At 53.1% G+C, this 1,064,752-nt stretch overlaps 402 protein-coding genes and 2 non-coding genes across 404 annotated transcripts in view; 201 read left to right on the forward strand and 203 right to left on the reverse strand.

Annotated features, from left to right (window-relative positions):
- Positions 1–9,055: 9,055 nt before the first annotated feature.
- Positions 9,056–9,822, forward strand: VTN31DRAFT_5435 (uncharacterized protein; the record flags this gene model as incomplete). The annotated part of the gene is made up of 5 exons (XM_069405934.1): positions 9,056–9,066; positions 9,118–9,151; positions 9,217–9,334; positions 9,390–9,664; positions 9,790–9,822. 5 exons carry the CDS (start codon positions 9,056–9,058, stop codon positions 9,820–9,822), a joined length of 471 nt encoding a protein of 156 aa, XP_069259592.1.
- Positions 9,823–10,411: 589 nt separating this feature from the next.
- Positions 10,412–11,428, forward strand: VTN31DRAFT_5436 (uncharacterized protein; the record flags this gene model as incomplete). Its single annotated transcript, XM_069405935.1, has 2 exons — positions 10,412–10,417; positions 10,478–11,428. 2 exons carry the CDS (start codon positions 10,412–10,414, stop codon positions 11,426–11,428), a joined length of 957 nt encoding a protein of 318 aa, XP_069259593.1.
- A 360-nt stretch (positions 11,429–11,788) lies between these two features.
- Positions 11,789–13,403, reverse strand: VTN31DRAFT_5437 (uncharacterized protein; the record flags this gene model as incomplete). Its single annotated transcript, XM_069405936.1, has 5 exons — positions 11,789–11,794; positions 11,848–11,984; positions 12,056–12,200; positions 12,271–13,227; positions 13,302–13,403. The coding sequence occupies 5 exons, from the start codon at positions 13,401–13,403 to the stop codon at positions 11,789–11,791; spliced, it is 1,347 nt and encodes a 448-aa protein (XP_069259594.1).
- Positions 13,404–13,904: 501 nt separating this feature from the next.
- VTN31DRAFT_5438 (uncharacterized protein) lies at positions 13,905–14,633 on the forward strand (the record flags this gene model as incomplete). Its single annotated transcript, XM_069405937.1, has 2 exons — positions 13,905–14,323; positions 14,435–14,633. The coding sequence occupies 2 exons, from the start codon at positions 13,905–13,907 to the stop codon at positions 14,631–14,633; spliced, it is 618 nt and encodes a 205-aa protein (XP_069259595.1).
- Positions 14,634–14,783: 150 nt separating this feature from the next.
- Positions 14,784–16,498, reverse strand: VTN31DRAFT_5439 (uncharacterized protein; the record flags this gene model as incomplete). Its single annotated transcript, XM_069405938.1, has 6 exons — positions 14,784–15,062; positions 15,117–15,317; positions 15,367–15,604; positions 15,653–16,147; positions 16,206–16,380; positions 16,435–16,498. 6 exons carry the CDS (start codon positions 16,496–16,498, stop codon positions 14,784–14,786), a joined length of 1,452 nt encoding a protein of 483 aa, XP_069259596.1.
- Positions 16,499–17,839: 1,341 nt separating this feature from the next.
- Positions 17,840–20,326, forward strand: VTN31DRAFT_5440 (uncharacterized protein; the record flags this gene model as incomplete). The annotated part of the gene is made up of 6 exons (XM_069405940.1): positions 17,840–17,884; positions 17,946–17,972; positions 18,024–18,551; positions 18,603–18,683; positions 18,740–19,880; positions 19,935–20,326. The coding sequence occupies 6 exons, from the start codon at positions 17,840–17,842 to the stop codon at positions 20,324–20,326; spliced, it is 2,214 nt and encodes a 737-aa protein (XP_069259597.1).
- Positions 20,327–21,756: 1,430 nt separating this feature from the next.
- Positions 21,757–23,214, forward strand: VTN31DRAFT_5441 (uncharacterized protein; the record flags this gene model as incomplete). Its single annotated transcript, XM_069405941.1, has 1 exon — positions 21,757–23,214. The coding sequence occupies one exon, from the start codon at positions 21,757–21,759 to the stop codon at positions 23,212–23,214; it is 1,458 nt and encodes a 485-aa protein (XP_069259598.1).
- A 655-nt stretch (positions 23,215–23,869) lies between these two features.
- Positions 23,870–24,955, forward strand: VTN31DRAFT_5442 (uncharacterized protein; the record flags this gene model as incomplete). The annotated part of the gene is made up of 1 exon (XM_069405942.1): positions 23,870–24,955. One exon carries the CDS (start codon positions 23,870–23,872, stop codon positions 24,953–24,955), a length of 1,086 nt encoding a protein of 361 aa, XP_069259599.1.
- Positions 24,956–25,036: 81 nt separating this feature from the next.
- VTN31DRAFT_5443 (uncharacterized protein) lies at positions 25,037–25,630 on the reverse strand (the record flags this gene model as incomplete). Its single annotated transcript, XM_069405943.1, has 1 exon — positions 25,037–25,630. One exon carries the CDS (start codon positions 25,628–25,630, stop codon positions 25,037–25,039), a length of 594 nt encoding a protein of 197 aa, XP_069259600.1.
- A 149-nt stretch (positions 25,631–25,779) lies between these two features.
- VTN31DRAFT_5444 (uncharacterized protein) lies at positions 25,780–26,140 on the reverse strand (the record flags this gene model as incomplete). The annotated part of the gene is made up of 2 exons (XM_069405944.1): positions 25,780–25,879; positions 25,947–26,140. 2 exons carry the CDS (start codon positions 26,138–26,140, stop codon positions 25,780–25,782), a joined length of 294 nt encoding a protein of 97 aa, XP_069259601.1.
- Positions 26,141–27,134: 994 nt separating this feature from the next.
- On the forward strand, positions 27,135–27,617 carry VTN31DRAFT_5445 (uncharacterized protein; the record flags this gene model as incomplete). The annotated part of the gene is made up of 1 exon (XM_069405945.1): positions 27,135–27,617. One exon carries the CDS (start codon positions 27,135–27,137, stop codon positions 27,615–27,617), a length of 483 nt encoding a protein of 160 aa, XP_069259602.1.
- Positions 27,618–28,515: 898 nt separating this feature from the next.
- VTN31DRAFT_5446 (uncharacterized protein) lies at positions 28,516–29,502 on the forward strand (the record flags this gene model as incomplete). The annotated part of the gene is made up of 1 exon (XM_069405946.1): positions 28,516–29,502. The coding sequence occupies one exon, from the start codon at positions 28,516–28,518 to the stop codon at positions 29,500–29,502; it is 987 nt and encodes a 328-aa protein (XP_069259603.1).
- A 288-nt stretch (positions 29,503–29,790) lies between these two features.
- On the forward strand, positions 29,791–30,660 carry VTN31DRAFT_5447 (uncharacterized protein; the record flags this gene model as incomplete). The annotated part of the gene is made up of 1 exon (XM_069405947.1): positions 29,791–30,660. The coding sequence occupies one exon, from the start codon at positions 29,791–29,793 to the stop codon at positions 30,658–30,660; it is 870 nt and encodes a 289-aa protein (XP_069259604.1).
- A 141-nt stretch (positions 30,661–30,801) lies between these two features.
- Positions 30,802–31,846, reverse strand: VTN31DRAFT_5448 (uncharacterized protein; the record flags this gene model as incomplete). Its single annotated transcript, XM_069405948.1, has 2 exons — positions 30,802–31,723; positions 31,824–31,846. The coding sequence occupies 2 exons, from the start codon at positions 31,844–31,846 to the stop codon at positions 30,802–30,804; spliced, it is 945 nt and encodes a 314-aa protein (XP_069259605.1).
- Positions 31,847–32,464: 618 nt separating this feature from the next.
- VTN31DRAFT_5449 (uncharacterized protein) lies at positions 32,465–32,852 on the forward strand (the record flags this gene model as incomplete). The annotated part of the gene is made up of 2 exons (XM_069405949.1): positions 32,465–32,530; positions 32,604–32,852. 2 exons carry the CDS (start codon positions 32,465–32,467, stop codon positions 32,850–32,852), a joined length of 315 nt encoding a protein of 104 aa, XP_069259606.1.
- A 453-nt stretch (positions 32,853–33,305) lies between these two features.
- Positions 33,306–34,719, forward strand: VTN31DRAFT_5450 (uncharacterized protein; the record flags this gene model as incomplete). Its single annotated transcript, XM_069405951.1, has 4 exons — positions 33,306–33,422; positions 33,480–33,624; positions 33,687–34,432; positions 34,483–34,719. The coding sequence occupies 4 exons, from the start codon at positions 33,306–33,308 to the stop codon at positions 34,717–34,719; spliced, it is 1,245 nt and encodes a 414-aa protein (XP_069259607.1).
- Positions 34,720–34,802: 83 nt separating this feature from the next.
- Positions 34,803–35,981, reverse strand: VTN31DRAFT_5451 (uncharacterized protein; the record flags this gene model as incomplete). Its single annotated transcript, XM_069405952.1, has 2 exons — positions 34,803–35,890; positions 35,948–35,981. 2 exons carry the CDS (start codon positions 35,979–35,981, stop codon positions 34,803–34,805), a joined length of 1,122 nt encoding a protein of 373 aa, XP_069259608.1.
- Positions 35,982–36,403: 422 nt separating this feature from the next.
- Positions 36,404–37,480, forward strand: VTN31DRAFT_5452 (uncharacterized protein; the record flags this gene model as incomplete). The annotated part of the gene is made up of 1 exon (XM_069405953.1): positions 36,404–37,480. One exon carries the CDS (start codon positions 36,404–36,406, stop codon positions 37,478–37,480), a length of 1,077 nt encoding a protein of 358 aa, XP_069259609.1.
- Positions 37,481–37,736: 256 nt separating this feature from the next.
- On the reverse strand, positions 37,737–39,738 carry VTN31DRAFT_5453 (uncharacterized protein; the record flags this gene model as incomplete). The annotated part of the gene is made up of 8 exons (XM_069405954.1): positions 37,737–37,789; positions 37,855–38,030; positions 38,094–38,198; positions 38,254–38,365; positions 38,420–38,649; positions 38,708–38,785; positions 38,846–39,262; positions 39,329–39,738. 8 exons carry the CDS (start codon positions 39,736–39,738, stop codon positions 37,737–37,739), a joined length of 1,581 nt encoding a protein of 526 aa, XP_069259610.1.
- A 1,256-nt stretch (positions 39,739–40,994) lies between these two features.
- On the forward strand, positions 40,995–41,834 carry VTN31DRAFT_5454 (uncharacterized protein; the record flags this gene model as incomplete). Its single annotated transcript, XM_069405955.1, has 1 exon — positions 40,995–41,834. One exon carries the CDS (start codon positions 40,995–40,997, stop codon positions 41,832–41,834), a length of 840 nt encoding a protein of 279 aa, XP_069259611.1.
- Positions 41,835–41,965: 131 nt separating this feature from the next.
- On the forward strand, positions 41,966–43,384 carry VTN31DRAFT_5455 (uncharacterized protein; the record flags this gene model as incomplete). The annotated part of the gene is made up of 1 exon (XM_069405956.1): positions 41,966–43,384. One exon carries the CDS (start codon positions 41,966–41,968, stop codon positions 43,382–43,384), a length of 1,419 nt encoding a protein of 472 aa, XP_069259612.1.
- A 298-nt stretch (positions 43,385–43,682) lies between these two features.
- On the reverse strand, positions 43,683–44,724 carry VTN31DRAFT_5456 (uncharacterized protein; the record flags this gene model as incomplete). The annotated part of the gene is made up of 2 exons (XM_069405957.1): positions 43,683–44,559; positions 44,618–44,724. 2 exons carry the CDS (start codon positions 44,722–44,724, stop codon positions 43,683–43,685), a joined length of 984 nt encoding a protein of 327 aa, XP_069259613.1.
- Positions 44,725–44,791: 67 nt separating this feature from the next.
- VTN31DRAFT_5457 (uncharacterized protein) lies at positions 44,792–45,394 on the reverse strand (the record flags this gene model as incomplete). Its single annotated transcript, XM_069405958.1, has 3 exons — positions 44,792–44,986; positions 45,063–45,234; positions 45,300–45,394. 3 exons carry the CDS (start codon positions 45,392–45,394, stop codon positions 44,792–44,794), a joined length of 462 nt encoding a protein of 153 aa, XP_069259614.1.
- A 771-nt stretch (positions 45,395–46,165) lies between these two features.
- On the reverse strand, positions 46,166–46,645 carry VTN31DRAFT_5458 (uncharacterized protein; the record flags this gene model as incomplete). The annotated part of the gene is made up of 4 exons (XM_069405959.1): positions 46,166–46,201; positions 46,260–46,381; positions 46,434–46,529; positions 46,585–46,645. 4 exons carry the CDS (start codon positions 46,643–46,645, stop codon positions 46,166–46,168), a joined length of 315 nt encoding a protein of 104 aa, XP_069259615.1.
- Positions 46,646–48,178: 1,533 nt separating this feature from the next.
- On the reverse strand, positions 48,179–49,007 carry VTN31DRAFT_5459 (uncharacterized protein; the record flags this gene model as incomplete). Its single annotated transcript, XM_069405960.1, has 3 exons — positions 48,179–48,545; positions 48,605–48,776; positions 48,836–49,007. 3 exons carry the CDS (start codon positions 49,005–49,007, stop codon positions 48,179–48,181), a joined length of 711 nt encoding a protein of 236 aa, XP_069259616.1.
- Positions 49,008–49,236: 229 nt separating this feature from the next.
- On the forward strand, positions 49,237–53,641 carry VTN31DRAFT_5460 (uncharacterized protein; the record flags this gene model as incomplete). Its single annotated transcript, XM_069405962.1, has 4 exons — positions 49,237–49,304; positions 49,359–49,470; positions 49,534–53,325; positions 53,411–53,641. The coding sequence occupies 4 exons, from the start codon at positions 49,237–49,239 to the stop codon at positions 53,639–53,641; spliced, it is 4,203 nt and encodes a 1,400-aa protein (XP_069259617.1).
- A 283-nt stretch (positions 53,642–53,924) lies between these two features.
- Positions 53,925–54,959, reverse strand: VTN31DRAFT_5461 (uncharacterized protein; the record flags this gene model as incomplete). Its single annotated transcript, XM_069405963.1, has 1 exon — positions 53,925–54,959. The coding sequence occupies one exon, from the start codon at positions 54,957–54,959 to the stop codon at positions 53,925–53,927; it is 1,035 nt and encodes a 344-aa protein (XP_069259618.1).
- Positions 54,960–55,263: 304 nt separating this feature from the next.
- On the forward strand, positions 55,264–57,552 carry VTN31DRAFT_5462 (uncharacterized protein; the record flags this gene model as incomplete). The annotated part of the gene is made up of 1 exon (XM_069405964.1): positions 55,264–57,552. The coding sequence occupies one exon, from the start codon at positions 55,264–55,266 to the stop codon at positions 57,550–57,552; it is 2,289 nt and encodes a 762-aa protein (XP_069259619.1).
- A 530-nt stretch (positions 57,553–58,082) lies between these two features.
- VTN31DRAFT_5463 (uncharacterized protein) lies at positions 58,083–59,012 on the reverse strand (the record flags this gene model as incomplete). The annotated part of the gene is made up of 1 exon (XM_069405965.1): positions 58,083–59,012. The coding sequence occupies one exon, from the start codon at positions 59,010–59,012 to the stop codon at positions 58,083–58,085; it is 930 nt and encodes a 309-aa protein (XP_069259620.1).
- A 447-nt stretch (positions 59,013–59,459) lies between these two features.
- VTN31DRAFT_5464 (uncharacterized protein) lies at positions 59,460–60,053 on the forward strand (the record flags this gene model as incomplete). Its single annotated transcript, XM_069405966.1, has 2 exons — positions 59,460–59,650; positions 59,744–60,053. 2 exons carry the CDS (start codon positions 59,460–59,462, stop codon positions 60,051–60,053), a joined length of 501 nt encoding a protein of 166 aa, XP_069259621.1.
- Positions 60,054–61,092: 1,039 nt separating this feature from the next.
- VTN31DRAFT_5465 (uncharacterized protein) lies at positions 61,093–61,572 on the forward strand (the record flags this gene model as incomplete). The annotated part of the gene is made up of 1 exon (XM_069405967.1): positions 61,093–61,572. The coding sequence occupies one exon, from the start codon at positions 61,093–61,095 to the stop codon at positions 61,570–61,572; it is 480 nt and encodes a 159-aa protein (XP_069259622.1).
- Positions 61,573–62,169: 597 nt separating this feature from the next.
- Positions 62,170–62,634, forward strand: VTN31DRAFT_5466 (uncharacterized protein; the record flags this gene model as incomplete). The annotated part of the gene is made up of 1 exon (XM_069405968.1): positions 62,170–62,634. The coding sequence occupies one exon, from the start codon at positions 62,170–62,172 to the stop codon at positions 62,632–62,634; it is 465 nt and encodes a 154-aa protein (XP_069259623.1).
- A 406-nt stretch (positions 62,635–63,040) lies between these two features.
- Positions 63,041–64,006, forward strand: VTN31DRAFT_5467 (uncharacterized protein; the record flags this gene model as incomplete). The annotated part of the gene is made up of 1 exon (XM_069405969.1): positions 63,041–64,006. The coding sequence occupies one exon, from the start codon at positions 63,041–63,043 to the stop codon at positions 64,004–64,006; it is 966 nt and encodes a 321-aa protein (XP_069259624.1).
- A 1,045-nt stretch (positions 64,007–65,051) lies between these two features.
- Positions 65,052–69,820, reverse strand: VTN31DRAFT_5468 (uncharacterized protein; the record flags this gene model as incomplete). The annotated part of the gene is made up of 5 exons (XM_069405970.1): positions 65,052–68,422; positions 68,642–68,701; positions 68,775–69,405; positions 69,463–69,691; positions 69,750–69,820. The coding sequence occupies 5 exons, from the start codon at positions 69,818–69,820 to the stop codon at positions 65,052–65,054; spliced, it is 4,362 nt and encodes a 1,453-aa protein (XP_069259625.1).
- Positions 69,821–70,816: 996 nt separating this feature from the next.
- Positions 70,817–71,855, reverse strand: VTN31DRAFT_5469 (uncharacterized protein; the record flags this gene model as incomplete). The annotated part of the gene is made up of 2 exons (XM_069405971.1): positions 70,817–71,387; positions 71,443–71,855. The coding sequence occupies 2 exons, from the start codon at positions 71,853–71,855 to the stop codon at positions 70,817–70,819; spliced, it is 984 nt and encodes a 327-aa protein (XP_069259626.1).
- Positions 71,856–72,269: 414 nt separating this feature from the next.
- VTN31DRAFT_5470 (uncharacterized protein) lies at positions 72,270–75,583 on the reverse strand (the record flags this gene model as incomplete). Its single annotated transcript, XM_069405973.1, has 2 exons — positions 72,270–75,449; positions 75,497–75,583. The coding sequence occupies 2 exons, from the start codon at positions 75,581–75,583 to the stop codon at positions 72,270–72,272; spliced, it is 3,267 nt and encodes a 1,088-aa protein (XP_069259627.1).
- Positions 75,584–76,258: 675 nt separating this feature from the next.
- On the forward strand, positions 76,259–78,513 carry VTN31DRAFT_5471 (uncharacterized protein; the record flags this gene model as incomplete). The annotated part of the gene is made up of 2 exons (XM_069405974.1): positions 76,259–76,479; positions 76,533–78,513. 2 exons carry the CDS (start codon positions 76,259–76,261, stop codon positions 78,511–78,513), a joined length of 2,202 nt encoding a protein of 733 aa, XP_069259628.1.
- A 709-nt stretch (positions 78,514–79,222) lies between these two features.
- VTN31DRAFT_5472 (uncharacterized protein) lies at positions 79,223–80,518 on the reverse strand (the record flags this gene model as incomplete). The annotated part of the gene is made up of 1 exon (XM_069405975.1): positions 79,223–80,518. One exon carries the CDS (start codon positions 80,516–80,518, stop codon positions 79,223–79,225), a length of 1,296 nt encoding a protein of 431 aa, XP_069259629.1.
- A 174-nt stretch (positions 80,519–80,692) lies between these two features.
- On the reverse strand, positions 80,693–80,968 carry VTN31DRAFT_5473 (uncharacterized protein; the record flags this gene model as incomplete). The annotated part of the gene is made up of 2 exons (XM_069405976.1): positions 80,693–80,730; positions 80,782–80,968. 2 exons carry the CDS (start codon positions 80,966–80,968, stop codon positions 80,693–80,695), a joined length of 225 nt encoding a protein of 74 aa, XP_069259630.1.
- Positions 80,969–81,876: 908 nt separating this feature from the next.
- On the forward strand, positions 81,877–83,826 carry VTN31DRAFT_5474 (uncharacterized protein; the record flags this gene model as incomplete). Its single annotated transcript, XM_069405977.1, has 4 exons — positions 81,877–82,195; positions 82,255–82,331; positions 82,390–82,531; positions 82,583–83,826. 4 exons carry the CDS (start codon positions 81,877–81,879, stop codon positions 83,824–83,826), a joined length of 1,782 nt encoding a protein of 593 aa, XP_069259631.1.
- Positions 83,827–84,096: 270 nt separating this feature from the next.
- Positions 84,097–85,236, forward strand: VTN31DRAFT_5475 (uncharacterized protein; the record flags this gene model as incomplete). Its single annotated transcript, XM_069405978.1, has 3 exons — positions 84,097–84,183; positions 84,269–84,861; positions 84,933–85,236. 3 exons carry the CDS (start codon positions 84,097–84,099, stop codon positions 85,234–85,236), a joined length of 984 nt encoding a protein of 327 aa, XP_069259632.1.
- Positions 85,237–85,917: 681 nt separating this feature from the next.
- Positions 85,918–86,614, forward strand: VTN31DRAFT_5476 (uncharacterized protein; the record flags this gene model as incomplete). The annotated part of the gene is made up of 3 exons (XM_069405979.1): positions 85,918–86,078; positions 86,164–86,438; positions 86,514–86,614. 3 exons carry the CDS (start codon positions 85,918–85,920, stop codon positions 86,612–86,614), a joined length of 537 nt encoding a protein of 178 aa, XP_069259633.1.
- A 183-nt stretch (positions 86,615–86,797) lies between these two features.
- VTN31DRAFT_5477 (uncharacterized protein) lies at positions 86,798–89,330 on the reverse strand (the record flags this gene model as incomplete). Its single annotated transcript, XM_069405980.1, has 4 exons — positions 86,798–87,282; positions 87,336–88,885; positions 88,937–89,023; positions 89,083–89,330. The coding sequence occupies 4 exons, from the start codon at positions 89,328–89,330 to the stop codon at positions 86,798–86,800; spliced, it is 2,370 nt and encodes a 789-aa protein (XP_069259634.1).
- A 1,029-nt stretch (positions 89,331–90,359) lies between these two features.
- VTN31DRAFT_5478 (uncharacterized protein) lies at positions 90,360–91,709 on the reverse strand (the record flags this gene model as incomplete). The annotated part of the gene is made up of 4 exons (XM_069405981.1): positions 90,360–90,648; positions 90,699–91,353; positions 91,403–91,550; positions 91,608–91,709. The coding sequence occupies 4 exons, from the start codon at positions 91,707–91,709 to the stop codon at positions 90,360–90,362; spliced, it is 1,194 nt and encodes a 397-aa protein (XP_069259635.1).
- A 493-nt stretch (positions 91,710–92,202) lies between these two features.
- On the reverse strand, positions 92,203–93,742 carry VTN31DRAFT_5479 (uncharacterized protein; the record flags this gene model as incomplete). The annotated part of the gene is made up of 6 exons (XM_069405982.1): positions 92,203–92,221; positions 92,278–92,941; positions 93,000–93,286; positions 93,337–93,435; positions 93,487–93,528; positions 93,582–93,742. The coding sequence occupies 6 exons, from the start codon at positions 93,740–93,742 to the stop codon at positions 92,203–92,205; spliced, it is 1,272 nt and encodes a 423-aa protein (XP_069259636.1).
- A 2,148-nt stretch (positions 93,743–95,890) lies between these two features.
- On the forward strand, positions 95,891–98,782 carry VTN31DRAFT_5480 (uncharacterized protein; the record flags this gene model as incomplete). The annotated part of the gene is made up of 1 exon (XM_069405984.1): positions 95,891–98,782. The coding sequence occupies one exon, from the start codon at positions 95,891–95,893 to the stop codon at positions 98,780–98,782; it is 2,892 nt and encodes a 963-aa protein (XP_069259637.1).
- Positions 98,783–99,562: 780 nt separating this feature from the next.
- On the reverse strand, positions 99,563–100,316 carry VTN31DRAFT_5481 (mitochondrial 54S ribosomal protein mL49; the record flags this gene model as incomplete). The annotated part of the gene is made up of 3 exons (XM_069405985.1): positions 99,563–99,613; positions 99,673–100,100; positions 100,172–100,316. The coding sequence occupies 3 exons, from the start codon at positions 100,314–100,316 to the stop codon at positions 99,563–99,565; spliced, it is 624 nt and encodes a 207-aa protein (XP_069259638.1).
- Positions 100,317–100,602: 286 nt separating this feature from the next.
- On the forward strand, positions 100,603–102,072 carry VTN31DRAFT_5482 (uncharacterized protein; the record flags this gene model as incomplete). The annotated part of the gene is made up of 3 exons (XM_069405986.1): positions 100,603–101,750; positions 101,811–102,005; positions 102,057–102,072. 3 exons carry the CDS (start codon positions 100,603–100,605, stop codon positions 102,070–102,072), a joined length of 1,359 nt encoding a protein of 452 aa, XP_069259639.1.
- Positions 102,073–102,981: 909 nt separating this feature from the next.
- Positions 102,982–103,491, reverse strand: VTN31DRAFT_5483 (uncharacterized protein; the record flags this gene model as incomplete). Its single annotated transcript, XM_069405987.1, has 2 exons — positions 102,982–103,200; positions 103,267–103,491. The coding sequence occupies 2 exons, from the start codon at positions 103,489–103,491 to the stop codon at positions 102,982–102,984; spliced, it is 444 nt and encodes a 147-aa protein (XP_069259640.1).
- Positions 103,492–105,394: 1,903 nt separating this feature from the next.
- VTN31DRAFT_5484 (uncharacterized protein) lies at positions 105,395–106,525 on the reverse strand (the record flags this gene model as incomplete). The annotated part of the gene is made up of 3 exons (XM_069405988.1): positions 105,395–105,437; positions 105,493–106,076; positions 106,133–106,525. 3 exons carry the CDS (start codon positions 106,523–106,525, stop codon positions 105,395–105,397), a joined length of 1,020 nt encoding a protein of 339 aa, XP_069259641.1.
- Positions 106,526–109,302: 2,777 nt separating this feature from the next.
- VTN31DRAFT_5485 (uncharacterized protein) lies at positions 109,303–111,094 on the forward strand (the record flags this gene model as incomplete). Its single annotated transcript, XM_069405989.1, has 3 exons — positions 109,303–109,333; positions 109,599–110,721; positions 110,782–111,094. The coding sequence occupies 3 exons, from the start codon at positions 109,303–109,305 to the stop codon at positions 111,092–111,094; spliced, it is 1,467 nt and encodes a 488-aa protein (XP_069259642.1).
- A 632-nt stretch (positions 111,095–111,726) lies between these two features.
- Positions 111,727–114,867, forward strand: VTN31DRAFT_5486 (uncharacterized protein; the record flags this gene model as incomplete). Its single annotated transcript, XM_069405990.1, has 2 exons — positions 111,727–112,930; positions 112,988–114,867. 2 exons carry the CDS (start codon positions 111,727–111,729, stop codon positions 114,865–114,867), a joined length of 3,084 nt encoding a protein of 1,027 aa, XP_069259643.1.
- A 392-nt stretch (positions 114,868–115,259) lies between these two features.
- On the forward strand, positions 115,260–116,585 carry VTN31DRAFT_5487 (uncharacterized protein; the record flags this gene model as incomplete). Its single annotated transcript, XM_069405991.1, has 1 exon — positions 115,260–116,585. The coding sequence occupies one exon, from the start codon at positions 115,260–115,262 to the stop codon at positions 116,583–116,585; it is 1,326 nt and encodes a 441-aa protein (XP_069259644.1).
- A 119-nt stretch (positions 116,586–116,704) lies between these two features.
- On the reverse strand, positions 116,705–117,556 carry VTN31DRAFT_5488 (uncharacterized protein; the record flags this gene model as incomplete). The annotated part of the gene is made up of 1 exon (XM_069405992.1): positions 116,705–117,556. The coding sequence occupies one exon, from the start codon at positions 117,554–117,556 to the stop codon at positions 116,705–116,707; it is 852 nt and encodes a 283-aa protein (XP_069259645.1).
- A 1,814-nt stretch (positions 117,557–119,370) lies between these two features.
- VTN31DRAFT_5489 (uncharacterized protein) lies at positions 119,371–119,759 on the reverse strand (the record flags this gene model as incomplete). The annotated part of the gene is made up of 2 exons (XM_069405993.1): positions 119,371–119,474; positions 119,564–119,759. The coding sequence occupies 2 exons, from the start codon at positions 119,757–119,759 to the stop codon at positions 119,371–119,373; spliced, it is 300 nt and encodes a 99-aa protein (XP_069259646.1).
- Positions 119,760–126,610: 6,851 nt separating this feature from the next.
- VTN31DRAFT_5490 (uncharacterized protein) lies at positions 126,611–127,591 on the forward strand (the record flags this gene model as incomplete). Its single annotated transcript, XM_069405995.1, has 5 exons — positions 126,611–126,617; positions 126,671–126,733; positions 126,785–126,879; positions 126,939–127,151; positions 127,205–127,591. The coding sequence occupies 5 exons, from the start codon at positions 126,611–126,613 to the stop codon at positions 127,589–127,591; spliced, it is 765 nt and encodes a 254-aa protein (XP_069259647.1).
- A 3,907-nt stretch (positions 127,592–131,498) lies between these two features.
- VTN31DRAFT_5491 (uncharacterized protein) lies at positions 131,499–133,025 on the forward strand (the record flags this gene model as incomplete). Its single annotated transcript, XM_069405996.1, has 7 exons — positions 131,499–131,540; positions 131,595–131,695; positions 131,750–132,033; positions 132,092–132,141; positions 132,196–132,256; positions 132,310–132,393; positions 132,445–133,025. 7 exons carry the CDS (start codon positions 131,499–131,501, stop codon positions 133,023–133,025), a joined length of 1,203 nt encoding a protein of 400 aa, XP_069259648.1.
- Positions 133,026–133,197: 172 nt separating this feature from the next.
- On the reverse strand, positions 133,198–133,826 carry VTN31DRAFT_5492 (uncharacterized protein; the record flags this gene model as incomplete). Its single annotated transcript, XM_069405997.1, has 3 exons — positions 133,198–133,287; positions 133,347–133,627; positions 133,733–133,826. 3 exons carry the CDS (start codon positions 133,824–133,826, stop codon positions 133,198–133,200), a joined length of 465 nt encoding a protein of 154 aa, XP_069259649.1.
- A 1,102-nt stretch (positions 133,827–134,928) lies between these two features.
- Positions 134,929–137,376, forward strand: VTN31DRAFT_5493 (uncharacterized protein; the record flags this gene model as incomplete). The annotated part of the gene is made up of 2 exons (XM_069405998.1): positions 134,929–135,535; positions 135,587–137,376. The coding sequence occupies 2 exons, from the start codon at positions 134,929–134,931 to the stop codon at positions 137,374–137,376; spliced, it is 2,397 nt and encodes a 798-aa protein (XP_069259650.1).
- A 748-nt stretch (positions 137,377–138,124) lies between these two features.
- On the reverse strand, positions 138,125–139,129 carry VTN31DRAFT_5494 (uncharacterized protein; the record flags this gene model as incomplete). The annotated part of the gene is made up of 4 exons (XM_069405999.1): positions 138,125–138,177; positions 138,234–138,426; positions 138,488–138,782; positions 138,858–139,129. 4 exons carry the CDS (start codon positions 139,127–139,129, stop codon positions 138,125–138,127), a joined length of 813 nt encoding a protein of 270 aa, XP_069259651.1.
- Positions 139,130–139,355: 226 nt separating this feature from the next.
- Positions 139,356–140,664, reverse strand: VTN31DRAFT_5495 (uncharacterized protein; the record flags this gene model as incomplete). Its single annotated transcript, XM_069406000.1, has 2 exons — positions 139,356–140,303; positions 140,371–140,664. 2 exons carry the CDS (start codon positions 140,662–140,664, stop codon positions 139,356–139,358), a joined length of 1,242 nt encoding a protein of 413 aa, XP_069259652.1.
- Positions 140,665–140,874: 210 nt separating this feature from the next.
- On the forward strand, positions 140,875–145,005 carry VTN31DRAFT_5496 (uncharacterized protein; the record flags this gene model as incomplete). Its single annotated transcript, XM_069406001.1, has 5 exons — positions 140,875–141,213; positions 141,285–141,311; positions 141,368–142,314; positions 142,370–144,681; positions 144,737–145,005. The coding sequence occupies 5 exons, from the start codon at positions 140,875–140,877 to the stop codon at positions 145,003–145,005; spliced, it is 3,894 nt and encodes a 1,297-aa protein (XP_069259653.1).
- Positions 145,006–145,324: 319 nt separating this feature from the next.
- Positions 145,325–146,099, reverse strand: VTN31DRAFT_5497 (uncharacterized protein; the record flags this gene model as incomplete). The annotated part of the gene is made up of 4 exons (XM_069406002.1): positions 145,325–145,809; positions 145,865–145,912; positions 145,966–145,986; positions 146,048–146,099. The coding sequence occupies 4 exons, from the start codon at positions 146,097–146,099 to the stop codon at positions 145,325–145,327; spliced, it is 606 nt and encodes a 201-aa protein (XP_069259654.1).
- Positions 146,100–148,396: 2,297 nt separating this feature from the next.
- On the reverse strand, positions 148,397–151,005 carry VTN31DRAFT_5498 (uncharacterized protein; the record flags this gene model as incomplete). Its single annotated transcript, XM_069406003.1, has 5 exons — positions 148,397–148,716; positions 148,772–150,042; positions 150,162–150,716; positions 150,775–150,909; positions 150,992–151,005. The coding sequence occupies 5 exons, from the start codon at positions 151,003–151,005 to the stop codon at positions 148,397–148,399; spliced, it is 2,295 nt and encodes a 764-aa protein (XP_069259655.1).
- A 2,938-nt stretch (positions 151,006–153,943) lies between these two features.
- Positions 153,944–156,498, reverse strand: VTN31DRAFT_5499 (uncharacterized protein; the record flags this gene model as incomplete). Its single annotated transcript, XM_069406004.1, has 5 exons — positions 153,944–154,040; positions 154,095–154,221; positions 154,292–156,026; positions 156,092–156,184; positions 156,241–156,498. 5 exons carry the CDS (start codon positions 156,496–156,498, stop codon positions 153,944–153,946), a joined length of 2,310 nt encoding a protein of 769 aa, XP_069259656.1.
- Positions 156,499–156,877: 379 nt separating this feature from the next.
- VTN31DRAFT_5500 (uncharacterized protein) lies at positions 156,878–157,368 on the reverse strand (the record flags this gene model as incomplete). Its single annotated transcript, XM_069406007.1, has 3 exons — positions 156,878–157,018; positions 157,090–157,110; positions 157,210–157,368. The coding sequence occupies 3 exons, from the start codon at positions 157,366–157,368 to the stop codon at positions 156,878–156,880; spliced, it is 321 nt and encodes a 106-aa protein (XP_069259657.1).
- A 909-nt stretch (positions 157,369–158,277) lies between these two features.
- Positions 158,278–159,380, forward strand: VTN31DRAFT_5501 (uncharacterized protein; the record flags this gene model as incomplete). Its single annotated transcript, XM_069406008.1, has 2 exons — positions 158,278–158,325; positions 158,397–159,380. The coding sequence occupies 2 exons, from the start codon at positions 158,278–158,280 to the stop codon at positions 159,378–159,380; spliced, it is 1,032 nt and encodes a 343-aa protein (XP_069259658.1).
- Positions 159,381–160,211: 831 nt separating this feature from the next.
- VTN31DRAFT_5502 (uncharacterized protein) lies at positions 160,212–162,740 on the reverse strand (the record flags this gene model as incomplete). Its single annotated transcript, XM_069406009.1, has 1 exon — positions 160,212–162,740. The coding sequence occupies one exon, from the start codon at positions 162,738–162,740 to the stop codon at positions 160,212–160,214; it is 2,529 nt and encodes an 842-aa protein (XP_069259659.1).
- Positions 162,741–162,961: 221 nt separating this feature from the next.
- On the forward strand, positions 162,962–165,676 carry VTN31DRAFT_5503 (uncharacterized protein; the record flags this gene model as incomplete). The annotated part of the gene is made up of 5 exons (XM_069406010.1): positions 162,962–163,111; positions 163,173–163,420; positions 163,471–163,776; positions 163,838–163,973; positions 164,021–165,676. 5 exons carry the CDS (start codon positions 162,962–162,964, stop codon positions 165,674–165,676), a joined length of 2,496 nt encoding a protein of 831 aa, XP_069259660.1.
- Positions 165,677–165,850: 174 nt separating this feature from the next.
- On the reverse strand, positions 165,851–167,631 carry VTN31DRAFT_5504 (uncharacterized protein; the record flags this gene model as incomplete). Its single annotated transcript, XM_069406011.1, has 2 exons — positions 165,851–167,518; positions 167,593–167,631. 2 exons carry the CDS (start codon positions 167,629–167,631, stop codon positions 165,851–165,853), a joined length of 1,707 nt encoding a protein of 568 aa, XP_069259661.1.
- Positions 167,632–167,976: 345 nt separating this feature from the next.
- VTN31DRAFT_5505 (uncharacterized protein) lies at positions 167,977–170,004 on the reverse strand (the record flags this gene model as incomplete). The annotated part of the gene is made up of 1 exon (XM_069406012.1): positions 167,977–170,004. The coding sequence occupies one exon, from the start codon at positions 170,002–170,004 to the stop codon at positions 167,977–167,979; it is 2,028 nt and encodes a 675-aa protein (XP_069259662.1).
- Positions 170,005–170,274: 270 nt separating this feature from the next.
- On the reverse strand, positions 170,275–172,020 carry VTN31DRAFT_5506 (uncharacterized protein; the record flags this gene model as incomplete). Its single annotated transcript, XM_069406013.1, has 1 exon — positions 170,275–172,020. One exon carries the CDS (start codon positions 172,018–172,020, stop codon positions 170,275–170,277), a length of 1,746 nt encoding a protein of 581 aa, XP_069259663.1.
- A 301-nt stretch (positions 172,021–172,321) lies between these two features.
- VTN31DRAFT_5507 (uncharacterized protein) lies at positions 172,322–174,844 on the forward strand (the record flags this gene model as incomplete). Its single annotated transcript, XM_069406014.1, has 4 exons — positions 172,322–172,530; positions 172,593–172,932; positions 172,986–174,002; positions 174,065–174,844. 4 exons carry the CDS (start codon positions 172,322–172,324, stop codon positions 174,842–174,844), a joined length of 2,346 nt encoding a protein of 781 aa, XP_069259664.1.
- Positions 174,845–175,189: 345 nt separating this feature from the next.
- On the reverse strand, positions 175,190–179,966 carry VTN31DRAFT_5508 (uncharacterized protein; the record flags this gene model as incomplete). Its single annotated transcript, XM_069406015.1, has 2 exons — positions 175,190–175,310; positions 175,372–179,966. 2 exons carry the CDS (start codon positions 179,964–179,966, stop codon positions 175,190–175,192), a joined length of 4,716 nt encoding a protein of 1,571 aa, XP_069259665.1.
- A 903-nt stretch (positions 179,967–180,869) lies between these two features.
- VTN31DRAFT_5509 (uncharacterized protein) lies at positions 180,870–182,746 on the reverse strand (the record flags this gene model as incomplete). The annotated part of the gene is made up of 4 exons (XM_069406016.1): positions 180,870–180,956; positions 181,006–181,216; positions 181,271–182,501; positions 182,560–182,746. 4 exons carry the CDS (start codon positions 182,744–182,746, stop codon positions 180,870–180,872), a joined length of 1,716 nt encoding a protein of 571 aa, XP_069259666.1.
- Positions 182,747–183,584: 838 nt separating this feature from the next.
- Positions 183,585–184,025, reverse strand: VTN31DRAFT_5510 (uncharacterized protein; the record flags this gene model as incomplete). Its single annotated transcript, XM_069406018.1, has 2 exons — positions 183,585–183,956; positions 183,999–184,025. 2 exons carry the CDS (start codon positions 184,023–184,025, stop codon positions 183,585–183,587), a joined length of 399 nt encoding a protein of 132 aa, XP_069259667.1.
- Positions 184,026–188,155: 4,130 nt separating this feature from the next.
- Positions 188,156–189,091, reverse strand: VTN31DRAFT_5511 (uncharacterized protein; the record flags this gene model as incomplete). The annotated part of the gene is made up of 4 exons (XM_069406019.1): positions 188,156–188,269; positions 188,325–188,761; positions 188,825–188,981; positions 189,041–189,091. 4 exons carry the CDS (start codon positions 189,089–189,091, stop codon positions 188,156–188,158), a joined length of 759 nt encoding a protein of 252 aa, XP_069259668.1.
- A 1,379-nt stretch (positions 189,092–190,470) lies between these two features.
- On the forward strand, positions 190,471–193,819 carry VTN31DRAFT_5512 (uncharacterized protein; the record flags this gene model as incomplete). Its single annotated transcript, XM_069406020.1, has 7 exons — positions 190,471–190,557; positions 190,623–190,962; positions 191,018–192,610; positions 192,668–193,223; positions 193,281–193,402; positions 193,456–193,740; positions 193,794–193,819. 7 exons carry the CDS (start codon positions 190,471–190,473, stop codon positions 193,817–193,819), a joined length of 3,009 nt encoding a protein of 1,002 aa, XP_069259669.1.
- Positions 193,820–195,854: 2,035 nt separating this feature from the next.
- VTN31DRAFT_5513 (uncharacterized protein) lies at positions 195,855–196,969 on the reverse strand (the record flags this gene model as incomplete). The annotated part of the gene is made up of 5 exons (XM_069406021.1): positions 195,855–195,959; positions 196,043–196,144; positions 196,211–196,451; positions 196,504–196,882; positions 196,948–196,969. The coding sequence occupies 5 exons, from the start codon at positions 196,967–196,969 to the stop codon at positions 195,855–195,857; spliced, it is 849 nt and encodes a 282-aa protein (XP_069259670.1).
- Positions 196,970–198,505: 1,536 nt separating this feature from the next.
- On the reverse strand, positions 198,506–199,523 carry VTN31DRAFT_5514 (uncharacterized protein; the record flags this gene model as incomplete). The annotated part of the gene is made up of 4 exons (XM_069406022.1): positions 198,506–198,902; positions 198,956–199,264; positions 199,318–199,357; positions 199,415–199,523. 4 exons carry the CDS (start codon positions 199,521–199,523, stop codon positions 198,506–198,508), a joined length of 855 nt encoding a protein of 284 aa, XP_069259671.1.
- A 491-nt stretch (positions 199,524–200,014) lies between these two features.
- Positions 200,015–203,294, forward strand: VTN31DRAFT_5515 (uncharacterized protein; the record flags this gene model as incomplete). The annotated part of the gene is made up of 5 exons (XM_069406023.1): positions 200,015–200,914; positions 200,975–201,406; positions 201,474–202,467; positions 202,521–203,225; positions 203,284–203,294. 5 exons carry the CDS (start codon positions 200,015–200,017, stop codon positions 203,292–203,294), a joined length of 3,042 nt encoding a protein of 1,013 aa, XP_069259672.1.
- Positions 203,295–205,256: 1,962 nt separating this feature from the next.
- Positions 205,257–208,793, forward strand: VTN31DRAFT_5516 (uncharacterized protein; the record flags this gene model as incomplete). Its single annotated transcript, XM_069406024.1, has 7 exons — positions 205,257–205,379; positions 205,872–205,994; positions 206,050–206,174; positions 206,224–206,420; positions 206,469–206,620; positions 206,682–208,515; positions 208,579–208,793. 7 exons carry the CDS (start codon positions 205,257–205,259, stop codon positions 208,791–208,793), a joined length of 2,769 nt encoding a protein of 922 aa, XP_069259673.1.
- A 1,395-nt stretch (positions 208,794–210,188) lies between these two features.
- Positions 210,189–213,741, reverse strand: VTN31DRAFT_5517 (uncharacterized protein; the record flags this gene model as incomplete). Its single annotated transcript, XM_069406025.1, has 4 exons — positions 210,189–210,654; positions 210,731–211,413; positions 211,470–212,605; positions 212,664–213,741. The coding sequence occupies 4 exons, from the start codon at positions 213,739–213,741 to the stop codon at positions 210,189–210,191; spliced, it is 3,363 nt and encodes a 1,120-aa protein (XP_069259674.1).
- Positions 213,742–214,316: 575 nt separating this feature from the next.
- Positions 214,317–215,021, forward strand: VTN31DRAFT_5518 (uncharacterized protein; the record flags this gene model as incomplete). The annotated part of the gene is made up of 2 exons (XM_069406026.1): positions 214,317–214,341; positions 214,405–215,021. The coding sequence occupies 2 exons, from the start codon at positions 214,317–214,319 to the stop codon at positions 215,019–215,021; spliced, it is 642 nt and encodes a 213-aa protein (XP_069259675.1).
- A 637-nt stretch (positions 215,022–215,658) lies between these two features.
- VTN31DRAFT_5519 (uncharacterized protein) lies at positions 215,659–217,032 on the reverse strand (the record flags this gene model as incomplete). Its single annotated transcript, XM_069406027.1, has 3 exons — positions 215,659–216,477; positions 216,532–216,797; positions 216,873–217,032. The coding sequence occupies 3 exons, from the start codon at positions 217,030–217,032 to the stop codon at positions 215,659–215,661; spliced, it is 1,245 nt and encodes a 414-aa protein (XP_069259676.1).
- Positions 217,033–217,932: 900 nt separating this feature from the next.
- Positions 217,933–218,611, forward strand: VTN31DRAFT_5520 (uncharacterized protein; the record flags this gene model as incomplete). Its single annotated transcript, XM_069406029.1, has 4 exons — positions 217,933–218,079; positions 218,135–218,152; positions 218,362–218,476; positions 218,532–218,611. The coding sequence occupies 4 exons, from the start codon at positions 217,933–217,935 to the stop codon at positions 218,609–218,611; spliced, it is 360 nt and encodes a 119-aa protein (XP_069259677.1).
- A 1,240-nt stretch (positions 218,612–219,851) lies between these two features.
- On the forward strand, positions 219,852–220,670 carry VTN31DRAFT_5521 (uncharacterized protein; the record flags this gene model as incomplete). Its single annotated transcript, XM_069406030.1, has 1 exon — positions 219,852–220,670. The coding sequence occupies one exon, from the start codon at positions 219,852–219,854 to the stop codon at positions 220,668–220,670; it is 819 nt and encodes a 272-aa protein (XP_069259678.1).
- A 665-nt stretch (positions 220,671–221,335) lies between these two features.
- On the forward strand, positions 221,336–222,165 carry VTN31DRAFT_5522 (uncharacterized protein; the record flags this gene model as incomplete). The annotated part of the gene is made up of 6 exons (XM_069406031.1): positions 221,336–221,437; positions 221,503–221,592; positions 221,652–221,680; positions 221,736–221,766; positions 221,825–221,885; positions 221,939–222,165. 6 exons carry the CDS (start codon positions 221,336–221,338, stop codon positions 222,163–222,165), a joined length of 540 nt encoding a protein of 179 aa, XP_069259679.1.
- Positions 222,166–223,819: 1,654 nt separating this feature from the next.
- On the forward strand, positions 223,820–224,281 carry VTN31DRAFT_5523 (uncharacterized protein; the record flags this gene model as incomplete). Its single annotated transcript, XM_069406032.1, has 1 exon — positions 223,820–224,281. One exon carries the CDS (start codon positions 223,820–223,822, stop codon positions 224,279–224,281), a length of 462 nt encoding a protein of 153 aa, XP_069259680.1.
- A 1,024-nt stretch (positions 224,282–225,305) lies between these two features.
- VTN31DRAFT_5524 (uncharacterized protein) lies at positions 225,306–226,061 on the forward strand (the record flags this gene model as incomplete). The annotated part of the gene is made up of 1 exon (XM_069406033.1): positions 225,306–226,061. One exon carries the CDS (start codon positions 225,306–225,308, stop codon positions 226,059–226,061), a length of 756 nt encoding a protein of 251 aa, XP_069259681.1.
- A 159-nt stretch (positions 226,062–226,220) lies between these two features.
- VTN31DRAFT_5525 (uncharacterized protein) lies at positions 226,221–227,499 on the reverse strand (the record flags this gene model as incomplete). The annotated part of the gene is made up of 3 exons (XM_069406034.1): positions 226,221–226,319; positions 226,376–227,262; positions 227,349–227,499. The coding sequence occupies 3 exons, from the start codon at positions 227,497–227,499 to the stop codon at positions 226,221–226,223; spliced, it is 1,137 nt and encodes a 378-aa protein (XP_069259682.1).
- Positions 227,500–228,657: 1,158 nt separating this feature from the next.
- VTN31DRAFT_5526 (uncharacterized protein) lies at positions 228,658–229,570 on the forward strand (the record flags this gene model as incomplete). The annotated part of the gene is made up of 3 exons (XM_069406035.1): positions 228,658–228,769; positions 228,841–229,298; positions 229,376–229,570. The coding sequence occupies 3 exons, from the start codon at positions 228,658–228,660 to the stop codon at positions 229,568–229,570; spliced, it is 765 nt and encodes a 254-aa protein (XP_069259683.1).
- A 330-nt stretch (positions 229,571–229,900) lies between these two features.
- VTN31DRAFT_5527 (uncharacterized protein) lies at positions 229,901–232,111 on the reverse strand (the record flags this gene model as incomplete). The annotated part of the gene is made up of 5 exons (XM_069406036.1): positions 229,901–230,916; positions 230,965–231,139; positions 231,190–231,528; positions 231,586–232,005; positions 232,055–232,111. The coding sequence occupies 5 exons, from the start codon at positions 232,109–232,111 to the stop codon at positions 229,901–229,903; spliced, it is 2,007 nt and encodes a 668-aa protein (XP_069259684.1).
- Positions 232,112–233,848: 1,737 nt separating this feature from the next.
- On the forward strand, positions 233,849–235,231 carry VTN31DRAFT_5528 (uncharacterized protein; the record flags this gene model as incomplete). The annotated part of the gene is made up of 3 exons (XM_069406037.1): positions 233,849–234,013; positions 234,089–234,875; positions 235,029–235,231. The coding sequence occupies 3 exons, from the start codon at positions 233,849–233,851 to the stop codon at positions 235,229–235,231; spliced, it is 1,155 nt and encodes a 384-aa protein (XP_069259685.1).
- Positions 235,232–236,179: 948 nt separating this feature from the next.
- VTN31DRAFT_5529 (uncharacterized protein) lies at positions 236,180–237,421 on the forward strand (the record flags this gene model as incomplete). The annotated part of the gene is made up of 5 exons (XM_069406038.1): positions 236,180–236,200; positions 236,263–236,281; positions 236,370–236,546; positions 236,675–236,822; positions 236,878–237,421. 5 exons carry the CDS (start codon positions 236,180–236,182, stop codon positions 237,419–237,421), a joined length of 909 nt encoding a protein of 302 aa, XP_069259686.1.
- A 744-nt stretch (positions 237,422–238,165) lies between these two features.
- VTN31DRAFT_5530 (uncharacterized protein) lies at positions 238,166–240,852 on the reverse strand (the record flags this gene model as incomplete). The annotated part of the gene is made up of 5 exons (XM_069406040.1): positions 238,166–238,819; positions 238,875–239,005; positions 239,059–240,064; positions 240,124–240,514; positions 240,575–240,852. 5 exons carry the CDS (start codon positions 240,850–240,852, stop codon positions 238,166–238,168), a joined length of 2,460 nt encoding a protein of 819 aa, XP_069259687.1.
- Positions 240,853–242,302: 1,450 nt separating this feature from the next.
- VTN31DRAFT_5531 (uncharacterized protein) lies at positions 242,303–243,372 on the forward strand (the record flags this gene model as incomplete). The annotated part of the gene is made up of 3 exons (XM_069406041.1): positions 242,303–242,650; positions 242,705–242,839; positions 242,902–243,372. The coding sequence occupies 3 exons, from the start codon at positions 242,303–242,305 to the stop codon at positions 243,370–243,372; spliced, it is 954 nt and encodes a 317-aa protein (XP_069259688.1).
- A 219-nt stretch (positions 243,373–243,591) lies between these two features.
- On the reverse strand, positions 243,592–245,215 carry VTN31DRAFT_5532 (uncharacterized protein; the record flags this gene model as incomplete). Its single annotated transcript, XM_069406042.1, has 2 exons — positions 243,592–244,651; positions 244,713–245,215. The coding sequence occupies 2 exons, from the start codon at positions 245,213–245,215 to the stop codon at positions 243,592–243,594; spliced, it is 1,563 nt and encodes a 520-aa protein (XP_069259689.1).
- Positions 245,216–246,194: 979 nt separating this feature from the next.
- Positions 246,195–247,335, reverse strand: VTN31DRAFT_5533 (uncharacterized protein; the record flags this gene model as incomplete). Its single annotated transcript, XM_069406043.1, has 2 exons — positions 246,195–246,925; positions 246,993–247,335. The coding sequence occupies 2 exons, from the start codon at positions 247,333–247,335 to the stop codon at positions 246,195–246,197; spliced, it is 1,074 nt and encodes a 357-aa protein (XP_069259690.1).
- A 731-nt stretch (positions 247,336–248,066) lies between these two features.
- Positions 248,067–249,730, reverse strand: VTN31DRAFT_5534 (uncharacterized protein; the record flags this gene model as incomplete). Its single annotated transcript, XM_069406044.1, has 5 exons — positions 248,067–248,507; positions 248,577–248,917; positions 248,971–249,212; positions 249,263–249,625; positions 249,684–249,730. 5 exons carry the CDS (start codon positions 249,728–249,730, stop codon positions 248,067–248,069), a joined length of 1,434 nt encoding a protein of 477 aa, XP_069259691.1.
- A 1,355-nt stretch (positions 249,731–251,085) lies between these two features.
- VTN31DRAFT_5535 (uncharacterized protein) lies at positions 251,086–255,049 on the forward strand (the record flags this gene model as incomplete). Its single annotated transcript, XM_069406045.1, has 4 exons — positions 251,086–251,122; positions 251,181–251,258; positions 251,312–251,367; positions 251,435–255,049. 4 exons carry the CDS (start codon positions 251,086–251,088, stop codon positions 255,047–255,049), a joined length of 3,786 nt encoding a protein of 1,261 aa, XP_069259692.1.
- An 868-nt stretch (positions 255,050–255,917) lies between these two features.
- Positions 255,918–258,728, forward strand: VTN31DRAFT_5536 (uncharacterized protein; the record flags this gene model as incomplete). Its single annotated transcript, XM_069406046.1, has 1 exon — positions 255,918–258,728. One exon carries the CDS (start codon positions 255,918–255,920, stop codon positions 258,726–258,728), a length of 2,811 nt encoding a protein of 936 aa, XP_069259693.1.
- Positions 258,729–260,413: 1,685 nt separating this feature from the next.
- On the forward strand, positions 260,414–262,320 carry VTN31DRAFT_5537 (uncharacterized protein; the record flags this gene model as incomplete). The annotated part of the gene is made up of 3 exons (XM_069406047.1): positions 260,414–261,136; positions 261,200–261,385; positions 261,448–262,320. 3 exons carry the CDS (start codon positions 260,414–260,416, stop codon positions 262,318–262,320), a joined length of 1,782 nt encoding a protein of 593 aa, XP_069259694.1.
- Positions 262,321–262,725: 405 nt separating this feature from the next.
- On the forward strand, positions 262,726–264,920 carry VTN31DRAFT_5538 (uncharacterized protein; the record flags this gene model as incomplete). Its single annotated transcript, XM_069406048.1, has 8 exons — positions 262,726–262,879; positions 262,944–263,157; positions 263,219–263,436; positions 263,661–263,884; positions 263,941–264,049; positions 264,107–264,312; positions 264,366–264,812; positions 264,870–264,920. 8 exons carry the CDS (start codon positions 262,726–262,728, stop codon positions 264,918–264,920), a joined length of 1,623 nt encoding a protein of 540 aa, XP_069259695.1.
- A 689-nt stretch (positions 264,921–265,609) lies between these two features.
- Positions 265,610–267,904, forward strand: VTN31DRAFT_5539 (uncharacterized protein; the record flags this gene model as incomplete). Its single annotated transcript, XM_069406049.1, has 5 exons — positions 265,610–266,079; positions 266,151–266,299; positions 266,368–266,455; positions 266,507–267,003; positions 267,054–267,904. The coding sequence occupies 5 exons, from the start codon at positions 265,610–265,612 to the stop codon at positions 267,902–267,904; spliced, it is 2,055 nt and encodes a 684-aa protein (XP_069259696.1).
- A 3,413-nt stretch (positions 267,905–271,317) lies between these two features.
- VTN31DRAFT_5540 (uncharacterized protein) lies at positions 271,318–272,795 on the forward strand (the record flags this gene model as incomplete). Its single annotated transcript, XM_069406051.1, has 5 exons — positions 271,318–271,694; positions 271,766–272,080; positions 272,131–272,266; positions 272,319–272,696; positions 272,757–272,795. The coding sequence occupies 5 exons, from the start codon at positions 271,318–271,320 to the stop codon at positions 272,793–272,795; spliced, it is 1,245 nt and encodes a 414-aa protein (XP_069259697.1).
- Positions 272,796–279,556: 6,761 nt separating this feature from the next.
- VTN31DRAFT_5541 (uncharacterized protein) lies at positions 279,557–280,607 on the forward strand (the record flags this gene model as incomplete). The annotated part of the gene is made up of 3 exons (XM_069406052.1): positions 279,557–279,637; positions 279,741–279,804; positions 279,964–280,607. The coding sequence occupies 3 exons, from the start codon at positions 279,557–279,559 to the stop codon at positions 280,605–280,607; spliced, it is 789 nt and encodes a 262-aa protein (XP_069259698.1).
- Positions 280,608–281,114: 507 nt separating this feature from the next.
- Positions 281,115–282,041, forward strand: VTN31DRAFT_5542 (40S ribosomal protein eS7; the record flags this gene model as incomplete). The annotated part of the gene is made up of 3 exons (XM_069406053.1): positions 281,115–281,270; positions 281,519–281,601; positions 281,675–282,041. 3 exons carry the CDS (start codon positions 281,115–281,117, stop codon positions 282,039–282,041), a joined length of 606 nt encoding a protein of 201 aa, XP_069259699.1.
- A 293-nt stretch (positions 282,042–282,334) lies between these two features.
- VTN31DRAFT_5543 (uncharacterized protein) lies at positions 282,335–283,774 on the reverse strand (the record flags this gene model as incomplete). The annotated part of the gene is made up of 1 exon (XM_069406054.1): positions 282,335–283,774. One exon carries the CDS (start codon positions 283,772–283,774, stop codon positions 282,335–282,337), a length of 1,440 nt encoding a protein of 479 aa, XP_069259700.1.
- Positions 283,775–284,992: 1,218 nt separating this feature from the next.
- VTN31DRAFT_5544 (uncharacterized protein) lies at positions 284,993–286,136 on the forward strand (the record flags this gene model as incomplete). Its single annotated transcript, XM_069406055.1, has 2 exons — positions 284,993–285,232; positions 285,294–286,136. 2 exons carry the CDS (start codon positions 284,993–284,995, stop codon positions 286,134–286,136), a joined length of 1,083 nt encoding a protein of 360 aa, XP_069259701.1.
- A 133-nt stretch (positions 286,137–286,269) lies between these two features.
- VTN31DRAFT_5545 (uncharacterized protein) lies at positions 286,270–286,947 on the reverse strand (the record flags this gene model as incomplete). Its single annotated transcript, XM_069406056.1, has 2 exons — positions 286,270–286,507; positions 286,589–286,947. 2 exons carry the CDS (start codon positions 286,945–286,947, stop codon positions 286,270–286,272), a joined length of 597 nt encoding a protein of 198 aa, XP_069259702.1.
- A 782-nt stretch (positions 286,948–287,729) lies between these two features.
- VTN31DRAFT_5546 (uncharacterized protein) lies at positions 287,730–291,634 on the reverse strand (the record flags this gene model as incomplete). Its single annotated transcript, XM_069406057.1, has 4 exons — positions 287,730–289,945; positions 289,999–290,141; positions 290,194–290,624; positions 290,678–291,634. The coding sequence occupies 4 exons, from the start codon at positions 291,632–291,634 to the stop codon at positions 287,730–287,732; spliced, it is 3,747 nt and encodes a 1,248-aa protein (XP_069259703.1).
- A 2,758-nt stretch (positions 291,635–294,392) lies between these two features.
- On the reverse strand, positions 294,393–295,220 carry VTN31DRAFT_5547 (uncharacterized protein; the record flags this gene model as incomplete). The annotated part of the gene is made up of 1 exon (XM_069406058.1): positions 294,393–295,220. One exon carries the CDS (start codon positions 295,218–295,220, stop codon positions 294,393–294,395), a length of 828 nt encoding a protein of 275 aa, XP_069259704.1.
- A 439-nt stretch (positions 295,221–295,659) lies between these two features.
- VTN31DRAFT_5548 (uncharacterized protein) lies at positions 295,660–297,657 on the reverse strand (the record flags this gene model as incomplete). The annotated part of the gene is made up of 2 exons (XM_069406059.1): positions 295,660–297,190; positions 297,260–297,657. The coding sequence occupies 2 exons, from the start codon at positions 297,655–297,657 to the stop codon at positions 295,660–295,662; spliced, it is 1,929 nt and encodes a 642-aa protein (XP_069259705.1).
- A 787-nt stretch (positions 297,658–298,444) lies between these two features.
- On the forward strand, positions 298,445–300,455 carry VTN31DRAFT_5549 (uncharacterized protein; the record flags this gene model as incomplete). The annotated part of the gene is made up of 2 exons (XM_069406060.1): positions 298,445–300,262; positions 300,318–300,455. The coding sequence occupies 2 exons, from the start codon at positions 298,445–298,447 to the stop codon at positions 300,453–300,455; spliced, it is 1,956 nt and encodes a 651-aa protein (XP_069259706.1).
- A 737-nt stretch (positions 300,456–301,192) lies between these two features.
- Positions 301,193–302,463, forward strand: VTN31DRAFT_5550 (uncharacterized protein; the record flags this gene model as incomplete). The annotated part of the gene is made up of 5 exons (XM_069406062.1): positions 301,193–301,397; positions 301,511–302,030; positions 302,094–302,120; positions 302,174–302,221; positions 302,274–302,463. 5 exons carry the CDS (start codon positions 301,193–301,195, stop codon positions 302,461–302,463), a joined length of 990 nt encoding a protein of 329 aa, XP_069259707.1.
- Positions 302,464–302,606: 143 nt separating this feature from the next.
- VTN31DRAFT_5551 (uncharacterized protein) lies at positions 302,607–304,088 on the reverse strand (the record flags this gene model as incomplete). Its single annotated transcript, XM_069406063.1, has 1 exon — positions 302,607–304,088. One exon carries the CDS (start codon positions 304,086–304,088, stop codon positions 302,607–302,609), a length of 1,482 nt encoding a protein of 493 aa, XP_069259708.1.
- Positions 304,089–305,631: 1,543 nt separating this feature from the next.
- On the reverse strand, positions 305,632–306,704 carry VTN31DRAFT_5552 (uncharacterized protein; the record flags this gene model as incomplete). Its single annotated transcript, XM_069406064.1, has 6 exons — positions 305,632–305,694; positions 305,752–306,236; positions 306,299–306,376; positions 306,445–306,479; positions 306,544–306,615; positions 306,691–306,704. The coding sequence occupies 6 exons, from the start codon at positions 306,702–306,704 to the stop codon at positions 305,632–305,634; spliced, it is 747 nt and encodes a 248-aa protein (XP_069259709.1).
- An 837-nt stretch (positions 306,705–307,541) lies between these two features.
- Positions 307,542–308,859, forward strand: VTN31DRAFT_5553 (uncharacterized protein; the record flags this gene model as incomplete). The annotated part of the gene is made up of 2 exons (XM_069406065.1): positions 307,542–307,603; positions 308,565–308,859. 2 exons carry the CDS (start codon positions 307,542–307,544, stop codon positions 308,857–308,859), a joined length of 357 nt encoding a protein of 118 aa, XP_069259710.1.
- A 914-nt stretch (positions 308,860–309,773) lies between these two features.
- VTN31DRAFT_5554 (uncharacterized protein) lies at positions 309,774–310,318 on the forward strand (the record flags this gene model as incomplete). The annotated part of the gene is made up of 2 exons (XM_069406066.1): positions 309,774–309,893; positions 309,959–310,318. 2 exons carry the CDS (start codon positions 309,774–309,776, stop codon positions 310,316–310,318), a joined length of 480 nt encoding a protein of 159 aa, XP_069259711.1.
- Positions 310,319–310,622: 304 nt separating this feature from the next.
- VTN31DRAFT_5555 (uncharacterized protein) lies at positions 310,623–311,297 on the forward strand (the record flags this gene model as incomplete). The annotated part of the gene is made up of 1 exon (XM_069406067.1): positions 310,623–311,297. One exon carries the CDS (start codon positions 310,623–310,625, stop codon positions 311,295–311,297), a length of 675 nt encoding a protein of 224 aa, XP_069259712.1.
- A 485-nt stretch (positions 311,298–311,782) lies between these two features.
- Positions 311,783–312,778, forward strand: VTN31DRAFT_5556 (uncharacterized protein; the record flags this gene model as incomplete). The annotated part of the gene is made up of 4 exons (XM_069406068.1): positions 311,783–311,830; positions 311,933–311,979; positions 312,433–312,622; positions 312,692–312,778. 4 exons carry the CDS (start codon positions 311,783–311,785, stop codon positions 312,776–312,778), a joined length of 372 nt encoding a protein of 123 aa, XP_069259713.1.
- A 2,388-nt stretch (positions 312,779–315,166) lies between these two features.
- Positions 315,167–315,628, forward strand: VTN31DRAFT_5557 (uncharacterized protein; the record flags this gene model as incomplete). The annotated part of the gene is made up of 1 exon (XM_069406069.1): positions 315,167–315,628. One exon carries the CDS (start codon positions 315,167–315,169, stop codon positions 315,626–315,628), a length of 462 nt encoding a protein of 153 aa, XP_069259714.1.
- A 538-nt stretch (positions 315,629–316,166) lies between these two features.
- On the forward strand, positions 316,167–316,947 carry VTN31DRAFT_5558 (uncharacterized protein; the record flags this gene model as incomplete). The annotated part of the gene is made up of 3 exons (XM_069406070.1): positions 316,167–316,310; positions 316,391–316,779; positions 316,866–316,947. The coding sequence occupies 3 exons, from the start codon at positions 316,167–316,169 to the stop codon at positions 316,945–316,947; spliced, it is 615 nt and encodes a 204-aa protein (XP_069259715.1).
- A 1,198-nt stretch (positions 316,948–318,145) lies between these two features.
- VTN31DRAFT_5559 (uncharacterized protein) lies at positions 318,146–320,336 on the reverse strand (the record flags this gene model as incomplete). The annotated part of the gene is made up of 3 exons (XM_069406071.1): positions 318,146–319,133; positions 319,201–319,546; positions 319,610–320,336. The coding sequence occupies 3 exons, from the start codon at positions 320,334–320,336 to the stop codon at positions 318,146–318,148; spliced, it is 2,061 nt and encodes a 686-aa protein (XP_069259716.1).
- A 1,256-nt stretch (positions 320,337–321,592) lies between these two features.
- On the reverse strand, positions 321,593–322,910 carry VTN31DRAFT_5560 (uncharacterized protein; the record flags this gene model as incomplete). The annotated part of the gene is made up of 5 exons (XM_069406073.1): positions 321,593–322,473; positions 322,532–322,573; positions 322,635–322,694; positions 322,756–322,783; positions 322,836–322,910. The coding sequence occupies 5 exons, from the start codon at positions 322,908–322,910 to the stop codon at positions 321,593–321,595; spliced, it is 1,086 nt and encodes a 361-aa protein (XP_069259717.1).
- Positions 322,911–323,555: 645 nt separating this feature from the next.
- On the reverse strand, positions 323,556–324,584 carry VTN31DRAFT_5561 (uncharacterized protein; the record flags this gene model as incomplete). The annotated part of the gene is made up of 1 exon (XM_069406074.1): positions 323,556–324,584. One exon carries the CDS (start codon positions 324,582–324,584, stop codon positions 323,556–323,558), a length of 1,029 nt encoding a protein of 342 aa, XP_069259718.1.
- A 1,097-nt stretch (positions 324,585–325,681) lies between these two features.
- Positions 325,682–327,869, reverse strand: VTN31DRAFT_5562 (uncharacterized protein; the record flags this gene model as incomplete). Its single annotated transcript, XM_069406075.1, has 3 exons — positions 325,682–325,751; positions 325,804–327,671; positions 327,756–327,869. 3 exons carry the CDS (start codon positions 327,867–327,869, stop codon positions 325,682–325,684), a joined length of 2,052 nt encoding a protein of 683 aa, XP_069259719.1.
- A 1,420-nt stretch (positions 327,870–329,289) lies between these two features.
- On the reverse strand, positions 329,290–331,549 carry VTN31DRAFT_5563 (uncharacterized protein; the record flags this gene model as incomplete). Its single annotated transcript, XM_069406076.1, has 3 exons — positions 329,290–330,674; positions 330,732–331,026; positions 331,091–331,549. 3 exons carry the CDS (start codon positions 331,547–331,549, stop codon positions 329,290–329,292), a joined length of 2,139 nt encoding a protein of 712 aa, XP_069259720.1.
- A 1,116-nt stretch (positions 331,550–332,665) lies between these two features.
- On the reverse strand, positions 332,666–333,193 carry VTN31DRAFT_5564 (uncharacterized protein; the record flags this gene model as incomplete). Its single annotated transcript, XM_069406077.1, has 1 exon — positions 332,666–333,193. The coding sequence occupies one exon, from the start codon at positions 333,191–333,193 to the stop codon at positions 332,666–332,668; it is 528 nt and encodes a 175-aa protein (XP_069259721.1).
- Positions 333,194–334,196: 1,003 nt separating this feature from the next.
- On the reverse strand, positions 334,197–337,509 carry VTN31DRAFT_5565 (uncharacterized protein; the record flags this gene model as incomplete). The annotated part of the gene is made up of 5 exons (XM_069406078.1): positions 334,197–335,204; positions 335,261–335,645; positions 335,719–336,330; positions 336,395–337,154; positions 337,215–337,509. 5 exons carry the CDS (start codon positions 337,507–337,509, stop codon positions 334,197–334,199), a joined length of 3,060 nt encoding a protein of 1,019 aa, XP_069259722.1.
- Positions 337,510–340,215: 2,706 nt separating this feature from the next.
- Positions 340,216–343,041, forward strand: VTN31DRAFT_5566 (uncharacterized protein; the record flags this gene model as incomplete). The annotated part of the gene is made up of 2 exons (XM_069406079.1): positions 340,216–341,770; positions 341,831–343,041. 2 exons carry the CDS (start codon positions 340,216–340,218, stop codon positions 343,039–343,041), a joined length of 2,766 nt encoding a protein of 921 aa, XP_069259723.1.
- A 93-nt stretch (positions 343,042–343,134) lies between these two features.
- On the reverse strand, positions 343,135–343,926 carry VTN31DRAFT_5567 (uncharacterized protein; the record flags this gene model as incomplete). The annotated part of the gene is made up of 1 exon (XM_069406080.1): positions 343,135–343,926. The coding sequence occupies one exon, from the start codon at positions 343,924–343,926 to the stop codon at positions 343,135–343,137; it is 792 nt and encodes a 263-aa protein (XP_069259724.1).
- A 663-nt stretch (positions 343,927–344,589) lies between these two features.
- On the reverse strand, positions 344,590–346,275 carry VTN31DRAFT_5568 (uncharacterized protein; the record flags this gene model as incomplete). The annotated part of the gene is made up of 4 exons (XM_069406081.1): positions 344,590–345,338; positions 345,402–345,747; positions 345,821–346,056; positions 346,248–346,275. 4 exons carry the CDS (start codon positions 346,273–346,275, stop codon positions 344,590–344,592), a joined length of 1,359 nt encoding a protein of 452 aa, XP_069259725.1.
- A 2,952-nt stretch (positions 346,276–349,227) lies between these two features.
- On the forward strand, positions 349,228–352,932 carry VTN31DRAFT_5569 (uncharacterized protein; the record flags this gene model as incomplete). The annotated part of the gene is made up of 2 exons (XM_069406082.1): positions 349,228–349,442; positions 349,503–352,932. 2 exons carry the CDS (start codon positions 349,228–349,230, stop codon positions 352,930–352,932), a joined length of 3,645 nt encoding a protein of 1,214 aa, XP_069259726.1.
- Positions 352,933–354,022: 1,090 nt separating this feature from the next.
- On the reverse strand, positions 354,023–355,662 carry VTN31DRAFT_5570 (translation elongation factor EF-1 alpha; the record flags this gene model as incomplete). Its single annotated transcript, XM_069406084.1, has 5 exons — positions 354,023–354,676; positions 354,733–354,987; positions 355,050–355,388; positions 355,463–355,592; positions 355,658–355,662. 5 exons carry the CDS (start codon positions 355,660–355,662, stop codon positions 354,023–354,025), a joined length of 1,383 nt encoding a protein of 460 aa, XP_069259727.1.
- Positions 355,663–356,603: 941 nt separating this feature from the next.
- On the reverse strand, positions 356,604–357,183 carry VTN31DRAFT_5571 (uncharacterized protein; the record flags this gene model as incomplete). The annotated part of the gene is made up of 4 exons (XM_069406085.1): positions 356,604–356,639; positions 356,711–356,805; positions 356,910–357,116; positions 357,171–357,183. The coding sequence occupies 4 exons, from the start codon at positions 357,181–357,183 to the stop codon at positions 356,604–356,606; spliced, it is 351 nt and encodes a 116-aa protein (XP_069259728.1).
- A 616-nt stretch (positions 357,184–357,799) lies between these two features.
- VTN31DRAFT_5572 (uncharacterized protein) lies at positions 357,800–358,458 on the forward strand (the record flags this gene model as incomplete). Its single annotated transcript, XM_069406086.1, has 3 exons — positions 357,800–357,814; positions 357,879–358,056; positions 358,127–358,458. 3 exons carry the CDS (start codon positions 357,800–357,802, stop codon positions 358,456–358,458), a joined length of 525 nt encoding a protein of 174 aa, XP_069259729.1.
- Positions 358,459–358,770: 312 nt separating this feature from the next.
- Positions 358,771–360,038, reverse strand: VTN31DRAFT_5573 (uncharacterized protein; the record flags this gene model as incomplete). Its single annotated transcript, XM_069406087.1, has 3 exons — positions 358,771–359,743; positions 359,809–359,862; positions 359,932–360,038. The coding sequence occupies 3 exons, from the start codon at positions 360,036–360,038 to the stop codon at positions 358,771–358,773; spliced, it is 1,134 nt and encodes a 377-aa protein (XP_069259730.1).
- An 871-nt stretch (positions 360,039–360,909) lies between these two features.
- On the forward strand, positions 360,910–361,896 carry VTN31DRAFT_5574 (uncharacterized protein; the record flags this gene model as incomplete). The annotated part of the gene is made up of 3 exons (XM_069406088.1): positions 360,910–360,936; positions 360,992–361,310; positions 361,367–361,896. 3 exons carry the CDS (start codon positions 360,910–360,912, stop codon positions 361,894–361,896), a joined length of 876 nt encoding a protein of 291 aa, XP_069259731.1.
- A 247-nt stretch (positions 361,897–362,143) lies between these two features.
- VTN31DRAFT_5575 (uncharacterized protein) lies at positions 362,144–363,481 on the forward strand (the record flags this gene model as incomplete). Its single annotated transcript, XM_069406089.1, has 1 exon — positions 362,144–363,481. One exon carries the CDS (start codon positions 362,144–362,146, stop codon positions 363,479–363,481), a length of 1,338 nt encoding a protein of 445 aa, XP_069259732.1.
- A 146-nt stretch (positions 363,482–363,627) lies between these two features.
- Positions 363,628–364,129, reverse strand: VTN31DRAFT_5576 (uncharacterized protein; the record flags this gene model as incomplete). The annotated part of the gene is made up of 3 exons (XM_069406090.1): positions 363,628–363,785; positions 363,873–363,971; positions 364,072–364,129. The coding sequence occupies 3 exons, from the start codon at positions 364,127–364,129 to the stop codon at positions 363,628–363,630; spliced, it is 315 nt and encodes a 104-aa protein (XP_069259733.1).
- Positions 364,130–365,110: 981 nt separating this feature from the next.
- Positions 365,111–366,785, reverse strand: VTN31DRAFT_5577 (uncharacterized protein; the record flags this gene model as incomplete). Its single annotated transcript, XM_069406091.1, has 2 exons — positions 365,111–366,640; positions 366,690–366,785. 2 exons carry the CDS (start codon positions 366,783–366,785, stop codon positions 365,111–365,113), a joined length of 1,626 nt encoding a protein of 541 aa, XP_069259734.1.
- Positions 366,786–368,612: 1,827 nt separating this feature from the next.
- On the forward strand, positions 368,613–369,065 carry VTN31DRAFT_5578 (uncharacterized protein; the record flags this gene model as incomplete). The annotated part of the gene is made up of 1 exon (XM_069406092.1): positions 368,613–369,065. One exon carries the CDS (start codon positions 368,613–368,615, stop codon positions 369,063–369,065), a length of 453 nt encoding a protein of 150 aa, XP_069259735.1.
- Positions 369,066–370,472: 1,407 nt separating this feature from the next.
- On the forward strand, positions 370,473–372,172 carry VTN31DRAFT_5579 (uncharacterized protein; the record flags this gene model as incomplete). Its single annotated transcript, XM_069406093.1, has 4 exons — positions 370,473–370,540; positions 370,607–370,751; positions 370,802–371,202; positions 371,263–372,172. The coding sequence occupies 4 exons, from the start codon at positions 370,473–370,475 to the stop codon at positions 372,170–372,172; spliced, it is 1,524 nt and encodes a 507-aa protein (XP_069259736.1).
- A 2,189-nt stretch (positions 372,173–374,361) lies between these two features.
- Positions 374,362–375,799, forward strand: VTN31DRAFT_5580 (uncharacterized protein; the record flags this gene model as incomplete). The annotated part of the gene is made up of 3 exons (XM_069406095.1): positions 374,362–374,451; positions 374,515–374,906; positions 374,977–375,799. 3 exons carry the CDS (start codon positions 374,362–374,364, stop codon positions 375,797–375,799), a joined length of 1,305 nt encoding a protein of 434 aa, XP_069259737.1.
- Positions 375,800–376,616: 817 nt separating this feature from the next.
- On the reverse strand, positions 376,617–377,216 carry VTN31DRAFT_5581 (uncharacterized protein; the record flags this gene model as incomplete). Its single annotated transcript, XM_069406096.1, has 1 exon — positions 376,617–377,216. One exon carries the CDS (start codon positions 377,214–377,216, stop codon positions 376,617–376,619), a length of 600 nt encoding a protein of 199 aa, XP_069259738.1.
- A 502-nt stretch (positions 377,217–377,718) lies between these two features.
- Positions 377,719–378,599, forward strand: VTN31DRAFT_5582 (uncharacterized protein; the record flags this gene model as incomplete). The annotated part of the gene is made up of 3 exons (XM_069406097.1): positions 377,719–377,853; positions 377,923–378,329; positions 378,395–378,599. 3 exons carry the CDS (start codon positions 377,719–377,721, stop codon positions 378,597–378,599), a joined length of 747 nt encoding a protein of 248 aa, XP_069259739.1.
- A 173-nt stretch (positions 378,600–378,772) lies between these two features.
- On the forward strand, positions 378,773–379,264 carry VTN31DRAFT_5583 (uncharacterized protein; the record flags this gene model as incomplete). The annotated part of the gene is made up of 1 exon (XM_069406098.1): positions 378,773–379,264. One exon carries the CDS (start codon positions 378,773–378,775, stop codon positions 379,262–379,264), a length of 492 nt encoding a protein of 163 aa, XP_069259740.1.
- Positions 379,265–380,833: 1,569 nt separating this feature from the next.
- Positions 380,834–381,886, reverse strand: VTN31DRAFT_5584 (uncharacterized protein; the record flags this gene model as incomplete). The annotated part of the gene is made up of 1 exon (XM_069406099.1): positions 380,834–381,886. The coding sequence occupies one exon, from the start codon at positions 381,884–381,886 to the stop codon at positions 380,834–380,836; it is 1,053 nt and encodes a 350-aa protein (XP_069259741.1).
- A 1,694-nt stretch (positions 381,887–383,580) lies between these two features.
- Positions 383,581–385,703, reverse strand: VTN31DRAFT_5585 (uncharacterized protein; the record flags this gene model as incomplete). The annotated part of the gene is made up of 2 exons (XM_069406100.1): positions 383,581–385,336; positions 385,399–385,703. 2 exons carry the CDS (start codon positions 385,701–385,703, stop codon positions 383,581–383,583), a joined length of 2,061 nt encoding a protein of 686 aa, XP_069259742.1.
- A 1,852-nt stretch (positions 385,704–387,555) lies between these two features.
- Positions 387,556–392,364, forward strand: VTN31DRAFT_5586 (uncharacterized protein; the record flags this gene model as incomplete). The annotated part of the gene is made up of 4 exons (XM_069406101.1): positions 387,556–387,755; positions 387,843–387,945; positions 388,015–390,879; positions 390,943–392,364. 4 exons carry the CDS (start codon positions 387,556–387,558, stop codon positions 392,362–392,364), a joined length of 4,590 nt encoding a protein of 1,529 aa, XP_069259743.1.
- Positions 392,365–393,268: 904 nt separating this feature from the next.
- Positions 393,269–394,761, forward strand: VTN31DRAFT_5587 (uncharacterized protein; the record flags this gene model as incomplete). The annotated part of the gene is made up of 4 exons (XM_069406102.1): positions 393,269–393,352; positions 393,435–393,511; positions 393,590–394,438; positions 394,518–394,761. The coding sequence occupies 4 exons, from the start codon at positions 393,269–393,271 to the stop codon at positions 394,759–394,761; spliced, it is 1,254 nt and encodes a 417-aa protein (XP_069259744.1).
- A 657-nt stretch (positions 394,762–395,418) lies between these two features.
- On the reverse strand, positions 395,419–397,219 carry VTN31DRAFT_5588 (uncharacterized protein; the record flags this gene model as incomplete). The annotated part of the gene is made up of 5 exons (XM_069406103.1): positions 395,419–395,445; positions 395,504–395,545; positions 395,621–396,536; positions 396,586–397,026; positions 397,098–397,219. The coding sequence occupies 5 exons, from the start codon at positions 397,217–397,219 to the stop codon at positions 395,419–395,421; spliced, it is 1,548 nt and encodes a 515-aa protein (XP_069259745.1).
- A 3,256-nt stretch (positions 397,220–400,475) lies between these two features.
- Positions 400,476–401,147, reverse strand: VTN31DRAFT_5589 (uncharacterized protein; the record flags this gene model as incomplete). Its single annotated transcript, XM_069406104.1, has 1 exon — positions 400,476–401,147. One exon carries the CDS (start codon positions 401,145–401,147, stop codon positions 400,476–400,478), a length of 672 nt encoding a protein of 223 aa, XP_069259746.1.
- Positions 401,148–401,482: 335 nt separating this feature from the next.
- Positions 401,483–402,031, reverse strand: VTN31DRAFT_5590 (uncharacterized protein; the record flags this gene model as incomplete). Its single annotated transcript, XM_069406106.1, has 1 exon — positions 401,483–402,031. One exon carries the CDS (start codon positions 402,029–402,031, stop codon positions 401,483–401,485), a length of 549 nt encoding a protein of 182 aa, XP_069259747.1.
- A 500-nt stretch (positions 402,032–402,531) lies between these two features.
- On the forward strand, positions 402,532–403,760 carry VTN31DRAFT_5591 (uncharacterized protein; the record flags this gene model as incomplete). Its single annotated transcript, XM_069406107.1, has 2 exons — positions 402,532–402,639; positions 402,732–403,760. 2 exons carry the CDS (start codon positions 402,532–402,534, stop codon positions 403,758–403,760), a joined length of 1,137 nt encoding a protein of 378 aa, XP_069259748.1.
- Positions 403,761–403,864: 104 nt separating this feature from the next.
- On the reverse strand, positions 403,865–404,261 carry VTN31DRAFT_5592 (uncharacterized protein; the record flags this gene model as incomplete). The annotated part of the gene is made up of 2 exons (XM_069406108.1): positions 403,865–404,074; positions 404,127–404,261. The coding sequence occupies 2 exons, from the start codon at positions 404,259–404,261 to the stop codon at positions 403,865–403,867; spliced, it is 345 nt and encodes a 114-aa protein (XP_069259749.1).
- A 1,825-nt stretch (positions 404,262–406,086) lies between these two features.
- Positions 406,087–408,914, forward strand: VTN31DRAFT_5593 (uncharacterized protein; the record flags this gene model as incomplete). The annotated part of the gene is made up of 5 exons (XM_069406109.1): positions 406,087–406,096; positions 406,158–406,281; positions 406,346–406,534; positions 406,588–408,727; positions 408,819–408,914. 5 exons carry the CDS (start codon positions 406,087–406,089, stop codon positions 408,912–408,914), a joined length of 2,559 nt encoding a protein of 852 aa, XP_069259750.1.
- Positions 408,915–409,781: 867 nt separating this feature from the next.
- VTN31DRAFT_5594 (uncharacterized protein) lies at positions 409,782–411,500 on the reverse strand (the record flags this gene model as incomplete). The annotated part of the gene is made up of 2 exons (XM_069406110.1): positions 409,782–409,790; positions 409,845–411,500. 2 exons carry the CDS (start codon positions 411,498–411,500, stop codon positions 409,782–409,784), a joined length of 1,665 nt encoding a protein of 554 aa, XP_069259751.1.
- Positions 411,501–413,497: 1,997 nt separating this feature from the next.
- Positions 413,498–415,392, reverse strand: VTN31DRAFT_5595 (uncharacterized protein; the record flags this gene model as incomplete). The annotated part of the gene is made up of 3 exons (XM_069406111.1): positions 413,498–414,512; positions 414,581–415,157; positions 415,227–415,392. The coding sequence occupies 3 exons, from the start codon at positions 415,390–415,392 to the stop codon at positions 413,498–413,500; spliced, it is 1,758 nt and encodes a 585-aa protein (XP_069259752.1).
- Positions 415,393–417,161: 1,769 nt separating this feature from the next.
- Positions 417,162–418,166, forward strand: VTN31DRAFT_5596 (60S ribosomal protein uL13; the record flags this gene model as incomplete). The annotated part of the gene is made up of 5 exons (XM_069406112.1): positions 417,162–417,185; positions 417,303–417,438; positions 417,585–417,638; positions 417,690–417,948; positions 418,028–418,166. The coding sequence occupies 5 exons, from the start codon at positions 417,162–417,164 to the stop codon at positions 418,164–418,166; spliced, it is 612 nt and encodes a 203-aa protein (XP_069259753.1).
- Positions 418,167–421,783: 3,617 nt separating this feature from the next.
- Positions 421,784–423,669, forward strand: VTN31DRAFT_5597 (uncharacterized protein; the record flags this gene model as incomplete). The annotated part of the gene is made up of 3 exons (XM_069406113.1): positions 421,784–422,509; positions 422,565–423,251; positions 423,313–423,669. 3 exons carry the CDS (start codon positions 421,784–421,786, stop codon positions 423,667–423,669), a joined length of 1,770 nt encoding a protein of 589 aa, XP_069259754.1.
- Positions 423,670–424,580: 911 nt separating this feature from the next.
- Positions 424,581–427,502, forward strand: VTN31DRAFT_5598 (uncharacterized protein; the record flags this gene model as incomplete). The annotated part of the gene is made up of 1 exon (XM_069406114.1): positions 424,581–427,502. The coding sequence occupies one exon, from the start codon at positions 424,581–424,583 to the stop codon at positions 427,500–427,502; it is 2,922 nt and encodes a 973-aa protein (XP_069259755.1).
- A 3,147-nt stretch (positions 427,503–430,649) lies between these two features.
- Positions 430,650–431,279, reverse strand: VTN31DRAFT_5599 (uncharacterized protein; the record flags this gene model as incomplete). Its single annotated transcript, XM_069406115.1, has 1 exon — positions 430,650–431,279. One exon carries the CDS (start codon positions 431,277–431,279, stop codon positions 430,650–430,652), a length of 630 nt encoding a protein of 209 aa, XP_069259756.1.
- Positions 431,280–432,093: 814 nt separating this feature from the next.
- Positions 432,094–433,200, reverse strand: VTN31DRAFT_5600 (uncharacterized protein; the record flags this gene model as incomplete). Its single annotated transcript, XM_069406118.1, has 1 exon — positions 432,094–433,200. The coding sequence occupies one exon, from the start codon at positions 433,198–433,200 to the stop codon at positions 432,094–432,096; it is 1,107 nt and encodes a 368-aa protein (XP_069259757.1).
- Positions 433,201–435,065: 1,865 nt separating this feature from the next.
- Positions 435,066–435,725, reverse strand: VTN31DRAFT_5601 (uncharacterized protein; the record flags this gene model as incomplete). Its single annotated transcript, XM_069406119.1, has 3 exons — positions 435,066–435,426; positions 435,547–435,643; positions 435,695–435,725. The coding sequence occupies 3 exons, from the start codon at positions 435,723–435,725 to the stop codon at positions 435,066–435,068; spliced, it is 489 nt and encodes a 162-aa protein (XP_069259758.1).
- A 1,054-nt stretch (positions 435,726–436,779) lies between these two features.
- On the reverse strand, positions 436,780–437,601 carry VTN31DRAFT_5602 (uncharacterized protein; the record flags this gene model as incomplete). The annotated part of the gene is made up of 1 exon (XM_069406120.1): positions 436,780–437,601. The coding sequence occupies one exon, from the start codon at positions 437,599–437,601 to the stop codon at positions 436,780–436,782; it is 822 nt and encodes a 273-aa protein (XP_069259759.1).
- Positions 437,602–438,179: 578 nt separating this feature from the next.
- Positions 438,180–441,297, reverse strand: VTN31DRAFT_5603 (uncharacterized protein; the record flags this gene model as incomplete). Its single annotated transcript, XM_069406121.1, has 3 exons — positions 438,180–440,177; positions 440,231–440,328; positions 440,388–441,297. The coding sequence occupies 3 exons, from the start codon at positions 441,295–441,297 to the stop codon at positions 438,180–438,182; spliced, it is 3,006 nt and encodes a 1,001-aa protein (XP_069259760.1).
- A 2,014-nt stretch (positions 441,298–443,311) lies between these two features.
- Positions 443,312–445,210, forward strand: VTN31DRAFT_5604 (uncharacterized protein; the record flags this gene model as incomplete). The annotated part of the gene is made up of 2 exons (XM_069406122.1): positions 443,312–444,841; positions 444,998–445,210. 2 exons carry the CDS (start codon positions 443,312–443,314, stop codon positions 445,208–445,210), a joined length of 1,743 nt encoding a protein of 580 aa, XP_069259761.1.
- Positions 445,211–446,455: 1,245 nt separating this feature from the next.
- VTN31DRAFT_5605 (uncharacterized protein) lies at positions 446,456–446,992 on the reverse strand (the record flags this gene model as incomplete). The annotated part of the gene is made up of 1 exon (XM_069406123.1): positions 446,456–446,992. The coding sequence occupies one exon, from the start codon at positions 446,990–446,992 to the stop codon at positions 446,456–446,458; it is 537 nt and encodes a 178-aa protein (XP_069259762.1).
- A 416-nt stretch (positions 446,993–447,408) lies between these two features.
- VTN31DRAFT_5606 (uncharacterized protein) lies at positions 447,409–448,850 on the reverse strand (the record flags this gene model as incomplete). The annotated part of the gene is made up of 3 exons (XM_069406124.1): positions 447,409–448,237; positions 448,311–448,702; positions 448,761–448,850. The coding sequence occupies 3 exons, from the start codon at positions 448,848–448,850 to the stop codon at positions 447,409–447,411; spliced, it is 1,311 nt and encodes a 436-aa protein (XP_069259763.1).
- A 915-nt stretch (positions 448,851–449,765) lies between these two features.
- Positions 449,766–451,518, forward strand: VTN31DRAFT_5607 (uncharacterized protein; the record flags this gene model as incomplete). Its single annotated transcript, XM_069406125.1, has 2 exons — positions 449,766–450,869; positions 451,096–451,518. 2 exons carry the CDS (start codon positions 449,766–449,768, stop codon positions 451,516–451,518), a joined length of 1,527 nt encoding a protein of 508 aa, XP_069259764.1.
- Positions 451,519–451,918: 400 nt separating this feature from the next.
- On the reverse strand, positions 451,919–453,382 carry VTN31DRAFT_5608 (uncharacterized protein; the record flags this gene model as incomplete). The annotated part of the gene is made up of 4 exons (XM_069406126.1): positions 451,919–452,728; positions 452,791–452,845; positions 452,896–453,221; positions 453,311–453,382. 4 exons carry the CDS (start codon positions 453,380–453,382, stop codon positions 451,919–451,921), a joined length of 1,263 nt encoding a protein of 420 aa, XP_069259765.1.
- A 223-nt stretch (positions 453,383–453,605) lies between these two features.
- VTN31DRAFT_5609 (uncharacterized protein) lies at positions 453,606–455,368 on the reverse strand (the record flags this gene model as incomplete). Its single annotated transcript, XM_069406127.1, has 3 exons — positions 453,606–454,481; positions 454,542–454,775; positions 454,829–455,368. 3 exons carry the CDS (start codon positions 455,366–455,368, stop codon positions 453,606–453,608), a joined length of 1,650 nt encoding a protein of 549 aa, XP_069259766.1.
- A 3,418-nt stretch (positions 455,369–458,786) lies between these two features.
- On the forward strand, positions 458,787–460,495 carry VTN31DRAFT_5610 (uncharacterized protein; the record flags this gene model as incomplete). Its single annotated transcript, XM_069406129.1, has 3 exons — positions 458,787–458,842; positions 458,902–459,607; positions 459,674–460,495. 3 exons carry the CDS (start codon positions 458,787–458,789, stop codon positions 460,493–460,495), a joined length of 1,584 nt encoding a protein of 527 aa, XP_069259767.1.
- Positions 460,496–460,693: 198 nt separating this feature from the next.
- On the reverse strand, positions 460,694–463,449 carry VTN31DRAFT_5611 (uncharacterized protein; the record flags this gene model as incomplete). Its single annotated transcript, XM_069406130.1, has 4 exons — positions 460,694–461,056; positions 461,120–463,165; positions 463,220–463,342; positions 463,414–463,449. The coding sequence occupies 4 exons, from the start codon at positions 463,447–463,449 to the stop codon at positions 460,694–460,696; spliced, it is 2,568 nt and encodes an 855-aa protein (XP_069259768.1).
- Positions 463,450–464,126: 677 nt separating this feature from the next.
- On the reverse strand, positions 464,127–466,025 carry VTN31DRAFT_5612 (uncharacterized protein; the record flags this gene model as incomplete). Its single annotated transcript, XM_069406131.1, has 3 exons — positions 464,127–464,567; positions 464,623–464,945; positions 464,996–466,025. 3 exons carry the CDS (start codon positions 466,023–466,025, stop codon positions 464,127–464,129), a joined length of 1,794 nt encoding a protein of 597 aa, XP_069259769.1.
- A 2,160-nt stretch (positions 466,026–468,185) lies between these two features.
- VTN31DRAFT_5613 (uncharacterized protein) lies at positions 468,186–468,803 on the forward strand (the record flags this gene model as incomplete). Its single annotated transcript, XM_069406132.1, has 1 exon — positions 468,186–468,803. The coding sequence occupies one exon, from the start codon at positions 468,186–468,188 to the stop codon at positions 468,801–468,803; it is 618 nt and encodes a 205-aa protein (XP_069259770.1).
- A 1,256-nt stretch (positions 468,804–470,059) lies between these two features.
- VTN31DRAFT_5614 (uncharacterized protein) lies at positions 470,060–470,903 on the forward strand (the record flags this gene model as incomplete). The annotated part of the gene is made up of 3 exons (XM_069406133.1): positions 470,060–470,193; positions 470,256–470,461; positions 470,530–470,903. The coding sequence occupies 3 exons, from the start codon at positions 470,060–470,062 to the stop codon at positions 470,901–470,903; spliced, it is 714 nt and encodes a 237-aa protein (XP_069259771.1).
- A 1,885-nt stretch (positions 470,904–472,788) lies between these two features.
- VTN31DRAFT_5615 (uncharacterized protein) lies at positions 472,789–473,353 on the forward strand (the record flags this gene model as incomplete). The annotated part of the gene is made up of 2 exons (XM_069406134.1): positions 472,789–473,051; positions 473,125–473,353. The coding sequence occupies 2 exons, from the start codon at positions 472,789–472,791 to the stop codon at positions 473,351–473,353; spliced, it is 492 nt and encodes a 163-aa protein (XP_069259772.1).
- A 56-nt stretch (positions 473,354–473,409) lies between these two features.
- On the forward strand, positions 473,410–474,300 carry VTN31DRAFT_5616 (uncharacterized protein; the record flags this gene model as incomplete). Its single annotated transcript, XM_069406135.1, has 2 exons — positions 473,410–473,500; positions 473,564–474,300. The coding sequence occupies 2 exons, from the start codon at positions 473,410–473,412 to the stop codon at positions 474,298–474,300; spliced, it is 828 nt and encodes a 275-aa protein (XP_069259773.1).
- A 2,155-nt stretch (positions 474,301–476,455) lies between these two features.
- Positions 476,456–477,076, forward strand: VTN31DRAFT_5617 (uncharacterized protein; the record flags this gene model as incomplete). Its single annotated transcript, XM_069406136.1, has 2 exons — positions 476,456–476,503; positions 476,555–477,076. 2 exons carry the CDS (start codon positions 476,456–476,458, stop codon positions 477,074–477,076), a joined length of 570 nt encoding a protein of 189 aa, XP_069259774.1.
- A 731-nt stretch (positions 477,077–477,807) lies between these two features.
- Positions 477,808–479,451, forward strand: VTN31DRAFT_5618 (uncharacterized protein; the record flags this gene model as incomplete). The annotated part of the gene is made up of 1 exon (XM_069406137.1): positions 477,808–479,451. The coding sequence occupies one exon, from the start codon at positions 477,808–477,810 to the stop codon at positions 479,449–479,451; it is 1,644 nt and encodes a 547-aa protein (XP_069259775.1).
- Positions 479,452–479,642: 191 nt separating this feature from the next.
- VTN31DRAFT_5619 (uncharacterized protein) lies at positions 479,643–481,419 on the reverse strand (the record flags this gene model as incomplete). The annotated part of the gene is made up of 3 exons (XM_069406138.1): positions 479,643–480,955; positions 481,008–481,309; positions 481,367–481,419. The coding sequence occupies 3 exons, from the start codon at positions 481,417–481,419 to the stop codon at positions 479,643–479,645; spliced, it is 1,668 nt and encodes a 555-aa protein (XP_069259776.1).
- Positions 481,420–483,377: 1,958 nt separating this feature from the next.
- VTN31DRAFT_5620 (uncharacterized protein) lies at positions 483,378–483,917 on the forward strand (the record flags this gene model as incomplete). The annotated part of the gene is made up of 1 exon (XM_069406140.1): positions 483,378–483,917. The coding sequence occupies one exon, from the start codon at positions 483,378–483,380 to the stop codon at positions 483,915–483,917; it is 540 nt and encodes a 179-aa protein (XP_069259777.1).
- A 34-nt stretch (positions 483,918–483,951) lies between these two features.
- VTN31DRAFT_5621 (uncharacterized protein) lies at positions 483,952–484,635 on the forward strand (the record flags this gene model as incomplete). The annotated part of the gene is made up of 1 exon (XM_069406141.1): positions 483,952–484,635. The coding sequence occupies one exon, from the start codon at positions 483,952–483,954 to the stop codon at positions 484,633–484,635; it is 684 nt and encodes a 227-aa protein (XP_069259778.1).
- A 1-nt stretch (position 484,636) lies between these two features.
- On the forward strand, positions 484,637–485,179 carry VTN31DRAFT_5622 (uncharacterized protein; the record flags this gene model as incomplete). Its single annotated transcript, XM_069406142.1, has 1 exon — positions 484,637–485,179. One exon carries the CDS (start codon positions 484,637–484,639, stop codon positions 485,177–485,179), a length of 543 nt encoding a protein of 180 aa, XP_069259779.1.
- Positions 485,180–485,366: 187 nt separating this feature from the next.
- Positions 485,367–485,489, reverse strand: VTN31DRAFT_t61. The gene has a single exon. It is a non-coding gene; the product is annotated as a tRNA-Ser (tRNA).
- Positions 485,490–486,025: 536 nt separating this feature from the next.
- On the reverse strand, positions 486,026–487,330 carry VTN31DRAFT_5623 (uncharacterized protein; the record flags this gene model as incomplete). Its single annotated transcript, XM_069406143.1, has 1 exon — positions 486,026–487,330. The coding sequence occupies one exon, from the start codon at positions 487,328–487,330 to the stop codon at positions 486,026–486,028; it is 1,305 nt and encodes a 434-aa protein (XP_069259780.1).
- A 2,564-nt stretch (positions 487,331–489,894) lies between these two features.
- On the reverse strand, positions 489,895–491,760 carry VTN31DRAFT_5624 (uncharacterized protein; the record flags this gene model as incomplete). Its single annotated transcript, XM_069406144.1, has 1 exon — positions 489,895–491,760. The coding sequence occupies one exon, from the start codon at positions 491,758–491,760 to the stop codon at positions 489,895–489,897; it is 1,866 nt and encodes a 621-aa protein (XP_069259781.1).
- Positions 491,761–492,092: 332 nt separating this feature from the next.
- On the forward strand, positions 492,093–492,770 carry VTN31DRAFT_5625 (uncharacterized protein; the record flags this gene model as incomplete). Its single annotated transcript, XM_069406145.1, has 1 exon — positions 492,093–492,770. The coding sequence occupies one exon, from the start codon at positions 492,093–492,095 to the stop codon at positions 492,768–492,770; it is 678 nt and encodes a 225-aa protein (XP_069259782.1).
- A 454-nt stretch (positions 492,771–493,224) lies between these two features.
- On the reverse strand, positions 493,225–494,790 carry VTN31DRAFT_5626 (uncharacterized protein; the record flags this gene model as incomplete). Its single annotated transcript, XM_069406146.1, has 4 exons — positions 493,225–493,362; positions 493,431–494,503; positions 494,574–494,676; positions 494,731–494,790. 4 exons carry the CDS (start codon positions 494,788–494,790, stop codon positions 493,225–493,227), a joined length of 1,374 nt encoding a protein of 457 aa, XP_069259783.1.
- Positions 494,791–496,223: 1,433 nt separating this feature from the next.
- Positions 496,224–498,939, forward strand: VTN31DRAFT_5627 (uncharacterized protein; the record flags this gene model as incomplete). Its single annotated transcript, XM_069406147.1, has 2 exons — positions 496,224–498,698; positions 498,754–498,939. The coding sequence occupies 2 exons, from the start codon at positions 496,224–496,226 to the stop codon at positions 498,937–498,939; spliced, it is 2,661 nt and encodes an 886-aa protein (XP_069259784.1).
- A 1,064-nt stretch (positions 498,940–500,003) lies between these two features.
- On the forward strand, positions 500,004–501,071 carry VTN31DRAFT_5628 (uncharacterized protein; the record flags this gene model as incomplete). Its single annotated transcript, XM_069406148.1, has 1 exon — positions 500,004–501,071. One exon carries the CDS (start codon positions 500,004–500,006, stop codon positions 501,069–501,071), a length of 1,068 nt encoding a protein of 355 aa, XP_069259785.1.
- Positions 501,072–504,636: 3,565 nt separating this feature from the next.
- VTN31DRAFT_5629 (uncharacterized protein) lies at positions 504,637–505,168 on the forward strand (the record flags this gene model as incomplete). Its single annotated transcript, XM_069406149.1, has 3 exons — positions 504,637–504,663; positions 504,734–504,812; positions 504,900–505,168. 3 exons carry the CDS (start codon positions 504,637–504,639, stop codon positions 505,166–505,168), a joined length of 375 nt encoding a protein of 124 aa, XP_069259786.1.
- A 1,461-nt stretch (positions 505,169–506,629) lies between these two features.
- VTN31DRAFT_5630 (uncharacterized protein) lies at positions 506,630–510,258 on the forward strand (the record flags this gene model as incomplete). Its single annotated transcript, XM_069406151.1, has 2 exons — positions 506,630–509,121; positions 509,175–510,258. 2 exons carry the CDS (start codon positions 506,630–506,632, stop codon positions 510,256–510,258), a joined length of 3,576 nt encoding a protein of 1,191 aa, XP_069259787.1.
- Positions 510,259–510,859: 601 nt separating this feature from the next.
- Positions 510,860–513,752, reverse strand: VTN31DRAFT_5631 (uncharacterized protein; the record flags this gene model as incomplete). The annotated part of the gene is made up of 2 exons (XM_069406152.1): positions 510,860–512,769; positions 512,825–513,752. The coding sequence occupies 2 exons, from the start codon at positions 513,750–513,752 to the stop codon at positions 510,860–510,862; spliced, it is 2,838 nt and encodes a 945-aa protein (XP_069259788.1).
- A 1,644-nt stretch (positions 513,753–515,396) lies between these two features.
- VTN31DRAFT_5632 (uncharacterized protein) lies at positions 515,397–516,115 on the reverse strand (the record flags this gene model as incomplete). Its single annotated transcript, XM_069406153.1, has 4 exons — positions 515,397–515,697; positions 515,755–515,847; positions 515,989–516,004; positions 516,079–516,115. The coding sequence occupies 4 exons, from the start codon at positions 516,113–516,115 to the stop codon at positions 515,397–515,399; spliced, it is 447 nt and encodes a 148-aa protein (XP_069259789.1).
- Positions 516,116–517,059: 944 nt separating this feature from the next.
- Positions 517,060–517,863, reverse strand: VTN31DRAFT_5633 (uncharacterized protein; the record flags this gene model as incomplete). The annotated part of the gene is made up of 6 exons (XM_069406154.1): positions 517,060–517,170; positions 517,241–517,342; positions 517,430–517,501; positions 517,568–517,632; positions 517,726–517,743; positions 517,857–517,863. The coding sequence occupies 6 exons, from the start codon at positions 517,861–517,863 to the stop codon at positions 517,060–517,062; spliced, it is 375 nt and encodes a 124-aa protein (XP_069259790.1).
- Positions 517,864–518,146: 283 nt separating this feature from the next.
- Positions 518,147–520,600, reverse strand: VTN31DRAFT_5634 (uncharacterized protein; the record flags this gene model as incomplete). Its single annotated transcript, XM_069406155.1, has 1 exon — positions 518,147–520,600. One exon carries the CDS (start codon positions 520,598–520,600, stop codon positions 518,147–518,149), a length of 2,454 nt encoding a protein of 817 aa, XP_069259791.1.
- Positions 520,601–522,064: 1,464 nt separating this feature from the next.
- On the reverse strand, positions 522,065–523,703 carry VTN31DRAFT_5635 (uncharacterized protein; the record flags this gene model as incomplete). Its single annotated transcript, XM_069406156.1, has 7 exons — positions 522,065–522,160; positions 522,225–522,671; positions 522,726–522,814; positions 522,861–522,930; positions 522,987–523,046; positions 523,110–523,484; positions 523,566–523,703. The coding sequence occupies 7 exons, from the start codon at positions 523,701–523,703 to the stop codon at positions 522,065–522,067; spliced, it is 1,275 nt and encodes a 424-aa protein (XP_069259792.1).
- Positions 523,704–525,910: 2,207 nt separating this feature from the next.
- VTN31DRAFT_5636 (uncharacterized protein) lies at positions 525,911–526,726 on the reverse strand (the record flags this gene model as incomplete). Its single annotated transcript, XM_069406157.1, has 1 exon — positions 525,911–526,726. The coding sequence occupies one exon, from the start codon at positions 526,724–526,726 to the stop codon at positions 525,911–525,913; it is 816 nt and encodes a 271-aa protein (XP_069259793.1).
- A 1,938-nt stretch (positions 526,727–528,664) lies between these two features.
- On the reverse strand, positions 528,665–529,186 carry VTN31DRAFT_5637 (uncharacterized protein; the record flags this gene model as incomplete). The annotated part of the gene is made up of 1 exon (XM_069406158.1): positions 528,665–529,186. The coding sequence occupies one exon, from the start codon at positions 529,184–529,186 to the stop codon at positions 528,665–528,667; it is 522 nt and encodes a 173-aa protein (XP_069259794.1).
- A 2,916-nt stretch (positions 529,187–532,102) lies between these two features.
- VTN31DRAFT_5638 (uncharacterized protein) lies at positions 532,103–532,861 on the forward strand (the record flags this gene model as incomplete). Its single annotated transcript, XM_069406159.1, has 1 exon — positions 532,103–532,861. One exon carries the CDS (start codon positions 532,103–532,105, stop codon positions 532,859–532,861), a length of 759 nt encoding a protein of 252 aa, XP_069259795.1.
- A 312-nt stretch (positions 532,862–533,173) lies between these two features.
- Positions 533,174–533,795, reverse strand: VTN31DRAFT_5639 (uncharacterized protein; the record flags this gene model as incomplete). Its single annotated transcript, XM_069406160.1, has 2 exons — positions 533,174–533,520; positions 533,642–533,795. The coding sequence occupies 2 exons, from the start codon at positions 533,793–533,795 to the stop codon at positions 533,174–533,176; spliced, it is 501 nt and encodes a 166-aa protein (XP_069259796.1).
- Positions 533,796–534,086: 291 nt separating this feature from the next.
- On the forward strand, positions 534,087–535,337 carry VTN31DRAFT_5640 (uncharacterized protein; the record flags this gene model as incomplete). Its single annotated transcript, XM_069406162.1, has 1 exon — positions 534,087–535,337. The coding sequence occupies one exon, from the start codon at positions 534,087–534,089 to the stop codon at positions 535,335–535,337; it is 1,251 nt and encodes a 416-aa protein (XP_069259797.1).
- Positions 535,338–535,781: 444 nt separating this feature from the next.
- On the forward strand, positions 535,782–538,162 carry VTN31DRAFT_5641 (uncharacterized protein; the record flags this gene model as incomplete). The annotated part of the gene is made up of 5 exons (XM_069406163.1): positions 535,782–536,314; positions 536,386–536,418; positions 536,468–537,891; positions 537,957–538,017; positions 538,078–538,162. The coding sequence occupies 5 exons, from the start codon at positions 535,782–535,784 to the stop codon at positions 538,160–538,162; spliced, it is 2,136 nt and encodes a 711-aa protein (XP_069259798.1).
- Positions 538,163–540,209: 2,047 nt separating this feature from the next.
- Positions 540,210–541,943, forward strand: VTN31DRAFT_5642 (uncharacterized protein; the record flags this gene model as incomplete). Its single annotated transcript, XM_069406164.1, has 1 exon — positions 540,210–541,943. The coding sequence occupies one exon, from the start codon at positions 540,210–540,212 to the stop codon at positions 541,941–541,943; it is 1,734 nt and encodes a 577-aa protein (XP_069259799.1).
- Positions 541,944–542,389: 446 nt separating this feature from the next.
- VTN31DRAFT_5643 (uncharacterized protein) lies at positions 542,390–543,436 on the forward strand (the record flags this gene model as incomplete). The annotated part of the gene is made up of 3 exons (XM_069406165.1): positions 542,390–542,863; positions 542,941–543,227; positions 543,292–543,436. 3 exons carry the CDS (start codon positions 542,390–542,392, stop codon positions 543,434–543,436), a joined length of 906 nt encoding a protein of 301 aa, XP_069259800.1.
- A 650-nt stretch (positions 543,437–544,086) lies between these two features.
- Positions 544,087–546,819, reverse strand: VTN31DRAFT_5644 (uncharacterized protein; the record flags this gene model as incomplete). Its single annotated transcript, XM_069406166.1, has 3 exons — positions 544,087–546,266; positions 546,325–546,480; positions 546,648–546,819. The coding sequence occupies 3 exons, from the start codon at positions 546,817–546,819 to the stop codon at positions 544,087–544,089; spliced, it is 2,508 nt and encodes an 835-aa protein (XP_069259801.1).
- A 132-nt stretch (positions 546,820–546,951) lies between these two features.
- On the forward strand, positions 546,952–547,614 carry VTN31DRAFT_5645 (uncharacterized protein; the record flags this gene model as incomplete). Its single annotated transcript, XM_069406167.1, has 1 exon — positions 546,952–547,614. The coding sequence occupies one exon, from the start codon at positions 546,952–546,954 to the stop codon at positions 547,612–547,614; it is 663 nt and encodes a 220-aa protein (XP_069259802.1).
- Positions 547,615–548,137: 523 nt separating this feature from the next.
- VTN31DRAFT_5646 (uncharacterized protein) lies at positions 548,138–548,750 on the forward strand (the record flags this gene model as incomplete). Its single annotated transcript, XM_069406168.1, has 3 exons — positions 548,138–548,283; positions 548,349–548,418; positions 548,556–548,750. The coding sequence occupies 3 exons, from the start codon at positions 548,138–548,140 to the stop codon at positions 548,748–548,750; spliced, it is 411 nt and encodes a 136-aa protein (XP_069259803.1).
- An 899-nt stretch (positions 548,751–549,649) lies between these two features.
- VTN31DRAFT_5647 (uncharacterized protein) lies at positions 549,650–551,072 on the forward strand (the record flags this gene model as incomplete). Its single annotated transcript, XM_069406169.1, has 6 exons — positions 549,650–549,670; positions 549,721–549,735; positions 549,801–549,915; positions 549,972–550,107; positions 550,165–550,802; positions 550,855–551,072. 6 exons carry the CDS (start codon positions 549,650–549,652, stop codon positions 551,070–551,072), a joined length of 1,143 nt encoding a protein of 380 aa, XP_069259804.1.
- Positions 551,073–552,133: 1,061 nt separating this feature from the next.
- On the reverse strand, positions 552,134–553,783 carry VTN31DRAFT_5648 (uncharacterized protein; the record flags this gene model as incomplete). The annotated part of the gene is made up of 2 exons (XM_069406170.1): positions 552,134–553,034; positions 553,083–553,783. 2 exons carry the CDS (start codon positions 553,781–553,783, stop codon positions 552,134–552,136), a joined length of 1,602 nt encoding a protein of 533 aa, XP_069259805.1.
- A 5,931-nt stretch (positions 553,784–559,714) lies between these two features.
- VTN31DRAFT_5649 (uncharacterized protein) lies at positions 559,715–561,057 on the reverse strand (the record flags this gene model as incomplete). Its single annotated transcript, XM_069406171.1, has 5 exons — positions 559,715–560,221; positions 560,341–560,448; positions 560,511–560,690; positions 560,796–560,962; positions 561,015–561,057. 5 exons carry the CDS (start codon positions 561,055–561,057, stop codon positions 559,715–559,717), a joined length of 1,005 nt encoding a protein of 334 aa, XP_069259806.1.
- Positions 561,058–562,316: 1,259 nt separating this feature from the next.
- Positions 562,317–563,944, reverse strand: VTN31DRAFT_5650 (uncharacterized protein; the record flags this gene model as incomplete). The annotated part of the gene is made up of 3 exons (XM_069406173.1): positions 562,317–563,575; positions 563,626–563,688; positions 563,749–563,944. 3 exons carry the CDS (start codon positions 563,942–563,944, stop codon positions 562,317–562,319), a joined length of 1,518 nt encoding a protein of 505 aa, XP_069259807.1.
- Positions 563,945–566,537: 2,593 nt separating this feature from the next.
- On the forward strand, positions 566,538–567,516 carry VTN31DRAFT_5651 (uncharacterized protein; the record flags this gene model as incomplete). Its single annotated transcript, XM_069406174.1, has 3 exons — positions 566,538–566,737; positions 566,799–567,273; positions 567,337–567,516. 3 exons carry the CDS (start codon positions 566,538–566,540, stop codon positions 567,514–567,516), a joined length of 855 nt encoding a protein of 284 aa, XP_069259808.1.
- A 1,582-nt stretch (positions 567,517–569,098) lies between these two features.
- Positions 569,099–571,934, forward strand: VTN31DRAFT_5652 (uncharacterized protein; the record flags this gene model as incomplete). The annotated part of the gene is made up of 5 exons (XM_069406175.1): positions 569,099–569,155; positions 569,221–569,357; positions 569,429–569,526; positions 569,589–570,771; positions 570,833–571,934. The coding sequence occupies 5 exons, from the start codon at positions 569,099–569,101 to the stop codon at positions 571,932–571,934; spliced, it is 2,577 nt and encodes an 858-aa protein (XP_069259809.1).
- A 971-nt stretch (positions 571,935–572,905) lies between these two features.
- VTN31DRAFT_5653 (uncharacterized protein) lies at positions 572,906–574,476 on the reverse strand (the record flags this gene model as incomplete). The annotated part of the gene is made up of 10 exons (XM_069406176.1): positions 572,906–572,939; positions 573,014–573,183; positions 573,249–573,498; positions 573,553–573,693; positions 573,749–573,786; positions 573,856–573,878; positions 573,935–574,096; positions 574,157–574,242; positions 574,307–574,347; positions 574,405–574,476. The coding sequence occupies 10 exons, from the start codon at positions 574,474–574,476 to the stop codon at positions 572,906–572,908; spliced, it is 1,017 nt and encodes a 338-aa protein (XP_069259810.1).
- A 2,673-nt stretch (positions 574,477–577,149) lies between these two features.
- On the forward strand, positions 577,150–578,193 carry VTN31DRAFT_5654 (uncharacterized protein; the record flags this gene model as incomplete). Its single annotated transcript, XM_069406177.1, has 2 exons — positions 577,150–578,037; positions 578,092–578,193. 2 exons carry the CDS (start codon positions 577,150–577,152, stop codon positions 578,191–578,193), a joined length of 990 nt encoding a protein of 329 aa, XP_069259811.1.
- An 88-nt stretch (positions 578,194–578,281) lies between these two features.
- Positions 578,282–579,576, reverse strand: VTN31DRAFT_5655 (uncharacterized protein; the record flags this gene model as incomplete). The annotated part of the gene is made up of 3 exons (XM_069406178.1): positions 578,282–578,328; positions 578,381–578,653; positions 578,718–579,576. The coding sequence occupies 3 exons, from the start codon at positions 579,574–579,576 to the stop codon at positions 578,282–578,284; spliced, it is 1,179 nt and encodes a 392-aa protein (XP_069259812.1).
- Positions 579,577–580,012: 436 nt separating this feature from the next.
- VTN31DRAFT_5656 (uncharacterized protein) lies at positions 580,013–581,362 on the forward strand (the record flags this gene model as incomplete). Its single annotated transcript, XM_069406179.1, has 1 exon — positions 580,013–581,362. One exon carries the CDS (start codon positions 580,013–580,015, stop codon positions 581,360–581,362), a length of 1,350 nt encoding a protein of 449 aa, XP_069259813.1.
- Positions 581,363–581,700: 338 nt separating this feature from the next.
- On the forward strand, positions 581,701–583,730 carry VTN31DRAFT_5657 (uncharacterized protein; the record flags this gene model as incomplete). The annotated part of the gene is made up of 2 exons (XM_069406180.1): positions 581,701–581,751; positions 581,820–583,730. The coding sequence occupies 2 exons, from the start codon at positions 581,701–581,703 to the stop codon at positions 583,728–583,730; spliced, it is 1,962 nt and encodes a 653-aa protein (XP_069259814.1).
- Positions 583,731–584,468: 738 nt separating this feature from the next.
- VTN31DRAFT_5658 (uncharacterized protein) lies at positions 584,469–590,292 on the reverse strand (the record flags this gene model as incomplete). Its single annotated transcript, XM_069406181.1, has 3 exons — positions 584,469–590,142; positions 590,202–590,219; positions 590,282–590,292. 3 exons carry the CDS (start codon positions 590,290–590,292, stop codon positions 584,469–584,471), a joined length of 5,703 nt encoding a protein of 1,900 aa, XP_069259815.1.
- Positions 590,293–591,536: 1,244 nt separating this feature from the next.
- Positions 591,537–592,052, reverse strand: VTN31DRAFT_5659 (uncharacterized protein; the record flags this gene model as incomplete). Its single annotated transcript, XM_069406182.1, has 3 exons — positions 591,537–591,680; positions 591,777–591,913; positions 592,025–592,052. 3 exons carry the CDS (start codon positions 592,050–592,052, stop codon positions 591,537–591,539), a joined length of 309 nt encoding a protein of 102 aa, XP_069259816.1.
- Positions 592,053–592,275: 223 nt separating this feature from the next.
- On the forward strand, positions 592,276–595,193 carry VTN31DRAFT_5660 (uncharacterized protein; the record flags this gene model as incomplete). Its single annotated transcript, XM_069406184.1, has 3 exons — positions 592,276–593,743; positions 593,792–593,945; positions 594,002–595,193. The coding sequence occupies 3 exons, from the start codon at positions 592,276–592,278 to the stop codon at positions 595,191–595,193; spliced, it is 2,814 nt and encodes a 937-aa protein (XP_069259817.1).
- A 554-nt stretch (positions 595,194–595,747) lies between these two features.
- Positions 595,748–597,361, reverse strand: VTN31DRAFT_5661 (uncharacterized protein; the record flags this gene model as incomplete). Its single annotated transcript, XM_069406185.1, has 4 exons — positions 595,748–595,877; positions 595,933–596,302; positions 596,355–596,646; positions 596,708–597,361. 4 exons carry the CDS (start codon positions 597,359–597,361, stop codon positions 595,748–595,750), a joined length of 1,446 nt encoding a protein of 481 aa, XP_069259818.1.
- A 3,166-nt stretch (positions 597,362–600,527) lies between these two features.
- VTN31DRAFT_5662 (uncharacterized protein) lies at positions 600,528–601,137 on the forward strand (the record flags this gene model as incomplete). The annotated part of the gene is made up of 2 exons (XM_069406186.1): positions 600,528–600,949; positions 601,002–601,137. 2 exons carry the CDS (start codon positions 600,528–600,530, stop codon positions 601,135–601,137), a joined length of 558 nt encoding a protein of 185 aa, XP_069259819.1.
- Positions 601,138–602,381: 1,244 nt separating this feature from the next.
- VTN31DRAFT_5663 (uncharacterized protein) lies at positions 602,382–602,915 on the reverse strand (the record flags this gene model as incomplete). Its single annotated transcript, XM_069406187.1, has 1 exon — positions 602,382–602,915. The coding sequence occupies one exon, from the start codon at positions 602,913–602,915 to the stop codon at positions 602,382–602,384; it is 534 nt and encodes a 177-aa protein (XP_069259820.1).
- Positions 602,916–604,462: 1,547 nt separating this feature from the next.
- VTN31DRAFT_5664 (uncharacterized protein) lies at positions 604,463–605,911 on the forward strand (the record flags this gene model as incomplete). Its single annotated transcript, XM_069406188.1, has 1 exon — positions 604,463–605,911. The coding sequence occupies one exon, from the start codon at positions 604,463–604,465 to the stop codon at positions 605,909–605,911; it is 1,449 nt and encodes a 482-aa protein (XP_069259821.1).
- A 1,928-nt stretch (positions 605,912–607,839) lies between these two features.
- On the forward strand, positions 607,840–610,038 carry VTN31DRAFT_5665 (uncharacterized protein; the record flags this gene model as incomplete). Its single annotated transcript, XM_069406189.1, has 3 exons — positions 607,840–608,521; positions 608,586–609,744; positions 609,810–610,038. The coding sequence occupies 3 exons, from the start codon at positions 607,840–607,842 to the stop codon at positions 610,036–610,038; spliced, it is 2,070 nt and encodes a 689-aa protein (XP_069259822.1).
- Positions 610,039–611,514: 1,476 nt separating this feature from the next.
- Positions 611,515–612,486, forward strand: VTN31DRAFT_5666 (uncharacterized protein; the record flags this gene model as incomplete). The annotated part of the gene is made up of 1 exon (XM_069406190.1): positions 611,515–612,486. The coding sequence occupies one exon, from the start codon at positions 611,515–611,517 to the stop codon at positions 612,484–612,486; it is 972 nt and encodes a 323-aa protein (XP_069259823.1).
- Positions 612,487–613,293: 807 nt separating this feature from the next.
- VTN31DRAFT_5667 (uncharacterized protein) lies at positions 613,294–614,670 on the forward strand (the record flags this gene model as incomplete). Its single annotated transcript, XM_069406191.1, has 3 exons — positions 613,294–613,477; positions 613,531–614,589; positions 614,645–614,670. The coding sequence occupies 3 exons, from the start codon at positions 613,294–613,296 to the stop codon at positions 614,668–614,670; spliced, it is 1,269 nt and encodes a 422-aa protein (XP_069259824.1).
- Positions 614,671–615,002: 332 nt separating this feature from the next.
- VTN31DRAFT_5668 (uncharacterized protein) lies at positions 615,003–617,014 on the reverse strand (the record flags this gene model as incomplete). The annotated part of the gene is made up of 4 exons (XM_069406192.1): positions 615,003–616,436; positions 616,508–616,746; positions 616,803–616,911; positions 616,961–617,014. 4 exons carry the CDS (start codon positions 617,012–617,014, stop codon positions 615,003–615,005), a joined length of 1,836 nt encoding a protein of 611 aa, XP_069259825.1.
- Positions 617,015–617,667: 653 nt separating this feature from the next.
- VTN31DRAFT_5669 (uncharacterized protein) lies at positions 617,668–618,390 on the reverse strand (the record flags this gene model as incomplete). Its single annotated transcript, XM_069406193.1, has 1 exon — positions 617,668–618,390. One exon carries the CDS (start codon positions 618,388–618,390, stop codon positions 617,668–617,670), a length of 723 nt encoding a protein of 240 aa, XP_069259826.1.
- An 888-nt stretch (positions 618,391–619,278) lies between these two features.
- Positions 619,279–622,257, reverse strand: VTN31DRAFT_5670 (uncharacterized protein; the record flags this gene model as incomplete). Its single annotated transcript, XM_069406195.1, has 3 exons — positions 619,279–621,486; positions 621,547–622,098; positions 622,156–622,257. 3 exons carry the CDS (start codon positions 622,255–622,257, stop codon positions 619,279–619,281), a joined length of 2,862 nt encoding a protein of 953 aa, XP_069259827.1.
- Positions 622,258–623,224: 967 nt separating this feature from the next.
- On the reverse strand, positions 623,225–624,473 carry VTN31DRAFT_5671 (uncharacterized protein; the record flags this gene model as incomplete). The annotated part of the gene is made up of 4 exons (XM_069406196.1): positions 623,225–623,785; positions 623,843–624,145; positions 624,199–624,309; positions 624,366–624,473. 4 exons carry the CDS (start codon positions 624,471–624,473, stop codon positions 623,225–623,227), a joined length of 1,083 nt encoding a protein of 360 aa, XP_069259828.1.
- A 1,481-nt stretch (positions 624,474–625,954) lies between these two features.
- Positions 625,955–627,877, reverse strand: VTN31DRAFT_5672 (uncharacterized protein; the record flags this gene model as incomplete). The annotated part of the gene is made up of 1 exon (XM_069406197.1): positions 625,955–627,877. One exon carries the CDS (start codon positions 627,875–627,877, stop codon positions 625,955–625,957), a length of 1,923 nt encoding a protein of 640 aa, XP_069259829.1.
- A 1,362-nt stretch (positions 627,878–629,239) lies between these two features.
- Positions 629,240–630,878, reverse strand: VTN31DRAFT_5673 (uncharacterized protein; the record flags this gene model as incomplete). The annotated part of the gene is made up of 9 exons (XM_069406198.1): positions 629,240–629,525; positions 629,584–629,731; positions 629,783–629,879; positions 629,942–630,117; positions 630,177–630,203; positions 630,261–630,501; positions 630,579–630,595; positions 630,659–630,739; positions 630,818–630,878. The coding sequence occupies 9 exons, from the start codon at positions 630,876–630,878 to the stop codon at positions 629,240–629,242; spliced, it is 1,134 nt and encodes a 377-aa protein (XP_069259830.1).
- Positions 630,879–631,516: 638 nt separating this feature from the next.
- On the reverse strand, positions 631,517–634,216 carry VTN31DRAFT_5674 (uncharacterized protein; the record flags this gene model as incomplete). Its single annotated transcript, XM_069406199.1, has 2 exons — positions 631,517–633,840; positions 633,910–634,216. The coding sequence occupies 2 exons, from the start codon at positions 634,214–634,216 to the stop codon at positions 631,517–631,519; spliced, it is 2,631 nt and encodes an 876-aa protein (XP_069259831.1).
- Positions 634,217–634,919: 703 nt separating this feature from the next.
- Positions 634,920–636,119, forward strand: VTN31DRAFT_5675 (uncharacterized protein; the record flags this gene model as incomplete). The annotated part of the gene is made up of 1 exon (XM_069406200.1): positions 634,920–636,119. The coding sequence occupies one exon, from the start codon at positions 634,920–634,922 to the stop codon at positions 636,117–636,119; it is 1,200 nt and encodes a 399-aa protein (XP_069259832.1).
- Positions 636,120–636,173: 54 nt separating this feature from the next.
- On the reverse strand, positions 636,174–636,662 carry VTN31DRAFT_5676 (uncharacterized protein; the record flags this gene model as incomplete). The annotated part of the gene is made up of 1 exon (XM_069406201.1): positions 636,174–636,662. The coding sequence occupies one exon, from the start codon at positions 636,660–636,662 to the stop codon at positions 636,174–636,176; it is 489 nt and encodes a 162-aa protein (XP_069259833.1).
- A 70-nt stretch (positions 636,663–636,732) lies between these two features.
- VTN31DRAFT_5677 (uncharacterized protein) lies at positions 636,733–638,298 on the reverse strand (the record flags this gene model as incomplete). The annotated part of the gene is made up of 1 exon (XM_069406202.1): positions 636,733–638,298. The coding sequence occupies one exon, from the start codon at positions 638,296–638,298 to the stop codon at positions 636,733–636,735; it is 1,566 nt and encodes a 521-aa protein (XP_069259834.1).
- Positions 638,299–639,710: 1,412 nt separating this feature from the next.
- VTN31DRAFT_5678 (uncharacterized protein) lies at positions 639,711–641,228 on the forward strand (the record flags this gene model as incomplete). The annotated part of the gene is made up of 2 exons (XM_069406203.1): positions 639,711–640,001; positions 640,059–641,228. The coding sequence occupies 2 exons, from the start codon at positions 639,711–639,713 to the stop codon at positions 641,226–641,228; spliced, it is 1,461 nt and encodes a 486-aa protein (XP_069259835.1).
- Positions 641,229–641,675: 447 nt separating this feature from the next.
- Positions 641,676–643,765, reverse strand: VTN31DRAFT_5679 (uncharacterized protein; the record flags this gene model as incomplete). Its single annotated transcript, XM_069406204.1, has 2 exons — positions 641,676–643,508; positions 643,589–643,765. 2 exons carry the CDS (start codon positions 643,763–643,765, stop codon positions 641,676–641,678), a joined length of 2,010 nt encoding a protein of 669 aa, XP_069259836.1.
- Positions 643,766–645,406: 1,641 nt separating this feature from the next.
- On the forward strand, positions 645,407–647,090 carry VTN31DRAFT_5680 (uncharacterized protein; the record flags this gene model as incomplete). The annotated part of the gene is made up of 9 exons (XM_069406206.1): positions 645,407–645,558; positions 645,616–645,722; positions 645,779–646,144; positions 646,195–646,239; positions 646,290–646,365; positions 646,420–646,516; positions 646,566–646,786; positions 646,843–647,012; positions 647,065–647,090. The coding sequence occupies 9 exons, from the start codon at positions 645,407–645,409 to the stop codon at positions 647,088–647,090; spliced, it is 1,260 nt and encodes a 419-aa protein (XP_069259837.1).
- Positions 647,091–647,275: 185 nt separating this feature from the next.
- VTN31DRAFT_5681 (uncharacterized protein) lies at positions 647,276–648,258 on the reverse strand (the record flags this gene model as incomplete). Its single annotated transcript, XM_069406207.1, has 3 exons — positions 647,276–647,344; positions 647,397–647,957; positions 648,088–648,258. The coding sequence occupies 3 exons, from the start codon at positions 648,256–648,258 to the stop codon at positions 647,276–647,278; spliced, it is 801 nt and encodes a 266-aa protein (XP_069259838.1).
- Positions 648,259–649,104: 846 nt separating this feature from the next.
- On the forward strand, positions 649,105–649,614 carry VTN31DRAFT_5682 (uncharacterized protein; the record flags this gene model as incomplete). The annotated part of the gene is made up of 1 exon (XM_069406208.1): positions 649,105–649,614. One exon carries the CDS (start codon positions 649,105–649,107, stop codon positions 649,612–649,614), a length of 510 nt encoding a protein of 169 aa, XP_069259839.1.
- Positions 649,615–650,282: 668 nt separating this feature from the next.
- VTN31DRAFT_5683 (uncharacterized protein) lies at positions 650,283–650,577 on the forward strand (the record flags this gene model as incomplete). Its single annotated transcript, XM_069406209.1, has 2 exons — positions 650,283–650,429; positions 650,500–650,577. The coding sequence occupies 2 exons, from the start codon at positions 650,283–650,285 to the stop codon at positions 650,575–650,577; spliced, it is 225 nt and encodes a 74-aa protein (XP_069259840.1).
- A 667-nt stretch (positions 650,578–651,244) lies between these two features.
- VTN31DRAFT_5684 (uncharacterized protein) lies at positions 651,245–652,972 on the reverse strand (the record flags this gene model as incomplete). The annotated part of the gene is made up of 1 exon (XM_069406210.1): positions 651,245–652,972. The coding sequence occupies one exon, from the start codon at positions 652,970–652,972 to the stop codon at positions 651,245–651,247; it is 1,728 nt and encodes a 575-aa protein (XP_069259841.1).
- A 2,857-nt stretch (positions 652,973–655,829) lies between these two features.
- On the forward strand, positions 655,830–657,259 carry VTN31DRAFT_5685 (uncharacterized protein; the record flags this gene model as incomplete). The annotated part of the gene is made up of 3 exons (XM_069406211.1): positions 655,830–655,835; positions 655,898–656,260; positions 656,351–657,259. The coding sequence occupies 3 exons, from the start codon at positions 655,830–655,832 to the stop codon at positions 657,257–657,259; spliced, it is 1,278 nt and encodes a 425-aa protein (XP_069259842.1).
- Positions 657,260–657,962: 703 nt separating this feature from the next.
- On the reverse strand, positions 657,963–659,770 carry VTN31DRAFT_5686 (uncharacterized protein; the record flags this gene model as incomplete). The annotated part of the gene is made up of 3 exons (XM_069406212.1): positions 657,963–658,596; positions 658,668–658,934; positions 658,998–659,770. 3 exons carry the CDS (start codon positions 659,768–659,770, stop codon positions 657,963–657,965), a joined length of 1,674 nt encoding a protein of 557 aa, XP_069259843.1.
- Positions 659,771–662,853: 3,083 nt separating this feature from the next.
- On the forward strand, positions 662,854–664,430 carry VTN31DRAFT_5687 (uncharacterized protein; the record flags this gene model as incomplete). The annotated part of the gene is made up of 2 exons (XM_069406213.1): positions 662,854–663,180; positions 663,234–664,430. The coding sequence occupies 2 exons, from the start codon at positions 662,854–662,856 to the stop codon at positions 664,428–664,430; spliced, it is 1,524 nt and encodes a 507-aa protein (XP_069259844.1).
- An 802-nt stretch (positions 664,431–665,232) lies between these two features.
- On the forward strand, positions 665,233–666,075 carry VTN31DRAFT_5688 (uncharacterized protein; the record flags this gene model as incomplete). The annotated part of the gene is made up of 1 exon (XM_069406214.1): positions 665,233–666,075. The coding sequence occupies one exon, from the start codon at positions 665,233–665,235 to the stop codon at positions 666,073–666,075; it is 843 nt and encodes a 280-aa protein (XP_069259845.1).
- A 371-nt stretch (positions 666,076–666,446) lies between these two features.
- VTN31DRAFT_5689 (uncharacterized protein) lies at positions 666,447–667,808 on the reverse strand (the record flags this gene model as incomplete). The annotated part of the gene is made up of 3 exons (XM_069406215.1): positions 666,447–667,074; positions 667,128–667,649; positions 667,708–667,808. The coding sequence occupies 3 exons, from the start codon at positions 667,806–667,808 to the stop codon at positions 666,447–666,449; spliced, it is 1,251 nt and encodes a 416-aa protein (XP_069259846.1).
- A 407-nt stretch (positions 667,809–668,215) lies between these two features.
- Positions 668,216–669,295, forward strand: VTN31DRAFT_5690 (uncharacterized protein; the record flags this gene model as incomplete). The annotated part of the gene is made up of 1 exon (XM_069406217.1): positions 668,216–669,295. One exon carries the CDS (start codon positions 668,216–668,218, stop codon positions 669,293–669,295), a length of 1,080 nt encoding a protein of 359 aa, XP_069259847.1.
- A 368-nt stretch (positions 669,296–669,663) lies between these two features.
- On the reverse strand, positions 669,664–672,116 carry VTN31DRAFT_5691 (uncharacterized protein; the record flags this gene model as incomplete). Its single annotated transcript, XM_069406218.1, has 4 exons — positions 669,664–670,383; positions 670,438–670,966; positions 671,027–671,650; positions 671,707–672,116. 4 exons carry the CDS (start codon positions 672,114–672,116, stop codon positions 669,664–669,666), a joined length of 2,283 nt encoding a protein of 760 aa, XP_069259848.1.
- Positions 672,117–673,219: 1,103 nt separating this feature from the next.
- Positions 673,220–674,304, forward strand: VTN31DRAFT_5692 (uncharacterized protein; the record flags this gene model as incomplete). The annotated part of the gene is made up of 4 exons (XM_069406219.1): positions 673,220–673,297; positions 673,351–673,513; positions 673,567–673,774; positions 673,827–674,304. 4 exons carry the CDS (start codon positions 673,220–673,222, stop codon positions 674,302–674,304), a joined length of 927 nt encoding a protein of 308 aa, XP_069259849.1.
- A 632-nt stretch (positions 674,305–674,936) lies between these two features.
- Positions 674,937–677,136, forward strand: VTN31DRAFT_5693 (uncharacterized protein; the record flags this gene model as incomplete). Its single annotated transcript, XM_069406220.1, has 5 exons — positions 674,937–675,009; positions 675,080–675,407; positions 675,467–676,401; positions 676,461–676,601; positions 676,664–677,136. The coding sequence occupies 5 exons, from the start codon at positions 674,937–674,939 to the stop codon at positions 677,134–677,136; spliced, it is 1,950 nt and encodes a 649-aa protein (XP_069259850.1).
- Positions 677,137–677,503: 367 nt separating this feature from the next.
- VTN31DRAFT_5694 (uncharacterized protein) lies at positions 677,504–679,762 on the reverse strand (the record flags this gene model as incomplete). The annotated part of the gene is made up of 6 exons (XM_069406221.1): positions 677,504–678,122; positions 678,178–678,394; positions 678,443–678,820; positions 678,877–679,364; positions 679,418–679,440; positions 679,499–679,762. 6 exons carry the CDS (start codon positions 679,760–679,762, stop codon positions 677,504–677,506), a joined length of 1,989 nt encoding a protein of 662 aa, XP_069259851.1.
- Positions 679,763–680,059: 297 nt separating this feature from the next.
- Positions 680,060–680,146, forward strand: VTN31DRAFT_t60. Its single transcript has one exon. It is a non-coding gene; the product is annotated as a tRNA-Pro (tRNA).
- A 57-nt stretch (positions 680,147–680,203) lies between these two features.
- On the forward strand, positions 680,204–681,264 carry VTN31DRAFT_5695 (uncharacterized protein; the record flags this gene model as incomplete). Its single annotated transcript, XM_069406222.1, has 6 exons — positions 680,204–680,245; positions 680,384–680,413; positions 680,472–680,500; positions 680,830–680,926; positions 680,986–681,007; positions 681,101–681,264. 6 exons carry the CDS (start codon positions 680,204–680,206, stop codon positions 681,262–681,264), a joined length of 384 nt encoding a protein of 127 aa, XP_069259852.1.
- An 882-nt stretch (positions 681,265–682,146) lies between these two features.
- On the forward strand, positions 682,147–684,176 carry VTN31DRAFT_5696 (uncharacterized protein; the record flags this gene model as incomplete). The annotated part of the gene is made up of 7 exons (XM_069406223.1): positions 682,147–682,209; positions 682,274–682,429; positions 682,489–682,704; positions 682,771–683,021; positions 683,081–683,204; positions 683,256–683,439; positions 683,503–684,176. 7 exons carry the CDS (start codon positions 682,147–682,149, stop codon positions 684,174–684,176), a joined length of 1,668 nt encoding a protein of 555 aa, XP_069259853.1.
- A 141-nt stretch (positions 684,177–684,317) lies between these two features.
- On the reverse strand, positions 684,318–688,084 carry VTN31DRAFT_5697 (uncharacterized protein; the record flags this gene model as incomplete). Its single annotated transcript, XM_069406224.1, has 3 exons — positions 684,318–684,777; positions 684,830–684,966; positions 685,019–688,084. The coding sequence occupies 3 exons, from the start codon at positions 688,082–688,084 to the stop codon at positions 684,318–684,320; spliced, it is 3,663 nt and encodes a 1,220-aa protein (XP_069259854.1).
- Positions 688,085–689,202: 1,118 nt separating this feature from the next.
- VTN31DRAFT_5698 (uncharacterized protein) lies at positions 689,203–690,006 on the reverse strand (the record flags this gene model as incomplete). The annotated part of the gene is made up of 4 exons (XM_069406225.1): positions 689,203–689,497; positions 689,566–689,684; positions 689,743–689,801; positions 689,862–690,006. 4 exons carry the CDS (start codon positions 690,004–690,006, stop codon positions 689,203–689,205), a joined length of 618 nt encoding a protein of 205 aa, XP_069259855.1.
- Positions 690,007–690,908: 902 nt separating this feature from the next.
- Positions 690,909–691,382, forward strand: VTN31DRAFT_5699 (uncharacterized protein; the record flags this gene model as incomplete). Its single annotated transcript, XM_069406226.1, has 1 exon — positions 690,909–691,382. The coding sequence occupies one exon, from the start codon at positions 690,909–690,911 to the stop codon at positions 691,380–691,382; it is 474 nt and encodes a 157-aa protein (XP_069259856.1).
- A 1,357-nt stretch (positions 691,383–692,739) lies between these two features.
- VTN31DRAFT_5700 (uncharacterized protein) lies at positions 692,740–695,803 on the forward strand (the record flags this gene model as incomplete). The annotated part of the gene is made up of 3 exons (XM_069406229.1): positions 692,740–692,823; positions 692,875–695,169; positions 695,240–695,803. The coding sequence occupies 3 exons, from the start codon at positions 692,740–692,742 to the stop codon at positions 695,801–695,803; spliced, it is 2,943 nt and encodes a 980-aa protein (XP_069259857.1).
- A 151-nt stretch (positions 695,804–695,954) lies between these two features.
- VTN31DRAFT_5701 (uncharacterized protein) lies at positions 695,955–696,957 on the reverse strand (the record flags this gene model as incomplete). Its single annotated transcript, XM_069406230.1, has 2 exons — positions 695,955–696,342; positions 696,467–696,957. The coding sequence occupies 2 exons, from the start codon at positions 696,955–696,957 to the stop codon at positions 695,955–695,957; spliced, it is 879 nt and encodes a 292-aa protein (XP_069259858.1).
- Positions 696,958–697,443: 486 nt separating this feature from the next.
- Positions 697,444–698,516, reverse strand: VTN31DRAFT_5702 (uncharacterized protein; the record flags this gene model as incomplete). Its single annotated transcript, XM_069406231.1, has 3 exons — positions 697,444–697,679; positions 697,760–697,830; positions 697,900–698,516. The coding sequence occupies 3 exons, from the start codon at positions 698,514–698,516 to the stop codon at positions 697,444–697,446; spliced, it is 924 nt and encodes a 307-aa protein (XP_069259859.1).
- Positions 698,517–700,355: 1,839 nt separating this feature from the next.
- On the reverse strand, positions 700,356–702,068 carry VTN31DRAFT_5703 (uncharacterized protein; the record flags this gene model as incomplete). Its single annotated transcript, XM_069406232.1, has 1 exon — positions 700,356–702,068. The coding sequence occupies one exon, from the start codon at positions 702,066–702,068 to the stop codon at positions 700,356–700,358; it is 1,713 nt and encodes a 570-aa protein (XP_069259860.1).
- Positions 702,069–703,845: 1,777 nt separating this feature from the next.
- On the reverse strand, positions 703,846–705,530 carry VTN31DRAFT_5704 (uncharacterized protein; the record flags this gene model as incomplete). Its single annotated transcript, XM_069406233.1, has 2 exons — positions 703,846–704,124; positions 704,190–705,530. The coding sequence occupies 2 exons, from the start codon at positions 705,528–705,530 to the stop codon at positions 703,846–703,848; spliced, it is 1,620 nt and encodes a 539-aa protein (XP_069259861.1).
- Positions 705,531–706,166: 636 nt separating this feature from the next.
- VTN31DRAFT_5705 (uncharacterized protein) lies at positions 706,167–707,066 on the forward strand (the record flags this gene model as incomplete). Its single annotated transcript, XM_069406234.1, has 1 exon — positions 706,167–707,066. One exon carries the CDS (start codon positions 706,167–706,169, stop codon positions 707,064–707,066), a length of 900 nt encoding a protein of 299 aa, XP_069259862.1.
- Positions 707,067–708,375: 1,309 nt separating this feature from the next.
- Positions 708,376–711,320, reverse strand: VTN31DRAFT_5706 (uncharacterized protein; the record flags this gene model as incomplete). The annotated part of the gene is made up of 5 exons (XM_069406235.1): positions 708,376–708,478; positions 708,549–708,718; positions 708,778–711,080; positions 711,135–711,259; positions 711,316–711,320. The coding sequence occupies 5 exons, from the start codon at positions 711,318–711,320 to the stop codon at positions 708,376–708,378; spliced, it is 2,706 nt and encodes a 901-aa protein (XP_069259863.1).
- Positions 711,321–711,765: 445 nt separating this feature from the next.
- Positions 711,766–713,490, forward strand: VTN31DRAFT_5707 (uncharacterized protein; the record flags this gene model as incomplete). Its single annotated transcript, XM_069406236.1, has 4 exons — positions 711,766–711,878; positions 711,940–711,994; positions 712,057–713,416; positions 713,483–713,490. 4 exons carry the CDS (start codon positions 711,766–711,768, stop codon positions 713,488–713,490), a joined length of 1,536 nt encoding a protein of 511 aa, XP_069259864.1.
- A 485-nt stretch (positions 713,491–713,975) lies between these two features.
- VTN31DRAFT_5708 (uncharacterized protein) lies at positions 713,976–715,712 on the reverse strand (the record flags this gene model as incomplete). Its single annotated transcript, XM_069406237.1, has 3 exons — positions 713,976–715,032; positions 715,084–715,240; positions 715,601–715,712. The coding sequence occupies 3 exons, from the start codon at positions 715,710–715,712 to the stop codon at positions 713,976–713,978; spliced, it is 1,326 nt and encodes a 441-aa protein (XP_069259865.1).
- Positions 715,713–716,285: 573 nt separating this feature from the next.
- Positions 716,286–717,811, forward strand: VTN31DRAFT_5709 (uncharacterized protein; the record flags this gene model as incomplete). The annotated part of the gene is made up of 2 exons (XM_069406238.1): positions 716,286–716,372; positions 716,450–717,811. 2 exons carry the CDS (start codon positions 716,286–716,288, stop codon positions 717,809–717,811), a joined length of 1,449 nt encoding a protein of 482 aa, XP_069259866.1.
- A 158-nt stretch (positions 717,812–717,969) lies between these two features.
- Positions 717,970–718,447, reverse strand: VTN31DRAFT_5710 (uncharacterized protein; the record flags this gene model as incomplete). Its single annotated transcript, XM_069406240.1, has 2 exons — positions 717,970–718,326; positions 718,403–718,447. The coding sequence occupies 2 exons, from the start codon at positions 718,445–718,447 to the stop codon at positions 717,970–717,972; spliced, it is 402 nt and encodes a 133-aa protein (XP_069259867.1).
- Positions 718,448–719,028: 581 nt separating this feature from the next.
- VTN31DRAFT_5711 (uncharacterized protein) lies at positions 719,029–722,564 on the forward strand (the record flags this gene model as incomplete). The annotated part of the gene is made up of 7 exons (XM_069406241.1): positions 719,029–719,085; positions 719,167–719,211; positions 719,272–719,487; positions 719,544–719,991; positions 720,053–721,546; positions 721,604–722,355; positions 722,421–722,564. The coding sequence occupies 7 exons, from the start codon at positions 719,029–719,031 to the stop codon at positions 722,562–722,564; spliced, it is 3,156 nt and encodes a 1,051-aa protein (XP_069259868.1).
- Positions 722,565–723,509: 945 nt separating this feature from the next.
- Positions 723,510–725,427, forward strand: VTN31DRAFT_5712 (uncharacterized protein; the record flags this gene model as incomplete). Its single annotated transcript, XM_069406242.1, has 5 exons — positions 723,510–723,738; positions 723,808–724,359; positions 724,413–724,577; positions 724,631–724,799; positions 724,854–725,427. 5 exons carry the CDS (start codon positions 723,510–723,512, stop codon positions 725,425–725,427), a joined length of 1,689 nt encoding a protein of 562 aa, XP_069259869.1.
- A 3,717-nt stretch (positions 725,428–729,144) lies between these two features.
- On the forward strand, positions 729,145–729,544 carry VTN31DRAFT_5713 (uncharacterized protein; the record flags this gene model as incomplete). Its single annotated transcript, XM_069406243.1, has 2 exons — positions 729,145–729,215; positions 729,289–729,544. The coding sequence occupies 2 exons, from the start codon at positions 729,145–729,147 to the stop codon at positions 729,542–729,544; spliced, it is 327 nt and encodes a 108-aa protein (XP_069259870.1).
- A 591-nt stretch (positions 729,545–730,135) lies between these two features.
- VTN31DRAFT_5714 (uncharacterized protein) lies at positions 730,136–732,832 on the forward strand (the record flags this gene model as incomplete). Its single annotated transcript, XM_069406244.1, has 2 exons — positions 730,136–730,292; positions 730,368–732,832. The coding sequence occupies 2 exons, from the start codon at positions 730,136–730,138 to the stop codon at positions 732,830–732,832; spliced, it is 2,622 nt and encodes an 873-aa protein (XP_069259871.1).
- Positions 732,833–735,850: 3,018 nt separating this feature from the next.
- Positions 735,851–737,497, reverse strand: VTN31DRAFT_5715 (uncharacterized protein; the record flags this gene model as incomplete). The annotated part of the gene is made up of 4 exons (XM_069406245.1): positions 735,851–736,060; positions 736,112–736,429; positions 736,496–737,381; positions 737,466–737,497. 4 exons carry the CDS (start codon positions 737,495–737,497, stop codon positions 735,851–735,853), a joined length of 1,446 nt encoding a protein of 481 aa, XP_069259872.1.
- Positions 737,498–741,146: 3,649 nt separating this feature from the next.
- On the reverse strand, positions 741,147–741,602 carry VTN31DRAFT_5716 (uncharacterized protein; the record flags this gene model as incomplete). Its single annotated transcript, XM_069406246.1, has 1 exon — positions 741,147–741,602. One exon carries the CDS (start codon positions 741,600–741,602, stop codon positions 741,147–741,149), a length of 456 nt encoding a protein of 151 aa, XP_069259873.1.
- Positions 741,603–746,746: 5,144 nt separating this feature from the next.
- VTN31DRAFT_5717 (uncharacterized protein) lies at positions 746,747–749,096 on the reverse strand (the record flags this gene model as incomplete). The annotated part of the gene is made up of 7 exons (XM_069406247.1): positions 746,747–747,742; positions 747,798–748,383; positions 748,441–748,566; positions 748,625–748,767; positions 748,829–748,894; positions 748,949–749,021; positions 749,086–749,096. The coding sequence occupies 7 exons, from the start codon at positions 749,094–749,096 to the stop codon at positions 746,747–746,749; spliced, it is 2,001 nt and encodes a 666-aa protein (XP_069259874.1).
- Positions 749,097–750,146: 1,050 nt separating this feature from the next.
- VTN31DRAFT_5718 (uncharacterized protein) lies at positions 750,147–750,560 on the reverse strand (the record flags this gene model as incomplete). The annotated part of the gene is made up of 3 exons (XM_069406248.1): positions 750,147–750,251; positions 750,322–750,452; positions 750,521–750,560. 3 exons carry the CDS (start codon positions 750,558–750,560, stop codon positions 750,147–750,149), a joined length of 276 nt encoding a protein of 91 aa, XP_069259875.1.
- Positions 750,561–751,006: 446 nt separating this feature from the next.
- On the forward strand, positions 751,007–753,211 carry VTN31DRAFT_5719 (uncharacterized protein; the record flags this gene model as incomplete). Its single annotated transcript, XM_069406249.1, has 3 exons — positions 751,007–751,054; positions 751,117–751,303; positions 751,359–753,211. The coding sequence occupies 3 exons, from the start codon at positions 751,007–751,009 to the stop codon at positions 753,209–753,211; spliced, it is 2,088 nt and encodes a 695-aa protein (XP_069259876.1).
- A 695-nt stretch (positions 753,212–753,906) lies between these two features.
- VTN31DRAFT_5720 (uncharacterized protein) lies at positions 753,907–755,888 on the reverse strand (the record flags this gene model as incomplete). The annotated part of the gene is made up of 3 exons (XM_069406251.1): positions 753,907–754,516; positions 754,577–755,199; positions 755,265–755,888. 3 exons carry the CDS (start codon positions 755,886–755,888, stop codon positions 753,907–753,909), a joined length of 1,857 nt encoding a protein of 618 aa, XP_069259877.1.
- A 737-nt stretch (positions 755,889–756,625) lies between these two features.
- On the reverse strand, positions 756,626–758,695 carry VTN31DRAFT_5721 (uncharacterized protein; the record flags this gene model as incomplete). The annotated part of the gene is made up of 3 exons (XM_069406252.1): positions 756,626–756,657; positions 756,708–758,421; positions 758,486–758,695. 3 exons carry the CDS (start codon positions 758,693–758,695, stop codon positions 756,626–756,628), a joined length of 1,956 nt encoding a protein of 651 aa, XP_069259878.1.
- A 454-nt stretch (positions 758,696–759,149) lies between these two features.
- VTN31DRAFT_5722 (uncharacterized protein) lies at positions 759,150–762,473 on the forward strand (the record flags this gene model as incomplete). Its single annotated transcript, XM_069406253.1, has 8 exons — positions 759,150–759,194; positions 759,254–759,431; positions 759,491–759,578; positions 759,629–759,699; positions 759,754–759,805; positions 759,856–760,332; positions 760,389–761,466; positions 761,529–762,473. The coding sequence occupies 8 exons, from the start codon at positions 759,150–759,152 to the stop codon at positions 762,471–762,473; spliced, it is 2,934 nt and encodes a 977-aa protein (XP_069259879.1).
- A 579-nt stretch (positions 762,474–763,052) lies between these two features.
- On the reverse strand, positions 763,053–763,572 carry VTN31DRAFT_5723 (uncharacterized protein; the record flags this gene model as incomplete). Its single annotated transcript, XM_069406254.1, has 2 exons — positions 763,053–763,481; positions 763,552–763,572. 2 exons carry the CDS (start codon positions 763,570–763,572, stop codon positions 763,053–763,055), a joined length of 450 nt encoding a protein of 149 aa, XP_069259880.1.
- Positions 763,573–764,055: 483 nt separating this feature from the next.
- On the forward strand, positions 764,056–764,586 carry VTN31DRAFT_5724 (uncharacterized protein; the record flags this gene model as incomplete). The annotated part of the gene is made up of 1 exon (XM_069406255.1): positions 764,056–764,586. The coding sequence occupies one exon, from the start codon at positions 764,056–764,058 to the stop codon at positions 764,584–764,586; it is 531 nt and encodes a 176-aa protein (XP_069259881.1).
- A 314-nt stretch (positions 764,587–764,900) lies between these two features.
- VTN31DRAFT_5725 (uncharacterized protein) lies at positions 764,901–766,280 on the forward strand (the record flags this gene model as incomplete). Its single annotated transcript, XM_069406256.1, has 2 exons — positions 764,901–764,972; positions 765,051–766,280. 2 exons carry the CDS (start codon positions 764,901–764,903, stop codon positions 766,278–766,280), a joined length of 1,302 nt encoding a protein of 433 aa, XP_069259882.1.
- Positions 766,281–768,557: 2,277 nt separating this feature from the next.
- VTN31DRAFT_5726 (uncharacterized protein) lies at positions 768,558–769,126 on the forward strand (the record flags this gene model as incomplete). Its single annotated transcript, XM_069406257.1, has 2 exons — positions 768,558–768,702; positions 768,771–769,126. 2 exons carry the CDS (start codon positions 768,558–768,560, stop codon positions 769,124–769,126), a joined length of 501 nt encoding a protein of 166 aa, XP_069259883.1.
- Positions 769,127–770,506: 1,380 nt separating this feature from the next.
- Positions 770,507–770,790, reverse strand: VTN31DRAFT_5727 (uncharacterized protein; the record flags this gene model as incomplete). The annotated part of the gene is made up of 2 exons (XM_069406258.1): positions 770,507–770,589; positions 770,673–770,790. 2 exons carry the CDS (start codon positions 770,788–770,790, stop codon positions 770,507–770,509), a joined length of 201 nt encoding a protein of 66 aa, XP_069259884.1.
- Positions 770,791–772,638: 1,848 nt separating this feature from the next.
- On the reverse strand, positions 772,639–775,299 carry VTN31DRAFT_5728 (uncharacterized protein; the record flags this gene model as incomplete). The annotated part of the gene is made up of 1 exon (XM_069406259.1): positions 772,639–775,299. One exon carries the CDS (start codon positions 775,297–775,299, stop codon positions 772,639–772,641), a length of 2,661 nt encoding a protein of 886 aa, XP_069259885.1.
- Positions 775,300–777,648: 2,349 nt separating this feature from the next.
- Positions 777,649–784,111, reverse strand: VTN31DRAFT_5729 (uncharacterized protein; the record flags this gene model as incomplete). The annotated part of the gene is made up of 4 exons (XM_069406260.1): positions 777,649–777,771; positions 777,824–777,931; positions 777,984–784,017; positions 784,089–784,111. The coding sequence occupies 4 exons, from the start codon at positions 784,109–784,111 to the stop codon at positions 777,649–777,651; spliced, it is 6,288 nt and encodes a 2,095-aa protein (XP_069259886.1).
- A 1,107-nt stretch (positions 784,112–785,218) lies between these two features.
- On the reverse strand, positions 785,219–789,903 carry VTN31DRAFT_5730 (uncharacterized protein; the record flags this gene model as incomplete). The annotated part of the gene is made up of 4 exons (XM_069406262.1): positions 785,219–786,113; positions 786,174–786,403; positions 786,459–789,401; positions 789,469–789,903. 4 exons carry the CDS (start codon positions 789,901–789,903, stop codon positions 785,219–785,221), a joined length of 4,503 nt encoding a protein of 1,500 aa, XP_069259887.1.
- A 2,053-nt stretch (positions 789,904–791,956) lies between these two features.
- On the forward strand, positions 791,957–794,233 carry VTN31DRAFT_5731 (uncharacterized protein; the record flags this gene model as incomplete). The annotated part of the gene is made up of 7 exons (XM_069406263.1): positions 791,957–792,779; positions 792,833–792,934; positions 792,985–793,037; positions 793,090–793,222; positions 793,273–793,339; positions 793,391–793,550; positions 793,607–794,233. 7 exons carry the CDS (start codon positions 791,957–791,959, stop codon positions 794,231–794,233), a joined length of 1,965 nt encoding a protein of 654 aa, XP_069259888.1.
- A 397-nt stretch (positions 794,234–794,630) lies between these two features.
- Positions 794,631–795,479, reverse strand: VTN31DRAFT_5732 (uncharacterized protein; the record flags this gene model as incomplete). The annotated part of the gene is made up of 3 exons (XM_069406264.1): positions 794,631–794,781; positions 794,843–795,351; positions 795,447–795,479. 3 exons carry the CDS (start codon positions 795,477–795,479, stop codon positions 794,631–794,633), a joined length of 693 nt encoding a protein of 230 aa, XP_069259889.1.
- Positions 795,480–796,043: 564 nt separating this feature from the next.
- On the forward strand, positions 796,044–798,158 carry VTN31DRAFT_5733 (uncharacterized protein; the record flags this gene model as incomplete). The annotated part of the gene is made up of 4 exons (XM_069406265.1): positions 796,044–796,085; positions 796,162–796,299; positions 796,384–796,476; positions 796,536–798,158. The coding sequence occupies 4 exons, from the start codon at positions 796,044–796,046 to the stop codon at positions 798,156–798,158; spliced, it is 1,896 nt and encodes a 631-aa protein (XP_069259890.1).
- A 928-nt stretch (positions 798,159–799,086) lies between these two features.
- On the reverse strand, positions 799,087–799,929 carry VTN31DRAFT_5734 (uncharacterized protein; the record flags this gene model as incomplete). The annotated part of the gene is made up of 3 exons (XM_069406266.1): positions 799,087–799,377; positions 799,443–799,577; positions 799,681–799,929. 3 exons carry the CDS (start codon positions 799,927–799,929, stop codon positions 799,087–799,089), a joined length of 675 nt encoding a protein of 224 aa, XP_069259891.1.
- Positions 799,930–802,545: 2,616 nt separating this feature from the next.
- VTN31DRAFT_5735 (uncharacterized protein) lies at positions 802,546–804,896 on the reverse strand (the record flags this gene model as incomplete). The annotated part of the gene is made up of 5 exons (XM_069406267.1): positions 802,546–803,127; positions 803,183–803,382; positions 803,431–803,732; positions 803,783–803,961; positions 804,015–804,896. The coding sequence occupies 5 exons, from the start codon at positions 804,894–804,896 to the stop codon at positions 802,546–802,548; spliced, it is 2,145 nt and encodes a 714-aa protein (XP_069259892.1).
- A 337-nt stretch (positions 804,897–805,233) lies between these two features.
- VTN31DRAFT_5736 (uncharacterized protein) lies at positions 805,234–807,100 on the reverse strand (the record flags this gene model as incomplete). Its single annotated transcript, XM_069406268.1, has 4 exons — positions 805,234–805,592; positions 805,784–806,791; positions 806,858–806,976; positions 807,027–807,100. The coding sequence occupies 4 exons, from the start codon at positions 807,098–807,100 to the stop codon at positions 805,234–805,236; spliced, it is 1,560 nt and encodes a 519-aa protein (XP_069259893.1).
- Positions 807,101–807,996: 896 nt separating this feature from the next.
- Positions 807,997–808,601, reverse strand: VTN31DRAFT_5737 (uncharacterized protein; the record flags this gene model as incomplete). Its single annotated transcript, XM_069406269.1, has 3 exons — positions 807,997–808,410; positions 808,473–808,514; positions 808,569–808,601. 3 exons carry the CDS (start codon positions 808,599–808,601, stop codon positions 807,997–807,999), a joined length of 489 nt encoding a protein of 162 aa, XP_069259894.1.
- A 290-nt stretch (positions 808,602–808,891) lies between these two features.
- Positions 808,892–810,658, forward strand: VTN31DRAFT_5738 (uncharacterized protein; the record flags this gene model as incomplete). The annotated part of the gene is made up of 1 exon (XM_069406270.1): positions 808,892–810,658. One exon carries the CDS (start codon positions 808,892–808,894, stop codon positions 810,656–810,658), a length of 1,767 nt encoding a protein of 588 aa, XP_069259895.1.
- Positions 810,659–810,834: 176 nt separating this feature from the next.
- VTN31DRAFT_5739 (uncharacterized protein) lies at positions 810,835–812,028 on the reverse strand (the record flags this gene model as incomplete). Its single annotated transcript, XM_069406271.1, has 1 exon — positions 810,835–812,028. One exon carries the CDS (start codon positions 812,026–812,028, stop codon positions 810,835–810,837), a length of 1,194 nt encoding a protein of 397 aa, XP_069259896.1.
- A 477-nt stretch (positions 812,029–812,505) lies between these two features.
- VTN31DRAFT_5740 (uncharacterized protein) lies at positions 812,506–812,984 on the forward strand (the record flags this gene model as incomplete). Its single annotated transcript, XM_069406273.1, has 2 exons — positions 812,506–812,661; positions 812,724–812,984. The coding sequence occupies 2 exons, from the start codon at positions 812,506–812,508 to the stop codon at positions 812,982–812,984; spliced, it is 417 nt and encodes a 138-aa protein (XP_069259897.1).
- A 7-nt stretch (positions 812,985–812,991) lies between these two features.
- VTN31DRAFT_5741 (uncharacterized protein) lies at positions 812,992–814,081 on the forward strand (the record flags this gene model as incomplete). The annotated part of the gene is made up of 2 exons (XM_069406274.1): positions 812,992–813,104; positions 813,169–814,081. 2 exons carry the CDS (start codon positions 812,992–812,994, stop codon positions 814,079–814,081), a joined length of 1,026 nt encoding a protein of 341 aa, XP_069259898.1.
- Positions 814,082–815,962: 1,881 nt separating this feature from the next.
- VTN31DRAFT_5742 (uncharacterized protein) lies at positions 815,963–818,236 on the forward strand (the record flags this gene model as incomplete). Its single annotated transcript, XM_069406275.1, has 1 exon — positions 815,963–818,236. The coding sequence occupies one exon, from the start codon at positions 815,963–815,965 to the stop codon at positions 818,234–818,236; it is 2,274 nt and encodes a 757-aa protein (XP_069259899.1).
- Positions 818,237–818,899: 663 nt separating this feature from the next.
- On the reverse strand, positions 818,900–819,979 carry VTN31DRAFT_5743 (uncharacterized protein; the record flags this gene model as incomplete). The annotated part of the gene is made up of 1 exon (XM_069406276.1): positions 818,900–819,979. One exon carries the CDS (start codon positions 819,977–819,979, stop codon positions 818,900–818,902), a length of 1,080 nt encoding a protein of 359 aa, XP_069259900.1.
- Positions 819,980–821,728: 1,749 nt separating this feature from the next.
- Positions 821,729–822,866, forward strand: VTN31DRAFT_5744 (uncharacterized protein; the record flags this gene model as incomplete). The annotated part of the gene is made up of 2 exons (XM_069406277.1): positions 821,729–821,800; positions 821,856–822,866. The coding sequence occupies 2 exons, from the start codon at positions 821,729–821,731 to the stop codon at positions 822,864–822,866; spliced, it is 1,083 nt and encodes a 360-aa protein (XP_069259901.1).
- Positions 822,867–823,191: 325 nt separating this feature from the next.
- On the reverse strand, positions 823,192–825,189 carry VTN31DRAFT_5745 (uncharacterized protein; the record flags this gene model as incomplete). The annotated part of the gene is made up of 2 exons (XM_069406278.1): positions 823,192–824,484; positions 824,590–825,189. The coding sequence occupies 2 exons, from the start codon at positions 825,187–825,189 to the stop codon at positions 823,192–823,194; spliced, it is 1,893 nt and encodes a 630-aa protein (XP_069259902.1).
- A 651-nt stretch (positions 825,190–825,840) lies between these two features.
- On the reverse strand, positions 825,841–826,689 carry VTN31DRAFT_5746 (uncharacterized protein; the record flags this gene model as incomplete). The annotated part of the gene is made up of 3 exons (XM_069406279.1): positions 825,841–826,383; positions 826,446–826,503; positions 826,634–826,689. 3 exons carry the CDS (start codon positions 826,687–826,689, stop codon positions 825,841–825,843), a joined length of 657 nt encoding a protein of 218 aa, XP_069259903.1.
- A 323-nt stretch (positions 826,690–827,012) lies between these two features.
- Positions 827,013–829,854, reverse strand: VTN31DRAFT_5747 (uncharacterized protein; the record flags this gene model as incomplete). Its single annotated transcript, XM_069406280.1, has 2 exons — positions 827,013–829,394; positions 829,492–829,854. 2 exons carry the CDS (start codon positions 829,852–829,854, stop codon positions 827,013–827,015), a joined length of 2,745 nt encoding a protein of 914 aa, XP_069259904.1.
- A 602-nt stretch (positions 829,855–830,456) lies between these two features.
- Positions 830,457–831,217, reverse strand: VTN31DRAFT_5748 (uncharacterized protein; the record flags this gene model as incomplete). The annotated part of the gene is made up of 5 exons (XM_069406281.1): positions 830,457–830,492; positions 830,556–830,699; positions 830,762–830,925; positions 830,998–831,110; positions 831,168–831,217. 5 exons carry the CDS (start codon positions 831,215–831,217, stop codon positions 830,457–830,459), a joined length of 507 nt encoding a protein of 168 aa, XP_069259905.1.
- Positions 831,218–832,456: 1,239 nt separating this feature from the next.
- On the forward strand, positions 832,457–833,014 carry VTN31DRAFT_5749 (uncharacterized protein; the record flags this gene model as incomplete). Its single annotated transcript, XM_069406282.1, has 2 exons — positions 832,457–832,539; positions 832,621–833,014. The coding sequence occupies 2 exons, from the start codon at positions 832,457–832,459 to the stop codon at positions 833,012–833,014; spliced, it is 477 nt and encodes a 158-aa protein (XP_069259906.1).
- A 1,702-nt stretch (positions 833,015–834,716) lies between these two features.
- Positions 834,717–835,607, forward strand: VTN31DRAFT_5750 (uncharacterized protein; the record flags this gene model as incomplete). The annotated part of the gene is made up of 1 exon (XM_069406284.1): positions 834,717–835,607. One exon carries the CDS (start codon positions 834,717–834,719, stop codon positions 835,605–835,607), a length of 891 nt encoding a protein of 296 aa, XP_069259907.1.
- Positions 835,608–840,148: 4,541 nt separating this feature from the next.
- VTN31DRAFT_5751 (uncharacterized protein) lies at positions 840,149–841,513 on the reverse strand (the record flags this gene model as incomplete). Its single annotated transcript, XM_069406285.1, has 4 exons — positions 840,149–840,484; positions 840,547–840,888; positions 840,964–841,260; positions 841,379–841,513. The coding sequence occupies 4 exons, from the start codon at positions 841,511–841,513 to the stop codon at positions 840,149–840,151; spliced, it is 1,110 nt and encodes a 369-aa protein (XP_069259908.1).
- Positions 841,514–846,353: 4,840 nt separating this feature from the next.
- VTN31DRAFT_5752 (uncharacterized protein) lies at positions 846,354–847,297 on the forward strand (the record flags this gene model as incomplete). The annotated part of the gene is made up of 3 exons (XM_069406286.1): positions 846,354–846,362; positions 846,412–847,086; positions 847,145–847,297. The coding sequence occupies 3 exons, from the start codon at positions 846,354–846,356 to the stop codon at positions 847,295–847,297; spliced, it is 837 nt and encodes a 278-aa protein (XP_069259909.1).
- Positions 847,298–853,033: 5,736 nt separating this feature from the next.
- On the reverse strand, positions 853,034–854,013 carry VTN31DRAFT_5753 (uncharacterized protein; the record flags this gene model as incomplete). Its single annotated transcript, XM_069406287.1, has 4 exons — positions 853,034–853,163; positions 853,210–853,229; positions 853,278–853,495; positions 853,554–854,013. 4 exons carry the CDS (start codon positions 854,011–854,013, stop codon positions 853,034–853,036), a joined length of 828 nt encoding a protein of 275 aa, XP_069259910.1.
- Positions 854,014–854,559: 546 nt separating this feature from the next.
- On the forward strand, positions 854,560–855,627 carry VTN31DRAFT_5754 (uncharacterized protein; the record flags this gene model as incomplete). Its single annotated transcript, XM_069406288.1, has 2 exons — positions 854,560–855,042; positions 855,100–855,627. The coding sequence occupies 2 exons, from the start codon at positions 854,560–854,562 to the stop codon at positions 855,625–855,627; spliced, it is 1,011 nt and encodes a 336-aa protein (XP_069259911.1).
- A 210-nt stretch (positions 855,628–855,837) lies between these two features.
- VTN31DRAFT_5755 (uncharacterized protein) lies at positions 855,838–856,437 on the reverse strand (the record flags this gene model as incomplete). The annotated part of the gene is made up of 1 exon (XM_069406289.1): positions 855,838–856,437. The coding sequence occupies one exon, from the start codon at positions 856,435–856,437 to the stop codon at positions 855,838–855,840; it is 600 nt and encodes a 199-aa protein (XP_069259912.1).
- Positions 856,438–857,230: 793 nt separating this feature from the next.
- On the reverse strand, positions 857,231–857,716 carry VTN31DRAFT_5756 (uncharacterized protein; the record flags this gene model as incomplete). The annotated part of the gene is made up of 1 exon (XM_069406290.1): positions 857,231–857,716. The coding sequence occupies one exon, from the start codon at positions 857,714–857,716 to the stop codon at positions 857,231–857,233; it is 486 nt and encodes a 161-aa protein (XP_069259913.1).
- Positions 857,717–859,533: 1,817 nt separating this feature from the next.
- Positions 859,534–860,269, reverse strand: VTN31DRAFT_5757 (uncharacterized protein; the record flags this gene model as incomplete). The annotated part of the gene is made up of 5 exons (XM_069406291.1): positions 859,534–859,542; positions 859,593–859,637; positions 859,688–859,813; positions 859,878–860,204; positions 860,267–860,269. 5 exons carry the CDS (start codon positions 860,267–860,269, stop codon positions 859,534–859,536), a joined length of 510 nt encoding a protein of 169 aa, XP_069259914.1.
- Positions 860,270–860,624: 355 nt separating this feature from the next.
- VTN31DRAFT_5758 (uncharacterized protein) lies at positions 860,625–862,488 on the forward strand (the record flags this gene model as incomplete). The annotated part of the gene is made up of 3 exons (XM_069406292.1): positions 860,625–860,640; positions 860,702–862,357; positions 862,415–862,488. 3 exons carry the CDS (start codon positions 860,625–860,627, stop codon positions 862,486–862,488), a joined length of 1,746 nt encoding a protein of 581 aa, XP_069259915.1.
- A 405-nt stretch (positions 862,489–862,893) lies between these two features.
- Positions 862,894–863,861, forward strand: VTN31DRAFT_5759 (uncharacterized protein; the record flags this gene model as incomplete). The annotated part of the gene is made up of 2 exons (XM_069406293.1): positions 862,894–863,352; positions 863,484–863,861. The coding sequence occupies 2 exons, from the start codon at positions 862,894–862,896 to the stop codon at positions 863,859–863,861; spliced, it is 837 nt and encodes a 278-aa protein (XP_069259916.1).
- Positions 863,862–864,553: 692 nt separating this feature from the next.
- On the reverse strand, positions 864,554–868,849 carry VTN31DRAFT_5760 (uncharacterized protein; the record flags this gene model as incomplete). The annotated part of the gene is made up of 1 exon (XM_069406295.1): positions 864,554–868,849. The coding sequence occupies one exon, from the start codon at positions 868,847–868,849 to the stop codon at positions 864,554–864,556; it is 4,296 nt and encodes a 1,431-aa protein (XP_069259917.1).
- Positions 868,850–869,471: 622 nt separating this feature from the next.
- Positions 869,472–870,096, forward strand: VTN31DRAFT_5761 (uncharacterized protein; the record flags this gene model as incomplete). Its single annotated transcript, XM_069406296.1, has 4 exons — positions 869,472–869,524; positions 869,583–869,671; positions 869,737–869,868; positions 869,921–870,096. The coding sequence occupies 4 exons, from the start codon at positions 869,472–869,474 to the stop codon at positions 870,094–870,096; spliced, it is 450 nt and encodes a 149-aa protein (XP_069259918.1).
- A 516-nt stretch (positions 870,097–870,612) lies between these two features.
- VTN31DRAFT_5762 (60S ribosomal protein eL24) lies at positions 870,613–871,369 on the forward strand (the record flags this gene model as incomplete). The annotated part of the gene is made up of 3 exons (XM_069406297.1): positions 870,613–870,663; positions 870,825–870,968; positions 871,082–871,369. 3 exons carry the CDS (start codon positions 870,613–870,615, stop codon positions 871,367–871,369), a joined length of 483 nt encoding a protein of 160 aa, XP_069259919.1.
- Positions 871,370–871,767: 398 nt separating this feature from the next.
- On the reverse strand, positions 871,768–872,491 carry VTN31DRAFT_5763 (uncharacterized protein; the record flags this gene model as incomplete). The annotated part of the gene is made up of 2 exons (XM_069406298.1): positions 871,768–871,857; positions 871,934–872,491. The coding sequence occupies 2 exons, from the start codon at positions 872,489–872,491 to the stop codon at positions 871,768–871,770; spliced, it is 648 nt and encodes a 215-aa protein (XP_069259920.1).
- A 1,075-nt stretch (positions 872,492–873,566) lies between these two features.
- VTN31DRAFT_5764 (uncharacterized protein) lies at positions 873,567–875,244 on the reverse strand (the record flags this gene model as incomplete). The annotated part of the gene is made up of 6 exons (XM_069406299.1): positions 873,567–873,753; positions 873,812–874,829; positions 874,883–874,998; positions 875,048–875,085; positions 875,138–875,182; positions 875,242–875,244. 6 exons carry the CDS (start codon positions 875,242–875,244, stop codon positions 873,567–873,569), a joined length of 1,407 nt encoding a protein of 468 aa, XP_069259921.1.
- A 495-nt stretch (positions 875,245–875,739) lies between these two features.
- On the reverse strand, positions 875,740–876,948 carry VTN31DRAFT_5765 (uncharacterized protein; the record flags this gene model as incomplete). The annotated part of the gene is made up of 3 exons (XM_069406300.1): positions 875,740–875,997; positions 876,051–876,368; positions 876,424–876,948. 3 exons carry the CDS (start codon positions 876,946–876,948, stop codon positions 875,740–875,742), a joined length of 1,101 nt encoding a protein of 366 aa, XP_069259922.1.
- A 1,261-nt stretch (positions 876,949–878,209) lies between these two features.
- VTN31DRAFT_5766 (uncharacterized protein) lies at positions 878,210–878,678 on the forward strand (the record flags this gene model as incomplete). The annotated part of the gene is made up of 2 exons (XM_069406301.1): positions 878,210–878,351; positions 878,419–878,678. The coding sequence occupies 2 exons, from the start codon at positions 878,210–878,212 to the stop codon at positions 878,676–878,678; spliced, it is 402 nt and encodes a 133-aa protein (XP_069259923.1).
- A 502-nt stretch (positions 878,679–879,180) lies between these two features.
- Positions 879,181–879,566, reverse strand: VTN31DRAFT_5767 (uncharacterized protein; the record flags this gene model as incomplete). The annotated part of the gene is made up of 2 exons (XM_069406302.1): positions 879,181–879,450; positions 879,516–879,566. 2 exons carry the CDS (start codon positions 879,564–879,566, stop codon positions 879,181–879,183), a joined length of 321 nt encoding a protein of 106 aa, XP_069259924.1.
- Positions 879,567–879,972: 406 nt separating this feature from the next.
- On the forward strand, positions 879,973–880,875 carry VTN31DRAFT_5768 (uncharacterized protein; the record flags this gene model as incomplete). Its single annotated transcript, XM_069406303.1, has 2 exons — positions 879,973–880,166; positions 880,242–880,875. 2 exons carry the CDS (start codon positions 879,973–879,975, stop codon positions 880,873–880,875), a joined length of 828 nt encoding a protein of 275 aa, XP_069259925.1.
- An 81-nt stretch (positions 880,876–880,956) lies between these two features.
- VTN31DRAFT_5769 (uncharacterized protein) lies at positions 880,957–882,234 on the reverse strand (the record flags this gene model as incomplete). The annotated part of the gene is made up of 2 exons (XM_069406304.1): positions 880,957–882,058; positions 882,116–882,234. 2 exons carry the CDS (start codon positions 882,232–882,234, stop codon positions 880,957–880,959), a joined length of 1,221 nt encoding a protein of 406 aa, XP_069259926.1.
- Positions 882,235–886,114: 3,880 nt separating this feature from the next.
- Positions 886,115–888,074, reverse strand: VTN31DRAFT_5770 (uncharacterized protein; the record flags this gene model as incomplete). Its single annotated transcript, XM_069406306.1, has 3 exons — positions 886,115–886,272; positions 886,326–887,197; positions 887,248–888,074. 3 exons carry the CDS (start codon positions 888,072–888,074, stop codon positions 886,115–886,117), a joined length of 1,857 nt encoding a protein of 618 aa, XP_069259927.1.
- A 996-nt stretch (positions 888,075–889,070) lies between these two features.
- Positions 889,071–891,487, forward strand: VTN31DRAFT_5771 (uncharacterized protein; the record flags this gene model as incomplete). The annotated part of the gene is made up of 2 exons (XM_069406307.1): positions 889,071–889,213; positions 889,273–891,487. The coding sequence occupies 2 exons, from the start codon at positions 889,071–889,073 to the stop codon at positions 891,485–891,487; spliced, it is 2,358 nt and encodes a 785-aa protein (XP_069259928.1).
- A 732-nt stretch (positions 891,488–892,219) lies between these two features.
- Positions 892,220–892,631, forward strand: VTN31DRAFT_5772 (uncharacterized protein; the record flags this gene model as incomplete). The annotated part of the gene is made up of 2 exons (XM_069406308.1): positions 892,220–892,488; positions 892,553–892,631. The coding sequence occupies 2 exons, from the start codon at positions 892,220–892,222 to the stop codon at positions 892,629–892,631; spliced, it is 348 nt and encodes a 115-aa protein (XP_069259929.1).
- A 301-nt stretch (positions 892,632–892,932) lies between these two features.
- VTN31DRAFT_5773 (uncharacterized protein) lies at positions 892,933–893,418 on the forward strand (the record flags this gene model as incomplete). Its single annotated transcript, XM_069406309.1, has 1 exon — positions 892,933–893,418. One exon carries the CDS (start codon positions 892,933–892,935, stop codon positions 893,416–893,418), a length of 486 nt encoding a protein of 161 aa, XP_069259930.1.
- Positions 893,419–893,721: 303 nt separating this feature from the next.
- On the reverse strand, positions 893,722–894,255 carry VTN31DRAFT_5774 (uncharacterized protein; the record flags this gene model as incomplete). Its single annotated transcript, XM_069406310.1, has 1 exon — positions 893,722–894,255. The coding sequence occupies one exon, from the start codon at positions 894,253–894,255 to the stop codon at positions 893,722–893,724; it is 534 nt and encodes a 177-aa protein (XP_069259931.1).
- A 1,273-nt stretch (positions 894,256–895,528) lies between these two features.
- On the forward strand, positions 895,529–896,195 carry VTN31DRAFT_5775 (uncharacterized protein; the record flags this gene model as incomplete). Its single annotated transcript, XM_069406311.1, has 2 exons — positions 895,529–895,756; positions 895,815–896,195. The coding sequence occupies 2 exons, from the start codon at positions 895,529–895,531 to the stop codon at positions 896,193–896,195; spliced, it is 609 nt and encodes a 202-aa protein (XP_069259932.1).
- Positions 896,196–896,393: 198 nt separating this feature from the next.
- Positions 896,394–899,664, reverse strand: VTN31DRAFT_5776 (uncharacterized protein; the record flags this gene model as incomplete). The annotated part of the gene is made up of 8 exons (XM_069406312.1): positions 896,394–896,838; positions 896,893–897,072; positions 897,140–897,443; positions 897,492–897,574; positions 897,624–898,948; positions 899,003–899,173; positions 899,224–899,534; positions 899,595–899,664. The coding sequence occupies 8 exons, from the start codon at positions 899,662–899,664 to the stop codon at positions 896,394–896,396; spliced, it is 2,889 nt and encodes a 962-aa protein (XP_069259933.1).
- A 730-nt stretch (positions 899,665–900,394) lies between these two features.
- Positions 900,395–905,203, forward strand: VTN31DRAFT_5777 (uncharacterized protein; the record flags this gene model as incomplete). Its single annotated transcript, XM_069406313.1, has 1 exon — positions 900,395–905,203. The coding sequence occupies one exon, from the start codon at positions 900,395–900,397 to the stop codon at positions 905,201–905,203; it is 4,809 nt and encodes a 1,602-aa protein (XP_069259934.1).
- A 260-nt stretch (positions 905,204–905,463) lies between these two features.
- VTN31DRAFT_5778 (uncharacterized protein) lies at positions 905,464–908,762 on the reverse strand (the record flags this gene model as incomplete). Its single annotated transcript, XM_069406314.1, has 2 exons — positions 905,464–908,464; positions 908,536–908,762. The coding sequence occupies 2 exons, from the start codon at positions 908,760–908,762 to the stop codon at positions 905,464–905,466; spliced, it is 3,228 nt and encodes a 1,075-aa protein (XP_069259935.1).
- A 914-nt stretch (positions 908,763–909,676) lies between these two features.
- On the reverse strand, positions 909,677–910,180 carry VTN31DRAFT_5779 (uncharacterized protein; the record flags this gene model as incomplete). Its single annotated transcript, XM_069406315.1, has 1 exon — positions 909,677–910,180. The coding sequence occupies one exon, from the start codon at positions 910,178–910,180 to the stop codon at positions 909,677–909,679; it is 504 nt and encodes a 167-aa protein (XP_069259936.1).
- Positions 910,181–911,275: 1,095 nt separating this feature from the next.
- On the forward strand, positions 911,276–911,542 carry VTN31DRAFT_5780 (uncharacterized protein; the record flags this gene model as incomplete). Its single annotated transcript, XM_069406317.1, has 2 exons — positions 911,276–911,347; positions 911,399–911,542. The coding sequence occupies 2 exons, from the start codon at positions 911,276–911,278 to the stop codon at positions 911,540–911,542; spliced, it is 216 nt and encodes a 71-aa protein (XP_069259937.1).
- Positions 911,543–914,309: 2,767 nt separating this feature from the next.
- On the forward strand, positions 914,310–914,657 carry VTN31DRAFT_5781 (uncharacterized protein; the record flags this gene model as incomplete). The annotated part of the gene is made up of 2 exons (XM_069406318.1): positions 914,310–914,572; positions 914,651–914,657. The coding sequence occupies 2 exons, from the start codon at positions 914,310–914,312 to the stop codon at positions 914,655–914,657; spliced, it is 270 nt and encodes an 89-aa protein (XP_069259938.1).
- A 159-nt stretch (positions 914,658–914,816) lies between these two features.
- VTN31DRAFT_5782 (uncharacterized protein) lies at positions 914,817–917,894 on the forward strand (the record flags this gene model as incomplete). The annotated part of the gene is made up of 4 exons (XM_069406319.1): positions 914,817–914,867; positions 914,924–915,101; positions 915,175–917,379; positions 917,473–917,894. 4 exons carry the CDS (start codon positions 914,817–914,819, stop codon positions 917,892–917,894), a joined length of 2,856 nt encoding a protein of 951 aa, XP_069259939.1.
- Positions 917,895–919,917: 2,023 nt separating this feature from the next.
- VTN31DRAFT_5783 (uncharacterized protein) lies at positions 919,918–920,801 on the forward strand (the record flags this gene model as incomplete). Its single annotated transcript, XM_069406320.1, has 2 exons — positions 919,918–920,251; positions 920,317–920,801. 2 exons carry the CDS (start codon positions 919,918–919,920, stop codon positions 920,799–920,801), a joined length of 819 nt encoding a protein of 272 aa, XP_069259940.1.
- An 879-nt stretch (positions 920,802–921,680) lies between these two features.
- VTN31DRAFT_5784 (uncharacterized protein) lies at positions 921,681–922,376 on the forward strand (the record flags this gene model as incomplete). The annotated part of the gene is made up of 1 exon (XM_069406321.1): positions 921,681–922,376. One exon carries the CDS (start codon positions 921,681–921,683, stop codon positions 922,374–922,376), a length of 696 nt encoding a protein of 231 aa, XP_069259941.1.
- Positions 922,377–922,660: 284 nt separating this feature from the next.
- Positions 922,661–926,444, reverse strand: VTN31DRAFT_5785 (uncharacterized protein; the record flags this gene model as incomplete). The annotated part of the gene is made up of 2 exons (XM_069406322.1): positions 922,661–926,173; positions 926,235–926,444. The coding sequence occupies 2 exons, from the start codon at positions 926,442–926,444 to the stop codon at positions 922,661–922,663; spliced, it is 3,723 nt and encodes a 1,240-aa protein (XP_069259942.1).
- A 278-nt stretch (positions 926,445–926,722) lies between these two features.
- On the forward strand, positions 926,723–927,316 carry VTN31DRAFT_5786 (uncharacterized protein; the record flags this gene model as incomplete). Its single annotated transcript, XM_069406323.1, has 2 exons — positions 926,723–926,896; positions 926,969–927,316. 2 exons carry the CDS (start codon positions 926,723–926,725, stop codon positions 927,314–927,316), a joined length of 522 nt encoding a protein of 173 aa, XP_069259943.1.
- Positions 927,317–927,805: 489 nt separating this feature from the next.
- Positions 927,806–932,389, reverse strand: VTN31DRAFT_5787 (uncharacterized protein; the record flags this gene model as incomplete). The annotated part of the gene is made up of 3 exons (XM_069406324.1): positions 927,806–931,114; positions 931,167–932,170; positions 932,224–932,389. 3 exons carry the CDS (start codon positions 932,387–932,389, stop codon positions 927,806–927,808), a joined length of 4,479 nt encoding a protein of 1,492 aa, XP_069259944.1.
- A 582-nt stretch (positions 932,390–932,971) lies between these two features.
- VTN31DRAFT_5788 (uncharacterized protein) lies at positions 932,972–938,288 on the forward strand (the record flags this gene model as incomplete). The annotated part of the gene is made up of 3 exons (XM_069406325.1): positions 932,972–933,099; positions 933,159–938,165; positions 938,225–938,288. The coding sequence occupies 3 exons, from the start codon at positions 932,972–932,974 to the stop codon at positions 938,286–938,288; spliced, it is 5,199 nt and encodes a 1,732-aa protein (XP_069259945.1).
- A 13-nt stretch (positions 938,289–938,301) lies between these two features.
- VTN31DRAFT_5789 (uncharacterized protein) lies at positions 938,302–939,154 on the reverse strand (the record flags this gene model as incomplete). Its single annotated transcript, XM_069406326.1, has 6 exons — positions 938,302–938,368; positions 938,570–938,584; positions 938,644–938,651; positions 938,824–938,856; positions 938,910–938,966; positions 939,116–939,154. The coding sequence occupies 6 exons, from the start codon at positions 939,152–939,154 to the stop codon at positions 938,302–938,304; spliced, it is 219 nt and encodes a 72-aa protein (XP_069259946.1).
- A 935-nt stretch (positions 939,155–940,089) lies between these two features.
- Positions 940,090–942,435, forward strand: VTN31DRAFT_5790 (uncharacterized protein; the record flags this gene model as incomplete). The annotated part of the gene is made up of 1 exon (XM_069406328.1): positions 940,090–942,435. One exon carries the CDS (start codon positions 940,090–940,092, stop codon positions 942,433–942,435), a length of 2,346 nt encoding a protein of 781 aa, XP_069259947.1.
- Positions 942,436–946,934: 4,499 nt separating this feature from the next.
- Positions 946,935–948,268, forward strand: VTN31DRAFT_5791 (uncharacterized protein; the record flags this gene model as incomplete). The annotated part of the gene is made up of 2 exons (XM_069406329.1): positions 946,935–948,153; positions 948,204–948,268. 2 exons carry the CDS (start codon positions 946,935–946,937, stop codon positions 948,266–948,268), a joined length of 1,284 nt encoding a protein of 427 aa, XP_069259948.1.
- Positions 948,269–948,961: 693 nt separating this feature from the next.
- On the reverse strand, positions 948,962–950,374 carry VTN31DRAFT_5792 (uncharacterized protein; the record flags this gene model as incomplete). The annotated part of the gene is made up of 4 exons (XM_069406330.1): positions 948,962–949,130; positions 949,185–949,690; positions 949,750–950,132; positions 950,185–950,374. The coding sequence occupies 4 exons, from the start codon at positions 950,372–950,374 to the stop codon at positions 948,962–948,964; spliced, it is 1,248 nt and encodes a 415-aa protein (XP_069259949.1).
- A 1,809-nt stretch (positions 950,375–952,183) lies between these two features.
- On the forward strand, positions 952,184–952,843 carry VTN31DRAFT_5793 (uncharacterized protein; the record flags this gene model as incomplete). The annotated part of the gene is made up of 5 exons (XM_069406331.1): positions 952,184–952,258; positions 952,314–952,345; positions 952,414–952,499; positions 952,558–952,719; positions 952,776–952,843. The coding sequence occupies 5 exons, from the start codon at positions 952,184–952,186 to the stop codon at positions 952,841–952,843; spliced, it is 423 nt and encodes a 140-aa protein (XP_069259950.1).
- A 1,768-nt stretch (positions 952,844–954,611) lies between these two features.
- On the forward strand, positions 954,612–955,235 carry VTN31DRAFT_5794 (uncharacterized protein; the record flags this gene model as incomplete). The annotated part of the gene is made up of 1 exon (XM_069406332.1): positions 954,612–955,235. One exon carries the CDS (start codon positions 954,612–954,614, stop codon positions 955,233–955,235), a length of 624 nt encoding a protein of 207 aa, XP_069259951.1.
- Positions 955,236–955,905: 670 nt separating this feature from the next.
- Positions 955,906–956,481, forward strand: VTN31DRAFT_5795 (uncharacterized protein; the record flags this gene model as incomplete). The annotated part of the gene is made up of 1 exon (XM_069406333.1): positions 955,906–956,481. One exon carries the CDS (start codon positions 955,906–955,908, stop codon positions 956,479–956,481), a length of 576 nt encoding a protein of 191 aa, XP_069259952.1.
- Positions 956,482–957,204: 723 nt separating this feature from the next.
- Positions 957,205–958,366, forward strand: VTN31DRAFT_5796 (uncharacterized protein; the record flags this gene model as incomplete). The annotated part of the gene is made up of 3 exons (XM_069406334.1): positions 957,205–957,366; positions 957,421–957,577; positions 957,627–958,366. 3 exons carry the CDS (start codon positions 957,205–957,207, stop codon positions 958,364–958,366), a joined length of 1,059 nt encoding a protein of 352 aa, XP_069259953.1.
- A 164-nt stretch (positions 958,367–958,530) lies between these two features.
- On the reverse strand, positions 958,531–959,394 carry VTN31DRAFT_5797 (uncharacterized protein; the record flags this gene model as incomplete). The annotated part of the gene is made up of 5 exons (XM_069406335.1): positions 958,531–958,593; positions 958,642–959,047; positions 959,104–959,213; positions 959,262–959,296; positions 959,361–959,394. The coding sequence occupies 5 exons, from the start codon at positions 959,392–959,394 to the stop codon at positions 958,531–958,533; spliced, it is 648 nt and encodes a 215-aa protein (XP_069259954.1).
- A 360-nt stretch (positions 959,395–959,754) lies between these two features.
- VTN31DRAFT_5798 (uncharacterized protein) lies at positions 959,755–961,503 on the forward strand (the record flags this gene model as incomplete). Its single annotated transcript, XM_069406336.1, has 2 exons — positions 959,755–959,862; positions 959,917–961,503. 2 exons carry the CDS (start codon positions 959,755–959,757, stop codon positions 961,501–961,503), a joined length of 1,695 nt encoding a protein of 564 aa, XP_069259955.1.
- Positions 961,504–961,514: 11 nt separating this feature from the next.
- VTN31DRAFT_5799 (uncharacterized protein) lies at positions 961,515–962,072 on the reverse strand (the record flags this gene model as incomplete). Its single annotated transcript, XM_069406337.1, has 1 exon — positions 961,515–962,072. The coding sequence occupies one exon, from the start codon at positions 962,070–962,072 to the stop codon at positions 961,515–961,517; it is 558 nt and encodes a 185-aa protein (XP_069259956.1).
- Positions 962,073–962,200: 128 nt separating this feature from the next.
- Positions 962,201–963,729, reverse strand: VTN31DRAFT_5800 (uncharacterized protein; the record flags this gene model as incomplete). The annotated part of the gene is made up of 4 exons (XM_069406340.1): positions 962,201–962,716; positions 962,782–963,071; positions 963,133–963,218; positions 963,281–963,729. 4 exons carry the CDS (start codon positions 963,727–963,729, stop codon positions 962,201–962,203), a joined length of 1,341 nt encoding a protein of 446 aa, XP_069259957.1.
- A 3,702-nt stretch (positions 963,730–967,431) lies between these two features.
- VTN31DRAFT_5801 (uncharacterized protein) lies at positions 967,432–969,517 on the forward strand (the record flags this gene model as incomplete). Its single annotated transcript, XM_069406341.1, has 4 exons — positions 967,432–967,482; positions 967,543–968,604; positions 968,653–969,138; positions 969,191–969,517. 4 exons carry the CDS (start codon positions 967,432–967,434, stop codon positions 969,515–969,517), a joined length of 1,926 nt encoding a protein of 641 aa, XP_069259958.1.
- Positions 969,518–969,893: 376 nt separating this feature from the next.
- Positions 969,894–972,278, forward strand: VTN31DRAFT_5802 (uncharacterized protein; the record flags this gene model as incomplete). Its single annotated transcript, XM_069406342.1, has 4 exons — positions 969,894–969,912; positions 969,963–970,034; positions 970,089–971,110; positions 971,157–972,278. The coding sequence occupies 4 exons, from the start codon at positions 969,894–969,896 to the stop codon at positions 972,276–972,278; spliced, it is 2,235 nt and encodes a 744-aa protein (XP_069259959.1).
- Positions 972,279–972,333: 55 nt separating this feature from the next.
- Positions 972,334–973,279, reverse strand: VTN31DRAFT_5803 (uncharacterized protein; the record flags this gene model as incomplete). The annotated part of the gene is made up of 2 exons (XM_069406343.1): positions 972,334–972,956; positions 973,048–973,279. 2 exons carry the CDS (start codon positions 973,277–973,279, stop codon positions 972,334–972,336), a joined length of 855 nt encoding a protein of 284 aa, XP_069259960.1.
- Positions 973,280–973,948: 669 nt separating this feature from the next.
- Positions 973,949–980,455, forward strand: VTN31DRAFT_5804 (uncharacterized protein; the record flags this gene model as incomplete). The annotated part of the gene is made up of 6 exons (XM_069406344.1): positions 973,949–976,432; positions 976,487–976,843; positions 976,900–978,180; positions 978,243–978,474; positions 978,531–978,829; positions 978,887–980,455. 6 exons carry the CDS (start codon positions 973,949–973,951, stop codon positions 980,453–980,455), a joined length of 6,222 nt encoding a protein of 2,073 aa, XP_069259961.1.
- Positions 980,456–981,965: 1,510 nt separating this feature from the next.
- On the forward strand, positions 981,966–983,514 carry VTN31DRAFT_5805 (uncharacterized protein; the record flags this gene model as incomplete). Its single annotated transcript, XM_069406345.1, has 3 exons — positions 981,966–982,055; positions 982,116–982,516; positions 982,590–983,514. The coding sequence occupies 3 exons, from the start codon at positions 981,966–981,968 to the stop codon at positions 983,512–983,514; spliced, it is 1,416 nt and encodes a 471-aa protein (XP_069259962.1).
- Positions 983,515–984,426: 912 nt separating this feature from the next.
- VTN31DRAFT_5806 (uncharacterized protein) lies at positions 984,427–984,888 on the forward strand (the record flags this gene model as incomplete). The annotated part of the gene is made up of 1 exon (XM_069406346.1): positions 984,427–984,888. One exon carries the CDS (start codon positions 984,427–984,429, stop codon positions 984,886–984,888), a length of 462 nt encoding a protein of 153 aa, XP_069259963.1.
- Positions 984,889–985,079: 191 nt separating this feature from the next.
- VTN31DRAFT_5807 (uncharacterized protein) lies at positions 985,080–985,718 on the reverse strand (the record flags this gene model as incomplete). The annotated part of the gene is made up of 1 exon (XM_069406347.1): positions 985,080–985,718. One exon carries the CDS (start codon positions 985,716–985,718, stop codon positions 985,080–985,082), a length of 639 nt encoding a protein of 212 aa, XP_069259964.1.
- Positions 985,719–985,871: 153 nt separating this feature from the next.
- VTN31DRAFT_5808 (uncharacterized protein) lies at positions 985,872–987,130 on the reverse strand (the record flags this gene model as incomplete). Its single annotated transcript, XM_069406348.1, has 2 exons — positions 985,872–986,038; positions 986,089–987,130. 2 exons carry the CDS (start codon positions 987,128–987,130, stop codon positions 985,872–985,874), a joined length of 1,209 nt encoding a protein of 402 aa, XP_069259965.1.
- A 499-nt stretch (positions 987,131–987,629) lies between these two features.
- VTN31DRAFT_5809 (uncharacterized protein) lies at positions 987,630–988,406 on the forward strand (the record flags this gene model as incomplete). Its single annotated transcript, XM_069406349.1, has 2 exons — positions 987,630–987,930; positions 987,985–988,406. The coding sequence occupies 2 exons, from the start codon at positions 987,630–987,632 to the stop codon at positions 988,404–988,406; spliced, it is 723 nt and encodes a 240-aa protein (XP_069259966.1).
- Positions 988,407–988,605: 199 nt separating this feature from the next.
- Positions 988,606–989,936, forward strand: VTN31DRAFT_5810 (uncharacterized protein; the record flags this gene model as incomplete). Its single annotated transcript, XM_069406351.1, has 2 exons — positions 988,606–988,705; positions 988,771–989,936. 2 exons carry the CDS (start codon positions 988,606–988,608, stop codon positions 989,934–989,936), a joined length of 1,266 nt encoding a protein of 421 aa, XP_069259967.1.
- A 290-nt stretch (positions 989,937–990,226) lies between these two features.
- On the forward strand, positions 990,227–992,986 carry VTN31DRAFT_5811 (uncharacterized protein; the record flags this gene model as incomplete). The annotated part of the gene is made up of 6 exons (XM_069406352.1): positions 990,227–990,485; positions 990,548–991,030; positions 991,088–991,291; positions 991,341–991,719; positions 991,772–992,675; positions 992,744–992,986. The coding sequence occupies 6 exons, from the start codon at positions 990,227–990,229 to the stop codon at positions 992,984–992,986; spliced, it is 2,472 nt and encodes an 823-aa protein (XP_069259968.1).
- A 107-nt stretch (positions 992,987–993,093) lies between these two features.
- Positions 993,094–993,909, reverse strand: VTN31DRAFT_5812 (uncharacterized protein; the record flags this gene model as incomplete). The annotated part of the gene is made up of 2 exons (XM_069406353.1): positions 993,094–993,811; positions 993,872–993,909. 2 exons carry the CDS (start codon positions 993,907–993,909, stop codon positions 993,094–993,096), a joined length of 756 nt encoding a protein of 251 aa, XP_069259969.1.
- A 341-nt stretch (positions 993,910–994,250) lies between these two features.
- On the forward strand, positions 994,251–996,806 carry VTN31DRAFT_5813 (uncharacterized protein; the record flags this gene model as incomplete). The annotated part of the gene is made up of 5 exons (XM_069406354.1): positions 994,251–994,310; positions 994,363–994,370; positions 994,424–994,472; positions 994,527–995,344; positions 995,402–996,806. 5 exons carry the CDS (start codon positions 994,251–994,253, stop codon positions 996,804–996,806), a joined length of 2,340 nt encoding a protein of 779 aa, XP_069259970.1.
- A 1,705-nt stretch (positions 996,807–998,511) lies between these two features.
- On the forward strand, positions 998,512–1,001,092 carry VTN31DRAFT_5814 (uncharacterized protein; the record flags this gene model as incomplete). Its single annotated transcript, XM_069406355.1, has 5 exons — positions 998,512–998,577; positions 998,631–998,638; positions 998,700–998,748; positions 998,801–999,612; positions 999,670–1,001,092. The coding sequence occupies 5 exons, from the start codon at positions 998,512–998,514 to the stop codon at positions 1,001,090–1,001,092; spliced, it is 2,358 nt and encodes a 785-aa protein (XP_069259971.1).
- A 5,187-nt stretch (positions 1,001,093–1,006,279) lies between these two features.
- On the forward strand, positions 1,006,280–1,007,283 carry VTN31DRAFT_5815 (uncharacterized protein; the record flags this gene model as incomplete). The annotated part of the gene is made up of 3 exons (XM_069406356.1): positions 1,006,280–1,006,477; positions 1,006,581–1,006,943; positions 1,007,032–1,007,283. 3 exons carry the CDS (start codon positions 1,006,280–1,006,282, stop codon positions 1,007,281–1,007,283), a joined length of 813 nt encoding a protein of 270 aa, XP_069259972.1.
- A 944-nt stretch (positions 1,007,284–1,008,227) lies between these two features.
- Positions 1,008,228–1,010,790, reverse strand: VTN31DRAFT_5816 (uncharacterized protein; the record flags this gene model as incomplete). The annotated part of the gene is made up of 5 exons (XM_069406357.1): positions 1,008,228–1,008,508; positions 1,008,563–1,008,881; positions 1,008,934–1,009,196; positions 1,009,245–1,010,574; positions 1,010,635–1,010,790. 5 exons carry the CDS (start codon positions 1,010,788–1,010,790, stop codon positions 1,008,228–1,008,230), a joined length of 2,349 nt encoding a protein of 782 aa, XP_069259973.1.
- Positions 1,010,791–1,011,897: 1,107 nt separating this feature from the next.
- Positions 1,011,898–1,013,328, reverse strand: VTN31DRAFT_5817 (uncharacterized protein; the record flags this gene model as incomplete). The annotated part of the gene is made up of 9 exons (XM_069406358.1): positions 1,011,898–1,011,931; positions 1,012,002–1,012,164; positions 1,012,297–1,012,478; positions 1,012,532–1,012,672; positions 1,012,728–1,012,745; positions 1,012,833–1,012,855; positions 1,012,912–1,013,066; positions 1,013,135–1,013,202; positions 1,013,249–1,013,328. The coding sequence occupies 9 exons, from the start codon at positions 1,013,326–1,013,328 to the stop codon at positions 1,011,898–1,011,900; spliced, it is 864 nt and encodes a 287-aa protein (XP_069259974.1).
- Positions 1,013,329–1,015,447: 2,119 nt separating this feature from the next.
- VTN31DRAFT_5818 (uncharacterized protein) lies at positions 1,015,448–1,020,303 on the reverse strand (the record flags this gene model as incomplete). The annotated part of the gene is made up of 2 exons (XM_069406359.1): positions 1,015,448–1,015,998; positions 1,016,061–1,020,303. The coding sequence occupies 2 exons, from the start codon at positions 1,020,301–1,020,303 to the stop codon at positions 1,015,448–1,015,450; spliced, it is 4,794 nt and encodes a 1,597-aa protein (XP_069259975.1).
- An 850-nt stretch (positions 1,020,304–1,021,153) lies between these two features.
- Positions 1,021,154–1,025,036, forward strand: VTN31DRAFT_5819 (uncharacterized protein; the record flags this gene model as incomplete). Its single annotated transcript, XM_069406360.1, has 2 exons — positions 1,021,154–1,023,005; positions 1,023,058–1,025,036. The coding sequence occupies 2 exons, from the start codon at positions 1,021,154–1,021,156 to the stop codon at positions 1,025,034–1,025,036; spliced, it is 3,831 nt and encodes a 1,276-aa protein (XP_069259976.1).
- Positions 1,025,037–1,025,362: 326 nt separating this feature from the next.
- Positions 1,025,363–1,026,072, reverse strand: VTN31DRAFT_5820 (uncharacterized protein; the record flags this gene model as incomplete). Its single annotated transcript, XM_069406362.1, has 2 exons — positions 1,025,363–1,025,539; positions 1,025,611–1,026,072. The coding sequence occupies 2 exons, from the start codon at positions 1,026,070–1,026,072 to the stop codon at positions 1,025,363–1,025,365; spliced, it is 639 nt and encodes a 212-aa protein (XP_069259977.1).
- A 1,412-nt stretch (positions 1,026,073–1,027,484) lies between these two features.
- VTN31DRAFT_5821 (uncharacterized protein) lies at positions 1,027,485–1,028,551 on the reverse strand (the record flags this gene model as incomplete). The annotated part of the gene is made up of 2 exons (XM_069406363.1): positions 1,027,485–1,028,421; positions 1,028,484–1,028,551. 2 exons carry the CDS (start codon positions 1,028,549–1,028,551, stop codon positions 1,027,485–1,027,487), a joined length of 1,005 nt encoding a protein of 334 aa, XP_069259978.1.
- An 876-nt stretch (positions 1,028,552–1,029,427) lies between these two features.
- Positions 1,029,428–1,030,180, forward strand: VTN31DRAFT_5822 (uncharacterized protein; the record flags this gene model as incomplete). The annotated part of the gene is made up of 1 exon (XM_069406364.1): positions 1,029,428–1,030,180. The coding sequence occupies one exon, from the start codon at positions 1,029,428–1,029,430 to the stop codon at positions 1,030,178–1,030,180; it is 753 nt and encodes a 250-aa protein (XP_069259979.1).
- Positions 1,030,181–1,030,343: 163 nt separating this feature from the next.
- VTN31DRAFT_5823 (uncharacterized protein) lies at positions 1,030,344–1,033,772 on the reverse strand (the record flags this gene model as incomplete). The annotated part of the gene is made up of 8 exons (XM_069406365.1): positions 1,030,344–1,031,166; positions 1,031,221–1,031,350; positions 1,031,403–1,031,530; positions 1,031,585–1,031,685; positions 1,031,735–1,032,520; positions 1,032,568–1,032,656; positions 1,032,703–1,032,863; positions 1,032,931–1,033,772. The coding sequence occupies 8 exons, from the start codon at positions 1,033,770–1,033,772 to the stop codon at positions 1,030,344–1,030,346; spliced, it is 3,060 nt and encodes a 1,019-aa protein (XP_069259980.1).
- Positions 1,033,773–1,034,012: 240 nt separating this feature from the next.
- VTN31DRAFT_5824 (uncharacterized protein) lies at positions 1,034,013–1,036,383 on the forward strand (the record flags this gene model as incomplete). The annotated part of the gene is made up of 3 exons (XM_069406366.1): positions 1,034,013–1,034,045; positions 1,034,339–1,034,671; positions 1,036,018–1,036,383. The coding sequence occupies 3 exons, from the start codon at positions 1,034,013–1,034,015 to the stop codon at positions 1,036,381–1,036,383; spliced, it is 732 nt and encodes a 243-aa protein (XP_069259981.1).
- Positions 1,036,384–1,036,872: 489 nt separating this feature from the next.
- Positions 1,036,873–1,038,029, forward strand: VTN31DRAFT_5825 (uncharacterized protein; the record flags this gene model as incomplete). The annotated part of the gene is made up of 2 exons (XM_069406367.1): positions 1,036,873–1,036,885; positions 1,036,942–1,038,029. 2 exons carry the CDS (start codon positions 1,036,873–1,036,875, stop codon positions 1,038,027–1,038,029), a joined length of 1,101 nt encoding a protein of 366 aa, XP_069259982.1.
- A 172-nt stretch (positions 1,038,030–1,038,201) lies between these two features.
- Positions 1,038,202–1,039,602, reverse strand: VTN31DRAFT_5826 (uncharacterized protein; the record flags this gene model as incomplete). Its single annotated transcript, XM_069406368.1, has 3 exons — positions 1,038,202–1,038,519; positions 1,038,572–1,038,923; positions 1,038,980–1,039,602. 3 exons carry the CDS (start codon positions 1,039,600–1,039,602, stop codon positions 1,038,202–1,038,204), a joined length of 1,293 nt encoding a protein of 430 aa, XP_069259983.1.
- Positions 1,039,603–1,040,762: 1,160 nt separating this feature from the next.
- VTN31DRAFT_5827 (uncharacterized protein) lies at positions 1,040,763–1,044,454 on the forward strand (the record flags this gene model as incomplete). The annotated part of the gene is made up of 3 exons (XM_069406369.1): positions 1,040,763–1,044,122; positions 1,044,215–1,044,285; positions 1,044,349–1,044,454. The coding sequence occupies 3 exons, from the start codon at positions 1,040,763–1,040,765 to the stop codon at positions 1,044,452–1,044,454; spliced, it is 3,537 nt and encodes a 1,178-aa protein (XP_069259984.1).
- A 707-nt stretch (positions 1,044,455–1,045,161) lies between these two features.
- On the reverse strand, positions 1,045,162–1,046,243 carry VTN31DRAFT_5828 (uncharacterized protein; the record flags this gene model as incomplete). The annotated part of the gene is made up of 3 exons (XM_069406370.1): positions 1,045,162–1,045,250; positions 1,045,318–1,046,131; positions 1,046,190–1,046,243. The coding sequence occupies 3 exons, from the start codon at positions 1,046,241–1,046,243 to the stop codon at positions 1,045,162–1,045,164; spliced, it is 957 nt and encodes a 318-aa protein (XP_069259985.1).
- A 463-nt stretch (positions 1,046,244–1,046,706) lies between these two features.
- Positions 1,046,707–1,047,787, forward strand: VTN31DRAFT_5829 (uncharacterized protein; the record flags this gene model as incomplete). The annotated part of the gene is made up of 3 exons (XM_069406371.1): positions 1,046,707–1,046,734; positions 1,046,817–1,047,326; positions 1,047,387–1,047,787. 3 exons carry the CDS (start codon positions 1,046,707–1,046,709, stop codon positions 1,047,785–1,047,787), a joined length of 939 nt encoding a protein of 312 aa, XP_069259986.1.
- Positions 1,047,788–1,050,763: 2,976 nt separating this feature from the next.
- On the reverse strand, positions 1,050,764–1,051,217 carry VTN31DRAFT_5830 (uncharacterized protein; the record flags this gene model as incomplete). The annotated part of the gene is made up of 2 exons (XM_069406373.1): positions 1,050,764–1,051,025; positions 1,051,096–1,051,217. The coding sequence occupies 2 exons, from the start codon at positions 1,051,215–1,051,217 to the stop codon at positions 1,050,764–1,050,766; spliced, it is 384 nt and encodes a 127-aa protein (XP_069259987.1).
- A 10-nt stretch (positions 1,051,218–1,051,227) lies between these two features.
- On the reverse strand, positions 1,051,228–1,051,689 carry VTN31DRAFT_5831 (uncharacterized protein; the record flags this gene model as incomplete). Its single annotated transcript, XM_069406374.1, has 2 exons — positions 1,051,228–1,051,521; positions 1,051,600–1,051,689. The coding sequence occupies 2 exons, from the start codon at positions 1,051,687–1,051,689 to the stop codon at positions 1,051,228–1,051,230; spliced, it is 384 nt and encodes a 127-aa protein (XP_069259988.1).
- An 845-nt stretch (positions 1,051,690–1,052,534) lies between these two features.
- Positions 1,052,535–1,054,484, reverse strand: VTN31DRAFT_5832 (uncharacterized protein; the record flags this gene model as incomplete). The annotated part of the gene is made up of 5 exons (XM_069406375.1): positions 1,052,535–1,053,663; positions 1,053,714–1,053,782; positions 1,053,836–1,054,128; positions 1,054,186–1,054,293; positions 1,054,347–1,054,484. 5 exons carry the CDS (start codon positions 1,054,482–1,054,484, stop codon positions 1,052,535–1,052,537), a joined length of 1,737 nt encoding a protein of 578 aa, XP_069259989.1.
- A 1,191-nt stretch (positions 1,054,485–1,055,675) lies between these two features.
- VTN31DRAFT_5833 (uncharacterized protein) lies at positions 1,055,676–1,057,377 on the reverse strand (the record flags this gene model as incomplete). The annotated part of the gene is made up of 2 exons (XM_069406376.1): positions 1,055,676–1,056,038; positions 1,056,091–1,057,377. The coding sequence occupies 2 exons, from the start codon at positions 1,057,375–1,057,377 to the stop codon at positions 1,055,676–1,055,678; spliced, it is 1,650 nt and encodes a 549-aa protein (XP_069259990.1).
- A 452-nt stretch (positions 1,057,378–1,057,829) lies between these two features.
- Positions 1,057,830–1,058,713, reverse strand: VTN31DRAFT_5834 (uncharacterized protein; the record flags this gene model as incomplete). Its single annotated transcript, XM_069406377.1, has 2 exons — positions 1,057,830–1,058,395; positions 1,058,455–1,058,713. 2 exons carry the CDS (start codon positions 1,058,711–1,058,713, stop codon positions 1,057,830–1,057,832), a joined length of 825 nt encoding a protein of 274 aa, XP_069259991.1.
- A 2,950-nt stretch (positions 1,058,714–1,061,663) lies between these two features.
- On the reverse strand, positions 1,061,664–1,063,224 carry VTN31DRAFT_5835 (uncharacterized protein; the record flags this gene model as incomplete). The annotated part of the gene is made up of 5 exons (XM_069406378.1): positions 1,061,664–1,062,431; positions 1,062,487–1,062,696; positions 1,062,757–1,062,818; positions 1,062,866–1,063,053; positions 1,063,115–1,063,224. 5 exons carry the CDS (start codon positions 1,063,222–1,063,224, stop codon positions 1,061,664–1,061,666), a joined length of 1,338 nt encoding a protein of 445 aa, XP_069259992.1.
- Positions 1,063,225–1,064,265: 1,041 nt separating this feature from the next.
- Positions 1,064,266–1,064,752, forward strand: part of VTN31DRAFT_5836 (uncharacterized protein) — a gene marked incomplete at both ends in the record, with an annotated part of 519 nt that continues 32 nt past the window's right edge. The window contains one exon of the mRNA XM_069406379.1: positions 1,064,266–1,064,752. This exon is cut by the window's right edge and continues 32 nt beyond it. Within this exon, the coding sequence (XP_069259993.1) occupies positions 1,064,266–1,064,752 (487 nt within the window).

Below are 1,064,752 nucleotides of genomic sequence, written 5' to 3' on the forward strand. Positions count from 1 at the left end.
GGTACTCAAGCCGTTAACTACATATTCAGGCTGAGATGAGTCTCCCTCCGTCCGCGGTTTGATTCTGAGAATTTACAGTCGGTGTGGCGCATTTATGGAGTATCCAACGCTCCCAGCAGATCAACGCTACTGAACTTGATCATGTCTGAAGATGTCAAGACATTTTTGTCCTTGAGATGAGCCTCGTCTGTTCCTTCTGTAGTCCACAACCATGCAAATCCGTTCTTGCAAAAGGACAATTTTCAAGATTGAAAATACGCAAAACCCTGTATTACCGTTGCAAGTGTATCATACGTCCCCGAACGACTGAAACGGTTTAGTTCTGAATTGCCACCGTCCAATCAAACACTGCAAGTGTGAGTCATACTTGCTAATCCTGAGTGATTGGCTGAATCCGGTTCGTCCTCAGAGCCTCAGCCGGAGTGCTTGCTGCCTGCCTGCGCATGGACTGCAGTCTTGCTTGCAACGAGTCGAACCCATGGAGCGGGCGATAGGTTCGTTCACTGCAACCCTCTTTTAGTCAAATCAGCGAAGCGTTTTGTGCTGTTGGCTTCGTGACTCGTGAACGGAACATCTACCTAGTCATTGCGGTTGTAAGCGTTCCCTCTCGCACATTGTCGGCAGTCTTGGTTGGAACAACACGCCTAATAAGCTCGGCTGGAGTCGATCATACAAGGCTTTGAATCTTCAATAGCCACGGCTCTTCCATAACACACATGCTGGGTCGTCGCCATTTGAGTCATCAGATCCATGACTTCATTCATAGGGGATATCTATGGTACGGAAGAGCCGACGGAGATAGGATTTTGGGCTGCAGACTATGTCCGCATTCTCAAAGTAATTTATCCAAATCTCGTCGTGCATGTCTACCTCTTGTAAACCCTGATGAATGTAGATGTCAGCCGGGATAACTTCGGCAAAACGAAGAGGATTCATGTCAGCAATCACACAGCCAAACTGAGCTCCTCAATCCAAATAGTTCCGTGTGTTAGAAATCTTCAGCATGTGGCCGTGAAGTTGCAGGTGAAGTACGAGTACTAACAGAACCTCTCGCATCAAGCAGCAAAGAAGGCGTTCCGGCGTCGATGGTACGCGCTACAAATGCTTGCTCGGTGTCGATAATGGTCGACATGTGAAAAGAGATCTCAGCCTTTGTACTGGTGATGCGCGGCTGTCGCGCGCATGCCCTGAAACGAACCGAGCCTTGCCGTTTTGGGCAAAGATTAGGTACTACCTAGACATCAGCACGGTCCAGAGGCTTCATTTGCAGCAGAGGAGAGCAGAGGAATAGTTGAGCAGCAGCTCCCTCCAGACAAATAAAGCAGGCCTTGATTAGTTGAAGTGCACATGAAGCTTGAACTGAAAAAGGAGCAGAACATCACCTCTGGAACGAAGACCCCTGGGGAAGCCATGGTTTTTACTGACTCAGTACTATGCTACTACTTGAAACACCGTTTGTGGAGGAACTCTTTGTGTTTGTTGTTCTGAATCGGAGCTGGCGTGTCCATCATGTTGGCAAAGTCGTATTAGAAGGCTGGAGGGGCATTCTTATTCAGTGTCAAAGATTTTAGAAGTGACTACGGACAAAACCTATCATAGGGATTGAAAGGAAGGAAAAAAAAAAAAAAAAAGAGCACCGAAATGGGTCGTTCCTCTCGTTCCTCTGAGTCGACTGTCTCGGTTAATACCCTCTGCCTCCAGTTATGTGGAAGAGGGCATACTAGAGAGGGCTTGCAGGAATGAAAAAGAAATGGACGAATAACTAGTAATGTACTGCTTAGAATCATTTTAGATGGATGACTTCCCGCACTCTCATTTTAGATGTTTCTAACCACAGAGCCACGGTCATTTGCAGTACAATTTGGGGCTCCTCCATTGCTGTTAACGTGGACGGCTCGGACCTTGAGAGCAAGAGGCCGAGCCGTCGAGACTACACGAACAACTTGTCCAGGCACGACAGGAGTACATAGTATTGTCGGTCAGTTCTCGGGACGCTGGGCGTAGACAACATAGCTGCGGATGATATTTGTGGTTAGTTGTCTAGTGTATAGCAAAGCCGGATAATAGCTACGGGGACACTCACAAGTCGAAAATCATGTGAATGTTGCGGTTCCGGCCGTTAGCGCGGGCCTTGCTGGCAAGGACAATGACTTCCTCCTTCCTCCACTGCTTAAACCGCGTCAGAGGTGCCAGGGCTCCCGCCTCAAAGCCGTTCGCTTCGGCCTGGGTCTGGTTCCAGGCGCCGACTTTCTTCTGTCGAAGCGGTCAGTACTGGAGTGTTATTGATTCACCGTCTGGGGGCAAAGGGGATAACTGACAAGATGGGGATCCTTTGGCCAGACGCCGTATGGAATGACAAACTTCTCCACATGGATGTTCACGAACCCGGCCTCCTTGAACCACTGCTCCAACTTGGGCCCGGGACGCACCTCATAGCCAGCCTCCTCGAACGCCCCGTAAACCTCGTCGTAGTATTGTTGGAGCGCGGTGCCGTTGAGACTGCCGTCTGGAGACATGGGATAGCCGTCCCAGTCCTGGAATTCAACCCAGCCGCCGGGCTTTACTGATCTGTTTGTTGTTAGAGTCAAGAAAGAAAACGGAACAGTGGCCAGCATACCGATAGCACTCCTTGATCAACTTCCCAAAATCCTTGATCGAGACGGCCAGAATCGCGCGTGGATGAAGTCAAACGGGTCGCTTTCATATGCCCACTCCGACTCGATGTCGTCCACAAGAAACTTCACATTCGGAGGAACCCTGCAAATCCCCGTCAGCCCAGCCACTTAGCTACGAGCTCTTATGCTAAACTGACATAGTCGGTTGGACGGGGCTCAAATCACAGCCGATTACCTGGCACGGCCAACATCCCGTGTCAGCATTCTGTCCATCTGGGATCGCTCCCCTAGTATTCCCTTACCTCAGCCTCGGGATGTTGGTCCGCTTCAGCGAGTCAGCTTCTGTATCTTGGGTCCGCATTATGGGATCCGGAGCGCCATGTTGTCACATCACGTACAGTTCATCGCCATAAGAAGAGTCATTCTCAAACTGTGCGACTCAAGTAAGCAATGCACTCTGGTGTACCGCAATGGAGAGCTCTCGTACCGAGGTGTCCACTTCAACGTTTGCCCGGGCATTGTTGGTGGTGGTTGTTTGTTCCTGAGCAGATGGTTCCGTCATGGTGGAATAATCTTCTGTAGAATTCCAGGAAGGTCGATGACTGACTGATTACACGTCAACGATTCAAATAGAAAGTATGAAATTCGTGTTTTGGATGCAGGACCCTTTCGGACAGTTCCCAAGAGCTGATCTCAACGGCCAGAATGTCTTTGTAAGTTGCACTTCTGTGACCAGCGGTCGCTGCCCCGGATCAGTATTTATGTGTGCAAGTGGATAACCTACATACCTGCGGACCAAGATGCTCACTTTTCGTTCCCGCCGGCGTTGCTGCACCTCTGCCAAAAGGGTAACAGCTGGCACCGCATGGGGTAGATCGTGACAGGGGTGTCTAACTCTAAACACTCTTTACTGAACCGGGTTTGCCCTCTCCACCGACTGAGTCAACGTGGACTCCATAGTACAATACAGTACTTGAAGGAGTAGCTAGTACTCCAGGGAGCAAAGACACCAACTGACCAGGGACATGGATTTGGGTCGGGGAGAATTCCGGTCACGAAGAGTTTGGGCACTGCCAGTGGCCTCTGGAAACGGCCATAGGTCGGGAAGGTTGGGGTTAAGGAGGCGTCTCCATACTCGCATACTATGCTTGAGCCGCCGTAGAGGACGGAGATCCTTGTTGATGGCGACTGATGTACGGAGTACTAGTGTAGGAGTAATCGATCTGTCTTTGTGATTGGGAGTTGGGGAAATCCAACGTGAGTGAGCTTCGGTTGAGCCAGTCGAGCATTGGAAGCATTCAATGGGCTCGAGGTCTGGATTGCTGTGTACATCGCCCCAGCCCTTTGCAACTAGTCCCCCCTGCCAATCATCGCTGCCGGGTCGAAGTACCCCTGCTTCCCCGGCGGCCCGACCTGAGCCTAAACGCGGCGGAAGAAGAATACTAGCCACTGTAACCTAACTTCGTCTCTTGACAATGAGGAGAACCACGTGATAAGCAATCTTGAGGGTAGGCCTAACCTATGGTGTAGGGACGCCGCAGTTGTGGGCGGAAATACGCAGGAGCCTTCACATTTACCGTTTTTTGGTTGGGAGCTTGGAAAGTGCCAACGGTTGTTTTCAGGGCATCGGCCTTGCATTGCAAAATGGGCACCGACAGGTGCACTTTGGATGCGTTCATGCGCCTTGCTTCCGAGATGCCAGAACCAACAAACCATTGGCAGTTGGTGACGGCCACCGCAGGGACTGCGACGTTCCTTTCTCTGCCAGCGATTCATTTCGGATATAACCTTCAGGCTGGTGTACGAAAATGACGAGGTCGCCCTTTTTCCAGCAATATGATTGTCAGAGCGACGGGTAATTTTCTCGTCCATCATCATGATATGGACATTTTGGCAGACTGGCCTCTATAGGCTGCCGTAATATGGTGATATCTAACCCGTCGATTCCTCCGTTCGAACTCCGAACGGTGTCGGACGCACAATCGGGTAGGGAGCGGTCGACGATGGTACCCTTGCTCACGGTTTCGGCGATTTGGGGCGGTTCCCTGATGAGCAGCACCCACCCGACGTGAGTTGCCCTGTGATTTGGTACAGAGCGCGGGTCAGAGAGGTTTGGCAGGACTCGCAGAATTGCAGGGGTTTCACGGAGCGGCTGTATGTGCCGCATTTCGACATTGAAATGGATGAAGATACAATTTCCCACGACCTCCACTGTGTATTTCAAGTAGGTCGTCGTTGGGATAGCAGACCCCTACCTAGCGTGGGAGACACGTTGATGTTGTTGGATTTATGATCGGCGTTTATGAGGCTGGTTATCACCGCTGGTGGCTATCATGGAAATGAGGCACCACCGAGGACGTTTTAGGCGTAGAGTATGAGGAGACGGTGGTAGAAAAAGTCAGGCTGGTCATTGACAGAGTAGCATGATGACAGCAAGGACGGTTGAAAGCAGTCAATAAGCCTGTAGCATGTAGAGGAACGTCTTCGGCTGTGTTCATTACTCAGAAGAACGAGATTGTGACCGACAAAGCAGGAAGATGACTTAGCTACTGTTCTTTGAGATTGTAAGGTAGCACCTTTTCGTGGCGAGTCTTCGGAGCAGAATCCCTGAGAGATGAACAGTATGACAGTAGGGGCAGCGGCGTCCCCATTTATATGGATAGTATAGTTGAGTTTATGGTCCCGCGGGGATCGCGATCGGCGGGCGTAGGTACTGTTCTTCAAGTGACGACAGGACAGGACGGCGAGATGCCGCTCGGGCCATGACTTTGAGAGTCGACTAAAAGTAGCGACTTAGCAAGCAACTGTTCTTCGACAAGCAAGGAACGGAGGGATGAAATTTGGTAATCATTCTGTACGGTGTAGGAGGAAGTACACATCTTTCCTTTGAACATTCATTAGTACTTATAGTTATAGAAATGGACAAGTTTGAGGGCGTCAGATCCGCAAAGTGACTTGACCACCAACCGTAACTGTACCTTTGGTCTGGGCCTTGATCGGATTTCAGCGTCGTTAGTATGCACACTCATGAAAGATAATCGAAGGGAGGCTGTATCTGAGACGAATCTCTTGAACAAAATGCTCCGCCGTGGAAGCAGCCGTGCGGCAGACCTTTGAAAGCAGCAACAGTTCGTTATTTTGATGGCCTTTGATCTGTTGATGTTGTTTGTTGTTGGAAGGACGTTATGAAACGTCTTGTATCCGACAGGATTCTCAAAAGGGACGAGTCTAACACCGAGACGGACGTCGCCATTTGCTTCAAGTTGTCCGGGTACGCATTGACAATCGCAAACAACTGTCCACATAATGAGGGTCTTGAACTGAACGGAGAGCGTTGATCTGCTGCAAGACTCATAGTCTTACGGGCCACTACAAGACACTTTAGAGGGTTCCACTGTACCTATCGAGTACTCCGTAGTTTAGACCGAATTATTGACAGAAATACTTACCTACCAACTAGGTTGGCTACTAGGTAATCGAAGTGCAGGAGAATGTACTCCGTTCTCTATGTAGGTACTTATACCAGAGAAGGAATCAAAGACTTGGAGCAGTGTAGAGCGAAATGTTGGAGACCTTTTTGACTTTGCCACTTGAAGCCTTGAAGGTGGAATTAGCTGACCTATTACATACCGTATTTTGGTTGACTAGCATTATTTGGAATTCACGTGATAGTACAATTTTTGCCGCCGATCGGTGTCCTCGCTCGGACCTTCCACTCACTTCGTTCGTTTCAGGGCACAGGTGCTTCATCCTTTTTCCGGGATGTCCTTCCCTCCTGGACGATATGTGTATACTCCATCCTCCCCTGTCAAAAACACCGAGGGACAAGTGTTTGACAAATTCCAGATAGTCTGCCTGCCAATTTTCTTTTTGTCGCAGATGTAATGGCATCGGGCTCCTCCGGAGGCCTGGGACATGCGCTTCGCGAAGAAGTCGATCCGAAGACATACGGTCAAACCTGGCTATAACGATTATGGGTTATAACGATAATCTGATTACAGCGATATTTTTTCGTGCCCGGATTGATTCCCCATACAAATTTGAGCATAACGATAACTACTGTAAGTTGTACATACGATATCGTTGTGACTTTGGCCAAATATCGTTACAGGTACTTTTCGATATGCTCCCTACATAGGCAACCGATAGGCGGTCCTACTCAGCCCGCCCAATAGCCAAGTGTTCCGATTAGCGGCAGTGACCCCCGGGCGTTGAATAAATTATCATCATCATCAGTGCTCTGGCAAACACGGCAGACAAACCCCAACAGAGTTGTCTACGTTTCTCGCAACTTTCCAATCCATCCCCATGTACGGAATGATCTGCGAACTGCGTACGTGCGCCAGAAGTCAGCTCTCAAAATTGGGATCTTGTCCCGAGTTTATCCTGTAGGTAGAACCTAGTGCTCCTGCCCCTGAACCTACACAATCTACCAGGGTTGATCACGGTCAATACTAGTACTTAAACATCCGTCTGCAATGAGCAAGACTTGGTTTCATTCTCTAAAGAAAATTGGGAATTGATGCATCTGCAGGCCAAAAACAGGGCTTGAAAGCCCGCCTCACCCAACAAAGCATAACCATTAGTTATGTTCAACTCTGCAGAGCTTCCAAGAGATCACACTGATCACATGGTCTGCGTTTATTCCCCGGCTTGGCATTCTCGACTTCTCGCCTCTGTTTGTCGGCTTCACGTTTAAGTTCCCTAGCCTCTGCTTTGCTCTTGGTCAGGAGATTGCGCAGGAAGATTTTGGCATTCTCGTCCGTCACCATGGCGTCGTCGTCATGCCACACGGGACTTGGCTCGAAGACAAGATCCGGAGGTTCTTGGGATTGAGAGGTGTTGTGTTGTAGAAACATCATCGAGTCCAGCTTGGGGTTGTTGCGAGGAATCTCATTTGAAAGATGAGTGAGATATTCCGCACTTTGGTCGGTGGCGTTCTTCTCCAGCTGCGCAGCGAGAGACCACAGTGAGTTCAGCTTAGCTACGCGAGTTTCGTTAAGGTCGCCGAGGCTCTGTAGGAAATGTCAATCGAACTTGAAACATCTTCACATCACGTTGAATATTTTGGCAAACTCGAGAAGGAGCGTGAGGCGGCACTGAATGACCTGAAAAAGGTCAAGGGGAAATATGACAGTGTCTGCCAGGAGGTCGAAAATCGGCGCAAAAAGACAGGTCCGACTGGAAGACATCGCTGCCGTTGCATTCGTCGTGGATGCGCAGAGCCAAGCGGACGTTCTCGTCCGAGACACGCTCTGGCGGACCAAAGATGTAGACCGTCAGCCCGCCGATCGGCGGCAAGAAGATCTTGAGATCCGGCCGCGTGATGAGCTCCGGGTAACTGCCGCCCGTGTGCTCGAACAGCGCGCGGCGCAAGGTGGCCTCGTCGACGCCGAAGCGCTCGGCCACCCCCGGCAGGTACCAGACGGGCTCAACGGCGACTTTTGTCACGCGCACGTCGCCGGCCGGGTCGACGACGATGGACCCGTCGACCGCCAGCCGGCCCTCCCGCACGGCCTTCTCGATCTCCGCCAGCCGCATCGTCGCCCGCGTCACGGCCATTGTCGGCCGCAGATAGGTTTGACTGTATTACATCAGAAACTCGGACATCCCGGAAAGAGGAGAATGATGCTTCACCCCAACCTTGTACAGTGGAACAAGAGTTACGAGGTCTGTGAAAACTTTCTCTCGACAACTTGGCACGAGACGCTCAGTACGGCACTTCCGCGGTTTTGAGAGCGCAAGACGACTTCATCCTGCAACGACGCCACTAGAAAGTACCGATATTGAGATGGCGCACTGTAGGAGGCTTCACTGGTCAAAGCCGTCGATGATTCTTGTTGCTCCTTGGAAAAATGTTGCGAATCTCATGTTTGATGCCGGTAGACTGAGAAACTCTAGAATGAAGCGATAGTAAATTCTAAACTTTCATTGAGATAGATCGCTACGCACGAGATCAGGTTCGTTGGACAAGGACCGTTCAATAGGGGGTATTTCGGAGACAGTTGATCCGCTTGCGTAATCAGCACTCTGTCAATCACCCGGTAATCATCCGGCAAAGGCTGCGGAGAGCCGCAGTCCAGGACGACACGCAGCAGTTGACTGTCATGGGAAATTGGGGATGAGTCATGGCGCTGCTTGCAAGGATCTTTTCCAGTTTGCATGGAAAAAGACGCCGCTCGAGACGGACCTCTCGCTCCAGAGCAGAACAGGACGAGTCAATGGTCCTAGCCGCGTCAAGATGAAGGATACTCTTGAACATGCTCAGAGATGTCAAGCAAGACCGTAGAATTTTTTTGTCCACGAGAGCTCTCTGGTCGAAGTTGGATCGTGGGGCGGAAGCCCCTCGGAGCGGCATTTTAGATTGTTTGGGATGGATATTGCTGCCAGCCATCTCCAAATTTCCACCCTTCACCACACCACACCTAAAGCCCGACAACATGGCAATTCAGTAAGTGCGGCTTGTGTCATAATGTCGAATTCATCCTAACGAATCTTGCAGCTACCTGATCCTCCTCTCGAGACAGGGCAAAGTGGTACGTTGACTCGTCACCCACCCATCTAGCCCGCAGAGCTTCGACTCACGCAAAACTCTTCGCAGCGCCTGGCCAAGTGGTTTACCACTCTTTCTCCCAAGGAGAAGGCCAAGATTGTGAAGGATGTCTCGCAGCTTGTCCTTTCGCGACGCACGCGAATGTGCAACTTTTTGGAGTACAAGGGTACAAAGAATTCCTCGATCTGCGGCTCCGTGGCACTGACTCTGTGGGTGTGCAGACCAGAAAATTGTCTACCGTCGCTACGCGTCGCTCTTTTTCATCGCCGGTGGATCGGCTGACGATAATGAGTTGATTACTCTGGAGATCGTGCACCGTTACGTGGAGCAGATGGATAAGTACTACGGCAACGTGTGCGAATTGGATATCATCTTCAACTTCCAGAAGGCGTACTTTATTCTGGACGAGCTGCTCCTCGCTGGCGAGTTGCAGGAAAGCAGTAAGAAGAATGTTTTGAGGTGCATCAACCAGCAGGACAGTCTGGAGGACTTGGAGGTACGTGGACGCTTTCCCTTTCTACGTTGTGATCCTGCAGTTGTTGGTGTCCATTCCCTTGCTCACTCGTTCGGCGCGAACCCTCGGCACGTCACATTTTACAGTCGTCTGATGTGTCTCTCTAGGTCGAGGAAGATACTGTGACGAAGATCATGTAGTCTAGCAGCTGGATCTGCATCTTTGGTGATCAGTTCTGTTAGTCGCGTCATGGCGTTCGGCGTCGGTTATGGCCGCGGACTTTTCGGCATCGCGTATATATCTTGCGCAATACTAATCCAGTTCATTTGGCCCTTGCAAAGGGAACAAGATCCGAAAGCCTTTGGGACCAGCCACCGTGGTATGGCAGATCTGTCATGTGAAGTAGGCGGATGAGATCACTGGCCGAGATCTGGAATCACGTGATCGACATGTCTCGGCGCGAGAGTGGCTCGACCGCATATCCTCGTTGTCTCCTCTTTCTGCCGCGTCATCTCCTTATATCCTCAGAGTATATTCGGCGCTGATTGATATGGATCTCGCCGTCGCGATCGCTTTTGGCTAGACGTGTATCGTCGGTCTTTGTCGGTCGCATAAGCCTGTCCTTGCAGCCAGCCTGGAACACCTTATTGTGCCGATCATCAGATCCCATCGTCGCGTGCACATTTAGTGCGTAGACGGACGTCGCCTGGACTCTGAGAGTCATTGTTCCTGGGACTCGATCTCGAATTCGCGTCGACTGTCGTCCACCACGGCGTGGGAACACCGAGAATGAAGGTACTTGCTACAACCCCGTGCCAAACCCTCGCTTGCAGCGCTGAAGCATCATGATCGCAGTATCTCCCCATTCCGGAAATCGAAGAGGTCTCCAACGCCCTCAATTTCGACACCGCGGATCTCCATGTAGTCGGCGGGTGCGATCTGTACATCACCAAGGCCGCATCGGACGATCGGAAATTGTATAACAAGATCGAGCAGTCGCTGGAATCGCAGTATGAATCGCTCCTTCGGCTGTCCGCATCGCTGTCTCCGCCGAATGGATCGGACTCGTCCTTGGCGTTGAATCTATCGCGGTCCAGTCCGTTTGGCCCCCTGACCGAACACTCGAGCCGACGAACGTATGCGTACCTCATCGCGACGCTGAATGCCAGCCATCCCGACTATGACTTCAGTCAGGTGTTGCGGCCGACCGATTTTCGCCGCGAGCGACACCTCAAGAAGGTGATGAACACTCTTGACATGACGCTCCACAACTTGCGACCGCATCTTCGCAGCGACGGAGCTCCTCCGTCTCCCCGGAACGCGTCAGCGAACTCGTACAGCGCAGACGACACCACGGCCGTGTGGGGCCCTCGAATGTGGAAAATCGTCGATGAGCAGATGACTTTGAATGACTGCGCGATATTTTCGTACTCACCGGACGAGGGCATCAACGAAGATGACGATGGGGCCATCTGGAGCCACAATTACTTTTTCTTCAACAAGCAGCGGAAACGCGTGTGCTACATCCATTTGCGAGGGATCCCTATCAAAGGGGACTCGGTCCAATCGGATGACGACACCTGGGACGGCGTGGAGACGATGATGGGCAAGCGAAACTACAACGACGGATACCTCACGCCGGGCGCGGGGGCCAGGAAACGCGCCCGATACTGGTTCGGTGATTTGAGTGATGATGATGTGGTGGAGGCAGGACCGTCCGGCGTGTCCGCAAACCGATCCCAGACCATTCGTAAAGGATCAGTGCGAGCAATGAGCGAGGAGCTCGCAGATTCCATGGAGGTTTGAGCTGCCGTTTCTGCGATTATCTACCCCGCTCTGCCTCTCAGTCTCTATTGTTTTTATTGTCAGATTGTGAAGTGCTATGAGTACGTTTGATGGCTATGGTTTATCGGATGGCTTGCTAGGTGGGTGTTGGCGTTTTGTGATTTTGTCGATGTCGATGATGGGTACATGTTTTACTTGCTTAACTGATTATATATATACATAACCTCTAGCTGCAGGAGCGTATTCTGCTGGTTCAGTTTGCGTCTGCAATAATATAATTTATTCAGTATGCCGATTCTGCCTGGTTTCTGAGGAATCGATGGACATTTTCATAACAGCAACGGAATGACATGGCTTACCATTGTCCATGGTGCACGTTATTCAGTGCTTTGGATAGCGTCAGCACTAGAAGGAAGATAGATCTACGGGGAGAAACTTACCGTGATATCCTCCCATTGCTCCCAACCGCGCCCCTTGATCTGTGCCAGTTCTTCCTTGGTGTATTGCTTGCCTGTCGTGAAGTAGCCGGCGTTGATTTTGGCGTCGATTTCCACGCGTGAGTCTTGAGGGATCATTTCTAGGATTGGTATTATTATTAGCTGATGGAAATCCGGGACGGAGAGAAGGTGCTGTGAATGTAGTACTAACCTTCCTGGATTGGTACCCGCTCGTGGATCTTGATTCCCTGCGCGACAATGGCCTCGTACTTCATGTTCGACATGGACAGCATGCGGTCGATCTTCTTGATGCCTAGCCAGTGGAGGATGTCTGGCATGAGGGCTTGGAATCTCATCTACAGATGGTTGTTAGAAGGGAACCAAAGGATCAGGGTGTTTTGGGGAGAAAGGGGGAGAGAATTTTACATCGCGCACACCGGCAATGTTCTCCGTTCGCTCAAAGTACTTGTCAGCGGTGTCGCCGCCGCGCTTGCGCGCGTTGTAGACGAGATACTTGACAACCTCGCCGAGGGCGCGGCCTTCCTTGCGGAAGTAAACGACGACACCGCTGCCGCCGTTCTGGGCCTCGCGCACGGCCTCCTGGATGCCAAAGGCCAGGTACGGGCGACAAGTGCAGATGTCCGACTGGAAGACATCGCTGCCGTTGCATTCGTCGTGGATGCGCAGAGCCAAGCGGACGTTCTCGTCCGAGACACGCTCTGGCGGACCAAAGATGTAGACCGTCAGCCCGCCGATCGGCGGCAAGAAGATCTTGAGATCCGGCCGCGTGATGAGCTCCGGGTAACTGCCGCCCGTGTGCTCGAACAGCGCGCGGCGCAAGGTGGCCTCGTCGACGCCGAAGCGCTCGGCCACCCCCGGCAGGTACCAGACGGGCTCAACGGCGACTTTTGTCACGCGCACGTCGCCGGCCGGGTCGACGACGATGGACCCGTCGACCGCCAGCCGGCCCTCCCGCACGGCCTTCTCGATCTCCGCCAGCCGCATCGTCGCCCGCGTCACGGCCATTGTCGGCCGCAGATCCCACCCGACTTCCAGGTACTCGCGGAATTGCCCGACGATGTCGTGGCCGTACGGGTCCAGCGAGACAATCTTGCTGGGATCCGCCCATGTTGGCTGCCACGGGAACGAGAACGTCGGCTCCGTGTTGCGCAGGTCCGGCCGGAAGTCCGCCGGGAGATCCCCCGCGGCGATCGCCAGCGCATGGTAGATGCTGTAGCTTCCGCCGTGGGCGCCCATGGCGTTCCGTCGCTTCACCTGCGACGGGTGGCGCGAGGCCACGATTGGTCCCCGAGTGCGGGCATTTGGTGCTCCCCAGCGGAGCGGGACAGGGTCAATGCCGTTTTGGCCGGGGTAGGTGGTGAGCTATAGGTAGTAAACAATGTAGTACGTTAGCAAAATCCGGTTCAAGCTCAGCTCCTTTCTAGAGAATGCTTTACCAAAATGTGCTTACTGTACTGCGACTTGGGCGATTCGAGCTGTGGGCTCGGGTCCAGCTGGTCTGGACTCGACTCCCGCTTATTATCGGACTCTTCTGACATACTGATAGAAGGCAGTAAAGTACTACTACCCAACACTGAGCAACTGAACGCAAGGATTCATGTCCTCAGTCTTCAAAGCTACTCCTATTTGTACTCCGCACTGGAGACCAAATTCTAGAACAGGTTCTCTGCAAACGCGGGGATTCCGGGGAATAAACGCAGACCATGTGATCAGTGTGATCTCTTGGAAGCTCTGCAGAGTTGAACATAACTAATGGTTATGCTTTGTTGGGTGAGGCGGGCTTTCAAGCCCTGTTTTTGGCCTGCAGATGCATCAATTCCCAATTTTCTTTAGAGAATGAAACCAAGTCTTGCTCATTGCAGACGGATGTTTAAGTACTAGTATTGACCGTGATCAACCCTGGTTTACAACTCAGGTACCTACTAGTCGAAGCTTGAGCTCTAAAGCTAGGAGTACTGTAGTACCCAGTAAGAGGTAAGGACAAGATCTCAAGACCGAAAATGTTAAACTGACTGCAGAGTAGATCCAGATCCAGCAACATGTCCCTCCCCCTCAACGCCTCCCGCATTCTCAACCCCCAGCTCGACCGCCTCCTCGCCGACCTTCGCAACTGCGACCTCCCCAGCCACGAAGTCCGGCGCATCACTGGGAACATTGCCCAGATTCTCGCGGATGAGGTCGCACCTTTTGTTCCGCCGGCTCCAACAGGACCACATGGCACGCAGCTCGGCCTGATCGTCGTGCTGCGGTCCGGGCTCGCCATGAGCGACGCCTTCATGGAGCGATACCGACCGGACGTCATCTACCATCTCGGCATCTTCCGCGACCAGACTTCGCTGCAGCCTGTAGAGTATTATAACAAGTTGCCCAATAACAATACCGAGGTCAAGAGGGTGATTGTGCTGGATCCGTTGATCGCCACAGGCGGGACGGCGGGGGCGGTGGTTCAGATTCTGCGGTAAGATTAGGGCTCTGACTGCTACCTACCTAGGTACCTACCTACCTACTAGGTACCTAGGTACCTTAGGTAGTGCGACTCAGCAAGCTGATTAGATAATTCTGGCCTTAGTGACTGGGGTGTCGACCACATCACCTTCGTCTCCATCCTGGCCAGCCAAGCCGGCCTCGACAACGCCGCCAAGATCTGGCCAGAAGGAACGAGGTTCGTGGTCAGCGCCGTGGACCCCTCTCTCAACGAGCGCGGGTACATCGTGCCTGGGATAGGGGATATTGGGGATCGATTGTTTGGAACTGGGCTGTCCAGTTGATGATGAGCCTGCAGATTTCTCTTGTTATTTTCTGTTCTCTATTTCGCATCTGAGTCACGATTGCATGGTGCATCATCAAACGAATCATGTATCTACATAACGGTTCATTTCATCGCACATATCCCTGCGTAGGAAATGATTCGTGAAAAATCACTGCGCAGTCGAAGTGTAGTCCGCCCGCGACCGCGGGTTCTTGATCGTCTTTTTGATCTTCTTCTCCAGCTCGTCCCAGTCATCCGTCTGCAGGGCTTCGATGTGCGTGTCAAAGTACTTGGAAATGTCCATAAGCATCTGCCATTCCTCCCGGCTCGAGACGAACGACACCGCCACACCCACTCGGCCGAACCGACCCGTGCGACCGATCCGGTGCAGGTAGGTCTGCGGATCCGCCTTGCGGCCTTGACCGGGTGTGTGGAGTTCGGGAATGTCCTGTTGAGGTTTTTGTCAGTTCATCGGCGTCACGTGCGGTCCAGTGATACGTACATAGTTGATCACCATCGACACTGTAGACACATCAATGCCGCGGGAGAGCACATTGGTCGTGATGAGCACCTTGGCACGTCCTTCGCGGAAGTCATCAATCACTTGGTCCCGTTTCGAACCCTCGACGCCTCCAGTAAGAGAAGCCACCGTGTGCCCTTCAGCGACCATGCGCCTCTCAATCTCAGCAGCCGTCTGCCGGGTCTGCAAACAGTCAGTATGGGCCGCACCTTCCATCATCGACAGAACGTACTTGAACGAAGATAATTGAAGACCCCACGGTCAATAGACCGTAGAACTTGACCAGCACGTTATACTTCTCCTTGTCATCAGCGCAGTCCAGATAGAACTGCTTGATACCCTCGACAGTAAGCTCCTCCTGCTTCAGCGAGATCTCGTTGGCGTTCGGGGCGAACTTCGCCGCGTATTGGCGAATCTGCGGAGTAAAGGTGGCAGAGAAGAGAACAAGCTGAATCGTCTTGGGAAGCATGCTGTTCCAGCATCAGTGACAGTCCCGAGCAGATCAAGGAAAGACAAACCCTTTAACGCGGATGCATTGGTCGCCCAAACCCTGCTGATCAAGCATATTGTCTGCCTCGTCCAGGACTAGAACCTTCAGCTTATTTGGAATAAAAATGCGCTTCTTCAGCAAGTCGGTGACGGTCCCTGGTGTTCCCACCACGACAGAGGCCTCCAAGCGCGGTGGTCTCTTTCCCTCAGTAGGCACTGCCATGGCTACTTCTAGCCCATCGAGGAAACGGCCCATCTCTTTGACGACGCCTCCAATCTGACGGGCCAGCTCTCGACTGGGAGCCAGGATCAGCGCTTGCGGCGTCTTTTGATCCTCGGGCGTATCAAGTTTCAGACGACTTAAGATGTTCAGCACGAAAGCAGCGGTCTTGCCAGTTCCGGACTGCGACTGCCCGATCATGTTGGTGGGTGGGTTTGCCATGAGCAGCGGCAGAGCGCGCTCCTGGATTTTTGACGGCTTTCGGAAGCCCAATGCGACAATTCCTTGCACGATACGAGGATCCCTACGGCGATGTCAGATTCGGATCAGAATTACGTGCAAGGCGATCCAATGGCACGTACAACCCAAGCTCATCGAAAGACTTGACCGAGTATAGAGGATTATTCGGGTCGGCTTGCAAGTCGCTCAGTTTGACTTCGACATCATACTCCGGTTCCTGGAGCTTGCTCCCGTTTAGTGTTTCTGAGGCGCCGTCGGTAGATGCTGCCTTTGACTGATCCTCCTCGGGCTTCGTTTCTGATAAGGATCAGCACTTTTCCGCGAGCGTGAAACGATGGTATATGGGTGTACCCGAAGAAGGCTTGGTGATACGGTCCTCCAGCGACCCGCCCGAACTTGGGGCTTCAGACGCCATGATTGCAACGCGTGGGACAATGACGCGAAAAAGAAAGGATGCGATTTAAGAACGAAGGACGGGGAGGGGTGACGGCGGCGGGGTAGAATCGATGCGCGCGCAACAGCACGGTCGACCTGCAACCGAACAACGGAAGGAGCAAACGCTTTCGCCGGCAGTCTGGCAGAATAATCGACTTGACCAGCCCTGCAGGGTCTGCAGTCGATGTTGTCGTGAGCTGCAGAGGCGAGATCCAAAATCCATCCAAATCATGACTGAGAATCGATCAATCGGGTTAAGCAGTTCGACATAGCGCTAAACTATTTTAGGAATTAGATTAATGCCCCGCCTCAGGCACCAACTTCCCCGAATCGAGTTTTGAAATTCCAGACTCACGAAGAGACACGGGGGCGGTTAAATTCGGTGTGGCTGGTTTATTATATGGGACATTCAAGGGTCATTTCAGAGTCAGACTCAGTGGATGCTAAGGAGCGTCGTCGTCATCAATTGCAGCTGGTAATAATATCTATGATCCCAGCGGGATCTGATTCTCTTGGCGCATTACGACTTTCGGCAACAGAACAATCCTACCGTACATCTCCATACTGTACTCGTAATCTGTACCTGAATCCAAACGTCTTCCCGGCTGCTGAGACTGGTCTACCCTTGCAGTTTTGCTGAACTACTCATTGTACGGAAGTAGGCCTATCGTAGCGTCCACTTGTCGAGCATCGGATCGGTGGCCGCAGCCAACGTGCGCGCCCGGAGAAAGGGGGAGAGAATTTTACATCGCGCACACCGGCAATGTTCTCCGTTCGCTCAAAGTACTTGTCAGCGGTGTCGCCGCCGCGCTTGCGCGCGTTGTAGACGAGATACTTGACAACCTCGCCGAGGGCGCGGCCTTCCTTGCGGAAGTAAACGACGACACCGCTGCCGCCGTTCTGGGCCTCGCGCACGGCCTCCTGGATGCCAAAGGCCAGGTACGGGCGACAAGTGCAGATGTCCGACTGGAAGACATCGCTGCCGTTGCATTCGTCGTGGATGCGCAGAGCCAAGCGGACGTTCTCGTCCGAGACACGCTCTGGCGGACCAAAGATGTAGACCGTCAGCCCGCCGATCGGCGGCAAGAAGATCTTGAGATCCGGCCGCGTGATGAGCTCCGGGTAACTGCGCAGGCAGGCCGTTCCGCCCGTCCTGTACAGCGTCCGCGTTGCTAGTTAAACGTGTTCTTCCTTCGGATTTCATTTCCCTGCCCTGTCCTGTGTAAACAACCCTACACGGCCCAGACCCTGAACTCCCCGCTTTGAGCTTCCGTGTCCTCCCTGCGTCCGGCCGTCCGCAGCTGAAGCGGCTCGCATTGAGATGGCTGAGGTCGATTTGAACCCCCAATTTGGGGCGGAACTCAAGGTGCGCCATATCCCGGACGGCGACAGACGTGGCCGCAGTACTGACGGATGCGACTGCTTAGGACGCCTTCAAACCCCTCAATGCTTGGGTATGGAGCAACCTCGACCTCTACGGACCAACTACTGAGTCGGATAATTAGGTATCGAACGGGATAGGATGGCTCGATGAGATACAGCAGTTTTATCGCGACCGAAGCGTGATCGAAAAGGAATATGCCTCCAAGTTAACGGCGCTGTGCAAGAAATACTCGGATCGCAAGGCGAAAAAAATCAGTGGCCTCAGCGTGGGAGACACGCCGACAATGACGCCGGGATCACTCGAGTCGGCTTCTCTGACAACGTGGTCAACACAGCTCAATGCGATCGAATCGCATGCGGCGGTGCGTGAGAAATTCGGCCAGGAGCTGATTTCACATATCGCCGAACCACTCAAGCAGGTCGCGGCCAAGTACGAGGAGCTGCGAAAAAGCCACGTTGAATATTTTGGCAAACTCGAGAAGGAGCGTGAGGCGGCACTGAATGACCTGAAAAAGGTCAAGGGGAAATATGACAGTGTCTGCCAGGAGGTCGAAAATCGGCGCAAAAAGACAGAGTCCGCATATGATTACAACAAAAGCAAAGCCCAAGCCGCCTACCAGCAGCAGGTGTTGGAAATGAACAATGTCAAGGTGTGTTTTCCCAGCTTTCTCATATGCAAATGTAGGCTAACTATGCCATAGAACACTTACTTGATCAGCATCAACGTAGCAAACAAGCTAAAGGAACGATATTACCACGAATACGCGCCGGAAGTACTTGACGTAGGTGGACAGCGATGATGTGAAGATGTTTCAAGTTCGATTGACATTTCCTACAGAGCCTCGGCGACCTTAACGAAACTCGCGTAGCTAAGCTGAACTCACTGTGGTCTCTCGCTGCGCAGCTGGAGAAGAACGCCACCGACCAAAGTGCGGAATATCTCACTCATCTTTCAAATGAGATTCCTCGCAACAACCCCAAGCTGGACTCGATGATGTTTCTACAACACAACACCTCTCAATCCCAAGAACCTCCGGATCTTGTCTTCGAGCCAAGTCCCGTGTGGCATGACGACGACGCCATGGTGACGGACGAGAATGCCAAAATCTTCCTGCGCAATCTCCTGACCAAGAGCAAAGCAGAGGCTAGGGAACTTAAACGTGAAGCCGACAAACAGAGGCGAGAAGTCGAGAATGCCAAGCGTGTGCGGGAGAGTGCGAAGCAGGGCAAGACGAAGCAGGACGAAGCGGAAATCGTCAGAGCAATATTCAGCATGCAAGAGAAACTCCATGAGATCGACAAAAAGTGGATCGCTGCTGAAGTCGAAACTTCAACGATCCTGGCAGCTGTGGGTGATCTTTCATTGGGAGCGAGGAATCATAATTTCCGGTCACAAACATTCAAAATTCCCACAAACTGTGATTTGTGCGGCGAGAGGATCTGGGGTCTTTCGGCCAAGGGATTCGATTGCCGCGATTGCGGCTATACCTGCCACAGTAAATGCCAAATGAAAGTTCCTCCAGAATGTCCAGGAGAGCAGACTAAGGAGGAGAAGAAGAAACTCAAGGCGGAGCGACAGGAACAAGCCCAGGCGAACGTGTCGACTGCCGCAGAGCCGACGATATCCGGGGGTGCGTCCGAAGCTCCGTCGTTGAGTCGTCGAGATACAATGAGTTCGTTAAGCTCCGGCTACGCTGCCAGTGCGCACCGGTCGGTCTCTGGCTCAGCTAAACCGTCAACAGCCGAAGAATCCACAAGTCCCTCCGTATCTGCCACAAGAACGACGTCTACTGGAGGTGCCAAACGTAATCGGATCTTGGCTCCGCCTCCAGCGCAGTATGTCAGCGCGCCTCCGCCTCAAGATTCGGCGCCTGCAAAGACCGAGCCCAAAGGGCGGATGCTTTATCCTTACCAAGCAAATGGCGAGGGTGAAATCACTGTCGAAGAAGGACAAGAGATCACACTCTTGGATCCAGATGGTACGTCCAATTTTCCTACAGCTGCATCATCCACGCTCTAACTAATATTCACAGATGGGTCTGGCTGGATTCGCGTCCGGGCTGGATCTGAGGAGGGCCTGGTGCCTGCGTCGTACGCGGAAATCGCGACGCCACCGGCATCTCCAGGTCCATCATCCGCTCCAAACGACCGGCCGGGTTCAACATACTCGGCCTCGTCAACATCATTAGCAAGCAGCGTAGCGCCGAAGAAGGTTGGCCCGGCCGTGGCGCCTCGGCGAGGCGCAAAGAGGCTGCAATACGTGGAAGCACTCTATGACTATGAGGCCCGAACGGATGCAGAATGGAGCATGTCCGAAGGAGACCGGTTCGTCCTGATCAATCGAGATAGCGGGGACGGCTGGGCAGAGGTCGAAAGGGGCGGCCAGGTGAAGAGTGTGCCGGCGAACTACATCCGGGAGATCTAGATGACAGTGTGTTTATGTATGTAAGTTTTGCCTTTATTGGCATTTGAACAGAAAGTCCGATAGATAGACCGCACGGCGAACTATGTATACTTGTCTGACATTGAATGAAATAGAGCAGAATATCCGTCTCAATCCAGCCCGTCAAGCAATGCAGGCTTGCCGACTTGTCTCATGTTGACATTCATATGGACCTGGGACCGAAAGGAGTGTCTTGATTCGTGAACCGTGTGGCAGTATACATTCCTTCAATCTGGTCTACCGGAGCGCAAGACTCCCAGACACAGGCTTCTGGATTTTAAGATTTCCATTCGTCCAGGTTCGTCCTTTCCCAGCCATGTTGTACGGCGTTGGATCTTCTACGAAATGGTAGCTCGCAAGTTCCTTGATTAGCCTATTTTTGAAAGCCAGATGAGGAATTCTGCCTGCTTTCCAGAAGCGAACCGCCCCAAAGAACCTGCTTTCTTCCGGGCCAACGGGGTCGAGGAGCCCACGTCGGTATGAGCCTCAATAGCGCACAGCAACCCATGTCGCCGTCCTCATAGATCCTCTGTATCGAAACTCGAGAGTAACCGCTGAGCATGTGCATCAAAGAGATCTCGAGCCACGTGCTTCCAGTTCCTCACTCTCATGGATCCAATTGCAGGTACTCGGATTTCATACTGAATGAGGCGAGAAGCCCAGCGTCGCACTGATCGAAATGCAACCCATTGAGCTCACTCCCACGAACCTGTTCGCGGGATGGTGTCTAGGGCGTTTTCCCCAGTTCGTTTTCGTTGCAGCCTCAAGATTGAGACATGCCTCATGCTTCAGACGGAGGAGTTCCGTGCAGGATGGCGGACATGGGGCTCCGGATCAATGGGGAAATGTTCGATGCCTTCGTCGGGGCGTTGTGCCACCTTGGCCGGGACGGGTGTCTGTCCACATGTCCCAGGGGAGTTACCAATCCGCTGGCTCCGTTGCGCAAACTGAATCATTTAAAGCAGCAGCCTCGGTATTCTTCATGCACCATGCGTCGAAATGCCTTGCACAAAGAATCTGGCCAGCTGTACCCTTGGTACCTTCAGAGAACGGTGCTCTGAACCATGACTCTATCGTCCGTACGCATCGGTGTGTTTTTGTGATTATTGTTATCCAGCGTATGTAACCTGCTGCGGTGCCAAATGACGCTTCAGGTGGCATCGCGAGCACATGGTGAGCAACACGGGAGGCAGATCTGAACCGATTCGGGTAGCGGTTAAGGGACCCTCGGTGACAATGGGACGTTCGCACCAAGGTCGTGGAGTCGACTGAAGAGGAAAAGAAACCGCACTTCCGGGTACCCGAATGAAACTGGCCGTGTATGTATATCAGGACCACCATGGTCATGATTCTGGATACGTCTAATACATTGCATTGCCACCTCGTCTTTTTTTCTCTGACTTGCCCTTTGAATGATTGATGACATGTCTTCGGCAGCAGCGACATCTACAGGTTCGGTGCCGACCCGGATCAAGCTGCGAGCTTCTTGTGACCGGTGTTCGTCCAACAAGATCAAGTGTAGCCAAGATAAGCCGCAATGCGTTCGCTGCCGGCAGCTCAACGTACCATGCAACTACAGTCGCTCGCTGAGGTCGGGAAAGCCGCCACGGTCTCGTCAGCGCAAGAATTTGGTTCGCGGGTCCCTTCACAGCCAGCCGCGGGTTTCATCCTATGCAAACGTTGCGCGTGGGACCAACACTAACCGTCCGGAAGGACTCCGGGACAGCGAGATGGGTGCTGCTTCCATTGAGGATGGCAGAAACTTCTCAATGGGCGTCGCAGGGGGTACTATAGTCAGCGCGATGGAACCCATGGATCCGGTTGGTCTCGATGCTATGTTCGCGGCGGCCATGATGCAGGGAGGGGTCAGTTCGTGCAGGTTGTATCACACTGGCGCTCCCGGTAGGTACTTCTGGGGTACCCTGCCGTCAGCGATCGACTACGCAAGCACACCGCCCATATACAAGGAAAATGACTCCCATGGGCTGGCGCAACCTTCGGCTCCTTATGAAGCCATGTCGCAGCTCGATAGTAGCGACCGCAAACCGATGCCGTCGCAGCCGGAGCACGTCCCTTGCCTGCCATCGTCACAAAACTACCGCCCGAAGCCCGCCACCACCATGAACCCGCCGGTGCTTGAGTCAAGCTACAGCCCGCTGGTGACCAGCCGTCCCACTGGCGAGTCCCATGACTGTGTTGGTCTCGCTTTGACAACTCTCTCCAGCCTGTACCAGCTCTCCGTTGCAAACCAGGTGTCAAGCTGCAACAAACAGGACGACAAGCTCGCAGGCGCGTCGGCCGCGCAGTCAGCCGGCCCGACGATCGACCAGGTGTTCCAGGTCAATAGCGCCGCTACGACGAGCACGCTGACTCTCGTCTCGTGCTCCTGCCGCAAAGATCACTGTTTTCCAATCCTCATGGGTCTGATTTACTCCAAGATCCTGACGTGGTACCAGGCAATCGTCGGCATTGCGGACCCAGTGGTCAACAATCTGGATGAATCCTACAGCACCACCACCCGCAACGCCAACGGCGGCGGCATTTTCCGAGAGGAGACGACGACCATCGTGCCGCGCCCATTCTCCACTGGCACTTACCGACTGGACGAGGAAATCGGCTGGACGGTGATTAACCAACTCGTTCTCCACGAGCTAAGGGAGTTGGCTGAGTCCGTCAGAACATTTTTCAGCAGCATGCTGTGTGCTGGCAATGCAAACGGAAATGGGAACCGAAGCGGATTCCCAACCTCAGGAGATGCGCAGAGTGCCAATGAGCAGGTCGCGTTGCGAATGGGAGCGGTGCTGGAGGCACGGTTGCGGTGCACTATGCAGGAGATAGAACGGTTTCTGGCCTTGGAACAGCAGATATAGGCCTTTATAATGTGACCGGTGACCAGGCTGTCTGCTGGCACCTCCTAATCCTGTGTTGGAAATACAATAGTACTGTGCAATGTTCCGACTACGCGTATTACCGGTCTCCCATATGTACGCGGATTGTTGAATGGCCTGCAATATCGAGTTTTTGGCCTGTTTGTACGGAGTACCCAGTGCGAATTAGTAGCCTACCGAGGTGCTGGGGTCCGGACTCTATTGTCGCTTTGCAATTGGCTCCATGATTCGCGCCTCGACTGGCTGCGGGCAATGGCTCCTCTTCTTGCCAATGATGCTCTAGATTCGATCATGAATGGATAAGTTGATCTTCATACGCCAGCTCGTACGGCAGGGAAGCACTTGAAAGATGCATAGGTACGTAGTATGTGTATGCAATTCATCCACTCTCCTCTCTCGGCGACAAGAGTCTCCTTCTCATCGTCCCAATCGCAACCCCAGCCGGAAATCTTTCCTTTGTGTTCCAGCCACAATCTCCAATTCTGTTTGATCTTTCTCCAGCAATTCTCGCATAATTCTCGGTTCACTGGCTGGTTTGTCGTGGCTTTAACAGACAACACAGCAATTATCCAGCCAGGACCTTTGAAGTTTCCACCATCCGTATATATCCTACAATGCATTGATGCTATAAAGTGTGATGAATGGTCGGAGATCCTTGAACTTTGGCCCTAATCCGTGTTATTTACTCTGCTGTTCCATAGTTAGACCTCTTTCCAAGACCTTTTCAAATGGAACCTGTCTCTGCCGCGGAAGCATCTCAGCATGCGCTCGACACTTCGGCACCGGAGCCCTAGGAGCTGCGCAGTCCACGACGCCGAATAGACGCACCGTGTCGTCATCACAAATGGAGGTCGCATTGCTTGACGGCCTTCTGGCTGCAAAGAGGGATGGATTGGATACGGATGGTGAAAACTTCAAAGGTCCTGGCTGGATAATTACTGTGTTGTCTGTTAAAGCCACGACAAACCAGCCAGTGAACCGAGAATTATGCGAGAATTGCTGGAGAAAGATCAAACAGAATTGGAGATTGTGGCTGGAACACAAAGGAAAGATTTCCGGCTGGGGTTGCGATTGGGACGATGAGGAGGAGACTCTTGTCGCCGAGAGATCGGTGGCGGAAGCTTATTTCAGAGAACATCCGGAAATGAGAGGCTTTCGTGACGGCCCCCCGGAAAACAAGAAGAAGCTGGAAGAGATTATGGAAGGCGTCAGATTCGCTGATTGGAAAACAAGGGCGACCAGGCTGAGTATGGCTGTGGAGCAAAGAACATCAGCCGCCGACAGTCTCGGCAATGACGCCCTGCAGACGGACGACCGGCCCAACCTGAATCACAAGCGGTCCGCCATGAGCGTCGCCAGCAACGCTTCGTCGAAAAAAGGCGAGAAGGAAGGCAACAATGAAGACAAGGACAACAATGGTGGAAAGAGCTCGTTGGCGGAGTCGATTGATCGGCTGGGGAACCAAATTGCCGGCTCGACTCTCATCAATGCGCAAACATCGGACGAAACAGTTTCGAAAGCTATGGCCGCGTTGATGGACGACCTTGACAACATCATTCCGGACGACTGGAAGGATGATGGTGGGAATGTTCCTTTCGACAAGGTAGCTCCGTTCTACAGCCTCATGGAGCACCCTATCCGCGCACGGGCGTACCTCCATTTGCCTCAGAAGTTCGAATGGCTCCTGCGGAATGCGGAGGGAAGTCAACAGGACCAAGATTGATGAAACGGGGACTGTGTACTTATTCATCCAGAAAGAATCTGCTAGGAAATAGTTGAATTGCCACGACGTCTGTCACTGTTCTCAGTTCCCCCTCCTCCTCCTCGTCGTATTTGCTGCATGTCTCCTCGCGTTCTCAACAGCACTTCCACCTGATTCCCACATGCTGTTTGCAATCCGATCTTGCTTCTGCGGCGGAGCATCTCCATCCTCGTCTGGCGAGTCGTCCCCTGCATCAACCACAGTTCCTCCTTCATCTGGGAAATCATTCAGATCGTCTGCCGCATATTTGTTAATGAAGTTGTGTGCCGCGGCAAGGGCAAACACCAGGTTGATTTGTGTCGAGACCGAAAAGCCCTCTCTTGCTTCCCTTAAAATGCGAAACCTGCGCTTGAAGACCCCAAAAACTCGTTCGACGACGCTCCGCTTCGAAGCATGATTGGCGTTATCGAGTTCCTGGGCATTCCTGGCTTGTCTTCTCGACTGACCTCTGGATATATGGTACGTGACGCCGGAGTACGGGACAAGGACGAGATCTAAATTCGGAGAATACCCAGCGTCTGCCAGAAAATAACAGTTCGCTGGGGGCTTAAAATTATCCTTTCTCATTGCCTCTCTCAGGACGCGACTGTCGTGGAATGAACCTTCCATTCCAGCATAAATGTACACAAAGTTCATGTAGTGGTCGCAGGCTGAAAGGACATTCTGAGATACGAAGCCTTTGCGATTGCGCCACGGTTCCTGGTCTTTCCTCGATATAGAGATGGGGATATGGGTCCCATCCAAGGCACCGATGCAGCCTTTAAAGAAAGGCCAAACATTGGGGTCTAAACCGAGAGCCTCTTCACTTCACTGTGCTTAGGTGGCGGCATCTTAACGATGGTGGGATACGCATCAAGCAGAGCTCTCAGTACCCGGTGGAATGTCCTACAAACCAGAATCAATCAAAATGAATGTCCCCAGAAAGAAAGCCTGCATTGATTTTGCAACTAACAGTGATATCGTGGCAAGTGAGTGGTGGAACATATCCGCTGCATTCCTGTATGACGATGCCTGGCAGACAATATACAAAAAAATGATAACTTGCTCTTCAGGCGTCATGCTGTCGCAGTGTATGACGATCGAAGAGCCGTCAGTTGAGTTCCCCAAGAGCCAGTCGACAAAGGCTCTGAACGTTGGGGGCCCCATTCTAATGGGATTCTTCATTCGCCCAGGAGGGCATTCGGGGTCCAGTAATTTTTCCTTCAGATTTTTCCCGCGGTTGCTACCTCTGAACCATCGTTGTCGCTGACTTGGCTGAAATTCGTCGGTCAAGTAGGAAGTTCCTCAACGATGACCTGGGCCACCAATCGGGCGGCATCGAGACATTGCCGATTGAACGCGTGCCCGAATTGACGCCTCTGTTCCGCCATTTCACCCAATGTTTTATTGATATTTGATGAGGAAGCAGTCCAGGTAAACGCGTCGCGGCGCGTGAGATTTGAGGGTTAGTGCCTGAAAAGAGTACATAACCTAAACGAAATGATACGCGGGAGCTTGTACAGATTCCTGGCCGGACCTTGTACGGACCCCCCCTCCGTCCAGGTGTTTACTTAAAAGACCTTTCGAGATGGGCAAGATTTTCAGCTGAAACTTTATTGAGACTCATAGGTTCAAACTATTTACTGAACAACCCCCTTCGATTTCCGTCCAACTCTGCCAAAACCCTGCCAACCTGGCCTGGTCGGGGACTTGGACGGTTTTATCGAACACTGCCTAACATCATGAAAGTAAGTAATCCATCGCACCTATGGCCACAGGACAGTAATGAGTCTGCCATAGGTTAATTGGCATACAAGAAAGCCTGGAAAGGCAATAATACTAAGAGCACGCGCGCTCAGAGGATTCAACCTTGTTCAACGTAGGAAACTACTAGGTTAGTAGTTACTGTAGGTACAAGAAAGCACAAGAAAACTCGAACTAATATAATATGGACAGAGTAGTAAGTTTCCTGCAGAATGTTCAAAGGGCACCAGATGGTCAGACTCTCCCCTTACCTACCCCTTGAACGTTTTCCCTTGACAGGCCTCTTCTCTTCTTGCCTGTCCTCGTTTCCGGGCCCGCCTGCTCATCCTGCATCCCCTTCCCATCCTCGGAGGACGCAGACAAGTCTTCAACAACCGGCTCCGAAACCGACACCCCTATGAGCTTCCGGAACGTCTCGTCTCATCCCAGCGTCATCCTCCCCGTCCATTCCATCTGCCATCCTCTCGGTCATATCCCTAACCTCATTTTCCATTTCAGGCGCCGCCTCACTCACCCTGGCCTCCTCCTTGATTCTCGTTTTCACTTCCGTCTTCCTCCCCTTCTCCTCCTTGATCCGGATCTCGCTCGGAATCACCTCGGACAGGTTCCGCTTGCGACCCGCAGGAGTAGAATAGACGAAACCCCGCTTGTCGGTGATTCCTGCTTGACGCGAGGTCGTTTCCCGGTGGTGCCAGACTTTGATCCGACCACCTCCGACTTGATTTCTGGCTCCCCCACGTCACTGCTATTTCTCAACCGAACCGAGGAAGGCAACACGGGGCGCTCCGTTTCCTCTTCCACCTGTTCTCTTACCAAGCACAGGCACATCTCCCAGATCACGGATTTGGTTCCCGTTCCGGAAAAAGAGCTGTTAGAATGATGCTTGAGGATGAACTCCAAGGAATATCCCCAGACAAGAGAGGAAATGCGTAATGGAACATTGTTTTTTAGCGTTGATGGACCGTGCCATGAACATTGCCACGGGGTTGATGGCCGCAACCATAGAATCCCAATCTTCAATATATGGTTGGATAATGCTAATAAATTCTTTTTCCGTGCTAAAACCGACGTTGTTAGGGAGTTGAATTTGATAGCACGCAAATGTCTGCAGCATCCAGATGCTTGACGATCGCGAGCGCGAGCGCGAGCTCGAGAGGCAGCGAGCCGACAATATCATAGGTTCGTCGAAATGAATTTCCTCTATGTGCTTTTCCACAAGGCTCCATCGTAAATCGTTTTCCCCCTTGCGACTGGTCAAGAAGCGTGTGATGTCTGGGTCATTCTAGTAGCCATCGAATTTCCCAACTGGATTGAGCTTCTGTTGTTGACAAAATTACGCGTCGAGAGGCTAGAGTGTCGGCGTTCCAGGAACGGCGGGACCCAAAAGCGGTTTCAATTGATTGAACTGTGTTCCAGTGAAGATTCAAATGCTTTGACTGCTTGACACGCATCACGATCTACTGAAAATACCGTGCAAAAGCAAAGTCCGACACTTGGTCAGACCGTTAAAGCGAGACAAGCATACCTACTACATATGCTCAAATTCTCTAACTTTGCTTTACTACGGAGTAAAGCTGTAACGAGTGTACTAGCCCTAACCCTAACCCTATATCATCTCTCTTCAGGTGTCAGCTTCGGATTCTTTTCCATCGGCCTATGTCCGAGCCGATGCTGAAGCAGGGGGTTTTAGCAGCATGAGGGGATGGTGTCGACGGCTACGGTCATCATCCCCTCCATACGGTATCCTCGAAAATAAAGTCCAGCCCCGTGCCTCGACAATGGCCGCCGGAACAGTTACCAAACGACCTCGTGTTCCTCCCTCTGGTGTCTGGTGTCCCGCAGTCACGGCATTCGATCCAAAGTCCGACAGTCTCGACCTCGAGACCCAAAAGAAATATTACGCTTACCTGGCCAAGTCCGGGCTGGCCGGACTCGTCATCCTCGGCACCAATGCAGAAGCGTTCCTGCTGACGCGCGAGGAGCGCGCACAGCTGATCGCTGCCGCGCGGGAGGCTGTCGGGCCTGACTTCCCTATCATGGCCGGCGTGGGTGCGCACTCGACCAAGCAGGTGCTGGAGCTGGCGGCCGACGCGGCAGCAGCTGGTGCAAACTACCTCCTCATTCTGCCCCCAGCGTACTTCGGCAAGGCGACAACCCCGGCCGTCATCAAGCGGTTTTTCGTCGACGTGGCGCGCCAAGTGAGCCTGCCGGTGGTGATCTACAACTTCCCCGGCGTGACGAGCGGTGTGGACATCGACTCGGAACTGATGACGGAGATCGTCCGTGCGTCGGCGGCCGCGTCGCCCGACGGTGTGAGCAATGTCGTTGGGACAAAGCTCACCTGTGCGCAGGTTGGCAAGATCACTCGCCTGACGGCCACTTTCTCCCCGGACGAGTTTGCCGTCTTTGGCGGACAATCGGACTTCCTCCTCGGAGGTCTGGCGGTGGGGTCTGCCGGTTGCATTGCTGCATTCGCAAACGTATTTCCCAAGACAGTCTCGCGGATCTATAGATTATACACCGACGGCAAAGTCGACGAAGCGCTCGCCTTGCACCGAAAAGCTGCGCTGGCAGAGAGTCCGTGCAAGAGCGGCATTGCGTCTACCAAGTACGCCGCCGCTATATATACGGCGCCGAAGGCAGGCATTGAGAATGCAGAAGAAAAGTTCCTTCCCCGGACGCCGTATGAGCCGCCGAGTGAAGCAGCCAAGGCGACGGTTCGGAAGTTGATGTCGGAACTTGCGGCTTTCGAGGAGACTTTATAACTGCATTACCTAGCGTTGATCGTAAAGAATACAATGAACAGGAAACACAAATGAAACAATCAATAAATCGGACAACTGAATCATTTCGATTTCATGTAGTGCAGCTCTGCTGGTGTTCGGTCACAATTATGCCCACCTCGAAAAACCATCGATGGTGGAGCGTGGGATCATTTTCCCACCTTCAACAAATTCATCAGTTCTTCAGCGAGCACACCAAATCCAACCAGAACGCAATTGGCGAGCACAGATTTTGAAAGAATTATTGTTTACCAGAATTGAAAACATAAAATGTCGACGGAATCACAGGCATCGCCCCCTCTCCCTCCTCCTTTTAACCACACCACCCCGCCTCCAACGCTCCTCGCACAAGGCGCCGAAGCCCGACTCTACAAAACCACATTCCTCACCCCTTCGATCCCGGCCGCGCTCAAGATCCGTCCCTCGAAACCGTACCGCCATGTGATCCTAGACCGTCGGCTGACAAAGCAACGCATCCTGCACGAGGCGCGATGTTTGGTTCGACTCCGACGCGAAGGGGTGCCTGTCCCCGCCGTGCTGGCGCTGGACTGGGAGGGCCCGCTGAACAGCGCGACCGGCGAGCGATCGGTAGGCGCCTGGCTGTTGATGGAGTGGATCGAAGGGCCGTCGGTGCGGGCGGTGCTGGAGAAGTGGGAGGCTTGGATCAAGCGGGTGTCGGCGGAGCGGGAGCAGCAGGGGGAGACTTTTACGGTCTCGGCGGAGGAGGACGCGCGGGTGATTGACTTGATGGCCCGCATCGGCCGCGCGGTGGGACACATGCATCGTGTGGGCATCGTCCATGGGGATCTTACGACAAGCAATCTGATTCTACGGCCCTTGCCGGGCTCGCCGCCGGCGCAGGCCGAGGGGTCCGCCGATGCTGATAAGGAGCCGCCCTCCTTGGAGGGCGAAATCGTGCTGATTGATTTTGGCCTGGCGATGCAGAGTGTCCACGAGGAAGATCGTGCCGTCGACCTGTATGTCCTGGAGCGTGCCATTGGCAGCACACATCCCCGGACGGAGCGTTATTTCAACGAGGTTCTTGAGGCATATCGACAGAGCTTCAAGGGTGCTACTACTGTCCTCCGCAGACTAGAGGAGGTGCGCATGCGTGGACGCAAGAGGAGTATGATAGGATAGGGAAATTGCACACGTTATAAGGTTCATTCGATTAGCCGAACGATGAATCCTTTCTTGGATAATACCTGGCCTATCTACGACGAATAACCCAAACGCCACCGCTGCAACAAGAAAAAAAAAATGAAGACAAGATTGAACGACTCAAACCCGATCATCAGTGCGGATGCAACGGCCAACTTCAGCAAGCGCAAAGTATCCTTTGTTCTCGATAACCCCACGGTCCTTGATGACCGCGGTGTATTTGACCACCCATTGCGGTTCAATGTCTCCATTCAAATCCCCGTCGGCCTTTGGGGATGAGGCCAGGATTCCGGCGTTCCTCTCTCCTGGCCCGAGCAATTCCCGCGTCGTCCCTGGGGGAAGGATGTCGGTACAGTCGTTGTGCGTGAGCAGTTCAATCTTTTCTTGCTTGGCATACAGGATGAGCGACTTGGGCACAACGCAGCAATCCTTTACGTTGATCTGGTCAACCGAAGGACGAATCCGTGTATGTGGGAGGAATCTCATGAGCCGGTCCGAGCCGAACTCCGCTACCCCCAATTGCCTAATCTTTCCGCTCTCTGCCAGCGATTCCAGGGTATGCCATGTTTTGATCAAGCTGTCAAAATCGTCCGCATGCTCCCCGTCGCCGCTCCCGGCGCTGGCGCTACCGGCCCGAGACTGGTCGTCATCATCCTCCGGTTCATCATCCGCATCAAAGGACACGCCGGGGAAGGAGACTATCAATAGATCGATCGAATCAACATGTAATTCCTTCAATACCAAATCAATCGCCTGATGGGTATGCGCGCATCTCCTCGACGCCGGAATCCCCGGCAGGTAGAATAACTTCACCGTGATATCGTATTGATCTCGTTCCTCTGCCAGACCCGACTGCGAGAAATCGACGGCGGGAATATACAACGTGTCACCCTCGGCCTTGGTCCATGACGGGATCCCTTGACTACCGGGCGGGGCACCTTGCCGCGCGGCCAGGATATTCGATCGGAGACCGTTTATCAGTTCCACATTGGATTTTTCACCCATTGACCGGACCACCGAGGGCCCTGTGGTCATGACATTTCTGGTTTGAGCACTTGTCAGGATGGTACATGCATGAAGGAATGAAGGAATGCATAAGAACCGGCATGGCGGGTTAAACCGGTAGTGACTGGGCTACTCACGACGTGGACAATATGAATTTCATGGTCAAGGAATCTCAAAGTAGCGATTCAGCGTGTTTAAGAAACCAACATAAAGTCAACAGCTTCGCGCAAATTCATGGGCAGATCGTCCCAGTACTTTGAGCCTCAAGTGAGCGTCTGATTTCTAATAAGGTTTCAGTGCAAAAGATGCAAACAACAGCGCGGGGGATCTGTCACATGTCAGAGAGCCCTTGCCTCATTCGGTCTAGTTCATCCCCTCGTGGAGGGCTTAGCCCTGAGGTCCACAGTCTGACATCAGATACGAAGGTGTCTAACCAGATTTGGTTAAAATAGTTTACAGTTTTCCTACATTGGTTTAGCGTGATCGGCCTTTCAGAGGGTCGAGTGACGATCCAATTGTGCTTCGGAAAACGACAGCTGCCAGCCCAGAAGCTGTCCCCTGATCAGACAATTGAGGTACATACATACAATACGAGTACCAGCCAAAGAGACAGATTGGATGTCCAATTGTTCGCGCTCTCGCGAAGCTCATTCCGTCTAATCAGTCAGTCACACGACTGATATCTTCCCCTTTTTCTGTGCGCCCCCCCCCCCCCCCCCCCCCGGGCCCAACAACGCCGACGGGAGACGGAATCTCGCCCTAGGGAGGACTAAGAACTATGGCGTGGTACTCGGTTCTACCAGAGCACCTGAGCGCGCTGGAGGCATGGATTGCCAAGTTTTTTGTAGGCTTCCCGATTCGGCGGATCCTAGGAAGCTTCAGGTCGTGTGATGGTTGCTGACAACTCTGTTCTACAGATCGTCCTCGGACTCATTACCATGGGTCCCTGGGCCGCCCTCGTCGTGTTCGATTTCGTCTACTATATCCTCCGGGTCACGACGTATGAGCTTCCGATTATCGGCGGGCGTGCGCGCGGGCGAAGAAAGCCGCGTGCGCCGTCGCTGACGGAGCGACCGAATGGACGGCGGCGAGCGTTCAGTTGGACTGGTGAACAAGCGGATTCGGCTGCTGGACAGCCGGCATCTAGGAGGGTACCGAATCGATGATCTGCACAGATCTAAAAGGAACGAAGGCGTTGGAAGCTTGGGTCTTGGTTGGCGTTTGGTTTTGTTGGCATTCTGGAAGGTTTGTTCATGCATCGTTGCCTCTGGAGGTTTGGGTATAGGTATTTGTGTTCTACTAGGCGAGTCTCATCTCGATCATCTCTAACAACTGTACTATGATGTGGATTCAAAGGCACATACTGTAGTAGGTTCAGTTTCCGTTTGCTGGTTCGCAGCTCTGATAAAGCTTCGCATCAAGCTTCGTGTAGACTTTCCAAGTCGGGTAGGCCTAAACTTCATCTGCATCCACATGGAGCACGCGGGGAAAATAAGTTTGGTTATTCTCGGCCGCAACGCCGATGGATAGATGCAAGCATTCGCGAAGCACAAGTAGGGACTTCGCCATGCTCGAACTTCGAGATACAGAAACAACTTCGCTACAATCAAAGGCACGGTATGGATGCAGATGCGATTCGGCAATGTCTGCCACCATGGCTCCAGCAGCTCGCCACAGACAAGGCACAATTGATCATCTCAACAGCAATAATACTGCTGCTTTCGTCGATTCCAATCGTAAGCCATTTCATTCATCAGCTTCATGGGACGACATGCTCACATGGTCCCTTGCAGCGCAAAATGCTCCAGTCGAGAAAGCAGCGCTCTCTGGAGACAGATCCAGGCTTCCCTCCCATTGAGCCTCTGCCCGATTTCGACTGGAGCCAAACCGAGCCTCTCACACTGCGACCTTTTAAGCCCAAGTACAATTTAACAATGGGTGATACATAATTCATGGCCAGTCAGAAAGAGGTGCCTTATGCTGATGTTGTTGACAATCAGCGCTCGAATCCCTCGATCCATCAGAGCTGATTCCCATGGACAAAACCTACAAAGACCGACTCCTCTACCGGCGATCGCTGCTGCACAAGCACCGCGATATCGTGGTCGCCACGCACAACGAGGACAAGGACCCTCGGGTCCGCGCCGCCGTATGCGAGCTGTACCGGTTCCTGTTGGCGACGTACCTGCCGCGTCGATACCCCAGTATGTTTCGGCTGCACGAGGCGGCTACTACGGGCACGGGGCGTAATAGCAGCTACCTGTTTGAGAACCGCGTGATGGACGAGATGTATCCCGCAGAGGTACCGCGGGAGATGACCACGGAGCAAGCGCTGGAGACGATCCTGAAGAATGTCGACGAGGATTATCTCATTCTCCTCCCGGATCCTACCACCTCCAGTGCCGGAGGTTCCGGCACAGCCGCATCCCCAGACGACGTCCAAACGAAATACACCCTCTATGCCTACGAAACTTGCTACCCGGCGGGCTTCAACCCGCGCGAGAAGATCGGACGCCGCCTCGCCGCCATCCACGGGCCCGTGCCGGGGTACAAGGCGAAACTCAAGCGCAGCATGGACCGGTTCTTCGAACGCATTGAGGTTGGAAGGTTCGTCAAGCGCGTCAACTGGGGAATCATGGCGGGTCAAGATGTTGAGCTGTTTGCGGCGTTTGGGGGCTTGCATGGGAGTGAGGAGGATGAAGTGGAGAAGGAGAGAATTCCGGTCGGTGAGTTGGATATGTCATCGGTGCGTCCTGTCTCCCATCCGGAAGAGAGAGATGTTTGCTGATTGTGTAGACGTTCCTTCGGTGTGAACGCCAAACCCTCCACCGTCTGCCCAAGTCTCGCGCTTTGGTGTTTGGCTTCCATACGTATACCTATCCGATCGCGGAGATCAAGGCAGAAGGCTTGGGCGAGGAGCTCGCCGCGGCCATTGACGGACTGAAAACCGGCAATGTGCCGGAAATTCATACGTACAAGCGCGCGCCCGTTTGGGCAGATGCCATCAAGGCGTACCTGCGAGATGAGCAATAACTGATTCAACACTTTTTTTTTAACCATTCTATTTCCCAGTTCTGTAGGGTGTTGTTTTCTAGGCACAGGTCAAGGTATAATTTTCAAAGCCTCTCCAACACCTTGAGCAGATCGGCCAACACTCCCATGGCGGTGACCTCGCCGCCTGCACCACTGCCCTGGACGATCAGCGGATTACTGCCGTACCGCTTCGTGTAAAAACTAATGATATTGTCGCTGCCCTTGAGGTTCGCAATCGCGCTGTCCTTGTCAAACTGCTGCAGCCCAACCTTGACCTCCTTCTTGCCAACATCCACGCTGCCGACATACCGGACGACCTTGCCAGCCGTCTCGGCTTTCATCTTGAGGTCGGCCATACGGCTGTCAAACTCGGGGAGTCGCTTCATGAACTCGTCGATACCCGCGGCGGTGCTCGGGATCGAGGCCAACTCCTCCGGAATCAACGAGTCGACCGGGAAAGAGTCCGGGCTCGACACCTCCAACCCCGCAATCCGCGCCAAGATGGTCAGCTTGCGCGCCACGTCCATGCCGTTCAGGTCATCGCGGGGGTCGGGCTCCGTGTAGCCCAACTCCTTGGCCTCGCGGACGACCTCACTCCACTGCTTGGCTGGGGGAGCGGAAGACGAAGGGCCAACGGGGGCAAAGGTGTTGAAGAGAAACGACAGCGTTCCCGAGAACACGCCCTCAATACGTGTCACTTCATCGCCCGTAGCGACCAGGTCCCGAAGGGTGGAGATGACGGGCAGTCCCGCGCCGACAGTGCTCTCGTGGTAGACGAGCGCGTTCCCGCGGGCAGCCGACGCAAAAATGTCCTTCCATAGCGACAGGTCGGAAGAGAAGCCTTTCTTGTTGGGCGTGACGATGGAGATTCCCGCCTGCAGGAACTGCGGGTATGCGCTGGCAAGCGCCGGGTCGGAAGTGTTGTCGACCAGCACCGAGCGGCCGGGGACCGAGGTCAGGTGTGAGATGATCTCCGATGGGCTCAATGGGCCGGATTTGGTCAGGCCAGCTGTGGAAGAGGCTGTTTGCCAGTCGGCAGGGGGGATGGCGGGGGAGAATGACGGGGCGGGAGACAAAAGAGTCTGTGACGAGCGGGCGAGCAGAACAATGGACGGCGCATTGGGCAGGCGAGACAATTGCTTCAAGAATGCGGTGCCAACGCCGCCGACGCCTGGGACAGTCAGATCATGCTGGTCCGGTAACTACTACAACGGAAGGGAAGACCAACCAATGACGCCAAGATAAACCGGTTTCGAGGGCATTGTTGCGAATTGACGGGATACTGCTTCAATCAGACGAAATGAGAGACTGGTGGCAGCTTAATAATGGGGGCCAGAGACAGAACGAAGACAGTCAACACGACTGATTTTCTTCAATTCTTATCGCGGGGTACGATCACGACAATGCGGGTCGAAGAGGGCGCGCAGCTGATTGGTGGGTGATCGCGGGGTGTAAAATGCAATCTAACTAGTTCAAACTGCCATGCAAATCATTGGTTCCATAATTTGACCAATTAGAGCTTGATACATACTAAATTTTACAATCCTCATTGGCTGAAAAGTAAACAAAGTGTATGCAAATCATCTACGCCACTGGCTCGACAGTTTGAATTCAGCCTACATGCAGTTGGAGAACAAGCATTTTACATAGCTCCATCGTTCATCCTCGCCGCTGAACGTGCACCATGTCCTCCAGCAAACCCTCCTCCTCATCATCAATATACGGAACGAAGCGACCAAAACTCGACGCCCCACCGAAAGACCTCCACTCCTCCTCCGGCCTCGCCTTCTCGACGCAACTCTCCTCCCTTATCAACAGCTCTGCATCCAGCACAGACCGCACGACCCATGGACGCGCCCGGCCATCCAAGTCGACAAACAACAAGACAGACATTTTCAGCGTACACAATAAAGGAATCAAGAAGCGCACCGCGGCCGACGAGGCGGCAGCAAACTTCCAGCAACAAATCCACCAAACTAGCGACACTATCGGCGATGTTGATGCCGCGACGTTGAGCCGCTCAAGGCGGCGGATGGAGGAGAAAGCGCGGATTTACGAAGAGCTGCGAAAGGGCCATCATCTCGCGGCGGACAGCAGCGATGAAGAGGATGACCGGGATGAGCACATGGCAAGGTTACGGCGGAAGGAGAGGGATGCCCTGGTGGATTTTGACCGGAAGTGGGCGGAGGAAGAGGAGGATGAGGTAGAGAAAGAGGTCGAAGATGACACCGAATCGCTCATCGAATACGAAGACGAGTTTGGCCGCACGCGAAAAGGCACCCGTGCCGAGGCGGAACGCGCAGCGCGGATGAGAGCCGGCGAGCTCGTGGAGGAAGATGGGTTGTATATCCCCGCTCGACGAGCCCGGCCCGCCCGACCCGAGAAGCTCATCTACGGCGAAACCATCCAGACGCAGGCGTTCAACCCAGACGAGGAGGTCGCGGCCAAGATGTCCTACCTCGCCTCGCGACGAGACCGCTCCGTCACTCCGCCCGAGGAAACACATTACAATGCAGACTCAGAGGTGCGCACGCGCGGCACAGGCTTCTACGCTTTCTCGCAGGATGCCAAGGAGCGGGAGCATCAAATGGCGGAGCTGCTGAACGCGCGGAAGGAGACAGAAAGGGAGCGCGAGGAGCGTCGCCAGCGTCAAGCCGAAAGGCAAAGGCTGAAGGAGGCGAGGAGGCAAAAAATCCGCGAGTTGCGGAGCAGGCGTCAGGCGGAGAGCTTTCTGGAGGGGTTGGGAAGTGCCATTGCATGATTTTCATCTCTGGTGGTTGCCTACATTGATTTTCAAGATACCCTTTTTTGTTATGAATGGAGAGACATGACTGTATCAGTTGATTTCATCGAGTCAAAGCCGCCGGAAAGATAGATAGCTACTTGACAACGCTCTACATTGCAAACCGTCGAACACGCCAGCCATGCTACGTCGCATCGCACACATCGCATCGCAGGTCATTAACCGTTATCATTGCCGTCATAACTCGTCAATCTATGAAGAAAAGACAAAATCATCAATATCTCACCCGAGCAAGATCGTGGATCACCTCGACGAACTGATCCGCATCTGGGAGCCCACCGCCGTCAGAAAGCATTCTTTTTTTTGACGAGCAAAGGCAAGGAACTACTCACCAAGCCGTGTCGAGAACTTCAAGACGGCGTCGCCTCGGCTCGTTCTAGGCGGATTGTACTGTGAAGTGAAGATCTTGCGCCGCAGCTCGCTGAGGATGACCGTGCTGGGCGCGATGAGGCGCATCCATGTTCGCGAGTTGAGATGATGGGTGATGAATGCCGTCCAAACTGGTGCCCTGCAGTATGTGAGCCCTCGGTTGGTGCGGAGATTTCGATTCATTCATGTTCGATCCGCCTACCTCTTCATCTCGCCCTCGTGGATAGATGCCTGTAACCGCACCGCGCCTGACAGGCGGTCCTGGTATATACGGAGCGCGTGAACGTAATCGTCGTCAACGATGAGGCTGCAAAAGTCAGATCCGGTTGAAACAAATGCAAAAGGGGATCATCATTGCATACCCGCTAAACAGCTCCTCTTCGTCCTCTAGTTCATAGTCGTAAAGATTTTCCACCGGTCGATGTGCGTCTTGAGATCGAAGAGCGAGAAAAGTACAGAAGAACGTAACCATTCCTGATCATCGGTCAGCGGATCGTTCAGTTTGTGACTGATCTTGAGAGCACCCACTTTCGATCGTCCGAAACTTCAAAATCAACCACGGAACCAGCTCTGTCCCCGACCGGCGGCGACGGCACAGTTGCAGAGATGAACCCTCTCGGGTGACTTCCAAGAGATTCAAAGGAAGGCAGTAGTACGAGCTTCTTCCTCGATGGCGGACCCTGCACACCACGCGGGCGCGCGAGTCCCTCTCGCGCACAAAAAAGTACACCGAGAGGTTTGATCCATCCTCGGGTGAGCTGTGGTCCCTGTCAGACCTCAAATCTCAATTCCCACATAGAATCTAATAAGGCTTACAGATAGGCAACTTCGTCGAAGCCTTCTTTATCAAGCCACGCGCGAAGGTCATCGGCCTCGTCACCGAGACACTTGGAACTGGGCGACACTATGAGCGCACGTTCCCATGTTTTATCGGGAAGGGAGCTGGGTGCTTGCCTTTCGCCATTCGCGGCGATCCGCGTCTGGGTGACGTCGTCAGCGAATATATTCCTGGCCCAATGGTCATTCAAGATAGCGGACGACAGATTCGAATGCGTCGCCGTTGACGTGGATGTTGGCGAGCCCGGCACTCCAGGTGCCTGCGGTGGCACCCCTCGCGCTGGAGAGGGCGAAATTGGTCTCCGGATCCCACTTCGAGCCCTCTCGTAGGACCGGCGCCGGGATGGATCCCTTCCCCGGCCGTTAGGACCACCGGAATCTGGGCCAAGGTAGTGACTAGGACGAGTCGTCGCGGGCTGCATGCGATCCAAGGACAAATTAGCGAGTCGGGCCGCAACTTGGCGATCCTGTTCAGACAAAAGAGCGTTGAGATCCCGACGCATGTCTGCCATGAGGGCGTAATCAGCCCTCCCACTGTGAATATACAGCATCAGTCCGCATGCTCTGGCCATGAATCAAGAGGGCATTGGTGCTCCTTACCTCTGTAGCACCTCTTGTATCTCTGTCAGAAACATCTTGTACGTCCTCAGTAGCTTGCTCAGCGGGAAGCGGTACTGTTGCGCGAACAAAGAGCAGAGATCCTGCCACACCCGCTCATGGCTCGGAAGACTGAAAGAAGAAGCGCCGTGGGTTCGTCTGCCGTCCAGCTGGGCCAATGCGCTCGAGATCTCGTCCAAAGTATGCTTCAGGCTGGACATCACCAAGGTCACGTCCCACCTGACTTGGTCAAAGTGTTGAAGATTACGGTACTTGAGTTTATCAAGACTGTGCAGCGTCGCGCTGATGGAGTAGAGCATCGCTATCATGTCCGTGATCTCGGGCTTATATTCTGGCAGACGGTCCTTGAAGGGCTGCAGGCCGGCCGCGACGCGTTCGGCATCGTCGCCCATGCCACGAAGTTGCGTGTCCATTATCGAAGTTTGTTAGTACTAGTCACTCATCGGCTGCGAGAAGAGATAGGAACGCCGGAGAACTCCAGCGAAGCATGGCAGAGGAATGTTATAGTACTAGTATTGTATGATCATCAACGTGAAGACAATGTAGTATTGACTTCGACGTCTGCTGCGAAAGAAACGAGAGAGGAAAAGGCGAATCGTCAAACCGCGGGGGCCAACATGAGAGTGGGTGCTGGCGCGTGGGATTCATACTATTTCCCAGGTCCACTGCTGCGGCTCTACCTAGTATTTAATACCTATCTGCAAGCCGGCTAGCTGTCAGAACAACCATCTCTCAACGCAGTTGGGCGGCGTCGAGCAGAATCTTCGGGCCCAACAAATAATTGAGAGTGCCAGATAGTGTGTTGACGTGTTCATCGTGTTTGAAGCAAGCGATCGGAGCCCAATAGGATTTCGAAAGATGCAACCATCGAATCAGGAGGATGTGCGCTTTACATGGAGATGGGACGTACCTACAGTAGTAGGCTATCCGAAGTCGGCCTGGTCATGATCGGACTGAGATTTCTGCATATCAAAGTTATTCCCTACATTTCTCAGTTGTATTATTGCCCTCCTGCGGCCTTCGGACCCTTTCACTCACTTTGTTTCGTGCGTGTTTCTACTTTTGACCTGCGCCTTTGGGAGCCCGGACGGACTACAATATCACGATTCACCATGCAGGAGAAATACACAAGTGTACAACGCGTGATCGAAACAGCCTTCATTCACCGCAGTCTGAGGTTGGAATCCGTCTCAACGGTGTCCGTAGTTCTTTCAGTACGATTGCAGGTTGACGCGATCCTGACGCGATCCGCGTCCCCGCGTTTTGTTGCAAAATCTGAGGGAGTACTCCGTAGTTGTAGTTAAGTGTCACGTGAAACTCTTTGCAGAGTCGCCATTGTACGGCGGACTGTAGCTACGGAGTACGGAGTACATAGCGATCAAAATTGTTTCGCGCCTGTAATGCTGGTATTGCCGCTAGACCATTTGCAACAATCACAGGCCATTGATTCGGCATTCAGCAAGTAAATACAAATACAGTACACACAATAATAATACACAGGAGTAGATCCCTGCGTTTGCTGCCTCAGTCTACGCGTGGATCAATAAACCCATGTTCATGCCCAACTTCACGTCTTGCTCATCTCATCCCAAGAAATAATGAATTTCTGCGATCCAACTTCATCAAACATTCAGTTTTGCCTGTCTCGATGGCTTCGTTGACAGAAGAAGAGCGCAGGGTGATCGAGAACCATCCCTTGAACAACACTCTGGACACTCTACAAGAAGCACTCCGTGAGCTGGACAATTCATACAGTTCTGACACAGATCGCAAACCGGAGCAACTTAACGACCTGTTGTCTGATCTTTTCCATATTCTGTCAAAAACAAAAGTCGCGTCGAGCCTTCCTTCGAGGATCAGCAGTCGTAATCTACGGCAAGAACTCGCAGCTGTCTACTGGCGTATTCAAGATGGCGACTTAAGCTACAACGGCTACCGGCCCCTCGTGAAGCTCGTCATTCAGAAGGCCGCCGACGTTGACATCTGGAGTGCCGTGTTTGATCTCATTGCCAAGGGCTCTCGAGTGACTCCGCTACCGACGAGTGCTCAGAACGTGGTGGATAACACGCCAGTCAAAGCCAGCTCAGGATCGTTACAAGGCAGCGAGCAGACTCGTGACCAGGTTGGCCTTAGAGTGTTTCAAGAAATTCAGGACTGCACGTATCGTAACGTGCAGGGATTCTACGAGAAATATTTTGAGAACACAAATTGGGCGGATCGTGCGCAAAAAGTATACGAATCAACGGGACACCTTCATGTTGACGGGGAATGGGTCAATATTGGCGATTCGCCTTCACAAGATGACGTGCTCAAATTGTTGTTCAAGCTGCAGGACGACTTTCTTTCGAATGAATCACGTCGTTACTACACAATCAAGCTCCCGCGGGAGCTTGTTGGTGGTGAACCACGACGCCAGATCGATGTCATTCTCAAACGAAAGAAGGGGGATCCGTCTAACAATGAGCACGACTGGAAGGATATCAGGTGATTGGTGAGCTCAAGGCCTCCGATCGGGGCGTGAAAGATCCGCTGGTACAGCTCGCTGTATACGCGCGAGAGGTCTTCGCCTCCCAGCCGACACGGCGCTACCTCCACGCGTTTACCATTTGCGGGTGTGTGATGACGACGTGGGTTTTTGACCGCTCGGGCTGCTATAGCGCTGGTCCATTCAATATCCACAAGCAGCCAGAACGCTTTATACGGGTGATTGCTGGGTATACGGTGATGGACGAGGAGCAACTTGGGCTGGACACATTCATCAAGCGGGACGGCGATGGCCAGTTTGTACGATTCAAGCATGAAGGGGGGGAGGTGCAGTTCGAGGTGCAGCGCACGCCTCTGATCCGTCAACGGGCGATCGTGAGCCGCGGAACGACCTGCTTTCTCTCCAGAAAGAGAAACTCCAAGGACTGGGAGTACGTGACCAAGTTTTCTTGGACGCCGGACCGGCGGGAGTCTGAGGCGACTCTTCTTCAGCGAGCGAACGAGAGGGGAGTTGAGGGGATCGCCAGACTGGAAGGGCATTGCAATATCACCCGTATCAGTGAGATGCGGTCAGAGATGGCGTTCAGAACACCTTACACGTTTCGGGGCACGTCCGACAGCATACAGTCTCGATCCGTCCATTCCTCATCACCAAATGTCCCGAGCAGCAAACCTGGCAGTTGGACCAGCGCCGTGAATTCCTCCGAGCGTTCGAACAAACGCAAATCACCTTCTGCTTTACCTGAGTCGAAGCGATCACAGCCTAAAGGTAATTTCGCGAGTGCTTCAAACCCGGTCACATTCGAGGTGCAAGAAAATGAGGGAACTAGTCTGTTTGCTGCCCGTGAGGGCGACTACGACGATCGCATCTTTCGCTGCCTTGTGATATTTCCGGCTGGTCGGCCAATCTACGAATACCGATCGCCGCTGGAGCTGGTGCAGGCACTGCGCGATGCGATCAAGGCACATTGGTCCCTATATTCCGTTGGAAACATTCTCCACCCAGACATCTCAGAAAACAATATCATCATCACGGATCGCGCAAAAACCGGCTTTGCGGGAATGCTTATTGACATGGATCTTGCGAAGGAGCTGGGCCAAGGCCCCAGCGGCGCTCGGCGTCGTACAGGCACCATGGAGTTCATGGCTATTGAGGTACTAATGAAGAAAGACCATACATACCGGCACGATCTCGAGTCATTCTTCTACGTGCTGATTTGGCAATGTGCCCGTCGTGGATGGGAGTTTGTCGGCGACCCGCAAAACCAGCCTTTGCATAGTCATCTCACAAAGTGGTACACCGGGACATTTGAAGATATCGCCTTCGCGAAAGCCAGTATTGTCGACGATGCCAAAAGATTCGATTACGTCTTGGACAAGGAGTTTCCCCCCGAGCTGGAGAGTCTGAAACCCTTATGTCGAAGTCTGCGTCGCATCTTGTTTCCATTCAATGGTGATGAAATTTTCACGGGGACGCCGAAAAATCCAAAGGTTCTCTACGTGCCTATGCTCAAAGCGTTTGACAAGGCGATCAGTGATCTTGGAGGACAATAAAAATGTTATTTTCTAGTTTGATACTTTTGACCCATGGTGGCTAATGTCGTGCTATTAACCATCAATCGATGCAAAGCCTCTGGTGATGATAATCAGCTAGGAATCCTCGAAATCTAAAAGCCACTGTAGCCAGTGACATTCCGGACGATGGTATGGGTGTTCAACTGGAATGGGGCCGGGGTGCATTTTGATGGACCCATTACTCTGTACGTTCTGCCCTGTGAGAATCAAAGGACCCTTGAGGAAATGTTAACTTGACAACTGAATTCTCCCAGTTCTTGCAAAGGAAACAATACGATTAAATCGCAAAATGCGGCGAAGATGTTCTCTCCTTCGCTTCAATGAAATCCTCCGGGCCATCAATATTGTCGCTGGCGTCGAATTCCGGGTTGAAAAGCCAGAGCTGAGTCCCGCGGAAAGTCTGGATGCCAAAGACCTCCCGGTCGCCAAAGGGCCTGAGAGAATACCCGTCAGTGTAGTCTTCTCGCACGTGCATTTGATACGGGATAATGGTCGAAAAGTCGCTCGCGGCGTTGTAGAAGAGGATCCTGTTCGGTTCGAGCCAGCGGCAGACGAGCGATTGGGAAAGCAGGACGGAATCGCCGGAGTCAAATCTACTTATCCAGCGGGCTGATGGTTTGTCCATGGGATACTCAATCCATCGGGCACTCAGCTTGTCCATGGCGCGATCGTATGTAACATATAGCATGTCAGAGCCCACTTCCTTCGTCAAAAATTGGACAATTCTGTCGCGGCTGTGCGAAACCGTGCATTCTCTTAGGTTGTTCTGAATATCTTTCCAGACTAGGCGGCGAGGACCTGGCGTCTTTAGCTGCACGAGTCTTGTGTAAAGCTTCTTCCCGCTCAGCAACCATATGGTCTGCTCCAGCTGGACCAGGGGCGAGTCTCCGTGCTCGGATAGAGTGAACACAGAGAGCACATCGTCAACCGTATCCAAGTGGACCAACCACAAATTGCAAAACTTTCCAATTCTCCGTACATCGTCATGGTAGGTATCCCAGACGATGACTGGTTTTGAACCCCCTTGCCATCTGCAGAACATGACCACTGTATAATCCTCGACGATAATCTCAGGAGTTGCCCAAAAATGAAACTTCCTTGCGCGATATGTTTTTCTGATCATTTTCCCGACCAGATCCCTCACGGTCACAAATCTGCGCGGATACTCTGATTAGACCAACGTTCAATGGGGAAGATCGCGGGAAATCCTACCCATCCTCCGAGAGCATGACTAGACACTTGGAGGACAATCTGTACGTTTCGATCGGAGCTTTCCTTCTGGTGTACCAATCCCTTATGTTTCCGTTCGCAAGATCCATCGTCCGAATGCAGTTGCCAGATTCGGTTACCCAGCTCAGCCTTCGATAACGGCACTGAAGACTACCACTATTCATCAACGTCCAACCATGGGATAAAGATTTTCTTGAACGGGCGAACAGTCACCAAGTTCCGTTTCCATCGGAAAATGGAGGCCGCCGCCCTTACGTCCTCCGTTTCCAGTTCCAGGAACGCAAGTGTTGAGCGCAGAGCTTGCTTGATAACTGCGTCGCACGAAAGAACTGACCGCCATCGCTTCGATACCTAGGGTACCCTTGTCAGGCCACAATAGAGAAGTTTTGATCTTCGAGTCAATGAAATGGGCAATGTCAATGCGTACCCTCTGACTTCGAACAATGTCCCATGGCTCCAGATACTCCGTGACAAGAAGCAAAACAGCGAGAGGCAAGGAACCGATAATATCATAAGAGTACTTGGATCGAAGCTGCTCCAGGCGCTGCACGACTTGTTTCCACTCGTGTTCTTGCAATCGGTCTAGAATAGCACGGAGTCTGCGTTGTTGTTAGATGGGTAAAGAAGTGCACAGCATCCAGGGGAACGTTTCCGTTCGACATACATGTCGCGACGAGTTTGCGCGTCTGGACGATCGAAATCCTCTGCGATTTTCAAAGCCGTTGCGTCAGGGGCTCCCCTGCCGATTGCGCCTGTCATTGTTGCAATCGAGTGCTTCAACAATGAAGAGCATTGCGAAGGATTGTTTCGTTTGGGCTGGGAAAGTTGGCGTTAGGTATAGTACTCTGTCATATTGTCATATGTATCATCTGTCGGAGAGACCTGGCAATTGGCCCCTTCTGTCATGAGGTAGACTTCAAGGTGCATGTCTTGACACCGGTGATGATGGGCCTACGAAATACCTACCTCGCAACGGACACCCTTACCCTGCTGCATGCCCTCCCAACTTCCCGTCCTCGCCTTGATCGCCTTTTGCACCCAATACAATAATCGATCGCGAAGCCTACGAGCACAATGCAAACGATGCAAACAGCTACCTACAGCTCCACAGTCCACACTCCACAGTCATGCGAGTGAATCCGGCGCTCCATCGGCTGTCATCGGGCGAGACCCAGCTCCGATCCTGGCGGGCCTATCAGCGATGCTGAATCCCAAGAGCTACTCTTAGCTTCTAAAGCTTGCAGCCTTGCTCCGACCGGGGGATCCCCCATCAACAATCAGGAGCTTGGGCCCGCCCGGTCAATCGATCTATGATCATGATCCAGGAGGTAGTTGCCTTGAAGGAACAGAAAAAAAAAAATAGATCCGAAGTTCAGTACACCCCAGAAGCACGAGTACCTATCAATAAATCACAGCGTAAAAGCACAATACATCGCGAAACCCCGTGATCCCAACCCAGAGACCGTTAGTGATTAAAAAGAGAAACGCATACAAGAGACGAAGAGAGGGAGAGAATGCAAGGAGCACGGTCTATCCGGATTCCTCATCATCGTCTCCGCCGGCCGACTGCAAGGATCCGGGTTAGAAACGACCAGTAGAGGGAGCGACATGCGGGCGGACTTACGGCGTATTGCGCTTTTTCATCCTCGTAGCGTTTCTTATCGGCCGCGGCCTTGTCCTCGTAGGGCTTACGTTCTTCATCACTGAGATTCTTCCACATCTCACCTAGCTTGCGGCCCAGAGCACCTAGCAAAATGTTGTTAGAAGTGTCGTAGCCAATCGGAAGGGATTCACATACCAAATGCGATGCCGGGGTTCTCTTCCCGGACGCGTTCTCGGTTCTCATTTGCAAAGAACATGTACGCGGACAACCCACGCTTGGGCGCGTTGGGGTCTAAGCAAGGTCAGGATGCTTCCAGGCCGGACACGATCCGATTGCGATTACGTACCCTTCTTGCGCTTCTCACCGTGACGGGCCTTCGTCTTGCGCGTGGTCTTTTCCTTCGGCATGATGATGGTCTGGGATCGAGGGTCAGCGACGGATCTTCAACTGGGTGAGGTCAATTGAAGGACAAAGCAGGAGAATGAAAGCAGGCGACGACGAACAACACAGATCAAAGTCGAGACTTGGGGGGGGGGGGGGGGGGGGTTGGGAGATGATGTGCGCGGTGGGAGTGCAATGGGAGCTGCAGGGGTTGGGTTGACCCAAATGGCGCGGCTGCCAAAACATCACCGGGCACGGCGCGCATGCGGTTGGGAACACCACATGCAAAACCCACCACCACCACACAACACGGAGAATATGTTCAGAAGCACCATTGAACAACACAAAAATGAACAAAAAAATGAGGAATTCAGAATATTCAAACCAGAATTCATCAAGCTGGGGAAATGGGGGTGGACGGGTTGTTGCGGGAAGACATGGATAAACGCGCACCACAATGAAGGACTGATGGAAATAACAAGTCGCCACGCGTCGGAGAGATTGAATTCACCAAGAGAAAGAAGAAGAAAATGAAAGAGAAAGAAATGGGGGCGGGCGCATCGAAGCAAAGCCGAAGTAGATTTGGGGGGGAGATTTTGTATGGGGGTGGGGGATCTCACCTGAAATGCGCAGCGACAGTGCTCAGAGAAGAGTACCTTCAGAATTGTATGGGAAAGAGAAAGTAAGTATGGGAGGGAGAAGGGAAGAGGGAGACCGTAGAAAAGAGCGGGCTCCAGCCTGAGAGGGGGAAACACAGCGAGCCAGAATTATTACGGAGTCTCTCGTAACTGGACTAGAACTGTAAAGAAATGTGCTCTGCCTCCCAAAGAATGAGAGTGTGCTGGTATCATACTGTATTGTACCATACTCTGGGCGCTGGAGCAATGCTGCAAACTGGCGCAGAGAGCCTGTCATTTGCCTGTCAGGTGGTGCGTGGTCCCAGTCTGTCCAAGTCGAGGCCCTTGCCGCGAGCTCCGTGTATTGTGACATACAATACCAACCGTTACATACACCCCCCGGCTGTGTTCCAACACGCACGCAGCCAGGCTGCCAGTCGAGGCGAAATGATGCCAGCTGGAGGAAGCTCCGAGGATTGCTCCGTATGATCCAGAAATGAGTTTCAAGTCTGAGTTGGAATCAGGTTAAAATCCCTCAATTTACAAAGGTTATTTCCCTAACCACTCGTACGGGGAACCCGTAGGCTACTCGTACGGAGTTCTGCTACAGGAATCAGCACACTCCAGGTGCGACCATCGGGAGTGTACTCGTACACTTTACCGGCCGGAACTCAAAGCGCCAAGGCAATTGCCCTCTTCTCTGAGGAACGTTGGCTAACCTTCCTGCAGCCACACCAGAGCGCATTCTTTGGGCAAATGGTATGTACCTATCTTCTATGGTATTATTTGGATACTTTATTGGATACACTGGGGGGATTCTTAGCGTGTTTCTGCCAGGAAAAAAAAGAAAAAAAAAGTGGCACAGGCTGGGTAAAAGTCCGTGATCCATAGGGAAACATCAGCTAAAAGTTTCATCCGAGCAGATTCCCATCACGCTGTAGATTAGCTCAACTCATCCAATACAAGCTGCCGTAGCCGCTCGTCACGAGCCCAGTCCACGCCGCTGCCAACAATGACCGCGCTGACAACCTCCTTGATGCGGTCGCGTTGGGCGCGGGCCTCCTTGCCTTCCTTCTCTACCGCCTCAATCTGCGACCGAAGGGAATCGTCATCCATCTCGTCTCGCCACGAGGACTGTTGTGAGGTCAAGCGCAGGAGCTGGCTGGCCAGCTCCTGATTGGCGTGGGTGGCCTGCATCGTCTCAACCTCGGTGTCGGAGAGCGCGGCCAAAATGGAGGCTTGCGCGTTGGTCAGATTCTCAAGAACCAAGGAGAGGACGTCGCGTCGGTGGATCAAAGGCAGTAGGGCCCTAGACCGGAGATCCTGAGCATTGCTGGTCGATTGAGGGAAAACGTGTGAGAATCGTACCTTTCTGCAGGTGTGGTAGCTTTCGAATGGACGGCTTTGAGCATCGGATCCATCATGAGGACGGTCTCAATCGCCCGTCGCCGAACAGTGTAGCTCGCCCGAGCTTCGAGCAGCCCCTGCTCTGCAACGCGTAGCTGATCCTCGACATTCTCTCCAACGGGCTCCTCGAGCTCTAGACACAAGCCTCGGATCAGTCACATTGTTCCAGTCGGCATCGTGATTTGCGCGCACCTTGTTCCAACAGAGCCCGTTCCAGTTCCAGCTCGTGCAGCTGGTCGTAGAGCCGCAGAATCAGCGCTTCCTTGTCGGAGAGCGACAACGCATCGCGCTTGTCGTCGGCGGCAAGCTCACACAGCGCGGTCTCGGCCTCGGTGAGGTCGGCAGTACGCGGGCCGGATGCCATCGACAGTCACAGAGGCCCCATCGCGGGAGACGTACTCGGATCGAAACCCTTGTAGATTATCAGATGATCGAGCAAGAGTGGTCGAGTGACTGGAGAGCGGTGTGCACTAAGCCAAGGCGGGTTGCATCAGTCCGACGGGTCAACACATGGACTCGAAGCTCCCTCGTATCTTAATTCCTCCATCATCTGCGTCTCAACCGAGCCCTGTGCTCAGCTCGGGAGACCGGATATGTCGCTCCATATATATATAGCTCACACCGGTGAGCTCTTCCTCGCCGACCCAGTGTCGTTTGCCTCGTAAGTGACTCTCTAACTCTTCGCTTGCCGAACCCCAGCTCACGCGCCAATAAGTCCAGATGCACTGCGAGCATGGATTGCTCGCCAGACATCGATCTTGCCCCAGCGGCAGATTTTGATGACGGCGCGAGGCAAAAATGTCAAGATTCAGACGTTGGCAACAGAGGTACGACTGATCGCTTCCATACAATCACAACTCGAATACTGGTAGATGCTGAGCCGCGCATAGGATGAGATCTTTGTCTACGACAGGCAGATGATCACCGGGCCGGGCCAGGTTCAGCTCCCCAGGATTCCTCTTCCATCCCCGTACCGCCCGGACAACCCTCCGGATACACTGGCAGATCAGAATGACATCCAAGCATGGCGAAACCTATATATGGCGAGGCGGGCATGGGCCCTGCAAGTGGCGGAACGGTGTGCGGCGATAGATCGGCAAATCCGGGAACACAACGAACGAACAAACATCATCAATCGAGCGGTCGGCGTCGCTCTGGAGAACCTCAAGTCGCATGTAGCCAACCTGCAGAACCGGTTTCAGGAAGCACAGAACTGGGCAGATGAGCTGGTGCAGGAACAGAAATCGGCGTTGGAAGGGTGGCAGAGTGCGTGGAGCAGCTTGAGGACAATCCCGGCCAGAAAGGACATTGCGTTTCTCGGCCGGCCACCAACACCGAAGAAGGGCTCGAGGGATCGGGAAACGGGATCATTACAGGACTACTTGGACGGCGCGGAAGTTCAGCGCGCGGCATCTCAGGCTCTGGGCGTCTCACAGGACTTTATGCGGCGAGTGAATGACATCAAATCCGCCGTGAAAGGGATCGCGTCAGATACGCAAGTGCTGCTGGATCAGGCACAACCGTCTTCTATGGAGAATTCCGAGAGCTTGCTCGAGGAAGTAGAGACATTGGCAAAGAAAATGGGCTCCGATTACGAACATATCCTAGGGCTACCGAGGAACCAAAAGAGTCTCGCCAGCATTTCCCGAATGGCCCTGGGTCATACGAGAGACCTGCTACCGTCGCTCAGAGACTGTAGCGTTGAATTACAAGCTGGCCTAGAGCAAGCCGTGCATCGTCGAAACGCAGCCATGGAAGGTGCTGCGCGAACGATGCGGCGAGTGTCGTCACTAGAGTCTCGTTTAGCCAACACCCAGACCCAGATCACCAACCTGGACGTCGATGGTGATGCGTTTGATATCCTGCACGACGTATTCCAACTACCAATTGTCTACGGTTCCGTATTGATTGAGGCTGTGCGCCGGCGGGAATGGAATGACAAGCTCAAGACAGATTCGGCGAACCTCGCCGAAGAGATCGCCATCCTCAGAGAGGAAGAACAGCGGCGGCGCAGAAAATGGCTCAGATCCATCGGGCATCTGGTTTCCCTCGCGGACGACGCGACCCCAGGGCTGGAAATCAATCTTCAGGGCCAGGGACCAGAGTGGCCCGAGGTGAATCGCAAGGACATTGAATCGTATCTCGAGACGCTCAAATCTAAAGGGATGACAGATGTAGTTGAGCATCTCAGCCAAATGTACGCGGATCTCGACAATCCGACCCGCCAGCAGAGGCGTCGGGCAAAGGCATTCAAACAGGGCAGCGTCATCGACTTGGGGCGCAGCTCACTGTTGCTCCGCGGAGATGATATGGTGCGCAGTCTGAAAGAAGAAAAGGCCAAGTTGGAGGAGAAGCTCAAGGGGTCTGAGAGTCGAATCCGCAAGCTGGAAGATCTGCTCCATCGGCAGAGCCATATCGCCCGGCCTCTGAGTGGGAACTTCGGGTCCGACATGCCAGCGTCTCCAGCATCCCCTCACCCTGACCCTCTCTCCCGCCGTTCTTCCGTGTCCTCTCGCCGTATGTCCGCCAACCATACAGCCGATGAAAAGGCCCTGGTTCAACGCATCGTGACCTTGGAGGCGGAACTGAATGCCGAGAGGGAAACTGTGCAAAGGCTGCAGAGGGAAGCGGACGTCGAGCGCCGGTCGACTACAGATCGCATGCAAGAGGCGCAGTCCACCAAGGAAGATCTCATCAAGAATCTAGAGTCCCGACAGCGGGAGTTTGAGGAGGAGCGCCGGTATCTGGAGTCGGAAGCGAAACAGCTGCGCCACCGTATCGAGGAGCTCGAGGAGGAGCTCTTTCGCGTTCAAGACCAGCATGATCACGAGAAGCAAGAAGCAGAGGAGCGGCTGCAAAAGCTGGAGATGCAATTAGAAGACGCTCGGTCCCAGGCGGCCGACGAGCTGGAGGCTGTCCGATCGGAGGCAGCTGGCCTGCGGGCCGATTATACCGCCGAGAAGAAGCGAGCGGACAATCTATCCGCCGAGCTCGCGGTGCAGCAGGACAAGATCACGTCTCAGGAGGAGACCATCTCGCAGCTTCGGAAGCAGCTTGACGACATGGAGAAAGAAAAGCAAGAGACTCTGGGCACGCTGCAGGCAGCTCACTCGAGTCTCTCGCCGGGTGGAACCATACCATCAGACTTCTCATCACTGGTCAAAGCGATCGAAATCCTTGCAGAGGGATTGGCGATCCATGCCAGAAAATCCGAAGAACAAGCAGTGCAGGCCGCTTCTGAAAAGAAACTACTCGAAGAGCAAGTGCGCACCTTGGAGGTGACTACGGCGGATTTAAAGGACATTGTCGAGAAGCAAGAGTCAGAGGTGGCAAGACTGCGAAACGAGCTGCAGCATGAGCAGTCACAGGCGGCCGTTCTGAGAACGGAGCTCGAAGATGAGCGATCGCAATTCGACCATTTGCGAACGAAATTCGCGGCAGGCGAAACGGGCTCGGAGGTTCTCCGCGAGCGCGTGTCCGAGGAAGAGCGTAAGGTGGCGAGTTTGTCTCAAAAGCTGGTCCAGGTGAATGCGCAGGCGCACACCGCAGAGGAAGAACTGAAAGAGGTCCTTGAGCAACTCAAGACCATGCAAGAAGCGGAACGACGTGCTCGATCCTTGCTCCAGGCCCGCGGGTCACGGGCGCAGGAGGTGTCGCGTCGACTCCATAGTCAGGCGGAGAAGCTGGGTCGCATGTTGCAGCAGTTGGGGTTCGCTCTGGTGCAGCAGGATGATCACTACTCCGTGCAGAGGGCTTCCAAGGTCACCGGTACGTCGGAGCTGGGTGAGAGCCTGTCGGCGTCGGCGGTCGCGTCGTTGAAGCCTGATCCCACTCCGGTGGCATGGGTGAACGACGAAGATGCCGAAGCCGAGGCAGCGGCGTTCTCGGCGTTTCTGGACTCGCTGGCACGGTTCGACGTTGATATCTTCGGCGATGCCATTGTGAAGCGCGAAAAGGACATCGAAAGCCTGGCGCGCAAGTGGCAGAAGGAGGCGCGATCGTACCGGGACAAATACCACCGAGCGCAGAGCGAAGCGCACGACAAGATTGCGTATCGAGGGTTCAAAGAAGGCGACCTGGCGCTGTTCCTCCCGACGCGGAATCAATCGATCCGGTCGTGGGCCGCCTTCAACGTCGGAGCACCGCACTATTTCCTGCGCGAGCAGGACGTGCACAAACTGTCGACGCGCGAGTGGTTGCTGGCGCGGATCACGCGGATCGAGGAGCGCGTCGTCGATCTATCGCGGTCGATGAACAACGGCGCGAGCCAGGACCGGGGATCCGTCGCCAGCGGCGACGGCGCGTCCCTCGACGAGAATCCGTTCGACCTGTCCGACGGACTACGGTGGTACCTGCTGGATGCGACGGAGGAGAAGCCGGGGGCGCCGAGCACACCGGGCCTGGGCAAGAGCACGGTGGCCTCGGCCCGCGTGGACGCCAAGGGCACCATCCGCATGAAGCGGTCGTCAGTAGGCGGCAATGTCGCTAGAGCTCTGTCCAAGAGCCTCGACAGCCGACGCAACAGCAACGCTTCCCGCAAAGGTGCGCCGGGGCCGGCAACACCTACAACAACCCAGGCCCCCGCAGCAGAATCCTCAACGGGTGATAACGCAGTGCAGCCGGCCGAAGCTGACGCAGCGTCGGGTCAGACGCCGCGGGACTCGGCGGCGGTTTCCAATGAGGTTCGCCGCGATCTTCTCCGGAGGCCGTGATTCCTCTAATCTATTCTGCCGGACAGGACTAATACTACAGGGTGTGTGCCAACAGGCAACGACCGCGGGACGCACGCAAGCCCAAGCACTAGCGCGCCGGGACTCTGGATCTGCATCCGGAACTGCAACAGCAGCAGCAACAACTTCGAGGCCCCCCGAGCAGCAGCAACGACGCGCATCGACGGCATCGACTTTGCCGACGTCCCCGACGAGGAAAACGTCCCCGACGAAGCGTCGGCCGTGGGAGCGGTTGTGGTCGGTGGACTATCGGTATGAAGAGCGATGACGGATATATATCTATATCAGACTGTGCGAGACGATTGATGTTATATAGAACTTCTGCAGTAGCGATGGGATGTTCTGTACAGATTTGGCGTCGGTGGGTTAGAAGCCATGGACTGGGTTTATATGGTGATACATGAAATCATGAATCATTTTTCTGATTAACTAACTTTGGATACCTTGGTAGTCATACAACGTAGTTCGATCTTTCCTGATCGTCTTTTGATTTTTCTGCAATGAAATCACCGCACGGCGGCTCTCGTTCATCTCAGACCGTAGCTGAGTGATTAATCCAAATCAATGAGATTGCCCTCCATCCCACCAACGTCTCTCCAAAACTGCGCAAAGTCCACGCCCTCAGACTCAAACAGCTGCTTCGCCTCCCGCATGGCCTTGCGCTGGCGCTCCGGCGTGAAGCCACCGGGCTGGGTGCTCTCGAACTGAATGAGCTCAACCCAACGGAAGAACAGATCCTCTTTACCGATGGAGGCAAGCTTGCGCCGGAACGCAAGCAGCTTGTCGCGGCCCTCCTTTTTTTCCTCGTCCTCAACCCGCCATATAAGCCAGCCGTCGTCGTCGGTGTGGACGAGGACGGCGGTGCGGAACTCGTCGAGCTGGATGCCCTCCCCGCGGCGCGTCAAGTCGACCAGCGCATGAGCCCGCACCATGGCCGCGTAGTCAAGGTCCCAGTCGGCGTCAACGAGCACGAATCCGCTCTTTTGCAGGCGCTGCGGCGACACCGCCGGTACCACCTTGTCGCGCACCGTCGCCTCGTCCTCGTAGATCCAGCGGTTGCGGGCCAGCTTCTCTCTCCATGTCCGGCGGCTCCGGCGCACCACGATCTCCCGCGGGCGAAACCCAATTTTCCAGCGCCAATGCACCGGCCCGCGAATGAAGCGTATCGGCCATGGCAGGAACAGTGTGAAGAGGAGGTAGTCCACGGTGAAAATCATCGTGCGACGCAGGATGATGCGGATGAACTCGCCCCATGTCAGCGCGGACACGTTCACCGACATCGAGGTCGTGTAGCCCAGCACCGCGGCGAACAACGCCGGATAGACGAATGCGCCATGGTAGATGCGGAATGTGAGCACCAGCGAAATGGCAAAGTTCAAAAGGACTGGGACGATGAAGAGCTGCTTCTTGAACCTGGGCCGGTGGGAGTCGATGTGAATGAGGTAGACATCCTCCGGGGAGAGCGAGTCGAGAAATGGCTGCAGTACCGACGGCGGCTTGACAAACGGCGTCAGGGGCTTTTGCTGGGTCTTGGTCGTCGTCGCTGTCTTCGTTTTGTCCGTTGCGCGGCGTGTCGCTTTGGCCATGATCGCGCTTCACCGTGGGGGTTTTGATCTGTTCTGGGAAATTCGTAATGCGAACATGGCACGGTAATTGACTGCACGTCAGGCACGAGGTGACTGGACGAAGTCTCTCTTGAGCTCGTATACTCCGTACTCTGAGATAGAGTTCAAGATCGAAGACGGATGGAGGGAGAGCTGTTTGCGCTTTTCCGGATTTGGAAAAGCGTACGATTTTGAGATCAACTCTCACATCGTATGTAAAGCTTCAGAAGACACTCAAGACAGAGATCGCAACAAGAAAAAAACAACACGATGTCGAGAAACTAGCATGTCCTCCCCAGAACGCACGGCGATCCGTGCGTCTCCCAATTCATTCCACTCCCCGTCGCCCTTTTCCCGCGCGCGCTACTCCGAGCGCAGCAGCGATCATATTCTCAATCGCAACTCCCCCTCGATGTCGAGTCCCGCGTCGAGGAACAACAATGGCGTCCGACCGCGTACCAGCTTCGGCCTGACCAGCACCTTGCGCGGTGCATTCGAAGCCACGTCGGAATCAATCTCGATGGACATCAACGGCCACGACGGCAGTAACAACAGCAATATCGTGCGGATATCAGCATCACCCAATCCCAGTCCGCGACCCAGGACCCAGCGCGGCGTCGCGATTCCCTCGCCCCTGGCCGAGGCCACAAGTCCGCCACCGGGCGAGCTGCTCGAGACGTACCGACGGATCAACGAGGCGGACCTTGTTTTGCAGGACCACGACTCGCGCTCGGACTACACCTCGCGTCGCAGCTCGAGGGAGCGACGCGCCGCACCGTCCATCAACGGGGAGGAGGAGGAATACGGCGCGAACCTCAACTTCCTGGACGATTTGACCGACGACTCGATGCGCAGGCGATTAGCAGACTACAAGCGGGATGAGGAGCGGCTGAAACGCGTCACGGCGAGTCAGTCGCCAGTCCTCAGCAGGGGGGTTACGTCAAAAGCGGACACGCTACAGCGTGTTGAACGCGAAGAGCAGCCGGCGCACGCCGCGGAGGAGGCCGACGATGGGCTTAGGCCTCCGTTGAATGTGCCGCGGAGTTGGGGCCGGACAAGGAGCCATCGAGAGTGGCTGAACAGCATCACACGTCAGACCCCACGTGAGAGACGGTCTACGGAGCGAGGACAGCTGAATGGGCGATCGGCTCGTTCAAGCAGTCCGCGAAAAGAAGCGGCTGTGGAGACTAACGGTACGGCACCGGCGGGAGATGCCGTCTCTGATACACCTGTTAACAGGCCCATCTCACGGACGAGCTCGAGAAGCTCACGCAGAGACTCGCGCGAACTTATCCGTAAACTCTCTCGCACGGCCAGTCCCAGCCAGAATCACACACCGGCACAGGCGACCCCGGCGGAGAAACAGGTGCCGGACAAAACGCCGGTGGTGGTTGGAGCATGGTTTAAGACACCGATGACCCAACGGCCTGCACCGAAAGTTGAAGATGAGGAGACGCCTAGCAAACCGGACCCGAATCCACCCAGAGCTCAGCCACTGGAAAATCGCGGCGGCACTTGGAGGAGCTTATGGCTCACAAGAAGGACAGAGACAGCCGTAGAACCCAAACCGGAGCCTAAAGAGGAAAAACAAAGTACACAGACCGAGGAAAAGCAATCGCAAGCAAAATCGAAGCCACCCCTTGTCCCTCCAAATCTCCCCAAGAGCGCTCTGGAGGCGGTCATTGAAGATGCAAAAAGCAACGGCAATCCAGTCCTGAGCGATGACACGATTAATTCGCTTCAGGAAATCATCGAGGCCGGGAACGACGAGTCTTCCAAAAACGAAGAGGCGAATCTCCCGACAGGTCCGGACGCGCTGGACTCGGAATCAGAAAACCTCGACAAGGGCACAGCACCTCTGGACCGACTCAACAACAAACTCCAAACGATCATCCACAGCATCCACGACGCGCGCAGCGGGCTGACCAATCTTGAAAAGCGCATCACATCCGGACCGACATCATCCGGGGACGACCCCAAACCGAGCCCAGACGGACGTGTCTACCTCGTCATCCCCGTCTCACTGCTCTGGCGTCGGGACCCAGCCACGCAGCGGATCCGCCCGACGTACCTTGGCTGGGCCCTCCTCGCGGCGGCAGCATGGTACGTCACGGAGCGCAGCATGTGCGACGCGTACTGCCACCCGACGGTTGCCGAGGTGTGCGACGGGTACTGTCTGCACCCGGACGCGCCGCGGTTCCCGTTCACGCTGCCGACGATGCTCTGGCGGTGGTCGCGGCTGTCGGTCGTCTTGTCGCCGCTCGCAACGCTTTTTGTTGCGCTGGTGCGCCTCATGGCGCAATTACTTGGGGTGTGGGACGGGTACGTCGATGAAGGGGATCTGTCTCTGATGCCGGATAAGCCGATCGGCAGTTCTCCGACTTCGCGCGGCGGGTTCTATGAGCTATGGCGCCGTCAGACTGCAAAGGTTCCCACGACGACCAGCTCAACCTGGAGCGCGACAGTGTCGACATCAACGTCGATGTCCACGGTACTGCAGAATGTCGTCGCAGACAACCCGGTTGACGACGACGACGACGACGTCGGCACCATGGACAATGACGAGATTTTATGACCTGCATGGCACGGCGTGAGGATCTACATGTGTTTGCTTGATCTAATCTAGGGCGGTTTGTTGGTTTCTGGCATGGCTATGGGCTGGAACTAGGGTTAGGCGTTGTCTCAGTGTATAATATTAGCGGGATTCCTGATATCTTGATTTTGAGAAGCTCGTGGTCCATCTCGTAGATCTATGACTCGCAACTAGTTAATATGCAGCCCCTATGTTGCATTCCGCTTCAACTACCGTGTTTTAATAAGTCCAATGGATGGTCCAGTGTTTCAAATAGGATTTTACCCTAGTAGCCGTGCAACTGTTGTCTCTCGAGGTGAGCAAGATGCCCGACGTATAACCCTAGAACGTTGTCTGTCGCACCTGGCAGAGAAGGGACTCGTAGTAACGCGTTCTGAACCTAACCCTAGGAACAAACAGATGGTCCGTTAAGGAGTGAAGCACCCTAAAATGAGCCGGCTCATAATAGATACACCACGAAAACAAAAAATATGTACAAATTTAAATGAACCATGTCTTCAAACCCAAAATGATCAGCTAGCTGCCCGCAGATGCGTCTCTGGCGCCGCCCTCCTCCTCGAATCCAGCACCCGCTGATACACCGCCTCCTCCTCGCCCTTGAGCCCATACCCGGACGGATCGCGGCGCATCAAAAAGTCCTGCACGCGTGTCTCGCTGGACCGGAACTGCTCCGTCTCCGAGCGGTGACGTTGCAGCAGCCGTGCGGACCGGGCATTGGCCTCCTGGACTCGGCGTTCGAGACTTGCGTTCGACTGCGAAATCCACGACGCCTGAGCCATGCCACCAAGGAAGGTCAGCAGCAGGAGGAACGTCACAAACGTCCGGTGGGAGACGACCTGCTGCTGGTGCGGGGGGTGATGGCGGGTATAGTACCGCTCCCAGTCCTCCCATGTGCTGTTTGCAAAGATAGTATCGTCTCTGGGGTATGGAGGGCGGCGAGTGCCACCCGGTCCCGGTCCCGGTCCCGGAGCAGCCCCGGAGTAGTCCGGATGCGAGTACCAGCCCGTCCCATCGCGGTCATACGCCGCGCGTTTGACCGGGTCTGACAGAATCTCGTGCGCGGCAATGATCAGCCGGTACCGCCGTAGGCGTACCTCCCGGGGAAGCCCCGCGCAAGCCGGGTGTCCACTGCACGGGCTATCGGGATGGTACAGCTTGACGAGCTCGTAGAACCGCCGCTTCGAGTAGGGCGCCGTGCGGTCCTGGCGGAAGATGTCGTAGGGCGTGAATGACGGCGTGGTCGGCCACCAGGGCGCCCCGTCAGAGGAGCTAGAGGACTCGGGGTTCCTTGCCTCTGTCGCGTACCGGCGGCATCGTCGTGACCATGAGCCGGAGCCAAAGCCGATCAGTTGATGACTCGGTCTAGAACATCCGAGGGAATGCGATCGGAGGCGTGGAGTTTTCGAGCTCAGCGAGCAGAAACAGTTTGTTTTTTTATACATTGCTCTGCCATGGCAGGCTACGGGCTGCCAATCATCGAAGGACGACGTCGTGGGTTCAACGTGCTAATCAGGCGCTCATCAACTTGGGAATGCGGGCATGACGGAGAATGAGCGATAACAACTGCGAATCACGTGATCTAATCTGCTGTCTTTAAGGACAGCTCTTGGGAGTCGGGCACCTTACATGAACTACCCAGTGAGCCGGGGGTCCGTTCGAATTGTACTCTAGAAGGCTTCGCGACCATTACTTCTCTCTACACCCGCAGGACCGCCGCTCTCCGCGTCAGCCAGCACAGAACGACCCAAAGCAGGGATTTACTCTCGTCAATGGACTATTAGTATTGATCTTAACATATACCGAGAACCAGGGACAGACGAAATGATCGACTACGTCACCTCCCTGACCCCGACCCTGGCACCATAGTAGGAGAGACTTCAATGAACGACATGTTCGAGCCCGGCGTTGGTGACTCCCAGCGTGGCGAAGAAGTCGCGAACTGGGCGACGACCGCGGACATGGCTTACATCGGCGAGTCGGGAGTCTCCAGGCATGAGGCAGGGCACGTCCTAGACCTAACCCTCTCGGCGGATCTGGATAATAGCTCCGACCATCACCCGATGATCACGACGATCCCGGGGTGAGGCAGGCCTCCCCCTGAGAGATGTATGTATCACGTAAACCTCGACCGCTTTGCCGCACTCATGAAGACAAACGCGACGACCCTTCCTAGTGTAGACGGCATACGAGACCCGGCGGGATTGAACCAGTATGTGGCTACTACACTAACGGGACTCTTCGAGAAAGCTATCAAAGCGTCTGGCCACTATCCACGACAAGGACAACGTAACGCTCCCTGGTGGACGGAAGAATGTGCGGCAGAACGCCAGCGATGGCTGAACGACGACTCGACTGCAGAAGGACGCAAACGCTTCCAGAACGCAGTACGACAAGCTAAGAGGAAATACAGGTCCAAAGTAATCAACGAGGTGAAAGAGATCTGTACTGCATCGTTGCGTGGCACAAACTCGGGCCACGCCTGAAGACCCCACCACTAGCGGTAGACGGGATTACAGTTGAAGATCCGCTAGAGAAAGCAGAAATTCTCCGGAGGACCCTGCTAGATCGTTTTGACCCAGCTGACGATCTTGGGCACTGGCGCGGCGATGAGAGCCTTCCCTGGACAACTTACGTCACAGGGGAAGAGACGGAATACAACAGCATCCGGGTTGGCAGCACTTCCCCTGGCACTGACCAAATTACCGTCCTACTCCTGAAGGCTTGTTGGCAACACGTTGGGCCCCATATACACGGAATGTACAACACGTGCTTACGACTCGCTAACTTTCCCGCAACCTGGAAGACCACAGAGGTAATTATGCTTCCCAAAGGGGGGGAAGCGCGACAAGTCTTTGTCACACTCATGAAGACCCATTGCCCTACTATTCGTCCTGGGAAAAGGGCTAGAAAGGATCTTAGCGCGCAGAATCGCGCCGACAGCTCCCATATCCAGGGTACTCAATCCGCAACACTTCGGGGCAGTACCGGGGCGGGCCACCATGGACCTGGTAGCTTCCTTGACGCACGACGTAGAGCTGGCCTTTTCACGGAATGAGGAAGCGACCATGGTCACCATGGACGTACTCGGTGCCTTTGACGCCGTCCTCCGTCGCAGACTACTGGAACGCATGGCCAAACAAGGCTGGTCCCGCTCACTATTGCGACTCATCGACAGCTTCTTCACAGAGCGAACGGCCCGTGTCCGCCTCGAAAAATCAGACGACGGATACACACCTGGTGAGATGCGGCATCCCGCAGGGCTCGCCTCTGTCCCCCGTGCTGTTTATACCCTACACTACTGCTCAAGGACACCACGCACCTCTTCAGTTACGCCGATGATACTTGCATTCTCCGTACCGGCCGAACACTGGAGGATAATTGCGAGACGCTCGCCGCCGATATCGACAACATCCTCAGCTGGGGGAACAGGAATAAGGTGGCATTCGCCCCCAGACAAACTGGAGGCCATCCACCTCACCAGGAAACTTCATTTGGAACCCACCGATCCGGATAAACGATCAGATGACCATTAGCCCCATCACGGCAACCCCCGGGCAAGCTCAGCCCGCTCTCCGCTGGCTGGGTGTCTTCTTTGATCGGAAGCTGACATGGAAACGTCACTTCACGGAACGGTCCGCCAAGGCCCGCACCGTGCCCAGACACATTAGAAACCTGGCCCGCACAGCCCGCGGCCCTCCCGCCGCCGCACTTCGGAAGGCCACGATTGCATGCGTCTTACCCAGCATCCTCTACGGAACGGAAGCGTGGTACGCGGGACGCACCAAGCCTGGCAAAGGGCCCAATAGCGGCGAGGTCAGCACCAAGCTGGGCTGGCACGTCGAAACTATCGACAAGACGCTGGCGTTAGCAGCCCTCGGCGTCCTGCCAGTCTACAGAACGACTCCCAGACCGACTCTTTTTCGGGACTCCGGTCTCCCCTCCGCTGCGGTTGCATTAAGAGGAAGCAAAGCTGAGGTTCGCCCTACGACTCCAGGCAGTTGACCATGGGAATCCACTAGTGAAAAGAATCGAGCGGCCTCACTACCAATCGGGGCCCCGAAGAGGAACCTGCCGGGCACCCCGGACAAAAATCCAGACTCTTGGTACTCTCCTCCAGCCAGTTATCAGGCCTTTACTGGTAATGCCCCATTTTACGCCGGGTTGTCTCAAAGACCCAAGAGCTGAACAAGACAAGGAGGCGGCAGCTCTAGCCTTCAAGTCCTGGTGGCGAGCAATACCCACATCCGATGCCGTGATTTTCAGCGACGGCTCGGAACGGACAGAGAACGGGAAACGCTTCGTCGGATACGGATACGCGGTATACGAAGGCACTCGCATGCCTGCCACCAGTTGCGCGTCAATCTGCACAGAAGCCCATGTGTTCGACGCAGAGGCGATCGGCGCCCTATGGGGCCTGAAAAAGGCGATAGAAATAAAGCCAGGCGCCAACAGGCTCTGGCTGTGCATAGACAGCACCTCTGTCATCTGGTGCGCTCAGGGCAGGCCTGCCGTCTCGTCGAACTGGGCATTCGCAGCTCTATGAACTCATGGGCCGATACCGAGTAGCCTTAAAATGGGCTCCCGGACACAACGGCATCGATGGCAACGAGCTTGCGGATAAGCTCGCACAACGAGCCGCCTCCCCAAACGCCCCCGCCCCAGACTCGCAGACCCCAGAGGCCATCTCAACAGCCAGTGGCCTCCGAACAATATGCCGGCGGCTACGACAGAAAACTCCGAATGAATGGTGGAATGGGAGCCTCCCACAGCTCACATTGGTACCGCCAATGGATCCCCAGAGGACCCAGACAGTACGCGATCAGGACACCTCAGGAGCTCCACCTCCCCCGTCCCGTGCTACACCGCTGGCTAGCGATGAGTACGTCACACGGTGACTTCAAGTCGTATCACGTGCGGTTTCGCCACCAAGATGCCCGGCTAACTTGCTCCTGTGGAAGGAGTAAAAGCCCGGAACATCTCGTCCTCTGCCGTCGCGCGCGACGATCCTTCGGCCGATGGCCTAGCCGACCATCGCGCCCCCCAACAACAGGGCAGAAGCTCTGAATTACCTCAAAAGCCTATCCCCTCAGGGTTTTTCGACCCTACTGGAAGTCACCGGCTTCTAGACGGCGATCTGCCAGCGGTAACCACCACGTAAGCTATTTTCGAGTAACACTTCCAAAAACCCTCGCAAACGGCCATACGTCGGGCCGGCAGCGATAGAACGGGCACACTTTAAAGTCTGCATTTGCTAGAGTTGCCTTCTGGAAGGAAGAGGATGGACATTCTTGTAGGTAGCAAGTCTGTACGAGTACATAGTCGACCACTACCTACTAGCTTGGCACGCCACTATGCCCCTCGGGAGGCCCCGGGGCTGCCTCGGGAAACTCGGACCGCCCACCGTGGCACTAATCAATCTAATCAATCTCTCACTCTCCTCGTCGGGTTGAGCCAAGTCAATTGCTACACCATGGCCTCTCCAGACTCGGACCGCCGAGACCGAAGACGGCGCTCGCGGTCTCGAGATCGCTATCGGTCGCGCCGCGACCGACACCGCTACGACGAAGATGACAGTCGGGAGCGCTATCGAAGATCATTCGATGACCGCGACGATGATGACGATGACGACTTCTATTCCCGCCGACGACGGCGAGACCGCTCTGTCAGCGTATCCTCTGAAGAGTATCGAGGAAGGCGGCGGAACCCAGACGATCGACGACGGCACCACCGGGACCGGGATCGGGAACGACGAGGGCGCGATTCCCGCAGCCGCAGCCGCAGCCGCAGTCGTTCGCCGGATCGAACGCGCGGGCACGGCCGTGAACGCGCGCCGCTGCCGTCACAGCGGGACGCATTCCACTCTCACTCCGACTCCAAGGCAGTCCAAAAGAGGAGCAAATCTTCCCGCTCCCCTCCCCGCGAGAAAGAAAAACCCAACTTCGCCAACACCGGCGCCCTCGCCGCGGAAACCAACACGGTGACGATTCCCGGCGGCGGCGCCGCAGGGACGGCAGCCAAAATCGTGCTGAAATACCACGAACCGCCCGAGGCGCGCAAGCCGCCCGCCAGCGACGACTGGCGGCTCTACGTCTTCAAGGGGGACGACCTGCTCGACACCGTGCGGCTCAGCGAGCGCAGCTGCTGGCTGATTGGGCGGGAGAAGCTTGTGGTGGATTTCCCACTGGAGCACCCGAGCTGCTCGAAGCAGCATGCGGCGATCCAGTTTCGGTATGTCGAGACGCGGGATGAGTTTGGGGAGCGGACGGGGAAAGTACGTCCGTATCTGATCGATCTGGAAAGCTCGAATGGGTCGATGGTCAACGATGAGGAGATTCCGCCGGCGAGGTATGTCGAGCTAAGGGATAAGGATGTGCTACGGTTTGGGCGGAGTTCGCGCGAGTATGTAATGATGCTTGCGCGAGATGAGGAAACTTGAATCAACGATAACTACAAATCCTTAATTGATCCGAGGATATATGGTACAAGCACACTCAGCGCTTCATCTCCTCCGCCTTCTGCTTCGCCTGCGATGCCATGTCCCCGGTCTTCTGCCTCGCCTGCCCCGCGACCTCCTCGGCCTCTCGTGCCGCACGGTCGCTCTTGGAACCAACCGTCTGCTTGATCGCCTCGGTTGCTTGTTCTAATCCAACTTTGATCAGTTTCTCGTCCTGATTTAAAGGATCCTGGTATTGAAACGTACCCCCCTTCTCAATACCCTTCACCGCAGCATTCGACACCGTCCGATCGACCTTCTTCAGCGTCTCCTTGGTGGCATCGATGGGACCTTTGCTGTGCCATGGCGACGAGGAGAATGCCCGTGTGCCGATGAGCCGGCGGTTGACCAAAGAGCAAGCGGGGCGGAGGGAGCGGGTGATTGTCGACGACATAGTCATGGTCTTTTTTTAACGATTGGCAATTCCAATCGATTTGAGAGAGGTTTTGTCTTGATGTGATGGTCTCCGCTTCAAGGATAATGGGATAGGCCTTGCTATATATATAGACTCTTCTGTGGATGGATCAATTAATAGAACGGTACTGCTGCTGGACAGCTTGCTTGGTCGAGATGTCACTGGAGTTCCTTGCTGTGTTCTGTTGGACCTTGTTCATGGTATGATATCATGTCACTCTGACGTCGACACTGGATCAAGCTACACAGCCCAAATTTCCAAGCCCATAACTAGATGACGTCGGCAAACTGCTCGGGACAAATTATTAGGGTTTGTGAATGATAATTTCCGAATTAAGAATATTAAGCATTAATTATACAGTTTCTTTGTTGAAAGCAGTGAAAAGAAGACACAGATCAAACGCCGGCATCCGATAAACCTCTTTCAGTAATCACACAAAAATTCACATCTCCGTAAAGGGTATCGTGAGTCTATTTTTTCTTTTCTCGTCTCTGCCGTCCGTTCAAACTCCATACTCCGTTCATGCAATCATCCTCCTGTCTTCCTGGAAGAAACAGGAGAGATCATCAATTTTTAGACCGGATAAGGAGGCTCACTCCCCAGCCCGAGCCGATCCCCATCGTCGACCTGCAGATTCCCCGGCCGTGACGGCGCGCTGCCCGCGCGGGAGCGCGGTCGCGGCCGGGGGAGAGTCTGCCTCGCGACGGGGTCAGGGGGATACGCAGCAACGAACTCATCAGGCTCCGGCATCATCACCCGCCGCCGCCGCGGCGGTGGTAGGGGTGGTGGCATCATCCCTTGAGGAGAAGGCCTGGGCGTTGGCGGTCGTGGCGGTTGCTGCCCGTGCTGAGGATAGTACACAACTGGTGATTCCCCCGGCGACTGCTCATGACGCTGCGTCCAGTCTTCGACTCGCTGGCGAGCTTGGTCAACGTCCATCTCGTGCCCCCACTGCTGGGCGGGATCCAGCCCGCTGCCAGAAGAATTGGCGCGTCGGGGCATGCCGCGTTCAGGTCCTGCGTACCCGTAAGAGGGAGGGTACCTAGGCACGGGGATCGGGACCGGCCGCGAGGTGGCGTGCATTGGCTCCGTGAACGCAGATTCAGCCGACTGTCTCGACGCGTCTCGGGACATGGCCGCCGGCAGCGGCTCCGACGAGTAGCCCGCTGGAGGGGAGGTGCCAGGCAGAATGGCCGACGGATGTCCCGCTGCCGCGCCGTCCTGTCTTGACGGGGGTCTTGGCGACAGCAGGGCTTGTTGCGGGATTCCGAGGAGCCGCCGTCCCGACGTGACCGTGGACGGTCGAGGCGCGGCGTCATACAGCGATTCCGTTCCTTGAACACTTACCGGCATTGTTGTCCCATGGCGCGAGTGGTATCGGGATCCCGGCGCCGACTGCGTATGGCCCGGCCCAGGTGGAGGCCCCAGACCCAGCGCAGGATCGCTGCGGCTTCCCGAGCTCATCTGTTGTACCGGGACCTCTACAGACAACGACGACGGCCCCACGCTGCTGGACTGGCTGCTTCGCGTGCCGAGTGTCCGCTGCTCCTGGGTCAGTTCGATGGGCAGGCTCGACGGCCGCGCCGGGTGTGCTCCGGAAGACGTCGTTGAGCTTGTCCGAGACCGCGTTGGCAACCTCGCTGCAATGGCAGCCCACGTCAGTTGATTCTCCTGGTCCGCCTTTGTTTGCCTCTCTCCTGACGGAGACTTCGCATACGGGGCCAGAATCGTTCGCACGTCTTTGGCACCCCCTTTGGAGCTCTTATAGCCCTTGTCCGACGGAGAGCTGATCGAGCCTTCCCCACGAACCGATGAAACCTCGGTCAGCGCAGAGCTCCGTCGAAACGGATCGAGCTCACGCCACCGTTTGAACGGACCTCTCTTTCCCGACGTCTTCTCGTTCTGCTTCCCCGACGGCGTCTCGGGCGATTGATTGCGGCCCTTGGACTTTTTCTTCTTGTTCTCGACAGGTTGCCATCCAGAGCCGTCGGTCTCGACGTCGTCGTCCTGCGCACCGTTGACCGGAGTCTCCGTAGACTGATTGATCAGCGATGGGTTCGGCGAAGGCCGGTAACTTGCCGTCCCCCTCTGTTCACTATCAGTTGACTCGTCTCGGCTATTCGTCCCCTGACGGTGCATGTGTGGGTCGAAGGGCCGAAGACGCATGTGGTTGCGCTGCTCGATCACAGGGGCCTCCGTCGGCGATTCGATCGGCTGGGTCTTATCTTCATCGTCTTCGGACATGGGCGAACGTGAATGCTCGTTGTCCTCGAACGACGACGACGGGCCAGAAGACGAGCTCCCCGACCGGTCAAAGATGGATCTCCCATACACTTGACTCTCATGCGAGGCGCTGGGCGAGAGCCTGCCAATCTCGGCCTTGATGTTTATGATGGCTTGACGGAGCAGTTTCCGCGCCTCACGCACAACTGCTGGCTGCTTGCCGGTTTTCTTGAAATGAGCCATGATCCGCTGGGCATGCGTTTCATACTCCCGAATGTCATTTGCGAACGACGACGGGCCCGAGTACTGGTCCATTTTGCACCGAGCAGTCTCCCACGACTTGCAGAGCACGTTTGTTGCCACGACCAGCCATGAAGTGTAGTAGCCGGCGTCCTGTGACTGTCCCGTTTCTTTTGATCCTCTGTCCATGATCTTGAGCTCGTCGCGACAGAACCCTTGAACGACACTGTGTATCTTGATCATGTCGACGGTACTCTGGTACACGACCGACGATACCTGGCTCTCTCCCGCAAACGACCCAAATGACTCAACGGCACCATTCTCCGCGGTCAGTTTGGGAGACGAACCGTTGAACGAGACAGTGGACTCGGAGTCTGTCGGGTAGGGATCTGATACTCTCTCGATGAGCCCGTACTGGATCAGAATACCGAGCGTAGTGTCCATGTCGCCGTGCTCTCCAGGGCGGGGACTCGTCGTAATGTCCACTTGAAAGGCGTCCAGTGCGCTTCGACCCCAAGTGATCATGCCGACGGGGACATGATGACCGAAAAAGGCCAGCAAGTTGATCAGGTTTAAGGCAGCAAACTGCTGCCGGTCATGGAGGTCATGCATGATCTCGAGAAACGGCTCGGCCAGTCTCCGGTCGATATGGGAGCTGATGCGATGCTTCTCTAAGGGTTTCCCAGTGGCACTAAGACGGCGGCTGATGGCGTGGATCGCGAGTGGGAGGCCCTGGTAGTACTCGACGATCTCCGTGGCCTTTTTAGTCTGCTCCGCGGAGGGTTTTTTGATACCCAGGTTATGGAAGAGCAGCTGCCGGCCTTCATCGACCTTGAGTTGCCGCACCGTCAGACAGTACGGTTCGAACAGTCGCTGCTTTCGTGCCAGAGTCCGGTCGACGGAGGTGTATATGATCGAGCTCCTCTTACTGAATGGGAGACACCGCTTGAAACTGGTGATCTCTCGGTCATCGTCAAAGCTGAGCCCGTCGAACACCAACAGCCACTCCTCCCGCTTCTCGAACCAGCGACGGACTTGATCCACGAGCACATCTGAGTCGTTCAAGGCAGAGCTGGTAAACTCCTGTCCTTCAGTCAGCGCTGCCGCCTGGGCCACTTCCAGGTAGCACTTTTCCAAGGTTTGCCGCGATTTGGCGTCGATCCAGAAGATTCCACCGGGGAATTCTTTACGATAACGGTGGACATATTCGCGTGCGAGGTGCGACTTCCCGGATCCTGGCACGCCGCAGATGAGCACTGCTGCCACGCGATCAGCGCGTTTCTTCGCTTTGAACACCCGGTCGTGCAGCTCGGTCATTTCCTTTTTCATGCCGACAAAAATCGCGTTGGGATGGAAACCGGCAGGGACCACAAACATGGGCCCGCGGTGAGACGGGAGCGACTCTACGCTGCGCGTGAAGAGAGGGAAAGCTTCGTTCGAACCATTCTGCGGTGGCGCCGGAAGAAGTGGTACTGAGTTACCTACAGACCAAGAGCCATCAGCACTTGAATCGAGAAAAAAAAACAAACCATGGGTGTCAATTGTCTCTCATCTCAAAATTCGTCGCAGCGACCTAAGGATACATTGAGCAAATCAATGGTGGGGTACAGGGAAAATGTTGTCCGTCTCGGGTTCAACAATCTCATATGCCTGAAGTGTGGTGGAAGAGTCAGATTCAGGAAGGAGTCGCTGTGGCATACCCATCCGATCACCACCACGCTCCACTGCAACATCCTCTACGGAATCAGCATCATCAACGGCTGTGTCAGTCAGCAGGACCGTTCTTCACTCAGACGGAGGAGCGAGAATGACTCTTTCCCGCTGGTGACTCACAACCCATGAGTTCCATCACCCTACGGCGACGCTGCATGTCGGCAAGCTCCCTTTCCTCGGCCCATCTGTTTGCGATGGTGGACGGAGCGTCGCGTGAGTATCGCACGATGGCCTCTGCGACGGCCTCAAATCCGGGGGAGTTTTCGTCGTCGAACTTGACCATGCTGCTATGGTCTGCCTCGATGCCTCGACGCTCGGCACCCTCGACATCCGGGGCCGCCGAGGGCTCGTCGACGATGATTTCCCGCGTGCCTTTCAGATCCAGCGGCTTGGTCTCATGGAAAAAGTAAATCCGGAACCGGCTGAACGTATCATTGAACAGGCGGTTGATGTTCAGCAGCATTTCGTTTCGAGTCGCAAGCGCCTGGATCAGTTGCGGAGAGGAGTCCAAGAACCTTTTTGGCAGCACGGCGCTGCAGATCTTCTGCAACAGCAACCCCCATTTTGCGAGGTCGGAGCCGTTGTGTGGCGTCCCCATGAACAGGATGCCGTAGGTTGAGACGTAGATGGATCGCAAATGGCGGATTCTCTCATTCTCGACGCTTCGGCAAAGGACCATGCATTGCTTGACAACAAGGCCGCCAAGCGAGTGGCAGACGAAAATAATGGGTCGTTCGAGGCAGTCGCGCAACTGCGACGAATTAGTCTCTTTCACCTGCATGTTCATCGATCATGAGGTCCCACTTACACTTCTGTTCGCAAACAGATCACTTGCAAGGGTCTCGGCATGTTGAACGATATGGTCTTTGGACGCTCCGTCGGTGAACGCAGTGACATTTGCATTGTACCCGTACGTCAGCACGCGGACGCGGAGGGTCTCGAGAAACTGCGGGAGGAGGTCTGCAGGCCAGAAGACACCATTCTTGCTCGTCCAAGTCTTCTGCGGATGGCCATTCAGCCCGTGAACAAATATAACACTGCGAACTCATCAGCACTGGGCCCAACTAAGGCTCTTGAGAAACGACACAAACATACTCAACAAGAGCAGGCTTCTCCGGAGAGCTATAGATCTCCGTCAAGCCGAACTCCTTCACAGTGGGAGCCATGGCGGTTCAGGGACAGAGATCATCAGTGAGCGAGGAAGGAATGCGAGGTGTGAAGAAGGAAAAAAAGAGAAAGTGCACGCAGAGCGAGAATAAAAGCAGTCGCCGAGAGAAGAGTCTTATAAACTGAGCCATCGTGGGACGGATACTGCCCTGCTGACTACTGGACGTGCCCGGCTGAGCCGCAGTTGAGCTCCCGCATAATAATAAAATAGGCCAAGAGGGGGGGCGTGCATGTAGCGCGGCTGCGGCTGCGCCAGGGCCGCAGGGGTGTGCCCGTCCCCAGATCTGCAGACCATTGGCATTAGTTACCCCATACCTAATGCTGCGTCATAGGCAGATGATCCGTGCCCTGAACCCTGCACTACACCAGGAAGGGCATAGTGTGTGAGATCAGATTTATGATCAACCTCTATCTGTGCAATCCATCATGCACAAGGTGCCTGAGGATGCTTCAGATTATTTGCAACACAACCTTCGGCAGCAAACAGTGACAAGCAAAATGGTGTGCCCATCATGTTCGCACTGACAATGCCATTCATGGCAATTTCGTATTGGGCCATGAACAAGGCTTCTTGTGCCCGGCGCACCATGAACACACGTGATGCGCAGAGAACGACACCGAATGGAACAGGCCAGGAGTCATCAGGGACGGAAGATCAGGGCAGGGTTTTCAGGCGATAAGAAAAAAACATCACGTGCATGCGATTTGATTCGTGGATTCTAGAATGATGGGTGGAATTATCATCATAATAGTTTCAGAGAAGAGTCAGTGCATTCAAAGGCAACGGAATCTTCCAGGGTACCACTGTGTGATGAATGATCCATCTATAGTATAGGCAGCCAGAATCCAAGCACTCCCCATGAGTCACAGAATGTATTACTACATAGTACAATAATGGGCCGCAAGTTGACCCGGTACTCTGTACCAGAGCCCTGGTTCAGCCAAAGCACGGGACCAATGCAAGAACCCCAAACTCCCATCTCAGGAGTTCAACCCTACCGTCCCCGAAACATCGGCTTCCGCTTCTCCGCAAAGGCCTGCAGGGCTTCCAGGCGGTCCTCTGTGTTGATGACTCCCTCATAGGCTGCATTCTCGGCCGCCTCACCCTGGTGGAACTGCCGCACCGCCCGCAGCGCCTGCTTGATGGCGATCGGCCCGCCCTCCGAGATGTCTAGCGCCAACTTGATGCCCTCCTGCAGGACCTTGTTGCGGCCGCCGGGATCCGTCGCCTCTTCTTCCGGCGTCACCTCCACGAGCCGGTTGCAGAGGCCGAGGAAGTATGCCTCCGGCGCGGACACGCGGCGCCCGGTGAGGATCAGATCCAGCGCGCGGCTCTCGCCAATCAGCCGCGGCAGCCGATACGTGCCGCCAGCACCGGGAATGATCGCAAGCCGAGTCTCCGGCAAACCGACAATGCTCGACGACCCGAAGACGCGTAGTCGCGTGCACAGCGCGAGCTCCAGCCCGCCGCCGAGCGCCAGCGAGGAGACCGCAGAGACGGTCGGGATGGGCAGCGCATCCAGCTTAGCGAAGGTGCTCCGCAGCTTACTCAGAAAGGCGGCCGTCCTGCAGACAGCGTAAGTGGAGGCAGCGCAGTCAGCACGCGGACAGTCACACGTACTCATCCTTGGTCATCTCCTTGCGTTCCTTCAGATCTGCGCCCGCGCAGAACGCCTCATTGACATTGCTCCCAATCACCAACGCGCGCGTCGGCCCATTGCCCTCCTCCGCGGCGATTGAGTCGACGTGAAATCGAAGTGCGTTCAGCAGCGACTTGGAGATCGCATTGCGCGCCTCCGGTCGGTTCAGCAGGAGCACGCGGACGTATCCCGACCCGGGGGCCGGAATCTGCTGAATCTTAATCACGCCGGCATCCGCGCTGGTGCCAACAGTGACGCTGGTGCGGATCAACACTCGGCGGCTCGGAATCGAGCCCAATTGCGGTCGTGAGCCGCCGGCGCGTACCGCAGCGGCCACCGGGCCGGAGGAGATCCGGGAGCGCCACATTGCAGGATCTCCAGGGAATATTCGCATGATGTAGCTCGGAGACTTGGTGGAAAGAACCGAGTTGGAGACAGTCTGCTTGGATTTAAGGGTGAAAGATGGACTCAGTTGATTGATCTCCGCTTGTTCGGTACCTATTACATAATCCAAGATAAGGATGCGGGGAAGCGGTCCCATTTGTTTCCGTGTCTGGCCGACGGGAAGCATGAGGCTAGCCTGGTTTGGCTAGTCTGGATAAGCTTAAATCGCCGAAATGCCGATCAGATCAACACCGTGCCTTGCTGCCTGAGGCCGAAAAGTCTCGTCGAACATTCCCGAGACTCGATCAGAAGGAAAACGAGCTCCAAAAACCGCGATTACATATCATACACTGTGGAAAGTTTATATGTACAAAGCCGGTTATCGTAGCATGCAACGAAATTGACTCTATAAAAAGCAGAATCATCAATCCCGGTCCAGCAGATAATCCCAAACCTCCTCATCCGTCGGCCAAGGACCCCAGAAGCCCACTTCCTCGACGATGCTGTAGGCCTCCTCGACATAGGAAGCCTCCGAGTAGACGGGGTCACTCCGTTGTTCGCACGAATGCTCAGACTCCACAGCTGACGGGGCACTCATCGTGCTGGAACCCCAATCGTCCAAGCACTGCTCCGTCGCTGTCCAGTCCGCACTCATAGAGCCCTGCTCTACCCGCTGCACTTCGTCATTCAGCGCGCGGTGATGGCGCCATAGCCCTTCGAGCCCAATGCGAACGGCAATAATGGCGCGCCTCATCTGCCGCTCGCCATTGGCGTATTCGTCGGCCCGTTCTTTCAGCACCTTCGCATGGACTTTCATCCATCGCAGAAGCTTGATGATCCCATCGCAATCTCCAGCAGCACCTAGAGCTCGAATGAACGAGTGAAGAACGGCCGGCTCGGGGATTTGAAGCATCTGCTCCGCAGCAGACTCGGTTAGCCATGATTCATCATCGGCTGCACGGCCTTCTCCTCTTGATGTTGACGGTCGGAACACGGGCTGCGGCAAGACAAGACGATCGAAGTGCTCCTTGAGATGATATAGGCCATCCTTTACCCACTGGTCAAAAGACTGAGGCACCCGCGCCGGTTTGGAGATTTCCAAAGAAGAATTCCGGCTCTGCGCGTCGCGGATCATGTGCCATGCTTCCTCCACCGCGGTTGGGTCTCGAAATCCTGCAATCGTGGCCAGGCAGAAAGCCCTGCACATGATCAGCAACCCGGGCATTCCCGGCTCGACTTCCAGCTCCGCCATCCATCGCTGAACTTCGACAAGCTCGTACCATGCCAGGAATCGCTGCAGGCTCAGCTTCAGACGCCGGTTTTTTGGGTGCATCAGCCTGGGCAGACTCAGAGCTCGCATAAGCACCAGCCATACGGATGCTCGGCGGGGTCTAAGAGTTCTCAGCAGTTGCACTGCATGGCTCAAAGCGCGCGGGTGAGGAACTTCACCGGCGAATGTTGGGAGGTGTGGGCAGTCAAACAGCGTTGTCCGCGGACGCTGGAGATGGGGATTGGGCAATGCGATGGGGTAGAGATCGGCCAGGGGGACTCGGTATCCACCATCGTTTAGGGTATCAAACGTCGCAAAGGAGCATAGAAATTTGATGAAAGCACGGAATAGCTGCGGGCTGATGGTTGTATTGATGATGTACATGGCCACTGCATCGTACCTGTCCGGCCACAGCGTACATAATGCCTTGACCTGATGCTCTCCGAGCATGCTTGGCGACAGGTACCGAAGGCCTGACTGGAATTGCGTGCAGTGGCTCAGCAGCAACGCAACGAACTTCTGACTCCGCCGTATTCCTTGCCTGTCCATTTCTTCCAGCAAGTCTTCCAGAGAGGGCGGGTCGGAGCGGACGTAGATTACGTCGCGTGCCGAGGCAGGTTCTGGAAAGACCTCGGGCCCGTCGCCAGGAAGGGACCGCGCTTTGTTGTCAAAATCCCTAACCACAGCAACCCGTCGAAATATTAACTTCTCCGCCAAAGCCTCGTACACGGCATGCGACGGCGGATTGCCCGCATCTTGATAGGAAAGGAAGCAAGCCCAAGCCTCTCGTAACGTACGGGTTGCGCGAATCCGCGCTGCCCAAGTCGCCGGTTCGTTTGGATTCTCTTCAGGTGGATTTTCTTCGCCTTCTAATAAACTCGGCAGCGCTGCCAGGCTTCGCGTCTGGATTGTCGGACTACCGTCGGTGTCCCACCCGGCCAACACGGCCGCTGTCTTGTCCCATACGGTGTATGAGTACCCTGCTTCTCTCATCTGTGCCAAGACCTGCATGGCACGACTCTTCATACCCTCATTCCCCCGATCCGCATCAATTCCTAGCTTATTCTCTTTCCACGGAGGCCACGACGGGGCTTTGTAGCTCGCAAACTCTTTCTCCGCATTGGTTTTCTTGTGCGCAAGCTGAACGGCAACCACAGCCTGATAGCCACGACGACTCACCGGGAGCACCGGTTTGTGGTTTGCCATCACCTTGAGGAGTTCAAACTGCGCCCGTTGCTGAATCGAAGCGGACACAAAAGGACTATACTTTGACGGAATGGCCAGCGCCTGCAGACACGAGTTGAAGAGCTCCGCTCGTAGTGACTCAAGGCTGCCATTGTCGTCCTTTCTGCGTCGCTCTGGTGAAAGCACTTGCGTGAGGAATATTGAGAACGCTTTCGCGATCGTTAATTGGGCTGCGGGCCACAGCTCACGGGCATGATGGAGCAACAGCTCGACGAGGAACATTGCTCGATCGCCTCTAATCGGATTCGGCATCGGTGACGATGGTGCTGTGGGCTCATAGTCGGCCAAATTTGTGTTCAAAAGCGTATCCACAGGCGGGAGAGGCTGTTGAGTGAGAATAGATGTCGAATATACAAGCAGGAGTCGGAATGCCTTCACATCAAGGTGCTCTCGGCGCAGGAGAATAGTCGTTATGAAAAAGGGAATTCTCTTCGATATATTCTCATTACGAGCCGCGTGATAATGATGCAGGATGACAAGCCGCAGAGCCGCTTGGTAGGTCTTTTCAGCTTTGAGGATCCATGCCCATGACACGACATCCTCCACGCGGTACCCAGATGAGGAAAGGTACTCCAAGGCCGGCGCATCAAAGACATCTTGTATCATGGCTTCCAGTCTGGCATGATAGCGCGAGTCTTGGTGCTCCGATAGACGATAGCTCGACACATACGGGTCCAATCTGGCAATGTAGGCAGCCAAAATGATTTGGGCAGAAAGTCGTCGCTGAAATGGTTTCTTTTGTTTTGGCGGTCGGTATCCGGTCGATGGATACTGTTTGCGAAGCATCGCTAAAACGGTCTGTGACGGCGCCATTTCTTTTCCGAGCTTAGTGTTTGTGGTGTCCCGCGAATTGATCGCCATGTACGCTAGGTAGTCAGAGAATCTCTTTTGCCGGAGGGATGCGGGCTTCTCTGACGATCGCTGGGCAGGCGCCCAGTCGTAGGTGTCCTCCCAGGCTTCTGCTCCATGTTGTCCGTTCAGGCGCTCGCGCTCACACGAGGCAGCGCTAGTCAATATGAACCTCGATCGCCCCTGGGGTACTCGCCGTTGGCCAAGGTAATTGCGCGAATCCTTTGCAGCCAATGAGTCCTGTAAGTATCAGCAGAAAGTTTCTGATTGAAAATGGGGCAACAAACCAGGCGTCGACAGCCGGTGAGCGATTGCGGGCTCAGGAATGCCCGTACCCTCGAGTGGCACGTGGCATTATGGAAGACCGATGACATCCATGGAATTCCTACCCCGGAAGCTGCTGAAAAACGTAGTCAGGCGCAGATGCAGATTTGAGAGGTTGGATCGGCTTCCGCGAAAAAGGAGAATTACCATCGTGTAATCTCGTTACCAGATGGGTAGCGTTTTGACCAATCAAACTCATCATGTCCTCCCATAAGAGGAAATGTCGTTACAAGTGTATCACGTGGCTTGGCGCCAGGATTTTCAGGCTAAACCGTTTTTGTCATCCCGCTGTGAGAAATCAAACCCCTTTGCTGCGACCCAGCAAGATCTCAAGGGGTTGTCTTTGCGAAATTTGACTGTGTTCTGCTGTTCCGATCCTGCTAAAGCCCGAAGGCCGCGTCCTTATTTTTGCGCCCGTGTCAGAGGTGTCGCGGGGCTCAAGTCCGTTCAAGGGCGCCGAGCCCAGCAGCGTCTATGCGAATCCCCGTCCTCCAAGACCGCGCCGGCTTCGCTTGCTACGAGTAGTCCCGCGTCGCCGACTCTGCGGATCGGACCGCGTTTTCCGGCCACCGTCGTCGTCAAACCCGCACATCCTTGACGATCACGTTGGACCGCGGCGATCGCATTGTTCCCGCGACGATTCCACTGAATTGAGGCGTCAGCGAAGTTTGTAGACAGCGGGAATCCGAGCTTTCAGCGGGTCCGGAAGTGTCCGGTGCCGTGAAATGGCCAGTAACGAGGGAGGAACCGCGGTCGCCATGCCCAGCGCGAACGGGGAGCCTCACGCGTCCTCCGGCGATCAGTCGGCTCCGTTGACGCCCGCGAAGCGAAAGCGTGCATCGTCGACAGATGCTCCACAGACTAACCATGTTTCGGACGCAGCGGGTGGGCAAGAGAAAGATGAACTAGGCCAAGCTCTGCGGTATATACTTCAGATCCTGGCAAGGTGAGTCGCTTTTGGTTCTCTTTGACAGAACCCGTGCTGATATGTTGCGGCAGGGACGACGAGGATCTGCACCTGTTTACCACTCCCCTTGCCTCATCTCCGCCTGCGAAACCCCGTAACAAGCGAGCCAAGCTGGCAGATGGCGAGAAGCCGACCACCATCGAAACGTCGGTAGCTTCCGGTCGTTATACGTCTCTTGCCGAATTCCGGGACGACGTGGAAAGAGCGGCGACGACTGTCCTAGAACAGCGACAGTCGGCCGGTCAAATGGGACAACAGAGCGGGATCGCCGACCGCATTGTCGCGTTCAAGAAGCGTGTGGAGGATCTTATCCTGCGAGCGTCTACTCAGATCTCGTCCAAGGTCAAGTCAGAGACCGGGGAGGAGACCGGGGTGTTTAGCAATGCCGCTTCTCTCGCAACTGGCCGTGAGGACAAGCGCGTCCTGACCCTGTTTGGCAATCCGTCAAATCCGAGGCAGCTCTTTTCAAGCTTACAAAAGTCCACCAAAGTGCTGACCTCAGATGGGCATCAGCAAGAACCAGAGTTTCCCGAAGATAAGCTGCCCAACGGGATCACTGCAGTCAAGTCGGTCCCGTACAATCTTGAGATGGATGAACGGCCCATCAGAACCTTTGGCGAAGTGTTTACTCCTCGTCCGAACCTTCCCCAACTGGAGCCCCCGCGGCGTGCCGAGTCCTGGGCGAGAGACGTTTCAGCGATGTGGATCGATGCATTCGACGCTGCCACAAATCTCAAAGCGGTGCTGGGTGAAAGGCACAACTACACGTTCACGCCGGTTCCTACGGTTCAGTGGCTGCAATACGGGGGTGCGGCTTTGACACCGGGGCACTGGAGTCAGCGAGAGAAACGTGTGGCTGCAGATGCTGGGAATGCTAGTGAGCGGTCGCGTCGACAGAGCGATTACTACAACGCAGAAGATGACCTGGCATTGATCCAGAGTGCGTACTCGTCATTTGCACCATCGTACGATAGCTCGAATGCTACCATTCCAGTAAGCGACAAGAACATGGCATGGTGGCGAAGAAAAGGAGCAAGACGGTTCAACCTTATCCTATCCCTTCATCAAGGAGCCTCTGCAGAGAAAGAGGAGGAGGCACAGCTTGAGTCATTAGACGAGAGCACTTTGGAAGAGACGGTTAAGTCGTTCAATCCGGACGACTTTGCCGAGAGTACCCCAACCGGTGACGCCGAGAAGGAGCACGAATCCATCGATCCACAGTCCAAAGAGGTGGACGAGATGCTGCGCGACATCACGGAGCTCTTGGAGACGCTCAACTCATACCGGCAAGCACGCATTCTCAATGCGCTGCCAAGCGCCAAGTCCAGCGCGGACGTGGACAGCCTCGACACGCCATCCGCAGCCGAGCGTGCCGTCTACGAGACTCTCCGGTCGAGCCTAGCGGCCATCATCTCCACCCTGCCACCATACGCCGTCGCGAAACTGAATGGAGACCAGTTGGCCGACCTAAACATCAGCAAGAAGATCTTGATGGAAACGCCTGCGTACAACGGCACGATGGAGGACGACGACTGGACGAATCTGCAAAAGCGCCTGGCGGCCGTCACGCCCCGGGCGGGGGCCTATCAGCCATCGCCAGCGTACAATCCACGCGTCATGTACCCGTCCAACTCGCGAGGGGCGCCGCAACCACCGCCGCCTAATACTCCTGGCGCGCAGGGCTACTTCGCTGGCCGGCATCACCCATCCACTCCCGCGGCGACACCGTACACGCCGGGAACACCGGGCGCCGTTCCACAGCCAAACTATGCAGCCGGTGCCCGCCCCCAGGCGACCGCATCCCCACGGCCGGGCCACGTCCCTGCACCGGCTGCGTACGCGCCGAATGCGCCGTACACCCCGCGCCCGCCATCGAATGGATTTCCGGCGCCGCCTTACGGCGGTGCGCAGAAGGGTCCTGCCGGGCCAATGCCGGGATCGCCGCAGGTGTACGCCCCGCGTCAGGGACAGTCGCAGCCACAGTCGGGGTATCAACCAGGCAGGGTGATGTAAGGTATCATCATCAAACTTGGTGATTGACGGAGAGTCTCATCTTACGAGATCAAAGCTCCTCCATGGATCAGAAGCGCGGTGCGCGTGCTACGTCTACGTTGGCCATCACAATGATCAGAAACAGGTGATAGCCACGATGAGTTCCAGCGAGCCAGACTGCTGCCGCTGCCAGACGCCACACCTCCTGCATCATGGGCAAGGCGCAGGCTGAACAGCAGACACCAACACCGGGAGCATCTCGCTTCTCTTTCTTCGCTTTCCTTCCCTCTATTCTTAACCGACGGCATGAGTCAGACGATGTATTAGTAGTAGATGTTTTCTATCCGTTAAAAAAAGCCTAGGAAAGAGGCGTTGGAGTCAGTGATGATGAATCGAAGCGGTCTTTTTGACTTGGCTTTTTTCTTGATGATCAAGGGATTTGATTGATTGATGATGTTCTGGTTCGGTTCAGATAGAAGAAGCGGTTGAGTCGATTGATATTTTTTTTTTTTTGGGCTTCATCAGCCCTCTGTTTGATCAATGCCATCAGATGGTTGAACTTGAGAATGTGGAGGAATACAATACATCATTTCTATGACTGAACGCAGTCATTCTACTGTACATGGTATCATCCATAATCACAGTCATCGTCATCATCGTCATTAACCCCTCCACCCAGGGTATCCCTTCGAAAGCACGTTACCACGAAAGCCTAAACGCTAGATGGTACCTAATACGCCAGCAACGGCAACAGAAAACCCGCCACCAAAACGCCAACAACAAAGCACACAAGCCCGCTTCCGGACACGGCAGCGCCGCTACCGTTCGAATTCAGCACAACAAGATCCGCCTCGTGGTCCAGGAACCGCGCCTCTTCTCTCGGGATGATGGGTGCGTGATCACGCAGCCAGGCGCGGTATGCGTGGATCTGACCGGCGGTGGCCTTGGGGAGGGATTGACGAACTTGAGCGTACTTGAGGAGGGCATCATCTGTATCAAACCACCAATTAACACTTTCAACCCAATGAAGATGAGAGAGAGAGAAAAAGGAAAACCGAGAGGGGAACGCACTATACTGCGCCACCTTAAACGTCAACCTCTCCATTAGTGCCGTCCGTCTTGCATGCAGCTCCGAGTACGGTCCAAACTCGAGATCCGACCGGCGCGACGCCGCCGCGGGCTTTTGACGCTGGTCCGCGGCGGCGGCAACCCGCTGCTCCGTGTCCTGCCGGTCCAGCATTTCTAGCTCTTCCTCCATCTGCGCGATCTCGTCCTGCAGGTGGAGCAGCACGCGGTGGTTGATGGCCTCGAACCGCCGGTACAGCGGCGGCAGGCGGTGCGACTGCGGCGCAGAAGAGTCGAGCTTGTACGCGAGGTGTGCGTATCCGGCGATCGGCGGCGGGGCGGGCCGTGCCGTTGACCGATTGTGTCTGGGTGGAGGCGGAGGCATTGTGTCTTCATCGTCGTCGTCGTCGTCGTCCAGTGGTCGTCGCGGAGGAACGTGTGCGTGGTGGGGTGGGAGGTAATAGAAGGCTTCGGGGTGATGATGCAAAGGCGGCGGCGATGATGTTCGGCCCTTGGACTTACTTGCAGCAAGCGGGCGGCGGTCCAGCGGAGATGGAGGCTCCAGGCCCGAGGATGCGGATTCCCGCCGCGAGGTTACGGAGAAGACATGCTCGGGACTGCTGGCTCGCGCTGACGACTCGGAAGGGTACGACGGTTGCCGGATCCTTGCACCGGTGTTCGCGGTCTTGGGGCGCGGTGTCTGCTGCTTCTCCTCCGCTCCTTCCGACGAGCTTTCGTCGTGGCTGTTGTCCTCGAGAAAGTCGAACACATTCGGCCTCGTGGTCGTAGACGAGGATTCTGTGGCCGATTCCTTGGGCACCGCGTCCTCGACCCGACTTCCAACCTGCTCCTGCCGGCTACTATCTTTGGCGGCCGAGGACGCAGCGCGCTGCGGCCCTGTTGTCTTTTTCGATGAAGCCGCAGACGGCTTTTTTCGGCGACCTCCCAAGCCTGATGCCATAGTACATGTATGAGAAGTTCCCAATCTAAACGGTCGAATTGATTTCAATCATGGATTTCTTTCTCTCTCGTTCTCGGTGCAAGACATTTGCAAACGTCGTGTTCATGAACTGGAGAAATCACAGGCGACTACGACTATCGATTGCGGCATGCGGGCACATTCCAGCATTATCAGTCAGAGACGTGGCTTTGCCGCGGCAATGACTGTTCGTCCTGCCATACGAGTCAGTGAGCCCTCCAGGAGCCGGTCATGAACAGTCACACCTCGATATCGGGCCTTCACTTGCACAACCGAGCTCAAAATATCAGGAAAAATCAGATCCCCGCAATGTTCACCGATCCACCGCGTTCCAGAATGAGGCCCGACAGATGGAGGGATGGATTGAATCGGAGAAATCAACAGTCTAGAATCTGCATGCAAAGAAATATCTTTGTCCGGCCTGATCGGCATCGGAGCCTATGCGCTTTGTTTAATTTTGAATGCATCGGCGCTTATCGATGCTCGAGTTTACGCTCAACCTCTCCCTTGCGTCTGTGTGCACGACTCGAACGTTAACTGCACGGCGATATGACAGCCTGCCTCTACGCTGGGATCGACTGTTAGAGCATTGACCAGCGTCATGCGCTTGTCGTTTCATTGCTGTTACTGTCCAATTCCAAAAGCTGCTTGGGATCATGGTAAATCGGTTGGTTGACCGCTCATCAGGATCGGCGGAGGAAATTCTATGCAAAAAATTTGTCAAGACGCGCTAGGTCATAAACAGTTAGATCAATGGGGCTCATAAATGTTGATTGGTAGAAACTGATTTTGAAATTGAAAATTTGAAAGCCCAGATAGTTATTTCACTGATTTGTGACCCCACTCTTACCCTACTCGCATTAGACCAGTTGACGTGGTCGTCTAGAAGTTCGCATACATGCATAGTACAAGTTACCGCAGTCGCTGTGCGATGTGACTCTATGACTTCGGCTCTGCTCTGCTGCAATGCCGATTTGATGATAAGAGCTATCGCCAATTGCATCGTAGGATCGCGTCTCATCTCATATAGACTTCCTTATCCCAAGTCGAGCCTTCATTTGCCGCGTCTAGATACGATTGTTGCGTCCGACGCATTGGACAAGTCGAGCTTAGCAAGAATAAAGTCGCGCGTAGACCCCTTTGCCGTCTTGAAAGCTGTAGCGAGAATTCTACTAGCAACCGTTTTGTAAGCGTCGATGGATGTACATGCAGAGTATCCGTAACTCACTCAGTTCGGCCGAGGTGACATGCTGACCGCCTTGAGATCCGCATCATCTCCAAAAAACCACTAATACGGGCAACATCAATGGAGTACTAGTACTTACACCACCACACCTCACATGCTCCGACTCGGATTCTCCCGTCAAGCCCGACAAGCTCGCTCGCTCGGGTGTAGTATCGCGAACTACACCCCACCGAGCGAGCGCATCCGAATCTGGTTCTCGCATCACCGCCGGGCCTTAACCACCGCATCCACACCACCACCACAACAACAAGAACGCATCCCGCTCCGACAGCAACTCAAAGTCGAGGCCAAGCGCGAAAAAGCTCAAAAACGACAAAAGGGCAGAACCGACGCGCCGAGCCATGACGGTTGGGAATTGACGGTTGGGTTGGAGATCCATGCCCAGTTGAATACGGCAGCGAAGCTTTTTTCCAGTCAGTGCCGACGGGACAAATGGGTTTAGTCGACCAAAATCGCTGACCGGGCGTGTCAGGGGCATCGACATCGCTGAGCGAGACTCCAAATGTGAATGTCGCGCTGTTTGATCTGGCGTTTCCGGGCAGTCAACCGGTAGGATATTATTCCAATAAATTGACTTCCGGACGAAAATATACCAACGCTGGTGTAGGACTTCCAGGCGGCCTCTCTCATCCCAGCCATCCGAGCCGCGATCGCGCTGAATTGCGAGATTCAACCAGTGAGCCGATTCGACCGGAAACACTACTTTTATCAAGATCAGCCGGCGGGGTATCAAATTACACAGTACTACGGTAAGTTGCCAGATCTGTCCATCCTAGTTACAATTGACTAACAAAAGATAGAACCATTTGCCCGCAATGGCTACATTGATCTCTTCCGCCACGACGGAATCGCCCCCGAAGACGGCGACCACATCCGCGTCGAGATCAAACAGATTCAGCTGGAGCAGGACACGGCCAAGTCGCAGGAGTATCCGCCGTCGATGCAGCTGTTGGACTTTAACCGCGTGTCGCATCCGCTCATCGAAATCATCACGATGCCGCAGATCCATTCGCCGGCGACGGCGGCCGCGTGCGCGAGAAAGATCCAGGCCATTCTACAAGCCACCAGCGCGGTGACGACGGGGATGGAGCTGGGCGGCCTGCGCGCTGATGTTAATATCTCCGTGCGCAGAAAGGACAGCGATCCCGCGGCCGGACTGGGCCAGCGCACCGAGATTAAAAACCTGAGCAGTTTCAAAGCGGTCGAGGACGCGATCATCGCCGAACGGAACCGGCAGATTGCGATCCTCGAGGCGGGCGGGGTCGTCGAGAGTGAGACGCGAGGGTGGACCTTGGGCAGCACGGAAACCCGCAAGCTTCGCGGCAAGGAAGGGGCCGTGGACTACCGCTACATGCCAGACCCGGACCTGGGGCCCGTGGTCATTGACCGCGCGCTGGTGTCCCGGCTGCGGGAGACGCTTCCCGCGCTGGGCGACCAGCTGCTGGCCATGCTTATCGGGCCGGAGTACGGGCTGTCCGTGGAGGATGCCAAGCCGCTGATTGAACTGGACGGCGGCGTGCGGCTTGATTATTACCTGGACGTGGTCGATGCGCTGCGGGCTCTGCAGCAGAACCGGGGCGATGAGGCGAGCAAGACCACGCTGGGTCGCACGGCCGGCAACTGGGTGCTCCACGAGCTAGGCGCGCTGCTGACAAGGTCGGAGCTGCCGTGGCACGAGCACCGTGTCCAGCCGGCAACACTGGCATCGCTGCTCGACGCACTGCTGCGGAAACGCATCACGACCGCGACGGCGAAGCAGGTGTTGGCGATGGTGTTTGACGGCGACGCGCGGCCGATCCCGCAGCTGCTGGAGGAGGAGAACCTCGTGCTGCGGCCGCTGTCACGGGAGGAGTACGTGGCGCTGGCGCAAGCCGCGCTGCAGCAGAACCCGGGGATGGTAGCACAGATCCGGGATAAGGGGCAGATGGGCAAGCTGGGGTGGTTTGTCGGGCAGATGATGCGGCAAGGGGAGAAGGGGCGGGTGGAGGCGCAGCGGGCGCAGGAGATTCTTCGGGAGCTGATCTTTGGGGAACGTAGCTCGTAAACTTTGTATCTAGTAGCCTAGACCGTTCAACGCATGAAATCCCGAGCTCTTTGGAGTTTGGACTCTATCATCAACGACGGTCCCGGTCCGGTCGAGAGAAGAATTTCTCCGGTCGGATCGGACCGGCTATCCGCGGCCGATTACCCAATCGGACTATAAAACCAGTTGTCCCCTCAGTTCCGAAAATGATGTAACGGGCGATAAATTCTGTATCAGCGCGAACATCATTTCGAACTTGACCTTCACGGTCGACAGGACTCTCCACTCAGCATGACGGCGCCTCCGACAATCCGCCAGCGTTTTCTCTCCAAGCCGAACCAGCTGGGCGTGGTGGCGGTGGGATTTTCGCACGGGCAGGTAAATCCCTCATTTCAAGAGACGAAGTCAAAGAAAAAAAAAAAAAAAAACAAGAAAAGAATAGAGAGCTGACGTTGAATACCAGCCCAAACCCGGCGTCGAAGCCGCACCCTCTGCGCTCATCTCCGCCGGCCTCCTCGACCAACTCCGCGATGACCTCGGCTACGACGTCCATTACGACGACACCGTGCACGACTATGCGGACATCATGCCCGCCTCGGACCCGGACTACCGGAACATGAAGAAGCCCCGGGCCGTCAGCGCGGTGACGGAGCAACTCAGCGAGCAGGTGTACGCGCACGCGCGGCAGGGCAAGTTTGTACTGACGCTGGGCGGCGACCACTCGATTGCCATCGGGACGATCTCGGGCACGGCGCGGGCGGTGCGTGAGCGGTTCAACGGCAAGCGGGAAATCGCGGTGATCTGGGTGGATGCGCATGCGGATATCAACTTGCCCGAGGAGAGCCCCAGCGGGAACATCCATGGCATGCCGCTGGCGTTTCTGACGGGGTTGGCAAAGGAGGAGGATAAGAATATGCCGTTTGGGTGGCTGAGGGATGAGCACATGCTCAGCGTCAGCAAGCTCGTGTATATCGGGCTGAGGGATGTGGATCGCGCGGAGAAGCGGACGTTGCGGGAGCATGGGATTAAAGCGTTTAGCATGCATGATATTGACCGGTAATTCCTTTTCTCCCAACCCCTCTCCTCGGATTCACTCAGTCGTGAGGAATTTTGGCTAACACCGGTAGACACGGAATCGGCCGGGTTGTCGAAATGGCCCTCGCGCACATCGGCAACGACACGCCGATCCATCTTTCGTTCGACGTCGACGCGCTGGATCCGCTGTGGGCGCCCAGCACGGGCACGCCGGTGCGAGGGGGCCTGACACTGCGCGAGGGTGACTTCATCGCGGAATGCGTGCACGAGACGGGCAATTTGGTCGCGATGGATCTGGTCGAGGTGAATCCGAGCCTCGACACTACGGGGGCAAGCGAGACGATTCGCACGGGATGCTCGTTGGTGCGGAGTGCATTGGGTGATACACTGCTATAGATCTGTGTATGAGTACAGGACTCGTGTTATTATGAAATAGCTCCAAGCCGTTCTAGATATAACTATGCAGGTGGAGGTGTATACTTACTGATAAGCAATTGATAAAATTAATCTGACCCGATTGATAGCTCTCAGGATCGTGATTGGCTACACGGATCCCGCATCCGCAGCCAATGAACCATGGTAACCGTAAGGGACAGAAGGAGTTACTTCTTCGTTACCCCGACTACTGTCTGAAGACTCCTTTGTTGAAGAATTTCCGCAGCTCGCAGAATCTTGGACATCTACAGAGCACTTCTGTAGGGAATGCTAAACCGAGGCGAGAAATAACCCCGCCATCACTGATTCATCACTGCAGATTGAGGGAGGAAACCGATTGATCGCTCACCGACTGCGTGTCCGACTCCGATTCGAGAAATCGGCCAACAGCAAAACAAACACCGAAGAATCGGATTCGACGAGTAAAACGTTGGACGAACTGATTGAGGAAAAAAAAAAAAAAAAAAAAAAGAAGAAGTGCTGCCCAAGAACAACATACACGCATCTATCATGTTCTCAACAAACATTTCGTCCTAGTTGACTGACTCTGAACGCATGACATTCTACAACGACGAACCACAACCGCACCGCCACGCCATACTCATCAAAGCAATCTTCAGAAAAACAAAAATCGAGTGAAAGATGGCCGCACGCCGTCATCACCTCCCCCGCCGAAAATACCACTGGCCAGATATCCAGCTCAACATCTGGCTGATCATCGTCCTGGCGGGCTCGGGAGCCTGCCTGGGCATGTATGCGTGGTTGATGACCGTTCAAACACAACTCGATCTGGGGATACCATGGTCAGTACCTCCCTACCTACCTACCTACATCCTTCCCCCCGCCAACATTCAAACCTCCCATATGCTAACAGAGAAGATTATTTAGGTTATTTCCATTCATGGTCGCCACTTCCTCCCTCGGCGTCGCCTTCGTCGTACTCATTCTCATCCTCGCCGCGCGGCACTTCCTCCTCCCCGGAATCATCATGTTGGGAAGCTTTGTTCTCTTCGTGCTCTGGTTAACGGGACTGGTGGAGTCCGCGTTGCAGATGTACGGTGCCAAAGCAGATGTCAATGCGGATTGTCAGAATTTTGTCTCGAATATGCCGTATCGTGGGAATACGGTGGAGGCATTGGCGTGGCTGACGCAGAATAATATCTGTACGTTTTTCGTCCAAAGGATAGTAGAACTGTGTGTGTGTGCGTGTGTGTGTGGGTGGGTGCTGACTGATGCAGGTAATTGTTGGAAAGCTACGTTTGCGTTTGAGGTTGTCAACACGGCATTTTATCTCTGGATGATGATCATGTCGTGGCAGGTGCATCGGGATGCATTATGAGCGTTACGATTGATGAGTTACGAGTGATGATGACGATGATTCGATTCGAATGTAGATAAAATGTCATTCAAATGGATCCAACAAACCAGCCAACCACCAGCGCCTTGCATGCAACTTGTACACAATAAAAAAAAAAAAATAACAACTCCAAACCATCCAACTCAAAATCGAATAATCACCCTTTCACCCATTCTCAGCAGCCACCTCATCCTCCGTCGTCTGGTCATAACCTCCATCCTCAAACGCCGCAAGCATCTCCCGTTCCAGCGCGTCGTCGTCGTCGTCCGGGTCCTCCGGATACCCGTCGCCGCCGGCCGCATCTGGGTCCTGGTCATCCCGTGCCAGGGCTTCTTTGAGGTTCGGCCCGGCGCCCTCACGGCTGACTCGCACGCGTTGTGTCGGCCGGCTGTCCGGCCCTTCCTGGCCTTCTTCCGTCGTCGTCGGCCCTGTTTCTTCGGACTCGTCTGGTTCTCGTTTGCGCTTCTTGCTGCTTTCGGGTTCGGCTTCTGCTTCCGCAGTCAGCCCGATTTCGCTGTCGGTCGAGCTCTCGTCTTCGCTGCCGAGGAATTCTTTCAATTCGTTGTGCACCTCCTCCGCTTGCTCCGCATCGTACCCAATTGGTCCGAACGAGTCGATCCCGGAGGGTTGTAGGAGCTCTTCATCCATTTCTACTCGAGTCAGCTTGTCCTCATCAAAACCCAAGGAGAAAAAAAAATCTTACCCTCGTCTGATAATGATACCCCCGTGTCCTCGTCCGTTCCTGACAGCCAGTCGTCATCCAGATCCTCCTTCGACGGCGAGCTTTCGGCGACAGCATTCCCCCGGTCCTCCGGATGTACCGGAACCAGATACGGAGCTTCGTCTAGCCGTTGCCAAGCTGTCAGGCTGTCCAACAGCCATTGCGTCGTGACGATCTTGATCTTGGGATACCGTGTCGCCTCCCGCACCTTGGCCGTCCGGTTCCGCCCGGCCACCAGGTGTGTCACTCGCGACCCGATTCGCGTCGAGATCACCGCGCCAAAGCTTTTGGCCCAGAGCGAGATGTCCGCGTTCTGCACGTCCGTGCCTAGTGGTAGCACCCCGGAGAACACAATCACTACCCCGTCCAGAACCGGCCGCTTGATCTGCGGAATCAGCGTCTTCACGTCCGGAACCACCTCCAGATCGACGTCGTCATCGTCGCCGCCGTCGCCGTCCTTGGCCGGACGCTGCGCCCGTCGTCGGTCATACTCCTCAAAGAACATCCGGTGCACCTTTTCCAGACGCTCCTCCAGCTGATACAACTCCGTGTCGTGGTCTTCGAGCAAGTGATGACGATGTCGTGATTCATCTACGCTCGACGTCTCGCTGGCTTGCGACTCCGCAGCCTCCTCCGCATCCAACTCCTTTTGCTTCTGCAACAGCGGTCGGTCCTCCACTTGATGCATGATCGTCTCCTCCTGCTGCGTCGCCTGCAGCTGCAGCAGGCTCGGATCGTCGCCGCCGCCCATCGACACGAGTTGCTCGACTGTCGACATGTCGGTCTCCCCATTCCGTGCTGCCGCAGCCACGCCATTCACGTCAGGTGTTGTCTCAGCCGTCGCCTTACCTTTCCCCGCACCGGGCGCTGGTGTTAACTCCGGCTTCTTTGGAAGAAAACTCGAATTGATGTCACCAATGCCTACGAAAAAGTCGTACGGCGAGACCTTGATCAGGTTGTGGTTCCACCGCCACACGTCCCCGCGGTCATCGATAATGACCACCATTTTAGTGTCCACGGGGAACAGCCGCTGCAGATTTTTCGCCGTCAGGCTGCCACTCTCGTCGCGGCTGAGGATCCGGTCGCCAAACAGCTTCCCGTCCGGGTCGATGATCTTGGCAATGTTCTGCGCGTACGCCCGAGTCCCCATGGTGTAGATGTGCAGCTCGTACAGCTTAGAGATATTCTGCAGAAACTGCTCCAGCCCCGGCCGCAGCTTGATGTAGTACCAGCATCCCCGCATGCCGGGGGCATCGTCGGTCAGCTGGAACGCGCGCACGTCCTTGACCGCGTTGTGGTTGGGGTTACTTTCGTCCTCCTTCCACTCGCCGACGGTCGGGTCCACGGTCGCATGGATGATCGTCTGGTCGAGATCGACGACGAGCGACAGCCGCCGTGTGGACAGCAGCCGTCGTTTGGCGTCCTCTTCCACGCGCGTGGCCTCCCTCTCACTGACGGTGAGAGCGGTGTTGTCGTGAACCATCTGGATCGGGGCACGCATCGAGTCCATCACGTCCGTATTATACGTTGCGCTGCCCATGTCAGCAATCATCCTCCTTTTTCTTCGTCCGTGAGAAACCTACGCAGTCATATCTTTGCCGCATTCGGCACACATTCCTCCGAACTGAATCTCGTGCGAACATGGCTCGTCAATCTCAACAACATCAATTCTAACCGCTTTGTCAATTCCAACAGCAGTAGACAATTATAAAGTAAAGTCCATACTCACGGTCCATGAATTACATCCCCCTTCCGAATCTTCCACTCCACCACCTTGCCATCCACGGTCGACTGGAACCGCGTGGGATAATCCCGCACCACGTCAATCTTGTTGCCGAGCCCATCGCCCTCGGTCACCGTCGTCTGGTAAACGTACCAGAAGATGGCCTCATCGCGGTCGACCGTGTCGCCGGGCTGTTTGAGCAGCGAGGTCACCGTAATCGGGTAATGCAGGCCCGGTGGTAATCGCAACAGCATGCCCAATCTCGCCCTTCGCTATAATTCTTTTGTTCGATGAACGGCAGTCTCCTTTCCCAGTCCGTTCGCCTCGCCACGCACGAAGTAGAACAATAAACGTAAATCGTGATCGTACCGCCGTCGCGGTCAATCGGCCATGACCCGATCGATCGGCGCGCCTCGTAATCAATCAACACTCGTCCAACGTCCGACCCGATCTACGTGAGATCAAATCCGAGCGGAGTAACAAGCGACGGCGTCGCGAAAAGGAATTCGACAACAAAGTAACAAAGGCCAAAGCGCAGAGACAAAGGCGCAAAGCAGAAAAAAATTACTCGGACGATCGCGCAATAAGCAATAGCCCGAAAGCTGCCCAATTTGTGATTATTCAAGTAAGCAAGCTCTCTGAATCCGAAATCAAAGCGGCGCGCGTGCACGCTATGACTCGTTTCCACGGCAGCGTATTGTTGAGGATTGTCGGGTCCGCTCGATGATGTCGCTGCGTGCAGGCGCGGCAAGTTCCAATGGTTTTCTCGAATAATGGAACCCTCGAGGAAAATCACAATTCTGGTTAAATAAATGACGTGGTGAAAGAGGAGACTCCAGGCCTTGGTTGGAGGAAGCGTTGCGTAAAGACAGACGAACGAGGTTGATCAACGGCGCGCAAACTGCCGAATATGGTTAGGTGTACGGTAATAAATACCGTAATGTATGTAATAGTAACACAGTTCTGCGCTGATGTCATTTCCAGCTGATCTGTGGTTCGGGCTGCTACACAGGAGCTGCGATCGATTCACCACCGATGCCTCACAGATTATGCCTCGTAATTATATATCCCATGATATTCCATACATAGCCACACTACATGGATCCGAACCGAAGCAACGGAGCATAAAGATCATCCCAGCAAGCCAGGCTTGTCAGACCAGTTCCAATCATGACCCGCATCTCAGCCAAATACTCAGTTCCTAAAACGATGGAGAAAACGAGAACGCAACAATAAAAGAATAAGCACAGGTTATGAATGAACAGATCGTAAGGATGCCTCGTCTATTTGGCCTGGCCAAGCTTGACAACATCGTTGCCCAAGTCGTAAACGCTGTACCATTTGCGCAGGAAGGCGTCGCCCAGGATGGCCAGCGGGCCCGCCGGAGCCGGGAAGTCCATGCCCATAATGGCGCTGATGCAGGAGCCTTGCACCTCCAGAGTGTAGTCGTAGGAGGTGATGCTGAAGTTGTGACCTCCCAGGTTAAAGGTGAGGTCCGGCAGACCGTCCCGCTTCTCGCAGTCGACCGTGTACTGCCCGGTCCAGCTCTTCTCCGCACCAATTGCGCGGTTCCTATTGACATGTCAGCATCTGCATCGAATTAGAGGGAGAGCCCAACGCACAAGAGCTCCGCAAGGTCAGAAGGCAGCGCAATCAGAGACGTGCCCGTGTCCAGGGCTGCCCCCGTGTTCTCCAGCTCGGCAACGTTGTCACCAAACGCAATCGAGTCCAGCTGTACCTCCCAGTAGGCCTTGCGACGGACTGGGATGGTGGTGAGCTCGCCCTTGTAGTGATCCTTGTCAATACCACCAAACACCACTTCAGAGTCGTCACCCTCCTTATTGGCGTCTCCCAGGTAGAAGGCGAACACGGGCTCGTCAACCAGCTTCTGGTTCACGAGCTCGTAGAACGGAGGGGTGATGTGGTTCACCGAGATGGTGTCATAAGCCAAACCAAGGATGCCGTCGAATCGGCCAAAGGCAAAGGTCAGGCCCGGCTCCTTGGTAACCTCAGCGAAGATCTGATTCTTGATCACCAAGTCCCCAAGCGCTACATTATCCTGGGACACGAAGCCCTCAACGGCACCAGAGCCGTACCTGATAGCAAACTCCGAGCCGTTGCGCGTATAGGTGGAGGACGCGGACGAGTCGTACTTGTTGTGGAGGTAGCATGCAATCGAGCCGCACTCGGACGACGGCACCCACAGGTTGGAGCTGCCGGTGTCCAGAACGACCTTGAAGGTCTGCGGAGGAGTGCCGATGGCAATCTCAGAATAGTCTAGCCCAATTAGCAACGGGCGCAAGGTGGACAGAGATAGAACACCTACACTGAGCGTTCAAGAAGTTTTCAATCGGCAGGGTGTGTCCGCCATCCGGCTTGATGGAGGTATCCTGGAGCACATCTTCTGTCTTGGGCTGGAAGCCCATGTACTTCTGGCCGAGCGATCGCAAATGATCATCGAGACTGCGCTTCTCCTGCCCAGTACATCAGAGCCACTTCTCAATCCAGACGACATCAAGACTGTTACATACAAATCGCTCCGAGACGGGGATCTTCTCCAGCTTCAACTTGTGCACCTTGGCGGTGGCCGAGCCGAGAAGCGCCGCGGCGGTGAGCAACGCAGTTGTCTTCATGGTGGCCAACCGAGGTCACCAACAAAAATCACGACGAATAGAGAGAGACCTGAAAGAACGATCGATGAAATCCGTTGTGGATAGAGAGTGATTGAAGGCGAGGGGAGGGAGTGACGATGAGGATGTTGTTAAGCAGGCTGCCTGGGTTAGTTACCTGTTTTGGGGCTTGGACCCCGGCCCCACGTGACCTGGATCTGGGGCCCAATCGGGAGAACGCGCGGGTGCGGAATAGTGGAACCGCCAAGATCGTATGACGTTAGACAAGACAAATCAGGGAATTACCTAAGATACTGTACTCCGTACGTCGTATTCTGTAAGTTACAGTATCGTACCATACCTACTGTTCTGATTACCTGAATTCCGTCACATGAAACTGTTTGCCTGGAAGCTACAAACTCCATGCAGAGACAGTAATGCGAGACCCTCCATTGCCATTCGTTTACAGTACAAAAAAAGCCATCTGCCCAATACATCTGAAAATGGACATTGTCCTCTATCGGTAGAAATCGAACCTATAAAGGATGTCAGTACCCATTGCCCAAGTAAACAGAGAGCCGGGACCACGCACTTGTCAGCCTCTCCTGCCGCCCTAACCTGGTTGGAATACGCGTCCTCCAGGTCAGACTGGATGATGTGGTAGCGGTTCTTGCGAACCGCACGCAACCCGGCTTCCTGCATGATGGCCGCGATGACTGCTCCCGACAGCGGCTCATTGCGGACGATGAGGGAGTCCAGGTCAACTTCGGGCGACAGAGACATCTTGGACGCGATGGTGGTGAAAATCAGACGCCGCTCCCGGCGATCCCGCAGCGACGGGAACTCGATCTTCCGGTCGAGACGACCTGGGCGCAGCAGCGCCGGATCCAGCGTGTCGGCCCGGTTCGTGGCCATGATGACTTTGACATTGCTGCCCTGGTCGAAACCATCCATTTGGTTCAGCAGCTCCAGAAGGATACGTTGCACCTCCCGGTCGGCACCAGTCTGCGCGTCGAAGCGCTTGGTGGCAATGGCATCGATCTCGTCGATGAAGATAATGGCTGGAGCGTTCTCTCGGGCCATCCGGAACACGTCTCGCACCATCCGCGGGCCTTCGCCCAGGTATTTCTGCACAAACTCGGATCCGACGACACGGATGAAATTGGCCGTGGTACTGTTGGCCACGGCCTTGACGAGCATCGTCTTGCCGGTTCCCGGAGGTCCGTAGAGTAAGACACCTCGAGGAGGATCGATGCCTATAATCGAGTTAGCCTTTTGTCTTTCGAGTAGCTAGGACCGATAGATGCGACATACCGATCTGCTTGTACAAGTCTCCCTGAGTCAGGGGCAGCTCCACGGCCTCCCGGATCTCCTGCTTCTGCATATCCAAACCACCCACGTCCGCATACGTGACATCGGGCTTCTCATGTGCGCCGAGCATAGCAATTGACGAGTCGGCCTCGGGTGGCAGGATATCCACGAGTGCGTTAGAATGCCGATGGAGAGCGACGGAGGACGACGGCTTGAGCTTCTCCCGGTCGAGCGTCGAGAGGATGCGGACGACGTAGTTCGATCCCGTTGAGGACTGCACGATTCCAGTACTAGTGACGGTCAGCGGTGATCCATCGATTCCGCGAGGTCAGCATCATACTTTTGATCGATTGCCTCCATGAACTGCCCGATGACCAACGGCACGCTCTGTATCCGCTTGATTTCTTCTTGTGCTCGGACGAGTTCTCGTTTCAAGCTCCTGAGACCATGATCAGCAACCCGTGCGCTGTCTTGCGCAGCTCCCACGAACCTTTGCTCATCCTTGATGTACTCCTCCTGCAAGCGAATGTACCTGTGCCGGCATGTCAATCATGGCGTCCGCGTGCTCAGGGTCGATCCACATACTCCAGTTGCCGCTCCAGTCGCTTCAGTGTCGCATAGTCATCACCGCTGTCACTCCCGGAGCCTTCCAAATTCTCGATGGCGGGGACGATTGCGTCGGAGAGAGCTGGCCGCTTGTGCGGCGCAGAATTGGGCGTTGGGGTCTCGACGGCAGCCTCCGCCATGGTCACTTCGCTCCGGCCGGCAGATGTGATGGACTTTTGGGAATCAAGTCACCGAAATCAGGAACCAGACAACGAAATCCGTGTCGATGGGAGAGATCGTTTTGGTGCAGTGCTCGAAGCTTCTGTCGCCATCAGCACCAGCCATTTGGCGTCACTTAAGCTGCCTATATCTCACGTGACTACGAAGTAGAGATGTCTCGATGCCTGACAAATCAGGCTACGGTTAACTTAGGTAACTTGAAGGAGTGCCTCCGTCTCACGCCTTGTTCTGTCTCCATCCCGGGGGCCTCAGTCAAGGCTTCGGCTGCTTCTCTGCCGGCCATGCGGTTGGCTCAGCGCATTGCAATGAACTTCACCGCGGGCTTCCTAGGATGATTGTGTGGTATATCAATGCAATGCCCAATTGGCTCTCGGTGTCGTTGTTGGGACAGAGGGTTGGGCATTGGAATGGACATGAAAGCTCCTGGAGATCCAATCAATCATGGGATTCCTCGTGGTCGCTGTGTGTACTCTGAGCCGGAAACAAGCCAGATTCTGTAGACACAGTACATATGTCACTTGGGAACCGATGATGATTGAATGACTCGCTCATGGCCACGGGCCGGATCGGACGGATTCCAGATCTGAGGCATCCCGGCCCGATCCCGCCATGCCCATGTCCGTATGTACTAACTAGGTTATATCAACCCAGCGGAATACCGCCGTAGAACGATGAGGCAGCTGGTCCGCTCCGCTCCAGTTCTCCGGTGGTTTCTCCGGGGGAGGATCGGAGCCGGCCCAGCTCGGCTGGCGGCTGCCGTCTGGGCTTGGAGCTCGGCCGGTTCCGAACTGCAGTCTGTACGAACACAAACGATGATTATGACTCTTGATCGACTCGTACAGTATCTGTGAAAAATTCCTGCTGCTTTCTGGTCAAAGAGGCGCGGGCGGCGCCAAAAGCGGCATTATATAAAGCACGGAGTACATAACTCACCAGGTTATTGGACAAGGCGCGAACGGGACTAGCCTCGCAACCAGAAAAAAAAAATCTCTGAGGAAAATCTGCATTCTTGGACCCTCGCTTTGAGCGCTGTTTTCCGGTGAAACCACGATTCCGCTGCTCGTTCCTGCGGCTGTTCTCATTTGCTGCTGATAACTAACTACTTACATATTTTATATTTTCCCCTTTTCCGACTCGCTCTTTTTGCGCCGCTGATTTGCCCATCGCTCGGTGGGTTCAGCGTTGTGACTCAGCCCAGCCCTCTCTCCTTGACCGGCTGACTCTCGCCTCCGCTTGTTCCATTCCTGCCTCCGCCCCTCCCCTCCCAATTATTACGCTCTTTTCCGCTGTCTCCCGGAAGAAAAATAGCCCTGCCGTCCCGGTAAGAGCTTACGGACTAACATTCTGCATAAAATTCCGCTCTCTCCGTCGGATACCCCCCCCCCCCCCCCCGGTCCGCAACCCCCCATTCGTTCCTAGTACCAACCCTAACCCCTCGTCCCCGGGCCTCGGTCCGTTCATCCTGCCTCGGTGCTGTATCCCCGGAGATCGGCCGCTGCTCGCAGACGGCGCATTGCTTGCTGGACGCCGCCTGTTGCAACTGTGACAGGCTATCCGCCCTTCCAAGAACCCTGCTTTGATTTGATCATCGGGCGGCCACCGCCACACTCAGCCGTGTTGCTGCCTTGGTGCCTGATCCCGTGACCCCAGCCAGCCCAGTCTCCAACTCGCTTTGCCTGGCCGATCCCTCTGCTCAAGCGCTCTGCTATTTTGGGAATCCGACCTCATCGTCGTTGCGCCTTTGCTTTATTTTGGCCTCGATAAGCCAACCTTGTCGGTAAGTACGCGCCTTTCTCCGGGCCCCCTGCCCTTGAAACAACCCCCGGCGCTCCAAGCGGTACCATGTTGCAGCCACGGGCCCAGATCGGGGCAATGGCCGCAGGCGCATGTTTCGGCGGCGACCACTCATGCCTATCTCTGTGTCACCGCGTGCCGGGTCAGTGTCCAGGCACCCTTGACGCGTCCCAAATTGAGCGTCTGCTTTGTGGACCAGTGTTTTCCCAGAGGAACCCGCTTCGGGCGCGCCCGGGTTCTCGCGTGTCGTGTTGTGTACAACTGGCTAATCAGTGATCACATTGGGTGCAGATGGGTTGGTTGATCCTCACGACATGAATGCCTGGCTCTCGGACGCCTCGACCCTACCGAACCAAGAGAATGTGTCGTTCAATGGCACCATCGATCCGGCGATGGCTTTTCTCCAGCCAAACTCCGCGCCGCAGGACCCGTCCCAGTTTCAGCGCATGTTCAACAATGGCCTCGCTCGGAACGTTTCGCCCGGATTTCACACCCCCAATCAGGTGATCCCGTCCAAGCGACCACGTCCCGACGACGGCATGACCATGTCTCCGCGCCCAGCACCCGGTGCAATCGCCGTCTCGCGATCGCAGACTCCTCAGCAAGTGCCCTTCACGGGCTTCCAAGGCCCCGTGAACGGAACGCAGTTTACAGCGTCGCCGGCGGCGTTTCAACACCTTCAGCAACAACAAGGATCGGCGAACCCGACTCAGTCTCCGGTGCTGCAGGATTTCGACCAGCATGGCTCGCAGAGAATGGACACTGCCTCTCCGAGCCCGTTCTCCTCCGGGGCCCCTCAAGTAGGCTCGGCGATGTCACCAACGCGGTCGGACCAAGGCAGCCGAGTCAGCACTCCGCAGAACAATAACTTTGTGCCCGGGCAAACGTTTCCACAGGGGATGGCTCCGCAATTCGCACAGTCGCCGGCGATGACGTCCGGTGCCAATCCCGCTTCGATGCATGCGATGCAAGCACATCCTGGTAATCTGCCACAAGGGCTCTCTCCGTCCGCGCTGGCGGCACAGCAGCAGCGTCTCTATCAAATGCAGCTGCAGAATCAAGCGCGCCAGCTGCAGGCAAATAATCCAGCATTGGCCGGACGTCCGGGAGTCGGCATGAACAACCCCGCCGGCAACCCGTCAATATCCGCGATGGCGCGGCCGCAGCAGCACATCGGCAGGCCAGGGGGACAGGAAACGTTCCTCAGGTTGTTACAGAAGTTCATGATGACGCGCAACCTGCCGTTGGATCTTAATCCGCATGTCGGTGGGCGCCCGGTCAATCTGACCCAACTCTATGCCATTGTAGTCAAGTCGGGTGGATCAAAGAAGATCACGGCAAACAAGATGTGGCCTGTCATTGCGCAACAATTACAGTTCCCCGTCATGCAGTACCCTGGTTTGGCCGGGGAGCTCCAAGAGGTCTTTCGGAAATACCTGGCACCGTATGAGCAAGCGCTGTTAAGTTCACAACAAAAACAACTAGAGCAAATGCAGCAAAACGCCGCGCACAGGCCTTCGGGGGACCTCAACGGGATGCAATTCCAACAACCGGGTGTCCAGCAGGGCCAGCAGTTCCCGTCCTCGCCGCAAGTGGGCGCGTCCATGCAAGGCCCCGGACAACCAAATGCTGCGAATGGGTTAGTCGCTCCGCAACAGTCGCGGCCGAAAGCGGCGCCCCCGCAGCAGCCCCAGCATCGGCCGAGCAGCTCTCGACAGTCGCAAGGGCCGCCGGCGTCCGCTGCTGATGCTGCCGCGCAGGCGCGGGCCGAGGTCGCACCGGACAGCAAGCCGGAACAACCGCAGGACTTGCATCGACCCATCGACGAGGAGTTCAAGCCGATGGTGCTGCCGGATACTCGCCGGCACGGACCCGTCGTGGTGGACGAGGTCTACCAACTAGGCGAGGATATTGCGCGACTGAAGCCGAATGTCCCGTCCTTTGGGGAACTGGGGGTGATTGACCTCCACGCCTTGAACATGTCGCTCAAGAGCGGATTGCATGCGGAGGTGCGCATGGCGTTGGATACCTTGACAGTCATTTCGGCGGAGCCAATGGTGCAGATCCTGCTCGACAATTGCGATGATCTGGTCGACACGTTGGTGGACTGCGCCGAAGAGCAAGCGGACCTGCTCGCGGAGCACACTGCCGAAGTGTCGGATGTGATGCTGCTGCCTTCGTACGAAGAGACAACGCGAGCCTGCCGGCTAGAGATGTCCGCGCTGGTGGACGTGCCCGAGTTTGGCAGCTTGGACTATGAGCTCGACCGGGCGGCGGACCGACTGCTGTGCATCACAACGATCCTGCGCAACTTTTCGTTCTCGGAAGCAAACTTTAACGCTTTGGCCACGCCCACTGTCGTCAAATTCATATCCACGATCATCCGATACCTCGGGACGCGCCACATGTTCTTGCGAACGCATAGAAACATCATGGACTTTATGAAGGACATCGTGACGTTCTTGAGCAACGTTGCTCACAATATCCACCTGCCCGGCCGGGAAGAGGCCTTGTCGCTACTCCATTTCCTGCTCTCCTTTGCCCCGCTGCCTGCGCCGACCCCAGGCTCCGACGGCATCACGTTCCCACCCTACAACCCCTCGATCCACAAGTACACACCATCGGCGATCGACGCGCTGGCAAAGCTCCTCGCTCGAGACGATCCCAACCGCATGCTGTACAAGGAGCTTCTCGCCGGGGACGAGCCACAGGCGCAAGAACTGCTGACACGGGCGTTCGGGCTCGCCATCTGCACGATCCCGGAGCAACCACGCAAGCCACTTGTCGTGGCGGAGATGCGCAAGATTTTCCTGATGCAAGGCCTGCTGGCCGCTGACATCCTCGCCGGTCTAGTGGACGGTTCTCTCGCGCGACAGTGGCTCGAGTCCGTGGACGGGTTCGCCGTGCACCTGCACCGGCTGTGCTGCCTGATCAGTACGGACCGTGTGCCGGCGCATCCGCGGCAGATGCAGATGCGCAACCACGTCGAGACGGACCTGCAAGCCTACGTATCGATCTTCAACCGCGGGATCAGTGTCCTGCGACGGCTGGTCGAGAAGTCGAAGCAGGAGGATCCGTCGGCACCGCTGCACTATCCGTCGGGTGTCCTACCTAAACGGGAGTCTTTACTGGGGGCGCTGCTCACGCCATCACTAGACCGCAATGTCGTCGAGCAGTTGGTCATGTATGCCGGGTTGGGAGAATAATAATTCAAACGTCACGAAAAGAGAGAAAAAGAAGAAAAGAACCAAAAGAAAAAAAAAGGATCATGTTGAATCAAAGAGGGAAGGGTCTCCGTGTGTGCTACGTGCATGGCGTCTGCGTATGTGTGTGTGCGTTATGGAGCGATTCTGATCTGGGGTGTTGTTTATGCCTTAAGTCTTCTGAATGTTGTGTTATTCATTATCATTGCGAGGAATTTGTGTGTCTATTGCTTTGTGTTGTTGCTCTCAGCTGATGTGATGGTTCCGGATTCCGTTCAGTGTACAGAGTACATATTGCTACAATAACTATATCCTTTATTCAGAGATTTTTTTTTTTCTTTTGGCTCATGGGTCAGGGATGTAGTTTAAACCGCCTAAATAGATTGAAATCAGAAATTCATAATTTCCATGCTTTTGTCTCATTCCCTGACTACATACAAGAAGAGCATGGCAGAGAATAATACATCCACCGTCCAGGTCCACGTTTCACACGATGCTGGCAGACCGCTTCATGCAAAGGTGAGGAATAAGAAGAGTCATTCCCGCGGGCAACAGAGGATGAGTAAAGAATAACAATTGAAAATCAACACGCTCCAACGCCGATAATCGAGACAGAATGTCACACCCAGAAAAGAAATGGAAGAGAGGATCCTCCGATGCCACCATTGTACATTCTTTTCTTTTTGGATTTTCTTTTTCTTCCCTCCGTATTTTTTTGTTTGTTTTGAATCGTCGTGGTCATTCAGCGTTTCACCCGCAAAATGGATATCGTAGTGCGGTTCTTTAGAAATTCCGCTCGAGTAAGAATTTCTGAATCTCGGGTTTACGCCAGCCCTGCATTTTTCGTCAGCCTAGTTTATTTATTTATTCGAGCAAAAGAGAAGAGAATCTACCTTGACGATAATATGCCCCGTCAGTCGATTAATCGACACATCGGGACTCTTCTTCTCTCCCGGTGCACCGGTCTCCACACCCAGCGCGCGCGCAAGATCCGACCGCAGCGCCTCGAGATCCCCTTCGGCCTTTTGAATCTTGGTCTGCCGCTTGGTGCCACCGGCTTTGGTCACGAGGTAGACGGGCAGTTGGTTGGAAGGGGTGCGACGGACAAAGTAGGGAAGGTTGGTGAGTTGCAATGGAGGAGGCGTCTGAGTCTGATTCTGAGATTGAGTTTGGGATTGCGCGTCGCTGGAGGAGTTTCGAGACGACGAAGCGCTGGCGGCGGGGGATTTACGGGTGAGTTTGGCGAGGAATGTGCGGGTTTGCTGGATGGGGAGGAAAGAGTTCGAGGAGGAGGAGGAGGAGGAGGTGGTGGTGGTGGTGTCTGTTTTTCGTCAGTCAATGTTCATGTTGATTGGGAATTGTAAATCCCCGGATGAATTGGGAAGAACTTACGCCATTGAGAAGCTCGCAAAGGCGTCGACAATGACTGCATCGTCATCGTCCTGGCGAGCTTGCTACTCCTCGTCGACGACACCGGCACCCAGCTCATCCGGCGACGGAGCGTAGCCGCGGCCGGGCGAACTTGTAATGAAGCCATGGCGACAGAGGGGAATGACTAGACAGGCAAAAGGTCTGTCAGTCAATGAGCAGCTGAATTGGCCCTGCTCTATAGACACACTCACAGCTTCAAACATCAGATGCTCTCGCAGCAAGATTTGACGGGACTCCGGAAAAATGCCAAGGCTGGATGGCGCTAGTCCGTATTAGGGATAGTGTAAATGCGGGCTCCCAGTCTCCCACTTTGATTTTTTGGCGAGAAAAAATGAAAATACAGCCTCGGAGTAGACAAAACACAAAAGCACATTGAGTCGTGAATTGCAATCATGGCAGACAAAACCCCTCCGACCGCCGAGTCGCTGCTCAAAGGCGCGGCGCATCCGCCCAAGACGGACGAGGAGATCGCCAAGGAGTACGACCTGCTGCCGAAGCTCGTGCCCTATCTCGACCGACACCTGGTGTTCCCGTTGTTGGAGTTTGTGAGCGGGCAAGATGACCCTGAGAGTCAGCAGGAAGCGGCGCGTGCCAAGTACGAGCTGCTCAAGCACACCAATATGACGGACTACGTGGCGAATCTGTGGCAGGAGATCAACAACTCGGACACGATTCCGGAGGAGTTTGTCAAGAAGCGGGAGGAAGTGCTGGCGAAGCTGCAGCAGTACCAGGACGAGAGCAGCAAGATCACGGGGCTGTTGCAGGACGAAGCGGTGGTGGGCCAGCTGCGCAGCGACAAGGCGGCCAACCTGCGGTTTCTGGAGGAGCAGCACGGCGTGACGATCGACATGGTGAATATTCTCTACGACTACGGCCGGTTCCAGTACAGCTGTGGCAGCTACGGCAACGCGGCGGAACTGCTGTACCAGTTCCGCGTCCTGTCGACGGACAACGACAAGGTCGCGTCGGCGACGTGGGGCAAGCTCGCGTCGGAAATTCTCACGACCAACTGGGAGACGGCCATGGAGGAGGTAACCAAGGTCAAGGACTCGATCGAGACGCGGTTCTTCAACAACCCGCTGGCCCAGCTGCAGCACCGCACGTGGCTGATTCACTGGGCGCTCTTCCCGTACTTCAACCACGAGCCCGCGCGTGATGTGCTTACGGATCTCTTCTTCTCTCCCGCCTACATCAACACCATCCAGACGAGCTGTCCCTGGATCATCCGTTATCTCGCTGCCGCGGTCATCACCAACCGCAGCCGCGCGCACAAGAACACCAGTCTATACCAAAAGCAGCTCAAGGATCTGACCCGGGTGGTCCGCCAGGAAGGCTACGAGTACTCGGACCCCATCACGGACTTTGTCAAGGCCCTCTACGTCGACTTTGATTTCGAGGAGGCGCAGAAGAAGCTCGGCGAGGCCGAGGCCGTCCTGCGCTCCGATTTCTTCCTCGTCTCGGCGGCGGACGCTTTTATTGATGCTGCCCGGCACTTGATTTCGGAGAGCTACTGCAAGATCCATCAGCGGATTGATATTCGGTGCGTTTCTCTCCGGCAAGAAAAAAATAATAAGGAAAGGCTCTTGACTAATTTGGATAGGGACCTCTCCACCCGTCTCGGCCTCAACCAGGACGAAGGCGAGAAATGGATCGTCAATCTGATCCGCGATACTCGGGTGGACGCCAAGATCGACTACAAGGAGGGCACCGTGGTGATGAACCACCCGCCACAGTCGGTCTATCAACAAGTGATTGAGCGGACAAAGGGGGCATTCTTCCGGACACAAGTCCTAAGGTACTTACTACCTCGGCAACTACAACAAGGGCATCGGCTAATGAATCACAGTGCGGCTGTGAAATAAATAAACAGGGATGACTTGGAATCGGTCTTTGATCACGATGATTGATCGATGAGATGATTCGATGTGGTGCGTGTGCGGGATTTGTTTGCTGGTTGGCGTTATGTTTTGGCTCTTTATTCGTTTTTCTTTCCCCTTTATTTCTAGTCATATCTTTTCTTTCCAGTACTGTACTCGGTATGAGGTACTGCCTGGGGCATGAACGAGGAACCACTACTACGAGGTCATAGAGCGAATGAACTGCATGCATGTATGTACCGAACCCTAACGGCATCGACTAAAAACGGTCAAAATGGGACACTGGCATGCACATGCGATGTTGACGTGTTCTTCTCCTTCTCGAAAGGAAAAAGAATCCGAACTAACCTTGGCCAATCTGCATCCATACATTTTTTAGGGTTTGTGGGGGGGTGTGTTTGAGCTCCGCTCCTGGCTTTCCCGGTTTAATGTATGTACTGGTACCTGAACCGCGGGGGGAGGAGGGGGTTTGCCTTGATGGTGTTGAACTTCTGTATGTATGTACATGGTCCGTGTCATGTCTACTCTTGTGCTTTTGTGCGATTCGTTGTGTGTGGGAGGTCTAGAACTTGTCGATCAGTCAATATATTGTAAACGTTCAGTGCATGATTCTTTCATGGTGATTGGGTACTTCGCTAGGAACAGAATGCCATATAGAAAAGAATAGGTACTTGATGTCAAATGCAGTACATAGTATATCCAGGTGGTATACCGAAGTACGTCCATTTCCGTTGCCCTAAACCAATCCTCCCATGCATTTACTATCAATTAGATCGATCAATGTAAATATACCCTGAAAACCAAACCCAAGGCAAGGCACAGTAATGATATAGGCTAGGGAATCAGACAACCGCCTCCATGCAAATCTCATCAAAAAAGAAGAAAGGACTTGTATCAACGCCGCCGGTAAGAATCATAGGAATCATAACACGACGTCGGCCGTGGCTTCCTCGGTCGCCTTCGTTGCTTATTCTCGGGCACGGGAATCGGTTCATTGATATACGGCTCCCATGTCGGGGACATCATTGGGCCGAGGCCAGCGTCATGCAGCATGCGCGCGGCCTCCTGGCGTTCGTACTCGCGGGAGAGGAGTGCGAGGTCGTCGATTTGTTCCTGCCAATTGAAATTCCACGGTCAGGGAGTGGGACAACGTGTCGGGATCCGGATATCTCGACATACTCGAGTCAACGGCATCCCCTTGATCAAATACCCTTCTCTTCCCTTTTCGTGGGTCAGGACCGCTCGTTCTTCCTGGTTTGATTCTTTCGCAGAGGTTAAGTTGAGTACCTGATACGTGTACGGCCGCGCAGAAGCATCCGGGCCAAGGAAGTAGTGGATATGGCTCAGTACAACATGTCGGGAGAGTCCGTAGCCGGGGAGCCAGTATTGCGAGTCTCGCGGCATTGGCGGTGCAAGACGGCGAATAGTAATAGTATTCACATATGACCAAAAGGATATGACGGGGGGTGTGTGTTGTTGCTCGAGGGTTAGAGATATTGAGAGGTACCTTCGAGTAGGTATTCAGTTTATATATATGGAGACACCCCGGCTTCATCCAGGCAAGATAGAGGTTAGGGTTTTTCTTCCGGTCAAATTGGACGAACCACTGCTCGATATTAGGCAATGGATCAAATCGCCTTTGTGCATTGATCGCGGTTAATCTCGTCCCCGCCTCTCAATTCAATGTTGGGTGTCGATGCTCCAGCATCGATCAGTAGAGAGCTTCCGCCTCACTTCGAGAAAAAGTGAGGCTAACAAACCAACCTGATGAATTACCTAACATTTGATCTGCAGTTAGCTGAGGAGTCCGATGGACCGCACAGCACCATAGGCCTATACACATGCAGGCCGTTTGTTCGGCGGTTGTTTGTTTTCAGTAAATGGCTTCGCCAATTGTCCTGTTCAGACCGTTCTCGATCTGCAAGGCAAGATGGGGCATGGACGCGGGGGGTATCCTCAATGCCCGTGCCCTGAATCCCCTGGGTCCGAGCTCGAAGAATTGATATCAGATCAAGATCGTCGATGAAGGCTTGAAGAATGTTTTCCATTGATCCGTGTTCTGCATCTCGCTCAGCCTGGAAGTCGTCATGCTCCATCGTCCGTTCGGACCAGTACACTTCCCATGGAAAGCGTAAACAGTACCCAGAGTTCGACCCCATTTTAGATTGTGCAAGAAAGAAACATGTTTCTGAAAGCCAATCAAGCCAGTCCCACTTGCTGCATCCAGTTCATGGAGGCAATGGGCTAAAAGTTCATAGTGGTCCTGACGTTGGCACTCAAATGGCGGTCTGGACACGCCGGCGCGGAAGGATCACCGACTCCCGCGCTGTCTGTCGAAGGTACAGCACTTTTGCACGGCCAGGGAAATGTAACCGTGGATATGTATTCGCTGAGTCGAGCGTCGATGAATTGCGATGATGACGAATCTGAGTGACCCTCTCTCTGTTCTGAATGACTGATGGTTGAAAAAGAAAATAATGTCGGAAAAGCGACCAACTCGTGCTAACGATGCAAGACCACAACCAACTAAGCCGGCGGGGATAGATGCAGTGACTTTGGTCGGGTACATGTACCTAGTAGTACGGAGTACACGGTAGAGCTACATCCAGAGAAAAACCATCATGGTCCATAGGGATTCCTCGGAGCGAGAAGATTGGCTTGGATACTTCTCCCGCGCTGCTTTCGCCAGTTGCCGATTGGCTAGATATTGCGGATATGATGGAACCCAAGGTGCCAACGTTCATGATACGCATCAAGATTATCACGGCTGTCAGTTTAGAAACGTCCTCTGATCGTCGATGTCGCTGATACCATTCTCCGAGACATTTCCACCTCGTGTGAACTTGGGCAAGCCTTGAAGCAAGCGGGGCGGGCAATGCCATCCAGTCTCACTTGTCGGATTGACTCGGCTTCGGATCATCCAGGACCAAGTCTAGGTCGTTCATTGAGTTACTAATCATGTCGATGAGTTGAGCCGGTTCAGCAGTGGCCATTCAAGAGACCCTTCATGAATCAGGCAGAGATGTAACGGTACTCGACGTCCTGACGAGCGAGTGATGAAGCCTCGTTGACTCTCAATGGACGCCCGACTGGAAGACTCCTGCGCACGGAGAAATCAACGCCGATCATTGTCTTCATCGTTCTTCACAACCTGAAAAAAAAAAAAAAAATGAGGCGCCAATCCAAGTCCGCATCTGCCAATAGGTAGTTCCGTCGAGCCGAACGGATACACGCTCCGATATCCAAACATTCATGTCATTATTATCATTTATTAGGCTCATAGTCGACTTCTCGTCTATCTATACAGTCACTCGGGTGGCACATATGGATGAATGAGCATCTCGCTGAATCTGTAGAATCTTAGCCAAAGTTGTATACTTATCAAATCCTTGGAGTGACACATACCTCTCCAGTTTCTCCTTACCCCGGACCTCCTCCACCAGCAGCGGCATCTTGACCACGTTGAAATCCTCGTAGAGCTCCTCGATTTGGTCTAGATACTTCTTCTGCATCTTTCGCCGGGCATTGCACTGCTCGCACGGGTTGTCCTTCTTCGGGTACAGCAGCTGGTTGACCACGATGGCGTGCGTGTCGATGTTGTAGCCGGTCAATTCCTGGATCATGCGCTCCGTCTCGTACAGCGACAGGAACTCGGCGATGCACACGCACACAAAGGTGGTCAGGTCGGGGTCCTTGAACTGCGAGTTGACCTCGCTGATGGTCTCCCGCAGCGACTCCATCTTCTGCAGCAGCTCGTCAATGTTCTGGCCGCTGCCGCCGCGCGAGCCGAGGATCGAGTTGAGCATCGGCCCGAACTGGGAGGAGAGCTGAGAAATCTTAGCCAGCGCCTTTTCGAGGACCGTCGGAAACTGCAGGAAGCGCAGCGTGTGGCCCGTCGGCGCGGTGTCAAAGACAATCACGTCGTACGACAGCGACTTGACCTGCTTCAGCACCTCCGCGAAGGACATGGCTTCGTCAACGCCGGGAATCTAGCTCGACTGTCAGCATCCATCTAACCACAGGACTTCCGAATGATGCCGCCTACACTGTACGCCAAATCCTGCATCATGCTCCCCATGCCGAGTCCTCCCAGCGGGTCATCCTGCCCGTCGCTATTCGAAGCCAACAAATCCTGAATGCTGCCATGCGGATCAATCTCCATGGCGCTGAGGTTGGAAAACCCGTCCACAAGACGAGCCTCCTTGCCGAACTTCTGACCAAAGGCATCGCTCAGATTATGTGCGGGGTCGGTCGAGATGAGCAGCACGGACTTGCGGACTTTGGCGAGCTGGATTGCCAGGGAGCAGGATGTCGTCGTCTTGCCGACGCCGCCTTTCCCGCCAACGAAGACCCATCGCAGCGTCTTTTGATCGATGATGGACTGCAGGGTGGGCTCGAGGGCCTCGCCGTGATAGTCTACCGTGGTGGATGTCGCCATGATTGCCGGTTGGGAGTCGTGCGGTCGGACTGACGGTGTATGCTGGGATCCGTCGCTGGACGGGTCGTTAACGAGCTGGCGTTTACCGTGTCCTGTGTCCTGTTCTGTCAGCAATCCCCAGATTTTTTCTGATGTTCCTGAAGGCGTCGGGTTTAGTCGAAGTTTCCCGAAGCTCGGATTGGACCAATGGGAGCTTGGGGATCTACTTCAGAGCGATGCTGGCCTGGTCACTTTCTGGACGATGCTCACGGTTCCCGGACTGAGTTGGTGTTTTCTTAAAGTAGTTATGACCACTACGAGTTGAATACAGTATTTGTTTATTTCTCCTTTGACTAATGCCGTCGGCGCCGTTGTCCAGTCGGCCTACAGTAGCATAAGGGTACAAGTATCAGTGCCAATGCATACCAACTCGTCCTCATTCTCTGCAGTAACTAATGCTAATAGCTTTCAGCTCCCACACTTCAAGACCATGACTGCTCGTCGTAGGCCTACACCCGAGACGGAGAACGCTACGCCTGCGCAAGGATGTCAACTGGCCAACTTCAATAGTAACACGTGACCTGACCGAATGTCACGTGTTCGGCGAATTATGCGTATCATCGCTGGGCGCTCTCAATTGTTTCGAGGATCCTCATGGATTGATCCGATGTGACGGATCAATCTACAGACATAGCATCGCCCTGGCTAGTCGTTGTAACTGCTAATCTAGCTGCTGCACGCCGTGATTGGGCTTGCATTCGTAGTTCCGAGTGATGACATATTATGTCCCCTCTCCCCGCCTAAGAAGCCAGTTACCTGCCGACATTTACATTTCGCACTTGACTTCCACTTCATCACACCCCAGACCCTAGTGATTCCGGCACAGTGCACCATGTCGCGCGACCCCATCACCTGCCACGTCCTGAACACTCTCACCGGCACTCCCGCCGCGGGTCTCCAATGCACCCTTAGCGCGCTCTCCCCCGAGAACACCGCGCTGCATACCCTCGAGGCGACGACCAATGCCGACGGACGAATCACGCACTGGCAGCCCGCTCCCGGGTCCACGACCGTGGCGTCGTATCTCGCCTCCTTGCCGAATGCCGACAGCAAGAGCCTCTGGGCGATCCGGTTTGCGGTTGGAACCTGGTACGCGTCCCAGGGCGTCGAGAGTTTCTGGCCGGAAATCGAGGTCAAATTCACGGTCCAAGGACGGGGCGTCGATGGACAAGGGGAGTGGAGGCACTACCACGTTCCCGTGCTGCTGGGTCCATGGAGTTATTCCACGTATCGGGGGTCCTGATCAGCTGATAGGCTGGTCGAAACGGGCCGGCGATTGGCTCTGCCGTGGTGATGGGCTGGTGCAGACGGGAACGCAGCGACAATGGAGGGGTATGGTTGCAGCGGCGGGACGATGGAGGAGGCCATGATTAATCAGTTCAGTACTTATCTGCCTCTGCCGCCGCCGTTTGAGACCGAGTTTCCTCCAGGTAGTTCAGCTCGAGGACCAAATTGAACAACACATGACTTGGAAATATGATAATCCGCTCCGGGTACAGATACTACGGTCACTCATAGTACCTACCTAGGTAGGTTCATACGGTGTAGGGTGAATTACGACCCATGGTTGCGTCATCCTCGCACCAATAATGAGCTGCCTCAGGCATTTTTAGTTTTTTCAAGCTCCAACGGAGCCGCAAGCTGCAGAGTGCAGACGCGCCACCCGGAAGACCCAGTGTGCAGTCCCATTCGCTGGAGAGAGCTACACCGACCAATCAAAGGGTGTTTGGTTCCACTAGTGATATTTTCTGAAAAAAATTCTGTCCGCGTCAGAGTGATCTCATCACACCATCCATCACTAATACATACATACATATCAAGGAACGAGTCAGGATGAAGCTGAGTAAGGGCCTCGTAGGAAGATGGACAAGATCAATTTGATACAGGCAGAGTGCACACTCAACCCATCCTTGCAAGTATTAACCCAAGTACTTCGCGCGAACTCGACGTTGATTGCCACTCTGCAGTGGACTGATTATCTTGGTTAATTTCCGCTTTTATTCAACAGACAGGAACGAGACCTTTACTGTGTCAGTCAGCATATGTAAATAATTCTCACTCCAACCACGGGCCGGAACTTCTCTCGCCTGGTGAATGGCGACTCTGTCTGGAACAATTTTCATGAAATTTGCAGCCCGTGCAATTGCGCTCAGTGGGACCTCAAACCACCAGCGCGGGTGGCTGGCCAATCAAAAGTCGGTGTGCCCTCTGCCGGCTCCATTCCAGACTCGTACTATTCCCTGACTGGACATGTTGGCTCCACTGCGAGAGACTAGACCTGTTCAGGCAGGGCCCGCCCACTCCAGCCCCGAACCAGCACACGGCACAAATCCCCTCTCACCAAAATCCCCCTAAAAAACCCGCCTACGTCACTTCTTTCCCCTTTTCCTCCCATATCCGTTCTTGGGCCTTGCATCATCGCTCTTGCCAGTTATCACGTCCTTTCCTAATCCTCGACTCGGTGCGAGCCTCAGGCCGTCGAATTTCCTTCTCGATACTTTGGGAGTCGAGATTGCCTCTTTAGATCTCGGATTCCTATTTTTTTTGCGCTTTTTTTTTTTTTTAAACCCCAGAATTCCTGGCCGGTATCCCGTTCGGTGTCCTGCGTCGCGTGCCGATTCCCTGCAAAATCCCAACTACACACCCCGGATCGCCGAACAAATCACTCGACCCCGTGTTGATCGACCATGTCCGCTGCGGTAGCCCAACGGGGTTCGCCAGCGAGGCCCTCCTCTCCAATGGAGGACAAATCTGCCGTGAAATCTGAAGGTACGCCAGTTTCGTCGCAGTTGTTGGGATAAAAAAACGTGGTTTTTGCATTGGATCGCATTGTATTCTGCATTCCTACATGTATCTGCCATGAGTCATAGTTTTCGTGCGCATTTTCCCCAGCAAAAACGAGGAAAGAAAGGAAAGGAAAAAGAAAAAAAAAAAAAAAACAAAAAAGTTTAATTATATACGATTTCTCATCAATCCGCGCCTACAGCCGTCACCTCAGGCACGTGATACGACAAATGATTGACAGGACTTGCAGATACCCAAGATACCAAGGAACAGAAACCTTCCACGACCGAAGCCGAGAATTCCCAACCGAATCGGCAAAACGGCTCGTCCAACACTCCCGACTATTTCAACACCGTACACAATCCCTTTTCGCTCGAGCCCAACCCCTTCGAGCAGTCCTTCAGCAACAGCAATAACAACAACAATAATAATAACAACAACAGCAGCAACAATAATACCAACAACAACAATAATGGCTCGTCGGGGGAGACGCCCGGCAAGTCGTTACTCCCCCCCGTGGCCGCCATCACTTCTCCCTCGCTGCCGGGCACAAGCTCCGGCGGCTATAACTGGCCCAATTCGCTGCGTTCCGGTCCGTTGAGTCCCGCAATGCTCCCGGGTCCGACGTCGGGCAATGACTATTTCGACAGTATCCACCGAAGCTACCCGACCCCGAACGAGTCGTCACTGCGCACCGGTTTGACGCCGGGCGGTAGTGGCTCTATGTTCCCGGCTCCTAGCCCCAACTCGCAGACCATCCTGTCGCAGCTGCAGAGCGGCGGCGCCACTCCCTCCACCCTTGAGTTCCATCGCACCGCCCTCAACGCGGCTCGCCGCAATGGCCTCAACCCCCCGACCACCCAAGCCCCGACCACGACGGAACCGGAGCAACAACTCACCTCGATGGAAAATAAGCCGACGCAACCTGCCGTTGTGGATCCTTTCACGCATCACGATGCTGCCGACGCCGCAAACGGCTTGTTCATGCTGGCCAAGGGAGGCCAGGCTGCTATCACGAACATGTATTCTGTTTCAGCGCCCAACAACCAGATGCCGGTTCAACCCTCGGCTCCGGAACCCTCGACAGATACCCGGCGGTTGACACGGCAAGCGACCAACTCCCTGGGCAACAACCGCGAGACGACTGAGGGCTCGGACACTCAGGGTGAGCAAAAGTCTGCGACCCGCGGAAAGGGCAAAAAGAGTACGACGACTCGATCGACAGGCCGCCGAAAGGCCGAGGATACGTCGTCCAAGGGTTCAAACAAGAAAGCCAAGACTGAGGAAGGGGATGGATCGCAGAAGGGCGAGTCTGAGGAGCCGAAGAAGATGACTGAGGAAGAGAAGCGTAGGAACTTCCTCGAGCGGAATCGGTTCGTCGCACCCTTCCTCTGATGTCGGAGGAAACAAGAGAACTAATGCAATGTTTCCAGGATTGCTGCGCTCAAGTGCCGCCAGCGAAAGAAGCAGTGGTTGGCAAACCTGCAGGCCAAGGTGGATCTTTTCTCCACGGAGAACGACGCCTTGACGGCGACGGTCACTCAACTGCGGGAGGAGATTGTCAACCTCAAGACCCTGCTGCTGGCACACAAGGACTGCCCGGTGTCCCAGTCGCAAGGCATTCCGTTGCTGATCAACGGAATGGGGACGGGTTTCGATCCCAACCCCTACAATGTCAACAATACGATGCCCATGCAACCGGGACCCGGCGCGCCGCCGATCTCTACGCAGGGAATCCGACGATAATCATAATCATGAGCTAATGATAATCATAATCTTGCAAGAAGGCGCGCCTTGCTCCTCTATCCTTCTCCCGTGTGTTTCTTGTGGATGGTGTTTCCTCTCCCTTGGGTTGGCGATTTTGGCCGATTTAGTGGCGTTTATGGTGTTCAGATTGCTCGACTACATTGCGGTGCTCTTTGCTACGCTTCGATTCTTGTCTATTTTCTGCTATCTTTTTTTTGTCGCCACGAGGGATGCGCGAGACGAGAAAAAAAGCAAAAAGTCGGTTCTGACCGATGAATGTGTACTTTGGCTGGTTATGCTTTAGGATATGGTGTTCAATTAGAAACGTTGGCTGATTCATCATGCGAACTCTTTGACCGTGGCTACCTCCCTTGGGAGCTGATAGAAGTCTGGTTGTCAAGTGTCAACTGTTATCATGAACTCGCTTAGGTAATCAAGTCAACAAAACTCCGCTTAAAAGAGGTTCCTGAACACGTCGTAGCTTGAGGAATCCCAAGTTGGCCGCCGCGCTTGGTGATTCCTCGCTAATTTCATTCGATGCGGACATAACGACCACGCATGCGCCTGACTGACATGAGTCGGTTACACGCCGCGCATAGCAACGGACGAGTCCACAATCCAATAAAACCATCATGTCCCGCCGCTCTACCGCGCGTTCACGTCGCGTCGACGATGCCTTGTCCCAATTGATCGATTCGATACTTCCCCCGCTGCCCGCGTCAGCGCTTGGTGGTGATTATTCAGGCGACGAGGAAGATGCGCTCGCGGCGGCCGAAGAGCGTCGGCACGCGGCTTACCTGGAGCGCGCCTGGCGCATCATCGAGTCGGCCCGAGACGATGCGACGACGGCGGACAACATCAACAATGCCTCCGACCTGATCAAGCGCAAGCTCCTGAGAGAAAATGCCAGTCCGGATAAAGCCGTTCGCTTCTCCAATCTGTACTCGCGTCTCTTGACGCAGCCGGTGCTCAGCCAAAAATGGGCGATTCTGTATCTGCTGTACAGACTGTCGGAGGACGCCGATGGAGACAAGGACGCAAGGTTAGATGACCCCGAGCGCTGCCGCAGCCCGCTGATGGATGACGGCAATCTTGAGAATTTGCTCTTCCGGGGCTCCAGGAACTTGCCCGCCCACATGCATTTCGCCGCCGACGACGAGGGGCCGGCCATTAGCTCGTCGGTATCCCAGCGTGGCGGACGGATGGAGCGTCGCGACTCCCTGCGACCGCCAGTCGATCAACAACAACAAAGACGTCCACAGCCGGTTTCGGAAGGGAGAGAGCCACTCGCGGCGCCCGCCGCGACGGCGGCAACGTCGCGTAGGCCGAGCATGGCTCCAGAGACGGCCACTTCAGAGACTGTTACCCCTCCGGAGCCGGAATCGGGGCCGGAGAGTAGCAAGGTGACAACGGAATCGTCATTGCTCCGCGACTTGCCCTTCGTGCTCCAGGGCTTGTCGTCGACGAATTTGGAGTTTACTTCGGCAACCACTCTCAGACTCCCGAACAATCTGCCCATTCCTATGATCTCGCTTCTGCATACGCTGGCCGAACCGTGTCTGTTGTACCGTGGCTTGGCTGCCTTTGCAGATGGGTCAGAAGGCGGCCTCATCACGCAGGCACTCCGAGCGGCCATCGGCGACCAGCTGCGGTCTTACTTGAGTCTCGTAGCTACGTTAGAAGGAGAGATTCGACGGGCCGTGACTGCGGCTGCTGATGAAACGGATTCGAAGGGCGCGGTCAAGGGTACCGTGACCCTGAAACGATGCGTTGTATGGACTAGAGAAGCGACCATGGCGTTGCGCCTGATGAGCATCATTGTCGAAGAGGCGAAGAGTGAGTGCCACTCCTCATGATTTCGTCCTTGAGATCCGGAATTAACACCAGCCGCAGACAAAAAGGGTGGCCAATTGATTTCCCTGATTCATAGTTTCTCGTCATCTCACGGTGATCCTTTTGTTGGTGCCTTTGCGGAGCGGTTACTGGAGCATGTCACTCGTCCGTTCTACGACATGTTGCGACTCTGGATCTACGATGGCGAGCTGTCTGATCCATACAAGGAATTTTTCGTCATCGAGCCCGAGTTCAGACCCAGTACGGATCCTCGGCGCATTGCTACCAGTGTGTGGGAGGACAAGTACAAGCTGGACGAGGAGATGGTGCCATCGATAATCACGCAGGAGTTCGCCAAAAAGGTGTTCCTCATTGGCAAATCGCTGAACTTCATCCGTTACGGCTGCGGAGACTCGGCGTGGGTGGAGGCCTACTCCAAGCAGGCGTCCGAGGAGCTCCGATACGGTGACACCGCCAAGCTCGAGGCCTCTATTGATGAGGCCTACAAGAGAACGATGGCGCGTCTGATTGAACTGATGGACACGAAGTTCTTACTCTTTGAGCATCTGCGGGCACTGAAGCGGTATCTGCTTCTCGGGCAAGGCGATTTCATTGCGGTGTTGATGGAGTCCCTTGCGCCTAACCTCGATCGTCCGGCGAATTCGCAGTACCGCCACACACTGACCGCGCAACTCGAGCATGCTATCCGCTCGTCGAACGCGCAGTTTGACTCACCGGAGGTCATTCGGCGTCTGGATGCTCGCATGCTGGAGCTGAGCCACGGGGAGATTGGCTGGGACTGCTTTACGCTCGAGTACAAGATCGACGCGCCGGTCGACGTGGTCATCACGCCCTGGGCGTCGACGCAGTATCTCAAAGTCTTCAACTTTCTCTGGCGCGTAAAGCGTGTCGAGTTCGCGCTGGGTAGCACCTGGCGGCGGTGCATGACCGGCGCTCGCGGTGTACTGGGCGCGGTCGACGACAAGATGGGCGCAGACTGGAAGCGAGCGCGATGTGTCATGGCCGAAATGATCCACTTCATCTGCAAGCTGCAGAACTATATTCTTTTCGAAGTGATCGAGTCCAGCTGGGATCAGCTGCAGGCGGCCATTTCCAAGCCGGGCTGCACGCTCGACGACCTCATCGAGGCGCATACCAAGTATCTCAACTCCATCACGCACAAGGGTCTTCTAGGGTCTGGCTCGTCGCGAAGCTCATCGTCAGGAAAGCACTCTGAAGAAAGCTTTCTGAGTCAACTACATCAGATCCTCAAGATCATGCTCGCCTACAAGGACAGTGTCGACGGACTCTATTCCTTCTCCGTCGCCGAATTCACGCGCCGGCAGGAACTCAACGCGCGGATTGAAACCCGCACCGCGCAGGGCCGTTGGGGCATCACAGAGGGTGACTTTCTTGCCGCTCGTCGCGGACAATCAGCCCCCGCGTCGGCGACCTCGTCGTTCAACGCTGCATTCGGCGGCGGCGGTGGTGGTGGCCCGCCGGACGACCCTGCCGCCGCCGCCGCAGCGTCGCCTCTCCTGGCGGCGTCGCCCGGCTTATCTGCCGACGACCAGATGCTCGCTGCCTTGCAGACCCGCATGCGCGACCTCTCGGCGGACTTCCGCGCACGGCTGAACGTCTTCCTCGGCGACTTGGCCTTCCAGCCGGACCTCGACATGCGGTTCCTCGGCGTGGTCATGAACTTCAACGATGTGTACGAGCCGGTTCGGCGGCGGCGGACTACCGCATCGAAAGAGGGTACCTCTATGCGGGAGCGGGAACGATCGCGACGGAAAGTCGCGTCGACATCAGGCAATCATACCAACGGGCAGCAGTCAGAGGGCACCAACAGCACACGGACAACAACAACAACAACAAGGGACAAGGACAAGGAACGAGAAAGGGATTCATCGGGGCAGCAGAGAGGCGCAAGTGGTTAACGAACCAGATGTTTTGCTTTACAGTGCGGAGTACTTTATTACTACCTATTTTCCTGGATATAGGCGCAAGTAGATACCCTCAGGCTGTATGGACTCAAAAAGGTCAACTGTCATGATAACGTATGTACAGACCCCGTACCTTGTTTGCTGTCTACATATATTCCGTAACCATATTGGGTTAGCGCAGCTTAACCAAGCTCGCAATGCCAAGTCATAGCCCGCGGAGCTAGGCCTTATCTGTACTTCTCTGTAGAAAGCTAAACGCTCCTTGGAAAAATAGGAGAAAAAAAAAGTTCAAGAAAATACACGGACACTTGGACGAAGCATACAATAATCGTCCATATAAATCTAATAATATTCTCGTCGCACCGGCCCCCGTTCAAAAACGAAAAATGTCGAATGAAACGGGAGAAGCAACAACACACATCCCAGCCTGGAAGCGATTAGGGCTGAAGCTGAAGAATTCTACCGAGGATCCGCCGCCGACCCAGACTCCAGAGGGTGTCGAGAAGAAAGGCAAGCGAAGAAGTGATGCCGATGAAGAAGGAGAGAAGAAGAGGAAGAAGAAAAAGCGACGGGTAGAGCAGGAGGAGAGTGCGAAAGACGATGATGCGACGACGAAGCAGTCGGGGACGGATAAAGATGTGACGGCGGCGCCGGATGGTGGTGAGACGGGAAAGGCAAAGAAGAAGAAGAAGGAGAGAAAGGAGAAGCAACGGGTTGAACAGGAGGAAAATGCGACATCGAAAGAAGAGGATGCGACGACACAACGGTCGAGTACGGACAAGGACGTGAGGGTGGCGGATGCGGATGGTGAGACTGAAAAGGGGAAGAAAAAGAAGAAGGAAGTCAATGGGGAAACTACTCCCGCGGGTGCCGAAGCGCGACAGGACGAGAAGGACGAGGACAAGGAGGAACGAAAGAAGCGAAAACGGGAGAAACGAGAAAAGAAGAAGCAGAAGAAGGCCCAAAGTAATAACACCAACAACAGAAACAGTCAAAAGGACGGAAGCAATACCAATGCCAACAACACCAATGAATCGCCCATCCTCGGCTACCTAAACCAATTCTACTACGACCGCTCGTCATGGAAATTCAAAAAGGCCCGCGAGGCGCACCTTCTCAAGCACATATTCACACTGGAGCGCGTGCCGGCAAGCTACAACAAAGCACTACTGGCCTATCTCCAAGGACTGCGAAGCGAAGGCGCCCGGCAACGACTACGCAAGGCCGCGCACGAAGAGATTCGGAAGGACGAGGAACAAAACCAGACGCTGGTGACGACGGACACGGCCGACGCAGACGGCGATGGGTCAGACACGGAACGGGTCTCGCAGCAGCAGCAGAAGCAGCAGCAGGAATACGCCGCCGCAATCGCGGCCTTTAAAGCCAATCTCGCTTCGGGGAGCCAGGATCTTGATCACGGGGTGGTGCCGGGAGGCGCCTCGTTCGATTTGGAGCGGTTTGAGAGACGGAAGCGCGCCGAGTTGGTGCTCTGGGTGGTGCGCGGCAAGATCAGCAAGCCGGCGCCGTCGTCGTCAAATTCTGCTGCTCCTGCCAACAAGGGTGAGGAAGAAGCGGCCAACGCTGCAAAGGAGAACAAGCCGGCAACTAAGAACGATAAACCGAAGAGGAAAACGCCGGCGAAGAAAAAGAAGAAGAATCGGACGGCGGTGGTGGAATTCAGTAGTAGCTCATGGGAAAGTGACAGCGAGTGAAATGCAAGACAAAACTTTTTTTTTTTTTTTTTCCTTTTCTTCTTCCGATTGAGTCATTGACTATGCCATGATTTTCGCTACGCATTGCGACTTTTCTAAGGTAGTTTGGAAAAAAATCGCTATTTGACATCCGCGTAAACCTCCAATGCATCATGCAGCCGCCCAAAGACCCCTCCATGCCAACCCCTCAACTCCTCCCACTCGTTCTGCAGCATCGTCTTGCACATCATGCGCAGCCACCCGCCAACAATGATATCCGCATAGCTGATCCTGTTCCGCAGGATGAATGGCCCGCTGGAGTCCCGGGTGAACAACTGCGCGAGCGGGGCCAGAGTATTCCGGAACGACTCCTTGACCTTGTCGCGCTGCTCGCCGACCACGTCCAGATCGTAGTAGGACTTGACGCCCGCACGGCGGGCGAACTCCGCCTTGCACTCCTCGGCCCTCGCCGGATCGAACGGCATGCCTTGCACCGAGAGCTGCTGGTGAATGCTGAACACGCCATCGACGTCCTGATTGAACTTGGCGTATTCCGGGTATTCTTTGAGATTCAGCTCCGACAGTGGGATCTGCAGGAACGGTGGCGACGTGAAGCCAAAGTCGAGGTTTTGTGGGGGAAATAGATCTCCCGCACCGGCGTCTGGGTATGTTTTCTGCAGGTACACCGCAATGTCAAACGAGTCGCCGAGCACGGCGCCCGTGGAAGAGTCCTGGATGATCGGCAGGGTGTAGTAGTCCGAGCCGTCGAGGAATTTGCGGCATGCCGGCAGGCCAAGACCCTTGCGGACCGTGGGGATGTCCATCAAGGGCACCCATGTCGTCTTGTGCGGAATACTCTTGACGTTGAGGGCGAGCCGCGCTTTCCACGGGTTCGGTGCGCAGCAATGTTCCTCCACGGGAGGGCGCATGGCGATGTCGTAGAAGTTGACGATCTTGTTGTCTGAAGAGTCCGTACTCGTGGTTGCCGCCATGGTGAATGACTTGATTTGAGACTTTCCTGTCTTCAATGGTCGATAGTTCTGTGTATGTCTTTGAGACTTCCCATGACCAAGTGAGCTTCTTATTTATATACGTGTCATTCTGATCCTTTTGCTTCGGTTCCTCAATTAGTTCTACCGACTTCTCCGCATCAAAGGCCGCTCGCTGCTTTCGAGTTCCTGAAGTTCGGACGGGCCCACACCTTTGATGATTCATTCTGATTCATCGTGATGGTCATGGACCATGTCGTCGATCATCAACGATTGATTCCGATCGACTCTTACGTTCCATCAACAATGCGGACTGGTCGTTTAAACAATGGCTGTGATCATCCATAGTCCGAGATGGTCGGTCTGGCGATAAAATGACGTCCACGCCGGCAAGGAATGTTTGTACTTACGACGGAGTGGGAAAACATTCTTTGACTCATATAAGGACAGACGGCATATCATGAAGAAATTTTATCTCGGCACATGAAGCTTCTATACAGAAAAATCGAATCTCGTCCTATCCCCTATCGCAGGGGCTTTCTTCGAAAGTTCATGACACCAGGGAAGAAGTACTGGGTCCACTGCACGAGTCTGACCCGGACCGTGCCGCATTATCATCGATGGAAACTGGTCCCGACTCCCCGAGACAACACCATTTCTGGGGCCCCAAAAGCCCGTGCTTGAAATCAGCCCTGCCCATCGCCAGAGAAAGACCGGACCAACCAATAGCCGCATCCCATGAAACGCTGGAAACAAAATGAGGCATGGGAGAAAAACAGGAAAGAAAAACATAGCAAGACATATTAAGCGAGCTGTGCCGAAGTGTGTCCATTGTCTGTGTCAGCAGACCAGGGGAAAATGTTCCCATTTACCAGAATGCGAATGCGTCGAGAACTGGACAAATAATGGATCTCACCGAATACATCGAGTTTGCCGAGCTCTCACGGAAGAAAAGAGATAGTCTCCCGCCTTGTTTCATCAAGAGATAGAGAGGGTCGGTCAGTCTGTAAGTCTCTCACTTGGGCACCGGCCACTGCAATTTGCCAGAGATCCCTGCAGGGCGTCATGCACTCAGCCCCCAATTAGTAACCGTGGCAGCTGGCTCCGTGGCTCGTATGAGGGTCCTACGAATGGAGGGCCTGGTTGTCACCGGATACGTATACGGACGGGGGACGGGGTCAACGTGCATATCTCGCCCCGGGGTTTTACGGAAGTGGATACTGGACGCAACGAGGCGAATTGATGTCCGGATTGTATTATGGAGTATCATGCACTTGCAGACAGGAAAAGACAAAAAAAAAAAAAAAAACAAAGAATACACAGTAATAGCATACGGGGCACATGCTTGCAGCTCGGGGAATCATTTACTGGTAACCAGATCCGATCCTCCGCCTGCAACGCGGGGGTCTTGTGTGTATTTTGAACATGGTAGCAGGAGCCAAGACACATCCCTGCAACAACTGGTGAAGACCGAAGATGCGATTATATGTATTTGACAGGGAAAATCATCGGGGTGTTGACAAGGGGGGCTCGCAGGGCTCTCTCTCTCTCTTTTTTTTTTTTTTTTTTTTTTTTTCTTTTTGTCAAAGGCGTCCAACTATCCCGCGGTTGAATGACTGCCCACGATCCGCCCGGTGCATCATATGCAATTGGAGCAGTCCGCTCCGTCGGATCGAATCGCACATCATCAAACAATCATCCGTCAGGTCAATGTCCAAAAGTCCAGTACAGTATCCGACTGAAAGGGGACACCGGTGAGGCGACCCCTCTCCCATCATCTTCCCAGGATCGTAGAAGAGAACGCAACCATGGCAAGTTCAACCGATTCCGGTTCCAGACAATGCGCGGAAATCCTCTGGCTGATGGTCGGAATCATCGTCGGTGGGACCGTGCTCGTCAGATCCCGCTTCAGCTTCTCCGGCTAAAGGGCGAACCATCATCAGCATCGGGAGGGTTTTCCTCACAAAAAAAAGATATTTCCCGCGGTCAGAAAAAGGCGATTGACTTTACCTCTTATTCTATCTCGACCTCTGGCATCCCTGACGCATCGGTCGTACAGCTCCAGACCCTCAACAAACCTCCGCCTGCACGCGGAAACGACATCTTCGCTCTCACCCTCCCCCAGTGTATTATTATTGTCCGAGGGATTTTGTGGTTGGGCTTGTTGTTGGCCGTCGGACTGGGATTCAGAGGGTGGATGCGACATTGTTCAAAGACCGTGCTCTGACCGTGTTCTCGAAATAAATGGAATCGAAAGAAGTTTCTCTGTTCTGAGAGTTCCTCCAGTCAGAAGGGGGTGATGTCTGGATTTTAAATAGTACAGGAGGAGGTGTGCATACTACCACAAAAGCCGGAAATAAATGCCACTCGTCTGCCAAGGGGGGGCCCCGGTCGTTGGCTAATTGCAGGTGTGATTGCTGCACCTATTAGTTACAGAGAGATGTCTGGGTAAGCAAGGATCATTTTAGGCCCGTCAGGAGCGCATCAGGGAAAACCAGGGCCTGCTGCAATTGAAGTTAACCTAGCCGCAGCGGAGTCCAAGCCGGCGGGCAGTCTCCGAGGGTTGGTAAGACCTGGGAGTTGTCGCCAATAAAGGTCACCGACTCTTTCAACTTCTTTTCTTTACCTAGGTAGGTACATACTGTCCTCCGTACAGTGCAAAATGCTCCGTCCGTTAGGTAACTTGGAGTTACGGCCGCAGAGGGTGACGAGACGAGACGGAACTCAGTTGATTGATTGCAGCAATTGCGAGTCATTTTTTCTCGGGACCCTCTCGAGTCAATGCATCGTTTGACGGGAATTCACGATGTTTGGCAGCGCTCAGATCGCGTGCCATTTGCCGGCACAGGCAAGGCGCGATTCTTGGGCTCCCTTTCTCGAGGCTTGACTTGATCACAAACTTCGATCTAATCACCCCCGCCATGACCACTAAGTACTAGTGACTTCCCAATGGGAAACGACTAGCTTTCGGGGAAGCCGTAAGTCAGATCCTCCAGAAAGCTCAGGGACTCAGGGTTCAAAAATCTCAGGGTTCAGGGTTACCATCAACGAATGGCATGGTACTGTATTGATTGATGGGCGGAACCCTTGTCCTGTTGGTCAGCATGGAGGAATTGCTTCTAAAACTGGTAACCTAGGTAGAGAATTACTCCGTACTTACCTAAGTACGTAACTGGCACTCATACTCCGTACGGAGTAGAAGAGAGTTACAACTTACAGTTAGCTTTTCGCGAAAGAATGCAGGAGATACTCCGTCCTCGTGGGGGTCAGGGAGGTTAAGCTCCGTGCTTTGCCACAGATTTTAATCTCTGCTGTGCTGTCAAGCTGTCAGCCTGTCGCCCGTTGGACCCATTCCATACCTACGTCACATCTTAAACAGACCATGCAGTACTTACGGAGTCGTTATATATACTCTGTCCACCTCTTTCAGGGGTTCAGGGCAATCCTTTCACAACACAATCTCCTTTCCTCGCTCTGCATTGCCTTACTCCCAACTCTCCTTCATCCATTCGGATCCATCATCCGATACATCTTACTTTTTTTTTTTTTTTTTTTTTGTCTGACCCCTGCCTGTTGTGGTGTATCAACCCGGTGGTTTATTCTGATTGGGTTCGCGGGAGAGATCTGTGGAAACCGGCGATGGGCCGAGGGCTGATTGGACACCATTCCGTTTTAGGGCTAGTACGGGGCTCCCATACAAAACTAACTTTCGTCCTCTTCGCCAAACTAAGGAAGGTCTCGCCTGCATACAGAGGCGATTGGATTGGCAGTTCCTTCAAACGGAAGATTAGGGTTCGGAGTGTTCACCTCCTGATTAGGCTATCTTCGGCAGCACAGGCGAGATTGGGTTAAATGCATTCAGTTTCTCTTCACGACTCGTTCTCATCATGTACCCATACACTTAGGAGCAGACTTTCTGCCTCAGAACCTTTTCGACGGCCACTCGAGGATGGTACAGAGAACACTACTTCTCGAGTGCTTGTATGTGAAGCTTTGACCTTGATTTTGCTGCATTTTGACCCTGACAGTTGGGAGTACCGACTCGAATGGGAACATCAGAATCATGCTACACATGTCATTCGGAGTCAATACATTCGTAAATAGGTAGGTAGCGAGGTAGGTAGTACCTAGTTTGTACTTCTACGCAGGGCGGAACACAAGCATCCTGTTCGTTCTTTGATTCCAACTTCACGTCCAAGGACTCACTAAATACTCGGTAAATACGGATACTACTCTGTATGTACTCCGTACTCGTACCCTGCAAGTTCAGCCGGAGTACCCCCGTACGGAGGATTCCGCACGCCAGTTAGTCTAACTAACTCCCGATCGATCCACTTGGAAGCTTCATGCCGGCGTCCATACCGGTCTACCCGTCGATGGGGTGGTACATACAGTATACATACATACTGTACAGTACTCCGTACATGCTCCAGCCAGGCCCGGAAAATCCCCGTAGATCATCGGCCCCAAAAAGGCTCAAGGCCGCTTAAGCTGTCAAATCGTGGGCCGCATTGTGAAACGCCCATGTCTTCTTTTGGTTGGTCGGAACGTTTTCTTTGCATTGTTGCCACTTGCCACTGACAAGGCACCTTGACTACGAGGACGAATCGGCATCTAGAGTCTGAACTTCCGAAGTGGGATCAAACGTCCACTTTCAAACTTTCCCAGGCGCACTCTCGATGTTCTGGCATTGTGATCGCAATATATAGTATAAGACAACTGAGTTTACCTCGGCAGGTCGTACTCGTGGATTACTTACAGTAAGCTACATGCTAAAAAAAGATCATAGAAATGAGCGGATGCTCTTGTTGATGATGTAGCCTTGGAACATGGACGGGGACTACAGAGCTTGGATGGCCAAGGAATGGACCTTCAGTCAAAGGAGACGACAAAAATATCATCCACTGACATCATTCGTATGAGATCCCGGACCATTTGCGGTGAGGAGTATCAATTTCTTCAAGGGTAGTTACAAGGTCGACGGATGATACTATTCCTTAGTAACCCCGGGTCACATCTGTCGCATGCACACCGCTCCGCGACACCATGACAGCGCTCCCATGCTGCCTCGCCCGTCATTTTCTCAAGGCTTGCCGATTAACAATGTCCTCATCTCTCCTAGTCTTCTCATTCAATGCATCTCAGAATCGCCGAGACTTGTCATTGTTTCAACAACAGCGGTACAAGCCGAGTAGCTGTTGCTCGTGAACAATAGTAACGCTCGGACCATTGGTTTGAGACTCAGCTCGTCAAAGGTTGACAGGGAAGAAGGACCTTGTTAGTAGTAGGATCGAACATAGAGCGGTGACCCTTCCATTCTCCAATTATCTGTGCACACTGGTCAGATGATGTGACTCATTCCCTTGTCATCCTAGGGAAATCGGCTTCGTTGGCATAGGCACAGGACTCAAATGTGACGACATAGGGCGCAAGCTTGAACGATGACTGGTCCTTCGGTCCAACAGCCTTGCGGGAAACCATGGAGAAAGTTCCCCTATATGCCTAGGGGTACTTACCCCGTTCTTCTGGAACTCGGGCTTTGATCACGGCAGTTCCCGCAGTACGGCAAACTCGGCTTGGCTGATCCTGATTCTCGTACGCCAAAAGGATGTGTACGCCATCCAAATCTAGATGTATCCTCAGCCCGTTCCTCCGGCAGTATGAGCGGTGAAAGGATGACTCTCTGAAACGTCGATTCATCCCACACTGTATGCCACCTTTTTGCTGACATCGGTATCACGGAAAGGAGTGGAGAATGCGGGCCTGGGCATGGTTCTGGTTAACGACTAACTCGTAGTGCTCTTTGACTTGTTGATCTTTACCCTTCTAATGCCAGACAAGATATATACTATCCGGAAGATCTTAGCGGTAAAGAATTGTTTGCATACAGCTCGGAGAAGGATTTTCAAATCCCGAGTGCACGAGGCCATGTACTAAAAGTCACTTTCGATGCCGATCTTCCATGTGCCGTCATCGAGACCTCGGCTGAAGGTCCAAGTTGGACCATCAGTGGTCAATCAACGTCTCGAGCAATGCAGTCCCAGGTTCTTCCCCTTCTATCCAGCAGAGAGTGAGTTGTGAAGAGCTGAAAGCCTGAAATAGGCCACAATGTGCCTCTTGGCTTTGTTCTTTCCTGGGATTGCAACCCAAAACTTTTAACAGCTCCGGTCCTTTCTTTGTCGTCCATCTTTAGGAATCATAGCGGAAAGGAGCCAATTGCTCCTAGGACAGCACCGGGAGTATCCTAGAGTTCTATCCTCACACTTCATGGCGCACGGAGCACCATGACCATATGCAAAGGGCGACCGTTTTCAAGTTTATCATTTCGAAGTGCTTCACTATGGAAATGTAATTAGGATACTGTCCTCGTACTAGCGTACGAAGTACTTGTACATTTTTCTCTTGAGGTGGTGGTTGATATCATGACCTGATGCCAATTCTTGTTGCGCTGGAACTGGTACATGAATCAGAAGACTCCGTGCGAAGAGTGCTAACGAAAGACATCCCTCAAGGACAAGGCTAGGCAGGACTGCTGAAGTCCTCGGATAACATGGCATCCTGGCGTTCAGAATTCCATTGTTGCCTTGCCGAAAAGTGGGGTCTAGGGGTCATTCAAGTCGATATGCCTGATCGATTTTTCTTCGGTTTCGCCAATACTGTATGCGCTGCCGAATAGGAAAATCATCAGGCTCCAGCTCATCAGCTCCCGACTCGGGGGCGAGGGGGATGCAAGAAATTTGCACGCTTGAACTTTTCCAGTTCCGGAGCCTCGTACCGGCGTTCTTCCAAAAACACGGAGAGCCACACCCGTGCAACGACCTAAATGAAGATATCTGATTTGGTCAGCATGAACTCCGTAAACGCGAAGTACTGGACGTCGTCGCTTAGAGAATGTCGCCGGAGTGCCTTGTATTCAACTTCCATTCGAGCCAGCCCTTGGCTTCCGCGAATATATCCGTGACTTCTAGGTGTGGCTCTATCCACGGAAACACCTTCAGAGGGCAGTCATCAGTGTGCCCTTCGTTGAGCGCGTCTTGGAGCTCGAAGAAATCAACGCACCTCGCAAGATGACGATTTTCGGGCAGCTCGAGCCATGAGCTAATCCAGGCCCTCGCCCGCATCGGCGCCTGGTACTTCCACAGGCGCATCCAGAGTCTCACCCTCCCCTCTTCTTCTCCCTCTTCATCATTCTGACCGATTGCTCGTCTCGGAGGTCAATCAGCGACTTCAAAGAGGGCATCCAGGTCCAAGCTGCTCAGGTACACGGTATACCATTGAGCAGTATAGACTTGCAGTCTTTGATGCAGACTGTCCGCATCATACGGCATTTTTCGGACCTTCCGATTCTTGGACTTCCGATTTCCCTTGGCCTTCCCGACGGACCCTGGACATCCGACTTACGGGGCTAGATGCTGCCGTACGCGGACTCTGTTTCGTATGTTTAACTGGAGAGTGAGCTTGGATGAGAAATGGAATGATTGAACGCTTACATCTTCTTCCTCATAGTTGACCATATTGCCATACGCGTGTCCCCCAAGATCAACAGTCGAGGTCAAGAGCCTCCTCTTCCTGGCTTGAGGCTTCCGGCACATCGTCCACGTCGATTGCGGCTGCAACATGCTGCGAGTTGCCACGAGGCCTTTTCTGGGTCGGTGTTTGGGGAGAACGCACCGCCCTTCGAGGAGTCGGCATGCCGCCACGACTTCGTGAGGAGCTCTGGGGCGTCACAGGTGATGAGACCGACCCCGACTGCTCTCAGTGCCTGTTCTGTTAGTCAGGTCCCAAGATTGTTTTGGTTCCCTGAATCACGCGTCATGGCTTGAACACTTGCCATACCGACCGGTATGCCCAGGACCTCGCATCGTTTTATTCTCAGCTGGATCCCCGGGTCGAGGCGTTTATCTTCGCAATGGCGCCCAGAAAAATCAACTTCTTCTACTCATACAGAATCCTTGCACCAAGAGACGCGGTATCTTCTTGGGCTGATGGATTGCCACAGCCAAACTTCGAGTCGTCACGGAACAGCAGAGAGCAGGCCCCCACCAGTATCCGACCAGCCAACTCAGATTTGGCAGCGTATCAGGATGCTGAGGAAAATATGTGCTTGACCGCTAATATATTGTACGGGCAATTCGAGCTAACATCCACGCCATCTTCTGGGGAAGCGGAAGTCGAGAATGAGACAAGCTTAAGCGACCATGGACATTCTTTAACCATTCAGGAACCGTCACCCCATCATGTGGACACTGTGAATTTGACATAGGTTACGAGTTTCCATTACTTACTTGACCATTTTGGAACCCGCCCTGGTCACCTACCTTATGTACCTGGGTATCTAGATCTAGGTAGGTAGGTTCTCTCTAAGCTGGTCGGTTCAGTTGCATTGAATAAGAGTCCCTTGAATTGTTGACTGATTCCCCTAGGCCGATGGCAATTCCCCTGGGCTGGTCACCTGGTGTCGATTGCCTTGAGTAGGTGGTCGAATCCCCTGAGCTCGTTGTACTTCTTATGAATTGGAGCTGATTTGATGCGTTGAGCTGGTCATCGATTTCCTTGAGGTAAATCCAACTCCAAGGGTAAAGTAGTTTCCTTGAGCTGGTGATATTCCGGCTTCGCACATCAAACACTTTTTATTTATTCTCGCGTACTAATCTCAAATGTGCGAGCTGGTGTTGATGCTTCTGAATTGATGCTGTTTGTCTCGAGCTGAATGATAGTTCCCTTGGGGTGGTACTCCGTACTCCGTACACATGTAATAAGAGCCAATTCCGTTGAGCTGATATCAATTCCCATGAGTTGATTTGGATACCTTTGATGATGTTGATTGATTACGCTGAGCTGATGTCCTCTGCGGAGTGCAATCTCTACTGTAGTATAGGTACTACCTACCCGACCAAGGCGGTCACAACCGGCAGAATCTATCCAGGCGAGGACAGCTCCCAAGGCAGCTCTCCGCAACGCGTATGCAGCATTGTCGTCAACAGTCCTGCCAATTCACCTGCTGCTTTCCCGAACTAACTCTGTTATCTCTCTTCTTGAACTGAGCTTCGTGTCATCATGTCGGGTACGTATTGGTAGGAAGCTTGGTCGTCGTCTGGCGCTGACAGTCCCGCACAGGAAGCGCAGGGTACGATAGACATATTACCATCTTCTCCGAGCAAGGTCGATTATACCAAGTCGGTCAGTTTCTTGGAATCGGAGCTTGCTTGCTCTTTGGCTGATGAATCTCAGAATATGCCTTCAAAGCGATCACTGCCGCAAATATCACGTCGGTAGGAGTTCGCGGGAAGAACTGCGCTGTCGTCATCTCGCAGAAGAAAGTCCCTGTACGTCACGCTTTCATGGAAGCGTTTGCAGTTCCAGGGTTAAGACTCACTTTCTCCAGGACAAACTCATTGATCCCTCCTCCGTCACGCACATCTTCAAGATCTCCCCGTCCGTTGGGTGTGTGATGACGGGGTCGATCGCCGATGCCCGAGCCTGTGTCGACCGAGCGCGTAGTGAGGCCGCCGAGTTCAGATACAAATACGGATACGAGATGCCCTGCGATGCCCTCGCCAAGCGACTGGCCAACATCAATCAGGTTTACACACAAAGGGTTTGTTCATTGCCAGTGCATTCTAGAGGTTCACGTCGTTGATGGTCTGGCAGGCCTACATGCGTCCTCTTGGCATTGCCATCACGCTGATTTCTGTCGATTCCGAGTACGGCCCGCAGCTGTACAAATGCGATCCCGCCGGATACTATGTCGGGTACAAGGCGACGGCATCCGGTCCCAAGCAACAAGAGGCTCTCAACTTCTTGGAAAAGAAACTGAAGAACAAGGACTATGCCCCGGGGAGCTGGGAAGACGTGGTGGAATTGGGAATTACGACACTGAGCAATGTGCTCAGCGTGGACTTCAAGAAAAATGAGCTGGAAATTGGCATCGTCGGGGGACCCCGAGCTGACGGACGGGAAGGCACAGACCCCGAGTTCCGAACCCTAACGGAGGATGAGATCGATGAGCGCTTGGCAGCGATCAGCGAGAAGGACTGAACGACCGGTGAAGTATAGAAGGGAGTGGTGTTTGTTTTTTTCCGTCTGGATGAGATCTTGACCAATGGCATATCGATAATCATGAATTCCAGTTGTTGCCCTTTCATGACTTTTGAAGGTGTTAACCTCGACGACTACCTACGTAAATCTTGTTCGGGCAAGTTGTTTGGTTGTAGCGTCTGTTTCACAGCTTGACCCTGATCCTGCCAAATCGAACTCCATCTGCGCTGCGATTTCAGGTGCGCCTCCTTCTTTCTGTATTTCCCTGATGGGCCATGCCGTTATGACTGAGGAAACGTGCCCGCTGTGCAAGGCCGCTTTGCAACGGCACGCAACGAGCAGAGCGACGACGTCGCCGACTCAACCTCGGCAATTCATTGAAAGTAGTCGCCACTCGCTTCAGCAATTGTTGGTGGGAGACACAAACTGTCACGGTGGAGCGACTTCAGCTATGATGGTGCGGAGTTAAAGTTGGCCGTTCAAAGTCGTACTTACTCGGACAGAGCGTGGAAGATTGAGACTGGAGCGATCCGGCTTAGCGTTCGTCGTGGCGACGGCTCCATAACTCGGTGGGAAAAAAAAAAAAAAAGAGTGACTGCATACAGAGGGTGTACCGATTGCCTCCGTCTCGTCCTGATCAATATTTTGCTGATCATATGTGACTGTTCTGGTTAGCTGCCAATAAGTTGAACATGCACTCCGTATTCTGTGCTTTTCTTGGATCGCGGATCAGCCATTGGCCCGTAAATCGGTCCTTCATCGTCGTTCCTTTTCCCTTTCTTCTTTTTTTTTCCTGATCTTCTTCCACTTCCAGCTCGATCGATCCGCGCCAGTGGCGAACTTAAACGCAGTATCGTCGCTAGCGTGGGCCTTAAATGAGTCACCAGCCACAGCTAAACTAGGCTAGGCGATCCAGCTTCGCTCTGAACTGTGGCTTTAAGCTCGGCGATTTGTGGCTGACCGCTTTCCCTCATCGCATTCCGACAGCACGGATAGTGCAGACGGGTTTCCCTGGGGCTGGAGCTATCCAATACTTCACCCGGCGCCCACAAATAGAAAAATGGTTCCTGGAGCATGGCTCGAAGAGGAATCGAGTAAAAAAGAAAAGAACAATGCCCACATGGTCGAGCTCCACCACGGCTCTTCTCGGTTCTTTTTGCATTGTTCGGCTCGCTCAAGCCTGGCCTACATTCTGCAGAACTCATGCTCATCTTCTCGGTCCCATTGGTTTCTGCTGATCTTACGCAAACACCTTGCATTCCGGACGGAGACGGAGGACATTGGGAAGCTCGGGATTTATTTACTTTTTTTTTTTGGCGACATTATGGATGCCAATACTACGGCAGCTATATATCATCAATCAATCGACCTCCTTTCTGACTGTGCATGAACGTTCCCAGAGTCAAAAAGAGATCTTTTGGTTTATGGTTGCTATTTTCGGGTCTCATCTGGTTTCTCTGTTTTACCTGGCATCAATGCAATGGTTATTTCCTCCCGTAATCTCATTGCATTTGTGTTGTTCATCTGAACTATTTCCTTAATTAATTCGTGGCATTGGACCATGGCGGACGCTTGTGAGCATGGTCCTTTGTGGTCCGGGGAAGGGTGACGAGGCGAACTAACCGACGATTTCAGTAAACGATGCCCGAGCCCTTCGGGTCGCTGAATTGGTGAACGACTTGCGAACATTACATCTTCACATCTGCGAACAAACATCGAACCTCCCCTCAGGCACTGAGTCACAATTGGCAGGGTATCAGATACTGGTACGCAGCCGGGCTGCTGCACAGAGCCTGCTTGACTCTGGATTTGCTGCAATACCTAGTCAAGACCGAATTGACGATCCTGAGGCACAGAAGGCGGAGCTTCGACAGTGAGTTGGGCAATATTGGGTTGATACTTTTGAATGGTGTTTAGATTCATTAACGTGGATATTATACAGAGTCATTCTCGATGCAAGCGCGAAACGCTTTCAGGCACACAAGATATACTTACAAGTTGCGGCTGCCAGACGATGGGTGATCAACCGGACCGAAATCTTTCGCAGTCCCAAAACCGCTGATACCGCTGCGCGGTTACGACATGTGGATGAGATGCTGCGCCAGGTGAGTAGAGTTCTCCCTGCTTGGCCAAAAATGATTGCCCACATGTTGAACCATCATTTTTTTTGTTAGGAGCTGTCCGAGATTACGGACCAATTCATCCATGCGGACCTTCGTAAGGCCGATGTGCGAGCCGGTCACTGGGTGGATGAAGATCCTCCGCTCGCGGCCGTGTTGATGTGGATCAACTCGCAACATTGACCGGCGCTTGACATGGCCGCAACGATGGTTACTGGCATTGATCGTTCCTAGAGCGCTCCCCATTCCTCCCCTGGTCTCCTGCTGGTGCCGGACGCCAGACTCGAGACGAGGACCGTGCTTCTGCAGGCAGAGCCAATCATTCTCGGAGTTCTTCCCCGTCCGGGACTTTCGACCTTGCATTGGTTCCTTTATTTTTTATGCGTGTACATGTCCCTCCTCCAATATTTTTGTCGATGATGCTGATGCTGTGCACGCTTGTTTCTTGAAAAGCGATTGCCCTCGGACGGAATGAGGTTGTGTACGAGTACTCTCAATGTACCTACTACATATGGACTGACATGGATCATGTCTTTTGGGGTTACGTCATTGGTTTTAGAAGTGCTGGCACTGACTTTTATTTGCACGAGTGCATAAACTCTGCATAGGGAAAATTGACCATTGGACCCAATTTAGTTACCTAGTACTGTACCTAGGTAGTTACCTAATGGTTGTTCTGGGCTGTGAATCGCCATTGAGTTTGAAACTTGTGTTTTCAGAGTTTAACCAAAAACCTGATGAACCAGTTGATCTTCTTCTCTGTCCTGACCCGCTGCGACTTCCGCTGTGGAGACTGGAGAATCCTGCTCATGCACTTGGGGACTTCATTCTTGGTGGAATGCCTAGCCAATCATTGTCCAGGGCCTGACTTTTGGGGTTCAGCGGGCGGAGCTGTCCCTTTGGAGCAGGTCCGCTTTGACGGACCCTCAACACCATCTGGCCAGTGGCCATAGGCCCTTCCTCACGGGGAACTTTGAACTGGGAACTTCCTTTGATAGGTATTTCCCTCTCTACGAGTAAGTACTTTATATTTCTGATAACTCGAGTAATTCAATGAAGCCTAGATCACCAATTGCCCCCCAAATCCGTCAGAGACCCCCAAAGCTTCCAGTTGTTCGTCTCAAGGGACGAAAAAAACTGCAAAATTTCCACCTCCTAGTTAACTAGTTACCTACATGTTAACTACCTCACCTAGGCTAGCGCGTACATAGAGTCGTTGGGAATCTGCAAGACTGCATCGGTTCCTGCCGGCACTGCTGCACAGTGCACACAAGGTTCGGATCAGTGCAGCCACGTTGGGGCAATGCCGTTGACAGTTGATCAATCATTTTCCAAAGGATCACATCTTCGGTTTACCGACGACTATGTACTCGTACGGAGTACCTACCTGTTCCTAGGCCTAGCATCAAAATATGCGCAAGCCACATTTGCACAGCCACATCTTGGTGTCGTCACGAGCCCAGCCAATGGTCAGTGCGTCGTCCCGCCCATTCCCAGCTAGATGTGGCGCAGCTCTTTGTGGCTCCCCGCTCTCGGAGCCGCGTAAATAGTACTGTCAACATACGAGTACTCGTATGCCAGCTGTCGGATTACGTAGCCTCTGCTTGGACTAGGAATTGACCGAGCTGTGACTGGAATCCGGCCCCCTCGATCTCTGGTAAAAGTACGAGAACTTTGCTGTTTTCCTTTGAGCCGGCTTTGATCACCTCCTGTCCGTTTGTTGCGGCTGCATTTATCTGGTATTCGCCCTGGACGAGTATTAGCTATCACCTTTGTACTAGGACGACATGGCAACTGGATTCAGATCAGTGGCCTATTTTGTGAATTGGGTATGTCCTTGATCTCAATGTCTGTGAATTGGTCGACTCATGGACTGGGATAAGGCCATTTATGGCCGCAACCATAACCCCCAGGACCTCCCTGCCGAGAAACTCACCCATATTCTATACTCCTTTGCGAATGTGCGACCGGATAGCGGTGAAGTGTATGCATCTTTACTCCTTGACTATCGAGCACATGCTGAGAAATATTCGGTTAGGTACCTTACCGACACTTGGTCGGACACGGACAAGCACTACCCGAGCGACTCCTGGAATGATACCGGGACCAACGTCTATGGCTGCATCAAGCAACTCTTTCTCTTGAAGAAGCGGCATCGAAAGCTAAAGGTCCTGCTGTCCATCGGCGGGTGGACATATTCGTCAAACTTTGCTCAGCCGGCCAGCACCGAGGCGGGACGGGAGACCTTTGCCCGGACCGCCACGAGATTGGTGCTAGATCTGGGGCTGGATGGCCTTGATATCGATTGGGAATATCCACAAAGTACGTAGGATCGGACTTTTAGTGATTACTGCTTGCTGATGGGTTATCTCCCGCCTAGACGATAATCAGGCGCGTGACTTTGTAGCTCTGTTGCGCAAATGTCGGGAAGTGCGTTCGCCGTTACCCTGGTGGTTCTTCTGACTGTCTCTGATGGGGTTGCAGCATTTGGATCAGGCCGCTGGCCCGAATCGAAGGTTCCTCCTGACCATTGCCTGCCCGGCTGGTAGGTTACATACATCTCCACGTTGGAGTTCACTGATATTGACCGAATCTTAGGTCCAAATAATTTTACCAAGCTTCGTCTGCCGGAAATGACGCCTTACTTGGACTTTTACAACCTAATGGGCTATGACTATGCTGGTGAGTTGTGGTCCGAACGTAACATTGCAATCCCTCGTCTGACAAGCGCAGGGTCTTGGGACCAGGTTGCCGGCCACCAGGCAAACATTTTCCCGTCATCAACCAATCCTGCCTCGACGCCATTTTCTACCGATGCAGCCCTCCGACACTACATCAGTATTGCGGGTGTACCATCGTCGAAGATGGTGCTGGGCATGCCCCTCTACGGCCGCGCATTTCAAAACACGAATGGTCCCGGCACGCCGTTCAGTGGCGTGGGAGAGGGAAGCTGGGAGCAAGGCGTGTGGGACTACAAAGCCTTACCCCGGCCCGGTGCTTCAGAACACGTTGATCCTAACATTGGGGCATCGTGGTCATACGATCCCCAGACCAGAACCATGGTCACGTATGATAACGTCGCCGTCGCCGAGATCAAGGCCAACTTTGTCCGAGGAGCCGGTCTCGGAGGAGGCATGTGGTGGGAGAGCAGTGCCGACCGAGGCGGGAAGACAGCCAACAAGGCCGACGGCAGTCTCATCGGCACCTTTGTGGACGGATTGGGCGGCGTGTCCGCGCTCGATCAGTCGCCCAACAACCTTGATTATCCGGAGAGCAAGTATGACAATCTGCGGGCTGGATTCCCGGGAGAGTGAATCTCAACCTGACAATCCGGATGGGTGGTGCATGCACCATTCACAAGACACGTACATTGGTACAGTTTACGATTACAGCATTAGAAAACCACAATGTCATCAACAAGCTACTTCATTGCCCTCTAACCTTCATATCCATCATTCGACGTTTTAGATACACCAAAACACTAGTCTATTTCGACTCGTCGAAGACGTAGGTCAGATGGCACTTGCCGCAGTACTGGCGGTTCTGCATGGCGGCCATGAAGACACCGGCACCGCACTGGTTACCAAAGTTAGCACCAATGCTCCCCTTTTGAAAAGTGGTTTGAAGAAGCATACCTCGGCCGAAGGGCACTCGCGACGCAGACGCTCGATCTTGCCGTCGCCGTCGACCTTGTAGTACTTGAGGACGGCGAGCTTGGTCTTCTTGCGCTTGTGCTTGATCTTCTTGGGCGTGGTGTAGACCTTCTTCTTGCGCTTCTTGGCACCACCGCGCAGGCGCAGGACGAGGTGCAGGGTGGACTCCTTCTGGATGTTGTAATCCGACAGAGTCCGGCCGTCCTCGAGCTGCTTGCCGGCGAAGATCAGACGCTGCTGATCCGGGGGGATACCCTCCTTGTCTGTTCAAGAGAAGAAAAAAAGCGTGGCGATTAGCATTTGTCTCTGAGCCTTAAAGAAAATGGTTTTCTGCAAAAGTTTCGCTCTAAGATAACGGAGTGTCGTACCCTGGATCTTGCTCTTGACATTGTCAATGGTGTCCGAAGACTCCACCTCAAGGGTGATAGTCTTGCCCGTGAGGGTCTTGACGAAGATTTGCATTGTGACGAAGGCCTGGAAAAACGTCGGCGGATTAGCATTGAAACATAAGACTCTTCGAAAACCGGCGTTGCTCACCTCGACAAAGGTCTGTCTTCCTCAACCTTCAGAATGCAAATCTTTTGGGTTTTGACAGAAGACCAGACGGTGTGTGGGGATCGGAAATAGTAAAATTGGTTGTGTGGTCACGTGAAGAAATTTTTCGGTTCTCGGTTTCGAGTTTTTCCGGAGATCGCTGATCTTAGTCACGTGGTTCATTTTGCCCTTGTTGGCGTTGCCCGCTCTTCATGATTCAGATATTAGTACTCCGTATTTGGCTCAACAAAGAACTTGAATGGAAAAGATAACTTTGGCCATTGACCCAACTATTCATTTTGGATACTTAAAGGAGCTCAATTGTTGATGCAAGGATGTACTCTTCACAGCTATTGAATATTGCACATAGTCCTAGAGAACGTAAAATCGCTCGAATTGACGATTGAACCAACCGGTCGAGACCACTGGGATATTTCCTAGGATGTGATTGACCCTTGAGAGCATGCAAGGACCAAGCGAAAGGATTGCGAAAGGATTGCCACGCTTGATTCTGTGATCTCATAGGCTGGGCACAGTTGCCTGTTCAAGTGTTCTTCGGCGAGCTGAAAGGCGCTGTGATTGTTGCCGGGCCAACAATGGTCATTGTTGACACCATGAGATCAAGCCCTAAGTCGCTCAGCAACCTCACCTCACCACCTCCATAGATTATATTTCTTACCGCAATAGTTCTAACATCGAGACTCACAAACATCTTTAGCTTTCTTTGTTTTCATCTTTGCTAACGTTTCCCTCTGACGTTTTGAACATCCAGCTTCTCTTGGCTCTGAGAGGACTTACTCCAGAGGCGAACTAGAGAAGCCACCGGTAATTGATTCCCTGAACAGGACACAGGCTGACACTTTAAAAAACAGGGAAACGAAGGAACGGCCGAGTCTATCCACAAACCGACACCCAAGATCGTCGTACGTGCATTGAAGGGCGTTGGTGGCGAGGACGTATTGGAGTCCAGCTTGACAGGTTTTGACTTTTCCAGCCATAAAAAGTCGACGAGCCGTGCTTGTTTTCAATCATGCTGGCAAGTACAACAACGGCCAATGGCCACCGTCGAATCCGACAACAACCACATCGCCGTCAAAACTCCATCCCCGTAACTCTGGAATCTGCCAAAAATCCTGGCCTTGCAAGCCAACGATATGGCGTCCATAAACGCGGGATGAGTCTTGACCAACGCCCTCGCTCAGCGCACCTCCTCGAATCCGCCGTTTTTCAGGAAGCCGTTCATTCCCAGATGGGCGACCTTGTCAACACACAACCGTCGTACCTCGATCTGTCAAGCCTCAACGTGTCGTCGGATGGCGAATGCTCGCCATTCGAGCAGGATGGACCCGGCGCTTTTACTAACCAGAACAGCAGCAGCGAGTCTTCTTCTTCGACATTCAACATCCAATCAGCCTTTCACCACATTCCTCAGCAGCAACACTACGTGAGGACAAGCATGTCTTTTGCATCCAACATGGACATTTCGGGGACATCGCATTCTCGCACTCATTCGGATGCGAGCAGTGACATGCTAGCAGCTTCGGGCAACGTCACTCCCAAGGACCTGAGACGCTTGTCTGTTCAGTCAAGTCAGTCGGCCGGACGACCGTCGACGCCTTCGAAGCAGATGAGTTCCAGTAGGTAGTGTGGAATACTCAAGACTGCACGTTTGCTGATCTTGCCAACAGACTCGTTACCCATCACCCCAGAGGCCACTCCATTCCGTCAGAACATGGATTTTTTCCCCGAAAATACCATGTCAATTCAACCATCTCAGCCAGCGTATATGCGAAGAGCTCAATCCCTCCAGGGGATCCCAGGTTATGTGCCTACTCAAGCCCAGATTGATGTTCCTTCACCACCAAACACTGCCCCCGGTGATTGTGAGAATTTCGACATGTTGAGCAGTCAGGAGAGTGAGATTGAGAGTTGCACGTTTGATGGGTTCATGCGGACCAGTACGTTCAGCAATGGCGAGTCGCAAACCAACAGCAACGGCAACAACAACAACAACAACAACACCAACGACGACAGCCAATTGCGACCGTCGTCGTCAGAGTCGTCTTCGTTTCCATCGCCAGAAACTGCCTCCATGCCTTCGGCAGGGTCCAATCGCGAACAGCAATCAACCAACACCAAGAACAAGGTTCCCATCACGCCGGGTCCCAACCTGAAGAAGCCCACCGCCACGACATCGACGTCCAGGTCCTCACCAGCCAAGACTTGGCTGTCTCCCAAACCAGCGAGCATTGATAGCTTGAAGTTGGATTCACGAGTCCAGGCATCCATCGCGGAGACAGGCGTTACTATCGAAGAGATCGCGTCGTACATTTCCGGTCCGGATCCGGAGGATGGACAGTACGTTTGCCTGTACAACGACTGCAAGAAGCGGTTCGGTCGCAAGGAGAACATCAAGTCGCATGTCCAGACACACCTCGGTGACCGCCAGTACAAGTGCGACCTGTGCAAGAAGTGCTTCGTCCGGGGCCACGACCTGAAGCGACACGCCAAAATCCACACGGGGGACAAGCCCTACGAGTGCGCCTGCGGCAATGTCTTTGCTCGCCATGATGCCCTGACCCGTCACCGCCAGCGCGGCATGTGCATCGGTGGATACAAGGGCGTTGTCCGCAAGCCGAACAAGCGTGGTCGCCCCCGCAAGAACGACCGGTCAGACATGGAACAGCGTCTTGAAAAAGCCGCTCGAACTCGCCAAAAAGTGGTCGCAAAGCCTCCATCGTCGTCGTTGTCGTCCTCTGAGTCTGGCAGCGAAAGTCGAAGTTCGTCACCCCCGACGACCAGCAGCAGCCCGGAAAGCACGATCCATTTTCAAGTTTCAAGCCCCAGCCCTGTTCCAAGCAGCGGGTGCGACAACGCCGCAACGAATGACAGCAGCAGCAGCAGTAACAACAACTTCTGCATGCCGTCGGATATCTTCTCGATGACCCCGCCGGCGTCACCGGGATACAGCACGGGCAACAACAGTGATAGCAAGAAGCACTTGGCATCGTCCACCCACAGCGAGCAGCGTCCCTTCACCCCATGCACTGACTCCGGCAGCGATTTCAAGACCGAACTGGACCAGATGCGGCAGGACAACCTCTCGACCCTGCTGCCTCCGCTCGGCGGCGAGGACGCGACAAACTACCTCAACCTGGACATTTCTACCACCGCCACCACCAGCAGCAGCTTGTCATCGCTAGACAGCAGCCTGTCGACTCCTCAAACCATCCCGACGCTGATGGACTCGACCCCGGCCACCTCGGAGTTGGATCTGATGATTCCGCAGGACCACGACAGCCGTCTCCCGGACTTTGGCACCACTGATCCGTCAAGTAGTTTCGCGGACTTTGGCGCCACGCCCAGCTTCATGGACGAGTTCTTCAAGGGCAACAGGAACGGTTCGTCGCTGGGAGGTACCAGCGAGCTATTCCTGGAGTATGGTGATGAGCCATCGGGTGGGAGCTTTATCCTTTGAATTCGCCGCCTTTATCCGTCATCACTCTATTCCATGTCCGGGGCCTTTTTCTGGCGTTGTCTTGTGGGGGACAAAAAGCTCTCTTTCCGGTGTTGTATTCTCTTCTCTCTCTCTTTTTTCTTTTTTTCTTTTTTTTTTCCTTGGCCATGACGACACGATACGACTCGCTACGACACGACACGACACGACATGACATGATAGTACGACATACCACGACACTCATGACCTGCGACTCAACCGGCGGACACTCGTGCTCACTCTTCCTCTCTCAACCTCTTATTTTTTTTTTTTTCTGACTTTGTCTGATTTCACGTCTTGTTGTTTTCCTTTCGTTGCCATGTACGAGTATGACGATGTTTTGCCAAGTTTATATGAATCTTCTCGTCCTGTTGTTTTCTTCCTTCGTCTGTCTTTTGTGTGTCAGTGATGGATGGTAATGACGACGATGACGAATCTCGTTTGTTTGTCGATTCTCGGTGGAGGTTCACTTGTTTACTTGTTAAGCCTGGCTGAACCTGATGAAGGGGAATTGACATGGTACTCAATGCACTTGATTATCCATGATAGACCTAGCAAACATCGAATGGATTGGTCTTCTGTATGATGAATACTCTCTCTAAATACTCCTAGTCGTGTAGTCAAATACGTGGATTCTCGTGTCATGGCAGCCTCCTTTCCACTCTATATGCTCCTCCGAGGGCCCTCTTGCTGGTTCATTGGCCGAGCAGGGGGGTTTATTCGTCGGTGCCTACTTGGGAATGTACTTGATCCCTGACTTGGGACAGTTTGTTCCCTGCCCAACTGCACCCAGCGTGTCAGTATCGTAGGCCAAGTTGAGTGCAACTATGAGTACATACCAGCTGCGGCTGGCTCAAATGCGCCAGACTGTAGCGGCCCGGCTACATTGAAGTGATACCAGATCTCATTGATCGCGCCCTGTCGACAGCGTACGGTGACGCCGCCACCATGTGCTTGTTCCAACGCAGACTCAATCTCATCTCGATCATACGTTGTGTGCTCAGAGGGGGTGATCCCGGCATCCGCTAAAATCTACATTCATTCATCAGTCGAAGATCGGCACAATGAATGAGGAATAATAGGTCGTACGCACATCGTAAGAAGGCCGACTTTTAAACACCTCCACCGCGACATCAAAATAATCCACGACTTCCTCCTGCGGAACATAGTCCTCATAGCAGTGCGTCTCCAATGTACTGACGCACGTTCCATGCTTATTCCATTCGTGCGACCAGAAGGACGCGTCGTCGCCCTTATAATCCTTCCAGTACTTTTGCATGTCCTCGAGTAGATCCGAGCGACCCGCGTCGACGAGGATTAGCGAAATGTTGCTGTATTCCCGCGAGGAGTCGCAGAATTCATCGTATCCACCATCGCAGTGGTCTGGCCTATGAAACAACTGAGCGTGGTTCCTTGAAGTTTGAGAGAACATGGGGGGTTTTAGAATGGACAGTACTCCGTACCATAACCCATGAATTGTCCACGAATCTTTCGGCCCCGTCACTGGATCGAAGTCCCAGAACTGCGTTTGCAAGAAATGTCCTCCGGGATAGTTGAAGCAGCATGTATCTTGATTGTCGAATTCCGTCTGACAGCTGAGTTCCCCTGGCTGGGGACATGCTTGGTTCGAGTCTTGAGGAACGGCCAGTCCATAATGGTATGGCAGGTTTTCCGGCCGCAGGCTAAACCAGCCGGCCAGGCCGACTGCGTTCAGAATCTTCTGGAGGCTGGGCATGGTGTGTGTTTTGGTTAGCGGTTGCAATGTTTAGGGAGAGGTTTGTGTCCTACCTACGCCGAAGTAGTAGGTACTTCTACACTTTTAGTCTCCGTACTCCGTTTGTACCTGATTGCAGTACGGTGATCGCATCACATGATTTCGTTAAGAAACAAGAGTTGGGTATCTTGAACGCTGTATCTACCTAGGTATGCAGAATGCAACATACATGAATCGTGGAAATGGTTCAATGCTTTTCCGCCTTTTCGTCACGTTCCTTCCAGAGTCGCAGGACCTCAAACCCCACCTCCACCGCAATGAGGAGGATGATGATCCACTCCAGACGGTGGCTATGTTTCTCGCTCAGCCGCTCGCGCAGCACGCTTGCGATCTCCTGCGCGTAGTCCATCTTCTCATTGAGCACCTTGATGCGGACTCCGACGTCCAGCGCCCTGCCAACCTGCTCGTAATACCCTTCCAAGCCGAGCTCGTGTCGACTGTCCCAGAAGATGTCCGGCAGGGAATCGGTGAGCTCGGAGTAGAGATTGAGCTGTGCTCGCACACTGAGCAGTTGCCCGGTCTTGCGGAGAATGAAATCGCGCGTGAAGGGAAGACGCGCGCCTCGGGAAAGTAGTACTGGAATGTCGCGGGTCGACTCGAAGTAGTTGGAGAGCAAACTTTCCAGCACCGCCAGCTTCGTACTTCGGGCCAGCCCCGATGAAAAGGCAATCTTGGTAAGAACGGTGTCGACGGACTGTCGATTCGGCGGCGTCGGCTCGACGGCATCGGGACCGGGCTTTGTGCCGAGGATGATGGTGTCGCCTCGGATAGTGCTATTCTCTCGCTGCGGATCCTCGATGTATTCTAGATCCTCTGTCTCCAATGCATCCACGTGCGGCTGCTGCGCGGCGGGGAGTAGCGTCTTTGTAGCGAGATACGATGTAAAGCTTTCTGGTAGCGACCACGCCACAACGGTTCCCGAGGGAAACACAAATACATCGCCAACCTCATCGGAGGGAAGATCGGTCGAGTTAGGATTGCTCATGCGTCGGATCGAGTCCAGAGGGACTTGGACATGGACAACTTGAGGATACAGACCGGTGTCGAGCGGGTCGGGTTCGTAGCCTTTGTCTCGAAGAATGTCCATGACCTTGGACACGTCAAATTGCTCTGCGACCGCATAGGCAGTCACCGTCTACCAAGATTCTTCAATCAACCACGATTCCAAATGCGCAGAGCTGCGGTCGCCAGTTCAAAAGTACCTTTGTCTGACCCAGTCCCTTCTCGGACAGCATACTCCTCGATCGCATCCCATCTTTGGATCGCTGCGCTTCGACCGCCACTCGACGGAGTGACGTGGGAGCCGCGGGCGACCGTGTTGCTTTTCGCCGTTGTCTGTGAGTTCCTTCCGGAGAATCCGCATCTTTGATCTGCCCATTGGCCGGCGTTTGCTGTCGAAAAAGTCGTGTGGTGGAGAAGGACTCCGTCTGAGCGAGATATCGAACGCGCCGGGTTGATATTCGGCAGGCGGAACAGATGTAAGGCCGGGCGAGCATGGCGATGTTTTGTACAATATCTGAATTGGTCAAAGAGTTTCACAAATCACTGAGTGAGCATATCGCCTCAAGAGTTTCGTAGATGAACCTCCGGCCAAGCCGAGCTTTGCCGGCTTACCTAGCTTAGTCACCGCCTTCGAGCCTCGTCGGAGAACCACCGCATCTCCCCAAACATTCTTGGTCGGACACCCTAGCTTCGCTGCAGATGCAATGGATTCGCCGGACGCAGCTTCAGGAGCTGCTTCGGCGATGCCGTCGCCGGCGCCGCCCGATCCAGCCGCGTCGACGACGACGGAGCGGTCACAAGTAGCAGACCCGCGATTCGAAGACCGCGACCGCCCCGAGGGCAGGCATGAATCGGAACAACATCATGACTCGGACGATGGTAGTGAAGAAGACGACGGAGAGGATGAAGAGGAAGAGGAGGACGAGGACGAGGAGGAAGAAGAGGAACCCCGCTTGAAATACGCCTGTCTTACGCGGCATCTGCCGTCGTTATATCGCAATGGAGATGCGACGAGCGCGTTCATCGTGGGCGGCGACAAGATGGTATTTAGTTCAAATTGTCATGACTTGTCCATGGGTGATATTGTTTTCTAACAGTTTGCGGCACTCTCTAGATAGTTGGAACACATAATGGGAATATCGTAAGCTCCCCGGCCACTGTTTTCAGTTGCTCATGGACTAATGCCTTCTCTTGCAGCATGTGCTCTCGTTGCCTCTGCTCCGCGTTCTTCGCGTATACTCTGCCCACTCTGCCAGCGTGACGGCCATCTCGATATCTCCGTTTCCTCCACCATTGCCGAGTTTGCGATCAGGTAGCTCGTCAAGGGTTGCAGAAGAGGATGAAAGTAGCTCCCCGACTGGATCTGTACGCGGCAAAGGAAAGCAAAAAACACGGGCGCAACCACCTTTGCCTGCAACACCGTCCAATTCAATTTATATAGCCACGTCGTCGATTGACGGCAATGTCTGCATTTATTCCCTCGTCGATCCGAAAGATGTGATGCTCCGCAACTTCGGGCGGCCTGTTCAAGCAGTAGCGCTGTCGCCCGACTTTAAGAATGACAAGACTTATCTGTCCGGTGGTCGGGCTGGGCAGTTAATTCTCACTGTCGGAGGACGGCCTGGCACGACAACCAATGCAACAACTCTGGGTAGCGTTCCATCGGCTTCAGGATGGCTAGGATCGCTTGGTCTCGGGGGCGGCGGCTCTGGAAAAGACACAGTTTTACACAGCGGCGAGGGTGCCATTAACACAATCAAGTGGTCTCTCTCAGGAAAGTATGTGGTTTGGGTGAACGAGGAAGGCATCAAGATCATGCGCTCGCATCTGCATCTCGATTCCGCCGATGCAGAGAATGCATGGACCCGAATTGGCCATGCCGACCGCCCCAATCGTCCTGGTTGGGAGGAAATGGTCAGTGTTTGGAAAGCCCATGTAGAGTGGGTGGATGAGGCCGTGCTGGAGGACGGGAACAGTTCTCAGTCGGAAGCAGACACTCCCAAGCAGCCATCGCAACAAGTCGAGAAGCTCGTCGTCGGCTGGGGCGATACGATATGGGTGATCCATGTGTTTCCAGACCGAATCACTCCGGCAGTAAGTCGGACGGAGGAAAAGAGACTCGGAGCGGCTGAAGTGGTCTCCATGTATGTCAACCATTATGCTTCTCGCCTGAAATCGATTGCTAACTTCTCTATACAGCTTACGTACAGATTGCATAATTTCCGGAATCGCCATGTACACTCGAAATCAGCTTCTTGTCCTTGCATGGCTTGAGGCAGAAACTGAGGAATCAAGAGACCAGTCGCGGAGTAGCCGACGGCAAAAGGCAGCTGAACCTGAACTGCGGCTGATCGATATCGAAACAGAAGAAGAGGTCAGCGCAGACACACTGTCTGTGTCTCGACATCAGAACTTGTCCTCATCTGATTATCACATGGATGTTCTCCGGCCCTCAAAGGAGCCTGTAGCTGTGCAGCATCGCGGGGCCCTGGGCTCCTTGGGAACGGGCCTTTTAGATGCGACACTCTATCCAGCACGACTATTCAGCTCCGGTGCGAGCATTCGCAGCAGTGGGAGTAATGGTGACAAGGACTCAGGAAAAGTCTCCAGCACATTTGCTTCGGTACCCATCTCCGGAGGTTCGACAGTCCCGCAGGAAGTGGCAACGGTGTCTACCGCCAAGGGTGTCAAGATCTTCATCCACAGCCCGTACGACTGCTTGGCGGCTGTGCAGAGGGACCTGTCGGATCACCTGGAGTGGCTCGAATCTCACGCTCGGTACGAGGAGGCATGGAACCTCATCGACCAGCATCCCGAGGCGGTGAGCAGCGCAGCAGACCGCGTCGAGAGTCAGCAGGACCACGATACACCCTCGCGAAGCAGTCTGGCGGAGTTCTTTGCCGACGAGACCTCGTCTGTCACCACCATTGGTCGGGGAATGCACTCGATTGCCGCCAAGGAGAAGCGGCGGATCGGCGAGCTGTGGATTGAGCAGCTGGTTGAAGCCGGCGAATGGGACAAAGCCGGCGCGGTGTGCGCCAAGGATATAGATACAGTCACGAGGTGGGAGCGATGGATCTGGAAGTTCGTAGAGAACGGCAAGTTTGACGAGATCACGCCGCACGTGCCTGTCAACATCCGGCCGCCGCTCGCATCTGCGATTTACGAGACACTGCTCCGCCATTACATTTCCCGAGATCGCGGTCGGTTCAAGGAGCTCCTGGACCAGTGGCCTCTGGAGCTATTCGAACACCCGCCAGTGATCTCGGCGATCGAAGAACAGCTCCAATCGGAGGACGTGGCGGAGGGATCTGCGGAATGGCGGATTCTGACGGAAGGGTTGGCGAAGCTATTTTTGGCCGATGGACGTCAGCGCGACGCTCTGCGGTGCTACATCCGACTACAGGATGCGGAGGCGGCGTTGGACTTGATTCGCAACTATCGGCTTGTGGACGCCGTGTCCGACGACGTCCGGGGGTTCATCCTTCTACGGGTATCCAAAGAGCAAGCCGACCGGGCTCCCATCGCAGAGTTGGAGGAAGCCACGGCGGAGCCAATCAAGATTCTGATACGGGAGGCATACAACGGCATCATCACGCCGGAGACCGTGATCTCGCAGCTCAAGACGGGCGCCGGGCGACTCTATCTGTATTTCTACCTGCGGGCGCTTTGGCGCGGGGAGGCGCATCCATCGGGAGAAGGCGGCAAGACAACGACGCAGCTCCGCGCACGGCGCGGACGACTCGTGACCCGCGACGCGGCAGAAAAGCTAGCCGCGGACGAAGGCCGCGCCCTGATCGAAGGCTGGGCCGACACGGTGCTCGAGATCTTCGCGACTTACGACCGACCTCTACTGATGGACTTTCTCCAATCCAGCACGGCATACTCCTTCGACGAAGCCTGCCGCATCTGCGAAGCCCGGCGCTACACCCCGGAGCTCATCTACCTGCTGTCCAAGACGGGCCAGACTAAGCGCGCACTGAACCTGATCCTGACCGACCTCCACGACGTCTCCCAGGCGATCGCCTTCGCCAAGGCGCAGGACGACCCGGACCTCTGGGAGGACCTCCTGACATACTCGATGGACAAGCCGGCGTTCATCCACGCTCTACTCACCGAGGCCGGCACCGCGATCGACCCGATCAAGCTCGTGCGCCGCATCCCCAGCGGTCTCGAGATCGAGGGCCTGCGCGAGGGGCTCACCCGCCTGCTGCGCGACAACGACATCCAGGCCAGCATCAGCCAGGGCGCCGCCCGCGTGCTGCAGAGCGAGGTCGCCGTCGGCATGGACCAGCTGCGTCGCGGCCAACGTCGGGGCATCAAATTCGACATTTGCCCCTTGCAGGCCCCCGAAGCAGAACACGCCAATCACCACGACGGTCGACGAACCCATTCCGCCTCCGAGGAGTCGGGCAGCAGCACACCGACCCCGCAGGAAACAACGCGTCCTTCGAAACCATCCGTCCAGCCCGGTCGCTGCGGAGGGTGTTTGAAGCCTTTTCATGAAAATGGTCAGTGTAATCCATCGCACCAAAACGTATATTACATCTTCTAACCCCCATGCAGAAAAGGAACTTCTCGTGGGTTTTGCCTGCGGTCACGTTTTCCATCTGTCGCATCTAAACGATGATGCCTCTACGGACGCTCCGCTTGATCATGACGGTGCGGACTCGGACCGCGCGTCTCTGACCACGGTCGAGGATCCGTCCTTCTCCACTGCGGTCGCACGCACCGTCGGGCCCAAGGTGATCACCGCGCGGCTGATCCGTGATAGAATCGGCCAGGGCTGTCGGATCTGCTCCCTGGCAAAACAGGTTGAGCAGGCATCTGCTTAAGCTATGTTCATGACGCATCTGGGTTGTATCTGCTAGTTATTGATCATGTGCCACATTTCATAGATACCCTTCATAGTCGACATGCCAGGTTGGTGGAGTTGATCAGTGTATTATTCCTATTTCTTGGAATCGATATGACAAGTTTTGGAAAAGAGCATGATCTTTTCCTCCTGCAAATTTCGATATAAGTCATGATCAACCTCCTAATCAGCTGTCAATCGCGGAGTACGTAAACGCGAATGGCGGGCATCTTGTTCTGACAGCAATGCTCAGCTGTCGAACTGAGACAGCATGTCGAACTCGAACGGGATTGGTCCGTTCACAGGCCCACGACAAGGGCACAGACGGTCACTGCCATAGCCATGAGCCCAGTTCCAGCACGGTCCTTGGGGGCCAGGTCAACCGTGGGAGCTGTGGGGTTCGAGTTGACAGATGTGGCGGTTTCCTGAGATTCAGTGGTTGAGGCATTAGTGTGGGTTGTGCTGGCTGCTGACGTGTTCAAAGTGTGGCCAGTAGATTGCGGAGACGTCTGCAGCTCCTCCGATGAGGTGGACACAGAAGTCGACACACTGGCGTCACTCGAGCCAGAGCTTTGGGAAGGGGCCGGAAGGTCAGGGGTACCAGTGGCAGGTTGGTCTGGCGATGGGGCAGGGACTGGATTTCCGGGGGCCGTCTCCTCGGGAGGATTAGGAAATGGCAAGCTTGTAGGAACGGGAAAGGAAGGCCAAGGCAAGCTGGCATCAGGAGGGAGTGCAGGAGGGACTCCAGAAGGGCAGTCCACAACAACAATCGTAGTAGTAGTAACTGGACTGGTTGTTAAACCTAATTGGCCGGAGTAGGGCTTATGTGGGCAACTTGCCATCACGGCGAAGATTCTCTCGCCTAACGGCAGGGGACACTGCAGCATCTACAGATCAATGAGTGTCATTATGCAGGACAGGTCACCAAAGTGATGCATACCAGCATCGGAATCAGGATGACCTGGAAGCCAAGTTAGCGGCGTCTAGGATTGCGTAACCCGAGAGACGGGCTAATCACACACCCAAACAGAGGCCCATGGCAACCAGGGCCCAAATGACCAAGTTTGTCATCATGGTCAGCAATCAGTGGTGAGGCTAACGAAGGACTGATGGTGAGTGTGAAGGAGAGACGGTCCTGATTGAACGATCGACGGAGTTGGAAGATGATGGGAGGATGGAAGAAGAAGAAGTGAGTTTGGAAAAGAGCAGTGGTTTATATAGCAGAGAGCTATGGCATAGAAGGAAGGAGCAGAGGGTCACAGAAAGCAGGAACAATGCTGTCCACGATGTACCTGCCTGATTTGTCCTACTATCCAATAGGATGTCAGGCAGTGGTGGTGGTACCTGTGATATGGCATGGCAACAGCTCAGATTGTTACACTGGGGGTTTTTCAAACTGGACTGCCATGTGTAGGATGATAGCAAAGAGATATTGTACCGAGGGCCAACGTGTTACTGAATGGATCGATGCAGCTGCAGGGACCCGGCCGAGGGAGCGGATTTCCGCTCCGTTCTTGGCAAATATGTCCATTGTTCCTGTGGTTCCGCTGTCTTGGTGCGCAACATCTCGGATAGTGGACGATTGGACACTGCTCTACCGACCTGGCGACCTCTCCGCACATACTACACGGCTCGGGAAAGCAACTTTACTAAAATCTCTGCAATACTGAGCTTCTCCAATCGTTCTCCCTGTGTCTCTGCCCGTGTCGAGTTCTCTGCTTGGTCTCTCATTGAGGTACCTTTTCCATTGAGTCCGCGGCCTTGAAAGCCAGCAGAGCATGTATCCTCGAGAGTTTACCCAATGCCTTTGCCCAGCTCGGTTGGAGCGAATGGGCACCGAGAGTCTGCTCATCACTGTCGAGTCCCGACGAGGACGCCATCGGAGTGTCGTAAACACAGGGAGGAGTTGACAAATAACCAGACCGAAGTACGAAGTAAGCTTGCTCATGAGAAGTGCAGTCTATCAATAGCACATGCCTACTTTAGCCATATACCCAACTTACTATAGCTATGTACTCTGTAGGTTCAACGAACACACCACAAACACCTGATCGATCGGCTAGTGCTCATCATACTCCGGTTCTGGACGGTCTAGAGTGGACAAGCCTAGCCGCTTTGTGTGACCCGCACTTGACTCATCACATTAGATCTTGAGATCTGATCTGCTTGTGCATATGCAGGAGACTCGTCAGAAAAACCGAAAATGGGCAGCCAAGAAAATTAGAATACGAGGACACGATACGTGCCACGTGGATCAGAATTGCAGATACACACATATATCTACCGAGTAAGTACATAACCTTTCAATCTGTTAATCTTTGTCTAAGATCGGTTTTTCACCGCAAAGCACTATGTATGATGTTCGGAAGTCTGCTGCTCGATGACATCATCAGGCAAATTAAATCGGAGAAGCCAAAATCTGCCAAGGCGCTTCGACCCTCACAATCCAACCGGAAACCAAAACGCAAAAGGGACAAAAATCCGATTGGTCGGGAGCATGATCCAACCAATCAAAACCCTTCTGATCAGACCCTGAGCGAGCATCGAGCGATGCCTGTCAAAATCTCGGTTTAACGGTTCAACCCTGGGGAAATATGTAGTTAATATTTCTTTTGACCACCTACGTCATCCACTCATAGGTTAGGTCTTTAGAATCTCGCTCCGTCAGCGGTTCTTCTCTCTATTATTTTACACCGGAAAGTGAAAAAAGTAAGGTCAAGTAGAGAATTTGAGCTGCAGTTTCTTACTCTTGCGCTCCTACCCGGACACTTCTGGGAATTCTAAGAATCCAAAAGTCAAGGGAATGGCGTCGTCTCTCGATCTCATTAACTCACTGAAGTTGTGAACGGACATGCTCGCATACAGACTACGAGGATTTGCGCTGATTGAGGCGTGTGCTCATTATCTTCATTATTATACTAACTCTTTTATTACCTGTCCAAAGCACCCATTCATTGCCGGAGATTCGTGTGTTTTCCCCGTACTAAAAAAAAAAAAAAACGCCAAACATTTGTGAGGAATTGAGGGTTCGTAGAACGTGATAAGGCTGTGCGACGGCGTCCTCAAACGAGAAGGAAAAGGAAGCGCAGCGGACGGCTCATCTCCCGACACTGTCGGGATCAAGCTCCCGTTAAACAACATTTCTGTGTGATGACTAGCCATCCTTTGCTTGCCGTGACAGAAACCCAACCGAAGATCACCTTGCCTTGCCGCCTTGGTCCAGTGTCGTAACCAACACCAACCGAAATCAAACCGCTAAAAAAAAAAAGCACCACGGAGCCTGCCATCGTAGAATCATGACCGTTGTAAAACCAAAATCAAAAACCCAAACCACTGTACACCCAAACGTTTTGCATTGTCCGTTTCCCTTTCTAATAGGTCAATTTCACCTCGACAGGCGCCGGCGTGTTCGAGGAATCCGTTGGTGTGTTCACCTCCAGCTTGGACGCTTCTGTGATCTCCGCCACCATGTCCTGTCCTTCGGGGAGATGCTGGACGACGTCGTCGTCGACCATAGTATTCAGCCCGTTCTCGTTGACCCGAAGCACGCGTACGATCCGGTCCGGGTCGATGCATTGCTTTTCGGAAATTTTGTACATCAGATCTCGAACAGTGCGCTGGCTGAGGTAAACCGCTCGGTAGTAATCATCTTCGCCGCTTTTGCCAGAAAAGCGGATGTAGAAGCATGCAACTGGTTCCCGCATTAGTATACTTGAATCGGCAAACTACTGTAAAGATGTACTCACTGGGCTTGGGCGGACGCTCGGCCGGCGGCCGATAGGTCGGGTCTAGGTCCACCGCTTCGATGTATCCGCCCGACAGACCATCTCGCCCGACTCTCTGTACCTTGACCAGCTGCGTCGAGAGACCCGATCCCGCGCTACCGTTGATCAGGTCCATCCCGCCGTGTTGACCATGTTTCGGGGGAAGCGGTCGATCTGCGAAGCCATGGAGGGAGGTCAACGAGGCAACGCTATTCGAAGGCGACAAGGCATTAGAGGTTTCCGATGTAAAATCCATACTCTGAAACGACTCCAGGGTGCCTTTCCGAGACAACAATTCCAGTTTGGCGTCCTGCGCATCGCCTGGGAGGATGACCGGAAAGGCGTCGGGGTCGTCCTGCACTTCGCCCCGCAGACAGAATGCGCTGACAGGCCGCGGCGAGGAAAACATGCTCTCCAACATGGTGAGCTTGATGCGTAGATCTTCCTCTGGGGCCGTCTTTCCAGTCTCCGATTCCATCGACCAGGATCGGTCGTGCTTGGGGGCTTTGGCGGGTCGACTGTCAGGACCAGCCTTGACAACGACCGAGGTGCCGTTGCGTTTCCGCTTGCCACTATTGCCACTGCCCGCCTCCATTTGCGCAATTTGCTGCTTGAGCTTTTCAATCGACTTCTTAACGTGAGACACGTCGTTGGTGAGCTTCCGTTCCGCGCCATGGTCACGGAAGAGTTTGACTTTGCAGTAACTGATTTCCGCAGCGCCCAAGGTCGCCGACCGGGCGTCGTCGGGCTGCAGCACTTTTGTCTTGGCGCAAAGCCGCACCGGGATCCCCTTGACGCCTTTGGAATGGCTGAAGTCGGTCGAGAGAAAGTTAAACCGAACGGTCACGGTACACTCCGACGCTCCTGTCGTCGGGTTCCGACTCCAGGTCACGCTGAATCCATCGAACGAAGTGCTTTCCACCTCGACCTGTGGGCAGTCCCCATTGCTCGGTAGCGAGTCGATGTATTCGACTGCTTGTAACTTGCCCCCGCGCTGATGAGCTTCATTGATCCCTCGGCCCTCCTTCCACAACTGCCAGCAAGCAGCCGGTCGGGAGCGTTGTTGTTCATCGTCAAAAGATACACGGATGTAAGTCCGATATCGCTGCGGCCTTGTGCTCGAAGAGGGCAGAGCCTCGGTGTCAACGATCGAGATCGAGTACGACTGGCCTTTGTTTAGGTATGTCACCGGAATCTCGTCCGGATGCTTGATCATCGCCGTGGGAGCCCTCAATGTGACGGCATATCTAAATCTGAAAACCAAGGGTCAACGACGAAATCATAGGGGAGCAATGCACACGGTCATCTCGGCATGTGACTGGGATTGCGAGGTCGTTCGAGAGGCGAAGGAAAAAAAAAAAAAAAACTACACTTTTCACGGCACGCGACTGAGCTGGTTTGCAAATTCGTCGACAGGGTTGCAGCCGGCGCCACCCCGTTCGTCCGGACGTCTTGCATCAGGGTAACGGACTCGACCGATCCATCCTCCGACGAATCCATTGGGTGGAACCCGGCGTCGCGAGGAACGAAGGAATCGGGAACCAAGCCGGTGGGTTGCGCAAGAGGCTGGACGTTGTGGAAATGGTGGGACATGAGGTGTTGCGAAGGGTTGTGAAACCCATCACCTAGGTGGATATCCGGTCTGGAATCAAGGTTCGACAGCGGGCCAGGGAGGCCATTCGGCAACGAGAGAGAGTTCGGCATAGTCAGCCCCAGGGTAGGAGTATGCGGATCGCCGGCCTGGCTGTGAGCGAGCATGCCATGGATGCCATTCGGGGTCGCATTGCCGTAATCCGGAGGTGGGTTGGCCAGGGCCGTGAAGTGGAACGAATTGTGATCCAACACGCTGGGGGTGAATCGAATATCATGCAAGCCCCGCGGGATGGGATCACTCAGTCTTAGCTCATCAGTGGCATGCAGATACGTGCTGCTCGCTTTGCATTAATACATTGAAGCTCACACGGGCGACGAGGGCAGAAACGCACTCCATGTCCATGGCCTGGTGGATGGCGTTGGGACTCATGTTTGATGATTCTGGTTCGACTGTGGTGGTCACGACATGAGGGAAGCTCTTTTTGAATTGTAGAACGAGGTCTTCATCGAGCTTCCGCGTGGGTTTCCTACATTGGGTTGAAAGTTAGCGGTGAGAGCTGGAGCGGCTGGGGAACCCGAGCCCAGCCCAGGGCATCGAATCGTATATACCTGTCGCGAAACATCTTGGGCGATTGAGGCGGGCCGCGGGCGTGGAAGAAACTCCAAGCAATGGCACTTCCAGGCCCAAAGAGATGCGAACCAAGCAACGCGTCGGGACTAACAAATGATGCGGGCACGGAAGCTAGTTGCTCAATCAGACTCCCACAAGGGAGTATTAAATATAGATAAGAGGTGAGAGGGGCTGGACCTCTGGAGGCAAATGTGGCAAAGAGGGAGCACAAAATTATGCGAATAAAATAGTAGTCCGCGTACGGAGTAGTTTTATGTATGTAAATACTGTAGGTTAAATCGAGAAGAAAAAAGTGACGTCCCATGCGCGCAGATGAAGATACAGTAATGCTTTAATCAGTACCTCGGAACGATCGACAAGCGCGCGGAGAAAGGGAGGCGAAAAGAGGGACCTTGATATTTTCACTGTGGTTTTCTGGTAGTTTCACTATGTTGTTCAAGGCACCAAAACACCAACAGTAATCGTTTCTCTCACACCGAAACTTGCAATAATACTCTTCCGAGCGTTTCGGTACCTCACATATTGCAAAGATAGAGATTTTGCGCCAAGGTGGTGGTGGCAGTACGCGACGAAAAAGTTCAGCCCTTTAGACCTGAGATTTCGCAGTGATGCATCGAAAAGTGCCCTATTACAGACAACGAACCTACGCGTAGAAAACCAGACAAAGTTTCCTATTCAAGTAAAACATCATAGTGAAACTATAGAAAACCCAAAAGCCCCAAAAAGAGGAGCAGAACACCCAACCCAAGCTGTTATGACGAATGGATATCTAGAGCGTCCATGGAGTTATTCTTTGTCGACGAGGATCGCATGAGGTCATGGACGCGCCGAGACCAAATGGACCATCCGACGGGGATTTTGGCTCGGAGAGATGGCGCTGCTTTTGTCGTCGTTTCTGCTTCGTCGACACCAATGACAACCAACAGACGGTGAGGACCGTCAGGGACCAGCGGCATCATGGCCAAAAAGATATAACCTAACCCGACAGGTGTTGACCACCACTTTTCCTAGGTAGTTAGTCACTGGTTTAGTCGGGAGAATGATGTCTCTGTCCTATGAACGATTGATTGATGGACCCAATCGGTCCTGTACGAGTCCTGGCATCCATGCTTTGGATGTTTTGGGAGATTCCAGAATCGGGACGGATCGAGTCTGTTTGGTTAACTACATAGGTAGTTGGGTTATGATCAGAAAAAAAAAAAGGAACAATGGGCGCATTGTTTGCGGATTCTGTACGAGTATGAGACTCCATAGTACGGTACGAAGTATTACTCCGGGAGAAAAGATTGGAGAGAAGAGAGGAATGCCAGTTGGCCCTGACTGACTTGCATTGCAAAAATTGGGGAGAGGTCAGTCACAGTGTTGATGTCATGGGCGTTTTTATGGAGGTCTGATTGGCAGCGGATTCATTAGGTTCTGTTCCCCGCACGGGTCCCGCGCTAAAAGCTGTCCCGCTTCTCTTCCCTCTCTGATTTGGGACTTGGCTCAGCGGGTAAGCTCTTAGCCTCTGGCTGTTGCAGCCAGGTGCAGCCATGGCGCCGCACTTGCTGATCACGGCATGTGCTTACGTACTACAATATGGGCCCGATGGGGCCATGGGGGGTGTTCATTCCGCTGGTGCGTGTTCGTCGTGTGAGAGGTCCAACAAGGGATACTGTATGTATGTGTATGTATGGTGGCTATGCACAGGCATCGCGATGGCTGGTTTATGCTTTCGACAAAATCGGTGTGTCCCTCTGTGTTGAATTGCATGGTATTTGTTGCACTGGTCAATGGTGGACGGGAATCAGTTATACGGAGTAACCTACCAGAGTTGTATAACTACCTACCTACAGTACCTAGGTATCGTGATTACTGTACATTACATACATAGTACTCCGTACGAGTACTTTCATGGCCATTTCCACATTGCGCATGGACCATGTTCATCAATTGTTCCGAAGATTGGGGAAGCGCATTCTAGCGAGTCGTAATGCAGTCCAGTTGAGATAAGCTTCTGGGGAAAGCTGTCAATGTCCATGTCATCTTGGTCGTGATTCCAACCTTCGCACCAATCATCATCCACACGGGTTGACCAATCTAGAACTACTCGATCGGGGGGAGTACGAGTTCTCAGAGCATGGTTGTCGGTGGTCTCAAGCAACAAAGACTGTTAAATGAAATGATCACCCCGCTCGGCAAAGTGTGGACCGAGTTAACGAGTTACGGAATGCTTATCATGGACGAAGGACTTACTCTTCTCGGGAGAAACACACATTCGCACAGCCAAAAGAAGAGTATCGCTGATTGAATCCCAGGACAAACGAAGGACGGAGTGCTCGCGAAAACCACACGCCGGATTGCCTGGTCTGGGATCTCCCCGAGTCCTGAATCATCCTCAAAGTCGCCACTGGCGGAGAGATAACCGCCACCGGAGCGACCGAGTGAGACATTGGACCCATTGGTCCATTGTGGAAGACGTGATGCCGTGATGGATGAGAAGGCTCGTTGAAAGACCCCGTCAATGGCACAACCGAAGCCGCCACAAAGTCGTCCAGAGTTGCTCCGCTGGGTCGTCCATTATCGCTCAAAAAGGAGGGGTCCAGGGGGCCCATGACATCATATATTCTCACAACTCGTCATGCCAAACTCCCCGTTATGATCATTAGCCACTACGAGTACCTGGAGAGGCTAACAGTCAGCCTAATAGACAAATAACATGTCGTTTTGCTCGATAAAGCCTTATAATGGGCAAATAGTACAGAAGAAAATGATCCGGAATGTTCGATAATGGATTCGCCGCGCGAAGGACCGTACCAAGCTCTTCCCCCAAAGCTGGTAAAAGCGGGAATCAATCAATCCAGACTAAAAATGCCATCCTCTCGAGCAATCATCCACAATCTAAAAAGAATAAACGATAAGCCCCAGCAATGCATCCTGGCCAACCATGATCAATGCGTGATTATCAATGAAAAACTGTCCACCCACGAGCCGCAAGACCCAGAAACGCCGGCAATACTGTACCCTCGAGGTGGAATCAACAAGTGCCTACGCGCCGCATGGTTAGTTTGCTGCAGTTGCCGGTCGCAGTCGACGCCCTACCCTGAACCCCCCGTAGCATTCCCGTAGATTCCAGACTTCCTTCCGAAACTGGTGAGAATCTCAATGCCGTCGATCCAGAACCCCGCCCGAACATAGAATCCCATCAGAACCTCACCGCGCCGTGTGTCTGCCGAATCATATTTCAGTGATGTCAAGATAATACTAACATATAGGGCTGCCTTCAGACGGCCACCTACCCAGGACAAACTCATCACCGCCCGGCTTACCGCCGCGCTTACCAAACAGCTGGCTGGTCGCATCGTCATAGAAAAACTCGATCCCGTCGAGCGCAGCTCCATGATAGACTTTGATCGAGGTCAGGAGCTTGCTCGGCTTATATACGCTGTCCAAAATCACTTGCACCGGTTGGCTGCCCTCGAGCTTGGAGCATCCCAACGCATTGCACCGATATCCGGCGTGGCCCTTGGCCAGTTTCACCACCGACTCTTTCGATGTCAACTTTCCAAGGTCAGGAACGGTCTCTTGTCCCCGTCCACCCGAGTAGATCTCAAATCGAACCTTCTTTCTCTGCTGGTGCACGGGGAGCAACTGCCGTAGCTCAGCTTCCGTGACTGAGACCTGCCGGGGAACGCCGCTATTCGGCGAGTCAAAATTGGTAAAGTCGATGAAATGCTTGCAGATATCGTCGCCCTCGCCGTAGACCTCAATGAACGCGACCCCAGAGGCCGCGGTAATCAGAATCTTTCCATTCTCAACCGGCCAGATCTGGACGCTGGGCTCGGAATGCACGGGCGGGTCACTCGGTAATCGGAAACAAGGGTGGAAGCGGAACCGCAGCACATCAAGCCGGTGCCATTGGCAGTCATCCGCGGGCAGACAGAGCCGCAAGCCCTGGTTTCTGGTGCGGGTCGAATATGGTTCCCGGGTCATAAATGTACGATTCAAATGGATATAATCCCGCAACATGATGCCCGATTCCTGATGCGGACAGCCGAACAAGTGACCTACCTCATGCAGATGGGCTCCGATTCCGATATTGGCTGCCTCCCAGTTGCTCCCCGCCTCACCGCAATCATTCGCAACGTACCGCGTGTCCGTTCTGGTACAGTCGCTGAACGCGGGCACTACTTCTTCTAGACAACATGGGTAACTTTGGAGACAATGAGAGCCAAAGACAGCCAGTTTGATATCATCACCACTGGAACCCGCTGCAGCGTGCCCAGTGATAGTCTGAGTCTCGGTATCCCAATGGGAGTCGAGAAGGAGAACAGCTACGTAGCGTTCCTGACCAGGTTGCAGTCCAAAGTATGCACGAACAGCATCCTTGGCTATTCGAAAGAGTCCGTCTTTGTTCGCCGCCGGCCCGTACTGTTGAGCAAGGTCCAAATCCCGTAACTCGGCTACCGTCTTCTCGGTCCGGATGATATGGATCTTGGCCTCGTTTCGCATTCGTCCTGCCTGGGTGTCTCGATAACTCAGAGTTCCGACTTGCCATTCCTCTTCAAATCGGAAACAACGTCGTCCAAAGGAATTGCGGAACATCTGCTCTCCCGTAAAAGCTTGCCACAAGTAGGCAGCCATGCGGTACTTCCGAATTGCCATTGCTAAGCCGTTTCCCTCTCTCTGCTTCCGTTCAGGAACGGCGTCGTACGTGCCCTCGGAATCCTTTCCAAGGAGTACCACCAAGTCCAAGGGCGGCACATTGGTCAAAGGAAGATAGTTGATATTAAACCAGGTTGAAAGATTGACCGGAGATCCTACTATTGAGGACGTCTTTGGCGGCGCATAATCAAAGCGCAATCGGTTCGATCCCGGCACGAGGTGAACCAGGGCTTTGAAATGGGACCCGGTCACCGGCCATGATGTTGACGGAAAGCTGTCTTGATGGTGGTGCACAGTTAGCGTTCCATCCACGGAACGCTGACGAGGATCCCCAACCTGACCGTAGACCAGAAGGACCTTCTGATGCACCTGTTTCAAGGGCATCCCGTTAACATGCGTTTGACGAGGATGTGCACAGAACGTTCGATACTGACCCATGAGTTCTCGGAGATTGAGACAATGCGAGGCATAAAGGGAGTTGCCGACTGTAGCGATCGGGCAGATCCGTTGACCGTAGGGATACCATTCTTTTGCTGATGGTTAGCAATTTGCCGACGCAACTTTGGTTCAGAGGCCAGCTCACCGTCATGCTGCTTGACTTAGGCTGAGGAGATACGGCGATCGGGCGTAGCGATGGTTGTGGTTGCGGTGTTGTTGTACCATTTGCCGACGCGTTTGTGAAATTGGAGGAGGATGCTGCTGATTTGACGGGCGAAGGACTGGACTGGGCACTCATGGTGGATAGCGTGGACGCGACTTCACCCTGTGAGGTCGAATCGCCCGAGCCGTTCGTGCGAAAACTGGCTCTTGACCGTCGTCGCAGGTCCTTGAAGAACGGCATGGTGCGGTTGACTACTAGGTACTAGTAACGAGGGGATAAGCAAACACAGAGCGGCAACGCGTATCTGCGTGGAGGGAGTTGGGGTTGGCCCGTCGAAGAGACTCCAGGATTAAAACAACCAACTCTTATATTAATTCCAGACCTTTTTTTGTTCTTTCTTTTTTGTTGGGAACGAAAGGTCTTACAATGAGAAGGAGCGAAGCACAGAAGTTGCCCTTCCGCGGGTGTGTGTCGAGAAAACAAGGCTTTGCAAACATGACAGTTGTTCGAGTCGGGAGAGGTGTGCAACAAGCTCCCTTCTCATCCCTGTTGACCCTCAACTTTCAAGGGGAAAAAGGTGGTGGGTCATGACGACACTGAAGGACCGAATCAACTGATGCTAATTCCTGCGGTTGAGATCCGGGACGGAGGTGTTTGGCCCTAGGTAACCCCGGCATGCCAGGGCGTACGTAACATTGTGCGGAATGAACGTGATCCGGTTAGAGTACCATTCAACTTCCATGCCCTTTGCCTTTAGGTTCTGCATTCATTTAGATTTACCAGGCAAGTCTGAAACAGGAACGATCTGGCGTTCCTTTCGTACGTACTTACCTGCTTGTAGGAATCTTCGTTCTTTTACGAGACTCTGTCGTTGGCCTTCTTCGTTCTGTTGATTAAATGGGTAGGTAACTGATTCCCTGATCTCCCTAAATGCTCGGTGGCAACCGATACCTGGCAGAACAACGAGGATACAGTGATTCCGTGGCAGTCCAGCGTCGAATTTGGAGAAGCTGCAGGAGCATCCTCACTGGCAGCTTGAAGCCTGCTGCGTCGTCTGTCCGACGAGCTACCGAGCTGCCAACTGGCATTATTGTGATTTTGCAAATCCATTTGGGGCTCCACTGCAATTTTAAAGTGAAAAATTTAACGAACGCCTCGCCCAGACCCAGTGCCCACTCGCTGATTTTGGAAGGCGGTAACGCCCGTAAGTCCGTATTTTTCTAGTCACTGGTAGTTACCGGAAATGGTTAGGTCAGAATTCCTCGCTTGAGCAACAAATAAGGCAACACCTCAAAGTTCCTCAGCAGGCTCAACAAGCCTGGGAAGCTCTGATTGGCTAACCTCGCCTATCCACGTGAGCTCCCTATCCTTGCAAATTTAACAATTGTTCCAAATGTTCGGTCAAGAAGACTTCAATTGCAATTGAAATCCGATTTCATTTTCACCAACTTCATTCGCCCACGACTGCTTGTACCAACTCGAAACCTCGAATCGACTGGGAACAAATTCCCACTGCCAAAGCACCTGAGTCTCGAGTAGCTCGTTCAATAGTTGATGGAGTAATAACAAATCGAGTGGCTGACACTTTATCCGGAGTAATACATACCTGCAGCCGTAGGCAGTGTTTGCTAACTGTATCCGTGGGCTCTTTTTTGACCTTTCCATTCCAGACACATTGGCCGGGTGACGCTTCCAGACGACTTCTTTGAGCAGACCCGCTCGGCCCTTTTCTTTTTTTCTTCCAGCTGGCACCTCAATAAAAAAATATATATACCACACTCTCCTATTCACCTTCCTCTCCTCCAGTCTCGGGGCACTTGGACGATTGCTCTCGTCAACGCCCCCCAAGGGCCTTCTTGCCTCTGATTCGCTGCCGTTGACGCGTTTCGTCCTCAGGCCGCTCTCAGCCCAATCCGGCTGTTGCTCTCACACCCCTCCGGAATTCCTCCCACTACTTTCGTCTAGCTCCTCGATTGTGCCCATGTCGACACAATTGGTCGTCAAACAGAAAAAATCATCATGTCTCGGGTCCACGATCGAACGATTCGGAAACTGGACATTGCCCAGGTACGTTTCTTTTCCCCGCTCCTGTAGACCGGACATAACAGCAAGGGCTGATGGGCCAACTCGACGAACAGGTCTCCCTCAACTTGCAAGACAGGCTCGGCTTAGCTAAGGTTCGCTATCAACGAGCTCAGTTGCGGGGCGCCGATGGCAAGGACAATGACGACGACGGCCAATCCTCCCTCCCCTCGGACAGCAGGCCTTCGGACTGGTCTTCCTATCTTGGCTATAGTCGCTCCGAAACTCCTCTGACATCTCCCATTCGAAATGTCTCGTTCTCTACAGAACTTCCTCGATCCGCCAAGAATAAGCATGCCGTGATGTTCAATTCGGAAGTGATGCAGCCAATGCTAAACGCGAGCCGCAAGCGGGTGCGGTCCAATTCCATCACCGAGCGGCCAACAAAGGTGCCAAAGGTGTCGTGGAAGAGCGCCCATGACCTGCCTGCGTCGTCTCCTGGCTTCTCCCGCCATATGCCAATTTACTCCAACCACCCACCGACGGTAGATTCGAGCAGTTCCGTCCACGTGACCTCAGATGAGGAGAACGATCCGGAGCCGCCCCCGTCAACGTACGGAGATGTGAGTTCTTCGATGATCAGTTCCTCGCCCCCACGGACACCGCCGCCGAAACCAGCTCGCTTGCCTAGAACAGATAAGGACCTTGACGCTGAAAATAGCGGTGCAGATCTGTTGCTATATTTGGCCAACTCTCCAACCCCTGCGAGGAGCAACAGCAAGCCGACACCGCATCCTCCATCGACGCCGCCCAGCAGGTACGCGGGGCCGTCGTTGACCCCGACCCCGGGAGGTGGTCTTTTTAACTTTGGTACTCCAAAAGAGCAATTCAACCTTTCCGACTACGTCAACGTGACTCCAAGCCCAGCACAACGTCAGTTGAGCAGTCGCACCCCTGGCAGTTTGTCCAAGACGCCACTTCTCCGTTCAGCCCGGAAATCTCTCAACTTCGACAACCTTGTGCCACCGGGATTGGAAAGTCCTACGGAGCGCAAAAGCTCGGGTCAGCCACTGGAACTGGGTGAGGAACTGCGGCCTTGATTCGGGCCCGTCCGTTCGTTTCCGCATTTCCTTATGCCTTGTATGATACCATCACGACTTTTCAAACGGCTACATGACTCCGCATCCGATTCGGTCCATTGCATTCACAGGGCTACTGTGCCCTTGCCTTGTCATCTCCGAGAGACAACTTTGATGCCTTGGTCCCGTCTCCCGTATCAATTTCCGCGATTCCTCCGAGTCCTGCTTCTGCATTGCCGATGTTTATCCTCCACATAGTCTGTATATTCCTTTTGCGCATTGTCTCCATATCCCCTGCCATTGGACAGAAACTTGCCTGTCACAGTCTCCCTCGTCACGAATTTCCTTTGTTCTCTCTTTTCTTCATGAATCTTGTGACATTATGAATCATTCACCAACTCAGCCATAACACTCGTGGAACTAATGGCTGGTATCGGATTGTACCAATAGGAAAGAAATTTTCTTGTGTTGATGTCCGACGCGTTTGAACGCGTCCCGCGACGCGGCAATTTCGCGACAGCGCTAGATCAGAATAGGAATAGCTAGAGCAACTTAGTTTTCATTTAGTGCCGCAAATCATATCCAGATTTGGTATACCCCACTGTCAATCTCGATCTTAGCTTATGTGGGGCAGATCTATGTTTGAGATTGGCTGGAAGAATCGAGAAATCTGCCCTATGAGTGGAGTTCTTCAAAAACAAGAGTGTCAATTTGCAGAACGGATTGCACCAGTTACTTTTGACACCATCGGAATCAGAATGTCTTGGCATTTACAATAAGCCAAGCGATTCCCAACGAACTTAAATGTATTCAGTTTTGAAATGATCGAGGTCATCGATTCGAGACCTACTATTATTCCGCCTCGAGCAAGTCTTCTTCTTGGAGGCATTCTTCTTTCGAGGGTACTTGAGCTTCAGCTTCTTTCACCGCTCGTTCCATCTGTTTCCTATAAAGAGCGGCGAGAAACTCCGAAGTACTCGCGTCATCGATGGACTTGTCCTCACGCACGCGGAGAAATCGCGGAAACCGCAGACTCAGGCCACGCTCGTCGCTGACCAGGCCGATGGCAGCGCGATACGTCGGGCTTAGCGTGATGTCCGCGAACCCCATCTCCCACACTTCCTGGGGCGCGAACCATACGTCCGGCTCGCCGCCGTCGTAGTCGACGTAGCTTGGGCGGCGCGCGAGGACGTTGTTGCTGCCCTCGGCGTACTTGACCTTGTTTGCTTGGTAGAATTGGTCCGTGAAGCCGGACATGCATTTGGTAACTGCCTCCAGCATTCCCGTCTCCGGGTTGCGCACGGCCAGAAGGATTGGCGACCACCATTTCGCTTTTCGACCTTGTCCGTGCCAGCCCGCGATCGGGATCAGGTCTATAGTGTCCGATGACGCGCTGTAGTCTTTCTTGACCTTGAGCCATGATTCGAGCCGCTTGTCGGGTTCGTACGTGGACAGAAGCGCCTTTCGGCGTCCGCCGTTGTTGTTCTTTTGCGCAGCTCTCCCGTCGCCCGGCGTCGTCGTTCGCGAGTCTTGCTTGATCTCGGGACCGTGGCCGTCCCTGTCGTCAACATGCGGGTCCGCCCCAGGTCTGCTCGAGTTGTCGAGCACTTTGACCATGATGCCCTCGCATTTGGCGTCCGTTGCGCTTCTGAAGAACTCGAGAACGGCCTCGGAGTCCGCAGATGTCGCATCGAGGCTCTTGACCCATGAGAACTTGTTTGGAATTTCCGTGAAGAGGCTGCGCAGCATGTCCCTCCGTTCACGGAAACTCCGGTCCAACAAGGGTTCGCCATTCAGATACATTAGGTCGAATGCAAAGAGGCAGACGCTGACCTTGATGCTTCCAATCTCCACGTTCTTTTTGGCGCGGTTCGTGAGCACCTGAAAAGGCAGGAGATCTCCGTTCTCTGGATCGACAGCCACTACTTCACCCTCGAGGATGAAACTGGACACCGAATCTCCCCGTATTTGAGGCACCAGGGCCACCAGATCCGGATACTTGTCGGTCATAAGCTCCAGATGCCGTGAGAAGATCGACACCTTGCCCTGCGCATCGCAATGGACTTGAGCACGCTGCCCATCGTACTTGTATTCGCAGGTAAAGTCTCGTCCTTGCAGCTTGGTCAGCATTTCGGACAGGTCCCGCGTGATGCTGCCCAGCATTGGCCGCAGAGGGATATGTAGTGTCAGCCCGCAGCGAACAAGTAATTCGTCCGTGACCCCCGTCTCGAGCAGACACGGCACCAGATCGTCATAATTCGGGTGCCGTGCATACGATGCTTTGACGATCTCCTCCGACCTCGTGAAGATCTCAGCCAGTTCTTCTTTCCTCAGTTTCGCCAGCTCTGTGGGCGAACGAGTCCGAAAATCCGCTCCGGCTGGTTTCGAGAGAAGGAAAGCACGTGAGAGAGCAATCAGCATGGTGGTTTTGACGGCGCCGATGCGGAGATGTTGGACTAGCGTTCTCACAACGTAGCGGCTTTCTTCTGCGCCGCGGGTGTCTTGCAGCAGCTTTTCCACTATCCGTTGCTTGATTTCCTGACTGCCTGGACCTTTCGCCTTGGCAATCTTGATCAGAGACTGATAAACTCCCTTGATCGTAAGAGGCTTAGGCTTTCTTAGCGTGAAGCTTTGCCGCTTCTTTGCCTCAAATGCAACGTCGCCCGCGTCGCCATGTTTGTTGTATAGAGTCTTCAGACCCTGGCTGTTCAGTCCGTAGATGCTTTTGAACGCCTTCATCAACACCGACGCACCCAGGCCTAATTCCAGAGGCACATACGGCGGCGCGAAAGAGTTCGTAGCCAACCAGACCGCCGGTAGCAGACTATCGGGTGCGCCCTCGATCAGCACCCGCAAAAGGTTCACCAATGTATCGACAATCTTGATCCGACTGGTCGTGCTGTTGATCAACACGAAGCCCCTCACCAAGAGCGCATATGTTGCATCGCCGCCTTCCGCTTCCCAATGCTTCCGAAGCTGTGCGACATATGTGGCCGGTTCAAACGTCAGAGGGCTCTGGTCGAAGGGGATAGACGAGACAATGGTGTCCTCGGACCCGAGCGACGACTGCAACGACAAGGTATCTTTTTCTTTCGGTGGCTGCTTTAACGGCTTGTCATCGTCAACTGTTGTTGTTGGAGTGGTGGTTTCAACCGTTGGAGCTATGTCGCGATCAGCATCTTCCCGGTTCCATTCGTCCTGTAGTTTCCGCGCAAGCTCCTCATCTGTCAGCGTTTCGGAGTGCTCCGGAGTCTCGGATTTCGGTCGCTGCTCAGTCTTGGTGCGTTTCGTTGCTTGCGCGCGGAAGAATGATTCAATAGTCCGCGTGTGCTGCGATGCTTCGGTCGCGGTGGTTTTTCTCTTCTTTGCGGGGCTAGGCATAATCGCGCATTGGGCCCTGGACTCAGAGCAGCAGAGGAGTCCATGGAGCTGATCTGTTGGAGGTGGTAGCCTAGTAGTCGTCGGGTGCAGGGAGCTCCGTGAACACAGCGGCGACCGGCGTTATCGCGCGCTCGCCGCGGCGATTCGATCAAAAGGCTAACCTTAGTCCATGATACTACACGTGTCGGATCTTTTCTGTTTTTACACCAACGTTCACAACAATGGCAGCGTCCTTGTCCCAGCTGCCCTCACAAGAGGCGGCCAGAGTGGAGGATTACTTGAATGACAAAATACAATCCACATCAGACCTTGACGGGCTCGACTCGCTGCTCGCAAACCTCCGCGCCCAGCATGAGTTGCAGCAGAAACAGGTACATTCAAACTCAAACTCGTTGCAATAAACGAACCTTGACTGAAGAGTTCTCCTCACAGCTGGCCGAAGCACAAGAGGCGCTCGCGAAAGCAACGAAGGCGTCGAACGATCACTGCGACGCAGTCCGAAAACAAGTCGAGACGTTCAACCGGCAGCAAGCGGACATCGACCGGAGATTGAAGATCATCACCCAGTCGGAAACCAGCGACGATGCAGTACGTATATTCGAGTCGAGCATGGAGAAGCTCCGCCGGCTCGACGTGGCGAAAGGCTACCTGTCATTGTTACAAGACGTGGAGCAATTGAGGTACGACGCGATCGATCGCGATGATGGCATTCCCGATTGACCACGCATAGTAAGGAAGCAACGGCCAATTCCAAATCTGCACCCAAAACAGCCGTGTCCGCATACGCACGACTACGACGAACCGCATCGGCCTTGAAAGATGCCCAGGTCCGCGCTGAGGGTGCTGCGCCGCACCTCGTCGATCACACGGAAAAGCTGGCCTTGGCGGTCAAGCAGCAACTCCAGGCGGATTTCAGCGAACAAATACAACGAGCGTTGGAGAAGTTGAAGTGGCCTCGGAAAGACCTCGTGTTGAACGAGGAATACCTCCACGAATGGGCGACATGGGTTGATCTATTGCTGGACTTACAAGAGCCGTATGATCCGACCCCAAGGTGGTGATGCTTGATTGTTTGCATGTATACTGATACAGAACAGGGAACTAGCGGTCCGATCAAGCGGTCGAGACAACGAGCCTCCGATCTTGTTGCCTCTACAAGTCATGGTACATCCGCTGGAGCTGCGTTTCAAGTACCATTTCAGCGGAAATAAGCCTACGAACAGACTGGACAAGGTGCGGATGGCAAACTCACCCTTCAAGCCCTGGCTAACATATCGTAGCCTGAGTACTTCCTGTCACATGTGTCAGACTTGATTAGTATCTATGCAAGCTTCATTGCCACGCATCTGCAGCCCATTCTTGACCGACGGGCAGAGACCGTTGGACGCGATCTTGAATGGCATTTCGTGAGCGCAACGAATGCGTTCATAACGGCGCTCCTTTCGATGGTACGACAGAAGATCGGCACGTTCGTTCCTCAAATAGCAGCCAGCCCTCAGCTTCTAAGCCACTTTATTCACGAACTAATGAATTTCGACACCGATCTCCGCGACACCTGGGGCTATCTGCCGGATCCATACTCGCCAGACCAATGGAAGGGCTTGGCTTGGGAGGTTCTGACCAAAGGCAACTGGTTCGACCGATGGCTGCAGGTCGAGAAGGAATTTGCCCTGTCGCGGTACAAGGACATCATCGATACCGCGGACAGTGGGCATATCGACTACGACGGCGTCGAGCCGAACGCAACGAAGCCGACCAAGGCGGCCATTCGCGTGAATGATCTATTGGAAACCATTACGGACCGTTACCGACCACTATCCTCCTTTAGCCAGAAACTACGCTTCTTGATCGACATCCAGATCACGATCTTTGACCAATTTCATGAACGGTTGCATTCTGGACTCGAAGCGTATCTCGCCATGACATCAGCCATCGGGCGGACGGTGCAGGGCGCCGATTCGCAAGGAAGTCTCGAGGGAGTAGCAGGTCTTGAGCGACTCTGTAGGATCTTCGGCAGCGCCGAATACCTCGAGAAGAAAATGCAGGACTGGAGCGACGACGTATTCTTCCTGGAGTTATGGAACGAGCTCCAGGAACGCGTTCGACGAAACACCAGCGGGGGCAAGAATGTCGTTGGCCCTATGTCTGTCGCGGAGGTCGCCGAACGGACGTCGCAAGCTGTGGCCGAGACCTTTTCGAACGGCTTCAGGCAGGCCTCTGCTGCAGCTGCCACCACCTCCACCGTCGACGGCGCGCTCTTTGACGAAACAGCCTCTGCCTACCGTCGGCTGCGACAGCGGTCGGAGAACATCATCATCTCCACCTTTTCGTCTGAGGTGCAATCTGCTCTCAAGCCATACACTCGGGTCTCGACATGGTTGTCGCTGTCAACCTCCTCTGCGTCCTCCTATCCGCACCCTCCGACTCCTGACCTAACTCCTGCAATCCGAGTATTGTCCGCCAACGCCACCTTCCTCGCCGGCGCATTGGGCAGCGCCCCTCTCCACCGAATTATCCGACACGTCCTCCTCTCTGTCCAGAGCCACCTGTGGGACAACGTCCTCCTGCGCCACACGTTTTCCGCCGCGGGCGCGTCCCAGCTGGCCAGCGACGTCGAGCACATCTGCAGCGTTGTCGACAGCGCGCTGGGCCACCATCACAACTATTCGTCATCGTTCTCCTCCAGACGCGTCATGCGGAAACTCGGCGATGGGCTGACGCTTCTCTGTCTGCGGATCACGCGGCAGTCCGGACCGGTCGAGCAGGACTCGAACGTGCTGATTGCTGAGAAGGCGCTCGGTCTGTGGGAGGCGGAGAAGAGATTATTCGCGAACAATGAGAGTGCGCGGGAGGTCTTGACGGAGTTGGAATTGGACAATTTGACGGAGGCAGAGGCACGGGCGGTGCTGGAAAGGCGGGTCGAGGTTCGAAGTTGAAAATAATGATAACCCGAGTCAAGCACAGATTAGGCATAGTACCTATCGCAATGCAAAGTTCTACACCTTCAGTGAGATGCCACATCGAAGAAGAGAGTATTTACATTGAGTCTAATCATTGTATGCTCCCTGTACATCAGCTACGGTACAGTACGTATCACCATCTATGTATCTCTATTGAACAACCGGCCCATGGCCCCGTTCCGCGGGATTCTTTCTCCGAATCTCTCCCTGCGAGAGCGGCGCCCTCGCCGAGAGCTGCGCCACATGTTTCTGCCGCTGCACGATACCCGGGCCGACCTCCTCAATGGCACGGATCAATCCGTCCACCGTCGCGCGGGTCGTCCGCAGGTTCACAACGCACCGGAAAAACTTGCCCATCCCGGCCAGATGCTTGTCGCCGGCTCCCGGCGGCGCATAATCAACCATGAAGCCCCGCCCAACGATGGCGCGGGCAATGGCCTCGGTGACGGCGCTGTTCTTCGCCGCGCGCTTGTCGGTGTCGGCATAGTCGGCGGGCGTAAAGGGCAGTTGCTTGCCAGGCGCATAGTAGAAGCAGACCTGCAGGCAGGGAGGCGGGTTCTCACTGATCAGGACGAAGTCGCCGTGTTGTGCGATCTGCGTGGCCAAGTGCCGAGCCACGTCGCATGCTTGGTCAATTTGTCGTGCGTAGCCCTCGGTGCCGTAGTACACCCAGCTGAGGAACAGCTTGAGCGAGTCTCCGCGCCGGCCGCATTGTAGTGTCAAATCGGCCAGGTCCCAGACTTCGGGTGAGGATCCGGCCTCGGCATCGGCCCCATTGGCCAGGTGCTGGCCGTCCGCCTCTGAGTCGGCGTTGTGGAACAGGTAGCCGGCGGGGAGAGTGTTGGCTTTGTGGAATTGCCGAAGGTCCGCGCCCAGCAGGAAGGAACATGTCACTGGCACACCGAGCATTTTGTGAGGGTTGATTGCGATACTGTTTGCCCGCTCGGCGCCGGCGAGCTTGTGCCTTTGGCGGTTGGAGAAGGCAAACGACCCTCCCCAGGATGCGTCGATGTGGAACCAAAGGCCGTATCTCTGGCACAGTTCGGCAATCTCCTCGAACGGATCAAATGATCCCATCACCGTAGTTCCGGCTGTGGCATTGACGTAGAACGGTGTTCTCCCTTCTTCCCGGGCCTTGATAATGAGCCTCTCCAGCTCGGACGGGATCATCCGACCCTGCTGGTCAACGGGAACCTCCCAAACCGCGTTGCTGCCGAAGCCGAGCGCCTGCGCGGCCTTCCCGATGCTGTAATGGCCGTGATCACTCGTGAGGAGGACGAAGCGGCGATCGCCGTAGCCATCCGTTTTGGTATTTGGATAGAGTGTGTTTCTGGCGATCACGATCGACGTCAGATTGGACGCGGAGCCGCCTTGAACCGAAATACCTCCCGCATGCGGCCCATTGAGTCCAAACAGCGCCGCCAGGCGCTTTGCGGTGAACTTCTCGATCAGAGTAAGCGCTGGTGAGACCTGGTAGACGTGGAGGTTGGTGTTGAGCGTAGCGAGGATAAGCTCTGCAGCCACGCCGGGCGCATTGGTCGAGGCATACAGCTTGTCCAGAAAGCCCTGGTGCCAGGTATTGACGGAATATCGCAGGATCTGTTCGACTACCTGCAAAAGACCGGCCTGGCCGCGGCCCGTCTCCGGAACGTCCAAGGATAGAATTTTCTGCAGCTCCTCCGGGCTTTTGGTGTCAACTAGGGCCGTGCCGCGCTGGCCATTCGTTTGCAGGCCATTCTGCTGCGGGTCCTCAGGTGCTTGGTCTTCGTCAGCGGAGCGAATGAAGGGGATAAGAAGGTCTTGGACCGCATTCAGAAGCTGGATTGGATCGGATGATCGCTGTTAGCCCACAGTGCTATGTTAGTTGGCGGATCAAATGGGCGAGCTCTTACAGCCTGCACTCCCTCTGCGCGATCTACTGCTGGCGGCATTATTGTGTCTCGCTTCTTCCGGCTTCAACTATGGCAGCCTGGAAAAAGTCCAAGCCATGAACTGATAAACTGGGTCGCCTGGCGAAAAGTCTTCCCCGCGATTGCGCCATCCGGGGACATCGGGAGACGAGAGCGGCTCTCGGGCCGAGTGACATCATTTCGAATCCTTCAACGGGCTTCGTGTTATTCATGACGTTTTTATATGATCTTGATGTTTTTAACGATGAGATTGCACGAATGATATCTACAGCAGGCTTATCTACAAGGATGATACATCAAAGTGCCGCCGATCACACCGTGTCTTGCCGTGTGTAACCGCTACACAGTGTTTACCAACAAATGGCTTCATGACCGCACCCCCTGCACCAGCTTCGCTTTCTCCTGCCTCTGGACGAATCTTTCCCGAGCAATGTCCACCTTCGTCTTCGGCCTCTGTTCTTGTTCGCCGTCGCCTTCCACCTCCAGATTCTTCGCTTTCATCTTCCACTCACCACGCCTTCGCTTGTACAAATCCATACACCAGTTTTTCCAAACAGCCCGCCCGACAAATGTGTCACGCAGCGCAAGCTCGTGATGTGCAAGCTCCTGCGCGAGCCTCTCCTTCACAAAGAATATATCCGCCGTCGCGTGCCAAAGGGAGTCCACAACATGTGAGCCACTAGAGTCCATGGCCAGGTCCTTGATATGGCCGTAGAATCGGGGAACTAGCTGTCGTCGGAATTGCGGGGTCGAGGTTTGCGCGGTCAGCGCCTTTTGTAGGACATGAGAGGTGGTTGGATCGCATGCGATTGAGATGATACCGTCAATTGCGGTATCCAGGAGACCGGAGTAGATGAGTTCGCTCACTGGGCCGGGAGCGTCGAGCATAGTCTGTGCTAGCAATGACCCATGCGTTTTCTCTGGAGAAGGAGTCCCAGAATTTGATTCGGCACCGGGCTCTCCAATTCTGAGGATCTGGCGGAGCCGGATGGCAGGGTTCTGGTCATAGGACGCTTCGATAGCCTTGGCAAGGTCATGAGTATCAACGTTTCGGGCCAAGCACCGTTCAATCAACGTCCTTGGGATGACCAGTCGTGATCTCTCGATGAGCGAAGCCATTTCAGGAAGGATCATCTGCATATCATCTTGTAGGTCATCTCGGCCGACTCTGCCAAGTACTCGAATGAGCACGTAGCCGGCGATCTCGTTGCGACATAGTGATGAAATCCGCGGACGTATGATATTTTTGTGGATGCTCTTGAAGAGCTTGCCCGGCGCGAGTTGCACGATTGCTTCCACCAACCTCGAACCAACTGGGTCATAGAGCAAACCTGACAGAAATACTGCGCTCGGAGAGCCTTCCTCCAATTGGTCATCTGGGATCAACCGTCTGAAAATCGATCTCGGATCCTTCGCTGTCGATTTCCCAAAGGCGCCTAGTTCGATTGATAGTAGAACTTGCAGGACGGGGTTTCCAAGAGGGTGGGTAGCCAGTGCCTTCAAAGAGGTATCGTCGAGCCCTGCGGTCATATCATGCATGATCTTTTTCAAGGTGTCGACGAATTCTTCCGGCACTTGTCGTTTTCGAGAAATACCTGTCTCATCTAGTGACTGCAAGCCCGGTACGACGAGCCTCTCGTTCTTTTTACTTGCTACCACCGAGTTGGTCGACGACACGTCCACCGGCTCGCCCGCTAGCACAAGAAGTAGAACTCGAATAGTGTGTGAGGCAAACCGCTCTGTGAGAAGATAGCCCCAATTGCCATCTAGTTCCTTGACAACATGCAGGAACATCTCCGCCAATGTCAAATTCGGTTCCTCCTCCTCCTGAGCGTTCGCGGCAGCAGCCTTCTTTGCTTTCGAAACTTTTGTCGTGACCGCGGGCGCCGCCCGGATGAACAAGGTCTCGCAGCAATGGCTAGCGAAGCGGTGTTGAACCAGATGCAGGAAATGACCGAGAAACCTGCTGAACAGCCGTCGCACTTGTCGTGTGTCGGACAACATGATGAGTTTCTCCATCAGCCGTGAGCATGATTGGCTGCATGCAATCTTCAACTCCTTGCCCTTGATCTCCTCGTAGACGTTCTGAACAAAGATTCTACGCTCCTCTTCGTCCCGGAACTGATTCAATTCGAGCACCTCGTCGGCACCGGAGAGATACTGTTGTTCCTCTTCATCGAGTAGACCGTAGAACGGCGTATCATTGCCCTGCCCGTTTCCCTGAACACCACTGTCCTCCAAGGGAATATACTCCGGAGCTCCATCGTCGGTCGTCGGCTTGGATCGCTTCGCTGCGGGCTCCTCCGTGGTATCCTCGAGCTTGCGCTTTGCTTGGTTTTTCTTCTTCTCTTTTTCCTGGGCCCGACGGCCTCTTTTTTGTCGTTCCCGCGGCATTGTTGATGAAACCCTTCAATGACACGACTCAAACCTGCCCCGGTTCGCGATCTGGAAATTTTTGGATAAGCAGGTTTGATCCGTGCACGATAAGGATATGTTTGCATTGTTTGCAGTCCCCCCAGTTTGGACCGGCTTCCTCTTATAGTAATTAGGCTGCGTAATTATTTCGTGGTTCCATATCTAAGATAGATGAGAATCCTTTCAGTCAATTTGGATATAATACAACCATTATTGCGAAGATAGAATGTGTCGTTAGCATACAATATTTTACACTGCCGAGTATACGGCAGATACATGCCGTCCGCATTGGATCTTCTGTTCCGTTGACACGGTGCGTTTTCCAACCCGGCTCTTGTGCCGTGGGAGCAGCTGAAATCGAGACTCAGTAAAGCTTTCAACATCGTCAGGTGGCTGTATATGAGTGGGAACTGGAAGATTGTTCCTTTTGCCAGTACCCAGCTGGAAGAACTCATTGCCTCCCCACCACAGGGCGTCCCGCCCCCAATTCATATCTGAGACCGACGAGATATTTCCCGCAGATACGTGGGTCTTGTTATCCAGAACAGCAGCGGCGTGCGTGGCTCCGACGGAGATCTGCTGAAGACGAATGGGTGTGACTTGGGCCTTGGCATCGTCGTACTCTCTGAGGCCACTGAGTGCTTTCACTTTTGTTGGAGTATCCTGAATGTGTGTCCATCGCCCTGTACCGAGGGCTCCGGTGATGCCCCTACCTAGTGCCCATGTATCAGCAACGGGGGTGTCCGAAACACGGGTTTGTGATGTATCATCGGACGCTGGATGCAGTGCGCGAGCGTCCACGGTGATGAAGCTGTTGGCACCACCCGCAGCAATCCCAGTTACGTTTGCAAGCCACTTCTTGGTGGAATAGAATCTTTTCAAGGGGAGGACTGTTGGTTTGTCCTGGAATGGTGCGGCGGGATCGAGTTCAAGACCCAGCTGGCCGAAAGTATTGTCTCCAAAGACGTAGATTTGCCCCGTCTTGTCGAGCAGCATTGAATGAAAATCGCCAGCAGCTATCTGTTTAATTTTCGTTCCCGGCCCTGTTTTCACTTCATGGCAGCTGTCAACAGGCCCCACTGGACGTGTGGACCAGGTCAGTCCCGGAATACCTAGCTGGCCTCGCGAAGGATATGATTCCGTCGCCGCGGCTGCCGAGAACACACGGCCAGAGTTCGTCAAAAGTAGCACATGGTCGAGGCCTCCGGCGATAGAGACGACTTTCTCCCCCAGGCCCAACTGTGGCGTAAGAAGTCTGTAGCTAATTGAGGATTTTGACGACCAACTGGGGATCCAGGATTTTTCTAGCCATCTTCGTCCAGTTTGTTGATCATTTTTCGAAATTGGTAATGAGTATACTTGTCCGCTGGATGATAGTGCGATGATGCGGTCTCGCGAAAGGTGCAAGGAGACCAGGTCCTTGCCCGTCAAGGTCGGTGTGGGCTCATTGCTTGTCTCCGAGAAACCTTTTCCCCATTGAACCAAATCGCCGTTTTCCAAAATTGCCGCCCCGGAAGTCTGGTCAAGCTTGAGGTCTCTCAGCACCTTCCCGTCGAAATACTTGATTCGGCGAGGAGTCTTGATGACAGTCTCCGATGAACTTGGATCGACCACGCCATGGCTATTCGCTCCCCACGCGTACACGCCCGGATCCTCGAACCCTCTACCAACCTTCTGGTGTCCGGGACTCAGATTTAGGCTAGCTTCCTTCGACAGCTTGCTTTCCGCTTCTGCAGCTTCCTGGACCGTGGTTTTGTTAGAAGCGCCTGGGGCCGCAACAGCACCAAGATCCGCTTTGTATGCATATGCCAGCGATGCTGCAGTAAAAGTTCCGACCATGAAAAGCGCAGGGCCGACCCATTGCGACCCTTTCTTGGTGTTTGTTTGTGCTCCCTGGCTGTAGTATTGTCGAGGAATCTTCCTCACGAGCAGTCGGCCGTGGGCTGCAGCCCTATTTGCGGCCACGACCTGCCTTCGAAGACTATTTAAAAGCATTGCTGGACTATTGAAGGCACAGATTCATGAGTGTAAAGTTTCAATTGCGAAAACAACCAACTTGCGCTGCTTCTGATGAAGAAAAGCGTCACTCGTCGCGTCTGGGCGGGAAAAAATGGCAGAATCACGATCACATGGGTCAAAATGCACGGCCTATGATTGGCCCTTTGTTGGACCCATCTGATTGGTTGTCATTGTCAGCAATGCCATAGAGGAGTACTCTGTGCCTGAGGCTCCGGTTGTAGATACTCTGTAAATGTCACGTCCTCGAGGGGCCCTTGTTATGCTGGACTCGATGACCATGGTGCCGTCCGAACCGAGACACGCAAGGAGCCCGAGTGACCCGTCCGGTCTGTCGCTGCAACCAAAAGCGAAACCTTCGCGAACGCCGGACGTTGCGAAGATCGACGAGGAACCGGACTCTGTCGCAATCAGTAGTGAGGTTGAATTCAAACAATGGTACGACACAGTCGAAGAAGACCTTTTCGAGGCCAGCTACGAAGAATATCAGTATGTGTGGGAATCTCTGTAAACCCCAACGGCCGCCCTCTCTAATCCCACGTGCCAATCAGATCATGTCTACGACAATTCGAAGTATCGAAAGCTCACCTCGACTCGCTCCTTGCGGATACATCCTCGACACTAGAGCTTCTCTCGAGCCTCTCGGAATCATTCAAGGCGGTTGATTTGCAGACTTCGACATTCCGAAAACAATGCGAAGGGCTCCTCAATGCGCAGAAGCGGAATACCCAACTGGCGGATGGGATTAGCGAGAACCTCCAATACTATGACTTCTTGGCTCCAGCAACTAGGAAACTCAATGCACCAGGCGCTGGAAAGACGGTTCGCACAAAGGAGTTCTCGGACATGCTGCGACGGTTAGACGAATGCCTGGATTATATGGAATCTCACGTATGCGCTGGCCCGCGACTTTTAGGCATCTGAACGCAACTGACAATGGGTAGCCCGAGCAAAAAGAAGCAGAAACGTATCGATCGCGTTATAGATTGCTAATGACACGTGCATTGACGCTTGTCAGAGGGCATTTTGTCTCGACTTTGAGAGAAATAGCCGCTGGGGTTTCAAAGAAAGTCGCTGACCGTCAACTGAACGATACAACCATGTCTACCTTGTTGTATGCAAAGTTCCGTGTCGGAGCATCGGACTTGAAGCAAATCGGCCTAGAGATTCAAAAGAGAGCTGTACCACCGGTGGACCCGGATCAAGGAACGGAGGCCGAGTACCAAAGCCTGATGAACGAGTTGCACTCCAACTACGCTGCAACTCGGGGCAAACTTATTATTCCCCTCGTTCGAAAAAAGTTGGCGAGTATTGCTCAGGCTCCCAGTACGTCCGAGGATTTGGTTGCGTTTGCAAGAGCGGGAATCAGCTATGTCCGCGGCGTTTGTCTGGATGAGTTTGAGCTATGGGGCGAGTGGTTCCACGGCCAAACAGGGCTATATGGATTTCTAGAAACAATATGCGAACCTTTGTATGATCACTTGAAGCCCAGGATCATCCATGAAGCCAAGCTCATCAAGCTGTGCCAACTCTGCACACTGCTGCAAACCCGGTACATCTCCGATAATGAAGAGGAGAACAATAACGAACATCACGATCCGACTCAACTAGACTTTTCCATTCTCATTCAGCCCATACTGGAAGATGCGCAGACCCGCCTGGTGTTCCGCGTCCAGGCCATTCTTCGCAACGAGATCGAGAAATTCAAGCCAAAGCCGGAAGACCTCGATTATCCCGCACGCAGCCGACGAACATCAGCTCCTCTGTCTGGCAGAAAGGCCGATAGGCAGGGAGCAGAAACGGCTCTCCCAAAGCCTCCGACCATTGCTGATGAAGACGCGGAATATCCGACAGAAAAGGATGCCTTGTGGGACATCAACTCTCAAGCTGCATTCCAAGGCTGGTATCCCACACTGCGAACAGCAATCTGGCTTCTCAGCCGTATCTACCGATTAGTAAACGTACGAGTTTCTCGTACCGAATGCTGCCTTCATGATTTGCTAACAATAATGATTTAATATAGTCTACCGTTTTCGACGACCTCGCGCATCAGATCGTCCATCAGACAACGCTATCATTACACCAAGCGAGCAACCAAATAGCAAGCAAAAAGACAGTGGTCGACGGGCAATTATTCCTGATCAAACACCTCCTGATCCTCAAACAGCAGATCGTCGCCTTCGACATTGAGTACGTAACGCCAGACATCTCGTTCGATTTCTCCAACGTGACCAACACCTTCTGGGAGCTCCGCGAGCGGGGCGGCCTGTTCAACCCGCGGAACCTGATGCGCCTCGTCGGCAGCGGCCTCCTGCCGAGGGTGGTCGAGAACATGCTGGACGCCAAAGTCGAGCTCGACGGCCGCTTGCGTACCGTGATCAACGATTTCACGAACGGGTTCGCCTCCCGGATGACGGGCGCGCTGCCCACCAAGCTCGCGGAGGAGAGGCGCAGCATCACCGTGGCACCCGGCGAGGTGATTAGCTCCGTCCGCCGCGCTGTTGAAAAGGAGGTCCCTGTTCTCCGCCAGGTGCTCGACGACTACCTGGACGACGTCCGCACCAAGGAAACCCTGGTAGGGGCGGTGCAGGGTCGCGTCATCCAGACCTACGATGAGTTCTTCGACAGCTACGTGGCGTCGGAGAAAAGTCGAGGAAACAACGTCGTCGTTGCCAAGAAGGGCGACCGTCGTGAGGACGCCATTTGGAATGTGGATACTTTCGCCGAGTGGAGTGATGAGGTGTTTCGCGTGGGCATTCGGTCGTACGATGACGATGATGACGAGGTTGATCGGGATGTATAGACAAGGTAATATGTGTATCTACCTATGTATTTGATAACATTTCACTTCCCAACATTGATGTGATCATGTCTGGAGTCGAGTGTAATGAGTCAAAGAGCGTGATGGATATCAGAATAGCAGTGAGAGAAAATAGAGAGAACGAAACACACTTGGCAATCATGTCCCTTGCTATAAACAAGTTGACACCAAAACAATGACAACGTAAGAAATTCGAAGAGGTATATACCACTAGGAAACGAGGAAGAACACAGTTGCCCGCAAGCAAAGAGTCAGAACTCATCCAACATTCAAAACTGGATAATGGATAACGTTCACAGACAAAAGAAAAAAAAAAAAAACAGACGATCATAGCACGTCACGAATCTTTGCATACAGCTCTGTCTCTTCGAACTTGAAATTTGGATCAGGTTCGCAGAACGGGTGCTGATTCAACAGCGTACCCGCCGTAGGTCGGTCACCCGCATCGCTTTAAGACAGTATGGTTAGAATACTGTGAGCCAAGAGGAGATGGAAGAATGGTAGCTTACATTGTAAAGCAATCGTACATAAACGCCAGCGCCGCAGGGCTGATGTTCATCGACACATCGTCCGGGATCGGTGGCGCTTGACTCAGACTGCCGAGCTTGAAGATAGCGCCAATGGCCTCTTCCTTGCTCCACGGCCGGCGCCCAGCAAACATCTCCAGTACCACACAGCCTAGGGACCAGATGTCCACCTTGGCACTGTATCCTTGACCCTGTGATTGCACCACTTCGGGAGCCATCCAGAAGATAGACCCTTGCATCGAGTTCGAGGCGTCATTGCCGTAGATGTTGTCCGACTTTTTGGAGATGCCGAAGTCGGAAATCTTGCAGGTCCCGTCTAGATCTAGAAGGATATTGTCTGCCTTGAGATCCCGATGCAGGATGCCCTGATCATGCAGATAGGCGAGACCACTTAGCGTTTGCCGTGTCAACGATTTCACCACGGGTTCCTCGAATTTGCCATGCTTTCGGAGACAGCTGCCGATTGAGCCACCCGAAATATATTCGAGGTAGATGGAGATGGAGAACTCAGCTCGTTCGCACCCTAGATACTGGACGATATTCGGATGCTCGAGATGCTGCATGGTGTCGATCTCATGGTTCATCGCAGCCACCATTTCCTTGATACGGTCCTTGTCCTGGCCTGCGACTCGAGGATTGATTTCCACTTGTTTCACAGCTAGGACCTCGCCCGTCTCGGCGTTGATGCCCATGTATACTCTGCCGTAAGTGCCCTTGCCAATAAGTTGGCCACGGATGATACGGAACGTTGGTTGTCGTTGTGGGACGTTGTCCTGCTTATTGCCTGTCGCACGAACCGGGTCCAGTTCACTCAAGCGACTGCCAGGCTTGGGACTGATCTGCATAATCTTCGCGCCGAACATCTTTGTGCTCTTGCGACGGAGAATGTCGCCAGACCTTGCGTTGGACGAATTGTGGACGCTGCGGTTCCGATTGACCTGCTGCGCCCCTTTTGCGACTTCTCGGATGGACTTCATTCGGTTCAATCCGCCAGAACGATTAACATTGCGCTGAGCGACGTTCGGCCTGACTGTCGACTCATTTGATTCTGACCCTCCGGTGTCTTGAGACTGAGATACTTGTGAAAGACCCGAGCTTTCGGGCCCCGTCGGAGAGGGCGGTCCTGCAGTCGGCTCCAGATACGGCTCGTCCAAATCAATACCGGGAAAGAACTCATCCAAGTTGTCAATGACGCCATCCACTGGAGGTCTGCTAGCCCAAATATCATCCCTGGCGAACGAGTCCCTCCGCATTTCCCATTCGTCATCAGACGACTGCATTGAGAAGGGAACTTTTGTCTCTTGCTTAGATTTGTCTCCGTGGCTTGCCCGCCCGTCCGGGCCAGAACTCGGAACATGCCAGTCTTCGGTCCCTTGATCGCTCGCGTTCGGGGACTTGAATGACACCGACAAGCCTTTGTTATGGCGCCCTGGTGTTTTCAGGGTCAAAGATGGCTTTTGCGTGCGCTGTAATTCGGGTGATGATGCTTCAGACGTTTCCGGGCCTTTGCCCTTGTCATTTGATTGGTTTCTGTTCGTTGACAGGGGGATGGCAAAGAGGCCATCATCCGAATCCTCGTCATCCGACGTTGCTTGTGCGGTCTTGCTGGTGTCGAATGACACCTTCGGGTCCACAAATTCGTATTCCGGCCCTGAAGACTTGCGGTTCTGCGAAGGTGATGATGGCGCGGGTGCAGTTGACGAGGGCGCAGTTGATGAGGAGGCGGAAGCGCTGGTGGGGGTCTTTCCAGCACTCGATTCTGTGTCGCCGGGACTAGGAGTGGATTGAGACGTGAATGAGAATGAGCCACTTGGCGTGGCGATAGAGGATGCCATTTGCCCAGCACTGGCGACAGCTGACATGATCCCATTGCCCAGCTTTGGACTGAGAGGAGGCTTCTTGCTGTCATTTCCACTCTCTGCAAGATTCGACCGCTGTTTCTGCCGAGCAGCAGTTCGCTGATCACGACCGCGATCGGCCGTCTTTTTGCTAAGAGAATTGACCTTGGTGAGCGTGGTCGACTCGGTTGGTGCTGACGGAGGCTTGCGGAGTGGCACGAGATTGTCATGTTGTCTCCTGTCCTCGAACGGAGAGCTGCGACGCGCATCAAAGTCGATGACGCCCTTGCTCCTGATGGCAACGTCGTTGTGGGAATTGTCATTGCGTATTGGCTGATGCTGCTGCTGAGCCTGTTTGGACCTGAGGTAAGCTTGCTGTTTACGCTCAACCTCACGTTTGTACTCCTCATGTCGCGCGATGAGATCCGCATCGTAATTGGCATCATCTGGAGTCTTCTCCGAGGATGATGTCGTACTGGGTTGCTGGCCAGTCGAACTTGCTTTTGGTGTCTGGCGCGATCCATGCGGTGAGGCCGGTCTCCCAAATCCGTGGGCAGCCACCCTAGCCTGGGCTTCTTCGTCCAAGGGTTTTCGATGCACCTGATGGCCAGAGATCGGGGACTGGACGTGTTTCTCAGGCCATGAAACTCCCAGGCCCGTTATGCCTGGCTCGAAGTTACCCCGAATGAAGAAAAATCGCAAAGTACCAAATGGATCCGAACGAGGCCGCAATGTTTGCACAAGCATCGAATCATTCAGAGGATCATCGAGGTCCACCTGCCCTGGTTCAATGCTGTAAATTTGCGCACTGGACCAGTCGCCAATCCCCAGATTCCGGCACATGACGGCGCGCATGCTTTCCGCTGTTTCAACATCGGTAATGTCAACCAAACGATAGTTCCAACCATCGTAAGTGACGAAGACATATCGGCGATTCCTTGACGCTGACCGTCTCTTCCCAGAACTTCTTTCGTAGTCGGAAAAGGAAGCTGATAGCGGGCGGTCCGTCAACGATAAGTCGCTGCTGTTATATGCTGGCCTTGCAAATGGACTGTTCGCAGATTGACGCACGCTGATGGGGCTCGTGGGTGACTCCAGGCACTGCTCCTCCGGTGATGGATGAGAAGAATCATTGGTTTTGGCCTTTTTCCGGAAGAACCCCAGCAGACCCTTTCCTTCTCGGTCGCGCGACTCCTGGGTGGCGGGACGATTGACATCAGATCCCTGCTTGCGACCCTCATAAAATCGTGGGGTGGCACTTCGGCCAATGGAAGAGTCGGTGCTATGGCCCCTAGAATGATCGGCTTTGCCGGGGATACTGAGATCACCCATGGACGACGATGTAAGACCAGGGTGTGCTGGCACAGCGTGCTGGGCAGCAGGACTTCCACTCAATGGGCTATCATCGTATGGACGAAGGGATGGGGACGGAAAAGGTACTGGGTCACCCGTTGTTGGACTCTGCCTGCGCAAGTCATCCAGGCCTGCAAGCACATTCCGAGAGTAATCCGATCGAGGGAGGTTGAAACCATCAGCACCATCGACATCTGATTGGCTATGATCGGACCTCAAGGTCACTGGAGCGGTTACGGAGCGCATCTGGATGTTGCTGTGCCTATTTGCGGCCGGCGGCCCATGTCGATGAGCGGGATGTTGGCTAGCGGCGTTGTTATCGTGCGATGCCAATCCAGGATCCTGCCCTAAGTTCGGAGAACCTTCTAGTCCGCCTTCTGTCGAGGCACTTGTAAGATACGACTGAGATTCACGGCGTGTCTGAGCCGGCGCTGGCTGATCCATGCTGTCATCATCATTGATTTGCCGAATGAGCTTCCGCATACGCTTGCCCTCTTCCCGCTCGCGACTTTGATTCCAGGCGACTCCGCTCTTCTGACACTCCTTCTCGAGTTGCGGATACACAACCTGGTGCATCTTCCCCAGATTGCCCCTGCCGTTAGCTCCCTGTCCTAGCTCCAGAAAATCGGCTCCCTCGATCTCCAAAGTCTTGAATGTCTCTTGCCATTCCTTCGAAAATCCATTTCGGGCAAGCCAGCTAACAACGCGCTCAAGCGGCCACTGCACAGCAGGGTCGGAATGGGATTGGGACCCCGCAACGTCATTGCCGGAGCCGGAATTGGGCATGGAGTGAGCGGGTGTAGAGCTGGATGCTGCTGCAGATGATCCGACGTCATGACTACCAGCCGGGAGTAGAGATGCGGGAATGTTTCGTGATGGAGTAGCAGGAACGCCCCCATCTCGCTTGTTTGAATTGTCCGTGAGTCCCGAGTCAGATGCCGTCCGTAGGCGCTCCGCGGCTGCAGGATTGTAAGCAGGATCGTAAGGAGGTGGGATACCGACCCCAGGCCCAAAAGTCTCTCCGACAGGGATATACGTGGCCGAAGTAAGGGGCTGTTCAGTCGTTGCAGATGAGATTGGAATTGACAAGGGTGCGGATTGGCGGCCATATCCCAGCTGGGACTGACTCCCTGAGAGCAACGATGGAGGTGGTGGAGGCGGCGGAGGGAAACCTTGAGGTATTCCGTGCCTTGCCCAATTCTGCCATGCTGGGTTGACTCCGAAACTAGAATTCGGCGGCGGACCAGGCGGCGGTGGAGGGACCACTCCGTGCGATTGGGAAGACGGGATACGTGGCGGCGGCGGAGGAAGAGGAATAATGTGCGATTGAGTCGACTGCGAGATGGGAGGAGGTGGGGGGATATATGACTGTCGCTGGCCGTCCATAGTAGCTAGAGGTGCTCACAAACTGAGAGCTCACAGCAGCTAATCCACCAAGTATGCCATCCAGGAAAGCCAGGCCGCCATCTCAATCCATTCCTACCATCTCAAATCCACCTCCGATGGCCTCGATGACCTAGAGCAAATCTGAGCTGCGGCAGCACACCGACGCTGACGCCTGGCAATCGACCGTCTAAACGGTGCGGTGCCACAGATGCGTGGGCGACACTGGATTTCGCAATTTTTATCGGGGTAGGGAGACAAGTGAAACGAGTTGTGCCTGAGGAGCCGCGGCGAAAGAGGACCGAAGTCTGAATAACTGGTAGAAGCAATGGTCACTGATCAAGCCCGCGGTACGAGTTATTGCAGGTCATCGAGTGCTGGTCACTGACTCGAAAATGAAGATGCTTGAATTCAGGATGCTCTGTTGGACTCGATGGGCGCAGGGATCTGGCTAATGCGCTCCGCTCCGCCAACGTCCAGGTGTCGGCCTCAACGCTAACTTCATGCCCTGGTCTCCTGGCTCTGTTTACAGCAAGCTGGGAGCTCAGCTCCGCGTCTGGAGTAGGGATATGACCCGAAAAAGTCTCATCTGAACTAAACCAGCCAATTCGGCAGTCGACAGCTCCTGTCTCTGGCTTTGAATTTCTGAAACCTTCGGCCACCCTGACAATCCGGGTATGATCACGTGACATTCGGCCAATTAAAATCACATGACGAATATAACCTACGTAGGTAACTAAATCAAAAGTTACGAAAATATCGCAGAGGGGACTACGAGTACTCGTACTGTATGGCTCAAATCGGAACTCTTCCTCTTGTCATAAAATTGTCGGTGTCCCGAAACTCTCTGGGGCCTATTATTCCCGCCCTGTCTTCCCTATCTTCCAAAGAGCATGAGTTTATCCATCATTCCCGCGCTCTACTCTTTGCTGCCTCCGTGGTCTTTTTCAGAGCAGACGGGGCATCCTCCCGTGGCATGTACACCTCCACGATCTGCATGCGTTAGGCAAGAGACCTTGAGAAGAAGAAACGGATGACTCACCTGAAGACGCGAGGCCGAAGAGAATGCTTTGTTCGCAAATAACTGAGTCAATTCATGCCGCGTTTTGACTCTGTGGGTGTCAAATTGCTCCTTGCGGCCTCCGAACGTTGACGGGATGTCCACGAAGCTCCATTGCTGGATGTCATTGTACTCTTCAGTCCACCCATGGATGTATCGCTCAATTGTGTACCCCTCGTTGCAGATCACGAATCTGCATGGCCAGTCAGACTGTTGAAGAAGTCGGGCGTCTTGTAGTGACACTTACATGATGGGTGTGAGTCCTCGCCTGAGCATTGTGCTGATTTCCTGTACAGTGAACTGCAAGCTACCATCCCCGACAAAGAGGATGGTGCGCCTGTCTCTTCCCTGGTCCTCGACTGCCAATGCAGCGCCTTGACAGGCTCCAACGGAGTACCCGATGCTTCCCCAGAGCACCTGGCTAATCGCAGTGACGCCCTTGGGGAATCGAGTGTGCCACACACCAAAGTTCGCTGTGCCGGTTTCCGTGATGATGATGTCCTCCTCCTGAAGCCATTGACCGACAGTAGGCCACAACCAGTCATGAGTGATGATTGTATGGGAGGAATCTCGTTCCTCGCTCGGAACTCTGTTGGAAATTGGGGGAGTGGGTTCCGCAGTCAGCTTCCCCATTTTCTGAATAACCTTTCGAAGGACGCCCTTCATGTTGATATTGGGATATTCTGAATACCGTACTCTCACAAAAGTGCTGTGGAAGTCTATCGTATTCAGTTGTCCGATGCGATACGTGAACCCAGCGGTATTGAAATCAGATTTGATGGCGCCGATACTCAAAATGAGGTCTGACGATTCGACGACTTCTCGCACTCCCGGATTGGACCCGTCTCCTGCGTAGACTCCTCCGAAATTGGGCTGTGTTTCATCCACCGCTCCCTTACCCATCGGCGCAACAAATGTTGGGAGACCCGAAGCTGCTATCAAGTCCTGGACTTCCTCAAGAACACGATGTCGAATAGCGCAGGCATCGACGAGAATGACAGGCTTCTTGGCGTTTTTCAGATATCGCAGCACGACCTCTACCACGTAATCTTCTTTCTCCGGGTCATTCGGAGGCCGGCTGAGATCAATTGGGGTCTTCAGCCGCTCTCCTTCGACCTTTTGATCAACAATGTCCGTCGGAAGCGCAATATACACTGGTCTGCTGCGGATCCAGCACTCTCTGATCGCATCGTCAATGTAAGTGGCAGCCTCGCGGGCATCATTCAGCTTGGCCACCGCGCACGAGATACCGGCGTTCATGTTCACAAAGACATTAAAATCTCCGTTACCGAGCGTATGGTGAAGCAGCATGCCATCACGCTGGGATGCCGTGTTCGGCTGGCCGACAATATGCACCACAGGGACGTACTCGGAATACGATCCTGCGATGGCATTCAGAGCAGAGAGCTCGCCCACACCAAACGTGGTGATCAGCGCGGCAATGCCGTTTACTCGGGCATATCCGTCGGCGGCATATCCTGCAAACAGAATCCGGTCAATCTTACGTTCCGGGCATCGTTGTCTAGTTTCACGTACCGGCATTGAGCTCACTGCAGTTCCCCACCCAGCTCAGGCCACATTTCCCCAGCGAGTCGAGCGCTACGAGGTTATAATCGCCAGGAACACCGTGTACGGAGCGCACGCCAACCTCGTACAGTCGGCGGTAAAGGTACTCGACGACCGAGATAGGATCTTTCAATTCCCTGGTGACTATATCCGACATGGCGTAATATCGCGATATTTCCTTTTTGCTGCGGGGGAAAAGTAAAACGATGTTGCATTCAATAATACATGGCGAGTTGGTGGCCAAACTGGTTGGGATATAAAGTCCGGATGATTGACCATGATGTCATGATTGATCCCTGTTGCATGTTGACGTCTACCTATGACTAAGTCGTACGTGCACGTGCCAATCGGATGTTTGCTGTAGATGTGCTCTTTAAAGTACGTCAGTTGAGGTTACTGTGCATTATCTCAAAGCAGGTTCGAAGTTCACGAAGGGAGTGAGAGTAAGTATAGATAGGGGGTGCGGGCACGAGTAGAATATTGACGCAACAAGGAAACGGTGCCAGCACGGAAACACAACCTCTGAGATTTGAACAAAACCTCCAAAAACGCCGCCAAAATGATCCGATCAGCTCTTCAAGTTTTGACCAGTTATTATTCAGCCATTACATTATGTACATACCAAGGTACCTTCTAATTTCTGCTCGATTTGACCCATGAGTGGGCGCAACAGGAGCGGACAAAAAAACACCAGGTCACAAAACCGAAAACGAGAAGTTGACAATTCAAAGTAACCATAAGCGCGTAAATGATGAAGTTGTACAAATCAGAAACTACATCCCACTATTCTCCAGGTTCCATTCTTCATTAACCCGCAGTCAGTTAACTCTCGAGGGAGTTGAGGCTTTGTGTGGCGAGTTTGAAAGCTGTTAACCCACATGAATTCGTTGGTCATCGACGTCCCATCATGATGTGGTTGATAACGCACCGACACAGCTTGTCAGCACGCGAATGGGCCGAGGTCGCTGCACGGGATGATGTCCTTAACCGGATGATTAAAGACCCTTCAAGACGGCGAGAGCCGTTTCCCACCTGACCTGAAAGTACGCGTTTCTCTGTCTGAATGCTCCCCGGATGAACACGGCGGGTTGCGTTCTCGGGGCCGGAGATGGGTCCCCAACAAAATTGGGAAGAGAAAGTGCGTGTCCGGTCGAGGGCGAAGGGTCGGGGTTATATAGATGGTGTTGGGGCAGCGAGCGGACGGGCAAAAGCGGCGAGACGGGAGCGAAGAGGGCGCTAGGCCGAACGTAGTAAGCGCTATGCCGTTCCGGGTAATGGGATGACCGTGAGGGGCAGGCGGTCGGCGACGGCAGGACGGTGAGCAATGGGAGCCGTTTCCGGCGCCCCGCTTGCCGTCCGTCAGAATACTTAGTAATTATTACAACCTGCCGCTGATCTATCTAATTAACACATGAATTCCCAATTAGAACTCCCATGATGACACAACTGGTTCATGAACGTATTTCGCAGTCTTGATTGTGACGCAGAGCCCTGTGGCTCGGCTTTCACCGCTGAAACTCAGACTCAGTATCGACACATCTCTTTCAAAACCTCAATCAATCGTCTTCGGGCCTGCAGTTCCCCTTCGTGGTTGGTGTTGTGATAACATGATTCGGTGATTGTGTATACTTGTCGGTAGCAAGAATACCTGAGTTTGTCAGTCGAAAGAGATTCTCAAGCACGAGATTCGGCAATGACAACCGGCTAACTCACAGAAGAAGACGCGGCGCCGCCGATGGGGTTTTCAGTACTGTTGACCCAAATCCTGTTAGGAGGGCTTCTGATGGGGACTCAAAGACATCGGTCATAAGTATGTCACCCCAGATTGCACTTTCGAGGTCCACTATCGCGTTGAGTTCCTTCGAGTCCGGGTCCAGAATCACCTGGGATTGCCGGCCGAGATCGACAACCACCAACCGGGAAACCGTGACCGAATCCAATGCAGGGGCCAGTCGCAAAATCTGTTGCCGAATAACCCCGTAGGGCAAATGTATAAACCTATCCTCCGCGTCATGAAGAAGTTCTTCAAAGAGACCAAGAAACGCCGAACGCCATGAATGGGTGCCTGCACCCGCTGCGACTTTATCCAGCGTGCCGAATTTGGGCGACGTCTGTTCGCCGATGGTTTGGACCAAAGAACCCAAACGCCTGTCGATTTTGGCACGATCTTCGTCGGAAAGAGAGGGTCCTAGGTCACGCAATGACTTTCCTTGCACGTACTGTCGGAGCAAGAAGCCAGACCCTAGGCAGCTCTTCTGAAGGGAATAATAATGCAATCGAGGAATGCATGGAGTCGCGCTTTGGCCCAGTAACGAGAGCGCGAGAACCTCGGTCTCCAAGGAATGACGCTCCCTTCGCAGCAATGGGACGCCGGATGGTGGTGAAGCTTTCAGGATGAGCTGCTCATCGTTGGACAACTTGAGAATGCGCAAAGAATGAGTGCCATCTCCCAGGCTTTGCGCGTGTTGGACACGAATCGTGGGCGGAAAAATCGATCGTACCACTTGCTGGAGTGAATTGTTGATTGAGAGCTCGACATTCTGTGAAGATTTCATAGTATCATGGCGTTCACCGGCGTCCCTGCAAAGGAAAGGCATCTCTTCGTGTCCAACCCATTGAGCAGGAATACACTTGGAAACTCTCGGGCAAATGTAAACGTAGTAGAACTCGAACTGCCGTTGATACAATTCACAGCTCTATACTCCGTAGTAGTTCAGATATTTAAATACATTGGAAGAATCTGGAAACGGCATCCGAACCAAGATAATGTATAAAAGTCGGGTTCCAGAGAGAGTCAGGCGATCCGAGATTGGACTCGTAATTGACTGACAGGTTCCAAACCGGCAGTGACTCCGTTAACATTTGATGCCATTCTCATGGTTACTCGCGAGTCAGAACCAGTAGAATGCGCTACATGGGGATTGTCGCCTCGCCTCGGATAGACGTGCTGACGCGGTGTTGGAGCAGCCGTCTTACCCGTTCTGGCCGCCGACAGCTCACCGGCCTGGCGGATTTACAAACATACAATCATATACATGAGCCCATTGGGATAGCTGCGATAGCTGGAAATGGCTTGGCCATGACTGGTTGGCGGTGGCCAAGGAGGTTCGGCACAATCGACGACATTCGGGTAAGCAGCCGAAAGTCAGACGATGGTAGACGAACTTTGGCGAGGGATGAGGAGCGGCCGCCAGATCAAGCGAGCCTATTTTTGCCTCTCAGGTCGAGACTGTTGAGGCCTCAAACCACGCTGCCAGTCTGCCAGAGACTTGGTGATGGTTGGTGATGGGGAAAGACTTTCCACTGCTGAAGGCTTGGAGCATAAAAGTCTCGCTTGTTGCTGGCCAATCAACAGGCCATTTAGGCGAGACGGAACAGTTCAACCGATCGGACCGAGGCGTACCTATGACGTTGTCATGGATTGCGACCCTCGCTCCCTCGCAGCGGTAACAGGGTGACAGAATTGATCAATTCAGGAACAATTGATGCGACTGGGGAGATTGTATTGTGAGCATTTCGGGACTGATCTTCAGTCATTATCGAGTCTCCAACACAGCTTAAGTTACAAGTCCCTTGTGCTGGGTTCGGACTTCAGAGCCACTTCCAGTACGGAGTCCGGAGTAGTTATGGAGAATTTATCTGCTAAAACGACTGTCTTCTTACTATTGGTCGAACAAGCTCAATTTTGAATAAGGGGTTCGGATTTGAAGTTCATATCGACGTACTCTACCAAATCAGATTTAGCAATCGCTTGAGAAGCGGAATTTGCGCACTAACTCCTCATAGTTAGGTTGGCTTTACCTAAAATAGTAAAGGGATTGCCGTGTTAGCAAAAAAGTCAGTCAAAATAAGTTAATCATATATACCGTAGGTACTTACGTATACAGTGCACGACTATTCCCTCCCTGCAATCGGCAACGCTTATGTTACAACTCAAGTTCTCGAATCCCGAACCAACAAAACCTGTAAGAAGTATTCTGCCAGGCCCAGGCAACAGCAAGTCAGTCTTCCCTCGAAAGTCGGAAGACTTGTGCCCGATCCCCGATGTCATGATCGGTTTTCCAAATCTTCAGTTCTTGCCAGCTCGGAGCTCTCGGGAGCGATTTGCCTTGTTGCCTTATCGATCGAGGATGCAATTGTCGTTCTGGGAATCAAGATCCTATATCCAAACAGTACAGTATTCTTGTAAACCGCATAGAGTTTTCTGCTTTCCCAAAACCAGGTTCGATGTCGTTCTCTTCTCGACTGGCCGAGTGGGCATATCTTCAAAGCTTACGGAGTTATGTGACGAGATGAGAGCACCACGTACAACGACAGTGCCATTGCGTTTGTTGTGTTGAAAACAGAGGTACGGAGTATTGCTCTAGATTTGGCTGCCCATCGCTAACAGCACCGTTTCAAGCTTATTTCTCGATGGTGGTCTTGGGGGTTCGTCTGTCGATTTGTAGTGTGATGGTGTGACCATCCGAACCACCCCGTTGGCTTGTCAAGGCCAGTCTCCTATATTTGGTGTAGGATTTTCTCATATCACTTAGTCGGCACTTCCAGCAACACTGTCGGCCAGTCCCTGCTCCGCCCTCTGGGGAATCCTCTTGGGGAAATTGTTGGTCTGGTTGCATTCTTCCGTCCTCGCCGGAGAGGCCGGCAGTTAAGCAGTATCTCGAGTTGCTGAGAAGTCTCATAAATCTCAGGACTAAAGGCCGAGCAGATGCCGAAGATTCTGCGGCGACCTCGTGTTCTTCCGACGGCGCCATTGCACAAGCAACAGTTGCTGTCTCTTTGTCGTTTAATTCTAGCTGCCAAGGGTGATTCTGTCAGGAATGTCAAAGAAGCCGGGAGTGTTTTTTTCATCTACCCCTTCCATATACTGAAAAAACACCAATTCACTTTCCTGCTCCATTACTCTTTCCAAACCCAGCCTCATTCGCTGACACCCCAGAACTGCTGTGTTTGATTATAGATAGTTTTGTTCGATGTCAGGTGCAAAATCCAAAAAGCTTTCTCATGGCTGGCTTCAGCAGCGTGTTCCTAGAGGGCTCATCAGATCGATTATGTGGATTCCTTGTGAGGCGATAGTGCTTCAGCATCGATGTGATTCCCCCAAGTACTCGGTATTTATGACCCCGCAGCTCCTGCCGTTCATCGATATCGGGTTCATGAACATCGTCATTGAATCTCAAAGCTAGTATGGAGTCCAGCGAAAGGAGGGCAATGATGTTGAGCATCATAATTCTCCGCTACCTAGATGATAGGAATTTGGGGTGATTCTTAGGTATGCGACTGCGCACACACCAAAGTGGGCATCATTGGACGACGAATGATACTTTCGGCATCCACCATCCCCCAATCAGCCCTAACCTTTGGCGAATGGGACTTAAGATCCATGTACTCATAGTAGTCAACTGGTTACATGGCTCTCTTGCTCAGTGCTAGATCATCTAGAGACCGAAAATCACTCAAGGACGAAACCATTGTATCCAAAGTTCGCAATAGTCGTCATGTCGTAGCTCGTACAGGAGTCCGGAGCGGTAAACGTATTCGAATGGAAACGTGGGTGGCACTGCTGTCATTCGGAGGCAGGAGCTGTGGACGCTTTCGGGGCAGGGCGATAGAGTTCAGCCAGGTTGTAGCGTTTAAGGTCGTCATAGTCGCTGCCGACGACACTCATCCCAATGACATTCTTGAGAGACTACCATCAGCAAAAAGTCGGCGCAACAGACTCGGGTGAGGCTCACTTGAATAACAAGCACAATGATCAACAGATCATAATGTTTCAGATCGACAGAATGCTCGCGCCCAACTACACTAGCCACCGTCTTGATGATCGTGTCTCTCGAGAATTTGTTGTTATTGGTGATTGTGGGTCGGATTGCGAACTGTCCAAGCGAGCTGTCAGTCTGATAGTGCCCTTCTCGCTTTGGCGCGTGCGAGCACTGTGATTTGAGACGATAACGAACCTTCTTGGACCCACCCCCCGAGTGGAAATGCGGCCCGAGCACTGTCTTAGCGAATTCTGACAGCTCAACCGACAGGGTTTTCCGGACGAGAGACACTGGAGTCATCCGCCGCACCCAACGGCATTGCTTCTGCTCCGGATGTGCTTTTGCTTCAGCGCATAGGTCGTGGACTAGCTTTACCGGGTCAATCGACTTGTCAACCCGGATGAATACCACTTGGTACAAGTCAACAAGGATGACCGATGCGAGCATGCTTCAAAAATTCACGAGCGGCTTACTGCAGGGAATGTCCAATTTGATAGGTTGAAATAAGCGGGAAGCGGACGACTTCGGTTGCAGCCCTTCCACCTCTTTCTTGATCTGGGCCTCGATGTCCTCCTCTCCCCCATCTGGTGAGTTCTCCGTTCCTGCGGACGACTCTGCACTTTCGACTCTCTAAGTGCGGCGAGTCAGTCGGCTTGATTCTCGCCTAGATAATTCTGGAAGGTACATACTGAAGAGAACAGATCTAGGGCTTCGGCAATGCACTTGTTTTCTTTTCCCATGTCACATGTCACGAAGACGCCAGCATCGCCACTCTCGATGATGACTCGGCCACCGGCTTTGGAATCCCGGTGTTTTTGACCGCCCTGGATGTCGTCAGTGCTTCAGCGCCCGGATCAAGAGACAAGGCACACCTTCGGTACTCGTGGAGACCTATCCGTCGACGGACCCTCCAGCTTCCGTTTCGCGTTCTGCCCGCTGTCTGACATTTGGGATGAGAGAATTCGAACTTATAACTACTCGTCCAAAGAAGCCCAGGTTACGACAACGAGAGCATGGGCACCGTGGGATGACTGCTCCAAAATTAGAGCTGTCAATGGTCCAGTGACAGCCTTGGATCCGGTAGTGATACAGTTGTAAGATTCAATTGTTCTCCAAAGTGCTGATAATGGACGGGACTGAAGGATTGGGAGTTTTGGGACACGGGCCAACGTTGGTGCGATGAGAGTAACTGTGGCTGTCGTGCTTACTCTGAGCCAGCAATTTTTCCACCCGGTAAAGCAACTCTTAACTCGGCCGAAGACCTTGTCCTGGGGTCAGTAAGGTACGTTGTTGTCAGGGCTTGAGGTGCCACCACTAGGTTGTGGCTGGAGCAAGCTAGAGGTAGACTATGAGCTGCAAAGTGCAACCCGTACATGTATTTCAGAATCCAGGCTTGCCCAAGGCTCCATACCATATGAGGTAATTATCGTTGATACATAGCTTGATGAATGCAGTACCTCTTCTGCGCTATACTGGAATAGGAATTCATACGAGGACTACGGATACTCACCGTACCTTTTGCATCTTTGCATGATATGGCCGATTAGAGCTTGCAGAAATGCAGAGACATGAAAAGAAGCAAATCGTAGGGCAGTTTATCCTCCATTGTCTGCCAAGGCAAGTAACTAAGAGTACTCCGTAGGAAGAATGTATTCAGCTCTGAGCAGTCCCCGTCGCAGAAAGAGTTACATCATGTACTTAACTACCTGGTAGGTACTCCGTCCATTGAACAGGAGTTTATGCTCTATGAGTACATTTGGAGTTGGCCCATCTCCGACGTTGTTCTCGTAGCGTTAAGCATTCCTTGAAGAAGTTGAAAGTACCTATGTATATACCGGCGATGCGGATGTACATCATCTGGATGGCTGCCATCCTAATCCCAAGTTGGTCAAGCGTAGAGCAGATGGAGGGGTATCCGCGTCGCGTCCACCAATCGGCTGTCGGATTCGGGAAGCATGTCGAGCCCTGGTGGGGAAGAATGACGAAGCTCGATCCGAAGGAAAATCAAACAACATAAGTTTCAAGAAACTTGAAGCAAAGGAAAAGAAGATAGATCAACGGAACTCTCTGCTATCCCACTGTACACTCTGGCTTCGTCCTTTTGTGGGAGCTGCCAACCATGGCGCATCTCCTTCGAGGCAAGCAGTCGGGCATTCAGAAGGATCTGTCCGAGGGCCTCATACCAGAACTGTTCGCTCTTGATGATGTACGTAAGCGGTCTTCCGGGTCCCGATTCTCTTCATGTGGTTGAGACTCACACCGAGTGGTTAGTTTGCACGGTATGGCATCAACTCTCGCATCACTACGATAGCCTACGACCCCGTCCAGTCTTTACTCGCCGTGGGAACCGATGATACGCAGGACGGCACCGGCCAGATCTATGTGTTTGGACAACGGCGTGTGTCCGTCACCTTTCAGCTGCCTCGGAAGGCATCTGTCAAGCATTTACAATTCTGCGCCGACAAACTGGTCAGCGTGGACACAAGAAATGAACTCTGCATCTTCTCGCTGGAGACGAGAAAGATGCAGGCGTCCTACGCTCCACCTAGCTATGTGTCAGCCGTGATGACAGATCCTTTTTTGGACTATGTTTTCCTGGGACTGCAAAATGGTGAGTTTCTAACGAGCACTTCTTTTCCGGCTCTCTTCTCTGACTCGATGCACAGGTGAGACTATTGCGTACGATCTGGACCGGGAGATCTTGACGCCCTTCAAGTTACCAAATCTATGGGCGGAGAAGTTTCCGCAGAAGCGGATGACACCGGTCGTGTCATTGGCTCTGGCACCTAGAGACGTCGGGAAACTGTTGATCGGCTATCCAGAAGGGGCAGTAGTTTTCTCATTCAAACAGAATGTGGTCCAGAAGTATTTTGAATATGAAGTTCCCGCCGGTGCTCCTGGAGGTGATTCAGATCCAACACTCTCCCGCGAGGTGCGCCGGCCGCGGTTAACAAAAGCCGTTTGGCACCCAAGCAACACCTTCATCCTCACTGTGCACGAGGATACCAGTCTCGCCTTCTGGGACCCGAAGGATGGGCGTCTAGTGATGGCTCGGACCATTGACAGGGTCAATGTCAACCAACCCGGACATCGACCAGAGAGCCCAGGGTCTGCACCAGGCACATTCGCTGTCAAGGACCCCATATTCCAAGTCGCCTGGTGTGCGAAGGAGAATCCAGACGACACGGGGCTCTTGATTGCTGGCGGTCGTCCTTCCAACGATCCCGACAAGAGTTTGACCTTCCTGGATCTGGGCCCGACCCCGAATTACCAAACATCGTCATGGCAAATTTTGGCCAAGTACTTTGAATCCCCTCGTCGCCGGATGAATTTGGCAATCCCGCCAGGTGCGGAAGTTGTTGATTTCTGCCTCATTCCGCGTTCGTCCCCGTACTTTGCCGGTGCCCAAGATCCCATCGCTGTTATTGCACTGTTGTCTTCGGGAGAGTTGATCACTTTGAGCTTTCCGAGTGGACATCCCATTTCCCCGACGAACATGCTCCATCCCTCGCTTTTCTTCGTCCATCCTTTCGTGACAAAGATGATCATGGCTCCAGTGAGCCGATCAAACTGGCTTGGATTAAAGGAACGGCGAGCTCAAGGCCCCAAGTTCCTCCAAGGCGGCGCCCAAGCGAAGAAACCAATGAAACGCTTCGAAGATCGAAACATTATCGTCACTGCACATGCGGATGGAGTGGTCCGACTGTGGGACGCTGGTCAAAATGATGAGATTGAGAATGTTGACGTGGTCCAAGCGGATCTAGCTCGGGCAGTTGCTCACACTGGGGCCATCGAAGTCACCGAAATGTCCTTTTCTGGTGCTTCCGGGGAACTATCCGTGGGCCTTCGAAGCGGCGAGCTGGTCATTTTCCGTTGGGGACGGAACCAATTCGCGGGACAGGAGCAGCCTCCAGGAAGAAACGAAGGTCCCGGCAAGTTGACAAACATCTTGCACCGGTCTGACCCGTATCTGAAGGATGGGCTACTCCCTGCTGTCCTGTTAGAGATGCAGAATGGACCCATTACGGCGGTCAAGAATAGTGACGTTGGCTTTGTCGCCGTGGGTTTCGAAGAAGGCAGCCTGGCGATCATTGACCTCCGGGGCCCTCAAGTCATATACAACGCCGACATCCATGAATTTATTAAAACAGCCAACAAACGGAGCAGCTTTCGCAAGAGTCGGTCTCAAGATGACGGACCAAGAGCAGCTGAGTGGCCGACCTCCATTGAATTTGGTGTCTTGACCGTAGAAGGAGATGGTATGTATATCACTAAGGTGCGAAGATACTCAGTTGTACATGCTGACATCTAAACAGACTATTCGAGCATTTGCTGTTTTGTCGGAACAAATCGCGGAAATCTCGCTACCTTCAAGATCGTGCCGGGAAGCAGTAGCACATACACGGCGTCTTTCGCTGGAGCAGTGTCTGTCGAGGATAGGGTCATTGGCATCTATCCCATTGATGCGGAGACGGGTGATCTGGCATACGCGAGCCAGGCAGCTGTGTCTGGACTCAGAAATGGCACTAAGGTGCATGGGGTTGTTGTGGCCATTTCACTGTCAGGATGCCGTATCTTCAAGCCAGCGACAAACAAAGGAGCATCAAAGACGTGGGATGATTTTCTTTGCGATTCTGCGGCTGTTGTCCGAACTGCAGGCCGCGGAACCAGTCTCATTGGTGCCTTTGGGGATGGCAATGTGCGGGCCTATTCAATCCCTGGCCTCAAAGAGATTGGCTGTGCACCAATTGGAAACGTCCTGGACGTCCGGCGATTGCCAGAGGCATTGATATCTGCCTCTGGTGACTTTGTTGGTTGGGTGGGGCCCTCAGAGATCGCTGTTTTGAGCGTTTGGGGTGCAGGTACTGAGCTGTATGTGGCGTCATGAGGTGCGTTTTTTGGATACAAATACGCTGACTATGGTTCTAGATCACCTTCTGAAGACCTCCTTTTTAATCCAGAGGCTGCCATTCCACCTCGCCCAACTATCTCTACAGTGCAATGGATTGCAGGTACTCAATATGTGTCGCCTGCTGACATGGAACTTCTGAGTAAGTATTGGTGCTTGGGTTTAATCAAGAGTGGTGTCCTGATTATCTCGCAGTTAGCGGGCCGGATCGACCGCCGTCGAAGCAGATGCTTGAGCAAATGAGACAGGAGGAGCGCGAGCGGCGCAAAGCAATGCGCGAAAGCCGTACCTCGACGCAGGGCTCAACTGGCCACAACGAAGAGAGCTACTGGGCATCCATGCAACGACAGGTCCAAGAACGGACAGAAAAACTGAACATCATGGGCGATACAATGAACAGATTGGAAGAGAGCAGCAGCAGCTTTGCCAACGATGTGAGTAAATTTGTTCAGAACCAGAAGCGAAAGGCTGTATTCGGAGGTAAGTCAAACACGACAATGAGCTATAAAACATCCGCTGATCAAGAGTACTAGCTTTGGGGGCTAAGTTTGGCTTGTGATTATGATGATAATTCTCTACCTGTAATGATTATGCACATTATGGGATTTGACAAACTCCACCTGTGCGCATGCCAGAAACGACTTATGTGTGATATTATTAAACAATCCGGAAACTTGGGAACTGGAGGATGATCTGCATCACGGTACATTACTACTGATTCAACAAGACCAATCTGCCAACATTTCAACTTCGCATTCATTCGTTCTCCAGAGAATCGATAATTAGTATTCGGGGATCTGAGGCTTCGTTCCCCACCGAGTGACAAACTGAGCCACGAGTCCCTGGAGTATGTCCTGGAACTCGGCCGTGGCAGCGACTTTTGCTCTCACAGATTCCATCCATGCTTCGTCATCTCGATGAACTTCGATGGATACGTCGTTGCGACCAGCCACCACTTTTCTCACTTCCTCGATATCGGCGAGCTGTTGGCGATACGCAAAGTATATCACATGTCTGTCGATGATTTCCTGGCTACACTCCTTGCAGGGGACGGGAATCAGTGGGTTCTGAGGCTTCACGCCCAGCTTGTCCCAGTTTTTGGGCAGCGTGCTCGTGTCGGAATCCAGGACGTGTCCGCAAGTGAAGTAGAACATGTTGGCGATGTCTCGTCTTTTATGTTGATGTCTTGACTTGGTGTCTAAGTCGCGCTGTACTTCACTCGTGGGTTAGTGTGCAATGTTATCAAGGTCGAGAAGCAAGTTCTGATGATGCTGTAGGGGGCTTCGTGAGGCTGCTTACCTTGAGGAGTTGCTAATCGCCGTCTTGAAGTTGGTGAGGTGACACACGATGAAGCAAGCAATCGTTGATCGCTGGTGGACGGAGCGTTGGTTATGAATACTCGAGTAGCAGATACTGAGCGCGAGGCGATGTGAAGAGGAAGAGAAAGGAAGACGAGGTCATCTTTTTCGCTGGACTCCTTAAGTAGGTCTGACAGAGGAAGAAGAATCTTGAGAAATTGGCGAAAAAATCCGCCAGTTTGTTTTCATAGTCCAGCGTGAGTGCAGACAAAGCAAAAGTGCGCCCATTGCGGCTCGACGTCTGGCGCTGGTAATTACATTGCGTTGCCGTATTGATCCTCTGTGAAAGAACAGTGCTATCACCGGATTTTTCCTCGTTCAATGGCATGAATTACGCTTCCGATCATGCGCAATGTTTCAGGATGCTTTGTGTCATAACGCAGTAGAACTTGTCAGTCGTGAAATCTCCAGCCCAAAAACTATACTACTTTCTTGCATTTCTTTGTGCATGATTGTACTCGGATGAAACGATGACAAACAAGGTGCTCCGCAGTGACTACTGTAGTCAATGGACCCTTTTGGTTCTTCCTGTGCATCCGGTACTGAAGCCACCTTTTGAGAACGTGATGCTGCCCTGATATGGGGCTTCTGAAGTCCTACATGTCTTTACCCTGACAAGGTCTCAGCCAGACGGTTCGGGGCTGCAGAACAGGCAAGAACAAAACATACTATGAGATTCTTACTACACGCTGTATAGAATCCCCATCCAAACAATGCAGGAAGTATGGGAAAATCGCTTCCAAGTCATGACGAATACTGTATGATCTAGGGTTAGGGTTAAAATGGCATGATTGGATAAAATTACTCAATGAAAACTACCACAAGGTTCTTGTACAAAACTCCGTGGCTTGGTCCAACCTTGGTCGAGCCCAATCCGTGACAAAAGGCGGGTATCCATTGTATGCTGTTCACACCAATCCCTAACAAAAAGCAATACGATCGGTGAGATGAAACGAGTAACAAAAAAGGGAAGATGGTAGAGTAATACAATGTATCAATAGACATGATCTGAAAACTCATTCAGATGAAATTGAGGCAGTTCGTACCAAATAGGACGTGGGTAGCAGCCACTGCAGTCGCTTCAATCCAGAATTGCTTGTTCTGGATATTGCCGAGCATTGTATATTCGACCCGGCTATGCCTGCTTCAGCTTCATCGGCGACGACGTGATAAAACGCGAGATGCCTGGATGTCTTTTTTTCTTCCTCCGTAATCTTCGTTCCTCCCTGGCAGTGTTCATTGCTCTCTGAGCGTCATCAGCTCTTCCTCCTCTGACTGCTTGCTGGCCTTCTTCCGGGCCTTTCTCTCTTTCTTCATAGCCCTCTTTCCCTTCCGTGACAACTTTGGAAAATCCCCCTCTGGTCCGTCCATGATGCGCCCCGGATGAAAAGGGTTCCAGACAGCCATTCCAAGTGCATCGGTACGGCTTCGAGAACATAGAACCAGACCTCCTTTGTCGAGAGATCATTGAGCTTGCGCTGTGCGATGCCTCCGGCGAATTCCACCAGACGGTATACGATACGGGTCTACATATCGTGGTGTTATCAAAGGAAGGGAGCACTTAGGGAAAGGCAGGATGGATTCGCACGTACTGTGATGGTGAAAAGTGTGAAGTACATCACGTAGGTTAGGATATGCCACTGATCACTCCTCTCCTGAACTCCGGCTCCGCGGCGCATGAGGAGATGAAACTTGATGAGAAGGCAGAGAAAGCAGAGAATGAACACCTGCTGAATGGCAATGCCAGCAGTATAGACACGCATGCCAATGGGGGCTGCTTTGCCGGTACTGTCTGCGCTCATGCCACCCCCAACTAATTGGGTGAGGAAGGCACTAATCTTGGTGTCAGGGTGCTGCGCACTGTGAAACCATGGGAAAGACTTACGCGATATCCAACCCAACGAAAATCATAGCCATCCTCTGCGCACGAATACCAAGGATCTTTTTCTCGGGAAGGTAGTACCAGACCATGCGCCCAAACACCATGTAAACAAAGGCATTGAGGAGGATCGGAGCGAGGTAGATCAGCAACATGGAAGGAATAAGAGGTCCGCGTTTTGTTTGATCAACAGTTGCTGCGGCGCGTGTGGAAAAGGCGACTGCTTCCCAGGCGGCGGCCATGATCACGACCCAGCAGTACCGCCGTTTGTAGAGAATGGCCTGAATCAAGTGAGCAAAGATTACCAGACCGAAGAGACAGGCAGATAGAATGGCCGCTTCGCCGCTGGCGCAGTATGGGAACTGCGCACTCAGGCTTCCGAGGTCTTGTTGATTCGTAATGTCAGCTTCTCCTCCACATTTCGAGGTTCAGAGCGTGTTATTCACGTACCGCACTTCTGTGGCAAGCCCATGATGATTTGGTCTGTATTACCAGGAAAAGATTGAACAGTCGATTCGATAGAGACCGGCGAGCTAGGACTATTTGCCCTCGAGTCTAATAGTGGAAAGGACACTTTGATAGGGAATTACCTACGTACACAAGAACGGAGTATTCATAGGGCTCTTGCAATTGCATGCTTGATGCTGGTTTCGGTAGATAAGTCCTCAAACTACTTCAAAGCCCTGCGGACCCTCATTGTTCAAGGAGAAGATCGACTGACTTCAAATTTCATGTGGCTTTGATTGATCACTTCTCAAGTTGGCCTCGAAGCCTATGATCTGATTTGATCTTGCCTTGTCAAGGAAGAATCGATGACTAAACTACAAGAGATCGATATCAATCATAGGCTACCTAATCACTACCGGGTCAGAAAATCGAAAAGTTCGACTGCTGGAGTGTCGTTGTCCTCGATCTTTTTCCCAAATAGGTAATAGGGCTATGGAGCATCGTCAATCTCTCGAGAAGACTTGGCATTCGACGGACTGAACGACCATTGGGCTACCTATTAACCTATTTTCTCCAACCAAACTCTCTTGAACCTGAGTTCTGGCACCGTAACAGAGCCCACACGTCGTCTCCCTGCTAAGCCCTGACCTAGACACGTACGACTAACTACATACTCGTACTGGAGTCGAGCATTGAGGTACATCTTAGCCTAGGAGTGGAGCAATTGGGGGAGGGAGAAACGGAGATACCGGCCTAACCTACCTTCAGTTTCATTGCACTCGAACTGTTACTGTAGTTACATTTATTTAAGCGCCGAGAGGTATTTGGCACTTAGGCACAGGGAAATCGACATCTCATTCAACACCCTGTAACAACCCAAAACTTCGGTAGAGACGACGCAATTGCCACGGAGCGAACAGTTAGGGTCAGGAAGACTATCAGGATTGAGTACGGAGTACTGTACTAGGTACTATGGAGGCTTTGTCAGATCTTTCAATGTTTTGTTCTGATCTTTGGCGCTAAAACGAACGAGTATAGAAACTCGTAGGCCATGCAGGAGTACTTCTACGAGTACTCCTAAAAGGTCCTGAACTTGCACTTAGGATCTGAGGGTCTCCGTGGCTGCGCCACCCTCGAGGGTCTTGAAGACGGGTCGTAAGCTGTGTGTCGCACCCGATGCTACAGGTCACGAGTAGAGGACAATGGACGCAACTCGGAAGAGAGTGCCGAGAGAGGACGAGTACTCCGTTCGGCTTGACTTACACTCCCTAGAGGTTGGACTTCCCTAGCCCCAGGTTAGCCCTAGGTGAGGGTCAACTAGGGAACAAGGAATATGAGTACATTTGCCTTGTTTGTCCTCGTCACAGCGACTAAAGTACGTACAAATACAGTAACTAGTCTTCTCATAGCCGATTGAAAATAGGGATTTCTATCATCGCATCACTGAGCGTAAGTTCTCAAGGGTATTATGGACAGAGCTGTAACTGTAAAACATAAGCATCGTCAAGAAGCTCAGGTGACATCAAAAAGAAGCATTCCGAGTCTCAAAAGCCAACGTATATCAAATGTCCCGTAGCCAGCCCGCTAATGTACCATCAACTCTGGCTGCTGCTGGTGTTGAGATTTGTCGGTGGGGCCCCCCTTCGTCGTTGTTGTTGTTGTTGTCATCATCAGCTATTTCGATGTCTTCATCGCCCTCGATCTCGGCAACCTCTTCTTCGTCGAGGTCCTCATCATCCAGCTCACTCTCATTCTCGATGTCCTCACTGCCCGCCTCCGAGTCGGAAATATCCATCTCGTCGTCCTCAGCAGCTTCCCGCTCCGCTTCTTCAAGCTCCCTCATCAGCGCCTCTTCAAGCTCCCGTTCTTCGGCGCCATAGTTCTCGCCGTCATCATCATCATCCACAGCATCTGGATGTTCTGGAGGATACTCGGCGGGTGCGGACTCTTCAGAATCCCTAGGACATAGTCAGTCTCGATATGCTCCAGCACCGAGTGGATCGCCACATACCATTTGATCGCAAAGCGTGTTACACGGGGCTTCTCTGCCAACACGTTGCGGCGCACTCGCTCGATGATTGGTTTTGGTGGAGGGTCCTGGTTCAGCTCATCTGAATCGTACTCGTTGTTGACGTAGTATCCAACACGAACGAATTCGCGACCGTCATAGCTGCAGGTGAGGAGAATCACGGTGACCCCCAAGATCTCCGACGGTGGAATGCGCTTCAAATCTGGAGGGTCGGCCTCGAAGATGAACTTGTTGACGCCCACCGGGATGGGCCCAACCAGAAGCGAGTCAAGCTCCTGGTCATATTCGGATCTGCCTTGTTCATCAGCACGGGTGGGAATGGCATGGGCCATACGAGTACATACGAAGTGGCGGAACCGACGTAGGTCAGCTTCCACTCCAGATCTATGGTCCGCAGGTCAGTCGAGACACGTCAATCACAACCAATCAGTCGATGCATACCTTTTTGAAGCTGCTCCAGACACTCAAATGTGATCTCGAACTCGTAAGGAGCCAGAAAAGGCGCGGGGTTGTTCAGCACCTTGACACCGAGCAAGGAAACAACAGACATGATGACAACTGTAGTAGTGTACGAGGAAACGCTTTTTCAGACGGTGCAAAGTCAGTGGTAAAAAGAAAAGAGGAGGCAAGAATGATTGGCAATAAATATGGTAGAGTGCAACTCTGGTGATCTTGCACTATTGAAGACCCAACGCGAACGCGCCCAAATGACAGATTCGCGTCAGCAGCTGCAGGTCGCGCCATAAAATCACGTGACACCAGCACGCATACCAAAAGCTGAAAGCTCTGCTCTGGGGAGCCGGATTCGGCACTCTTTGTCGCAACATTCAGCCACGCGCTTCTTCGTTTTATGTTTGTTTTTATTTTGGCGTTCTCGACACTATCAGCTTGCAGCTCTCGAGATTCTCTGTTGCCTTTCGATCGGTGAGATCGAGTCATGGAACAAATTGGCTAGGCATCTACTAACGTTTCCCTCTTCGTTTGCGCGTTCGGTAGCTGACAGAATCCGTCCCTGCATCTCATCCGCTCCACGTTCAAACCATGGCTGAAGATGAGGCCGAGAAGGCATTCCTCCAAGCGCAAGCCTCGAATACAGACGAATTTCCGATGGAAAATCCCGCCGATGGGGTGCCTGACTCGGAAAACTACGATCCCTCCATGACTGTGCATGATCAATCCTCAACTCCTTTAGCAGATACTAATCGAACCCAAAATGAAACGAATGACTCTCCTGTAGTCAATGAGCCATCCGCTCCATTGCCCACAGAACACGTGCCTGCGCCCACAGAATCTACAGAGAAAGAATCTCCTCAGAGCACACTCCCTCCACATCCAACCGGAGTGGATTCCCAGGACCCTGCTCCGGCTGCTGCGTCTAATGTGTCAAAGACAAAGACAATTGGTGGCTTTGTCGTGGATGACGAGGATGGGGAAGAGAATGACCAGGACGATGCAGAGTACGAACCCCCTGGGGTTGTGGGAGGTGTGCGCGACATGGGGCAAGTTTCTTCAAACGTGTCTGAGCGTCCCGTCTCTCATGAAAATGCAAATGAATCTGTTTCTACCTCTGGTGTATCAATACAACAACACCCTGTGCCTGAAACGGCCAGCTCCAATGTTTCTAATAATGCTCCTTTCCCTCATTCAACTTCCACCCCTGTGCGGACTGGTCAGGATGTGTACACACCGCAGGTTCAGCAGTCTGGTGAGCACAGTGATAGCTCTGCACCGACTCCCAAACCATCGACGCCGGCTGTGATATCTTCGCCCAAGGGACGATTGCCACATGATCGTGTTGGAATGCTGGAGGATAGGATCAAAGACGACCCGCGTGGGGATGTTGATGCCTGGTTGGAGCTCATTGCCGAGCATCGAAGTCGGAATCGGATCGATAACGCCCGAGATGTCTACGAACGGTTCTTCAAGGTCTTCCCATCATGTGTATGTCCCTGTCCCTTTTGCCCCTCTTAGTGACCGATGACACTGATCCCAGACTGGCAGGCCGAGCAATGGATCGCCTACATCAATATGGAGTCCGAACTGAATGAGCTGTATCGTCTTGAGCAGATCTTCAATAGGACTCTGCTACATCTTCCCAACGTGCAATTATGGACTGTGTACCTTGATTATGTCCGTCGACGCAATCCACTAACCACAGATACAACAGGCCAGGCAAGACGTGTCATCACATCAGCGTACGACCTGGCACTGCAACATGTGGGCATGGACAAGGATGCGGGTACTCTCTGGACGGACTACGTACAATTCATCAAGTCCGGTCCCGGTAATGTTGGCGGTTCCAGCTGGCAGGATCAGCAGAAGATGGACCTTTTGCGCAAGGTTTATCAAAGGGCCATCTGCATACCGAGTCACGCACTGAACACTCTGTGGAAGGAATATGACCAATTTGAAATGGGTTTGAATAAGCTCACGGTAATTCTTCCTGTCTACCAATCCGATCAACATTCACTTCCCTGTTTAATCTGACGTTGAGTTTCAGGGGCGTAAATTCCTTCAAGAGCGGTCACCAGCGTATATGACGGCAAGGAGCTGCTTTACTGAATTGCAGAATATTACTCGCGACCTCGATCGCACAACATTACCTCGGCTTCCGCCCATTGCCGGCTCGGATGGGGACGTTGAATTCGTCCGCCAGGTCGATATCTGGAGGCGATGGATCGAATGGGAGAAGGGCGATCCGCTAGTCCTCAAAGATGAAGACCCATCTGCTTACAAGAATCGAGTCGTGTATGTTTATAAACAGGCGTTGATGGCATTGCGCTTCGTCCCCGAAGTCTGGTATGATGCCGCAGATTTCTGTTTCCAAAATGGGCTTGAGAGCGAGGGGAACGACTTCTTGAAACAAGGAATCGACGCAAATCCCGAAAGCTGTCTCTTGGCCTTCAAACTAGCCGATCGAACGGAAATCAACACCGAGTCGGAGCAAGATCCCAAGAGACGCGGGTCCAAGGTCCGAGAGGTTTATGATCGGTTGCTGGATGCCCTGTACGAACTCATGGCGAAGGCTCGAGCTCGTGAGGCGCAGGACGTCGCTCGTATTGAGGAAAACTATGCCCAGTCGCAAACTACTGCTCCTGACGAGGACGATGAGGAACGTGCCAGCGAAGCAAAGGCCAAAGAAGCAGCCAAGAAGAGCCAAATCGAAGCAATCCGACAGGCCCACTCTATTCAGATCAACATGCTTTCCAAGACCATCTCGTTTGCGTGGATCGCCCTAATGAGAGCTATGCGTCGCATCCAAGGCAAAGGCAAACCAGGGGAACTTGCGGGTTTCAGGCAAGTCTTTGCGGATGCCCGCAAGCGTGGGCGGATCACTAGTGATGTCTACATCGCTAGTGCTCTGATGGAGTATCACTGCTACAAGGATCCGGCCGCTACCAAGATTTTCGAACGGGGCGCTAAGCTCTTCCCTGATGATGAGAATTTCGCCCTCGAGTATCTGAAGCATCTCATCGATATCAACGACGTCACCAGTAAGTCTACCCGTTGAAGATTGTTTGCTGCTTCTTTACTTATCAATCTGTAGATGCTAGAGCTGTTTTCGAGATGGCTGTCCGGAGGCTAGCCTCAAATCCGGAAAATGTTCACAAGGCCAAGCCTATATTCATGTTCATGCACGAATACGAATCCCGATACGGCGACCTAACCCAAGTCATCAATCTAGAGTCGCGAATGCGCCAGTTGTTTCCTGATGATCCTGCTCTTTCGCATTTCGCTCATCGTTATTCAGCTTCATCCTTTGACCCTACTGCGGTTCGGCCGATTATATCTCCCACGCAGGCAAGGCCCAAGTCCGCAGCTGTCGTAGAGCAACAAGGCTCTGCGCAAGAAACACCTACTCGATATCCAGACACGTCGTTGACGCAGTCGCCAAAGCGACCGTTCCCAACGGACGACTTCGACGACCCCAATCGGCCTCGCAAATTCGTGCGTGCCGAATCGCCGCTGAAAACCGTGGCCGCTCGCCGCCCGGATCAGCAAAAACGTCTTCAACCGAGTAATGGCAGCAGTGGCCAGTATTCCCGACAACCCGCCTCAGAACCATTGCCGCGTGATATCATCCATCTTCTAAGCATCATTCCTCCTGCTTCGACATACAACGCCACCCGGTTCTCGCCGGAGAAGCTAGTCGATTTGATCCGTCGAATCGATATTCCGTCTTCAATATCTCAAATTCGCCCACCGGCACCGACCCTGCATGGTTTTGGAGCAGGATCTCAACCTTACTCAGGTATGTTACCTCGCGCCAACTTTCTGGAGGAAGTGACTGACAGTCATTTTACCTGTAGGCGGCTTCTAAATACATTGCCGACGATTTCGTAGATGGCTCTTTTGCCCTTCTCGATTCGATGTCGCCCTCGTGGTTCTTGGCGTCTCGAGCCAGAGTACGATGTTACGTGCATATGGGCATGTTTGATGAATTCCATCACGATTTGCGTCGTTTAGCACGAAATTAGGTAGGTACCTATGGAGGACGGTTTTGTGGGTTATCAAGCATCATGTTCTTGGCAGCAGCCATGATGGTTGAATCAGGATATGTACAATAGTCTTTCTCAGGTTGATCAACTGCGATTTGTTGCGTTCGCTTGATATTCCAGATGTGATGTATAACATCCTTGTTTGACTGATGCAATCAGATTGCACATCACGACCAGCAATTTCCAAGCCGCTCACTTCTCAGTCTCGGTGCACTGAATTGCTGAAGACTCTAGGATTTTGTTGCGTTCACCATTAGTGGCGTTTATTCCTTCACGATAGAATCCTGCCTTGTTCCATGGATGCCCCTCAGGGCCTGAATCAGATCCAGCAGCCCTGACAGGAGGGTGTGTTAAGGGACCTGTCCCCCGATCCCAGATCATAAGGGAACTCCCTCGCTGATGGCCAATTCTTGTGTTTATTACGGAGAATAGGCTACTCTAAGCGACGCTCCAGCCTGTCTAAGGATGAGCCGGTTCACAACTATAGTCCTAAATGTAAACCTCTCATCCGACACAAGTGAACAGGAGCTCAATGACATCACGACGCGCTCCCATTCTCAATTCAAGGAATTCAATCCTCTCTCATCTTTGTGAGCCGATTCTACGTATCCACAGATGAACCTTCTACAGATAGGGGTCCTCTCAAAGAAGAACCATCGCCGCAGTAACTTGCATACCTTCCACTTCTGGTAGTTTCATCGCTCACACACCTCCCTGCCTCCTTCCTGCTTGTTGTCGCACTTGAAGTGCGTGATTCCGCCTTCCTGCCTTTAAATACTCTCTTCTTCCTCTTTCTTTTTTCTTTTTTTTTTTTTTTTTTTTTTTTTTTTTTCTTTTTCTTCTTTCTTTCTTTCTTCTCTCTCTCTTCCATCTTCGTCCACTGACGGTCGGCTGCCTGCAAGTCGACGGAATCGATCCGTTTAGCGCCCGCTGCATCGGGTAGTACAGTACCTGCAGTTGACCCAGGCGGCCCCTTTTCCCCTTTGCCACCATCAACACAGAGAGGCGCTGGCAAATGTTACACTGCTGTAACTGTCTGCGATGGTTACAGTTACACTTCTTCCTGGGCGGGTTGTCAACGGCCTCGAGACGTTTCTTAACCTAAACTTTCTCGACGGAAGAAAGCCACAAGCGGCGTTTGAAGCCAAGACGTTGGTCGGACCCGCTTTTTTCCGATTCTGGAGTCACCTTGCTGAGTCATCACCCTGCCTGCGGGATGGTTCAAGCACCCGCATGGTCCATGCTCCATGAGGTTGGAGATCTCCGTCAGTATTATTTAATATGTACCTGGTAGATTATGTATTGGCCGAGATCCCAGATCGAATGGCGGATTGACGGCAAGGCAGATTCTTCTTCTTCTTCTTCTTTCTTTTTTTTTTTTTTTTTTTTTTTTTTTTTTTCTTTTTTTTCTTCTTTTCTTCCTTTTCTCTCTCACCTTTCAACTTCAAGCTTCCTTTTTCTGTCGTGATCCGCCTTGAACCACACGCTTGCTTCTTCATAAGAAGAACCCAAACTCTGCCTTCATTGAAAGCTGTTTGCTTTCACTATCACCTGGTAAGTCAGATTCTCGGCTATAGGTGCCACGTGCGTCCCGTCATGAGTCCCGCTTGGTGACTACTTGCTCTCCTGTGAACGGCTGATTGACCTTGGTATCATCTGCGTTTCATGACCTATTACTTGACATTATGTCCATTGAAGTTGCCTATTGTCCATGTAGTCTGATAACCCACAGGAGTGACTGCTGACCATCTGCCTTGTGATCCAGTGCCCATCTTTCAATCACCATGGCTGCCAAATCTGCCTGTTTGCAAGGCAGCGGAGACCCTGCCAGGGAGCAGGCCGTGACTCTCCCCGCTGCCTACAAGAATTTGGATTTGCCAGCGAATGCTTATCCGGTCAATGGCTCTGTAAGTTTACTCTTGTGGATCATCCTGTTCCTCGTCGAGCCTTGTTTGCATGTTGTCTCTTGTTGGACAACTCATCACTGTTCTTTGGCATGACCATCATCTCTTGATTCACCTTCACTCGGCTGTCTGTCACTCCAATCTGTTGCTTAGTTCAAGATACATTATTCCATCTGATTCAGTCGTTTGCTGTCTCATTCTTGTTCCTGTAATCACCATGCTCTCACTAGAGTCTGCATTTTGATTTTGGGGGGGGGGTGAATGAATGCACCAGTTTTTTCATGCTTATGGAGCCCTTCCTCAAGCACCTGTTCATGTCGTACTCGTTCCACTGCATATCTTCGTCTACACGCCCCCCGACCAAGTCGAGTCATCCTGTTGCTCGTCAAACTCATTGCTCTCTTTCTGTTTCGCCTCCACGATATCCTTCTACACAAAATGGCTGGAAAGGGCAAGAAGTCTGCTGGAAATTTCGCTAATAATTGGGCTCATCAGTTCATGAGTGGACTTGCGAGTGTCCCTCGTCCAGGATTCAACTCGACTGGTCGTGAGGCTTCCCTGAAGCTTAACGCGTATCCCATCGAACAGTTTCCAACTCGGGACGTGTATCAGTATGATGTGAGTGTCTGTCATGGTAAGGTTCATGGAGTCATGACTGACTGTTCCTGATCAGGTCACGATCTCTTCGGAAAATCCCACAATTCATGTGAAACGCCAGTTGGCCAGAAAGGTCTGGAACTGCGCGGAGCGCCGCCAGAAACTGAAGCAGGTCATTTGGGACGGAGCCAAGCTAGCTTGGTACAGTACACTACTGAATTTAATGTCTCTTCTGCTGACAAGAGCCTAGGTCGTTCAACATATTCCCTGACACAAGCATTCTTGTGGACCTGGACGTTGAGTACGGCCACAAGGATGCCTCTTTGAGTGACCAGTCCCATGTCTACCGTTTGTATGTTCGCAAGTCGAAGAAGATCAATCTTCAAGTTATCGATCTCTGGCTGCAAAAGAAGATGCCATTCGATGAAGACGTCCTTCAAGCTCTGAGTAAGTGAGAAGCATCCGTGATTCGTCGGCACATTGTTGATGAAACAGACTTCTTGGATCATCTCATCCGCGAGAATCCAAGTCAGAAGTATACTGCGTTCAAACGGGCATTCTACGATCCGGATCATGAGCCCGGTGCCTTCCTCGACTACACCATCAACGTCTTTAAGGGATGGTACCAAGCGATCCGTCCGACCATTGTAGGTTTCCAACAACACCGTATTCCCGGTTTTGAGCATTTCTTTGACATGTTTCATACAGGGGCCTCGACTCGTCATTAATGTTGACATTGAAGTGTGTGCTTTCTGGCAGAGAACGTCTTTAGCTGCCCATGCGCGGACGCTAATCAATGCCATGAACATCGAGGAAGTTGCTGATCGAGCGAAACCTAAGAATGACGATCCCAACGGAGGTTACATTGTCACTCCAGAGCACGATTACCTCTGGAGCAAGCTGAGACGTCTTGAAGTAATTCCTTGCTACCATGGCACTAACGTAAAGCGGAGTTTCTTCGTCAAATACATCCTGCCGGTGGATGCGAGCAAGTTCGAAATCAAGGTCAAGGACCCTGTAACCGGCAAGGAGAGACCGGTTACTCTGCAAAACTACTTCAAGGAGAGATATAACATCCAACTGCGCTGGCCGAACCTGCCGGTAGTTGAGATGTCTAAACCGGGCATCTACTACCCGATGGAAGCTGTGGGCGTTGTCGGTCTTCAGCGGTACAACTTCAAGCTCACCGAGGAGCAAACTTCGCGGATGCTGAAAGTGGCTGTCCAGCGCCCTGCAGACCGTATGAAGAGCGTTGAAGAAGCGAAATCTCGCCTTGATCATGGCAATGACCCGGTGTTGCGCCATTTTGGTATGCGAGTCAGCAACGACATGATTCGCACCAAAGCCCGCATCCTTCCAAGTCCTGAAATTCAATTCGGGAATCAGAAACACAATCCTGGCACTGCTGGCCGTTGGGACTTGCGTGGGAAGAAGTTTCTGAAAGGCAACCGTGTCCCTCTTCGCTCGTGGGGTTGTGGAATCATTACTTATCGTCGCAATACGCTTGAGATGACCCAAGCCGAGAATTGGATCAGCGGCTTCATGAAGACATACGCTGGCCACGGTGGTCAAATTGCCAACAAGCCTGTCATCACCGTGCTGAGCGGCGATATTGCCAATGCAATCGCTGCCCTGTATCAGAAGACGGGAAACACCTTCAATCAACGCCCCCAGCTGCTGATTTTCTTCGCGCCACACAAAGATTCCTGGACGTATCTTCGCATCAAGAAATCCTGTGACTGTCGCTTCGGCGTTCCATCGCAGGTTCTGCAGTCCCAGCAGGTTGTCAAGATGAATCCGCAGTACATGTCCAACGTTGCTATGAAAGTCAACGCGAAGCTTGGAGGTGTGACGGCCCGGAGCATCCCGAGGCACCCAGACTCTGCCTTCCGTCCAGGTTCGATCATTATCGGGGCGGATGTGTCGCATGCGAGTCCGGGCTCCTGGGCACCTTCGCTCTCGGCTATCGCCGTCTCCGCCGATGAATACGGTGTCAAGTATATGGGGAACTGCGAGACGGGCTTGCAGAACGTTGAGATCATCAGTGAGGAGAACATGAAGGACATGCTTACTCCGCTGATTGACGAGTGGACCAAAACCGTGGGCAGAGGTCGTCGCCCACAGTATGTGTTCTACTTCCGTGATGGTGTGTCCACCGGCCAGTTCCCTCAGGTTCTGTCACAGGAGGTGCCGGTCATCAAACAAGTCATCATGCAAGGAAGCGGCGAAAAGAACCCTCCCCGTGTCTGCGTGGTGATCGCCAACAAGCGTCATCATATTCGAGCGTTCCCTGACCCCAAGGACAAAGCTGCTGCGGACAGGAACGGCAATCCGGTGCCCGGAACTCTAATCGAAAGAGACATCACCAGTCCCCATGACTGGGATTTCCTGCTGTATCCGCACGTTGCTCTGCAGGGCACTGCGAGAGCTGTCCACTATCATGTGATCAAGGATGAAATCGGGTTGAAGCCAAATCAGTTGCAGAACATGATCTACGAACACTCCTATCAATATGTGCGGTCGACCACTTCGGTCTCGCTGTGTAAGTCTCATCATTTTTGCCCTGGATTCCAACCAAAGTTACAAGAGCTGACACCTTCGGCAGTCCCTGCAATCTATTATGCACATCTGATTTCAAACCGTGCCCGTCACCATGAGAACGTGCCCGCAAGCCAGGGTCCAACGAGCGGCCCTTACATCAAGTTGACCGACAAAGCCAAAAATGCGCCAGACGAACAAAGTTTGGGCAATGCGCCGAAGCGTCTGCTGCAGATGGTGCGCAATGAAACGCGTAACCATCTGGAGATGTGGTTCGTTTGAAGGAAGTGCTGCATACCGACAATTTGACTCCTGGTTTGTAGCGTTGATTGCTGCAATTTGCTTTCGTGATTGTCTGTCTGACTTATGCAATCCGAGTCAGAAGGGATCGATTGTTCTCAATGAGAGCTCTAACGAGCCCTTGGCTGGTCTTGCGAACATTCAGATGTGACATATGCACATGTCTTCATGCTGATTGATCTTATGTCCTATGTGCTTTATTTCGTGTGACCTGTCACCATCCGACGCTGCGTAGACTCTTGAGATTGATCTCGCGCTGTCGATGGTTTCATGGCACAATATCAGTAGTTGCCTAATAGTAAAAAAAAAAAGTTGCAGTGCTCTCACTTCTGCTCGAGGCTAAACTGTCGTTCGATTTTTCCAACCATCCTTCCAGGACTTGGAGGTGAACCTTGCGGGATTGATATAAAATTGAAGCAACATCAAGCCTTGTTAAGTACTATCCTGACAGACTCGATCGCTCTGAAATGCTTGTAAAGTTCTAAGAGACCTTGATTTTCTCTCAATTGAAGGTCTTGTACGGAATATAATTGTGTACTTCGACCCTTGTTTCGAATTTCGAGTGTCCAGGGTCTCGATTGACCTGCACCTTCTGTCCGATCAAGCGAGGGTACGACGGATAACCTATTCCTCCAAACCACTCACTTACTTTAGCCTAGCCCTAAGCCAAGACATCGTTTTACACTAGGTAGGTGTGTAAGATGGAATAGGCAAGTGACTTGCGCAGATAAATGCAGTACTTACCTCTACGAGTAGGCCTACACTGTAGTACGCAGTTCCTCGTAAACTGATGATCACCACTAGAGTATGTAGTTAGTACTACCTACTAATTACTAACCTACCTAGTTGACATGATGGATTGTCCAACTAGACTAGAACGAAAACTACGAAACTCCTACTGTACTGTACAGAAAAACCCAGTATGTAACAGTCGTTATATTATACCTAGACGAGAGGCCTGTACAAAAGAACTGGAAAACCACCCAAAGCAAGTCCGAATTTTTTCTTTTCTTCAAAAAACCCATCGAAACCAAACCGCCCCGGCCACCGCCGCCTCCCTCCCAATGGTATGAAATGATGATCATGATGATGACAATTTGTATATCCCATGAAGAAAAGACGTATGCACAGTGAGTGCACCCAAAGCAACGCCCCGAAACACCCGCAAAATGAAAAGAAGAAGGAACAACAAAGCAAAGGGGAAAGAAGAAAAAACACCAAGCCGAACACCGATTGATGGAGTAATCAATGCCGGAATGTCATTCTTCGCGGTAGGTCGAGCCCTTTCTTGTGAGGTTTAATCATGACCAGCATTAGTTCTGACCAGCACACGCTTCATGGATCGACTGTTGGACTGGGAATGTCCTGAAAAATGCTTCACGCCCAGGTGATTGCACCAGCGTCCACGGACCCATTTGGCTCTGCGCCCGACTTGTCTCCGGTGCTGGCGGCGGAAGACGGTGCCGCGTCGCCGGAGGCATCGCCCGCCGCGCCACTGTTGGCCTTCTTCAGCTTCTTCTTGCTAGGCTCGGAGAAGCTGACGCCGGGCTTTGACGACGTGCCGCCACCCGATGTGAATGGCCGTTTGTTCGGACTCGACAGCATTGCTCCGGTACCGGCCGGAGGCTGAATCTTGCCAGACGCTGGCAGTCTGGGTCTCGCCGCCGTCGGACGCTGTTTCGGCGGTAGCTCGAGATCCTCGACGAGCGGCTCGTTGTTGTTGGCACGTAGCTTCTCCAGGAAGAAATTCTGCACCAGACCGATCTGCTGCGACACGTTTTCCATCGTGATGCGCGGGTATGGCGGAGGCGGAGGAAATAACGATTTCGCCGCAGCCGCAGCACTGAAACCGCAACGTTAGTAAAAAGAGACTCGAAACGAGACACGAGGAGGGATCGGGGATAGGGAAATTCACATACTTTGTGTTCTGCGCTTGGTGCGCGTTGAACATCCGATTCTGTAGAAGATGAAACGGAACGCTGAGGCTGGCCAGTCCAAATTCTTTGTCCAGTCCCAGTTCCCTAAAACCAAAGAAATCCTCGTCGATATCTTCGGCAAAATCTCCAGCGATAAACTGCTCGCTGCCGTCGTTGAAAGCGCTGGACCCGTCACCACCATCATGGAATGCAGGCCGAAGGAGATCTGTGAGGTGGGCCTTCAAGCGCTCATGGACAACGCTGAGTTTCGACCCTAGGCGCTCAACGTCGTCTTTGACGTACGTTTCAAGAGTCTCGACATCCGTCCCGACAGCATTGAGAGTGTGGAGAATGATTTCTTGTTGAGTGTACGCTGGTTTGAATTTTACCGTGGCCTCCGAGCCTTCGCCCTCAACCACCCGGACCTTGGGGGCTTCCATGTATGTCTTCAGTGTTTGCCCGATCTTCTTGAAGAACTCCGATGCAATATCTGTGAGTGCATCAAGCGCCGAGGGCTGGTATTCCTCAAATCCGCTGTGGTAGAGGAGCTTGGCGACAGATCGCTGTAATGCGGCTTTGCACACTCCAGGACTGATCACGGGACCCTCGTCGTTCATTACATGTGGCTCGATGTCTTTTTCGACGAATGGCTCCGGTTGGTACTTGGGGAATTGATTTTGGTATGTCTGCGAAACATCAGTCAGAGGCCTTGCTCACATGATTCTACAAAGCGCCACCGTACCTGTGACTGAAGCTGCATTTGCCTCACAATACCAATTTTTGCGCAAATCTTTCGCGTTTCCTGCATTTGCCGCATGTTCGCATCTATCTTCCTGGTCAATTTGCTGTCAGGTTGGACGAACAGGCCCGGAGGATGTATTCGCAAAAACTCCTCCGAGTTGTCCACCACGTTCCCCTCTGCATCCTCGCGCCACAGTAGATTATCCGGGATGTCCGGAATAGCAGACATGACGTCGTAGTAATCCGGAATGACCTTGTCTTCTTCCTCCTCGATGCCTTCCGCAAGAGTCTCGCCACCACCCTCGGCTTGCATGGCCTGAGTAGTGGATTCTACGGCCATTTCTGTTTCCAGGCCGGACTGCTTTTGATTTTTCAGCCACCGACGCATTCCTGCCTTTGTTCGAAGGAGAGCTGGCTCGTCGGGATTCAACTTATCGCCCTTGAACAAGCGATGCCGCTCCGCTGCGATCTGGGCACGGTCCTTCTTCGTGACTTGCTTCCAGATCTGAAATTCTGGATCCTCGTACTCGATTCCCAGGGCAGACATAGCGCCGGGAGGATTTGGAGCGTGCCCATCAATCTCCATATTCTCGCCCTGACTGTCAAGCTGCCCTGCGCTTGCACCGTTCGCACCGACGGGAGTCGAGATTCCTGCGGGCGGTGTGGGATGCCCATTCTGGCTTCCTTCGGCAGGGGCTTCCACATCCGCGCCGACCGACGGCCTAGTTTGCGAGCCAGCAGGGGCGGAAGGGCCCTCGGAACTGGGTGGAGTCTGACGACTCGTCAAAGCCCCCTTCTTGGATGCTTTGGCGGGAGCCTTGCGCCCTCTGGAAGACATGATCGGCTCATCATCACTCTCTTCCCCACCATCCAAATCAGCAAACTGGAGCCGGCGCTCTTCTGCTTCCACCTCCGCGCGATCTCTGATCACGATGTCGGGGATCAACGGGACGAGCTTTTCGGTTTCCTTTCGCATGTACAATGCATGTTTGCGAAGGAAGTGATCGGGATTGGTGTTATATTTCAAGCAATTAGACCAGATCAGATTCAAATCATCGACAAACTCCTGCTTCGACTTGTATTGCAAAGCCTTGAGCTTCTTTGTCATGGTCCCAAGATCCATGGGATGTTTGATCACTGACGTGGGTTAGCATGGGTAAATTTTTAGACCCGCGATCGCGACTGTCGGACTCACCGTTGTAGTAGTCTGGGGCGTCCCGTTTGTTGACTCGAGTCAAGAACGCCGCGGAGTGTTCCGTCATCGCTTTGAGCTCGTTCAGAACTTTCTCTGCGGCTTCGTAGAGCTCTTCCTGGCCGATCTTGTCCTCGCTCGCCCACTTGCTGCGATTCTTGCGAACTTCGCTCATCAAGCTTCGCAGCTCGGCATCTGAAGCCTGGACCATCGACCGCTTCATGTCAATGCGGGCGATGAGGTTCTTCAGCGTCAAGCTGGATGCGCCAAGGTTGGCATTGCTCAAAGACCCGTAGCCACTTCCGCCGCTGGAGCCGGACTGATTGTTGGCGCCAGCGTTGTTCTGGCCCGACATTTCCGCTTCTACCAGTCGCTCCGACTCTTCAAGACGTTGCTGATCAAGCATAGCATCCCGATCGTTCTCCAGTGTGTAGAACATGGTGTGGAAGCTTCTCCGTGCAGCCTCCTCGGCAGCCTTCTTGTCCTCCTCCAACTTTTTCCGGATATCTTCTGAAGTCTCCTTTTTCAATTCTTTATCCGAAGGCGTCGTTTCCACGGGTCGCTGCTGTGAAGGCGAGGGTTCTACCGGCGTGGGTGCGCTCGGTCTGGCCTTTAGAGGGGACTCTTTAGCTTCGTCCGCTTCGTCGCTGCCTCCTTCATCGTCATAATCATCGTAGTCATCTTCGTCAATTTTCCGGGCTGGTCTTTTAGGCGGCCGCGAGGGCTCCTCGGCGCGCGGAGGAGCCTTGTCCGAAGATTCGGCGGAGTCGACGTGGTCGCGGGCGGGGGGTACCGGGGCGCTCAGATCGGTGCGGAACAGCGCGTTGATCTTCGCTTCGCTCCGTTTGTAAAGCTCGCGAAAAAGCGCGATCCGCGGATCCTCCTCCGGGGCAGGATCGGGATCTGCTATCGCAATTCCCGGCTGGGAACCTTGCTCGCTAGCGGACGATCGCATCTGCGACGTACGCGAACCGGAGGGGACACGGGTGAGACCATTGGCAGAGCGCGAATCGGCGGACTGGTCATCGGGCGGACGAAGGTGGCCCGGCGGCATCCAGGCCTGATTCTGACCCGGGGACATAACCGCACCCTTGGAGAACCCCGGGCTCTTGGGGCAGAGTCAACGGCTATTCACCCGGCCTCGGGGGGCACCACGACGGCGTCGGGTGCCTAAAAAACGGGTCCGGGATGAAGCACAATGCTCGGCGATGATCGCTATGTTTTTGCCGGGCCGAAAAGTGATGGTGACGTGGGGGTGTCGATGGGCAACTTTGGAGGCTTTTTGGCTGTCGAGACCGATCGAGGTTGAGCGAGGGCCGCCGAGCCGGGCGGGCGCTGCGGACCAAAAGCGCAGTTCGTTCGCCGCCTTCGCCGATGTATCTTGGAGCCTTGCGATGAATAGAATACTATGCTTATTGGAAAGGTTATTGCTTTTGAAAGTGAAGAGCTTACAGATTCTGTTAACTCACATTCCCATGTCTTCACGCTACACCTCGCGGGTCATGCCTGCTGGTCCCCGCTGTCACTGAAATTCTAGCCTCGTCAATCGTACTTACGCGTCAACTGGCTTGTAATTGTCATTGATCTCTCTCACCATCAGGCCAGCTCAAGGATATCATTACAACGCCGTTGATCACCCGTCACCGCTCAACCACAATGCGCATCAGATATCCGTTCCTCGGTATGTGGATTGCAGCAGTCAAAGTACCGCACCAGGCACTTTTGGATTGCTAACGGAGATCAGGTGCGTTCGTGGTGCTGCTGCTCTTCTCCGCGTCCTTGGGTTTGCTGCCCCAGGGCAGCACAATCCCGGAGAATCTGCAGCCCAATGACAAGTTTCTGCACCTGGTCATGTTCTTCCTCCTCTCGATCGCCTTCTACTGGATTCCCGATACCTCCCGACGACGCGCACTGCAGATCAGCCTCATAGGGTGCACGTGTGTGCTGGGCATCGGCTCAGAGATCCTGCAGGCGCTGTTACCGAACGGTCGCTCGTTCGACGTGTTTGACGTCGTTGCCAACCTGATTGGAAGCCTCGGCGGCATCGGCCTCTGCGGCTGGTACCACCGTCGCATGCTGGAGCGGCGGCGCAAGGCGCGGCTGGGCGCGCTGGCCGAAGACTCGGCTGCGGAACAGAACGACATCGAGCTGGGGTTGAGTCAGAATGGCATGGGCCCACAGGAGACTGGGGTTACGACTCTGGAGCAGGAGGTGGATAACTGGGACGAAAATGCGGAGGACTCTTGGGATGATGACGGACCGGGACCGGCCCAGGAGACCTCCCCAGCTAAACACAAGTCCGGCGCTGACCAGGAAGCGTCAAATCCACCGCCTAGTAAAGTCAAGACGAGAAATGACTAGACGGTGGGACCATGGGTCAAGCAACCATCAGTTGAGCTATCGTCATTTAGTTCATTTTCCATGACGTGCTATTGCTACTACTCCTGCGGGTTTACGGATGGCGTCAGTAGGCGACTCGGCTCCGGGTTTCAGACTCTGCTCTTTTTGGTCTTTTTGGGACAACCAATGAGTTACGCGATGTGATGATCGTGATGTCTGTAATCAATATGCACATAAGTCTGGCAGTCTGATCGGTTGCGGCACAACTGGCAAGGTGTCAATGATTATTGCTTTTCGGTAGGACTTGGAATGACTCAGATAGCGATGGTATGACTGACATTATTGGATTAATAGATACCTACCTTAACCTATGTACCTAGGTAGATAGTAAGCTAAAGACACCATGTATTGATGGGTATGGACCAACTGTTGCGTCTAACTCAACCACTGGTGAACCACACCGATTCTCAACAATGCGCCCTAGGAATAAACCAGAATATGCGGCCGACCCTCCCGCTGTATGCAATAACACATTGAGCAAAAAAGAAAAAAAAAATCATGAACTTGATCAGCGAACAAGCCACCGGTAATGCAGTGCGGAAAGCTTTCCCGCGACCAAAATCGAGGACAAAGCCCTCGTCGGGGGCACACAGCCCCTTCACTCGCTTTCTTTATCCGATGTGATAGGCGACACAATAACGGTCTCCAGCTCGGGTTTAGAAGCAGGAACGTAGTCGTCGTCCGAGAGTCGGGCAACTTTCGGAGACCGGAGCTCGGCGGGCAGGTGTTCGTACGAAATGCCCAATTTAAGCATGCTCTGCTCTCGGAGCACCTCGTAGACGAACTGCAACTGCATCTCATTGTAGACCATGTGCACCCGTTGCTCGCGCAAGGAATTGACAGTGTCGAACACTGGATCGACATCCGGATCGGATCCTCGATCCTTGAGCAGTTCGCCGGAGTCCAGCTCGCGAAGGAGGTGGTCCAGGGCGATAAAAGTCCCTGTTCGACCAACTCCTGCACTGCAATGGATAATGCGAGGGTTGTCGAGCGTGCTCTTGGAAGCGGTCACATGCAGCAGCTCGATCAATGCCTTGCGATCATCTCCCTCGGGCCTCGAAAAATCGGGCCAGCCGGCGAACATGTAATGCCAGACCGTCTTCGACTCGGAGCCGATCGTCAACTCCATTTTCCGCACTTCAGATCGACAACTTTCGTCAAACTCGTATTCCAAAAGGTCGACTTTCCCCGGAGACGCTGGAGATGTCTCTTCTGACGACTCGCCGTCTTCGGACGGTTTCGTCAGTGGTGTCGGCAGCTCCATTGTCGGATTGTCCAAATCTACGGGGTAGTACTGAGCGCATTTCTCCCGGCCCCCTTCGACGGTCCGAGTGAGCATTACGATTACAGCAACCTCCTTGGTCTCATCAAACACCATTTGCCAAAAATGCGTGAGATGGATTCCATCCCTTGGCCCCTTGAGCATTGTTAGCACCCCGGAAGCAAAACGCGCAGAAAAGGGTGGGCGAACCTGAGTGGCAATGTACCGCGTATCTTGCCCTGTCTTGGAGTCTTTTAAGGTGATCGGAGACGCATTGATAAAATCACATTGGCCGTCCGGGACCTTTAAATGGATCCGTGAATTGGCCCACGCCTGGATGTTGGTATACCGATTGCGCGCCTTGATCTCGGGATCGGACTCTATCGCCCATCGATGGTTCGGGTCATTTGCCATCTCGCCTTCCATGATACGTGTGCGCTCGAGCCACTCCAGATCTTGGAACTTTCTTCCGATCGCTGCAAGAGGCATCCATCAGCCGAGACGCTCAACGTTCACGACGTTCACGAGCCGCCGCTCTCGATTCGACTTACCCGGCAACGGCAGATTCAAAAAGGCCGGAAGCCCCGGAATGCCCAACGATTCCTGTTCCTCCGCGGCAACGGATGGCTCCGCATCATCGTCACTGTTCTGGGAAAATAATCGCTTCGTCCCCACGATGTTTGTGTCGACCCGGATGGGCGACTGCGCCATCTTGGCGGCGGCCCTGTGTTGGAGATTACGCAGTCGGCCGACTACTTTCCGTGCTGTCCGTGATGCCTTTTGGCCAGTCTTTGATCTCCACGACTTGGTCGGCTGCTCGGGACTCGGAGTTCCAGATGATGAACAAGACTCTGCCTCGATGCAATCTCCTGCGCTGTGAATGGAATGTTCCGCGCCAGTTGGAACTTCCAAATGCGAGGATATCTGCAACGATGACAGGTCTGGGCAGCTACTAGGGCTGCTCGGAGGTCGTTGTGGCGCCAGGGTTAAGTAAACAAGTTGGTGATGGGAGGGGCACTGGTTTGGCGCGAGGTACTAGTAGGTAATGCTCCAGCCAGGCAGAACCGCCACAGAGGGGTTCGCAAGATTTCGGCGCCGACCTGGGAATGACCTAAACGACCCAGGGACAAGGGTCAGCGTCAAATGTGTCTATATAAAGCCGGTCCAGGCGTTGATCCTGGCGTCAGAGTCCTGTGTCGATCAGGGCTTGAACTCACGTGCGACTAGGGCTCGTCAAGCAAACGTCGAGATTCTAAACTTCAGTTGCTAAACCTCGCAGCAAGGCAGCGATCAAGGGAAACGCCGTTCAAACCCCCGAACAAGGAGAATCTTTCTCAACATGAAGCTTGATCGTTCGCAATGGTGGGGGGTGAGATTGAAGAACCATCGGCACGGGACGCCGTACTCTCTCGTCTCTGGCGAGATGATACGCTCGCTGATGGACCGATATGAACGGGACAACTAACGCGACTGCAGAAACGGTTGAAGATTCAACAAGCGCGACGCTTCGCTCTACTGCCTACGGTACAGGAGTGCTACCATCTGGTCGGATGACGATGCAGAGTGGGCTCCAGCGTGCCTACGAGCACCAATTACTAACACACACCGGCCATGTTGAATGGGTTCCGCATCTCGGGATTCCTCCCGCCACTTCGGATCTACGTTTATCCGATCCGCTTTTATCAGTCTGGTCTGAGTTCTCTTGGCTTCGACAACACTCTCCATGTTGCGACCATGTGGTGGCTACAAGCTTTCGAGGTGAGTCTCCTGCGGCCGCAGTGACTGAAGCAGAAGTTGTCTGACATTGTGACAGCTCTGGGCAGTGAATCGCGTAAGTATTCTTCGTGATGAGAGAGATACCTGGGAACAGGACTGAAAGGGACGGGGGTCTTGTTGATGATGGATCACCATCCCTGACGACAGCAGCTCTCTTATCAACAAGTCCTTTCCCTCTTGGCCCTGTTCCCATGTTGTGCTCTCGTCAACATTGTTTTTTTTTTTTATTCCTTTTCGGGATCCGTGCTAATGCATACCGACCAGCTGCTTCGAAGCCCGGCTTTCCATCAAATGGTCCGCAATGTCCATCAGCGGATCACAGGAATCAAGCACGGGCCGAATCCGGAAGGAATGGGGGGCACAAACATTGACAAGAACTGTACGTGTCGACATTGCGAGACTAACCTTGAATATTAGCTCACGGGGCATAACAGCTGGCTTCCGGTACTTTCTGCGTCTCTTCAAGGAGGAGATCAAGGAGCAACTCAAAGACAAACCGTCGAGAAGATCATGATGCCTGATGGAAAAACGAGAGCTTGGTTTTATGATCGTTTCTTGTTGATATTAGAGATACCCCAACATGCGTTTCTGGTTTTGCGATGATCGTGGACCCTGCTTCTTTGTGTAATCTTCCATGCCGGATATGGATTGGGATGCTGCTATCGATCGCCGTTAGTTGTGTCCTTCATACTATCCGGAGAGCGACCGTCTTGCTTCACTCCGCTTTGTCCAGCCGTTGTGTTGACCATGACATTTGACTGGCCGGAACTTGACGTGAAAGCAGACATTCCAATGTTGTTTCCCATTGCGAGCGAGTTAGTTCATCCTGCAGAGTCAGCTCGGTGGTCAGCCGGCCGGAGTGGATGGTTGTAATCTATCGCTTCATATTAGACGGGGAAGGCTTGTCGCAATTCAGCCGTGGTCATTTTCATCGAGTACTTCACTGCAACCTCTTCACTGCAGCCTCGATACAGTGTATACAAAAATATTCTGTACGGAGTAATCAGACAATGGTCTTCTGAAATCTGCCCTTTGATGTCTGAACCAGACCGGCTCTGGCTCGCTGGCGCCATGCCTCCAATGCGAGCTGAAGGCGGTCTCCAGGAGTACTCTACTGTAGTCCTGGACTCGGAATCCAGGATCCGCGGATAAAAGCTGAGGCAAAGAAGTGGCCTGGACATGATTGGCGGAATCGCTTTGCTTAATCATCGCAGCTTTATGGAGTCCAAGCACGGGTACGCTCCAGCACCTGGAGGCGGTGCATGACCCTCGGGTGGACGGCCTGAGGGCTGAGGCATCCCTCCCCCCCGTCATTGCCACGCCGATCGGCCCGTGGTCCCCCAATGACGGGCAGTGGTTGGCCGTGTTTCTCAACTAAGTAATCCCAATTGGGACTAGCGCCGGGCTTGCCACGACTGCCAAGTTCAGGCAGAGAGAAAGAAATCTGGTCCAGTCTTCTCTGCGACGCTGTGAATAATGCCTCCCTCCAAGCAAAACGAACCACATCATTCCGCTCGTTCATTTTTTTTCCCCTCTTCTTTCGTTCCTGCGTTAAAACTTTTTGTCGTTCGCTCGTTTCTCTTATTTATCTTCAATCTTTCTCTTCTGACCGATTGTGCGCCTCGAATTTCAGGAATCCCCCCGACCGCCTCACCTCCCTCTCCGACCCCCCCCCCCTTGATTGCTACCCGAGCCGGCTGGACTGCCTCCGCACTCCGAAAATTAAAAACCCCCGTATTCTCGCGCCCGCCAATATGCGGCCGTCCCTCTGGCTCTGGGGCCTCTATCTCTGTTCGGTGGCCGCTGCCAATGCAGCAATCGCCCCCCGGCAGGATGATGATCTAGACGCTATCTCCGACATCCCATCCGACGCTAGCCCTACAATCACTTCCGGGGACACGTCGACCACGACAACATCAACGACCACAACGTCGACTTCAACGTCGGACGACGACGACGACGACGATGATGACGACGAACCTACCACCACAACCAGTACGACTTCAACCACCAGCAGAACTACTTCAACCACAAGCACCACGTCGACGTCCGACGATGACGATTCCACGACCGACACAGATACCCCCACCTCGCCGACGTCCACGCCCACCTCGACGTCGGGCGATGACGGAAACAACACCACTCCGCCATCCACGTCCACGACACAGACTCCGATCGTTGTGACTAGCACTCGAGTAGTCAGCGGCTCGACCATCCAAGAAACCTACACCACTCTCCCACCCCCGACTGCATCGTCTCCCAGTCTCAATGAAGACGATGGTGATTCCGGAAGTTCCGGCCTCAGCACCACCGCGAGGAACACCATCATTGGTGTCGTGGTGGGTGTCGGCGGTGCGGCCCTGCTTGCGGGCGTCGCCTTTGTGGCATGGAGAGTGTGGGGACGCAAGCGCCACGAGGATACCGATGAGGACGACCTGATGAACGCCGGCACCGCGGTCGGTGCGAATGCGCGCGAAAAGGCGCCGAGCCCCGGTGCGGGCACCACTCCGTTCAAGAGCACCCTTGATCAGTATCACAATCCGGGCCCGGTCAATGCTGCGTCCAATTTCTAAGCGTAGGGCCCATTGAGGCTGCAAGTGGTCGATCTGGTGGGAATCGTTGCATCTTGTTTGATTTTTTATCCTCTGCGTGGATTTCGCGATAGATCAAAGTCTGGTCGTTCCCAGGTGTATCATCGCTTCTCAACGTTCTGCATTCCTTACGACTGTTCATTCCTTTCTCGTTTGTTGTGTCTGGTGGTCATACATATCTGTCAATGGTGATACCCAGACCCAGAGGTTTTGATTTACTGGCGGAGGAGGGGTCATGATGTGGTTCCGTACTTGGTTCGAGAGTCATTTGTATGTACCTCGGTTCTATTGTATGTATGTACTGTAATACCACTTTTGGCGCGCGCTGAGCACTCAGGGTCAACGAGAAGCCAATTTCTTGTCACTTGACCTCCAGATGTAAGGGAAACGTGGCCGGCGCTTAAATCGATCTGGAAATTAGACGTGTCAACCGTGGGTGATGCATCGCATCATTTGGACGATCCGATTCGGCGGCTATTGGGAATAGACTTGCAGCTGATCGTCGATCTTCCAGCTTTATTGTTAATCATTGTTCTTCTGGCAAGATGGTCGTGATAGCTCGAGCGTATATCAACCCTCATTGATCCAATATACAAGCATCCAGCTGGACGATGCCATCTAAACGACTACACTTACAAGCCTCAATCATGTCCTCGATAAACCTGTCTTCCGCTATATCATGGATTTGTCTGATCTTACTACACGCCAAACTATCATCTCAGGCGCAGGAGGACGGAAAGAACTGGCAGGTTTGCATGGTCTCTCCGGGATCATTAGTAGTAGTTACTCGAACCGAACTGATGAGGCATTTCAGCTGTTTACAGGCAGTCTCGGGATTGCAGCGCCGGCCATTACATCCACGGGTGACTCCGTGCGGCCATACGAAGTGAATGGGGAAGTCTTTGTACGTGATGGCGCTTTGGAGCTTGCTCGGCGGAGCTGACTACCTGTGGCCTTTTCTAGGCGGAATTGTACTCTGCTGCAGTGCGAAGGTCGGGCTAAGACCCAATGCCAGAGTTTCCTTGACTGACAGGGGGTTTTTCGCAGCTGCAATCTGCAATGGATATCCTGTCAACAGGTTTGGCTCAGACGCTGCTGTTCTTGGAGGTTGCTAACTAGATCGGATATGCATTTAGATAGCTGAGACCAGCAATCAAGCCGTTGGTTTCTCGCAGGAAGATTGCCGGGAGCAGGAGGGTACGTATTGACGCTTCAAGTTGTTTTATTGATACTGATCAGTCTCCCAAAAGATCGCTGCTTGCAATTCCAGCAGGAGATCAATCTGCCTGATTATCCGGCATCAGCCGGCTCGGGAACTACCATGACTTCGACGTCATCCAGCACATTGACAAGTGCACGCATTGACTCAGAAATACTATTGTTGACGCCGTTTTCGAAAATCGAGCCCACGGAGACTGCTCGCCTGGTTCAAACAACCATCACCCGCGATGACTATGTATTGCTTTGTGATCTTTGACAAGGAAATGAAACGCTCCCTGTTTCGGGTTCGATGTGTACAATTAGGTCTTTTGATGAATCACATACCTGACAGTAGGTTTAATGTTTAGCTCTTTGTGGAGTTGTGATCGACGGAGGTCCGCCGTGCGCCAGCCCTACACTGTCCTATGGGCACAACGGATAGGAATGAGGCCGGCTTGATGCTGGAAGCACATGTACCGAGAGAAGAATTGTAACCTCAAGTAGTCGAGAACAGTTGACGATGCTCCAAGAAATCTCACAATGGCCAAAGGCAATTCAATTGAAGGCCCAGTTGAACTGTGCAAGTTTGTTCGGATGGAACAACAACAGACATTCCGAACACCAAATCCATTGTCCAATCACCGCTGCGATGCACCGCGAACCGTGGAGACTGGAGAGGGATTTGTTTTTCTGATCCTCCAAGCTCTTCTACTTTCATGACCCGGATGCATGCACTCTGTCCCCGGAACACATACTCTGATAGGTGATTGCAAAAGCAGAAATAGAGGAGAATTGCCAACATAGTACTCCGGCAGCAAGTTGAGACCTGCATGGATATTGTGACATTGTGGGCGCTTTGCCTCTCGAGCTCGTGATTCATATCGCGGGAATACTATCTCGTAGTAGTCGTTGATCATGATTTCTGACGGAGCTTAGGTCTCGAAACGATGGCGCAAGATCTTCTCGAGCGATAAATCACCAGGGGTGTTTCGCCCCAAATGCTTGCCGCGCTGGGCATGAGGCCACAAATGTCGCGACCGCTGATCCGATGAGCTACATCCGATGGCTACATCGCTTGCAATCTGCTCGGCCGGTCAACAAGCTTTTTTTTTGTTCCCTGGTCAAAACTTGAGCCAAAGCACAAGGTTGAACGGATTGCGTATCACTCGCGCTGACTGTGCTATGTCATTCCTAGTAGTTACGTGGACATAGTCAAAATCTTGAATTTGGAGACCGGAAAATGGTCGACCTGGAACATCACAGGCGATCTTATCGCTGACATTACAGTGTCTGATCATTACCTTATTTTGATCACAGAGGAGGGGTAAGAGGAATGATCCACGCCGTCTAACACAGAAAACTGAACACTGATCAATGTCACCAGTGTCATGAAAGCTTGGGATTTGCGCAGATCAAAGAAGGTGACAGAAAAACGGTTATGTTTGACAGAAGTCTCTATGACCATTGGATAACACCGGGCAATCATAGTTCCCCTTAGTTCCAGGACGATGTCACTCCATCTTCGTTTGGGATTGCATCGAGACCGGGCCCATGACATTGGCCCCTTCTCTGATCTGTGTACGTGGACGCGGACGAGAGAATCCTAGTGGCACTCGATTTCACCTGGGGCTCCCGTACGGAGTACGCTGGAGGTGAAATTGACCAGGTTAAAGTTGACCAACGGGAAGCGGCTCGACCGGCAACGAAGCTAGCTCTCGCTGGGGCGTCGTGGTGTGGATCAAGACGATTTCAGCTGGCCAGTCAACGACCGGTAGGTATCGCACCTACGGCCATAAGACAGTTATCCAAGGGGCTTCATTCGAAGGTCGCTATGGTACGATGCATCTCATGTACGATCATGCCGACGGCCAGCTAAGCCTCCCATGGATCGACTGCGCTGAGCCCATCAACAGTCTTGTCATTCGGAATGAATGCATGGCTCTTTCCCCGCATATTGTCTACCGCTGGGCATATCAGCTCAGGGGGATTGCAGTCTACGACGCCGCCACACGCACAACAACCGGCCATCCGTACCAGCTGGACACGCGAGAAGTCAGCACCCGCAACTTGCAAGGTGCCCGCCTGCCCTCGCCCTCGCGTCTGATGTCCCCCCGACGAATACGTGGAGTCTGCCTTGCAATCTTTTGGCAACCGCGAGGTGTTTGGCCTGGCTAGTGCCGACGGCGTACAGTTTTGGTTCTTCAATCCCAACTTCGTCCCTGACATTCCGGGCGTCGAGCCATTACTTGCCATGGAGGAGAGTGGATGATACCCATTTTACCGGTGACATGTACAGTACGCGTACGTGTAAGAAGAACTCGAGGAACCGCACTGGTAGGCAACGGCAGTCAAATTCCGATAACTGCCAGTGCAACAACAGACTGGACATCTGACCACTAACCATCACTTTCTTACTGAGGTCGGTTTGGGCTCTTATGGTACCAATCCTGGTTACTTACCAGTAGAATCTGTATGTAGATCACTACAGAATGTAAACGTTCTCCAGGTTAGCCTGGGTGTTCCAGAACGGGCGTTCAGACTGGTGGGAATGTTCTGTTCGCTGATGCAGTCTGCAAATTGTAGACGTTTCGGCCCATGCTCCGATTTATCATCCACGGAGATTCAGCATCGAAAGTCCACAAAATCTACGGAGTACATAGAGTGGTACTGATTACTTTTCTCTAGCTTGGGATTTGGAGCTGGTTAGAACTTGACCAACCGCCTAACTATTTACTCGGAGGGACCTTCTATCAACTCCTTTGGGTCTTGGCTTGCTCATCCGATTTGGACAGCTTCAGTCGGGCTACTAATTAGGTAGTTAATTGTACTCCGTAATTAGTAGTTGGTTAGTTAATCGTAGTAGTTCCCAAAAATCAGGCGCGTTTCGTGCCTCGGGAACAGGTAGTTAGATAATAGGTACGGAGTATGTACTCCGTACTTTAGGTAATTACTGTATTGTCTAATGAGGCTAGCGTGGAACTGTTAGCCTATCAATCGGTATCGAGTCGCGTACACCGTCGCGGATCAACGCGACCAACTCAACATAATCTGTGACGGGAGCGCGGGACCCTGGACAGGACAAAGTCAACTGTTACCCTCGCTCTCCGCTCAAAGAGACTAAAACTAAAGTTCAGGTGGTTCGGAGTACTCCGTACCGTCTCAACTCTACCATTCTGCATCCATCGACTCTTCAGTTTGGCATCGCAGTGTCGTCCTCCGCCAGAGAACGGGATCATGTTCGAGACGCTCACCCATCAATCTCCTCACCCTCAGCTCTTCCACCACAGCCAACGCACTTGCTCTTCGCTTTGCCGACGGACACACGAGCCAACGGGTTCATCAGCACTGAGTGTACGCGATGTAAGCGTTGCAGACTTCAGCGCTCCGCCCTCGACATCCTCCCGAACTCAGTTCAGTATGACGTCCTCTTCTCCGGCCAACAAGGCCGACGATCAAGAAAATTACCAGAACAACCTCGAATCCTTCAGCTCGATATTTTCCAACACTGGAAGCGAGCAAGTGAATCTCTTTACCCCGCAGCGGCAAAAGCCGCAGCAGCAAACAGTCTCACCCCAATTCATCTCTCCCAAGCGGTCATCCTCCGTGTTCGAGCAGCGGTTCCAATCCAGCCGCCCTATCAACCGAATATTCAGTCCATCGGCTCAGGACCAACAACTTGGCGTTGGTCGGGGCTCTCCCTCCAAGTCGCCGGCCTCGTCACGCGCGGCGAGACACCGAGAACTCTTCCTCAACCGCGTCAAGCACGACCGCGACACTGATCGTTACAACCAACGCGGCGAGCAGCTGCTGATGCTGGAGCACATCAACGAGCAGCGGCAGTGGGTAGAAAAAATGCGCCGCAGCGCGGATAACGTGTTCCGAGAATATCGGCTCGAGGAGCTGGACCCGGAGCAGATCGAGGAGGACGATGATAGTAATCAGATCAATCCGGACGAGTCCATGCTGGACCGTGACTACGACCTCACGCCGCCGGAGGATCCTGAGGTGCAGCTGCCAGAGCGGGGTGCGGGACAACTCACGACGTCAACTTTCGTGGAGCGAGACGAACAGGAGTCGTTGTATAGCGATGGAGTGGACTACGATGAAATATTTTTGAATCTCATAAATGGGAAACAGGATTCAATATCGGGGGACGTGGATATGTCGGGTTGATTGAATCAAAACCCGTTTTTTTTTTTCCTCAAAGTGTATCCAGTCGGATGGGTATCCCATTGTCTGAAAACTAGTGTATCATACGAACAGTCGTAAACCGATTCATAAGCGCCGGAGAACCGATACCAAGGAATCAGATACATCTGGAAGGGTAATCGCTCATTGCTGGGTGCATTCTGGCGGAACCGGCCCGGCATCATCGCCATCGCCAAACGAAGGGGCAATAAGGTCATCGGGTGGATTCCCAGCAGCTTGCATCTAGTCTCACCGTCAGCCTGTCGAGCGCCACGACAACGACACAACCACGAACTCACCTCCTGCATGCGGTCCCAGATAAAGGACCGACATTCCGGCTTGTCATCCGCATAGTCCGGCTCCTCAAACTTGCGGACAATCTCGCCGACAATGCGGGCTTGGCGCTCGTAGCGCTCCAGGTCCGCCGGCGAGCATTTGTCCCGGTTGTCGCGCAGCCAGGGCCGGAACTTGCCGTCGAGCTCCTTCATCGGCTCGTACAGCATCTCTTTGTTCGAAAGCTGCTCCATCATCCCCATGATCATCTTATCCAAGTCGCCACCGTCCCCGGCACCCTGCGCGCCCTGCTCCAGCGCCTTGAGCATTTGCGCCAGCAGGTCGTCCTCGCCGGCAGCGGCGGCGGCGGAAGCCGCCCGGTCTCCCGATTCTTGCATCCGCTCCATGGTGCGTCGGATCGTATCCTGGAAAGAGAGTTTCTCTTGGCTGCGTTGTTCGCCGCCGCCTTCGCCTGCTGCAGCCCCTGTCGATGATGTCGCGTCCTTGCCAGATCCCGACTGCGCCCCCGCAGAGACCGCCTCGGCAATAAGGTTCTGAAGAAACTCCTCCGGTTTGAGCCCGCTTTCCTGCAGTTCTTTTGATAGCGCCTCGATCTCCTTGTCGATGTATTCGTTCACGACCTTCATGGCCTCGCTGCTCGCCCCGCTGTCCCCTATTGATTCTTTACCCTGCGTTTCTGCCGCCCCGGAAGCTCCTCCTCCTTCGGCCATCAGCTTGCTCATGTCCGCCTCCAATTGTTTCAAGAACGCTTCCTCGAAGTCTTCGTCATCGCCACTTCCTTCTCCTTCCCTTCCTTTTTCTGTCCGGCTACTCGTCGCGGCGCTCTGAGACGCATCTGCGGCAGTTGTTGCTGGCCGTTGCGGTTTATTACTACTAAAGTCATCCAGAACATCTACATTGTGCCCACGTGTCAATTCAGAACGATCGATTCTTTAAAACAAAAAAAAAAAAAAAAAAAAAAAAAAAAAAAAAACTAACCATCCAATTCCTCCAAATCAGATCCTTCCTCGTCCGCAGCTACATTTGCCGTCGCGTTCCGCGGCGCTTGGGCCTCCGCTCCCGAAGCCGACGGAGTGCTGCCGTCGGGTTTGTTCCCCTCATCGGCGGCGGTCTTGTCGGCCGAGGACATAGTACTGTTCAATCACTGGCAGAAACGAAGTTATAATAAACGGCCGTCGTGAGGGGGCACGAATCTAGAATTTGATGTCTTTTTCTTCGCGCACTGGAGCTTGCTCGGGCGAGAGAAGCATATGAATTTCGAGGTGATTTCATGCCGAGGACCGAAGCCATCTCCCGCTTTACTAGGATTTACCTACTGTATTGGGAAATGCGGGGGCAACTGACTCGATATTTTCATACGTTACCATTTGTTCTTCATCCAATCACGCGGCGGAAAATTGACCATGTCATGTATGAGCTGCGTATCGTTTGCTGACCTAACTTAACCCCACATCGACTTGCACATGGATGTCCCCGCGCGCCCCAAGTCCTCCAAGCTACGAAAAGACAGGAAAATCGAAGTCTGAACCACAGTACATATATGCTACAGCAAAAGGCAGACTCAAGCTCAAGAGACACATCGCATTGTGACTGGCAGGATCTGGACTGAAGAGTTGCAGTCAGTGAGCAGAAAGGGTCACGTGACTCTACTTGCCCTAGAAATTGGCACAGGAGCTTCCGACGCGCGGTCGAGCGCGCATGCCCTGAAGCGAACGAGCAGGCCCATTCTTCCGAAGATTTGAAAGATGCTCATGGATCAGACAACTCTTCGAGGAGTCTGCCAATGACTGTCGTAGAATACGACGCTGGCTAGCGAAACCAGAGGATGAAGAATCACGTTCACACTCGAGAGGAATATTGTAGCACGGCCGGGACAACTATTCGAGTGATGATTACACAAGCCGAGACCTGTCGAATTTATCACACATGGATGTCTCAGTGCAAGTTGTAGGCGAGTTGGACACAATTAAGGGAATTTTCATCCTGAGCCAACTGTGAGATCCTTGACCGCATTAGTACTATTCTTGGGACATTGAAGGAAGATCCAAGATTTAGTAACCGAGTACAACTGCAGAAATGACTGCTCCACCAACTACTTTTCCGCCGGGGCTATTCACGTGTCAATCATATGCAGGTCCTACTTTACTCTGCCGACGGCGACGTGATGGTCTTTGGACTGTTTCCCCGCTGCACGGAATAGCTGGGTCTTTCTGCGGCCTTCGATCCTTTCACTCACTTCGTTCATTTCAGAGCACAGGCTCCGGGCCGAGTCGCCGGGGAAGCAGGGATGGTTCGGCCCCGGCAAGCGTTGATGGGTAGGAGTGACCTGCAAGATCAAGGTCCCCCGCAAAGGTACATGCAAATGGATGCAGGGATCAATCAGGGCCATTCAGTGCAGCGTAAGCCGAGAAGAGTGCTTCGAATGATCGACTCGCTCGAGCAACACTCACCCACATTGAATTTCGCATAGACTCTCCCCGGTTGCTCAATCTCAGAGAAAGACTTCCCTGCCACCATTTGCCCCAAAAGGCGACCGCCACTGGTACGGTTCTGGCAGAGGTGCAAAAAACGCAGTGGGAGAACTATGAGCCTGATTATTGCCCACTTTCGCATATTTATACTGGGACAAAGTACCGAGCGCTGGCCACAGAAAAAGAAGCCATAGAAACTTTGGCCGTTCCGACCAGCTTTTGGGTACTGTTCTGTGCATACAAACACGAACTGCATACAGACGGCAGTCTCAACGGCATCGGGTTCCAACTGTACTATGACGAAGTCATTGGCGCGTTCGAAAAAGGCCGGCTACGACGGCATCGCTCTGGCCGCTCTGACGCGGCACAAGCAACTGTCAAGAGAGAAAATCATTGTTCTTGCCAACCAGGCTCGCGCCGACGGCCGGGAGCGCGATATTCACATGCTACACAACTTGTGAGCATTCCGGTAGCATTCAAGCAACGCTACTTACTAGTTTCTGATATACAACTAACCACGAATGACACTCGCAGCTATGTCGTCTACGGTCAACGTCCCGAGGGCTGATCAAGGTGAAATCTGGAATGGACAATACGGTGATATGTACTATTATATACATAGATATGCAGGAGCCCCCCGGCGCCGCGCGCGAAGCCTTCTTCATTTTTTTTGTACTCGCTCAAGAGATCTCGAATATTCTCTGCTTCAAACTGATTACGGCAAGATGAAGCCCTCTACCAGGGTGCTAGATGAAACAGACAACGCTGGCTTTATGAGTCCATGACGAAAATGATGCAGAAAGGAAGGTCGCGGGAATGGTTGGAATCGAAATGTCTGGCTCTGAGACCATGGACTCGAATAGCTCGGGTTTGTGGATCTCCTCAGCACAACGAGCGTTGGAGAAGCTTCAAAAGTGATACGAAATAACTGAAGTACTAGTCCTACACTTGACTCTGAATCTGCTCACTAGGATTATTAGATTGACCAAGACTGATGGCATGAGCAAAATAGATTAGTATGGAATTCTTGCGTCGATTTCCAGTGGAGTAATACAATTCCTACGGCTCGTCCGAGCAGCAGTCCACCAAAACACTCTGATTGCGATCCTGCGTGCTGATCGGAACGTCGATGGCCGGGTTCTGGGTGAAGAAGTTGACGGGCTTGAGCGAAACCATCATCTTCTCGGCCGGCATGACTGGCCAGTCCTCGACACGCGGGTTATGCGTCGTGCCGAACGTATGCCAGATGACAATGTCTTCGTTGCGCACACTCACCGGCTCCGGCCGCGATCGGATCCATGATGCGATCCCCTCGCCGCCCAGGGACTGCATTGTAAACTTACCGGCGCTGAACAGTTCGTCGTCGTGATGGCGCGTCACCCACACGGCGTGCTCCGCGAACTCGGACCGCCGGAAGTGGTACGACGACGGGTGCGCCAGTACCATCTGCGAGTAGTGAGGAACCAGCTTGTACCCTACCGGAGTCCCTGTCACGGGATTCAGAATGTTTTCGTTGACGATCTTGAACACTCGTGCCTTGGTGTGGTCAGTGTCGAGCCCCGTCTCGTGCTCCACCGGCTTCGCCACCGTCGTGTAGCCAACGCCGAACGGGTTGTGCACAGTGGGATCGTCAATGGGCATCGCGTGGGACTCCTCCACGATGAGGGTGTTGCGATGCCCGTCGATCGCCGGGTCGATCCGTAACGAAAACAGATGCTGATGATACGGCGCCATTACCCCAGCTCCCACCGAAATGCCATACGGCACCCGGTCACCGAGGTCGATCGGCGCCGTCGATAGGATTCCTGTGGCCCGCACTTCGTAGTTGATAGCCGCGTCCTGCGTGAAATGGAACGCAAAGATATACTCGTAGTTGCCGACCGTGATGATGGTCTGCAGGACCAGCACCCGCGATCGTGTCACAACGGCGTTTCCGGTCCGGTAGTTGGTATGTTTCCACAGAATCCCGTCGTCAACCTCGTGGCAGCAGATCACATTCGGCATTTTGACGGGTTCACCGGACATTGTGTGGTGGTACCCATCAAAGTACTTGATGTGGCCAAGGCAGTCGCAACCTGCATCTGATCAGACGAATCACCACTGCCAACTTGAGATCAAAATACCTAACTGCAGGTTATTTGCATTGATTCCTGCACCGTTGCTGCCGAGATCAAAGGCCCCTTTGCGAATGTACGGCACCCTACTGTCCCCATATGGCACAAACATCTCCGACAGCGACAGACGGTAAAACACGCTGCGGCCGTCGTACGTGATGTCGTGCAGGGTAATTCCCTCTCGCTTCAGAGGTCAGAATGTGTCAGGCACCGGGCAAGAGCCAGGACGCTTACGTAGTTGAACCCAACTCGGAACCTCCATTTCTCCCAAGTGACCAGGTTCCCCTTCGTTTGGAACGACGGGCCCTCCGGCTGCACCACGCGGTACGGCTTTGTCGACGTTCGCCGGGCGGGAACCAGGTCTGGGTGGTACTCGGGCGTCGTGTGGATTTTGTTGCGGTCAAAAGGCTTGACACCGAGTTCTTCTATGGGCCCGCACTTGTCATTCGGGCCCGACGGCAGCGTCAGAATCCGCTTCACCGTTAAATCGCCCGCCATCTCTACGCAGATATCCAGGGGATAGGCGTAGTGATTGGCATCTCCGTGTTCACTGAGACGCATGTAGAAATAGCACTGCATTAATATAGCGTCAATTTCATACTCTGTCCGGGGAGGAGCATTAAGTCAGACCATGATGATCCTTTCTGACATATCATTCAACCCGTCCGTTCCGTAAGTCCACGGCTCGATGCAGACGGTAGCATTCTCTGGTAAGTTCAGCTTGCGGAGGGCCTCCTTGACTTCCGGTGCATCCAAGCAGGCCCGCTCCGCAGCGTCCATTTCCGTGGCGTCCACATACGAGTGTCTACCCGGCAACGCCTGTAGCTCTACAATTCGCCCCGTGGAGAGCTCAACTATCGCTTCCATGAGATCAGGACGTGCATCCGTATGAAATTGTACCTGGGCCTGTCGCGCTGGCGGCTGCGCGGATCTTCCCTGATGCTCAGCTTCCAGAAATGGGATCATCAACTTCTTGGGCGGCTCAGCCAGGGTCAGCACCCGAAAGGTGATTTTCTGCCCTGCATGCGCTTTTCTTATGATATCGGCAGCCTGCGTCGATCAGCATCGAACGCAGTAACAACGACTTTGATTGATTTACCTTGGATATTTCCTCTGGTGAGAGAGGGTCGAAGGGATGAGGCGTTGGCACGGTCATGTTGAAAGGCAATTGTCAATCAACTGATACAATCCGAATTCAACTCCTGTGATTTCTGAATTTGCGACGTGGGCGAGTTTTATACATCACACCCTTGGCGACATCATTCCGGCTCGTTATCGGCGATCCGTTGATAGCATGACCAATCGGGGCGGCATGAGGGGTGTTTTCACTTCCTGCTTTCCCTCCAAAGGCAGGTAGATGCCTCTACGCTTCTCCATGCAGGATACGAGTTGCCTACTTTCCCGCGGGAAGACCATGGGTTCATGAATAATGGCCATCATCATGCATGACCCGGAGAACACTGAGAATGAAGCCGATACGAAAGCTGTCAAGAGTCGTACGTTGAAGCCGACAAATTGAGATTCTTTATTAGGGGCAGTCGCAAAAAAGGCTCGAGGTGAGGAGCTGTTGCGTTTTGGCCAGTTGACGTCCAGGACTAGTTGAGAGGGGGAATTTCTCACTGATCGGAGCCAAGCCCAAAGCCGATGGAAAGACGGCAATACGATACTCGAATACCTAACCAAGCACTTAGTACTTTTTGAAATACCTGTCTATTGACGGTGAATTTGGAAACTTGACAGTGAATGCACAGTCACGCCAAGGTAGGTACGGTGTCAGCACCATTATTACACTGTTTCCAGTTACCATAGGCTTCTGCTAAGGTACTAGGTACCTGCGAAGGGGACACCCCTTTGTCCAGGGATTTAGGAATGACATGCGCACAAAGGTGATCAATCTGAAGAAGACCTAGAAGCACCGGGCCCTCGAGCATGCGGAGAGTCGGTTTGATCGCTACCTCGGCGTCCTCGAGCAAGGATGGGACCCTTGAGGCTCTCAAAAATGAAGGGTTAGACCTGGAGACGGTCGTGATGCCGAGACAATCAGGTCATTCTTGAGAGGGCGATTCCAGCTCGTTTGGGCCTACCAGGTTTTCGACTGGGCGCTCGGGTTCGTGGACATATTCGGCGCATCCGCAGGCTGCGTAGGCAAATCTGACAGAGTGTAAGTGAGCACTTCGTCATTGAAACTTCCGACATTTCTGCCAGCCGTAGACCATTAAATGCATTCACGCAGCTGGAGACCCGAGCTCGATTGTCCAAGCTGGAGGAGCTGACTGGGAAGGAGGAGCTTCATCCCTACCGTCGGCGAAGCCCGCTTGCAAAGTACGACGTCCGAATTCTCTTGGTAGTTGTTGGTCGTAGAGTACCAGGACTACATAGAGAGTAGGTACCCAGAGGAAGGTGCCGGGTAAGGACTAAGTACCTCAGTTACTCTCAAGGTACTACAGTATACGAAGTACCTAGGTAGGCTCTGCAACACAAAAAAATAAAGGCCGATAATCGGAGGGTGGAACCGGGAATGGGTGGCGCGACAGGCCGAGACAAGACCGAAGGAAAGAAAAGGGAAAAAATAAAGAGGAAAAACTTTGTTCTTAGTCATTAGTCTTACCTCACATGTTCCCTCACCCTCTAATTCTGCATCGACAATCCACAGCCCTTTGCCCTGTTTTATCGTCGACTCTCCGCAATCACGCAATTTCGTTTATGTCACTGGAATTGAATGCAAAAGCCCCCTGAGCCGCTCGTTTCAGCTGTGCCTGACCAACAGCCGCCAGCCGCGCGTTTAGCCCCCCCAGTGCCGCCGTCTGATTCGGCTTCCCCGCCATAGGCAGATTATCAATCGACGCGGGCTGATATCTCCCATCCCTGTCATTCAGAACGGGGCATCGTCTCAATGGTGGAAGCCGGCCCAGGAGAAAACAATGAAGTCCCTCCCAAAACAGAGCCTGCCCAGGATGCCCAGGGTTCGCTGAGCTCCTCTGTATCCACTCCCGAGCTCGAGGCAGAGGTTGCTCCAGACCCCGCGCAGACCCAGAAGCGCAAAGGAGGACGGAAGCCGGTATGTTTTTCCCATCCATCATGTTCCTTTGCGATGATGGCGGCGTTCTGACACGATCGCGTGGACTGAGCTCAGATCTATGCCACGTCGGAAGAGCGGAAGCAGCGGAATCGGCAGGCCCAGGCCGCCTTTCGCGAGCGGCGCACGGAGTACATCAAGCAACTGGAAACCACCATCAAGCGCAATGAGGAGACCTTGCAGTCGCTGCAGCAGAGCCACCGGAACGCCGCGGATGAGTGTCTGATGCTCCGGTACAAGAACTCGCTGCTGGAGAGAATCCTTCTGGAGAAAGGCATCGACGTGCAAGCAGAGCTGCGCTTGAAGACGGGGAATCCCGCCGGGTTGCCCCCGATCAGACCCGGCTCGAAACAATCCTCCCCACTGGAACGTGCGGCCATTTCCAGGAACTCGGCTCAGCGTCACTCAACGGGCGGGCTCGCACCAAAGTCCGACGTGACCCCCGGCGGCGTCGCACAGCCGCGAGATGGCGCGTACAACATTCACTCCCCCCAACTGCAACCCTCGCCGTCTTCCTTGTCGTCACCTTCAACGGGCAGATCTCCGGGCTTTGCGTTGCAAGGTGCGATGTCCCCAAAGGGTGCCGAGTTTCCAACTCAGCAGCAGCAGCAGCAGCAGCAATCGGGCCGGGCGGTCCCGATGCTCTCGCAGCAGAGAGGGTATCCTCAGTCGGCTTCCATGGGAGACGACAGCCTCAACGCAACGGCAGCCCCTGGCGCCTCCTCTTCCTCTTCCCCGCCCCAGTCCATGATGCCCGGCAGCAGCGCCCCGTCCGGCAGCATGGCCGCAGGGATGTCTTCGTTGTACTATCCCTCGCCCTTCCAAAAACAATACAATCAATTAGGCAAGCTCACCCCCTCCCAATCGCCCGACCAATGGGGCTCTTTTCGTCCTAGGTTGAATAATCCCTCTGCAGAGCCGGATTATGATGCCCAAGTCGATATGGTCGACGAGCCTGAACATCGGGACGACAGCACTGATGCGAATCATGTATCAGATTTCAGCCGCCCTCCAGGGCCCACAGACTCGCATGGACCGCCTCCACTGCCCGGAACCGACGTCGATTCGGGAATCTATTCAACAAACGGCTCCGTGTACGGTCACTACGAACCTATCATGGACAGCGACACATTCGGGCTGAGTGCCAGCATGCACTTCCACACTCCGTTCAGTTACGAGCAAGCTCATCTCCGACGTTGAGTATGATTGCTACGATGTGACTCCGATTTGATGAATGATCTTCGAATGGGCTCACCTCTCTCCTCGTTTGCTTGACCTGTCTCCCGCGATGCGCGCGCATTACATGCCAGCAAGCGAGAATACGATGTCCAATGCGGATATACGTTGGTCGAATTTGATATGTTCATTCTTCGCTTCTGTCCAACTCGGCCGCATGGCCTCTGAGCTGCGTCTGGGTAGAAGGATGCCAGAGAACACATAAATTTATGATCAGCGATCAGCAATCCTCATACAGGTGTACAGTCGTTGACGCCCATGATCTGGGCTAGCATTTGATGCGTGTCACGAGGAAGCTGGGCGTTTCGGATGGGACATGCAGTGATGATTTATGGCTTCTGGAATTGCTGAACACAGCGTTTACCTGTGAAAGGGTTCGGATCATGAAAAGTACATAGGAACCTCTCTCTCTTTTTCTCTCTCTCACAAACAGAAATGAAGCAGGGAGTTTCCGACGATTCCATCAGAGGCAGGAACGAAGGAACCTTGTACGAAAAGTGTAGGCCTGAAGAATGAGGCACCAAACCCTAAACCCTAACTCTCCGCCGGATCTGGTCCAGCTCTAGCGGCACGGGGAAAAATGTTCGCTTAGCAAACGGCAGCGGCAGCGGCTTCCTATTGGCGGAGGGGGACACCACAGAACCACAAACCAAATCTCGCTTTGAACCCGCTCGCAAGTCCACCTCGGCCTGCGTAACTCCTACACCTGCGTTTTATCACCAGCATCTCTTCCCAATCATCTTCCTCAATTGCCCGACCCTCCCAAGCTTCGCTTCGTTCGAGAGGCCGAATTCCTATTCCATAGGTATTCTGCCTTTCTCGCTCTCCCCTCCCCCTCCTCTTTGCTTCGAATTGTCGCGATAAAACCAGGTCGCCTTCCCCAGGAAGGCCTTCCGCCAGCACCCAGGCGTCATGGTGGACGTCCGGTCCAAGGTCCGTACCTCAACTTCGGTCGCCGTGAGTGCTTCTAGCTGACAGAACTTCTTCCGCTCAAGAATCTCTACGAGCTTCTGGGTACCGTTTCCCCCTCCGCGAGGCGACTGAGCCAATTCGTATCACGATTACATCATCATCTAACCTGACGGTCTCTGTCCGTGTATAGGCAACGACCCAGAGCTCGACTCCGATAAGGAGCCCGAACCGCCGACCTCGGCCATCGAGAAGCCTGCTCCTCGACGTGGCAAGCGCGATGCGCCCAAGGAGATCTCAGGAGCTCCTCCCAGTGGTTCCCGAGGCGGCGGCCGGAACCGTGGCGATCGCCTGAATGCCAACGAAGAAGGTGAGCCTGATGTTCCGCGATGTAGATTGTGGTGAATCAAATGGGAACAACTCGATTGCTCTTAATTGAGGAGTTCTCAGCGTTGTCGTACCTTTGGACGAAGCCACTGACCTGGTGATCCCTGCTAGCGTTCCGCGACCGTAACGCCGGTAGCTACCAGAACCGCAATCGTCCCGTGGACGAGCACAAGGAGGACTACCGACGAGGAAATCGGGCGCGCGATGACCGAGGTGGTCGTGCCCGTAGTGATCGGCACCCGAACCGCTCGGGTCATACGTATGTTTCACTATAATCATGAAGGGAAAACCGCCAGCTAACGAATCCCAACCAGTGACACCGAGAAGCAAGTTGAGCAGGGCTGGGGTTCCAAGCGGGGCGAGGCCGAGTGGTACGACGAGAAGGTCGGCGAGGACATTGCTAAGAACGATGAGAAGGAAGCCGCCCAGGCGACTGCCGGGGAAGAGGTGACCGGCGGCGCTGAGGAGCAGCCCGCGGAGAAGACCAAGTCGTACGCCGAATACCTGGCGGAGCAGGCTGCTCAGCGACGCGAGGATCTGGGCGTGAAGGCGGCGCGTGCGCCGAACGAGGGCATCAAGGACAGCAAGTGGGAGAACGCTAAGGCGTACAAGCGTGACGAGGTCGACGAGGCGTACATCCCGGGCCACACGGAGAAGACCAAGCGCGAGAAACAGCGCAAAGAGAAGACTTACCTCGAGGTCGACATGCGGTACGTGGAGCCGCCGCGCTCTCGCGGTGGTGGTCGCGGTGGCCGCGGGGGCCGGGGCCGGGGCGACTATGGCCGAGGTGGCAACCGCAATGCCCCAGTCGCCGTCACCGTGGATGACAAGAACTTCCCGAGCCTGGGCTCGAAATAAATCGATCCCATCCTCTTGTGTTTCTTTTTCCTTTTCCCTTGTCCTGTCATGAACCTCTTTCCTGTACCTGCCCGCCTCCCCACCCCCGGATGAAGGAAACGACCACTGTGACAGAACGAGATGAGGAAAAAGAAATGTCCTGTGTAGTGCTTCTCATGCATGTTGATTACGGGCTCTTCCGCAGAAGTCCATATGGAACAAAAAATGGCCGCCACCTTTTTCTGCTTTCTAGAATCAAAATATGACTTCTTTCTTCCCGTCTTGTCACTTTGGCAGATGGAATTCTCTTCCTTCCTCCGTCATTTTTTTTTTTTTTTTGCTTGTCTCGACGCTTTGTGTCCATCCATTGCCCTCCGCACCGCCGTACGTGTACAAGAATTAATGAATGAATGGCCCTGTGTACGATGTATGCCCTAATGTTCTGGTTCAATTGTTAGCTACCACCACCTGGACAGGATTTTTCGGGTATTTACGATGACCAGATAGGATAATCGAGAACGAAGGCCTCAGTTTGGATCGATATTGTGTTACGCAGTAATACTAGGTTTTTTCTACAAAATAAATAAAAAAAAAAAAAAAAAAAAAAAAAAAAAAAAAAAAAACAAAGATACGGTCATGCAAGTGCTATTGTGTAGCGATATAAGCTAAGTACGTGATGGCTAATGCTCATGAAAGACGGGGGCATCCGGTGTAAGGGTCATGTGTCGTACTGAATCCAAGATGAACGAGAAGAGAAAAGGGGGATCACAGTTCTCCACTGCGTTGGCCCCGGGTCAAAACGGTAAACTCCTCCGCGGCCAGCGCGGCCAGTGTGTCCTCGTTCGCATCCACATCATGCAAGAACGACAGGCCATCCATGGCCTTGCCGCGGCAGGCCCGCTGCAGCGACAGGAACGCAAAGTGGCCGCCGACAACGGGCCGCGCGAAGAAGTAGATGCCTGGGTAGTTGCCGTCGTGCTCCGTGTCGTGCAGGTCCGTCAGCGGGCGGTCCGTTGCCGTCTCGTTGACCCAGCGCGCCACGGACTCGAGGATCTCCCGCCGTGTCTGATTGCTGGCCACCGCCATCGAGAAGAACTCCCAGTCCGTCTTGGTGTACAGGTGCCGGCTGTCCAGCGGCAGCCCGTACTTCTGCCGCACGTAGTAGTACCACGTCGATTGCGCTTGGTAGATGTGCTTGGGCACAAACCCTTCTTTGTCCCCGCCAATAGGCGTCTGTCCATCTTTATCCGCGGCAATCTCGTCGTCCGATCCCTCCAGATGGAAGCAAAGCTGTGCGTCCCCGAACAGGTTGTACAGCGTCGTCCACGAGCCGTACCAGTTGTACGCCAGCTTGGCGTGCGTCCCATCGCGGGACATACCGTACTCTTCCCACTTGGAGATATATGTGTCCGCAATCTCCTGTTTGCCCATCAGCAAGCCAATCTTCAATACTCCATGATTGGATTGATTTTACCTTGTAGTGAGATGCATCACCACGCTTTCCAGCTACCTCGGCCAGTTGACTCATAGCCTTGATGCCAATGATCCCTTTGAGCGCCAGGTTTGTCTGAAGGGCGAGCCATCCGGCAAAATCATCGGTACAAACTGCAACTGTCAGCCAACTAGCACCATTGCATGATCGAAGGGCGCCCACGTACGTTGGTTGTGAGGTTCCAATGCATCAGCCACAAGATATCCAGTCCACTGTTTCCACAGCCGGTAGCTGCGTTGTACCCATTTCCTTGCTAGCTCCAATCCGTGGCCGGAGCCACCCCATGGACCATCCTGCTTATCGATCCCTTCGATGGTTCGCAGATGGAGAGGGAAGAGGGGCGTTTCAGAGGATACAGATTCCGGTCCCAGCTGATCCCCAACGGTCCAAAGGGAGGTCAACTCTCCGGGCTCAGAGTGACGAAGAGAGTTCACCAACGCGAGACCCATGATTAGCATGTTCCCGCATTCTTCAACCGGCATGTATTCGTCCCGGCCGTCTGGATGTCCAGTGGCGTTGGGGAAATGCGTTCCAAGGTCGTGCATCGCATAAGTGTTCGGGTATTGTCCACTTAGCATATGCTCGATCAACGGCTCCAGGAGGTAAGCCAACCACCGCGGGTTTGTGTACATGAAGAATGGGAACGACGGGAATATCACGTCAATGGTTTGGAAGTTCCCGTTCGAAGAAATCTCCTTCAAGAAGAGGATCGGATTCTCTTCGGTCCCCGAAAAGGTGGTCGCTCCCAATACCTGTCGTGCAGACAATGCAACAATGTCCACGTAGTCGTCGGCCCCAGACTTGTATGCATCGATGGCCAGCTGCTGCGAGTAGTTGGACGCCAGTTTACTTGCGCTATCAAAATCAAAGTAATGGAAGGAAAGCAGCTCATCTTCCGTCGGGAACCATGACTTCCAAAGGGGACGCATCAAAGTAAGCCCCCGTGCCGAGGCAAATTGAACGACAGGGTCTTGAATAAGCGCAACGGAAAATCTGACGCTGTCAGACCGAGGATGTCCATCACTTCCTAGCGCGAACGATTTGGCAAAAGCAAAAACGGGCTCCTCATCCATGATGGACCGAAAGTTGCGATCAACAGAATTCTTCAAAAAGCCCCTGCTGGCAAAGTGCTGTCGGAGAATGGCTGAAGTTCCAGCCTCATGGTAAACATGCTGAAAGGGTTGTCAGTATGTATTCCCCAACGACCACGATGTCTTTGGTTGAAGCTTACATCCGGGCCAACGAAATGTAGAGTGCCCCATTCTGGATGATCTCTGATTTCAGACAGTAACATCTCGGTCTCGCGTTTGAAGCTCCACCTCTTGAGTTCATTCGCGCTCTTGGAGTCGTTTGTACTAATGCTGCTATAATCCCAAACAATTCGGGAGCCGCGGTCCCCGCTCACCCACTGGCCATTGATATCCGCATACACATTGATATCCACGTTTCCGGTTACGGAGATCGTGACGTAGGACGCAGGAATGGATTGGCGCAAGGTCGATGTAGGGGTAATCGGAGACAGGAATGACAGCACGATTTCCGCTCCTGGAATGGTATAAGTCAAGTTCGTGGTCGACGCATCGTATTCAACTCCTTTGTAGTCGGCATAACTGACGGTATATCTGCCAGACAAACCATCAGCACAACCCTCGATTCATGGCCAAAGGCATGTCGTATCATACCCATCTCGCCCGCTCTTATCCAGAGAGTCATGAGGTCGTCCAAGGAGTGGATATACATTCCCCGTGCTTGGCACCTGTGCCATCACAGAGAACCCAATATGTTCGCCGGTGTAAAAGATGGGCCATGAGGACCAAGGAACGTCCCGAGCATGCCCCAGCCAGGTACTGAAATACGGGTTCCGAACAAATAATGGCAAGGCCGGCGGCGTAAGGCTGGAGGCTGCGGAGAGGGTGAAATGCAGCACGGGCGCTGCCAGTGCTACAATCGACCAACGCATCGCGGATGGCGCTCACCAGGAGGCGATGATGACAGAACTATGCAGTCGATAACGATAAGATGCTAAGATAGACCATCTGATAACCCAGTCCAGACATCGAAGGGAGAGGGCATGGATGGGAGAGCAAAGCATAGTAATGCCTCAGTCGGCGTTAGGCCTAGCACTTAACCGAACCCACCCGTCCCATCCCCGTCGCCCATTGACCGCTGAGGTCATGTGCAACCGCTCTGGCCAATCACAGCTGCCCCATTGATGCGGCCGTTCTTGGCATGCTCTATTTCTGGCCTAACCCCAGATGACACTAATCTGAATGAGGAAAAATGCTTACTCCCTCAGCTTCCGGCCCCGCACTGTCGAAGGCTCGAAGCCAGTCACATGACGTCGCCAACCCTAATCAAAAGCATCTTGAGGAAGGCATCGCGTTGGTAGGATGAAGTGCGAGAGCTCGTCGTTTTACAAAGTGATTGAAGATTACTTGATTCTTTGTCGAACCAATGTGAAGAACTGGGGTCTCATAGCAAGCCAAGAATAAGAATGATAGGTAGGTAATATCCACCTCCGCCATGGGTCAAGACAAGTCCTCCGTACCAATACCAACGAAGTGATATGAGCGCAGAGAACGAGAGCCCTGTGTCATTCGAGTGTCGAGATAGTTTCTGTTGGAGATACTAGGCTGACCTAATCTCTATGTCATGACTCTTTACCCCGCATTTGATAGCCAGCCACACTGGCGACGGGCGCTGTGGTATAGGAAGTACTATTTGATCTCAAAGGCTACCTCAGTCTTCTTTCAATAATAAGTTTCAAAGCAAGAGAATTAGCTCCTCAATCGGAACTGACTAATTCATCCAGGAAGTAAGTACTCCGTACTGCTACTTAATGCATGTACATACTTGAACGGTCATATCTCTCGGCGGACATCGGAGGTTGAGCGGTAATTTCCCATTTCAGATCTTGTAACGCAGAATAAACTAAGCCTGTCCCTACATAAAATCCGAGGCTTTGCGTTCTCACCTTCATGCAGTGTCACCGGCGTTACATACTTGCGTCAACACGTGGGGAACGGGGATCTGAGGGCAAGGGCGGCACGTGATCAGGCATCAAGGCATCAACCCGGACGCGCCGCCGCGGGCAACACCAACACCACACGTCACGATGGTCCGAGCTCCACTCCGCTATGACGCCTCTATATTCTCAAGACGTTGCTAACACGCGACAATGTTCTACGCGCCGCGAACTTGCCATTGACCCCATCAAATACCTCTGACTTTTTTTTTCTTTCCCTGGACACGCCCCTTGCTTTCATGATACCCTTGTGACTTTTACGTTATACAGAGTCCCGATCTAGAAGATCGGGCTGAATTGTACTCCTGCTTCTACATTTCCCACAATCATTTACCTCTTCCCAGCAAACCCCAAGGGACTTCCGCCCGCGAACAAAGCATACGCCATGGATGCAGTTCAAGTTCACGCCAGCCCGGTCAAGGATGGCCGGCGGGTGCTGGGTGAGAAGTCTGCCAACGCGTCATTGACGCCCTCTAGGAAGAGGTTCTTCGATTTGCAGAAACCCTGCTCGACGGAAGCTTCACCCAAGCCATTGCATGAGTTTCATGAGTTACGAACAGTCAGGTCATCATTTTCTTCTCAGAGTCATGCTGGGCAGAAACGGACGATAGATGAAGTGGAAGGGAATACGCGTGAATCTGAGCCACGAAAGGCCCTCATGACCGCGGCGTCAGAGGTCAAAGACGTCGCCACGTTCGAGAATACCGCGCGTATGGATACAGCAGCTGCTCGTGTACGTGTTGTCCACGAGTTGAGCCTTCATTTACTAAACAAGTCTGCGCAACAGCACAACCAAATCGAGAGCTCAGCGTCGGCACAATTCAGTTTGTCAAAGAAAAAAACCGAGGCACACACAAAGGCCACGGGCAATAGCAGCCGGATACCCACTGATCCGGATATTCGTAAGCGGTTTGTTCAACAGGTACGTCCTCAGCGTTTCACGATGCGTGAGAAGGGACAATGGCTAACACCGGCCACGCACAGGCCGCTGAACGCGCCAAACGTCGAATCCAAACCGCGATGCGTCGTGTTGGAGAGAATTCCCTTGACCGCGCTCTCTCCGAATTTCAAGCCTCGAGACGCCCACTCTTCTACACGAGACCGGTTACCTCCAAACCTCCATCTCCGCCGTCTCCGAAAGCCCCAACCCGAACCCGTACCCGAACCCTCCTCCCACCACTTCCTCTGCAACCGCGGTCACGCACGGTACGCCCATCATCATCCCGCACATTGAGATCGCCGTCGCCGACTATTGTATCGTCGACATTGGATACCTCCACACTTCGCGATGAAAGCCAAACCGAGACACCGCGTCCAAGTCGGATCAACCAAAGCCGGGAAGTCGCTGCTGCAGGGGACCAGGGTGATGACGACGCGTCTGCTGCGCGGAACGCGGGTGTTGATGCCCTGGTGCAGTTGGCAAACGCAACAGATTACAACCGCAGGCCTCAATAGTAGCTGCCGACCTTTCGAAACGTTGGGTGTACTTGTCAACCGGCAGCTGAATCCGTAATTGCTCGTCATCTTGTTCTGTAACAGTATTGGCATAGCATGGCCTGAGGATATATAGAATGAATCCAATCGGACATTGCATGCATTGGCTATGATATCACGTCTTTTATGTTGATTTCTCTAAGAAGTGAATCTATCAATGGGTATCGTGTACATTTGTCCTCATCGTTCTTTCTTCAGCCTATTCACTTTCCGACCCAGAACATCACGTCCTTCCTCAATATCGTGCGACGCTTCACGTTTAGCTTCACTGACTTCCTTCAAGACTCCGCCGCGAACAATGCGGCTCTCAAGATTCACCCCTTCTTCCTCCCAAGCAACCATCTGGCGACCCACTCTCTTCTCGATCGCTAGGACCAGCTGCACATCGCGCTGGCCAACCAGGGTAACTGCCTCACCCTCCCGGCCGGCACGGGCAGTACGGCCAACGCGGTGGATATAATCGTCCGGGTCCCGGGGAACATCGTAATTGATCACAAGACTGACGTTTGGGATATCCAGACCACGCGACGCGACGTCCGTCGCAACCAGGATTCGGGCCGCGCAGGCCCGGAAACGTGACAGGTTGGCGTTGCGTTCCGACTGGGGAAGACGGCTATGCAGAGAGGTAACCCGATGGCCAAGAAGGCGCAGCATTCGCTCCAAGAGGTCTGCCGTCTTGGTGCGGTTGCAGAATATGATGATTGGTTTCGATACGTTGCCTTCGGTCGAGATGAGGACGTGCAAGAAGGCTTCGCGGTGAGTCATGGGGACTTGAAGGTAGGTTTGCTTGAGGGTGGGTGGGATCGTCGCGTTGTCCTCGGTGCCAATTTCCGTGACGAAGATTGGTGGCTTGTTCGGAGACCGGGGCATGGATTTCAGGGCTCTCACTTCCGGCGTCACGGTCGCCGTGAAGAGCAGTGTCTGGCGCTCACTGGACGGCGGGAGCACAGAGAGGCATTTCTCGACGTCGGGGAGCATACTGCCAGGTCCGCTGGCCAGGAGTCGATCGGCTTCATCTAGCACGACCATTCGCACGCGCTTCAAACCGATGATTGTGTCCTCGCCGGATGTCTCAATGTGATCGGCTAGTCGGCCGGGGGTCGCCACGACAACATGCGGCCGTTGTGAGAGGGCAATTGCTTGTGGTCGCATGTCGGTCCCGCCCGTGATCAGAACGGGCTTGAGATTCTGCGGCGCCGAAATCGCCTTAAACTGTTCAAAGATCTGGAGCGCCAACTCACTACAAAGCACGGTCCATGTCAACCAAAAATTACTACACATGTACAAGATGCATCACATACCGGGTGGGAGTGAGAACGACGGCGAAGACACCAAATGGATCCTCAGCCCACTTCTGCAAGATAGGGACAGCAAAGGCCACTGTCTTTCCCGAGCCCGTGCGGCTGCCACCAATGCAATCCCTCCCTTTGAGGATCTCCGGGATACACGCTCTTTGAATCGCAGTTGGGCGGCGAATCGCCATTGTAGAGAGCGAGCGCACCAGCCATGGAGCGACATTGAGCTTTGAGAACGTTGAGTCGGACACTTGCAATCCAATGTCTAATGCGTCGCGACTCGTGATTGGTTCCTCTTCCTTTTCGGATTTCTCCTGCGGCTTAACATCGGATTTCTTTTTGATGCGGGACAGCTTTGGGAGGGAAGCCGAGACAGGGTCATAAGAATCGTCGGACGAAACTGACACTCGTCTTCGCTTCGAAGGTCGATCAACCGCTAAATCGGAATATTCATCGTCTATTTCCGAGAGCGGATTGCCCAGGCGATCCTCGATATCCTCTGAAGCCATTTTGTTACCTCACTCAAGTCAATGCTGATAATCAAGTTAATACGTGAGAAGCTCGGAAAAAAAAAAACGAGGTGGTGTGCTGGGTTCGACCGGCAGAAAACGTTCGCATCACGAAAGCGGTGAACCACAAGTCTGGGGTTCATGTGATTCATCAAGTACGTACGGAATCATTCCATTCTTGATTTCAAATGATAGTTCAGCCTACTTGTTCATCGGCTCACTCGCTTTTGGAAGACTAGAACAACCCTGAGCCTGCGCGTGGTGCGGTTGCTACATATGGCAGATGAATTTGGTGACAAGCTGCTTGGTCGTTCGTATCGGTGGGCTCCGTGTATGCCTTTCTTGGGTGATATGGACCTGGCCGGATGACCGGATTACCCATCGATACCCTACTAATCAACAACTACGAGTACTTACCTAGTACTGTAGAGAGGAGTCGTGGGTAAGTACCTTAGGTACGCTACCTGCCTATCTAACCCATCATGGCGACTCCTGGATGTGCGCAAGACGGTCTACGCTGGCTGGGGATTCACTATACCTGGAAGCTTACATGGATGATGGAAACGGCATGTCTCGGAGCGGACCGCCGACCACAATTGCTTTTTACTATTACGTCCTGCCCAGCGAGCTCTTCGGAACAGAAGCATTGTACTTACTGAGGGCTTGAGAAGCCCAGCAGAGTGACCGGCAACCCCGATGTAAACACCAAACTAGGCTGGCCCGTCGAAACAATCAATATGACCTTGCTCTCGCGGCCGTCGGCTTTCTACCGGTCTACACCTTGACGAAATCTATGCCACATTTGTGAATTAGGGAAGGTAACAAATACCAAACAAGCAAAGACTCTCCGACCCTTTTGAAACTCCGTCCCTCAAAAGCACAATCAATGGAATCATAGTCAAACTTTAAGTCGGGTACTTGAACGTTTAACACGACTCAAAGCAGCGTCAACATGATTGGGGTCATCCGGTCCACTCGTTCAAGCATCCGGTACTGCTTCGATCCAGGCGAAGAGAGCCCCGATCATACACGCAACAACAGCCCAGAAAGCTCCCCAGCCTGCAGATCCTTCGATAGTAACGCCACGAATCGAGCTGAAGAGCTGAATCACGGTGTTCAGCAGTGTGGTCAGAGCCAGCGCGGATGTTCGAACAATCAAAATCTTCCATTTGCGTGACAGTCGCCCCCACGTGCGCTTATAGAGCGACGTGATCAGGTACTCTCCTTGGGCAGGGCGAACCGCCTCCTTCTCATCTTCCGCTGAGCACCCGATCGAGCTTACAAAAAGTAGATCGTAAATGGCATAGCCATTGAAGATGAATTTTGCAAATATGGCAGGCAGCGCAGCAGGCCCCGCGTGGGCCGATGAGATATCCCGAATACCATCAAAAAAGGTGACCAGATGGACGGGTAACCAAGTGGCATAACTAAGGTACAAGGCCACAGAGTACAGAGCCGCAGCGGCCGCTGATGTGTAAACGGCGACAAGGGGATCTTTCAGGATGATGCGGTTGGAAACCGTCTTTGCCTGCGGACTCCGAAGCGTATGCACGGAGTTCAGTCCCTGTAGCAGCACGAATGGCAGCGTAAGAGCAGCAATATCGATTGAGAGTGCAAGCAACACAGTCGTCGGGCGGATTCGGTAGAAGCTCGCCAGTAGGGAATAAATGGGGAAATGCGTGAGAAGCGCAAACTCAGCTATATCCTGGCCTGCACAATGAAATTTGTCAGTTCAAGTTCGATGATGCAGCAGCTCCGGAGGTTTTGGCATGAATACCGTCGAATCTTAGCACCCAGCTGATCCCCAATACAACAGCCCTCCATGCGATCAAAGCGCCAGCTTCCCAACCGCTCTGCGAATCTCTGCAGACAGTGGCAAGGTCGCCAGCTGTGATACTTGACGTGCCGCTGTACATGGCGGCGCTGAGGACCAGACTGCCCAAGACAGCAGCCACATAGCGGACCGAAGAAGGGAAGGACGTGATATATTCATGGAGCCGGGAAGGAAAGTGCAGCAGTGCGTGTGTTAATTTCCTTGACTCTTGTTTGGTCTTCTGCTTTGCGGTGTCAACACTGCGGCCGGCTGACCGAACAGATGAAGCCCTTTTGCGATTTGCCATTGCGCTGATAGGCTAGCAATCACCCTTCGATAGCAACTGGAGAAGGCAGAGCTGACTTAAGGAAAAGGCACAGGTATCCTAAGTGAGAAGCAAGGGAGAAAGCGAACTGGTATGAAGAAGATTCCCTTTGTGTCTCTCATTTTTCACATGGACAGCCTTAGTAGTTTCGGCATGGTCGAGTATGACATCACCGGAAATCAACACCAAAAAGACTGCGAGTACGGACAAATTCTTGGAGTTTCTTGTTATATCCTTCAGTAAGAGTTTCATATGTGTTTGGGTCACACGTCCAACAATGATTGATCCATCGTTTACCAACTTCCTTTGTCAGAGATGCTCGTCTTGCGCCGTCAAAAATGAAAAGATTCGGATGAAAGTTAGTAACTATTCGAAACAAAACACATGCTTAGTCATCACAGTCAACACCCAAGACCTAAAAGCTAAGACCAATCAAAGTGCAAGGAGCCAAGGGAGAGGAGCATGCTTCGTAGAGCCATCAATCGAGGTTACTCGCGGCTTGCATTCAGCGTGCGATTGGAAGACGTGGAAGTCAACCTACTTCCACCGAATTTGGTGAGACTAATCTAGCCAATATGTACTGACATGTATCTAATGACACATTATGCTTATGCTAAGTACTAAATCGCACATCTAGGTAGTAAGTACTAGTACCTACCGGTACCTACCTAGGTACATCCTGTACATGCTCGCCAATCAGCTTGATAGGAGGTTCAGTCATCGTCTTCATCCTTCTCCTTCTCCGCCACTAAGAACTCCACCGTGCCGGATTCCCGGCCACGCGTGTCGCGCAAAACGGCACGATATTTGCCTTTGTCCCAGAGATCCTTGATGGTAAGCTCCCGGGTTCGACCCAAGCTCTCGATGTCACCGATACGCTCGAGCGTCGCCTCCAGGTGCTCCTCGAAACCGGGTTCGGAGCAGATTGACCGGAAGGCATGCTGCATCGGGACGTTGTCCGCGCGGACCATGCCGCGGGAGTCGATGGTGAAGATATTGTCATGGTCGTAGGTTTGGATGAAATCTGCCCGGGTCATGACTTGCCGCGCCTCGTGTAGCGGCATCTGCGGCAGGATATGCCCCTTCTCTTCGTCGTATGTCTTCATATCCTTTTCACGATCGACCAAGGCTTTGGCGAGGACCATGGCAGCAGACTATGCGTGTTCATCCACGGGGTCAGCAAGCTTAGCGCAGCCATTGTGCTGCTGGATAGATCCACTTACCGAGAACTTTTGTTCGTTCATCACATCGTCGTCCATCTCCGCGCCGAGGATCCAGCAGCGATTGAGGAACCAGGTCTTCTCGGCTTCGCAGATCTGCTCACATTTCTTCAACATGTCTGGAGACCTAGCCACACGGTTTAAGAACGTCAGACGTCCGCCAACGAGATCATAAACCTTGGCCAAGATCTCATTTGGCGGTGTCTCGCCATAATATTTCTCGCGGAAAGTCCGTAGAGCTGACATCGCTTTCTGCTTCGGCAAGTCATAGATTGGAATAACTTCCATCCGAGTAGCAAAACGTTTGAGACGTTCATATACCCAGTAATCGTCGCTGTTGAAGACTACAGAACACGGAATTAGCATCAGCCTGCGGCCTTAGACGGGCAATCCTTACCCATCGTCACAAGGTTACCTGCGGCCCACTGTTCCGCTCGTTGCTGCATCATCTCCAGTAGGTCTCGCCCATCCTCATCGTCCCGGATCATGTGGATATTGTTGATGATCAAAATCAAAGGTGAGTCACCCTTACGACGCCTCTGCAACGCTACTTTCTCAAGCTTATTGAAGGCGCGCTCAATGTCCAGCAGGGCAGTGGTATCCCGCGGTCCCCGGATACTGAAGAGGCTACCAATGTAACTACAAGAGCGTCAGACATGGGCATTGTAGAAGTAAGGGACCACGCATACTCTTCATGATACTCGTAATCCAGGGCCTTTCCAAGTCGTATGCGAAAGATCTCCGGGTCCGCATGGGCTTCCATCATCGCAATCCGCGATCCGTTCACCTTGCGGATGGCACTGAGGAGCATCGAGGTTTTCCCGGTCCCCTTCTCGCCAATTATGAGATAGTAATGCCCCTTTGCGGCCCCCGAGATGATGTCATCCACTTTGCTTTGCTCGTCTCTGACAATCCAGGATTCAGTGGAATAATCTTCATTTCCAGGGGTGGCCCCAGCAACCTCTAGGACTGGGTCACCCGGGTTGAAGGCATTATCTATCTTGTCTAAGACGAGGAACTTGTAATATCTATGGTATGAGTAGCCGGCAAGCCTGCGACATGGTCAGTCTATCTGCGCTCTGTGCGCGGAGGTGTCGGCAAGTAGCGTACCCCAGAACGGCAATCGAGGCTACCGTGGTTGCGGCCGACTCGAACATTTTAAGGAGGGTGGACTTCAGAGTGGGCTGGTCTTTATCCCGCGACTGTCTTCCCTCATCTTCCTCATTGAGATTCTGGTCCAATGCATTGTTCTGATTTCCTCCAGCAGTTACGAATCGCCTCACTCTGTCGGCGGTTGGTTTGCCCCATCGAGCTTCGCTCAGATTCGGTCGCGTGGTATACGACCGCGGCGAACGAAAAAAGTGATACGGGCGGACTCGCAGACTGAACATTCTGACTACCTTCGACCGTTAATGGCGTCGCAGGAAACTAGCAGCCAAAGAGGCGATCATGAGTACGAAGATGGGTAAAGTCCTAGATACTCCGTACACCCGCGGAGAATCGCGTTGAGGATTCTGTTGATAGTCAAGCAAAAAAGATCGGTCCAAAAGAGTGACTGAACGACTAGTTAAGTAAACAAACAGAAAAGAAGGAAAGAATAGAAAAGAGAACTTGTCGTAACAAACAACGAGGGGTTGCAGACGTTTCCAACGATATGTTGCGACTTGTCCAACTGTGCTGTACCGACGAAGCTCCAAGAAACTGAATGCCAAGTCTCCGCGGAGACGTATTGTTACGGTATTTTACGCCACGAATTCCAAGTGTGTAATTTTGATCGACCGCATTTTTGATACAAATGATCAATCATTCAAGCCTCTGAAAACGGAGCAAGTACCTTCGTCTCTTCTATCGGCGGTACGAACAACAAGCTTTGAACTCGGAAGCAGAAATATGCAGTAGGAAATATTGAAGCTGTACTCGTAGTAGAATCAAGCTCTCGACAATCTCCAGGCCCAAGGTGAAATCGGCGTACGAGTATGCCTGTGCCGAACACCGAACCGGTATTCAAGCCGACCTTTTTGTCCAAGCTACTAACTTGAAGCTCACACAAGTCTTGTGCAGAGATCAGATCCCCAGAGGTATGCTAGCAATCCACAGAGACTCTGGAGTCAGAAACAAATCAGGTCATGCAATCCAAAAGCAACTTCATCAAGGCTGCAATTGGCATAGTAATAATGTATGTATCAAGTTTCGAGTTTCGGGTGTGGAGTTGCAGACTTGCCCGAGAGCTTCCGAGCGTCGCCGTCACCCGAAAAAGTCCGTTTTTTTTTTTTTTTTTCTTCGGCCCTGAGGAAAAATCAAAAATCAAGCTCCATTGTGATTTGCATTTCATCTCCATACAAAACTCACTCTTTTCCCCAGAATTTCTCCTCATTTCAATCTTTTCAGACAAGCAATTTTCGTGTTTCTCTGGATTGAGGATTCGCCAGTGAATTAATCCGGTCCTCAATCCTTTTCTTCCTCCCATCGGTTTTTGGTCTGTCGCATACTTACTCAACCTCGAGAAGCTCCAATGGCGACAGAAAATGCAGATTCGCAAGTCTCCAAGGGTACATATTCTGTTCTTGTGCCCTGAAAAATTTGAGTAGGCTGATCAATGTCATCCAGAGACCCCTCAATCGCAGCCCGTCGAGAAGGTGAATGATGAAAATCGCGCGGACGAAGGAACGGACAACAATGCTGGAGGTACTTTCACACGAGCAAGAAACGCAACATGACAGTGGATTGACTGCGTTTAGGCGTGTTTCAGATCACTGTGAAACTCCCTCACGAGCCCTACACCATCCAGGTGATGGTAAGCCTCTCAAGCTCCGTCCACGTGTAGTGCGCCTGTCGCAGTTCTGATTGTCGCAACAATATAGGTATCCAGCCAAGAGCAGGTCCAGGATCTTCGGCAATCAATCGTGGAGCTTCCGGGAACCTTCCAGTACACCTGCTTCCACCTCGAATTCCAGGGCCAACGGATCAATGACTATATCGAGTTGTCGGAGGTCAAGGGCCTCCAGGCCGGCTCTGAGATCACCTTGGTCGAAGATCCGTATACCGAGAAGGAGGCTCGAATGCATGTGATCCGGATTCGGGAACTGATCGGTGCCGCTGGGGATCGTTCGGATCTTCTGCAGGGCATCTCGGCCGGGTTATCCCTCCATGACTCGGTAGCCAATGAAGAGAGCACGGACAAGAGCGCTCCGGTCAAAGAGCACCCCCTGGTGGGATACCATCCAAATGACCCAGGCTCTTTGAATGCCATTTTGCCGAGAGATCAGAGCCCACCTCCGAAGACGGTCAAGTCACTTTCGCTTTCCCCGTGGAACCCACCGCCATACCACTTGCGTCAGAAAGGCCATCTTCTATACCTGCAAGTCACCACAAATGAGGGCGAACAACACCATATCACAGCCCACGTCTCGGGTTTCTATGTCAATAAATCCTCCAACACTAAATTCGACCCTTCTCCTCGTCAAGCCCCCAAGAACTTCAGCGCGCACTCCCTTCTGACACTGCTCTCTCAGCTGTCGCCTTCTTTCGACAGCACATTCCGTGCGCTGCAAGAATCGAACAGTAAGCGAGACTTGCTGACCACCTTCCCGTTTCAGAATGCCATGCCCAGCAACCCTTGGCTGGTTTCTCCGACGGCGGCTTCCCCAAATGCTCACCAGCCTGATATTGCGCGGTCCCAAGAAAATCTCCTGATCTCGGGTGTGGACAACTCGGAGAGTCTTCGCGACTGGAACGAGGAATTCCAAACTACGAGAGAACTTCCTCGTGAAGGAGTCCAGGACCGAGTGTTCCGGGAGCGACTTACTTCGAAGCTCTTTGCTGACTACAATGACGCCGCGACACGCGGTGCCATCCTGGTAGCCAGAGGCGAGGTTGCTCCCCTGAACCCAACAGAGGAACGGGATGCTCAGATTTTTGTGTATAACAACATCTTCTACTCCTTTGGTGCCGACGGAGTGGGCACCTTTGCTTCCGAAGGCGGCGACGAGGCGGCTCGCGTGGCTGTTGGCAAAGATGTGCAAGGAATCAAGGCCGTCAATCAGCTGGATATCCCAGGCCTTTATACGCCCGGTACCGTCGTGGTAGACTACCTCGGGAAACGCATAGTTGGCCAAAGCATTGTCCCCGGTATCTTCAAGCAGAGAGAGCCCGGCGAGCACCAAATTGACTATGGTGGTGTGGAGGGCAAGGATGTTGTGGCGGTGCATCCTGATTTCGTCCCTGTGTTTGAGAAACTCTCCAAAGCCTTGCGGATAAAGAAACATCCCGTGTGGGATAAGGATGGCAAGCGTCATGACCTTGAAGGAAGCGTGGAGACCAAAGGCCTGTTGGGCACCGATGGTCGTAAATACGTCCTGGATCTCTATAGAATCACACCTCTAGATGTTTCCTGGTTCGAGGACGAGGGCAGCGATAACTATCTGCATCGCATGTCTACGCTGCGCTTGGAACTGGTGGAATCCTACTGGAGATACAAGATGGGTCAATACGTCCGGGAGGAAGTCGAGAAGCGGCGAAGCAAGAGGGCGCAGGAACGCGCCGCGGCCGAAAATGGTGAGAAGTATGAGTCGGCTGAGAACGAGGAGAAGAAGGAGACGTCCGCAGACAACGCCGAAGAGGATCAGGACAGAATTGACGTCTCCAATTTCCACCTCGCCCTCAACCCCGACGTCTTTAGTGGCCAAGTTCCTCAGACGGACGAGGAGAAGGAGGAGTGGGCGAAGGATGAGCAGGAAGTCCGCGCGGCCTGTGACTACTTGAGGAACAAGGTCATGCCGGAGTTGATTCAAGATCTCCATGACGGCGATGTTGGATTCCCCATGGATGGACAGTCACTCACTCAGCTCCTCCACAAGCGTGGAATCAACATTCGATACCTGGGACGCTTGGCTAAAATGGCACACGAGAAAGGTCACCGTCTGCAGGCCCTCACGGTTCTCATCGTCCAGGAGATGATCGCTCGAGCCTTCAAACACATCGCGAATCGTTACTTGCGCCCTCTACCTCCGCCGTTCGCTACGTCCTGCATTGCGCATTTGCTCAACTGCCTACTAGGCACGGAGGTCAATGCGGAGCCGAAGGCGGAAATTGACGACTCATTGCGGGCGATCTACCCGGAGGCGAATCTCGATTTCGAATCTGTCACCCCAGCCTCGCTCAGTGCGGAGATTGAGAAGCAGGTTAAGATTCGATATCGATATGACCTCCCGTCTGGCTGGACGAATTCCCTGAGACACTTGCAGTTGCTGCGCGATATCTCGCTCAAGCTTGGCCTTCAAATTTGTGCGCGCGATTTTGCCTTCACCAAGGCTGCTCTGCAAACCCAGGAACCCGCAGCCCTTAACGGCGTCAACGGGACTGGTCATGAGGAGTCGGCGAGTAAAAAGAAGAAGAAGAAGGCTACTGAGGGCTCGTGTCCGTCGCGAGGAGCCTCTCCTAAGCCGGTGACCACCTTCGTACCGGATGATATTGTCAATATCGTGCCAGTGGTCAAGGACGCTGCCCCCCGTAGTGCTCTGGCTGAGGAGGCCTTGGAGGCGGGACGAATTTCTCTGATGCAGAATCAGAAGCAGCTTGGCCAGGAGCTCATTCTGGAGTCGTTGTCTTTGCACGAGCAGATCTACGGTATACTGCATCCCGAGGTCGCTAAGCTCTACCACCAGCTCTCTATGCTTTATTATCAGTCCGATGACAAGGAGGCCGCGGTGGAGCTTGCCCGCAAAGCTGTCATTGTAACGGAACGCACTTTGGGCGTCGACTCGGCGGACACGATCTTGAGTTATCTGAACCTCAGTCTGTTCGAGCACGCGTCCGGCAACACCAAGACGGGCTTGATCTATGTCCGGCACGCTATGGAACTTTGGAAGATCATCTACGGGCCCAACCACCCAGATTCTATCACCACCATGAACAATGCTGCTGTGATGTTGCAGCATCTGAAGCAGTACTCGGACTCCCGGAAGTGGTTCGAGTATTCCCTGACTGTCTGCGAGGAACTGTTTGGAAGGCAGTCGGTCAACACTGCTACTATTCTCTTCCAGCTCGCCCAGGCTCTTGCGCTGGACCAGGATTCCAAGGCCGCGGTGAACCGCATGCGGGATGCCTACACCATCTTCCTCAACGAGCTTGGGCCGGATGATCGCAACACGAAGGAGGCCGAGACCTGGCTTGAGCAATTGACTCAGAATGCTGTTTCAATTGCGAAGCATGCCAAGGATATCCAAGCCCGGCGACTGCGCCGGGCCAATCTCAGCACTCGCGTGTCCCTAGGGACCAGGCCACAGCCTCAAGTTGGGCAATCTGCCCAAGGGGCGAAGGGCGGCAATGCAACCGAACCTTCCGGCCATATCGATAACCGGAGCATTGACGAGCTGCTCAAGTTCATCGAAGGCGACTCCAGCAGCCAGCGGCCGAAGCAGAAAAAGCGCGGCACCGCGAATCCCAAGCTCCGAGGCAGCAAGAAGTCGTCTTCCTAAGGGCACATATATGCAACATTCTCAGATCTTGTAAAAAAACGGAGCCCCTCTTCTTTGTTCTTTTCTCCTGTGTGTTAACACTGACTTTTTGTGTTGACTTCCAACCTTCCCATAACTTGATTTGATTCTCGTTGGATGGGATTCTAGGGTTGAATGCACGGATACAGTGTACAAATGCCCAAGTCTATGTGAACATCTCTACTCCATTTGGCAGCTGAAGTTTTTGGGCGTTGTTCTGGGTATTAGATGATGGACTGATGAAGCAATGGAATGTGACGATTGTGGGTCAACGCATGTTCCCTGTACCATTGGCGGTGATGTATGTACTTGTATATCGGAATAGCTGCAGCTCCCTGCTCATGAAAAGTTTATCTCTACGATCAGTTCTCCAACGTACAAGGCCTGGTGGAATGAATTACCCTTAAAGGTCGGGCTAGGGTTAAGGGCGGTTCAAAGATGCTGCGCCACAATGACAAGCCACAGGATTCAGGACATTGGCTATCGGCGCCGACGGGTACTTACCTATGCTGTGGGCCCCGTGGCGCATGAATGTAAACAACCGTTTTGTTTTGATATTTAGGTTTACTCTACTCCAGACTCCAGCTTCTCCGACGAATTGCATGTGCATTTGCTGTATCATACACAATCGCCAGTGGCCATGTCCTTCTACACATGCATCGATATCGATTCATCGGTTTAGGGGCCGGGTTAATTCAGAGCATAGTTAATTTCTGTTTGACTAACAATCGGTCTCCTGGCCCGTCATGATAAAGGGAGTTCTAATATCGCTGCAGACTTGAAGTGTCCATATAGAACAGCCTAAAAGGCCTGAAGAGCAATTGGAGACTAATCGGTGTCGTGGCCGACAATGGACGATTTCCATGCGACCGCAAAATGGGCTAACCGAGTGCTACGCCCGCTGAACTCTCTCTACCACCGACTCGAGAAATACCGCAAAAGTCAGGTCGTCGACGCATCTCAGCAAAGGACACCACCAGATGCGAGCCACGAAAATTCCCTTTCCGTCACGAATATTGCGTCGGCTATGCGGAGGGACCAGGATCTTGACCTGTCAGACTCGGAATGCAGCGATCGAGACCCGCTATGGCTTCCAAGGCAGCCCGAGAAACGGCGTATCAAACATAAATATGTTGAGCGTGGGGAAAAAGGTCGAGGCAGGCGTCGAACACGATCGATTCTGCGCAGCCCCGAGGTGTTGAAGACGTTGCCTGGGGCGATCGAGATCGCAACGCCGTTGATTACGGGCAAGTCGAGGGACAGAGCGGAGGTATTGGTCGAGACACAGAACTCTGATTTTCAGCTACAGCGGAGAGAGCATGGAACGACTTCGAGATCGCGCAGAGGATCATCCAGAAAGTCGCGGTTCCCGCAGCCGGATCCTCTCTGGAAAGCGACATTGGACTCGGAGAATGATGCCACCTACGTTGACATTATCAGGCGTCTTGACACTCTGTTTCTGAATTTCTTGGAAAAGACCCGAACGTCGGATGCGCAATGTCCGCGATCTGCGGGGGGTAGTCGGTCCCTTCTCTCAACTGTGATGCGCCGTCTGCCGGATTTTATAGCGGAAGAGCAAAGACTACAGGATGAGCTGGAGGAGGAGGATGTCGACATGGCCGATGCTTATTTTACGGAACTGGAGGCAGCTTATGGTTCGAGTACAAAAGGATGGCAACCACTGCGTGAGGCTGTCCGTTCACAAGGGATTTCTCTAGTTCAAGATATGATGCAGAAACAGATGATTACCAAGCCCTCTTCATTGGCTTTGATAGGGCGGTGCATCAAAGAAGGCGAGAATGACGCGGCGGAGAAGCTTCTGTCACACCAGCTGGGAAAGATAGCGGATTACAACCACCCCGACGCGTTCGAGCCATGGCGATCGACCCAATCAGCACACGATCCTATCAGGCTGTTGCATGCATACTGGAAGCAATCCGGGCGTGACGCTTATGTCTTCGATGAATTGGCAACGCTGATTTCCCGCGGTGCTTTGCCCCCGGAATGGATGGTCACAACTCCCTGGAGACCTTGCATGACCTCTGCAACAAACGCCGTGTCAAATGATGGCAGTGAGTCCGCGTCAGCCACCCGTCTTCTTGAAGCAGTGGTTCTCTCTGCATGCGGCATTTGCAATGACGCTAGAAACCGAAGCTCGTCCAATCCGGCTGTGGGAGCTCGACAGACAAGGGTCTCCAAATCTGCAGCATATGCTCAGCGCTTGGTGGGCTGTCCTTTGTACGTCCAAAACGCCCTGAGCAACTTGGTAGCTAGTATCATTGTTGCCCTCTGTGGGATGCACTTCGTACGCGCTACGGAAGCCGTCCCAGGAGGCAGGGAGTTCAGTGTACGAATGATGAGATTCCTAGACCGGATGGCTGATGTCATTCAGAAGAATCTCCGACTCGACCTGTGCCAGTCAGAGGAGGATATTCCGCCGCCACATATGCAACGCAGGGGTTATGTCTTTGTGGGCCATTACCTGATGCGCTGTGGTCGGGACCGACGGAAGTTGTTTGACGCTGGCTGCAACGCGATCCTGATGGACCACCTAGAGCCGTTCTTTGGGATGGTTTGTCAAGCTCCCAGTATGGTCCGGGAAATATCGACTGTTGCGGTTGATGTCATTCGATGCTGCGAGAAAGGTGAACGAGATCAATGTCGGCGTGCACGACATCTTTGCAGTGCTCTGATCAAGTTCTATGACCTGGATCTGAAAAATATCGCTCTGTTCTTGGGCAAGATAGCCGTCGAAGTCGCTCTGGAGTCTGCGGAGACTAGCCAGGATCCCGAGGATCATGCATGGGCCGCGGATATTCAAGAGATATTACAGAATGAGCAAAAGCGGCTCGCTCAACGGGAATCCGGACACATCAAAACGCCCTCTACGGATCTATCCTTGCAGCCTTTTCGCTGGGAGGAGAGTATTGGCGAGTGGATCGCGAAAACGCCCTTGGACCAGACGAAAAATGCCCAGCGCAGGAAAATTATGAAGCCCATGGTGGTTATCCCGATGCGACGGCATTCAGCAACAAGCAGCACCATCACCGACAAGTCGGCTTCATCATCAGTGGATGGCGCATCCAGTATCAGTTCATTAGACTCTTCTCCTCCGCGATCGAGTGTCAGAAGGGTGAGGTTCGATGATGGCCATGAAGGGCCCCCACTGAGAAAACGAGTTCGATACTCTTATCACGGGACGACCGAGCAGTCGACCGCGGCATCACTAAACCACCAGAAAGCAGCATCGACGCGTGTAGCCGACCACCGGCGCGGGGTGCCTCCCCTGAAATGTCAAAGCCATGATGACGACTCCCAAAGCGAAAGCGACGACGACTTGTCGGAAAACCCCGCTCATGCGTCCATTCATGGATTCCAGAGATCTTCAGACAGTGAATCGTCCGACTCGCTCTGTATGGAGAACAACCACATTCCTGGGAAGAATCCGCATGCGCGTACTACCTTTCATCGGCGACGGCGCCAGACCGTGCACCCAACGATCCGTCCTGGTCGACCGCCGAAACAGCAACCCATGGTGGCGGTTGTAACCCGTTCACGGTCAGCTGGAGCGAGACCGGTAGTCAAGAGACCCGAGGGTAGCGTCCTGTTGGACGGCGTCCCTTGCTCTGACGATAGCGACGATGAGTTAAGCTTTTTATGAAGGGTCGTTTAGTTCGGAAAATGGCGCCACGTTACTTTCATTCTCATTCAACGTTCAATTGTAATAACCAATTTGGGCTTGGGCAGAGACTAACTTGAAGGTGTGGTTTTCTGGTCGTGGGATGGACGGTACATAATGTATCCCAACAGCTCATTTTCTATGTAACCCATGATACCCAATGCTGCAAGCAGATTGTGGACAGTTGCATGACGGAATCACGAGGTAACGATAGCGGTGTCATGTATCCTACCACCGTTACCACCATGTGCAAGACTCTCTAAGTCAGTAAACGAGAATGATGTGTCAATGGAGAGATGCCAACACCGAGGCTCGAGACCTGACAGCTCGCAGGGCCCATGACGTGGACATGCCCAATTCAATCGATATTCACGAGGCATGCAGTACATCGCGCATTCATCGTCAATCTTGACGAACATAACCTTAAGAAGATGGGCGATTTTGCAGCAGCAGGTGCTTCGGATGATCTCATTCATCATCGGAGCAATTTGGCCAGATGTCGATGCGTCGGATGTACTTATCAGTCGGCGGATTCTTGGCCTCACCCTGTGGATATCATCTCCGCACTGTGAGCGGTGTTGGGCTTTGTCCGACTTGCTTTGAGCTTGACGCGATAAGGCCAATCTTCAACCCAGCCCCAAAGCCCCGATCCGTGATGGGAGATTCAAGTTGCTCATCGGGAGATTCCGTTCCTCGGCAGAGAGAGAAGGGAGGTGAGCAGATTTTGGAATGGAGCGTGGCTGCCTGAGGCAGAAAATGGGTTTCGCAATGGCCAGGTTCAGGTTTCGGCTGCCCGCTGTCTGGGCCCTCTGGGGAGGCTAAGGCCAATCAACCCCAGTCCCTGGCGCGATCTGCCCCGAGTCAAGACTTGGTACGAGGTTTCGTGAGGTGTGATTGGTCATGAAATTCCACTCTTGAAACGCATCTCAGATCGTCCCTTTGTGAAAGACCCTTGCAGTGGGCAGCGTGGCAAACCACCAGGAAAAAAAAAACTATGGAAGAAGAATGCGACTTTGCACTGAGAAAAAAAAGACCGTTCGACGGTTCGAGGTCGTATCAGGCGTATCAGAGCATGGCTTCGGGATGATCAAAGTTTTCGAGTCGCTTACGTACGCTGTAGATTTTATTTCTTTTCCCTTTTTGAAGGCCTTCAATGACTGTAACCACAATGGTCGATTGACAATTGACAAACTTCAACGTGAGAAGCTTCTTCTTTCTGTCGCTCCTTACTCATCCATTGTGAGAACAATCCCTATTGTCCAGGCCGTGTTGGCCGGTACATTTTGTCTTCCCCGCGTGGACGGGGTCCACTGCTTTCGTTCCTTTCACTTCTCTTCTCACGCCCTCGTGGACACAAAGGGTTGAGGTTCTGATCTCGGACTGTGTCCGCGAGGCTGCACGATTTTACTGTCCGCGAGCCGGCCTTGGGACGGGATTGGATTTTTCTTTTTTATATCTCTGTTCTTCGTGATAATCCAATCCTATCACGCTCCTTTGATTGTCGCAGTTCCTGCATTCCGACGAATGGTGTGGACATTTCATTCTTTTTTCAACCAAAGTTGACAGCAGACGACAACGCGGGTCGTTCCTGTGTCAGGTCATATTTGTTAGCCTGAACAGACTGCGAACCAGCTGCTGGCCAGCCTAGCACTGTCATCGTAGCCGCCATGGCGGGAGGTCCTGTTTATGCGGCAGCGCAGTCAGCGCAGGGCGGCGGCCACAATGGCGGCGGGGGAGGAGGCCACGGTGGTGAAGAAGGACCGCCGCAAGGAATGTATGGCGACTATATCCTGATGGCGTTGGCCGGAGCCGTAGCCCTATACTTCGCCTGGGCCATGTCCCTCAGGGTCCACGCACACATACGTCGTCTTTTCGGGCTCCTCAACGAGAAGCAGCGCTATTTTGCCCGACCCGATCACCGCATGGCCTGGTTCAAGAGGAACGTCGTGGATGCGCCGCTCTTCCGCGTTCGGCACAACCGCGAGTTCCAGCTGTCGAGTGCAATCAACATGGGCACTCTGCCCACTCGATTCCAGTCCCTCGTCCTGGTAGGGCTTCTGGCCACGAACGCTGCGCTGTGCCTGCATGGTATCCCCTTCAGCCGGGGCATGGACGCATTCGCGTCTCCGCTGCTCAGTCGGACGGGGATTCTGTCCGTGGTGAACACCATTCCCCTCGTGATCCTTGCAGGTCGTAACAACCCTCTGATCCCTCTATTGGGGTTGTCGTTCGATTGTTGGAATTTATTCCACCGCTGGCTTGGCCGGATCGCGGCCTTCGAGGCTGCCGGTCACATGGCAATTTGGATGGCTTACAAAGTTCATCGGTCTGGATGGGCGGCTGTTGGTCAGTCCATAACACACAGCACGAAAATCATGACTGGCTTTGTGGTACGTGGATGTTGTCTCCAGTGCGGGCTTATATTACTCAGACTGACAGCGCTGTGACTCTAGGCTGTATGTTGTTTTGTTGGCATGTCTTTGTTGGCGTCCTCGCCGCTGAGACATGCCTTTTATGAAACTTTTCTGCACATCCATATCGGTGCAGCCTTGACAGCTTTTATCTTCCTCTGGATTCATTTGAAAGGCTCCCCGGCACGGGACTACTTGCTGGCAACATTGATCCTGTGGGGAGCAGAGGTATGTTTCTTCGTTGTTCACTTGCCGTCGTCGGGTCTTGTTCCCAGCTGACGCAAAGATAGCGATTCGCACGGCTCTTCCGCCAAGTATACCGAAACCTCTTCAAAGGGCGAACTCGCGCAACGGTCGAGATTCTTCCAGGTGAAGCCATGAGGATCACACTCACCCTTGCTCGGCCGTGGAGGCATCGTCCCGGTCAGCATCTCTACCTTTACATTCCTTCCGTCTCTTGGTGGATGTCCCATCCCTTCAGCGTGGCGTGGAGTCAACCTGAAGAAGTGATTACCGACGAGAAGGGCTTGGTGATGACACAGCAGGACGTTCAAACCCTGCAAAAGGATACAATATCTCTCCTGGTCCGCCGTAGAACTGGTTTCACGGACACGCTCTACAAGCGTGCTAACAAGGCCGAGGGGAAGCGCATCTCCTTTTTCGCCATTGCTGAAGGGCCCTATGGCGGCATCCATGACCTTGACTCCTACGGCACAGTCGTGCTCTTCGCCGGCGGTGTCGGGATCACTCACCACATCCCCTTCATCCACCATTTGGTGGAAGGCTACGCGGAGGGTCTCGTCGCCGCCCGTCGGGTGACGCTGGTGTGGACCCTCCAGTCTCCCGAGCATCTGGAGTGGATTCGACCTTGGATCATACAAGTTCTTGCCTTGAATCGACGACGTGAGGTTCTTCGAATCATGCTATTCATCACCCGCCCAAGAAACGCCAGAGAAGTCCAGAGCCCGAGCGCCACCGTGCAAATGTTCCCTGGCCGACCGAATGTCGGCACCATCCTAGACATGGAAATCGAACAGCAAATTGGCACGATGGCGGTCCTGGTCTGCGGTACTGGCAGCCTCAGTGATGATGTCCGACGCGCATGCCGTCAGCGCCAGTCGATCAGCAACATTGACTTTCTCGAAGAGGCCTTCTCATGGTAAACAGATCTATGATGGTATCCCTACGTGGATTTATGTTTGTTGTATATAGAATCAAGCTCTGATGATGACAAAATCATATGCCGCTCTTGAATCGTTGGCGGTGGAAAGCACGATACCACCGCAGGTTGAACTTGATGAGCGTCCGCAAATGATCGGGTCGCGGATACATCGAGAATTACGAGTAAGTAGGGTTTACTTTCCTGAAACGGACTAGCGCAGCCGATTCTGCATGCAGTGCCATGCACTCTGGAAATAGGTTAAGGTTACCCCCCCACAGTAGGCGGTATGTCACGTGGCGTAAAATTGACCGTGGAATTGCATTTGTCTCGTCGCCACCTCAACTAGTACTTTGTACTCGAAGCTGCCGTTCGACTTGTCAACATCTCAGCAGCAGCTTTCGAAATCATGTCGTGGCGTAATCAAGGAGGAGTTACGGGATCCAACAACATCCCGTTGGGAAAGCGACGCTTTGGAGGTGACGACGAAGGCTCGAGAGACACGAAAGATTCAAAAGATGCGAACTCGGACGAGGTTACTCGCGGCCGAAGCCCTGTTCGAGGTGTGTTTTCCCCAATTCTAAGACTCTGGTTCCGATTCAAATGCTGACGTCTCTGTTTCGACAGCTGATCCACCTGCGGATGGCGTGAAGCGGCGCAAGAAGCGCAACCGCTGGGGTGATGCTCAGGAGAACAAAGCCGCTGGGCTGATGGGCCTGCCGACGATGATCATGGCCAACTTCACTAACGAGCAGCTCGAGGCGTACGCGTTGCATCTTCGTATCGAAGAGATCAGCCAGAAGCTTCGGATCAACGACGTCGTGCCGGCGGATGGAGACAGGTATGTTAAGTGCATGCGAACTCTGTTATCTCCGATGTCATCTAATATTTCCGCGGTATAGGTCCCCTTCGCCTCCACCGCAGTACGACAACTTCGGACGCCGTGTAAACACGAGAGAATACCGTTACCGCAAGCGCCTGGAAGATGAGCGCCACAAGCTGGTGGAAAAGGCGATGAAGATGATCCCCAACTACCACCCTCCAGCTGACTACAGGCGTCCAACAAAGCTCCAGGAGAAGGTCTACGTGCCTGTGAATGACTATCCAGAGATCAATTTCAGTATGATCACTAACCCTCTAACCTTTTTGATCATGTTCATTTTGCCCTGCATCACTGTCGTTGCTCGATTCGAGCTCGAGAAACATCTTGGCATCATGATGTTTCCGATCGATTCTGGCTAACCCGTTACTGACCTTTTTTTCTGCCTTTTCGTGCTTTTTTATTGTTGCCCCAACTTAGCAGGAACAGATGACTAACACTTAGCTTTTTTTCTCGTTCTAAAGTTGGCTTACTGATCGGACCTCGTGGAAACACTCTCAAGAAGATGGAAGCCGAGTCCGGAGCCAAAATCGCGATCCGTGGCAAAGGCTCTGTCAAGGAAGGAAAAGGTCGATCTGACGCCGCTCACTCTAGCAACCAGGAAGAAGATCTCCACTGCTTGATCATGGCAGACAGTGAGGAGAAGGTCCAAAAGGCTAAGCAGTTGGTTCACAACGTGATCGAAACGGTATGTTCTGAGGTCACTTTAGATTGTTGTTCATGATTGATACTGACACTCTTCAGGCCGCCTCGATTCCCGAAGGCCAGAACGAACTCAAGCGGAACCAGCTTCGAGAACTTGCTGCCCTTAACGGTACTCTGCGTGACGACGAGAATCAGGCTTGTCAGAACTGTAAGCTCGAACTTCGAATGGATCGAATGGCAAGAATTGGTTACTAACCAGCATCAGGCGGGCAAATTGGTCATCGGAAGTATGACTGCCCTGAACAGCGCAATTACACCGCCAACATCATTTGCCGTGGCTGTGGTAATGCTGGTCACATCGTTCGCGACTGTCCTGATCGCCAGCGCGGCGCTGATTGGCGTAACGGCTACGGTGGTCGCGGCGGTAATCGAGCAATTGGGGGCGGTGATGCTGTTGACCGTGAGATGGAGGTATGTTATGCGGTATTGTTGTCAGGTTTTTCTTGTGCTAACTCAGTTCACAGCAACTCATGCAAGAATTGTCTGGTGGCGCTCCAGCTAACGGCGAAGCTCCTCGTCGGATTGAGGGCGGACCAGACAAGGATGACTACAAGCCTTGGCAGCGCCCACCGCCGCCAGTGTCTGATGTGGCACCCTGGCAGCAGCGAAATCGCGACCGTGGGTATGATGATTCATCCGTTCCGCCGTGGCAGCAAAATCGTGATAGCTATGGCTATGGTTCGTATGGTGGCTACGGCGCTCCTGGAGCTTCTCCGGGAACTGCTCCTGGAGCTGCTCCTTGGCATCAGCAACCTCCTCCTCCTCCACCGCCGGGTGGGCAGCCTGCCTATGGCTTTGGCGCATACCCCGGCATGCCACCGCCGCCGCCTGCTCCAGGCGCTCCTGGAGCTGCTCCGTGGCATCAGCAACCTCCTCCACCCCCACCACCGGGTGAGGGGCCGCCGCCTCCGGTAAGTACAAGGCGTCTGCAAATGGCTTGATTGCACAGCTGTTGACGAGTATCCTAGCCCCCGAGTGATCTTCCTCCACCGCCGCCGCCGCCAGCGCCGCCGGCGTAAAAGATCAAGGGTTGGCTGAGTCCTTTTCTGGTTAGGTTGAGACGTCGGGACCCACTTATCATTGAGTTCAGCTGCAGGAGTTTTTTCGTGCCTTTTTTCTTTTTTTTTTTTTTTTTTTCCTCTAATTGGTTTCTTTTGAATGCTCTTGTAACTAGGCGTAGGAAATAACATCATCTGTTCATTTTTCTACGGTCCTGCTGCACAGTTCATATGATCCAGGTTGTCTTACTCGTGTAGAAAAGTCTAGATATTTACTTGGTGAGGGTTCTCCAGAATTTTCGAAGCTCGATATTATCCGACGATGGGAAGATCATTAAGGATGGAGTTCTGCCCGGGCAGTCGAGTCCCCGGGCTTGGCACAACTTGTAGCCAATCAGCGCTCCCGTTGCCGTCATCTTTCGAAGACGACCGGGTTTGTACCTGGTCTCTGATGCGGTAATAAATCGCTGGTACTGAGAGACAAGCTGCAGAATGGCTAGTGAGCGATTCGCATCATATGAATATAAATATACCCTATTGACCGCCGTCCTAGGGTCTATCCTCTCGTGTTTTGTTTTTTCCCATACGAATTCGCCTCTGGCAAACTCTCACGCCACCCGCTGGACCAACTTCTAAAGGTACTGTCTAGAGGTACCGGGTACTTGGACAGCTTCACTCACGGTAGTCCCCTGCATTGCAGGTAACACAGCATGGCCGTGCTGGAAGAGTCTCAACATACTCCGTCGGGCTCGATTGGCCCAGATGAAAAGGACAGGTCCTTGCGCTCGTCGTCCAGCTTCCAGTCTGCAACAACGCCCAATGGTGCACATGGAGTTGCCACCAGCAATAGCAATGGCACGACTCCAGCGTCGCGTCAGCGTGAGAGAAAGAGCTCGGCCTCAGGGCAACGACCACCTAGCGCGTCGGTGCGCTCGTCCAAGAAAGATGGCCGCCGTCATCATCGCCGGCCATCGGCTGCAAGCGGTCATGGCCAGGAAGGACCAGCTACCGGCCGAAGAGCCAGCACTACTTCTACATCCAGCGCGCGCTGGTGGAGGATACGGTTGTTCCGGGGCATGATCAATGATCTCAAGCGGCGCCTGCCGTACTACTGGAGTGACTGGAAGGATGCCTGGGACTATCGAGTGGTGCCGGCGACGGTGTACATGTACTTTGCCAAGTATGTTTCTTCTCTGATCGCATGGTTGACTGCATGTAAAGTGATGGCACGCGCTGACTCTTCAACAACAGCATCCTTCCAGCGCTTGCCTTCTCGCTGGACATGTTTGAGAAGACTAATGAAAGTTACGGTGTCAACGAGGTCCTGCTGGCCTCGGTCTTGGGAGCTGTGATCTTCTCGCTCTTTGCTGCGCAGCCGTTGGTCATTGTGGGAGTGACCGGTCAGTACCATCCTCTCGCCTTGAACCGGTTTGCCCGTGCTTGGGGCGGACATCTAATCTGGAACAAGGTCCGATCACTGTCTTCAATTATACGGTGTATGACATCATTACGCCCAGGGGCACGAATTATCTCGCTTTTATGTTCTGGATCGGACTGTAAGTTGGAATGTATACCGAAACGCTGACTGTGCCGCTGACTGTTGGAAGATGGTCGCTGGTTTTCCATTGGATCCTGGCCATCACCAATTCTTGTAATGCGCTCACCTACGTGACGCGGTTCTCCTGCGACATCTTTGGGTTCTACGTCGCATTCATCTACATCCAGAAAGGAATTCAAGTTCTCACCCGTCAATGGGACATGGCCGGGGAGACATCCGCGTGGCTTAGCATTGTCGTTGCGCTCCTGGTCCTGATGAGTGCCTACGTGTGTGGCATGATCGGCGACAGCAGTCTCTTCCAGCACTATGTCCGAAAGTTTATCGAGGATTACGGCACGCCGCTGACACTCGTTTTCTTCACTGGGTTTGTGCACTACGGCCACATGAAGGATGTCCATGTTGAGACCTTGCCCACCTCGAAGGCCTTCTTCCCCACCCAAGATCGGAGCTGGCTGGTCGATCTGTGGAATATCAGCGTTGGCGATATCTTCCTGGCGATTCCCTTTGCAATCTTGCTGACTATTCTATTCTGGTTTGATCATAATGGTAAGAACCTGTCACCAAGACTGTCTTCCTCTGCCGCTAACCAGATCCAGTCTCGTCCCTCATTGCACAAGGAACGGAATTCCCTCTGCGCAAGCCCGCAGGTTTCCACTGGGATATCTTCCTTCTTGGCCTGACTACCGGTATTGCTGGACTGCTCGGGCTTCCCTTCCCGAACGGTCTGATTCCGCAGGCACCCTTCCATACCAGCTCGCTGTGCGTAACCCGTCAAGTGCCCGACCCCGATGATCACAACAAGGGCAAGACTATCCGCGTCACCGACCACGTCGTCGAGCAGCGGGTCAGCAATCTCGCCCAAGGTCTCCTTACTCTTGGCACGATGACTGGCCCGCTGCTCGTCGTTCTGCACCTGATCCCTCAGGGTGTTCTCGCGGGCCTCTTCCTCATCATGGGCGTCCAGGCACTCCAAACCAACGGTATCACGCAGAAACTCGTCTTTCTGGCGCAGGACCGGAAATTCACTCCGGAATCAAACCGTCTCAAGCGCCTGGACCGGCGCATGGCAATCTGGGCTTTTGTTGCCCTGGAACTGATCGGGTTCGGCGCCACTTTTGCCATCACCCAGACCATCGCCGCCATCGGCTTCCCGGTCTTCATCTTCCTCTTGATCCCCATCCGCTCGTTCCTGATGCCGCGCTGGTTCACGCAGGAGGAGCTGTCCGCCCTCGACGCCCCGACCGCTAGTCCATTCACCATGGAGAGTGTGGGAGGAACATACGGCTATGACTCCTCGTACTACAACAGATCCGGTGTCTTGAATAACCACCATGATTCCGGATCCGAGTCTGTCGTGGAGGATGACCTCGAGCGCGGCGAGGTGCACCAGCTGCATTCGATGCCGTCACTAGCGATGATGAGACGACGAAGTACCACGAGCCGCTGAATGGTCTAGTTGTCTCTTTTTGCTTTGTCTTTGTTTAATTGGCGGACGACAATCAAGATTACAGTCAGTACAGTCACATGGTTCTGGTCTACAATTAGGTTTCATCTAATCACGTGGCATGGGGTGATGAATCACTTTTGGGCACGACACTAATACAGAAGATCCAAGGATTTTAGATGATGTTAAACAGGAGAGAGAGAGAAGAAAAAAAAAAGCTTCTATCTAGGTAGTTATTATTTAATCCAATCCATCAATCAAACTTGGGCACTTCATACATGTCAGGCAAATCTATCGCGCAGTTAGTAATCATAGTGTCTCGATTGAACCATCAACTCACCCTGATGGTTGGCCATGATGTATTTCCTCGTATGGACAATCTCATGGTCCAGTTCCGTGAGCAGCTCATGTTGCTTTGCTCGGACCTTTGAATTTACGTGGGCACCACCTTTGATGGCGGCCTTGGCGACGTGAAAGCGGGAGGTCTCGTTGACCAGCATCATGTCGAAGGGGGTAGTGGTACTTCCTTCTTCGACATAGCCTGCGACTGAGACGCGTTCCAGGTTCCGTCGCCCAAAGAGCAAGCTCATCAGCTCACCGGGGTAGCCGTGGTAGTTGAAGTGCACGGCGCGGTCCTCGGTGAAGAGCGAGTTGAAGGTGTCCTCGGAAAAAGCATGCGGGTGGCGCCCTTCCGTCTTGAGAATGAGCAAGTCGGTGACGTTGATGACACGCACACGCAGCTCCGGCACACGCTCACGCAGCAGCCGCGCCGCGCAGATGACTTCGAAGGTCAGCTCCGGGCCGATGCCGACCAGCACGACGTCCGGGTCAAGCCCTTCGTCCGTGCTGGCGAAGCGGAAGATGGACGCTCCCGCCCGGCAGTGCCGCTCTGCCTCTTCGGGGTCGAGATACACCTGCGTCGGCTGCTTTGAGCCCACCATCAGATTCACGTAGTTTTTCGACTTCAGGCAGTGGTGGATTGTGCTCAGGAAGGTGTTTGCGTCTGGAGGGAGGTATACGCGTGCGACGGTCGGTTTCAGCTTGAGCACCGCGCCGATGAAGGACGGGTTTTGGTGCGAGAAGCCGTTGTGCTCCTGCCGCGTCCAGGTGCTGGTCTCGATGTAGTTGAAGCTGGAGATGTCGCTGTGCCAGCTTGTTTCTCGTGCCTATGCCTGGTAAGCCTTTTTTCTCATTCGGGCAGTACTATTGACTCGGGTGATAAGTGATAATTACCATCTTGTTGAACTTGCTGTATTGCACCATCATCGTATGAATGATGCCGAGGAAGCTCTCGTATGACGGAAAGATACCCGTCCGCCCCGTCAGCGTATAGCCCTGCATAAAGGCCTGGCATGTATGCTCGCTCAGGATTTCAATCACCCGTCCTCCGCGATCCTTGGAGAACTGATCCCACTGGAACGTGCGGTTCGTATTCTTCAGCGACGCATCCAGCTTATTGCTTTCCAGCTCGTCTGGCGAAAACAAGCGCACCGTATGCGGATTCTTCTTGAACACTTCATCGATGAACTGCCCCGTCACCTTCATCGAGCTGACCTCCGTGCCCTTTTGCACCGCAAGCTCTCGCCAATTGGGCAGGTCGAGCGGGTAGTGCACGCAATAGGACTCGGGCCGTTGCCCAAGCTTCTTCTTGTCCTTGAGTGGGATGATGGATGTCACCTCGTCGACGACGTAGCCATCTTCCGTGAAGAGCTCGTGGGGTGCGTACGAGGCAAGCCAGTCCTGCAGCGCCTGGAGCTCCTCCTTGTCCTTCCTCGCCTTGGGGAGAGGGACTTGGTGAGAGTTGAAGGAGCCTTCGATGAATTGGCCGTGGACTTTCTTCGGACCGGTCCAACCCTGTCATTTCGTCAATGCGTCCCATTCATTTCGAGATCCAAGTCGTCGAACCAAGGGTTATGCCCACCTTTGGCGTTCTCACAATCAACATTGGCCACCTCGGCTTGGTGATTGGATTGCCTTCCCGGGCGGCCTTTTGGATCTTCTTGATCTCCGCAATAGCCCAGACCATCGAACAATGCAGATCCGCATCAATATTGTCGAGGTCTTCTACGAAGCGCGGCTGGTATCCATACCCGGCAAACAGTGCAGTCAGCTCTCTGTCATCCATGCAGCCAAAGATGGTCCGCTGGCTGATCTTGAACCCATTCAAATGCAGGATGGGGAGCACGGCCCCGGACTCTTTGGGATCGATATATTTGTACCCGTGCCAGGCTCTGGAATTAACACATCATCAGCATTGAACCCTGCAGTTGGTCTTCAAAAAGAAAACTCGGCGTACGTTGCCGTGGGACCAGTTTCCGCCTCGCCATCACCAACCACACAGGCCACGATAAGATCCGGGTTGTCCATAACGGCACCAAAGGACACTCCCAGCGCGTAACCGAGCTCACCACCTTCATGAATGGCACCGGGTGTTTCTGCATTGATGTGACTGCCTGGTAATCAGCTTCGAACTACGCCCGAAATCTACAAGAGGTAGGATCGATACCTCGGCGGCCCCGCCGTCGTGCTAAATCGCGAAACCAAGCGCGTCAACCCCTCCGTGTCGCGCGAGTACTCTGGATAAAACTTTTCCATGGACCCTTCCAGCCATAGAGCAGCCAGGATGGCCGGTGCGCCATGACCGGGGCCAACCACGTAGATCATGTCGTGGTCAAATTTCCGGATCAGGTAATTGAGATGGGCGTACACCAGGATCAAGCCGGGGCATGTTCCCCAGTGGCCTGCATTGATCGTGAGCTTGGTACCATTCTTCCATGCATTGGCGGATGTATCAACCCACCAAGGAGACGAGGCTTGACATCTTCGAATTTGAGTTCTCGCTTCAAGAGTACGTTATCTTCGATGAATATCATCGCTGGTCATCCGGAGAAAATATATCTTGTTAGCTTTGTTCTAGCCATCAGATTTCACGGAGTCACGAACCAGCAGCAATATAGCAAGCCGCTCGACGGAATTTGACTATAGCATCGGCGTCTTTGTCGTCCAGTTTGATACTGTCCAGCTGAACCTTGAGCTGGTCGACGACATCGGGAAGATGCGATGGGAGGGGCTGAGGGTTGGGTTGATCGATGACTTCTCCAGGCATTTTTATTGCTCTCAAAAAAGGCCACGAACATAGACGGTACAGCGAGGATATGAACCGATTTTTCTGTGTTTATAAATAAATTCTAATATCTGGCATGCCGTTCGTTTTCTAGTGTATCTGTGCCTTGTTAATACCAGTGGTGCTTTCATCGACTTGACGTCATTGTTTCTGGTGTCATCGTTGACCCTAATGTCCATCTGTGGCCAGGGTAGGAACAACATGTGTTCAGGGAGATAAAAACCGAACCATCCAGTTATGTTTCGATTTGGTTAAGTCTCTCCTCTCTCTGGAAAAGTCATAGTCTTTGATCATGGCAAAATCACTCCTCTCCGTCAACGCGGGGTCGTCCTCCGTCAAGGTGACCTTCTACACCCTGGACAAACCGCCAAAAGTTGTCGTGGACGCACAAGTGTCGGGCATTACCGCGCCGCCACAAACCCTCAAATACACGACCAACTCGACGACGAAAAAAGAAACAATAAAAAAGAAGCTGGACACTCCTCCCGAGGCCTTCAAGTATCTGCTCCAGCGATGCATGTCCGATCCGGGGATCTCCGAAGTGGTCAACTCGGAGGACCTGGCATGCATCTGCCACCGAGTGGTCCATGGAGGTGATTACATGGATGCAATTGAGATCAACGACGAGAATCTTCACCAGTTGGAAGCCATTGAGGCGCTGGCACCGTTGTATGAACCCCCTCTCCGGCGGATCATGTTTGGCTCGTTTTAAAACCATTGATGCATGGGCTTGATCGCAGGCACAATTTCCGTGCGCTCGAAATCGTTCGGACCTGTAGGCAAGAGTATCCCAAGATCCCAAACATTACCTACTTTGACTCGGCGTTCCACAAGACTCTTCCCAAACACATCCGCACATATCCCATCAACCAGGACGCCGCAAAGCGGAACGGACTGCGCAAATACGGGTTTCATGGGATCAGCTACTCGTTCATCCTTCGCTCGGTGGCCGAGCATCTCGGAAAGCCCCAGGAGAAGACGAACCTGATTGTCATGCATATCGGCAGTGGCGCATCAGTGTGCGCGATCAAGGAGGGGAAATCGATTGATACTTCGTACGAAGTCGTTCCTTTGTCGAAGCGGTTGTAGTATTGACTACGCTCAGGATGGGTCTCACACCACTCTCTGGTCTGCCAGGAGCCACACGCAGCGGAGATATCGATCCCAGTCTGGTCTTCCACTACACCAACAACGCATGTAGTCTGAGCCCGGCGAGTACCAGCGAAATGAGTATTAGCACGGTAAGGGCAACCTCATACCATGCAACCATCACATTGCTAAGCGACAACGCAGGCAGAGGAAATCTTGAATAAGAGATCTGGCTGGAAGGCTATAACCGGGACCACGAACTTTGCCGAGATTGCCGTCGAGAACCCGCCGACTGAGAACCATCGGCTGGCCTTTGATATTGTCGTGGACCGCATCGTTGGCTTCGTGGGTAGCTACTTCGTCAAGCTGCAGGGCCAGGTGGATGCACTCGTTTTTGCGGGAGGCATCGGCGAACATAGTGCCTTGCTCCGTCGTGCGGTCACGACGCAATGTGGCTGTTTGGGGTTCACCCTCGATGAGCAGAAAAATGCAACCGGGTTGGGCGATGGCGATGCTACGATTGTCGACATCACCGGTTCAGACAGGACGCCTAGAGTCCTTATCTGTCAGACGAATGAACAGGTTTGCTCTCTCCCCCGTGTAGGTAGCAATCAGTTGGGCAATGGCTAATGATAGATTCAGTTTGAGATGGCATATCATACTGTCAACAAGACCAGATAGATGATTGCACATCACTCGGGTCCATGACCAAAGTATTCGAGGCGTGTCCCGTTTTCCTGGTCGACAATGTTACTACCTAATCGAAACGACTTGTAGTTATTCATGATTCCATAAATGGCGTTTGCCACATCTGTGGGCTTTGTGTTTACCTAACTAATGGATAGAGAGAATGGCAATGATCATTAGGTTAACTTTGATGCTAAACGTTCCGTCAACCAGTCTGCTGGGACTCCCAAGTCTCAGTACGGGGTTGCCTTTGAATCTGAGCTGTCAACTGCTTCGTATGTACGAGTACTCGTCTGGGCTGTGGACAATCGACACTACCGCGTCCGAACATCCGATGAGATCCTCCGGTTGGTTAATCTTGGCCACTGTAGCTTTCTGCAGAGACGGGACCCGAACTTCAGAGTCCAGCCAACCCTCCCTCCTGGCCAAATTGCCCTCCTGAGCTTCTAATTATTGATACTCCGTACTCCATACTCCGTCGTTAGTCCAGGTAACCCAACGTCCGAGGGCCCACGCTGTTCCTGACGGACGGAGCTCTAGTCATACGCTACGGACCAGGAGCTGTTGTCCAAGCTCCGTAGCCAGAACCAAGATCCATGTTGTAGGGGAGGGGAGACCCAATGGTCCGGTAGACTAAGCCACCGTCGATCGCTGGATTGGAGCTAGCATTTGCCATTTGGCTGTTGCAAATGTGTGTTCCGCTCGATGTATAACCTATACTCCGTACACGTCATCTAGAAGTTGTGTGATGGTGTGTTGTAAAGTACCTAGGTTGTCTCTAGTCTTCACGTCCAATGTCGAAGCAGCATAGTATACCGAGGAGTCGTCGAAGTCACATGCCCATGAGTGCATGCTTGACAAAAGTTGAAGAACAAGAAACTTAAAGTTAGGTTAACCGACTCGGTACGAGTCAACTGCGTAAGCCTCATTGTTCTAGACCATCGACTCCCGGAGTATCCGAGGCTGCTAACCGAGCTCGAGTACGGAGTAGATTGGCGGATATTTATTTTCAGACAAGGCAACTTGCAAGGAGGAAATCTTCTCTTCCAGAAAAGGTTACCTACCTACCTAGGTTCTTGCTCCATACTCGTACTTTCTTTCCATGTTCCCAACTCAGTTGAGGTTGAGATGAAAACGTTCCTTGTTCCAGAAGCACCGAACCGAGGAGCATCTTCCGCCCTGCATAAGGTGAGTGGGGCACGCAGGGCGATGGGTCTGAGGGTCTTGCTGCCGAATGCAGGAACTTTCATTCTCGTACTGGCCTTTCCCAATCCGGCTAGCGGAACTCGACCTTTCCAGGAGGGGGACTCTAGGGAGCCAAGGCATTGGGTCTTGGAATTGAACTGTTTGGTTCGGAATCGCTTCCCCGAGAGGCCTTACTTCCTCTCTGGGACCAATTGTCCTGCAATCTGCAAGATCCAGTGCAGATTCTTGCTGGAAGAGCAGAAAGAAAGGGAGATCTTGAAGAACAAGTCGATTCCTTGGATGATGTGATTCTGAAAGGACCAGTCCAGACTTTTTATTGTGGCAGTGTGGCTACCTGCCTCCGCCATCCATGTTGCACAAATGTCAGAGGCTCCAGAAAGTATGGAGTACCTAGGTAGGTTTAACTGTATGTAACCTGGGTTATGAATGGAGGCCTCATTTTTCAGTAAATCCTCAAGTCACATGGACCGTGTCTATCATGGTGATAACAGTTATCCAGACGGACGAAGTGCTCAGGAGACAAGGATGGGAGTCCCGACTCCCGAGCCGTGGTGTTATCTCGACACACAAATGACGACAGCTACGGACACTCCTAGTACAAGCAACAAGCAACCATGGCCCCAGCAATCGTCAACTGTCCTAGTAATTTTCCTCCATGGAGCCACAGGCTCATCTTGCTAACCAATGAAAAAGATGATCCTGAATCCTGATCAAGATAAAGAACCACGTGAGTTTGGTAACTACTGTGGTTGTCCATGGAACTGGTCCGCGCCAGTCCTTCTCAACGGTGCCGCGCTTCGGGAACCACTTCTCAACTTCGGACAGCGGGCTCCGCTGTCCGCTCAGGCGCGGAATAGGGTTACAGGGTAGGCTTTCCGTATCCGGATCGGCGGAATGGGTCAATAAAATCCACACAAGAGTAAGTCAATCCGTTGAGCGTGGCGGAGTTGCGAGTTTCGACGATCCAGAATGAATCTTCTCTAGGTTATGGAATCCCGAATACCGGATTTACGGTTCGAACGACAGGAAGCGCGCGCATACTCATGTTTGTACTCTCGATCATTTCTGCTTGACGCCCTACAGCCTACTCGTACATATCGTAGTACTCGTACGTACCTCAAATAGACGCGCAGTACGAGCTATCTATTAGAGTCTGCGGGAGTCCTCAACGGCTGAACCAAGATTGCAGCTTGGAAGCCGGGGCCAAGACGGACGAAACGATGGGAGCGGACGGCATGCGGCTGTTGCAGGGATGTTCTAGAAAAAGTTTCGAAAACTTGCTCCAGTCCGTGCCGGAATGGGTAAGTCATTAAATTAGGGCTATGGATGGAGCAATAGTTAACAACACAAAAACACTTTTGGTAAGTTAACCGTACATACGGAGTATGTACGGACACGTTTCAGACAATACACCCAGTTTTCATCCCTGTCCATCTGTCCGGTTGTCATGAAATCCCTCAGGTGTCAGTCAACATTCAAATCCTTCCAGCCACGCAGTGACAGAAGGTTGACCACGTTTCTGCAGGCAAGATTCTGCTGTTTAACTCTTCCGTCGATGTTGAGACTGAACTCTTACACCTGGGTCTTCATTGTGTATCATCAAGTGACCTGTCGCGTAGATCGATTACTTTCATACAAAGTCTCCGTGTTGCTACTAAAGTCAGAACTCAGAAAGACGAGGAGTCGCGTATTTACAGCCTCATACGGGTAATGCTCCGTATGAAAACATCTCTTTCCGTACAAAGCGTATTCCGCGTTCCCACCGGACTGGGATTGTCCAACCATTGCTCGGCTAGGTTATGGAGTGTCGTTCGATTCAAGCAGGTAACCCAGGGCTGGAGCCTGCAGCCTGCAAGCTGCACGATGCAGCCGCATCAGCCCATCCTTGACGTGATGCCTGTCATTTTTGCACATCGATCCAACGATCTGACATTCAGCGCGAAGGAACAAAGTCCTGTATCAACCTGGTGGCGGCCATCCATCGTGTGTGTCTTTGTTTAATTGCAGCGCCCCCAAATCGAGGCTGAATGGAAATGAGGAGGCGGCAGCGATTTTCTGCGACTTTTTTGTCTGTCACCTGTTCCGTTATTTATCGTTAGTTCAACGAATCCAAAGGAGTAAATTGTTCCGTTGAAATAACGTCTCTTCCTCGTCCGCGCACCGTGGAGCCCAGAGGAATCCCGGAGATCATACATACATTGTGCATAGTGTGCTCCGTATGTATGGGGCTCGTAATGTGGGACGCCTAAACCCAGAAGTGGATGGGCTGCCACGCGAGACGACACTAAAGGAGTCGGGGGCGGGTCAGGAATCAACTGGAGTTACTGGACCGCGGCCCGGCTGTTCCTTTCAGTTACAGCTCCAAGGCGTGAGTTCCGTCCTGTCTGAATCTTACTCGTACGAGGAGGTAGATACTACTACATTCTATTACAGTGACGGAGTAAACAGAATGTAAACTTTGAGCCAAAAAGGGCCGACAGCGGATGATATGGATGATAAAGCCACGCAAAGCCCAACTGGAAGGACCGGCCCTACCGGGAGAATCGGGAAGACCGTTGGGGTGAGCTCATCGTAACCTAAAGATCACGGGCCAACCCATTCAGGAAGCTGTTTAGAGAACGGAGTAGGCTATTCCTGGAAAGGTAGCAAATCTTTACAACCAACCCATTCTGCCGCTAGGCAAAAATTGGCTAAGCGCAGCCGTCAGCAAAGCGAAGTCGCCAATCCCCATCAACTTGCAAGCTCAACCGTTGCCTTCGTTCCTGTTCCCCGGGTCAGACCAATTGTCCCTGGAAATGGTCTCATCTTTCCCCCCCAAAAAAGCTAACTGCCCAAAGTCGAGCTCCTTGGCTGAATTACCGCGCTTTACTGACCAATCTGGCTCCTAAATAGTAAATCGAGCTATTCTGGATATAACCTATCCAACGTCCAAATGGGTAAATTGGTTGAAACACAAAAACGATATATCTACCACCTCCCCCTTGTTTTGGGGGAAAATCAAAAACACGATAAAAAAAAAGGAACAAAAAAGAAAAAAGAAAAAAAAAATTAATTCAGTCCTTCTCTTACGTCTTTGCTTCCCTTTCGGTTTTCTGTTTTATTATTCTCTTTTGCATCTGGAGCTCCCTGGATACAAGCCTACCTTTCCGATTTGTCGCCTTTCATACTCGGACTCTCTCCCTTGTTTGCTAATAATCGAGCTACCTATTAATCCTGGCGATCAAAACCCCCCGTTGCGATACATCGAGTTGACCATTCGGGTCTGCGAAGTCGTCCTTGTTCTGTATCACATCCGTCGTCCCGGGACCAATCCCCTGTTTTCTGTGTTGCCTCCTTGCCTGCATACCTGGCCCGGATCGTGTTTGCTGGCTCCAGATCGCCGTCCAAACGTCGATAAACTTATCCTGCGGATACCCTCACCTATCCCTTTACTGCTCCCTATAATCCGGCGGCTCTTCTGGTCTCATCATCCCTGGGATCCACCCGTGGCTGCGATTTCTGCAATCGAATCGTCCCTGCCTGGTGCCAGGACTGGATTGCCGTCACATTCCTGCCTGAACGCTAAGCACTGCCGAGAGCCATCTTGCTTGCTTGACGGGACTGAAAGATCTGCCGCCAAAGGTTAAAAAAGCTCAAGTTGGGCCATCGACTAGATCTTGTTTGAATTTGGACCCTGCATCAGCTTCAAAAGCATCGGAAGCTCAACGTCTTCGGGTGGCTTGGTTGCTGATCTCCACGAACCCCTGCTGGTTTCACTGACCGTTTGCCAACTGGGCATCCGTTCCGTCCCCGGTCCCGTTCCGTGATCTTTTTTTTCTGGCCTTTTGGGTCGCTCCGATCGTTGCGCATTTCTCAAAAAGCACATAAAAGAGTGAGTCCACCCGATGGTTTTCCTCGCATTGCTCTCCATCTACGCAGCATTCTTTCCCTTGTGCAGTTCTCCTTTCCTCTCTCATTCTTCTCCTCCCTTCGCAAGGGATATTCGACTGACCATAATTGTCATGAAGGGGTTCGCCATGATTCTCCGGGACTTGTCAGCTACCAACATGGGCCGTGGTGCCTACGACACAACAGGGGTCAAGAAGCCCGGTGCTCCACCACCGCCGCCGACGACGCGCTAAAGTTTGTCACGGGATTGAAACCTCCCGAATCATGGAATCTACACTCCGGTTTCCCTTGCATCCAAAGCTACTCCGGGATTCCAATAGCACCAGTTTGTCGCTCAGACTGGTGTTTGAAGTGTTGTTTTGATGATAGTTTCGTGACATGTTTCTTTTACTGTAAGTCAAAACACCACTGGCGCACTTAGTATCTTGTCCGTCTCGCTGACTCTGTGCGCAGACTTCGTTTCTACTCCGTTTCGACTTCCATACACCTTTTAATTGCTGTCTTTTCTGACAATCATTGTATTATTGCGGATCCCGGTTCCACTCTTGGTGATGTCCTTTGACGCACTTGGAGTTTGGAATCACCGGTTCCTTGTGCAGGTGGACGGACTTTTTTTTTTTTTTTTTCTTTGCTTGCGTGGGTTTTTGTGGGCTTTCCGGCGTTCGATTATAGACGGGACGGGTTGGTACGGCGAGCATCGAAGATACCAAGACATAGAGCTGTCTGACTTCGCGGTCACCCTCTTTGTTTTCTGGAGGATACACATGTACAATACGGCAGCGGCCCAAGGACGGAACCTGAGCTGTTCTAAGCTTCCGTGGCAGGTCTCCCGTCCTACGCCTCTGCTTTACCATGTTTAATCTGGCACGGCATGTATTATGATAGACAAAGATTTGGGCTTTTCGTCAGTTGGGCTGGTACCTACTGACAGATTGAGCTGTTGTTACTCATAGACAGTCCAATCTTAATTCCTATTGTTCGTTGGGCACTGCCCTTTCATCCAGTCGCTTTTTTTTGTGGCGTTATGCAAGCACAGATACAGAGTAGTATGAGTACTTAGTATCTGGATGCCGAAATTCCGTGAACTACCGCAGAGTGACTTGATCATCCAGCAATACCGAGTTAAAGACCAAGTAACAAGTCGTTCCGGACACTCCGCAACGACTGACTCAAATCTGCAATGGGGATCTCAACCCAATAATGCTGCACTTAGGACCTGCTGACGCTCGGTGTAGAAGCCTGCGAAAGGCGCAAAAAAGTACACTAAACCTCATACGGTTAACATCCCCAGGTAGGACGACGACAAGCCGTTGATCTGTCTTCCATTCATCAGCCAGCATCATTCTGCCAGACGGCGTAGCCTTCTTCGATTGGCATCTTTTTTGTTTTCCTGCTGCCAGGAACAGATCATTCAATATACGTGTCTGATTCCGTGCATATCGGACCCCGCGTCGCTCATCGCGCGAGTTACAAGTAGCACCGAACGCCGATTTGCCCGTTCAGCGCATCTGATTTGGATGTCGGCAGCATTCGAACTTGCGCCCTTTGAGCTCTAGAAACGTGTGTCGAGAGGGGCCACATTTTTACAACACGCCTGGGTGTGATATTTTAGGACTTGGTTCACTGGGCGACAAAGTCGCGATCTGATCGATTTGCTGAACATGTCGGAATCCACGGGTTCGGCACCCAAACCGAGCAGCAGTGTCAAGCTCGTATTATTGGGTGAAGCTGCAGTGGGAAAGGTATGTACCAGACAAGCGATGTTGGCAGCTGGGTGGCTTGCCAAGTTCCCCGGGTTGTATCCTGCGTATTGGGCATCGACTGATGGTACAACTCGCGATGTAGTCATCGCTAGTCCTTCGCTTCGTCAACAATGACTTCCAAGAAAACAAAGAGCCCACAATAGGCGGTATGTCGCTTTCTCTGACTTTTTTTCACTCTACGTTGTGACAATGTATATCCGTTCGCCCCCGTCATGCTCTCCACTGCCTCCAACCCCCCCCCAAAGTTTGCGCGGACTGAGTCCCATTGTTTGGGATGCCACCAACTGACTGGATCCCATGTACAGCTGCCTTCCTGACACAAAAGTGTTCTCTACCTACGCGGACGATCAAGTTCGAAATTTGGGATACTGCTGGCCAGGAGCGATTTGCTTCGCTGGCGCCCATGTACTACCGCAATGCTCAAGCCGCGCTCGTTGTGTATGATCTGACCAAGCCGTCGTCCCTGGTAAAGGCCAAACATTGGGTGGCAGAGTTGCAACGACAGGCTAGTCCTGGGATCGTAATTGCGCTCGTGGGCAACAAGCTGGACTTGACAAATGATGGCAACGGCGGTAATAGCACCTCCGAGGCCGCCGACACCGACGCTCCCGGGCCTGATGCTGAAGGGGGAGATGAGTCTCGGACGGCTGACAATGAGGATCAAGAGAGTGCGCCGGCAGATGGACGTAAGATCTCGACGCGCGAAGCAAGCACCTACGCAGAGGAGGAGGGCCTACTCTTCTTCGAGACCAGTGCGAAGACGGGCTACAATGTTACCGAAGTGTTTACCGCCATTGCGAACGCCATCCCAGAGAGCAGCCTGAAGGGCAATCGCAGCGGAGTGGGAGGAGGTCAAACATCGCTGGGAGCCGGCCGATCAGGAGATGAGTCGAGGATCAATCTGGGCGATCGGGGTGCAGCAGCGGCAAACGCGGGCTGCAGCTGCTAATCTGTATTTGTGTTCTAGGTGTGTTTAGCTTGGTTGAGTTCTTTGTGCCTTGCGTACGCTTCCCACTTTTTTTTTTGGCTGTGTCGGAGAACTTGTATCTTTGGTCGTTTAGTTAGTGCGCTATGGATGCATAGTACTTGCTATTCTTCTTTCTGATCGAATGTCACTGGTGTCCCGTGACGACTATTCGTTCTCATGCTTGAATCTCTCCTTCCCACCCTTTTGAGATAGATACAAACCATGATTGTTGAATTGCGGCCAACTGGCCAAGTCACGGGGGTCGCTTTTCCTAATTTGGAATAGTCTAACCAAGTTCGGTTAAGCGCGTCACGGCTAAGCGAGCGCGCGGCCAAGATTGGCGAATTTCACACCAAAACCCCAAACCGCACAACTCGACGGAAAGTTTAGCTTGTGTGTGCGCTGCCAGGTTCTTCCTCTCGTACTCGTTCCCCCCATTCGAAAGAAAAGAAGGAAGAAGCAGCGGGCAGGCTGCCGACCGTCGCAATCATGGCTTCCCTCAACAAGATCGCCGCGAACTCACCGTCGCGACAGAGCCCCTCGGAGCTGGAGACCTCGATCGCCAATGCTCTGTACGATCTGGAGAACAACACCCAGGACCTGAAGGCCAGCCTGCGTCCTCTGCAGTTTGTCTCTGCTCGAGAGGTAGGATTGATTCCCGCTGCCTGTTCCACGAAACCATTTTTTCTCCGCGGCTACGGATGGAAATCTGGCGGCATGATCCGACTCGTATCAATGGATTGAAATCGAGCGCCGAGTCGAATCATGTGGTGGTTTCCCGGATGAATGCCGATTGTGAAGCTTTTGTGCATGGCAATGCGTGTTTTCTACGATAGCTACGTGCTCGTGGTCACAAGGGGCATATCCACGCTGACGAGGTGATTCTGTTACAGATCGAGGTCGGCCACGGCAAGAAGGCCATTGCCATTTTCGTCCCTGTTCCCCTTCTGCAGGGCTTCCACAAGATCCAGCAGCGGTACGGGAAAAAAAAAAGCCCATTTTTAGAATTTTTTTTCTCGACCAATCCATGCTGATGAAATGCCGCACAGGTTGACGCGGGAGCTTGAGAAGAAGTTCTCCGACCGCCATGTGATCTTCATTGCCTCGCGGCGCATTCTGCCTCGCCCCAAGCGCTCGGCCCGGTCGCGCAACACCCTGAAGCAGAAGCGCCCTCGCTCGCGTACCCTGACCGCCGTCCACGACGCGATCCTGTCCGATATCGTCTACCCCGTTGAGATTGTCGGCAAGCGCATCCGCACCAAGGAGGACGGCAGCAAGATCATCAAGGTCATCCTGGATGAGAAGGAGCGTGGCGGCGTCGACCACCGTCTGGATGCCTACAGCGAGGTCTACCGACGATTGACGGGCCGCAACGTCGTGTTTGAATTCCCTCAGAGCAGCATCGCTGATTACTAGAGGAGTTGTCATGACTGTGTTGTTTACTCTGTCGTAAAAAAATACAAAGTTTAGCTGGGGAATTTTTTTTTTCTTTCGCGATGCCATGATAGGATTCATGACGGGAATGTAGACAAAATCAATACTACCCTCAATTTCTCATGAAACCGAGTCCTTACGCTTCGTGTGATCTCTACGACAATCAACATAAACTCGTGGTTTTGTGCAATGGAATCGGCGACTGGCATTACTGTATACTACATATCATCATTTCGTGATCCTAACCTCTACAAAACATCGAATCAAGCCATTATTCAAATGACCCTGCTTGAAATCCTCCCAACGCCCAGAACCATCCAATAAGCCAATTCCCGCGTGGCCGTCTCCGGCTTCTCCGAGGCCTCTTCACCGCCCTTGTCCCGACCCTGGCGCTTATCGGATTGATGATGGTGATGATGATCCGAGTCCATGTGGCTTTCGGAGTCCCATTCGAGCCGGACAAAGACTGGAATCTCGAGGAGGTCCTCGTCCTCTTCTAGTGGGTCGTCGTCCTTGCTCTGGTCATTGCTCCTTCCGAACGGTGATGTGCCCGGCAGTGTGCCCGGGACCACTTCAACCACCACGGTGGTCCAGTTGCGTCCCTTGTCCCAGACTTTGCCGGCCTCGGCGACCTTCTCGCCAGGCCCCGCTCCGACGGCTCTCGATGACGCGGATGTGGCCGAGATGCCCGCCGTGGATCCGCTCTGGAGCGCTTCGTCCCACACATCGCTGTTTGCGCCGATGTCGAACTGTGGGCAGAGGATGGTCACCTTGGACTGGACGCGGCCCGGAGTCACTGAAGGGGTGGCGAGCGTCACCCGCACGGGGTCGAACATGTGGTTCTTGAGGGTCAGCAGGTACTGGATCGGCCGCTGCGGCGCCAGCGCGTCCATGTTGATCTGCAGGGCGGACGTTGCGGACACCGTCTGGCCGGGCAGCGGAGTGAAATTCAGCGGTCGAACGGTCGTGAGCGGGATGTAGCTCAGCGCGATGAGGCGGATGCGGAACCTTGTCGATGCAGGCTTGACCTCAGGCTTCACGAGGATATGCTTGCAGGACTTGCACCGTTTGGATCGCTTCGTCCGCAGCAGGACCGGTAGGGGCCGCAGATCGTCGACGAGACGCGCGTCGGGGGACTGGAAAGCTCGCTGCTCCGTGGATAGGATGTCGTCCCACGTTACCTCGTGGGAGTGGATTTGCTCAACGATGGCCCGGTCCTTCTCCGGGGACGCGATTTTCAGCCCTTCCGCCGCCGTCAGCGCTTCGCGCATGATGGGCGGTTTTGATTTGGCTTTCCGGCCGCCACCGTAGAGATGTGTCGAGGACGCATAGATGGACATGATTCGGTTTAACGCGCTGGGGGACGAGAAGACGGCCCCAAAGTCTGACGAGAAAGGGTCCGTGGCAGACACGGACGACTCCTCGATCTGTTTAGAGTAAAACCGCTTCAATGCGGCGAATCTTGCATGCGGATCTAATTCCACTTGCTCCTGTGTCTGCGGCGTTGGCGTCTCGGTGCGCGGAGTCTTATCATCCCAGTCAGGGCTGTCCGTCCGCTCGCTCGAAGACACCGTAGACAAGGGCGACTTGAGCTCGCTGCCCAACTTGGAGAGTCGTTTGGCATGGTCCGAAGCTTCTTCGTAGATCTTTGCCAGCTGCGATCGAATGTTGGTTGGCTTATGGAACTGGATGCCGACATCGAGGGTCGTCCACATGCAGTATCCGCAGGCCAGAATCCACGGCCCTTGCTGGCCGGAACTGTCGGCCGTGCTTTCGAGTGTGGTGACTGTCAGCGGTGCTGTGCAGACGGGGCAATTGAAGCAATTCCGAGCACATCTGTATACAGAAGAATATTAGTAAGTTGCTTGCAATGATCTTTTCGACAAAAAAAAAAAAAAAAAAAAAAAACCCACCTGATGCCCTCGCTCCGAACCGGAGTTGCTGTAGACCGCTGTCACAAAGGTGAGAACGACAGCAGTGATGTTCACGGTGACCTGGAACTGGAGAAACTTGGCCACCGCATCATTGACGGCTCGGCCCCAAGCGATCGCAGTGACAATGGATTTGAAGTTGTCGTCCAAGAGAATGATCGAGCTGGCCTCCTTCGCGACCTCAGTACCAGCAATACCCATGGAGAAGCCGACGTCAGCGGTCTTGAAAAAAACCTAGTTGCCCTCGCTCCGAACCATGCTGCTTGGTGTCTCAAAGAGACAATTCGGACAGTACCAGCAAACAATCTCCTCCGTGATGCACCGCGGGCATTTAATCTGATGGCAATCTTCGCAGTACAGAAGTTGTTCCGGCGGATACAACGAGTAGTTGGCGCGCGGCGACCGCGGACTGAATGTCGGTTCTTCGTCATCGTCTTCGTCCGCAGCGGGTTTGTTTGTTTGTTCGTCTTGAGTCTGCGACTTGGACGGTGATCTACTGCGAGCGGATAGTTCCCGCGATGCGCGGTGCGACGGGTCGGGGGCCCGCAGCTGGGAGCAGGGGCAGGAGATGTACGTGTAAGGAAACGGACGCGACATGTTGGAGTGGCGAGTGAAAGGTCTAGCTTGTTCGCATCTTTTTTTTCGTTGGCGATGATAATAATAATTTGATGTTGAGCTTGTTGCGCGGGCGTTCAAGTTGTTTAAGCGAGTCTCGTCGGTGAAAGCACCATTAAGGTCGCTTCGTGTGGCCGATACCTACTCATAGTCCAAGTGATCGCATGCGCAGTGTATCAACCAGATGCGAAAATCAATAGTCTGGTCCGAAGCTAAGCTCGTGAAGTAACTGAACCTTGTCTCCAGTGGAACCAGAGCGCGTTCAAGTTCCCAGGCGATGAAGTCCTGCCTTTCTACTTTATTCTCCATCCCTCGGCCCACAAGCATGCCTCAAGGAAAATGACAATGTAGGAAAAGCTTTTACAATTCCCGCCTTCAAATCCCGCAATGTTCCTACGACTGTTTTCCTCCAGCATCGGACCCCGCGGGCGGCCGACATCTAGCAAAGCCGTTACCGTCTTCCGCCGCACCTATGCAGTCCAAACCCCCGGAAGGCCAACGCTCGAGGTATTCAATCGAAAAGTGAAACATATACAAAAGGATCGCGCGGCCCGAAATGTGGAAGAGAGCCGCAACGTGGACTATCTCAAGGATGAGATTGCTCGACGGTTATGCGAGCGATTACTGGTGCGCTTTAATAGCTAGCCCGAAAGAAAACGTCAAATGTCTAACGGATTGGATTGATCAGGACATCAAAAGAACGTTTCCCAACGTCCTCGACCTCGGCGCCAACAGCTGCCAGATCGCGCGCGCCCTGACAGCGCCAAACCCGGACCCGGCTGTGGAAACGTCTCCGCCGCTGTCGACGCGGATCGAGAAGATCACCTGCGTGGACACGTCGCATGCCTTGCTCTACCGAGACGAAGACCTGCCGTTCAACAAAGAGCTGTCCATCCAGCGGGATGTGATCCCGGACTTGGAAAGCCTGCCCTATGACGCCAACACCTTCGACGCGGTCTTCTCCTCTCTCTCTCTCCACTGGATCAACGACTTGCCCTCTGTCCTGGCCCAGGTGAACAACATCCTGAAACCCGACTGTCCGTTCATCGCGGCCATGTTCGGCGGCGACACGCTCTTCGAGCTGCGGTCGTCGCTGCAGTTAGCCGATATCGAACGCCGCGGCGGCGTCACCCCGCACATCTCGCCGTTGGCCGACGTGAGGGATGTCGGTGGGCTGCTGACTCGGGCCGGATTCAAGATGCTGACCGTCGACGTCGAGGACATTGTCGTCGAGTACCCGCATACTTTTGCTCTGATGCAGGATCTGCAGGCCATGGGCGAGGGCAATGCGATTCTGCAGCGCGGCTCGCTCTCCAGGGATGTCCTGCTGGCCAATGAGGCCATCTACCGCGAGCTGCATAAGGAAGAAGGCGCGCTGATCCCGGACGGGGGCAGCATCCCGGCGACGTTCCGGATCATTTTCATGATTGGGTGGAAAGAAGGCGAGGGGCAGTCGCAACCGTTGCCGCGAGGCACCGGAGAAGTTAATCTCAAGGATATCTTAGGAGGAGGAAGCTTTGAGCCGTCGTAGCCAGGGGAATGAACCAATGGCTCAAATCATCAGCATTGAAAGAAATTGAAAAAGGAAATCCTCTACAGAACGGAACAAAACAAACTAGAAACCTTGTCAATCTACAATCACCCGATATTCATTTCGTAACAAGTCACACTGTCCGCCGATCCGTCATGACACGAACAATCGATCCGTAGCCGGTCAACTCGACCAATTTCTCATGCCAACTGAGCAAGACGCTCATCTGCTGGCCCGCACCGCCCTCGCCAAAGTTGCGCGGTTGGATCTGAGAGAACCCTGCACCGGTAGGCTGCGGTGAGACACCTTTTCGGGAGGGAGACTGCGTTCCACTCCCACTGACGCCGCCAGACGAGGCCATGCCCTTGTAACTATCCCAATTACCCAATTAGTGAATACGTCATAAACAACTTCCCTTGGGACAAAAAAAAGAAAAAAGAAAGGTGGCATACATATACTTCATCAAACAATCCGCACGCTCGGCGCCACCTTCGCCGGAACACACACTTTGCAGAACCCTTGTCATTTCCCCCTGTCGGATACCCTGGAGAACCTCAATGACAGTCGCGAGATGGATCTCCTTGGCCTGCGCGTCGCCGGAGAGTGGCGCGGTGTCTAGCACATATCGCAGGGCGCCCTCGGGGTCCCCGCTCCGAAGAAGTTGCCGGACTGACGCCGCCACATTGGCGGCCGCGCTGGCATTGGTCGGAGGCGGGAGGTTGCCGGGAAGAAGAGTGTCGAGAGGGAAGTTGACAGAAGATTCGGGATCGAGAACGTCAATGTTGATCGTGCGGTAGTTTATTTGCGACATGGTGGTCTTTCTTCTTTTCCAGACCAAAAGCCCCCCTCTGTTCCTCCGGGCAGTCCGGGCTTATGGTGTTCTGTCCGTCGTGAGGGAAATAGTGGCGGAGTCTGCTCTGGGTTGTTGACAATGAGTCGGTTTGAGGTCGGCAGCCTAGCGGTTCGGGGGATACAGTACTTGGTAGATAAACTACCTGGGTAGGCGAGCAGTCAGGGTCGGATGGCGGGGCAGTCGGGACGATGCTTGCGGGAGACCAGAACCCAGAACCCAATTTCGACCGACCGAGGTGCAGGATTGTGGGGAGCTGGAATAGAATCTCATTCAGCACAAACAAGGAGTCAAAATGTCAGAATCGCTATCGTCGCAGCAGGCTGACAGCGGAAGGCGGCCTACGGCGGTGGAGCGGGCGTTGCGGGTTGATTTGGTGCCTGAGGCAGGAACTAGTTTGATGCCAGCTTCCCATGTCGGGGGGAACCAAATCGACACCATCTGCTCAGAAAGTTCAGAACAGAAAAGATTCAAGCCTCCAAATCATAATATACTCGTACATTGCTTCTAAATTCAATGGTCTATTAGAGTCGAAAGATTTCATGCCACACCAGCCGATGCTCCGTGCAAAGATCGTCTATAGGTATGATAGAAACGCTCAGTGAACCATCCCGACAATGCCAGGCCACAACTCCAGACATGAAGCAGAATAAAACAGACAAAACGCCGCGGAGCTATCAAGAACAACCATGCAAATCGTGTCGTAAAAGTACAGCATCAAACATCAAACGCTCAAAGCAAGTCTATTTACACGGAAGTGATCGTAATAGGAGGTGTTGAGAAACTGGCGACTCCGGCTCCTTCTGTTTGTCGGCAGAGCGCCTTGACTCGGGAAGTTCTCCCATCTCTTCGTCCATTTTGGGCTGTCCAGCAAGCTGTCCAGCCTGCTTTCTGCGAAATGGACGGGTAACTGCGTACTCGACACCGTGCCAGATAGCGCGACAAGACCGGCTCGCTGCATGGAAGAAAGGCGCAAGGACCTTGGCAATTGGACGCAGGATGCGGGCGATGTTGCCAACGACAAAGTTAAACACAACCGCGAAATACCGGTCTGGAAGAAGTCGGAGGAGAACAGCCCAAGGCATGCAGCAGATAGCGCACAGCACACAAATGCCCCATTGTGCACCAGTGAGTGGCACGACATGCAAGGCAACTCCGCCAACGAAGACAATCAGGATCTGACCGCCCACCATGAGCAGGTTGATGCCGATGAACCAATAGTTCCTGAGGATACCCTCAAAGATGTTGAGGTGGTTGTCCAGTCGTCGGTTGTTGAACTCGTTGAAGATTTGCATCCAGACAAAGGTATTGAAGATAATCGTGCCCAGCTCTTCTTCACGCCGCGTTGGATCATCCTGGTCCAGAATCGGATCCAGGAATGAGTCGCCCGCAAAGTACAATGTGAAGGTGACGACAAGTTGGTAGATGGTCTGTCCGATGATCATCTTCCACATGTTCATGGTGAATAGGGGTGCGCTCTTTGGAGACGGCTTCCGATTGAGGATTTTCTCCGTCGGTCCATCGGTGGCCAGGGCCAATGCGGCAAAGGTGTCCATGATGAGGTTGACCCACAGCAGCTGAACAGCTGTGAGGATGCTTTGGTTGGAGTTGCTGTAGACCGCTGTCACAAAGGTGAGAACGACAGCAGTGATGTTCACGGTGACCTGGAACTGGAGAAACTTGGCCACCGCATCATTGACGGCTCGGCCCCAAGCGATCGCAGTGACAATGGATTTGAAGTTGTCGTCCAAGAGAATGATCGAGCTGGCCTCCTTCGCGACCTCAGTACCAGCAATACCCATGGAGAAGCCGACGTCAGCGGTCTTGAGGGCCGGTCCGTCGTTGGTACCGTCACCAGTGACAGCGACGGTCTCCCCGAGTGCCTTTAGCCGCTCGACAAGAATCCGTTTATCGTCAGGTGAAGAGCGTGCCAGGACTTGCAGGCGTGGGACTACTTCGTCCAGCTCCGCTTCCGTTAGCTGCCGGAACTTCGGACCCTCCATGACAATACCGCCTTCGGTTTTGATGCCACAGCTCTCCGCGATGGCTGTTGCTGTCTTGACGTTGTCTCCGGTGACCATCTTAACTTTAACGCCAGCACCATGGCACTTGCTAATGGCACCAGGAACCTCCGGCCGAAGTGGATCTTGAATACCCACAACGCCAATCCACGTCATGTTCTGAAACACACTCTCGAAGGTAGCGGCGGAGGCATCCTCCTCAAGACGCTGGCTCCCTGGTGGCGGCCAGCTGAGAAAGTCCTGATATACCATTCCGATGGTGCGAAGGGATCGCCGTGCGTAGTCGTCAATGGTAGCTGAAATAGACTCGCGATCGGCGCTGGTGAGTGGCGTAGTCTCGATATGGCTTCCCTCGGACGAAGTGGAAATGATTGACGTGGCGGATTCCAGCAAAATCTCCGATGCACCCTTGACAAGGAACCGGAAGCCGACTGCAGGTTCGCGGTACACGACGCCCATGCATTTCCGAGCGGAATCAAATGGGAAAATCTGAACAATTTCCGCATTTGCCCGTTCTTCGCGCACGTTCATGGCCAGATGATCCTTTGCGAGTTGCAGCAGCGCGACTTCGGTCTTGCTTCCGACGAACTCTTTCGTGCCATTTTGATCATCCTCGAAGGCTGTTGAATTCAGGGCAATACTCTTGACGATGAGGCTTCTGATGGAACTGGAATAGTGCTTGAAAACCTCGGAGACGGTGGTCGTCGGCGCCGTTTCCTTATCGTCCAGGGGCAATTGATTGAACCTGTCTTCACGGGACCACGTGCCCGCCACGACCGACATTTTGTTCTGAGTGAGCGTCCCCGTCTTATCCGAGCAGATGACGGTCGCATTGCCCATAGTCTCACATGCTCGCAGGACTCGGACAAGGTTGTTTTCTTTGACCATGCGAGTTGTAGCGAACGCCAGGGCTAGAGTAACGGCCAATGGAAGACCCTCTGAATATTTGGTTAGTAACTGTGAGTTTGTCAAATCGCGGGGGGAGACTTACCAGGAATTGCGACGACGATTACAGTCACCGCGACGATCAGGACATCCATGAATTCCTGGCCCTTGACTGCCGGGGATGCATCATTGCTCGGAAGCTGGGCGAGGAACCGAATCAGAAGGACCAAGAAGAGAATTCCAGCAGCACTGTCACTGTCAGCGCGAGCTTGCTCTGAAGAATGCCCGATGCGGTACTTACGATGTCCCTAGCCATCCGATGGCTGATGCGAGTTTTCCGAGTTTGACTTGGAGAGGAGTGGCTTCGGGATCGGTCTGCAACGAAGACATGATCCGGCCGTACGAGGAATAGGGGCCGACGCTGGTAACCAAACAAGTACCAACGCCCTCAAGGACCTTGCTGCCAGAAATGATGAAAGGATCAAGTTTTTTCGTAGCTGTGCCGTCAACCATCTGCTGCCACACTTCCTGTGCCGGCGTCTTCTTCATCTGATCTGATTCACCGGTTGCAGACGACTCATCGCACTTGATTCCATGACCAGAAATCAGAATGCCATCGGCCGCTGGCGCATCGCCGGGTTCCAGATGCAGGATGTCGCCGACCAACACATCATGGATGGAGATCATGATTTCTTGGCCGGAACGAGTGACCTTGACATCGCGAGTCTCTTTCTGTGGTGGTGTTAATTTGGTCCTATTCTGCGCGGAGAAGTGGCCAAACGTACCCGTCGGTTGAGTTTTGCAAATTGTCTTTCTTTCTGCCAGTCGTTCGCAGCCGTGACGAGGGTCACAATGAGAATGGCTACGACGATGGCAACGCCCTCGATCCAGTCTACTTTCGAGCCGCCGCTTAAAGCCTCATAGATGCCCAGCGATAGGGAAATGATCGCGGCACCGGTCAAAAGCATGATGATTCGATCGTTGTATGCAGCCCAAAAGAGTTTCAGAAACCCTTTGTTCTTGCGTTCTGCCAATTTGTTACGACCAAAGACTCGTATCCGATCGCAATATGGATCGCCGGATGGCGGGACATTGGAATCATCATGGCTCTCTGCCAAAGGCTCAATCGGCTTGCCCTTGTCCTCTGGCGAGTGAAGCACGCGGGTAGCGTCTTCGAAAGTGACTCGGCCCGGCAAACTGGTTTCGTCCAGCGAGAGACCGGCAGTCAAGTGTGTGCGCAGGCCAATCGACAAACCTTCCAGACCTCCGAGGGCATAGAAGGCAGCCAATGACTTGGGATTCAGCATCTTGTTGAGCTGTCCCGGAGAGAAAGCGAACACGTTATCATTGACAATGAAATCCTGTTCATATCGCGGATCCGGTTTCAAGGCCTCGGAAAGCGGTACATCGTCATAGGAGGGCTTGAAGGACTCAAAGGGAGTGGACGAGCTTTTTCTGGACGGAGGGACGAGGGTCGGGTTTGACGACGCGATAGAGGTTGAGCGCTCCCGAAGGGTCGCGGCATCCCATGTTGATGCTCGAGACGAAGAACCAGCGAACAGCAAGCTGCCGTCTCTGCTGGCAGGCGGAATTGATGCAGCATCGTGAGAGACGACCGACGTGGGACTCAAATGCTGCGGATCGGCCGTCTGATTCGAAGGAGTGCTCGGGTCATTCTCTGCATTTGATTCGCGTGTTGAGTCTGTATCAAAGGTGATTGCGGGAAGTTGAAGATTCGCCATGTTGCTGGCGAATATGGAGCAATAAGCGGAGGATTGTCAATTCCATCCGCTACAACAAGGATATTGGAGGATCAAGAAGCACTCCGGACGGAGAGATTCGAGGATATTGTACGTTTTGGAGCGAAAACGACGGGAGGCGATTGACCGGGCATTTTCACTGCGATGGTTCCTTGGGGAGTTGGGGCTGTGCTTGAAGGCCCAGACGGCCAAGCCTTGGATCGATCCATCATCCATAACAGTAACGACCATCACCAAAAGTCCATAACGGTCCGAGTGGGACCGCGAACGCTAAAATCACTGCAAATGGGAGCCTGAGAGTCTACATACATCCGGATCGAATGCCTTACTTGATTCCTCTTCTGGTTTAGACGCTCTGCTTAGTCAGTCGACTTGATTCCAGCCAATTGGCATCAATCTACCATCTCGAGGCCAGAAGAGCAAAGGCCGCGGTGATTAGGCCAAAATCCTCTTCGCAGTGCGTTTCTTTTGCGCTCAATCGATTATTATTACTAATTCATCCGCCGGCATTGGTGGCGGTAAATCATCAGCCAGATGATCAGACGGCAGTCCGCGGCTCGCTTGTAGCAGGAGAATCAGAATCTCAGCTACTCTAACTAAGCACGAGTCCGCGACGCGAGTCATTAATTACACTACGGAGTACTCCGTACAAGTACGGAGTAGGTACATACTTCCGCCCTCCGTCCAGATTGCTCCGAGGCCGTAGGGGTGAACCGGCGCATCGTGAATGGCTGAATTTGCGCCATGGACGGCTTCTTCCCGACAACGGTCGCTACGGAGTACTCCTGCATCTCCTGACGACCTAACAATCAACTGGCGGGAATCGTCAAAACATGGCCTGACTACGGAGTCTTCGTGTACTCCGTACATACTTATCTCCAATTGCGGTAGAGACGAAGGTCCTACCTATGGTTTCTCTTCTCAGTTCGGACGAGCGGTGGCGGCTGTCCTTGCCACTCAATATCGCGACGCAGCAAACGCTGAAGAGCGAGAGCAATCAAAACAATTCCCAAAATAGGTGGTGCCATCATGACCAGCTCACCCCTTGAATCGGCTGGCTGCGCGACTTGCGCCGGTTAACCTAACTAATGCTCGTCAAGCGTTAGGTTACTTACCAACGGAGAACTTACCTGACTTAACCTATCAAAGTGCATGGATGTTTCGTTTCTCCGATTCCGGACAAGTAGAAGTAGCCCCTGATTATGTAATCAAAAAGGTGTAACTACCTACCTAGATAGGTAGGTACAGAGTACTGTACTGTATTAGCCACGATTTCCACAGATGTGCACTGCGATAAGTATTATGTAATATGTGGCGCATTAGTTAACTGGTGTGGCGCCATTCCTACCCAGCCACAGAGCGCAGGTACCTAGCCCTGCTTGGGAGCTTGGGACTTCCCAACCACGCCACCGCGAACTCCAGAGTACTGTGCCTCATAATGACCAGTCCTGGAGTCACAGTCCAAGGCAGTGCACAGCTCTGCTCTGTCATATCCACTGATGAGCACTTGTTTACCCAGGCAACAGTACGGAGTAATAGGTAAGTACCTTCGCAAGCATGGCTGTTGCTGAGCAGTGGTTTCATCATTTCTAGTATCGAGGGCAACGGCAAAATACCAGAGTTAGTAATAGTAGGTGGCAAGCTGCGCCTCATAGTAGCTCTGAATTTCTATTCGGGTGGATTAACCACGGCATTCCTGGGATCTCAGGCAGTGAGCAGTGACGGGATGGGCAGTCCGAAGCTCGGTGAGAGAACCTGAAGTCATTTTGCTCCGGTGGACGTATTCGTACATGCCAGCCATGACGATTTGGAGTTTTGGACAAGTCACGTTGCCGAGGAACTCACAAATGCCATCACCTCACCTCTTCCAAGAGTGATTTGAGTTGGAGCTTTCACCGAAAGAAGTACTCTAACTCAGGATGTCGATCATGATGCCCGAACCTACTCGCAATTGCATCTCGCACATAGTACAGAGGACTCCGTAGAATGTCTTTGGGAGTCAGTAGTTAGGTTATTCTTATTCTCCGCGTATGAAAGATTCCTACCCAAATGCTTAAAACCCTTGACCAAGCGTTCAGCATCAAATCAGCGAGTTGCATTCTTCCACGAGAACCGAAGTCCAGGGTTGTGATTTGTTCGCAGTTCTGTCCGCAGTATTGTTAAGAGCACTGCCTCACCCTTGGCATGGGTCCTCAACTCCGGATGTCCGTGAGCCGCCGATTCCCAACGAAAATCGAGGTTGAGGATCAGCAGCGTGCGGAGATCTGCACAAGTGTCTTGTTAATGACGTCAACTCGACAACTCGACCGATCGAGAGCTTCGACGCTAGGTCTAGCCCTTTTTTCCCCCTACAGAATTAGGTACCGGTAGTGTAATAGTTAGTGGGAGCCCGAGCTTGTCTGCATGTGAGATCATGCCTGTCAAGGAGCAGAGCGTCGAAAGTCATTTCCGTGTAGCTTACTGCATTTGCACTTCGGCAAACTTGCTTCAAAATGGTCCATGGTTCAGATTGACCATACCTCCCTGTCTTGAGAAAATGATGGTACTTTTCTGGCTGCTATCTGCACTGCACGTCGAGATTCAACTTTTCCACCATGCAGGCAGACGAAACTGCCAGGTTCGAACATACATGTAGTATATTATCTGTGTTAAGGCATAAACTGAGGTTGATAGCAGTCTTTTCAACCGACTTGATCCATTGGAAATAAACCACTATGTTACAGTAGGACAAAAAACCTGGTTAAGAAACGTTCGGCCAGAATCTCTCCTCCAGCCAGAGCACCTGCTTCCACCAAGCCAGACACTTCCCTCTTTCCCGCTCACCCTCCTCCGCACCCTTAACCCGCCCCGCCAGCTCATCCAAGACGTCCCCGATCGTATTGACAAATTTCTCAAACTCGGGACTGGTCCAATTGGGGATGAACTGGCGGCGCAGGGATCCGCCGTCGAGGTCACGCTCGTGACCGGCGGAGAAGGACGAGGGCGATGCACCGGACACGCACGACGAGCACTGCGCCATCACGTCCGCAGCATAACGCCATGCTTGTAGGTAGCAATACTCGGTGGCATAGAGTACCGTCATCCCTTCCAGCAAGGAAACGCCGGGGCTGGTCGCGGACATAAACAGATCGATATACGCGTGGGTGATGGGCGATGCGCCAAAGATATTACTTCCCGGACCGCAGTCCCCCGGCTCGTTGGTCGCCGATGCAGGCATAGCCGTCAAATCCAGCCCATCTTGTTTGGCAACGTCGTCGAAGAATCGTAACTCCCGCTGGATGTTGACCAGCGCCTCTACCAGGATGTCAAAGACTCGCTGCTCCGTCGTCGGTGTCCCGCATTGCTTCGTGTTGGGGTTGCACGGCCGCAGCGTCACTTTGGTCAGCAGCCCGCCGATAAATCGCACGTATGCCTGTGCGTAGAGGTGGTCCTGCGCCAGCCATTCCGAGAGCACTTTCTTGCTGATCTGGCCCTGGCCCGCCCTGTTCAAGAATGGGTGCTTGGTCGCGCGCTCAAACGCCGCTTTGTTGGTGGACTTGAGCAGCCTCGTGAGCGGTTCCGTCGCCATTTTTCAGTGGGATCACATCGGCTCGATGTGTAGAGTGTTATAATTGCTTGTCGGTTCACTGCGGGGTGCAGGTACAATTGAATGTTGTTGGCTTTGCCGGTGAGCCAAAAACAAAAGCCAAGCGAATAATATAGCTGCTCATGAGCTTTACTGCGGGGTTCCAAGAAACGAATTCGATATCAAGTATCAACAAAATGGATTTTCATATGAACCTCAAACTTGGCTCGAAGCTTGGTCTTTTTGGATTGCCATCATGTCGCTGTAGAGATACTCGGCTTGATTATGACAATGGACGTTGCCATGACGTAAAAAGCAACACTCAAATTTGTTTGCTCAGACTACTAGTTACTGACCGAAAAACTGATGCGAAGTCGAAAGACAAAGAACACACCGCGAGTCAACGAAGTCAATGACGGAACAAGGGCGCTTTTGTCCCGATTCATCTCGCATTTGTTCCCAGAGCCCTGACCACAATACCCCTTGGCTTACCGCCGTCAATGTCATCCGCGTGATGTGGTCCACTCCAACCCGTCACAATTTCCCAGTTTCCACAATCTTCCTGAACACGGAGCTCCTCCGCGTCCGCCTCACTCACACGGCGCTCCACTTCCTCTTTCCAGGCCGCTTCATGCTGCCGAAATGAGTGAGCCAGAGGACCGAGCATCGACTCCGGCCACATCGGCTTTAGAGCCCAGTTGATCGAGCTGGCCTCCCACGGACGCATCTTCCCCTCCATGGCCAAACGGGATGCCAGAATAATACGGACCATGGCCTCCAGCGTGTAGCGCGCATCATTGCCCGCATTGTGCAGGTGCCATCCGATGATACCGACACCCATGAGCACAACGCTCAGCGCCCGGCAGTTCTCCTCACGCTTCAGAACCTGGAAGAGCGTGCTCGTATCCATTGTGTCGATAAAGGTGGGCTGAGTAGACTCCGCAGTCTTGGTGGTGTCATCGGTTGTCGATTGTCCGCTCAGCGCCTCCGGCTGGAACACAGCGCACCCGAGACTGCGAAGATACCGGATGTCGGACTGAACGTCATGCCCAACGAGGACAACGTTTCTGCGGCGAAGTTTGTGTTCCTTAATCTCCCCCTTACGGTGCCGGCCATTGCTGGGAGCCGTCGAATTCGCCGAGTAAGGGGGATAGAAGCAGCTGTTCACCACCTTGGCAATGTCTTGGAGAGATACCCATTCGCTCTGCCCAAAATCAAACATATCCGGACACCCTTGCACAAACCTGTGGTTGACGATATGGCGACGCTCCTTGACGCGGAAATGGCGAGAGCGAATGAAATCGGTCCAATTGCGCCCACGTTCTCCAGGAGCCACACCCACAAGGTCCAAGGTGTCTAGGGTGGATACTCCTATCTCAGTGATGACATCGCGGGAAGACCTTTCATCGGACTCAACGTCCACACAGATGAAGATGGGCTCCATCGCAGGATCAAAGGGACTAGGCTCGTGTAAGTTGAGCGGCCGCAAAGTGAAGGTCTGCTCGTCCTGTCCATCCTCAGCAGCGCTTGCCCGCTGCGGCAGCAGGCCGAAGAAACACATTCCCCGTCGCAAGGCATGGGCCCATTCCCGCTGTTTTTTCAGCTTTATCGACCGTTTCCTCGCCCTCTCTGTTCTCCTACTGGCATTCACAGCAAAAGATAACATCTTCCGATATTCTTGGATGGACTCTTTTGAAAGGCCAGAAGGCTCGGGAGGAGCCTGCTTTTGAGTGTTGCGGCGACATTCTTCCACCAGTCTTTCCTTGTCCTTGCTGCTCGAGCACTGACCCAGATACTGGGGCTGCGGTGCCTCCTCGTGAAACCTGAGGAGCAGGCCATAATTGGGATCCGCAGGAAGGGCCAATTCGCATTTGCACCTTTTCCTGACTTTCTGCAGAAACTCCTCAACTTGAGCCGCTCGCACCAGGATCAGGGGATTTTCAGAGACATTTCTTGGCGGCAGGATGTAATATCTGTGTGTCCCTCTCTGTTACTCCGGGGCGTTCGTGTGACCGGGGAGTCCGGTCTGGAGATTTACTTACAGGTCCCATCTCTGTTTCCAGAATCGTCCGCTATCGAAAAACACCTTGGCAATTTCGTGGCCTTTCTGACCACTGAGGTACTTGTAAGGCAAGCGGGCGATGGCAGCCAAGGGACAAAAGCCCTTTTCAATGGCCGTCGCATCCGCCTTTTCGCCAGACTCGAAGATTGAACTGTCACGCTGGTACCACGGTTTCTTGGTGGCAGGTTTCTCAACCTCGGAAGCATTGTGACTGGCACTGGCGGTGCTTGCAGGGGGGGCTTCGGTATCAGTCATTGCCTCGTTTCCCGATGACGTGTCTAGGGAAATCTGACTCTGTTGACTGGGTCGCTCTGAATTTCTGTCCAGCAGATGTCTATCCCGCTTGAAGAGCAAAGCCAACCGCGCTTCCCGGTCCATGGCCTGACTGTGCGGCTAGTGCAATTACAAGAGAGAGTATGCAGAGAAGAGAAGTCGTGCAACCGGAAGAAATGAAGAAAATAAAGGCCAACAGCACATGACGGAACACAAACGGAAAGAAGCGTCCTCCCACTGACTAGGCTCGACCAGAGTCATAATGACACCGGCTAGGCGGATACTGGCAGTGAATCGGCACTATGGTGATGTCGGATGAAAAGCTAAGTTCAGGGAGAGATTGTGGTGTGATGGTGATACGACTGGGCATCGGCGCGTTCACGTTCAGGTTGTAACGTGGACTCTCATGCCTAATCAGGCATTGGCGAGAATATGACGCAGAAAATCTGCATATACAGTAGATCAACGAGCTTTTGACTGGTAGAAATGGTGAGAGTCGTAGACAAGTTCTTTAGCAGTTGACTGTCAAACTGATTAGATAAGCACGGATCACCGGATTTGGAAATCGTTTTGAGGTTCTCGTAACCAGACCGGATTAAGGATTATCCGATTAAACAGTCGCACTGCAGACTGACTGACAGTGACTACTCGTACAGTAAGTAGTACTACTACTGTACGCCTTGACTCGGGCAAGCGCAGTGAAGCTGGTTTCTGTGTTATTCACAACATTTCTTTTGCCAGGCTTGTTTTGCCGATTGCGGACATTCTCATCACCTGGACTGCCCTTGGGTCACATGACCCTGAACGGGCGTGAAGCCCTGAACCGCAATCAGCATCCTAGCAAAACCATCCTTGATAGGTCCCCAGCGCAAGCCTTCCAGTAGTTGCAACAATGACAGATATTGCAGACGACACCGGAGGCGTGATTTTTGACGGGCCCTTTGACCCGGACGCGCAAGCCACCGTTTCTGATTTCACCGACTACACTGAGTACCTCCCTTGTGACCTTATCCGCTCTCTGACCCTGATCCGCAAGCTTGATGAGAGATACCTGGACGAAGCGCAAAAGGTCCACGAGCTCACTAAGATCCATGGACAACTCCCAAATCTGCCCCCCGAGTCGCGACCCAACCCGCGCGAACTCCGCCAACAAATATCACTGCATCTCGACCGTGCTCTGAACGCGCGCGAAGCCTCCTACGCGGAGGCATGCCGCTTGTACGACGTGATTGACCGCCATTATGATCGCATATGCAGCATAAAGAAGAAGCTAGAATCCCTTCCTAAACCGACCCCGGAAGAACCATCTGCTTCTGCGACACAGTCGCCAACGAATAAACGTTCTCGCGCCGGGAAGAAGGGAGAGACCGTCACTCCGCGGATTACATTGCGGCTCGATGGCCAGGGCAGGGGTTCACTTTCCAGGTCGCGAGGTCGACGATCTGTGCTCAACGGGTTGAATCCGGACTCCCCCATAGCCAGTACCGAGCAGTCGGACAGTGAAGTCGCCCCCAAAGCGCCGGCCCGTAAAGATAAGGAGGCGGAGCCACCCGCGGTAAAGAAGGAGAAGCAGCCGCCTAAACGTGGTGGGAGATCGGGGACGAGTGGTGGACGAGGTGGTGCGACCTTGTCGACAAGTGCCGCCCTTGCGCAACTCAAACCGCCTCCGGAGGATGCAAAGAAGGGCAGCGAGGATCTTCCCTGGCTGCGTCTGACCGACTGGGAAATGGCGAGGCTACGGAAGAAAATGAAGAAGAATGCGAACTGGCAGCCAAGTGAGATCATGATCAACCGGGAGCTCGCTCAGGCAGGCCGAGGGTGGGAAGGCTACCGGGCCGCTAAGGCTCGAGCGGAGGAGACGGGAGAAGAATTAATTGATTGTGACGATATCATGAATAACTACGTTCCGGGTATGCTCATCCGCAAATCAGAAGCGGCGGCAATGGGTGCTACGCTGGAGGAGACAAAGACTAGCAACCGTGGCATGATGCTCAATGAGGCGAAGCGGTTGAAGCGCGAGAACATGGCGCGCGAGCAGGCTGCCTTGGCCGCGGCTTCTGCAGCGGAGAAAGCGGGGAAGGGCGAGGGAGACAAGGGCGTGAACGACGATGTCAAAGGGGGAGAGAAGAAAAATACGCGCAAGCGAAAGGCCGAGGAGGCGGCGGAAGATGCAATTCCAGCAAAGAAAGGCTCGCTAGATCGGACGGATGCCACAGTGGCCGAAAGAGCTACGGGAGCAGCTGCCGCTGCTGGGCGGCGGAGGTTGCGGACGACATCGCCAACACGGGCCGAATCGACCACGACACAACCCTCCGGACCGTCCACGACTACACGTTCTTCTACGAGGCGACGATCGGCTGCGGCTAGTGCCGAGCCGTCGGTGGGGCCCACTTCACGGGAGCACCTGCGGCGGAAGAGCACGACGCCAGCGGCGACGTCGACCGATGCGGCCGGAGGCACGCGAAGACGCAAGCGGCCAGCGCCTGGGCCGGTGTCAGCCAACAAAGATGGCGGCGCGGCCGTCAGCTATGGGCGGCGCAAGTCCAAACCGACCAAGAAAAGATCGTCGGCAGGCAAGGAGATCAAGGTGGAGGGTGACTACCGGATTGATGAGGATGGTGTTTTGGAGGAAATTGATCCCAACGAGCCTCGGTACTGTCTCTGCGGCGATGTCAGTTTCGGGACGATGATTTGCTGTGAAAACTCAGAGGTGAGTGATTGTGCTTTGGGCTTGGTAGCAGGCTGGATTGTCTAACGGGGAATAGTGTGATCGGGAATGGTTCCATCTCGAGTGTGTGAACTTGACCGAGATCCCAAGCCGGACGACCAAGTGGTACTGTCCAGAGTGTCGGGTCAAGCTGAACAAGAACCCGGACGGGATGGAGAGAGTGGGACGGCGATGAACTCGAGCAACGCTAAAAAAAGATCCTGACGGCCTGAGGCAGGTTCCCTCAAAAAGGCCCAAAGCTTCTCGAACCATTGTCACGTGACTTCGACCCGGATACGACGGATCCGAGGGCGCAGGGCTTGGCGGATCTCAGAGTCTCGGAGAAAACGGGGCGGGGCGTAGTAGTATCTTGGCGCCCGCCATTGTGCATGACTCCTCCGTTAAGCTGAGGAAATTCTCCCGACTTCCCGAGTCTCCGAAGTTCCAGAAACCAGAGGCGCCCAGACACGTCACAACGAATGCATTATTCATGGCTCTGTAAGGTGTTGGACAGAAGGGGTCTGCATTGTATCAATAACAGGTGCTTTGTTCATCATAAGAGGAACTCGTACGGAGTATGCCGTGCTTAGTAACAAAAATCGTTGCCTGGAGAGCATTCAATACTGAAGAAAAGCCGCAGAGCGAAACCTCAGACCTTTTTTATCCGCAAGGCGGGAAAGGCAGTCGCTTTTCCTTAGTAATCATTACTAAAGCCGCTCGTATACGCCGTACTTCCCGTGGAGGCGTGGACCAAGACAAAATACTCTCATCCAGGCCAAGCCGATGGCTGAGTAGAGAGTAGAGTATATCAGGCTCCTGGCTCCCCGACGTCCTTTCAAAGAGATCGAAACATGGTCGACTGGACTCGATCGCTTCGAATACATGCAGTAATCGATCACCACGAGTCTTCTTCTCTAGCCTGATCCCACGATCATGGCCCGCATCCGCTGCACCGAAGTCAACTTCTTCTGCCCCGTCGAGGCCACCACGTTAGGATATTACCCGAACCTCGGCGCGAATGCGTTCTTCTGCGCGGCGTTTGGGCTCTGCGCGATCGGGACGATCGTGATTGGCATTTGGAAGCGAACATGGACGTTTACGCTGGCGGTGGGCGCGGGGTTGATTCTTGAGACTGTCGGTGCGTCTACCCATGAGTTATCCATGTAGCAAGCATCATATAGTACTACCCTACTACGCTGTTGTAAAAGAGGAAACTGACGGATGGGTAAAAAAACCCCGAGGTCAATCAAGGCTACGCAAGCCGCATCCAAATGTACTACAATCCCTGGTCCGAATCCTTCAAGACGCAACTCGTCTGCATCATCCTTGCGCCGACGCTGCTCTGCGCGGGCATCTATCTGACCCTCAAGCACGTAGCGCGGGCGGTTGGCCCGACACTGTCACGCATTCGCCCGCGCCTCTACCCATGGATCTTCCTGCCCTTTGACATCTTTTGTCTCTGCCTGCAGGCGATCGGCGGCGGGATCGATGCCGCCGCGACGGCTAACCCTGATAATGTGAATTTTGGCATGCTGGATGTCGGCAACGGTATCATCATCGCGGGGATTGTCCTACAGGTCGTCAATCTCGCGGTGTTTGGCGCCTTGTCGGCGGATTTCTTTTACGCAGCCTGGAAGCATTTCCGCTCTACATCGCCCTCAGATGGGGATGAGGATCCGGGACGACAGATTTGGACCGCGAGGCGGTTCCGCATCTTCTGCTCGTCGATTGCGGCGGCGTATGTTGGGATCTTGGCGCGGTGTATCTATCGGTGTGTATCATCAGTCCTTCAGAATTCTGGTTCGTAGGGCTCTTGCTGACTGATGTTCAAAAGAATTGCCGAAATGGCCGGTGGCTGGGGGTATGTCTATCTCCCACGCGCTGTCATTGAACACGTCGCTAACCCAAAGGCAGTAATCCCATCATGCGCGATGAAATCTCCTATATCATCCTTGAAGCTACGTACGTTTTCTGTCTTCCAACTCCCCTGGATCTCAACTAATTGGCACTTAAGACTGGTCCTGTACGCCTCCATCCTCCTCACGATCTTTGCTCCCGGCCTGTTCTTCCCCGAAATGGGCTCGGGGCCCGCCTCCAAGATTGCTGAGAAACACGCCGATCAGGAATCGGTGTCGAGAAATGAGAATGAGAACCCCTCGGGGAGTGAAGCCACTCCGGGCGTCGCGGGGGCGAAGCGTCAATGATAATGACCTTTTCTTCAGCTACAACCCTGCTCTGAGTACTTATAGACTTTTGTGTATACAGTGATGCCGTTTGTACAGTTCCCATTTAACCATAACCATGCCCCTACAAACCCCGTCCCATTATACTATATGCAAAATTTCCGTCAGATACTTTCAGTGAATCGGCTGCTTCGGCTCCCGTCATGCCGCGACAGACTTCGCCCCAGTGCATCTGGTCGTACAAAAGACGATGACGGTGACAGCGACGATGCGGCCGGCGGCGCCGGTGGCAGGTCCACGACGTCCCGCGACTCTTCGACGTAGTCGTCATCGTGGGAGGACCCCGCGTCGGAACCTGCTCTGTCTCCGTTCCCGTTCCCAGTCCGGGTAAACCCTGCCGGCGACCGTGGCGACACCGGGCTGGCGGCCTCCGCATCGAGATTCGGACCCTTGAGCTCCGGGACGAGTTCGTCCTCCACACCGTCACCGTACCCGTCTCCACCGGTGCTTAAGGCCGGCGGGATTTTTCGCCCGGAGATCTTCTGGAAGCCGCGCTCCCCAGGCGCGGGTGCCACTGCGTCCCTTGTCGTTGATGACCGGCCTAACCATCGCTTGAATCCCGGGACCAGCGGCGTGTCGCTCGACCGATGCGATGCCATCTCCGCGGATCTCGCCGTCGGTTCTATGCCACGGTCGACGGCCCGTTTCCTGCGCCATCGAATGAAGAGAAAGATGAAAATTAAGACCAGGGAAAGACCAGCCACCCCACCCACGACTCCTCCGACAACCTTGCCAACGTCGATTCCTCCCCTGGACGTGCTGTCCGCATCCGCACTGATGGACGTTGCGGAGTTGCTACTGGTACTGGTAGTTGTATGACTTGTGTCAGCAACTGTATGAGAGCGTGTGCTGGAAGGAATGGATATTTGTGTAGACGTCAGCTGCGTAGTAGACGAGGTGGATGTGGCTGATGTCGGTGATGTAGTGCTGCTGTCAGACTCAATTGATGTTTCGGACGTAGTGCTGCTGCTTGATCCGGCCGATGTCGCAGACGTCCTGCTGCTGTCTGACTCGGCTGATGTCGCAGATGTGGTGCTACTGCTCGACTCATCGATTGGAGTCCGAGCCTCAGTCGGCGCTTCATCGGGCTGCGACACCAATGGAGTTGTTCCTGTATCCGGCTCCAATGTGGGCGACGGTTTCGGAGCATCGACCATATTTCGGACACCTGACGGCGGTTGGATTGTATCCAGTTCTTTGGCTGACGCGCCCTCAGTTGGCCGGTTCGTATTTGGGACAGCTATCTCAGGTTGCGCTGACACGGTGATCAGTCCGTACAAAGGATCCGACACTGTGGCTGGCAGGGTTGGGACGGTGTACTCGGTGACCAACGACTTGCCACTCTCCACTGCTACCTTGAACATTGTAACTACATCGGTGGCCGTGAGCGTCGCGACGTCATCCCTACGGTGGAGATTCTGCTTCAAATCATCGTGTGTGACTGCGTTAGTCCTCCGCCCCCCAACCACCTGCGAGTCAGAGGTATCGGCTCGATCATTGTGCCGGGCAACCAGCGTAACGGTGGTCCTCGAGCGCACCTCGGCGCTGAGGTGACGATGAAGCCTCCCATGATGATGGTGTGTCATTCTCAAACCCCCCTCTCCGTTCACTCGCCTCGCAGAACCTGATGGCAAGAATTCGATCGAGAATCAGCATACACAGGGGGCACGTTCCGACTTCAAGCTTTCAGACAACGGTTCTCGACAGGAATCAATTGCTGCTGACGTCCAAACGAACAAAGCATGAAGAGACTTGGTCGGAAGCCAAGAATCGGTGCATCTGCCGGGATCGCACGACGAATTGAAAGAAAGGGAGCGAAAAGGCAGGGATAGTATGGAGGATTCCAAGGAGAGAATGGGATAGACTCGCAACAAGCGATGCAATTGAGGTAAAGGAGCGAACGTCACGCCGGTCCTGGACCACGGCTGACTGGGGGAAACCTGGAGAAGGATGATCCGTCAGATTTGGGAGTCTCGATGCAGCGAACAGGTGCATACCAAGTAGCCACGAACAGAATTCAAAGGAAAGTAAGAAGGAAAAAGAAAAAGAAAGCCGTCGAAGGAGTTGAAGAGCCGATTAACAGGCCATCTTGACCGTCTGCAGCCGTTAACTACAGATATCTAACAACAGAAGAGGAGAGAAAAAGAAAAACGATTGAAATCACGCTAGCCAGGAACCGAACGGAGAGCGCGTCCAGCCGTTGGTCAGGTTCTGGGCCGATTTGTCGGATTGATTCCATGGCAGTCGATGGTTGGTTTGTCAATTGAACACCTCAACACGGAGTGCATGCAGCTGCACCGGATGGTCCTGATCTACAATCTGAAATTGGGCCTCAATTTTAGCTTGATGCAAACTACAGTACATACTTACTCTCACGAGTGCTCGTAATATTAGTCGATCACATCCATACGACTCGTACTAGTAATAATGAACTATTCGAGCAGTCCAAACGAAGCAGATCGCGTGACTTTTGGTTTTGAAACAAAAAAAAACCCCTTTCTGAACCCAAATTCTAGTATTTCTAGAGCCTCAATGTCCGTCGTGATTGGGCAGAAGCAAGGTCTTTTTCCCCTCTCACAGACCAATCACCATGGCGGACAGTGACGGTCCATATGCCAAGCATGGCCCGACCGAACGCTACTCCTAATCGAGATCATCCCTTTTTGTACCTGACGCTAAACTCAAACAGGAAGGCTTTTGGGTTCCTGCTTTGGCGATCCTCTCTGTCACACTCACACCGCTTCAATTTGCCTGGGCACCTGCAGCGGAATGTCGATCGTCGATCAGCGCCGGGGCGGGCCGCTGTCATGATCACAGTGAAGTCCAACAGCTAACGATGGATCGCATTCATAGTGACTCTACTACTGATAAACTGCTCTTCACTGGAATGACTGGGCTTCGGCCAACTGTCCATCCATGTTCACCCACTTTTGTTCATTACCTACGATATCAACAACATCCAAGACAAACACATCTTCGTCGGCCTCATACAAGGGAGAAGGAAACCAAAAGAGAACGATAAACGAGTGAAAGTATCATGCCTTTTGTAATGATATTCACGAGGCTGTCAAAGGAAGAAATCGACATATTACCGGGTATTGTAGAAGAAAACGTGGCTCGCTTGGAAAATCAGAATGTCTCCAGCTCTTCTCCCGCTCCGGCTTCCGCCTCTGGCGGGATCTCGAAGCCCTCCTGAAAGGTGATGGTTAGCCACGAACGCTGAGAAGGGCGTCTCATTGGGAGGCTTACTTCAGTCGAGTACAAAATCGTTTGAATGTGCTTGACCAATGAATCCTCGTCCTTCTCCAGCTCTGGATCCGCTTCGACCGCACTCTGCAATAGCAACTCAATATCCCGCAGTTTCGCAAAGTAAAAGTCCCGCTCTTTCTCTAACCCAGCGATCGCTTCCTTTTGGGCGGCGATTTCTTGCTGTAACGCGGAGATGGTGGCATTGTTAGCGCCGGCGCCGCCAGCGGCACTGCGCGCCCGCGCGGCTCCTGTCGGCGTGGTGCCTCCACGGCGTGCAGTACTGGAAGCGGCGCGCGGCGCCCCGGTCGCCGGCGGAGGAGCTCCGGAAGCCTTCCGACGCCCAACGGCGTCATAGTCGCCGCCCGGGTAATGCTGGTCCCAGTATTTCTTGACCCACTGAAGGAATTCGAGGTTGTCCTGCATGCGGCACTTGACTAGTTGCTCGACCGGCACGGGCTTGTCGATGCCGTGGCGCGTGAAGGTGTCTATGGTGATAGGCGCATGGTTAGGTCTAACAGGACCGAAGACGCGAGAGGCAGCAACGCACTTTGCAGGATCTTGAAGTTTTGTAGATACGCATATTCGGTATTTACGTTGAACTTGACTCGAGACATCGGTACGTCCACTGAGCAGGGGTGTTTCGCGGTTAGGTGAGATCCACATGGAAAAATCGGTGCACGCGCTGCCACTTACTAAAAATGGAGTCAAAGATCTGGCAAAAAACGGCACTGAATAGCACGCCCCAGTCAGCAAGACATAGTAAGGTCTTGTGTTCCTTCTCAGTCTACATACCCCGTGCCGCATTGCTCGACCTTGGTAAGGTTGAGCTGCAGCAGGTTGTTCACCCATGCTACGAGCTCCTGTCTGAATGGAGACGTCAATACGTCAGCTCCTTGGAACCCCGTCTGCAGCAAAATCCAAAGACAAGACATCACGAACCTGGACTCGGTCATGGCGGGGTACTATGCAGGGGCGGCAACGGACAGAAGCAAGGACGGATTGACGCTGGATGCAGATGTCAGCGCCGAGAGAAGTATTTAACAGTTGAGAACAGTTACCAGTGCTCCAGGGAATCACAGGATGGTCCAAAGCAATTGAAGGAAAAAGCCCAGTTGAACTGTGCAGGTTTGTTTGGACGCAACAAAAACAGTACAAATTGCCAAGCGCCAAAATCCATGGTCCAATCACCGCTGCAGATCCGCGCCGAACCGTGGAGGGAGGATCTGAATGCTTAGTCATACGCTTTTCCCGTTCGCTTTCAACGACCCTTGCCGACATGGAAGTATGATTACGGGACCGAGTATTGATGCATGCATGCATTGTGTCTCTGGAGGACTTTGTACTTGTGGTAGGTAGGTGTAGCTGCCGGCAATCAAGTGGACTGCATGCTTTGGCTTTACGAAACGAATGCCTGGAGGTTAGAACGAATACTAGGCTACTTGGATCCGATCCGACTTGAAGCGTGACTATCTGCAGCTCAAACTGCATGCGCGCAGAGAGCCGGAGCAATTGCGAAAGCAGGGATGGAGGCAGATTACAGAAACTATCCTGAGGCAGGCCGAGGTTAGCATGAGTATTATGACATTGTCGGTTCTTTGCCTCTGGAGCTCGCAATCCAGTCGTGGGTTATCGAGATGGATTTGACATTGCCCGGAGCCAAAGGGTACGTGTTATCACGACACCGTGTCGATCCTCAAAATCGTTAGTTCTGGTCCCTGACAGTGTGTAGGTTTGCAAACGATGGCACACTATCTTGCCTGTGATCAATCATCAGGGATGTTTGCCATCAAATGCTGGGGGCAGTAGGCATGGAGGATGACGACGATGACGACGATGAGTTCGACGCAATGAAGTATATTCAATGGCTACATGGTTTGCAGTCTGCTCAGGAGTTCTTTCTCCCATGGACAGATAACTCGATGCTCGAGCACGCCGAGGAATTCCAGTACCATTCACGCCGACTTTGCTACGCAATACATGACGACGAGACGGACAAGGTCGCAGTAATGGATCTCGAATATGGAGAGAAAACGATATTGGCCTGTGATCCTGGGCTTCGTATAGAACAGCTCAGGCTGTCTTCTGACTAGCTGGTTGCGATCACGGTGAACACGTAACGGGGTGATTCGTTCTTGTCGGTGGTTTTCAACGCCGCAAACGCTAACAAATGTTGGCAGAGTCGTCAAGGCATGGAATCTAGGCGCGGATTAGAAAACTGTATCCTTATCCGCTTCTTATCCACAAAGTTACACTTGAGAAGGACAAGTCGGTCATTATACCATCTCCCCCAGACATTGACCCTAACTCAGACACACACCCTCCTCCCTTTGGCGTTCCCCTTTTTCCCAGACGGGACTGTCCTCATCTGGGTTTGGGATCCGAGTACGAATCGAACCAGACGATTGGCTCGTTGTCCAACCCCACCGATGTGCATTTCTGGCACTTGGGTGCAGACGAGAACGTGCTGGTGATATTCCAGATCAACCAGGACAAGCATCCGCCATTAGTGCAGCGGACAAAATGGGCATTGACCAGCGAAGAACTGCTTGACCGCAAGACTTTCCCCCTCTCTACGGCGGATCGTCATGTGTCCAGGAGGGATACCTACCCACCATTGCATCGCACCTATGGCCGGAAGACAAGATCCGAGTTGAGAATTGAAGATAACCCATGCTACGGTGGTCCTCAAGTACGACTATGCCGTTGATCGGCTGAGTGTCATATGTATCAACTGTGCCGAGCCCATCAACCTTGTCATGCCGGGCTCTTGCGGCTCTCTTCCCTTGGACATCTTCTCCCGCTGGCTACCTCAGCCTCGGGAAAATTGCTGTCTTCAGCACCGCCAGGGGTACGGTAACTGTATACCCGTACCAGCGGGACTCGCGAGAAGTTCGCATCAGCTATTTGTTAGGTGCTCGCCTGCCCCCGCCCTCGCGTCGGGTGCAAAGCGAGGATGAGCTCAGGGGCCTTCTCAGTGTGCCCTTTAGCGACCGTGAGGCGTTTGGCCTGGTTGGCGTGGACGGCATACAGCTCTGGTTCTTCGATCCCTTTTCCGAGCTCGGCATCGAAGGTGTGGTGCCTTTTCTTGCTATGGAAAGGAGTGGATAACTCGCTAAGTCGAAGCCAACCATTCGGCTGGCTTGATGTAGAGTCCAAGTACGGGTACACAGGCCGGACTCTGAGGAGACGACATCAAGACTACTGTCACCGTCTGTACCAGCAAACTGGACCATCATTGATCTCCACACACTACTTCGACGTATCTAGGTGTAGTACTCGTAAAGATTGCTATGGAATACTTACGAGTATGGGCAAGTTACGAGTCACCTACGAAGTGCAGGATACTATGGATTAGCCTGGTCATTTCTGGTGATCGTCCAGACTGACGGGTGCTCTGGTGCAGGTTTCATAGGCTGCAGGCAATACTATAAATTCGATGCAAGATGATTAGCCTAGACGTGCAGAATGCTTCAGAATTGGCGTACTTGTCAATCCAGATGTCATACAAGTTCTGTGACGGTCCGGTGATCGTCTCTTCTCTGGATTTTGTCCTTGAATGAAGATCAACATGAACTGGCCAATGACGTATCGCCTACAAAGATTGGGTTATGCTAGACTGCTAGGGCAGAGGACGATACGAGGACGTGAAATGTTGTCGTCCCACAACTGTACTCCTGCTCGGCTGCTCGGAAAAACCAAGGGAGTTTGATGATTGTTCGGTCTTCAGTTGTATGTAGTAGGATACGAAACAGTGTGATTTACGATCTATAAATCCTTGTCGGCAGAATGATTCTCAACTCGACGCTCAATGAGTGCAATCGAAAAGCTCCCCAGCTAAGTACGTAGATAACAAAGTATCGTTCGAATAGTTGTCCAGTTTTACTATAAAGATCGTGGACACTTGTTCGCCTTCATCAGCGCGTACGTTTAAACTAGCAATGCTTCGATTTAACGGGAACGTGGCTAACTGCAACTCAGGTTGCATGAATTTAAGAAAGGGACAATGAAGCAGGACCCCAACAATGCGCTCGTGGCAGGTCGAGACCTGCATGAATACTATGACATTGTCGGCCCTTCCTCTTGAGCTTGTCTTCCAGATCGTGGAACATCTAGATGAGGCCGACATTGTCCGGAGCCAGAGGGTGAGATCACTTCTCATCAGTCGACGCTCAAAGTCCGATTTGTCCTCATTGCTGACAGCGTGTAGGTTTCCAAACGATGGCGGGAAATTTTCTCGTGCGATGATATCATCAGGAGTGTTCTGCCCCGAACACTGGCAGCACTGGGGATGGAGGAGACCACGGATGTCGCCACCGCCAACGCGATAAGCCATTTTCAGTGGCTGCATAATCTGCGGTTTGCCATCAAGAAAGTCTTTCTCCCATGGCCAGATGGATCGATGGAAGCGCCCTATCGGCTCGCGTACCATTCGCGCCGTCTGTGCTACGTCATACAGAAGGATGGCTGTACCAAGGTCGCTATGCTAGATCTCGAGGCCGAAAAGAGATCAATCTGGACCAGTGATGCTGGAAAGCCCACGTCGAGCTGTCTGATCGCTATTTTGTAGTGATCACGCACAATACTAGGTAAGGGGGAGAGGGTGGGGAGGTGATCTGTTCTCATTGGCTTCGTCTAGCACGGCAAACACTGATGTTGGCAGATCCATTATAGCGTGGGACATACACACGTCACAGAGGTGGTCAGGAAAACGCTCTCCTGGGGTTATCTCCAGCATTACCCTCGATAAGGACAAAGTGATTTTACTCCCCTTTTCCTTGAAGGAGTCCCTTCCCATCTGGGTGTGGGATCTGGGTACGGATCAAGTCAAGACAATCGGCTCCTTCAATCCTGACGATGTGCATTTCTGGCACATGGATGCGGACGAGGACGTGCTGGTGGTATTTGAGATCAATTGGAACGAACAGCCGCCATTGGTACAGCAGACTAAATGGTCGTTGACCGGCGGAGAGCGGCTTGACTGCAAAAGATTTCCCCTCTCGCTGGGGGGTCGTCCCGTGGCCGGGAAAGACATACTCCCAGCATGGCATCGCACTTACGGCCGCAAGACAATGGCCCAGTTGAACCTTAAAAATGCTGATGTCGTGATGCTCCTCGCGTACAACCATGCCGTTGACCGGCTAAGCGTCCGATGGATCAATTGTGCTGACCCCATCAACGACTTTGGCATGCCAGGACCCCGCGTCCCTCTCGCGCCGCGCATTTTCTACCGCTGGGCGCCTGGATGCGAGGGGATCGCAGTCTCCGACACTGCCACGGGTATGACGACCGTGCACCCGTATCAGCTGGACACCCGAGAAGTCAGCGCCCGGAAGTTGTTGAGTGCCCGCCGGCCTCCAGCATCTCGTTCGCCGAACGTTACTCAGATCCTGGCCTCTTTCCTGCTGCCCTTTGGCGACAATGAGATGTTTGGCTTGGCTAGCGACGACGGTACACAGCTCTGGTTCTTCAATCCCGATTTCACTCCCGATCTCTCTTTCGCGGAGCCTTTTCTTTCCATGAAGGGAAGAGATGATGTTGCGAAATAGAACTGCTTGGCGCTCGGATGTACAGCACGAGAGACGGAACGTGTAGACTGCCGAGGATTCGTTATCAACCTCTAGGTACCTAAGGTAGGTAGTAACCAAGGAGATTTGCATGAATGTTCTTAAATGGGTGTCCGGTTCGCTGGTGCAAAATGACATTCGCAATATACTGCGAATACCAAATCTCAGCTACATCCTCTCATTGGAGGTTTAGACTGTCGTAGAGAAGTAGTAATCTTCCAGACTTGCATGCTCCTGCTCAGTCTCATCACGGCGTTACCATCGAAAAGGACAAAGTGATCATAATTCCCTATGCCTGGGAGCCCATTTCTATCTGGGTTCGGATTCTGCCTAGAAAGAGTTGGCAACTTCGGCATTGATGTGCGTTGCCAGATCTCCCTCTCACGGATCCCTTCCTTGCCATGCAGGAGGATGAACGGCCCGCGAAATCGAGCCCAGTTATTTGACCAGTTGATTCAACAGTCATCATGAACATGGACGGGGGATCCGTTCTCGTAGCGGAGCCTGCAGACCTAGTAAGCAACGTCAAAGCATCCCCCACCAGCCCGTACTAGTCAATGTACGACGAGATTATGGACGAACTACTGGAATTTTGACCACTAAAAACCAACTACTAGTGCGGAGTACTTCTATCACTACGAAATACGAACATGGACGAGTTAAGGTTAGTAACTGAGGTGTTTCAACTCTCAACGGGACGACCAGAAATTGGTCAGAATATTCGGTTCCCCGGTTCAATTTGGAGTCTCGAAAGTTGATGCCGGATGTGTCTTCACTCTTCAGAATCCATGAGATGCTCAGTTAGCTCCGGTCCGAATGCCATGATTCTTCCCTCCCGAGGCTCTGTCTTTTGAGAAGCAACAGGAGGGTGCCAATTACTGATTGAGATTGTTTCGGAAAGAGAGCTGCCGCCGTTGGGAATGACGAAGGGAACTGTTCAGACTTTCACTGGGACTTTATACGAGGAATTTGATAGTGATCCGTGTTGTCCGCAGAGACACAGATCCTCGACTCGTCCAAGCCCCCAATAAATTCGAAAATCAGCCCACCCTCGTCATCGGACATGTCTGAACCAATGCATCGGTCAGACGTGTTGATTTGACTAATTGCAGCTCAGAGTGCACGCGAGCAGGACTGCTTCTAGTGGACTGAAAGGAGGGATGGAGGAAGAATGCAGACGTCATGATGCGCTTGCGGCAGGTCGAGGCCAACATAAGCGCTACGACATCGTCGGTTCTTTGCCTCTCGAGCTTGTGATTCACGTTGTGGAATATTTAGACGAGGTCGATATCGTCCGGAGCCAGAGGGTACGTACGAGGATGAGTTGCTCATGTCGAGGTTCAGAGCCATTGATCCTGATTCCTGACAATATCTAGGTTTCCAAGCGATGGCGAGCGATAATTTCTTGCAATGGAGTCATCAGGAGCGTTCTTCCACAAACGCCTTGCGGCATTGGGCATTGATACTATCACAGATGTTGCAGCTGCCGACGCTATGGGCCACTTCCGATGGCCACATAACTTACAGTCTGTTCGGCCAATCAAGAAAGTCTTTGTCCCCTTGGCCAGATGGATCACTGTCAAGACGCTCTCATCTCGTATACCATTCGCGCCGTTTGTACCGCATTGTACATGACGACGACTGGGACAAGGTCAGAATGTTTGACATCGAGACTGAAAAAAAAAAATCGATCATAGTCCATGACCTCGGCGGACCTCCAATATATCAGGGCGTCTGATCACTATCTTGTTACGATTTCAGTCATCGGGTAAGAGGCTTTCTGCTCCTTGAATTGCCTTTGTCGGCACATATTGGCCAAAGTCGTAACGATATCGTATGTATCGTGAACTATATAACCTATGCTCAAATTGTATGGGGGAATCAATCCGGGCACCAAAAAAAATCGCCGTAACCAGAATAAGTATCGTTTAAACCCATAGGTAATCGTTAACCATAGCCAGGTTTGACTGTACAAGTAGTACTCCGTGCATAACCTAACCAAGTAGGACCCACACATGAAGTGGATAACCTAGGTGCCGGCCATTTGGCAGATCAGCCGCCCAGTTTTGGTTAACTACGGAGTACTCATGGTTAGTGCTAACTAGGAAAACTACTTGCTTACTTACCTGAAGATCACTTTGTACGAAGTTTGGGACGAGTCAGGGGCGAGGTGCAATCTATTGTGTGTGGCCTCTGGACTAGTCGGGATGTCCTGTTTGCTGGTGCAGCTCTGAAGCGACCGCCTACGTTCGTATGATGATACTTTGGACCTTGACGCAAGATGACAAGAGATTCAGAAAATCCTCAAGTTACTAGGTTAACCTAATCGTACAGCAACATTAGCAATCACCTCCAAAAGATTAATATCTAACTAAATTATTTCAGTAGTGCCTACGGAGCCAGTACTTTCGTGGGCCTGGCCGACTCCGTTCTCCATACTTTTTACTCGTAGGTCGTTGCTAGAAAAGGACTCCGAGATATTATGAGCCCTTTCAAGTTCACTTTGATTCATTACGGAGTATTGTTGGTACTGTCGAAAAGACCTCTATCGGAGATTTGATCTCGCAGAGCACCTGATCGAGTTTCGCTGAAGGGATCCTCTGCTTGAAAGCTCTCTTGTTCTCCTTCATCAGCGCGTGCGTCCGAAATCAATCCTCAATTCGACGCGGGAACGTGACCAATCGCAGCCCAGGTTGCATGCGAGCGAAGAGCGATTGCGAAAGGAGGAATGGAGGAGCAACGCGGACATGCAATTGCGGCAGGTCGAGACCAGCGTAGACACTTTGACATTGTCGGTTCTTTGCCGCTCGAACTCGTGGTTGAGCTTGCGCAGTATCTTGATGGAGCTGACATTATCCGGAGCCGGAGGGTACGAACTACTGTTGCTCCGTTGTCGATGTTCAAAGTCATTGGTTCTTTTTTTTTTTTTTTTTTTTCTTGACAAAACCTAGGTCTCCAAACAATGGCAAGTGATCTTCACGTGCGATCTAATCATGAGGAATGCTTTGTCTCGAACGCTTGAGGAACTAGGCAAGGAGACCACGACAGTTGCCACCGCCGACGCGACGACCTATATCCAATGGTACATAATTTGCAGCTCGCTCGGCCAGTCAAAAAAGTCTTTTTCCCTTGGGTTCAAGATGAGCTGGGACAACCCAGGCGTGGTTTAATCGCTTACCATTCGCGCAACATATGCTACATCATAGATGGCAAGGACGGGAGCAAGATTGCAATAGTAGATCTCCAGACCGGAAAGAAATCAATCTGGGACAATGAGGCTGGAGAGCCACTCTCGTTCCTCGGGTTGTCTGATCGCTACCTTGTCATGGCCTCGGATGACGGGTAAGAGATTTCTTTGCCGTTGTCAGCGCCGAATATAAGCAAACAAAGAACTCTAATTGATGCTGGCCAGAGTCATAGGAGCGTGGGACCTCCACCCACTGAGGTGGGTGGAAGAATGGTTTCCTGACCTTATCTACCGTATCGTTCTTGAAGGGGACGTTTTGGTAGTCATTCCGGATGTCGCTATCAAGCGATTTCTCCCCATCTGGGCTTGGGATCTGCGCACGGATCGGGTACTGGCGATTGGCTCCTTTTACAGACCCGAGAATGTGCACTTGTTGCACGTGGATACAGACAAGAACGTGCTGGTGACACTCGAGACCGACTGTGACATAAATCCGCCATAGGTGCAACAGATCAAGCTCAACCTCATCAAATGGACGTTGAGCGGCGGGCAACAACTCGACTGCAAAAAATTCCGCTTCTCGCTTGTGGGTCGTCGCGTGTCTGTGGACAGATATAGCCAATTGAGTGAAACTTGGCGTCGCAACTTCGGCCACAAGACAGTGATGGGATTGAGGATTCACAGGGGCTTCGTGATGCTCGTCACATACGACCATGCCGTTGATCAGTTAAGTCTTCGATTGGTCGACTTTACCAAACCCGTCCCGTACAGTAGCCTTTTAGCTGCTCCTCTTGCTCGGGACATCGTCTATTGCTGGGAACATGAACCTGGAGAGATTGCTGTCCACGACGTCGCGGCGGGAACGACGACTATGCATCCGTACCGGCTGGACGCCCGGGAAATCATCAACCGCAGCATCTTCACCTTGAGTGCCCGCCAGCCCCCGTCCTTAGGCAGGGACGGGTCGGTTTGGAAAAAGGTCGCCCCCGTTATGATGCCTTTTGGCGATAGTGAGCTGCTCGGCCTTCCAAGCCAGGACGGCTTACAACTCTGGTTTTTCAATCCCGACTTCGCCCCCGACATTCCGGGCACGGAGCCTTTTCTTGCGGCGGAGGAAAGTGGATAATTTGTGTCGAATAGACTCAAGTCATTTCGTTGGTTGAATGTACAGTACTCGAACAAGAGGTAGTACTACTTACGTGTTCGTACGGAGGGTCGATTCTTGTAGGCCAGTCGTGAAACTCGGACAATCTTCAACCACCAGCACGTCGGGCATCGCCGCCGGTGGTCGCCACGAGGTTACCCTAGCCGACTCTCCACCCAGATAGGTACTGTAAGGCTTTTAATTGGGTAGGTAGTTCCCGGTTGTTCAGCCATCCAATTCCAGTTCGGCTCCCTTGCGCTGCTCAAGGTAAACAAAACATTGAACATCCAGAACACCAAACTTCACGGACATATCTATCATGAACCGTTTCAGGTGAACTCTGCATTATTGTCGTCAGAGATATAGATCTTTGATTCAACGAGAAATTCATTCGGTACGATCGAAAATCCTGCTCGCCATCCCCAGCGCGTACTTTGTTCGACTCGTGACTTAGGAGAGCCTCCTAACTAACCGACAGCTCAGATTGCATGCAAGCCAAAGCGTGATTGCGAAAGGAGGAATGGAGCAAAAATACGGAAAAGCGCCGGCAGGTCGAGGCCAGCGTGTGAAGCGCTGTTATGACATTGTCGGTTCATTGCCGCTCGAGCTTGTGATTCAGGTCGTGCGATCTCTCGATGAGGCCGACATTGTCCGGAACCAGAGGGTGCGAACTACCATTGCTTATTTGTCGATAGTATTCAAGAAGAGAGGAATCATTGACCGTGATCTCTGACAGTTCGATAGGTCTCCAAACGATGGCGCGCGATCTTCTCGTGCGATGAAATTACCAGAAGTGTTCTGCCCCAAACGCTTGAGGCACTGGGAATGGAGCCCATCACGAATGTCGCGACCGCCGATGTGATACGCCACTTCCGATGGTTTCATAATCTGCAATCTGCTCGGCCGGTCAAGAAAGTCTTTCTTCCCTGGCCAGATGGTCTGATGGAAAGGTCCGGCGTGATCGCGTACCATTCACGCCGATTGTGCTACCATATACCTGATGACGACCGGGACAAGGTCGTGATTCTAGATCTCGAGACGGGACAGAAATCGATCTGGAGCAATGGCGGCGGAGAGCCTCTCGGTTGCTTCAGACTGTCCGATCGCTATCTTATCATTGTCTCGGCTGACGGGTAAGAGATTGCTTGCCTTGCCTCTATTGATTTGTCCTTGTCGGCTAACACAGCAAACTACCACCTACTCTGATTATCGCTGGCAGAGTCGGTAGCGTGGGATATACACACGTCAGAGAAGCGGGCAGAGCAGCGGTATCCTCAGACTATTTCCCATCTGTCCATTGAAAAAGACAATGTGGTTATAATTCCCGCCCGTCAGTATCCCTTCTCCATCTGGGTTTGGGACCCGCGGAGAGATCGGGTCCAAACAATTGGCTCCTTCTCCCTCGACACCCATGTACATTCCTGGCACTTGGACGCAGACGAAGACGTGCTGGTGACATTCGAGATCAACTGGGACGAACATCCGGCGTTAGTGCAGCAGACCAAATGGACGTTGACCACCGGGGAGCAGTTCGACAGGAAAACCTTTCCTCTCTTGCCGGCGGATCATGAAGTGTACAGGGGCGAAATCTACCGACAAAACAACCGCTGGCGGAGCACCTACGGCCACAAGACAGTAACGGGGTTGGGCCTGGGCGATCGCCATACTTCAATGCTCCTCACATATGACTATGCCATTGGTCGGCTGAGTGTTCGATGGATCGTCTGCCCCGAGCCGATAATTGCAGTGTCTTTCCAGGCCGCTGCACCTCTCTCGTCCCGGACATCTCCTACCGCTGGGCATATCAGCAGAAAGGGATTGCGGTCCACAACGCGGCCACCGGTGTGGCAACTGTACACCCGTACCAACTGGACACACGGGAAGTCAGCGCTCGCAAGTTGTTGGGCCCCCGCCCACCAAACTCTGAGGAGGACTTATTTAGCTTGGTGGCATCTTTCGGCCCTCTGATATGCAGGTCTTTGGCGACCGCGAGGTGTTTGGCCTGGCTAGCGACGATGGCGCGCAACTCTGGTTCTTCAATCCGGATTTCTTGCCCGATCTTTCTTTCGCGAAGCCTTTCTCTTGCCATGCAGGAGAGTGAGCGGTTCACTTCTTGAACTTGTCCGTTGAATACGACAGGAGTACGAGTAGTCAAGAGTAAGACAGTATCCCGTTACCCTGGTTTCACCTTTCAACTTTGACAGGGTGAGGCACATTGTCAAAGATTTGCCGAGTTACGGGAGAGGAAATGAAATGTCTTGAAGTCGGTGGCTGTACCGAATGTGTATTCTCTAGACTCTAGTCTCGAGGCTCTAAGATACGATGGCTTTCTATAAACAAAAGCAGCTCCGGAAGTAACTCGATCAATCAAAACAGCACCAGATGACCACGCAAATATGTTCCAACTAGGAAAAAAAAAAAAAGCGGCACGCCAGTCAGCCGCTACTCTATATGCATCCCAATGTCAAGTCAAAAAAGAAGACAATAGTACAGTACCTGTTACGCCTCTTCCAACAACTCGATGCCGTCAAGCCCATATCCAAAATCCATAATCACCGTCCGCGAGTCCTGGCTGGTGGCCACGATCCGCCGGTAGTCCGACTTTGCGCTGAGCATCCAGCTCGTGGTCCAGCCGGGAAGGTCGATGGTCAGCTCTCCCGTATCGGCGTCGAAGACTTTGACGCTCATGTCGTAGCTACCACTGACGATCCGTCGGTTGATGCTGTCCAGGTAGAGAGAGCGGACGAGTCCGCTGTGGCCCTTGAGCTCGCCGATCAGCTCGCCCGTGTTGGCGTCGAACTGGTAGATGACCTGGTCGTTGCCCCCGGCCAGGATGGTGCGCGCGTCGTCGCTGAACTCGACGCAGGCGAGGCCACGGTCTCGGCCGGAGAATTCGCGAATGCAAAGCCCGGAGGTGATGTTCCACAGCTTGGCGATCCCGTCGCCGCTGGCGGACACGACGAGGTCACCGCGCAGCTGGACTGCGTTCACGGGCCCGCGATGGCCCAGCAGTTTCTTGACCAGTTCGCCGGTGTGTCGGTCCCAGACGCAGATCGTCGTGTCCTTGGAACACGAGACAATGTATCGGTCATCAAAGCACACATCCAGAACGCCGGCTTTGTGGCCAACCAAGCGTCGGATTGGTTTATAGTCGTCCTTCACATCCCAAACAATGCACGTGTGGTCCGAAGACCCAGTAACCATGATCTCATCGTCGTATTGCAAGCATAGAATCGACGCGTTATGATACTCGGGTGATCGCGGAGCGCAGCTGGCCACGTCGGATGGGCCCTGAACCTGCGGGCAAATCGCCAGCATCGGTGCGCTGCCACTGGCCGGCGGAGTGATGGCGGTCGCTGGGACGGTTCCCGGGCCGCTGCTCGGCCCATCATTCGGATTGGCACCGATGATCTTGAGACATGGCCAGGGGTAATGCGCGTCCCAAATCCGGATTGTCCGATCACGGGACCCTGTGATGATCTTCTTCCTGCAGGACGAAAAAAAAAAAAGGTTAGTACGGTTTGGCGACGACATCAACACTACGGGCTACGCACTCGTCGAATTGGACGCAGTAGACACTGTCTGTGTGGCCCTGAAGGTAGATGGCAGCTGCCTTTCCGTCTCTCCATCGACGCTCCAGAGCCTGGCGGATCAAAAATATTCTCTTCCAATCCTGATTCGGCACGGTTTTACCCAAACCCGCCGAGTGGACTTTGGACTGTGCTTTCGATGGGGGTACTCTGGACCCAAATTCTCGACGATAGACATGTCTCCAAACATGGCGTGAGGATGCGGCCTTGTGCCATGCGCGTGACACTGCTTCGGTCCGCATGAGGGACTCGGGGTCGAGATATGACAAGATTTGTGCCATGATTTCAGGGGGAAAGAAGACCACAGGATCTGAACGGCTGGGGGTTAGCTCCCCATTTCGGTCTACCAACATGGACCTAGAAGATGACGTACCCGTACGAACCACAGCCAGGTCCGCGTCAGAGGAATCCGAACGCTCGCGAAGATCGATTCCAATTCCACTCTCCGAATCGCGTTCGGGCCGATCATAGAACTTGGAGTCCGTGCGAGACGATACGCGCTCGGCATTGAACAATTCGTTCTGAGCCGCAGTGGCTGCTCGGGCGGCCGAACCCGAGGAAAAATCAACAACCGGAGGACCGAGACCCATTATAGGAGCAGCCTTGCCAACACCCGTCAGGGGAGCACAGAGATTCTGCAGGGCGGACAGCGAGGGTCGACGATTGATACTGGAACGTATCCTCGAACCACCCTGCAAGCGCTGCGGTGCGTCCGCTTCGAGCGATGGGCCATAATCTCCATGCTCCTGTGCCTCGTGCGAATGATGAAGATTACCCCTGGACGACTTCTTGAGAATGGACACCGACAGCCGATGACCGAGGGCCCGCAACCCATCGACACCATGGCGAATGTTGGAGAAGCTCTTCGTCGGGCGATGCTTCACGACAGGTTCCGGAAACGCGCCAGTCTCTTCCAGAACCGGTTCGGTATGGGTATAGTCCTCGGTGTAGGTGCGATTGCTTGGGTCTCGCCGTAACTCGGACCACGCAGCAGGCGTATCTTCCAACAACTCCCCAGCCGTGGCAGTTCTCGGGCGAACACGAAACAGCATCGAGGGCCGGCGCCTCGCCGGACGGTGTGATGTGTGTTCGGAGGACATGGTTGTTCTATTCCGGGTTGAAGCTCACAACCTCCCAGCTTGGGAAGAAGTAATCCGTAAATACACCGAATCGGAAGACCGGAGATCGTAATGAGCGGACGTAAGGCGTCAACATCGAGGAGATCAATATTACCAAGACGCAAGGGGCCGGGCTGCTGAGCAGCAGGCGAGTTTCAGGAAGCGGCACCGCGGAAACTAGGATGAATTCATAGTACTATCCCAAAATTGCCCAACGACTCTCTTCAAAACAGAGGAAATCACAGGGATAGACTGAGAGAGGAGTAACTACAAGAGAAAAGTTAGAGAAAAGACAGGCAAAACGAGCGACGCTGTTTACTCTGAAGCCAGAGGCGAGCAAAAGTTGAAGTTTAAAAAAAAAAAATCTACAACTCAACTGACAACAGGGCCAAGGCAAAACACGTCGGTGGCGAGTTCATTGACCGCTCTCGCTTGGCCCAGACCAATGCACGGTTTGCCAAATCAGAGATTCAGGGAGTCTGCCAACATGACGATTCGAAACATGTCCTCTTTTTTCTCATCAAGAATCGTCGCATCCTCTCCTCTTCAATCTTCCTTTGTCACTGTCGATTGGAGATTTTTTTTTCCAAATCACGTGCATCCGTTGCATGTGATTGCCCCTGGGGTAAGTTACCATTCATGGTTTAGTCTGATGGCTTGCGGAGATTTGCAGTTCATTGGTCTTGGCATTAACCTACTCATAAGTACAATTGCCTACATAGGACGGCAATGAGACAAGGCAAGATTCAGGCTTTGAGCAAGCAACGACGGAGTAATGTACCTAGGCAGTTGTTTTGCGGCCTCCATCTTGGAGAGGGCTGTATTTCCAACTTTCTGCCGTCCAACATGGTCAGATCTGCAAAGCCGCAGCTGGCCTCTGCAAGGTAGTAGGGATAGTACCTAGTGCTAGTTTACTCTCAGAGTGAACTGCAATTTGCCCATCAACTACGACGACAGTGCCTTCAGACTTTGGCCAATCCTTCCAGCAGATGATGTACGATCAGATGCAATGATTGACCACAATTCGATCCAAGATCGACAAGAAACGTAAGATGGGAGGACCCTGGGTGAGAACCAATCGGTCCCAGATTGAAGCCGGGTACCTTGCAGACGTTGCGTACCTTGCATGATATGATTCAATTAATTTTCCGGATGGCTTTTTTAACAATACGGAGTTAACTTTATCAATTTATAATCATCGCTTTTTATGCATCGTCATGTTATACTACTGTACTGGTTCAATTGCCAAACGCCTTGTCATACTCTGTCAGCGTGAACCGATACCGAACATCGCCCTTCTTCATCCGCAGCATCGCCTGCTTGAGGTTTTCCTCGTTGATCGGGACCTCCTCGACCCACGTCTTGAGGCCCTTCTCGGCGGCCAGCTCAAGCATCTGCAGCATCTCGCGGCGGCTGCCGAGGTGGCTGGCGCCGATCAGGACGCCGTTGGCGATCAGGTTCTGGGCCTTGATGGTCTGACCTTCCTCCTCGGGCAGACCGACGCTGACCCATCGGCCGTGGACGTCCATGACGGAGAGGTACTTGGTCAGGTCGAAGTTCTTGGAGGAGTTGGCGCAGTTGACGATCAGGTCGAAGGAGAAGCGGTGCTCCTTCTCCCAGCCTTCCTCGCAGGTGGCGATGAACCCATCTGCGCCGAGCTTGCGCGCGTCGGCCTCCTTGGCCCGCGTGCGCGAGATGGCCCAGGTTTCAGCGCCGAGGGCCTTGGCGAACATGACCCCCAAGTGGCCGATGCCACCCATGCCGACGATGCCGACCTTCTTGCCCGGGCCGGCGCCGTTGCGCACCAGGGGCGAGAACGCGGTGATACCCGCGCAGAGCATCGGGGCCGCGGACTTGGTGTCGAGCTTGTCCGGGATGGGGAACACCCAAAACTCATGGGCCCGGACGTGCGACGAGTAGCCGCCCTGGCTGACGATGCCGGTGTTGGGCCACTTGGAGCCGTACGTGTTCATGATGATGTTGGGGCAGTAGGTTTCGTTGTCGTTCTTGCACTGCTTGCACTCGCCGCACGAGTACACCTGCGCGCCGACGCCGACCCGCTGGCCGACCTTGACGGTGGTCACCTTGGGGCCGACTCGGACAGCTTTGCCAATGATTTCTGCCAGTCGTTAGTCACCGTCCATTGGGATGGATGGCTAACGGGGAAAGACACCTACCATGACCGACGCAGAGCGGAAAGTTCTGGCTACCCCAGCCGCCTGCGGAGTCACATTGTCAGTGAGAATGTTTTGTCCGCGAAACATTCTGCCTCGTTCATACCGCTGATGGTGTGAACATCGCTACCGCAGATGCCGCATGCCTCGACTTGGATATCGACGTCTGTAGGTTGTCAGACAACCGACCACACACAAAGTATTTCCGTGGCAACTTGGAACGTTACCGTGGTCTTCAAACGGCTTCAACTTGAACTGTTCATTTCTGTTAGCGTCGCCACCACGACAAACACGGCGCGAGCCGTACCGAGCGCTTGTGGAAAGTGGTCCAGGTTTCCGGTCCATCGACCATGAAACCGGTTGCTTCGTCGGGGTACGGCATCTTGCTACGATGTAATCCTCAAGCGCGAAGGGGAGAGAAATTTGACGGTTACATCCTCCCAACAGACGAGTTCCTTGTCTCGGTCTTAAATACCCCTTGTCGAGACACTTCCCCGCAGGGAGAGAGAAAACTTTGCCCGAGGATTGGAGGGGATTCATGACGGTGGAGGGGGAACCGAGAGGCGGGGCGGCAATATACTAGAACCTACTCCAGAAGGTCTTGGTAGTGGATCACGATACTTTCTGCACGGCCTGCAGGGAAAGGGGATGATCGGTGATTGCGCCGGAGATCTCGCCGGGTGGATGGAAGCCGAGCAGCGGAGTGGCCGGCGGAGACTCGGAGTGGACTGGTCCGGCCAGGCGGCCAGTCGCTTGTGGACGCGGCAGGATCCGCGAAGCGGAATGGAATATAGGATTGTCTAGACTGCTGAAATGGAAATCTCGTTCTCGATTCTTTGATATCGAATCGTCGTCCCACGAACGTTAGTGGGACTTGAACCTCCGCCAGACTGAGAAAAAGAAGGTTTGTTCTTGCTGTGCCCGCTTTTACCCGTCGGAAAAGGAAACATCCGCCTATACCCGCCATAAGTCACACCATCACAGCAACGTCGATTCAATGTTGACCAAGCCTATGTACATCTAGAACTCAACTTGCAGCAAAATCCGGCAGACTATTCTCCACCGCCATCATCTCCTGCAGTTTATCCCGGAGCTCCTGGACTGCGGCGTCGTCCAAGCGACGGAGAGGCGGGCGTGGGTAACCCCCGTAGCCAAAGAACGCCTGCAGCACCTGCTTGGTCCCGGGAATGAGCACCTTGCTGAGCGCACCGTCACCGTCGGCGAGGATCTTCTGCAACTGGTACGCCTCGGCGAGTTTGCCGGCACTCCACAGGTTAAACACCTGCACGCACGTGCGTGGGGCGACGTTTGCGGTGCCGACGATGGTGGCCGAGCCGCCGGAGATCAGGCACTGGAGGGTAAAGTCGGCGATGCCGCCGAAGGCGACGTAGGGATGGTTGGCCGCGGCCTTGGCGGGATGATGCGGCGATGGTTGTTGCTGATCGTTGAGCGGGAATGGCGACGGCGGGGTGATTGCGCGCAAGGCACGAGCCACACGGGTCAACTTGCCTGTATTCGCACAGGTAAACTTCGTCCCGACGATGTTGGGATGCTGCGAGATGCGAATGATGAGATCCGAATCCATATCGATCCCGGCAACGACACCCGGATAATTGTAGATGATCACCGGCAGCGGAGAGCCCTCCGCCACGCCGGTGAAGAAATCATACAGCGCGTCCTCGCTGCCCACCGCGTACCGATAGTAACTCGGCGGCAGAACGAGCACGTACTCTGCGCCAGCAGCGGCGGCCTCCCGGGCGAGTTCGACGCTACCACGCACGCTCTGGTCACTGGCTCCAGCGATGACGGGGACGTTGCGGAAGCCCGCGTCGTCGAGCGCGGCGCGTGTCTCGCGGATAACGGTCTGGCGCTCGGCACGGGTCAGGTGCACGGCCTCGCCGTTGGAGCCCATGGCGACGATGCCGACCACGCCCGCGCGGGCAAGACGCACGGCATGCTTGCGGATGGTCGGGGTGTCAAGCTCCTCCGTGTCCGGGTGGAAGAAGGTCACGGTTGGGCAGTAGACGCCGGGGCGAAGGGGGGTTCGTTGGGTCATTTCCACTTCCGAATCACAGTTATTCTGCTTGTGTATGGGGGACCTTGTGTACTTAGATATACAGGACATGGAGGACAGTATACATCGTACTGTACTATGTATATGTATATACTCCGTCCTTCGGAACGAATGCCGAACCGGGGTCTCCAAAAATTTCCGAAGATGCTGCAGATGATTGGGTGAGAATGACCAGATCCACCAATCAGGCGCATCCGTTAGAAAGTTCGATCGGGCAGAGTGGGGCAGGCCGGGAGGATAACGGACAAAGCCGACGACCCGACGGGTCATTTTCGCCGTGCGGAACAAGAGGCTCTCTAGTAATCTTCTACAGTACATACCTACTCCTGCATCAACATGAACAGACAAGATATCTTCTGAGAAATATATCAAGTTAGCATTGAAACACTCTCCAGACGCTGTCATGATTCATTTTAAACACGGAAGAACCTTTTGAATTAGAGCCAGACCCACACGAATCTGCAGGAATTACTGTAAGGTACCGGACGCATGAACGCCCAGATGCATGACGGTGGCGCATCGAGATCAGACACGACCCATCGAGAAATCGATGGATTCGACCTAGCTTTGCCTGACTGCTGGCAGTCGTCGGATGTCCGATCTGCTGGCTGCGCTCGCGGCAGACACGACATGCTTCGCGCCAATTCGGGCTGAATTCGGCCGAGCAGGAGCCTTGTTTGCCGAAACCGGCTCATGGAGTTGAACCGAGCGCAAGAACGCCAGAATATTATGTACTATGATGATTAATGGGCATGACTCGGGGTGATCAGAAGAGTGATGATCCATTCCATGCAATGATATGGGATAGCAACCTCTCGAAAGGATAGTCAGCCATAACTCGTTGCTGTTGAATGGTACCAGTCTGACGATTCGATGATAATTCTACATCCAGTAAAGCAATGCCAAACAATCAATCCACTTGATCCGTGATATTCCATACATGTCCCCGTTCAAAAGACTTCCCGTATGCGCCGAGATCTGATCAACAACGCCGGTGAATAAAAAAAAAAAAAAAACAAGTACTCCTCGCCATCCATGCACCACTCCTTCCGGTAATGCAATCTTTGAGAATGTGTTTTTCAAGACGTCGCACCCGCCCGTGCGGCATTGCTCAACTGGCGATGATAAGACCCGATTGGTTGGAATCCCCTACTCGGGTTAGCGGCTTGCGACGAGAACAAATTCCTGACTTGCTGCGTACCTGGCCAAGTCGAAGCCCTCCTCTTCTCCATCCTCATCAAGGTCACGACGATCCGAGTTCTCCCCATCCAGGTCCTCCCGCTTTATCTGAGGTACCGACTGGTTACTCTTGCTAGGACTTCCCAGGTTCGGCGGTGGCGGGCTGCTGCTCGGCATCAGGCCATCCCCCTTCAGAGGACTCATGTCCGGCACCAGCCGCGCGGGGGTGCTGCCCATGTCCGCAAACTTCCAGAACTGCGCCGGCGAACTCATCGGCATGAACTTGGACGGGATCTGCGCCGTGCTCGGCGGCGGCAGCCGCGGCTGTTGTCTCTGCGGCGCCGGTGTGATCATCGACGATTGGCCCTCGTCGTAGTATGACGACGACAGCACCGGCGGAGATCCCGCGGCGTTGTCCGAAAGTCCGTATGCTCGGTTTTGAGTGCCAGAATCCTGCTGCGTCCGCGTTGGCAGAGGCGTCTGGTCGTTGTTATTCGTGTTGTTTTCCGTACGGTTCTCGGCTCGCTCGGCGCCGCCGGGTCCGGCCCGTGATCCTCGCTCCGGAGTGTAAGCCCCGACCGGTGCTACTGAGAACGAATTGTACGTCGGTGAGGTTGCCGTCGCCGTTGTCGATGCCGCCTGCGGAGAAGACGTCTTGGGCGCCAGAGAGGAGCCGGCTGTCCGTCCATTGGTGCTCTTGCGCGATGATGTTGGCGATCCGCGAGCGGCCGGCGACGACGGCGCGGACGAGTTGGTCTTGCGCAGATACTTCTTCAAATACTCCTGCCGATGCTCCGGTGCGATCCGCCACTTCATCCCCTTGCCGGGCTCGTCCGTCCGACGCGGAACTTTCTGAAACGCCTTGTTAAGAGAGAGATTGTGTCGGATCGAGTTCTGCCAGCCGGTCTGCGCATGACGGTAGAATGCATACTTGTCCATGATCCACCGGTAGATGTTGCTCAGGGTCAGCATTTCCTCTTCGCTCGAGAAGATCGCCTGTGCGATCATCGTCGCGTAGCTGTACGGTGGCTTGAGGTCCTTGGCCGAGTCGTGACTGTAATCGATCTCCTCGGTGCTCTCCATCATCATGCCCCGATTGTAGAGTGGAGACTGCTTCGAACCGGGCCTCGACCCCGCCGCCTCCGGCGTCCGCGGAGGCGGGGTCGCCTGTCGTCGAGCGGTTCGCTGCGGCGTCGGCGCCGAGGACTGTTTGCGGTGATGGTGTGCAGGGTGACCATGGCGCGCGTAATCCCAAGCGGGTTCGCCGTTGGCCATGCGCTGCGCCCGCTCGATGAAAGCCGGATGAATGCTTGGCGGCTTGTCCGGGGTGACGAAGATCATTTGCGTGTTGGCAATTTCAATGATATCGCCGCAGTTCAGCACCGACTCCGACCCCCGCTTGAGCATGACATTGTTCACCCGCACGCCATTGCGGCCGTTGACGCGGATGACCCACGCGCCCGTCTCCTCGCTATCGAAAGCAATCTCGGCATGCAGACGCGACACGAACTTGCTCGGGCCAAGGTCGATGTGGATCTCCGGCAGGGCGCGAGCGGCGATGGTGACGGGGCTCGACTGCTCATCGAGCTTCTGCTCGCGGTCAGGCGGGCGACCAATGTTCACATGCAACGTCTTGACATAATACGTCCAGTCTCGGCCGGCGATCTTCGCATAGGCACGGACGCTCTGCTTGTTCTCGGTCTTGGCGTTGGAGTGCTCCCGGGCGACGTTCACCTCCTCCTGCGACACGTTGAGCGACGCGATGACGGCGTCGACGAGATCCTGGCTGGCCGAGGCATCGTTTTCCGGCGAGGATTGGTCGGGTTCGTCGGGGTCCGACTCGGGTGTCTTGACTCGATGGGCGGCCGACGCGTGCGATTGCGATTCGATCTGGAGGGGTTTTGTCCATCAGCCTTGCCGTCACATCGAACATGTCGCGAGCAAAAACTCCACAGGATTAAAGCGCACACTTACCCGGCGTCGTTTGTTTGACGGACGGCTGGGGGACGAGTCGGGGCCGTCCGCGTCGGTGGTGTCTTCCAGTTGGGGATCGCGGCGTCGCGTGCGACGGCGACTGGAAGGCGGCATTGTTGCGGCCAAGTCCGTCGCGATCACGAAGCGTGGACAGTCCCGATGGCGACAACAGACGACGAAGCGCGATTCCCAGACTCGGTGGTGTCGAGGAGGGTGTTATTTCGAGGGGGTTGGCGTCTTTGTTGTGGGTTTTCTGCGGGAATTCGAAGAACGCAAGGTGGAACTGGGATAAGTGACGTTTTTTACCTAGGAGAGTTAGTCCAATAGGAGCGACCGAGCGACGCAGATTGCGGCGCGAACAGGCCGAATAGCGTGTTTTGTTCCTTTTCGTTTAGAGGGCGCGGCGCGTTGGAATTTATGATTTTGGGAAAGGTCGAGAATTGAGGTCAAGTGATAAACAAACTGGGGAGGAAAAGTAACGAGGAAAAAAAAAATCAAAAAATCAAAATAAATCGATAATAAAAAAGACCGACGATTTCACCAGTTCTTGCGCGAGAATTGCCAAATTGGAACGAGAATAAGAGGAGAAAAAAAAAAAAACATAGGTTCACGATTCACCCTATCATGACGAATGGCGAATGGCAGACTTGGACGCGTGTGGAAAGGGCATGCTTTTTTTTACTTACAATTTCGTTACTGGAAACAGCAAGGCCCATGGAACGGCAACTGGCAAATCAAAAGCGGCCGCTGGACCAGTCAAAACGGAAAGTCTGAGGAACCTGACAGGCTCTTCTGGGAAACTCGCCACCACTTGGCCACCGATCGGGGTTATGGTTCGACCAATCTGGGGAATCCTCGAGGAACCGAGTGAGTGGTTCAGAGTCCCAAAAGTGGAGGGTTGAAGTAATCAGGGAGAGGATGGAAAGAGGTCGAAAGACCGCGGGGGGAGGGGGAGCCGAGGGAGGAAGGAAGTATGTACCTACAAGTACTACTATGAAAGAGGGGATATTCCTCTTTCCCAGTACGAAGAAGATCATACCAGATGAGAACGGACAGAATTCGGAAAAATCAGGTTGAAGTTGATGAATTGACGAAAACAGCGATCGGCTTCCCTGTCTGAGAATCCAGAAGACTGTCGCAAACAAGCAGGTGGACAAGTCTGACACCATACAACGTCATCCCGAGACATGGCCCAAGTACATTACTACCCCTTAGTTACCGAGTGTTTACTGGAAAAAAGTGTGTGTAGATGTATACTGCAAACAGATCAATCATGGGTATTGCTCCTGCTCCGTATACCACGATGGGAAGACTACTGTAGATCACATCAATCCAACCGCACGCGCTGACAACAAATCAGCAACCATCACGAAGCGCCTGACAAGTCCCACGCCCGTCCATAAGCCATGACCGTGACAAAAAGGGCAGAGTTGGACAAGAGTATGTAGATGGCAGGACCGAAAGATGGTGGCCGAAAACGACAACAACGAGAAAAAAAAAAAATGCAAGAGGAGAGTGTAAAATCAATCGCCCATCACTCCATCTTCGTATCTGCATCATCCTCAACCTTCAACGTCGGATAGAGACCATTCGAGGACGCTTGGTTGTCCCCCTGCGGCTGGACAGGGTTTGACTCAATGCCCTCCATGCGGTTCGACTGCGGCGCCGAATCCTCTCGAGCCGGCTTCTGCTCCGGCGGATCCTCCTCATATTCACCACGCGCGAGTCGGCCCTTGACGTACTCGCGGAGATGCTCCAGGATGCGCACATTCTCCAGCCACTGCTCCTCGGCGCGCTTGACCGCCACGTCTGCCGCCTGTTGGGCGGCCCGACGGGCCGCCTCAGAATCCGGCGCGGTGGAGCTCGCCTGCAGCGCCGGATCGATGACGTTGCTGGAGATTTGATCCGGAGCATTCGCCGCTTCTTTGCTGGCCGTTGGCGTCCGCGTCCGGTCATCCAAGGGAGGAGGGTAATTGTCTGGACGAGCGCGCATCAGATTCCCGCCAGTGTAGCGACGGCGGTTCTCCTCATTTTCGTAGCTTCCGCTCAGCGTCGACGGGGGCGCGGCGCCCGCGTAGGCGCCGTCTTGCCCGTTCGTCGCCGGAAGGCGCGGGTACATGGGCCCGTCACTCTGCGGCGGAGAGACGCGCTGTGAGAACGAGCCGGGCGAGCGACCAGAGGTGTGCGACTGCGCGCTGGAAGGAGGAGTCAAGACCGGAGTCGTCGCGCTGGCCGGCGATTGAGCTGTTGTCGTGGTGGTCGCGGCAGTCGCAGCAAGAGGCGCTGATGAAGCGGCCGTGGTGGCCGAGGCCGTAGCATGGCTAGGCGGCAGCTGGATTGGCGCCGACGAGTGTGCCGGTGTCGAGCCGTACCCTTGCACGCGATGAGTGATATACGTGGCGCCCGGCTGAGCGATGCCGGCGGCGGCGACATGGTCATCATTCTCGTATACCGTGGTGTGGATGGTGTCCAGCATGCGGTCCAGGTCCAACAGGTCCTGCTTGGTGCGCGCATTGGACATGGGCGGCAGGTGATAGACAGGTGCCGCGACTGCGGGCCCATACCCCCCGCTGACGGCTGTCCCGCCGGGACCGGACATGGGGTGATAGACGGGGCCGGTGACCAGCGGCAACTGGACGCCTTGCAGACTACTTAGACGCTGGCCGACGGCCGCGTACGACGTGGGGTCAAACTGGCGACGCTTTGCCTCGCCGAAAAAATCGTTGACGGCATCATACGCGCGCTTGCGCGCATCGTAGGGGGCCTGGTTTTCGCCGCCATGGTTCAGCGAATAATAGACATTCCCATAGCCCGGGGGCCCTTGGCCCTGGTAGTACTGGGGGGGCGGCTGCTGGTGATAGCCGGGATGAACGGGCATGCTGGGTTGTTCAAAGTGAGGGTAGGGGCCCGGGGCGAAGCCTGCATCGACGTTAGTAATCCAACCGGAAATCTCGACTGGCACTGGTGTGCCCGTACCCTTGGGGTTGTTCATCATGCCGCCATACGGAGCATCCTGGTTTCTCCCGGGCTCCGGGGATCGCATCAACACGGAATCGTCCGCATGCGTTTTGACATGCTTTTTCAGATCCTGGGGTCTCTTGAAAGCCTTGCCGCAGAGATCACATTTGTGAGGCTTGAGCGGGACATGGACGCGAATATGTGAAGTGATATGGTCACGCTTGACCGTGGTAGTGCGGCAATTCCCCCAATGGCAGACGAGGTTCAGGTTGTTGGTCGACTTGCGCCCGACATGTTTCTCGCACACGTGTTCCTACAAGAGTCAGTCGTCTGCCACAGGACACGGCGAGACTGTTGTTGCTGTTGCAAGCACATACGTAAAGCACCGCGGCGTTCGGCAACTTCTCGTTGCAACCCTGCCACATACAGGCGAGCTCCTCGTTGGGTTGCTCATTGGAAGAGCCATTATTCTGGGTGGTCTGATTCCCGACCGCGGCGACCGCGGCGGCGGCGGTCGCGGTGACCTGAGCCGACGGGTCGGTGGCCTGAGTCTGCGGCAGAGCTGGATATGGCTGTTGTTGCTGCTGTTGTTGTTGTTGTTGCTGCTGCTGCTGCTGCTGCTGTTGTTGTTGCGGCGGCGGCGGCGGCTGCGCCTGCGCCTGCGCCTGCTGCTGCGGTTGCGATTGCTGCTGGTGGGCGGGCACCGCGGGGGGCGCTGCCGGGCTCACAGCCGCGGCGATGGGAGCCGGAGGCTGGCCGGCCGTCGTCGCTGCGGCGACATCGGTATGAGAAGGAGCAGCAGTAGTGCTTGGGGTTGAGCCCGAAGGGTCAGACATGCTGCCAAGACACAACGAAGGTTTGTAGTCTTGGTATCCGGGGCGGCGGATGCTTGGTCAGAGACCGCAGAGAAAGGGTGCACAATCACCGTGAATGACGCGCAGGCAATGCAAAACTAAGAATCACAGGCGGAATGAGAGGTGAAAGGGAGAAAGAAGATGGGGAGAGAGGGTTCGGGAGAAAGGGGAAAAAAATCCGGGGGAAGAAAAGGGGAGGAATCCAAGTGAACAACAGAAATTCCCACCAGCAGAGAGGACCAAAGGGGTCCAAAAGGTTCAACCCGCCAAAAAGCCCAGACCGCGGAGTGGACGACAAGACCGGGCCAAGAATTCTTCTGACCGCCCAACACGAGGCCAAGACCGGCCGCCCAGGGAAGGGGTTCTGATTTGTCGCTTCCACTCGCTTGCTGGTCTCTTGACCAATCTGGATTCTGGACCTGCAGAGATGTGCAAGCGGCGGGAGAGAGCAAAGCCAGGCTGCCCGGGCAGAGAATGGAGAACGCAGAATCTAACTAACTACGAGTAGTACATACTGTACCTAGCTGGAACTTTGTCTTGCTTGACAATGTCAGGAACAAAGGTTGAACAGGCTCTACCTAGGAGGAATTCTAAAGTCTCGCCTACAATTTCGTTAACTAAGGTTACTCCGTACCTACTAACTAACTATTGAGTTGAGTTGGGAATCTAAAAGTGGCAAATCATGGAAAAAGCGCTTCCCCGCGCAGAGTGAGGCAGTGCTGGCATCATCTTGCAGACCGGACAGAATTTTGCCGGGTAACCGACAGAATTCATCAACTGATTTAATCCTGAAGGACGTAATCCTCCTCCTCCCTGACGACTGCATGGCCGAGTCTTGGACAAAATGTCCGCTCTTGGCCCTCAAGAGCTTGTCTTGGCCGCTCCCTCCGCGCTCTTGTGGTCTTGTCCCAGCGGCCAAGCCCACGCTCCCAGAGGGATCTTGGCGCGGTGAGCCAGCCGTGAGGGCTGAATTCTTCTTCCTGGACAGTCACATACAAACTTCCACACAGTACAGTAGTTAGTACACTCATGATACTCCTGATAGATCAAGAACCGATCATTTACACCATTGTGAATATCCTGTCCAATGACCTAATTTCAACCCATTCTGCTCTTCCGCTTGCGAATCGGTGGCTGATACCAACTCCAAATATTCAACCCCACCTTCTCCCCTGATCGCACCGGGAGCGCCGCATGCCACGTCTCTGGATACCCCGTGCCATCCGACCGTAGATTCTCCCAGAAGATCGCATTCCCCTTGATCGGCTTAAACGTCACCCCTGCTTCCTGCTGCTCCTCCGCATCGCACTCGATGAACCGACACCACTTTGGATCCTTGGGTCTGCGCAGACGCGGGAAGTTGGTGCCGCCGCCGGTGCAGTCGGCTTTCAGATAAACCATGAACGTGCTGACCCGGTCCGCCCCCTGCCCGTTGCCCGTCCAGTCGTAGTGGTGCCGGTAGTGACCCGACACGTTGTACCGCTGCGCCCACATGCGCTCAATGTACAGGAAGGGCCGCCAGCCCTGGAACGCGCGCGCGCGCTCCTCGAGACATCGCACCACGTCGTCGCGGTCCAGCAGCGCGCGGTCGGAGAGTCGAACCGACGGATCCACCCGTTCGCTCATGCCGTCGTAGACGCTGGAGGCGGTGTATCGATCTTTACTGTAAATCGAATCAAAGAAACCAGCTCTATCTCCGTCCCCGGCTTGATTTCCCTCAAGAAAGTCCTATATATGACTAGCCTTTAGGAAGTCCTGCAGCAACAACGTACCTCACTTCCGTCAAATGATCCGCCTCGGATTCACTCAGGAAATTCTCAATGTACATCACCACCGGCGCTCGGGAGAGGATATGCACCCGGTAATCATTCTCGCGGCATTGAAGCTGTCCCGAGTTGTCCTCCGGGCTGATGAACCGGTCATCGGTGATGTTGATACCGGGGACCAACTCGTACTCGTCCGATTCATCGTACTCCGGCCAGTCAAAGGCACCGGAGACCTCGTTCGACGTAAACAGCGCGCGCAGGGCCGGCGATATAACGAAGATGTAGACGGGCAGCAAATAGAGGAGCCACGTTAACGCGGTCGAGAGCTTGGGGGTGGTCGGCATGTCACGTTTTGACAGGGAGAGGATTAAGCTCCAATGGAAAGATGCTGCTAACTTTTTGCTATAATTGACCGAATTATAAATATAATGATCAATTCTCGTCCATATTATTATTGAGTCAGACGAGTTATGAAACTATGAAACTAGGACTCGTGGAATCAGAGAGTGAATCCTCCTTGACAGGAGTCTGGAACAGGTAACCCATGTGCTGACTCAGCACCTGCTCTCAAATCACACTCGAAACTGTATAGGCAGAGCTACGATGTGCTTACAGTCATGAAAGGTAATGATGATATGACTCCAGTATAAAGCTCCAAGTCAATAATATCTATTACGATTTTTGACACCGAGCCTCAATATATATCCATCTATCCTCCAACTTGCCACGCATGAATACTATGCAGTAGATATCTATCCAACTCTCGCCTCAAACGCCCGCCCATATACACCGGAATCTCAAATGGCAAACCCCAAGATCTACCCAAGCCCATGCATCATCGTAACCACATCAAGCGCGTCGCATCAGGGCTCGGCAAAATTGGCCAACTGACTCCAGTCGTCGCCCAGAAAAGAACCGCTCGCGCCTCCCCCAATGCTTCCAAAGAGCACGTCGTCGAGATTGAAATTCATATCCATCTCCAAGCCCATCGGGCCGAATCCGCTCATCGGATCGACAGCCATATCCCTTGGGGCATCACCCGCCATCGACGATTGCTGGCCAGAGAAAAAGCCCTGGCTGGGAAAATGGAAGCTTTGCCACATGGACGATTGGGGCAGGGAGACCAAGTCGGGACTCTGCGCATGATCACTACTGCCACCCGAACGCGACGAGGGCGACTGGGCCTGGGATTGTAGACCAAGGCGCTGGAATGTACCGGCCAGTTGCGGTCCGCTCATCCCGCCGCTGGAACTGCCGGGGGTGAGCCCCGGGGAACCATCGAACCCCGGAGTGCCCGCAGCGAGTGCGCCTCCGCTCGCAATCGCCGTCGATGTCGATGCCGCCGCGCTGCTTGGATGGCCATCGCCGAAAAACTGCGCCGTCCGAGACGTATCGTCTTTGAAGTGGCCGTCTTCAAGGGTCGACATGGGCTGAGTGGGGTACGCGAACGGGTCCCCAGATGGAAACATGATGGGCATCAGATCCGGGAGATTCTGTTTGGTACTGGAAGGCTGTGCGGGGGCCATCGTGGGCGGGATTGATGATGCCGACTGCTCTTGCTGCGACGGAGATTCCGACAGGGACTCCGGTTCGGCTGAGAGATTGGCCACTTCATTCGATAACCACGACTGTGGTTGTCTGAAGGCTGCGCTATCATCTACACTTGCTCGCACTGGTGGAGGGTCGGTCTTCGGCCGCGTGGGGAAGGAATTGGACCTCTGCAAGGGGCTGGCTTCCGACATAGCTATTTCTCGCTGTACCTTGGGTCTGGTTGCCAAAGTGTTTGCCGGGGAAGGCCGTTTCAAATTTGCTGGTGGAGCGGCCGAACTCTGCTGATTCTTGAGCCACTCGGGAAGTTTGCTGAATAAGCACTGGTCGCAGTGTCAGTAAGATGAGCGTGCCAACGATGGTCAACCGAGGTTCTCACATTCAAGCTCGAGGCACAGCGATCGGCTGCTAGGCTCTTTTTTGCCAGACCAGCCAACGTATTCTTCCCTTCGAGAGCATCCTTGAGGATGCTATCCCGGCTTGCTGGAAGATCGGGGTTCTCCATCACGAAAAACACCAAGGTCAGAATAGCAAAGTAGGTGGTGTACATGGTAAACCAGTATGAGCCGTTCAACAGCCCTTTTTTATACATTCCAGCCGTGATGTGAACTATATTTCGCGACACGCTCACACATGCTGCGGCGCAGGCATACGATCGCTTATCAATTCCGCGCGCTTGGGAGCTCTTCGAAACATAATGCAAGAATGGCCGGTACAGCGCTATTTGGACATGCGCATAGCTGATTCGCAGCATTTGTCGCATCCTACCAATGAACATGATTAGACAACCAAGAGCCGTATGGGAAGAACAAACAAAAGAAGAGGTCGAAAACCCACCGCTCGAAGTCAATAGGCACCTCGCCTCCCGGCCGCAGGGCAGGCGGCAATCCGTCCAGCCAGGCTTGCAAATCCTGCTCGATCTCGCGGATCTTGGAATGCCTGACCACGTATGTGTGGTCGGATTTGTTTCGGTGCTTGGCGTTCCTCACAGGATAAATGTATTTGACGACTTTGACAATGATCTCGACCAAACGTGCGTGGGCGTTTGCACCTGCCATCAGCGAGATGCGGCCTTCCGGCATCGGGAGAATCCCCGTGGGAGTGATGAATTCGTCGTCCACCTCCAGCGGGTACTCCTGATCGATATCTTCCATGCTCACCATCTGCGGCAATCCGAGAAGGGTGCTGACGTAGATATCCATCCGCCGGATGACCCAGAAGATGCGTTTGCGCAGCTCCCGTTCGATCGGGTTGAAGTTGGCTTCCACGGAACGGTGTAAACCAAGTCGCAGAGCGGCACGCTGGGCGATTCCAACGTAGGAGTAGCAGGTACTCAACCTGGCAGACGACTGCAGGAATATGATCATGAAGCAGATTGCCTGCAGGGACGTGAGGTCGCGGCAATCGGTGATGTCCAGGAGATTTCTACCAGTCCTGAAGTATTGGAACCTGAGCGGTAGCGACAACATCAGTGGTTTTGCCAAAGACAAAGGCAGAACAAGAGATCTCCTACCCTCTTCCGATGGCTCCTTCATAATCATCGTTGGCAGAACTCCCCATATCGTAGGAAAAAAGACAGCCGACGGCAATGACAATGTAGAGTAACGGCAAGAAGCTATGCTCCACGTTGGAAAACTGTTCCCACGGGGTATCATATATCCGATCCAGCATGGAGAAAAAGGAAGGTTCGTGAACAAAACGCATCAAGCAGCAAGCGTGGTCGAAGGTATTTCGTGCCAGTTGCTTCGCGACCTCGCGAGGCGGTAAATCATGCGTCGCGGGGAGAGTGGAATCTTGAGGCGACTCGGATTGTGCTCGGGGACTCTCCTCCACCATCTTCAGGATCGGGCGTTGGCGATAGACGTTCCGCATGGGGGGAACGATATTCCCAAACTGCTTTTTCAGGCGCTGCATGAAAACGATGCCCGACGAGTGGCCCAGATAGTCCCAATGGCCTTGATCGTCCATGATTAACGACCCGGAGTTTTCCATCATGGTTTCCAGAAGAGACTCATCGGGAGGATCGGTGCTCTCATCTTGCCGATCGCCCTCAGACCCCGGCCTCGGCGCCGATGCGGCCGATGCACCGTCCCTTCGAAGCATCGCATAGAGCTGCTCGGGAGTCACCGTATCGAGACGGGGATCATCCAGGCTAATGTCGGGAGCAAGAACCCGAAGAACGGCCTCCGCTCTGCGCGCCCGAGCTTCGAGGGCCTCCACGTACTGCGGAGCGGGATTGCGCCTCCGATTCGAGGGCTGGTCATAGGTACAGTCTGTCGAACGGGGTTGTTAGCGAGGGTGTTCCGACCCTGGGGGTGTAGAATCGGGCTTACCATAGCTATACACGGAGCAGTGTGTGCACGGCTGTTGACCATCGCACTTGATCTTTTTGCGGCGGCACTCGTCACAGGCGCGGGTGACCCTTCGCCTCTTCTGCGTCGGCGGAAGTTGTTTTGGCGTTTGCGACGTCTCCCGCTCTGGAGAGCCGTGCTCCGGTCCGTTGGATCCATCATGGTGGCTTTCCGCGGCTGTCGCACTCTCTCCGGGTGGCGATGAAGGCCGCGTGCCGGGAGCCAATTTCACGTCGTGGCTCTTATCATCGGCCGGGGACTGAGACTGGGACGCCATGGCGAAGGCCGGACACGGGGTACCCGGACGGGGGGCATGAGATGGGCTTCGGGTGCGGTTCACAGGGTCAACGTGCTCTTCTGGTGGGAGCAGGTTTGATTAAAGCCGAAAAGGTGATTCCGTCGCGATGAACCACTCTATGCAAGATTTTGAACCTGGACAGGAGACGCTTTCTACTGCGTTATGCTCCTTGGCAGGGACTTCAAAGCGAGCAATTGCGGTGACGAGTTGAGCGGTAGATTGCTGTGGGCGCTGACTAATTCCGACGACAAGACAGCGAGCTGATCTCTTGTGGACTTGGGCAGTGCACTTCGGAGTCGACTTGGTACTTTTCTGGCGCGGAGGGTGGCGGATAGGAGGGCGGGAGCCAAGAATGATGTCAAGGATCCTGTGGATTATTGAGAGAGGGCCCGGGAAAATCCGAATTCAGCAATGGGTTTATTTTGGGGGCTGAGGGGCTCGAAAAGAAGAAGAACCCAGCAGAGGAAAAAGAGAAGAGCTTGCAGGGATATGCATATGTAGGATAAGTTATGGGAACGTGCTGCTGGAGCGGGCAGAGCCGCCAGACAAATCTCTCAGCGAACCGCTGGTTTGTTTCGTTCGGCCCAAAGTGCCAAACTCCGAGTCCGAGCGCCGTAAATTTAAAATACTGTATGTACATAGTTTGGATTTTACTTTAGTTATCTTAACTATCCGAACTGGGAAGTGGGAGCAATTAATTAATACAGTACGAGTACTTTTCCATCGTTCCAGAAGGTTTCGGGGCGCCTTCACCAACTGGGCAGTGATGAGCGATTGTGGAATTGAAAATTGTTCTTCAAACTGACAAAGTGATGAGTCATGGATCTTGCTTTAGTAATCCTTTCCTTTAGTTACCTAGATATGAAATTAAATGTTCGAATCTGCTATTTGATCTGAATATGTACATGGATGGAACATCCACGACGTTAGGTCTTCGTCGTAAAAATGAATGAAAATCAATGTCGACCACCGCTGTCACCTCGCAAGACAAAGCAGGACGATTGATTGATTCATCATAAATTTCAGGTGCAGAAAACCGGGCAATCAGATTCCGACACTGCATGCACAATCCTGGCGGACGTGAAGCCGAGGGCTCGGAAAATGCCAGGATTAGTCGCCGAATTCTACTCCATTCTGCTCGACAAGGACCAGCCGAATTGGCACAGACCCAAAAGGCTCCCGCGCTTGGGCTCTGCTGCGCTGCGCTGCAACCCACGCTTTCCGCTGTCCACAAAGCTTGACTTCGCCTGGATTACGTAATCCATGCCAGGAACAATTGCTTCCCGACTTCCGAAGCCTTGGCTCGTCCCATGATCCAATCATCGCGGGCTGAGATGATTAGTCATCTCCGTCCGTGGACACTGCGCCGTTCGAGGGTCCCCACGGCCGGTGGTGGGTCGGAGCGAAACCGCCCGACCAGCCCAAGCGAGACCCAGACCGGATCTGATAGGCAGGGTATGGCCACCCTCCAAGCTCCTCCGATCAAATCACCAAATGCTCGCTTGAATCTGCCAGCAATCTCCGTCTGGGCATCGATCGGAGCGGGTGGTCTCGCTCCGGTCCCCGAATGCTTCAGAGTTCAGACCATCTATGTACTTTTAACTAACCTAGGTCCACGAACCGCTGCGCTTTGCGCTCGACTGGAATGGCCACCAAACACTGCTATATGACATCACACACAAATTCGAAATGGCAGAACCACGGCGCGACTCGTTCTCCCGGCGACTCATAGCACTACAACGATGGCAGAGTATCCGTACTTCAGGGCTCCTCAGTGCAAAGGCAGGACTTTCGGTTTGGGGCGATCTTTTTAAAACGTACGGAGAGGAATTCGCCTCCGTCAGAAGAGGACGGTTAGCCTGCAGTTTGAGCGTTTCTGTCATGCAGCGTTTCGCCCGGTATGTTCATCAACAGGGATGCGCATGAAATTAATTCCTACGAGTTGACGCCTCTTCGCAAGTCGCTTATCGAGTTTGCAAGTGCTTGCTGGCCGTACCGAGTAAAACCGAAGTTTTCCAGAATGCCAAGATATGATAAGAATGAACTGATAAGGCGATAAGGCGATAAGGGGATCCAATCATTCTCCGTACAGAAATAGGAAGGAATTAGTAAGGTTAACCTAGAGTGAATGATTCCTCAGGCAGCAAACGCGCCAAGAGTAGAGTCGAGCATAACAGCTTTTCACTGATAGATAGCACGCGAATCAGCGTCGGCCATCGCGAGTCGCACTCTGTGTTCCAAGCTCCAAGCTCCGTCGGTGCGTTCAGGATCTTCTCCCCGAGTTTGCTTATGAAACGGTTGAGTAGTCGAGTCTAACGTCGCGTGGCCTGGCAGCGACCACCCCAGCATCCCTTTCGAAATCGGGCGCTGGACTACTCCGTCTGTGGCCGCTGCGTGCAAAGAGCGGACGCCGAGATGCCTTTGCTCGCACGCTGAACTCGAAAAACGACTACAGTTTATTTGTGCAGCAGCTCCGGAGCAAAACCGGTCCCGTGTCCTCCTTCGAAGAAATCTCGGCGATGGGTGTTGGACATCCGCATGTTCCAAATTGAACGACTCTTTTTCTTTGATGTTTCCGCAATATCTGGAAAAAAAGGGACCTCTGTGGGAAATCCCAGACCTGGTGCCGGGTGAGCAAATGCCGATTCAGCACGACTGCAGGCCATTGCGATCCACCGTCCCACGATGACCGGAAATGCATATGAAGCAGACCCTTCGAAGGTGCCGCAATCTGATCCCTACCTTGGTCGCAGTCCCTTCTACGGCCGGTATGCGCCCAGTCCCGACGATTTTGTTCCTCGCTATACGCACTGGTACGCCTCCGAGCCAGCCGCCGTCGAGTATTGGAAAGAAGTCGTCGCGAAGTTTTGTACGCGCGAACATTGTCTGAACGATCCTGGGCCCCGCGAGGCATACGCGGCTGGTAGGGTCATCATCCGCATCGACCGGGACCCCGCCGAGGGTGCCTCGGCCGAGCGGCTGTCGCGGCTGAACGTCAATGAATTCCTTGCCGCCAAGAAAGCCGAGCACGTCTTGAGCGAGATTGGAGTCGCCGTTCCCGTCATTCTCTTTTACGGAATCATCGATGGGAGAAATGTTACCATCGAGACTCGCATCCCGGGCGTTTCGCTTCAGGTTGCCTGGAGATATTTGTCGCCAGCCGAGCAGCAACACTTCAAAGGGGAATGCCGTGAAATCCTCCGACGGCTAGCAACAGTGGACAGGTCTCCCGATGTTCCATCCTACGTGAACCCGGAGCTCAACAGCGCGTCGCTGCCTGCTGTGTCCGACGATGAGCGAGACATCCTCTTTGAGAAGAGGAAGCCCAATGAAGATTTGTGCTTCGTACATAATGACATCACTCGGCAAAATATTATTGTCAATGATGGCCGCGTGGTTGGAATACTCGGATGGCGTCAGAGCGGGTTCTTTGGACTCGATCGAGCAGGACGGGTCCATCAGCTATATCGCATGCCCGAACATTCTACCATACTGAATCCGGGCGATGACCCAGCGGGCCAGCTGGCTTGGTCCGACCTCTACGGTTCGTTACTCGTAAAAGCAGAGAATAATAACGATGAGCATGCGGCAGAGGTGAAACCAGAGCCCTCGGTCACACAATCAATAGACCGAGCTCCGTTCAGTCCCCCGGCGCCGCTGACGCAGACGACGCAACATGCCCAACCAGATGGTACCGATCAGATAGACGAGCATGCGACACCCAAGAAGGTCACAGACCTGAAACGGGAGTCAGAGTCGCGAGCATCATCATTGGATCGGTCCTCGCCCTCGGCGCCGTCCAAGTCCGGAGCGAGCGCGAAAAGGTCCTCTTCGAGCTCAACGAAGAAGGGCACGGCGACCAAGAAGCCGCCGGCTAAGAAACGCAAGATTGACAATGATACGGAGAGTGTGGACGAGCGACGCTCGAACACGCCCTCCTCATCGCGCGCCACCACCAAAGGTTCGGCGGCGAAGAAGCAAGGATCCTCGTCGCTGACGGGGTCGCCCGCTCCTGAACAGCCCAAGAAGGGAGCTAAGAAGGGGAGTAGAGGCGCAAGTGCGGCAGCACCGGAATCGGAAGACGACGAGGATGAGGATTCGACCGAGGTGTTTTGTATCTGCCGGAAACCGGACAACCATACGTGGATGATCGGATGCGATGGCGGGTGTGAGGATTGGTTCCATGGCAAGTGTGTCAGCATCGACCCGAAGGATTCGGAGTTGATTGACAAGTATATCTGTAAGTCGCTTTTGGGCCTGGGCTAGGAATGAACAGCACGACTGATTTGATGACACAAAGGCCCCAACTGCGAGGCGGCAGGCAAAGGTCGGACGACATGGAAACGAATGTGCCGACTACCCGAATGCCGCAAACCGGCGAGGGTGTCCCGACACGAGCTAAGCAAGTACTGCTCGGACGAGCATGGGAGGGAGTTTATGCGCCGCCTGACGCAGCGAATAACATCCTCTTCCAAGCCACAGCCATCGAAGACCGGTCGGGGCGCCGGTCAAGGCCGGCGCAGCACAAAGTCGCGTGGATGGCGAAGCCACAGCGTGGACGGCGAAGGGGACCCGAACATGGAGACCAACGACGAGGAAGACGACGACGACGAGAGCCGATCGCGCAAATTCGGCATTGATCCAAACGAGGTGGGCAGTCGCGGCGGAGTTCTGACGCCGGGCGACCTCAGGGCCGCGATCATGGGGGTGTCGTCGGCGGCGGAGTTCCGGCGACTCGGGGAGCGGTTGATTTCCCCGCCGCCGCCGCCGCCGCCGGCGGAAGAGCCGGTGAAACAAGAAAACCACAAAGAGGACCCCAAGAGCATCTACAGCAACAAGCTTGGGCTCGACGTCCACCCACCGTCACTGGCCTACTCCGGCGATGAAGAAGCGAAGCTCGAGCGACTCCGCCGCCGGCGCGACGAGTTGCTCCGCCGCCAGACGCTGCTGCGCGCGCGGGAGCAATTCATCAACCTGGTGCGGCAGCGGGCCAAGAGCGTGCTGGAGCAGTTGAAGCAGCGGGAGCCCAAGGGCGGGTGGAAGGATATCTGCGGGTACGACTCGCGGCTGGCGTGGAACGACGAGGAGTTTGACGAGTGGAGGCAATCGGAGCGAGGGCAGCGGGCGCTCCGCGAGAATAAGCTCGAGGCGCCGGAGGACGACACCACTGGCGTCGACAACAACCACGACGCGGCGGAGATGATGCTCGACGAGCAACGGCACGAGCCGAACGGGAACGGTGTCCACCACCCGAATAAAGTAAAAGAAGAAGAAGAGGAGGAGGGGGAAGAAGGGAAAGGCACCGAGGACGCCGAGACACACGCGTTTGCGCGCGGCGTGTGCCTCAAGAAACGCTGCGAGCGGCACAAGCAATGGGCCAAGATCCATCAGCAGGACGTGCTGTTCGAGCAGGCGATGGTGCGGGAGGATCTCAAGCGCTGCGAGCAGGAGGCGCAGGCGGTGGTGGAGCGGGCGGTTCTGCGGTCGTGGGCTGAACGGGGTGAATCATGACCTTGACATTCTATTCACGTTATTCATGGTCATAATGTAGATAGTTATACAAAGAAAGGTACAATGAAGCTACTATGCTTTGTTATGCAGTAACTACACAAAGCACCATTCCCCGAGAAACCCTCCCACTCGATCCTTGACCACCTCCACCGCAGCAGTAGCTTTCGATGACGCATCATGCCCGTCCCCTCGTATCGAAACCAAAAGATGAACATCAACGCCATAATCCAGCGTCCGCGACAAGAGCGGCTGCCGAACCACCAACCCGCCAAACACGGACTGAAGCAGCGACGCCCCGCCGGCAGATCCGGCATCTGCGGACCTCGTATCCCGTTGCAACGATGATGATGATGATGATGTAAACGACGCCGACCCCGGGGCGGCGGTCGAGTATGATAACGAGGAGGAAGAGTCCACGCTGAGCAGCCCAACGCCATTTACCACAAGCACCGCAAGCCGATCCGCATAGGAACGGGTGAGATATGTCAACGTGCGGAGAATGGGCACGATCACGGCACAGCCGCGGAGCGAGTTGGAGGATCGGATGAGGTTCTCGGTGAGAATGTCGAGGCCCTCGAGGATAAGCAGAACCTGCTGCTGTTTTCCTTGTTGTTCCAGCGGCCTTGAGGATTCATCGAGACGGTCGCCATCGTACGGAAGAATCTCATCCGAGATTTGACCAACGGCCTGCGCGACCGCAGTCACGTCAGGTACGGGCAAGAGATGGACATGATCGAGGAGGCCGACTGCCTGGTCCCGCGTCAAGATTCCATCCTCCTCTCTGTCTCGCTCCCCGGCGACGGCCAAGATGGAAGAGAGCAGCGCCTCCGGAGTTAACAAGCTGTCCCCTCCTCCAAGCGGAGGACGGATGATATACACCACCATTCCCCCTTTCCCGGTGTCCGTATGGTTCCTATCAGCGAGGAGAAATGACGAGATGATCTTCCTCGTCAGCTTGCCCGCGCATCAGCTCCATTCAAACTGCGGCGTCAGCCGTAATGCGAAATTAAGAAGAAACTCCGACGTTGTAGCTCGTGTTGCTCACCTCCCCCATTCTCTCCCGCCCCCGCTCATGCCCCGTCATCGTGTACGTATACGTCCCTTGGCTCTGATTCAGCTCCTTCACGTACGAGAAACCAGTGATTGTGCCTGTGCGGACCAGCCGCGTGTTGTCATCGCGTAATCCGACCCCCATGGTGAACTGCCGCCGGAGGGGCAGGTTCCCGCGGTCGTGGCCGCTGGCATTATCGGCCTTGTTTGCCGCGGGTCTGCGGCGGAGAAGTTGCGTGGCTAGGACGGGAAACGCTGGTTCCGAAGCGTAGACGTTCGTACTCGACTCCATGCTCAGTCAATGCAGTAGTTGCGCGAAGTATATATACCGTTTCCCATGTGATACTTAATAGGACGATTATTACCAAGAGCTTCCTAATTAGGTAAAAGAACTGGATTGCTGCCAAAAAGACAAAAAAAAAAAAAAAAAAGAAAAAAAGACACAAAACCCAACCCAACGCCAACCATCAAACATACAACACACACACAAGCTCATCCTCATTCAGATGGCATCCGCCTCTCCGGACGAGGCCGCCGCAGGCTCTTCATCCGGGTCATGAATCCCCCTCCTCCATTAGTCTTGCTCTCCTTGTTCTCCTCTGGAGCTCGCTCATCCGTCGCTCTTCGCTCAATCCCTCCTGCTGGTTTCGGACTACTGGACGCCCGTACGCGTCCCGATATCTTAGCCTCCTCAATCTTGGCCGTCTTAGAGTCGTAGGCTGCTTCATAGTCCGTCATGAATGGGTTTTTGTCGTTCGCACGGTTTGAGCTCGAAGCCCTGGCGGCAGAGCCTGCCGTTGCATCCGGCGGCGTCGGCCGCGCGGATACGCTCTTGTTGATGCCTCGGAACCTTTGTGCCAGACTCTTCTTGCGCTGGAGACCACCCCCTGATGGTTCCATATTCTCTGCCTCACTATCTCGACGCTCAATGGCAGCACGACTTGCCGGCGTTCCCTCTAGGAACGTCGACGTGCCAAGCCCCATACTTTCCGCTCCGTGTACGGGTTCAACCCTTGACGTCGGATCAAACTCCGTCGACTGCGGCTTCTTACTTCCGGTGTTGTAGTCCAGATATCCTTCGGCCGTTTGCCCGTGGATCAGGGCAAGATCCAGTTCCGAGTTGTTGGGACCGGCGCCGCCGAGCGCCATGTTTTTGGAGTCCTTGGCAAAAGCGTGCAGCGGTGCGGTCCGAGCCTTCCGGTTCCGATGGGGGTTGCATGCATCGAACGGTCCGTCGTGGTGGAACACTGAAAGACCATGTTAGTGTTACAACGCTCAGATGACACAGTAACCTTGCGTACAGCCTGTACCATATATAGATGTCACATCCAACTTGTCAATGACATCCAGCCGGTAACTTGTTTGTCTCTTTGACCGGTGCCGGCCTTCGTGATGACGCCGAGCTTCTCGTCGCCGCCTCTCTTCTTCTGGTGTGAGCTTGGGCTTCTCAAACAACGATGACTCTGAATTTCGTCGTGGCCGAGGACGCGGCTCCCTCGGCGGTCGAGGGGGCTGTCGTGACCTGTCGTCATCATTGAGGCCAGGACGTGACTCCATCCGATCCTTTGGACGTTGGGAAGGGGGGAAAGGCCGGTCAGGGTGCGGGGGTGGCGGCCGACGCTCCTTTGGCTTGGACTGATCTAGCGAGAGACTTTCCTGCCGCAGCAACAAGCACGATTAGTAAAGACTCGGCCTCACTGAGAATAAAATGCTTCTTGGGGTCACTCACAAAAAGTTCCGCTGCATTGTTGATGGGCGGGGACGATGAATCCGACATAGGCGACGACGGTTTTCCACTTGGAGCGGAGTGTGTTGGTGACAAGAGCTCCGTCTCGTCCAGGAAAGGATTCGTTGACCGCGGTCTCTCTGGCTGAGGCGATGTCGGTGCTCCAGAGGACAACGCGCGGTTTCGAAACGGATTATTGGACCCCAAGTTGACGGTTAGATTAGGGGACGCCTTGCGGTCTAGACAAAGAGGACGCCAACGGAGTCAGTAAAGCAGTTCAAACGAGAAACGAGGGCGAAGCTGTCCCTTTAAGATAAATGGAATGGGTTTTAAGATGAAGATAAATTTGCGATGACGAAAGGGGGGGCATGAAATGGGGCCATGGAATGGAGCCATTTTCTAATTCGATTCCAGGACTAAGGTCACCAACCTGGCACGGAGATTGGAGCGAGCGTCATGATTGAAGGATATGGCTGGTTGAGAACAGATTCCTTGCGTCGGCACCGAATCCACTGATAAGCAGCGGAACGATTGGACTGGGCGAAATCCAACAGGGACTCAATTGCGGCGGCAACGAGGACTCGATCGATAGGCAAGAGAAGAGCGAGGGAGCCACAATTGGCAGTCTCAGCAGAGACAGAGGGTCCGCGACAGGTCGCAAGCGATGAGAGGTCAACGGGGAATGATCGGACCTTTCTGAAACGACTCTGGCGCACTGAGTCGTCGTTCGCAATATGCCCGTTTGAGGGCCAACGGCAAATGAGTTGACGTGGAACGCTCAATAACGCAGTCCACTGCGCTCACAGCGGTCCCGCGATCGACTTGCACGTTGTGAAGAGATGGGTATGGGTTTGGGAGAGGAGTAAGAGGCCCCTGATATTATTATTTGAAATGGTGCCCCTGGGGCGGGCAACCAAGTGGATTCCGAGCGGCGGACCCGGGGGAGGATCGCCGGGCGTTTGCTAGGGTATGCAACACTGGCCCAATGCCAGTGGAGAGAGGGCAGGGATACGGTGATGTCGACAAACACAACAAGCGAGAATCGACACCAGCCTCAGGCTTACGGACACCTTTTTGAGCGCGGAGAGGAGCGATAATGTGATGCTTCTTTTCTTGAGGAGTTGAGGGAGACGAACCCCTGACCAAAGGGGAATGGCTCGACTGGCTCATGACTAATAAGGTCTCGTGACTCGGAGAGTACCTCTTTAGGCTTAGCTTGATACTAAATGATACCGAGTGCTCGTACCAGTGTTTCGTACTGGTAAGTTATTTATTTTCCGTTAGTTTTACCGGAGATGTCTGGTTTTTTTCTGAATTCCAACGCAACAGTTCTGTTGAGGGATTAGAGCCCACGCAGTCTCACAATAATAGTCTCATTGTGTACTCTGTATACTCTTCAAGTACCTGTATTTCTTTCAAACCGAGTATGTTATACGAGTACTCTGTTCACTCTCACTAACTATCGTTTGTGAGATGAAAGTATAACGAATGTGGGATCAAGCGCAATCGGCATTTAGCCTATGGGAGTGTACCGAGCTAAAGTCAAGAAGTAAAGGCGTTTCAGTCAAATTGCCACCTGGTCAAGGTACTCAAGGTCCAAGGATGCCCATGACCTAATAGACTCCTCGTGCTCTCGTAGCAGCGATCCAAGCAATTTGTAGCATTCCGGTCTGGTCTGACAATTGCATCGCAAAGCGCTCATTCCTGCGGTCCCAGGAGCCGCCCCATACATTACCACGAGTAACCCACTCGTACTTAAGTACGAGAACAGTACGAATACTCGTACTGGTACAGTCCCTCCAGACTTGGCAACGTAGATCCGGATATTTCCGAACAAACCCAGAAATCACGTGAGACGCTTGGATGTTGACATGCATATTGTAAGCGGAGCTTGCGACGTCTCTTGCAAGACTCGCAAGAGCAAGAAACTTTGCTTGTCAGTACTCGATTCTTTGACACAAAGACCTGACTTTAGACTTCGACCGCCAATCGACGGAACCAACTTCCTCAACTTTTCCCTCATCATGGACACCCAATCAGCTCAACCTCCCGCTGAACCCCCGACTCCGTCGTTCAACAATCCTCGCTTTACCATGGAGCTCGAATTCGTCCTCTCCCTCGCCAATCCACATTACCTGTCGCACCTGGCGGTAAATTTTCCCAATCTGCTTGGGACTTCGACCGCCGCGGAAGAAGGCTCCATGGAGGACAATGATCAATCCACGGTATCGAGAGACGCCCAGGCTTTCCAGGCCTATCTTGCCTACCTCTACTCGTACTGGAAGACCCCTGAGTATGCCCAGTTCCTGACTCATCCTGGAGCAACATTGCGGGCCTTGCGATTGTTGCAGGAGGAGTCGTTCCGCCGGGATATCATTCGTCCTCAGTTGATTGAGCGTTTGCTGGAGATGGAAGACCATGGGGGCGATGTTGAAGCTTCGGAGAAACATGCATGATTTTCCGCAGTCTGGCTCGTGGAGATTTACCGGCGCTCTATCAATATCCTCTACCATCCGAACGGGTCCGCCCTCTTATAAGAGTATCCCATCGTCTTGAAATGGGTTCACGCGAGAGGCGCGTGGTCCTCCAACATGGCAATATCGTACCTGGTGCCGGCGACCACAGCGTGCCGGACGTCTCATCCAGTTCCGGATGAGCAACATTTTCTTGAAGCTGCCACCCATGCCTCTGGGAGTCAGAACATGGTCCGTGGGTTGGCGTTGGCGTTGCTCCCGGCTGCTCAGGCTCTTGAATCAGATGGCATACTATTGCTAGAAGAATGGTTCCAACAAGATTATTACTGGATGATCCAGAATCAAAGACTCAGACTCGAGTTCTCTGGGAAATCGTTTCCTTCTCTGTTCTATCCCCTTTTTTTTTTTTTTTTTTTTTTTTTTTTTAGTTTTCCTCGTAGCAGAGTTATCACGTGCTCTTCGCGATCCGCGGCATCCGGCTTCTCACTAGGTATCCGCAAAGGTCCTCTACATCATCGATTCACGGTTGCCTTTGACGATATTCAGTCGTTCAAAAACACCTGTAGTAGTGCCCTACTCATTTGCCAGGTTTGCTCGTGCATTGAATACCTATGCCCGCATTCCGCCCAGGCCGATTGCTAATCTGGGCACCTCTGTTTCATCCCCTCAGCCCTCACTCAGCCCAAGCCCTCAGCCCGGTCTCCACCCCCTAGAGCCCCTACGCGCCGACAGGCACCAGCAACGACAGCGGCCCCTTTGTACCCTGGTCACGTCGTCAGGAGCCTCCCGACAGTATTCAATTCTCTGCTGGACAAACACCGCCGGAGCGTCGAATCTTCTTCGTCTTTCGTTCGAATCGATGCTCGCACTGTATGGAATCGAATCGCTAGTCTCGGTTAGCGGTCAATTTGTGGCCCCCTGCGGCTCGTGCCTGTGATGAATACCGTTCGCCAGACATGCCGTCCCAAGCACCAAGTGCTCGTCCTGAAGTGCTTCCCGCGCTACCAAAAGGGCGTACAAGATGTCAAGCCAAATCCGAGTGAATTATCCTACCTGCTCTACTATGCCAGCACGCGCCGGAGCAAACTGCACAAGGTCGGCGCTTTCTTACAGAAGCGCATCGCCAGGGACACATGGAGGGGCAGACTTGGGTGAGTTCATGCTCGCTTGATGGAGACTTCTCTGCAGACCGCTGACTTTTTCGACGCCAGCAACGTCCAAGTCGCTTTGCAGATATTTACCGCGTTGATCGAGAAACTGCCTCGCGATCTGCCACTCTATGCCCACTTCGTTCTGTCCGCAATCCAGGACGTCCTTCGTTCCAATGACATATCCATGGTTGAAGAGACCATCCTGACATTCGAGACACTCTGTAACAACCAAGATTTGGCAGTCCTGGCCGCCGACCACGCCTATGCCACCCAATACCATGGTGTCATTCGAACGTATGCGGACTTTGCGTCGTCGTCGTCCCATTTGCCGTCTCGCACGACCCTGAGCCGGCCGATGGCGCTCCGGTGGCGAAAGGTCGGCCTAAGAGCGATCCAGTGCGTCGTGAGCTCGGAAGCGCTGGGAGCGGATGGCGGAAAGCAACTGGAAATTGTCGTACCGGTTATCCTAGAGAACCTCTATGCGAACGGTGACGACGTCGCGGAATTTTTGCGAGCGAAACCACAGGTCTTGGGTGGAAAGCCCGAACGAGAACTGCCGCGACGTCGTCATCCGAGTGTAGCCAACGTGCCCACCGTGGATGCAATCGAAGGCAACGTTGCGGAAGCCGCCGGCACCACCGCAGACGCAGACAAGGTCGCGGAAATGGAGGTTCGAACTTTGGCTCTGAGATGCTTGGAACGTATCTTCTTGGCAGGCAGCCATCGCACGCAGCTTCGCACAGCGGCCGGTTTTGTCCTGCAGTTCATCGTGTCCAAACACCATACCGATGAGAAGGAAGTAGTGGACAGCTGTGACTGGGCCAAGATTCTGCTGGACATGATCGTCCAGTGGTGCCCTGTCCAGGACCGCTTCATCGTCCTGGTCACGGCGGTCGAAATATTACGCGATATGGCGTTCGAAGAGCATCTGCTTGGCCAGCAGATCATCCTAGCGTCTCTGATCGATTCCGTCTTGAAGTCGCCGGTCAATCTAATCGGGCTGAGCGTCATCGATGTTTTAGCTGTGTTTGTGCAGCAAATCCTTCGCCTGTTCCAAAATCCTCAAGCTTCGCCCAAGTCCCAAAGTGAGCTCCCTGGAAATGGCACCAAGGGGGAAAAAGTCGAACGTGGTAAACGAGAACAGTCCGACAATAGTAACTCGACTGCTGCTCCCAACTTTTCATCGAGAAGAACCAGACTTTCCGAGCTTCTCAAACAATGCACGGGCAACCTCGCTACTCATATTTATTATGCCGATCAGGTCTCTGACATGGTCCGGACCATCGTGCGGCGAGTCTTGTCTTCTTCGACACCGTCAGATGCTACTCTAGACTCAGCCGCAAGAACCGGGGCCGAATCAGCCGCGTCCTCGAACAACGCCGCAAGTGAGCGACCGCTTGAAACGTCGGCTCACTCGGCCGCTGCCAAAGTTGCAGCATTGGAAGCAGTCAAGCAGGTGCTCATCGTTGCTAACACGAAAAGGTCAGTGGCCGGACAGGGCATGGAGACACGGAACAGAGTTGGGATTCAAGTCTGGGACGGCAGCCATGGGCTGCTGCGTGATTCCAGTTCCCAAGTGCGATGGGCGTACGCAGATGCATTCATCTACTGGCTGATGTCAGAAACGACGCCAACAAGCCTCAGAGTCAGGGAACCCACGCACGCGCGCCGACTCAGTCGCTCGCAGTCGAGGAAAGAAGCGGATGAAGTCACCAAGCAGAGGATTTCCGTGTCGCAGGCACAGGTTGACAAGGCATCAAAAGCTTCAGCTAACAACTTTGTATCGCTGTTGCACCTGGCCATCTACGACAACTCGATTGATTTCGCGACAACTCACTCGGAGATTCTCCTCATGCATCTCCTACTCAGCAGCTTGATCCAGCGCCTCGGGATCAATGCCATCCAGTTCGGTTTACCAATGGTGTTGAAACTCCAGGAAGGGCTGTCAACGAATCAATTGCTCGATTCGGTGACAGCTCAGATCAACGTCAGCAGTCTAGTGTACGGCTATCTTTCAGAGCTCAGTAGGATCTTTGACTTTGAATCATCCAAAGTTGGGACCGTTATCCAGGGAGAGATCCGCAAGAGAAAGTCACACGGAGCCTGGCTGGATCAGCTGCAGGTGCCGCCACTTCCCATCGACGCGATCACTGGTGTGGCCTCGGGACCTGTGCACGCTGCTCCACAAACAGTGTGTTCTCCGTTCACAGCGAGGGACGAGCTCATCTACCAGATTGAAAATGCGTATGCAGCGTCCCTGCTCAGTGCGTCATCGAGCCCTACTGGGTCACCACCCCGGACATCCAGCAGTCAGGCGTTCGGCTTTGTGTCGGGGGTGCCACAGGAACTCGCACTTCCCGCTGACATCAAAGAACAGCTATGCTCCCCGTGGTCTCGGGAAGCTTGTCTAGCCATGCAAGAGGAATCGGCAAAGGCATCGTCGCTGGGGTCGCGCAACGGCACATCGGCCCGACGAAGCTATATCCAAATCAATGGGATCGGGAGCGGCTCATTGCACACCACAGGATCGCCGTCCACAGCGCAGCGCCGAGAGCAAACGCCCAGTGTGTTCGAGCACGGCAGTTCTCTCAGTCTTGAGGGCCTTCACAACACGGAAGGAAAGCGCAGCCCGGCAGCGTCGAGCGGTGACTCGACTATCCGCGTCAACGATCTCAAACGGATGCTGTCTGTCAGTCGCGGGAACAGCGCGGCTGTGCGGCGCTCGAGCCCGCTGCGCAGCCGGATGGACGCGGCCGACAGCGACGGCACATCAAGCACGGAGAGCATGATGAGCGGCACGTTTTCTGTGTCGGACATCCACTCGGAAAGCCGCCCCCAGTCTCTCCGGGGCGAGAGCGTCCGCCGGATGAGCCGCGAGGGATCCGAGACCCCGAAAGTATCGGGGTCTGCCGCCGCGGGACATCACCAGCCTGACGAGGGCGAAGGGTCGGGCTATCCGAGCACGGACGACGCGAGCGACATCCCGCCGGTGCCGCCGCTGCCCCCGAACCTGTCCATCCCCGGCTCCTTCCCCACCGGCGACCCGGCCAGCTCGGCGAACGTCTCGCGCCAGTCATCGCTTTCGCAGCGATCCCAGTCGGACCGCCCGTCCACCGCGCCAGGCCCGCGCAAGTCCACCGGCTCCCTGAAACCTGGAACCGAAGCGGGCGGGCACCGACGGTCACTCGCACAGCGAAAGAGCCGGTCGAGCACCAACCTCCAGCAGCCACATTTGCCGTTGCCACTTGGTCTGCGGAAAACCTCCGCGCCTTCCTCTTCCACGCCCTCCCCAACCACGGATCACCGCGGGCCTGCTGCCGAGGCACGCTCCGAGGCGGAGAAGCTGCTCGAGGGCCTCAACAACCGCGAGCGCGAGGACGAGGACGCCTTTGGCGCCTTGCCGCGGCAACCAGCTGCACCAGCAATCGAAAGCGTGCGCCAGCGGCGTCGGCGTGTCAGTAGTGGTGGGATTGGCCGGCCACCTTACTGATTGTTTTTTTTTTTTCTCTTTTTCCTTCTTGTACATGATTTTGTTTTTCTACCATTCCTTTTAGGCATTTGTTGATTTTCCTCCATCCTTGGGGCTTGTCCGTCTTTTAGTCTTTTCCTTTTCTGCTTTCTGCCAGCGAGTGTTTTTTTTTTTTTTTTTTTTGGTATTTTCGTGTCAATTCTTCGAGGTGATCCATCTTTCGGCTCGTCTCCTACTACTTGTTTATTATATTCCTCCTGTCTGATACTTGCTGCATATTCCTTATAGAAGAAACGGACGTTAGTGTCGGTTAATAGAATTCAAAAGGTTTTTATTCCTTTGTGGGATTAGGTAGAAGAGATTGTCCCGCGTTCTCATTGTCTGGACATGCTACTCCGTAGTCAATTTGAAATCGGAGAGATATATATATGGTTGTACTAGATATATATTGACTGTTGAATTACGGCAGGTTATGTACGAGTAGCATATCACAAGTATCAGAGGAGTTCCTACTGAGTCTACTTACCCATCCGGGTGGGAGTGACCTCAATTTATGTACATCATCTGACAAACGAAATGCAAGAGACAAAGGAATGACAAACAACAGAGTGAGAGAGGTACTCAAAGAGTGACTGCGACTCATCAGATAATCAACATTGACCACCAGAGTAGAGAGGTGTACATAAGTCATGGGACTGCCAGGGTACAACGACTCGTATATGACAATATATATATATCTCTGCCTTGACTGGTAAACAGTAACTAGCAATTCTCCTGCAGGAGTGATTGTCACACTTCGCTTGGGAACAAGATTGTAATCGGGGAATAGAAATTGGGGTAGGTATCTCGTTAGAACAGTCAAGTTATGGAGACGGCTCACCTCGTTTGCTTGTACAAAGGAAAGGTTGGGCAAGACTACCAACTCTACATCATGGTCGATGATTGAAGCAAACCGCTGGATTGAGGCCCTAACTAAATTCGCAAACCACTCCTACCATGGTAAACAAGGGTCATCATCATGCTCATTGCAAGGCATTTTTAGAACAAGTCTATGTTCACATTTCTAACCACCATGAAAGCACCCAACAAGAAATCGTCACACGTGATGCGCTTATTTCTTAGAGGCCTTCTGGGCAGCCTTGGTCACCTTGCCAGCACCGCCCTTGGACTTCTCAACGCTCTTGATGACACCGACAGCGACAGTCTGACGCATGTCACGGACGGCGAAACGACCAAGCGGCGGGTAGTCGGTGAAGGACTCGACGCACATCGGCTTGGTCGGGATCATCTTGACAATGGCGGCATCACCAGACTTGATGAACTTCGGGTTGTCTTCGACCGACTTGCCGGTACGGCGGTCGATCTTCTCCAGCAGCTCGGCGAACTTGCAAGCAATGTGGGCAGTGTGGCAGTCAAGGACAGGGGCATAGCCAGCGCCGATCTGACCAGGGTGGTTCAGGACAATGACCTGAGCGTTGAAAGAGTCGGCACCCGCCGGAGGGTCGTTCTTGGAGTCACCGCAGACGTTGCCACGGCGAATCTCCTTGACGGAGACGTTCTTCACGTTGAAGCCGACGTTGTCACCAGGCTGACCCTGGGGGATGGAAGTGTGGTGCATCTCGACGGACTTGACTTCGGTGGTGACGTTGTTGGGAGCGAAGGTGACGACCATGCCAGGAGTAATGACACCAGTCTCGACACGGCCGACCGGGACCGTACCAATACCACCAATCTTGTAGACGTCCTGCAGGGGCAGGCGGAGGGGCTGGATTGCAAGTTAGATTATGCTGTGTCGAGCAGGGCATGGACTTGATCACTCACCTTGTTGACCGGACGAACCGGGGGCTCGACGGCATCAATGGCCTCCAGCAGGGTCTTGCCGGTGACCTTGCCACCCTTGACCTCCTTCTCCCAGCCCTTGTACCAAGGGCAGTTCGTCGAGGGCTCCAGCATGTTGTCACCGTGGAAGCCGGAGATGGGGACGAAAGGAACGGTCTTGGGGTTGTAGCCGACCTTCTTGATGAAGTTGGAGGTCTCCTTGACGATTTCGTCGTAGCGGGCCTGGCTCCAGTTGACCTGTTGGAGATGGGTCAGTCTGGCTCCTTGGAGCATTTGACAAGCAGTGCGGGGTAACATACCGTGTCCATCTTGTTCAGGGCGACGATCAGCTGGCGGACACCCAGGGTGTACGACAGCAGAGCGTGCTCACGGGTCTGGCCATCCTTGGAGATACCGGCCTCGAACTCACCAGTACCGGCATTGATGATGAGGATGGCGCAGTCGGCCTGGGAGGTACCCGTGATCATGTTCTTGATGAAGTCACGGTGGCCGGGGGCATCAATGACGGTGACCTCATACTTGGGGGTCTGGAACTTCCAGAGGGCAATATCGATGGTGATACCACGCTCCCGCTCGGACTTGAGCTTGTCAAGCACCCAGGCGTACTTGAAGGAGCCCTTGCCGATATCGGCAGCTTCCTGCAGAGGTTGTTAACATGATATTCTGACCGAGTGTGGTGGGAAGGAGCGAGGGAGGCGGGGCAATGCTTTACCTTCTCGAACTTCTCAATAGTACGCTGGTCGATACCACCGCACTTGTAGATCAGGTGGCCAGTCGTGGTCGACTTGCCCGAGTCGACGTGGCCGATGACCACGACGTTGAGGTGCGCACGCTCTTCCTTACTGTCGACAAAGTCAGAAGGCTGTCCGTCGTGATCGATCAGAGCGAGGCAAGAGGGAAAACATACCCCATGGTGACGATGTGATGAACGGATGCTTTCTGGTGATCAGACTAAGGAAACACCGAGCTGCTCAGGGAACTACGGCCGGGAGCGTAGACAGCTGAGCCCGAGAGAGAAGTTAGCAGATGGATGAAAAGAAAAAAAGTGGGAGGGAGGCAAGGAGGAGGGTTTATACGTACTGAAAGCGGACGTAGAGAGGAAAGAAGGAAAATTTTTGTGGGAGGGGATGGAGGGGAAAGGCTTATATGGAGGGGCAAGCGAGAAGGCAAGTTGCCCACTGGAGTTGGTCGATTTGCAGCCGGCCGACGCTTATTGGCTCCGGGCCGCCTTTGACCCCACCTGCAATTGTCTGGCACCAGCGATGACTCTTTCACGGAGAGTGAAAATTCTGTCGACGGCGAAGACCGCAACCGAATCCAAGGAGGGTCCCGAAGTGTCGCATTGCCTTCAATTCTCCAACAGGATGCCAGTGCGTGTTGTATCGCTGGAAATCTGGTCTACGGTTAGCCCTATCAATTAGGGCTTGCTCGTCGTAACGAGCGTTTACGATTCCACTCGGCGGGGTAAATCCCGGTCCAAAAAGGAAAGAAAGAATCTGCCTTGCCACCCAAATGGGGGGGGTTGTGGGCACCTTGGGTACAATAATTCGACAGCAAAAAGAAATTTTTTTTTTTCTCAGAGCTGGACCTTGGAGGCTCGGAGCCTGGTCGCGTGCTGGAGATTGGCAGAGAAAAAAAAAAAGCTTATGTGCATGAAATATATAAGTTAAAAAAGTCTTCATTCTGCGCCGTGAGTCCGCGGGGTATCGTCTACTGTACTAAAATTTTTATGCACTCGAGATAGCACTCGACATCGACCTGATAACAAAATGACAAACTAACAATTGACAAATGCCTTCCTCCATCCATGATGACTGCAAAGGCCTAGAACTCCAAAACTCCAATTCTCCAATCTAGTTTTCTCGCCAGCGAGTGCCACAGGTGGTACACTACGAATTTACCCAACCATGCCATCAGTACACTCGCCTGCATGCCTGGATCGGCAAGATCTGGGTCTCACCTTGAGAAAAGTTGTCATGGGCTCATCTGCGCTGCGAATTTGCAGCTGGAAGAAATATGCCCGATCACCATTGCAGGTCTCCGACGGACATTGCGCTGGAAGCAACAGGGGAGATCAGTTAGAGCACCTTCTCTCTCCAACATATCCAACTTCATTCCAGTCCTGTAGTATATTTATCGATCAACGCGGAACGACTTACTAGCCATAGTATCTCCACCAAAGTCATCCTTCCCACCGAACACATCCTCGACTTCCTTCCGTTTCATCATGGTATCCTCGTAGTATGCGCAATCCACGATGTATTGATAAGGACATGTCCGGCACTCGAAGCGGTTCACGCCGAGGGGATATTGACTGGACGGATCGGCACGGGAGATGGTGAGCGCATTGCTGCAATTCGGGCAGACTGCATTGATCGTTTAGCAAGGATGAACTGGCCAGAGGAACCTTGCACACACACAGGTCAAAGTCATTGCGATAACTCCCGCGGATCAACTAGAATCTTTGGAGAAACAACTTCCAGAGACGAGAGAAAGAACAGGGAAAGGATACCAGTCCTTTGCATAGATATAAAAGTACAAAATCCAAGCTTCACCACAACCGTGCCCGTACCGTCGTTCGTTTGGAGGAGCATCAATTTTCACATGCTGATTCGAGCTGTGGCTTGCACCAATGTTTGCGCCACGGGATCGTCGATTGCTGCGCCACGCGGGCGGGGCACAGAGAGCTCTCTGGTGTCGACTGGCGTAACGGATTTCGTTCGGGGAAGCCTTAGAGCCGACTAGTAGATTTGTTTGGTCGGGAGTTCAAACTCCAGATTCTATCGGCACTGCTTAATGATCCAACCTTCGTCCAAGGGGCAAACGGCGCAATTGATTTCCCGAGTCAGCTTGCCATCATTGTAGCAGTTTCGTACGAGTACTCTGCCACCGTGTCCATTGGTTTCAGTTGTCAACAATCGACAAAACACCAATCACCGCCCTGTTCGGATACAATCTCCTCTGAACGATCCTGGAAACTGAAATAACGGCAGCGTTACTTTGAGACAGTACGTTGGGTTAGAGTGATCAGAGTGAAACTGGAGTAATCATGGCTGAGGATGAGGTGCGCTCTGCTAGCCGTCTTACTCCACCGGTCTATGGTTCAACTGACAAATCTGTCCTTGCAGGGTGCGTCGCCGCGAGAACTCGTGGTCGAGGCGTGCCGCCGAGACCAACCGCACCTGATTGAGCAAGTCCTGAACGACATGTCAGACAAGACAAATGAGGAGGTCGCGGAGTTCTTTAACGGCGTCAAGGACGCCTTGGGCAACTATGCGCTTCATATCTGTGCCATGTACGGCAGCTGTAAGTGACAATAGCTGGGTCCACTTGGCTGCAGGGAGGCTTGATTTGACAATGCCACACATTCTACCAGACGACACCATGGACGCTCTCTTCGACATCCAATACTTTGAATGCGACCCAGTCACACGGGTCGACCAGGACACCCCGCTGCATACGGCCGTGCGGTTTGCGAACGAAAAGGACGCGGAGCTCGGATTGGCTATGATTGAAATGATGTGCGAGGCCGGCTGTGATCCCCGGGTACGAAACAAGCACGGCCAAAAGCCAGCTGATTTGGTTTATGCGGAACACCAGGAAATCAAGAAAGCGTTGCAAAAGGCCGAATACATTCTCACCGAGAGCGTCCAACAAGAGAGTGAAGGGGAGGAGGAAGGAGCCGGCAGTGCGAGTGATAGCGAATGATTGCACCTATCGCAATTGCGGAGAGTATCCTTTACCCTGGAGCCCGGACCTCGCTGATAATTTTACTTGAGAAACCACCTTGGGGTGAATTTTGGTTTTTTTTTTTTTTTTTGTTGCATTTGCATGCGGTGAAGATTCCCAAGTAGATGGCCACGAGTCCTGTCTAGATCATGTTCGTACGTTCGATACCAATCTCACTGAACTCGATGAATAGTTACTCACGCAATCGTATCGTGTACCACAGGAGGAACAAGCAACAAATTGCTCCTACACACGGGGAGGGACATTACATGTAAAGCGAGCATACATTATCTAATCTTGCTTTTGATCTCCCATCACAGACTCATCCCACCCGAACTTGAGCCGGTGTCGGTACTCCGCCACGATCTCGGGGCTGATGCCGTTTCCACCGCAAGTGATGACTACGACGCGACTCTCAGGACCGAGATCTTTGACGACCTCCTTCAGTCGGGGCCCAACCGCAACATCTACATTCACTCCGCACGCCAATTCGACGAGCAACCGACTCTCATCCGCCAAGGTGACGACACCGCGCGCTGCCTCCGCGTCCGACACGACCACGCTGGTAATCTTGATACCGGCGGGCGGGGAGCGGGCATACGAATATGTCCGCTCAGACACGCGCAGGGCCCCAAGAGTTGTCGCTTGGGACGTGATGGCCTGTAGCGACTCATGCGAACCTTTTTGGAGCGAATACGCGAGCGAATCTGCGCCCTTCGTCTCGACCGCCACGACTTGTATATCTGGGGCACCCCCCGGCCGCGGGTGTCGTTGTAGGTACTTTTCCAAACCCTGAATGACACCATTAAGAAGCCCACCACCACCAACGCTACAAATCACCACATCTGCGGGGAAGATCTCTTCCCCCTTCTCATTTATCCGCGGGGGTAGCTGAGCTACAATTTCGTCGATCATGGTCGAATTCCCTTCCCAGATCAACGGATGGTCGAACGGCGGGACATAGACGTTTTTAACCGCGGGGTCACTCGGCGGGGCATCGATGAACCGCGCCCGCAGATATGTGTCCGCTTCGTACCAGCTCGCGCCGTGCTGGATCACTTCCGTGGCGCCGGCCGAGCGCAACTTCTCGACCATGATCGGCTTCGTGCTAATCGGCAGCACCACCGTGCACGGACAGCCCAGGTCGCGCGCGGCAACCACCGCGGCAAACCCGGCGTTGCCGCCGGAGGAGCTGTAGAAGTGCAATTTCTTGCCTTGGTTGGCTGGGTCGGACAGATATGAGAGAATCAGATTTCCAATGCCTCTGCGCTTGTTAGTACAACCTCTTCCTAGACCTAGTAAGGACCTCAAGAAAGCAACACAACGCACCGTGACTTGAAGCTGCCACCCGGCTGCAATAGTTCCAGTTTCAAGAAGATCCGACTACTCCGTGGTCAGTAAACCGCGACGGGGCTCTATCATGGAAGACTCTGCATCGCGGATTGAACCCACCATTGAGCTCTCTTGGAGAGTTCCGCCGACTGTATTAGCGGCGTCTCGTTCCAGGGTTTCCTTCTGTCTTTTGACGACGGCGGCAATTCCATGGTTGAATTCGCCATCGGTCCTGAATATATAGTATCGTATAGTATTGTTTGACAATGCTGGAGTTTCTGTGCGATGTCTCGCTGTAAGGTTCGGAATTGGTCCCGATCAGAGTCTACACAGCGGAACGGATGGATGTACAAACCAAGGGTAGTTAGGAGGTTGGAAAGGAGCCCGCAATGGAACTATTCCACCTCTCTATCGAGTACATAAAAGAGCCGTTACCAACACGAGGTTTGTTGACGACTTCGACTTTTAGCATGCTCGGCTACGCCCGATACCCGGACATGGTGACGCGCTCGGTCTGTCACTCCGGGCCGGGGAGGGGGATGGTTTAGGCCATGATAAACCCGGCCCGGCACTGCACCTCGGGTTTGAATAGTTGGCAACGACTGACAGTCACAGAATCAAAGCACTCTTTCCAGAAGTTACGATCAAGCTAGGTTTCTGTCCTGAAGTGAAACCATGACTTTGCTGTCTGCTGGAACACGAACTCGAATTTATCTCGTTTACTCTCGGTTACTATCGGGTTGGCGGGGCGGAATTGCTGAAGAAGACTTGAAGGACACACATCAGCTTCAGTTGCTCGAGTGTCTTGACCATTAATGTTACATCTACGAAGATTGCCAGTATACTCCGCGGATGTCATAGAAAGCATTGGGATTGGCTACATGCGGCATCGTGCTATCAGATGCATGTCAAGCAAAGGACCGTTAGGCCTAATACGGGTTTATGTAATCAGTGATTCCCGTTGAGGAAAAATTGGACATGTGGTCCGTGCGCTAAACTGCGCGCGTCGCGCGTCTGCTATTACTTGCTTTATCGCCAGCTGCCTGTGTGTCAACTCGATTTCCTGCGTGGTTCCATCCCCTTGATCAAAAACAAAACATGCCGCCCATTCGTGGCCGTCGCGGGGTAAAGTCCATGAAGCCAGCGAAACCGAGGATCCACCAGCTAATCCTCGAACCAGGCACGAGACCCCGAAGACTCGGATGAAGAGTCCACCCAGGGCGGTGGACGGTCTTCCGACGCGGAGGAGGGTGGAGACCTGCGCGCACCGAGCAGCGTCGACGTGATGGTCAAGAAGCTTGTGCGTCTGGCGCTCGCGTGCGAGTACTCGCGACAACCGATCCGGCGAACAGACATCAACGCCAAGGTGTTTGGGGAGCAAGGGACGAGGCAGTTCAGAACCGTGTTTGACCGCGCGCAGCAGGAACTGCGCGCGTTGTTTGGGATGCAGATGGTGGAGCTACCAGCGAAGGAAAAAGTTACAATCAGGGAGCGGAGAGGTGTGCCTCTTCCCTTCGCAGAAAGGAAACGTCTTCCCTAATGTTGTGAATTACAGCCGCACAACGAGTCGAAAAACCATCAACAACTGCCAAATCGTGGATTCTCTGCAGCACGCTGCCGTCAGAGTATCGAAGTCCGGCAATCCTTCCACCGAATCGGGCTCCGTCGACCTTCACCGAAGCAAGCTACACGGCGCTGTACACGTTCATCATCTCGCTGATCACGCTCTGCGGCGGGTCCATCTCGGAGCAGAAGCTGGAGCGGTATCTGCAGCGAACCAATGCAGAGACGTACACGCCGGTGGACCGGACGGACCGGCTGTTGCAGCGGATGTGCAAGGAAGGGTACCTGGTCCGGACCCGGGAGACAGAAGGGGGCGAGGAGATGGTGGAGTACATGGTCGGCCCGCGGGGAAAGATTGAGGTGGGCGAGGCCGGTGTTGCGGGTCTTGTCCGCACGGTTTACGGACGGAATAAGTCGGCCGAGGGCGATGAAGGTGCCGACGAGGAGGCAGACATTTTTGAGCGGAAGCTGGAGCGAAGCCTGGCGCATAGTCGCCGGTTTAATGTGGCCAGCGAGGACTAATCATGACATGATGTCCATTTGATAGCTACAAAGAACAATGATATCTTTGTAATGATTGATGACACAAACCCCCGAGTACCCTTTTGCATGGGGTTACAAGTGATCAACGAGACATTCAGGGCTTTCTTTGGTCACGTGACTCTACTTGAAGCTATCGGAAACCAACTCCGCAAGCTTGCCAGTGTCATGCAACGATAGTAGTGCTTCCACATCCTCCAGCGAGCGGAAGAAACGTCCAGTTGCCAACATGAATTCAACCCCTGTATCACGGTGCAGTGCACAGACATGGCGCAGCTGCGGACTCTGTCTGCGGCAAAGCCGTCTGCAGCGCGCTTTCGACCGCCGACCCATCTCAACGTCACCGGTACTCCGAGCATCGACCAAGAACCCGCTCCGAATGTCGACGAGCTCGTCCAAGTCGGGACCCAGTGATCCTACGACGCAGTATAAACGCCGGATGATGTTTTCCGCGGTGGGAATGGCGGCATGCGCGGTGGCGATGTACGCAACAATCAAGGTGTACGGGCCGGACATTGCGAACAATCAGGAAGCGAATGAGAAGAAAAATGATGCGGTTCAAAGCAACAGCATCAAATTGGACAGCCCCGCAGGGAGTGAATTTCCCAGCAGCCCTTCCGTGATCCGGATCCAAGGCCAGGACGGCGTCGAGCAAGTCCAGACGGGTAACAGCACGGTGCCAACGTTCCCAAGCACGATCCGGCTCCCCAAGGACATCAGTGAGTTGTCGCTAGAGCCGAACCAGGACGTGACGGTTGCGCCGCAAGCGGAGGAAGAATACCAACTGCTGGGGTTGGGCCCGCGCACGGTGTCGTTCCTGGGGATTCAGGTGTATATTGTGGGCCTATACATTGCCAAGTCGGACTTGGCGAATTTGCAGAAGAAGCTGGTAGCGACGGGGGTGCAGCCGACGCTGACGGCGGCGGCGGCGGTGGGCGCAACGTCGTCCGCGTTACCAGCCCCGGAGGCGGACGGCGTGGCGGCCACATCGCTGGTGTCGACGGAGCGGGAGGCGCTGAAGAAGAAACTGCTGAGCGCGGACCAGAGCGAGGAGGCCTGGTCGTCGATCCTGCGGGAGGGCAACATCCGCACGGCGATCCGCATCGTGCCGACGCGGAACACGGACTTTATGCACATGCGGGACTCGTGGGTGCGACTGATGTCGAACAAGGCGCAACAGGCGGCCGCCAAGGCCAAGGAAGAGGCCAAGAAGCAAGGCAAGGAGCGGCCCGAACCAACCGAGTACGACGACGAGGCGTTTGGCCGCGCGATGAACGAGTTCAAGGCCGTCATGGGTGGTGGGTCGCGCCGGGCGATCCCCAAGGGCCAGGTGCTGCTGCTGCTGCGCGATCAGCAGGGTACGCTCGATGTGTTGTTCCATGCGGACCCGAAGCAGCGGATGCGCTGGCTGGGTCGCGTCGCGGACGAACGCGTCAGCCGCGCCGTTTGGTTGAACTACCTCGGCGGCAAGACCGTTGCCAGCGAGCCGGCGCGAGCGAGCATTGTCGACGGGGTGATGGGGATTGTAGAGCGGCCAGTGGGGACAATCACTCAAAAGGTTGTCTAGATGAACATTACATGACTACCACATAAAAAGTATCCAATAACTATAATCAATGCAGTAAATTCAACTCTTCTAATCTAACCCCATCTCTACCACATACAATAAAACGAGACCAAGACATTTTCATCAAACCCATGACCCGAATCTATTCAAATCGCACCAGCCTCCTTCAACAATGTCGGCAATTCGCCCTTGATGGCCTGCAAGTCGGAGTTGCCGCCGATGTGCTTCTTGTTGATGAAGATGTTGGGCACGGTCCGCTGGTTGGTGAGCTCCTGGAGAGCGTCCTGGATGTCTTGTCCGTCATCTAATCCACGCACACACACACAATCACCCCTGCAATTAGCCTTTCTGATCTCAACCTCAACCTCAAGAAATTTAAGGTAAAACGTACCGATCTGATCCAATTCCAGAATATACGGCTTCGCGCCTAGTTCGGCAAGAAGAGACTTGCTCGCTCTGCAGTAAGGGCAGTAAGACTTTGAGAAGACAACTGCGGAAACTCAAGCGTCAGTACCGACCCACCACCGTTCATGAAGAAGAAAAAAAAAAAAATAGACCATGAAAAAGAGAATGACAAAAGAGACACTTACCGACGCTATTCTCGTCGATAATCTTCTGAGCCTTGGTCTTCGCAGCGGCGACGGACATGGTGCCAAACAGTCGAAAGAATATGGACGAAATTTTGGCGGTGTTTGCTTTTTTTTTCCTTTCTGTCTTGTTCACAGTCTTGAGGAAGGGGGAATCGAGTCTCAATCGCTTTTCGATGATGGATCAAAACGCTGAAGGGGTAAACCCAACACTAATAAAAATATATACCCATGAGCAAAGCTGCTAGACGATTCCTTAATATCTCCGGAATTAGTAATACATACCTTCAACCAAGGTCGGAAATTATGTTGGTGATTGTGTGGGAATGAGGCAATCCAAAGTCCGTCGCGCTCTGACGATGTTTCGGGTTCAAGAGTCGAGGCGATTTGCGACCGAATGTCTCCGATGACGTGACATCACGGGGGAGGCGATTACTAAGAACATCCTGACTAGTCCTATTTAGGTAGTACGTTTTGGATTATTGACAAATGGGTGATGGGTAATTTCGGAGGACAACTATGACGCAAGTAAGCAATATCCAGGGTCGAAGATCGAGATCATGAGAGACGGTGGACTTTCGGAATCGATGGGTAAAAGTATTATGCATCTCCTGCGGGCGATGTAGGATGGAGATGCCGACTCGGGCGAGAGATCGAGCGACATCTCCCCAAGAGGCTAACCCTCGTTCACATTGCCACGATATTGACCAAACTCATCGATTGATTGAGATGCGAACCCTAACCACATATACACTGCCAGAAAATATCTGAACTCAATATTGGCAAGAAGGAAATCAAAGGAACGATAAACTACAGACGGACGCCAGAAGCAACAAGTCGCCGACGAGGAGGATATCAAAAGCAAAAAACCAGCCCGGACTCGCTGAAAAAAAAAAAAGGACAAAGGAAAGGCAAGACAAGAGATATCTGACCAAGCGGACTGATAGATAATATCTGTTAATAGAATGTGATGAGAAAGGGGGTATAGATGAAAACGGTCGCTAAGGAATAAGATGGGAAAAAATGTAAAAAAAAAAAGAAATCACATTACAATGCAGCATCCACATCCTTTGCCCACTTTGTCGTCCGGTTCGGCCGCGGCTGGAGCCTTCGGCGATGATGGCGACGATTGAGCGGCCGCTGTAGTTAGAACCACGGGCGGCGTGTTTTGCACCTTGGGCATGGTGCTGTAGTTTGTGCCGCTCGTGCCCGGCCGCGGCGGCTCCGGACTCTTCGGGGATTTGAGCGGCCACGCGGTCGAGTCCTCCTTGGGAGTCTCCTCCTTCTTCTCTTCTGGAGGCGATGTAGTCGTTGTATTCTCCTTTTCCCGCTCCGAAGTCGTCGAGTTGCGCGGAGGTTCATCCGGCCGCACGGCCAACGGGCTGAAGTCGCGGTCGTACGTCGACGGCGTTTTGCCTTCTCGCTCCCACTGCTCCTGCTGCATTCGCTTGGCATGCGTTGGCAGGATTTGCTGCTCCGGCGGGAGTCGCGGGTCCGGCTTGTACATCGTTGCCAGCCATGGCGGGTCTCCCTCGGGCGAGTTCGCAGATGTCGTCGGTCGATGGTCGCCGGATCGCGTCTGGGGTCGTTTATCCGTCGCACTGACCGACCGAGCGTTCTGCGATGTCGTTGTCTTGCGAGTATTCGAGGGTCCCGAGGCTTTTCGTCCCGTCGTGGAAGAGACGCTCCGGGCCGCCGGTCGCTTGGCGGGAGACGGCTGGTTCTGGAGCTGCGATGATGCCCCTCGGCTGCCAGGCCGGCTGGACGATGCCGGAGGGGTCGAACTGTCCGAAGAGGCTTCTCGGTTGTCAACTTGGGTGGTCACGTTGTTGGTTTTGGGGTTGGATGTGCTCTCGTCGTCTCCACTGCCCAGGGTGCGGGTACGAGCGCGTTGTATGGAAGGTAACTCACGATCAACTTGTTCTGCAGATATCGGGTGCGGACTTGTCGTCAAAACCGGAATCCGAGACGTGCTCTTCTTCAGTCCGGGGCTCTTGTACATCTTGGTGCTGTCGGCGTCCGCTGCGGACGCCTCTGCCGCAATCTCCTCTGGCCGGCGCAGGTCCCAGTTCATTCTCTCTGCGTCCGTCGGTGTCTGCGGTTCATCCTCCAGGGGAATCGGCGAGTCGAGCTGGTGCCGCTTGACGGCCGGCCACGGTTCTATTTGTTCGTTCGGAGCGGTTGTCCCATTGATGCTCTGAGAGTCGTGACTGCGAGCCCTTGCGGTGCTGGACTTGCTGCTTGCCCGCACCTGGCGTTGGATGCGCATCGCCGCCTGCTGCAGTTCCTCGCTCTCGATTCGGGCCAGTTTATCTCGATGAATCCAGAAGTCATCGTCATCTTCCGGGTCCAGCGTTCGGCCAGCGGCATCTGTCTTGCGCCCATTGTCGCCGGAGGCTCGGGATCCTGACGGGCCGATATCGCGTCCATACCCATCATAATCTTGTCTTGTTCGTGATCGGGAGGAATTGCGGGTCTGCGACATAGCGCTGGGGGCTCGATGACGGGTCACGGGTTTCGTTTGAGCACCCCCCGATTCCTGTGAGCCGTTCCGAATGGTGGAATCGTTTGGCTGTTTGCAAGTCAGATCTTCGCCATCACCTCTGCAAACGGATACGCACCTCCGTTGTCAGGGGCACAGCATACTCCCAGACTCCATTGGCCGACGACGACGACACATCTGCCGAGTGGACCGCCGTGGCCGATCCAGCCATCATGGGCACGAAAGCACCACACCGGTAGGTTGGTATTTCTGCTTGGGTTGTTTACAATGGCGTCGTTCTATCTGGACATGGCGATGTCCAGGTACCTCAAACAGCGGACAGAATAAAAAAGTCGTCTTCAGAGCCCCACTTGAAACCCCGAATCCTGTAGGATCCCGCAATAAAACTTGAAGCCGAATCGAAGAGACCACAAAGATCGCCCAGGGGTCTGGACTGAGCCGTTCACGACCAAATCATCAAAATGTACTTTGAGAGGGTTTGCGCCAGGGGCGGGTGGAGAGGAACCACGGAGACCGGCTCTCTGGTTCCGGTCGATCACGGGTGGGTGCTCTCGGCTCTGCTTGCATGGGTGAGCAATGGTCGGAGCGGTTCAGAGGACTCGACATACCCGCTGCCCTGCTTGCTGTTCTCCTCGGGGTGGACCGAAGATCTGTCCCTGGATCGCTCGGTGCGGTCCGATCCGATCTTCGTTGGACAACTGAGAACTGGATCGCAGGGAGAACGGAAACGGACGGAGAAAAGAGGGGAAACGGTCGGACACAAACGAGCGGACGGGTTCTGCGAACGGCACCGGACGGACAATTGCAAAGCCTAGGCTTTTCGGAATCGGCGCAATAATGGGGGGGGGGGGGGGTTTGCAAGACGAGGGCGAAGTCGAAGCAAGGTGCAGTGTTGAGCCAATCAAGATGCCGTGCGGACAGGGCGAAGAATGGGAAATGAAAGACACGAACAAAAGGATGCGACAGGAAGAACGAACCGCTCTCAGTCCTGAATCGACCGGACCATGGAAATTCCCAGTGCAGACGGGAAAAGGCGAGACAAAACTTGCTGCTCTTTCGCTCCCCGAATCCCAGGGCTCACTCAGGACCAGGGGGAAAGCGAAGAGAAGCGAAGTTAGAAAGTTCTCCCCATGAGAGAGACTTCCCTGCGCCAATGGCGTTCCGACTTGACCAGAGACCATTCCTCTTTGGGGTCTAAACTTATAGAAATCTGCCTGTGATTGGTTAGGGGCTCTTGGCGCGTCCAGATCGACCCCGGCCCAGGGGGCCAAGCCGTCCCCAATGGGCCAATGGGCAGCCTTAATGGCAGCCTCGATGGCAGCCAATCACATCGTGTCGTGAGATTTCAATATCACAATCAACAACAGCCTTCGTCGCTGCAGTGGTGTTTCCGGGGATGGATGTACTCCGTAAAGGGTACTAGGAACAACTGCGTACTGGCAGTTCCAAAAATGCAATGAACACACCAATTGGCATTCATCGTTCTGGAATAAACGGCATCAGACTGTACTGCACCCGCAGTGATCAACGGGGTTGATAAGGTGCAGACAAGTGTAGGGCCGAGACTAGAACGAGACAACGAGTAATACCAAACCTTGGAGTCGATTTAAATATGGTGTCATTCCAATGATTCGGATCGATGTATGGAGTACTCACCGCATCAGTTCCACCGCGAGTCATGTCTTCCGCCAGGCCGTTTCCGTGGGAGCTGTGTGTCGACTAGTACCTAGTACCTGTTACGGTTGAGTACTACAAATTGCAGCCATGAGTTCCTCCATCTGCCCTGCGTTCGAAGCGGCATCTCCGAGAATTGCAGAGACCCATCATGACATGCAAGGATGTCTTGACTTGGCCAGTCGCTACGATCCAACTTGAAAACGTAAAGCAAACAGTGGCGCAGATTTAGATGGATCCGGACGGATTATAAGAAGAGGAATGGCAGCAACAGGCTCGATTCGATACTGTGGGCTCCTTGTCTTTGGAGCTCGTGATTCAGGTCGTGCAGTATTTGGACCCGACGGGCATTGTCTGAAGTCAGGGGATGCGCATGCCTAGTACTTCTCAACGCCATTCAATAGACCATCCTAACAGGAGCGGCCTAGGTCAACAAGCGATGGCGCACAATTCTTTCAAACAATCCAGTCATCGCGCCTGTTTTGCGCGAGACTTTTTTACATTCCTGGGCCTGGATCTAAAGGGCAGGGATCTAACGGATGCGGACGCGATGTGCTATTTCCGATGCCAACATGGGCTGCAATGTGGTCGGCCGGTCAAGAAGTTCTTTCTCCCCTGGTCGGCAGATTTGCCACCCATTATGCTTGAGGACGTCCATTGCGATTCAAGACGGCTGTGCTATCAAATTTTCAGTACCGAAGAATTCCAGATGCTGAATCTCGAGACGGGGAAGAGGTCGATGTGGACCAAAAGTGAGGGAACCAAATATCATCCCATCTTGTCCGACCGCTATCTTGTCCTGATCTCAATGGGAGAGTAAGGATACGAAATCTTTATCCTCTCTGGCCGTCTGGCATTATTTAGCACCAAATAGTCATCACTTCTCTGACAGCGTGGAACATTAACACCTCGCAGAAGTTGGTACGGCAGTTTCATCGTTTCCCCGCCAGATTCTCTTGATCATTAAAGACAAGGCTGTCATGGCTTGTAGCGAAGACATCTGCTTCGCTACGTTTGGGATTTGAGTTCGGATCATGCCGTTACGATTCGCGGATTATCCGATCCGCTTCTTTGGCACTTGGACCCGGACGGAAACGTCCTGGTGGCATTCGGCGTCGTCGACTGGGAGACTGGTCCGCAGAAGGTGAAGCAGACCAAGTGGACGTTGTCGACTCGGGGGCTGCTCGAGAGGAAACATTTCCCACTCTCTCTGGGGCCTGATCATTGTATAACCGAGAACTTTAAACATTTTCAAAACAACCTTCTTTCACCTTCGGCCGCTAGACAGTGACTCAGCCCTTCCTTGTGGACGAGGACCACGCCATATTGCACCTCATGTATGATCACACTGTAGACCGGCTCAGCGTCCGTTGGAACCACCCCGCAGAGCCCGTCGAAGAGGACATCCCCAGATTTGAGCCCACCATTCTAGCGCCGTACCTTTCGTACCGCATGACCTGGGAAACCGGTCAGCTTGCCTTCCACGACGCTGCCGGCCGCATGGTAACCCTGCAGCCGCACGGGTTGTTCAACAGCCGTGTGTTCAGCAGGTCCCCCGAACAACATCATCATCCCATCAAAGATACTATTATCGAGAATTTTCCTCCTGGTCTCTTACCAGTATTTTTTTTGGCGATCGTGAGGTCTTTCTCGTGCTGGCCCGGGAGGTATTCAACGAGAGAGTGTGGGTGAATTCACGGAGTACTGAGTACCTAGCCTACAGACTAAGGAATCCGATACAGTACATACTCGGTACCTACGGAGTACTATTTTATCCCAAACCCGTGCCCATGGAACTGTGAATTCCTGAGCCAATGCAACTTCCTTACTGTGACAGTAATGTAAGTACTGGTAGGTAGTACTCTTGCAGCTGGCCGCGTTTAGTGAATGAAGGACTATGCAGTATCCGTACTCTGTGCTTAAAGGACACACGCACGGCAAAACCTGCCAGGAGCAGTGTGCTAGGCTCCGACTTGAATTTGTCAACTGGCCAAACTTGACCGATTGATAAGATAAGAGTAACTAAGCCAAACCAGGGTCCATTGAACAGAATGAATCACAAGTTGATCCATACTTAATCAGACTTCATACGAGTACGCTTGCACCGAGAGTCGAGGAGCTTGTGCCAAAAAGACCCTTTTTATTGACGTATTAAATCTGTCAGTTGTGATCGCAAAGGCTGTTTTCCTTGGAATTGGGAAGTTGGTCGCGCGCTCACATCGCATTGATGAGCCCTTCTGTCGGCTGCTTTGTTTCTGAGGGGACATCACGAATGCCGGACGCCCCCCATATCACGTATGTCTTGTCTCCTAATCAACCGCATCGATTTGATTGGTGAAAGTGAAGCTAATCGCCGCGCAGAATCCATCGAACAGACCCGGACCGACTGCATAAGGAGGAACGGAGGCAACAGGATGGATTTGATATTGTCGGCTCCTTGCCTTTGGAGCTTGTGATCCATGTCGTGCAGTATCTGGATCCAATGGACATTGCCCAGGGCCAGAGGGTGCGTATGGTCTACTCCTTCAAGTTAGCATCCTGACAAGGGCGATGTAGGTTTCAAAACGATGGCGCACGCTTCTCTCGAACAATACAGTCGTCACGCCTGTTCTGCGAGAAACGGTTAGATTTCTGGGCCTGGATCTGAAGGATACGGATCTGGCGAATGCGGACGCGATGAGCTATTTCCGATGGCAACATGGGTTACGGTGTGGTCGCCCGGTCAAAAAGATCTTTCTCCCCTGGCCGGCAGAATCGTCTCGCTTGCCCGCCGAAATCAAGTGCCATTCTCGCCGGTTGTACTATCGCTACTGGGACCGGGAAGATATTGAGATGCTTAATCTTGAGACTGGAGAGAGATCGATTTGGTCCCCGGATACCAGAGACTCCAAAGTAATTAATTCATTAACTCAGTTCACACTGTCCGGTCGCTATCTTGTTCTGGTCACGGTCAGAGTGTAAGTATGGTGCCTTCTCGCATGCTCTGTTCTGTCGGCCATCTAACCTCGATGCTCTAGTGGTTTAGGGACCGATACCGATAACATGATGACAGCATGGGATATCTACACATCACGAAGATTGATACAACGGTTTCCTGAATTTCCCTATCTGTCGTCTCTCGTAAACGACAAGGTCGTCGTGGCTTGTCAATCCCGAGATGAGTCTTCCACCGTCTACATTTGGGATCTGAGCTCCAATCAAATCCGAAGAATCAAAACAGGCTTCTTTTCTGGGCTACACTCTATCAACTTGTTGCACGTGGCCACGGATGACGATGTTCTGGTGGCATTCCACGTCAACTGGAAGAAACGTTTACCAGAAGTACTGCAGGTCAAGTGGACGCTGACGACCGGGGTGCTTCTCGAGAAGAAACAATTCCGGCTGTCGCTGGCAGGCCGTGACGGTCGCTCGTACAAACGAGGCATTAGCCCAACACTAGGTTTCTGCTGCAATTACAGTCACAAGACAATCACCAAACATTATCATCTTTCAACCGATTATGAACGCGCTGACTTGCACGTCATGTATGACTACGCTGTCGACGAACTGAGCGCCCGGTGGATCGAATGGGACAGTTTTCACAATAGGCCCTCCGGTCTCGACTCCTTTGTCATTCCGACTCCTACAATTATTTACAACTGGGCCATGAGCGGACAGCCGGCCATCTACGACGTCGCCAACGGCACGACAACCCTGCTTCCGCATCAGTTGGACAGTCGAGTGATCGCAAATCGCAGATTGTCGGGATCTGAGCTCGAACGCGGTGGCGAAGCGGTCAAACCCTTTGGCGACCAGGAAGTTTTCGGCCTGGCCGGCGACGGCGGCGTTGAGCTCTGGTTCTTCAATCCGAACTTTGTCCCCGATCTCCGTGATGGGGACGAGGGTGTATGGGTAGATTCACAAACTTCAACGCATACTACTACTTGATTTTCAGACCAGGGAACATGAAACTTGTCCGTTCCTCGAACCGATCTGCTTTTCTCGCTCCTGCCGCTGCTCCTTTCAGGAGGCAGGTTATCTAAGGCGATACCGAGGCAGCTGCTTGAACAGGCTTCTGACAGAGAGATATGTAGGAGAATATCTCCTACGAAGTACCTAACTAAGGTACCTACATTTAAACTTTCGACGAGAATCATCACCCAGGTAGATAAGATATACTGCTTATTGTACTCCGAGCAGACTACAGAGTTCACTTACATGATTCTGGCCTTTTCTGCGCCGTGCTGCACGGCGCAATCTCTCGCCAGCCGCTCCGTTTCTGCCTTCAACACTTGTCGTGTTGAGGGAGATTGCGGCCTCGTCCAGCCCCGCATAGAGGGCATTCGTCCGCCAAACGACTACGATGTCTCCGATGCGGCTGCCCGGGGCTCCGGGGAGAAAACTAGTGTGTACTGCTGTCCCCGTGTTGAGTGGTTGTTTACTTCAATTAGGGACTCGGATTTACTTGATGATGTACCTTTGGTCATCAAGTACCTGCCGAATTTAACATTTGCTGTGCAAGTTAACAGTCGACAGACTATAAAGGTGCAACTATGAATGTGCTTCCAAGTTCCAAGGCGCAGGCAAGAACGACAAAAGACAGTGGCTTTCCTCACTAACTTTGCCCAATCATCCGGGTTGATATAGAGCAGAGTTCAGTTGTCTTCATCATAGCCATTTGGAATACCAAGTTTTTGCTACCTGGGATGGAACACGAGTACCAATACAACCGCAAGACCCACGACATTTTGTGGTTGATACAACCCAACCATCACAATCACCATTGCCCTCAAAGAATAATCAGGACGTAGTAGCGCGCTAACAAAGTGCGTACGATCAACAACCATACCTCCCCGTCAAAGCCCTAAACGCCGAATCCTGGAGAGCTCCGACGCAGTCGGCCGCTTCTCCGGACAATACGGAAACACCTTCTTCATTATATCCTGTTCCTCTGGGTTGACATCCAATCTGCATTGGGCGATCAGCGATGCGAGGTCATACTTTGGACCTGGCGCAGTGTTCGGATCAATATTGACCCTTCCATTCCTCTGGTAAGAACGTAGACAATTCCCCCAACGACCTCACCGCTAAGAAGGCTTCTGCTGAATGGCGAATGACCGAGGTACGGCTGGCTACATATGACCCTGAAGCTCCACATGTCGCATGTGGGACTGGGAGGTTTTCGATGGAGTCAATCTGGGGAGCAGAAGGGCTCGGAAGGGAAACGCTTCTGGGGCACAGCGGGATCGTCGACGAGCACGGCGAGACTGAAGTCGCTGAGGTACTAGATTTGGTCAGTTGCGTAGGTGCCCAGGGACCTCGAGGGGAGGACGATTTCGCCGGGTTTGGACGCCTCTATATGCCATCACCCCCAGTTCGACGGACAGACCGAAGTGGCCAATGTGCACTTACCATGACTCCGGCCGTTACGCGAATCACCGCCAGGATGACTGGTCAGAGTTTCGCCTACGTAGTCTTCAAGACTTCCCGGTGTTGGGTGTGTGGAGCCGCGGATACCAACAGCGAACTTATTAACCCTAACCCTAAGAAGCGCCCTGAGGTTGGAAATATTGTCTCTTGCGCCCAACGTTTTTGCCGTCGAACAAGCTGCTAATTGAGTGCTTGCGTTCTTTAACAACTTAAGAGTTTCAATTGGCTTCTGTCCTCATGAGATGATCCTGATATTCCACCGTGGGGGCGATAGGTAGTAACTACCTCGTACCTACCTAGGTACCTTGTACCTACTGGTTACTGCAAGGAAGTATGGAGTACGAGGTCGGTAATACGTACCTACTGTACTCCGTACTGTAGTACTGAGTACCCGTACTTACGAACTTCAAAACTTTTCAAATTGAAACCGCACCATGCTCGAAAAAGCAGCACCGAAATCTCCCCAGCAGCACGGATAGGTCTTCCAACGAAACGAACCCGAGCGGCTGAATACTACGATGCATAGTACTGAACGGAATTACTAGTACTTTTTAGTACCTAGTACATACCTGGTGCTTAGGTATTTCGATTTGCCCGGAATCATGACCTCAACCAGCTTCTCCTTCGAAGCTAAGAGCTCAACTGCTTTATTACTTCAAGTGAAGAAGCACCCTGAACAGACATCTACGATTTGATTAGAGAACAAGATGTATGACATTGTCAGCTCCCTGCCTCCTGAGCTCGTGATCCAAGTTGTGGGGTATCTAGATCTGGAGGACGTTATCCGGAGCCAAAGGGTGCCTACCCATCACTCCTCAAGAGTTCAGGATAAAAGGATACGCTGTGCTGACAGGGCCTAGGTCTCCAGGCAGTGGCACACGGTATTCTCGAGCGAGATGATTATCAAACCTTTTTTGCGTGAAACGTTTACCTTCCTGGGGCTGGACTTGGAGGGCGTTAGTACAGATGAAGCGATCACCGACGCAATGAGATACTTCCGATGGCAACATGGCTTGCAGCATGCTCGGCCGGTAAAGAAGACCTTCGTTCCCTGGCCAAAACACTTGTCCTGCATACCCGAAGTGATCCAGTGCCATTCACACCGGTTGTGCTATGGAAATGACAATCAGGACTGGATAGAAATGTTGAATCTTGAAAATGGAGAGAGATCGTTTTTGACCGGTTGCCAGCAGGGGACAGTCCGCGATCTCTACATGTCCCATCGCTATGTCATTCTGGGCACGCTCCTGAGGTGAGTAAGGAACAGCGAAGAGTAGTACTTGTATCTGGCCGGCTGTCGTCTGACATTTATGATGATAAAGGGATTTGCATCTGACGGCATGGGATTTACACACAAAGAAGAAGCTCGATCAACGGATGCCGAGTCGTCCCGCCATGTATACAATCGTCCAGGACAAGGTGGCCATGGCTCCCATGTGCGCAGAGGAAGAAGTACAACCAGTCTATGTTTGGGATTTAAGCTCCAATCATGTTCAGGAGATTGGCAGCTTCTCCAATCTCAAATTGTGGCACGTGGACGTAGCTGAGAACGTCCTGGTGGCATTTGAGATCGATCTGTTGAAGAAGTACCCACCAGAGGTGCATCAGACCAAGTGGACGACAACGACAGGGAAGCTGCTTGAGGAGAAGATCTTCCACCTGCCGCTGCCGGTTGATCTTCCCCTGAGAAGGCTGAGAAGGCTCCACATCAACCGCCACCCCTGCCACACTTACGGTCACAAAACGGTGACCCAGCTCTTTGTGAAGGACAAATACGGCACAATACACCTTGAGTACGACAACTCTATCGACCGGCTCAGCGCCCGGTGGATACGTGTTTTCAATCCTCTTGAAAAAGACGTCATCAGATATTCTCCCGTCTTCCTGACCCCTTACCTGGTCTACCGCTGGACTTTTGGGGCCGACGAAACTACCGTCTACAACGCGGGCACTGGCCGCATAACACTGCACTCAGTCCTGGACAGCTCGACAAAGTCGATGCTCGAGGGATTCCACAGCGAGCCGCACTTCTCAGACATCTCTGGCCATCGTCAGGTCATTTGCTTCGCCAATAACACCGGCGTCCTTCTCTTGTTTTTCAATCCGAACTTTGCTCCAAACCTCGTTCCAGATAGAGAGAAATAAATTCCCGCAACAGAGGGAAGGAATAGATTTTCTGCCTGGGAAGATCTCAGAACTCCTCCTTCAATGTGGTGAGGCCACTTGAGGTTCCGAGCGGTTGAGCAAACCGATGCTATGAACCAAACTCATATTCATGCGGTGCTGGCTTGTTGAAGCATCTCCACAGCATTATGGTACTCTTGTAATTGCAGCTCTCTACTGTACCCATTGTTGATAAGGGCTGCCGTACTGGAGAGAACCAACATCATGTATTAACCCTAACCCTAGAAGAATGCTTGAAGTTCTAGGTTTGTGTGTCCTCGTGTTGTTAATTGATGTGGGAACGAAAAAAAAAAAAAAAAAAACAAAAAAAAAGAACTCGATCTTGTGCATTATTTGAGACGCTTTCGCACGTCATCAGAATACTATCCTGTTCAAAGGATGTTGGTACAAAACGTGTGCCGTCTTGGAGCACGGGTACAGAGTAATGGACCCTAATCCATCCGATACCAAAATTACACACCGCTAGCAACACAATCACGTTCGGCTTGATCTAGTACATATTCGATCACACGTTTCCAGCCTTACATAGCACTACAGAGGATCTCATCATTGGCTATCACCTATTTCATTCACCGTTTCAGCGACACATTGGGCACCCGCAACCATGGCGGAAGAGCAGCGGCAGCCTGAGCTGGAGGTCGAACGGCTCAAAGAGGAGTCGTTGCAGGCTATTTCGGCAGTGCTAAAATACTCACTTCTTGCACAGTTATTCATTGTTGATCGCTGGCTGGCTCAGGGAGCATGGTATGAACCGGAAGAACTCAGATGGGATGGAAGGTTAGGTACGGTGGGAAACAGAAGCGGAATTGCGATGGCAATGGAAAGAGGAGACTTGTAACTCGAAAAGATCATGGTAGAAGACAATAAGGAGATGTTTTATGCCCGGAAGAGGAAGAAGTTGGCGTCGACTAAGGTTTGCGCAGATCAATGGACGCCAGTAGTATACTTTGTAAAGCAGTGCAAACACGGAGATTAAGACCAATGAAAAAGTGAAACATGTGAGAACGGCAAGAACAACAACTGCTTGCAGAGAGGACATGCGGTCAAGCGAGAATGTAAAGAAGACGGACTGCATATGAACCGCCTGGAAGAAAAGAGCGCGATTTGAAATTTGAGAAGAAGGTAGGTAAAGGGTGTGGTTTTGAGTTATGAAACGCAGGCAAATTCTCCACGAAAGGCAGAGAAATAGTAGAGGTTGGGACAGATGAAAAGAGTACCCCCGGACGCCGAATGCATGGATTGGTTGAAGACATAAGGGAGATCTAGTATGGACAGAGAGCGTGTTAAGTAGTCCATTAGAACAGCAAAGAATGGAAACTTTGGACCGAGCACTGTGAACTGTAAAGACACACCGAAGGACAGGTGTGCATGCGAGCATGGACCGCGAAGGAAAAAGAAAAGGCAGAATGATACTCGAACTCCGGAAGGAAGAGAGAGCCGTTGTTTGTCTATTGAACTGAAGTCCTCAAGAGAACGCAAAGAACGGACGTCGCTTTGGAGGAACAGCAAACATCAAACACCCCGGGTGAAAACGGACCGGGTGGGACACCAAGAGGAACAAATGCAAAGATTATTCGAGCGCCGAAATCAACGGCGAAAATAGTTGCAGAAGTGGAGGACACCGACAAAATTCTATAAAGTGAAGGTTAGAAACTACGCGTTATGCATGAAGAAGTTGCCCAAAACGCAACACGCAAAGGTACAGAGTAGAAAACTCGAATGGATTCACACAAGTCGTATGAGTTATGACAGATCAGCATAACATTTCCGCATGTCGTGCTTTCAGCCTATCAGCTGGGTTTGCTGATGAGGCTGAGATAAACTACTTCTAAGGAGACGCTGGGAATCGAGTTCCACTTCAACTTCAATTCAAGTGATGAATGCCTCTGAAGCTGGCATCACAGGCTCGATTCGTGGACATCATGACGTATGATATCGTTGATTCTCTGCCCCTCGAGCTCCTGATTTACCTTGCGAAATTCCTAGATTTGGAAGACATTATCCGAAGCCAGAGGGTGTGTACTATTCTATCTGCCACTCCAATGATGTTCGAGAATTCAGCACCGTATCCTGACCGAGCCTAGGTCTCCAAGCGATGGCGCACGATGTTCTCGTGCAATGAAGTCATCACGCCTTTTCTGCGTGAAACTCTTCAGTTCCTGGGCCTGGATCAGAAGGGCGTGAGTATAGATGCAGCGATTCCCAACGCCATGAGCTACTTCCGGTGGCGTTATGGCTTGGAGTATGTTCGACCGGTCAAGAAGATGATCTTTCCCTGGCCAAAGAACTGGCAAGACTCCTATGCCGGCAGGCCCAGCCGGATCCGCTACCAGTCGCGCCGGCTGTGTTGTAACATCACTACGCGCCGCCAGATGGTTGAGATGTTGAATCTTGACACAGGCGAGAGATCAAATCCAGCCTGGAGCGGACCTGGGAAGGTCGATCACATCACGCTGTCTGATCGGTATCTTGTCATGACCTGGCCCGCTACGTGAGTAATGAGAAGCAGATATCTCCTATCTGTCAGCTGTAGTCTAACATTTGACCTGGTGATAGTATGTATTCCGACTACATGGTAGCGTGGGATATACAGTCGAAACAGATAGTCGTTCAAGAAATTCGGAATGTTCCTTTCTACAGCCCGTATATGATCGTCGAGGACAAGGTGATCATCACTGACTGCACCTATTGGAACCCTTCTCGCCGTTTGGGATCTGAGTTCAAATCATGTCCAACAAATTGGCACTGGCAACTTCTTTAATCTAAGGATGTGCCATGTGAACGCGTCCGAGAAAGTACTGGTGGCATTCGAGATCTACTTGAAAATCTATCCACCAGAGATACTAGTACGTCAGACCAAGTGGACAACGACGACGGGGCAGCTGCTCGAAGAGAAAAACGTCACACTGCCGCTGCCGACTGGCACTGCCGTGAATGGGTGCATCTTTCAACCCTACCGCACCTACGGCCACAAGACCGTGGCCCAGTTCTTCTTCGATAAGGGTACTATTTATACCAAAGCCCGCTGCGATGCACCTCGAGTACGATTACTCTGTCGACCGGCTCAGTGTCCGGTGGATACGAGAGCCCCTCTTCAGCGGGATTATCTACGATTTCTCCGCCTGTCTGACTCCAAACTTGGTCTACCGCTTCTCCACGATGACCGGTCAGGTTGCCGCCTACAATGCCACCACCGGCACGGTAACTCGGCGCTCAGTGTGGTTCCCGGGAAATCATGTGCTAGGGAATCGCCCCTCATTAGGCTCGAATCTTCAATGGCAAACAGAGATTTTGTTTGACAGACCGCAGGCCGTCTTTGGCGATTGTGAAGTCTTTGGCTTGGTCAATGACAGCGGCATTCAGCTCTGGTTTTTCAATCCAAGCTTTGTTCCCGACCTCATCCCAGATGGAAGTAATGTTGTGTAGTGAAGGAAGATTTTGGCGAAGTTGTAAGGATTTCCAATTTATCAACCGGCCACGCTCATCCTCCGCCTTTGCGATCTTGTATTAGCGTCCTTGATTGTTGAGGACGTCCTAGTAGGAGCATGGAGCGATGATCTCGGAATCATAAGAGGTCTACATACTGAGAGGAACAAACAACTAGGTTAACGGTACTATGACCCCAGCGCCAACCTTTATACATATGTAGCTGATTTTGTGAAGCGTATATGCCGTCTTTCCATCTTTGACCATGGATTTATGTCGACACTCTGAATAAGTAGCCTCTGTAATTTTCAATTTCGAGCCGGAAGGACTCCTCGGTTGATCTCAAATCGAAATGCCCCTGAACTAGAGCACAACTCTACCTCGACAAGAAATGTGATCATGGATAATTCCGCGCAAGTAATGGTCCTTTCCAGAGATCCGAAGGAGGTAAGGAAAGGAAACATCGGTCTTCTCTTTTGGGAGTACCCCATGAGCACAAGCACAGCGGGATTGGAGACGTGACGCATCATGCCAGATTGTCGACATCCCGCCGCCAAGTCGTAGCTTCGGCCTAGCTCGCTGATGAGGCTGAGATCAAAACTCGGCCGAAGAGGCAGAGAGATGAGCTTTTAAATGCCATGCCATGCATTGCGAATCCCTCCGAAGCGGCATCCTCCACGTTCTATTCAAAGGACATCATGATGTACTCTGATATGATTGGCTCTCTGCCTCTCGAGCTTCTGATTTACGTCGTGGAGTACTCCGTACGGAGTACCTGGATCTGGAAGATAGTAGTATTGTCCGTGAGTCAAAGATGGTGCATCAACTGAAACCACTCGTCAAAGGTCAAAGCTGGCGCCTAGGTCTCCAGGCGATGGCGTAGCAGTTTATTTCTCGAGAAAACTAAACATCACTCCCTTTCTGCGCGAAACGCTTGAGTTCCTGGGCCTGGATCAGGAGCGCTACCTGGATAGATAACAAGCGACCACCGACGCGGTGAGCTATTTCCGATGGCAGAGAAGAATGGCTGGATTTCCCGGACGTCGCACCGCGGATCTGACTCGAGACTTGGTCTACCGCTACATCTTGGGAGACCCAGCAGGTTGCCATCTACAACGCCACCACTGGCACGGTAAACCTTGCATCCAATCCAGTTAAAGTAACGTGAGCAGGGTTCGTACCTCGGGAATTCTCGTCGAAGGACTCGCTCCCGATCGTTCTTCAATGCCTCTGGCGATCGTGAGGTTTTTTTTATTTTTTTTTTCTTGGTTTAGCTAGCGATGCCGGCGTTCTGCTCTGGTTTTTTTCAAGACGGGGGAGATTTACACGGATGGTCAATTCAGGAGATACAGTTAGTTACCGCATGTTTGACATTATTCCCCAAGGAACTGGAACTCGTCCATTCATACTTGGCATTATCAAATAATACTCCCCCTCGTCTATTCAGAGCAACCTGCAATACCCCTCGCACAGCTGCATTCCAGTCAGTTGCGTATCTCTTCGTTTAAAGCTCGCGACATATGCAGATCTAGGATACTTACAAGGGAAGAGAAAAAAAAAACATCTAATCTACAAGGAATTATCTGGCGCTAGTTCCGGGTCAAGTTTGGCTTGATCCATTCGCGCCATCATTGCCTGGGCCTCCTTGATTAGAGCCCGGCGCGCGGGCCGCGCCTCCTCCACTTCAATGCCGTCTGCCTTGAGAATCACCTGGTCCAGAATTGTCTCCGTGAGCCGCTTGTGTTCTAGTTCGCGGGCCTGCGGATCGCGCGGAGGGTCCGCAATGTATGCCTCACAGAAGGGGGCCAGCATGTTATGGAGATACTGCCGCAGCGCCTCAACCTGCTCAATGCCGGGCTTAAGGTTGCGCAGGCTTGGCGCGGGAGATGGCATGCCTGACAAGCGACGAGGAGACAGTAAAGGCCGTGAAGGGGCGGGGACGTCCAGGGTAGGCCGCTCCTCGGGAGTATTGGAACTTGTCTCCGGTAGTTCACTGCGATGATCATCCTGTTTCTTCTTTCTCTTTTTCTTCTTGCTCTTCTTTCTCCGGGCCTTGGTTTCGCTGCTCAATTCCCCGTCCTGGTCACTGCCGTCCGTATGCATATGGTCACCAACATCGGCATCCCCCGGCGACACAGACGATCGGTCCTCTTCTGTCCCAGAAACCCCCGGAGTGAGATCCGTCGCGGGGACTTGCGACACCACGCACATCACCTCTGACTCCTGCTTGAGGCCCTCGTCCTTGCACGGCCTCTCATTATCCCGCAGCAGCTTGCCCTTGTACAGCAACTTGACTCTCCGCAGATCCGGCTGGCCCATTTTCTCCGCCGCGCGCCGCCGGAGCTCGCCGACGGTAAGCGTGCCGTCATCGATGGCAAACGGGGCGAAGTGCAGCGGGTAGGTGACTCCGCGGTGTTTCAGGAGGAGGATATCCGGGCTGTTGTCGTCGGGAACAGGACGCCGATACTGGTACTGGTCTCGGCCCGTCGCATCGATGTCGTCGTCGGTTAGGTACGTGTAGTACTGGTCACCGCGTACGGCGCTGGCTTGGGAGCGGCCAGAACTGGGAAAATTCGACGACGGCTTGCGGCGCCAAAAGTCCAAAGTGTCGCGCCAGCTCATGACCACGGTCGCGACCGGCACTGCAACAAGGACAGCAGCGGCGAAAAGGTTCGAAGGCAAATAATCCGTCGGCGGGGCCAACGGCACAGTGAAGAAGTGGCTGCTCAGGATGGGCAAGCTGATGACAACAAATGGTTGAGAAAATAAGTAGTGAATGGATTGAAGAGGTCCTCAATTATTTATACTCTCTCTTTTTCTTCTTGACCCTTCCCCAGGCAGCGAGCTTGGGAAGTGAGATGGAAGCAGGTTGCCACTTACATGAGCAGGGGGTTGACCGACGGAGGACCCGATTGACTTTTCCGCTCAGTCCTGGGGGCCCCTCAACGAGCCGGTTGTCGAGTGTCGCGCATTATTCTAGGCCATCCAATTACAAATTTACTCAACTGTTTCAAGTCCATGAAATTTGTATCCAAAATGTAACTAACTACGAGTAGTTAGCTATTATTTTTATTTCCCAATCCATAGCCGATGGCGGCGCCGGAATAATAATGGCCCGAGCCGGATGTACATTAGTTGTAAAGGGACTCAGGTACTTACCGTAACTGTTAACCGGCCGTCCAACCCTAATTTTCCACCTTGCTGGAGTTCTTCTTGTTCTCTAGTATCGTTCTCGCACCTCAACCTGAAGCCTGACGAGGCTCCCGCGACGGCATCATCTGGAACAACGGTGGAAATCCTCTCAATGTGCTTGGCTGGGACAGTCGCAGGGGACCCTAGCCACTGTCATGGAAGAGAGCGGGTGAAGACTCAACTGGCCCATGGGATTGACCTCCTCGCTGAGCTCATGTTGTCAATGACCATGTCAATGCATATTCTAGGACATACCGTGGTAGTTTTGGAATTTGAAGACTTGTCTCTATGAAATGCCCATGTGTCAACCTCTTTGCAAGAATAAGACTGGATGAGGATGTCTTGCATTCTCACATCTCCAGTCCTCTGATCCAGGTGAAGGAGGAAAAAAAAAAGCCGAGGAAGAAAAACAGATCCGTGATTCGAACCCCCAACCTCCAAATCCGCACAATCACTCCCAAATGTCCATCCGATGCATCTCGTGTGCACCAACAATGCGCCGAGGATGCACAAGGTACATCTTCAAGCAAGACACCATCAGCATCCCATGGCCAATATCTCACCTTATCACCACCTAAACAAGCCTTCAAACATGAATATCGAGATTCTCAAAATCCAACGGACTCATCTGGTGTCAATTTTACAGGGAAAAGAAAAAAAAGATCAGGAGTTGTGAAGGTGCCGTCTTGAATCTTCCTCAAGTTTGACCTGGCCAACACAACTCCCCCGTCATCAGCAGAGCAACGGGGTTGCAGACTGGGAAGATCAGTCACCTACGTAGCTGGAGTTGCTGACCGCTACGCCATTGCCCCTAGACGGTTACCTAGTGCAGTACATTTGTGATTGATAGCTGATCTTCGAGTGCCTGCCTGTTCTTTTTTTTGATTGTTTTGCTTGCACACCCGAACAGATAAGAGTGATGGATCCAGAATGATCATGGTACGGTTGTCTCATACATTAAACCTGCTCTCACTGCATTGTATATCATACATTATAGGTGTAAGCCGTTATGCAAAACCAAAACAGTCCAATCCAAGAATCTTGACCGCAACGCCCCATCCCCACGATGCTCAATCTATGTACTGTACTAGGAGAATTTGGGAGATCATAATACACGGCACGATTCATAGTCGCGAATAACCCTGCGTTGAGCGACCGCCAAACACCCGGTCGAGGAATCCGCCTCCACCACGCGATGGCGGACTCTGACCGCCGGGTTCGCTCGACATCCACCTCGGCGGCCGGAGCCCGGAAAAGTCGCCCTGGAGCCACCGAGGAGTGGATGCGGTCTCGAACGTGTTCCGCACGCGGTGCGCAAACGATTGGAAGACGTTCTCGTCCGAATCGCTGTCGCTGGAGGCAGAGAGTGGAACCGCCGGCCGGCGCGATGACCCCGCTGCGGGCGGCGTTCGTTGGCCTCGGGCCCCGCGACGGACGGGTGACAGGTCGTTGGTGCCCGCCACGGACGTCGTGGGACTCACTCCCGAGGCAATGCCCAGCGATCCAAGACCGTTGAGCTCGCGTTCAATGAGGGCGCGACCTTCTCGCCAGCCTCCCGTTCCGTAGTCCCCGGGCATTGCTTCCCCCTCGTCGTCGTCCTCCACTACGCTGAGCCCCAGCGCCCTTTTGATGCGACCATAGAGATTGAACATGGTCGCGCAGACGGGGAACAACACGAGAACCGGGAAAAAGTAGTCAAAGCCCTTGCCGAGCGGCGTGAGGTCAATGTACTGGCCGAGGAAATGATAGAAAATCGTCCCGCGGTGAATGTCGCCGGGCAGGAACGTGACAAAATTGTACGATAGAGGCACTGTCAACCGGGCCACCTGCCCGGCATACCAACATGCGCTTTCACCATACGTGTTCCGGCGTACCAGCGCCCGATTTCCCCAGACTTGAGCATCGTGGACGCCCTTCAGCGCGGCCGAGCACATGTAGAGCAGCCAAAGGGCAGACAGAACTTGACCTCCGAACCCCACCTGTCCCTGGTCGTCAGGACGAGGCACTAGGCTGAGGCTGATGATGGAGTACCGCGGAGCAATCGTCTTGATCAGTTCCGACCACACCACGCAGAACGAGGCGGCCGCACAGACTGCTGCCAGGAGCAGTCGGACGGCCGGAAGTACATGGACGTAAATGTGGTACCGCAGATACGGCGTCACGAGAGAAGACTGCATCGGGGAAGACAGCCCATCGGAACGCAGTTGGTTAAAGTCAAGCTTTTGTGAGGCAGACGAATTCAAGATGGCCTGATACCTAGCGGCCGACTGAACCAGATGATGCCATTCACTCACAAATCGGGCCTTTTGATGACGGGCCCGCTGAAGGCGTCGGGAGAGGTCCGCCATATAGCGCTCGGTGATGACCGCCGGGACGTTCACGGGTCCCGCGGGTCGCAGGGGATGGGCGTGCGACTCGGAGTGGTCGGAATACTCGGCCAGCTCGTTGATCCAGTCCTCGAAGGCGGCGGCAGAACCGGTCTTGCGCCGCTGCAGCTCTCGGAGCTTGGCCTCGAGCTCCTCCAAGTCGGTGATTGCGTCTGTCAGCCGGTCATGCACTTTCAACGCATGCACCTGGAGTCTCCGCAGCGATTCGGCATTGTTGGCCTGGCGCCAAAAGGTGCGCGGAATGGACACCAAGCCATGTCCCATCAAGTAAATTGCCAGCACCAATCCCCACACATAGGCCAGCGCCATCACCAGGGCGCGAATGGACGAGAATTCGAACCCATTTTGTATTGACACGTAGATGAGGCCGACCACGCCGCAGGCGAAGACGGTTGCATGGTAGCGAGCATTGGAGCGCAGCGAGTATAACAGGCGGTTCCGAGAATCTCTATAGCCCGAGTCGACAAACTCTCCCAGGATGGGTAGAATGATCCTGTTCCGGGCCCAGCCGTCAGTCGACGCGTTCCCAAGAGGCAGCAGGTCTGGTTGGCATACCAGGTTAAGACGAAGATGAGCCAGTACGTAATCCGCCACAGCACCAAGACCGCGCGATCCGGCAGCCAAATCCCTTTTGGCGGATTGCCCTCACGGGTGCTTGATGCCAGGTCGACTGGGACCAGCAGAACGACGCTAGCGGGCAGGACCAGGGCGAGATAGACGGGCAACAAGATGTATGCGGGCGTGGCGCGCAGGGTCAAGAACCGTCGGAGGACCGTCAGAGCCAAGAGACAGATCAGGAAAAAGAAGAATGACAGGAAGATGGCCGAGCCAACAGGCGTCGGCCGGTTGGCAAAGGCCATGCGGAGCCGAAGGATCGCAGCGAGCGATGAATATGGGGTATTAGAGGCGATATGTGAGCGGAATCGGAGTTCTCACAATGCGCAGCACCATGTCCACGGCTGCCGGGGGGGTGGAAGGGGCGAGAATACGGGGAGACTACGAAGGGAGTACAGGCTGGGATGAAGAGAGCCGTTGAAGTTCCACGACAAAAAGTTCGCACGCAGATCGGCGACGACGGACGACTAGGGACTATCTATCCAGTGACTCCAGTCCACTGCTGGACCATCCGACCGTTCGACCAGAGCGCGCCAGTCTTCATTGGCTTGGGGGTTTATGACTAATCTGGTCACGTGATACTCGCGCCGGTCGTGCTGTGGGTGGCTTCTCGCTTGGTCAGTTGGTCACTTCCGCGTCCATTTTGTCTGTCGCGTTGGCGACTGCCTGCAGACGATCTGATGACTGCTCTGAGACGAGAGCATGGCAGGATTATTGCCTCCATGCTTTCAGAGCCCATTTGATTTGAGTTCATCCGTGTTCCTCCTGCATCAAAGATCAAACAATCCTGGTCTGCGCCGTTTTCTTGGTGAAACACAGGCGCTCCACAGTCGAACATGATGGAGCAACGCTGAAGTGCTTGCTGATCATGATGAGGATGGTTCGCAGGGCGCTTGGTTGTCCAGCGCGCGATGCCTGCAGGTTCCAACACGATTCCTTAGCACTGTCCTGTAATACTGGACAGACCGCGCATCACTCATAAATTATTATAAGTTACAGTACGAGCTGTCTGTAGAGTGCAACGAGTACCTAGTAGTAGGTATGATTCCTTCGCAGCCTCTCATGACTAGGTATGAGCCGCAATAAACTTAATTGAGACCAAACTTCCCACAAGACCCTGGCAGTTTGGACTCGGAGCATTGTCCCGCTGTCCTCGTCGGATCTCACCAATGGCAGCACCCTCACTTTTCCTTTGCTCTGGCACATTCTTCCCTCCTCAGTCGTGGTGAAAGCCGATTGCTGACCCGATCGTGGCCAGCTCAGAGTTACCCTGGCCGCGTCTGGGATGGAGACTGGAGAGGCGTGGAACGAGCTGGGAGCTTGACCCAATTAAGTTAAGCGCTGATACCCGAGCGGATTAGGGCCTTTTAGGGGTCCAGTGCGGATTTGCCTCGCCAAGTGTCCGCCCTTTCATCACTGAATGATTGGATTGGGGGATCATAGTTATACCTAATCTTTGCCCTTATTATTAGTTAACGAGGCTCCCCCTCTCTCTCTCTAAAAATTACACACCTCCCCTTGGGAATTCTTCCCGGCCGGTCCCGTAAATAACTACTAAGTTAATAGTGTGTGTCTGATTTTTCTCTTCTCGATTCTAAAGCTAAGTTAGTGATTGTCTATTCTCACGGTGAAGAAGATCAATCGAACAACAATACATACCTAGTTAAAGCCTTTTCTCCTTCGCCCAACGTCTTTTCCCTTCCCCCCCTTCTCCTCTCCCGCCTCGCGCCGCCCTTCTTCTCGCCGAGAACCGCCAGCGCCATTGCTCTTCCTCCTATCCTCGCTCGTCTTTGGGGTCCGCTGACCGCTGCCTCCCGTGGTTGTGCGACCGGAATATGCGAAGCGGCCCGTCACTGGCTGCGCTGACCCATCGACTCGTTCACACCCGAATCCCCGTCTTCCGCCTGCGGATTCTTTTCCCAGCCTCAAACCCTTTGCCGCCTCGCTCACTCCTCCTCCTCCCTCCTCAACCACCGTTTTGCCGTCTCCAGCGACTGTCTCCGTCTCCGTGTGCCGCACTGTCCTTCGGCGAATGCTGACGTCAAACACGGCTCCGCCAGCGTCCTGGACAGGTGCCCGTGCCCGGGCCTGCTGAGCATGAATCCCGTCAACTTCACGCCCAACATGGCCGGAGGGGGAGTCGTCGGCGCCAACAACCCCCAGGGCCAGATGCCCCAACAACCTCAGAACCACCCCATGTATCGTCATATCTTGCAAGCGCTGCAGTCTCAGGGCCCTTGTACGGGATGGCGCTGCGAGGTCCCTCCGTTGGAGCGCGCAAATAAAGTGTGGCAGATGTAGGCCTTTCTTTTTCTTTTTTTTTTTTTTTTTCGTGTCAAAGAATCATCCTTCGTGGCATCGACGCTGACCTCCGTTCTTTGTAGGATATCCGCCCTGCGACACGTTCAGCCGCGTGCCGACATCACAACCGCCTTGCAGAATGCCATCACGTTCGAAGAAAAGGCCTTCCGAGAGTCCAACCAAAAGGTTCGTCTCCCCATTCCGTCGCTCGATGCCGGTGGTAAAACCCAGCCGACTAATGCTTTTATAACGTAGGAGGACTACGACAAGGCGTGCACGAGCAGGCTCATGGCAATCCATGAGTTCCGCCGTAGACAGGAGCAGACTGCCGCCATGCACAACGGAATGATGCAACAGGCCGGCATCGGTGGAATGCGTCCCAACCAAATGCAGACCGCGTTCTCCTCGCAGCCCCAAATGCAACCATCCACCGTCTCCGGACAGTCGTCCCTGGTCAACCAGTCTTCGGCCATACAGGCGAAGCAACGACAGTCCATTGCAGGCTTGGCCCAGCGATTTCCCGGTTTGCCAGCCCGCGACGAGGTGAACAGTTTGAGTCCGGCCGATTTCGAGACGGTCAGTCGCATGGCTGCCCAGTTCATGGTGAAAATTCCCCAGCCTGAACTCGAGGCCCTCAGGGCAAGATTAGAGCAAGAGGTGCCGGCGGAGCAGAAGCAGATCATTGCCCAGAAGAATACAGATCTGCTGATGTGGTACTTCCGCGCCCGTGCCTGGGAGCATCTCAAACAGCGACGCGCTGCCATGAGTGCTGGTGACTCGATGCAACGCCAGATGATGTCCAACATGATGGGCGCGCAGCGGAACGCGGCCCCTCCCATGAACACTCAGCAGGGCTTTGATCCCGCCTCGTTGCTCGGCAATATCGAGAACATTCAGGCAGATGGGCTCCGTTCGCAAGAAGCCGGCCAATTGGTCGTGCCCGCGAGCAACGGGCAGATGGGGAACCAGCAGTTTGCCAACCCTCACGCTATCTTTGGGGCCAATGCTCAAGCCGGTGGTCAGCCCAATGTCACTCGTGCAGGAGTCAGTCCGCAGCAGTTGTTCGCGCAACAGCAACAGGAGCAACAATCCCAACAGCAGCAGCAACAACAACAACAACTGCAAAATGCCCAGAGCCTGCAGCAAACAGCGGGCCAAATTCCCATGACTGCTCAACCTCAATCTCACATGCAGGCACAGAGCCAAGCGCAGGCTCAGATGCATGCTCAAGCACAGGCTCAAGCTCAGGCCCAAGCCCAAGCCCAGGCTCAAGCTCAAGCGCAAGCTCAGGCTCAGGCGCAGGCTCAGGCTCAAGCACAGGCCCAAGCCCAAGCTCAAGCTCGTTTGCAGGCAGCTCAAAATGCAAAGATGGCAATGGCGTCTCACCCCGGTAACCAGGCTGGAGGTCAATTCAATCAAACAATGCAACCGAACTCGATGCCTATGCTGAATCGTCCCATAGGACCCCAAATGTCTCCTGTCCAGAGCTCTCAGGGTCGGACGCCAGGACGGCCGCAGGGGATGCCTGGTGCCCAGCAGGCCGGTGGCCAGCCCACCACGACACAGGCCCGTCTGCAGGTTCCCATGAATTTCCAAGAGCGTCTTGCTCGAATGACCCCCGAGCAGTTGAATGCATTCATGTATCAACAGCAGCAACGTCGAGCCATGGCTGCCAGTCAGAACCTCGCAAGAGTGAACGGACAACGCGCAATGCCGATGCAGACAAGCGTTTCCCAGCCGGCATCAACGGGCCAACCGAGCGGTTCAAATCTCCGAGCATCTGCGATGCCAATGCAACAGTCTCTCTCCGGTATGGACACCACCCAACCTCCGAGCACGTCGATGGCTGGCGCGCAGATGCCGATGCAGCCACGCCAGCAGCAGCAACAACAACAGCAATACCAGCAGTTTCAGACGCAGCAGCAGCAGCAGCAGCAGCAGCAGATGCTGCGGCCTGGCTCTCTGCCAATGACGCCGGAGCAACAGGCCCAGATGGACCAGTTGCCATTCCCCCCTCAAATACTCAATGGGAACCAACCGGTGCCTCCGACCATCAAGACCTGGGGCCAGTTGAAGCAGTGGATCTCGCAGAACCCACATGGTCTTTCAGGGATCACGCTGCACAAACTTCATCAGCTGCAACAGCTCCACTTCTACCAGACGATGCGGGCGCGCAATAGTCAACGAGCGGCAGCCGAGCAAGGCGGGAAACCCTGGGGTGAACAGCAGGCGATGAACGGGCAACCCATGCCGGGTATGCCCCCGACGGTCAACCTTCCCCCGGTGACCCCCAACGATATCGCGATCGCTCGCCAGCAACTTGGGCCCAAGGCTGCTCATCTCACCGATGATCAGCTCCGAACGCTGATTCAGAGGAGCCGACACAAGAAATACCTGGAGCAGGCTCAAAGCCGAAGCGTTGCCGCCGCCGCCGCCGCCGCGGCTCAGGGAATGCATCGGAGTCAACCGCCTCAACAGCCTGCCCAGACACAAGCTGGAGCCGTGGCTCCAACCTCAGCTGCCGCCCAGCAAGGGGTATCTGCTGTGCAAATGCCAGCCATGACTACTGCGGCTGCTGGGTCGCGGACTGTGCCCGCTAAAGTACCGGCACAACAGTCTCCGGGAGCAGCAGTAGCCGGCAAGACTCCAGCGAAATCGGCGGCCAAGACGACCGCCAGAAAGCGTCCCAGCGATGAGGTGGTTGAGATGCCGAATTCAAAAGCGCAGCCTGTGTCGCAGCCACCCACGACTCAGTTTGGTGCTGCAACCTCCGCACCGATGAACGCACGACCGGCCGGCATTGAACACTTGACTCCTACGAGCGCGTCCCAGCAGCAGGGTCAGGGCCAAGCGCGCCGACCTGCCCGCCAACCGATTCCAAGGACGATTGCAGAGGAGAACTGGAACAGGAATTTGCCGGAGCCGCTCAAGAAATTCTACGCGGACGCTGTCAATTCCGCCCCACCGCCCGTGCCCACGTCCTTGACGCCGGAAGAGAAGGCTGCAATGACCAATCAGCTCATGGAGTGCGTTGATATGTTGAGCAGGCTGGATTCGCTGGTTCAGTGGCTTGCGACGCATGCCAGATCAGAGACCCAGATCCGTGGGGTCTTCAGTACGGTACGTCCTACGTCATGTCTTCACGAGCGCTTTTGGTAGCAATGCTGACTTTACACGATGTAGCGCATTCAATTGATGCGGCAGTTCAAGCCTAATGAATGGACTGTCCAAGATCAGCTCACCATCACACCCGAGTATCTGCAGCGATCCTCCACATTCATCAAGGGACTGTTCGCAGTGATGATCAAGTTCTTGCAGCAGCAGGGCCAGAGGCCAGGTGCTGCCGTCCTGCCTCAGCAGGCACAGCAGCCGACTGGCGACCAGGCAACCAGGCCGCCGCTCAGCACGACTAATCTTCAACAACATCAGCAACAGCAAGAGGCACTGCTGCGGGCCCGTCGTGCACAGCAGCAGTCGGTCCCAGCGGCAGTGCAACCGGGAGTTGCCGTACCACCACTGGGGGCTCCTTCTCCGCAGGGTGTCCCGCAAGCATATGGACCGGGCAGCAACTTTTCACCCGATAAACTCCGAATCCCACCGTCCAAGAAACGCAAGCAAACCCATACTTCGGCTGCCCCATCCGAAACTTCAGCAGCGGCACCGGCCAAAGCCGAGGCGGCCAAGGCTGAAGCCAAGACCTTCCCTTGCCCAATTGCGGATTGCGAGTACAATCAAAAAGGATTCACCACTCGCGAAACGCTGGATAAGCATACGGAGGAATACCACCCGACGAGAGACCAGATCGGAGACCCGCTGCAGTATGCTCTGGATAGCTTCAAGGCGGCGCTTACCGCACCGGCAAAGGAGAAGGAGTCTGCCGAAGCGAAAGTAGGGAAGCTAGCCCTTACGTCCACCGAGCCCTCTCGTCCTGAGCCCAAGCCCGGTGCTGCTCCAGCGGAGAAATCAGACAGCAAGACGGATGGAGCTGCGGCTATACCTTCTGCACCAACGACCGGGACGACCATGGGCCGGGTGGCAAGCCAACCTGGTCCGGCATCCACGTCACCGGCAACGAATCAGCATCCCACGCCGCGGACGGTTCCTAGCAAGACACCCAGCGAGTCCAAAGCGACGGCGGACAAGGATGGCAAGAAGGAATCTGCCAGGCCTGCTGAGCAGGCCGCTGGTGAGGACGCTAGACTGAAGGACGAGTGGCTTGACAGTGCGATTTCGCTTGACCTGATCCATGACTCATTCGGCGCGATTGCAAACGACGACTTTAGCGGTCTTGCAGGCGACCCATTTGACGAGTTCCTCAATTCGGACATGTTCATGTCGGGGCAGACGGAGAACACGCCGGACTCGGTGGACAGCGGGCTGGTCACACAGACGCCCAAGGACGGTGAAGATGCTGCGGTCAAGATCCGGGACTCGGAGGATGACAATCGCCTTCCTGTGGATTGGATCTGCCACCCCGGACCGATTACGGCGGATATGCCCAGCTTTGACGACTCGTGGCTCGACAGTGACTGGAGCACGTTGGAGCAAAAAGACCGAGAGACAACTGCCAAGAATGATCTTTCACAGACGGTCTTTTCCATTTGATCCCATGAATTTGTGACGATTTTTTTAATATATCTACTGCGTTTTTCTCAAAGTTAACATGTTTTGTTGTTCTGCTTTGATGGCGGGTTGTACATTACGGATACCCAAGGAATGCTGTGGTAGGGTTTATGTTGAGCGATATGTTTGTTGATTTTTGTGGACTTTTTTATTTTTTTTTTCGGCATAATATTGAAGCCTACACGAGTTGATGCGCGTGGTTTCATGTGTTTGTGGCGTTGAGTGGATGGGGATAACGAAGGGAAATTGTCTTTTCTTCTATGCGTATGCTGTGTGGACTGGGGGAATCTTCCACGAAGCTTTATGGGTGCCATGTTGAGGAATGAGATCTAGTGCTTGTCAATGTCGATGTTATTTTTTTTTTTTTTTTTTTTATTTTCGAGGCCCGTTCACTCGGTTTTCTTTACATCGTTTGCACTCGTAAATCGATTGACTCATACGGAGTACATTACTTGGATACCATCACAGTAATGCCCCAAATTGAGAAACTGCTCGTGCAGAGTTGCTTGCTTAGTCATCCTCAGGTCTCAGGAGAGCTCTGGAACCGAAAAGGAAACCCCACATCACGAGACTCCGAACGGGAAAGCAGATCCAGATCCGGCTCCGAGGCACCGTATCAAGCGTCGATCCCACCAAAGAGGAAGCATGGGGTGACTGACAAGGCTGATCTGTCTGACTAAGAGGTGCGGAGAAGAGACTAAGCCTGTTATGGAATAGCCAGTTCACTGATAAGTAACCGCTTTGATAAGCCAGACTAAGGTAAGGTTCAGTTCACCGACCCCGGGCCGACCGCCGCTTGACCTGGAGAACAACCACGCTCTCTCTCTCTCTCTCTCTTCTCTGGAAATCAGCCAGGTCGAGGAGAGATTCAGATTTCTTCACCACAATGACTAGCAGAACTTTGATTCCCGTCCTCGTCACCATGATGCTGGTGACGGGGGTTTGCAATACCATCCTGAACAAGTACCAAGTTGGTCCTCCTTTGAACCTGATCCATCGCTGGCGCCGCCCCCCCTTGTTTACAGGACGCGAGTTTTGATCAAGTGCTGCAGGATTTGCAATGTGTTCGTAACTGTGACTCGCCGGATCCGAAAGCGCGAAAGTACTTTGAGCAGCCCGTGATTCAGACGTATGTCCTCGGAACGATAGGAGTACTTGCTACTAGGTACTATGGTTCGATGGTACAGGAGCGACTGACTGTGGACAGCGTACAGATGTTTATCGGAGAAATGGGTTGCTGGATCGTCGTGCTTTTGTCTTACGTCTACCGTCGACTCATGGCGTCGCGCAGATCCGCCCCCCTGCTGGCGGGCGGCTACCGACGAGTCCGCAATGACGACGTGGATGACACGGCGAGCATCGAAGACGAGAATCCAACCGTGGTCGACTCGGACGATCCCGCGTCGAAACCGCTACTTGCGACGGAAGACGGACGGCTGCATCTGCGGGGCTGGAAGGTCTTTTACCTGGCGGCGCCGGCCTGCTGCGACCTCACGGCGACCACGCTGATGAACGTCGGCCTGCTCCTTGTCGCGGCCAGCATTTATCAGATGACGCGTGGTGCGGTGGTGCTGTTTGTCGGATTGTTCAGCGTTTGGTTCCTCCATCGGAGACTGTACCTGTACAAGTGGCTCGGTCTGTTCCTCGTCGTGCTCGGCGTGGGGCTGGTCGGCCTTGCCGGTGCGCTGTTTGGCGACGACCAAGGGCACGGCCTGCCCGACGGCCATGTCAGCGCGAAGGGATCTGTTGCGCCTGACGCGCTCCGCGCCATCGTCGGCGTGTTGCTCATCGCCTTTGCTCAGATCTTCACCGCGTCGCAGTTTGTGCTGGAAGAATGGATCCTCGAGCGCTACGCGATGGACCCGCTCAACGTTGTCGGCTGGGAAGGCATCTTTGGCTTCCTGGTCACCGTCACAGCCCAGATCATCCTGCACCTTGCCATCGGCCGGACCGAGAGCGGGCGCTTTGGATACTTTGACGCCGTCGGAGGTTGGCGACAGGTGGTCACCAACGGGCGAGTTGCTCTCGCGAGTATCTTTATCATGATTAGCATCGGGTGCGTTCCTTCCTTTCCCTAATCTTTCCCCTTCCCCCGTCAACCTTCTCATTACCACTCTAACCTGACATGACCTCAGTGGTTTCAACTTCTTTGGCATATCCGTCACCCGCGCCGTCTCGGCCACCTCCCGGAGCACCATCGACACCTCCCGCACGCTGTTCATCTGGCTGGTCTCGTTGGCTCTCGGCTGGGAGACATTCAAATGGCTGCAGGTTGTTGGCTTTGCGATTCTGGTTTACGGCACGTTCCTGTTCAACGATATCGTGCGGCCACCGCTGAAGGCGTGCTTACCAGAGATGGCTTCTCGGAGCCGTGACTGACGGTAGTAGACCCTGATTTGCCTTTTTTTTTTTTTTTTTTTTTTTTTAGAGATTGTGACTCTAGGCGTGCGAGGTTCGGGATATAGTGGTTTTGCTTGCTTCCAGTCTGACTTGTCTATTGAGGTGAGGATGCTTGGGCAGAGATTAGATATCTATACAAAGAATCAATTATCCAAGAATACATTCTCGGGTGAGAAGTAGAAAGTGTCCTTGTTCACATACCCAAGCAGGCAGCAAGGGAAAAAAAAAAAAAAAAAAAAAGAGTTTAAAATAAAGAGGACTCCACAAGGCAAACTCGAAAAACTCGAAACCTACCCCCTACGGACCCCGTTTTTTCTTTTTTTTTTTTTTTTTTTTTTTTTTTTAGAGATTGTGACTCTAGGCGTGCGAGGTTCGGGATATAGTGGTTTTGCTTGCTTCCAGTCTGACTTGTCTATTGAGGTGAGGATGCTTGGGCAGAGATTAGATATCTATACAAAGAATCAATTATCCAAGAATACATTCTCGGGTGAGAAGTAGAAAGTGTCCTTGTTCACATACCCAAGCAGGCAGCAAAGGGAAAAAAAAAAAAAAAAGAAAAGAGTTTAAAATAAAGAGGACTCCACAAGGCAAACTCGAAAAACTCGAAACCTACCCCCTACCCGCATACTAAAATCTTCAGAGGATGGTGTACATCACGCACATCTATCATCGCACATCAGTATCCGTCCGACAGGAACTGCTCCAGAGGGGAAGTACGTACTATAGACAAACCGTGAACCATGGCACACCAGAAATACACATTCTATACGCAAACCAACAACGTCAGAAGTCACGTAATAATGGAAGAAGGGGTTTGGAAAAAAAAAAAAGGACATACAAGGGCACTCCGGTACGGGCGCACAAACGGCAAGTTCTGCATCGCATACAAGGGCAACTGCTGCATCATCGCTGCCAGGGCATACCCGCGAAGCTTGTGCGTGATGCAGCCCATGATGAGCTCATGCAGGGCGGAACTGACAAAGAACGTGATGGTGAGCGCGGCCCATCGCGACAGGTGGTGCCGGCGCGCAGCTTGGTAGACGTGGCGCAACAGGAAGTGGTGGACGGGCAGGTTCCACCGGCGGGAGAACTCGAACCAGTCGCCCGCGTTCCACCAATCGGTGTAGAACTGGCGGTCGGCAAAGCGGGTGATCTCCGCGAACGCGTCGAGGACGAACTCCCAGAGGATGAGCCAGGAGAGGAGGAAGAGGGCCGTGAAGGGGAGCATGATGTAGATGGTGGCTGTGTGGAGGAGGACGCTGAAGTGGTTCCAGCCCTCGCCGGTGCTGATGGCTTTGATGCCTGCCGCTCGGAGCTCATCGCGGGACTCTCGGAGGGAAGGGATGACGAATTCTTCGGACAGGTGCGTCATTACGAAGACGCAAGCAAACACGGCGAACGCATTGAAAAGTACTCGGGACCACCGTATCTTCCCCGTCGTCCGTGGATACTCGAGCTCGTAGCACAGCGTCGGGCACAGCAGGTAATCCACGTAGTTGGCCAGCGTCAGGTTCTGCGGATAAGTCACATGGCCCAGCGGCGAGGTGAGTTCCATCACCAGCTTTTCGCGCAGTTGTTCATGGGCTGCAGCCGCTTTCGGCACTTTTTCCTGGTCCAGTTCCAAAAGGCGGCGCTGCGTCTCGCTGAGATGGCCATTGTAGAACGCGTACGAGTGGATCTTCATCAATATGATCATTGTGTGTAGGCTGAAAAACACATGTGCCGTCCATGTCCACTCCAGGTCAAATGGCAATCTTCTCCTGTCAGCAGCACACAAGACTTCGTCTCTCCATGGCGACGTACTTTGTCCAAAACGCCAACCAAGCGAGCTCGAACAAGCTCTGGACAACGATACCGCCACGGTTCCATCGCAACCACCCCATAGCCGACCGCACTTTGAGGTGAATCGGCAACACAAGGGCGGACGAGGCCACCATGGCCGCATCACCCAAGGCCAACTGCCGCAGGTTCGGCGTGAACAGTTTCCACACCTGACCACGAATCGGATACCCCGTGTTCTTAACATTGCGCAGACACGAGCTGGCCACCGCAATGGCCAGCACCACCCAAAATAGTCGATAGAAGCCGCGAAGGCTGCTGTTGTCGCTCTGCGCGTCGAAATATGACACGCGGGGAGCGTAGTCAATGGTGTGGAACAGACGATTCCGCGCCTGCACCTCCTCACGCGTGGACGAGGTCGATTGAGCTGGCGGCGCACCGTTCGGTGTGCCATTCGGGGTTTTGCTGGTGTTTATCATCAGATGGCCGGACTTTGGAGATTTTGAGTATGAATTGATCCAGTGTTCAAGACATACCCCGATATACCGTCCGCTATCTTCTGATCCTTCGATGAAACAGAGTCCCCGTCCACAAGCGAAACTGATGTCCGGAATCGGAGAGACCCCTTGGTGTCCGTTGAGATAGACGTTGTCGCCATTTCAAAACTAGATGGCTGGTGTTTGTCGAACAACGAGGAATTGATTCCTCGCTCCGGGTTCTCTGATGTCGGACACACTGAGCAGGGCAGAATTCAAAAGGAATCGAGGAATTCAGGCCTGGTCTCCGAATCTCTGCTCTCACACCGAGCAGGACAGAATTCAGAAGCTGACAAATTCAGGCCTGAATTCAATTGATCGTGTCTGCGATTGAAAGAGGAAGTAGGTTGGTGAACCCGTTTTGTTTCGAAGAAGTGCAAAGTCAGGTCCTTTTATTGGGCGCGTATCGACAGATAAAGTCTGATATAGGCTATTTATAATTCATTATTTTTTAATAATGAGCTTGGTCCCTTTTTAGACAGCTTCAACTGAGTGTAGTACATGTACTCGATGGGGCGGCCGAAGGCTGGGCAGAAACCAAACAACAAACAGAAGACCACGTGATCTCGACGGCCATGGGGAAAAAATTATTGTTCTCAGTCATGATGTCGACGACAGACGCAAGACACTGCTCGGTGTATGTGGATTGGCCAGCGTGAAAGGCGTGACGATGAAGCAGGATATTCGGACCGGAGTACGAGAGTAGTTTGGTATACCTAGTACCTATCAAAAGTATGGAAGACTTGATAGGTAGATTGGTACTAGGTACCTACTAGGAAGTCGGAAAGAACAGGCATTCCGGATGGAGGCAGTGGAGGATGTGTCCCTGCAATTCAACCCACTTTATAGACGTCTGGTCGCCTCAAGGGACACCATCCACGCTTCTGATGGTACCTGGAACAAGCGGAGTTCCCGATCGTGAACCATGGGCAGAAAGATGGACTCCGCCACCTGGATGGATTTCTCCGGGAGGACCAAAAGTAGTAGTATTTCACTGACTGACAATTTTCAATGAAGATCAGGAACACGGGGTAAAGGGCCATGCATGGCCGCGAACTGAGAAACAAGTATGCTGTTCCAGCTGGGAACTATGCTCGGCCTGGGCTGGTGCCGGGGTGTCGAGAGAAGGCGGCGTAGCAAGCTTGGTATGAGAGTTTCGTTGCATGGACCATGGCAAGGCTTGACCTCTAAGATTGAAGCATTCAAAATAGTAGTTTTCTGTCCACAAGATGTTCAGAATTCCTCACTGCAGTGCCATGGGTTGCTCCGAGTCCGCAGTGGTTCTTGATTTAGGACCACATGAAAGGAGATGGTAGAGACGCGGTTGGGCAATACAGGTTGGCATGGTCCCTGAAACCCTCTCAACGGTGGTTGACGAGTTCTGGACTGCCCGAAAATGCTGTTTTAAGCGCAAGGTCACTGCCTTGACCTTCCTCTGAGCCGTATGTCTCGAGAGAGTGAGAAGAGACCAAAGCAGCCCCGCGTCATGATGTGGGGTCTCGTATTAGGGTTTCGGTAGACGGGGAAAACGCACATAATTCAGAAAGCCCGGCGAGTCGTCCGATGAACCAAAGCAGGTACGCAGGAAACCGTGGATGATTGATCTTCGACAGAACACCGGGCCATATTGGCGAGATGTTGCAAAGAAACGGTTCCCTGGGCCAACAATTGCGGGGACATCTGTTCAATTTGAGAATACCATGACGGCTAAAACTCACGAGTGGTACTTGAGCAACTGACGCATGCATTGTCGGGTCGAATCAGTGAGTACTTATAGGCGCAACGTTGCGAGCACCGGGAAACAATTGCTTGATCTTGGGAAGAGATCATGACGGCTACTCGCAAGTGGCAAGTATTCATCGGCTGACCCAGGATCATTGGGACTTTCTTGGAACAGCGCAAAGACTGAAAGGTGCTAAGATTGCTAAGTCTTGAGAGCCAGCCAAGCTCGTCCTCGGGAATCAATTGCATTGGATCGTCCGGACTGAATCATTGAAGACGCCTAGTCGGTCCCATCATATTGAGGACTGCCAGATTCGAATGCAAACTGATAGTACATTTCATCACGTCGTTCTTGAGGGTAGATACGGGAGGAGGGACAGTCCACCGACAATGAACGACACGGAGTGCTACCTAATAAACGCCTTATATCTTCATCTGTGCTCTTCCCAACATGCTGATCAGTTGCCAGCAGCGATCATCAATAGACTACTTGATTTGGTTTGGTGCCGGGGAAGCTGATATTGGTCAGGGTCTAATCTACCAGCAATCAGATCGGCCTTGGAAACTCCCTCCCACGTATCGGAGGATAACACTTGTTTTCTGAAGATTGAAGGGTCAGAGTTATCTTTTTCTCCTGCATCTGTGGGCGAAATTCTGCCGGAGTCTTATCTGTCGTGCCATCCGTCGCCGTTGACAACCCGAGCTTGGTGAGAACAAAGGAACAAACTCGTAAGAGGTAGCACCTCAAAATATGCAAGACGAACAAAGCCGGCTGACGAGGGAGCGGATGATCTTCCGATAGTTAAGCAAACCACGAGCAAGGCGGCCGGAACTTTGAAAATTAGGATATCTGGCGCTGGTACTTCAACTCACGATCTGACAAATTTCAGCCATCACAACAGCAAGGTTTGGACCAGCAGTTTCCTCTCTCAATCTAAGAACTCATAAAGGCAGACCAAAGTATTAGATCCAGCATTAGAAAACAACCCTGAGCTCCATTATGTCCAAGCCAAAACCTTCCTGGAAACCACGGATAGGTCAAATGTGATAGTATGCGCTTGATTCCTGAAAGATGGGGGAGTAAGTACTAGTACTTAGGTACTCTTTACCATTCCCTTCGGAGCTGTGAGCATAACCTCTCCAGACTCCAACTGTGGACGATAGAACTTAAGAGCACGAGGTCAAGGAATGTGGGAGGGAACTCAGAAGTCCATGAACTTCAATGCTGTCCAGTCGTCCAGTGGGCTGAGCTAAAGGTTGACATCCGGCGAAGGTGATTGGCTGATGCACCGCCAAACGTTTATGCCAGGGCGGAACCCGGGGGCGCTGACGTAATCACTAACTCTCGGCTGCAGTGGCAGCGAGAATAGCGGCCTAGCGGCCGGAAAGCCAGTTGGCTTGACCGAACTGACGTCTGCGCAGCGACCGAAGCCGGAGCCAGAGGTTAAAGACAACGTTGTATGTACAGAAAGGAGCTATGTACAGGAGGTATGTACAGAAAAGAAGTATGTACAGAAAGGAAGTATGCGTCAGAAATGAACACGAAAAGCGGAGGATTATGTACATAAGGGCTCCTCCATGTGCTGCCCTCTGCGACGATCGTAGTCTTCATTGCGCATGCAGACGATGGGTGGCGTGTGTCTGTTCGCCATTTGCTCATAATCGAATGGCTCTTCGAACAGAATCGTCAAGGGTTTTCACGCGGGAGATGGCGACGTACTGTAGCCCGGTCGAGAATTCTCTGTCCGTTATGTTCAGAACAGCCCTCGGCACAGTGATTCCCTGCGCCTTGTGCACCGTAATCGCGTATGCAATCGTGACAGGGAATCGGCACCGAGAACATTCAACATTGTTATGCAAGAACTCCCTTCTCGATGGGAAGACCGGAACCAAAGGCTTTCCTTCCTCAGATATACTCAACGGTCTCCCATTACACCCGGGGAAGTGAATCAGAAGCGCCATCGGTTGTTGACTGCGTGGGTCGACAGTGTCCGGTGGCCAGACAATGTCTTCCAGCGTGCCGATGGCCCCGTTCACCAACCCGCGCTCAACCCAGATATTTTCAGTCAGCATGAACTGGCAGCGTAATGAGAGGCAAAGGTAGGCATGTAGGTTTCCCGCCTCGTCCTCTGAGGCTTGGCTAGCCCAGTTCCCCTCATGCACGGCCGAGATGGACAGCACTGGTTGACCGAGGGCCCGCAACCGATCCTCATTGTGTTGTCTGACGCGCTCCTTGGTAAAGTAAATTCGGAGGGCGTCATTGAAGGCCGGACTTTTATGAGGAACGACGCATTGAATGCGGCAGCAGAGCAACTCCCAGTCGTCCATCGTTACGCTGCGGTCACGCAGATGCTCGAGGGCGGTCCGAGAAGCTATTGAGCACTCATCCCGACCTTCCTGGCGCCTAACGGCGTCCAGTTCGATTGTGCGGTCGAAGAGGCCATAGACATAGGAGCCATTGACCGCGTCGGTATCCCTTCCTGGGATGTTTGTAGCGTAAAGGGGTCGGCCTCCAACTGGGGGCAACTGACAGAAGTCTCCGGCCAGAACGACACACAAGCCACCAAAGGGCTCCTCACTCTGCGCCGGGAAGATTTCCCGACAACGCCGGTCAATGTAGGACAGCTGTCGGAGATCCACGATGCTCTTCGTCGATGATCAGATCATGGATCGCCTTGAAAGTTGCCTGGAGGGCCTGCACTACCGCTGGCGTGAGAGATGGCAGCTCTGCCCTTCCAATGGGCAGGCGAAACAGGGAGTGTAACGTACGGCCCGCTGATGCCATGAGCGGCAACGCCAGTCGGGGCCGATCGAATGATTGGACACGGCCGGCCCCTCTCCTCCGCCATATCCTGCAGAGTTGCCGAGATCAGCATGATCACATGCGATTTGCCAGTTCCAGCCTTCCCATCAAGGTTGATGAGAAACTGGGGCGGCGACTCCTCGCACAGGATAACCCCGTAGTGGCTCACGAAAGACTCGTATAGCAGCCTTTGTTTCCACACCAGCGTCTCCGGGGATGCAGAACTGCGCGCGATCTCTGTGGCCGGGTCGGACGCCTTCAGGTCTTTCCAAAACTCCGACGTCAAGGAAGGATACTTGCCAACGTGGACTCCCCAGTCGTAGGAGCGGTCAATGTCGCGCGCACCAAGCTTATCCTGGGCGCCGTCAACCTCCGCGCCGTGCCCGGGCAGCTCCCCAGCCAAGTCCATCCAGGCCTCCCGGATGTCATCATCGTCCGAGTCGTCAAGCGGCTGCGACGGATCTGGTTCAGGAGGCTCCTCCTCGTCCAGGAAGTCGGCTGGATGCAGATGTTCGCGCTGACACGCCTCGAACGCATCCGTAAAAGAGCCATAGTGTTCCTTGATGTCGTCAATCCCCCGGAAATTCCAGAAAGGATGATCCGCCGCAGCATCTCCTTGTACGACTCGGTCTTCGCTTCGCCTTTACTGACGTACTTCGAAATGTCGTTGAGAATCGACTCCTTTCCAGTGCAGGGGTTCACGTCAGTGTTCGCCAACCACGCCATCGAGATGGTACGGGAGTAGCAATTCAGCCAGGCGTGGTTTCGCTGAGGATAAAACCGGTAATAGGAGCATCCCGCGGGTTTCTCCAGGTACGGGCGCTCGGTAGTTTCCATCAGAAACCGGAACCGGCAGTAGACTCGACTGGGGTCGTTCCGGTCCTTTCTCTGACAGTAACTATTGCACTTATGCCTCTGCACCCGGCTAACAATCGCGGAAAGGTGGCGAATGGAGTTTGTCTGGTCTTCAAAACGCAGACTGGAAAGGAGTCGATTCTCAACGACATTTCGAAGTACGTCAGTAAAGGCGAAGCGAAGACCGAGTCGTACAAGGAGATGCTGCGGCGGATCATCCTTTCTGGAATTTCCGGGGGATTGACGACATCAAGGAACACTATGGCTCTTTTACGGATGCGTTCGAGGCGTGTCAGCGCGAACATCTGCATCCAGCCGACTTCCTGGACGAGGAGGAGCCTCCTGAACCAGATCCGTCGCAGCCGCTTGACGACTCGGACGATGATGACATCCGGGAGGCCTGGATGGACTTGGCTGGGGAGCTGCCCGGGCACGGCGCGGAGGTTGACGGCGCCCAGGATAAGCTTGGTGCGCGCGACATTGACCGCTCCTACGACTGGGGAGTCCACGTTGGCAAGTATCCTTCCTTGACGTCGGAGTTTTGGAAAGACCTGAAGGCGTCCGACCCGGCCACAGAGATCGCGCGCAGTTCTGCATCCCCGGAGACGCTGGTGTGGAAACAAAGGCTGCTATACGAGTCTTTCGTGAGCCACTACGGGGTTATCCTGTGCGAGGAGTCGCCGCCCCAGTTTCTCATCAACCTTGATGGGAAGGCTGGAACTGGCAAATCGCATGTGATCATGCTGATCTCGGCAACTCTGCAGGATATGGCGGAGGAGAGGGGCCGGCCGTGTCCAATCATTCGATCGGCCCCGACTGGCGTTGCCGCTCATGGCATCAGCGGGCCGTACGTTACACTCCCTGTTTCGCCTGCCCATTGGAAGGGCAGAGCTGCCATCTCTCACGCCAGCGGCAGTGCAGGCCCTCCAGGCAACTTTCAAGGGGATCCAACGTTCGTGGCATCGGGTGCATGTTTCCATGACCTTCTGCTTCAGCGCAGCGTGGAACTTCTGAATGCAACCCCAATGCTTAGCATTCACTGCAGGGCCGTCGAGGTCGGAGGATGGATCGAGAGAGAACGCAGGATCAGGCTCCACAAAATGAAGGCGGTTCCTCGGGAGGGCGAGGAGTCAACCGGGCCAATGAGGGAGGGGGCCGATCCTCTAACGAAGGTTGTTTGTGAAGGGCAGAGCTGCCATCTCTCACGCCAGCGGCAGTGCAGGCCCTCCAGGCAACTTTCAAGGGGATCCAACGTTCGTGGCATCGGGTGCATGTTTCCATGACCTTCTGCTTCAGCGCAGCGTGGAACTTCTGAATGCAACCCCAATGCTTAGCATTCACTGCAGGGCCGTCGAGGTCGGAGGATGGATCGAGAGAGAACGCAGGATCAGGCTCCACAAAATGAAGGCGGTTCCTCGGGAGGGCGAGGAGTCAACCGGGCCAATGAACGCGGTGGAAGCGAAGCTCCATTGCCAGGAACCCCAGCTGCAGAAGCATTCGGATCTTCAGCTACATCCTGGAGAGGGCGAGGGACCAAACAGGGCAATGGACGCGGTGGAAGCGAAGCTCCACTGTCAGAGCGTCGACGCTTGCGGTACTGAGGGAATAATGAGAATCGGACGAACAGAGAGAGCGGGTGACAGACGTACATTGCCAGCGGCCTCGCGGTGTTTTCGACGGCAGCGGAAGCACATTTTCGTGTAGGTACCACCATCGGGGGCTTTGAGGGGAATGAACTGATCAAGAGGCAGAAGCCGACGGCAACGGGAGCAGTCCTTGGACATCTCGAATGGAAAGAACCTGTACAGGTCGAAAGTCGTGCACAACACGCGACACAGGAAAGAAAAACGATGGGCCGGCCGGATGTTTGATTACAAGACGCGAGCTAAGCAGTGAGTACGGATTATTGACCAATAGGAAAGCGAAAGACGCATAGTTATTCCTTGTTAGCCAATGAGAACGGCAAGGGCCAGTAGTAGCACACACTCAAGAAGCCAAACAGATTGAGAGGACGTAGCCAATCAGAATGAGAGAACCCAGCCAATCAGAAGGAGAATCTGCAGCCAATCAGAGTTCACAGCCCGGGGTGGCCGACGGTATATTGCTCGCTCGCTTCGCTCGCTGCGCAATTAGCTACAGTAGATCTCAACAGAAGATACCGGTATGGTCGTTGGCCTAGATATTCCAAAGTTCAGTTGCATTTGAGATAGTCTCTACGAGTAGACTCTCAGTGCCTGCTGGGTCAGTCAACGCCATCTGAATCTGGCCAGCACATCAAGGACCCAGAGTTTGTTCAGTTAGCTAGCTGAAAGGTTATGTTTGTTCTGTTATTCATACTAGAGTTCATCATCCGTTGGCCATCGGGTAGATGTCATTTGGGATATGCCAGCTGTTGCCCCGAGATCGAGTCCTTTTGCGCGATGCTGTCTGCGGGCAACGTTTGCCCTTTCTTATCTGGAACAAACCGATGAGACATTGAATCCCTATGAGGGCCAAGGCCAGTTTCGGCAAGAAAGAAGGGAAGAAAAGGTAACGACGGCCAAGTCTACGATGCAAGCCATGAGAGCGGAACTTGAAGCATGCAGCTGCTGTTTGACCTGCAGGGCAAGTTGAGTTTATCTTGCCCCAAGTGAACTGGAGTCTGATTATCGGTGCATGTACAATTAGGTGTGCATTGCTTCGAATTGTACCCTCGGAACATGGGCACTGAACCTTTTCCTGGGTATCAGCGCGAAAGAAATTCAAAGTTCCCTCGGTCGGCTATCACCAAAGGTGCAGTCGTGTCATCAACCCGGGAACCAGAAGGTAGAGCTCAATGACACTTCCAGGGACCTGGGGAGCAATCAAAGCGTCAAGAACGCATGGCCACAGAGAATACCGAGTGTCGTCAACCAGGACTCTCAAACCAGAGAGCACGCACCGCCGCTAGATCTCAACTGAACCGCCACGTCGCGAAGTTCAAGAAAGGTAAGGATTGAGTTACCGCCTTGTCTGGTATGGGTATGTAGTAGATTGCCCGACGGCGGCGGCGGCGTCGGAAACTCAGGTAGGCCTATCTGGAGATCGTGGTGATTCCTCCAGCAAGGGCGAGCATCGACGCTGGTAAGCCGGAGTGAGGGCTTCCACCTCAAAGTCGTCACCAACGATAGAAATTCTGCGCCTGTTCATGGGCCACCGACTGCTGACCAAACTCAGGCGGGAAAAGTTAGACTGCTCCGGTCTAAGCTTATCGCATGCAAGAGTCGAAGTCAAATTGTCTGATGCCACTATGCCGGTACGGCAGCGACCGAGACTGCAGTGCATGTAGCAGCATACTTCCCAGAGGAGTCCGAGACAAGACCGTACTAAATTGCCCATGGAGACGGTCGATCGCTTCGCATGTCTACCAAGAAGGACGGATGAAGTCGTCCTTGGCTGAGGTGATGTGTCCATTTCTACACCGCCTTCCAAAAGCAGTAGGTATATCGTAGTTCTTTATCTCAGTGCTCCACTGGAAGCCGACAGATTGCACTCTCCGAGTCCTCTCGGCCCATCATCCTTCCTTGCCCGGAACCATAAATAGGTTTCTGATCAGTTTGGCCTCGCCCCGTTTGGGGTGCCACGATCGCAATGACTTCCCGTGAGTTTCTCCGCCGCCGCGGCCAATATTTTCTCCCATACTGACCGGGACGGGACCGCAGTCAAACAGTTCATTCGCAACGTCCGTTCCGCCAAAACGATCGCCGATGAGCGGGCCGTCATTCAGAAGGAGAGTGCCGCCATTCGCGCATCCTTTCGGGAGGAGAGCCACGCTTCATCGGTGCGGTACGTTCCTGTAATCCAAGCGCGAATCCCGCGTTGCCGTCGCTGATTGAAAGCCGTGGACTAGGCGGAACAATGTCGCCAAGTTGTTGTATCTGTTCACACTCGGTGAACGGACGCATTTCGGTCAGATCGAGTGTCTGAAGTTATTGGCGTCGCCGCGCTTCGTGGACAAACGGTTAGGGTATCTGGGAACGATGCTGTTGCTGGATGAGAACCAGGAAGTGTTGACTTTAGTCACCAACTCGTTGAAGAAGTGAGTCCGGCTAAAGGCTGGTCGAAGATGCCGCAGAAAAGCTGACGGGCCAGTGACTTGAATCACTCCAACCAATATGTCGTTGGACTGGCCCTCTGCACGCTGGGCAACATCGCCTCCGTTGAAATGTCGCGAGATTTGTTCACCGAGGTCGAGACCCTGATTACGACCGCCAACCCGTACATTCGCCGAAAGGCCGCGTTGTGCGCCATGCGCATCTGCCGCAAAGTCCCGGACTTGCGGGAACACTTCATAGAGAAATGCAAAATGCTCCTGTCTGATCGGAATCACGGAGTCTTGCTGTGCGGGTTGACTCTCGCCATTGACCTGTGCGAGCAGTCAGAGGAGTCCGAGGATGGCCCCGAAAATGTGGTCGAGCAGTTTCGACCGTTGACGGGGCAGCTAGTCAAGGTGCTCAAACAGCTAACGACCTCGGGATACTCCCCCGAACATGACGTATCCGGCATCACCGATCCGTTCCTTCAGGTCAAGATCCTTCGGTTCCTCCGGGTGCTGGGACGCGGGGACGTTGCGACGAGTGAACAGATCAACGACATACTCGCCCAGGTGGCGACGAACACGGAGTCGACCAAGAACGTCGGGAACGCAATCCTCTACGAGACGGTACGCACGATCCTGGACATTGAGGCGGACTCGGGGCTTCGAGTTCTGGGAGTCAACATCCTCGGCAAGTTCCTGGCGAATCGAGACAACAACATCCGATACGTCGCGTTGAACACGCTGTTGAAAGTGGTGGCTGTGGAGCCCAACGCGGTGCAGCGCCACCGGAACACGATCCTGGACTGCCTTCGGGACCCCGACATCAGCATCCGGCGCCGAGCGCTAGATCTGAGCTTTACTCTGATCAACGAAAGCAACGTACGGGTGCTTGTCCGCGAGCTACTGGCGTTCTTGGAGGTTGCAGACAACGAGTTCAAGCCGACGATGACGACGCAGATTGGGATTGCGGCGGATCGGTTTGCACCAAACAAGCGGTGGCACGTGGACACGATGCTGCGGGTGCTCAAGCTGGCGGGCAGCTACGTCAAGGAGCAAATCCTGTCGTCGTTTGTGCGACTGATTGCGACGACGCCGGAGCTGCAGACGTACGCCGTGCAGAAGCTCTACGCGGCACTGCGGGAGGACATCTCGCAAGAAGGGCTGACGCTGGCGGCGGCATGGGTGATTGGGGAGTACGGGGACGCACTGCTCCGCGGGCAGAGCTACGAGGAGGAGGAGCTGGTGCGGGAGGTGCGCGAGAGCGACATCATCGACCTGTTCACCAACGTGCTCAACAGCACGTACGCGACGCAGACGGTGACGGAGTACATCACAACGGCAATGATGAAACTGTCGGCGCGGATGACGGATCCGGCACAGATTGAGCGGATCCGGCGGTTCCTGCAAGGGCGGACGGCGGATCTGAACGTGGAGGTGCAGCAGCGGGCCGTCGAGTACAGCAATCTGTTTGGCTACGACTCCATCCGGCGCGGGGTGCTGGAGCGGATGCCACCGCCGGAGATCCGCGAGGAGCAGCGGGTGCTGGGCGAGCCGACGACCAAGCGGCAGACCCGGGTACTGCGGGACAAGACCAAGAAGCCGGCCAAGCAGACGGAGCAGGATCTGCTGGTCGACCTGATGGGCGGTGCCGCGGAGGCGGCGCCCAGCACGACGGCGGCGCCGGAGGGGCCATCGCAAAACACCGCGGACCTGCTGGCAGATATCCTTGGTGGTGACACTCCAACCCCTTCGCAGAAAGCGCCCACAGCTGCGGCAGCCCCCAGCGGCTCAAGCGCCCTCATGGACCTCCTCGGGTCGAACGGGGCGGAACCCGCTGCCCCATCCCCATCCGCAACCCCAGCTGCGGGCCCGGCCTTGGCTCCTTCCGCCGGCGCCACTCCCACACCTCCTCCCGCCGCTGCCACCCCGCCCAGCGGAGGCAAGCCCGGCTACACCGCCTTCGAAAAGGACGAACTCGTCCTCACGCTGCACGTCCAACGCAGCAGCAGCGGCTCCGGCGCGCAGGTCTTGGCGCGGTTCCGCAACACCTCCGCCCTCAGCCGCTTCACCGGCGTTGGCTTGCAGGCTGCTGTTCCCAAGAGCCAACGATTGCAGCTCAACGCCATCAACAAGGCCGATCTGGATGCGGGTGAGGAAGGGGCGCAGTTGATGAAGATCGCGGCGAATAGCGGGGTAAGTCACTTACTTTTTTTTTCTGCCCTTTTTTTTGGCAGTTAACGGGCTATTGGGAGGGGGCCGATCTTCTAACGAAGGTTGTTTGTAGACTCTTCCGCCAAAACTTCGACTTCGGTTGCGGGTGTCGTTTAGTAAGGATGGCGCTCCCCCGGTGACGGAACAGGTGGATTGGACGGAGCCGTAGACTGCTTCTTTCAACAAATGAATCGTGTCGATCAGGGATATCGATGCTCCTCAAGTGCGGTACATAATATTATATACATACCTAGGTACCTAGTTATGTCGGTCTATTCTTCCAATGAATACCAATATGCGGCAATGCATGAAGTACTCCGTACTTTTTTAGAGTGAAGAAAAAAAAGTCGAGATCCCATTGATGAATGTATACAATACATCAGATCCCAAACATCCATCAAATAATCATCATCATCATCATCATCGTTGTCAAAATCATCAGAGGCATAAATATAACCATGACCATAACCATCACGTAAAACCCAGAACCACAACCACAAACCATCAAATCATATCCCAAAAGTCAGGTCATAAAAATCATATATCGTATCAAATATGTATCAGAGAACGAGAAAGGAAAAAAGGGCGGAGAGAAACATCACCCAATCCAGTCCGATGACACCATTCCGTTGAGGGGAAAAAAAAGAAATCTGCAGTCTTCTCTGCAGTTGCTCTCTGCTTGCGCTCTTCCTTCTTGCGATAGATATGTGATAGGAAGAAAAAAAAGACCTGCCAGTTTGATCAACAGGCGACTGTAAGCGAAAGAGAAAAAAAAATAATCATAAAGACGAAGAAAGAGAATAAGAAAAGCAAAAAAGAATCAAACGTAAAGCATCAACAGCTTGGAAGCACGCTGCCATAGTCTTCCATGACAATGGCAGCGAGACACCACCTCGCTGTGACTCCAAAATCGGAAGAGCGTGTGCATTGCATTGCCATCGGCACCTTCCTCCAAACGTGTCCAACAAACACGTTGCAGGGAATGATTCAGAATATTCCATGCAACCCTTCTGCAAGGAGGAAACGCATGCTCTGTTTAGTAGAACTACATACCGGTTAGTCAGACGGCCTGACAATGAAAAGTCCAGAGGAGACTTACCTTGCCGTATCGCACGTCCGAGGCATACCGCACCTCGCCAAACAACGGGCGCGACGCGGCCGGCCGCACCGTCTCGATGCGCACGCCAGACTCATACGTGTAAGTCCGGCAGGGCTTGGCTGTACTTCGCGCCGGTGCCGATCCCCGCCTGCCTTCAGACATGAGGGGTGTTGCAGTCGATGACCCCGGAGACGTTCCATAATTCAGCTCCTCCGGCTCCATCACGTGCACATCCGGCGGGTCCACGACTTTATACCGGCTGACTTTTGGTCCCGACGTCATCTCCGGGGTGCCTGGACTCGAGTAGCCCGAGTCTGTCCGGTCACCGCGGGTTCTCGACCGCGGCGATGGATCTGTTGCTCGGCCGGTGAGAGCCTCCACCATGGCGGCAAGACTCCCCTTGGATTCCGACTTGGATGATCGGCTACTTCGGTAAGGAGTCGTTGCTGATCGCGAGATGGACGGCATGGGCCGACTACTACTCGTGGATGACCGTACCTTCTCTTTGGACGACGATGACGACGTCGTTGGTGTTGGCGTGTTGTGCGGGCTGCGCTCGTAGTCGCACGTTGGAGAGTCCAGCCGTTCGCGTGACCGGCGTGCCGGCCGCGGCGACGGATCCCGTGCATGCGACCGACTGTGATGGTGGGATGTTGCCCCTGAAGAGTATCGCTCCGGGTCGACATCGGTATGGCCCCGCGACATCTTGGGCCGGCGATCGATCTCGATGATGGGCGTCTTCTTCTGTCGAATGTATTCCCGGACGAAGGTCTGCCGGTCATCCAGGTTCGAAGCATACCGATACACGAACTCGTCATCGTTCGAGCCATCAGACTCGGAGCTCGAGTCCGACTCGTACCGGGAAGAAGCGGACTTCTTACTCGACTGCGAGTCGGACTTGCTGTGACGGGACCGCGAATCGCGAGGATACGCAGTCTTGACTTCGACCTTGTAGCGGATGTAATCCTCCTCATAGTCATCGTCGCCATCGAGCTCGACGTCGCTCTCGATGTAGGGCGCCTTGGTGCGCTCGTACTTGTCGGAAGCATCTCGGCGGCGTTCTCTTGTTCGGGTCTTGGCCCGATCGTGATGTCCAGCCTTGACGCTGTCTCGACTGCTCTCCTTTGCCGCCCGGCGCGCCGCCCTCCAGGCAGGGACCTTGGCATTCGAGGCAGCTTGCTTGGGCTTTTTCTCGCCGTTGACTTTGGTATGTGATCTCTTGGCAGCGTCAGGATACTTGCGCAAGTATGCCGGCGGCTCGTCTGGATAGCGATACTCATCACTGTCATCAGAGGACACGCCGGCGGGTGTCCGCTCCTCATAGAAGTGGCCGTCCTGGAACTCGCGAGGCGGTGCCGCCTTGCCCGGACTGCCACCGGTCTGACGGCCCGCTTCTCGCGCCTCCTTCTTCAGCGCTGCGGCTTGCACTTCATGGTCGTACCATTTGCGGGTGTCGCTATTCGAGAGCAACTCGTAGGCCTCCTGGATCTTCTGGAACTCGTCCGCAGCCTGTGCCCGCAACGATTCATCCTTGACTTTGTCGGGATGGGTCTTGAGGGCCAACTTGAGATACGACGACCGAATTTCGGCCGCTTCGGCGTCCTTGCTCACTTTGAGGACCGCATAGGGATCGAATTTGGGAAGGGTTCTCGACATGGTGACACGGAGAATAGGGGGGGTGCGATCAGATGTGGTTGGGTATCGAAGTGGCAGGATACTCGGGCGGGATCGATTCAAACAAATAGACGATTTCAATACATTGCGCCACAGCAATTGCAATGGATGACGGAGTGACCGCAGCAACGGACGGAGGCGGTATGAGAGAGAGAGGCGGGGGTTCACTCGTACAATAATGGCCCGGTCGCGAGTCGTTTTACTCCGTGCCAGCCGTCTCCGGTCTGAGGCCCAGGCTGTGATTAGGTAAACACAACAGAGTTTTTGGGCCCCAAAGTAAGTACACAATAATCAGGCCAAGGGCGACACACTGCGCCACTCTGGCGCTTCGCCCGAGAACGGATCGGAGGTTCCGGTCAGAGCAAGTCACGTGCTCAGCGGGGATTGCCGGGAAGGGGGGCCACTCGGTCAAATCAGAGAGAGAGCAGGTGAGTGAGGGACGAGTGACAGTTCATCAAGCCCAGCAAAGCGGCGGTGAGGGAGAGGGAAGATGCGACAGGTACGATGCACGGCGTAGTTCTCCAGCCGCCCGTTGCATGAAAGAAAGCCCAAGATATTAGGAACTGATTCCCAAGAATAGGATGGATGGATATATATTCGAAAGATCTACAGCTGGTAACCGGTTTTTTCAAGGCTCAGACTTGAAGAGGCGATAGAAATAAAAAAAAAAAAAATAAAGGCAGCCAAGTGACGACCCTGGCCGGCACTGACGATGCGTACGAGGACTCTCAGCATCGTCCGGGCGATCAGGCCGGCCACTAACTTACTAAACCTAAGCTGATAGTTGTAATACCTGGCGCCAGCGGAAGGACAATGACTTGCTCCCGGCGATGACCATCACGGTGATACTCTGGGGCAGAGGGGAAGGTTGGATGACTACTCTCGTACTGTACTGTACCTATGGAAGACCAGAAGAGGAGAGCCCCTCCTTGCCCTTGAAATGGGCCAAGCCAGGAACGACGATGATTGGTTGAATTTGCCCTACCCCAGCCAGCCAATCAGGGTCCGGTACGGGCCGCAGTGGGCGAACCGGGAACCAATGGCTCTCGCAAGAGGGGCTCAATCTGCAACTGCGTCATTTGCATGGCTGGGGGGATTTCGGCCATTCCAGTTGATCTTGAAGGTGATTTGATTCTTCTAGAAAAGAAAGAAACCAACAAGACTTGTCGAAAAGCAAGGCGACGAACGATGCTGCGGGTTGTGGCAAACCGCTCGATGAGATTGGATGGCGAAAAGGGCAAATACCCTGGACCACGTAACCTTGCCGAAATTGGCGCAGTCTATGAAAACTAGGTATGACTACAGTACTCGTACGGTATGATGCGTTGTCTGCATGGTGCCTTCGAGAAAAGCGACTTACGATTAATCAGATCGGAGGAACAAGAGATGGATTTCTCAGGAATTTTTTTTTATGTAATCAGCGCGGCAAAGGCGCTCCTTCTGTGCCCCGTGGCGTGGTACTGGGATTATTACATACTCGGACATATGGAGTCCGTCTGATAGGTACCATTCTCCAGGTCACAAGAGAAAAGAATATTGCGGAATCCGAAGCCCCAATCAAGGGGGGCATCTCGCCAGGTCATATGGGAACACAGCTGCGTGACAGTCTTGGAGCAGGGGAAACACACCGTCGGTGCTCACGGCTCGGGCATGCATGTGCACATCTGATTCCCTCGTTGTTGCTGCTCTGCCAGTCATGAGCGGTCAAGGCTCGAAGAGTGGTTGCTTCACTTCTCTGGTCTGAATTGCCTCAAATGGAGGGAGGGACTTCTCGTTTCTTTCGATTGGTGATTGAGCCAGCATGAACAGGATGAGCAGCATGAGCGAGCAAGGGATCATCTTCTCTTTACCCCGAGAAGTGCTAAGAGCCTCCAAAGTCAAAATAGCAGAATGATTGCGTGACGCGCTGTAGCTTCTGTTGTCCGCAAGCCATAGATTTAGGCCAATCCATTATCCAAGACTATTGGGATTATCACGAATCAACAGAGATGCACACGAGCAACTTCAGGCAATATCGAAGCCTCATCATCATCATCATCATCATCATCCGGAATGTCATCTAGGCTCTTGAGCTGCCAAAACGCCCGACAGCCCGCGACAAATCGCCGGGTGTAGACGTCCACCTCCTGCTCCTCCATCGGGGCAAAGCAGAGCCGCACACACTCGAATGCAGACGCTTCCGCTTCCGCCGTCGGTGCAAACACCCATCCGGGTGCGACCAGGCATCGGAACGGCTCCTCGACGAGGAACCGCCACAGCTTCTTGCACACGTGCTGGGCGCCGTATTGGCCGACCAGCGGATGCGTGTCGCTACGGATCTTGATCCAGACAAACATGCCCGCTCCGGGCCAGTTGAACTCGTACATGGGAACTTGCTGGACCATGGTCCAGCCGTCGGGATGGTCATCGTAGTCTAGAGGCACATTCTTGCCCTCATCCAGCGTCTCGCACATCAGGCGCATCCGCCGTTCGTACATCCCACGGAGTCCCTCGAGCCATCGCACCCAGCCGTCCATCTTCCAACCACCGAGATCGGGCTCGTCGCGGCTCGCTGTCGCGGTCGGTTCCTGCTGGGACAGGAGAAGCTTCGCAACTGTCACCTGCACAAAGCCCGACGGTTGCTGCGTCGACACCTCCGTGATCCGCGCAAGCCGCTCGGTGACGGCTGGTTGGGCTGTGACCCATCCCAGGCGCGCCCCGGGTGCGATGGTCTTGGAGAACGTGTCGAGGCGCACCACGCGGCCGTCGACGTCGATGGACATGTACGAGGGAAGTAACTGATCAAGAAATGTGCCCCTTGAGGATTTAGCACCCGGTGCGTGGTGATCATGATCCTGCCCCGACCCATTGTCGCCCCCGTCACCGGCCGACCGATATTGCAAGTTCCAGTATGGCTCGTCCTCAACGATGATGATGTCGTATTTCTGGCACAAGGCGTAGATCTCCCTGCGGCGCTCCACGGGCATCAAAGTACCGGTGGGATTCTGGCCGATACTAAAACATCAATCCTCTGGTTAGCCACAGCCTTTCCCACGTCTAGAGAGAATGTAAGCGGGGCGTACGTCACCGTATACATCAAATGCGGGCGTCGGCCCTTGCTAAAATCCCAGTTTTCAAGGACATCTGCCAACCCGCCACTTCCGAAGGCCTTCATACCGTTTGCGTCCGTCGCGACGGGCACGACATTGATCCCCCGGGGCTTTACCGTCTGTATCGCATTCATGTACGTAAACTCTTCGCAGAGAATGCCCTGACGATCGCCGATCCAATCCTTTTCTTCCATCCAGGGATTGGTGAACAGCTCGATAACCTTGGCAAACCCATCCGTCGAACCGCACGTCAGGATCACCTCGGGACCGCCTTCATAGGGCACGTTGGGATGCAGATAGTCGCGCGTGAAGCGGCGCACGAACGCGCGCAGCGGCGGGAAGCCATCCGCGGTGCCATATTGGAGTGCCGTGCGCAGGTCGACAGCCGTCAGTCCGTCGGAGGCGTCGCTCTCCTTGGGCACTTTCAGATGTAGCTGCCCGGGGGATGGGGACGGGGATGGATCCGCTCCGACACCCGTATCAAATCGATCCGGTTTGGCCACGGCCGCTTCGAGGGTATCGTAGGGAAAGGCTGAGAAATGGGGCAGTCCTTGCAGAATCAATGTCAGAAAAGAATTGCCGAGATTGACGCAATCGGGCCGTGCAGTTATGCAAGTACCTCCAGCTAGATTCTTCACGCCGGGAAGGATAAAGTATTTATACATGCCCTTGACCCGACTCGGCTGGCGATTATTGGTGACGTCCGAGAAATGATGTGAGAGATCCAAGGGCTTGGGGCGCTTCATTGTCGCCGATTCATCCCAACTTTGGCCCTTGTCGTCCATGCTGAGATTCCTCACTTTTGACGCGAACACGCGACACTCGGTCTGTCTGCGAGTCACGCACGCATAGACGAGAGTGAACAAAAGTAAATTCACAATGAATCAACTCCGCGAAGCAGAGGTGCAGAGGTTGACTTCAACCAGAGTCTTTCTTGGGGTTTCGGCCATCCGACCCCTCGGCACTGGTGTCGGCTCATCTCCGGATGATAAGGAACTTCCTCATATTAGATATGTACCTCTCTACATGGCAGTTGCTGCAACTTCATGGGTTGCTAGGATGTTTGCTGGCTGATGGTGTATCTCTACTTGTCCATCAGCAGACACAGAATCAGAATGAATTGGATTTATGATGCCCCGAGATCGATACTCTCATTTACTCTCGAGCTGGACCACAACCCACTGGATATTATGATCCAGAATCCCACACGGGAAGATTAGCATCCACCACAATCGGTCGATGGAACTTCTTGCCGCCCAGATGCGGCCAGTTGCTGGCCATAATGGCCGCATTTACGACGCATGTTTCTCTCCTCATCAGCTCTGTTGAACCAAGAAGCTCGCAATGGCTCACGTTGTCCAGAGCCGGCTGTCGTCGTCCCGTCAGGTCGACCAAACTCTGCTTTTTACTGCCGATAGGAGGTAGGGACTCCTCCTGGCGGGCGGCTATGAGTGTACCATCAACAACAGGATTTGCCCACTGGACTCTCTCGCAGCCATGGCCCTGGTGTACATGTCCACAGACGGTCAACAGGGGTCGCACTCTGCTCAAAGCCTGTAGGATCTCTTCGCAGCCAAACGACTTGCGATCGATCAGCAGGATCCTCGAGGCTCTCATCTCGAAGGCCCTTTGGCGGAGTATGGGCAACGACAATGTCCACATCATTGGGGATCTGCGACCATAATTTCTTTCCATCTTCCGGTGTATTGTATCCAAACGCCCATTGACCGCGGAAACGTGAGTACGGTGACCCAAACACCTTGAACATTGTCCTGGGTCCATCAGGACGGGTCAACTTGATGACTGCCGAGCTATGTTGGAGGTAAACAACCGAAGAATCCATTCTCTTGATTAATTCACGACACTCCTCTGAATTTTCGCGGTGCTGGCCGTGCAAATCAGAGGCGCACTGGGCATAGAAAGGGCGATCCAATGTCAAGTCATGGTTTCCTAAAGGAGTGGCATGGTTAGAACATCAACGTCGGGCGCGCAGCCCTCGGCCATCAATCGCAACATTGAACTAACCAGCAACCACAATCTTCACTTCGTAGTCCGCATTCTGTATCCATTGTAGAGTCCGCTGGAGCTCCGACTTTCTACCCTTGTTTGTGAGGTCTCCTGCGTTAATCAAGACGTCCCCTGCGGGGAGTTGGAACCCGGCTTCCGACGGTGTGTAGCCATGAGTATCTGAGACGCAGACAATTCGAGTTCTTCGATGAGGGACCATGGGTTCTGAAGTTCTGCATTGTCAAAGTAAACAATCGGCGTGGAGCTAAGATCCGGATGTTCGAGTCACATGAAGTCACGTGAGAGTTCAAAACTAAACGAAGTGTGGGTCCACATGTGACTTCTAGCGAATCAAATGCCGCAAAGTTAGGGCTGGGGCCCTCGCACAATTTCCTCGCTTAGGCGCTGGCAAACCGCCTGACTTTGTGTGCCGACCGAGACATCTGAATCGACATTCCAACCCGTCGACAACCTCAACTCCCAAGAGCAACCGGCTCTTTGTCTTGCTGGATATCTTTGAATTAGAGACACCGGAGACAAGAGCAGGATGTCCACAACTTTCGAGCCAGTCGTACGTGCTGCCCGTCCATGCGAACAATCCCCTCCCCGTGCCCATCGACTCATCCGTGCGAAATCGTTTTTCATTCATTGTATTCGGTGCATGTGGCTGACAGTTGGATTGTCGCAGGTCGTCATCGACGGCAAGGGGCACCTTCTGGGTCGCCTGGCCAGCATTGTGGCCAAGCAGCTGCTCAGCGGCCAGAAGATCGTGGTCGTTCGAGCGGAGGCTCTCAACATCTCCGGCGAGTTCTTCCGTGCGAAGTGTACGTCCACCCATTGTCGAATCATCTCTATGACAATGTGTCCTGCGATGTGGATGGAAGCATTGTCGGGGACTTTTGGATTGGAAACAGGGCACAATGCTGCAGAACCGGAGACAGGCAATAGCTGACACGATTCTTGCCAACAGTGAAGTACCATGCGTACCTGCGGAAGGCCACTCGCTTCAACCCCCGACGAGGTGGTAGGGGTCGTCTAGTCCCACTGGATACTGCATGCTGATTTGGTCTTCTAGGTCCGTTCCACTTCCGCGCTCCCTCTCGCATCTTCTACAAGGCCGTTCGAGGCATGATCCCGCACAAGACCGCCCGCGGTGCTGCCGCTCTGGAGCGCCTCAAGGTGTTTGAGGGCATCCCCCCGCCGTACGACAAGAAGAAGCGCGTTGTTGTTCCTCAGGCGCTGCGTGTGCTCCGCCTGAAGCCCGGCCGCAAGTACTGCACTGTTGGCCGTCTCAGCCACGAGGTCGGCTGGAAATACCAGGACGTTGTTGCTCGGTATGTCTTTTTTTCTGACTGATGACTTTCATTCTCATCGTCGCATCATGTTCATGTTCTAACGAATTACTCTCTACAGCCTTGAGGAGCGACGGAAGGTCAAGAGCGCTGCATTCCACGAGCGCAAGAAGGCCGCTCGACGACAGCTCGTCCAGGCCCAGAAGGCGGCGAACATCGACGAAAATGTGAAGAGCCAGCTGGCCGAGCTGGGCTACTAGATGCATGGGGAGGATTTGTCGGGGTCGCATGACTAGAGCGAAAGAGAAAGATGGCATCGAATACCATTATCGGCAGAACTGGACATCGAGCCTATCTCTCTCTGTGTTATTCCTACATGAACGATAAAAAAAAGAATGGAATGATATCCTGGAATTGGGCCTGAATAGTCACGGATTTATTCGTTTCTCTGTTCTGGCAGGAGTCACCCTAGGTGTCAAGATGAAGCACGTCGCTTGTTTTTCTGTATCTGATAATGTGATACACTACTGCCGGTTCCGTTCTGGCCACTGATTATCATTGATAATCCTCTACACCGTCAACAAGTAGTATGATCATGGTGGAGAAGATGGTCTTCCTGATATTTGACACTAGCTAGCACGGAGTACAGGTAGGAATCTCTAGGGTCATGTGCTTTAGCTACCATTATACAGTACAAATGAATGCATCCCAGGTTCAAAACAGTCCTGGTAAAAAAAAACCATTGTCAATCTAGCCGTTATCTTGGATGGTTTCTTCAGAATCTATATTCTATGACTGCGACACTACGCAACGTGTAACAAGAGCAGGCAAGGTACTGTAACTACCTGAAGTTCCAACCCTAAAAGCAAAGCTTACGCCACTTCTAGCATTGCGACTTGGCATCTTCTTCAATCAATCAAGGAAAAGGCCCAGATGTTATGAAATAAAGGGGGCAGTGAGCGTGGTTAGTTGCCCCAGCACTACTTCCCAAAGGTCGATGAGCACGAGACATTGATCGCCGTAGAAATACGGAATAGATATGGAGCCAATGCCCTATGTTAGCTACTAGCAAATTGAGAAAATCAAGGGAGATGGTTCAGTTTCCAAAGCTGTGAATCATAGCATCAGCTCCAAGCAGCTGCAAACTGCAATGCAAGTACGGTTATTGGTAAGCTCAATAGAAATGAACAGTGATTGGACAACTTCGACACCAAGCTTTATGATAGCCCCACAAGTGCTTTGATTTGACCAATTAGAACCTCCTCGAGGAATTTCCCTAAAGCTTACGAGTACATAGGAATACAGTATCCTTGAAGTGCTGGGCTCTAGTCCCTCATCCTCTCGACGTTTGGATAGAAGAACCAGAGCTGAGTACCGTTCGCATTAGCCAAACCAACGACCTCGAAATTGCCAAAGATGTCCAAGTACGGAAGGTTTATCGATGCAGCCCGGCTCACACGGTTGGAGTGCAGGGTTACCGCTTTGGTGTACGGAGTAGGCGTTGTGGACAGCAACCTCGGCGCGATCGATTTCGAATCAGATCGACAGAGTGATATCGGTCAGTATCCATGTCGATTGGCTCCTCCGATTTGATCCACTGAACGCCGAGGAAGTTTTCGGTGAAGGCATCCAAAGCGAGTACACTCGTCGAAATTCTCGAAGAGCTGGGTCACAGTCTTTTGGTGGCCGTAGGTGCGACAGGAGTCGTACTTGAAATCAAACCGGTCGTCCACGGGAAAACCAAGCGTGATCGCCAGGTGAAAGATGTTTTTCTCGAGCTGCTGTCCCGTTGTCGTTGTCCACTTGGTCTGCTGCACCTCTGGCGGCTGTTTCTCCCGGTTGATCTCAAATGCCATTCAATCGTGTCCAGGTGGTATACAATCCGACATTTAAGAAGTTGCCAATGATTTGAACCCAGATCCCGGACCAGAACAGGATAATTCTGCCAAGCTTCGTCTCCGGGTCCGGGGGCGATGACCACGTCGTTCTTGATGATAGTATAGAAGGTAGAAACGTCAAAGGGCCTGTCAAACCGCAGCATGTGAATCTGCTATTCGCAGATGTCCCACGCTGTCAGATATTGTTCATCACTATTACCCGCAAGGTCAATCATTAGACGACAACAGCCGATAAGGTAGAAATATTTGCTCCTCCGTGTTTACTAATCGGTCGAGACAACAACAAGATACCGATCAGACTGCACTAAATGATCAACTGGTCCCTGCACCTCCACTTCGATTTCTCTTCAGTCTCGAGATTCAGCATCTCGACCACGCTGGGGTCCACATCGTAATTGGCATCACACAGCCGGCGCGAATGGCAGTGGAACTTATCGGGGAATCCACCCCATGTGGTTTGGCTAGGGGAGGAAGACCCCTTTGACCGGTCGAGCATGCTCCAGGCCATGCCGCCATCGGAAATAACTCATCGCGTCTGTGCTCGCTGCATCTGTGCTGACGCCCTTCAGGTCCAAGTCCAGGAATGCAAACGTCTCGCGCAAAAATGATTGTGTCACAAGAGAGAATCGTGCGCCATCGCTTGGAGACAGGCCTGTCATCAGAGGATATTATTACTTCGTCAACTTTCAACGATGAGAAGAATTCAAGAAAATGATATGCGTTACACACCCGCTCGGCCCTGGCAATGTCTTTGTTTCAGATCAAGGTACTTCACGACCTGAATCAGGAGCTCGTGAGGTAGAGAGCCGACAATATCATATTTGGGCTTGACTCGAACCGGGATGCCACTTTGGAGTGTTTCATCACTAAGCTTGAGACCTTAACTTGCAGCTTTTCAGAGCAGACTCGACTGCGAGGCTAGGTAGAGGCGCGATTGCAGGGGATTGATCAACGCAATCTGGCACATAACAAAGATTGATGGATGCCTTGTTGAACCAGACCGACCGTGGTGTAGATTCTTGTTTAATTTCCAGGTGCAGTGGTCGAAATCCTACTCGTACAGTTACGTCCTCTCCGTGCTCCGTGTGGCTTTGACCAGTTGACGCGTCTCAATTCGCGCGTAGTCGAGGGAATAAGTTACTCTGTAGGTAACTCCCATTTGGTTTACCTAACCTAACACTATCCAAATCCAGCCACAATTTACTAGGGAGTACGGAGTGGACTCACGTGACCAGGTCGGATCCCAATCGCCGAGTGGTCGAGAAGATCATTCGGCGCGACGAGGGGCAGTCATCCTGGATCGGCACGTGTCCGCAATCATGACTGCTGCGACCTGCCGGGGTGAATGGAATGGTCACGAAGTCACTCACGACTAGCAGCAGACATTTTGTAGACATTTCTCTCGAGTCTGAAACTCCCGTCTTTGATGTCATCCATCAGCCCGCATGTGCCAGCAGAGAGTCCCAACCTCTGATTGGCCAGTTCCTGGTTCGGTCGCTGCTCAGGCATTTTGTATGGTCCTTGAGGAGGCTTGTAGGTATTGATCAACAAATGTCCTCCAGAACTTCTTCACTCTCAACCGCACTTGCGACTGTGTGCAGTATTTGTGCAGCCCGGGTATTCGGCATTTCTCAGCCACCTTGTCACCGTCCAGCCCCCGATCCATTCACCGGCGCTTCACGCCTCCGGCCGTGAGATCCAAACTTGATTCCTAAATAGTTGAACCCCTCGCATACCTTGCAACACCCTCCCTTGGCAGGACTGTGTGTCCCTGACTACCTCGAATCCGTGCGCGCTCGGATATTTTACTCGACGGCAGTCTCGACATCGGCCGGTCCCTCCGTCGACAGCGGTTCGTGTAGCAGGTAACGAAGCTGGCGGAGATTTGAATGGCCTTCCCGCTCGTCGCTGCGCTCTGAAGGTTACACCTGCGAGTGCCGAAGAAAAATCCCGCCGCGCACTGTATTATAGTCAACAGAATGGCGCGGTCGAGACTCCCGGCTCGGAAGTCGAGCGAAGTGCCGTCGGAGTCGTCAACCTCGACGTCTCCTGAACGTGCCGTGGACGATGATACCGATTTCTTCGCACAAACAAATGACTCCCAATCGTCGGTCGGTGTGGGACTCAACGATCTCAATGTCAACAATCGGCACGAAGAGGTCATTCCTCCTATCGGACGGTTGCCTCCGGAGATCCTCATATCCATCTTCTCCAAACTGAGTTCTCCGGCGGATCTGCTGAATTGTATGTTGGTGTGTCAGAAGTGGGCCGCCAACTGCGTGGGGATCCTATGGCATCGACCGTCGTGCAACCGCTTTGAGAATCTCCGCAGCGTGGTGGCTTCGGTCGGCGACCCCAACAGCCTGTTCCCGTATTCGGAGTTGATCAAACGGCTCAACCTGTCTGCCCTGACCGATAAGGTCAGCGATGGGACTGTCCAGCCGTTCACCAAATGCAAACGAATCGAACGCCTCACGTTGACCAACTGCTCCAGACTGACCGACAAAGGGGTTTCCGATCTTGTCGAAGGCAATCGGTACCTACAGGCCCTAGATGTGTCAGAGCTACGGTCGTTGACGGACCATACGCTGTTTGCTGTTGCCAAGAACTGCCCACGCTTGCAGGGGCTCAATATCACAAACTGCGATAACATTACCGATGAGTCTCTGATCGCGGTGTCGGAGAATTGTCGTATGCTGAAGAGGGTATGGAACACTTGGTCTCAACTCTGGAGCGAACCTTGCTGATGGTCCTGGACAGTTGAAACTCAACGGCGTCATTCAAGTCACAGACAACGCTGTTCAATCCTTTTCTGAGATTTGTCCATCCATTCTGGAAGTTGACCTCCACGGCTGCTTCCAGATCACGAGTCCGTCCGTCACCTCTCTTCTTATGAACCTCCGGAACTTGCGCGAGCTCCGACTGGCGCATTGCGTAGAGATTGATGACTCTGCGTTTCTCAAGATCCCCGAAGGCGCAGTGTTTGAAAGCCTGAGGATCCTGGACCTGACTGCCTGCGAACGCATCAGAGACGCTGCGGTGGAGAGAATCATCAATGCTGCTCCGCGGTTGCGGAATCTCGTTCTCGCCAAGTGCAGGTCTATCACCGACCGAGCAGTCCTTGCCATCTGTAAGCTCGGAAAGAATCTTCACTATGTGCATCTAGGCCACTGCTCCAACATTACCGACGCGGCAGTGACCCAACTGATCAAGTCCTGCAATCGCATCCGCTACATTGACTTAGCATGCTGTAATCTCCTCACCGATGAGAGCGTACAGTTGTTGGCCACCCTGCCCAAGCTTCGTCGGATTGGCCTTGTCAAATGCCAGAACATCACCGACCTCAGCATTCTGGCTTTGGCGAGGTCGAGGGCCATGTCGGATCCCTTGGGTGTCAGTTGCCTTGAGAGGGTCCATCTGAGCTATTGCGTGAACCTAACCATGGCGGTAAGTTCTTCCCAGCTGGGTTCTTGATTGGGCAAACAATTAACATTCGATGTTCTACAAGGGGATTCACGCTCTTCTGAACCATTGCCCCCGGCTTACTCATGTCAGCGTGACGGGAGTCCAGGCATTCTTACGAGAGGATTTGACAGCATTCTGCCGTGAGGCTCCTCCCGAGTTCACGCCACAACAGCGAGAAGTCTTTTGCGTCTTCAGTGGCGAAGGCGTCAGTAAATTGCGAGACTTCCTGAACCGCAATGCGGTGTCCTATCCGGAAGGAAGCGAAACCATTTATGTAGATGGGGAGGCCGACGAAGAAGAGGGCCGTGTGACCGGAATGATGAACGCCACTGCCATCCATGACCGTGGGGACGATGAGATGGTGGACGGTGTCAACGAAGCCAGTCAACCGCTTGGTTGATCTCCGTGCCGTACCGATTCTGACAACGCTATTCCAGCTCTTTGGCCGGTACCCGGCAACATGTGCAGGTCACGGGGCGGGCCAGTGCCCAGACTCCACCGCTCCAGGCGCGCAGTCCATGATTTTTTGCATCCGCAACGCTAGGCGAACCCGCTTGCATAGCCAGCATCCGCCAACGACTTTATGAAGTTTGCATTGATCATCAGCAGAAGTGCGATGCGCCCATGGTTGGGAGAGGTTGGTCCGTCCGCTCTATTTGCTCGTTCTGCACGTGGCTTTTACTTGTGCAATACTGGCTCGATCACCTATTCGCATCTCACTCTTCTTACCATCCTTTGTTTCGATACCTTGAGCTTTTCATTTTCATGATCCGTGAACGCAGGTCTTCTGGGTTTGATATTGCATGGTACGGGGGATATCAAGATACCTGGGCATCATTGCAGCGCCTTTAAGGTTTATCCGTGGAACGTCTTCTTGACTCTCTTGTCTGTAAACGTCTTGTCTACTTGATTGCATTTGCATCATGGTTAGGATGAATGATACAGTAGCGTACCCGATTCGACGATGTATTAGTCTAATCCGCACCGATCCGCTTTCCTCCTGCAGGCGACAGTAGCATTGCACACACAGAAACAAGTAATCTCTTCGAAATCCGTCCAGACGAAATCGAGCATTCTGATCCATCATTCCTGGCCGTGAATCCGCAGTGTTCAAAAATACGACAAATACCTTAAGTACTGCCCCGCTGCTCCGCCTTTCGCGGCGGCGTTCCGCATGTGACCCCCAACCTCAATGCTGGATCGAAGCCAGGAGTCGCTCCTCAGCCCGACGACCGCGTCGGTCGAATGATATTCTCCCACTGGAATAGCATTTGAGATCAATCAAAGAAAAAAACAAGTACGCGATTCACTATGGGCCGTCGGCTCAATCCGCTGGCCTTCCGCCGAGGCCCGGTCACAATCATCGTGACGATCGTGTACCTCGCGCTGCTCATCCCAATTGTCGTGATCGAACATGTGCTTCCGACTGTGCCCGATTCGTTGCCTGAAGGCCTTGATCTGGAATCCGCCTGGCGCGATCTGCAGCATCTCACTGCTGGATTCCACCCATACAACTCGCGCCGGAACGACGCGGTGCGCGCCTGGCTGTTGACGCGCATCGAGGAGATTTTGGAAGAGAATAGGAATACGGCTGGTGCCGTTGAAGGAGGAGATGAAGACCGAAGCGTGCCCGAGGTTTTTGTCTTTGACGATCTGCAGTCGAACTTGACCGCATTCGTGTCCAGCGGCGGCGTGTACTTTGAAGGGACCAATATCCTAGTGTACATCCGTGGCACAGACGACGATCCGAGGCGCTGGTGGGAGTCGCCTGGGCGAGAGCCCGCGGGTAGGGGCGGCGTCCTCGTCAATGCGCACTACGATAGCGTCTCGACCGGTTACGGTGCGACCGATGACGGAGTCGGTGTCGTGTCGTGTCTTCAGCTGATCAAGTACTTCACCACGCCCGGACATGAGCCACGGCGCGGTCTGGTGGTGCTGTTTAACAACGGCGAGGAGGACTATCTGAATGGTGCTCGCGTGTACAGCCAGCATCCTCTGTCAAAGTTCCCGCATACCTTCCTCAACCTGGAGGGAGCCGGCGCCGGCGGCCGAGCCACGCTGTTCCGCAGCTCGGACACCCAAGTCACTCGTTTCTACGCGAGGGCGGAGCACCCCTATGGCACGGTTCTGTCGGACTTTGGGTTCAGGCTGGTCAAGAGTGAAACGGATTACGTCGTGTTCGAGGGCGATCTGGGTCTCCGCGGCCTGGATGTTGCTTTCTTCAAACCGCGCGCCAGGTACCATACCGACCAGGATGATACGAGACATACGAGTAAGAGGTCACTGTGGCACATGTTGTCCGCCGCTGTTGCGACGGTCGAGGGACTGGTGAGCGACACCAGTTCGGACTTCGAGGGCAAGCCATCGGGGCCGGGCAAGGTTCCGAGTGGTGAGGGCTCCCAGGCGGTGTGGTTCGACCTTTTCGGGACCGCGTTTGCGGTGTTTGAGCTTCATACGCTCTTCGCGCTGTCGGTGACGCTCTTGATCGTCGGCCCTCTCACTTTGTTCGTGACCAGCATCATCCTGTCCAATGTCGATAGAATGTACCTGTTCAGTCTGTCTACCCCGCTGGGAGACTACGGGGACAAGGTGTCGCTGCGAGGCCTTCGCGGATTCTTCCGGTTCCCCTTCGTTTTTGGCACCGCTACCGGCACAACTTTTGCCCTGGCGTTCTTGCTGGCTAAGGTCAACCCTTACATCGCGCACAGCAGTGAATATGCGGTGTGGGGCATGATGATCTCGGCCTGGGTATTCATTGCCTGGTTTTTGTCCCGGATTGCAGATTTTGTCCGGCCGTCTGCGTTGCATCGTGCTTACATTTTCACGTGGCTGTCCATCTTGATGTGGTCGATCCTCGTTGTGTCTACCGTCTATCAGAATCGAGACGGCATTGCCGGCAGCTACTTTGTCTGGTTCTACACGCTGGGAGTATTCCTTGCCGCGTGGGTGTCGTATCTGGAGCTGTTCGCTCTGCCCAGGAAGAGGGAGTATGCAGGCCAGTTCCGCACGACACAGGAGAGTTCCCGGCGCGCGAGTAGCCTTGGTAGCCGCCTGTTGACACCGACGGCGGAGGAAACGGGGCCAAACGAAGAGCCCGAGGCGACGGAGTCGACATCGCTGCTGAGAGGAGGACGGCAGACCTTTGCCAACTACACGCGCATCGAAGGCCGTGACGACGACGGTGCGGACGGCGGCTCGGACGCTGTATCGGATCGCGACCCGAATGTGTACGGCTCCGAGCAAGCGTGGAGCAGTAGGCTACCCAAGTGGACGTGGGTGATTCAGCTGCTCCTCGTAGCGCCGGTCGTCATCGTATTGGTCGGGCAGATTGGCGTGTTCCTCACCGAGGCTCTCCATCAGACGGCCCAGGATGGTGGCTCGGCCTTGCTGATTTATCTCGCCATTGCGATTCTGACAGCTGTCCTATTCACGCCGACATTACCCTTCATCCACCGCTACACCTACCACATCCCCGTGTTCCTTCTGCTCATCTTCATTGGCACGCTCATCTACAACCTGGTTGCGTTCCCGTTCTCGGCGAACAACCGTCTGAAACTCTTCTTCGCGCAGAACGTCAACCTCGATTTGGGAACCAACGAGGCGTCGCTCACAGGGGCGTTTCCGTACGTCCGGGACGCGGTATCCTCGCTGCCGAGCGCCCGGGGACAAGAACTGCGCTGCACAGGGCCCGAGACGCGGACGACGTGCACGTGGACGAGCCATGATCCGCGCGTTGTTTCCCCTTTAACCGCCGTCCTCAAGAACAACAAAAACATTACCAACTGGGTCCGCTACAACGCCACCCGGCTCGAGGACACCGCAACACACCACCGTGCCCGCATCTACCTGGGCGCGCTATCCTCACGCGCCTGTGCGGTCTCCTTCTCCAAGCCCCTCGCCAACTACCGCATCCCTGGCTCCGCAGTCGACGAAACTCGCTTTCCGACACTTCCGCCGGCGGACCACGCGGCTCCATTGCAGGAGGTGCGTCTCTTCAGCCGGACGTGGAACAAGACGTTCACGGTGGAATTTGAATGGACGAAAGAAGACGATTCGTCCTCGTCTTCCACCTCGTCCCATATGACCGGAACAGTCACCTGTTTCTGGGACGACTTCAACGACGCGAATGCCATCCCTGCGCTACGCGAGCTGAAGCGGTATGCGCCGGATTGGGTGGCGGTGAGTAAACTGGGCGTTGGGTTGGTACGGGGTCATCGAAATTTCACTGTTTAAGGAATTTGATTTTGGTGTTCTGTGGGATTACGGTTTGTTGTACATTTGATTGATGAATGGTGTTTTCGGGCGATGGATTGCAAATGAAACATATTGTACAGTAACGAGTCAATGATTGCCTTGGATCTGTCTTTGAATCAATGAATCGTTCTCAATCAAAAGATCCTGAATAGTACTCTGGAAACGGGACAGAGATCACCAAACTACGGCAGTCGTACCATCCAACCCTAATTCCTTGGATTGAGTAGACCAAGGGCATTCAATATACAAGCATGAACATGCCGTTCGCTGTTGGATCCGACCCTTGGTTCATGTGTGATGCGATTACCGAACTTACATCGACTCAGTAGTATACAGGCCTTGGTTACTGCTGATCGCGACTCACCTTTCTGCTATTCAGCAAGTCTTGATGCTGTCCGCTCAAGCAGGGGCGCAGTACAGTAAGTACCCCAATTTCCTGGCCCTTGCTTCCCATCCTCGGCCCGCGTGGGCTTGTATTCCAGCTCTTGCCGAACCGGCCCCCAGCGGAGCAGAGGTCAAAAGACGGCCCGTGACAAACTTTGCGTAGTACTGTAAGTACTCGTAGATGGCGCCATCTATATGGTACTGTGATTTTCAGGATATCTTCAGTTGCCTTGAGTAACGTCGAGGAGTACGAGTACTAAGCACTGCGATACCTACAAGCTCTAGGCGCAGCGCAGGCAGGGACTGCGACGTTGCTTTCTCTGCCAGCGATTTCCTTCATTTCGGATAGCCTAACCTTCGGGCTGGTGTACAAAAATGACGAGGTCGCCCCTTTGGCAGCAATATGATTGTCCAAGGCTCGGTTCGGTTCAGGGCATGCGCGCTACAGCCGCGCGTCACCAGTTCACTCACTTCGTTCGTTTCAGGGCACGGGCCGTTCCGACCGAGATCCACCTTCCGGACAACACGGTACATGTACATAGAAGAGGTCCAACACTCCATACAGTATTCCATCCAAGCAGCAACACACCCGACCCGGACGGAATCCATGCTCACCCAATACCTAGACGTCAAAGGGGCGTTTGACGCGGTTCAACCACAGGATGGTCGAGCGACTGCGCGCGCAGGGTTGGCCCCCAACCTTGGTGAATTGGGTCCGATCCTTCATCTTCATGCCCGGTCGCTCCGGGAGGATAAGGATTTGACGGGTCCGTAGGAGGCACGTTCCCAAAAACAGCTCAGGACTAACCACAGGGCTCACCGACGTCCCCGGTCCTCCAGGCCACTATTCAAACTCGGGCCAGCCAACAGAAAGACGTTCAGGTCCGGGAACGCTGATGACATGTCACAGAGCTCTAATCAGCTCGGGTCTTTGGCTAAAAGGCAACGTTCAAAAAAAGAAAAAAAAAAGTCTTTGACAGTGTCCGCACAGAACTTGATTCATTACTCTACGGACCATACTATGTCCCACCGTTTCGCTCCAGAAGTCACCTGCCTTATCCTTCTGAATCCAGCAGCGTTGCCAGCGCAATCGATCCAATCCATTCAATCCGGAACTTGCAGGATATTTACATAACCTTGCAGTTGCCCCCTTGTTATCGACTTTGACGAGAACACCTTATGACATCCACTGCGTTTCTCAAGTCAGCCCCCCGTTTGGTGGTGGAAAGGGGACAATCCAGTGTGTCCGGATGAACCGGTCTTGAACGGGCCTGAGCGTGTGCCATCATCCCGAAGCCCTGCCGAAACTGTACCCGGTAGAACTTCTTGTCCCATCCCACCCGCTCCCGATCACCTTGAAGGCTTGAGATCCGTCTCCTGCCCACACCCACTAACCATGTGAACAAAGACGGCGACATCCGTGACCAACCAACGAATTTCTGCTCATGACGAGACCGGAACTGACCCCTGCGCGTGAAATAGAAAACACACAAGGTCTCGGAAGCAACACTCGCCGAAATTTTTGCTGCCGTGAGCGGGATGTCACCTCCAACGGCATCCCAGAGCGTCCGGCCGTCCGTTCCTGGCTAGCTTGAGTCTCCCCAGAGACGCCTTTCCTTGCGGAATGCGCGGAGACAGATGTCAACTAGGAGATCGAGAACGGCCGCTGGTGGCCCTTTTAAGGCCGCGGAGATCCAATTGAGCTTATCCATGAACCAGGCGCAACCATACTCTGGAGGATAAGATGGCTTCCAGAGGGCACGAACTGCATCATCTCAGCGTCCAAAGGACAGAAGGCTGAAGTGCAAGATCTCGATTCCTACCAAAGGTATCAAGATACACATCCGACAAAGTATACTGGTATGTTAGGGCAGTTCGCCCATCAGCAGAGGCTTTTCCAGTTCCGTTCGACACAGATTCATGAGGATGACAAGACGAATCCCTGAACACCTCCGCCCTAACTACAGGATTGGATTCTCGTTTGGAGCTCTCAAAGCCTCCCATACCGTCATGCCTAGGTGTCAGTTTTCTACATCCTTGGCTTGTACATGTATTGCGATCGATCATGGGCAATCTGGTGGAAAAGAAAGCAGAGACGCATGGACTATGGAGAAGAGATGCTCGGCAATCTGGTGGGACGTGGGAGAGTGGAGCCGCGCTAGCGGAGTATCGGCCAATCAGGGCTGGGCTGGAACGAATCATCGACTCGGACACTGTATCACGTGACAAGCCAGCTTCCTGACATGACAAGATTCCGCGAGCTCGTCATCAGCTTGGACAGCATCCCTGCCCAACCCCCAAAGAACATAATTCAAAACTTTGAAGACATTCAAGAGCCGTTGACCCGTAAATCCGAATACAGGAACATGCATAGTTAGCGATCTGCACAATCTCTACGGAGAACTCTCGCGGAAATAACTATACTATCAAGTTCCGGTCCGGAAATGCACAGAGTTCAGTTCGGCAATGGTTCACGCGATGCAGGCACTCCCACCTGACATTATGCTCGTGGAGGCAGCCCCCCTGTCTAACTGCGTCGTTCCGCGAGGATGCTTTGCAGCGGCGGAACAAGCCTTTAACAACCCTTTCATTGGCTCGGTTGCTCGGTCCGGACAAAGGCATGGCACCGAGGATCAAGGTTGCCGGCCGCCGGGGAGAGCGAAGGCGGCATCCGTGCAACCAGGTCGAAGTGACAGTTTTTCAGGCACTGCGTGATGTGTCCCAGGGTACCATGAATCGGAATCAACCGTTCTGGACGCGGTTCTTTCGAGGACGACCCCTGCCTCTCTTTGCAGGTTTCTGCTCGCTCCCCACATTGTTCTTCTCCTTGCTCGGTGTATTGATCTTCTCCGCGGAGGAAGAAGAGGGGTCCGAGGATTCCTCGTTACGGCCATCGTCACCACTAGCACCAGAGACAATCTCCTGGATATGCTTCAATGCCCGCCATCCCTGCTTATACGAGATATTATTCCCCCTTGCCTTTTCCAGGGCAATGATCTTCGACGCTTTGGTCGACGGGTCATCCTCAATGATATTCCGATGCGTCTCGCTGAGATACTCAACCGATGACAGGGCCTTCCAATCGCGATGAGTCTCCGGCGGGCAACTATGTGGGTGGAACACCGTGGTCTTTGCGATGCCCGAGCCCCGTTTGATCGTGAAGCGCAGCCGGAACGGGCAGGCAGGGTTTCGGCAACGGACAACGTACCGCCGGTAATCGTGCTGCGCTCTTTTGTAGGACAGACCGCGCTGGATGGTGACTTTCTTGAGCTGTTTCCGGGCAGTTTCAAGGTTGGGGAATTCGCTTCCGACAATGTAGGGATCGGGTAGGTGGTTAGATGTAGAAGATGCGGCAGGCGAGGAGGGGGGCATGTTTTGATACGATTGCGAGCAGGGATGTAGATACTGTAGAGTCGAATTCTCGACGCGAAGGTACCGAGAGGGGAGCTTCTTGGGATTTTTTGTTCACTGGATAGTACTTACCAACCGGAGAAGAGGAGCGCGCCGGGAATTTTTGACTTGAAGTTATCGTATCACGTGAGCTAACAGGGAGCGCTGGGGGAAATTGCCCAAGTCAGAAGGAGCATCCGAGATCCGAAGAGCCTCGTATGTACGAGTAGTACCTACTTACTGTAATCAAGTGTATACACAGTGTCCAATACCTTTTACAACTTGCGGGACTCTGGGAGCCAATTCGAGCCAATTCGAGCCAATTCGGAGAAAAAGCAACATAATTAGGCTATTATATTGAGTTGTCATGCAATTTGGCTAGCTGCTTCGGCATGCGAAAATTCTGCAGCAATTCATGCAAGAAGAGTGTGGTCCTCCGATCGGGTGCACTGCCACAGCTTCTCCCCTGAACATGCTGGCCCTCAGGAAATCCCTTGTGATGTTGTGCATTCATACAGTATTGAAGGCAATAGAATGATGATGATCCATCATTAATTCGTAAGCTATGTATTATGTACACTATATACAAGGAAAACGGAGAAAGTGGATGACTCCACTTCTCTCGTTCTCGGAGGATTGCAGTCCCCGACGCGATGAAATCGGGATGCAAATCCGTCGATTTCTTTCGTCGCGTTTCAACTCATGGCATTGTGTCGTGAGAGGAAAAAAAAAAGGGGGGGGGGGGACGGGTGGTAAAGAAAGGTCGCGTGCATGAGGAGCTGCCCAGCGCTCCCTGTCATGTCACGCCGGTGGAAGTCGAACCCGTCGACAATTCAGTTTCCAATGGCCGCTTGCAATGGCGACATCGCAGTGTAGTAGAGAGGCGTGAACCATGAACTGTAGATTGGGTCCCTGTTTGCCGGGGCGAGTGTGGCTCGTGCCACGTGTCGAGTTCGGCATGTTCAGTTGTAGAGATGGAGATGTCGTCAAACTCCAAAGAATCACGGCGGTGCTGGCGATGAAAGGGGCGCTTGGGCTCCGGGGGCGCGGCATGCGTGACGTCCGAGGTCACGCGTGTGGCATCGACGAAATCCGGGAATTCGTTCGGAGACTGGCTCTTGGTGCCCAGGATGGCGTCGGCCTGCCATCCGTGCCGCGCAATGTGGACCAGCTTGCTGAGGACGGCGAATTCGAGCTTCAGCTTGATGCTGTAGATGGTGCTCTTGAGCGTCGTCTCGATGACGTAGTAGTTGAGGTACTCCACGACGAGCAGGGCGATGTCCATGAGGATGATGATGAGGTTGATGCTCAACAGCTGGTACATGACCTTGCGACTTCCTGGTTCGCGGCTGATGCGTAGCAGCGACATGGCCTCGGCAATGTACACGCCCGAGAGGATGAATTCCTGCAAGCAGAAGCCGGTCATCTGCAGTTTTTCCATCACGTCGTACGCTTTTTCAACCGTTCGGTTGTCGGGGTGGAAGTTGGAGGCGAACGTGAGAGCGGTGGTGGGAAGATGGAGGATCAAAGCATCGATGATGATCATGTAGAGCACGCGTTGAAGGACCTTGGGGTTGCGCACGATCAAGTGTAGACGTGAATACAGCACGATTGATTGGCCCGTCACCATGCAGTACCATCCGATGGTCAGCACGACGAGAAAGAACCACTTCGCCGACAAATCGAAGTACTTGAGCATGAAGCCCAGCGCATGGAGGCACACGCCCAGGGTGGACGAGACCAGCAAGCTCCAGAAATAGAGCCCGCGGTAGCTGCGAAAGGTCACAAAGATGAGCACCACCAGCTCAATCGCATTGTACCAGGCAACCGCGGTGAAAATCGAAATGTAGATCTTAACTTCCACTTCATCAGAGGGATACCGGCCGGGAAGCTGGAGATCCATCGCAATTCGCTTGCCACCTGCCTCACAGCAAACGACGAGGCGGAGGCGGCCAGTCCAAAGGCATCGCCGGCGATTAAAGGGCGAAGGGGATGGGAGGAGAGGGGGGGTTGGTGGTGAGGAGATGTGTGGGAAGTACCCCGAATTGTACTGTAGTTGTTCAGTATGTACTGTATATGGAGGAGTTTGTCATTCCTCGAGCGGGAGAACGCCGTGGCCTTAACTAGTTAGATCTGACGGGGAGTTGGTCCAGAACTCAGAACCAAAGCGTGCAGAGATCGGCAGATTGTGATTGGCCCGACTGTTGACGATTCCCCGCGCGTAATCATCCACCAATCAGCGGCGACCCAAGAGCGAAATACGGGGCTGTGCTCCACTATCCAAATGGAGTTAGGTTTAACTAAGTACTAGTTATTTGAGGAGCACTCCGTTTTTGACTTTTTTCAGAAGGCCCGTCGTTCGAACTGGGAAGCTGTGGTCCTGCTTTCAGGATGTGGGAGAGAGCAATTCGCCCCGACAGGGGAATACTTATAATTGTATGATTTGGGCAGACACACTTCCATGTCTGTTCGGATGCTTACCCTATTGGCACCTGGTCAGGCTCAAAAATGATCAAAACCTTCCCTGGTTCGTTGTAACTTTTGTCCAAAGCGCAGATGAAGCACTCCAAGCCACCATTACACGTAAATTACCCTTTTTGGCATATCCATCCAGGTCTTGATACGAGTAAGTAAAGGAAGGGCCCCGCACGGAAGATGGCGACGGCAGGGCCTCAGGCTCCGTCGCCTCCGGGGTCACACCGTCAGAGTCCTAATTCCTAAACGGAGTTTACACAAAACTCTAACGGCGGAATTCAGGAGCTCAAGCCCAAGCCTTAATTACTACTAGTACGTACTACGGTAACCCAATGTGGTATTACTGTACTGTACTGTCGCGGGCAGCGACGATCACCATCACCTCCCGGCTGGCCGTCGTCGCAGACTCGCAGTTGGGAGTGCTTGGCGTTTGGGAAAGTCGTGGAGAGGAATTCGCACTTGGCGTCAACTCATCAAGGGCTCGACCGATGCTCGCTTGGGATCGAACTTAACTAGGGGAAAAGGAACCTTGAGTTTATTGAATCGAGTTGCGAACATGCTGGAAGATGCTGTAGCTTACTCATTTCCGGACGAAATGAAATGAGTGAGTGAGTGGGATCATCCAGATGCAAAAATGAAATTCAGATCCAACGACTCGCGCCAGAGACTCGATTCGATAGGTAGGTAGGTAACTTTATCGCCGGAAGTCTATGCACATTGAGACTCTGCACTCTGCGGTATGTATCATCAAGTGCAGAATCGTGCAGAGGGATCACAGCATTCGCAGCAAAGTTTGCCACTGATTCCAGCAAATTCATGGCCAAGTCTGAGACGATCATGCGTTGATTTCGGACACCCAGACTTTGAAATGGACTCTTGAAGCACCCTGAAATCGAAACTCACAAAGTTTACTCGAATCAACGTGCAGAGGCCAAGTAACCTTACAATCACACAACACAACGGTTGGTCTGGTAATTGCTTGGCCCGATCATCTCATGGCACATCCTGATAGAGTACTCCAGATCCTCAGATAGTCCATGGATCGACCAACTTACAACTACTCCGTATATACATACTACCTTTTACAGGTAATAGCTATGGCTACTTAGCTGAGATGCAGGAACTTTATTCATTTGATTGTTGGAGGATAGAGGTCTTTATGTTGATTTGCTCAAAGCTCACCAAATTCAGCAGTAGATTTCATGTGGCGCGATTCGAGGTCGTCAAACGTGGATTATGAGCTCGAGTTCACTGCCAGCTGACGACAAGTGCGACGGTCCTGATAGGATGTGATTACCCTGACTGTTTCGCACTGGCCAACGTCGCCAGCACCCGGTCAACCTCACCCCGACACTCGGGCATTGCGCTCCTCATTTCACGTGCCAAAACGTCGCGAAAACCGGCGAAGGCCTCTTGCTTGCCCTTGAGATCCTGATTCCCTCGCTGAACCAACTCCACGAATTCCCGCGTGTAGATATCAGGGTTCCGCGCGGCGTCGACGTAGTCGATGATCTCCGGCGGGAGCTGGATGCTGGCTATTGCAGGGTCGTCCGCCTTCTCCGGATGGGGCGCCGGCTGCTGTTGCTGTTGTTGTTGTTGTGGATCAGGCTTGGTATGCTCCGATAAAGTTGACAGCGCGAGCGTAAGCGAGTTTCTATTTTTCCCATTTCCGCATTAATAGTTAATAACCAGGCCAAATGTAAGGGACAAGATGATGTTCGATGGACAAACGAGCCGACAGGGAGGGTGAGTTTGAATATGGGAGGCGTTCTACATTTTTCGAACCAGTTCAGCTTGTGTCTCGGCACCGAGATATCCATGCACTGCGGACTGGATCTCGAAGAGCTGCTGGATCACCTCTTTGAGATCCTCTGAAGATGCGTCAGTCTCAGTCCGGATGCTGGCTAGCAGGGTCAACTCACGGTCCACAGTGCTCAACGTGATCGGGGACATAATGGCATTGTATCAGGATTGCATGAAACTGAGGAGTAAGTTACTACTAGTATAATTGAACTCACCCGAGTTCTTCGAAAAGAGCTTGCTAGTAGGTAGTGCTTGGCTCAATTGGAGAGTTTGTCACGTGATGATATGGCACTAGCCTATTACGGTTGCTGGAGCCTGAGTGCCTGACGAATGTGGGCGACATTGACGTCACTTGAGAGTGAGCGATAATTCCGAAACTGAAGGTTGTTCTCAATTGTTTCGAGTTTCTTTAACATCACAGTCACCTCCTACCCAACGATCAGGCAGCCGGAAAAAGCCCTCTATCAAGTTACTTTGCACCACCGACCCCCCGCCATCATGCCTGCTCGAACAATCAACTCGCCCAGCGAAAACCCATCCACCCACACCAACCCCTTGTCCAGCAACGAAGTCCGTCCGAGCGGCAGCGCAGGCGCAGCCAGCGCCGAAGCCATCGGAACCTCCTCACAGCGTGTCGGCGTGGGCAGCGGAGGAACGGTAGCCGCTCCAGGAGCACACATCGCTGAATCGGAAGACCGAGGAAATGCCCCAAGTGCGCGCCGCATCACCAAGGAGGAAGCTGATCGGCTATATGAGGAAAGGATCGAGGAGGAGTACGCGAAGAGAGAAGGTGGAGCGTAGGCTCCTGAATCCTATGATGGCCGTTCGAGTACGGAGTACAACGTAGGGAAGTTTCGGGAATTGATCAAGTGGTGCATGTCACGAGCATGGATTTGGTACGAGGCCACTGAGATTACCATGGACCTGTATAATTTCAAAGTGCCAACAGTTGAGGGAGATGTTTCAATATCGAACCAGTCATGTCTGGCTGTAACGTACATTAAAAGCCGCAGACACATTTCAAGATCTCATTTTTTAGATAGCAACCGCAGTATCAAAACTGTACACATCCCTCACCATCATACAACCCAGTATTTCTTCAGGAATTCCTCGATGCGGGTTGGCTTCACCTCCGGACGCAGCTCATTTAGGGTTGGCTTCACCACCGATCCCCCACGGCCGCAAGCCAGGGTATACTCGAGGTCTATCCGAGCGAGAATATCGCACGGATCAAGAGCCTCCAATTTCCGCTGTAGCTGCGACACGGGGACCGTTTTGACCTGGAGATCCTTGCTGACATACTTCTTGCACAGCTCCACGATCTCCGCCAGATTCCTCGTCTCTCCCGCCATACCCAACTCCCTACCCCCCCCACCGGCTCGTCCATATCCAGCGCCGCAACGATGAACCTGCCCACATCACGAATATCCGTCATCGTCAGCGAGGGGAACGACCCATCCTCATCGCTTACGGGCACTTCGATCCAGGGCCCGGATTCGGCATCATTGAAGTGGAACATCATCGGGCCCTCACGGAATCCCGCCCGCGCTTCGGCCTCCTTGGGAGCCCCAATCCCCAGGTAATTCATGAACATGCCGCATGGGAACAACGCGGCGTCGATTCGGCCTTGGGAGACGGATCTCTTGACTTCATCCCACACCATCAACTTCACCTTGTCAATGCTCACGATCTTATGGGCGTCGTACGAGAGCGCCCACTCCGAGGGCGCAAAGCGCTTGCATTTGGCCTCCTCGGCGGCGCGGAGCAGGTTGAGCTGATAGGAGACGAATTCCGGGCCGGGGATCAATAAGGCGCTGATCACGGCGTCGATGTCCCGGAGGGCCTGGACTAGAGACTCGTGCGAGGCATAATCCACCACGCGAGTCTCGACGACCCTTGTAGTAGTACTTGGAGTAGAAGGAGCACTCCGGCTCAGAATCACCGGGGTATGTCTGCCACTGGATGCCAGGGCAGAGACGATGGACGAACCAATCGTGCCGGTACCTCCAGCAACCGCAACCCGCATTTTTAAGGGGGGGGGGGTTGGATAAATACGTCACTCTTAAAAGCTGGTTTATGTATTTGAATGCGGGATGGTTGGGAAAATGTCCCGCTCTGGGATGATACAGTGAACGGGAAACAAGTGAGAAATAAATTTTATATCATTAAGAATACGGAGGACGAGTCCTTCTTACCAGACTTCCACAACATGCGTCTCGTGGTTGCCTAGAAGACCTGGCCAGCATCTGCGAGTAAAAAGGCAAGAGAATACGAGCTCTTCCATGAGTGGCTTGGATATGGATCCAAACAAAGCCAGAAAAGACATGGAGAGGATAGTACTCCTTTACACCAGCATGGCTCCTGTCCAAACCATGTTGCTAAAGCGCGTGTTATTGCCCAACCGGCTCGAGTTTCTCAGAAGTCAATTGCCCTCTATGAGCCATCTATCCAGCCAAGTCTGAAAGAAAATAAAGAGAACAGGGTAAAACGTATGTGCAGGTCTTTCACATGGTCAAGAACAATATGTGCAGAGACCGGTATATTACAGTTGCAAGAATTGTCCAAAGGCATACCATATCACACTGCGCAACACATAATGTAAGGTTAAACCTCTCGCGTGCGGATTGAGGATAGCTTTGGAATGTCAGTTTCCATCTCAAGCCCCGACAGACTCGGGAACCGCCGATTGAAGTTGGCTTCCGGGTCGTCATCACTCGAAGGACTCACACGGCCCGTCGCCATCGCTGTGGGAGCGCGCTCCGCCGCGGGCGTCCCACTCGTGCCTCCAGTACGCAGGTTCTTTGGCTTTGGAGGCGCGACTGGCCGCTGCCCAGTTCGCTGAGGAGGGCCAACGGTCTGTTGCACTGGCCGCTCTGGCAGTTGCTGCGGTTTGGGCCGTGTTGGCAACGGCGGTGCCGATTCCCGCTCCGTCGGCGAGGGGTCCATTGGCCGTCCATCATCTGTGTATCGTCCATACCCAGTGGCCGTCTTCGGAGGCGGCTTGTTGTGCTCTTGGAGGAGGGACTGTACGCGCTCTTGAATGAGCGAGGCTTTGGCTGGCCCTTCCCGGCCCCCGACGCCTCGCCCGGCGACGCGCTGGCGGTATTCGGCGGCCGCGTTAGCAACCCGCTTTTCTTCTTGTGACAGACGCCTCCGCTCAAGCTCGCGTCGCACTTCTGGCGAAATGTCCGTGACATCTTGGCCCTCTAGATCGTCGTCACTGCTCAGATCCGTCGCCTCTGGGCCCGGGAAGGGTGTCAACCGCTTTTCAGCCTCGGTTGGAGATGGTGCGTTGCCGTTGTCATCCGGCGCATTCTGCTCGAAACGACGGAACGCGTCTCCAAACCGGCCTGACAGGAGACCTTTCCCAGGGATATTTATAGACGACAAGCTCGACTTCTTGGCGTGTTTGTGGCTGCCGCTTAACCGTTTCTCCTTCTTTCGATCCCGCTCCTCCTCTTCGCGCGCGCGAAGGAAGTCGATATCCGACGTGATGTTGGTTCGCTCGGCTCCCCGGTCTCCATCAGTTCGCGCAAGCTGTGAAGATCCCCCTTCCTCGTACAGAGCCCGGCGTGACTCGAGTGACGTTGCAGCTGGGTCGCTTGAGTCCTGAGGTGAACTCAGTTTCGCACCCAGGTGGACACTTGCAGGCCGAGCAAGAGTGTTTGCTGACTTTGGTCTGCTCACGACATCTTCGAGGTCAAGAAGAGATGGCCGTGAGCCTTCCAGGGACTGTCGTGCTGAGCTTGGCAGGCGAGGGGAGACTTTCTCTGACGAAGACTTCCGTCTGGGTTCGACTTTTTCGATTGTAGTCGTCTGCGATGGGACGGTGCTTGGTTGATCGACCGGTGACCGTCGCCTCTCAGTCGACCATGGCTGACCAGACAGTTGCTCCTGACTCGATGGCGGTGGGAAGCGGTAAATCGGACGATTTGAGGGTGGGGGAAGTGCGTACTCCGGACCGAGAGAAGGAGGAGGGTCGGTCATGGTACCGACCGACACCATTTTAGGCTTCTGTGGCCGTTCAGGGGCCGGCTCATGCAGTGCCGGTTGAGATCGTGCTGTCTCCGCGCGGGGAACGACCGATTCACGGGATTTGGTTTCGGCAGAAGCTGCAGTGGACCGATTGTTCCCCGTGGCTTCTTCACTCGGCAGCATTGCCGGAGACGACGGTTTCCGAAAGGCCTCATCCGCCAAGGCATTGGCGACGCGTCGTGAGAGGTCATCCGGGTCGGGTTTTGCTTCGGTCACAGTGGGTTCAAAATCGAACTTCCCGTTCCTTTCGTGCAGAAGAGAGAACTCATCCAGCGTGGGAAATCGCGCTGACAGTTCATCGGTGGCTTTCTTGTTGTTGACACCATCAAGGGCGGCAAACGGGTCGTCACCAGCTCCTCCACGATACGGCGATGGGCTAGGTTTGGCCGATACATTCTGTGACGTCGGTTTGGATGGACGCCCTCTGCGCATCGGGGCGATTTCTGGTATGATGGTCGTTTCCTGGATCGGCGGGGAGAACACAGCGCCAACCTTTGGAGTTTCTGTGGGCATGGGAGGGAGTTCCTGATACCGACGGGTTTCGGATCGGGTGCGCTCAGAATAGATCTACGGGGAAGTGAGCCTGAAGCGGTCGGGCAGACACTGGCTAGGACGCATACATCATGAATGGGCACCTCTTTGCCCAACATATGGCAAGCTTCCCGGAGGACTTCGTATATTGTAGGCCGCTTCTGTGGATTTTCCTGTAACATAGATGCTGAAGATGAAGTTAGTCCATCCAGTGTGACCACGGAGCAAGCGAAAAAAATTCATTACCTATCAACCGCTTCAGTCGGTCCGAAAACGGCGGATACGAGGGGAACTTGTAGGAAGCATTCAAGATGGCCATTTGACCCACTTCTTCGAACGGAGTGGTATAGTAGCATAGCTTGTACAGCAGGACGCCCAATGCCCAGATATCGCTCTTTTCATCAATTGGGTGCCCTCGGTAGACGTCGATCATTTCTGGGCTTCGATACTGCATGGTAGTGTGCCTTTGGATGTCATCCTCGATCAGACGCCCCTCCGCTGCGGATGTGGGCGCAGGTCGAGGAGGGGCCGCGGAGCCAAAGTCACACAACTTATACACCGTGGATTGCCCGGACACTGAGATCAAGACATTCTCAACCTTGAGATCGCGGTGCAGTAATGGTGGTTTCAAGTAGTGCATGCAGGCTACGCCCTCAGCCACATCGCGGAAGATTCGCAGGATCTCAGGCTCCGTCAACCGATTCTGCAACCGGGTATTCATGAAGTCGATAAGACCGCCGCCCTGGCAATTTTCCATGAGCAGGAAAACTTCGTAGCCTCCACCTTTCAGCTGCGATGCGTGGGAATCGATGTACTTGACAATATGACGGTGTCCCTTGAGTTTCTTCATGGTTTCGACTTCAGTGCGCATGTTGGCCAGGGCCACTTTGTCGGGGACCGCCACGCGCTTCAAGACGGCGGTATCTGCGCCATCGACAGGATGTGGAAGCCGCACGACGTAGACATGGGCGAATCCACCTTCTGATAGATATTTTTCGACGACGACACGGTGGCTGCCTACTTGAACCTTGGTTCCTGGCAAGAAGGTGCCAGCTGGTGCGGAGCCTGCTGAGCCGGCATTGAACATGCCCGCATGGCGGGGCGCATAGCCTGGCTGGTCGAGCTGAGGTTGCGCATGGCCGTTGTAAGAAGACATATCGCGAAAATCTATACCTCGACGCCGGCGCCGAAGGTCTGGTGGGAATCCAGTGTGTTATCGTGACTGCATAGAGCGGACCGGTTCACTTTCGAGGGCGGTGTCAGTTCTGAGAAGGGCGGTGAGGCGAGTGCGAGTTCTTCTGTAGTACTTGAACTCTTGAAGTGACCAGGAGTATTGCAAATGAAGAAACGCAAGGAGGGAATAAAAGAAAGGTAGAGGTGCTCAACGACTCGGAAGGGTCGACAATCGACGACGCAAAAATCAATGGCTGACCTGTACTTGTGATGCTGGATGGTGATGCTCGCAGCCCGACAGTTGGCGCACACCGCCCAATCAACGCGACGGCAGCCTCTGTGTGCCAATCCCGTGTGCCGATCAGGGTACGGAGTCCAGACAGCTTGGAAATGATCATGCAGGAGTTAGAGAACCATCAACTGGACAAGAAGAGCGAGTTCGACGACAGCATTAACCCCTAATAATACCTGCCAGGACTCACGGTGACAGGGACCCTAATACTGGGATTGCCCGGATCGGTTTGGCAAAGATTCACGTGATTCAAGGGCAGAGAGGATGGGCAACGCGGCTGCTGGACCTGAAGAAGTGCTCATCAGGAACTCGAGTTCGCATGCAAACTTGGTGATAGATACTACCGAGACCTATTGACGAGACAAGCGTCGAAACGCCTTCAAGGGCATCCGCCAGCTGTATGTCAAGGGCATCGCAAGCTCCCAACATCTGATTGCTCTCTTCCAATTTCTGCAGGCTAAAGACGTGGCAGGTGCTAAACTATCAAGCTTTGGACAGAAGCGAGGACAGCATGTTATTACATAGTAGTCTAGCTGTCGAATTGCCAAAAGTGTGTCAATCACACTGACCATTATTGTGCTGCTATCATCGAGGAAGCGTTGTGATGATAACTTGTAAACTTCCGACCACAACGGCTTTTAGTACCGACTACTGTGTGTGAAGTTATGACGCCGTAGTCGTAGTCAATTATAATGTCGAGCAAACTGTTCTCTTGCAGATGCTGGATCTGGTGCAAAAGAATGACAGCATTCGACATCTACACAAAAACCGTTAGATGCAGGCAAGACAATTCACCCTGGCTTGACTGCCTTGTGCTAAATGCACACCCCCAGCTTGCACAGTCAGACGAATGGACGAATGAGGTTCGTTCTCGGAGAACGCGATTCTGAATTGTGATTGGTCCCCCGGTTCTGATGAGTCAGATCGGCGGTCGTGGCGCGGTTCGATCCCGTGGAATGCGATTGGTTGACCATCCAAAGGCGTGAATCACTGGGGCACACAAAGAGAAAAATCAAAACAAACACCGCTTGGACCTCGTGAAACGACACGTATAGAAAAGAAAGAAGCAGAATCTTGTGCGAAGATGAGGCGAACGCCATTATTGTAATAAAGTCCCTACTTTTGTAGCCAGTTGATGAGATGAATCGTCTCAATCTCAGCCTTCTAGATTTACAGTATACCTATAACTACCACGATTCCGACGAACCTGCCCTCTCGCAGAGGTAACGGTGCTGAGGTGCAATGTCTAACCGTTTCCAGTAAAGACAGGCTGCATCTGCACGCTTGCTGAAGCCAAGAAGCCGACAGATCAACAGAAAAACGCGGTCATCGCCCTTCAACATTGATCTTGCACTTGCATCTGTCATTATCCTCGAAACCCGGGCAAATTTATGTAAGTATCGAGTTGCCGTGGAAGTCGGGCTGCTCTGACCGATACTTTGCAGATCTCTCGCAGTCAATCAAGCCAACAACATTCCATCTACACCCCGGTCGCAAGTTTCTGCAGCGATCTCAGCCCCTCGGGCAATCTGCACGACTTGTGTCAATTATCGGATCGCGGGGCGTGCCCCAGGCCGATGCGCTGTGCGCCATGATGTCCAGCCTAGAAGTGCCGACTCGAATTCAACAGATACGCGTTTTGTAACTTGCCAGGAGACGAGTAGGAAAGCGTCAACCGAGCCCAATCTTTCAATAATCGACGCGAATGGAGCCCCCTCCACCACCGCCTCCGCCTCATGGCGCCAATCCACAAACGACTGGAGGTACTCCTAGATACCGCAAAGCCAGCGATTTACCAAATGGCAATTATGACATCTTCGTGATTCCCCCGCATTCATCGGGCAGCGGGTTCCTGTACCTGCCTTCGTTACAATGCCACCGGAACAGTTTCTTCGCCGGCGTACTGACCACCCTTGCCATCATCGCCAGCTACGTCACGCTTCTCCCCATTGTCAAGGGCTTATTCTCCGCCATGGCACCCAGCGGTATGAGTATTGTAGCGGCCGTTCTTGTGTCTTTTCTCTTGGGCTGGTTTTTGGGAATGATGCAACAGGATGGAATATTCAGCTCCAGCCGACGCTCGGGCGGTTCTGGCAAGTCTGGATCGGGATCCCCAAATTCTCCGCCAGGCAATTCTTCAGGCGGAAACTCGGGCAGCCAACCTTCTGCTGGAAATGCTAGTGCCGGGAACACATTTAACGCTGGAACCGCGCAAACGCCGCCTCCTCAACCCCAGGCTGGGCCTCAAACCCAAGCTGGACCCCAGACGCAGAGCGGGCCTCAATCCCAAGCCGGACCTCAAGCCCAACCTGGACAACAGACACAGGGCGGACCTCAGACTCAGAGTGCGACTGACAGTCAACAAAGACCTACTCAAGCCGAGGAATGGGAGAGGGCAAGAGAAGAGACTCGGCGCAAAGAAGAAATCCGAAGAAAAATGGAAGCATTCAGGAGGAAGCGTGAAGAGGAGGAAGCGGAACGGAGAAGGCAACGAGAAAGGGAGGCCTTGGAGAAGGAATTCCAGGAGCGCAAAGAACAACTCGAACGCGAGGCTGCTGCGGCGAGGGAAGCGGCGGAAAGAGAGGCAGCAGCCCTACGAGAAGCCATAGAGCGAGAAGCGGCTGCTCTCCGAGCGGCGGCTGAAGCTAAGGAGAAGGCCGAAAAAGAAGCTGCCGAGAGAGAAGCTGCGGCCAGAGAAGCTTTGAAGAGAGAGGCAACGGCCAGATTCCAGAAAGCGAAAGAAGCCGCGGCGAAGAAGTTTGCTGAGGCAAAGGAGGCCGCTGAGGCTTCTAAAAAGCCCTCACCGGCTCCCTCCCCAGCTTCGTCGCCCCAGAAAAAGGCCATGCCTGCATCGGCAAAAACTGCAACCGATGACGATGCATACTCCTTTCGCCCGTATGATCGACCTCGGCGGCCATATCATACGTCGTCCTCGTCGGTCAACTCGGAGTCATCATATGCGCCGTCACAGTCGACGGCACGCACAACGCCACCGCCCTCTAACAGAGAGCCATACTCAACAAAAGATCCGGACAAGGTTGTGATTCGCGGCGTATATCTGTTCAATAATGCCTTTCAAAACACGCCGACAGCGAAGCTGGTCTCGGGTCAGGGTTCTGTTACGGATGGCCTTATCCTGCGGATTACAACGGAGGGTTTGTTCATTGACGATGATGTGCGCGGGGTTGCCCAGCGCGAATGGGACGTCAAAGCATGGACCATGAAATTAATTGAGGTAAGTGGTCCCCTGCGGATGTGTCTTTGCTGCTGCATTCCGAGCAACCCATCACCACACTCCTCTCTCTCGAGGATGTTATGGAAATTGGTGCCGAGTGCAAAACTCAATTGACTATCCCGGATGGATACTGATAAACAATCGACTATCGTGCAGACAGCGGAGCTTCGCGGCCTATACATCGTTCGAGCCAGCATCCGCGATCAGGAGGGAAAGAAGTACGTTTTCGTCCTCCCGCAAACCGAAGCGTGGAAGGTCACTGCCGGAATACAACGATTGCGACGAGGATCGCAAGTGCGGGCATTACAGACAACCAGCATGCCCGCTAACGACAGTAGGAATATTCTTTCCAACCTCGGCTACATCTAGCCAAGTGCTCAACGCTAGTGAATGGGTGATAGCAGTTTGTCATTTTCTTGTTGGTATTTCCGTTGTCTCCGACTCACCTTCATGACGTTTCTCAATACTCGGTTGTCAGTGGTTTCCTGTCATGATTATGATTATGTCCTGATAAGCTTTTGATGAGCGATGTCATGCCATGTATCTTGTTCGGCAATAACTGCGGTATATACTACGTACAGATCCTCCGAACAGTCAATAAATTGAAATACTGGGATGACTATTGTTCCCATTCAGTTTCATGATGCCATTCAGTATGACCAGCCCGCCAGACAAGTTTGGAGGTTAACGAGGTTTACACTGGCCTCTATCGACTGAAAGTACTCGTTCCCGCAGATCTTCTGGCACAATCTAGGATCGAATGAATCCATTTGTAAATCCCGGCGGCTTCGCTCAGGGGAAGTCAGATGCAGTGACGAGAGAGGTCATATTTTGTGACCCATTAGGCCGTTGACTAGATGCTCAATCCATGTCCCGTGCAATTGCTTTCATTCATAATTCACTGCTAATCTTCCTTGAGAACTGGTTTGCCTATTCTCAGCAGTGCACGGCCGGCAGTTCTACAGATAATGCCATTTAATTCTGCGCACGAGTGGTTAACTAGATGTAATGCAATGATAGTATCGATGTAGTTGATTGTGTGCCGCTGACAGATAGTATCGCAGATTCCATCCCATGGACACGTACAGTATCTAACTTCATTCGATTTGCTGGGCGAACGGGAGACATATTCCAATGCCTTCCTACAGATATCAATCCTGTTTGAGAGGCAATCTGCCGGCAGCGTCAGGTGAGAAATCTTTCTTTCCAACAGAGCCCCATCGTCAACGTTGTCCACTGGACCTGCTGTACCTCTGGTGGCAGTTTCTCCCGGTTGAATTTAAATGTCACCAGTATGTTCTCAGAGGTGGCCAGGTGTCGTAATCTAAGATCAATGAAGCAGCGAATCTCTTGGACACGATTCGAGCTCGGATCGCAAACATAGACGGAACAGGCACTACTACCATTGTGTCCTCAACAATCGTACAAAAGGTGTGAAAGACTTGAATTCGTCGAACGTGTTTCCGTTTTGTGCATCTATCCCAGGTTGCCAACACAGGAGCCCAATAACTACCTTATCTACCTTAGGTACATACTACCTCTGGTCTTTGACCTCAAATCAAATGTTGAGCCATCATACCACAGCTGACGAGATGGAATAACAGCGCCTCTTTACTAGAAACCTTCCTTTCCTGCCCCTAACTGAAGGTCCCAAACAGATAGCGTTAAGGGACCGGGACGCGGTATCCCTCTGCTGCAGGCCCATGCCAATTTCTTTCCAGCCTCTAGGTCGAGCATCTGAACTTCACTGCGTTTCGAATTGTCATAGAAAAGCAGGCTCGAATGGTACTGGGTCTCACCGGCCGAGGGAGATGAGTATTCCGCTGGCCAGGGAAGGATGATCTTCCTGACCGGTTGGGCATACTGCAATTCATTTGGCAACGGTAATCGCTGCATCAATGCTGGCACTTTCCTGGCCCGGGCCCAGGAATGCAAGCGTTTCTCGCAAGCAGGGCGCGATGACCGTATCGCACGAGAACATTGTGCGTCATCTCTTGAAGACATAAACTCTGTCAAGATGGAGTGCTTGGCTGTCAAACAATCAGGATTGGTCGATAGGCACTCTCTTGCTCCGGACAAAGCTTTCCAAATCCAGATACTCCACGGCTTGAACCACGAGCTCCAGAGGCAGAGACTCGACAATACTATCATACATCATGACGTTTTCAAGTCCAAGATGCCGCTCGGAGGAGTTTGTCACAGTGGTATTGAAGCATACCATCCAACGCCCAGCCTCCTCAGTAAATCCAGCTGAGAGCACGACTTGCGGAGGGTTGGATCTTGATCCGTTAAATATTAGTACTCCCGCCATCTGTCACATCTAACCCCGCAGTGTTGATGATGCACATCCGGAACGAGACTTTAAGTCATTTACCCTGGTCTGTCACTACCTTATCCAACTAATCAGTAGGTATGCAGCTGTCCAGATGAATTACAGTTGACTTCTGCTAGACATGTATTAATGAGCACTTTAGTTATTATTGAGCGACTTCTCTTTGAATCGCTGGAGGAATGGACAAGCAACATTGCTGCTCGAGAGATATCAAACATGCATTATAGATTTCCGATTAACCTTTGTTCCAATCTCGGAGGTTTGGTGCAAAGCTTGGGTCGAAGAACGAGAGATGAACGCCAGTCTCAACGGCCAAGCCCAAGACCTCGCGATCGCCAAAGACGTCAAAGACCCATTTTCCCAGAAGGATTCTTTGGCTTATTGATTTTGGAGAGGAGACCTTGATCATATTTCTCCAATCCAACAATTTTGCGTGTAGAGTTGCCGTGCCGGTTGTGGCGTTGTAAACGGCAATCTTATCGATTCTCGTGCTACTGCGGTAGTACAAGTTTGGGGTAAGATACGCGCGCTCAGGGTACTCTTGGATGACCTCGTGGCAGTGAATCCATTGGGCGCTGAGCCGGTCAACGGCATGGTCGTATTCGAGTCTTCCCGTGGCGTACCTGTCTGACCAGGTGAAGAGCTGGGTCACAGTCTTGTGGCCGAAGGTGCGGCAGCACTCGCTGTAGATCCAGAATGAGGGGCCCACAGGGCGATCCGGCATCAACAAGTGAAAGTTCTTCTTCTCAACCAGTTGTCCAGTTGCGGTCCTCCACTTGGTCTGCTGCACTGCAAGCGGGTGTTTCTCACAGTTGATTTCGAATGCCACCAGTACGTTCTCAACCGCGTCCATGTGGCACAATCTGAGATTCGAAAAGCTGCCGATGCTCTGGACATGGTTTGAACTTAAGTCCCAAACGTAGACGGGCCTTGGTTGCCTTCCATGCCCGGGAGCGATGACCACCTTGTCCTCGACGATCGAATAGTACAAGCCGCTACGGGGAAACTGTTTGCTCAGTTTCCGTTTTGTGTGTATATCCCACGCTATCAAGTTAGCCAACCCCCTAGTTATAACCAGTATCAGATGTCAGAAGTCAGCCGACAAGATAGTAGAGGCATCTGCTGCTCGTTGCTTACCCTTCGCTCGAGACCAGAACAAGATAGCGATCGGAGAGACATGCACGAAGAAGTGTCCCTGTTTCGCTACCGGTCCAGATCGAGACCTCTCCAGTCTCAAGATTCAGCATCTCAACTTCGTTGCGTTCTGTCTTGCAATAGCACAGCCGACGCGAATGGCATTGGATCTTATTGGGCAGTCTTGACCCGCGGCCTGGCCAGGGGACGAAGATTGTTTTGACCGGTCGAGCATGCTGCAAGCCATGTTGCCATCTGAAATATCTTATCGCGTCAGCGATCGCGACATCTGTGCTGACACCTTCCATGTCCAGGCCGAGGAACGCAAGCGTTTTGCGCAAAACAGGCGTGATGATTGTATTGCACGAGAAGATCGTGCGCCATCGCTTTGAAACCTAGGGTTTGTTAGATAGAGGGCTTGATTTTCGAACTCGATGAGTCATCGAAACACACTCTCTGGCTCCGAACAATGTCTCTCGGATCAAGATGCTCCACGACATAAATAAGGAGCTCGAGTGGCAGAGAGCCGACAATATCATACATGGTCTCGACAATCTACGTTACCGTTTTGGAGGGTTTTATCACTGGTATGGAAGGTGAACTCAACTCATCGTAAACCCAGCTGAGAGCACGGCTTGTGGGAAGATCGAGCTGAACCCAGCCCCGCAGTGCTGGTGTGTCATGCCCGAACGAGAACAAGTAATTTTAGCCTTCTCGCTGTCTATTACTTAGTATGTACTGCAGTACAATGCTGAAATGTCATTATATGTGGAATCGAGCGAGGCATGCCAAAAACACTCAAAAACATACGAAAGGGTAGTGCTTACTTCAAATGAACCAACAAAATTTAACGGCACCATCTCTACATTTACGCGCGAAAATTCACAGCGAGATAATCTTGTTGAGTAGGGGTTAAGGCCGGGATAGGCGTCAGGCTGTCAATGGTCATGACTGCTACCTAAGCATCACTGCAGGAAGCCAGAACGACTTTCATACTTCCGTCTACCTATTGCTCAACTCCAACACGCCAGAAAAGCCCGCACTTCAACCGAGCTTGTATCATACAATTTAATCGTCTATGCTTGGTGTTTCACAATCAGATCAGAGGCAAGCCGACAGGCCGACGTGGTTAGGGTCGAGTACCATAGACGCGTTTTAGGGTTTCTGAGCCTCAAGGTTCAGGCAAGATACGAGCGAGACTATGCACGTGACCTGCCATATCATGTCACGTGACCCATCGGAAAGGCGAGGCAAGCGGTTTCGCTTGCTAGGTTGGGTAAGTGAGTTACGGTTAATTCCGAGGATCAGATAACCGAGCTCTGACGGACCGGAATCGGCCTGACTTTCCTCCGTCCCCAGTGGAGGTTCTTCCGTCATCAATTTTCCTGCAGGGCCACTTTTCGCCATCCTCTCTTTCTTCCATCACCCCTATGGTGCCGTGGTACGTTTAACAACACCATGTCACATCCGGCGTCTTCGGCCATCGTAAGACAGGCGTCGCGGGTCTGCTCGCGTCGTCTGCTTTCGACAGCTCTGCCATCAGTGTCGGCCTCCCTGCATCGAGCACCAAGCCGACGATATGTGACCCAAACCAAGTCCGGCAATGCCCAAGTCAACATGGATACCGCCATCAAGGCGGAACAGAGAGAATTCACGAGACAAACTGGACTGCAGCCTCAGGATGCCCAGCTCCCAGCGTCGTCGATATCCGGGGACGCATCGATGAGCCCGTCCGCGGGGATTCTGAAGCAGGCAACCATCATGGATCAGGGCAATCGTCCCATCTATCTCGATATGCAGGCTACCACGCCGACAGACCCTCGGGTTTTAGATGCCATGCTTCCATTTCTCACGGGTCTGTACGGGAATCCTCATTCGCGAACACATGCCTACGGGTGGGAAACAGAAAAGGCCGTGGAGGAAGCACGAAGGCACGTTGCCAATCTCATCGGCGCAGATCCCAAAGAGATTATTTTCACAAGCGGCGCAACGGAGAGCAATAATATGAGTATCAAGGGGGTAGCAAGGTTCTTTGGACGGTCGGGAAAGAAGAAGCATATCATCACCACACAGACCGAACACAAGTGTGTACTGGACAGCTGTCGACACCTTCAGGATGAAGGGTATGAGATCACATATTTGCCGGTGCAGAGCAACGGCTTGATCCGACTGGAGGACCTGAAGGCGGCCATTCGCCCGGACACGGTGCTGGTCAGCGTGATGACTGTCAACAACGAGATCGGTGTGATTCAGCCGATCAAGGAGATTGGAGAGATTTGCCGTGCTAACAAAGTGTTTTTCCACACTGATGCGGCCCAGGCGGTGGGCAAGATTCCCATCGACGTTAATGCAATGAACATCGACTTGATGTCCATTTCTGGACACAAGATCTATGGCCCGAAGGGAATCGGGGCGTGCTACGTGCGACGACGACCGCGCGTGCGCCTTGACCCCATCATCACTGGAGGCGGGCAGGAGCGTGGCCTCCGAAGTGGTACCCTGGCACCACACCTTGTCGTTGGTCTAGGGGAGGCATGTCGAATTGCCAAAGAAGATCTAGAGGTAAGCAAACTGCTTCTTCGCCCAGCATTTCCCAACTTCTCGGATGATTAGATGCTTTTAAAATGCATGGCTTTCTGAGTTCGCCTGGCATGAGCGCCACGGTATCCCCGTGGAGCCAGGCCCCATGATTGGCGTAGCAGGGGTAATGATCGAGATGCATATCTTTTTGTTTCGACGCCATTTCATCAAAGCGTTTCGAGGATTATGTGCTGACTCGGTGTGACAGTATGATTCGGCACACATTCAACGGCTCTCCAAGCGACTGGTGGACGGGCTGCTGTCAATGGAGCACACGATGCTGAACGGTGACCCTGAGCGCCGTTACCCCGGCTGCGTCAACGTCTCCTTTGCCTACATCGAAGGCGAGTCGCTCCTCATGGCCCTCAAAGACGTCGCGCTCTCCTCGGGGAGTGCCTGCACATCGGCCTCGCTGGAGCCAAGTTACGTGCTGCGCGCGCTGGGCAACAGCGACGAGAACGCGCACAGCAGCATTCGGTTCGGGATTGGCCGATTTACCACCGAGGCCGAGGTCGACTACGTGCTCAATGCAGTCAAGGAGCGCGTGCACTTCCTGCGCGAGCTGAGTCCGCTGTGGGAGCTTGTCCAAGAGGGCGTCGATCTGAAGACAATTGAATGGACGCAGCATTGAGATGAATCCTTCTTTTTCCATCCACCCACGGATTTTATTCGATCATTATTTCCTGCGATCTTAATCGGGCTGAGGCTATATTGATATGCTCTTATGGCGTTAACCTAGCTGGCGATCTAGGATTGATGTACAGTAGTAACGGGATTAGTAGTATATATCTGTTGATGGCGTCTAGTTCTATCAATCAACTGTAGGCGATTAATTGAACATGAACACGCTTCCTTGACGTTGAAGTTGATCCGAACGTCATACAAATTGAGTGCTAGTGATGAACAGCTAGCAGTACAGTACTATGTAAGTCCGGGGTTTATGATAATAGTACCTGCTAGTATCAACCATTCCACATGACTAAGGGGCAAAAAAAAAGAAAATAAAACAACACTCGTGAAGAATAACAGCATCACTCCAACCCCAACCCTTCAGATCCAACCTTGTGATACGGTGGTTTCGCACCTTTCGCGCGGTCCTTGTCGAACCGCCACACTCCTCCCGTGCGGTCGCTCTCGATGCCCGCGCCGTCGCCAAGGGTCATGTCGAGCATGGCCGCCAGACGCATGAAGAGCTTGTCGTCAGCCTCGTTGACGCGCTTGAAGAAGCGCCGCTCCCATTCGACGCCGGCCTCTTTCTCCTTCCTGCGGAGTTCCCGCTGTGCGTTCTCGATCTTGCATTTCGCCACCGAGGTGGCTTCCATGTCGCCGCGTTCGATTGCCTGTGCGACGTCGCGCCATGCCCGCCGACTCTCGTACGCGTCTTGCTCCTCGATCGGGGCCACCGTGAGAGGGGTGGTTTTGACCTTTTTCACGTCATAGGTCTCGATGACCTGCTTACGGCGCGCGTCCCGGATGGTGAAGACGCTGGACCACTGGCCCTCGGCGGTGAAGAGGGGATTCTTCTCACCCTCGTCGGCTTTGTACAGGATCGCGTGGAACGAATTCTTTTTCCCGCTGATCCAGCCTTTGCCGCTGAAGTCGATTCGGGCCATGTAGCCGTTGGAGCTGGCGATTCTTGTGGTCTTCTCCAGCTCCACAAACGGCGTGCCGTAGATCAATGACTCGATGTGTAGACTCGGGAGAGTGATTAGGTAGACTTCACGATCCGACGGATGGTTCTTGTCCTTTCCGGGAGGAGTCACGGAGAGAAGGGCATGCCCCAGCTGCTTGACCTGAATGGTACTCGTGAAAGAAGCCCTCTGGGCATTATATCCTTGCAGCTAAATCGTCGGGCATGTTGTCAGTTTTGTCCCACGACGAAACTTGGGCAGATGGCACATACTTCAACTCCATGTTTTTCATTGATAATCGAGTACGCGGTCGCGGGCGGATGATGGCTGTACTGGTCAGCAAAAGAGACCAGCTGCCTGGCTTCGTCATCGCCCACCTGACTTGCTCACTGATGAGCTCCGTCTCACCCACGTCGGAGCTGTTTTCCCACTTGCCGAGGAACAGCTCGCCCAGGAACGGATTGAGTGGCTTCTTCTCGCTGCCCAGCTTCTCGCTGCGCGTGCAGTACTGCTGGTGTAATGTACTCAGAAACCATTTGAGCACGGCAAGCGCTCTTCGGTCCGGATCCGGCTCTCGTGCAGGTGCAATGAAAAGCTCCGGGTGTTCGGCCCAGTACGCGGAGTATTCGGTGAGGGATGTCGAAGATAAGATAAACGGGGGTGCGGTCAAGGACGAAAGATCTCCATTGAAGGAGGCAATGGACTGGGGAAATGTTCTATTAGCTCACTGAACGTGACTGTCCCACCATGTAGGCTGCCCTATTCCCATCGAGGTATGATTTAAGTTGGTACCTTGAGAAAGCTCGACCACGACCCGCTCTTTGAGCTGGAAATATTGTTGTTGTCTTCTGTCGGAGTAGTCATGGTGAATACAGAATGCTAAGTATATGAGGAAAAGAAGCAAAGAAGACGACGATTTTCTATGAAATGAAAGTGAACAAGATCATTTAAAGTGGTGAAGGTTGGATCGACGTCATCCCGCAGCTTTGCCGAATCAGGAAGTCTAATTAACATTAACTTGTGATTGTGCCTAAGACGCTGATTGTTGGTATGCAAGAGTTTCCGCAAGCAGTCAAACAAGTAGTACCTATGCTGTTGAGACTTTCTGTTCTTTTCGATCGACCTTTTGCCGCCATTTTGCCCCGAATACTGTTGTCAACCACATGCACACGCCTGCCGCAACTAGTATAAGGGCAGTGATTGTGCTAAACCAGCCCACACCGATGGCTTCGACGATGGGGAGCACAACTCCAGTCCCCAAAGCAGCGAACGCATATCGAAACATATAGTTGCCCGCCACAACCTCGGCGCTGCGTCCCTTGGACTGCATGACATCGAGACAGTACGTGTTGAGACTGGGAAAGCAGAACAACTGGCCCACGCCCTGCAGAAACATGACAATAACGGGCACCGGAATGCCGCCAACCTCTTTCTGAACAGTCCAGCCGTAAATCAGAATACAGCCGGGGATAAGAACGCCCAAAAACAGGAGGCAGGATGTGAGACGGTCCTCTGGCACGCGGACCCCGTTTCGCTTGCGGATCCATTTCTTGACGACATAGTCGGCATATCGCCCTCCGATGAATGTGCCAACGAGATACCCGCATCCCGGAGCGATGTAGAAGAGCCCGGATTGGATTGGAGATGTCAGATTGAATCTCGGATTCAAGACGAACCGAATGGGCGTGAGGAGGGAGTATTGGTTCCACACCAGTGCAGCTGCGGCGACGGCAGCGAAGAAGAGGTTGGGATATGCGAAAAGTATGATGAGGACTCGAGATGGATTAATGCGTGTCCAAATGGCGTGCAAACGCTCGGAAGTTGTGCAGTCAGTCAGGTCATTGATTGTTTTGTGTGGTATAGTCTCCGGGAAGAGCGCGATAACGAGCAGCATGGCAAGGCCGGAAAGAGCACTTTGGAGCCAGAAATATACTCGCCAGGAGCGAAAGGTCACGATGACGCCCTAGTTGCCGGACATGTTATTTGACACCTCCACTTTGACAGCGAGATGGGATGCACTCACACCGAGAAACGGACCAAATGCCGGTCCAATCAAAGTCCCTGACAAAAACCAGCCCAAGGCAGTTGCACGCTCCGTCGGCGTGTAGATGTCACCAATGACGGAACTGCCAACGACAAGGAATGACGTCCCTGGGAACGCAGTAAGGGCTCTGAAAATGAAATATGACACCAGGTTAGGTGACAATGCTGTCGCGACACTAAACGCAAAGAACATTGTAGCACTGGATATACAGATCTGGACATCATCAGCCGCACGCACATCCTGGCAAACGAGGCGTCATAACTTACAGGCTTTCTCCCCCAGACTTGGCTCAATGGGCCCCAGAAGGTGGCCGCCAAACCCATGAAGAGCATGTAAACTGCATTACTGGCATTGATCACACTCCCAGTTGTATTGAAGGTCTTCGCAACTTCAGGCACAGCCGCCAGGATCGACGTTGAGGATACAGGCGCGAGAAACGAGCAGAAGGACAGGATAGCCACGATGACAATCTTTCTTGCTGGCGAGAATCGAAGATATTGGTCTTCATTTTCCTCCCGGAACGTAGCGATGGTCGACGTGTGCAAGTCTTGGTGTGAGATGTGACTCTGGACTTGAAACAGGGTATCTGCATTGTCAAGCTGGCTGCGATGAGTCCGGATGGCTTCGAGATCAGGGCCTTTCTCCAGATCGGTGTCGAGTCGTCGATCGTCATTGGGTTCTTGGTATTCTTCGTGGCCATGCCTTTCGTCGAACGGCTTTGGGGATTGACGCGACGATGAGGGGATGTCATGGTCGATATACGAATCGGTATTCTGAGGATGCACTGGACTCGTTTCATCTGCCATGGTCTGCTGTCTGGAAGAACAGTTGCATTATCCGTATGGACTAATCTCGTTGATGTAATGTGAAATCCCTCGATTTTTGAGAAAGCAGGAGACGAATATAGATGGACGTGACACACCCAACATGGGACAATTGAATCACAAAAGGAGATGCACGTTCATATACAAGTATCATCAATGAGTCAGGAATTTTTTTTTTTTTCGCAAAACTTGAACAGGAATTGCCACATCATGATCTTGATATCAACATGTCCGCAAGAAGGATACTAACTTAGCAGTACAGTACTTAGTCTTTTTAGGATCAGGTCGACTACATCCATTGCCTTCCAGCCAGTCAAATTCGTCGACAATGTAATCGGAACCCAACAAGAGCTCAAAATGGACTTTTGAGGTCCATTAAGCTCATCATGACTGGCGGATGGAGGAAAAGGTTTCGGATAAGAATCCGGTCCGATTTCCGCTTGGCGATGATCCGAAAGGATCGCCTTAACCTTGTTGTTCGGGAAGTTGCCGATAGGGCTGAGCCTAATTGAATCAATGCCTTTTTGTCCGATAAACGGAGATGGAATTCTTCACAGGAATGGAGCCAATAGAGCACGCACACCTGCGATCCGTTACATGGACTCCAAGGACTTGTCAGTGTTGGAGTTTCCGATGACGACTTCGGTTTAACAAAGGCGTGTGCCGAAGAACAGAGTTTCAGTGAGAGATGATTGCAAGATCGGCGGCTTGCTGTCTTCCAAAGCAGTCTGCTCGTGCATTGTTGGAGTACCAACATCAGGACGAAACGGAATGTGATATGATGACATATAACATTGTAAACTACTAGTTTCAAATATTGACACCAAAATGACACAGCATTAGCTCTTCCGAGCTTGGTTGAATAGTATTCTTTTTCTATTTAGCTTAGAACTTTTCGATTTTTGATCGATCTCACCCTGGATGGAGGCCACAGAGCGGAATGGAAAGGCTGGGGCCGAATGCGGACGGGACGGGCCGATCAAAGCCATGCGATATGATTCCCTATGTCATTTCTTTCCTGCAATTCAAGCTGACTATCGACACTTTGAACAATGCTGTCCTCACGTTTATGTCGCTCTCTCGGTCCAATGAGTCGGGTTGGCAAGCCAACAGCTAACAAAACCATCTCTACGGTCTTTGAACCCGCCGCTCGCCATCTTTTCAGTATCAGTCCTTCGACAAATTCCCAAAGTATGGAACCGTAGAGTGAGTGCGGTGCCGTTTTGTTGTCAAAGAAGTCAGTCCCCCAGGCGAGTGAATGCTGCAATGGAAGTTGAATCTTCTGCTGCAGCTTCGCTGAACTGGCCTTTCCATTTGGCCCTGTAGTTTGTGTGCAGAATCTTAGACCTCGTTCAGGATTCCCCGAATGTCCCGTTCTTCTGCAATGGGGTTCCGTTCGGTCGGCCAGCACTTTTGGAGGAGGGGTTGGACCCCGAGAACAGGTCGGCCGCTCGTTTTTTCCGTCACAAACTCCGTCCGGAACTTTGCGTAGTATGAATAGCACGGCGAGAGATTCTTACCTCTACCTAATCCAGATGATCTGATAGGACTTAGATGCTTAACTCCGGCATGCTGCAGGCACAACTCGGACACCATCTCGAGAAGATAAGGGCATGGGACCCATGCAGAGATCTCCGTACTCTTGAGAGAATTGATCTGATTTTGTACTTTATGATCTGAAATTACCCTCAGACTCACAGGTAATTGCAGTACTTAGGTAGTAGTAGTTGAATCATGGCAGGTTATGCTGCATGTCACAAGTATCAGAGGAAATAGATGACGACAGTAAGACTGATGTCAATTTCTCTGAGTCTGCTGACCCATCAATAGGTGGGAGTGACCTTGATTTATGTACATCGTTTAGACAAACGAAACACAAGAGACAAAGGAATGACGAACAACAAAGTGAGAAAGGTACCCAAAGAGTGACTGCGATTCATCAGATAATCAACAGCAGTAGTATTTTTAGTGCTTACTGCTGCGGCTATGGCATGCCGGCTGAATGGTTGATCGACGGACCGATGACGTCGACATCAGACATCATCATCTCGAATGTTATCGAATTAGCCATTCAGGAACTACCATGTTGTGCATGAGAACGCGCATCAGACTGCACGATGTCACTACAGTATTCCTTTGGTGAAAAGTAATTGCACCTGACCTCTGGGGTACTCGTCATCTATTCAGTCCATCGGCAATTCGGCATCGATTCGTCAGCTTGAGTAGATGTGCATATGCGGACTGACCAAATGATAGGCATCCGTAAGGTAGTGACAAGCTCTACCAAGCTCTCTGTGCAATGCAGACTGATATCAACGGTTTTGAACGTTAACTCCTGTCCGTACGGAAGTACTGAAGTAGTACTAACTATTTAGGTACTGTACTTACAGTGGTTGATTTCATACGCTGGACGTTCTCGGAACGATCTGGATCCCTATTGGCAGGTATGTATTGGCTGGTGCCGACTTCCGAGTGGAGCCTCGGTCTTGTTGTCCCAAGCCGACAAGATTCGCCGACTCGCATTTCAAGCTTTGCCAAGAGTTTTGGATGTTATGGGAATGGATTATTAATCTTCTCGTCGGAGAGGGAAATTGCTCCATGCCGACTCCATAATACGAGTCGGGAGTTCAGAGTCAGCCAGGTTAGGGAGTCCAGAGAGGCCGACGGTGCATGAGTAATCCGGTGAATGCTTTTTCCCTTGACAGGCTCGGGACAAACCTTGCAGATACGAAGGTAAACCCAGCAGCATTCGGAGCGTTTATTCTCGTGTGCTGAAGCTGGAGAACTGCAACTTGAGCCTCAGAGAACAGTCAACTAAGAACTTACAGCAACAACACATTCAGCCCTTTTCATGACGAAATGCCCTCAAAAAACTCTCCGGAGGCTGGAAGCTTACGAGAATGCATCCCAACTGCCCAAGAAACCAGTCAACTGTCATCTGCATCCCCACTGATCTCCGAAGTCACTCCGCCATAGTGGCTAGCACCGGAGATATCGGCTTTTATCGTCCCTTCAACTTTCCCCCGTAACGACTCGAGTTCCTCCGAAGTTTACCATCCGTATGGAGTACTTGGTACGAGTAGTTTGGGCCCTGGCGAGAGGAGCTGCTTACTGATCAATTTGATTGATAAACCGTAGCGATGGAGTACAGGGATATGAAAGAGCTGGACTCCCGCCATCGGAATGATGGTGCTCATGCCTGGATGCTCAGCAATGATCACTCTCGGTTGGGATCAGCCTGAGCTATATAAACTTCTGTCTCTGCAGGATCGTTGAGACCTGTATTGTTGCCGTTGTCTCAGTGGGAGATCTCAGTATCTTTGTTCATCGTTGAGCACGTCGAGCAGCCTGATTGCGAACCCTACCTTCGGAGAATAGTAGTATATGGTAAACGTTGAAGATGCCTGAACCTCGATCAAACGGAGCCGAGCCAACGGTTTGGCCAAGCACTACCGAGTAAGATGAGATGGACACCCACAGGTTCTTATGGCCGGTACATTAACATATCGATTCAGGGTCGAAACACGGCATATCGTGGATGACGAGAAAACACCGGTCAACAGCAAGTCGTCACTCGAAAGCACGAGGAAGAATGACAACAATGATCCAGAGAAGGCTACATCAGAAGGAGACCAATCGAATGAGGAGAAGGACCCCAATATTGTAGATTGGGACGGAGACGATGACCCAGCAAACCCGTTGAATTGGTCGATGGGCAAGAAGGTTGTTCATATCCTCGCCGTCGCTATGATCACCTTTCTCGTGCCGCTCGCTTCGTCCATGTTCGCCCCCGGCGTTTCTCTCGTGGCGGAGGAGTTCGATGAAGGCAGATCGATCATTCATTCCCTCGTCGTGTCGATCTACGTGTTGGGCCTCGGCTTCGGACCGTTGGTTCTCGCTCCGCTTTCTGAAGTCTACGGACGGTGGATCTGCTACACGGTCTGCAATATTCTCTTCGTCGTGTTCACGGCCGCCTGTGGCCTGTCCACCAGTATGCCCGTGCTCATCGTTTTTCGTTTGTTGTGTGGAATCATGGGCTCTACCCCTCTGGCGGTTGGAGGGGGCACGATTGCCGATATTTTCCCAGTGAATCAACGCGGAAGGGCACTGGCATCCATCACCATCGGCCCAGTCATTGGGCCGGTGATCGGGCCTGTCGCGGGTGGTTACTTGGCTCAAGATGTGGGCTGGAGATGGATCTTCTGGGTTCTTACCATCGCGGTATGTGTCTTGAATATTAAGGGTTCTTATCCCCTATTGCTGACCCCGATAAAAAAAATAAACCAGGCTGGCGTAGCCACGGCGTTCCAAATCCTTTTCTCCCGTGAGACCTTCGCACCAATGATTCTTCAACGCAAAACGAACCGCCTTCGAAAGCAAACCGGCAACATGGCATTGCGCTCCAAACTGGACAAGAACATCTCCCGGCAAGAAATCTTCACGCGAGCCATTGTGCGGCCGACCAAGATGCTGCTCTTCTCGCCCATCACCATCTTCTTCGCAACCTCCTGCGCCATCATTTACGGCGTGTTGTACCTGCTCCTGACCACTTTCCCGATGGTCTTCGGCAGCGTCTACAACTTCGGACCGGGCACGTCCGGCCTGGCCTATATCGGTCTCGGCGTGGGCTCCGTGACGGGAATGTTGACCTTCTCGTTGACGAGCGACCGGTTCGTGGCGAGAATGGCCGCCAAGGGACAGGCCCGGCCGGAGCATCGCCTGCCGCTGCTCATCGCCTCGGGCCCCCTCCTTGCCGCCGGCCTTTTCTGGTTTGGCTGGAGCGCACGCTCCAGTGTGCATTGGATCGTCCCCATCCTCGGCTCCGTCCTCGCCGGCGCCGGGTGCTTGCTTTTCATGATGCCGATGATGGGCTATCTCGTCGATGCGTTCACCGTCTATGCGGCCTCTGCCCTCGCGGCCAACGCCGTGCTGCGATCCATCGGTGGCGCCATGCTGCCCCTAGCTGGAATCAGTATGTTTGAGACGCTGGGAATCGGTTGGGGATGTTCCCTGTTGGCATTCGTCATCCTGGGATTTTCTCCGGCGTTGCTCTTGATCTACCGATATGGTGAGTACGTTCGGACGAAGTGGGAAAGGATCAAGCTATAGACGGAGACTGGAGCTTTCCATCACTTATGATCGACGTCATGAAAAGAAGACGAATGTAATGTAATGACTGAGTTTCTCTCTCTTCTCTAAATATATAGAAATGGAGAATCTGGGATTTTGATATTAGGAAATCGGTGACCTTCCGAAATGTTCAACTTTGATCAGTAGTCACCTTTCTTAGTAGATGATGGCTCAGGGTTATATCTCTCCACTCCGATACTTCCTCCATACCCTGAAGCCCAGCTTCCCGTACCAGTCCACCTTGGTCGTCCAGTCAATGAAGATACCCTCCGTGCCTCGCATCCGTAGATTCTCAATTGCATGGCACAACATCGCCAGTCCAACGCCCCGCGTCCGATATGCCTCGTCCACTCCGACACACCCAATCAACCCCGTTCGTGGGCCTGCCAGAGGGGGTAGTGCCCAGTTGTCCCTGAGAAACGTCGAGTCTGGCGCTAGCATGAGCGTCCAACCGACTTGATCGCCGTCTTTGTCGAATGCCGCCATGATGCTGGAGGGATGGTCCTTGGGGTTGAGGTGATGGTAAGCCTCGACCCAACCCTGAATGATGGCAAACATCAGCCGCCGTGCTTGAGATTGTCGCTGGAACGCTATGACACTCACCGTGTAGCTGGAAAAATTCTTCCTCTGCCCAATCAAGCATTTCTCATAGTCCTGAGGCTCAATGGGCCGAAAAGTGAACCCAGCTGCTTCCGCACGGTCCAGATATTTCCGTGACGGCTGAAAGTCCCGGATGTCCTGGTACAAATCCGCCGAGGTCTGATCAAGCGGACTCACCCGGAATCCTCGGTGGATGAACCACTCCTGAGTAGCCAAGGGCAAGTCTGTGGGTATCCCGGGCCAGATACGAGGGAAATAGCTCACCAAGTCCGTTTTCTCGACATGCTGGTTCTGACGGAAAGATGACCGGGCCTCGGTTATCAGTCGTGTGCCTATTCCGCGGTTTTGAAATGAAGGATGCACGGCAATGGTGGATATATGGCAGAGGACTTTGCCCTGGTTGATGTCATCGTATGCGACGCAGAACCCGACGACGGTGTCGTCCTGACGCGCTACAAGATGATGGCTTCTTGGGTGGGACAGGTAGATGTCCAGTCGGTCGGCAAGGATGGGATAAGTGGGCAGCGCGGCCTTCCACACATTTTGCACGCCTTCAAAGTCGCGAGCGGCATCGTACGGCTTGATAGTAATGTTGGAGGATCCTGATCTGCCAAACGGAGAATTGGCGCCAACTGGCAACTGCCCCGAGGCTGTTTTCTGTCCAAAGATTATGTCCAAAGCGGCGGAGAATGCTTCTGTACTGGGCTCATAGATTGCGAGATAGGTTCGCACGTCCTTGTTATCGAGGAAATCATAAGGGTTGCATGTAGCAATGGCAATCAACTTGGAACCGCATCTAGCTGCGAGTTGCAAGCCCAGCTTATATTGCTCGGATCCCTCACGCGCATTTTTGGTTGCAAGAATCACCACGCCGCAATCGTCAACTGTTTTCCATTGATCCTCCGAGAGAGTCGCATCTGAAAACTGGATTCCGCTGACGTTTGTGCCATACCGATGGAGAATAATATCAGCAAAAGTGCTTGATATTGACCCGCTATCGTCGACTGCACCACCACCAGTCGGAACGTTTCCCACGGGTGACAGGAATGCGATCTTCGACGCGGAAGAAACGGGAAGCAAGCCCGATTCGTCCCGCACAACCGTGACGGAGCGAGCAAAGACATCTCGCGCAATCTCCGCATGTCTGTCGTTCATTTCATCCAGTTCATCTAACGGCTTCTTGGTCAAGGCTCGTTCCCAGGTCAGGAACCTCTCCTTCAGGGACGTCACGCGGCGCAGCGCTTCATCAATCCTCTCCTGGGCGATATCTCCAGCCTGCACGGCGCGACAGACGCGTTCGATGGCATCAACCTGGGTCTGGTACGTGTGACAGATCAGAATGCTGTCACTTCCGGCTTTCAGAGACATCAGTGCGCCCTCAACAGTCCCGTATGTGCTGCGGACACCGTCCATTTCAAGGCAATCGGTTATAATCACCCCATCGTACTTCATATCGACACGCAGCATATTCAATGCATCGGCGGACAGGGTTGCAGGCAAACCAGCCGTGGAAATCTTTGGCAGAGCTATATGCGCCGTCATTACTGATTCAATGCCCTCAGCAACTGCTCGACGAAACGGGATCAATTCACACCGCTCCAACTCGTCGCGCGTCTTCTCGATGACAGGTAAGCCATAATGTGAGTCAACATTGGTGTCTCCATGACCAGGAAAATGTTTCACACAAGGCACAACGCGCTTCTCCCGAAGCCCTCCAGCGATTTCGCTCGTGATACGAGCCACGAACTCGGGATTGTCACCGGGACTTCTCACGCCAATGACGGGGTTTGAAGGCTCTGAGTTAACATCGCAGTCGGGCGCGTAGTTCATATTGATACCGAAGAAATCCAGCATCTCCCCCGTCGCCTTGCCAACTCGGTACGCATCTTCGCCCGATCCCGTTGCGCCCAGCGTCATTGAACCAGGCTGCCGCGGCACGATCGGGGGCATGATGCGGGTGACGAGGCCATTTTCTTGGTCGATCCCGATGAAAAGGGGATGGGCATGGCCAGCGTCCTTTGCTTCCTGTTGCAGGGCAAGGACTAATGTCTGAAGCAACGGTTAATATGACCTTGCATGTAGCGAGTCACAGCATCTCCGTACCTGAAGCTGCGATGCATCTTGAATATTTCTGCGAAACAATATCACAGCGCCCAGTCCATAGTCGCGGATCAGGGTCTTGATCTCCGGACTAGGAGTCAGGCCGTCGAAACCAACTGTGAAGAGCTATGAGGAGTTCGGCGCTGGTCAGCAATCGTGATCAATCCATTGTGGATTACAATAACACAATAACCTACTTGTCCGACTTTCTTCCGCAACGAATCCAGCGGCATTGTGACAAGAATCCTGAATAGGGAGGGCTAACAACAGTCGATTTTCTGATATGTAGTACTAAGTTATGCCGCAAATCCAACCCAACTCGAAGCCGTGTTGATGACAGTAGGCTACTATTTCCTAGCCTCGCAACCTTGAAGGATCTGGGGAAGGGGACGAGGGGGTGCAGCTGGAGTATCAAGGTGGACCAAGTACCCAGAGTTCAGCTAGGCTTGCGGCGTCTTGGTGCTCTTATTCTCCCTATCGTTATAAGCGTTAGGAGCACTGTCCAGATGTCCAGACGGAACGAAATCGTCCAGATAGTACAGATGGAGCTCTCTGCGACCCCGCCTCGTGTTTACCGTCCAGTATTATTTCCTAATCTGGAAATCAGTCTTACAGGACCGAGCAACTGTGGTCCTCGCTACAATGGCCAATGCGTGTTTCAATTTGACACTGCGAAAGCAATGACAGTCGACTCCGGCGACAGAAGCATCTATTAGCGATACTGCGCTGCACCATTGCAGCCTAATTACAACCCGGTATGAGAAACGGGACGGCAAAAACACACAGCACCCATGAGGAACATAAGAATCATTGCCGCTCATCACTCCAGTGATACAGAGCACGTTAGAGAAAGAAATAATCAAGTATGGATTGTTCATGGTAGTATGCGATATGATCCGCCTGAGGGGGATCAAAGCTCTCCTTCCTCCATCTCAGCGGATGGCGGTTGTGTGAGCTGCGTACTCACGCTGTTTCCAAAATGACTACCCTTAGCTCCAGCACCGGTGCTGGCTGCAGGAGTTGCGTCAGTATTTGCGGATGTAGTCGGCGGCTGGAGCTTCTCCCCAAGAGCACTGGAAGCCGCAACAGACCCGGAGGCCAGCCGCCGTCGAAGATCGTCTTCGTCAGCAGCAGAGACGCTGGCTCTCGCCTTCTTCATGGGACTTCCAATGAACTCACTACTCGGTGCCGGCTCCTGGGCACTGGAAGCGCCTTCTGCTGTCTTCGATGTCGATGCCGGTCCATGAGAGGGAGGAGTGGAGGAAGTAGCAGGTGGCGTCGATGCGGATGCAGGCGTGTCCGATTTGGACGTGTTTTCCGTCACATCTTCTGACGAATGTTGCCGTTTCAACTGTGTGGGCAAATTAGCGCAGACCATGAAGACAGAAAAGGATTGGAAATCATACCCGGATCTTTCGAACGCCCTCCTCCAGCACCTTTTGCCGTCGTAGATCGTCTGGCGTGAGCTCCGTAGTAACATCGTTGGTAGCTTCTTCATCCGCCTTGTCAACCAACCGATCCTGATCTTCCTCCTCATCACTATCCATGTCATCCGCTGACCCTCTCTTCGACTTGCCCCGGCCGCTGGCGTTGCTCTCCCGGTAGTTCAGGAAGCCAACGGTACCACCTGGCTTCAACGGACCCAAATTGGAGAAATCCGGCTGTAATGACCGACGCTTGGTATCTTTTTGTGACTTGGGTTTGAGAATGCCCATCTTTTGCAGTTGCCCTGAGCGAAATCAGTCAACTTGCTCCGGGTAAAAAGTCAACACAACTTACGCTCCCCTCGATACATGAAAGTGAACACCGCGTAGGGTGAGTCTGGGCTATCAATCGGCGTCACGGTCTGAGTGCTGATGGACTTAGGATCGAGTGATTTGGGCTGTGCGAAGCTTGTTGTGTGGTCGACACCCACTCCTCCTTCCTCCGTTTCATCCTCATCATCGTGAGCATCAAACTGTGGTGAATACTCCCCTCGCTTGACTTCTCCCGAAGCCTGTACACGGAACAGAGCAACCTTGATCTGGCCTGCGGACTCCGGAATCGGATCATCGTCCGAATCTGAGTCGTCCGACATAACGTCTTCGTCGGACACAGCTCCCAGGGGCGAGTCAGCATCAGCTCCATACCGCATGACGCCCTCTTTCCGTTCTGAGCGGTCGGCGTTATCCTGGTCCATTTCGTTGGACCGTTGAGCATCCTTCTTCATGCGCCGTTTTTCGATTTTCTTTCTCCTTCGCTCAATCGTCGCCGCGACATCCTTCCCTTCCAGATCAAGCCCATTAAGCCATCTCTCCAAGCCTACTTCCCGGAAGAGAAATTCACGCTCCGCCAGACCGCCCCCTTCGGATTCAGGTACGCTGACCCAACGGGAGTTGACCCATGTCTCCTCGCCTTTCCGTAGCAACGTAGCGACCTCTTCCTTCTGTCGTCCGTCGAAATAGATATAGGCGGCGACGGTTTCATTCGGGAGACCAGACTTTGGCTGATACGGAACGACTGCGTTCGGGTATTTTTCACCCGGTGCAAGCGAATCCGGCATCGGTCCCACATACCGGGGTTTTGGATAAGGATTCTCTGGCGTTGGCTTGGGGGTTGAGTATGGCACAATCTGGTGGGGTTCGAGAAGGGTGATCGATATGGCGAAGGTGGACTGTTCCGGCTTGCCCGTCTCTGGCGACAGTTTTGGTGGTGGAACTGGAATAAAACATGCAATGCGAGAAGCTCTTGATTGGCGTTGAACGGAGTATTCGGGCAGAGGACCGTCCGGCGTATGTATACTGACCGCCAATCCCTTGAAGCACGGCATAGTGATGACGAGAGAGAGTCCGCCAGAAGATCAGGGTTCGGAGGAGAAAGGATTGGAGTACCGCTGCCACTGCTCAATGGAGGTCGGAACCCGGCGCTTCTCCAGCACAGAAGGGAGTCTGAATGAAGGAAGTTTACTCTCCAGTGGAGAGTTGCAGATTGAGGGGACGAGAGCTGGTGCGGACGAAGATTCGTTGGACGACTTTAACCAATCTTGCGGGCACAATTGGAACGGTTCAGTCACATCACCAGGCACATACCAACGGACCTGAAATGCACCTGGTGGGAGTCAAAAGGATTGGTCATGCACCCATCAACGCGGGGTGGCTGGACAAGCCAACCAAAACAAAAGCTTCGAGTCTGTGGCACGAGGCCCGAAGAGAGTATATCAGTGACTGGTGATCAGTATTAGGTCAACTATTGCCAGGTAAAATCAGCGCTGCAGACCACGAGTGTTCATTTGCAACTAACGAGAGGGGAAGACCGAAGTTGTGGAGAGTATTTTAGGCTACTAGTCCTTTAGGCTTACCCTAAGCTTGTGCCGTGACGGCGGCGCCGCCAGACTCGGAGACTGGACTGGTCAGGTGGGACCACGTGACCGACCACATTTCTGGTGAGCTGTGCCTGTGGCCCTGTGCGCTTCTCTTTCCGGTATCCGTGTCCAAGGTCCAAACATCATCCACTTGCACACAGCAGACCATCATGGCCACGTCAAGAACTCTCTGTTGAGATCCACTGTGTCTTGAGTGGACATACCCTAAATACCTGAGCTGGCAAGTCGTTTCAGCCTGGTTCTGTGATTTGGCCTGACCCGCTGGAACAAGTGAAGGGACAAGAAAGGCTTCAAGATCATAGTACTGGTGGGTACTACTTTCATAAGGAAGTAGAATGTGAACAATAAAGGTTTAATATCCTGGAGACGTCCATGGATGCCGTGGATGTTAATCGACAGACATCACTTTATCAGGTGCTTAGAACCTAGTACCTACCTACAGTACTATCTTGCTGCGGATTGTGAAGCTTGGCAGGAGGCTGGCCCTCATTGAACTCCAAGATGCTCTCCAGCACATTCTTCTCGGCCTTGTGAGCCATTGTCAGGTGGACAGCAGCCTTGACTGATTGTCAACAAGAAGAGATATCTCACTAGATTCTCCCACGCATTGCTCGATCGCCTATGCCTCGCTTCACATTCCGATCGATTCAAGTCTCAACTGATAGAACAGACTCGAGGAGCCCGCGTCGTCCTGGGTTAGGCCAAGTGCTTCCCAGCACTCGAGTGTGCAATATCAAGAAGCTCGAGATGGATCTTTCGCTCAGTCGATGGGGGAGGTCCTCAAAAATTGCGTGAGGAAATGAGCCTTGCGAAACCGAAGTGCTGTACAGTACATGCCTTGTTGTCAACGAAACAACATGACTGCTCTGGAGAGCTGAAGGAGGTCCTAGTCTGGAAGCTTGAGCCTCGTGAGACGCTCTGCAGTCAATTCCAAAGCGACGTGCAGACGCACGATCACACCATCACAAGACCCCTCCACGCCAGAAGCTAGTACCAGGTACTATTGCTTTGCATCGTACACCAACGCTCCGCATCTCATGGGGGCAATTCGACGGTGATCGCGTCATGAGTCGAAACTTCTACGTGCTACTAACACTCTTAGGTGGTCTGAGACCCCAGGCACGGGTAGTCCGAGTATGTACTCTGTGCTCCCTTCTCCATTTTCATGTAACCTGGTGGCCCGTTCGCAAGCATTTGAAATCATTAGAAATCTCAGGAACTTGGTGAGTCGGGGCCTCGGGGGATCAGTCAAACAATGGCGGCGTCTGATTGGCCAGAGCTTATCTGATGTCCGATAAGCCCCCAATTCCCGGCATCACCGACCGACGGACAAAGTTAAGTCCCAGTATTTCCGACGAGGGATCCTGATTCCAAGGCCGCAAACCAAAATGCAGCAGAGATAGTTCTGTACTGCTTAGAAATCGACAATTGGGATAGTTTCAGTAGACGGATTCGTAATTCCCCTGTATATAAAGCATCAAGCCTCACTGCGAGATGGAAGCATCAAACCACGTCTCTCAGTGCGAATCAAGTCACTTTCAGCAGTTTCAGAATTGTGCGATTCCTACCGGCTCTTCTTGAAAGCAACAAAGAAAGAGCGACACCACGATGGCCTTCAAGGTCGGCCTCATCATCGGAAGCACACGCACTCCTCGCGTCGGGCCCAATGTGGCAAACTGGGTGCACAAAGTCATTACATCGGCGGGAGACAACGATCGATTCAGCATTGAACGGGTCGACCTTGCCGACTTCAAGCTTCCCCTGTTCGATGAGTCGGGGATCCCCATGATGGGAAAGTACGAGCACGAGCATTCGAAGCGATGGGGTGCAACCATTGCGGCACTCGACGCCTTTGTTTTCGTCATTCCCGAGTACAACGCCAACGTGTCGGCCGCCACTAAGAATGCCATCGACTACCTGTACAAAGAGTGGACCGGAAAGCCTGTCGCAATCATCAGTTACGGCATGCAGGGTGGCAAGAATGCATCGGCGGCTCTCGCACTCAGCATGGAGACTGTCCTCAGGATGCGTGTTGCTCCGACAAGACCCCAGTTGGCGTTTAGCGGTGGTTTCGAGGGTGATGGTTCTGCAGCTGCCTTTAAGGGGGAGTTGAGGGAGACGAGCATTAGGGAATGGGAGGAGAAAGGTGAAATGAATAATGTCCTCAAGGCATGGGGCGAGTTGAAGAGGGCCTTGACTGAAAACGGAGTCAAGCATGCCAACTAGATGTTCTCGGAAAGAATGTTGTCTGAATGTTTTTGATGTCCAGACGGAACGAAATCGTCCAGATAGTACAGATGGAGCTCTCTGCGACCCCGCCTCGTGTTTACCGTCCAGTATTATTTCCTAATCTGGAAATCAGTCTTACAGGACCGAGCTTTTTTTTCATCTGGTAAGAAATTCTGTGAAATGTCTTGACTGCCTGTTGGTAGGATTCTCAAATTCGAAAGTTCGACAACATGAGACAAGCTTAACAGCTTTATTCATAATTCCGGTTGGGGGCGGAACCTCGTCACCGACCCGCGGTGAACACACAATCCGAATGGGATGTCAATTGTCTCTGTGACCGGAGTCGGCGATAAGGGTCTCGCCGTCTGCGTTGAAAAGGATGGGATTGGTAAGAGCCAGCAGCAAAGAACAGATCAGCAGGGTAGCTACTTGTGGTCGTGGTCGACAGAATGTCATACCTGCCGGCGTGCGGACGGCTTTCGTCTCCACGCCCTTCAATGATTCAGTGAAGCCAGTGCCGTTTTCGTGCATTGACGATCTCGGGTCTGATCGAGATGTTGGCGGCGCAGTTTCCGCTACACCACGGGGATGAAGCTGACGATTGGAGACGGCGAGTTAACTGTTGGCGATGATCTGGGGAGGTTCATGTGGAAGGTTATCAGACGGTGCCTGCGGTGTCATTGCATTGGGACCTACTACTGAATTAGTAGGTGGAACCTGGTGGAGGAATGTTGGGCCGCTCTGTTGGCACGTTATACGGCATTCGGGAGTATTTCTCACTTTTAAGCCATTTGCATTGGCCGTGCTCCTGAAGAGAGATTGCTACTATGTATTGGAAGGGCGAAGGTGTAGTATGTAAGAGGACTAGCGGAGTCCCTGACGCGGCTCGGGTCATATCGTCGTTCCGCGGATGACAAAGAGGTCGGCTCGGCGATCTTTACGGTTCCTGACTAAAATTACCGAGACCCCAGGCAGTAAAAGCAATACAGTGATGTCACGCTTTGACACGATGAGGCAATTGATGCGAACACCCCACGACGATGCGGTACATACTACTGTTACGAGGAGTAGGCCCTGTGCCCCGCATTGCTTATCAATCTCCGAGACTCAACAGAAGTCAGAAGAAAGGTACTGCTACAACTACTACTATAAATACGACATCATCGTCCGGCAATATCCATTCTGCTAGGATAGCGAGGCCCCGGTCTGACGTCTCAACGTCCACATCATCTCGACCTGCATCGAAATCCACAATGCCGGTTTCCGATATCACGCTGTACACCTGGCCGACGCCAAACGGCGTCAAGGTTTCCATTACCCTTGAGGAGCTCGAGCTTCCGTACAAGGTCGAAGCAATCGACATCTCAACCAACCGACAGAAGGAAGAGTGAGTGCTTCGTCATAGTTCGAGGAACGATGGGTCACTGACCGTGAATTTTCCGCCCGCAGATGGTTCCTCAAGATCAACCCCAATGGCCGAATCCCTGCCATCACCGACGGCGAGCAGCGCGTGTTTGAGAGTGGAGCGATCCTTCTCTATCTGACCGACAAATACGACACGAGCCGGAAGATCAGCTATCCTCCAGGCACACCGGAGTATTATGAGCAGCTCAGCTGGATCATGTGGCAGATGGGAGGCCTCGGGCCAATGCAGGGTACGTGGTGTAGACCAGCTCAGTATAGCTTCGGTGGGAATTTACATGTCGCTAACATGAACATACAGGCCAGGCAAATCACTTCAGTGTCTATGCGCCCGTGCGATCGGACTACGCAATCAAACGCTATGTCGAGGAAACCAAGCGGCTGTACGACGTGCTCGAGGCTCGGCTGATGCAGAGCCCGTTCCTCGCTGGCGAGAAGTACACCATTGCTGACATCATTTGCTTTGGATGGGTGCGGTCGTCGCGGATTCATTTGGACTTCGAACTGGGTAACTGGCCATCCCTGAACAAATGGTTCGACAACATCTTGAAGCGACCGGCCGTACAGAAGGGCCTCAAGGTGCCGCCTCCGTCGAAGACTGAGGAGGAGTGGAAGAGTATTTTTGCAGACGCGCGGAAGAGGATTCTGTCCAAGGAGAATACTGACAGGTACTGAGAGCGTTAAGGCATAGAATCGCTCAATTCTCCATTGTATCGCAAAAGTTGTACCATGCTGTTGTTAAGTGATCGAAGCTTTAGGTAACAATAAGCGTTTTATCTCGGAACGACTGCAGATCTGTACTCAATACTCTGAGAGCCTACTTGTGCTATTTGCTACTGTAGTACTGAGTGGTTCGAACTCCCACCGGGCGAGGTCGAAAGGATTGATCGTCAACATTACTAGTCGTACTACATAGTAGGACTCTTACTCGGCAGCCTAACAGGCTAGGTTAGGATTTACTTGAGGATTCCGAGATACCGCCGCTTCGGGTAGTACCTAGTGGTTTGATCATTCAACAACTCATCCCGACAACTTGAGCAATCGAAGAGTTGCTTGATCAATGGCATCCAGATGGACCGTCATCTATCGAACGCGATCCTGGCAACTCCATTCCAAATTGCTGAATCCGTCAAGGAGGCTCGCATCCCACGTGGTGACTAAGGCGGGTCATCAGAAATCAAACCCCTTCAAAAACCACACGTTCCAAACATATCGCCGCTCTTCGTGCCAGATTTACCACATAAAACTCAGTCCCGGATAGCGGGTTGCCAGAAACGGCATCGTTCGACGCCGTTTTTGGCATCGCGCTATCCCGGCTTTCCGCCACGGCCCTCCGTCCTTCTGCCACGCACCTTTGGCGCTCTCACGTGCCCTTTTTACCCTCACAACGTCCAGCACGGGCTCGGTCGCAGTAACGCGCCCGTTTCGGCGCGCATTGCCCGGAAGTTCGCATGTTCAGGCACACGTACGGTTGGCCTTAGGGCTTCGGGCCTCTCCGCCAATCGATTCTCGGGACCCTTTTTTTTTGTGGGCACGCTGAGCATCTGCTTGGTACTCTTTTTTGAGCCCTCGGACTCTGGCTTTGCCGACACTGCATCGTTGTCGCGGGTCAACCAGCAGGGGTAGTAACCGGGAGCCCATGATGAATGCTTCAACGATATCCTTGATTAGGATGAGGCACGGTAGCTGGCTACATGGGCCCGTATTCAGTATAAAAGGCTCCCAAGTGTCGAACGCCGTCACCCTCTTGCACCTCCCTCTCTCTCTGGAGTGTTGACCTTGTACAGAGGGTTTCTTTTGCAGTCGTCCGTACTGTTGTTTGTTTGTTTCGCTACATACTTACACCTCTAGTCCTTATCCTGGATAATGGCTCTCCCGGAGTCTGTCCGCGCAAACATACTTGCCGGCAGCGAATGCCGGGACGACCCTTTTGGAGAAACGTCCGACGACGACTCCCTCCTGTTATCTGACGAGGAGGACGAATGCTCTCCGGCCTTTTACCTGGCCCAGGCGGAGAGACGGGAAGGCCAAGGGAAGCCGCAGCGCCTGTACTCAGAACACACCATGAAGTGTTATGACTATGTCAAGCGAAATTGGGAGTGGTACGGAACAGGGCACCAAGCTCACCCTGTCGCTGAAGTGGGTACGGACTCAAGTTCTTGCTTTCGACAGGTACAGCACCGGAAATGGGCAGGACCCCACGGAGCGGCTTCGCCATCTGTCGGAGCCCAAACAATCGAACCAAGCGTGCACGGTTCTCAGGGGATTTTTATACTGGTTATGTGACCGGCGACGGGGCCCAGAAGGACACCGCTACCAGGGCGTCCGGTACAAGTCGACGCTCAGCACCATAGTCAAGTACTGGTGTATGGCTGTGAAAGTGGAGGTCGGTCGTCGCCTGGAGATGGACACTGTCGAAGCGCTGAAAACGGTAAGGAGATTCTTTCTGTTTGGTGAGGTGACAGAACTCGAGAGGGACATTCTTACCGATCGACGGTAGGTGGTTGCCGAAGTCGCCCGAGAAAAGAATTTAAACTGGCACGGGCGACGAAAGACAGTTATGTATAAGGAGGACTTTCAGGAGTTTGCGCGGGTCTTCCTGACCACGACCGAGATACAGTTTTTCTGCGGTTGGTCGCGCATCCAAGAACTCCTGTTATGTCAGCTCATTGCAATCACCGGCAGCCGTCCGGGGGCGCTGGCTCAGCTCAGGTATGGAGACCTTTCCCTGAGCCTACAGGCCTGTGAAGGTGAGCCACGACCACGCCTCGTGGTTCGCATCCGTCTGGTGCATACGAAGCAGTACTTAGGACCGAAGCCAATGTCAGTATTTTTTTCTCCCTCTTCTGTCTCTGCGAGGATGGTAAAAGCGGCGTAGCTGATCTTTCGACCACAGAAATTCTTACCCGATCCCGGATGTTCCGTTCGACCCAACCCTGGTGATTAGCCCCCACATCTTTCTTCTTGGTATGCTCTTCCACCGAAGGGCTTTCAAGGCCGCTGGCCTAGATGGGCCAGAAAAACTCTACACACTAAAGGTGCCTAAGGGGCTCAGGGAACTGTCGCTGGAACTCCGGGACGGAATAAAAATGACTACTTGTTTTGCGAGCTCGACAGGACGGTAGATGGCGTCTGCCCTGATCCCTCGACCCCCCTCTCCGCGAGCTCAATACGTTATTCCATGAGTCGTGTGGGCGAAATCACGGGTTTCGCCACACGTGTGACACCATATTGCTTGCGCTATGGAGCCGCGAAGGCTCTCAATGATAACTGTAAGCACTTGCCCATATCCTTGCTGAAATTCCTCGCGCTGACCGAAATGTCCTTTTGATCAGCCCGTGTCTCGACACAGCTGCAGAATGTAATTTTGCAGCACGCGGACAGCAGCACTTTTGAGAAACATTACAGTGTTGATGTCCACGTGGACCTACAAGGCATCTGGCGGGGAGACGAATCGCAAAATTCTGCGGTGACTCGCGCGGCATGCTCACTGAGCAGAACGATCGATCCGCAGCGGCCAATTCGGTTGACCGCCGAAGATTTGCGCCATCTTGACGGGCAGCCAGCACTGCAGAAGTTGAAGCAGCAGAAGGAGAAGCTGTACAAGACGATGCGTGACCTGCAGCGTGGTCCAGAAGATGAGTACAAGCTCGCCCGTCAAAGATACGAACGGGTGCGGCGCAAGTATCAGAACGAGTTGCGGCTAACCCGCAGGAAACTGCTGCGCGAGAAACGCGAAACGTTCTCCAGAGACCAGCCGGTCCGGGATGTCGAACACCAGCTCCGCGGGGATAATCTCGAAGGGGAGGTGGTTGGGGCATTACCGAGTTCGCCAGCCCTGAGCCCCCAGCATCTCGCGCTTCTCGAGGCGGTGTTGCAACCTCCCGGTGAGACTGTTGAAGCCGACGTTAACCGTCTCATCGCGGCGGTTAATGCGGTGAGAGTATATTGCGGCGTCGTAGAGGGAAAGGTGCCACGACCGACGCAACGACAGCATCATGGCGCCGGAGAAAAGGAGGAGATCGTGGACGAGGCTGGGGGCTCCTCGAGGAGGCCAAAGCGAAGCTATTAATCAAATCGAACAAGGGGCTCTTCTTGAAAGCAACATGGGACGATGACGATGACCCCCGCAGCAAGGACCAACCCTCGCGCATCGCCAAAACCGCCACGCTGCACATGATCGCGCCGACGGAGAAACAGTGTGAGCGTCGTGGCCGCGTGTACGGCACCGCGGGGGAGATAGAGTACGACAGCCGCACGATCCGCATCTACTCATTCGACACCTGCAGCACGACGACGATCGAGATCCCGCGCGCGGAGAACCCCAAGGAGGAACGCACCCATGGTGGCGGCGATTGGGGCCTGACGAGGAAGTTCGTCGGCGCCGTCGATGCCGTTGAGAACCAGGGATGGGATGTCCGTGAGGCGCAGAATCATTTTGTGGGTTGTACCTTGGAGGAAGCGGTGAGGAGCCATGCCGTTGTGTTTGCGGCGGAGGAGGCTCGGAGAGGGGAATGCGTTGTTCGATGGAAGGAATGGTGGGATTCAAAGATGAAGACTGTCTTCTAAACGTCTGATATATACTTGGCGGCTAATACCAGTGACTGACGGTTTTAATAACATGGTTGATTTTGTGATGGTTGGGTAGGCATACTACTCAAGACGTATTCGCTAGACACCGGAGATGAGCGGAAGTCCATATCTAGTCGGGTTCACGAGTCTAGCTCCCCGGGTGCTCTCACGAAGCACTTCGAGCGTTTCCATCTCCGACGCCATCCGGTGAAGATAGTGCGATGTTTCCTGTGCAAAGAGGATTTCAGTTGCAGAATGACGCTTCTAAATCACGCTGAGTCCAGGCACGGGACAGTCTCGCGGAGGAAGGTTGCGATGTGCTCCGGGAGGCCAGGGTGGGAGTGTATAGTACAAGATGTACAAGAAATATAGATGAGACAAATAAAACGTTAATCTGATATTCCGTCAGAGGAGGGGATCTAACCTAGACGGAGCCTGCAAATTCATGTCTTGTCAGATTCTGACGGTCATGAGAATTTCATGGCAGATTAATTATCATCTCAGTAGAATTTCGTGTTTGGGGGGAGACCTTGTTTCTGATCATCTGCCTGTGAATTCTGTCAGCGTAAGACAAGCAGGCGATTGTGATCATCGGGGGCACCAACAAGAAGTTTTCCAGCATCCTCAACACATGCAACTTCAATGTCGAACCATCGACGATTCTCTTCCCGGATATGAGAAGAGTCAGGGTAGGTGATTGCGACATCGAAGTCGGTCCATACTACCCTCTCCGGTATTCCAGATTTTGCAGGGACAATCTGAATATTTTTTGGATAAGGGTCACAGTGCTCGATCAGGGCTCTTGAATGTATCTGTTTAATACCAGAAATTGCCTTGTTCATTTCAACCATAAAATTGAGGCACGCAGCCCTTGTCGCACAGACCTGATTGCTTGAGGCGGCAGTAGACTCGGATTTCGCAGCGGGCGCGATTCAAGTCGCGAAGTCCGTTATCGGAATATCCAGGATCTCCATCGTTGTGGAACTGAACACGATCAGAGGTTGAACAAGTGATAGTTTAGGGGTGAAAGAGCAACGTACCACCTTCAGGATACGTGGTTTGTCACCATACTTTATGTAGAAGACCGATGACGCCTTTGAGCGATTCAGCTCTTTGATGAATGTGATCTCTTCTGGTTTAATCTGAATCTTCAGATTCTCATCGAAGCTTTGCTCCTTCTCGTAAATGGTACCCTCGGTGCCACGCGGCACACACCGCTGTGATGGCGCATGACTCACCGTGAGGCATTGTGATGCGAGCAGCGGAAGGAAGAATGCACCGTTGACGACGGAGAAGTTCAACTAACCTGGGCCGAGCTTCGCGCAAGGCTCCCAGGTTGGGTCGGTTACAAAGGAACGATATTCTCAGGAAATCTGCGATTTATCTCTTCCAGCCATCGCGACCTAGGTGTCCTGAAAATGAAAGTGTTCGAGAACCGCACTAGGACCTGACTTGCTCACGTGATTGCGTGTGTCGATATGTGGGCAACAGTAGTACTTAGTTGCCTTCCCTCAGGCGTTCCCACTAGTACGGAGTAGTCAGTTAGGTATAACTGTTCCAACTTTTGTCCTGCCCCGTCTTCTGTCAAATACGTTATTCCATGTGTTCTATTTTACCAGGGCAACATTATCACAAGAGGTTTATCGTCTGGCAGAATGGCACTAACTCGCTCAACAGCGCCCCTAGTGTGGATCGATTGCGAGGTGCGTCTCCCTGCGCCGACGAACGACGGAAAGTCTTGCTAATTGACCCAGATGACCGGCCTCGATCCACAGAACGACCACATCCTCCAGATCTGCTGCTTCATCACCGATGCGCAGCTAAACCTCCTCGACCCGCACGGGTTCGAAGTCGTGGTGCACCACCCCCAGAACGTTCTCGATGGCATGTCGCAATGGTGCATTGACACCCACGGCCGCTCCGGTCTCACTGCCGCGGTTCAGACGTCCTCGACGAGTCCAGATATGGCTGCCGCCGAGCTGCTGAGGTACATTAAGACGTACGTGCGGGAGCCTCGCACGGCATTGCTCGCGGGAAATAGCGTCCATGCGGACAAGGCTTTTCTGGCCAGGGAGCCTTATAAACCGGTTCTGGAGTGGCTGCATTATAGGATACTAGACGTCAGCGCGATCAAGGAGGCTGTACGGCGATGGGGTAGCGATGATGTGCTGCAGAACGCCCCGCCCAAGAAGGGGGCCCATTTGGCAAAGGATGATATTTTGGAGAGTATCGAGGAGATGAAATACTACCGCCGCTGTCTCTTTGGTCAAACGTAATCGAAACGGTCTATTACTTTTTTTGATAAGAATCGGCAAGAAACGGTTGTCTGGGAGTAGCCGAAGTACTATGCGCTTAACGCCGCGAGATCCTTTGATTCAGTACCCTGGTGGATAAAACTCATCGCCCGATCGGTACAGAAAACGTCATCTCCCAGGAAATGCTTCAATTCAGTTCTCATGGAGTACAGAATACTGAGTGAGAAGGCCAGTTGGCAGTGATTGATACGTAGGTTTAGGACAGTTGGTACGCAGGACACGAGAGATCAGGTCTCGCCGGGAGTGCGTAAGTACTAGGAAGGTACCGAGTAGGTAGATAGGTGCACGATCTGAATCGATTCAGCCTTTAGTCAAAATTGAAAGCCGTCTCGTGTATTGGAGGTTATGTATCAGGTAGGTAGGCTACTGAATCTGTTCTATGTAGTATTTCACCATCAGCTTTAACAACGGGCAATCATCGTCGAAGCTACTCGGCTTCAACTCCGACCTGATCCCTTATCCCTTATCATCTGCCATTCATACCGTACCAAGTCGTATTCCCCCACGCAATAATTAGATGAATGCAACACGAACAAACTGTCGTACTCCATTCGCTGCAACCGCCAACCAACCAATGAAACGTGGGACAAATGGAGTAAGATAAAAACACCTTGATGCCCACGCTGGTTGGCATCGACAACGTCCAGCTCCAAACAGCACAGGCATCATCAGTTTGACAGACACTTACAACCATGGCAATCGAAACTCCAGTGCAGACCGGAGCGACCAACTCCGCGGGCAATGGCAACAATAATGGCACCGCCCAAACGAAGAAGCTGCGTTTCCTCGTCATCGGCGCTGGATCTCGCGGACACGCATATGCCGAAGCTGTCACGGAAGCGACCTCGGCAGTCATCCATGCGGTAGCCGAGCCACGACCCTACAGCCGCCGAGAATTCGGCGAGCGGTTCATCTGGGGTAAAGGGAACGCGGCGGCGGAAGGACAGGAGTTTTCCGACTGGCGGGAGTGGTTGGACTGGGAGCAGCAGCGACGCCGGAAGGCTGCGCAGGGCGACTGTTCCTCTGTCCCAGTTGGCGTGGACGGGGTGTTTGTCTGCGCGCTGGATGAGGCGCATGTCGAGATCATGTGCGCCCTCGCGCCGCTGAACCTGCATGTGCTCTGCGAGAAACCCCTCGCGACATCCCTACGGGATTGTCTGCGGATTTACCGCGCGCTCGTGCCGGAAGGTCAAGAGAACACGGCGCCGACGAAGATCTTCTCCATTGGGCACGTGCTGCGGTACAATCCGCACAACATGCGGCTCCGGGAGCTTCTCTTCAAAGACCGAGTCATCGGGGACATCATCTCCATCGAGCATACAGAGCCCGTCGGCTGGTGGCACTTTGCGCACAGCTACGTCCGCGGGAACTGGCGTCGGGAGACGCCCGAGGGGGTGGGATCCCTGCTGGCGAAATCCTGCCATGATATCGACTTCTTGATCTGGCTGCTTTCGTCGCCGGCGCCCGGCGCGCCGGCAGACATGCCGCCGCATATGCCGCGCACTATCACGTCCTCGGGCCGGCTGACACAATTCCGGCGCAGTCGCAAGCCGAAAGAGGCCGGTGCGGCGACCAACTGCCTCTCTTGCCCAATCGAACGGCAGTGCAACTACAGCGCTGTACGCATCTACGACGATCTGAACCTCGCGCGCGGGGAGGCCTCGTGGCCGGTCAGCATTGTGAGCCCGGATATCGAGGACGCGTATCACACGGAGGGGGTCGAAGTGGCTCGCAAACGCCTCCTTGAGAAACTCGCTGAGGATTACGACCGGGAGACAACGGCCGACGAGACGATCGCCGCGCGGGCCTGGTACGGCCGTTGTGTCTACGAATCAGACAACAACGTCTGTGACGACCAATTCGTCACCCTGACATGGGACGATGACGATGACCCCCGCAGCAAGGACCAACCCTCGCGCATCGCCAAAACCGCCACGCTGCACATGATCGCGCCGACGGAGAAACAGTGTGAGCGTCGTGGCCGCGTGTACGGCACCGCGGGGGAGATAGAGTACGACAGCCGCACGATCCGCATCTACTCATTCGACACCTGCAGCACGACGACGATCGAGATCCCGCGCGCGGAGAACCCCAAGGAGGAACGCACCCATGGTGGCGGCGATTGGGGCCTGACGAGGAAGTTCGTCGGCGCCGTCGATGCCGTTGAGAACCAGGGATGGGATGTCCGTGAGGCGCAGAATCATTTTGTGGGTTGTACCTTGGAGGAAGCGGTGAGGAGCCATGCCGTTGTGTTTGCGGCGGAGGAGGCTCGGAGAGGGGAATGCGTTGTTCGATGGAAGGAATGGTGGGATTCAAAGATGAAGACTGTCTTCTAAACGTCTGATATATACTTGGCGGCTAATACCAGTGACTGACGGTTTTAATAACATGGTTGATTTTGTGATGGTTGGGTAGGCATACTACTCAAGACGTATTCGCTAGACACCTGTTCCCTATCATGCCTTATGTAACCCTGCGATTATGATCATCGAACTGCCCTGTCTTCTGGAGTAAGGGGCCAAGCCATTTAGGTCTTGACGTCCGGCTCATCCCGCCCGATGAATTCCTTCAACTTCAACAGCGTAAAGGCCACCTGGACGGTATCCCTCAGATACTCCTGCGTCTTGATCTGGTACTTGCTCGGATCGCTCTCATGCTTCTCGATGTAGAGACGGATGGTGGCGCCGCTGCTACCGGTGCCCGAGAGCCGAACCACGATCCGGCTGCCGTCATCGAACCGAACATACAGGCCCTGGTTCTTGCTGACGCTGCCGTCCAGGTCCGTGTACGAGAAGTTGCCCGCATCGGTGACCTTGCGGCCGGACACGGTGGACCCGACGAACGAATCCTTGTTGTTGACGAGCTCCGAGAGGTGCGCAATGACTTTGTTCGCAGCATCGCTGTCGACCTTCTCGTAGTCATAGCGAGTGAAGAAAGTGCGGCCGTAGGTCTGCCAGAACTCGTTCTGGATAGAGGCGATGCTCGGCGTCTCGTTCGGTCTCTGCTGCGCAACGCCAGCAATGATGTTCAGCCACGCCACAATCGCCCACACGCCATCCTTCTCCCGAATGTGGTTGCTACCTGTGCCGAAGCTCTCCTCACCGCAGATGGAGATCTTTTTGTTGTCGAACAGCGCGCAGAAGAACTTCCAGCCAGTGGGCACCTCGTAGCACTGCAGTCCCTGAGCCCTGGCGACCAGATCAACCGCGCCCGAGGTGGGCATCGAGCGAGCCAGGCCGTAGACACCCTGCTTGCGGAAGTACGGAATGAGTTTGGCATGGTGGGCAATGATGGCCAAGCTGTCGCCGGGCGACACAAACGTATTGGCGCCGTAGATCATGTTGCGGTCGCCGTCACCATCGCTGGCAGCACCAAAGTGAATCCCGTTCTTGTCAACAGTCTCAACCAGCTCACGGGCATACACCAGGTTGGGATCCGGGTGACCGCCGCCAAAGTCGGGCTTCGGCTCGCAATTTTGCGTGCTGCTCGGAGGAAGTCCAAGCTCCTTCTGGAAGATAGCCACACCATACGGCCCGGTCACTCCATGCATGGCGTCGAACAGAACCTTGAAGTCCTTGTGCGTGTTCAAGAAGTTGCGGATCAAATCAAAGTCGAAAATCTCCTTCAGATACTCGACATAGTCCGCCACGGAGTCCACAACTTCCACCTCGAGCGAGCCATATGTGCGAGTGCCAATGGCGGCCAGATCCACGTCCGGAAGCTGAGCAATCTTGTATGAGGTCAGATTCTTGGACGTTTCATAGATCTTATTGGTGACGGACTCAGGGGCCGGGGCGCCGTTCGAAAGGTTGTACTTGATTCCAAAATCCTCGTTGGGCCCTATTCAACTGTCAATCCATTGCCACTTTCTATAGGTATCAACGAAGCTTACCGCCCGGGTTGTGGCTGGCCGTCAACAGTATCCCACCCGTCGCTTTCCGCTTGCGAATGAGATGGCTGGCCGCCGGAGTGCTGAGAATGCCATTCTGGCCCACCAACAGCTTCTTCACACCGTATGCCGAGCTGATCTTGGCGATCTTCTGGATCACCTCTGGGTTGTGGTACCGCCCATCGCCGCCGATGACTAGGAACGCACCCTCGGCACCCTCGGGGATAGACAGCAGAATGCTGGTGATGAAGGATTCAGAGTAGTTGGGCTGCTGAAAGACAGTGACTTTCTTACGGAGGCCGGAGCTAGAAACGATGTTGTCAGCGTGAAACTCTTTGAATGATCAGGGGTTCTGTGCATACGTTCCCGGCTTCTGGTCCGTGAAGGGCGTCAGAGTCACCGTCTGAACCGACATTGCGACGCAGTGAGATTAGAACGTTAAGGCAATAAAGCAGGAGCTCTAACTAGAGGATAAAGAGAGAAATGGAGCTCTTCACCGACAATTGAGTCAGGGGAGATGGCGGGACAGCTGGCAGAAACAACACCGCAACATGGAGGGGCAACCCGCGTCATACTATCGTCTGCCACCGCCACAACTCTATTCTCACGATTCTCGCGACAAGACAAAAAATATTCCTTGTAATGATCCATTACCTATGCTACATGATTCGGCACCATTGTCACTCTAGAGGTTTGTACATCCTTAAACTGTGGTCAAGGGATGCATGAAGCAAGCTTTCGTTCGGTACGATAAGAGCTTCGGAACGGTAGGTTAACCTAGGTACCAGTTACCGGACGTACGTACTCGTCCATCCTTGTAGCCAAGACCTATGAGGTCACACTCTGCCATATGTAAGGTCCAGCACTGAACAACTAAAGTCATCACTACCATCCAAATCCTCGCAGATGAATATATAGCTCTTCTTTCAATGCAAAGAAGACTAACAATTGAACCCTGCAGTGCGAGACGGAAGAGTCAACTGGCTTTCGGATCAAACAGAACAACAGCAAACCCCGCGTGCGCGGCGGGGCAAGCCAAGGCTGGTCGCCAAGAGGTCAGGTCAGTCAAGGTGCTAAGCCAGTTGCCCTTTTCCCATACGGAGATCCACATATCCCATCTTCAAAAGCGGCACGGTAACCCTGCATCCAGTCCGCTTCCGGGGCAATCCTTTGATCCGAGCTCGCACCTCATCGACCTCAACGCTTCAAGCGTGGAGAAAGCCTGACCCTTACGACACACAATACTACCGTGGATTTGGAGATCATGAAGTCTTTGGCTCCTTGGCCAATAGATCGGCGTTCAGATCTGGTTCTTCAATCCAAACTTTGCACCGGATCCACGAGAATGGGGCGAGGCATGATCACGAATACAGCACATTCGATATTTCTCAAGCAACACTGGAACTGGTCCATTCCTCCAGTGTATCAACAATAAGCAGTACTGTATAAGCTATCAGGAGCCGTCTGCCATGCCGTTTGTTCAGCTGCATTTCATTCAAGAAGCGTGGCATCATTTCGGTACGTTATGCGACATGTGCAGATCTATTACTAAGTAAGGAGTGCCTATGTACTCTATCCTGACAAGGCCTTGGTTTCCAAGCAATGGCTGACGATTTTCTCGATACAATCAATTATCACATCTTTTTTGCTCGAACCACTTGCGTCTCTGGGCTTAGATCTGGTGGGCGTCAGTGTAGATGCAGCGATCGCCGATGCGATGAGCTATTTCCGATGGCGGCTCGGCTTGCAGTATGCTCGACCGATCAAGAGATCTTCCTCCCCTAGCTAAAGCAGTTATTGAGGCGCCCAAACATATCTGATGTCATTCGCGCCTACTGTGCTCCTTGATTACAGACGGACACAAACTGAAATACTGAATCTTGAGACTGGAGAGAAATCATTTCATTCCCGCAAGTTTGGATCAATTAATGGCTATGATCCTAATAACTGAGTAGTTACTTAACTATTTGGATTTGGTCTTGGACAAACGCGAGATTGATTGGAAGGCTACAGTGTTTCTCGGACTATGCGCGAGTCCAGCTTGAAAGCTTGCATACTTATACAGACTTTCCACCCTCGTTCTGTTTTTAAAATGGAAAGATACAACGAGGAAACGAGAAATCCGACTTTCGAATTAAAGAGATGAATGGGGGATGAGGGAGTGAGGACCCTGTGGTAGCAGCTGCGAGCTTGCCGGGTACTCAGGCACGACTTGCTCAATCGGGGTACAAGCTGTTCAAGAACTTATAACCCGCGTTGTCGTCGATGTCGAATGAGGACCTGGGTGGTAAAGTGCAGTAGTACTTAAGTATTGCCTTCGTATTTGTGACAGCCAGACAAGACCATCTTTCCATTGTCAGAGAGATTTGAAAAATGGCCCCAATTCCTCCCCCAGAGCAGATCGAATACGAAGTCTACGATGTCATCATCATCGGCGCCGGGCCCTGCGGCCTCGCCATGGCGGCGAGACTGCAGGAGGAGACGCCCTCGGCCATCTTCACCGACGAAGAGCACCAGCGATACCACTGGATCCGGAAACACAAGGGCAAGATGACTCTCGTCCGGGCTCACGCACGTAAGAACAAGGACGTTAGGGCAGATCGGTACCTGCCCCTCGAGTCAAAGCCGCCCTTATCTTGTCGACGATGCCATACCGTCCAAAGGTACTCTACTCTCGTCCTCGACAATTCTGGGGATAGGTGGATGGAGCGATGGCATCGCCTGTTCCGAGTCCTGGAAATTGAGCAACTACGCAGTCCCATGTTCTTCCACATCGATCCTGGTGATCGAGATGGGATGTTGGCGTATACTCAGGAGACAGGACGGGAGGCTGAATTGTGGGAGATCCCTGGCTGTGTTGGGCATGAACTCAGCAAGCACAAGCAGAAAAAGATGAGGACCAAAACAAGGTAGGTACAAGCAAAAGCCCATGGCCCTTTCTCCTGGAATGGAGCGTCTTGCAATGCTAATGATCATCAGTGTTCCTCGAGAGGTAGAAATAGATGAGCGTGACCGCAAGGATTATTACTCGCCGTCCACAAAGCTCTTCGCGGATTACTGCGCGTCCATTGCTGAGAGATATGGTCTTGACGAGCCTGATCAGAGGGGGCAGATACTGCACACCGATGTCCATGATATCAAGTTTGGTCCTCTCCCTGGATCAACTACCGAACTGTTCACCATCTCGACATCCAGGGGGACGTTTCACAGCCGAGCTGCAGTATTAGCAATTGGGCCCGGACATATCAAGAACCTACCTTGGAATCTTTCCCCCGAAGAGCAAACGGGGGCCTGTCACAGCGCAGACATGGGCGGCGAGTTCGCTAACGCCCATGTACGCGGAAAGATCGCACGGGGAGAGCCAACAAATGTCGTAGTCATTGGCGGAGGACTATCGTCTGCACAGATTGTGGATCTCGTTGTTCGCAAGGGAGTGACCAAAGTGTGGTACATCATGCGAAGCGATCTCAAGATCAAGCACTTTGACGTGTCTCTGAACTGGGTAGGCAAGTTCAAAAACTACGACAAGGCGGTTTTCTGGTCTGCGGACAGCGATGAGGGTGAGTTCGAAGCAGTCCCGACAACAGTGCCTGGACAAAACTTGCTGACAACCATGGATAGAGCGCTTTGAAATGTTGCAAGCTGCCCGCAATGGAGGGAGCATCACCCCACGATATCACAAAATCATCAAGCGGCTCATCTCGCAACAGCGCGTATCCCTGCACACGCGAATCGCAATCACAGATCACCAGTTCGACGCCAATTCCAAGACCTGGAGATTGACCACCGATCCGCCTATCCCGGGCTTCCCCGATGCCGTTGACTTTATCTACTTCGCAACGGGAATGAGGACGGATGTGAATGAGCTGCCCCTGCTGCAGTCGATGAATCGGGACTATCCCATCAAAACCATCCATGGTTTTCCCTGCCTGACCGACGACCTCATGTGGAAAGAAGGCGTGCCGTTATTTGTGACTGGGCGTCTGGCAGCGCTGCGACTTGGACCGGCTGGACCAAATCTCGAAGGAGCACGCGCGGGAGCGGAGCGGATCGCTTGGGCACTGGAGGATGTCCTGAATCCTGGGCGAAGGACGCAGCCAAGGGACCAAAACGAGGGTCTGCAAGCGGCACTATGTGGTCTGGGAAATCGCTATGCCGGACTGGCGGAGTCGTAGGCAGGAATGGACTATTCTTAGCTCGGTAACTTAGTTCTACTCCGTCGTAGTTTGTTGTTCGGACTACTCCATCCTCCGTAGTCGTAAAAATAAATTCAATCGTCAAAAGCGCAGTCCACAAGTGTAAAAAAAAAAAAACCTCTGAAGGTTTCTAAAGAACATCGTAGGAAAAAAGAGTAGGTTTGAACGTCACCTGCCGGATTCGAACCGACGAGAGCGAACTCATCAGCTATTGACCTACAATGGCTGACGGAGGCCGTCCACCATTGGTGGTTCAAAACTGACGCCTTAACCACTCGGCCAAAGTGACATTCACTTGCCTTTCGGAGCGTTTTTTTAATCCAAAGAGCTTTCTCTGTCACTCTGGTCCAGCTTCGTGACCATGAATCGCCGAGATACCATCACCCTAAAATTCGGCCTCGTTTCTCTTCCCTCTCCCTTTTTCAACATATCGAAATTTCCTTTGATTTGGCATGACTATTTCGTCTCTTGATTCGAAGGTTGCTGAAGGTCTGGTGTTATTCTGGTCGATGATGTGGGCACTTCAAGGTCCTGTGATAGGGTTAGGGCTAGGGCAAGTCGGCAACGAAAGGCCCGCCCTTTTGCACCACTTCATACCATGATAGGACTTCTTGCGGCTGCTCTCAGCGATAGTATCTCAAACTGTATGATAGAAATGCAAAACTGTTGCTGGCATCCATTTTATTAATAATATGCTCATACACGCCAGACATCATCCTAACAATTCTAGTAAACTGGAACAAGGTAGCAAGCACTATGTACAGCGAGTGGACCAGCCTCTTCTCCCTTCTAGTCGTTGCAACGGAATCAGGGCCGGATCAGCCCTCATTCCGGACCTCCCACGGTGATCTTCAAGCCAGCAGGGTTCGGGGCAGAGACTGTGCCAGACATATCCTCACCTGCGGGATTCACGTCGTCGTACGGGAAAGCGTACCCTTTACCATCGACCTCATACTTGTGCACAATGGCGCTGTAGTAGTTCGTCGGCGGAGTGGTATAGTAGTGGCTCGAGTCCAACGATGGCTGCACATCGCCACCTTCGAGAAGCAGGGTGGTCCGATGGAAGGCTGCGCAGAGCCGCGGGACAACCGCCGCATGGACCGCATTATCGTCTTCATTAACGGTGAATGGGCCAGAGTTGCAGCCAAAGATATCCCCGACCGTCGGCTTCTCGTATCCGCGGTTGTCGCCCTCGCAGGTCAGAGTGTCGGTCCCCGAGGTCTTGCAAGCGACCATACCGGGGCCGGATTGCGTGTCGATGGTGAGGGGCGACTCCGAGTATTTGGCGTAGACCTCGTCGATGTACGAATCGTAGTAGCCGCTGAACGCAGCCGGGTCGATGCTGAGGTAGTAGTTTGGCGACAGCACACGGAGCTGGTTGCCGCTGGAATCCGTCACACACAGCTTGTCCCAAGGCTGGCCATCGGAGGCGGCCTGGGCGCGGAGATCCTCGCAGATGCGTTCCATGGCGCCGGCCTCAAGACCAAGCGCAGACTGCGTGCCGCCGTCGGTCGTGAACAGGATCATGCCGAGAACCAGGCCAACGAAGTCGACATAGCTGATGTTCGCATAGATACCTCCCTCGGCGGTGTTGGTCAGCTCGACGAAACCCCAGCGCATGCCGGCACTGGGGTCGTTCGGGTTCAACGCGGAGGGTTCAACCAAAGAGAGCTTGCCGGTGTCGTCTTTCACTGTGTGGAACTTGAGCTTGCCAATCGAAACATAAATACGTCCGGAGATGATGTAGGTGGGGATGGTGAAGTCCGTCGTGCTGCCCTGCCCGCCCAGAGGAATGGCCAAGTCGACGGGGATTTCAACGGGCGTCTCGGAGCCGGCGTCTTCTGGGTGGTACCACGTGCCGTCGGGCTGGAGGAGGACAATGTTTCCGTTGGGATCCTTGCCGGTGACATAGGCATAGACGGACTCTCCGCCGGCAAGGTTGTTGACAACGGAAATTGGCAGTTGACCCTCCGCCTGGTGTTCAATTGGAGGACCGGTGGAGGTTTGGTTGAGGGTGTTGTCCTCGGTGATGATGATGTCGCCTTCGTTTCCGGGCCTGACAACGAGGGGGATTGCCAGCGCCAATCTGGCGACGGACAGGAGACAACTGAGCGCCAACAAGGACCGCATGATGTATACGACGTCAAGGCCTGCTATGCACAACCTGGATACTCTGAAGGTCCGACACTGGAACGAGCAGAGCCGGCAGGAGGATGCTTCTTATATCTTCACCTTCGAATTCCTCCCCGGAGAGAGCAGTGACAATGGACCCTCCGTGGGTCTAAATCGTATACATCGTATGTCTTCAATCCCACGATAACTGACACCCTACTACATTGAAAATACAACTTCATCGACTGCTTCGGCATGTCTTCGCGACTTCTACTGTCTCCTCCGACCTTCGTGAGCGAAGTGATGAGGAGTAATTGGGGGTTAGTAGGCGGTCCATACGCTGATCACTTTAGTATTGCAACATCACGATAGTCTCTTGAAGAAGGTCACGCGCGGAATTTTCCGTCAATTAGTGCTCTAGTTCGGCGGATTGGCATCTTTGGATCAGGAACGGGCTGTTCCTGGCCATGATCAAATTCGGAGTAAAGATCAGATCCATATTACAGCTGCCACCAGTAACACTTTGTGGCTTTACTCTACAAGACTCCTGGCCGTTTTCTAGTATGTAGATGGCGGTGTTTGACACTCCTGCATGTCATACTTTTGATTCCTGGAAACTGAAAACATGTGAAATTAGGGCTCGGATTGGAGCGAACCAGGGAGGAGTTGCCGTTTCAAGTTAACCCTTAGGCCACGTCCATCAATCCTCGCCATTTAGCCTTCACCGTAAATATCTAAAGCCATTGGTTGCGGAGACTGTCAAATGTACCCCGTATTCGGCAGAAGAAAAAAAAATTTTTTCCGATGCTAATACTACCTCCTGGCATGAGGGAGGTTCCAAATGTCGTGAGTACATGCGGGGTGCGCCATTAGCCCAGACTGACAGCATCCAACACTTTGCCTAAAAAGTGCGAGTGATGCGATCTAAATGGCCGAAGTGGCCTATCGGACTCCCTCATCCAACCAAGCAACGGTCCCTGGCGATCAATGTTCATAGTTAACTTCCGCCATTGGCTACTTTAGTGACAGTTTCAACTTCTCCTAACTTAGTCTTAAGCATACTTTAGTGTCAAGTGGTAGCACCGACGTAGCAGTGAACTAGTGAACTCGGAGCCTAGTAGGTTCGAAACCTTGAATGTTCTCCGTACAGAGTACACGGTACATTCCTGCAAGGCACTACCAGAGAAAATCCTACATGTCTTACCATGTGTTGTACTGCAAGAGCACGCGCACTTCAATCCATCCGAGTCGTCTAATTCAGCTTTCATCCACCTCAAAATGAACACCGCAAGGCTGAATGCAGAAGCAAAGGCCTGGAGTGAGCAACAGGGTAGATTGAGTTATCCTCAGCCACACACCTTCCACATTTACCTACCGATGCGATAATGTCGGTAGACTACCTTGTAGTTATGATGATCAATTCTACATTTCGTCATCTGCAAGAATCCCCCATTGATTCTGATTGCAAAACCGAGCACAGCGAGGTTGATGGCCGCAAGTATCGTATTATCTGCTGTTTACTACTCCGTAGCCTTTCTTTTCAGTTACTTGACAGAAAAGACGAGCGTTCCAGTTCAGTGGATGACTCACATCACATCTCCAGGGTCCCCAAACGCAAGCTCAGATTTTGCATTGATAATGGGTCCCGAAAGACACGAACACATAAGAAGAATGTACTCGATATGTCTTGCAGACAAAGAGTGCTAGTACTGGAGCTTGTTTCTCATTGGATAGATAGGTACGGAGTAGATATTGTAGTTTGTAGATGTCACTGGTCTGAGCTTCTTGTCCCGGTTCTTGATTGGCATTTGCCCAACCGTCTCTAATGACCATCCAGTTCCGATGATATTAGAGAGAGGAATGATGATCCAATAAGGCAATCATGGGATCATTTGCACTCGTAGTAACTACTGTAATTCTCAACTCAGCTCAAAATCACAAATACCAGCCTACCTACTAACCGGGACAATTATCTTAATATACAGAGAAGCTGAATCCGAATCATTCCCAAGATTATATAGTTTAGTTAATTTGTTGATAGATGAACTCGCAGTGATGACATTGCCCACATGGATTACTGTTCACGCTATTTCAAGTTGATCCAAACGCACTGCACGGAACAAGGAATCGGATGTTCCATGTAAATTGATCAGATGTCTGCTTTTTCAATCTCCGTGATGAAGGACATAGTATGCACAAAGTATGTCAGTCCTGATCATCAATGTCGAGTTTTTGCAGGTTATGATACATCCAGCAAGTATCTGAAGTAATGAAATAAGTGGTCCTGAGGAGCAGGCTGATATCTAATGCTTGAATCCACTCTCTCCTGTACAACACGGCGTAGGAAGTGACCCCCTATTTTATGATGTATACAGGCTAGGCAAAAGTAACACACTATAGACAAACGGACGACAGGCAACACAAGACAAAAGAAATATACCTGAAGAATATGCGAGATTCATCAAATAATCAACAATCAAAGACTAACTCCCCATTATATAAAGTGTTCTTCTTCTGAAACTGCTAAGACTATACAGTATTACATTACACCAACAGTACAACATACAGCAAACAAAACCCCTCTATTTATGCCACCGCTTCGCTCTAGCTTCACTCTTTGGACGGGCTCCCTCACGTCGATGCCAGGGATCCTGGGGCCATATCCATCCTCGCACACGTTTTGCATCCCGCTTCTCCCCAAGCTGAGGCTCTGGGATCCACTTGTCCTTGGGCTCGGGCAGAATGCGCTGACGAGTGAGCGCGCCGGGTCCGCCGACGTTCAGGTGACCAGACGGCTGGTTGGGCAAGGGCACCGATTTGGAGAGCATGAGCAAAAAGTACAAGGCCAACGACGCCGTCATGGGGATGTCGAGGTGATCGTTGTTGATAGGATCGGTCAAAGACGGCGAAGGCAAGCCCGCACCGGGTGTGGTGGGCTGTTGCGTGTCCATATCGGTGGACGCGAACTCCTTCAGCGCAATGGGAGCCGAAAGCTCCAAGAGGCCAAAGTACGGCACATCATCTCCATCGTCGCAACCCGCCCGCACGCAGACTAGCTCGATCTCGGTCACGATGAAGCCGTATCGGCATGAATGCTCGCGCATGCACCGCTGTAGATGAGCCAGACCGCGAAGATACTCGACCCGTCGGTGCGGGGGCTCGTTCCGCATCGCCGTGTTCCACCGATCAAAACTCCTGACGATTCCCACGAGGCGACCCCTTCGCATACCAGTGCTGGTCACTTCCGTATCCCAGGGGTAATTCGCGATGAAGTGCGGTCCACTGTTGGCACGCGTACCGGGCGGGGTCACCTCCGATGCAGGGTAGAGTCGTAAATGATCGGCGCCCAGGGAAACTCGTAACGCGGCATTCACACGAGGAGCGTAGATTTCCGTGATTGTCTTTATCAAAGCGCTTTCTGACTCCGGAGAGAGTTGTGAGGGGGCAACCACGCGTTTCGGAGTGAGGAAGCTCGGAATGGGCGTTTTAAGAAGCGGAATCAATCCCTCGATTTTATTAAAAGTAGAAAGGGAAAATGACGACCAGCGCCGGACCTGACGAACATCCCACCAAAAGTAGTCATGATTGCCACGGGTTGGAGTGACACTGATATTGCGGACAAGATTGATGGCAGGCGTGGGCTCTGTCAAATATGAGAGCAGTGTGGATGTGGATGACGAAGCATGAGGTGAGCCGAAGAATGTCGTTGAGGCGCTAGGGACCTGCAGGTAATCATACTGAGGCGAGGGGACAGCCGAAGGCACGACCTGCGCGCCCACCGATGACTGCATCGGCCCCGCCACTTGGATGACCGGTGCGTCTCCGTATGTAGCAGGGAACGGAGGCGTTGGATCAACGGGAGTAACGGGTGAAGAATGAGAGAGGGGAACATATTTGGGTAGCTGCCTGTAGGTCGGATACCCGTATCGACTCAGGATAGAGGAGTCAATGCTTGACGTGGAGCTGGATCGGGAATGACGAGAACCGTTCTTCCGCGTGCCGGTCGATGGCAACGATATGGGAGAAGAGAGAGTCGGTGAGATAGTCTGGCCTGACCCAGGAGAGACGGGAGAGATCGGCGTGCTGAGTTCGGGCAACTCGTTATTGCTTGACAACGATGGTGGCCGAGTGGGAGGATAAGGCATGAAGCCGGGAGGATTGCGGGTGTTGGACAGCACACGACGGTGACGACATGGGCCACCAGAGGACACGGGGTCAATCACAACATCCTGGGTACGAATCTTTGGCAGTATCTGGGGCCCGTAGTGAAAGTTAGGACCATCTGCCGTGGTTGAAGTGTCGAAACCTATAGCGGCAGAGTCGGGCGAAGAGTCATAGGAGCAGGCTGAAGAGAAAGACGGATTGCGACTGTCAGCACTGCCAATTGGCTGAGCCCTAGCCACGGTAGGCGGTGTTGTGGGCAAGAAATCAACATCACTGAAAGACATGATATGTAGCTAGCGTAGTACATCAGCATGCATACATTCAGCAGCGCGAGGATTGGAACCATACAAACTGGGTTGCCCCTCAGAGGAGACTATCAAGGAAGGTATACTCGATAAGAGACAGGATGGAGAAGATGTCCAAAGAGAACGACAAGGCGAAGCTATGGCTAAAGCAAGCGAGTCTGACTGCATCCAAGAAGCATGATCAAGAGAACAGCAATCTTGCCGGGAATCGTGCGGATGTTAAATGTCCATCGACGAGCACGATCAACATCGGCATCCCCAGAAAAGCGAACATCCAGGAGCAAACATGAAACACACAACCCGGCTCCATTATGACGCCAAAAAGAAGGACGAGTTCCCGTCTGGACGGTCAAGGGCGGATCCCTACGCGAACCTGGTCGCCAGACTCCGAGAACGCGACACGGATGAAGTCGGCGTCGAGGTGGAAAACCGCACTCCTCGCGCGTCAAAGTGCTTCAATCCCGTTTAGATGGGAGCGTTTCAGAGACTCTAATCAAGCTAGCTCCCGATCGTCTGCGCGCCGCGAACTCTGGCGCTTGTCTCCGAAGCCGCCAGACGGGCTATATTCAGCAACATCGCGGGCCTGCAGACCACCCCAAGTTCGTGATGTTGCTATCTTTACGACTCCCACGGACCCGACGGCGGGAAGATCATACACTGCAATGTGTTTTTTTCTTAGAAACAGATGCTCAATGGGGCAAGCCGCTCGCCGCTCTCCGGCGGCAAAGACGGGCGCTTCGCTTGTTCGGATCAGATCCCCAGATCTGAGGAATCTGAGGAACTATCATCAGCGCCAGGGACCTCGGTCCGAATTGGTCGGTTTCTATTTTGATCGGGATGCGAACGGGGGTTCTGTTTATTCTCTGATGAACTCCTGTCGCAGCACGCGCCAGACGTGGAGGAGGGCGTCAAGCCCCCTGATTGGCTCCCCCGCGTCTGCAATGAAACCCGCACTCATTGGTCGGCTCCATGATGAGTCAGAGAATTGATTCCTCAGGCCACAGAATTTCCTTTTGAAGGGGGGCATCATCTCAAAGGTGTTGTCCGTCGGGGTGTCTGAAGCCTGCATCCAGGCCGGGGCCAACTGTTTCATGTCTCTTGACAACTCATCACTGCCGTGACTCACACTCGACGAGAATTTTCGTCTTGTTGGACGCGATCGGACGCGTCAAGGATCGCACGCGGTCGTGAGCATTGTGAAGGTGTAGGTACTCCGTACCGTACTCGTAGTAGACAATGATGATTAATCAAAATTTGATTATTGTAGTGTACGAAATATGCGCGTCGTCTAACTACTCGTCATAAAGGCCGGAAAAGCCCTCTATGAACAATGGATATCCCAGCGCTGGCAAACCGCTCGCAGGTAAAAAATTCATCGCAGAAATAGCTAATACCGAAACTATATTGCGTTCGCGATAGATGAAAAGCTCGTTCCTCGGCTGTCTATGCCTTGATCTCGTACTTGCGTCGGAACATGTCATCCACCTCCGTCAGGTAGTACGTGCCCGGAGCAATGGTCTCGACGTTGCCCTTGGGGGTGAAGTTCTTCTTCAGGTGGGCATGCTCCCGCAAGAGGCACATCTGAACGTGATCAAGTTAGTCGGGCTGTCACGAAACTCAAAAAGGTACACATGAGAAAGTCGACTTACATCATCATACTCCTGCGGTGGCACAACGCGGCGCGCGTTCAGACGGTTGTGCAGATCCAACTTCTTCGCAATGTCGGAGACATCGCCAACAATCTTCAAACTGAACATGGAGCTAGCGAGGCCACTGCCGTAGCTGAAGACGGCCACTCGCTTCGGCTGGCTGGGGTCAAAGGTCACGTTGCTGATCAGAGACACCAGACCAGCGTAGACACTTGCGGTATACATGTTACCGCACATGGTGGCCACCTCGATGGTCGGCTTGACCCGCTCATTGAAGCGCTTCTTGGTCAAGTTGATGAAGGTCTTTTCGACAAGTTTGTCGCTGAAAGACTTCTCGTAGTCCAGATCACGGATCTCGGCGGGCACCTCGGCAAACGCCGGATGGCCAGGGTTGGCCAGGTAGTCATTGTAGAGCATGCGCGCGTACGACTTGGTGACCAGCTTGCAGGTCGGGGCGTGGAAGACAACGTGGTCGAAGCGATCCAGCGGAGTCTTGTCATCGGAAACGGTACCGTTGGTGCCATTCTTGGCCTGCAACAATTGCTCGCGAGCGTTGTACGCCTTGTAGCAGGCATCGACCGCCTGCGTATAGCACTTGATCGAGAAGTGGCCATCGACGACCGGGTACTCGCTCGTCAGGTCCGGCTTGTAGAAATCATAGGCATGGGAGATGTAGGTGCCACGGAGGCCGGGCTCAAACACAATCGGGGCATCGGGGCCGATGAGGAGGGCAACGCAACCGGCGCCACCCGTGGGACGCGCGTTGCCCTTGGCATACAGCGCAATATCACCGCACACGACAATGGCATCGCGGCCATCCCAGGCCGACGACTCAATCCAGTTGACGGCGTTGAAGACGGCGTTAGTCCCGCCGTAGCACGCGTTGACCGTGTCGACGCCTTCGATGTTGGTGTTGCCCAAGGGCTCGAACAGCTGCATCAGCACCGACTTGACCGACTTGGACTTGTCCAGAATGGTCTCCGTGCCGACTTCGAGGCGGCCGATGGACTTTGGATCGATGTTGTACTTGCGCAGGAGAGAGGAGAGAGTCGTCAGGGCCATTGAGTAGATGTCTAATGACCATCGGATCAGCCTCATTCCGGACAAAAGATCGAAAGCTGCGATGCGAATTTTATTGCTCACCTTCGCGGTCATCGCAGAAGCTCATCCTGGTCTGCCCGAGACCAATGGTATACTTTCCCTCACTGACGCCATCGAATTTCTCGAGCTCTGCTTGTTCCACGCACTACAGGACTGGAATCAGCTCAGCACGGGCGATTGTCCACGAGAAGCACAATACCTGGCTGGGGAAGTAGATTTCCAGGGCCTTGATACCGATATTCTGCGGGCGGGACGACATGGTGAACGACGCTGTAGGGAGCACGATGATCGGTCAAGAAAACACAAAAGAATGGCAAAATCCACGAGAAAAATCACGGGGGGAACGGAGCAGACTTGAAAGGAACCGATAAATGCTGCGGCGTGGAGCAACAAAACACACAGCCTCGACAGGAATTGAAGGAATTTTGGGAAAGCAGGAAGGAAAATATTGAAGTTTGGGCTGTGCAGAAGTGCAAAGTGCTGGAAAATATAGCCAGTGTTGAGTTTTTGGCTCCGTCGTCAACAACTCAACCTTGGGTAGTTTAACTCGAGAGTCCGCCGACCACGGAGCAGCGCTAGGTTAGGCCAAGGGTCGTGTCTTCCGGTGTGTGGCCGACTGGCCCCTGAAGCTAGTGGTCCACCAAGCCCGGTATTAATACTGTCGTTAACCTCCATAATAAGTACATACGAGTACTGTAGTGGATGAGGGGCAGCAGGCTCCATTTCAAAGCTATCAATTGATCATGATATGATAAATCAAGGGCATTAGGAGGATGTTTACAGACTCGAGATGAGACATCTCCAAGAACATTCACTCAGTCATTGCTTGTACAGAGTATTTCAAAGTCCTTTTCCAAGTTCTTCAGATTTCCAGCAACCAAACGTGAGCTTGATTTCAGCTCCGAAGCGGTCCCTGATCGATCAACTGGTCTAACTTCTGCGCCACAGCCAATCTTCGGTTCATAACTTCACGCGGTTAGATGAGCTAAACCGCATTCAGTAAAGCGCCAGATCTAAGGCTTGGCTCTCTCTCTCTCAAAGCCATTCCTGATTCCGCTGATCCGCCCAGCTCAGTGAGCAGAATTTCTGGGGGGCACCCCTCTGGCCCTCTCATGAAGTTTCCTGACCCCTCCCCACAGAGTGTCTACTCGTGAGTCGTATGTACGAGTACTCGTAATTTATTAGTACATATAGTTATAGATAGGCAGTTCACTCTGCCCGCCGTATAGCCAAGTTTGGCTTGGGTCACGTGCCTACACTGGCCAAGACCCCGGCGAAAAAGAAAAAAAAAAATAAACTTTGGAATAACTAAATGCCTCTCCATAACTTATGCAATTGCTAACGTAATCAGCACCCCGAGGTTAAACCTCTTCAGGGTTAGCGCCGTGAGGGTCAATCTCAGGGTCTGGCCATTTGCCATTTGCGTGGATGGGCTCCAAGCCTCATGTCGGATTCCGTAGTCAGAGCGACAGTCACCTCCGTCCAGAAATACGACTGTCAACCTTCAACAGTCTCCGTCAGTCCTTGGACTGGGAAAAAAAAAAGCATCGGGGCCAGCATCAGAATGTCTCTAGGCTCCGTCCACTCGTTCTCCAGATCATGATTCCCTCGGATGTGCCCGTATCCCTGTGAACGTCATTTCGTCCGACCGACGGGCCTCCTAGTCCCTGAACAATCATTCCCTCCCTAGCAATGGGCACCGATACGTCGCAGTACGAGTACAACTCGCTGCCGATTCCCACGTACGATGAGACCGTATCCGCTCGTCCCGGTTCGTCTCAAGATGCCCTAGAAGAAGCCGGAGACAATACCGAGACACAGGGTCTGCTGCAACATGGCGCCAGTAGCTCGCGGGGTTACCAGCCTCCGACAGTGGAGTCCGCGCGGTCCAGCGTCGACGGGCTCGCTTCGTCCGCAGAAAATTCTCCCCGGGAATCGATGGAAGAGCTGCGCCGGGAACTCCAGGAGATGGACATCGATGATTCCGGCCAATCGTCACGCCACACTAATCGCCCGCAATTGAGACATCGCTTCTCGAAGCAGTTCAGCAATCTCACACGAACGCTGTCTAACTTCCAGTTTCCTTGGCCCAAGTGGCCCCAGTTCAATTCCTTTTCCCGATTCATTCCACACTATAACCTGCTTCGACTACAGCTTCGCCAGGACGACCAGGCGTGCATAATCGCCTTGCGACTGTTGGCACTGCTGATTGTTGTGTCTTTAATATGGCTGTTGTTCGTGTCGGATGTGTTCTCGATGGGCGGCCGTCTCACAATGGGACGGCCGTTTGCTGCTGCTTCCGTCGAGAACTTTGTCCAGGGTCAGATAAATGTGACGAACATCGCAGATAAACTGGAAAAGGTTACCAATTTCGCCCATCTTGCCGGCACAAAGGGCAGCTACGTGCTCGCAGAATGGATTAAGCAGGAGTTCATTGTGGAACTAGGAAACGGCGAGTTGGAAGAGTTCCAGGTGTACCTAAACTATCCGCGGCCTGACGGCCGGCGCATCGCCATTGTCGACCCGCCAGAGCTGCAATGGGAAGCAGCCATTGACGAGAAGCAGGTGTACAATAATCCTGCTCGGGAGCAAACATTGGTCTTCCACGGCCACTCCAAGTCTGGTAATGTGACCGGCCCGTTGATCTACGCCAACTATGGGTCTCGAGAGGACTTCCAGTGGCTGGAAGACCATGGTGTGTCGCTGAAGGGTGCGATTGTTTTGGTCCGATATTACGGAACTCAGGGCGATCGTGCCCTCAAAATCAAGGCAGCCGAGATGACTGGTGCTGCCGGTTGCATCATCTACTCAGATCCCGCAGAGGATGGATTTGTTCGCGGACCAGTCTACCCAGAGGGCCGTTATCGGCCTAGCGATAGCGTCCAGCGAGGAGGGGTCAGTCTCATGTCTTGGGTTGTAGGCGATGTTTTGTCGCCAGGATTTGCGTCGACTCCGGAGGAGAAGAGACGTCTGAAGCCTGAGGAAAGCCAGGGCCTCAATCAGATTCCAAGTTTGCCCATCGCCTGGCGCGATGCGCAGCGACTGCTCCAAGTTCTGAAAGGTCATGGCAGGAAAACCCCCGCACACTGGGTCGGTGGGGTCCCGGAAGTCGAGGAGTGGTGGAGTGGCGACCAATCGTCCCCGAAAGTCAATTTGGTGAACGAACAAGATGAAGTCGAGCGGCAGCCAATCTACAATGTGTTGGGGAGGATTACCGGCTTAGAGCAGCCTGACAAGAAGATTGTGGTGGGCAATCACCGAGATTCCTGGTGCTTTGGAGGCGCGGATCCGGGCAGTGGGACTGCGATCTTCTTGGAGGTCGTTCGCGTGTTTGGAAAGCTGCTCGATCTTGGTTGGAAACCTTTGCGGACCATTGAGTTCGCCAGCTGGGATGGCGAGGAGTACAACCTCATTGGATCGACCGAACATGTTGAGAACCGCCTGGATGACCTCCGTAAGGACGGGGTTGCATATGTGAACGTTGACGTAGGAGTCAGCGGCCCGGAGTTTCGAGCAGCGGCATCGCCTCTTTATGGACGCGTCTTGCGCCAAATCATGAACCGTGTTGTCGATCCTGCAGAGAACAAGACACTCAAGGAGATCTGGGAACACAAAGGGGCCAAGCTGGAGGGTCTCGGCGCCGGCAGCGACTACGTTGCCTTCCAAAATATCGCCGGAACGTCAAGTATCGATCTTGGATTTGGCGGGGAGCCGTACCCGTATCATAGTTGTTACGAGAATTTCGAGTGGATGACCAAGTTCGGTGACCCGGGATTCCGATACCACCGCATGTTGGCGGAAGTAATGGCGCTGTTGATCTTGGAACTCGCCGACAGTCCCCTCCTGCCCTTTGATCTGGAAAACTATGCCTCGGAGGTGAAGGGCTACGTTGCGGATCTCGAGAAATATGCCAAGTCCAAGAACGTCCCTCTCAAATCTGCTTCCTCCTCTCGGTCTGACGGCGTGAGTCTGCAGCCCTTGTACAACGCCGCGAAAGTCTTCCAGGAGAAGGCGGCCAGATTCCACTCGTGGGACGAGAGTTGGTACAGCACAGTTTATGGCTCCGGTGGTTTCGAATCCAACGTCATGGGTGCGCGGCGCACGGATCGCAATACTCGCCTAGCTGCTTTTGAGAGCGATCTTTTAGATCTTTCTGATGGCGGTGGTGTACGTACTATGGATTTATCCTTCCATTCCTGAACTTAGCGCTGACGACTCACAGGTTCCTAACCGCACGCAATTTAAACACGTTATTTTTGCCCCGCAGGCCTGGTCGGGCTATGATGAGGCATATTTTCCTGCCATCCGAGACGCAATAGATTCAGGCAATTGGACCGACACCCAGTTCTGGATTGACAAGGCGGCCTCGGTCCTCAAGCAAGCGAGTCTGAATCTTCTTCGTCGGTAACCGGCAGCCTCTCCTTGTCTCTACGCCTATGATCAGAAACTTCTGCCTTTCCTCTTGTACACATCTAGCCTACATTTGTGCATTTTACTTTCTTCGCCTTCGATGTAGCAGGTCCCAATCCTTGTTTGCGTTCCTTGTTCATTTTCGACGCCACCTTTGTCATTGTGCTATATTTTTCCCCCATTTCACCGACCTCCTTCCCTCTTTGTCGCTTGCATATCGTGTGGTTTAAATGGTTTCGAAGCTTCCTGGGTTTGTCTTGGTTTGTCTTGGATGGGTAATGCGTTGAGGCCATGGACATATGCTGCTTCCTGCATCAGTGTTTTGTGTCGATCCACATGTGCGGTCCTAAAGCCCGGCTGACTGTGTGCTAGCTTTGGTGCTGGCTTGAGAAAATATAGGCGCTTCTTGTTACAAGGTCAGCGATCTACTACATATACGTCCGATAGGTCTGATGTCTCGGGTGGATGCGACTCTCGTTCGACTTCCAAGAGGCTGCAGGCCTGCAGCAAGCTGCAATGAGGCTTGTGGATGACTAAGCAATGATAGGCAGTACTCCGTATGCCCGCCAGTATCTTAGTAATTACAGAGTACATCGATATGATTGGTCAACGAGCACGGATAACTAGCTGAGACTAGCCTGATTTGGTATGGCCACTTGACATCCTCGATTCTGCCAGCACAGCGAACGATATTGCATCCACCGCCTGCCTAATAGATCGAATGTATTACTCATCTGAGGCTTGAATGCTTGGCGCCTTGGCGTTTCAATTGGACCGCATAGGTGATGGAACGTTCCTCCGCTCGCAAGCTTGAATCTCCCTTTTGACCATCCCATCAATCCAACGGAGTTGCTCAGCAAGACATGACTGAGCATTGGAAAGACTCTAACAGGCCTCGCTGAGCTTCCTAGCGCGCCACTGCCATCTCACCTCTGGTGCTGTTGCGGCCGTGGCGCAGCCTGTCCAGTCTTTCGCTCGCTGATTGACTGCCCCTGAGCCTTTGCCACTCACTTCATCTTCAGGGTTTCTTTTTGTCACGACACGAGAGATCCAACTGTGACCATGGCAAACGCAGCGGCGACTCCTGGACTGCGGTCGGAGGCAGGTGCGGCGCCCACATGGCGCAAGAACCTGTCAGCGCATTTGATCTGCCCCGAATGCAAAGAGGTCCCTCCAAACCTCGAGTTTCCCGACTCGCACGAGACTGTCTGCGGCTCATGCGGACTGGTTCTTGCGGACCGCGAGATTGACATGCACTCCGAATGGCGAACGTTCTCCAACGACGACCAGAACAACGAAGACCCGTCTCGTGTCGGTGATACGGCGAATCCGCTTCTTAATGGGAATCAGCTCGAGACCCAGATTGCGGCGGGTGCGACGGGCAAGGCTCGGGAGCTTTATCGGGCGCAGAACAAACAGTCCAGCGAGAAGACCAACAAAACGCTTCTGGCGGCGTACAAGGAGATTGGGGCGTTGTGCGACGGGTTTGGGATCCAAAAGAACGTTGCCGACACGGCCAAGCATCTCTTCAAGATGGTGGAGGATGCAAAGGCGTTCAAGGGCAAGTCCCAGGAGGTCATCATCGCCGGGTGTATCTTCATCGCTTGCCGGCAGTGCAAGGTACCTCGGACGTTCACCGAGATCTTTGCCGTGACCAAAGTCACTCGCAAGGAGATCGGTCGGATATACAAGGCGCTGGAGAAATTCTTCATGGAGCAGAATATGGAGCGCATCAACTCCATCGTATCGAACGGCGGAGTGCCCGATCCCAACGGCTCCTTCCCGGTCACAACGTCCACAAAGCCGAGTGATCTGTGCAGCCGGTTCTGCAATCTCCTGGACCTGCCGTACCAGGTCACGAACGTGTCTTCTGCGCTGTCGGACCGCGTTACCACGATGGGCGATCTCGCTGGACGCTCACCGTTGTCCATTGTCGCCGCTTGCATTTACATGGCATCGTACTTGATGGGCCATGGTAAGACTGCCAAAGAGATCTCCCAGGTCGCACACGTCAGCGATGGCACGATTCGTGGAGCATACAAACAACTGTACGCAGAACGCGAGCGCTTGATCGACCCCAACTGGATCAAGGATGGCAAGGGGGACATGAAAAATTTGCCGCCTGCTTAAACCCTTGGATGAGAGAAACCAGGTGCAATCCTCTTATATTATTTGTTATGGCACCAGTCCGTGCATATGGTTTCCGTTGACAGGTATAGGGACAGAAAAGGAATACTTGCTCAGAATTATTTATACGCAGGTTGCCACCATTGTTTATGGCATGTGTACGGGGTATTTCGGCGCAATATCATGGGTTTGCAGCTCTGCTAGAGATAGAAATCGGATTCTTTTGACTGTTCGAAAGCATATTCCCGATCAATCACCTAGGCTAACCGTGATCCTGGACCTCACTTCCGATTGACAAGATCACTTCACATGTTGATTGAGACAGATTATCACTACATAGAAACAAACATGCATTGCTATCTGAAATAACTCGGGGAGAAGATCGCTGTATCTGAGACGAAAATCATTCTATTTCGTGTAAACGTGAATGTGCAAAATGATATTCCTACTAACAGGTACCTTAGGTATCCGTGCTCCAAGGACGCACACACACGTTTTCCGTGTGGGTAAGTCACCATCTTGTCGGTTTCCCTTGTCTCCAAACAGTAATAAAATAATAAATGCTCTAGCACTAACCTCTTTGTACAGAAAAAAATCGGGCGCTTAGAACCAGGCCCAGGCCGATGGAACGGCTTCGAGGCCACAGCCCTGGCCGCTCTGACGCGGTACAGGCAGTGGATCCAGGTCCCAGGAGGAAGTCATTGTTCTTGCCAGCCAGGCTCGGACCGACGCTCGGAAGCGCGACTTTCACAGGATGTTCGACTTGTGAGTATTGCGTAGATACTTATTAACACTACATACTAGGTATTTCGATATACAACTAACCACGAATGACAACCGCAGCTATGTCGTCTATGGCCAGCGTCCTGAGCATTGACGATTGTGGAAGCTGGAGTGATTTGGTAAAAGTTGACCTTGGGAGATTCGAATCATGGCCTACCGAAGTCGTCTTCGAAGTTATTCTCGTGCACACTTGAAAAATACATGCGATGATTCCCACATGGTGAACTATATGTGCGGGCTCATTCAACTCGATCTGTCTCGAGGTCATCCTAGCCCCCGTGGGCGTAGGACCTTGTGAGTTGTCGAACATTTGAGTCCAGAAAACATCTACAGGACTTGAGCCTGTGCTGAGTTAGTGTTGTGGTGCATCAGTGACTGGTTCAGCATTGTTGAGGTTAGGGCTAGGGTACTGTAATTTCCCAAGCTGAACTCCGGACCCAGGGTCGCCGTGGCGATCGCGGTTCGGGCCATTCAGGAGTAACAACTCAAGTACCTTATCATTCATGCGAATCGCCCGTTCGCTGACGATGTGCCCGAAAGTGCTTTTCTCTCGGGTGGAAGAGGCACTTTGACAACTTCCCGTAGAGTGCGTGTTCTTATGTCCAGCATTTCAGAAACAGTTGCTTAGTGTTCATCGGATTTCTCCAGGAACATATTGGCGCTTCCGCCGGATGTGTTGAGTCTAACTCTCTGCTGTTGCATTCCCTCGGGACATCCAGTTCAGCCTGGGAACATGGATGTATTCGACCCTAAAGGGGCGCGGTACCGTCCTCTCAGCTCGATCGCGTGGGAGATCTCCTTCGGTGGTAGCTCACAGGGCATCTCCGCCGCATATACCGACACGTCTCGTCGGTCCAGTGCTAGAATCTCTGGTTCCGTACCGGGATCCAGAAATCCATTCCGTCGTCGAGGCTACGATTATCGAACCCCTCTCACAAGGGCGGCGAACCTTCTTGGCTTCGTGATTTTCATCTTGAAGACCTTCTCCAGCTCGATCCGATGTCGCCCCATCCGTTCTGCCCATAAATCGCTGTGTTGACAAGGGGAAGCCAAAAGTCGTCCAGGATCATGTTGTAACCGCATCCTTCAGTGTCTATCACATTCAAGGGGCATCGGAAACGTCGCTCACGCCCTTCCGAATCGGTATCGGAGAATTCAACTTTGTTACTTCGAAGTAGGAATCGGTAGTCTAAATAACCGTCTGCTCCGGATGCTGGCATCGAGCGTGGTTTTGGCGGTATCAGTCTGCACATGAAGGCCCACGATGATAATGCCATTCGCCGCACCGCCGCTGCTTCCGGGGAAGGTCACTCAACAGCGCTCCTCATAGTCGTCACCGTGGCCTCTCTCCAAAGCCGACTTACAGTATCTTCGATGTCCGTATTCATAGTCAATTGTTTTGGCGCTTGAGTACCCGGCAAGTACAGGCGAGACGGCCCAGCGATTGCAGTGGTCGCACCGGGTTTTCGTAATGTGGTCAGCTCTCACACGGCCGCTCAGTGGGATAAAAGCCGCTCGGCGAGGGTCACGAGCTCCGGGAGGCTAGTCAAGGGCTCTGGGACGAGTAGAGTTTGCGTGCGGAACCAGGGCTGCAATGCCGAAAAGTACATCAAGGCTGTGAGTTTCTCGCACTGCTCCCTCTTTCCCGAGCTGTCCCTTTCAGCGAAATAGTCATAAATATCATACACTTGCTCAAACTGAGCATGGACGGCAGTCGGCGATTGGTTGACCCCTTGTTCCAGATCTTTAAACCGAACCGCCACTCGAAGGCATGATTGATAAGGTAGTCTTCCACCTGTTTGCGAAGCCATTCCTTGAACTTGTCCCAAGTGTCAGTATCGAAATCGTCACGGGCGCGATGCGACGCCCAAGCGGCCTTGTATTCTTCCTCAAGCCGATACGATGCAAATGTCACTTTCCCGCGGTCGGTCGGGAAGTGATAGCGCATGATCTAGAAAATGTTTCCATGTTCGATATCCAGACTTTAGATTCGTCATAGGATCCAGCTTTCAGTGTCGAGGGCGGGCCAATCAATCTCTATGTCATCGTCGGCAAGGACTACTAGAAGCATATTGTTAAACGCTGACGCTTCCGCGTAACCCGATCTCGCGAAGTCAAGAAGGCTTGGCCGCAACTGGCGAGTACGCATGATTTTGCCCTCAACTGGTATCCGCTGTCGTAGATGTGAGCTAGAGCTGCTGGACGGTACCACTTGAAAATCATGGATAGCAGTGTTGACTGCACGAGAAAGAGATGTCGCAGAGACAGTAGTATACTCCGTACAGAGGGATCATTTGCTACTTTTCCTGACACGCCCCATGCCCTTATAAACTCAACGCCTCCTGCATTTCGGTTCATCCGTCTATTCACATTGTCCGAGCATGCATAAGAGTGGTCGAATCAAAAGAAAACTTGACTACAGAGCGTTTCTGCACGCCAGAAGTCCGAGGGCTAGAGTCAACTGGACAAGTGGACAACAGACAATTGGGTTAGGAAGGCTGAGGTACTCCGTAATACTGTACGAGTACTCGGAGTACTCGTACGGAGTACGGCCCCACTCATTGTGGCTGTTACTCTGCGGCTTGCATTCGTGGCAGTGCCATTACCGCCAATCCTGGTGACTTGATGCCAAGAAATCTACCGCTTCCATTGAGTTGATGACTAAGCGAATCTGCCAAGACTCATTTCTCCCGCAAGCCGAATCTCGCCAAAGTCGGAATTCATCGCCCTGATTCTTCCGCCAGAGCACCCTCATTTCGAGACGAACTCTGTCACCCTCACCACGATGTTGTCTCAGTCTCTTCGCGCCTCGGTAAGACCCTTTGCGTTGACAGTCGCACTCACGCTCAATTGGCTGATGACTGACTCGGGTTGTTCCGCAGCGCTCTTTGTTTGCCCGGGCCACCCGGCCGTCGGCGGCCATCGCTCGCCGTGGCTTTGCGAGCAGTGCGATTCGTCGGGGTATGTTTGTTAGATTTCCCTTTTGTGGTTCTGGTCAATGTTGTGAGGATCTGAGCAATTGACCCCGAGTCTCGCGGCAACGATTAGCCGACCCTGTGCAGGATCTCTACCTGAAGGAACTCCGCGCCTACAAGCCCTCACCCGTCAAGCCCGGTGACGCCGAAGCGCATGTGCAGAAATTTTCTGCGCCCCAGCCGCCGCCGTCGCCGGAGGAGGCCAACATCGCCAATGAGTTGAAGGAATACGAGAACCAGACTGTGGAAGTCGAGGGTCAGGCTGCGGCCGGTGAGGAGCCGATCAAGGAGGAAAGCTGGTTCGAGGAAGAGGAGGACGAGGCTGCGGCCGCCGCTCATTAAGTGAGCGGCTAATGGCTCTCTCCACGAGATGCCGACCGCCATCCGCCATGTTTCCGGCTGGTAAATGTTTGCGAAGATCCGCGGATGTGCTGGATCGCATCTTGGGTGGTGTGGCCTGGTGCATAGTGATTTCGAGGGCGTGCGGCTTTGTGATGTCCCTGATGATGACTTTTGGGGTTCGAACGGGAAGGCTCCGTTTTCTGGACGCATGTACATTATCGATGTGTGCCAGCTTTCGCCAAAGCAATAGAATTTTATCTTTAATCATCCTCCCTGGGATTGGTCCATGATTTTTTTTCATTCCTTGCTGCATTGATTGTACATTCTGTCTCGACAATGCACATGCAGAATGCGAAGCGTGGCGACGCCACCGATGACAACTGTTACCTTCTCGCCCCTATCGGTACCATTGCGCTGCATTGGTCCTCCCACGCCTTGGGAGTTTTTTCTGTATGCGGAGTTGATCTGCTCGGTTCCGATCGATCAATGGTGTCGGCCGAAATTCCAAATCACCCCATTTCGACCCATTATTCTTCCATCAGCCTAGTATGTACTATTTCTCGTACTCGTATCAGAAGCCAGATAGCCAATGTGGTCTCCGCAATAACACCACGGGGATGCCGGGCCAAGTCACCAGCCACATTCTCTGGGCGTGCAACTGCATGCCATCATAGGCAGCTCACGTCCTGAGGATCAGCATCAGTGACTGACTGACTGACTGGGTTGGTCGTCTACCATTCATTCTTCAGGCGCAGATCCCCGCTAAGAACTAATACATGTACCGCCTGAAGAGCGTCAAGCTTCTCGATCCTTCACAAGGCATTGCTCACTCCCCTCTCGTTTCATTCGATTCCTCGGTTTTCAGCCGTCCCTGGATTTCATGCATGTTTCTAGACGAACCCCGATGAACTCCTCCAGACATTACTTTACCACCTAATAGTTAGTACTATTGTGCCCTTTTCTATCTATCATTCCCAACCGCCGACTCCTGTACCAGTACAGAGTAACTCAATCGCTAGGCAGAGCTCAATCGCTGTCTCACCACGCGCTCCCAGGCCTGTTTCTGTCCCTGCTTGGCCATTCATAAACCTGAGACACGGTGACACCCGTTATTTCAATCATCCCTGGGAGGAATGCAACGCGACTGAATATTCTCGTGCCTTCACTCAATTCCGCCTGGTCCCGGCGACCACTCTTGATTTGTCCTCTAACCTAGTGGTCGATCCACCGGCGATCGTGGGCCCCGGTGAGCTCAGCTGTGAAGGAGCTCGTTGAGTTTTTGTTATTACGCACTCAATCTTCCTATTAACACACAAATCTTGGATCTCTCTGAGCCTGTCTAGTGACTGTCTCTTTTCTCCGAGATCAATGGCTCCAATAATGGCTTAACCTTGCGTGGTGTTCGTTGGTCGCAGCCCGCCCAGCCGTCGCTCGCCGACCAAGAAAAGGAGCCCCAGAACGATGGCGCAACCGGCGCTTCAAGCTCCGGTTGCCGCCAGTACCAGCGAGCCCGACAACGCCGAATCATTCCTGCACCGCTCCCCCAAAGTTGCTAGACCGACCTCTCAGAACACGGAAAGGGAGCCACGCTCGCCGGGTGCAGAGAAATCGAGTGGAGTGAACGGAGTGCCTCGAAACGGAAACGATGCGTCCGTGAACAAAGACAGCATCCTGCCGACTGGGAGAAGGGAGCTCCTCCGGCGCGTATCCCTCATCTCCAAGAACAGAACCAGAGCGCCCGAGTCACGGCGGCAGCAATACAAGTTTGAGGTAGAATCGCCATCGTCGCGGGATGCCAATGGCACGCCGATTGAGAAGCCAACAAGGAATGACTCGGAGGTTGCGGTCAGACAACCCCCTGACGGCTTGCCGGAAGTCGCTGCGCGCCCGGTAAGAGTCCGGTCCATGCCGGCCATGGAGCGGCTCGCCACGCTGGCGCGGAGGTCTTGGATCTCGTCATCTCGGTCCCGTACCCCCTCCCCGCCCACTGAAAACTCTCCGCAGCGGACATCACGCTCCCGCGAGCAATCGCCCCCGTCGTCTCCCTCATCTCGATCTCGCCGGTCGTCCCTGGAGAGATTGCGCCAAAAGCAGGATCAGCCCGAACACGATGTGGCACCAGAACGCGCAGGTCGTCCTCGCCGGAGATCTGTGCTGGGAAGGAAAGTGGACCGCCCGCGAGCTTCTTCCCAGAGTCGGAGCAGGTCCGTCGGGCCTCCGTCGAGCGTGTCCTCCTCCTTTGGCAAAGACTCGTTAGAGACAGAAAATGTCTCGGCCCCAGCGCTACCTCCGCTACCAAAGCCAGGAGCCACACCAGTTCCTGCACCCGCTGAGCCTCCAAGGAGGAAAAAGGACGAGCTCTGGAGCGTGTTCAGATCGCTAGATGCCGACTACCAGAAGTTCACCGCCAAGTCGATTCACCTCAAAGTGAGCGTGATTCGATCGTCCTTGCTCCCGTTTCTGGCCCGCTACGGGTCGCACCCGTCGGTTCAAAACCTGCGGCCCGAGGATCTGGACCGTCGGGTCAACATCTTGAACAAGTGGTGGACGGGGATGCTCGAGATCCTTCATGGCAAGCAGCACAACCAGGCCATTGCGGGCACCGACCGGCCAGCCTATCTAGAAGCAGCAGCAGGGATCATGATGCTGCCAGAGTGGAGGATCCCCTTCACAGCGCAGACGGGACCACAGGAGACAAACGAGAGACGGGCGAGTAAGTCGTCGTTGGACTCGGGGGGCTCGGAATTCGTCGTTGAGTCCATCAACCACAACATCCGCAACATGTTTATCCAGAATCTGCTATCGCAAATGGCGTTTGTGGTGGAGAAGATGTCGCTTCGCCTTGCGCCCGCCAGTCTCGTTTCGTTCTGCGGCAAGGCCTGCGCGTACGCGTTCTACTTTTGTCCGGGTGTCGCTGAGATGCTCGTGCGGCTGTGGAAGACGCCCTCGGACGTGCTTCGTCGAGTTCTGGCAGAGTCTTCCGTGCACCGGGGCTGCGAAGATCATGTCCCGACCGAGGAGTGGGCGTTGAACTTCCCGCCAGCTATTACCTCGTTGGCGTTTTCGTCGCATGCCAGCCTGGTGCGGTACCTGCGCCAGCCGCCCGAACTTCCGCTTAGTGCGTCTCGGATTCCGTGGAACGGGCCCTGGACGGCTCGCTGGTGCGGTCGAGAGACCGATCTCTTTTTTGTGTTTGTGAAATATTTTCACATTCTCCTGTGTGAGTTCCTCCCGAAAGGCACGCCGAAATCAAAGCGGATCTTCGCGCCGGGCGTCTTGCTTGTCCATAGTCAATTGCTGGTGGTCCTGGAAGACACATTATACCGACAGTCTGGGCCACAGCCCCCGGAACCGTATCAGACCAGTCTGGTGACGTTTGATGACTTCGTGGAAGGACCAGATGCGTCGATGTCGGGGCCGTCGCTGCCGTCCGCGAACTGTCAGCGGTCCATGGCGACGAACCGGTTGATCATTCTCCTGCGCGACATCCTGTCTGACTCGGCCAGGGAAATGGGAACTCTGCGAGAGGTGTACGCGGAGACCTTCACGGGCATCCTACAAACGGCTGCGCGGAAGACGTCCCTGTTCAATCACAATGCCTGCTATGTCCTGTGCGACTTTCTTGAGGAGGCCATTCCGATCCTCCATCGCTACGGCAAGAAGAACAAGCACGAGGTCTTTGACTGGGAGTTTTGGACGGACGTGTGCAGACGGATGATGCGCAGCGAGAACTCCCTGACCGAAATGCGCGTGTTTGCGTTTGTGTATGCCGTCTGGGGCACCTGGACCGTTTCACCAGAGCGGCATCGCGACCTGTGCTTGGGGCTACTACTGAACGACGAGTGTTTCTACCGATACTTTGGCCACTGGAATCCGATGGTGCGCGCGTTCTACCATCGGTTGCTGTGTTGGCGGGTGGCCCGAGTCACCGGGGAGAATCATTCGATGGAGATGTAAGTGACCAAGTCGGTCGAAGATGGGTACGCAGAGCTAAGTTTGTTCAAAGGGAGATTTGCAGTACCTTAGCGGCCAAGCTCCAGCAAGTTTGGGCTTATTACGTGGTCGCGAACGAAAAAGCGGCCAAGCAGAAAAAGGCTCTTATCCCGACTGCCCCGTGCAGTCCGGCTCCGGGACGGCGGCTGCTAATTATTCGAACCAACACGCAGCCATCTCCGACGAATTTGATGATGTCGTTTGACCGAGTCATCCCTCCAACATCGTCGGGGCTGACTCTGTCCTCTGGCGGCGCCATCATCCAAAGGGTGGAGACTGCTCAGGAACAATCGAAGAGCGGCAGCGGTAGTGGCAGCAAATGGAGCCTGCTCAAGAACATGTTCAGCTCGTCCAAGACCGGACCCGAACCAGAGAACCCACGGCCCAGCAGCAGCGAGAGCAACAACTCCGACTCGGAAGGCGATGCCGGCAGCACTGTCGACGATCGCGATCGGGGGTCACCGATGTCACCAACGTCTCCGCCTCCGTCAAACGAAGCCGCCAGCAGCAATTGGCCGGGATCCGGACCAGGGTCTCCCCAGCACCATCCACCGTGCTCTTTCAAGTTCTCGCTCGAGTGGCAGCCGCCGGAGCGGCGGTTTCCGATCAACGAGCCGGCCCGTGCCCACCCACCGCGGCTGCCGTCGGCCACATACAACTCCATGCGGGAGCGCCAGCGGCGGGCCACCGTCACCACTACCCCCACCGTCGACCGACCCTCTAAAACCGAAACTCAGCCCCCGGGAACCTCCGCGGCCGCCGCACGGCCGAGCACTGTCGGTTCCTCCACATCCACAGCAAGTGCACCCTCCCCGTCGTACTCTACCGACGAACACCAAGAAGAAGAGCAAGATGCAGAAGCAGAGAAAGACACAGACAGAGACGAAAAACAAGAAAGAAGAGCCATGGCGGAGCCTAAACACACATTCGCCCCATCCCTGATTCAGCGGAGGATCTACCTCGGCCGCGCCCTCGCAGAATGGAACCACGTGGTTGGCGAATGCGACTCATTCTTCCATCGACGACGCAGCGAAGGCGTGCCGAGTGACCGGCTGGTTGAAACGCCAATTTTGGCCATGGACGGTGTGCGAAAGTAAACCCCGTATCTCTATTCCATCCCAATCCGGAGACTCGGATGCAACAAGCATGTCAGTTGTACATAATGCATCCCCACCCCCCTGCCCAGCCGCGGGATGGGTGTTCATATTTTCTTGTCGATTGTTTTGTCTTTTTCAGCAATGTCTGGGCAAGTGCCGATTGTGTGTTTTAAGGGTTCATTTCTGTTCTTTTTTCTTTGCCCTTTGGGAACGGCTCATCATCGGATCGATTCAACTTTCAACTGACCCAGTACAGCGTACGGGGGTGAGTCGATTGATCAATTTCTCATCACTGATAGATAGATGGGGACGGTTTTTCTGGGTTCTCAAACAAGGGAAGATTCTACGAGTACATAACTACCTACTAAGGCAACTAATACATAATGAATGGGATGGCGTTCATCGTGCCCAGTTAATCCATGTACTGTACTTGGTTTCACCTCAATGGCTTTAGTGTAGATACCGGTACGGCGACAATGAAAACGAGGAATCAAGCAAAATCAATGCTCCTTGTCATATTACCGCTGAAGCTATTTCATGTAAAGTGATGCTACTCTGACGAATCATATACATGATGTAGTTATCGCTAACGCTAAGAAAATCAATCCGATCCCTTCTCCTCGGTGGTAGTAGGAGCAACTTCACTCGTAGCTGAGTCATTGTTGTTAGTGTCTGTTGGCGGTGTTGGAGATAGGGACTGGTCCTTCTCGTTCGTTGATGATGGTGATGTTTCCTGCTCCCTGTCCTTGATCGCTGACGCCGCGTTGTCCTCCTCCTCCTCCTCCGCGCCGGGACTAGCTGTCACCGCCGCTGTGGTTTCCTCTATTACTGTCTTGGACTCCTTTCCTTCCTCCGCCGGCGTGTGGACATCTGGTTTAGCTTGCTCGGCCTTGGTTGGCGGCTTTTCTTGTTCTTCTTCCAGACGATCTGGCTCTGCTTCCGCCGCCGCAGTCGCTGGTGGCTCGGAAGCAGGAACCGCCACCGCGGACTCGCTGGCCGGTTCCTTGTTTGCTTCCACGACCGCGGGGGCCGATTTGATCGTCGTCCCCGACACATGCAGCGTGCCATCCGCAGTCACCTCCCAGACATTCCAGGCTTCTATGATGCGAACCTCCGGGATGGCCGGCAGCTGCGAGCTCCCGGCGGCACCGGCGGCACCGGCCGTTGTCGGTTTCCTCCGCGCAGGTCCTCGTGCACGGCCCTTGCGCGCATCGCTCAGCGGCTTCTTCTCGGCCGGTGGCTGCTCCTCCTTTTCCGCCTCTTCTTTCTCCTCCTTCTTGGGCTTTGGTCCCTGCGGTCCTGCTTGCAGGCGCGAGTTCAGGTCCGCCAAGAAGTTCGCCTTCAGACCTGCGATCTTGCCTCCTGCCGGGCGGGCGGGAACAGCTGGCCGTGGCTTGCTCTCGGGTGCCGCCGCCTCTGCAGCGTTCTGATTCGCGATCTTGGGCAGGCGAGCGAGCACCGAAGGCTTGGGCCGTTCAGGGATCTGCGGCGGTTTCTTCTCCTCTGGCGATAGACTGGGCTTGGCCCGTTGCGGGCGCGCGGGAATGGCTGGCCGCGGGGGTACTACTGGTTTCGCGTTCTCCGGGCTGGTCACCTTGTTCTCCGTAGGCTGCACCGTTGTCACCAATTGCTGACTCTCAGGAACGTCTTCCCAGACGTCCCGACTGGGAAAGCGGCGTTGCAACGTCTCCGGACGCGGCGGCTTCTCTGGCTGGGGGGCTTCCGCTGCCATCTGAAACTCTGTCTGCTCCGCCTCCTTCTCCCGCTCCTTCTCCCGCTGCTCCTCTGCTTGCTTGGCGGACTCTTCCTTGGGGATTTCCGGAGTGGAGACGCTCGCCTGCAGCTGTAAACTATCCGGAGCGTCTTCCCAGATATCCTGACTCGGAAAGCGGCGTTTGAGCGCATCGTTCCGCTGCTTGAACCGCTCCTCCGGAGGAATCGGCTTCTCCCCCTTGTCATCGTCAGGGAACAAGGGCTCATATTCTTCCACGTCCTCTAGAGGCGTGTGAGCGTCCTCCCTCTCTTCACCGCGTGAGCTCCAGCGAGCGAGCGAGAGTGAGGCGCGGTGCAGACTGCTGGGTCGACTGCTGGTGCCACTAGGAGTGCGGCTACGCGCGACGTCGGCCTCATGCAGGTCGGTGCTCATGCGCCTGGGCGACACAGCAGGGTGCATGAATGCGGACTCCGGGCGCACCTCATCAGCAGCCAAAATCGGCTCGTCATCGACGGCCACGTCATCCGCCTCTTGAGCGGTGTGGTCCGCGCTATCATGAAGATGTGGGTCATCAACATGAATTACGCGGCCCGCATCGCTGCTGGCTACGGACTGGACACTACGCGTACGCTCCAAATCGTCTGGAGCATTTGCCTGTCGAAGAGGCGACTCGACCGCGGGCTGCGACGCATCGTTTCGCGCAGCGCTGGGCGCTGGACTTGCCAGACGAGCATACTCCTCAGTTGCAATGTAGCCGACTTCTTCCTCCGGGGTGCCCGTCACTGCGGGAGAGGTGCCTGCATTGTCGCCGTTAGAGATATAATGCTTTTGTCCACGCAGATCCCAACTCACCGATTCCGTTACCCTTTACAGCCGAAGAACGGACGATCCGGTTGAGATCGTCGCTGCTCAGGGCCCAGTCCGGTCGCGGGGCAATGGCGGGACCGTATTGGCCCTCCTCACGAGCGAGCTCATCTGGGTGCTTCTCATACCAGGCCTTCTCGAACTTATCGGTGGAATGCACGCCATGGCCATGAAGCCCGTAGCTGCCCGGAGGCAGGATGTCCCGGCTGCTAGAAGTCCGGTGATGGTGACGACTCGAGACAGAGGCGGAACGTGGTGCCGGCGATGGTGCCTGCACAGGGCCCGCATCAGGGTACATGGGAACGCGCTGGCCGATGTCGGAATCTTCTTGATCCTCATTTTGGGCAAGCGACTCGCGACGGCTCGCAGATGTGGCGGAAGATGCCCCGCGCGAAATGGTCGGCTTCGAATGCAGGGGTCGACCTTTTCTCTCCGCGTCGTCATTGTCCTGCGACGTTGGGGTGGGTGGTTTGCCCACACCCACTGCGGCAGCCTGTCGCGAATCCGTTCGAGTGACGGCCTGGACCTTAGCCTTCGCGCTCGAAGGGGGCAGTGACGGCTTGGGGGCATGCAGCTGCAGGTCGCTGCTGACGTTTCTCGTCTCCGCCGGGGTGGCCTGTTCTGACGACCCCGTTTCGACCGGAAGATCTTCATACTCGATGCCTTCTTCACCCAGTGAAGGGATCGTGACACTCGGCGGGCGCTGCGGTGCATCATTTGACGTCGTCCGAGCAACGCCTGCACCGGAAGGAGGATCGTTCAAAGGAGACGGCGCATAGCTGTCTCGCAAGGGCGATGTCGACCAATCGGTCCGGCGATGGGCGGGACGAGGCGGTATTGAGGGAGCATTGACGGCCGCGTTTCGAGGCGATCTTGCCGGGCGAGGTGGTATAGCCGGTGCTGTTGGAGCAGACATGGCGAAGGTACTGGTTCAAAGACTAATGGGAGGGTGACTGGAGTGCAGGAACGGTTAGCACTACTCGGTCGATCCAGCCAACAATGTGCAGATCATTTCAAGAGCCCAAAGTGAATCATTCAACAGAGGCACGACCAGTCAGAGACTCGTGGAGGAGAGATGCCTCTCTCTTCCTCCTGTAGCCGTGACTAACCGCGGGGAGTCACGCTCAGAGAGATCCCAAAGGCACAGGACTAGAAACAAGGGAATCAATTCAACACAGAAGAATAACTCGTAGTTACCAGATAGATTGTAGAGAAACAGGCAATCTTCGAGTTGCATGAGACAGGTGGCTTATCAGAGGTGATGCACACCGCTTCCCCAGGGCTCCCACTGTGTTTATAGAAGCTGACGACGAGGCACGAGACATGAATTGAAGCCCAATGACCTCAACTCACCTCTCAAAGAATTCAACAGGGCAAATAGAACAGCCAGACACAAACCTTGATTTGCCCAGAAAATGCTGGGACGGTGCTTCGTGGTCCCAGTAGTAGCTCGCTGGGAACTGAAGTACTAATTGGAGAGAAACGTGGATGATAGGAGGGCAGAGAGAATGGGATCTCGTCGATTGGGACATCCAATCGGGAAGTGGTCGATTGGAGATTCCAGACCTCAACCAGCGATAGTGATTCTGCACATGAATAAGTATTGTCAATGAACTCAACGCCCTAACTATGGCGTATGATGTTCAACAACATGCCCCTAGGGACAATAATGACCTCAGAGGGGGGTTCACCAATCAGGCTTTCCAGAGATACTGGTTGCTTTATTGCCACGAACCTGCCCTGATTGGCCCACTCACCAACACCGTCATGATACCGTTTTTTACAGCCAAGACTGGCATGCAGTTTGTCGATTGGCTGTAACAGTACGTGGGTCAGTGGCGAATGGATTAGAGCATGGTGCGTGGATTTAGAAGAGTCACATCTTTTGGAAGGTACTTAGGTACCTATCTGCTATCAGACCATGATCGATCATATCAAGCAGATGCCATGCTTTGGAATGATGGGCGCATTTGTAAACCCAACCTCGCAGAGAACAACAGGCCAACCTCACAAAGTTGGAATGAACCAAGTTTGCGAAGAGGGTATTCAAGATCTCTGCCTCAGGCAGCTTTGCTCAACCGTAGAACCATTGCAGCTCAGCCACAAAAATAGGATAAGCTCAGCCAAAGACATGCCTTGAACCAACTTCAAAATCGTGAACAGAAATGTCATGGACGCTATGTATGATGAGCTCGAATATGAATGATCTCAATGGTATCACTAACAAAATGGTACAGTAACTTGCTCATTGTCCTGAGACGATGCACCATATCCGCTGAACCATCAACGTAGTACAATACAGTTGGTGGCTGCCCTCTTGCGACATAGAAAGCAATCTTTAACAATACAATGCCATGATAGCATGAGAAAGCGTATCGCCGAGTGCGATCGAAACACAAAGCCAACGAAGGAGGTATCTCAAAGCCCCGTTACAGTCGTAAACCACCCTGAAGCCAAGTCAAGCAAGCTTCGACCCAGCATCGTACTCTGTCTCTCATTCAATCCGTCGATGGTATGTCTTTCAAGCCGGAACAACAATCACTGGTCAGACTCCGGAAGATCACACCACCATCCGCATCAGCCCGGCGCCGCCGAGCGTTTTGCTGCTCACAAACTCCTGGCTCTTGACGGCAGCCAGTGCGTAGAAGATGGCGGCAAGGGCCAAAAGGACGGCGGCCGCAATCAGAGGAGACGCGCCCGTGACGAGACTAACCCATTGCACCGCGCTCATGATCACGTACATGGCGGCGCGCATCCAGTGGGTGCTGAAGTGGCGGATGAAATTGTCGAACTTCTCGGATGTCGGGCATATGCGCAGCAGGAACGGCACTTCAACAAAGAGGATGATCGGAGAGTAGACCCTGGCGAAGAAATATGAGCATAGAGCAACAGCCATGTGTAGATATTCCCGCACTCACAGGCAAATTATACCAAACAGGATTCGTAAGCTGGCGCTGAAGAGACTGGAGAGTCCGACGGCGAAGCAGAGAAAGATGCAAATGACTCCAGTCCTACGAATGAGTGTTAGTCATTACGCCGCACTTTCCGAAGCCACCGACTAGTATTTGAAAGGACCGTAAACCGCGTTCAGGCGAGGAAGAGCTTCCGAGTGCGGAGCTGAGGATGCATGGGAATTCGAGCATAATACGCACCATTGCCCGTAGATACCTGCACCAAACCAAGACAGTTAGTGACCATGCCAAAACATCTAGGCCACAAACACCGATTTGGGACAAACTCACCGAAGTTTCTCGAGCGAAACTCCTCTGCCAAAGACATCGTCTTCGAAGATAATCGTTCAAAGGAACGCGAAGCAACGCGGCGGCAGGAACAAGCGGAAAGGAAAGAAACCGAGGATCTCGCGTGATCTTGACTCGTTGAAAGCTCGTCTGGCTGGAAGGGATCGCGAATAAAACTCTGGACGTTGGGGAACCGGAGACGTGGTAAGTTCGGGCAAGCTTCAATTCAACAATTCGGTCAGCTAGGCAAGGCCCACAACCCCGGAAGAACAGTGCCAAGAAGCAGCAACGTAAGCGCCTACAGTTGCGAAGCAGATCGACGCACCTTGGAAAACCTATTTCCGGTTGATGTGTTCTTTGTTGGAGAGGATCGGGGGTTTGAAAGCCGATGTTTATTTATGATTTGGAGATTTCCCAGTAGGCTAAACCTCAAACTGCCATAGGTTATTAGGTAGGCCTAGTAGGTAACTTGTTTAACCAACTCCGCGGTCTTATTATGGTACTCATGCGACAACGTTGCAGGGATGGAACACAATCAAAAGGCAGAGCTGCTCGGACTACTGACGACTGATTCGTGGGATCATGATCTTAATATATACTGTACATATTTCCCCTGCCAAGCCCAGTACTTGGGCGCTTTCTGTAGCCCATGTCCCCTTCCCTCGCCGACAGAACAAGGCGGACAGGTACTTTGCTATTGTACTCCGTACTGAGGGAGAGTGAGAAGCTAAGCAGCATGGCCAACAGTAGGAATACACTTGCTAGACCACATGCCTACACTGCGACACTTCTCAGAAGACTGAGATGAATCCAACGACGGGGACATGGGTACTTACAGTGTCGCCAGGCCATCTGTGCTGTACAAGGAAATCTTACCAATAGTCAAGACACCATGTAGTATCAATAGAGTACGATGGTAGTGGAAATCATCAAACATTTTGATTCGAGTGGCGCTTGTCCTCTAGGCAAAATTTATAGGATCTATCAAGCTGCAGGGTAGACCAGACGGAAGATGTCGTTCAAGACAATATAGCTCTGGCCACCAGGGATGAGCTGGAAGGTCTGTGTATAGCTCATCTTTTGCTCATCATCAACCTGGAACATTGCACATCAGCAATGGCCAGACAACCCCCGAGAAGACGCCATGATTCATTCTAGTCCGTACCTTCAGATGTCCCGTGACTTGGACGAGAACTCCGCCATTGGGGTTGCTGGGCTGGGCATCCAGCGTATTGACGACGTGCTCGACTTTCTGGAAAGGCAGCGACTGTGCTCACGCATCAGTTCAACTGAACCATGCGAAGAGACCTGGATCCCGCCTGAAAGGGGCCAAAAAAAAAAAAAAACACCTCACCATCAACTTCTCCATGATGGCGTCCTTTCCGAGGACGCTGGACGTCTCGAATGTGAGCATCGATTGGTCACCCTGTAGATTCCTTCCATCAGCGCCGGTCCGTCGCCGTCACATCAAAGCCGGGCGATAATTGCTTACGTAGAGCTCTTTCAGATTTTGCCGGTTTGTGTCAAAGGTATTGTAGTAGAACTGAACGAATTGTTCTGAATCACACGACTCATGGCGTTAGACACCATACCAAGTATTCCAAGTAACCTCTGACAAAAGGGAAAACGGTGCTCCGGACGCGAACATACGAGCGACTTCCACGAAGTCTGGATAGCCAAACAACGGTCAGTCAACCATCAAAAAGAAAACGAGAGCAAAGGAGGGCACAAAAAGACACGGAACCCGTGACTCGGCCCTCAGCAACCCTGTAAGCACTTACTAGCCATGATGGAAGGGAGCTCAGCACGAGACAAGCGCAACCGCAACGAATTCCGGGAGAAGTGCTTTGGCTCGCAGCGTATGAAGAACTCAACGTCGTCGAGGAGGGGTGGAATAAACGGTGGGGTGTAGCCCTTATCGGGTTTAGTTGTTGATTACCTACTGTAATTGGAGGCCTTCCTTTTACAGAGCCTATTTTTCCGTATTCCGTAATTTTTCTACCCAACGTCGGTCAACCTTAACCATCCAGAACATTCTGCATTACTTGGTCGTACAGTATCATCCAAAATGCTATTGTAACGACTCGTCCTCGTCGGAATCTGCAAACATGTCCTCCGCCCTCGGTCGAGCCTTGCGAGCGCGCGGTGTCGACTGAGACGGAGCACCCTCCGCAGGCTTGGCCTCGTCGCCGCGGATGTCTTTCCGGACGTTATCTTCTGGACCCTCACTCGACTCAACATCCATCTCTAAGGGTTCCCCGTCGATGTTGGCGTCCTCCAAATCGCTGTCCGTCAAGGGCTCCCCGTCGATGTCGCTCATGGGCTCCCCGTCGAGATTGCTTTCACCCAGCCCGTCAGTTGTGATGCTGGTTTCTTGTGTCGGAGCGGATTGATTGGGATCGAACCTGCCCCCGGACAGGTTTTCCTCGTCGACCGCCTTCCAGCGGCTCTTTCCTTTGCTGCTGAAACCAGAATTGGCCTTTTCAGCTTCGGCCTTCTTCCTTTCCGCCTCTAATTCCTTCTCCGTCAGCGGCGGGTTCTCGAACGCCTGGACAAAATGTTCCTGGGCCGCCTGCGAGAATACACACCACCCTTCCCAGAGATGCAGGATCGTGCCCACGCTGCGTTTCCATTTTTCGGCTTTCAACCGACCCCAGCCAAGGTCTTTTTCCAGGCGCCCAAGGTGCTCAAAAACCTTGTGCGACCGAAACGCGTTCTCAAACAACTGTCGGTAGCGCCAAGCATGACGTACACCGCTCGTAGCGGACGTAGAGAGAATGTCGGAGATCACGTAGAGACCAACCAACTTGGCTGCGGAGGTGTCGATCTGGGTATTACGAGACGGCCCATCCTCCGCTGGATTTGTCTCGTTTGCTTTACCGTCTTCCCGAAGGTCTCGGTGTGCTCTCTCATGATTAGGGTTCGCGTGAGTGTAAGCAAATGGTCGAAGCACGTTTGCGACCAACAACTCAACCACCTCCTCGCCGCCTTCGCCGGCATGTTCAATAGCGAAAGCCGTCACTCGAGCGACGTCGCCGCGGCGTAGTTTCGTGTTTGCGGTGGGCAGTCGTGCCAGCAGATGGGTTAATTTGGCTTTTCGGAGCGGATTCATATATCGGACCGCACGCTCAGTATCCATCGTGTCATCGGCAGCATTCCGGCGCCGCTCGTCCTCCATGTCGGAATCCTCATCCGAGGAGTTGTAGTCATCGTCCGAGACAAACTCGTCTATCTGAGTGGTATACTCGAACCGAATCACCTTTTCTGGAGCGACCCAAGCTGCACCACCTTCGAATAACACTGAAGACGGCCGTTCATATCTTGATTGTCGGCCTCTGCTCTGGGAATTGGTGACGATCTCCCATAGTTTCCACCGATAATATACTCCGCCAGGGCTACGTGCATCCCACAACCATGCCCATTTCTCCTCTTGCTGGACCTCTGGTCTGCTCATGAGGAGGGCCTCAAATTCTGGGCCATAGTTGAGCAGATTCTCCAGCGTCTTGTGAATCAGGCGAAGTTGTTTCAAGTCCGAAGGTGGCCTAACTTCGACCTGCGTCGTCGGCCCCGCGCGACCAGCGTGCGGCGCATACGACGACGGAGGCGCAAATCCACCCCGATGGTGACCCGGAGGTGGAGCACGGTTAAGTCTGCCTGGCGGACCAACGTTGATCGTCTTTGCCCCAAACGGTAGAGAGCTGGTCGTCGACGAGCCAACGCTGACCGGCATCCCGGACTTGATCGCAGCCGACGACAAGTGCCGCGATATGGAGAGATAATACCCCCGGCCGAGATACTTGCCCTGTAGCGCACTGACAGCCGCATCGATATCGGACCCTGCGGTCTCGCTCGACAACGTGACGATCGCCGAAGTGGATCTCCGATCCGTGGACGGGCCCGATGGTGGGAGGATCTTGACATTATCGACCGAGAGATTCTGTGGAATCAACGACTTGATAACCGCCGGCGACGTGCCGGGCGGTAACGAGGCAAGATATACCGTCGGCTTTGCCGCGGCCCGTTCGGCTTCTTTCCGGTCCGCAGACTCTTCGTCTTCGTCGTCCGAAGCTCGGAAGGCCGAGGCGGCGTCGAAAGCATTATCGGGCTTCGAGGACGAAAGGCGCCCGTAATCGCGATCGCGGGAAAACGCATCGTGGGTTCGCTTTCGATTCAGCGACGGCGGCGGGCCTAGACTGCCTGGGCCGGAAACGCGGTTTGAGGAGCTCGTAAAGTGTCTCTTGCCAGGGCCAGGACCACCACCGGCCGGACCGAGGCTGCCGGGGCCGGGCGGTCCAAAGCCGGATGGTCTCTGTCTTTGCGTGGAATAATGAGTGCGGGAACTCGAGCTGTCGCCATCTTCCTCGAACGACTTCACAAAGTCCTCGTAGACCGCGGCGGTTTCTGCAAGTTCGCGTTCGCGCTTCGCTGCTGCTTCTGCCTTTTGTCGTTCAAAGAGCGATTTCTTGGGAGCTGTCGCCAGCTTCGACGAGAGGTCTGCGACGCTTTTTTTTGCGTCGTCCGACATGGTTTTTAGCTTGATTGCTGAGGCTCACTCCATCGAAAGCTCAACATTCTTGCCGGCCTAAGTTGGCCTGAACCGTCCTCTGACGGGGGAGCTCCTCTTGCATAATGCACACCCCGACTCTGAAATTGCACACCGATCTTTGGAGGGTAAACTGGAGTTAGGTTATTCCAGATTAGGAATGGTCTCCCTCTGCTCGACTACAGCCTCAGGCATCAATCCAACAGTCACCGTTTCACCGTTTCGCGTTTGACCAGTGACAAGGCCAGCTGTTTATTTACCGAATAGAAGAGTAGTACTCCGTAATATTAACTATACCTCTTCAATGGTAGGTTCGCTCTGTCGGACTGCTAGGAGCTGGGAGGAAAGCTAGAAAGGAATAGACTGATGAGGACACTTGCTAACCTAGGTACCTAGGCCTAGTCTCCAATCTACATGGAACTCGGAGCTCCAAATATGCTGGAGATTGAGCCGGCTGAGTACTGGACGTACTCGTATAGCCGAAGCCAGCTCCGGGGTAACCTAATGCGGAGCAACTTCGAGGAACACACCACTCTGACTGACAGAGAGTCTTGAGCACAGCATTGACAGCACACGTTCATGGGATTTTGAAATTGGGGCAATAGTAACAATTTTTTTTTTCCACAGAACGGAGAAGCAAGAGTGCCGTCGCTGAGGTAAGTCGGAGGAGATGGGTAACTGCGAGATCAGCGACTTTACCAACATCATCGTCGTCGAAATGCTCCACGGTCAAGTACCCCAACTCCTACCCGAATCTAGCTTCTCAGTCGACATTCAAGTCTGCTGCGAAATACCACGAGGGAAGGGCGGAGTTCTCGAGCTTCAGGTCCTCCCAATGAAAATCCGGAACGACTGCTCGAAAATCCCAATGAGAAGAGGGAACAAACTACATACAATGCGTTCTATTACCGTTTTCTGCGGAATCTGGCCTGAAGGCATGCTCTCCCTACCGAGGCAGAACATTGTGGCCACTGGCTAGTCCGACGAGATTGGATCCTTGAGACTCACTGCCAATGATGACAGTGGCGACTCTGGGGTAGATATGTGGCCTTGACACTGCTGGCCAGCTGAGTCACTCTTTAGGAGTAGCTATTGCTACTCCTTTGAACAGGGCTATGCTTTGCCTCTATAGCATCAGGAAACCTCGGGCGTTAGACTCGTTTACAAGTATTGCACACTTGAGACTACAGTCTATACCCAATTCAGACATACTGATTTCGATTTAGAATTGTCATTCCCGGCACAAGCACGGGCAAAGATAATACAAGTCAAGAAGTAGGTAGGTAGGTAGGTACAGTACCGGTACAGCTAGCAGTTGTGTCACCGAAGAAAAGAAGCATCTAGCACCTTCCAGACAGGCAGTGCAGCCGTGAGCAAGACAAGTCATCCTCAAACTTATGGACAGTGAAAAGGGAGGCAGAAACCACCTCGATCGGTGATTTTCATCTAGCCGTTTCGGATGTTATCATAAACAGACGCAGGGTAGCTGATCAAGTTCTTTTCTTGCTCAAGGCACCCTTTGCCACCAAGGCTGTTTATAAGCTGGAATGGTGTGAGTCATCAGCTAGGAGGAAAACATTTGCTACGGGGCTTCGTCTTGACGTACCGTTTCAACGAGACTCTCAGCCCCTACCTTGTCCGAGCTGCTTTCCCAATACATCCCACCACCCAAGCCTTTCTCCTGTATATAAGCGGCTTTCTTCTGCACGATGGCCGGCGTGTCGTAGCTGATCATCGTCCGCTCAGCCGCATCGTACGAGTAGGACGCGCCAATGTCCTCCAGCTCGGTCACCTCAGCACCCGGGCGCGGGAGGGCTTTGTAGTCCCAGACCCCATCTTCCCAGGATCCAGGCCCAACACCGCTGAAGGGGGTGCCCGGACCATCCGTGTTGGTAAACGCCCGTCCGTAGAGCGGAACACCCAGGATGATTTTTTTCGGCGGGACTCCCTGACTGATATAGTAGTTCACTGCCTGTTCGGTGTTGAATGGCGTCGAGTCAGGGTCGGAGTCGGAGGGGTACAAATTCGCCATGTGGCCGGCAGTTGTGTCCCACTGCAGTGGATTTAATAAGCGGTCCTCAACAGACTGACTGAGAAAAGTGCTTACCGATCCGCTGTAGTCATAGGCCATGAGGTTCCACATGTCCAAGTACTGATCCATGTCTTTCATGTGAAGTTTCTCGTAGTTTGACGGACCTAGATGCTCAGTATCCCCATGGAGCAACTTATGTGCCGAACTTACCGGCTGGAACTGCAGCGGTCAGAAGAAGATGTTTGTTGTTGGCGTGTTGGGCCGAGTATTGATCAAGAGCCTGCAGCGATCTCGGTCAGAGTTCAACTCGGTTGGAGATCGAGAAGGATCACTAACCAATCTCACTTCTCTTAGAAGGGAAACAAAGTCCGCTGCTTCTTGATCATTTTGCGGATACTTTTACAAAGATTCCGTCAGCCGGAGGCCGAAGGGTCAAAGTCGAAGCAGAATGATCATTACCTCCCAATCAATGTCAAGACCATCGAGTCCGAGGTCCTTCACAAAGGCCACGGCAGTTTCAGCAAACTTCTTCCTTCCGGCGTCGGTGGCGGCAGCCTTTGGGAAATTCGGAGAATAAGTCCATCCGCCAATGGAAAGAAGCACCTTGAGGTTGCGGTTCTGCTTCTTCAAAAGGAAGAAGCGCTTTATGCAGCCATAAACGTTGTTTCCTGGCTCACTCCAAGAGTCGTCTGGATAATGCTTCTCCAAATCCGCGTACGTGTCAGTGAGATACACCTCCCCAGTCTCCGGCCGGACATTGGCGAAGGCGTAGAGAACATGAGTAACCGTGCTGGTGTCCAAGTCCTGAGGTTGGAAGTTGCGGTCATATATTGCCTATGCATCATTGTCAGTCCCTGGCACGGTGATGTTTCTTTTGTTTCATATCTCAAAAGCATTTGCCTGCACTATACATACCCAGTTAACAAAGTAGGTCACGGACCGATAATCTGTTGCTCGAGTAGCCAGACTCGACGTATTGGCTGAAGACGGAATCGCAGCGGCCATGGCGGTAGCCAGCCAGCCCAGGCGCAGAAGGAGTGAATCGAACTTCATGATGCTGTCGGCACCAGCCGTCCAAGCCCAACGAAGTGGTTTGAAAATAGCAGATCGGCAGAAGAGGATATAAAGGATATACCTAAGGGAGCGTTCAGGTTCAAGAAAGTCTACAAAGATGGAAGAGGATTCAAAACTCCCACAACAGGGAGCAGAAAGGCATTTAAATCCATGAACAGACGATTGCGATCAACCAAATTTTTTCATGGGGAATCTATCTCCAAAATCTCGTCAAGAGGGCAGATTCTGCTGAACATTCAGGAGGGGCAAAAGGTCAACAAATCTTCAGGAATGTAACGAAGAACGCTCTCATGACTGAACAATGCTCTCATGTGGACTTGCAGATTAGGGTATGCTGCATATTCTATTCACACCTTCCATTGCTCTTCGGCGAATGCCTGATGCTATTCCATCACTCTGTACGCAAGAGCAGGTGTGAGGTTACTGTATGACTCCAGCAGCGCGAGCATTGCATCGAGCCCCCAGGGCCCGAACTCCACGTGAGTAGACAGGGGTCTCTGTACGACATTGATTTCTGCATTGATAGCCGGTGTGACCCTTGGAGAAGCTTAGCATGCTTAATGCATACCGTAACTCTCATACGAGGTCATACTTAGCGACATTCATGAGCAAAAGATGGAGAATAGCTGTGGTTCTTGTGATGAGTGCAGTCAATGATTATCCAGTCGGACTGCCGCTAACCTAACTTTTTTTTTGACTAGTCTGCCCCTTCGGTTCAGGATCTCCAGGCCGTACTGGAGCAAGGGTCTTCCCGACGAAGGCCCACTGCCCCACGAACTAAGCTTAAGCTTGCAGAGGAATCCGTGGTCCTTAACTCAGGCTCCTCACCAGAAGACTCCGTGCTAAAGCCAATGGAATCCTTCTCAATTAGGAGCTCGTCCTACGCATCATTTCTTGTACCTGGTACGAGTGGCATGGAAGTTGGAGACCTACAATGGCCATCCTGCATTACAGTACCCATCGAACCGGATTCCCGGCCATGACTCATGATCGACACCTCTAATCGGGAGCACCCATATCTATGCTTCTCCTGGTGAATGTATTCCGGTACATAACGCAGGACCGTGCGCGGAGTACCTGTGGCCTGTGTTCTCGGTAGAATTTTTGCTGCCCTGTCGTATCCTTGAACGATGGATACTACCTACCAAAACACGTGACATAGAGAACCCTACAATCAGCCGGTACCAAGACGGGACGTCGGAAAACATACCTCTAGGTACCCAAGGTAGTAGTGGCATGCATGGACTTACTGAGTGAATGGACTCATCCCGTCTTGTCGCCTTTGATTCGACATACTCCCACCTGGCTGCCGAGGTTGACGGGTTCCCACCTCATCAACCCCATGAAAATTAGATCCTTGTGAAGAACGGCAAATTTTCCAGTTCCAGTGGCCACTACCTGATTATCAACATTAGATTGTGGATTGTAATCATACTGTGATCTTCACATGGCCCTGCTCCGACGAGGCTCTGATCAGTCTGATGGCACTGTACTTCTTAGCCAAGATCCCAGCCGTTCGATAATCGCGGCCGTCCAATCTTCCGAATGGTCATCAACCCCACTACACGGTAGTAGAGATCAAGTCTGGAGTGCCCTACATCTACATGTACCTGATGTCACTTGCACAGGACTACCTTCTAGGCTAGCTGATCCTTCAGCCTGGTGATTTGATTCATGACCATCGGGCCGTAGTTTGCATGGTCATTCGATGGCGATCAATACTACAATGAGCAAACAGCGAAGCAACGCTATTGCTACAAGTCAACATGGCTCGATCGCCTTTCCACGGAGAGTATTGAATTATCACTGTCAATCGCACTTTCAATAAATTCATCTGCGAGCAAAACAGATGCTACAGACACCAGAGCGGTACCGTAGCATCAACATCATGAGCTGACAGCCAACGTCGCGGATGTTGTTGAATTATGGCAGGTTATGTAGCATGGCAAAGTTTCAGAGAAGTAAACGCCGACGGTAAGGCTATCGTCAATTCTCACTGAGTCTACTTACCCATCCATGTGGGTGGGAGTGACCTCAATTTATGTACATCATCCGACAAACGAAATGCAAGAGATAAAGGAATGACAAACAACAGAGTGAGAAAGGTACTCAAAGAGTGACTGCGATTCATCAGATAATCAACACCCTCCCTTGATGAATCGCCCAGTAGCGTGTCAACTCGACCTTCATGTATCCCTTAGATCGCACTTGACAGGGACCTTGACCAAATTGTTGAGCGCCCAGCGCGCCTTGAAGGGTCCAAGTACTTCCAGAAGTAAACCTCGCGACTTTGAAGCACAGTTCTCAAGAAGACACAGCGTGGAACCCCAAACTTGCAAGTGGATGGGCGTCGACAGCCCTCCCTGAATGAACAACCGGGTCACCGCCAAAGGACGAATGATCCTTTTCCTTGTCAACAGCAGACGAAGGAGAGTCAAAAGCACATGAGCAAGATGCCTCTCAAGACACCACTGACGAATAGCATTTTCGTTCTGATAGTCCCAGTAGGCCGAGAAACCTCTGTCCGGAACAGATCTCATCTCAAATTCATCAGGAACAATCTCCTCTGCAACGTCAATAGCTAACGATTCGTTCAACTCGCTTTCATGTGCACCACGTCTCAATGGCGAAACTCCAACAATTTCGGCCGATCTCTCATGATCATGACCATCAACTGACTTATCGTTGACTTCCTTTTCTTCTGGTTCATCGTGAACCATAGGCGCACTCGGACTCTCCAATTCCATATCGGTGCCACACTCAATGGCCAAGTCAACTGGTGAAGCTTTCTCGCTTTCTTTCTTATCTTCTTCTGGCTTATCGTGGACCACACTTTCATTTGGTTGAGCATCGCTGTTGCGCTCGGCAACCGACTCAACTGGCGAAACTTTCCTTTCACTTGTTTTCTCAACAATGATGCCGAAAATCTCCCTTTCGTTTGGTCCGAGACTTTCACTGGTGGTTCGATCAACGGCTGCGAATGCCTTATCTTCTGGCCACATCTTTAGCGATGCTGGCGGACTTGGTGGTTCAAACACAGGGTATTCTAAAGACCTCTTTGACTCGAAGGTAATACGCAGTCCCAATAACATCGCCGTAGCCGATGACTGCACCGTCTTTCAATCTCGTGATCGTCACTTCCTTCCGCAGAAAGTTGACACCGTAGCCTTTCTCGCTAAGCCGAATCACCCCTAAAATGTTCAGGGGTACCTCTGGTATGTAGAGTACATCGGTTATTGTTGTCTTTCTTGCTGGACCGTCTGGCATCGCCTAGATGACTTCTACGTTACCGATAGACTCCGAGTAAACAATCTGATCGGTTCCCGTAATAATTCCTTTCCGAAATGGCCTTTCTGTGCCAGGAACAAACTGCGATCTGTCGTTGACAATGTGATCCGTTGACCCAGAGTCGATAATCCACCCCTTGCGACTTGCATGGCGGACATGTGGCTTCCTTGGACTGATTCCTGTTGTTCCGATCACCTCGTTGTCAGGACGGATCCTCACGGGACCCCTAGACATTTTCGTGAAATCATCACGCATCAATAAGATGTCACCACTGACGGTATCATCATCATCACATTCACATCCTCTTGCCAGGTTTGCCAGGCTCTGGTCCTCCTGATCCTTCTGGGGCCTCTTCTCAGGGTGTAGATCCCAACAATCTGCCTTCTTGTGCCCTTTCTTGTTGCAGTGATAACAGACGATTTCTTTCTGACCTCTTTGGCCCCTTCCTTTGACACGGTTTGCTGTTCCTTCGTAATACCGCCGACGTCTCCGGTCTTCCTTCACAAGAGCTTCCGCAACTTCTTCGAAGGTTGTGACGTCCTGCTTGTACTGCGCGGCCAAAAAAAAAAAACGATGACAACCAATATTGCCAATCCCTTTGCAGGGACATGATCAGAAATTGGACTTTCTGATGTTCACCCAATTTCTTGCCGTTTCGAAAGCTCAACTCGTGCTTCATGAGTGCCGCTCTCATTCGACAGACGAAGTCGTTTCCGTCCTTGCAATCTTCGATCCTGAGGTTCACAGCCTCTACCAGGCCTTCGATGCCGCAGTCACTGGCCTGAACGTCGAAATGCTTCAGCTGGTCCCACAGCTTTGCCGCGTTATTGGCATTGATGCAGACATCCTGTAGATGATCGCTCAATGAACCGCGTATAAGACCTAGCGGCTTGTAGTTCTTGGTAGCCCACTCTTTCTTCTCTTGAAGGAAGGTCGGGTCACTCTCATCGTACTCGGGTTCTTTTCCCTTTTCGCTGCTCTTCTGGAAAGAATCGTCCTTTCCCCTTTTTGGTGGTTCCGGTGATGTTTCCCATCCGTTCACTAAGAGCCACAGCCCTTCCGTCTGCAGCACACTCATCGACTTGTACCATTTCTTGTAATTCGAGCTGCCGAGCAACGGCTCGACCTTGACATAGTCTGTTTTCATGTCGGCGAATCCAAAGACGTAACTCTTCAACGGGAAGAACTCGACAAACACGGCTCCTTCACAGAGCACGCAATCTCCCTCCACGGGAGCACACTCTCCTGACACAGGAGTACACGATCCCTTCGTGAGAACGACACACACGACGAACGCAGTCTCCCACGGGAAGACGAAATCCCTCCACGGGCACACTCTCCCTCCACGGGATAACAGGGCAAACACGACGAATACGGACTTTCGATGAAAATGCCTTCTCCCTCCACGGGACGAACTCAAACACCGATGGCGACGACCTCACGAGGTGTATGCCATACAGACAATCCGATGACCAAGCACCGCCGCGACTAACAGTGACATACCATGAGGAGGGACGCAACAGACGACGAAGTAGCCCAGACCACTAAGGCGCCGGGCTCATAACCTGTTGAATTATGGCAGGTTTTGTAGCATGTCAAAGTTTCAGAGAAGTAAATGCCGACGGTAAGGCTATCGTCAATTCTCACTGAGTCTACTTACCCATCCATGTGGGTGGGAGTGACCTCAATTTATGTACATCATCCGACAAACGAAATGCAAGAGACAAAGGAATGACAAACAACAGAGTGAGAAAGGTACTCAAAGAGTGACTGCGATTCATCAGATGATCAACAGATGTCAGGACCGCTATCGCCTCTGCTACCCCGCATAAACAGCTCACATTAAATGTTCTTGTGGCCTGGACTCGTGAGTATATACTAATGTACTGCATACACCTTGATGATATGCCCTCAACCGTCATTATCCGCTTTGGCCCGTTCTTGCCTTTCCTTTTCTCGACAGTATTATCCGAAATGTCCCATTGATTCAGATATCCAGTCCCATAATTCAAGTACGCCGCATACCCTAACCAGGCGGCATAGGGAACCAGCAACCAAGCCGCGACAGTATCGATGTGGGAATAGTTCCAGGTAAGACCCAGTACCATTCCCGTCAGAAGCAGAATATCTATCAGTGCAGCGAAGGGCTTTCGAAACCCGAAAAACAGCGGCATCCAGGCCAGATTCGCTGCTAACTGCGCAGTGTACAGGGTTTGCGACAAGTGCGCGACGTGACGGACTGACGAGGACGGAGAGGACAGTCCAGAAACGGTTGCGCGGTAGGAAGCATAGCCCATGCAGGCGTATAGCAGAGTCCAAACGGGGCCGAAGAGCCAAGCAGGAGGATAGCCGCGAGGCCGGCGATGAGGAGGCGTTGTGTTTTGGACTTCGACCGATTCATCAGATGATCAACAGATGTCAGGACCGCTATCGCCTCTGCTACCCCGCATAAACAGCTCACATTAAATGTTCTTGTGGCCTGGACTCGTGAGTATATACTAATGTACTGCATACACCTTGATGATATGCCCTCAACCGTCATTATCCGCTTTGGCCCGTTCTTGCCTTTCCTTTTCTCGACAGTATTATCCGAAATGTCCCATTGATTCAGATATCCAGTCCCATAATTCAAGTACGCCGCATACCCTAACCAGGCGGCATAGGGAACCAGCAACCAAGCCGCGACAGTATCGATGTGGGAATAGTTCCAGGTAAGACCCAGTACCATTCCCGTCAGAAGCAGAATATCTATCAGTGCAGCGAAGGGCTTTCGAAACCCGAAAAACAGCGGCATCCAGGCCAGATTCGCTGCTAACTGCGCAGTGTACAGGGTTTGCGACAAGTGCGCGACGTGACGGACTGACGAGGACGGAGAGGACAGTCCAGAAACGGTTGCGCGGTAGGAAGCATAGCCCATGCAGGCGTATAGCAGAGTCCAAACGGGGCCGAAGAGCCAAGCAGGAGGATAGCCGCGAGGCCGGCGAATGCTGTCGTAGAGTCGATGCTTTTTCCTTGCTGGAGCAGGCAATCAGTGAATAGATCTTGGACTTTTCCGCGTGCTGCAACGTACGTAGAGTGCAATATCCTACCAAGCCACCTGCTACGACAGGAGTGAGCATGGCGGCGATAGGAGAAGTGAAGATGGAGGTCGGTAGAGAGAGGCAACCCCACCAGGGGGTTGAAGAGTACATCTTTGAAGTGTTGAGGCCGTGCCGCTGTGAAAGGATGTACGAAAAGACAGCTGACACAATTTGACAGAACAACTTCGACAGAGAACACAGATCATCGAGTCTAAGAATGAGAACGGGGAAGCAGTCAAACTCTACCTTGAGCTTGCGCACTGGACGACATTGACGTCATGCCGCAACGCTCAACTATAACTTTATTCGGCATTGGGTCGTTGACCGACCTTGTCAATTACTCTACTGGGGACTGGCAGAAACAAGCAAGCCATCGATGCTTATTATTGAATGCGCAGTAGAAACATTATAAGCGACGGTGACGTCTTGATTAAGGGAGAAAGGGAGCGACTGCATTGAAGGATTATACGCTGGGCTCTCAAGATTCGAACCTTTCAAACATGACGACTTAGGGGCCTTGTGAACGATTCCTAAGCCGAGTCCATCGAAGACGTCGGGCCCTCGGTGTAGCTATCACAGATTTCGAAGCTCATTCTACTTTCCGATCTTGGGCAGAGGCCCGTTGTGAAGAGTCCGTTTGTCAAAGCATACATCTTTAGAGTCGCCTAATTGATTGCTGACGCAATGCCTTGTAAAAGTACATGTGTAGGATGCTTTTGGGCCAGGAGATACTAGTACTTAGTATTTAATTCCCGGAGCTTACTGGCGTTGTTTAGTTGTTGACACTTAGATTCCATACGGCGATTGTCGAATGGGTACGGAATTGAGTAAGCAAAGGATTCAGTTTTTTCTTATAGAGGCAAACACTTTTGGACTGTGCTGAATGCAGTACCTATCTCGAGGTTCCGTCTTTGAAGTAGCAATCACCAGATTCCCTTCCCAATCCGAACCCGAGGAGTTCCGGAGACGGACCGTCGTTTATCGGGGAATGCTCAAGTCCTTGCGTCATCGCAGATCACAAATGAAACCCTTTGTACGGAGTACAAGACAGGAACTCGCTCAACTCAGGATACTAGTATCAAGTCATTTCAAGGTCGCACCATGTTTGAGAATCCTAGGAGTTGGGTCTGAGGTGCTGCTCTCGTTTTCCTCGTTTTTCTCGTGAGCTGGCCCTTTGCTGAGTCAGCTAAGTACTTACTGCCGATTCACTCAGCACTGAGGGCGAACCAAAAGTCCCCCAGCCAAGCCACAGGACATACAGTACAGTATTCTAGTACATACGAGGTACGGACTTCAGATGATCCACCTGGCACAGCCACGTTCCAATCCGCCACAGCGCAGAGGGTGAGTTCTCTTCTCAGTTCATTGAGTTTGAGAGAAGTTAAAATTTGGACATGTTGTGTTGCGAAGACTGAATCAGTCAGTGTCGAATGATGGATTTCCTCTCCAATTGAAGCCTGGGATAGGCGGGAATATCGGTTCCTTAGGTTAAGCCAGTTGATGTGGTCTTTCTGAAGCAAAAGTATACTAGGCTTGAGGTCAGACACTTCTATTTCTGTCCTCTCCACCAGTCGTAAAACATGACGAATCACAATGATACCAACTCTGAACTTGGTCCTTGCTCCAGGTGACATGAATCATATGTAACAAACGTATGGGAAACGGCCCCAACGGGCCAAAAAGAAAGGATCGCAGGATCGCCCTTCTCCAGGTTTCCATCGGCGACCGAAAGGTTGCTTGGGTTGGTAGGTACGGAGTACCTACATACATACTAAAAGCCTAACCTTAAGGCCCAGATATATTTAAGGTTAAGACACGAGCAGCATTCCGCAAATCCCAACAGTAATCTGATCGCTGATTCACAGTCCGTTGGTGACCCGACCCGCCCAATCGGTGCCTTGGTTCAGGTGCTGCCTTTTATTTTAAAACCTCTTCCTCCCCACAAAGACAGGAAAACTACTATCAACAGACTCTTTGATTCCCTTCGACCACTGCGAAATCATCGGCAACATGGTCGTCGCTTTCAAGACTTTGCTCCTGTCGCTGCTGGCAACCAGCTCGTTGGTTGCCTCAACCGTGGTTCCCGCAAAGGGCGCCCATGCATTGGGAATTCCGGAGGAGAAGCCGGGTGACGGCAGCAGCCATATTCCGCCCGAGGTCAAAGAAGGTGGTTTCGCTCGCAGAATCCTATTCAAACGCCAAAACGAGACGGAAGGAGCCGGCGAAACCTCCGGTTCGGAGAACACCTCCTCGCCTCCGCCGGAGACGCCTCCCACCACAAGTGCACCGACCACGCCGAGCAGCAGCGACACCGATGTGCCAAGCACCGACACGACCGGCACGACCGATACGACAGAAACGACAGTCACCAGCATCACGACGACAACTTCGACTTCCACTTCGACTTCCACCAGCTCCAGCTCCAGCAGCTCGTCGAATCCACCAGACACCACCGACAGCTCATCCTCGTCGTCGACTTCCTCATCGGACTCGGTGACGACCACGTCGAGCAGCTCTTCGTCCAGCTCGTCGCGGCCCAAGCCGACGACCTCGACCACGACGTTCGAGACCACGTCCGCTGATGGCTCGGTCGGCACCATCACGTCGGTGACCACCATCTATCCGGAGGAAACCGGGAATGCCGGGTCGGGCTCTGAGGGCCCCGGAGAGCCGTCCCTGCAGGAGGATCAGGCTTCTGGTCTGACCGGTGTCCTGTCGCTCGGAATTCTCACCCTGCTGAGCGGTGCTGCAACGCTTGCTTTGATGTGATATCCCGGTTTCGTGTTTAATTCACCTTTTGTGTTTACTTGCATGTATATGAGCACATCCAAGCCACTGAGCCAGACACCCGGTGTGTTTGTCTAATCGGAGGCTATGCAGTCATGACCTGGGGCCTACATAATTCAACAATCGCATAATGAACAATGATTAATCCACTCTTGTACGGAGTACAGATCCTAAATCAAGCCCGTCGATTAATCCTCTATACTGTACTCCGTAGATGGATCTGCTAGTCATTAGGTATCGTTTCATCACATCAAACGCGCCAGACTGATATTGGAAAGTTTTGGTGGCCAGGCATCACCGTGAAGGCAAGTTTGCATTCCCTGGCCCTTGCCATCGTTCCTCCTCCGTCCAGTATCGCACAAGACTCTCCCACCCAGCGATATCACCCTCGCGAAGCAGCGCGGCAACATCCACGTTCAGCGGCGAGTCGGGCCGAGGGTCCGTCAGCAACTGATGGATCGCCGACAGAGTTGTGGATATCGTGTACACGGGGCTCCAGTGTTCCGAGGTTAACAGCGTCAGGCAGATCTCGCCTGTGGTAAACGAGATATTCGGATGAGAGATGCGTGTTTGGAAGCGGATCTTGGGTGGTGCCAGAGGGTAGTTAGGTGGGATTTCAATACGTAGTTGCCAGAGGCCTCCTAATGTTTTACGAAGCTTTGTCAGAATTGGACGCTAGTCGGCAACGTGTCGTCGCAATATGCCATCTTCATGATACTTCAAAAACACCGAGTCTCAAGTCGGAGCTTCCTTTGGACTGACCTTCATATGGAGTGCCCTTGACACCTTTCAGAACAGCCTCCCAGTGAAAAAGATCATCATCGCTGACGGGACCAAGATGTAGTAGTGCCTCGTTTGGCTCGTTGGCGTACTCTTTCAGCTCCTTGAGGAGGCGTTGTGTTGTGGACTTGGACATTGTTCCTCTGTTGCTGACTTGCTGTAAATCGTGCACTTTATCGCCCGCGCACTTGACGGAAACCGCGGTACCTCAACCAAGACTCTGCGATGTTCGGATTCAGGTTATTAATCACAGAATATCCGTCAGTACTGCGAAGGCAGATGGACCCGAAGCCGAGGTTGATTTGATCCGCATAGCATTCACCCGCGCGGCAAGTCATTCTCCGCATGAATCACGTGAATCCTGCGCGGAGTCATCGTTGCCGAACTTTTCGAGCTGCAAAGATACCTAGTTCGGTAAACAATCAGCATGAGAACCTCCAAATTGTCAAAGGACACTGCAAAGGTTGTCCAAGCCTTGTCGTTATCAAGGCGTCAGACGCGCAGCTCTTCTGCCAGAAGTGCCCTAGGAAGCTTTGCCTACTCGGAGACATGCAGCTCAGGGGCCGGTACAAGTACTATCTCCAACACCGAGCTCTCCGAAGATGACTCCTCGTCCTTGTCATCAGCAAAAACTGAAGACATTGAGGATATTCTACAACCGCCGCCAAAGAAACGCAAGTCTGCGATTGAAACAAGTACCGGTAATAGGCCTTCTACAAGGGCTACTCGAAAGGTTGTCGTGGAACAGGAGACCCAGGTCGTCAAGCCCAATGCATCCCAAAGCCGGCGACAACCGATGCGAAAGATTACTGCCAAAGATGGAACCGTGAAGGTCGAGCCTCCGTCGAATTGGGAAACCATGTACAACATTGTGAAGAAGATGCGAGAGAATAACCCAACGGCACCCGTCGACACAATGGGCTGCGCGGAGCTACATTGGAAGACATCTTCGCCCCGAGATCAGAGGTTTCAAACTCTGATTGCGCTGATGTTGTCGTCGCAAACAAAGGACACCGTGACTGCGGTCGCCATGCAGCGATTACACACCGAGCTCGGCGACCTGGGTCCCGAAGTGAAGAAGGAAGACGGGTCCAAAACATCACCAGAGGAACCAAGAGAAAGCACACTCACTCTGGAGAACGTCTTGGCCGTTTCCCATTCTCGTCTCAACGAACTCATCCGCACAGTTGGCTTCCACAACAACAAGACGAAGTACATCAAACAGGTCGCCGAGATTCTCCGAGACAAATACGACTCCGATATTCCGTCCTCGGCAGAAGAGTTGATGAAATTGCCCGGCGTTGGCCCCAAGATGGCCTACCTCTGCATGAGCGCGGCATGGGGCAAGCATGAGGGCATTGGTGTTGATGTGCATGTCCACCGCATCACCAATCTCTGGGGGTGGCACCGCACCAAGACCCCCGAGGAGACCCGAGTGGCTCTCGAGTCTTGGTTGCCCTGGAGCAAATGGCATGAGATCAACAAGTTGCTTGTTGGGTTGGGCCAGACGGTGTGCTTGCCCGTCGGGCGCCGCTGTGGGGAGTGTGACCTCGCAGGCACCGGGCTTTGCAAGGGCGAAATCAAAGCCCTCGTTCAGAAAAAGAAACGCGAGGAATCGATCACAATTGAGACGAAAGGTCAGGAAGAGAGTAAGACTGATATTTGGTCAAAGTCATGATGATACCCTACGATCTGCAGGTTGCTATTGGAATTCTGGGATTCGCAGGGTTTTTTATTTTTTTTTTTTTTTTTTTTTTTTTTGGAGGGCGGGAATTAATCAGAGGTGAACATCGACGATCAGATCTCTTTTAATGTTTTGTACCAATTGTATAATATTGAGTGCGAGTAATGGACATAAGTTCTCGGCAACTACTGCAATGTACATGCTCTCCAGCATGATACAGTATCTGGGTATGTATCCATGTCCATGGACAAGGAGACGATGAGGGGCTGATCGGGATGACGGCGCATGAGTACCTAAGTATCTTTCCGAATGAGGTTTAGGCCGACTCTCCGAGAGAAACAATGCGGGGAGAAACAGAGGGGATCATAGTTAAGCAAAGTGCAAACAAGAATGATGTGACGAGACACAGAGACATTACCTACTCCGAAACGGTGAATCATGTCTCCCACCGCAATCTCCATTCCGCAATTCGCGCAGACCCAGCAAGCGCTGCTCCTGCGGGAACATGAAGCCGAAAAGCTGTCCTCCTCGCTGGCAACGAGTGCCACTATCACGGTTTCGCCCTCGACCCGCCGGACGCTGCAAGCTACAGGTTACGCGCTGACGGGAATTATCCTGGACCAATGTCGGACGGGAATGGGCGGCAGAGTGGTGGGGGACTTTTGCGCGGATCCGGCCACGGCCAACACTGCGGATACTAGTGATTCGGATGGGGGACCGCAGTTGGGTGCGCATGGTATCCGCGTGGGGGATGTGGTTAAAGTGATGGAAATTGTGTCGGGGTCGGGAAGGAAGGCTGGGGGGAAGGAGAAAGAAAAGGAGCGTGGGAAGGGGGTCGTTGGTGTAGAGGGCGTTGTCACCAAGGCGTCTGAGAAGATGGTGTCGGTAGCCTTTGGGCAGAGTGGTGGCGGGGGGATTTCGAAAGGAGATGAAGAGACGGTTGATACGCTGTGGGGGAAGAAGTTATGGCTGTAAGTCCTCTTACCGGCTTGTGGTTCATGTGTTGGCGCAGGGGGAGATTGCTGATTGTTTAAGATTGAAGTGTGAAGATTGCCAACGATGTCACCTACAAGCGGTGAGTATATTCGATGTGAGTCGAGAATGTACAATGCTGACAAAAATAGCATGAATCAGACCATGGAGAAGATGGAAAAGATGTCCGAGTCGGAACACACGCATTTCATGAGGGTCCTGTTCGGCCATACAACTCCCTCTTCGCCGGATTACGACGCTGTCGGGCCGATTGACTTCATCGATCCCACCCTCAATGATTCCCAAAAAGAGGCAATACGGTTTGCACTCGCATCGAGGGAGATTGCCCTCATCCATGGCCCTCCAGGGACGGGCAAGACACATACCTTGATCGAACTGATTCTGCAGATGATCCGCCGAAATATGCGGATCCTAGTGTGCGGGCCCTCTAATGTTTCCGTGGACAACATTGTTGAGAGACTGGCGCCGCATCAAATTCCTATTGTAAGAGTCGGTCACCCGGCTCGGCTATTACACTCCGTGCTAGATCACTCCCTGGAGGTGCTCACCCAGGCCTCAGATGCCGCAGAAATCGTCAGAGATGTGCGAAAGGAGATTGACGAGAAGCAGGCCAGCATCCGCAAGACTCGGAATGGCCGGGAGCGTCGTGAGATATACTCGGATCTGAAAGAGCTCCGGAAGGAATACAGAGATCGTGAGGCAAGATGTGTTGACAACTTGGTCACGGGCAGCAAGGTCGTGCTGGCAACGCTGCATGGTGCGGGTGGTCATCAGCTGAGAAATCAGAAATTCGATGTCGTGATCATCGACGAAGCCAGCCAGGCATTGGAAGCGCAGTGCTGGGTGCCTTTGTTGACTGCTTCAAGAGCGGTTCTTGCCGGCGATCACTTGCAGCTGCCTCCAACAATCATGTCTAGAAATCTCAAGGTCGAGAGCTCCGCAGCGTCGAACGGCGAGGCGCCAATTTTGAGCGGCATCAGTCTCGAAACGACCATGTTTGACAGATTGCTCTCGTTACACGGTCCGTCAATCAAGCGAATGCTTACTACGCAGTATCGTATGCATGAAAAGATCATGAGATTTCCATCAGATGAGCTGTACGAGTCCAAGCTCATCGCTGCCGATGGGGTCAAAGAGCGGCTCCTCACAGGGCTGCCGTATGAGGTTGCCGAGACCGACGACACTCGGGAACCTCTGGTGTTTTATGATACGCAAGGCGGGGACTTTCCGGAACGGGCCGAGGACGAAGATATCGCCAAGAAGGAGAGCCTCCTTGGTGAGAGCAAGAGCAACGAGATGGAGGCTGCGGTGGTGATCCGCCATGTGGACAACCTTGTGGAAGCCGGCGTTCGGCCGGAGGACATCGCGGTAATCACGCCTTACAATGCGCAATTGGGGCTCCTTTCACAGTCCCTGAAGGGCAAGTACCCGGGCATCGAGCTCGGCAGTGTGGATGGCTTCCAGGGTCGAGAGAAGGAGGCTGTTGTGGTCAGCTTAGTCCGCAGCAACCCGCAGCATGAGGTTGGTTTTCTCGCGGAGAAGCGGCGGTTGAACGGTGAGCCCCTCCTTCCACTGTTCATTTCCTAGTGGCCGCATAAACTGACATGGGGGGGCATCTAGTGGCCATGACGCGTCCAAAGAGGCATCTATGCGTATGCGGCGATTCTGAAACCATCCGCAAGTACGTGGCCGAATAAAAGAACCTCGTACCTGCATAGGCGTCATCTAACAGTTTCCGTAGGGGCAGCGAATTCCTGAAACACTGGATGGACTTTCTGGAGGAGCACGCCGACCTGCGCTATCCCGATGCGAGCGAGTTCACGTAGACGAATCGATTGATTGCCGAGCGGCCGTGTGTCACAGTGTGCCACGGTGTTCTCGCTCGATGCGGCCAGCCGTCACTGTCCAGGTTGACCCGGGTCTGGGCCCTCGGTGTCAAACAGCTACAGTATTTAGATACTGCGTACGGAGTACGGAGTACATGAGATGACCGGTGACCCCGCGATAGGATTACAGTATTGACGGGCGAGTCTCGGCGATCTGACTTGTCTCCGCAATGCATTGTGGTCGCGCTTGCTGGACGTTTGCAATGACAAGTTTGATCCGTGGGCATCTCCGCTCCAGCCAACATGTGTGTCGATCAGATTATTCATTATCTATCACCGAAGCAAATCTCGTTATTTACAGATCTGGATTGGTGTTTGATGGTGCAAACGAATCGATGTGGTTTTTATGAGCTGTGTTCTTTCCGGTGAGAGATAAGCTCTGGCCGGGATCAACACATTCCATAAATTTCGAATCAGCTAGGTGAGCTCTAGCCACTAGAAAAGAGAACAGGTACGGAGTATACTGGCTGTTGTACAAGTCGGCCAGTACAATACTCTCCTAGGTACATACATGTACTCGTAGGCTACCGGCACTTTCGAACACCCGCTTCCGGGATTCGTTTGAATCAGGCGTTTCAGCTTTCCGATATCCGAGCGTACAGTTCCTGAACAGTGCTCCTCCGCCTATCAAGTACTCAGTATCAACGAATCCACTCTATTATTCAACTCGGAGGGAAGACCAGGATTAATGACCCGCATGGAAAACGGTTCTGGAATATTTCGACGGCGGCTAGTTCAAACTGGAGCTCTGTGGATGATAGAGAAAAGATTATGTCTGGACTGATACACCGTACACGTAGCCGATGGAGAATGGGAGAAGAGAACCACCAGATCAATTGTCTGGCCAAGGGAAGATTAACCTGTTACTTACCTATCATTTGAACCTTTGGCCTCTGCCATTGTATGATTGTGGTCGTATATGACCGTGATCAATCAGCCATTCAGCGAAATTCCTCGGCCTTGGTTGGCTCTTCGCCTTTGGCCAACGTGCTCGATGGGACAATAATGATGGCGCCGTTTCAGATGGCCGAGATTAATGCCTATTATCGCCTGGCTATTCTCCATCGATCGTCGTATCGCGAAGGCGGAGAGGGGAAAGGGGAAATTCCCCGGTGGAAAAAAACACGGTTCCTGTCCCTGAGAGATTATGCAGTTACTTAACCTTTCTCTTGTTGAACAGCAACATTCCTCGTCAATGGACTGGAATTGATCATCCCCTGCACCATAATTATGTACATATACTAATTTTATTCAAATCAACCTCTCCAAGTCTCGAATCGACTGACTCTCTGACACATAGCCTCAGTGCGCCGGGGGTTCACCGGCCGGAGCTCGACGGGCCGCCGCATTCGCTGGCGACGCCTCCACCAGTGCATTAGCTCGACTTTAGCTTCGCTTTGGCGTGAATCCACTCTCCCTGAGTGCCGTTGATCCCCTTGCGGGCAGATGGACGCGGTTCTCGTTCTGTAATTCCGGAGTTGGCCTTCTGCCTGTTGTGCCTATGGCTCGAGCCTTGGCCAAGCGGTGCCAGCTGTATTGGTGGCATCCGCCATGTCGTTGATGATTCTTCAGCGGCGGTAACTTGTGCCCTTCGTTGTTGTCCACTCGGTTCAGTCGTTACCGGTCGAGTTTTTACTCGCGTCTCTCCTTTCTTTTTATTAATTGATTGATTGCTTCGCAGTCGTTTCCCTCAATCGAACGGGCTCGACGACCGCTCACGCACCGATTGGAATCTACAAAGAAAAAAAAAAAAAAAAACAAAAAAAAAACATGGAACTCAGGTCCGGTTGCATAGCTTACGCTTTCTTGGATACATTCTTGGCCTGAGCATTCGTCGCCATTGAGAGGACGGCGACTGGATTCCTGATTGATGAGACGATCCTTCGCCAACGCTCTTTTCTCCTAATCTCAAAAGATCGAACTTGCTGAGTATCGCTTTTCATTGGATTTCTTGTATGATCAGTGGACCGAGACAGAAACCTTCAAGATGGCCCATGCCCATGCGATCCAGAACGGCATACGGATCCAATCGCCGATTATCGACGAACCCGACCATCGATCAAACGGGACCGGCCTCCTCCTGACCATGACGAGGGAGGAGCCAACCATCACCGCGTTGCCGGTTCGTCAACCGCGCGACTCGTATTCACCTGCCTTGGTGTCGCCCAGCAAATCCCCCTACCGTGGGCTCTACTCCCACCAACCGCAAAACTCCGTCTCCTCCTATGAATCCGCCTTTCACCGACGCCGCGAGAGTACCCTGAAAACGGTCATGCGGAAAATCTTTGGTCGAAGAAGGAAGAGCATTCTGGAAGAAGATGGCCGCGGGGAACTGGAAAGCGACATCGATCCAGAAAAGAGAGCAGCCTCCTCGCCGCCGGACCACCACGCCCAATTTAGAAGCTCGCCATCGGTCGGAGACCACCGGCGACCCGCATCAGTCAGCCGTCCGTCATCGGCATCGTCAGAACGTCGCGGCACGCGCAGTGTTCAAGAAACCCGGATCCCCGTACAGCAACATCGAACCATCCGACGAAGAGCAACGCTGCCTAGTCTAATTCTGTCGGATGACGGAGAGGCACGAGAAACGGCAATGTCGGTCGTGTCCCCACTTTCCGCAACAACAGAGCGGTCCCTGAGCGAGGTCAGCCCAGAGGACGCCCAAAGTCATGAGGAGGTGACGTCCCCCCGGAGCCTGAGTGCGCACCGGCGGTCTCGCAGCGCGGATGCATTGCACGACATGAGCCACAAACACTGTATGTCTCCGATCCAGTGGAGTCGTCCAAACGGCGATGTTAAAAAAAAGTGGCAATCCGATGCCATTGAGGAGGACGACCGGTCGCCGACAGCTACGTGGTCTGGGGAGGCAGGCACCGGGGAACAACCAACCACGACGATGGCAACAACAACATCATCATCATCAGATGACAAGCCCCCGCCCGAGTCTGACGACTCGAACCTACCCCAAGTCATGGAACCGGAGGGCCGGGTGTTCAACATCGAGAATCTGGTTGGGACGCTAACAGATCCCGACGCGACGGTCGAGGAGCGGCTAACGACGCTGGAGGTGAAACTGATGGACCTGGAACTGGCCATTGCCCGGATTCAGGGCACGGTCAATGACGATTTCCCGCGGCCGACGCCGCCGGGAACCCGAACACCGGCCAAGGGCAAATCACCGGAAACCCAGCCGCCGCTGCCGAGTCTGATGCTGGAGCCGTCGTCCGCTTTCAGCGAAACATCCTCCCAGAGTGACGCGGCGTCAAGCGACGAGACGCGGCCCGTGAGCATGGCCACGCTGCGACCAAACATAAACTCTCCTTACTCACAACAACCGCAACAACAACCTCCGTGGCAGATGGGGCCGTCATCCTCCACGTCGAACCTGCACGGCATCTCGATTGAGCAGTACAGCGCGCTGGTGACGCTGATCCGGCGCGAACAGACGGCGCGCAAGGCTCTCGAGAGCCAGATTCTCCTGCTGCAGGACGAGGTCCGCAGCCTGCGGCAAGCGCAGCAGTCGGCGGGGGGCTACTATCCCGTGTCGCCGCCGGGCACGCTCTACCCGATCCCCAGTCCGGAGTCGGACGAGTACCAGGATTCTTCGCGCCACCGACGCCGGCAGGCCGGGTCGTCGCGCAGGGAGGCCCGTACGGCGTCGGGATCGGAGGAGGCGGAGCCATGGTCACGGGAGGGTTCGTATCTTCGATCGATGTCGTGATCTTTCTTGTCCACAGATACCCAACTTTTCTAGTTCTCGACTTCTTGTACATATTTTTTTTTGTTTGTTTCTCATATATGGGTTGGTTTATGACGGTTTATGGACATGCATATCGAGCAGGCAATTCGTTCATTCGGGTGTAGCTAGGTATCTACACCGTTTGTAGTCTAATCATGACATGGACAGATCTCGGAAAACTTGGACGTCTACCTCTAACTACTTACCAGGTGGGTTTGGTACATAAGGTACTCTCTTGGTAAGACTCGTAGGATGCAGCATATTGGGAGAAGCCCTTTCTGCCTCAGGCATCAATCCAAAACAGGGAACAGCCCAGCTCCAGCTCCAAGTCTCCGACTGATCTCATCAACTCGGACACTACACGATAGCAAACACCGCAAACCCCGGACGACGCAATTGATGCGTCCAACCCAGCATTCCTCATCACAATGACCTCCTCAGTCGCCGCCGCAGCAGCAGCATCCCCTCAATCAAAAACAACAACAACAACCGCAACGAAACCACCCCAACCCGCGGAAGCACCCCCCGTTAGCATCCTCCCGACCCCCGCTGCGCAGACCTACGCACATGTCCACCCAGCGGTCCTCCTCGCATGGTTCGCGCTGCGGTTCCGGTCCCTTGTCGCGGATCCCGTGGCGACGCTCGCGAGCGACGTTCCCGTTACCGCGGGCCTGCAGGTCGCGTACCTGGTAACTTGTCTACCACAGGCCGGCAGCAGCAGCAGCCATGACGACACGGAAACGAAGAAGACAATAACAACAGCGACAACAACAACAACATCCTCGACGACTTTGTCTTCTGCATCCTCATCCCCTTCGTTGTCATCGGCGTCAACAACAAGAGCATTGGGCAAACATCATCGTCGGAAACAAAGCCCACAATCCATAGTCAACAAACTCACCGTAAAGCCCGACTTTTTCCCTTCTTCCCTCGAGTCTATAAAAAAAATGGATCGATTAACGTAGAATGGATGTTACAGGCTTCATTCCTTTCTCTTCTTCTCACCGCTCTCCTTGGCACCCCCGTCCTGGCCATCCTCCTCATCCTCTTCGGTGCCCCTTGCACAACGCATCTATGGCATACGTTCCTTTGTGCGGCGCACATGGCGCTGCTGTGTGTCCTGCCGTTGGTGTACGTCCACGGCGTCGATGGTGTCGTCTGGCGACAGGTCTGGGCGTTTGAGCGGCCAATGGATACCGTTTGGGGAGGGGCGTTGGGGACGGCCGTCGGGGCGTGGTTGGGTGCTGTGCCGATTCCGTTGGATTGGTAGGTCTTACTTCTTTTCTTTTCTTTTTGTTGGTTTTTCGGATTCGAATGTTGATGTTTGTAGGGATCGCCCATGGCAAGCTTATCCGATTACAATCTTGACCGGAGCGTATATTGGCTATGTGGCCGGATCGTTGATTGCGCGCACGCCTTTGGTGTATGGGAAGAAGATTGAGTTCTCCGAGTCGGATGAGGAATCAGATCGATAATTTCTTCCATCTACCGCTTGTACCATATGTATATAAGTGTGTTCAGGAACCGGAATAGACCCCTTGAAATACCGAGTAATCAATCAAATCATTCCTGCAACAGCAGGAAGAACCATCAATGTAACATACACAAAAAAAAAGAATTAAGACCCAAAGGTATAAAGCTAGCCAAACTCTCAGACAGCATCGCAACGGGCAGTCCAGTAACACGCGTAAAATCTTCCTTCACTCATTGGGCTCGGAAAAAAAAAAAAAAAAAAAAAAAAAAAAAACAATAATTCAAAGGTAGGGTACGGAGTTAAACTTCGTAGGGGGGAGGACATTAGGCGAAAGAAAAAAAATAAAAAAGGAAAATAACAATAATACAGGTGTATATAGGGGATATCAAAAGTGTCAAAAGAAACAGGGCATACGGGGAATCATTAGCGTTAAAAAGGAGCAAAAAAGACAAGGGAACAAAGAAAAGCAAAAACAGGACTTCATATGGATAGGCTGCTTCATCGTCAAGCTCATACGATAATCGTGAGCCATCAGTGCACATACAGATCCAGAACAAGCAGCCAGCTCTAACATCCTCATGTCGTAAAGAAACAGGAGAGGGAAAAAAAGAAAAAAAAACCGAGAAAATGAAAGAAAACGTCGTCTGTGTGCTATACCTGCCCACTATTCGACATAGCGGCTGCCGCCGCGGGCGTCTCGTTCTGCTCCTGCGCCGGCACGGTCACCGCATCGGACGGTTGCTCGACTCCGTTCTGTGTCGGAGCTTCCTGGGCTTCTGCCGGCTCCGAGCACGGCTCCTCCGGAATCACCGGCGTGAGCTTGGTGCCTGCCGGCGGGGAAATGGCCCGCGGCTCAATGGAATCGCGGGGCTGGTCCATCGACATAGCGCGTTTGCCTTCCTTGGCCACTTGGGCCAGACTTTGGCTCGACGCGATCGACAGTTCGGTGTCCGAGTGCGATGGACTCTTGGCACGCTCTGCGCTCCCGTCCTTCCTTTGCGCGACCTTGGCCCTGAGTTTGTCGACTTTGAACTTGTCAAAAAACCCGCGTTTCTCTGGCTCCGGCGAGGTCATCGACTCTCGTGGCACGCTCGCCGATCGACCAATGTCGGTCTCTCGGCTCGACGTGATATCGCTACTGGGATCCCGGGAATCGTTGGCGAAACTACGCCGAGGATGGCTTGAGCTGCCAACGGAGCTCGTGCTAAACTCTGCACCGGCGTTGCTGCCAACGGAAGGCGGCGACGACATCGACTGCGCCGACTCCGCGTTCCGTTTGGGGAGGGTTATTCGCCAACTGCGCCGGTTCTCTCTCTTAGTAGCCGCCGCTGCTGCTGCTGCTGCCGCCGCCGCCGCCGCTACGGCCTTGGATCCGTCATCGAAATCGGAATGATCCGTGCACGACGACCTGGAGTTCATCGATGGGGTCCGGGACCCAATCGGCTTCAGCGTGCTCTCCGAGTCCTGGTGCTGGTGATGGCTGCCTTCGCCGGGCGGCACGGGCAGAATCTGACCTTCCATGTTGGGATGCGACGCAATCTCCCCCGATTGCCCGGCTGCGGTCGAGGGCGCGTGCGACGTCGGAGGCAGGACGGCGGTCTCGTTGGCAGCGCCACTGAGCGACTGCGTGGAACTATGGGCACTCTCATTCACACTGCCCGGTATGCGTTTTTTTCTCAACCGATTCGGCTGTCGAACCTCCTTGGGCTCCGAGCTTGGCTGGGGAGACCTTGCAAAGAGGCTGGATAGCTTCCGTTCCCGGGTTGGCGTGGAGACAGTTGAGTTGGAGACAGGAGCAGGCGCGGGAAGATTCGGCAACTCTTGCGGTCGCTCTTTCTTTCCCGCTTTCTGGCTCGACTCGGCGACGGCAGTGGGTGGCGTTTCCTCCGTGGGAGAGGGTCGGGAGCTACGACTCGGTGTCCGGGACGCGGGCTTCCCGATCCCAGAACTAACCGGAGGAGGGTTGCGGCCCGTCTTGGCGGGCGCAATAGCCTCCCCATTGCGATTCAATGATGACAGACCAAGACCACCGGACTTCTTCGATGGAACAGTATTGCGGCGTCTGAGCGTGCCCAGTGCGGACGATGAGGCTCTCGAAGTCTGCGCGGGACTAGATCCTCGTGAGGTCGAGGTAGAGACATTTCGGCGTAATGAGTCATAATTTCGGGTGCTGCCTGTCCCGGCACTCGCCGTCGATGCAGATCGCCGCACACCCGGTGCAGGAGCTTTGGCCGGCGCGGATGAAGAGGCAGAGGCGCTTTGAAGCTCCTCGACGGTCTTCGGATCGGCGGCCGTCCCGTTCATTCCAAAGAGGAAATGATCCTGGTTCTCGATCAGGAAAATCAACACGTCCTGGCTCAACTTGTACTCGTCCGGGGACATGTCGTGGGAGGGGTGAGACAGTAGGCCCGGCTGGAAGATGGCCGAGAGATTGGCGGACGTCATGCGGTTCTTTTCAGATTTGGAGGCGAATACCGCAAGCAAGTCCAAGATATACAGCAGCAACTGCTTGTTCAACGGAGGGAGCTCCCGGATCAGTTGCTGGAACTTGGCCACCGCCTCATGATAGTCAAAACCACCACCATCGCCTTTGGAATCACCGGATTGGTAGTTCCGCAAGGGCTCACGGAAACGTTCGTAAAACTCGAGTGGAACGATAGGTTCGGGCAGTTGGTTCAAATACCGACGAAGGATGTTGGCGGCGTCGTGGACTGTATAGCCACTCCAATCCAACCCCTTGCCATAGCGCTCCGGGGAATCGAAGATCTCCTGTAGCTCTTTGATGCGTCGAGCGGAGCCGCTTAATCGGAAGATACCCTCCACTTCGGTGGCTAGCTCGAGCTGTCAGACATGATCCTCTTCCGAGGGAGGAAGTACCGTTTTACACACCTTGCTCCTTCAGAAACATGCCACACTTGGCAACTACGATCGGCACATAGCCGTAGATGAAGCTTTCTCCTTGATCATTTGTCAAGGAGATGGCCACGTTGGCGTATTTGATGCTGACGTTCAGTGGCACCCCGAAGATGCCCCTGTGTTGTTGCCCTGCACCGATGTTAGCCGATGTGCCAGTTAACGACAGGATCGTCTGTAGCAAGCGAAGGGAAAATAAAAGGAGGCAAATGAAACATCACGCCCGATGCTCCTGACCGGGTATAGACCGAGACACTCTTTGCGCAAAGCGACGTGCGGGAATTCTCGCGCACTCCTACCTTTGTCTTCATCCTTTTTCGGATTCCACTTGAATTGCTTCCACCAAGAAATTAGATCCCGCTTGGTGGGAGCCGCAAGTGCATTCGATGTTGATGGTTGTTGCGAATCGCGCGAGGCGTTCTGCTCGGCGGTCGAGGAGGATGGATTTGGCTGGGAGTTATCCGTAGGCATTATGGGATCCGGGGCCGAAATGTCGACCAAGGGAACACGTGGATTTCGCGACGACGATGGATCCGGACTCGCGGCAATGCTGCCTGGTAGCGGGTCCGGAGATGATCAGCCGTCGCAAAATGAACGGGCGCGATGGTGACGGCGTGGCCCGAAATCGCACGCTCAGCGAGTTTGCGAAACACCCATCCAAAGCTTCCTCGTACGTCGGAGACGACACTGAACGATGAAAACCGAGTTCCAGTCGGGAGGTTGAGGGCGGAATTCGTTCGTGGGGGAGGAGGAACTGCCAATTTAAAGTCGGCGAGAACTGGCAAAGCCGACGCGGCGCGACACCGGGGTGGGATAGGAGAGGGCGGGAAGCGGACAGAGGATGGTTTGTCGGGGAAGATGAGCGGGAGGGACTGGCCTCAGACACGAGGCCCGCGAAACCGACCACACAAAACCCTCAGAACAGACGATGATGAGAAGAGACGCGCGCACACACAGAAGGTCGACTGCCGTCGGATCGTATTTTTGCCTGGATGGAAGATGGACGCCTTTCAGGAAACGCTTTGGGTTTCGCCGTCGTCCCAGAGTCACGGGAACCTGAATCCTAAACCTGGGCTGGTAAGTCAGTACAGTACTAGTAGTGTCGTGCCTGAGGCCACACAGCGCCCTTTCAGACTTTCAGTTTCAAGCCGGGGCGCCCAGACTCAGACAGGTGAACCGCCTGACGGATTGGGACTAGCGGCAGGCGATCGACCGTTTCATGAGCCTAAAATAACTCGAGGTGTCGTTCTAGGAAGGAGCCTTTGATGAACCTTTCCATGGATTGAGGTGCCCATTCTGGATTTCTGTTCTCGTACCGCTCAAGCAAAATGTCTAGACCGGCCGGGGAGTTCAAAGAATCATACAATACGGAGTACATAATAACCTATAGGTTAACTAAAAAGGTACTAATACAGAGTATGTACATGTACTCCGTACCGACCAAGGTACTACTGTCAGCGTCAGGGTCAGCTCAGCTCTCAGCCGTGATCAGATGCCTCAATCAGACCAGTGCTCTCTAAAAGTCTTGGACTCATGCAACCATGCCCCATACGACAACCAACTCCAACAGGGCACCCCTGTTGGATCCTCATTCCTAACCGACCGACCGAGTTCCACTCGGCCTATTTGTCCCGTCAACAGACCACACAGCACACACTCCTGTGCGGTTCTCAAAGGCCGTGACATATCATATCATAGCCTGGTCACGTGATATACACTGATTACATAAGGGCATCGAGCGCCAAGATTGCGATTCCCGATTCGGTTAGATCGTCGCATCGGTCATGTGATGGCACTAAACCGAAGTCGGCGCCAGCAAGGGAATCCGAACGAGCAAGGAAGATTACGCGAAATATTCAGTTTTCCACCTCCAGGCAATACCGATCGGTGTGGTCTGTTCGTTGTTGATCGTTTGACGGAATTGAAAATGGACGGGTATGGCTGCTGCTGATCGGCCCCCTCATCCAATCGCTTGCTGACCCGAGCCTACGCGCATCCAGTCTGAACGCAGCCGAACAGCGCGAGCTGGCCGCGCGCATGGAAAAGAAGCAAATGAAGGAGTTCATGACGGTACATTCAAGTTCCAATGCTCGACCGTGATGGTGTTTGATCCGATCCGCTTTTGCATCGGTTCACGCGGCTCGCGAGTGGTGTTAATCGATGGCTGACTGAATGGGGCGCCCGCCCGGTGGTGTCTTGTCGTGCAGATGTATTCTCGTCTCGTCCAGCGATGCTTCGATGACTGCGTCAATGACTTCACGACCAAGTCCCTGATTTCCCGGGAAGAGGGGTGCGTGCTGCGCTGTGTCGATAAGTTCCTCAAGGGCTCGCAGCGGCTCGGCGAGCGGTTCCAGGAGCAGAATGCGGCGTTGATGCAGAGCGGGCAGCTCCCGGGCCGGTAAAGTCGACCCGGCGCGACGGTAGGCTATGTCGGGGGGGGGTGGCAAATCACGGTTATCGCTTCATTCAAGATGCTATCCGTCGATCTTCGAATCTTCGGTCAGGGCGGCAGGGCAGCATGTTTCTTCATGTACATCCCGTGATGGCACGAGTATAGCCGCGGGCACTTGTTCTCTTCTCTGATGTGTACTGTACCGTAGACTTGTTATCTGCATGGAGGGTCTAATGTTGAAATCACTCTACTAGGCAACCGCCGCTTTATACATAACATCATGCCGGGTCCGGTCCTAGGACACAAAATATGTTGCTGCAGAGTTGTCAGACGTTCAGTTTTGATCTCTGATTGCAAAGTTCCTTGTCCTTCGAGCATGGGAAACGAATTGAATGGCCGGAAAAATTTACCCGATTGGGGCAATAATATCACTATCAGCACTTGTTTTGTAATTTTTTGATCGCACTGCAAGTGACGTTGTCTGCAGTGGCCTGGAAAGTATGGACAAAATTTCAGGGTTCTTTGAAAGGGCGGACCTCAAAGCCATGCAAGCACCATCGTCCATTATTCAGAGCCGTGAGGGGAAAAAAAAACCAGATGTAAGGATATGTACATACCGTCATGCCTATGGATGACTTCAAGAGCCCCTCAACCGCACCGTCCGATTCCTAGAGGAAAGGAGAATCGTACCCCACCACCAGACCCGGCATCCCCTCACTCCTCATCTCCAGCTCTGCTCCCCCACTGTGCAATCGCCTACACATATATAACCAGCTTCCCGGTCCATTCCGCTGCCAGTTCTCTGTTCCTCGGGCTGTCTTTCTCTCCCCTCACTTCGACTGGTTAGTCTCCCTGAGTGGAAGAACCGAGTTCTACATCACCTTCCACACATTTCCGTGCATCGTCATAATGGCTAGCACTGCTGGAAAGGTAAGTCCGTGCCTGTCCTGCTCCGTAATACTGCATACTGACAGTCCCAGACCATCACTTGCAAGGTAAGCAGCGATTTCCGGTCCCGGAGTAATAGAAACCGGACGCTCAATGCCAAGGTCATGAATAGGCCGCCATTGCCTGGGGCGCCGGTCAGCCGCTGTCGGTGGAGGATGTCGAGGTTGCGCCTCCAAAGGCCCATGAGGTCCGCATCCAGATCTACCATACCGGTGTCTGTCACACAGGTGCGTGGGCTACTCCGTGCCTGGTAGAGCCATGGGCTGACGGATCCTGCGGATAGACGCATACACACTCTCGGGCAAGGACCCCGAGGGCGCATTCCCCGTGATTCTCGGCCACGAGGGTGCGGGCATTGTCGAGTCGGTGGGTGAGGGTGTGACCAACGTGAAGCCCGGTGACCATGTCATTGCTCTCTAGTATGTTCCCATGGAAGTAGAAAGAAAGCTCGAGTTGAGCAGGCTGACATGAATCAGCACCCCTGAATGCCGGGAGTGCAAGTTCTGCAAGTCGGGCAAGACCAACCTGTGCGGCAAGATCCGGGCGACACAGGGCCGAGGTGTCATGCCGGATGGCACCACACGATTCCGCGCGCGAGGCCAGGATATCCTGCACTTCATGGGCACGTCGACCTTTTCCCAGTACACTGTGGTTGCCGACATCTCGGTCGTGGCGGTGACGCCGCAGGCGCCCACGGACCGAACGTGCCTGCTGGGATGCGGCATCACGACCGGCTACGGAGCTGCCACGGTCACGGCCAATATCGAGGAGGGCTCCAACGTGGCCGTCTTCGGCGCCGGGTGCGTCGGTCTGTCTGTGATCATGGGTGCCGTGAAGAACAAGGCCGGCAAGATCATCGCGGTGGACGTGAACGACGCCAAGGAAGAGTGGGCTCGCAAGTTCGGCGCGACGGACTTTGTCAACCCGACTAAGCTGGAGGGTAAGAGCGTGCAGGAGAAGCTGATCGAGATGACGGACGGCGGCTGCGACTACACGTTCGACTGCACGGGTAATGTGGGGGTGATGCGCGCGGCGCTGGAGGCTTGCCACAAGGGCTGGGGGCAGAGCATCATCATTGGCGTCGCTGCCGCTGGTCAGGAGATTTCCACACGACGTATGTTTTCTTCCGACCTGACAGTAGGAACAGAACACTAACCCTCTTTTAGCATTCCAACTCGTCACTGGCCGAGTATGGAAGGGCTGCGCCTTTGGCGGCATCAAGGGCCGCTCGCAGCTGCCCGGCCTGGTCGACGACTACCTCCACGGCAAGCTCAAGGTGGACGAGTTCATCACGCACCGGGAGACGCTGGCGGGCATCAACAATGCATTTGAGCAGATGAAGGCGGGCAATTGCATCCGATGTGTTGTTGACAACCGGGCATGATTCCCTATCCGTGTTGTGTTCTTTCTTTCCGTCCTGTATAAGAATGGCTAATGAAAAGCAATTCCTGAGACGATTCCGGAGATGTAATTCATACATTAGTCGGTAGTTGAGATTCAGAGCACCACGAGGTCACTGCGCGGGTTCGATCCGATAAATAATACCGGCTCGCAGGGTCCTCATCCACGCATGTATACCTACTGGATAAGGTGGTATTCACTATTCACCATGATGCCTTGATTGCCAGCAATAGCTATATCCAGAACTCCAGAACCTCCATTCCAATTCTCCAACGAATCGACTAGGCTACCTACCTACGGAAAATCTTGCACGTAGCCATACCAGCGCTTGTTACATTACTATCCGTGACAGCACATTGACCTAGAGGTACTCACCTCCCGGACCTATATATGAAAAAAAAAAAGATTGGACCTTGCAAGCTTGGTTTGATATGACATTTCCTCAAGCTCAAAAGGGACTTTTATAAGGGACTGGATCTGGGTTTGTGATGCCGATGGAATTGTTAAATTATGGCAGGTTATGTAGCATTCCGAAGCTCCAGAGAAGTAAATGCCGACGGTAAGGCTATCGTCAATTCTCACTGAGTCTACTTACCCATCCATGTGGGTGGGAGTGACCTCGATTTATGCACATCATCAGACAAACGAAACGCAAGAGACAAAGGAATGACAAACAACAGAGTGAGAAAGGTACTCAAAGAGTGACTGCGATTCATCAGATAATCAACAGGAATCTCGTGATAGACAGTATCACCGGCGCTGGTCTTATTCTTATTCATCCTCTGTCGTTCGCTGGACTTGGTGACCTGAGTACCCCTAAGCTTCCTGGTGTGAGCCGCTACTCAAGTCTTCGAGGCAGAAGTCGGTTTGAGCGGGCTGTTGTTTGATCGTCTCGAGTTGGCAGTTGGAATCTACGACAGAACATCATTCATGACAAAAAAGTCATTTTATTCCTATCTACATACATCTAAAGAGCGTAACTGATGAACCAGTCATCACAATCAAACCGTCGTCATAATCAGAGCCATCCCTCTATCCCATCATTCAAGCGAACAGCTTGTGCTCCAGAGTCATGTCGTTCTCGGGCTGCAGACCAACGCAAGCACGGAAGATGTTGAGCATGGCGTTGCGCTGCTTGGCCAGGGCGTTGACGACCGGGGTGCCCGGCGGGGTCATGGGCGCCTTGAGCATGTAGCTGAGGATGCTCAGGACGCTGTGGAAGCCCTTGTAGTCCTCGGACTCTTCGGTCTTCCAGCCGACACGGGTCATCAGCTCGGCGACGACCACCAGGTCGATGATGAGCGGCGACGCCAGCAGCGAGTCCTCGCACGAGTTGAAGATGCTGATGGTCTGGTGGCCACCCAGGAAGATCTCCGCGTAGTACTCATCCAGCGCACGCTTGTTGTCGCCCACAGCCGGCATGTACTTGATCACGACGGTGTGGTCCGGGTGCTCGCCCTTCTTGTACAGGATGTTGTTGGCGGCAACCATGTCGTCCACGACGTTCGACTTGGAGATCTCCTTGGAGCGGAACTGCTTCTGGGAGCTGAGGTTCTTGCCGTCGTTGTTGCCCAGGTGGTTGTAGCTCGCGATCGAGGTCAGCTTGATACCGGCGTTGATCAGGAAGTCAACCAGGGCCGACTTCATCTTGGTCTGGCCAGACTTGAAGTCGTCGCCGCCAATGAAGGCGTTGTGGCGCTCCGCAAGCTGGATGACACCCGGAACGAAGGTGTTCTGAGGCGAGCCGTTGATGAACGGCGCGTTCTCCAGGATCGAGGCAACGGCGAACACCGTCGAGGGCGAAACCTCCTCATGGCCGTTCTTGATGGAGTTGAGCAGGTTGTCCGCAGTGTCGTTGACGCCCGGGAGGATGGAGGCATAGCGCTCGGTGTTGGCGGTCCAGAGGACAATGACCTTGTCCAGGCCGTTCTTCTCCTTGAACTCACTACAAGCTGTTAGCAATCTTCTTTTTTTTTTTTTTTTTGATACTTACCGAATATCCTTGCGCAGGTGCTCGACGTGATCCCAAGAAGCCTTGCTGCCCGGGATCACGTTGTCGGCACGGTCCTCCTGGTTGGCAGCAATGAAGTCCGGGTAGTAGATGGACGGCAGCGGCTTCATCTGAGCCATCTCCTTGCGCACCAGCTCCTTGAGGCTGGGCTCCAGGACCATGGCGCGGTCCATGGCATCAGCCAGGTTGAGGCCGCTGATATCCCAGCCGCCGATCACGAGATCGTTGGGGTGCACCATGGGCAGCATGTCGTGGAAGGGAATGTTGATCTCCTCCCCGTTCTTGTCGGTGCCCAGCTTGACGGTGGAGGCCATGATCAGCGAGCCGTAGTAGTTGGCAGCGCGCTTGCCCTCGCGGGTGTCCCAGACCAGACCATTGCGGTTGGCGAGGATACCGGCGGTGACGGTGGTGCCGTTGTTGCCACCCCAGCCGACCAGCATGACACCAACCTTGGGGACACGGCGGTCCACCTTGAAGTGGTAGGTGGTGCTCTTGGGCACGGCGACCAGCTTGTTGTCAGCGGTGCGAGTCACCTCCGTGGTGTGGTACTCGTAGCGCGACTTGATAGCGTCATCCGTGTAGACGACATTGGGAGACTGGACGGTGAAAAGACCGGTGGGACGGGAAGCCACCCCGTTCAAGGCACCGTTGACGGCCTCAGTTCCGTTCGCGTGCGGAGCCATGGTGATGGACAAGCGAGACAGACGAGGAAAGAAACGACAAAAGAAGAGCTAAACGCTACGGAGCAAGAAAGCCTTCGCTAAGGGTTTACGAGACAATCCGAAGCTCCTCCTCGAGCGGACGAGCGTCGGCGACCGTTGAAGGGGTGGTGAGCGCTGGGAAGTGGTTAGTTCTGTTAACCTCACGGAGAGTTTGGATACGTATATATATGTCCTACCTGTTCAGATGATTGGAGAAAATGGTGGCGGTGTTGGCGATCACCCAGAGAGCGATCTATTGCCTAGAGCGTGGTCGAGCGGACGAGCAGAGCGCGGGCTGGAGAGCTTTTGCGAACTGCAAGAGTTGCTTGATGAAGAGAAGAAGAGAGGCAGACGACGGGGAGTTGAGGGCCCTTTTATGTCTTCGCTGGAGGAGGACCCCGCGAAGTTCCCTTCAAGTCTATCACATTCCATGCATTCATACCCACATACGTGCAGCCCGGTGAATGCGCAATCGAGGCCGAAAACGGGTATGTTTGCAGTATCCGAAGTGCAAACTCGGCGGAGCTCGGCATTAGGGTTGGATATACTATACTGTAGATACGGAAGATGATATCGGGATTTTTTCGGAATTGCGTGATACGAGGAGGTTCTCTCCAGCGCCGGGATGCTCTCCCGAAGCTGTGAATCCTTGAATTCTCTACTCCGTACACCGAACGGAGTACAGATTCCTTGGACGATACATCATAATAATGAAGAAATAGACTTGATAGTTGATGCCGACCCAGACCCCCTATACCCCATGGAGCCCCCGTCCGATTCCCCCTTTTCCCTCAGCAAATCCATGGAAATCCGGTGTGTTGAACGTCTTCTTGGTCCGGGACAGCGGGGCACTCTCGTCGATGGGATTGTCGATCTAGACTTGGACTGCTCGGATTCAGCATAGATGGTGCAGAAAGTGGTTGATTCTTTTGCTTTCTCTCTCGTTCTTCGTCTTTCGAAATGCGCGAGACTAAACAATCAAACCATGCTCAAGCACTTGATCAAAACGGTGCATGTGAGCTGTTCTCGCATCCATGGGCGCTCGTTGTCGGCCCCGCGCTCTGATTCGTCGCCGCTGCAGAATGCAAATATGCCAAGACAGTGCCAAGTTCTGATCAATCGGCGCTAATCCCGATATAGTTCCCCGGGTCAACGACACTCCTTCCATGCAATGGGCTTTTTGCAATCAAAAGAAATAAATTCAATATGCCATGGAGTGCTGGACGCCAATTGATGTCCCCTGATACGGTAGAATCAGCCAGATTATAGTGGAAAAGAGGAAACCTGCGTCGACGGCCGGATGGCGTGAGGTGCTCCAGGAGGACTGACGCATGCAGGACGATATCTTGGCATGTTTGCTTTTCCTCCCCGGGGCCCAATCGGAGAACATTGATGCCCCACTCTCCACACGTGACAGCCCCACTCTGCGGCCTTGCCGCACGCCGGTTCACGCCCTTCACATAAAAGAAGCAGGGCGGTTCCTGGATCAGAATCCTCGCAGCGAGAGCGAGATACGGCTCGAGAGTGCTGTCCAGGAGTTTGGTGGTGGTGATGTGGAAATGGTCGTGGCCGGGCGTCGGGAGGGGGGTGGTGTGGTGTAGGTAGTGGGAGGAGGGCTGGACTTTCGGGAGGGGTCGGTCTTGGGAAGTTTGGGTCTTCGTAACTCCTCAAGGAGGGGAGGGGACGGGCGGCTGTGTCCCGAGTTGGCCTTTTTGCGTCGCTCTACGCGATAGAATCACTTCGAACTCATCTTCCTCCGCCCCCGAAGCGATCGCGACGACTCGACACGCTCCGACGCCTTAACGGAACGGACGTCTTACATAATTTGCATTAGTGACATCCCTATCCGGGTTCTCGCGGGCCGGTCATCGGAACTACATCGGTCTGCTTTTTTTCTCAACCTCTGCCGGCACCGCTATTTTTCCTCGAGAACGGATGGTGGAATACGATGGTTTGCTGCTGCCTGCACGCGCCGACGAACCCGAGTGCTGGAGGAACGGTTGAGTGGTTTATGTTTGGCGAATTCCTAGTGAATTCCTAGTACGGACGACGACGACCGAGTCCATCCAGAGGTTTGTATTATTTGCACTCCCGGACTGCCGGAGGGGGCCTAATCCCTCGGTTGTTGCCCTGATTCAAATTGTCCGGCGACAAAAGGGTCTACAGTAATCAACCAGCAACGAAGGATCAATTTTGCATCCAATAAATTGATCAAATTCCGTCTTGGTACGGAGTAATAATATGATAGTATGATATGTACCTACATACGAGAAAACCCCTTTTCTCCCAAAGATCAAACTTTTGTAACAATTGACCTAAGCGTCCAGTCTTGCTCCCATTACATAACCCACTCACTATGCACCGATCATCAGACCACTCAACCGCGATCACACTGCCTCCCAGCGCACGGATATAAAATTCCTCAACCCACGCACTCAACCTCGTGCAGATCAACCGCCTTGATGAATCGTTCAAAGTTGGCCAAGGCGACATGACTCGCAGCCAAAATCCACCGGGGGGTGTCGCTCTGGGGATCTCCCAGTCCACCCATCTCCAGTCCCCGACGCGGAGACGTGGCAACCTCACCACAGCAGTGCCCAAAGCGGTTTAGCGCTAGCCGAAAATGGACGGAGCGGGACCCAACACAGACCCTGAGTGGCTCTTGCCGTTCTTGGACTGCTGTTCCCCCCCCGGTCCAAGCGAGAGACGCGTTGGCGGCTCCAGCCAATCAGCGTGCAGACGCGATCCCCTGGTCCTCACGGGGGCCGTTCAGGGGCTAAACAGTATAACGCCAGTTGTCTGGCCAGTGTGAGAAAATGAGGACAACGGCGGCGAACAGGGGCGGTCAGCGACAGACTGCTGAGAGACCAAGACCAGACAGAGAGATGGCCCAAGTTGCCCGTCTTGTCTTGTGTCTGCGGTCAACGACGGTCCCGCGCCAGACGGATGCAATTGACGCGAAACAACGAGGAATTCATTATTGATTCATTCATTGTTCTCTTTGTGTCTCCGGAAAAAGCCTTGGATTTCGGGTACTGGCATCCCATGTCCGCCGACGTTGATGCAACATCGCGAGTAGCATCGGACGGCGATCATCTGTGTCTTCCGTGACGTGATCTTCGAGTCTGAGACAGTGCCAGTCGCTGTCAGGGTCGGCCCGGGAGAGAATCGTTTGCGTTCCGAACTCGGGCCGCGGTTTGCAACCACAGCCAGCATCGACGGTCGTCTGCAGTCGTGTTCATGATTCCATCCTTCGGCTTCGCGCAGGGCTCCGGGAGAGGATCCGAGCGCCACAACCGGCATCATGGCGACCGACATGGATGAGTTGCTACCCACCATCAGATGCTCCAATTGCGGCGCCTCGGTCGAGATTTCGGCCATGGGCGACCATGTCTGCCCGCCGGGTAAGCCGAATGCCTTCCTGACGGACCACCGGCGTTGGGAGAATTGACTCGAGGCAGCATCATCGATCGGACGAGAATCAACCTCGAAAGCGGGCCGAAGCCCGCCCCAAATCGATCCCCATGCAGCCAGTGAGTGAACCCCCGGGGATGCGCGGGAGTCGATGTTCGATCGCATGCTGATCCACGACGTGTCAGACCGACCCTTTTTGCGCCCGGACTTGCCGACCCCGGACAGCGGAGGGAGTCAGTCAACATCCATTTTATCAGAAATGCGCTCTCCCCGCTCACCTTTACGGAGCTATACCTCGCCCCTCTTACGGGAACCTGACTCCCCGGATTCTTTGGACGACTCTGGGCCCGCGTTCTCACCCTTCCTAACCCCTAAGCGGTCGGCAACATTCGACGTGGCTCAGAGGGCCCCCGATACCGACATGCGACCCCATACGCCGTCCCGTGCCTCCGGTCAAACCGACCAACAAGACTCAGGCCCCGCAAACACCCACAGCCGGACGTTCTCCGTCGAGTCGAGAAGCACACACTATACCTCGTCGAGTAGCCGACTATCCACGGCGAGTTCGGTGCGACGACAACCTTCTGGTGGGCTCCGAGGGCCGCGAAACGTCTTGGATGAAGTTCCTCCGGTCCCCGTTGGCCCGCTGAAAAGCTTCCGGCGAGATTCGCAGAGTAGCGTGCCGGAATCCGCGATCGTCTCCAGTAGTCCTCCCAAGTTTGGCAACCTGAGCCAGATGACCAACCAAAGCGGATTCGATTCGAGCTTGTCCCGAGATTCGGAGTTGTACGATGAAAATGTACCCAAGTCGGGGCCTCTCGCCGGGTCTCAAACAACGCCGCTGCCTGCGAAGCACGATCCAGATCCGCAGAGCAGCGACAGCAACAATCCATCGCATAGGCCGATGCATTCTACATCCGGGCACAGGAGCCGAGATCAAAACGGGAGCGTATCCAGCTTTGCAAGGTCGTTAGGGCTGGAAAATGGCGCCTACCACACCGCGGGCGAGTCAACGTCCTCGACACAGTCGTCGTCGGACAACGGCAGCACCAGCTCGGTTTCGACTCCGCCGTCGACCCTGGACAGCAAGCCGTCGGATTTGGGCCAGATCGACTCGATGCTGCGGGACTTGGAGCTGGATCGGAAACGATCGCCAACCATGTCCAGCAACGATCCAGACCGATCGCGTCAGACGGGGATCCTGAAGGCCTTCGACTTGGACTCGCCGACCGATCCGTCTCTCAACAATAGTACGATGACATTTTTTCAAAATGGCCCGGCCAGCCCGGAAGTTCCTCCAAGGTCACCCTTGCGTCCCAAGACGCCGTCCAGCGCGACCAGCCCGCCGATGGCAGACCCGATCCCACGGCCGCCAACCGCCTCGGGGAACAAGAAGCGCTGTCGCGGCTGCGGGCAAGTGATTGTCGGCAAGTCCATATCGTCGGCAGACGGGCGGTTAACCGGGCGATACCACAAAGCCTGCTTCGTCTGCTTTACCTGCCGCGCGCCGTTCCAGACCGCAGACTTTTACGTCCTCGACGACCACCCTTACTGCGCACAGCACTACCACGAGCTCAACGGGTCCATCTGCGCCACCTGCAACAAGGGCATCGAGGGACAATACCTAGAAACAGTCGAGCCCAATGGCGGCGGCGGGTCCAAGTTCCATCCAAACTGCCTGACGTGCCGCACCTGCCGCATCGTGCTGCGCGGGGACTACTTTGAGTGGAATGGCGAGGTGTACTGCGAACGGGACGCGCGGCGTGCCGCCGCCATGGCCGCTCCTCCGCCGCCGCCGTGGCCGCAGTATCCACCGTATGGCTATCCCCCTCCACAGGGAGGTCGCCGTCGACCGACCATGGCCTCGTCGCCGTTGGCGCGATATCCGCCCGGGCCCGGCGGGCCTCCTCCTCCTGGCCGCGGCCGCGGCGGACCACCACCGCCGCGCGGTGGTCCGATGGGAATGGGCCCTGCCGGTCGCCCCGGTCCGGGAGGTCCGGGGCCAAGGGGCCCGCCGATGGTGTCCCCCGGCGGACGTGCTCCTCCGGGTGGTGACCAGCACCTCGCGCCGGGCGGCCCCGGCAGCGGTGTTCGACGGTTCCCCGAGCGTCGCACGACGCGGTTGATGGGATGAAGTGAACACATCTTTTTTTGCCGGATGATAATATCTAATCGTAATGGCTCTCCTTTCTGTTTTGGGATGCATGCAACTGTATCATTATCAACCTTAATATTCATGTGGATATTGGTCTGACTTTTGTTTTTCCCTTACATCCATCGTTTCTATACCCGGTCGTTTTTGGATTTTCATTTTAGTTTTGTTCTTTTTTTTGTTTCCCTTTTTGGATGGATTTGTCGATTAATGTGCAATCATGTGCATAGGACGTGAACGAAGCTGATCCGATCTTTACATTACATATTCCAATCCAGTCCTCCAGTACCTGGACATGTAGAGAGGAGAATAGTTTCCTCGACAAGATGAACGGCAACAAGTTCTTTTTATTTCTTCTTCCCCGCATCCTTGACCCTCGCCTTGAGCAGCACCGTCCTCCGCAGCAGCAATTTCTGCAACAACTCCGGTCCGATCGCCCAGAACAAGAACCTAAACAACCACGTCACCAGCATCAGGACGATCCCCTCGCGAAAGCCAATTCGATCCTCGTCCCGATGGGGGATATCCTCCTCGGGCCATCGCTCGCACAACTGACGGAAGGAGTCCGGGTCGTCGGTGATGACGCCGTCGACGCCGAGCCGGATCGCTCGCCGCATGGCTTTGGGGGAGTTGGGCGTCCAGATGAAGACTTGCCGGTCCGGGTCGTCCTGCTGGCGATGGGCGGTGGTGATGAGCTTTGGGCCGAGGTAGAGGAGTGCGTGCTGGAGGACGTTGAGGTGGACGTGCGCGGTGGTGGGATCACGGAGGACGCGCTGCGCGAGGCCCGTGTTGGGTGTGTTGAGGACGACGCGGAAGCCGGGGAGGTATTCCTTGCAGAGGGGGAAGTAATACGGCTGAAGGGATTCAGTGAGTACTATCTGGTAGAGAACATTGCAGTGGGGATTTATTTTTTTTTTTGGGGGGGGGGGGGGGGGGGCGGGCGGGAGGGGAGGGGGGAAGGTTAGGTACTTACCAGCCAGCATCCAAGCATGATCCTCTCCCGCCATGGACGGCGTGCTGGAGGAACGGACTTGATTGTCTCTGCGAGCAAGGGGAGAATCCTTGACGCATCGTTGGTCAACTTTGATCAGATCAGTCCGTGCTTCCTTCCCCCAGTCTCCGGTAGAAAAAGAAAGAATGTACCTTGAAATCCAACAAAACCCAAACCTCATCCAACTCCGGTGCCGCTAGATACTCGAGCACATCCTTCAACCGGGGCATCGGCTCATGCGGTTCCCGCACGGTGCGCAACGTGCTGAGATAGTCCCAGTCGCAGTCGGGAATCTGCCTGTCGACTCCGTAACACCGCTCGAGCGACAAATCCTAGAAACCACACCCCGTCTCGAGTCAGAGATCTCAAGAAATTTAACCATTACCCCAATGTCTGGTACAACTGAAGTAATCACAAAAGCAGTGTGTGTGCTATACATGCGACATCACCACGACCCCGTCGCGGGACACGTGCACATCCATTTCCAATGCATGGCAGCCGGCCGCAATGGCGCCTTTGAAGGCGCTGAGGGTGTTTTCTGGGAATCGGGCTTTGTAGCCTCGATGGGCGATGATTTGGGGGAGGTCATTGCTTTGACCTAGAGCTGTCACAGTCAGCGCGGTACACCAGAACCAACTGAGTTAAATTGAACTCACTTCTCGGACTCATCATCGGCGAGCTTCCTCTCGGTTCGGCCATGTTTCCTTTGCAGTTTTTTCCCTCTGACGAGCTGAGATGCTCCTCTGGATATTTGAATACATCAACATCTAGGCAGCTGGAATTCAATCCTGTTTCTAAATAATAGACAACCCGCGAGGACCGCGTACAGAGACTCCCCGTTATTGCTTGCTGCGGAGATAACGATGAAAAGATTCGGACTCAACTCTACCCAGCTTGGTATGTCCATGGGAAATACGTGTAAAACTACTACTCGTTACAGTAGTCTTCTAGTAGAGTCGGCAAGCCCGATGACCCCGAATCCGATTCCGACCCTTACCTATTGGACAAAAACCCTAGGTAGAAGCGAAAGTTGAGACAAGGAACTGCAGTGGGCCAGTTGACCGCTCCTCTGCCCAGCTGCTCGCCACGCCCTATGATTGTTATTAGATTGACCTCCTTGCATTATGTACTATTCCCAACAGCACCGCACTGCTTGCGGCCAGAGCCAGAACGGTGGAACGAGCTATGCATCAAGATGTCTTCGACCTAGAAGTTTGCCGACTCTCGGCATGCAGAGTACTATGATTGCTCGCTTATGTAAACAGTCACAGTGGAACAGCTCTCTCAGTTCGGAAACGTCTTGAACCCCCCCCCCACGGTTTATGGTGGAAAGTCCGGTACTAGGAGTAGTACGAGTATGTGGCGACCGTATGTACCTCCAGGGACGCGGCGTATCGTATATAAGTAGTATTTCCTTTGACCGGCAAGAAAGCTCTTGTCGAGTGAGGGCCCAGTCCTGTACTTCTTTCTCTCGATCCTTCCCGGTCCCCTGGAAAATTCCCGCCTCGTTGATTGTTGAAAGCTTCGTGCCATCGCCAAGAGTGTCTCAGGCGTTGTGCCGACTTGGAGAAATGCGGGGGTGGATACGACTGCGGATGAGCTTGATGAACTGGCGGTCTGCCACGGTTGCATGATTGTGACAATGAAGGACTCAATCGAGCTTTTTTTAGCTTATGCCACACGTCCAGAAAAATAAGAGCCGTTCGACCGAGGGGACGGTCCGGGATATACATGAACGCACACTACAAATCTAGATCAACGAACGCGTGGGAGACCATACATACTTTAAATCCCTCCCTTCTTGGCAGCTTATCCAAGGAGCAGTAACACTTGCAGGTTTGAGTCTAGCGTGGGGGATAGGTCTGCTATCAAATGGCAACAAGTTCATCGTATCCATATTGACTGAACTATCGTAATAGGTAAAACTCAGTACTGTATCCACATGACGTCGGAGTGCATCACAAGAACCACCGAAACTCGGGCACCTTGGGTCCATCCCGCAGCCGTTCCGTGGGGACGTCCCGGGCCGTGATCTTGCGGCCATCGCGGCGATTGCGCCGCATGTTGTCGAACAACATGTACAGTCCCAGCAACCCGGCGGTGGTAGCGCCGGCACCGCCGAAGCACGCCACGGTGATGAGCGCCGGCTCGTACTTGGGCGCGTCCTTGGCGCGGAAGACGTTGCTGGAGACCAGACCCATGAGGTTGGCCAGCGGCACGCCGATACTGGTCAGAAGCACGCGCTGACCCTCGTGCGCGGTGTTGTTGTTGTACCAGGTGCTCAGCAGGACGGAAGGGGCGGAGGTGCCCCAGGTCATCATGAAGCAGGCGTAGTATGCGAGCTTGATCTGGGCGTTCACGTCGTCGATGGCGGCGTAGATGACGAAGCCGCACAGGGTCAGGAGGAAGCCCAGCACGATGAACGGCGAGCGGAGACGCACCGCGTCCGACGAAAAGGCGAGGATGAGCAGCATCACCGCGCCCGTCACGTTGGGCGCCACCGTATACAGGTTGGTTTTGACCGTGTTGTAGCCGAGGCGCTGCACGATCTGCGGCATGAACAGCGCCACAGCCTGGATCGGCACGCCGAGGCAGATTTCAATGATGAGAAAGGCGTACGTCGTGGGCCGCTTGAGGATCGCGAGCGCATCGCGAAGATTGAACTTTTCGTTGACAACGGACGAGGAGTCCACCTGAATGCGGTGGAAGGCGAGCCTCTTCTCGTCTTCGTTCAGGAAGCGAGCTTCCTGCGGGTTCTTGGGCAGGTAGAAGAATGCAAAGATGGCAAAGGCGACCGTAAACGCGCCTTCAATCAAAAACAGATACCGCCATCCAGGCAGCGAGGTGTTTTCAATCTGGAACACGCCAAAAGCCAGCAAGCCGGAGAAGGCGTTGGCAATGTTCGACGCCGCGTAAAAGATGCCCAGCCGACGAGCCAGCTCGCCACGACGATAAAACGTAGTCAGATAGTAGATCACCAGTGGGAAGAAGGCCGCCTCCGCCATGCCCAGGAACCATCGGAGAGCGAAGATGCCCGAAAAGTTGTACGCCGCAGCCGACAACAACGTGCAGGAGCCAAACCCGAACATAAGGACCGAGAGCACCCTTGCTGGACTGAACTTCTTGCCCAGCATGGCGATGGGCGGCGCGAACACGACAAACGGCACAAAGAAGATCGACAGCAGCAGGTTGTACTGGTCGTCCGTCATGCCGAGATCTGCATTCGTCAGTCATGGTCCATCCCCGTGCGGAGAAGGAGGCGCACACCTTTACTCAACCCATCAGTTTGAGCATTTCCCAAGTTGCCCTTGTCCAATGCATTGCACAGGTCTGAACAGAAATTCATCAGCACCTATCTATCACTCTCGTCCAAATCTTTGGAGGACCGACACATGAAAGCTAGCGCCGGCAAGAGACGGCAATCGAACTTGAAACATAGCGCTCGTTCGGCCTTGTGATCAACAACGCGGGCAGTATCTCGCAAAGAATCGACGTGCCCTAACTTCGTGGAATCGCTCGGTGTTTGTTGGAGTTCGGCGTCCTTGGCTTCAACGCCATTCTCCAGATCTTTATGTTGCCCAGACATCTTGTTCTCCGGCCAGGTTCTTGGTGGAATCAAACGGATGGAGCTGCTAAGGAATCAACCAAACGAGAAACTGGCCGACGTGATGCAAGTTTCCAAGGCCGATGGAACTAAACCAGCGACGCTTCCCACACCCATGGCCATGGGAGATGGGGAGGTTTTAAATAGGTACTAGGCTATAGATCCAACCGGCGTTATCAGTAGTCCGCTAGAGGAAAGCCGCGACACAAGCGCAGCGCCAGGGCCAAGGGAAACATCGACGCTACACTGTCTACCAATATTCTGCACCACTGCGCAGATAGGCATGGCCTGGCCGCCTGCAGAGAAGCTTCGCTTTGACGAGTGGAAGAGCTCCCACCGCGGATGATGGGGGAACGCCGCGATAAGGCGACACCGTTGCATTTGCTTGTTGCCCATTCAGGTTACGATAGTCGGCTGGATGAAAGCTGGTAATTGAATCGAAAGCGTGGGGGTTACTCCAGTCCCTATACGCGTGAGGAAGCAGATAATCATCACTTTAGCTATCTCAGACAGTTGTTAATCAGGTTCCAGGCGCAATTTGGAAGTTAACTAAGTAATGACTCGAATTCATGAGGTTCTATTTATTGACTTGTCTGAATCTGACTGTAGAGGTATCATGCACAATCTTGCTAGATCTCGCCAGATGATCAGGCCTTCTACTGCCGAATAAATATCGACAAAATACCTTCTTATCCTGGATTAGAACATGAATCTGCACTCATACCATTCTTAACTAGGGATGGCCTATTTTATGTATGGGTTGTGATTCGCTGAATCCTGGCAAAAGGATTCTATTCCATCCAATCATACGGAGAAGGTACATCATCAGAGATTCCTCAGGTCTGATCTCCCACACAAGTCTTCGAGTTTAGACTCGAATGAAATACGGACAAAAGTATCATTGAATCGTATACTCCGTTTGATCGATTGTTTATGCTCAGAACTAAAGTGTACGGAGTTGAGCCCGCTGGATGTATGAGTGTCCTCTGCAATCCTGATTGGCTACGTTGAAGTATTACTAACCCTGATTGGTCGAGGGTCATGCTTATCCCCACTCCATCACGTGATCCAGATCTGATTCGTTTTTGAGTCGAACCGAATTGACGTCAAGGTTACACACTCACCTGCACCCCTTACCTGGCTCAGAGGTTGGCTGGATCACCATGCCCAGAGCGCAAGGATTGCTGCATCTGCAGGGGATATGATCATATTGATGAAGCTGACATGGGGACAATGATGAGCCGAGCTATCAAATGAAGCTTTGCGAAGAATGCCGAATGCGGAACGTCATCCCCGGATTCTTTCTTGTCTTCAAAACTCTAATTTCAAGTTTCAACCGCAGAGCGCACGAACCTCACTCTTTATGCGGAGAATAACTACGATGCTTTACTCCCCGCAAAAGGGGTCTTCTCTTGTGTCACTGTTCGAGCCCCCCATACAGTAGTATAAAACATCACGGCGATGCCGGAATCATTGATTCCAATTCGGCAGTGCTAGGGCTGCGGAGGAAGAGTTCAAAAATTCCGAATCCTGCCAGGCTGGAGTGAGATATTCGTGTTTCTACATAGTACGACGCCTTGCGACCGCCATCGTATTGTACGGAGTACGGAGTACAAGAGAAAACATTTGCATCCAGATATTTTCGCACATCAAAACTGAAGCGATGCCTCAAGTTGGCCAATCCAAGCAAGGATAGACCAAGGCAGGGTTGCCCTTCAGAAGACCTGTTCATAACATGTGACGAATTTGAGAGGCTATGCTGCATGCTCCCGTCAACAAGCATCGAAATAAGTCGGACGAATGACGAGGGTTCGAGTGTCGGCCGCTCCGTCGTATAGACTGTGCAGAATTCGATGTGAAATTACCTACGGAGTTGAAAAGTAGAGAACGGGCTGTCCCTCTCCCTTGGTGATCAGAGACTCTCTATTGTCGCAACAAAGGCGGACCCTTCAAACGAGCACGATTCCTTGTCGTGCACACCACAAGTTACGAGGACGAGTAGAGTACTCCGTATACCGGCCTGGAACTCTGGACAATGTCTTCGAAAAGTGAGTCAAACCAGGGAAAACAGAAAGGCCGCTAGGTATCGGAACGGATAAACTTCCATCCCTCGGCCCATTTCATCGACTTCACGTGAATCGAATTCGCCATCAACCGTACATCTCAATGGTCACGTCCAACATGAATGCTAGATATTCTCTGGAAGCAAATCGATTCAGAAGCACAAAGCGCTTGCGCCTATCTGCACAGATTTCGACAGTTCTGAGCATTATGACTCCCCCGCAGAAGATCTGACCCCAATTCTAAGTGGTTTCCCCTTTCGGCTACATACTGGCACGTTTTGCCAAGTCCAGAGCATGGCAAGGGACCAATCGTGGACAAGATCTCCCTCCGCGGCCGAAGAGGCTCGTGGTTTCTCCTCAGATAGGGTTTTTATGAGTTCGATAGAACTCCATGACTTACTACACCTTCGGCAACGGACAGATTGCGGCTCATTTCTCAGTCGACTTCATATCTGGAGCTCTCATGTCCAGCTACGCCGTCTGTTACTCCTTCCCATGATTCAGCTACCGAAATGACTTTGGAATTCCCCCATTCGCACGATGGTTCTGCCGAACAAAATCCGCCCCGCACCTTGCACGAGATATGCAATGACCTACGACCGAAAGTGATGGGCCTGTTGAATCAAGATACCGAAGATGAGCTGCTACAGAGAGTTCAGAAGAAGCTTCGGGTATCGTTATCGGTCATCGATCAGGCGTTGAAGCAGTACGGGTAGGTGGGGACTTGATGAGCTCTACACGACGCAATGCCGGGCCCAACTCATGGTGTCCAGCCCCGAACAGCTTTCCCTGTCTTATAATGGCGGCAAGGACTGCCTGGTTCTGCTAGTGCTGGTCCTGGCCTCTCTGCCCGCATGGGTATCGTCTTCTTCCGCTCCTTCTGAGACCGCTTCCGAGCAGACGTCGGCCGATTCCGCGGGTTCCCGGTCCCCCTCGCCTCGCACTTTCCCGGAGTCCTTTCAGGCTATCTATATCATCTCACAAGATCCATTCCCTGAGGTAGAATCCTTTGTGGCTTGCTCGGCCGATTATTACCATCTCGACCTGGCACGATATGCGCTGCCCATGCGAGCGGCACTGGAGGCCTATCTGAGGGAAAATAAACGGATCAAAGCCATGTTTGTAGGAACCAGGCGGACAGATCCGCATGGTGAACATCTCACCCATTTCGATCCGACGGACAAGGATTGGCCGCAGTTTATGCGCATACATCCAGTAATAGATTGGCATTATGCGGAGATTTGGGCGGTACGTAACATCTCCCTGCCTCCATTCGGCAGCCCTGATTTCCTGACTCGTTTGGTGGAGCAGTTCATTCGGCACCTTGGGATCCCATATTGTGAGCTTTATGATCGAGGATTTACATCGCTTGGTGGCATGCGTGATACGCACCCGAATCCCGCATTGGCCGTGGAAGGGAAGCCAAATACCTTCCGGCCGGCGTACGAACTGATGGCTGATGATGAAGAACGGTTGGGCCGGGACCGGTAGGTTGGACTCAATAGTCGTCGCATTGAGAGATGCGAGGGCGGTTGGTCCATTCAAATAGAATTGACATCAAACTCCATCATAATTGAACGAGACGACGATGAGACCAAGCTTATAGACTTATCCTGGATAGTACTATGTTTCAACATGGATTTACATACGGCTGGATGTTGATTGGCCATTTGTTCGACTTTGAAGGCTACTGCACCGCGGCTGTGCGTCCATGGTTTCTGTCAAGGAACATCACGCAACGTCGCTCTTCGGAATAATGGATCTCAGAGAATGGAAAATTTGTCGTTGCCAAGCCCGCCAACACACTGAATGCCCGTGCTGTCCGGTCATCATCGTCGAAGTGTCATCGACTCCTCCTCGGCCTCGGGTTTTTATGCAATGGGTCATTTTGGGTGTGATTGAATGAAGCAGACAGCGCTTTGAAATCGAGGACCATACGGAGTACGTAGCCTCGCTTTCTCGTATTAAAGTAGCATTTTGGGACAAATGGCGGTTTGGAGTCATGTACCGATACTCCGTTTTCCCCGCGTGCACTTGGGCAGGAAGCCAGGAACGATCCAAACGAGGAATGTACGCACGTTTCCCGTACTGTATGTAACTAGTGTAGTACTTGGTCAATGGCGGAGCAAAGTCACTTTGGGTAGAATTTCGGACTGTTCTCCGTGCGGCGGAGACAAAAGGTGGTTTGTATTTGATTCACTCGAACTTTTTTTTTTTTTTCTCTCCATGCGACTCTGCAAACGACCTTCACGGGCATTCCGATGGTAACGGTTACATACATGCACCTGACTGGGAAGCTATGGCCAAGTCCGAAGAAACATGGGGAAGCCGGAAGAGCGCTGATTGGCGGTCAGCAACCAGCATGGGAAATAGCGTTTGGCGATCCCCTGTCAATTTCCGGGGAAACAACTCGGCCAAATTAGGGTCAGGTCACTTCTCGATGGGGAAATCCGGAATGGCAAAAAACAGTTCACAACTGATGGCGTCAAAATCACCCCTGAGAGGGAAAAAAAAAAAAAAAAAAAGAAAGAAAAAAAAAAGAAGAAAGAAAAAGAAAAAGAAAAAAACCCGTTTCCGGTTGAGGAATGCGTTCAGGGAGTTAGATGGGATTTCGAAAACAAATCATCGATTCTCTCCATGCAGGTTTGGCATGTCCCTTGGAAGATTCGACGCCTTTTCTAGGATGACCGATGACGATAAGCACTGGGCCGAGGGACCCGTATGTACTCTGTAGTGCGCCAAGCGGCGACGGGTAAGTAGCTTACCGGTAACTTACCTTTCCCTAAACAGACCAGCAAAACACCTCCACTGCGAAGACAAGCTATGTGGCTAAATTATCCGCTCTACAGGGCCCGCTTGGACAGGATGAGTATCTCTCTGCTTTTGCTTGGAATTTCGATGGAATCCAGGGTCCATCGCAATGTGTTTTTTTTTTTTTCGGTCTCCCTCTCTACAGGTAGCCTATATAAATTACGAAGAAGTTCCCCCTCTCCCATAGTCCTCATCTCGTAAACTGGTGGCAGTTTCCCTGCTTCTGTCCGGCCAGTCATCGCTGCACGCAGCCAACGACACCATGAGGATCAGCGGGTGGCAGGTTACCCTGGCCGCCTTGTCAGGCGTCTATGGCCAGGTACGGTGTTTATATTGACGACAGTGCTGCTACTGTTGACTGCCGCTGATACCCATCGTCTATAGGAAGCTTACTCGCCGCCGAAATACCCCTCACCATGGGCCAACGGAGAGGGTGATTGGGCGATAGCGTATCAGAAAGCCGTCCAATTTGTTTCGCAGCTGAACCTGGCGGAGAAGGTCAATCTGACCACGGGGACTGGGTGAGTTCTCGATTTCTCGCCCTGGGATGCATGGAGGGAGGGAGCCCGTACTAATGGGGGTTGCGTGGTAGCTGGCAACTAGGGCAATGCGTTGGTGAGACTGGCAGCGTTCCTCGGCTGAACTTTCGTGGCCTCTGCTTGCAAGATGGCCCGCTGGGCATTCGCTTCGGTAAGTCGCCTTGCCCAAAAAAAAAAAAAAAAAATAACCGAGCTAACGGTGTCGTCCAACAGCCGATTACATCTCCGCATTCCCGGCCGGTATTAACGTCGGTGCCACCTGGGACCGAAAGCTGTCGTACCTGCGCGGAAAGGCCATGGGCGAGGAGAGCCGCGACAAGGGTATCGATGTCTTACTGGGCCCCTCAGCCGGGCCCCTGGGCAGATTCCCCGATGGTGGCCGCAACTGGGAGGGCTATTCACCGGATCCTGTGCTGTCTGGCATTTTGATGGCGGAAACGATCAAGGGCATCCAGGATGAAGGCATCATTGCCACCGCCAAGCACTACCTTCTCAACGAACAGGAACAGTTCCGTCAGGGTTCCGAAGACGGTTTTGAGGTTGCCGACGCGATCAGCGCCAACGTCGATGACAAGACTCTGCATGAGTTGTACCTTTGGCCCTTCGCCGATGCCGTCCGGGCTGGCGTCGGTTCCATCATGTGCTCCTACAACCAGATCAACAACAGCTACGGCTGTGGCAACAGCTATCTGCTCAACTACGTGCTCAAGGAGGAACTGGGCTTCCAGGGCTTTGTCATGAGCGACTGGGGCGCCCACCACAGCGGCGTCGGCAGTGCCATGGCCGGTCTGGACATGAGCATGCCGGGAGACATCACCTTCGACAGCGGCACCTCCTTCTGGGGCACCAATCTGACCGTGGCTGTTCTCAACGGAACCGTCCCGCAGTGGCGTGTCGATGACATGGCTGTCCGGATTCTGTCCGCATTCTATAAGGTTGGCCGGGACCAAGTCCAAATTCCCGTCAACTTCGATTCGTGGACCCGTGACACGGAAGGCCCCCTGCATTTCGTGGTCAACGAGACCTGGACAAAGATCAACGACCACGTCGATGTTCGCCGCGACCATGCCAAGATTGCTCGCCAAGTCGCTGCTGCCAGTGCTGTTCTTCTCAAGAATGTCGACGGAGCCCTCCCCCTGACCGGCAAGGAACGATTCGTCGGTGTATTTGGTGAAGACGCGGGCTCCAACCCTCTGGGTCCCAACGGCTGCCCGGACCGTGGGTGCGACAACGGAACCCTTGCCATGGGTTGGGGAAGTGGGACCGCGGACTTCCCGTACCTGATCACGCCCGAACAAGCCATTGGGGCAGAAGTCGTCAAAAACGGTGGCGTCTTTGCGGCCATCACCAGCGGAGGTGCCATCAAGGAGTCGAAGGACGTGGCCCGGCAAGCGGAGTAAGTAATCTCGTTTCTGGCAGTGGATGGAACTTCCGAGGCTAACTGCGGGGAAAAATAGCACTTGCCTCGTCTTTGGCAATGCCGACTCTGGAGAGGGTTACATCAGCGTTGATGGTAACGGTGGTGACCGCAATAACCTCACTCTGTGGCAGAACGCGGAGGCAATCATCGACGCCGTCGCCTCCGAGTGCAACAACACCATTGTCGTCCTGCACTCCGTCGGTCCGGTCGTCGTGGAAGACTGGGTCGAGCATCCCAACATCACCGCGGTTCTTTGGGCGGGTCTGCCGGGTCAGGAGAGCGGGAATGCCCTGGTCGATGTTCTTTATGGCAAGGTCAACCCCGGTGGGAAGACTCCATTTACCTGGGGCAAGTCTCGGAAGGACTGGGGCAATGAGATTGTCCGCACCCCCAACAACGGCGCCGGAGCTCCCCAGGACAACTTCTCGGATGGCATCTTCATCGACTACCGTCACTTCGACCAGGCTGACTTGACCCCGAGGTGGGAGTTTGGATTCGGGCTGAGCTACACCACCTTCAAATTCTCCGACCTGACCGTGGAACCGATCAATGCCCCGCCGTACACTCCGACTCAAGGCCACACCAAGCATGCGCCAACCTTTGGACGGACGGATGGGAAGCCCTCGGATTTCGTCTTCCCCGAAGACGAGATCCGTCGTATCCCGTTGTTCGTCTATCCGTACCTGAACTCGACCGATCTGGAGGAATCTGCCAACGACCCCGATTACGGTCTGCCGACAGAGGACTACGTGCCGGAGGGTGCGCTGGACTCCTCCCCTCAGCCCCTTCACCCGGCTGGTGGCGCTCCGGGTGGTAACCCTCGCCTCTATGACCCCGTTGCGCGGGTCAGTGTCACCGTGACCAACACAGGCAATGTCGCCGGCGACGAGGTTCCCCAAGTCTACGTCTCCCTCGGCGGCCCGGACGATGCGCCGAAGGTTCTCCGCGGCTTCGACCGCATCACCCTTCAGCCGGGTGAGTCTAAGAGATGGACCGTCGAGCTGACTCGCCGCGATGTTTCCAACTGGGACGTGGCGAGCCAGAACTGGGTGGTCACGGAGCATCCTAAGCGTGTCTTTGTCGGCAATTCTTCGCGCAACCTGCCGCTGCAGGCGCCTCTGAATCTGTCTATACAGTGAGCCTACTACTGTACTTATTGGTAATCTTTCGTTCTCCTTTCCTTACAGTTCAGCCTGTGTTGCGACAACATGCATTTGCCATTTGGGACGTGGATGATCAAAAGGTGATTCGATTCAATGCATTCTTTGGTGTAGTTAATGTGTTAGTGGAGTACGAATATTTTAAAACTTGTGATTCCTGATTGTTCACTTGGGGACCACATCCTCTGAAGATGCAGATCTGACTCTCAGACGTGACCTAACCCTATCGACGAGACGAGATCAATTGAATGAGCCCAGGTAAGATAGGTCATGACCTGTGTGAAAATCATTGTCCCTCAACCCTCCAGAAATCTCAAGCCTGAGAAAGTCCACCCCTGCACAAGGAAATATTCGAAGACGTCCGAAGGTCACGATACAAAACCTCCCATGACTAACTTTTATACCCAATCTGCTATTTACATACACCGTGGTCGATTCTTGGGACGTTGACCGTAGACGACATAGCTGAGGGTGTCATTCCTGGTTTAGTTTGATCTCAATAGTAATAGGCCTACCTAGTAGAAGTATATAGCTGTGGTGCGTGTAACTATGGAACCTGCTACTGCTGACTGCCTACATAATAGATTCATGTTGATCTGTGTGGCCATATCTTTCGGACCCCTTCCCTCGCGTCATTGGCCATTTTGGACAGGCTGTCAAGATCTCTCTTAGAGTTCAACTGCCAACATACTGATTTGACATGAAGAAAACCGTTTGAAATAGCGCCTATGCTAGGTAAATGCTGCAAGGTCGAAACGCATTTTCCTTTTTTTCTTCAAGAGTGCCAGGATGTTTCTGGCCTTCGAATTACTTGCTATTTGGCAAACTTGTATCCACTGTCAATTGCTTTCCGACTATCCTTCAATTACCTGCTCGACAGTTGCAATCCACGTCCTGCTGGATTAGTACATGATATTATGTAGATGTGTCCATCTCAGACTCCACCTCGATCAATTTTCGGGACGCTGGCCATAGACGACGCAACTGCGGGTGTTATTCGTAGTTAGTTCTATATCAAGTAGAAGGCAACATTGCTCAGAAGCTACGGGGATACTCACAAGTTGTGCATCATATGAATGTCGCGCTTCCGGCCGTCGGCGCGAGCCTTGCTGGCAAGAACCGTTACTTCCTCTTTGGTCCAATTCTTGTACCGCGTTAGAACAGCCAGAGCCACGGCCTCGAAGCCGTTCGTTTCGCCCTGAGCCTGGTTCCAGGCGCCAAGTTTCTTCTGTGCAAAGGTGTCAGCGCTAGATTGTTCACTCATTTACTCTTTGGAGAGAAGGGGAAACTGACAAGGTGGGGATCCTTTGGCCAAACACCGTAGGGAATGACAAATTTCTCCACGTGGATGTTAACGAAGCCAGCGTCCTTGAACCACTGCTCCAGCTTGATCCCGGGACGGACCTCGTATCCAGCATCCTCGAACGCGCCGATGATTTCGTTGTAGTACTGTTGGAGCGCGGTGCCATCGAGACTGCCGTCTGGAGAAAAGGGGCGGATATCCCAATCCTGGAATTCAACCCAGCCGCCGGGCTTGACTGATCTATTATCTGTTAGGGAGCCGAAAATAAGACAGGGAAAGGTTCCAGAGACATACCGGTAGCACTGTTTGATTAGCTTGCCAAAATCCTTGATCGAGAGCGCCAGGAATCGCGCGTGGATAAAGTCGAATGGCTTGCTCTCGTATGCCCATTCTGATTCAATATCATCCACCAGGAACTTCAAGTTCGGAGGAACCCTGCCAAAGCCAGTCAGTCGAGCGACTTTACTACCAGACTCTAGGCAAGACTGACAAAGTCGGCTGGATGGGACTCAAGTCACAACCGATGACCTAAAACAAACAGATCCAGTCTCAGCATTCTGTCCACCGGGGATCGCTCCTGATAGTCCTTTTATTTACCTCTGCTTGGGGGTGTTGGTCCGCTACGATAAATCAGCATGCGTATCCTCAATCGGCCAACCTCAGCAAACAAACTCACCAAAATCAATGGCCCAGATACCTGTGCCAGTTGCCAGGTCAATCACCCGCTGTGGATTCATGATCGGTGCCAGATAGAGCTTCCGATGCAACATCACGAGACACATCTCGTGCACCATATCTAGGCGGTCGTTTTCCAATTCATCGTTGGGGAGCAGGTACGCTAGAAAATAACGATCAGTTTACAGATCCGGAGATCAGGCAAGAAGAGGTCAGGTCGTACACCCATCCCGGAATTTGTGGTAGCGACGGCCATTCTCATGGCGGTACTCGAGCACCGACGAGGTCAGCGATGCGCTGTATGACGATCTATATGTCGAATAACTTGCGTGAGCATGCTTTTCGAATCCGCAGCGCCATGGCGATCCGTCACGTACAGTTCATCTCATCTCCATAAGATGAGTCATTCTCATACTGTGTGGCTCAGGTAAGCAAGGTGCTCTGATTTACCGTAATGGAAGGACCTCGTACTGAGGTATCCACTTCAACATTTGTCGGGGGATTGTTGCTGGTGGTCTGTTCCCGAGCGAACTGTTCCGTCATGGCGAAATGTGATGGAGTAATCCTTCGTCGAAACTCAGGTAGATTGATGATGGACTGATCACACGATCAAGATCAAGTACTACTATTGTATGACCTTAAGGGTCTTGATATGCAGGACCACTTCGAACGGTATCCAAGAGCTGGTCGCAACGGTCAGCAGGGATTTTGTAACTTCAAGTTCGTTCTGTGGCCAGCGGTTGGTAGCCCTGCTCACCATTATATATATGCGCAAGTGGATAAACTTTGGGATCAAGCTCTTGGACTGCACTGCTGCATCTGCGCCAGAACGGTAGGTAACCGAGGCGGCCACCTGTTGGGGGACACGCCACACGGTGACAGGGGTCTGCGAAATGCCGAAATGGAGCCAACATGTCCGAGCGTTGCTCGAGCGTGTTAAGCATCCGGAGCATTCAACCTGACTCCAAGGTGGACTGGCTGCTGCATGATCTGCCATCTGCACGTCTCTTTGCAGATCATTCCGTCTGCCAATCAGCGCTTCCGGGTCGACACCTTCCTGCTTCCCCGGCGGCCCGACCCTGAACTCAGAGCTTATTCCGGAGTCCTCGGTATAATAAAGTGAGCGCAATGGTCCGAAGGCCGTGGGGAGGGATGGATCAATAGGCTCGCGGTACGAATACTCGTAGTTTGTCCTGGCACTACTATGTACTCCGTAGTAGGCCTAACCGTATTAGTGGAATGTTGGGATGCGAGAGAGTTGGCCAGTCACTCCTTCTTGCACACACCGTTAGGCTTAGATGGGTCAAACTTGCGATGGCTACTGTCAGCTACTGTTCAATCGGACACTGAAGGACTTAAATAAGACGTCTACTGTTGGTCAGTGTCGGTCGCCGTTCAGTTGCCTCTTCAGTTTGGAAGTCTTCCACACCGTTAAAGTTCATCACTCCCGCCAAGAACACTTGAAGGAATCGCCAGGAGAAGGGGTTACGGGTAACCAACCTCCTCGTATTAATAGCAGCCTAGTGGCACTAATAGACAAACCCCCGTCCCTCCCCCGTCGGTCAGGAATTAGGGCTCAACCCCACCACGTGCACGCCAAACCAGGGAGGGCCAGAGCCGCCGGTTTCTGAGTATACTCCATACATCCGTGCATCGTGTGCCGACTATTCCGTACAACGGTGCACTCGTACATATGAAATCCTGTCCCATATACTCGGAGGGCTCGAGATCATCCTACAACAACCTCATCAATGTCGGCATAACGTCGATGGACCCTGAACAAAACATACTAGTATGTATTCAGGCGACAGGTGAGCTCTTAAAGCTGGTAGGCCAAATGAATCAGAGGAATTTCTCAAACTCCTAGGAGCTCATCGTCACTCCTCTCCAGTTGACGACGGCGCCAGTTTTCCTCCAAACGCTGCTCCAACAACTTGGGGTTGCTCAAGTAGCTCTACTGTTCCGCCTGTTTCTCCTCATCGCGAGAGCCTTCTTTCGCTCACGCGCTTTCTCCCGCCGCCCGATATGTTCTGCTTCGTAAGCCGACGCAGTTCTGGAGGACGCCCAGGCCCTCGACGCACTTCATCAGACGCTGCGGATTTTGCGGCAGCAGGCATTTGCGTGCGCTGATCCGGGACGAGGTTTTCCTTCCGAATTGGATAGAGTACCTTCCTGTAGAGATGCGCCTGTCGGAGCGAATGCATGTACAAATCTTGTCGTCGAGGTTGACGAGGTGAGCTTGGGGGGTTGCTGGTGAAGCTCGCCAACGCTAATGTCTACGATAAGCGGTGGACAGTGAACGTCCGGGATAATTGCCTCTGGTGGCAGAGGTGGCCCCAGGCGTAATCTGTGAAGACCCAATTGTTTGGGGTGGCTGCCGGGTCTCGGAATTCTATGAAGTTCACACGGACATGAACTCAGATGTTTTGGCTGCAGAACGGTATGTGAGGATGTTGATGAGCGATCCTAGGGTTTTAGCGACTTCCATGCAGATGGGAGCCCTTGTCGCCCACTTGGCTCTCACTGAATTGATGGCGGCCCTCAACCCCTTACCCGTGTTGCTTCTGCATCATAGACTTCCGCTGTCGGCACCGGGATGTGACCGTTTTTCCACCACCGAGTGTTCTCTGCTCCAGCCGATCGGTTGAAACCGTTGGTGGCCGATCTGACGGTGAACAGTGAACACTATTAGGATTGTATGTCCAGGGGGTTTAGTTCCTGGGGGCTCTGGACTCAAGAGCTATTTTTTGAACTTTGTTCTACGACTTCGGAGTACCAGTACCCGTGCTCCAGGGACGCACCCACACGTTCGTACGGAGAAGTGAGGACGGAGTAGGGGTAGGGTAGGCCTAATCCTATTTGGGTTTAGCAGATACTTTTAGCACGCCTTAACCAAAAATGTCAATCCTAAACCTTAACTTCAGGTTGGTCTTGCGCCGGTGACCGTTTACGAATCAACAAATGAGCGCTCCGACTTAGTCGCAGTGACATTGAAAGCGACGTCACAGAATCATTCAAGGACATTTCGAAACGTCAATCCCACATTGGTTACCTTCTGGATTGTTACCTTCGTCCTGTAGTTCGAGCAAAGTTGTTTATCGTTTGATCGGCTTTACCAGGTCCATCTGCGCTAGATTATCCCTTGTCTCGCTGTCATCAAACCAATGTTATGACCAGCAGGAACCATCTGCACCAGTTCTGTAGTGGCCAGGCACGATGTCGCAATCACCGGCCCTGGTTCTCCTGGTGTATCCCATCACCCTGGTGATCGGGTCAATATTTTCCGTTATATCCCCGGTCGCACGCCCATCGCGGACGACAACGACGACGACGGACGACCAAGGACCCACGCCTCCCGTGAATTACTTCGCGCGCAAGGACAACGTGTTCAACGTATACTTTGTCAAGATCGGGTGGGCATGGACGACACTTGCCTTCGCGGTCCTGCTGCTCACGCAGCCGTACTTCGTCTCACGGTCGACACCGGCACAGTTCCGGGCGCGGAGAGCGCTCAAGGCGGTCCTGCGCTATGCATTGGTTACAGCGGCCTGGTTTGTGACCACACAGAGGTTCTTCGGGCCCCCGATTATTGATCGTGCGTTTGTGTTGACGGGCGGGAAATGCGAGCGGGTGCTGAAATCCGGCCCTGCTACAACGATGGTGCCTGGCGGTGATGGTCTGGCGAAGGAGAAAGACAACACGTGGGATGAGTTCAAGAATATCATGACCGGGGCGGCGTGTAAGGCCGCAGGTGGTGCGTGGAAGGGCGGCCATGATGTCAGCGGACATGTCTTTATGTTGGTTCTGGCGAGCGCGTTCCTGGCCTTTGAGGCTCTCGGCGCGGCGAAGTCGGTTCCGGTGCGTGACGGTACAACTACAAGCGATGGCGGCGATGAAAGGCCAAAGGGTACAACTACTAGAAACGAGCTGGATGATTCATCATCGGCCTCTGCTGCCGCTTCTGCTATAGTTGAGCGTGCAGATGTGCCGCTGGCCGGCCGGCCGCTCAGGGTATGGGCCCAAAGATATGTCTGGGTTGTTGTTGCTCTGAGCTGGTGGATGCTGTTTATGACAGCCATTTGGTTCCATACATGGATTGAAAAGGTATGCGAGTCCGGCTACGGAGCGATTAAATTGCCTTTGCTAACGAAGCTACAGTTGTCCGGCCTCTTGCTTTCTATCAGTGTTGTGTACTGTACGTATATTCTACCCCGGCGATGTGGTTCTTGGAGGAGCATAATCGGGATACCTGGCGAATGATTGTTTAATCTTTGGCGTTCATTATTGTATTGTATTAATATAGATACCGGTTGAAGGTTAGATTCACATCTCGACTACAGTACCTACGCTACGGCACAGTCTGGGGCTCCGGCCCAAGGTATCCCGACCTGAAGGCTGGACGCGAATCAGTTGATTGACCGCTCGCTCCCAAGGTTGAAGAGCTCACCTCCCGGTATCAAAGCAGACGCATACATGACTCTCGTGATGGGCCGCAGGTCATTGACGTCCAGCGGTTTTTCTTCCTTGGAAAAGGACATCTCCATGTAGGGTTCCCATGATTCCAGGATGGAATCTGCATACGACTTGAGGTCCACCACTCGTTTGTTGTCCATGGTTTTGTCCATGTAGCAGCCAATGCCCATGCAGGTGCCGAATTCCCGAAACGCGAGACGGTACCTGATGTTGCGGGCGAGATAGCGGTCAATCTCAAACAGCTCATCTGGAGTCATGCATCAGATTTCACGAGAATTATATAAAAAGAAGTGAGAGGAGGTTTGATGTACAAATCTGCTCGAAACACCGTCCCGCCAATTTCGTGGCCCAGGACTCGCAGTCGGCAAACCAGTGCGCGGTCCACAGAGTCATGCCTAAATCTAGCGGATCTGTCGAAACAAAGTGCTCGCCCTTGCGCTCCATAACCCGCTTGTAGTCGGAAATCTCCTCGTCAAGAACGGCGCCGTCGCGCGCCTCCAGGGCCGACGCCTGGAGCAGCCGGAATACGACATACCCATCGATGGGGTCGAGATTGCCCTCCGAAGGGACTAGCGCCGTTGCCAGATCCATGCTCATTTTCCAAACCATCCGGGGACGGGTCGACTGGCGGTTGACGAAAAACCGCGGGTGGATTGCGCGCGCCAGCGCCACGGCCTGCCGGTTGTACGTCGGATCCCCCGTCGCCAGTGACAGCCGGTTCAGCGCAAACATCCAGATCGTCAGGTAGTGGTGGTATTGCCCGTCGCAATCCGTGCCGGTCTCCTCCATCTTGCCGATCCGCAGGCCGCCGCCTAGCGGGTTTTCGTCCGTGGCGCCGGGAAGCCGGGACCTGCCGTCACGGGTGTGGCCCAGCACGTCGTGCACCGTGGCGGCCAGCCGTCGCGCAAGGCTCAAATACTTGTCCGTTTGTTCCTGGCGGGTCGTCGCCCCCGGCGGCATCGCTCGCCGCCTTTCCTCGTGTAGGGTGAGGAAGTTGATGACGCCGAACGCGTCCGTCCAGAGATAGCGGCCGCGGTGGCCCCCGGATTTTTCCGGGGGAGTCCACTGCTCGGGATCCTTAATGTCGTCAAAACTGCCGTAGACGGACTCCATCGCTCGCTGGAATCGGTCCAGCTTGGCTTGGCTGGTCTGGGGAGGTCCGTCCGGCATACTGATAGCTTCCTTCACGTTGGCGGTCATGATGTGTGTACTAGTGGTGTATCGTAGACTTGATTCACTTCTCAGATTCAGTAATCCGTGCCTGAGAGCGTGTCCTGGAGACCTGACCAGCCATATGTTGTGCTCCTGTTGGCGCTCTGTTTCTTCGCTTCTTAACTTCCGGTCAGCTTGTTCATTTTTTGTGACTGATTGGTGCTCGCGATGCCTCGTGCAATTTTATGAAGTCACAATGACCGTTGTTCCTTGTTTGGAGACGCAGCTCGATGAAATCATAATTAGACCCGTCGACAGAAAAACATATCAGCTGTGGCGTTGATAGGGGCAACCTAGATGATATGGGTAGACTCGATCAAAAGTCATCACTGTAAATCAGGAATCGGGAATCCCGTCCATCTATTGTGACAGTTAGATGAGATTCTTCCGGACCATGGCTAACACCACCCTGACGCAAGTGATGCAGGCAGCGGCCCATCCGCTGCCAGACATCTCCGACCCGCTCTTCGGGCGCAAGTTCGACACGTTTCGCAATCACAAGGTCGTCCTGCTTGGGGACGGAAGTCATGGCACATCCGAGTTCTACCGCGCACGCGCCGAGATCACCAAGCATCTGGTTGACGAGCATGGCTTCACCATGGTCTGCCTCGAGGCCGACTGGCCTGATGCCGAGTCTCTGGATCGCTACGTCCGCCTGCGTCCGGGCCCTAAGGGGCGCATTGGCGGCAAGTCCAAGATCGAACCCTTCAAGCGCTTCCCAACCTGGATGTGGCGCAACCGCGAAATGCAGGAGCTGGTTGAGTGGATGCGCGACCGAAATGCCAAAGTGCCCTACGAGGAACGCGTGGGCATCTACGGCCTGGATCTCTACAGCATGGGCAATTCCATCCAGGCGGTGATCGAGTATCTGGACCGAGTCGATCCCGACGCCGCCAAGGTGGCTCGGCAGAGGTATGGATGTCTGTCTCCATGGGTCGAGGACCCGGCCGCCTACGGACTGGCGTCCCTACGCGGCCTCGAGGACTGCGAGACGCGGGTCATCAAGATGCTGCGTGATATCCTCGAGAAACGCCTTGCGTACGCCGCAGACGAGCATGACGGGGAAGAATTTCACAGCACGGAGCAAAACGCCTACGTTGTGCGCGATGCGGAACGGTACTACAAGTCCATGTACTACAGTTCCGCCAGCTCGTGGACTCTGCGCGACACGCACATGATTGAAACTTTGCAGCGGTTGCTGCGAATCAAGCCGGAGAACAGCAAGGCCATCATCTGGGCGCACAACTCCCACATTGGCGACGCGCGATACACCGCCATGGGCCTCCGTCGTGATGAGGTCAATATCGGCCAGCTCTGCCGCGAGAGATTCGGTCGCGACAACGTTGCCCTCATCGGTTGCGGTACGCACACCGGCACTGTCGCCGCTGCCCACGAGTGGGACGATGATATGGAGGTGATGAGGGTCAATCCTTCACGCCCGGATAGTTGGGAGTACGTCGCCCACAGCACTGGAATTCCCAGCTTCGTGCTGGATCTCCGACCGGGTCACGCAGACCCGGCTCTTCGCAAGGCCATTGCGGAGGAGTCACCGCGACTGGAGCGATTCATCGGCGTGATCTATCGGCCGGAAACGGAAAGGATGTCCCATTATTCCCAGGCACATCTGCACAATCAGTTGGACGCGTACGTTTGGTTTGATCGGACCTCGGCCGTCCAGCCTCTGGAGAAGATCCAGCCAGCGACGCCGCTGGGGAGAGAAGAGACGTATCCTTTTGGACTGTAGATAGTATTGAATTGGAATGCAATAGAAGCCCATTCTCGGCTGCAGGCAGATCCAAGCAGCTTCTCGACGGGAGGCACCGAGGCTGGCTGACGAGTTTCTGCCTCTCTGATTACATAAGCACCGGCTCGGAGTTTTGACGTCACCGGGGGACCCATCGTGTTTGTTTACAACCGCGCTTTTTTTTTTTGTTGTTTATACTCCGTTTAACTACACCGACCGCTGACTCTTGCTCCCCACTCAACCACCGACTTGATTCCCGTCAGAACGCGGCATATTTCACACTGTATCACTGGAACTCTTGATTACCCCAAGCGTCTCCAGTCTGGTGAACGGGCGAAATGGAGCTTCGTCGGTCTGCCCGGCTGCGAGGCAGGACTCCAGCCACGGAGGTAGGTGTTTTCAGGTTGAAATCTGTTCACAGATTTGCGCCCACGCTGACTTATCCTTCTTACAACAGTCCTCGGTTGAGCCTGAGCCTGCTCCTTCCAAGCTCCCCTCTGTGGAAGAGCAGCCAAAAACTCCCAAGAAGAACTCTTCTCGAAAGAAGAACACGAAACCATCCACGCCCTGCAATTCCTCTGCCGGTGAACAATCTGCCCCCTCTCCCGGAACGAAGACGCCTGTAAAAACACCCGTCACAACACCAGTAAAGACACCACCAGTGGGAGACGCGCGTCCAGCACACAGCGAGATGCATCCCAGCAAGGTGCGGCAGAGCACCTCCCGACAGCCAGATTCAGGCCTCGTCCTGGGGTTCAAACCCATGAGACGCGACTCGAATGGAAACATTATCAAAGAAACTGCCGCGACCGACACTCCCTCCAAAGTCAATGGGTCCCCGGCAGGCAGTTTGATCAGTCCAAAGTTCGACTTTCAGTTTGACGAGTCGCAACTGAGCGAGGAAGCGCGAAAGCTGATGGAAAGTGTGCGCGGCGATGTTGCCAGAATCAAAGCCCAGATGATCCTGGATCGCAACGAGCAGAAGCGCAAGGAGGCCGAGGCGGGTGACTCCCAGGAGCAAGCACGGAAGATTGCGACACCGAGGAGCCGTTTTAGCGAAGCTCATAGGAAGGAGTTCGCAAAAATGCCCTCTATTTTGACACATTGGTCTCTCATTCGATCGAAGGTCGCTCAGTCCAAGGCCGTCGAAAATTCCCTGAAACGGAAGATCTCCAAGGCCGATCTGGACGACCCTCCGGCCCAGACGTCGCCTTCCAAGACCCCAACAGACGGAGCCAAACGCGTGAAGCGGTCCGATACGGACGATGCATCTGCGACCCGACCCCGGCCAGATGAGTCCAGCAGCCCGAAGAAATCTGCCATCCCTAAACCCAAGATCGCTGCGCGATCAAGCACTTTGATGACTCCGACAAAGGCATCGTCGGCACGGGCGGTGTCCGCGAAGCCGTCCAGGACGTCGATGATACCGTCGCTCAAGACCTCTCCGTCCCGCATCCCGACGCCGCGACCGCCTCAATCCGAAAGAGTCAAGAAAACGGTTTCAAGCACGAGTCCGCTGAAATCGATTCTCAGGCCACATCGACCTCTGTTTTCGACGGACCCAGAGAAGCTCGCGGCTGGCACGCATGTGGCGCCGCCTACTGGTTTCAATCCAGACATCGACCTCTCTGGTGCCCCGAGCGCATCGTTTGAGCCTCCGCCAACTCCGTCGCCCAAAAAGCGGGTTGAATTCAGCCCATCTACAAAATCTTGCTTTGATATCGCACAGGAAACTCCGTCACCAGCCAGATTTACTTCACTTCCTGCTGATGACAATTCCTCTGACGTTGTGTACCCGAGCCTTCCATCCATTCCCTCGGAAGAAGAGGACAAGACCGCTGGCACGCCTACCATTCGTCGTGTCCGGGAATCGGACAGCGAGGATAAGCGTCCACAGAACCTGCCGGCTGTGCTGCATGGCCTATCGAACAAGAAGCGACTGAAAGAGGGAGTCACAGCGCGCAGCAGTATCGCCGACAAGCCCAAGTCGCCTGTCCGCGCTGCAGCACGCAGCGGTTTATTCACCAACACGCCGTCCACTCCTCAGGGCACTATCAACAAGAAGCGACGCCGCGAGGATGACGACGACAGTTCTGCCAAAGACAGAGAAAACATTCCGCCCAATGACGAAGCGAAACGCAGTTCCAAGAAGCTGAAGCCCACCGTGAGTGTGTCGCCTCTGAAGAAGAGCACGGCCGCGACCCCATACCGGACTCCAGTGAAACCTGCTCCGACAGCAACACCGCGCAGCACGACTGGCACTCGCCCCGCCGCAACACCGAGCTCCGCCAGGAAGGGCGTTCTGACGATGAGCAGACTCAACATGCTAGCGACGCCGAAGTATCGACGCGAGAAACATGCCGCTTAAATTGATCCACAATCGACCTTTTGCTATATATACCGATGCTCACGTCGGGCGTGAATGGGAGCTGCTCTTGTGCTATAGCTGTTGGGTGTTTGGCGTTGTGCTGGAAGATCTCTGCGAGCCGAGACCTGGCTTTCCTTGAAGTTCGAGGACTAGGGAAATCGCTACACGACGGGGCACGACTAACTACTAGTACTACCACGACTACTTTGATGTGCGTGCACATGTAGGATGTATGAAAGTTTGGCGGTTTTTTGTGTTTGTTCGGACTTCGGTTAGGCCTGGGGTTGTCTGGTTCAATTGTCTGTTTTTGACGTTGTTTGAGAGGATATACCTTCAGCTGTAAAATATTCTAGAGGTTCTTAATTTCAGTTGTTATCGCTGGATGAAGGGGTCGTTTTCGTAGAACCTGTCTCGAGCTGATCACCTTGACACTTGCCACATATTAGCGATCACCGGCGATCTTTCATGTCTGGCATTGATTGTTGGATCAGACCTCTGTATGAACTATTGCAACCTCTTGGTCTATGTTATTAAGACTGGGAACGATACATGGATTCAATACTGTCGTCAGTTATCATACAATACATCCCTCCTGAAGCAAGACAACAAACGCCATTCCGACCTTCTTCTTCCAATCGGCAAGATCGTTAGCATAATGATAATAATAATAATAATAGTACATGTAAGAAGAAGCATTAGAGAGGGCACTAGGATACTTGGAGTGACGTGACAGTATAATCACGCATTCATCGACGCCAGGAAAGAGTCCAGATTGTACTCCTCCTGGTACTGCCGGTCGTCCCAGAGCTCGCCCAGGTCGTCCAGCCAGCCCTTCTTGCCTTTCTCCTTGACCTGTCCGTCGATGTCGACCATGTCGACTTCGTTGCCCGTGATGGCGGCGTCCGCGGCGCCGGGTTTCTCGACGGTTCCCTCGGCGGTTTCGCCCATGTTGAACAGGTCGAGGAGTTGGTCGGTGTCCATGGTGCCGAGGCCGGCGTTTTGCTGGTTGACGACCGTTGAGGCGACGTCGATCTTGAACCGTTGCAGGTTGAGGATCTTCTCCTCCAGGGTGCCTCGCGTGATCAGCCGGTAGACGTTGACAACCTTCTTCTGCCCGATCCGGTGCGCGCGATCCATGGCCTGGATGTCCTTTTGCGGGTTCCAGTCGTGCTCCACGAAGATCACGGTGTCCGCGCCCGTGAGGTTCAGACCGAGACCGCCGACGCTCGTCGTCAGCAGCAGGCAATCGTAGCTGGGGTCCGTGTTGAACCGGTTGACAATGTCTTGCCGTCTCGTGGCCTCAACGCTACCATCCAGACGGAGATACTGCACCGAAGGAAGCAGCTTCCGGAACACATCCTCCTGGACAATGTCGAGCATCTCCTTCATTTGGCAGAAGATGAGAGCCCGATGCGGGCTGACGTAACTCGCTCCAGCCTCCAACTCGCCTTCTGCGCTGGGTCCGGCTCCGATGCCGCACTCCAGCAACAGGTCTCGCAGCGCGGTCAGCTTCGGCGCGTGGGCGATATCCCGGATGTGAGAATTTCTCGCCGCCAGCCATCGCTGAACCTCGTCATACTGCTTGTGACCTTCTTTCATCACCAGTGCGGGAGAGTTGCAGAGACGCCGCATGTACTGGAGTGCTTGGAAGATGTGTTCCTTGGCTGCTTTGTCGGTGCTGCCCATCTTCTCGGCCAGGTTCTTCTGCTCCTTCTTTGTGAAGTCCTCCAGAAGCTTCCTCTGCAGATCGCTCGGATCGCAGTAGTAGTTCTGCAGGATCTTCGGCGGCAGGTCATCCAGGACCTCCTCTTTCAAGCGCCGAAGCAAGAACGGCAAGACCTGCTTATGCAGAGCTTCTAGAGCCAGGGCCCCTGCTTCTTGCTCCTTCGAAGAGGACTTGCTGAACCGGCTGGCCGCAATGGGTTTCGCAAACCGTTCCATGAAAACCTTTTCCGTACCCAGGAAGCCGGGCATCAAGAAGTCGAACAGTGACCACAGTTCCAGGACGTTGTTCTGGATGGGAGTGCCCGACAGGATCAGACGGTGGTTGCTGACAAGTTTCTTCACGGCCAACGTGATCTTCGCTCTCGGGTTCTTGATCAGATGGCCCTCGTCAAGGACGCAATAGTTCCAACTGATCGGCGTAAAGACATCATTATCATTTCTGCAAATGTCATAGGATGTGATCACAATGTCGGCCTGCTCCAGTTGACTGCGCAGCTTTGCACGCTCGGCAGGAGGGCCGACGTAGGCCACGCAAGACATAAAAGGCGCGTATTGCTTGATCTCTTGCTGCCAGTGGCCTGATAACGTCGGCGGACACACAATCAATGATGGCAGCTTGCGAACCTCAGGAGCCTGAGTGCGAGCAAACTCCTCCGCTCTCATGTGGTGATCGCTGGCGATAATGCAGATTGCCTGCAACGTTTTCCCGAGACCCATATCGTCGCAGAGAATACCATGCAGCTGATATCGATTCAGGAAGGCAAGCCAATTCACGCCTTCCTGCTGATACGAACGCAATTCTGCCTTGATAGCGACTGGAATCTCAAAAGGCTCGATCTTCCGCACGTCAAGCATCTGAGCGATGAACTTCCTCTCCCGGTCGCGTCCCTTCAAAAGCTCTTCTGACAGGCCTGGCGGATCTGGGATACCGGCCTCAAGAGGCACCAGCTTAACAAGGGTAGCGAACGACGTGGTTGCAAGCAGTCGCACGTCGTCGTCGGAGTCGCTCATTCTTCCAAGCACCGGAACGATCAAGAAAATCACATACGGAAGTATCCCGTCTTCCATCACGTGTATAAGGTGATAAATACACTCGATCGCGCCTTGACGGTGGTGGACATCCAAGGCGTTGCTTATCGTCGGCAAGACCTTCTCCACCAGCATGGTCATACCCTCGACAGTAATCACGCTGCAGATGGTTGCAAAGCACTTGGCCGCCGCATAGCGAATCACCGAAAGCTCGGACTGCAGAGCCTTTGCGACAATGGGCATGAGATCGATCACCCAAGGGAACAGGCCGGAGTCGAACTTGGGTAGAAGCGCGCGAAGCGTCGAAAGACCATCCACGATCTCCTGACCCAGCTCATTCTCCGGGTCACGAATGTTCGCCGGAAGCTGGTCAGCGAGTGCGGTCCTTAGCGGCCTCTCAATCAAGGCCGCCAAATTAGGGACTCTTTCGAACAGTTTGCTGCTAAATCTGACTGCCAATTGCTCCAAAGCTGCCTTGGCGCCCCGTCGCATGATCCGGGCCTCCTTCGCCTCCTTCTCAAACTTGCCGGCATCATCGTGATCTCTGCGATCCTCTTCCTTGCGTAGTGACAGAATAGCCTTCTCCAGATGCGCGTGGTGATGGAATTCCGGTGTTTCAGACGTATCAACGCAGCAGTACTTGACAAGGTTGCCCAGGACCTTATCGACCGGCCCACGTTTGGTACCTGAAGTGTAATAATCAATCAAGTTGACGATGCCCGATGCCGACCGCTGCTGGAGTTCGACGTTCTCCTCCTTTTTGATGCTGTCCATCATTCCCTTGATGATAAGGCTAGGTTTCTTCGGGATGTCCTGCAAAGAAACCAGAGCAGAGGCCGTCGAGGCACGAATGCGCTGGTCTCGTTGCTCCTTCAGGTTACGAGCATCTTCAATGGCCATTTCAACACTTGATTTCGTGTCGTTCAGGACCTTCAGGGCAGTCACGCGCTGAGCAGGGGTAAGACTCTGCTTCAACCGCTCAAACTCAGGCCCAACGATCCTCTCGGCATCCGCGATGGAGAAAGCGTTAGGCCCTGCTTCGCTGTCTCCCTGGACGACGACGGCCAGAGTAGGTAGGCGGCTGGAAGGAACATGGCCGTGGTCGCGAAACGCGTTCAGCAGAGAATGACACTGAGCTCGGACGATATGGAGGTGACAAGCGATGTCACTGTACCATGGTGGCCTTTCCTCTTCGATGATTGGCCGCAGCCACTCGCATAATAGCGCAGTGTACTTCCCACCCGGTCCAACACGCTTGGCATACTCTTCGACAATCATTGATGCTACGAGCTGTGATGACGATGCTGACCATTTCAGTCCGCTCAAAACCGACTGCCACAGGCTTGGAAGGCCGTTCGAGTCCCAGACCTGCAGTAGTTCGCCAAGAGCCTGAGCAGCATGAATCTTGGATCGTACCAGAGTGTCCGCGCCGACCAAGTCAACATCGCCTTGGAGCATGTGGCCATCAACATTATGCATTGTCGGTGTAGACGTCTCTTTCTTCTCCGCCTTCTTACGACGGCCTCTTGTGGGCTCAGAGGCGCCCGTGGAAGACGTCCGGTTTTGATCCGTCGTCAAGGGACCGTACGGAAGTCCGGACGGCTTAATGAGGAGAGATGTATCCATGGGGATCGGGTAGCGGGGAACACCGAACGGACCCAAGGCCAATGTAATGAGCGGCTGGATTTGCGAAGCGAGAAAACTCTCTGACTTGAAAAAGTCCCGGTTTTCCAGCGACCTAAGCAGCTCGAACCAAACCAGCAGCGAGAGCTTCAAGACGTCCTCGTTTCGTTCTACAAGCAGGTTCTGGAAAACCAGACGCATTGTCTTGCCATCCACCCAAGCATTCGTGCCTTCTCCTTCGAGCTGCAAGAAAGTCATTAGAGCACGGAGAACCGCCAACCGGACGCTGGTAATGGTGTGCCGAAGGAACGGATACAGGCGAGGCACGAGATTAGCGAATGACGCATCCGGGTCGTCAGCGGCGTTGGCCTTCATTGCGTCCAGGACTTCTCGGAACGTGCAAAGCTTAGCGAGAAGATCCATAACGTAGCCAGTACTAGCACTGAGATCATCCTGTAGATTTGACAAGCAGTCCCAAACGATGTTGATGAGGGAACTGATGGTGTCACCGCGAGAGGAGACCAGCTCTTCAGCGATCGGGATCAACGTGGCCGCACTCACGGCACGCACATCATCATCATAGTCCGCTAGACCTTTCATGACAGCCTCGAGCACGCCATCCATCATCTGCGAGTCCTTGACCAAGACGTCTTTCCGAACGGCAACCAGGTAACGTAGGCCAATCATACCCCCGTGGCAGACCTCCCAGATTGGTCGTTCAATACCGACATCCTTGAGCATGATAATCCGGTAGAGGATCCGATAAACCTGCTTGACTGAGCGCGGGGGAAGGTGTGCCAATACGGCACCCAATGTCTGGCCAACAGTTTCCCGGATTGGTGCCACGACGTTGTCTGAAATATAGTCGCCAAAGCGGTCCAACATAAACACGCTTAGCAAGCGACATGCCAGATCCTCGAGCCATCGGCGATTGCCGAGGTCATTTTCCTCGCGCGACTTGCCGACAACGCGGCCGGCACCGGAACCCTGTACACGGATGATCTCGCGGAGTCCTGACGCGGAGCCATGTCTCACTTCCCAGTTGGGATCGAAGAGGTCGACCATGAGAAACTCGCACATGCGATCGAATGGCCACTCCAGCCCCTTCTCCTCAGCCTCGGTTTGGATGATCGGCTTTTCAACAGATGGTCCCTTGTACTCCGTGACGACCTTGGTTTCATCGTCGTTGCCTTCGCGCTCCAGGGAGAAGTAATCGATCTTCTTGTCTTGATCTCCACCCAGAGATTCCGTTTTCACTGGATGCGGTGTTGTGGCGGTGGGCGTAGTCACGGATTCGGAACCTCTTCGAGCGGTAGAAAGATCTACAACACGCACCTTGTTGGCGCTCATCCGAGCGTTTTGCTTGTTCTTGCGTTTGAGCTGATTCAGCTGACGCTTACTCAGGCCCGACTCTTCGCCATTTGGCAGTTCGAGGGGGGAGGAGGGCTGTGCGCTCTGTAGGCTGCCTTGGCGTGACACCGCAGGGTTTTGATTGGACACGGAACCCTGCCGAGGCTGAGTGACGACGTCCTGCATGTCAATCAGATCTTCGTCGATATACTCGCCAGCCAGGCCCAATCGGGAAATCAGTGTTTTCTTTTGGTGCTGCAGGCGCGTTTCCGGGTCCATGGCAGCAATGGAATACTCGTACTCCTTACCGGCACTGCCGAGTAGTTTCCTGCCATGTTTCAAGATGGACGCGATGTCCAGAGTTTCTAGCTGGAGGAGATCTTCGGAGGAGGGAGCGCCCTCCTCGAGCTTGATTTCAGTCTTCATGTCCACGTCATCTTCATCATCTTCAGGCTTCTTGATCGTCATGCCATCTTCCTTGTTTGGGTCGAACGGCTCAACGTTGGCCGCGATCAACCCGATGGCCTTGGCGGCAGCAGTCCGAGTGTCCCAGGACTTGGACCGCAAGTAGGGCATGATACGGCCCAGCAGATTGAACAGCTCATCGGGATGCTGCTTCTGCACATCGGCCAATTGCTGTGCAGCCGTGTTGCGAATGACGGGGGTGCTGCCCGTCTCCAACAGCCTGTTGCAGTTAGGGCTTACCGGGGTTCCAAGCGCCGCAAGAAGATTAGTCATACTCACGTGACCAGGCGATCGAGTCTATCCCCAAAGAGGTTAGCGTATCTGCATGGCCCACCAAGGCTTAGCTTGTGGGAGCTCACCTGGAAGTCATGGCTGGTGATCTCTCAATCCACCGTCGCACCTTCCCGAATAGGTTCTATAGATAGAAGGAGCTTGGCCGGCAGCCCGAAAAAAAAAAAAAAAGTTCACCACAACAACCGGATCAAAGAGAGAACAAAAAACAGAGAGTATGTGAAGAAGTCGCCAGTGAAGATACAGTAAAGCTGGTGCCTAAAACATTCATGATAGAACTACAGCAGTGTACTCGGCATGATGGCGGCTGGCACAGTACCCCTGCGGTTTGCGATGGCTGCAGACGGGTTGAACTCAAAGTCCTGTCCCAAGTCAGTCAGATCGCGCCAAAGAAGACCGGAAGGAAAGGCAAAAAAGAAAGAACAAAATACAATCGAAAGCAAATCGAACCAAATCAAATCAATGTCGAAATATCAAAAACAAGAACAGAAATCAAAAATGGGGTATGGAGGGGAATTACAGGATTGGCCAACTGTCCAAAGCAGCGGAGCGGGAAGCCGTTGGCTGAAGGGCAGGTCAACGGAGCAGGAGCTGTCGAGGTCGCCCGGGCTGTTTATATCATCGCTCATCGTTGGCCGGCGCTGCTGCCACTGGCTGGCGCGGCTGGCGCTAGTCCCGATTGGGTGATCGTCTTGCCGCTGAAAATCAAAGCTTTTCAAAGTCACGTGACTCAATCTTCGCGCGCGCCTGCTGCGAGGATGCGAGATTGCGATGCAATCTGGCCGAGGACTTTGACAGGGAAAAAGATGGGCAGGGCTGCTTGGACTATCCAGCTGAACCAGGACAATTGTTTCGTGGACCATAGACACAGAGTAGGCTCTGTCACGATGCAGACGGGTCATGAAGTTCGCATACCGTCAGATGACGGGTGCAGCATTCCATGAGAACTGAAGGAAATCAAATAGTACTGGACAGGACAGATCCTCACTGGAATTCGGAACAATAGCTGCAATGAATTTCCGGCTGAAACACATGATAGGACGGCACTCGGTACTTGTAGTGAACTGATCTGTCTCCCAGAGGGCACATTGGATCGATGTTCGAGGACAGGGAGTCGGCAATCGACACACCATCAGCAGCCCAGCAGTCTCAGACACAGGGAAAAAAGTCTCTCTCAAGTCCAACGTGAATTATTGGATTCAGATTGATTGAACCTCAAGCAATCATGATCTATGGATCGCACTTTTTGTACAAGGGAACTCCAAGTCCCAGGAACTGACGCAGTCATCTAAAGTGCCACACTTCGCTCTCCCACAGCTCCGTCTATGACCCTAGAACTTTGGCTGTATCCTCTTCCTTGCCCAAAAGCCCCAAATTCCGGATTTGCTCCGCCTTCGGTGCATTCTCGCGAGGGAATACGGCCTCCGCTTTCCGGTATGCCGCCTGAATTCGTTGAGCTCGCAAAGCCTGCGGCAGACACGATTCATCAGCATCGAGAACGGGCACATGATCAATCGACATCCGAGGGAGTTCCAGCCGGGACAGCGGCATTGCGCGACATACCTCCTTGTTGTGATGGAGGCACTCGTAGTAGTCTTCCAGGGCCGGGCCGCACTTCTTCTTTCCCGCCTCTCCTTCACTGCCGTTCACCACGTAGCATCCGAGCAACTCTTGCCAGAAGGCGAAGCAGCGCCCAGGGCCTGAGATGTCGCGCGAGCGGTTAGCCGAGATGTTGATTCCACGCAGAGATACCCAAGCCACGCTGCGAATTGCAGCAGTTGCCAGACGAACGAGGACTTTGAAACACGTACCGCCATTGACTCCGTAGCCAGACGCCATTGCGAATGGGGCAAAAGTGCAACTGAGAGCGAACAAAGTGTTGACGGCGTTGTCCGTCTTCCCGTTCCGCCGCCTGGCAGGAAGTCCAGGGAAGTCCCAAAAGGGTTTAGCGCAGATCGGGACCAAACGCGCTTTGCTTGACGTGGTCCAAGTTCAAGATCTCCCCGAGAGGGAAATCCAGCCATGACAATGATGGCCGTCTTTAGAGACGGATATTCAGGCCATGTCAGACTCGGATCGTTTATCGACTGCCCGGGCTATTCTTCTAGCCGTCGAGCTTTGTGTGGGCGGCAATGTCGGCGCCTTACCGCAACTCCAGCGGCGATATCCGATCGCGCTATCGACTGAGCGGCTTCTGCGCATTATCTTGACCTTCGTTCCCGAAAGCACTCCTCCGAGCCGGTATACGCCGGTATTGCAGACATTGGTGGATGGAGATGGTGCGGAAGTCAGTACGGGGCCCCTGGATGTCACACCGGTCAAAGATGTCCCGGAGCAAGTTGCCCGAAAGCGCGTCCAGAGACTGCGCCTGGTTCCGCTGCGATATCCTCAAGCCGGTCAGGCAGCGGCTACGGCAGATTTGCTGACACAGTTTCTCGTCCACCGGGCGCATTTGATTGACTCCAATTCTGGGCTTCAGTCGTTGATTCTCGAGCTCCTACTGCCTTTTTACGAGCGCTCTGAGATTCTCCGTGCATGGCTATTGTCAAGATTGCTCCCAGTTTTACGTATTAATTACGAATACTATCCGGAAAGGGACCAGAAGCTGCCGTTGGACATGTTTGAGTCATTGGATCGTGGTAGTGCGATTGAGTTACTGCTCTCCATGTCGAGCTCCGGAAAGTCGAGACCTCATCTAGCACGGAACCTCCGAGGACTGGTTGGACCATGGATCGTTGGTGTCACCGAGTTTCAGAGACAGAAGTCGGACGTTTCCGGCGAGCATGGTTTCCGGTCCTGCTGGCGAGAGGTCAACGAGTGGCTCCTGTCGCGTAGTTCGTCTGACCGCGATCTGGTTGTCGATGCGTTCACGCAATGGGGCGGGCCTGCCGATCTGGATTTGGGGGGTTACGAGCGCAGGGACAGTGCGAACGAGCAGATCTCATTGCTGCAGCAGGACTACGGCCAAACTGGCCTCGCGATCGTCTATGCCACAGATGCGAACGTCAAGTCAGTGGAGGGTTCGTTCAACATCGCATCAAAAGTGGCCACGTTACTGCAAATCAATTTGCCTGTCGACATTCGAAACGACAGCACCATCCTTCCGCCGTTGCGACTAGATCTCGACGCAATCTCAACTGCTTCGAAAGCGTCGCTACTTCAAAACACCCTCCTCGACCCAACGAATCCTCTGACAGTGCCAACAGCCACGTCTGTGGCATTTACCCGTGCCCTGCTACTCTCTCTTCGTATTCTGCAGGAACTCGGATACCCGATTTCCTGCAGTTCGGCTGCTACGATCTGCTTGCAAGGGAGTGAGGACGCTCAAACGCGGATGCTTCGTAGCCTTGTTGATTCAGTAGCGAAGCAGACGAGAGCCAACCGCAGCTGGCCTCGTATACGTGAGCAGATACTTTGGCTCCGGGACTGGGGTCATCCCACGGGTCGTGAGAAGTACCACGGCCTCTTATGGAGAATTCCCCGAGATGTCATGGAGACGGAGATCTTGAAGACGATGCTCGCTGTCGGAGGTGGGTGTATCTGGCACATTAGCTGACAGGAGGGTCTAACAGCAGCAGAGTATAAATTCGCAGCGGACACATACACCACGCATGATTCGCCGTTGAGCCTGACGCAAGCAGAGATGGCAGTGACAGAGACGATTATCATGTTTTACGACAATGCAAGCAATGGCAACAAGACGCGTGGGAAAATGAAGAAGGCTCTTGAAATGTATGCTCTTCTCTCTGGATGATTTTAGAGATCTGCTAACCATGATGATCATCCAGCCTCAAAGCATTTCAGCCCCGGTTCCCAGGTGCAGAGTCGCTGAAGAAAATTGAGGCTCTCATATCCGCCGCTCATTCCCTATCCTTCTACTCTCTCACATTGCAGCACGGGGTCCCCTTCCAACCCGTGAGCATCCGTGTGCATCCAGACCCGCTGTCCTTGCTTGGAAAAGTCCTGGAACAGAATGCAAAGAGCTACACCAAACTCGATGATCTTTTATCCATTGGCCAAAACCTCGTTGCCGCCGGTCTTCCCATAACCACGGGGGACGAGCCTCACACGGACGAACACCTTCCGACTCCTCCAACCATGGAGGCCGCATCGAAGCTGGCCGAGCGACGCATCATCTCCATGGGAGTGGCATCGGCCTTGGCAGCAAACGATTTCGGCACAGCGTACTCCTACATCCTAACCCGACTCACTCCACCTTCGGTGCTGAGCACACCGCAGACGCTGTCCCCTGGAATTGCAGACGACATCTCCTGGCGCGCCGCATACGCCGCTGGACGGCACCGGCCCAATATCTCGAGCAGCGCCGACCTCCACACGCAGATTACCACCCTCACCCAACGGATGGAACTGCTGTCCCTCGCGCTCATGCTGGCGCCCACGGGGGACCCGCTCCCCGAGATCCTCGGCGCCTGGCGCCGCTGCGACGAGGAATTGGCGACGCTGCGTGCCCGCGAAGCCCGCGAGGTAGAGGAATGGGACCGACGGGGCGACACTGTCCACGGCGGCAGCGTTCTTCCGGGCGCCTTTGGCCCATCGGACCGCGAACTGGACGCGATGGAGAACGATGAGCAGCAACGCATGCGGCGCGCACGGTCCCGCGCGCAGCGGCCCGCGCCACAACCACCGTCGTCGTCCATGAAACCAGACACCTCCTACGACGACGAAGCACCCATGGGACTGTTCGAGGTGGCCCGCGGCGCGGCACGCGCGTTCAGCCGGACTGCATTTCCGTTGCACCGTCCCCAGCATTCCCCTTCTGCTTCTTCTTCCGTCGCCGGTTCCACGTCCGGGTTGGGCGGAGAGCCGCACAACACTTCTTCCGGCACAAGTAGTCCAGACCGATCGGAGGAACAACCCGCCCGAGTCCGCAAGAGGGATATGGTCAGTAATATGGTGACGGAAGGGTTGGCAACGGGGATTGGATGGGTGTTGGGTGCGCAGCCGGTGAATCAGCGATGAGTTAGGCCTCTCGTTGTAATGTAGCCTGTCAGTTCAATAGACATATATACCTCTAGGCACTTTGTACATATTACTAGGTAGCGTAGGAGGTAGTTTGATAATAATCAAATAACTTAATGAGCAAACCAAAAAAAAAAAAAAAAGTCCTCATCGACACTGCAGGTATTCAGCTCCGTCAGATTCCTCTAACCATTGGACAAAATACCTAGGCATATGCGTAATACTTGACACGGGGGGGGTTGTCATATTTTCATCGCTAATAAGGAATCAATCCATCATTTGTGAGAAGTGTAATCGATCATCAAATCCTGTCCATTCGGCATTCATCCACACTGAACATTGAAACTCTCTCTTTCATTTTTCTCTCTCTCCCAATCGATCGGATTTTGGGAGAAATCGCGGAAAAAAAAAAGGCACTTAACGGAAGAGGAGAGAGAAGGAAAAGAACAGACAGCCAGGTCCACGGCTCAGCCAGTGATTGGAGAAATAGAAAATATCGAAGTCGTATTTTTGAGGGAGGAAAAAGGGGGGGGGGGGGGGTGATCCGGACGAGATTAATCTTCCCAACCCCATACTTTCTTCACGAAACTGGCCATGTTGACTTTCTTGTTCTTGATGTCCAGCATCCACGGATGTTCCAGCATCCGCCATGGGGCCGCTCGACGGCTGGTGTCTTTCTCGAGACTAAGAGAATAGTAAGACAAGGACAAATCAATGATTGGAAAAGGATGATACGTACCAGCAATCAATAAAGTACTTGAAATTATCCGACCAGTAGATATTGTTTTCCGGCTCGTCCTTCAGCTTGGGAAGAGGCTGGCGCACGATGTAGGTAAGGAGGTCGATCAGGCCTGCCCGGGGTTGCATCTCGGTGCCGTCGGCCGGGAACGGGAAGCGGTGCTGGGCGACCTCCAGCAGCGTCACGCCCAGCGACCACACGTCCGACGTGATTGTGTACGATTGCCCGGTGATCCGCTCCGGCGCCATGTAGTACGACGTCCCGATGAATGTGTTGGCGTCACCCTTGGTGCCGAACTCCCCGCTGACGCCGAAATCGCACAGCTTGACCTGTCCATTTCGGCAGAGCAGGATATTGGATGGCTTGATGTCTGTCGCCAGTTAGCAGGTACCTCAATCGTGTGAAGAACGCAGTCAACGAACCTCGATGGATGATCTTTCTACTATGCAGATACGTCAAGCCATTCAGCACCCCCTCGGCAATCTTCCCCAGGACCTTCTCCCCTGTTCGCCCGCCGAGCTTCTTGACTTCTTTGTAGATACTGTCTAGGCTACCTCCCTCGCAAAACTCCATGGCAATGGAGATGGTCCCGGTTGACTTGTCCATGAATGCGCCGTAATACCGGCAAATGTATTCGGACGCGCAGTCCTTGTTGAAATTAAGCTCGCGAATGATCTGCTTCTTCACTTCGGGGTTCGGATCTGTGGTAATGACCTGCAACGAGACAGTCAGAGATGTATCTCGCGGTACGGACAAAACTGCTATAATAACATACCTTTAATGCAAAAATGGTTTTCCCATCCTTTAGCTTGCACCGACTGACAGCGCCTCCAGCGCCTTCTCCCAAACTCCCCAGCTCAATGATCTTTTTCTGTTCGCTGGCGGCCAGCCACCCTTCGTCGTCCAGATCCTCCACATCCAACGGTCGGCCCTTCTCCAGACTCAGCTTGTCCAAGTCCGGGAGCAACGAATTCACGCTGCCCTCTCTTTCCATCGAAACACCCCCTTCGGAGCTGATCGCGGACGATGGATCGGGCGTCCCGCCGGCGGGTTGTCGCAGACCCATGGCAAAAGACAGGGCCGAATACGAAGAGGATGTCGTCGACCTTGTGTCGATGCTATGGTCACTCCCTCCGCCATCGGACGAACCGGCGACCGGGTAGTGTGACGACCCGTAGAATGAATCTTCGTGCGGGGTGCGCTGGTTGCCCAACGGGGTCGCTATTCGCAGCTGTGGCAGGGCGGGACGGCCCGACGGTCGCGGCAAGGGAATGTCCTGTGTCGCCTGCGACTGCTCGCCATTCTGCTGGTTAACGGGCCGCGCATTCGGCGATGGCGGGATGCCCAACGTCAGGCGCGGTGGACGGGGCCCGCCGTTGTTGCGCGAGTTGGGCATGGGAGGTTTCAGCAGCGGTGCTGGTGATGACATCCCGGCGGAGGGCCAAGGGGGGCGCGACGGATCTGGAGAGCCAGCCAGATTTCTTTCACTTCCAAACGAGTTGCCCTGCGCTTCGAGGAAAAAAGTCCGCCAAAGTTGTCGGGAAGAAGGGCGATGAAAAATGGCTTCCGGGGGGGGTATCGGTGAGGGGGAAGATCCGAAGCGCAACAGCGAGGGAGAAATCGGGGTGGGTGATCAATTGATTAAGCGCAATGCCGCAAAGAATACGACAGAATGGCACTGAACGAGACCGACAATACACCAAAGACGCGAACGAAGGAGGAGTAGGAACGAGTGCCAGTTGCTTGGAGACACGCAAGATGAGCGCCCAGGATGCGAAGTGATGAGGCGATGCGGATTACAGTAGGGAATAGTATTGAATCTGCGCGATGGCACCGAGGCGGGCGTTGCAGAGACCCACGTCGGCGGCTGAATTGTCACAGAGAAGCGCCGAGGACCTAGAACAATCACCCAGCCAGATCAAGAAATATCCCAAGCGTTTCGCGGTTGGCCCCGGGCCGTCTGGACTCTGGAGGAGCAAAAGCAATGACTATTGAGGGAGATGAATGCACCACTACTACTGCCGGGCCCGGCTCCCCGTGATTCTACATCCAACTGGAGTATTTACTTACTACATGCAAGGAATGCCTCCTTGTGCAAGTTCCTACACATCGCCAGAGAACCTACGGGTACAATTCCACGAATAAGTGACTCCGAGGAAGTCAAGAATATGTACGAGACTGGTGTCGATCGACGCATGAAAACTTATGGAGGGGCCATGGCCGGATCGCGGGCTGATGCAGGGCTGAAGTCCCAAGGCTTTGGCGCTTACAAGGGCGATGATCGTCAGCCACGTTGCAGCCCAGCGAGTCTGCCTTGTGCTGTGCTTATGACAAATGCGTCGCGAACTCACATAAAAAAAAATACATGGATTGTCGAATCAGAACAGAGTGCTCATTTGTCTTTGTTGATAGCCTCGCACTGGAGGATCCTCGACTGGAGAGACGCTATCGCTGGATGTCCTAATGACTAATCTTCACGTGATCATGCATACGTCAGCAATGGAGTTAATTATCACGTGAATGTATTTCCAGATCTGGTTAGGCTGTTTCGAGCCCTGGCAGAGTGGCAGGCTGTTCAGTGTTCCGAGGCTCCGACTGTCGAGACTCGAGACTCGAGTGTCGGCCGATTAGTTGAACCGGTTTCCTTCCAGCGGAGATGTTTCAGTGAATTGCAGTAACCTAGGATTGCATAACTATGTGCAGACGCTCGGTTCGAGCTGCTTCCGTTCTGGCTGGAACTGGTTCATTTTTACGACTCTACGGAGTAAGTACCTACTCGGTAGTATTAATTCACAATCCAACGCAGGGCAGAACGTCCCTCCAATCTATGTACTGTATGTCATTGAAACATGACATTGCCATTTCATGGGCAAGGAGAAAGTCCTATCCGATCCTATGTGTACGGAGAAGATACGCCCAGTCTTCCGCCGGCAATTATCCGTTGGACAGATGGCGGCAGAATGACCCCTGAGATTTTTTTGTTCCCCAAGTCAAGGACCAGCGGTCAATGGCGACGGATCGATGGGATGAACAGAGGTTCGTTCCCTGAACGGGGGCTTGCCGGTATCAAGAATCCCCAAGCGACGAATGGGTACGGAGGAGCTCGCTATCACATTGATTGATCCCCGATTCTAGAACACAGAGCCACCGACAGGCCATTCTTGTGGCTGAAGCTATGACCTCCTGATTGAAAAACCAAGGAGTCGAGGACGGTCCTTGACAGGTTGACTTCCTGTTGTCGGGTTGGGTCCGTGGAGACGTGCTGTTCTCATCCGTCGGAGGACTACAGCTCCGTCCTACTCGTGGAAGGACTTGCAAAGATGTTGATGGTGAGGTGGGAGGCCTCTGGAGACTGTTGGCTTGACGGATATGGAGTCCCTGGTATGAACTGGGGTCTATGGCAAGCCACGACGATGGAATATTCCATTCATAACTACATCAATGATCCTCCGACTCGGTATTTTCGTAGAGTTGAGAAAAAGCAAGTCAAAGACTCCGTCTCCGTCATTAACTACTATGTATGTACTACTCCGTACATGGAACAGACTAATATTTAGTTCTTGACGACTAACCTACCACTCTGTGGCGAGACTGCCCGTGTGGCGTCGTTGCATCGAGTTTACCGTTCCTTGTACCATTCCACCTTCAGATACCACCTCGATGAGGTTGAATTGCCTGCACCTGGAACACTCTTGAGATCAAATTGCAGCATTTCATGTTCTGAATGGGATGAACATAAAGACCCATGAATCATGACGAAAATTGCGCAGATCAACAGAAACTGACGCGTCCATAACATCCACTCTGGCAGTCGGCCCGACACACCGCCAGGACTCGCAGCAAAAGGAGAGGAGAGGGGGTTATCGGTGGAACAAAAGCACCAATCATTCTGAATGGCCCCTGAGTCCAAACCGCGCCTCTGACTGGTCCACTGCTGCGGAGACTGGAGAGATGAAACGGTCAGGAAGACAGGAACCCGTCCACACTTGCAGGGCGCATCCAGACCAATGAGCTTGGCGATGGCACCATGCCTTTGCGTTCCATGGCTGCTTAGTGCTTAATATGGCACTTCTCCGGGGAGGGCTTTCAGGCATTGGTGGGCAACTGGGCATGTGTGTTGGCTTGACTCGCTCCCACTGGCCCTCCCTGGGAGCTCAATGGGAGAATAGCTAAGGTTAGATCATCCCTCGGTGGGGGAAAGGCCATCCAGTCAATACAGTAATGGTGTCTGTGTTCACTTTTAGTTACCTCTAGTATCGAGTCCGTAAGGCTCTTTAGCGCTTTAGTGCCGGTCTTTGGGGGCTCCGAGCCCAAGGCTAAGCTTACCCACTATCCCTGAAATCGATCGGCCCCGGCTCATTTCCCTCCCTACAAAAAAGGCCTTCCCTTCCCCCCGTCCCTCTTCTCTCTTCTCATCCAACAAGTCTTCATCTTCGACTTTTCTCGTTGCCTTGCCTGTGGCATTGGTCAACCCGTCCGCTCTTTTCATCTCGACTCCAACTACTCACACTCTTTCGACTTAAAAACCACCGCGAAAGTTCTTCTTCTTTCGAAACCCGCTTCCTTTTTTTTCGGTTTATTCCTTCACCGTCAAAATGCGTTTCACTGCTGCTTCGCTTGCCGCTCTGGCCGGTCTGGCTTCGGCTGCCGCCGATGTCACCGTGACCTCCTACGATGTCCACACCATCACTTCCTGCGCTCCCACCGTGACCGACTGCCCGGCTGCGGGTAACGTTCCCACTGCCCCGGCCGCCGATGTTGTGCCCCCCGCGGAGTCGGGCGTTGCGGAGGGCCCCGTTGACTCGTGGGCCCCCCCTGCGCAGTCCTCGCCGGCCCCTCCCTACCCGATCCCCGATCAGGGCGACGTCACCACCAGCGTGATCACCATTGAGACTTGCATCCCGACCACCACCCTGTCTACCATCACCATCACTCCCACTGCCGACGCTGGTAACCCGGGCGCGACTGGTCAGGTTCCTCCGCCTGCCCAGAGCACTGGCGGTGCTGTCCCTCCTGGGTAGGTACTGTTCGAAAACTTTCCGGAGCTACATACTGATCACAGGCTACAGTGAGAGCGGCCCCGCTGGCGAGGTCCCGCCGCCCGCTCAGACCTCGGCGCCTGTCTTCCTGGGCGCTGCCAGCACTGCCTCCTTCTCCTCCCTGGTGGCTGGTGCTGCCGCTGTTGCCGCTGTCTTCCTGGCTTAAATGATCTCGTAACGACAAGTGATACCCGTCTGGAGGCTTCCAAGACCCATGTTACGGGATATTTGCAATGGTCCATGGTGCGGGGTTCCGGTTACAATCGGAGTGCTCGGTGATATCACTTCAATGTACATGAGGGAATACTACCGGCAAGATCCGATCTTGTTCTTTTAATAATTGTCCTTTCTTTTGGACTGTATAAATTTGTTTTTCTTATGATTCCCGTCATTGTAAATCTAATCATGGAGTATCGTAATTGTTTGATGACAATGCTGGAAATGCGGTCTGAGTAGAGTCGATGTTGTGACCTGCTGCTCAACGTAGAATGCGGTTTTCCTAAGGACATGTGTGGAATATGTTGGGCTATATAAGCCATGCCATGTCGTCGATTACGTCGATCGACAGGTCACCCCTTGTATCCTGGAGCGGAATATCATGTTGACAACGCATTTCGTTTGTTCCAGAGCTTGGAGCACCGAATTGGCTTTTGATTGATTGAGTGATCTCTCTGTGATCTCAATCCGCTGGCATTCATTCTTCCCACCACGAAAACGTCACCTTTGGAAACAGAATGCCAAAGGACAATACGTAATACTGTAACTATGAGTACTTATTAAAGGAATTATCTCCAAACTGTCACTTGACAATGCCAGGCCGCCCAGGCGAGCAAATGTCCATTGTCCAGGTCAATAGACTGATATGTGTGAGTCAATACCCCATGCAAACTCTTCAAAATCAACTTCCAGTCCGTCATTCGAGAGGGCATTTTGGTGAATCGTTGATGGCGCATGCATTGATGACTTTTTGACTCGCTGACTCAAGCTCGAATAGCAGATTGACTCGCATGGTATCTTTGTACGATTGCAATGTGCAAGCCGGGCTATCACAAATTAAAGCCTGGCCATGTCAAGAGTAAGGAATTTCTTTCACTCGTACAGCATGGAGCACGGTATTACTCGGATACCTGAAGAAGCAGCGTTGAAAGTAAACCCCTAGTTGTGAATCTGTACTCGAGCTTTGAGAGAGATAACCTAGCATTGCAAAATGTCCAACGATCGGTGATTACCTCGAAATGCATCCTCAAGGAGTTGACACATACTGAGTCTGAACCCAGACTGCTCGCCGAATAGGTTATTCCAACTCGTTCTCCACGACCGCCCAATTCCTCAAGATTGAATGGGATCGATCGCTGAGGCTCTGGAGGATACTAAATTCAAATGTCGGATTAGTTCTGAACGGCTCTGACCTCACGTAGGCCCGACTGTACATGTATGTATGTACTCCGTATGGAGCTCATGGTTATTGGCTGATTTGGATAGTCCCATCACTTGAGTATTGAGTATATATTGCAGTCCAAGTCTGTGTCTATGTATATCTTGCAGCTCATCGACGCCATTTATGCCAACTACATTAATACTCGTCCGGCTCGCCTCAAAGCTGATGGCAATGACCTTTAAAACCTCCAAGGGCTCGACTTGGTCTCGACAGGCAGGAGGCGATGTTTTGTATCGATAGATTCGGCATTGGTCAAAAGCTGAAAGCAAATGGTGCGGCTTTGACACTCTGGACTTGCCCTCCGTATCAGTGACTTTGCAGCAGTTGATCATAGCCGAGAAAATAGAGCTCTTGACCAGTCTTGTCTCTCCTCGCTTCGCTTGGGGCGGCTTGTAGGGTTGTGATCGACATAACCTCCGGGCACTGGCAGTAGAATTCTTCGAAGAAAAGCAACCTGTCCTGTGCAAGTTGTCGGCCGGTCGCGAGAGTCCCACTCCCACCGACATGGTACATACATCCTATGTCATACTCAGTGGAGTAAACAGTCTGGTTCTGACGGATTGACCTTCAACCCCATCCCTAAACTCCTGTGACCTGTCCAAACCACAAAGGGTATCGAGTGTTTACCCGTCCGAGTTGTGCCTCCGAGTCGCCGTTGATCTCCAAGTCTTGGAGGCTCCAGCAGTTGGAGAATTGAGTCAGTACTAAGACCAACCGAGTAACTACTCTTGAAAAAAATCGGATTAACCTAAGTTAACTGTCAACTTCCATCTTGAAGAGGAAATTTAGCGAGTCGCCCAGCCTGTTTGGAAAATAAAAGAACAAGGAAAAAATCCAATCCCAACTCAACCCCAGGCCCCTGAAGTGAACAGAGATCGATCCACTTCCGCTTTAGCCAGGCACAAGTTCCGTCTTGGAAAACTCTAAAATTCCCCGAGACGAACAGGAACGTCCCGCGATTGGCTCAATTCCCGAGCTAAAACCCATTCGTCTTTCTTTTTGACGTCCAGTTGACAGCGCCAAAATGCTCCGGTTTAACCGGAAAGTGGTTAGCCCTACAACGAATTTGAGATTCCAGAAACGGTTGCTTTCCCTTTTGAAATGTCGGCTGTTTGAGCCCTGTCTGAGGTACGTTTCCAGATGAGACGAGTCGACAGTTGAGACAGCGCGTCGGCAGGGTGCTGGGATTGAAGTGACGCCTGTTGACAGTGTCTGGGATGGAAGACTGGATGCAGTTCTTCTGGGAACCGTTTTGAATCCTTGGACTGGCGGGATGGGACCATTCGGCTGTCGCTGGTAGGGTCTCGGTACGGAGGACATGGGACATGACAGGAGAGTGAACCTGTGGTCTGTGCTGACTGAAGCTGAAAGGTCTAAAGGCTCCAAATGCCTGTCAGATTTTGCTCTTCTTGTTCATACCGTAGTGGATTACAATGGCATCCCACGCTCAAGAGCATGGCCTCCCAAAGAATGTAGGAGGAATGACATGATTGATAGCCAGGGGACAGAGTAACAAGCAGAACCTGTAAACAGTTCTCCGGGCCAAGTTCGAGAACAAACGGTACTACCGTACTGGTACTGGTACTGGTACCTCGATAGTAGCACTAGTCCAAGAAAGCGGCACTAACCATACCAGATACAGCCAGCTCCGACCAGTTCGTGGGCTTAGGCACCGTTAGCCCGTTAGCTTTTCGCGATCCGAAACCTTTCTGTTCAGGTAATTCTCCGTCCCAAGCCGAAACCGACCTCGAGGTCTGTGGCGTGTGGAAGTTTTGGTCGAACTTTTGGCACCCGTTACGTAACATTGGCCCTCCGCGGAAGGCCAGCCTAAGCGAGCAGGCTATGAGACGGCAGATGGAAACTTCGGGACAGTAGTGAGATCTATATGTAGAGATCGCCGCGTGGGAGTTTTCTTTGCGGCTCAAGATCGTTTCTTCGTCCTTGGTCTTTTGTGCATAGTACTATTCAGTGCTGTCTTTTTTGTTGACCGCGTCTTCTCTGCCTACAAATCTTTGCATCAGTCTCAGTGCCATCAACCGAAAAAAAAAAAAAAATGACCACGACCACAGAGTCCGAAAACAATCAGTCCCCGGCAAAGGAACACAAGAGAAAGTTGTCGACATTAGCCACGTTGGAGACTCTGGGCATTCGCATCCGGCCACCGGGATTCCACCCTCCATTGTCATCCCTTTATGCTCCTCGATTGCGCCATGATGTGCCGCTGCTGCGGCGCCCTCTGCCGCCGGCGGCAATGCATCCTGGCAGCATGCGGCCTCATCAGGTCAATTCCACAGTGCTGGACCCGGCAGCCACCAACACTGGAGTGAACGGGTTTCCATCCGGGTACTGGTCGGCTCCTGCTGTTCAGCAGGACCCTTCTGCCGTCGCCGCGGGCGCGAGTCCCTGGCTTCCAGAGTTGGATCAAAACGTGTTTTCGTGGAATTACGGCTTCCCCGACTCTGACCCGACAATGCCGCTGCTGCCATACGATAGCAACAACCACACCAACCAGGCGCTCCTCGCGGGATTCGAGCAGCTGCCGCCATACCCAGAATCGGACTCCAATACCTTCTCTGAATACTCGCCGGATAGCACGCTTTCCTTGATGTCTTCAAACACGACTCCAATATCGTCAATCAGCAGTTCGCAGCCCGACTCGTCCAAAGACGCGAATTCACTCAACGAGCTTTCCTCCTCCGTGTCGCATGAGAGGCCGGCCCCTTACGGCACGGAGAACCCACGCAAACGACGGTTCGAAGAATCTGAGTGCTCTTCCACAGCAGACCAAACGTCTCTCGCAGTGCCAGAGCCATCCAAGGCGTCCCAACAAACCAGTATGCCTAGCTTGTCTGAATCATCATCCCTTCCCGCGACCAGTGCCGTGTCATCGAGCCTCACTCTGAAGGCTCCGGTGCTGCGATCTGCGGCAAGAGATGCGTGCACTGAAGATGTGTTCTCGATACCCATCAGTCTCAACCCGGCGGGGACGCTTCCCATGCAGGACGTCATGGGCACGGTCCGCAGCGGAGGGCGGTTCCTCAACGGATATTCAGGAACATCCGAGCCGCCAGATCTTCTAGCACCGTTGAAGGAGAAGCAAAGCAATCCGCCACGGGAGGACATGGAGGTCGAAGACGCAGCAATGATTCCATGCAAGCAGGAGCTGCGTTTCGAAGACGACCTGTACACGCCCAAATGGGTGCGCGGCCACGGATCCAAGCGGGAAGGATGGTGCGGGATCTGCAAGCCGGGCCGGTGGCTGCTGTTGAAGAACTCGGCATTCTGGTACGACAAGAGCTTCTCACACGGGGTGTGTGCAGCCACGGGACGAGCATTCGACCTTCCACAGCAGACGCGGAGGATGGAAGGGAATCCGGATATTTGGGAGGGACTCTGTGGCCGCTGTGGAAATTGGATTCCGCTGGTCAGCAGTAAGAAGCAAGGCACAACCTGGTTCCGGCATTGTTATCAGCATTCGAAGAAACGGAAGATAGGATCATGATTTTTTTTTTTTCTCCATTGTCTTGGTGATACCCCTTGTGTTCATTTCTGGGTGGTTTGAATGTGGGATAGGTAGGGAATAGGGGCTTGTGTAATTAATTCACTGATAGACCACGACATCACGCATTTTGATCCTTTTCTCCATGACTGATCATGACTATGTATTCTGTTTTTCGTTGGAGACTCCCTGTAGTACAGTAGTACGGAGTACTATCTTGTGTCTATTATCTCGGTCATTCACTCTTCGAGTCCCCGTGGGAACAGATGCCCCACTCAGTCCCATGGTTCACACGTTGCTCCCGATGATCTGGAGCCAAACAAGCTTTTTTTGAATACTCCGTACAGTATGAATTCTGTATGAGTACAGTAATTGCACTTCCTGGACAGAGCTCTATGTACATACAGGTTGTTGGGGGAAACAAGTCATCACTCTCCGAAACCCTATTTCTCTCTTCCGGGTTGAAGAATCCAACATGGAGGACGAGAACAGTCGGCATTCCCTCCAGATTGCATTCAGAGAGCAAAAACAGTGCAGATCTGCAGATCCGGATCGGATCAAGATGACAGATCACTCAGGACTTCATCTGATCGCAAATCCAAAATCAAGAGTTCAAATTGCAGCAAAGGCTTGGCCCTCTGTCCAAATACAGCCGAAGTTCGCAGCGTCTCAACAGCTTTCACAAGGTTCGTCCTAGCCGAAAGGCTAATCGAGGCGGAGGAAAAAAGTCGTGAATGCCAAACCCGACCGCTCTTGTTGTGCTCCCGCCGCTTCGCAAAGGTTTCAGTTCTTACAACGGCTACTCATAGTAGCTCGACTACGGTACAAGTCCTTGTAAAGGACTCTGAATTTCCAGGTCATGATCCTGGCTGAAAAAGACAAATTACTCCGTATTATTGTCCATGCTATTCGTCACATTGTGATTTGTGATGGTGCTGACAAAATGGTCAAGGCACACCTGGCCTACCGCCGCACGCGCCCTCTCAAACCCCGAGATGAGATCAGATTGGCCGTTGCAAGCCCTCCGCTCCGCCAAGCTGTGTACGATCGTTACCTTCAATCGTTGCCTGCTCGAAGCATTTGCCGAGTCGGTGATGCATCGACACTTCAACGGAAAGCATAACTCCGTAATAGTGAGAGCCCTCCGAGGGCTCAGAGCGAATGATTTGGGGGGGAATCTGCCCTCGTCAAGTCGAAAGCGAGGACGTTAGTGGAGACCAAAAGCGCCAATCGAGGTCGGACTTTGGCGCTTTTTGGTTCTCAATTCCCAACCACCTGGATTAGCCGAAGCTCCCGTCGGCCTTTGCTCGAGAAGGCTTTCACACAAACTATCCCAAGTCTCAACCTCCGGAAACCTTGTCCTTGTTGTCCTTGATCAGTGATGACCCCCGATCATGGTTCAATTGCTCGAGATTCAGAGCTTGCAGACACCATGCTGGGCTTCAAAGAGAATCCTAGAGGACTGCTGGCCTAAGACCGAACGGCATTGAGCAGCACCATCAACCCAATCCGTCGCTACGACCTGACTTGGAGCATTGGGGTTGATCCCGGTGGCTGGGTAGACTATTATCTTCCGTGTGTTTCTGTTCCAATTCAAGCTGATCGCCTTGGTTCTGTCCGAATGGACTCCACTGTTGACGGCGTGCTTGACTGTGCTTTAGCCCCGCAGGATTTTATTCTTAATTATGACTAGAGCCTCTAAACATTTCTCTCCTGTCGAGGATGAAATTCTCTCCATCTTGCTGAACAATTTTTGGCCGTGGCTCATTGCTGGGTGAGCAGCAGAAGGGACCTCATACTCGTACATTCCTGTGAGTGAGGAAGAGAAAAGAAGAAAAAAAAAAGAAAAAAAAATTACGAAATTACGAAAATTCCAACACCTGACGTTCTACCGCTTTCGTCGTAGTTCGATTTTCTGGCTCCCACCACCAATGGTCCTCTCTTCGCTCTTCACAAAATCTTCTGAGAAAGAAAAGGATAAGGAAAGGGAAAAATTCAAAAAAGACAAACCCCGCGTCAAGGACAAAGACTCCCAGGACCACAGCCAATCGTCGCGGCGACGCGAGCCTCGGAGAGACGTTTATCGCGACATTCCCGACGCTGCTCCGCTCAGCGCACCCCCTCGCGCCTCTCCGTCCCCGATCTCATCTTCCTCCTCTTCTCCGCGCAAGTCCTCGATCAAACCCTCTTTTTCCCATCGGGACTTGCATTCTTCTCCCAAGCACAGTCGCTCCTCCTCGTCCCCTTCCAAGCACAGCAGTTTTTTCTCCAGCCGCGCTCACAAGCGCGATCGTGACTCGCATCCTCTGAATCTTCCCCCGGACGAGCTCCGTCGACATTTGTCCGCCATGGCCGCTGCCAGGGAAGATGGCGCTCCTGCTCCCATGGATCTAGACAGCGAGCGGCCGTCATCGCCCCCCATGCCCGAGCAGCAATCCACACCCGCCGCAGTGAACGGCACGCAGGAGGCCCATGATGGTCAGCGCAACCCGACCCCTCCGCCACATCGGTCTCCTCCGCCGCAGTCAGACCCCGGCGAAGCCTTCAAGCTGGCCGGCAACAAGTTCTACAAGGCGGGTGACTATGAGCGCGCCATCCAAGAATATAATAAAGGTGAGAGCAACCGCTGTCGACCGCTGGTAGCGGTTGCTAATGGATGATCCTCGCTTCAATTCAGCCCTCGAAGTGAATCCAGACTCCCCCGCCTTTCTCTCCAACCGCTGTGCGGCCTACCTCTCGTCACATCGCTATCTCGAAGCCCTGCAAGACGCGGAGCGTGCCCTGGAGCTGGATCCGGGCAATGCAAAGGTCCAGCACCGTCTTGCTCGGATTCTCACTAGTCTCGGACGGCCGGCGGAGGCTCTAGAGGTGTTTTCGCAAATGCAGCCTCCTGCCTCTGCCAAAGACCGGCAGACGGCCGAAACGATGCTGCGCTACATCACCCAGGCCGAGGCGACACTAAACGAGGGCAAAGGGGGCTCCATGGTGCTATACCCGCTGGAGCAGGCTAGGCAGATGCTGGGACCAGGCGTCAGGACACCGCGCAAGTGGATACTAATGCAGGGAGAGGCCCAACTATGGATGGCCAATGAGAACGGGTACGGCAAGGCCCATGACATTGCCATCTCGCTACTTCGGGAAAACAATCAAGATCCGGATGCCCTTCTTCTCCGAGCCCGCGCGTACTACGGTCAAGGCGATAATGACCAGGCGATGAAGTACCTCCGGATGACACTCAGTCTCGACCCGGACTTCAAGCCGGCTTTCAGGCTGCTCCGTGTCGTGCAGAAGCTCCTGAAGACCAAGGAAGAAGGAAACTCCGCGTTCAAGGCTAAGAACTACCAGCGAGCCGTGGAGCTGTACACGGAGGCGCTGCAGATCGATCCGGATAACAAGGATGCCAACTCTAAGATCCTCCAGAATCGTGCGCAAGCGCAACTAGCCCTGAAAAACTATGATCAAGCCATTCAAGACTGCACGGAGGCCCTAAGGCTGGATCCTGGGTACGTAAAAGCAAAGAAGATCCGCGCCAAGGCGTACGGTGCCTCGGGACAGTGGGAAGAGGCGGTCCGGGACTACAAGGGCGTGGCAGAGGCCAACCCGTCCGAGCCACGGATTCAGGAGGATATCCGTCATGCAGAGTTCGAGCTGAAGAAGAGCAAACGGAAAGACTATTACAAGATTTTGGGAGTAAGCAAGGATGCCAGCGAGCAGGAAATCAAGAAGGCGTACCGAAAGCTGGCCATCAAGTACCATCCGGACAAGAACCCCGAGGCGGGCAACGACGAGAAGTTCAAAGAGATTGGCGAAGCCTACGAGACGTTGATCGATCCTCAGTATGTTTATTTTTCCTGTCTCCCTGGAAACGTTTATGTCGGCATTTGCTAAAGGTGACTTTTAGAAAACGCGCTGCTTACGACAACGGGGACGATCTTCTCGATCCATCCGAGATGTTTGGCCGAGGCAACCCATTTGGCGGCATGGGCGGAATGAGCGGCATGCACGGCGCCAACATCAACATCGACCCGAACATCCTGTTCAACATGATGAACGGGGGCGGGTTTGCTCATGCCGGCGGCAATCCGTTTGGCGGAGCGCGGGGAGCGCAATTCCAAGGTTTCCCGTTCTAATCCGTCTCTATCGTTACACCTGTCCCAATGTCGCAGTGCCTTCGGTGCGGTACATACCTCGCTGCTGTTCCTGATCCGATCCGCCTGTCACCAATATCCTTGTTTCTCCTTTGTTCCCCGTCTGGGGACTGACGATGGGTGACATCCTTTTTTTGGCTTCTGGGATTACGAGTACCCTACCACCTAGTAGTTATTATTCCTGTACCTCTTTTCGTGTTTGTCTTCTTATCGTCCATTTCCTCATCATGTGGATAGAGCATTCAGCCTGGAGCATGGCCCGATTTGACGTTACCAATGTGGATAGAATGACCCTTGTTATTGATCATCGTTTATTATTGTTCAGGATGGGGATCATCGAACATATCTGAAGTGATGAAATGCAGAATCAGACTTGCAACTTTGCGAAACAGGATTCCATTTCGTATAGTCAGGTTCACTGATTACTTCGTAGAATTCAGTGGCTCTCTCCCAGATTCCGTTGGAGCACGGATTCTTGGACACACTTTGTCCGTCCAATCCTCCGTACATAGAAGGTTACAAGTTTAGGGCTTTGACTCCGAAATGACGAGTCCATTCTTCTTGTGGGCCTGTTAAGTACTTAACTAAACCACTGGCGGCTTAGCAGTGGCTTTGAGAACACGGCTCAAATTTGGTTCTGTATTCATCGTCCGCACTGTAAGAGGACAGTGGATGAGTACCTACGATATCCGGGATACATAGTTAATCCTGCTCGGGGAGAAATGAACACTCCTCAAAAATCCAAATGGTAGGTAAGGCAGCTTGCCACAAGTCATACTCTCGTCTCTCAGGCCCAAAGCAGTCCAGTACGTCAAGTCGTCAACTCTGTCCAATTGTCCAGGCCGCTCAACAGGCTTTTCTTCCTGTCATCCTGTGGGGGGGGTTCTCATTAACAGAAACGGCAAAGTGTGAGAAGAACGGCCTGCCGGAAACCCGGAAAGGCTCGGCTAAACACGCTAAAGTTCACGCCGTCGAACCTTAGAAAAGGGTCCTACATAACGGGCTAACCGAATGGCTGAACAGAGAGAGACAAGGAAGCATTTTCTACCGACCATTGAGCATTGAGCAATAGTCGTCGATTTCAATACGAATACGGAGTCATTGTCATTGCGCTAGTTAATCTATGCTCGATTTGGAATGATCATCGGCGATCTTCGTTGCTCTCTTTGCGGCCATTTGCTGGTCTGGCAATTCGGCTAAGCCTGATCAGGTTTAGCGGGGAATGCACTCCGTAACGAAGGAGTATCAAGGCCTGTACGAGTACGTTTTGAAGAGAGCTTTGAAGAGAGCTTTGCGTGAAGGAATTGGGAAACACGCGACGAGCTGTAGGAAAAAAAAAAATAAAAAAATAAAAACATCCCAGTCAAGAATATTTAATCCATGCCTGACTCATCTGAAGACGTTCCGAAACTTTACTAACAGACTCGAACCCTTCAGTTCTTTCTGGATCAAACCGAGATGGAACACAGTCCCTTTCCAACAGGGCCTTCCCAATCCTTCCACTCGACAACGTCTGACCCCGTCATCAATCAACATGCGGCTGCTGCTCTTGACACGGAAGACGCGCAAAGGAAACGCAGTCGGTCAGGTCGTACCGTTTGGACGAGGCCAATGGAGAATGCATTGATTGAAACCCTCTTGGTGGCCAAGAGAGAAGGCCTGGAAGGAAGCGACATCGGGAACTTCAGAGGCCCAGCCTGGGAACGCGCAATCAAAGCCGTGCAGAATGTCACAAGCCAGCCAATCAACCGGGAAATCTGCGACAATCGATGGAGACGGTTCAAACGGAACTGGGCACTGTGGACGAAGCATAGGAGCCAGGTCTTTGGCTGGACGTGGGACGAGAACTTGGAGACATATGTGACGGACGAGGCCGCTGCGGATGCCTACTATCGTGAAAACCCCGAGATGCTCTGCTTTCGGTTTCATGGACCCACCTTTCGACCACAGTTGGAAGTGCTGCTGGACGACAAGGAAAATACTGGAAAATATGCAAAAGGGATCAACCGCCTGATGACACCTACCGATGAAGAAGATCTGTCGCCGAGTCCGGCCCCTGTCTTCGATGAACAAACGGCCGACTCGAGCGCAAAAAGGACGGCGGCAATCGACACGAAAGCACTTGCCGAGGGTGTTCAACGGTTGGTCGACTCGATGTCTCAATCAAATGCCATTGTTGCAGACATCCTCATGCGCCCCACGGAGAAGGCTGTGAGAACTTTTATGGACGAGCATGAAGAGATTTTGCCCGAAGATTGGAGGGATGAGAACTGTCAGATCCCGTACAGCAGAATTCACCCCGTCCTCGAACTCTTCAATGACTCGTGGAACTGCAACGTCTATCTTGCGTTGCCTAAGCGATATAAACGTGATTGGGTGCTTCACAATTTGGCAGAGCAGGGACATGACAATTCAAAAGATTCAGATTGATGTGCATGGCAGTCAATTGTTTCATTCTTTTCTGTAGTTGTCTGTAGTGGTCATGGGTGGATGCTTCCCTGATACTAGTAAATAGTATCGTGTATACTAATTGTAGTAATCATGGAGCGAGCATGTCCCGGCTTACCTTTGCACACAGTGTAGTTATTCTCCAGACTTGAAGTCGATGCTTCACTTTCAGTTGGCGAACAGATCGATCGGATCGATCTGTAAAACACTCCAATCGGCGATCTCAGATGTGGCTGAATGTGGCTGAGAGGGATCACGTGGATAAGTCACATCAATTAACCTATTCCTATTTAGGTTAGGACTAGGTTATGAACCCATTACCGACAAAGGTAGGTATGTGGCTATGTGCCACTGTTCCTTCCACAACCTCACAATTCCAGCTTGCGCGGACTCTGTACTCCGTACATGACGAGAAAATTGCCGCAGAGGCTTCCATCGGCCAGCTTTTCTTACAAACATTTCTTCACATCTCGACGGTCACATTCTGGCCCAGCTGTTGCCTGGCAGTTGGTACATAGTGGGCGGCATTAGGTCATAGCTCAGCCACACTTCTGCCAACAACCGTAGGGCTCTCCCGCACCGAATCCGGAGGAACCGGCGCACGTACAACACGACGATTCCCGACGACAAACCTCTCCCATAATCCCTCCTCCTCCTGGGGTGAGCAGTTTGTCTCATTATATACTCTTGTCCATTTCTTGCGCGCGACAATCTTCACGTCTTCACTCGGCTACGTGCACTCCCACTTGTTCAACTAGGGGTGTTGCGGGGTTCGTTTCCGTCGGTACCATGAGTCTGAAAGGCCTACAGAAGGGGATCGCGCGGGCACCCCAGCAATTCAAAGCCAAATTCAACATTGGCGAGAATACAAAGGATCCCGTCTATCAGGACGCGGAGCGCCGGTTCCAGGAATTGGAGAAGGAGACCAAAAAGCTTCACGATGAGTCCAAGAAATACTTTGCTGCCATCAATGGTCAGAATTGTCCGGTACTATCGAACCTAGATATGATGCTAACTGTTTCGTAGACATGTTGAATCACCAAATAGAATTCTCCAAGGCCATGACGGAACTGTACAAACCCATCTCCGGCCGTGCCTCCGACCCGAACTCGTACAAGCTTGACGGCAGCCCGGAAGGGATACAAGCGTGCGAAGAATACCAGGCCGTCGTGCGGGAGCTGCAGGAGTTGCTGCAGCCGGAACTGGAATTGATCGAGACGCGAATTATCAGCCCTGCAAATCAGTTACTGGACATCATCAAGATCATTCGCAAGGTCGCCGTCAAACGAGAGCATAAGAAACTGGACTATGACCGTCACCGCGCAACGCTCAAGAAGCTGCAGGATAAGAAGGAAAAATCCTTGAAGGACGAGAAGGCGTTGTACAAAGCGGAAAATGATGTCGACCAGGCCACGCAAGAGTACAATCATTACAACGAGCTCCTCAAGGAGGAACTACCGAAGCTGTTTGCCCTCGAGGCAGAGTTCATCCGTCCGCTCTTTCAATCCTTCTATTACATGCAGCTAAACGTGTTTTACACGCTCCACGAGAAGATGCAAAGTCTCAACATTGGCTACTTTGACCTCTCTCGGGATATCGTAGAGGCATTCGAAGCCAAGCGGGGGGACGTCCAGCAGCGAGCTGAAGCCCTCAGCATCGTCCACTTCAAAACGACGGGTGGTCGACGGCCGGGATCGAAGTTCACGCCGAGCAGCCACAAGGACAAGCTCGCGGCCGAAGAGCGAACCAGCATCGCGGGCAGGCGTCAAACCATGGATTCTGCCGACACCCCTCCGCCGCCGTACTCTCCGCCTGGTACCTGGATTGGCCGCGCCAACAGCACGGGTGGCAGCACGTTAGCTGCCGCCGCGAAAGCCAAGCCGGCTCCGCCGCCGCCGCGGCCGAAGCCCGGACACCTCAGCGCTGCGCAAGTTGAGACTGTCACGGCGTTGTATGACTACGAGGCGCAAGCGCACGGGGATCTGAGCTTTTCCGCAGGGGATATCATTGAAGTTGTCCAGCGCACCGACAACACCAATGAGTGGTGGACAGGACGGTTGAATGGTCGTGAGGGACAATTTCCAGGTAAGACTCATCATCATTGTCTCCTCGAGTAGCCTACGATTACTGACCTGCGCAGCCAACTATGTCCAACTCAACCGGTGAACATGGCTTTTGTTCAGCATAGCATGATATGACCATTCTTGGATTTCCAACGATACGTGTTCCAGGCGTATATATGTTTGGGGATGCATTCATTAGGCGACAGATTTTTCCTTTTCTTTTTCATGTGGATTGCAATGAGTTATGAACGTCGTTGTTCTTTAGGCGTGTCTGGTTGTGGGCTTTTTTTATCCGTCTGTACTTGTACATACTTTGGGGAGTCAACGTTTGGAGAGAGAATAAGAATAGATCGTATACCATGCTAGTAAACATACACGCTCATACATACAAACGGGATATCTCCTGTGGTAAAAAAAAAAAAAACAGAAATGGAATCACTCCAACCCCATCCCTTTCCCAATCTTCCTAATCAAGGCCTTCTTCATAAAAGCCTCCCGGGCCAAACTCCGCGTGTGCTTCGACCACGTCTCCGTCGTGATCACACCTTTGGCCAACGCCGTCTGCAGCGCGTAGATGGCCTGCTCGATGCCACGCTCCTCGGCGACGAGATCGTACAGCTGCTTTCCGACGACGGTGGGTGGGACGAGCACCTCGTCGATGGGTGGGAGGCCGGTAGTTGGTCCTGATGTTGATGTTGATGTTGATGTTGTTGTTGTTGTCGGTGATGAAGGGGCGGTGGATGGTGGGGGGTTATTGGTAGAGATTCGCGAGCGTGCGTCCGCAATTACCGCGTCGGCACGGTGCAGGGACTGCTGCAGGACCGTGATGTTGGATTGTAGTGTCTTTTGAAAGTCGGTGAGCGAGTTGATTTCGTTTTGCAGCGTGGCCATGGCGCGGTGCAGGGCCTGCGCCTGCGACTGCAGCGGGGTTTGCGCGGAACGGGCTTGAGAGATGTTGGCTTGGAGGGTTTCGGTCAGGGTCTGCGAGAGGGCTTGCAGGAGGGCGCCCTTTTCCGGGTTCGGCGGTACGGGCGGTGGGGGTTCCGTGGGTGAGATGGATGGGAGTTCTAACTCGAAGGGCGAGGTGAGGAGGTCGGGGGTTTCTTGCTTAGGAGGTTGAGCTTGTGTGGTGGTGGTGGTGGGTGGTGGTCGTGGTGGTCGTGCCGCTGCTGCTGTTGCTGTTCCTTGGGGATGTGGAGGTGGAGGTGGAGGTGGTCCAGGCTGTGTTCTCGAAACGTGCTGTGCGGATGCAGTAGGAGAATGAGGGCTCAATGGATATGGTGGTTGGACATTTTGATGGTAATGGAATCGTGGGTCTGGAGCTGGGTGAGGAGCATGGCCAGCAGCATATTGTGCAGGTGCTGAATACTGCACAGATGCATGTCTGGTATGCTGATTCTGGTACTGGTCCTGCCGATAACCCGGTGCCGTCCGACCACTCGGTCCTTGCAGCACCTGCGTTCTCTCTATCGATCCATTTGCATGATAGCGGTAGGGCTTCCGTCCACCGTCGCCTTCCTTAGGTGGCAATGGTGGAGCCGGCGGCGAGGACACTGGAGTCGGCGCATTGGCAGCCACAGCCTCCCGCCAGCTCGACTGCGGTGATTGTTGGCCAGGCTTGGGCGGCGGCTCCGGAGGTTGCGGTGATGCTTCTTGCCGCTGCTGCTGCTGCTGCTGCTGTTGTTGTTGTTGCGGCCGGTGTTGTGACGTGGACACAGGTGTAGAGGCAAGTTCCGCCGGCAGCGGGGGCACCGGAGGCGGCGCGGGCTGCGTTCGAGGTGTCTGGATGTGTTGCGGCTTGTACTTGACAGGGGGTTCTTTGGAGAAAACTTCGCGCAGAACAGTCAACAGGTCAATAATCGACGATCGCTGTTCGGAAGGAAAAAAAAAAAAGTAAAAGTTTTCTGTATGATCGAGGTCTAAATTGTACGCCAACTCACATCCCAAGCTTCGGCCCAATGCGCAAGGTAGTGATGGTATACTTTCCCCTCCAGCGTGACATGTTGGCCAACGCGCACAACCATATCCGACGTCGGCGTCACGTAAACAATCGGCGGATCGAACGGATAGGCATGCGGGATCCAGACGTCGAGCGGGAAATTGTACACCGTCCCGCGAAAGGTGACGGGGAGAGTGCCGACCAGGTGTAGGAGGAGCGTGGAGAAGCCATTTTCGTAGGCTAATTCACCGGATGAGCACGGGGAGTCAACAAGGCCTTGCCAGTAGGACACTCACTGTATACATCTGTCCTTGGACCAAAGGATGGGTATTGAGCCAGCACTCGGACTACATCGTGATAGGTTCGGTTAGGATCCCGATAGGACTGGTTTGGGTCGTATTGATTCTGGGGAGGTTAGCGGGAACCAGAGAGACAAATATCGCTTTGGACTCACTCTGTTCAAGACATTCCATAGCCATGTCAGCGTTGTCTGAGGCACGGAGGCCATTTCTGAAGAGTTGGAGGGTTCACTGTCCGCCCTACTGCTTGATGATGGTGGAGCATGTCATCATCCCGCGCTTCTTGGCGGAGATTTACAGTAGCCTGGGTAGTCTCCAGAAGTTCACAATGGAAGACACGGATCCTTTCATTCATCAATGGCAGATATCATTACTATAATACTTAAATGATAATCCGGGTCTAGATTTTATCCTCATGTCACAGCTCTAGGAAGAAACACTGAAAGTTTTGGGTCCATTCTCCACGTCGGCCCCCCTGTACAGCAGCTGCACCTTGTCACCGTTCTCCTGAATGCTCGGCATTGTCGGGTAAACACGAAGCTGGGACTGCGGAGGAGGGCAGCTCATCGTCTCGTATGCTGCGGAGGAGGAACCCCCGGTGGACTGGATCGACGACAAGACCTTCCAGAGCGGTTGCTGGTTCGAAGCATTCAACATGCCTGGGTGGGCGTTCTGGCCCGGAACGGCAGCCGAGGCCCAGAGCGACGAAAGAGGGAGGGAAATGGCGACGAAGGAGACAATCGTGGTGTTGATCACGGGCACGTCGGTGCAGAATTGGAGGATGGACAAGACGGCTATCCCAACAGAGTCAGGTCATGAAGCCTAACCTGGAATCTGAGACGACAGTACATACCTGGCACGGTCATTGTTTGACAGCCCATGATGAAGATTGCCTGGATCGGTCTAAAGCCCTGGAGACCCAGAGCCCTGCGACGGTAAATAGCGTACCCGAGCTTGGCCACGAAGATGGCGGAGAAGAAGCAGATGGTGATGGTGATGGTGATGGTGTTGACTTTCTGCAGCCAGAGAAATCAAGGGCCTTCATGATGAAGATGGAGTTGAGAACGAGAGTTGCGAAGCGGAACCCGATGGGCACGATGGCGACAATGATGGAGAGGGCAATGACCAGCGCTTTATGGAGGCGGCGAAGCATCGAGCAGACCGCCATGATCTGCACGACAAGGGACGTGTTGATGCAGATCTCCTCGAGGGTGAGGAAGACTTGCGACATGATACTGGTGACATAGTCGGACAGCGGCACGGTGGTGTAATCGCCCGTTACGACACGGTAGAGGTTGAAGAAACCACCGGTGAAGAAAAGCACGCTGCCAACGACGCGGGCAACGTCCAGAGCCAGCGCGGCTATGTTGAGCGCGAACATGGCGGTGCGACGCTTCTCCGCCTGGGTCAGCAGAAGCAGCATGAGCAGCGTCACGGCAGAGGCGCCGATCTGCGAGCCATAGACGATTGCGCTTTGGATGCCTTCCTGGACCAGGTCATTGAGGTCGGCTACGGTGACATTGACGCTTTCCAGGCCGACCTGGAACGTGAGGTTTTGGTTGAAGGGGTCGTAATGAGTCTCCATGATAGCGAGGTCAACTTAACGACTGTCAATGGTCTTTCGGACGCAAATGAACGAGATCAAGGACTTATAAGAACAACGAAGCAGGAAGAAGCGAGACTCTGTTCGACCAGACGAGAATCATTTATATAACTCTGCTTGCAAGCAGGAGGTGGTGATCAAGACAATATCAGCACGATCAGTGCCATACCACACTCCTTGGGTAGGAGAGCAAACAATATACAACCAAAGGTACAATCACGACTACAATACTTCGAGGGAAACCAAGGTGAAGGGAAACCCTCATAAGTACAAGTGCAGGTCCGACCCCAGTTAAACAACAATATGATACCAAACCACACCCTCGACGCAGAAGAATCTGATCCATCCATATTCCTTCGCTTTTGACGCGACTGCAAAGTTAATGGCAAAGTATGAGACTATGATTTCGACATTGTCCTTGAGCAGAAAATAGCACCAATCACCGGAAGAAAAAAAGGAAAATATTTTGAGGACTTCACTACCCATAAAGGGTAGGTAAGCATAAGGTACAGAAGAAGAAAAAAGCAAGAACAATATCAAGATGCACGGGAACCTGCAGAAACAATATCAAGGATTTTTGAATTGGACCGGCTTGGCTTGCATGCATCTATCACAACGGTGCGGCCGGCTAGCAGAGTCCTCGATTGGAAGCGACTCGCCAGTCATCAGAACTACGAGCTGATACCGAGTAAATTGATTATGCTTCCAGTAAGTAGACATCAAGGCGATGCAAGTAGCCGATCGTAGCGTCATTATTTGCACATGTATTTCATAATTCACATCGTCCGTCCGGGGACCTCTATCACGGTTCTATACACAGTCCAGATCCAGGTATACTATACAACGGAGAAAGAGACAAACAATACATGATCATCCACGTCGGAAATGGTCGTAAGATGTCTGTTCGTCCTGCGCAACCGGCCCATACCCCCCTAACCACCGGTTCATGGAAGGTATTCCCGGCCGACTCAGCGGCGGAGCCTGAGGACTACTCAGGAGGCCGGTTTGGCTTTCATTGGACTGCTGGTATAGTGTCGGTGTCTGAGGCCTGCTACCAGCACCGCCAGGAACACGGGACATCAACGGCGATTGTGTGTAATGCCGCATCTCCCCCAGATCGGTGCTGCCGGTCGGCGGCGACCTGACACCCGGCGCTGGGGACGAGGAGCGCGAGGATACCGAGTAGTAGTCGCCACCCAGCATCAGGCGTGGGGTCAGCGAGCGCTCCGAGATCAAATCCTCGGGCCGCCCGTAAATGCCGCCGCCGAACTCGTCGCGGAAGTCGGCCCGGTCCTTGAAATACGAGAAGTCCAAACGGTTCTCGGACACCATCTCGAAGGGGGCTGCCTCGGTCGGTTTCGTCGTCTTGCCGGGAGTGGTGGTGGACATGGATTGCATGGCGATGTCGGAGTAGTCGCCCGTGGTATCAAACTCACCTAGGCGGCCGCGGTAGATGCTCTTCAGGGCCTCCGCTGCGCGGGCATGCACCATCGGAGTGATCAGGGGTTTGTAAAGTGCCGGATGGCCGAATCGAGAACTGAGCCGCTCCGAGGCTCCCTTGGTGCCTTTGCCGGTGTCGGAATGTAGAGCTTCATCGCTCAAGACGACGCGGTTGTAGTACTCAATGTCGGGGTCAAATGTTCGACCGCAGTACATCTTGAACCCCAGCATGAGGAACGGCAACGGGATCAGCGAAAAGAGCATGGTATAGGTTCCGTTGGCCTTGACCACGAGCGCGACCGCAAGATTGGACAAAATCACGGCGAACACCATCCGGTTGAAAAGTACTCGCCAGAAACGACCACCCGACTCGGTCTTGGTGATAAACACATACATCAGCAAGTACTTCTTCAACACAACATCGACGCCAAAGTACAGAGCCGTGACCGGGAGCACGATTGGCTGCAGACTGGCAAAGCAGAGCGCCACCGTCGCGTAGAAGAGGAAGTAGTTGTAATAGCTTGCGTAGTCGAACCATGGCGGTGCGCTCCACTCGATTATTCGCCGAGGGGTCGGCGACATGAACGTCTTCTGATACCAATTTGTGATGATGCTGAACAGTTGGGTGAGATCGATCGCCGCGCCGAGGTTACGCTGCAGCAGCCAGGTCACCCAGAAGGGTGAAATCTGGCACAGCGCGGTCGCCGCCTTGTACCAGAGATGGCCATCTCGAATCGCTTCCCAAGCGTTCTTATTCGAGTTCTTCAAGTCAATGACGGCGGCTACGTAGGCCCATCCCGCGGAAAACAACGAGAAGACAATGAGGTTGTTGAAAATGAAGAAAAAGTAGAGGTAGTGCAACACGTGCCGCTCCCGCGAGGTCTTGGTGAGGTCCCCCGCGCGCACAAGCAGACGACGGAAGAAGATGGGCAGGACAAGGTAAATCAGAGATGTCAGGGCGGGAGCCGCGATACCCTGCACAGCAGCCCAGAAGTTGCGGTGCCGCTCCAGCGAGGTCCGGAAGGCCGGCCAGACCAAACCCAGATTCGACAGATCAGACAGGAAGATGGCGATCATGGCGTTGGGTGCGATCCAGACCACCGTCAGCAGCGTCGCCCAAAAGATATTGACCACTCGACGGTATCGGCGCGCGCTGGGCGACAACGGTAGGTTATCCCAAATGATGTCGTTGGGGCGAGGGGCCAGCCTGATGATGCTGCCGTGCGGCTTCTTGCCGCGGGCAGCGTATGCAACTGCATGAGCGTGCTCGATGGCCTCCCAGCTGACGAATCCATATGGCATCGGATTGCGTCGGTCGACCGACTGGCGAACGTCTCTGATCCTCGCTTCTAAATCCTGAATTCGTTCGGTCAGGTGGTCAATGGCGTCCACAGGCTCTCCGGTGCGGGAGGGTCGCATTTTGGGCCTGTTCGGCGGCAGGCGATCGGGATTTTTGAGGTACTTGGCCAGGACAGCCTCGAGTTTGCGCACGGCTTCTTCGTGTTTCTTGATGAGCACAGGGAGGTCCTTGACATTGCGACCGACGGTGGCCCGACCAAGGATTCCCGTTGGATTGACCTCATCAGTCAATCGCAGGAGACCTTCATCGGTACGGTGACTGGGCGGAATATCGGTGATCTAGGCAAGGATGTCAGTCTCCAGCTTTGTCCGGCATGGGAGGGTAAGGAAGGGACATACCATCAAGGTCCGAGCATGCAAACTCATCTGATACTCAGAGCTCTGAAAATACCGCCGTCGCAGCGCACGAACCGCCTTGTAGTTCCTCCAGAGAAAATAGGACACGACGACATCAAATACATAAGCGCAAGCCACCTGACTCCACATGGCGTTCGTGGTCGTATGAAGCGGCGTCATGCGCGCAAAGCCATCGACAAACTGACCCGTCCAGTCCGTTGACCGATTGGTGAGATTGATAGGGATCAAAATCGTGCATCCAAGGACGCTGAGGACCAAGAAGATGTTTCGGCACATTTTCGCGAACCGCAGGAAGACGATGGCATCCAGGCCGACGCGGTCCACCAGATCCTGCTCCTTGGTTTTGAGCACCGGCATTATCCAAGCAAAGTATCCCTTGCCGATCGGCGGCGGCATATGTTTCTGGTCGGCATGTTTGAGTTTGGGCGCGTAGACAACGGTGTGATGGGGTCGGAACAGCGAAAAGAGGAGGGTGAGAAACGCAGATATCCCCAGTGAGGTGCCGAGGGAAGCCCAGAACGCGTTGACCTGGAACTATGCGGCATGTCAGCAATATGCTTTTTTTCAAGGATGGATGTATGTATATCTTACCGACGCTTTGAACGGGTTTTTGATCAATTGAAGGAACTGCTCGGCCGGCGAGAGCTCCGGGTTATTTCCCTCCGGGGCGAAATGGCCCCAGGAATCTGCCATGTTGAGCGATCAGCCGGCCGAACCGACTAGCATGAATTCACGAAGCTCAACAGAGGCGGCAGATATCATGGAATCAGCGCTGAAAGCGATGGATTCTGGCCCTAAATCAACAACGGCGCTTCACTACGACGAACAAATCATGACACAGTACGAATAGCAATAAAAGCCAAAGATATCAATGCAGCATCGTAGAATGGATATGAGAAACGAGCGTTGAAGACAATCAGCTGCCGTAGTCACAAGCTGCGGCGAACATCCGGGGTGACATATTTTTTTTATCTCGAGGTGTTTTTCTGCAGCCCAAGACCAAGGGGCGTTTAGGGCTCAAGCTGCTCGATCTGGATTCGGGCCATCCACCAATCAGAGGAGGCAACTCTCCTTTGGAGAGCATCATTGGATCGATCCACGTGGAACAGGATCCACTAAGAATTTAGTTAGCCCCAGGATGGTTAGTCAGCCGTTAAGGTGGAGCTCATTTCATTCACAGAATGGAGAGTGGACCATGAAGTACATACAGTATTTGTACGGAGTACCTGTACTTGAAAACTAAACCCAAGCTCGTAGTTGTATTGCAGCGCTGCTCAGTTTGGGACATAGATTACACAGTTACATGACCTACTGGGATCCCGTATTGCCACGAAAATTCCACACACATTAGTTATTTGGTCAGCTGGTACCTGGAAGCGCGCTAGAAATGCGGGGTACATAACCTAACTAACTACATACGGACTACGAGTAACTACTTGATATGGATAAGTGCGCAACGTATCTATTTTCGGACGGACACAACCCCATGGACCTGAACAAGTTGACAGGCAACTGGCTTGCTCGTCTAGCCTCCGCAATGTTGTCTACTGTCGATGCTAAGATGCAGTATTTTCTTATCTACTATCAACACATTCGCAATTTGCATTGTCATTAACATGACATCCCGAAATTGTTAACAACAAAGACGGCAGCTCATACTCTACAGCTTCCCAATGGTGTTGAAGTCGACCAGGGCCTCCTGCACACGCAGGCTCATCGCCTTCTCTCCCTCACGCACCCACACGCGCGGGTCGAAGTACTTCTTGTTGGGCTTGTCATCGCCCTCCGGGTTGCCGACCGGCGATTGCAGGTAGTCCTTCTTCTTGGCCATGTAGTCCCGCACGCCCGACATGTACGCGTACTGCATATCAGTGTCCAGGTTGACCTTGACCACGCCGTAGCTGATGGCCTCCTGGTACTCCGACTTGGCCGAGCCGGATCCGCCATGGAAGACGAAGAAGACTGGCTTGTCCTTGGGCGAGCCGGTCTTCTCCTTGACATACGCCTGGTGCTTCTGAAGCAGCTCCGGGTGCAGTCGCACGTTGCCCGGCTTGTACACACCGTGCACGTTGCCGAACCCGGCAGCGATCGAGAAGTACGGGCTGATGGGCGACAGCGCGTTGTAGATGGCCAAGATGTCCTCGGGCTGAGTGTAGAGAGCGGCGTTGTCGACCGATTCGTTGTTGACGCCGTCCTCCTCACCGCCGGTGATACCGATTTCCTAAGCCAAATCTGTCAGCACAGAACATCCCTGGGCCACTCCGGGCCGAAGACGTACCATCTCAAGCCATTGCTTCATGGGAGCGGCCCGCCGCAGGTACTTGGCCGTGGTCTCGATGTTGTAGTCGACGGGCTCCTCCGACAAGTCAATCATGTGCGACGAGAAGAGAGGCTCTCCGTGCTGCTTGAAGTATCGCTCATCCTCATCCAACATGCCATCGAGCCACGGCAGCAACTTCTTGGCGCAGTGGTCAGTGTGCAGGACAACGGGGATGCCGTAGGAAGGAGCAATGCTGCGAATGTAGTGCGCCGCGGCAATGGCACCCGCGATCGAAGCCTCCTGGTTGGAGTTGGGAACGCCCTGGAGATTCGTTAGCTATCATTGAGCGGTCCCGACGGTTGCGGCGGACCAACCTTTCCAGCAAAGTAGGCAGCACCACCCTGGGAGACTTGCAGGATGATGGGGGTTTTCTTGTCACGAGCGGCTTCCAGCGCCGCGACGGCGGTCGACGACGAGGTCACGTTCTGCAGTGTGGGGTCAATCACATAGTGTCCCTTCGGTGAGCAGTGTCGACACTCACAATTGCAGGAATCGCATAGTTGTTGGCATGGGCATGCTGGAACAGACGGAGAACATCGTCACCGACGATGACGCCGGACTTGCGGGACAGCTGCTCGAGGACGCCCATTTTCTAAGACCGAATGAACAGACTGTACTATGTACAACGGAAACTGTCAGCGACACTGTCGGGACCAGTTCTGAGAAGAATTCTGTACAAGGACGAAGATTGCAAAATGGTCACAAAGCTTCGTCTGCCATAAAAAAAAGGCCGCGACCGAATTCCAATCCGCTCACCGGGTCACCGTAAAGGTGGAGCAGAGAGAGAGAGAGGCACCAGCAGCGGGCGGGTACAGTGAAGTCAGGATGATTTCATGCAGGCTTGGAACTCACCTTTGGTATGATCAGGATAGCGGTAGGAAAGGTGTGCACAGTTCAATCGAGTCGATTCTGCTCGCAGATTTCAGGACACTGTACTACTCGGACTCAGGGATCTGATCGCGGCCTATTAAATCATCATGGTCCCCTCGCCGTGGTGGGGTTATTACGCTGGGAGCTCTAGGAATAACCGCAGATTTCCGAATTGCCCCGCGATTGAAGCCTCAGGCACATCTTGCTGAGCAATTTCACGACCATCGATGATGTTCTGGAGCACGGCAGTACGAGTCCTGGCGAGGGACTCTTTATGCGGCCGATTATTATAGCAGGTTACTATGTTCTCTGCGCGCCTCGAACGCTCTCTATGTAATCCGTAAAGGTATGCTCTACGAGTCGCATTCCTTCAACATCAGGATGCATACGTTCGTCAAGTCCTCCACGTCATACGGCCTTCATCCATCAACCGCACTTAAGAATGATTTTTGTCCGCGGCGAAGCTGGCTATGCCTTGGCAGAATCGGATTGCGTCTCCTCTCGGGGATCATGCGCTGCATCAATTCGAACATCATATTCTATTGTCGGCCCGAACCGTACAACGGACTCAAAGCGCGTAGACCCTTCCTAATAATGGACTTGCAACCTGAGACAAACCAATCCAATCAACCCAGCAATCCCACAGAAACCATCCCCCACGGCATGTGGAAGGACAACTGCCCCATTCTTTCTCTCGCGCGGCTTTGCCGAACTCTTATGACTTTCGAAGCCTGCTCCCCGGGCTTCTTGCCGTCGGAAGTGTGGGAGAGATCGGAAGACCTCGGGTATTCCATCGGTACTTCCTCATCAGATGTCCAGGGCCGCCGTTCGACTCTGTTCGAAGCAATTCGATGCGCAGGCGAGATTTCCTTTTCTCCGCCGAGAGATCATAGGGCCTCCGAGATGTTGGTGAATCGTTTCCTGCGGGTTTGAATTCCAGAACGCGTCCATGTCGGAATGCGAATCGGCCGCCACTTGCAGGGCCGAACGGCGATAACGATAAGAACCTAACTACAGTATTACTCGTACGGGTAGTGGGTTAAATCACGTGATTGATATACCAAACATGGAAGGCATGGGATATCATGAAACCTGATTATATTTGGTCTCGATGGCATGACCAAGACTGCCTATGTACAAAGCTCCTCTCTATGTACGACATTATCTCGTAACCCCGAAAATGCCCATTCCTTTAGGTCATCAAGCGTCATGCGAGCGCTCCATCTCGTAGAACAGAAGATACACTTCCCTTTGCATCCCCAATACATCGCTAGTCTTGCATGCTTTCACCTTCTCATCGGAGATCCGCCACCATCGGTCGCTCTGCTTGCGGCGGCCAAGGAGACGGTGCGAGCTCGACGGCCGGCTGGACGATCTTTCCTTTGGTTTCTGGAAAGACAACGTCCCTCGGTCCGAGGTTGACGACGGTCGGCTACCCTCGACCGTCTCGCTGCCAGAGCCAGAGCCCGTGGGCAAGGAACCGTGCGATCGCTGGCTCTGCAGCGAACTGCGCGGTTGCGTTGGAGATGAGAGGGACAGGGAGGTCGACAATCGCGACGACGGTGGTTCCGTCGACGTTGAGGTAGAGCGATCCGGTGATGACGTTCCGTTAGAATTGAGTGAGAGTGATGATGCAACGGGGGAGATGCTGAGCGGGCTCGGCTCAGCGCCGTCTGCCGCTCCGCCCTTGCTTTTGAGGGTGGCGATTCGTGGGCTCGCCGCGGCCGATGGGTTTTGACTGGCGGCGCGACTCTGCGCATAGGACCGGAACGCATCCGGTGTCGAAAACGGGGGATACACGTGGTTGCGTCGGAAGGACTCGTAATGCCCACTGTTGTGGCTACCTTTGTGGCAGACGATCCCCAGTAACTTGTAGAATTTGCGATCGAGAATCCCACCAAGCGTCAGGTGCTCTGGAAAAGAGACCTTGGCTGCGTTCTTGGTTGAACTGAACCGGTCGAAGATGGACCGAGACAGATGAATCGCGATGATCTTGGGAAACACTGTGATCCGCATATGCCTCGCAATCCTCCGTCGGGGTGCCATCTCGGAGGGTGGAAGCTCAACTCCCTCGAGCGTCTGCTCGGGATCGATCTCAAGCGCCTCTTCGATCCGTGCAATCTCCTGATCCAGTCGTTGTTGCTCGGCGTGCGACTGCGCTTTGGCTCTTGCCCGCTGCTTGACCTCCAAAGCATGTCGCAGCCGGCAGTTGTCGCATTTGAAGTCGTCGATGTATTCCGTCTTGAGAAGTCCATCAAAGCATGCATTGAGTGTTGTCGAGCTTTTCTGCGGCACTTGAAGTGTAAGGTTGACAAAGGACGTCTTGTTGGGCCGGTACTGATAATGACAAAACTGGCATTCAATCTGCGACTCTAATTGACCCTCGAACGGAAAACCAAATTCATCATCGACCTGCTTCAACTTGGTTTCGACAATCGCCGGCAGCTCTTCCGCTGTTCCATTGGCGATGCGCTCGGGCGCCGCCGCCGCCACCTCGTCCGGAGTCTGGTCATTGCCATTGGACAAGGGCCCCTCGATCGAGAGCACCGGCGCGGCACGCAGCGCTCGTTTCCGTGCTTTGAGTCCCGCATGGTATTCATCACAGAGCCTCTCCGTGACGACTTGGAGAAACTCCTGCGCATCCTGCTGATTGCGACTGATCCGGGTCCGAAAGGCATACTCCAGCGCCTCGATAAACGGATGTGCTGAGATAGTCTTGCGATAGATGGGCCGCTCGTTGAGACGATCCAGCATCTCCTTCAGCGCGAGCGTCACGGTGCCCTGCTGCAGCTCACGGATCCGCTCGGGCCGCAGCGGCCGACCCCGCGATGTCTCCTCATCCGACTCCGGCAACTGATTATACACCTCTGGGCCATCTAGATTCCGTCGATGCAGCTCCCTGATCAGATATAGTCGCAATTCCCCGAGACCGGCAAGTGCTTGCAGCACGGAATTGATAAAACAGTCATTGGCGGGATTCACCAGGCCGACTACTGTCTTCTTGTGGCCATCGCGATCTCCTCCATCGATGGTAAAGTTAGGCCCGAAGACGTAGAAGAGAGTGATCGCGGCGAGGGAAGCACCGGCCGCATAAGCGGCCACGGTTGTGGGCTTGTCAGGCATCAAAACAAAAAGGGGAGATTGGCTCGCGTTGGGAGGGGCGCACGGGCGAGACGTCGAAACTAATGAGCTGAAGTCGCCGCGATTGAACGATCCATGTCTTCCTCGGCGCGGTGACAGATGGAAAGCTGGCTGACTACAATACTCGAACTGTACAGAGTAATGCAGTCAACACGCCAACGCCGTTCTGAAGTTGGAAAAAAAATAAGGCTCGTAGACAAGAGCGCTGCTCTACCTAAACTCCAGCCGCCCGTCAGCACCGTCCGATCGCTAGCCGAGTAGCAAACTTCGAACCGTGAGTCGACTTACATGTGCTCTGATGATTCGTAGAAAATATTAGATTAATCAGTTAGGTATGAACAAGACAGGTAGGTTAATAGGTAGTACACCACACAGTCGCACCCACATGCGCCCTTTGAAAGCGAACGACTGTACGGAGTATAGTATTAAGGAAATGTGAGGCTTGTACTGTACACAGAAAAACAATTGAAGTTTGTCAGAGAAGAAAGTGGGCGGTGGAGAGTTTGGTGCCCACAATGGATGTGCTGCGGAATGCGGCGATTCCGTCGGTTCCTAGTGCCAAGACGGATAGAGGTCCGTGAGTTGACTTCAAAGAGTTGGCGGTGTTCACACTCGGTCTTTTGTACTATGTAAGATCGCTTGGAGATCTTCTTGTCTTGGGCAAGGATGCGAGATCCGCGGCAGATTCTAATAAGAATGGATAGCGATAGGTTAGATGCGACCGATGGAATGGGCCGATTGGCTTATGAGATGCGGTTATAATCGGGCATTAGCCTACTGATAAGTGACAACTGGCATAAGCATCGAGTCTACTCATCGGAAAGTCGGCAGGCTACCACGTTGTAAGTGAGTACCGCAAAGAGTGATTAGAGGAGCTGATTGTGACTGCCTGCTGTATAGCCTGTGTACTCCGAGTATGGGCTGTGCAATTTCTCCATGCTCTGACGAGCACAAAGAAGGTTCTTACTTGGCTAACCAGGGGACTTGCATATGACCTCGGCCCAGGCTTGTCCCGAATCCCGAAGCCATACTGCAAAAGTCACAAATAAACGAGGGATCATATCGTCATTGATCATTCGGCGGGGTAGTGATGTGGTGAGTCGCAACTATAGTACAATCGGAAGCACTCGAAGTTTCAACGTAGACAAGAGTCGGAGCATCTCTAAGGGATCAGCCGAATTGGCCACTTTACAAGTAGCCTACTACCACGTGTAGTCCACATGATTGATCTTGATGTCCTAGAATGTGTGGTTACAGAAGAATCAACTTTTGTCTATTGCTCATGAACAGAGGATATCTCGAATTTGCATGGCGAAATATGATATCCAAATCCCATACACAGAACTAAACAAGCATCTCCTTGGGCAGAGTGGAAACGTGATGCTTGAACAATTCTTCCGCTTGCTTCCAGACACGAGCGTTGGCACGGTCCTTGAGTTGCAGAAGACTGGGGAGGAGAGCCTTGCTAAACTGCTCGGAACTCTCGCGCGGAATCAGCGACGGCAGATGGTCAATACTGATCACAGTCAGAGGCAAGTCAGGGTTGCCAAGCGGCACATTGACCGGCATCGTTGGCTTTTCAAAGACCGTGGTGACGTCGTAAACAGGAATAGGGTTATTGGGATTGGTCCTGCAAAAACAATCAGCACAATAAATCAAGCCTCCGGAGACGATCCAATGTGACGTACGTGTCCGCGCTAACGTCGCAGATCACCGTTAGGGTTCGCTTCGGCGACGAGAGGCTCTCCTGGTTCACAAATGGCGGGATCTTCGAGGAAAGATAGATGCAGTTGATGAAGATATCGACATCCTCAACGATTTCCCGGAAAGGGCCTCCTTGACCATGTCAGCCAGATACCTACGCAACATGAGACATTCTGCCAGTACCTTTCTTGGTCTCCTCGATATCCCATTTCAAGATGTCTGAATCCGGAATGCCCACGTCCTTCGCCAGTTGCACGGCACCAGTGCCGCACCGTCCAAGCTTTAGTCGAGTCAGTAGAGGTTGGTTCTACTCGTAACTGCTCAAATACAGTCCAGACTTACCGCTCCAATCACGAGAATCTTAGGGCCGCGGCCCGCCTTCTGCTTTCCCGTCTCCAAAGCCTCCTTCACGGAAGCAATCAGAGCCGCCTCATTCGGATAGGGAGACTCTCCAGGGAGAAGTTCATCTTTGCTATGCGTCAATTGCCAGGCCCAGTTTTTGATGGCCAAAGCAGAGCCTATATGCCGGGTAAGCACATATGTGTCGGATCACAAAAAAGCATGCGGCAAGTCGTACCAGCATATCCGGCAGAGTAACCAAAGGCTGCCCACATATTAGTCACTGTTAACAAACTCAGCCGTTTCTCTCAATGTATCGTACCGGCAACACGCCGGCCAGCCTCGTCAGTGAGGAATTCCAAGTCCAGCAAGGTACCCCCACCGCGGGGCCAGCGACTCAGCACTTTCTGCCATCCGGCTTGCTGCTTATAGCAGTGCGCAAACGAAATATGGACGTGTTCCAACGGGAAATCGTCGTCGGGAAGTTCTTTCAAGCCGAGAATGTACGCGTCCTTGGGAGCATCCTTGACCCACGACCCTTCATCGACGAGGCGGGCGCCGACCTAGAAGACTCACAGTGTCAGTCTGCTATGTCACGACTTCAATTGCCGGATCTAATGAACCGCTGAAGGGTATGTACAGCTGCAAATTCCTCATCTAACATTCCCATTCATGTCAGCAATGTTCGTGCCGATTTCCGATTTGATCGTTCACTCATACCATCGAATATTCTTTGACGTGACCGCTCAACCGTAACATCAAAACCGGCATCCAAAAGCGCCTTGGTCGTGGTCGGAGTCACTGTGCTCGCAGGTTAGCCTTGTGGACGGCAATCGTTGACTGCAATGACTCGAATTGAATGAATGAGATCAAACGCACAGGCTGACCGCGCCTCGAAGGGCTTAGTCTCTGCTCTCAACCAGATTTTATTCGAAGACATGCTGATCCGACTATATACGAATCAATTGACTGCGCAGATATTTCTCCAGAGAGTTGTCTGGCAGAGGAATGGCTTTACTCTGAGTCACCATGCTGAATACCTAAAGACTCAATTTCTGTTCCCGATAGCCTAAACCCACCTGGCCGCGGGGAATCGGAACAACCAATGAGATGAGAAGGATAAATCGCCCCTCTTATCGGCGCTAATTATGTAATTACACAGGAATGATTACCCAATCGAGTAACTGCACTGGCATCCTCTGAAACTCAAGGACATCAATCGACTTGATCGATTGTGCTGACCATAACTAGACTCACATATATTATCCGTAACATTGAGCCATTCCATTTCATAATCGATCCTCAGAAGCATTTCCACTGAACAAAGCAAGCAAAACAGAAACATCATCAAGGTGAGACAGAAGAGACAACCATCCAGATCTCGAAGGCACCTCTCATCACTGTTTTGTGATAAAACACATTGAAAGAAACGTAGATCACAAAGCACGCCAGGTCATGAGCACAAGTTCATAGCCTCAGCACGGTAGAGGAGAGAGACAGAACACGAAACACCAGCAAAGAGGAAAAGAGAAGCGAAGAAAGAAAATACAGTCAACGCCATCATGAATTCACTTTTACTCAATGCCCATAGTTGCTGCCCCAACCACCGCGACCGGTGTTGCCATAGTAGTTTCCAAATCCAGCCCCGTAGTTGCCATATCCGCTGCCATGGCTCTGATTGCCAGCTTGATGGCCACTCAATCCACCGAGCCCGCCCCCGTACTGCGGGTTGAGATGAGGGTAGCCACCGAATGAGCCCTGTTGACCTTGTTGACCCTGCAGCGGCGGCAGCCCAGACTGCGACTGGGGCTGGCCCGAAACGTTATTCGCCGCCGAACCGGGCCGGTTGGCCTGGGCCAGCGACGGGCTCGGCCCACCGGCCTTGGACGCCTCGAATCCCTTGGAGGCCTCTTCAGAGCTCACAGACTGCTGCTGCGAGATCGGCTGGTTCTGCCCAAAGCTCGACGACTGAGAGCGTCCGAACACATCAGGCACGCCGGACCCGAAGCCCGTGCTACCTGCACCCGCCGCTTGTTGAGACTCCGGCTGGCTCGTTGCTGTCCGGCCATACATCGAGTCCCGACCAGGCAGGTTCTGATTAAACCCGCCGGCATTGGCGGGAGACGACGAGTGATCGTATGAGAACGGCTGGGCATACATGCCAGCCTTTCCATACGGAACAAACTGATTGGCATACCCATACTGGTTGCTGTGAGGCATGTAATGGTCGTCATATCGACGGGCATCGTCGTACATCGGACGATTGCGGCCATACTGATGCTGGCTGATTTGGCTCATATAAGAAGCGTAGTGGGGACTCGAGTAGTAAGGATATCCATAGCTGTATCCATGGCCCGCCTGGCCACCCGGTATATGCTGGGCCGAAGGTTGTTGGGTCGTAGCAGCGGGCATAACCGGGTTCGGGGTATTATGGCCGCTGCTGGAAGCTTCCACATGGCCATAGCGGCCCGGAGGTTGTTGCGTGGTAGGAGCATGAGGTTGGCCTTCGGTGCCGGACACGCCGAATCCACTTGCCGCTCGCTGAGCGGCGGCGTTGTCCTGTGACGGATACCCGCCGTAGTAGTTGTAAGGCAACCGTTGCTGGTCGCCGGCGTAGAACGGGGAGTACTCGCTGGCGCTTGTCGCCGCCGCCTGAGTGGGCGCCTGGCTGGTGAAGGGCTCTTGCACCTGAGTCTGCGGCTGAGACATTTGTTGGGTAAATGGGTCGTACGGCTTCTGACCGTCGCCATAGCGAGAGAAGTCGTTGAAGGGAGTATCCGCAGCAGACACCTGAGGCACCGGTGGCAAACCAGGCGCCGGACGAGCGGCCGGAGCAGCATCGCTGGACGGCTGCGTTTGCGCCGGAGGAGGTAGCGACGCTCTAGGAGCAACGGGGGAATGTTGAGGCGGTTGTGGTCGGGTCTCCGCATCCTCTCTCCCTTCATCGATGTTAGTTGGGTCGTTATCATTGAGGCCCATGCTTCCAAACTGAACGGCGGCACGATCAACTGCATGGTTGGCAGGCATAACAACAGCTTCCTGCTGTTCGAGAACCCGGCGTTGGAGGGTGCTAGACCGGGCAGACGCAGGCGCCGTCGCTTTCACAGAACTTGAGGCATAACCAGAGGTTGTACTGCGGGTTTGTGGAGTAACAGGAGGAAGGGAATTGGGGTCTTGTACACTAGCAACAGTGCTAGCGGCGGTGCCAGTGGCAGGAGGTGCAGAAACATCCGGGACTTGTTCGAGATTCGATTTGGTCAGGTCATCCTTGGGACGCTCGGTAGGTTCCGTGGAGGCGGGGGCGGGGGCAGATGTTGAAGGTTCGGTGAGAGGGATAGCCGGAGGTTCAGGAGCTTTCGTTTCCGAAACATCAGGGACAGCAGGGACAGCAGGGGCAGGCTTGGATTCCGTGGTGGCGGTTTCAGATGGCGGCTGAGTGGTTTGCGTAGTCGAAGGCGGCGGCTTTTTCTGCGGAGGAGGAGGTGTTGGTTTTGCAAACAAGCTGGCCCAGCCTTTCTTCGTAGGCTCCGAAGCCTTGGGAGCTTCCTGGGAAGCATCGGATGTTTGCGGTTCCCCGGACTCCGCAGGCTTCGCTGGGGCGACGTCGTTCGCTGTAATCGTCTCGATCGCAGCGGGTATTTGGATCTCGGCAGCCGAGGTGGACTTGTCACCGCGCACCCCGTTCGCACGAGCACCAGTACGACGGCTGCGGCCCTGGCTCGACCGACCACGCTCGCCACGGGCGCGTCCACCTCGAGCTTCAGATCCACCACGTGCACGGCCTCCACGGGGAGCGGACTCCGACTCCGGGGCAACAGGTTCGGCTTTCGAGGCCTCCTTGGCCTTCGATCGAGATCGGTCCGAGCTCTTCTTCTTCACCTCGCCCCATTGAGACACATTGCCTGAGAGCAGCACATGGTTAGCGCTAAATCGCAGAGCGTAGACGCAGCGCCGCTGCATTGACAACTCACCTTCCGTGATGTGTTCAATTGCGCTTTCCAGATCCCCGTTTGAATCTTCCAGGGCGAAGACGAGATCGTCGTCGGTCCAGTCAGGGAATAGCTCCTTCAGTGTCGGGATCTCGGAAGCATATTTCCTCTTCAATTGACCGATTTCCCCCTCATCCTCATATGTCACAGGCGTTGAGCTTTTCTCTGCGGCATCACTTTTAGTTGATCGAGGACCACCTCGACCGCCTCTGGAGCTGTGGCCACCTCGACCACCACGGGCGGACCCGCGCCCACGCGGAGCGGAAGATCGCGATGGCGCTTCAGACATGGGGATGTGAGAGATAAAAAGCGATTACTGAAGCTGTGGACGGCAGAGAGCAGCGTCCACGGATGAAAAGAGAGCAAGATCTACTCTGTGCGAAGAGTAGAAACCGGATTTGCGGTGGTCAAAGTGCCCACTGGAACAAGGTCAAAGACTATGAAAAACCAAGCAAGATTGAAAGACAAGAAAAGCTGCCTCGACTCGAGGTCCACGGCAACAGAGCCGCAAGTGATTTGAAACCGTCAGTTGGGGGGGCTGCAAGAGTGGAAGAGGACAGCAGAGGCGAAGGAAGATTAAAGCACAATGGGGAAGAGAGAGAAGAGTTCGACGACCCAAGGGAGCATGGGCAATGCCAAGCCTGAGGCGTGTAAGGGAGCGGAGCCTGAGGCTGCCTGCGAATTTTTGTGGGTTGAGCGGTTGAGCCATGGTTGCCAGCCCTACTGATGCCTCAGGCGTAAATATTACATAATCAGACTTTACCGAATAGGGTTTAGCTGCGTGCCAAGCTCTTGAATGCGGAGTACATGTATTAGTCATTCGCCAAGAATCCTAATTGCCTCGTTGGGATGGCCCCGGACTGGCCCTGACCTCTGATCAAGTGTTCCAAAGGATTGTGTCAATGCTGTTTGACGGTACTTCGACCGCATCTCAAATCCGCCGCGTCAATGTTGAATACTCGCACGGTACCACAAATTGAAGAGATTTCGTTATGAAGAAAACATCAGTCTTGAGACGGGCGTGGCGCAAAATCCACCCCCCTTTGCCTCGCACGCCGCGTGAATCGCAGCAATTGCTCTCCGCGTTGACCTCGTCCTTTCGCCGGCAGCTTGAGGCTGCAGACACGAATCAACCAAGCAAATCTGCGGATCAGCATGTCCGGTCGATTTTGGAGAACCCGTTGTTTCGAGTCGTTCCCCCAAAGGGCCAGGCACTCACTCCGCAGGAGCGTTCCAAACGGTTAGCGGAGCAGCCCATGGCTCTGTTCGATGAACTGGTAGCCGCGGGCGCCATTACCGGACGTGACATTGCGGATTGCCTTCGCTACCAACTGGCACTGATTGGCTCATCATCTTCAAATGCCAAGGAGGCCATGAAGACGACTGGTGCGGGTGCTCGAGTGGTCTCGTGGTTTTGGGCGTCAGATTCCGCGTCGCGGAAGACGTTGTTCAAATGGCGTCCTGCGACATCTGCAGTCCTCAAGTTCATGGCAGCGGAGGATCTCCATGATACCGTAATGATCTGGCTCCGAATGATCAGCAAGTTGGACATTGGCGGACTCGATGGGCAAATTCCAGAGAAACCCGGACGGCAGCTCTTCAAGGAATTCTTGGCCGATTTTATCGAAGCGGACCTCCAATATGGGCGCGGCATTGAGTCTGCGCTGCAATCATATCTCCAAGTTGTCCAGATGTGTTCGTCGTTGGATCACATCACGCCAGAGACAAGAGACCTGATGCTGGGACAAGGCGCTGTATGCTTGAGCCGGTGGATCAGTGATCATAGTTCGGATCCCTCCACCAAGTCCATTCCCCCTGACTTATATGAGCGGTTCTGTGCAGCTTTAGCTACTCTTCCATCACTCCCCTTTTCGAGTGCTTCTGTGTGGCTCTACCACCCGTCGCGGCCGACCGCGGATCCGCTCCTGGATTATCTACGAAAACGAGTTCTGCCAGCAGAATCATCCTCGAAGCTAACCAGCCACAAACGCGAGCATGTTGTGCGGGTTTGGCTTGATGCTTTGAGGCTGCTGTTGGATCAAGAAAAGGATACAGACGCCGCACTTCTTGTGCCCCACATCAAGCGGCTTCTACAGCAAGAGCGCCAGGAGGAGTCCGGCGAGCAAGGGAATAAGGAGGAGAATTCTTCCGACACCCAGTCGATTTGGCGAACATTGTTGGCATTATCTTGATGTTGCCGTATGACCTCACGCCGGCCTAGGTCCTCTTCACCGATACATCACAAATTAGCTGCTCTCACGAATACATTCGGCACATTGCAACGTGTTCATACCAATTACGAAGACATGTTTGTTGCTGCGGGCTCCAAAACTCGAACCAGCCGAGTTCGAGAACAGTCGGAGAACAGCGCATGCTGACGCCTGCCCCGTGTCGATAGCCCATACGGGTTCCTTCCGGAAAAGACACTTCGGAACTCGGGTATCATGCCCGCAAAGCTTCCCAGCGGTGATATGTGCAATGGTAAATCCATTGCAAGACGAAGCATGCGGCTGCAGGTCGAAACGCACAGCACAGGCATTCACTATAGACTGGGGATAAGATACTGCAGCTGGTTCTAAGGTTCCGTTCCCGGTCATCTTCAACGGCCATCCATGGGATAGATAGATGGGATAAAGGCAGCTTGATCGCCACTTTTCCCGCCTGGGATTTATGGGAGAATTTTGGCGGCTGGAAGCCTGTTTGGAGAGAGTGGCAGCGATCTGCTCGTTGTACATAGCCGGCTCTCAGTCCGTACGTGGCCATCCATCGTCATTGAATCGTCTGTCCGTACAGAGGATGAGTTCTCTATTGCCCACTATCCTTGCTGTGCCCGTAAATCCCTCCGTCAAGAATCCACTGTTCGTTATCCTCGTTATCATCCTGTACGCGTCGCCACGTTTGCTGGGACTCTTTTCGAGATGTCCCCTCTCTCCCTGTCGAACCCTTCCACACAGGCCGCACCAGGCCGCCGCTAGCAAGGAGGGGATTCTTGCTAAACGCAGCGGTACCGCCGGTTTCATGGGATGCATCACCCTCGTCGGCCGCTGCGGTCTCGTCCTCGTCTTCCGTTTCTGACTCCGCTTCTACGGGTGCAGTTTGGTACGTCCGCACCACTCGACCACCCTTGATATCCAGGCTCATCACCGTCCTTTTCTTCTCCCATTCTGGTCGTGACTTCTCTTCCATTTCTCGGAGCATACGCTGCTGTTTCTTCAGCGCTAGGGCCCGCTGCGCCGGAGTCATCCATTGCGTCGATATTACATTTGGGATCTCGAAGTCGGCGGCCTCATCCCTGATACGGGTGCGTTGGGCGTTTTGTGCCTGGAACGCTAAGAGCTTGTCCCGATGTGCGACAGCAGCCTCAAGCCCGCTGGCAGCCGCAGGAGATATGCCAGGGCCGCCAGTGTGACGCATGCTTTCATTGTGTGCACGCATTTTTTCCTGTCCTCGCTCAGCACGAAGCTCTTGTATCATGCTCTGAATCTCTTCGCTCGAGAGGAGAGGTGCACCGCAGAACGAGCATGGCTGTAGCCCTTCCAAGGAACAGATGATTTTGCCGCAGTTTAGGCAGTTAGGTGCTGGAGTGAATAGCATGTGAATGGTTGCATTACAATTGCAAATTCGTCGCTCCTTTGCCGATCTAGGATTCGTAGACACTTCTAGCGCAGCAATTGCCGCAGTCAAATCAGCAATATTGTTCGTCGTAATCGATTCCGAGCTCTTGGCAGTGCTAGGCGTGCTAGGTGATGCGGTACGATTTCTGGAAGATTTCATGGTCTTGGACCTGACATTGGGCAGATAATCGGAGATGAGCGGTCCGTCCGCCGACGGAGGTAATTTCGTCTTGCGTGCAGGTGACGATCCCTGCGATTGAGTATCGCTACCATCTGGACGGAGCCGTGCAGCAGGCTTTGTAGACGATGACGAAGCATCTGACACTGGTGCGCTGCTCCCACCTGGCCCCGATTTGGAGGCCGATGCCGACATGTAATCCTCTTCCTGATCTGCCTTCCTGTATGCTCCGGCCGTGTTTCCATGGTTCTCCGGTATCCGCGGCGGTCCTGCGCTGTGTAAGGGTGCCTTGGTTCGCTTCTTCTGCTTCTGTGGAGTATTTCCGCTATCAATATCTGCGGAGCGCGACGAAGCGGCGCTTGGTGGTGGTGTCGACTGGTCGTCCGATCGCCGGGCGTTGAAAGACGAAATGAACTCCAGCACTGCCGGCGAATCGCCCAGCAGGTTCTTCAAGTGTTCAGCACTGTCCTCTTTCGAGAGGCTGGCTGAATAGGTCACGATCTGTCGAAGAGACTCATCGTCGAGAGGGAGGAATTTCGAGAGAGCAGGAACTGCCCATCCGAGCAAGTCGGTTGGCATAATGCCGCCAGAGGAACAGGCTATTTGATCGGCGTCTCCGTGATATATGATCGGAGGAACAACAACGCGCTTCGTTCCCGTTTCCAGGCTTGGTGACACGGTGACTGGGCTCTTGAGGTTCAAGCCCTAACTTTACTGTAATTTGCCTTTTGAGGTTTAGATCGAAGATTAAACCAATTAAGGCTAGTTCTTAGGAACTTTCCGCTATGAAAATAACAATGTATAACTAACTCCCGAAGAGTTATTTTCTAGTTACCAAACGTAACCTATACACAAGAAGGCGAGCCATGGACAATCGTGGACTCATCGAGTCATGGCCGTCTAATGGTGGCAAAGAAATCCTGCATCAGTGAAAGCGAGAATGAGCATGATTTTCTCCTGTAACGACTCGCTTTCGTTACTCGATCATGTACCCTGTGGCGAGTTTGGAGCATTTGCACGAGAGGCGATCTGTTCCGTTCCTTTTTTTTTTTTTATTTTTTTTTTTTTTTTTTGGTTTTTGTATCCCCTGGCAGCCGGCCTTTATCGGAGTTTGCCGGATCCACCATGCAGCGGCCCTGCATGTCATCTGTCATTTTGGTGCCGCTTATATCCATATCGGCCTATCGTCGACTGTAGGAACCTGACATCTTTCCATGACAGCACGATCAGATATGATAATTATGTCGCCCATGTCGATTAGGAGGCTCTCCGCAGTGGATAGTTGCATATATATGCATATGCAACGGCCAGCGTTTGATTCCCGGATTTCCCGCATACATGGATGATCCGAGACTCTGAGCGTTTGAACTTCGGCACTCGCAGAAAACATACAGTACTCGTAGTAAATCGGCGTCAACTTCGGCTGTCCCCGCAGCAAAATCTCTGCGATTATCAAAAGATTTTAGTCAGGTTCTCGTATGGCTTGCCCTCACCTCCTCCGAACGAGGACCTCGTCCTTTCTGCTGCCAGACAGACTTTTACTATTCCTAGTCCAAGCTTCACCGGAATCTCAATATGCCTCAGTTCAAGTCAGGCCACTATTAAGCCGATTCACAAGATTTTGCATTTCTAATCCATTTGTGAGGACCCCCGGACTGGGGACTTCATAAACCCTCATGCCCCAGCCGCTTTTCATTTTCGCACTCTTTCAATCCTTTCTCTGCTTTTTTCGTGTCGCCTAGACTGCCTCTACTCCGCCACTGAAGGAAGAACCCCCCTCCCCCCCCCCGGAATCTTTCTCCAGTCATTTCTCGCCCCTTCCCACTCTGGACCAGGGCCAAACCCCAAGCACGTGACCCTTTTCCATTCCTTCGCAGTGCCACCGGACGAACGAATTTTCGTCATCGTAGAGGTGGACGCATTCGTGTTCTTGTTCTGCTGTAATATCGGTCTATATTTATATTAGACACGGGGCGCTTTGTGCATAGGCCATGTTGCCCCCAATCCCTGTCCTAGAGGACTACGGCATTGATCCTCGACATGGATTCCTTCCTCCGTCGCCCCCGCTGACCTCTTTGCCCGACCCGTATTATGCGAAATGGGAATCTGTCCTGGCGAATCTGCATGCACTGATCCTCAGTCGGAGACTTCGATCAACGGTCGACCAGCTCCCTGTCTTGTCAACAGCGTTCTTGCGCAGCGAGTCTGAATGGCAGCGAGCATGTGTGGTTCTTTCCTTCCTGATGCATGGCTACATCTGGGGCGACGACACGCCTGCAGAGGTGAGCAAGTCCGATCCAAGGCGTAGCAATTCAATTCTTGGCTGACACGCCACATAGGTGATTCCTCCGCCGATTAGTGTTCCATTCCTGGAAGTCTGCAAGCGACTGGAGCTGCCGCCTGTTGCAACTTACGCAGCGGTTTGCTTGTGGAACTACAAGCCAATCTTCGCCGATGAGCCGGCAGATAATCTTGAGAATCTAGCCTGCATCAACACCTTCACTGGGTCGTTAGATGAGCAGTGGTTCTACCTGGTTTCTGTGGCCATCGAGGCACGGGGGGCACCCTCATTGTCTCTGATGCTTGACGCCATCGCAGCCGCGAGGGCGGGAAACAGCCAGGTGGTGACCAGGTGCCTTCAAGATTTAGCGGAGATCATTGACGACGTGAGCAACGTGCTGCAAAGGATGTACGAACACTGCGACCCCCATGTGTTCTATCATCGCATCCGCCCTTTCCTCGCGGGAAGTAAGAACATGGGTGATGCTGGCCTGCCGAATGGGATCATTTTTGATACGGGCTCTGGAAAAAGTGACTACTGTCAGTATGGAGGAGGCAGCAATGCGCAGAGTTCACTCATTCAGTTTTTCGATATTGTTCTCGGCGTCGATCACCGTCCCACGGGCGTAACGCGAGAAGAGGCTATGCAAAAAGATCCCGATGGCATGGCGCCCAAACCCCGCCACAACTTTATTCAGGAGATGCGCGAGTACATGCCAGGCCCACACCGTCGATTCCTGGAACACGTCAGCAGCGTTGCCAACATTCGTCAATTCGTTGAATCCCGACGGAACGACAAAGCTCTCTGCTTGGCATACGATGCATGTCTTGCAATGCTCCGCAACCTCCGCGACAAACACATCCAGATGGTGTCGCGATACATCATCATCAAGTCGCGGGAGCAGCGTCGGAACTCGGTTAGCAGCGCGCCATCCAAGCGGCCGACCGTGAATCTTGCTAATCGCAAATCCACCAATGGCGGCAGCAGCAAGAATCTCCGGGGCACGGGTGGTACTGCGTTGATCCTATTCTTGAAGCAGGCGCGGGACGAGACGAGCGAGCCCGCTATTGACTCCTGGGCACGTCGACTGCTGAGCAATGCGCCTGTTGACAAGAGCATTGTATCGCTCGGCAAGGTTGATGAGCACGCAGATGGACAGATCGAGATCGTGGGTTTGGCAGGAACGTGGGCTGTGGATGACAGCGAGGGCGGCATATGCCATTGGTGAACATTACTTGGCAACGGCGTTGTGTGGCATTCTGGTATTGGTTATGATGATACTCACTTTAGACTTATGTTCCGATTATTACTCATGGCTAACGTTGGATGGTATTTTAGACTCTGATTCTGTGACTTGTCTGTACCTCGTGCATTTTGATATATAGACGAGGGAAGAGTTTCTCCGATTCTGCGGTGTTGTTCAACTTTAATGTATCATCCAGACTGTACGAGTAGCAGGAGCATTGACTGCTCAACGGTCAACGTACGTGTACTTCGGGCGTAAGCTTGAATCTACAATTCCTTATCCCTATGCTGATAGAGGCCTGCCACCGGACCGGGAATGCCGCCACTAGCAAAAGACTACTAGAACAAGCTGCGGCGCATGTCAGCCTTTCTTCGGCCATCTCTACTTCGAATGATGTCAGAAAGAACTGTGACTGCGAGTCATATTAATCTATCGAAGCCAGATTCCCTGATCAAGAATGAGATGCATTGCGGGTTCCGTCCTAATGGTCGGCTGCAATTGAGAAGCCTCGATTCTGGCCGATTCCAGAGGTGTCGCCCACCGATCTCCGACTTTGATTACTTTGGGACAATCATTCGCCGGGCAGGCCGTGGGGGTGCGAGGAGCATTTTCGGAAGGAGGAGAAGAAGAAGAAGAAGAAGTAGAAGAATTCTTCAACGGCCGCATGGACTTGAGCTTTATTTTCGGATCGAAACTGACTAATACTAGCACTTGGTGACGACCGACATCGACGGAGTAGACCAGCGACCGTTCGTCCGCTGCAGCTTGGACAACGCTCGTGCTTCCACCGGGACTGACGAGTTTGAAGATCTCCGGTGGCGCATCATCCGGGGGCCAGAGTCTAGTCCCCCGCGAGACGTAACGGTTATCGCTGGAAAAGCCCGATGCTGTGGAACTTTTGGAGGTAGCGACGGAGGAGCCCAGCTGCTTGCGAGAGCAGATTCGGACACGTAACCGTCCGCTGGGCGAAGATGAAGATGCAGGGACGGGGGAATCGTCGACGAGGTCCATGAAGGTCGACGCAGACGCGTTGTATGTGCGGAATCTGGTCCGCGCGAGGATGAAGTCATATCTTGGGCACGTTGCACCGGGGTTGTAGTCCGAGTGCACAAACTTATCCAACCGCTGCAGGCCGATTCCGAGATCACTCAATGGATCCTCCCGTTCTCCGTGTGGCTGTCTCCGTTCCGATTGCTCGGGAACTCGGGAGTCGTCCGAGCCGTTTGAGCCTGGGGATTCGAAAGAGATAGATCCGAAAGTCGACGACAATGATTCGTCGCTGCCGCCAACAGTCACGGACTGGGACTCCTTTAACGGAGTGATATAGCACGTGCGTGTGCTGTCTGAGGCTTCATGCAACCATTCCCGTCGACATTCGTAGATCTGAATCTCGCCTGTCTTCTCATCTTCCCGCAGGAACATATCCGTCCAAGTTTCCATGATTGGACCTTCTTTATGGTTGCGTCTCCATACTCGATGGATGCGAGGACGTCGGACATTCGGGTCCGGTTCGATGCAGGTCCATTCATAGTATGACACCCAGTGCAGTTCGTCTTCATTGGAATCCATTCTGTTGGTGACTGCATAGAGACGATCCTTGAACAGCTCAAAACAGACACTCTGGCCAATATCCGAGCCTGGAAAGTTCCTCAGGATGATCGGCTTTGCAGGCGGTCCTCGATAACCTGCCCGCAGATCGGCCCATTCGATCGTCCACTGCGGATCGCCATCCGTTCCGACTCTCGAATAGACGCCGTAGAAGATGTACGATTCGTTGTGGCGCACAAATAGCCGACGGGTAGATGTCAGCTGTCTTGCGAAGCGGACTCGGCCGCCTTTGCGCCTTCTATGTCCTCTTGGTGTAACATCGAGAACGATCAGAGACGGTTGCTCTCCCTGCATCTCAACCACCATCGCGACCATTCCCATACTGTAGTACAACAGGCCAAGCTCGATCTGGGCACCAAGATCTTCTGCTCGGGCAAATCCCGGAACGATCCTCCGCAGAGCCTTGCGGACATTTAGGACTTGCTCCATCGGCTCTGCATGGTGCACGTTCCAGACTCGGATTTCATTGGCAGAGACGTAGCACAGCACACCGCCTTGATAGAGAAAAGTGGCCGCATGAGCCACAATTGCGACCGAGTAGGGATTGGCCAAGGCCACGGCTTCCCTCACATCGACCAACCACCCAAGAGCATCGCGAAATGACAGGCAACCTTTTGCGGCCAATTGCGCTTCTCGGGTGTGCAGGAAATAAGCCTGCTAAGGTCGTCAACCAGGTTTCCTTTTTTTTGTTTGGTAGGACGCTTGGATAAGGCAACAATTCGCAAGTTCCTTACTTCAATGACTCTCTTGGCGAGCAAATCATTCTGTAAAAGGGAGTAAAGAGTGCGACTGACTCTGCCGAGGTTGATGTAATCCAGATAGTCCAGCCACGAGAGGATTTCGTACACAATGTCGAAGGGCATCGTGTCGAGATTTGGGCTCCTCGCCGTCCGAACGACGGGGTAGTCCATGTTGGAGAACATTCTCTTTACAGCCCGAAGGAAACAAACGATCACATAGCAAGGAGAGTATAGTCAGATAGTTGCAAAAGTCACAATGGTATGACTTGAACAAGTTGGAAATGCGTGCATGACGAATCTTAATACTTCGTTTCTCGACCACGATGACATTGCCACCGACTTCTGGTGTTAGGTGGCGGGAGATGATAATTTTGTCGCAAAGCAAGTGGGAATCTGTTCTGTTTGTACACGAGGGCGTTGACGAATGATATAGGAACGTCAGGAAAGCGACATGTGAGGCTCAAGGACTGATCCACAAATTGAATGCGTGGAGTTTAGGATCGTTTTAGGGTTTTGAATATTGAAGCTGTGATTAAAAGAAAGCGGAAGATGAATCATATGGGGATCTTCGACCAACCACCAGAACAAGTCAGCAGTTACGACTATGTATAAATGCCGTCCTGGAATCCACCTAGTACTTAGACGAGTAATAAGCTTGCTGATGAAGCAGCGATGAGCACACACGAGTCAAGGAATGGGACCTATGATCAGGTTCATTGTCGAGTCATACTACAAACGCGCTAAGCTCTTTTTAATCTTGACCGAGACATCCGTCTCGCATGGACAGTAAAAGGTACTCGTACAGTGCTCAGTTGTTGTGTTTCTGAACTAGTAATATGAACATGGATGATGGATGCAAGGGCGTGTTTGAATTTTGAGGGAATGGCGGTTTGCTTTGAGCCTCAGGTAAACTTGGAAATCACGCTATGTAGAGAGATGCGGCTCTGCGATATTTGGCGCGCTGAGTGACAAAGAACTACGAGTACAGTAACTACTTTAGTAACTACTGTACCTAACTTAGCTAAAAGTTGCATAAGGAGTACTTCGCTCGGAGTAAAGTACATGTACCCATGACCTTCGATCACCGTGCGGGGGACTTCAAGACCGGACCTCCGAAGCCCACCGGCAGTCAAACATTTCCGACTGCAAAGCAGATTTCACAGCCTTGCTTTCTGCCTAGAGTACGAAGTACCTTCAGTTCTCATAGCCCAAGTACTCTAGCAGGACATACCTACCTAACTAATTCATACGAGTAAGTTACGAGTAAGGTCAGGTGCCTTTCTTGGCGCGCGTGGTGTTGGGTGATTGATAAGAGCACTTGAGTTAGTCACATGATCTGAATCACCGTACTTTCCATATGGGAAGTGCGGCTGAACGTCCGAAGGTTGGATCCAACTCGCGGGCCAACAGAAGTAGTACTTACTTGCCTCAAGTACCGCCAACAAACGGGGCGTTTTGAGGGTCTCTCTACTCGTTAGTCTGGGCAAGTCGGGGGTTCACTTCCCGTGAGCTTCTTCTTGAGTTTTGCCGGGTTTCAAGCCGAGTATCGCATGCGATTCCATCTTATCGTTTGATATTGTTGGAATTTTCGGTCACTCGTTCGCTCGTTCGGTTGATTCAAAGTAGTCTGGGACTCGCATATATACGGAGTACACACCCCCCCTTCTTGTGCACTTGGCCTTGAGGCCCATCTGTACAAGAACGTCGTGCGAACAACGGTATTTTGAGCTTCACTCTTGATCAACCGGCCGCAATCGATCCTGACGCGCGAATAGCCGGGTCTCTCTCCCTCTTCAATTCCCACGATTTTCCATGTACCATTCGCGTTACGGCGCTCCTGCTCACACGCACCCATCGCATCCCACCTGGCATTACCCGCACCAGCCGCAACCTCCTCAGCCCCAATGGAATCCGCCAACAAACCCGCCTGTTCCAGGCCATCCGCCGAGGCCGGCAACAGACTCGTAAGTGCCGATTGTCGCTGGATACGGGGCTGAGGTTGGATGTTAACCTGACCACAGATTTCCCGCCTTGGATGATGGTCCCTCACCACCTCTCCCTCCGCGACCTCACACATTCGGCCCGTCCGCTCCTCCACCACCACATAACATTAGCGTGCCATCGTACAGTAAGTCATTTCGGGGCATGTAGACCGAGATATATATGTGTTGATTGTCGGCGCAGACCCCTGGACTCCGCCGGTCGGGTACAATCCACAGCCGCCTCCACAAGTCCCGCAACAGTTCGGCCATGGTGCTCCCTCTTACTATCAATTCAAGTATTCTAATTGCTCTGGTGCCCGAAAAGCGTTGCTCATTGGAATCAATTATATCGGTCAGCCAAACCAGCTGCGAGGATGCATCAACGACGTCAATCGGATGAAGACTTTCCTCGAGGACAAGTACGGTTACAAGGAGGAGGACATGGTGATCTTGACAGATGATAAACCCGACCCCATAAGTCAACCAACAAGGGCGAATATCATCCGAGCCATGCACTGGCTGGTGAAAGACGCGCGGCCGAATGATTCTTTATTTATTCACTTTTCCGGTAGATGATGACGTACTCCGTGTGGCGCAGTAGTTGCTAAAGTGTGTTAGGTCATGGCGGCCGAACGCCGGATCGCGACGGTGACGAGGACGATGGTACGGATGTTCCCAGTCGATAGTGTGCGAAAGGTCTGACCGGAAGCAAGGCTTTGATGATGTGATCTATCCCGTGGACTACAGGATTGCGGGGCATATCGTAGATGATGAAATGCACGATATCTTGTATGATCAGTCTCGACCCAATGGCGTGGGGTCTGGCTAACAATCCACTTGCAGGGTCAAACCCTTACAACCGGGCGTCCGGTTGACGGCTGTTTTTGATTCGTGCTACTCGGGGACTGCATTGGACCTCCCTTTTATCTACTCGACGCAGGTACGTATTGGCCCAGCAGATTTGATTTGAGAGACGCTGACCAGCGCAGGGCGTGGTCAAGGAACCAAACCTTGCCAAGGAGGCATTCCAAGACTTTTTCGGTGCGGTAGAAGCGTACCAAAAAGGTGACCTTGCCGGGGTTGCAATGACGGTCATTGGCTTCATCAAAAAGGCATCTATTGGGGGATCCGCGCGGAAGAGATCGTTGATTACCAAGACGTCGCCAGCCGACGTTGTGATGTTCTCCGGGTCCAAAGACAGCCAAACTTCGTGAGCTGGCCCTATCTTCTCAGGCCCGGAAGGAATGACACTGACTCTTTCCGCAGTGCTGATACATTCAAGGGAGGGGAAGCACGAGGCGCGTTGAGCTGGGCTTTTATCGAGAGTCTCAAGCGTGAACCTCGCCAGAGTTATCTGCAATTACTCAATAATATCCGACGCCGTTTGGAACGCAATTATACCCAGAAGCCGCAGCTGAGCTGCAGCCACCCGATAGGTAGGAATCTTTGGTTTCGATATCAAGACATCCTGTTGCTGACTCTGGCTAGATGTCAATCTTTTGTTTGTAATGTGACACAAATTGATGCAATATATGACTGTTACGTGTCCCTGGATGATTAGTGAAACTGCTCAAGTACATCACATTGGATTTTGCTTGTGATTCATTTTTTATGACGCACCAATGGCAATCATACAGCACTGTCAGATGCGATTGCGATGTGTATTACATAGGTAGCTCTGTTTACGTTGTAACCCTGATTAGTGTGCCAACCGATCTGGAGCCCAGCGTAGTTCATATGCGAATACGGTTCGGCGAAGGGTCTCGTCCTGAGAAACTATCAGCGCGAAGAAACTTCAATTGCAGAGATTGTGTTCTTACGCCCGGATCATTTTCAAAAAGCACCTTATCCAAGACCTTTTGGAAGATCTTCGTGACAATAAACCCATTCTCCTCCGCCAGGGGGAAGAATTTCTCGGTCTTGGGCAAAAGCCACGGTTGATACGGGGTGAAAAAGACCAATGCGACCGCATCGGCTGATCGCTTCAACGTCCGCTGCACCGTGGAGATCAGGTTCGGATGCTCACGATGGCTGTAGATAACATCTGCCATGATGAGAAGATCGAAGCCGGCCGATGGCTGGGGGAGAAAGGAGAGAATCTTGTCCGTCTCCGCACCCCATTTGTACCCGGCGACATGCAGCTGCGACCCTTGCGGAATAAACGGTGCCGCCGCGTCGGCATTCTGGCGCATATTCTCGACCAAGTCCGGATCCGGGTAGTCGGTCATGACAACCGTCCGGGCTCCATTGATTGCGCTGATGATGCTGGGCAGGCCAGCCGCGGCGCCAATCTCCAACACATCTTTGCCAGCGACCAGCTTGCCCGCGTGGCGTTCAAGGTGCTCCGAGGTCGTTCGTCCGGCGTTCCACAGGAGATAGCCCTCCACAATCAGTCAGCCCGAGATTATATATATATTTCGTTCAAAGGTGGGGAGGAAAAAGCAAAGGAAACATGGATGTCGGGTTTCCTTCACTTGCGAGCAAAAATGCGAACGAGCGAAGAAGGCCTACGTAAAGAGGATGACTTCCGACTAGACGCACGCGCAGGTTCAGACCGGAAAGCGTCCGGTACTCCGCGTATGTGGGTTTTGGCTCCTCTGGATAAAATCCTTCGGGGTCCTTGAACAGGTCACCGGTGTTGAGATCGTCGTCTTGCGCATCGTTGCGGTTGTCCTCAGCCATGGTTGATGATGCTCGGTTCATTTGCTTTTGCGATGAGGGCGGGAACCTACGGTTCTTCCTGAAATGGTAACACAAGGCTACTGATACTCGTACTGTGCTGACAAGCGCGGAGAATCTCAAAACGCATGCCAAACTCAATCTGGTGATGAGAATAATTGCCGTAAACCTAAAGCGGGTCAGCCAATAGGAACTGATACAGCAAATAGGCTTCATTCACCCACGGTCCCACGCCATGGTGCGATTAAATCACGTGTTTTCACTCGCAAGACGGATGACGACATTGGTGTTGAATTAAAGTAAACCTTACCGTAATTGGTTTAATCCTCACATCGGGTTACCGGTGTTTGCTCGGCGGGTATTTCTTTTGATCTTCCGAGAATTTTTAGATTGTTTCTCTCCAAGAACAAGTGATAATTCTTGTGCTGCGCGAACATAACATTCCGCACAAAGTGAATAGGCCATTTGAGAATTGCGGGGTGACGAAGTAACTAGCCGTGACTTGAAATTGAATCCTGATTCTGCATGGATCGCATGCATATGCCATCAAGCCAACACTCAACCTCGAGCCTTCTTGCAACGTGCGAACCAAAATAAACCTTATCGACCCCACGCCTGGCACACTTCTCTTTATTCTGCCGATCGGGCATCCGCTGATGCTTGAAGATAATCCCCGCTGGTCCCGCTGTTGCTGATTTCCGCTGTCGACATTCTCCCGCCATCTCTTCGAGGGCAATCCCTGTCCGAGATCCACGGCCTGTACATTCGTCACCGTCTGAGACTAGATCCGTTACTGTTCTTACATTTCGCTGCCGCGTTATCCGGCTCGAGTTTTCGAAGCTGCTCGGAATGGATCACCAAGGGCCGCCGTATCATTCCAATAATCCGTTCTCGATAGCTTCGCAACAACAACAACAACATCCACAGTTCGGCCAAACCGACGTCACATCCATGTCCTCATTACCAACGGCAACGGCGAAGTCTCAGCCGTCGACGACGGCCTTTGATCAGCCCTCGCAGCCATCTGTTCAGTCACATCCCGCCGCACCGAGCTGGGGACATCCACATTCGCAACAACCGTGGCCGCAAAGTCAAGGAGGGTCTTATTATCGGCAGGATCAGCAGCGAGCAGTTCAGCCCGAGCAGCTCGTTCCTGCACCCGCTGTTGCCACAGACGGCCCCAGCAACAATACTGCGGTTGCGCAGCAGCAGCAGCAGCAGCAGCAGTATTATTACAGTGAGAAAGGCGGGCCAGCCGCCACCGCGCCTTTCCTTCGGGACTTTACACTCGTCGCGGAAGCGGTCAGAAGAGTGCAGATGGACAGGATGATGAGCGAGATGGAGCGCGTCACGTTATAAACTCTTCACTTCGTGGTATAACTATATTACTATCAGGAGAGTTACATATACAGGCTGGCGTTTCTGTTTTGGTTCAATTTTGGGCGGCTCTCTGCTTTTTGGTCGGTCGATAGGTTGAATTCGAGCGGGTTGCATTCACATTTGGGTTTTCTCCTCTTTTATTTTCCTTCGAATCTTGTCCGTTACATTGCATCATTGTTGGGAAGATAAAGATGGGATCCGATGGAAAGATTGGGAACTGGCCTTTGTTATTCATAACTCAGGGCAATTTCGAAACAATCTATGGTATCTCATCGTACACATGAATAGAAAGAAGATTTGCCATAACTCCAGGTTTTCCATGAGAATTCAGCTTGCCAATCCACTACACTTTTTCCCCGCTCATCCAGGAATCATAACCCGGATGATCAGAAATCATCAGTTGGCCACTGTCGCAGCCGCAGTCAACCCCGAGCGGCTCAGTCAAAGTCAGCGTCACCAGCCCGGAATCTCCTCAGAACAACGGCGTTATACGGCAATCTGGTACGCATTCCGGACCGGCGATGGAGCATAGCTGCTCATCGCACTGTCGCCATTGTCGCTGTACGTGGCAGACATCGAATCACCCCGGGATGGGGGCTGTTTTTCTTCCCGCTGGGAGATGATACGATGATCCGTGATCGTCCGAGATGCAGTCACGGTGTCGGTGTCGCTATCAGCGCAGTTACGCAACTCGCCATGCTCCGGTGAGATGTTGCCGCTTGCTTCGGCGTCGACGGAGAGCAGTCCATCGCTGCGCGGTGGCTCAATGGTGTCAGGGGATACATTTTTCTCGGGTTCGTCGGCTCCCTTGCATTCGAGATGATGCGCCGAGGCCTCGGGTTGACTGACTGCGCCGTTTGACAGACCAGTCGATTCCGTCCCGGCGTCCGCAGGCGCGGACTCCGACGGAGTGGCATGAGTCGGATCATGCCGGGATGGTGAAAGTTCCGCCGGCGTCTCGGAGTTGCTACTAGTAGTAGGTGTACGGGTTGCGGTCACTGAACTGCCGATGTCACCTGAATCGCGCAGTGGATCCTGGCACGATTTCACCGGCGAGACGTCACCACCTGACACTGCGTCGACAGAGTGCGGTTCATCAATGCGCGGTGGTGGAATAGTGTCCAAAGATGGATGGCGCTTATCGAGTTCTTCCTGCTGCGGAGTGGTCTCCGGGGCTGAGGACCCAGCATTGACTTCGATGTCTGCAGAGAGTTTGAATGATCGTTGATAATATGGGGCGATGCAGGTGGTCCAAGTTTGACGCTGGGAAATGGGACGAACGTGCCTTTCGAGTTTTCCGCATAAGATAGCGGTTGCATAATCATCTCATCCATCAGATCGATTAGTTGAGGCCTGTGCTCTGTAAGGAAAGGAAGACGATGGGTAAAGACGGTTGGATGCGCCGGAGAGAATGCAGGGGTCATCGACGGAGATTCACGAAAATGAGATTTCCTCCTCAACATTTCGGTCACGATGCCTGTGAGTCTTCCAACCCTGACTTCGAACCCCTGTTCGAACCATCAACCTGACAAATCCCCCAGCTGATTATATTGACTGGATATCCCTGCTCGGGCCTATCAATGCGCGGTGGTGGAATAGTGTAATTACATCAAGGGCGTGTATCGAGTTCTTCCTGCTGCGGAGTGGTCTCCTTGGGTTCACTGCCATCCTTGCCTTCGAGGTCAACCGCCGAGGGACCGGGATGTTGAGTGGGCTCGTCGTTAGACGAATTCGTTGATGTTGGCTCGGCGTTCTCGCGCGCTGACTCTGACAGACTGTCGCTGATGCAATTGACCTGGGTGGCATGCATCGGATCATGCCGGGGCAGTGGAAGCTCCGCTCGGGCCTCGGAGTTGCTACTACTAGTAGAAACTTCGCTTGATGCGGTCACCGAATTTTCCTTGTCACCAGATTCGCGCAGCGGATCCCGGTACGATTCCACTGGCGAGACGTCGTCGCTCGCGCCCGCGTTGGCAGAGCTTGATTCATTGCTGTGCTCTGGTACGATGGTGTCGACCGACAGCTGGCGCCGGTGGACGTCTTCCTGTGGTGTGCTATTTGTAGGCTCGTCATCCTCGCGTTTGGCCTCATCCGTGGATGCACTCGGTTGTTGCGTGGGCGCTTCGTTGGCTGGGTGCGTTGGCTCAGATTGAATGTTGTTTGCGGGTGAGGAATCCGACACATTGTCAGTAGTGCCGTCCTTGCTGCGCTCCGAATGCATCGAATCATGCCATGACGGAGGTTCCTCCCGGGTCTCAGAGCCACTCCTGGCTGTGTGGGATGCAGCTACGGTATCGCTGCTGCCAATCGTGTCACGCAACGTATTCTGCGGGTCGATGTCCGAAACCACCGGCGAGACTTCATTGCTAGCGTCCCTGCTGACTGAGCTTGGTTCATAGCTGCGCCTTGGCTCGATGGTGATTGTCGTATCAAGCGATAGAGAGCGCTGATGGGATCCCTGCTGAGGAGAGAGATTGGCAGATCCTTCGGTGGGTTTCTGGCTGACCCGACTTGCCGAAGGAGTCCGCTGGCGCAGGGGCCCGTCAATGGAGGTCCTCGTCGAATTGGCTTGGGAGATCGCGGGCGAAGATGTTGTTGGCGACTGTTGATGTCGGCGCTCAAATTGGGCGCTGGATCTGGGCGTTGGTAGGCCCGACTCTGGTCTACTGCTCGACACCGTCCATTCCGATAAGACCGACGGTCCCGAAACGGACCGCGGCTGTGATTGCGTCGCCGTCTGGTCCGGCGAGTCCGGGACCCGCCCAGCCGTCAATGAAGACGGAACGTCGGAGGAGTACGACGCATAGCGTCCGTGCGAGAGCTGCTTCCCACTTGGCGATGGACGGCCCGATACGGACGACGCAGAAGCTGCCTGTGAGACTGTAGAGGTCGGCGAGTAAGGAAATGGGCCCAAGGACAATGGTCGTCTCGCGGATGCCTGTTGTGAGGCTGATACGGCCATGCTCTGCGGCCGCAATTTGGTTGCCTTGGCCAACATTCGCCGTCGTGGGGGATCATACTCCTGCGGTTGTTCCAGGCCATACGCTTCGACCGGGGTCAAAGGAACTGACGGGCTAATGGGGGACGAATAATATCGCCGCCGATACGAAGGTGCCGGCTTTCGCGTTGCGATACTTTCTGTTGAAGTAGATTTGTTCGATTCTGGCGGCGTAGGGAGTGGTTTGGCTGGAACATGTCTTTGTTCACCCTGCAGGGCGCCTTGAGATTTCTGAGGCTTCCTGCCAGACGCCCTGGGCGGGCCTGTGGGCTTTGTCTGCTCATTGGGGCTTTGCTGCTTGGAGACGCTTCGTTTAAAGAATCGAGAAAAGGGCGCCATGTTGGCTAACCCATCGAGCTCGTAGCGAGAAGTTGGGTGAGTTGAGAACTGGACGATCAAAAGAAAGGCCTTCAATTCCTGGAGTGTATACAGGCTAAGCAGGGCGAGAAAGTGTCACAGAGTCGGTTGTCCACAGCGCGCATGCGGCAACATTACTTGCAATTTCCAGAACGTTTCGCGATTAGTCACTGAGAGCGCGACGCAGAACAGTCACAGGAGCGAGACAGGCTATGACTGTCGGTCAACTACCTCAGTTGCCCTCAGTGCAAGATCATGAACGGAACGAGGGGAAGGATAGAGGTGGTCCGGGAACCGTGTAAGAGCTCAGTTGAAGGCGATTCATAACAAAAAAAGACTATGCATCTTTCAGAAAGAGCCGTTAGTTACATCGAAGATTTCCGATTGAACATGGTGCAATAAGACTGGAATCCCTAAAATATTGCTGTGTCCTCTGTTGAAGCACGAAATTTCGTAAAATGATGAACCTCTGTTCGGTGGTCCGCAGTCACTCAGCCGCAGACTAAAATGCACTTCGCCGGCCTCCATCTAAACCAAGCATAATAGGAGAGTATAATACAGTACTCCGTCCTGGGCTAGGAATAGTCAAGAAATTGTTCCAACAACCTAACGGAACGCTTTCACAATTCTAAAAGTAACCTAACTACCTAACGACTAATCTTCTGGAAGAACCTGTGTCACAAAATAATTAACGTCTTGTACAAGAGACTCAGCAAATGCAGGGACTCTGGTCACTGCAGATAAGGATTCACACCAGCTTGTTCCCCCGTCCCAACGAGGATCCCAACTGTGGCTGAGATGCAGATCTCTTCCCCAGTCCCCAGAGAGATTTTGTGAAAAATGAACTGATTGTGCCGAGTTCAGCTTACAACTTTGCAGCCGACTGGGACTGGGGATGGCGTTCGTATTAGTGGTGGATCTAGCGACCTGTCAGTTCCTCAGGCTTTGAGCCCTTCTGTCCAGTTGGAAAACCCTAATTTCCCACGCCGCGCTTCGTGGTCGGTAACGCGCTAAGGCCACCTTGCCGGACTCGGCTCATCATTCACCATGACTGGTGGAAGACGCTTCTTCCTCAGTCCAATTCGAATTTCGTAACAAAGCCTGACTCCCTGAACAAAGACGCCTCAAGGATTGGTACATGTAAGTACCTGGCGATTGTGTGGTTCGTCCCAGTGGAGTTAAGAGTTTAACCTCGCCCAACCCAGTCGCGATGTACTCTGTACAGTCTATGTAATATACATAATTTCCTTCAATAACTGTACAAACCACAAAGCGGTTACAAGTCGGCTTGAGCGTACAAGTGCCGTTCAATGAGTCGAGTTCGTTACACCCCATCACACAAGTCCTCAAAGGCCTGGTCTCAACCCATCACCGGTTCGTACGATGGGCCAAATGTGTGCTAACTAGTACATACTTCTTGAATTCTGCCGAGCAGGGATCATCCTCATCATGTGGTGATTACTTTTCAAAGGATTGTTTCCGTGTTAGAAGTCGTCCGAGTCGGAGATCTCGGACTGTCAGCGAGTTGTTCTGGTCAAGCCATGCGGTAATGTACACCCCCTAGTACCTAAGATATTACCTACTCGAATAGGTGAAGTATACGTAAATCGACTCTCAATCTTAACAATCTGGGTTAGTTCGTATCTATTTTGGGCTTTGTAGCGACTCTCTTGACTTTTCGTGCCCGCAGGCGTCAGCCTCAGAGGCCCACCCCAACACGCACCGGCACCGGTTCTGTTCGCGATGTTGGTTGACCTGATCTGGTTTTTCTTGCAACGCCGCTCTATATACCTAGTATGTATTGTGTTATTGTCGCTATTACCAGGACAAGTATGATCATGATCCTCAAGTCGGATCCTTACACCGGGTGAATGTTTCATGGTTCCAGCATTCGACAAGCAAAGTTCTCCATTTTGTTCCCTTTTGAATATGAAGCAGCCATCCGATGTTCGGATTGATGGAACATGGAATACCTACGGAGTACCCATGAGGGAACCTCCGAGCTTCTTCCCGCTTGTCAAGGATCTGCTGCCACAGAACACTAGGGAGGCCTGTCAATATTCCTGGAACGCGCCCGAGGAGCACCGAGACCTGGAATTGAATCGGTTGAGGAACGGGCAAGCTAGATGGCATCGAAGGCATGTAAAGGCACCCGGGTTGACCGGTGGTGATGGCCCGAAGCAAATAGTACTTTCTAGGATGAAAGAAACAGCGTAGTTATATTACAGGACGGATGTATATACTGCCAGCTGCCTCAGGTGTCATGTTTTGCAGCAACGGCTCATACTATCCAACTCGATAACCCACACGGAATACGGAGTATACCATACTGCATTAGATCGCAGAGGATCTATGACTGCGGCTTCAACAGGACTTCAGATTCCACGAGTGTCTGTCGCTTCGTAAGTAGGCCTATCCAAACGCGAGCTGCATTGATGAACGAAAATTTCTCATGAGGACATTTGCGCTGTGTGGTTGCGTAGATTTCAAGCAAAAACTGGGAGATTCAACAGCAATGCATTAGGCAAGACCGGTTCAGGGATTCGTACCCAGCATTGACTTCGATGTCTGCAGAGAGTTTGAATGATCGTTGATAATATGGGGCGATGCAGGTGGTCCAAGTTTGACGCTGGGAAATGGGACGAACGTGCCTTTCGAGTTTTCCGCATAAGATAGCGGTTGCATAATCATCTCATCCATCAGATCGATTAGTTGAGGCCTGTGCTCTGTAAGGAAAGGAAGACGATGGGTAAAGACGGTTGGATGCGCCGGAGAGAATGCAGGGGTCATCGACGGAGATTCACGAAAATGAGATTTCCTCCTCAACATTTCGGTCACGATGCCTGTGAGTCTTCCAACCCTGACTTCGAACCCCTGTTCGAACCATCAACCTGACAAATCCCCCAGCTGATTATATTGACTGGATATCCCTGCTCGGGCCTAACATACCGCGCCCAGCAGCTCGCTTCGTTGCTCGACGCCACCCAGCAAAAACTCCTTGCGTCGACATCCGCGACCGACGACGCCCCGCAGCGACAGCCACCACCCCGCTACAAGATACACATCGTCCCGACTCATGATGCCTCACATCCCCGCACTGTCTACGATAATGCGCGATCAGAGAAGGAGGCGCGAGCGGTGGCCTTTGCGCGAGTGAAGCGCGCCTTGAGCCGCGACACCATCGTCATTCTCGATGGCATGAATTACATCAAGGGCGTGCGCTATCAGCTTTGGTGCGAGGCAAAGGCCGTGGGCACGACTTGTTGCGTTGTATGTAATCGATCCTTCTTTCCATCGCCGCGGCAATCGTCGAAAAAGAAAAAAAATAAAAACGTTTTGCTGACTCCTCCTGCAATGTAGGTCCACGTCGGCACTCCCATCGATAAATGCGTCGCGATCAACAACGCCCGCCTTCGCCGCGAGCAGCAGCAACTGAAGCCCCAATCACAGACACAGTCTTCATCCGAAGCACAAAATGAGGTGGATGGCACTGGCGACGACCTTGGCCTAGCGGCACCCGACAATGAACCACCTTATCCTCCTGATCTCCTTGATAATCTCATCTATCGCTACGAAGAACCCAGCACGCATAACCGCTGGGACAAGCCGCTTTTTACGGTGCCATGGTCTGATGCGGCTCCACCCGTTGAAGAGATCTTCAGCGCCATCACCGGCATCCCGATCGAGACGAACCCTCCTACTACCAGCCTGACAAGCCTCCCCGCAGACCAACGGCCAGCAGCCCCGACCGACACCTCCACAGTCGCCGGCAGTATCGCAACCACTGCCGCTGGCGGCAGCGGCCGGTTCAGCCGCGCCAAGGTCAAACCGCACCAAGCGACCGTGCAGGCGGCGACGACGGATCCCACCGCCCTCTACGGCTTCGAGAAACGCACCACAGCCATCATCAACGCCATCCGAGCATTCACACAGGAGAACCCTTCCGCGGAGGCTGCCCTCGCCAAAGCCAAGGCCCAATCCCCCTCCACGCCTCCGGCGGGTATCACGATCCCCGTCCCCGAGTCGTCCACACCGGTCTTTGTCCCTTCGCATGTCGCCCTTTCCGCCACCACCGATGATCTGGGCGGCGTCGGCGGTGTGCTGGCCTGGCCGCGGCTGCAGCGTCTGCGCCGTCAATGGATCGGATTGAACCGCGCCTACGTCGGTCAGAACCACGGCCATGGTTCCGGCGGTCTCAGCGTCGATCAAGTTGGGGATGCCTTTGTACGGTTTCTGAATGCGGAGTTGGCAGGGGAAAATCGTGTATGATGTTGAAAATGAGATATGACAATCTAGAGTTCTAGCCACTTCGTTATCCTGCACATGAAAGAGTAGACTTCTACATGTCTAGTTTATTGTAGACTTTAAGGTTTTCGTCTGCTTCTGGTGACTACGCAGAATATTCTAACCTCTCAAGTCTGACTTTGCTGATAGTTTGTTCCCAATTGCTTTTTCAATTCCACATGTCATTTGAAAATCATCCAGATGTCCTCCCGTAGGTATATCCACTCCAATCCCAAATCCCAAGCCCAGCCATATCCAATGTCTACATACATGCATTTCACTCATACAGGGTCATGTCATCAGTCATCAGTCATCACATAAAAGAACAAAAAAGAAGGGTTATGTATCGCGTAAGAACAGGAAAAAGAAGAAAAACATCCACACCGAAAAGAAGTACAAATCATCCGAACACAACAACCCCGAAAGTGAAAGGGGGGGAGGAACATAACAAGGTCATTTCACACGTGACAAAAACAGTTCAAAGGAAATGGAAGCCAGCTCCAGAGAATTCATATCATCATGCTGCTGCAAGTAAGCAGAGGAACTGATCCGACCAAGTCTGGCATGGTCGTGATTTTGTTTTCAACATGCTTCAGGACACACACACTCTCTCTCTCTTTTGTTCTCACCCCGTGGAAAACACGCCCGGAGGTCAGCTCTCCAAGGGAAAGTTATTCTGAAACCAAGGTCACGAGGAAGTACTCCCGTTCTTGGCAAGCTGTGTGGCGGCACAGCTGGCTTCCAATTGCCGGTAGTTCAGGCCCAATGTGATGAGTTCCTGAAGGCTGGCATTGACCTTCTCATGCATGGCCGAATCCTGCGGGGTGATATTGCTCAGCTCCTCCAACAGGCGGGATCGGCAGTTGTAGTAGTTCCGCTCCGCATTCTGCAACCGCTGGCTGTGATGAGCAGCATGGGTCTTTGGGGAACCCCCTTGACCCGAAGTGGACCGACTCCGCTTCATGGTCTGAGCCCCGACGGCCACGGTCTTGGTAACTTTCCTCTTGCGGACCGTGCCATCCTTCTTCTTGGTTGATCCGCTGGCGGAGGTATCCGGGGAGCTGGGCTGGTCCGAGGGGCTGTAGTCATGAACCCGCTTCATATGGTCAAAAAGGTTCCAGCGGCGAGGAAATCCATATCCGGGGATAGAGCGATCACATCCTTCAAAAAGGCAAAGGTGGGGGTTATCTCCGTGTCCATGAAGTCCATGAGCTTCCCGTTCGTGGCGGAACAGACAGGCATTGGAAGAGAAATGCAAGTTCTGGGCAACGCACGCGGGAACCTTGCACCGATATGGTTTCAGATGGGAATCCAGATATTTGCTAAAAACAGAAAGTTGATTGTTAGCACGCAGAGGAACAATGACCTGACTGAAATATTCGGTTCATCTTACTGGTAAGCGCATTTCTGAGTGGTGGGAGGATGATGGCAAGGGTTCTCTCCAGTGGAAAATGGACAATAGTATTTCCCATCGCTCTGGGGTGGCAAAGAATAATACGGATGGTCTCTTGGGCTCCGAGTTTCCGAATTATCCTTTGACCGTCCCACCGACTCCCTCATGGATAGTTGTGTGTAAACCTCTGGATCAGATTTCCTGGGTCGCGAAGGGGAGGCTGCAGATAGGGGTGGCCTTTGAGCTTGCCTGGAGGGCCTGATTGTCCTGTCAATAGTTGTTAGTCATCACCGCAGACAAAGATCGATTCTTGGGTTGTGAGGAACGAACTTGTTAGGGTCCTGTTCATTCAATGGTGGCGTCAACGGATGAGCCGAGTCCTCCATGCTCAAGGTTGGTCCTCGCACAGTCCCTGTTTTCTTCTCTCCACGGATGGTCTCATCACGTCCTGGGAGGGCGTAGGCGGGGCCCGATGTCATGGAGACATTGCTGGCCTCGGTGAGTGGAGGGGAAACCGGGGCGGTGGTTCCAGCTGTCACGGGCTCATAGGTAGTGCTGGGAAAATCACCCGTGTCCAACGACATCTTCCAGGCGCCTTCTTCATGGAGAGCACTGTTTCCCATGGAAGCGCTATCATCATTCATGCAGCTTTGGGACTCATCAAACGGAAAATCCACCAGGGAAGAAAAGGCCTGAGAAAAGTCTTGGCCAGGCTGAGCGTACTCAAGTTCATTGGCACCCCCGGCATGAAGGTCAGACAAAGATGGGAACATTCCAGCCGAGTCCGTGAGACCTCCAGATGGGAACATGGACTGATGTGAAAACGAGTATGGCACCATTTGCACCTCGGGAGTCTTTGGTTGAGGCATAACCGGACTTGATTCCATGGATCCCGGAGCGCTTAATGTCCACTGGTCCATGTCATGGGAACTCTGGAGACTGGAAGAATATGAGAAGCCGTCCTGGGTAGACATCTCATCATCCTGGGCTGCCCTGGAGATGTTGGCCATGGTCTGGAAGGTATTGCCTTGTCTTGGCCCTGAGCTTTGGCCCATTGGCTGCGATGGTTGTTGGGAAAGGGAGACAACATTCCCCGACTCCATTTTGACTACTGTGCACATCCTGGGGGGGTATTTGGAAAACCAAGAGGAAGCTGGCCTGGCTCCAGTTTTGTGCACTAAGCCGAGATCAAAAGTTAGTATACCGCGCGATGGACCGAAGAGCAGGATCAAGAACTCAGACAAAACAACAACAAAACAACGAAAAAAAAAAAAAAACGTCGCTTCAGGTCTGTCCAGGAAATTCGCTAAGGCCTAGCTTTTGTTAGTCATGAGACGCGTTTCTTTGGGGTATCTTGATCAAGATGAGCTAACCATTCAAGCTGCTGTATGAAGTAGTGATCCTTGGGAAGTATGATCCGGGCTATCATCAGGTCCAGTTAAACAGCACTTCTCCATGAGTCCGGGAGGGCTTAATCCTGGGAGTTCAACCGGGATATCATTATCCATAACCAAGGAAATAGGTGGACTCCAGAGGGTAATCCTAGTACGGGGTAACAAGGCTCCAGCAGAACAATCAATCCTTGGATCCAGAGAATTTCACGGTTCTGATTCTAAGGCCTTCAGTCGATCCAGCGATCAACAACCACTGCAACATCATACAGGGTTGTCAACCGAGTCAAATAACGTAACTCCGGGTTAGTAAACAGAAATGGGTATCCATAATCTTGGGTCATAAAAGGGAAGGAAGCAAGTAAACGGTCCTTGAGGTATCATATCTCCCGGGCCCAAGGTATAATCCACGGTCCATTCTCCAGGCTGGCCATTTATCCAGGTCTTAGGTCAAGGTCTTTGGGTAACATCCATGATGAGCGAACAAACTGTGCCAATTCACAATCAAGTCCAGACAATCTTCCGAGACGAGCGACGGGTCTTCGAGAAGCCAACATCAAGCTCTCGAGACCTATCGCCATTGGCCTCTCGGCGGTTGCCGAGAGAGGTCCCAAGCAAGTGTCCTAGGGGTATCCGGGAGGAGTTGAAATGGCCGACGGTCCTCAGGGTATTCCAAGCTCCAGTGGGTGATGATCAAGGGTCCTGAATCCGGGCAGTCTTGACATAGGCCTCTCATGAATGTCCAGTACAGGTCCAGAATGCGACGCCAAACAAACAATAAAAAAAAAAGAGCAATATAAAAGGAAAGCAAGGAAAGGGACTGGGGCTACCTGATATTTGTAGTGTCGAGTCACAATTCTTCAATCCTGGGGCAAAAAAAGGCAAAGCGAAAAAAGAAACCAAAAGGCAAGAAAATCCTTTCCTAGGAGATGGGGCGGGATTCCAACTGGAACAACAGGTATCCGTATGGTCAATCCAACGGGATTCAGTATAGAGCGAATCCTAGGGGTCGTTCAGTTGAGTGATTTTGTCGTAGGCAGATCAAAGCCTATGCTGCACACCGACAACAACAAGGACGACAGAATTGTACAAGAGAAGTGCAGAATTGGGTATCCAGACAGAGCGTGATATTGAAGAAGCAGAAAACAGATTGGAGCGAAGGGGGGGGAGTGTTGGGCTTTAATGCTGGCCCGCGCTGGAGGAAGGAGGGGGGAAGGGGGATTCTCTCTGCTGGCAAGGCTAAGCGGCAAGTGGAAGGAGCGGCCCGAGTCCCAGTGGAGGGAGTGGACCAGCGCATCCGAAAACAAGTCTTGGCATGCAGTGATGGTGTGATTTGGCTGCAGCAGTCGCTCCTTCCTCCGACATCCCCGACCAATCTTTTCATCCCACCGTCGACTGCCAACTCAGCAGGTGGATTTGCACGCAACGCTTTGATGGCCACTCACTGCAGTTTCAGTGGTGAGGGCCAAAGCCTCAAGAGTGTGAGCTTACGAATCAACTGCGTCCGAATTGAAATCACTGCAAGTGCGCGACTGACTGAAGTCGGAAAAGCGCAGCATGTGATGGTCATGATCGATGAGGGGCGACAAATCATCTGGAAGCGGAGCAGTCCGACTGTCTGTGACTCTACAGCCTACTGGACCAGATGCTGCAGCTGTGATGCAAAGCCTAAGGGGATGACGCATGAGGATGGAAGCGAAAAGAAGGTTCAGTTGGATGACGAGGTCTGATTCGACCTGTCAATGAGGAATCAAGGATGGAATGCAGATAAGATCATTACCTGTCAACTCGTACTCCTGAATCGTGCAGTCATCCGTGCAAGTCTATGACATGAAGCAACAACCATGATAAGAGAATTTCGGAGCTCAGACGCGTTGGCTCCAGCGACCGCAGCGTGCGGATTACGAGGATGAGAACACGGGGCGATACTGTTACAGAATGCGCTGTAGGGAACATGACTTGCCACGTTGGCCAGCAACTGCCACAGAACCTGGTTGATCTGAATCATGAATCCGACCGTTAGCCAGCACGAAGACGGAGAACAGATGAAAATAATCAGAAATGACTGAGACGCAAGGCAATCAGAAAGAGCGGTGAAAGATGGTTTTGGATTGTCGTTCAAGAGTCATGCCGACTTCAGGTGAACTATGCTTTGAATAGTCGCTCATCATGGCAGAAGGGTGCCAACAATCGACGTCAATGACTAGAGCAGGAAGTGACAACTAACCTTCAGCAGTGGTTTGATTCATCGAGAGATCGGAGTGTGCACAGAGAGCTCCATACTCGTAGTACAGTAGGTACGTCCAGAGAACAACAGCGATCATGAGATGGAATTGAAGCGGGAAAAATTTGCGACAATTGAGCGAGGTTGACCGGATGCCGATTTAACCCGAGAAGTCACGTGGAGGATCAGCCCTAGACTTACACTTTGCCTGGAAGTACTCCGTACTGCACTCAACATACTTAAGTACTAAGTATAAACGAGGAATGACAAAAAAAAACATCACTAAAGAAAGCTAGTTGAGAAATAGTATGAAGATAGGCTTCATTGTACTCGAGCTCACTTTCATAGAGCTTGTATTAGCTACTGCCGTATCAAGTATCGGTGCAATTGTCAAGAATAGCCGGCTTATCGAGTTCTAGTGGTACCTGACAAGAAGAACCACCAAATACAACCAGAGACGGAAGGTGCCTCAGCTCCTTCCCTTCTACAACCCAAAAGTTGATGACTTTGTCATCCAGGGAGTGTAGTAGCAACGATACATTGCAGTCTGAGTACTGTACTATCAAGCACAATGAACTGGACAGGAGGTCGTCTTCGGCTTCAATCTCGTGCCCGACCTAATTCGCTGGTCAGGTTGCAGAGAGACCATTTTGCCAAAGCTCGTCTGAAGAGACGACAAGCAGCAGCGCGACTTGCTGGCTCCGGCCTTGTTTCTCCTCCGAAAGAACAGCTGAACCAATTGTATTCAACGCAGGAGCCGAAATCTGGATTTGTCGAAAAAGCATCAGTGACGATTGATAACAGTGTCTCATCTCATGGCTCCACTCAGCCGGGTAGTCGGCCGCCCATAGTGCGCCATCGTGTGAATAGGCGCAGATCCAGGCAAGAGGATCTTCATGTAAAGTGATCATGTTGCCCGTTGTTGAAGTGATACTGATGCGTTTGACTCAGTTCTCGCCAAAGAATACATCGCAACTTGAGGACATCAAGCGGAGTCTTCTCCAGAAAGGTGATTGGGTCGGATTGTCCATATCTAGGCCTTTACACATGCGATTTCCAAGATTCGATGAAAAGAACATGATAGGGAGAAGGAGAAAGGTGTCACATGGGACAAAGACTCGCAATACAGTTCTCGATCGACAGTCTGCCGTGAGCCCTTCCAAATGCTCAAACACAACTCAATCTCATGGCAGTCAATGGGCTTCAGAAGGTCCCTTACATACTAGACATAAATCTCCTGGTTCGATGCTGCTTGATGTTGATGGTGCGGAGAGCGGGCAGCTGCTGGAGTCGTCCTCGTGGAATGTTGACAGTGGAGATTTGTGGCTGTTTCACGACGACTTTGCAGATCGTACTGAACATGATGGACTTGTTTTGCATGAATTCAGTCTCACTGAGGATTGCGGGAGCTCGGTCACAGTACATGAATATGAAGACCGCAATGCTACTGTTCTGTCCCCTGACAATCAACTACAGGCGCGCAATAGATTCACACTAGACGATCAGATACTTGAGGAACAGATGAAGGCAAATCGAAAACGTTCAGCTTTCATGGATAGCCACAATTCAGAGTTCGGAGATTTGGCCATATGCAATCCTTGCTCGCGGAAAACGGATGATAACAGGTCAGATGTTTCTCCAGTCTTCGAATCAACAGATATGCTCGGTAGAAGGAGTGTTTCATCTGTCCTTCAATGGAACAACCCAGACAGTCCGGGACAAGCTGCAAAGATGTCAAAACAATGGGGACCAGCGAGCCAGGAAACCAATGCTCGGTCACCACTGGTGATTTTTGGGAAGCGAATATCACCACAATCTACCGCAAGGCCACTTCAAACCTGGTGTCCCTCCTCGTTTCATATTCAAGACCATTACTATCAGAGACGCAACGGAGAATCCAGGAAATCATCAGACGCATATTTCGGCGAACCTTCCGAGAATTCACGTCAGGAACTCGAACAGAGTCCTACTTCCGAGTCATACCCTTTCGCAATCAAAATCCACCGAAATACAACTACTATGTCATATACACAACGAACTCCCATGACACCGTCAGCTTACAATAATGCTCTGGTTGCAACTCCATCTTCTTTTCGTACTTCAGAAACCTCGCCGTTTCGATTCCGTTCCCTGCACGCGGAACATTAGGCGTCTATTGAAATGCTTTCTAGGATTTTGTGTCGGACAATTTCATACTATTTTTCTCCTCTCAACATTCGAGAAACTAATAGCGACTATGTTATGAGTAGTTGATGACTGCTGGTCGATGGTCTGAACACAACAAATTGCAGCATGTCCCTGCTGCCAGTTTCGTTGCGAAGCTTTTAACATCAGGAAATACGGAGTAGATAACTTAGATTTATCATGAGAGTAGTTCCTGGAGAAGCATCTTAGCCATTGTCGACAATTCCAAATTCTCAAGCACTTGGAGTCTATGGGCGACCGATTCTAGGAGATAATGGAGATGTTCAGATGACCCGATTGTACTTTTACGACTGTCAACTGGCGTAGGTAAAGATCTTGACCCTGGGCCCTGAAATGGATAATCATAAGAAGCTCAGTTAACTAACCTTTGATAAGCTTAGTGTACGAGTATTCATACATATACTTGGTGGAGAAAGCCCAATTTGGAATAGTCGGTCAGTTAGTGCCGATTGATTAGATCGATGCCTGGATGTATGTCAGATGAGGAGGTTGGAGCTCCTCGAACCCCCAGACTCCCCCGAATCCAGGTTCGACTAACATTCATCACATTCCAAATGCGCTCAGCATCACAATCATGTTCGCTCTCCGGATAGTAACGTCTTTGCTCCCGGCCTTTGCATCTGCGTTAGTCCTTCCTCCATGGTCTCAACCTTTCTCGAAGGACTCCGCCTCAACGGCATCAGAGACAAGGCCCTTGCCTCTCGTGATCTGGCATGGACTGGGAGATAGCTATCTTTCAGAGGGCATGAAAGAAGTGGCCGCTCTGGCGGAGGAAGTCAATCCAGGAACTTACGTTTACGCGATCCGCCTGGATGATTCAGAGAGCGGAGATCGCCAGGCCACGTTCCTGGGCAATGTCACGGAGCAGATCGCCTTCGTCTGCGAGCAGTTGGCATCGGAACCGATCCTGAGCACCGCACCGGCCGTGAACGCTCTCGGTTTCTCGCAGGGCGGACAGTTCTTGCGCGGCTACATCGAGCGCTGCAATAACCCACCCGTTCGCAATCTCGTCACCGTCGGCAGCCAACACAATGGCATCGCAAAGTACCAGGCCTGCGCCACGACCGGCGACTGGGTTTGCCGAGGGGCGGAAGCCCTCCTGCGGCTGGGGACATGGTCCCACCTCGCGCAGTCACGGGTCGTGCCGGCGCAGTACTTCCGCGACCCGGAGGACCTGGAGTCGTATCTAGAGCACAGCAACTTCTTGGCGGATATAAACAACGAGCGCACACTCAAGAACCCTGACTACAAGGCCAGACTGACGAGCTTGAACAAGTTTGTGATGTACATGTTTGAGAATGACGAAACCGTGTACCCCAAGGAGACTGCTTGGTTTGCCGAATTCAACGAAACGACGCGCAACGTCACCGAGCTGCGAGACCGGCAGATCTACAAGGAGGATTGGCTCGGTCTTCGTGAACTGGATGAATGGGGGAAGCTGGAGTTCAAGACCCTTCCGGGCGTGCATATGGAACTCTCCAAGAAATTTCTCGTCCAGTTGTTCACAGACTATTTTGGCCCGGTCACTCTAGACGACGATGGTAGCATTATCCAGCCGCCATCTTTGGTCAAGCAGGGTTTCCGTTGAGGACATTTGGTCGCTGTATGGCCCTCAATTTTCACGATGAGGCCCGGTCTCTCGGGTTTCTTTTTCTCGGCATATTCATCCTCATGCTGCCATGTTCCTTACGGGCGTTCTAAATGCATTTCTTCGAAGCACGTTCTTGAAACACTTGAGGAAGGAGTACATGAGCAGTGCTTGCCCCGAAACGACCCGCCATCAACCTTAAACAAAAACCAGAACTCCCATTGTTTCGCCAAACTACCTAATCCAACCGGATATCTAGAAGACACAAAAAAGACATAAGATCACATGCATAGCGTATCGTCGTGAGAGTCATGACGTCGTCTCAAAGGAAAGGCGGATGATTTCAGGCCTCGTGGTTCCCTGCAGCCGATTTAAGCCTTCCAGCCAAATGCCGGTCGGCAATGCTCGCATCCAATGAGCACCGGCATCCCATTCCAGACCGAGAAATTTTCGGCGTCGTGGGGAATGGCGTTTCTTCTGCGGAGTTCCTGACTGGCAACATCGAACCAGACCTCTGCTGGCGATGGGTAATGGTACTGGCCCTCTGGAACTCGCTCGTAGATATGTGGGTTCATCTCTTCCCTCTCATTGAGTATGATATCGCTCTGGAATCGCGTCATAAAGTCTCGCCGTTGGGAACGTGGATTTCCCCCGTCGCCGATTTCGGCGGAAAAGAAATCCACGATTCGACCGAGTCCAGAGATTGTGAGAAGAGCTCCAATCCAATGATCATCCGCTGGGCCGTGGTCGTCAGGAGGAATGGTATGTCGAAGGTAGGAAACCAAGAGATGCATGCAATGATGGGTTGCAATCAAAGTCGGCGTATCGGTGAAGGGTGGAGATTGCAAGATACGGGCCTGCAGCTCCGCGTACATGGTCCGTCGGACATGTAGGGGAATTGGAACAGGAAGTCGGCCGGCCTCGTAATGTCGCAGGAGGGAATTGGTATGTTCCTTGCGAGCCAATGCATATGTCTCCAGAAAGTAGAGCATGCAATACCTACCCTAAGCAGTCAGTATCCCGATGATCAAGAAACACACATGCATCCTTACGATAGAGGGACAAGGTTGTACTGGAGATTGATGGTCCCACGCTCAAAGATCGAGTTCCGTTCAGCTTTGGACGGAAAATGCGCCTTAACCCAGAGCTGCTGGGTATTCAAAAACCGATCCATGACACGGTTGGCAAGGTAGTGACAGAGTCGCGTGCACACATATTGTTTCCGCCGTAGACTATGCAAGTATCGAAAGGTGTAGAGGTAACCACCCTTGGCGCTGGACTTGGGAGGGAACAGGTCCGAAAGCAGAACGACATCGTCCTCAGGGTTCCGGGTGTAAGTCCTCTCTTTGCTGATTGTGGACGGTAATGTTCCGTGGCGGCGACGCCGGAGATACTGGCGAGCTATGGACTGCTCGTGTACGGTGAGGACTTCGTGGAAGGCGCGACAAACGAGCTTCAAGGGAAGCAGATCGTGGATGCTGCAAAGGGCAAAGATCTTGACTTGGATCTCGACGGGAAGGCGATCCCAACAAGACGACGAAGGCGTGTGCACGAACGTCTCCGGATTCCCATCTCTGAAGGAGGATATCATGAGCTGGAGTCCGCACCTAAACGGGGAGATTCATGACGTACTTGGACCGAACCCCTCGGTGTTTACACCCTTTCGCTTTCTCTTGAGATTTATTAGCGATATTTCCTTTCTTCCATTTCGACGCGAAGAGAAACTGCATCATGTATCTCTGAGAACCATCGAGAACAGCAGAGATGCACGAGAGTTGCTTGGAGCTAGAAGACAGGAGGAGCTGGCCATGTTGCCGCTGAGCACGTCTCGGTAGGGTGTATCATGATCGAAAGCCGGCGAGCCCGGAGACGACTGCGTAATTGGAGACAAGGTCTTTGCTAATTTCGGAATAGTCTCTGGCATTGTCATGACTGGTGATTGGTGCCCTTGCAGCTGTCTGAGTCGAGATACTACACTAACCTGATTGGGTTAGCCTTTCATTAGTCAGGGAACTTTATCGCGCCAAGATATTGATCATGTTTGCACTGTTTTGTCGTCCCAAACACTTCCAACATCCCAACATGAGGTCCTTTGATATGAACTCTCGACAAATCAACCACCGACCGTCGACGTACCAGAATGCCGAACGCATCTCCAGGCCATTTGCTGAATACATCGTGGAGTGCGTATCGTCTGTCTCCCCTCCACCATGACGGCGAGCCCACCTTCCTCAATGACCCCGACGCGCTGAAGAAATACGCGAAACGCCTATACAATACGCTCGCCGGCCAGGTTCTACGCGGTCTGCAGTTGAGCAACTCGACATTGACAACACCCGGAGACGCCCTGGCCCGGGCGGGCACATTGGTCGGCTGTCGATGGGATGTGATTCCGACCTGGAGCTTTGCGCGTGATCACCCAGACTTGGACGAAGAGGACGATGTCCATTCCATGAACGATATCATGGGCATCCTAATTCGTATCGAGTACGAAAACGTGATCTACAAAGCCGCGCTTCTGACCAGTGCGGTCGGTTACAACGAAAACAGGCGCCGCGCGTCCTCCATTTCCTCGACTCATCTCCCTCTTCTCCTCACCCGGATGCCCAATGCGCTACGAGACAGTCTCGTGCAGTTCCTGTCCACCAACTTTGACGCTTATTGTTCGCAACTGCGCTTGCCCTCCGCTTTCCTCTGCGCGACCCTCGAGAAGTACGTGTCTTCGGTTCTTGCGGCCGCCGGCACCAATGCGTCTCACGAGGCGGCGATGAAGCGCGAAATCGTCGAGTCCGTGATAAAGGACATGCATGTAACCCTCTCCTTCAATCCGGATATCTCGCGCTCCCTCCGGTCGGGAGATTTGTATCTACCACGGGAGACGGTCGCGACTTTCGCACTGGAATCTGATGTTCACTCGTCGTCCGGGTTCCTAGGTGCGCTGGCGCGATATCTCAACCAACATCTTGCGATGACCGTGAATCTATCCCGCAATATCACCGAGGCTGGTCGTGAAAATGATGTCATCAAACATGTCTGGATGAGCAAGGCCTCCTGCTCCGCCTTTGCACTCAGCATCGATGGCAGAATCAAGCTGGCCGCTATCGATGGCTCTGCGAGTGAGCAGCCTATCATGGCCGGCCGACTCACTCCCGAACCGAATGAAATGATCCTGGAGACATGGGTACAGAGGGCTGCAGGGGTTGAAGACATGCCTCCTTGAGCTCTCTCCCTCACGCCCGTTCGCATTCATGGATGTTCCCTAGAACTTTTTGGAGTCCATTATCAAGAACATTGGCAGGCCTCTTCACTCTCCGGGTGTTCTCCGATGCTTGTTGGCAAGGACAGAAGCACTAACCACCTTGCTACAGTCCTACAGACACCGACTACGGTGTCCTCTCCTGCGCGTCAACCAAACCACGTGTTGATCATTGCGCATAATCTAGAGCTATATTGACATTCCGCTGATCAAAACTGGTCATGATCGCATGCAATCCGGTCATGCACAACCCACGCCGACAAATGCATCATCCAATCCCCAAAATCGTACTCCCAAATCAAATCAAGGAGATATCCAAGGACATAGAAAAACTATGGATTGCGGGAATTACATGTATCATCCCCGATATCCTCCAGTTCCGTCAGACGCAGTGCTTCTTCGACGCTGGATACGAAATGCCGAAGGCCACCGCATTTGTCGATGATGCCAGCACGATGGAACATTCGGAAGACCTCGTCATCAAGAGACGGCAGTCGACAGAAAAAGACCCGCACGCCGCGGGAGACGTACCCATCAACAATCTCGAGCAGAACCTGAGTACCGGAGGCATCAATGGAAGTCACGCTGTGGACGTCAAAGATGACATTCTTATCGCTTTCTGCACGGACACGGGGTAGCGACGGATGAGCGCGATTGGTGCCGTAAAACTCGAGACGGCGAAGGCGGTTCTTCAGGTCGCCAGTGTTCGCAAAGGTCAACGGCTCCGGGATCTTGACAATAAGGCAGCCTTCGATGAATTCGACCTTCTCGGGGTGCAACTCTGCGTTCTCGAACTGGTTGGATGTGCCTGATACCTTGCCTAGGATTTGGATCCGCGGCTGCGTGGAGTGGCGGATGACGCTGAGAACCGATAGACCACAGCCCAGGGCCATGCCGAGAGTAAGCGAGTAGAAGATCGTCGCCACGAAAATCAGAAACATCAAAATCAACTCAGACCAGCCCCGGACTCGGATAAAGAAGAGTAAATCGTGCGGTAGTTCCTCGACCAATGTGTATGCGACCACGGATATCATTGCGGATAGCACCGCTCTCTGCGCTGTTCGTCAATGTAATGCATGGCCACTTCGCAGCAAATGGGTACTCACAGGAAGATAGTACAAGTATGGCAAAAGGAAGATGGTTACAATCAACGTGATGAGGCTCAGAAAGACGCTGCTCATCTGGGTCCGTGCTCCGGCAGTTGCGTTGACCTTGCTTCGGCCGTAACCACCAAAGGATGGTAGCGCCATGAAGCAGCCACTGACCAGGTTGCCCACCCCCAAGGCGATCATCTCGCGATTGGCGGAGACTGGAGCTTTGTTGATGCCGGTTGATGTGCCATCCCCCATGCCTTTGGCTGCGACTGAGGATTCAAAGAAGCCAAGCACCGCGATGATGAACGATGTGCTCATTGCAGACCTGATTAGCTTCATATTGCTGGGTTTGATCGGCCATCGAAACTGAAACAGAGAATTCCCATCTCCGGGACCAGGCTTGACCGGGCCTAAGATATCGAGGCCCTGATGGTGCCAGCCCAGCTTCCACGTCAGGATGGCCGACATGACCACCACCAACAATCTATCGGGAAAATATGCAACCTGCGGGAATCGACTCTCCAGCTTCTGTTTCAGTGTCCTATCTCGAGATTATAGTCAATCCGAGCTCTGGCCACCATTGAGGGTTTCAATATCATACCTGAAAAACAAGATAATGCCAATACTGGCAAACGACACAATGGTCGTCAGTTTGTGAGCACGGTCTAGATTTCTGATGAGATAAATGACCTTCCCAACCGTACTGAGGTGATTAACACCTTTGGCCACGTCAGCCAGCCCCAATTCCGGAATGAGTTGGTCAACAAAAATCACAACTCCGATAGCAGTAATGAACCCGCGCAAAAAGGGTCGACCGAGAACGTTATCCAGGAATCCTAGCCGGGTCAACCCTGCGATCAATATGAACGTCCCTACTAAGGTGGTGACAACACCGACCACCTCAGCATGGGCTGTATCATCATCTTCGCTCGAGCTTCCCTGTTCAACATTCGCTTTGACGACTGCACCAACAAGAAGCGAAACGGCAGCCTCCGGCCCGACAATAAGTTGGGTACTGCTACCGAAGATGGCATACACCAATGGCATGATAACAAATGAATACAGTCCGTGGATGGGCGGTGCATGTGCGAGATTCTCTGCCATTGATAGAGCCATAGGAATGTAAAACGAAGCAACGGTCAAAGCTCCAATAAAGTCCCCTCGAACAAAGGACCACCTGTATTGCGTGATCCAATTCATAAATGGAACATAGTACGATAGATACCTGTTACCGATTGTGTAAGCGAACAAGTACAGATAGGATCTAGATATCTGACATACATGGCTGAACGGTTCTTCACCCCTATCTCCGTCGCCAGTCTGTTCGTCACTGACGGCCCGTCGAGTATCGGTGTTCGGAAACCAGAGGGCAGAACTCGCGGCGTTTGTGAACCTGAGCGAAATCCGCTCCCGGGAAGCCCTGCCTCAGAATGCTCCGGCCGTGGCGAGAACGTGCCATGGCCGGAACTCCTCTGTCCCCCATGCGAGCTTTCATGATCACTGGCGAGTAATCGGGTTCGCTCATCTCGCATATCTCGGCCCAGTCCTGGCACACCTCCATCTTCTGAACGCTCGAGTCTATCGCCGGTGTTTCCCGATATTCTTGGGGAAGTAGAGGAGCTGAAGATCCCGACGATTCGGTCACGCAGCGACGGCTTCTCGTCCGGTCGAGGAGAATTCTCTGGCGACATGGCCGCGGAGTCGATTATCCGCTTGATCACAAATCTGAAAGATGGTAAATGGCAAGGAAAGTGACGTTTTTATGAAACAAGAGGTTATATTGGCCCATCGAGACTGAACGAATCGGGTATGAAGACTTCGATGATCCAGCTGGCGGCACTGGGCCCAGGCCTGATCCATCATGCACGGGTCAGCCTTGGGACGCTTAAAATGCCGACATTCCTTAACCGACGTATGGAGTACAGCTCGAAAATTTCTGTTTGTGCAGTCATATTGTAGATGTCATAAAACCTGGGATCTCTTCCAGTTCGAGGGTATTCGTGCTAAAGATCCGCTCCTCGATGACGCTGCTATTTGCCAAATGAAGAGCCCAACGACAAGGCTTAGTCATCTTGCTTCTTCATTCAGCAGTTCTGTACGGAGTAATGTAATGTAGTTGTCCTTCCACATGCATGGAACATCTGAGCTTGGTACTCTGTAACTACTATTTCAAAAGATCTTATGACGATCTGGTTTCCGGATCTCCTGGGAGATCCCAGCTCTATATATGTACGCAGGAATCAATCGACTACCTGAGACAAACTGATCACTCCATCCACCAAATCGCGATAAGGGCAGAGGACGAGCGTCGGTTGGTAACTTGATTGACACTCTATTTTTTTAAGGAATCCACCTGCTTCCCTCCGTCTCAAGGCCCAGTAAAACCTTGACAATAATATAATAAATATATCATTCTTTTGGTGAGGTTGGAAAAAGGATATGTTGAGATGTTCGTCAAGAACGAAGGCGGTGGGAGACTCGCCCTTCGCAACCCCTAAGTACTAGTCGGCAGCTTCACACGTGACGTCAGCCCTACTATTGGCTGTTGAACCACTCTTGGGGCAAAGATCCGACAATTTCTGTCCGCTGACAGCCCTCCACAAAGTAATCTGATTCTATCGCCGACGGTCTTGAAAAGGTCTTACGACTCAACCAGCGCACGATAACCTCGCGCGGACTGTCCCAGGATAAGATTTCAGAGTATTCGATCAGGTGGAAAGGGACTGTTTTCTTTTCTGTCGACCTATTTATCAGTTCTTACGCTCCGCCTAGCGCAAGGCGCAACCCCGCCAAAATGTCGTTGACGAACTGTCGCTTCTACGAAGAGAAGTATCCCGAGGTGGATAGCTATGTTATGGTCAATGTGAAGCAGGTATTGTGCTCTGTTCACGGGTTTCTCGAACCGAGCTGATGTACAATCGACAGATCGCAGACATGGGCGCCTATGTCAAATTGCTGGAATATGACAATATTGATGGCATGATCCTTCTGTCCGAGCTGTCGCGAAGACGTATCCGAAGTATCCAAAAACTCATTCGAATCGGGAGAAATGAAGTCGTCGTCGTTCTCCGTGTGGACAAGGAGAAAGGTGAGCTCGATGTGGTGAAGCCTGAAGCATGACTCTGCCTCTGACCTTACCAGGCTATATCGATCTGTCGAAGCGTCGCGTGTCGCCCGAGGATGTCGTCAAGTGTGAGGAACGGTACAACAAAAGCAAAGCAGTCCATTCGATCCTGCGCCATGTGGCAGAGAAGACCCAGACGCCACTTGAAGAGCTATACAAGAACATCGGGTGGCCGCTGAACCGAATCTACGGTCACTCTTACGATGCATTCAAGCTGTCTATCACGTAAGACGGTCCGATACAGCATTGATGGTCTCTATTCACTAACATATATCAGTAACCCTAGCGTGTGGAACGACGTCACCTTCCCGAGCGAGCCAGTCAAACAAGAGCTGCTACAATATATCAGCAAAAAGTTGACTCCCAATCCGACAAAAGTTCGAGCCGATGTCGAGGTGACCTGCTTCGGGTACGACGGGATTGACGCCGTCAAAGATGCGCTGCGCGCCGCCGAGGAAAAGAACACTCCGGAGACGCAAATCAAAGTCAAGCTGGTGTCTCCGCCGCTCTACGTCCTGACCAGCCAAACCTTGGATAAGAACAACGGGATCAAGCTCCTGGAAGAAGCGATCCAAAGTATTGAGGCAAGGATCAAGGCAGCGGGTGGTGGCCTTACTGTGAAGATGGCGCCTAAGGCCGTCACAGAGCACGATGACGCCGAGCTTCAGGCCCTGATGGACAAGCGGGAACGCGAGAACATGGAAGTCAGTGGAGACGACAGCCAATCGGAGAGCGACGAGGGAGTCCCCGAGTAAGCCTCTCGACGTAGAGGGCACCATACCGCAGGAGGGGGCCATCTCAGTTTGGGATGTATCATAGAAGCAGAAGCGGTGGCGAACAAAAAAGCGAGAGTTCAGGGTTTAGAGAGACAGAGGCTTCGCTTTCACGTCGCCCAACATTGAGCATTATAAAGTGGATCGGAGGCAGGGTTTCCCATGATGGGCTGGCATATCTTTCTGATTCTTCTGGAGCACCAGGTGCTGCGCTTGATGTAATGAGCTGATGGTACATACCAGGATAGAGTGGTTTGCTGACTTGCCTGGAATCAAAAATACTTACGTGCTGTGCCTCTGGCCGTCTGTCTGAACTCTGACGTTAATGGCATCATGTGACCTTGGATAGACATTTCATTTTCATGAGAAGAGTTCGTAGCCAGTAGGCGTAAGCTACTCAAACATGTGGAATTCCCAGCCAGCCACCTGGAACCCCGATTTTAGGTTAACCTTCCAAAGTACATTATACTCTTTGCACAATTGGAGGTACGGAGAACTCAGCCAACGGCCCCGCACAGGGAATGCTGCTGGACCGCGTTCAAGATCATTGATTCCGCACATTCCCTCCCCTTTGGTTCTCTCATTCGAATCTCGAATCCTGAGTTCCAGACACAATGGGAGTCTGGGATACGCTTTTCGACAGACGACGGCAGACCGCGGGCCGCTTTCCCGAGGAGAGGCGGCGATGTACGTGGAGATAGAGGTTTCTTCGTACAATCAATAACTAAATGCTTGGACTAACTTGGAGTTCTACCAGTGCTGCCCGCTTATCACGATGACGAGATCCAGGGTAGCCATCCCTCAAAGGAGGTGACAAAGGTGTGCCTGCGCCTCAAGTATCAGATCGAGCAGGTCATTCCCTGTGAACTGGATCCGTCCGAGATCACTCACCCAAATAGCAGCGTAGTGACCAAGGATGTGATCAGGACGGCAAAAGAAGCTGGCGGCACAGAATACAGGGGTGCTGTCATCTTCGGCTTGCTTGTTTGTAAGAGATGGTTTCAACACCAGGGTCAGGTGGAGCTCTGGGACACGGATCTCCATGAATGCCGCGCTCTGGCGTGTGAGGTGATTGCCAAGCAACTGTATGACAACTCTTTCGACACATTGGATGCCGCGCAGGAGCTGATAGTCATCTGCTTAGAATCGAGACCGAAGAAGATGAAGAGTGGCTGATGAAGGAGGCGCTGTTGAAGCGCTACTCGATCTATCGCAACAGCGAGGACTCAGTCCCGGTCAACGTCATCGAGCGCGCCGTCGACATGCACGCCCTGAGGGTCATTGGATCCTCTGGGTATCAAAAATGCATTAGATATCTCTGGCGCGGTTGGGTGTGCCAGGACGACTTGGATCCGTTGAGGTTTGTTGAGTACAAGGACAAGGTGAACACCAGCTACTGGGCGCATTTCAACCCGGACCGGATGCGAGTGCCAATGTACCAAAATGCCCTGCTGGTTTTCTTTTCTTTCCTGTATCTTGGTCTCTACACGGTGGCAATCAACTCGGTCAATCCCGAAGGTGACATTGACCTGGCCGAAGGAATCCTATACACCATGACCCTCTCCTACATCTGCGACGAGATCGGCAAGTTCTGGAAAGTCGGCCGCTTCTACTTTGGTTTCTGGAACGCCTTCAACTTGACGCTCTACACGCTCCTGGCGGTGTCGTTCGTCCTCCGCATGGTTGCCCTCGCCCATTCTCCGGACGCCGACGACGAAAAACGTCGCTACTTCAACCAGCTCAGCTACAACTTCCTAGCCTTTACGGCCCCAATGTTCTGGATGCGCCTGATGCTGTTCCTGGACACGTTCCGCTTCTTCGGAGCCATGCTCGTCGTGCTCAAGGTGATGATGAAAGAGAGTATCATCTTCTTTGCTTTGCTCTTCTTCGTCCTCGTCGGGTTCCTGCAGGCCTTTGTCGGCATGGACCAGACGGACTTTGGTGTCCCCATCACGACGAAGATCATCAAGGGCATGGCCAACAGTGTCATGCAGAGTCCGGACTTTGAGGTTTTTGAGGACTTTGCGCCTCCCTTTGGGCTCGTACTGTACTACTTATTCAATTTCGTGGTCATGCTGAGTGAGTCCTCTCTTTCTTGATGATCCACGGAGGACATCTTCCGGTCTAACAACCGCCAGTCCTTCTGAACATCCTCATTGCTCTATATAACAGCTCCTATGAGGATATCTCCGGCAACGCCGACGACGAGTACATGGCGCTCTTCGCCCAGCGCACGTTGCAATACGTCCGAGCACCGGACGAAAACGTCTTCATTCCGCGTAAGTTGTTCCTCAGAATCCCCTGAGAGTGGTGCATGCCGTCCTAATACGCCGAATTTTAGCCTTCAACCTGATAGAAATCATCTTCTTGATCCTCCCCTTCGAATGGTGGATGCCGGCGCACCGATACGAACGTCTCAACCACTATGTTATGGGTATCATTTACTTCCCACTGCTCCTCATCACCGCGGCCATTGAGACGCGCGACGCCCGCCGCATCCGCTGGAACCGCCGCCGCGGCGAGGCCGACGACAACATCGACCACGAATGGGAGGAGCTGGCCGCCGAGGTCAACATGGATCTTCCTGGTTTGACATCATCGTCGTCGCCGTCTGCAACGCCACCTACCGATGACGCCATCGGAGGAGGAAGCGTGCCGTCGGAGGAACACGAGTGGATCCGCCTCGTCCAGGACACGAAACCGAACGTCCAGGTTTCGGCTGCGGTGGCCGAGATTCGTGAGTTGAAGGAGCAAGTGAGGGTCCTGACGGAGATGGTGAAGGCGTTGCAGGAGGAGAAGAAGGGTGCGGAGTAGGCTCGCTTCGCTCTCGGATCTCCTCTTATCTTCTGTTATAAATGTAGACCTTGATGATGACGATCAAGGGTGTCTGCATTTCGGGTCGTTCATGATTTTTTTTGACAGACATGTTGATATGACCATCATGAAATATATCCTGCATGTCGTGAAATTACGTATTATGTATTCAGCAATTTCCAATATGTACGAAAGCCAAGTCCAACTTTAACGCCGGTACATATGCATCAATCTGCAGCTGAATGGATTCAATAGCCAATACCCCTCCCCATAACGCCATCCAAACCGCATCGCGAAATACGTAAAACAATAACCTATGTAGACCGGAGGAAATAGACCATATGGCTATACCCGCACACCGATCTCCTCAACCGGGCGCAGTGGCTGTGTACACCCCCTCAAAGTCCAACTGCGCAAGCTTCCCACTTATAAGGTCAATCTCGCGGTCTAGATCTTCCACGTTCTGCGTCAAGCTGCTCACTTCGTCGAATCTGCGTCGCTTGTTCGCATCCGCGATCATTTCCGAGACAAAGAACTTCTGCTCCTCCAGCACCATCAGACGCTCTCGCAACGTCTTCTCCTCGGCCTCGAGGGCAGATATCGCGCTGCTGTTGTCGCTCGTGACGCTGAGACTGCTGCCATTGTTGCCTGCGCTATTGCGATATTTGATAGAAGCGAGGGCTGACCCTGCTGTTGGACTTGCTGTCCTGGAAGGCGCGTCGACTCCATTCACCGGGATCCGACCATTCGGGGTAGCGTGATTGAGCAGTTTCGGTAAGCTCTTTAGTGGTAGCATGTGCAGATGGAGGAAATTGCTGGCTCGCTGATAGATTGCCTTCTGCAGCCTCTCTTGCGTGGGGGACTGCGTTGACAAGTCCCGTATTCGTCGAGCCGCCTTGTCGTATTGCGAGAAGGAGTCGATAAGCCGTTTACGCACTTTTGAAGCTTCATGGACTTGGGAAGGTGTCGGGGGCTCATGAGGATCCCTGTGAAGGAACCAACCATTAGTACATTTTAATCGCAGGGGCAGGTCAGACGTACTGCAACGCAGCCAACAATTTCTGAAAGCGGGGAAGTAATTGTTTGATACCCCGTTCGAATTGCACCAAATTCTCATAGGCCTTGACATCTGGTCGCTTCTTCATCTTATCATTCTCAAAGTCACGACGACTGAACAAAGTTGCTCGGCAATCCTTGCACAGCCTGACGTCGACATCGACTGACTTTGACACAGTTTTCTCGGAAGCGTTCTCCGACTCTGTCATACTCTCAGCCTTCAGCCGTGGTAACCATGGTGCATACGTACTGCCAAAGACCGTCAATCCTACTTCAGTGGAGCATCCAGTCGCAGGATCACCGCAGACGACTCGCCCGCAAGTCCTGCAGTGGTGTCTCCGAAACATGTAGCTTGTGAACTCCTGTTGACAAAATGGACATTGAGAAACGGCCGCATCGTCCTGCCAAGTTACGATGGATTGCTCCACGGTCCGACGTTGATCGGATTGTAAACCAGACAAGGACCATCGTTTGTTGGCATCAGACTGAACTTGCTCGGCAGAGAGATTTGCCAGCGCTTGTGTCAGCCGGGTTAATCGTTTCTCCAGGCGTGAAACCTCCAGAAACGTCTTGTCCATTTTGACCTTACGAATCGACGAGAACTCATCTGTTTGGTCTCGTGTGGCTCCTATAAATCAATCAGACAATGTCAAGTCAGAGCCATAATGATACAGGGCTGTCTACCGTTGTGGTCATTATACCCCGGTCTTGATTTGTAGCATGTCTCGCAAACTCGACACCACAGCCCCCGAACTGGCTCGTACTGCGCTGATCGAGATAACTTCATCTGATACATTGTGTGCTCCTCGCAGAACAATTGCCCACACTTTCTGCAGTTGACGCATCCGTTGGTTGCAGTAAGTCGCTTCCCACAGTTGGGTTCGTAACACACGCTATACGGGGTCCGCTGCTGCCAGTGTTCCCGTGTCACGACCTCATCAGAATCCACGGGCCTGTATTCCACTGCCGCTGCAGAGCCTGGCTGTCGCGATGACGCCACCGGTACGGGCTGGGTGTTCTCATTTGACTCGAACACATCAAGACCCTTTAGCTTCTGATTGAGCACGGCAAGCGGCTGAAACCGCTTTGCTTTATCCATCTGCGCCTTGAACCAGTCTTTGACTTCATCTTGTCTCGTTTCCTCCAGATTCTGATGGGCGTCGTCGAGATGCCTACAAGTCGGGTTAGCGGAAGGCACGCACTTGCCGGCCGGGAGTAATCGAACCGATTGAGCTGCAGAAGCGTCACCTGGGTCTTCATTAGCACTCATCAAATGACAGAACGCTCCAACTCAGGGATCTCGCACCATCTCTTCGTTGCAGATGGGACATGCCAGCTGGTTGCTGGCAGCGGCAGAAGAAGCGGATATTGACGTGCCGCCATTCTCCCACGATATCCGCGAAGTGAGGTCCTGTGCTTCGGACGGGAATGGGGATGCGGACGCTTGCGAATCCAAGGAAACACTGCTGGCGGAGGGCGACAGGACTCGGCCGTTGGAGAGCGGAGATGGCGTCGACAGATGCTTTGCGCTCCCCAAAATGCGGCCTCCGCCCAAGGTCCTCGGAGCCATGATTCAACCCAGCATGAGCTACAGAGGTAGGGCTTCGACCGCAGGCCCCCCGGAGATCACAAAGCTGAGCTCGTACAAGAAACCCCAGTCTGATTGCTTTGGAAGCTGAAAGTTACCCCCGGTGCTGCCGTCCACCACCCTGTTGCCTCCATTGGATGTCAACCAATCAAAACTGGCCGATTCAGAACGCCTGATGTCATGCACGTGATGGTCCAGGGCAGGGAGCACGTGATAGAATGCCCAGCACGGGAGGTTGACCTCTTGGTGCGTTCAAAAGCAGTGGGACCATGGTAATCAGCCCGGATGGTCTAGTGGTATGATTCTCGCTTTGGGTTCTTGAATCTAATCTGCGAGAGGCCCCGCGTTCGAATCGCGGTTCGGGCCGATTTCTGAAATTTTTTTTTCTCAGGTCTCTCACTCGAGGAGGGTGTTTGACACAGAATGCTTTTGATGCCTCTCCTTCATAATTTAAGTATTGAAATTGTAAGACAACCCTTTCAGGGTCGCAGTTCGCCGGGGTACTGTAGATTACAGAGCATGTCCAAATGAAATCTTTCATTCCGTGCCCGGTTGCTACTCTGAATCGCAATGATGATTCCCTCTGCTGATTGCTCCGCCTAGAAGCGACACGCTCACAGCTGCTTGATCTGGGTACGATGATTCAATCGGCTCTTTGCCCCTTGAGCTTCTCATCCAGGTCCGGAAATAGATCCAGCAGACATTGTTCAAAGCCAGAGGGTACGCATTGACATTGCTAGTCGATTCTCGATTGAAGCTATTGTTCCTCACAAGGGCCATCTTGTCTCGAAACGATGGTGCACTTTATTCTCGTGTGAGACTGTCATAATCACACAATGTGTTCTTTGCGCCGCACATCTACATTCCTCGGCCTGGACAGCAAGCAGGAACTACCGTCCCGCGACGCGATGACATAATTCCGATGGAATCATGGTTTGCTGTATGCTCTGCTGCTTAAATGGAACAAAATCGGTGTCATCTATACCATTCTTGACGCCTGCGAGTGCGGCATACGGGAATCTGGTGTAATCACAATGCTGGATCTTGAGACTGGAGATTGAGTTGGATCGACGAAGAAGCAGCGAGTACCTAGACTCGTGTCACTTTTCTCACGGATCGCTATCTTGCTTTGACCTGCTGGAATGGGTACGAAGCCGCCTGCTTTTTTCTCTGCTCGTCGGCGTCGCCTAACAGTAAAGCTGCAGACGTCTGACCTGCCCTCTATAAGTTAGTAATTCAGAAGTCCTGTCGAGCACCACACCCCCTACGTTGCCAGTACCTATCATTGGAACACCTCTGCTAACCGGCTCGATATCTAAGACACCCCCAAGGACACCAAAATCTTGCTCCAACATCAATTGGATATCCGAGAGGTTAGAGCTCCCGAGTCGCTGTATGGACAATCGAGAATTGGAGAAGAAGATGATGGAGGCCTCCCTTGCTACTCTTCGGCGACCGTGAGGTCCTTTGGTAGCTACCTCTAATTGTGATGGCATTCAGCTCTAATTCTTCAATCCAAAGTTCCAAACTTTACCCTTCACCTTCCGTATACAAGGTCTTTTATTTGCAAGGGGGTAAGTTGTTTAACGAGATAGGGATCATTTGACCTATTACGGGGTACCTACTTGACTGAATCCCCAGTCCATGCATGAAGAGCTTGACTCTCCAGTGGTCTACTTTTCTCCATTGAAGACATACAATGCAGAATATCATGAAGCGAGAAGAGCGCAACCATCGTATGATTCTGTAGAGCCTGATAGCTCTCTGCTTCAGCAAGGGCCGGAACGGGGACGCAGCTTCGAAATGGACATGACGGGATGGCTTCACAGTAGTACCTGGTGACCGATTTTCTCAACGATGGTGAGATCGCGGACGAGGCCGGCGCACTCCTGATAGAGATCATCATACGGGAAATACCAACACCCAGCGGGCTCAAGTTATTCCTAAGAAGTCTGATCACAAAAATTGGAAAAGCAGTCTGCGGTCCCACATAACCTCGGCCCTAGGTAGGCTACTCGTGGAGCACGGGCCATCAGAAAGCTCCGCGGGCCCCTTGACAAGCGCTCTGCTCCCGCGGAGCGGTGTGAACCATGTACTTCGTACCTCGGAACGTTTCTGTAATCAAATGTAGGTCGAGAAGGTAGAAGATTGGTAATGTTCGGACTTTTACACTTGATGACCGTTGTTTATCCAGTTCCGTCGAGAGCGGTGCCGATATGAAAAAAAGACTTTCGGGATGTCAGTGAAGGACACCAGAAACATAAAAAGGGAAGATGCGAAATGAGATTCCTAGTCGGGGAGCGTTGAATTTAAACGGTCCCTGAAGTTCTTCATTGATTCGACCCTTGGTCTCCGCCTCATTCAAGATGGCGGACATGAATGCAACTGAACGAATCATCAGGTGGTTGAATGATATTCCCACAGGGGTGGTAAGTAGTGCTCTCCCATGAGGATCAAACCTTTACCCAGATGCTCACAAGAGCCCCAATGTAGGAGTCTAATGTGGCCGCAAATGGAACAAACGATCAGCTCCCCTGTGCCACTGATGAGGATAGTGACTGGTCAACAAGCTCTGATCGGCCGCCTGCTGATAAGGGCTACATTGAAACAACCGCGAAACTCCCTGCAACGCTATCTGGCATTGACCGAGTATGGAATCTATTTCGCATCCACTGCCATATCCATGAATCAGCACTGATAAATTGCAGTCCAGTATTCGTCCTCACGGGGCCATTATTTCCACCAATGGCCCAAACAGTGTGTTCGTGAACGAATTCTATGACCACTTCGCCATGCCCCCTTATCCGGCAACGAGCGACGATGGAATCGTGCATTTCATACATTGCAAGAATCCATTTCCGCGCCCGGTGGATGAGATGACCAGACGCGAGATCTATGACATCTTCATAAGGGAAATGTCAAAAGTACTATTACTTCGGCATTCTGTTGCTTACTCCTGATTGTTGTTACTGACCCAATGGATTGTGTAGATCCAATATGCGATCAATGGAACCCATCAGCCGAATAATGTCAAAATCAAACTCTTTTATAAGGCGGGAGAGGACGCGTCTCGCGGGTGGCACAGGTCATATGTCTGTGGCGGAATCAAGCACTGCGAGTACATCGACGAAAATCTGATCACCTGTCATGATGATTATGACAGAGCCGACCCTTACATTTTCCGCGCAGTGGCGCCTGAAGACACTGCTACACGTGAGAAGCTAAAGCGGCAGACTGAAGAGTAAGTTATCCGTCATTTTGTTTCACATTGCTAAACTTTTCACTGACCGACAACGATAGCTGGTATCGTGCCTTCATGATTGTTTGGAAGGAGAATGGGTGTGTCTTTCGTGGTGCCGATGGCCAGAATCACGAGGCCTGCAGCCGCGAGAGCCTGTCTCCTTCGATATTTCGAAGGAATAACGTGAGTGATCCCGCTGCATGAACACGAACTCTTTTCTTACACATAGAGAAGGTATGGATGATTGGTTGTCGAAAAAACTCAGATTTCGAGCCCTTTCATTTTGCCCAGGCATTGGCGGATTATGCCGACACAATTGACTTCGCATATCTGAATGCGCTGCTGCGTTCCGGTGGCCCAGACCGTCAGGATGTTTGTGCGTTCATCACGAGCCCGAGCTCGAGACGGCCGAAATGCGGTGAGCTTGTTTCCCTTCGCCTCCCCGAGCTCTGGGTATATGCTGACTTCATGCGGAATGCAGATCGCTCTCATCCTCAAGGACCTGGTTATATCAAGATAAAGAAATGCCCAGCACGCTTTGACCTCTATATCCCGGTGAAATGGGAGCAGTTCCCGTTCATGCTCCTGGTTGCCAGGGGTCGGCACAACCATATCCCACCTCCACCGAGCAAACCAATCCGAGAAGCCCTTGATCGGCGTTCTTCAGCTTTGGCATCAGCCTGGGCACAGAAGCAGAGAGCAGATCAAGGGGCGAACGATTCGTCTCTGCCTTTGAATCATCTTAAACCATGCGATATGCCCAACCTACCCCAACGGCCATCGTCACTGAACGACAATGCCTCCGTGGTCTACGTGAGATCAAGGCAAACTCCCTTGTGTGCTCCACCACCTCCGGCGCCAGCACCCGGCGGTGATCCTCCTGCTCCTTTACCATCGTTCCCTGTGAAAACTCAAGAAGAAGAAGAACCTTCTCGCCAGGCTGGCTTCAATTCTTGGACACCTCAGCCTTCACAGCAAAGGCATCCACGCCAGGAGGTTATCGACGAGATCGAGCAACGCAAGGCGCGGATTCGACAGTTGGAGGAGGAGGTCCAGAGGCTCGAGAAAGAACAGGAGCTCCGGAAGTTGAGGGAAACAGAGGCAGAGTTGGCGAAAAAGGTCGCAACCTTGCGCCGGAAACTTGGAATGGAATGAGAGGTTGGACATGAAAAAAATAAACAGCCTTGGATATGCCTGACATAAATCAAAATCATCTTTAGAGGGTGCCAGCATACAAAGCATACAGTCTATCATGCATGAAATACATTGCCACATTGTCAAACCACATCACCCTGTTTAGACCTTTCGAGCCTTCTCCTTCTCTGCAATGGCCTTTGCCTCCTCCGCAGCCTTTCGCTGCCTCTCCCGCTCTAGCTGATCTGGGCGACGCACCGCGATGTCCTTGGGCCGGAAATCGCTGAACAGCCGCTTGAGACCGTTTTCAATGAGCCAGCACGCAACATAATCCAGAATCATCAGTGAGGTCAAAACAAACTTGAACTGGTTGCTGAAGGGCACCAAGCTCAGAGCTTCGTTGAGTTCTGGGATGAACTCGGTCGCGCAAGCAAACGCCACCCCAGCAGCACCCACCAGGCCCCAGTACATGGCCTTGTTCTCCCGGATCGACTCCCGGAATGGGCGACCCTGGTAGTTGATGGAGAACGTGGAGATTTCCTGAATAAGCTGGAGCAGGTAGACGGCGCTGTTCAGGAGAGATGGCTCGAATTCACCTTCCAGATCAATCTCCTCCGAACGTCTGTATCCGGACGTTAGCACGGTCAACATCGAAGTGCAGAGTGGTCACGTACGGTTCGATTTGGTACACGTAGTTGGAAAGATAGATCAGCGTGATGACATGGATGGCGAACTGGCCCAGCACAGAACCAATGATGTACAGATTGAAGATGTTTGGCTGCGGCCGCTCTTTGGAGAGACCTTCCACAGACTTTGCGTGCGTCAGTGGGATCGGCAGAATCAACGTTATTCGATGCACATACCTTCGCACGGGAAATTGACAAGAAACACACACTCATGAGCATACCGTTGATCGTCAGCTGACGATCTCCGAACTTGATACCGTCCAAGTAGATCACACTGAGACTGTAGGCACTGATCAGAGAATTCAGGGCCAAGATTTTGTACATCTGGATGGTGGCAACAAGCGTGCAACGGCCTTGGCGCAAAATGTTCGGAATGGCAATGACATTGGCCAGTTTGCTCGTGAATGGAGCTGCGACAGAAGCGTCGCCAAGTTTGAGCGTAGGAGGCTCGTCGTCCAGCTCCTGTTCCAACATGGAAGCGGTGAGTCTGTCAGCCAGCCCAGCCGCAGCCTGACTGGCCTGTTGCTGGCGTCTTTGTTGAGGTGTGAGATTCTGAGATTGTTGTTGCTGCTGCTGCTGTTGCATGGGTTGGGTAACCAGAGTCTGCCCTCCACTGGTTCCGGCAGATGCGCCCTTCTTTTGAGCTTCTCGCTCGATAGCCTTCTGGTAGTGAGGATTGTCGGGTCCCGGCGGGTAGAGATGCGCAATCTGGACAGGAACAGGGGGTGGAGGCTGATTGAAGCGTTTCATCATTTGGACCTGTTTCTCGTAAATTTCTTTCATCTTGGTAATGCGGACATGCTCGGCGATCCTGTTCAGATCCTCTTGGGTGCCATTCAAAAGGGCGACTCCAACATGGGCCTGCTTAAGAGCACCAACATCATTGGTGCCATCACCGCACATGAGAGTGGTATAACCGGCATCCTTCAACCCGAGCAAAATCTCCTCCTTTTGCTTCGGCGAAACACGTGCGTAGACCCAAGTATGTCGCAGAATCTCAGAAAAGGCTGGTTGACCTTTGAATTTGGCCAGGGCATATCCAGTGACGCAGAGGTCCTTAGTTTGAAGGATACTTTTGTCAATCGGCTGGGTAGGATCGACTTCCTTGCTGAAACTGTCATCGATGCTTCGCCAAATCAATCTCTTCCCAGTGTTGTCATCTTCCGGGGCATCGAGAATCAACACGTCACGGTCAGCGATTTCCACCTGACGAGCTACATGAATTGCCGTCAACGGATTATCTCCAGTAATCATGACCACGCGGTGACTGCTCTCATTGAGCATGCGCACAGCTTTGAGAGCATCGTCTTTGAGCGGGCACTGCAGAACCAGGAAGCCAGCAAATTGCAGGTCCGATTCAATCTCATCCCGAGCGTAATTGTTAATGCGTCCCTGACCAAGATCAGAGTCACGGGACAGATACTTGTAAGCAAGAGCTAGCACACGGGCCCCATTTCGTGTGAAGTACTTGAAAGTCTCCTCGTAATGCGGCGGAACGTCGACGAGCATCGTCCGAATCGTCTCGGGAGCGCCCTTGACACCAACGAACGTCGACTTGAATTTCTTGCCGCTCGCGCGATCCACCCCGACGACGTGAGCAATAGAGCTTTGACGCTTGAGAGCGGAGGAGAACTGGAATCGTCGCTTGATTTGAACCGACTCTGGAATTTGGGCGGCTTTCGAGGATGCAATACCCTTGCTCGTCAGAGTGTCATTCTTGCTAAGGACCCAGCCTAACGACTTCAAGGTTGCTTGCTCCATGGGGTCACCGACGATCTCGCCTTCGTCCATCTTCACGAGAGCATGAGCTGTAGCGAGAACCAGGGTGGTATCAATATCAACATCCGTAGCCTTGACCAATTCTGTATGAGCACCGTCGGCCTCTACTTTCGCTCCGGCCTGGCCAAGTGTCAAGCCAGCGACACCATCCACGACAAGATTTTCTCCCGTCAGGGTGCCGGTCTTATCGAAGCAAGCAACGTCAACTCGTCCAGCGAAGGGAATCCGGAAAGGCTCTGTACAGAAGATGGCGAATTTACTCAAAGCGGCCAGACTGGTGTTCACGGCAAGACTAAGCTCCATTGGGAGCTCCGGAGGAACAACGCTGGTGATGATCAAGATGCAGTCAAGGAGCAGCTTCGATCGTTTGCGATCCTTGGACACACCTTCTTGCCAGACGTACCAGGCTGCAGCAATGGCAAAGACAAGGAGAAACAGAATGAAAAGCAAGGCCTCTGCATTGTTCGCCGACACACGCTCGGTGGAATAGATCATAGTCCGAACCAAACTACCTTGACTTGTCTCGAACCCTGTCTTGATGACGACGCCCAACGCACCGTTGTCCGGAGGCTTTGGCACAGTACTCTTCACATTTGGTGAAACATCCTCGCCGATTTCCGGATGGGTGATCTGCAGGACTTGAGTGCCGCCGTGAACAAAAGAATTTTTATCCAGGCCATCTGGCTCAATGAGGTCTTCGCCGGGACGAAGTTGGATAGAATCCTTCAGCAGCGGAGTGCTTTCTCCAGACAACATTGCCTCATTGACAATAGCTGTGCCTTCGATCAGGAGAATGTCGCATGCAACTCCGCTGTCTTCCTTTGTGCGATTGACGGAAAGAAGGTCACCGGGGAGCAGCTTATCACTCATGATCTGCTGCCACTTATTCTCCCGAAACACCCACACCTCGTACGGCTTGATGTTCATGCCCCGGAATTCATTGAGACTCCTCTGACGTTGCCACACCACCGTGCTCTCGAAAACAACCAGCATAAACAGAGTGAACAATGAGTAGTACCAATACTCATCGAGCATCCAAAGAGCCACGCAGAACACCTGGAAAACGAAAAACGGTGCGACCGCATGCTCCTTGAACAACTCCAAAAAGGTTGGAACCGGAATATCAAAGATGTTGTCCCCATAATGATGTCGAATTCGCTCAATCTCAACCTTGCTAGTCAAGCCGCGGGATTGCTGGAATGTCTTCAGGGCAGGCTTGGGATCGACATCGAGAGCGTAGGTTAGGGGCGCAAATACGTTTCGTTCGGGGTAGTACAGAAACTTGCGTTTTTGGAACGAAAACGAAATGCTTCGCTTCCCACCGGTGTAATCGTGGATAATGCGACAAATCTCCGCGGCACCGGTATTGGCCACCGGAATGATCTTAATCAACTGCGCGCTATCGACCGACTTGGCTTTCGTAGCGGTAAACCAGGCATCGACATTGACGCTCCATTTCGTCATCAGCCACAGCAAAACCTGAATACTAAGTATCGACCCCGAATAGACATAAGTCCATTCTGGCCCCTGGATGTAGGTGTCGTAGAGTTGAGGAGAAAAGTAGACCGCCGAGAAGAGAGGCCAGATGATAAGGAACGGCCAGACATAGGCGTGCAGCTGAAGCGGAAGCGGATTGAGCAGCGACGCACTCTGGATCTGGGGATCGTCAACGAGTTGAGGCCTGTACGACTGTCAGCGATGGTCTGAAAAAGGACACCGAGTCACTTTTCTCACATCTTGCCACTCGAGGCCTGCAGAAGCAGGTCAGTCTCCGTGCAACAGGGGCCTCAAAGACGCATTCAGAGCAAGCCCGATATCAAATGAGAGCTTGCCAAAGGAAACGAACCGGAAAGGCCTTTGTAAGGTCCAGCGGTTTGCAGCTGCAGGTTGACGAATTGCTTTTCAACGAACCTCTCGCCGTATTCAGACGCGTTTCGACCGATACGGAAATTTGTAACTTACTGGCTGATCTAACCTTTTGAGGTAATTTAAGGTACGTCAGTTCCCTGCTGAGTAATCAGTACGAGTACTTGAATTAGTCGTAAGGTATCGTTGCGACGTCAGTACTCGTACACTACTGGTAGTTAACCCTATCGAGTATCGACATCTCGTTTCACCGGATTTTCCCTCGCATTGTTTATACTTCAGCTTTGTACTGTAGTCGCGAGGGCACCACGGTGTTCTATTATCGCAGCCATTACGAGGCATATTCTGAGATGTTTGCCCACAATTGTTCAGTGAATCATCCCCTGCGCCAAGGATAAACTCTGGGCGCTTTCCAAGCAGTACCTATTAACTAAGGTACCTACATAGTTCATGCTCGCTCAGCACCTGCGTAGCCTTTCCATGGCAATGGAGTCACATTGGTGCGGAGCAGCCGGTATTAATTCTCAGATCTAGTCTTGGAACATGCACAATTTGGCCTGGAAGCGGTTTTATGTATGAACAAACAGTATCACAACTCAGACGTGGTGGGTTGCATCGCCGATTCCAGCATCGAGAGGCGCAATATACCTCGGTATATACGTGTAGATGGCATCTAGCTGACACATCGCCGCAAAATCGATGACGCACCCAGCGAATTACCACTTGGCTTCCTTACGCTTCTGGAATTCCTGCAAAATAGCCACCTGGCGCTCCAATGCTTCCACCCACTGCTTAAGAGCAGCATCGACTTTGGCATTGTCATCGCCAAGCTTCGCATAGAAGTCTTTCCGGTACGGTGTGGCAGACATGGCCGCGTTGAAGACAGGCTTGACAACGAACGAATGATGCTCTTTCAGGGTCTTGCTGTAGGCATCGCGGAACGAATCGGCGAGTTCCTTACTTGGGTTGTCGAGGTTGTCTCGGATTGCTTGGGCAGTAAAGTCAAGGCCACTGTGGCATCGCCTCGTTAGCATCTACCGGCGGCAATGAGCTGTTGAGTTAACGGGGTGATAACATACCGCACGAGCCAGAGAAGGCCTTCCGAAGCCGTGTGCTTCTTGGTTTTCAGCTCATTGCGCACCAAGTCCTGTAGAGTTTCAGACTCGGCAGGAGCAGCTGTTTGGCGGTCCCGGAGTTTCTGTTGGTCAAAAACGGTTAAGCGTGGAAAGCTTCTAGATGAGTGCAATGCGAGTCACCTTGATGTTGCCAAGTAGGTCCTTCTTGACGGGGGTGAACGCAACAGAACCGAGGACATCTGTTGAAGTAGACCATAAGTTACTAATTTTCAGAGACCCCGTATTCGTGGATCACGTACCGAACAATGTCGTCAAGGCTTCGGCAGCCTCGAGGAATTCGGTGGTAGCAATGCCATTGTCGTTGGCGGCATCGACAGGCACATCGACGAACGACCTCTTCAAGGTGTCCAGCCAAGTACCGCCAGGAGGAATAGCTGGAGACATGGCGAACGACGATTGACGAGAAAAAGAGTACTCTCAAGTATAGAAAGGAGCTTGCAAGACGAAGAAGAGAAGCGGTAAATAGGAGGTCGGTGAGAGGTATGGGACGAGTAGCATCAGGATGGGGTGGGGCATTGTTTAGGTCCACAGAAGCTAGAGGTAACTTACGGTAGGAATCATTTCGTCTTCATAAGAACAGGTTATGCTCCTGGGCTTATGCAAACGTGTCTCCCTCAGTTACTCTTGAATTGGTATCTGCCTATCCATAACATATGATATTCGTCCATGGAACGAATACCTGTCAATCAGTGCAAGCGTCCTGTTGCTCATAGTAGGTTTGGTGGTACGTACCAAGTGAACCCCGTGGGCTGTAAGGTAAGTTGACGTAATGTACAAGTATTTGTAGCATTATGGTGCCAGATACGGAAGGTACACATTCCAAAACCCATGGATATCTTCGATTCGAGGTCAAGCATTACTTTTTGTAGTATTATTTATGCGTACAGTACTGTATTCTCACAGGGATTTGGAAGTTCTCAAAGGGACACTAACTATTCCTATCTAGGAAACGACCCCTTTTTCGTGGCTATGGTGTTTTTGAAGGAGACGACTGCAGCGTTTCAAACCGCTCTGCGCCATATCTACAATCGTCATCGCCTGCCCGAGCCAATGACGGTGATGATGAAATTGCGAGCCGGCTTTGCTGAACGCTCTAAGCGAGGTATTTACTGACACCAGCCAGATGATATGCCTGTGGCATATCCAGAAGAATATCCTCGCAGAAGTGAAGCCGTATCTGGCAGTCGAGGCACTGAAAGTCCAGGAGTGACCCGACAGAATTGAAGAACGCTGTTAGAGAGGCGCAGAAGGCGCTGTACGCTAAGTTCCTGAAGGTCGTGTATGCGATGACGGAGGAAGACATGGTGTCCAAATGGGAAGAGTTTCGGAAAGAATATGAGAGATTTCCTGACGTTCTCAAATACATCGAGAATCAATGGCTGAGGGAACCGATTGCGAGGCGATTCCTGCGATGTTACACTAAAGAATATCTTCATTTTGACAATGTCGCAACATCGCGGGTTGAAGGTGCCCACTGGAGCCTTAAGCGAGATCTACAGGGCACAAGCGCGGACCTCTTGGTGACCATGCAAACCTTTGAAAGAGCAATCAAGAGAGGGACGAACTATTCTCACAGGGATTTTGGAATCCTTTGTAAATGGCGCAGGGCGGTTCGAGACGCTGCAGTCGTCTCCTCTTTCAAAACCACCATAGCCACGAAAAAGGGGTCATTTGTGGCCGTAAAACCAACGATGTTGAGTAGCGGCATCTTATACCTGTTCGTTTTGTATGTTGAATCGATGCAGAGAACCGTTGGGTAGAGCTTGAGTAGCTCGAGGGACGTCCCATGCATACAAAACAACTGCGACAAATGGTACTGATCATCTGCTTCAAATGGCAAACACTAGCCGCGTTGCTCGGGCATGACCGTCAAAAGCGCTTGAAAGGATGTGCGGCCGCTGAGGAAGGCCCTCGCCATGTACGCTTTTAGGTTGGAAATGTCCCGGGCCCGAATGATGGTCGACTGTCTCTCGTTCAGATTCGCTAGGATCTCATGGCAGGTTTGCACGGATCAGATCTTTGATTTCGTCCCTTCTCTCTCGCAGCTCGGCTCGGCGATGTTGTGGATGAGTTGTGCTGGGCGGCGGCGGGTGGTTGTGGTCGAGATTGCGGACCTTGATCCGCCAAATTTCCCCTTCTTTCTTATAAGTACTGATTCGAACGCTGAATGGGCAACCATTGCGGAGCCAAGTGGACTGCCTCTTCCACGGCTGACGTGTTCCTCTCGGCTTGCCTCGATCGCAGCCTAAGTAGATTGCTTCCAGTTCGCCGGTTTTCTTGTCCTTGTTTGAACGTTCAATTGTGACGGCATAGCCATCACGAACTGGACGGCCTCGTAATAAGTCTCGAATTCTCTCTCAGGAGGCGGCGGAAGGAACGAATCAACAAAACGAAGCTCAGGAATCGGCTCGTCGAGGCTGAAATCGATCTCGTCATACTCGTCATAGACTTCGGCCAGTTTCAGAGTTCTCGAGCACGCACGAGGCAAGTTAGATTCCAGGGATTTGTCTAGGTAATGAGAGCACAGTACTCCGTAGGGAACCATGAATCTCACAACAGGGGATGGAAAAAACGCGCCATCGTTTCCATCATACACATCCCAAGAATGTCACGTGGCTCTAAGATGGTGCACGTGAACATGCATTACCGATTAGGAACTCCGTATCCCTGTGAGAAATTCCATGTGATCTTGGCAATTGCGCCAAACTTCTTTTGGTAATATTTCCTAGATAGGAATAGTTAGTGTCCCTTTGAGAACTTCCAAAATCCCTGTGAGAATACGGAGTACTGTATGTATACGAGTAGTTCGTCCCTATGCGTACTAGATAACATTTGCATATTAGCAAAATGGCTAGTACAATTCTAGTAAGTGTCCAGTACATAGGTATGTACAATAATGTTCAGTACCTTCCGTATTCTCCATCAGTGGGTGATGCGGAGTCACTTGGCAGCTTGTGATAGGCAGAGCGACGTCATCGACTGGTCTGCTTCTTGTCGGCTCATTGAGTTGCTTCACATTGAACTGCTCCGTAGTCTTCTGGCTTTATTTGCTGTGGTCGACTCAGTCTCCGTCTCGTGCTGCCTCTAACTGCCGACATTTTGTTGTTCGCTTGTACCATGTCTCAGGATGCAGAGATAACGTCGAGCGAGAGCCAGGACTATCAGGCATTGGATCCCACATCATACACAGCACGGCGATTAGCAAGTCTCCTGTACATGTAAAGGCAGGATTGGACTGCTGACTGTTCCCAGCGTCATTCTTCGCCTCAGCATTTGCATGTGACCTCTGAGCGATTCTTCATCGGGCCTGTCCCGGAGAACTGGCTTCAGAGTCATCGAAAAGCATGGTATCGGGCACGATTGAGCGTCAGAAACCACGCTTCCGCGACAGCAAGATCAAAATCCAAAACAACCACGTTTGCGGACTTTGCCGATTTGGACAGTGACACTGGGGAACAGGCGGCAGCTGAATCAACACAGCAACATCAGTCGGCCACTGGCGCTGCAGATGCGCGGCCTTCTAATGACGAAACCGCTACCGCCCCACCCAACACAGGGACAGATTCTGTGGGTGACGGCCATGAATCGAGCTCGTTTGTGACTGCGAGGCAGTCCTTTGAACAGGGGCTGTCGTCCAGGAGACTATCATCTCGACACTATGTAACCGAAAGAGATGAAAGGGCTGAACGAGGAGATAGAAATGAAAGTGGCTTATCGACACGTGGTACCAGCCCCTGGGCGCCTACAACTGATCCGGGATCGACGACATCGCTCCTTCCCCGTCAATCTGAGGACCACAGTTTGGCCCTCCAAACGCGGGACCCCAATTTCATTTCCGAACATGATGAGCCGGCCAAAGTGAGCCGAGGTAATAAAGTGAAGTCGAAATTGGCCAGATTTAACGTAGAGGATAACGTGCACGACCGGCAACAACGGATTCGGTCGCGAGTTGAACGGACTCAGGACAGGATATCAGCCGCTCGAGCGCGCTGGAGCAAGGCTCAGGAAGGAGAACTGGTTCGAGCGCAGAAGATGCTTGTGCGTGTTGAGGAGTCCCGCGAGTCGCTTCCATCCGACTATTCCGAGAATGCAAGCATGAAAATACCAACGCGAGAGATCGCAAAGTGGCGGCAGTACGTTGTCGCTTGTCGCAAAGGCCCGGAGGCGAATACGCCATACGTCTTGAAATTGTACAATACCCGCGTGGTCGAAGACGCCGACAGGTCCAGGAAGAGCGCGTACCACGAGATCCCCTTGAATCGCAATGTTACCAAAGTCAATTTGTACTCTTGTCTCGACAAGGCATTGGTCATATGGCATGAATTGAACCAAAGAACCCGGATTTTCATTGTACGTCCGCGATCTGCAGCGGATGCAGTGGAATGGTACACCTTCATCCGCCAGGCATTGGGATGGCAACGACCGTCCTCGCTTCTCATCAGGGTTCCAGACCTAGACGTTGGAATCATGTTGGAGAGCCCGTTCCGACAGGCACGCCTTGGGAACAGGGAAGCCGCGCCAAATGAGCAAGATTCAACATCAAGAGCACAGTTTGCGGCGGAGGCCATAATAGGTAGATGTATGGATCTGCTGAAGAAGAACAGAGACTGGTCACAGTTTCTAGACAATTGGTCGAAGGCGTCAACAATGGGTTTGGCTTGGAAGCGCTACGACCGCCTAGAATGGGCCCATGGGGTCAATGAGAGGGAGATGTACGGTACCATTGCGATGCAGACGACTCATGATCTGGAGCTTCGTCCGAAATATCACTATCCCACGTGGGTGTCATATTCGAAAGATGATCAGGGGACAGAGCCTGTTCCTGTTGAAGGCTTCCTAGTTCGACTTACTTCGCAGAAGGGCTCACAAAAACGACTCGGAAAATTCGTATTCAAGCGACACTACTTCTTCACATACAACCAGTTTCTTTGTTTCTGCAGGCCTTCGAGAGCGGCGCCACCTCTCCCTTCAGGAAGAACTGTGACCGAAGCAACAATTCCCTCGTATCGGGAGATTCTGGACCAAATGCCACTGATGTTTGACATCGATCCATTTCCAATCGAGGATGGGCGCATTGCATGGTTGGAGAGTGGAAATAGAGAGTTTGTTCGGCGGCATGACGAAGAAGCCTTCGCTCAACATTGCCGTGCCAATCATAACCTGGAGAATGCTGAGGGAATAATCGATCTTTGCCAAGTTCGTGACATTCGTCAAACTAGGTCGACGGGGGCCGATCACGACGTGGATCGAATAATGGAGCTGGAACTAGCGAATGGGCTGGCTGTCAAACTACAGGCGCACGACAAGACCACGAGAGACGAATGGGTAAAAAGATTGACGATGTTGTCTCGATACTGGAAAGCACGAGTTGCTGCAGACATCAACGACATGAAAACCATCCGCCGAAAGAATCTCAAGATTCTTGGAATAGACGAAGAAGTCAAATCGATGATGGGGCAGTATGCGAGCAAGTGGGAGGTGCGAAACGCATTGGCCTCGCCACATCTCTTCAATCTATGTCCTCAGTCGGACTGTCGGCCCATCAAGGTGAGGCGATCGCCGCAGGTTCACAGGGCGGGGGGTGTGTGTGAATCCGGAGACGGCTAATGTTACGCAGCTGTCCGGACAACTGTACTATAAAGCACACCGTCGGGGCGCGTTCCGACGATGTCAAGTGATCCTTGCAGCGGGCCATCTGTTGCTCTTCCAAGACACGCTGCGCAAACGCAGCGGGGCGGACATGGCGCACGGCCACAAGGAGCTGATCACGCGCGTGGACCTGCGAGATGTGTACCTGTATTCCGGAATCCTCGCGGAGAATGACCTGCTGTACGCCAATCGAACGTTCGATAGCAATCGGCCGGGTCACGGCGCGCTTCCGCGGATCTACCTGGCACAGGAAGGACTGACGAGTCGCGATGAAGACAGGGCAATCTGTTTTGGAATCTGGCAGCCAACACGCAAGAGCCTGTTCCGTGCCTCGGTGGAGGCCGAGCAGACTGGGACAAGGAAGAAGAAGAAGAATTGGATCCTACGGCGTGTGTCGGCCCTGGGGGTTCCCGGTCGAAGCATCATCTTCAAGGCGCGGAATCGGGTAGAGAGAGACCGATGGGTGCTCTGCATCGAGGCAGAGATTGATCGACTGCAGGAAGAGATTGGAGAGGATATTCGGATCGTATGACTGACCTATGGTATCATACATACAGTACTAGGTATTATTTTGGTTCTACTGTACATGATCTCATGACGAGGACGCAAAAAGGTACTCTATGATATTATACATCGCAGGCCCATGATTTGAAAAACCATGACACATTCTCCCCACTAAAGGATCAATCCGAAGCGGGCCTCTCAACCTGAACCGCCTGCTTGATGACCCTCTCACGGACCGAGGCGCGAGAACCACCATGCCCATTCTCCTTCTTGACGTCGACTCCACTCTCCCCGTCACTCTCCGGACGATCCCACTCCCACCACTTGAGCAGTCTCATACGCGGATACAGCACGGCGACAACCCGGCCCGTGATCAGGCTCATGCTGATGGGACCATAGGTGTTGCTGTCGAGGGACTGGCGGGGGTTATCCGCATCGCCTTCGACCCAGACATGATTAAAGGGAACGATCTGCGACGGTCGCGGACAGGGTTCGCGCGTGATGATCTTATCGCCGGGAAGGGCAATGACTCGTTTGATGGCTATATGCGAAGGGTTTGCAGGAGATCTAAAAGTCGAACAAATTCGTCAAAAAAAAAACAAGAAAAAGAGAGGAAAAAAAAATTAGCAAATCAGCCTTCATGTCTCCCTCACCCCAAACACTTTTATTTTTCAGAAATTGGTTCGCTCACCGAAACGTCACCACCATGCCTCGTTCCAACCGTCGTTCTTGTCGCCATGGCCAACTAGACCCCCAAGGCCACATGTGGACCAGCACCATGTCGCTCCGGGTGTGCATCTCCGCATAATCCTCGTTCAGGTACGGCGTCATCGACGGACCCCGCACCCACATCACCTGGAAGACATGATCGGAGAAAAACAGCGCAATGGGGACAACGGGCGCCAGGTACCGAAGGACTCGTGCCGTGCGTCGAACCGGCGACGGGAGGGCGGAGGAGTATCGTGACCGAAAGAAGCGTTCTCGGATCGACGAGAAAAATCGGAACGGGGAAGAAGAAGAAGTTGACGAGTTGGAGGATGCGTTGACCGGTTGTTCGTGCGTGCTGCCGAGGGCTTCGTTTGCGTTTCCTCCGCGTTGTTGGGATCGGAGTTTTGCGTATTCCGGTGGGAGGATCCTTCGTGTTTGGAATGTTGATACTGGTGATTGACGTTTTCCGGGCATGACGGGTTGAGTGTATCCTCGAATTGAGTGGATTATGTCGCTCAAATCATGAAGTCAATGTCACAATAAGTAATACTAGTACTCTGCCTACGTCCGAAGCTTTTTGAAGCTGAGAAATCGAGGAACTGGGGGACTACCCTGACTAAACCTAGTCTGGCAGAGTTTGCATTATTTGCAGAACTAGTTAAGTAGGTACCGAAATTGTAAGGTACCCATGATCAGTCGATGATGGAGCATGTGATGGTTCAACCCTAAACTACGATTTTCACCACCGTGGGCAGAATGCAGAGGAAGCAAGTTTTTGTTCGTCAGTGTTTCCTGTATCACACGCTACGAGCTAGGAAGCATTTGACCAGATAGTTCACAGTAACTATGATAGGCGGCTACAGATGTGATGAAATGACCGAATCCTGACCAGATACAACGAGAATTGAATCCACCAACGCCACAATGCAGAGAAATACAGCATGTTATATGACCAAACCCTCAGCGACGTGCCTCCGAGGCAGAGAGTTCCTGAAAGTCAGCACTGCTCGACTGCATACTCTGGATATCCGCGACCGAGCTTGATTGATCCGGCTGACGGTCGACCTCGACGGGCTCCTCTTCCCATTCTCCGCCTGCCTCTCGCTCGTTGCGGGGTACATGCACTTCCTCCCAGTCGTTATCATCCTCGCTTTTGAATCGGCTGGCATCGCTCTGGTCGATGATGACGACATCTGCTAAAGAATTGCACGCAGCCAGATTTTAGTCTTTGGTCTGTTGGGGCATTCAAGAAAAAAAAAAAAAGGTGGTTAGTCACCGTCGTTCTTGTCCGTTGTCTGCTCGTCAGTCTGGGCAGTGGACGAGTCTTCGACGGGAGGAAAGTAAACTCTTTGAACGACACCATCAGTACAGATACTCCCAAACAGTCTGAAGGAAAAGAAAACCAAAAAAACTTACGGAAGAGTCTCCTCATAAGCCTTCACATCCTTTGGCATGAAACTGCAGAAAATCACCCGCTCGAGGAGGCTGGCGTTATGATCCCGGAGCAGAAACTCGCGGACCTCATCGATCGCCGCATCCGCCGCCTCATCACTCGGATACCCATACACGCCGGTACTGATGGCGGAGAATGCAATCGACTTCAGGCCATGCTGCACGGCAAGCTGGAGGCTGTTTCGGTAGCAGCTCCGCAGGAGCTTCTCGGGGTCCTGCTCGCGGTGGTACACGGGACCCACGGCATGGATCACCTTCTTGCAGGGCAGGCGATAGGCATTGGTGATCTTGGCCTGCCCCGTCGGACATCCGTCCAGTGAGCGGCATTCCTCAAGCAGTTCCGGCCCCGCGGCGGCGTGGATGGCGCCATCGACACCCCCGCCGCCGGCGAGACGGCTGTTGGCGGCGTTGACGATGCAGTCAACTTCGAGCTTGGTGATGTCGTAGCGGATGTGCGAGATGATATTGTTGAGGGTGGCGGAGGGCTTCGTCACGACGGGCTCGGCCACGGCCCGCAGGGTTTTGGACGCGTAGAGGCTAGTGAGCGTGGGGATTTCGGCGAGAGTGCGGATGGCCGCCATGGTAGTTCTAATGTAAGAGGGAAGGTAACCTAGGTAGGTAACTAAATTCCCTTGTACAATCACACCAATCGAGCGATGCGCCGTGATTGAGATGTGATATGCTCAGGTTCTACAGATCCTCCATCGTCGGTGCGGAGACATGCTCCGGAATGCCGAATACTCGAACAAGAAATCCGTAACGTGAGCACCCCGCTGCACGTGATTCTCCTGCTTATGTCATGAGCTTCATTGAACCTGTTAGGCTACTATTATTAGCTAGCTACATACCTGCCAAAGGTAGTTAACCTAGGTAGGTAGTTTAATGCAGGCCAGATCAGCAACCTGGCGACTCCAGAAGTCAGATTAACTACATACATCGTCAGATATGGTCTTTTTTTGTCGGCTTACGAGAACAGGAAGGCGTCCATCCTCATCTGTCGGCTTGACATTGCAAAAAAGACATTTCCCATGTCTTCTCCCGGCCCTCAATTGCAGCTTCCAGGAAATACTACTACTGTTACCTAGTACTACTCATGGAAGAAGAGACCTTCGCCCGGATACAACCACCAAAGCCTTCTTCTACCCAGCACAGAGCCTGGAGAGATCCTTGATCAATCGCTACCAACCCCTCGTTCAAGGTTGGTTGGGGGAGGGGCGAGTCACTGTACCTATCTTCAAATCAATCAACTCAGTTCTTGAATCTCCGTATATACGAATTGACATGAGATAACTACTAACAAGGTACTATGTAGATACTGTATTATCAAAGAGCCTGAGAGAGCATTGTGGCATTGAATAGTATGTATTACCAATTAATTCCATGCCCTTTTTGCTGCTCATGAGTCCGAAATTGAAGAGCATCCATAAGTACTAGGTAGCAAAGTACATATTGCCGCCATAGGAACCCATATTTTCAAAGTCATTCGAGGATCCATCAGTACTTCACTTCTCCTCACTCGAATAAAAAAAAAAAACAAGGCTTACAAGATCGACTTCGACGGGTCAGTCCCGCAACGACTTTAGGTCCCCCCTCAGAAGTTCTGAAAAGCTTCCAACAGCTTGGCCCTAATAACATACTACATGTCTTCTCACTCACCAAAGTTCTGTCCATTGACAGGAAGAAGAAGAAGAAGAAGCAAACGCCGCTCCTGCCTACTCATCATAAATACTGATAGGGCAGATTTGATCTGCATTGAACAAAGCTCCAGGATGATGAGAGTTCCATGACTTCCATCGTTCTCGCGGCATTACATGACTTGTCCAGTAACTCTGAATGCGAACGGCCCGGGTGAAATACGTGGTATTAACCCGCCCGTCCAAGGATACGGGCAGCTACAGTCGACTACGAGATAAATGGGCCAAAAAACACACATGGTAGTCAGTAGTTGACACTACTGCTAACTACTAGGTACATGACCTAATCATAAAGTTGAGGTTCAAACATGTCAGGCACAGCCAGCAAGCAAATCTCCAACCGTTCATGCGGGGTTCATGACCGTTGTCGACAAAAAAGAAGCAAGAAGAAGCAAAAACACAAGTCAAATGGTAAACACTCAAGTCACCGGTACATGGTCAGATACCACTGGCACTGCATTGCACCGGGCCGCCGGTGTGACTAGACACCAGATAAGAATTGAACTGTATCTGATGGACAAAGATAGAAAGGAATGGCGCCAGGGTAGCAATAGCCCCGGCAAACTCCACCGATCTCTCGTCATCTCATTTTTCCGATTGTATTTTTTTTTTCTTTTCGCACAAGAGAAAAAAAAAAAAAACCGGAGCAAAGGCAGGATGAGGCATTGAGGAAAACAATCTCCCACAGATTGGCATCATCATCATGTACATGGGCCGGCAGAGGCTTTAGTCGGAGAAAAGCGAGCTCTTGCGCTTCTCAGCGCTGGAGAGCACAAGCATGGGCGTCCTACGTCTCTCCGAGCCTGGCCGCGTGGTCCGCTGACCAGCAACCACAGCAGCCGCTGTAAGAGGCTCATTCGACGTGGTGACGGTGATGCCCGGGGAGCCGCCATCCGAGCCGGGCGTAGGCAGACGGTCGGACGAGCCCCGCTCGCGGGACGTCCGGCCTTTTTCCTTGATCTCGGAACCAATGGCACCGTTGGCGGCGGCACGCAAGCTTCCGAGACTCGGCTTGCTCGAAAGTCGGCCACCATCACTACCATCAGACACCGAAAAGGAGAATTCGGCCTCGCTGGCTGGGGTGTTGCTACCGCCGCTGCCACTATGGTTGCTGCGAGACTCTCCTCGACGCTCAATGCCCGCACGAACCAAGCTATGAACCGCTTGGCGACGTTGACGAGTCGCAAAATTCTTGTTGCCCTCATGCTTCGAGGTGGGCTTCGCAGTCAGCTCCTCCAGAGGCGGAGGGCCGCGTGGCTGACGGACAGGATGCTCACCCGCGCGACCTTGCCCAGGGCCGAATGTGCCGGTCAACGGGGTTTGAGGAAAGCCGGCAGACCGTGGCGCGGTGCGGGCCGCCTCAGTGTTGGTCTTGAGGGCAAATGAAGAAGAATTCTGCCGATGGCCGCGCCGGAAGGCGTTGGTTGAGGGAGGCGGTAAAGGAGTCGTCTCCTGTGGAGGAGACGGACTCTGCTTGGCCGGAGAATCGGAACCAGACGACTTGAACAGAGGAGACAGGACCGACTCTGGGGGAGGAGACACCTCAGCGCGGAAGGGCGGGGGCGGGGCGGTGGTAACGGGCGACTGCAGCGAATCTTTGTACAGGGACTCTGGAGACTCCTCCTGCGGCGTCAGGACGCTGTTGTCATACACAAGGTTCTGCTGGCCCGTCATAGGATTGAAGACCGAAAACAGACCGGGCTGGCCGGGGACAGGTTGCACAACAGGCTGCATTCCCTGCTGCAGCTGCTGTTGATACAGATTCATCGCAGGAACGAATGACTGGAGCAGTTGCTGCTGCTGCTGCAACTGCTGCAACTGTTGCTGCTGTTGCTGGAATTGAAGCTGTTGCTGGGGCTGACCCAGGCTGAGGTTCTGGAATTGCTGGGCCGCGGCTGTGACATCAAGCAACTGTTGCTGCAGTTGTTGCTGCTGAGCGGCGAGGTACAAGTTAGTCGACATCAGTTCCGCATACAGCTTGTCATCAAGGTATTGTCCGTTTCCGAGATCGAGCTGGGGCGGAGCCAATACCTGCTCGGGATGCGTGTAGAGAGGCAGGCTCACGTTAGAGCCATTGACGCCGAGAGACGAGTCGAAACCGTATGGAACATGTTGGGAGGACACTCCGTTTGCAGTCTGAGGAACGCGATTTGCATAGCGATTTGCGTCGAGGTCGTTGCGATAAAGCTGCTGCTGTTGGTTGCCAGGATGGGCGGACTTGGGGGCAGTGCGCAAGCCGGCTAGCAAATGCGAGCGACTTGTCCGCGGGGTAGTCGCGGACAAAGGCTGGGACTCGCTGCTCGTGGTGTAGCGCGGAGGAACGTTCAGAGGTTTGATGTGGGAAGCTTTTCCTCGTGAAGCAAAACCAGAACTGGGAACGCCGAAATTCCCGCCGTAGGAATTATTATAAGTCATTTGAGTAAGACCGCCAGCGTCCATACTCAATCGTCGTAAAAGTATTCAATATGCAGGGTATCGATGATGTGTATGTGCAAATGGTGGTGGGGGGCTCGTTCACAGAAACAGGCGATGGGAACTCGGAAGACGAAAAACAATCACAAATGCGAATTGGAGAGTAACAGTTGGAGAATGCGACGGTGTTGCCGACAACGGCAGATGTGACGCGGTAAATTTTGCGTCGGTCGCTTCGTGCTGATTAGTAAACACAACCCGACCAACTCGGAGGCGGTTGTGTATCGCACCGAGAAACGCAAAGTTGACAAGATCGACAAGCGATCGATTAATCGAAAATGTACAGAGAACAGATCGAAAGGGACGAAAAAAAATCGACGGGGAAACTGTCACAGGGACCGAAGTATCTCTCCAGGCACGCAGTAAGACGAATGCACTGCAACTCCACTGGCACCGGAGTCGAAACGAAGACAAGATCGAAGAGAAGAAGAGAAGACCGATTCCTGATACGTCGGCCGTTTCTGATCGCTGCAATGATAAAGCCGTAAGAGACTTGAGACCGGAGCGCTCGAGGCACGGAATGATTCTTTGACCGGGAAGGTGGGAGAGAATGGAACGGATTTGGGGCTGATCCTTCGCAACCGGTGTCGAAACGTCGGACAAGCGAGGGAAGGAATGAAAGAATCGAATAATCTTTTTTTCTTTTCGGTCGTGACCGAGGAGGCGAAAGAAGCGATGCAGGCAGAAACAGAAACGAGGAGGAATTTTGTTTTCAGGGGCCGACCTCTATTTTGCACTGGGTTGGAAGGGGAATTGCACTTTTTTTTAAGAAGTTTTGCCTTGAATATTTAGGAATAGAATGAAAAAGAATCCAAACAGAGGATGAGTGAACGGAGAAGCAGATGTTTGAAAAAGAAAGTGAAAATAGAGGGGGGGACGAAGAGCGAGAAACGAAGAGCGAAGAGGCGATTGTGAGAAGACCGTGAAGTGTGAACCAAGACAAGACCCCGGGAGAAGTGTCGGAGACGCCACTAGGCCCGATTAGGTATAACTAGTAAGTGGGCTTCAGGGAGCCATGCTTTGCTGTCTCTCTCCAGAGCCAATGATCCTGCATCCCCCACAACTGGGCCAGGCCTCTTGAGCAAGCATCTCTCCCTCCCCTCCATCCCCCGTGCGAGAGAGACTTCTTGATGGATTCGAAGATGGAACGAGCCTGATGCATACTGCGATGATTACACGATACCAGCACGGTGCTGACTCGACCTAACTATGCTGTGGATTCCGTTCATGCAGCTTCCGTGATGGACCTGGTGATCATGACAAGGCGCTCTATCAAGCTGTCAATTGATTGCCAGCGGCCAGCCTAACCTAGCCGGAAGCCAAGCACCCTCCGTTCGGGATCGATCACCATCGTTGACAGGCGCTACAGCCGATCACAATCCCACAGTCGCCGCTGGTGTTGAGTCTTCATCAAGGTCGGCCAATGATCTCGGGCGGTAAAGTCGGGCGAGCATGGATAACCAGATGGGCTTGAGGTCGCGCGATGGGAGATTCTTTGCAGTCGCGATCTCATTCCAGGGACATTCTGATTCAAGCGTCGTACTCCGTACTTTGCTCTCTGGCTTTCAGGAGATCGAGGGGTGCCATTTTACGAGCATCCGAGCATCACTGCAGATAAAAGTCTAGAAGCCGGCAGCAATCCGATGCAAAAATTACGTTTCATCATCATAACAGCTTCATTAGAATATCAGCTAACTAATACAATTTCAATGCATGGAAATCATCAACATCCTCGCAACTAAGCCTATGCCACATGCTCCACCTCGACGGCCGACTCCTTCGCGTTGGCCAGACCCATCTGGGCAGCAAAGGTGGTGGAAGGCTTCCACTTGCTCGACTTGGCAGGCGTGGTCTCTTCCATCATCCGGTCCACTTGCTCCAGGGTCAATCCCTTGGTCTCAAACACGAGGAAGTAGGCGTAGAGGAAGCACAGGGCGCACAGAGAGCCCCAGATGAAGAAGACACGAGCTCCCAGGTTGCCCTTGTCGCCGTCAACCATGTACGGGGTGATGATGGCGATAACCTAGAAGCGCGTTAGCAAAGGTTACCTCTGCGGGGCGATCAAAGCAGGGGAAAAAAAAAACTTACGCAGTTCCACAGCCAGTTAGAGGCGGTCGACAAAGCCACGCCACGAGCGCGGATGGGCAGAGGGTAGATCTCGCCAACGACGACCCAGGCCCCGGGACCCCAGGTGGTAGCGAAGAAGAAGATGTAGATGCAGATGAAGGAGATCATGGCGGAGACGGCCTTCTTGTTCTCGCCGTCGGTGACACCGACGATGGCGACGATGAACTGGCAGATAACCATGCCCAGAGCACCCCAGATCAGCAGGGGACGACGACCAATCTTCTCCATGGCGTAGAAGGAGAAGGGGGTGGAGAGGACATTGACGATGGTGGTGATCATGGAGATCAGGAAGGGGTCGTCAATGGTGCCCAGCTGTTGGAAGAAGGTGGTGCCGAAGTAGAAGACAAAGTTGACACCGGTCCACTGCTGCATCATCTGCAGGGAGGTCCCCAGAATGACGCGGCGCACGTTGCTGTTGGCCTTGAGCAGGGAGCCGCGGAAGCAGTTGAGCCAGCTGTCGAAGTAGCCGCCCTGGGGAATGACCTGCATCTCGTACTCGTGGTTGGCGACAATCTCGGCGAGTTCCTGCTGGATGAGCTCGGAATCGCGGGGCTGGCCACGGACGCGGGAGAGGACGTATGCAGCCTTGTCGAGCTGGCCCTTCTTGACGAAGTAACGGGGGGATTCGGGCAGGAGCAAGAGACCGCCGCCCAGGATCAGCGCCCAGAGCATCTGCAGGGCGATGGGAATGCGGTAGGAGCCCGAGTCGTCGCGGTTCTGGGTGCCATAGTTGACGCAGGAGGCGAGCATCAGGCCGATGGTGATGCAGAACTGGTAGCCGGAGACGATGGCACCACGGACCTTGCGGGGGGCGATCTCGGACATGTAGAGAATGATGATGGCGGAGACGAAACCGACGCCGAAGCCGGCAATCAGGCGGCCGGCAACCAGCATGCCGACCTCGGTGGAGGCCGTCTGCAGGACGACCCCGCCGATGAAGACGCAGCAGCCGGCGACAATGGTGGTGCGACGGCCAAAGTAGTCGGCCAGGTCGCCTGCGATCAACGAACCAAAGAAGGTGCCGGCGGAGAGAATGGAGGTGACCAGGGACTTTTTCCAGGACGAGAAGACGAAATCCTCCTCGGGGGTGGTGTCGGGGTCGAGATTCTCAAACTCCTGAATGAAGTAGGGCATGGCCATGACGCCGTTGATGTAACCGGAATCGAAGCCGAAGAAGATGCCGCCAAAGGCCGCGAAGGCGCACATCAGGTACGCCTTGAGGGTGACGGGGGCTTCGACGCGGGAGGCATCGATGGGAGCCTGAAGGCTCGGCTTACGTTCATCCACTTTATCTTCGGCCATGGCTGCTAGAGTTGTTGAGACAGAGGAGCAGTAGAGGGAGGATGCTAGGGAAGTACTAGGGGAGGGAAGCAGGAGCGGAGGGCACTTTTGGGGGGGGGAAAAGACGCCTTGAATATATACTCGTAGACTGGTCACATTATGGATTTTTTTTCTTTTTTTCTTTTTTCTTTTCTTTTCGTTCCTCTGGGCCCCGGTGCCATGGGGTCCCTCGCTGTGCTGGGGGCTCCAAATGGAGACGAACTGGGACAAATGGGTCCTGTCGGTATTTTTTACTTGTTGTTTGAGTGAATCCTGCTGCTTTGGGCGTATCGGTACATGAAACGTCGTACGACTTTGGGGTTCAACGGAGCTCGGGCCAGCGAGAAAGCTTGACAGCTAAGCTAGGCTAGGCTCTAGCCCTAAAGTTCTAACCCACCGATTCTTCAAAGTCTTTTTTTTTTTTTTTTTTTTCTATGCGTTGCCACTGCCAAGTTGCCACTGCGACTCTATCGTCCTCTTAGTCTTTCGCGGTACTTTACTTTGTCCAGCCCAGGATCGATTCTCAGTAGGTAATATTTAGGTTACTCCAGCTGGCAGCCAGTACATACAGTATGCCAGGATTCTGCATGCAACCTACAATGCACATCCTAAAAAACAATGCTTAACCTAAAAGGCCTCAGCTCGTCCATCCGGGCCGATTCCCCCGCTCAATGCGGACTGCAGATACATACATACATACGGAGTACTGTACAGTATGACCGTCCCTGGATCTGGACAGCCAACCGCAGACTCGGGGTCTCATCGGGGTGTCATCGGATCAACTTAGGGCTGGGGCTCGGGTTTCAGAAGCGGGAGAGCCAATCAAACCTGATTCTTGGCCTCTCCGGTGAAGGCAGGAAGTTCCGCCTGCGGAAAAGACGAGTTCGGAGGAAACGCAGCCAACCGACGGAATCGGACGCGGAATCATTTATTTTGAATGCAGCCAGAGTTAATCCATCTCTCCGCCGGACTCACGTGAGCTCAGGAACAGGTCGGGAACCCGTTCACAGGATTCCATTCCAGAACAACTGCATCGGGCAGGTCCCACGTGTCTCACCCATTCCTTCTCCATTTACTGACGAGTCAGGTACATTAATAACTCTTGATACATACAGATACAAGTACCTCGGCGATTCTTTGTTTGTCCACAAATTTTACTCCGTACTGCCGGCATTTGTGCCTGACTGCCTGTGGGCGGCCGGCCGATCGCACGTTGCAAAGGCACGGAGATTGGACCAATCAGAGGATTTCCCGCTGCCCGCCAATAGCCCGCTGGCCAAATTAACTTTGTTAGAAATGTTACCGTATCAGGAGGACCATGGACGGATCGCCATCTGGATGCGTCCATGTTCTTTTTCGATTCCTTTGTGGCTCCAATCATGCCCATGTTCCTCGAGTACGGAGTATACGTACAATATTTCCAGAATCTCCGGGTCCCGCTGTGGCGGTGGTTTGCAAAGAAGTAACTACTGCTTTGGGTTAGTGCGGATCATCAGGGACTTCGGCCAAGCCCGCTAGCCTGTTATGGTTAGCCTTGATTTGGCCCAAGAAACTTCGCTGATCGCTTATCAGTCACAGTGGCTGGCGTTTGGAACTTTCCATAGTTACTTTGACAGTTGACAGTTTCACACTGGGACCATCCGATCATGCAATGTTGTGTTAGTTAGGTTCTTGTTCTCCGTTGTTGGTTTCTACCATGGAATTTGCCAGTGATTCGACACTGAGACGGATTGGTCCTGTACAAACCAGTAATCGGCCGATGGAGTGGTCCTGTCAACCGTTGAACCGGCACGAGGTGATGCACTTGGAGAACCTGTGGCCAGTGCTTCCACCGTCGATCGAATTCGATCATGGTTTTTGCAATCGATTCCTTTTGATCCGACTGCGTAAACGTCTATCAAACATCGTTGAATATCATAAAGACCATCCGTTCCAATCCCTCCAGTCCCGCTAGTGGGAGCCGCGTTTTTTTTTTTTTTTTTCGTTTGATACACTGAGCACAATTCATCCACCGGACGCTGAGCCGGTAGTCAGACTCGAGTCGTCCCGTAGCCTGCTGGTCGTTGTTGAGGAACAGCCTTGTGGATTGAAAGGGCCATCGGGATAACTGCAGACTGGATAGCACGGGTTTATTGGCTCGCAAAACCGGCCGTTTCCTCAGGTGAATCTCTCCAACGCGGCCAGCACGTTCTCCAGCCGTGTCCCAGTGGCCTTTGATTGTTGCCCTGTCCGAATAGATTCTTCTCCTTTTGAACACCAAGGACAGATCGATACGCACCTCCTGGTTTCGGTCATTGTCTTTTAGGTCCAGGACTTCGTCAGGAAGGGAAACGACAATATCATGATGTTCCTGAGAGGCCGTTTCGGACTGAAGAGAACTCTGTTGAAAACACCCATGTTATGGTACATACGCAAAAGCAGACAAGTGGTGAACCTGACTACTTAGATCGACTTGCCCACTTGCTTCGACATCATGGTGGTACTCATGCTTACGAAGTGACAAAGAGCACAGTCATCAATCATCAAGTCAAAGCCAGGCTGTAATTAGTCCATAAACTGGATTGAGAAGCTGAGAGCATGATTTGCGGGGCCAATCCGGTTTGAACTATGACTTTTGCTTTTGGGCGTTCGTCGACGGCGGCACAATGTACGGCAGATGAGCGACGGTTCTCAACGATTCCGCAATGTACAGGAGGGTACCTCCCAAAGGCAAGATTCATGCAATTCAGCCTACCATGAGAGATTAACGTCGACAGAAAAGCAACCCCCCTAACGCCATAGATATCAATACCCAATCTACCATTCCCAACCCTCATCGCATCCCCGTTCAATCATCCATCCCAACATGAATCTCCCGGTGGGCGAATGGCCGCTCCAGCGGGATACCGGCTTTTCGCTGCGACCGAGGCTTGGGTCGCGCCAAGGTGTATCTGCAAGTTTTAGTCAGGAATCATCATCATGATCGGCAATGTATTGGGTGGAATGATAGGAGAGACGTACTTGGCAAAAGCCCGTGACAGCGCCTTCTTGCAGCTGACTTTCTGGCTGCCGATGAACGAATCCACGGTGACCGCAATCGCGCGGTCAATGTCCTGTGCCGAGCAGTACTCTGACAGTCGCATCTTGCAGAAAGCCTCGGCAATGCGCATGATCGACTCCAGGTGACGGACCTGCCAACACCAGTGAGGATTAGCGTTCCTTGGTAATCATCCGAGGGGTCCGCACGTACCGTAATCGGATAGGCACCCGTGGTGTTCGCCTCGCGTCTCATGTCGGCAAAGAGCCGGGCAATCTTGTCCTGGTCGATCTGATAGAGCTTCGGGTGGCACCGCTCCCGCGCGTACAAAATGTATTTGCGGAGAAGTTCCTGGGGAATCTCGCCTTCTTTCTCCTCCGCCGCCTTGCGCTCCATCTCCGCCCGCGCCTCCTCCTCCTCCGGGGTCAGCGGCAGACGCTCGCCTTGCTCGTTGATGCGATAGCCCTCCTCGTCGATCAGGTTGCCGTCCTTGTCGATCAACCGGCCCTGGGCATCGCGTTGCGGGCGGCCCGGGTTCGCGCGGTGGTGAGATTCCACGACGAACTTGGCCAGCCGTTCATCCTCACTGGGCTGCACGGTGTCGCGGATCACGCAGAGGATGTCGAACCGAGACAGAATCGGCTCCGTCAGCTGCACGTTGTCCGAGAATGACAGCGTGCTGTTGTAACGGCCGCCGATGGGGTTGGCTGCCGCGATCACGGCACACCGCGCTTGCAGCGTCGTGACGATGCCGGCCTTGGAAATGGAAATGGTCTGCTGCTCCATGGCTTCGTGGATCGACGTGCGGTCTTGATCATTCATCTTGTCGAATTCGTCAATCAGGCACGTGCCCCGGTCCGCAAGCACAAGCGCACCACCCTCCAGCGTCCACTCGCTGGTCAAGGGGTCCCGCCGCACGCTGGCAGTCAGACCGACCGCGCTGGCACCCTGTCCGGTCGCAAAAACAGCACGATGTGCCGTCTTCTCGACGTATTTCAGGAATTGCGACTTGGCCGTGCCGGGATCGCCAAGAAGAAGGACGTTGATGTCGCCACGAATGGCCATTTTACCCTGCGCTTCCTTGCGCACACCGCCAAACAGCGACAATGCAATCGCCGTCTTGACGTCTTCGTGTCCATAGATGCTCGGGGCAATTGAGCGGATGATTTTGTCAACAATGTCCGGGTCCCGGGAGAGAGCTCGGATCTTGCGTTCATCTTCCTCCGTCAGATGGAAACCAGCCATCTGATCATGCGCTTTGACGATATGGTTCGCCTCGATGATCGTGGCAAAGACAGGGAAACCGTTCTTATTGTTGAGGTGCGCGTCGTAGCTGTTTCGATAAATGCCAGTGACCTCGATCTCGTCGCCGGGCTTGGCGCTGTCGATGAGATCGGCAAGCAGGATCACCTCGCGTTGCCGTGGCAGTCGTCCAGCTGGCACCGAACCAGGGGACTCCTGCAGGGTCAGTTTCTGGTAGTTCCGGTACACGGTCTTCTCCGAGTTCATGGTAAAAGGCCCGCGGGAGGTGCAGCTCTGGCAATAAGAGATCTTCACTTCTGCCGACGCCTCTTGCTGGAACGGACCGAGGGTGACACCGCACTTGTTGCATGTAAACATCACGTACTTCAGCTGCGGGAACACTCCCGTGCGCCGTGTGACCACGCCGCTCACGCGCACGAGACAGTTGAGATGGGACTGGCGCAGCTCTCTGAGCGAGTAGCAAAGGGGTAGATCGGTGATGCGTACGTGAATCTCGTTGTGGATATCCGCGTACTGGGGATAATGGAAGAGAGTGACTTCCAGCGCAGCCTGGTCAAAGATTTTCAGCACCTCTGTGGGCTCGTTCGCGACAAAGTACCCTAGGACCGCTCGGGCGGCAACCAGATGGGCGTAGGACACTTCGAGAGACGCCGAATTGACCTCACCGAGCGTCTTCACCCGATTGCCGTAAACCGACTGACCCGACTCGTCAATATATTCGGTTAAGAAAGCCTTGAACTCGCGGCTGATGCTTCGCATGACCGCTGGCTGTTGAATCCACTCGGTCAAGTTGGCGGCCTTGGGGTCCGCCAGCTCCTCAAGGGTGAGTTCTTCCTCCATGATATCGTCGTGCATGTCCATATCATCCCGGTCTTCATCATAGTGGTGTCGCTTGCGTCGGACCTGTCGTGAGAGGTCCATATCGGCGTCTTCGTCATCGTCTTGCAAGAACGCCGCCGGCATACGCTGGCGCCGCGCCAGTGCGCGATCTCGTTTGTTCAAGCGAGCTTCGAGCTCGCGACGGGCACCGATGTCGAGACCTTCCGCGTCCACATCATCGTCCACAATGTAATTCCCGCGGTATTGCTCATTCCCGACGGGGCGGTAATCTCGTTCGAAGTTCTCCGCGAACAGATCGATGCCGTCTTCATCTTCGGCCATTTCGTCGAGGTCATCGATATCAGCAGGGAATTCCTCTTCCTCACGGTCCGGATCATCTTCAAAAGGCATCACCGGCGGGGAGGACGGTGGCGCTGGCGATATGTCAGCACCAGATATCAGGTCATGAACGAATCAACAGCACGTACGACTTGATGGAGGAGCAACGGATGAAGACTCATCTTCTGGCTCTCTCTCTCTCTTCCGGCGATTTGAGCCGCCTACGGCACCTACACCGCGGTTGGCGGCAGAGGGGTTGGGTCGCAATGGGGTGCTGGAGAAGTTACATTACTCAGTCTCTTTCAAGGTAGCCGCTATGGGAATACGTACCTCATGGTGTCTCGATGATTTCAGAGAATTTACTCAGCTGTTCATCGAGGTGCAATGGGAAGATCCTAGAAAACGTGAGGACGGCCGTGTTGGCGACGACCACGTTTCTTGAGACGCGTGCGAGACGCGACTCGCGCGTCGCGGTTAGGACCCAATTAAACCTGATATGGAAAGTCACGTGATTAGAAATATGCACCTGGAATGTCTGTCGTCTGCTGCCGGCCAATATCGTTCAACAGTATAATCGAGGCACGCCATTCGAATGCTCGAATCAATTCCAGCAGTGCTCCATGCCTATGGTCAGATCTTCGAGACTCCGCAAACCGCGAGAGCTGTGTTTAATATTGCCATATCGGGTATAGTGGCACACGACGCCATCCAACTCCGCGTATCAATCATCTCGCGGTTCATCCGCCCATTGTTAGTATATACAGGGAACTGTTGGATATGATGGAATCGTCGCAAGCCTCTTCGAGCGCGGGCGACGCGCAGTTGAAATCGCATCGCGAGGGTCCGCAACGAAGAGAAAGCGCCGCATCAGAGGACTCGCAGACGGCGAAGGAGTAAGCCCCAAACTGCGCCGCGCATCTCCAAGACGAACCATATATTGATCGTGAATAATAGCTTTATCGAATCCCAACTGCGATTGGAAGCAGATGCCCGTGAAGCTTTGCCATATGTATGTTTTCCGGAGGTTCCGGAGGACCTGTTCATCAACAAGGTGCTGATCGGCCTCCTTAGTCTTTTGACTCGTGCACGCAACCCCTGGGCCCCCTGCGACAGACGCTCTTCTCCTGCTTGACGTGCAACCCTCCCCCGGATAACGAGAATGAACCCTACAATGCAGCTGCTGTATGCTACTCTTGCTCGATCTCGTGCCATGGTGAACACACGCTCGTGGAGCTCTTCAGCAAGCGGAATTTTGTCTGTGACTGCGGTACGACGCGTTTCCCCGCGACCTCGCCGTGCACACTCCGTGTAGACCCCGCGAATGGCACCAAGGGAGTTCATTCGCAGAAACCTGCAGAAGGCAATGCGTACAATCATAATTTCCGCAATCGATTTTGCGGGTGCAACGAGGAGTACGACCCTAACAAGGAGAAGGGAACCATGTTCCAGTGTCTCGGTCTGGGAACTGCGGAGACTGGAGGTTGTGGAGAGGACTGGTGGCATCCAGAGTGTCTTGTTGGCCTTCCTCGTGGATGGCACAAAGCCACGGCGTCGAATAACGGGGAGGACAGGAGAATCGCCAAATCGGAAGAAAATGATGACGATGAAGAGCCTCCTCTGCCTCCTGGCTTCCCCGAAGAAGATGACTTTGAGACGTTTATTTGCTACAAATGCTTGGAATCGGCTCCATGGTTGAAGCGATATGCTGGGACTAAGGGATTCCTTCCTCCCGTTTACAAGGACGGCGGCCTTAAGAGAGTTGAGGCCGCCGACGGCTCCAAAGACACCGCTGAAGAAGCATCTGCTTCGTCATTGAAGCGTAAAAACCGCGACGAGGACAACGAAGAAGAAACTCACAACGTCAAGCGAACCAAGGGCAAAGACACGATTGACTCGGGTACTGTTTCCGAAGAAACTCGCCCCGACAAACCGCCGAGCTCCAAGCACGCGTCTCTCCCAAGAGAAGAGCCATCGGGCACATTCTCGCTATTCTTGAAGGAGGACTTCCGGGACCATCTATGCCACTGCCTGGATTGCTTCCCGCGCCTAGCGCCCCACCCACAGCTCCGCGAGGAAGAAGAGGTGTACGAGCCGCCGCTGTCGGAGGGCGGCGACGGCAACGAGGCCAACGGCGGCGGCAGCCACGGCACGGGCAGCCTGTACGAGCGCGGCGAGGCGGCGCTCAGCACCATCGATCGCGTACGCGCCATCGAGGGTGTCATGGCGTACAACCACCTGCGCGATAAAGTCAAGGAGTTCCTCAAACCGTTCGCCGAGAGCGGCCGAACGGTCAGCGCGGAGGATGTCAAGGCGTATTTCGAAAAGCTCCGCGGGGATAACCTTGCGGGTGCGGCGCGGGCGAGGGAGAGTGTTGCGCAGGCTGGTTCCGGCTCCGATGGCGAGGGAGGTGATCATCGTCGGGAGCAGAGTGGTACGTACTCCCTAGTACACAACACGCATGGGATCTTCTCTCTTACTTACTGACTTGCTGGATAAGGCTATTGATGCTTGATGATTGGATGACTTTGGACTGTATTCTTCTGGCTATATGATGATGAAACGGAACGGAATACTTTCTTTAAGGGTAAACTCTTGGGAATAATTGATCGGTTATGGTTGTCATTATTGTTCCTCTTCACTTGGACTTGATGAAAGATTGTTCAATGGAACCCGGGGTGTGGGCACAGGTGTTCAGTCTCTCGTACTCTGGTCAGAAGATTGACAACCTTTGTTAAGGGCTCCAAGTATCGCTATTGGGGTTCTCGATGATCCTGCACCGTTCGATTCATGAAATTATATCAATGCAGACAGAACAAATGCCACCATATAGTTATCCATAATGCATGAAACTCCGTGAACGCCACGAGAGGGTAGAAATTCCATCCAGCGCCAAAGTCTAATCCTTAGCTAACCCTTTCCATCCACCCAGAGAGAACAAGAATCCCGAACGCCGAGCTAGAGAAGCAAACACGGAAAGAGAAGAGACCGCCTCACTCTTTCATACGCTTGGACGCTCTCGCAACAAGCGCATCCTCGGGTAAGCCACTGCGCTTTGTGCCCGGTAAGCTGCCGGTCCGCATATCGTTGTCCTCCTGACTGACGCGACGATGCGGGTACTTCCCCTCGTAGCCCGCGAAGCAGTTCGCGCTGATCGGGGGCCCGTTGGTGAAGTACGGGTGCTGCAGTGCCTCCGCGGCGGTGATGCGCTTAGTGGGGTCGTATTCGAGCAGTCGCGACAGCAGGTCGAAGCCTTCGCGTCCGGGTGTACCAACGGGGGAGTTGGCGGAGTAGCCGTTGTTTTTCAGGCAGCTATGATACCATGCCTCGAGATTGGAGGGCTTGTTGTAGCCCATGGCCAGGGACTGCAGGTTTTGATACTCCGGCATGGACACCAGTCCGGGCCAGGTCTCCTTGCGTGGCATGCCGAGGATCTCGATGATCTTCATCATTTGATTGCGCTGGAAGGGTACTGTCTTCTTGCAGTCCATCTTGGCCTCCTCGCCTTTAAAGATCGGTCGCAGCGATAGTAGCTCGGCGAAGATACATCCGAGAGCCCAGAGGTCCACAGCAGGCGTGTAGTGGCGACTACCGAGGAGTAGCTCTGGAGCCCGATACCAGATTGTCACTACGACTCTGTCGCCCAAAAAGAGCGAGTTCAGCGGTTTGTAGAAGAGACGCGCGAGACCCAGATCGCCGATTCGGATGGCGCCTTTGGAGGTGACTAAAATATTGGCCGGTTTCAGATCCCGATGAAGCACCCAGTTTCTGTGCAGGTAGAGCAATCCGTTCAGCAGTTGGAACAGGATGGACCGCACCATGTTGGCTGGAATCGGATGTCGCTGCGGCTGTGTATGGTGATGGATGATCTGCAGCAGGTCGTGCTCGGTGTATTCGAAGACCATGAAGATGCACTTGTCTTCCAGAATGATCTCCTCCAGACCGATGATATTCGGATGATTCAGCTCCGAACAAAGAGCCATTTCACGTATTGCCGACTGAGACAGACCGGTGTATTGGATTAACTCGCCTTCCTTGTCGGGCTTGAATCTGTTCGACGATTAGCATGGACCTTTGCACCAGGTACACCAGTCAACCGACTTCTTGATGGCGAATTCGCGAGGCTCGCCATGTTTGCTGACGGCCTTGTACACCCGGCCATAGGTACCACTGCTGATGAAGCCCACGATGCGATACTTATCTCGGATCCGAACTTTCGTGGTGTAGCCGGTTCTCGATCTCTTTTGGTCGCTGGGTTCTGAGATGAGTCAGTGACCGGTCCACAGATCAAAGTCGAGACAGTCGGGAAATCCAAAGGACGCTCAAGGATCGACGAGGTCGGCCGCTTCACATGCATGCACGTAATGCGATAGAAGGGAGATTACCACGAAAGTAGGAGTTCTCAAAAGAGTTGAGAAAGGGGTAATAGTCTCTCCGGAACATGGTCGGGGATCCAAGCCTCACTCGATTCACGGAAAAGAAAGAGTGAGAAAAAGATTGAGAGGGAAGAAAAAAAAATAAAAGAAGAAAAATAGATAGACAGGCAATCAAGGCAGGCTCCAAACAGCAGACATGTCGACCAAGGGCATCGGGGAAATCAAATGATCAGCTTATTTACCATCACAAGTGGCCTGAACACTCCGCTTGAGGTTCGCATTGGACGACGTGGCTGGACGAATAGAAGAAGCAGTCAATGGGCCGGCGGATGATGGCGGATTTGTCAAGCTCATGAGATCAGAATCGATCAAGCTGTTCGGCAGGTCTGACACAGTAGTCTGGTTCCGACGGCAAAAAAGACCGCTGGTGGGTGGTGCCGTGCCAGCAGCGGCGGAGCAGAGCGCGAGTGGACCACGGAAGACTGGTCTGCCGGGCTCGTTTTGGAGGAGCTGGGAGCAACAGTGGGAACGGACGGGGAGGGAGACGGGTAATTAACTAACTAGTTCGCCCGCGGAAATAATAAGTATGTAGCTTACAGCTCGAGTTGCTGCTCTGGCTATGTACCTTGTGCTGGAAGCTGCAGCGTTGTTTGCAGCCTGAGGCGATTGTATTCGTCATGCGCAATGCACTCGATGGATTAGTAAGCGTTACTTGGGAGTTTTTGTAACCTAAACCAGCAGTGAGTCCAGTTAACTATTGGCTTGGTAACCTGGGCGCGCTCCCCTTTTCAGCCATCTCCAATTGTCACGACTCGGGTCAAGGACTCAAGGCAGTCATTCGGATCGGGATCCCTTGAATCGACGCATTATTTCCGCACGCTCATAACCCCTACTTGACCAGCTCGTACGTTCGCTCAGCCGGCAGCTATGGCCGCGAAGACCCAGGTCACCTCGTACCTAGTTTTCCTCGTCTTCGTCGCGACCCTGGGACCCCTGCAGTTCGGCTACCATCTAGTATGCATCTTATCTCATCGCTAAATTCATACGATGTTCCCACGATAGATTGGTTGCTGATCAACGGCCCGGTGTAGGCTGAATTGAACACCCCCCAGGCCGTGCTCACCTGCGACCAGGCCACCGTCACCGTTTCTTCAAAGGGCTTGCCGCAATGCATCCCCATGAATCCAACCCAGTTTGGCCTGGTATCATCTTCCTACACACTTGGGGGTTTTGTAGGCGCTTTAATAGCTGGGCCAGTAGCGACTAAATCAGGCCGATTGCCCGCCCTGCGAGGTACAACGGTCTTCTTCATTCTGGGATCTGCCATTGAGGCAGTGTCCTCCAATATTCCTCTCCTCGTCATCGGACGATTTCTGAGCGGCATTGGCGCAGGGGCATCCATCGTGGTTGGCCCCATCTTTATATCTGAAGTCGCACCCCCGGCCTCGCGTGGCTTCTTCGGCGCCTTTACGCAGGTCATGACGAACGTGGGCATTCTACTGGCAAGTCTTCTGGGCTACTTCCTCAGCCGTGGCAGTCTGTGGAGAGTCATCCTTGCCGTGGGTGCGGCCCTGGGCCTGACGAAGCTCCTTGGTCTGCTGGTCGTGCCGGAAACGCCAACCTGGCTGGCCGAGCATGAGCGCACGGCCCAGGCCCGCAAAGTCCTCCAGCGCATCCGTGGGCGAGACGCTGATATCGAGGCGGAAGTGAAGGCATGGAGTGCCTTTGCAAACAGTGAGGCGGCAGAAGAACGACAGTCTCTGTTGTCGCCGCCGCCGCAGAATGCCCCCGCGCGCAGTCCTCCAGTGACCATCTTCAACGTCATCACAGACCCCAAGAACCGCGCTGCCGTCTATGCAGTGGTGGTGGTCATGATTTCTCAGCAATTTACTGGCATCAACAGCATCATCATGTACAGCGTCTCCCTGCTTCAGGACACTTTCCCGACGGGTGCGCCGCTGCTGGCCATCTTGATCTCTGTGTTGAACCTCGTGGTCACGGCGGCATGCTCCCCCCTGCCGGATCGCATTGGGCGCAAGACCTGTCTGCTGCTCAGTATCACGGGCATGGGCCTTGCGTCCATGCTTCTTGCTCTGGGCATCTCTGTCAACCAAAAGGCCCTCTCGGCGGTGGCCAGTCTGTCATTTGTGGCCAGCTTCGCCGTCGGCCTCGGCCCGGTGCCGTTCATCCTGGCATCGGAGCTGGTGGGCCCCGAGGCTGTGGGAGCAACGCAGAGCTGGGCACTCGCTGCCAATTGGGTTTCCACCTTCATCGTCGCGCAATTCTTCCCCATGCTCAATATGTGGCTGGGAGGGCATGGACGGATCTACTGGATCTTTGCTGCTCTGGCCGCGCTCTTTGGCAGCTTGATTGCGTGGTTTGTACCGGAGACCAAGGGCAAAGCCAATGCGGATGCTGTCTGGGGGCGGGAACGGAATCTGCATCGCGATTGAGCCTATTATTGCGGCGGAGGCACAATTGTCATTTCGATGATCTCAATTTGCACACATACTGATTTCTAGGTTTCCTAATCGTTCCCTCTGACCAGAGAGAGTCAGCATATGATCCAAGCCGACTCTCTTTCCCCAGGATTCGTCATCAGGGGCCATCTTCATCCAATTCCGAGGCCGCCGGAGCATCCCATAGGGCCAAACCCTGGCCCATCGACGACGATCGATCCTCGATCGATTCGATCCGCTTCGGAACAGGGCGGGCTCTGACGTGGACTTGTGGGGGTTTGTGTCCAGATTTGGTTTAGCGGGTCTTGGCATTTGCTTGTCCCAATCAGGCTAGTTGTGGCGCGGTTTCTCCGATTTACCCGCCTGCATGCCAATCTTGGAAGAATGCGGGGCTCAGCAGCAACTGTGCCACGCAGCCACCGTGCTGCCTGAGGCCCCTGAGCCACTCGCACCGCCAGACCGTTGGTGCCACAATATGTCATTAGGTAATCCGCAGTGATCCTCAACACCTGTTGGCCAGATAGAAAGGTTAGCATTTCACTCTGCATTTTAAACCTATCCATCGTGTGTGTGCTCGTACTGTACCTTTTCCACCCCGCAGTCTCTCTGCCACCGCAATGTCCAATCCATTGTAGACCGAATCCTCAATCTGGAGGGCTCCCTGGTCCCCGTTCGCCTGCGCCAAACCTCATTTGCTCTGGTGCACAGTAGCTCAGCGAGAAGTTCCGCTTTGTGTCGCGGTCCTCGTACACAGACCAAGCCAGATGTGACCCCATACCGACTCGCTCGAACTATATGAGTCCGAATATCCCGTACTCCGTATATAACTCGTCCATAAATCCCCACAGCTGATGCAGAGCAGCAGTGGGCTTACGTTTAGGGTACATTTAAATTTATCGTGAGAGCCTCCCAGCAGCATTGCGGCCGTTGCATGATTCGATTCTGAGTCCAATTCTTCTCCCCGGTGTGGTCGGCCTGCAGCTCGTGTTGCCGTGGCGGAGCTCATCGGCACCAACTCAATCCATTGTTGAGGGAGTGCTTTTGAGTCACAGCACGGCGTTGGTGTTCAACAGCCCGACAGCGGTGACAGTTCCTGTGCCCCGCATTCAAGCGCCCTGACCGCTGCCGCCATGGTCCGTCTCTCCTTGACGCAACGCTTCTCCAGCTACAGGAGCTCGACACCCTCGCAGCAAAGTAGAGCCACCAGCCCAATGAGATCGCCAACAGACGGATCGTCCAGCTTGATCCTCAAGGTCACCGTGATCAAGGTGCGTATGCTCTTTCTGTTGGTGCCGATCGCGATCCCGGGACAGTCGCAAACTGACGGGATGCTTTTTCCGCTTGGCTAGGGTAGGAACTTGGCCCCAAAGGATCGAGGAGGAACCAGTGATCCGGTGAGTCGGCCCCGTCCATCGGCCTTGGGATCGCCGGAGTCAATGCTGACGGATGCCCAGTACCTGGTGGTGACCCTCGGAGATGCCCGACAGTCAACGCCCACCATCAGCAAAACCCTCAATCCCGACTGGAACGTGACCTTCGACCTTCCCGTGCACGGAGTGCCCCTGCTAGAATGCGTCTGCTGGGACCGCGACCGCTTCAAGAGGGATTATATGGGGGAGTTTGACGTCGCACTCGAGGAGATCTTCGCGGACGGACAGATCCAGCAGCAAGTGCGTGCCCAGTAAACCCTTGAGTCGCCTGCCATGCTGTTGACGCAATTCTTCAGCCTAAATGGTACACCCTCGAGTCCAAACGAAGGACGGGTAAAAAGAAGGACGATGAAGTATCCGGGGAGATCCTTCTCCAGTTCGCCCTGGCCGATCCGAATAATCCGACCGCGTCGCCGGCGGATATCCTCCACAAGTTCCACGCAGCTATCAATGCGGATGGCGCGGACGGGGATGGAGACGAGGACGCGGACGACCTCGTGTCTGGATTTGGGAATGAGCAGGATGAGCCCAGCAACTCCAACGAGGCGGAGACCACGGACGAAACGGACGATGCTGCAGGGTCCGAAAGGCGAGAAAAGCGCAGACGCCGTCTGCGCCTCCGGCGGTTGAAGCGTAAGTCGATCGCAGCTCGTGCATACGAGTTCTCTGGTGCATCCAGTGGAGTGGAAGGTCTCGTATTCATGGAGATCTCAAAGATCACTGACCTTCCACCCGAAAAGAACGGTAAGAATGGCCGCGTTGGCAGAAGTACGAGAAAGCCCTTTCCGCTGATCTTCACGTCCAGTAACTCGCACGTCTTTTGATATGGACCCCTTTGTGGTGACATCGCTTGGCCGTAAAACATTCCGGACCCGGGTCATCCGCCATAACCTAAACCCGGTGTTCGACGAGAAAATGGTCTTCCAAGTGATGAAGCACGAACAAAACTACACTATCAGCTTTACCGTAGTCGACCACGACAAGTTGTCGGGCAACGATCTGGTTGCGACTGCTGAATTCCCACTCCAGACGCTTATCGCTGCTGCACCGGAGGCCGACCCGGAGACGGAGCTGTACAGGCTGCCGGAGCCTTCTCTCGTTGGCCGAACGCCGAATCCAGTTAAACCCCGGTTTCGACTGCCCATCTCACGGTCCTCGTCGGGAACCAATCTCTCGAAAAGCTCTAAGCAGGCCTTGGTGTCCAGGGGCTCCAGCGCGAGTCTCTCCACGAATACTCCGGGGGACCAATCTCCGACTCTCACCCCTCCGAGCAGCGTCCCTGCGGAGCAGAGTTCGTCCACCCTCACGGTGCCCTCGGGGCCCCCGACACCCAAAATAGAAGAGCCCGACAGCCCAGGGCAAGAAGATGACGATCTCCGAACCTACGTAATACCTCTTACGCTGGAGAAAAAGGAGCGCTGGGAAGATAAACATTCCCCGGAACTCTTCATCCGCGCAAAGTACATGCCCTACCGGGCTCTCCGGCAGCAGTTTTGGCGCGTGATGCTCAAGCAGTACGATGCCGACGATAGCGGCCGGATCAGTAAAGTCGAGCTGACCACCATGCTCGATACGCTGGGCTCGACGCTCAAGGAGTCCACTGTCGACTCCTTCTTCAAGCGTTTCGCGTCGGAGAACCAGTCTAGCGATACGGTCGACCTCACCTTCGATCAAACGATCATATGTTTGGAGGAAACTCTCCAAGAGATCCAGAAGAAGCGCGTTGAGAATGCTAGCTCGTCAGGCTATGGGACGAGTAAACTGTCGTCAACCGACGAAGAGAGTCCGGACCTCTCCAGTAGCCTCTCAGAAACGGACGACATTCCCCAGATCAATGCCGACTCTCGGCGAACGGATATCCCGACGCTTCCCGACACCGAGCAGCCGGCATCCAGCGAGACGGATCTTGTTCCCGACGATCTCGCCGACGATCGCGGTGAGGAACACGTCATTGAGATCGGTGAATGTCCGCTCTGCCACCAGCCTCGGCTCAGCAAGCGCTCGGATGCCGATATCATCACGCACCTAGCCACATGTGCCAGTCAGGATTGGCGACAAGTGGACAGCCTTGTAATGGGAGGATTTGTGACCTCCAGCCAGGCCCAGCGGAAGTGGTACAGCAAAGTCATCACCAAGATCTCGTACGGAGGGTATCGGCTCGGCGCCAACTCGGCCAACATCCTGGTCCAGGACCGCATCACTGGACAGATCAATGAAGAAAGGATGAGCGTCTACGTTCGTCTGGGAATTCGCCTGCTTTACAAGGGGCTGAAGAGCCGCGAGATGGAAAAGAAGAGGAGTAAGAGAAACTAGAATCCAAGCCACACAGTTTATGTGCTGACAGAACGCGGTGCAGTTCGGAAAATGCTCAAGTCGCTGAGCATCAAGCAGGGCAAGAAATATGATGACCCGGCATCTGCGAGTCAAATTGAAAGCTTTATCAACTTCCATCGCCTCGACATGTCCGAGGTTTTGCTTCCGATAGAGAGCTTCAAGACATTCAACGAGTTCTTCTATCGTGAGCTGAAGCCCGGATCACGGCCCTGCTCAGCTCCGGACAATCCGAAGATCGCCGTTTCGCCGGCGGACTGCCGGTGCGTCGTGTTTGACCGCATCGACGATGCCACCCGCATCTGGGTGAAGGGACGGGAATTCTCCATCGAGAGGCTGCTCGGGAACGCGTACCCGGAGGATGTGCCACGATACAAGAATGGCTCTCTGGGGATTTTCCGGCTCGCTCCCCAGGACTACCACCGTTTCCATATCCCTGTCGATGGCGTCCTAGGGACTCCCAAGACCATCGAAGGAGAATACTACACGGTGAACCCGATGGCCATTCGCTCCGCATTGGATGTCTACGGAGAAAACGTCCGCGTCCTGATACCCATCGAGTCGGTGGCTCATGGGCGGGTGATGGTCATTTGCGTGGGTGCCATGATGGTCGGCAGCTCCGTGATTACTCGCCAGGCCGGCGAGAAGGTGACGCGTGCCGAGGAGTTGGGGTATTTCAAATTCGGTGGCAGCACCGTTTTGCTCCTCTTCGAACCGGGCAAGATCGTTTTCGACAGTGATCTGGTCGAAAATTCGAACATTGCGCTTGAAACATTGGTACGTTCATCATTCAATATCGATCGTACGTTTCTGTTCTTTTTCTAATCTTTGGTCCCTTTCAGATTCGCGTTGGTATGTCCATCGGACACACCCCCGATGTTCCGCAGTTCCAGCCGGACATTCGGCCCAAGAAAAATGTGACTCTGGAGGAGAAGCAAGAGGCCAAGCGCAGGATAGCTGGCAGTCTTGCCCCGCCGCGGGAATAGGCGGCTCCTCCGTCTCCATCGTACATGATTGTGAATAGATCTAGAGGGGCAGAAAGTAGATCGGAGTGTGCATGCAGAGCAGATGTGGCCGTTTTGCATTGGTGATATTGCCAATGGGTTATGTTATGACTTGAATACTATCAGTATGGTCTAACAGATCTCGGTAAAACATTTGTGAATGCCAATGGACTCTTTTATCAAGTTTCTCAACACAGCAGTTCACGTTCTCGTCAGTAGTCAGTACGGATGACTCGGAGCTGACCATAATCGGCGGTCGGAAATACATGTATTTTGAATTTCCTCAAACAGACTAGCGTGTTCCGCGTGCCACGACCAACCAAAACAACAACGGGGGGCGTCAGGGTTCAGAGGGCGACTCTGCCAACCCAACCGCGCGACAGCGATTCAATTTCCTGTTGTCGACCGACGCGCCGCCCTTACGATTCGCGCCGATTTTTCTGTATCATCGCGGGCGGACAGTTTGCGCTTAGAGTTCCCTGGAGCGTTTGATTGCTTGGCGGTCAGCGGTGTGGACGATCGATCGCGCGATCACTCGACTCACCCGAAAAACAACTTTCAAAAGCGTCGGCCGAGTGAAAGGAAAGGAACAGGTCCGACAGAAGGGCAGACACTGACGATCAATTCCTCACGAATGGTTGGAACGGTCTCTTGACAGGGGAAGTTTTTCTTTTTTTGTTTGCTGGATGCGACGCATGCCGACGGCTACTAACACCACACGGGGCGGGATTCGCGCGGAAAGAACGAGAACGAGTTAATCTGGAGGTACCCTTGGTTCCTTTTTCGTGGAGGGCTTGATGGTGCCGTCGCCGGGTTGAGTTGAGGCCTTTGTTTTTTCTGAGCGCCGCGCAGCACACGTCATAGAGGTTTCGCGGTTCGAAATCAAAAACAAAAAAAAAAGGCGGGAATCACGTCAACACATCTGACATGACCATCGCGGTCCTCACCACGACTTCTACGATCAAGACGACAACCCGACGGGAGCCGCTGAAGCCGATTAATATGGCCACGTCGCAAGCGCGCGCTCCACCGTCATCATCAGCGTCTAATCCGGCGGGGAAGGGGCGCGCGACGACGCGCCCGGGTGCGCGCACGGCTGCAGCGCACGAGAGTGCCGCTGAGAGAGTTGCGGCGGGAGATAAGAAACGGAAAGCTAGTAAGTTGGACTGCGTTTTTTTCTAAACCGTGGAAGAAGGGTGTGCTGATCGAGTATGTTCGGTTGTAGCTTACGATGAAGACGTTGAGGGATTTCAATTTTCGCGAGCGACAACAAAAAAGGCAAAGCCGAGTGAACCCGACCAAACAGAAAATGGCTTGGATAAGCCCGTTCAGCAATCTCCGAGAAGAGGGCGGCCACCAAAGGCCAAACCCAGCAAGCCGCCCAACGATCAGCCGACGGAGAATACAAATCTCAATGGGACAGCAAATCCAAAACCCGCCCGCGGGAGACCACCGAAGCGCACATCTTTAGATTTCGATGCGCAGTCGGAACAACAATCGCGGACATCACGAAAACGAATCGAGGAGCCCACACCCGTCGGCAAGACGAGTAAGAAGGGACGTCCAGCCAAGCCTAAACAGGTAGATGAGACGACATTTCAGTCGCCGGAGCCCACGGCTGGGACAGCCAAGGTTCCCTTGCCGGTGGCGGATACACCTGTTATACGACGGAATAAGGAAATGAGAGAGGAGCGAGGGGGCAAGGGTCAAAGGCGAAGTAGTCTGGGAATGAGAGGGCGCCGGGCAAGCTCCTTGATTGATTCGGGGGCGTCGAATGGCAAGTTGTCTCATATGGGTCTTGACCGATCGTTGCTAACGGCTCGGATGCAGCGCTACCTCACAAGGAGGTCAGGACATCGGACTTTTACAAGCACATCGAGAGTGACCTCCCTGAGCCGCGGCGCATGAAACAGCTGTTGACATGGTGTGCGACACGAGCCATGGGAGAGAAACCAACGGGCGCGCGATCGGAGGATGACAACGCGCGATTAGCAGGTAGGTTCCGCCCCGATGTTCAATGAGAACCGTGTAATGCTGACACTGTCTAGCTCGCGTGATTCAGGAGGAACTGCTACAGGACTTCTCCAATAAACCGGAGCTGTACAACTGGTTCTCCCGCGAGGACCAAGCGCCTCCAGCCGTGGTGGTCAAGCAGCCGAATCCAAAGAACATCCAAAATGCGGAGAAAATCAAGGAGTTGGAAGAGCATATCAAACGGTAAGGCAAGAGCAAAGTACGTTGCAGAGGATGATTGCTAATGCATTGGCGCAGATTGCAAGCCGAGCGACAAGCCTTGACCGCACTATTGCGGGCACCATCGATACCAGCATATAGCACAGCACCATCCGGAGAACAACGGAGTCGTGACCCTCCTTCGCTCTCGGCCGTCGACTCATCAATATTGGACCCTACACAACAATCACTCCTAACCCGTCTTGGATACGCAACTCCTCGAATAGAATCCGACCGCAAAACCGCCCAACAACCACCATCTCGAGCGCAAATATCGCCCGCGGATGTGTCCTCCCGCCTCTCACGCATCACTACCTCCCTGGCACCGACATTAGACACTTTTGCCTCCTCCCTCCACGACATCGATGTGTATCGCTCAACCGCCGACAGCCTTTCCTCTCGTATCCTGCGCATATGCGCCGAGCGGCTCGAAGAACGCGACTCGTTACCCCCGCCGCCAATCGCAGGGGAGGACAGCAGCAGCGCAGGAGGAGACAAAGACCGAGACCGCGACCGTGGTGGGCAAGCAGCGCGAACACTGCCCCTTCGACCACACCGGAACGAGGACATTGGCGTTGTCCTAGGCGCGCTGAGCCGTCTCGAACGGAGATGAAACCGGCAGAAACTTAAGACCATGATGTACAGCGTTGGGTGTTTTGTGTGTTTGTTGTTTTTTTTTTTTTTTTTCTGCTTATGCCATGTTGCTGCCATGTGATACCAAAGGGCGTTGTGATCGCCATTGTCTTGATTATTCACTTGCGTCGTTCTGGATGGAATGGGGATTCGTGTTCGGTGTTTGTTTCTTTTTGCATTAGGAATGAGATGAAACCTTTGTGCCATGTGACTATGATTTTTGCTCTGAATAGATATACTACTCTCCTAGATGGAAGTATTCACTGGGAATCAGTCGCAACAATCAATCTGATTACCTAGCAGTAGATTCTCCATCCGTTCTTACTTTCACGATTTCTCTCTCAACGTACTGTAGCCACAATGGCAATCCCGATTGTGCCCTGCGAATGGAGCAATTGATATTTCTCGGGGCAGAAACTTCTGGTTGGTGAAGTTACCACTAACAAAGTAACACTGAAGAGAAAAGCCAGAAAAGCCATCCGCAAGCGCGCGCCCCCGAGTCCGTTGACTAAACGTACAACAATGGACTCAACAAAAAAAGGTTGACGAGTCCATTTCGATAAGAGTCCTACAAATTTCTCGAACTCGTTGCACGGCGGTGATCCATCACTATGGGGGGACGACAAGGGGGGTTGAAGTGATAGAGTCGATCAGTCAGGGCCTAGAACGTTTGATCTGTACAGTAGGTAATCTCACACAAGTCTAGAGAAGATGCTCGTTACACGGTCCCATTTTTTTTTTTCTTATTAGAATAGAGACCAGGCTTGAGCTTGGAAGTTTACTTATTGATGAGTCACTTTTCTTTTACTCGTACCAGTTCTTTCATTTTCTGAGCTTGGATTTTTCTGACTTTTGTAGACAGACTCTGGAATAGTCATATGAAGGGTTTCTTAGCATTTACAAAACAAAGAGATGTGTTCATGCTTCTGTGATTTTACAGATGACTGCAGGGAAATACGCGTTCCTGCAGATTGGTACCTGCCTACAGTAACAGAGTAAGTATACTCTTGTAGATGTTCAAGTTCCCCGTCCAGCGGACGCAGGATACAGTATAAACCCGTCGAACCGAGCCGCGGGAACGCTCGGCCACGCAACGGGTCCCGGGAAGACACTCCCTCCGTCTCCTTTCCGCTAAACCCTTGGTTGGATTTTTATTCGGACTAGGAAGTAGGAACCCGGTCCAGGGGGGAGGAGAGGGTCACGAAAGCTGCGGGGAGGAGAAACGAAGGGACGGCACAGCAGGACGCGTCGTCGGTTTGGGATCCGATAGGTTGGAGCTCCGCTTTGATGGTGATAGGTTCGATGAAATGATCTGTTTAGAGATGCATCAATGAGATACATCGTAGGTCGAAGTCATATCGGGGAGACCGAGAGAGTACCTAGTACTCGTAGGCTACTGAAAGGACTTGATTTCCAGCAAGGTCATTGATGGCCCTTGGTAAGGTACAGCTGATGCTGTTAATATTAAGATTCTCGTGATCTTATTCTGACTCTTCCAGACAAGTTACCCTCAGCCAGTCCCAACAATCTCTGCTCTGCGGGTTACCGACTGCACCTGGATTCGACTCTTCGAGGCCGGGTTAGGGCTGGATCCAAATTACGAAATTACTAATCACAATTCCTACTAAGACAGGAATAGCTCCACAGATTTTTGCAGAAAAAGGCAAGTTTAGTATATAGGTAGGTACGTGATTTCGACCCATCTCTCAGGGAACAATTTCGATGACACACTCCAACGGGCAGGCCAAATTCACAGCTTCCAGATCTGACTGAAATCAAGGGAATTGGACACATCACATAATCCCTAGAAGATTGCAGTAAGCAGTCTGTGACCAAAGTCCTTATCCGCCAGCCTCCTCCCCCTCCCTACGAGTCATTGCGCGAAAGGTCCCAGTTTCTGATGTGACGGGTTCAGATCTTGAATTTAGGAATGGGCGGCCGTTGAATCTGGCATGTTGAGATTATATTGGGACGTAACGGGAGCGTTGTTGGCAGCGGTTCTTGTTTTGGTTGTGCAACCTCAGCGTCGTCGGCAGAACGGCATCCGCGTCATCGTTAGTCGGCTATGAGGTACGAATACCCTGTGTGAGAAAAAGCAGGAAAACCTCTAATTCATGGATCAAGGGAAAGCATGAGCTTCATTCTCTCTGGAAGGTTCTATCGCCTTCGTCGTCATATTAGTATGAGAGAGCAGGCTCTTGTCTCTTCTATCGCTAGCCTGATGCCGACTGAATACTACTTACCTACTGGTACATGCTCTCTGGGACCAAGGGATCCGAGCACATGCCCCTGTGGCTTAGTTGTGAATGGAACTGCAAAGAATGAGACTATCTTGTCGGGGATAACCTGGTCAAACAGATCAGCCATGTTACTCGAACTCTGTCGATCGGTCAGGAGCCCAGAAGCCACTGACCACGGGCCACAGTGACACCTGGACGCAACCCTCCTTACTCTCCCTTTTTGCCGCGTTTTGATTGATGGTTATTGGCGGCGGTTACTCGTGCGGAATATTTTTGACTGCTTCGTCTCGAAGCTCGCTTGATTATCAGGCATGGTTTTCATGTGATTGATCTTGTACCTGCCGGGATCAAAGTCGATTCCTTTTTTTTTCTTTTTTTTTTTACTCATCAGTTTCCACGAGCTGGGATCCGTTTGTGGAATGTCCACGGACTTGGTGAGAACTGGACTATGATCAGATCCTCTCCGGACAAAAGGCGAAGGCGACGTTTTTCACCATCCCCCCTCATGCCCAGTTCTCGCCGTTGTACTGACGAAAAGTCGTCGGATACTACTTACTAGGTACACTGATTGAGGAGGGTGTGGTGACACCCCACTACCGTGATGGATCCCGTGCCTTCAGAAGTCACTTGGTCTGGACTTTTGACGGTAGATGAGGTAGCTAGTCCTGATCTGCCGCTACTCGGTACCGTCCTCTTCCCTACCAATTTGTCCAGTGGAGTCGTAGTTTATCCACTGTGGCGGCCCTATGCCAGAACGAAATGACACCTTATGACAATAAGAGCCTCGTATGTATCTTTTTTCTTCCAGTCTAGGCCATGCTAGCTGAGGTGAGGAGTAGACTCATCAACGACTTCGTCAGTAAGTCAAAATAGAGGCCTGTTAGACCTTGAGTCTGGATGCAAGGTAGACTCGATCGGGATCGAAACGGCCTCACGTCCCGACATTCCTGTCAGCTAGGTCTTTTGTTTCTTGGAGCAAGGGTGCCAGATGGGAGAATTCTAGTTTTTTTTCTTCCCGAAGAAAAGTTTTGCCGCCGCAGGCTACTACTCTTCCTTCTGGTATAATGGTTCTAGCTCGGCCCGGGTCAAGGTCTTCCGCGCCCATCACTTCCCCTCCCCGCTCTGCAGTCGTGACTCAAGGAGCCGAATGGAAGAAGCCAGGAGCTCAAGCCCTTTCACTGACTCGAGCCACAGTGTGACTGTTTTCATCGTAGAGTCCTGAACGCACATGTAAGAATCATTAACCGCAAGCCACTCGGGTCGTATTCGTCGGTTGATAGGTCCAATGAAGATTCAACAAAGGCATCTTGACGAAGTATTCTTGACTCAATACCTCTATTTCTCTTCTCTGACTATGATCTCTAAGTAGGAGAAAGAGAAAGACCAGACCGGTATATAGACGCCCTCCAAGACCACCCCAGGGCTCATATCTAGGATCTCATTCATCGCCACTGTATATGAAGACATCCTCAACTTGTCCAAAGAATATCTTGTCGATTTTCTTGCCCTTTATTCGAGTCTTTTACAGGTAATGCTCCCTATTTTCCTCTTCAAGGTGGTTTAAAATTGGTTGTTAATTCTGTTTTCCCTGCCAACAATAGCCTCCCTGCCCCGGACACTCCAGCCCTAATACCAACCTTCAATTCCCCATTGCTGTACCCCAGTCCCGGCTCCTTGTGCAATCGACCGTGCTGCCCTCCGCATCTTTTCTCCTCCATCCACATTCCCGCCGCAATTGAATCTAGTCTGCAGCGGGTACACACCGTACGGGGAGAGTCAGATACATTCCTCCATTTTATTGCTTCTTCTGAAGTGCCACACCGAACGCGTATGCGTGAAGGAAAACTCTCCCTCTAATACAGAAGAACAGAGTTAATCTCGCAGGAATTATTAATATATTCCCCAAGTCTTTTTCAGACCCCGAGTTATTGTTCCTGTGAACCATTGGTCACCGTTCCAATCCCTGACGTTTCTTCCTTGTGCGCTCTGGGGTTCGTGACATCTGGTCTCGATCCGTGTTGATGATTTTTCTGGCTCCATTCCTGATCCCTGGTGCTCGACAGAAGGGGGGCTAGGGCCAACGGAGATTGTCGATGACACGGCGGCGGCTTTTTCTCTTTATTCTGACTTCTTGCCTTGTGTCATTATTTTTATGACTTTTTTTTCTCCCTTTCGCTCTCACGGAATGCTGCAGAATGTATGTCTTCGCAGTCGGTGCTTCTGTATATTGCTTTTGCGCCGGCATCGATCTTTTTTTCAGCCGCTGAAACAGCATTCGGACTTTGAACAGATTTGAGATAGTCAAGTATGTGGTCGGCTGACTCGATTTAATCCAGTAGTTCATATTCTGAGTTGCTCGAGTATCTTGTGGAGTCTCGATCCCGACACTGCAGTGTGGAAGGAGGTTCTTCCGCCGCGGCAGGGAGTGCTCCACCAGAACCTTGGACGATGGCGGGAGGTTATTTTGAACTGCCATTGACCACAAGTTCTACGGATCAATATGATCAGGAGCAGGTCTACCGTGAAAATTATGCAAGAATCCAGAGCACAGATATTTCGTCACTGCGGTCGCCCAATGGGATTGCTTATTTGCTAGATACAAGGGGTGAGCAGACCAAGCCAAAGAATGCAGGCATGCTCAAAGCCGCGAATGGCATTACATCTGACGTTAGTGCATTAGAACAGAATCAAGAACATCGGCGACACCTGCCGGCGTCAGATGGCTGTTCAGACAAAGGGATAGTCGCTCCTCAAGAACCATATGCCGCCATCGACATTCCTCCTGACGAACCAGGAAACAACGCCGTAAACCTGCCCAGAGCTAGCGACAGCTCGCTCAACTCGTCCGATGATGCTGCACTGGCCGGATCCACTCTACCGGCGCCGTGCAGTTTCCCCGGTGTCATAGGGGAGGACGGGTATGACGATGAACTTGAAGGGCAGAATGACCCGACTAGCCAGACCTATTATCATCATCAGTCTGCGTTTTTCTCTCCGCTGCCACCGGGTCTTTGCTTTTTTTCCAGAAATCATAGGTTTCCTGCAGACAAAACCGCCAGGTCTCCTTTTTCGGTCTCCTCATCCACTCTGGTCGGATCGGACTATGGTGACGAGATTCGTCTGATCACCATCATCGAGAAACTCCAAACTCCGCTTGACGATGAAGAAGGCCGCCCGGTAGACCGAGACCGGCTCCGGCGATATCAATCAGGTTCTTCTGGAGGAGCTCATCGGCCCGTTCGACAACAAATGACGAGGCGAGACACCACCAACCCCTTTGCTCGGCTCGTTGCTTCTCGATCGCGATCTGGCCGAGTCACGACAGCTGGGGATCGTGCTAATACTGCTGCTCCTGACCCTTCTGTGCCCTTGCCCGCTCCCTACCGCTGGGGGTTGCTTTCGCAGTTGCTGAAGCTCCGCCATGGCAGCCAGCAAGATCCGATGCCTGAACCGGTGCCCTATCCGGACAATCTTTATGCCGAGGCGGGGGACGGTAATACAGATGAGATGGAGACGCATCCAGATCATGGCTCGCTGAGCGAGGCTTCCCTCTCCAGGCTGGATCAACAGCGGAGCTGGTATGGCAGCTTCAATTTCTCAGATACATCGCTGGCCCTTAGCGGGAGCACAGTCAAGAGCTCGATTACCGACATCTCGGGGTCACCATGCCCCATAAAAAGATCACAGAGCAGCGATTGCGTGATTGACATGACTCGACGATCAGACACATGCGTGGAAAATGTGTCGGCGATGAGGACGCGTGTGTCCGAGATGATCGCCCGACAACGATATATAATCCACCTATGCCAAGCGTTGATGAAGTTCGGAGCTCCCACTCACCGGCTGGAGGAGGCTTTGTACATGACGGCACGAGTGCTCTCGGTCGAGGCGCATTTTTTCTACGTTCCCGGATGCATGGTGGTATCCTTTGAGGATCCCATCACGCACAAGACAGAAGCGAAACTGGTCAAATTGACCCAGGGCATTGACCTGGGACGGCTCCTGGTCGTGCACGAGATCTACAAAGGGGTGATCCATGAGTCCATTGGGGTGGAAGAAGCCACCCGGCAGCTGGACGAATGCATGCACCGCAAGCCCAAGTTCAATGTGTGGGTGTTGATCTTTTTGCACGGCTGCGCCAGCGCATCGGTCGGGCCTTTTGCCTTTGGAGCCCGTCCCATCGACATGCCCATCGCGTTTTGCCTGGGCTGTATTCTAGGGATTCTGCAGGAAGTGCTGTCGCCGCGGTGGTATCTCTACTCGAATGTATTTGAGGTATCGACCGCGATGCTGACGTCGTTCTTGGCGCGGGCGTTTGGCAGCATCCCGTACAAGGGCGGGCGGCTGTTTTGCTATTCGGCGCTGGCGCAGTCGGCAATCGCGCTGATTCTGCCGGGATGGATCGTGCTCTGCGGCAGTCTCGAGCTGCAGGCCCGCAGCATGGTGGCCGGCTCGGTGCGCATGGTGTACGCCATCATTTACTCTCTGTTTCTGGGTTTTGGAATCACCATCGGGGCGGCGGTGTACGGCATTTTGGACTCCAACGCCACATCCGAGTACGTCTGTCCGCCGAGCCCAATCCCAAGCCCCTACCTGCAGCGGTTCCCCTTTGTACTCGCGTTCACCTTCTGCCTGGCGACGATCAACCAGTCCAAATGGCGCCAGATTCCCATGATGCTGGCGACCTCCATCTGCGGCTATGTGGCAAACTACTTCTCCTTCAAACGGTTTGGCTCCAACACGCAGCTGGCCAACACACTGGGCGCGTTCGTCATTGGAGTCATGGGTAATCTGTATAGCCGGCTCTTCAACGGGCTCGCTGCAGCGGCGATCCTGCCCGCCATCTTCGTGCAGGTGCCTTCCGGTCTGGCCGCCAGCGGCGCGCTTGTCTCTGGCATCACGTCCGCGGACGAGATTACGGGGAACCGGACGTTCTACTCGGTTATCAACAACGGCACGCAAGGGTTTCTCGATGCTCAGCGTAACATGACCTTTTACGGCACGAATCGGTTGTATGGCGACATGATGTTCGATATTGGCTATGGCATGGTTCAGGTTGCCATTGGCACGACCCTCGGGTTATTTTTGGCGGCCCTGGTGGTGTACCCGTTTGGGAAGAAGAATAGCGGGATGTTCAGTTTCTGATGGGAGTATTCCACGACTACGCCATTGATTTTTTTTTTTTCTTTTTTGCAGACTTTGTATAATTCGCTGGTACTGCAGCGCGGGCGGAATATACATGTCTTCCTGCTTCATCCCAGTCAAGGCGTTTGGGTGTTCGATTTTTTTTTTTTTTTCCTTCGCAGCTGGTGTCCTATATACAACCAGGGTCTGAATCTGACCCAATACATACGCCACAGCTCGCCTTATAGTACCACTTGTCCTTTTCTATTCCGAAGCGATGCAGTCTCATCTCATGTGTCATGACTTGACCTGTTGGCAGATCTTTCTTGCATTCAGCTGGAGTTCCTAATGAGGTGGTCGTTTGTTCAGCAAGAAAAAAGAAAACGGGGTAGGGTAGGGGGGAGAGAAGAAAAAAAAAGTGTTTTGTCTACGCACTTGTTTGTTATTAGCATATGGTCGTGATTAATCAAGCATGTTTCTTTCTAGAAAATGATTCCTCAGAGTCCGGTTGCAAGTTAGGGTTCCGTAGATCACAAGACCATGCCTGGCCTGAGGTTCATTCAGCATTTAGCCTCAGGCATCAAGGCCTTATTAGTCATGTATGTAATACGAGAATTCTGCCAAAACTTCCACAAATGGAAAGCTCTTGAAGATCACCGCGGCTTACCTCGGCTCAGTTGTGACTTAAACTTGGGCTTCAGCCTTGGTCTGGAAGCCTTAGGTTAGGTATGTACAGTACGGAGCAACTGCCGATGTTCATTGACGATCTTAGGTAGGTTAAGTACGACGGACGAACGCTCGGTTTTTTTCTCCCTATGGTTTTGGGGTGCTTGTGCTTGGGCCTGTCATGTGAACCACCCCCAAGGCCCCAACGGGGCCCAAAGTCCCAAACCAGTGAGTGAGTGAGTGAGTGGATCAACGTTTGAAATCTGTGAATCAAGAGCCGAAGAGAGGAGCTCTCTCAGAGATATGTATGTACGAGCATGTATACTCCGTACTAGGTTATGGTATTATTATTGATCGACTTTGTGGCGATCGTCATTAACTCAATCGATGATCATGCATGGACCCAGCAGGATTAAACTTAATATACGGAGTAGTTATGTATGTACTCCATATATACTCATACGCAAGTTCATGGCAATTGGTGATTGGCGTCTCGCTTAACTAAGTACTTCATGAGTTAACTAGTTATGTACTCCGTAGGTAACCTTGGAGATCTTGAGGTTTGGATCTGATGCCGCCTAGCCTAGCCGAATCAAAAAAAAAAAAAAAAGAAAACTCTGTAACTACTGCAGAACCTCCAAGCGGGCCTTTTTGGGCGTCTCCATGAATCTCATCGTTCCAAATTGCTTCAATAAGTAATACCGATGGGAGCTCCATACTCCATACTCCATCCAATGCGTGCAATTTCACGGAGATTGTACGGAGTACATGTACGGGATACTTAACTATGTAGATATGAAGCACTTGCATATGCAATCTAATCGGCGACCACGAGGCTTGCCGGGAACTTTGAGGTTGTCTTGGGTTATGACTGTATTTGATTTGTCTGATCGTTTTTTTTTCTTGCAGTGGAAAATACAGCTCATTCAATCCCCATTGTTTACGATTTACGATGGATATATACGAGTAGAAAGCAATCGTTTAAGCTTCCGGGAAACTGTAACCGTACCCCGGTTGCACGAGTGCACGAGGGCGGGACGATACAAGTAACTAATAGTTACTCAAACTTAAGGTCAGTCGTTTCGAGTCCAAGAGAGTTACGAGTACCATTGACTCATTCAGGAATCTAGGAAAGAAAGAAAGAAACAAAAAGTATGGTAACTTTACGAGATGATCCATGGAAACGCACCCGAGGGATGACAAATCCCTTCTCAATCATTCGTCCCAGGAAACCCTCTGGCCTCTGGTCCGTTTAATTTTCTCTCGTTGTTAAGCTTTTCTGAAACACCACTTCGGGGAGGATTACTGTCCTGGTACAGTACTCATAGTTATGCTCCATACATTTACGGAGTACTGTAACTTAACTAATAAGTTAGTTGGGGGGTACTCCGTATCCGTCGCAAGATAGAGTTTTTGGTCGGCGATTGATTGACTACTGACTGGAAAGTCCGGACTCCGGAATATACGGAGTACTCTCGGCCGGTGCCCTCTCCGAAGTTCGAACTGGATGCAGGAAGGTGAACTATTACTCTCCATGGACTAGCTTAAAACCCAGAGTCTGGAAAATCTCGGCAGTTGGCTGTCTCAAGATGATTCTGAAAATAGACTCATCCATCCACTAAGTAAGTACTGTAGTTAGTTAAACTAACCGCTTCAGGGAAAGTATTGTAAATGTACTCGTACATCTGGGTCCGGATGTCGGGTTCGGGATTCAGATTTCAGAATCGCGATCGTCTCTGGGCTTTGGCTTAGCCCAGACCCGCCGCTATGGATCAGGCCACATTTTCTTTCTTGAGTTTTTCATGGCTTCATGGTTCGAAGCCTCCAGGGAGGATTTTGGATTTGCTTCCAACTCTCATCATCAAAGTTACTTGACGAGTAAGAAAACCAGCCACAGTTACAGCATGTAGGGAGACAAGGAACCCTGATTGATCCCGGATATGATTGACAAATCGCATCCTTCTATCTTGCATCCGCGGTTGAGATGAACTGACGGGCCCAGATAGAATTCGCAATCAGATTCCTCCCAAAATCAAGAGTCACAAGACCCTTCAAACCTTAAACCGACATCTTCCTCCATGGCACATCGATTTGGAGTCGCAAAACAACCACCGGAAAAATACACTCGCTGCCCGCACACTGCAAAAAAAAAAAAAACCCCGCAAGTCAACAGGACAGTAAACCAATGCAAGATCCGACTGTAAAAAAAAAAAAAAAAAAAAAAAAAAAGAAAAAAATTACATGGCAACTCCATCCAGGCAAAAATCTAAACCCCTATGCCCTCTTCAAACGCCGATTAAAAGAAAAACGCAAAACCAAATCCATAGTATCCTTAGTAAAGCAAATTCACTAGTCCCTCTGCGAGTAGTAGGGTCACCGTTGGGCCGACGATGACGAGTCCACGCCCTTTGGTCGCAAGTTCGATCCCAGGGCGGCCGCTTTGTTTGCGCCCATCTTCCTCGTCAATTTCGCATAGTGCAAGCCACAGGCATTGCACAACGTGCGGGCTCCATCTGGACCCCGTCGCCATTCCGGTGTCTCGGCGCGGTTGCAACTGTGGCATCGTCCCGGCGGCGCGGCCTTCTACTCCAAGGTCAGAAAACGACTCCATGGAAGCCACGAGCTACAACTTACCCCACGGCGCTTCTTCGTGTCCGTTGCCCCTGGGTTCACATTGTTCTTCAGCTCCTCTTGGTACATGCTGCCTCGCTGCTCGTCATATCCGTTCTGGGGTCCCCGAGCTCGGTGCTCTGCCAGAGCATGCTCCTGGCTCAGCACCGCGGTCCGTAATTTCAGCAGCGCTTCGTGCGTTTGCTGCTGTACTTGGATCATGGTATCCACTTCGTAAACGGACGGGAAGGATCCGTAGCTCGGCCCGGATCTTTGTGTCTGATGTGCACGGGCAGCATAGCTTCTGGCGAATTCCAGAGTCCTGGTGGCCCCATGCATGATCTGTTGCCCGTTAATCCTCTTGTAACGCCATTGTAGTGGATTGGAATGAATGATGTTCACACCTACCTCGTTCAGAGAAGTCTCGAGATCGTACCCGTCGTAATGCCGCTTCATGGTGTCTTGCGGCGGAGCCGAAGAGATCCCGGGACGGCCACCTGGGAACCCTCCCTTGTCATCTATCCGTCCATCCGACCATTGTCCAGGCAGTCCGCGCGCATCATACGACGCGCCAGGATGAGGATGAGGATGATGATTTGGCCCTTGAGGAACGTACGGCGCTGATTGAGAAACGGCATAACTGTCCGATGGCGGCAGGGAACTGGGCGATGTCCCGTGATCGTATGATGGCCCCTGCGACGCCGAAAGGGACGTCGCGACCGTGTTGGCGCTCTGGGTGGGCGACTTGCCAGAACTGGCGGAAGGCGCGGAATGTTTTCGCGAGTCCTGCGTCGAGATGGACGCGAGACTGGATCGGGATGTCTCTCCTGGCTGTGTCAGATATTGCGGCTCCCGGAGAAATGGAGCAGAGGTCTGATGGTTTGAGAAAGGGTTGGGAGGTCCCGTTGGCCCTTCGGTGGCAGGCCGCGGCATCACATTGGACTGAAGAGGGTGATACGGCGGATGTTGCGACACGGATGAAGTGGACGAGGGACTGGGGTAGGGGAGCGGACTATCATTGCCCAGCGCTTCGTGAATCGACGGCAGAGACTGCCTCGCCGGCTGTGTCTGAGGATGGTCCCGGTCAATCTCCATGGACCGGCGCGGAGAGGATTGGTGGGATGGCGGAGGCACGGACGTTGTGGCGGGCGGGTAGGAGTAAGAATGCGGAGGGTATAACGTTGTCGGGCTCACGAGAGGCGTAGCATTGATGCCGACTCCCGTCGCCATTTTGGAGTGGTCTGTGTCCCTGGAGTGCGGTTCAAGCGTAAAATTACTCCTCGGGAAGTACTCTCTACCAGCAGCATAAGAGCCCACGGTTAGCCGGTCAGAATCCCGCGAGCACACTGGAGCACCACGACAGAAGGGGATCTCGTACCTGTCACGATCCTCGGTTTCCAGTATTCCCATCACGCCGGTCGCGCCGATGGAGAATACTGGGACCACCACTGGGATTGGGGGATCGCGCCCTTTTTGTCAGTTGTTGCTTCTGCTGGACAACAGGCACAACGCGTGCGGTCTCTCCAGTCGACAACGACTAATGGCAAGCTCGCCACCGCTTCAGTCAACGATTGAGCTTCGACAACGAGGTCGCGAATCCACCCACGGCACTAGCAGACTCGGAAACGTGACGACCCTGGACGATATGAGACCAATCACCGGTGATCCACCTTGGATTTCCTGCGAGAAGAGGTTAGGGTTAGGGGAATGGGACAGTAGGAGAGGAATGAGCCGATGAACGAATGAGGAGTCAGGCGGATGGCAACCGCGGCGAGGAATGGCACGGGCGGCAAAACAGGTCCGACCCGATGCGATGGAGAAGCGGCGTGCAGATGATGGCAGAGCTGCCGGTCGACTAATAGCGGCCAGCACGGCGGCAGGGGAAAGGGATCTTGCGTGCTGCCAGATCACGCATCCACTACGGGAAGGCTTTGTTCTTTTTTTTTTTTTTTTGTTTTTGGGCTCGAGACTTGACGTGGGGACAACCCGCCGGCACGGTGGACGCAAGGGATAGCCGAAGCGTGTGTCGCGTGGAATATGGGCTGGTTGATCTTGGTCGGGGAAGAATACTGGTCCTGAAGGAATACCGTCTGCACAGGAATTATTCCGTGTTGCTGTTCACCAGCCTGGAGTGTGGTGGATGAATGAATCGAGAAAAAGCAAGCAGGAAGAAGATGGAGAGGAAAAGAGGAATGGACGGGTGAGATTGCAGCGATGGACCTCTGCTGAGGATTTTTAGTTGTGTTTTGGCTGTCAACTGCTATGGAGAACAAAAAGGAGATGTCGTTCGTCTCAGGCCAGTAGTAAGTAAGTTTGCTGAGGAGTCCACGACTCTGGAGACTTTGCCCCTAGGTTCGTTCGTTTCTATGAAGAACGATGATCTCCGGGACCATCGAGTCAGACTTGTGGCTAGTCGGGATCTGGCAAGGGCTGGAGTTTGTTTGTGATTTCTCGTTTTTTTCTTTTTGATTATTACTATTATTTTTACGCCCATTTCTTTGCATTGATTCTATAGTTAACCTCCCTACCTAGGTACATACAGTAATACGTACAACTGTACGGTACCTATCTCTCGGACAAGCTCAACTTGTCATCCATGATCCCGCTGCGGGACACAACACCACTTGGAAGGGAGAACCGCCATGTGGGGCTGATTGCACGGTTCAGATCGCATTACCGCCCTGTTACAGACCAACGATACAGAGGGGAAGGGGAAAGCCGTGAACCGGCGGATCTGGACGACAATGTGGAGTTTTTGGGCGGGTATCGGGGTGGAGCGGATCCGACGAGTCAGCCAGGGGATTATCGAGGTATCCGTATGGAGTATACTGTACATAGTAGTTACAGATTACTGGACGGGATTCGAGGGCTGTCCATCTGTTCAGAATTAAGCACAGTACAAATCCGGAAGGAAATATCATCATAAGAGTACGTACATACAGTATGTACTTGTCCATGCGGCAAGAAAAGGTCCACCACCACCACAGCGTGGGAAAGGGAAAGCGGATGCGAACCTGAGAGAGAGAAAAGGGCAAGCTGGGACGACGAGACTTTTTTGCAGGCGTTTTGAGATCCATCGATCGAGCTCTAAGCCACGTTGGGTAAGATGCATTGGGCCATGCTCCAGCCAGCAGAAAAGGGTGCGGCCCGTCGTAGTGGTACGGGTTTTTCCGTTCAGCCAGGCCATCTCCCTAAGTACTTGGTAGGTACAGTACATACACTAGGTACGGAGTACAGTACATGTACCTACAGGAGGGATGTACTTGTGACTTATCAATTTCAACTCGTCTATCCCTCAGTCAACATCCAACAGTCACGCCTAGGATCTCCGATCAAGTCAAGTCTGAGCGGATTCAAAATCCGAAGCAGTAGGCTACAGAAGAAAAGTACGAGGAGTCGAACTGAAGAATTGAACTCTGAATTTCTCATGGCGATCATAGCGCAAGCATACAACCAGAAGGGAATGTCGCATCAAGCGAGGCCACACCGCCCACGTCAATGCGCCGAGTTATCCCTTCCCAACTGGGAGTGAGGTCCGTTACCAGTGTCCACGGTCCCGAGATGGCAAGGCCAAGCCCCATGAGATCTGTCGGGGCCCTGTGCACCAATGGGAATTTGTCACCGCCGATGGAGCCCGGAGATCCAACCGTCAAGTTAGTGGGATGGCCTAATCCCGATCGAGTTAGCATTGCGGATTCCCTATTCGGTGCTTTGGATTGGGAAACTGCAATGGAATGAACCCAACGGCCAACCGAGCTCGGCCCATGGCCCGGTGGCGGCAGCATTGGTGCCTGAGGCACGGGCCAGATGACAGATACAGTATCCCAGTAGTTACTCGTACTTGTACTCGGTACTCCGTAGGAGAGGAATAATCCTCAAACATGGATATAGGTTAAACTACATAGATATATGGACAATAACTTGTGAATTGTCACGGGATGGTGGACCACGAGTTTGCAGTGCGTGATGGGATACCGGTCGAATCAGGACGTGTACCTACTCCGTAGGTGTCATCCATTCTGACATCGCCATCCATGCTGCAACTGCGATCGAAGCCAAGTCGACCGAGGCACTCCAACATCTCCACCAAATCGATCACTGACCGGCATCCGCCCAACCCTCCCCCGAAACGCACGCGATTCCATCGCCTGTGGCAGCCGCATTCCTCAACGAACTCCATCAGCCCCCGGTGCCAAGGCGCATAGATTGCATCCTATAGTATAATCGGGATGATGAGGGGTATGCTTTTGATCATCATCCATGGGCAAATGTTGGCTGGGATCGGATCGGGTCATGATTCATGATCAGCTCTCCCGCGAGGCACTCGATCGTAATGATTTACACTTTCTTACAAATCACAGCCCAGTGGCATGCGCCAAGACCTGAGATTCGATATTCATGCAGAGTGATCGAGCGTCATCGAAGGTCGTGGGCGCCACTGAGAGGTTCCCGGGTTGCGACTGGACCAAGGGGCGATGGATCCGTCTGTGGTGATACTGCGGACATGCCGGACGTCGATTCGTCTGCCCTGCCGGGGACAAGATCCAAGGCAAAAATCCGACCAGCATGGTCCGGGCGAGGTTGATAACTTTGTTTGACCTCGCCAAAAGTCACGCTGCAGATTGTCCAAAACCATTGATCACATTGAACGAAGTTGCATCTCATACTGACTGCATCAAACATGCATTTCCACACGCTGGCGACTCGATGAAACGGAACGACTACTCTGTACCTAACTGTTGGAGAGTCGACCATAATTCTAGGAAGCCGACCGTGCTTTTGTCACATTTGGAATTTGCCAGTCGGGACGATGAACCCTGGCTGAGCTGGATTATCGTGCAAGGTGCTGAAGAGCGTCGAAACAACGCAACCGATAGAAATCCTGATCACTACTCCAAATTGAACAAGCCACTGTTGAGTCCTACCCTTGTCCCTTCACGTTGATGGTGTCCCACATCACAATTTCAAACCCATGCTCTCAGTACTTGGAGCTAAGGAGACCCTGACCTGCGTCGTGAAGGGTCAACACGTGGTTTGTCCACTACGCCGCACTTCGCAATCAGGCCGACCGGAAACCCGCCCACAGAAGCCATCCATGGACAAATGCGAGGATGAATGTCTGTAGGTTGTTTGGACGGTAGATGTTGGACCTGAATTGCCGATCGCGCAAAAAGAAAAAAAAACAATAATTCTTTGTGGGCACCAACGTCGACATTTCCCGAACGCTGCTGCAGCGCATGCACTCGCAGGGATCCTTGGATTTCGACCATCGGATGTGGTGTCGGATGTCTACCGGCAGAGAGGATGACCGGACCGGCACCCTGCGGGCGAAACCGATGATCCCGGATGAGTGATGTTCGGCGTGTCCGCGGGTAGCCTGGAATTTCAGCCGCCATCTATCAAAAACAGATCCTAGATACTGTCTCAAGTGCCCAGATAAAGTACGAAGAAGGCTCGAGCACTCAACGTGGAGGCCATCTCCCGACAAGGAGATTGATGAAAGCTCATCCATCATTCATGTTCTGGATCAGTACCGCAACTCCGGCTGAATTCACACAAAGCGCAATCCCGCTTCACGTACTACACCGTCGCTCTGAATTAAGCTGAGGCCGAAGAACCCTTTGCCTAGACTGGAGGCCTCCTATCGATATTAATTAAACGAGTCTATGATTGACCTTGGTCTGGCCACCGAGCCCAGGCTAGGGGTCCATTGGCCAAAACGGCGTAAAAAGGCCCGTTTCCATAGGCCAGCGGAATGAGCGTTGGAACAAATCGCTTAGTTTTTTTTTTTTTTTTTTTTTTTTCTTCGCCCAGAATTTCGACGGAAAGTGAGACGAGTTCTCTCGCACTAATTACATATCCATCCATTCCACTCCGTAACTGGAGGAATTGGCCAAAGACGAGCCGATGGTCTGAGCATCTCTGTACATCATACTCTTTTCCGGTTCTTCGAGACCAATCAGCAGATGAGCCGAATCAACCATCGTAGCATCAACGTTGAATCCTATAGAGAGAGACCCAGAACGCATCAATGCTCTCGATACGATTGACTATTGATTGATCGTTTACAACTCTTGACTGCGAGTGGGCGTGAGAGCGCTGATCACCGCCATCATTGACGAAGGCTTCGCCGTTTAAACGGCGCTTTTGGGGCTCGGAGGATTTCATCCATTCAGCGAGCGCCGTTGAGGATGAGAACGGGTGTAACGTTCAGGTTCAATTACGCATACCATTGAGTCGAAGCTGATCGTTGAGATCTTGTACGAGTCGTACATAGTTAATAATACGGAGTTAGTAGTAGGTCCTGGTAAACGTCTGTATGTAATCAATAATGGCATTCTAATTTCTATCCCTGAAATGAATTGTGCAGCCAACAGAAGACTCGACAAGTCACTGCAGGCAAGAACAGAACTCCCAGAGCCAAGGCTGTCAGCATGTGGAGAGGTTTTTTTTTCTTAGCGCCGGACAACAACCATGGATTCGACAGGCGGTAAAGAGGAACCGTGATTTTCCTGACTGACAGCTGTCAAAACAGACTTTGACCAAGGCAGGAGCGGTGGGGCACCTGCCTTTTATATAGCATAGGTAGGCTCCGACGGGCGCCCCATTCAGCCCGTCCTGTTTGGTACTAGTGCGCAGAGGGCAGCGGACTGAACGTAAGCGACTGTCATGCAGAATCCCCAATCTGGCAGTTGGAGTTTTCTTCAACTGGACGACCCTTTCGGGACAGGGTTGTCTCTTGCGTTCCTTTTCCCCGATGGAGAATTGTATGGAGTACATACTGTATATAAGCCCTTCATTGAGTACTACCTACGCAGTACATACTCCGTACCTAGAGCTAAGGTAAAAGGAGAGGCTAGGCTGAGCCAATAATGGAGTTCAGATCGGCTGTCATGAACCATTGACTCCAGCGAGGTCTTGGCCTCTTGACTCTCTGAGCCTAGGCTGACTCCGGAGTAAGTACTCCGTAAATCCGGATGGAGGACTCCGTACGGTCAGGCCGGGCCCTCTTGGTAACCTCGAGCGATGGCTTGGCTCTTGTCAACGGAGGCTCACGGTGATTACGTGCGACCAGAGGAAATATCGGTGTACAGTACTGTAGTTACAAGTCCATGTGACGGAATTCCGTAGACAGGGGTAGGATAGGGACGAGCTGGGCTTGGTTCAATCCAGGCCTGAATCGAAACAACTGCCGGGATGCTATCGTCCCCGTCTGATATTCGTGTAGTACCTTGGTGACCTGGACTACAATACAGTACTATACTCCCCGTACATACTTGGGTATCGCGTGCTAGAACCGCATGCAGCCTATGATCTTGCTAAATCGTACAGAGTACTGAGCTAGATATCAAGTTTCCTCGTACAGGATGAATCAGCACAAGCTTCATCAACCCGGTGGTTCGACACGGGAAGCGGATGCTTGTCCTCCGTATGTCGCCACTTGCCACGGAAGAGCCACAGAAACCAGATCGAGTCATCTCGATAGAGTCGATGCAATTTGATCGTGAATCTGGAATATGTATGTATGCAGGTGGAACGAGGAGGAGGGGGGAACTCCATGTACTCGTACAGTAGCGCAACGGTCCTGCATGAATGGCGGTCTAGGTGGTGGAGCGAGCTCGCCACTGGGCTGTTTCGACAAGAGACTGCTAATTATTAGTGCTCGGCAGGGTCTTGGGACAAAGAAGCGATTTCAATGCAATGCACGGGTTTGAACTGGTGTTTTCTGTTCGGGGATATCTTTGCCACGAATTCAAATTGATACATCAATCTAGGTACTCATCAAGTACTCATACATACATATTGCAGTGGCGAGGACCAACACCATCTGCCAAAACCGGTTTCGCCCAAGGAAATAGGTACTATGTATCTTAGGATGACAAAGAGGCAATCGGAAAACCTCCCATGTGGCCAAGCCCTGCTAAGCTTATTAATTGGGACACCCCCCGGGTCCAGATGGGGAAAAGCCGTTGACAAGTTGACACTGCGAAGGAGACTCTCAAAAACCAGTCGACGCGACCCAAGTCATTGGCTGATCGACTTTGTCTGGCGCGGAAAATGCCCTGGAACTGGTGCCTGGAGTGGCTGGCATTGGACTCGATGGGAGTGGGAACTGAAATGGTGTACTGTAAGTATGTAGGTATAGGATTCTTTGCCAGGATTTCGCCAGTCAACATGTCGATCGCTTCATTTGCAGAAAAGCCTGAGATTCTCGGGGGCGTTGAACTTTGAATCAGAGGTTGGCCTATGATGAGCGATTGTTTACGGTTTCCCGCTGTTATGTGGATGATCAAGTCGCGCATTTCTTGTCAGGGACTTCCTGTTTTCGCAAGTACCAACCGGGCGTCATGGAAATACGGTTTTTTTTAACGAATGTGATGGTTTTTTTTTTTTTTTTTCGAGATCCATCACAGATTCTTCTGAACTGATTATTCCTCATCTCAAACTTTACCAGGTCAAGTGGTCAAAGTCAATCCCTCTGCACTTGTTTCGCCGGCTTGAGTCCGGAGGAAACATCCGAGCCCTCGTACGACACTGTCCCTCGAGTCTACGGTGTCACTCGTCTCACAGACCGGGGCCTCAAGGCGCAGGAACGATATGATGTGCTGGCAGCACCTGGGCAAATCACTGGCCTTTCAACTGAAGCTTTGCAAGATGATTCCTGTTTCATAGATTTTTTTTTTTTCCTTGCGACTCATTTTTTAGCACATTGGAAAGAAGCTCGACACTCAGTAATACAGACTACTCCGTACCCATATGGTTCATGGCACTTGTGACGCTGTCAGAGCTCCGGACATACCTCCGAGTGCCTCATCTTGGTACCATCCATCTGAAACTAGCGTTGATAGGCGCCATCGAGTCGATCGAGATTCGGACTCGATCCATGGCCATTGCCTTGGAACAGACCGAATCCCGCGGGAGTGCATGATTCCGTAAAGGACCTAAAGCGCATCGAGCTTAGTCTTGAGTCTTCTGTTTGCAACTTTTAACCCTTTGTTGATCGAGACCGTCGTGATGATACACGACGAAATCACCGTGAGTTGCGGTTGTAAAGCAGTAGTGATCAACGGCAGTGCTTGGCAGGTGCAATGACAATGATGACCTACTCCATCCGTAGCATGACGACCTCAACCACCGGCCACTTAAGGACCCTCGCAACACACACACACCCGATGCATCATCATCACCGCCGGATCGACGAAACAACCCACGGCCTCCCTTGAATCCGTCAGACTACAGATCCTCTACTCGCCATGGATCCGATGCAACGTGAACAGATAGATACATGCCACCATGATGCATCCGACCATCGACTCGAACGGTCCCCATACCACCGCCATGCTCTGGTCTCTGCTAATCAACACTTCTGCATGTTCCATCCGGTCCTGCACGTCTCTCGCCGGCCGAGGATAAAGTTGATGAAGCTGTTCAGCGTGATAAAACCGCAGATTCCGTGGGCCAGGCAGGATGGCAGCATCGGTCGAATGCCGGACGAGATTTTTTTTCCGGTGGATGGAGGTGAGAAAGGTATTGATCGTTGCTTTGAATAGCGATGAGGTGGTGTTTGGGTATATGAGGTCTGAGATAGTCGTCGAGGAAAGGCATGAATGCTTAAGTGGTCACACTACAGGTAGATCTCAAGTCCGGTTCCGCTTGACATGCGATACTCTCGCACCGAGAGCTTCCCGAATCGTGATCATTTTATATGTGTTCACCCAGTTTCCCCACGAGTCCAGACTCTCTCTCTCTCTCTCTCTGCGATGGCAAGACTCTCGTCACCGTCCGGAGTACAATTGGCCATCTCTTCCACGAATATGATCCTCTCTCCATCTGCCCGGAAGTTCTAAATCGTTCCATGAATCACCTTCCCTTTGGCCAATGGGGGAAAAATAACAACACTACTATGTATCGAACCCGGATACAACCCAGCCGGATAACTCGAGGGCGGCAACGGCTCAGGTCTTGTGGCCAAAAGGATCTTCTGCTGAATGGTGGTGACACAGACCGGATCGAAGCGAGTCCGGAATGAGTCGAGTTCATCAGAGCTCCTCCATGAATACCACATGGCAGGTTCTGCTGTATATCAAATCCCCCATGCTAGTGGTAGAACTACCTGTATGTCCCTTTAGAATCTGTTCAATTCCAACTGCAAATGAACTACCCCAGTTCCATCAAACCATCAACATTTCTTCGATTCCGTTACAAAGAACCCCCTAACTATACGAGGGTACTGTCGCACAAAAAAAAAAAAAACCATCGACGTTGCTCTCGTTGAAGTTTGTTGATATGCCGCTATGTATGATTCATGCCGGATACCACGTTCCACGTTCCCATGTTCCACGACGGTGACATACATGCATGAGGCAGGCCCCGCTATCGCTAGCCGGCAGATCTGTAGTAAGTAGTATATCGGGAAGGTGGTGGAACGGGGCAGAGCGATCAGAGCGGCTTGCCAGTTGGCGGTAGAATTCTTTTCTTTTCATGCCCATATGTTTATCTGTCTCGAAAGGTTCCTTGCTGCATGGCTCCGTTATTAATAGCTATCGTAGATCAGGGAGCTTGATTCTGAAAGTAAAAATAAAAATAAGAAGAGAAAAAAAATTGGCTGGTTATTTATCATGCAAGACAAATCTATGTTTATATCGCGTCAAATCATCTCTATGCCTTGCCCGTCAGCATCTGCCACCCGGCAGTGCCGTCCTTTCCTTCCTTCTCGGTCATCTCCTGCACCGCTTTCACCAGATCGTATGTGATCTTTTCAGATACCACGCTGTCGCCCTTGTAGTCCGGATGCGAAGTCACAAAGTGCCGAAGCCACCTCGCCCCGGTCCATAGAGTTCCATCGGCTCGCTGGCGGAGGAGGTCGAGATAGCGCGCGATCGAGCATCGCGTCTCAACGTCGACATTCACACTGTTCAGGTATGACTCGACCAGCGGAATGAGCCCGGGGAATCCCCCAGGTGCCCCGTTGATGATTTCCGCAATGGTCATCAGTCTGTATTCATCTTCAACAGGCCCAAGGACTGGAGAAGAGGCTCCGCTGGCCGCGGTGGAAGATCCCGCAGACGCTGCAGCATCTCCATTCATCTGCTGTTGCGGCCTGGACCGTCGGTTGGGGAACGGATCCTTGCGGAAGTAAAACTTCTTCTCCAAAACGGCATTGCGAGCATGGGCCGTCTCCATATTCTCTGTCGTGAGGGTGATCGGTATATAGAAGTTCAAGTCAAAACTCAAGATAGCTCGGGTGACCAGGACGATAAATATGGCAAACGCAGCGTTCTCAAAATCAGTCATTTGAACTTCCATCGCTCGGAACTCAACCCTCCAGCCGGTATCCTTGTCCGGTGGTGGCGGCTTGAAACGCATGTGCTGCCAGTTAGTCGATTGCAAGTTCTCGAAATGATCGACCGCGTTCAGATTCAGCTCCTGGAGGTCCTCCGCGAAAATGACGATGGGGTCGCGGATGAACAGATGGGCAAAGTGAGTGGCAAGAAGATCGTCCATGCCCCCTTCCATCAACCGCTTCTTGATGTCTTCATCTACTATGAGATTAGGGTCCAAATATTCTTTGCGGAGCCGGGGATCTTGCGAGATGTATGTCGAGTTGGAGGCATATCTCGACTTTGGAATTCGCCAGCGATCATTCTTCAGAGGCTGCACATGAAATCAGCATCCATCGGATTCTTGAAGGCTACAGGGTTGGTCTTACCAGCTCGCCGAGCTCCTCGCGCGTTCTACAATCAACCGACCGACTGATCTGGTTCCATCGCACATCTGTGTCCACAAGGTATCCCTTGTAGATGGGTGTTGCGGCCGTCAAGGCCAGCAATATCGGCCCGAGAGGGCTGAGTTGATCGTACAGGCGCCGGCCCTCGTTGATATTCTTGGCCTGGAAAGTAATCTGCAAACAACAGCTTCCCATGCCAAATGCCATTGCGTCCATATATACGTGACCCTCTTTGGCTGCCCCGTTACGAACGTCATCATCCTCGGGCCACTTATGAAGGTCGTAATTCACCGTCGGATCCTTGAAAGGCCAAGGAGTGTTTTTATCTCTGAATACTGGGACGTTAATCTCCACCTTCCTCCCTCGCCTTGATCTGATGTTGGCCGCCAATGTTGGGAACCGGATGTGAGGGTTGGCGATCTCATCCGGTACAAACTGAGACCGCAGGGCCGGTCCCGATGGAGGATAGTACGGAACAATGTAGTCATCTCTCGTCCCAAGGCGAGGAAACGTTGTGAGCGTGATGGGGAATTCGTTGGGTGCCATGTGGCTTTTGGCAATTTCTCGTCTGTAACAGCGCATTAGCCAGAACGCTTGTAAAAGATGTCCGGGCCACAATTCCCACCTCCATTTCATATTGGATTCAACCTTGAGGAGATCCCGCAAGTCAATGCCCCATGGCCGGCCCGGCGTTGCCTCCAGCATGAAGCGCCCGAATTCCGGATGAAAGGTCGGGAGTACTTCGCCGCCACTGAAGAGACAGCAAACGTTAGCAAGTCTTTTCCCGGCGGGATTGATCTCCAACTCACTGTTTGGACGTCATCGAAGGCACCTTTCCTCCAGCCTTCCACATCGCTTCATCCCGGGCCAGCGACTTGAGGATCTCTGCCTGCGCTAAGGAAAGACGGACTTTGGACGCGGCATCATCGAATGCGACGACCAGGTACTCCACCTAGTAAGTAGGACGCGGGTGAGCTTTGAAGCATGGACAACCGGCAGTGCTGGCTGCTCACCTCGTCGCCCCAAAGCAGCGCATCACGCTCTTTCCCTTTTGCCCGATTGAATGTAGCGAGGAGTTGCTAAGCCCTGGTCAATCACACTGGCAATATCCGTGAAACGAAACCGTTGCGCACCTCGATGCCCCATTTTCTCACTTTATCCACATTTTTCTTCGCTTCTGGCCAATCGAGGGCAGTGCCTTGGGCCCTGCAGTTCGAACAGAGGTTCAGCAATGTGCATCTTGAGGCATCGAAGAAAGGTGCGTCCTTACAAGAGACCCATCTTGGACAAGCAACCGCCGTTTTAGCGGATAGAGCAGGAAGATCCGCGAGTTTCGTTCCAGGAACTAGACTTTTTGAAATGCGAAGATCTGACGATGACGAAGGTAGAACGTCGGTCCACTTCTCTTTTTTTTTTTTTTTTTTTTTTTTTTCTTTTCACATAGCCCGGCAGCCAGGCTGCGCGAAACGATCTTCAGAATCCTATTTAAATAGAGCCGCACTCTGCTGGCCTCCCCTCTCGGAATCTCGTGAAGCCTCGAATGGTCGCTCGTGGATGTGGGGGACGGCCAGAGCGCCGGGCATCTCGATTATTAATCCTGGCCAGGCTCGTAAAAAGCATCCATTTCCCGGGTTTGCGGGGCTCAAAAAGTCACCGAATCGAAGAGGAGAAAATGCGCGACAAGCGCATCCGATCGCTAGATGCGAAGGATCAAGTTTGTCCGGAGAAAAAGAGAACGATGGAGGACAGAAACAATGCATTCTGGTCGAACTTTGACCTGCGGATCAGGCGATGGTGATTGGCACGGCATCAGGGACGCTGCATGGCACTAGTCCGATGCTTGGAATCGACCTCGAACAACACTTGAAGCCTCGGTTCCATGCGATGATGCCATTCTTGCAGCTCGTTGTTCCATTCGGCTTGCTTCGGTTATGCTAGGCAACCTTTATTATTATAATAATACATAATGCCTGTTACTATTAGTTTGTATGCAGTACGGTACAGAGCATCTCAATGGAATGCACTTGGGTCATTCTGTCAAGGTTCTTTCGTTGGTTTACATGAGGCTTGGGAGACCAAACTGTACACGTCTCAGACGCCTTCCATAGATACAATACAAAAGAAGAACGCCAGGGACCAAGGGACCAGATGCGAAACGTCCGAGTACATAGGCACCAAAGGCCATTGTGATAGATAGGATTCAACGGCAGAGCAGCAGTCTGCCAGTGGTCATGTCGACTCTCCGTACAAATCCAATCAGACCGGACCAAGCTCTATCATTCAACATTGTTCTGAAATCGGAAAGGAATCGCCCGCTTCCCCCCTGGTCCGTCAATTGCTCCGCGCACCTCCCTTGGCTGCTCGTAGCTCCTCCATCTTTGCCACGCGCTTCTTGAATTCCTCGTATTGGCATTTCTCATATGTGTGCCGTTCCGTCTGTATCAAGCAACAACATTGGTTACCGTTCCGAACAATATGAACCCAGATCCTGAAGCAGGGACCGTACCTCACACTTCCACGGCAGGTAAAACTCTTTTTGGCGGCATCGATTCAGAGGGATCAAAAGGTGAGCACATGAGTCTCGATACGCCAGCGGAAGGCGGGCATCGGACATCTCCTGACGAGATGCCGAAACAGCTATGCCAACGGCGCGTCAAGTCAGCTCGGAGAACAAATCCCGATGTCAGCAATTGGAGTGGCCATACCGCTGCCATTCGACAGACCAACAGACTCTGCGACGGTCATTTGCACGGAGTTGCAGCGATACGCAATTCCAATGGTCGTTCATGCTCAATCGCAGACTCGACAGACGGGAGCAAAGGGGGGTTGGCGGACTCTCCGTGCAGATCCCGTGATACCACGTGACCGCAGCCGCCAAGATTTTCCGAAACTGGATTAGCGTGTTGTTTCCACTTTACGCGCCCGCTCCCGCTCTCGTCGCGTCTCTCCCTCCCGCACATGCAAATCATCGCGTTTGACGGGGTGAAACGCTCCTGGATGAGCCACCGTGACTGACAAACAAAAATCGCTGTTTTCACACTTTGACTGATTGGACAAAGTCAGATCTGGGTCTCGGGGTCTAGTGTGCATGGGACTCGCCTAGTGCAACGGAAGCCTCACCACCCCTTCCTCTGCTGACCGCCCAAACTCACTCTGAATCTCGAGTTACTCGAGACTCATCGACCCTCGCGATGGCCGGGACAGGATATAGTGGCATATATTCCGCCACTTACAGTGGTGTGAGTCAGGAACAGTTGGCTGGATTGTGCCGGGGCTGGCTAACATTGAGCGAATTCTTCAGGTGCCGGTCTACGAGTTCAAGGTCGATGGAGATAGTGTTATGCGCCGGAGATCTGACGATTGGATCAATGCGACACACATTCTCAAGGTAGCCGGATTTGACAAGCCTGCAAGAACTCGTATATTGGAACGTGAAGTTCAGAAGGGTGTTCACGAAAAGGTGCAAGGTGGATATGGAAAGTATCAAGGTAAATTCTCTTCATTGTCTTTGTGGACAACAAAAAACGCTGACTTTTTTCGTAGGCACTTGGATACCCCTCTCGGAGGGCCGCATACTTGCGGAGCGAAATAATATTCTGGATAAGCTACTTCCGATCTTTGAGTTTGTGCCTGGGGACCGAAGTCCTCCCCCGGCGCCTAAGCATGCGATTGCATCAAGGCCACGAGGCCCACGAGCCTCTACGGTCAGAAGAAGACTGGACACATCAATGTCCATGCATGACCCGAGAATGGGTGCTTCGACCTTCTCCCAAGATCGATACGAAAATTCCGGCCCGGGGCTTGAAGATGAAGAACTAGTGGATCCTGATCAGACGACGTTAGAAACAGAATCGATGATGGCTGACGAGGAAATGATCTCGTCACAACATTCGAACCATGCGCGGAAGCGAAGGCGGGGCCCTGATGGTACTCCTCTCATGTCGCCCAGCGAGCAGGAACATATTCTGTATGGCGATCAACTGCTTGACTACTTCATGACAGTAGGTGACGCTCCCGAGGCGGCACGCGTGCAGCCTCCTGTTCCGCCTCCCAATTTTCAAGTCAACCGCCCGATCGATGACCAGGGGAATACTGCACTTCACTGGGCCGCCGCAATGGGCGACTTGGAGATTGTTCAGGATCTCATCAACAGGGGCGCTGACGTTCGTGCGCTCTCGGTCCATGAAGAGACACCTCTAGTGAGGGCCGTCCTTTTCACCAATAATTATGAAAAGAAGACATTTCCGGCCCTGGTCAATTTTTTACAGGAAAACATTACTTTTCGTGACTGGTTCGGAGCCACCGTTTTTCATCATCTGGCGGAGACCACGCGAAGTAAAGGGAAATGGAAAAGTGCTAAATACTATTGCGAAGTGCTCCTGCAGAAGTTGCGCGATTCCTATTCGCGCGAGGATCTTGACATGCTTCTCTCATGTCAGGATTCGAACGGCGACACTCCCGCATTAGTCGCTGCTCGGAATGGTAACTTTCGCCTGACGCACCTTTTCCTCCTGCACCATCCTGAGTCCGGAAACCTGGTCAATAAGAAAGGCGAAACCGCTATCGGCATTCTGGAGAGTGCCAATTCGCAGCAGTTCATCCCTAATCATCCACCCTCGAGTGTCACACAAGGCAATGATCAAACAGATGCAGATCTGTTGGAATCAGCCGATTTCGACAATGGGCCGAGCCGCCCCGGTGCGTCGCGCGATGGGGTCTCCTCGGAATTGCAGTCTAAGATCACAGCCATCATGGAAGAAGCTAACCGGAAGCTAACCCAAGCTTATGGGAACGCCACTGTCGATCAGAATAATGCCAACGATGGAACTAATCCAGAGGCCTTGTACGAGCAATTAGAGGCTGATCGACGCGCCATTCAGAAAGAATCGATAGCATTGTCGTCGGCAGAGAAGGAGGCGGAGCCCTTCGAGGCTCAAATGGCTCGATACGAGACCGTGCGACAGCGATGCGAATCCCTCGTTGAGAGGCTGCAGCGCAAGGAGCTGGCAGATCGATTTTCGTCTGTCTCGCCCGAAACGCAAACAGCTCGGAGGGCCGACCCGCCGGATGCGACGGAGCTCAAAGAACTGTATCACCTTGCGCGGGAGTTGACGATAGCTCAAAAGCGCCGGCGCGCAGCTGTCCGGGATCTGATTCAGCAGAAGGCGGATGCCGGAGTCAGCACGAAACTCGATATGCATCGGAAACTCGTTGCTCTTGCTACGGGATTGAAAGAAGAGGAACTAGATCCGATGGTGGGAGAGTTGGCGGAGACGTTGGAGTTTGACCGCATGAACGGCAAGACTTCGGGGCCGGCCGTTGAGGGACAGCAGCTTCAGTCCAACCGAGTGACGAACGCGAATGCACAGCACAACGCCGTCCCTGTCGATGCATGATTGCCTTCACCGGCATGTATCACTGTAATCACACAGTCATCTCTTTGAACATGATTCCATTCCTCTCCCCCCCCCCTCTTTCTTCCAATATGTACTGCACCTTGTCTCGTTGACCCCAAACCAACCAATGGTCTACCTCCTGTGGATTAAGTTCTCTGAATGTCTCATCCGTTGGTTGGCCTGCACGAAAAAGAGTTGCCATAGCTATACATGTTTTTGGGCTTTCTGATACCCAGTTTCGCATCTCCGCTGTGTATCATGGTGCTTGTGTTTACTACCTTGTGTGTACATATTAGGGGCGTTTGCAATGACTTGATGTCGATGGGAGTTGAGCGGTGGTTGTATCAATGCGTCCATGTACATCACTACTGTACTAACGCGGACTCAAATCATATCACACGGGTTTTGTTGCAAGCATGCATGCATTGTAGTTGAAAGTATTGTACCCAGAAAGCATTGATGGGAAGCATGCAGAGTTGAAAGGATCGGGAATGTCTAGTCATAAATACAACAAATCTAACCTTGGGTACAATTGCTAATACATAATAATAAGCCCAAACTCTTACCCTCGTCTCAACGCCAATGCTAAGGAAAAAGAAAAGTCAAAGCAAAACCCGCCCTGATGTCATGCACACCATTCATTCCGGTCAAGCAGAATATTTATAGAGGGAAGGAGAGAGAGAAAAAAAAAATAGTCATGCCCTAACCAAAGCGGCTTCGTCTGGCCGGACGGCCCCCTTCGTCGAGGACTTGCTAGTCGCAGCGGAATACGACGAGGCGGCGGCCTTTGGGGTCGCCGACCGACGACCCGCTTCCGGGTACACCGACGATGATGGCGACGAGGCCGGCATGGCCGGCGCGGGGACGAGCGAGGAATCCCTCATCCTGCGCAGCCTCTCCACGCGGACATCGCTTTGGACACCGGCAAGAATTGGATCGAGCGGGTCGGGGCGCCAGGCTCCGGGAACTCGGCCAGGGCCGGGAGGCGGGGGCGGGCCCAGACCCAGATGGCGACTGCCCAAGGGTGCGATCCCGCTGGACGTCACGCCGCCTTCGGCCCACATGCGGACACGCTGGACCTTGCGCAGCTTCATGAGGCCGTACATACTGACGAAGACCGTGCTCAGGATGCAGAACGCGGAGACGGCGCCGAAACCAAAGTCGGACTCCTCGATGAAGTTCTTCAGGTTCATTCCGTAGAAGGAGGAGATCAGGGTGCCGGCGGCGAGGCCGAGAGTGGCGATGCTGAATTTGAGGTCGAGAAGCATCAGGGAGTTGCGGTTGGCGTCGAGAATGGCTCGTACTCTGTACGAACAGTGAGCATACCACGAGGAAAAAAAAAATCTGTGGTTGTCATGAACTTACACTTCCTCGGTGTTGCGGATAGCCGTCACCAAGTTCCCACTCGCCTGAACAATCTCATCGCAGACTTTGTGATAAGACTCGAGCAGCATCTCCACCTCCTGGTGGTCGGACTCTTCTCGCACAATCCCCTTGCGGCGTTCAGAGAGATACATGGCAGCAAGGTCATCATCTGCCTCGAGAAGATCCTCAATCGCATCCCGAACTAGGCGCGCCTTTTGTTCGAAGCTGCCCAGCTTCTTTGAATAGATCAGCAAATGTCTCAGTTTATCGCGATCAATGTCCTCCTCAAGGGCTCGCAGCACTCGCACGACCGGCTCCCGAACGCCTTCAAACTCCGCCTCCAGTCCGCTGGTCACGCTGATCAAAACTGCTTCCAGGGCCCGAAACTCGTAAGCCAGTGCACCAGCCGTCTGCGACTGGCGTAGTTTGCCCTCGAGATCATACATGAAAACAGATTGCGAGTACGAGTTCGTCGATCCATATGCGTCGAAAACGAGCACCTTGTCGGCTTTGATCAGGACACGGAGATGGAGCAGTGAGATCAGAATGGCCGTCGGTCGAACGAGAATATGCGGGAGAACTGAGGAGTCGATTTTTCGCAAGTCCCGCGGCAGCAAGCCATACTAGACATTTCAATCAGCCCCAAATTTTACTTTTCTTCTTCGAGTCCAGTATGGCCAAGCAGTACCTTTGCAATCAATTCGCTTTTCCGATACTCTCCATTCACCAACGTGACATTGCCATTCTCGTCAAACTCGGTACATCGCAGCCGAGGCTCATTGACCTTGGTCGCTAGCGTTCGTCCGAGGTTGAATAGATTGCCCTCTGCTCCCTCGTCGGCAAACGTGCTGGCATACGGCGACGGTGGATAACTTTGCACATCCGCATTGCGATCCTTGATCGCCTCTCCGACTCGGCGCAAATCCAACAGCCGTCGCAGCCATCCCCTGCTCTTTGTCGACGCAGATCGTAAGAATCTGTTCGGCGCAACGACTTTTACATCCGCGAGTGGTAGTGAAATGGGTCTCCGCGCACGCGACAGGGACTTTGTTGACTTCCTCGACGAAGTCGGCGAAAGAAACGCAAACAACGAGGCCTCGAGTTGTGCACGGCACGGCGCTGGATTCAAATGCAGCCAATTCGATGCAGATCGATCGACGCTAGCGTGTCTGGGTCGAGAGGAATGCCATGTTGACTCGGAACCGGATGTAGGGTTTGGCGTGAAGAAGAAAACGGATTCGGACTGGGAGCGGAGAAAACGGAGCAAAGAAATCGACGGGGCCGAGGGCTTGAGAGACGGCGACGCTAGCATCTCTCTGTCCTGTCGTGGATTGTCCAATTCATGTGTCGTAACTCGTCTCCGCAAATGATGATTCCCCGTCTGTTTTTCAAGTTGTTTCTTTTTGGGCTTTTCTGGCTGGGTCTGGTACTTTGCGCGGATCAACGATTATCCGAGCACGTGCATCGCTGTCCCCCGGACTGACTTGGAGAGAACAATTGTGGAATCTTCCCGGTTCCTGATATTATATTCTGTCTCCACTTCAGAAACGTTTCTGGAAGTTCTGATTGTTGGCTGCAAGCTCTATAGCATATCTGTATACGATCGTGTCTTGATTCAGCAGCCGTACAAACATGAGAGAGGGCTTAGAGAGGGCTTGGAGAGGAAACTGGAGCAGCAACAGTCCGACATCAGAAACCTTCTGCTCTATAGCAGCTATGAATTGGTATGATACAGTACAAGTACGGTAGTTGCGGCCAACGTCTGGCTTCTGTTGGCGTTGCTCTGATCCTGTAGACGGTCTAAAGATCCTACACTGACAGACAAGCGATCAACGCGGAGGAACGAGTAGTATTCGAAATAGATATGCCAGGTAAAGAGATCATTTCGGCTGTGGAAACATGGGGAACGACTGCCCAACAACAGCACTGGCAAATCCCCAGTAATCGATGCCTTGTATCGATCCACATGATAATGCCCGATAATACTGACCAGAGCAACCCTGCAAAGCAGCGAGTTCGTATACTCCGAAGTAGAGGCCAACGCCCAAATCACCAGTCATCGTCATCCTCTTTCTCGTCATCTGGGAGGGTCAGCATTGTAGCCAGAAATCTAGAGGAAAAAGCGACTTACCACTTCCGCTGACCTTCTGCTTGCGCTTGGCAAGAGCATCTTGGATAGCACCCGCGAGTCCTGCTGCTGGAGTGGCACTGGGCTTCGGTGCCGAGGGGCCATCATTACCTGTGCCTGGGATAATCGCAGCACTGCGATCTCGTTTCTCCGAGTCCTTGACTCTCCGCAAATTCGCTCCACTACGGATTGCGGCCATGAGTTCGTCTCGACCACCACCTCCTCCAGAGGGAAGAGAGGGCGGTGCGCCACCACTAGGTGGTGGTGGTGGAGGAGGAACTCCTGAAGACGGAGGCGGCGGCGGTGGTGGTGGTGGAGCGCCTGAAGAGGGAGGTGGTGGTGGAGGAGCTGGCGGTGCTCCAGAGGAAGGAGGCGGCGGCGGGGGAGGGGGAGCTCCCGATGACGGGGGAGGCGGTGGAGGAGCAGGAGCTGCTGAAGGAGGTGGCGGTGGAGGGGCAGACGGAGCCCCTGAGGTGGGAGGCGTTGGTGGGGGAGCGGGCGGAGCTTCTGTGGAAACTGGCCGCCGCGGGGGCGGTGCAGGAGCTGATGGCACTGGGCGTGATGACGAGGGAGGAGGCGGCGGCGGTGCTGGAGAAGCTCTCGGAGGCGGCGGAGGAGGTGCGGATGTCGTTGGAGGTGCATGGGGAACTTTAGAGGGAATCTGAGGTGGTTGTTGCGGGCTAACGGCTCGAGGCGGCGGAGGCGGCGGTCCATGGGCGGGACTTCGACTCGGGGGTGCCGGAGGAGCAGACACTTTGCGATCACCCAGTAGATTCGGCTCCGACTTAGAAGGAGTCCGGTCGTCCAACGGCGATTTCGGTGGCCTGGGTGGGGGAGGTGGACCAGGCGTCGTACCAGATGCTGCCCGCGGTCGTGTACTAGGAGCCAGGTTGGACTTGGCATACTTGCCAGCATCTGCAATTGGCGGCGGAGCTCGGAATTTGGGCCGAGGCGGCGACGGCTCCCGGGGACTCGAGGGTGCCGTCGACTCTCCCTCATGACCGCTAGGGGACGCATCAGTGCGTCCCCGTCTTGAGGGCGGAGGGGGAGGAGGCCCGCGGCGACCTCCGCTACTACTGCCAGTGTTTTGCGGACTTAGCGGAGTTGACCTGGGCGGTGGAGGAGCCGAGGGAGGAGGCGGGGGAGGAGCTTTTGTTCGTCTCTGGTCCTCTACTGGAGGAGAAGGGGATGAACGTTGTGGCGCATCTTCAGCACCGTTGGCCTGTTTACTTTCAATGTAAGATCGGATGAAGTCCTTATTTTCTCGGATTTGATCCTCCGTGATTCCCATTTCTCTCAGTTCCGCAAGAACCTCTTTGATAGCTGGGTCGTCATCGTTCAGTGACGACTTCGCCGGTGCCGACGCTGGCGGCGGCGGCGGCGGCGGCGCGGCTGGGGCTGGCGAGGCCGGAGCTGGCGAGTGTGATCCGCGGTGCAGAAAGCTGCCAAAGAGCGAACGTCCCGAGCCTTTTCCATTCGACGGAGCCGCGGGACCTTGGCCGCGAGTAGCGGAGAACGGAGTGGCTTTTGTTTCTTTGCTGGCATGCTTTTCGCGCTCATTCATCTTCTTCAGAAAGGTCTTGGCTTCTTTCTCGTCAGCAAATGAGAATGCGGCGGGGCACTCCTCAAGTTCGAAAGTGTGAAAGAATGTGCGATCCTGATTGTATGAGAAGCCATCGTAGATTTCCTGGTCCCAAATCACGCCTCGGCCAGCGGGCTGTGCTCACCAATATGTAGTTAGTATAACAGGGACCGGAGTTTGGTCATTTCTCGACGCCTACCGATATATCGACCAGTTTGAGCCAAAACGTATGGCCAACCAGATCATTGGCGAGAACCGCGGCGCCTTGTAGGCCTGTGTACGTCCATCGACGAGGATCGGGGTGGGCAACGTAGAGGCGGGCGACGCCCACTGCAAGTATCTTGTTGCCTGGTTTAGGAACGGTTCTCTTCACCGTTTCCTTGTCGGCATCGCTGAGGATTGAAGGCATGGCGAGCTTCCGAAAGGGAATCAGTCAATGAGCAGCTAGTCAACGCAACGTGTGGCAACCGATCAGCAGTGTCGCTCTGGACACATTGCAACCAAAAGTGGCCGCGAATGACTTGGCCAAAGGCGGCAGGGCTCAATTTAAATCGATTGTTAGAACTGGAAAATCAACAAGCCCGCACGAGCGATTTCAAAAACACAGAGGTACCGAGAGACTTCGAGCAAGGGGAATGAAACACCGATAGATATACGAACAGCCATGCAGAGTCTGACGATGATAGCCAAGGGCGCAGCATTCAACTCCAGCTGATGGATGCAGGGCGCCTTGCGCTAGTCCATATTGGGACTAGTAGGTCCCCGCCTTAAACCTATCACGTGACCACGTGCTGCTTCGTCACGCTCTGGGCTCAATGTCGCGCTTCCAGTTGGCACCAGCGCGACAGGAAGTAGACGGCCTCATGTCCGAACGTCCGAATGTGCAGGTGAAGCTATCATTGCCGTTAGTGAGTAGCCTGAGTCCGCGGAGTGAGTGGGATGGCAATGCTGACTGGCGGTTTTCCAGCAATTTCAACAGGACCTATTCAACGAGCTCCGTGCCGAAGATGAGCTCGTTGTCCTCGCTAGGGGCCTCGGCCTCCTCCGTCTCGTGACGAATCTGCTTCACACATATGATGCCGCAGGGAATAACTTGGTGCTGGTGGTGGGAGCGGACGACCGAGAAAATGAGTGGATCGGTGAAGGTGTGTTTCCTGAGGGAGTGAGGTGATAGCGAGAATCGAAGGGCTAAAACAATGAGCAGCTCTCGCGGAGCATTACGCCATCAGCAAAACTCCCCTAGCCCGTGGGCTGAAAGTCATTAATACTGACAAAGCTACGGTGCCAATGAGGTGTGGTCTCTGCAAAGAGAATCGTGCGACGGAGGCTGACAGTCCGGAAGGGAGAAGATCTATGCGCAGGGAGGAGTCTTGAGCGTGACTTCCCGCATTCTAGCGGTTGATCTACTTTGCAGTATGCGGAATTCTGTTTGCTGGGTCTCGGATAGGTATCACTGACTGTGAGCAGAACTTCTAGATCCGGAGAAAATCACTGGCATGATAGTTCTGCATGCGGAACGGTACATTCACCAGCTTACTCCGACAATTTTCTCGCTCTAATCGTCGACAGTGTTGTGGCAACCTCTCTCGAAGCGTTCATTGTCCGTATCTATCGGCAATTCAACAAAGTCGGCTTTCTCAAAGCCTTTTCGGACAGCCCAGAGCCCCTCACCGTTGGTTTCTCGCCTCTTGCAAACACCCTCCAGAATCTCTTCTTGCGCAAGCCATCATTATGGCCTCGATTTCATGTTACTGTTGCCGAGTCCTTAGAGGGCCGTCGAAAAGCCGAGGTGATTGAGCTGGAGGTTCCCATGACGGACAAGATGCGAGAAATTCAAAATGCTGTCTTGGAGTGTGTCGAAACGACTGTTTCGGAATTGAAAAAGGCAAATACTGGTCTTGATATGGAAGATTGGACAGTGGACAGTGCCTTGCATAGGAACTTTGATGTGGTAATCAGACGGCAGTTGGATTCCATTTGGCACCGTGTTAGTTTCCGCACGCGACAAATGGTAGCAGATCTGTCGGTTTTGAGATCTATCTTGCAGTAAGGCCGCTCTCTAGCAATCTGGATACAGGGCTGTTTTCTTACTGATTTTGCAGCTCTCTCCTCACATATGATGCAGTGTCTCTGTTGAAGTACCTCGATACAATCATTGCAGCACACTCTGCACCACCGGGGTCAACTAAACACACCTACTCGCCGTGGCTTTTTTTGGACGCTGCTCATGTGCTTTTCGAAACGGCCAAGTCGAGAGTTTATAGGGGCAAAATTACGGGATCAGATGCAGCAGACTCCTCCATCTCGTTCCCCTCTACCTTGCAACCGGTTCTGGAGGAACAGCCAAAATGGCAGGCTCTGGCCGATGTCCTTCAGGAGATCGAGCAAGACATCTATCTCAATCCAGTTCGCGACGACTCGAACAACGTTATTCTGATCATGTGCAGCGATCAGCGTACCTGCCGGCAGCTTCGAGAATACCTAGAGTTGAGACATATAAAACCGGAAAAGAGCGCCGGCCATGACGCTGATGATGAAGATGCATCAAGCGATGATGATGACGGTGGATCCGCCGAGCTGATGATGCGCCGGAAACTGCGGGAGTATCTGAACTGGAAGTTGAACTTTGTGCGTGCAAAGAATGATCTGTATTCAACAAACACCGAGGCAAAACCTCACCAGGCCACCACGACTAGCCGCGCTCCGCCAAACAAGCGACGGCGAGTCCGAGGAGGAAGCAGCACCGCTGCTACCAGCGGGCGCGGTGCGAATGATAGCGTGCAAGTCGATGTCGAGGCACCGGGACAGGTCTCGGAGCTGCTGACCAATCTTGAGCCGAAAGCCGCGGAGGGGAACGTGAAGGATGAGGTTGTGATCGATGAGCTGCAGGATGCGGAAGACTACTACGAACTTTACGACATGAGCGACCTGATCATGATTCATCCTTATGACGGCGATATGGACGAGCGGATTCTGGAGGAAGCTCGTCCTCGATATATCATAATGTACGAGCCCGACGCTGCTTTTATTCGGCGCGTCGAGGTTTATCGAAGTTCGCATGCGGATCGGAATGTGCGCGTCTATTTTATGTATTACGGTGGCTCTGTCGAGGAGCAGCGATACCTCAGCGCTGTCCGTCGGGAGAAGGATGCGTTTACGAAACTGATCAAGGAGAGAAGGGTAGAGTCAAGCTTCGACATTTGGCTCGGCTGTGTGCACATACCGCTGACTCTGATACTTAGAGCATGGCAGTGACCCTCACTCATGACCCGAGCCAGGAAGACCCCCAGGAACAATTCCTCCGCACAGTCAACACTCGCATCGCAGGCGGTGGACGCCTGGCAGCTACGTCATCACCACCAACCGTCGTTGTCGACGTCCGTGAGATCCGCAGCGCGCTGCCTTCCCTGCTGCACGGCAGGGGCATGCAGGTCGCCCCGTGCCAGCTGACGGTCGGCGACTACGTGCTCACGCCGGATATCTGCGTTGAGCGCAAATCCGTGCGCGATCTGATCAGCTCGCTCAAGAACGGGCGGCTGTACAACCAGGCAGAGACGATGCTCCAGCACTACCGCAACCCCGTGCTGCTGATCGAGTTCGACCAGAACAAGTCCTTTACTTTCGACGCCTTCGCGTCCGCATCGATGCCCAGCACGAGCTTCCTCTCCGACTACGTCTTCACGTCCTCGGGCGCGCCGGCAACCGCGGCGGCAGCGAGTAGCTCCCTCGTCAACCCGGCGAGCCCTCGATCCATCCAGCATCTCCTCGTCCTTCTGACTCTGTCATTTCCGACCCTGCGCATTATATGGTCATCTTCGCCTGCCCAAACAGCCGAGATCTTCGCGGAGCTCAAGAAGAACGCCCCTGAGCCAGACCCTCTCCGAGCAGTGCAGGTCGGCCTCGATGTTGACATCACGGGCGATTCCTCCTCGTCGTCGCATCGCGACGGCGGCGGCATCATGGCCGCCGCAGGCATTGAACATCGCACATTCAACCAACTGCCGCAGGATATCCTGCGAGCAGTGCCCGGCGTCACGCCGCCGGTCTTGGACCGGTTGATCCGGGAGACCAGCAATATCCACGAGATTGCGAATATGGAAGTCGAGGATCTTGACCCTATGGTTGGCAAGGAAACCGCGAGGAAGATCGTAGGGTTTTTTAAAAGGAATGTCTTTGAGAATGAGTAGCAGCGTTGACTACGACTACGATGGACTTCTAGGGATAAAAGACTTGATTTGGTTTGTAATGAAAAGGGCAGATCGATTCGTCTATGTAGTATGGCACATCATACGTACTATCCTGAGATCATCATTGCAAGCGAAGCAGAAAACGAAGAAATGAGGACCAACAATCTTAAAAGAAACCGTAACAAGTGAACGTTGCGTGTTTTTGATATGCAATGATATTGAACTCTTCTGAAACAGGAATTAACAAACAAGCCAATTCAAGCAAGTCACCCGTTCATCACTCCTGCCGTTGCAAGTAAGCATTGACCCAGCGAGATAACGCGCACGGAGTCGCCGTCGAGTCGCTCAGCATTCGAGCACGTCCGACCGGACCGATGTTGGAAGGGGGAGGGCAAATGATGCCTACGAGTCCGATATCATGGTCTGACCGAGAGTGGCGGATTTGTCTCGATGATTAGTAACTGGGTTGGAAACTCCCAGCATAATCATGCTTTTGGTGGACGTGATAAGGGGCACGAAGAGCCCGTAGGGCGGCCGCCCTGCCCGAATGCGAGGCTGCTGATGAAGAGAAAGAAGGTTTCAAATCTCGTCGACGTCAATCTCCTTCTCGTCGGCCGTCTCGCGATCTTCGTCGAACTCGACGTTGTCCTCGAAGCCCTCATGGCCGTAGGTGTCGGTCTCGTTGATCTTGGCGTTCTCGGGCAGCTCGCCGTAGGCCTTGAGACTGCGGGCCTCATCGGCGCTGTATTTGAGAATCACGTCGCCCTTCTGATCCTGGTAATCGCGGAGCGAGAGCAGGATGATATCGCCCTGGTTGATCCACACCTTCTTGCGCAGCTTGCCGCGAATGTGCGCCAGTCGCTTCTCGCCGTCAAAGCACTGCGCCTCCAGGCGGCCGTTGCCCAGCATCTTGATCACCTGGGCATACTCCTGGCCCTCCTCCTTGAAGATGAGCTCGCGCTTCTCGTTGTCGTTTTCGTTCTTGCCGCGACGGCGGTTCTTTCCACCCTGTTGTTGTGCAAAGTCCGCGGTCAGCTGCTGCACGGTGGCGAATGGATGAACTCGGGTCTTGACTTACCTTTCCCTTGTTCTTCGGCATGTTGACCTGCTCGAGTCGTCACTCAGGCTCTACTCGACGAAATGCAAACGATGTGATGGATTTTTTGACTGTCGTGGACGGAAGAGAGGGGTGAAGAGGGGAATTTAAAGCCCTTTTTCTATTTAAAATTTCGGTTCCTAAACCCAAAAATTCCACCCGCCTCATTTTCGGCCTGATTTGCTGTTTCTGCCTCAGGCTCGCCATTCGCGGCACGTGCATTCCGCCAATCACAGGCGCCGATCTTATCCACCCGGCATGTGCCAGCAAGTCCAGCACTGGCCACTGATTGCTGAGGCCTCTCTGAACAAACGCCAGCAGAGAATCGTACAGCTGGTTGTCTGCCATCGGTGAGTTGTCCGCTACGGTCGTTTCCTTCTGATGATAGCTCGAGGCTAACCAAGTTGCAGGCCCTCCCCTTGGGCAACGACAATATGTGTCTTCCAGCTTCTGGTCCATAGAAGCAGTCCGTCGACAGAAACAGCCATGCTTGCGCCGCCGCCGTTCACGACCGTCGAGTCGAAACTCCCGGCATTATGGCCGCTCCTCATGACCGAGCTCTACGCCGCTCGGTATCATAACAAATGCCTCATGAGCCCGTACACGGAGCGCTACGTCCTCTACCCGACTCCTCTGCGAGCCAAGTTCCTGTACGAGCATCGACACCGTGATTTCAACACCCTCTGGTGGAGAGTCGAGGTCGGCCATCTTCCATTCAAAAAGGTCGTGCGGACATGGATTGCGAGGCGCATGCGACAAGCGTTTCGGACGGCATTGTACCAGCAAGGCTTCGATGCTGAAGGGCGACCGCTGCCGGCGGCGGAGATCCAGGGCAAGGATATCCCGAGTCGCCGGTCGGGCATCGCCGGTACTGTTGCAATCACGGCAACAGACAAGACCAGGAAGGCGTCGGATGTCCAGATACAAAAGGAGATGAACGCCGTCGTGGAAAAGTTGGTCACCGTTGCTCGCAAGACCTTGCCCAGTGGTACCGCTACCAGCCAAAAGCTAGACTAGAATTCATATGCTACAATCAATCCGTTTCGTGTAGTATTTAGATTAAGTCTACTGCGACTAAGCAAGCAGTTGTCGAGAAAAATTTCACTCTCCATCGCGTGGTATGAGAATCTCACAGAATTTCCAAATTAGGCAAGACGAGCCGCGCGGCAGAAGTAGCTGTGGCTGATCATCCCTGCATGGCGCATGCAATTCTATGCATTCTTCCATTTATTCCCCATCGAAACCCCTGAGACTCAATCGACTCTTTGCAGTGAGGCTTGATTGCCACGCGATTGACTGCGGGCGATAGACGACATTGACGGGCGTCGAAAATGCTGGTCTCTTTGACCGTGGGCAAAGTCGACGCCGGCGTCGCGGTGTTGTTGACGCAGGACAACCGACTGGTAAGGACCTGGTCGCATCGACAACCTGGTTCCATGTCCAGAAAGCCCTTTCATTTCTAACATGGCCGCAATTCGCAGATTGAGTTCCCGTCGGTCCTCCTGCCAAGCAACATCAGCTCCGGCAGCATCGTCGACATCGAGGTCTCCCGAAACCAGGCCGCGGAAGCGAAAAGCGTCGCCGATTTTCAAGCTCTGCAGAAGCGCATCCTGAACACATATGGCCTTCACACCCCATCGCCGCCGGTTCTCCGTCTCCGCAATGCGACCCAGACATCGCTCGTGCTTGAGTGGGATCCCATCAACCTGGCAACCGCGTCGCTCAAGACATTATCGCTCTATCGCAATGGATCCAAAGCCGGCTCGATACCGCGTCCCCTGGAGACGCTGAGTACGAAGATCAGCGGTCTCGCTATCGATACTGAATACACGTTCCATCTGGTGCTACGGACGACGGCCGGCACGTATCAGTCGGAGAAGCTGACCTGCCGAACACACAAAATGACGGATCTGTCGGGGATTACGGTCACGCCGGGCATCATGTCTCCGCAACAGAAAGAGGCCCTGGCGCGCGCACTCGAGCGCATCGGTGGCAAGATGGTGGATACGGTTCGCATCGATACTACACACTTTGTCTGCACCGAGGGACGAGGGCCGCTGTGGGAAAAGGCCGTAGAGATGAACATCCCTGTGGTGCGACCAGAATGGGTTGATGCTTGCGAAGCGGAGGGAACCATTGTCAGTGTGCGAAGCTACTATCTGAATGCCGACCCGCGGCATCGGCAACTGGGAACGCGGCCCATCTCGCAGCAGGTTCAGCAGCATCGGCCTACGGCGTCTACATCTACAGCTCCTAGTGCGTCTGCCGCCGCTCCAGCCGGTGATCAACTCGAGCCTTCATCACAGTCTGGTGGTGAACAAGCCCCCGAGAAGCCGCCGACGCCGTTCCCCGACGGCTCGGAGGAGGCTAAGAGCCAGGATGAGGGCGACAGGCCGCCCACTCCGCCACCAAAAGACCATTCCACTCCCCAGAAGGAAACGCAGGAAGCGAAAGGGGAGAGGGGAGAGAGGGCAGAGAAGGAAGAGGAGGAAGAGAAGGAAAAGAACGAGGAGAAACCAGAGGAAGGCGCCGCTAAAGGTGCCACTGAGGAAGGTGCTGCAGAATCACATGATCAATCCGAGGCGGAAGACGCTGAAGAGCGATCCACAACGGAGCCGACAACGGAGCAGCACGAGCAACGTGAGGAGAATAGGGAAACCAGCAAGAGCCCGACAGAAGGCGAGGAGAAACTGGATGAGGTCCCCTTGTGACGCAGGACGCAGATCCATTTCTGGAGCCGACGTTCAGACCTTGGTCTTCTCTCGATGGAGCTATGCCAGACGACGTTCTCTGTAGTTAGCTAACTTAATCAGATAATTATAGTCCCAATAGAGGTCAGACGTCTAAAAACCAGGCTTCTGACATGAACTCGTTACTTAACCATTGGACATGTTCCTGCTGAAAGATAGCGTATCGACTTGAGATTTGCTGGTGGTCTGCGGCGTCTTACACTTGAAATGGGTAGAACCCATAGGTTATGCTTTCCAGGATAACGAGGATGACAGGACAAGGCATGGCTTGGATGAAGTACCGATGGAGTACAGCTTGCGCCTGCAGCAGACGCAAGTTTATGCAGAATGGAAACCATCCGTCACGCGTGATGGAGCCGTGACTCAGCCCGTGAATGACATCTCCCCGTCTATCGAACTAAGAGCTCTTATCGCTCCCTTCAACTCCTTGCAGTCCGGACGCGGAAGTTGTTCTGTCCCAATAATGATGCTTTACTCCGTATGGACTACTCCGTACGGATTATGTACTAGGTATCTCGTGGTCTGTCCAGCGCGGATCTATTGAAACTATCCGTGAACTCCGTGCTTCAACGGGCGCTGATCGGCCCGGATCATTGGTGTAGTGAGTAGTCGTGTACGGAGTACATCGTAGCGCCGAGGGACTCGGGAGGTTCAGTCGATAGGGTTCAACAGCCAGCGATTGGCACCAGATTCACCTTGGCAGCAGTTCGGTTAGCGTTTCTGGCATCTGCAGAATCACGCCGTGGTGATTTCTGTGGTTCAGGACTCCGCAGTTCCTTACGAGTTAGTTAGGGATCTTCTCGAGTTTTCCACGAGCACAAGTCGTCACGAGTCGCAACCTCGGTCTTGTCGCGGTGGTGAATCCTTGAAATCATACTCGTACGATCAGCCGATTCATTACCGTATCTGGTACGGAGTACTGTAGATAACTTAGTGTGATTGGTCAAAGGTTTGACTGAGTCAGCAATGCGGCCAATGGAAACGCGCGTTGCCATCCATTACTTACCTCTCTCGTCCGCTGCATTACAAGATGCAAGTCATTGATAACCTAAGAGGGATATTGCTTGATCGACTCCTTCGAGCTTGTTTCTTTCTGTTTCGCCACAGGCAATCCTTGAGGCTGCAAATAGGGCTACATTTCTGCGTATAGAGTACAAGATTCTTTGTCCCTTTGTGTGTTTATGACAAGAACATGAACTAGGTGTGTACCTAACATACGATTAGGAGGACAAAAGGGGGGAGTCCATAGTGGAGAGAGTGAGAGTACGGAGAGAAGAGGGTTTGCCCTCGTCTCTTCCCATTTGGGAGATTCCGCCTGCCCAGCACTCGGCCCAACAGCCACCTCCGTGATCCACGTCAGTCGCCCTCCACCACATCGTATTGTGGACAAGTCTTGGAGAATGAAATGAACTCTAAAAGCGTTCATACATAGTGAGTGCCGATCTGATCGATCTGGCGCTTCCTTTGAGATCGTCTCTGATCGGTCGGTCTCAAAGGAAATCAAAATCCACATCCCATTGTTCTGGCGGTTGCCACTTACTCCGTACATACATTATACACTTTTAATGATGGATTCAGTGGGCTTTTTGTTAAGGTTATGAAGATGATTTTAACCCATGCCGATTTTCCACCGTGGAGTCAGGCATATTTGGTCGGTTCGGTTAGGCTTCCAAATCGCAGACTCTGGTGCATCCAATCCCAAAAGCCTTGTCCCTGAACGCCAAGCCGATAGTCGGAAAAACACCCAATGGACGTCCGTTCATGCGCGTGGAAAATAAAGCCCCTGACAGAGTTACCAGCGTCTGCCCATTGATTGCTGAGTGGTGGGGGGGAGGGAAGGGGAGTCAAGGCATGAGGGATGCTGTGGTGATCGGAGGACGTGCGAAGCTCGAAGCGACCGGGTTGTACGAGTAGGCCTGGGATTGGAGGAATGGAGTCGGAAGTTTGCCTCGCATCGTGGCGGATTGGAGACAACAAAGACTAAACTCTGAGGAAGGGAAAAAAGGCTTTTTAGGCTCAACCACGGATACGAAAAGGGGGGGGAACTCGGTCACGAACTCCGAGTCGACTAAATATTTAATTGCCGTTGGGACCTCACCGTATTGTTCCTCTTCTTTCTTCCCGCACAAATCCTCGTTCAACGAAGAATCCTCTTCAGTCCGTTCGCTCCCGGCTTTCTGCTGTCTACAGCACTTTCGCTCGTTTAATCAACCCAACCACTCGTCTCCCACAGTCAAAATGGCCTTCTCCAAGTCTCTGCTCGTCTCCGTCGCCGCCCTGCCGCTGCTCTCAGCGGCTGCGGACTTGCCGCTTGTCGGCAAGCGCTCCAATCTCCTCGAGACCCGCGCTACTTGCGAGCCGGGCTATGTCCCTGCCTGCCCTGGTGAGTTGCGCAGAGTTTCCCAACCCGCGGGCATCTGAATCATGTCGCTGACGCGCTTCGGATTCAAGTCGGCATCCCGTGCGTTCCTCCGGGCGCCATCTGCTGCTCTGATGGCATCCACTACGCCATGCCTCCGGAGACCTGCCCGGAGGGCACCGATGCGGTCGCCACCGCCATCGGCAGCAGCGAGCCGGCTCCCGAGCCGACTTCGTCCTCGGCTCCTCCGGCGAGCTCCGGCTCCGCCCAGCCGACTGGTGTGCCGCCCACCAGCAGCAGCAGCGTCGTTCCCACCGGCACTGGCCAGCTGCCTGGTCCCACTGGCACCGGCTCTCCCGACAACCCGCCCTACTTCGAGGGTGCTGCCTCGGCCGTCAAGGGCTCTCTGGGTCTGGCCGTTGGCGCTGCTGTCCTCGCCATGATGTAAATGATGGACATGCATGATGGGTATAGTGACCTAGGGACGAAATGGGAGGCTATCCTGTACTTTATTTTCTTTTCTTCGTTTACACTCTCTTGTGCCTTGAATGCGAAGCATGATAGGCACGGAGGGCGTAATCAATCTTTACACTATATTTCGTTGAACGATGCTACGCACTGTATATACCCAATGTTTATTTGAAAGGTCTGTGTACTTGCCGCTCGAGGACGTGAGGTCCTCAACCGTTCTCCTATCATAAGATGCATGAATCAATGACTCGGTGTTCATGATGCCGAAATCGCCAAAGTCACCCTCTGCAGGTACATGTTTCACCTCAAACCTGGCATCTAACAGAATTCCACTCTGATACGAGCACCTGCTTCCTCGAATCTTGGAGAACGCCGCCATGGGAATGTTATTCATCGCCGGCCATAAAACTTCAACTCCCTGTAGATTGAATGACGGCCTTGTTACACAGAAGCGAGGACAACAAAAAAAAACAAAAAAAATCCTCTCCTTTGTCGTGATAGATGCTTGGATGGAATGGCTCGTGGGGATGCCCGTGTAAGATCTGAGTTATCAAAGTATACAGCTCGTTCATTGTCGGATTTGTCCAGTGCATATCTGCGGTTGTGTGCCCCCTGATCCCTGCTCCCACTACGTCGTACGACGTCCGAGTACGAGTGCATTCGTAGCTGAGCCTCGAGTGTCAGGGGCCGGCCTCCGAATACGGGGACGCGTCTCAGCCTCTTGTTGGCAGTATCGCACGCAGCTAGTTTGACAGTCTCATGAGGTCATGACTTACGCTGGATTAATATGGAGTCCAGAACTTGACGTGTTCGGAATCACTGAAGACAAAGGGAGCGGTGGGATTATCGGACAGTAGGGATGGTGTCATTTGCTGATTTCTTCATTCTTCTGCGCTGCAGACTGCAAGCTATGTTCTCTCAGCTTCGGCTCTACTCTTTGCAATGTTTTTGAGAAAAGTACTAAGAATCTCTCAACGAGCTCAAACTTCACTGTAAGTACGACAGAGTCCTCCGTATCTACATTCCACTGTTGCTCAATCTTACAAGTTGTCAACTTGTAATATCCAGCAATTGTCGCAATGGGTGGATTTGGCTTTGAGCCTGGTAATAAAAACCCCGAAGTTGACGCTGCATTCAGACTAGTTATTGCCAAAGTCTCCAAACACGAAAAAGGGACGTTCTCTTGGATTTACGCTCACAGTCGATCGAGAACGGACCGAGTGCAATGTAAATATTGCAAGCTCAAGCTCTCGGACCACGCCACGCGCAAGAAAGATCGTCCCAAAAAGTGCCGTCTTTATCAGTCTCGATCAAATGCTCAGCGGCAAACAGAGACAGCGCAAATCTGTCAGAGTGGTCAGCAACCCTTATTCGAGTGGACGAAGACGACTTTGGACATCCAGCAGATGTTGGCATTGGCCGTCTTTGTCAGGGGCAGGCCTTTTACCACAGTCAGCGACCCGTACATGAAGAATCTTTTGAAAGCCTTGGACCCGACGTTTTAAAGTCCCCGGTCGACATACGACCTCCATCGCCTTGCTTGACTCGTTCTACAACACGGTCGAGCAACGCGTACGCGAGAAAATCAGACAAATCCGATATCTGAATGTGATTTTCGATGAAATCACGAATATTGAGCATCTCACTGGCCGAGCTAGGCCAGTCGTACTATCTCACATCCGAGGAAATCCCGGAAGGCCCGTTCGAGAGAAGATAGCGTCGGCTGTTCTCCGCAACCTTGAGCAGCTATTACCGTCGGATTTCGACTGGAACTGCATAAAGCCCTTTGCCACCGACACGTGCAGCACCATGAGGAAAGCATGGTCAATTTGGAAACACAACGCCCGAGTTGCCAGGGCATTCACGGTTCCTTGCGACTCGCACGGGATACAATTACTAGTAGTCCTGAAGGACATCCTCCGCCCTGAATCCATCAAGGTGTTTGACCCAGAAGCAAAAGTTGTCGATTATTTCATTCACCCAAGCAGTATGCTTTTCTCTGGAAAAAGCAAAATTCTAATGACGGGAAGCATTACGCCATCTTCAGAGGCTCGTCAATAATGGCCAGGAGCTTGGCCAACTGCTCGAGTTTGTCCCAGAACGCCATATCCGACAAACCACAAAACATCCTTCGCGACTGAGCTCTCCTTCGTCTCCCTTGCCCAGTCACGTGCCGCCTCTTGGGTTTTCTCTCTCACAGCATTTGGTAGGGTTGAGGGTTGATGGAGGACCAAGAGCCCGGAGAGCAAGAGATGGAGGAACTGATGCTCGCAGAAGAAGATGAGCATCTGGAGCAGAAGTTTGGCCGTCGAAGAGATTATTCACTTGAGGAGACTTTGGAAGGTCATGGTGATGAGTACTATTCTGCAGGAATTTCGGGAGCGGGCGGGACATCCATGAAGGGTGCTGACTGATGACCGACCTAAGCAGGGCGTAATGCTTCCCGTCATTAGAATCATGTCGATCGGGAACTTTAAGACGTCGGGTCCAAGGCTTTCAAAAGATTCTTCATGTAATTACGGGTCGCTGAATGTGGTAAAAGGCCTGCCCCCGACAGAGACTGCCAATGCCAACATCTGTTGGATGTCCGAATTCGTCTTCATCCACTCGAACAAGGGTTGCTGACCACTCTGACAAGTTTGCGCTGTCTCTCTTTGCCGCTGAACATTTGATCGAGACTGATAAGAACGGTGAGCAGAGAATCACGGATGGGACGCCTGAAAGGTGAACTCAATTATGAGGCTGTGTGCCTGTGAGCTCAGGGGCTCCGAGCTCCAAGCTTCGCTCTGAGCTCCTCAGCTCATGAGCTCAATAGTACTCCGTAGAAAGTTGCTAGGAGGTTAGTTAGGTCTTAACTCAAACTCAAGTCCCCAGGTCCCAATTGATTGACCTGGGAAGAGGAACTATGTACATGGCCGAAATGGGATCTGTAACAACACTACTCCGTAGGTAGTAACAAAATTCTACCGCATGTATTACCTACCTACTAACGTGTGTCATTCTTGGCGTCATTTTTGTCATTACTGTCATTTCAAATGGCACTGGCCATCCCTATCTGACAGAGAAGGTGAGCGAGGACCGAGGGTGATTCCAAGATTTTTGATGGCCTTGGTAAGTGTCATAGAAGTTGCTTGGTAGCACCGGGATGTTTGTGGCTAGCAGCGTTGAGAAGTTTTGATCGTCGACAGGGCGAGAATATCAGGACGCAGGGAAATAGGCATATACTAGTTAGGGCTCAGCGTGTCAGATGATCCAGCGAATCCTACGACAAAGGAAATCTCACATCGTGCTTGTTCAATGTTTATTTTGGTATCTACTTGCATTTGTCGGATGCAATTTTATTGAACGGCAGCCTGAACGAAGCTAATTCCCTGAACCTTGTGTCCTCTCCCAGCTGACATGCGACTGCAAAAGATTACCATTTTTGGACAATATTTACTTCGAATCATGAAATCTCCAACCACGAAGCACGAAGCACGTTGCCCATTTTCACTCACTGTTCGAACGCTCCAAACTGGGCCGATACCGATTTGATAAATTGTCCCGCTCACCGTGTCCGTCCCAACTCTCTCGACCGGAAGCCTGATCGGTAGTGCTACTATCCTCCCTCTTACTCCTCAACGATGACGATCCATGCCGGATTAACTCCCCAACAGGAACGTCCTTGATGGCGTCCCAGAACCCGCCCTGGCACTGCACAGGGCTATTAGTACTGTTGAAGAATCCGGGGCTGGTGGGGTTACTCCGCAGGCTGTCCGCGTCATGCGACACGCCCGCGTCAAGGGCCGCGATCAGAGCTGCATGTAGCATCCGATTTTGCCGCTCTAGCGCAGCGATTCGCGCTTCAAGTTGCTGGATGAGCTGCGCTTGCGAGCCTGCGGAGGCTGGCCCCGAGGGTTCCCTTGTTGATTTTTCGTTGGCCCGGCTGTGTCTGGAATCGGCGAGTGTCAAGGCCGGAGGCAATGGTTTGTTCCGTGTGCTGTGATGGGTAGAGCAGATATTGTTTGGGACGGCCTCCCGGTGAGCTTTGTTGCTCGGGCGTCTTGTGCTGGTGGATGATGATCCCTCGCCGCCATGGGCTTCGTCGACGTCGGAGGATGGCACGGACGGCTCGGATCGCGGGCCGTTGCTGTGGCAGGCTGCTCCCAGACCAGCGTGATACTTATTACTAGTAGTAGTACGCGGTGAAATGCTCGACTCCGTGCCGGAACTGCTCTTCATGCTGACACTCCGCGATACTCCCCCCTCGTAGCTGCCGCACGTAGCCACGGATACTGGCGTCGAAGGGATTGGACTCGAGCCACGGCGAACAGGGGGGTCTGCGGGTAAAAGTACCGAGGGTGCTGGTCCGGGCGGGCTCATCATTTTCTCTGATCGGAACCTAAAGTGTGTGCAGCTGTTGTCCGACCTCTTTTGCGCCGGTGTGGCGGGCAGATCTTTCACTTTCAGTGCATGTACGTTTTCAGAGCGGTGCTCGAGGCGACTTTCGCAGCGAGCAGACGAGGCACCGCGCTTCGACGTTTCCGAACTGTCTGCAAGCTGGGCTGGTGGTGGTGGTGGTGGAGCGGAGAATTCCTGGCTGCTGTTGTTTTCGGGCTCACCGTTTGCTCCGAGGGTAGGACTGTCATGCTTGTCTCTCGAAGAATTCACTGATCTGCTCCTGACATCAATTGGTTTGGGTTGCGCTTGCTGGTCATCCTCTGGCTGCGGAGTGGTTGTTGCTTCCGGCACCGAAGGCAGTGGTCTGGTCGGAGCGGGAGAAGGGGGCGGAGACGCGGGATGTGGGAATTTCGCCAAGGAGAGCAGTGACATGCCCTGCGAACCTGGGCTTGTCTTTCTCTTCTTGGGAACTTGTCCGGTCGCGGACGTTACGCTGCGGAGCCGTCGAGGTTGGGTGACAGATGGCGTGGAGGAGGGCATGCTCTGCGAGCCAGAGAATGTAGTCTCCGTGGGACTAATGGCGTTTCGACCCTGGGTCTTTTCGTCCGCGGACATGACCACGGTGTCCAGAGTTGTTGCGGCAAAAGCGTTGCGCATCGCTGTCTTGCTCGAAACTCGCGGGGGCAGCAGGCCTCCTGTGGGCAGCATTGGGGAAGAAGGTTTGGTGCTATGCTCTGACTTTGCTTCTCTGTTTTGGCCTTCGGTGGATGAGGATGAAGTAGGACCCTCCTGGGACGTTGGGCTCGCGTGGCCACTTGGCGGAATGTTGTCAGAGTCTTTCCCGTTCTCTGGGTTCGCTGCATCGGCATGGTCGGGAAATCTGCCAGGGCTTTGGTGCCTCCTCGCCATCGGCGCTGGACTGCTATTGCTATGTTTCCGCCGCGGCTGCGCCATTGGAGTTTCCAGTGTGTTGCTAGCGCTGAACTGTCGCTGCGGACGATGCCCCTGATCATTGCCCCGACGGACCTGATCCAGACCACCAACTTGAACCTTGTCACTCTCATGCGATCTCCGCTCATGTCTCGAGGGCGAGCCTGACTGCGGCTCCGGGAATGACACAGACCACTCGAACAGTGCAGTCAGATCGTTGAGATTGAACGGATCGGACGCGGCTGGCTTGTCCCTCTCGGCACTGCTACGTGTACTATTAGTATGTATCTGTGACGATGCCCCCATGTTGACAGCATCATCGAGCCACGGCCGGCCAATGGCCTCGACGTCACGCCTCGTGCGGTCCGGTCGCGACGCATCCCACATTGTGTCCTCAACTTCGACGGCGGCCTCGGAAGGTAGGAACCAGTTCTGCTGCAAGAGTGCGTTTTGTCGACGCTGGTGATCTTGCGCTGCTGCTCGATGGTTGTTTTCCTCCTCCCTTGCACCGGTTGCAGTGGATGACTTGTCTTTCTTGGTGCCTCCCTTTGTCAGACCGCGCTGCCAAAGCCTACGGTGTCCAGTCTTGGGGGGCTGGTGATGAGTATTCTCGACGGCTGTTGCTGTAGTTGCTGCCACTGCCGGGCCCGGTCCCCCGTCGCTACTGTTGTGGTTCTTGTTGTTGTCTCCGTATCGAGAAGGTGGCGGCTTGTCCATCTGGAAGAATCGCACCAGCTCCATCAGGTGCTCGTCCCGCATGGGCCGCTGCGATGCACCCGCAGATCGCGGCCGGGCCTTGTCGAGTCGTGGAATTTGCGGAAGGGTCTGGAGGTCCTCCATCATGTCGAACGTTTGGGCCATGCACTACCAATCATGCATGCGGACGCAATCGCTTCACGTCGCGTCCTATGACGAGTCAGTCAACATGTTCGCGCTGGTATGCCGACGTCGAAGGAACGCACATGGATCGATCATTTTCAAGAGAGTAGTGATAAGATTGACAGAGCATAAGAGTGCAACATTAATCACAATCTTTCGATCCTCCCGCCACTTCCTAGGGATAGGAACCGCAGGCTATGTCAGCAAGCTTCGAGCGGAAGATCTGGCCTATATCCCTGTTTCTCGGGGGGCAGGATTGATCAGATATCAGAAATGGGGGATCTTTCTACGCCACTGGCTCATGATAACCAAGGAATAACTAGCTGGTACTTCGTATGATCCTTAGTCGACTTTGCTTTTCTGAGCATTTGACATTTTTTTTTCTCCAAAGCTTTGAGTTCAAGCACCCATCCATGGATCCGCCCTCCAAAGTGCTGTGCTGACCGATGTATGTACGAGTATGAATTGGAATCAAAGCTCCATCTCCACTCAGTCAGTGTTCCGTTGACAGCTTGTTCTCATTCATACTGCACAATGACACAATTAACTGTGTAATTGAGTCGATGGAAACTGTCCAAATCAATTCCTAAGATTGAGTCTAGGTTATCCTTCGAATCCATTTGAATGGATTGGTCTCTTTCTTTCTTGACCCCGTACGGTGTAGAATAATAAAGTGTTTCCCCGTCTTCCGGTGATCCAATGCGCATGGGGCATGCAGCAGATGGATTCCCCGGGGTTGTTCAAATTAGGGCTGAGCCTTTCTTTCCTTCCAAGCCGACCAGTCACAACCACACCGCACGAACTTTGGCTTTTCTGGCTGAGAGTTAATCATGAGCCGTTCATCCACAATGACATGTTGTCCCGATATGTATCTTTCCTGACCGAAGAATTCATTTCACCAATCTATGTATGGAGCATTTTTCCCCTCGTCTTGATGGATCGAAAGAAAAAGAAAATACAAACATCATTTCCAAGTTCCCAATAAATGAACAGAACCCAGCCATCAAGCTCTATCAACTACACCGTACTCCGTACTTTACTACTCGTAGTTAGTTGGCTAGGCCTATCGGTACTCCGTAAGGATTTTAGCTTCGCCAATTTCTTCGAGACAGAAAGTTGAAAAGCAAGGCCCGCCGACGACTAGTTAACCTAGACTCCATCCAGGAGGATTCCACACCTGAATGAAAGCTATGTTAGCCGAACGATTAGAGGGGCTGCGGGGGGGGGGGGGGGGGGGGTGGGGACTTGATCAAATTTGTCGGGGATCATCCAGATCATCATACATTGGTAACTGTCAAAGCTCGAAGTTGAAGGGGAGGTGGGCACCGAAGGCACCGCCAACGCGGAGCCTAAAACTTTCACCGAGTCTTTTACGGTAGTAGGTTACGGAGTACTCCATACATAGCCTGGCACTTCCAAGTAACCTACTTCGGATGTAGTACGTTAGTTTAACTTATTGCGATTGGCAACGTCGAAGAAACGATGCTCGTTGCCCGATGATATATGTATGGCATTGATCAAGTCCGCTTCAAAGCCGGACCAACGGACATCGGAAGACAAGAAGTCCCCAGCCCGCGGCGTCACCATAATTAGACTTGATTGACTTATCACATTGCGTGCGACTCGAGCAAGGGATGATTCAGTCATCAGAGAAACAGGGGGGGGGATGCATTTGATATGCATCCTTGGATGAGTCAAATTGGACTCCGGACCACGCCTCCTGCATGCACTGGCCATTGGATCCAGGGATGAGTATATACTCGTACGGTCAATTGGATCCGGGGAATCAATTTTCCCAAGCGAAATGATCATCATCAACCAACCTTGGTCTGGTTTGAGTTGGCACCAAACTCAAGCTAATTCGTACCAATCAACCGCTGTAGGTTAAGTACGGGGTTAGACGGTGCCGACTGCCGAGTGCTATGTTAGCATGGCAAAATCTCGTTGATTGTCTTGATCCCCTTGACCTTCGAAAACCATCGCACTCGTCTACTTTATCGAAGACATGAAATCGGAAAGCAACCCGTTACTTAATACATCTAGACATAGGAGACTGGCTGATAATACTCCGTGCTCGAACAATGCAATGTTGGATGCCCAGCGAGACCGTCAAATGCAGGAACACAACATCATCATAACACCCACCAATGAGTTCATGTCCAGACCCAGACAAAACACCTCCCAAAATGCGACTCTAATGCACGCTCCGACAATATCAACACAAGACACACTCCAGAAACCCGTGGAAAATGACCCCGAAGAAAAACCGTGACAAAGAACAATGCATGAAGAACACTGCGTACGTGTACATCACCGCCTCTTCGGTCGGATGAATGGATCAACCTCCTTCTTGCGCCGCATGGGCGGTGGAGGCCGTGGCCCTTGAGGATGGCCCGGAGGTTTCATGTTCGGAGGCCGTGATGGCAAATTGCTCTGATCCGAATCAGCATGCGCCGTAGGACATCAAAAATGTATGCCAACTTACCCTCTGAGTTTCCGACGCAGCCGGGCCATTGGAAGAGACCCGGTTCGTATCCTTATCCGCCTGGATGGGTGCGTATGCTGGTCCATCTTTGGATGGCTTCACAAGCCCCTAGAAACAGTAAGCTTCGGCATTCACCCTCGCACCTGGAACATGAACGTACACCAGGAGGACGATGCTCCAGTTTGGTTTTGGCATTCTTGACATCGGAACTACCGGAAGAGGAGATTTTCCGTTTCGCAGGCGGCCCTTCTGGGGGCGGAGATTTCTCTGACACTCGCACCACAGGCACCTTGGGATCCTGAGCCTCAAGGCTTCGCTGCTTCGCCTGCTCACGCCTTTGTTGCTGCATTCGCTTATGACGTAGTTCTTCATTGGCAATCCGTAGTTGTTCCTTCTTGGACAATTGCGTCGTAGACCGACAGTCATCGGCAACGTGCCCAAACTCGCCACACAGCTTGCATCGCGGCGCGGTGCAGTGGATTCTCGAATGACCCGGTCTTCCGCATCGATGGCAGTTGCCCTTGACGGCCTCCAGGGCATCTTCATTGTCGCAATTCCTGGTGTGATGCTTGAAGCTGCCGCAGATACCGCACACCAGGTTGTCATTCAGCCCGTTGTAGCCACCAGACGGCCCTTCCGGCGTTGGTGCAGGCGTGTTCCGCGCAGAAATGGATTCCATCTCGGTGGAAAGTTGAGGCGTAGGCGGCGAACCCTTGCGGGACGGCGCTTCGGTCATGCCATCTGCATCAACCATCTCGACATCATGGTAGCCAGTGAACTGAGGGCGCTTGAGCAACTGGAGAACATCGCCATCAGTGTAGACACCGCGTTCCCGCGCATCCACAATCAGTTTGCTCCAGAACTCGCCCTGCATAAGCGATCGCGAATTCCCCAGAACCCAAAGAGACGACTTGGCACGCGTCAACCCAACGTTCATACGACGAATGTCGGACAAGAAACCGATGCCTTTGTCTGATGCTCGGACGCAGGAGAAAATAATGACTTCGCTCTCCCGTCCTTGGAATGCATCCGTGGTGTTGAACTCGACCTTGGTGACGATCGAGTTCCCGTACGCGGCGGTAAACCGTGCCTTCAGCTCCTTCAATTGACCCTTGTACGGAGTAATGATGCCGATCTTGCCCGCAAAATCAAACGTTTTCCCAAAATCTGTGACCAGCCGCTCGTAGAGCTGCATGGCAACATTCACCTCGGCAATGTTGACCAGGGAATGGCCCTTCGTGGCATTCTGGCTCAACCCCTGAACATCAAAGAAACGATACGGGCCAAGCAGCTCGCTGTTGTGCCACGGTCGCATACGCAGTTTCTCCATATTGGGCCCGTCTCGCAGTCGACCGTCATAGAAAGTGGCACTGGGGAATCGACTGATCTCGGGATGCATTCGGTACTGCACATCCAGGAGATGAACATCATCCGGATAGTTCGTCTGCATCCGGACGAACAAGCTTTGTTCGTACTGGAAGCGAGACGCTTCCTTGGACAGCACCGTCGGGGGCAGTTGCTTAGGATCACCGACGAGGATACACTTCGCACACCCATATTTCAGAGGGATGAGCGCGCTCAGCTCGATCGATTGGGCCGCCTCATCGATGATCACCGTCTCAAATTCGATGCTCAGAGTTTGGAAGATTTCGTGTCCACTCCCACTGAGCGTGGCGCAGATCACATGGGCACCGTTGATGATTTCCTGCTGCACACGGCGCCGAGTCATCTCGGCATTCCGAGCCGCAGCGTGGTTGTGGTCGCGGGCTTGGTCAATCTTCTGGCTGAGATCGGTGCGCTTCTTTTTCAGCACGTCAAACTCCCGCTCCAGGTCAGGCGGCACCGGTTGCCCCTGAGACCGATACCGATCGAGTTTGGCACGGACCTCCTTGAATGCAGTATCTGTGGATTTGTGTTCTTCGTAGATCTTCTGTAAATCTTCTCCTCCATCCGTCCGAGCGGACGGGCCCAGCCGCGCGTTGACCAACTCGTCCAGTGTGACATCCAGTACATTGGTATTGATGGCATCGGTGCGACCTAATCGGATCACGGAAAGCTTTTCGATCCGCCCATTGAGCGTCTTGACCGGCTCCTTGAATCGCATGACCAGCTCATCTACGGCAGCATTGCTGGGAGCGCACACGAGAAGCTTCTTGGGCGCGGTTGTTTTCGAAGCCTCGGCCTTGGTGTTGCCTGCACTAGCGCCTGGTCGCGAGATGGCCACTCCTTGATTGTTGTTTCCAAGCGAATTACTCAGGAGCGCGCCAACAAGAGCAACGATCGTTTTCGTTTTGCCCGAGCCCGGAGGACCCTGGATGAGGGTGAACGCATCGTTGTCTAGTGCGGACTTGATCGCTTTCGCCTGGGCCGGGTTCACGTTGTAGTTGCGAATGATCGGCTCCAAGCTCGCATCGGAATACTTGAGGACAGGTGAAGGCCGAGCTTTGATGATCTCATCGCACAGGTCATAGTACTGAAGCGCCTTGAGGGCACCGTACTCTCGCTCCAGCGGCGTCAGCGACGAGATTCTAACACCCCAGATATTGACTCCTGGCGATAGATGGGAGACTATGCTGTTCCCCGGGTTCACCCGGTACGACACTTCCACCATGCCCTTCTTTTTGTTGATCCCCTGCACTCTAGCAAGGCAGTGTCGTGCGTTCTTGTCGCTCACCGGATTGTTCGACATGGACAGAAGTACCATGTCGGCTTCTCCAATACCAAGCTCCTTGGCATCCGCGGTATTCATTGTGGTGCTGACTTCCACAAAGGAATCTACCGATAGACGGGTGGCCACTTGGATCTCGAATGGCTTGAAATTGCCCTCCTCCTTGGCCGATTGAAACCCCTGCCAAGCTTCCAGAATCAAGAGAGGTTCGAACGTGCGCTGATACTCGACCGGATCTGCGAAGGTCGAGGACACGAGCGTGTAGTCGGTGCGGCCCGACGTCGGGGGTAGATCGCCACTGGCAAAGAAATCCCAGCTGAGAAGCGTGCGGTGCAGCGGTGACAGATCCGGTGCTAGACGAGCACGCATGTCCTTGGCAGATCTCCATTGCCGGATCTTCTTGACTGGCCCTCGCTGCTTAAGCGACCGCCTTTTACTCTCCTCGTATTCCCGAACTGCATCAGGTGTCTTTGGCTTCTTTCCGAACAACTCCGCATCCACTTCGTCGTCGCTCTCTTCCGACTCCGAGCCTGACGAGACCATCATACTTTCGGCGGGAGTGTGATCTTTGCCACGGACTCCAACGCCCAAGACACCGGAACCCTGACCAGCTGTTTGCTGCGCCACGCCCGATGCGACCGCATTCTTCTTCAAACGGGCAAGCTCTGCCTGATCCCGTTTGCGCTTCGCCTCCTTTTCTCTCTCTCGCTTCTCTCGGAACGACTCCACGCTGGGAGACGGGCGACTCGGCGGCTTGGGCATCACCAATGCCGACTTGGCCGCCGCCTGTGACTTCTTTTGAGCTTGAGCCTGAGCCCGAGCAGCCAGTCGTGCTTTGTTCAGCTCGACCGACCGAGACAGCTGCATGACAGTTTCGTCCACGCCGCTGTCCTCACTGGTGGCCCCCCCTGTTGGAGTGGACCGGCCGGAGCTGTCGGCAGGCTGGACAAATGACGTGATTGTAGTCTGCTTCTTCAGAGATGCCGTGGATGCAGTAACAACAGGCCTCTTGTAGTAGGCTTCGAGAGCCCTAACCAGCTCGGCCTTCTCGCGGGGCGTCAAAATCGTCCTGGTTTTTCCTGTCACGGCAACATCCTCGATCGCCGCCAAAGCCACCTGTGGGACAGTGGTGACATTGAGATCGGCGAGTCGTCGAAGAACCTTTGAGACTAAGCCAACCAACGTCGTCGCGAGATATTCATCCTTGAGCCGCAACCATTTAGCCATGGCTTGCATCACATCCATCGGCGGCTTTAATAGCCCTTCTTTGGCAGAACTGATTTGATCGAAACCAGCATCGTCCAAGGCGCCAGCAAAAACGCCATACTGATCGAACAGCAAGTCCGCGAACTGGATCGTATCGCGACAAAACTCGAGCATAACACTCTTCTCAGCCCCGCCGCGGTGATGCCATGTCTCAGTCTCATCGAAGATGGTTCTTAGAGCAACCCATAGGTACTCCCACAGTCTGTATACTGCCTGGGCTTCCTGTCGATCTGCCAACTTGCGCGTCCTTAGCATACCACTCTGTGTGTCGCAAAGGATGTCTACGATATCTGTCCCGGTATGGATCATCCGGGGAGCGGAAGCAAAGGTCTTCATGTGGGAGATGCGACGATACGACCAGGTGAGGCCGTGCATGGTGGTCGAGAAGAACGACTGTAGGAGATGAGAGATTGCGTCTCGCCTCGCTGATTGCCCGCTAACTGCCTTGATGAGGTCCACTGCAGCCTGATATGTATTGGGGTCGGCAGAGAACAAACCAGACACCAAGGCGCTACATGTGTCCTGGCTGAGAAAAAGCTTGTTAAGGTGCGCTGAGCTGAAGTCGGCGAGTTTCTCGAAGATCTGACAGGAAAGCTGAGTGAGTTTACTGTAGATGAGGTTGAAATTCTCCTTCTCTCGACTGTCCTCGCTCTTCGAGGGGAACCTCTCCAAACCCACAAGATCTAGGATCCCACGGAGAGCAGCGGACGACAAAGGCAGATTATCCCCACGAAGATTCTGCACCACGGCGTCCCAGATAGGCTGCGAGTATGTGCTGACGCCATGTTGAAGGGTCTTTTCGTGCAAGATCACCTCGTAGTCCGTCTTGAGAGATTGACACTCGAGTGCCAAGGTGTTCCGAATGACGTCCATGCACGTCAACATTATCGGCTCATGCTCGCTCGGCTCAAGACTGAGCATCGGTGGGTTCAAGATTACGGAAATATGTTCACAGACTATCTCGAGGGTTTCAGACAGGACGATCCTGGTAACAGACCCACGAGAGGACTCGTGCTCAGTGAAACTGCGTAGAGTGTGGAGTAGGACTGAGAGTGCCACCTGAAGGCAACGCTGACGGGACACGTTGGGAAATTGAGAGTCCAGTACTCGCTTGAACAGCTGAATGACCAGGAATCTGCAAGCGGAAGTTTGGTTGGCACCTTTGAGTGAGTACATGAACGGCATGATCCACGCCAGCATGTCCTTCAAGGCAGACTTGGCGTAAGGTTCCTCTGGGTTGGCCTGCAAGAGATATTTGTCAAGCTGAGGATTATAGAAGACTTGCTCAGCTATTGCCTGCGGTGAGATGGCCTGCATGGCATCCCAGAAATCCCCAGGGGCCTTTTCCAGGATGATCTGGATGGTGTTCAAAAGATAGCGAAGCGAAGGAAGGGGAATCGACAGGTGCTCCACAGATAATCGGCAGGGATCGATCTCGAGAGCGCGGAGGTGATGAGTGATTTGCTCTTTATCTAGCTGAGCAACAATCAACTGCATCCCTCTCCACAAGCGTTGCACGGAGTCCGGCTCCGGCACTTGCTGAGAGGTAACCACAGTGAGAGCTCGGAAAAGGCCCTCTTTTAGCGCCCAGTCAAACTCCTCTGCCGTCGGAGCACGACGGATTCGAGAGAGTACATGCACAGCCCAGGCATTTCGGTTTAGGTTCGGATCAAAGAGAAAATATGACAGGGCGGGGATGTAATCGGTTAGCTTCAGAGTCCGATTCGTTTGGATCAGATTGAAGGGGACATCAAAGTGCTCCTTCAACAGGGCATCGTTCCGCAGCATGGCCTCGCAGCTCATGCATTCAAAGATTGCCAGCAACGACGACGTTTGCAGAATATTCAGGCTAATTTTTTCACGTGGAACAGCCTTGAGCTCGTTCTCGGCCGCCTTCAGATTGTGGGTGATACGCTTGATATCCCAGTCGTCCAGCATTCGAAAGAACTTCTCGATCTCCTCGTCATCGTATTGTTCCTTGAGTCTCTCCATCAACCAAATCTTCCCGGTGTAGTATTTCCGAATGCACACGTCGCAGATGGAGAGGGCGGCGTCGAGCTTCCTCCATATCCAATCCTGCAATTCTGAAAGACCCTCTTGGTTAAAGGCCAGTATTCGCATGCAAAGCAAGAATTTCTCTTTCCGTCTCTCCGCTTCCTGTACGATGCTCGCGGACTCCTGATCGTCATATCGGCTAAAGTCGTCGTGACGTTGCCTGGGGCATAGGATATGGAGTTCCGGGGGCAGAGCTTGCAGCTCCCTACAGACGCAACCATGCTTAGATCGTGGATCCTGAACAGTTCGGTATCAGAGAACGACGATGTGACTCACCCTATCGAATCCATAAACTCCATGGTTGGGACAAAGGATGGGAGACAGGGAAACACGACGCCTCCCCTTACGGATGATCAAGAGATATTTGGTATCTAGAAGCTTGATGCGCAAAAGAGCGCCCACTCATCACAAGATGCAAACAGCCGAATCTCCTCTAACGCGATTGAACCGTCGGCTCACGTTGCCACACAGCGCCAGTCAAGGAAAGCCCGCAGGGCGCAGCGCGTAGGCGCTTGACGACGGCTGATTATCGAGGATTTCGTGATTGTGGCACTGCCAGTGATACCATGACACCCATGTAAACTAGGATCAAGGGACTGAAAAGCCGGCTGTTCTAGCACAGAGCCTGCTTTTCCAACGTGAAGCGACAGTACTGTACCAACTGAGAGGATGTTTTAAAAAGGGACACGATTTCTCTGACGGAGGCCAGATTTTCATTGGTGCATCGCGAAGGCGGTGAGTACAACGACCCGTCAACTTTTACGCGTGTGAAGCAAAACGCGTAAAGTACGGACCTGGCCTATTCCGTAGGTATTCGACGATTTTTAAACCTCAGGCATCAATATCTCACGAGGCATCACGAGGCCGCAATGGGTTGAGAGAATGAGGTTGTTGAGCGGAAGCTGAGTCTACAAGGGTAGTAGCATCTATGAGTTCAGGTCGACTCAACTGCCGTCTGATTATCATAAGAATGGCATCAATCATAGTGCTTCACACTCGGAAATCGATATGCAATTCCTCTACAGACACGACGGCTCAAGAACAAAGAACAGAAATCACGTCATGAAACCGGCTCCAGAGCGCAAGGGAATAAAAGTAAATGGCAAGAGAAAAACAAAATCAATATGTCACAGAGAAGAAGTAAGTTAGTACAGGGAATCAAAAATGCAAGAGACTGTAGCGGTATCAATCATATGAAATAACCAAGAGCGCCAATCCGACCAGTTTCACCAACATAGCCACAACGCCGTCTATATGAAAACATGGAGGAAAGAAAGGACAAAACGAAACATATACTAGGAAAGGTACAAGGAAAGATATCACTGGTATATCCTTGGAATGAGAAATGAAGTAACTGAGGCCATCCGCATCAATGACATCAAGATTAAAGCACCCATCAGCATGTATCAAAGGACGGGATCATTAGGTGATTTCAGGGGACTGTGAGGACTTTGCGGCTTAGCATTATTCACGGACTCGACCCGTGTCAAAGGAGCGCCGCCCGGAAAGTCATTGCTCATCATGGACGCCGCATCGGCCTTCACATGTAGGCCTGGTTGTGCGGGGTCCGAGGTTTGAGGTCGACGCGCATCATTGAAGTCCCAGCTCTCTGCATATTCGGTACCGGTACTTCCGTTCTGGCTGCGCGGATTGTGAGTCCTGGTTGTTGGAGCAATGGACGGTGGGTAAATTGGACGTTCCTCATCCGGAACACTATAGTCGCGTCCGCGTTTCGCCTGGGAGTCGATAGGCTTGAGCACATCGGAAGACGCCGCTGACCCGTCGCTGCTGGTACCACTTCCCGAGGCTAGGTCACTTTTGGATTGGCCGTAGGTTTTGGGCTTTAGATGTTTGAACTTGCCCATAACAACCTGTTCCCGGATGATGTCCACGTCTCGAGGGAAGAAAACTTTCTGGAATGCCTTGATAACGAATCGTGGAAGAAGACAAATCACCACAGTCATCAGGAGCACCACCCAAAAGCTCAGTGAGGAGTACACCTCTGCAGCAGCTTTGTAGAACTGCGCGGACGCAATGGATGACGTGTACACTCCAGTCCAGAAAAAGATCAAAAGGTTGCTGATGATGTTGATCAGAACAGTCAACCAGTCCCACCGGTAGGTGTTGAGCAGAATGTAGACGTTGGAGGAAATCACCGCAGCCGACGCAACGAGCACACCAAACCGTGGGCGGTCATCAATGCCTCTTCCATCTGGTCGCTGGAAGTTGGGCACCGAGTACAGGAGATATGGCATGAAGAAGCACATTATCGACTGATACAAGCCGTCAAGCATGTACAGCCTGTGGGGAAGGAAGTCAGCACGCTAGAGCGGAACAAGCCAAACGAAAGGACTGTCGTACCAGAACTTCAGTTGCGACCATTCCAGGCGCATGATCCCCCGCATATACAGTTGAGGCACGGCCAGTGACACGCGATCATTGACATCTTGATCGAAGATGCCCATGAAAATCACGGGAAGCGAGGTGAATGCCACGTTGACAAGGACAATGTAGGTGTAGTCGTACAGGTAGGAACCATCGAAATTGTTGTAGATGGAGTACCAGAAAAGAGCAAAAGTCCACACAAGGTTCTACAAACCCCGAGTTAGCGCGAGAAAGCTGTCAGACGCAATCAGATTCACAAACCTTGTAAAAGAAATTGGCAATAGTCTCGCCCAGTCGGCGATAAGACCACCGTCCATGAACAAGAACCAGGCGTTGCAGAAATCGGAATTGGCCGATAGCATAGTCGGAGGACATGACGGCCTGTCGTCCTTCCTCGCCAGCAATTCCGACCCCAACGTCAGCCTCCTGGATCATGGCCACGTCGTTGGCACCATCTCCGATGGAAAGAGCCATGATGTTGAGGCCAACCTTGACCATCCGGACAACGGCGGCCTTCTGAGCAGGACTGACTCGGCAGCACAAGACAGACTTGCATTCCTTGCAGAGGAGGAGAAACTTTTGCTTGAGTTCGTCCTGGAGCATGAACTTCAGCGTGTCCCCATCAATGACCAGAGCGTGCGTTGCCCGCGGCGCCGCGTGGTTCTTACGGGCGGCAATCAGCTCTTCATCCGAACCGGTCAGGTTAAACGTTGCCAGGTGCCGTTCCAGTTCCGCAGCAGCCACATCGGGTCGATCGGGGGGAACATTGAAGACGATCAGCTCCATATCATTGTTCAGCAGATTGCAAGAGAATCCGATGTTGATAGCCGTCTCGACTTTATCTCCCGTGAGGACCCACAACTTGATGCCAGCACTGGCCAGCAAAGAGATGGTGTCTGGGACGCCATCCTGTAGCCGATCCTCGATGGCGGTACCGCCTAGAAGCATCAACTCCTGCTCAATTGCATTGGCCACTTCCTCGAGCTTCTGGTCACGATCCGTCAGGGCTTGGGCAGCCAAATCGTGTGATTTACTCCAGACGCGATACTCCTCTTCGCTGAGAACGCGCTCGGCAACGCACAGGGTCCGGAGACCCTCCCGGGCAAACGCTTCCAGGTGGCTGGCAGTGGCCTTACGCAATTCTTGTTGCTTCCCACGTGCAAGGCGCTGGTAGATGACGCTGTCGGCGCCTTTGCAGAACAGGCGAATGGTCCCATCAGGCATGCGGACAATAGCACTCATTCTCTTTCTGGTCGAATTGAATTCCAGGATATTGAGAACAGTGTACCTGCGCTCCTCACCAAGGACGTTCACGATCAAGTCATCCTTGTTCCGTCCGAGAACGACGAAACCACAATCACGCGCGGTAGCTACCAAGGCCGCCTCGTCGGGTGACTGCGCCTTGAACTCAATCTGAGGAGGGTCACCAGGGGTGTGCTCCGTGATAACGGTGTGACACACGGCCAGAGCAACCATAAAGTTCTCCGTTGCAGCCCGCTGCTCCTCGCCGGCCCTACCGTCCAAGTCGGCGACGTAATCAGGGGAAATAAAGGTCAGATTCTCATCTTTCAAATATGGGTTATCGTAGAGTCGACGGAGCATCCGGAGCATGCGAACTCGATCGTTTGCGATTTTCTGCCGGGCCTTCGTAGCCTCGGCTTCGACGTCCAAGCCTTCGCGCTTTTGCATTCCCATTAGAGCCTCGGTGTACGCCTCGCCGTACTGGATACCGTTGACCGTGCATTTCTTGAACTCCATCACATTTTGGGTGAGAGTGCCGGTTTTGTCGGAGAAAATGTATTCAATTTGGCCCACGTCATCGGAGATATTCCATGACTTGGGTATGCACGACATTTGCAGACGTTCATATACCATCTCCAGGTCGAAGTAAATAAATAGAGCCTGGAAGGTGCGGACGATTTCCAGAGAAATGTACAGCGAGATGGGCACCAAGTTCTGGAACAGGATCAAGCCGACCCAGAATGCCACGATGCCAGTGACCGCCGGTGATGAACTGTAAGACCCATACTCGAAAAATGTCAAGGAGCCATCGGAAACGCCCCAAGCGAAGCCGTTGATAATTCCGGTGAGGAGACACATCATGAATAGGATCACGAAGTTGATGATGACATAATAGTTCAGCTCCCGCGCCAGTCGGGGCCGTTTACTTGGAGTTTCTCCGGAGTTCAGCATGATTTTGGTTTCCACTCCCGTCGAGACGACCACACCGAGAACCCATTCTGTGTTTTGCAGCGAACAGCCACGCAATAGGACATTGTTGATTGTGATGGGCTCGACCATTTCTTCCGCAGGCGCATCCGGTTTCTTTTCATCCCGCTGTTGCCATCTGATTGCACCGTTGAAGCTGTACAGATTCGCATTGGGCGCCTCGGTCTCGATGACAAAATCGGCTTTCTCGCAGTCGCGCGCATGGCGAACATGACGGCCACAATGAAGCGCCTGACGAACTTTGAGATTGGTCTCGCCGTCCAGGTTCTTCGTCTCTACGTAGCAAGCGCCTTCGGGATCCGAAGAAGAGAGCACGACGATGTCAGCAGGGACCTGGTCTCCATTATACAGCCGGACAAAATCGCCGACGACCACATTTTTCCAAAAGTCGCGTTTGAATCGCGCCGTTCCGGGAGTCTGCTTGTTTCGGTTCAAGATGCTGCCCGACTTCTTAGGTCCAGCTGCCACTGAGTCGCGCACGGCTCGCCCGGGTTGCAATAGGCCATTGTCGGCGATCTGCGCAGGATCGTCGGGCCATGCATCCTGATCCGAGCGACGCGACTCCGGGTGAGGAGATGACACCGGCGTCATTTGAATGCCATCCTCGCTTTCCGCTGGCTCGTATTGGGAATAGATCGATTGTCGGTGGCTGATGAAGGATTCTCGCCTTTCGGTGTCGAGATTTTGGTGGGAACCGCCCTTCCCCTGCCCGGTGCGTCTCTTCAATGCGCGATAGGTGGCAATCACCGCACGAGTGCATGCCTTTTTGAAGCGACGCCACAACGAAACCTTGTCCTCACATGCATTGACGTTCGTCCACTCAACGAGCCGGTATGTCGGCGAGTTGTTTAGTTCCATATCCAAGATTGTTCGTCGCCAGTCTTCGATGGCATCCTTGACCGCGGTGACCACAAGGATGACAATCAAGGGCACGGAGTTCATGCCCGGATTGTCGACACCAAAGATGGGAAAGTACTGCAAAAGGCATTAATATTAGCACGGGACATCTTCCGTCAGAAAGAAGAGAAAGAAGGACACGTACACCCAGAATGACAACGAGTAAGAAATAAATATTGGCGACATTGTGAAACTGTAGCCAGAGATTCTTCGGCACAAACGTCAACGGAGTATACTTGGCGGTGCGGACTTTGTTTCGCGGATAGCGCGCCTTCAGATTACCGTCCTCATCGCGCTCAGTATCGGGAATCGGAACATTGAAATAGATTCTTCTGGGAGGCGCTTGGGCCGCCTTCTCTTCCTCGGCGGCCGTGCCGGCCGCTGGGCCAGGCTTTTCCTCCCTGGGAGATGATTGCTTCCGGAAGCGGTCCCGAACAGAGAGACGTTTTTTGGCACCGCTGGACGCATCTAAGCGTTGTGTGGCCCATCGTTGCCTCTTCGCCGGCGTGGAGAAGGTTCCCTGGCGCGGGGGCCCGTTGCTGTTCCCCTCGCTCTCCCCGGCGAACTGGATCACAGCCATGGCCGGCGTGTAGTCACGATGAGTAGCATAAATGGCAAAACAGGATTATGAATCGCCGCATAGACGAGACATCCGGGGAATCGTGCGATGACCCTTGGCGTTGCCGGAATGTCGCGGGGGGGCAAGACTCTGGTGTGCGATCAATTGACGATGTACCGGACGATTCGCAGCTGCGGGAAAGGCCTCAGGAGGACTCGTGGAGATTGTTTCCTCTCGTCGGGTGAAGAAGGGGGGAAGCCTCGATTTCAGACCAGGGTTCTGACGCGAGCAAGACAGCCGACGTGAGAGGAGAGACCGAATCGGCGTCGTCGTAATGCGCAACAGCGAAAACTGCAGATCAGGAAGATTGGACCACTGGCGACTGACAAGCAGAGAGCATTTTGAGCTCACACACGTTGCTCGTGGTTCGATAGTATCTTATTTGAAGAAAAAATTAACCTGAACATGCTCCGAACCAACTCCTGGACGGGATGCTTGGCATACCGGAGCTTACGGAAAACGCACCGCCATCGTGGTTTGCATGTGCTGGGGATATATTATTAAGCATTTCAGCAGATTCTTTCGAGATTTCTAAGTTTTGCACGACTTTTTCTTTTTTTTTTTTTTTTTTTTTTGCCGCAGCAGCCAATACTGGTATTTCTCATCATTATCAAGTACCGAGTACTCCGTATGTCTCCGTCATGACGTGCGATTTCCAGCAAGCAACAACTTACTCTAGTATGTACTCCGTTCGGAGTCCGGGAACAAAGTGCCCGTACACTTGCAGACTCCCTAAACGAGTACTCGTAATTAACCCCTTTGTTTTGCCCGGTGGTTCCAAACACGCGAGAAAAAAAACATCTCGACTGCGCTGGATACGATGCTCAAACAGCCGACTACATAAGCTGATTTGTCAGTCAGGCGCCGCATACGGAGATTCATACGCACTTTTTATGCACAGGATGACGCAAGTAAGCCAAGAAGAAAACTTACTACGAGTAGGTTATGACTGTTCAGGAAACTGTACTTTTGTCTTTTTTCTTGATCTGGTGAGTGCGATCTGGATTGAGAGCCGCAATTTGCAGGTTATTCCTCCGTCACTGGTATGCATAATTATACGAATTCAAGTTATGTAACTTCCGTAACGAGTCAACCTCCATGGGTGAACAATAATAGTAACTACCTAGTTAATAATTCAACACTTTTGTTGCTCCTGTGCGGACAGTAGTACATCGATCCAACCGACACCCATGGCACGTGTATGTGTATCGGCGTGCGGAGAATGGATCCAATGCTGGAATCCGGCCATGATGGGAAATGTCCGAGTGATCCAACTGCCAGGCAGATACTTCAAGCCTTCAAGATTTTGAGGGAAGGTTTGGAAGCAGTAGACAATCCAAGAGGTAAGTAATGTATGTGGACAAAGAATTCGTCCGAGCAGTGGAGGAAGAGTACAAAAGATTACTCTTCTCGACTACCTACCTAGGTACTTAGAAGCCCTCAGACACGGAAACGTCAAAGAATCCCGCCCCCTCAACTGCTCGACAGTTTTCTGAGCTACTTGATGACGACTTTCCTCAGAGCAGAGTACAGTATCCAGCCGCTCCTGCTAATTCTCTTCACCATTTTCAAAGCAGCGATAGCACCTACAGCATAGGTACTGTAGTTCCTAGTCCCTGGAAACTTCAATTGTATGTATTTCCTTCGACCCAATACCTAGTTGGTCAACCTATCCTGAGGGATTTCGCCATTGGATGATACAGTAGTGAAGAACAGAAGAAAATCTCGTCGAATGGCCTATCCATAAAATGCGAGAATGCAGAAAGCACAAAAGTACTTCCTATGGCAGCACGGGTGATGTAGGTACATGACGCCAGATCTTTGGCTCTGGGCGATCCTTTAGGCTATCTGCTTGAGCCAATCATCTTCCGCAGCCCAACACCTCCCCAGTCCCCACGAACCACTACAGTAACTTAGGCCTACGCGACACGTGATTTCGCGTCAATGATATTCAAGTAGAGCGCAGTTCAACGGATGACAAACTGAATGAAGGTGATGCAACCCAAATCCGATCATGTCCGGGCGCTTTACCATCAAGGACTACTTTAAGCCACCGTCGTTCAGCCGCCCCAGCGAAGAGCCCGCCAGGACATCCCAAGGAGAATCGCCTCAGCCAAACGACCCGCCTTCCAACCAGTCATCGCGTCTCACATCATCCCTGCACACCTCAGAAGACGACTCGGCGTCAAAGACAGCATTACAAAGCCCACTACACGATGTGAAAGCAGACTTCAATGTTTCTGCCCGGAGCCACAATGCTGAAGTGGAACGGCAGCGGAGCTCTTTCACGACGAACGGAACAACCCAATCGTCGCACAGAATAGTCAAGAACGGAGAGGAAATGGTGATTGACTCGGATGGCGAGTCCATAGGGTCAATAGACACTTTGGATGCATCAGATGATTTGCTGAGCGCTTTCCTGAAGCCGTCTTCCCCTGACTATTCCAGCGACAAACGATCCAGGACAAAACCATCAGCGTACAAGTTCTCGCTAGCGTCACTCGTGACCCAGGCTGTGGGTGACAATGAAGCCGAGGCTGGCGTAGCCAAAGCCAAAGCGGCCATGAACGAAGACGAGAATGAAGACGAAGAAACCAATGCGGGCAAAGCAGAATCGCAGACAGCCACATCCGACCTTAAAGAGGAGACATTGGTGTCAGCGCTGGGCAACCGGGAGGAAGGGACGAGTGTTCAGCGGTTGCTAGAGGCGATTCGCAGAACGGAAGCTCTTGAAGTGCACAAATCGTGGTCTTTTTTCCGAGAGGCCCCGGCCACGCCTGCACCAGAGTTTCCCATCTGGTCCATTGCGCCCACATCTAGGGAGCAATTTCTAAGAGGTGAGAACACTCGGGCATCAATGCCGTTGGATATACGCGCTGAGTCCGCACAGACCCGGCCTCACGCCAACGAGCGTTCCTTTCCGGAATCGTCGACTTTGCGCTGTCCAAAGACCTGCTTCCAGATGACTTGATCCACTGGATTTTGCGTTCTGGTTCGTGGCCATGGTCGTAGTGGTCTGTCTTGGTGCTGAACTGAAGATAGTTCCACTGGAACCCCGAGACGATTTGCGATTTGCCTACTGCCGCGCGTTGAAGGTGAGGTGGTTACTTTCTACAAGTAATGACTTTGTCTGACACTCTCCATCAGCATTGCGCGCCGCACAGAATTGCCTCGCTAGTTTCCCCAGAAGATATCGACGACCTGTTTCGGTCGTTAGGTGCGACTCGCGCTGCATTGAGCATGACAGAGCCAGTCGTTCCCGTTAAGACCATCGAGACTTGTGCGCAGTCCCGTGAAACGACGGCGAATTTCGTTGCTGACGCTTCCAAGCTGCTCCACAGTACAATCGATCGAAATTGTTATCGATCATCGAGCTCTTGCGTGATGTTTTTGAGTCGTATGTGTCCTCCTTCCTGATATGGACGGTTGACTGACATGCCGGTTGCAGCTTGAGTATCGCGGCAAAGGAGCGGGCGCTCCACATCTTATTCAGATTGACACTTGACACGGCCGTATCCAAGGACAATCTGGTCTGTGCGACGCTCCAGAACACCATAGAGGCGATTCTCCAAGGACCGCGGCATGCGTCCCCGGATATTGAGGAAATGGTAGGTGACAATGTAGACCACCTGAGAAATGAAACCCGTCGCTGAAAGGAAACCAGGTCGACCGCGTCTGCAGTTCGGCGTTTCACACGGTCAAGGACGTGACATTTCAGAGCCGTCTCCTCAAGAATCTTAAGCCAAGCTCGCCGGAGATCGCGCTCATCCGGTGTCGTCTCGCAGTAGCCTTTCTAGTTCGTGACTCGTCTCCGTTGAAAGAGCCGGTGGAGCAATTGTTCGATCTAAAGCGGATCACCCGTTGCTTGAGGGATGCACGATTCGACGTGAAGCGGGACAAGAAAGGAAGCTACGACTACTTGGAATTGAGCGCATTGACGGTGCTCCTGAACATCGCCATCGATGTGGCTCAGTCGACGGCGAAGTTGCCAGATAAACAAGCAGAGAGAGAGTTCAACGCGGATGTTGATGCCCTGGCCGAACGCATCAAGCAGATCTTCAGCGCCATTGAGGACTCCGGAGCGTCCCACCTCCGGCGCACCGAGGCCAAGCAGAGTTTAGAAGCTCTGCATTACCGCGTTGTTTATTCCGTGCGAACGAAGCCGCCGGCGAAGAAGTCTTTCTTCAGTAATGATGTTGATGAGTGGAACGGCGTGCACCAGGGCGGCAACTTGCTGACCAAGTTTCTGGCCAAAGATAACCCTAGCAATGTAGCCGCGGGCCATTCATGAAGTGGACTGCCTTCTGCCCAGGGCCTTGCTACGCGCCACGGATTAACATAATCAGTATGGCTTGATGGCACCATTCATTGTACATAGTTCGATGGTTCAGACCGCAACCCAAGGCATGATTTCATGACTGCTTTCAAGGAGACACCTAATAGGACCCCAGAACCGGCAGATCAATCCCTATACACATCCTCTATAACGCTATAGGTTCGACGCGAGAGCATCACAGCACCCGTCTGGCCAGCAAACCTATCTGCGATGGAAGAAGTAGAGACATGACGTAGAGAGCCCAGCACAAAGGGCTGCTGCAAGTTCGGCAGCAAGGCCTTGCAATCCCCATTGAGGTACGAACACAAATACAGCAACCGGGCGCCCCCCCGAGGCACTCCGTTGGCCTCCTTTAGTCGGTGAATTTTCGGTTGGCATTCGTGCCGAAGAGTGCCTGTCGCACTGCAGGCAGTCCTTCCGTCTCCAACAGACGCAACCGCTCTTCAAAGGTATTGTTGATGTCGATTTTCCCGCCACCGCCGACGATACGGACGCCACCAGCCCTGGGAAAGTGAGCCGTCAGTACTGTCTCGTCCTCCAGGTCAACAGATCGAGCAGACTCACGTCTCGTCTGGGAGAGGGTTGTTCTCGTCGATCTCGACGGTAACCTCGCGGCCAACCTTGTCCTTGAACTGCTTCTGTGCGTCGTCGATGGCCTTTTTGGCGATGTCGTAGTCCTTCTTGCGGGCCTGGATCGCCACCTTGCTTTCATTAAGGGCATAAAGTCCCTCGAGGATCAGCCGCGCAAGCACGTCCTGGTACTTCTCGGGGTCCTCGGCGGCCTTGCCGACCTGCTCCCGGGCGCGCTGGAACAGCTCGTTGAGCAGCTCCTGCCGGGCCGACAGAACTCGGAGGCGGGTGCGGTTGGCAAGCGTCGACCGTGTGATCTGCTGAGACATGGCGGCCTGCTTGAACTTCTTCTCGTAGAGGGCGTCGATGGCGGCCGTCTCCTGGCGCACCAGCTTGGATTTCTCGATCGCGAATTCCTCATCGGCCTTGATCTGAATCTCTCGCGCTTTTTCCAGGGCCTCCTGCTTGATGAACGCCGTCATCTTGCGAAGCTCGCCCGCCACCTGGACCACGATCACCAAAAGGTGCCGTTGTTAGCCATCGCCCAATGTCGTCGTCTTTCCTGGTCCGAATTTCGAGAACACCCGAGTGTGCGTACCTGGTCATCGGAGAGAGCATGGCGCTGCGACATGGTGGCGGTTGCTGCGAAACGTGTCGGCCAATGTGCAGGTTAGGAGTCAAGGGACCAGATGGCCGCGGTAGTTAATGCCGGAATCGAAGGCTCGAGCTGGTTACGTCCTGGACTCGGTGGTGTCGGACGGGGTCGGAAACGAGGACGCTGCTACAGTAACAGACCCCGAAGGCGGTCGTACGGGGAGTCACAAGGCCGTTGGAGGGCAAAGGGCTGCTCGTTGCAAGGGGCGTTACAGGAGCTGGTGAGGTCCTCTGGTGGTCACGAAGTGAGACGGAGAACCCAGCGGATCCGCCGCCAACTGGTAGAAGCCCAACGCGATGAAGTCAGACCTCTCACGTACTTCGCGTTTATGTCTGCCGTCTTTTTGATTTCTCCTGATTTCCAGACTGCAATCGCCTTATTTCACGGATCAGAGCGGATCACGTCTACGAGATACGAAATAATTACTGTTACTGCTGTGAATCTGCCCCATGGCCGTCGCACCCCGCGGCCATCATGCCTCGACCCCGGAATAATTAGCCAGGCCCCTCGATTGCATCTCGTCATCAATGCACTGTGCAGATGGGTCTGCTCGGTGGCTTGTCGCCCGAGGGGAGCATCGCGGTACGTAATTCTTCCGCTGTTGTGACGCCCAGGGTCACCGGGGGATCACCAGCTCACTGTGTCGGTTGGCGACCAGGTCGGAGTCATCGTCGGCTTGATCTCAACCAGTCTACAGGCCATTGGTCTGACTCTGCAGCGAAAATCGCATATCCTCGAGGATGAGAAGCGCCCGTACGAGCTCCGTCGGCCGCCATACAAGCGGAGGAGATGGCAGGTACGCGACCCGGAAACGATCGGTGAAGGCGGCGGGAAAAAAAAGAAAACACAGCTCACATTTCCTACATTATGGTGCATATAGCTGGGCATGTTGATGTTTGTCGTCTCCAACATTGTCGGCAGTACCATCCAGATCACCACCCTACCACTGCCTGTTCTGTCGACTTTGCAAGCGGTACGAGCTAGTGTGTTCCCCACTGGGGCAGATGAGAGGATGCTAAGAACCGCGGATAGGCCGGCCTGGTTTTCAACACCATCTTTGCGACTTTGATCCTGGGTGAACCGTTTACAAGATATTCGTTGATTGGCACAGTGCTGGTATGCATCGGGGCGGTGTTGATCGCGACGTTTGGGGCGATTAGCGAGCCGGCGCACTCGCTGGACCAGCTGCTGGAGCTGCTGAACAGACGTCCGTTTATCTTGTGGATGGTCAGCACAGGCGTGGTAATTGTGCTCGTGCTAGCTGCATCCCGGATCATCAAAGTCTTGTCAAGCCCAAACCACTCGCGGTTCGCACTGGTTCTCAAGCGGCATGGCCCGTTGCTTGCCGTCCCCAAGGCGCGTCTCCTTCGTGGCCTGTCCTTTGCGTTCGTCAGCGGGGTGCTGTCGGCGCACACTCTGCTCTTGGCCAAGTCGGCGGTCGAGCTGGTGGTGCGCACCATTATCGACCATGTCAACCAGTTCAACCGGTGGCAATCGTGGCTCATCCTGATCGGGATGATTTGCCTGGCCTTGACGCAGCTGTACTACACCCACCGGGGCCTGAAGCTGTGTAGCACCAGTATTTCCTATCCTTTTGTATTCTGTGTCTACAACATCGTCGCCATCCTGGATGGTCTGATCTACTTCCACCAGGCATCGCAGCTGGCGGGCCTGCATGCGGGCCTCATCGCCCTGGGAACCGTCGTCCTCCTGGGAGGTGTCCTATGTCTGTCCTGGAGACTGGAAGACATCGACAGCCACGCCGGGGTGACATTGCCGTCGGCCACACAAGCGCCGCTGGGGCCGGGGATGGGCGTCATCGACGAGCCCCCCGTCCGCGGTCTAGACGGCGACGCGCTCCTCGAAGACTACGACCACGGCGACGGCGACTACGACGAAGAGATGCAAGCCAGCGAACGCCAGCCACTGCTGTCTGCAGGCGGACGGCGGGGATCCGCACACCAGCGCGTACCCAGCGTGCCGTTGGTTTCGCCGTACCGATCCCGAGCGCGCACGCTGAGCGCCCAGCTCCAGAAGAGACCTCTGGATCCCGAATCGGCGCAGATCTGGGCGGAGCTGGACGACGACTCCGAGGCCGAGCCAGGCGCCGGCACCTCCAAGTCGTCTTCAGCACGCGCGCACGGCAGCTGGCGTCAACCGCGGGCTTCCTCTTTCCATTACCACAACTCCCGCCCGCTCTCTTCTCCCACCCCTTCTCAGCCACACCCAGACTCGACCACGACAGGGACCCTGGCCCGAGTACGCAGCGGCACAGGCACACCATCCTCCCCACTCAAGTCGGGCAGCGGCGGAAGTCCGCGCCGGCCGCGCATTCGCCGCAACGACCCCCTCGTCACTCGTCGCACCTCCGCGCCCGTCTCAGCCGCCGTTGGCGGGAGCGACCACATTCCCCCCAACCAGCCAGCAGCAGCAGCAGCGACAACAACCCCGCTGTTCCGCCACACCTTCTTCCAGTTCCGGCAGCCGCGCAACTACGGCGCCACCACCACCACCACCACGACGGCGCATGACGCACAGGCACCACCATCACCCATTCCGGAGCAGGACTCGTCCCGCCGATTCTTCTCTTTCTCCGGCCGTCTGCGACGAAGTTTGCCGTTGCTGCGGCGGTGGACGGCCGGTCGGGAATCCTAACTTGCCCGATCCTGTTCTCTGACTTTGTTGTCGATTTTCCCTTTTTTTTTATGTTTACGAGAAATGACTCGCTTTGGCTGCTACTTTTCTTTTCGCTTCTCCTGTGCCTTGTTCAATGAGAATAATACCCCCTTTTCGTTGCTGTTGTCGTTGGACCTACCTACCTACCTCGGTACCTACCTATGTACCTTGCTTCGTCCTAGATCCCATGTCTCAGCTGCATCATCACATGCATGAACCATTCTCGGACGTAAATGCACGACCAAGATAGATTGTGCACTTTCCCTAATACTGTGCCTGGCATTACCCACACAGCATTTCTACAACAGATCTACTTGGAAGATTTTAGGACCAGACTGGTATTTAACTATACAAGTTGATTATCATATTGGCTGACTGGTCGATAGTAATAAACTACGTAGTCCAGAGAGAATACATGACCACGTTAAGAAACATCACGCAATCCGACAATCCTGCAGATACTGACAACATAAAGCAGATTTGAGAGCATAGCGCGTAGCCAGACCACAGTAAAGCAAAGGAAAGGGAGGAGAATAAAATGAACAATATAAAAGGGAAAAACACACACACACACACATGCACCAGAAACACCCACACCTCCGCCGTGTTATAGTGAAGAAACAGAAAATAAAACTGCGCGCACAGAAACCCTCCACCCATGCCTCTTTAAACCGAGATGAACCCTCTTTTTTTCTTTTTGTTAAGATTTTGCTTGATGGAATGATTTGTGTTCGGTCCACGCGGTCATAAACCTCTTTCGAAGTCATTTTCATTCGACGCGTCCGATCCCAATGAATTGGGATGAAACATAATCAAGCTGCGTAAATCCGGATGGAGGGCATTGGGTATCAAGCAGAACATAACAGAGAATGGCAACAACAACAACATCGACGTCAGCGCCCCTCGCTTAGGCAGTCGGCTGGTGCTGCGGAGGCATGCGACCGCCCACGGGAAGGCCGTGATACTGACCGCTCGCCTGTTGCTGCTGTTGCAAGTTCTGGTAGTAGGAGGCCATTTGCTGTTGCTGCTCATTTGTCATGTAGCCGGGATGCATGCCAGGTCGTGGGATGTTGGCCTGCGGCGCGTTGCTGACGTTGTTGTGGTCGACGTTATCGGTGGACTCGGGGGCGGGGGGCACGTCGCCCGAGGTGTCCACGCCGTTCTCGGGGCCGGACGGCTCCGGCGCATTCAGGCAAGCCTACAGAAACAGCGTCAGTACGCGTCGCGACGGCATAGAAATTTCAGCGCGCACGGTGAACATACCTGAATCAAGTTCTTGCCCTCGGGTTTCGTGACGAGGGGCTGCAGCTTGGGCGTGGTGAAGGTGTAAACAAGGCCGGTTTCCGACACGACCAGTAGCAGCACCTGGGTGCCTGTCAAGACGGACAATTCATATGCCTGTCGCGACCATCGTCAGCATCGTGACGTGCGCGCGTTTTGAAAGGGTGGGAGTGTATCCATTTGTGTTTTGTAAAACATATGGGAGTAAGACGCGACATACCTTCTTCATGATACCGGCCTTCCGCTTCGAAAAGGTGATGTGGCGACGCGACTTGTCCTGGATGAACTTGATTTCAATCTTGCGGCGCTCGCGACCAGGCTTGTCCTCATCCTCGTCTTCGTCTTCGCCGCTCACGCGGGAGCGCTTGGGAACGCGGTTGTCGACGGGCGCGCCGTTGCCCGTCTGCTGCAGGTCATCCTGGGTGGTCGGCTGGTTCTCCTCGGGAGCAACGGCGGGAATGTCGGACATGATGACGGAACGCGGGCGACTAGAAAATTAATGGACGAACAAGGAATATACGAGTCACAAAGCGTTGTTCACACGATTGGAGTGATGATGCCCCAAAGAGGAATGATGCTTTGGATGATGGACGAAGCGACCAAATCGAGTAACGCGTTCTGGGGAGGGCAAGAGTTTTGGGTAAAGCCTCGAAGAGGGAAGGAGGATCTCTGGGAGGGGAGAGAAAAGGGAAAAGGGCAATGTTTCGGAGGCAGGCGGCAAGAGGGAATGGAGGGTTGCTGAATCAGCGATGGGGGCGCTGTGGAATTCGGCCAATCGCCGTGTTGGAAGTGGCTCACAGGGTCCACTGATACTTCATTTTATTGGTGGAAATCTCCGGTGGCCTTACTAGTGTGTAACCACAAGACTTAGTCCGGGTGGGCCGAGAATGGGCCTTGCGGGCAAATTGAGCCATACACGGAAGGCGGTCGCGTTGGGACGTATGGATACTGGTATGATGACCGTCATGCGCTGTAATCTCCGTATTTGATGCATATCATTGGCCCTGAGATTGATCTGATCTGCCCTCTTGGTATGATCTGGATTTTGCCCTGTTTGATCCACTTGATCTCCAGGTCGAGGTTCGGATTTTTCTATCCCCGCTCCGATATGTGATTACTAATCAAGATATCCAATCAGTCTTGGCGGTATTCCAGTGTCGCCGACGGCTGTCGGCCGCACAAGGCAACCTCCATGGATTACGAGAATGTTCATGCCGAGTCCAGCTTTGAGAATCGTCGTAGTACTCCGTACACAGGAGTGTTTGGAGCCTTGTATCTTTTGCGAGCGACCAGGCCATCAGGGAGACTTGCTGGGTCGAATACCCCTGGTTTGCTTGATGGATTTGATGCACACCCCCGTAGAACCACCGACATTGAGCTCTCGTTACGTAGGCCTACTATAAATCAAGTATTCACTGATACAAACTGCGACTGCTGCAAGCTGTTTTTTTTTTTTTTTTTTTTCCTTTTCGAAGTTCGGCAGAATCTGTATTGGGCACTACAGTGGTATGATTCTATGTGAAGCCGTGAACTGTGTGCATGAATTTCGCTACACGCTGAGTTCCCTAGCTCCTCATTTCGGCGTTTCACCTTGGGAACATGCGACAACTACCTAGGTTATGATCTCAAAATTCCTCCAACCGCAGATGTCCTTCACTTCACAAAATTCGAAATCTATGCTTCCGTGTCGAGGCCGTTTCTCTGTCTCGCTGTTGTCTCGGATTGATCAGAAGCTCCCCGCGTCCAGGGGAAAGGGAGGAAGCTTCCGAACGCTGCCAGATGTTGATAGTGTGAATGAGACTGTCATGAACCCGAGGAGTTTATCCTTCAGTTGGTCCCCCTGGCTGGTGGGCCGGGAGAGCTTTCTTGACACGTTCTACCGAGTACTCCGTATGCTCTCACAATTGACTGTCTTCGAACTTCAGGCCCCTGTTACAGAGAATTGTCGATCACTTGGAACACGCAAGGTTGAAAAAGTGTTTTTCCAGAGTGCTCGATTCCGGATATTAAGTAACAGGCAGTTGAGTAACTATTAGGGTGTTAATCGAGATCAGGAAAGTGTTTCGTATAGAGAACACCGACAATCTTGAGACCATGAAGTAGCTGAGACACTCCGTGCAAGACCAATGCTTAAGCCAGGATCCAGCAGTATAAGAACCGTGGAACACAAGTATGGAGCGGAACTTTTCGCAATTTCACTCCCACGATATCGAGAAGCAAGAAAACACAAACTGAAAGTCAACAACGACAATGGTCGACAAGGTCCTCGTCTCGCACCTGGTCCTGAACGTCCTCTTTATCACCACGGGCGTGGTCATTCTAGTGGCCAGTCTCATCGGCATACAAAAAGATAGCGCGGATACAGACTCAGTGCTCGCTCTTATCATCCACGAATGTCCGCTCAGGGCCGGCGTCGCCAATGGCATCATGATCCTTGCAACATCCGCACTCGTTATCCCATCGACTCTCTTGCGTGAGAACCGATTCTGGCTCAAACTGCAATCCGTTTTCATCATCTGCTGCGCTATTTTCACCTTCGTTCTCTCCATTGTTGTTTGGTTCTTCACCCTGAGCACGCGGGCACGGCTCGGTGAGGTATGGGCAAATCTGGACAGAGACACTCAGAGTATGATTCAGCAAGAGGTACGTCCCTGCTCTCCTGTTTGTTGCGCGTAGCAGAATGAAGGGAAGGGGCTGATGGGGACCAGTTCTCCTGCTGCGGCTACTTCTCTAGTACCACGCCGCCGAATTTCTTCGTCCAGGATGATACATGCCCCAACCCCCTCGTCGCGGCATCCAAACCGGGTTGCGTCGGCCCATTTTCGAGTTTCGCAAACGAAGCGCTGGATATCATTTTTACTGCAGGCTTTGGTGCTGTCGGTGCGTTCTTTTCCCCTTTGACCTTTCTGCGTTTTGATTGACTGTTCACTAATGAATCGGGATGAAGCCGTTGATATGCTGCTCCTGATCTCCATTGCCGTTGTCCTCAAGGAAATCAAGGTCCGCGAACGCTACCGTCTCATTGACGCCAAGATTGGGAACAATGGCCTGTGAGAGAAATGCTGGGGTGTTGTCATTGAGTAAATCAGCCATGCGCAATGCTTCGCGCTGGGTCAATTGATAAGAACGCCTCTAGATCCATGGACGAAAAATCAAAGTTCCATCCCATATGTATTGGCGGGAAGTCAGTCATGTCCTCTGCCTTGGATTCCGAACTGGTGTCTCCGCTCGCGACAGTATCAGGTATCGGAGCCATGAGAGTCTGCCCGAGCGAGTGGAAAAAAGTTGACGCGTCAGGAGTTGGATGAGACGCCGGGAACGGAAACTGCTGGTGGTGGTGCGGATGCTGCTGATGCTGCGGGTGCTGCTGTGGATGGACTGCAGGATACCGATTGACGCTGCTTCCCGTCGAGAAATGGTCGGAGAAGTCGGTGACGTCAGCCTCGGCCATCTCCGGGAAAATAGCATGCATCATCTGCTCAATTGCTTGCTTGGTCGTTGACTGTTGGGCATGGAGATACTGTCGGCGAGGAATCATTTGTGAAAGGCACCACAGTCCGGACCGCACCGTCTGAAGATGCTGTGCTGCAGTCTCGCGATTGTGCATCATGTGAAACGCGATTGTGAAGCAGGCACCCTCCAGGAAGAAGCCGTGATACTTGATGTCCTGTTGTATATTATTAGAAAGGACTGTACGTAATCAGACAATCAATAGAGCGTACTTTGGTAAGATCATTCACTTGATATGCTTCGTAGAGATAGCGGACCAGCGAATGTGCCGCGTCCAGGCAATACCGGCAAGCATCATCCAGCCATGCCGGCACTGGCTGCTCGCTACCCGGCTCACGCTTCAATTCTTGCCGCCAACGCGCACGGAACACCAGGAACGGTCGAAACGTTAACAGGAGGATATAGTGGTACACTATCATCCGTAAGCATGGGGAACACTTAACCAAACGAAGATCCTCACATGTCATCATCATGCATTGGCAGATTCCAACCTCACCGGTCTTCGCCGACGAATCGAGGCCAAACTTCATGACCCCGGCGATACGGCGGGCAAAAGTCTGCAAATCGGAACGGATCTCCCGGGCACATTTCCACATCGGAAGCAAAGAATCATGGCGCTTTCCGTAGATATTCTGCGATGCTTTGTTTATGATGCGCGCAAACTCTGCCAAAGCTGATAAGAAAGGCTGCTCTGTCGGATCTGGGGTACAGATCTCGCTGGCGGAGAGGGACACAGGCCGGCCGAGTCCGAAGCAAATCCAACTGCGATCATAAGTACAGAGCGTACCAATCCATGGATCGATGGGACGAACCACTCGTAAAAATAGAGACTCCAAAAAGTCGCAATCTTCTCAGCCAAATCACCCTTGGACTGCTCGCCCTGCTGCAACTGTGTGTTTTTGTGCAGACCTGCTGCCACAGCCTTCCGTACAGCAGTACCCAGGTTCAGAAAGGCCGAGTTTGGCCTTGCACGTTCCGACTGGTAATGAGCGTAACTACAAGTCAGTAAAGTGGAATTTCCAGCCACAGGTACGATTAACTTATCATCAACAACGGAATCTGAACCGCTTGAACATTGACCAACTCATCAAACCCAGCATAGTTCGCCTTGGCCTTTTGGAACAGAAACTCAGCACGCTCCTCTTCCTCCAGCATAGCTGCACCCATGGCAAGTATCAGCAGAAGGATCGTGGCGTTCGGACTGTCCATGGACAAGTCGCCGGAATCACTAAAAATCCGGTCCAGTCGCGCTCGATATTCGTCCTTTGACACGAAGGGAGTCATATGGTAAAACGTCGACAGATATCGTTCGAGACACTCCCTAGCAAACGAAGGATCGATAAACAGCAAGGGTGAGGAAGCATTCACGCCAGGCGCGTTCTGGTTTCCTGCAAGATCTCCGAAAAACAAGCGACGATGGCTGAACAGATCCAAACCTGGGCCGGCCTCTTCGACTTCCTGTCCTCCCTCGGTGACGTTTCTGCCAGCAGCTTGGTCCGCGCCCACGAGCTGGCGGTACATGAGCTGCATAAGCGAGAAGTTCGACGATGGCCCATAGTACAGCTGGACGACACACGACGGAGATGCTTCGTGGGTTGCCGTCACGCTGTGCTGAAGGATCTTATTTCTGACGGCCGGCCCATGAACAGCGAGGGTCTGTTCACCTGCCGTCGTCGACCCTACCGATCCTTCATCGTCTCCGACGGCATCGTCTTCCCGTTGCTGAGTCTCCGGAGTACTACTCGCCTTGGACGCGACCAGATCCCGCTTTCGTCTCCGCTGCCGCACAAAACCCCGATAGAGACACTCCGTCTGTCGCTGTCTACAATGCTGACAGGGTTCTCCCCCGTCACAGCGAATTTTCCGTCGCCGACACTCCTGACATGCTTTGGAGATGCGCCAGCGCGGAGCCGAGTCTCCTCTCATGATGGGATGGTTCTTGGTCTCAATGACCGCATGAATGAAAATAATCTGCCATCGTTCATAAATATCTCTCGAGAAGCTCCGTTGCCAATGGCCATTTAACTTCAGCTGGTCGCAAAAACTGTCCGAGAACGCGTATTGACCAATTCACGTGAGGATTAGGCCAACCGTATTGTGTATGTATCATGTCTGAGACTCTGAGAGGCGCAGACCACGGCAAACACAGCTAAGATCTACGATCACGTGATCGATGCATGACGGAAGCCTAACTAGAGTTGGTATAGTGCAGTACCACATTGGGCCTAGATTACAAAAGCTCGTCCACAACAGGAGCTGTTGTTCAAAAGTCCTCAACCTCAGCTTGGCGGTCTTCAAACCTCAAGAAGTCTTCATCCCGTGCCTCATCTCCCAAGATAATCTTCCAGGCGGCCTGTACTGCATCAAGAACGTTATCATCAAAAGACAGATCGAGGCTTGGTGGCGAGAAGAAAAGAACATTCTCCCACTCTGGACTCCGGTTGATCTGGCTGGAAGCGCCGGGAGTGCCATCGGCAATTCCCACCTGAGTGTATCGCAGAGACCAAAGCACAATGGGTGCGCTGTGATCGTCAGTATAAACCTGCAGAAGCCGATTGACTGCGGTTTCTAGAAGAGTCTGGCCTTCTTCTCCGGGAATTGCAACACTCCCGTACACGACACCTGTGAGAGAACCAGGTCAGCAGCTGCTTAACCATAGAGAGACAATATCAACACGCGATTGAGAGATATCTTCGTCAGGCTGTCAGAGGTGTAATGATGTTTCATCAATGCGAAACTCAGGCAATGTAGATAAGGATTTGATTGGTGATCATCATTGAAGATGTCAAGAGAAATCAGGCCAGAGCACTTACACTGTCCTTCCGGGCATTCGCCCGTGTCACTGGAGTGAACGAGTAGATGTACCGGAGTGGTGTTACCCTCCGCGAGCTCATCGCCAGGGATAAACACAACAGCTCCGGCAGGAATGGGACCGCCTTCTGCCGTCACTGGGAACAAGCTTTCCAGAGGCGACGACACGATCGAGATTGACCGCGACACCTTTTTCATTGCGGGCGGCAGATTGTTTCCCGCGGTGGGCAAATCCCATGTCGAACCGACCACAAATTTACTGCGGACGGTTTCTCCGTCAGACAACTGGAGACGTAGTCCTGTGTCGTCATTGCTCGCTTCGAATTGAATGGACTCGACGCCTTTATTCAACACATAGACACCGCCACCAACGGCGAGGGCACGACATGCAACTTGGGCGATTTCAGAACCGCCACCCCATTTAGTCAATAGGCTGCCAAAGCCCGGCCCGAATACACCGATGGAGGTGATGTGCCTAGTGATACGCGGGATTGCGAAGCCCGCCGTGGTCTGCCCCAGGCCCCGCGGACTTAAGGAAAGCGAAAGAAGGGGATCATGCAGCTCTGCTGGAACCTGGAAGTTGGTAGATAAGTAGTCTGGAAGAGGTAAGTCTAGGTTTTGCTGGACTGGAGACGTGCTATGGTCTCCTTCAGACGAGGGATTGACGACATTCCGGAGGAATTTGATGGCCATCCGTTTCGATTTCATGCCGATCGTATCATCTGAAAAGATATCCTCACGGCTACTCGGAACCCGTTGGAGGCATTTACCAGCAGCGTTTCCGGTAGTGGAGTTTCGTCTGTAGATCCACCAACTCCCTACGGCCTGAAACTCCAGCTGCCGGTAAACTCTTGAGGACACAAGACTTGGAATAAGCCGTGACCGAGCATATATCAAAGTCGGAGACAATGACAATGTGTAGTTCCTGGATTTAGAGAGAGTCCCCGCTTGTTCCGGGTTATGAGATGGTTTGTAAAGGGATACATCTTCAAAGGGATCCCGCCCAGGTTCTAACTTGTGCACCTTGATCAGTACTATTCAGGAGAAGGCAAAGAAAGTTGGCCGGACGAACTCACCATTGCTGATGCGTGTCACCCATTCCTCTGCTTCCTGTAAACTGAATGCGGCCTCCGGACCCCCATAGTAAGGGTTCTTATCCACATGAAGTACTTTCTTACCTGACCGGGACAGGGCACTGGCCGAGTCAGCATCAAGACCTGCAGTGACACGAGCAAAGTCACTCACAGAGCGAGAAGAGACTGTGCCAGGCCCGTCCCGGATATTGTTACATCCCACTCCGTGTCGGAAAGGGACTCCATGTCGTTGGCAACTTAATGTTCTGAATGAGTGCGTTCTAAAGGTAACGGTAAGTGACGTCTGCTGCCTGGCTCGAGTGTGAGAGTTGACCTTGGAGAGTTGGAGGAGGTCAAAGAAAAAGTTTTGATGAAAGCTGCGAACATGGAGTTATGGACTAAAAGCTCGCCTAGTGGATCACGTGATGCTATTCCACATTCTCAAAACCAGAAATCCGAGTCAAATGAATCTCGGACAGTTCCTAAAAGTAGGACTCATTTCTGATGTTGATTAATTGATGCCTTAAATGCCATCCTTGAGAGACAATTCAGGCTATATCACTATTTGATATCTGCTTCTGAAGCATGAATAGAGCGCAGAAATGTTGGTCTACACAGCACTGTGTGTCCAACTGGTCGACAAGAAGCTAGACCAAATGCAGCTAGTCCGCTTTTCTCAGCATAAAAGCACATTTCGATTCTTGTTCTTTTCTGAATCCACACCACTCCTAGCGTTCTACGCAGACATGCTGCACTCGACATGGCAGTTTGTCTACTGTCGATGGCACCTTCATTGGTGTTGTCGCATTGGAGTGATAGATGGACATTGTCACGTTGTATCTGCTGCTCTGGATGGAAACACATGATGGGAGCGGTTCGTTCGCAGTGATACATGACTCTGTCGAGCTATTGAGGGTTTTTGGTCTTTGATGTGCATTCGGTTGGAAATCATGCGCAGTCGTGCCGAATGGTGACCCGCAACTGGCATCACCTGGGTGTCTGTCGCCAGTTAGTATTCGGCCTGCTTGTCTGACACAGAACTAGCACAAGTGCCTGCTGTATTCAGGGTTCCTTACGAGATGCAGTGTCGAAGAGGCTGTGGCCACTTTCCTCGTAGTCCAGAAGCAATGATAATAATTCCCTCACTTTTCCACTTCTTTCTCCAAGACTCTGGCCCGGATGATCTTGACGGGGTCAACCGGTCGGTCATCAGCATCCGTCTTGACGAGCCCCATGCGCTGGATCACTCTCATGCCGCTCTTGACTCGACCAAAAATCGTATGCTTGCCGTCTAACCACGGGGTGGGCGCAAGGGTAATGAAAAATTGGCTGCCGTTGGTGTTTGGACCACTGTTGGCCATGCTCAGGACACCGGCCCCGGTATGCTTCAGTCCAGGATGAATCTCGTCCTCAAACTTCTCGCCGTATATAGAGCTGCCGCCCCGTCCGGTGCCGGTCGGATCGCCACCCTGGACCATGAAGTTGGGAATGATACGATGGAAGATGGTGTCGTTGTAATAGCCGCGCTGAACCAAAGTCGCAAAGTTTTTGCACGTCTGGATCGGAAAGGCGCGACGGTTAATCTCCTGCAATGGTTATGGGGGGCGAAGCAGGTTACCTTGGGCGCATGATTGTTGTAAAGCTCTAGGACAAAAGAGCCCTGTTGCAGGATTAGCCCATGCATTCGCTGCGGAAATTTTGGAGTGCCACAAACCATTGATGTGTCTATCGCAACATCGGTTGCCATTTTGCTTGCTTGGGCAAGGAAATCAATCCTGCGCCTCGAATGTGGTAGGCTAGGCAATAAAATTGCGGCAGAGTGTGCAGCGGGGAGAGATGGGTACACAATGATATGGGACCTGGATGGTAGATTTAAATATCACACCCCGACTTCAGCCAGGTTGCAACCTTCTCCAACACCACTCTCGGCCACTGATTTCTCTCTCTGCAACCCCATTCATTATGGTTCTCTATCAGTAGCTAATCTAGAATTTCGAGGGTTGACGCTCTGTTGCCACGCTCAACCACGGTCCCATTATGCCGGGCGTCACTCTGCTTCAAGATATCGCCGCTTGGTTCGAATACCTGGCCGCCATCAAACCCACCCTTCTGTCTGAAGCTCATTTGATCCTATCTGCTGTTCTACCAATCTACACAGGCGCGCATGCCTCTCTATCTCGACCGTCTTCAGCCGTCAAGCCTTCCAAGAAGTCCGAGGATGAAAGCGACGAAGATGAAGCACGGGAAATCAAACAGAAGTTGGAAAGCTTGGAGCCGACAGATGCGATCCTGTTTCCGCTGATGGCTGGTATCACACTAGCTGGCCTATACCTGATTATCGAATGGCTTCGTGATCCAACCATATTCAACAAGGCGCTCAACATCTATTTCTCTGTTATGGGTTTATTTTTTGCGACTTCTTTCGTGCGAGATGGGTTGATGGTGATGCGCTCTTGTATCTTCCCATCGAGATACAGCTTTAGGGGACGCCTGTGGAAAGCGAACCAAGCGGAACAGGTCTTTATGGCCGTGGAAGATGCAGAGAGCTCAGACAAGCCAACCATCCCGTTTCGCAGCTCGCCCCTTCCGGGTATTATCGGTGCAATCCCGTTGCCGAAGCAGATTTTGAACTTGCTGTGGAAGTGTCGTAGAGCAGCATATCAGAAATTTGTCTTACGAGCTTATGTGCGCGGCGCCCTGGACGTGAAAACGCGTCTTAGCCTCGTTGATCTCGTAGGGGCAACCGTGGCTATAGTCTCAGTGACATACTTTGTCTTCGTTGAGAAATCGTGGTGGTTGACTAACCTGCTCGGATTCAGTTTCTCCTATGGATCGCTGCAGTTCATGTCGCCTTCCACGTTCGCCACAGGGTCTTTGATTCTTGGCTCTCTGTTCCTCTACGATATTTACTTCGTTTTCTTCACGCCAATGATGGTGACCGTGGCCACAAAGCTGGATGTGCCTATCAAGCTGCTGGTCCCACGGCCTCCCGGCCCCAGCGAGGAGCCAGATAAACTGGCCTTGTCCATGCTTGGCCTTGGTGACATTGTCATCCCAGGAATGATGATAGGGCTGGCCCTGCGATACGATCTCTACTGCTATTACAGGCGCAAGGGGATCGAGAAGGCCAAGATTGCGAATGCGAAGGAGGGATTTATTAAGCCAGCCTACCAGAAAGCTACCGGCGGCTGGGGAGAACGGCTTTGGACATGGCGGAAGCAATCTCACGATATCGTCCTCGATCCACCCTACCCTGATGCCCAGTCATTCCCGAAACCTTTCTTCTATGCTAGCTTGTTTGGCTACATCCTTGGCATGGTTGCGACGTTGATCGTTATGTCGTACTGGAATCGCCCTCAACCTGCCCTGCTCTACCTTGTACCAGGGGTCCTCGGCTCTTTGTGGCTCACGGCTGTATTACGCGGCGAGCTGGCTTTGTTCTGGTCTTTTGTCGACACCAATCCAGACGACGATCACGATAACAACGACTCCGAAAATGATCGCGGCAATGGCAAGGCTTCCGACACTGAGAAAACCGGACGCAGTTTCTTCGCACGGATGTTGTCCGGCGAGGCTGATATATTCCCGAATATTTTTGGAGCGACTAGCAGGAATAATAACGGGAGCCAGAAGCAAGGTGAAAAGACCTCACCTGAGCTTCTGAAGCAGACCTCAAAATCCGCAGTTGGTGAGAAGGGGGCGTCGGCGAGTTCACCGAGCACTGGGAAGGAAACAAGAGAGTTAAGCAAGAGTTCTAATCGCAAGGACAAGGAACTGATAACTCTATCAATTTCCCTTCCTTGAGACCACGATTTGTGTTCTCGGAGAGTCGAGAAGGCTCGCGGCCCTTTATGTTTCTTTCGATTTGATACATCATAGAGTAATATTGGGCATCTTGGTGGTAAAGGTTGACTCGTTCTGTCCATGGACCCAAGCATTATTTGGTGTATTATTAGCTATCGCGTGCAAATATGCAGGGATCATATTTTGTTGGTTCCTTCCAGAATCGCCTTGACCTGTTTCCACCTCTGCATCGATACGTCCACGAGCTCTCTCATTGCATCCTTGCCTATCGATATCCCTCCGACCTTTTCTATACTGATGATCTTCACTTGTGACTTCTCTGAATCCTGGTCAACGACAATTGACACCCGCTCGTCACACAGGCTGTCCTCGAATCCATCCGGATCGGCCAATATCCATCTTTCCGGCTTGTTCGGATCCGAGTTCTTCATTGGAGAGCCTGCCTCGGGTATGACAGTAGCTCTCCAGCCCGCCGCAGCATCAGCCTCAAACACAGAGTAAGAACTCGCCACCGGGAGACCTCGAAGATTTAGTGTCCTCGCCTCTGACACTTCATCCGAGCAGAGAATCATCTCGTTATCCGTGTCCCACCACGCCTTCGGCAACTTCGTGTCCCGCAAGGCCGCTACTACGGCTGCCCAGGCTGCATCTAGCGCATTGCCGGAAAGAGAGATCATCATGACATCGATGTACAAGACCCAGAAACCACGAATTTCGGGCTTTGGCCGACCAGGAGCATTGTCCTCTTCGGTTTGCATTCGATCTCGATCCTCCTCGGCTTTCTCGCGCTCGATCGCATCGAGATCGGGCGGTTGGTACCAAATCCGCAGGTCTTCCGCACGAACTAGCCGAGATGTATGTAACAGAGAGAGTAACTTGTGTGAGAGTGATTGTGCAAGAGCTGACGGTGGAGCACCTGGGACAAACCCTGGCGCGCAGCCTGTGCTTAAGGAGAGGTTTGGCACAAGGAGGTTGAAATCGTGAATTTGACTATCGTCATCGTCATCGTCTTCATACGAATCCTGCGTTCTTCTTCGTTTTCGCGCCGTCGACGACGACGAAACACCCCACGACGGAATATCACTGGTTTGTAGAATATCGGCTCGCACACCGCAGACGGCGGCCGTGTCGCCGATGCGGACCACCGCGCTTCCATTTGTATTTGTCAGCGAGCCCGTATTGACGGAGAATGGGCGAAACTCCAACGGCGTCCGACCATTGGCCCGGATTGGACTCTGATTACTCGAAGCAGGAGGGGAGAGATGAGCGAGGAGGTAGGCATGTGGCTGTAGGCGGGCGAACTGCGATGGGGGTAGTAAAAGAGAGGGTACTGCTGGGGCAGATGCAGTTTTACCCTCTGCAGCGGACATGATTCTCAAATTGGGAGTCGTCTCAACTGGTCAACTGAGTGAAGAAGTCGCGTTCATCGATGTGCTGTAATTTCGATGTGAAGGCGGTGAACAGAACCCACTTGCAGAAAGTCGGAAACACGTGTTGATAAGGAATGCTTATCGCTCACCTCTTGAGTACTCGGTATCCTTATCAGTGAAAACACGGACAAGTGCGAGCCTGGAGCCAGACCCAAGCTCATGACTAGGTAGTACTACTACTATCTCCGTGACTGCAGCAGCTCGTGTCACTCGAACTTTCCTGTCATGAGACCCTTATTGGCGAGCAAATTTAAGTGTTTCGGGGCATCAAAGGTTAACTACATCAATTACGGCAGTTCGTGCCAACACCAACGAACCATTTCAAAAGGTTGAATTGGAGACTGGGAATCTGGGACACAATCGGTTAATATTCCGCAAGTCATGGTTCAGTGCTGACAGTTCCCCGGTTCAATCGCGATGACGAAACCCTCCGTGGATAAATCTGCCGTCGGAATGACGCGCTCACAGCGGGTAGGATCTGGGTACTTTGATTTAATCGGCTCGTTGTCCCTCGAGCTCCTCGTTCAGGTCTTGGAGTATCTAGATCCAGCAGACATTGTTCGAAGCCAGAGGGTATGCATTGACAGTGGCCGATTCCTGATTGAAGCCATTGTTTCTCACAGGAGCCATCCCAGGTTTCGAAACAATGGCGTACGATATTTTCGAGTGAAATAGTCATAAACACTGCTATGCGCCGAACACTTGCATTTCTGGGCCTGGACGGCAAGGATGTAGCGGCCGACGACGCAATGAAATTTTTCCGATGGCAGCATAATTTGCAGTGTGGTCGGCCGCTTAAGAAGAGCTTTTTCGACTGGCCAGAGTCGGTGATTATGTTTGGGCGCGCTATGTACAATTCTCGGCGGTTGTGCTATGGCATATGGGAATCCAAATGAAGTCGAAATGTTGGATCTTGAGACTGGAAAGACATCGAGCTGGACCGACAAACCCGCAATGGCTGATCTCAAGACTTTCTTTCTGTCCGATCGCTATCTTGTTTTGGTATGGGGGAATAGGTATGATTTTTTTTGTTTTGTTTTGTTTTCCCTGGGTCGGTGTCGTCTAACAGGAGCGCTGCAGACGTCTGACAGCGTGGGATATACACACATTGGAGAAACGAGCAGTAATGCTTGATTTTGTCCCAGCCGACGTTTCTATCGAGAAGGACAAAGTGGTCATATTCAGCTTGTCATACTCAGATCCACCTCCCCCTATCTACATTTGGGATTTGAGCGCGGATCAAGTCCGAACAATAGGGAGCTTTCGCGATTTGTGGTCGTGGCACATGGACGTGGATGAGAACGTGCTTGTGACTTTCGTGATCCACTGGGACGAACATCCACCGGAAGTGCAACAGACCAAGTGGGCGTTGACGGGGCAGCTTCTAGACAGGAAGTTCTTTCACCTATCGCTACCGGACAGGATGAGGTTTCGACCAACAGAGGAACCCAGTCGTCGTACCTTTGGCCATAAGACAGTAACCCGGCTGTTCTCCCGAATTGGTGGCAAGATCACGATGATGGACCTTATGTACGACCAGGCTACCGACAAGCTCAACCTCCGATGGATCGACTACACCTTGCCCCTTCAAAGAGGCTTCTTCATGAATGAGTGCGAGCACCTCACTCCTGACATGGCCTACCAATATAACAACGCCCTCAAGGGGCTCGATATCTGCAATGCCACCAATGGCATTAGAATCATGCTCCCGTACCAGTTGGATATCCGAGAGGTCACAACGCTGGAGTTATTCCACAAACAGGATCGTCAACCAGAAACTGAAGATGACGACGACGACGACGGCGACGGCGACGACGACGACGACGATGATGATGATAGCGATGACGATGAAGATGAGTTACTTCACGTGCGACTGTTCGGCGACCAAGAGGTTCTTTGCCTGGTTAATCACGATGGTGTTCAGCTTTGGTTCTTCAATCCAGACTTCGTCCCCAACCTTCCAGATTTAGAGCCTTTCGTTGCAATGGAGTGAAATGGTTGTGTTCTTGGGACATCTATGAATCATTTGATCCAAAACCAGGTTCCTAAAGTATAACCGCAATGCATGATGAGGTTGTCACTCTACTGATCTACTCTTCTCATTCCTTGAAATATAGGTACAATGCAGGATACTATGGAGCAAGAAGAGGTGCCACTGCGTACCGCAGCTAACCAAGTTCTCTATTCATCTCTTGGATGACAGCGCCCGAATAAGATGACGGAGCCTTCGCACTTCCTAGTGATCAACCGCCACGGAGCCAGCGATGACGCCGAATTAGAGTACCCAACTACCAGATAGTTAATCGTAGTAATGATACTAAGAAGTACCTGGTACCTACCTGCAGGTATTCAATGTCTATTTCCGTGCCGTCTGCGCACTGCAAAGTCATTAACTCGTATGTCCATACTTACGGAGTAGCCTACTGTTAACAGTTCGACCCTACTCCGTCAGAATCGTAAGATCTGGGCATCAGTCTAATTATTTTTCGTTCGCTCGCCAAGAGAGCCTGGAAATGCCTGAATTTGAAGAGCAAGCATGCATGGACAGCGTATAGAGCAGAAGTGCTCGTTCTCTGCAGACGGCCGTTCTTCAAGAGGTTTAACTTCCAAACCGGCGTCGTGATGACTACGAGTAAACCTGTCTGATAAGATAAGCGTATCCGGTACTTAATGTCAACAAACAAAGCGACCGCTTTCTGGTGTGTTGAGTCTGGACAAATCGACAACTCCAAATCTCGACATTTGAAGAAGATGACCTTGAGCGCTTGAGGTATCTTTTCAGTACCGAGTACCTATCGCAGCGACTGCGAGTGTGAATGGAGATATGTAAATCGGTCACTCGGTGCCGGTTATTCTGGCCATTATTTTTGGCCAGTCAGAAAAGGTGTCTGCAGGATGATCTCACGCTAAGTGACGCTACTGCAAAGCGGGCATGCTGTCACTCAACCAGGCTCTCTCTCGCGATATGATTCGGCCATGAGGAAACAGGCGGCGCCAAAAGCTGCGAGGTCACTCGTGAATCTCATACTCCAGACTCTCCGCTTGGACCTATCGTGTTGAGATACGGCGCCGCCAGTGATGTCCGTCCATCATCACGTTGATCCTCCCATGAAGCGAAAGCCAAGTCTAGCCTTTGTTGAGAACTTGAGTCAAGGGTTCACATCGTGCCGGACCGCGCGAATGTGATAATCAGGTCCACAGATCTTCCACAATCTGTCAAAACCCACAAATCATTGGAGGATGTATGGAGGAGGAGTTGACAGACATAGCCAATACAAGCCACTTGGAATTGAGGGACGCCAGTGCTCCCATTCGTCGTCCTAAGGCCATGTCCCCTCGCTCAAAGAACCCTTGAACAGCGGTTCATACTTCGCAGGCATTTGCATCTTTAGTCTGTGTTGTACGCGCTTTGCGTGCCGGGGGCCAGCCCAGTTCGCACCGTTGTGAATCATAGCCGATATCCCGCTTGCAATTGCCTATATCTGTTGCAACTCTCCTTGACAGCTCGTCAGTCTCGTATGAACATCTCTCAATTCGAGTTGGAGCCGTGGAGGGCCTCGTACACTGCCGAACCTTGGGTCCTACGTCTAGCCTTCGCTCGAAAGTGCCAGTCGTTACGCATAAACAAGATCTCGTCGAACCGGTACATTACCGAATTTCACCGCCGTGCCATCATGACTTGTGGATTGCTCGTCCGATCCTAACGGATTTCCTGCTGAACACCGTCGCTCAACCGCCTTGAAACTCCCCCGCTCAATCAGATCAGTCTAAACCCTCTAGACCAGATTCATGCTTTTTGTAGACCCTACATCTTACGAAAGCTGCCAGTCAGCTCTGCAACGATTCGTTCGATTTTATTGATAGACGAGCGAAGATGTTGGACACGCTCGTTTCGCTGGCGAAGCGCATTGATGTCCCAATCACCGCATCTACCACACCGGAGCAGGTGGCGGAGATGCAGCGGGACCCATGGTCGCAGTCAGGAAAATATGGCTATGCTTGGGTCTACTTCTGTGTCGTCCTCCTCGTTCTCATGGTCTTGATTCGAATATACCATACCTGGGGTGATAGATTTCGGATTGCATTTCACAAGGAGTCTGTGTCAGAAACGCACGTTGCTTGGGGCTCTGAACAGGAACTGTCCAGCGCTGCTACTGAAAACTCCTCTCGGCCGTTTTTCGCTTCAGGCACTGCCCTCCAGACTTCGAATTCGCAAGAGTTGTCTGCGTCGAAGATGGCACCAGTGAACAACATCATTGCCTTCTTCCGATGGATTTTTTACCGGCCAATTCCTTCGATCAAGCTGGGCAAGACGGAACTCGTCTTTCCGTCAATGGCAGTCACTGCGCTTGTTCTCGCGGCTCTGGCATTTACGACACTGTACTGCTTCCTTCCTCGGCCCCTCTATTTCTCCAGCATCGCACTGGGGTCTCCGCCTCTGGCCATCCGCGCCGGCATGATGGCGGTGGCCATGGTGCCGTGGATTGTTGCGTTGGCAGTGAAAGCCAGTGTTGTGAGCTTGGTCACCGGAATCGGCCACGAGCGACTCAACGTTCTTCATCGTTGGCTGGGGTACCTGTGCTTGTTCCTGACACTCGTACATATGATTCCTTTCTACATCCAACCGGTTTGGGAGAACGGTATCTACGAGCTTTTCCGACAATCGCTTATACCCTCTGGGACGAATATGTACGTCTTCGGTACAGGCTTCGCGGCCTTTGCACCGCTCGCCTTCCTTTGCATCCACTCACTTCCATTTATCCGCTCGAAGGCGTATGAGTTTTTCGCGTACATCCACGGACCGATCGTGGCCATTTTCTTGGCCATGCTCATCTGGCACACGAAGAATTTCTTGATGTCGTGGGGATATATCTGGGCCACCATTGCCGTTTGGTTCTTTTCATACTGCACCAGGGCATTTTATCTGAATTGGTTCAGCCCGCTGCGCCTGTCTTGGTTGATTGGAGAAGAATGTGCGGTGACAATCCTTCCGGAAAACGCGGTGAAAGTGACGATCCCGACACAGATGAGATGGAAACCCGGACAATATGTTTATCTTCGCATGCCCGGTATCTCGCCGTTTGAAAATCACCCTTTCACGATCGCGTCCCTCTGCAGCGATGACTTCCCATCGACTTACGGCCCCGAATATCGAGACATGTCGCTGGTGTTCAGGCCTTTCAACGGATTCACACGCAAGGTCCTCGAGACGGCACGTGCGAAAGGACCGTACAAAATTTACCGGGCATTCCTAGATGGGCCTTACGGAGGCATGCAGCGGGAGCTGGCTGCATTCGACGATGTAATTTTCTTTGCTGGTGGAAGCGGAATCACTGCGATTGCGAGCCAGCTCTTGAATCTAATCAAGAAAATGAGAGACGGGAAAGCCGTGACAAAGAATGTTCGTGTGATCTGGGCTCTGAAGCGACCAGCGGCAATGGAATGGTTCAAGGAAGAGCTGCGAATCTGCCGGGAATATGCACCTCCTAATTCGGTGCACTGCCGTTTCTTCCTGACGGGGGTCAAACAGGGCCAGGGGATTGACACTGTGGAAGAGATTCTCCATGGTGTCCCAAGCAAACGCACCTCGGCTTGGATCCGAGAGGAGGCCGCAGGCGATGAGGAGCGGGAAAAGGCGCTGAGGGCGGAGAATGAGGACGCCATCACGGCACTCCCGGAAGCACATATTCATAATTCGTACTCCGGGCTCAATCGCTATCAACATCACTCCGTGCCGATCCCCAAACCATACTACAACACCCCCGCTAGTGATTCTCCGCCGCAGCTTACTCCGAGCGCCCACAGCACGCCGGAACAGAACTTCGCTGGCTTCGAATTTGGATTCCAGCAGCCGCAGCCGCAGTCGCAGCCGTCCACCCCCATCCAGACTCGCAACAGCCTGATGCGTTTCGCCTACCTCCCGCGCCAGAAACGCGATAGCTGGCGCACGGAATACGGCCGCCCGGACGTGGAGGGCTTGCTGCGCGAGTACTCCCGTATCTTTGGTCGGCGCACGTGTGTCTATGTCTGCGGCCCACCCAGCATGCGGATCCAGGTCACCAGGACAGTGGCACGGCTGCAGCAGCTGGTGATGTCTGATCCCTCCAAGGATGAGATTTTTTTGCATGCGGAGAATTACGCGCTGTGACTTGCGCCGTCGCTTCTATTCCTTTGGCTTTTTTTTTTTTCTCGATACCCAGGTGGCATAGTTTCGCTGTATATACTTCTTAGGCGTCAATGGAGCTGGTCGTTTCCTGGTCAACGTACGATCCAGTCTGAACTATGTTGAGTTTCGGCAGGTTATGACGCATCTAGCATCTCTAGAAGTATCTGAGGTAATGAAACAAGTGGTCCTGACCAAACAGGCTGATATCTGATGCTTGATTCAACTCGCAGTCTACGAGTCTATGCCATGGAGGATAGGAAACAACCTCTATTTATGTACATGTAGGTACCTAGATGAGAAACAACATAGATGTTAGGCAGCCACAACAAACACAAGATAAATAATGGATACTTGATGGATGTACGCGATTCATCAGAGCCTCTAACATAATACATTTACAAGCTGCCCAAGCGATAGTTCTACAACCCTACGCGGCTATCATAGACAAGAGTAATTGGTCGCTTGTACTAACAGCTCTAAGCAACAGTGCATCATCACATCGTGTGGTGGCACATGTACTGTATCCAAATTGTTCGACTCCGGGTATAAACATCGACGTGCTGATATGCATCCATGAAAGCGGGAATAATTCACAACATGCAGGACTTTAACGTCTCGAGTAGATGCAGCAGCAGGATTCCGTTATTATAGCACCTCCTCTGCCTTGCGTTTACGACCCCCACTCCCTGCGGTCGAGGGCGAATCGTCGCCGCTGTCCAGTGGGCGGCTGTCGTCGGCCAAATGCCGGACACCGTGGTCCTCTGGATCGGCATCGGCAACCTCGACTTTTTCCCAGTCATCATCATCATCACCATTATCGTCATTCTTATGCTGTTCTGTGGTTGGGTTTTGTCTTGGTGGTACGGACTCGACGGCTTCCTCCTCCCACTCCAAATTCAAACGGACGATTCTCGCCCCGCCCGGATTCAGGCGCTTGTAGTATCCCTTGACGACATCGCCTTCGATACGAAATCCGCGCGCCGTGTACCAGTGCAGCGCGTCGTCGTTCGTCTCGTGCACGTGGGCCGTGACGCTGCGGATGTTGTAATGTCTTACCAGAGGGGAAACGCAGTATTTCTTTGTTGACTGCGACGGCGGCTCCGTGTACAACAGGGAATGTAGCAGTGATGCGGCGACGCCGTGCCCGCGGTAGGGAGACAGCAGATGCAAGGTCTGAATGTAGAGGTTTGTCGGCGGGGCGCGGCCCTCCCCTTCTGCCTCGAAGAGCTTCTCTAACCGACATCGAATTCCTCCAATGACTTTATCGGTGTTTGCGTTCGTGCTGCTGTTGGCCGTTGTTGGGCCCTGCGCATACGGATGGTCATGATACACCGCGACGCGCGACAGTGTCTTGATAATCGGGTCGGTGACGCATGCCGTATAGAACGAGTTGGAGTACCTGACCGGCAGCAAGAGGCCCGTAATGCGGCTCAGGGATGGGATATGTCCTGTGCGCACGGGATCAATGGTGATTTGCGGATGCGGGGTTGGAAAGCTGGAGAGGTTGGTGTCTGGGAAGGGTGTCGGCTTGAAATTGAGGTCGCAGAGTCCTGCGGATTTACTTGGGTAGGGCTGCGACAGCGATGATTGCGAGGCTGGTGGAAGAGACGGCGCAGGTGGACGGATTGGTGGCTTATTTTGCGGAGGTGGAGGAGGGGGAGACGAGGCGATTGGGCGGGGCTGCCGCGATTGTGACTGCGCTTTGGACAAGAATGGATATGTCATGGTAGAGACTGTACAGTGTCATCGCAGAGGAGCATGCTAAATTTGTATTATCAAAGCTTGAAGCTCTGCTTCAATTCAAACGTGCTTCATCGAGGGTGATTGTTCAGATAAGATCGCGTGGCATCTTATCAGTGAAGTAACTTCATCCACGCTAACCGTATGTAGTTTAGCCAACGCGGGAGTCATGGGTCTTTTCCAAATACAGTTTAGCGCATCCTCCCCGAGTCCCTTGGAGCTTGAACTGCTTCCGTTCAGGGTCTGAGTCCATCACGACATAGAGGGAGAGTCTATGACGTTCTATCGTGCCATCTTGCGTGATCTTAAATTGCTTATGGTACAACAAATTATGAGGAAGCATCATAGCATAAGGTTACCTTGAGCACTGCGCTATGGCTATGGCGGTAAGGCAGAGCTGCTCGGACGACTGGAGTTATTCCGCTCACATTCGGTAGTTATAGGTAGTTGTTATGAACATCACAAAATCTTAAAGAAGGGACACAAGTCAGAACAAATTGTCTGCCATGAAGAATTACAGACCAATCATCAATCCATGCTAAACAGATGAACCTCAACTGCAAGCATGTCATAAATTCATTGATTGAAGTTGCTGCAAGTCATGAATAAGCAATCTCATAACTAACTAGTTACTATTCACGTGCCCTGTGATTACATAATCATGCCCGTTTTCTTCCCGGAATCTGACGATCCAGGAGCTCAGAAGAACTCAATCTTTCTGACGACCTTTGTTCTATTCTTCTTTGATAGAGCAGATTGGAAGGAGTTGTAGTATTGGGACAAAGCTGACACCGGGATTGTTGGGCTGCTGAGACCCGGAGAAGACGGAGTCAGGCCGAATTTAGCGTAGGTTTAGGCTGGAAGGGCCAGTCGGAGCCTCGGAGGTGCGGCGATTATCAGACTCGGCATCAATCTTCAAGTCATCCTGCAAACCACATCTGTCTCCAGCCGGCCGATTTGTTTGTTTGTATCGTCCGCCTCGTCCGTCTCTTGGAATTGCATACCTGTTGATTCAGGTGGCCCCGTTCGTGTATAGAGTGAAAAAAACCCGAGGGGGTTCCTTGTCCAAAGTAAGCTTCTGCTGTGCGATCATTTTCAGAGACTGGAATTGTTGACCGCTGCTGCTAAGCTTCCTTTTCATAAAGCTTGTGCAGACTGTCCTCCGAATCTTGTCGCTCCTTTGTACCTTTTCCTCTGCATCAGCCCTTTCAAACGGGAATGCCGTGAGCAGGCATCCTTGCACTCCGACCTGGTGTCCATCGTCATTCATCGTGAATCGTGACCACGTTGGATCCAACGACGGCTACTGATCTATTGTGATGCAACAAGCGAGTGACCTTGTTTTGGATGGAACAATAGGCGTGAAATAAATGGTTGATTGAGGGTTGAAGTATCTCGGCGGCTGCTGAGCGTGGGTTCTGGTAAGTATACTTGCATGAATGCTGTCTCAATAAGCCATCATGTTCTCTTTTCATATGCATCTTGGTTCACACTTTTTTTTTTCTGCTTTCGAATCTTTTTTTTTTCTTGTTCCTCCTACCTTAGTGCTATGCTCTTGCTGTCTGCACCTGATCCCCTGCCCCTGCCTTCAATCTATCTTTCTACATCATGACCATCCGCTGCTACATCATATACTCTGACATCGACCTGGACACCCTCAATATCCTGCTGGACAAGCGTGATGAATCATCTGACGATGAGGAAGAGGGAAACTCGACCACAGTCGCTTTAGACATGACCGGCTCCGATTCCCCGAGCACCGAGGCAGGCCCTCGTACCATTCCGCAGGGGACGATTGCAGAGTTGGTATGTCTCTCGTTCAAACAATGTCTACATTGTCCCTGTTTGCTGACCGGGCTAGACCAATAACATTTTGAATGACACATTCTACAACATCGTTCACGAGATCGTGGCAAAGGTGCATCGAGATGAAAAGATTGCTCGGCAAAAGTCGGCAGTCACTTTGGCCCGCCAGAAAGCCGAAGAGGAGATTGCCCGACTTCGCGAGAGCGAAGGGGTGGGCAAAGCGAACAAGCCGAGCGATATCGAGACAACCGAGGCATTGGAGAGCAAAGTCCGGGTAGAGACGGATGGCGCCATCTTCGACGGCGGAAAGGTGTACCTCAAGGGCAACCCTCTGTCGACGACCAAGGAAATCATCTGCCCTCATTGTCGATTACCACGTCTTCTGTACCCGACCACCGGGGTTGGAGCTCGTCCTCCGCCAGATCCGTATCGGGAGTATTGCTCGAAGCATCCGGTCATCAACAAGCCGGGGGTCGACGTGAATGGCAATCCCTTCGCAACGGACAAGCCCAATCCCAAGAAGAAGAAACACAATGTCAACACCAACAACAACACGCCAGGATCCAGCCCTCCGACCACGCCGGATGGTTCCTTCAAGCAGCATGTGCCTGAAAAAGTATCGTTCCCGACTGTCAAATGTCCCAACTGCCCGCGCTACGTCGTCGTCACCCGCGTCGCCCAGCATCTTGATCGGTGCTTGGGACTGTCGGGGCGGGGCGCTAGTCGCAACCGCACCCCTCAAGATGCCAACACCTCTGCGGCCAACGGCTCGACATTCGATCCCAACACCGGGTCAAAACCGACGTCCGCTTTAAACGGCTCCTCGGCGCCGAAGCGTCCACTCGTCGATGACGATCTCTCCCCGGTCAACCACAAGAAGAAGAAACTCACCCTGAAGAAATCAATGGGCGCCAAACCGGCCGGACCGAGCAAGTTGAAGAACGGGACCACTCCGGATACGATCGCCGCGATGGAGGCGGCGGCAGCAGAAGCGGGCAGTGTCGACAATAATTCCAAGGCGTTTTCGGATGATGAAGAGACCAAGGCCGAACTCAGTGGAGCTTGATTTATTGAAGTGTCATAAAAGATCATGAGAATGTGGGTTGACAAGTTGTTTCTTGTTTTTGTGTTATCATGAACGGAAGGGAAGGGAGGGTTGTATATACCTTGTGTGCATTTGACAGCGGCGGTTTCGGCACTGGGAGTTCTTGAGTGGGCATTGCTTGGTTTTTTGGTGGGTGTTGGTCATTTGATGAGTACCATTACTAACTTCTAATGGCCTACGTGATTTACATGATAACAAGGTTCATTTCAAATTCATGACGGGGGAAATCATTTAGCACTCAAAAAAAAAAAAGGTACATTAGAATAGGTACATACTAGTGTTATTCTTACTCGCACTGGTTCTCCTTCCGCGCCACCAGCGCAATCAGCGCGGCCCCAACGCCGCTGCCATCCTTTGCGATGTCAATCTCGATCTTCTTCTCCTTGTCGCCGATCTGGGGCACCTCGCACATGACCTCGCGGATGTAGTCGATGTAACCGGGGTAGAACTCGACAAGGCTGCCATCAACGCCGATGTCGATGGTGTTGTCGTTGGAGCCGAGCTTGTCGAGGTGGCCGGACTCGATGAGAACGGCGCTCAGCGCCATGCCGCTCAGCCGGGCGGCACGCTTGCCGATGGCGTGGACGAGGACCTTGACGGCGTGGGCGTCGTCGAGGGAGGCGTGATCCACCCCGAGATCCTTGAGCAGCGCCGCGCGCGTCGCCAGGTAGTCCGGCGACACGTCCGCCTCGACCGCGCTCAGGAAGCTCGTGTCCAGGCCGCCAACCTGGAAGAGCGGCGAGGAGGCCGAGACGGACTGGCCAAAGAGCTGGATCTCCGGGTCGCGCGCCAGGTCGACCAGCGTGCGGCGCAGGAGCTCGCCGAGGAACATGCCGGACACGCGCTTCTCGAACATCTGCACGCCCGGGTTGTTCGACTCCCTGTCCAGCTCCTGGTCGTACTTGGTGTTGGGCAGCACGCTGAGGTGGTTGTCGAAGCTGCCCCATTCGGCGTTGACGATCATCTGGCCCGTCGACTTGTCGATGCGCCCGTCGGGGTTGTCCGCGAGCTTGGTGATGCGCTTCAGGTCCTCAACGTACGCGCCGTTCGTCCCCGTGCCGAAGATGGCGCCAATCACCGTCTTGGCGTTGCCGGGGGATGTGTACGCCCGCGCCATGAGCGTGCCGACGGTGTCGTTCACCAGCGCCGCCACCCGCACCGGCAGATTCAACTCGTCCAGTGCCTCCTGCAGCATCGAGCACACGTCTTTCCCGACGGCGTCCGGGATCGTAAACCCCTTGGTCCATCGGATCAGCGTCCCGCTGTTAATGGACACCTGGTCCACGGGGAAACTAAACGTAAACCCTAGATCGAAGATTTTTTTTTCCTCATAGCCATCGCCGTCCTCTGTTGTACGCCGCTTATGCCTGTGTGCCGCGAACTCGGCCTGGTACTTGTCGAGGAACATCTTGATCTGCTGGGCTACGAACCGGAACAGTTCCTTGTAGGAATTGCCGGTCATCAACTCCTGCGGGATGGTGATCTTGGACTGATTGAAGTTGTAGGTGCCATTTCCACGCAGCTCGACCGAGCAGACGCGGAAATTCGTGCCGCCGAGGTCTACGGCTAGATACAAGCCCTACAGCAATTCATCCGGCGCCGGGTCAGCGATCGCATACGGGGAAAAGGGGCCAGAGGCGCAAAAGAAGGGAGATAGAGAGGGAGAGAGAGAGAGTTGGCGAACCTTCTCCGTCCCATCCGGCACGCTTGTCACATAGGTTGGAATCTGGCTAAGAGTCGTGTTGGACCGCGACAAACCCTCCCGCATTTCCCGGATGAATTCCTCGACCCCGCGCTGGACCTCTTCCGGCGGATACTCAAATTGGGCGGCGATGCGGCGAGCCGCGTCGACGGGGTAGGCGCGCGTGGACATGATGACGTCGTCGTCGTCGCCCGGCAATGACAATTGCAAAGCAGGATTGGGGCACGAGGAAGGGGAGTAGTGGTAGGAAGAACAGACTGATTGATCGGCGAGGAGGGACGATGGGGCGGAAATGAGATCAACGGGCGGTTGTGGTGGTAGTGATGGTGAGGGGCGAGGAAGATTATGACTATTAGGGCTACGAGGTGCCTGATGATCCCAGTCCCAGTCCCAGTCCACCACGCGCTGATGAACGGCGATGAGGTGGGCCAAGCCCAGGATGACTGCTCCCAGTCCCAGCACCAGCGCCCAGGAGGGCTTCTCGGTGAGCTCGGCAAGCAGTGCCGTCAACGGCCATGGTGCTGCCGCGGTTCGTCCCGTCTTCGGTTTGCCAGGGGGTTCCGCGGCCGGTGTCGTCGTCATCGGAGATCCATGCTTGGACAGAACCCGGAGTCCACACTTCACACCAATTTCAACCCTCTTCAGGGTCGACAGAAATGAGGGGCTAAAAAAAAAAGACTCAAAAAAAAAAAAAGCGGAGGATCGGAATGTCCGAGCCCCTGGGCTGGGGTTTAGTGACCCTTGGCGGCTGGGGGAGGGCAAAATGCAACGTCAGAGCAATATCCAAGAAACTCACGACGTACTGTAGTCCACGAGGAAATTAGCAAATAGAACACGCGAGACGGCCATATGGATTGGTTCTTGGGACACCTGCAAGTCACGCACACCGAAGGGAGTGGTCCCGGAGAGCAAAACACAGGTCGATTCTTAGCTTCGGGCTTTTAACGGCGCAAGAGTGATAGCGAATCCCGGATTGCCGAAATGGGGCTACGGTATGCTTTTGCGAATTCCGCGATGCTCCAGTCCATCAGACACTCACTACTGCCAGCCAGCATCCCGCAATCGCCCGGGTCAATATCAAAAGACGTATCCAAATATGTACCTAACCTACACCCTAACAGAATCGTGCACGAAGGAGAGCCGGAAAGACACGTCTATAGAGATAATGCTACATGTACGAAAGTGTAGTTACATCCCAGATCGACAAACATCGAATGCCTCATCCGTATCTTCCTACCCAACCACCCGATCCACAAACGACCGCTCCATCTTGGCCATCTCCTGCTTGAATTGCTCCACCTCCTTCCAGCAATCCAGCGGCCGTCGATCATTCAAACGCAGGCATCGCACCACCTCGGATCGGGCACGCTCGACGTTCTCATCCAGATCCGCCAATTTCTTCTTGGACTCGAGCTTCCCCCGGAGCCGCTCGATCTCCTTCAGAACCGTCTCGCGCGACGGATCGACGTCCGTAGGCGTTGGCTGCGGGTGCGCCGGCTCCGGCGGGGCCGGGGGCTGCGAGTCGATCGGGAAGGAAGGCGTGTCATACTCCCGCCCGGCAAAAGGAATCCGCGGCGCGTCCAAGTCTAGGGATCCCGCCGGCGCAGCAGCAGTTGGAGAAGGTTTCGACGGGACATTGCGGTTGGGCAATGCCTCGGCGACGCGGCGCTCGATCTCTTCCAAGCTCTGCTGTTCCCGTTGTCGTAGACGCTCGAGTTCTTCCGCCACGCGGGCTTGGATGTGTAGTTCTAGTTGCTTGGCGCGAGCCGAGTCGGTCTGTTGAAGTCACGTTTCAGTAGGAGATTCGCGCAGGGATGAGAGAGGTCTCAAGGCCGTACCTCTGTATTGGACCGGAGCGAATCGATCAAGCTGTTGGAGAACTGGACAGGAGTTTCACTAGAGGACAAGATGGACCCGTCAGTAGAGGCAGATCAGATAGACTCGGTGTCCGAATCGCTCAAACTCGGCGACAACCATTGCATTGGGCCAGCAAGAAACCAACCCAAGTCCCATCTAAGGCACTCACCTGGAAAAAACATGCTTCTGGCCCGGTGACTCGGGCTTCGAACTGCCGGCGCCCATTGTGTGGGCCAATTGAGAGTGTCAATGGCGCCGGTTGAATAGAGAACGCAAGGTCGTTCTTGATCTGCCCTTGAGGCCAATACACGGGGTAGTCTGGAGAATTTCCTACCGTCGGCTCTGTCGTCACTCTTCCACGGAATCCAGATGAGTCACGTGATGAGACTTTAATGCCTTAACCCTGAGGTGTCGACCTCTCACCGAAAACATTTGCCCAAGGCTTACAAAGTAGATCATGCGATACGTTACGAACGTACGAACGCACAAACGATTGTTCCGTCATTCTATGGGGTATCTCAGGTAATATCAAAAGTGAGAATCAAAGCTTAGACAAACTCCCAGAAGCCCAATCTTCCCACTCGTTCCCCTGCGGAGCGAACAATACATGTTCTTCTCTCGCGATCTCGTCGCCGGGCGACATTCGGCGATGGCCGTTCCAATCGGCCGGCTCCTTGCGTATCTTGTTGGTCGCCGATAGCGTCGTCCAAAACCTTGGACAACAAGATAGATCCGACCCCCGTGCCCCGTCCCTCAGCGAGGTTGTAGTTTCCCGACGTGACGAATCCGATCAGATCCTCCTCCGGTGGCAGGGGCAAATGACTGGCTCTCTCATCTTCTGAGCCGGAAGGTGATACCAGCGTAGTGGCTATTTTACCAACCAACTGGGGGTCGTGGACAAGGGTAATCGTTGATGGTTCCTTTGTTTGTGTTGGTCGGTCGGGTGGCCGGGCGGGGGTATCTGCTGACTGCTTCGGAGACAAGAGCGAGAGCCATTGTTTTCGGAGCTCGGCATTGCCTGTCGGTAGACGGTAAATCCTAGCACACGGCTTCGGTGTCCCTCGACCATGGAGCGTGATTCGGACGGTTGCCAGGTGGGGTCGCTCTAGTAGATGCGCCGGGAGGTCCGAACGGGCGCGGCGAAACGCTGCATGTGCAGTTTCGGATCGGACCTGCTGAATTTCCAGAGGTGGACAAGTCGCAGTTTGAGTGTCCGAAGAACTCTGGCCCATATCGACATCCTCTGACTCGGGCAAAGCGTTGCCATTAGGCTCTGCGCTTCCTCGGCCTCGGACCAACCGTTCCCAATCGCATGCCCAACCAAGTCCGATTTCTCCCTTTTGGCCGTTACCCAGGTCGAGGCTATTGAATTCAATCCTCTTCCCCTTGGGCCGCCTCTCCCACTCCTTCCTTTTCTCATCTCCCTCTCGAACGTTCCATTCCCAGCCAGCGCGGGTGCCCGGATAGTCGCCAGGAAACCAAGGCTCACCCCGTTCGAACGCCAGCTGACGCTGTTCTAAGAGCCCTCCGAATCTAGGATTACCTCCAGTGGACAATGGGTAATACATCAGCATATACCACAAAGGAAGGACGCACTTCCACGGCAGGAGGACCGTCCATGTTCCACGCGAGCACGAATTTGCAGGATTACCTTTGGGCCTCGTGGCTAGAACGATCACTGGTATTTCAGGATCTCCAGGCTTCGAGGCTGGTCGCCCTCCTGGGCCCGCCTGAGCTCGGCGCCGGTTAACGGCTTTTTGACTGGGAAGGCAACGGATAGCGGCAAGACGGGCCCGTCGGTCAAATAGTGCTGGACTCCCTTGACTTTGGTCTGGTGGCCACGTGGACAACAAAGCTGCCTGTTCTCCCATGCTCGACTCGGAGAATGAAGGCTTCAATGGCTGGAATGGGAATTGCAGACGTGGGTCGCTGATGTTGAAGGCCAAGAGAGCATTCGCGGGAAGAGAGGAAGGGTCCGTGACGCCGAGAAGCGACGACCACGTGTGTTCGGGGCTATCCTTGGGAAACTGCGTTTCTCCTTGTGTAAAGGGACGCATGGTGGCGATCAGAGCCTCCGTAGATCCCGGCCCCGTGATTTCAATACTACCGATTTCGAACCGCAGATCTTCCACCATTACCGGCGGATTCTGTCTCTTTGACACCTCCAGTATTTCATTCCACAATTGTAGGAAAGCCGACGGGTGCACTCGTATCAGGATCTTGTCCCGCACTTTTTTCCCTTCGGATCCGCTTGCCTCGACGTTCTCCGACGTGCCCCTGACACACCATATCAACGTCACCGGTGCAATCGGCCTGCGATCGCCTTCCCGCTCATGGACCCATGCTTGCAGGCTTCGTGTTCCGCGTCTCCATTTCTCTCCTTTCTTGCCCCAGGCATCTTCGCCATCAACAGACAACGTCCTCAGTACGGTTTCCAATGCCGGTGCTGTCCCGTCAATCTGTATCGTCGACATATAACTCGTATCCCACGCCACCGCGCCACTCGTCCCCGCAGCACGATGCGTAGGCCTGTAACACTTCTCCGTCGGAGTGAGAGGGATGACAAACCGCCAGAGCGGTTCCTTCGACGGCGTCATGTGCGCGCGCTTGGCATGGTACATGTGTGTAGGCAGCCAGGTCTTCCCACGTTGCCGTTTCCGAAACTTGGAATCCGGCACATGAGGCCTGGAGAGCTTGTTCTTTTTGATTTTTGGCACCCTCGGGGCGATCTCATAGTTATGGCTTCCCCCTTCTTCTTCCAACGACATCGCCGAATTCTCTTTGTCCCGCTTCGCCTTTGCCGCCGCACGCCTGGCCTTGGTCTTTCGATTCAAGGCCTGAAGCCGTCGCGCCGTCTCCAGCCGGAGTCGAAGAAGATTCGAAGGTTTCCGTCGCCGAGCCGTCACGGTAGGCGTGTTGTCCTCTATCATCTACATTCCCCCATTTCCAATCAGCCCTCTAGAGTCTTGTCTTGGATTGTTGATGATATTGTAAAAAATCACGACGACAAAACCATGGCGCACACACCTCCCGCTTCGCCCTAGCCCTTAACCGCTTCGGCACCCTCTTCACATTATGACTCGCCGTCCTTCTCCGCATCGACCGCGGAACGCTCTGGAATGCGCGCGTATTGAGCGCCGCCTTGGACCGCTCCACCCCTGCCTCCAGCGCGCGGATCTCAAATTCACGCGCCCCGACGTACGCCGCCACGTCCAATTCCCCCGTGGCCGACAGCGCGGCGTCTGCGGACTGAACCGCCAACGCGCGTGCGTCGTGTGTTTTGGCGCGTTTCCGCGCGGCGCCGGCTGATGTCTGTTTCCCCGAAGAGCCTCCTCCCCCGCCGCCGCCGTCGAAGGGGGATTTTCGCTTTGAGGATGGGTTTAGGGTCATGATTTGAAATCGAAATTGAAACGAGTAGATAACTTAAGAAAAAAAATTGTTGATTGACGTCAAATCATTCTAACTTTGGGCTTCTCCAACTCTGAAGCGAGTTGAGACTCGTATGAAGCCGCATGATTGATTTTCCCGTCTCCGCAAGCGACTAACCTGATTAGGTTTAGTCTTGTGTTTTTAAGTGCTCTGTCGGATTTAATCTAATCCTTTTCAGGATAAAGGTTAACCTCGGCCGTAACGATATTGGGGGGGGGTGTATATTTTCGAAACCCAACCACAACTCCAATTGAACCCTCGGCTTGGCAACATAGCAACGACCATCCCGGCCTGCCCCCCCCTCACGAACTCCTCATGACCCCTCGCAGATCGCCTACAGACATGTTCCTGGCCATCGACAGGGACCTTACTCATAAGGTTTAGGCTGCCGATTATTAATAACTTTTTTTCAACGTCATGTGTGAATCGAAAAGCTGCTGTGATGAGAACGGAATCTATTGATGCTTGTCTGTGTCTAGTCTAACAAGGTCGAAACCCTTCATTCCCTGACATGCACTTCATTAATCCCTGAAACGTAACGCTTTCTATGTCTTGAGTCCCATTCAGAGGATCTCCAGGATGGCCTCAGCCTTGGAAACCTGCAAGCAAACGTCAGTATCCGGTTCATTGTCTGGTACCGGATCAACGAAGCATGGGCGTACCTCCAGAGTGTTCTTGGCGCTCTCCTTCTTCGCGTAGATGACCTTGCCATGGTCAATGACAATGGCATAGCGGTAGGTGCGGCCCTCTTCGTCCGCCCAGCCAAGGCTCTTGGAGAAGCGGGCGTCGGGGTCGGACAGGAAGAGCTGTGTCGAGTGCGTTAGCGTGATGCGCAGAACAATGATTTCAGTGAAAGGGGGGTTCTTACAATGTCGTCACCCTTGACGCCGTTGGCCTTGCCCCAGGCGCTCATGACATAGGCATCGTTGTAGGCGAGGACGGCAACGACATCGACGCCCTTCTCGCGCAGCTTGGGCAGGTTCTCAATGTAGCCGGGGACGTGGGCAGCCGAGCAGACGGGAGTGAAGGCACCTGCAATGGTCCTCGTGTCAGCCACTCTTTCCTTTCATGCAATTTCCAAGAATATCAAGCGCCATGACATACCCGGCAGAGCGAAGAGGACGACCTTCTTGTTGGCCCACTCCTTGGAAGCGTAGTAGTTGATCGGGATACCGCAAGCCTTGATGTCCTCGTTTTCGGGGGTCCAAGGAATGTAGCTGGAGGTTTGTTAGTTATCAAAGTTCAAGCGGGGTATTTCAAGAGAAAAGACATACGAGAAGACGACGTCGTCGGGGAACTTGTCACCGGGCTGGAGGGGAGCCATTTTGACGGATGCAATCGCAGAGGTTGATTGATGTTGAGCGAATGTAGCGTGATAGAGAGAGAGAGAGTGTGTGTGTACGATTAAACGTTATCTGGTCAGATCAAAGAGGGACAGGAGGGGCAGGGGAAGAGGGTTTTATATAGGGGCAATTGCGGGCAGGAAAGCTGATCAATCAATAATCCAAGCGCTACGGCAACAGGCCACACGGTCCTCCGTCCTCCCGTTCACAAAATTGTTCGCCCATCCGCTTCAATTTGCAAAGATCCAAATCCTGATCGGCTATAGAAGCGCCTTTGATTGGGAGATTCCAGGGTGGTCCGATAGTGGGAAAAGCAACGATTGGCCTTGCCCGCAATCGATGACTTTCTAGAGCGGTGACGTGACCCGCCTGGTGCTGTGAGCCAAACCTCCCCACCATCAAGACCAGAACGGACGACATGACTAATCTGCTTTTTCTCTTGCTGTGTGTTCCTGACTTTGGGAGGCCAATTTGGATGGATCCGATGGTTCGGATGTGTTCCAAGCAGCAGGAGGCGGTCTGGAGGAGCCGAGGTGAGGGAGAATCCAGTTTGCACAGTTTGTCCCACTCCGGCTTGTTTTGTGAAGACGAGCATGAAATCAATCATGAAATCATCGTCAAATTGTCTGCCATGCATTCGCCGAGACCTTAGTCCAGATTACTACCTAGTCCTCAAAGCAAGACAATGTTGTATACATACTACTATTACTATATGCCTTTGCATGTAGTTTTTTTTTTTCTATGAGCAAGTGCCCGAGTTTAACCTGCAGATTTCGACGCGTAGTAATTCATCGAACAAATCAAACATGCAGCGGCCCGTGCTGCCGACGGTCAACCGATCTCGCACCATGGAGCGGCACCCTGCAGTCCGATCGGCGGCATCGGCCGAGGCTCAGCCGGGCGGTGAGCCACCAACAAGATCACGTGACAAAGAACCTGCGCCAGAATTCGAGACTGGAGGACGAGGAGATCGCCACATCGATTTGTCAGAATCGCGGCGTAGAACATGACGGACGGGCCAGGCTAAGGTAAGCATGACGATCCGGGTCGGATGGGCGGCATTCGCAGATCTTGGGTGGCGTGAATTGCCCGACATTACCTATCAAAACAGAGTACTACGAGTAGTACTTACACCGACGGAGTACGGAGCACTCACTGAGCTTGATCAACTCTCAACTTGTATTCATTCTTCCACGCGTTGACCCGATCATCGATCCATCATGGCCGATATCAAGCCTCCGTTCACCACAAAAGAAGCAGCACTCCGCAAGGTCAAGGCAGCGCAGGATCTGTGGAACACACAGTTTGTCCATCCAGCCAGGCATTGGTGGCATTGATCATCAGCTTGACTACTGTTTTTTTTTCCGGCATTTTCTTGTGCCAGGAATCCAGAGATTATTGCCAAGTCCTACACCCCCGATTCGATCTGGCGCAACCGCGATCTGTTCTTCCAAGGAACCGACGCCATTGTCGCCTTTCTTACGGCCAAGTGGAACAGGGAACGCTCGTACCGGCTTCGCAAGGAGCTCTTTGCCTACACCGACAACCGCATTGCCGTCCAGTTCTGGTACGAGTATCAAGACGCGCAGGACGGCCTGAAGTGGAAGCGATGCTACGGGCTGGAGGACTGGACATTTGACCATGACACGGGGAAGATGCGCAAGCGGCAAATGTCAGGAAATGACATCTTGATTGGGCCGAATGGCAACGGCGAGGGTCGTTGGTTTGTCGATGGCGTAGATGTGAATGACGTCCGTATCACTGAAGAGCATTGGTAGTTGATGCAGGAGTTTGGAACATTTGGAATGCACCAAGTCAATAGTCCTAGCTGCAAATACCTACCTACCTTAGGTACCAGGTAGGTGCTATGGTCGTTGATCTTGTCTGAAGACGCGAGAGCTGTAAACGCGGAGACACGTGCACCGGTAGGTAGTCTACGCTTACCTAACCATAGTCGGAATAGCATACGGCAAGACCCTAAAGAGCCCTAATTAAACGACCGAACTTAAAATTCACTTCAGCAACCCAAACATTCATCCGAACTCTCTGAACGGCTGCACTTCAGCTTCATTATTGTGAACCATACATGGACATCAAAGTCCGGCCCTTTTGCCACAATACCCAGCTCATGGCCCTGGAAAGTACTATGCTTGTTTGTGTCTCGTTTTCCATCGGATGTAACAGGTAGTTACTCGTAAACTTTGCTCCGACAGGGATTGGAATGCGAGCCAGCGCGTGTTACCTCACACTTGGATCTTGAACATTCCGAGGCACGAAAAAAAAAAAAAAAGAGACCATAGATGAACGTCGTGATCTAAACTCTGTTTTTCTTCACAGAGATACATGTGGAACCTCTATGAAGAGCTGATGGGGATCAAGCAGGCAAGTCTCTTTTTCCTTTGCTTGGTGTGCCGCTGGTTGAGGTTACTTTTGAACATTGGTTGCTTGCATTCCAGCGGCTGTTTGTGCAAAGAACTCCAATCTTCACTCCCCCTGATTTGCCTGGGTAGCGTCGATATGCATCGTGATCAGCAACTGGACTATCTCGAGCTGGCATTGGTATGGAATGAGAGGGTATGGAAGCGATTGGCTCCTTGAGTGAGCATCTACAAACTACCCATCTACTGTATACGAAGTACACAGGGCAGAACTTTGATGACAATTCTCTTCCAGCCATCCACTGCATTTTCTCATACAGAATTCAAAAGGATGTGCTGCTGTGAACTAACCATCTCTAGACCATGGAAGCAAGAAAAGGATGAGAGGAGAGTTGCAATGCTCTGTGTTAGATGAGATGTCAGGTCGATGCATCCACGCCATCGGCCAAACACACCTCCGGCACACTCCTGTGCATTCCAGACTTGGAATGACCGCGGGGTGTCTGTCTGTGTGTGAGAGCGCTCACACACAAGGTCACAATCTGTTTCCATCTTTCCTTGAACACTCTCGTGTGGTCTTTCTCGTCGTGTGTGCCCCCCAGGTCCACTCGTTTCCGTGATTTTCGCACACACACACAAGTTGTCATCATCAATCCTTTCCTCGAACCCTCTTTTCTCAACCACACTGTGGTAAGTGGAATTGAGAATATAGGCAAGGCCTCTTCGTTCGTTTCCACATGTTCATTCCCTTTCTCACAAATACTTTTATTCTTTTTTTTTTTTCCCTGTTTTCAATTGCACTCCCCTTAGAGTTCTCAATTCAACTCTGCACACGACGCTTGAGAGTGAGAAAGTGTGGCGGGTCCCTAGAGATCCCTGCTATCACCGATCAAGATCTCGTAAGTAGTGCCTAACGCGGGCCTTGCGGAACATCTTGCTGTAGTGTTCTGGCTGTTACGGGGCCTCGTGACACGGCGGATGCTGAAGGATACCGCGTATCTACACGTCGTGTGAATCCCATCTGACCGGGGGACGCAGTGAGTCAATTCGGGCTGGGCCCCCGCGGTTCATCGTCTGGTGTCAGCAACAAACAACCTGGACGATGGAAGACAACCCATTAACCATGGCTCGGCCGCCACCGCAAGGTCGCCAGCCGCTCACAGAGGCGGCAGACAGGGCCAATCGCAGCCCCGCCGCTATGGCTCGAGCGACAGTGCACCATGAACATGTAGTGAAGACAGACGTCCAGACACCACCAGTCAACACGTCGATGGCCATCCAGAATCCGGTGCAGTTGTCGGTTACAACGGAGCCTCCAACCAAACCAAACCGAGATGCAGAGGTCTCCCTGGCGTCGTTACTGCAGGGGGCTTCAAAGCGCAAAACCCACGTCGGACCATGGCAATTGGGAAAAACTCTCGGAAAAGGGGCAACAGGTCGCGTGCGGTTGGCCAGACACGCTGTCACGGGCCAGATTGCCGCGGTCAAGATTGTTTCCAGAAGAGGTGCTTCGATGGTCAACAGTGAGAGTATTGCTGCCATGGATCGGAACGCCGGCTCGCTCAGAAATCAGTTGGGGCCCCGAGCCATTCCGTTCGGCATTGAACGGGAAGTGGTCATCATGAAGCTGGTTGAACATCCCAACGTGATTAATCTGTACGACGTGTGGGAAAACCGAGGCGAACTGTATGGGACCATCCCTTCCCCCCCCCGCCACTTAACTTTGATTGGGCTGACAAACGCCGCAGATATCTGGTTCTCGAGTACGTCAAAGGAGGAGAACTCTTCGATTATGTGTCGACAAACGGCCCTCTGCCTGAAGAAGAGGCTGTGCGGCTATTTCGCCAGATCATTTCCGGCCTGGCGTACTGCCACAGGTTCAACATCTGCCATCGCGACCTCAAGCCCGAGAATATCTTGCTGGACGAGAACCACAACGTCAAGCTGGCCGACTTTGGCATGGCTGCCCTCCAGCCCTCGGACGAGTGGTTGAACACATCCTGTGGCAGCCCGCACTATGCGGCCCCGGAAATCATCTATGGGCGAAAGTATCGCGGCGACAAGGCTGACATTTGGAGCTGCGGGATCATCCTGTACGCTATGCTCACGGGCTTTCTTCCCTTTGACGGCGGCGATCTTAATGGTACCTTGCGGCTCGTGAAGAAGGGGGAATACCATCTTCCGGCATGGCTGTCAATTGAAGCAGCAGATCTGATCCAGCGAATTCTCCAGAGACGCCCGGAAGATCGAATCAGCATCCAAGACATGTGGAATCATCCACTGCTGAAGAAATACGAAGTGCTTCACCAGGCCATGTTCGATCATCCCCTGGGACCGCCGCCCCCATTGTCCCTCGACGACTGCGGCCCACCCGTCGCCTGCCGTGAGGACATCGACTTGGAGATCCTGCGGAGTTTACAAACCCTCTGGCATGGTACCAAGTCCGAAGTGCTGGTCGAGCGGCTCCTTTCCCCCGAGTAAGTCCTGGCCGATGCATGAAATCAGCCCATGAATGATAAAGTGCTAATTCAGCACGGTGACAGACCGAACCATGAAAAGATGTTTTACTATGCCTTGATCAAGTTCCGTGAAGAGCAGCTCGAGAATTACCACGGATACCCCCTGAAATACTCTGCCAGCGACTATCACCACATTCGGCCCGCCGGGAAGAATGGAAAACCGCAGTCACAGGTGCGGAGGCGTTCTCAGTTCTCCATCTTGACCGACGTCAGTCGCTGCAGTTCGGGGAAGGAACCCAATTCACCATCCAGCTATGACCCGTATCGCGCGTCGCGGAACCCCGTCGAGGATCCCAATGTGCAGTATGCCACGGTAACGATCCACCGGCCTGATACCGAAATCCGTTTCAATGACAGTGATAAAGAAAACGAGATCAGAAGCGCCGAGCCCAAGTCGGATGAGAGTTCCACTGATGAGGGAACCCGCACACGCAGCCCGTCGGTTGAGATCATTCAGTGCAGCCGAGCAAGGCGCAAGGACTGGTCATTTCTCTCCAAGAAGTCATCGAACCTGTCGCAGCGGAGACCCAGCTCAGCGCGAGGCATTCGGGCAGCTCCAAGCCACCGCCGAAACGTCTCCTTCAGTCACATCCGCAGGCGCTCCCACCGGGGATCGGCGGCGGCACAGTCACAGGCCGGGCAGACCAAGCCGCAAGTATCCCCTGCTCGCGGCCTGGACCATGACCAGTGCTCGACGCCGCTTCGCCATGACTCATCGGCGGCTCAATTCAGCAGTCCGGCGCTGCCGTCTCCGCCGGCCATTGTGCGGCACTCCGACAAGGCTGCCAACGTCATAGACGTGGCCAAGACGCGCGACGTGACAGGCAATTACTGGACCGATGAGACCCGGAAAGTTTCTCACGAGCTCAGCATGATCTGCGAAGAGGCGTTCAACCGGTCGTCGCTGTCCACGGGGCGCATGGTTGGCAGCAGTATGGCGACGGTGACCAATTCCACGGCGACGTCCATGTCCATTCACAAAGGCAACGAGCCAACACGGCACCACAATCAGCAGCCGGCCAGGTTGAACATCAAAGACCTCGATCAGGCCCTGTATGACGCAGCTGTGGATCTTTCGACGTCCTACACCGTTAGGGAGTTGGCGGAAACACGTCGCAAATTGATCGAGCACTCGACTAAAGAAGGGTGCAACGGCCTCTCAAATCATTTGACCGAGGTGATTGCCCATCTGGAGCGGCTGATCGAGCAGGACCTTGCCCGGCACCGAAGAGCCGCCACGGAGAAAACTCACACCTCCAAGGTGATCGGCAACCCAACAACAGCCAGCAAGAGCACGGAAACTCCGGAGCTCCTGCCTTGCATTTCAAAGGAAGCTCTCACTCCCTTGGACAACGGCAGCTGGTACGATCTACAGCGTGTGAACCACCATGAATCCTCTCCCGGATCGCCGAACGTTATGACATCCAAAGAGGAAACCAAGACGCATACGATCCGCATGGTGCCACCCGACTCATCATCGATGCCGTCCCTCAAGGAAGTCAAGCCGCTGACGATCCGCAAAAGAAAATCGCCACCACCGACGGCGATGGCAATGTGTTCGCGGGAAGACTCGGCTGAGTCGATCGTGCATCACCAGATCCCCGGTCCTCAAGCGGAGCAGCACGACGACAACAATAACGTGCTCGTGGGCGCTCTTCGATACAATTCGCGCAGTCTGATGGCGCTGGAGCCGATCCAGGAGCACCCATCCGGACCTCGCCGCAACGAAGAGAAATCAGGCACTGAGAAGAAATGGTCGTGGTTTGGGAAACACAAGCACCAGCAACCATATGACTTCGACACCACTCTGCCTTCACCAAGGGATGCACCCCATACCCTCCCGGCCCTAGCTGAAATCGAACCGAGGGGAGGAGACCGGAGTGCTGCCGGGGCGAACGAAGCGTTCGGCAACAATCGCAGGACCTCCAGGGAACGCTACCGCACGTCGTTCCTGAAGCTCTTCAGCAAGAGGCCAAGGACCGGGATGTTGGACTCGAGAGGTAAGAACTCACAGGCTTCAGTCCTCGTTTCTCCGTTGCCGTCTGTCTCAGCTTGTGCACTAACTCTCATCGACTTGTCGACTTGAATAGCTCCCGAAATCGAACTAGTCGAACAAACCCCCGCGATCCAGCCCGCAAAAACGCCGGATCAGAAAAAGCGGCCCTGTCGCACTCGACCCGCCTCCTCAGTTGTCAGCCAGAACTGGTTCGCGCGGTTCCTCCATCTGAAGCCGGCGCAGCGCGTGGTGGCATTTAACGCATCCAAATCCAGGAGCCGCAAGGAAGTCTTCAGAACGCTCTGCGACTGGCAACTGTACGGGATGGAGGATGTACAGCTGGACAAGGCAGAAAGCGTCATCTGCGGCCGGGTGTCTGAGAAGAACTGTACCTTTCCCTCCCCTATTCCCTCCCCCCACCCAACCCCCTTTCCCTTCAGATGTGTTTGGCTAACGGGCAAAAAACAAAAAAAAAAAAAAAAAAAAGTAAACCTCCGTCTCCGTCCAGTTGAGTTCAGCGTTCAGTTCTACACGATCCTTGAGCACGGCCGCCACGCAAACCTCTGCGTTGCCCGCTTTCAGCAACGCCGAGGGGCGGCGTCGTCGTTTCACAAAGTTGTCGACACGCTGGAGTCTGTGATGCAGAAGCGTGGCTTGGCAGTTGAAGATCCCGCACGGGCGGAGAAGATGGTCAAGGTTCTTAGCAACGTGCCTTAAACATCGGACAGGCTCTGGCTTTGAGGGTTTCTGTTCAGAGTATTATGTATGGTGTAAGTGTTGTGGATGTGTCGCCCATTTGTATTTTTTTTTTTTTTTTTTTTTTTTTTGAGAAGGGGGCATGCTGGTTGTGTATCTCTTAAGTGTGCATCTGTTATTTGTGAAAAGAAATGGGCTTCCTTTGAATTGTTTGCAACTTCCGTTCGTTCAGTCTTGTGCCGTTCAGAACAAAATAATCGAGAAACATGTACGGTATCAATATTCATGTATCAATAATCACATAGTATTTATTAACCAATAACGAGATGATTGATCAGACAGCCTCCCAGTGCATACAAATGACAAAGAACAGCAGACAGCCACCCAATCCATTTCAAAAATGTTCATCCCTCCAGCCCGTCCAAGGCTCGAAAATCTCACATCAGACTGACTCCGCAACTTTTGTTATTGGATCCAAACACCCAGTTTCTATGGCTTCCGTGAATACCGCAAATGACCGCCTCGGAAATATAATCAATATCGAAAGCCACACACAAAGACCGCCCGGCCGAACCCCAAATGGAAAAAAAGGCTGCCTCCCGTCCCAAGTGTAGATAGAGTCGTCCATGAACGCGTCAGCATACCTGCCGCCATCCATGCAGAATCGGTTGCTCCGATACTTCCAGATCCGCGGAAGCCATGAGCACAAACCTAACGTCAAAAATGAAAGTGCAGCCGCAAGAGAAACAAGTCGTTGATCACATATTAGTTTGGGTCGCCCCTGGTAAATTTATCTGTTGTGATAAATCTGAGTAGCGAAAACCGCATGATGAAAGCATCCGATCAATGGTCTAATATTTGCAAGAAAGTGTGGCCGTCGCCATCCTCCGATATGCCACTTGTTCGGTTCGTGAATTCTCTGCTCACCGCGGTCTCTCGTATCGAATTGTCTAGTCGGTTAGGTCGAGGTTTATCCAATCGAAGCAGATCTCGCAAGCATCGGAACTCTGGAACCACGCCAACTGGCACTCGGGCCAACTCCTGACGCAACCACGGATTGCCAAACAATCAGGCCATGATAAAATTCCAGAGCAAAACAGCTACGGCAATGACAACGAATGGCAGAAGACAAAAAGTGATAGCAGGCATGGCCCGAATCGCAAAGTATCCCCAAGGCGCGTCTCATGGCCAGCACAAGACTCAGCCTTGGATTGAGGATAGTCTCGGATCATCATCGATACGCCTTAGTCCTCCTCGGTCTGTTATGAGCATTGAGCCTGATCCCAGCGACCCTGCTCGCTCCGCTAAGGAAGTCGCGGGGCGTTACACCCGACGATTCAGAGCATTGACCATGTCAGTGTCTGTACTGGAACGTCCCCCTTGTGGCTGATCGCCCGGGTTGAGGATGTCACGAACGTTCAACCCGGGTCTGGAAGTGCTGGCCGTTGACACCGGCGGCGGCGTTGCCGTGATTGGTGGATATGGTTGCGACGAATTTCGGTCATACGGTGAAGGGCGCCGATCTGGGCCCGGTGCGGGGTAGTAACCAGAAGAGTAGGTCGGCGTGGAGACTGCAGGCGACACGGGAGCCAAGTTGGTGGGCTCCGGATACTCAAATCCCGATCCAGAACCGCGACGGCCTCCGGGGGGCTGTTGGCGCTAACGGACATCAAAGTCAGTTTCGTGCGCGACAGTTGACAATGCGATGCTCGCATGCCTACCTGGTCCGTATTGAGATGATGCGTCAGCGGCGGTGGCGGACCGCGCTCGTCCATTGGACGTCCATAGTACAAACCGTGCGGAGGTGGTAGGGTTGTTGAGGATTGCGGTTGCTGCTGGGGTGGGAGTGGTTGACCGTGCGCACCGTAGAGCACCACGCCATCTCCGGGATATCCGGCGCGGCCGCGGCCTGCAGCCTGGTTGCGCAAATGTGGATAGGCAGCATGGGCGGGTACGAAAGCTTGCGCTTGCGACGACACCGGTGTGAACATGCATTCCTGATTGAAACGGATGCAGTTGCTACATCGGCCATCTTGGGAATTCTCAAACCCTGAGCAACGGATCTACGGACGGGAAGGTTAGGCAGATGTCGCATTATTGACTCGGCGCGAAGCCGGGGCGCGAGATGATCGGCTTACCTTTCGCCGCCGGCAGTACCGGCAGGCAATTGCCGTGCGCTGGCGGGGGGCTGGAGCCTGGTACACCAATGGCTGCGGTGGTTGCGCGTACATGTCCGGGGGCCGTTGGTACGCGCCCGGGGGCGGCGGCAGGCGATAGAGATCATGGGGGGGTTGCGACGACTGGGGGTGAACCGAGGCCATGTTGAGCGGGGGTGGTGGCACGGAGTAGGTGGACGGAGGAGGATATTGGTAAGGCGGTCTCTGACGGTCGTGCTCCGCCGGTGGAGGTTGCGGAAGGGAGGACGAGGGCGGTAGCTGCCAGCACCTTCATGTCAGCGATGGTCTGCCAAAACGGTCTGTTATAGCGAACATTGAGGGTTGACGAGGGCACACCGTCTGCGCCACGAGAGGGAAGGTGCGATGTGCGACGTACCGAGATTTGAGTTGTTGGAGGTGGTGGTTGGGTGACAGAGGAAGGAATGCTCTCGGGCTGAGTGCTGCCGTTCCACTGAGGAGGTGGATACTGTCCCTGTCGGCTGGGGTCGTTATGCTCGGGGTTGTTGGACATTGGTGACCGGGAGAAATGGGGAGAAGGCGCAGGAATGACGGAGGAAGAAGAGAACAAATACAGGGCAAGAAAACCGGAAAATTTCGCAAAAACAAAAAAAAAAAGAAAAAAAGTGTATCGAAGCGGCGGCAGTCGAGGAAAGCGACGAATCGCAAACTTAGCTAAGTTGTGCGGGCGAAGGAAGGACTGTGACCCGGGGGAGTGGCTGCCGGTTTTGAGCAGCGGGGACTAATCCGGCAATAAGCGCAATAGTCGACGACGAATCAACGGGCCGCGATCGAGCAAGCTGCACGGCAACCATAGCCTCGTCGACACGAGGCCGCGTGATGGAACGAAGGCGACAAAGAAAGCGGTTGTGCGAAAGGGTGGGTTCGATGACGTTGGGGAGGGACTTGTGGGAAGACTGTGGAAGGGAAAGGCGAAGAAGAGAAGGGTTCGATCCCAAGATAGCGTGGGCAAGATCTTGATTAACGATCCAGAGAAGGTAAGAGAGCAGAGAAGCGGAAAAGGAGAAAAGGGAAAAAGAGAGAAGAAAAAAAAAAGTAACTTACCGCAAACCTCCAGTCCGGAGTCCTAGGCTTAATTAACGGACTTTTGGGAAATGGAGGTTTCGGAGAGCAGAGAATGCTTTTTTTTTTTTTTTCCTCTTCGCAGGGACCGGCGGACTGCTGAGTACTAGCGCGTGCGGGAATCAGGGCACTAAGAGATGGACTGCCGCGCCTTTGGTGCCTGCCCCATCCGCTAAAATGCGCACGGCTCGACTGGACGCTTGCCGAACACGCGCGATAGACGGCTGATGGAGCCCAGGATGGTCGGGCCTGGAAGCCGGCGGCCGGCGGTGGGTAAAGCTTGCCAATCGTGGGAAACGGTTTCTTCCAATGTTCCCTGGTTCCACTGGAGCACCGGATCTAGGCGAGCAGAAGACAAGTTCTCGCCAGTCGCCACCCTCGGCCGGAAAAGCCGCCCGGGCGCAGCGGCCCAACGCGTAAGTGACCCATGGACATGGATGATGGGTGAAGGGATCCTTCTGGACGGGAACAGGACCAGCGATGAAAGGAAGGTTTCCGGAAACAGAAAAAGGGAAAAAAAAAAAAAAAAAAAAAAGAAAAGGGGAGGGGGAGAAGGCGTAATGCAGGTATCATCCATGCCTGCACTGCATGGGGATCTTTGGCGGTGCGAACATGGCCATTGGAGGATCGGGTTGGGCCGTCACGGAGCGGACAGCCAGTCATGGCGACGGCGGCGGCGGCCAAGCACGATGGCACTAAGTACCTACATAGTGTCCCAAAGACGCATGCGATGTTTTTTTGGCGCGAACAGAGCCGCGGATGGACCGGGGAATGGGGCTTGGTCCGGGAAGGGATCGTGCGCTAATGCAGAGCGTATTTTTGTGCTGTCCGGCTGGGTAAAGTCCATGGGCTGTGGCTGGCGTGTGCCGTAATCATCGTTGACGAGGCTAAGCTGAAAGGGGCAAGTCTACTCCGTATATTACGGGAGGCTAACACGCGTGCCGAACATGGACTCCATCCACCCAAGCTCCCGGAGCCCACAGGGGCGGTCAAAAAAAAAGTCAACTGTCTTTGCTTACTCCGGAGACCGTTTGTCCCGTCTCGCGTGATACATTATTAGTTACATCCCGACTGCCAAGAACATGGCCTGATTAAATGGAGTATGTACGAGTAACTACTCCGTATGTAGTTATGTCATGCTCATCGACTGCGGAATTCCCGCTGCAACCGCTGCAGAGCCTGCAGGCTGCAGGGGGTGAACGAACGGCAAACAGGGAACCGGCAAGACAGTTGACCAGTAAATTAGGATTATGACGGGGTGCCATCCGATACACATCCTAGGTAGGTTTATACGTGTGTTACGCGAAGATCTCCCGAGTCACATGGGGTCCAACCCTCCATCCTTTCCAACATTCCCTCTACCGCGGGGATCACGGTGAGAGGCGGAAGGGAAAGTGATAATGACCTCATCCACGTCGTAATCTCGGTCGGCAGCTCAGAGCCTCGAAAGACTACTGTAATTAAGAGTCAAGGGTCAGCTGCACCCCAGGTTCGGCCCGTCGTGGCGACTTCCTAGTTTTTCCGGAGTACTTCCGCAGCCTTCCCGGACAAAGGTTGTAGTCTGTAGAAACCGCCAAATCAAACCCTCCGGAAGTCACCGAGAAGTCTACAGAGCACCGGCATGTAGAAGGAGCCGAGCCCAATGGTCCAATTTCGCAAGACCAGGAGCCAGCGAGGCAGTGAGGCAGTGACCGACTGACCGTACGCAGTACGGAGTATTCCATACTTGTATGTACGAGTACCGTAACTGATTTTACAGTGCTTCGTATGATTCTTTCGTACTGTTACCGCGTCTGGCTAATTCTCAAATTGGTGTTTGACTGTCTTGGGCCATTCTCAAGCGGAGGTGGCCCGACATCCACCGTGTCCCATGGTCCAGAGTGCAAATATTCCAATTCTTGAAATGGGGCACAATTCCACGATGGAAGGCTCAAGGAGGTCAAGAGACCAGGCTTTTTGCCACCCTTTGATCGGGGTAGAGAACACATGACATCATGCCCGTCTCCATTGCGCGCAGAGCACTCGAGCGAGTCGAAGAGAAGAGAGATCAAGGCATGGTCCGCATGCCTTACGGTCAATCCTCTTGTACCCATGCCGCGTGTTCCCAGGATTTTCCGGACCATCGTCGATACGAGGATTCAAGGGGGTCAAGCGGGCAATTCTTGACCATGTCGACTGTAGTGGACCACACAGGCGGACCGACGCAATAGCGGGCCGTTCATGCAGGTGCAGGTCACACCCGGATCTCAACGTGATTGGAGAGGCTGCATGTCATCCCATTCCTTTCAGAGTTCTTTGATTTTCCGAAATCACCAGGATGGGGTTAGTGGGGAGAAAAAAAAGAAAAAGAAAAAAAGAAATGGGAGGTCATGTCTTTGAGAACTCCATGGGACTGGCCTTACCCTTGCGGCTCCAGTGGCTGACCAGGTTTCAATCCCTGGAATGTGATCTATCATTGGTGGAGGGTCAAAAAAAGCCATCCCTGCCGGGACTCCCGTGTGTGGGAAAAGTGAAAAAAGACTGCTCTGAAAGCCAGTGGCGAAAAGGTCTTTAGTTTTCGTTAACCTCCCACGCCGAAAGCCTGAACAATCGAACATGGATCAAAGTTTGAGAGAAACTAACCTATTAGAAACGAGTCAGTGAGACAACAGATCCATGGATGAAGAAAAGTCTGTTGAATCCGAGGGCAGTTCTGGAGGATGATTGGAAGACATAATTGATGGCTTTTCGGGTGCTACTGCTTTGAACTGAGTTTAAGGAGCCGCTTACCGAGGTGGGTACAACCGTACAATAATGGACGAGAAGAAAATGAATGCATCGATCATTGAGCCATCGAGTAGACGAGTAACTATTAGTTAAGCGAAATGGAAGAGGCAATCAAGTTGAAGCGACATGTCAATGGCCGCTCTGCGCGGTTGGGTATCGGCAACAACCGCAGCGTTCCCCGTCCCGTTGTTGTCATCTCAGGTCGAACATTTGAATCCATCATACGAGACAACCGTGCGCGGAATTCGGCCAAGGTTGCATGTGTTCCCTGTCCTGTTTCGGGCAATCGTTGCATCTGTCCCGCGACGGCATGCAATGCATGGCTGACGACGAAACGAAACCAGCGAACGCTTAATCAACGGATGGAGTAGGTACTGATGCCAATCAGCCAAGGTACATTAGGTACGTTAGGTACCTAGGTACCTAAGTAGGTAGGTAGGTACTTACTACTAGTACACTAGTCCGGAGTACTCGTACTTCGTACTTTGTACTCGTAGGCGCAAGGTACCTCTGCGTAGGTATTAGGTACTGACCGCGGGTAATACCAGTCCAGACAAGGCAGAATGGGCCGGCTGCAGAGGCTGCAGTAGTTCGCAGTTAGTGGCTGAGGCCTCTTCTCCAAATAACAATAATATTCCACCGACTAGTCATGATTGACTTCCGCTACTGGCATGCTTCAAGGGTTCCCGCATAGCGGTCTGGTCATGTGCTTCGGCCAACCTACCATGATTGAGACCGTCACCGCCTGATTTCGGGCAGGCATGCATGTGTTCGCCGGCTCGTCTTGTTTCGAATCAAGACCCAGTGGATTGACTGTTGTCAGGCTCAGCACATCTTGGGCCAAGTATTAGGACTAGGTATTCCGTACTCCGTCGACTAATAACCTAGGAGCAATTCCGAGGTCCAAGGACGAGTACGGAGTCCCGTACCCAACTGTCGATACTTTGCACACGAATCCGCACGAGTAACTATCCAACTACGAGTACAGTACCTAGTCCAATTGCCAATTTCTGGTTTGAGTTTTCGGCAGATCGACGTGCTGAACGGAGCCCAAGTGTGATATGTAAATAACTTTTGTCATCTGCATACAGTAACTAGTTCATCATCTAAGGCTGTGTTTCCTTTTCGTGGATATCGGCCTGGATATCGCTGGAAAAGATATCCAGTGGAGTCACTGGCGTGGCTTACATAAGAACGCTTACCGCATTCATGTTAGTGTTGACCCGCACTTGGCCTTGGCAAAGGTTAGTGAATATTTGACTTTGGTGGTGTCTTTAGTTCCTTGGCCGCTGATCTCTTGCTTGTGAAGGAGGGCAATTTTCGTAACAAATCTGGACATCTTATTCGCAGGTTCGACGACCGGATATCCCTGGATATGTAATCCCAATACCAAAATTACACACCGCCGACACGCTCGATCTACTGTATACTGTAGTACTCGTGTTCACGCCTTCCCAGCTCTTCCTCGCACACAACACGGCAGGCCCGACTTGCTGACCGTTCACATGGGGAAAGTACCAGTGGCTGCCGGTTTTGAGCAGCGGGGACTAATCCGGCAATAAGCGCAATAGTCGACGACGAATCAACGGGCCGCGATCGAGCAAGCTGCACGGCAACCATAGCCTCGTCGACACGAGGCCGCGTGATGGAACGAAGGCGACAAAGAAAGCGGTTGTGCGAAAGGGTGGGTTCGATGACGTTGGGGAGGGACTTGTGGGAAGACTGTGGAAGGGAAAGGCGAAGAAGAGAAGGGTTCGATCCCAAGATAGCGTGGGCAAGATCTTGATTAACGATCCAGAGAAGGTAAGAGAGCAGAGAAGCGGAAAAGGAGAAAAGGGAAAAAGAGTGGCGGAAACACGTCGCAAATTGATCGAGCACTCGACTAAAGAAGGGTGCAACGGCCTCTCAAATCATTTGACCGAGGTGATTGCCCATCTGGAGCGGCTGATCGAGCAGGACCTTGCCCGGCACCGAAGAGCCGCCACGGAGAAAACTCACACCTCCAAGGTGATCGGCAACCCAACAACAGCCAGCAAGAGCACGGAAACTCCGGAGCTCCTGCCTTGCATTTCAAAGGAAGCTCTCACTCCCTTGGACAACGGCAGCTGGTACGATCTACAGCGTGTGAACCACCATGAATCCTCTCCCGGATCGCCGAACGTTATGACATCCAAAGAGGAAACCAAGACGCATACGATCCGCATGCTACACCGACAACCGCATTGCCGTCCAGTTCTGGTACGAGTATCAAGACGCGCAGGACGGCCTGAAGTGGAAGCGATGCTACGGGCTGGAGGACTGGACATTTGACCATGACACGGGGAAGATGCGCAAGCGGCAAATGTCAGGAAATGACATCTTGATTGGGCCGAATGGCAACGGCGAGGGTCGTTGGTTTGTCGATGGCGTAGATGTGAATGACGTCCGTATCACTGAAGAGCATTGGTAGTTGATGCAGGAGTTTGGAACATTTGGAATGCACCAAGTCAATAGTCCTAGCTGCAAATACCTACCTACCTTAGGTACCAGGTAGGTGCTATGGTCGTTGATCTTGTCTGAAGACGCGAGAGCTGTAAACGCGGAGACACGTGCACCGGTAGGTAGTCTACGCTTACCTAACCATAGTCGGAATAGCATACGGCAAGACCCTAAAGAGCCCTAATTAAACGACCGAACTTAAAATTCACTTCAGCAACCCAAACATTCATCCGAACTCTCTGAACGGCTGCACTTCAGCTTCATTATTGTGAACCATACATGGACATCACCCAGCCAGCGCGGGTGCCCGGATAGTCGCCAGGAAACCAAGGCTCACCCCGTTCGAACGCCAGCTGACGCTGTTCTAAGAGCCCTCCGAATCTAGGATTACCTCCAGTGGACAATGGGTAATACATCAGCATATACCACAAAGGAAGGACGCACTTCCACGGCAGGAGGACCGTCCATGTTCCACGCGAGCACGAATTTGCAGGATTACCTTTGGGCCTCGTGGCTAGAACGATCACTGGTATTTCAGGATCTCCAGGCTTCGAGGCTGGTCGCCCTCCTGGGCCCGCCTGAGCTCGGCGCCGGTTAACGGCTTTTTGACTGGGAAGGCAACGGATAGCGGCAAGACGGGCCCGTCGGTCAAATAGTGCTGGACTCCCTTGACTTTGGTCTGGTGGCCACGTGGACAACAAAGCTGCCTGTTCTCCCATGCTCGACTCGGAGAATGAAGGCTTCAATGGCTGGAATGGGAATTGCAGACGTGGGTCGCTGATGTTGAAGGCCAAGAGAGCATTCGCGGGAAGAGAGGAAGGGTCCGTGACGCCGAGAAGCGACGACCACGTGTGTTCGGGGCTATCCTTGGGAAACTGCGTTTCTCCTTGTGTAAAGGGACGCATGGTGGCGATCAGAGCCTCCGTAGATCCCGGCCCCGTGATTTCAATACTACCGATTTCGAACCGCAGATCTTCCACCATTACCGGCGGATTCTGTCTCTTTGACACCTCCAGTATTTCATTCCACAATTGTAGGAAAGCCGACGGGTGCACTCGTATCAGGATCTTGTCCCGCACTTTTTTCCCTTCGGATCCGCTTGCCTCGACGTTCTCCGACGTGCCCCTGACACACCATATCAACGTCACCGGTGCAATCGGCCTGCGATCGCCTTCCCGCTCATGGACCCATGCTTGCAGGCTTCGTGTTCCGCGTCTCCATTTCTCTCCTTTCTTGCCCCAGGCATCTTCGCCATCAACAGACAACGTCCTCAGTACGGTTTCCAATGCCGGTGCTGTCCCGTCAATCTGTATCGTCGACATATAACTCGTATCCCACGCCACCGCGCCACTCGTCCCCGCAGCACGATGCGTAGGCCTGTAACACTTCTCCGTCGGAGTGAGAGGGATGACAAACCGCCAGAGCGGTTCCTTCGACGGCGTCATGTGCGCGCGCTTGGCATGGTACATGTGTGTAGGCAGCCAGGTCTTCCCACGTTGCCGTTTCCGAAACTTGGAATCCGGCACATGAGGCCTGGAGAGCTTGTTCTTTTTGATTTTTGGCACCCTCGGGGCGATCTCATAGTTATGGCTTCCCCCTTCTTCTTCCAACGACATCGCCGAATTCTCTTTGTCCCGCTTCGCCTTTGCCGCCGCACGCCTGGCCTTGGTCTTTCGATTCAAGGCCTGAAGCCGTCGCGCCGTCTCCAGCCGGAGTCGAAGAAGATTCGAAGGTTTCCGTCGCCGAGCCGTCACGGTAGGCGTGTTGTCCTCTATCATCTACATTCCCCCATTTCCAATCAGCCCTCTAGAGTCTTGTCTTGGATTGTTGATGATATTGTAAAAAATCACGACGACAAAACCATGGCGCACACACCTCCCGCTTCGCCCTAGCCCTTAACCGCTTCGGCACCCTCTTCACATTATGACTCGCCGTCCTTCTCCGCATCGACCGCGGAACGCTCTGGCTTCAGGACATCATTACAACTTCGAACTCTCCCAGGCCAATATTGGAAACAACACTCGGCCGAAGAGTCACCAAGCCGCAGGACAGGCAACAAAGGACAAAACTATCAGGGCTCATCGTGCAAGTGCAGTGATGATGATCTCATGCGCGTGCCACAACTCCATGGCAGGACTCTCTGTAAAGATACACTCACCGTTTCTGTCGATGGCATCCTCCGCACGCGGCGCCCAGATGCTCGAAGAGTTCTGAGAGTCCATGCTTGCGCAGGCAGACAAGGCAGAGAGGAATGGGTGTGAGTACTTTATCCTAACTTCGCAGGCATGAAGAAGAAAAGGGGACACGCAGGAGAAAGATGAAGGAGAAGAAGAAAGGATGAAGGAGTTGAGATAAATCGATTGAGAGAGAGGGCCGAGCGCTCCAAGCAAAAAGTACTACATACTTTACTTCGGAAACTGAAAATCGCGTCTCCGTGATGGAACATGTCATACCGGATACCTTTAAAACTCGGAAAAATCAAATTCTGCAAACTCTATCAACATCACCGGAGACTTACACCGATGCGTCGCCCAAGGGAGCTATCGACGAGGAAATCCGAGGGTTGATTGACGATGTGAATCGCTTGGAAGGGTTAGTGACGACGAGCAGCTGTGCTGGAAGAGTGAGTGTTTTCGTTGAGGGGGGAAACCCGCGCGATCGCGACGACAGGGGTGAAGAAGAAGAAGAAGAAGAAGGCAACGGTGCCGATGATCAAGGATCCGGAGCAAAAAAAGGGGGAGGCCGTTTTGCGGCATCCGGTGGGAAGGGATCTGGACGCTGGCTGTACGTCTCGCACAAGCCAGCCTAATGGAAGGACCGACTCGCGCACTGGTTGCACCTTCCAGAACTCGATCGACAAATGTCTTTTCGCTTGCTTCCCGTGGTCTTCTCTGCTCAATATACGAAGTATACGGAGCCTTTTCAAGGCCTTTCGTGCCATGTATGCTTCTTGATCGCAGGATCAACGCACCGTTGGTCCGCAGACAACCGCTAATACTGGCGTCGACACCTATCTTGAAACAGGACGCCGTAAGCACACCGGAACTTGAGTAAACATGATTCTTCCCCGTCTCATGCAACCTCGGGGACAATCGATGCTGTACGCTTCGTCGATCATGGAGTACTTGCACGTCTCAGCAAGTACTATAGTTTCATCAATTGACGAATAAATTGTCCTAATCCCTATGCCCTTAGTCGAAGCCGTATCAATTCATGCTTGATTGAAAGAATGACATGTCCAAAGCACGACTCAGGTCCCGGTCAGCTTTGGTTTGAAGTTGTGTTTGGGCCTGAGTACTCTAAAGAGACGAATGCTGATTTGTGCCCAGAGATCCAACATGGCCGCTAGTATCTTGTCAAGGCGGCAGATCTGCGGGAAGCATCGAGTGATCAATGCTTAATCACTGCACTTGCTTGGCCTCTGTGCCGTACTCGGGACTGATGAATACCAAAGGATGAAGCAGTGATGGCACGGCGTCCAATGGCCACCGCAGTTTCTGCGAGATGGTTGGCCCAGATATCTTCAGCCCTTTGATCAGACAAACGCAAGCGAACACAGGGAGGTATGGTTCAGGTCTTGCATATAGCATACATACTCCTTGACTGGCTAAGTGTTGAACAGGCCTGTTCTGGTTGTATGTATAAGGAAGCAATTCTGAAGTACGACTGCTGAACATGGATTGTAGGATTCAGGCAGTCCTATCAAGCTCGGCCACCCTCCGCATCTCAGCAACCTACCTGATGGTTGTGTGCCTCCAGTAAGACGGGTATTATCCAGGCACCATAACACCCAACCTTGGCCCCAAGTACTGCATGCATTATGCCAATGATCCACGAACATTGTCTGATTCGGCGACTTTCATGGCATTATTCCAACATCAATGCAGCATTGATAAAAACGTGGACAACTGCCTAACGCCCCACAGCAACGCATGTTACCAAAGCAGTGAAAGCACAGATCCCGGGGTCCGTCCAATTGTGCGTCAAGCCTCAAAGGAAAAAAAAAAAAAAAAAAAAAAAGAACACCGATGCGTTTCTAGCCAGCTCGATGAGGGGTCCGACGGCTAGTCTTCGTCGTCTGTGGTGGTGTCGGGGCTCTCATTTTGACCAGGGTCCGGCATGACCACGCTGTTAAGATATGTCACCTGCATCGCACGGGCCGTCAGCCGATGAGAACATTCAGAAGATGTCGGGCATCAAAAAGACGCGAGGATGAACTCAATGCACGTTTGTCGGCAATACGGCCCATTCCGCGCTGCAAGTCCGCTGTTTCACCGCCATGGTAACTTCCGAGAGTGAGGAAAGTGACACGTCGACAGCGGTGTGCCTTCCGAATTGCCCCATGTGTCCCGCAAGGAGAAGTGGATACAGAGAGAGAATGTCTCTTCTCTGTGAGTGGTAGGCAAGCGTCGTGGCTAACAGCGGACCAGGGGAACCCAAAATGCTAGTGGAGGGAACGACGATGATAGGGCGAGAACCAGAAAAGTGCAAACTTACGAAAGGGACCAAGATTCCGATGAGCTCGGCAATTCTGTCCTGGACGTTGGGTCCCAAAATTTCGTCTTCTGCTAAGCGCTTCGAGATCGTGAAGCTTCTCAGTCGCAACAATTCGATATTGGGGTGATCAGATTCATATCCCTAGAATTCGCAAAGCCGGGTCAGCCGTCAGCGTGGCTCTGTCCTGACTCCTAACACGGGGGAGGCAGAAATGCGCTAAATCCAATAGGCCGAGACCGTGAACCATGGAACCCGACGGGACGAAGGTCTCGCTGAAACCCTATCCAAGCCCAACGATTCGTTGGACGGGCGACTGGCGTCCCATCTTCTGGTAGCAAGGGCCACACACCAGTAAGGCAAGACCAATTGGTCTCACACGCGTGTTGATCGATGATGAATTGATGATGGAGACGGAACAAAATGCATGCGAAATTGCGAAGATCCGCTCCAAAAGAACAAACGCTGACTGACTGGACCAGATCTAGGCCCAGGCGGGAAGGGAAACCTTCGCTGCTTGAGGGGGAGGGAGGGGAGGGGAAAAAGCGCCATTCATTATTCGCTGAGTTTCTTCCATCCTTGCCCTAGCCCAGTCTGGTAGGAGCCGTAGGACCGTAGGGGCGGTCTGCTCGTGGCTACCGGGAACCATCAGGAGTGCTGGATGACAATGCTGATGGCATTGCCGTCGCTTTGGATTTCGAGCCAAAAGCTCAGGCGCAGACGACAGTTTTCGATCAGATGAAATTCATCGTTATTCACTCCATCCAGCGAGTCAGGAACAGTGGAAATCGCCATGCCCTTGTCCCAATCGGCACGTAAATCCACCACCCGGCCCGGGCCATGAGTCCACGATGGAAATCAAAGGTTTGCAACACACACAAAGTCCACTTGACGCCCGTTTCGTCGTGCGTTGAAGGAATGGGTGCAGGGAATTAGACTCGGCAAGACATGAAAAGACCTACCTTTGGCTTGGTTCGGAGAGCATTCTCCTGATTTTGATGGGCAAAAGCTTCGGTGACCTTGGCCTCGTCATCATCAATCCCCTCGAGAAACTCCCGTCGGAGGTCTTCATTTGTCAACACCGCTTTGAGCCGCTGCGGACGCCGATCGATATTCCTTCGGAGACGTGCTAGTTGATTGCCGTCTGGCATCCACAGACCTGCGGCTGCAAAAAAAAAGCATGTCAGCTAATCAGCATGCGGTCGGGGAGAAATCAGATGCCGCTATGATAGGGTGACGGATCAGGTATCATTGACACCGTCAGAGACATACCTAAGAAGGATGAATTGGGCTGAATGTGGACGTAATATACCGCGTAAGGACCCTTCCTCCCAGTGCGAGACCTCCTTGAGTTAGTCTCGGCGTGGTGATAATCGGAGAGGGACAAACCAGGCAGCAGAGAAATGAGGCTGGAATGGTTAGCCCATAGTGCATTTCTTGGGGGTGACAACAAATACCTTATACGGTGTAGGGTCTTTGCTGAAGCGAGCATCGCGATGAATGCGGAAGACCTCGGCGTGGTCAGCCAAAACTCCCCATGCGCCGTGCACTTGTCTTACCACATCTTTGACGGGCAGCTCGGGGATGGTATCATCCCTCTCAATTATTTTCTCAGTCAGGGACTCGCAAAAAGTGTCCCAATCCTTCTTTGCCGTGCGATAATCAGCGTCGTGAGCTGACCGCATATACACATCAGAACATGCAAGCATACACCGCTGGCGGCAAACACTCACCCTTGAGCCACTCCCGCTCGTTATTCTCCTTCAAGTCCTTGAGAAAGAGCATGGTATTCGGGTGAATGGTGTGATCCTGGTAGGGAATGTTGCCGGGGTCTCTTGGCTTGGGCTTCTTGATAAACACCTCCTTTCCGGGCCCGAGCCCGGTGCGGACACCCTCCCGCCAGAGCTCCTGGCCTTTTGGCCTGTCTTTGAGCGACGTCGTTTTCCCACCCTCGCCTTGTTCCTCCTCATAACTTTCCTCTTGTTGGTCGGCATCATCGTAAACAGATCCCTCACTTGGCGCACTCTCTTGCCCGTCAGAAGAGTCCGACTGGAAGTATTTACTCTTCTTCCTCGTTGTTCGGATTGGTCTCAAAGACTTGGCCGAGCGTTTCCGCTTTACAGCAGAAACCGACTTTGTAGAGTCTGTATCATCTCGCGTCTGTGATATTAATCTGGACGAACGACGGGGCATCTTCCTTGGAGCTGTTCAAAGCACGTGATTTGGTATCTGCGAATGCACAGGTGTTGTAGTTTTCAGGTCGTCGAATAGCAGGGCGAGTTGTTGAAAGGGGTATTCTTCAGCTGTCACAACAAAACGAGTTCCGAACCTCAAACTCAGGTACGATCGGTGAAGATCCAGAACAGGAACAAGGCGTAGATTACCAGTGTCAGAGCCAGCGATTGTTGAAGGCTGCAAGGTTATGAGCCTACACCCTCACGCTAGGCGGAACTAGCTACTAAGTACTATCTACTATAGCCATCGATACGGAGTGTCGGAGTCCCAAGGAAACGGGCCCGCCTTCTCCAAAATCAAATGAACAGGTACTCCGGCCTCACGGGCTGGGCTTTGTTCTGGGTCCGAATTTCAAAGTTCCAGCCCGCCTTGAAATCAGCCCCAGCGACGGATGGAATGCACTAGTAATTTTGACAGTATTCATCGATTGAGAGAGAGGGCCGAGCGCTCCAAGCAAAAAGTACTACATACTTTACTTCGGAAACTGAAAATCGCGTCTCCGTGATGGAACATGTCATACCGGATACCTTTAAAACTCGGAAAAATCAAATTCTGCAAACTCTATCAACATCACCGGAGACTTACACCGATGCGTCGCCCAAGGGAGCTATCGACGAGGAAATCCGAGGGTTGATTGACGATGTGAATCGCTTGGAAGGGTTAGTGACGACGAGCAGCTGTGCTGGAAGAGTGAGTGTTTTCGTTGAGGGGGGAAACCCGCGCGATCGCGACGACAGGGGTGAAGAAGAAGAAGAAGAAGAAGGCAACGGTGCCGATGATCAAGGATCCGGAGCAAAAAAAGGGGGAGGCCGTTTTGCGGCATCCGGTGGGAAGGGATCTGGACGCTGGCTGTACGTCTCGCACAAGCCGATGAGTTTGGCGGACCAGCAGCAGCAATCGTATCATGATCTGTTCGGTCTTGTGCCGGGGAACGGCGTGCCGCCTGGGGGGAACATACGGCTTGTAAGATTCCACTTTGAGCCGATGGTAAGCTGCACTATTTGTCACTATTTTTTTTTTTTGTTGTATTAACGGGACGAACAGATCCTGCATATCATGACTGCGACGCTGAAACACGCCCAACCCGTACTCTCGGCGGCGTCCAGTGCGGGATTCCGAGAGAGCGGTCTCCAGAGTCTTCGCTGCTTGGATGCTGCATCGAGCTCCCATCCCATCGTCGCGGTACGGTCGGCGGGGTTAGCGCTCGAGTCCATCATCGGCTACCACGATGAGACTGCTGCCGGCGGACCGGTGATTCGCAGTCTCGTGACGGAAGAGTATCTCGCAATGTTGGTGGCGATGTCGAATGAGCGCTTCGTTACGAATAAGCAGCGAATGGAAAGGTTCAGGAGTTCGCTACTGGAACTACTTGTCCAGAAGCCTTGCTCTCTGTCTTCGGCAGAGAGTAGAAGAAAAAAGAAGCATTCCAACTGGGAAGATGAATCCACGAGGCGTGAGCGAATGAGGGCAGAAGGACTACAGAGACAAAGAGAAGCTGCTCGATCAAAAGATAACCGCGTACAATCGGACGGTGAAGAGATTACTGACATTGGATTACATTTCCTGGAGTAACGATAATATGGGCTTTTTTTTTTTTTCTTAACTGTTCATCCTGGATCGATTTTTCGGTCATTGGTCATCGGACAATGGCCATGACCTCGAATAAAATACCGAAGAATAAGAATAAATATGATCTGTGTGCTCCGATGGAGCATAGCGTCCACGACACAACGGACGAGAAGTGACGAGACGAGCCAGCTCATTCTCGAGAACCTTGCGACTTCAGAAACTGTTTGGCAAGGCCTGTTGCTTAGATTCCTCGCTCCTGTTCACCGGCGGCGTCCCAAAAAGCCAGCGGGAACATCCACTAAAGTTCTGGCTTTGCCGAGTATCGTCCATCGACGCGGCGGGAGCATGGCCAGGGGACCGCCAGATTGGGAATCCGGTGTGATTTCCACCGCTAACACTGCTCGAAGGGGATGGCATGATCAAGGTGTTGCGGCGGGAGTGATGGTCACGGGGAAATCGATGAGCCGCGTTGTCCGATGGATCCCCAGGCTCGATGCCCAGTGCCGACTTGGGGATGCTGTCTCGGCTTCCCTGCCGCATGTGGGTGGCTGCTTTGTTGGTCCGGATGGGAGTGGAGGACCAAATCGAGGACACGGACCGCGATTGCAAGCTGCCACTCGGGCTCTCATCCTCGTTGGTGCTGTCCGAGGATCTGCGTATGCCGAGAATATGCGAATCACTGTTCCGGGCCAACATGCGGCGCGGGGGACGGCTGGGCGTGACATCGTTCATCGCTGCGCGGCGAGCTGCCTGTTTTGCGTACAGTCGGTTCTCGCTGGGATACGGCATCGTGATGCCGGACGCCGGTGGCATGCGGTCGAAGGCGTGCTGTCTGACCGCTGCCGCGTTGGTCCGCACTGCCGCGAGGATGATTTGCGTCGCCAACTCATGCTCAAGCTGTAAGGCGGTCTCGAAGCTGATCCGCTTTTCGAAAAAGTTCCACTCGATCCATATCTTTCCATATGGGGACTCGGCGATCTGTGGGATATTGCGCCACGAGTTGGTGAGGCCGAGTTTTTCCGTTCCAAGAACCTCGAGACCGCGACGAATCAGCGACGCATAGAACTGTGTTCATTGTCAGATGCGAGTTGGATTACGGTCAATTTGGGATCTCTAGCCAACGTACCATGAGATGCTGCTCACTAACGTCAATGGACTTTGCAAGGGCGTCGAACGGCCAGTAGTGCACCAGATCGGGGAAGACAATCGGCCAGAGAGGTGGCTCTTCCGAGTTGCAGACGAGCGTGAACTTTTGGCGTTCATTGAACCCAGGGCAGTTGCAGCCTGCGCGAAGTAATTCCATGACCAGCCTTTGGTCCAGGCCCGGAACCGTCTTCTCCTTCATGCGCGCAGTCAACGCCAGAATCTGCCGGTTGAGGGCATTGAACAACTTGTCACGGTCTTCCACCGTATACATGTCCGTCGCGTACCAAGGGAACTTGTCTCGTCAGTGGCCAATGGCAAGACAAAATCTTCTGCGGGCCGTTCACTTCACCTTCCAGATTGTGCTGATGACGCTTTCAAAAGTACGCTGAGGACACTTGATCGCAAAGGGAGACTGAGGAAAATCCGCATCAGCGTCCCCTGCTTGGTCTTCTCTTGCATGTCATATACAACAACATACCCGATGGGGATGCTCCGCATGCTGGACGACTCCATACAGCTCCTCGCTAGTCAAGAAGCCCGAGAACCCGCTCGAGTAGGGGTCAGTATTGGCCACGAGGCGAGGCACTCCACCACGCCACTCGACGCACTTGGCGCGAGGGAAGAGATCCTTGAGCAACTCGTCCTGACTGCTGAGAATCACATCGACATGCCGGCGTCCCAGACGGGGAGGACGTCCGCTCTCAGAGATGCTGTTGAGGCGCATGACGGTTTCCTCAGCATCTTTCTCTGTCATTAATTCCACGTAGCAATCCATGGTCTTGGCCGTGGACCGCTCCATGATGATGTGCACCGCACAGCCCAGGTCCGGCGTGATGAGGCGTGCCTGGTGGCCCAGGAACTGGACAATTTCTTGTTTGGTGATACCGTACGGAATCTGTGATGGAAATGTTGAGCTTGAGGCTTCTTCACCCCTCCCCCAGGACATACACGAGTTGCTGGGAACACCAAAATCATGCAACTTACATTCTCTACCTTGAGCACGCCAAACTTAGGAATGGGCATTCTTTGGACGAGATTTGAGAATGCCATGTTCTTGTCAGATGTGAGCAGTATGGCCTCTCTCCAGGTGTCGTTGGGGGTGTCAGGGCTAAAGGGACCAGTCTGGACTCGGGATTCATAGAACTGAGAGGGCCCCAAGCCTGGAGGCATGTTTGGATGAGTCCACACATTGTCGTGATTGGAGTCCGGGGAGAATGCTCCCAGCATTTTGAGCACACGGGTGGATGGGACACTCTTTGGGAAAGACTCGTCCGTGACGGATGATCCTGACGCCGAGTGTGATGGAAGAGAATCGGGAGGAACATGAGTGGGAGCAGTCAGAAACACAGCGTCGCTGCCGGAGCTACTGGTGGATCTTTGAGATTCGTGAGGTTTGCATCTTTGCACAGTGAATGGCTCAGGGCCGGAGTCTGACGCCGGCTCCCAGTCACGTCCGCTATGGTAAGGGTTGACGAGCGACGCAAGACCGGGTTCATTGTCGAAAGGAGAATCCCCGTGCCATATCGAGGCCAGTTTTCCCAGCGTCTCGGGGTCTCCCAGTCCGTGGCGGTGCGGGCCTATAATCCTGGCGAGTCAGCATCAACGGTTGTGGGTGTTTCATGGATCTGCTGTTTAAAGAAACGGAAGCAATTGAACTGGTCTTTTTTCGATAGGGTTCTCTTAGTTTGCATGGGATAATGCAAGCAATCAAGGACTGATTGGGACGACGTTGATTTTACATACTCCGGCCTTTCCAACTTCGAACTCTCCCAGGCCAATATTGGAAACAACACTCGGCCGAAGAGTCACCAAGCCGCAGGACAGGCAACAAAGGACAAAACTATCAGGGCTCATCGTGCAAGTGCAGTGATGATGATCTCATGCGCGTGCCACAACTCCATGGCAGGACTCTCTGTAAAGATACACTCACCGTTTCTGTCGATGGCATCCTCCGCACGCGGCGCCCAGATGCTCGAAGAGTTCTGAGAGTCCATGCTTGCGCAGGCAGACAAGGCAGAGAGGAATGGGTGTGAGTACTTTATCCTAACTTCGCAGGCATGAAGAAGAAAAGGGGACACGCAGGAGAAAGATGAAGGAGAAGAAGAAAGGATGAAGGAGTTGAGATAAAAGATAGGCGGCACAACTTGGTAGCCATGACAAGTGAATCCACAATGGGATGAGCGAGGAACTGGAAGCTACCAGCCGCCTGGTGGGTTGGTCTGGTTAGCTGCAATAGCAGCTGTGGGTGACGCGGAGAGGGGACATTCGTGTATCGTCAGGATGATGGGATGAACGATGATAGTGGCTGGAGTGAGCTCACCGCGGTGCAGCGAACCCTCTCACACTGTGCTGCAGAACATGATCCAGGGACTGCGTTCATCATGCGGCTTGGCCGGGGCTGCTGTGTTAGCTTTCTTTGTATGGTGCCTAGGGGAACAATATTTTGAGATAGGGTCATCATCAATGACATCTATGGCGGAGTGAAATGGTTTTGATGTCAGTTGTACGGATGTTGAGTATTCAAAACCTCTATGTGGAAAGCAAAAACCAGCTCTTGAGTATCTGATACACAAGCCACCGACGGGTGACGTGACCAAATCCATCGTTATTGCATTGAAGGGCTGCCACGGGTCTGATTTGCATGCAAATAGTCATTGCCGCAACGACTGCGTTCGGAACTGGGCCCCAGGCGGGATTGTATGTACATGAGCATTGCTGCGATGAAGAGCAGATAAAAGGGCATGACGCTCATAACAGAAACGTTTAATCAAACTAGATATCTGTTAGAATAGCGAGAGAATCCAAGGGCGAAGGAAACTTACAGGAGTCAGGAAAGACTCCGCAACAAATCGGGCACGGGCATTCAGCTGACTTTGTCAGCGCCATAGTCAGGGAAGATTCGACAAGCAACACTCACGAAAAGCTTCATTTCCGAAATCTCCTTATCTACCTCCTCCATGAACTGGATGATGAAGTCGACGAGTTTGTGTTTCAACATCGCCTCGGTATGGAAATTGGTGATGAGGAAGGAAATATCATAACCCTGAACACCACATCGTCAGAACCCGACGTCCCATACCACACCTTTCAACCAAGCATTTGATTACCTTGACGGGCTTCCGTCGCAGGATGAAAAACGACTCGGCCCGTTGCGTCAGAAACCGCGTGAACTTGTGGACCAGGATATTCTCGATTTCGTCCGCCTGCTTGATGCGGATGCTGACACGAACGCTGTTAACACTCGGTTCGATGAGCACCCTTTCATTCTCGTTCCGGGAGATTGTCAGGGGGTTCAGCAGTAGCTCTGGCGAGGTCTGCGCCTCAACCTCCGGCACGTTGTGCCGCTCCGACGTTTGCGACGCGAAGTTGGAGACCGCCAGGGCCGCGGTCAAAGATGACCGCACACATTGAAGGTAGGGACGCAGCGATTGGGACTGTTGAAACTTGATTAGAAGCTGTTCATACACGAAAAAACGAGGGACGGGACAGTCCATACCATGATGCCTGTTCGGAGATGGCTGGCGGAATGAGCGGGGAATGACGGATTATTGCCCCTGGACCAAGCCTATCTGATCCGAATGATCATAGGCGGCACCACTCCGGACAGAGCTGCACAAACGGCCGTCGCCAATTCCTATAAAAAAAAACGGACAGCTGAAGTAGTCGAAGGCTCCTAATAACTGCGCGGGGTGACTGCGTTGTCTATTCGCGGCCATCTTCCCTGATGATGTTGTGGCCTGCCTGTTTGTCTTGTTTGCATTCCCCCCACGGCAAACAACGTGAAGGCCAGACCCTCTGTAGGCAGCTCCCAAACAACACGCCCCGGCAGATTTTGATCGCGTTCGCGAGAAACCATGGCTTCGATACCTGGTGAGTTTGGGCACTGTCCGCTCGTCGTGTGGTAGAGAATCAAGCTTAACTTGCTTCGCAGTCGTCGTCAAGCACCAGGGCAAGCGCTACGATGTCGAGCTTGACCCCGAATCAACTGGCGAAACTTTCAAATTACAGCTCTACTCCTTAACCGGCGTGGAGCCCGAGCGGCAAAAGATTCTCGTCAAGGGCGGCCAGCTTAAGGATGATACTCCGCTGTCGAGCTTGAACGCGAAGCCCGGTCAGACCTTCATGATGATGGGCACCCCATCCAGTGGCGATGGAGCGTCCATCTTGGCACGACCCAAGGAACCCGTCAAGTTTCTGGAGGATATGACCGAGGCGGAGGCAGCGCAAGCAGAAGGGGCTATTCCGGCCGGACTGCAGAATCTGGGAAATACGTGCTATCTGAACGCAACCCTCCAGACCCTGCGTGCGGTGCCCGAACTCCAGCAAGAGCTTGCCCGCTACGAAGCTCCGGCGGCCGGTGCACCCAGCTCTAGACTGTCTGACCTGACAAGCCTGGGGCTCGGTGGTCTGGGTTCCTCCCTTGACCTGATTGCTGCGCTGCGGGACGTGTATAAGCAAATGTCCGAGACTCAGGAGGGTGTTCCGCCGATCCTATTCTTGAACGCTCTCCGGAAAGTTTTCCCCCAGTTTGCGCAAAAGGCCAAGGACGGCCACGGATACGCGCAACAGGATGCCGAGGAGGCTTACTCTCAGATCCTCTCGCAGTTGCGACTGAAGCTGATGGTCAAAGACGGCGAGCAAGAGAAGTCGTTCGTAGACAAGTACATGGCCGGTCGATTTGACTCGACTCTGGAGTGCGACGATCCCGCAGCCAAGGAAGCCGGAGAGGAAGCCACCAAGTCGTCCGACATCTTCCTCAAACTGGACTGCCACATCGACAAGGACATCAATCACTTACGCGATGGCATCATTGCTGCTCTGTCTGAGAAGATTGAGAAGCGTTCGCCAACACTCGATAGAGACGCAGTCTACACCAAGACTTCTCGGATATCCCGGTTGCCCAAGTATCTCACGGTCCACTTCGTCCGGTTCTTCTGGAAGCGCGAAAATCAAAAGAAGGTCAAGATCATGCGCAAGGTCACTTTCCCTGCAGAGTTGGATGTTGTCGAATTCTGCACGGATGAACTCAAGCAAAAACTGATCCCAGTTCGGGACAAGGTTCGCGAGATTCGAAAGGACGAGCAAGATGCTGAGCGGGCCCGCAAGCGTCAAAAGCTTGCCCACCGACAGGCCGAAGAGCAAAAGGAAATGAAAGAACGGGGTCTTGGCCAGGAGCCCTTGCAAAAGAAGAAGAAAGCCGAAGCCAAGCAGGAGGCAGGTAAGTCGGAGGACAAAGATGTTACCATGACCGAAGTCTTCAAGACGGACGAGGAGTACGAGGCGGAAAGAAGAGCTGCTCTCCTTGCGGCGAAGAAGGAGCTCTTCTCTCTCATCGACACCAATCTGGCTGCAGATGAAGGCTCGAACCAATCCGGTCTGTACGAGCTGCGCGGTGTCATCACCCACCAAGGTGCCAGCGCTGATAGCGGCCACTACACGGCGTACATCAAGAAACAAGGCCGGGTCGTCCAAGATCCGCGAGCCCCTGGCGGCAAGCGAGTCGAAGAGGATGGCAAATGGTGGTGGTTCAACGACGACAAGGTGTCCGAGGTCTCTTCGGACAAGATCGAGACTCTTGCGGGTGGTGGTACGTATGACTACATCTACCTCAGGACTCTGGTTTTTAGGCTGACCTCTTTCTCAGGCGAATCACATTCGGCTTTGATCTGCCTATACCGTGCCATTGATCTTCCCACCAAGGAGGAGATCGAGTCGTGAGCACATGAGCATGGCTGAGGATATTTATGTGTTCGACATGCTTTACAAGACGCATGATGAGCATGAATTGCTATGTACTACATGACATGATGTGCATCCACGGAGTGTCCGGATTGAGTGATGAGGCTCTTATCGAGTAACGGTCAAAGAGTATTAGAATGAATGGAATTTTGCACGGACATCTTCATGATTATTCAGTCAAGCCCATGGTTCACTTGCTTGTGGTATCTGATTAGGTTATGTAGCCTAATGCAGTCAGAATTGAGCCTAACCAAATGTGGAATAGATAGCCAAGTTTACCTCTGGCGGCCCGAGCGAGCCACGCGCCTTGCATCCATAAGAGCGGTGACCCCAGTCTTGGTGCGAAGGTGCAGCGACGAGCCGACGGCCTGGATCCAAGGGACAATGCGACCCCTGCCGCCTCTACTAAGGCGGCCAGTTCCTCGACCGCAGAATACGTACCTATCCACACCACGGATCAGCTCCATCAGACGCAGCAGCACTGCTGCCACTGGTGCGGCCAGCACTAGGCCTACCACTCGCACAACCAGTAGTAGCAGTTCGCCGACTCGATCCCGATGGCCGCGACGACTCCTCTACGCCACCATCTTCGGCGGCCTCGGTCTCTACACCGGGAAGAACGCCACGGCATGGCTCTCCGCGCCGCCCGCACCGGGAACGCCGGATGATGCACGGGAAATGCAGCGCATCCAGAGCACACTCGATGCGCTGCCCATTGTGCGCCAGCTGCGCTCCGACGCGAGCTGGGCGGAGTGGAGTGCATATGAGGCAATGTCGGAGGACGCGCTGAAGCGACGGTTGACCAGTGGGCCGTTGAAGGGGAGTCGGGCATTCGCTGTTCAGGTGAGTACTTGTTTCAACGACCCCCCCCTCCTTTCTTCCCACCGAAGGAGCGCAAGAAAGGAAGGGAGTGAAAGTAATGGTGTGCGCTGACCTGGAGGCGGAAACGACGTGTCTTCGTTTAAACGATGTAGAGAATTTTTTGGAATGAAACAACCAAGGAAGCCGTGAATATCGTCTACCTTGGCAGCGGGATAGACGGCTGGCTGGGCATTGTGCATGGCGGAGCCCTGGCCACGCTCATGGACGAGTCCCTCGGCCGCGTCGCAGCCCTCACCTTCCCGGCCCGGACGGGCGTGACGGCGAATCTGAACGTCAATTACCGTGCCCCCGTCGACGCCAATGATTTTTATGTGGTCCATACACAGCTGGATCCAGAGCGCTCGACGGAGAGAAAGGCGTTTGTGGAGGGCCAGCTGCGGGGGTTGACCGGGAAGGTTTATGTGGAAGCTGAGGCGCTGTTTGTGGTGCCGAAGAAGTTTTCCTTGGGGAGTATGGGAGACAGGTTCTGAAGAGCGAGGCTAGATCGGCTTTTCATGGAGGGCGGTCGAGTTCCCCCGGATTTGTGGTCGATGGACATTCGTACACAAAGACATGATGAATTACAGCATCAGCGCAGCGTGGTTCTATGGCGGCTGGCTTCAGGCACGGGGCTGATTGGCCGAGGTGAGACTATGACTCTCACCAGCTTCTGAGAGACGAACGCTGCTGGGGCGGCTGCTATGCTGTGACGCGTTAACCGCCGCCACAATTGACAACATGCAGGATCCTCTAGTTCTATGGTTTTAGGCTTCCCGGACTATTGGTCTGGAGATTAGATGTCCATGGACTTTTATCCTTGTACATATTCTCCCATGGTGACATGAATAGAACCGAACTCTGGCTACTTCAGGACATCATTACCATGCCTGACTTTCACTTACCGTCGGGACATGCAGGGCTTTCAGAGTCTTTCCAATCATGCTGGCTTACGCTACGCATCTTGATGGATGCTTCTTTGAAACTCCATTCCTGTGGCTAGTAGCAGATTGAAATTTGAGCAGTTCAACTTGATTGTCTCATCGTAATCATCCATTCGTTGCTGGGTATCTAACTCGTAGATATGAACACCTGCTTGGTTACATAACAAGAGAAGACGCGTAACAGAGACAAAACCCAGAAACGCCTCAGCGATGCATCAAAACTAGCTCGGGAAAAGTCATTCCTAATAGCTCCGTTGATCTCGTCCCAGCGAATTACGACTGAGGCCTGCTCCCAGTCCACCCGATATAGTAGACGTGAACCCCCTCAAGGCCTCCAGGTCATCATCACTCTGCCCGACCATTGTCCCGTCCCGGTGGGCTCGCTGTCCGCCGGGCAAGCGCGCAGAGTGCCGTCGTCGAAACGATCGTGTGGATCCGGCTGTTGCGGACGATTTCGATCGTGCATCGTCATCCTCCGGCAGAATGATGACAATGCCCTGCTCGGGGCAGCGGCACCCGCAGCCGCTCGGACAGACAAGCTCGTCGAGACAAACATCGTCCGAGCCGAGAGCGCTGTCTGCAAAACCCCGCGTTCCCGACGCGAACCACTGCTGATGACAGTCAAAACAGCTGACATGTCCGCATTGCAAGCATGGCGCGAACATCCCATCGACTGCCTCGCCGCAGATAACACATGGGATCTGAGCGGACAGCGGCTGTGTCGCCTTGCACTTGTGGCAGATTGGCGATGATTGGGATTTGCTGAGTGCCCCGCCTGGTGAGGCAGGTTTCGGGGGTATCGATCCGAAAACCGAGATCTGGAGCGGAATGCCGCATTTTGCGCAGTGACGCTGTACGTCTAATCTATCCGGGGGAGTGCTAGTCCCCGAAACGTCATTTCGCCGCTTTGGCGTGGGCACCGACAATGATGGTTGACGGCCCTTCGAGTCGGGTTGATGATGACCGGTTGGATGCGGCCCTTCAATTCCAAGTACCTCGCTTCGCTGGATTGGCAGACCCCAAAGCAAGAGAAGGTTCGCATAGGCAACACGGTAGGCACGGTAGATCGAATCGCGCTCTCGGTCGACGAATGGGTTGTTACTCAACTCGTCGCTGTCAAACGATGCCAGGTTCTTGAATCGAACCTTGACTTTCACCGAACCGTTCGGTTCGGGTTTCTTGTCCGTCCCGGCGTCCGAATCTGTATGCGACGTCACCGTGTTCGACATCAAGTAATCCGGAAGTGCAGACACGGCTCTGCTGAAAAGTCCTGTTGCACGCCAGCCTGTGGTGGTGGTCGGGATATTCAGGCTTCCGTTGGGACTGGCTTGCCGTTTTTTCTTCGCGGCATTTGTGGGCGGAGACGGTGTCGACGAAGCTCCAAAAGTGAACGAGCGCGAAAGGGACGATGCAAGTGTTGTGCCCAGCCCAGATCCACTGCGCTGCATAGTATGGGTGTCCGGTGACGCAGAAATTGGGGTTCGTCGATCCGGTACTGTGAAAAACGAGCGTGTGCCCTTTGGAGATGCAGTCCCCGTCGAGTACGGAGTCGTCGGATTGCTATTCCAATTCTCGATGAGAACACCAGGACTGTGGGCGGGTGGCCCAGCATTGGGACTATCCTTAGAGAGAGAGGTCAAAGGTGTTTCTGCGTGAGATTTGCCGTCTATCGCCTTGGAAAAGAAGAAACCGGGGACAAATGGCGAGTGACTCAATGAGTCTAGATCACCGCGGATGTCCATTGTGGTCAAAGGGTTGCAAAGGTTCTGCTCGTGGAATATGCACGACAGCATAGCAACCATTTGCACATCACCGACCTGCACAAAATGATCGAAAAGAGCGGACACAAGCCAGCGGCGAGCAAAAGCCCCATCATGGAGTCGAGAGAATTTGCGCCCACATGATCGGTGTAGCTCTCTGAACAAAGGGTGGCCAGTGTCCATTCCATTACTTCCTCTGTGAACTGACCAGCAAAATCTTCTCTCCAACAAGTCCCAGTCGATGCTTGACAGAGTCTTTGAATCCGACTCACACTGTAGAATCAACCTCAGAAGGCCCCAGACATAAGCCAGTTGATGGTAACCAGCATCGGCAGCCACCGCTGCGTTATGATAACACACCTCGGCTCCATTGCCATAGATGCGGTATTTGCTGGCTAGAGACCGCTTCGAAGGCAATAGGTCGCTCAGGTCATGGATGGAGATAAAACTGTGCGGGACTTCTGAAGACTTCACCGTATCATTAGCGCCTCCAAGAGTCGACAATTGGGAATTCTCTGCGGATCTTGACCGAAAATATCCAAGGCTGCGACCATAACGCCACACAGAGGGGCCCTGAAATCGGTTCGGAAGTTCAGATATTATGTCCGATGAGCCAGACGAACTTGAAGAAGCAATGTCTGACTCGTCTGAATAATCGGAAGCACCGTCATCCGTCGTGCTTAGAGCACCCGTTCCGCTGCCAGCGACCGGTTGCGGCGGCCCCGGGGAGCTTGTCTGCAGACGGCCGAATCCCTCGAAAACTCTGTCGCTACGTGACAACCGCGAGATGTCTTTGAAGCCCAAAGAGTCCAACAATAGCTCCGCTTGATCCTTTTTCGGGGGAAAAAAACACAACAGCTTCCCATCCGGTGTCCAAGTTGCGCCGCAAACCTTCGCGACAGGGACCATCACATTAGCGTTCACCGGCCGAAGAAGCTCAGAGCTCATGCCCAAGTCTTGCTCTTGAAATGCTCCCACCTCCTCATCCTCATCGCTCGACTCGTCCTCCACGCCGTTCGGTGGTGATTTGACTGCGTCCACGGATTCTCCGAGGACCAGCGCAATGCTTTCCTCGAGGTTGCATTCTCCGAGTAGATAACGTACAGCTCCCTCAAGACAACCACGCTTTTGTGACAAATATGTTTCAGAAATGGTTCGTAGTTCAGAAGTAAGCTTCTCCGCGAGCTCGTCGGTCATTGATGCAGTCTTTTGGACGCGGAAGACAGGGATGGCATTTCGCGGGTAATCGCTGGGAAACCTGATATCAACTTTCAGGAATATCGAGCCTCCATCTTCAGCCCACGGCCCATGAAGAGAAATAGTTGCCTTCCGTTGACGGACATCCACCGAGTCGAAGACGACCTTCGAGAATTTCTCACCAACCTGAGTGATCTCATCTCCCAATGTCTCGATATCCCAACCTGATATTTTGACGCCGCGCATCCAGGAAATCGGATTCGCATCAGCCCGTATATAAGACCGTCCCTGCATGCCAACTCGAGAATCCGAATGGATTCCTTGATTCCAGGCACGCGAAAACGGCATTGAGACATTGTTCATGCCAACGCCAGCGCTGAAATGTTGGCGAGCACCAGACAAACTTGCGGCATTTGCTTTTGACGAACCGCCCGGCTCCTGATCCGTCGGTTCGTCCCTGAAGGTTTTGTAAACGGCGCCCTTCCGGGTGAGATTAAGCGCCGGATCGAAAGATTTTCCTTTTTCATAGCCAACACCACGAAGCACCTCCGGATCAACTCGATGAAGACGGAGCTCTCTATCTGCACCCCATGACACTAGTTGAAACTCCCGATGGTCGAGCCCGTCCACGACGGTACCACGAGGTCGCCAAAGGAACTCCTTTACATGTCCTTTGTGCCCTGGGAAACTATGTACCAAGGGCAAGCCCTCCCCAGGCCCATGTGCCTCTGTTCTCCGTCGACTATAAAGATGGAGATCATTGTTCCCCCTCTGGGGCATGACTAGCAATCCGAAGCCGAAGGGAGTGTTTCGGGCTCGTGAGACTGGGAAGGGGGTCTTGATCATCCTTTCGGGCTCATTTCCTTCATCTTCGAAATTCCAGAGTTTGACTGTCTTATCCAGAGAGCAGGTTACGATGGCTTCACGGCGTACTCGGTTCCAGTCAATTCCATAGATTTTCGTGCTGTGGGCCTCAATGGATTTCAGGGGCACAGCGCCCATACGGCCATCCCATATTCGCAGATATTTGTCATGAGAGCTTGCAATCACATGCGGATCTTGCCGATTCCACTTGACTTGCGTTGCCCCCGCAAACCAGTCGGAAAACGAGATAACTGGTTTTGTTGGGATCCTGAGGTCCCATGAATGAACGAAGCTATCAACGGAACAGGTAGCAAGAATATCTGGGTGATGTGCGGAGAAATTGATATCCGTAATAGCACGGGAATGCGCATGCAGCACGTGCTCTATCGCGTTCTCCCACGTTCTCATGGCGAGGTTCCATACCAGTGCCTTCTGGTTGGAGGTGCTCACGACCCAGTAGTCCCGAGCCGCAAACGGCGACCATTGAACATCTGCTACCTCCCATGGCGTGTGATGAGGGAGAAACCGCGGAGGGGAGTAGGGCGAGTCCAGGTCGATGACATGCAGACCTTCCTTGGAAGCGAGCACGACATCTCGTCCACAAGGCGAAATCGACATCGAACCCACGGGCTGCTCCACGTGGAAGGAACTGTCCTCGCCAAACGTCGGACTCTCGTACGCCGACGCCAGCGTCCGGGACTCTGTTGGGCTGGACATGGTTGCTGATGGCGTATTATAGTACTATCTTGCTCGTCCATTGATGTGGTCGTACCAGCATCATCCCGTTACCCGAACGCAGTCGGGTAAACTCAGCGACACTTGAGTCACTGCAATGAGCGTTCATCTCCGACGTGCGCACTCGAATCGGGCATTCTGGCGAGTTGATGCGAGAAACGATCAACTAAACTTTGATGCATAAGCACGAGTTGCTAGATCACGTGACTTTAGTGGTGAGTGGATACGGCGAAGCCGGACTGCTTCGGCATGATGCGTTACGGCCTGAGGCTCCGAGGCCCTGAATCGGAAAAGAATCATAGCCCCTCCTGCGTAATTTTGCTGAACAGACGTCTCACTTCCTTGTATATACACTACTTTTCGCCGCCTTGAATTAGGGCAGAAGCTGATTATTGACCTGCCTCTGATCCGAGTCTCCGCCCTTTGAGAGGCATTCGCTCGCAGATTGAGGGGGATTACCTACCCTTTCGTCCACCCCGCCTTGGCAACATTATTGCTCTACTTGGAGACTTTCTTTTAACAAAGCTGGATTGGACTCCAGAAAGCGAATCGCGGGACTGGTGACCACTTTGCGGTTTTGAGTAATAAGTTGTTCGCCAACAAGATGGCGTTGCCGAAACGCATTGTCAAGGAAACCGAACGTCTGATGGCGGAGCCGTAAGTACTTGCTCTGCACGGCATGTTATCGATTTTCCGGTCCTGACTTCGTGTGGAGTGTGCCAGGCATCAGTGCAGTACCTCATGAAGATAATCTACGTTATTTCGACGTTACCATCCATGGGCCAGCTCAGTCTCCGTACGAAGGTGCGTCGCAGAAGGAACACATCAGGTATTCAAGTGAACCGGTTACCTGATAGCCCAGGCCACAGGCGGTGTTTTCAAAGCCGAGCTTTTCCTGCCCGAGGACTATCCTATGACCCCTCCTAAGATCCGATTCCTGACCAAGATCTATCATCCGAATATTGATAGACTGGGCCGGATTTGTCTTGATGTGCTGAAGAGTACGACTTGCAATTGCCTATTACCAAAGACAGACTGCTGACAACCTGCTAGACAACTGGTCCCCGGCCCTACAAATTCGAACGATCCTGCTGTCGATTCAGGCGCTTCTCGGTGCACCCAACCCGGATGATCCCCTCGCAAATGATGTCGCGCAACGATGGAAGGAGGATGAGCAAGCGGCGATAGAGACGGCCAAGGAATGGACACGGACACACGCTATGGTTTAATGACGAACTGCCGAGGAATATATTTCTTCATCGTGAAGTTCCTTCTTGATTGAGGAATCGCCATAAGAAGGGCGGCATGACGAACTCCAGCACTTTGTTGTGAGTGCGACAATGTATCGTATGATTCAAGTAGCTCCTTGGGGGCTTGCCACACTGGCAAATGATCCACATGATCCATCAACCCTGCATTGGATGATACCGTGATGTTGATAGAGTATGAATTCGAACATGCTGTGCAGCACTTGCAGCGCCGCCGCGACATCGACTCAGCGAACGCGTCTACTTTCAGAAGCGATAATGATTAGTCAATTTCCCGTACTGCGTAATGTGACCTGATTGGCCAAACAGCCCAAGGGTAGGTTTCATCACGTGATCTAATTAGCGAGTTCGGGCCGCACCACAATTGTGTCATGATTTCTGCGGACGGTAGAACGAAGCGACATTCAACTCCTGCAAACCGCCCAACGACCAACAAGGAATTTCTCGACCGGTAGCGCATCTCGCGGCATAATCAGGATGCGTACCTACGACGATACCTTTAGCGGCCGGAAGATCTACCCTACCAAGGTGCGTTCGAGCAAGTGACATGGGAATTTTTGGCTGTGTGTTTCGGGGGGAGGCGAATTCAGCTGCTGTTGGATTATCGAAGATTCTTTTATTGTTGAATACGTGAAATGGTGATAGTGATGAGATTTGCTGATTATTTTTTTTTTCTTTTTGAACTACAGGGTAAGCTGTACGTCCGTGGCGACAGCAAGATCTTCCGTTTCCAGAATGGAAAATCCGAGTCCCTTTTCCTTCAGCGCAAGAACCCTCGCCGGATAGCGTGGACTGTCCTCTTCCGTCGCCAGCGCCGCAAGGGTATCTCTGAAGTCAGTACCCCCTCTTTCACCCCATGATTCGACAGCATTGAGGAGTGCCGGTTCTGTCTCGCAGAATTATTGAACACAAGCTGACCGGGGAACCTTTGTTTCAACGAATATAGGAGGTCGCCAAGAAGCGCACTCGCCGTGTGATCAAGTCGCAGCGCGCCGTCGTCGGTGCCTCTCTGGATGTGATCCGGGAGCGACGGAACATGCGCCCCGAGGCCCGTGCCGCCGCCCGTCAGCAGGCCATCAAGGAGGCCAAGGAGAAGAAGGCTGCCGCCGAGAGCCGCAAGAAGGCCGAGAAGGCGAAGAACGCTGCTCTCGCGGCCCAGGGCAAGACCCAGCGCATCCAGAGCAAGCAGGGGTTGAAGGGCGCTCCTCCGAAGGTCACCGCCAAGTCTCGTTAAATTTCAATGGCCTGTGATTTAAATTGTTTCTATGTGACGGTATCGGGTCGTTGATAACTAGTGGGAATGAAACAAAAAATGATATCAAGCCATGGAGTTCGGCGTGTTTCTGTTTAAACAGCTTTCGTCGCGTGCCGTCTAAACCGGAATCGATGCAATCCTCGTAGAGCTGCTTTTCTCTTCGTGAAGTCTGGACCTCTCCTGAAGTGTAACCATTCAACGCATGAATATCAAACCATCCCATGCAACGAACTCCTGGCAACAACATTCCGAACCTAGGTACTTCTACCTGTCGTCCACAGCAATGAAAAAGCCACGAAAGGATTAAATTACAATCTATTAACACATACTAATAGACAGACCCTGCTCATTGTACAAGAAGCAAAAAAAAAAAAACTCTAATAATAATGCGCCATCTCCAACCCAGCCCGCTTGAAGCCACATTTCAGATAGAAACCCTCGTTTGCCTCGGAGCAGTCAAGGATACTCTATAAAGAAATAGTCAGCGAATGCTACCATGCCTACTACGTACATTGTTGAGGGAAAGGAAAAGGGGAAACATACCTTGTAGCAGCCCACCTTCTTCGCAACAGCATCCAGCGTCTGAATAATCCTCAACCCCAGCTTCTTTCCCTGCTGGTCACGGGCCACGGCGATATCCTCAATATGCCCAACCAGTCCCAACGTATGAATGAACTTGCGCTCCACGATCAGACTGCCCGTCGCAACGATCTTGCCGGTCCCATCCGCAATCACGATGAGGTAGTACTGGTCGTTGCGAGACGCGAGGTACGAGTACCGCTCGTTCCACATGTCCTCCGTGATGTCGCCGACCGTCGTCAGCACGCGCAGCACGTCGAGGTAGCCGTTTGCGTAGTCGGAGCGCCGCAGCGGGCGCGCCACGTAGCCCTCTGGCAAAAGATCTTGGATGTCTTGAGGGATAAGCGAAGGGGAGAAGAGAGGCTCGTCGGCATCGTCACTCGTGGATGGCGTGATTGGAGGGGTATCCGTCACCGGTGCGGGTAGTGGTGTTGTCGCTGTCACTGGTTTTTGCGTAAGGACCGGCGGCTTGTCGACAACGCCGTTTGCCACAGCCGCCACGGTTGGAAGATCGCTCGTCATTGCTCTAGTGAACTGCTATGTAGAATAGGGTTTGAGCGAGTGGACTTGATGATTTTTCCGCAGGCTATGTTGAGCTTGATGTTGCTTGGGACTTCAATATCAGTACGGAGTACTGCTCCTCCGATTGTAGCGACGGACTGGCAAAGGAGAAAGCAATGGCGAAACGAGTGAGCTAGGTTAGACACGCCTCATGAACGAACGACAAAGCAAAGCGAGGGTAATGGCACGATATATACGGGGTGTTTCGAGCACCAGGGAATCCAGGGACAACTGTCCTTTCTCCATGCCAGCAGGATCGATCTTTGAGTTTTTGACCCACTGAAGTTGCTATTTTGGGATTTGGGCTTCTCAACAGGGGTCGGTGCTAACTCTGCTGAGCCTCAGCCACAAAACTAAGGAACATACTGTACCTACAGTAATGCTAAATGCACACCCCATTCTTACCTAATGAGGACATCGGACAGAGATCACGTGCAGACGCTAACCCCCGCCATGGTGGTCGCATGCTCGTACGATTGTTTATTAGTTACAATCCAATCCTCAGATCAAAGCTGGTCAACTATTAAAGAGTACTATATCAGGATAAGGGTAAATAATCCAGACTGAATCTGTCACAGAAGGTTAACTAATGATATTGAACTCTAACCCATGTCTCAGCTCTACTGTTTACTTTTTGAGGTACTAGCCTGCTATCCTCTAAGGAAGTACTCTTTCTAAGTACTCGTAGGCCTGCAACTCAATGTACGCTCGTGTCCCTCTTCTTGAACCCAAATCTCTATTGTTCTCGCTAATCTCGTCGTTGACGATACCTCTTTAAGTCTCTCTCAAATATCACCATTGGTGTTATTAATGGAAAGAGTGGAAAGGAGCTCTTTGTACAGCTGGAGCACGGAGTACTCGTACATCTAGGAGATCTCGACGGAGACTTTTACAAAAACACAACCTACCAAGAATGGAAGGGACATCACAACGAGGTCCAATTTCTCACCAGCATGCATTGAACCGGACATGATTTGTATTGTACAATCCTACACAGTACGCTAGAAATGCAAATGCAAGGACATGACGAGCCTATTTATTTCTTCTCCTTCGGGGCGATCATCAGCTCGGGCCGCACGTAGCGGTCAAACTCCTCCTCGCTCAGAGCCTTAAGCTCCATGGCACTCTCCTTGAGAGTGATGCCCTTCTTGTGGGCATTCTTGGCCACCTTGGAGGCCATATCGTAGCCGATGACAGGGTTGAGGCATGTCACCAACATGAGACTGGTGGAATCAGCACCCGAAACTATATATTTGAGCGGATGATCGGATAGACACCTACCTCTCATGCAGCAGCGCATTGATGCGCTTCTCGTCCGCCGCCAAACCGTGCACCAGGTTCTTCTCGAAGCTGGCCATACCGTCGGACAGGATACGGATGCTGTGCAGCAGGTTGCGGATCATCAGCGGCTTGAAAACGTTCAGCTCGAATTGGCCGTTCATGCCGCCGATGGTCGTCGCAACGTGGTTGCCCATCACTTGCGCGCAAACCATGGTCAGAGACTCGCACTGCGTGGGGTTGACCTTGCCAGGCATGATCGAGGAACCCGGCTCGTTCTCCGGCAGCAGCAGCTCGCCCAAGCCGCAGCGGGGGCCGGAGCCAAGGTACCGAATGTCCTGAGCAATCTTGAACAGAGAGGAAGCCAGAGTGTTCAGCGCGCCAGAGGCCTCGACGATGGCATCATGCGCGGCAAGAGCCTCGAACTTGTTCGGGGCAGTCTTGAACTCAGTGCCGGCCAGCTTGCTGATCTCCTCTGCAACCTGCTCGGCAAAGCCCTTGTAGGTATTGAGGCCGGTGCCCACTGCGGTGCCGCCCTGGGCCAAGAGGCGCAGATGAGGCAGCGTGTTCTCAATCCGCTGAATGTTGTTGTCCAGCTGCGCAACGTAGCCCGAAAACTCCTGACCCAAAGTCAAAGGAGTTGCATCCTGCAAATGGGTCCGACCAATCTTGATGATGTGGTCAAACTGCTCGACCTTCTTCTGGAGCGCGTTGCGGAGACTCTTCAGGGATGGCAGGAGAGTGCCCTCAATCTCCAGGACGGCCGCGATGTGCATGACGGTGGGGAACGAGTCGTTGGACGACGCAGACATGTTGACATGGTCATTGGGATGCACGGGCTTCTTGCTTCCCTTCTGACCACCGAGAATCTCAATCGCGCGGTTCGAGATGACTTCGTTGGCGTTCATGTTGGACTGGGTGCCGGAGCCGGTCTGCCAGACAACCAGAGGAAAATGGTCAATCAGCTTGAGAGACGCAACTTCGGCGGCCGCCTGTTGAATAGCCTCGCCGATCTTGGGGTCTTCGAGACAATCAGCCGGGTGCGCATGGCTTCCTTCCTTCTTCCATCCTTACCGAGCCCGAATCGCATGTTGACAGTGGCAGCAGCACCCTTGAGGATACCAAATGCCTTGACAATAGGGGCCGGCATTCGGTCCTGGGGCTGGTTGATCTTGAAGTTACCCAGCGAACTGCGCCCATCAGCATCACCGTTCACCAGCGATCTACGCTTCATCATACCGCTGAGTCTGCGCGCCCCAGTACTTGTCATCGGGGACCTGATGATCCGTTCAGCAACCCATCCACGACCCCGAAGGCGGGGAAACCAACCTCAATCTCGCCAAAGGCGTCGGTCTCAATACGGGTTTTCGTGGCCTAAGCAGGGAGAGCGTGGTCAGCGATCGCATCCAGTCCAAATTCCCGGAACAACGCACCATTGCGGCAGTCGAGGCAAAAGTTCTGCTATTGTAAACGGATTGAAGACGCGGGGCATACGGACGGATCTGAGACCGGAGGCGCGCGGCGATCACATGTCGGCAATTGACGCTGAGAGCGGGGGCGCAAGCCCTGGCGGCTGTTGATCCGGCATGTGTCAGCGATGCCATTGACCGCGCCGCGGCCCGAGAAGACAGAGTCATTGTGGCGAGAATGAATGATCCAAGCGCAAAAAAAAGCGGGTTTTGACGTCGCGGAAAGGTCTATGATGCAAAGAAAACAATTTGAGAGTGAAAAGAGTGAAAATGAGTGTCGAGGAGAAAATTCACTCGGACTGCTTAGGCGTTGCTTTGCCGTAGCTCCGTTCGTCCTATTCCTCCCGATGCCGGGTTTTCGTATTACCGATTTTCCGTAACAAACACGACATAAGCTATGGGAACCTTCGTAATGTGATGTATTGAATTGTATCAATAAGAGAATTTGTCCAATCTGCCTAGTTATTTTCGGATGTACTTCTTCAGTGCCGCAATAACCTCATGTTGATATTTCATGCCCGCCTCGAGGATACCATCCAAATGCGTGAATGCATGAGGCACTCCGGGGTATTGAATGAGAGTAACCTCGTTGCCGGCTTCTTTCAGCTTCGCAGCATACGCAACGCCTTCATCGCGCAGAGGATCCAGCTCTGCGATAAACACGTATGCAGGGGCGAGATTGGCATGGCTGGGAGCGCGAATCGGGGAGATCTTCCAGTCCTGGCTCGGTGTTAGAACGCAAGTGCATGAATTATGAAGGATCGGACACTGACATTCTCATATTCCGCAGGACGGGGCACTCCCAGGAAGTGGTTATGGAAGAATCTCATTCGGGCCATCGGCAAGGCCGGCGTGAATTCCATCTCTCGGTAGGAATCGTACCGGCAACCCTCGCGGTTGAACTCCCCACCCGGCGTAAATGCGTCCAAAAGGTCGCAGGCCGGCACGACGAGGGATTGGAAAGCGAGCGGGATGTTATTGTCCCGGCAGAGCAGAGCAACCACGGCGGCAAGATGCCCTCCTGCCGAGACTCCTCCCACTGCCAATCTGTCGGTATCAATGTTGAATTCCTTTGCCTTCTCATTGCGAACCTAGGGCAGGGTTAGCCAGCGGCACCATCAATGTTATGGAATGGCGCAAACTTACCCAGTTGAAGGCAGCCCAGCAGTCGTTGACTGGGATAGGGTATCGGTGCTCGGGAGCCAATCGATAATCCACATCAAATGCAACAAGGTCACCTTGCAGCGCATCGACGATGCGCTTGCAAAAGTCATGATCCTTGGTCAAGTCGCCAAAGACCCAACCCCCGCCGTGGAAGTTGATATATGCGCCCCTCTGCTTCAGCAAACCATCGGGATTTCTCACCGGTGCAGGCTCAAAGATGCGCACCGTGATCTCCCCTCCTTCGACGGGGCATTTCTGTTCTGAGATGCGATAGATATCAGGACTCACGGCGCGGCCGTACGCGATGTTGTATTTGTCTGGATTCTTCCGGTACTCCTCGATGGGCACCTCATGCGTATGCAAGCGTCCCAGGTTGTACTTGTTATAATATTCCACGTAGACCGGATCAAACCGGGGTAACAGCTCCGGAGGGATAGAGTTGTGCAGCGGCTGGAACAGTTCCTGTGGTTTCCAAGCCTTGAGAGTGTCTGGATCGTTGAGGGCCATTGTGATTGTTCACTTTCTGCTCTATCGATGCAAGCAAGTTGAGTACTCTGCGGGGATTAGAATAAAGTCCTTAGCGTGCACTACATTTATAATATGTACTTTAAGGCAGAATCAAATGGCCATCGTTGCCATGTCGTAGGACATGTTGCCGACTTCCCCCACCTGCTCCCACGTCCAACCTGAGCGTTGCGGCTTGACGATCAGGGCTCCTTCGATCCGTACAGCCCACTGATCCGGAGATTCCCCGCCTTTTGGAAGGCATTCGGCATTCTTGTTTGGCTGAAATGATGGGCCTTCAAGTTGAAACCAGCCAGATGGATGGGTGCAATGGCATGAATAGTACTACGGTTGGAGGAGGCGCATGCATATCAACTTGGTTCAAGATGATGCATCTGATAGACTGTGTCGACTGTTATTACACTTGCTGTTCTGGTAGTCCTTTCATTATCGCACCACTCGTGCACGGTCAGGGTTCTCGGGCATCTTGACAACTCGAGATAGTTGTTGAACGAACTTGAGTCGCTTCAATGGATTGATGGTTGCTCCTCGTATTTGATAAGCAAACAAAGTCCCTATTCTGGGCTTAGCGGTGCTTCGTCTTCAGCAATTCTTCAGACAGGGAACGGAAAGCAATTGTCAATGCCAAACAATAAGGAATCAACCAGGCCGAAGTCGTTGAAGTGAAATTGAAGAGAAGGAGCCGGATGCAGGAGAGTTCATGGAAAAGTACCATAGGTGATTGATTGTTGCCTCAGGCACAGCTTGGTCTCCCTCTCCTGTTGAATCCGATCCAATTTTGCACGTGCTCCAGGCCACGAACAAGTACAAGAGACCCCTCCAGTATCAGCCATGTTTCAACATTTGCACTGTCGCTCCAAAATCATTTCGCTCTTTGATGATTTGTGGACTCGAGAACAATCTCAATTTAGTTAATCGAAGAGATCATTCTGGTATTTCCAGACTAACCTTCCTGTGCCATCAATTGACCGCTTGAGCCGGGGTGACGCCGCGCCCAAATGCGGGACAAGTGGACAACGAGCTGCAGATCGGCAGGACTAGAACTCTTTATTGCCCATCCGCTTCTTCTCTGAGTGATTCAGTGCCTTGAAGTGCTATCTTGAGCAGTTGATACAGGGTGTCGAGCAGAGAGAGTGTGTCGACAGGTTCGGTTTGTCCCTCCCGCCGGTACATGCTGTTTCCTGGAGCTGTGGTTCAGAGTACTCATACTCAGGTCACCACCAGACTCCAAAATCAAGCAACCATGTCTCGTACAAGCGTTCCTGCAGCCTCGTCAACATTCTCTATCTTCACCTCCTTTGTGCAGTGGTTGCGACTGAAAAATTACCAATATGAGGTGACCTTTGCACTCTACATGTTGACCCCAGTCGAGAAATTCATCTTCAGTGAGTCCTACTCCTCTTTGCCGACAAAAGCATTCACAAACGGCTAACTCGAACGTTGTAATTGCAGACTCGCTTGTTCTGTCCTTATTCACGCTCTTCTGCCTAGCTGCGTATATCTACCTCCCCGATCATGTCGCCGCAGTTTACGGACATATCCATTACTACCTGACCGCCGACGTATCGCATCTCAAGGACCACATCCCGAACGCCAGCGCGATGTTATCCTCCAGCGGGGAGACCGCCACAAGCGCTCTGCGGATTGTGTACGAGACAGCAACAAAAACGTCGACGGCTACGGATTTGCCGACCTTGGCGAGGGAGCTGTGACATAGTCTTGTCGAGTCTGGTGATGATATGACGTATCTGAACACGCTCTTCGTTATTTTCTTTTGGCCGTTCGAGGATTGGCTTGTTCATGGTTGCACTGCATGCATTCTGATTTGAGTTTAGCTAGGCGCTTGTTGGCGTTGGAGGAATTCTCATTACTTTGCTGGATTCAATGCAAGTGAAAGACGACACTGATTCTTGAGGTTTCGATGCAACTGATTCATTGCATCTCTTTCTTGATGATACCATACCCGTTTATGCGCTCGATACCATATGTGCATTGGCATTGTCTGGCTCTGACGGTTCGATGACAGGAGTCGTTATTTTTTGCGAGTCTTCTTCAGCTCTATGCAAGACATGTCCACAAACAAATCGATGATGATCATGATATCCAAGCCAAGATATTCCACAACTCACCAGGGACCCGAGACTCCGGTAATTATGCACAGTAATAATACAGCCCGTCTAGGAGAAAAACCCCCAATCCAATGACATCCAAACATCATGACGAATCTTGACCAGTACCACCCTGGGATAGTAACCCTTGCTGCTGCTGCCGCAACAGCTCCTCCTCTTCTCTCTTCTTCCTCTCTCTCCGAAGCTCGCTCAACATCCGCATCCTTGCCAACTCGTTATCGATCTCCTCCTTCGATTCCGGAATCTTATGCGACTGTTCCTTGGTTGGCCAGAACCCGGGCACCGAGAACCGTTCCTCGAGATTCGTGCCAAAGTAGTACATCCATCCGATAGGAAAGAGGACATACATGCCAAACTAGTAGAGTCTTAGTCTGCGATCATGGAGAGAACGATTGGATCTAGGAAAGGGGTATATATTACCTTGAAGACTTCAAGGTTCGCACCTTGTAGTTTGCGGAGGATGAAAGACATGGTGAATGTGAACTCCGCCCGGCTTCTCTCAAATGGATCGACTTTTTTCTGAAGTCAACGAATCGGTCCGACTGGCAATGAGTGCAATCGAATCGCTACACTTTTCTTCTTTGCCGATGGTCACTGCAGTTTGATTCATGAACCGTTGAATGATCAGATGTTGCAGCATTTGGCAGTTGGCACTGCAAACATGCCACACGGATCAAACAATGCAAAATGCGTGCATTAGCGCGAAGACCAAGGACGCCAAGAAATCGCATTCATGACTAAGCACCCTGATCCCGCTTCAATGGACCTCGGCAACTTGACCGGCGGCAGTAGTTTATCTATCAGTTGGAGTACTGGAGCTGACACAGGGCAGCTTCCAGGAACTTTCAACATTCCATGCTGAATCCATTCAGTCACAATGGAGCCGCAGGACAGCGTCGTCACTGTCAACTACAAAGGTCACATTGCTATCATCACACTTAACCGTCCCGCCAAGTTGAACGCTCTCAACAGCGACCACTACTATCAGCTTGGCGAGCGGCTCCGCGAAGTCGATAAGCGCGATGATATCGTCATCACCGTGCTTACGGGCAAGGGCCGATATTTCTCTGCGTTAGTTTATTTCTCCCTCTGTGCAATTCATCCTAGCTCTGAAAATTACAACAGCGGCTGATATTCCATACGTAGAGGCGCAGATGTCACCGGTGCCTCCGACCCCATACTCAGCGCCAGCAAACGACGCGATTTCACCCGTTCCTTCGTCATAAACAATCTTGACCTCACCCGGGCGTTCTATACGCATTCGAAGATCCTGATCGTTGCGCTGAACGGTCCCGTAGTCGGTCTTACCGCCGGCGTGATTGCCTCTGCCGACTTCATCTATGCCGCACCGCACACATTCCTGTTCACACCGTTCGCCTCCGTCGGGCTCGTAACCGAGGGCGGAGCCTCCCGATCGTTTGTCCAGCGTCTTGGCATTTCCAAGGCCAATGAGGCGCTCCTCATGGGCAAGCGCATCTCCTGCGAGGAACTGGTAGCCACGGGGTTCGTGAACAAGGTCTTCAGGCCGCCGTCCGGCCGCGAAGATGACTCAGATGGGTTCCTTGCTCTCGTTCTCGCGGAGATTGAGGAACGGTTCGGGCCCCATTTGAATCGGAGTAGTCTGCTGAATATGAAGGAGTTGATCCGACGGCCCGATCGTGATGTGCTCGAGAGGCAAAACGTGGCGGAGGTTTTTGAGGGTTTGGAGCGGTTCCTGGCTGGCACGCCGCAGGAGGAGTTCCGCAAGCTCGCGACGGGCCAGAAGAAGCATAAACTGTGATCTGGCCATAGTCGCTGGATAATCCACAGTCGATGAACGGTTGAGACATTTAGACAGATTCTCCTAGCATCGAACACCAATTCATGCTTCATCTTCACTAGAGTCTGTGTCTTCCTGTCTTTGCTTGTTTAGTATGTCCTGCCACTGTTCCATGAACTCTTTCATGGCACTTGGCCCGATTTTCGACGCGTCCACAACTTCTCGCGGCAGCTTATGAGCCGAGTACTGCGGTGTCGAAAATGCATACGCCTCTGGGTCATCGCGTTTGACGAGACGGAGTTCAGGCTGCCAGGGAACGACTTCCACGGACTCGTCTTTATCTTCGCCCTTGTCCTCGGGCGACTTATTATTGTCATTTAGAGACAGCCGCGCGACATTCTCTTCTACATGGTCAGATGGCACCTCCATCGTCAGTATCTCCAACCAGCTGAAAAGCAGTGGATCCGTCCGCACGGCCCAAGGATTGATATCGATCAGCCACACCCTGTCATGTGGCGGCGGGATATACACATCGAAGACGAAGTTCGGATCCGGGAATGTGTCTTTGAGTTTCTCATCGAAAAACTTCTGGATGCGCTCCCGGAGATTGTCCCGCATGGGGAAAAGGAAGTCGAAATGATTGAGGTCGCGCTGGCACATACACAAAAGGAATCGATTCCGAACAAAGCAGCGAAATTCCAGAGACGGATTGAGGTTAAAATACTTCCGAAGGACCAAGTGATAGGGCACCTTGCTGGTGTCGACGTCCGGCTTGCTCTCTGATGAACTGCCCACAGCGACCTCGGAGTCCGGAACGGTGTCATCAAACGGGTGCTCGAGATCATGCGTTACAAAATCACTGCTCTTCAGCAGGAGATAAATGTCGTTGGGCGTCCGGCACTTCATGTCGTTTGTTGCTGAAATCCAGGTAGCGTCCTTGGGTGCGCTCCAGTTCAGTTTCGGAGTGACTTTTCCTCCGAGTTCCCGAATCGTATCCTTGATCTGCTGATGGATGTCCTGCCATTCTGTTGACGGATCGACTCCTTCATGTGCTTCGTCGTCTGAGAACGTGTCAATCCCACTATCATCGGCGGGAGGCACGCGGTGGTTCTCGGGAGGGAGGACAATGCCGTCCGATCGGAGGTAGGAGAGAAACGCGTCAGAGAGAGGAATCAGGCGCGCCTTTGGGGTTATTGCACGGTATCTATAAGCAGATCATTAGAAGTGAAATTTATTGATTGATATCCAGACAAGTCCATACAGAGGTTGCCAGTAGTGATAAGAGCAGTGAAGTATGTGTGAGCGAGTCACCGGAGGGAAAGGAAGCTGGCGAGGGGTCTCGCCAGCGTCTGCAGTAGGCTCGGGGTCGGTCGAGGGCATTTTTCTGGCGACAACAAAACTTTCGCGAATCAGTGAAAAAAGTTCAGCATTCTGGTGGATGACAGTGTAGTGTAGTGGGGATACATCCATATCGGCGGCATCCCGGAATCCAACACCATGCGGAACATTATATATATCACCCGGAACAATGCACGAACCCGGAGTCTTGAACACATTTCGGCCCGAACTTCGACACAGGAGAACACTCAAATTTAAAACCTACTCATACGAAGTACATACACTGCAGCGAAAACCCCATCTTCCCTTCATCTACAAGGCAGAGATACCGTTCTCCCTGATCTCTCAACCTCCCCTGTTGGGACCATTCTGCCGGCATCCAGCCAACACCGCAAGGTGCTGGGGAAAATTGGGTGGAACAAGTCGTTTAACGGCTTTACGGTTGCACCCGAGCTTTCCCAGAGGTCCGATTATCAACCAGCTCGCTGTGTGAACACCATCGCGGCCATTCGCGAGTGGTTCCAACTTGCTCGAAAGTCGATTCAGGGATATGGGATCCGTCACGATGGCATTATCATTTCGACGAATCTGGGTTCCAGGTGGGACTCATTGCATCTGCCACGGTTCTGTCAAACACGCGTGGCCGTCCGAAAGGTTTACACTCCAAGAATAGGACGTGGGTGACTGAGTGTAATTAGAATAATCGCAGCGACCGGCTAGAGCCAGAACTGTGGTGACCGTCATGCCAGTCAAGGATCAATAACCGATACATATTGACCGCACGTCCAAGGCTCAGTATGTTTGTCGGAATACTTGTTGGCCATTTGAACCTGAAAGAGTTTGTCAACAAGCATACCCGGCCTCAGACGATCAGTCAATTGATCCCGGATGACCATGGCAGTCACCACAGTCCTAAATTCCGCCGGCCGCCCGGTTCCTTCGATTGATTGCCTAATTCTGAGACATTTCTAACAGATACAGTGATTCCGAACTGAAATTTAGTCACGTCGAAATCGTTTATGCCATCTCGCCTCATCTCGTATTTCTGGATTGTCTTCCAAACAAGCTGGAGCCACTTGCGAGTGACTGCCCTGGCTTCATGCAAGGCTCGTTGATCGTCGAGCTTTCGCGAAATCTGGATTGCAACTAGGTGTGCCGCTTCACAGATCGTTCGACCTATCTTCCCCAAATGCTTGGTGGTTTAGTCGACTGGGCTCGGGCAGCTGCTGCCGATATTCTCTCGGATGGTTGCTACAGGAAGAGGGTGAATCGCGTACCTTCACTAAATTGACATAGCTCATTGATCAAAGTGAAGTAAGCTCTTCTTCTGCGTCGGTGAGTATCCTCTGCTGTTTATGACCCTTCGATCGGCAATGTAGAAGGACGTGGAAGAAATCATGCAGTCGCGGCAGCTCTTCACCGCAGTTCGCACCTTAGCCACTGTTTTCAGGGCTCCCAGCTACTTGATCGAGTGATTTTTCCACAATAGTCGCAATGCTTCCACCAGTCCTAGACCCCTAGCCCTAACCCTCTGGACCTTGAACACTCCGAACCCTAATCTCTCACAGCAACACCACTGAGATGCATGTTACCTATGTTGCCTATGTATTCGCTACCTCCTCTGATGCATCATGTATGTGCGTCCAGAGGCGTCGAGCCTCTTAATGGGAACCAATTCAACATCGGTTAGGATGAAGCCGTACCGTGCGTTGTGCTGTATCATGTAGAAGTTGACTTGTGACAGAGCCTGTAAATATTCCGTGTAATAAAACTTTCTTTTTCGAAAGTTCTCCAGCCGGATACCCATTTCCACGACACCTTTAGGTCCCCTGGGCAGCGATTTGGGCAGGTGCCTCGTGGAGTCCCATCTTCGTAAAGGGCGATGTTAGGTCGGAATTTGTTGAAACTCTGAGCTGCATCACCCCACATCGACCGAGATAGGAGTAAGATGAAGACTGACAAGTTGAGGTTCAAGAAGTTGAAAACCAGCTCTCAGCGCACGGCGTAATCGATCCACAATATACGAGTTAAAACGGACTGCGAATGAGAGCTCGGTGTTGATCGGTTTTGGAGGAGAGCTCGGCATTGGGTCACTCTCGATTTGCACTTCCAGGAGGAGGGGTCCGTAACGATGCGTGATATGCTAATAAGTGAACTCGGACCATTGTTCAACGCTGTCGATATCCGTATAGTCATATTGAGGTTCTTGGTGTTGGCCATGGTGCTTCCATTTTCTCAGATCAGAAGAGAATAATGATCTGAAAGGTGAACTGACGAAGTTCTCTCTCTGTGAGGAATCATGGTGCTTTATCAACCCCGCTGAAATTGGAAGCTCCGGACAGCGCTCATTGCACCACGTTGGGCGCATTCAGGTTTAGTTGATATGTACGAGTACGTGTTTGCCATACACATCCTTGACACAAACCCTCTTCTTTTGAACTTCTCGCTCGGGCCCTCCTGTGGAGGTGCTGATAATCAGCACTGCTAGTCCCTAGCAGAGACTAGGTAGCCCAGAGGGCCTGAGGAACTGAGGCAACTTCAGTTCATCTTCCCCGCTCGATCAGTCATAACAGCGAATGCTATAAGCAGCAAGGAATAGAATAGAAGAAAGCAACTTGGTTCATCAACAGATTATAGAGACAATAGACCCGAGATAATGGGCACAGTCAGTCATCCAGCGTACCCATAAACGTGCATCGTCTGACAGGAGGGGCGCCTTGGAACAGGATCTCTCCAGGAAGCCTCACTTTCTCTCATCCCTCTACTCCCTCTCCCCTCCTCTCAGCTGGCTATCTATAATGTGGGTGTCAGAGCTGGGCCCGAGGCGAGGTGAGGAAGGTGCTCTCCAACAGCACCGTAGTACTCCGTTGTAACTTGATCTTCCTCACTTGGAATAGAGAAACGACTCCTAACTCGGAGATGGAGACATTCTCTTCGGCCCTTTATCTCGAAGTTAAGGCGGAGCTGATACATTTCCTTTCACCATAGCGTGGCAAGAACAGAGTACGAGTAGACCATTGAAAGGGAAGGAAGCGTCGCCGAAATAAAAAAATCCCAGAGAAACCAGTAGTCCACCGTAGGTAAACTTGAAAGGGAGTTCAAGAACGCAGTCAAAAACATCAGAAGTAAACTCGATGTGGTGATGCCCCCTTTGGTTTCGGGGCATCCATGCACACCTCACCACCAGCAGTCAAACGGGACAGGGAATCTTGCTGACCTGACAACGTGATGGCCCGGTAGTCATGTGGTAAATGTGCGCGGATTGGGGTGCCGAAGCACCTAATCTGACCTAGGTACTGGACAATATACAGTACCTTTATAATTCCGTGCACCAAACTCGTGTACATAGTAGTGTTGTCAAGGCAATCACAAGCTTATCGACCAGAGGCCATCAATAAGTAGTACCCATGCTCAAAGGGCGCACCCACACGTTTTGTATTAGTTATGCATCATGCGAGCTGAATTCAGAGATCCACAGTGAAACATACTGTATCGTTCCTCAACCAGGAATTCAAAGCTTGTCAAGTAGGCTCATCTATTATCTCATCATTTCTCTAGGTAGATAGATGGTAGGGACTTTTATGTTGGATCAAGTCTAGAACGAATATCAGTGCAAGAGTTGAGGTATCTCTCCAAGAAAACAAAACACATGAACAAATAGAGAGAATCATGAGAACAGCTGCTCTTAGACCTTCCAAGAGCGCGTAGAAGAAGATGCATGCAGAACTCAAATGCCTTAAATGTCGTGAAACTGTTGAAGTTCATGTCATAACTCATCATCATATGGGAAAAGACCCGACCCTCTTTTCACTGTTGAACCGTAAACGCCGTTCAGGGGCCTCCTATTGTTTTTTCCCCTCCCAACCCCAAAATGCTCGTAAAGAGATGTTGAATGTTTTTCGAAAAGGAATGATAAGGGAAGTTAGTTTGCTGCGGAGTTCTCCGCAGGAGCAGGTTGATTTGCTCCATTTGTGGTCTCGCCATCAGCCTTGGCGTCAGGCACTTCGGCATCGAGATTGTCGACCTCGAGGCCATCAAAAAGGTCGAAGATGTCGTGCGTTTTATGGAAATCGTTATTTACTGAACTTCTGTTAGAATCCGGAATTTCAACATGTGACCAGTGGAGCACTTACCAATGTTGATCAAATACCATTCGTCCATTACCTTTTGTATCAGTCTCCGGCTGGGACTGTCCGCGGCATGGCACTTGGCCCATTCGTCGCCGAGGAAGTATGCCTCGTCCTTCCAGGCCATGAAGCTCACGCTCTCCACGATCGTTGGCTGGATGATTTCCCTGGAGGCAAAAATACCCCAAGTTACCGCATTCGGGCCCTCGTTCGACCTGGACCGGAGCTCGGTGTTCTTGCTGACGCAGTAGTAGGTGAGATCGGGATTCTTTTCAATCCGGTTGATCACTTCATCGATGAGATTAGGCGGCACTAGAAGCTCCAAGTATGCCTTTTGATACACATAGCCATTCTGCGGTCCCCAGCCGTAGACAGGGTGTGTCGACTTCGCCCCATTCACAGCCGGCTGAGAGTTGATGGTCAGGAAACCGCGTCGGTTCAAATCGATCAGCTCTGACTTGATCACGTCTGCTTCTGCAGTAATGGGGGTGTCGCTCCAGGGAAGTCGGTCCAACTTCCCTTCGAGATATCGGATGAAAATCTCTGATAGCTGCCGAAGCGTCTTGGGCTCACCCCACAACTCTATATTCTGCTTGTTGGTTCCCTTCAGACCCACCCCGTAGGTGTCTAGTTCGCCGAACGCTGGTGACCGGGAATCCGTCCAACGCCCGTTCGGATACTCGTCCCAATCCTGTGTTCGCGCGATGTAGGATTGATGACGGTTACGCCAGAAGATGGGTCGCACGTCTTCTGTCCGTCGTCGCAAACCGAGCGACTGGCGCCATGGTAGAGGTTTGTGGAGAGGCGCCTCTGGAGACGGAACCATCTTGAGCTCTTCCAAAACCTTCCGCGTCGCCTGGGCCAGGTTCATCGTGTAGCTGGCTTGGTTAGCGTTGTCCATCCCCCAGACTGACTCATCGGAGCTTACAAATGCAAGTGATGAACTTCACCAGAGGCAAGCAGTCGTCGGCACATGTCCGCTACAAGCTTGGTCCCGATCTCGCGCACCTGTGCGTCATCATTCTTGACGGGCTCCAAGGCCTCCAGCCAGTCGGGTGGAATGCGGGTTTTTGTCCAGTTCGACCGGCGGATGAATGCGGAGTACGTCGAAATGGGCATGATGCCAGGGACGATTGGCACCGTAATGCCCTTGGCCCGGCACTTACGCACCCATTCCAAGAAGTTGTCAACATCGTAAAACATCTGAGTTATTACAAACGAACTACCTGCATCGACCTTTTCCTTCAAATGGTCGATCAGCTGATCGACATCCGGATTGTCGTCTGCTCCCTCAGGATAGCCTCCGACGCCGATGTCGAAATGATTGCCGTACTTCTCGCGAATGTATTTGACCAGGTCTTTGGCATACCGAAACCCACCCTCGGTCGCCTCCCAAGTCTCCCGTTCACGGGGTGGATCGCCGCGGAGGGCGAGGATGTTGGTACAGCCAGCGTTGTAGGCCGCCTCCAAGGCCGCGTCCACTTTCTCCCGTGGCATGTCGGTGCATGTGAGATGCATGACTGTCTCCAAACCGAAGACCGTTTGGGCAATCTTCACCATTTCACAGGTCAGCTCCGCTCGACGACCACCGGCACCCCAAGTGATATCGATGAACGCTGGGCCCAAATCGTGCATGCGGTCCATGCGGTCGTAGAGGTTCTGCACACCCTGCGCAGTCTTGGGAGGGAAGAATTCGAAGGAGATGCCCGGTCGGCCGGACGATTGCTCCTCGAGCAGCTTGCTGCCGACGTGCATGGTGATTCACTGTGACAGTAAAGCAAGGGTCAGCTCAACTAGATCAATTTCAGTTTCATCCAGAAGGCCGAACACCAACAATGCAATGTAGTCGTTCTACCAGGGTCTGCCGGTTTTAAAGCCACGTCGAAGATTCGAGGCTGGAAACAGGCGGTGGACGCCACATAAACTCAATACAATCAATTGAGTCAGACTCCAAAGCACAGACAACAGTCCGAAAAATGACACCGCCTGTGAAGACAGGCGGGCGTGTTTAGACTTGTTTGCGGAATCCTTTGCTCAGGAAAATAAATGCCCCGCTAGTGACGGACGACGGGAACGGACTCCGAGAGCCACGGAGCCTTTTTAGGTACACCTTTGTTTCCAGGCACCGACAACCGATACCTATAGGACCGAAAACAGAAAGGTGAAGGCAAAACCAGCCACAGCAAGAACCTCGGGGGGGAGGAGATCTCCAAACAATTCGGCACAGGGATCAAAGGGAGAGGGAGAATGCTACCTTGCGGACTTGGGAGTTTCTTGATCGTTGGTCGGTCCGAGTTTATTCCTGAACTTTCACCGGCGACTTTTAGCTCTAAACTGGCCGGGAGATCCTGGCGATCATCCGACCGTGAGAATTTTCAGTTCCGTTGGTCCAGGATCATGGCCAAACGCCTCTTCGTCACGGAGGAAAGAGCAAGGATCGACTACAACTTCTCTGAGAGAACCAGGTACCTCTCACGCTCGAGAGAAGTGCGATTGGGAGAGCTTTGAAGGGAGCTCAACCTCTTGACCATTACCTAGTTAGGCTACTTCAGAGGTACGGAGTACGGAGTAGTTACAATCAAAAAAACAGTGAAAATTACTAGCGACTAGCGTGAGTTTCCCACTTTGGTTAGCTTGTTGTCGTTTCCAACGAGAGGTAAGCTCGACTGCACACCTCCATCAGCGTCTCTGGACACCCCCGTCGCAATCCCAAGCAAGCCGAGTTCCTAGAGTCGCTCCAGAGGCAATATCATGGCGTCAGATTCGCCAGATATCCAGAGCCTGAATACTTGGAAAGATGCCTTCCAGTACCCGATCTCCACGGTGCGCCGCGTGGAGCAGGAGCTCCGTCGCGATATCGCCAGCAACAAAGAGAAGCTTCGGTCGCTGGTCGGGTATGTCTCAATTGGTTTGGTGGGGGATTGCAATGCTGACTGCAGTGGCTGGTTGTTAGTGCGCGATATCGTGAGTTCCTGTCAACGGCGGAAACCATTGTCAACATGAACAGGCAGATCCAGGAGGTTGAAAGCACTCTAAGCACCATTGGTCGAAACTGCAACGCCGATATAATTGACAAGAAGTCGCATCAAGTCAACAAGCTTGAGCGAGATACAACCGAGCCCGGTCAGGGGACAGATAGGTCCCTAGTCGCTCAATTGACGCTCCTCCATCGGTGTACATCGACCATCTCGCGACTGCTCCGGAGACACGAGTCGCTGCTTCTGACGTCTAAATTACTGGTCATATCAAGGCTCCTGCACAAAACTCTATCAGAACGCGAGGATGCTCCGCCCTTCGTAGACTCGTTGCGGTCACAGCTCGTGTCACTGCGAAAGACCACCCTCCGACGCATTGATCGAAAGCTGGGCTCGCCCACATTGACCGGACCAGAGATCATTGATTGTCTCTCGGCGTACTGTCTGATCAGCAACATGTCTTCTATGGACGTCATTCGCCATTTTCATCAGGTCCGCCAGGCACAGATCCTGAGACAGCTCAAGCAGGGCAGCTCGGCTAGCAAGGTCATACCAAAGGCTCTGAATCTCTATATTCGGACTCTACAAAACAGCAAAGCTCTCTTCTCTCGCCGGTTTCTGGACGCTCTTGGTAGTTTGCAATCCCGTCCGCTTCTTCATGACGGCGATATTCGAGGCGTGAGCGAGCTCGATATCGACGTTTTCGAGCGATGGGTTGCCAGCAGCGTGAGGCATTTCACACCGTGGATCAAGCTAAACGAGGTTTCCAAAGCAGAAGCGGAGAAGATAATCAAAAGTTGGTCGAGGCAGGCCTTCGGCCAGTTCGTAGATGCCTGTCGTGCCCCGCTAGAAAACCAAGCAGGCGTTGCGGAGCTCATTTCATTGCGGAAGAGGACTGTGGACATGTGGCTGGCAGAAGCGAGTGCGACACCGACGCACTCGTCCTTGAGTGTACTCGAGGGCCTCAGAGACGTTTTCAATACGCAGTTGATACGGATCCTACAGCAACAAGCGAAGCAATTAGAATTGATTGGTGCCGAGGTTAGCTCGGTAATTGAGCAGTGGGATGATCGCGACGATGGCTCCGTGAAATCCCTTTGGGATCGGTCGCTTCCATCGATGGATTACTCCGACGGAGCTGCGGAATTCAAGCAGTCAGTAATGGACACTCTTCTCGGCCAAGACGCAAAGTTGGCCAATGTGTTGCAGCTGTATCGCTCTTGGCGATCGACAATTGAGCGTTCTCAAACACTTGTTGAGCAGCTACGGCACACAAAGTGGGATGATGACTTTGCAAGCGACGAAGACGAGGACGACACCAACATGATAGGCCTACTTGTGGAAGACGATCCCCGTCTCCTCACTGAAACAATCAAGGCAGCGATCAAGCAGGCCTTCGAAGAGCTTCAATCGTCTCTCGAAAGCAGCCTTCAGTCGTTCGGTTCTGCAAATGAACGCGGAAAGGCTGCGTTTTTCCTACGATTGATTCGAGATCTTCGACGCGACCTACCATCTAATGTCCTGCAAGGTGATGAAGACTTTAGCTTTGCAGACCGCTTGATCCCCAGCCTGCATGAGACACTTGTTAGGACAACTTTGAGTCAAGCGTCGCCAGAAACGATGCTCAAAGGTCCTACATCCACAACGGCCCCCGTCCCCGGCCGCACCCTTTGGGCTGGCGACCCGTTGCTCCCCACCCAGCCGTTGCCGTCGACTTTTCAATTTCTCCTTCGACTTTCTGAAGCTATGGAGTCCTGTGGTCCGGATTTGTGGAATCATTCTGCTACGCGGGTTCTGAAACAAACACTCAATAAACGCGTGGCTGAGTGCCTGGTATCTGCGCTCGACAAACTTGAAGGTCCTCGAAGTCAGGCGCTAGACAGCAACGCGAGCAATGACGCTGCGTCCGGCATTTCAAAGGATGATCAAACAGCAAGAAATCCCGGAGAGTCTGCGGACGCCACCCATGCCCGCGACTGGAGAATCCAGCTGCTGTTCGATGCATTCTATTTCCGGAACGCATTTTCTCTTCCCAGTGCTGATGATGACCAGCAGACGGATTTTTTGGGCGGCTTCGTCGAAAAACTGCAAGGCGATGTTGAAACTGGGGATGGGATCATTGGCTCGATCCAAGAAGCGGCGCACGCATACTGGACCAGGACGGAGCTGCTCTTTGGGCTTGTTGGCTATTAACTTTGTTGTAAACATCCTACTGTTAGATGAGACTTATCCCCCGCCGGCTCTCGTAACTAGATGAATTCATTCGATACTTTCGAGAAGGACGCAAAGTCAAGCACAAATAGCGGAGTTGAATCTGAATTGGGCTGCATTGAAATTTAACTCCACGGCTTATGCACAACGCAGTGCGGGTGAGCCGTTAAGCCTGCAAAGTTGATATGTCAGTGGTGTAAACCCAACTCGTAATTCGGCAATCTGACTCGGAATTGACAACCGTTTCGACGAAGTTGAAATTTGGCAATCTCTTTCCCTCGGATCATCCATGTGGAACACTCTTTGTCACACATGTACATGTTCTTCATTCAGTGTTGAGAGTTCCCTGCTCTAAACACAAATGAATCCATCGACAGTTCTACCTCCACTGCGACGACACGCTCACGCGCGGGTCGGATCTGGCGAGACTGATTTGGTCAGCTCATTGCCTCTCGATCTTCTCCTTCAGGTTCTGGAGTATCTAGATACAGCAGATATTGTTCGAAGCCAAAGAGTAAGTAGTACTCGCATTGATTTGCCGCTCGTCGATTCTGGATGGAAGACGTTATGGAAGTCCTCACAGGGGTACTATCGTCCTAGGTCTCGAAGCAATGGCGCACGATATTCTCGTGTGAAGCGGTCATTCGACGGACTTTGAGCCGGACACTTGAATTCCTGGGTCTGGAGAACAAGGGTGTAGCGATCGACGACGCGATGACATATTTTCGTTGGGAGCATGGCTTGCAGTGTTTTCGGCCACTTAAGAAGTGGTTCATTCCCTGGTCACTGTCAGGGCCAGGGTTTAAGCCCGTTGTTTACAACACTCGACAGTTGAGCTATGACACGTGGGGATCTAGCGTTCATGTGTATAATCTTGAGACTGCAGAGACTTCGAGATGGTCCGACGAACAAGTATCAGCGATTCATGCATTCTGGCAACACTTTGTGTCCGATCGCTATCTCGTTTTGGCGTGGTACAATAAGTATGGTAGTTTTTTTTTTTTTTTATTCTTGCTATCGGCGTCTAACATAACGGGAGCGCTGCAGATATGTGACAGTATGGGATATGCACTCATCCAAGAAAGAAACAACAAAGAGAGTTTCCTTTTGCCATTCGGAAGATTGATGTCGAGAGAGACAAAGTGATCCTTTTCAGCTCCTCCTCTGAGTCAGATCCACTTCAACCCATCCACATTTGGGATTTGAGCGCGGATCAAATCCACGCAATAGGCAGCTTCCGCGAAGGTGAGGCTGAAGTGTTGTTGTGGCATGTGGACGCGGATGAGAACGAGTTCGTGACAGTCCAGATAGACTGGGACAAACATCCACCGGAGGTGCACCAGTCCAAGTGGACGTTGACGGGGCAGCTTCTTAACAGTAAACATTTTCACCTATCACTCATACCGGAAGCGATAAGGTTCCGACCGATGTGGTGGAATTGGAGGCCCAGTCATCGCACCTTTGGCCACCAGACGTTGTCGAGGCTGACTTCCCGAATGAACGATGAGCTCACGATGGTGGACCTCATGTATGATCATGCGAAGGAAAAGCTCAGCTACCGGTTGGTTGACTACACCCTCCCAGTTGCAGATTACTCGTACGAGCACGTCACCCCCTACATGACCTGCTATTGGAACGACGCTCTCAAATGTCTCGATATCTGCAATACCGCCAACGGCACCAGACGCATGCTCCCGTACCGGTTGGATATTCGGGAGGTCAGAACTTACGAGTATTTGCACAAACAAAGCCGTCAACCTGAGTTCGATACGGACGAAGACGTACTACAACTAATCGGCGGGCCTGAAGTTCTTTGTTTTGCCAGCCGTGATGGCATCCAGCTCTGGTTTTTCAATCCAAACTTTGTCCCGGACATTGACGTTCCGTTTGCAAGGCCGTTCGTTGCAATGTAGCATGACGAGACATTGACGAGATATTGATTCTTTGGCCCAGAGTACTTATCGAATTGATCGAAATACATGAAGAGCTCGTCCATCCACTCATAGTACTTTCTCCTCAATTGGGAATAATATGCGGGATATCATAAGCAAGAAGAGGAGTTGCTGTCTGCTGCATTGAACCAAGGTTTCAATGTATAGAGTTCTTCGCGTTTCTCCGAGAAACACCTCCCCTTCTCTTGATTCTGAAAGAAGCATATTGTTCGGCACCTAGTGCCTTTCTGAGAAGAACTGGGTTACAGTTTTGTGGCCGTCTGTTTAACTGGTGAAGCCAGCCTCATGGCAAGGTTTCAAGGGCGAGTTTGCCGGCATCGGCAGAGTGAAAGTGAAAGTTTTCTTCGCGAGCAGCCGTCTCGTCGTCCTCCTCCATGGACTTGGTCTGCCACACGTCTGGTCGTTGCTTGTCCAAGTCAATCCGAAGTGCGACCAGCACGTTCTCAGCCGCGTCCAAGTCACACAGACACAGACCGGAGAAGCCACCAATCTTGCGGACACGTTCGAATTCAGGTTCCTGCCGAAGAGCGCGGTAGGGATACGAAAGCGATGACCACCTTGCTGTTCACAACTGAGTAATGACCGCCCTGCCAGGACGATTTCGGAGAGAAAGCCATAAGCGGAAATCTGTTGATCGAATTTCTGTTTTGTGAGTATGGATTCCACGCGCTCAAATAATAAATGGCTGTGTCCGTCTCTATCAATCGACGACGGCCAGCAACACAAGATATCCGTTCCCTCTTGCACATCATTTGGTCGAGTCCAGAACAACATAGTACCAATCGAACTGGCTGACATGACGGATTCTCCCTATTCTGCTGCCCGTCTAGACTGATCTCTCATCGTTTCAAGATCTATAGTCAACTTCATTGCGTTGCTGAACAATAGCACAGTCGGCCGAATGGCACTGGACGTGCGAGGAGAGCCTCCAGTATTGTGGCCAGGGAAGAAGATAGGTTAGTACTATTCTTTACCGGTTGAGCATGCTTCCAGCCATGTCGCCATCATTCCGGAAATAGCTCATAGCGTTGTTGATCACTGCATCTGTTCTGACACCCTCACCGTGTAGGCGAACGCCGCAGAAAAGGCGCGATACGGCCATCACTTGGAGACCTCGGCCCTGTCAGGATCGAGCACTACTCTACTACTCGTTGTCCTTCGAACATCAACTTGCGTGGTACATAGGATTGGAGCGGTGGGCGGGAATTCCCAAATCCATGTACCTCAGCAGCACCTTCAAACCTTCAATCATATTCGTACTTTAGAAGTGTTTTCATTACGGCTTCCCTTCGTACGTCTCTTGACCAACATTTCTGTCATTCAAGCTGCCAACTCCTCGAACAGGTACGGCTGCAGTTCAAAACCGGCTCGCCTCCATCTTCATCCACTTATCCTATAGCCGATGGTAGTTCACGCTGAACCGACCAAAGGTACTATTAAGCTGTCCTCGAGTACAGAGTACCCTAAGTTGATCGTTTCGGGCCTAACTTCGCCAATCTACTGAATGTAATCCTCGACATATACCTACCAACTACCTAGATACTGGACAAGTAAGAAGCTGATTAGAAGATAAAAGGACATTGTTATGGAGGAACTAGAGTTTACGCGCGCGCGGTCAATAGTAAGTATGGTTTTGGGAGTGTAACTAGTTAGGCATCTTCTGTGATTCAAAGTTTCGAACTTGGGCCACAATTGAGTGTCAAATAAGAGAGCCTCATGACACAAATTGCACCCAAGCTGCCACACTCCCAAGTAAAATCTACCCAGTCTGCCTATTAGCCTCTGAATCAATTACTACCATACCGGGACACCGATCAACCGCTTCTCAAAGCAAGCAACGCGCACCGAGACATCGCTATTCGCTTTCGTGTACAAGTGCGACAACCTGAACGAAGAATAACATTAGCGAAATAAGAATTCTGCGGCACCGGTGCATCGAATCCGCACTCATATCTATATGGCGACAATGCGCCTCTCCTCACTCGATTTGCTAGTCGAGTAGACTACGGAATGCACAATCTTCACAGCATATGACTTTTGGTGAATCGAGCTTAGAACCCCTTCATTCACCATGACTCTCTGCTCATTAATATTACGTCGATTGTTGAAGAGGGCATTCCCAACGCCTCCGACATGTTGCGGAATTGCTGCGCTCCGGCCGCCGCGGCAGCAACACCACCGCCTATTCTCAACTTCCCTACCACTCGCCGCAAAGCAATTACCGCCGCGACCGAAACTCGACGAGAAGGATATTGAGGTCTCCTACATCAAGGGCTCGGGGCCCGGCGGGCAGAAAATCGTACGCCTTTCTCTTCTGCCCCCGTTTTGGAGTGGAAGCTAATATGTTACGAATACAGAATAAAACCAACTCCGCTGTCCAACTCAAACATAAACCCACGGGTATCGTAGTTAAATCCCAAGCGACGCGGTCGCGCTCTCAGAATAAGAAGATTGCAATGGAGATCCTTGCGGAGAAAGTAGAGGAGTTGGAGAAAGGGGATCAGTCACGCGCAGCGATCAAGAGGGAGTTGGAGAGGAAGAGAAAAGCCAGCAGGGCGAAGAAGGCGCGTAGGAAGTATCGTGCTCTGGAGGAAAAAAAGCAGAAGGCCTTAGAGGAACAGCAGCAGCAAGAGCAGGAGGAGAAAGAGGGGGAAGAGGGGGAAGCGCCGGAGGAAGAAGTGGAAGAAGCGGGGGAGGATCGTCAAAATGGCTCTCGGGAGCTGAAGGCTTCAAATTGATACTTACTGTGAGGTCATTTTGAATCCAGGTAATCTATGTCTCTGGCAGGAACCGGATCTGTACATAGCGTCCTGATGTGTATAGTAATGGTTGAGAAGATATACCATAGAATGAAACTTTTTTTTTTCTACCATTATGTTGAAGTCGACATTACCGAACGCATAAAATCATCAGTACACTCCTAGCCGAGACCTTCATCATGTCATGTAGCTGGCGAGAACCTTCTTTGCCTCGTCCGAAAGTCGTTCCTGCACAAACCCGCTGATTCGTCCGCCATGCTTCGAGTCAGCCTCCTTCAGATACTTGCCGACCCATCCCTTGAGATCCGCCCCGGTCTCGGGCCAGGGATCCCGAGGACGTGGCCGGACAGTGTTCAGCGGAGTGAACCCGACGCCAAACGCCAGCTCATCCACGTCGTAGTCTAGAATGATGTCGTCCCGAGCCGCCGGGAGGGGCGGAAGCTCAAGCAGCTTCAGCAGCGCCTCGCAAGTGTAGGCCCATCCCTTCTTGTATCGGTTCGCAAAGGCTTCGGAGTTTGCGAGTGTCTTCGCAAAAGAAACCACCGCGGTCTTCCGATCCAGTGGTTTGGCTAACTTTTGAGAGTCAGGGAGGATGATATTGAGGTAAATGGGTGTGAAGAGGCTGCAGTAATTAGCTTTTTGGATGATTCATGGGGGATAGTTTTGGGCGACATACTCCGCCTGGACCTTGTCCGTAACGTTAATGAAAAAGTCCGCACTGTAGCCTTTCTCGTCATGTGCGGAGATAAAGTGATAGAACCGGACAAACCGGAGCTGCAAGTTTTCGGTTTTCGAGTTTTGCAGACGGGTCAGGATGATTTGCATGATCTGAACGAAATATTGCTCCAAGACGGTCCTGTCGTCCATTAACCATTAGAGTCAGCTGCAATGCCAGTATTGTTCACGGGATGGTGAGAGCTTACGGTGGGAAATTCGCAACTACGCTCTCCAGCAAGTCGAAACCATGACTTTCGTTGGCCTTCGTTGACAACAACTTCTGGAAGATACCGAGAATGGGCTCCACCTGGCCGTTCTGGAGGATAACCTGAGCGCCCCGAGGAATGATGGACGACAGTAGGCGGACCAAGGCGGGAATATTGCCTCGCGACTCCCACATCACCGGCATGAGTATAGGAGCAATGAGGCTTTGGTAATACTCCGGCAGTGTGGCCGAGGGATTAGCTTCGAGCAAAGCCGCAAACAGCTGGAAGACGTAGGGCATGAATTCTGAAGAATGTCAGCATCTGAAACAGGCAACGTAGTTAGCTAGCTTACCTTGCACATCAGCCTGGAGGATCTCTGCAAATGGACTGTAGAAGGCCTGCTCGAGCTTGGCTGGGTCCGCGGGGGCCGCAAAACTGTGAGACGTTAGCAACTAGAATAATTCGGGCAATTCGTTGGACATACCGAATGAAGGCACCCATTGCCTCGAAGTGGTAGTAATAAAACCGAGGGTTACTGGGGTTTTGGCTGATAAGTTTCGTGATCTTGATCAGATGCTGCAGTACGCTGTCCGTATGAGGAACAATTCCTTCCTTGATGACGATTAAAACGCGCATCACGCATCGCATCAAGAATTCGTTCTCTTGCACTTTGGGCGGCGACGGGTCCTTTTCAATCAGCTGGAACAAATGCTCCAACAGCTCTTTGGCCAGTGGCTGGATCGCGCTAGGTGCGATAACTGGCTGCCCATCGCCGCTGGTCAGAGTGAGAACACGTTCAACGGCAATCGACGCATAGCTGTACACAACGTAATTGGAGAAACCCAAGTGTCGGACCAGCAGGGGGAAGACTTCTTGCCATTGATCCTTTGTGATAATGCTTCTGAAGAGGTAGAGGTACTTGATGGCATCCACTTTCAGGATCGGATGGATGTCGCCCTCCGTGACCAGATCTGCCGCGAGGTTGTTCTGGAAGAATTCGGCAATGTTCACTTGGGGGTTGACCGTCGTGACGCCGTGGCTCGCTGTGGCCTGACCTTTCGCGGCAATGGCAGAGAATAAATACGTTGCTGTATCCTTGGATTTCCAGTTGGATCCAGGGTTCTTAGCGTATTCAGCGAGGTAGTGGTTTGCGTAATTCGAAACGACCTTTGTGACTGACGCCTCGAATTTCGACGCCAACTGGCGCAGGAAGTCGGTGGCTGCTCGCCGTCTTGTCTCAGTATCGGAACCCTCGAGGTCGCGCCGAATGAATTCAATGGGCTCGTCTTCGAACAATTCCTCGTCGGACTCTCGCAGAGTAACATTGGGCAGGATGACCTTCTCAATAACCTGACTAAGTGTGGCTTCGTCCTGGAACAAGGCAGCATGTTCTGGAGCGCTCGTCGTCGAAGTGAGGAAGTGGAGGGCTTTGCTGACTAGAATATCGTACTTCGTCTCCTGACCGATGCTCGTCAACAGGTTCCAGGAGCTTCCCACAAATTGCCCGACGTGCGGCCCAAACACATCCAGGTACATTTGCACGAATAGTGTCAACACTTCAAAAATCCCGGCTCGCACATATTCCAGCAGACTAGTCTCACTATCATCATCCGTTTGGAGCAGTGGGTTGTCGTAAAGAAGGTACTTGTGGAGAATGTTCGCAAGGGTTGAGAGGTGGTCTTCAAACACTGGCGGGAGATCGTGACAAGCTAGGTCGTACATCAACTTGATCATCAAGTTGAGTTGTGTGTACCCCTGGATGAGCTGGTCCTTGTTGGACTCGTTTGCTTTGATGAAGGCATCCAAACTCTAACTTTTGTTAGCTGGATGGTCGACATTGGACCAGCACATCAGAATACTCACCTCAAACAGGGCCAAGTATGGGTTCCCAAACTTCGACAACACATGGTTGATTTCTGTATACAGTTCATCAGATCGAAACAGCGGCCGCCATCGCTTAAAGATCGAGTGCGCAACTGAGAGAACACCGTTATTCACGGACGGGTTTTGCGGATCCAGTCGAGCAACAAGATCCTGTCCACTATCAGTCATCCAGCTAGTTCTGAATGAAGAATTCAACGTACATCTACCAACGTGTCCCACCGTTGCCAGAAATCACTGTCGGCAATGACACTGACCGCGTCACCCAGCTGCGTCTGAATGCCCGCCGGCATCGAGATCATCAAATTGATCAGTTCACGTTTGATCGTAACTACCTCATCCTGGGGAAGCTTGTAATTTCCATCTTCATCTGTCCAATTCCGCTTGATGAGGTTCTTGAAGCACAATGCGCTGGCCAGGCGGGTGGTGTAGGGGTAATCGGGAGACGCCGTGATCTGTAACAATGATAACGAGAAGCCCGGCTTCTTCTCTTCCTGGCGAAGAGCCAGCTCGGCTGTCACAGACAGCGTCAGCGATGGGCGTACGAGACCCAGTCAAAAGGCTCGTGACATACCTTGCTTGTTTTGCTTTGGATCTAAGCTCGCCTCCAGTAACTGGGCGACAGCTCCGAGGTTGACAGCCATCTTGGAGCGGCACGATTGGAACTGCGCACCGATGAACAATCTCAAGACGGCCGATAGATGGAGCGATAGTCCGGTTCGAATTCGATCTGGTTCGGAGAAAACTGAGAGCTTGACAACCTCTTGTTGGCCCAGAACTTAGGATCACTTACCCAGTTTGGCAGTTTGTTTGGCGGGACGGTAGGCGGTGAGGGGTTGGCATGATTTTGTCAATCACGTGATGATCCAAGGAAGAATGTTTTTCCGTTTATTTTTTCGCTGTCTGCTGTCGTGATTTAACGCTTTCCCGGCGCAGTTTTGCGAGGAAAAGTGACTGATGATCGTTTCGGCGAGGTCTATTTTGTTGCTGTAGCGCTAGAGAAGTCAGTTGGGGCGTGAGAACCGTAAAACCTCGGAGAAACTCTGTCGTCTCCATTTGGGAGATGATGCTTATCAAGTTGGACCGACGAAAAAATCAGGAACCAGAGATTTTCATCCAATTTGGTCTACGAAGGAAACGCGTCACTGTCGCATGGAGATAACTAGAACGTCCACTGCGCGAGATCACTGACAGACCCCTGGCAAAGCTGAGGTCCGCAGATGCAGCTACACTGAACTCTATGTCCCGGTATACCCTGTGACTAAGTGACCATTGACTCACCACGGCGGCCTTCGATCCATCGCTCCCAGCCTTTGCTCTTCAAATCGTTGGCAAGCCTCTGGTCAACCTGTCCACCGATTTTGACGATCGTGGATGCCTTCTGATCATGATCCGTCGTCACATAAACCGTCCGCGCTGGCGGACGTGTTCAAGACGTTAGCTTCTGGCCGCCGTAAGTCCCTTTCGCCGCTGTCTACCGCAGAGACCAGTCCAGAGATCGGCTCGGGCAATGAAATCGATCCCCGTCGAAGCAGCCGCACAAACTTTGGATTCGAGTCGCTCAATCGTGCCGCTGGCTCCATGCCTTCAAGCGGTGACTTGGGCCCCGCCCCCGATTTCGAGACTGCTCTGCGGAGTTTACAATTTGGAACCAGCTCGACCACGGCCGGCCATGAGGCGGAGAATGTGGCCAGAGTATTGCATCGTTTTACCCCGGAGCAGTCGCTGGCCCTGTGGGAGGCCGGTTCGTATCTCATCCACGACAAAGAATCGGAGGAAGCCCGGTGTCAGGGTGCCAAACTTTTGGACGCTGTTGCGGCACGGCAAGATTATGCGCCGGACGCAAAAGAGAGGATATGGGAGTCCATTTCGTTGCCGACGGAGGCCAACGTCATTCCATCGCGAGTAAACGCCATGGCTTCGTTGTCCAACGACGGCAAAAGATTGGATTTCACCAGCCTTCCTGTCCTGCCAACACTGGCGGAATGCATATCGCCGCTCTACAACGCAGTCGCGGAGGCGCGGTCCAGAGCACGGAAAAATAAAACACCCCGGCCAACTGGTTTTCGATACGACGATGATGAAAACCTCAATCATCTGCTCGAGTTCATCGCGACGGTAATCAAACTACAATCCCAACCTACGTCAGACGACGAACTCGCGCATCTTCTGTCCGAGATCTGCAGCGTCTGCAAAAAAACTAGCGTGGTCCTCGACATCAGAAACGCACTGACAGTGTTTGACGCTGTGATCTTGTATGCTGAAGTGCCTGAGAAGGCACTTGCGAGCCTATTGGAGGTATTGTGCAGTATTTATGCCTCAGTGAAACAACTGGCCCACCCTACCTCTGCGGTGGTACGGAATCTGGCGCTTTCCACCAGGAAGCAGCTCATGGTCGACACACTGCACTCATTCCTGGACAACGAACCAACTTCAAGAGGGCGATATTTGAATGTCGTGAGGGGCGTGATCGATGTCTTCACGGATCTCATCCTCATGCATGGCAAGCAAGAGGGTTATCCCGAGGTGTCATTTCCTGCATTGGTCGACTCCTTGCTTGTGGTCGCGACTTGGGAGGATGCGCGGGTGAAGGCAGATATTTTAGACCTCTGTATGAACATGCTGGACAGCGATTATTCCGGAGTTTGTATTCAACAGCCAGACTGGTCGACATTTGTGCAGCTGCTGGTGGTGTGCGCTCAAACCGAAGTCACCCAATCACCACAGTCGACGGCGGGGTCGCCCGCCAAGGCCTCTCCCAGTCAGGAGGAGGCCGTTGCGACTATAGTAACCAACGTTGGACGTCTGGCTACGGCGCTGGAAAAGGTTTGGGGCCGACTATCTCCAGGGCAGCAAGCGGAGACCGAGCGTTTTTTGATGAAGGTTCACCGTCATTTGTCCACGTCCCATGCAAGACTCCTCCTTGGGTCATTCATGGCTCGGCGAGCATGCTTCCCTGGGCAGGATGGTTGGGAGTCTCTCTCGCGATGGCTCATTGAGTCTTTCCTGCGTTCGCCTGAGAAAACGACCGAGGTCCGTGTTGCGGCCTTGGAGACTCTGAAGGATGCGTTGTTCGAGCGGGATTCATTGGAGCAGTTCGAAAAGGCAGGACTGATCACCACGTTGTTGGAAGACTTCGCCGAGGAGCAGGATCCGCTGTATCTGGAGGCACTGGTTTCAGTAATGGTGGACATTGCGTGCAAGGGGGACGACACCATGCTGCGCACCATTGTGGACACCATGAGTTCTCCCATGGCGGGTGATCTTGTCGATGGCGAAGGCAAAACTACCGCACCATCGTCACGCCGCAGTTCAGCTTCTGGGGAGCCGGAATCATCCCTGTCGAACATCTGCGCGACCGGTCTCGTGAAACTATTCCTGCGCTTCCTCAACGCGTCGGCCGAGAGGGCCCAGTTGATTTTCGAGGCTCTCATCTTCGTCATGAAGACATGGAAAAAGAGGCTACCGGATACCTTGCTAACCGTATTTAAACTGTTTTACCGACTAAGATGTGACTCACGGGGCGCAGTCATGGTCGTCACTGACGTTGACAATGAATATCTTGTGAATATCATGAGTCGGTCGTCTGATGGTGGGGGAAGACAGGGGTCAACGAGCGACGCGTCCGGTACAGAACGCAGCTCGATAGGAGAGGATTCTGCGGCGCAACTAGTAAGGCCTTCCCATCCGACTGTGTCGGCAACCCCATCGCGGTCTATGAGCCGCGTGAGCAGTTCCCAACTGCGGGGCATGAAATGGACGCCACCCAGCTGGACCTTGGCAGGTTCCCAGAGTCTTCCTGAGGATCCTCCGCTGGTCCCCAGCCCGTACGTGTTCGCCTTCAAGGAGCCATCGACACCGGAGCAGGAAGACGAGTCGTCTGAAACACAAGAGCGCGTAACGTTGAAGATCAACGTGTATTTGGAGACGGTAATCGACTTACTGCAAAGACGAGAAACGCCCTGGGATGTGTACAGCTACATTGTCGCCTTTCTAGGGGCGCAGCTTGCCAACCGGGACTTTTTCTCGAGCGCGGTGCCTCAAATCCAGATGCTGCGCAATGTCCTGTGCGGACAGATCAAGGGTGAGACGTTCCGGGAGCCGCCGGCCTGGAGCGGAATCAAAAAGGCCGACGTGGCGATCTGCATCTACGAGGCGCTGACGATGCTCATTGGATACCACGGGCACTTTGCCAAAAGCGAGAAGGACGAGCTCGTTCGCGCATTCATGCTTGGGATTGGATCGTGGGACGGGACCTCACAGGGGTGCCTGCACGCGTTGGATGTCTGCTGCCACGAGATGCCACTCTCAGTGACCAAGTCGTTGAATGCGATTCTGGACAAGATGTCCAAGGTGATCACGATGGCGAACCTGGCGGTGCACATTTTGGAGTTCCTCGCACTTTTGGCCCGGTTGCCGGACGTGTACGTGAATTTGCGCGAGGAAGAGATCCGGACGGTGTTTGGCATCTGCGTCCGCTTCATCCAGACGACGCGGCAACAGCGTTACGCGGCGGAGCCGGAGTCGCCCAATAACTCGCGCGGCAGCAGCAGCACGGTGACCGCGCGGCTGAGCGGTGGACTGCGGGAGATTGCCGCCGCGCAGGCGGAATCGGGTGACACAGCATGGCAGGGTGGGGTGTCTCGCTACGTGTACGCGCTGACGTTCCATGTGATGGTGTTTTGGTTCCTGTCGCTCAAGATCCAGGACCGGGCCAAGCACGTCAACTGGATCACCAGCCGGCTGATCTTCACGGACGAGCACGGGCGGGAGGTGATTGAAGAGCAGAGCGAGGTTTTTATCGACTTTATGCAGCGGGTGACGTATTCGGACCTGGGAGATACGATCCCGTACGAGACGTTCCCGCCCAGTCCCGAGGACGGTCCCGTGACGAAGAAGTCGTGGATAGTGGGGACGAGCATCGTGACGATCGAGACGGCGGGGGTGTCTGGGCTAACGCAGATCACGAAGCGGATGGCATCGGGGACAACGTATGCGGAGTACCGACAACGGACGGCGCCAACGCTGCCACACCAGGTCCCGGCGACGCCGGACATAGTGGACCGGGGCAGCCGGACGGCGATCCTCCCGAGCCATGTTCTGCTGCAGATGATGACGACGGCGTTTCCGACGCCGCGGGCAATGCAACCGATTCCGCTGCCGGACGACGACATGACGCGGCGGGCGCTCAGCACGTTTGACCGCAACGACATCGTGGACTCGCACAAGGTCGGCGTGGTGTTCATCGACCGGAACCAGACGCTGGAGGCGGACATTCTGGCCAACACCAAGGGCAGCCGAGACTACGAGCACTTCTTGGAGGGGCTAGGCACGAAAGTGGCCATCCGGGGCGCGCAGTTTAACACGCAGGGCCTCCATCCAGACATCGACGGCGAGTACACGTACGCGTGGCGTGATCGGGTGACGGAGTTGGTCTTCCACATCACGACGATGATGCCGACGAACCGCGAGCAGGACCCGCAGTGCATCAACAAGAAGCGGCACGTGGGCAACGACTTTGTCAACATCATCTTCAACCGGTCCAACGTGCCGTTTGACTTTGACACGATCCCGTCGCAGTTCAACTCGGTCAATATCGTCATCACGCCGGTGAGTCGGATTGCCGACGACGATTCCGACACAACCCCGGAAAACGACGAGAATAATTATGATGATGATAAAGAGGATAGTCTCACCACCTTCCACAACACCTTCTACCTTGTCCGCGTCATGAGCAAGCCCGGCCTTCCCGAAATCTCCGCGGCATCCACCCGCAAAATCATCTCCGGGAAAAGCCTCGCCGGATACGTCCGCATCCTCGCCCTCAACGCGTCCGTCTTCGCCCTCGTCTGGAACAGTCGCGAAGTCGGCGGCGCCGGCGGCGAACACATCTCCTCCTGGCGCAACCGACTCCGGGAAATCAAGCGGCTGCGTGACCGTGTGTTGGCGGCGCAGATGCACGCCGCGGAGGGTGACGCCAACGATGCCGGGGTGTTTGGGGGTGGTCGTCGAAAAGCTCCCGTTCCTGCATCTTCTTCTTCTTCTTCGACGACGACGACGACGACCACAACCACGACGGCCACGGCGGCAGCGGCGGAATCCCGGGATTATATGGCTGATTGGACGGCGGCGATGAATACGGGTGCGGTTCAAGCGTTGGATTTTTCGCAATGGACGCGTTGAAGTTGCCTTTTTTTTTTTTTTTTTTCTTATCGTGATGTTGCGTGTGCGTGTGATGTGGTGATGTTCATGCTGCATATACCTACTACCTACCTATATCCTATCCTATTCAACGACTAGGTTCATGATGGAACGGTAATGACGTGAATGAATGAAAGAAAAAAAAAAGTTTTTGTTTTTCTTCCAAATCATATCTATCAGTGAACAGTAAAGTAATCTACAGTACAATAGGGCTGATGGATGGATTCGGGAAATGAGACAGCTCACCACCCAAACACCTCCGCAACACTCAAGGTATTCCACCTCACGCCAAACCCAACCGCCACTAGCGCCAGAACCAGATCCACCACGAGCAACACCACCGCACCCAGCATGAACCGCGGACTGAAGATGCGGTACAGCATGAGATGCCGCCGGAGATGACCCGCCCACATGGTCGTCGCGAGGTTAATCGTGGCGTGGTAAAGGAGATGTGTCGTAACGGCCTGCGCGACGTCGGAGAGGAGCCTCGCCGGGGATGATGATGATGATGATGATGATGATGAAAAGGAAGGATTGAAGCGTTCCGAGTCGATTGGCCGCTTCCACAACACCGTGACAGGAACCGCCACGGCGGCGAGGATCTGCGCGCCTAGCGTGTTGAGCACGACGAGTAAAGGTGACCATGGGTAGCGCACGGTGGTCAGCGCGACAAAGGCGCTTTCCCACTGGATGCTGCTCAGCGTGGCCTGGTGGCCGGTTTTGAAGTAATGGAAGGAGCCCAGGAGGCCGAGGACGATGGGGCCGACACCCGCGGGCCCGCTGCCGCCGCCGCTGCCTGGAGTGGTGGTCAGGCCGTTCGTGTCCAGGATTTCGAGCAGGCTGAGGGTTTGCAGGAGCTGCAGTGCCAGCGCGCCCTGGCCCATGGGTTTGGAGACGAGCACCGCGGCAAGGTACATGTTGAGCACGAGCAGGAAGAACCGCGTGCCGTGGACGTTGGCGAAGCCTAGGATTGTTACGGTCGTGCGTTTCTCAGATGTCGCCTCGTCCGTGGAGGTCGCGATGTTGATGCTGACGCAGGGCTTGCCCCATACAAACATCGTCGTCCCCGCCGCCAACGCCACTGCCAGCCCAACCTGCGCGATCAGCACCCGCACCGTTTTCAGACGCGTAGTGCTGATCCCGCCGGCCCAGTCACCGTCGTCTGCTGCCTCCAAGGTCCAGTAGATGGCAGACAAAAACAGCCCGGCCCGGAAGGCGAAGCCGATCCAAAACGTAGCGGTTCCCTCGTACGATTTGGACCCGGCATAGAATGACCGCACCACGCTCGGCAGGATCGCCGCTACGGCAAACGGGATTGCTAGCTGCCAGGGCGCAGACGTCGACGATGTTGCCGACGCGTAGTATGTCGTCCGACAGTACGGCATCTGCTCTTCGCGGCACAGTCGCGACACGGATGCCAGCCGCCCCAGCAGCACAAACAGGATCGAGTGGTATACCCCGAGCACCCGATCTGATGTCGACTTTTGCCGCATCGACGATACACCAGCTAGCACGCCAAACGTCGTCAGGAAGAAGAGGAGAATCTCGTCCTCCCAGATCGTGTATGAATTAGATGCAAAACCAATCGACTGGGACACCGTGGCGATCAAGCAGAACCAAGACCATAAAGACCGTGGCAGTGGCAGCCGTAGTTTGCCCGGTATCCAAAACATGGTCGACGCCGCCGCTAGCATGCTCCCAACGGCCGCTCCCAGGGCCATGCTCTCCCACGCGGCAGCCTCACCCAGTCCCGCCACGGAAGCCAGCAAGCCAGCACCGCCGCCAATTCCCAAGCCCAGACCAATTCGAGTCAAAAGTAGAGTGGTGATCTGCGTGCGCTCGACACGGAGACCCCGAGCGTAGAGGATCAAGATGAGCAAGCCGCCAAACAGCAGCAGCACTCCTTCAATCATGCTGGGTACATCGAATCGCGCCCACAGACCACGGCAGACATTCAGTGTCCGCCGTTGATATTCCCGATACGCATCGTACGCTGCCCGCAGCTGGTCATTGGATCCCTGCTTCCCGAGTGCTTTCCACTGCGACTCGGCCTGCAGCCACAGCGCCAACGGACCAGACGTCTGGTCATTATCCATTCCCCGCGCAATCGCATACTGGTGTTGATACCGCTTGATCTGGGCAGACGTCAAACGGTTCACGGCGGCTAGGTTCTTCCAATTATTGCCAGAACGCCCCACGAACGCCTCCTCGATGGGCGACCCCAGGTTGTTGAACGGGATGGGGATCCCAAGTAGCAGCGACAGTGTCGGCACAATATCGATCTGCGGGATCGCGTGTTCCTTCGCCGTCGGCGGAGGAGTGAGCAAGTCTGGGTGCGTACGGCCAAAAATGCCCTTTTTGGCGTACATCCACAGCGCAGCCTCGACCTCGTCATCCGACTCGCCGCCGTGGTCGCCTTTGGAGTCCATTCCGTGGTCTCCCATGACGATGAGCAACGTGTTGTCGTCGATCCGATCGATCAGATCGCGAATGACTTGGTCCATCTGCTTCAGCTTCGCAGCCATTGCCGGATGATCCGGGCCGTACCGATGCCCTGCGTGGTCAACGCCGAGGTAGTGGCCAAAGATTACATCCCACTTGGTGGCATTGTCCGGATGGAGCAGGGGGAATAGGTGAGTATTAACGCCATCGTCTACAGTATGCAAATCCCACACATTGAACGAGTCAAACGGGCGAGTCAGGTTCGGGTCGAAATAGTCCGGAAACAGCGCATGCCAGGTGTCGTCGCCGAGGTGAACGAGTTTCTTACCGGCAGCGCGCAATTGCGCAACTACGTTATCCTCGTCAATGGCAGTCCCCGCAAAGTTCGACCCGGCGTCAACAAAGGTCGGCAAAGTTCCGGTTGTCAACCCCTTCAATCGTTGCAGGGTAGTCGTGGGAGGATCAGCAATGAAGGGTCGCAGGAAAGCCTTGTCCGGACTCTGCACCGCGGTCTCATACAGGACCGGAATCTCCTCGTGGAACAGGTGCGGCCGGTCACCCTCAGCCTCGGGGCGAAAAGGGACCGTGAAATCGTAGCGCAGTGCGTCGATGATTATGAAGATGGCCTTGTCAAAGGTCTTGGGGTGCCAGCATCCTCGATCTGGGTCTCCGGTGCCAACCGAGGGCGTCGCAGCGTGGTCATCGTAGGGGAGCACGTCGCACGCGGATTTATTTTCCAAAACCATGCGAGTCAACAGGAAGCCTTTGGTAAAGAAGTAGATGCCGACGGCATGCAGAGAGCTAAACCGAGTCAGCCAGCCCAATTCCCCTCTGCTTTCGAATGTTTCTGTCAAAAGCTTCCAAGAGCGTACAAAATCCAGAGTAGAACTGCCACCAGCCCAAGATGCTTCAGCTTAAAGTCGTTCTCCAACACTTTCTGCCATGCTTCTTTCTTGGGATCTTCCGGCCGCGCCGCATTCAGATCCTGTTGTTTTCGGCGGTCCCTCGCGGAGGCGTGCTTGTCGGCCGGCGCAGAATTCGATGATGAGCTTCCCGCATTGTCGTCCGGCGGTGCTCCAGATCTTTTTGACGCGGACATAATAATCGAGTTGGCTGGGTGATAGCGACGTCAGAGCAGGTCAATCAAAAAAGGAGCGCGTGGGCGTCAATTCGGCTCGGGCGGAGAGGCATTGGAGCGACGGGTTGAGAGTGAAAGGACCTCAACTCGAGCATCGACCGTAAATTAGCGGTGATTTCACGAGTCAAGAAGGTAGATAGTCGTGTATGTGGAAAATTCGGGATCAATTGAGTTGAAGTTCAAGTTCTCCATAGCTTCCTTATCCTGAGAGCTACATACTACAACGGTGCGGAGCTCGAAGATCGGCCAAGTTCCGGATGTTCACCACCACGACCAAAAAAAAAAAAAAAACATCATTTCAATAGAAGAGTTATTGCTTCTCTCGTATTTCTTCGTACTTGTAGGGACTATAGGAATCCATTTGTCAAAATCGTAGCATTACCAGGCGCTCAAGGTCCGATGTACAAATCCGAGTCAAGGACTCGTCTCACACCCTAGTGACATGGCAGGGTGCGGGCATTTCGAAGAGAAATAAAGATAAACCAAATAAGCAATATCAAGTAGAAAAAAAAAAGATATACACCAGGGCGAGAATATGACCGACGGGCCATGGACGCAGCATCAATACCTCCTCTCGAGGCTTACAGAGATCAAGGGTCCCGCCAAAAAGAAAAAGGAATCACCGACAATGTGTGCGATTAAGAAAAACAACCAGTCAACTGGTCGCGAGGGGAATCAGAAAAGAAATCCAAGTCAAATCAACCGAAACCAGAACCAGCGACCCATCGACAGAAGTGAACCCGCCAGATCTAGGGCCTGTCATGCTGAGACGTCATCGCAATGAAATCGCAAATCCGCGCACCGGCGCTCAATCTCACGACCTTCGTAGTGATTGTCAAACGACTGCGGTTCGGCCAGCAGGTCGATCCGGCCGACTACGACCATCGGTGGGCATCCTCTTTCTCCTTTAACCCACCCATGCGCTCCAAGTCCAGGTCCTGGAAGCGACTAGACTCGTTGGCCGGATATGGAGGCGGCTCACGGTACGGCTCGAGGCCGACGCCGCCCGTTTCGCTGACGTGCACGACAACGACGCGGCCCGACTTGCGCTTGCCGGACTCATCTTCCTCTTCAGGGAAGGTGATGTGGATTTCAGGAACGGGGCTGGACGGGTTGGAAGAATCGTCATTGCGCTTCTCATTGTAGACGTAGACGGACTCGCCGTTTTGTGTGGCCGTGATTGTCACGCGGCGGCTCCTCGCTTCATTTTTGACAGCCAGTTTGCGACGACGCTGGCGCAGCAGCAGCAGGACGCCAACCAGGATAATGCCGAACAATACCAGGGCCAGCAACGAGATCACCAGATTGACGTTGGCCGTCGACAGGCCGGCGGAGGAGTCGTCGTCATCCCGAGCAACGAGAACATGAACGGGCGCCATGATTTTGCTGACAAGGTGATGATATAAGGGAGCGGCAGAGATTTGTATGCCCGCGTTGCGGGCCTGCGGTTATTCTGCGAAAGAGCGGCGGTATCGTCGAGTTGGTTCGACCGAACTGTTTTGATATTGTCGGATTAAGGAGAGTCGGGGAGGGGTCGGAGTCAAGCGAATGAACGGACAGCACGGTGCACAGCTAAAGAGTGAAGCTATGGGCACCTGCTCAAAACAAGGGGTTGAGAGGAATGAGAGGGAGGAGAAGCGAAGGACGGCGAGGAATGGGAATGTTTGAATGGTGATGAGAGAGAGCGGGAGAGAGGAAAAGGGGGTGGAATTCTGGGAAACCCAATGGGGATTGGAGCCGTTCGGGCTGCAGCCGCACCGACGCGGCACCGTGGTCGCTCTTAGTTAAGTTATTCGCCAATCAATTTCATCAAAAGTTCGCGCTAATCTGGAACAGGTAAAGAGTCAATAAATGGCACCAATGGAGTTTCTCCCTTCAAGTGTTGTCACTTTTGTGTGCGCGTGATGATTGGCAAGATTGGCCGAATGCCTGTCAACTGGCATTAGGTACTATTCTTCAATAAGCATGACAGGGCGAGAAATTCAAGAATCTCTAATTACGGAGTAGCTGCAACAGTACTTCACTTGAGCTTCAGTTGATGATAGCGTTGACATTCTGATGGTTCAGGCGCGGGAAACTCGCCGTACTGCTCCCACCAGCACTGTAGGTACTGGTAGCCTACCATATAGATGAAGTTGATGGGCGCAGGATGATGGGTTGAGAGCATGTACTAATCATTGGACAGTCCCGAGCAAGTCTATTCCTGAGTCATAAGCAGCCTGCAACGTAGTGGTTCTCAGTAGTGCAAATGTTCATCTGGCTGAGTATGGAGTACGAGCCTACTGCTTCGGTCCATTATGATGTCACCTGGCTATTGTTTGGTTCTTCGTGGGAACCAAGTGGGTGTCCTATTCTACTTATGATGCAATGAGCATGATTCCAGATTCATGGATCCAGCGTTTCTGCCATAGGAATGGCGTTGGAGAAACGGCAAATCGGACTGAGCTTGAATGAAGATGCAGGTTGTCCACAAAATGTCCGAAGCGGACTACCTACCGTATCAAATCAATACTCGAACCAAGGACATCATCGGGCTTTCGAAGGAGGTACTTCACCTTCTTGCCTGTCCTGCTTGTGACTGACAAGGATCACCAAAGCCATCACGCTTTTCTTTCCGGCAAACAGTCGGGGAGCCTGGAAATGGGAGAACGTATCCTACTATTCAAATACAGCCTGCAAGTACGGAGTACTCCGTACTTGTACTGTCCACAGTCCGACAGTCGGAACGCTCCTGGCACTAAAGTGGACAGCCTATGGCATGTTTTGAGGGAACTGGGGACTCGAAAAGAAACTGCCGGTCGACTGTACAAACATCAGCTCCTGTCCGACCAGCATCGCTGTCGATCGTACCTCGGCTTTTTTCTGCATCCAGCGAGTAAAGTAAGGTACATTACGGAGTACCTAGGTCCTGAATCCTGGAATCGAGCTAAAGTGACCTTCCATCAATTCGCTCCAGAACATCGTACCCCGGCAACAACATGACAGCATGATGGAGGGTTGGAGCCAAAGGTGGGTGAGGCAATTTCCATGTCAACCACGGATTCTGTGAGCGATGGAAGTGATGGATGTCATCATTGAGAGAGCAGAATTGGAATGGTTTGGTCCTTGAGACCGTGGAAACATGCCAAGCATCGGATGATCCTCTGCCCTGGACCCACTGAGGAGGGCAGGAATATTTACGGAGTACAGTACCGGTACCTACTGTACTGTTCTTGTAGGATCCGCATGTCCAACTGCTCTTTCTTATGATCACATGATCAGAGTCTTGTCTGCTGCTCTTGTTCCTGCCGCTCAGAAGCAAGGGGCATAAATAATGTACAGTACGGAGTACCTGGTAGGTACTTCGTAGGTACTCCGTTCCTGTCCATCTTCATGTCACATTGTTTATTCACAATGCCGTGTGAACAGCGTGATTGACTACGTATTGTAATTCTACCCATCCCTGCATACCACTCACCTCACCAGGGTTACATGGTTCTTCTGGAACTCTACTCTATTCTATTCTCATTGCCAGCAGCCACCCATAGGTTAGCCTAAAATGCAAAAGTCTCCCACCGCCTCACCTGGAACCAGACAAACAGCAGTGCAAAAACTCATGTTGTCATGGACTGCGACAGAACCTAGGTAGGTTCACCGTGATGTGTGAGTGTGCTCTGTACTCGTAAATAGTTTGGTCCTTTGGCTGCTGAATTTTCCGCATGATCCAAACAACGCTCTCAAGACCCAGCGGGACGAGCTTGAAGCTTGAGTCTAGATCGAGCGTCGATCCGATCGAGCGCTATGGAGTAATGGTCGGTAGGCCTAGCGCCCACTAGGCACTAGCGGCATAGTGTAGGGCTTGCCGGCGCATCTCATTATCAATATTAGGTCACGCTATCCCCACCGAACCTCATCCTCGGCAATTCTCAAGGCAACTTGACCTGCTGCTGTATACAAGGCATCCCCGTTGCAACTGATGGCCGCCTGCCAGGGACCAGGGACCATGTTCAAACACTGCGACTGTGAGGCTCCGTGGTCGTGACACTTTTTGACACAGCGCGCAACAAGGCCATCACCGATGGGGTTTCAAGATGGAGTTGGTAGTTATGAAATTCATTACGGTAGTCGCCATCTTGGATGATAAGTAATGGCGAGCCTTTTGTTCTGGGGATGGACCCGGCTCTCTCCTATCTGATTTGGGTAAAACTTCAATTCAAGAGCCCTATTCAACGACGGGAGTGAATCATTAGCCCAGTGTTCTTCCATTGCTCCTAGACTGCTTGTTCAATCTCACTCCATGCGAACGCACGGAATAGGTCCTACCTACTAGTTAGTAGTACTCTGTACCTCCCTGACATCATCCCGCCCCAGCAGGCAGCGAGCGGTTGGAGAAGAGGGGGGTGGAGCGGGGGAAGGCACCCAGGGAACAACAGCACTTGCTCTTTTGGGGCTCTTAAGTCTCAGACCACGCAATGGGGAAGAAAAAGAAGGTGCAGAAAAAGGGAAAGTACCACCTTCCCTGCATCTTCACATCCATGGTAGGTAGGAGCTCATTGTACTATGTTCAAACGCTCGCACGACCCGTTCGATCATCACCGCTGGGCCGCGTCGAGTTACCATCCTATTACAGCCGCTTTTGGCTTCTGGCCATGGCGCTAGTCCCGGATACTTGCATTGGCGCGGCCATTCACTGGCTGCTCTCGGTACCTCTCAGCTTCCTGCCAGCTCCACGTATTGTAAACTTGGTAACTGAGCTGTAACTTCCACACCCATACCCAGCATCATCGAAGCTGCCTCTTCTTTCTTCTCCCCATTCTCTTCCCTTCTTTTTCTCTCCTTCCCTTTCACCTCTGGAATTTCACCCTGCAGTCTTCTTTTTCTTTTTTTCTCTCCTTCTGCTTTCTTTCCTGTAGTGCTTGTTCGAGCTCACCGAGTCGCGTGGTCGCGGCAAGGCTCCCAGTCTGAAAAAAACAAGTAAAAAAAACAGACCTTCAAATTGACCAAAAAGTTAGTTCCCGCCCTGCTTTTTTGCTCTCCGCCAGCTCTGCTTGTGGTCCGAAAGGGCCGGAAAAATCCATCTTTCTTCCCCAAGGCCAGAGAGAGACCTGGCCAGTCTGTGTGACTCTTACAATTCAGCACCTTCTTTGCTCCTCTCTTTCCTCTTGTCGTCTTTTTCTTTTCAGATCCGTCGGGTTTGAGACTTCGGTTGTCTGGCCTCCCTTTGTTCTTCTGCCTTGGCACCGTGGACATTCCTGCCATCGACTAATCAGATCGTCGCCGATTGTACTCCCTGTGTTGTCAAATTCGGCCAGCATTCCTTCTTCGTCGACCTCGCTGCGCTCCCTTCGATCGCTCCTGCCCCTTGCCGCAACGCTCCCCCAGTGTTTCCCCCTTTCTCCCCCCGGGCGGTTGCCCGCGCTCCCCTCCAGAACCACCACTGTCCTCTGTCCTGCGTTTCGCCTTCTCTCAAATTCCCCGGAAGGGCATGCACGGAGTTGCACGGCCATCGGTCCCAACGGTACTAACTACATGCAGACCATTGCGTTACCGGCCGACTGCTGCTGTGAAAATAGTATCCACTGGACAAACCGCTGGTGTCGCCCTGCAATCCCATCCTGCTCGCATCGCCCTTTCTCTGTGACGATATTCTCCCATCGGAACAGCATCCACTCGTCAACTCCGGACGGCCCTGGTCGTCTGCTGTATACACGTGAGGATCCTGGAGGTCTTACACTTGTGCGCAGGGGTTCATACATCCCCTTGCCAATCGCGCCCTCCCTTGGGCGAGCGTGGTGAGTTGGGCTGTTCTTCTCCCCCACGCACCTGGATGCGGGATGGCTATTGCTAACCGGGCTGGCCAACAACAACAGTGTTTGAATCTTGTCTGTGACATTTGGCGCCTGGAAATATCTACCCTGGACGAGTTTCTTCGTCTTCGACACAGGTTTCGAGGGTCCGTACAGACACGGGCAGCTCGTGTTGCGCTGGCTCCGTAAACCCGCCCCTAACAACCCCAAGCATATTTTATCCGACCATATGGCGTCGATGATGGGTGCCGGATCCAACGGCGGATCCAGCTGCCACAATGTGAGACGATTCCGCCCAGGTTTGCCTGTTACGAGCGTTACTAACCCCGTTGATAGCCACGACACAATCGCCTCAGCTCGTCGTCGGTCCTGGGCGGTGAACGATCCCGACCCGGCTCGATGGGCGGCGGCTTCGGTGCTGGAAAGGCCGGCTGGAACAGCAATATCTGGTCCAACGCTAGCCTGAGCACGGCTTTCGGCTCCGATAGCTCGTCCGAATCGACGGTCAACCAGGGTAAGTGTGCTCTCTGGAGCAGGCACTCCCCTCCCATTCGCTCCCTAACAGGACGGACTGACACCGTCTGCAGATAATGCGTTTGGCAGCAAGACCGGGTCGAGCTCGCTGCTTTCGACCTCGGAATCGGAAGGCTGGGCGGGAGGACGTCACAGCGTGCCGTGGAGCACCGTCAGCCCAACTACTTCCCTGGGCATGGCCTCGAGCAAGGGCATGACTCCCTCTCCGGTCGAAAGTCGGGGTGACCGTAGTGTATCATCCAGGGCTGAGTCGGGCGATGCAACAAACCCGTACTTCCCAATGCATCGCCCCTCCGCCATTGGTCAGACCTCATCCAGTGCCGCAGCCGCAAAGTCCTACCTGTACGCAACGTCCGACAACTTCGCGTCCTCCGGTACGGATTCTTTGGCGTTCGGTAACTTTGGCAGCCTTCAAGATGATGATCTCGGCAATCGGCAGCGGGCGGTATATGGAGCTCGCCAGCGGCCGAGTTACGATGGCGGTTCGCCTGCGGCGGGCTTCCAATCCAAAGGAAATCTGGTCCCCAGCGGGCGCGCCGAGGACGTCATGGTTTCGGGAAGCCTCACCCCGTTCTCCCCGCTCGGCACTGAGCCCCTTCCGACGGGAAATGGCCAGGGCTCCTGCTCGAATGTCTACTCATCCCATCACCTGGGACATAACTCTATCTCTTTGGCACCTCAGCGCCCCTCTCATTCGCCTCACCCGTCCTTCCACTCGGACACTCTTGATCACAGGCCTTCCAGCACTCAAGGGGATCTGAGCGCTAGTCTGAACCGCCTGCAGCTGAATGACACACAGCCCTTCTCGCTCCAGCAATCCTCGCACCGTCCGTCGTTCGCATCGCATGGTTCGTACGATGCGGCGTTGAACCGGTATAAACAGCAGCTGGCCGCCGCGGATGCCGTCGCGCACAACGATGTATCCGCGTTTGAGCCCGCTGCTGATGTGGCACTTCCCTATCAGGGGGTTTCACGTTTGAACGAGCGGGACTCGAACTCCCCTAGTGACTACAGCCGCGGCATCAGCACCCCCTTTTACCCTGCTGGCACGCCTCCGGTAATGAGCGGCCAGCTGCGGCCCTCGTCTGGTAATCGTCTATCTGGGCATGTCGGCGATGGACAAGCGGCCCTTTTAGACCGGAAGTTGCGCGGCTTGCAACAGGAGCAAGAGTTCGGTCCAGTCGCCGGCCTGGCATTGCAGCAACGGGTGCCATTCGCTTCGCCTTATGATTTCACCTCGTATGCTCGTGGATTCGGCGCTTATAACCCTTACTATCCCATCGCCCATTTGGGAGCTCTGGGTGGTGCAGCTGCCATGATGCCCCGCACTCATCGCGACCATGACCCTAACCAGGTTGTGCGCAGCCCACTTCTGGAGGAATTCCGCAGTAACAGCAAGGGCAATAAACGGTATGAGCTCAAGGACATCTATAACCACATCGTCGAGTTCAGCGGCGACCAACACGGCTCCCGCTTCATTCAACAGAAGCTGGAGACGGCCAACAGTGATGAGAAGGAGCAGGTGTTTCGCGAGATTCAGCAGAATTCTCTGCAATTGATGACCGATGTCTTTGGCAACTACGTTGTTCAGAAGCTGTTCGAGCATGGCAATCAGACACAGAAAAAGATTCTCGCCAACCAGATGAAGGGGCACGTCCTTGCGCTTTCCAATCAGATGTACGGTTGCCGCGTCGTGCAGAAGGCTTTGGAGCACATCCTTGTGGACCAGCAGGCGGCCATGGTCAAAGAGCTCGAGAACCATGTGATGAAATGCGTCCGAGACCAGAACGGAAACCATGTCATCCAGAAGGCCATTGAACGCGTGCCATCGGAGCACATTCGCTTCATCATCGATTCGTTCAAGGGTCAGGTGAGCCGCCTGGCGACTCATCCATATGGATGTCGTGTGATCCAGCGGATGCTGGAGCATTGCGAGGAAGCCGACCGGGAATCGATCCTGACCGAGTTGCACAGCTCCACCGCGAGCCTCATCCCCGATCAGTTTGGCAACTACGTGATCCAGCATGTCATTGAGAACGGGGAAGAGAAGGACCGGTCGCGAATGATAGCCGTGGTCATCTCCCAGGTTCACCACTTCTCAAAGCACAAGTTCGCGAGCAACGTTGTCGAGAAGAGCATCGAGTTTGGCCAGGAAGGTCAGCGTCAGGAAATCATTCGCCTGTTGACGAGCCCCAACGAGCGCGGCGAGAACCCCCTGCCGGGCCTGGTCCGCGACCAGTACGGAAACTATGTCATTCGTAAGTTTTCCCTTTTTTTTTTTTTTTTTTTTTTTTTTTTTTTCCTAGGCACCCCTATCCAAAAAGGAAGTGGTGGATCTAACTTTGTCGCAGAGAAAGTGCTTAGCCATGTCCATGGAGCGGAACGAGAGAGGATTGTGGACCAGATCAAGCCGTTGCTCAGCCAGCTAAAGAAGTACAGCTACGGCAAACAGATTGTGGCGATTGAAAAACTCATTGGTGATTCTCATACCCCCTCCATGTCCAACAGCTCGACCACGCCGCCTGCTTCTCACAAGTCATCCCCGCAGCCGTCTCGTCGATCGCTGACTGACATGCAAGGCTGCCGACCACCAGTTGGCGGTGCTGCTCCTCCGACACCGCCCCCAACAGACGCGCAAAGCTGCCACGGGGCCTCCGGGGTCGATGGAGGGCTCGACAGCGCGACGGAAGCGTGCAAAGGGCTGGCGACGAGCTCCGTTGCGGTGCTGCCAGACACTGCGAGGAACAACCTTGCCGAAGGTGTCAGCACGTAGGTGCGTGCGACGAGCTTTTTTTACGGACACATCGACGTTGTTGTTGCTTTTCGCTTTTATGTTCTTATTAATTACGGATGGGTCATATACATACAGGAATATTTGCGGGTGATATATGGGATTGCTTTTTTTCTCGTTCTATACTTATCGTGGTGTGTTTTCCTCTTGCTTGTCTTTCCCTTTTTATTCGGTACTTATTACACGGTGACGCAAATCGTCCGGGGACGACCTTGCTTTCCTGTTCATGTTTCTTGCTTGTTCATGCTCTTTTCAGGGATGATTTTCTGTGCAGCCCTCTGCGATGACGGCCATGAAGATATGCCTGTTTTCTCTCGGTTTAATACTTTATATGCCGGGGCTTGGGCATGGGATGGGGCGTCGGGGCGATGATTGCTTTCGGCATCTAGGATGACTTATGATTAGACTCATGAGATTAATGATAGGTTCATTCTGCAGGTGAACGACTTGGTCGTAGCAGTGTTGGAGCAGCCTTGAAGAGCTCCGCTTGAGGCCTAAGGCATAAATTGCACGTGATGGATCAGTTACCAACAGCAACTCGTAGTAAGGCTCCATAGTTATTTCCTCAATACAGTATTATGTAATACCTCCTGCTTCTGGACCCTGATAGTTTGCGCCTAACTTACCCATGCTCCAGGGCGCACCCACACGATACTATACTTCACAATCTCGTACGGAGTATTCCGTACTCGTATGATCTTTTCATGAAGTTTGGCCTTGTTAGATAATTTTGGCTGACGATGGCATACACTCCGGAATAGTACCTCGAGGTATTTCCACGTAGCTTCCATATCTGTATTAGGCTACATCTCGATAAAACACGGGTGAGACCTCGAATCCAGAGGTGAGGTGAGTGCTGCTGAACTCTTTCTGTCGCGTACCGCCGCCGCCTTGGCTCGAGTCCTTGAGATCTCTTTTCTGCAACAGGAGGGTACCGAAACAGCACTGTCGGAAAATTTCTCTAGGCCTCGGCAGAATTCAAACGATTCTTGGGCTGTTTTGTGCCTTTGAGATGGACGTGCAACGATCCAGGGAGCATTCTCGGTACATGGTCAAAATCGGCCACAATTAGGGTTTCGGAGCGGCGGTTACCGAATCCAACTAACTTAGCTGTATCAGGTACGGAGTACGGAGTAAGTGTACGTCCTGACAGCTCAATTTTGAGCAACATCATGTCGAGGGCCGGAAGAATCGACGACTCACTGGGCCCTGGCCTCGGATCAATAATGAGTACTAGGTTAAGTTACCTAGTTTCCAACCATGCCGTAAAACACCAACGGTAGGCCGAGGACGGGACCTCATTCCACCGGGTTTCCTGAGTTATGGATGCGACGGCTTCTGTCTCAGGTTGCACATTAGAACAGTCTTGGAAGTGCGTTCGATGACTGAGCACCATAGGCCGAACAGAGCATCAATTGGCTTAGTAGATCATTCCTACTAGCATTATGAAGCCTACGAGGAAGTGACAATTCCCGTAGATTGTTCCGCGGCGGCATCACATTAGGGTAAGTCGAATTTCTCGCGGCAACAAAGTAAGATGCTGGATCAGAGATACCATTACAGCGGTCCATATGCAGACACTCAACGGCGAAATAATGTATCATCTGATTTCACTCAGGCCCTGGGAGCCGCTCTGAGTGGAAGCAGGCCAGCCTTTGCATCCGCAAGAGGGGCGGCTACCGGGTGCGCCGTTCCGGCCCGTCCGTCCCTGACAGTCTTCACGTCGGCGATACTTACTGGGCATACTCTGGCGACAGCTGATTTACCGCGGTCCCATTTTCCCGATTGCCGAATTGACCTTGATAATTAGACGTGAAATTCTGGGATTCTGGGTGGGTAAAACATCAAACGTCTTGACGTTCACGATCGATGTCCAGACCGCTCGAGATACTTCATCGCGAGGTATAAATTCCAGGACGCTCCCCCCGGGGCTTCAACGCCCAGCAATAAGCAATCCACGACTGAAGATCTCTTCTACACACAGTTCGATTGAGTGCCGGTCACCATGAAAGCCCCCAGCGCTGCGTCGATCCTCCTTCCTTTCCTTGCGAGCATCACCCGTACCTCTGCCCACGGGTTCGTCTCCAATATCGTCATTAATGGTGTCTCGTATCGGGGCTGGCTCCCCAATGAAGACCCCTATAAACCTGAGCCCCCGATTGGCGTGGGTTGGGAGACGCCCAACCTGAGCAACGGCTTCGTGACGCCCGAAGAAGCGTTGACCGATGCGATCGTCTGCCACAAGGAGGCCAAGCCGGCCCGCGGCTATGCCAGCGTCGCAGCCGGCGACAAGATCTATATCCAATGGCAGCCGATTCCATGGCCGGAGTCTCACCATGGTGCGTTAGACTCTCTCATTGTTTTGCAGTCAAGCCTCGCCCAACTGACAACATTCTCTTCCAAGGACCCGTCCTGGACTATCTGGCCCCTTGCAACGGCGACTGCCAGAACGTCAACAAGTCCAGCCTGGAGTTTTTCAAGATCGACGGCAAAGGACTCATCGACGGCTCCTCCCCGCCGGGCTTCTGGGCCGACGACGAACTTATCGCCAACGGCAACGGCTGGCTGGTCCAGATCCCCGAGGACATCAAGCCGGGCAACTACGTGCTGCGACATGAGATCATCGCCTTGCATGAGGGATTCAACCAGAACGGCGCCCAGCTGTATCCCCAGTGCTTCAACCTGCAGATTACGGGATCTGGCACCGTTGAGCCGGAGGGAACGCCCGCCACGGAGCTGTATTCGCCCACCGACCCGGGCATTCTGGTCGACATCTACAACCCCTTGAGCACGTATGTGGTGCCGGGCCCCACGCTCATCCCACAGGCGGTTGAGATCGAACAGTCTTCGTCGGCGGTTACGGCGACAGGGACGCCAACGCCGGCTTAAAAGGGGAATATAGTAGTATTGTCGGGGTGGTTCATGGGCTGATATCAGGATATCAGTTCATGTAGGGGGGAAGCAGGTTTTTTTTTCTTTGTATTATATTATGTACATACTTCGGAGGTCAGGCCTATTTCATAGGACTTGCCGAATGTACTTTTGAGTGACTTCATTGATTTGGAGTTCTCAAGTAAACGGTAGTAGCCTACTAGGCCAAGCCAAACCGCCCACCTGCAACAGCGGTGCAGCAGATACGGTACAGTTTCCGTAAGGACCATAGGTCAACGAGTATTTGAGTACTTCTTACACTCCTTATTGAATTTGTCATCTTTGATATGGTTACTTCTTTGCTTCTTTGTACTGTTGGACCATGTTGCTCCTTGTAGTTGAGAATATTTTGACTTGGACCTTGCTCACTGGATCGTTCGACTACTACTACTACTACTACTACTACTACTACTACTACTAATTTTCACCTAGACGCACCCAGACAGCCACAAACGTCGTTCAAAGTTTGTTGAAAATCTACGATAACTTCATCGGGACCTTACTCCGTATACTCTTGCAAAAAATAGAGATTTCGAGTTAAGGTGGCGGCGGTACGCGACTGAAGAGTTCAGCACTTAGTTCACAGTTGAACTTGAGATATCGCACGTGATTTGACCAATTTACAGATAAGGAAGTTACGCATACTCCTAGTGAATTACTGTAAATGGTTAGGTGGTATAGTACTGTACTCCGTACTCGTACTCGTACTCCTATGTTTAGCCAAGATTCCGGTCTTGGCGCGATTCTCTCCCGACAACCAGCTCCGTTGATAGCACTACCTGCCATCCACCAGAACAACTTGCCGGCCGGCAACGGGCTCAAAATACTAAAGAGATAATGTCGGCCAATGTCGGACTTCCCACCCCGCGTGGGAGCGGAACATCGGGCTACGTTCAGCGCAACCTCTCCTTCCTAAAGCCACGCAAAGACCAAGGACCGCCTCCCGGTGCCCCAGGCTCCGAACCGCCACCGTTCCGCCAACGCCAACCGGATCGACAGATCCTGGAGCATGATCGAAAGCGACAGGTGGAAGTCAAAGTGCTCGAGGAGCGGGAACGCCTGGAAGAAGCCAATGAGGAGATTGAATCGGGGAAGCGCAAGGGGAAAGTCCTCAGCGATGAGGAGATTGAGGAGCGGTGCGATGCGCTAAGGCAGAGGTTGCTGAAGGAGTTGGAGGAGAACAATCGGGCGGCGGAGGAGGCAGAAGAAGGGGAAGCGGAGGTGGAGGAGAGAGATGATGATCGGCGACAACGGAGGAGGGGATGGCGCAGTCGAAGTCGAAGCCGGAGCTGGGATATGGCAAGGAGGAGGTCGCGGTCACCACCATACCGGGATTTCCGTCGAGGAAGGGATGAGGATGATCGTCGCTATCGGAGGGGGAGAGATGAGCGGTCCTCGAGGGAGGATGAGAGGGATGGGAGGAGGCGGTTCAAGGCGTATCAGGTGCATGAGTTGGCGGAAGCGAAGATTCGGGAGACGGATCGGTTCCGCAGGGCGTTGGGGATTCGGGACGAGGATGAAGGAGGTCGGTAGGGTCTTGTCATTTTTTTTTTTTATGGATATTTTCATGGGTTGATTGATGGCGTTGGGGGATAAGAGGTTTGTTTCTGTTCTGGGTTGATCAAATGGGTATTGACTTTATGGACTGTTTGTGGATGTTCATAGCTGGCTCAGTTGAGCGTGCAATCAATGGTCAGGATCCCGATATTCGACGGCTGTCCATAGAACCAAACATCATCAAAGCTGACCTGGTCCTGTCTAAGATGTAACATCAAGGGTATATACACCGAAAACCGTACAATCAACCCGTAGACTTTTTATGTGAGAAACTTTTCGATTTTCCACCCCTCCTTGGCATCTTTGACCTGCACCACCTTTCTTGCTCGCAACGGCCACCCACCGCCGGTCTGATCGCCCACCAACGACGGCACCACCCAGCACTGTCTCCGCTCCGGAATCCCGCCCAGCATCTCCACCTTGCCGACAGGTTTCCCATACTGCAGCAGCGGTGTGCCGTGCGCCAGCGCCGCGAGCTGCGTCCCGCTCGGCGCAACCAGCGGGTGCATGCGGATCTTGGCCGCGGGCTGATCCTTCCCGTCGTCGTCGACGGCAACGGTGGCTGTCGCCGCCTGCTGCAGGTGCGAGTAGACAATGTACGACGGCATCTCTGCAACGCTGAGCTCCGCCAGCACCGAGGACGGGTGCACGTACACCGTGTGCTGTGTGGCGGCGTCGCCGCTTTCCCGCGCCGCGAAGAGGGTCAGATAGGGGACCTCGATCGCTCGGTGCGGCCGGGGCCCACTGTCCGCCCCTGACCGCACCAGATCCGCGCGGACCGCCACATGGTCGAGAAAACCCGCCGTGACGATCTGCTTCAGCGCCTTGACCTGCTTCTCCGACGGCTCCGCTAGGCGTGGCGTGTACGCGGCCTGCGGCATCTGTGGGTGGTTCGCCCGCACCATCTCGCTGAGTTGCCGCCGCAGTTGCGATGCTTCCTTCAGGGCCTTGGCGCGGAGGAACATTGTATCGCACAGCAGTTCCTTTTCTTCCTCTGTGCTCGCGTAGTCGTACGCGCAGATTGCGGAGAGATACTTGAGCGCGTCGGACGTGTCGGAGTGCTTGCTCAGCAGTCGATGCGCTCGTTTGTACGCCTTGCGCCGCTTCTCGCGCGCGGTGTCCTCGAGCCGGTCTGCGTTGGTGTACACCTCCTGCTGCTGGCGGCTCGTGTCGTCGTCGCCTGCCTCGTTGCCGACTTCTTCGTTGGCCGCTCGCTTCGATGGCAGCTCCAGTTGGTTCTCCTGGATGAAGAGCTCGCCCACGGCCAGCGCCGACACCAGCGCAATCACGTACGGCATGCAACCGTGCTGGTGGCCGATCTGGATCATCTTGCTGTACCGCGGCGATAGAGGGTAGAGTGACATGCGGTGGCCGAGCTCCGTCGCCTGCCCGTCCGTTGTCAGCGCCCCAAGATACTGCAGGAGTTTTTCCGCCTGCGCGAGTCCTTGCCGGCTCGGTGGCGTCGGAAACGGGAAGTTGATCACGTTGTGCAGCCCCATGGTCTTCATTTGCAGCACGACGCCCTCGATCGGCGTGCGGAGAATCTCCGGGTCGGTGTATTCCGGGAAGTCCTCCTCGTAAATGGCTGAAGAATATAGCCGGTAGCAGTGGCCAGGCCCTGTTCGGCCTGCTCGACCGGCTCTCTGATTCGCGCTGGCCTTGCTGATCCAGCCGATCTCGTAGGTTTGCACGCCGGTAGCGATATTGTATTGTTTCTCTTTGGCCCGCCCGCAGTCAAACACGTACTTGATCCCCGGGATCGTCAGACTGGTCTCAGCGACGTTCGTGGCCAGCACGATCAGCCGCGACCCTTCTGGCGGTGGTTCGAAAACGCGAAGTTGCTCCTTGGTCGGCAGTTGCGAGTAAAGCGGGAGCACATGGACCTTACTCGACGGATCCATGCTCTCTTCCCCGAGCTCAAAGTCTTCATCATCGTTCTCCTCGTCGTCCCCGCCTCGGATGTCAACGTCGCTGTCATTGCCATCGTCGTCGCCGGGTCCCGTCTCCGGCCCTCCCAGGTCCATATCTTCCGCCTCCAGCGGTGTATCAACAGCCGACATCTGGACCTTCGCATGCACCGTCTCCCCACGCTGTGTTGGCTTGAACGCCTGCTTGAGCCGTTTCGCCAAGTAGCGAATTTCATTCTGGCCCGTGAGGAATACGAGCATCCCGCCCGGAGGCAGTTTGCGATGGCCCTTGCAGACCTTGCGAAACGCCTCCTCCACGTAGTCGCGATGTGTTCGGCGGGCGAAATGGATCGTGACGGGATACTGCCGGCCCTCGGCCTGCACGAGCGGGGGTGGGCCGTGCTTGAAGAGATGCGGATTGAGCGTAAAGTCTGAAATCCGCAGCGTGGCGGACATGACGACCATCTTCAGCGGCTTCACTTTGGGATCCTCCTTGGCCATGGACGCCCGTAGATCAACGATGCGGCTGACCATGCCGATGAGGATGTCCGTGTTGACGCTGCGCTCGTGCGCCTCATCGATGACGATGATCGAGTACTTGCTCAGCGAAAAGTCGTTCGCAATCTCGCGCAGCAGGATACCGTCCGTCATGAACTTGATGGCCGTCTTGCTGGACACGTTCGTGTCGAATCGGATCTGGTACGCGACCCGATCCGCATACTGGCCCAGCTCGTCGGCGACACGCTTCGCCATACTCACGGCTGCTACTCGCCGCGGCTGCGTCACGGCGATCATGCCGGGGTTGGGACTGTCTGGGCTGCCGAAACCGGCCTCGAACAGAAACTGCGGTAGTTGCGTGGTTTTGCCGCTGCCCGTCGCACCCCAGATGACGACAGAGGAGTTGTTGTAGATGGCTTCCATGATCTTTTGTTCCTCCGCCACCACGGGCAGCTTGAGTCGGGCCTCCTGAATCTCATCCGGCCGGTCAACCTGCACGCTGTAAGCCTTGCGGTCTGAGTCTGTAGACTTGATTTGCAGCTCGGGTGGAAGAGGATCCTCTTCGTAGACAGTATTCCTGGGCGTCTTGTTCTTGGGAACGACCAGTTCAACCGACTTGGGCAGTTGTTCGGTGATGGGTTGGTCTGCCGTCGGCTTGAACCCTACAGCCTCGTTGATTTGCTGTTTCGCCCAAGCTTTGAAAGCGGAGTCCCTGGGTCGTATGCGCTGGTTTTCCTCGCTGAATTCATCATCTTCGTCATCCTCTTCGTCATCCTCGTCTTCGTCTTCACCCTCGTCCTCGTCTTCGCCCTCTTCTTGACTCTCTTCTTCTTCACTACTTTCCTCGCTTTCGTCTCGTACATTTGATGCTTCGCTCTCTTTATCCTCATCACGAGACTCATCATCTAACCGGCTGACCTCCTTGTCCACCGGTTTGTCATCCAACGTCTCTTCGGCATTTTCCTCATCTTCTTCCGAGCTAAAGCCCTCCCATGGTATATCCACGACAGGCTTCTTCTTCTTCTTTGATTTCTTGCGCCTCTTAATCACAGGGAATCCATCTTCGCCAATCTCGAGCGGTCGTTTCAGCCCGCTCCCGAGTGTCGGCATTTGCTGTGCGGGTTTCTCAATGGTCGGTACAGCGGCATTTCGCTCACGCAATCCCTCTTCGAGTTCGTCCGACTCATCACCAGACAGATCTGGTTCCGACGGCGCCTGTTCGATTGGCCGCTTCTGCTCTGTATGTGTGGGATTCATATGCTTCCTCCGTCCCAGATCCTTGGAGCTCTTCAGACCCGGCACCTCGACCTGCGACTGTGCCAGCTTTTTCATGATCTCCATCGCCTCTTCTTTCTTGAGTTTTTTCTCCTGCGGCGCCGGTCAGCTGCGATTCTTGAAATCCGTTCGGCATTCCGGGAATAAGCCGTACAATATATTTCTCTAGCCGTTTCTTCTTCTTCGACGACATCTTGGACTGCTGTTGTTGCAGTTCCTCCCTTAGCTGCTGCCGTCGCTTCTCTTTCTCCTCTTTGGAGATGGGCATGATTTCGACGACATTGGTGTCGGCCGGCGCGACAGCAGACTGTCTGTCGCGCTGCCGGTGCTTGGCCTTGCGATCGCGCGGCGTGAACTTGGGCATCGTTTCGAGATTGTGCGAGGTGATTGAAACGTTCCTCTCGTCAATCTCGATGCGCTGAATTGATAAAAATTCACCTTGGACTGATTCTGCCGGATCTACGAAATGTGGGGTTCACCGCCTACATCACCGCCTACCATTATTTGTCCTTGGCAATCAAGAAGACGAGCTGTACTCGTAGCTCCTGCTTCGTACACGATTCACAATTCAGAAGTTCGTATCTAATCTCCTCGACTCGGAAGAATTCGTTACGTTTATAGCGCGGCGCAACTGTCGCAACGATGCCAAACCATGCCGGAGCCAACGGTGCACCGGATTCTTCCAACTTACCCTTCCCCGCGCGCACCAAGCAGGCCGCGGGGACGATCAACGGGACCTTGACCGATGCGATGGTGGTGGAATTTAGCGACCGGATTATGGTGATACTCTCTCAGCGAGGACGCGTCGTTCATTGGGTGCGACAATATCCCCCCTTTTTAATTTGATCCCAACACTTTTTGGACTTACCCGGTTTCTCTGTCTCAAAGCTCCGCGTCTCTCTGGACAACTCGAATCCCGCCACGGACGGCCTTCATAGTATACCGTCTTTCGGAAATGGCGACGGGGAGGAAGATGATGATTCACTGCTCCCCTTATCATCCCTGACCGCATCGACCTTGCTCGGAGGCCATGCACCCGGGCAGGAAATTTACAATCAGCTCCTTGCCCGGCAGATTGCGAGCGCGATTGTGACCAAGACACCGAGCGAGAAGAGGACGTTGGTTGTTGGTCTCGGGTTGGATCGCCCGTCGTCGTCTTCATCGGCATCCTCGGCCTCGGGGGAAGACCGCGAGACTTTTTTTGCTCTCGTGGATCTCGTGTTGAATTGTGTTTGACCTTTCCATGGGCTAGATGTTATAGAACGGCAGTAGGGAATTCTTGTTTGTGGCAAGATCCCCTGGTCAGGCCGTCTTCAAGCCTCTCGGCACAATTCAGCCGCCCCCAAAGTGCCGTCTGGCGGAAGGCCGACACAACCAATGTCCGCTCAACACGCGAGGACATTGAGTGCAGGACTGCTGCGCATGTCGGCAGTATGTACCAAAAACTCCAGGAACCGGTGGGCGGAACTTTCCTGAAGTGATTTACCTAGAATGTAATTCGGGAACATGCCGCTGGAATATTCATCAGTTAGGTATACCAAGGGGAATCAATCCATCACATTATTAACTATTATTCCATTCCTATGATTCAGACATGTAGAGTTTTATATATCCATGTTCTATGGTTATCCACAAAGACATCAACCCTATCAGAGATGATACATTGGAATCGAACCATGCAGCAATCAAATCCACCTGCTAGATGGACAGATGACGCCCCAAGAATCAATCCGTCGCAAGAATAATACAATGCTCCCTAGCATGCCAAACCCGTCTCGACCTCGCCTTGTCTAGACCAAACGTATCCGTGATAGGCGTCGCCTCGACGGGACCACCCGCCCCTGCTGCTGCCTTGGGTTGCTGCTCAGACGGTGCAGGTTGCGTGCTCATCAACCGAACCTCCTCGACGCTCGCGCCGATCTCGTATTCACCACGACACAGGACCGTTAGGCCGACGGTTGTTTCGACGGTCTCGCCGCCGTGTAAGACGGGGAGGGTCCGTTGCAGCATGCCCGTCCAGGCGAGCCGCCGGGAGAGATCGAGCGCGATCGGGCTGGGCTGCTGGCAGAGACTCGGCTGGAGGCGGAGAAGAGGGCAAATGGGTCGGGACGAACGATTGTGGATCCTTGTTGTCAGAACGAGGAACTCGTCGGTTTTGGCGACGAACTTGCAGTGGCGGATTTGGCGGACTGCTGCTGCTTCTTCTGCTACGTCCTTCTCTTGATCCAAGTTCGCCTCGTGGAATGGTGACAGAGTGAATGTGATCTCGATGTCATCAAGACGGAGAGCATCCACCATCCGCGGACTGAGTTGAAGGGTTCGTATGTCGATCTTGCCCTCGCGCTGCGAGGAGTCTTCTTTCCAGGAGCCGGTGATCCGCTTGAGGAGTTCCTCGCGGTACCAGAACGTTTCGCGGGATGATGCCTCTGCATGAAACGAGAGTTGATGAGTGCTGACGATGTACTGTCGTCGGAATGCGGTCGTCAGGAACGGAATCGCCTCGTGCGGGTTGTCTACATAGATGCGTGGCACCACGAGAACAAATCGTGAGACTTGACCCGGCTGTAGATGACCGGTGGTAGTGAATACATCTTGCTGGTCTTGACTGAGGTCGTGCTCGGCGACTTCAAACGACACGGAGAGAGGATTGGGCCAGGCGTTGCGGAGGTCGAGGATGAGCAAACAATAGTCTGTCCCGCGGGAACCGACCCCAAGCCGCGAAAGGGCGAAGCCCAATTGATCGTTGTCTCCCGGCTGATCGGGCTGTGGCAACGCTGCATGCTGACCAACCTGGTTGAACCAGGCAAAGTCCGCGGACACCGGAACAATGTCCTCGCGAACAATTTCGACGCTGGCATTGACGGTCACCGTAAGTGAGAGTGAGAGCTGCCGCGTATAAAACGTTTCCGGAATTTCATCTCTCGGCGTCCCCAGGTAACCATAGTCGATGCATACAACGGCATCTTGCAAGCCCGGCTTGCCAAAAACCTCGATCGTGAAGGTGGCTTTCTCACCGGCGCCAATTGAAAAATCATGGGGCTTCTTCCCGTGGCGAAGCCACCGCAGCGCCGGTTTCGTTGAAAGCTGCAGGCTCAGCTCGTAGACCTCTGCTGGCAACAGATCCCGATTGCTCAATGCGCTCTGCAGTTGTCGCATGGTGGAATCTTGAAACGTAAAGCAAACGAAATCCACCGGACACGACGAGGTATTATGCAATGTTATATCAAATGTTTTCTTCTCTCCCTCCAGAATCATGATTGCTGATTGTGCAAGTGAAGTTGAATGAATCACAACCGAAGGCTGCGGATGGATGACCTTCACCGGACACGTCGACACTTCAGGGCCGACTTTAGCAATGACCTTTCCGTCCTTGGACGTCGTTGAGCTCCAAGACAGCGGCCGGTCCGAAAGCGGCCGTTTTGCGTCCAAGCCAGTCCGCTTAATCTTTGACTCGGGTGAAGGCTTCCAATACCTGGAAAATATCGGGAACTTCCGGGGCCGACAATGTCGCACTTTGACATAGCAGGCATCAATGGTCAGAGTTCCATGAGTATTGGCGACGCCCGGAACGAGAACCTCGTGGAGGGATAATGGAGGTACGAGAACTCCTGACAAACCCGCATCCAAAGCGCCATTGTCACTGTGAAGACGAATATAGTCGATCTCCAGGTCGAACTCATACGGGTTCTGAAGTGTCACCACGAATCCCGCGGGTTCCTTGGCGATCACTAGTGATCCAGGGCTTTTGGAGACTGGCTTGGAGAATGGCGTGTAAAGGAACGGACCCTGCGAGATATCCGCTGTAGACATTGTTACGGCGCTAAGGTCCGTTTTGGATCGTCGGAACGGCCTCCTAGACTCTGGAAACTCAACAACTTCCACGCCACGCACAAGGAAATCGTCCCAATACTCTGCTTCTAGGTCGGGAGAGCCCAGCTTTTGTGCCGCACCGACGGTGCGCTTGATATTATTCAACAGGCGAACCTGATCTTCTACGGGGAGTGCAGGGGGCCGTCGAAGGGTTTCCGGAAGCAGTAGTTCACCTCGGATGGTTTGAAGCAGTGCGACGGTGTACTGCAAAACTCCCTCAAAGTCGGGAAGCGCTTCGCAAAAGTTGATCGAAGCCTTCAGGACCTCAATTTTCAGAAGCAGATCTCCGTACGTGTCCAGGGACAGGTATCGAAAAGCGCGGTCGACTATCGACGCGACAGAGTCGTACTCATGGCCTGCTTGAAGTGCACCGCCGGCAACTGGGGCCGGCGGGCTGTTCTTTCGCTCCTGAAACGCCGATGGCTGCACGCCGTACGTCTCACCTATCATTGTTAACAGAGCCCGAGTACTTTGCTCGAGATTCCCAGAACCAACGTCAAGCGCGTTGATCTGGAAAGTCGTATCATTCATCGAGGAGAGACCGGCCGCAGGGTGAATGCCGACTTCAGCAGCTCCGATTTTGCGAGCCTCCACCAACCCGGGCACTACGATGGACAGCAGCTGCTTCAATACAAATGCCTTCTTCCGCGGAAGATCCAAGTATGTGAGCACTGAAGCTATGCCAACGAGGATAGGCACCGCATCTGTGGTTGGAATTTCAGCACTTGGAGCGTTGGGCAGCGCTCGGAACAGGAACGCCGCAATGTCATTTTTCCTCAGCAGAGGAGCACCTCGGGGCCGCTCAAGCTGGACTGCCGGAGTTAATGGCTCATTCGTGACAATATGCCTCAACGCGACGTCGTCCAAGTATCCATTTCGGACGCGAATAGCAGCAAGCAGGCGAGAAAGGCGAATAATCGTCTCTGAAAAGACCAATGGAGGAAGTGGTTCATCAGTGATAGCGGCGGCACGAGCGTATAGGTTCGCAATGGTGTTGCACAAATCAGGAACAAGGTTCGCCAAATTCTGCAGTGAGACAAGTCGGTTGCCTGGTGAGGTCTGCCCTGAACTAAGATTCTCGAGTGTAGCAGTCCCAAAGGGGCCCGAGGTTGATGATTTGGAACCCGTCGTCTTCTCAGCCACTGGGTAGCAAATTTGAGGGATCTGATGGTAGTTCAGCAGTACATCACGACACAGCGAAGTAAGTCTCGCATACCTGGAAATCCATCCCAGCCCATCCAAGCATCAATAGACATATCAATATTGATTCGAGGCCCTTTCCGTGCCACACATAATCGCTGCTGGCTCGAGCCATGGATGTTCCCTCCACAAGTTCCTTGAGCGCCTCCGGCCATCTTCCCGCCTGTAGATACAGGGAACCAATGACGACACCTAAACGACCCCGGATTCTTGCCTTTGTACGATCGGCTGCAGTAAGTCCCTGCACAGACATGCGATCGCGACTGCTTTCCTTCGATGACGGTGGTCTCCCACTCGAACTGGAGCGGCTAGCAAGTTGTATCGATCTCGTAATTTCATCGAACGTCGTAGGCGACTCGTGAGTACCAGGAGCCGGCGATGCAGTGCCGGAGCTGGTTGCCGAGTCCGAATCACCGTTCGTTGCCGCTGATGATTGCGCTGGTACTGACAGTCTGTGCAGTAGCTTGTCCACTGGACGTGGGCGCAGTTCCGGACCACGCCGCGGGCCCCACGATGACATCCGAGGAGAGTCGATGGAGGGTATAGCTTGCAACAATTTCGCAAAATCGTCCATTTCGCCGAGCAGCGACGAGGTGACATCGCAAAGGAGCGTTTTGATCGTTGTTGACCGAGATGACTGCGGATCAGGAACCCATATAATGTCGTCCGGCCCGGAAGTCAGCTTGTCAACACCATGGTATTCAAAAATGAGCAGGCGTGCCACCAATGCCCTGGGATTCTGCTCTTTGACCGCCGAAAGCTCTCTGACTAAATCGTTCAGTCCTTCTGGATTTGGCGATTTCTCCGTTGCGCCATCTTGGGGCACGTCATTCGACACGCGATTTGATTCTTCATCGTTGGAATCGTTCCCCAGTTCCGCACCATCCGCAATGGCCAGAACCACAAGAGGTTCACGAAAGATTTCGAACGGAAACAGCTCCAGATGCGAAATCGGAGGGACTGAGAAGGAGAGGTTGTAGAGAATCAGCCCGGTTGGAAACGCCAGCGGCGTAAACATATCTGGCGAGTTAGCCGTCCCGGCAGAGCTGCGAGGTTTGCGGCCTTGTACATACTCCGATTTGGTCGGGGATCGGGGCTGACATCGCCCAAACGGATGACATTCTCGGCCTGTAGCCTGGCGGCGAAACTGAGGAACCTTGAGCGACGAATCTTGCCGACGGGCAGTAGCAGTGCATTGACGCGCGCTGGCGCCACCGGCGAGAGTGTGTCCGTGCCCATGGCAGCATGCACGCCGTTACGCGAAGGCCGTTGCTCGCGGCACGGTTGGAAGACTCGACGAAATGGTCATGGAAGGAGGGCTGCGGAGCTCACGGAGATATCGACATGTAGAGAAGCATTACAGTTGAACTGGATCCAGGGCGTTGCTGGACCCTCGAGGTTTTTCAGGGACTTCAGCCAATACTCACAAGATGATTTGGACGGTGGAGTTTGGAGTTGAGGAGTCGGTGCCTTTTTGCCATATTTATCAGGCAGAAACAGGTACATTACCGCCTTATCGATAAGAGATAAGTACTAGTACTCCGTGCCTAATCGATAAGCGATAAGGAGCCGTGTTCATCTGATAGGCTAGCAGGCTAGCATCGCAACACCGCCGCAAAGTCGCGAAAGCTGCCAGAACGCACCTCAGCGCTCCTCGGACGGGCTCACAGCTGTGTCGCCTTGGTTTCAGGGTCCGCATATTCCGCTCAAGTTTTGCCGCACGCTTTCATGGTGCTCCTCGCCACGTCCGGGCACCAAACACCCTTTTCTGCCGTCTAGGCAGCTCTCCGGTCCTCCTCAGTCCAACAGAATCTCGCGAAAATGGCTGCAACAATCGATTTCAATGCGCTCAAGGCGCGGACCATGGGCTCAAGCAATGATGAGGACCCGGTCACGGTCGATACGCGAGGATTGATCGCCAAAGTTCTTTCCCGGTATTCCGGGAAATGGTAGGTGTCCGCTGTCAGAATATTAAGTAATGGCAACAAAAGGTTTCTGACGCTGGCAGGACTGTTTTGCGGGAGATGATTCAGAATGCTGCCGACGCGTCCGCGACCAGAGTCACTATCAAATTTGAGACCCTGCCTTCGACCACTGTGCCCCTGCCCCCTGATCCAGACCAATCTACGTTGCTAAGACATGTCATCGCGAATCACACTTTGAAGCGACTGTTGATATCGAACAATGGGCATCCATTTTCGGAAAGGGATTGGTCTCGTCTCAAACGCATTGCAGATGGCAACCCCGATGAAACCAAGATTGGTGCCTTTGGTGTCGGGTTTTACAGCGTGTTCGACGACTGTGAGGAGCCGTTTGTGTCTTCGGGAAATCAGGCCATGGCGTTTTATTGGAAAGGAAACGCCTTATTCACAAGACGGCTCCAGCTGAACGACTCCGACGCGAATCCTGAAACAACGTTTGTTCTGGACTACCGAAATAATACCTCACCCGTGCCGGCATTGATGCAATTAGCTCAGTTTCTCGCCACCAGCCTTACGTTCGTAGGCCTTGAAGAGATTCATCTATGGCTGGATGAATGGCATCTACTACAGCTCACCAAAAAGCCGGCGCCGAGAGAAGCCATCTCTGTACCTGCGGACATCGAGACAAAGACCGCCGAGAACCTCATGAAGATCGTTGGTGTCACACGAGAGGTAACTCAGGTGGACGCAAAGTGGATGCGTGTGATCGAATGGAGTCCTCAGACGGCAACGTCGCGGTTAGAGGGGATCAAAGATACGACGATATCATTGCGCTCCTGGTTCTCAAAATTGACCAACTCTTCGTCTCAGACCTCTACAGAGAAGAAAAAGAAGTCCGAAAATTCGGGAAATGGTGACGAGGAAGACTTGACAAAAATAAATACCTCATCTGTTTTCTTGCATATCACCACCGCAGCCATACAGGCGTCCATCAGCCCGTCGCTTAGCAGCGAGCTGGAGAGAGCAACACGGAAACCCCCTCCGAAACGGACATCGATCGCCGTTCTCACTCCCTCCTATGCTGCCGACGCTGCCTCTGAGAAATCCGAGGTACTATCTTCGGTACTGCCCTCCAAGTCTGGTCGTGTGTTCATTGGCTTCCCCACCCATCAGACAACTGGTCTCAACGCGCATATCTCAGCTCCGTCAGTCATTCCAACTGTAGAGCGAGAGAACATTGATCTAAACACTCGCTACATCAGCAGATGGAACCTCGAGATGTTGAGGGCGGCGGGTATCGTTTGCCGCATTGCGTGGGCTGTAGATATGGCTGCCATACAGTCCAATGTCGTGCGAAAGGCTGGTTCACGGAACGCCCAGAATATTCGAAGTGACCACATTGCTGGTGTTATCCCGGAGGCTGTTGACACGGCGAATCAATTCGTTTTTCGTGAATCCACGCCATCATCTCTGCTAGGCCAGACAATAGAGAATTCCTTTTGGATGTGTAACAAGAATGCATCGATCGAGGTTCTCTCGACACGTGGCGTCCTGCCCAGTCACCGGGTCCGCGTCGCTCCGAAGGAGCTCAGCTTCATGGATAATATCCCATCCCTTCCGGAAGAATTCGTATCTAACGCGCCAGAGTTCGTCCGGAAGTTGACCGATTTTGGTCTCGTAACCAACGTTACGGTGACTGATATCAAGGACGAGCTCGAGAAAAGTCCCTTAACATCGAAACAACTGGCGGAGTTTCTAGCCTGGGCTGGGAAACGGGCTGCTAATGGCGAGCTTGATGCGTCCACTTTGCAAGCTATGCTCGATGTGGCTGTAGCCAATGAAGAAGAGTCTGGCGCAGACTCAGGGCGTCTGCTGGTTCTGTCGGAGATCAAAAACTACCTCATCCCGACTCGCATTCCTGTGAACCTCCCTGTTCCCCCGTCGGTCATGCCATTCAAATACACCAAGGCCATGACTAACCGCGAGCTGGAAGCTCTTGGCTGGACTGAACTCCAGATCGTCCCTTGGATGCAATGGCTTGTGAACAACGCAAGCAATCGGAACGTACTTTCCTCTGACAAGGATATCACCAAGGATCCTGCCTTCTCTGCTCAAATTCTGCCTGTTCTTTCCAAACAGTGGGACACCCTCTCCGCTCCATCCAAGCAAGTGCTGGTTGACCTTTTGCGGTCGAAGACGGTGATTCCAACGAAGGGAGGAATGAAGCGCCCAATGGAGGCATATTTCCCATCCGTTCGGCTATTCGATGACCTCCCGGTGGTGACCGGGTTGACCGGGGTCAAAGAGAAATTCCTGGCCGCACTGGGAGTCCGCAAAACAGTAGAACTCGGCGTGATTTTTGAACGGCTCTTAGCTGACAATAATGCAAGCGAGGGCCAAAAGGGACCGAAGTGGAGCCATGTTGATTTGATCATCTATCTCGCGTCTGTTCAAGATGACATTCCTGCCAGTGACATTTCCAGGCTCAAGGAAACAAAGATTTGCACAGCGGAGGACTGTGAATCGGAAACTGCTCGAAAGCGGCGATACAAGATATCAGACCTCTTTGAGCCCAAGGATTCACTCAGGAAACTAGAGCTTCCGATCATTGAATGGCGTGGCAAGTATCAGCCTCATAGTAAAGAGGCTCGGTTTCTTTCCAAGCTAGGACTGAGAGCTTATCCTTCCGCTGCGGAGGTTATTGGTATTATCGCTAAGGCGGCAGCTGAGGGTAATGAATCCCTGTTCGTCAAGTCCATGGCCTATTTCACTACTGAATACCACAACAATGGCTATGCTTCCTTCGATGCCAGTCAGGTCACGACGCCGTTTTTGCCTGTTGAGGGCTCGAAAAAGCTCAGCACGCCTCGGATCTGCTTCACCAACGAAGGTGCAGCGCTGTTCAATTTCGATATCTTGAGACGAGACCTTCATCCACATGCTACGAAACTGGGTGTCAGAGAGCACCCTCCTATTGGTGAATGCGTGAAGTTCGTCCTTCAGAATCCGCCTATGACTTCGAGAGAAGCGCGCAATGTGTTCGGCTACATGGCCGGACGGATTGCTGAAATCAGCCCGGCAGACAAGGATCGACTCGGTCAAGCGCCAATCATTCCAATCACAAAGGCTGGTGCAGACTTGGAAAAGCGGCAATCTACTCGTCTTATTGAGCCCAGACAGTGCTACCTTGGCGACAGCGAGGACTTCCGTGATATCTTTGATTTCGTCGATTTTGGGCAGAACGCAAATCTCTTTCTGCTCTCTGTAGGCTCCAAGCATGAGCCATCGAAAGTGGAAGTAGCTCAGATGTTGGTGAAGGAGCCGGCGCGAATCTCCTCCAGCTTTCAGAATCCGGACAAGTACCTTAATCTACTCAGGAGCCTCGCAGAAAGCTTGCCACAGTTGCGTCGGAACAAGGAGCTCTTCCAGGCCATGACCAGATCTCCATTTCTTTTAGCCAGTCGGGAACTGCCTGCACATGCCCGAATTGACACAAAGTCTCGGCGTAATGAGCATGACGAGGATGATGATGCTTTTGAGGATGACGACCAAGGCATCAAAGAGTATCAGCTCGTTTCCGCCAAAAACGCTGTCGTCGTTGATGACTATCAAAGTTTTACATTGTTCAAAGAACATATCCTTGCAGCACCCCAAGAAGAAATCTTGGAAAAGTTTTATGCCGCTCTGGGAACGCCTTTCTTGAGCTCCCTAGTCGAAGAACGGGCGCACTGGGGCCCTGAAGCGGCGGATCAACGACCAATGGCAAAGCTTCAGAGACTGATCAATGAGCGAACTCGATTGTTCCTCCACGATCAAAGCGCGGACTCCATCAAGCATGACGCCCGGTGGCTGGAGAAACACCTTAAGATCACAATTGTGCAGTCCATCTCTCTTCGGCGATCTTTGAAGAATAGCCGCATTACACACAGCCAGAAACGAAACGCCATCACCACGAAGAGTGGCAGTGACTGGGTGCTATGGATCAGTCCGGGGAAGTTCGACTTGTATGAGATCAGTCAAGCTCTTGTCCATCTACTGCTCCACCGGCCAAAGCTGCACTCCATCCTCACCTTGGAAATGATTTTGAAAACAGACCTGTATGAGCTCCGGGCGCGAGGTTACAATGTGGAAAGAATCCTTCGACAGCGCGCAGCCGAGGCTAGGATGGCCGAGAACCAGCGGCAGAAACAGCTGGAAGACGAGCGCCGACGACTGCAAGAACGCGAGGCAGAGTGGCAAAAGAGTCAACGAGTGTCCTCCGATGTTGAATCGTCTCCACAAATGTCTATCCCGGGACAGTTTCCTTCGGGTTCACCTTCGCGCGACCAGTCACAGGAGCAGCAGGTCAGTCGGCCGGACGACCTCTTACACGATTTCCAACCTCGAAACTTGTTTTCGAGTTTGTCCAAACGTCTGGGCTTTGATGACGGCCGACATTCAAAGAATCCATTCCAGTCCATACTTCCAAACCGTTCGTCTCAGGAGGTCTCCAATGCAGACTCTGGCGCACCACCACCATACTCAGCAACCGATCCGCAGCAGCAGAAGCCAACAGGGTCACAGGCGGTCACCAGCCCGTACAGACTGCAGGATAATCTTCTCTCTGCGATTCAAGCATGCAGACCTCACGGAGCTTCCGGAGTTTACACTCGTCCCGCGATCAACCAAGTCAGCGAGACAAAATCATATTGCGATGAGCATCCCAGCCACGATCTCGAATTTGTTGCTACGCTCCCTTCCGGCATCCATTTCTTGATGACAAAGTCCATTTCTAACCGATCAGCGGTTCTGGCAGAGCATTCAGCCGGAATTGATGCTTTTGCTTCCATCTTGGCGGAATGCGCGCACGTTTTTTCCCTTCGTGTGGACAGCATCACCATTTTCTACGGACCGCAAGACAAGGCTATCGCGTTCAATCGCGCAGGAAGCCTCTTCTGCAATTATCACTACTTCCAGCAGCTTCATGAGCCGCCGCTACGTCAAGACCCAAAGGCCGGACGAGCCGACGCCCTTGTGTACTGGTGGGTGATTCTTTGCCACGAGCTAGCGCATAACCTCGTATCAGAGCACAGTTCGGCCCACAGCTTTTACACGTAAGTCTTTATCATCAACGGATTGGGAGTGTGGGTTGAGAGACTAATGTACCTTGTAGGGAGGGTTTCGTGACGCAGTATTTCCCCAAGATTGCGCAGCGGCTGGCGAATGTGCAGCCATGACATGATGTTAGTTTTATGCATTCACTGCATGCTCTGACGAGCGATGTCCTAGACATTTGTCTTTCAGTTTTATGAACTTCCTTGATCTCATCGTGTCGCAAGTCAACAATTGCCTTTTCCTCTGTCCAGGCAGGAAAAAGTTGGCTCATTAGACGAGATCACGAGATGCAATGTCAAGAAGCGGGATCAGGCGAGATTTGTGCAAGGGTACGGAGATATTGACCCAAGCCCATAGTTTCGAAGCAATGTAAATTATCGATGTTTGCGAACAGAAAGAACACCAGGTAGTCCGCAACCTGCTAGTGACGTAAATCATCAAATGCGACGTAACAGACAGTTTCTAGAATTACCTTACCTAAAGTACTCCATTGAAACCAAGGATGTGTGAGTAACGACCGTAGTTATTAGTTACTCCGTCCATAAGGATTGTCAACAAACTCAAGTGCAATTATGTTCAACCTTCTGATTGGACCATTCGAGAGATTGTCGAGGAGAGGGAGATGATGCTTGGACCAGGATCTAGGTATCAGTGGACGCGCCTAAGTGGTATAGCCGTTCCAAAGTCTCCCTGTGAGAAACACAGTCAATAGACGCATGCCAATGACAATGACTGTTATCAACATAACCGTAATGCCAACAATGCTCGATGCAGTTTCCGGCCCTAGGCGCTGACGGCAGCTGGACACAGATATGATGAGACAGTCAGCAGATTCCCGTTCACGAAGTGTTGTTTGTGTTGAGACAACTTGGATATATGAGAGAAAAACGACATGTTTTGACTGTCTGTCACAAACTTCTTCACATTCAAGATGGACTGAGCATCGTACCAGGATCAAAGAAGCAAGATTTCCCAATGCAAGGGTCATTATTATCCTTTGAGCGACCCAGGCGACTGCCACTTTGGACAAAATGCACATCCTCTTCGACGGTGATCGTGAAAGAATGTTTCGATGCTCATATGGCTTCATTTCCTCAAGGATAGGGTCGCGGAAGGTGATCAGTAAAACATTCAATGGAGGTTTCAGAGCTCGCGAAGTATAAGAGGCCTTCGGTGATGCGACAACAACACGAATTCAATACGTACTCCTCTTTAACAATCTTTAACTACCTTAGCAGTGCAGTAGGCTATTTCCAGGAAGCTCGAAGAGAAGAACCACAATGATCTGTTCAATTTTGAACGATGAGTACGGAGTACATACATCGGCAGCTGTTCCAGCATTCAAAACCAGAAAGGGGTGCGTTTGGTTGTGTGATCAAGGGCCTGTGTTTTCGAATAGCAGTCTGCGTTCCTTAATTGAAAAGGGAATATTCTGACATGTGGGTCGATGAAGAATGAGCGCCAAGCAACGCTAAGTAAGTTTACCTAAGTTATGACTTTACCACAGGTAACTAACTGATTAAACTAATCATTGTCAGTTTACTTGTTTTTTTTTTTTTTTTCCGTAGGGCTTCTTGACGTCGACAGAGTGGACAGTACGAACACTCCAGGTAGTACTAACTGCTACTGCGGGAGATTTAATGTTTGCAGTTCAGTTCTAGACTTCTCATGATTCGATGACTGCATGGCCATATTGTTTCTCATGGTCTGACTTCAAACTCTTCCGTGGAATAGGCTCCGCTTATGGACGGAAAAGGACGGCATCCAAAGTAGCAACCCTAATGGTTCCAGTATCCATGTTAAAAAAAATCTTGGTCGAATGCTGATGCACATGCCATCGATGTCGAGAGTGAGACAGGGAATTTAGTTGATGCTTCTGGAGCTTAGAACACGCCAGTTTGAGCCGGAAAACAAAATCATCGGATGGAAAGCAGAGGACCAAAGCGCCACATTCTTTATGTGGACGCCTATGATTCCTTCTCCAACAATGTTACTTCCATGCTTGAGGAGCACCTTGATATCTCGGTGACTGTGTTGACTGTCGACTCAGAATGGCCTGATGGAAGTCGTCGAAAGTTTCTGCGGCAATTTGATGCCGTTGTGCTGGGTCCCGGACCCGGGAACCCGGAATGCCCAACCGATGTGGGAATCATGAGAGAGCTGTGGACTCTTGAGGGCGAGGACATTGTCCCAGTTTTGGGCATATGCCTGGGATTTCAGAGCATGTGTCTGCATCATGGGGTGCCTGTTCGGAGACTTCCGACTCCTCTGCATGGGCAGGTATTCCAGATTGATGTTGAGGATGAGGATATATTTGCCGGGATGGATCGATTCGAGTGTACCTTGTACCATTCTCTTTATGCGTCGCTGGACGACAATGATACTAAGGTCGAGGCGTTGTCATTCCTGGCCTGGCTGTCTCTCGTTGATGACCGAAGCGTCCGTCTACGAATTCCCATGGCCGCACGTCACAGGACGAAGCCATATTGGGGGTTTCAATTTCATCCAGAGTCGTGCAAATCCGATGCGAAATCCTGCAGAGAACTCCTTCGTCGGTGGTGGAATGCGACTCTGGAGTTCAACAAGCGCTCGGGACGGATGACATCAGGCCGCATAGCTACTTCACTCCCACCTCCGTCTTCACTGCTGGCGCATCCAATGTTACAGAACATGCTCGAAGAGTTGACAATCTCATCCTCGACAACCTGTGCATACAGGTCATTACCGCTTCAGGATTTGAGCACAGAGAAGATTTTTGAACTCGCCAATCTCCCCCAATCACAGGCAGTCTTGTTCCAATCCAACGGACGGTTCAACATCCTTTCCGTCCTCTGTTCAGACAGTTGGAGACTAGAGTATCGGGTTCCAGACACGACTCTGCGCATTTACGAGGCCCTGCAGGAGGGATCTCCGCGATGTCAACAAATCGTTGTTCCAGTGGAAAGTTTCTGGGACGCCCTACGACACGTCATGACCAAGCGCAGAGTCACGCAAGGAAAGGGAGATGTCCCATTCTGGGGGGGTTTCTTGGGATACTTCTCGTACGAAATGGGACTTGCCGGACTTGCTCATCCGAAAACGTTCGTGCCGCCGTTTGTTCCGCAGGATAGCCATTCCCAGGCACCTGACGTGAGCTTGCTCTGGGTTGAACGGAGTATCGTTGTCGACAATACGGCACGGGTGATATATATTCAGTCGACAAGGGAGACAGATGATTTTCGGGGAGGATGGTTGGATACGACGTTGCAGAGGATACAGGATTTGTCCAGCGCATTGTCTCAGGATATGTCCAAAGTTGCTTTGAACAAAAATTCCGTTGACATCGGCCCGCAGAGTATTCTCACGCCTGCGGAGCGTGTCCTCATCGACGGGCTCCTCAAAGGCTCAACCGTGAGCGTTCCCGATGCTGCATTCTACAAGGCACAAATAGAGCAATGCCAAGCTGAGCTCCATGCCGGCGAATCCTACGAACTCTGCCTCACCGGCCAGACCACAGTCACCGTCCCGGCAGTCTCGGACAAAACCCTCCGCCATCTCCGCCCATGGCTGCTTTACAAGAAACTCAAGACCTACAACCCGGCTGCGTTCAGCGCCTACGCGCGCCTCGGCCACGTCAAGATCGCCAGCAGCAGTCCCGAGTGTTTCCTGAACTGGGACCGCACGTCGACGCTGGAGATGAAACCGATGAAGGGTACCGTCCGCAAAGCATCGGGGATGACACTCGACAAGGCCAGGGCCATCCTTCTGGGTTCTACGAAGGAGGTCGGTGAGAACCTGATGATTGCGGATCTAATCCGGCATGATCTGTACGGGATTTGTGGGTCGGGAAACGTGCACGTGGAGAAGTTACTCGAGGTGGAGGACCACGGGCGGGTGTATCAGATGATTACGCATGTCAAGGGCAGAGTTCCTAACGGTTCTTCTTCATCGTCATCTCATGGTATTACCGCCCTGCAGCGTTGTCTCCCGCCGGGATCCATGACCGGCGCGCCCAAGGAACGCTCGTGCATGCATCTCCAGCGCATCGAGGCGAGGTCAAGAGGCATATACTCAGGGGTCATGGGATATCTCGACCTTGGCGGCGCGGGGAGTTTCTCCGTGCTGATCCGCACAGCGTCCACGTGCTATAATGATGACGACAGTGGTGATCGTCCCGAGACGTGGACATTGGGCGCGGGCGGAGCGGTCACGGTGCTCAGCACGCCGGACGGGGAGTGGGAAGAGATGCAGACGAAGTTGAGGACGGTGGTGAATGTCTTCCAGGAATGATGATATTGGTACCATGGAGTTTGCACAGGTTGGCTACGGTACAGTACTCTTCAACATGAGACAAGAGGGTTGAATGAATGGATGTATAGTAACTAGACAAGTCTTCAACGGCAAGATCATAGATGTACATAGCTGCAGCCATCGAGCTCATAAGTAATTACTATCTGCCCTGCATCATGTCCACGAAAAGACAGTGACCGTGTTCTCAATGATCCTCGCTTTGGAGGCACTGAGCCGATTCCACCTGATGTTTCGAAACATCGGAGGCATGTCAGGTGGGAAATGCATTCAATCTCGCTCAAAATCAAAAACTCAAAAGAGCTACTTATGTAGTAGTAAGTTCTTCGTACACTGCCTACACACTACACAGCGATATCGGATACTAACCAACCGTTGCAAGTGTACGAATGGTGTAGCAATACAGTAGCTGTAATGTAATGGTGGCGTACTCGAGTAGGTATCGGGTACGGAGTACGCAGACTCGCCGTGTGTTTTGGTATCAGCTCTAGATACAGTAGTAGTGTACGAAATCCACAACAACAAGGTAACAGAGGAGCAGCAGGTCAGTCGGCCGGACGACCTCTTACACGATTTCCAACCTCGAAACTTGTTTTCGAGTTTGTCCAAACGTCTGGGCTTTGATGACGGCCGACATTCAAAGAATCCATTCCAGTCCATACTTCCAAACCGTTCGTCTCAGGAGGTCTCCAATGCAGACTCTGGCGCACCACCACCATACTCAGCAACCGATCCGCAGCAGCAGAAGCCAACAGGGTCACAGGCGGTCACCAGCCCGTACAGACTGCAGGATAATCTTCTCTCTGCGATTCAAGCATGCAGACCTCACGGAGCTTCCGGAGTTTACACTCGTCCCGCGATCAACCAAGTCAGCGAGACAAAATCATATTGCGATGAGCATCCCAGCCACGATCTCGAATTTGTTGCTACGCTCCCTTCCGGCATCCATTTCTTGATGACAAAGTCCATTTCTAACCGATCAGCGGTTCCTTCTCGACAAACACGAATGGTATCTGATTGCAGGTGGCTTGCAGGTGTATGTGTCATTGACCTCTATAACGAAAAGAAAACTAGCCACACAGGAAGATTTTGTGTGTCTTTTTAAGCGAATATCACATGACCGGTGCCATGTATCCAACCCGTAATGCTCGTAAAACACCGTCTGTAACACCCGTAGATTCCAACAAGTAGGTAGTACGGAGTACTACGGAGTAGGTACAGTCAAGAGAAGTGTGTACTCCGTACAGTTGCGGACTATGTCCAATCGAATACTTAGTAATGGAAGGGAGGAACGCCGAGCCCGACATATTCCGATGGCTCTCGTACATGTTTTTTTCCAACGCGTAACTGCCATGACACGAATCGAATGGACTTTGATATTTTTCACTATGGTTTTCTGATAGTCTCACTATGATCCTTAAGGCACCAAAACACCCCCAAAATTCGTTCAGATTTCGCTGAAACCTGGTGATATCCGCGATAATACTCCTTCGGTACCCCCAATATTGCAAAGGTAGAGATTCCAAGTCAAGGTGGGTGGCAGGATGCGTCGGAGAAGTTCGGCACTCAGGATTTGAGATTTCACAAGTGATTAATCGAAAAATACCCTAGTACGGAGTACAGATCAAGAAACTACGCGAAAATTATCAGCCAAAGTTGCTAATTTAAGCAAGATATCTTGTGAAACTACTCCGTATCAGAAAATCATAACGTAATCCGACAGAAAACGGGACACGACAGAAGCCGGAACAACTGTACCAAATTCAGCACCTGGAACAAAAATTTGGCCAAGTCGGAACACTTGATTACGTAATTATTACTTATGTAATTTACAGATCCCCCGAGTCGGGACAGCACTAGTACACAAGTCGGAACAACATGGCGAAATGCCACGGCTCGAGATCCGAGTTGTATCGGGAGGCATTGCCATTTCGCCGTGTCGGTAGACAACACTCAGCGAATCGATAGGGAATATTTGAAGGCTCTCGTTAGTCTCAGCGGCCCGCACTGCCGCGAAACCCGCAATTTTATCGCTAATCATGTCAGACAGCCTTTTTGCGGTAAGTTCTTAGGATGCGCGAGCGCCGAGTATTGTTGACTCGAATGAATGTAGATCGCTCACACCCTCAAGGGTCAGGCAAGTTGAAGTCGGGAGAGTGTTCGGCACATATAAATGTATACATTCCCCTGAAATGGGAGCGGTTCCCTTATATGCTCTTAGTCACCCAGGGGAGAAATTGCCATTTTCCTCCACCCCCGACTAAGATGCCGCAGGCGATTGCGGAGGAAGTCATCAAGGCCATCCAGAACGAGGATGTTCTTCATTGACCGCATATAGTCTCGGTCGCTCGCATCTGCGCTTCAATTGGCATGTAGTTCTCAAAACGCCACTCCGACAAATGAACGGATCGACTCTATCGTAAACTTTGTGATACGTGATCAGACTCTCGTCGATATGCACGCAGTGCTTGATTCCGGGTGCATTTGTAGGACCGATGCCAGGCTCTCGCGGAGCCACTGTCGTCCGTCTCGGAGTTTGATCCTGGTCTAGGTTGGATCCCTCTGCGATTCGATCGAGAATTGAATCTACACAATCCGTTAGATCAGCAACAATCGGGGACCAGCAACAGAATGCTGAAGCTACTACTTTTGACGTTTCTCTATAATAAGAATGTCTCCGGAAGCGGATTTTCGCAATGAATGAATTCAAGATTCCGCCCTCGCTTGCCTCCGGGTAATCGGGAATCATGAAGTGGTCCTGAACTTCTTTCACAAGCACTCGAGCTAGGCCATTGGAAGCAACAATGGCACCGATATCTTCAATATGTGACTCCCTTTTTCATGACATCGATTGACCATGGCATTGCATAAGTGCAGATTTCATACCCGGTCAATAATAATACCCATCGACAGTGCCAGGACCTCTTCGATTTCCTCAATTGAGTCATCGTCACCGTGTGTGGTGGTCTCGATCGGGATTGACTGGTCATCATCCTCACAAGTAGCACATGGAGGCTGACTTGCAATCATACCAAAATCCTGTAATGGACCTCTTGTGAGTATACGAGTATACTGAGGTTTGAACCCGCATCATGAGAGGTACTCATTTCTTCGGTGGGAGTATCATTCATCCTGTTGCTGCTGGATGGAACATGGTCGGAGCGCCTCGGGGATGGAAAATTACTTAACTTACGGAACATGGTATTACCGAGTGTGGTATGGTTGACTACCCTCGCTTGGCTGGCGCAGACGTATGAGTTGTTAATTAGTATGTAAAAGGGGTTTCACTACTGTAGAAGTACCTGGGAGGTACTACAGTCCTACGATCGTTCCATTTTAGATAGACTTCAGAATTTTTGCTCCATTTCACGGAGTAGCTGTCGCGTGTCAGACTGTCAGTACAATACAATCACCAGTTCTTTGTCGTCATAATTCCCATCATTAGAGGGATTTTACGTGCTCGTTGCTGTATCCTATAGAACACATCCACCGAATGATTCGGTCTGATGCAATTCGGTCCTGTACGCTTATGTTCGCCATCCTGGATGGGAGATAAATAAGTTAGTGGCGCGATTGGCGACGATAAGGCGGGCTCTTCTTCAGTTGCTCGCAGTACTCCGTACTGTCCAGTAGGACTATGGAGGTGTGTCCCAGATGTCGACCACAGCTTATGTGCGTCCAATCACGTGTCAGTATTCTTGGTAACCTACATAGAGTACTCCGTAGGTAGTTCTGTACCCATGCTCCAAGGACGCGCGCGTCTTTGGAGCACGGGTACTTTAGGTAGTTACAACTGTTCCGGCTTCTGTCTGAATCCGTTAATAAACATAACTAACGTAATCCGACATCGGACGGAACACGACATCACCCGGAACATTCACATCTACAAAACAGTTTCGGAACAAAGCTTAACTACTCGTAGTCAAACTTTCACCCAGGCTGCCAGGCGGAACATAATCACTTGGTGATCTGGAATACTTTGCACACGTCGGAACGTTCAGAGTTCAGACAGGAATCTGGAGTAATCTGACACATCTGACACAAAAATCATGTCTAACGGTCGTTGAACAAACTTAGGATAACCTTGTTATTTTTGTAGTTTAAGGCATGCTGGAATTGGGGTAGAGGCGTTCCATCTGGCAAAGTATTTTTTCCGGGTCATGTTTTTGGGGTGCAATGGTCTGGGTGATGTCGTGTTCCGTGACTTCCGTCTGATGTCAGATTACGTTATCTGTAACTACTTACTCGTAGTTACTCTTTTTTTTTTTTTTTTTTTTTTCGGTCCTAACTGTGATCGGTTAAACCCGGCATACGGCCGTGCCCCAATGACTCCTCATGTGAATCAGTTCGAGTCTTCGTACTCGATCGGACTTGAATCCGGTCTCAAAAACTCTCAAAAAACCAGAAAACGAACAATTGGTCTGTGAATTGCATTCGCATCACGTATTCTGCGCGACAGTGACTTTCGTACAGCTTCCAATATGGCCAACACCCCGCCATCTGCTTCCCTGTTCGCGGGTCTGCCCAGCGCCGCAGTGGACGAGATCTTTGCTCTGAACCATGCGTACGCGGCAGACACTCATCCGGACAAAGTCAGCCTAGGAATTGGCGTGTACCGCACCAACGACGGCAATCCCTGGCCGTTGACTTCCGTGCGGACTGTGGAGCGAGAGCTCTTCGAGGCTGACAACCCTGGCCGTCACGAATACCTGCCCATTGAGGGCGATCGCGAATTCCTGGCCCTGGCCCGGGACCTTATGTTCGGATTCGACAGTCTGGGCACGGCTAGCGCGGAGCAGCGGGAGAAGGAGAATGTGCAAAAGAAGCGCATTGCCTCGGTGCAGACCATCTCTGGCACCGGGGCGAACCACCTCGGGGCGGCTTTTCTCGCCCACCACCTCAAGCCCAAGCATGTCTGGATCTCGGACCCTTCCTGGCCGAACCACCTCACCATCTGGGACCTCCAGGGAGTGCCCCGACGGAGTTATCCGCACTATAACGCAGAGACACGTTCGTTTGACTTTGAGGCAGCCATGAACCTCCTCGAATCCGAGGCGGAGGAAGGCGACGTGATCCTGTTGCATGCCTGCGCACACAATCCGACGGGTCTCGACCCGACGAAGGAGCAGTGGAAAGCTATCGCAGCGCTGTGCCAGCGGAAACGCCTCTTTCCATTCTTTGACTCGGCGTACCAGGGCTTTGCGTCCGGGTCAGCAGACGAGGACGCATGGGCGGTGCGGTACTTCTTCAACCTGGGCAACATCGAGATGTGTGTTGCCCAGAGCTTCTCGAAGAACTTTGGCCTGTATGGCCAGCGCGTCGGCGCGTTCCATCTCGTGAGCACGTCGACCGATACGGGGCTCCAGACCCTTATCGAGAAGAACCTTTGCCATATCATCCGCGGCGAGTACTCCATGGCTCCCCGGTACGGCAGCACAATCGTCAAGCGCGTCTTGAGTGACGCACACCTGCGGGAGATGTGGCAGAAGGACCTCGAGGTGATGAGCTCTCGCATCAAAGCGATGCGGCAGGCACTGTACGACGAGCTGGTGCGGCTGCAGACGCCCGGCTCGTGGAAGCATATCGTTGAGCAAAACGGCATGTTCTCCTACACCGGTCTGACTCGCAGACAGGTCGAGGAGTTGAAGAACAAGTACCATGTCTATCTCCTCAGTTCGGGGCGTGCTTCGATTAGTGGATGTAAGCTCTCTCCAGGCAAGTGCAAGAGCTAAGCTGATCTTTTCCTCCAGTGAGCGAGAGCAACGTTACCTATGTTGCGCGGGCTATTGATGACGTCGTGCGGAATGTTGCGTAGATACAGTCGATGTAACCTGAACAGCGGCGCAAAAGTTATAGAGGCGTACATTGGAATATACTCCTTGATATAAGGTTGAATTCTTCTTGCTATATCTTTTCGGGCGCTATTAGTTCTCTCATTCAACTCAAGCCAGACACGGAAGTGACAACCAAACCTTCGCGGAAGCGAACCGGCAGCGGCGTCCAGTATACATCTACTGCACGTCGTTACGCGCTTTGATTTCTTCTGCTCTCATTCAGAGACTCCCTTCTTCCGAGACACCATGGTCAGGATGTTAAGAGCCTCCATAACGGAGGATTGTTCTTGGGAGAGTAGATCTTGAAGGTGGTTATACTCCGTCCCCAGATGGTTCATTGGGCAACTTCGAGAAGCCTTTCATGATGTTTCACTTTGTTCGATTTCCTATCACGATCCAAGTCGACTCCATCATATATCCTTCAAAGGGCTCGAACACCCGCTCCAATCTCCGCTCTGACAAACTCGCTGGACCAACGGACTTGTTCCATGATAAGCCGTAAGAATTTCTTCGATACCCCCAATGTGTATACAGATCAATCAATTAGTGGATTAGAATTACCCATCGAAATAAACGCCCGTATCAACGAGAAACGCCTCCCTAGATCTTCAATATCACAAGCCAGATTGTACGCGAATATGTTCAAAGAAAAGAAACAATTCACGCCAGAGTCATTATACTTTAGGCCAGTCCCGACATAACCCGAAAAACGTCCGACAAAACTTGCCAAACTCAACTTGTAGATCGAACGACCGCCACGAGCCCTGCGCCAAGTGCTGCAGGCGCGCGTCGTGGTCGTCAATCGGCTTTGAGCCCATGTTGCCGTATCGACCTCGTCCAGGACTGGATAAGTGTTAGCGAAGACGATTGATCAGGATACAAGGACGGAGAGTTTACCTGAACCCTGTGATTGGGAGAATCATCACGTCGCCCACTAATTTGCTCTTCCCCCCGTCGTGCAGCCCCGTCAGTGCGTTCCACCGCAGCCTGACGGTCTCGTTGAACCAGCTCTGTACCGCCTTGGTGACGGCGTCTGGGCCTGTCAGGAGCAGCGGGTCCAACTCATGCAGCTCTTTCTGCGCCTCGGGGGATGTCAAATCCCCGCCGTGTCGGCGAGCTAGCATCTCGAGCTTGATGTTGAGCCGCTCCATGAACCGTGAGAGCACGGGATGGCCCGGGGCTGCAGCCAGGGCCCACTGAGTCAACTGGACCGGATTTGTGTAGCCCATTCGCCAGTATGAGTCGCTGTCTGGCGGACAGTCCGCTTCAATACCGAAGATCGCCCGCACAGGCTGCTTGGAGGAGTAAACCCTGCCGGTCTCGGTATCCTCCCATGGCATCAAGTCCTTGGGCTCGATCCATGTCACCGGCGACCGGAGTGGGTGCGTGTCGAGATCTCCGTACTGTCGAGCAGACTGTTAGAGGCCAAAAGGGATCGCAGCATGCCGCGGAGAGAACTCACAATGCCACCAATGTATTTGGGAACTAATATGCGAAAGATGTCCGAGCGCTCGACGTTCCGCGTTAGGGTGTTGAACTTTGGCACGAACTCCGGCTCGAATTCCTCCATAAACTGCATCACCCCTTTATCATCCCACATGATGTATGCCATGGGCGTCTCCACTGCATATTGGAGCCATCTCTCAACCATGCCCCGAGTCGCCTCAGTCCAAGTGTCGATCCGCGTGCTTTTCCACGTCTGGTGGACGACGAGGGGAATCTCCGAATAAGCTATCGATCGATCGGACGAGGCATTTGCCAACCGCCGCGCCAGCTGTGCCGCATCGAGAACGGTCTCAGGGGCCTTCTCCGAGCTGGACATCCAAGTGGGGGGAATATAGAAAGCTGTCACCAGTCAACGTCATGGAAAGCCGAGTTTCGCACAATTCACACATACCTCCACCGGACGTGCGGGACATGTGCACATGCTTCCATAGCAGAGGATATTTCGCCTGTAGATCAGATGGATCCGCATGATCGGAGGGAGTTATCCGGAGAAACAGAAGCCACATTAAGCTCACGCAGAGAACAACAGACATCACCGAGAGCCGCTGCCAGCGGCGTCCCCCGAGGCCCCGAGCCGACATTGTGACGGGGGTATCACTGCGTTGAGTGGCGGGATCGCGAGAAATGACGGCGAGCGGTAAGTTGTTCCTGAAAGGACCAACAAGCACAACCACCCACCGATTACCCACCGATTACACGACAGCAGACATGATGGAGGGATGGAGTGAATCGATTCGCGGGAGCAGGCCGTGAGCAGCGGTGGCAAGTGAAGATCAATTGGGATCAGAGCAACAATTGGTAATATGGATGAGGATCTGGGAATTAAATTAGGCTAAGCACCGACTAATCTTGGGGCCCCCCATGCCTGGAGATGGGTGGGGTGGCAGTAATACAGAGTGCTTGAGCTACAGTACTCATAGGCTACATAGGCTACTTAGGTTACCTATTGTTTGGGGAGCTTCGGGGATCATTTTAGGCCCGTTAGGCCATTTTCATGTCGTCACTTTAGGAGGGACCTTTAAAGTTAGGCGGCGGACAAGCTCCCTTGGCCTCATTATTGGCTGCTCTGATGCATGCCACACACTAACAAGGCGGCGTGGCCATTCTCCGTCAACTCGTTTGACAGCTGCGCGGAGTCGCGGAGGTAAGTACCTAAGTAGGTAGTAACAACCGTAATCGTACTAAGCAGGAAATTCGTTAATTACAGAATTCTTCCTACTCCGTACAGAGTGATTACCAAATTTCATCCGCCCGTTCCTTGTTTGTCTCAACAGAATGGTCTTCCTATTTGATACGTACGAAGAACAGTTGCTCGCTAAGTCGCTACTTTCAGTCGACTCTCAAAGTCATACCTACGCCCGCCGGTCCATCGCGATCCCCGCGGGACCATAAACTAAACTTTACTATCCATATAAATGGGGACGCCCGCTGCCCCTACTGTCATACTGTTCGTCTCTCAAGGATTCCGCTCGGAGACTCGCCATGAGAAGGTGCTACCATGCAATCTCAAAGAACAGTAGCCAAGTTATCTTCCTGCTTTGTCGGTCACAATCTTGTTCCTTTGAGTAAATAAACACTGTCGAAGACGTTCCTCTACTTGCTACAGGCTTATTGACCCCTTTCAACCGTCCTTTGCTGTCCATCATGCTACTCTGTCAATGACTAGCCGGATATTTTCTGACACCGTCTCCTCATACTCTACGCCTAAAACGTCCTCGGTGGTTCCTTACTTCCATGATGGCCACCAGCGGTAATAATCGGCCACCTCGCTCATGAACGCGTACAGTACTTACTCCATCAACGAGTATGGTGACGCCTCCCGTCAACCCCAACCTTCCCGACGTACGGCCGTTTCCAGAGGCCACTGGCAGTGCCCAAGTTCTTCGTGACCGGATTTCTCCCCGACCCAAATCCATGTCCCTGGTCCATGGTCAGTTGGTGTCTTTGCTCCCTGGAGTACTAGCTACTCCTTCAAGTACTGTATTGTACTATGGAGTCCACGTTGACTCAGTCGGTGGAAAGGGCAAACCCGGTACAGTAAAGAGTTCTTAGAGAGTTAAACTCCCCTGTCACGATTTACCCCATGCGGTGCCAGCCGTTACCATTTCGGCAGTGGTGCAGCAACGCCGGCGGGGAACGAAAAGTGAGCATCCTGGTCCGCAGGTATCTAGGTTATCCACTTGCGCACATAAATACTGATCCGGGGCAGCGACCCGCTGATCATAGAAGTGCAACTTACAAAGACATTCTGGCCGTTGAGATCCGCTCTTGGGAACTGTCCGAAAGGGTCCTGCATCCAAAACACGAATTTCATACTTTCGATTTGAATCGTTGACGTGTAATCAGTCAGTCATCGACCTTCCTGGAATTCAACAGAGGATCATTCCATCATGACGGAACCATCTGTTCAGGAACAAACAACCACCACCAACAATGCCCCGGCAAACGTTGAAGTGGACACCTCGGTACGAGAGCTCTCCATTACGGTACACCAGGATGCATTGCTGACTTGAGTCTCAGTATGACAATGACTCTTCTTATGGCGATGAACTGTACGTGATGTGACAACATGGCGCTCCGGATCCCATAAGCATGCTCACGCATGTTCGTCAACATACAGGTCGTCGTACAGTACATCGCTGACGCCATCGGTGCTTGATTATCGCCATGAGAACGGCCGACGATATCATAAATTCCGCGATGGATGTAAGACTTGCTTCTTGCCTGACCATTCAAGATCTGCAAGCTGATCGTTATTTCGTAGCGTATCTGCTCCCTAACGACGAAACAGAAAACGACCGCCTGGACATGTTTCATGAACTTTGTCTCACGCTATTGCACCGGAAGCTCTACCTGGCCCCGATCAAGAACCCACAGCGGGTAATTGATCTGGGGACTGGGACAGGTATCTGGGCAATTGATTTCGGTAAGTTTGCTAGCTGGGATTGGCGGGCCCAAGATACGGAAGCTGACTCACTGAAGCGGACCAACATCCCGAGGCCGAGGTAAGGAATACTGGGGGAAGCGATCCCAGATGGACAGAATGCTGACACGGGATGTTGGCCGTGCCAGGTAATCGGCTGTGATTTGAGCCCCATCCAACCGACCATGTCAGTTTAGCATAAGAACTCGTAGCTAAGTGACTGGGCTGATGGGGATTTGCAGGGTTCCTCCGAATGTGAAGTTCTTTGTGGACGACATCGAGTCGGAGTGGACATGTGAAAGCGACCCCTTTGACTTCATCCACGCGCGATATCTGCTCGCCTCGACCAAGGATTTTGGGAAGTTGATCAAGCAGTGCTATCGGTATGCTGATCACAGTTCGTTTTCTTTCTCGACTCACTAACAAAAAACAGATCAGTCAAGCCCGGCGGCTGGGTTGAGTTCCAGGACTGGGACTGCTGTCCCATGTCACCAGACGGCACTCTCAACGGCACCGCGCTCCAACAATACGACGACGAAGTTTGGGGCGCGTTCGAGGAGGCTGGCTATGAGGTGCGTCCCGGGCTCAAGTTGGAGCAGTGGTTCAAGGAGGCCGGGTTTGTAAACATCCATGTGGAGAAGTTTGTGCTTCCATACGGCGTCTGGCCAAAGGATCCCCATCTTGTCAGTTTTCCCGTTTTGCCCCCAAATCGGTTAGTCAACAACACTCCAGTACTGACCTCTTCGACAGAAGAAAGTTGGCGCGGTTCGTGAACATCCACGTGGAGAAGTTTGTCATTCCCTACGGCGTCTGGCCAAAGGATCCCCATCTTGTCAGTTATCCCCTTTGCCCCCAGACGGTGAATCAATAACACTCCAGTACTGACCTCTTAGTCAGAAGAAAGTTGGCGCCTGGAACCAGACCCAGGCCGAAGCGAACGGCTTCGAGGCAGTAGCCCTGGCACCTCTGACGCGTTTCAAGCAGTGGACGAAGGAGGAAGTCATTGTCCTTGCCAGTAAGGCCCGCGCTGACGGCCGGAACCGCAACATTCACACGATGTTGTGTCCCCGTAGCTATTATCCGGCATTGCTATACACTAGACAACTAACCACAAATATCATCTGCAGCTATGTTGTCTACGCCCAGCGTCCCGAGAACTGACGGACAATACTATGCACTCCTGTCATGCCTGGACAAGTCGTTCCCGTAGCCTCGGCGGCTCGGCCTCTTGCTCTCAAGGTCCGAGCCGTCCACGTTAACAGCAATGGAGGAGCCCCATTGTACTGCAAATGTCCGTCGCTCTGTGGTTAGAAACATCTAATGAGAGTGAGAAGTCATCCATGCAAAATGGTTCCAAGCAGTACATTACTTGTTATTCGTCCATTTCTTTTTCATTCCCGCAATTTTTTTCTTCAATCCCTATGATAGGTTTTGTCCGTAGAGGCTTTTTTGTTTTGCCTGTAGGGAGTTGCTGCTTCAGTCAACCACCAATTCAGTCGCACAAACCTGCACCCAACCCTACAAGGAAGACGCTCCCACCAAGCCTGTTTTGCCCGACTTGCCATGGCCGATAACCGTCGTTTACCCAATGACATCCGACGAAGACTGGAATATCTGAAACAACAGCTAGCCGATAAAGACAAACAACTCAAGGAAGAGAGGGATAGACGAACAAGGCGGAGGCGGCGCTAAGAGAGGCAGTGGAGGCACGAAAGAAAGCGCAAGAAGAAATTCGGCCCACAACGTTTAAAGAGCTGTTACAATCTGCCCATGAACTGTTATCGCGGCAGTTACTGGTTGGCACGCGCGCTGAATCCACACGAGGGACCATCGCTGCACGCCGCGAGAAACTTTGCCCGGAAGAACTCTGCCATTGGTCAGAGTTCCCAAAGAAAATGGCCACAATCTTCGGTGACGTGTGCCGTTTTCTCAAGCCGGCAGGCAAGGCCGCGCCTCGGCTGTTCCCTTCCCTCGCCCATCTGAAAGGGCTTTTCGAAGACGTTGTTGCGCAGCCGTTACGCAGCGAGTATGACCTTGATAAGTACGAGGATATGGCGGTGGTAAAACGGGTCGCCAACGTTATTGAAGTACTGTCTCAGCTCAACGACGCCAGGGCACAATTCCAACTGCCTGACGACGTCAGATCTCAGAAATACTACGCCGGAGCCCTGGAGGGGGAAAATCAGTCAGGCACGCGGCCCCGGCCAGATTGCTATATTCACCGAACGGATGACAATGCCGAATGCCTGCTGACAACGGCCGAGCTCAAGCCGCCACATAAGCTCGACATTCAGTCTCTCCGAGCCGGGCTCCGGGATATGAGTTTTGTGGAAGAGGTTGTCACGAAAGATACGATTCCGACTGATGAGGATGGAAAGACGAAGAGCATCGCAGAAACTAGGACCGGGGCGATTCTGGCCCAGGGATACAGCGTCATGATTGAGGAGGGCCTGGAGTTTTCCTACATTTCGAATGGCTTCGCCTATGTGTTCCTTCACGTGCCAGAAAACGAATTATAGAAGCTGTACTACTTCATCTGCGAGCCAAATGTGGAAGTTAACCAAGGAGGCGCCGAGATTGAGATCGAGAAGACGTCGATCGCACGAGTCCTCTGTTTTTGCCTGATGTGCTGTCGATCCACAGTCCGAGATCAGATGTGGCGGCACGAGGCAAAGAAACGTCTTCGGACTTGGGGGAACACCTTGATGACATGTGGGCGAAGATCTCCGATGCAGACCCGCCACGAACGCCTTCCGGTTCGGAGCATCAGAGCTCGGACTTTGAATATCTGCCATCATCTCCTCCATCGGAGCGAGTCACGGAGGGCCATCGCATCACTACCCTGTCCATGACGAACCGTTGCAGGCCTCCGGAGGAGCCCCTCCTCCACCACCGCACGCCGACAGTTTCGACGGCTTCGACGATGTCCCGGCAGCGCAGGGCCGGAAGCGCGGATTCAGTCAAGTGTCGTCACCAGGCCAGCGGGCATCATTGACGCGTTCCACACGCGCGTCCACCCGCAAACAACGCGGTCAAGGCCAACAGCATGCGAACCGTTTCTGCACGCAGCGATGCCTTCTCGGGTTGCAACAAGGTGGTCGTCTGGACGAAGCGTGCCCCAATGTTGGCCTCCATCGGCAAGGGGATGACGGCGACCAGCACTGCATCAATGCAACGCAACTCGTACAAATGCTGAAGCGGCAGCTTGATCGGGATCTGGACCACTACTGCATGCCCATGGGCGGTTGTGGATCTTACGGAGCGCCGTTCAAAATTACATGCGCCACGTACGGGTATACCATCGTTGGAAAGGGCACCGCATCTTGGCTCTGGGAGGAGGTCTCTCGAGAGGCCGAGATCTACAGGGTCCTCCAGAAAGTGCAAGGGTCGGCGGTTCCAGTGTTCTTTGGTGCCATTGATATGGCCCTAATCTACTTCCTCCACGGCGCCGGCCGAATTCAGCATATGCTGCTGATGGGTTGGGGAGGCGAGAAAATCAACTCTGTCGATGCAAATTCGCAACTGAGTCGAGAGATTTCGCGGTCGAAGGACCAGCTTCGTTTGTGCGGGGTGGTGCATGACGATCTAAGGTTGGACAACATGCTCTGGAATGAGGAGTTGGGCCGGGTTCTCATCATTGACTTTCACCGTTGCCGGATCGATCGCCGGCCCATGGCGGAACGGTCCCGATCTTTGAAGAGGCGATCCCGTCCGGGGAAGGATGAACAACCGAAGCGGCTCCGCCCGAATGTAGGATCACAGTGAACCACCGTGCGTAAGTAGGAAGCCGGCGCTCTCTGACATCCGTCTCTGGACTCACGGGCCTCTACAGATGACAACTACGATGGTTGTTGGTCCATGCGGGAGAAACGTCCTTGACTAACGTTAGATTGCATCCCTTATGAGTGCCATTGCGTTTCAGTCAAGTACGAGTTCTCGGACTACTGGGTACGGTAGTCGTATTATCCCACCATCAATTCACCCGTCCACGGGACTGTAACAGTACAACATGACCAAAGTACGTCTCCGTAGTGGTAATTGACTACCGTAGGATGTACATCGTAGGATATTTAAGAGTATAAAGTACGTGTGGCGCAACCCTTCAGAGTTTTACTGTGACGGACTTGGAACCACTGTAACCGAATCAACACCAAATATTTACCTAACCCACAAATCGATTGCCAATTCTTCTCAATGAGTACAGGCTATGTTTCCTCATATCGAAATTTGCACCTGACTAATGGAAGAATTTGCATGATTCCTATGCCGTCTGAGAATCCACGAAATGTAGCACTGAGTCCTGAGAGAAGGAGGTTCCTATTTACACGGTGCTCAAAGTGACAGTTGATTATTACTCCAAGAAAATCTTCACTTTTTGGAACACCGGAAGACTCGAGAGTAGTAGTACATAGTACCATTTGCCAATTCCCACGAAAAAGATTGACCATTTTGCAGCACTTCAAGCCAACAGCCAATGCCACCGCCACAATGCCATCGAACAGGGATCTATCGCACCGGCGAACGCATAATCTGCTGCTGATCTCGAAGCTGCTAAACCTGCGTGACACCATTTCCCCGCTGACGTTGCTACTGGACTCTCTTGAGCAACCCGCCAATCCGCTCCTCCACGAGTATATCCGCCGCGCGCAAGCATGTGCTTCAAGGAATCTTCCATCTCAAGATTGGCGGCTGACCCCCGTCTAGATATCCAAATCCCATGTCACCTTCGTGTCCTTCGAGACATTGCGGCAACCCAAAGGCGTCGATGCGTGGATTGTCGCTCGGCGCAAGCGGCCGGCTGAGGTTGCAAATGAGGTCGCCGCCGCCTCCCCTCCGCCGGCCGCGAACAGACCGCCTCGGAGTAAGAATCGATGGAAAGTACTAACAGAACTAGGCTGACATGCCGCCAGGGCGGCTGATTATCATTGACGCAATCAACCCTCTTCTCAATCACCGCTATTCAGAGCAACCCGTGCATCTCCCTTCGTATCTCGGCTCCCTCATTGCACCGGGAAACAATCCAGCCACATCGGTACACACGTCCCTAGTAGCCGTTTACCACCGCGACGTTCCCAGCACGAGCCGTCGGCGGCATCCATCGTATGGTCCCTCTGAACTAACCCTGCTGGATTACCTTGCCACCACAATCATCACCCTGCATCCGCTCTCGCAAATTCTCGCCCAGAAAGCCGCTCGTGATCGGAGTCTAGTGCCGCCTGTCTTTGGCCTAGAAGAGGAGCGGGAAGGCGTCCTCCGCGGCCGTGAAGCGGATCGGTCGCCAGGCCAGGAGGACAGCGTCGACGGCGTTGTCCTCGACGTGGAACACCGGCGAAAGAGCGGTCGCGGCGTCGTCGAGCGGTACTTTCTGCCGCCGCCGTCGCGTTACTCACGGCAGGAACTGCGGGAGGTGGTCACACTGTTGGACGACCATCCGCTCTACCGCCGGCCCGAGGAGGACACGGGTCCTGAGGAGGAGGAGCCCGAGTCGACGTTTGAGCTCAAGCTCACGGAGCGCCAGCGGCGAGAGAGGGAAGGTGTCGTGCTGCCGTATTTCGATGCCCAGAGTGGCGAGGGTCAAGGCGAGGGAGGCCGAATTCTCTACGACATGGGCGTGGAAGATGACTTTGACGATGAAGAAGATGAAATCTGACACATTACCGTACCGTACTCTATCGACACGATTTTGATCATGAACGCCAGAAACCGGAATTGGCAACCGCAATTGCATTACCTTTGAGGAACCTCATTTCGGGCAAAATCATATGTTCATACAAGGGATATTTATGATCCATCGAAGAAAATCCCCGTTATTAATTAGAAGAAACGCCACCAAATGAGCAAAAGCAGAAGAAGCCCAACGCCAGCGAATGGGCCATACTAATTCCGTCAGTTCGTCCTACTGTCAACTAATGACAAGGCCCTTACTTGTTTGATCACCAATTCCCAATTTATCCGTACCGCCGCCTTGCGGTATTTCAGACTGTCCTCTCGTAACCGGCCGGAAAGCTCGCCCATGCGCTCCAGACTGTCACCGCGGTACAGAAGATCCTCGATGTTCTTGGTCATGATCTTTGCGACATCGCGCAGCTCGTCATGCAGCTTGTCCAGGTTCTGCGCCGCGCGAGTGTTCTGGTATGTGGCCTTGGTGCGCTGAATGAAAGTGTCGAACTCGACAAAGGCGTAGGGGCGGAGGTTTGGGGAGTGATACTGCGCGGGCGAATAGGTGGTTGTGAACTCGGTCGCGAGGTCCGCGAGATAGGTGAAGGCTAGTTTTCGGGGATAGGAGCGGTCACAGATGCAGAGAAAGCAGATGTCGTCCTTGATGATGTAGCTAGATCCCAACTTTAGTTGGGCCGGTCGACCGAGGTGTAGTGCATGGCGACTCACTGAAGACTGTATTGCCCTGATTCAATGCTCGCTTCCGGTGCAGAATTCCGGCTCAAACGGCGGAAAATCATCTTGGCTTGTGACTTGACCTCGGCGAGTTCTCGCTCTGCCTGTCCAGGTATTAGCCTGGAATCGCAACTTATTGGGTGGAAACCGACCTGCTCATCATCGACCGACGCTGCAAGCATGAGGCCTACCAGACTCCCGTCAGCTAACCTATCTTTTTTTTCCTCCATGTGTCCACAAGTCCTACATACCGTCCAGCCTCGCAATCTGTGTTGACCGGACCATTGCTGGCGGCGAGATGACGAGGCCCCCGTGAGACTTGCACGAGTAGCCAACCAGCTAAAACACTTCACCAAGAAAACTTGTGGAGTCGGAACGTCACGCCTCCTAACTCGTCCTTCGCGCTGGTCCCTGTCCATCCAAGCTGGCCTCCTTGAAACGTTCATCGCGAAGAAGCCACCTTGGACCTCGAGGAACCACGGCGGAAGGCGGTGAGTAGCGGCAATTCAGGAGCTCAATCAAACAACACGTGGAAGAGCATGTCGAAGTTGCTGGCAATTGCGGCAGATCTGTGCGCTTCCATCAAGCCAATTGGACAACTTCAGTGATGTCCGCACAGAACTGCCCGTCTACGAACCCAAGGCGATGTCGTCCAGGAAGCGGACTTCAGCGAGGTCCGCGAAAAGGGATGTCTGGGGCGAGGATTACCTGACGACGAACCCCAAGTCTGCTCTCGTGCATGTTGACCTTGTGGTAGGCTATTTTCTTGCTTGATTACATTATATGGAGGCGTTGACTGTTTTGTAGAAACTATTTTCCCATCCTAAGGCATGGACTTGTCTCGAAGAGTCGGAGAAACGGGATATTCTCGCTCTTTTGCCCGCACATGTCCGACCCGAGCCGGGCATCGACGACCCGGACACTGACGGCAAAATTCCCCCACCACCAGATGATTTTCTCCGTTACGACAATCATTGGCGTTCCGGGTTGCGACAGTTCCAATCCGACCTCGAGGCCGGACGGCATGACCCGGAATGGCAACGCCAGGCCGCGCAGGCGGTTCGGGAACGTGCAGCGGGCAAATTTGACTCGTTCAAGGCACGCGAGTACGAGGTATTTTGGGGTCAGAAGCAGAAAACGGATCCCAGTCTCCGCGCCGGTGAGAGCGCCAAGGTCAAATTGGAGACGCTGATCGAGCATGGCTTTGTCCAGGTAGGGGACGTGTGGAAATATTCACGCCTCATCGGGTCCAGGTTTGGCGCGGACAAGCAACTACTGATCGAGAAAGAGACGAGGGTTGTCGCTATAGACGGGACGTCGCTGTCGTTTGCTGTCCCGCCGGGGCAGCGGGTGTTCTTGTCGAATTCCACGGAATTGGATGAGATTGATCCGAAGGTTCTCCAGGATTCAGAAGTCTCTTTACCTTCATCGTCACAAAGTGACAGTCTAGAGGATGAGCCTGTCGAAGCCGAATGCACCAAAGCTGGGTCCCTAGCGTCGAAAAATAATAAAAATGAAGCCGCTCAACCGCAGTCCACGCGAACTAAGGTCAGCGGACCAGCGAAGCGCGGTCGTGGACGACCTCGTAAGCATGGAGCCCCCAACCAGAAGGAGGAACCAAACGAGATGGAGGCTTCGGTAGACCGCCCGTCGCGCAGTCGTGGACGAGATCATAAACGCAAAGCCTCAGGCTTGTCAGAGGAAAAGCCAGCCGCAGAACACAAGGTCACGAAGGGGTGGGAGGAACCCCCGCAGAAACGCACACACCTCAGCGATGAGGCAGTTCATGACTCGCACCCAAACGAGCCCGTCCTGACTGGGACAAAGGAGCAAATCTCAGTACAGGGATCCTCATTGGAACCGCCCCAGCAACCCCCTGAATCCTTGGAGGAGTCAAAAGAACTCTTGCCGAATCGACAAGACACTATCGGAAGCGATGAGACAGTCCCTGCCTCCCATGTCCACAGCGGCACTGAGTCTGTGCCAGTCAGGAGAGATGATCAAATCTCAGCACATGAGCCGTCGAAACAGTTCACTCAGTCCCGGCCAAAGAACGCACATACCAGTGATGAGTCAGTTCCAGACTCTCATTCCAACAATAATAGCACTGAATCTACCCCTGCCGGGGCAGATCAGCAAATACCAGCACACAAAACTCCGCAGCAGCCCACTGATTTAGATCAACAAGAGACAATTCCAAATGACATCCTCGTCCGCAATGTCCGCGGTCCAGGCGCCCTGATGAACATCATCCATGCGATTGACGGGCATGTGCCAAAGCCACCGGTCCACAATGCGTGGAAAGCCATGCGCTGTTACCGGAACAACCAAGACATGGGCAGTCTATGGGAGATGAGACAGGCGTGGTTTGTGCGATATATGTCATTAGCATAGACCCCTTGTTGTCAAATGCCTCTAGTTCTGATCAAAATACATTCACTGCATTTGAGTTTGACTGGAAGAAACAGCTGCCGGAAGTGTGGGAGATTAATTGGAGAACGACGATGGGGGAGGCTGTTTAAGAATAAAACATTCCATCCGCTGATGCCGACTACTGATCGCTCCATCAACCCAATCTTTTTCCGGTTTGCGACACCAGTCGAACCCACAGCCAGAAGACTGTGCCTCAGCTCTGGTTCGGGACCAACAGTTACGCCACGATATACCCCAAGTACGACCATGCCATCGACGAGGTCAGCGTCCGGTGGTTTCAACGTACTGAGCCAACTAATAAACTCGTATGGTATCGCTGTGCCAATCTGTTTCAAATCCTGGTCTACTGCTGCATCCGGAAAGCTGGCCACGTTGTCGCCTGCCACTCCACCGGCGACACGATAGCGTTGCACCGGATACCGTTGCTGGCTGGCCGTGCGAAAGGGGCCATTAACCTCGACAAAATCGGGCATCATTCCAACATTTGCCGGAAGTCGGTATTCGTGGAACCGTGAGGTTTTCTTTGGCATAACGAATGGAGTTGGAGTTGAGCTCTGGTTCTTCAAATCGAATTTTGTCTCGATCTCATCCCAGATGGAGGGTTTTTCGCGGCGGAGGGAAGTAGATAAGTTTGTACTATGAGACAAATGGGAATTACCTAATTACCACCCTCTTCAGAAACGTTCACCGAATAACTCGCCTGCACAAAATCCTCCAACTCCTCGCTCACCGTCTTGAGCTTCTCCTTGACCGCCGCCACGCCCTCCTCCCCAATGATATGTCGCGACGGTGGATTCACATGCCCACCTACGGCAGTGATTGCATGGACCGTCTCTGTGATCAATGCCTGAATATGTTGCGGCGTGAGAGGAGGGTACTTTGAGACAACGCTCATGGTTGGCACGGAGAAGGGCGTGGGTGTGGCGCTTCTCTCAAACTCCGGTTCTTTCACCCCTTCTTTCTCTCCGTGTTGTTCATGTACCTGTTGCCGCGAGAGCCTCCAGAGTAATCGGTCGAGGATGTGCCTGAAGAGCGGCGCGTGGTTCTCCGCCGGTGAGTACGCAGGGTAGATTGGAGGGACGCTTGTGATGAGATTTGTGAGAATGCGGATTTCGACGCTGGATTGAAGGATAGAAACTTTGATGTTGAAGGGAGCAATTTCGTAGGCGATACTCTTGGTTGTCCGAAATTAGCTGCCTTTTGCCCGTGCTTGGTGGGTGTGGATGGAAGTGTACATACATCACAGAAGCCTTCTAGCGCCCATTCCGATGCGCAGTACACGCCTAGTCCTGGCGTGCCGATGTGCCCTGCTATTGGAGAGTTAGCATCATTTGCAACCCAAGGGGTGTACGAGCATGGCATGCTGATTCCCGACAACACGAGAATATGACCCTTCTTCTGCCGCCGCATCTCTGGTATCACCGCCTTGATGATATTCACGGGACCAAAGTAGTTACTTTCAACCTGATCTCGGACGAGACTGAGCGTTTGGTTCGAGGCGCCGAATTCTTCCACGGTGCCCAAAACCGCTGTTTACACACCTCGTCAGACCCTATCTTCTCCGTTAACTGGTGAAAGGAGAGGAGATACCCTGACTCGTGCAACACAGCAAGATATCTACCCTGCCAAACAACCTTACCGCTTCTGCCACCGCGGCCTGGCACTCGCCCATTCTCCTACACAAAACACACCAATCAGCACTACCGTTCAGATTGGAAATCCCCGGTATGAAACGAACCGAATATCCAACGCAACCGGCCGGAACCGCTCCTTCCACCCCCTCTGTTCAATGTCTTCCATGAACTCGGTAAACTGCTCCCGCCGGCCTTCCGCCCGCGTCAGGCTGGCCGGAACCAGCCCGCTCACTACATAGTCGCCGTGTTCGAGTACTTGTCGCGACACTGTAATGCCAATCGGCGAGTCGCCGGAGGAGATTAGCCAGACGCGGGGCTCATCATGCGCGGGGAAGGCAGGCTCAGGCGGCGGTTGTGGTGGTAGTGGTGGGGGGCTTTGGAGACCGGGTGGTTCTGGAGTGCTGCCGGAGGGGTCGTCGTCGTTGGTCATGATGGGGAGTAATAGTAAAAATGGAGTGAGCTTGTTGAGGGCGTGCGTGATGCTCTTGTTGCCATTGATCTGCTCCGTTGGGAGGTGAATGCCGGTTAGAGAAGGTGTGGTTGCATGTTGCATCGGCCTTCGACCCAGATCAGGTCCCGGTCTCGAAGGGAAAATCCGGGGTGATAAGGATAGAGCTTATCTTATCTGCCTGGTTATCTCGGAAGGAACCTGGTATGTTACGAGTTACGGAGTTCTCTCCGCACAGATACCAACCATCTTCTCGTATCTAACCCTAACAACCCTAATCAACAACCCAAACCCTACAACGTCGATTAGACAGGTGCCCAGCGTTTAGCTACTTATTTATTTATCTACCTAGGCTATTCGTACTCTTCGAAAATGAACTCGTAATCTAGTAGGACTGATGGACTGGGTCAAAGTACTCTACCACTAGGTACTTTACAATTACAATGAAAGCAATGATCGGTAGTGACGAGTCTACTTGAAGACAAGAATAGGTCAGGCCAAGTATGAATGTACTTGATGGATAAAAGAGCTGATTGACAGAACTAGGTCTTTTCTTTTATTTGATCAATTTTCCAGCGCAGTTGGCCGGATACTGGAATAGACCTTGCAGAGCAGATTGACAGATTAACATTTGGCAGAATGACGCTCTGTCTGGCATTGAAATTCTTTGAATGAAATCTAATCTTACTCTATCTTAGTCTACTTACTCGACTCTATGCACCTTGTACAAAAAAAAAAAAAAAAAAAAAAAAAAAAAAAAAAAAAAAAAAAACAAAAAAGAACAGACAAAGCCATTGTATGAAAGCTCCAGGAAACATGTGCCTATAATTGTTCCGAATTGTCCATAACTTTCTGACTTCGTAGGAACAGCGCGATATATCAGCAAGATAGTAATCCAGCAGATTAACAATAAAGCTCAGCACATCAACGGATTTTTTCGTTAAAATCCTTCTTCTTCGGTCCCGTCGTGGGAACATAAATACCCACGACCTTAGTAGAAACCCCGAATCAACATTTTTGCAAGCAAGAAAGACCACAGCATCAATTAGCTGGTCCAACTGACGACGAACTCTAGGGGATTGAAAACAACAGCATCAGGGCACAACTCACTCGGCAAGTGAGAATGTTTGGGAATCGAAGGCCGGACAATGCTCAGCCTGGTGCTCCTCCAAACTCCACAATTGAAAGCCCCACGAATGGTACCACTAACGGACGTCATCAAAATGCCTAGTCACAAAATGATCTCGTTCCCTTTCCAGCTCCCGCTGGAAGTCCCGGGTTTACTTGGCTGCAGATTTGGAGCACGAGAGCCGAAAGATTGGAAGAGGGCACCTTGGACATGGAGCTACGTGTGTGCACACACTACGGCCTGCCCGCAGTGAACGCGGGACGCGTCGAGATTTCGATGCGCTTGGTGAGGCGTCGGCATCTCAATGGGTGGATTTATGAAATGCTTGGAGACGAATCGGACCTCAAAGCTCAATTCAGAGATGACAATCAGTGCTATAGTCTCACAGACAGTTCGCTTGGCACATGGATGAATCCCCGCGAAGGCGATTTGTACATCAAGATCCCACGTGTGCGTGTTCTCGGAGCGTCCGCGGGCTTCGAGTATGAAGTAAAAGGGACCATCAGGTTTTCCGGGGTAACTGACAGTTTTGAACTGCCTCCATTTAGAATTAGATACAATCCGGCAATGGACCGACCTACGTGCCGGAGCGCATGGATATTCGAAGAAGGCGTTGGCGGGGCCCGACTAGGTAACTAGTACCTAGATGTAGGTACCTACATCTAGGCCATGCCTGTCGTAGTTACCTGGCTTGTCCTTTCGAGCGGGATTTGGTGTTGTGTGTTTTCGGTCAGTCAATCATGTTTTGATGTCAGTTTTCAGAGTACCAGAATGTCAGAGTGCTCGGGTGTACCCAATTACTACTAGTACTCTGCACCAGGGAGTTGAAATTCAACATTGATTGCAACGGAAGATTGTCGGGAACCTTAAAGCGCGAGAAGGCTCCCTTCTCGCTCCTGTGTTTCAGTTATAATCAGACGCATATGACCCTTTGATATGACAGGGGGAATAAGTAACCACCTACCGTATTAGTTAGTAGTCACCTACCATGTTCGTGACGAAAATGTTGAAGATGAGAGGGTCCTTAAGCAGGCTACTACTATGTGAAATCCGAGGCATATCCAACAACCAGGGCACAAAGGAAATACAACAGGAGATCGTTTCCCGCCGAGGTGAGCCATCAGACACAATGAAGAAGAGATGATTTGGTGCATGGGGAAGAAGTGTGACGTTTCAAAAGATTGATAGGAGGGCGTGTGGTACTAGGTAGGACCCTTACAGTCCTCAGTCAGTAGTACGAAACCTAATCATCCATCAACGCAAACCCTAACCGCAATCGAAGTCTCCACGGGTTCACACATACCGCATCTTCCCAGATACTAGTAGTAAGTTAAGCCAGGCACTGTACTATGCGGCTCACAATGAATTGAGCTTTTGCGCAAAGTTGACGCACGTACCTGACTTTGCTCGACATGAGCATGATTTCTCGTGAGATTGGCCGGGGATGGTACTCAGCACTGTGGAATAGCTTTGTGTTCTGACAAAACAATGCTTTCTCCAGGATCCAATTTTCCAATCAAGAACCATAGTTCGCAGGGGAACCATGTCTCTAGGCACAACACGACATCACCATCAATCACTTCAACAACGAAACTGAGAACATCAAGTAACATAGCAGCAAGACGACACGTGATACCTAGGCACATATCAAAGCGAAGGCGATTACGGAGTACACCCACAGATATCAAAGTGCAGAGAAATCCACGGCAGAAGTGTTCGTATTGATCGACGAAAGCTCAACCCAACTCCCCAGCGGGAGGTGGTCGGTAGTACTGAGTGGTAAGCAAACGGTGGCCCCAAAGACGCTCAAAAGGTACTACTACTGCCCATGGGCCGAGAAGAGATTTTTCAACTCGCAACCGAAACATCGAATCAACCAGGAAACTACACATTCGACGGTATGGCAGATCGGAAGTATGAAGAACGCTCCAGCGGGAGGAGTAGTATAGGTATGGAACTACGCATCCGCGAGCAGTTATCTGGAGAGCAGCAGCGTCATCTCTGAGACGGGGAAGATAACTTCTGCTTGCTCAGGCGGCATCGTAGTTGGACTGAACAATTCGAGACTCTTGCCGATGAATGGGGCCTTCGTGTCGAGTACTCCGTACGGATACGAAGGTGAATTCACTCTCACAATACGGAGTACTCAAACTCATGCCGTGTCCGGACAATTGCTGCTGTACGTACTCCGTATATGTTGCAGTAGTAAATTACTTTGGAAGATAGGGTCACTATTCATGCTGGGTCGCACTCGGGTCCTCTTTCTGCAATCTGCATACATACTCCGTACAAGGCAGTCTATTCCAAATACGGTTTAGGTAGCGGACATGGGGGTGTGCATCAAGGACCTGATAACGGATCCATAATCGTACGGTAGAATCTTCGTCCCAGAGCTCTCCATTGCTCGGGCTGTCATTGCGGGCAACAGAAACAGATCACACTACAACTAGTAGCATTGACGTCTATATGGAGTATTGTAGTTTTTAATCCGTCTATTCCGAAATGAAATCCTCCTAGATTTTTATCCAGATTTCTTTCGAATCGGTGCGTGGCCGATAACAGTCCAGAGCGGTTTTCGGCCTGTCAACCCAGGATCTGGCCAAGTCGCAATCAATTCAACCCCGAATCCGCCACCACCCCTTAACAACTCTCCCCTGTCGTGCTTTCGGACGGTCAAGATGCCGGAACGGAGACAGCCGCGGCAACAGCAACAGCAAGATGAGGGCGGCGTAAGTGCAGCAAAAAATGAACTAAACAACTTGATATTGAGATCTGCTGACGTATTTCAGTCCACCTTCAAAGCCATCCTCCAGAGCGTGCTCATCTTCTCTGCTGTCCAATTTTTCATGAACACGCTCATCGGAAACAAGAGTAATAAAGGAGGTGCGGCGCCCGGGCTAACCGCAAACATCCCCGCGTATGCCGATCGCCCCCCGCGCAGCGAGATCAAAGAGTACAGCCCCGTGCCTCAAGCCCTCGCTCCGATATGGCCACTCGACAGCTCTCTGGACATCCGTATCTATGTGTCGCCGTCCACGGCAATGCCGCCGCTGGATGCCGTTCCTCCCACCTCGCTGATTTTAGATGAAGTGGATTTCAAAATGGGCAATTATAGCGACACTCGGGAGATCGAAACATCCTTCCCCGTCCCCAAGGAGGTGCAACAGAATGGAACACTCTGGGCGCACTTCTACGTCGCGTTGCATGGCCATCAGCTAGACCCCGCGGCAAAGGATTACGATCCGGGCACAGCGGTCCATTTCCTCCGTCCACTGAACCAGTTTCTCCCCAAGAAAAAGGAAGCCGCTCGTAAAAATTTGCTGTCCGCAACAGAGGAGCCGGAACCTGTGGTGGATGACACTCCCAAATACTCCATCGTTTCGTATTACCACCCCAACTTCACCGTCTCCGTAATTCCGGACACAGGGGTACTGGCGTATCCGCAGATGCACCCAGCTGTTCGCCAATATGTACAGGTGGAGAGAACCGGCGCCCGAGATATCTCTGGAAAGAATTCGTGGTACTACCCGATTGTCTTCCTGAACACCTTCTGGCAACTGCGCTCGCACATGATGGAGTTGAATTCGACCGTTGAAACGCTCCCGATCCACATCACACTGAACAATCTGAAGAACTGGAAATTCAGCGTCATGGCGAGTTTGGATGAGAGCGCCAAGCAGAGTGCGTGGCAGGCAGTCAGTGGCACACCGTCGCCGACCGGCGGTGATGGCAGTGAATTTGAGATGATCAAGGAGATCCTGTTGGATACCAACCCCTACCTCTTGGGAACTACAGCCATTGTTACTGTTTTGCACATGGTTTTCGAAACCCTTGCCTTCAAGAACGACATTGTAAGTCGCGGAAATTCGTGTTTACCGATCTGGGCTAACATACTCTAGTCTCACTGGCGCAAGAAGAAAGACAACGTCGGGACTTCCTTCCGGACCATCCTGGCGAATACCATCATGCAGCTCATCATCTTCCTGTATCTGCTTGACAACAGCGATGGAACTTCGTGGATGGTTCTGGCCAGCCAAGGCTTTGGCGTCGTCTTGGAGGCTTGGAAGATCACCAAGACGGTCAACGTGCGCTTGCGACCGCCGCCGCCGAACTCGTTCTGGTCATTCCTGCCCTATGCCATTGTGTTCGAGGATAAGCACCAGCTCTCGGAGACGGAGAAGAAGACACAGGAGTATGATGAGATCGCCTTCCGGTATCTGTACATCATTGCCGTGCCTCTGCTGCTCGCATATGCTATCTACAGCCTATTGTATCAGACTCACAAGTCGTGGTACTCGTACATCATCGAGACTCTTGTCGGCAGCGTGTACGCGTACGGGTTCCTGATGATGGTCCCCAGCCTGTACATCAACTATCGTCTAAAGGTACGCCGTTGTCTCCTTAACTCGTTCTATGAAAAGCTGACATTGCTCGCAGTCCGTCGCCCACATGCCCGGCAGAGCGCTGATGTACAAGTTCCTCAATACATTCATCGACGACCTGTTTGCCTTCACCGTTAAAATGCCCTGGCTGCATCGTCTAGCGACACTGCGCGATGATGTCATTTTCTTCGTCTGGCTGTACCAGAGCTGGATCTACCGCGTCGACCCCAAGCGAGTCAATGAGTTCGGCCAGGGAGGGGAATCTGACAGCGAGGAGGAGGTTGAGGAGGAGGTCGTCTCACCGACAGTCGATGCCTCCAAGGCGACAGGCACTTCCACCAGTAGCGCATCGAGGGGTTCGGCAAGGAAGAGGAACAACTAGGTCAAGGGAGGACTATAGAGCGATCATCTGTATCGATCATGAAATAGATATAATCAAGAAGCAAGCGCCACTAGTAGTTATCTCATCCTATGCACCTCGAAATTCTCACTTTGAGGTATCAATTGGGCTGTCTAATTGCTCTCATGGGTACGAAGCTGGCAATTTTAGGCCAGCCTACGACGCACGGAGCGATTCTGATTGGTCAACGCCACGACGCGTAGGTATTCGCGCTGAGAGAAACTCTGCAACAATGTTGTGTGTTGACAGTCGAAGGAAACATTCAAAAAAACATGATCTTATCGTAATTTTCGCGTGATTTAATGACCGGCGACTCGATTGACATTGTGTGAAAACCTGCCAAATGTAGAGCGCAGCCATGTCAGACTCCGATCGATGTAAGTGCTCACCATGAAGAACTAGATCGTCTGTTGACAGCAGACAACAGCCGAAGGCAATATCAGTGATGGTCAGGACTTCCAGATCCAGCTGCGCGATGCTGTGGAGTTGCTAGAAGCCAGTATGTCCATCACATTTCAACCAGAGGGGAGATTATGCTGACAAGGCTCAAAAGCGGCAACTGTACCTCCGAAACAACGGCAGACGTCCGTCGCGGACGTCGCCAAGGATATCGCCTCGTACTCGTATCGGGGCGGGATTCCCTCAGACATCCTGTCACGGCTGATCGATGTCCTGACCCGCCCGAACCATCTGGACCAGACGACCATCACGACGCTGGTCAAGAATCTGTACCCATTGGACAAGGTTCCCTCGGACGTGGTGACGCGAGTGGTATGCAGTCTGGGGCCGGGGAAGGCGAAGCCCCCTCCGGCGACCCAGGTGTCACTCGTGCGATGGCTGCTACTCGTTTACGAGTATCTCGAGGATCAGTCGCATCTGGGAAAACTCTATTCGGTGCTCTTCAATCTTCTGGACATGATCAGTTTACGTCGTCCGCTGTGCCATTTACTATCCCTGATCACGCGCAGGCGACATGTGAAACCGTACCGCATCCAAGCACTGATGGAGCTCCTCCGAAACGGCGGCGAGGAGGAGAAAGAGCTTGTGGGCTTCCTGCGCGTGTACAAGAATTACTACCCGGACATTGTTATTGGCGAGACGGGACGCTCGCGGTTCTTCTTCAAGCATCCGGACCCAGAATGGACTGCGCACGTGCAAAAGCTTCAGGAACGAAATAGTGAGCGCGCCCTTGCGGCGAGCACGGCCAGTGGGTTCCAGGTCATCCGACGAGGGGGTGTGAAGCGGAGCAAAGTAGAGGCCATCATCCCCGAGGTGCAGACGTCCAGAGTGCATTCCGGCCATACGTCCCTTGAGGAGCTACGGAGCGTGAGCGACTTTGTCGAGCGGATAGAGAAGATCGACCTGCCGAACCAGATGGTGTCTGTGTTGAGGGACCGTCTCGCGCAAAAATACACGATACTTGTCGAGAATAAGGAGGCACGGGAGAGATTGGAGGATTGGTTGCAAGGATTCTTCAAGGACGAGCTTGATCGCATTTGGTTGAATGACTCGGAGGGACCCGAAGCGCTTGGATACGTTCTTGATGCTGCTGCTAACTATGCTCGGGCCACAAAGGTATGTTTCCAGAATCATATTGTGTCACTATACTGATGGTTTCTAGCGAATTCCGGATGCGGTGATGTCGTTCCTAGGAAGATATCTCCGTTTATGGGATGGACGGAGTAATCAAAAAGAAGTACTGGATCTTTTACAATGTCTCCCAAGAGGCCCTTTCGATGCCGTCCGAAGAGACTATCTCGAGCCCCTTGAAAACGCGATTCTCGATCATACTCCAGCCTCGAGATCGATTCTGCTAGACTTCTACACCGAGCTGATCCGACAATGGGGCGTGTCACTGCGCACAGAGGGCCACGTCCCGACCTCCAAGGGCTACGCGCCCCTGATCTCGCTCATCACGCACGCCGAACACCTCGCGTTGTCGGCCCTGGAATATCCCTCCAGGGCAGAAGATGCTTCCCCTGAGAGAAGCCGTACGAAGCCCATCTCTACAGCCGTCCTTCACTTCTATATCTCATTATCAGATCTGTATTCCCACGCCGCTGGCAATGGACAGATCCGGCTCACTATTCCGCTCTCCCCCACCGTCTACACCCTCGCCTTCACGTCCAGCCTCGCCCAAATCTCCCTCCTCTGCGGTGTACTTGCCAGGTATAAGACAGCGTTTGAGCAGTCACTCACTTCCCCGACTCTTCAATCCCCCGTAAAGTCCGTCGGCGCGTTCTACGCCTCCGACATGGTCGGGCGGTTCAACGGCTACGTCATGGATCTTTGCAACTTACTCTGGCGCAACCGGGCATTGAACAGCGACGATCCCAATGCACTGGGTTGCCTGCTGCCGGCGGAAACAAGGGGAGCGCTCCATGAGTTCACCGCCGAGGTCGCCGAAAAGCAGAGGAAACGGCTGTCTGGTTCTGCGGATGGATTTCAGTATTCTCTGCCGTTGATGTTCTCGCTTAGTCACAATGTCGCACTTGCGGCGCATTCAGCGGCGTGCTTTGCGGCATTCGAGGAGGAGGTACTGGGTGGGGATGATATCAATGCACCGAGGCTGACGAGGCCCGTGACGCAGAAGAGTCTCACAGCACTGGAGAAGCAGGGCGGGGCGAAGATCAGCTGGCAGGATTATCGCATCAAGATGCTCCAATGGTTGGATCAAAGGGGAAGCCTTGGCATCGGAAAGCTGATGAGGAGTACCATGAAAGCGTTGCGCAAAGATACGTGATAGGACACTACTGTACAGTATATTACATGACAAAGAGATGGCATATGGGTGAGGTTCAGAACTTGACCGTCGAGTTGAGGTAGACATCACGCACGCTGGCGTCATCGCGCAGCTCGCTGAGCAGCTCCTCCAGCGTCTGAATGTCCTCCTCGTTCTTGACTGTGACCATCGTCTCCTTCTTCGGATCCCAGATAATCGCCGCGCGCTCAATGGCAAGGCCCGTCGCTTTGGAGAATGCCTCCCCAACGGCCTTCGTCTCAGTGGGTTCCGTAAAAACCACCAATCTTCCCTCTCCATCTGTATCGACATCCGTGGCGCCCGCTTCAATCGCCGCATCTAGGTAGTCGTCCGGATTGAGATTTTCCTTCTCGAACACTACCCTCCCCTTCTTGTCAAACAGATACATCGTCGGTGTCACGCTGCCTCCGTAGTCCTTGATGATATGCCGCACGTCCTGAAGAATCCGCGCCTTGTTCTCGCCCAGGCACTCAATCACCGCGGCCACGGATCCGGGCAGCAATGCCTCAATGACCATGGACTCCAGAGCCTGTCCCGACGTGGAAATCCCCTGTCCGCGCGCGATCGCCGTCTCGATCAGTGTCTTGGGCACTTGCGCCTGCTTCGCTTTCGAGATAGCTAGGTTTAATCGCGGGTTTGACTTAGGATCCGGTCCCCACACTGTTTGTTCACATCTGAGTCAATAACGATCCTGTTCACGGGTCAAAGGATTCAATCTTTGGTGCATGTTTTCCATATCAGGCACCCGTACTTTGAACTGCATTCATAATTTCCGCCGTCAAAGTTTGCCGCTCCCTGCTCTTTGCCTTGTCGTTCTTGGCCTTGTCATGTCGAATTTGCGACCACCGATTATGGCCCGCTTGAAGAGCGGCTGCAGTGCTGAAGCTCGATTTGTGGCATCGTTCGCAAATCCATCGCGGCGATTGGACGTATGATCGCGCCGCGCTTCGAGTGAAGACGCTAGTTATTGGGCTCAGCGCCATGGTATCGATGTCAATGGTCTGAAAGTTGATTCCACCTGAACGGCTACCATCCGTAGTTTGTCTTGACTTCCATTGTCGGCTGGGAACAGACCCGGTCCGATGTTTATCCGGATTTATTCGTACGGAGTACTCCGTGCTGAGGTTCAATGGCCCAACAGAATACTCGTACTGTACCTACAGTAGGGAATACTCGCTGTCCTACTATCTACAGGGCACACTACTCGTACAGTTCCTCATCCTGCGACTTTCTTAGTAACCTCGGTACTAGGTACCTTAGGTAGTACTATGTTGCGCAGCTGCCGACCTGGATACTGAATGTTAATATTCTTTTCTAATGTGCCTAAACTTGCAGTGTCTGATTTTCTAGGTCACGGGAGGAAGACTCATCATTTGCGGTGCGATATTAACCACTGCAGGGACGGAGTAGGAGAGTACAAGTACTCGTTAAGTCCGACCTTCATAATGGCACTGAGTTCGTCACGTGATTAGCCGTCGGTCGCAAAGTCATCGAAATGGCAGCATGTTGTTCACTTGTGGACAGAGGTTGAGGACATACCGCGGCACAATTCGAGATTTGGGACTGTCAATTCAACCGATCAATTTGGCGCTTTGATTGCTCGGTCGATAACTTCATTGTCCAAGAAGGCAGCTGCATGTCCGCCCGGGTCAATGGCAACGTCTCCAGAGCCTGCAGCAGCGCCAACACCGGCTGCAAACGACGATCGAACGAAAGAGAAAGGAAATGGCGGGCCAGTTTCTGAACTTGATGTGGCAAAGCTGCATGCGCTTCCATCCGAACAGCAGGAATTGTATCTGCTGACCTACACCTCCGATCTAGTGCAATATGTCTCCGGTTTGTCGAAAGGAGACATCTTCACCGTGCAGGCCGATCTGAAGCGGGAGCTGTTCAAGGTGCTAAATCTGTCGTCGCCGGCAATCACTCGGGTCATCAGAACAAATTTGGGGAAATGCTTCAGCGCGATACTTGAGAAAGGGGACCGGATCCTGCTCTACGATACGGTTAACGAACTGTTAGCCATCGTTGGGGCCGGCAAAAGCACGGATCTCAAGACCAAGTTCGCGGCCGCGCATATACTTGGGGAGATATATGCGACTGCGGGCGAAAGCGCAGCTGGCCAGTCTACGGCCACAATCACGGCGTTACTGAAATTGCTCAAGGCGGGGAGCAATCATGCGGGACTCCGGGGATCAATTCTTACAGCAATCCGTAAGGTCGTTGCGGGAATATCACAGCCGATTGACGAGCCCACGGCCAGAGATATGTGGAAGCAAGCGCGGAATATGGCTGCCGGGGACAAGTCTGTCCTCGTCCAGATCAACGCGTGTCGGTGTTTGGAGCAGCTGCTAAAGGCCACGACGTATTTCGATAACGCGAATGACTTTGATCATTTGAAGTCCCTGGTCTGGAAGGTAATTGATAGTCCAGTGGTGTCTGTTCGGCATGCAGCAGCGTCGTGTCTAGCGAGAGCCTTGGTAAAGAGCTACTCCCCCCGCGCTGGTTCCGAGTCGGGAACGAAATCATCGAAGAAACAAAAGAGGCAATCCAAGAAGCCACCTCCAAAAGGCGCGGCACCCGATGAGGACGAGCACGAATCACCGGCTGAGTCGTCTCCAAGCAAAAAGGCCGAGTCTCGCTTAGTGTTTTCATTGCCAGATATTCTCGGACAATTGTCGGCGCAATACGTGCGTAGCTCGACAGGAAATAGAGCTAGGGCTGGCATCGCTATGTGTTACAAGTATATCATTCGAAATCTTGGTGAGCACGTTGTGGAAGAACGATATGACCACATCGCGGCGCATCTCCTTTTCCAGCTGCTTAACCATCCAACTGTGACGTACAATCGCTTCCGATTGCTTATGACCAGGAAATTCGTCAAATGTATTCTGGAAGACACCGTGGGTCGCGAGCTCCTTCGCGAGACTGGACAGTTGAATGCAGCCAACTGGCTCGTGAATAGCATTTTGAAGGACTACCCACAGGTCACCCCTGAACGACGCGAACCGAGCAAACATACCTTGACCAGCACGCTGAGTACGCTGGCTGCACTGATCTCCTCCTTGGGCTCTGCGGTATCATCAATAGCCGATGGATGCCGGGAGGCTCTGATCTCAGTCCTCCAGCATCCTAGCTACACTGTGCAGATTCATACTGCTCAATGCCTTCGGAACTTCGTGCTTGCCTGTCCAACCCAACTCATACCTTGCATCACTATCTGTTCCAACAGCCTCAACCGAGAAATTGGTCAACTTGCTACACCACGCTCGTCATCGCGGAGGTGTCTTGGCCTCGCCAATGGCCTGTCAGCGATGCTTGGTAGCGCCCGACTACAACCTCTATACGGCTCCGTCGATGTTTTTGCGCGAGTCTTGTCCCAGGCTACCGACCTTCTTAAGAACAGCGGGAGTTCTGAGCTTCGTGTAGCCAGCACCCAAATCCAAGTCGCGTGGATACTGATAGGAGGATTGATGCCCTTGGGGCCCAGTTTCGTCAAGATTCATTTATCCCAGTTGATGTTGCTGTGGAAAAATGCGCTACCAAAGCCTCTCGGTAAGGATAATATGGCCCAACGAAGCACGCTCGAAATCAGCTTCCTGGCCCATGTCCGAGATTGTGCCCTGGGATCGATGCTGTCATTCCTTGAGTTCAACAGCAAACTGGTGACGGTGGACGGCGCAAGACGAATCGCAGCAATGCTTCAAAACACCGTTGCTTTCTTGGATGCCACGCCGCCCCCAAAATCTACCGAAGACATCTCCCAACGCCTCTTTCCTTCCCTGCAATTGAACGATTACCTTGTGATGGTCCGTCGGCGCGTGCTGCAGTGCTTTTCTAAATTGATTAAGCTAGACCATGCTGGCCACGCCGAAATCATGTCCCAGTCGAGTCTCCTCAGTCTTGCTTTATCATCATTCGCCGATCCCGAAGTCGCTCATGGCAGCCCCATTGAGAGCTCGATTGCCGTGTCAAGCGGACAGTTTGAGAGTCTATGGGAACTGTGGGACAACCATGGATTCGAGATAACAGGGCTGGCCCGCGAGTATGTCAACGAGACACTCACTAGCAAGCGGCATAAAGAAAACACTGGTGGCTCTCCTGCCCATGGGTCGCTAGACCGGGAAATTGATGATGTTGTATGTGATCTCATGTCAGTGTATCGTTTGAAGCAGACAACTAATGTGTCTCAGCTGAATTTCCCCGTTCTTCATGCTCCCGAACATGATTCGGTTCTATTGTACGGTGTAAAGGATCCGTCCAATCCATCTGCCGACCCTCCCGTTACCGAGGTTGTCAATGCCGCCATCGACCTGTTCTCCATTGCGTTTCCATTACAGGCTCCCAAGGTGCAGGAGAGCAGCGTTGAGCAAATAGCCACGTTCCTGTCCTCCCAAATGTTGCAAAGAAATCCTGGCAGGAAGGCTGCCCTGACGGTCAATGTCGCAGTGGCGCTTTTGCATTCGCTCCAAGCGGCTACCAGAGAGACCAGTTCTCTGCCTGGTCATATCGATCCTTCTGCGGGAAAAATCATACAAGAACTTCTTCAGGTAAGCCCATTCAGTCTGAAAGTCGAAAGAGGACGCCGCACTAAACATGTACCGAGAACTTCATCACCGACCCCGACGCTATTGTTCGGACCATTGGCTTTGAGGCTCTTGGCCGGCTATGTAACAGCGCCGGCAATACTTTCACCAACAGCCAGATCAATTGGATTGTCGACACAATCGTCGAGAATCGTGACCCGAGCACCCGCGCCGGGTGTGCTGCCGCACTGGGATGCATTCATTCTCAGGTCGGCGGGATGGCTGCGGGCTATCACTTGAAAACCATCGTTGGAGTTCTCATATCTCTGTGCAGCGACCCACATCCAGTTGTCCACTTTTGGGCCCTTGATGGTCTTGAAAGAGTGGCCAGTTCTGCCGGGTTAACTTTCTCCGCTTATGCTTCGAGCACGTTGGGGAAATTGGCTCAGCTCTATATTGCCGATACTCATAATGAAGAAGCCGCCGCCCTTGCGACCTCAAATATCGAGATTTTATTCCCGACACCCCTCCTGATCGGTCGTTGTGTGGACTCGTTGATCAATGTCCTGGGCCCTGACCTTCAGGACATCGCGAAGACTCGCAATTTAATCCTGACTTTGGTCCGCCAATTCCAGATGGAGGAGAGCGCGGATATGATCATACAGAGCTCCCGGTGTCTAGACCACCTTTTCCTATACGCTCCCGCCCACGTCGACTTTTCTGGGTATGTCAAACGGCTAGAAACGGAGTTACGATCGAGGAATCCCCCGATGCCGGCAGCGGCCATTCGCGGGATCAGCAATCTGATGAAGCGAGACGCGGAGCTGGTAGTTCAGACGGCGTCGTCCACGTTCGAGGACGAGATTTGGCTGGCGCTGGATGACGACCCGGAGAATCAACCGCTGAAGAGCATGATCCGCAATTGGCTGCAGCAAACAGCCCTGACTCATACCGAACTCTGGGTTCAACGCTGTCATCGGGTCCTCACGAAAACGCGGACAAAGGTCGAAAATTTGGCGCCCAAGAAACCAGTCCGTGCGAGCACACTCACTGAGATGCCTGATGATGAAGTCTCCGGCTTTGCGTCCGCCGCAGCAGGAGTTGAGCAAGAAGAAGGTGACGCTGGTCCTGCTGCCGGGCAGGAACTGCTCAAATGGCAGACGCGAAACTTTGTCATCAAGTGTCTCAGTGAGCTGCTTTCGATTGTGAACGAGAAGATCTCGCCAGATCAGACCATCCCTGCTGAGGTTGCCTTGCAGCAGAAAATTGGCGACATTGTCCGGATGGCCTTCTCGGCGTCCACCGCGAATGTTGTTCAGCTGCGAGTGTGGGGATTGAAGATCCTGGATCAGGTGCTTAATGTGCGTGTGCGACTTGTAATTAATGATAGCCTGAAGGAAAACCAATGCTAACGTGACGGCAGATGTTTGGCAAGACTCCTGATCCGGATTTCTCAGAAGCCTCCTTGCTTGAGCAGTATCAGGCTCAGATAGCGTCGGCTTTGACGCCGGCTTTCGCAGCAGACTCGTCGCCAGACCTTGCCTCAGAAGCCATCAACGTCTGCGCCACATTCGTGGCAGCCGGGATAGTAACGAACGTGGACCGGATGGGTCGGATATTTAAACTGTTGGTCGTCGGACTGGAGAATTTTGCCAGTAAGTGCCTATCTGTTTGGCGAGTTGAGCCGCAGATTGTTGCTGACGCAGGGTAGAAAACCCGAATACAACCGAGATTGGTGACCTCCGGGGCCTCAATTCGAACGCTCGAGTCATGGTCAAAATGGCACTCTTCTCGGCGTGGGCGCGGTTGCAGATGGCTAGCCTGGAACAGGAGTATCTTGTCTCGGTGGTGCAACCATACACGGCCATGCTTACACCACTTTGGCTATCCTCGCTGCAAGAGTTTGCTCGGCTGCGTTTTGAGCCGGACATCTCGGGCAGCCTTGGGACGCCACAGTCGGATGACCTGGACGAGGTGTACGCAGCGTTGAATCGGGAGACGTTGCTCAGCGTAAGTTCGGACGTCCTCTCACACGTTTGTCCGTTGGAGTTTACTGACGGGCGATAGTACTACCAGGATTCCTGGCTCCACCTGGTGCACGCTATTGCCAGCCTGGTTGAGAAGGACAGTGACTTTGTATTTGATGCTCTGGATAACAAGGCTAGGCCGCAAGACGATAAAACCGGCGAGAATGCCGAAACAAATGGGCAAACAACACGCATCAAAGGCGACGGCATCAACTATCGTGATGAGCCCGTAGCGTTCTTCTTCGTGCTGTTTGGGCTTGCCTTCGAGGCCTTGGTGGACCAGTCGAGTCCTCCGGCCCAGCGACTGGAGATCCTCCAAGCGCTGAAAAAAATTCTCCGGCCGGCCGTATCGGGCAATGCGATCTACCAAGATGCCGTCTTCTCGGAAACTATGGATACGCTTGATCGGCTGGTTTTAACTGAGGGACACGGCATGCAGACAGTGATCGTGGAAACCGCGAGGAACCTTGCGCTAGACCACCCGGCAGCTAAGACAGGCCAGGACCGGAGCGAGAACCTATCCGATGATATTGAGCAGCTGTTTGAACTCACCAGGAACATCATCCTGGTTCTGGCGGGCCTGTTGCCCAATCTGGGTGATTCGGGCACTAGGACTTATCCCAACATCAACTCAGAGGAGACCTTAACTCTAATCCGGCTGGCGCTGTCGTCGCTGGTTGACGTGGCGTCCGTCTTCCCAGCCATCATCCGACACGACCTACACGCATGCATCCTGCACATCTTCAGTACCATCTTAGCCACGGGTATATGTCAGGCGGAGGTAGTACCACAAGCACTGCCACTATTCCGGCGTTTCATGCAGGGCATGGTGGCCAGCAGCGGCAACAGCGACGTCTTCTCCCCATCCGAGGAAACAGTATCGCGGCAGATTCGCGGGTGCCTAACGCGGTTCTTAACGACACTTACCATTGCTCAACGGCGGGAGTCGGAGACATCGCTTCCCTGTGCCAAGAACACACTTCTCGCTCTGACTGTCGTGCTCACCACCGGCAGCCATACAATCCCAGCCAACGACCCGCTCATTCCCCGCGTTCTTAATGAGTTCCTCGACTGCCTGCAGGACGTTGGGCTGGCCCACGTGGCCGCAGGCTGTATTCGCTCGATCCTCCTGTCCCCCTCTCCGCGCTGCGCCACCGACAATGTCATCGCCCGACATCTCCTCCCTAGGTTGATGGCGTTTCTAACGGAGCTCCCCAGCAACCCCAGCGAACCCCCACCAATGGATCCGGAGGGCTGCCGCGCGAACGTTGCCCAAACGCTCGTCCTATTCGTCGGACACACCCCCGCAGTTCCGAAATCAAAGCTCCCGACCACTATGCCCATGGTGCTATCCGCGTTGCTCGCCCGCGCTGCGCGTGCTGGCAGGGGCGTCTATCCTGAGACAGCGGCGCGGTTGCTCGACCTGGCCAAGCTCGATCCTGTGCTGTTCCGCGGGCTGATGGCGACTCAGATGAGTGCCGAGCAGAAAGCGCTCGTGGAGGACATTTTCAAGAGCACGGATAAGGGGGACGCTCCGGGGACGAAACAGGCTGCCACGGCGGCGGAAGAGAAGGCAGCGCCGAGTATTGCGCTGCGCTTGGACTTTTAAGTCTACACTAGCATTTGTACATACAGGAGTGTTTAGTTAATCTAGTCGATATGATGTTTTCTTATGAAGATGTGTACTCGCACCAAGCTATGTCGCATTTAGTATTGATATAAGCTGTGACGAGTTGACGAACTTTTGTCGCAGATGCATATCTCGAATTTACCCATAGATAACTTGTTCATTCATTGAACCTATATATTTCTCAGTGTCAAAGTACGTAGGACTTTGAATATGGTCGTAAATTTCTAGTATATTAATGCTGTCATATCTCGTCTACCGTTGGATTGTTGATTATCTGATGAATCGCAGTCACTCTTTGAGTACCTTTCTGACTCTGTTGTTTGTCATTCCTTTGTCTCTTGCATTTCGTTTGTCGGATGATGTACATAAATTGAGGTCACTCCCACGCACATGGATGGGTAAGCAGACTCAGTGAGAATTGACGTAGCCTTACCGTCGGCATCCAACTTCTCTGAAATTTTGACATGCTACATAACCTGCCATAATTCAACATGGATACTCGGCTCGCCGGTGATTTACGACGCCGCAACGGGTAGAGTAACCATGCACTGTAGTCGACCTCCGCCGGACAACAACCGAGAGGATACCGAGAGGATACTCCTCAGGATCCGGTGAAGAAATAACGCCGATGTTGGCCTGGAGCTGGCATTGATCACGGGAAACTTATCTTCTTACGGTCCTTTGGGGACCGTGAAGTCCTTGGCCTGAAGAGTGACCGGGGCTCAGCTCTGGTGGTTTTTTTTTTTCTTTTTTTTCTCCTACTTTCGTCCCAGAGCTCCACGAATTCGGCCCGACAGCCGCCATGGGTTTGCGAAATGTTAGGCAGACTGTCGGTACGGCTTCAAATCCAACACCCGCAGAAGGGGGAACGACGTTTACTTCCCCATCCAAACCGCTCTCGCCCAATGAGAGCGAGGCGTATCAAGTTGGACGAGACATCATGACGACGTGATCTGGCATGCGGCCCATTCATCGTCTGAAGTTAACTATGGGATAAGATTCAACTACAAGTTACGTGGGCGACTTTTCATTGGGGCTGGAAGGATTCTCAATAAGCTGATTCGGTCCATAACCCTAACTGTCCAAGGGATCCGGAACGCAGATTCACGCGGATGCACTCAGATTGCGAAACTGGAGATTCCTCCTCGATTTTCTGTAGCAGTGTGCTTTTGCCACAACTCATGAAATCGAAACTTGCTTACAGCAGGAAACTTTGAGATAGCAAGTGAGGAGTACTGGCAAGAGAAGATAAGCCGACCTTTCTCGTGTTGCCATTCGGGTGCGACACATGATCAATACACTTCGTCACTGCGGGGTTCATTTTGATGAATCATATCGGATCAAATCAAACGTACGAACTCCCCGCAAGTCGTGTGATCTCAGCCGCATTTCTTACTGAAGAAGCTGAGAGTTTGTACTCTCCTTTGAATAATGATAGCTTATCCATAATGGATTCCTTCGAAAAGGCATCTCATTTCGACTCGAGAAGATGTATGATATTGTCGGTTCTCTGCCTCTGGAGCTCCTGATTCATGTCGTGGAATTTCTAGATCTGGAAGACGTCGTGAGGAATCAGGGGGTATGTACCAATCACTCTTCGATGTTCGCAAGTTGAGCACATTACCCTGACAAGGCCTAGGTCTCCAAGCGATGGCGCACGGTTTTCTCGTGCGATCCAATTATTACGAGATTCAGGCCTGATTTGCGCGAAGCGCTTGCGTTCTTGGGCCTGGATGAGGAGGGTATCACCACAGATGTAGCGATCGCTGACGCGATGAGCTTTTTCCGATGGCGACATGGCTTGCAGCATGCTCGACCGATTAAGAAGATCTTCCTCCCCTGGCCAGAGTCCTCATTCTGTATGCCCAAAGCCGTCCGGTGCCATTCCCGCCGGCTGTGCTACTACATTGAGAAGCGCAAGGAAGTTGAGATGCTGAATCTTGAGACTGGAGAGAGATCAATCTGGGCCGCCAGCGGAGCCGAATCACTCCGTCACCTCAGCCTGTCTAATCGCTATCTTGTCCTGGTCTGGGGAGAAACGTAAGTATGGAGAATATGACAGTATTCTTCTTTGTGTTGTCCGGCATCGTCTAACATCTCATCTATGGATTAGTAAACGTTTCGATTATTTCACAGCCTGGGATACACTCACAAAGAAGAGGATCGTTCAACGGCTTCCTGCTTCATATGCTGTGCCCACAATTATTGAGGACAAGGTGGTCATCGCTCCCATGCCGCAGAATGAGCCTTATCCCGTTTACGTCTGGGACCTGACTTCGAATCATGTGCAAGAGATTGGCCGCTTTTCCAATTTCAGAATGTGCCATGTAGACGCTGCTGAGAGCGTACTGGTGGCATTCGAGATCAACTGGGAGAAACAGCCACCCGAAGTGGAGCAAACAAAGTGGGCGACAATGACGGGACAGCGGCTCGAGAAGAGAAACTTCGACTTACCGATGCCGGAAGATCGCCCTAAATACCGACCACATTTCGACCGTGACACCTGGAGCACTTACGGCCACAAGACTGTGGCCCAACTCTTCTTCGGGACAGACAGGTACGCCGCGATCCACCTTGAATACGACTATTCCGACGACAGGCTCAACGTCCGCTGGATTCACTGCGCCGAGTCAACTGACGTGTCTATGGATCGCTCTGCCTTTCTGACACGGCACTTGGTCTACCGCTCCACGATGACCAGACAGGTTGCCATCTGTAACGCTACCACCGGCGCTGTGACCTTGCACTCTTGCCCATTGCGGCTGGCCACCGACGGATTCATGGTCCGCACATGGTGGGAAGCGCTCCAACATCGTACTAGGAATCAGCTCTTCCATGTTTGCGGAGATCGTGAGGTCGTTGGCTTGGCGAATGACGCCGGCGTTGAGCTCTGGCTCTTTAATCCGAATTTCGTCCCCAACCTTGACCCGGATGGGGATCATTCAACAACGGGGAGTGGGCTAGCTCTTGAGTGGAAAATCAACGAACAATCGTCAAGAACACAGCCCACGCTCATTCTCTGCCTGTTCGCAGTCTGACGATTGGCATTTTGATAGACGAAGGCGTTGATGTAGGGATGAGTCTCCAAGACTTTTGAAGATTAAGAACGCCACCTACAGTGTGGTGAGGTCATCACTTGGGAAGCGCCGAACAAGCCGCTACTTAGTACTACTGTCAACAGAAGATTCCATCTTCCTGAGGAAAGTTAGTAATGATTTCCCGGTTTCGGTACCCGGTTTGCGCAGCTCCCACTTGCATCAACCATACACCGTGTCAGGTGATGAATTCGAGAATCCAACGATGCGTACTCTGTTAGTATGATGATGACTATTTTTTCTTTCGTGCCAGAAAGACAACTTGATTGTAGATAAGATTGAGCAAAGCGACGAGACTTCTGCGTCTGCTGCTGGGCTAACCAATCAAAGGTTTGGTAGTAGTTACGAGAAACTGTCGTATTGATGCGTCTGTAGCCCTAACCCTAAAGCCCTAACTAACCCTGAAACTGAAAAGCGCCCAGCAGTACATAATAGTACTGTGTGTAGGTGTAAGAAATTGGTCGTATTCACATATTCACTGCTTCCAGAGACTCGATTGGCTTTTATCGTTGCGAGACCTTGATATTGTGGCGAGACACTGCAAGAAAACGGACAGATTTCTCGTTCTCGTACTGGAATGGCGTCCCAGGTCCGTATGATCTGCAGCTCTGCAGCAGCCTCGTAAGACCAGGGGGCATGGGTAGCCTAGCCTTTTCATAAACTAATTCGTGCAAATGGACTTGATGCGGACTATTTGTCAGTCTTCAAGCAAGTATTACTCCTAGCGAGGGCTTTCTTCAGAGCTGAGAATCGAATTCTTTGATCCCGTGTGATGAATCCTTTTGAGGCTGCATCTCAAAGTGTGGGAAATTAAGTGGAAAACGACTGCTTAAGAGTAAAACATTCCATCTGCTGATGCCGACTGATCGTTCCATCAACCCGATCTTTGTCCAGTTTGCGACACCAGTCGAACCTACAGCCAGAAGACTGGGTCTCAGCTCTGGTTCGGGACCAACAGTTAGGCCACGATACATCCCAAGTACGACCATGCCATCGACGAGGTCAGCGCCCGGTCGCTTCAACGTGCTGAGCCAATCTGTTTCAAATCCTGGTCTACTGCTGCATCCGGAAAGCTGGCCACGTTGTCACCTGCCACACCACCGGCGACACGACAGCGTTGCACCGGCTGGCCGTGCGAACGGGGCCATTAACCTCGACAAAATCGGGCAGCGTTCCAACAGTTGCCGGAAATCGGTATTCGTGGAACCGCAAGGTTTTGGTATAACGAATGGAACTGGAGTTGAGCTCTGGTTCTTCAATCCGAACTTTGTCTCGATCTCATCCCAGATGTATTCCGCGGCGGAGGGAAGTAGATAGTTTGTATTTGGTAGCATGATAACATTGGAAGTTATCAACCGCGGACTCTCATCTCGTGCGCTCTTTCACTTGGGGCATGACAAACGGCTGGTATGTAGGCCTAGTAGATCAAGTAGCGCAGAATGCAGGAAGACACGCTTGAGAGTCATCAGTTCGAACGGTAAAGGTAACTACTACTCCATGGCACAGCTTCAGAGCTCGTCCTTTGCACTACCGGCGCGTTCATCCTGACGCTCGTTCTTTTCTTGTCGAGACCGCGACTTCTCGCACGTATTCGCGTACTCCCGCATATACCGTGGCAGTAGATCCTCCCACACCCTTGGCGACAGTAGATACTCGACGCGAGACTCGCCAGTATTAGTATGACTCCCGCCACAGATCTCCTTCGACACCAGTCGCAGAATACTCAGAATATTCTTCATCGCCACCTTCACTGCCTGCGTCCGCACGCAGCGATTCCACTGTGATAATTGAACATCACCCATACACAGGTGCTGATTGTCTGCGAGGAGAATATCATCGGTGCACTCGCGCTTTGTCACGTCGACAATGGACTGTACGATCCGAATGAAGTTGTCTTTGAAATTTGGCGATATGTCCATTTCGTCGGCGAGGATATCCACGAGGGGCAGAAATGCGTGATCGTGTGCCCAGGCGTCCCATGTTGCGAGGCGCGGCTCGCATCCCGCGGAGCAGATTTCGTGGGTCAATTGTGAGCGGATGAGATTGTTCCACCGCGCGCTGAGGTTGGAGAGCAGCTCCCGGGCGCAGGATTTAGCTGCCACGGGGGCCATGACCAGGCAAATGGAGAGAAGTGTGCGGGGGAGCATGGTTGGAGGGAGTGGTGAGAAGAAATCTACGGAGTACTCTACGGGGTAATACAGATTTGGATCCCGCGTTTGGATGCCAATGCCAAGAAAGCATAGCTTCGAGATGACTTCAGGGGTATCATGATTAAAGTCTAACACCGAATGGGTTCTGAGTCACCCCAGAGATTCGTTCACTATTGCTCCAGACAGCGATGCCTCCGTCTGCACCGCGACGTCTTCCTGCGCTCGCGTCGAGGCGATGGCCGCGGCCTCTTTTTCTTTGTTCGCAGCTTCTTTCCTCTGGCGAACCGAGTAGAACTTCAAGAACAGGATGATCATGACTGTACTCGTCAGCGCAATTGCAGAATCGTCGTAGGAGACCCTAGCTTACCGGCACACGTGGCCACGGCCATCGCCGCGCGACGCGTCAGGAACCATCGCAACCCTTCGACTTCGCTCTTCCCGTCGCTGTTGAGTGACACCGTGATCTTGTAGTTGAGCTCCTGGATAGCCGTGTCGATGCTTCGCTGCAGCTCCCGCGTCGTCATCTTGTGGTCGTTGAACATCTCCTTGATGTCGTCCCGCAGATTCGCCAAATCCTGGTTCATGCGCTGGTTAACCATGTCGAACTCGTGCTGCAACTGTGTTCGCGACGCGCGCTGCCGTTGGATCTCCGCATTGCGCGCCGTCCGCAGCGATTGCTGGAGCTCCGAACATGCTGCCTTGAACAGATATTGCTCATTCTGGATGTCGGACTTTGAGGTCAAGCTCTGTTCCGCTAGTTCCAGCTTATCTTGGAGGATTGCCCGCACGGCTTTCATGACTGTAACGGCCTGTGCTTCGCTAAACCCGCCCTTCTCAAGATCCTTGACCAGGCTGTATGTATCAAAGTGGTGGACATAGGGCGCTGGTTGAAGATGCCGACTCTCGCCAACTCTCACGGGAGGCAGCGCAGACTCTGGCGATTGAATGTTCATGACGGACTCTAGGGGGTTGTCCGTGTCCGCCGAGGCCTGTTGCTCGGCCTTCGCCGCTTCCGGCTGATCCTCACTGTCTGCCCGCGCTTCCTGTTTCGCATATCCTGTCGGAGTCTCCTCTCCATTCTTCACCTCCTGCGTCTCCTTCACATCCTTTTCCTTCCCTGCTCGATTGGGACTGACATCGTTCGTCCAACGACTGCCGGGAAGATTCGTCGCGACGTCTCTGGGCAGCTCGGGGGGTATTCGCGGCTCGTTAGCGGGGCCATAGCGTCGTGGAATAGTGTCTTGCTCGCATCGGCGGGACGAGTGGAATGCAGAGGATGGTTTGCTCGGAAGCCTTAGCGAGCGAGGCGACGGCTCGCACGACCGCACCGACCGGAGCAGGCTTTGATAGAGAAACGGCAGTCTGGGAGCAGCCATGGAGCAGTTCAGCGTCGAGAATAGTTGTAACATTGACGGTGTCTCCCTCCTGTAGGCTTTGCGGCCGGCGATGAGATCATCCCTGAATCTTGTCCGCGGGAAACCGGACTCCCCAGCGGGCGCGTCTATGAGTCCGAATCCTGCATGATCGGAACGTGGTGCTCACTGTATTGTTGCGACCGGGTCTCACATACAGTACAACCTCGTTCTGATGGTGCCCGTTAGCATTTGCTTTTGAGCTCTTGTCAGTGATCGTTACGTACCTAAGAGTACTCGTACTATCCATGTATTGCCTGAGGCATCATGCATATGCTGCCTCAGGCATCAACTGCGCTCCTGGCTCAGTCGGTGTTCAGAAAATGCGCCACTCCTGCAGCAAAACCTCATTCGACGAAGAACAAGAACACCAGCAGTCACACCGATCTAATTTTCTTGCGATAATGTGGTAGACGTGTGCCGGCAGCTTAGTTCCCCTGGATTTCAGAATACCCAGTTCCTCCCGTCTTCGAACTTCCTACACAACACGCTCGCCATGTCAGAACCACCAACCAAACGAGCCCGCAGAGCAGATAGCTCGTGGGACAGGACCAATTCACGCTCGCGGTATTCTCGCTCGCCAGACCCAGAGCCGGATCGCGACCGATGGGCACGTCGCGACGGCGGCAAGCCGGACGGACCTGGTTCTCGCTACCGATCGCGGTCACGGGACCGCAACGATCGAAGGCGCGACAGAAGTAGATCCTGGGATAGTAGGCGAGACCGGGAGCGGGATGCACGCGGTGTGCGGGATCGAGATCGGAGTAGCAGTCGGGATCGATATGGTAGTAGGCGAGGTAGGGACTGAGCATTTCGTCCGTGTTGCTTCTCGTGCTTACTGTCATGGTCAGGGCCAGGCCGATCCGATCGACGGGATCGTTCGCGCTCGCCGGCTCGTAATGGGGTTCGCTTCCGCTCGCGATCGCCCGCTCGAAGCTCCAGATACGATTCCCGAGATCGTTCACGGGACGGGGAGCGATCGCGGCCCGACGACCGTCTACCGAACGGGAAAAAGGCCCAAGTACGAGACGAGGAAGAAGATCAGGATGTTGTTATGGGCGACCTGAGTGACTTGGATAGCCTGGCTGACAACCCCGAGCAAATCGACGAGCTCATGCGAAAAGCTGTCGGGTTTACGCGGTTCCGGAGTACCAAGAATACCAAGGTTCCTGGGAACAACATCTACGGAGTGCGCAAGGAGAAGAAGACTCAGTACCGACAGTACATGAATCGTCCGGGTGGTTTCAACCGGCCGCTGAGTCCGCCGAGATAGCGGCGTGAGCAAGATTTCGGCCATGACATCGGGATGGAGCATTCTGGCGTTAGTTTCTGGGTGTTAGGGCAACTGTACTGTAATTTCTCTTGCAACCTGTTATTATTGCGACTTGAGTCTTGTCTCGGGACTTCGTATCCATAGTGTTCAGGCCTTGTCGTTGGCTCCACTGACGTAATTTATCGGACCTTCGAGAATCATGGAATCTTCAACCTCCAAACTGGCTTCACTGGTGTCGCACTCACTCAAAGCAATTGCTCGCAGCACTATGGCCGCTGAGCGAGAAATTGTCGTCATCGGTTCGTCTCGACCCGTAGGCCCGCACCGTGAAGAGCATGTCGGCTAACGGCCCGACGACCACTAGGCGGGGGCATCATCGGCTGTTGCTCCGCATACTATCTCACCCGGCACCCTTCATACGATCCGTCCCGTCATAAGATCACAATCCTCGAGGCCACGGAGATTGCAGGCGGCGCGTCTGGAAAAGCCGGCGGTCTCATTGCGCTGTGGGCATACCCAAGCAATATCGTCCCGCTGAGCTACAAACTGCATGCTGAATTGGCAAAGGAACATAATGGCGAGCAGCGATGGGGTTACCGCCAAGTAAACTGCGGTCAGCTCGTCGCAAAAGGCCGTGTGATCAGTGAGAAGCAGAAAGAGAGCGGGAGTGACGCATCGTCTATCTCCCTGCAGAAGCGGGATGCCGCCGCCGTGGGCAAGCTACGGGCCGCTGGGATCCCGAGTGATCTCGATTGGGTCGTGCCCGATGGTCTGCGCGCTTACGAGAGTATGAGCGGGCCGGGTGAAACGGCCCAGGTGCATCCGTACCTGTTCACCACGTCCATTGCCAAACTGGCTGAGGAGAAAGGTGCAAAGATCGTGCTGGGGAAGGCTACAGACATCGGTCAAGGGCCAGATGGGGTTAAGTCAGTGACCTACATCGACAAGGCGACGGGCGAATCGAACACGATCCCGGCAACTGACGTCGTCGTGGCTGCGGGACCATGGACACGCTCAGTACTGCCCCAGATCTCGATCTCTGCCACTCGTGCGCACAGCGTCGTGATCCGACCAACGCGGCCTGTGTCCGCATACACACTCTTTACCAACATCGAGCTTCCTGGGGGCAAAGCAATCGTCTCACCGGAAATCTATGCTCGGCCGGACAATACGGTCTACGCCTGCGGAGAAGGCGATCGCATTGTGCCGCTCCCTTCTAGTACGGAGGGGGTGCAGGTGGACCAGTCACGGTGTCAAGACATCATCGACGCCGTCGGCAGCATCTCCGACGAGCTGAGACTGGGAGAGGTCATCACTCGTCAGGCGTGCTATCTGCCCAATGTTGATGCAAGGGGCGGAGGTCCTCTGATCGGCTTCACGGGCGTCAAGGGGCTGTATCTGGCAGCCGGGCATACCTGCTGGGGAATCCAAAATGCACCGGGCACGGGGAAGCTGATCAGCGAGTTTGTGTTTGAAGGAGCGGCAAAGAGCGCGAAGATACCAACGTTAGATCCGCAGCGGTATCTATGATGAGATGCGCGGTGTTGTAGTACTTCGGAGCAGCCAGGATTGAGCCGTTGACAAACGTTCAAGTCCGTCGTATGGTAACCGGGTTACCCACGTCTTAGTATAACGATAAAATAACTAGAATGTCAAATGGTATAACTATGATAGTTGATCACCTAGATAACTTGCGTAACAGCATCGAAGACGATACGTGGACATTGGAGTCTTGGACCATCCCAACGACGGGCACAACAAGGCGACTGAGGACCTAATAGACCCAATGCAGTAACATAGGACTGCCAACTCTAGAAATCATGGGTTGGCAACTCAGTCTCTCGTTTTTGCTGGCTTGGATTCTGCTAGCCCTGGACACGGTCGACGCGAAACACTACGATGATGGCGCGGACGACGTTTCCAGGTTGGTCAACAAGGTCGCCAAAGCGAACAATGAGTCGCTACTCTGGGGTCCCTACAAGTCTAATCTGTACTTCGGGGTCCAACCGCGCATTCCGAAGAGCATCGCGGCGGGCCTGATGTGGTCCCGGGCCGATGATTACGAGGCATTGCAGAAAAGTAAGCTCGTCCCGAGCAGGGAGCAACGAATTGAGGAAGAAATTGCTGACTTCAGGGACAAGACTTCCGTCACACTTGCGAGCAGAGTGACGAAATGGCCGGATATGGCTGGGACGAATATGATGCGCGCACAGGCGGGCGAGAGACCATTCACGACGCCAATAACCAGTTGGATATCACGATCGATTTTGTCAAGATCCCCGGGGGAAAGCATGGTGGGAGCTGGGCGGCGCGCGTCAAGGGTACTCCGCGTGAGGATGCGCCCGAGGACCTGTCCACGACAGTGGTCTTCTACGCTACCCTAGAAGGACCCGGTCGCTTGGAGGTGAATGACTGGGAGGCTGAACGTAGCAAGGCCGGGAGTGAGGGCAATATCAGGCTGTCGGGCGTAACCCCGGAGCTGGGAAGATTCATGATTGACGTCACGGCTGGTCCGGACAATGACCACCCTGAGTGCAGCCATCCCAGCTGTGAAACCAAACCGTTGGATAAAACGTTTGTGGCGAGCATGGAAATCCCGTCGGAAGCTTTATGGCAATCTAAGAGTAAGAATATTCAATCTCTCTTCTCGATGATCAAGATCCAAGCTGACCGTCGATCAGTCATGTTGTTTGCGACCATGAGGCAGTCTTTTCAAGAGGCATTGCAGGAATACGGCGAGCAGAACTTGCCGCCACCAGAACGGCTCTTTACTGTTCCGCATATTCCCGGCAAAGGGAATATGCATTTTGTGCAAAGAGTGTTCCGTGGCGCGTTTGAGTTTGACATTCTCTTCTCCTCGAAGTCGGCCCCGGTGCCGGTTACCTGTAAGCCCCTGTCCATGTTGACGGCAATGGGCGATGCTAACTGGAGCAGCCGAGACATTGACAAAGCGCATTCAAAGCAATGCGAAGTCTTTTTCGAAGAACTTTGACAAAGCCTTCTCTCGCAAGTCGCCATTCAATACAGCAGAGTATACAGAATTCTCCAAGAACATGTTCTCCAACCTTGTAGGCGGCATCGGGTACTTTTACGGCAGCGGCATCGTAGATCGTTCCGCGGCGCCCGAGAACGACGAGCTCGACGAGGGCTTCTGGGAAGAGGCCGCCGAAGCGAGGGAGAGGGCCAAGCCTGAAGAGGAGCAGCCCCATGAGCTGTTTACCTGTGTTCCGTCACGATCTTTTTTCCCGCGGGGTTTTCTCTGGGATGAAGGGTTCCATTTAATTCCTATTCTCGACTACGATGTTGAGCTTGCGTAGGTCTGACGCTAGGAGCGCTCGCAAACGGTGTCGCTGACTGTCAGACAGACTCGACATCCTGAAGAGCTGGTTTAGCTCGATGGATGAAGACGGCTGGATCGCACGAGAGCAGATCCTCGGGCTTGAGGCCCGCAACAAGGTCCCTCCAGAATTCCGAGTGCAGTATCCACACTACGCCAACCCCCCAACGTTGTTCATGGTCCTGGAATTATTCCTCGACAAGCTGAAGGCCAGCAAACCCGGTAAGAACGATGGGGATTTGAACGGTGCCGACCGCCTCCGATCAATCGACCTCGAAAACCGCGACCTTGCTCTCGCACACCTGCGCTCTCTCTACCCCCTCCTCAAGCGGCAGTATTTCTGGTTCAGAAGGACACAATGGGGCGACGTCAAGTCTTACGACCGAGAAGCCTACTCAACCAAAGAGGCCTACCGTTGGCGGGGGCGGACCGTGATGCACATCTTGACCTCTGGCTTTGACGACTACCCACGGGCGCAACCGCCGCACCCGGGTGAACTGCACGTCGACCTGATCAGCTGGGTGGGAATGATGACACGAGCTCTGCGCCGGGTGGCTTCGGTGCTGGGCAAGTCGGACGACGCTGAGGAGTTTGCGGGCTATGAGGATGCTATCAAGCGCAATATCGTTGACCTGCACTGGAATGACGCTGCACAGACGTTCTGCGACGCGACCATCGATGAGTACGAAGAGAGCGTGCATGTCTGCCACAAGGGCTATGTCTCTTTGATGCCCTTCCTAGCGGGGATGCTGGCTCCGGATAGTCCCCAGCTGAAGCCCGTGTTAGACTTGATTGGCGACTCAGCCGAGCTGTGGTCGGATTACGGCATTCGGAGTTTGAGCAAGAAAGATCCAAACTATGGCAAGGATGAGAACTATTGGCGCAGTCCGATCTGGATCAACATTAATTACATGATTCTGAAGAGCCTCTTTGTAAGTCAACCATCGATGGCTGTTTCCGAAGAAATAAAAACTATCGATCTAACCTTGTGATGACAAAGGACGTTGGGACAACCCCCGGTCCACACCAATCCCAGGCCCGGCAATTGTATTCATCCCTCCGGAAGAACGTGGTCAACAACGTCTTCCGCGAGTGGAAGCGCACCGGATACGCGTGGGAACAGTATAATCCCGACACGGGCAACGGGCAGCGCACTCAACATTTCACGGGTTGGACCAGTCTGGTCGTCAAGATCATGGCGATGGACGATCTGCCTGCTGCCGCGGGGCACGATGAACTGTAGATTCGCGCCGGACATGTAACATTAGATCATAGATGCACAACGAGGCCATAACCGAATCAGACCTCGTAACAAGCTGTATGGATTTGCGAATCACTATCCTTGTATTATTATCTGAGACGGCTCCGATCTCGGTCATAGCCACGGTCCCGTCGTCGAGATGGAGTTGGAGATCTAGACCTTGACCTCGATCTCGACCGACCGCCATGATGATGTTGGCGATGTTTGTGATTCCTGTGTCGGCAGTCTGAATGATACCAGTCGTCACCGGACTCCGAATCTCCTCGCCGTCCTCTTCTCCGCTCACTGCCCGGCGAGTAACGATCCCGCCTGCGGTCTCGGCTTCGGTCCCTGCTGCGAGGTCTGCTACGATCTCTGCGTTCGGAACGATGTCGGTGGGAACGATGGTGGTGATCGCGGTGATGCCGGGAGCGCTTACGACGCTCTCGGTCTCTCTCTTCTTCTTCCTTCGACCCGGCTCTCTGCTCGACTATTCGACTTCCTCTTCCTTCCCCTAATGCCGTATTATTCGCATTACTCTCGCCAGTCCCACTAGCCTCTTGCTTGTTTGATGTTCCCACTGCAGGCACCGGTAACCCCAACGCTCGCGCCATGGCCTCCTGCTCCGCCTCCTTGATGCGTTTCAACTCCTCCTCGCGTTGTCGAGCTTCATCCTCGGCGGCAGTGTCGTCCTTGGCTTTCGCGTACCACTGTAGATCCCGACCTTTTGCCCATCGGCCCACGGGAGCCATCAGCGAGTGGCCGAGATAGTTTTCCCGATGGGCGGACTCCTTGACGTCCTCCCATTTGAAGGAGTCGCGACCACCACTGCACGGGATCCAGTTAGTAAGATCTCATTGAATCCATGGCAAATAGATGAGTGCTTACCGACTGCCTTCTTTGCGAACAGTTGCTACGAGATCCATGGCGACGGGAATGGTGTTTGTCCTGTTGATTGGTGATGGTTCGAGATCGATCCAACTCGAACTCCTGGTCTTATCTTATCTCAGACTTTAGGCTTATCTTATCGTCTTTGCGCCTGAGGCATCAACGCCCACCAATGAACTGATGTCAGTGAATGAAGTCACTCGATCGTTCGACCTTTGTAGTGTACCTGGTCAAGGCTTGCCCATGGTTTCAGTATTGGGCAGTATTGCCATCAAAATGTGATCGTTCGCTTTTCCGCTCTTGACGTCTTGACAAAACCGACGTAGTCGCTGTACAGTGTACTACCGGGCACTTCATCGGTGATGCATTACAATCCAAGATGGCGGGGACAGAACAGCTGCGTCTCAAGCCGCTGAACGTTGAGAAGGGTAGTTTTAGAGTAAGTCCTTCAAGTCGTCTGCAAGATTCTGCGTCATTAACGCCGTCGACAGTTCCCTTCGTACGATCCCCAACTCCGTACAGTCTTGACGCAATCTACTCATATGGGAACAGGAGAGAGGGAGTTGTTCCTCCACCGGCGGCCGCATGGCGCAACAACCTGGTATGACTGCATCCACGTACTAATCTGTATTGAACCTGGTCTGAACTATGGTAGGCGGCCTTGTCCCAGCGACGCAACCTCCTCTTCATGGCACACAACCAACAAATTTATATCTGGGAGCCGACCGGTCCCTGGCAGACCCTCGGGAGAACTCCGTCGTTGATCCTTACTCCGGTGATGAAAGATCCCAATGCGAGGGGCTACATATCTCCGGTTGTAATGCGCCATGCCATCAACCACATAATTGTCGACGAACTGGGACGAGATGAGGTTCTGCTGCTGGCGACAGATTCGGGCAACGTCTGCGGGTATCACGTAGAGACTTTCTATCTGCTGATCGAGCGCGCAAAGTCGATGGGCGAGACGCTGCCCGTACAGGAGCCGCGCATTGAGCCGTTTCTCAGTGAATGTGTCGGTGCCAGTGCATGGGGTCTTGCAGTGCACAAGCAGGCGCGGCTGGTTGCAGTCAGCTGCAACGCGCACACCATCACTGTATTCGCATTTGCCTTGGCGGACTCGGAAGGCCAAGATGGGGGATCGGACGACGCAGAGACCGCGGGGTGCGGTTCCCCTGACTGCACTCTCAAACAAAATTGGGTGACGATCAAAACGCCGACAGAGCTCCGTAATTTCCGTGACCGCGGCTTCCTTCACCGTCGGTCGCACAACTTTCGGTTGATCTATCAAGGCCATCGTGACAACATCCCGAGCGTGTCGTTCTTCAATCACGATCTGGTCCCTCGCGGCGATTGGATGGTGAGTGTCGATATCGCGAACAGGGTGATTTTCTGGAACATTTGGAAAAGTCTCCATCCTTGGACGGATATAGACCTGCGAGCGATGGGGTATCATGATCGACGGTTCGACGTAGGGTGAGTTGGAGTGGGCAGGAGCTCTGAGAAGCGTTCTGCAAGCTAACAAGCCCGCAGTGAGCGTGGCTGGAGTGTTATCGCGCTTGATCCACGCTCGTTTCGATTGCGCCGGACAGTATCGGAAGCTGTCGGCTCAAGAAATTACCGGAAGTTCGCCGACGACGACGAATTTCCTGCGATCAGGGACGTCACTTCCAGCTCCACTGTACCGGACTCAAGTAACAATTATACATATTTTCCGCCACATGAGAGGGACAATCCAGATGAGGTGCTTGATGAATACTCTTTCCCGGACATATTTCAGGAAGTGTGCGCAATCGACTCTATCGGAACATTCGACAGCTCGCGTGGTAGGAAACGGAGCTTGGACGAAAGAGTGTCTGATGATTCGGGGGATGAACAGCGTGAACAACTAACCGGGGGGGAAACGTCTGATACATCTTCGACATCCCAAGGATTTCCGGGAGATTCTCCGAGGCGAGAAAGTGCTACGAGTGAGAGTGATGGTGATGGCGGTGATGGTGATGGTGGTTCCGGACGGCCCCTGGGAGATGGCCACGACCAAGTAATGGACGACATCAGGCAATACATCATGAGTATCATCGAAGAAAATGAGCCAAGCTCTGATTCAGAAGACAGTATCGGCTTCGTGATCGATACATTGGATGAAATCCTGGGTTTGCCAGAACCAGAGAGCGAGGAAGAATCTCACCACGGCAGCGATGCGGATACAGTCACCTCGGATGAAGATGAGGACCTACAAGTAGACGAGCTGGAGACAAGGAAGGTGGACGGCTGGATCTTCCCTGTACTTCAATTCTCAGAGGTGAACATTCGCATGATCCCGGGACCACTGGGTGGGCGACCGACAATGATTTCTGGACCGCATCGTCAGCATTTCTCTCAAATGCCGGAGATGATGCAGGTGCTTCAGTACTACGCCCGTCTTAACATGGTGAAATACCTCTCGGAAGACGGGTTGGTTGTGGCGGCCACGCAAATAGGTCGCGTCGCGATCATCTCACTGGCCGAAGCGCACCGGAAGGGGCATGCGTTCCGAATCAACTGGATTGTGCCACTACAAAGCCAGGAGAAATACGGTGATCGCCCGTTGGTGCCCTTGCTTGGGATGGCCGTGAGCCCCGTACAAGGGCAGGAGCGGCTAGAGGATGACGCAGTTTACCCATCAGCGCGGTCAGAAAATGATGTGTCGTTTCATTACCGCTTAGTCGACAAGGAGGACGGCCCCAGCAAAGAAGACGATGGCGACGGCAACACAGACTCGGCCCTGTCGCTGGTCGACAGCCATGACTGTGCCAATCAACAGCACAGACCGCGCGAGGGGTGGAAGGGGTGGCAATCATCACGGCGTTACCGGCTGCTGTTGGTCTATGGGGATCACACGGTTCTGAGCTATGAGTTCTGGTACGAGTGGCGGGATTCCGATGACATGATCCTCTAGCAGAGGGCTTAATCAATGTACTGGGGTTCGATGTACATATGGTACTTTCTAGTTTGTTAACCAGATACCTCAGGCTTTCAGTCTCAGCCCACAAAAAGCACCTACGGACGTTGGATTCCTGGATCAATGGATGTCTGACCATGGTTCGCGCTGGAATATTCCTGATATAAGCCAGCGTAAGCAAAGCCGGTGACGCCAACTAAGCCACACAGTTATGCTGAAGGTCTGAGAACAGTGAGAGGCGTTATGTGTGCTCAGGCCTCCACGCCTCTAAGATTCGATTCAGTTCAGGTAGGACTAGCGCGGAGGGCCTGAGGCACTGAGGCTAAGCTCTGGGTCTTACACCCGCGGTTTGCACAGTCTTCTGTTAGACTATTTCTTTTCCTGTTCTCTCTTGTCGTATAGCTGCCTAGGGCGGATGCGACGACTATTTATCTCGCCACCTAGATTGAGCTGCTGGCAGTTTGAAGCCTCATACTCAACCAGATACCTAGCTGAGGTGGCTCTGGACACCGATTTATGCCCTTTCTGAACTTTGTGATCAAGGGCATAGGCCCGGCAGCCATAGACACCTACGTAGGTGGCCTAGGTTGGGCTTGACTGATACAGCGCTGGATTTCCCTTTGGTTCGCATCCAATCCCAGACCACTTCCCAAGGGGTACGCCATCCCAAATCAAGGCTAGGCGTCCGGTCAAGCAAGTATGCAGCTGCTGTCTAGACTTCCAGGAAGAGGTTTTCAGGCAATCGTGCATCAACCATCAGGGAACGTCGGGTCTCACTCAGTGTCCTACCGGCCCGCTCAACCGCCCCATTCTGTTCAGGCATACGGGGCACAGACCTGATGGTGCGTCTGCCCATCCTAACGGCCCATATTTGAATGTGGATTGAGGACTTGTTCATCATCTGAATGGAGCTCTCTGACGTTGGTCCGAAATTGTCGCTCGAGGCAAGCGACCAGGTCTTGAACACCTTGGGAACCCTGTGCCTTTCCGTATAGGCCCTGAACAACATGACATGAAAATGGGCAAAGGGGCAGTAGTAATTAAGGTATGCGAAACAATCACCCATGTACTGGCCCACTGCCACCGGTTCTCAACTCAGAGAGGGACTCAAGCACAACAACAGACAGCAGGTGGCTTTCCACGACAAAGGAGAGAGCCCGCAAGGTCACTGGATGGTGGCTAAGTCAGGGACTGTCACAACAGTTCGGACTAGCCCAGGAGCCGGAGAGAAGCAAACTGGAGCAGGGGCCCCCAAACTGATATCTTGTCGCTGCCTTGCTTCGGAGTACATACGGAGTATCCTCTAGTCACCTACTAGTACCTGGTAGGTACCGAACTACGGAGTACGTAACCTCTTATCTTGGTCTATCTTATCGGCGCGACGATTGTTTGGTGCTCAGCCTCAGGTAACTCAGGGGTTCAGGCTCTATAACAGAGTCGACAGATCACACAAACATGACACTCAGCTTGTCGACTCCTCCAGCCCAGTGCACCGCACACATAATATGACTTCATTGTTTATGATGGTGTTCTTATTCGTTTGGTGACCATCACACAGTTTTCACTGCAGCTAGTGAGGTCGTTACTACGAGTACCACTACTCGTACTACTATGCTAGGGGAAGTAGGGGTTCAAGTGTGCATTCGTGTACTAGTTCCATAATTGAGCGTTCATCGACCGATTATTCGCATTTGTTTTCAAAATGGCGACCCCAGGGACAGAGAAGCTGCGTCTCAAGGCACTGAATATCGAGAAGGGAAGCGCCAGAGTAAGTCCTCAAATCAGTTCGCAGGAGAAAATGTCATTAACGTTGTCAAATAGTTCTCTCGGTACGTTTTCTCCAGTTTTGTGCTTTCTCAATGCATCATGCACCTCGCTCATGTTTAACAGAGGAGAAGGTTTCGATCCGTATGAAACGGTGATGGGGCGCAATAACCTGGTATGAAATTTCACTTATATATAGTCAGATTACTGGTCTAAGAAACGAAAAGACGGCCCTGTCTCAGCGACGCAATCTCCTCTTCACGGCACAAAATCGCAAAATATACGTCTGGGAACCGACGGGCCCCTGGCAGACCCTAGGAGGAACCCCGGCATTGATTCTCACTCCGATGATGAAGAGGCCCAATGGGAGGGGTTTCTTTTCGGAGGCCAGAATACGTCATGCTATTAACCACCTGATCGTCGATGAACTGGGTCAAGACGAGGTCGTGCTAATAGTGACGGATTCGGGCAATGTCTGCGGGTATGACGTGGAAACTTTTTACACATTGATCGAGCAGGCGAAGGCGAATGGTGAGACACTTCCCCTCGACGAGCCGCGCATCGAACCGTTTCTCTGCGAGTTTGTCGGTGCCAGTGCATGGGGTCTTGCGGTGCATAAGGAGGCCCGCCTGGTCGCCGTCGGCTGCCATGCATGCACTATTACAGTATTCGCATTCGCTCTGGTGGACTGCCACGATCGGGACAGCGAATCGGATGACGCACTGGGGAGCGACTTTCATGATCGCCCTCTCGCACAGGATTGGGTGACCATTGAAACGTCTGCTAAGCTCCGTGATTTCCGCGACCGCGGTATAATCCGTCGTCGGTCGCACAATCTCCGGTTGATTCATCGAGGGCATCGCAATACAATCCCCAGCGTTTCGTTCTTCAACTGCGATTTGGTCCCAGACGGCGCGTGGATGGTGAGCGTTGATATCGAAAACAGAGTGATCTTCTGGGACATTTGGAAGAGTCTCGATCCCTGGACCGAGATGCACCTCAGAAAATTGGCGTGGCGGGATTCACGGTTCAGCAGCGAGTGAGTTTGATTTTCGAATGCCTCAAGAAAAGCGCCTTCGGACCTAACCCGTTGCAGTGACACTGGCTGCAGTGTAATCGCGCTTGACCCACGCTCGTTCCGGTTACGCCGCTCAGTTGAACAAGCTGACGACTCGGACGAGTACTGGAAGTTCGACGACTACGACGACTATCCTGCAATAAGGGACGTCACTGGCCCGAATTCGGATATACCTGACTTTATTAACTGGATTCCACCTCATCAGCCCCGCCATCAGAGGGACAATCCTGATGAAGTCCTGGATGACTTTTTCTTCCCGGATATCTTTGGTGAAGGGGGCTCGAGTGATCCCGCGGTGACGTCTGTTTGCCCGCGTGGTATGAAACGGAGTTTTGACGAGGGCGATTCGGACGATTCTAAGAATGAGCAGCGCAAGCACCGGCAGGTCGAACAAATGTCAGCACATGATGTACCTGATATATTCGCGGCTTCCCATGAAATACAGAGTAATGGGGAAAGACGAGAAAATGCCACGACCGGTGGGGCCGAACAGCTTGGAGGTTTTCAAGACCCAGAACCCGCTGCAGTTCCTGGATCGCAGGATGTCGTCGACCCCATCGACAACGCCGGACAAACCTCCGTGAGTATTGCTGGCGAAACTGGCCAACTTCCCACTTCGGAAGGCAATGTCAGACGCCCAATTCCTACATTTGACGAGCTTTCTGACTGGTGGCATGAGGAAGACTGGGAGTCCTCCGACGAGAGCATAAATGAATCAATCGCGTCGGTCAGTTCATGGGAAATTGAAGGCTATCAATATGACGAGCTGTCGGGGCTGGAGGTAAACGGCCGGATTTTCCCGGTGCTTCAATTCACGAGAGAAAATATCCGCATGATTCTAGGGCCGCTGGCGGAACGGCCTACGGTGATCTCGGGGCCGCCGGATCACTTTTACCCGTACTCAGCAGACGGAATGTCGCCGTTGGCTGCCTACCGACAGTACAACATGGTAAAATACATACCGGAAGACGGGCTGGTTGTCGTCGCTACGCAGATGGGTCATGTCGGTATTATTTCACTCGCAGAGGCACACCTTAAGGGCCATATGTTTCGAATGAGGTGGATGGTGCCGTTACGGAGCCAGGAAATCTACGGCGATCGCCCTTTGATGCCACTGCTTGGAATGGCTGTGGGCCCGGTGCAAGGGCAGGAACTGCCGATGGATGCCTCCGATTGTTCGCCGCAGCAGTCCAACAACGACATGTTATTTCACTTTTGCATGGCTGATGAAGAGAGAGGCTTGGCTGGGGAAGAGAAAGGTGCTGGCTTCACGTCCGCCATGAGCCATGGTTGTGACAATCGACATTGCAAGCCCCGAGAACAGTGGCAGGGGTGGCAGTCATCACGACGGTACCGGTTGTTGTTAATTTACGCTGACCATTCGGTGCTGAGCTATGAGTTCTGGTACGAGAGGGAGAAGTGCGATGACATGATACTGTAGTCGTGGGTTAATCAGTTCATGATTCAATTGAATCTATGTACCCATATGCAGTAATGTCTCGTCAACCCATCCTGCCACGCAACGCTCTTGGCCAAAATACTGTGTTACTTGATAGTTTGTCGGAGGTCTTGTTGGAATGTCACGTTTACAAGCTGCTCCAAGTAGTACGAGTACTAATACACCTGAGCCATGCGATTGGATCAAACAGCTAGATTCCTGCGAGCAGTCGCATTTGATGGATACTTCAAGTCGTGATCACAATCTCTAGATACAGCTGTTCTCGGTGCTTCCCACTGTAAGAGTCATTCCTTCTCCCGACCTGGGGGTGTGCCATCAGGGCTTCTCTTGCCACGTGACTTCAAAGCGATGCGTTGGTTGTGTGGCTCTTGGCAGTGGGCACTGGAATTGAAGGACCAGAGCTGGAGGCCGTCACTGTTAGCCAGACAAAGAACATCACGGTCGCCGATGGGTACTAGCATGGCGGGTTCGTCGCCTTATTCTCCAATTTTCGATTGACGTCTGCGTCTTGTGCAACAACTCACGAGTTCTGACTTCATATCAACGTCCACTTGGTCTGCTGCACTTCCGGCGGACATCTATTCCAATTGATCTTGAATGTTACAAGCACGTTTTCATCCACATCTATGTGCCACAACTGCACCTCACGGGAGCTCCCTATTGTTTGCACTTGATATGTGCTCAAATCCCAAATGGAGATGAGGAGGTGGAGCCAAGTACTGGTACTCGTAGAACAGGACTACTTTTTCCTTCTTAATATAAACCTCCTCGGAGCATAAAGGGAGGTATCTTGCTCGTTTTCGTCGTGCGCATTGATATTCCACGCTGTCAGAAGGCTGCAGAGCTTTGTTGTCAGCCGACGCGCACAGTCAGAGACAAAGAGTGACTTTGTACCCATCACACCACGTCAGAACAAGATAGCAATCGGATAAAGTGCAAGAGTTGACCTCTGCTTCTTCGTCGGTTCAAGTAGATCGTTCCCCAGTTTCAAGACCAACAATTCGACTCCATCACAATATATGCCACAGCACAACCGTCGAGAGTGGGGGTGTAGTATCCCTGAGTCTTTCCCAAAACCTCGCAAGGGAGTTTATAAAGCTCTTCATAATCGGCCAAGAAACTGAAGACATGTAGCCAGCGAAAATATGTCATCGTGTTATCGGCCGCTTGTTGTTCAAGTCCAGAAACGCAAACGCTCGGCGCAAGGCAAACTGTGTGACCGTCCTTGACGAGAATAGCGCACCATCGCTTCGTGACCTACAGTGGCTCCCATGAGGATTGAAGATTTTAATCGATAATCAATCAGTGGCAAACATGTGCCCTCTCTGGCTTCGGGAATTGTCTGCTAGATCGAGATACTCCAAGATCTGCACGAAAAGCTCGAGAGGCAGGGGCCGACAAGATCCCACTCAAATCCCGGAAGACTTTCTTCGAGTTATCGTCGAGTTATCGGGGGTCTCTTATCTTATCAATGATTATCTTATCTTATCAATGCGTTTTGAATGCCTCAGGCTCAGATCCTCCGAATGACTGACGCGATTCACGCGAATGGGCGCGAATACAGTCCGTCAGGGCAAAATAACCCCGGTGGGTCTCATGTCCAGCGCTTAACTACTAGGTAACTACCTCTACTCCGTACGTTTAAGCTCTCGCCATGTAAAATCATACCGTAAATACGAGGTACAGCTTCTTGAAAGTACTTCCATCATTTGCCTTAGTCCCCTCTTGACATCGCCAGAGTATAGGATCTATACACGACATTAGAAACGTGAAGGGCTCTGAGTACCTATATTATGAAATTCTAAGAATAATCAAGAATACTAAATTTTCCCGGGAAATCAATTGTCGCGGTGGGCGCAAGAGGTGTACTCCACTGTGTTCTGAGTGGTAACAATAATACCACTAGCAAGCGCTAAGTGATGCAAACACATCAAACAGGTCCTCGTTTTCCTTGTAACCGGGGTTATTTATCCCTGCACCTACAGCTCGGACAAGTCCAGTGCAGTGTGCCAAACACTTAGAATTGATTCGGTGCGCGGACCAGCATTTTCACCGCGATGAGGTTTTATTCACTTGATCGGTGACAACTCGAAAACAGCCATAGTTGTGGCTTACGAGGTGATTCAACTGTGGTTACCTCGTCGACGTGCTACAAGTTGATTGCTCCGACGTGTTCTCGGGATGGCGGCCCTTGGATCGGAAAAGCTGCGTCTCAAGGCGCTCAATATTGAGAAAGGCAATTCTAGAGTAAGCTGTCATGTCGGTCCATAAGAGCAACTTGAGTCACTGAAAGTGTAGAAATAGTTCCCTCGGTACGATCTCCAGCGCCGTAACGTCCCAATGCATCTGGCTCATGTTTAACAGGAGTGAGGGATTTGATCCACCGGAACTTGCACCATGGCGCAATAACTTGGTACGATTGCACTCGTATTGTCTTGGATTAATCATGGGCTAAGTTACTCTAGGCTGCCCTGTCCCAGCGACACAATCTCCTCTTCACGGCGCAAAATCGCAAAATCTACGTCTGGGAGCCGACGGGCCCCTGGCAAACACTTGGGAGAACACCGGCACTAATACTCACTCCGGTTATGAAGAATCCCAATGCGAGAGGCTACCTCTCTCGCATTGTCATGCGCCACGCAATCAACCACATAATCGTCGATGAGTTGGGCGACGATGAGGTTCTGCTGCTAGCGACAGACTCGGGCAATGTCTGCGGGTACCGCGTAGATAGTTTTTATCAATCGATCGAGCGTGCAAGGGCAGCGGGTGAGACACTACCAGTCCAGGAGCCGCACATCGAGCCCTTTCTATGCGAGCATGTCGGCGCCAGTGCGTGGGGCCTAGCGGTGCACAAGTTGGCGCGCCTGGTTGCGGTCAGCTGCAATGCATGTACTATCAATGTGTTCGCATTCGCCCTTGTTGATTCGCGTGACCAGGGTCGGAAATCCGACGACACAGATCATTGCTACACGCAGGAATGGGTGACCATCGACACTCTTGATGATCTTCGATATTTCCGCAATGACGGCATGCTCAGCAGTCGCTCGCACAATCTCCGGTTGATCTATCAAGGGCATCGCCACAACATCCCCAGCGTGTCTTTCTTCAACTACGATCTTGTTTCAGACGGCGCGTGGATGGTGAGCGTCGACATCGAAAACAGGGTGATCTTCTGGAACATTTGGAAGAGTCTTGATCCGTGGACTGAGGTAGACTTGCGATTATTGGCACGTAATGATCCGCGGTTTATCGAAAAGTAAGTCTACGTGCCTGGAGTAGCGTCTACGCAGCTCAAAGTCGCAGTGAGCGTGGCTGGAGTGTCATCGCGTTGGACCCTCGTTCGTTTCGGTTTCGCCGCACCTTCGCAGAGGCTATCGACTCGCACAATTACAAAAAGTTTGCCGACGTAGGAGAATTCCCTGCGATGAGAGACGTTACTGATCCGAACGACACTCTACCGGATTATACTCGCGGGTATCCATTTGTCCCGCCGGTTCAGAAAGCAAATCCGGACGAAGTTCTGGACGAATTCTTCTTTCCGGACATCATCGGTGAGGCAAACCACTCTATTAACTCCGCAAAGAGGCTGGATAGTCCGCGTGGTACGAAACGGAACTTGAGCGAGGAAGATTCTGATGAATCTGAGCCCGAGAAGCACGAACAACTATCGCGAGAACAACCATCCGCGCCGGATGTGCCTGATACGTCCACGACACCCCGTGATTCATCGAGTAGTGACGAAAGAAGAGAGAATCGTTCGGGTGACGGTGCCGAGCAGCCCGTAGAAACTCGTAGTCCGGAACCCGCCGCAGATCGTGGGCCACCCGATCCCGATGAATTGATGGACAGCTTCAGGCGACGCATCCTGAATATTGTTCGAGGAAATGAAGGAACCGCCAACCAAGATGACGACATTGGCTTTTTGATGGAAACGTTGGGCGAACTCCTGGCCTTGCCGGAGCTGGAGAGCGAGGAGGGAGAGTCATCCGACGAGAGCGACGACCTCATATCGGTGCGATCCGTCACTTCAGTTGAAGCCGAAGGCGAGCAGGAAGATGAGCTGGAGTCGTTGAGGATGGACGGCCGAATCTTCCCGGTCCTCCAGTTCTCGGAGGAGCACATTCGCATGATTCCGGGACCGATGGCCGGGCGACCCACAGTGATCTCCGGGTCGCATCGCCAGATGTTCATTTACACGACTGACGCAATGCGACAACTGGAGGACTTCCAACGCTTCAACATGGTAAAGTACATTCCGGAAGACGGCCTAGTTGTGGCGGCTTCGCAGATGGGGCGCGTCGCCATCATGTCGCTGGGGGAGGCCCACCTGAAGGGGCCTACGTTCCGGTTCCATTGGGTCGTGCCGCTGAAGAGCCAGGAGAAGTATGGCGATCGCCCGATGGTACCTCTGGTGGGGATGGCCGTAAGCCCGGTGCAGGGTCAGGAACGGCCGGTGGATCTAAGCAATTGTCGACAGGCACGTCACGACCCTCTAATAGATAAGGATGAATGCTTGATCGAGGTCGCCAGCGGCGGGCTCGATGGTGATTCTGATCTTCCCTCGGCTGAGAGCAATACTCCCTCTACGAGCAGGTATCGCAGGCCGTGCGAGCGATGGCAAGGATGGCAGTCATCGCGGCGGTACCGGCTGCTGTTGATCTATGGAGATCATACAGTAATGAGCTATGAATTTTGGTACGAATCGGGGGACTGCGATAACATGATCCTCTGACAGGATAATACTGATTTCAAATTATTCATGTACATGGTACCTAGTAGTAGTACATACTCGCCCGGTAACTGGCCATATCAAGCTTCAGGGTCAGTTAGGGTTTGTTCCTGGATCCAACCTACAAAACACTCGGCGGCCTCCGCTGTGGAGAAAATCACGTGCTTTTCATAAGCCCTTTCTGATTAGCCAATCAAAGCATTCTAGATTTCTAAAAATAGAGGGCGGAACCCCACAAATCTTACCATATTCGGTAATTTGATTACGTCCCTGTCGATCTCCGCCGTGCAAAGCCATGCAAACAAGCCACGCGAACAATCCTCAGGCCGCGTAATGCTGCCGCATCGGCCTCACAGTGTATTGACTTTATATATAGAGAGAGCTTTCTCTCTCCGACCTTGATTCACATCGCAAAGAACAAAACACTCGTTTCAGCCATGGCGCCATCGCCATACGCCTACATTGCGATTAGTACTGCGAGTTCAAGGAGCAGCAGTACTACTATCGCGCCTCGCAGTCTCAGCGATGTTAATCGCACGCAGGCCATCACGCTGGGCATCATGGCCGTGTATGTAGTGGTTATTGCGGCATTGTGGAACATTCCGTATGTGCGATATGTACTGTGGCCGTTTAAGGTGAGTCTTGAGAAACTCTCACTACCTCTATCGATTGTTAGTGTAAAAAAAAAAAAAAAAAAAAAAGTAAACCCCGCTAAGATGGATACTGATGGTTCGATAGATGCTCGTCATTGCATTCCATGAATTCGGCCACGCCATCACCGCCATCCTAACCGGCGGCCGTGTACAGGGTATCTCGCTCGATCCGCACGAGGGCGGCGTCACCCACATCGTCGGCGGCAAGCCGGCCATCACCCTACCTGCTGGATATCTCGGATCATCGCTGATCGGCGCTCTACTCATCTTCTGTGGCTTCAACATTGTAGCGTCGAAAGTGATGAGTTTCGTGCTGGGAGTGTGTTTCCTACTCACCTTGTGGTGGGCGCGGAAGGATTGGTTGACGATTCTCACCATTTTCACGGCGGTGGGGTTGCTGGTCGCGTTCTGGTTTATTGCGCATGCGGAGGCGTTGAGGTTTTTTGTTGTATGTTTTTTTTTTTTTTTTTTTTTTTTTTTCCTTTTTTTTTTTTTCTTGAATCGTTGGATATCAGAGAGCTGACGATGGGGTGTAGTTGTTTATCGGAGTTATGTCTGCTCTCTACAGTGTCTGGGATATTTGCGATGATCTTATCCTGCGCAAGGTCAATTCCTCGGATGCGTCGGTTTTTGCGAAACGATATGGCGGATCGTCCCGCTGCTGGGGCGTGATCTGGTCGCTCATCGCGGTCGCGTTTATGGCAGTGGCGATCGTCGCGGCTCTCGCGGCTTTTGATCAGAGCTTTGAGGAGCAGCAAGAGGATTCGAGGAATTTTATCCCTACATGACATGCGAATAGAGTCGCTGTGTATTCTATGTTGTGACGTTTTATTATCATTGGGTTCTGGATTGGCTTGGGTTGGTAATGTATGATTATGATGATTGATGACCCCTGTTATGCGATACCCAGCAATGGCATGTCTGTATTAAAACAAATGAATAGGTAAATTGCTACAGATCAATCCGTCCCTAACGCCATACCATCCCTCCCTAGACCCTAATGCTCACTACGACGTGGGGAGATTCGCTCTCGGCTGAGCAGCTGCCGCAGCTCTGGTGTGATTACCTTGCTGTCTCGCTCTGCTCCTATCCCCCGGGCAATATGTTGGCCGACGCTGTCACGCGCAGCTTGGGAGGACTCTCCAGCCTGTGGACGTCCAGGCATCGGAAAGTTGTCCTTCTTGTGTTTTTTTTTTTTTTTTTTTTTTTTTTTCCCTTTTTCCTTTTTTTCTTGAATCGTTGGATATCAGAGAGCTGACGATGGGGTGTAGTTGTTTATCGGAGTTATGTCTGCTCTCTACAGTGTCTGGGATATTTGCGATGATCTTATCCTGCGCAAGGTCAATTCCTCGGATGCGTCGGTTTTTGCGAAACGATATGGCGGATCGTCCCGCTGCTGGGGCGTGATCTGGTCGCTCATCGCGGTCGCGTTTATGGCAGTGGCGATCGTCGCGGCTCTCGCGGCTTTTGATCAGAGCTTTGAGGAGCAGCAAGAGGATTCGAGGAATTTTATCCCTACATGACATGCGAATAGAGTCGCTGTGTATTCTATGTTGTGACGTTTTATTATCATTGGGTTCTGGATTGGCTTGGGTTGGTAATGTATGATTATGATGATTGATGACCCCTGTTATGCGATACCCAGCAATGGCATGTCTGTATTAAAACAAATGAATAGGTAAATTGCTACAGATCAATCCGTCCCTAACGCCATACCATCCCTCCCTAGACCCTAATGCTCACTACGACGTGGGGAGATTCGCTCTCGGCTGAGCAGCTGCCGCAGCTCTGGTGTGATTACCTTGCTGTCTCGCTCTGCTCCTATCCCCCGGGCAATATGTTGGCCGACGCTGTCACGCGCAGCTTGGGAGGACTCTCCAGCCTGTGGACGTCCAGGCATCGGAAAGTTGTCCTTCTTGTCGATTCGCTGCACCATCCGCTCGAATCGTCGAAAGAGTGACTCCGCCCGGGTTAACAGAGGCACCAGCTCCATAGTACAAGAGAGCTCGTTGACTGAATCAGAGTCAGATCCAAACATGTTCCCCCGCCAGATGGAGAAATACGTACTGTACTTGAGAACATCATCAAAATGATGCAAATGGTCCATAATCACATCCCGATGCTTCTCGAGAATCGCCATGGCGAAGAATATATGGAAGCTACTCGACAGGTAGTCCGTCCACAGCGTTTCCCACAGTCGCAGAACGTCTCCCCACTCAAACTCGCGTTTGTACCACACGAGCAGCATCCGGAACAGGAAGAAAAAGTTGGTGCTGTCCGCTTTTTGCAGGTGTAGATACAGCTGCGGATCCATGAGCTGCACCAGCTGGTTAAGCGTCATCAGTTGGTCTCGCATTCCGGATTGATCCCGAAGAAAGTTCCGTTCCTGTCTCTGTCAGCCTCCTCTATTTTTTCTTGACGCGAGAGGCTGATCTTACCATCCTCTCCATGAACCCAACAAACCCCCAAAACGCCACTGCGTCGTCTTGCATCACCGCATAAATCGGCGCCAGCAGGTCACTCATGCCTTGTACATACCCCAAGCTCGGATTGAACTCGTGATATGTCAACAGCATGTCCTTCATCTGCTCCAAATGCACGTTGGTGCCCGCGTCTGCGAACGGCGAGTCCGGATCCGGATGAGGGATGTCCTCTCCGGCAAAAAGCGGGATGGTCCGGTCCGTCCGGTGCACATCTTTCTCTGCCATGCATTAGTCGTCACCCGTAAACTAGAATGGTCACTACTTACCAATACGAGCTTTCTGCTCCTTCCACCGCTCATACTCCTCAGTTGAACCATGCCCGTCGACCATCCGCTCCCACCAGAAACCCTTCAGTCGCACGTACTGATCCCTTCTCGAGTTCATGACCGCCCTCCGCTCATCGGCGCTGCTGTCCCAGTCGTACACTCCGAGTAGGAATAGCCACGCTTCTTTCCGGACGCCATCCTGCGGGTCAAGTCCGCCGTGGAATATCCGCTCCTTCACTTCGTCCACCGTGATCTGCAACCGGCCGTCGACAGGATTGAACCAGCTGTTCCATTCCTTCAACGTAACCACCTTTCGGCGCTCCTGAATGGACATGGTTCCAGTCTCCAGTTCCAAAATCTCAAACTCACCGACAGAGCTGTTCTCCATCTCTAGCACATCCCTGGCTGTCCAGATTCGATTGTTCCTCTCCTTTTCGCTCTGCTCCGCGATGCTCATGGCCCACCTTGCCAGGTAAATCCGCGCACTATCAAACTCATTTTGCAACGTCTGCACTTCCGGGTTCTTCATTAGCCTCCGGACCTGCGGGGGAATGATCGAGTTCTCGGCGATCTCATTCGCCGTTCTCCTCGTGAATGTAGTAACCCGGCTGAGTCCCTCCAGTACCTTCCATCGGGCCTCTTTCAACGCCTTGGTAAAAGGGTCCATGGCAGCATCGCGGCGCACGGCCGTAGCCGGAGGATTTTGCTGGGACGCATCCGACCTCTCACTACTCAACGGACGTCCAAACGACAGCTTGTCCTCCTCCGAGGGATTGATGAGATAGATAGTCTTATCGGCACCCGACCGCTGAACCTTGACATACCGTCTCAGCCATCGCAGCACCTCATCGCCACCCCAGAACATGCCGCCATCCTCGGAAAACGGATCGAAGTTCTCCCGTGTCCGTCGCTTTTTTTGCAGAATGGTCGACTCGCATTCGCTATCGTGAAAGAATAGTGCGGGAAAGCTGTCGCCTGCACGGGTGTTGATGACCAAGCTGCCAAACCACCAACCGATGCTCGGCGGCCGGACCATGAGCGAGTAGATCTCCGACAACGGCACCGCAAAGGCGTACATCCCGACCGCTTCCTTGTACGTGGTCATTGTCGGCAGCGGCGGTACCAAATATGTCTGTCGCGGCGGGGAGTCGCTATCGGCAAGGTCGACCTTGACGTAGGTTTCATACGCATCGCCGAGTGCACTCTCAGGCACCCACGCCAGAAGATAGGACGATGCATTATCGCCATCCGGTGAGGTCGGCTTCTGTTGAACGAGCGCGATGAATCCGGGAATATTGTCTTTGGCGGACGGTGTCGGATGAACGTAGACCTAGCCAGTGTGTGTCAGTCCAAACAAGGCTTATCATCTTCAATTACCATCCATGCGCACCTTGCTCTTAGAGAACAGCAATTTCACGCCGCGCCGGGGACTTGTGGACGCAATAGTGTTGTAGTCGGTCTCCTCATCGTCGCTCACATCATAGAACGATCCGGACGGGGACGGCGGCGAAGGAGGCGGGGTGAACTTGGACGCCGACGCGGCCATCGAGATGAATGCGGGCGTTTCACAGTCCGACAGTGATGTTCAAAGAGAAGACACTGATTCAGACTACGAAATCAAACGCATCTTTGTTTTGTGTTCTTTTTCTCAGCTTTGCAGAGACACTACTACTGTCTGGCAGCCTGATCACCTGCAAAGGTCACGACGTAATCAAGGCAGACGTTAAGTCACGTGACTAGCTATTATTGACTTTCCAAGTGGGTCGTGCCCCACATAGACGATCAATCCAGCACGTGAAAGTCACGTGATATTGAGCCGCATTGGCCAGTTGATCCTCAGGCCCCCATGTTCCTCGGGAAACTGGTGACGCGCGGCTGTCGCGCGCATGCCCTGAAACGAACCGACCTTGCCGTTTCGGGCAAAGATTAGTAGGAGGTAGTCATCAGCGCGGTCAAGAAGATTTCGGTTGCAACAGAGAGCAATAGTTGAGCAGCAGCTCCCTACAGACAAATGAAGCAGGTCTTGATGCACATGAAGCTTAAACTGAAAAAGGAGCAGAACATCATATCCGGAACGAAGACCCCTGGGGAAGCCATGGTTTTTACTGACTCAGTAAGTACTATGCTAAGTACTTGAAAGACCATCTGTGTCTGTGGAGGGACTCTTTGCGTTTGTTTCTCTGAATAGGAGCTCGCGTGGTCCATTATGCTGGCAAGGTCGTATTAGAGGGCTGGAGGGGCATTCTACTTATTCAGTGTGAAAGATTCTAGAAGTGACTACGGACAAAACATATCATAGGGATTGAAAGGACAAAAAAAAGGAGTACTGGAATGGGTCGTTCCTCTGACTCGACCGTAACGGTTATACCCTCTGCCTCCAGTTTGTGGAAAAGGGCATACTAGAGAGGGCTTGCAGGAATGAAAAAGAAATGGACGAACAAGTAATGTACTGCTTAGAATCATTTTAGATGGATGACTTCCCACCCTCTCATTAGATGTTTCTAACCACAGAGCCACGGACATTTGCAGTAAAATTTGGGGCTCCTCCATTGCCGTTAACGTGGACGGCTCGGACCTTGAGAGCAAGAGGCCGAGCCGCCGAGGCTACACGAACAACTTGTCCAGGCACGACAGGAGTACATAGTATTGTCCGTCAGTTCTCGGGACGCTGGGCGTAGACAACATAGCTGCAGATGATATTTGTGGTTAGTTGTCTAGTGTATAGCAAGGCCGGATAATAGCTACGGGGACACTCACAAGTCGAACATCATGTGAATTTTGCGGTTCCGGCCGTCAGCTTGCTGGCAAGGACAATGACTTCCTCCTTCCTCCACTGCTTGAACCGCGTCAGAGGTGCCAGAGCTGCGGCCTCGAAGCCGTTCGCTTCGCCCTGGGTCTGGTTCCAGGCGCCAACTTTCTTCTGACTAAGAGGTCAGTACTGGAGTGTTATTGATTCACCGTCTGGGGGCAAAGGGGATAACTGACAAGATGGGGATCCTTCGGCCAAACGCCGTAGGGAATGACAAACTTCTCCACGTGGATGTTCACAAACCCGGCCTCCTTGAACCACTGCTCAACTTGGACCCGGGACGCACCTCATAGCCAGCCTCCTCGAACGCCCCGTAAACCTCGTCGTAGTATTGTTGGAGCGCGGTGCCATTGAGACTGCCGTCTGGAGACATGGGATAGCCGTCCCAGTCCTGGAATTCAACCCAGCCGCCAGGCTTTACTGATCTGTTTTTCGTTAGAGTGTCAAGAAGGATAACGGAACAGAGTCAGCATAGTACCGATAGCACTGCTTCACCAACTTCCCAAAGTCCCTGATCGAGCCAGCCAGGTATCGCGCGTGGATGAGGTCAAACGGGTCGCTTTCATATGCCCACTCCGACTCGATGTCGTCCACAAGGAACTTCACATTCGGAGGAACCCTGCAAATCCCCGTCAGCCCAGCCACTTAGCTACGAGCTCTTATGCTAAACTGACATAGTCGGTTGGACCGGGCTCAAATCACAGCCGATTACCTGGCACAAACAACATCCTGTCTCAGCATTCCGTCCATCTGGGATCGCTCCCTCTAGTATTCCTTACCTCGGCCTCGGGATGTTGGTCCGCTTCAGCGAGTCAGCTTCTGTATCTTGGGTCCGCCATTCCCAGCTAGCAAACTTACCGAAATCAATTGCCCAGATACCTGTCCCAGATCAATTACCCGCTGCGGGTTCTTGATCGGGGCCAGATAGAGCTTCCGGTGCAATAGCGTGAGACAAAGTTCATGAAACATGTCCAGGCGGTCATTTTCTGTTTCGTCGTTAGGGAGCAGATACGCTACGAAATAACAACGATTCAAATCGAAAGTATGAAATTCGTGTTTTGGATGCAGGACCCTTTCGGACAGTTCCCAAGAGCGGATCTCAACGGCCAGAATGTCTTTGTAAGTTGCACTTCTATGATCAGCGGGTCGCTGCCCCGGATCAGTATTTATGTGCGCAAGTGGATAACCTAGATACCTGCGGACCAGGATGCTCACTTTTCGTTCCCCGCCGGCGTTGCTGCACCACTGCCGAAATGGTAACGGCTGGCACCGCATGGGGTAAATCGTGACAGGGGAGTTTAACTCTCTAAGAACTCTTTACTGTACCGGGTTTGCCCTTTCCACCGACTGAGTCAACGTGGACTCCATAGTACAATACAGTACTTGAAGGAGTAGCTAGTACTCCAGGGAGCAAAGACACCAACTGACCATGGACCAGGGACATGGATTTGGGTCGGGGAGAAATCCGGTCACGAAGAACTTGGGCACTGCCAGTGGCCTCTGGAAACGGCCGTACGTCGGGAAGGTTGGGGTTGACGGGAGGCGTCACCATACTCGTTGATGGAGTAAGTACTGTACGCGTTCATGAGCGAGGTGGCCGATTATTACCGCTGGTGGCCATCATGGAAGTAAGGAACCACCGAGGACGTTTTAGGCGTAGAGTATGAGGAGACGGTGTCAGAAAATATCCGGCTAGTCATTGACAGAGTAGCATGATGGACAGCAAAGGACGGTTGAAAGGGGTCAATAAGCCTGTAGCAAGTAGAGGAACGTCTTCGACAGTGTTTATTTACTCAAAGGAACAAGATTGTGACCGACAAAGCAGGAAGATAACTTGGCTACTGTTCTTTGAGATTGCATGGTAGCACCTTCTCATGGCGAGTCTCCGAGCGGAATCCCTGAGAGACGAACAGTATGACGGTAGGGGCAGCGGCGTCCTCATACATATGGATGGTTTAGTATAGTTTATGGTCGTCGGTCCTCGCGCGGCCTTCGAACCCTTTCACTCACTTCGTTCGTTTCAGGGCACCTGCGTTTCTCAAACTCGGAGGGGCGAATGTCCTCCCAACCGCTGCTCATGGCTAAGTTAACATTATCATTTGGACTGGCCGTTGAGCCCAGGAAGAGCCTTTAGAATTTATCGCGAAGGATCTCCGCTAACGACTATCGTTGCGTTTAGGTTTTGTGATTGCCTGCGCTCGATGTGGTTACCAGTCCCTCATACATTTCTCCGTCTCATATCGAGTCTGCTGTTGACACTTGACACTGCATGAGGACATAAAACCGAGTCATTCCTGCCCAAGGATTCATGTATTGCACAGTCTAGCAATGAGCCTATCCGTAAGCTGTGTTGAGGGATACCTAGTAACTAACCTACTAACTACTATTTACAAAATACATTTAACCCAGCCTCGCGGATCGGCAGAGGATCCCTTTGGTAAACAGACCCATGGAATCCTAAAGCCGATATCAAGTTATAGCTGATTATATCTGCTGCGACTTCATGCTCTTCAAAGTACGCCCATTCGAATAAATAATCGGTGCTGTCTCTGGTCGTATGAGCGCTGTTCGAGGATTTCCTCCAGGGAAGTCGAAAATATCGCGTAAGAACCTGTCTTCATCTATGTCAATGAAGAGCACAAATTCAGTGTCATGGTCCGTCTTCCGAATAGTCCCGATGCTCCATCTTGTGCATGCACCAGAAATTCTGTACCCCTTTGTATGGGCATCGTTTGATTTCGGGTCCGATGTCGAAGAAAGCCATTCACACTATGGCTTGTGTCGGATGCTGCCTGTGTTTCTAGCCATCATTGATATCAGAAGAATGGTCTGTTGGTATCCTTTCCAGGCGAGACTGTTTCGACGTCGATCTGATAATTGGCAATAAGAGGTAGCATTTAACAGATATAAACTCCAAAAAGTCTCTTGAGGCCTATTGATATCAGGTCCGAGTTGCTGAAGAAAGAGCTGCCACTCCATTTTAAAAGAACCTGTACGGAGTAAAGGAAACCAGAGGGCGAAATCGGATAGACGAGCGGAGATGTTCCATAGGGAAAGATCACACTGCAAACTCATTGAGATGCGATCAGAGGGAAGATTGGCTAAATTGGCCTTCGAAGACATGAGATGATGATGATTAGGTAGCGTAACGTATATCATACATGTCAGCATCGTTCAGTAGGGAAAGCAACTCAAGGAGAATAAGCAAAACAAAGCTTCCCCAAAACACGATGGATCTATCAGCAACATTACCGAAACCAATCACTGCACCTATAGTACGCCGGTCACATGTCGCAGATGCAACGTCAGATGCTTGACATTCGAGACATGAATACAACAGAAGCAGCGGAATGATTCGCAATTGGCCTGCGTCTCGCATTTCATCGGCCCACCATTACTTCGTCATCACATCAACATAACCTCGATCCCTCCTCTTAGAACGAGCTGACCCGCCCTTGCGTGCCTGCGGAGCCCCTAGGAGGTCATCGATCGAACTAGCATTACTTAGTGATGTGGGTGGTCGGGAAGGCGGCGCGGAGCCTGGAGCAGGTCCAGGAGTGCCACCAGTAGCGCTGGTGGAGGCCGGGCGAGAGATGCCCGGTCCGCCAGCTGGGGGCGGCCCCGAAACCGAGGGGCTACCGGTCCTTGGCGGCGGCGGAGCACTGCCCGCAGTCGATGGACGACTACTGGGGGAAGACGGCGGCGGCGCCGACCTTTGGCTGACAGACCTCGGAGCAGGACCCTTTGGTGGTGGGGGAGTCGAACGCGCGGAAGCAGTAGCGCTGTCAGGATCTTTCTTGTTCACCCATTTCTTCAGCTCAGGATCGTAGTAGAAGGAGTTCTCCTCGCCAAGGTTGGCGCGGATCGGCTTTTTGGAGTCTTCTTCTTTCCTGCCTCCGAACCACCCACTGAACCAGCCTTTCTTCTGCGGCGGGGGTCGCTTAGCTGCATAACACGTGTTAGGACATTTGCTCTGAATTGATTCATGTCGAGGAATGATCACGTACCATCTGCTTCAGCAGCCTTGCGGACCGTCTCATCAACCTCTCGATCTCGCCGCGCCTTCTCCACTTTTTGCAGTGCAGCAGCCCGAGCAACGAGGTCGTCGTCATCGTCATCGTCCATGATAGATTTTTTCTTCGGCTTTGATTCTTCTTCCTCCGCTTCCTGGTCGTCCGTGGCTTCAACTGACTCTTCGTTGACCGGCTGCAACGAGGGTGGTTCATACCCTGTCGTGTGATCGCCAGCCGGTTGCAATGACGGTGGTTCATACCCTCCCGTGGTTCCACCAACCTGTTGCATCGAAGGCGGTTCGTAGTCTCCCGTAGGTGCACCAACCAGCTGCAACGACGGAGGTTCATAACTTGTCGTAGGCGCGCCGGATGGCTGCAATGACGGTGGTTCATACCCTGCTGTGGGTGCGCTGTGCGGCGGAAACTGGATTCCAAAAGAGGTCGGTGGCTGGGCATCTAGCGAAGATCGCGCGCGCCGCTCCTCTGGCGGTGAACTCGGAACATAATTACTTACGGGTGCATATCGGGATGCAGCGCTCGACACTGGCTGAGGTGGAGGTGGTGGTGCCGCCATGGAGGAGCCATAGATGTCGGACGTCGAGGGCGAATAACTGATCGTGGGCGTGCCCGTCACTTTGGCGAAGGGGCCGATCTCCTCCGCCTTGCCTGATCCATGGGACACCGCATCACTGTCGTCTCCAGCGACGAAGCTGCTGAACTTGGCCCACATCGAGTCGGAAAGATTACTCATATTGGGCTTCATCCAGGAAGATGAACCGTCGCTCGGAGCCTGCTTCAGTCGTGAACTCAACTCGTCAACCTCACTGAAGAGGCGCTGATGATAGTAGGGAGAGAGTTTCGTGCTGGCTTTGAGGGTTGCAGCAATGGCGTCGCAGTACTGCTGCGCCTCAGCTTTGAAGCCACTTTCCGCAAGTATGCTCGCATGCTGCAGTTTGAACGATTGCAGATGAGGCAGCGACGCTGCTGCGTTTCCAGTTAGAACAGAGGTAGCAAATTCGTAAACCTCGGTCAGGAGGATGGCATCCTCATCACGAGAGAACGTGGTCGGATATCGCCGATGGTCGACTCCGAGAAGAACAATCGCAGCATGCGGATCGTCCAACCCGCCAAACACAGGGCCAGCTGAGAATGCCCTCGCAAAGATCAAGCAAATATGGGCTGCTTCCGTACGGTTGTACGACAGGAGAAGCTGGGCCAGGGAAATGAGGGCTTGTGCATCACCGGGGCAACGATTGTTCAGCACCAGCCCTAGCGTCTCCCGCCATTTATCAAGGCCATCAAGAGCATTCTTTGTAGCTGACCCCTGTCCGTCCGATTTGCTGACCATCTGCAGCCCTGCTCGAGCGGATGGTGGTACCAATTCATCCACGCATTCATCGACATTGCCTGCCAGAATTTCATAGAGCGCTGCTAGAGACTCAACACCGTCACCAGCCGCGCGGACCTCCCGTCTGACAAACTCCTGGATAACTTGCTTCCATAACAACCTGTCCATTCCTGACGCCATAATCATGGCGTGGCCCCAGAGACGGTTGTCTACCGCTCGCCAGACTGCTTTTTCCCGCTCCCCGAGAAGTAAATCATCTCGGATTTGCTCTACAAGGTGGTGGTTAACAGCATCAGGTTGCGTGGTGCCAGATGCTGACGAATACTGTACACCTGAAGAGAGCGGAGGCTCCGAAGCCGTACCCGATTCTTGTGGTCGCAAGCCCGGAGAAATGATGTCACGCAAGGATCTGGCAATCTCAGGGCTCCCTTCTAGAGAACCGTCATGCTCAACCAAAGCCCGTATGACCTTCCACAAAAGAACCTTGTCCTCATGGGTTTTGTATGCTTGTGGGTCGGACACCGAGACCGCTGGCATGCCCTCATTCTCCAAATAGGCAATGCGAGCAGAGAGCCATGCGATGACATCTTTTTTCTTAGACTTCGCACGAAGTGGTCCAGGGTATCGCACAATGCCGCTATCAGCGGGAGGCAGAACATCCTTGAAGTGTCGCATTCGTACTTCTCCGGGAGCCGATTTGATCATCGGAGTCATTTGACCAGCAGTGTAACGCGGGATGTGCTGCGGAAAACAGGAGACAACAACACCGCCAAACCCGAACTTAAATATCGGCGCGCCCTTCCAACGCTCCAGCGGGTCTAGTTCTTGGCCATCAGTTGGCGGTATGAAATTGTGTTGCGGGACTTCCCGGGGCACTTGCGGCGTTGCATACGGATTGGTTGCCTTAGGCGATGAGCGCGGCGTCTGCACAGAGGCGGGACGAGGAAAAGGTTCCCCAGAAGTCATGGTTAAACTGGAGGAGGTGATTTGGGTGCCTGGAGACTGCGTCTGAGACCGACGGGGCGGCGGCGCATATGGGTTTGATGATTTAGGGGGCGAGGGCGGCGTGTTGACAGACGCAGGACGAGGGAAGGGATCCACTGCAGCAACGCCAAGCCTCGACCCGGTCGGTTGGGAGCTTGGGGACTGCGTCTGAGATCGTCGGGGCGGCGGCGGCGCATACGGGTTTGCAGGCTTAGGCAGCGAGGGCGGAGTATTGACAGATGCAGGTCGAGGAAAGGGCCCCGGGGGACTCGTGGTCAAACTAGGATGGGTTATTTGGGCGCTAGGAGATTGGGTCTGCGATCTCCGGGGCGGCGTGGATTTGGTATCTCTTGGAGGAAGTTCCTCGAAGAAGTTGCCCGTCGCTGGGGCGCTGCTCCCCTTTGGTGGCAGGGGGGTCCCCCCGGACGCTGCCGTGGATGCGGGAGGAGGCGGTGGCACCGAAGACACGCTACCGGATCTCGGAGGGGCTGTCATTGCCGTATATGATGGGGAAGGAATCGTCTTGCGCGCAGCTGCAGGACGTCGAGGCCGAGTGAGATCTTCCGGCAAGTCATACGGTGATTTATATCCCTCTTTGGCTTGGAGGAAACTTTGTGGCTTGGGCGCAGGCTGGGACTGTGGCGGAGATATAGAGTGAGATGCGAATGAGTTTGTATAAGGGGCGGTAGGGAGACCCCGGACCATCTCTGCGGATGAGGGTTGGTGCGGAGCATAAGGGTTCGTTGTCGTCGTCGGCATTGATGAGACGGAAGCCGGTGGCACATCTAGTTGGGTTTGCGGAGCGGCAAATCCACTAGCACTGGAGGGTTCAGCAGGCTCATACCCTTGGGTTACTGGCGGGGGCTGGCTGGGCTCGTCAGCTGGCAACAATTCGTCATCGCTGTCCAATTCTTGCTGCCATCTTGCGGCTAGATCCTCCTCGTCTACGGCCTCTGATGTCGTGGCGGTTTTGATCGCGGAAAGTTCCGCACTAGTTGGAGTAGACTGATGCTGTTCGGCATGAATGGACTCGACCGAAGGCGCCGCGGAATCGCGACTCAGTGATTCGATAACTTGAGCCGTGCTCTTCCGCGTAACTACCGGGCGATCCGTATCGGCAGAGCCTGTAGATGCTGCGGACTTGAAAAAGTCGTCGTCATCGGCGAAGATGCTGTCAAGCTGCGTTGGAGATTTGGACGAGCGGTGAACCAGCGGAACTCCTTCCTCGTACCTGGAATCGGCCTCCGAAGGAGCATGCATCGGCTTCGTCTGCATTTTCAGCTCGTCGAAAAAGGCGCCTTCCTCATTCCCATCGTTATGCCACATGTCCCCATTGATCTTCGCTCTCTCTCCTTCGGCGGTGAAAGGCGGCTCGCGTTGCGACGAAACCAATTGCTCGGCGGCTGACTCTTTCTGAACCGCCTCATCCGTTGAATCGTGAGGAACAGATGGAAACGAATTAGTCCGTCGAACAATGCCGTCACTGGCGAACGGACTTGACGTAGAGCGCAATTCTTCGGCGAAATCTATATCGTTGTCCCACTGAATCTCCGGCGGTTTCTCTGCGCGAACATCGTCCGAATGTTGAGAATGCTCCTGTACGTGATTCTGCCCTTGGGCATCATTTGACAGATTGGATTCCTCCGCTGCTGCAGGCGAATCCGCGGCATCGCCATTGGTGATAGGGTCTGCGGATTCAACCAAACCGCCGTTCAAAGGTGGCTCGGACCGCATTTCCCTGTCATCTGCGGACGTGGATCGAGACTGGTCTTCGAATTGGGACGCAGGCTTCTCCGACATCGATGTTACTGGCTCAGATTGCGACACACCATGTGTTGCATCTGGTTTCAGCGCTGGGTTCCAGGACGACGCCGCATCATTATGATATGACATAGTGTCGGCCATGCTAGTAAAGAAATACAGAAGGGAAAGAAATCAATTAAATGGTACTAGATAGCTGGTCAGTATCAACTGCTCAGGGGCCAAGTGGCTTCTCCGCAGAGATTGGCGCAGACAACGAGACTCACATATACAGAATCAGACACCACGAACCACCAACGAAGCAAAAAAAAACGGAGAGAGTAGAGACTTCGTCGCGAAGATGCAAGCCGTGCATGAGCATGACCAAGAGATGAGAGCTGGCAGATAAGACTGGTGAGACCTGGATTGTTTGGCCCGATCTGGAAGATCTCGACGCGTCACGTGCGTTGCATCATCGATGGTCAGATCTGTAGCTACGATATCCGGTATAGAGTACGGTTATCCTAATCAGGTAGGTAGCTACTTACCAGTTAGTTACTAGCTTGATGAGGTAATCATCATTGTCCAAGTTATTGATCACGTGTAAATAACTAGTTAAACGCGCGGATCAATCGTCATATCCTTGATGGAAGCAGAGCATCGGACAGAACATGGACCATTGTTGAGCCTCAGTTGGTAGAGAAACCGCTTCTTTACGACTCCCGCACTCATTCATCCCAATCGCGCTGGTCGCACGATCAGATTCCCTGCGCCCCCCCGGGGACTCATTGGTAAACTTGCTGCCTTCGGCACTAAGCAACCTCCCGGCTTCTACCTACTCTCTTGGAACCACAAACCATTTCGACATGATCAACGAGAGCGATCCTGCGTCATAGGAGGTGACATATATGCCACGCGCGATGTTTTGTCTACGTGATAGGAGCCGCACAGCAACTGTTTCCAGATAGAAGTTGCAGCAGAAAGTTAGGAATCGACTTCAGTACTGTCTTGCACCATGTCCCTTTCCGCCGAATATTTGCATGGCATCGACAACGCCGACACAACGAGTCCCGCCGATTCAGACGAAGACCTTGAGTTGGACGAGCTCGATCCCGAAAATGAGAGCAGTCGGCAATCGTTTCGAGGTTCCCGCGATTATGGGCGACGGACAAGAGGCTACGGGGCGCGGATAGCGTTGCGGAATCTGCGTACGGGCGTCCGGCACACAACATGGGACGGAGACGCTGCTCGACAATCGGAAGACGACCTTGACGGCCTCCTTGACGATCACGAAGACACCGTGTCGCGACGCAACGCAGATGACGCTCCGCTACTCGACAGCCGACGGAGGAGCCAGGTTTCTCTCATACCCGACGAGACGGGCCGGTCAAACAAGTCGCGATTGTCCGGTCTCAGAGGCCTAATCTCTGGATCTGGGCCAAGCGCATCACCACTATCTAGTGACGAAGATCGGTCCAAGCCAGCACGGGAAGTTTTAGTCGGCCAACAACAACTATCAAAGTTCCCTGCAAACATCGTGTCCAACGCAAAATATACGCCCTGGAGCTTTCTGCCGCGCACCTTGTATAACGAGTTTTCTTTTTTCTTCAACCTCTATTTTCTTCTTGTTGCGCTCTCTCAAATTATTCCGGTTCTACGCATTGGTTATACGTCGTCATACATTGCGCCCCTAGCGTTCGTGGTCTCCATATCATTAGGAAAAGAGGCCTGGGACGATATAGGGAGACGAAGAAGAGATGCTGAAGCGAACTCAGAGGAGTATACTGTCCTGTCCTTCGGCAACCCCGCTTTCGACTCGAGGCGCAGACACCCAGCCCGTTTTCCGCGGCCGGAACCGAACGAAGATGGGATATATGAGGTAGTCAAGAAATCCCGAGACTTGAAGGTTGGTGATGTGCTCAAGATTCGCAAAGACCAACGCCTACCTGCGGACGTCGTAATCCTCCAAAGCACCCCGACGGAATCGGCGACCTCGCATTCGACAACCCAAGATGGAGATAGGCCAGCTCAAGAGCAGGTGCCGGATCTGTTGGAACCGGTCGCCGAGACTACAACGGCCGATAATTATCAACCTTCTCAACAGACATCTTCTTCTGAGACAACAGGGACGAGCGATACGTTCATCCGGACAGATCAGTTAGACGGAGAGACGGACTGGAAACTGCGTGTTCCTCCAAGTCTATCACAGAATCTCGCTCTTCGAGATTTGAGGCGCTTGCGAATTCTTGCTGGGGCTCCAGATAGACGAGTCAATGAGTTCGTAGGCACGATGGAACTAGATCCATCGTCATACCGTTCATATGACCCTCCGGTCAACAAGCCGCAGTCGCCTCGCGAAGAACTCCGTGCTAGCGAGGACAACGCCTCCCAAGTACAGTCAGTCCCTCTAACCATCGAGAATACTGCGTGGGCAAACACTGTTCTAGCGTCGAACACTATCACGCTGGCTGCGATAATCTACACAGGCCCTGAAACGCGGTCGGCCCTGTCGACATCGCCTTCGCGCTCCAAAGTCGGTCTGCTAGAGTACGAAATCAACAATTTGACCAAGATCCTTTGCGCGGTTACTCTGCTCTTGTCCGTCACCCTGGTTGCATTGGAAGGGTTTCAGCCCACCAACGACAAGGAATGGTATATTGCCATCCTAATTTACTTGATTTTGTTCTCGACAATCATCCCCATGAGTCTACGGGTGAACCTGGACATGGCCAAAACGGTGTATGCTCGGTTCATCGAGCGCGATCGCGATATACCTGGCACGGTAGTCAGGACGAGTACTATTCCGGAGGACTTGGGGCGTATCGAGTATCTCCTGTCTGACAAGACGGGAACGCTGACGCAAAACGGTAGGTCAACCCATACCTCAGAGTTTGACTGCGCACATACTAACCGGAACAGAGATGGAGCTGAAGAAGATCCATGTGGGAACCGTTTCTTACGCGAACGAAGCAATGGACGAGGTCTCATCCTATGTAAGACAAGGGTTTGCCGCGACCGGGCCGTCGTCCCTTGTCACGCCATCGTCGGTTTCTGGAGCCCAGGCTGGACCGGGCGCTGCCACACGGACAAGGCGTGAGATTGGGTCTCGCGTCCGAGATCTGATTCTTGCTCTCGCACTGTGCCATAACGTCACCCCGACCACCGAAGAGGAGGATGGCCGCAAGGTGACGAGCTACCAGGCATCTTCTCCCGATGAGATTGCGATTGTCCGCTACACGGAGGAGGTAGGACTGCGAGTTGCCTATCGTGATCGCAAGCGGATCATCTTGGAATCCACACACTCGAATCAAGTCGCTGTGCGCGTCCAGATTCTCGAGGTGTTTCCGTTTACGTCGGAAAGTAAGCGCATGGGCATCATCGTTCAATTCGACCAGGGGCCGAATTCGTCGTCTTCCGCGGAAAACGAAAGCGAAATCTGGTTCTATCAGAAAGGTGCGGATACCGTCATGTCCTCCATCGTTGCGGCTAACGATTGGCTGGACGAGGAGACCGCCAACATGGCCCGTGAAGGTCTGCGGACTCTGGTGGTCGGTCGGCGGAAACTGTCCAGTCAGCGATATCAAGAATTCGCGGCCAAGTACAAAGAAGCCTCGTTGGCTCTGCAGGGTCGAGATGCCGGCATGGCCAAGGTCGTCGGCGAGTATCTGGAGCATGATCTGGAGTTGCTTGGCGTGACGGGTGTTGAGGACCGGCTGCAGAGAGACGTCAAGCCGTCCCTTGAACTCCTTCGGAACGCGGGCGTCAAGATTTGGATGTTGACGGGCGATAAAGTGGAAACGGCGCGATGCGTAGCCATCTCAGCCAAGCTGGTTGCCCGCGGACAATACATCCACACGGTGTCGAAATTGCGTGATAAAGCGACGGCGCAGGAAGCGCTGGACTTTCTCCGACACAAGCCCGACGCGTGCCTATTGATCGATGGAGAGTCTTTAAGCCTCATGCTCACTCATTACCGATCGTCCTTCATCTCCATCGCTGTTCTTCTGCCGGCAGTCGTTGCGTGTCGATGTTCACCGAACCAGAAAGCAGAAATAGCCGAGCTGATCCGGCAGCACACGAAGAAGCGGGTATGCTGCATCGGTGATGGCGGCAACGATGTGTCTATGATCCAGGCGGCGGATGTGGGCATTGGGATCGTGGGTAAGGAAGGGCGGCAGGCGTCGCTGGCGGCGGACTTCAGCATCACGCAGTTCCACCACTTGGTCAAGCTGCTCTTCTGGCACGGGCGAAACTCGTACAAGCGGTCTGCGAAACTGGGTCAGTTCATCATGCATCGAGGCTTGATTATCAGCGCGTGCCAGACAATGTATAGCATTGCCAGCAACTTCGATCCCAAGGGCCTTTTCATCAACTGGCTGATGGTGGGCTACGCGACGGTGTACACCAACGCGCCTGTGTTCTCGCTTGTGCTGGACAAGGACGTCGACGAGCACCTGGCTAACCTGTACCCGGAGCTGTACAAGGAGCTCAAGAGCGGCCGCAGCCTCAGCTATAGGTCCTTCTTCGGTTGGATGCTTATCTCCGTGTACCAGGGCGCGGTGATCCAGGGCCTATCGCAGATCCTGCTCAACACGGTGACTGGCAAGCGCATGATCAGTGTGTCGTTTACCGCGCTAGTGCTCAACGAGCTGCTCATGGTCGCCATCGCCATCACCACGTGGCATCCCATTATGATTTTCTGCATCGTCGGCACTGCCCTGGTCTACATCATCAGCATCCCGTTCTTGGGCGATTACTTTGACCTGGAGTACGTCATCACCCTGGACTGGCTATGGCGCGTTGTCGCCGTCTGCGCCGCGTCCATTGTCCCGGTTTGGATAGGAAAAATCATTAGAAGCTCCTGGCATCCTCCGAGTTACCGGAAGGTTCGGGGGTGATTTTTGGTCCGTGTACTTTATGTCGTTGTTTAGCATGAGTTGGAATAAGTACAATTGAATGTGTTCGATTTGGAACGCTCGGTAGTAGCTACGTATCGCGCGCCATTGGCATATTCATCCGAGGATTATATATTCGAAGGATAGTAGTACGCAGCGTACGCTCTGCACCCGTTAATCCATATCATTAAAATGGACGACAGATCCGAATCTACACACACAAACAAAAAAAAAAAAAAAAAAAAAGAAAAAGACAAAATGTGCTAAATCCATCTGTACATCCAACAAAAACTCCACCAACTCCAAGATATGATATCAATGCACATCAATCACCACGGCCGATACGAACCCAGAAACGACTGAGACTGCGATTGCTGATGGCCGCCGCTGGACGACGAAGAATGATGAGAAGGAGAAGGGCTTGAACCCTGAAGACGTGCGCGTAATCGCTCCTGCGCTGAGGTACCAGAAGTCGAGGATGTGCTGCGCTCGATGCCCGGTCGACCCTGCGGATTGAAATTGTCAGGTTAAGCTGTTAAGCTTAAAGAAAGCAAGCGAGGGACAACACATGGCATACCTGTGAGGACGCCGGCGGGGAAAGGGATTGACTCGAGGGCTGCTGTCGCAGATTACTCGGACGACTACGAAGGCTCCCCGTCTGCGACGGCGGTTGTGAAGGCGCCCCAGAATCCCCCCAGAGATCGCTGAGTCCTCCACCACTTCCGCTGCGGGATCCCGGCAGTCTCTGCTGTTGCTGGTTGTATGGCACCCCTTGTTGCTGTTGTTGGAGTGACGCTTGTGTCACCACCATGCGTGGCTGCGGTGTCGGGTTCTTGGGATCAGGAGGTAGCCACGGCGGCAGTGCGCGACCTTTCTCTGCGTAATATGCGCGCAGAACGTTGGAGATGTGCGAGCAGTCCTCATTCTCTGGGTCGTCGGACTCGTCGCCAGAGGTGATCGTCCGGCGAAGACTGTTGAGTCGCGTTCCTAGATTGGAGATCGCGCTCGAGGTTTTGAGGGAGGAGAAGTAGGAGGACATGACAGCAATCTTCAGATCCGTTGCCTACCAGTCCAGCTGATCAGGCACAGGAGATGAGCTTCACGTTGCGACGTTCAGGATTAAGGGCTCCTGTTATGCCGCACGCGGCGCGGACTTGTTGAGGTGCACACCTCTGATTACGTAATCGAGGGGTGTGGGCTGAGGCAAGAGTCTTGGTTAGGGTTGCTCCTCTTCTATTCCTTTGAGGTTTTCAGCAATGATTCCTAAATACATCGCTTAGGTACCTCATGAATAGAACAAATTGAAGATGCAGTGGAGTTATTATGAATCCTCGTGCAAGAGGGAGTCGGGCCATAGCAGGAAAGACTTGCTCGTTGCTCAACAAGGAGCCCAAGAGAAGGGGAAGAAAGCACACAGGAAGCAGAGGAGAGAATGCACTTGAGAAGACGCCCTGCCACGAAGAATTGAGGACTTTGAGTCCGTCATCCATGTAAAACCTCGAGATACGAATGACGGCAACGATACTGAAATGACCATGTTAGCAGATTCAGACGCCGGAGGTTACAGACTCACATCATGCTTCCATCAGCCAAGGTGGACCAGAAGACCCGGCTCTGTGGAGCCGTCCGCCTGAGCGCCATGCGCTCCGGGGCCGTCCATGTCTCTTGAGGATTTCGTCAATGTATGGGCTGGTCGCCGAGAGGTTCACTAGCGCAATCGCACGGTGGACGGCGAGGAGTCGGGGAAGGGGTGAGGCTGTTTGTTCGGAACGGACTCAATATATTCGGAGTCCTTGTGCTGTTGCGCGCATCCTTCAAAGGACAGCATGAACTATGAAGCGCCTACATCAATAAGTAAACCCTCAAACCCTGGAAGATGCCGAAGCACAGGGCGCGCAGGCGGACAGGATTCTTCAGACCTGAGCTTAGTCGTCCACCTCGCCTCGCTGAGGAACAGCATACTACTATGATATAGTAGACTCCTACGACATGGTCGATTGTCCCTGATAAAGTACCTACTGTACACTTCAATCATGGACCATTTCGAGGCAACCGTTGAGAGTAGGAACAACAATGGGGGAAAACATGTTGGACGGCCGCAGCAGCAACAAGCCTCACCACAATAGCTTGGAGTTGGTTCACCCGCACAACTCACAGAATCTGGCTATGTCGAGTGAGCTAATTTCGGCTGGCGAATATGACAATGTACATTAGCAGTGCCATATGGGCAGCACTGGCCATCGAAAGAGAGGGTGGTAGTTCCGAGATCATGTCCTTTTCCTGTGGAATACGGAGGACCAGTATTTTCTATTTCTACGCAACACTAATACCCTCCAGTACCATATATGTGGTATTCACAAGTTGTTGCTTCTGTATAGCCAGCACAAGTTGTACTGGGAACCCCTGACCCAAAACGCCCTCAACGCCAAAGAAAAATGCAAAACCGTCCGCTTACGCCGCAACAGCTTCCTTCTCCGGACCTTCAGTCTCGTACTCAATCTCAATCCGAGCGCCCTTCTTACGAGGCTTGGGTGGTTGGGGGGCAGCAACGCGTTTCCGCTTAGTCCCAGCAGTGGGTTTCTGCTGCTCGGACCCATCGCTGCCCTCGCTGTCACCTTCGTCGTCGTCCTCATCGTCCTCGTCGCTGTCATCGTCATAGTCGTCGCTCGAAACTGCAGAATCGTCGCCAATCCAGTCCTCAAGATCGGCAAGGTCCTCTTCTTCATCCTCATCCACGTCGCTGACGTACTCGACCTCGCCGACGCCCTCCTCCTCCTCCTCTTCCTCCTCTTCGTCGTATTGTTCGCCGTCATCCATGTCCTCATCTCTCTCTGCCTCGCCCTGTCGTTCTAATCCTCGGAGGACCTTCTTCCAGATATTTTCTTCGACGTTCAATGGCTTGTCACCGTAGGCTCCGCTGCGTAGACGCTCCAACAGTTCCCGCTCAATAGCTCGCTCAACCTTCGCGGCCGCTTCCGCTTTGCGCTCTCGTGCTTCCTCCCGTCGGCGGACCTTGGGCGCCAGTTTCGGCACAATGCGCTCTCCCAATCGCTCGTCCTCCTTGGCCAGCTTCTTCATGCGAATAGCCACCTGCGTCAGGCGCGTGAGACGCTGCTTGCACTTGTGGATCAGGAACTTGGGCCAGTAGATGAGCCGCTCATCGATCTGCTCGAGAGCCTTGGCGTAGTTTGACGACAGCCGTATTCGCTCCCACCATTTGTTCGGCATGTGCGCTCGTTCAACCGTGCGCATGTACAGGTACATGCGGCCCGTCTCAGGGTCGGAGCGCACCGTCGCGTACCGCGAATTCGCCAGTGGACATGACTGACGGTTGCAGAGACCGGTAACGTTGTACTCATTTCGGCAAAAGTTTTGACCTTTGCCAGTTCTGCGATTTTGTCTTGTCAGCAACCGTTTTCTCACACAAGAAAAGCAATATGTGAAACGTACTTGAGCTTGTAAGAACAGAATTGCTGATTGATGATTTGCCAGACAATCTCATCCGACGCCGATGCCATCTTGAATACCGGCAGATCACCGGGCAATTGACAACCAGTGGGAGGATGGCGGTTATGATGGCGGATACTATTTTCTCTGTTCCATCGAGAAGGGAAAAAATTCGGATCTACTTAAGTCACGTGATAAACTGATAAGGCGTTATCAGATCGCTCGATTTCCGAAAGAGGAAATCCTAAAACAATGATTGTTCAGCTTCAAAACTGAGGTGTTTTCAAGGTCTTCGAGGTGTCACAGTGCATTTGAATGATTCAAGTCAAGTTGTCCAATATTTTTGATTGAGTTGCGCAAATAGAGAAGAGTTCATTCATAGCATCTGGTATCTAGCCTTTGGAAAGTGGTACGGGTACCGCCAGTCCGCCACCAGGAGTAGAATCAGAATCAGGCAACGACTCTTGACGAGGTATGTACTACTTCCAACCGCCATATGTGCTCCATGGATCGGATAACCAATGACTTTAAATCTCTCAAGAGATGTTGATCGAAGTCATAGCAGGAAGCCCTAGCCATAGTTAATTTGATATATCTATGCAATCAGGAAGACCCACAACATTCATCTCATCAGAATTCAGAAGTCGGAAGATGCACGGAGAATCCGTTATGATAAAGAACAAATTCATTATTTGGCGGAAATTCACGCTCAATTACAAGCAGCTTGAATTGATGAACAGTATCATATTCGATAATCTCAATTGCTCACTGTGCTTTATCTTCATGCACACCCTACTACTCTCCCCCAAATTTATATCTTGTCGGATCATAACGACCATTCCTGCTATTACACAGGAAAGATATGAAAAACCGCCTTGATTGAGAGGAGACTACGGCGCACCCTATACCGAAGGTACATCCCCACCAGCCTGTCGTCAGCAGAGACCATGATCTCGCGCCTTGCGAAACCGGAGATCACCCCAGATACACCACTCAGACTCCCATGCGGTCGTTGCAAGACAGCATTCGGCTCCCTCAGGGCGTTCTTGAATCACACGATAGGTTCCATACACCACCACATCTGTCAGCTCTGCGAGTACTTCGTCGACTTCGAGACCTTCAATGAACTGCAAGACCATATTGAAAATTACCATTCCTATTGCGAGCCGTGTGGCTGGTTTGCACCGTCGACGAAGGCGCTAGAAAAACATAACACCAGCGAACATCATCTGTGTCTCGTCTGCGGAGACTACCTCCCCAATCGCAGCGAGTTGATGGGCCATGCCAACTTGCACCGGCCGAAATATGCAAGTTGTTTCCTCTGTTCCAATACCTATGGCACCTTGTCCGCAGTATTCAATCATCTGGAATCTGGTTCTTGCGAAGGAGGAGCGAGACCGGAGGATATCATGGAGATGGTGAGGATGTTTAGCGTGGAGCGAACCGGTGGGATGATGTGCATCTCTCGTCTGTTTGAATGCTGGCCCTGCCAGCGGAGTTTTCGGAAACTCAGTGACCTGCTGCAGCATGTTGAGACGGCGTTTTGTCGCGGGGGCTACTGGCGGGAGAATCATGCCGTTGGCAATTTAGTGCAATTTGTCCGGGATAACCTGACAGCCATGGTCACAGCGCGAGAGCAGAACAATCAATCGGTGACTGGCGGGAATTCATTGGTGACGTCGCCTGGAGTTGGGTCATGACGGATATATGATTGGTAGTATCTGCATTGATGGCAAGGGCCTTAATTCTGCAAGACCGAATCCAAGGAGGGTGATTGGCGTTTCAATGTATATGGTCATTTCCAGTCATCACGAACAAGAAGAAGAAGAGGTCGAGAAATATCATTCGTAGGCACGGGTATATCTACCATCCCTCCGACTGCATCGGTTCGCCATCCCATTCCGTTCCCTCCATAGGTGGTCCTTGATCTCGGTCATCAACGTCATTATGCATGTCGTCACTATACAGTTCCCAGCCCATAGCTTCCAGTTCTCTCGTAAAGAAATCTCGCTCTTCGTCCACGAGGTTGGCACCTTCCTCGATATTCTTAATGTCCTTGTATTGGCGCAAGTGCCACCAGTGAGTCAATCCACGTAATGCTTGCTCGAGAGGCAATGCCTCTTCAATCTCGGCGTCAACGTCCGATCCAGCCAACCAGTCATCACGGAGCTCTGGGCGACAGTAGAGATATATCGCTGTGATTACCCGCATATTGCTTTGGCGCCATTTTCGCCCGCAGTAAGGTACCTGGGACTTGAAGAGCTTTAACGTGTACAGCTGTAGATGGGGGTCTGGTATCTTCAGTAATTTCCGTAGAATCGTGCTGGATTTGTACTGCACGAGGAGCAGGCATCGGTGCGCCTTGTCTCGTGTGATCTTTTGCATGATGTGGAGATAGTTGATTGCTGAGAAGAAGTTGCGGAATGAGTAAGTGGTGATGGGTTCCCTAGGAAGCCCGTCAGCAGCAAAGACCAGATCATCCCCTTCTGCTCGGGCGAAATTTCCGGACAAAGCTGGGCGCTTTTCTGGCGATGGGCCCCGAACAGAAGAGGTTCCGGTCATGGAAGCTCTACGGCGAGGTATTGGAGGCGGCACCGCCTCATCTTCGCTATTCGGCGATTCTTCCCCTGCGGAAAGGGGCTCATCGGGCGGGTTGTCTGAGTTGACGACACAGAAATGAAAGAAGCTGCATTCGTCAATACCTTACATCAACTTTGGCCAAAAAAAAGGGGGAGCATACCTGTACTCTTTGCGGTCATTCTTCTGAGAGACCATGGTGTCCACATCCTGATGAGCAAACATCTTGAGGATCAATGGTAAGTAGTTCGAGTCCAACAAAAGCTGTGTCATGTACTCGAACTTCAATATGTCTATCATTCTCTCAGCTTCAAAGCCAGCAATACCCAGAGTTTGGCAACCTACGGGAGCGCTTGAACCATTTCAACAAGAGCAATAACGACCCAGAAACAGCCTTGCTCGTGATTTCACGCAATCGTATCATGTCAAGTTCGTCGATGTTGGAGGTGGGGTCGTCGAAAGACGTTCCGTTGCTAGAATGACCGACTTTAGCCACATCCTTTGAGTTTCTTTTGACAGGAATCTACCTTTGGCTGTTGTTCTGTTGGTTGACCATGGCACTGACATTGGTCAAGATGACTTTGAGCAATACGATTACCAATGACTGTAAATGCGGCATGGCTCGTCTCTGCATATCAAATTAGTGGCCTGTTCTCAAGTGAGTTGAAGGCACCTACATAGAACGCTTCAACTGCATCTAGTCGCCGTTGCACATCCTCGTCGTCTGTCTCCTTCTTCGCCGGCCTCTCCGTAGATTTCGCGTCTGAGTTATCTTGATCCTGGCTTTTCTCGTCAATCTCGTCGGCATTCCACCCTCGCTCAAACTTCATAAACCGATCTCGTTCCTCCCATAGCTGTCTCGTTGCTCTCGTCATCTTTACGCGACTGGCAAAGAGCTTTCCAGCCTCGACTATCGAGGCGGGTACACCACTCCCTTCCCACTTCTTCCCACCTTGCTTATCTTGACGGTCAGAAGTTCCTTCTTTGCCCGGCTTGTCGATTGGCTCATCCATTGGAGGATACATGAATGGGAAGTGCTGGTTCGTTTGATAGTTTTGCTTCTTGCCCAATTTCCCTCCAGGTCCAACCGGGGAAGGTGGTGGCGACGGCGCCGGAGTAGCAATGTGAACGGACTGATTGAGTATAGAACCACTCCCTCCCGTCATACTTGCACCACCGCCAGCGCCGGGGCGACTCGTTTGACTTGGAAGAGGAGGTAAGATAGAATTGTGCTCTGGCTCCAAAGGAACCACCGACGGTGGTGGGTTATATGCAGGGTATTTGGAGATAATCTCCTGGCGAAAGATATGGTAATCAAGAGGGGAAGCAGTAAGAAAAGGCTTCCGGCGGCCACTGGGATCATCTGGAATATCAAGTGGCGGCTCCAGAACGCTTTTCGCATGTTTGAGAGCATCACTCCCGCCAAAGATCAGAAGGATCGACTTCCAGAATAATAGAATCACCTGGACCATTCAGTAGGAGTCAAAATAACCGTATGAGGCAAACGTACCCTTGTAAATGGAACATTGACGGTGTCATCCCAGCGCAATCTCGCTATGATCTCGACCAGAGTGACGGGAAGGCTTGGCTGCAGGGCAGCTGCACGCTATTAGAAGCGGCTCAAGCGGCCAATTTGGTCACTTACTGATAGCATCGCGTAATGTAATGTCCGTCCTCTCCTCTCTCCGAGCAACTTCAACCATGAAGTACATGCAAGTGAGGATCAGATTTGCCTCCCGCTCACGGGCAATGATCAAAGCAGCTTGCTCTTGTTCATTCGATGAGTTCTCATCATTCAATGGCTCCCTGGGTAGTGTGTAAGCCTGCGTATTATTTCTATCAAGACGAAAAAAAAAAAAAAAAAACGGCATACCGGTCCTTGTCGTAGACAGATCTCATATAGTCAAACAGCGCCTTTAAGCCGCCGCATTCGTGGACTAGAATGACATTGCTTACAATCCACTTGATTTGAAGAGACTTTGACCGGGGTGTTTCCGCTGCTTCAGCGGGGGTTGGCTCTTCTGGATAGTCCTCAGCAACTTTTCCACCAGTAAGCCCCCAAACCCCGGCCATGGTGTAGCATATTGTCTCTAGTGCTTCAATTCGGGAAAACATATCGGGGTCTTGTAAAGATTCAAGCATTCGCGTCACAAACGCCTTGCGAGATTCATCCCCCGCCTCAATCCAAGTAGTATCCGGACTCAAAGATCGCTCCTCACAAAGTTCCTGCCACCGCTGATCAAATGACATCTTGGAGGCCAGGAGCATCATGCGCTCTGGCTCGCTATACTGGAACCATTCATCGAGCTCTTCCGGAAAGGACTGGCAGTCCGCATAACTGAAAGCATACGGTCGCTGTTCAGTACCCGGAATACCCTGCACAATCTTCTTAAGCTGGGCAAGACTCAAGGAATCCGAAGATAGCTCAGAACCCTGTTGACCTGGAGCCGGTGGAGGAGGCTGCATAGGCGGTGGCGGTACCGCCGCGTTCGCCCGCAGCTCTGGTCGTCCACCTGGGCGCCCCCTTCGCTGATTAGAGTCATTGTGGGCAGATTTCCTCAGGTCTGATGTGGTGTCCAAGGGCAACGTGTCGACCATCTCGGCCATGAGTTGCTCGTCCGAAATGGACGTAATGTTGGCCCCAAGCTGATCAACCTCATCTGCCTTCACAATCACATTATGGCCCTCTGGCCCTTCTGGGGGTGAAGTGGCCATGGCGGCTGGCGTCAACTGAATCTTTTGAATAATGCACTCACAGAACGAAGTCTGATAAACGAGGAAGACATAAAACAGACATAAAACACGCTATCACCGCACGGTCACCGCAAAAACAATCCAAACATGTCTGCTATCAGAACAATACCATGACCGATGTCAAAACATTGACTATCATTCATGAGATGGAGAGCGGTGGGCTCGATAACAAGTCCATGCATACTCCGTAGAGTCCAAGCCATGACGAGCGCTACCGGAAAATCGGAAATTCCGGTATGATCACGTGACCTTATCATCGCTTTCTAGTAGTCATATTCCTCTTAACTAAATTTATGAAAATTCACGTGATTTGCATCACTGATCCGGAAAGATATGAAAAACCGCCTTGATTGAGAGGAGACTACGGCGCACCCTATACCGAAGGTACATCCCCACCAGCCTGTCGTCAGCAGAGACCATGATCTCGCGCCTTGCGAAACCGGAGATCACCCCAGATACACCACTCAGACTCCCATGCGGTCGTTGCAAGACAGCATTCGGCTCCCTCAGGGCGTTCTTGAATCCAGGGCGCGGTGATCCAGGGCCTATCGCAGATCCTGCTCAACACGGTGACTGGCAAGCGCATGATCAGTGTGTCGTTTACCGCGCTAGTGCTCAACGAGCTGCTCATGGTCGCCATCGCCATCACCACGTGGCATCCCATTATGATTTTCTGCATCGTCGGCACTGCCCTGGTCTACATCATCAGCATCCCGTTCTTGGGCGATTACTTTGACCTGGAGTACGTCATCACCCTGGACTGGCTATGGCGCGTTGTCGCCGTCTGCGCCGCGTCCATTGTCCCGGTTTGGATAGGAAAAATCATTAGAAGCTCCTGGCATCCTCCGAGTTACCGGAAGGTTCGGGGGTGATTTTTGGTCCGTGTACTTTATGTCGTTCCTCATTCCCATCGTTATGCCACATGTCCCCATTGATCTTCGCTCTCTCTCCTTCGGCGGTGAAAGGCGGCTCGCGTTGCGACGAAACCAATTGCTCGGCGGCTGACTCTTTCTGAACCGCCTCATCCGTTGAATCGTGAGGAACAGATGGAAACGAATTAGTCCGTCGAACAATGCCGTCACTGGCGAACGGACTTGACGTAGAGCGCAATTCTTCGGCGAAATCTATATCGTTGTCCCACTGAATCTCCGGCGGTTTCTCTGCGCGAACATCGTCCGAATGTTGAGAATGCTCCTGTACGTGATTCTGCCCTTGGGCATCATTTGACAGATTGGATTCCTCCGCTGCTGCAGGCGAATCCGCGGCATCGCCATTGGTGATAGGGTCTGCGGATTCAACCAAACCGCCGTTCAAAGGTGGCTCGGACCGCATTTCCCGGGTCCGATGTCGAAGAAAGCCATTCACACTATGGCTTGTGTCGGATGCTGCCTGTGTTTCTAGCCATCATTGATATCAGAAGAATGGTCTGTTGGTATCCTTTCCAGGCGAGACTGTTTCGACGTCGATCTGATAATTGGCAATAAGAGGTAGCATTTAACAGATATAAACTCCAAAAAGTCTCTTGAGGCCTATTGATATCAGGTCCGAGTTGCTGAAGAAAGAGCTGCCACTCCATTTTAAAAGAACCTGTACGGAGTAAAGGAAACCAGAGGGCGAAATCGGATAGACGAGCGGAGATGTTCCATAGGGAAAGATCACACTGCAAACTCATTGAGATGCGATCAGAGGGAAGATTGGCTAAATTGGCCTTCGAAGACATGAGATGATGATGATTAGGTAGCGTAACGTATATCATACATGTCAGCATCGTTCAGTAGGGAAAGCAACTCAAGGAGAATAAGCAAAACAAAGCTTCCCCAAAACACGATGGATCTATCAGCAACATTACCGAAACCAATCACTGCACCTATAGTACGCCGGTCACATGTCGCAGATGCAACGTCAGATGCTTGACATTCGAGACATGAATACAACAGAAGCAGCGGAATGATTCGCAATTGGCCTGCGTCTCGCATTTCATCGGCCCACCATTACTTCGTCATCACATCAACATAACCTCGATCCCTCCTCTTAGAACGAGCTGACCCGCCCTTGCGTGCCTGCGGAGCCCCTAGGAGGTCATCGATCGAACTAGCATTACTTAGTGATGTGGGTGGTCGGGAAGGCGGCGCGGAGCCTGGAGCAGGTCCAGGAGTGCCACCAGTAGCGCTGGTGGAGGCCGGGCGAGAGATGCCCGGTCCGCCAGCTGGGGGCGGCCCCGAAACCGAGGGGCTACCGGTCCTTGGCGGCGGCGGAGCACTGCCCGCAGTCGATGGACGACTACTGGGGGAAGACGGCGGCGGCGCCGACCTTTGGCTGCTTCACCGAGGACTTGCTGCTTGATTTTGATCCCCCAAGTTCGAGCACTCTATGCGCCGATAACCCGAATAATATATCAGATCGAGCCTCGGTTGTCAGGACTAACTCATTCGGCTCCGCGCTTGGATCCAGAGGCCCAACTACCAGTAATGGGTGTTTCACTCCGCGCGGTGCTCTTGTTCAGCCCCCGGAGATCCGGATGGATGAAGAAGCTCTGTTCGACTACATCCAAGAGCTGTCCATAGGAGGTTAAGAGCCGCCAGCGCAAACGGAATGGCCTAGAAACTTGGTGTAGATATCGGCATCCTGCGACGATGTATCTTAAATAGGCTGGCCAATTTTGGTGAGGCGGTTGATCGAATATGATGGGTGGTTAATCTCTGGAAACCAAGAATAAAAATTTTCGTTCCGAGTTGCAATCAACTGGCTTATTGATGATTCTTATCACGCTAGTATGGTTTCGGTTAGGCTGATGTAGTTTCTCATGATCACGTGAATTTTCATAAATTTAGTTAAGAGGAATAAGCACACTTGTGGATGGGACACACGCGATTCGAGGATTAGGTACGCTAGTCTACTTCCGGACTAGCGCCACGAATTCCTTTTGGTCCTTAGGTCACAGTAGTCCATAGCATGAGTCGCATGAGTCGCCACTTTAGATACAACCAAGGACGGTCTGGGACGGAGAATCATTACCATTCACGGGATTTATGTTCAGAATTCATGATTCTACTCAGCTACCATGCAGGGCTTCAGTAAGTACAGATGCTTCGTCGCGCGGAGGTCACAGCGTCTGACAGCAAGCCCGCAGACATGGGACGTTATGTCCCTCCCGATCAAGAGGGTCTCAAAACAGGCAACCAACTTGCCGGTCGACATCCGCTGGGTGCGCGCGCAAGACATCTCCACACTAAAGGCGCCTTGATAGTTCGCTTCGAGATGCCCTTCGCAGTATGGTGCACCAACTGTAAGCCCGAGGAAGTGATCGGACAGGGCGTTCGGTTCAACGCCGAGAAGAAAAAGGTCGGCAATTACTACTCGACGCCGATATATAGCTTTCGGATGAAACATACCCTCTGCGGCGGATGGATCGAAATCCGGACGGACCCGAAGAACACAGCGTATGTTGTGACGGAAGGTGCACGTAAGAAGGACACAGGCGAAGATAAAACTACTGGAGAACCCGGAGAGATTCATATTCGGCTGGGTCCGAGAGATGAACAGGAAGAGAAAGATCCCTTTGCACGCCTAGAGGGGAAAGTTCAGGACAAGAGACAGTATGACTCTGCCGCCAGTCGCATTGAGGAGTTGCGCAAACGGCAACAGCGGGACTGGGAAGATCCGTACGAAAAATCGCGACAGTTGCGAAGGACATTCCGCGCAGAGCGCAAACGGCTAGAAATGATTGACCAAGCAAACGAAGCCATCAAGGACAGAATGGGTCTGGGTATTGATTTACTGGAGGAAACAGATGAGGACCGACTGGGAGCGAGTTTGGTGGAGTTTGGACACACAGACCAAGATTCGTCGCTGGAAAACAGCCGTAAGCGACCGTTGTTTCAATCAGCACATACACCCCAGAACGGAGTGGATCGCAGTGAACGAAAAGCTCTGACCCGGTCCGAAGCGCTAGCAGCGGAAAGGAAAGCTGCTCTATCTAACCAGCTTCGAGGTAATATGCGCGCTACACTTGATCCATTTCTCAACGAAGGGACCAAGCCCTGGCAACCAGTCATCATTAGGAAGAGGAAAGCGGGTCAGGTACAGGATGATCAACGATGTCTTGAAGATCCAGATATGATGAACAAAATCGCCGAGCCTGCTGGTCAGGATTCCCCTCGTACTAAGGACACGACAGCCTTCACCGCGTTGGTGGCATATGGTTCAGATTCAGATTAAACGGCCTTTTTTTTTTTTGGTGTCTGTCATGTATGTACATATGGCCCGTGATACCCCTAGAGTATGTTCTGTTTCTCTTAATCGTATGTTCTCATGCATGGTGAAGTACGTTGCTCGAGAATCTATGTATTATTGGAACAATTTAGTCACGAAACATCAATGAGGCTCATCTTCAACCGGGTTTCGCCCACGGAGCTTTTGTCGGACTCCATGGAGCTTTTGTCGAGCCCGACAAATCGGGCGGATTCTGTCTGATTGTCGGCGGTGCTGCTGTAGTCTGCGAAGGACCCGTCGCCCAAGGGGCTCGCGTCGGACCAGGTACTTGTCCCGGTGCTGGCACCGGTGCCTGAGGCCTGGACGTGCTTAGTGCCGTCGGTGGCGGAGGAGTTGCATTGGGATCACGATCCCAGCTGAGTAATGAGCCGAATGGAAAGTGTTGAACAACGGGAAATTTGGATAGAACCTCGGCGTTGTACATCTTGATCATACCCTGCAACCGACTCATCAGCATAAGCTCCTCTGCATTTGAACAACTTCCGAACCTTGTTGATTTTTGCCCATCCCGCCTGGATTCCCGATATATCATAGAGCATAGGACTGTGCTCCCAGAATGGGCCCTTCTTCACATCGTAGATGAATCCGATGGCAGAGAAGTACATGTTGTGCTTGCGATGCCTTTCGACTTCCGTCGCCTTGGTCACGTCTGCCGGGGACGGGGCATCGGAAATCGAGCCTTCGACAGGAGTTTGCTCCGCGTCCGAGATGGCCGGTGCGTATTGTGCGGACCCGAATATGTACGGAATGAAAGAATGATCGTCCAGGCCCCAAACGCCATGCGAACCGGCTGGCTCGAGAGTGTAAGTCTTGATTATTTTTCGTACTAGCTCGAGATACCTTCATGGAAACGTCAGGCCCCGTGAAAGAAAAAAGCGAATCCCTAAGAGACATACGGCTGAATGACTCCGAGGACAATGCCTCGTTCCTCGACACCAGGATCGGCTTTAGGAAACCTGTTCAGCTTCCAAAGACAGGCCACAAAGGCCAAAAAGCTTAATTCATGGCCCGTGCCATAGTCTAATCTTTGTGGACTTCCGAAACTACCCAGAAAGTAAGGAGTCACTTCTTCTGCGGCTGAGACGGAATCTGGTTCAGTTCCGACAGTGTCCCCGATAATATCCTTCAAAAGCTCCGTTGAACGCTCCTCAACAATGCCATACCACTTTCGAAAGCTAATATTTCCAAATCGCCGCGGTCCTGTGTCTGGAGGAGCCTCATCGAGGATGGACTCCAGCTGCGATAAAAGGCGCTGCAGTCGGCGAACCGGTTCCGAGAATTGCACTTGGTCGCAGCCTAGCGGCCATGTTTGACCTTTGTCGTCGAGTTTCCTGGGAACCATTGCTCGGTTTAGCTGGAGCAGGAACGCCATGATGTCAGTGTATGCTTTGCTCGTGAGAAACGCTGTCATATCATCGCTCTGGTGGATTTTCTTCCCCGGCTTGATGAATCGTCGGGGCGGATGTTCCGGATCGCATTGTTCCAGCGTCCGAATTGGACCAGGGGACTCGGCAGCCATTGTGAAGATGAAAGGTGCTGAATTCTCGAATTCTATGTCGCGGAGGATGGAAATCTCTCTACAAGATCAGGAGAGCGGGGAACAACAGCTGGTGGGGCATTGGAGGTTGTTACCTATCCAAGAAGGTAATGCAATGGGGATTATATAATCACGTAATTTGACAGTGCGGAGTGAGCGGAGGACTGGACTGGCGCAAGAAGGGCCAGAAACAGGGCTGCTTTATCCTTCTGCCGGAAGCGAATGAAAAGAGCTGCTCGCTGCTGTGCAAACTGCTCGTAGTTAGATGCATCCTTTCTGCACGTGCTGCATGGTACTGTAGATAATCTGCATGCCAATAACATCCCCTCATCTAGGCGATTCACAGTTAGTAGATTCGCAAGACCAGTTTTAGTGACCACTGGGAATCACTGACGTGGCAGGGCCCCTTGCCATCTTCAAGGATCGAAAAGCCTCCTTCATCTCTCTATCTCCCATCGATTCCTCCGCCCTGAATCCATACGATACTCTTGTCGTGGAATTGTTTGCCAGCGCGGCCAGGACAAACTGTTTCTCCGAGGCAGGTCCGTGCCCCTGTGCTTAGATAATCACGCCAACCCGCATTCAGCTTGCGCAGATATCCCCGTCCTGAGCAAGCGCGCACTTGGCTCCTTCTGCAGCTGAGCACAAGCTGGATTCGACCTGCAAAAAAAGCTCCTCAGGAATTCCAGCTGGGAAACTCCGCACTGCCCGTCTCTGGACTGCCGCTGAGCCAGGAAGGTGCCAGGCCTGCCAGCTGCTTCCCTTATTGGTGAGTAACAATTGTGTTGATTTGTTCATTTGTGGAAGGAGCTCCCCTGTTTCAAAACAAAACGTGCTCCTGCCCCAAACACTCCCTTACATCTGCCAGAGCCCAACGCCCCGCGATTATTACGCACAGATCTCTGCCTCAGGCTGCACAGGATCTGAATTTGGAGCCATTGATGGCCTTGGTGCCCAAGGCTGCCATCCTACGAGGCTCCGGCAGTGAGGCCAGCATTCTGCGGCCAGAGCTGTTCTTGCCCCTAGCCATTCTGCACTTGTCCTGTCCACGAGCTCCAAGTTTACTGATAGTGACCATTTCTAACATCCCTCTGGTCCAGTTTGCTGTATCACAGCCGTAGTGACAAGATCTCGCCGTGACCATGGCCTCCACCGAAGAGCCGGTTGCTCCCGCCCCTGAGGCAGTCGAGGAAGCTCCGCCGGAGACTCCTGTCGACTCAACGATTCTCTCCGGCGAGGAGACCAAGTCGGAGGTCATCACGAGCCCCGATACCGGCAAGGAGAACTCTGCTTCCCCGGCCAAGAAGCCCGCATCTTCTACGACCGCGGCCAAGCGTACGCCGACAAGCACAACTGCGACCAGAAGAACCTCCACAGCCACATCCGCGAGCAAGACAGCTACCGGTGGGAGTACGCTGAACAAGCCCCCGACAAGACCAGCAACAACCACGCGCCGCCCGGGTTCGTCGGCTTCAACAACGGCAACCCACCGCTCGAAAGCCTCTGTGAGCTCAGCCGATGAAAAGAGTTCTAAAGGCGTCCTCAGCTCGGGTGACGAAAGAAAGAGCATCTCGAGCGCTGCTAAGCGCATGTCGCTCGCGGGGACTCCATCCTCCAGAACCCCGACCAAGCCTGCTGTTTCCTCCGCGGATCGCCGGTCAAGCGTAGCGGGATCGGTGACGGACAAGAAAACCACCACAACTTCCCGGACGACTTCTGCATCTGCGCGGTCAACCACGACCAGCTCGACAACGCGAACGGCCAGCCGCCCATCGCTTTCCGCGGCGACCACGGCCGATGCCAAGAAACGGCCCAGTTCCGTTTCTTCGTCCAAGCCTGCAGCTGACGCCTCCAGCGCCGAAAAGGTGGCCGAACTCCAGGAGCAGCTTAGTCAAAGCGAGGCTAAGATTGCAGCTCTCACCGCTGAGCTTGAAGAGGCACGGGAGAAGCTAGCAACGGCTGGTCAAGCTGGTCAAGCCGCCGAAGAACCTTCTCAGAATGACGCCGATGCCATCCGGGCTGAACACGCCGCCAGGATTGAGCAGCTCACCGCTGAACATGCTGAGGAAATCAAGGCACTGCAGGAGAAACTTGCGGAAGCGGAGGAAAAGCACAAGCAACTGGAGGAGTCCTCTTCCCAGCAGATCGAGGAGGCCAAAAAGGCCGCCATCAGTGAGGGCGATTCCAAGGTTGCATCTCTCATTGACGAGCTAAAGGCGTCCCACCAGGCTGAAATCGAACGACTGGAGGCAGAGTTGGCGAGCGAGAAGGGAGCAGCGGCCGAGACTCGTGCTCAGCTCGCTCGTTTGACTGAGGAGCTTGAAGGAGAACGCGCCGCTTCCAGGGAAGCAACTCAGAACTGGGAAGAGAAAGAGGCCGGTTTATCAGAGAGCCACAAAGCAGCTATCAGCCAGCTGGAGACTGACTTGAACGCACGCAATGAGGAAATCGAAAGCCTGAAGCAGGAGATCCAGAAACTTTCGGAAGCCAGGGAACTGGAGACAGAGGCCAAAAATGCGGCGGCCGCGAACTTGTCAACCCTTGAGACAAAGGTGGCAGAACTGGAGTCCAAGTTGGCTCAAGCGGAGGCTACTACACAAGATTCCGACAAGGTTGCCAAACAACTGCTGGAGAAGGATAATGAGATCAAGGAGCAAACAGAGATTATCGAGGCCCTGAAGTCGGAAATTGTTCAGCAAAAGGAGGACATCAAGTCGCTGAAAGTACAACTCGAGGAGTCGGAATCGAGGGCCTCTGCGGCTGAGGAGAAGGCCAAGGAGGAGAACGTCTCTCGCGAGCGCGCTCTCGCAGCTCTTCAAGCGGAACATGACGCAGCCATTGCTACTCTCGAGGCCAATCACGCCCAGGAGCTTGCTGACGTGAAGGAGGCCGCAGAGGCCTCTAACAAGGAAGTCCAGGAACTGCGGGAGGCTCTGAACGAGTCCGCTGCAGCTTCCAAGAAGCAGATTGACGACACCGTGAGTGAGCTAAAGGAGGCCCATGGTGCTGAACTGCAGGCCCTGCAGGAGAAACTTCGTGCATCGGAGGAGGCCCTGAGTGATGCTAAGCGGAGTTTCGAGGAAAGCGCTGGATCAGCACGAGAAGAGACCGCACAGGAGATCCACTCGCTTCGACAAAAGATTTCTGAGTTGGAGGAGAAGCTTGCTGCCGATGCGGACAAGATCAAAACCCTGGAAACCGAGATCCAGGAGAAGCAGGGACTCGTGGACTCGTTGCAAGAGAAATTGCATGCGGCAGAAAATGAGAAAGCGAGCAAAGATCAGGAACATGAGGCGGCTCTGAAGAAGCTACAGGATGAGCTCGCGGCAGCGACACTGGCTTTGCAGGAGAAATCGAAGGCGGCCAACAAGGTGGCAGAGGAGCAACTTCGGACGGTCGAAAGCCTGAAAGCCGATCATGCAGCGGAATTGGAGAAGATGCGAAGCGAGCTCTCCGCGTCTCATGAGGAGGCCCTGCAGTTACTCCAGGCTCAACTGAAGGAGGCCCACGAGTCGCGGGAGAGCCTTGAGGCTAGTCATGCTGAAAAAATTAGCGCGCTCGAGGCCCAGCTCAAGGCAGCGCAGGAAGACGCGGCCACGGCGAGTGGTACGCATCAGGCCGAGATTGACAACCTGAAGAAGGATCATGAGGATGCGCTGGACAACTTGCGGAAAGAGCTGGAGGCCTCCTACGCATCCAAGATCGCTGGGGCCGACTCTGAACACAGCAAGGCCATCGAGGAGCTTCTTACTGCTCACGAGGAAAAGCTCACAAATCTGCGGCAGGATCTGGAAGCCGAGCACCAGAAGAAGCTTGACGCGCTTCAGCAGACGCACGAGGCTGCGATGGCAGAGCTCAACGAGCAGCTGCAGAAGGCCAATCAGGCCGCTGCTGACACCTCTGTCGTCGATCAGCTCAAGCAGCAAGTCGCGGACCTCGAGTCGAAACTCGCTGCAGCCGAGGAGAAGTCACTAGCCGTCACCCAGGAGCTGACTAGTCGGCACAACGAAGAACTATCCAAGGCACACAACGAGAAGGTCAAAGTCGAAGAGGAACTCAACTCACTGAACGCACGATATGAGGAGGTTCAAAAGACCGTCGCCGAGCACGAGACCACCAAGTCGCAACTCGACAACGTCACTCAGCAGTTGTCGGCGGTTCAGGAAGAGTTGAGCAGTCTGAAAGAAGCCCACGAGAAAACCGTGGGTGAGCTTGAGTTGGCCAAGAAGAAGAACTCTGACACGGAGAAGGAACTCAACGAGCAGATTGAGAAGAACATGTCCCTGCTCACGCAGCTGACTGAAGCTGACTCGTCCACCTCTGCGAATCGGAAGCGCATTCGCGAGCTGGAGGCCGAAGTTGCGGCCCTCAAGGAGGCGCAACAGAACTCAAAGTCCAAGGGGTTGGAGGCCAGCCGTTGGGCCGCACCAGAAGAAACTGATGGCAGCAGCGAAGTCACAGCCGCGGAAGGTGAGGAACTTGGTTCTTCCATTGAGGGAACGGTGGGCAATCCCCGTTTGCTATGAGCTCGGCTCGGCCTCGTCCAAGCCCGTCATTTGATTACTACGTGAAGCTGACCCGTTTGTGTTAATAGATGGCCAGCATCCAGGAGCAGCTTAAGCACATCCGAACGGCGAGCGACGAACTGTACGATGAGAACCGAAGGTACGCAGCGCCCGCATCGTTACTCTCCGCGAGGCCGGGATTGATGGCTCACCGTTTCGTCAGATTCGTCGGAGAACTGGCTCAGTTGACGGCAAAACCTTCTTCTGCGTCACCGACTCCTGGTGCAGGTGGCTCGCCATCGCCCCCGTCGGTTCCAAGTGTTGATTAAAATCTACCGCAATTGTTTCTTCGCTGTTCAAAAATTTCTCCTCTACATTTTCTTTTGGCTCCCCATTAGGCCAGCTATGTACATACCTACTTGATGTACTTTGATGCCTGGGGATTCTCTCCGTCACAATGCTCGTGGATGGATGTTGATGTGACAGGGTGATGTTGATTGCTGGGGTTCCTATATCCATACCGGACCGAGTGTCAATTCCCCCTTTTCTGTGTCCCTAATTATTGAGCAGCTATATACATATACTCTTAGTTCTAATGGGTTGATTCAATTCTCTTGTGTGCATGATTCGTAGTTTCGGAGATTTGCTGGTTGAGACACCTTGATGTAGGCATTGCGAATGAAGAAGTATTTTCCGTTTCAAGGGTGACTGAGTCTTCGAACATCAGACAAATTTCACAATACTATACGGACGATCACTTGAATACCTGGGTACCGAGGTAGGTAGGTACCTAGTACTTACATTGTTGTCTGGAATAATTAATGGGAATGTCCGGAATTTTAGTATATATTGCCATTGACCTCAACCGCCAGCTACCTGGCCGACGTTACCAGCAAGCCAACAGAAACAACACCGCATCCCACCCATGAGAAATCTAATCCTCTTCCATGATTGGGAAAGGAAATATGTACTCCCAATAGAGATATTATTTAGCACCCAACTCCAATCCCAAGAGAACCCAAATAAGCACGGCACATTAATATCCATCATCATCGATCTGTTGGTAGACATGTTTACTGCGACCTGGATCTTTCCGCATTGCTTGGCCAGAGCCAGTGAAACCGACTACAGGTAGTAAGGTTAGTAACCTGGAAATGTGCTGGGGCAAGTGGATGGGGGATGGTAATCATACCTCGTGCATTAACATTACCCTCAGGTGTTCGGAACATACTCTCCTTCTTCGTCGCCTTGCTAAACTTTGCTTTGCTTGTGAATTCTTGCCATTTGGACTTTCCCTCCTCGAGCTCCTTGCCAGCTTTGACCTTGCGCGGGATTTTGGGTGGTCGACCGCCGCTCCCGTCGCCGGACCTGTTGGCAGCGGCAGGGTCAGACGAAGCCCGGCGGACCTGACTGGCCAGCGCGGGGTTGATATCCGCCGCGGCGGAAATCACGCTGGCACTTGGCGCCGGGGATGAAGAAGCCGACGTGCCTGGGGTCCCATCAGCTTTGCGTTTGCGCGAGTCATTGGCATGATGGGGCATGGGCTTGATATCCTTGGCCGTCAGGGATTCGGTCGTCCCATAGGACTTGAAAGAGACAATGTAGACGGGGTTACTTGACGAGCCGGTGATGCTGGTAATGCGCGCCGGATAAAATGCATTGTCGCCCGATACCCATCGCGCGAGAACCTGGTCATTGACGGCATACGACGGTGGGGGCGCTTGCGACGTCTGCGTCTCCTCGGCGGCAGTGGTATCGGTGCCTGGTTTCCGATATCCGGCTTGATAGGCTGGGTGTTTCTCTTTGGACCATTTCTCCTTCTCCGGTTGTTGCTGTTGCTGCTGTTGTTGTTGTGCCGGTTTCTTCGAGGTCTCTGCTTGGGATGATGGTTTTAGTTCGGCAATGGACGCCTCGGTGAGGCGGATGAATTCTTCTAGTTCAGCCTTCAGGCTCTTAAGTTCTGCGTTGTCGGGATCTACCTGTAAGCTCGATTGGACCGTCTCGAGCTGAAGAACCAAGTCAGCCTGAGAATCAGAATCAGCTTCCCTTGCTACCGTAGCCTACCTGGATTTTGAACTCCTTCACTTCATTTTCGAGCGCAGCCACGTCCGTTGCCATGGTCTTCGTGCCGCCAATTTGAATTCCTCGCTCAGTATTTTAGTCCAGCCGAGCAACCGTTGGTATCTCCGTGATGAATAGACCGCTGGAACGTACCGCGCTAGGGTAGCTGTTGTAGGATGCGATTGCGGCATGCATCATCCTTGGGAACTCAGCTTATCTTTCTGGTCACGTGTGCGATTACAAAGCTTGGTCATACTAACTAACTAACCTAACCGAATTCAGTTAGTTACATTCTGCTGTGGATTGCCTAAGCGCACGTGATGATAAGCTCATTATCAGGAACATTTTCTCCCTAGAGGGACGACAGCTGAATAATGCCCCACCAATTCCAGGAACTCCGATGATTAGAAATAGGCTCCGAACTCTAGCAGTTTTCCGAACTTCAATCCCGGTGTTCGCTCAAGTCCGCCATATTCAGACTAAATCACCGGGAATTGCAGTCCGAATCCGCCGAGCGAGGATGTGTGATCTTCCAAACGAGTACAAGGGTATGTTTCTCGTCATATCCTGGTATACACAGAAGAAGGCGTCAAGGAAAAATGTGCCCTGATGACCAAATGACTTGAGTAGATCACGTCCGAATCGCCGTCATTGGCGGAACGGGTCTCAGGGAGCTTCCGGGCTTCACCAAAGTCGCATCGGTCGAGTTTGACACGCCCTGGGGCAAGCCCTCGTCGCCAATCACCATTTTGCACCACAAATGCTCTGTGACTGGCAAGGACGTTCCCGTGGCTTTCCTGAGCCGGCATGGCACCCACCACCACATTGCGCCGCACGAGGTCCCTTCGCGGGCCAACATCGCGGCACTCCGAAAACTCGGCGTGCGGACCATCATCGCATTCTCGGCAGTTGGTAGTTTACAGGAACATATCAAGCCACGGGACTTTGTTGTGCCGGATCAGATCATCGACCGAACAAAAGGTGTGCGTCCATTTACTTTCTTTGAGAAGGGCGTTGTCGCGCACGTGCCATTCGGGGATCCCTTCGATGAGAATGTTGCAAAGGTCGTGCGGGCTTGCGGACACAGTTTGGAGGGCGACGGTGTGGTACTTCATGATCGAGGAACACTGATCTGCATGGGTACGTCCACTTCCTAGATTCGTTCCGTCCCCTGAATCGAAGCTTCTGACATCATCATAGAGGGCCCACAGTTCTCAACCCGCGCCGAAAGCAATCTCTATCGATCCTGGGGCGGCAGCGTAATCAACATGTCCGCTTTGCCCGAAGCCATGCTCGCCCGTGAAGCGGAGATCGCCTATCAAATGATCTGCATGTCAACGGACTATGACTGCTGGCGAGAAGCCACTGAGGATGTCACGGTGGAAATGGTCATGAACACCATGAAGGCCAACGTAATCAACGCTCGACGGTTCGTCAGCGCCGTCCTCGACGCTCTCGCCCTCGATGCGCATGCCGATACGGTCAATGCGAAGCATCTGGAGGGTCTCGTGAAGCAAGGAATCAGTACACCGATTAGTCAATGGTCGGATGATGCCAAGGCCAGAATGGAGTGGCTGTTCCCGGGTTACTTCAATGCTTGATCGAGCCATCATTCCTGGATAATGTCCGCTGTGCTTTTGATTCTTGGTACATATGTGGCACGAAGAAATTATACTTGGCCAAAACATATTATTGGTGAACTAGCTGATTGCTGCTAGACTACGAACTATCCAGCGAGGTATTGGATGCCATCATAAAGATTTAGTCTCCCCTGAAATGTGACTGCAAGACTTTGGCCATCCAGGCTCAACTGCTTCATTGAAAAGTCAAATAGCACTTCATGAATATTATCTGCACTCTCAACCGTCTATTCTAGGCTTGGATAAGCTCAACAGTATCTTCTCGTCTCCGAGTGGCGGCTGGACGGTGCCTCACGTGACCCTTAGTACCCTAACCAACGGAGACTGGTGACGGGCGCAGGTCTGCGCATGCCCTGAAACGGACCAAGCGACGACGAGGCCATTTCTGTGTTGTCCCTTCTACGCGGAAAAAAATCAGGATGGCGGGGTTCAAGAGATCCATGGGCATATACCAGGACGGATTTCGATGGTACGTAGTACTCATTACCTGAGTAAGTAGGCCTACTACTCGAGTGCTTGCTAATGCGAGCTCGGGGATATCAAGGACTAGACTAGGTCTCGGGGGACCAAACTGAGTTCCTCCCAAACATGATTGACTCAAATCACATCTCTACGGAGGAAATGGTAAAAAGAGTGCGTGGGAAATCCGAGATTGCAGGCACTTTTTTGACAGGAAGTACTCCGTACTATGTTTTCCAAATCACCGAGGCAGCCCTGGGTAGTAAAGAACCAGTATCTACCTGTCGCGGCGGGTTTCCCAGAGGACATTCCGGACTCCTACGACAGTAGTATTCAGTACCAGGCGTCAATATGTAAGTAGGTTACCTACAGCAATGAATCTCGTTTCGAGCATCGGGAGCAATCCCTACAAATCAACAGCGCGAGGACTATGTAATACTACTGCACACTCGGCAGTGAACTTCACGAGGGCAGTGACGGCGGCGCAGCGAACGACAGTATAAGGGGATGCTGTACTTCAGGCACGACCACGGAAAAGGCGATGCGAAGTCTACATAGTAGAAAGTACGCAGCATGCAGTAAAAGTACTACAGAGTAGTCCTTTTTGGCAGCTCACCAGAAATAACCGGAAAAGCGAGAGGGACGCCCAAATATGCAACTCATTGACGACAACAGTGCCGGTATGGCGCCTCCAACGCTCCAGACTCTCGAAGTAGTTGGACGCATTTCACCCCTGTGCTAGCATCTACTCGACCAATACAGAAGATGGGTAGCGATTCTAGTACGGTGCAGGTGTACGGAGTACCTGGCTGACGTCCGAACTCCCCAACCCTGATGCTTACCAGCAGGTGCTGACACGGGACGGCCGCGACACCCGCCACGCTGCCTTTGCCGCCCGTCTCATGTAATCCGCATGTGCAATTTTGTGTCGTGTACGGAACGATGAGCAACGGTCATTTGAGTGCTTCTCAATCGTCAGGGTGTCGGAGAATCTGATGGTTAATTATCACGACACCGGCGTGACCAAGTTGACGGTCTCTTCGTTCGACTTGGAACGCGTTACGGAGTGGCCTTTTGCTGCCGACTTGACCGGAGCTTTAGTGATGCTGGCGTCGCTAGTCACGGAGGTTTCGAAGGATATGGAGAACTGCAGGCTGATCACTGTACCCCTGCGTGGGCGTCACTTCGTGAAAGACTTTGACGAGGACACGTTCGCATATGACGTCCACTGTGTCTTGCTGGAAGGGACCTGCCTGGGATGGGATGGCACTACCTGAAGAAGGCGACATGGTGCAAGTGCATGGGAGCTTGGTCGGGCTGCATGAACGGGCCTGGGTCTCCGTTGGTAGCGGTGACCCTCGTAATGGTCCTTGACGAGTGCAAGGCGAGGCTTGCCATCGAAGCCACGGAGGATCTCGAACCGGTCGTCTTGGATGGATCCTGGGTGACAGTAATTTTTATCGGGGAATGAGTACGCCGGTATCCTGTATCTGAGCCATTGAAGTGTGGTGACTGTACTATTTACATCAAGAACACGTAGGACACGACTTTGAGAGATCGGATTGTGGTGGCTGGATGCCCCGGAAATACTCGGCCTACTGTTGGGGGGCCGAGTGCCAAGAGCTGCCGAGACGCTGGCTGTCTGTACGTTGCCTCAGTGCCTCAGGCTCTCCTGCGCTATTAGTCCCGTACCTTATCCTGTAGCCACGTTAACTTCAAGCGGCCAGGTTGTCTAATTAACTATCGAGACATCATGCTACTCTTATGCCTTTTACCAGATCGCGAAGACGGCAGAGGATGTGAGCGGTCGATACATACTATGTACTCATATATTCATAGTTGTCCTCGACGGCAGCAGACTCGCCTGCCTTTCTCTGTCGTATAAAACCTATTTACACTCCATCCGGGATGAAGTCGGGGGCAAAGTCGGTATTGAAGAACCAAAAGCTGAACCCCAATCGCATTGGAAAATCCGAAAATCTCCCGGTCGCCAAAGACATGCAAGAACGGTGCGTCGAAAGGAGTTGCTCCCTGCCATTGTTGGCGTATCCAACTCGACGAGGCGCCCAGCCTCATCACATACGTAGCCAGCAATGGGAATGTGCGCAGATTTATTATGCCGGCACTGGTGTTGTGGATGGCAACCTGACCGGTCATCGTTGACAAGCGGTAGAACAGGTTTGGGGTTAGATAGGCGGACGCACTCCGCTGAATCTCTCTGTTGGTAGACTCAGCGCAGTTGATCCACCGGAAATCGAGCCGGTCCACGGCATTATCATACTCGAAGTGCAGCGTGGAATACTTGTCAGTCTCGAAAAGAAGTTGGGACACCGTCTTGTGGCCGTAGGTACGGCAGTTCAGAATCCACGAACCCCGTGGGGCGGTTAGCCGGCGTTGGCAGGCGAAAGATCATTTTCTCTTCCAACAGTTCCCCCGTTGTGGTCGACCACTTGGTCTGCAACACCGCCGGCGGCCCATTTAGGTAGTTGATTTCAAACGCCACCAATACACATTCTTAGCGGGGTCCGTGTGGTACAAGATGAGCTTCTTGAAGGTGCCAACCTCTTGGACACGATTCGAACTCAAATCCCAGACGTAGATAGGGGACGCGGCCAGTTGAGACTTGGGGGCCATGACCACCTTGTCCTTGACGATCGTATACAGGGGAAAAGAGCCGCGAACCTGCTGATCGTGTTTCTGTTTTGTGTATATATCCCATGCTGTCAGATAGGTCAGGCCCCTGTCAATTATCAAGTTGAGTTGTCAGACGATAAGTAGTCAACGAGATGGAATATGTCATCTTCGCTTACGATTCAGCCGAGGCCAGAACAAGATAACGATCTGACACGCTGAGACAACGTTTTGATCCCCCCATGCCGCCGGCCCCGCCGGCAGTCCAGACCGATCTCTCTCCAGTGTCCAGTTTCAGCATCTCGATTTCGTTACGGCACGGAAGTATGTAGCAAAGCCGGCGCGAATGGCATAGAATTGCATCGGGGATGTCCGGCGTAGGCATAAGTTCTGGCCAGGGGAGGAAGATTTTCTTGACCGGCCGAGCATTTAGCAAGCCATGGTGCGTGCCATCGGAAGGAATGGCTCATTGCCTCAGCGATCGCTCCATCTGCGGTGATAACCCCCAGGTCCAGGCCCAAGAACGCAAGCGTTTCACGCAGAACAGGAACGAATCGCCTCGTAATTGCTTCGTACGAGAATATCGCGCGCCATCGCTTGGAAACCTAGGCTGTGTTAGGATAAGATACCCAATGCGAATGCTACTGCGCTGAATTTTGAACATCAATCTGAGCAATACGCACCCTCTGGCTCCGGAAAACGTCTTCCAGATCCAGATAATCCACGACCTGAACCAGGAGTTCGAGAGGGAGAGAGCTGACAATATCATCCATGTGCTGGAGTAGATTCAGATGCTGCCGTGGAGGGAATCATCACTTTGTTGAAGGAGAACCGGACTCTCAGCCTCTTCGAGTGCTTTCCCGTGAACGGGGCATTTATAGCAACCAGCGGGTTTTGATGAATCCCACCCGACAGCCTTCATGATTTATCAATTCAAACCCCGTAAAGGCTGATGTGTCGCAATCGAATGGAAACCGCAGAAGTCGGGCTGTTGGTTTGTCCTTGTCCATTCCTCACTACAACGTTGGAAGTCTGTACCTATCAAAGAGAGATTTCTGGAAGCATTGTAAAGTTCAAGACGAATCACTCCTGCTAAGATTTGTCAATTGCACGATGAAAAAAGTCGCGTTTTGTATTCCCGATGGAGGAAAAGGGTCAGGTAGGCCCACGGTCCGATTAGCACGGCATGTGTTAGACAACGATGTAACCCTCAAAGTTGTCCGCCGAAATACAAAGGACCGAACGAAGCGAGTAGAGCAAGCATTGCTCCAATTGCAGCCATCAATCACATCACGAAATTCGAGAGTCGAATTGTTATTTCTTTTTTCGACCCCATCCTGCCAAACACGCGCCCTCGCTCCGAGAGTCCGAGTCAACACCTGAGCCTCATTGAATCATCGTACCATCAGTTTTACTGATTCGAAACAAAAAACTGAGGTTAGAAAGGTCATGCTTGAGATTATGCAATACCTTCTCCTATTCCGTTTAGCACAGTGATGTATGAAGCCTCATGTGAAGACCGAACCAAATCATGATACTCCGAGCCAAACAATGACCATACAAACTAAACCAATTCACCAAGCTTCAAGTTGACGGATGAATCCCCCAGATGATTGAGTCAAGGTAAATTGCTCAAGTATTCCACGTTATACGTTGGCGTGAATTCCTCTTTAATAGAGCGAAGACTGACGAACCGCGAGAGCAGATTCGCACTGCCTGCCTTGTCGTTGGTGCCACTGGCGCGCGCACCGCCAAACGGCTGCTGGCCAACAACGGCGCCGGTGCTCTTGCAGTTGATGTAGAAATTACCAGCTGCGTTCCGCAGCGCGTCCTCCGCGGTTCGGATTGCCTCGCGATCCTGCGCGAAGACCGACCCCGTCAAACCGTATTCGCTTGTCTGCTCGATGATGGCGCAGATGTCTGCTAGTGCTGTCGGCGATGCATCGTCATATATATGCAGCGCAAGGATTGGTCCAAACAACTCCCTGGAAAGAAGAGGATGATTCGGGTTCTTGGTTCGGTAGACGGTGGGCTGGATGTACCATCCCTTGGATGAGTCATAGGTTCCACCAGCCAGCAACTCCAGCTCAGGATCCTTATTTGCCTCATTAATGACGGTTGAGAGTTTTTCAAAGGCAGCTTCGTGGATGACCGGACCGCAGAAGTTGGTGAAATCTTCGGGATCGCCGACCTTCAGCTTTTTCACCTCCGCAACGAGCTGCTGCTGGAACTCCTCGGCGATCGAGGATGCCACATACGCGCGCGACGTAGCGCTGCACTTCTGCCCCTGGAATTCGAAAGCACCGCGGATGGTTTGAACAACGGCGTTTCGCACATCAGCACTCTTGTGAATGAGATGGAAATTCTTGCCGCCGGTTTCGCCAACAATACGCGGGTAGTTTCGATATTTGCCTTCGGCAACGCCAGTTGCGATCCTTCCGTACAGGGAACGGAACACCGTCGTGCTCCCGGTGAAATGGAGAGCCGCAAAGTCAGGGTGGTTGAGAACCGTGTCGGTGACCTCTGCAGCGTCGCCAGGGACGAACTGAATGACATCCTTGGGCAAACCAGCCTCGATCAAGATCTTGTGGACCAAGTGTCCAGAGGCCACGGCGAACGGCGATGGCTTCCACACAACCACGTTGCCCATCAGGGCCGGCGCACCGGCAAGATTGCCGCCGATGGCCGTGAAATTGAAAGGACTAACGGCATAGACAAAACCCTCCAGGGGTCGGTATTCGAGACGACTGCACATCCGTTAGTGATGGGACAGTTTGGACACATTAGGACTACCCACTTCCAGACGCCAGGTGCGTGATGAGCAGGCTGTTGAGAGTAGAGTTCCTCCGCATATTTCACACCAAATCTGCAACGTCAGTCATATGTGCCCAGCTCGAAATCCCTGCATCGCAAACATACCGGAAGAAGTCACACAGTTCGGCCGCAGCATCAATCTCCGCTTGCCAGGCATTCTTGCCCTGACCAACCATTGTCAAGGCCATCAGATCATAGCGATATTTTGTCGAGATAAGATCTGCGGCCTTGAGGAAGATGCTTGCTCGATCAGGCCATGGCATGGCTGCCCAGGATTTCCTTGCAGCGAGAGCGGCATTGATGGCTGCCTCGACATCTGTCTTGGAAGCGTTTGAATATCTTGCAAGAGGTTCGTGTGTCGCTGGATTCGATTGCGTAGAAACATTGGAGTTCGAAACCTAGTGCGCACCGTCAGCTCTAGAGCTCTGTGCGATTAAATGACGGATGTATCGTACCTCTTTGCCTCCAACGAGTAATGGAATCTCCAATGGCGGAGACCGCTTGGCTTTTGCCACAGCTTCTTGTAGAGCTTTGCGGTCCGGTGATCCCGGAGCGTATTGTTTCTGAAGCTAACGGTCAGCATCTCTATCGGTGTAAGCAGCGTGTATCTACATACGTTAGGTTCGTTGTTGACCGTCGGGATCTTGAAGCTGCCAAAGGTGGCAATCCCCCTTGAAGGGCGAAAGTTGCGTCCGAGCACTGACGACTTGCTCAGGCATCCCGGCCTGGCGGAAACCGTAAACGAAAAGCGCATTTTGACACCCGGAAAGCTAGCCCCGGTCAATCTAATGCTGTGGATAGGGAACTGAGTTTGGTAGCTTTGATTCACCAAGTGTTCCGCTGAACTTCGATGGTAATATGTGTAAACAGATGAGTAGCAGCTGGGCGCTGAAAGATGAAATCAGTCAGTCACATCTCGACACAAGAGTCTTGTGGCAAGCTCTTCTTTGCTGCTCTACCGGTTGCAATGACAGTTGATGTAGGTACACGATCCGGCGAACCGGCCCGGCCGCTTAGAGTCGGAGATCTTCCCCACTTTGATAACAGATTGTTCTCTTTATGGCGTCATCTTTGGTATGCCTATGGTACAGTATCATAGTGTCAGAGGGTATGGTCCAGTATGTGTACGATACGTGTATTGTTACACGCACGTGATCTGCTTCCTGTCTTCTCCTTTCTTGCTCCTTTTTTTTCTCCTTGTGTTCAGTGAACGTGAGAACCTACTCGGTTCAGCGAGTTTGCTATTGTTATTATTTCTATCGCATCGGGTCTAAAGATGCGAATGGAGTCCACGGCTCCAAGCTGAAACCAGCCGTTGGTTATTTCCGACCGCCACACTCCTCATGAAAGTTTCGGTTAAACTTGAAACTGGATGCGGCCCGTGCGTCTACCACGCCGCTTGGGGTCTGGATTGAGTGGATGCATCCAGAGAGCAATCAGCGATCGTCAATGACCTCAAGGAGTTGTTCCTGTGCATAAGGCCAACGCACACTGCCAAAATTGCCCCAGCCATGCAGGTGCTGATTGGTTGCAAGGACACCTCATGAAAAAATTCATCGATTTCTCCTTGAGCCGACATGTCAACGAAACAATGCCTGATCTGGCCTAGGCTGCAAGGTCTTGTGTTTGGTTCTCTCTCGGTCCAGGATAAGCCCAGTTCTGTCCGATACATAGCGTGTGGACGGGGTACTTACGGTACGATTACAGTTTCATTACACAGTTTACTGCGTAGGTACGTAAAAAAAATCGAACCATTCGTACGAGTACTGTACCTAACAGATAATACCGTACGGAGTACGGAGTACCCTACCAAGCTGGAGCTTCAGAGTCCCATCCAGAATTGCCTTTTTACTATGCAGTGTCCTATCCATTGTAGAGTGAGTGTTTGCAAGGCACATCACACCACTTTTGAATTTACGGATCGACTCTCAAGTATTTACAGAGTCTAGGCAATCCAGAACCATATCCTCTCGAGCCAGTTCCTCGGCGCCCTCTCGGGCTCTTCAGCCTCCATGCGATCAATCTCCTCGACGCCGGAGATGACATCGACCTCACTGATCCTGGTCATCCAAGGTGTCCGGAAGTAGATCTTGTGCCCCAGGTAGAAAACCAGGAAGATCGCAATGACAATATAAGACACCAAGAAACTGGACACAGTGAACTCGCCGGGGAAAAAGATGGTGTACCCGTTGGTAAGGGTAAGGAGAGAGATGAACAGTATGGTCAGATATGTGAGATAGGGCTGGAAAGGCGCCCGGAAGCTCAGTCTATCTGTCAGATTATTGTATATCATGGCTCCTCGGAAACGCTGGCATATGGATCAGCGAAGCCATGGCGAAGGAAAACAGAAGTAAACATACCAGATACGTAATAAGGATGATAATCCACGCAATGAACCCGCCCACTGTGGTAATGTTGGTGAACCAGTAGAATACATCCGCGCCGGAGCTGGACACATTGAGATACGCCAAGCAACTGATCGCGAACGTGGTCAGCACGGCCGCATAGGGCACGCCGCGACGATTGCAAAGTGTAAAGATCTTGGGTGCCTGTCCGTTTCGGGCCAGGGAGTACAGGACGCGCGAGCCAGCGTACAACCAGGAATTACCAGACGACCAGGCAGAAGTTAGGATCGCAGCATTGATGACATGATCGAGACCGCTGATTCCGGCATTATAGATGCCGATCACGAACGGACTAGCGGTCGCGTCGGAGCTCCCCTTCTGGACCGAAGAGAGCAACCGGGGATCATTATACGCGACCGTCACGCCGATCACGAGCGACCCAAGCACATAGAAGGCAATCAGCCGGTAGATAAACCGGCTGGTGGCCTTTGGAATGTTGCGCCGCGGAGCCACTGCCTCTCCTGCGGCCGTAGTAATCAACTCTGGAGAGAAAATGAATGAGAAACCGGAGCGAATGAGTGCGGTCCAGAAAGCGAGGAAGCGACTGGTATCCCTCGAAGCTACTAGGTAGGGAGCGAATGCGCCCGGATTCTGCCAGTATCGGAAGCCCAGTCGATCATGATTTGGCCCGCCACCGAAGAACAACACCACGCCCAGGATGATCAAGCCAAGGATGGCAATGATCTTGATCGAGGCGAACCAGAACTCGGCCTCTCCAAAGAGTTGCACGGCAATGATATTGAGTATCAGGATAACGGCGAGAATAATCGTGATCCAAACTGCAACATGTACACTCGTCGTCCAGTATTCAATCACCAGATACGCTGCCGTGACCTCGGAGGCGATGAGCATCGAGTTGGAGTACCAGTAGCTGTAGCCGATGGCGAAGGCCAGGCTGGGCTCAGTGAAGCGATTGACAAAGTATGGCACCGACACGCCCTTGACAGGAAGGTATGTGCTCATCTCACCTAGCACGTTCATGATGTCCCAGACCAGGATTGACATGACGATGTAGCTCATCAGCAAGGGAGCTGGGCCAACCATTGACAGCACCGCGCCCGACCCAACGAACAGACCCGTGCCGATACATCCTCCCAGGGCGAGGAATTGGATATGACGACTGGTCAGACCGCGTCTGGTCTCGGTTCTGCGACTAACCGATTCATTTTCCGCCCTAATCACCTCGTCAGAATCGTTGTTTGGCGGTCCATAAATGGCGCCCTTTTCGACGTCCGCTTTCATCTTTCTTCCGTTCACGTGGATTGACAATCGTTAAACCCCATTCACATTCCCAGCAGCTGATATTTTCGTATTCAGGACGGTCTGTGGCTCGAGTCGAGGTTCTCATCGGCTGACAACGGCGCTCAATGCGTAAATACTCGACTCTTCACTCGAGCATCGAGAGCCGGGCCGGCGGAAACAAGGGGTCTTGGACACGAATTTTGACTGATAGATACGCACGGTCGCACTGATAACTGCGTTACATTGGTGCTGACGACCTATGTACGAGTAGGAAGCTTGGACTTGGGATTCTGGGGAACTCTATCGTCGATCATCCGTACATTAAGAACGGTCATTGGTTAGGCTTATGGAGCTGCCCAAACCATAATGGATCTGATGGAGCCCGCTACGACGACCGACGATAAACGAGAATAACCTAAATAGAGCATTCAAAGTATCCTCTGTACCGACGGTTAAAACTGATATCGATCGATTATCCCCTGAACATCCTCCTCATCCAAAGCATTGACCTTATCTCGAACGACTCGCTCAATGGCTTCATCAATGGGTTCTTCACCCCCCATCAAATCGATCCAGCCATGCGTATCGTCTCGAGCTAACACGCGATCGATGACCGTCGCCACGTCGGCGCGTGGAACGCCACCAACAGTATGCGTCTTGCCCAATTGGACTTTCCCAGTCCCGGGTTCATCAGTCAGCGCACCCGGTCGAATGCAGATTGACTGAAACTTTTGCGGCAAATGCGATTGCTTCTTCCTCCACTCCGTCCGAGCAACTTGGTACTGATCGGCCTCAATCTTGGCCGCGGCGTATGTCGGGATCAGTTTGGTGTTGGTATTGACGACAACGTTCCAGTCTTCATCGTTCATCCAGGAAGGCCGATTTCGTCGGCTGCCGTTGTACGAGACCATCAAAAATTTGGATACGCGCGGGGATGCGAAGGACACAGTGATGAAATGCTTAGCAGCATTCTGGTCGATGGCGATCGTTCGACTTGGACCGCCTTTGCCTCCGGCACCTGCAAGCCATGGTCATTTAGAGTTTTTTTTTTTTTCGGACTATTAGTAGAACACGTACCAGCAGACCAAACAACGTAGTCAGGGTCAACCCGATCAAGAATCTCCTGGGCCGCAGCGTCACTTTGAACGTCGTCCAGACTGGACACCAGAACATCCACCGTCCCCGGATGCTCTTTTTGTTTTAAGCTGACGATATCATCCTTGTGATCTGGATTGCGGACGACACTTGTTACATTCCAACCGCGAGACAGCAAGAGCGGAGTCAGCAAGCGCGAGACTTTTCCGTGACCTCCGAGGAGCAGCACTCTTGGAGGCATGATGGATTTTCCACGATTGACCCTGAAAAATCTCTACATGTACTTATTGATCGAATAATTCTCTAACTGAACTTGCGCAGATCAAGATGTCAGTCTTAAATATTTCCGCAAAATCGAACGGATTAACAATCATATGACCCCGCAGGCAGCATTATTGATGTCATAGGGCGGTCAACTGGACTATATTAATAATAATGATCGAGAATCTAACAAGATCCCGCCATTCCCTGAATAAACTTGCCTGAAGGTGCGTTCCTTTTCCGAAAACAGTCTGGACAATAGTACATTGTCCATTGTTTGCGCCAATTGTTCCACAGCTGCAGCAGACGTGTAGGCCTACGGATAGTCGCAACCATACAGCAACCGCGAAGAATTCCTCAAACGTACAACCAATGGATCTGGTCTGGAAACGGAAGTTTAGCAAGATCAAAGTAGAAGCGGTTTCGAGTTGAGCTTCTCAAGCTGTACCGGTGACTGAATCAGCGGCCATACCAGGCATCAATACGGCGACCTCAACAACACGATCTAGGAGCGGCGGGAGGGCCGAGCCGCAGTGACAGCCGATGAAAGTGATGTTCTCAAAGCGCTTTGCAGTACCTGAGAGCAGTACTGTGGTGAACGTGCTCGTGGCATCAAACATCGCTTTCAACATCGGTCGAGGGTATCTCAGATTGGGATGAGCAGCTCAATGTCACTGTCCTGATTCATGATCATGGTAAACGTGGGATGGAGAAACACGATCCTTTTCTTTTCGTTCAGGTTATTCCAGACTTGCTGGGCCATGTGCTCGTCACTGAGATATAGCCATGGGCATTCGTGAGGATTTGAAACCCAATTGCTCCAAAGTGTAAGTACTTTTCGCACATAGTCAATCTTGATATTCGGGAGCGGCAAGGACGCAAAAACGAGAATCCATCTCGACATTGACTGGAATCCTGGGACAGTTCCGTATTACACTGACGGGCCAAGAGTCGCGCTTCAATTGCGTTTCTCGGTAAGAGATCCGTTCCTGGGCTTGACATGCTGACGGTAGACTTGGAAATGTTCATGCGATCCATCAGCTCAAGGAGTTTTTATCGGGGTCCCATGGCTGATATAAGATGCCTAACATTGCTTCTTGTCGCCCCCATCAGGCTCACCGGGACCGCGGGCATCCCGTCTGGTTCTCAAAGCCGGCGAGAAGGGTTCTGGGCCCAGTACCTAGTACTTACTCGCCGTAGCTTGGGGGTATGACATGGGTGTAGAAGTCGATACGTTGAAGAGCCATTATGCCGGTGACTTAGTACCCCGGTGTTGGGTGTGTGGAGCCGCGCGGATACTAAACTGTGTATAAAAAAGAAACTCGCCGACGCCGTCATGCGCCGAATTCTCGACAATTCGACACAAGCAGGCTGAATCGTGGTTTAGTACTTTCATGTTGACAGGGCCTCGTGCGTGCCAAGACCGATCGTCGATGATCAGATGGATTCAGATTTCGAGGTGTGCGAAACCCTAATTCAAGTGCTAAAACGCCGTGCAGGAATCTCTTTTATATCCTGAAAGTACCACGGCAGATAACTGTCAAGTGGATTGGCAAGGATTCAGCATTCTGATTGGCAAATGGTTTTACTTATCGAGAGCGGGAAGCTGGGTTATGGGTGACTAGGTTCATTGCAACACCAGACAATGTCCAGGCAGTACTGTTAAATTACCTACTAGTGTCCCAGACACAAAAGCCACCGTGATGGTTGACATGACAATCTGCGTACTAACACAGGATTGACAATAGACAGTCAAATCAAAGCACCCAGAGGAAGAGAAAACCACTTCATATCATCGATTGTTCCTCAGCCCAAAACCGGAGAGCAGAAACCCACTGTCCTGGAACGACCACCGTCACCATTAGTTAAACTGGGACCACACGATAGGAACCATTCAGGTCGAATCTCACTTGGCCTGCCCTTCCAAGTTCCAGGTGGTGGACTCCGAGTCACACATCGATCAGATTGAAGGGCCCGAGCTGGCAATCGGTGGCGGGAGTTGAAAGCACAGCATGACGAGTCGCGAGCCAGATACTATCCTCGTTGCAGGTGAACGTCCTCTTCGGGGCTGGCCTGGTCGTGGAAGGTCTGGTTCCGCCAGAACCTTTCGGCGGCTTCTTGATGATGCCAGTGACGTCGTACATTCCGCGACCCATATTGGATGTTGGCAGGGACTCGGTAGACGATTGGGCTTGAGTGGGTAAGCGACTGAAATCAGGCGCTGACTTGAGAGAGCTTTGCTAACTCTGAGAAATGATGATCGATTTGCTCGAAGAAGACGAGATGTGATAAATGCTTGAAGAACTCACCTTGATTCTGTCAGGAGTCTTTGTTTTATACCTTTGCGAGAAACCGTGCAAACAAGAGACCTGACTGCATTTCCCGTCCAAAAAGGGAAAGTGAGAAGACAAGCAGCTGGAGTTCGACGGAAGCTTCCGCATATTTTCTTCTTGCGCAGTTGCTTCTATTATCCTTTTGATTGTGACCCCGCTGACGGCACTTATCTCAGTTCTTTTTGGCGGACATTTGCACTCTATACTGGCAGCGTTTCATCCTTGTCCTGTCTGTGTCCATTTCATACCTGAAATGGAGCACAAATAATGCCAGCACCTCCAACTACAATGTATCAGCCTTTATCACCTTTCTTTGGAGAAAGTCAGCTAAGGACACGCAGTTAGGCAATGCACGTTGCAAGGGAAAGTCCTTTACCTATCGAGGACATGAGGTTGAATTTGAATTCTGACAATACATGATTCAGACGAATGCATACGGAATCCCTCAATGATATTATCGAGCAGTGTCGTGCAGGAAGAATATCCAATGGATATAGATGCTAGGCAACTCCTACATGCACGGCAGAGGACGATGATTGCATCGCAGTTATCAAAGTGTCCAGAAGTGATCATATTTCTATGTCTACAAAGGTTTCATTACAATCCCTTGATGCCCCCTTCATAATCGTTCAGGTTGTACTCATCCGGATACTTCTCCAGATGCTTTCGCAGCGCCTCCCGCTGTGCCTGGGCTTCTTCAGTCAGTTCTTCGTAGACGTCCGTGAACATGTCCTTGAGTGGTGGCTTCTTCTCCCGCTCCGCGGCATTGAACTCCTTCAGGATAGTTGCTCGGATGTCGCTGCGGGTCTTCTGTTCCAGTTCATCATTCCAGAGTCCCTTCCTCTCAAGCCACTTGCGTAAACGGATAATAGGGTTGTCGCGACGCTTCCAATCCTCAACCTCGACTCGCGCACGGTAAGCAAAGCTATCGTCACTGGTGCTATGATGGGAAACACGATAGCTCATGGCTTCGATAAGGACGGGCCGACCGCCATCAGACAGAGCCATACGCCGAGCTTCCTTGGTTACCTCGCGCATGGCGAAAATGTCATTTCCGTCCACACGGATCGTATCTATGCCATATCCGACACCGCGACTAGCGATACCATCGCCTCGGTACTGCTCGAGGGTAGGGGTCGAGATGGCATAGCCGTTGTTACGGCAAATAAATACGATAGGACATGACCGCGTCGCGGCCATATTCAGGGCAGCGTGGAAATCACCCTCGCTCGCAGCACCTTCTCCGAAGTAGCACGCAACAATTCGCTCGGGAATATTGGGGTTCTGCAGTCGCTGCAGTTTGAGGGCGTATGCTGCACCAGCGGCCTGTGGAATCTGAGTTGCCAAAGGTGATGATATCGTGAACTGATCCCGGGTCAGCGGAACAGTAACCACATCTAGAACACATGGGCAACGTTACCACACGAGGATACTTCATTCCATAATGCACAGGCATATTCCTTCCTCTTCCGCTGTCGTTCTTATTCGAGAAAAGCTGACTCATGAATTGTTTGAGTGTGAATCCGCGCTGCTGGAGAACACCAGCCTCACGGTACTGACAGAACACAACGTCGTCATCGGTCAAGGCCGAGGCCGAGCCAACGGCAATTCCTTCTTCGCCTGCGTTGACCTATTCCACAGTTCCGAGTTCAGTAAAGCATGGACAAAAACAGCTCACGCAGACACATACCATATAGAAGCTCAACCTGCCCTGGCGCTGTGCCTCAAACATAATCATATCCATGATGCTGACTATCCCTCATTAGCTTGGCCCACCACGAGGTTACAATGTTCCAAACCTGTCAGCATATTTTTATACCATGTCAAAACTTCCTCATCGGAGACATCTGGTGCTCCCCGTGTCTTATCAACGATCTCTCCATCCGAATCCATGACGCGATAAGTAGGCATGGCCTCGAATGTCGATGGTCGTGAGAAGTTCAGCTCAGAGGTGAACTTGCTATTGACGGCACCCGGAAATCGAACACTAATTCGCTCTGAATGTCAGACGCGTTTTTCCGTCTAGCTGTGGGATTAATCCGACATACTGGTCGGCTCCGGGACGCTGTGAGATGGTGGTGTTCCATCGGACAGCGGACGGGCTGCCTCGTGGCAGCCAAAGGGTCCGCGGAATCGAGCGCCGGATCAAGAACGACATCGTCAGCCGTCGATTAAGAGGAACTGATGTGCTAACATCAAGATCGAATAGATAAGATGATGAGGGACTGTTTGAAAGGATGCCATACGCGGCGGATAAGCTGTCGGCTGGCGTCGGCTAGGAATCAGTCTGCTCCGCGAGTTGCCGCCCGGCTAAGAGATGCTTTCTCCATCGGGTGAATGATATTGTAAGCTTAATCGTATTTGGTATGTAACTCTTTAGATATGACGTAATAACTAGTATAGTATCATGTAACTCAGTATGTAGTCAAGTTACCGACACTGTTTTGTTGACACATGGTGAGAGCAGCTGCTGAAGATCATAACAGCCTATGTACGAGTCTTAGTTAAGTTTATTCAAGCTTTGGCAGTAGAGTGTATTTGAACAGCGAAGATACCTTCTGCGGCAACTCAAGACGAAACATCAAGGTTCACGTGATCAGCAACGGCATTGTCAATATTCCACCTCTTATCGGTGCATCCGTTGTCTGTCTCTCTGTCTCATCATCATGATCCCCAGATGTGTCTGCATTGTCTTGCATGCTCTCCATTTCTTTCGTATATATGCATTCTTCCCGTACATACATCCTCATGTCACGCTAGCCATAGGCCGCACGTGACACTTGGTAGCATGTCCTTGGAGTTGCCAGACCGGTGGCTCCCGGGCGAATTGTCTGTGTCGTCGCATCCTGTGCCTCTGTTCTCGAACTGTCGTATTGACGGCGCCACAAGTGCCAGGCCGGTGGTACCGTTTGCCATTGCGTCCTGGGCCTCTGTTCCTGGGCCATCGACTCTAGAGTCGGCAGCGCTACAAGTGTCAGGCCGGCGGGCTCCCTCAGTCTGCGCAACGGTTATTCTCCCTCTCCTCTGTGATGCATTCGCGTCCTTTCGTTCCTTTTGATTTGGACCATGGCGTCCGTCCGTTCCTTCTGTTTAGGGCCTACTCGCTCAAGCATCTCTACGTCCTCTTCTTCGAACATCCCACGTTCGTCCGTCAACGTTTCTCCAACTTAATCGCTTGGCCATACCTGAGGTCTGCCTTATGCTCCGGCCAGACAGAGTTACTTTCCCGAATGGATTGGTAGGGCCGCACCTGAACAAGTACGACTACCATACGGCCCGTGGCGTTGTGACGATTCAATCGGGCAAAAAGGTTTCGAGTTTGAAGGCCGCGGCACTTGACCTACTCCGTCAGAACAGGTCCAGTCTTGAAGCGTACTCCCTCAATGGCTCGCCGACTTCAGAGAAGGATCCAGTGCTCGCGAATCATCGGAACCTTCGGTTCCTGAGCTGCCGCGATACAGTCATTGCCGAGCAGCAGCAATCCCGCCCAGAGGTCGGCACTGACGGAGCACGCACTACCGGCCGCCAGCAATTTTCCCCGGGACCTGTTTCCGACGACACTCGCTCTGCTTCTCTTGCGCCGCCATCGGCGAACCACACACCCTTTGCCGAGCGTCAGGACCTTCTCTGCCGACTGAGCCTCGTACTCCTGCCAACCAGACAACGCCTGAGCTCCCCCCACCTGT

Source organism: Thermomyces dupontii (assembly GCF_041956625.1).
Source record: "Thermomyces dupontii strain NRRL 2155 unplaced genomic scaffold VTN31scaffold_5, whole genome shotgun sequence".
NCBI classification, from domain to species: domain Eukaryota; kingdom Fungi; phylum Ascomycota; class Eurotiomycetes; order Eurotiales; family Trichocomaceae; genus Thermomyces; species Thermomyces dupontii.